The following is a 1,153,433-nucleotide window of genomic DNA, read 5'->3' as shown; positions in this document are numbered from 1 at the left end:
ATCACTACAGGTGATATGTGAATGAAAGAATGAGTACAAGGAAATTAATGGTCAAACAATTTGACTTGGGGTAGAAGAGGGTATTATTGTGTTGGAAAACAGACAGGATGTTGTGGAACAATGAAGTAAAAGATACCTGACATGGTTTATCAGAAAAATAAACTAGCTATGGAATAATGTGCACATTGTAGAAGAGAATGTTATGATGAAAAGTGATTAACAGATTTTGGAATAGTGATGAAATACCAGATGTGGCTAATTAAAGTAAATTGAATAGTATGATAGAGGAGAGTTTTAGTGGGAATACTGAATAGTTATCTTAATAAGACTAACCCCAAGAGTGAGAGATAAAGACTGAAAGAAAGTGATATGAAGAATTTTGAAGATAATTCCATGATTTTGGATGTAATCTCTTTCTGTATTTTGTCAAATATTTAATTGCGATGATTTTGAGAGGGATCCTGGCTTAACTAAAGTACCATATTATGATGTAAAACACTGTAAAAGAATGATTTGTGCTAGTTTTAAGATTTTACAAAACCTAATTATGTAAAATTTGCTGAGTTAATTAAGTAAATCTAAAAAATGTTTTCACTAGCAATGTGTTTTACTGAAGCTGTTGGTGTTTCTCACTTTGGAAAGTAATATTTTCAAGTACTTTCATTGTGGCATTTGTGACCACCAATTAAAAAAAAAATTCTCTGTTAATTTACTTTAAATGAGAAGACTCAGTTAAACAATTCACAATTATAACTCAAAAATATAAAAAAGTAAATAATTTTAAGGAAAATATACATTAATATTTATCTTTCAACAAGATACTTTGTAAAAAAGTAGTCTTAGATGAAACTATGCTTTCAGATAAATCACCATGTAACTAGAGCCAGGACTAATGGAACTATAATTATACACAGATGGATTACTAAGAGAAATGTGTAGAACTCAGAGGTGAATTGGAAAACAGATTGCAGAGAGTATAAATAAACAAGGATTTTGAAATTACAAGAAAACATAAATCACGTGTTTCACTAAAATGCTGTAAATAATCTGTATGACACAGCTCAAATAGCCACACCATTGCAGCCTAAAAATCAAAAGTGAAATATCACTGGAATTAGTAAGACTAATTGTGATTAAAAGGCGCACAACTGTTATCCATGCATCAAAAAAAGTTTTGCACCACCTCGGCTCTGAGAGTTCTGGAACCTGTACAGGAAATTGGAATAGAGATAAAAATAAACATCATTTCTGCCCTTTATATTGCTCTAGAAAACCACACGTTGCATGTTGTACCACCATATAGCGAGACCTTCAGAAGTGGTGGTCCACATTGCTGTTCACACCGTTACCTCTGATACCCAGTAGCATGTCTTCTTGCATTGATGCATTCCTATATCTGTTGTGGCATACTATCCACAAGCTCATCAAGGCACTGTTGGTCCAGATTGTCCCACTCCTCAACGGCGATTCAGCGTAGATCTATCAGAGTGGTTGGTGAGTCAAGCTGACCATAAACATCTCTTTTCAATCTATCCCAGGCATGTTCAATATGGTTCATGTCTGGAGAACATGCTGACCACTCTAGTCGAGCGATGTCGTTGTCCTGAAGGGAGCCATTCACAAGATGTGCATGATGGCGTGCAAACTGTCATCCATGAAGACGAATGCCTCACCAATATGCTGCCAACATGGTTGCACTATCGGTCGGAGGATGGCATTCACGTATCATACAGCCATTACGATGCCTTCCATGACCACCAGTGGCATAAATTGGCTCCACATAATGCCACATCAAAACAGCAGGGAACCTCCACCTTGATGCACTCACTGGACAATGTGTCTAAGGCATTTGGCCTGACCAATTTGCCTCCAAACACGTCCCTGATGATTGTCTGGTTGAAGGCATATGCGACACTCATCAGAGAAGAGAATGTGGTGCCAATCCTGAGTGGTCCATTCGCCATGCTGTTGGGTCCATCTCTAACACACTGTGTTGTGTCGTGGCTGTGTAGATGGACCTCACCATGGATGACAGGAGTGAAGTTGCACATCACGCAGCCTATTGCGCAAGGTTTGAGTCATAACACGATGTCCTGTGGCTGCAAAAAAAGCATTATTCAACATGGTGTCAAGGTTCCTCTGAGCCATAATCCATAGGTAGGGGTCATCCACTGCAGTAGTAGCTCTTGGGCAGCCTGAGCTAGTCATGTCATCGACAGTTTCTGTCTCTCTGTATCTCCTCAATGTCTGAACAACATCGCTTTGGTTCACTCCGAGACACCTGGACACTTCCATTGTTGAGAGTCCTTCCTGGCACGAAGTAGCAATGTGGACGTGATCAAAATGCGGTATTGATTGTCTAGGCATGGTTGAACTATGGACAACACAAGCTGTGTACTTCCTTCCTGGTGGAATGACTGGAATTGCTCGGCTGTCAGATCCCCTCCGTCTAATGGGCGCTGCTCATGCATGATTGTTTACATCTTTGGGTGAGTTTAGTAACATCTTTGCACAGTCAAAGGGACTGTGTGTGTGATACAATGTCCATAGTCAACATCTATCTTCAGGAGTTCTGGGAAATCTTGAAATTATGTTTATATTTGAATTAGAAAGGATTCATTGCCCATGCAAAAAAGTCCTTGGTACCACAAGACAAAACTATAGGCTCCAGTAGCTCGTCAACACCACCTCCACTATTCATTGAACTGGTAGTTATTTTCAGTTCCTTCCTATAATTCATCTGCAGTGAGCTTAATTTCATAACTAATTGAAGCTTTTCTGTTTTACCAATATATCTCCCTCTATTTCAACAACTGATTGTACTTCCCCTTTTCTTCTTATGGTTATTAGATTCACATGATTTTACACACAGTACAACTTGCAGTTCTAAAATTCAATGTATGTTCCATTGATTTCAGAGCTATTTGCACAATTTGTTTTATACAACAAAAAAGCTCATGCAAAATAAATGTTTTGGTATTCGGGACAAAGCTGAAAGCTATAAATAATATTAGTCACAAACTATACAGTCCAACCAGACTGTGCAACAAAAGTCTAGTTTTAATAGATTTTAATTTTAATATATCATTGAGAATATATTCCACAATCTTCATCTTATCCACAGAAGATCAATAACATTGCACAATAGTACTGAAACATACTTAAAACATTACTTCACTGAAAAGTAAACTTGACACATAACATTTCATCGTGTTGTTGGTCAACATTAATCATGAGAATAAAGGCAAACAAATAATTATTTTATGCTAATTGATTGCATTATACAACACTCTTTGGCCTTTGATAAATTATTTTACACAAATCTGACTTCGAGCTACTTTTTTCTTACATCCAAGTTGATTGTCAGTACAGAAAGTTACTCTCGTTTTATTCTTAGGGAAAGTATGAACAGAAGACGATGTGGTAGTTCTGCATTTAAAAACCTATTTCCTGAGGAACACTTCCTCAAGCCAATATCTCTCTTGTAATGTGTTATGGTACAAGAATCATTTTGTAGTTACCTCTACATGGAAAATATAGTGTGAATGAACACTGCAATTTGTATGACATTATGCAAACATTAAATATGTGCTGGAGTTTCAGTGCTGCGGCAGAACATATGCTGATGATATGATTGGCAGTCACTTACCGATACATGTATAATGTTTTTCTTTTTTTTTCTTTTTTTTTTTAATAACTGCTTTAGCTGTGTCTTCCCTGATTGAGGAAGAAATGCCATACAGTTCTATTTCATAGAAGTTGTAACCTTACCAACTGATAATAGCACTACCATAAGTTAAATACTTCTTTTAGAAAATGAATGTACCTACTAAAAATAAAACAAAAGTGCAAACAGGAAGTAAGGTTTATTAATGACTGTTGGCATGATATTATGTGCTTTCAGCAATTTAAGTTTTAAAATCCAGCTAGGTTGCAACTATGTAGAAGGAAATAAGATATGTGTAATTACGGCAATATGCACAAATAAATAAAATATACCTTCTTAATAAAACAACATAATCTACAGTCCAATTAAAATTACTTGATAGATGACATCTGTCAGTTGCTGCTACAGTGTTGCCATATTGGCTGCTGGTTACCACTTGGTTATAGGTCACCCATGGCAGGCCACTTGACAAGTGCTGTTAATATGTAAAGCAGGGCAATGTTGGACATGACCACCATGAGGTATGTTGGAAATGTGAGGTGCTCTATCGACAGCAATAATCCAAAGGGGTTAGAAAATGACCGGATTACTGCACTGTTCACCTGTCGTTGCACTCTTGAATTGCCACTTAACCAATTTCTATACTTGATGTAACATTGCATTTCCTTGACACTTAGGTGATGGGTATAAATTCGTTATTGTTTGACTTTAGGTAGTCAAATATTCTGACCAGGTTTTAGGTATCGTGGCATTTAGACACATCCACACAGTTCCCAACTCACTAAGGTCATTAGACAGAATATGATGCCACTGGATGATGTACTTAAGATCTTGATAGTCATCTTCTACATTACTACACCCGGCCTTAATGCAACCTTGAGAATGGTTTGACATTGGTATAGGTGGTACACCTGGTCATTGGAAAGGTGTACCTTTCATTTTGAGGTCTATGTTTGGACTTATAGGTGGCCTCCTATATTTTTATTTTTCTTCTTTTCCTTTTCATTAATTCGATTCCACTTGGTATTATCCTATGTAATTGTATAGGATTTATATTTAGGGAGGTAGACATTTTTTGATATGCAGAGATCGAGAATCTTCTTTGTGACTATGGCTATATGAGGCAACTACTGTTGTTGCATTAACCCACTCAGCACAGTGCGAGGTGGTCTTACATACGGGTTCTAATGTAGTGCCTATGGGACCAGGTGTTTGATGATTTTTATTGTACGATTGCACTAGTTTAATTCGTGAATGCAACTGGGTTGTACAACAAACTTTTTTATGTGTCTTATCATTAATATTGCAGCAGCTATTTATCGTACCACACATAACACGACCTAGGCTACACGTACGTAACTTATGTATTCTGACATGGTTATGTCTCATTTTATTGTATTTTAATTTATTTTATTATATATTTATATTAGTTAATTAATTTTAAAAAAATATAAAAAATATTCTTACGCTGGACATATGATTGTATGCAGTACATTTGACTGTAGCATTTCATGGCCTATTACAACTGTGTGGTACGGATTTATGAATAATAGCATTTACATATGTTAATCTATTATGCTATATTCAAGTAAAACAGTGATAACTATTAACAACAGCATGAAATAGGCAGAAGCATATTTTCCCTAATGTTACATATAGTTTTAATGATATACAATATGTCCTTTTGAGCCACTTACATAGTTAACATGATACCTGTCAATTGTCAACGTATGTTCTATATTTTTATAATAGTACATCTGTTCTACTCATTGTACAGGGGCCTGAAGATGGCATCAATATAATGCCAAAACTGGTAGCACATAAGAAGTTCACAAAATAAAGTTCTACAATACATACGGCTGTTGGTAAATTTTTTCATCAAGAAATACAGGGTGTTACAAAAAGGTACAGCCAAACTTTCAGGAAACATTCCTCACACACAAAGAAAGAACAGATGTTATGTGGACATGTGTCCTGAAACGCTTAATTTCCATGTTAGAGCTCATTTTAGTTTCGTCAGTATGTTCTTCCACCTACGCTCAATGGAGCACGTTATCATGATTTCATACGGGATACTCTACCTGTGCTGCTAGAACATGTCAGTGACCGATGGATTGGTAGAGGCGGACCAATTCCATGGCTTCCACGCTCTCCTGACCTCATCCCTCTTGACTTTCATTTATGGGGGCATTTGAAAGCTCTTGTCTACGCAACCCTGGTACCAAATGTAGAGACTCTTCGTGCTCGTATTGTGGATGGCTGTGATACAATACGCCATTCTCCAGGGCTGCATCAGTGCATCAGGGATTCCATGCGACGGAGGGTGGATGCATGTATGCTCGCTAACGGAGGATATTTTGAACATTTCCTGTAACAAAGTGTTGAGCACTAACATGGAAAGTAAGCATTTCCAGACACATGTCCACATAACATATTTTCTTTCTTTGTGTGTGAGGAATGTTTCCTGAAAGTTTGGCCATACCTTTTTGTAACACCCTGTATATGCCAGCCATTGTCCCATAGTCTATAATGGATCAACAAAGAAAAGAAAAATTAGGTTTGTATATTAATAAGTCTAAGCACGCTGAAAGGTAATAAATTTTGCCTTAGGTCCTACATGTTGATGAGCTACAAGAATTTAATTCTTGCTGCAATTTTCAACATTTATACTGAGTCATCTTTAATGATACAAGACACAGTGCTTATACGAGACACAAAATTTGGAAGACAACAAATTCAGGAATCAATTTTCTATCTCTTTTTTACATGTTCGGGCTGAATCCTATTATCTGTCCCTATCAAATATCAGTGTTCCGAGAGTAATTTTGACACACATGGTCTCTGAAAAACTGGATATGATTTCCTTATTGATATCAGTGTAATCATAAGGAGGAAGTGGAGGCTGCACTATATTTGGTGTAGAAAAGTCATATCCACACAAATCAATTCTTGAAGGTGTTTTATTAATCCAGCCTAATTTCGTGGATTGTCAAAAACGGTATGAAGTGATCTGTGTAGAAAATCATTCTGTCGCAAGGGTTTGGAATCTAGGTATTGCTGGAAGACTTCTGACTGAGTAAAGACATATTTATGTTCCTGTACACAGAGTTAGCGACTCTTTTTCCCAACCCCCTGGTCATGTGTGGGAGCCTTGGCCACTAAATGATAAGGTGGGTGAGGTTATAGGAATTTACAAATTAGCCAGCTATTTTTCTAATGGCCCGGGGACACAATCATTTATGTACCCCTTTCTATTTAATAAACATGAAATCTCTTGCTTTTCAATTAAATAGGATACAAAAATGATAACTTTTCTGTTTTTTGATGTCGACGAGATGATTATGGGGCTGTTTTAACACTTAGCTGGAATATGCAAGAGACCATATACATTGTGAACATTAATAAAACCGACAAAATGCAGGGATGGATTCCTGACTGGAAATTGGGGGGGAAAAGGTCCGATGAACATGTGATTGGAAATGCACCATTGTCACATTAGGAGGCACTGACAAATGACAGTTGCTCTGACCACATGCCATGTGCTCCTTGTGTGTTGCAGACTGTGTGACTGACGCAGCATACTGTAAGCAGCAAAATGGTCTGATGTTCATTATGTTGGGAACAAGTCAATATGGTGTTTGTGTATGGTCAAGCAGGTGAAATGGTCGAGAGACAGCACAGCTATACCAAAACAGGTATCTTCACAAACACAAGCCACATCAACCAACATTTCAGGCCCTTTTTGGGTGTTTGTGTGATCATGGGTCATCCCAGACAGACGAATGTGCTAGCAGATAGCAAACTGTGTGTTCACCAGATCTGGAGGTCCAGATTCTGTAGGATATTGAGACGAACCCTAACACAACCTCCAGGCACGGTGCCTGCCAACATGATGTAAGTCAAAGTATAATTATGTGTATCCTGCATGGCATTGCATCTCGATGATCCATTGTCACTGCATGCATCTCGCCCATTTCCGGACATGTGTTCATAGGACCTTTTTTCCTCATTTAGGAATCTGTCACTGCAGTTTGTCAATCTCATTAATGATCACCTTCTATAAGAGACCATAGCTCGATTTTCTGAAGCAAAATGCAAAAACATGAATATGTTGCCAACAGAGGTAAAGCAATCTACTAGTCGAGGCACAAATACAGAAATTTAAAATTATATGTGTGGCATTTGTAACCCAAGAGTTGAGGGTGAACAAAAATATGTTCACTGCTTACATGTTTTAAAAGGGTACTAAAGCTATATTACAAGAATAAGGAGGACGTTGAAATTCCATAACTTCATTTCTTCAAAGAAGGACGAAACTTTCAGATGAGTAAATGTAATATTATAGTGAGGAAAATGTAAAGCATGATTTCAGTTTCCTAATTACAAAACTTGTTATGCCTTCAAGAAAGGAATTACAACAGTTGAAGCAGTTTTTATTCAACATGCAAAAGTTTGACTGTGGATACGTATCCAATAAACTGTTATATTCAAGACTGTCAGCCTCAGCAAAAGGGTATTTTATAAATACCAGATTTCAAGAAATCTCTCATAAAGAGATAGCAAATACTAGATTTGATGATAGGTATTTGCATATGGTGATGTAATTTAAATTACAAAACTGGTCATGTCTTTAATAAAGGATTTAGAACAGCTGCAATGGTTTTTATTCAACAAGAAAACGTTTCCTTATACAATGAACCAATTGTACCTAGGCATGTACCGATAGTCTTCTTATTTTGTTCAGGGTGTATACACAGACAAGGAAAAAAAATTCCCGGATTTTTCCCGGATAGAAATACACTTTCTCCCAGGTGAAAACAAGCTTTTTCCATGTTAAGTGACAGTATGTTTTCCCTTATCAATCCTTTGAATGGTTATCGTTTTATACAGGGGCGCAGAATTTCCCGGCACTTAAGAAAACGAAACTCAGGGAAAAAGACACGTTTTGGAAAAATCTTTGATGTGCAGCAACACATATGCTGTGAATTTTCGTATTACGAAAGTATAAATTGATATTCCACCAAACACTGCATGTTACTTTCCGAATCATTGAAATCAAGATTGCGATGTGCTTTTGTAAGCCAGTCATAGCTCATGTCACGTGATCTCGCCAGCAGATGACAGCTGATATTCAGAGCATTGGACACGTGATGTAGTACAGCAACATCACTGTTAAGTAGCACGAATACACAAACGGAAAGTTAATAGTTTAAATTAATTTACATAGCGTTGCTACAAGAAAAGCAAAGTTTTCACATATAATATTGGTCTCTAAGGTTAATAAGCTGCAAGAGAAGCTAAGCTTTCGCACATAATGATGATCTATTTTGCGCGTGTTACACATTAAGATAATCACACAAATGTGCCAGTAAAATTTTTAATAATGACATAAATGTCTTATCTTCAGGTTTCGAAATTCTTCTAAATGTCTCTTCATCAAAGAGTTGATTTTTAAACGAGACTGAAACGGTCCGTGATTTAATAAATTCATGGTACATTCTTGCACATAGTTCAACTTTTCATCTTCTAGCACACATCTTGCTGAAAAGTCTAAAACATAAAACGTGTGTTCGAGGAAATGTAAGGCATATTATTTGGTCTTAAGTATGCCAAAGTGCAGTGCCACGCCTCTTCACAAAGCATTCAAACTCGGAATTAATAGCGGATGGGATTGTTTGTAATTGTGAGAACAAGTACTCCTCAGAAAATTTGAACTCTTTATTGCCTATTAGCTAATAACTTGCTGTTTTGTGTGACATGAAATTAAATGAGGATACATAAAACCAATAAAGACAAGAGATAAGCAAGAAATTACGCATTTCTTCGATCCTTAGCTCCTAGCATTTTTTTCTCCCTAATCTTGCTACAGCTCTACATGGCATCCTTTCCTTTCTGCGAAAGAATCTATTACCTCATCAAAGTTCATCAAACGTTTTGCTACAAGAAAAATCGGAATGTCGTTATCTAATATTGAATAAGCTGTTAACACAAACAATACCCAATATTGATGTGGTTTCTCAATCTGATTACGTCTATTTTGTCACTGTCTGCTAGATAAAACAAAATAGGCCTTTCTAATATGGCAGCAATTTTGTAACACACACCAAATAAACGAGACTGTTTTGGCACAAAGGGCCATTTTTATAACACGATAGAATATGATTCATGAAGTACCAATAGCAAATGCCTATTAGGCCTACTACAAGCAAAAAAAAAGCTTTATGTTAGGAAATAGTTTCACATTTCATTCATACGCACCAGTTTCTCAAGCATGAGATCGAAAAGCAGTATTACGAAATTTTTATTTAAATTTGTAATCGTCTTATTCTTCCATAATGTGTGTGATGTCCCCATTTCTCTCCTTCCTCATTCTAACAATCAATCTTGTTATCACCAATTCTGTAGCTATTCCTGCCATTGTCAAAATTTGTTCGCCGATTAACTTCACTAACCCTGCCAGAATCACAGGTTTAGTTATCGCGCGATTATTTTCCGGTTAGGTGTTATTACGTATTCATACAACACGTTTTCCGCATTACTTCCAGAATAGAACTTAAGCGGCTGCTAGCCGAGGACTGTACTACTGGACCTTACTAGTGTAGCAATATGGCCAAAAATTTTCTGTCAAAATTTCATTTTCTTGGATACACCGAGATGATAATACGTAATCTTTCTCACCTGTTATTCCTGTCAGTCGTTTATATCCATTCTGGTAGTCTGAACCTTTGGATGTCGCTAGTAATTACAACAACGCTGATCATTCGCAAACCCAAGTAACCACATACACTATGCATGCATTCAAAAATCAACTTATGATTCATTCAGAAATCAACTTAAAATGTGTTCAAAAACCAGCAGGGAAGCGTTTCAAATCATATGAATAATCGATAAACAAACATGCGCTGTATGGTAGGAGCTTTGTGAAACAAGTTTTTTTCCTCAAGAATACGAATTTGGCGTCCCCTTTTCCCGGTAGCATCTAGCTGCTTGCTGCGACTGCTTGCACAGCCATCAGCCACATTCCTGTGGCCAGAAGTGGGAGAATCTACTACTCAAATGCGACTCAACTGCACATGCGCATGAGCCCGTTCGTTACCTCCTAAAACGAATCTAATGTTAACAGTTGTGACTTCATGCTCATCGGAGGCAATTTGTTGGTATGAAGCATTGCTTAGTCTTCCTAAAGCGTTTGACACATTTTCCAGTGGGCAGATGCCTGCATGAGCACTGTGTGTCGTTGTTGTATGTGGCGCATTTCCTTTGCAATTTAAGTTATTTTCGTTTTTGTCTCTCGTTTATGTTTTATTGTTGAGGTATTATTCTGCAGTAGCGGGGTACAGTAATATCCTTTGTTAGAGTATCGGTTCTTACCAGTCAAAATTACAAAAATTTAACTGAAAACTAAAACTAAAACAATTAAAAATTCCCGGTATTCTAAAAAAATCCCGGGTTTTTCCCAGTTTTCTCCCAGATGAAAAAAATTCCTGGGTTTTTCCCAGATCTCCCAGTTGTCCCGGGTCGTATACACCCTGTTGTTACTGCAGTGACATTGTTTTCATCCTCAGTGTAGGCAGAGTCTGTTGTTACTGCAGTGACATTGTTTTCATCCTCAGTGTAGGCAGAGTATTTCCCAACTTTCATTATCATCAAATTGAAATATTAAGTAACAAATACTGATAGGAGTCATAATTTTAATCAAGGTATCATTTTCATTTTTAATAACTAACTACATGAAAAAGCAAGTATTCGCAATGAATTAAAATTTGCATTAAAATATGGAATACTGTATATCAAAAATAAAATAAAATCGCTTTTGCACTTCTAGTGATTACGAAAACAAAAGCTTACTTTTGTGTGTACGTAAGATGTTGAATTAATTATGTAAAATTTTAAAGATATTGAAAAGTTTTCATAAAAGAACCTTATCAAACTGCAGTAAAGAACCACTGTCACAAATGAGGAGCCTATCACCAATTCCCTATGTACCACACTACCAGCACATCATAAACATGGCTGTGATGCACATGGCTCACATCCATTCCAAAAACACTCAGGGACATCGCCTCCTTGTACTGCACAGTTTATTCACATTAGTTGTTCACCGTTTGTTCATGGACAAATACAACCTAAGATTGCTTGCTGAGACTACATTCAGTTTACTGCAGCAAAATGATTACAGGAGATCCTGAATAAAACAGCATATTATGCTAATGGTGGGCTCATTTATGCTTCACTTGTGGACCCAGTAGCAACAATCAGCAATAGAAAACGCTGTTTTGCCTTATAAAACGGGAAAAAGCGTCTAATATCTAGGTCAACAAACTCTTCCCGTCGTACAGTGCCATCTTCTCAAACTCTACAGAATGTAATGCAGTGAAAAATGCATTTGGGATCTACTCACAATAAAGTGTCAAACTGGGGAGATGAGAAAGACGTTGGTTAATTCCTTGACTGTTCAAATATAGTTATATCAGTGACTTACAGAGTGGATTTGGGTTCTGAATGACCACATAGCTGTAAATTGCATGGGATGCATTTCACACAAACAACCCAAAAATGTAGCGACCAAAATATGTTTGGTTAAACTTCAACTATGTCAGTTAATATTAAAAAAATAGAAGGCATGACAATAATGCAATAACTTTAACGTAAGCAGATGTACAGTTTTGTGATGAAAGTGTTGCAGATCGCACAAAGTTGAACAAATATTTTTTGAAGTTTACTTCCTGTTAAACCAGTTTGAGATGTTTTAACTAATGATTTTTCCTGATTTTTTTGTTGAATTCATCTTTATTTTTCTTAGTCATTCTGCTATTTTTGTTTCAGATTTTTAATTTTCAGCATCAAGCTAACACTATGGATGTACAAATAAAAAATCTGTAAATGAATGATAGCCTTTTACTGTTATTGTCTAGTTTTATCTTTGAACTCGTTCTAGGATTTGGTTTTAATCAAATAATGAGGTAATTTAAAATTATAATTCCAAAAGGTAGCATCAATACTCATATTAACAGCATAAAAAACGTTGTATATTGTGAATTCTAATAGAATATACTAATGTTTTAAGAAACAAAGGACCCCAGCTACAGAAAATATTGAAAGTATAAACATCATTCTTCCAAGATGCAATAAGCGTTGTGTAACTTCTGCAAAATTTAGATATTGTCTTCAAAATCACCTAATCAGTCATATAAAAGATGGTAATCATATCCTCTCTTGGAAAATTTTCTGTACATGCCGATGAAAACCATAGTTAATTATTCTTGCCTTCTACAAATTATCTGCTTGCCTAGACATGACTGAAGACAAGTATTCATGGTTATTTCATCAGGCCTCTGATACAAATGCAGACAACTTTTGTTCTGTAATAAATGTCACCGTAGTCATGCAGATGTTACTTTGCAGGATGAGTCATGTAACATAACTGAGCAAGCAGATGCATTTTCCAAACTAGCAGTATTCTGTTACTTTCTCTGTCTCTCAACCAGTTGATGGCAGTTCTACGGTATCTAATTATTAGTACAGTTATGATACTCACTACCTACTGCTAATGAATAACTTGGCATATCCCACTTCCTGTAGCATTCTCATGCGTTATATGATCATGATGACTGTATGGATTCATGCATCAGTAGAGGTCTCCCTAGATAGCTAAGTTACAAATTAGTTAATATTTGAGTTTTGATTGTGAATTGCATTAGTTTGCGAAACTTTGGTCTTGTGATACTTTAAATACACAGGAAGACAGTGTGATGGAATGTCATTAATTACTTCTTCACTCACACCACACTTGTAAACTTCTATCACTTGATGTTTTGATTATCATACAGAGTGGTTGGTGAAGGTACTTAGTGTTTAGTTTTAGGTATTGACTGTTTGGTCTCACGTATTTAAGTGTTTCAAGTAACTTATTTATTTTTTGGTGTTATACATTTTGTACAATGGTGTGCAAAACTTATGGACAATAGTACATTTTGCACAGAAGGTCACTCCTAAGAAATGATACTTATTCAAAGACAATAGTTACACTGAAGTCACCATAATTTATGATGGTACTCTGGGTATTACAAATGGGACACTGTTCTTAATAGAGAGTGCAACATTATGTCCCCCCTGATTATAACAAATGAACCAGCAAAACAATCATGTTCAATTAAATTCCTAGGTGCATTATGTAGTGATAAGTGGGAACATGTAATGCTCTTGAGTCAGAATTTAAGCTGCACCATAAAGAGTACTATTGTAACTCCATGAATAAAGCATGTTGTGCAATAGTTATTAACACAATAAATCACTGCCACAGGAGACCCATTCTTAGTTGAGTGAGAATTATTGCATTTATTGTTTCAGTAAGTTTACTGAGGAACCAACATATGAACCCATTATTACATAAGTATGTCATCCACAGACAGAATAGCATGAACATAAATTGATTGAACAAATAATTTGCATGCAATAAAGTAACCAAATAAACAAATAAAAATTCCACAATTTAAAATTAATGCATTTTCACTACCAGGCAAACCAACAATTATACAAGAACATTAAGAAAAATGAGAGAGCATAAATAACTTATATGTGAACACTACATAAAAATTTTGAAGCCAATGTAATACTTCAGATGGCATGTTACAAGAGACAACAGGTTAAAATGATGGTCACATACCTGAAGAGCCACATAACTGAAAAATGTCCATCACATGACAAATGCCTTGCGATCTTGGAAGTATGACAAAACACATCAAACCAGCACATTCAGTAGAAAATTGAAAATATGTTCATCATAAGGAAAGTTGGAAGAAACTTTGAAAACTGCTTGACCAAAAAAAATCTTAAAATAAAATACAAAAGACAAGTAGGTATTTTTGGAAACCTCATGTTTATTCAAAATACAGTATCAAATCATATTCCAAATATAAGAAAGCAATTAAAATTCTCACTAATCTCTATGAGCCTTGAATCATGAGCAGAGCTTTAAAAAAAAAAAAAGCATTTCACATGAAATACAGCTCCCTAAAAGACAGTAGTGTATGGGTATAAACAGCAGCTGACTTCCATCCATCTCTGAAGATGCATATCATTATCACCCATTTTATAATATATGATAACCACAAACAGTACACACATACATATATTTTACTTACATACACAGCACTACTTCTGTGGTCTTCACCAGTGTTAAGATGACTAGCCAAAGTGAAGGATACACAACAAATATTATATTTTTGCATAGTATATATAGCATCAAGATTCTTAAGATGCACGCTTTTGTTGAATTCTAAGTGACAAAACAGCTTATAATTTCCTTGCCTATCAAGTGTACTGAATACTAAGTGGTACCTATGATTCCCAAAGTAGATAAAGGATTTCTTACAAAACAACCATGTTCTGGTCTCAACTTCAGTAGGTACATTGAAGTATTAATTATAGTCATGTTTGTATGACCCCTATGTAGCAGTTAGAACTGCAACTTCTGGAAATGTCAAGCTGTATTAAGGGATTTGCAACGCTGTCACAGTTTCTTTGATCTCCCTCTATCACAATTCAACACACGTGTCTTCAAAATGTTAGCACCAATAAATGATTTCCTACATATTACAAATGTGTGATCCTCCTCCAATGTGCATTGTTGTAAGAACCTTGCAGACACCAGTTAACGAAGTTTATTTGCCTCAAGTGGCACATTTGTGTGTATTCCTACATGCCTCCTCAGACTGCTCAAATGGGAAAAAGTTTTGCCACAAATATCACATTTGTGAGGCCTCTCTCCAGTGTGTATTACTACATGGACCTTGAGATGTCCCAAGTCAGTAAATGATTTTCCACAAATTTGACACTGATGTGGTTTGTGTCCAGTGTGTACTGCAAGATGCCTTTTCAGACTGCCCAACAGAGCAAAATCTTTTCCACAAATGTCACAAATGTATGGGTTCTTTCCGGCGTGTTTCAATTCGTGCCTGTTGAGAGCATATAGCTCATCAAAAGATTTGCCACAGATTTCGCATTTATGTGGTTTCTTTCCTGTGTGTATCAATGCGTGGGCCTTGAAAGTATCAAACTCAGCAAAAGATTTGCCACAGATATCACATTTGTGGGGTTCTTTTTGAGTGTGTACCAATGAATGACTCTTTAGGGTACTCAACTGAGTAAAAAATTTGCCACATACATCACATCTGTGGGGAGTCATTCCAGTGTGTATTAATGCATGCATTTTGAGATAACCCAACTGAGTAAAAGATTTGCCACAAATTTCGCATTTGTGTATTTTATCATCAGAGTGTACAGCTCGATGTCTTTCGATATCACTAACCTGAGCAAAGGCTAGTCCACAAACATTACATCTGTGTGGTCTTTCATCACTGTGGACTGCTGTATGCCTCTTACAAGCACTAGCCCGTGCAAATGTTTTGCCACAAACACCACAACCGTATCCACTATTTAAAGTGCAGATAAAGGCATCGCTCTTGACATTACCACCTGCAGATAAATTGCTGTCATCATCACTTCTGTCTGCTTTCTCTCCAGCATGTGTCATGGTATTTGCATTACAGATGGCATTAAAGGAGTCCTTCAAAGTATTCTCTATTTTCTGGGAGGACGAATACTGTTTCTCAGTTTGTTCCACAACAGAAACTTCTTGCTTGATTTGTTGCTCATTTTCACAGTCATGTTTCCCATGATTGCCAGCAGCTGAGACTTGATGATTCCTATTCATTCTCAAAGGTTTGTTCAAGATTACATAACTGGGAAATATCTCACCATCCAATTTTCTAACATAGATAGGGGGCTGCACACCATTGATGTAGGTAAGACGCGTTATGAGTTATCTTCCTCTGATGTCAGTCCATGTGTGTAAGTGCACATGGGAACATGTCAATTTTCTGTGTTTATCTCCTTCAGCTCACCATGGACCACTCCTTGAAAAGTTTCTTCAAATGAAATGCAACAGCTCTACCAGTACTTTGAATCAACCTGAAGAATGAGAAGAAAGGCATTAAATACTGATTTATAAAACACACAGAAATAAAAGTTCAGTGTTCACCAAAACTAGAGTTATAAATCAGAAGTCAGGCAAGTATATATATATGGGTATATAATCAGCCAATGTTAGATGTTTCAAATTATCACAATATTCTGTCAGGAAGACAGAATTTTGCTAAGGTTAGGCCATTTTATAAGGAAAATTACCAGAGAAATTTCAATAATGACCAACCTCATTACTGCTGACTCAGTTTGCTGAACTTTTAGTAGATATTTTAATTCAGAAATGTCTTAATTTTTTAAAAATATGCTGTTTCAAGATAGTGGTTCATATCAGTTTATTAAAAAATCAATGTAGAAGATCTCTGTTAAGTTTTCCCAAAATAGTAGACTTAATATGTTTCAGTTTTAGCTAAGACAACAGATATGTACAATATTAGATCCTTACTTCTTTGATGTTCATCTCATATGTGAATATCCTCCAGCTGATTATACCAGAGTTCTTATATATGACTAGTAGTAATCCATAAAGGGAAACCGAAGAGTGGAATAAGTAATGATTTTAAAATAGTAAAATTACACTACGCACATGCCTTTTCCTTTGTTTTTAAGGATACTTTTAGGTTTGGGTACACTGCTACAACAGCCACTTAAGTGTATTTGATTGAACTGAAATCAACAACTAGAGCAAGCAGAAACTTTTTTATTGGCTACCTAGTGAACCAAGGGGATACTGACTGCATATAAGAAGAAACAACATCATTTCAATAAATGAAAAAATTACACAAATTTGGAGAGGGATTAATGAATGCAAAAGACACACTCATAGACTGTTTCGTTGGCACTGCAGCAAATATGAAACCCCATGTTAATTGAAATAATATATGAGACGATGGCAATAATTGTAAACTCACCAGTACATCTTGTCAGATATCCTGAAATATTTTTACAAGTCCCCAATAACTGGTTACCTGGGATTCAAGAAGACCCTTAATTGATTCAGATATAGGTCACATCTCGAGAATGCACACAGTGGAGGCTACCATACTGTATTGAGAGTCTGCAAGGCAGCTGATGATTGGCCTGCCCCTCAAATATCTGGAACTCATCATTCCAGCTACAGGTAAAACATTCCCGCAGAATGGAACTAAGACAACTTTCAGGTTCCTGGTGGGTGCAATGTGTGGTATGGGCATTAAAGGTTTGTGTGTGTTCCTTATACTGGCATTTGCAGCTTTGTTCTTGTACAAGTAAGTGACAGACTGCTGTTTTCCTTTATTTTTTTGTATTGCCAAGTTTTCAGAGGTGTAACGTGTGTTCTGCAATTGGTGTAGAAAGCATTCTTTTCATTATGCCCCCAGGAACCATGGAGATGGGGTGGTTTCTCTGGCTTAGTGATAAAGGTAATCATACTATGGTTATAGTAATAATGGAGAAGTTTTTACAGAGTAACAAGGCTAACTTGTGGTTGCTGACAAGCCTTTTCAGTAATTAGATGGGCAACAGTCTGGAGATTGACTCATCTGACCTTGTAGCATATACTCAAGATGACATGGCAAGAGTACTGCGAACAGCTGAAAGCAAGAGAAAATTAAAGCTGTTATTTTTCCCTAGGGTGTGCGGCTCTAGTGTGTGAGTAAATGAAGATGAAAATGGCATCCTATTGGATAAAACATTCTGGAAGTAAATTTGTCCTCCACTCAGATCATATGGTGAGTATTACTCAGACATAAGTCATTATAGGGAAAAACTAATTTGGCACATTCCACAGGTCAATGTGTGGAATTACAGATCCCTTAATTTGTTACTTAGGTTAGAGAATTTAAAGAGACATGGATAGGTTGAAGTTTAAATGTATTGGGAATTACTGAAGTATGGCAGCAGAGAGAACAGACTTCTAGCAGGGGAATACAGGGTTATCAACAAAATCAAATAGGGGTAATTCAGGAGTAATCTAATAATGAATAAGAAAACAATAATGCAGTAAGTTACTATTAACATCATAGCAAATGTATTAGGTAATCAAGATTGACACAAAGCCAACACCCACCACAACAGCACACATTTATATGGCTCCAGTTCTACATATGAGGAGACTGAAATAATATAGAATGAGATAAGAAAACGATTCTGACTGTAAAGAGAGACAAAAATTTCACTGAGATGGGCATATGGAATTCAATAGCAAGAAAAGGAAGAGAAGGAAAAATAGTTGGAGAACATGGACTGCAGAAAGGAATGAAAGGGGTAGCTGACTGGTAGTATTTTGCATAGAGCATAGCTTAATCCTTGCATAAAAACAACTAAGAAACATGAAATGGTTGCATACATGGAAGAGACCTGATGACAAAGGGAGTTTTGGAATCAGATTTTAAACTGCAAGTGTTTGTAGCCATAGATGAAACTCTTAATCTACTGCTTATGAACTACACATTAAAACTGTGGAAATATGGAAAAGGCAGTAAATTAAGGAGATATGCTCTGTATATATTCAATGAAGCACAGATTGGAGATAGTTTCAGAACAAGTATTAAGCAGTGATTTATTGAAATGGGGAAAAAGGATTCCCATAATAATTTCTAATGTTGAAACTACTTAAACTTATGATCCCATATTTTGCCACAATGAACTGAGGACCTAACAGCAACTAAATACCATAGAAGTATATTAGGTTGGACAGGGGAACAACACATTTGGCTAATTTCACGTATAAATAAATGAAGATGTATAACATTCAAATTCAACTAAAAGACTTTTTTGAAAAGTAATACTTACTCAGCATATGCTGGACGAAAAAGATCATGTTTTACACATACAACTATAACTGAAACCATGAGCTAAATTAATATAACCAAATACAAATAATTATATTAAATTAGTCATCACTTTGGAAATGTTAATAGATACATAAAATCTAAGACCAATTTTGGAATCAGAACGAAAATTCCTGTAAGTTGAGACAATTTACATACAAATTCTCAGTCGTTTTAAATTTCATGAAAATTTCACTATTTTATTTTGCTATGATGGTAGATAGGTTTGTGGAAACATCAGTTCAGTCCAGTCTAGTTGCTACAGTATTAGATGTGTTATTACTTATTATAAACATGTTTACACTTCATTTTGTGGCACCACAACCCTTAAACTGGTGGTGAAAAGGAGAAACATCATGTGCCACTTCACAGTTGTTTGGGATTACGAGACTAAACAGCGATCAGTCCTTCACTCAAGAGATGATATGTGATACTGTCCATAATACTTTGTAGTGTCAATGTGGAGGTGTCTCATTATACAAAATAAAAATTAAATATCAATCTGGTACGCTCAATGTGGAAGGAACATAGGACGGCAGGTTCCTTCCGGGAAAAATGGAAGGACTGCCATGCAGCATTAGCTTCCTTGATAGTGCACAATTTTTCTGAGGGCCAGTAGCCTAACAGATGTTCCATTTCAATATGAGAAAAAGTCTCATTTGTACCCGAAAATCCATACCTGAAATTGTCAAACTGATTGCTGAATGAATAATTTCTTCTCTAGCCAAACAGTCAGCCACTTCATTCCCTGGATCATGCACATGACGTGGGAATCTGAGAAAGATAGCTGAGTAGGCAGTACAACTAAGCTCAGAGAAAACATCACAAAGAGCAGATATTGGAGGGTGATCAGAGTAACACCGACGAATGTCCTGGAAACTGCTCATTGTGTCACTAAAAATTAAAATGTGGTTGAAAGAGGCTTGTTCAGTAAAATGCAGTGCTCCGTTAATGGCCATCAGTTCCATCATAAAAACGCTAAACATTCCTGGAAACAAATGTTGAACCTGACTGGTGGAAGATGTAAAAGTACATCCCATCCTATCCATGGTTTTAGACCCATCAGTGTACATGACTGTAGCATCCTGAATCTTCTGAAGAACAAAATGGAATAGTTGCTGAAAGGTCTTGGCTGTGACATATGTTAGCTCCTTGAAATAGATCAGCTCTAATTCATGGCCTGGGCACTAACCAAGGGGTAGGTGGGGAGGAGGGGAACACTCAGAGAGCATTTTTCTAGGTGTAGGCACCGGTAGAAGGCCTAGCGAAACACTACAAGCAGTAACTGCTCCCAGCGGAGTTTGCAAGTGATGGTACCATCAGAACTTCGGAGGGAACATTCCTGTTTCAGAAAGGAGACTGTCTATGGAAGTAGTCCAGAAGGCACCTGTCTTCCTCCACAATGATGACAGGGACCAACAATATTAAAGTGAAGGTGCCCCTGAGCAAAAAAAAACTGGCAAACACAGTCCAATAAAGAGGAGGCAATGGCTTGGTAAATACAGAAAGAATCACTAACTACACCCCAAGACGTGTGGTCAAGGAAAAAGAGAGTGTTAGGGTCTCATATGCAGCTAGTCTTCAGCTGACAAACATGGGGCAACTGCGTCAGCTTTTTATTACAGAGGAGTTCCAAAAATTGGGACTATGCAACAATATTCAGACACTGGTTACCCAAGGAGAGTTCTATGCCAGGATGGACTGTAGTACAATCACAGATATCCTGACTTTTGTCTTCACTGGGGATAACTGAAGCCATGGGAAATGGTCGAAGTGAAGGCCCTTTGGATGGCACTGTGATTGGTGCATTGAGATATGGTGCAGGGTTGATCAACAGAGGTCACTATCCCATTGATGCCAATAAGAAAGAGTGAAACACTTAGCACAAAGCCCTGCAGGGCACCGGTCTCCTCGACCCTTATAAAGCTGAGCAATATGCCAGCTCTAACACAAAACAACTAGTGGGATAAAAACTGATTAATGTTGTATGTCTTATGTCTGGAAAAAGATTGTAATAAAGTATTGGAGCTTAGAAAGTCTGTCAGACTGCTGTTTCCGACCCAATCAGATGGTTGCCTGTGCATCAACTCTCCCAAAAACTACACTGATATGGGGACAAAATGCCTTGCGATTCAAAAACCCAGCTTAATGATTGGGCTACTATGCTTTCAAGCAGTTTTCACAGCACATTCATGTGGCTAATCGGTTGTTTCTGGACACAGGTTTTGCCTGTTTTAAGAATTGGGCTGATGATACTATCTCACCATTGTGAAGGGGAAACATATTTTGGTCAAATTTGGTTGAAGACACTGAATAGCTGGAGTCTTTGAATAACATTCACATGCTGGATCATCTGATTATGAATCGAATTCGAATCAGGGACTGGGCCCATAGCATTTGATGAGTAGTCTGAAGCAATTCCCAGTAAGGGAAAGGAACATTATACAACTCAACATGATGAGGTTAGAGGATAGGGACATATCTTCAACTCATCTTTTAAGCATTCAAAAGGTAGCTGGATTTGAGGAGGCCACTGACACATCACAATGTGAGTCACAAGGTATTCACAGCAAGAACCAATGCATTGGAAGAAATCCAGCCATGAAGGATGTGAGTTTGGCAGCGCAGTAGATTATGAAGCTTGGCCTACACCAGGGATGAAAATGAACGTGTTCTCAATTAGGAGTACCACTTACGAGCATTCTTCTTCCTGCACTTAATGTGATAGCAAACGTTAACATAAAGCCATTTAAAAGTAATGAGGGTGCTCTATGAAGGATGTCATTTCAGACACTGCATTGTCCTTTGATGGCCCTGGACAGCTGTTTCAATGTGTTTGGTCTACCATGGTACTGGCTGGCACTGGAGGGGACATGTACAAATAGCAGCTCCAGCAGCACAAGTGACCACACTGGAGATGTTCCCCACAACTTAATTGATGAAATCTGACAAATATAAAGTGAAGGTGACAGCAGAGGTATATAACTGCCAGATGGCTCTCTGAAGTGCCTAATTTAGAAATTGATCTGTTGGATGGTGACAAGGAAGTGACAGGATTACTGGAAAATGATTACTGTCACAAAGATTGTCAAGTAGTGACCTCTGTAGTGAAGAGATTGGGAGAAGAGATCATAAAGTTGACAGCTGGAAAGGTGCCACTGGTAGTACTAAAGGGGGTATGGGTACGTTACTGAGCGAACACAAATCAAGATAGGAGAGAATTGTTCAATCAAAATCTCTACCACACAAAATGGTACTTCCCTACAGGGAGTGGTGCACATTAAAACTGCCAAATAGAATGAAAGGGCGGGGGGGGGGGGGGGGGGCAGATGGATTACAGTAGTCATAAAAGTAAGCAGCCTGTCTGGAGGTGAATAAATGTTACAAATGGTGGCTGTTGGGTTCATTTGCACTAACACTGCTACTGCTTCTAATACGGTATGGAGGGAGATCCACTCACTGACGAGGTCTCTATGAACCACTGTACAGATGCATCCAGATGGCATCTTACATGTATTATTCTGACAGAATGCAAAGTAACTTTGAAAATTGTGGAATGGTCATCAGTGAAGCGTGTTTCTTGGAGAACTACACATATCACAGAACAAGATGAAACTGCTAGTTGTAGTTCCAGCAGGTGGCCATAATATCCACGCAGTTCCATTGGATCATCATATTGAGGGTGTCCTGGTTAGCTGTGAAAAGGTCTGGAGAATAAGCCACGCCCCAGGACCACTGTCTGTCACCAGTACGATGGGTTGGTTGGGTTGTTTGGGGGAAGAGACTGAACTGCGAGGTCATCGGTCTCATCAGATTAGGGAAGGTCGGGGAAGGAAGCTGGCCGTGCCCTTGCAAAGGAACCATCCCAGTATTTTTCTGGAGCGATTTAGGGAAATCATGGAAAACCTAAATCAGGACGGCCGGATGCGGGATTGAACCGTCGTCCTCCCAAATGCAAGTCCAGTGTGCTAACCATTGCGCCACCTCGCTCGGTACCAGTAGGATGGAACAACAGCAATGAACATTGGTTCATAATCTAATGGCATGGAGGGATTCGGCACCTGCACAGTCACCAGAGGAGCCTTCTTCTGAGAATTCTTCTCTTTCACAACTTTTGGCAGTACAAGGATGGAAGAAGAGCTAGCAGTCCTGCGACCCAGAGGCTGTGGTTCCTTCCATCACTGGCTGGTGTTGTGTGTGATCTGTGGATTTCCAAGGAGAGGGGGTACTGAGAGCAAGCCCTATCATCAGTAGATATAGGAGGAGGAAGGAGGAAGTTGTTTCTTCAGCTGGGGGCAAGGAGTGTTTCACAAAGATAGTGGTGCAGGAACCACAGGTGGGGAGAGTGATGGTAGAGTTGATTTTGAAAAAGTTGAAGCGTACTCTGATTAAAATTACTTTGTGATTGACGTTTCAGCAAGTCAATAGTAGGTGCCCACTGCCAACAATATTAGTTCTCTCTCGAGCACCATGTGCTCTCTTTAATGCCTGTTTTGTAGGTGTGTGTACATGCCAGCAACACTGCTCCCCCCTCCCCAACCACTACAATGTGACAATCACGAAGTATCTTTAATCGGAGTGTAGGCGCGGAGATATCCATGACTTCTGAATAATTTGTCATCATGTTAGTTGTACGTATAGGTTTATATCTTTGGCTTGCCTCAGTGTATGACAGATAGTCAATTGATTTATATTCTTTTATTTTATTTTCTACTTTCAATACTGGACAAACTGGTGAACTTAGAGGATGGTATTCTCTACAATTTGTACACAAAGGTGGTTGTCTGCAAGGACAACCTCCATGAAGTGATCTTCCACTGTTTCAACATTTTGGATCTGGCATGCAGTGGGGTGTCATGTGTCAAAAGCATAAGCACTGGAAACAACTAGTGGGTGGTGAGGCATAAGGTTTCACATCATGTCTACACATCACAACTTTAACTTTTTGTGGAAGAACATTTCCATCAAAAGCGGGGATGAAAATGCTGCATCTATTTCATTATCTTTAGGATCTTTCAGTACCTGTCAGACAAAATGTACACCTCACGATTCTATATTAGCTTGCAGCTCTTCATCTGTCTGGAGTGTCAGGTCTCTGTGAAAAATAACTTTTCGTCCCATACTCAGAGTTTTATGTGGAATAACAGTCACTGGTATATCATTGAATCTTTCATGTCTGAACTGTTTGAGATTATGCAGCAGAGGCAACTTTAAATAACAGTGATGCACATAACATTTCTCCCAATGAGTCTACCTATGTGTTCAAAAAAAAAAAATAATGGTTCACATAACAGTAAAAGTATTTCCACCTATTCTAGTACACTCTGGGTACCAAGTAAATTGTTTCGTTTCCAGTCTTTTGGTTCGTCTCTATTCTCATAAAGCAGCCACAGCAGGGAAAGTATTTGGATTAAAGCTTATGACCATTACATTGGTTCAGTCTGATGTGTTTCACATACAAAATGTCACCCAGTTAAAGGAAAGGTCATGTAGGATGATGCCCACTGCTGCAGTCCTCATGCCTCATGAAAATGGGCATCTACTCCTCAGCATGAATGGGGAGCTAGCAGCTCAGGCATCTGCAGTATGATCCATCTGTTTTCAAAGGGATCTACTGATAGGATACATAATGACCCCATCATGTTGGGCTGGCTACTGCATTGGCTTCTAAGTGTGTATTTGAATCTACATGGTTATTGTGGACAGAGGCTGAAGTCCGTTGGTGCTTTTTAAGGTGTTCTTCACAAGTCATTCACACTACAGGAAAAAAATTCAGCTGAAAAATTGCTGTATACAGTATATAGATCTAAATGTAAACAAAAGGAAGTTGTTGTTGTTGTTGTGGTCTTCAGTCCTGAGACTGGTTTGATGCAGCTCTCCATGCTACTCTATCCTGTGCAAGCTTTTTCATCTCCCAGTACCTACTGCAACCTACATCCTTCGGAATCTGCTTAGTGTATTCATCTCTTGGTCTCCCTCTACGATTTTTACCCTTCACGCTGCCTTCCAATACTAAATTGGTGATCCCTTGATGCCTCAGAACATGTCCTACCAACCGATCCCTTCTTCTGGTCAAGTTGTGCCACAAACTTCTCTTCTCCCCAATCCTATTCAATACTTCCTCATTAGTTATGTGATCTACCCATCTAATCTTCAGCATTCTTCTGTAGCACCACATTTCGAAAGCTTCTATTCTCTTCTTGTCCAAACTATTTATCGTCCATGTTTCACTTCCATACATTGCTACACTCCATACGAATACTTTCAGAAATGACTTCCTGACACTTCAATCAATACTGGATGTTAACAAATTTCTCTTCTTCAGAAACGCTTTCCTTGCTATTGCCAGCTTACATTTTATATCCTCTCTACTTCGACCATCATCAGTTATTTTGCTCCCCAAATAGCAAAACTCCTTTACTACTTTAAGTGCCTCATTTCCTAATCTAATTCCCTCAGCATCACCAGACTTAATTACACTACATTCCATTATCCTTGTTTTGCTTTTGTTGATGTTCATCTTATATCCTCCTTTCAAGCACTGTCCATTCCATTCAACTGCTCTTCCAAGTCCTTTGCTGTCTCTGACAGAATTACAATGTCATCCGCGAACATCAAAGTTTTTATTTCTTCTCCATGAATTTTAATACCTACTCCGAATTTTTCTTTTGTTTCTTTTACTGCTTGCTCAATATACAGATTGAACAACATTGGGGAGAGGCTACAACCCTGTCTTACTCCCTTCCCAACCACTGCTTCCCTTTCATGTCCCTCGACTCTTATAACTGCCATCTGGTTTCTGTACAAATTGTAAATAGCCTTTCGCTCCTTGTATTTTACCCCTGCCACCTTTAGAATTTGAAAGAGAGTATTCCAGTCAACATTGTCAAAAGCTTTCTCTAAGTCTACAAATGCTAGAAACGTAGGTTTGCCTTTCCTTAATCTTTCTTCTAAGATAAGTCGTAAGGTGAATATTGCCTCACGTGTTCCAGTGTTTCTACGGAATCCAAACTGATCTTCCCCGAGGTCGGCTTCTACTAGTTTTTCCGTTCGTCTGTAAAGAATTCGTGTTAGTATTTTGCAGCTGTGACTTATTAAACTGATAGTTCGGTAATTTTCACATCTGTCAACACCTGCTTTCTTTGGGATTGGAATTATTATATTCTTCTTGAAGTCTGAGGGTATTTCGCCTGTTTCATACATCTTGCTCACTAGATGGTAGAGTTTTGTCAGGTCTGGCTCTCCCAAGGCCGTCAGTAGTTCCAATGGAATGTTGTCTACTCCGGGGGCCTTGTTTCGACTCAGGTCTTTCAGTGCTCTGTCAAACTCTTCACGCAGTATCACATCTCCCATTTCATCTTCACCTACATCCTCTTCCATTTCCATAATATTGTCCTCAAGTACATCGCCCTTGTATAGACCCTCTATATACTCCTTCCACCTTTCTGCTTTCCCTTCTTTGCTTAGAACTGGGTTTCCATCTGAGCTCTTGATATTCATACAAGTCGTTCTCTTATCTCCAAAGGTCTCTTTAATTTTGCTGTAGGCAGTATCTATCTTACCCCTAGTGAGATAAGTCTCTACATCCTTACATTTGTCCTCTAGCCATCCCTGCTTAGCCATTTTGCACTTCCTGTCAATCTCATTTTTGAGACGTTTGTATTCCTTTTTGCCTGCTTCATTTACTGCATTTTTATATTTTCTCCTTTCATCAATTAAATTCAATATTTCTTCTGTTACCCAAGGATTTCTACTAGCCCTCGTCTTTTTACCTACTTGATCCTCTGCTGCCTTCGCTACTCCATCCCTCAAGGCTACCCATTCTTCTTCGACTGTATTTCTTTCCCCCATTCCTGAAAATTATTCCCTTATGCTCTCCCTGAAACTCTGTACAACCTCTGGTTCTTTCAGTTTATCCAGGTCCCATCTCCTTAAATTCCCACCTTTTTGCAGTTTCTTCAGTTTTAATCTACAAGTCATAACCAATAGATTGTGGTCAGAGTCCACAGGAAGTTAAACCTAGATAAATAGCCAGGTCAACATCACAAATTTTCACCTTGGGATAGAGATTAAGAGAAATAAGGATAATCAGCAATAAGAGATAGCAGCAGAAGAAAGGATGTGAGTGCTGCAATATCTAGGTGCCCCATGTTTGCTACACAGTACTCATGAAAGAGTCATGATGACCCTGAGGGGAAGTAGCACTTGAGATTTGTCATGGGTCACATAGACCTGCAGTACTTTTTTTAATTTCTGCGACTGTCAACCAACTATGTACATAGAAAATAGTGCATAAAAGCCTGATGTATCTGTGAGCATTATTTGTGAGTTATTTATGAAATAAATACTGTGCTTTGATTCATCAATACTTATATTACATATAGTTTTAAAAAAATGACAGTTCAAGTAAACTTCAGGACCAGAGACCTGGAATCTATTGTAGCCATTAAATTCATCACATAATACTGGTGAAGTCAACAAATTGAATTTGTGGTGTGTTACACTGCATGGAGACTCCAACTTTATTTTTATCAACCCCAAGTAAGTGAAGCACCACAAGCAGAAGATCAAATAGGTAAGAAGATAAGTCTCAGTAGAAATCCTTGAATAATGCAAGATACACTGAATTTAACTGACAAAATGAGAAATCTTTAAAATGCAGCAAATGAAGAAGACAGAAGGTTCTACAGATATCTAAAAACTGAAACTGATAAAAGTGCAAAATGACTAAGCAGAAATTATTAGAGGACATACTTTGGAAGGCTTTAAAAGCAAGGGAAAAAATAGATGCATCCTACAGGGCAATTAAAGAGGCCTTTGGTGGAAAGAGAAGCAGCTTTATGAATATCAAGAGCTCAGGTGACAAGTGTGTATGAAGGAAAGTAGATAAATCTGAAATATGGAAAGACTACACAAGGAGGACTATACAAAAAAGAACATGAAAGATGAGGTAACTGCAGATGAGATCGGAGATATAATACTGCATGAAGAAGTTTACAGAGCACTGAAAGACCTATGTCAAAACAAAGCCTCTGAATTATATGGCATTCCATCATAAGCTACTGAGATCCTTGGGAGGCCAGCAATGACAAAATTATTTCATCTGGTGTACAAGATGTATAATACAGGCTAAATACCCTCAGACTTCAAGAAGAAATGTAGTATTGGGTTTGATAGAGCAGCAATCAGTCATGGAATTAAGTTGCTTTAATATGACATAGTCACAACGCAGATCAGATTTCGACCTGTGTCAAGTCATTATCAATGCAGTGCGGAATTGTAGCAGTTGTTTGTGCTAAAGTGAATGCTTACACAGTTCAACGATATTGAGTAACACTGCCTTGTCTGATCATTAACGTGTTTGCCTAATGTAAGTACAAGACAAAGGCAAAGAAAAAGAAAAAGACTATTTACATAACAAACTGATTTTTAAGCTATAACAATAAAATGGGCTGTTTGAAACAAAGCAGGTTGAGGATTGTATGGCACATGGTAATGAGTATTGAATGGAACCTCAGGGATATTTGGTGACCTCACTAAGTAGTTAGTCTTGCAGCAGCATGGGGTGCCACTGGTTTCTCCATAATACATCGTCAATTCTTGTGTGACCAAAACAGAGAACAAGTTGATGTACTTTAGGATAGCTCAAATACCCAAATACTGGGATTGGAACAGGTGGAAGCCATTTCTGCTACTGGATCAGGTGACAGACCAGTTCAAGAAGTGAAAAATGTTACTGGGAAGTTGGGCAAAACCAATATCAAATCCTTGCTGGGACACAGAGGAGGAAAACAATAAGAAAAGGAAGGGAAAGAATGGCTCCCTAAATATAAATATACGGAACTAAAAAGCCCTAAATCTAAGACCTTCCCTCATCCCCCCCCCCCAAAAAAAAAAGACTGTCTCAGAGTGAAGGGAGTAAATAGACCCCTTCCACAACCAAGACAGGACACAAGAGAATGAGGGGCAAGTCTACTACTCCGATTTCTCAGGATAATTGGATCCAGGAAATGCTTACTCAAGAAATAGAGAAATGAACCTACAGGGTGTATACGCAGACAAGGAAAACAAAATCCCCGATTTTTCTCACATTTCCCGGTTAAAAATACGCTTTCTCCCGGGTGAAAATACACTTTTTCCGTGTTAAGTGACAGTATATTTTCCCTCAGAACTGCAAAACTCATCAATCCTTTGAATGGTTATGGTTTTATACATGGGCATAGAATTTCCCGCCACTTTAGAAAACAAAACTCTCAGGGAAAAAGACACGTTTTGGAAATATCTTTGATCTGCAGCAACATGTGCATAGCGTATTTTGGTATTACGGAAGTATACATTAGAATTCCACCAAAAACCGCCTGTTACTTTCTGAACCATTGAAGTCGAGATTGCGATGTGTTTTTGTAAGCCAGTCATAGCTCGTGTCACATGATCTCGCCAGCCGATGACAGCGTATATTCAGAGCATAGGACACGTGATGTAGTCAGCCAACAGCAACATCACTGTTAAGTAGCATGAACACACAAACAAGGAAAGTTAATAGTTTACATTAATATACAAGGTGTTGCTACAAGAAAAGAAAAGCTTTCTCATTTAATGTTGGTCTCTAAGGTTATTAAGCTGCAAGAGAAACTAAGCCTTCGCATGTAATGTCGAACTCTCTCGCGCGTGATACACTTTAAGATATATCACACAAATGTGCTTGTAAAATTTTTAATAATGAGATAAATGTCTGATCTTCAGGGTTTGAAATTCTTCTAAATGGCTTGTCATTAAAGAGTTGATTTTTAAATGAGAGTCAAACACTCTGTGATTTAAGAAATTCATGATACAGTCTTGCACATAGTTCAACTTACATAAAAGCATATTTACTTTGAAAGTAATGAATTCCAAACCAGCATTCGCAATATTTTTCTGTGACCTATTAGAAATAGATTTGTTTCGGCAGTTGCCAGAGAGCAGGGATAACCGGCCACACCGCGCTTGTACAGCTACCATGACGTAGGAAGCCCTTATGTATGTACGTGTAAAACATTGAAAGATCATACATTATGTCATAAAAGAAACAAGACATCATCAGAGGATACCCCAAGAAAATCAGAACTTCATAAACTATACTAAAATGTGCACATTTAAAATGCATATTTAAAGTGCACATTTGTATGTCCAGATTTACAATGCAGACCTTGACCAGATATTAAGCTTTTCAGTGTGGTTTTTGGGATGTAAATTTTCTTGGAGCACTAGTACTGTTTATATCATGTTTGGTTCTTTATTATGGCATAATGTCATATAAGAGACCTTTGGAGATAAGAGAACGACTTGTATGAATATCAAGAGCTCAGATGGAAACCCAGTTCTAAGCAAAGAAGGGAAAGCAGAAAGGTGGAAGGAGTATATAGAGGGTCTATACAAGGGCGATGTACTTGAGGACAATATCATGGAAATGGAAGAGGATGTAGATGAAGATGAAATGGGAGATATGATACTGCGTGAAGAGTTTGACAGAGCACTGAAAGACCTGAGTCGAAACAAGGCCCCCGGAGTAGACAATATTCCATTGGAACTACTGATGGCCGTGGGAGAGCCAGTCCTGACAAAACTCTACCATCTGGTGAGCAAGATGTATGAATATAATAATTCCAATCCCAAAGAAAGCAGGTGTTGACAGATGTGAAAATTACAGAACTATCAGCTTAATAAGTCACAGCTGCAAAATACTAACACGAATTCTTTACAGACGAATGGAAAAACTAGTAGAAGCCAACCTCGGGGAAAATCATTTTGGATTCCGTAGAAACACTGGAACACGTGAGGCAATACTGACCTTACGACTTATCTTAGAAGAAAGATTAAGGAAAGGCAAACCTACGTTTCTAGCGTTTGTAGACTTAGAGAAAGCTTTTGACAATGTTGACTGGAATACTCTCTTTCAAATTCTAAAGGTGGCAGGGGTAAAATACAGGGAGCGAAAGGCTATTTACAATTTGTACAGAAACCAGATGGCAGTTATAAGAGTCGAGGGACATGAAAGGGAAGCAGTGGTTGGGAAGGGAGTAAGACAGGGTTGTAGCCTCTCCCCGATGTTGTTCAATCTGTATATTGAGCAAGCAGTAAAGGAAACAAAAGAAAAATTCGGAGTAGGTATTAAAATTTATGGAGAAGAAATAAAAACTTTGAGGTTCGCGGATGACATTGTAATTCTGTCAGAGACAGCAAAGGACTTGGAAGAGCAGTTGAATGGAATGGACAGTGTCTTGAAAGAAGGATATAAGATGAACATCAACAAAAGCAAAACAAGGATAATGGAATGTAGTGTAATTAAGTCGGGTGATGCTGAGGGAATTAGATTAGGAAATGAGGCACTTAAAGTAGTAAAGGAGTTTTGCTATTTGGGGAGCAAAATAACTGATGATGGTCGAAGTAGAGAGGATATAAAATGTAGGCTGGCAATGGCAAGGAAAGCATTTCTGAAGAAGAGAAATTTGTTAACATCCAGTATTGATTGAAGTGTCAGGAAGTCATTTCTGAAAGTATTCGTATGGAGTGTAGCCATGTATGGAAGTGAAACATGGACGATAAATAGTTTGGACAAGAAGAGAATAGAAGCTTTCGAAATGTGGTGCTACAGAAGAATGCTGAAGATTATATGGGTAGATCACATAACTAATGAGGAAGTATTGAATAGGATTGGAGAGAAGAGAAGTTTGTGGCGCAACTTGACCAGAAGAAGGGATCGGTTGGTAGGACATGTTCTGAGGCATCAAGGGATCACCAATTTAGTATTGGAGGGCAGCGTGGAGGGTAAAAATCGTAGAGGGAGACCAAGAGATGATTACACTAAGCAGATTCAGAAGGATGTGGGTTGCAGTAGGTACTGGGAGATGAAAAGGCTTGCACAGGATAGAGTAGCATGGAGGGCTGCATCAAACCAGTCTCAGGACTGAAGACCACAACAACAACACAATGTCATATGTGCTAGAAGATGAAAACGTGCACTTGAAATGCAGCATACAGTTGAAACTAGCCAGTTCTGTGGAATAAAACATTTCGTTTCAAATACATTGACTGCCTCTGCGGAAAAGGTTAATAAAAGTCAAAATTCTTTAGCAAACAGACAAATATAACTTCATTGTTCTGCAAGGCAATTAATGCATGACTGTCACAAAGGCGGAAATAAAATAAAATCTGAAACTAATTGCATATTTTAGCCTTCTGTAATTATGTGAATGTATTTTAATTCACTTGACAGCTCTGGTCACAGATATCCATTTTGTTTTCATTTGAGTGAGAGTAAATGAAGGGGAAACAGCAAAATCACTAAATGTAAACACGGGTCACGTGGAGACTACCCACTGTAACTCAGACTGCTCTGTGCATTAGTCCCGGATCTACGATATTTGCTAAACAGGTTGATACTAAAAAAAATCGAATTTTCAAAAATATGTTCATCTTGTAGTGCATATCTTTCTGAAAAGTCTGAAACATTAAACATATGCGTTCAAGGAAATGTAAGGCATGTTATTTGGTCTTAAGTGTGCCAAAGTGCAGAGCCACGCCTCTTCATACAACGTTCTTCTATCGTACATCACTGTATTTCGCTCTGTGGAGTTGAAATGTGTATATTTTGTAATGGATTCCATCAAACTATATTCAGGACAGTGGAAATTGAAATGTCCTGTGGTGCCTCTCCTGCTCCTAGTTGGCCAGTTTGACAGCCTGTCCCTCTTTAAAAAAAATCTCACAATTAATAGCAGATGGGATTATTTCTAATCGGGAGAAAAAGAACTCTTCAGAAAATTTCCACTCTTTATTGCCTACTAGCTAATAACTTGCTGTTTTGTGTGACAGAATTAAATATAGAATACATAAAACCAATAAAGACAAGAGACAAGCAAGAAAGTACACATTTCTTCAATCCTTGGATCCTAGCATTTTTTTTCTCTCTCTAATCTTGCTACAACTTTACATGGTGTGCTTTCCTTTCTGTGAAAGAATCTTTTACCTCATCAAAGTTCGTCAAATGTTTTGCTAAATGAAAAATCGAAATGTCGTTATCTAATACTGAAAAAGCTATTAATACAAATAACACCCAAGACTGGTGTGGTTTCTCGATTTGATTGCGTGTATTTTGTCACTATCTGTTAGATAAAACAAAATAGGCCTTTCTAATATTGCAGCAATTTTGTAACACACACCAAATAAATGAGACTGTTTTGGCACAAATGGTCATTTTTATAACATGACAGAATATAATTCACGAAGTACCAATATCAAATGTCTATTAGGCCTATTACTATGTTAGGAAACAGTTTCACATCTCATTCATATGCACTAGTTTCTCAGGTATGGGATCGAAAAGTAGTATTACGAAATTTTTATTTAAATTTGGAATTGTCTTATTCTTCCATAATTTTTGTGATGCCCTGTTTCTTCTCCTTCCTCATTCTAACAAGCCGTCACCACCAATTCTGTAGCTGTTCCTACCACTGTCAAAATTTCTTTGCCGATTAACATGTTTTCCATGTAACTTCCGGAATAGAACTTAAGCAGCTGCTAGCTGGAGACTGTTCAACTGGTCCTTACTAGTGTAGCGATCTGGCCAATAATTTTTTCAAAATTTCATTTTCTTGGGTACAGCGAGAAGATAATATGTAATCTTTCTCACCTGTTATTCCTGTTAGTCGTTTATTTCCATTCTGGTAGTCTGAATCTATGGATTTCGCTAGTAATTATAAGAATGCTGATTATTCGCAAACGCAATCAAACACATAATCAGACAGCGATTGGCATTCACCCATTTGGTTTTACTCCACTCAGCTTGTATAGCCCCGTCCCCTTCTGTCTGCGGAAAGTTTATTTCTAGATGCGACGACTATTCTCCTGACAGAGACATCACATACACTACGCACGCATTCAAAAATCAACTTACGATTCATTATTCATTCAAAAATCAACTTAAAATGTGTTCAAAAACCAACAGGGATGCGTTCATATGAACAATCGATAGACCAACGTGCGCTGGATGCTAGGAGCTTTGTGAAACACGTTTTTTTTCCTCAAGAATATGAATTTGGCGCCCCCTTGTCCTGGTAGCATCTAGCTACTTCCTGCGACTGCTTGCACAGCTAACTGCCACATTCCTGTAGCCAGAAGTGGGAGAATCTACTACACAAACGCGACTCAACTGTGTATGCGCATGAGGCCGCTTGTAACTACTAAAATGAATCTAATGTTAACAGATGTGACTTCACGCTCATCGGAGGCAATTTGTTGTTATGAAGCTGAGCCGTAGTAAAAATTTCTGTTTTGAAGAGCGCGCCACAGCACATTGTGTGAAGCAGTCGCCCTCCGTTTCTGGCGGTGGCGCCGCTGTGGCAGTCGCAGCTTTGGTGTCTCCCTCTGGTGGGAAAGGGGAAAGGTTGCCTGTTCACGTGCATTTAAGGGGCGCTATGAGCTCACCAGTCGGTCAGTCTGGGTGAGTCTGGAATCAGTCTGGGGTCAGTCTCTCATCCCCAGCTTGCTAGTCTGTCTCTCGTCCGAATTTGTGGGTCGGTCAGTGTCTGTCTGTCGTCCGGAGTGTTAGTATGCCTTTTGTTTGAATCCACCTTTAAAGCCGGATAAATGAGAGTCTTTCCATTCCGCCAGTAAGAGAACTCAGTGAGTGGTCACCCAGTCAGGGCTTAGTTCCTGCATCTGAGTCTGAGCGTTAGGCCGCCAGTCTGTTCTAGTTGCTCAGGCAACAGCCACTGGCGGTTGGATCGATCGGTTGGTCGGTCACGCCCTGAGACACAAGATGACTTGTCCGCCTCGAGCATTGGCGCATGTGAGGTAGCCACGTGAGTCCAGTGGGCCGCGCCGTATAGCGAGGGGTAGTGGCTTCGCGGCCGACACGAGAGCAACAGGAGTCAACCCACGACGTCGGTCTGGCCGGCGCGAGATGTGACGCCGTGAGACGGGAGATCGGCGCGCCTTCCTTCGTCAGTTGAAGCAGCTGGCAGTGGACGGTTTGGGAGAGCAATTTGGGGGTGCTGCGCCAGGTCTTCTCCACAAATCACAGTTTATTAGAAGTTAAGTGACTGGTGATATGTTGTTTCATTTACTTGTTAAATTCTACTGGTTTTCTTGGTGAGGTCACCAGTCGCTTTGTTTTGGGAGTCATCCCACCATTCTTCTCTGTTTGCCCACCCATGGGAAGGTGGTTATTTATGAATTGGGTGGTCCGTTCTTCCCTTGTGGAGTAGGGGAAGGTTAGAGCAACCTGCAGTTCGGGTTGTTCGGTAATCTCCGTATTAATCTGCCATACGTTAGTAGCTGCCTCTGTCATGTTTGTCGGATTCAGTGTGTTAACGAATTCACTGCTTGGAGTGTAACGGCCTAATTCCTGAAATATGTTTTTATCTTGCCTATCATCTTGAGAGGTGGTACATGTGTACTGTAGAGCATGTTAACTAGTTTGGCCAACCTTGTGTAGTTTTATATAAGATTGCATTTTGTGGGCTTTTATTTAAATGGTTGCCACCCTTCCACCGTAAGACTTTTCTTAGAACTTAAAATCAAGTTGTACCTTCGGTGGCAAGTTCATCTTTTAATTTTAGTGTTTGGTACCATTTCCATCCCTCCTATGGGGTGCATAGTTTGTGCGCTTGTGTGAATTGTTAAAACTTTTAGTTTAAAGTAATCTGGTGTGTTGCAGATCTGCACCAGTGTAGTCTTTCAGAAGTTGTTGCGAGCAGTTGTTACTACATCCGTGTCAAAAGGGAACGGCAAGGTTCTCAGCCCGAAAGCTCATACACTCAAAAATTTGTTTCTTTCTGCCCCTGAATAAATTGTAACTTGGTATTTAGAGGGTGCTTTCTGCTTATAATTTTAAATCTGTTTCTTAAAAAAAAGCTTTTAGGAATAAAATTTCCATTTTTTAAAAGCAATTTGATTATGATTTCATCAGTTACTCCCTGGCAACTACTTCCACGCTCACATAGTGTGATTAAATGTGTTAGTGTTGTTGATGAATCGCTAGTAAATAAAATAAAATTTTAAGAATACTCTTTGAAATTAAATCTATAGTTCAGAAGCATTGCATAGTCTTCCCAAAACCTTTGACACATTTTGCTGTTTGCAGATGCTTGCATGAGCACTGTGTGTCATTGCTGTATATGGCACATTTCCTTTGCAATTTAAGTTATTTTCGTTTTTTCTCTCGTCTATGTTTTACTGTTGAATATTATTCTGCAGGAGCGGGGTACAGTAATATTGTATGTTAGAGTATCGGTTCTTACCAGTCAAAATTACAAAAATTTCTTAAAAAACTTAAACAATGAAAAATTCCCGGAAGTCTAAAAAATTCCCAGGTTTCTCCCGGACCTCCTGGTTGTCCCAGGTCGTATACACCCTGACCTATAGTACTGAGGTCCCTGTTTTTAGGGTGGTGGTTATCCAACAGAGATGTCCACTGCTCAACATCACCTCACAGCTAGAAGAGCTAGTTCAGATTGCTGTCTCCGAGAAGACTGGAGGGGGGGGGGGGGGGGGGGGGAGGTACACAATGGTTGGTTGGTCCCATGTACAGGAGGGTCTATCTGGATAAAGTTGCTCTAATCTTTGCATGAAAGGAGCTGGGAACAGAGGATTGGCTTAAGGACATGCACAAGGTATATACATAGCGGGAGGCAAAGCTGGGTGTTGAGACTTCTGAAAGATGTTCCTCCAAAGGCTCTCTCTGAGAATTTATGTGTGCAGAACAAGAAGGTCTCAACAGAAGATTGGTGGTAACCAACTGGAAATTGTGTATTGATCATTCTCGCAGGATATCATCAGGCTAATTAAGAACAAAGAAAGTGACCGTGGCTGTGAGTTCACAGCTGGAAGTGTTGCAGTAAACCTGGTACACAATTAAGGGACAAATGCCACTCTAAGTCACCTTCTGGAAAGACAGGAGATAGATGTGGTTCTGATTCAGAACATTTGGTAAAAAATGTAGCAGGCCTCTGAGGAACTGGATGCAAGTTGATTTTTACTAGAAATGTAAAAATCCCAAAGCATGCCTTTATTTCAAGAACAGAATTTCATTCACGCCGATGGTGGTCTTTTTTCCACAGACGGTGATCATCATGATGAAACAGTGTGACACTGTGAAGAAGGAAGCTCGAGGGAATTTATATTAGCCTTAGCTTAGCTTCCTTACGAACACAGTGCTCCTCCTTCCCAGACAGTGAGGAAACTGGTTGACAGCTAAATGAGCAACTGCTCGTTGGTTGGGACGCCAATGCCTACAACCTGGTGTGGGGAACCAGCAACACCAACAGCAGAGGCTAGAGGCACCACGGGCGTCTGCGCTTGTCTCTCTCGCACACTGCTACGTGAAGTTACATTTACATGACTGTAGCTCTGAGCTGTGCGTGGGCAATCGAGCTGCACAGAGCTACTGAGAGCCCAATACAGTGGCTGCCAATGCGAACAGCACTGAGCCAAGTTGATTTTTTTTCTCTTAAAACTAAATCTTTATTAATAATGATAGTACAACATAATATCTCCAATTAATCTAAATTTTTCAGTGGTACCATGTTCCTTCATTCAGAAATAAACAGATTCAGGTGGACAATACTAGTAGCAAACTCAGAAATCTATGATAATGATCGAAGCAGATGAAATGAATTAAAATTTGTGCTGCGGCCAGGACTCAAATCCAGGTCTTCTTGCTTGTTAGGCAGAAATGCTAACCATTACACCAATGCAGTACGATGGTCAACATTGCTGCACGAACTACCTAAGGTGAGTGCCGCCCTCCCCAACACAAACTTCAATTCATTTTTTCCCTTACATATTGTCACTACTGCCAGGGCTCTCCGATATTAGCAAGCACCCCAGCATTAGGGTGACAATATGTAAGGGAAAAAATGAATTGAAGTTTGTGTTGGGGAGGGCACTCAGCTTAGGTAGTTTGTGCAGCAACATTGATCATCGTACTGTGGTGGTGTAATGGTTAGCATTTCTGCCTAGCAAGCAAGAAGACCCGGGTTTGAGTCCCGGCTGCAGCACAAATGTTAATTCATTTCATCTGCTTCTATCACTATCATAGATATTAAAGAGAGACTTAAATGTCGCAGGAAAAAATTTAATTATAAAAAAAAACCTCAGAAATGTAGAGACGCAATCAATACCTTCACTGCATGACAACAGTGGTGGTGTAACTGATGTTAGCGCTAGTAAAGCAAAGTTACTATGCACAATTTTTCCAAATTCCATCACAAAAGATGACAAAGTAAATACTCCAGAATTCAAATCAAGAACAACTGCCAACAAGAATAATTTAGAAGCAGATACCCTCAGCTTAGCGAAGTAGCTTAAGTCACTTAAGGCAAGGCTTCCAGTCCAGCTATGGAGCTATTGTATACCTTAGCAATCACAGACAACTGCTCGCTAGTAGAAAGATTCCGTACCCATAGACTGCACAGTTGCACAAGTCACACCAATACACATGAAAGGAAACAGGAGTAGAAAACATTGTCCTTGTGAGAAACAACTATCTCTATTCTCACAAAGTAATGAGTTGTATCAACAGGCAATATCACACTGATTCCATACTTTCAGATTTCCAGAAGACTTTTGACACCATTCCACAAAAACGCCTTCTAATCAAACTGTGCATCTATGGACTATTGTCTCAGTTGTGTGACTGGATTCACGATTTCACGTCAGAATGATACAGTTCATAGTAATTGACAGAAAGTAATCAAGTAAAACAGAATTAATATATGGCATTGCCCGAGGAAGTGTTATAGGCCTTCTGATGTTCCTGGTCTGCATAAATGATTTAGGAGACAATCTGACCAGCCCTCTTAGACTGTTTCCAGATGATACTATAATTTACTGCCATTTAAAGTTATCATATGATTAAAATGAATTGCAAAATGATTTAGACAAGATGTCTTTATAATGCAAAAAGTGGCAATGAACTCTATATGAAGAGAAGTATGAAGGCATCTATGAGTGTTAAAAAGAATCTGCTAAATTTCAGTTACATGATAAATCACAGAAATCTAAAGGCTGTAAACTCAACTACATACTTACGGATTACTATTATGAATAACTTCTCCTCAGAGTGGGAAAATATTTTGTTGGCACCCATTGTAATAAAATAAGACAAATCAGAGCTCACACAGAAAGACTGAAGCATTCAACTTTCCCGCACGCTGCTCGAGGGTGGAATGGTACAGAAGTAGCTTAAAGGTGGTTCAATGAACCCTCTGCCAGGCACTTTCCAGTCCAGCAATGATGCAGTAATATAGCATCACACTGTAGCAACAGCAAGACAACCGTTATCAGTCTAACCACATCTGTATGAAGTATACTAAAAGAAAATTTGCAACCTACAAACACACTAAAACCAGAAAGGATAGGAGTTTGCGCAATTGCTTTCACTGCTTCATTATTCATTTTAATAGAGAGTGAAACTCTACATGAAAACTAACCTGTGTATCAACCAGGTAAATCTTGCACAACAGCACTTCACGAACCTGTTGGGAAGGTGGAAAAAGTTCTACACTTCCAGCAAATTGCTCTCTGCATCTTTCTAGACATTAAGGGGACTCTTAGCAATACAACTTCCAGACCCCCCCCCCCCCCCCATCCCCCCCCCCCCAGTTAGAGCTGCAGAAGAACATGGCATTAAGATTGCTATATGCAGCAGGAATGAGACCATGCTGAGTAGATGAAAGGTAGAAGCCACATGATCAATGAGAAAATGGTTATCAACACCACCAGAGGGTGTCCACAAGGAGGGGTTTTGTCCCCACTACTGTGGAACCTGGTGGTGAATAATCTCATCAAAGAGTTAAATGCTAAAGGTTACTTTTGCAAATAATACATAGATGATTTAACTGCAGGAGTACTTGATAAATACACAAGTACTGTTTGAACAATTGCACAATGCAGTCTGAAGATTGCGCAAAACTGGTGTGGGAAAACAGGATATAAGAGTCACTTCCATAACAAAACTGTTGTAGTAGTGTCCATAAGGAAGAATATCCAGGATACTTTCTGGAATCTTAAGTTCTTCAATGAAATTCTACCAGTAGAGTGGGCAGTGTAGTATCCGTGAGTAACCCTGGATGCAAAACAATCATAGGCTCTTCAAATGAAGGATAAAAGCTCCACGGCAAAGAGTGTCCCCATGTGCACTAGACCGGCCTATAGTAAAAACTGGGGTCTAAACCCCAGGAGCACTAGATATACAGCTCTGTAATATGACCTATGATAAGTTATGGGGCTTCAGTATCCATACATATTACAAAAGTGTATGTATTTGTGTAGGTATGCATGTTCCAAATCTCCTAAACCATTGGATCAATTTCAACCAAATACAATACAAAATCACTTACTGCCTGGAAAGAACCACTGTGGGGGTAGCAACCACCTATCCCTTAAATGGATGAAGTGAAAACAAAGCACAGTTCATGATGCACAAATAGTCAGACTTTATTCATAAAGTATTTGAGAATGAGAGCACTTAGTGATTTTCAGCCAACATTACAAATAGTTTCAAACCTTAACAAGAAATTCTCTCACTCGCCTCTACCCCCCCCCCCCCCCCCCCCCCGCCACACACAAACAAAATGACAACATGAAAAAAGTTTTATCACTTACTAGATTTTCACTGTTCATGCAGTAAAACTGTTGGATCTGGCATAAACTTCTAATTTATTTGTTCTTTAAGGCTAACTCTATTTGCAACAAATTTGGCAGACAGTATTCACATATATCACTGAATATACTTGCAACAATACATAATTTTACAACACATAGGTAAGGAGATACGGCATCATAAACATTGAGATGCAGGGAAACGAAACTGTAGGGCAAAATTCACTAGAGAGAAGGTGAAATATGTGTACAAACATTTATGAAATATGTGTGATGTGCATATGTGGGCAAAGCTGTTGGTAATAAGCTCCTCATAAACCCCTGGACTCATTTCAACCAAACTTGGTGCACATAAAGCTGGAAGGAGAATACTGTGAAAGTAAGAAGCAGGAACCTCCTATTTGGGGTGGTAGCGATAACATAGAGAGAGATGGGAGAGGAGGACATGGGACAGACAGAGAGGGAGGATGGACACAGATTTTTTTTTTGGCGGGGGGGGGGGGGGGCACGTGGACAGAGAAAGGAAAGAGGGGGACAGACACAGATGGAGACATGAGGAGATGGACAGAGATGGGGAGAGAAAGAAACGGACAAAGGGAGGAAATGGACAGAAATTGGAGAGAGGAGGAGATGGGCAGGTAAAGGCAAGAAGAAGAAGAAATAGACAGAGGAAAGGGAGAGAAGGAAATGGCCGAGAAAGGAGGCAAATGGAGATGGATAGAGAGAGAGAGAGAGAGAGAAGAGAGAGAGAGAGAGAGAGAGAGAGAGGAGAGAGAGAGAGAGAGAGAGAGAGAGAGAAGAGGAGATGGGCAGAGTGGAGAAGGGAGGAGGAGATGAACTAATATAAGATTAGAATAAAATCATACCCAGGCAATGCTGGGTACTCAGCTAGTGACAGAATAATGTACAACAGAAGGTGGCTGCTACGGAGCTTGGCAAGGTGCAGAGACTGGGCTTGTCTACTGAGAACAGGTAGAAGTAGCACCACACACGCACTGCCATGATAGAGAGAATGAATGGAGGCAAGTGCATACAGGTTAAAAACTGGAAACCTTTGTAATAACCGGAATCCCAAATCAACATATGTGATAAATATGGGAATGGTTGGGGAAATGCTGGCTGACTATACAATAACATCCAGTTGCTTCAATAAACCTGTCAAGGTGACAATTGGAAGTACAGATCAATCGAAGAATTAGCAATGATACACTTCAGGAGACGTAGTCTTCTTTACTACTGGGCTGAAAACAGACGAAAGTGCTTGGGCCAGAGTATACATGTACAGTCTAGACTAGAGAGCACTATCTCACTAGGGAAGTTGGCCACAGTATTCCAGGCAGAACTATTTGCTACCAGTATGCGTGGAGCAGAATCTGCGTAGCTGCTACAAGGACAGTCACATCCATATTCAGAGAGCCAAGCAGCTCTGAAATCTCTATCAATCCCCATAACAAGCTCAAAGATTGTCGGAGAATAGGTGGTCACTCGGGAATCAGAAACAATGAACAAGCTGATACACTAAGGAGGATAAGAGCAATGCTCATTTGTTGGATCAGAACCTGTCCTAACCATCACTAAGGCAATGGTAAAATCAAACTTACATAGTTAGATCAGTAGGTAGCACACAGAATACTGAACTAAAACCCAAAAACAGAAACATGGCAAATTAATAATACTAAAGCCACATTTTAAGTGAAGTTCTGTAATCCTGGGCTTGATGGTTAAACTCATGGTAGGACTTATGAATAATGACTATGCATGGGAACTTCAAGAAACACCTGTACATGATGGGTACAGAGACAGAAGTTTCTATTGTGTAGACTACGTGGGTAGGGGGGACAATAATGATTTCATTTGGCTCGTTGGCCTGGTGCAAGTCTTTCTATTTGACATCATTTCGGTGACTTGCATGTCAATTACCCACCCTAGTGACACAGGCTGGGGAAAGAGAACCTACAGCTTAATGCAGAATCTGAAACACGTGATGTTTCTTGTGACTTCCCACATCACTGAAAGGTGAAGTCCATGTCAAAACAGACTGAAAAATCTGTGGTATGACCAGGATTCAATCCTGCAACATCTCAGTTTCCGACAGCTTTATCACTAGACCATAAGGCCCGACGGCAAGGGGGGACAAAACCGTACACTTGATCTTGCAATATGAAGCACTGGAGCCCAAAAGACACAGAATATTTGGGCAATTAATTTCTAAAGATTGGTCCATTAGCTGAGGGTTAAGGGACTGAACAGTGAGATCATCGGTCCCTTAAGGTAGTTCATCTGAAGTTAGTGGGGATAACAAAAAACAAACAGCAGCTTCAGCAGAAGAAATAGTAGTGTCCAAATTCATTTAACTTGAATTAAAAACAATCTTGGTTGTGACTTATTCTTTTATTAACAACGTGTTTCATCTTCAAAGGACATCTTCAGATTAACTACAGGGATGACAAATAAGAAAATATTATGGTATGGTTCTAGCTTGAAAAATTCTGAATGTGCATTAGGATTTGCTCTGACCTTAAAATTTTATTTTTATAACATATTAAAAACAATAAAATGGCTCTTTGCTAGACTTAAGTATGCATCACATCAGAAGGACCTGCAGAGACTTTTTCCAACATCTTAAAAACAATAAAACAGCTCTCTGCTAAACTGTAGCACATGCTGAATCACATGAACCTGCAGAGACCTAGTCAGAAACAACATAATATCATGTAACTGTGGGACAGAACACTAAATAAATGATAAAAAGGATGAAGACATACCTTAATGAAGTTGTACCAGCAGGCCAGAATGGTGCAATTGTAGAACTACACTCACATAGAAACATAATAGACAGTGCTGCTGCTGTAACTTCATGGCAGGAACGTCAAGCATCAAGTGGGTACATAGGCGAGCAATGGAATGAGGCATGAATACAATGTCTGCAAAGGAAGTACATAGGCATGCAATCAAGCAGTTACAATTAATCAGAACACAGTCACAAATAAAACAACCAAGAAATGTGTCTAAAGAGAATATATAAGTCCAACAGTGCAAAACATTTGGCATTAGTAAAACCTATTATCGTTGTGTGATAAAATAGTAACATCTGCTGTAACTACTAAATAAAACTGTAAGGTAATAATCAAAGATGGGCATCATCCCAGTAACTGGGGATAAAAGAAATTCTTGAAACAGCAAGTCCCAACTCGACTTTAAAAGTACAATGTCTAGGAATGAAACATTTGGGTGGTGGTGATGGGAGGGGGGGGGATTAACATAACCAAAACAAAACCCATTAGAAGATCATAACCAAAATTTATGTAAAAATTTTAAACACTGACATCATTGAATTATAATAGTTGTAGTTCCTACTAGTGAGCTGATCATTCAGCAATTGTCTGCCAACCATACATGTCTGCTTAAGTATTTCTAGCTCTCCCAATAAGTCAAGCTTTTCACCTTTTCAAGCACAAAGTTGAATGGCATTCCCGTTCGAGCTGTAAGAGATGATGGTCATGTTTGCATTAGGTGTGCTTGCTTGTGTTACTATGTGTGTGTGTGTGTGTGTGTGTGTGTGTGTGTGTGTGTGTGTGTGTGTGTGTGTGTGTGTGTGTGCATTTTTCCTTTTCTGAAGAAGGCTTTGGCTGAAAACAACTGTGCAAGTTCCCTTTAGTTGTGCCTGACTGGACCTGACAGTATTATCTTTACAGTGAGTAGCAGCCTACCTTTTCCTTACATTATCAAGAGAAAGTTTGTGAAAGAACTTTCGCATTTGATGTATCAGAACTTCAAGAAAATATATGGTAGAAATTCTTATCAATTATTTAACAAGAAATTCACAACATTGCAGTCAAAGAGTTTATGATTTAAGAACAAAGAATGTCACCTTCATACACATCAGAGACAACTGCAAAAGTGTAGCACATATTTTGAAGACAGCTAAACTGTGAGGAACCAACAAGTTGGTTGTTCAATCTGTTGATTTGGGGGGGGGGGGGGGGGTAAGGAACCAAATAAGTCCGTCAATCCAAGAGTGGTGCATCCAGAAGTAGAGACATCCACAAAGAACATTTTCTGATCTTGTCAGGAGATTCATAACAGTAAAAGCCAGAAGACAAAAACCATAATAGACATATTATGAATTGTCAATAATAAAAGTAAGATGAAGGAGATAGGGAAGTTGAAACTCTCCCAACCAATATGACATTGATTGTTGTTAACCAAAACAACAGCCTAACTTTAATTTTGATGTTGGTTGGTTGGTTGTTTCGGGGAAGGAGACCAGACAGCGAGGTCATCGGTCTCATCGGATTAGGGAAGGACGGGGAAGGAAGTCGGCCGTGCCCTTTGAAAGGAACCATCCCGGCATTTGCCTGGAGCGATTTAGGGAAATCACGGAAAACCTAAATCAGGATGGCCGGACGCGGGATTGAACCGTCGTCCTCCCGAATGCGAGTCCAGTGTGCTAACCACTGCGCCACCTCGCTCGGTAATTTTGATGTGACTGCAACCTAATAGATAAGTGCTAATCAGATTTCACTACTTTGGATGTCATTTCTAATCAGAGTGCAGCTGCTCAACAATGTTCACACAACGATAATAGGTTTTACTAATGCCAAATGTTTTGCACTGTTGGACTTATATATTCTCTTTAGACACATTTCTAATTATGGTTAATCTCATCACAGGTCCATATTTTTTATATTAAACCACATGCTATAACAATGGTTAACACACACAATCCTCACTGAAATCCAATCAGTGACCAGTGCGATTGACACAAGCATGAATATTCAGCACACTGTAAGCATTTAAAACACTTGTCAAAAATATAATTTCGTCACAAATCAGTAATGTTTCTGCTGAGGGTCAATCCATGGCACTATGGACTCACTCAGCTGGTACAACACAACATGTAGCTGACAGCTCTGCCCAGACTCAAGAGTCAACTGACACTTCATTCCCTTAGTGCTAGTGGCACTTGACAATCAATTTTGCCTACCATCGACCTGTGTGAGGCAAAAATGTGTTACTCATTGGTCAATCTCTCTCATCCATTGCATCAAGAACATCCACTACTGAAGAAAGTGTGACACCTAGAATAGAAAACAAAGTGCGGCAGAATGGAGGCAAACCAAATATAAAAGTCATCGAAACAGAGTAAAAGGGGCATGAAGGCATAGCCTGGTCATGAACATAGGACTGGGAACCGCCCATACCTAGCATACAGTGCGAGACACCACATCTCAAAAAACACCATTCCCCAGCTCCAAAGGCAGATTAAAACCTTATAACTGAGAATAAAAACCACTTTTGCAGAGAAAACAGAGAACCGGTTCAACAATCTTAGAGGCAATGAGTTAGGACGTCCACAGTTTGCACAGAGGGCCAAAAGAAGGGGGCATTCCACCAAGATATAAGTGACTGACGGTAATGCTACAGAACAACAATGTTAGGATGGCTTGTTACACAAAAGAAAATTACAGGTTAACCTGGTATAGCTGATGCAGAGATGGCATAGGACTGCGGATTCTTTCTGTGAGAAGCAGAAAGAAGAGCACCATTCTTCAGTAGCCTCCTTGACTGTGCAGTGTTTATCAGATGGGGGCATAGCCTACCAGATGTCATTCCATTTCTGAGTGAGCAGAGATCTCACATGCACCCGCAAATCCGTACCTGGTGTCAGCAAAGCGAATGGGGAGCAAGTAAGTATTCCTCTAGCCAAACAGTCAGCTTGTTCATTCCCCAGGATAGCTACACGACTTGACACACAGAGAAAGGCAACTGAGCAGGCTGCACGACAGAGGTCGGCAAGAAGGTCACAAATAGCAGAAACAAAAGGGTGGCAAGAATAACTTTGGTCAATAGTCTAGAGACTGCTCATTGAGTCAGTACAATTAAACATAGTCAATGGATGCCCACTGAATAAAATGGAGGGCTTTGCTCATGGCTGTCAGCTATGCTGCAAGCACACTACTTGGTGCCACCAGCAAATGGCATTCCATACCAGCAGCCTGTGGTCTATGGGTAGCATCTTTGGCTAGTGTCCAAAAATTCCTCGGTCCTGGGTTTGATACCCGCCACTGCTTAAATTCTGATTAATAATCAGTATTTGGCAGCCGAAGACTTCCGGCATAATAAGTCACCCTCTTTCTGCCAACGGCCTTGTCGAAGAGAGCGGAGGAATGGACAGAGGTTCAGAGCACTCTCTTGTCCTTGAGGTGGGAAACTGCCCCTAAAGGCGGAAGAATCAGCACTGATCAACAGCATGAGGATGCAGAAGGTAACGGAAACCAATGCATTAAAGACACATAATGTGTATCCACAGGACATGTGGCCTGTAACTGAAGAATCAGCACTGATCAACAGCATGAGGATGCAGAAGGTAACGGAAACCAATGTATTAAAGACACATAATGTGTATCCACAGGACATGTGGAAAAAGATTCCGGAGTAGTCACCCATTCGGATCTCAGGGAGGGAAGTGCCAAGGGGGAGGTGACCATGAGAAAAAGACTGGATAATCAATGAAAGAATAATGTTCTGTGAGTCGGGGCGTGGAATGTCAGAAGCTTGAATGTCGTAGGGAAGCCAGAAAATCTGAAAAGGGAAATGCAAAGGCTCAATCTAGATATACTAGGGGTCAGTGAAATTAAATGGAAAGAAGACAAGAATTTGTGGTCAGATGAGTATAGGGTAATACCAACAACAGCAGAAAATGGTGTAACAAGCATAGTATTAACTATGAACAGGAAGGTAGGGCCAAGAGTGTGTTACAGTGAACACTTCAGTGATAGGGTTTTTCTTAGCAGAACTGACAGCAAACCAACACCGACAACAATAGTTTAGGCACACATGCTGACATCACAAGCTGAAGATGAAGAGACAGAGAAGTATAAAAGGATATTGTGATGCTAATACAGTACGTAAAGGGAGATGAAAATCTACCAGTCATGGGGGACTGGAATGGCATGGTAGGGGAAGGAGTAGAAGAAAAAGTAACAGGAGAACATGGGCTTGGGACAAGGAATGAGAGAGGATAAAAATTAATTGAGATCTGTAATAAATTTCAGCTAGTAATAGTGAATACTCTGTTCAAGAATCACAAGAGGAGGAGGTATACTTGGAAAAGACCAGGTGATACTGGAAGATTTCAGTTATATTACATCATGGTCAGACAGAGATTCCGAAATTGGATACTGGACAGTAAGGTATACCCAGGAGCAGATACGGTCCCAGATAACGATGTAATAGTGATGAAAAGTAGGCTGGAGTTCAAGAGATTAGTCAGGAAGGACCAATACACAAAGAAGTGGGATTCAGAAAAGGGCAATCACAGAAGCTGGAAAGAAAAACATAGGTACCAAAAAGGTAACTGCAAAGAAATGATGGGTAACAGAAAAATACTTCAGACGATCAATGAAAGAAGGAAGTACAAAAACGTTCAGGGAAATTCAGGAATACAGAAATTCAAGTCACTGAGGAAGGAAAGAAATACGAAGTGCAGGGAAGCTAAGATGAAATAGCTGCATCAAACATATGAAGAAATTGAAAAAGAAATAATTGTCGGAACGACTGACTCAGCATACAGGAAAGTCAAACAAAACAATCTTCGGTGTCACAAAAAACACAGGTGAAAACATTAAGAGTGCGATGGGAATTTCACTGTTAAATACAGAGGAGAGAGTAGATGGGTGGAAAGAATATACTGAAGGCCTCTATGAGGTGAAGATTTGTCAGATGTGATAGAAGACAACACATAAGTCAATTTGGAAGAGACAGGTGATCCAATATTGGAATCAGAATTTATGGGAGCTTTGGTAGACTTAAGATCAAATAATGCAGAAGGGATTGATAACATTCCATCAGAACTCCTAAAATCATTGGAAGAATTTGCAACAAAATGACTATTCATGTTGGTGACATATCACCTTACTTTCGGAAAAATATAATCCCCACAATTTCCAAGACTGCAAGAGCTGACAAGTACAAGAATTATCACACAATCAGCTTAACAGCTCCTGCATCCAAGCTGATAACAAGAATAATATACAGAAGAATGGAAAAGAAAATTGTGGACGTGCTAGATGACAGTCAGTTTGGCTTTAGGAAAAGTAAAGGTACCAGGGAGGCAATTCTGACATTGCGGTTGAAATTGGAAGGAAGACTAAAGAAAAATTAAGACACGTTCATAGGATTTGTCAACCTGGAAAAAGCATTAGACACTGTAAAATGTTGCAAGTTGTTCAAAATTCTGAGAAAAATAGGTTGTGGTTGTTTGGGGAAGGAGACCAGACAGCGAGCTCATCGGTCTCATTGTATGAGGGTAGAAAGGGGAAGGAAGTCGGCCGTGCCCTTTCAAAGGAACCATCCTGGCATTTGCCTGGAGCGATTTAGGGAAATCACGGTAAACCTAAACCAGGATTGCCGGACGGGGGACTGAACCATCGTCCTCCCAAATGCGAGAGAAAAATAGGGTTGGGTTGGGTTGTTTGGGGGAAGAGACCAAACAGCGAGGTCAACGGTCTCATCGGATTAGGGAAGGATGGGGAAGGAAGTCGACCGTGCCCTTTCAAAGGAACCATCCCAGCATTTGCCTGGAGCGATTTAGGGAAATCACGGAAAACCTAAATCAGGATGGCCAGACTCGGGATTGAACCGTCATCCTCCCGAATGCGAGAAAAATAGGGTAAGCTATAGGGAGAGATGGATAATATACAATGTGTACAAGAGCCAAGAAGGAATAAGAAGAGTGGATGACCAAGAACGAAGTGCTCAGATTTAAAAATGGTGTAACATAGGGGTGTAGTCTTTCCCACCTACTGTTCAATCTGTACATCGAAGAAGCAATAAAGGCAATAAAAGAAAGATTCAGGAGGGGAATTAAAATTCAAGGTGAAAGGATATCAATGATATGATTCACATATGACATTGCTATCCTAGTGAAAGTGAAGAAGAATTACACGATATGCTCAATGGAATGAACAATCTAATGAGAACAGAATATGGATTGAGAGCAAATTGAAGAAAGACGAAAGTAATGAGAAGTAGCAGAAATGAGAGCAGTGAGAAACTTAGCATCGGGATTGATGGTCACGAAGTCAATGAAGTTAAGGAATTCTGCTACGTAGGCAGTAAAATAACCAATGACGGACAGAGCAAGGAGGACATCAAAAGCAGACTCGCTATGGCAAAAAAGGCATTTCTGGCCAAGAGAAGTCTACTAATATCAAATACCGGCCTTAATTTGAGGAAGAAATTTCTGATAATGTACATCTGGATAACAGCATTGTATGGTAGTGAGACATGGACTGTTGGGAAACCAGAACAGAAGAGAATCGAAGCATTTGAGATGTGGTGCTGCATGCGAATGTTGAAAATTAGGTGGACTGATAAGGTAAGGAATGAGGAGGTTCTACGCAGAATCGGAGAGAAAAGGAATATGTGGAAAGCACTGATAAGGAGAAGGGACAGGATGATAGGACATCTGCTAAGACATGAGGGAATGACTTCCATGGTACTAAAGGGAGCTTTAGAGGGCAAAAACTGTAGAGGAAGACAGAGATTGGAATACGTCAAGCAAATAATTGAGGATGTAGGTTGCAAGTGCTACTCTGAGATGAAGAGGTTGACAGAAGAGAGGAATTCATGGTGGACCGTATCAAACCAGTCGGAATACTGATGCTCCCCCCCCACCCCCACCCCAAAAAATAAATAAATAAACAGCAGCAGAAGATGTAGAAGTGTACCTGTCTAATCTGATTCATAGTTTTAGAGCCATTTGTGTAAAAAATGGTAGCATTCTGAACTTTTGAAGAAACTGACATAATAGATGCTATGAGGTCATGGGAGTAACCGAGAGCAGTAGAAGAGATCAGTCATAAACCATGGTCTAGGCACCATCCAAGGGTGAGTGCATGAGAAAACACAAGGAGCGTAGTCCTGGGAGGGGAGATGGAGATCTTGGGAGAGGAAAGGAACACACATTCCAATTGGCAATCCCACCCAAGGGCAGGAATTAGAATGAAAACATCCCTTGTACATAAAGAGATGGGATATGTGGGATGGTCAAGGACTTGTCAAATGGTGATTGCACAGGAGACCAAGAGCTGGTACAATCAAATCTGAAGAGGGAAGATCCCACTTCGGTAAGGAGACTGCATAAGGGACTAGTCTGAAAGGGACCAGTGCCAGATGCATGCCATGACGGCGGACTGGGTGCAAAATTTTCAAAGCTGAACGAGCCACTGAGCCATAAACCTGGCAACAATGTCCATTTGGGATGAAACCAGCGCCTGGTAAATATGAAAAAGATGGGTAAGAGAAGCACGATCTGCACCCCAAGATGTGTGAGCAAGAAAGCAGAGAGTGTTAAGCTTCCACCTGCAGCTAGTCCTCAGGGCAGGCAAGTCAGATTTTTATCAAAAAGAAGACCCAAGAAATTGGACTGTGCTACAACACTCAGGTGCTGGGTAACTAAGTAGAGTTCCCAGTCAGAATGGATCACGGTACATCAGAAATGTATGATCCATGATTTTGTAGGAGAGTTGGAAACCATGGGAAACAGCCCATGTAGATGTCTGCCAGACGGCACCTTAGAGCTGGCACTCAGCACAGGCTATTGTGTGGGACATGTACTAAATGCAAAAATCAACAACATACAATGCAGGGTGACTAGCGGCCCAACAAAGGTTGCTAGTCCCATTGTTGGTAGTGAGGATGGGAGTGACAATCAACACAGAGCCATGGGATGCCATTCTCTTGGCTCTGTGAGAATCTGAGTGAAGTGGCAGCTCTAACTTGGAGCAACCGGCGGGATGAAAACTAACATATAAAAATCAGTAGGGGGCCTCGAAAGCCCCAGTCGTGGAGGGTGAGTAAAATGTGGTAACCCTAAGTGGTGTCATATGCCTTATGTAGGTCAAAAAAGGCTGCAACAAGGTGTTGGCATTTATAAATGCCTGTCAGATTGCTTTTTTCAACATAAGCAGATGGTCGGTTGTGGCTCATCCCTCCAGAAAATCACACTGATAGGAGGACAAAAGGTCCTGAATTCGAGAAACCATCATAAACTGCAGGCAATCGTCCTTTCAAGCAGCTTACAGAGCACATCAGTCATGCTAACCAGCCTGTAACTGTCAAGAGACATTGGGTTCTTGCCTGATTTGAGGATCGGGCAATTATGCTATCTCGCCATCGTGAGGAGAAGGCACCTTGGAGCCGAAGCCAGCCTTTGTGGAACTTTCAGGTGCTGGAACATCTAACTGTAAATAAAATCGGGGCCTGGATCTGTGTTGCAGGATGAGGAACGAACGTGAAGTAGTTCCCAGTCAGTGGAGGGTTCATTATAGGATTCAGATTGGTAGGGAGTTCAAATTGGTGGGGAGTGAAACGTAAGGGGCGGTCTTGAACTTGTCACTTCTGCTGCAGGGATAGACTGAGGAAGCCAATAATGGTGTTAAGTGGGTCACAAGGTGTTCTGCAAGAATCAATGAACCAGTACAAAGACGATTCTGTAAGACAAAATCCAGAATAGTTGCTGATTGTTGGTGGCCCGTAAGACTATAGAGTTAGCCCACACCCAAAATGAAGAGGCATATGTCCCCAAAGAGGAGACCTGGTGCTCCCAGCATTCCTTCTTACTGCATCTGATTAGATAGCGAACCTTAGCACGAAGTTGCTTAAGAGTGATAAGGTCGGTCTGCGAAGGATGATGATTCAATCATTGCAGGACTCACTGGTGATTCTGAATACCTACTGCAATGTCTTTGGTCCAACACAGCACCAGTTGACAGGGGGGAAGAGACCCATAGAGAGGGGAACAGCAAATGGTTCAAATGGCTCTGAGCAATATGGGACTTAACAGCTGAGGTCATCAGTCCCATATAACTTAGAACTACTTAAATCTAACTAATCTAAGGACATCACACACATCCATGCCCGAGGCAGGATTCGAGCCTGCGACCGTAGCAGTCGTGCAGTTCCAGACTGAAGCGCCTAGAACCGCTCAGCCAGACCGGCCGGCCGGGAATAGCAATTCCAGCAGTAGGGCTGGTCAAATCTTAGATGCCTTGCAAAACTCCATCAATACAATCTGTTAGCGAGATGGTGAACGTGACAGCAGAGGTGTACAAAGGCCAGCTAGTTCTGTGAGGTGTCCAACATGGTAGTCAGTCTGTCTGGTGGTGGTAAGATGACAGGATCACCGAAAAGTCGTCACCGTCACAAACATCATTGTGTAGTGATCAATGTAGAGAAGAAATCATTAGATCAATAGCTGAAAAGCTGTAATGGGTGGCACTGAAATGAGTGGGAGAAAAACCACTGAGGAGGCACAGATGATTGTCTGAGAGAAGCTGGTCAATTAGATGATCCCCACCTGATGAAATGGTACTCCCACACAGTGGATAGTGGGTGCTGAACAGCAGGAGAAAAACAGGTGAAAGTTATTGGGTTAATGTGGTCAATTCAACATACATAAGTGGTCCACCTGGAGGTAGGTAAACAATGGAAATGATAATCGTAATAGCTGAGGTCATTTGCAGCTGCACTGCTACTGCCTCCATTAAAGTACGTAGGGGAACCCATTAACTGATGACATCTGTATGAATCAAAGTACAGACCGCTCTAGATGCCCTCTCAGGACCAGCACTGTTCCGATAGAATGTATGATAACCACGGAGCATTGGAGAATGGTCATCAGTGAAGGGCATTTCTTGGAGAGCTATGGAGACAGCACAAGAAGGGGAAGTAAGAAACCAAAAGAAATGTTGGAATTCAGAAAATATAAATCCATCCAATAAACCAAACATACTAATGAAGAAGAAATAAGCAATATTCTGAATTCCCTGATGGATATTGAAGCACCACACAAAGATAATATAACAGAATAAATTCAAAAACACAGTAGAAGAGAAACACAACTGGCTCTAGTTACAAACACAATACAAAAAAGATATATGTCAACTATTAGAAGGGTATATCCATGCCGCTTGTAGTTAACTACATTTTTTCTGCAGCACTTCTCAGAAGAATTGAAGAATGGGTGGATGCAGGATTAGGAGAATATCAAGCTGTGTCTAAGAGAGGTAGGTCTGTGCAGAGATCAGTTTGTAATAAACTTCCTAAATCAGAAAATATGGTAACATGTTGTAGGAAAGTTCTTGTAGAACATAAGTATTTCTGGATAAAAGGAGACCACTCTCCAAAAAGCACAAGCGTTGCATTGTCAATAGGCACACAGAAAAGAAAGACAACTTGCTAGGTTTCAGAGTTATCCTTTGATGAGCTAGAGTAGAATACACATACATGCACGTGCACACATACACAAGCCTATGCCCCTACACAGTGTGGCCCGACTGACAGCGCCAATGCCATATTTCTGCACCTAGAGACTGGAAAGTTGCACAGGCCACATCAATACCCAAGAAAGGAAATAGGAGTAATCCACTGAATTACAGACCCATATCACTAACATTGATTTGCAGTAAGATTATGGAGCATACACTGTGTTTGATAATTATGTTATCTCAAAAAAATCAATTTACTGACAAATGCCATACACAGGTTCAGAAAAATCATTTTTGTGAAACAGAACTAGCTCTTTATTTTCACAAAGTAATGAGTGCTATTGACAGGAAATGTCAAATTAACTGCATATTTTTAGATTCCAGAAAGCCTTTGACACCATTCCTCGCAAGCCGTTTCTAAATAAATTGTGTGCCTGTGAAGGGTCATCTCAGTTGTGTGATAGGGTTCATGATTTCCTGTCAGAAACACCACAGTTCGTAATAACTGACAGAAAGTCATCGAGTAAAACAGAAGTAACATCTGGCTATCTCCAATGAAGTGTTAAAGGGCCTCTGTTGTTCTTGATCTACAAAACAATTTTGGAGACAATCTGAGCAGTCCTCTTAGATTGTTTGCAGATGATGCTGTTATTTACCAGCATGCAATGTCATCAGATGATCAAAATGAATTGTAAAATGATTTAGACATGATATCTGATCTGTATGGTGTAAAATGTGGCAACTGACTATAAATCATGGAAATTGTGAAGTCATCCACATGATCACTAAAATGAATCTGCTAAATTTCAGTTACACAATAAATCACACAAATCTAAAGGTCGTAAACTCAACCAGATACTTAGGGATTATAATTATGAATAACTTAAATTGGAATGCTCACATAGATAATCCTGTGGGAGAAGCGTACCAAAGACTGCAATATACTGGCAGAACACTTAGAAAGTACAACAGGTCTACTAAAGAGACTCCTAATCTATGCTTGTCTGTCATGAAATAGGGGAGACAGTGCCACGGATACAATACGTGAATTGGGGTGGCAATCATTAAAACAAAGGCATTTTTTTGTTGTGGTGTTACCGTCTCATGAAATTTCAATAACCAACTTTCTCCTCAGAGTGTGAAAATATTGACTGGCACCCACCTATATAAGCAGCAATGATCGTCATAATAAAATAAGAGATGGCAGAGCTAACACAGAAAGATTTAAGTCTTTGTTTTTTCCTTGCATTGTTCAAGAGTGGAAAGATAGAGAAATAGCTTAAAGGTAGTTTGATGAACACTCTGCCAGGCATTTAATTGTGAATTATAGAGTAATCGTGTAGATGTCGATGTAGGTGTTTGTTGCACAACAATGCCCCAGCACACAAAAGCAATATCATATGTGATTTCCTGTCTCAAACATGTATTGTGGTACTTGAACACCCTCTTTACTTGCCCGATTTATCTCTGTGTGAATCCCACTAATTTCCAAATGGGATATTGCAACAAAAGGAAAGCATTTTGACATAAGTTCAGATATCTAAGAGACTATGACCACAGTACTGCTGGAAATTTCAAGCACTGAACATCAGAATTATTTTGAACAATTTTTCCAATACCTCCAGCTGTGTATTGACTGACAAGGCTATTTTGAATAAAAAGTCATGTTTGCTAAAAATAAACATGATCTTGCATTTTATTTCACATCAGTCATCTTTCCTGTGGGATAGTTTCTGTGCACATTCCACAAAATTTGACGTTAAGAAGGATCACTGCAAACACAATTATACATATTGTACAAGCCGTGTTCAAACTCTACTGACACCAGTCAGAAAATAATAGATGATACTCCAAGCCAAGTGTAATAGTATAAGAATAATAAGAAATTACCAATAACTCTCAGCTGTAGAAAACTCACAATCTATGTTTATTTCAATGCAAATTCTTAACATTCAACCATCAGCTAATGACTTTTTTTTAATTCCATACTCAATATATCAATGATGTCAATGACGAATAAATCTCGGGTGAACAGCCTGGTGTGAGTGTACAAAGGACACAATATTTCAGCAACTGATCTTGTTTCCATCATCAGGTGTGCTGATGTACTGCCAAGGGATGGCAGGCGTGAGGTATATATCAGATTCCCCCTCTGCCTCCGTCGGGTGCTCCCTCCACCGTCCGTGATGGGGTTTGACACCCGGCTTGTGGCCCCGTGTCTTGGTGTTCCCTCGTAGGTCTGCGCCGAAGGATGTTTGCCGGCGGTGTTTCGGAGATTCGTCCCCCTGCCCTCAAAGTCAGTACATTCTGGGATATTTCTATCTTCTTGCCCTCAGTGGCTCAGATGGATAGAGTGTCTGCCACGTAAGTAGGAGATCCCGGGTTCAATTCCTGGCTGGGGCACACATTTTCAACTGTCCCCGTTGATGTATATTAATGCCTGTCGGCAGCTTAGGGTCTTGATTTAATTATCATTTCAAGTAGGTTTTAGCTGCGCTGACTCCAAGGCTTCTCCCTCGAAATGTTCCATGTACATGTTGGCGACGATGGGAGAGAGAAGACTCCCCATAGCAATGCCTTACGCCTGCTCGTAGTAGTCACTGTCAAATAGAAAATATGTTGACGTTAGAAAATGTGTGAACAGGTCAGTGGCTTTCTCATCAAATTTCCAGCCGATGAGTTGCAGGCATTCAGGTAATGGAACCCTAGTAAACAGGGAAACCACATCGAAGCTCACAAGTATGTCAGATTCATTAATTGTGAGGTGGTTGATGCATCCCAAGAAATCCAAAGAGTTACAGATATGGTGTGGGCATGTCCCCACGTGAGGACCGAGCAGCTCCTCAAGGTACTTGGCGAGAGGATACGTCAGGGCACCAATATTGCTGACAACAGGACATAACGGGACACTTTTCTTGTGGAATTTCGACGAGCCGTACAGCCTTGGAGGAACAGGGCCCCTTGGTCATAACTTCTTTGTGATCTCTTTGTGACCTGTTTGTCTGACAATTTTTCTGACATATCACCAGCACGAGTGTCTGCCACTGTCAAAGCTTCATCCTCCCCTGCTGATGGTGGACTGGAATCGAGCTTGCGGCCAGAGATTCTATGTAACTGGCACACCAATGCCCAAGGGCTACATGCAACTGTCGTTCTCTGCAGCACTGGAAGCCAGGAGCGGTTCACTTTGAGGCTTTCTTCTTTCTTGTTAAAGCTATTGCCATGTGTGTGTATTTCTGTAGTATCACTGAACAAGTGGGAGTAGTAGCTCTTCTCTACATCAAGAACTTCCATGTCGGCAAATTTCAGTATGTGGACAGTCTCACACAGCAGACACTTTGCCACAACGGGTTTCTTTATCTGCCCCAACACGCAATGCCGCATATGTTTGGTAATCCTGGTGCTGGCTGATCATCCAGTCATTCCATCACAGATTTTCTCACATGTACGTGGTATACAGTATTTTCTCTTTTCCCCTTTGCCAATCTAAGACACTCTTTTATCTTCTTTGTTGGTTTATAAATAGTCTTTAGACCGCGTTTGCACAAAACACAGCCGAGTCTGTCTATCACTCTGGGACTGTATGGCAGAAAGGCCGTACCCGGCATTTCTTTTTTCAATGTGTCACTTCATCAAGTGTTTAACTTTGTGACACTTCTTACATAACTGGTGGAGTACCCACTGCTACTCAGAATGCTTGCCAGGTGTTGCATCTCACATCTGAGATGCTGCAGCTCACATATTCATCTTGCTTGCATCACATTTGTACTAATCACATCTCTTTTCTGACTTGGGTGGTGATTAGATAGTGTGTGCAGCTATTGGTACATGTGTGTCAGGTTTCCACCATCCTTTATAACCAGCATGTATCGGGAGGGTAGTTGTTAGTCCTATTCTACCAACATGGTAAATTTTATGTTGGCATGGCAACTGTTCAGTTGATTCCTCACCATGGTTCCACACAACAAAGACATTGCTGATGTACTTGTATCCCACCTTAGGTTTACACGCTACCAAGTCCAGTGCCTGAGCTTCAAAATATTCCAAGAAAAAGTTGATCACCAATGGACTAAGTGGATCACCGATGATGCTGCCTTCCTGTTGGCATTTCACATGAGACAGCTCGCAGTGAGACATGCGTGAAAGAGCTTGGTGATGTCTTGTGGGAAAAATGGAACTCATATACTACAGAGAATCATTGAGTGGCACTTTGGTGAACAAAGAAACATCATCAAAGCTGACCAGGATGTAATTTGGTCCAAGTTTTAGTTTCTTCAGCTTCACAATTGAATGTCCCGAGTCCTTATGCATGTGTCAGTCTCCCTAATGCTGTCGGAGCAGAGAGGCCAAGTGTTTCACCTGTTTATATGTCGGGGAGCCAGGAACACTAACGATCAGTCTTAATGGAATGATATTCTTGTGGATCTTTCGTAATCCGTACAGCCGAGGTGGTAGGCCTTCCGTGTTGCACAGGTTCCTCAGCATGGCTTCCAAGCAAAGCCACCAGTTTGCAACCAGAAGAAAGGAGAGTTCCAAGCTATCACGGTCTTAACACCAACATGAGTATTTTGGTACAGCCTGCTGATAAGAGTAATGCAACTGTAGTAATGAAGATCAAAGATCATCAACAGAAGATCTGGGAACTACTAGAGCTGATGACACCAAAAGCTAACCTAAGCACACATCTGACACAGCAGATCACACAGAATACAAAACGGCTAATTAAGGCATCTGCTCTCTCGACAGACGTACAGAGGAATCTGTGCATCACAGAAGCGCTATCACCTCATTTGTATGGATTATCAAAGATCCATAGGAATATTGTTCTATTAAGACTGACTGTTAGCACTCCTGACTCATCAACATATAAGCTGGTGAAACACTTCCCTCTCTGCTCCAGCTGCATGTAAGGAAGACTGACACATACGTAAAGGACTCGGGACATTTCACTGAGAAGCTAAAGAAACGAAAACTTGGAGCAAACTATAACCTGGTTAGCTTTGACACTGTTTCTTTGTTTACCAAAGGGCCACTCAATGATTCTCTATAGTATATCAGTTCCACTTTCCTACATGACATCACCAAGCTCCTTCATGTATGCCTCACCACAAACTGTTTCATGTGGAATGGAACTGCTACAAACAGATGGAAGGCATTGCCATAGACAGTCCACTTATTCCAGTGATGGGCAAATTTTTCATGGAACATTTTGAATATGAAACTGTTTAAAAATTCACACAAATATTCATGGTTTTTAATGATATGCGTATGAATTAAATAATATGACCAGCATTGTATGATAGTGAAACATGGACTGTGGGAAAACCAGAACGCGCACAGTTCACTAGTCCAGTGAAACTGTCAGAAAAAAAGCTTGTACCTTGCAAAAGGTGGGGTAGAAGATTTTATTTTTTTAACTCGTTCATATTGTTGGAAAGGTTAGAAAACCAAGTTTTGCCAACAAAATTTCTCTTGGGAAAACTTTCTGCAGTCAAAACCATTGGACTTGGCAGTGGAACCATGGGTAGGAACAGCTCAGTGACTTCCTAAGGCACCTGAACAGTTTCCATGTAAACATAAAACTTACCATGGAGATAGGACAGGACCAACAACTACCCATTCAAGATGTGCCGGTCACAATGGATGGTGAAAACCTGGGACACAGTGCGTATCAAAAACCGACACACACACACACACACACACACACACACACACACACACACTCACAGACCGATACCTGCGCAAACTATGAAATCACCACCTGTGCCAGAAAGAGGCGCAATTAACACACTCGTAATGCAAGCATGAGGAATATGTGAACCACAACACCTCAGATGTGAGATGCAACACCTGAAAAGCATTCTGAGGAGCAGACGGTATGCCACCTGTTATGTAAAAAGCATCACAGGATTAAACACTCAGTGAAGTGACACATCGAAAAAAGAAGTGTTGGGTATGGCCCTTCTGCCATAGATTTATAGTGTGACAGGCAGAATCAGCCGAATACTGTGTGCACATGGCATAAAGACTATTTATAAACCAACAAAGAAGATGAAAGAGTATGGCTACATAGTCTTTCACGACATATTTCTTGAATACAAATCTCTCGGTGTACATGCCGTGTCAATTCAGGATAAAACTCCAAGCTTTCGACCACTACCTCTATGGTCATTGTCATGGCTAAAACTGACTGTCGTAAACTAGTGAGGCTCCCACTTTTATATGCAAAGGACGGCTTCTGATTGGCTGGAATATGTCATAAAACAGTGATATTGCGCGTAGTGAATTGGTGCCCTCTACTTCCATAGATGTAGTTTCTATCCCGCGTTGCTTGCAGCGCCATCCCTCGATGGTGTAAAGTGCGGGAAGTTTTCCTCTGCGATTTTTCTTTATCCAGTGCAGTGTAAATCCAAACATAAAATTTACAATGGAGGTAGAGAAGGAAGGGAAGTTACCTTTTTTAGATGTGTTGGTGGAGCGAAAACTGGATGGATGACTGGGCCATTCTGTGTACAGGAAGCCAACACATACAGACATATCTGCATAGCCACAGCTTCCATCATCCGTCTCAGAAGAAAGCTATGCTGAATACTTTAGTACACAGAGCCAGGACTATTTCTGACAAGGACCACCTGGGTGCCGAGATTAACCATTTGACGACTGTTTTCGAGAGGAATGGTTATTCTGCCAGTGAAATTAAATCAGTATTGTCCAAGAAAGTAAGACACAATGCCGTTCATAAACAAGAAGAGGACCAACACATAGTGCGGCTTCCATTTTGCGGTGCTACAACAAGCAAGATAGGCAGAGTCCTAAAGAGGCAATGAATAAAACCACTTTTTCGACCACCTAGGAAAATAAAGGAAATGTTGAGACCAGTCAAAGATAGTCTCGGCTTAAGGGCACCGGGAATTTATAGTATTCCTTGCGAATGCGGCAAGAATTACGTGGGCCAGTCCATAAGGACCGTTGCATCGAGCACCAGCACCACCTGAAATACAGGTATTTGGAAAAATCAGCGGTGGCTGAGCATAGCCTGCTTAACAAGCATAAGATTTTATTTGAAGAAACGAGAGTAATAGCCCACGCATCGAATTACTGGGACTCTGTGATCCGGGAAGCAGTCGAAATTAGACTTAGCGATAATAACTTTAATAGACACAACGACTATGCACTTAGCAACACCTGGAAGAGTGCACTGGATAAAGAAAAATCGCAGAGGAAAACTTCCCGCACTTTACATCCCGATTCAAGGGATGGTGCTACAAGCAACGCGGGATAGAAATTACATCTATGGAAGTAGAGGGCACCACTTCACTTCGCACCATATCGCTGTTGCTATGACGTATTCCAGCCAATCAGAAGCGGTCCTTTGCATACAAAAGTGGGAGCCTCACTAGTTTACGACAGTCAGTTTTAGCTCTGACGACAACCATGGAGGCAGTGGTTGAAAGCATGGAGTTTTATTCTGAATTGATGTGGCATGTACACCGAGAGATTTTTATTCAAGATGAAAGAGTGTTTCAGATTGGCAAAGGAGAGAAGGAACCTACCTGTAATGTCAGCAACATACTGTATACCATGTATAAGCGCAAAAGTCTAAGTTGGATGACTGGATGATCAATCACCAGCAGGATCACTGAACATAGGCTGTATTGCAGGTTGAAGCAAGTAGAGAAATTGACAACAGGAGAGCACGTGCTGTGTGAGACTGACCACATAGCGAAATTTTCTTATTTCATGCCATAGAGAAGAGCTATTACATCTGCTTGTTCAGGGAAACTATAGAAACCCACTCAACAAGAAAGAAGAAAGCCTCAAGGTGAACGGTGCCTGGATTCCAGTGCTGCAGAGAACAACCACTGCAGGTGGTGAGGGGAGAACTGCAGCAAGATGACCGTGGAAAACCGCTGGGTTCCTCGCCACTTAACAAAAGACTCTGATGAATAATGAAAGACCATCTGTGTGGAATTGCTTGTGTATTACAAGGCTGACCGTGACAATTTTTTGTTAAGCACTGTCACAGGCAATGAAATGTGTGTTCTTCACTTTGAACTGGAAACAAAATGGCAATCCATCATGTGATACCACACCACTTCTCCTCTGAAAAAAAGTTCATAAGCCAGACCCCCAGCCAATAAAGCTGGTCTTCTGAGACTCCAAAGGACTTATTCTGTCCAACGTCCTCCCACAAGGTGCAATGATCAACTTGGAAGTATATTGCGCTACCCTAAGGAAATCGAAGAAACAACTTGTAAGGTGTCTCTTACGTGAGGAAGACATTTTTACCAGTTTTAATAAATTATTGTGTCTTATTGACGTATTCACGATAGTTAGGAAGGGCTGTAGTCCGTAGCCGGCCATGAGTCAGAGAGCATTTCCCACACTGGCCTGGCTAGCTGACGAAGCGACCATATGTTGCGCGTAGTGGGGTGGGGTTCAGAGCTGGACCGTAGCAACAAGCGTCAGCCTGGGAAATATACACAACGGGAAGTACCGCCATCTTGGCGCCAAAGTCACCGATTTTCTTTATTTATGTTTAATAATTAAAGTCATTTATGACAATATGAATACTAGGAGGAGCCTCTGGATGTTTAAAACTATTTATCATAATTTTGCCTCATTACAATTCACAACCGTTCATTAACAAATGCATATCTTAGTAAGTACGGACTCGATTGGAAATCCACGAACTGTGACGAAACTAGTAAGAGATACTGACTGCATGCCAAAGTCGACAGTCGGCGTTAAGAGCTCTTCCTGTCTTGTTCGATGGTAGCCGTGCTCTCGGTTACGAGTAGTTTGTGACACGAGTGTTTCATTATTGATCTAATAAGAATAAAAGTGATATTATGGCATTCTGAATGTTAATTTCGAGTAAATAGATACCCCAAAGTAGATCAACAGCAATTTCAGATAATTAGCTTCCACCAACAGAGACATCCAATGCGCCAATGAAGAATCTGCACGGGACAACATTTACGAGAGCTGCACCGCGCACAGGTAGGAGGAAATCCGACGACACGACCCACCAAGGCGGACCAAGGAAGGTCCGACGTACACTCACAAATTGCGGGTGGAAATGCTGACCAGTTATACTGTACGTCACACATACCACTCGCTATGGATGCGCGGCTAAGCTGAGTAATAACAGCATCAGTTTAGAAGTAAGGGATCTTGAAAACTTCAGCACATTGGCTTCTGTCTTGGATTCTTCAACCGACGTTCATCTAATGATTTTACTGATGTTTCGCCGGCACGAGCGGCTAGCACTGTCAACACCCGGTGAAGAAAAGAATCAGAAAAAGAAATGTCGGGTACGGCCTTTCTGCCATACATTCCCAGAGTGACAGACAGAATCGGCCGTATATTGTACAAACATGGTGTAAAGACGATTTTCAAACCGACAAGGAAGATCAAAGAGTATCTTAGATCGGAAAAGGAGAAAAGGGACCCACTTGCAATGTCAGGAATATACCGTATACCATGCACATGCAGAAAAGTTTATGTCGGAATGACTGGACACCAGGATCAAAGAACATAAGCAACACTGCAGGCTGGGGTAGGTGGAGAAATCGGCCGTGGCAGAGCACGCACTGAGTGAGACCGACCACGTAATAAAATTCGCCGACACGGAAGTCCTGGCTGTAGAGAAGCACTATCACATGTGCTTGTTTAGAGAAGGTGTAGAAATACAAAAATAAGCGAACAGCTTCAACAAGAAAGAGGAAAGCCTCAAGGTAAACGGATCGTGGCTTCCCGTATTGCAGTGAACGACCGTCACAGGTAGCAAGAGGAGAACCGCACCGGAAATGACCATGGAGAAGCCCTCGGACGTCGGCACGCCAGGTACATATAGTCTGCGGCCACGAGCTCGCCTCCAGTTCACCAACGGCAATGGAGGGTGAAGATTTGACAATGCCAGCCACTCGTGCTGGCGAAACGTCAGTAAAATCATTAGATGAACGTCGGCCAAAGAACCCGAGACAGAAGCCAATAGGCAGTTTGTCAACAAGTGGCCACGAAAGCCTTAACAATTTTGAACTTCAGCATGTTCGTTGGCACTTTTAAAAATGCAAATGAACTTCTCCCTCCCATAATAACATAAGGCCTCACACAAATCTGCACACCCGAGAGGAGCTCACAAAACTTCGCTGGACTGTTCTTTTTCACCCATCCTACAGTCCTACGTTCCGACTTCAACCTGTTTGGCCAAATGAAGGATGCACTCTGCAGGAAGCAGTACTGGGGCGATGAGGAGGTTACCAATGCAGCACGACGTTGGCTCCAACGTCAACCAGTAAAGGAGGAGGACTAGATTAGTGTTTAATGTCCCATCGACAACGAGGTCTTTAGAGATGGAGCACGAGCTCGGATTACGAAAGGATGGAGAAGGATAGCAGCAGCACCCTTTCGAAGGAACCGTCCGGGCATTTGCCTTATGCGATTTATGGAAATCGCAGACAACATAAATCAGGATGGCCTGATGTGAGTTTGAACTGTCGTCCACCCAAATGAGAGTCTAGTGTGTTACCATTGCACTACCCTGCTCAGTGTCAACCAGTAGAATGGTATCGTGCGGGCATACGGGCCCTTCCATTAAGTCGGCATAAGATCTTCACACTGAAGGGAGATTACATTGAAAAACAGGATTCTGTAGACAGAAGAGTGGAGAATAATATGGTGTATCGGAATCTGAAATTAAAAAAAAAAACTTTTCACACAAAAATAAGTGTTGCATTACTTATTGAGCACCTCTCATATTTTACCCATCATTACTATTCTTTCTTTGTGACACAGAACAATGTCAAAAAACAAGTACATCAAATATTATTCAGTGAAAAAGTTCCAGTCTCCTCTCTTAGCCAGAGCATTGCCATACAGTGCCACTTGAGGGAAACTGTTTGTTTGTTACGCTCAAACACCATAACCAATTTTTCTTGATAATTGTTCAAACCATTAAGTTGTTATTGGCAAGGTGGTCATCAAGGCAAAGTGAATGGAGGAATCAATTTGCACAATGATTTATCTTCGAAGATAGATTGGAGAAAGGCAAACCTACATTTGTAGCATTTTTAAATTTACATAAAGCTTTTGACAGTGAAATTTTGAAGGTAGCACAGATAAATTGCAGAGAGTGAAAAGTTGTTTACAACTTGTACAGACACCATACTGCAGGTGTAACTGTTGAAGAGCACAAAATGCAAGAATTGTAGCCTATCTCCCATACTAATCAATCTGTACACTGAGCAAACATTTTCTGTACAATGAACAACATTTTAAAACCCTGTCTTTCACCTTTAAGCTATCGGGTTTCCAAATCTCATCCGGTGCAGTCTCCAACAATTAGTCTTTCCTTCTCATCCCGTCCGGTAAATCTCCCCTGACCCTGGGTTCTGGCTGACTTTTCTAAACTGTTCCCCTTTCCCTAAACCTCTCCAGTCCTTTTCCTTCAGCCCTCTTCCTTCCCCTTCAACTCTTCCACCAGAACTAGCCACTGGTCCGAAAGCTTGTGAAAGTTAAACTCTTTTGTGTGTATGTGTTCCCTTGCCGCTGCTTGGTGAGTAGATTTATCTGTCTTTTCATTTATATTACACTACTGGCCATTAAAATTGCTACATCAAGAAGAAATACAGATGATAAATGGGTATCCATACTAGAACTGACATGTGATTACATTTTCATGCAATTTGGGTGCATAGATCCTGAGAAATCAGTACCCAGAACAACCACCTCTGGCCGTAATAATGGCCTTGATACGCCTGGGCATTGAGTCAAACAGAGCTCGGATAGCGTGTACAGGTACAGCAGCCCATGCAGCTTCAACACGATACCACAGTTCATCAAGGGTAGTCACTGGCATATTGTGACGAGCCAGTTGCTCGGCCACCATTGACCAGACATTTCAATTAGTGAGAGATCTGGAGAATGAGCTGGCCAGGGCAGCAGTCAAACATTTTCTGTATCCAGAAAGGCCCGTACAGGACCTGCAACATGCGGTCGTGCATTATCCAGCTGAAATGTAGGGTTTCGCAGGGATCGAATGAAGGGTAGAGCCACGGGTCGTAACACATCTGAAATGTAACGTCCACTGTTCAAAGTGCCGTCAATGCGAACAAGAGGTGACCGAGATGTGTAACCAATGGCACCCCGTACCCTCACGCCGGGTGATACGCCAGTACGGCGATGACGAATACACGCTTCCAATGTGCGTTCACTGCAATGTCACCAAACATGGATGCAATCATCGTGATGCTGTAAACAGAACCTGGATTCATCCGAAAAAATGACGTTTTGCCATTCATGCACCCAGGTTCATCATCGGGTAGATCATCGCAGGCGCTTCTGTCTGTGATGCAGCGTCAAGGGTAGCCACAGCCATCGTCTCCGAGCTGATAGTCCGTGCTGCTGCAAACGTCGTCAAACTGTTCGTGCAGATGGTTGTTGTCTCACAAACGTCCCCATCAGTTGACTTAGGGATCGAGACGTGGGCGCACGACCCGTTACAGCCATGTGGATACGATGCCCGTCATCTCGACTGCTAGTGATACGAGGCCATTGGGATCCAGCACGGCATTCCGTATTACGCTCCTGAACCCACCGATTCCATATTCTGCTAACAGTCATTGGGTCTTGACCAACACGAGCAGCAATGTCGTGATACGATAAACCGCAATTGCGATAGGCTACAATCTGATCTTTATAAAAGCCGTAAACGTGATGGTACGCATTTCTCCTCGTTACACGTTACGACGAAGTTTCACCAGGCAATGCCGGTCAACTGCTGTTTGTGTATGAGAAATCGGTTGGAAACTTTCCTGATGTCAGCACGTTGTAGGTGTCGCCACCGGCGCCAGCCTTGTGTGAATGCTCTGAAAAGCTTTGCATATCACAGCATCTTCTTCCTGTCGTTTAAATTTCGCATCTGTAGCACGTCATCTTTGGGGTGTAGCAATTTTAACGACCAGTAGTGTATATGTACATTGAGCAAGCTACATAGTAAATCAAAGAGAATACTGGGGAGGTAATTAAAGTTTAGGGAGAAGAAATAAAATCTTTGTGATTTGCCAATAACATTATAATTCTGTCAGAAACAGCAAAGTGTGCTGGCGCAAGCTGTCGCCGGCACACCGGTCAGCAAAGATTGATAGTGGGCGCAGGATCAAGTATGCCTATCACCAGAGAGGCCAGAGACACACCCACAAGCAACATGCAGCCAACACCTTCTCGAGAGCTGCCGCTGAAAGGGAGGGCCTCAGTGGCTCACTGATTCTAGATAGGTGTCTGTCATTTATTGTCAGTTCATATCACAAGCTACAACAGTGCATAGTGACCAGATTAGTGACACAGCGGGACTAGCAGTGAGGTTAAAGTTTGTAACAACAAGATTACCCATATTGTCTGCAAGAGAACTATTACTGACGAACTTGTATCACACCACATGGACTCTATTCAACATATGTAAATTTTCATATCAATACAGAACTGTATTAATCCAAGTGAGTATTTGTGTTCTAGAAAGAGGATTGTGACCACCCATAACAACATCCTCTCCCTTACTTCCTACGTTACAAGACTACAGCGGCGACGAGAATAATTCAGTGGCAATCGAAGTTAATCAACTTGGCCAAAGACTTTTCTTATAGGGGTGATTGTGTTTAAGTGTTTCTAATCGCTAATTTGCTGTTGTGTTCTTGCATGTATTCCAGGAGGGGAACTGTGTAATTAATCAAATTTCTCTTTTCAGAGGCTTTGCTTGCTTTTTGCTTTAACGTATTTGTGCAAACCATGAATTCCCTGTCCCCTCCACCCACTGCCCCTGCACCACAGCTGCAGACGGCCATTGTAAAGGACCTTTCGGATTCAGAACTAAAAAATTGCTACCTTACTGACAACGATACAACTACTACTGGCTGCACAAGCTGCGTCAACAGCACAACAGACCAACCGTCCACACCAACAACTGCCACAGACCAGTATACAAATGTTCCAGCAAATTTAAGGACACAGAAATGGAATGGATGGCTCGAATACCTCACTCAGTTCCAAGCACATTGTCAAGTACATCGTGCAGTGTCCCCAGTGTTCAGGTTAGTACAACAACTATCCCCAACCACGTCTCCCGACAAACTCAGCTATGACAAAGTATCGCTTCATTAACTCAACCCTATGACCAGCAAGTCCAAGTAGCTGCAGCTAGATATCAGTTCTTTCGCTTGCAGAAAAAGCCAGAACAGACGTACCACCAGTGGTAAACAGAATTAATGGGCTTGACCAGGAAGTGTAAATTTAAGTGTAGTTATGGCAACTTTTACTGTGATTTAATGATCCATGATGCAATAATATTAATGTCTCAGATAGTAGTATACGGGAACAGATCTTAAAGTACTCTGATCCATCACTTCCCCAAATATTGCATATCTTACAGCAATATGATTTGGGTGCTATAGCGGCCCCAATTTGCTGGGTTGAGTCGCCACTTGTTCGTGACTGCCCCAGCAGCCACAACAACGAGCACGTACACAGCCACGTAGACATGTAAACAAGCATATGAATTTAGTGAAGCCTTGCCCAAGATGTTTTGATCACCATAAAACACAGAACTGCCCATCGCATAACACAATGTGTTACATGCATAAAAAAGAAGGCCATGTCCAAAAAGTTTGTTTGCAGTGGCACAAAAATGCCAATTTTGCCCACTGTCAGAGAAAACAGGCTCATGCACATGCAGTGAATGCTGTGTTTTTAATACAGGGTGTATACGTGGACAAGGAAAAAAATTCCCGGATTTTTCCCGGATAAAAATACACCTTCTCCCAGGTGAAAATACACTTTTTCCATGTAAAGTGACAGTATACGCTTCCTCGGCACTGAAAAGCTCATCCATCCTTTGAATATTTATGGTTTTATGTACCGGCATAGAATTTCCTGGCACTTTAGAAAATGAAACTAAGGGGGGAAGAACACGTTTTCAAAGACCTTTGATGTGCAGCAACATGTACGCTGCATATTTTCGTATTACGAAGGTATAAATTAGAATTCCACCAAACACCGCATGTCACATTCCGTAGCATTGAAATCGAGATTGCGATGTGCTTTTGTAAGCCAGTCATAGCTCATGTCACGTGATCTTGCCAGCCGATGACAGCGGATGTTCAGAGCATAGGACACGTGATGTAGTCAGCTGACAGCAACATCACTGTTAAGTAGCACGAACACACAAATAAGAAAAGTTAATGGTTTAAATTAACATACATATCATTCACATTTAATATTGGTCTCTAAGATTAATAAGCTGGAAGAGAAGCTAAGCTTCCACATATAATGTTGATCTTTTTTGCGGGTGTTACACTTTAAGATACATCACACAAATGTGCCAGTAAAATTTTTAATAAAGACGTAAATTTCTGATCTTCTGTGCTCGAAATTCTTCTAAATGGTCATCCTCAAAGAGTAGATTTTTAAATGAGAGTCAAACACTTCGGGATTTAAGAAATTCATCATACATCTCGCACATAGTTCATCTTGCATAAAAGGAAATCTGCTTTGAGTGTAATGCTTTTCAAACCACCGTTCGCAATATTTTCCTGCGACCTGTTAGAAATAGGTTTGTTTCAGCAGTTGCAAGAGAGCGCTAGATAACAGGTGTCTCGGCGCTCGCACAGCTACAATGATGCAGGAAGCCCATATGTTCGCATGCGTAAAACATTAACACACCTTACATTATGTCATATAGGAAACAAGACAAAAGAGGATACCTCAAGAGCGTCGGAATTCCGTGAACCACACTAAAACGCATAATTCGGCTTAAATTGCACATTCATATATAAATTTTCTTGGAGTACCAGTGCTGTATTATCTCATGTTTGGTTCTTTATTATGGCATAATGCCATACGTGCACATGAAATGCAGCGAACATTTGAAACTAGCCAATAGTGTAAAATTAAACACTTTGTTTCAAATAAATTGACTGCCTCATCAGAAAAGATTAATAAAAGCCTAATCTCTTCAGCAAACCAGCAAAAATAACTTCATTGTTCTGTAAGGCGATTAATGCTCGACTGTTAGAAAGGTGGAAATAAAATCTGAAACTAATAACATATTTTAGCCTTCTGTAATTATGTTAACGTATTTTAATTCATTTGATAGCTCCCAGCAACAAATATCCGTTTTGTTATCATTTAACATAAGAGCAATAGACGAAGAGGAAACAACAAAATCACTGAATGTAAACACAGGTCACGTGGAGACGACCCACTTCCCCACCACAACTCTGACTATTCTGTGGATCAGCTTCAGATTTACTATATTTCCGAACCGGGGCAATATTAAGTAGTGGCGCCCAGCCACACTTCTGTAACCAGAAGCGGGAGAAGGTATTACTCATAAGCGACTCAACTGCGAATGCGCTAGAGCCTGCCCACAACTGCTCAAACAAATCTAATTTAAACAGTTGTCACGTCACGCTCATCGGAGGCAATTTGTTGTTATAAAGCATTACATAGTCTTCCTAAAGCCTTTGACACACTTTACTGTTGGCAGACGCTTGTATGAGCACTGTTTTGTTGTTGTATGTGGCGCATTTCCTTTGCAACACATGTTTTATTTTCATTTTCTTTTCTCTCGTTCATGTTTTGTTGATGCTGTATTATTCTGCACTAGCAGGATACAGCAATATCCTTTGTTAGAGTATTGGTTCTTACCAGCCAAAATCACAAAAATTTAACTGAAAACTAAAACAATGAAAAATTCCTGGAATTCTAAACAATTCGCGGGTTTTTCCCGGTTTTCTCCCGAATGAAAAATTTCCCGGGTTTTTCCCGATCTCCAGGTTGTCCCGGGTCATATACACCCTGTAATATCTATGACAGGTTCTGATAAAAGTAAGATTAAGGTTATGCCTCCTCCTCCTCCTCACCCTAGTCCTGTGCAACAACATTCTAACAAACTATTTGTCTCATTAAGAATTGCTGGCCATCGTGTGAACTTTCAGCCAGACACAGGTGCCACAGTAACTTTGCTTACTCATGCCATGTATGAACAGTTAGGCTCACGTAGCCTTTCTAAATCTAGCAAGCACCTCACTGCTTACAATGGACAGGCAATTCCAGTGCTTGGACAGTGCAGTTTGCATGCCACTTACAAATCTCGCACTAGGACAGTGAACTTTACGGTATTGAAATCAAGAGCCAGTGAGAATATGTTCGGTTTAGATAGATTTATTTGGACTTAGCATCAAAGACAATGTACTTTCAGTGACTGCTTTTACTCCAAAAGAAGGTGTAGTTAGCTTGCTTCAAGAATTTCCTGAACTATTTTCAGAAGGAATCGAAAGAGCTAATAACTTTGTAGTGTGTGTTACATTGAATGACAATGCACAGCCTAAGCTTTTCCAGTCCAATCCCGTTTCAATTGCTTTAAGAGGCAAAGTAGCCAGTGAACTGAAAGAATTGCAAGATAATGGTGTAATTGCTCCCATTCAAGCAAGTCAGTGGGCAAGTCCTCTCATTTCGTTGCCTAAGCCTTCTGGTCGCATACGCATTTGTGTTGGACTGCAGGTCTACAGTCAACCCACAGACAATAGTTGACATTTATCTGTTACCTCGCCCTGAGGAACTAATGGACAAGCTTGGTGCAGGATATTACTATTCTAAGAGAGATTTGTGTGATGCCTACTCGCATATTCAATTGGATGATAGATTACATAAAGTGTTTGTTGTAAATACACACTTAGGACTGTTCAAGTATTTGCATTTGCCCTTCGGCAGTGCTTCCGCACCCACCATTTTTCAACATTATTTGAAACAGCTGACTGCAAAAGTGCCATTTTATTCAAAAAATGGTTCAAATGGCTCTGAGCACTATGGGACTTAACTTCTGAGGTCATCAGTCCCTTAGAACTTACAACTACTTAAACCTCACTAACCTAAGGACATCACACACATCCATGCCCGAGGCAGGATTCGAACCTGCAACCGTAGCGGTCGCGCAGCTCCAGACTGCAGCCCCTAGAACCGCTCGGCCACTCCAGCCAGCCATTTTGTTCAACTACCTAGACAATATTGTCATCTCAGGTTGTAAACTTTGACGTGTGCCCTGGCAGCAGTTTTCCAGAGGACGTTCCTGTTGCCTTGCAAGCCACATGGTGGGGTACGGAAGGGAGTGTGCCATCCTCCACAATCACAGCTCCCAGCTCATTCCTAAGTCCAAAGTCCTGCCTCCTCCTCCCCCCCCCCCCCATTGTCATTCGCATCCTCTTGGTGTGGCATTTCGAAGCAGAGGAAAGTGCTGGTGTAAGCTGTCGTCAACACAGCAGCCGGCAAAGATGAAGCAAAGATCGATAGTAGGCACACGATCAAGCATGCCTATCATGAGAGGGGCCAGAGACACACCCAAAAACAACACGCCGCCAACACCCTCTTGACAGCATGTATTTAGATTGTGGCTGTTGACTGGAGGACCTCAGTGGCTCACTAACTCACTCATTCTAGATAGGCATCTGACAGTTATTTTCAGTTCACATCACAGGCTACGACAGTGTACAGTGACCAAATTGGTGACATAGTGGGACTAGCAATGAGGCTAAAGCTTGTAATAACAAGATTACCGATACTGTCTGCAAGAGGACTATTACTGTTGAGCTTGTACTACAACACATGGACTCTGTTCAAGATAAGTAAATGCTCATGTCAATAAAGAACGGTATTACTCCATGTGTGCACTTGTGTTGTAGAAGAGGACTCTAGCCACCTGTAACAACATCTTCTCCCTTGCTTCCTATGGTACAAAGGACTTGGAAGAACAGATGAATGGATTGAACAGTGTCTTGATAAACAAGATATAAGATGAAGATCAAGAAAAGTAAAACAATAGTAATAAAAAAAGGTGACGCTCAGAAATTAGACTAGGAAATGAAACACTAATTGTATTAGATGAGTTTTGTTTGAAGTGAGGAACACAGAAAATACTAAAATGTAGACTTTCACGGCCAGAAATGTCATGTCCATTATAATTATCCGGGCTGTTATGCCGTGGTCGGTTGATGAATTCTGTGACAATTCCCAACGTTTTGTCCCCGTCTGCGAGAGACATCTTCAAGAGGGTCTGTCTCCCGCAGACGGGGATGAAACGTTGAGAACTGCCACAGAATTCATCAACCGACCACGGCATAACAGCCAGGATAATTATAATGGACATGACATTTCCGGCCGTGAAAGTCTACATTATAGTATCAGTCGCCTCTACGGGGAGGAGATGTCAAGAGAAGTGCGACGCCTGGAAGGACTCCAGAAGAAGAGAGTGCAGCTTTAATGTTCCCTCACGTTCCTGTCTCGTTGCAGAGCCGTCGGCGTTAAATTGAAGTTTCTGAAAATAAAGTGACTGTTCTATTCGGGAAAGGCACAACGGATTTTCAAACGGACTGAGGAGGCCTTACTACGAGAGTGCATTCAGCAGACCCGATGGGACTTCGCAAACACAAACTGTAAGTTAATGTCTCTCCATATTACGGTCAGTAATAAACTGTGCAGCGGTGACTGAGATAAAATTGATAGACTACTGCATGATACCATGGGAAAGCGTATGTTGACAACGTCTAGTAGAAAGAAGTAGTAGTTTGATAATTTGCTACCTAATCAGACTGTTCGGCATTTAGACGTTTCCCGGACCATTATCAATTTATCCAAACGTTTGTTATCTGACAATGAGACATCTGTGCTTGCCAAGGGAGGAAATTTTGCTGTTAGTCCGCGTTTTGTGCCCACAGAAGAAATTACAGTCAGTGTAGAAGCAGGAATTCGCAGTGTGGATTCTGCAACAGCTGAAGAAATCCATATAGAAACAATGAGAATACAAGCCAATGCAAAACCGCCGAAGAGTAATATAACTGTGGGCGAGAGAAGAGCTTTAAAACTCCTGAATGACGACGATAGTATTTTGATTCTCCCAGCTGCCAAGGGAAGCGCAACGGTGGTTATGGATGTGGGTGACTATCAGAGTAAAATTACTGATCTACTGGATCCGCAAGCATATAGGAAGCTGAATAAGGACCCCACTAACAACGTTTTTAGAACTGTGTCGCAGTTAATAAAAAAGTCCTCCATTAAAGAGAGTGTACAGAAAGGTCTCTGCAATTTGGTTGAACTACCACCGAGGCTTTATGGATTGCCCAAAATTGATAAAGAAAATGTACCGTTGAGATCGATACTAAGTGCCATTGGTTTGCTCACCTACTCGTTAGCCAAGTTTTTGACTACGCTGTTAAAACCACATGTGGGCCGTTCGGACTCTTATATAAAGAATTCGACACATTTCATCAGCAGATTGAATGGCATAGTGGTCCAGCCGGAGGACATATTGGTCAGCTTCGATGTGGTATCGCTGCTTACCATGGTTCCAATTAATGATGTATTGGAACAGCTGGGTCTAATTTTTCCTGCCAATATTTCAGAACTGTTTAAGTGTTGTTTCACAACCACATACTTCAAGTGGAATGAACAGTTTTATGAGCAAACGGATGGCGTGGCTATGGGAAGCCCCCTAAGACCCATAATTGCAAACTTCTTTATGGAGAAATTTGAAGAACAGGCCTTAGGTACTGCCAGCAAAAAAACAAATGTATGGCTCCGATACGTGGATGACACGTTTGTGCTGTGGAGACATGGCAGGGAGGAACTAAGCCGGTTCCACGAACATCTGAATAGTATAAACTCGAGAATTCAGTTTACAATGGAGGAGGACGTATACGGCAAATTACATTTCCTCGGTGTGCTTGTTTTTAGAAATGAAAGTGGTAGTTTGGGCCACTCAATATACCGCAAACCCACGCACACGGACCATTATTTGCACCGGGATTCGAACCACCACCCACAACAGAAGCAGGGTGTTATCAAGACGTTAGCGGACAGAGATAGAAATATTTGTGAACCTGAGTTGCTCAACGTTGAGATGGAACATCTCCACAATGCACTAATGAAGAACGGATATTCGTCTGACGAAATAAAACGTGCGTTGAGGCAGCCATGCAGAAATCATAGTGACGTACAGGCTACTGCAAAGTCTAAGGTTTTCCTGCCGTTTGTTAAAAACGTAACGGAAAGAATAGGGAGGATCTTGACGAAGCGGAATATTACCGTAATTTACAAGCCCACCAGGAGGATACAGGAATACCTTAAGCCTGCCAAGTACACTCGCAAACCATTGGAAAAAGCTGAAGTGTATAGTATCCCATGCAGCTGTGGAGATGTTTATGTGGGTGCCACTAAAAGAACTGTTTGGAAGAGGACAAGGGCAATTGTAGAAGAGAAACTGAACAATCAGCTGTTGTGGAGCATGCTTTCCAGCCAGGGAACCACCTTATTTGTTTTGAGGAGACGCAAGTACTGGCGGCCACAAACGGATATTACGAAAGGCTCTACAGGGAGGCAATCGAAATTGCTAAACACCCTAATAATTTCAATCGAAAGGAGGAGGGCGGGAAATTAAACGGTATATGGGTGCCAGTGTTAAAGAAGATGTGTACCACCCGTCCACTACTGGGTGATGGCAACGGGGATCGACGGCAGCGGCCAATTGCACTGACGTTTTCAAAACACGTGACGCCACGGCGCGGCCCGGGAGCGCGCGGACACGGAATTTAGCTGCAGTCAGTAGCGAGCCAGTGGGTGTGTTGGACCTTCCATTGAGCTACAGACCCCCTTGAAGATGTCTCCCGCAGACGGGGACGAAACGTAGGGAATTATCACAGAATTCATCAACCGACCACGGCATAACAGCCCGGATAATTATAATGGACAGAACACAGAAAATGTAGACTGGCAAAGCATGAAAAATATATATGTATGTATAGTGTCTTGAGCATGAAAAATATCTCTGAGAAAGGTGAATTCATTGACATATAATGTAAAGCGAAGTGTTAGGAAGTTTTTGCTGAAGGTATTTATCTTGAGTGTAGCCTTGTGTGGAAGTGAAATGTGGACAGTAGGCAATTCAGATAAGAAGAAAATAGAGAAGGTTTTTTAATGTGTTCTTGCACATAATGCTGAAGATCAGATAGGTGTGTCACATAACTAGTGGGGAGGTACTGAATCAAAGTGAGGGAAAAAATAAATTTATGACACAACTGGGCTACAAAGTGTAGAGGGAGACCAAGGCTTGCCTACTGTATGGAGATTCAGGTGGATGTACACTGCAGTAGTTATGCAGAGATGAAGAGGCTTGCACAGGATAGATCAGTGTGGTGAACTGCAGCAAACCAGTCTTTGGACTGAAGACCAAAACAAGAGTACAATGCCTTAAAATACTGTATTTTGCCTGCTTTCCCTCATTTCCCATTTGGTGTCATATTAATTATGCATCCCTTTACATTCACCATGACTGTGCCATAACGTAACACTTAATTTCTAGAATTACATAACTTTTAGAATTACCTTTTATTTCACACCATCAGAATATTCCATGTCTTTCACACTCGGTGAGTAAAGCTGGACCTGTGGCAACAGAAAACAATCTGTAATGAGGGCATGCTCTCCACATATCACATAAAAGTTTCACATATTTAAGTCAAATAATAATATTACAGAGTGGAGATGCTGCGTCGCAGATACGCACAACAAAAAGACTCTCACAATTAAAGCTTTCGGCCATTAAAGTCTTCATCAACAATGGACACACACACACACACACACACACACACACACACACACACACACACACACACACATTGTTATATTCCATCCTAGATTTTGATTTAAGACAAATAATGGTACGCCTACTTCTTGAGAATAAATTACTAGTTGTAGGCAAGGTTTTTCTTCCTGAGAGAGAAATTCTGGGTGACAGAAGCTCATACAGATGTATTTTAACAATAGTGAACAAAATTGTACATGAATGATTAGCAGCAACATACACGAAAATTTCTTGCATTTCACCCTTCCGCCTACGCATATATTTTCAATCAACTTTTCTAGTTTGATAATTTTTTTATTCACCATTAATTATTTTACACAAAGTAGGTTTTGTCATGTGTAAATAACAGCAGTGTAATCAAGTCAAAGGGTACAATTACAGTCTTAAATATTAAAATCGACACTGCCCATATCACAGAATTCTTAAATTTTAATGTGGACCTGACAAAGACAGCAAATATATGGGTATAGAGATTAACAGCTGTCAGTATTCTAATCCTGGTAAACAGATGGAGACAGCTCTGTATATCAAATGGACTTGTTTTTATTTTTTAGATGTCAGTGATATGACAAGAATGTCACAATGTAAGCACATCACTTGAGAGATGTGACTGAAAGGTACATAAATATGTCATACAGAGATGATTACTACAAACCATGCATTTTAGTTTCCACATGAGGCAGCACTGACCTCTTGAGGAGTTTTTTGCAAACTTACTTGATATGTGTTTCTCAATTCAGTTTAGTATCAATGAAATCCTGAAGTTTGACACATTTATTACCCATATTCTTACAGAAACCAGATGGAAACTTGAGTTTTGTCTGTCACTATAGAACCATTTTAGAAACAGCTTCTCACAAAATACTGGAACAACCATTGTAACATTACACTGCCCTAAGCTAATGAAAAAGAGATACATTCACACAACAGGTGCAGCACACAAGATAAAGATGTAACATAATCCTCACTTCTGTTGTTAAGGCAAACTAGAATTATAAGTGAAGATAGACACATGAAAGGAATGTATGATGATTCAAAAACTACTTGCCTTTTCCAGCTGCTCACTTTTTGAGATCTACGGCAGATATACAATACCATTCAAAAAATGAATGCCTTGAATATGCAATACGACAGTTCTCGAACAGAGTTCATAAAAATAATGGCACATGAGATCTGTGATTGAAAGTTGAGGGATACTCATTGCTATCTTGTTTTTCGTGGTTGGGTTACACTGGACGTTAAGCCACACTAAGCCATATGCAGATTCCAGCAGCTAGATAGTTGATATCCCCCCCCCCACACACACACACACACACACACACACACCTGGCATTTTCGAAAATTGATGAGCGATATAGGTACGTAATATGCACGGAACTAGTTGCTGAGGATTCGAAAACTCACAAGATTAATGGAAATAGCGCGGGTATTTTGTTGTGACTTGCATAACCTCAAATAATTACATACGAAATTCACATGCTATTACAAACCATAACCAAATATGATGCAATTACGTTCAAGTGCACCCAGTAGTAAACTAATACAACAGTTTCCAGAATAAAACTTTCCCTCTGCAGCGGAGAATGGGCTGATATGAAACTTCCTGGCAGCCACCGAGGCTCGAACTTGGGACCTTTGCCTTTTGAGAGTAAGTGTTTTACCAACTGAACTACCCAAGCACGACTCACGACCCGTTCTCACAGCCACAATACAATATTTACAAACAGCAACCACACCATCATCATAAGATATTCGCAAGCTGCTTCCGTCGTTCGAATCACTGTAATAATGGTGAAAATGGGATGTTATGTTCCAAAATAAATTTTCAGCTCTCCTTCGTTCATGTTTACGTCTCATCGTTATCTGTTACCTGGATAACGTAATCTATGATTCTCCGTAAAAACAAACAAGCCAGCGATGCGTTTAATGTACACAATAACAGCACGGAGCAGACAGCAGAGCACTTTGCTCTAAGATTGTCGGTATGGAAGAAGTAACAAACCAATGCCGCGAATCTGTCAGAAGGAAAGACGAAACGTGTATGGCATAGTGAAATAATTCAATAATATTGTCAAACCGGCCGTAAATTGGCCGTCTGGGGGCGTCTATTGGTGTAGTGTCAATAGTAGCAATATTGATGAAAAGCATTGATAGTCCCCAAAATAGTCTCACTGTTGGCAATATATACCACAGTCTAGCGTATGTGGTCGTCTTTCGGATATTAGCACCTGGCAGAACTTCATGAACCAGCCACACGGCACTGCAGTGCCCTGTTTGTATTTTCATTCATTTTGAAGTTGCAGTTTTTTCGTTATAGTTTCTTTGGTATTTCATTGCTGTTGAAATTTTACCTCTTCAAAATGACCAAAGCCGTGGTAATGGAATCCACTGAATGCTACCAGAGAAATGAATCACTATGAAATCAGGTAGTAAAGGAAGATATGAACGGAAGCAAAAAGCACGCCGCTTATGAAGAGCTGCTAAAAATATAGGAAACATGCTACGCCGATGCGAAGCTGGACGACATGAAGAAAAAAAATCGCGTCGTTGAGAACGAACTTCGGGAATGAGTGCGAAACAGTAAGATAGTAAGTGTTCCGTAACTGACTCACCGTATATGTATGTATCAAAATGCTGGATCTTCCAAGGCGCATCAACAAGTAAAAAAAAAAGTGCTTTAAAATTTTGGGATTACAGAAGCGTCCGATTCCACCCGTCTGCTTTGAACATGACGTCACCAATATGGCGGAAACGACCATTCTCAACGTCTCCAATATGGCACCTATTACAAAAACACAACACACTCGAAAATACATATAAAACCAACAAAAATCTCCCCACAAAAATATAATCAAAATAACGGGACCAGCACGGGACGTTGGGAGTTTTAGGGTGGATCCCAAGCCACACAAAACGACAGTATAAAAACTCCCAAATTCCGCTACACTCACAATATCGACAGGAATCGATCACTTCCCTTCACCGACATCACTCAACCGCAATTGTCGATACCACAAAACAAAAACCAACTACTCCAAAAATTATAATCAATCTGCAACTATCGATTCCACAAAACCAACACGAAAAACAACAAAAATTGGAATCAGACACTTCAAATGGCTCTAAGTGCCGTGGGACTTAACATCTGAGGTCATCAGTCCCCTAGATTTAGAACTACTTAACCCTAACTAACCTAAGGACATCATACACATCCATGCCTGATGCAGGATTCGAACCTGCAACTGTAACAGACACATGGTTCCGGATTGAAATGCCTAGAGCTGCTCAGCCACAGCGGCCTGCTCGGACACTTCCCTTGACCTACTCAGGTCAACTGCAGCTCATGATACCAAAACACACAGTTATGACGACACATTGGAATCAGACACTTCCCTTGACAGCAGCTCGCGATACCGAAACAGCTACAACACATTGGAATCGAACACTTCCCTTGACTTATAAGGTCAATAACATCTAATGATACCAAAACATAGCTACTGACAAGTTGGAATCGCTCAGTTCCCATGACCTATATAGCTCAAATACAACTGAAGATGCCAAAAAAATTGAAATCGAGTACTTCCCCTAACATAAATAAATTAACCACAAATGCCAATACCAAAACATCAACCACCAACACATGCAGTAAATAGCACCGACCCAACACATAAAAACCCCACCGAACATCATAACACACGAATAATAGACCCTAAAAAACGACTACTTAACACAAAAAGTTCCGGCGCCACACACTAGATCAGCCACCCCAATCACACACACACACACACACACACACACACACACACACACACACACACACACACATATACACAAAAACCCAAAACAAACCCCCAACTAGCATATTCTGCTTGCATATGCCGCATTTCACTATCTCCGCCACAAGCCCAAAAAGTTGCAGAATCTTAATGATGGACAGCATGTCGTCCCCCATTTCAGGCCGCAGACGCGCACTATTAAACTTAGAAGTCATATCCATACCTAACAAAAGAAGCAACAAACTGAATTAAAAGACTTACCGCATGACAAACAGCAAACCAATAACATCAAGCGACACTGCAAAAACATGAACTCAACGGAAAATTAATTCTTAACTCACTGAAACTAATTTCCGTTCTTCTATAACAGTCATGACCGATAAATGCACACTTAAAAGAACGGACACCCAAATGAACCCAGTACACCAAATAACACACGGACCATACACACACCACCAACTGCAACAAGACATCTAGAAACACAACACACTCAGAAACTAAACTCCATGCCGTCATGACGTCACACACCACAACACCCTTACATCACGGGTCAAAGCCGACGGGTGGGATCAGACGCCTCCATTGACTCAAAATTTTTTATTTTGAATTGTTACTTCTCAATATTTGAGTAAGACGTAGGTTACTTAATTATTTTATAATAAAAAATTATCTTGCCAGTGAATGTCCTCCACTTTAGCCAAATATCTACTAAATTTTTCAGTAATATCCACTGCTGCAATACTCATATCGAGAAACTGCCCCCTCTGCAATTGCAAAAAATCTGTGCCCCCTTGATACATACCTTTTATGAAATTGCCATTTTAGTGTCTACTAATCCATGCAAATAGCTTGCCGGTATTAGCTGGATAATTTAGTTCTGCGGAAGACAACAGGACATTGTAATGATATTTCAGGCTCTGAGTTAATGTCTGTGTGGTATATCTACCACAAATATTTGGATACCATTACATGGTATAGCAACATTTATTAATGAATTTTATTTCTTTCTTTCTACAGGGATGCAACTCAGTGAACTTTCAGACCAACAATAAATGAGAAGCGCATTTCCCGTGTCAAAAATATGGAGACACGGGGTGATAGTAGTGCCCCAGGTGATGTGGAGACGAACTAAAGAAACTGTAAACTTCTGGGTTGTGCCTGGTGTAGATTATATAGTATTTTTTTGTGCTTTTAATTTTACTAATGCAGATCTTCCAAACTTTCGAAGCTATGTTTTTGGCTAACATAAGAATAAAACAATTTAAACGTAGCTAATGTACTCTACAATACAGCAGTGATTTTAACTCACCTTTACCTCAGTACTAAAGTGAGTGGAAGTATATTTCATCATCAGTAGTAGCAGGCTAATTCGAATAATTCATTAAAGTACAAAATGGAAATCCTGATTTGTTTACTTTATTTTAATATTTTGCTTGCCTTAATGCAACTTGAGTTGACTGGAAGTAAAACATCAATCTCCATACATTGTACAGATAATACAGTGTTGCATTTTCTTTGAGACATGTAGGTGAATTTATAAACAATTAAGTTTCTGTACTTGACACATTGTCTCTCCCACATGCTTATTTTTAACAGTTTGTGAAACTATTCTGTTGGACATTTGTCACCAGGTGTAAAAAATGCCCTCTGCCATAGCTTTACAACAGTAACTGGTATAAAGAGCTGATTTTTACATGTGACAATCTGGTGCTGCACGATTTTCCCATGTGCTCATCACAGTAGTAATAAAGAAAAAAATCATAATATACTTACAGCAGTATTACCCTTCAAAATAACTTTCATTTCGATGATTAGAAATACTACATTACTGCACGAAAAGGTACTGCTTAGCTACTATGTCTTCAGTAGAAGTGGCTAAAGAATGCAGGCTTACTTGTTATCTAATATTTGTCACAACTGTAGGTCTCTTTCAGGAAACTTGTATTATTAACAACAGACTTACTGTATAATGTTTCTACATCTTAAATGATATGTAAATGCTTCAACATGAAAGCAGGCTCAATATCAGGGTTGACAGAAAAGTGTCACAGATAGGAAATGGAGATAAAGGCAATTAACTGAAAACAAAAATTAAATACGACATTTTTATTTTTGAAGCATGCAGTAAGATTTATCCCTGAACTGTCAAACAGCTTTAAGCTTTTTATTCAATTTCCCCTTAACCACATTTATTTTATAACAAATGGTGTTTTACCAATCTTTGGCATACTTGTAATCCAACATTTTCTTAATATATACTGTTCAGGTAAGTGGACTTTACAAAATGTTGCCCCTTCTGAGAATGTAAAGAGTGAATATAATTTATCTTCCAATTTTTCAGTTTCCCATATTTATCTAAAAATACTTACAACTGACTGTCAACATTTGTTAAAAGGTCATTAGGCTGTTACCTGAATACAGTAACTGTGTTTAATATATCAAATTCCCTCAAACTTGTAAATATATGATCTTCTATGCATGTAGGTGAAATCAGAGTTGTTTTTCAATCATCACAGTTGGTTTCAGGTGTTCCACCCATGTTTTGGAGAATATAACTGGCTATGTATGCCAAGTTTGTCATTCCTTACATCAGCCTCTTAAACACTACTGTCATAACCACCAGCTGCATTGTCAGTACAGACACTGCATAAAACATTTTCATTTGTTTTTAGGGCTGCTTCAAACTGAAAGCCTGTGTGCAACAACATAATGTTGTTCAGAAAAGAGTCTCACAGGCCTGAACACATCTGAGTCAAAACTGTGAATGTGAGGACATCATAACTTAATAAATCCAGGCAGTGATAGGCAGGTGAGGCCTGATGACAAGTTGCAGTGTGAGTGGAAGGAAGAGGTTGTAATCTCTCACCTCCTTTCTTCTTCCACCCATTGTCCACAGTAAACAACCTCCAGTCCAAGTAATCAATAAGCAAAGTCTTTTATGAAGATTTGAGAGGAGCAAAGATTACAATAAACTTTCAAGTTTACTTAGCTTGTCATGCTGAGATGGCTCCAGTTCTTCTTGTCTATGGATTTGATTCTTGAAGCTGAAAATCTAACATCAAGTCCTCACAGTTTGTTTGAACTGAATAAATCTGAAGATTGTTGCAGAATTTTGTACATAAATATATTTTCCACTGATTTTCTCACATTTTAGTATATCATACAGTATTTTGATTTTTCACATTAACAAAACCAAAATTACATAGTTCACAACTATTATACAAAAATACATCCGATCACATCAGAGGCAAGCTTATGACTTCTGACTCCCACACACTGTGGAAACAACAATATTCCAAAGGGTTTACAATTTTTCTTAACAACTGAATTCCTGGTAGTTTTTGTTACCATTATTAATTTTGATTATTATTTCATAAATGACTCCAGAAATAAAAATAGTAAACAGTACAGGAGTGTGTAATTAATAACAAAATTTTTAGTGTGAAAATAGTTTGTAATTGCAAATTTTTCTAAAAAAAATAATTTTAACTGTACCTTCAGAGCAAGCACTTACTACTACTTATAACATTTAAACTAAAATATTTTATAACGTAATCCCTTTTCATAAATTTTAGCTTTAAATGTAACGTACTGTGTATAAAATTATATATTAAAGTTTTCCGAAAAGCATCTACATCTACATCTATGTGATTACTCTGCTATTCACAATAAAGTGCCTGGCAGAGGGTTCAATGAACCACCTTCTTGCTGTCTCTCTACCTTTCCACTCTTGAACAGCACACGGGAAAAATGAGCACCTAAACTTTTCTGTGCGAGCCCTGATTTCTCTTATTTTATCGTGATGATCATTTCTCCCCATGTAGGTGGGTGGCAACAGAGTGTTTTTGCAATTGGAGGAGATAATACTGACCTGTTCAAAATTCGAAAAATAATACTGTTGAAGAAAAGTGGAAATGGAAATGAGTGCGTCAGTAGCCAGGAGTTCCCAGTCGGGACGTTTGGCCACCAAGTGCAAGTCTTGTTGAAGGCGACGCCACATTGGGCGACTTGCACATTGACGATGGGGATAAAATGATGATGACGACAGCACAACACTCAGTCCTTGATGGGATAAAATCTCTCTCTCCAGCCGGGAATTGAACTCAGGCCTCCTGCATGGCATTCCAATGACCATTCAGCTAATGGGGCAGACTATAGAAAAGTAATGCTAGAGGATGTCTGATTACAATGTACAACAAGACTAACTGGGAACAAATTGTGAGGCCAGCACATAAGATAAAGGTTGGTGAATCCCATGACACTTGTCTTGTAGGAGAAAAAAAAGTCTGATTCTGTGCAAAGAGTGTAGAACAATGTAGCACAGGGTGGGATTGTGGGAATATGTGTTAGCAGGAAAGCTTACTCTGCAAATTATTTTTTTAATCCTTTCCACTCCAATTGTTTTGCCAGTCATAGTCTCCCTATGTTTGATATTTTAGCTGGAAAATAGGTTAATGTATTACTGGAAATAAGATGGTATTTTAAAATGAAAAAGACCTGAATATGAGCTCTCTTGATGATTTTATTTTCTACCATATTTTACTTGGTATTATGCATGTGTTTTTGTTTATAATTACTTTCTGTATGATACTTTTTTTGGAGTGTTCTCCAGGATGGAATCCAGGCTTCGCCATGCACATCTCACAATAAAAAAATGGTATGAAACAGCCTTTTGCAGATTTCTTTCTGTTTTGCATTATAAATATCATCTTCTTATTCAGCCTCTCCTTAGCATCAGATGATGGTCTTCCTCTCTTCCTTGAATGTCTATTCCTAAGAAAGCGTCTTATCAAATGATCACCTCTTTTGATCATGTTAACTGAATCTTCCATCAGTTCTTTATTACTTTATTATTACTTTATTACTAAGTAAAGTAATAATAAAGTAATAAAGAACTGATGGAAGATTCAATCTCACTGAATCTCCCATCAGTTCTTTATTACTTTATTACTAAGTAAAGTAATAATAAAGTAATAAAGAACTGATGGAAGATTCAGTTAACATGATCAAAAGAGGTGATCAGTTGATAAGACGCTTTCTTAGGAATAGACATTCAAGGAAGAGAGGAAGACCATCATCTGATGCTAAGGAGAGGCTGAATAAGAAGTAAAGTAATAATAAAGTAATAAAGAACTGATGGAAGATTCAGTTAACATGAACAAAAGAGGTGATCAGTTCTTGTTAGAACAACATTTATCTTTTGATCAAGTTGTGCCACCAATTTCTTATCTCATCAATTCTATTCAGTACTTCCTCATTAGTTATATGATTGACCCATATAATCTTAAGAATTCTTCTGGAACACAACATTTCAAAAGCTTCTATACTCTTTTTATCAAAACTGTTTATCATCCACATTTCACATCCATATGTGGCTACACTACAGACAATGGCTTCAGAAGAGATTTTCTGACACATTAATATATATTATATTATATTATATGAATATATTCAGTGTTAACACATTTCTGTTTGTCAGAAATGCTTGTCTTGCCATTGCCAGTGCACATTTTATATCCTCTCTACTGCAGAAATAATCAGTTATTTTGCTGCCCAGACAGCTATTTTAAGTGTCTTATTTTCTAATCTGTTTCCCTTAGCAACACATGATTTAAATTGTCTACATCGAATTATCCTTTTACTGGTTTTATTGATGTACATTTTATATCCTCCTTTGAAGACATTGTCTATTCCATTCAACTGCTCTATCAAGTTCTTTGCTGTCTCTGACAGAATTACAGTGTCATCAGCAAACCTCAAAGTTTCATTTCTTCTCCCTGAACTTCAATTTCTATTCCAAATTTTTCTTCGGTTTCCTTCACTGCTTGTTCAATGTAAATATTGAACAATATCAGGGATAGGCGACTGCCGTGTCTCACTCCCATTTCAAGCACTGCCTCCCTTTCATGCCCTTTATCTCTTATAATTGCTGTCTGGTTTTTTTGCAGAAGCTGTAAATAGCTCTTTGCTTCCTATATGTTACCCCTGCTGCCTTCAGAATTTTGAAGAGCATATTCAAGTCAACACTGTCAAAAGCTTTCTCCAAATCTACAAATGTGATACCTTCTTTTACAGATTCTAGCAGCATTTGAGGACCATGCGCACGCACAGGTAACCTTATGTGATCTGAGCAAAGCTTTTGACTGTGTTGACCACTCACTTCTGCTCTCTAAACTTGAGTACTATGGAATATGTGATAAAAGTTTAAAACTCATCAAATCATACCTCAATAAAAGGAACCAGGTGGTGAGTTCAGGAAGTCATCTGTCAAACATACTCGAGGTTCAACATGGAGTGCCACAGGGATCTAAATTGGGACCACTTCTTTTCCTTGTACACATAAATGACTTACCAGGAAATATAGATGTAAAGACATATATGTATGCAGATGACACAACTTTTCTATCTGTAAACCATGTACTTGATAACCTTGTAAGTGATATGAAATTGGCAAAAGAAAATGCAACATCATGGTTTAATGCCAATGGTCTGCTATTAAATGAGGAAAAGACCCAGAATATGTGGTTCAGTCTATCAAAGTCTACAAAAATAGAAAAACAAAAGGCAAAGTTCTTAGGTATTGTACTTGACAACAGTCTAACATGGAACTCTCATGTAGATCACATAGTGGTTAGGTTGTCAAGAGTTATATATTTGTTGAAGAGACTGATGTGTTGTGTGACATTTGAGTATGTAAGGACAGCATACTTTGCCTTTTTTTCAATCTGTTTTAAGGTATGGGTTAATACTCTGGGGAAACAGCAGAAAAATAAATGAAATTATGGTGATCCAGAAGAAAGCAATCAGAGTAATGGCTAAGGTAGATAATAGAACACATTGTAAACCATTGTTCACTAAATATAGAATTTTAACAGTAATTAATTTATATATTCTTGACAGTGTTAACTACATACTTGCTGAACTACCTAATTTAAGTGTAACAAATGAAAGACATGGCTACTATACAAGAACGTGTACTTCTCTGCTGTTGCCACAAAATAGATTAGCCAAAACTAACAATAGTCATAAGTATATGGCAATTAAAATATATAACAAATTGTCTAAAAATGGGTCAATCAAACCTGACAAATTATTTAAAGACAATGTTCATAACTTCTTGTTAACCAATCCATTCTATTCATTAGAAGAATTTTTAGAAATGCCTAATATCAACTTAAATGTGTAAAAAATTTTTTTTGTAAAATTAATAAGTTAAGTGAACTGACGAAGTCTATTGCATGTAACAATGCTGAATGACTAATAAAGAATCTGAATCTGAATCTGAATCTGGTTTTTTTGCAGAAGCTGTAAATAGCTCTTTGCTTCCTATATGTTACCCCTGCTGCCTTCAGAATTTTGAAGAGCATATTCAAGTCAACACTGTCAAAAGCTTTCTCCAAATCTACAAATGTGATACCTTCCTTTACAGATTCAAAAGAGAAAGATATCCATTGGAGCTGGACAAGCTTGAACACAATGGTTCTAGTGTAGTAAGCAGCTGAGTACAGTAGCTGAACATTTATTGGTTTACCTAGTTTAAAACCCATATCCTTTTGTCTTTCCTTCTCCTTCCCTCTTTCCTGACGAGGCAACCATTGGTTGCGAAAGCTAGAAATTTGTGTGTATGTTTGTGTTTGTTTGTGTGTCTATCGACCTGCCAGCGCTTTTGTTTGGTAAGTTTCATCATCTTTCTTTTTAGATATATTTTTCCCACGTGGAATGTTTCCCTCTATTATACTCATATCATTAGTTTATACATAGGCGTACAAAGGTATACACAAAATTCAAACTTTTTCTTAAAACATTAAAAGCAACAAGTTTAAAATTTTAAAATTATCCAAGGTATTCCTCCTAAACAAATAAGCTTAAGTTTAGAAACTTTTTCATGTTAGTGCACCATAATGGCCATAGGGACACTGGCACGTGAATGACTTAACACTAGTTCAACCAATCCGGTAGTGAGAAAATGACCACTACGGTAGTTACAGAAGAACCAATAACAAAATTTAATTACAATTCATTGAAGCATAACATACACTAGGGAGGCCACACACAAATCAACTTTCCAACAGAATGAAAAATCCCCAAGACTGGCAAAGGTTTGCAGACGTTTGAAATATAGGGCGTACTTCAGTGCAAGATGCTTTCAATAATTTCCACAACTAAATTCTGTCTCAAAATCTGGCAGAAAACCCAAAGAGATTCTGGTCATGTATAAAGCACACCAGTGGGAAGACACAATCAATACCTTCAGAAATGGTTCAAAAGGCTCTGAGCACTATGGGACCTAACTTCTGAGGTCATCAGTCCCCTAGACTTAGAACTACTTAAACCTAACTAACCTAAGGACAGCACACACATCCATGCCAGAGGCAGGATTCGAACCTGCGACCGTAGCAGCAGCGCTGTTCCAGACTGAAGCGCCCAGAGCCGCACGGCCACTCCGGCCGGCCAATACCTTCACTGCATGATAAATATGGTGAAGTAACCGATGACAGTGCCACTAAAGCAGCGTTATTAAACACGGTTTTCAGAAACTCCTTCAGCAAAGAAGACAAAGTAAATATTCCTGAATTTCAATCAAGAACAACTGCCAAGATGAGAAACGTAGAAATAAATATCCCCAGTGTCGCAAAGCAGCTTAAATCACTTAATAAAGGCAAGGCTTCCAGTCCAGATTGTATACCAGAGTATGCTGATACAATAGCTTTATACACTGTAACAGCCGAGATGTTGTTGCTTATCATACATTTCAGATATGTGAAGTGTATAACAGAGATTGTGGTTGATCTTACTATATGTCTACAATGCCGTTCGATCTTAGGACAAGGAATCCTCGTAAAGTAAATGAATCAGAGTCTGTGTCTGTATGGATTAAAAGTGCACTGAATTGTGCCAAGATTAAAGTTGATGGTGATGTGACATATTACTATAGAAACTGATACAATAGCTCCATATTTAGCAATTATATAGAACCGCTCACCCACAGAAAGATCCATACCTAAAGACTGGAAAATTGCTCAAGTCACACCAATACCCAAAAAGGGAAGTAGGAGTAATCCATTTAATTACAGGCCCATATCACTATTGTTGATCTGCAGTAGGGTTTTGAAACATATACTGTATTTGAACATTATGAAGTACCTTGAAGAAAATGATTTATTGACACATAGTCAGCATGGATTCAGAAAATATCGTTATTGTGAAACACAACTAGCTCTTTATACTCATGAAGTAATGACGGCTATCGACAGGGGATGTCAAATTAGACTTACAGAAGGCTTTCGACAATGTTCCTCAAAAGTGTTTCCTAACCAAACTGCGTGCCTATGGAATATCGCCTCAGCTGTGTGACTGGATTCATGATTTCCTGTCAGAAAGGTTACAGTTCATAGTAATAGATGGAAAGTCACCAAGTAAAACAGAAGTAATATCCAGCATTCCTGAAGGAAGTGTTATAGGCCCTCTATTGTACCTAATCCATATTAATGATGTAGGAGAAGATCTCAGTAGCTGTCTTAGATTGTTTGCAGATGATGCTGTCATTTACCATCTTGTAAAGTCATCAGATGACCATAATGAATTGCAAAATGATTTAGATAAGATATCTGTACGGTGCAAAAAGTGGCAATTGACCCTGAATAAAAAAAGTGTGAAGTTATTCACATGAGTAGTAAAAGAAATCTGCTAAATTTCGATTATGCAATAAGTCACACAAAAATGAAGGCTGTAAATTCAACTAAATAATAGGGATTACAATTACAAATACCCGAAATTGGAATGATCATATAAATAATGTAGTGGGTAGAGTAAACCAAAGACTGAGGTTCATTGGCAGAACACTAATAGATGCAACAGGTCTACTAAAGAGATGGCTTACACCTTATTCTGGAGTATTGCTGTGTGATATGGTATCCACATCAGATGGGACTGATGGATGACATAAAAAAAATACAAAGTCAGAAGTAGCGGAGATAGTGCCACAGACATGATACATGAATTGGAGTGAAAATCATCAAAACAAAGACGGTTTTCATTGCGACGGGATCTTCTCAAGGAATTTGATTCACCAGTTTTCTCCTCTGATTGCAAAAACATTCTGTTGGCACCCACCTACATAGGGAGAAAAGATCATCATGATAAAACAAGAGAAATCTGGGCTCCACAGAAAAATTGAAGTGCTCGTTTTTCCTACGCAACGTTTGACAGTGGTACGGAAGATGGACAGCTTGAAGGTGGTTCATTGAACCCTCTGCCACGCTCTTTATTGTGAATAGCTGAGTAATCATGTAGATGCAGATGTAGTATCAGATACATCAGTACATGGCTCTCTTTACTACAGTCCCAGCTGAAGGACAAACTGTGTAAACAACAAATTATCACTGTCAGTCTTAACCAACTTTACATCCAGTCTGCTTCTTGAATATGAGGCAATTTGAAACAATATAGTTAAACATTGATGGAATTGATTGACAGAAATTAATAAACTCCCTTATATGCAAATTTTGGGCTCTGGAAGCTGAGATCATGTACCCACAATCACGAAGTGCCCTGAAGCTGACATCACTTCTCCAGAATATCATGCACACAGTTCTACATGATTTACACACCCCAGAAAGTCTGCATCAGAAAGGCATCTGATTAGCCACACACACACATGTAAATTTTCAGAACACTGCAGTCAATGATAAGGCCAATGCACTCAGCACAACATCCAATTTGACGTGTCCCAGAGGAAATAGGAAAAATTTTCCCGAGGCTTGCCACCTGAAAACAGTTTAATTTACAGGATGAACCTGCATGTGGCTGGAGTGGAACACAGATAGATGAACTACTGTTCCAGCCAAGCAAATGACCCAGTTCAAATTCCAAACTGAATGCTGATGCCCATCAAAATCAGTAGGAGTGTGAGGCACTAGTTCTGATGTGCTGTGGTCCCTGCCATCTGCCGGCTAAACAGCAACCCATCACTCGTACGATGCCTTAGCAATTCCTGCACTTCCTGTGCACAATTAGCATGTGACCAGCTCTCACAACATGGCTTACTCTGCCCTCTATCATCCAGACCACAGTCTCCACAGGTCACCCGGTGCACGCTTAAAACTGCTATCCACACCTGGTACCTCTGACCACAGAACAGTTTATTCTTGCATAAAGACGGGCTGAGAGCAGAAATTGATATGGTTTGATGTATGCACCTCTGAAGTATGAACTAAAAAGTGGTATGACCATACCAACCTATCTGCCTTAAAGCAGAGTATGGTAGTGTGGGTGATGAAGAAGATGGCCACAGAATGGAATTTACCTAAGCTTTTACCCTGCCAATGCCCTTTATATCACCCTGCTTAATCTGGCTCAAATGCTCCCTGCACCAGTGTTTAAGAAGGGTAGTAGGGGTAATCCATCGAACTACAGACCTATATCATTGACGTCAGTTTGCAGTAGGGTTTTGGAGCATATACTGTATTCAAACATTATGAATCACCTCAAATGGAATGATCTATTGATACGTAATCAGCATGGTTTCAGAAAACATCGTTCTTGTGCAACGCAGCTAGCTCTTTATTCGCACGAAGTAATGGCCGCTATCGACAGGGGATCTCAAGTTGATTCCGTATTTCTAGATTTCCGGAAAGCTTTTGACACCGTTCCTCACAAGCGACTTCTAATCAAGCTGCGGGCCTATGGGGTATCATCTCAGTTGTGCAACTGCATTCGTGATTTCCTGTCAGGAAGGTCGCAGTTCGTAGTAATAGACGGCAAATCATCCAGTAACACTGAAGTGATATCAGGTGTTCCCCAGGAAAGCGTCCTGGGACCTCTGCTGTTCCTGATCTATATAAATGACCTGGGTGACAATCTGAGCAGTTCTCTTAGGTTGTTCACAGATGATGCTGTAATTTACCATCTAGTAAGGTCATCCGAAGACCAGTATCAGTTGCAAAGCGATTTAGAAAAGATTGCTGTATGGTGTGGCAGGTGGCAGTTGATGCTAAATAACAAAAAGTGTGAGGTGACCCACACGAGTTCCAAAAGAAATCCGTTGGAATTCGATTACTTGATAAATAGTACATTTCTCAAGGCTGTCAATTCAACTAAGTACCTGGGTGTAAAAATTATGAACAACTTCAGTTGGAAAGACCACATAGATAATATTGTGGGGCAGGCGAGCCAAAGGTTGCGCTTCATTGGCAGGACACTTAGAAGATTCAACAAGTCCACTAAAGAGACAGTTTACACTACACTCGTTCATCCTCTGTTAGAATATTGCTGCACGGTGTGGGATCCTTACCAGGTGGGATTGACGGAGGACATCGAAAGGGTGCAAAAAAGGGCAGATCGTTTTGTATTATCATGTAATAGGGGAGAGAGTGTGGCAGATATGATACGCGAGTTGGGATGAAAGTCATTAAAGCAAAGACGTTTTTCGTCGCGGCGAGATCTATTTACGAAATTTCAGTCGCCAACTTTCTCTTCCGAATGCGAAAATATTTTGTTGAGCCCAACCTAGATAGGTAGGAATCATCATCAAACTAAAATAAGAGAAATTGGAGCTCGAACAGAAAGGTTTAGGTGTTTGTTTTTCCCGCACGCTGTTCGGGAGTGGAATGGTAGGGAGATAGTATGATTGTGTGAATTTTAAAATTTTCCCGGCGAATTGACTGTTCAAACAAATTTCGGGCTTGCAGCCGGTCATCGTTCAATACTTCACACGATATTTCAACTGGACACCTGCCAGTCATCTTCAGGTGAGCCATAGCAGACTGGCGAAAATGTCCTCCGTTCCGCAATATATAGCGTACTGTAACTATTCTGCGCATGCGTTGGAAACTTGATAGTTTCTAGATCTGAGACAGTATGAGAAATAGAGAAAGATGGTTGTTTGCCTTTCTTGGATGTCCTGGTTCGAAGGAAGAATGATGGTTCTCTAGGGCATTCAGTTTACCGGAAACCCACTCATACTGATTTGTACCTGCAAGCATCGAGTTGCCATCACCCATCGCAAACCATGAGTTTGCTTAAAACACTTGTTCATAGAGCTCATACTGTCTCAGATCTAGATAGCTTACCTCAAGAACTCGCCCATCTAAAGACAGTATTCAGTGAAAATGGGTATTCCATCTGGCAGATTAACAGGGCACTAACAGTTAAAACTAAGAAGCAGGAAGTGAATAAAGAGGAGAACATGCCGGAACAATCTTTAGCTTTTCTTCCTTTCGTTGGCAACACTTCGTTTAAAATAGCAAGAATCCTCCAAAAATTTCAGGTAAAAGTGGTTTTCCGCCCACCATCGAAGGTTGCGGACCATGTGGGATCAGTTAAGGACAATTTGTTACTACGAAAGGCCGGAATTTACAAGATACCGTGCCAATGTGGTATGGCTTACATAGTCAAACCACACACACTGTGAAAGAACGCTGCACTGAACATCAACGTTACACCCGCCTTTTACAGCCAAGCCAGTCCGCTATTGCTGAACGTTGTATTTCTACTGGACATTCAATGGAGTATGAGAAAACAATGATTTTGTCCACAGCAACGTCTTTCTGGGACTCCATTATTAAAGAATTCATAGAAATACGACTGGCGGAAAATCTGTTAAACCGTGACAGCGGCTACCAGCTGGACAGTGCACGGAATCCCATCATCTCCACGATTTGCTCAAATCAAAGACGACAGAGTGCGTTGACGGCCGTGGCAAACACCAACACAGAGGGTGACTGAGTTCCGCTATTCCACCAGCGAGGGCGCTGCCGGCGGGCAATGTGGTTCAACTATCAAGTTTCTGACACATGCGCGGAATAGTTACAGTACGCTATATATTGCGGAACGGAGGACGTTTTCGCCAGTCTGCGACAGCTCACCTGAAGATGACTGGCAGGTGCCCAGTTGAAATATCGTGCAAAGTATTGAACGACGACCGGCTGCAAGCCCGATATTTGTTTGAAAAGTATGATTGTGGTTCGATGAACCCTCTGCCAAGCACTTGAATGTGAATTGCAGAGTAATCATGTAGATGTAGATGTAGATGTGTCTGAATATTTTCCATGGGGAAGCTGACTGGGGACAAAAGATTCAGCACCTTACTCCTATCACCAAAAATTCTTGATATATGTTACATCCCCAACGGCCACAGATGCTGCATGTCTGCCTCAATTGTAAAAGTATGTTTGCCTTTTATGAGCCATCAGAATATTTTTACAGGCAGCTTCCCATCTCTCGCACAGACTCTTAGGATCTACATTGTCAGCAGCAAATCATTTAGGGACTACAGATCACTTAAGGGTGAATTTATATCATATCCCAGCATCAATTTGGCTGGAGTTGTTTGATGCAACTCACGGTATGCAGCGTTAAAGGCCAAGCTTAACCAGCTCAATGAATGGTCCCACTTATTTTGCAGGAACGGTAAATAATTGAGGCAGATTCCAAATTGTGATTGATCCGTTCAGCAAATGAGAGTTGAGGGTAATATATGCTTAACTCCTGGATTGAAACAAAACCTCCAAAACACACAGGAGGTATATGCTGAGGCATTGTCACTAACCATTTCCTTAGGAGCCCCAAAACTTGCAAAGACGGATGCTAACTGCCGGATGCTGTAATTGGTCGTGGTACCTTTACTTGTTAACAACCACACAAACCTAGTAAATGCATCTACAAACACATATTGATTGCCATTCTTCATGCATGGAAGTGGATCAAGATAATCCATGAATAATTTATCCATTAATTTAAATTCTCTGGTGTAACATAAAACCCTTTTTTTATGCCTGTATCTGGCTTAGCCAACTTACATTGCTTGCATTTGGCTACCAAACACTTAATCTCAGACACCATTCCTTTCCATGTTAGCTGTTCCTTTATTTTAATTTTGGCCTCATGCACACTCAAATGGCCTCTGCACGAGGATTGATGGAAGTAAGTGAAAATGGCATGCACCAGTTTTCATGGCAGGCAAGTCTTTAACCTGTTGTCATACTTAGTTAGGTAACACAACAGCTGCTTTTGCAAGGAATAACTAATGAGGAGGTATTGAATAGAATTGTGGAGAAGAGGAGTTTGTGGCACAACTTGACTAGAAGAAGGGATCGGTTGGTAGGACATGTTCTGAGGCATCGAGGGATCATCAGCAGCAAAAATAATGCATAATGATGAAATCATTTATAATTCAGCTAATAAATCAAAGGCTATGTGGAGTGTTATAAAAAAAAGAATGCGGAGAATACAGACAACCTTGCAAAAATATAACACTATCACATAAAAATAAAAAAGTAACAAACCCCTTAGAAGCAGCCAACACATTTAATAACTTTTTCACAGGTGTTGCTGATAATATGTTACAATCAAACTTTAAGAGCACCCAGGCAAATGAATATAAAATAAGTGCATGTAGAGGATCAATGTACATTAGTTCTGTTTCACAATATGAAGTAGCTAAAGCAATAAAAGGACTAAAAAATTCCAAATCGGCAAGTATTGATGGTATACCTGCAACGATGTTAAAGGAGAGTGCATCAAACCTAATTGAAGTACTCACACACTTATGTGACTGCTCACTTCAGGCAGGCACTTTCCCCGATGTGTTGAAAACATCAAAAGTTATTCCTGTATATAAAAAGGGGGATAAAGACAATGTAAATAACTACAGACCCATCACAACTTCCTCCTGCATCTCTAAAGTACTGGAAAAAGTTATGTATGAGAAACTTATGAAATTTATAAATAAAAACAGCATCCTATGTAATGAACAACATGGATTCACAAACAATAGGTCAACGTCAACTGCTGTCTATGAGTGCATCAATTCCATCCTAAACCTGATGGACAAAAAACAGGAAACAATAGGAGTCTTATCGACTTGTCAAAAGCTTTTGACATGGTGGACCATAAAATTCTGCTATCAAAGCTAGAAAGATATGGTGTTCGAGGTCTGTCCAACAAGTGGATCAGTTCCTTCCTGACTAGTTGTATGCAGGCAGTGTGCATCAAGCACACAAATATTGAACTAAAAACTGAATCTAATCACTTATCTGACTATAAATAAATTAAATGTGGTGTACCCCAAGGATCAGTATTGGGACCCCTTCTGTTTCTTCTGTACATAAATGATCTAAGCTTAAATGTTGACGCACACAAAAAATCATATTTGCAGATGACAGCACAATTCTACTAAAAGGAGATGACAATGGACAGTTACAGCAGACAGTAAACACAGTCACGAAACAACTTAGCAGCTGGACACAGAGTAATCAGCTTGTAATAAACAGTAAGAAAACTATTGCTCTAAAATTCCACAATGTTCCTAACAAGGACATGTTTACCTCACCAGTCTCTATCAACGACGAACCAGTTGCTAACAATACTGAAACCAAATTCTTAGGACTTTGGCTGCAGAGTAACATCAGATGGAATAAGCATATTGAATATCTCAATGCAGAACTGAGCAAAACATGTTACCTCCTTTGTTCATTAAAATCATGCTGTAGCGAGAAAACAGTATTGAATGCATACGTGCGTACTTTCATTCTCGTCTTAGATATGGGGTCACCTTCTGGGGAAACTCCAAAGCAGCTAATAGCACTTTTAAACTACAAAAAAGGGCCATTAGAATCTTGTTTGGGTGCAAGCCTAGAGACTCTTGTAAACCCCTGTTTAAGAAATCTGCTATTCCTCCATTACCATGTGTATACATTATGGAAACCCTTTTGTTCTTTAAATTAAATGTAATAGGCAAGGACCGGAGACTACAAAAAAACTGTGATATACATGAGCACTTTACCAGACAAAACAGAAACTTACATATGACTCAAATCAGCACAGCACTGTGCCAAAAAGGTACTTTTCACATGGGAGTTAAGCTTTATAACAAACTTCCTGAAAACATAAAAGCTATCACTGAGGTCAATACATTTAGAAAATCTCTAAAGTCATATTTACAGCATCACTGCTTTTACTCCATTGAAGAATATTTAAATTTATGAAATGTGTTATATAAATACTTACATGTAAAGTGTATTATTGTAACCTTAAATATGTATGCCTTGTAATGACTTTCAGCCTGTATATTTATAACTTGACTTGTCCAATGTCTTATGCATAAACTGCTATGTAGACAACAGGACCAATACAAATACAATACAATACAATACAATACCAATTTAGTATTGGAGGACAGTGTGGAGGGTAAAAATCATAGAGGGAGACCAAGAGATGAATACACCAAGCAGATTCAGAAGGATGTAGGTTGCAGTAGGTACTGGGAGATGAAGAAGCTTGCACAGGATAAAGTAGCATGGAGAGCTGCATCAAACCAGTCTCAGGACTGAAGACCACAACAACAACCACCTTCCATCTCATGTGCTCTCCTCAATTGTTTGATAACTGGATTTAAGTCATGGTCTCTATCTTGTTCCTTCACTAAATCTCCAAACAGCTCTGGAAACTTGGTTAAAATAGCCATTGCCACTCCCGCTTGCCACTCTGCACAGCTTCCACAGGCGGTGGCCCTGAAATAGTCTGGCTTGGCCCTTACGTAACAACATCCTCAAACATATGATTCAAGCTATCTGCCACCTAATTTTGGGTGCCCCTAATATATTTAACATTGCACCGAAAGGCTGAAATGCAAACTGCCCAGCAGGCTACTCTCTCAGTCGTACGCAGCCGTACCAGGATCCAGTTTAAGTTTTGGTTATCTGTTTCTAAATTGAATCTTCTATGTTCAAGATAAAACACCAACTTCTCTAAGGCATACAAAACTGCCAATGCTTGAAGCTCATGCATAGATTAATGAGTCTCAGGTCTCGATAACACCTTCAAGGCATTAACTACAGGCCTACCTTCTCCCGCTTGATCTTGCAGGAGAATGGCACGATGCCAGAATTAGATGTGTCAGTTTGAATGATAAATGGCAAATTGAAATTAGGAATACCCAACACAGGGGCATAACCCAAGGCACATTTCAATGCCTCAAATGTTGCTTGCTGGTACTGCCCCCCCCCCCCCCCCTTCAAAACTTGTGTCCTTCTGACAAAGTCAGTTCAGAGGAGTAGCAATTCATGGAAAGTTGGGTAGAAATTTCCCAAAAAAATTTACCACTCCAATGAAACGAGATATGTCGTTTTTGTTCCATGGTCTAGGAAACTTGTAAAATGCCTGCATTCCAGCTTTGATGACCTTCACTTCTTCAGCAGACACAACAGCCCTAGGAAGAAAATCTCTTATGCCCTCATGACCTTAGAGGGCTTCACAGTCAATGTAGCTTCCCTAAGACAACTCAAAACTTGTGTGAGGTGTTCCAAATGCTCTTGGAAGTCTGAATTGTATACCACTATGTTTTCCACATAACTGAAGATGCATTTAAACTTGAGATATCCTAATACCAAATCCTGCAAACAAGCTGAAAGGTACTGATTAAACTCAAAGAGATTATAATCAGTACAAAATACTGTTAACTGCTTAGAATGTTCATCTAAAGGTATCTGATAGTATGCTTGATTTAAATCAAGAACAGTGAAGATCTTCATCCTGCTAAGCAAAGTAAAGCAATTTTATAGGTCAGGAAGAGGTACTGACCAAAGCACTACCTTTTTATTCAGATCCCTATAGTCAACTACTGGTCTAGACCCAGAGGCATTAGGCCTAGACATGAGAAAAACAGGTGCTGCATGAGGTGACACAGAGGGCCTAATCACGCCATCTTTTAACAACTGATTGACAAGTTTGCTCAATGCCTGCATTTTGGCATGAAAGCCAATAAGACAGCCGTCTCACTGGTATATTATCCATTAATCGGATCTTGTACTGTATTTTATTAGTTACCCCCAACCAACCAGTAAGAACCTCTAGAAACTTCTTCAATAAATAAATTAACTGCAGAGCCTGGTTGGGCAGCAAATGCTGAACATCAAATAGACTTTCTTTAGTTTGAACCTGCCCCACCACAGATGAAACTGGCGAGGACGGAACAGAACACACTCCTCAGGCCAAAATTTAAAATACAACCCCCCAATGGAAGAATCCAGACAACACTGGGCTCCTTTTAAAACATCACTTCCCTGTATCACTCAGATAGAAAGTCCCCCCACTACAAGAAATTCAACGGGCCAAGAAAACTCCCAATACTAAGTTTACAATGTACCTGACCAAACACCTTCAACATTTCACCCAATACAGACCTACATGCTTTGTTTGTTCCTCATAAGTCTGGAAAACGCACCATCTACATCTACATCTACATCTACATGATTACTCTGCAATTCACATTTAAGTGCTTGGCAGAGGGTTCATCGAACCACAATCATACTATCTTCTCTACCATTCCACTCCCGAACAGCCCGCGGGAAAAACGAACAACTAAACCTTTCTGTTCGAGCTCTGATTTCTCTTATTTTATTTTGATGATCATTCCTACCTATGTAGGTTGGGCTCAACAAAATATTTTTGCATTCGGAAGAGAAAGTTGGTGACTGAAATTTCGTAAATAGATCTTTCCGCGACGAAAAACGTCTTTGCTTTAATGACTTCCATCCCAACTCGCGTATCATATCTGCCACACTTTCTCCCCTATTACGTGATAATACAAAACGAGCTGCCCTTTTTTGCACCCTTTCGATGTCCTCCATCAATCCCACCTGGTAAGGATCCCACACTGCACATTTTTTTATGTTTGTTATAACAATTTAAATCAATTAAGAGTGTCCTACTACCTGAATCTTATCAGTATGCACACAGGTTCCCACCCCACTGTGGCACACGCAAAGAGGACCTTTGCGGCATTAACAGCACAAACCCTGCGACACCCAGGTGGAGGCCAGCAAGAAAAAATCCAAGAGGGGACATTATGTTCATACGCTCCTTACAGGGCTCTCTGCAATCCTTAACTAGATACAGTGAGCGCCCACATTGGAAACACTTATGCTGTGGGTATGTCTCCATACTAGCATTCAGCAAATTTCCTATAATTCCTATGGTTTTCCGTCTGGAAGGCATAACTTGCTGCTGTTTGTCATCACACCATCTCACATTTTCCACATTAGTAACCACCTTATCAAGTTCTGAAAAGTGTTCATGGTTTATTGAAGAATGTGACAGAAGACTGATTCCTTTGTGGAACATCAGCAATCAAATAACTTACGGGTTTGCTGCCGGGTCTCAAGGCACAAATGCAAGGAAGAAAAAATGTGCAAGCAAATTTAATACCTCGGTTCACGGAGGAGAAACAAGGAAGACACCACACACAGAACAAGTGTCAACACAACCAAAGATAACCAACATCAGAAATATCAATAGTTACTATTAATCAACAGATAAGGTAGCACTAATTCTGTCCCTCTGTTTTTTGATGAGAGACAGAGCCGGATTCCAAGCAGCAACGCCACTGTTTTGTTGAACAAGCACAATTACATTCAAATGATGCAGTGTCCACTTCCTGATTCGGCGTATCACAAAATCGGTGCTGACCCTACTAAGAGTGTTGAGAGAAAGACAAATAACCTCATGAAAAAAAGTTCATTGTCACAGGAGACTATCAAGAGTCTTAATTCTTCCTGTGCTGTACCACCTAGATTATATGGCCTCCCTAAGGTCCATAAAGAGACTGTCCCATTGAGGCCTATTGTTTCTAATATTGGTGGTCCGATGTATCGTGTAGCTAAACATCTTGCTAGTTTGTTGAGCCCACTAGTAGGTAGGTGTGAACACCACATTAAGAACTCTGCAGATTTCTTACATCGATTGCAGGGATTGCGTTTGAATGACTCTGATATTTTAGTCAGTTTTGATGTGGTTTCTCTTTTCACTCGCGTTCCTCTTGCTGATTCGTTGCAGCTAACTGAGGTTAAGTTTGGTGTCGAGTTAACAAATTTGTTTTGACATGTGCTGACTTCCACTTACTTTTTATTTAATGGTCAGTACTATGAACAGACTGATGGAGTTACAATGGGAAGCCCGTTGTCACCTATTGTGGCCAATTTGTTTATGGAGGACTTTGAGGAATGTGCATCGGAGTCAGCGACCTTACCTTGAAACCTGCCTGTTTTTTCAGATATGTAGATGATACTTTTGTTGTGTGGCCTCATGGTAGTGAGAATTTAAACCGGTTTTTGGAACATCTGAATTCAATCCACCCGAATATTCAGTTCACTATGGAGGTGGAAAAGAATGGATGCCTTCCCTTCCTTGATGTGTTGGTCAGAAGGAAAACTGATGGTACGTTGGGACATTCTGTTTATAGGAAGCCTACTCACACTGACTTGTATCTGGGAGCTGATAGTTGTCACCATCCAGCTCAGCGTGAAGGAGTACTTCGCACTTTGGTTCACAGGGCCCACGTTATCTCAGACCCTGAAAGTTTGGCAGCTGAGCTATCACATCTTGAAGTCACCTTTTGTCAGAATGGTTATAGTAAGAGGCAGATCAAACATGCGTTGTGCCATCAGCCTTCCGTGCAACGGGTGAGTGACGATAGCAACGAAGTGGCACCTAAGTCTACGGCCTTTTTGCCTTACGCAGGAAGCATTTCCAACAGGATTGGCCGTATTTTGTGGAAATATGATGTGAATTGTGTTTTTCGACCACCTTCTAAGATTAAGGCCCTGTTGGCGTCCATAAAAGATGATCTTGGTTTGCGTAATGCTGGGGTGTATCGTATTCCTTGCAGTTGTGGCATGTCATATGTTGGTCAGACAATCAGGACTGTGGAAGACCGATGTATTGAACATAAGCGTCACACACACTTACAACAGCCGAGCAAATCCGCTATTGCAGAACATTGCCTTGACACCGGTCATCCTATGGGATACAACAACACGGAGATTCTGGCCTGCACATCCAGCTATTGGGATAGTGTTATTACGGAAGCTGTTGAAATCAGACTATCAAGCAACCTTATTAACAGAGATGGTGGATTTTGTTTAAATGCTGCTTCAAATCTGGCTCTGTCTCTCATCAAAAAACAGAGGGACAGAATTAGTGCTACCTCACCTGTTGATTAATAGTAACTATCGATATTTCTGATGTGGGTTATATTTGGTTGTGTTGACACTTGTTCTGTGTGTGGTGTCTTCCTTGTTTCTCCTCTGTGAACCGAGGTATTAAATTTGCTTGCACACTTTTTCTTCCTTGCATTTGTGCCTTGAGAATGGCAGGGTGTGCTCCTGTCGAAATATTGGCGGTGTTCGACGACATCACTCGCAGCAAACCCGTAAGTTATTTGAACATTCGATTCCCTGGGAAAAGTTAAGGTCTCACATCAGCAATCACTCTACATAATTGAGCATCCGCCAATGAATATATCTCCTGGAATATCAACCTATGGTTCACTTACAACATTTTGGCCTGCTCCTGTAATCTCCATGTTAACCACAAGACTTCAGTTATGCTATCAATAGAGCTAACTGACAAAGAGCAAATAACCTGAATGACCAGCAGGGGGGAGTTCGCCAATTTATCTTACTGACTTGACATATTTACTTGTAGGTTAACTCCCCCTACCTCATTACACACATTTCCCCCTTCTACTTCACCTTCCTCAGATATGTTAAGAAAGGACTATTGCCATTGCAAGGCTTGCTCTTAAAACTTAGATATAACTTCCACATTTTTAACATCCCCTTTTACTGAACAGAACATAATCCTATTGACCACATGATATGCTAGAGCATGAAATGCATGAGCTGGGCACGAGAGGGGAAGAAGCCTTCCAATACCTTCCTGAATGATGGCAAGCAACAACAAACATGCAGCACATGTGCCACTTACCTCCCCAACCATCTGCAACATGATGTTTACAGGATTCTTCAATACCCCATGCAGCTGCTGGCATTATGCCACAGTCATGCCCTCCTCGGATGCCTCTCTAATCCAGAGCTCATACTACAAGCAATCCTTGCATAAATACTTCAACCCCAGAACACCTCATTATTCCATATTAAACCAAAGTTGAAACCACAAAAACAGTGAACAGTACCAAAATACAATAAAACACTTCCTTAAAATACTAATACAAATTAGCTAAAACACATCAATATATATATGTGTACAAATTTGTAACCATGCTTTGTGCTAACATTTGATACCTTCTCTTACAGATTCAAAAGGGAAAGGTAACCTTTGAAGCTGCTCAAGCTAGAACCCAATGGTGCTGGTGTGGTAAGTGATTGAGCACAGTAGCAGAACATTTTTTGGTTTACTTAGTTTATACAGGCATACAAATGTATACAGAAAATTCATACTTTTTCATAAGTTGGTATCTCTGACCACAGAACAATTTTTCTGGCCCTGAAGGTGCACTGACGCCAGAAATTGATACAGTTGCATGTACAAATTGCTGATGTTGTTGTTGTTGTTGTGGTCTTCAGTCCTGAGACTGGTTTGATGCAGCTCTCCATGCTACTCTATCCTGTGCAAGCCTCTTCATCTCCCAGTACCTCCTGCAGCCTACATCCTTCTGAATCTGCTTAGTGTATTGATCTCTTGGTCTCCCTCTACGATTTTTACCCTCCACACTGCCCTCCAGTACTAAATTGGTGATCCCTTGATGTCTCAGAACATGTCCTACCAAACGATCCCTTCTTCTAGTCAAGTTGTGCCACAAACTCCTCTTCTCCCCAATTCTATTCAATACCCTCATTAGTTATGTGATCTACCCATCTAATCTTCAGCACTCTTCTGTAGCACAACATTTCGAAAGCTTCTATTCTCTTCTTGTCTAAACTATTTATCGTCCATGTTTCACTTCCACTCGTGGCTACACTCCATACAAATACTTTCAGAAACGACTTCCTGACACTTAAATCAATACTCGATGTTAACAAATTTCTCTTCTTCAGAAACACTTTCGTTGCCATTGCCAGTCTACATTTTATACCCTCTCTACTTCGACCATCATCAGTTATTTTGCTCCCCAAATAGCAAAACTCCTTTACTACTTTAAGTGTCTCATTTCCTAATCTAATTCCCGCAGCACCACCCGACTTAATTCAACTACATTCCATTATCCTCGTTTCGCTTTTGTTGATGTTCGCCTTATACCCTCCTTTCAAGACACTCTCCATTCTGTTCAACTGCTCTTCCAAGTCCTTTGCTGTCTCTGACAGAATTACATTGTCATCAGCGAACCTCAAAGTTTTTATTTCTTCTCCATGGATCTTAATACCTACTCTGAACTTTTCTTTCGTTTCCTTTACTGCTTGCTCAATATACAGATTGAATAGTACAATCCTGTCTCACTCCCTTCCCAACCACTGCTTCCCTTTCATGTCCCTCGACTCTTATAACTGCCATCTGCTTTCTGTACAAATTGTAAATAGCCTTTCGCTCCCTGTATTTTACCCCTGCCACCTTCAGAATTTGAAAGAGAGTATTCCAGTCAACATTGTCAAAACTTTCTCTAAGTCTACAAATGCTAGAAACACAGGTTTGCCTTTCCTTAATCTTTCTTCTAAGATAATTCATAGGGTCAGTATTGCCCCACGTGTTCCAACATTTCTACGGAATCCAAACTGATCTTCCCCAAGGTCGGCTTCTACCAGTTTTTCCATTCATCTGTAAATAACTCACGTTAGTATTTTGCAGCTGTGACTTGTTAAACTGATAGTTTGGTAATTTTCACATCTGTCAACACCTGATTTCTTTGGGATTGGAATTATTATATTCTTCTTGAAGTCTGAGGGAATTTCGCCTGTCTCATACATCTTGCTCACCAGATGGCAGAGTTTTGTCAGGGCTGACTCTCCCAAGGCTATCAGTAGTTCTAACGGAATGTTTTCTACTCCCAGGGCCTTGTTTCGACTTAGGTCTTTCAGTGCTCTGTCAAACTCTTCACGCAGTATTATATCTCCCATTTCATCTTCATCTACATCCTCTTCCATTTCCATAATATTTTCCTCAAGAACATCGCCCCTGTATAGACCCTCCATATACTCCTTCCACCTTTCTGCTTTCCCTTCTTTGCTCAGAACTGGGTTTCCATCTGAGCTCTTGATAATCATGCAAGTGGTTCTCTTTTCTCCAAAGGTCTCTTTAATTTTCCTGTAGGCAGTATCTATCTTACCCCTAGTGAGATAAGCCTCTACATCCTTGCATTTGTCCTCTAGCCATCCCTGCTTAGCCTTTTTGCACTTCCTGTCGATCTCATTTTTGAGACGTTTGTATTCCTTTTTGCCTGCTTCACTTGCTGCATTTTTATATTTTCTCCTTTCCTTGCTGAAGTATGAACCGAAAATCATACAACCATATCAAAATGCTGCAAATGTAGATTTGCTTTTCCTTAACTTATCTTCTAATATAAGTTGTAGTGTCAGTATTGCCTCATGTATTAATACATTTCTCCAGAATCCAAACTGATCTTCCGCAGTGTTAGCTTCTACCAGTTTTTCCTTTCTTCTATAAAGAATTCATGTCAACAATATTACGAAAAGGAAAGTTACTACTCACCTTATAGCGGAGATGCCAAGTCGCAGGTAGGCACAACAAAAGACTGCCACAAATAAAGCTATCTCTATCTCTCTCTCTCTCTCTCTCTCTCTCTCTCTCTCTCACACACACACACACACACACACACACACACACACACACACGACTGCAGTCTCAGGCAACTGAAACCACACAAGCTAGTATTTTGCGACAATGATAGTTCGATAATTTTCACAGCAAATTCTTTGTTTAGAATTGGAATTAGTACATTATTTCACTTTTCTCATACATCTTGTGCACCAGATGGAAGAGTTTTGCCATGGTTGTTTCTCCCAAAGCTATCAGTAGTTCTGATGGAATATCGTCTACTCCCAAGGCATTGTTTCAGACTTAGATCTTTGTCAATTTCTGCTCGCAGTATCATATCTCCCATCTCATCTTCATCTAGTCCACTTTCTTTTCTATAATTTACAATTCCAGCTTCTACAAGTTATCAAAATAATTTTAATTTTTCCCATCTTTTGTACTCATTCCTTGTAAATCTGTAACAACCACATTTCATGCACATTACATACATACATGTCCTAAGAAACATTGCATCATGTGTCTTAATAACACAGGCACAGTTATTTTGAATTTATTCACCAATACTAATTCATCAATTCCCAATAAATACATCCTTCCTGGATGGGAATATATGTAATGCATAAGTTCAGGTTGTGACACTTGGATGATGATGTACAGAGGATTGGATCTGGCTGTGATTTATGCATGGATAGCCAATGCAGTTTAGGCAACCAGTGATGTAAAGTGGGAAATCTGGATTCTGGTCCCAGTCCAGCACAAATTTTCATTGTCGTCATTCCAATATACAGACAGTGATGGTACATATTCACAACTGGGAATACATTTTCTGTACTCACATTACTGATCAGTCCTATCCGCTCCTTCCATACATACACTGTATATTAAAATATCTGTAGGTTGTTCCTTTCTGTAACCAATGATCAACATTGTTTCAGCACCAAAGAATGTACACAGCACAGCTGCTAACCTCTTTGTCAGGGAAAGATGTACCATCTTTCACATACAAACACAGGTCAAGCTGCTTCTCTTTTTCAGATAAGGTGGAGAATTTTTCATACAAGATGTAACAGATTTTGTTGTATTAATTTTTATTTTGTGTAGTTCCCAAGGAAAACATTGTTTTGATATAATATGAAATGTAAGAATACACACAACTATTTTCCGAATCACAGGGATAAAATATTTGAATGACCCACTTAGTAAACTTCATTGTATTATTGCACTTGAACTGTATCCTGGACTTGAAACCAAATGGGCTTTCATCTAGAGTTACATTTCTTCCTGGAACAAAAGATTAATTTGCATTTGTTTTCGGTATATACACTAACAAACTTCATATTTCCCATTTTAGTATCATACACCTCTTCACCTAATTATGCCTTCAAATTCAGAGCCATGTTCAATATAACACCAACAACTTTGTCCTTTCTTTTGACTAGACATCTTTCCATAGTGCTACACTCAGTTGTTTCTCACACTGTGTATACATTTGTTGCAATCACAATTTTCCTAATGAAACTGTCAGTGAAAAATAGTTGAAAATATTAACATTGCATTGTTGGATATGCATTTCAAAGAAGAGTAAATCCCTGTTGTCGAACAGGGTTTGAGAAACTGATATCATCACTATCATGATGTCCGCAGCTCGTGGTCTAGTGGTTAGCGTTGGTGCCTCTGTAACACGGGGTCCCGGGTTTGATTCTCAGCTGGGTTGAGGATTTTTCTCTGCCCAGGGACTGGGTGTTTGTGTTGTTCTCATCATTTCATCATCGTCATCATCATCATCATCATCATCATCATCATCATCATTTATGACAGTGATTAGATTGGAATGTGAGAAAATTGGACTGTGTGAAAATTGGGAATTTTTACAGGTGCTGATAACTGCACAGTTGAGTGCCCCACAAACCAGTCATCATCATCATCATCATCATCATCATCATCATCATCACTATCATGATAAAGGAGATTTCACAGTGGTTGTCATATCACATCATGTCAATCACAGCATCATTGCATCAGGGTGTATTCACACTGTCTGTCATGTCATAATTCACTTAACTCAGTTCGGAGTACATAATTCACTTAACTCAGTGCTGCGTAGTGAAAGTGAGATTGACTTTTAATGTTAGCAGACAATGATGCCATCAAAACATTCTTTCCAAGAATGGTATGTGATGGTCTGTTGATGACCAGTGCAAATGCCACCATTTGAAATGCATTGTGGAATGTTTTGATGCACATTATAAGATAGGTAGTGCGAATTAACCTTAAACCTGCCAGTCACATGTGTTAGGTTGCACATTGTCATCAGCACATTTTCTTCATTACTACTTTCAGATTCACTGCACTTACATTATTACACACAGGAATAGAGTCTCCTTTTCCACTCTCATCACTGAACTCTGTTTCATCATCAGTATCTTCCAAAGGCTAGCTCATTATTTTATTGTCACTTAGATGCCTTCTGCCTTCCATTTTAATCCAAGAAAAAACTGCATGGTAAACACAAAATCAAATGCCCACTTTGAAGCACAAAGCCTACCGTAAAACACTGTACAACTTCTGCTGTCTGTTGGATAGAATTGGTATTATGTGACAAAGTGCAGAGAGGAGAAAGAACCAACAGAAATGGTATGTCACACAACATCCAACAGTGGAGCAGCTGTACTTACAAGAAGATCCACCATTAGAGTGGAAATGTTAAAATTTCTTTGTGCACAAGTTATGAGAATCTCTGAAAATTTGAAAGGTATTCATAAAAAAAATAGAAATATCAAAAACAATGTAGTACATGCAGAATTGTAGAATCAGTTTTAATTGAGACATCATTTTTTTCAGTTTCTTAAAGAATCATTGGGGGCCTTTGCTTGACTGACAGTGTCAATGAGGATCATGACCAAATTTCAAAATGAGTGAAACTGAGAATATTGTAAGCACTCTCATTGCTAATGTATAGCATGTGAAGTGAAGAAAAAAATGTCTGCCTAACTGGTGAATGTCAGGAATACATTACATTGAAGTAAACATATGTTGTGAGTTTTCCGGAACTTAGCACTATTAGTAATTTTCCAGTATCTTTTTGCTATTGTTCTGCTTGACATGGGTTACCCTATGTTATTTACTGTCTGTTGTGAGTAGAACTGCTTAGATGAGCATAAATAACACAAGTGAAATTGTGTGCCCTTGTCTCAGCTCAGTGCTTGCCTCAAAGTTTTCAGTTCCACCTGCTGGTGTCTTTATACAACCTAAAGTTTCATCTATACACATTTTAACCAATCTGATTGAATTTGAGATATTTCAGATTCTCACATTATGTTTATGATTGTTTGGCAGTGTATCACATGATATGCTTTTTTAAAAAAAAAAAAAATCTGGAAACAATATGTAGACATCTACATTGAATTCCCACGGCTTATCAGTAATTTGCCTTATAGTGAATTTGCCTTATGTATATCTGTTTCTGTGGAAAACATGTTAGTAGTTCCCATTTAGCTTTCAGTTATGGAGATCAGAATGTTTAACAGGCAAACCAATACGACTCTGTAGGTGACATCAAGAAAGCATTTCCTCTGAAGTAATCACACACAATGAGGTCATTTTCTTAAATGAAGGGCATGTAGCTGTTTTCAGATCTTCAGGTATGTTTCTGTCTTTCAAATGGTTTCTGTTAAGAGCCCTAGTTCTGATTGCAGATGTGATCTTCAATTTTTAATACTTCAGCATATATCTGGACTTCACTGCTAGACTCATAATGTGTTTTCCTTTATTGGCTGGTGTATTTAATTTACTGATGGGGTAGTGACTCATGCTTCAACTGTTATCTGGTCCTTAAAATGTGAAGTAACACCATGGATCATTACAACTGAGTAGTTGTGAAAAATATGTCTCCCATGTTTTTTGTTTGTGCCTCTTGTTGGTCAGTATTTTTCCAAGTTGATCATTTGTAAACTGGTTCCTTTCAGTGACTTTCCTTGAATATTATTTTCATATTTTGATACATTTACCTCATCCTGTGATGCCTGAACTCACATTCTGCTTCTGTTGACATATTTTTGCAGTATTTCCTTTTCTCTTGTCTTATAGTTTGTTGTGTTGTCTGGTTTATTATACAGTGTATCTTATATACTGGTGCTGCATCTTTACTTCATCATAAAACTGTTCCTTTCTTAACTACCTGATTCCCCACTTTTCTGCTCTCCAACTCTATTTCTTAGCACTTCACGTTAGACTAAATTTCGTTAGAGTGATTTCTTTTTCTTACAACTTTGTAAGTCACTTCTTGGATACTGTTCTTCTGGTGTCCCCATCTGTTCCTTGTGGGGCAGTCTAGTTTTTGTCTGACTACTTTACAATTTTTTGCAAATTTTCCATTTTTTCTTCCACCAATTGTTTAGGTTGTATCTAGCAATTTTGATCTATTTCTATTTTGTTCCCTTTTGAGCTCCATTTTCATTTGTACAATGATTAGCAAACTGTCTGTGTCATGTTCTGCTCCTCTAGAGGTTCTAACATCTTCAATATTGTTTTGAAAATTTCTTTGGATAACTACATGGTCATTCAGATTCTCTACTTCTCCATCAGGTGATATCCATAATAATAATAATAATAATAATAATAATAATAATAATAATAATAATAATAATGCAGCCAAATGCTTTGGACAAATAAGCTAGCTTAGCAAGGGTCAGGATAATGAGAGCAGCTGTTCAATTAACAACAAACCTATATAACCAAGCGAGGTGGTGCAGTGGTTTAGCACACTGGACTCTCATTCGAGAGGACAACAGTTCAATCCCACGTCTGACCGTCCTGATTTAGGTCTTTCATGATTTCCCTAAATCGCTGCAGCCAAATGCTGGAATGGTTCCTTTGAAAGGGCATGGCCAACTTCCTTCCCCATCCTTCCCTAATCCAATGAGACCAATGACCTCACAGTTTGGTCTCTTCCCCACACAACCCAACCCAACCCAAACCTATATACAGTAGAGTGTCGATTATCTGAATGTCGGTCAACCGAACGACTGCTTAACCAAACTGTGTACTCGCTCGCACCTGTTGCTCTCCCACCCTACCGTCCATCATCCCCCTCACTCCCAAACCAAGTTTCCCACAGTAGTCGCCGCACTGGGCCACCGCTGGCGGAACATTGCTTCTAATGGGGGCTTCACAAGGTGCTGCTGACCAGCCAAGCCACCAGTCAGCGTGTTTCAACAATTGGCACACTTCTGTCGACTTGGCACTGGCAGTAGAAGTAGCGGCAGTATCAAAGCTGTTCACAGCAACAGCTGCGCCAGCTTAGAGTTGAGGCGTGCCGCTCCGTGTAGTTTGAAGGATTGCGCACCCTCGAGAAGAGCTTCTCACGGTGCAAACAGCCACCTTCTGTTTTCTGTTACCACCACTTGTGTGCTGCTGCGTGAAGAAGTGAACTTGATGATACAAAATGCTTAAACGTAAACATGTTGTCCTTTCTATGAGGGACAAGTAGGAGATTATTAAAAGGTTAGAAGAAGGTGAATCTACAACCACTTTATCCAGTGAGTACAAGCTGGGGAAGTCGACAATTACAGATATGAAAAAACAAAAGACGAGCGTAGCAAATTTTATTTTTGTTTAATAAACTGTGCCACATACTATATATTCCTACTGAAGTTGCCTTTGTATGTTACTTTGTAATACTAAAAGAGATGCCTGTTTTTATGAATAAATTTACTGTACAGTACTTCTTTTTGGCAAATAAACATGTGCAGTTCTATTACCCGAACAAACCAGTTTTCCGAATGCCCATGTCCCCCGATTACTTCGGATAATCGACGCTCTACTGTAATAAGAAATCATTCATAAATGCAGAACACTGACACTACAACACTGCCTTTATGCTTCAGAATAGCTTTCATTAAATATAGCTAAACAATTGTGTGAAATAGAGAGAAGGAAAGACAAAATAAATAGGAAAATAATGGGTCCAAAACATGACACTAGGAATTGAAAATAACCTTCTCATGAGACACAGCTTTGTCAAAGGCTCCTTCAGTGCTGGGTGGGAGGGTTTCATGCTCCAGTAAAGCTGAGGGCTGTGCTGGAGGTAACATAGCTGCTGGCAGGGTCACACAAGCTGAACAGGCCTTGATAGAGGAGCCAGACATATCATGCATGTGTCATAAAGGGCAGCAGGGGCTCTATGGTCATAGGGAAGTCAACCTCCCTAGGGAGTAAATCCCAAGGGAAAATCCTTGTTCTCTAGATGTAGGGCCAAAAAATAATAAATAAAATTGAATCATTGCAGATACTGCACATTGGCCTCAGAAGGATATGGATTACATGATGATGACATGGCAAAGAAAAAGTTTAATAAGGAGGAAAATGGACATTGTGCTAACCACCTGGAATGCAAGGACATTTTAGAGACCTGGCAAACTGCAGGACATTGAAGAGGAAATGGATAAGAACAGAGTGAAAACAGCTGCACTACAAGAAACACAATGGAAAAGACAGGGACGATTGCATTGGTGGAACATATACCGACATATAGCAGAGAGGATATAGGCCATCAGGATACTGCCTTTCTTATATACACATCAGAGAAGGCAAATATATTAACTTTCAAAGCAATTAGTAACAGACTATGTTGTTTGTGAGTTATGGCAAAATTTTTCAGTGTTACAATGATGTGTGTCTAAGCCTCCATGGAGCAATCAGACAAAGATAAGAAGGGTGCATTTCACTCCAAACTGGAGAATGCAATCAGCAAAATTGAAATGAGGCATCCAGAAGCAAAATGCAGTTAGTTCACTAAAACATTTTTTTCAGGAAATGAAAATAACTTCTTACTTACTTCGTATGGCAGATATTCGAAATTCCTTTTCATCATAGATTTATACTTACCTAATTAGTATATTTCTGACAATCCCTGAAATATTTGGCTTTTATTTTGCTACTTATTACATAAAATAATTTGTATTCACCAAGTTTTGCTTCTGTTCCCTGGGATCTACAGAGTTATGCTTCTGTAGAGAACGATGTGCATATATTATCATTACATTAAAATAAAAAGACACGTTAATACTGTTACAAAAGATTTAATGACTAAAACTGAATGTGATTACAAAGTATGTGACATTAAACAATAGTTTGAAAGTAGTTAATACAAAGTATGTGACATTAAACAATCATTTGAAAGTAGTTAGTACATCACAAGCTATCAAGTCCTGCCGCGTCCCCTCTAAATTACACTGGCAACTCATTGTCCTCGGATGAATTTCAAATTCTGAATCTTCATTGTTCCCAGCTGTCTGACAATGGATTACATTTTTGTAGAATGCAGCGTCCATTTGATAAGCCACTTCACCTCTTACTAGTGCATTTCCTTGTTTACTTCTGGTGATCACAACCCATTTTATAGGGGCAAATCTGAAGTGCCATTGATGAGGTGGCTTAATGACATCAGCAACTGCATCCTTCCAACACAGATTGTTGACATCTACTCCTAACTGCAAAACTCTTCCATCTTCAAACACTTCATTATACTCACTTGGTGAGGTAATGGTGACTTTAGACCTGTGAACCTTTTCTATTCGGCCAAAAATTCTGTCGGGATAGAATATCTTCCCTCGTTTCACTTTGACAGGAGCTTCAGGAGCTTCTTGTGTTAGCCAATAGTACAGCATACCCAACATCATCTGGTTTTTGTTTTGCCCTCCACAACTGTCTGACTTCAGCCGGATGGTATGGATGTCAGTTAGGTCTGTAGATGTTAACCAGTGATGTACACAAGACGAAATTTCATTGGATCCCTTTGCAAAGTCTGTTTCTTTCCATGTGTATATACATGTGTTCTCCTTGTTTTGCCGTGAACCAGATGGTCCTTGACAGATTGTAAAATTATACACGTGCATTTGATGTGTATAATAAGCACTCTGATCTTACAGTTTAGGCAGAGGAAGGTTTTTCTGGCAGTCAAATGTCAGGGTTATTTCACCATTGTCCTCCACTTTCAATATATCATAAAAATCATTTGCCTTAGGTTTGTGTGAAAATTACCGAACTATCAGTTTAATAAGTCAAGGATGCAAAATACTAATGCGAATTCTTTACAGACGAATGGAAAAACTGGAAGAAGCCGACCTCGGGGAAGATCAGTTTGGATTCCATAGAAATATTGGAACACGTGAGGCAATACTGACTCTATGACTTATCTTAGAAGCTAGATTAAGGAAAGGCAAACCTACATTTCCAGCATTTGTAGACTTAGAGAAAGCTTTTGACAATGTTGATTGGAATACTCTCTTTCAAATTCTGAAGGTGGCAGGGGTAAAATACAGGGAGCGAAAGGCTATTTACCATTTGGACAGAAACCTGATAGCAGTTATAAGAGTCAAGGGACATGAAAGGAAAGCAGTGGTTGGGAAGGGAGTGAGACAGGGTTGTAGGCTCTCCCCGATGTTATTCAATCTGTATATTGAGCAAGCAGTGAAGGAAAGAAAAGAAAAATTCAGAGTAGGAATTAAAATCCATGGAGAAGAAATAATAACTTTGAGGTTCGCTGATGACATTGTAATTCTGTCTGAGGCAACAAAGGACTTGGAAGAGCAGTTGAACGGAATGGATAGTGTCTTGAAAGGAGGATATAAGATGAACATCAACAAAAGCAAAACGAGGATAATGGAATGTAGTCGAATTCAGTCGGGTGATGCCGAGGGAATTAGATTAGGAAATGAGACACTTAAAGTAGTAAAGGAGTTTTGCTATTTGGGGAGCAAAATAACTGATGATGGTCAAAGTAGAGAGGATATAAAATGTAGACTGGCAATGGCAAGGAAAGCGTTTCTGAAGAAGAGAAATTTGTTAACCTGTTTAAGTGTCAGGAAGTCGTTTCTGAAAGTATTTGTATGGAGTGTAGCCATGTATGGAAGTGAAACATGAACAATAAATAGTTTGGTCAAGAAGAGAATAGAAGCTTTCGAAATGTGGTGCTACAGAAGAATGCTGAAGATTAGATGGGTAGATCACATAACTAATGAGGAGGTTTTGAATAGGATTGGGGAGAAGAGAAGTTTGTGTCACAACTTGACTAGGAGAAGGGATCGGTTGGTACGACATGTTCTGAGGCATCAAGGGATCACCAATTTAGTATTGGAGGGCAGCGTAGAGGGTAAAAATCGTAGAGGGAGACCAAGAGATGAATACACTAAACAGATTCAGAAGGATGTAGGTTGCAGTAGGTACTGGGAGATGAAGAAGCTTGCACAGGATAGAGTAGCATCGAGAGCTGCGTCAAACCAGTCTCAGGACTGAAGACCACAACAACAACAGCTTTGTGTAAATCAAGTTGTGTTGTCAATTCTTGTTTCTTCACCTCATCTCCAATTGTTCCGATTAATTGCTTTATGTGTTGTTCTAAACTGATGCACAATGAGCAACAGTTGGTTGCTGGGGAAGCGAAACTGATATTATAATCAGATACAAAAATAGATCTGAAAAACTTGTATCTAACTTTATCCACAGTTTTCTCTGGATCCACATTAAACATTTTCCAAAGCTTTGCAATCGATAATTTACTGGACATGAAGAATCTCCTGATGCTTTTTTACTTGGCAGTAGTGTGATTGCACTGGTTTCAGCTTCTCAGTAAACTCCTTAACCTCACCTTGTTTTCCTTGGTAAATATTCACCATTTGGTCTCCACCTCATCTTTCAATTGGACCTTCTCCTGTCTGTGAGTACTGCCTTCAGATTATTTGTATTCTCGATGTCGATATGCCAAGAACACTAATAAACATCTTTTGGCACAAGCGCAATTGCTGAGTTTGGTTTGCAGCTTTCAGATGGGGCAAATAGTGTCTGATTGAAGTATTTATGTTTTTCCTGGAATCTGCTGCTTCCATCCAACACCTACACAGAGATTCGACTGATGTGTATATATAGTTATAAACTCGTCCTGTTTAATTTTGTCTGCAATTTTCTAAAAGGCCTGATGTGATCTCCTTACATCATGCATTGCTACTCTTGCACACTGGTATACTGATGAAGCTGCATGCTTGCATTGGGGATGAACTGGAAACCCACTTGTGGAATACCTACCAAAGAACAGTACTAATCAGGAGAAAGCTAGGATAATGCACTAAAAAAAAATCATATACTGTACTACATTTTCCTAAACAAATGATTATAAAATCAATGATACACTGTTCATTCAAGGAAATAGTTCCTGTCTGCAGCCATATGAAATGACCATAATTTATATTAACATAAACCTAAAACATCACATTGTAATTTAGTGTTTACAGCCGCCGCTTTTCAGGCATCCCTGATGGACGCACTATGAGGCAAACAAACTTCCGGTATCAAACCCGTCTCTTGGACTGCTCCAATGGTAGAGGCCTTCAAGGTTCTGAAGACTTTTTTAGCTCATGCTGTGACACTACCCCACCCCGACCCCTCGGCTGAGCTATTCATCACTACGGATGGCAGTGACATTGTGGTGGGGACAGTGTTGCAACAACGCAAGGGTGACATGATTTCTCCCCTTCATTTCTTCTCCAAGAAACTATCTACGGCTCAGAGAAAATATTCTGCGTTCCATAGAGAGCTCCTTTCTGTTCATGAGGCAATCAAACATTTCCGCCCCGACGTCACGGGACGTTCGTTTTTCGTCCTCACTGATCACAAACCACTGGCAGAAGTGTTCTGCAACTCACCTGAGGACCCACCCCTTCGATGTTGCCGCCACTTTGACCTGGTTTCTCAATTCACAATGGACGTCCATTACATCAAGGGTGCAGATAATGTCACTGCGGATTTCTGCTCACAGATCAGCGCTGTTTCCCACATCGTTGATGTTTCCGATCTGGGCTCCATCCAAGCTTCTGACAAAGATTCTCAGGCTCTCCTACAAGACCCACAAACATCACTCATTTTCACAAAGGCTAAATTTCCTGGCATTTCCAACGAGGTGTGGTGTGATTCTTCGACTGGCACCCTACACCCTTCACTCTCACCAGGGCTGCGCTGACAAGTTTTCGAGGACCTGCATAACCTAGCCCACCCGGTCATTCGAGCCACCACACGTCTCGTGTCAGAATATTTCATTTGCAAGAATATCAATCGGGACTTTCAAACCTAGGCACGCAGCTGTGTCACTTGCCAGCGCAACAAGATCAGCCGCCACACCTCCCCGCCTCTGGGCAAGTTCGACATTCCCGCAGGACGATTCCGTCACGTACATATTGACCTGAGCAGGCCTCTTCCTTCTTCAGAGGGCCATAGATACATCTTATCAACTATCAACCATTTTTCTCGCTGGGTCGAGGCTGTTCCTCTCCCTAACATTACTGCCGAGACGGTAACCGAGGCTTTCGTTGCCTCGTGGATAATTCATTTCGGGTGCTCGACCACTATCACCACCGATCAGGGTCAACAGTTTGAATCCTCCCTTTTCACTATCCTCTGCAATATCTGTGGTACTAAAAAATAAAGCAATTGGTTGGTGGAGAGATGGCACTGCACCCTCAAGACAGCCCTTCGATGCCACGATTGTCTCTGGTCGGAAGCTCTCCCATGGGTGCTACTTGGTCTACGCTCGACCTATAAACCTGACCTACAGGGGACTATATCCCAATTTGTTTTTGGCGAGAATCCAGACCTACTGGGGGAACTTATTCTTCCCCAGGTTAGTGAGGATCTTCCCCTCTCGCCAGATTTCATTAGCCAGATGCGCACTCATTTTCAACATACACGTTTGAACCCACCCATCAGTCACTCACCACCTGAGACTTACGTTCCCACCGCACTCTCTGACTGCTCCCATGTCGTGCTGCATGATGATGTGGTTAGGCAGCCTCTTCAACCTTCTTATCTTGGCCCACACAAGGTCCTGTGGCGGGGGGACACGACTATTGATATCAAGATTAAAGACTGCACACAGACAGTTTCTCTGCATAGCCTGAAACCGGCTTTCGTCAACCCTGATGGTCTCACACCGCCGCATTCGGACTCTGCAGATGACCGATCCATCCGTGATTGAGAACAAAGACGTGCTCCCATCAACCTCACCACACACTTCTTCTGCCGAAGACTGTTTGCCACTGTTTGCTGTTTTCCCAACCTTGCCCCCTGTCTCACCCTGTGCAGGTTTCGCACCCTCACCTCCAGTGTCAGAGACACACACACACATACTATCAGTTTGTCCTGCAGTGTGCCGCCATACTGAGTGAAAGATGTTTCTATAGTGACGTTCGATGACCGAGTGCTCATTGTTTTGACTGATACCGAGGTCCCACCATCGGATGGTCCCTTACATGTCAACATTGCACACAACCTCACACTCCCACATGAGTGTGACCGAGCATCTCTACATGCTTTCATTTCTACAGTCGGCTCGATCCACTTAAGAGCCACACATGCCTCCACAATGCCATCGACTGCCTCGCCCACTTACTCCTGGGCCGGCCGCCGTCTCATGTGGCCACGGTGGCTGACTGACTACGAAGTGGACCTGCCTCTCGCCGCTCTGCCTGCACAACCCACCTCGTTTGAGATGGAAGTACCTGTGGTATGCCTGCCTACGCGCACGATTTCCACCAACGTCAATGCCCGAACGCCCTCATCCTTGGACATCTGTAGCACTCTGTACTGCAGGGGTGGGGTGGGGGTGGGGGTGGTGGTGGGGGTGGGGTGGGGGGGGGGGCGGCACGGGGCGTCGATAGTTCATATTGACCACGAAACTTAATATGTGTGAAATCTAAGTGCTCTGTCGAGCCTCCATCTTAACTTTACTTTAGTCAGTTGTTTGTTACACTTCATTCTGTACAGACACAGTGTCAAGTGTAAATATACATGAGCTACAACATATATGGGAATTAAGTTTTCTATATCCCGATTACCGATCACGTTCCCATAGAGGTTCTGAAAGGTACAAGATCTTCGTCCACCAGTTGTGGAAATATGCCACAGAGGAGTTAGGACAAATTAAAACTTATACAATGCATTGAGTTTTATCTAAATTTCACATCTGGGAGAACGTTCTATAGTTTAGTGACTGTTTTCAGTGATAGACTAAACAGCAAATGCTTACTGCGACAGTAGGATCAGAATATGAACAGTACTACCTCCAAAAGCTACTGACTTGTACATAGTTTGCTTACAGAGTTAACTGTTAGATTTCAAGGGCAGGGTTTTAAGAATTTCAGACGGTGACTGTTAATTATACATGGTTGCCATAGATGAACTTTTGTGAACAGTTAAGTCTATGTTAGGTTACTGAATTTGAACAATCACATCATAGGACATAGCCAAGTGTAGTATGTGGCTAACCATTTAACTGTGCATATTATGGTAGGGCATGTTCTGAGGCATCAAGAGATCACCAATTTAGTATTGGAGGGCAGTGTGGAGGGTATAAAATCATAGAGGGAGACCAAGAGACGAATACACTTAACAGATTCGGAATGATGTAGGTTGCAGTAGGTACTGGGAGATGAAGAAGCTTGCACAGGATAGAGTAGCAGTCTCAGGACTGAAGACCACATCATCATCATCATCAATTATGATAGATGAGACACAATTTGGCCATAAACTGTAGGTTATTTAGCACCAAAGTGCAATTACAATGTTTAGACTGTAAACTTGGTGTGTACAACATCATTTAAAATAGCCTACTTTAGACTACCAATCTTCAGCCAGATTCAACAGAGGTACAGCTACTGATACAGGTTAATACGGTTCTGCTTCAGACTGTGATTAACACATTCACAATGCAATCCAAGAAACTAATTTTTTAATAAACTTTACTTCTTTTCAAGTATTCAGACTGGAGTTATGTTCCTTGGCCAAAGATATTTAACAAGTTCCCATCAAACACAGAGCAAGAAAATGGGAATCTTTCCCAAATGATAAAGTAATTGAAAATGTGGCTCGTTAGTCAGTGCTAAAAGTTATCTGAATATACAGGATGATTTCGATACTTGCATACAAACTGCAGGAAACAGTCCCTGATAGGATAATGAGCAAAAATGCTCACTGGACAAATGAGTATGGCTAGAAAAGCATTCAATGGGAAGTGGAGACCGCAGTTCAGTTTTGCAAAGGGTACTCCGTGAGATTTACCCCTTACTTAGCCCACACTAATAATTAACCACTCACCCAGTGCAAAGTCCCGAGCGATGAAAAAAGTGCAGGTTACATCTGTATACAGGATGACTCAGGAAAAGTTTACAACATGGCATGTCAGGTATACAAGGGCTAGTAATCACATAGGAACTGGGCCTCACAAAAACCATTGAGGGCTACTAAATGGCATTGTGGTTGTCACATGTTACAAATGGATGCTCACTACAGGAGATGCTCAAAGTTTTATCCAGGTGCATTTAGACACACCTGACATCAACACCGCATTGAACGGCACACCCTCTCAAAGATACCTGATGTATCACATAGGCATCATGCTGCCACAACAATCTTGTCCACCAGATCCCCCTGTGTTCAGCTTGTACAAGAACAAAAATGATTGATTGATAGGCATAGAATCACTCTTGATCAAAAGCTTGATTCCATTGAGAAAAAATTAGATAGACAAGGAAATCAAATTCGCGAAACAAAAGAGAGTTTAGAAAGATGTTAGGAAAAGGTAGACGAGAATACCAGAAATGTGTCAACGGATAGAAGGAGAAATTGTTACCTTGAAACAGGAACACCAAGATTTTGAAGAGAGGTTAGATGCCATGGAAACTTTCAAAAAAGTTGCTACTGCATAAGTGTTACAATTGAAAAAGCTCAACAAAGAACTCGTAAAGAAATTCACAGAAACAGATGAAAGTATAAAAGGTTTCACAAAAATCATGAATAATAATTTTTCAGAATTAAAAGAGGAAGTAGGTACTTGTTTAGGCCAAATTTCAAACTTCAAATCCAAACTCCAAGAAATCAAAGATTCCGTTGCTACAAAATCTTTCTGTAGGTACAGTCCATTGTGCAACAATGTCAACATAAAGACATTTTCAGGGGAAAGAAATATACATCTAGTAAATTTCATGTGCCAGATAAAAGATAACTTCAATGATAAAATGAGCAATAATGTGAAAATTAAATTTTTTTAAAAGATTTTAGATGGGGAAGCATTGTCATGGGCAAACCAAGCAATTAGACCTGAAATGTTATTCAACGATGTATAATGAACTTTCATGAGTAAATTCTGGTCAAAGCAAGCCAGAATTAAGTCAAAATTTTTGAATGGCCCAAACTTCAAGCAGGGTAGTGGTTGCATGAAAACCGTTTGTGAACAACAGTTAAGAACTTTAGTACATCTTGATAAACCACTTGATGAAATGATCCAGATTGATGCATTGAAACATAGACTGCCAAAAAAAGTTCAGTGGAGTCTTGTCTACGGACCTGATGACACTATTGAACAGTTTCTTAGATATGTAGATAAATTGGACTTAGCATGGGAAAGAAATGACAGATATAATGACAGACTAGATGATAGTAGGAACAACAACAGAGCTTTCAACGATCATTTTAACAGTAAATTCAGAAATGATGACAGAAGAAATGGGGAGAAAAATGATAGGCAGAGACCAGAGAACAGGAATTTTGAACTGAAAAATAGGCAGTGGGGACAAAATCAGGGAAATAATAGTAACAGTTTTGAAAATAGAAGAAGTGGTCCAGTAAACTAAGATCTGCCTCTTTTGGAACCTGGCGAAATGGGCCTTTAAGGACATGGAGATTATAATCAGGCACATTGTGGTACTTTCAGAAGGGGAAGGGGTAGTACAAATAGGACATACCAAAATTTTGTACTCAGAACACAACCTGAAGTGAATAGAATGAAGTTTGATAGAGCATTTTGGGAAAACTTTTAATCTGAGAACAAAGATGAACAGAAACGTAGAAGAAAATCTGAATTAAAATTAGAAGAAAACATTTTGATAAATTTCTTTGACAGTAGTAATGCAGTAGTAGCTACTGATAGTGTTGAAAACAGATTTGATGAGTATGGATTAGTGAAAATGTTGAGTGAATGTCGAATGAGTGAAAAAGCTGATACTGGTGATGTACGTTTGAAAATGGATAATCATGTACTTGGCAATGAAAGTGAGAATGACAGTGTAATTCCAGATGAAATTCCAGTAGACAATAGACAGAAAAATGAGGATGTGGTAGAACAGAATTGTCACAGTGTTGAGGCTGCTGAAGAAGTGTGTGAAGAGAGAAATGAGTTCGGCGTTAAAAATAATATTAAGTGTGATGATAATGTTTCTGAAGCTAGTGTTTCTGATGATGTTGATGATACTATGTTGCTCACACAATTGGATGGAATGGTATATGCAGAAGTTAAGGTTGATGATTGTGTGCTGAATGATTCTGGAAAATCTGATAAAAGTTTGAGTTATGAATTAGAAACCAGTAGAGCAATACTAGATAGATTAATGTTGCCAGTTGATGTTAGTGATGTGTTGTCTGAATGTGTTGGTGAAAATGGAAAAGAAGATCTAATTAGTGATAAAGTATTACGTGTAGTTAGTGACTGTAGTAACAGATGTAACCATAGTGACCAAAAGTTAGAAGTCACAAATGAAATTTGTCAAAATGTGCATTTAGGAAAGGAAAGTCGTTTTGGAAATTTGGAACAGGCACCTAATAGTAATTCAAACAGTGAATGTGTACAAGTAGTGGAGGAAGGGAGTGTGTGTGTTGACATCAGTAGCTTACAGACAGATTTGAGGGACCTTTGCAAAAACAATTACCCAGTTATTGAAAGTACCGCAAAACTGAATGAACAAGCAGCAAATAGTAAACTTGTGCTAAAGAAGTTATACCCTTTGTCACTCAGACAAATCCATGATATACACTTTGTCATGCCATGCTATGAATACTTCAATCCAATAATAAAAAAAACACTAGTTGAAAGAAAATTACAACTCATAAAAAGTGCAGTTAATGTTCACTGCTTTCTGCAAATTCAAACACTGAGAAGTGAGAAATCGGATAACTTAACCCATTTGAAGCTAATACTGTAAAATATTTATTGTAGTTTATATTCATATTTCTTTTATGTGTGAATATTTGCATATTTTTACCTATATTTTGTCTATTCATAGAGTGGGGGTTGAAAAGGGTATATTTGAACATTTGTGTATGCATAGATTGGGGGTTGTTTGATATTTATGTAGGACCATTTGAATTTGTTGTTATTTGGACTCAGGAATGTTACACAACTGAAATTATACAGACAACCTTGATCACTCGTATAACATCACAAGAATTGTTTTTCCTCAGGAGGTTGCAAAATATTTTTGCAATTTGGGGGTGGTGAACCCAAGGCTCCGAGCTGGTGTGACCCTTTGCTTTTCAAGTCACATCCTCTTACTTTTCTGTCCAAACTGACCCTCCTTCCACTATCCATGTCCTCCAATAGTTGGCAAGTCAATGATTGTGATGTTTAAATGAATACAGGTAGTCAGAAAATGTAATTATGCAACATATGTATGAATTTTGAGGAGAGTTGGTGTGATATTTACTTACTATGTCTATGCAATTAAAATGAAGCTCTGTTATTTTACATTTTAGATATAATACTCTCATTGTGCTGATAATGTTATACTCTCATTGTGCTGATCATGTTATACTTTCATTATGCTGATAACTTGGTGAAAGGTTGAAACATGTGTTGAGGAAAATTGATGTGAAATTCACTGTTGGTGTCTGCGTAGTTATTGTGAAACTTCATCACTTTACAACTGGGATATGATTACAATTAGGTTAGACTGTTTGTAGTCTTATATGTGTGTTCTCATTTGGCTTGTCCTGTTACTATACCAATTATGTGAAAGTGACTGGATAGATGTTGATTTACTATCAGGTATGAAAATATTCTATGTCATGATCTTGTCCTTAACATGTATTGGATTTACTGTGTAATTGGCAAAGGAACATTTCTCAGAAAGAAATTTATTATGTTTATATTGCTAGAATAGCTCCGTTTGTGGAGCATGAGGAAGATGGAAAATTTTGTTGGAGATAGTTATTGGGACAGAAGTGTTTCTGATAGTGGTACTTTATCCTTTGCCTTAACCTATCAGTCTGGAACCGTGCTGCTGCTACAGTTGCAGGTTCAAATCCTGCCTCGGGCATGGATGTGTGTGATGTCCTTAGGTTAGTTAGGTTTACATAGTTCTAAGTCTAGGGGACTGATGACCTCAGCTGTTAAGTCCCATAGTGCTTAGAGCCATTTGAACCTTAACCTGTGTGGGAATTTACCTTACCTATGTCCAGTTTTCTGAGCTGTTGGATCTGATGATCCTGCATTATGTCAAATGTGGTGATGATCAACAAGAAATCTATCAACTAGTTGTTGAACAGTATCTTTTCTGGAAGTAACCTACTGATACTGAATTTACCAATGTAAATTGAACTCTACAGTTGCATGTGACCATGTTGACTTGCAGTCTCTACTGAAAAAGGGTGAAAATTTGGAACAACTACATCTAAGCTATGAGAACATGGTGCCTTTGACAGTTGCTGTGGGCCAATCCCTATATCTGTCCTTGTGGTTTCCTAACCTGAAATGTTCATGTCAGTTCAGTTACTCTGAAGTCTGAGTCTGACTTATAAATAAGTGAGGACTTTTGATCCTGCAAATGGTACAGTCATTACGTCTTGATGTATTTCAACAGCTGAAAATTGACTTAATTTTTACATGAAAATAGATGTCTGAAAGGCTAACAATTACTGTTTCTTGCAAGTGTCTTGACAACCACTTTTACATGATACGATGCCTGCTATAGCCATTTTGTTTGATCTGATCTATCTAGACTTAATATAATAATATACTGTTACATGCAATATACTTCTTTTTAATCATCCATTGTCAACGTATTCTCAAATTTATGAGAGTTTATTCGTATGTGCTGCTGCTTGAAATATCTTCCACCTCTACTTATACAATGATATACTGTCACGTGCAACATGGTTCTCAGTAATCACTCATTATCAATGCTCTTTTCCTTTCAAAAGAAATATATTTACTTTAATTAGATCTACAACTTATGGGAACAAAGTTAGGACTAGCAATATTTGACATATATTATACCATGATGTGCTGTCACATGCAACCTAATTCTCTGTAATCATTCATTGCCCAAGTGGTAAACTGCTTTCTTGTGGTGTACAGCATACCCCAGCGATTATTAACAACAATATCTTGACTATAATTAATTCCATCACTCTGCTAACAACTGTTTATTTATATGTACCGCAGCTAGAAAAATATATATCTATTACCTTTGCTTTATATAAAATTTTGTAACATTATAAACACATTAAATATGTCCTTGAACTTGAAGTAGCACTTTGTATATGCTTTGTCTACTGGAAGGAGGACATTAGCTAAGGTTTTAGTAACCTAAAATTTTGTATCTTAGACTTGCCTCCTGCTTAATTTTGAAATTGTGGCATAAATTTGTTTGTCATTTTCATACTTGACTTTATGTAAGGGTATAGCAAACATATTGATGTATGAGAAAGTACTTCTCATAATGTGAACATTGTAACACTTGGATGATCAGCCCAATGAGGCAGTTGACTTTGTTTATTTATTGAGATGGGATGTACTGTAATTCGATGTATTTGGCTACATTATTACTATATTTTCATGTTTATGTACTAAATATGTTTGAGCCACAACAGACATCGGATGACACAATAATCCTGCACCTCGGTTTAGATTTTCCATGTTTATGTATCAGATATGTCACATGTTTCAATATTTTCATGTTTATGTAATTAATTATGTTTGGTCAAATCCAGAGGGAGTGCTTGTAAGTCAGCTGGTTGTATCTAGCATTTGTTTTTGAATTAACTAACACAGTGTTATATATGTCATTTACTCTGTCTTGCAGAGTGCTAATTGTTCACCCTTCATCGATCAGTCAGTAGGGAGTGTTGGGGGTACTTTTTGGGGACTGGGGAGGTGAAGCTGTGCAAGTCTGTTCTGTAGGGAATGCTGAACACACTTCTCCCTCCAGTGCCACAGTGAAGTACTGGAACAGTGGGGGTCCTGGGTAGGGGGGTTTCCTGTCTTTGGGGTCTGTCATCTTTTCTTTCTTCTTCGACTCCAACACTCCAAATATTCTATTTCATTTCTTACTTCTCATCTGAGTACCAAGCTGTCCTTCCCTCTGTCCACAAGCATATGTCTATATTTCTGAGTCCCTTCTCATTTACCGTGTCAGCTTTAATTAAGTGACTAAAGCCTATTTTAGAGGATGATCCAGGGAACAAGTTAGCATTTCTGCATATATATATAATAGAGGGAAACATTCCACGTAGGAAAAATATATCTAAAAACAAAGATGATGTGACTTACCAAATGAAAGTGCTGGCAGGTCGACAGACACACAAACAAACACAAACATCCAAAGGCCTCACCTTCTGCCCCACTCCCAGATTCTACCAAACAGCCCTCGTCAAAGATTTACTGTCCTACACCCATACTCTCTGCTGGAAATATCACTTTGCCATGAAGAAAAATGATCCCAGTCATACTCCTAATGATCCAACTCCCCAAGACACCATCCAAATTGAACCCTGCCTGGAACAGTTCCGTCCTCCGTCACAGCGGGACCCACCTCCTCTTCCTCAAAATCACCCTCTCCAAACCTTCCAGGAATTTCTGACTTCCAGCCTTGCATCTCAATCCTTCTTAAAAAACCTTAATCCTACTCCCAACATCACCACTGCTGAAGCCCAGGCTATCCGTGATCTGAAGGCTGACCGATCCATCGTCATTCTTCCGGCGGACAAGGGTTCCACAACCGTGGTACTTGATCGTCGGGAGTATGTGGCTGAGGGACTGCGTCAGCTTTCAGACAACACCACGTACAAAGTTTGCCAAGGTAACCCCATTCCCGATGTCCAGGCGGAGCTTCAAAGAATCCTCAGAACCTTAGGCCCCCTGCAAAACCTTTCACCTGACTCCATCAACCTCCTGACCCCACCGACACCCCGCACCCCTACCTTCTACCTTCTTCCTAAAATCCACAAACCCAATCATCCCGGCCGCCCCATTGTAGCTGGTTACCAAGCCCCCACAGAACGCATCTCTGCCTACGTAGATCAACACCTTCAACCCATTACATGCAGTCCCCCATCCTTCATCAAAGACACCAACCACTTACTCGAACGCCTTGAATCCTTACCCAATCTGTTACCCCCGGAAACCATCCTTGTAACCATTGATGCCACTTCCTTATACACAAATATTCCACACATCCAGGGCCTCGCTGCGATGGAGCACTTCCTTTCACGCCGATCACCTGCCACCCTACCTAAAACCTCTTTCCTCATCACCTTAGCCAGCTTCATCCTGACCCACAACTTCTTCACTTTTGAAGGCCAGACATACCAACAATTAAAGGGAACAGCCATGGGTACCAGGATGGCCCCCTCGTACGCCAACCTATTCATGGGTCGCTTAGAGGAAGCCTTCTTGGTTACCCAGGCCTGCCAACCCAAAGTTTGGTACAGATTTATTGATGACATCTTCATGATCTGGACTCACAGTGAAGAAGAACTTCAGAATTTCCTCTCCAACCTCAACTCCTTTGGTTCCATCAGATTCACCTGGTCCTACTCCAAATCCCATGCCACTTTCCTTGACGTTGACCTCCACCTGTCCAATGGCCAGCTTCACACGTCCGTCCACATCAAACCCACCAACAAGCAACAGTACCTCCATTATGACAGCTGCCACCCATTCCACATCAAACAGTCCCTTCCCTACAGCCTAGGTCTTCGTGGCAAACGAATCTGCTCCAGTCCGGAATCCCTGAGCCATTACACCAACAACCTGACAACAGCTTTCGCATCTCGCAACTACCCTCCCGACCTGGTACAGAAGCAAATAACCAGAGCCACTTCCTCATCCCCTCGAACCCAGAATCCCCCACAGAAGAACCACAAAAGTGCCCCACTTGTGACAGGATACTTTCCGGGACTGGACCAGACTCTGAATGTGGCTCTCTAGCAGGGATACGACTTCCTCAAATCCTGCCCTGAAATGAGATCCATCCTTCATGAAATCCTCCCCACTCCACCAAGAGTGTCTTTCCGCCGTCCACCTAACCTTCGTAACCTGTTAGTTCATCCCTATGAAATCCCCAAACCACCTTCCCTACCCTCTGGCTCCTATCCTTGTAACCGCCCCTGGTGTAAAACCTGTCCCATGCACCCTCCCACCACCACCTACTCCAGTCCTGTAACCCGGAAGGTGTACACGATCAAAGGCAGAGCCACGTGTGAGAGCACCCACGTGATCTACCAACTGACCTGCCTACACTGTGACGCATTCTATGTGGGAATGACCAGTAACAAACTGTCCATTCGCATGAATGGACACAGGCAGACAGTGTTTGTTGGTAATGAGGATCACCCTGTGGCTAAACATGCCTTGGTGCACGGCCAGCACATCTTGGCACAGTGTTACACCGTCCGGGGTATCTGGATACTTCCCACCAACACCAACCTATCCGAACTCCGGAGATGGGAACTTGCTCTTCAATATATCCTCTCTTCCCATTATCCATCAGGCCTCAATCTCCACTAATTTCAAGTTGCAGCCACTCATACCTCACCTGTCATTCAACAACATCTTTGCCTCTGCACTTCTGCCTCGACTGACATCTCTGCCCAAACTCTTTGTCTTCAAATATGTCTGCTTGTGTCTGTATATGTGTGGATGGATATGTGTGTGTGTGTACGAGTGTATACCCGTCCTTTTTCCCCCTAAGGTAAGTCTTTCCGCTCCCGGGATTGGAATGACTCCTTACCTTCTCCCTTAAAACCCACATCTTTTCATCTTTCCCTCTCTCCTGATGAGGCAACAGTTTGTTGCGAAAGCTTGAATTTTGTGTGTATGTTTGTGTTTTTTTATATATATATATATATATATATATATATATATATATATATATATATATATATATATATATATATATATATCAGTCAGTAGGGAGTGTTGGGGGTAATTTTTGGGGACTGGGGAGGTGAAAAAAAACAAAGATGAGGTGTCTTACCGAACGAAAGCGCTGGCAGGTCGGGAGCGGAAAGACTTACCTTAGGGGGAAAAAAGGACGGGTATACACTTGCACACACACACATATCCATCCACACATATACAGACACAAGCAGACATATTAAAAGATAAAGAGTTTGGGCAGAGATGTCAGTCGAGGCGGAAGTGCAGAGGCAAAGATGATGTTGAATGACAGGTGAGGTGTGAGTGGCAGCAACTTGAAATTAGCAGAGATTGAGGCCTGGTGGGTAACGGGAAGAGAGGATACATTGAAGAGCAAGTTCCCATCTCCGGAGCTCGGATAGGTTGGTGTTGGTGGGAAGTATCCAGATACCCCGGACGGTGTAACACTGTGCCAAGATGTGCTGGCCATGCACCAAGGCATGTTTAGCCACAGGGTGATCCTCATTACCAACAAACACTGTCTGCCTGTGTCCATTCATGCGAATGGACAGTTTGTTGCTGGTCATTCCCACATAGAATGCATCACAGTGTAGGCAGGTCAGTTGGTAAATCACGTGGGTGCTTTCACATGTGGCTCTGCCTTTGATCGTGTACACCTTCCGGGTTACAGGACTGGAGTAGGTGGTGGTAGGAGGGTGCATGGGACAGGTTTTACACCAGGGGCGGTTACAAGGATAGGAGCAAGAGGGTAGGGAAGGTGGTTTGGGGATTTCATAGGGATGAACTAACAGGTTACGAAGGTTAGGTGGACGGCAGAAAGACACTCTTGGTGGAGTGGGGAGGATTTCATGAAGGATGGATCTCATTTCAGGGCAGGATTTGAGGAAGTCGTATCCCTGCTGGAGAGCCACATTCAGAGTCTGGTCCAGTCCCGGAAAGTATCCTGTCACAAGTGGGGCACTTTTGTGGTTCTTCTGGGGGGATTCTGGGTTTGAGGGGATGAGGAAGTGGCTCTGGTTATTTGCTTCTGTACCAGGTCGGAAGGGTAGTTGCAGGATGCGAAAGCTGTTGTTAGATTGTTGGTGTAATGGTTCAGGGATTCCGGACTGGAGCAGATTCGTTTGCCACGAAGACCTAGGCTGTAGGGAAGGGACTGTTTGATGTGGAATGGGTGGCAGCTGTCATAATGGAGGTACTGTTGCTTGTTGGTGGGTTTGATGTGGACGGACGTGTGAAGCTGGCCATTGGACGGGTGGAGGTCAACGTCAAGGAAAGTGGCATGGGATTTGGAGTAGGACCAGGTGAATCTGATGGAACCAAAGGAGTTGAGGTTGGAGAGGAAATTCTGAAGTTCTTCTTCACTGTGAGTCCAGATCATGAAGATGTCATCAATAAATCTGTACCAAACTTTGGGTTGGCAGGCCTGGGTAACCAAGAAGGCTTCCTCTAAGCGACCCATGAATAGGTTGACGTACGAGGGGGCCATCCTGGTACCCATGGCTGTTCCCTTTAATTGTTGGTATGTCTGGCCTTCAAAAGTGAAGAAGTTGTGGGTCAGGATGAAGCTGGCTAAGGTGATGAGGAAAGAGGTTTTAGGTAGGGTGGCAGGTGATCGGCGTGAAAGGAAATGCTCCATCGCAGCGAGGCCCTGGACGTGCGGAATATTTGTGTATAAGGAAGTGGCATCAATGGTTACAAGGATGGTTTCCGGGGGTAACACATTGGGTAAGGATTCCAGGCGTTCGAGAAAGTGGTCGGTGTCTTTGATGAAGGATGGGAGACTGCATGTAATGGGTTGAAGGTGTTGATCTACGTAGGCAGGGTGACAACATACAACAAAATCAGACATAAATAAATAATATAGTATGACAGAGCATAGTTACATTTAATAAGTATATTTAATAAATTTAATAAATATATTTATTTATAATGCTCGAACCAACTTGCCAATGTATATAGCCTATTCATATTTTTGTCATGATGTACCAGTCATTAATGACTCATTTATGATGTATTCACACCTAAGTTATGAACACTACTTACTTATTTGCAAATATGCTCTGTTATGTAACCATATTATCATGAGGAATGGCTCACTTACACTGTTTTGTCACAGAAATATGTTTCTTATATTGTGCTTTATATTGTCGTGAGGAATGTCTCACATTTTTTCCATTATCGTGAGGAATGGCTCACTTATTATACTCTGTATAATGTTTTTTTTTTTCATTTTTTTATTATCATAAGGAATGGCTCACTTACATTACCCCCTATCACATAAATATGTTTCAAGACTATCGTGAGGTACGGCTCACTTACACTGTATCTGCCTAAAGAAGGGCTCACTTAGAATATTAGCAATGTGCAACCACACTCATGATGCCTCAATACTACTATGTGTTGACACTTACTGTGTAGGAAGAAGCAGTGATTGTATTGCGTAAATATTCAAGGGAGTAATAGTTATACATTTGTAATTATGGAAATGAAGCATCAGAAGTGTCTTGATGAATGAAAAATAGAATAATTGGTCATTGGCCAGACATTTGATTCTACACAGCAGTCTGCGAACTGCCAACATCAAGACTTTCTGTAAAGCAGTCTGCGTACTGGAAATTACCTCATATAGTTAAGAAATAACTGCTTCTTTTTACTATTGAGTAATAATTTTGTATTATGCTTCATATTAATTTACATATTTAATCAAATACTGGATTTATTTCATGTTGTTGTTGTTGTTGTTCTTGTTGTTGTGGCCTTCAGTCCCGAGACTGATTTGATGCAGCTCTTCATGATACTCTATCCTGTGCAAGCTTCTTCATCTGCCAGTACTTACTGCAACCTACATCCTTCTGAATCTGTTTACTGTATTCATCTCTTGGTCTCCCTCTACGATTTTTACCCTCCACGCTGCCCTCCAATGCTAAATTTGTGATCCCCTGATGCCTCAGAACATGTCCTACCAACCAGTCCCTTCTTCTGGTCATGTTGTGCCACAAACTCCTCTTCCCCCTAATTCTATTCAGTACCTCCTCATTAGTTATATGATCTACCCATCTAATATTCAGCATTCTTCTGTAGCACCACATTTCGAAAGCTTCTATTCTCTTCTTGTCCAAACTATTTATCGTCTATGTTTCACTTCCATACATGGCTACACTCCATACAAATACTTTCAGAAACGACTTCCTGACACTTAAATCAATACTCAATGTTAACAAATTTCTCTTCTTCGGAAACGCTTTCCTTGCCATTGCCAGTCTACATTTTATATCCTCTCTATTTCGACCCATTATCCTCATTTTGCTTTTGTTGATGTTCACCTTATATCCTCCTTTCAAGACACTGTCCATTCCGTTCAACTGCTCTTCCAGGTCCTTTGCTGTCTCTGACAGAATTACAATGTCATCAGTGAACCTCAACGTTTTTATTTCTTCTCCATGGACTTTAATACCTACCCCGAATTTTTCTTTTGTTTCCTTCACTGCTTGCTCAATATGCAGCTTGAATAGCATCGGGGAGAGGCTACAACCCTGTCTCACTCCATTCCCAACCACTGCTTCCCTTTCATGCCCCTCGACTCTTATAACTGCCATCTGCTTTCTGTACAAATTGCAAATAGCCTTTTGCTCCCTGTATTTTACCCCTGCCACCTTCAGAATTTGAAAGAGAGTATACCAGTCAATATTGTCAAAAGCTTTCTCTAAGTCTACAAATGCTAGAAACGTAGGTTTGCCTTTCCTTAATCTTTCTTCTAAGATAAGTCGTAAGGTCAGTATTGCCTCACATGTTCCAACATTTCTACAGAATCCAAACTGATCTTCCCCTAGATCGGCTTCTACCAGTTTTTCATTTTGTCTGTAGAGAATTTGTGTCAGTATTTATTTCATACCATAAGTAAAATGCTTGTTCTTCCATGTGTCAGAAAATGTTTTCTTCAACTTTCAGTTTCACAAATCCTTTTGGGAGTGTTGAAACGTATAGCCCATTTAGACCCATTTAAAACATACATTCTCCAGATGAATTCGGAATTACACATGCATACAAAATTTGTAACTTGTCTAGAAAAAATTATAACTGCAAAAATAACTGTTTGATTTCATTTACCTCAAAGTGTGGAAGCTCTGTAAATGAAGGGAACATTTTCCATGAAGGAAGCCTCAAGTAATTAACAAGATATGTAAATGCATTATTGTAATTACATATTCGAGAAATTATACTCTAATAGTACCACAAATATGATCCAACATAGAAATGTACTTGCTGTTCTGGAGTAAACATACCATAAAGCTTTGAACATTTTTAAATTAATTTTTGTAAATTAAACAGAAACTTCTGAAGATATTTACATGAAACTTTTTGGGAAGTTGCAAGAGGTGTCATTGAATATGATGAAGCAGATTATACATTTTTATCCCCTACACCTAGTTTTTTTATTTTTATTTTTTTTTATTTTTCACTATTCAATTTCACCCCACTTTGAACATGGAAACATTTGCCTATTCTGTGGGAGTCATGTCAATTACTGTTAAATGACACTCCTATCATATGAAACAGCATGATACTTTGTATATAAAAATAGTTTTGAAAGTAACTTATTTAGAAAAATTTGAGTATTTTTTATGAGTTTTCTTTAATCACCTGAAACTGTTCATATGATTACAGTCCACTTTTGCTAATAATGGAATGGGTGCTGAGCTAGTTATGAAATAATAAAATTATTTAAAAACAGGTCTTTTCAAAACAGTCTGTGTGACTTTAATAAAAGAAATGGAAAAATGTTTACACATTTTAAAGTATTACATCTGTGAACACTCTACAGGAAAGGAAGTTGCCACGAAAGAGTGTCCCCTCCAGCATATGTCACACACATCAAATTTAAACTCAAGATGAAGCCTTCCCCTTCTATCTACCTTACAATCAGATAGAATCCTACAACTGCCATCCTTCTCAAAATCTGACACAATGGGAACATTAGGCCACTCAAAAAAACTTCATCTGATTCCACCTTGGAATGCCATTTCCTCAGAAGGGTAATTTCATCATCAGTGATAATATGTCCAACAGTGAAACTTCATGGCAGATTAAAACTGTGAGCCAGACCAAGACTCGAACTCGGGACCTTTGCCTTTCGCGGGCAAGTGCTCTACCAACTGAGCTACCAAAGCACGATTCATGCCCCGCACTCACAGAGACCAGTATCTCGTCTCCTACCTTCCAAACTTATAGGATGTGAGTCGTGCTTGAGTAGCTCAGTTGGTAGAGCACTTGCCCGCGAAAGGCGAAGGTCCCGAGTTTGAGTCTTGGTCCGGCACACAGTTTTAATCTGCGACGAAGTTTCATATCAGTGCACACTCTGCTGCAGAGTGAAAATCTCATTCTGATGTCCAACACTATTTTACACTTTTCTTTGAAAGAAACTTAACTAAAACATGTTTTCCATGGAACTGATGTGTCAAAGAATAGGGAAGGCACTGTTCAAAGTCACCCCTTGAAAGACAAGCCTTCATGTTTTATTTTTTTACGTCACCAAAGAATAAATTTAACATTTTATGCTTTCTGTAAGTGTTCTTTCAAGTGTTAACCTTGCCCATAAAAACTTGTTTCAAACTCAAAAATGCTTCTAGTAATAGGCAAATGTTTTTGAAGTTGTGAAGAAACTTACATTTCCAGAAAATTATTTTATTTTCTGGCATTGGTATAAATATTATTTCACATCAAATGTCATATCACCTGAAAGTATTGATTACTGGCAATATTTGACCTTATTTCAATATTTACACACTAGAGTGCAGTATTTATTTTACAAAGACGTTAAATTGCTGTTCAAAGTCGCCTCCTCATTCTAAGTCACCTCGATTTACGGTACATTTATATATGTATTTTCAGTTATTATATGTTAATTTTAATTCTTAGTTAATCAAAAAATGATTCTAAACAATGCTGAGGATTGTTCAGGATTGTTTGGAAAATATATAAATTACAATCATGCGCATTAGCTGGTATCTGTTGACTGATAATGAAATTTTGTGTGTTGCAGAAGAACAAAGAACAGTGATATATATACAATCTCTCTCTCTCTCTCTCTCTCTCTCTCTCTCTCTCTCTCTCTCTCTGCCCAACAACAAAGTTGTATCAACAGTGACGAGATGATATCAACAATGATGGACCAGATGGATTGAAAGAGGACTTTACAACTATGATGAAGGACATCAGAAAAGAAAAGGTAAGTACAAACCATTTGGGAAATTAAGTTTCCTTGGTGGTCACATATGATTGCTAGGAAAGGGTAGTGATGTAGATGTGAAAGCTGTAGCACCCAGCCAAGACATGTTTAAACCAATTGAAAGTGTAGAAAGCAAAGAAACTGTTGAAATTGATGTTATGCAGTTAATTTTGGCAAAACCGAGTGCAGTTAATGATTAGTTAATAGAAATAAAAACAGAACAGTCTGTAAACAATAATAAAATGGACAGGGTACAATACCAAATAGACCAACTTAATAATCATGTTTTGGAACTAAAAATTGAGTTGTCAAACAATGGAAAATACAGGACTGAATGTAACAATATTATGAGAAGGAAAGTTGCTACTCACCATATAGCGCAGATGCTGAGTCACAAAACTGCAGTCTCTGGCGAGTGAAATCACACTGGTTGAGGCCAGGAGGGTTAGTCACAGTCCCCACTCATCCAGCCCCTTCCCTGCTCCCATTCTAGCACTACACAATAGAGATGGGTAGTTCGCAAACGAATGGGCGCAAAGGAACGGTTCACCAAGATGAACGAAAGGACTGAGGAACAAATTCCAAGGAACTATCGGTTCATAGTTCACTTCGGTCGTGGCGGTCTACTTATAGTTCCCGGGAACGAGGAACAATCGGTTCATAGTTCACTTCGGTCACGGTGGTCTACTTACAGTTCCCGGGAACGAGGAATGATCGGTTCATAGTTCACTTCAGTCGCGGCGGTCTACTTATAGTTCCCGGGAATGAGGAACGATCGGTTCATAGTTCACTAGTTCACTTTGGTCGCGGCGGTCACTTCGGCAGTTCTCGTTCCAGCCTCGGTCGCGTGCTCGTCTCAGTCTCGGTCTTCCTCGGCTGCACTCGTCATTCTTCGCATGACCACCTGTCTCAGTTCCACAGCCGACTGCTCCTAGTTAGTTCAGTATCCAGTTGCTCGTTTCATTCACTGCAATTGTCTATTTTACATACGTTCCAAACTGTTCTTGCACTTGGTTCTGGCTATTCAGCATCCATGACCAGTAATCAAAAAGTATTTTGTAGTTACGTAAATTACGTAAAAATTACATTGTATGTAATAGGCACGTCTTTTCAGGCAACAAAAGGACATATCAGCTCACTTCATTATATTGATGAACAACAGAAGACATACTTATAACAATGCAACTTCTTTTGTTATTCATATATTTTTTGGTTTCATCGACTTGATTTAGCAGCTAACTTTCAATAATTTGCTTAACTTTTAGTGTAAGAAAACTTGTATAAAACGATTTTCGTGTATCTCTCATATACAAAACATTACGTTTAGGAAGGCTCTAATTATTTTTAAGTTGAGTTGTTTCCAATTTGCATTACCAGCTAGTTTGGTTTCTTTGGAAAAAAAAATGGGTTGTGGATCATTTTGGCTCAGTAGGAAAAGCGGTGTCTCTCCATTTGAAAAGACATAGATTGCCATAAAATCGTATTTACTTATTATCTCAAAAACATTTGTTCAGAAGGAGGTTTCAAACCAAAAACTTTATTACTGCGGACTTAATTATTATTATTGTTATTGGTGCATTAACTTTAATAATGCAACATAAAAACCTAATTTTTACTAAGCATGTGACGCAAGTATGAGAAAAACACATTTTATTTTATGCTTCCATAAAGTCTCTACTTCGCCTACGAACTCAGAGACAACGTGAAGTATATATAGGGCGTAAACGATTGTTGTTTACAACGTAGCATAGCTATGTAGTGCAAGCCGAAACGAAGAATTTTATACAAGACACTTGTGGTCTATTAAGTTGGGAAACAGCCACCAACAGGTTTACAAGACTACACGAGCTATAGCCCATGCACGTCGCGTGAGATTTTCATGTTATCTTCTCCAGCTCTCTACACATCGTCATCGATTGTTTCGGAATTGCTGCTTGCATTAGCTCATTATTTCTTCACTGCCTAATTATTACATGTTTGTCTGTTTGTTGTATCTGCTCATAAAGGGCAACACATCGCCCGTAATTAGCGAGCAGTCTGTACTCGGGACCGGTTTTCCGTGAGCCACCCTATATAATTTCCCTGCAATCAGCCACACAAGGCTACGGTTGGCTAAACAAGAGGTTCTGCAGAATCACAGAAATTACTTCTAAAAGTGTATAAGTATTCTGTAATGAATAAAAACTCTATACTCCAGGGGGGAGGCAAGAGCTCCCTCTTGATGCCCTTCATCCTTCATTCACCTACACTACTAGTTTTCCGTTTTTCATAAGAACCATATACCAAGCACAAATGAACAGCGAACGAGTAAAAATGAATGGTTCCCAAAAAAGAACGATCAGCAGTGAACTAGTTCCCAAGGATGAACGATTTTGCCCATCTCTACTACACAGCCATCATTGCACCACCACACCCAGCATTTTTTTTATTTATGTCTCTCTACTTCTCTCCTTTTCCGCTATTACCCCCCCCCCCCCTCTTCCCTGACTCTCCCCTACGCACTGTTTGCCATCCCCACCATACTATACCTTCCCCTCCCTGCCTCAGCCTCCTCCTCCTTTCCCCCACCCAGTTGCCACTCCCATCATACACTGGTGCTGCTACTTGCAGTGTGGTTTCAGTTGCCTGAGACTTGACAAATGGGTTGTCAGATGGATTAAAAAGTGTGAATGAAAAAGTCAATGTTTAGAAATTAAATTTATTGTCTTGGAAAATGAGTCACGGCCCAATCTGCACAACAAACAAAGAATGTTGATGACATCAGAGTTGAACAGAAAGCCATAGCAGGAGAAATGGAACAGAACTTTAGTAGTTTAGATCAAAAAATTTTAAGTGATGAAAACAGTATGCCAACTAATGTAAATGTTTTAGATCAAGCAATCTCAGTAGTTCAGGAAAATTGCATTCACAACAATCTGCATTCAAAAAATGGTATTGCATGGTCCAATCAAAATTTTTCCATCAGATAATTTACATCCAGTGGATTTTCTACAACACTGTAGGGATAGTTTTGTGTCGGGCATGAGTGATGAACAAAAGATTAAATTTGTTAAAAGATGTCTTGAAGGTGTAGCTGTGTCTTGGGTAAATCTAAATTTAAGTCAGTGGGAAACATAACAAAGTTCCGAAAAAAGTTTTCTAAATAAATTTTGGTCAGTAGCTGCACAAGGGAAAATTAAAAGTGAATTTCTGAATGGTCAAAATTATAGAAATAGGGACAGTACACTGAAAAAGTTTTGTAAGAATCAACTTCAGAAATTAGCACATCTTGACAGGTCATTTGACAAAATGACCTTGATTGATGTACTCACGAGGAGAGTACTAGAAAGGTTGCAGTGGGATTTAGTACAGAAAATTGACTTGAACAATTTTTACAATATGTTGACAGGCTGGATAGGGCAGTAGAAAGAATCATGTACCATAACAATTGAAATGATAGTGATCACAATGGTAAGAACTACAGAAACAGAGATAGTGGTAATTTCTATCAGGGTCAATGCGGTAATAGAGACAGAAATTTTAAACATCAACAGAACAGGAATAGTGGAGCTGATTATAAGCAATTTAATAGGAGAAACAATCATAGAAGTAATTATTTGGGAAACTGCAGTCCGCCTCAATGAAGGTCCACTGTGGTACACATTATCTGAAGTTGAACAGAAAGAACATCAGATTTCTCATTTATGTTTTGATCAAATGTTTTGAAATACTATGTTTAATTATAATGATGTAGGCACTAATCACAAACCAGAATGTGTTATGAGAATTTTGATGCAGTGTGTACTAATGATTTCTTCTCTTGGACAGAAACAGTGTTATTGATGTATGTAAAACAGGTGATGGCTCTACTGGATCTGAATCAAGTGGTCTTTTTGATGTAGATGTGAATGACAGCTGTGAAATGACTGAGGTTTGTAAGTCTAAGACTGGCAGCTTATTGCAAATGAATGTAGGTGAAGTGTGTGACTTTAATGGAGATGAAACTTATGTTGTTAATGATGTTATTGATGAAGTAATTTTTGGAAGAATGTGATGATAATGATGATGATGAGTGTCAGGTTTCAGTAGAGTCTAAGAATAATGAAGTTTCAGAGATATTTGCAAATACAGGTAAGGTAAGCGATGTTTGTGATGATGTAAGTGAGAGTCATGGAATACCAGTTCAGTCAAATCAGTTTTTCATTAATGTCATGCAGAGTAATGATCCAAACAGTAAAGGTGAGTTATCTGTAAGCACAGAGAATAAACATGAAATTTTTTTGAAATTTGTTTGGTACCAAATTGATGATAATGTAGATAAATGTGCATTCTGGAGTAAGTTAGCTGTGGTTAGTCAAAATTTGTATCCGAATTGGTGGAATGAAGTGAAATAAGATCTAAATAGGAAATGTAATTTTGACAGTAATATATTTTATGTTCCTTCTGTAATGAGTGATGTTGGTTATGCTATGGAACCCATTCAGTGTGTTCAATCTTTACCTGACAACATGTGTAAACAAAGTAATGCTATGATACCACTAAGTTGATAAAACCCTGCAAAAACAGTGTGGATGTAGCATTTGATCAAACTGAAAGTGATCTCTTACATGAAGTGTCTAATAACAGAGATGGTGATTCAGATTTTGGATGTCCTTACATTAAGATTAAGATTGATCGGTGGGAAGGGAACTGTTTGATTCATACAGGTAATCTGATTTGTGGTATACCTGAACAATTTAGAGACAAGATTAAATACAGTAAGAATTTTGTGGAAATGCCCACTGTAGGTGTAAAGATAAGAGAAGCTACAGGTAAGCAAAGCAAATTGGTAAAATATCAGGTACAGTTAACATTTAGTATGAAGGACAAGACATATGAACATGCATGCATAATGATGGAGCATGTTATGAGAATACTAGGTAGGAAACTGAAAGATGTGGGAAGATCCACTCCCCACACTGCTGTATGGCTGTACCTGCTGGACCAGTCAACTTGTAAGAAATCGTGGGTGCTGGGTAACGTACTCGAGCATCTATCAACTGGATTTGTGTTGTGAGTGATGTTTGTGGATTGTTAGCCAAGATTGCTCAAGACAATGTTGTTGTGTTGTTGTCTTCAGTCCTGAGACTGGTTTGATGCAGCTCTCCATGCTACTCTATCCTGTGCAAGCTTCTTCATCTCCCAGTACTTACTGCGACCTACATCCTTCTGAATCTGCTTACTGTATTCATCTCTTGGTCTCCCTCTACGATTTTTACCCTCCACGCTGCCCTCCAATGCCAAATTTGTGATCCCTTGATGCCTCAGAACATGTCCTACCAACTGGCCCCTTCTTCTTGTCAAGTTGTGCCACAAACTCCTCTTCTCCCCAATTCTATTCAATACCTCCTCATTAGTTATGTGATCTACCCATCTAATCTTCAGCATTCTTCAGTAGTACCACATTTCAAAAGCTTCTATTCTCTTCTTGTCCAAACCATTTATCCTCCATGTTTCACTTCCATACATGGCTACACTCCATACAAATACTTTCAGAAACGACTTCCTGACACTTAAATCTATACCCGATGTTAACAAATTTCTCTTCTTCAGAAACGCTTTCCTTGCATCGCCAATCTACATTTTATGTCCTCTCTACTTCCTCCTTTATCACTTATTTTGCTCCCCAAATAGCAAAACTCCTTTACTACTTTAAATGTTTCATTTCCTAATCTAATTCCCTCAGCATCACCCGACCTAATTCGACTACATTCCATTATCCTCATTTTGCTTTTGTTGATGTTCATCCTATATCCTCCTTTCAAGACACTGTCCATTCCATTCAACTGCTCTTCCAAGTCTTTTGCTGTCTCTGACAGAATTACAATGTCATCGGTGAACCTCGATGTTTGTTTTTTTCTTCTCCATGGACTTTAATACCTACTCCGAATTTTTCTTTTGTTTCCTTTACTACTTGCTCAATATACAGATTGAGTAACATCAGGGACAGGCTACAACACTGTCTCACTCCCTTCCCAACTGCTGCTTCCCTTTCATGCCCCTCAACTCTTATAACTGGTATCTGGTTTCTGAACAAATTGTAAATAGCCTTTTGATCCCTGTGTTTTACCCCTGCCACCTTTAGAATTTGAAAGAGAGTATTCCAGTCAACATTGTCAAAAGCTTTCTCTAAGTCTACAAATGCTAGAAATGTAGGTTTGCCTTTCCTTAATCTATTTTCTAAGATAAGTCGTAGGGTCAGTATTGCCTCACGTGTTCCATCATTTCTGCGGAATCCAAACTGATCTTCGCTGAGGTCAGCTTCTACCAGTTTTTCCATTCGTCTGTAAAGAATTCACGTTAGTATTTTGCAGCTGTGACTTATTAAAATGATAGTTCAGTAATTTTCACATCTGTCAACACCTGCTTTCTTTGGGATTGGAATTATTATATTCTTCTTGAAGTCTGAGGGTATTTCGCCTGTCTCATACATCTTGCTCACCAGATGGGAGAGTTTTGTTAGGACTGGCTCTCCCAAGGCTGTCAGTAGTTCCAATGGAATGTTGTCTACTCCCAGGGCTTTGTTTCGACTCAGGTCTTTCAGTGCTCTGTCAAACTCTTCACGCAGTATCATATCTCCCATTTCATCTTCATCTACATCCTCTTCCATTTCCATAATATTGTCCTCAAGTACATCGCCCTTGTGTAGACTCTCTATATACTCCTTCCACCTTTCTGCTTTCCCTTCTTTGCTTAGAACTGGGTTTCCATCAACACTCTTGATATTCATACAAGTGGTTCTCTTTTCCCCAAAAGTCTATTTAATTTTCCTGTAGGCAGTATCTATCTTACCCCTAGAGAGATAAGCCTCTACATCCTTACATTTGTCCTCTAGCCATCCCTGCTTAGGCATTTTGCACTTCCTGTCGATCTCATTTTTGAGATGTTTGTATTCCTTTTTGCCTGCTTCATTTACTGTGTTTTTATATTTTCTTCTTTCATCAATTAAATTCAATATTTCTTCTGTTACCCAAGGATTTCTACTAGCTTTTGTCTTTTTACCTACTTGATCCCCCACTGCCTTCACTACTTCATCCCTCAGAGCTACCCAGTCTTCTTCTACTGTATTTCTTTCCCCCATTCCTGTCAATTGTCCCCTTATGCTCTCCCTGAAACTCTGTAGAACCTCTGGTTCTTTCAGTTTATCCAGGTCCCATCTCCTTAAATTCCCACCTTTTTGCAGTCTCTTCAGTTTTTAATCTACAGTGTTATTCAGCATAAATTCACAGTTTTTCCCCCCTCAAGTAGGAGGATTGACTTTCCAATACATTATGTAACTTTAAATCAGTATTTTTTTTATCATTTGTAAACGAAGCTTCTAGGATTTTATGTATGTAAGATAGTTTGTATGAATGATTAGCAAATAGTGTGGAAGACATTTACTAGTATGGACAACATAACAAAATGTATACATGTCTGCTTTCATATACTGATTACTCTGACAATGACTTATTGAGGCGAGATGCTTCTTGCATTTACTCTTTGCATATAATTGAACTTATTGAGATGATTACAAACTTTATTCATTTTATTGTGTTGAAACATTTTTTCCTGGTTTGTACCCAGTGTGGTTTGGATTCATGGGTCGGTCCCAATCGTAAACTCAGGCCCTAACATTTTTCCAGTATTTTGGTATTTCATGAGCCAACATATCCTAGAATACTCTGGTTTATGTGGCTGATTGATTCCTACTCATAGTTGAGTATATTCTTCTGGTCTGTACCCATTGTTGCAAGTCTTTGTCGTCGCACTCGTCGTACACCAAGGCTCTGGAATTTTTTCTCTTCTCTTTTTAACATTTTGAAGGTTTGGTTGCATTGATGTAAACTTACAATTTGTAATTCTTATGATTTACATTGTCTCTGTATTTATTACTATAGTTTTGTGTTACAATGTTATAGTTTTGACTTGTAAAGATTTTTTCTTGTGACGGTACGTTCCACAGATCTGAAAATCTGAATGCCATATCCTGAGATATGTATAGATTATGACGTGTATAGTAGATATTTTTCTTATGTTTTCTGTAATATGTTACGTATCAGATACTTCTATACATCCATCTGCTATCTTGGGCATCATTATGTGCACCATTTGGCAAACCTTGTAGTCTGTCACAAAATATTGTAAACACCCTGTTTCCATATTTTGTGAGGGGAATATTGTAATGGGACACCCTCTTCTAGCATTACCATTTTTGTACAGAAATAACCGATACCATTTATACTATCAATTCTTGTATAGGTGGACATTATCTCAGCTGTTTAAATAAAAATATTTATTATGATTTTGTATATGATGTATTATATTTAAGGCTAAAATGTATAAAAAGAAATTAATTTGTTAGTACTCTGTACATACAGTTAAAATTACTCTTCTTTTAAAAATATTTGAAATTACGACATTTCTGGTATACTTAAAATTCATATTATTAATTGCACAATCTAATGCTAATTATAAAATTTATTTTTGGATTCATTTATAAAATAATGTTACATCTTGGTGATTATTTTTCTTTTATTAAGAAAGTTTGTAAACTCTTTTGCTTTGTAAACTCTTTGGAATATTATGAGTACCACAGAATGTTAGTAGTAGTGGGCATGCCTCTGATAGAGACAGATGTATTTATATGATTGACACTAACAATGTAGTTTGGAATATTAAGCAGAAATTGTAAAAACAGTGTTGGTGATGATGATGTTTGGTATGTGGAGCACTGAAATGCACAGTCATTAGCGCCTGTACAAAGTCTCAATTTTTACACAGTCCAGTTTTTACACAATCCATTCTAGCCACTGTCACAAATAATGATGATGATGAAATGACGAGGACAACACAAACACTCAGCCCCCAGGCAAAGGAAGTTCCCATCCTGGCCAGGAATCAAACCCGGGACCCTGTGATCCAGAGGCAGCAATGCTAGCCACTAGACCACAAGCTGCAGATGTAGAAAAATAGTGTGATACTTAATAATGTGATAAAGAATAAAATTCAAGAAATAGACAGGCAAATCTTCATCAGTTATTTAGTCATCAGGAACCCAAAATGTTAAATCAAACTTTCAGCCACAAGGATGTACCCCCTAGATGCAAGAGAAAATGAAGATAAGTAAAAAGTTTCTCTTTTATATATCTTACACCTCTTGAAACTTGTGAAACTAATGAAGACACTAAGAAAAATTTAACGGTGGTGTGTGGGAGGGTGAGATTATACTATACAGGGTGTTACAAAAAGGTACAGCCAAACTTTTAGGAAACATTCCTCACACACAAATAAAGAAAAGATGTTATGTGGACATGTGTCCGGAAATGCTTCATTTCCATGTTAGAGCTCATTTTAGTTTCGTTATTACGTACTGTACTTCCTCGATTCACCACCAGTTGGCCCAATTGAAGGAAGGTAATGTTGCCTTCGCTGCTTGTGTTGACATGTGACTCATTGCTCTAGAGTACTAGCGTCAAGCACATCAGTACGTAGCATCAACAAGTTAGTGTTCATCACGAACGTGGTTTTGCAGTCAGTGCAATGTTTACAAATGCAGAGTTGGCAGATGCCTATTTGATGTACGGATTAGCACGGGGCAATAGCCGAGGCGCGGTACATTTGTATCGAGACAGATTTCCAGAATGAAGGTGTCCCGACAGGAAGACGTTCGAAGCAATCGATTGGCGTCTTAAGGAGCACAGAACATTCCAGCCTATGACTCGCGACTGGGGAACACCTAGAACGACGAGGACACCTGCAATGGATGAGGCAATTCTTCATGCAGTTGACGATAACCCTAATGTCAGTGTCAGAGAAGTTGCTGCTGTACAAGGTAACGTTCACCACGTCACTGTATGGAGAGTGCTACGGGAGAACCAGTTGTTTCCGTACCGTGTACAGCGTGTGCAGGCACTATCAGCAGCTGATTGGCCTCCACGGGTACACTTCTGCGAACGGTTCATCCGACAATGTGTCAATCCTCATTTCAGTGCAAATGTTCTCTTTACGGATGAGGCTTCATTCCGACGTGATCAAATTGTAAATTTTCACAATCAACATGTGTGGGCTGACGAGAATCCACACGCAATTGTGCAATCACGTCATCAACACAGATTTTCTGTGAACATTTGGGCAGGCATTGTCGATGATGTCTCGATTGGACCCCACGTTCTTCCACGTACGCTCAATGGAGCACGTTATCATGATTTCATACGGGATACTCTACCTGTGCTGCTAGAACATGTGCCTTTACAAGTACAACACAACATGCAGTTCATACACGATGGAGCTCCTGCACATTACAGTCGAAGTGTTCCTACGTTTCTCAACAACAGATTCGGTGACCGACGGATTGGTAGAGGCGGACCAATTCTGTGGCCTCCACACTCTCCTGACCTCAACCCTCTTGACTTTCATTTACGGGGGCATTTGAAAGCTCTCGTCTACGCAACCCCGGTACCAAATGTAGAGACTCTTCATGCTCGTATTGTGGACGGCTGTAATACAATACGCCATTCTCCAGGGCTGCATCAGCGCATCAGGGATTCTGTACGACGGAGGGTGGATGCGTGTATCCTCGCTAACGGAGGACATTTTGAACGTTTCCTGTAACAAAGTGTTTGAAGTCACGCTGGTACGTTCTGTTGCTGTGTGTTTCCATTCCATGATTAATGTGATTTGAAGAGAAGTAATAAAATGAGCTCTAACATGGAAAGAAAGCGTTTCCGGACACACGTCCACATAACATATTTTCTTTCTTTGTGTGTGAGGAATGTGTCCTGAAAGTTTGGCCGTACCTTTTTGTGACACCCTGTATATAGATTGTCTTCTGGGCCAAGTAATGGTCCTCTTCTTACGTGACTGACATAGTGCCACATCACCAGGGATGCTACATAAGAAACACACTCTCTCTCTCTCTCTCTCTCTCTCTCTCTCTCTCTCTCTCTCTCTCTCACACACACACACACACACACACACACACACAATCCAGTGGCAACATATTGCCCAGTGTTGCATAATCTTAGGTGTTGCTCATTGAGTAGCCCTTATCAACATAACCCTTAAATGAGGCTGAGTGATGGGTAGTGTCAATCATTTTTTTCTGCTTAGTAGCATCATATTTTTGTATGTCACTGCTGTTTTTAAACAGTGATTCACTGTGTTAACAAACTTCATAAGATAGTGTATACATGAGGTTCCACAGCACGCGCTACACACTATCTTCACAAAACACTTCTGTGCAACCCGCACTTTTTTTCTCAGTGATGAGTTACCTAGAATATGATTGCATAAGACATTAGTGAATGACAACAGGAAAAGTAAGCTGGGCCAGTTCTAGATATTTTTGTATGAGTGGCTTATTGTGTGGCACCCCCTCCCCCCCCCCCCAACCCCCTCCCCCCCCCCACCCCCCACCCTCCATAAACTTCCACCCACATAAGTTATCGCTACTAATTTCTAATTTTTATATGTGTTGTGTAGAAATCTTACAGCTGTGGTGCATTTCTCAGCTTGGTACCCGAAGTGGTGGCTTGTCTCGTTTGGCCTTAAACTGCCTTGAAAGTAAGTCACCTGTTGTTTCAGGTTTTCTCACTGTGATTCATTAATAGTGTGCTTCTGGACGTTGTGCTGACTTGTTGTTTTCACTTTGAGCACACAGTCTGATTGGAGACCAGCCAGAGAGTATACGAAAGAGCAAAGCTTGCAGCACCTGAACAAGACAGCTGGGTCGGTTATTGAAATATTGTGCATAATATGAAAACAACTCTACAGAACACCCGGAAATAAAGTATTGAGTCAATAGTTGGACATTTTTATCTCCAAAATCTGACATTATCTGTAACACAAAAATTTCAGAGCTAACACATGTAAGATGATCTGTGATATGTGACTTCCAATTCAAGTTCTTATCAATGTAAACACCTAGGAATTTTATACAGGGTGTCCTGCTTATCTGGCCACCCTAAATAACTGTTTGTCCAGATGCAAATTATGAAATGTTTCAAGCAAATGTTCTTTAGCCGTCAGGGAGACACCAATCAGCATTATTACCTTCATTGTAGCTTTGGTTTTTACAAAGATATGAACAGCGGTATGACTTTTTTAAATGGCACCCTGTATTTTTTATTTGGTAATTCATTTCCTCTCTGAAAGACCTACTTCAAAATGTATCACAATGTACCACTCACTGAAACACAATGTTATTAATTACATAACACAACATTGATGTTGACGCTCCCAGCACTTAGTGCAGGTACTCGGGGTAATGGGTCACATCCCCGTGCTAACGCTGTCGAGGACAAATGTAAACATAAGTAGAATGCACACCCGTCATTCTGTCAACCATCATCAGTTGAAGAGTTGTGTGAGTAGAATCTACACCAACAAAGAGATAGCAGAAATGCTACTCATCTATGGGGAATGTAAGTTAGCAGAACAGTAATTGCAATACTGTTTTCTTATGTATGGGTACATTTAGTACAGTAGTTTAGTCCTTTTAAATACTGTTGTGTAGAGTAGGCATACAGTAAAGCCTGTCCTTCCTACAAACTGCATCAACATAACATTTCTTTTATTGTTGTTGTTGAAGGTTGGCGAAATGCTACACAGGCAGCGGAACTGTACAGAGAACGATATCCTGACAAGAACCCGCCTTCCCGACAGACGTTTTTCTTGCCTTGTTGTGACACTTCAGGAAACGGGAAGTTTCAACCTACGACAATGCAATCGTCGTAGCACTCACACAGATGAAGCTGCCAAAGTTACTGTTCCTGCTTCCATTGCTATGAATCCACAAGTGAGCACATGACAACTTGAACACAAGATTGGCATCCCTAAAACCAGTGCACATCGTATTCTTACACGTCACCAGTTCCATCCTTATCATGTACACCTACATCAAGAATTGCATGGGAATGATTTCCAGAATCGTGTACAGTTCTGTCAGTGGGCACAGCAGCAAATCTTCACCTACCCGAACTTCTTCTCCAATTTTGTGTTTGCCGATGAATGTTACTTCTCAAACAAAGGACGGGTAAATACAAGGAACATGCACTATTGGTCCAGCGACAACCCACGATGGCTTAGACAGTGGAACATCTGCATTAATGGAGAGTTAATGTCTGGTGTTGGATGCTTGGTACTACAATTACTGGCCCTTATTTCATCAATGGTAGTCTAAATGTCACAGTGTATGCCAACTTCCTCAGATGAATTCTTCGAACTCTTCTGGATGAAGAGATGCTAAGAACCAGAATGCTTATGTGGTATCAACACGATTGATGTCCGGCACATAATGCCTTGTGTGCACGTCATGTTCTGAACTGAAAGTATCCTGACAGATGGATTGGTTGAGGAGGAACAGCTACTTGGCCTGCTAGGTCTCCTGATTTAAATCTTCTGGACATTTTTCTTTGGGGATGCATTAAAGGCGTTGTCTATAACGATATTCCAACAACTCCAGAGGACATGCAGGAACATATCGTGCTTGCTTGTAATTCTCTTCAGCATGCAACACTGGAAGCAGTAAATAATTCTTTCATACGACAAGTGCACCAGTGTATTGGTGTCCAGGGTCACCACTTTGAATGTTCAACTCCTAGTCAATGGTACAGGAGAGTCAAAGTCAATTTTGTGTCATGTTTTCACTTGGTTTTCATTTGTTTTCTGACAATTCCAGCAAGTTAAAGAGTTTGTGATCCTGGGCTCAAAGTCAAAGTTGTGTTATATAATTAATAATGTTGTGTTTCAGTGTGTGGTACACTGTGATACATTTTTGAATAGCTCTTTAGGAGAGGAAATGAATTACCGAATAAAAAATGCAGGGTGCCATTTAAAAAAAATCATACCGCTGTTCATATCTTTGCAAAAAACAAAGCTACAGTGAAGGCAATCATGCTGATTGATGTCCCCCTGGCGGCTAAAGAACATTTGCTTGAAACATTTTGTAATTTGCATCTGGACGAACAGTTATTTAGGGTGGTCAAGATAAATGGGACACCCTGTATATGCAATTTCATTTAATGATTTACCCTCATGATTTATTTGTAATGGTGTGGTTGAGCCTTGTGAAGTCGTGAACTGCGTGTATTGCATTTTATCTAAATTCAGTGACAGGCCATTTGCAAAAAAACTAGTTATTAATTTTTAGGTAAGTATTATTCATTTTCTTCATCTGCTGAACTTAACCCCATTAGGCTTCATTATAACACACTGTTAGCAAAGAGAACTCTTTCTGCTTCTCAAAGATATGACAGAAGGTCATTTTTATACAGGATGATGCAGTTAAGACCTTCACCTCAGGTATTTCCTAACCGTTTAAGGTATTATAATGCTATTTTCTCCAAAATAAATTCTGTAGAATTCCTCACTAAACAACATATGGTCTGTTCAAAAAACTTATGGGAATACAGCCGGGTGTCACCATTCACAACTGACCAGCAGTTACGCTTTAAATTTGGCACGGTACGCTCCTGGCGAAATATCGGTGGTTGTCGACAATGTCACCCGCTGCATTCCTGTAAGTTATTTGAACACTGTATAGGCAAGGTGAAACTCAGGTCTCACGACATATTGTCTCTTTTTTTAGCTACTTTTCAAATGGAACCATACTAATTTCTGCTGCTAGTATTGCAATTCTAAAAGGGATGAATTTAGTGGCGTTTCCCTCTTCAGAACCTGATTAGTGATTCCAGAGAAATTCCAGTATTCATAACATAGGATTTATCTGTTTTGAATGTGAAACCAATTTCTGTCTTAAATAGACGTTGGTGTTGTTACACTGAGGAGCCAAAGAAACTGTTAAACCTGCCTAATATTGTGTAGGTTCCCTGTGAGCACTCAGAAGTGCCACAGTATGACATGGCATGGACTCAACTAATGTGTGAAGTAGTGCTGGAGGGAACTGACACCATGAATTATCCACAAATCCATGAGTAAAAAGGGGTGGAGATCTCTTCTGAACAGCACATCGCAAGGCATCCTAAATATGCTCAATAATTTCCATGTATGGGGAGTTTGGTGACCATCGGAAATGTTTAAACCCAGAAGAGTGTTCCTGGACCCACTCTGTAGCAGTTCTGGACGTGTGGGAGTGTTGCATTACCCTGCTGGAATTTCCCAATTCTGTTGGAATGCACACTGGACATGAATGGATGCAGGTGATAGGACAGGAAGCTTACATGTCACCTATCAGACTCACATATAGGTACATCAGGTGTCCCATATCACTCCAACTGCACACACCCCACACCATTACAGAGCTTGAACAGCCCCTGCTGACGTTCAGAGTCCATAGAGTCATGAGGTTGTCTCCATACCCATAAATGTCCGTCCACTCAATACAATTTGAAACAAGACTCATCCAGCCAGGCGATCATCAGTCCACTATTGGTGTTGACAAGACCAGGCGATGCATAAAGCTTTGTGTCGTGCAGTCACCAAGGCTAGACAAGTGGGCCTTCAGCTCCAAAAGCCCATATCATTGATGTTTCATTGAATACTTTGCATGGTGACACTTGTCACTGAAATCTGCAGCAATTTGTGGAAGGGTTACACTTCTGTCATTTTGAACAATTCTCTTCAGTCATCATTGGTCCCATTCTTGCAGGATCTCTTTCTGGCCACAGCAGTGTTGGAGATTTGATGTTTTGATATTCACGGTACACACATGATATGGTCACTGGAAAATACCCACTTATCGTTACCTCAGAGATGCTGTGTCTCATCACTTATGCACCAACTATTAACACCTCATTCAAAGTCACTTAAATCTTTATAACCTGCCATTGTAGTAGCAGTAACCAATCTAATAACTATGCCAGACACTTATCTTATATAGGTGTTGCAAATGACAGCACCATATTCTGCCTGTTTACATATCTCTGTATTTAAATACGCATTCCTATACCAGTTCCTTTGGTGCTTCAGTGTATATGGAAGGGATGCACCTAACAGAGCCGCATCTAAAAGGGCCTGCTAATAAAGAGTGGAATAGTGGGGAATAATTAAATCTAAAACTGATACTAACCACACTTGGCTACATATATCTGGGCCAACACACCAACTGAAGGCATAGGATGTATCATCTAAACATAGTTCAGCAGTTAACTATGGTAACAGTTCAGCTCTTGTCTCTGTCAGAGACTTCAAAGAAAGGTGTGCTTCAAACACGAAATGGCTTTTTAAAGCAACAAATATCATGTGTATAGTGAAACAGATGATGTTAAATGAAATGAAGTAACTCTTTTTTTTAATCAAAAACATGTCACAGTATTTACAACTATTGTTAGCACTTGTAAATATGAGTATATAAAAGGCATTAAGGATGCCAATTTGCACCAAATTTGATCCGTTCAGAGTTATGTCCTACCTGTAACATGTAACATTTATATAAAAAAGTTGTTAAAATTTCTTGTGGCAGAATTAAAATAAAGCTAGCCCTCACCATCAGTCACACCTGTTGATAATAAACAAAGGTGGTACATCACTTTCACAACCTCAACAGGTGTAAGAACTAATATTCCATATCAATCTAAGAAAAGTATTATTTGGAAATTTGTGAGTCCTGAGTGTCTCCTGGCGTATACAACTTTCAAATAACTTCCGGGAATTCAGCCAGGTAACACTTTCAGCGACCGCCGATATTTCGGCAGGAGAACACCCCGCCATTTACAGCAGCCAAGTAGATCTGCTATTGCCAAACATTGTTTGGATACTGGTCACCCCATGTTATATAATATCACCAAGATATTGGCATGCACGTCCAGCTATTGGGACAGTGTTATTAAGGAGGCAGTTGAGCTTAAATTAGCGAGCAACCTCGTTAACAGGGATGGAGGTTTCTGTTTAAACTCTATTTGTAACCCGGCCCTCTCCCTTGTCAAAAAACAGAGGGACAGAGTCAATGCTACCTCACCTGCGAATTCATAGTCTCACTATCGATAGCTCTGACTTTGGTAATCTTTGGTGGCACTAGTGTTCAGTGTGTGTGTGTTATCTTTCATGCTTCAGTCCGAGATCGGTTCTTTTAATGATTAAAACACAGACTGTGATGGTGTATGTGACATAGTGTTAACACACAATTTCATTTCTTGTAATCAAAAGAAGACAATTCAGTCATTGTGAGGTTTCATTTCCATTTTACTCAAGGAAAACACATACACTTCACTCCTCTCCTCTCCTGACATGTTGGTGAAGCTGCACTTTGCTGTGGAGTACCAGGCAGCCAGAAAAACGTGCAGGAGGAGCCAACAAGTCTGTATTGCTGCTCGCACCTCCCTGCTCTCAGTGGTATCCATACCGAGAGGTGGAAGCTGCATGCCACTGCCGACTGCTCCTACCCCCACGTATCACTCACGCATGCTACATAGAGCTGGTCATGTGCAGAATCCTCACCAATACATCTGCTGCGATCTGACATCCCCACAGAAAAACACTATTTAACTGACAGGCAAAGAGAGAAGCGCACATGACAGCTCAGATCCTGGGAACACTTTCCTGAATCAATTACAAAAACACAATGTATCTCAGTTACTTGTACAGGCTGTTACAAAAAGGTACAGCCAAACTTTCAGGAAACATTCCTCACACGCAAAGAAAGAAAATATGTTACGTGGACATGTGTCCGGAAACGCTTACTTTCCATGTTAGAGCTCATTTTATTACTTCTCTTCAAATCACATTTATCATGGAATGGAAACACACAGCAACAGAATGTACCAGCGTGACTTCAAACACTTTGTTACAGGAAATGTTCAAAATGTCCTCCGTTAGTGAGGAAACGTGCATCCACCCTCCGTCGCAAGGAATCCCTGATGCGCTGATGCAGCCCTGGAGAATGGCATATTGTATCACAGCTGTCCACAATACGAGCACGAAAAGTCTCTACATTTGGTACTGGGGTTACGTAGACGAGAGCTTTCAAATGCCCCCGTAAATGAAAGTCAAGAGGGTTGAAGTCAGGAGAGCGTGGAGGCCACGGAATTGGTCTGCCTCTACCAATCCGTCGGTCACCAAATCTGTTGTTGAGAAGCGTACAAACACTTTGACTGAAATGTGCAGGAGCTCCATCGTGCATAAACCACATGTTGTGTCGTACTTGTAAAGGCACATGTTCTAGCAGCACAGGTAGAGTATCCTGTATGAGATCATGATAACGTGCTCCATTGAGCGTAGGTGGAAGAACACGGGGCCCAATCGAGACATCACCAACAATGCCTGCCCAAACGTTCACAGAAAATCTGTGTCGATGACGTGATTGCACAATTGCGTGCGGATTCTCGTCAGCCCACACATGTCGATTGTGAAAATTTACAATTTGATCACGTCGGAATGAAGCCTCATCCGTAAAGAGAACATTTGCACTGAAATGAGGACTGACACATTGTCGGATGAACCATTCGCAGAAGTGTACCCGGGGAGGCCAATCAGCTGCTAATAGTGCCTGCACACACTGTACACGGTACGGAAACAACTGGTTCTCCCGTAGCACTCTCCATACTGCAACGCGGTGAATGTTACCTTGTACAGCAGCAACTTCTCTGACACTGACATTAGGGTTATCATTAACTGCACGAAGAATTGCCTCGTCCATCGCAGGTGTCCTCGTTGTTCTAGGTCTTCCTCAGTCGCGAGTCATAGGCCGATCAATTGCTTCGAACGTCTTCCTGTCGAGACACCTTCGTTCTGGAAGTCTGTCTCGATACAAACGTACCACGCCACGGCTATTGCCCCGTGCTAATCCGTACATCAAATGGGCATCTGCCAACCCCGCATTTGTAAACATTGCACTGACTGCAAAACCACGTTCGTGACGAACACTAACCTGTCGATGCTACGTACTGATGTGCTCGATGCTAGTACTGTAGAGCAATGAGTCGCACGTCAACACAAGCACCGAAGTCAACATTACCTTCCTTCAATTGGGCCAACTGGCTGTGAATCGAGGAAGTACAGTACATACTGACGAAACTAAAATGAGCTCTAACATGGAAATTAAGCGTTTCCAGACACATGTCCACATAACATCTTTTCTTTATTTGTGTGTGAGGAATGTTTCCTGAAGGTTTGGCCGTACCTTTTTGTAACACCCTGTATAGCAGCCAATGGCCTCGCTGCAGTGGAAACACCAGTTCCTGTCAGAACAGCGAAGTTAAGAACTATTGGGCTCAGATAGCACTCAGGTGGGTCACCATCCGGCTGTTAGCAAGAGGGTTGCACTCGGCCCTTGTGAGGCCAATTGAGGAGCTACTCGATTGAGAAGTGTAGCGGCACCATCCACGAAAACTGACGACAGGCAGGAGAACAGTGTGCTGACTGTGTGCCCCTCCATATCCAGTTCCGTCGAAGCCTAAGGGCTGAGGATGACACAGTAGCCAGTCGCTACTGTTGGGACTTCGAGGCCAGTTTAGATGGCATCACTTTCCTAAAGCTGTATGACCCAATTCTCAAAAGAGTCACAAAAAGTGCCTTTAGAGATCAGAATACCTCCAGATGCTGTTAAGTATAAAATATATTTCATTTATTGCTACAGTCACCAATGGGTAAAAGAGTCATCCAATAGGAAAGATACTGACTCAAAACCCAGTACCAGTAACTCCCTCCTCGTTTTTACTTTCACTTTAATTCCCTACTCATTGTCAAATTAAATGTTAATTAACAAATATTCTGGAAACATCCCCCAGGCTGTGGCTAAGCCATGTCTCCGCAGTATCCTTTCTTTCAGGAGTGCCAGTTCTGTAAGGTTCGCAGGAGAGCTTCTGTTAAGTTTGGAAGGTAGGAGACGAGGTACTGGGAGAAGTAAAGTTGTGAGGACGGGGTGGGAGTTGTGCTTGGGTAGCTCAGTTGGTAGAGCATTTGCCCGCGAAAGGCAAAGGTCCCGAGTTCGAGTCTCGGTCGGGCACACAGTTTTAATCTGCCAGGAAGTTTCATATCAGCGCACACTCTGCTGCAGAGTGAAAATCACATTCTGGAAACAAATGTTTAATCATAATTTTTAATAAAAATAAAACCTGTTTATTTATTATTATTGGTAGTATGAATACAAATTAAAATTTGATAGAGACATGTGAAATGGCCATTTGTTAAATGAAAAAAGTTATATATGTCATTCTGGTATGAGCTGCTGGAATTGGCACTAATGTGTGCATGAGGTGTGCTTCCTTGTGTCAGTGAATGGTTTGTGCTTCTCTTTGTTTTTCTGACAGAGATTGTGGCCAAAAGCTTATGTGTGGGTGTCTTTTAATTGTGCCTGTCTGCAGCTTAATGTATCACCCTTATGGTAAATAGCAATCTGTTTTTTCCTATGATGTTCATATATCAGTATGGTTTCCAATCTCCAGCAATAAAAGAGGGTTTTGTTTTCTACACAGTGTTTCACATTTTTGTACCAAATATCAATTAATACAGAATATTTTAAATTTTTTATGGAATTAGTGATTAAAAGTAAAAGAATGTGATTTTTATTTAAGAAATGGGTAAAATTTACATAGTGGACTCCTTTTGCACTTTCATACTTTATGTATATATACAGGGTGCAACAAAAATGTGCAACACAAATTGCAAAACACATTCCCCACACATAGATGAAGATACTATGTTACATGAACATGCATTTGCAAACACATTGCCTAGTATCAAAGTTTTCTCTCAAATTTGTCCTATCTTGGCCATTGCCATACCTATAAGGCTGATATTTATTTTCGTACCTTCAGTCACCCAGTGGCTGATAGGTAAACTGATTGTAGAGATTTCCATTGTGGCACAACAGTGCATAAGGATGCCATTCATTCAAATGCATACAACCATTATAGTTTCCAAAGCTATTGCTGTTACCATAATTGTTCTTCCCATTTGGGTTGTGTTCATTACTGTTACAATAACTAAGAATGGCTTGCCCATCTTCATGAATTAGATCTATTGAGCTGAGCACTGAGAGAAAATACTCGAGATCATATTTGGGAATGATTACTAGTTTTTCCCTAACATTTGCAGTCAACTTGTTCTTTAAGATTTTCAATACATCAACATGAGATATCAGATTATTCCAGTAGTGGGTCTTGTTTAGATATGTTTCAAAATAGTTTCTTAGCTCCATGAATTTTGGACAATATGATACTGGGTTAAATACCTCCCATCTTAATCTCTCTTCGATAGCTGTTGACCAGTATTTATCTAAAAATGCATTCTCAAATTGAGAATTCTGACATCTCTGTAGCCCACTAAAGGGTGTAACCTTCTGTGTGTCCTACCACATATATGATCTTTTGAGCTTCTGTCCAAGTCCTAGGCAGTACATTCCTAAAGGCTCAGACAAACACTACCAGGTGTGTTCACTTTTTTTCGTTTGAGAATGCAGGAAACTGTCAATGTTTTATTAAACTCTTGTCCATTAACAACACTGTCCAGCAGGGTAGAACAGCATTTACTTGCAGTCACGGCATACCTGTTTCACAAAAGTTTTGCCCATTTCTTGCGTTGCGTATCGGCATGCGTTCACATGGTGTGGGTTGGGCATTGTTGTCCGCGCCACTGATTTCTCTCACCAGCGGACGACTGCTTGTAGCTCCGCTTACCTCCCCCAGCGATGATATTACCATACTTTGTTTGCTAACTATTTCATCCCTTAACATTTGTTCTACCTGTTTGATATCATGTTCTAAGCATTTTAAAATTTCTTCTTCCCTGTCCCCCATTATTTCCTTTACCACTTCCATGTAAGTATGCTGTTCAAGTACGCAATATTCTGTGAGTGTTGTGTTTTCATCTTTTGTATTAATCTTTACTGTTTTGTAAAGTTGCACAATGTCTGAGTTGATTCTCTTATGTTCTAACTTAAGACAAGGTGGTTTTCTCTACATTTTCTGGTAAGTCGTCACAGAAACAATGCAGCTTTGCTACTTCTGATTGTACATTATCTATGTTAACCTGAGTGTTCTTTTGCATTACCTGTAAATTCTCCTGAGTTTCTCTGATTCCGGGTAGCTCCGTCCATATGTGCATGTGAGTGTTTCAAATTTTTCATCCACTATGCCTTTTAATTTCTCACTCATATCGTGAACTGAAGTTTGTACTTGTTCGTTAATTTTCCTATCCACTTCCATCCAGATCTGCAAAACCCGCTGTGCGAACTTCATATCCAGATTATTGAGTTCTGTGTGCAAATTTATTACCTTGTCTGAAATGTGTGTCATGTTTGTATTTACCTCCCCGATCTTGGACTTTACTGTGGTCATGTCTGCTTTCATATTATTCATGTCTGTTTGTATTTTTTCTAAACTTGGCATTTTTGAATTAGCTGTGTTCATGTCTGCTTTCATATTATTCTTGTCTGTTTGTATTGCATCTAAATTCGTCATCTTTGAATTTATGCCTGTTAAGGCTTGAAATAAGTTTTGCATATCTTCCCTAGTCATTTCTGGCTTACACCTGTCAGCATCTATGTCTGTACTATGCGTACTACTTTCATTTAAAATATTCCTTTGCCTTGAGGTGTCATTAATTTTGTCTACTGTAATCATCATATTACTTGTAATGAAATGTTCTGTATTCACAGGCATCGAATGCAATAATGCCATGGCATGCCCAGCATCTAAATAATTGTTGTATAATGGTTCCAAACTACTCATTGTGGCGTTTTGCAAATGCAAGGCTACTATGTTGGCATTTTGATTTTGGAATGACATGTCCTTATTGTTTTGTCCATCCATTATAGAAATCCTTATGCCTCTGCAGTTGCCAAAATTAATATTTTCTCTGCTTGAATTTTACTTCCACACTATTTCTCGTGGGACAGAATGTACATACAGTTATATGTAATTGTAGTCTCAATTGTTGTTCACTCAATATGCTTTTTGTACTGATAAAGAAATGTCATTCTCTCTACTTGATTGCAATTGTGTTAACCTCTGAAGCTTTAGGTTCTGGATTTCAGGAAATAGGTGCTTGGATTTTCTAATAGGTCTACTAGAAATGCATTTTCTACATGCATTGCATGGTCCTACCTTATTGTTGTCTTGTGACTGGTAATCCCTCTATTGTGCTTTGTTGTCCATTCTCGGTACAGCTGTCTTCTTCCTTCTAATTTATTTATTATTTCTTTTTCTTTCAGTTAGTATTTTTCCAGTGTTACAACATCATCTCCGTCATGTCATAAGCATACATGGAACATAAAGAAATTATTAACATACATGTACATTCATTATCTTAACAATACTAGTACTCACACTTCTGTCCACTATGTATCATGCCTGTCGCTTGTCGCCACTTTATAATATAATTAAAAAAAATGTGGATATATGGAATTAATGAGATTAATTTTTCGGCACTTGTACAAGCACAATAAGCTGAGCTATGCCTTTAAATGGATTCATATTAGTTCATATTAGTTCTGCATGAACTAAATATTCTTTTTCTTGCCATAGCTTTGTGCTTACCAATTAATAATACTACGTCCAATCACCGTATCCACCTACAAAATCTTGACCGTGTCCATGTTGCCTTAATCGGATCTTCACGAATATTCCGAAATAAACAGGTCGGCTTCAGTTCTTCTTATTATAGTAATACTTGTAATAATGACTCATACAATCCTTCACTTACTAAATAATACTATATTCTTTTCTTCGATGCACATAAAAATACAGACTTTTCACTCATTCTCATAACTCAAATGGCTACCACTGATTATGCTCCAAAATAACGTGCATCTACCTTTGTTTATTAGCAGAGAGCGAGTCCTTCCTCTTACCGAGGAACAGGAAAAACATCTTATGTTTTTTAACATTTGAAAATCAAAAATATATGACAGTAGATGCAGGCTCTACATGGAGTTACTGCTTCACCTTTTCTCTTTGCCTTTAAAGAAAACGAAAACATAAAAGCAAGAAATGCAAAAGGTACATCACAGTAGGCAGAGGGTCGCACATAAAGAGTGTAGGAGATGGGAGTGGGCAGGAGGTGACTGAACAGAGGGGCTGGAAACTGTCAAGTGGAGGGCGTGGGGACATCATGTTACCATAGATTGAGGCCAAGTAAATTAGAGGAATGGAGAATTTGTTGTAACGATAACTCCCATCTGTGCAGTTCAGAAAAGCTAGTGGTGAAGGGGAAGATCCAAAAGGCTCAAGTAGTGAAGCGGCCCCTGAAATCAAGGATGTTGCGTTCGGCTGCATGTTGTGCCACAGAATAGTCTACTTTTGCTTTTGGCCACAGTTTGGCAGTGGTCATTCATCCTGGTGGATGCCTGGTTGATAGTCGAAGTTATGCAATGATTACAGCACAGCTTGAAAATGACAAGGCTGATAGTACAGGAATAGGAAGTGCTGGGTGGATGGACTTGGCAGGTCTTGCACCTGGGGCTTCCACAGGGATATGATCCTTGTGGCAAGGGGTTGGGATTAGGAGTGGCATAGAGATGGGCCAGGATGTTGGTTGGGTGATGGAATACCACTTTAGGATAGGTAGGAAGGATCTTGGATAGGATGTCCCTCTTTCAGTGCATGACAATAGGTAATCTGAGCTCTGGTGAAGGATGTGGTTTTGTTGTTCCAGCCTCGGGTGGTGTTGGGTGTTGAAGGGGGCACTCCTTCAGGGTAATGGGAGGATTGGGGACATCAGGGAAATAGCACAGGAGTTCTGTTTGTGGAATAGGTCTTTGGGTAGTGCCTCTCTGTGAAGGTCTTGTTGGGACGCTCAGCATACTGTACAAGGGAGTTTTTGTCCTTAGAGATATGTCAGTCCCAGATGACTAAGCTGTGTGGGACAGAATTTTGATGTGAAAGGAATGACAGTTGTTGAAATACAGGTATTGTTGTGGTTGGTGAATTTAATGAAGACGGAGGTGCAGATGGAGCTGTCAGAGAGGAGGAGATCAATGTCCAAGAAGGTTGTAAGCAGAGTTGAGGAGGTGAATCATATGGGAGAGATGGCATCGAGGTTGTGAAGGAATGAAGATAGGGTGTCTTGGCCTTGGGTCCAGATCATGAAGATATCATCAATGAACTTGAACCAGGCTAGAGATTTGGTGTTTTTGGAGGCTAGAAATGTGTCCTCTAGATGACCCATAAATATGTTGGCATAGGAGGGTGCCATGCATGGGCCCATGGCTGTGCTGAAACTTTTTTGTATACCTGCCTTTCAAAGGAGTAGTAGTTGTGGGTTAGGATAAAGATAGTAAAGTACTTGAGGAATGAGGTGGTGGGTTTGGGGTCTGAAGGATGTTGGGAAATGTAATCTTCAAAAGCAGTAAGACCTGGGTCATGAGCAATGTTTGTGTATAGGGAAGGGGTGTTAAAAGATACAAACAGTGATCCAGGAGGTAAAGTCGATAGTCAGTGAGGGAAGTGGTTGGTATCTTTGACATGGGAGGCTAGATTATGGGCAGCTGGTGTGAGGTGTTGGTCAATGAGGGTTAAAATGCTTTAGGTGGGGCACAATAATCAACCACAATGGGATGTCCAGGATTCTTGGGTTTGTAGATCATGGGGAGCATGTAGAAGGTGAGTTTGAGAACTCTCATAGTGGTGAGGAGGGAAATGGATTCAGGGAAGAGGTTCTGGGAAGGTTCAAAGGCTTTAAGCAGGGATTGGAGTTTGTGCTGGACTTCTGGGCTGGGATCTCACTGGCAAAGCTTATAGGTGGAGGAGTCAGATAATTGGTGGAAACCTTTCACCAGTTAGTCACTGCAGTTCAAAACAACAGTGGTGGAACATCTGTCTCCAGATAGGATGATTAGGTCAGAATTTGTTTTGAGGTTGTGTACGGCTATTCTTTATTCTTCCAAAAGGTTGATGTTCGAGGAACGGATCTGGGGAAGGATGGTAAGTTTAAGTTGGAGGTAAGGAATTCCTGGAAAGTGATCAGTGGCAGTTAAGTCAGAGGGGGGAGGATCACAGTTGCGTGGTGGTAATAGCTGAGAGAGGCAGTTTTCAGTATTGGAATTGTATTGACTTTAGTTTGAGGGATTGGCACCAAAGAAGTGTTTTCATTGCAGGGATTAGGAGACAGAGAGTAGGTCTTTGATGAGTCCAGCATGGTTAAATTTGGGTGTGAGAATAAAGGTGAGGTCTTTGGATATGACTGAAACTTCTGTGGAGCTCAGAGCATTTGTGGGAAGGTTAACAACAGTTTTATGGGAATGTTCAGCTCTAGGTTTGGTGGAGTGTTGGTAGAGAGTTTTGGCGGATGTTGCAAGTTTCAAAGGTCAGCTAGGCAGGGTTTTAGTGCTATGAAGGGTGAATGAGCAGGAACACTGTGGGTAATATAGGGGTAGGAAAGAGGTGCCGGTAGGTTGGATAACTTATGGAAATGGTGTCTGCAATACTCCTCCAGGTCCTCGAGAGAAAGGTATTCAGTGTCAGAGATGTGACTTATGAAGCAAGGATTGCACAGTAACATTATCTTGCAGAGGGAGCAGAGGTTCTGTGATGACTGTGCCATGGAGATGTGTTTTTGCAGTACCTAGTTTGTGAAGTGGAATGTGAAAAGGTGAAAGTCATTCTGAAAGGAGGAGTGGGATCCAGAGAAAGGAATTTTAGTGGTTATATTTCTGAGGGCCAGTTCCTACATTGTAGAAATAATGTATTTGTTAGACAAATGCAAGACATTAAAAGGTATGTAACAATTAAACAAATTTAGTTTATACAAGTCTTTAAAAAATTCCATATGTGTTCAATATACCATTATCAGATTTGGTACAGGTGCAACAAATAATATTTTAAGGTAGGTTGTATGAGTATTTTGTAAACAATGTCCTTGATAGGCTATCCACAGGTTGTGGTCTAATGAGTTGCACTGCTGCCTCTAGATCACGAGGATCTGGGTTCAATTCCTGGCTGTGTTGGAGATTTTCTTCATTCAAGGACTCAATCTTTGTGTTGTCATTACCATTTCATCTCATCTTCAACAGTGCACAACTTGCGGAAGTGGTGTCAAACAGGAAGACCTGCACCAGGTTGCTGAACAACCGCAGATAATGTCCCCAACTCAGTAATGGAATATGGTCATTTCAGAGTCATTTTGAGTGCTTTGTATGCAATGTGTCAACTTTGGAATTCGATTTGCAACACTCTTATATCTTACTGATGTGAATGGTAAGTTTTCATTACTGCTAGCTTCTGCCCTAGCCATATATTCCACCCAGCATGCTCTGTGAAGGAAATTAGCATACCTTTTTCCATGAAGTGCTACGAGAAATATTGGAGTATGTCCCACTGGCAGTCAGGTGACGATTACAGTCCCAGCATGAGAGTGCCCCACCACACATTGCCAATGATGCCAGTGGACATTGTCCCCTGTTGTCAGATTGAGAGGTACAGGTCAGTGCCAAATCCACCACATTCTGCCGACCTCATTCCTGTGGAGTTATTTCTGTGCAAGGAAGATGGAGTGTTTGGTATATGGGACACTGACAGACATCCCAAAACAGTTGGAGGGAGGAGGGGGGGGGGGCTGTCATTATTTGGGAAATACTTGAGTGTGTTATTAGACAATCATTACCACACAGATGCCACTGGTGCAGTAATACAGGGATGACATTTGCAACAACAGTATTCATTGCATGGCAGTTTGAACAACATAACTGAACATCACTAACTTCAAAATGTTCATGACTCCTCGGCGTGGAAATTGTGCACCTGTGACATTTTTGTCACATAGACAAAACATTTCTTTTTTCTTTGCTATAATACTTTGTAACAGTGCAGGTGGATTCTTTCTCCTGTTATATTTTTCTTCTTTCCCATGCAGATGTCTTCAATAATATCATTCTTTATGACACGTGTACAGTATCAAAAATCATCAATATTAACTCAATGCTTAGCAAACTTAACTCTGTTACTGAGTACTCTCCTTTGGTTGACTGGAGCTCATAAGTGGAATTACTTTACCTATAAACTGTACCAACTGCAAATACGTGTCATATGAAACTTCTTTATGAGTGTTCAAATGTAAACATATATCTAAAGACTAACTTTCAAATAAAGAAGATTAAAAATATATATAAATAAGTGAAGTACCTGAAACTTTCCTGGCAGATTAAAACTGTATGCCAGACAGAGACTCAAACTCGGGACCTTTGCCTTCCGCAGGCAAGTGCTCTACCAACTGAGCAACCCAACCAAAACTCATACCCCGTCCTCACAGCTTTACTTCCACCAGTAACTCATCTGCTACCTTCCAAACTTTACAGAAACTCTCCTGTGAACCTCCTGGTTCACAGGAGAGCTTCTGTAAAACTTGGAAGTTAGGATACGAGGTACTGGCAGAAGTAAAGCTGTGAGGACGAAGCGCGAGTCGTGCTTGGGTAGCTCAGTTGGTAGAGCACTTGCCCGCGAAAGGCAAAGGTCCCGAGTTTGAGTCTCGGCTCGGCACACAGTTTTAATCTGCCAGGAAAGTTTCATACCAATGCACACTCCACTGCAGAGTGAAAATCTCATTCTGGAAACATCCCCCACGCTGTGGCTAAGCCATGTCTCTGCAATACCCTATCTTTCAGGAGTACTAGTCCTGCAGGTTCGCAGGAGAGCTTCTGTAAAGTTTGGAAGGTAAGAGACAAGGTACTGGCGGAAGTAAAGCTGTGAGGACGGGGCGTGAGTCGTGCTTGGGTAGCTCAGTTGGTAGAGCACTTGCCTACGAAAGGCAAAGGTCCCAAGTTCGAGTCTCTGTCTGGCACACAGTTTTAATCTGCCAGGAAAGTTTCATATCAGTGCACACTCTGCTGCAGAGTGAAAATCTCATTCAAGTGAAGTACCTATCCGCATCTACATCTATACTCTGCAAACCACCATGAGGTGCATGACAGAAAGTATTAGAGTTTCTTCCCACTACATTCACATGGCTGCTTGAATGCCTCTGTGCATGCTGTAATTATTCTAATCTCATCCTCACAGTCTCTATGTGAACTAAAACTTTGAACATAGCTGCTAAGGTTCAGTGACCGTGTCAGAATTATGTTAGAACAAATAAGCCCTCAGTCACAAATATTAAGTCAAAATTGACCAGGTTTCGACGCTACTATGAACGTCTTCTTCAGAATTAGACTAACTATTCTAAAACATATTAGGTATATAATACATTAATAAAATTAATAAAATTAAAAAGAAAAAGTACTTACAAGTCACATATTAAAAAAGATCTAAGCCGGAAAGGAAACGTCATGAATAGTTGTAAGAGAGATGGCGAGCCGCTAAGGGCTGCTCGTACTGTGAACAAGGGTTGCTTACAACTATTCATAGCATCGCCTTTCCAGCTTAGATCTTTTTTAATATGTGACTTGCAAGTACTGCTTCTTTTTCCAGTCAGTACAAACTTTAATTTTATTAATGTATTATATACCTAATATGTTTTAGAACAGTTAGTCTAGTTCTGAAGATGACGTTCATAGTAGCGTCGAAACCTGGGCAAGTTTGACTTAATATTTGTGACCAAAGGCTTATTTGTTCTAATATAATCTATGTGAACTATTCGTAGTGGGTTATAGTATATTACTAGAGTCATCATTTCAACCTGGTTCTTGAAACTTTGTTACTATACTGTCTTGGGGTACTTTCCATCCATCTTCAAGAGTCTTCCAGTTCAGTTCCTTCAGTATCTCTGTGACACTCTCTCATTGGTCAGACAAACCTGTGGCCATTTGGGCTGCCCTTCTCTGTATACGTTCAATATTCCCAGTTAGTTCTATTTGGTACAAGTCCCACACACTTGAGCAGTATTCTAGAACTGGTTGCATGAGCGCTTTGTGAGCAATCTCCTTTGTAGACTGCCTGCACTTCCACAGTATTCTACCAATAAACCAAAGTCTAACACCTGCTTTACCCATGACTGAACCTATGTGGCCATTTCATTTCATAGTGCTACAAAGTGTTACACCCAAGTATTTGTATGATTAGGCCGATTCCAACAGTGACTCACTGATATTATAATCAAAGGATACTACTTTTTTTTTCATTTTCTGAACTGCACAATTAAACATTTTTGAGCATTTAAAGCAAGTAAGCTGTCTCTGCACCACTTTGGAATCTTATCAGGTTCTGATTGAATATTTGTACTTCTTTCAAACAGTACTTCATCATAGATAACTACGTCATGAGCAAAAAGTGTAAGGTTACTACTAACATTGTCTGCAAGGTCAGTGATATACAACATGAATAGCAAGGGTCCCAACACATTTCCCTGGGTCACACCTGAAGTTTCTTTTACATCTGATGATGACTCTCCATTAGAGATAACATGCTGCATCCTCATTACCAAAAAGTCTTCAATCCAGTCATAAATTTCACTTGATACCCCATACATTCAAACTTTTGATAATAACTGTAGGTGTGGTACTGAGTCAAATGCTTTTAGAAAATCCAGAAATACTGCATCTGGCTGACTGCCTTGAATGAAAGCTTTCAGTATGTCACGTAAAGAAAAGTGCGAGTTGGGTTTCAGATGTTCGATGTTTTCAGAACCTGTGCTCATTGGCTTTGAGAAGAACATTCTGTTTGAGATACCTCATTATGTCTATGCTCAGAATATGGTCTACGATTCTACAACAAATTGATGTCAAGTATTTTAAATGATGTGGATCCCATCTGACACCTACACAGCTAATGATGAGAACATGGTAGTAACCTTTGCACTTGGTCAGTTTCAGAGTAATTAGCTTTCATAGTTAAAATATTGTACCTGAACTAAAACACCACATTCTGGCAAGCTAGATGGTGTAATTTAATAGAAATTATTGTTTTCTCTAAAAGTCCACATTTAGCAGAACCTTCTTTTGCTGTTCATTTGCTCAGAAATATAAATTTTTAATTGTAACTTAGAAAATGCCAACAAACAACAATAACCAACTTCAGTTTTAATTATTGCAACCTTGTAAAACAGAGGTTACTGAAATCCATTTCAGACAGTCTGTGGAAGGTCATGAAATGAGGATTATCTGTGTCCAAAAGCATACCACAAAAGAGGTAGCACAAATTACAGCTCATACAATGTAATGAGTTTTATTTAACAATAACAAAACTCATCTACTGTTTTAAGTGTCTCATTTTCTATTCTATTTCCCCCAGCATTACCTGGTTTAATTCAACTACATTGCATCATCCTTTTTTTTCTTTTTTTTCCATTGAGGTTCGTCTCATATCCTCCTTTTAAGACACTGCCAGTTCCATTCAAATGCTCTTCCAAGTCCTTTGCCATCTCAAAGAGAATTACAATGTCACTGGCAAACCTCAAAGTTTTTATTTTTTATCCTTGTTGTTTAATTCCTAATCCAAATGTTTCTTTTGTTTTCTTTACTGTTTGATCAATGTACAGATTGAATAACATTGAGGATAGGCTACAACCCTCTCTTACTCCCTTCTCAACCACCACTTCCCTTTCATGCCCCTAAACTCTTATAACTGCCTGTACAATCTGTAAATAGCCTTTTTCTCCCTGTATTTTACCCCTGCTACCTTCAAAATTTCAAAAAGAGTATTCCACTTGACATTTTCAAAAGTTTTCTCTAAGTCTACAAATGCTATAAATGCAGGGTTGCCTTTCCTTAATCCATCTTCTAAGGTAAGTTGCAGGGTATTACTGAACACTGGTGTAAGGACCATGAAATTAGTATTATTCATATTAATCCATTTAAACTGGCAAATCATTATAGTAGGAAAATTGCAAAAGGTGGTGGAGCCCCAGTATTTACCTTAGTTAGAATTTAAAAAGAGATGTGAAGCAGAGAACTTAAGTTTTGAAAAGTTTTTTGAAGCAGGTGCTGTCCAGCTACATGGCCTGATGAAAAGTCATAGTCATAACAGTGTATAGGTCACCATGTGGAAACAAAGAAGTCTTTTTGGTAAATTAGAATTGTTGCTAAATACTTTTTACAAAAAAGAAGCTGTGATTATTCTTTGTGGTGATTTCAATATTAATCTTCTAGTTAAAGTCAACAGGAAAGGCAATTTTTGGACATATTAAAGAGTTTCAACATGTCACCACACATAAACAATTCAACTAGAATAACCAACACCTCCAAAACCCTCATAGGTAACATTTTCCCAAATATGTCAACAACTGACATAGAGGCAACAAACATAGACTTAGGATTGTCTGACCACAATGCTCTCACCATTGAAATCCCTTTAAGGTCAAAGGAAGATAAAGATGTAAATAATATTTACAAAAGAAACTTCTCTGTGGACAGCGGTCATCAGTTCATAAGTATCTTAGAAAATGAAAATTGGTTAGACGTTATGAAACAAACAAGTACAGGTGAAGCATATAGTGTATTTGCATTGATTTATATAATGAACTTTGAGATATGTTTACCAAAGAAACTGACCAGAATCAAGTCTACTAGACACATAAAGTCAAGTTCTTGGATGACTCTTGGCATTAAGAAATCATGTCAAAACATGAAAAAACAGAATGCAGAGTTGAGAAAGTGTGCAGATACTGATCTTATAGAATATGAATAAAGATATAGGAAAATATACTGCAGAGTAATTGCAAATGCAAAGTTACTAAGTAATGACATGGAAATAAAACAGTCCACAAATAAAACTAATATAGCATGGGAAATTGTGATAAAAGAAACCAGGGTACCTATCAAAGATAAGGAAATTATTCTAAAAGATGAGGAGAATAAAATGGTAGATAAATATGCCATGCATAATAATATAAATAATTACATTTTAAATGTACCCCAACATTAAGCAGAAATTTTGGGGAGCAGATTAAGATAGCAGCACCCAAGGCAGCCAGCAGTATGATGGCAGTTCCAACAAACGAAAAGGAAGTTTTAAAAGTGATTAAAAGTCTCAAGTCCAAGATGTTAGCTGAAGCAGGTGAGGTGCCAATAATACTAGTAAAGAAAACAGCTAATCAAATAGAGAAACCATTGGCGCACATAGCAAACTTGTCAATGGCTGAGAGCGTGTTTCCAAAGAAACTGAAAATTTTTTAAGTCGTTCCCCTGTTGAAAAAGGGTGATAAGCTTAAAATAGAAAACTATAGACCTGTCTCACTTCTCCCAACTTTATCTAAGGTTTTAGAGATACTAATGAAATATAGAGTCACACATTATCTTAATATACACAATCTGATAAACAGTAATCAGCGTGGATTTCAAGCTGGGAGAAGTACCGAAACAGCTGTACTGAAAACACAAAAGAAATAATCAGTAAATTGGAAGAGGGAAAAACTGTAGTCAGGATAAATCTAGATTTGCCAAAAGCCTTTGACACTGTTGACCACAGAATACTTTTGGAAAAGCTTGAAGCTATAGGTATCAGAGGACTGGTAAACAAGTGGTTTGAGTCGTATCTGGAAAAGAGGATGCAGATCGTTGAAGTTACAGCACCAAATATTAACCAAAAAATTAAACTAAGATCATATCCAAGGGAGGTCACAGTAGGAGTACCCCAAGGAAGTGTATTAGACCCCTTGCTGTTCCTCATTTACATTAATGATATTCAGGTGTCAGAGAGAAAAGCTAGAATCATGTTATTTGCTGATGATACTAGTTTAATAGTTGGTGATATGAAGCAGTCATTGCACAGTACTGTGGACCATGTCCTACAAGATATACAAAAATGGTTTAGTTCAAACAAGCTAACACTGAATGCAAAAAAAAAACTAATTATGTGCAATATGGAAAAATAAGTGAACATGACGACCTAAATCCCACCATGGAGGGCAAACAACTTAGAGTACAGGTGCAATATTCCTGGGTATGCACATTGATGAGAAGATAAACTGGAAGGACCATGTGGTGAGCTTAGCACTACAACTAAATTCAGCATGTTTTGTACTTAGAATAATTTCAAGAGTTTGTAGTAATGACTGTACCAGATTAGTATATTTTGGCTATTTTCAGTCAATTGCATCCTATGTGATAGTATTCTGGGGAAAAACAAATTGTAGTCTAAATGAGATTTTCAAATTACAAAAACGCGTTATTCGGATAATGACCCAGAGTCCACCTCAAACACATTGTAGGCCCTTTTTTAAAGCATTGAAAATTTTAACGATTCCATCATTATACATTCTGAAATGTCTGTTGGTGATCAAAAGAAATCAGGACAAAATGAAAACCAATACAGACTACCATAATTACGATACACAGCAATCTAAAGATCTACATCTACATCTACATCTACGTCCATACTCCGCAAGCCACCTGACGGTGTGTGGCGGAGGGTACCCTGAGTACCTCTATCGGTTCTCCCTTCTATTCCAGTCTCGTATTCTTCGTGGAAAGAAGGATTGTCGGTATGCTTCTGTGTGGGCTCTAATCTCTCTGATCTTATCCTCATGGTCTCTTCGCAAGATATATGTAGGAGGGAGCAATATACTGCTTGACTCTTCGGTGAAGGTATGTTCTCGAAACTTTAACAAAAGCCCGTACCGAGCTACTGAGCATCTCTCCTGCAGAGTCTTCCACTGGAGTTTATCTATCATCTCCGTAATGCTTTTGCGATTACTAAATGATCCTGTAACGAAGTCTTACATGTATGTAAGAAAGGCATCAAACTTTTTAATGCACTACCAAAACATATCAAAGAGCTGGAAAATGAGGATAAATTTAAAACTATTATAAAGAATCACATGCTTGACAAATGTTATTACAGTGGAAGTGGATTTCTATGCTCAATTGTATTAGAATATAAAGAACCACATGCTTGACAAATGTTATTACAGCATAAGTGAATATCTCAGCGCAACTGTATAAGAATATATGTTTAAGTTAATGTGGCAAATGAAATTACATCAATGAATATGTCTGTCAAGCATATAAGAAGATTGAGAACCACATGCTTAACAAATGTCACTACAGTGTAAGTGAATAGCTCTGCTCAGCTATATAAGAATATATGATATCATAAATGTGACAAATGAAATCACAACATCAAGGAATAGGTCTGTCAAGCACATAAGAAATTATGTTATAAAAACACTTATTAGTTGTCTATTGTATTAAACATAAGATAGATTCATATGAATTCAGCATAGAAAAAAATTTTGTAAGTATACTATATAATTGTTAAAATGTATCCTGACAAATCCTATATCACAAGTGTGATCATTGGGATGATAATAAATAAATAAATAAATAAATAAATAAATAAATAAATAAATAAATAAAGGGCTACACTTCAGACAAACACATCCAAAAAAAAGACTTCCTAACTTTTGTAACATTTGAAGTTAACAAATTTCTCTTTTTCAAAAATGCTGTCCTACAGCCCTCTTCATTTTATACCTGCTGTACTTTGACCATCATCAATTATTTTTCAGCCCAAACAAAAAGAATCATCTACCACTTATAGTGATTCACTTCCTAATTTTATTTTCTCAGCATTACCTGATTTTATTCGAGTACATTTCATTACCCCTCTTTCACTTTTGTTGACATTCGTCTTAAAACAGCATTATCCATTCTGTTCAACTGCTCATACAAGTCCTTTGACATCTCTGACAGAATCACAGAGTCATAGGCAAACCTCGCTACACATGTGAGTAGTAGGGAGCAATAAACTGGACGATTAATGTGCAGAATGACTTGTTAACATTTATTACCTAATATTACAAATACTAAGACCCAAAATGCCCATACATAAATTACAGTCTGGCTCAACAGTTCCCATTAATGCAATAAGACCTGCCCTCAGTGTTTGATAATAAATGCTCATCCACAGCTTACAGGCCATCAGTTAGGGCTGACACTTCTTCAGCACCAAATTCAATACAATACAAAGATGGATGCTTTTGCTCACCTGAAAAACAGAACACATTAGAACAGGGCCACTATAGGAAAGCTACAATACCTATACTTAACATGGTCTGACGTGAGTGATGGGCAAATTAAATTATTTTCTTTTTACCCACACACATAAGATGCTTCAATTTTTTAATAAGAGAATATTTAGAGCTAAAAACTTACACATAGCAGAGTGGAAGTAATTCCATTTGCTAACATTCTATGCCATTAAATAACTATTTTTTCTTTTAATTATTAAACTGCTAGCAGGTGTACTTTGTTTGTTTACTGAAAATGTCAGAATTCCCATCCAGGCATAGCTACATTAAAATTCATAGTTTGGATTATTTGAGTGCTGATAATTCCGATGGCATAGTTATGAAATCAACTCACCAAGCAGTGGCAGGAGAACACACATACAAAGTACTTAAATTTGCAAGCTTTCGGAACCACTCGCTCCTCCTCCTGGCAGAAGGGTTGAAGGGGTTGAAAAATGGAGAGTTCAGAAAAGTCACCAGAATACTGGGTCAGAGGAGACTAACCTGATAGGGATCCAAAGCAGATACCTTCCCCAATGTTTTTCATTTACACTTTCTTCAGCGAGCTAGTCTGTAACTGAGATTGAATGACATTGTTGATTTGTGAGTGACACAACCTCCCTCCCTTCCATGTGACTTTCCAGATGCAGTTCTTAGTCTGGCACTTGGCTGCCCCAACTATCTAATCTACGCTGGACCTGCTAACAAACACCTACAACAATGTAAAACAAGAAATATAGTCTTCCAAACCACAGTGAAATGTATAATATAAATATTAGATTAAATCGAGAAAAAATTAAAGAAGTAAGCAACACAACATATTTAGGAACTATCATAGATAATGTATACATACAGACGGAAATGATATATGAAGATTTGCACAGAGACTGATAAGTAAAGTGTCACTTCAGGAAAAAGTTTTGGAATCAGAATGCTTATCTGCAATCCAAAAGGACGAACTATACTACTTGTTGGAACAATATTTCCCAGTTTTCAGTAAACATCCTCGTGTGATTAAAGATTTTGAATACACTATAAAGACATATCTGCACAAACGATTTTGTCATACACCCTATTCTATACCTCGGACAAAGAAAGAGGTAGTAAGAAAAGAAATCAATAAAATGTTAGAAAGGGGTATTATTGGGCCCTCAGATTCTGAATTTAGTAATCCCCTCTTGGAGGTAATTAAGATTGGTGTTAGACAGAAGAGAGATAAACAAGATCATTATATCTGAACAAACCAGACCTGAAAACTTAGAGGAATTCATACAAAAATTTTATGGTGCCCACTTCTTAACTTCCTTGGAGTGCTCATACTGGCAAATGAGAATATTGAAAGAATCTAGAAAATATACTGCATTCATTTTTCTAGGGCAGAGTTACCAGTTCACAGTCATGCAATTTGGTTTGAATATAAGCGGTGGTGTTTTTATATCTGCATTGGATACTGTACTTGGGAGAGACCTTTTGGATGTTGTTGATGGTGGTTATTGTTGTTGTTGTTGTTGTTGTTGTCTTCAGTCCTGAGACTGGTTTGGTGCAGCTTTCCCTGCTACTCTATCCTGTGCAAGCTTCTTCATCTCACAGTACCTACTGCAACCTACATCCTTCTGAATCTGCTTAGTGTATTCATCTCTTGGTCTGGCACCTGCTTTCTTTGGGATTGGAATTATTATATTCTTCTTGAAGTCTGAGGGTATTTCGCCTGTCTCATACATCTTGCTCACCAGATGGTAGAGTTTTGTCAGGACTGGCTCCCCCAATGCCGTCAGTAGTTCTAATGGAATGTTGTCTACTCCTGGGGCCTTGTTTCGAATCAGGTCTTTCAGTGCTCTGTCAAACTCTTCACACAGTATCGTATCTCCCATTTCATCTACATCCTCTTCCATTTCCATAATATTGTCCTCAAGTACATCACCCTTATATAGACCCTCTATATACTCCTTCCACCTTTCTGCTTTCCCTTCTTTGCTTAGGACTGGGTTTCCATCTGAGCTCCTGATATTCATACAAGTGGCTCTCTTTTCTCCAAAAGTCTCTTTAATTTTCCTGTAGGTTGTATCTATCTTACCCCTAGTGAGATAAGCCTCTACATCCTTACATTTGTCCTCTAGCCGTCCCTGCTTAGCCATTTTGCACTTCCTGTCGATCTCATTTTTGAGACGTTTGTATTCCTTTTTGCCTGCTTCATTTACTGCATTTTTATATTTTCTCCTTTCATCATTTAAATTCAATATTTCTTCTGTTACCCAAGGATTTCTACTAGCCCTCGTCTTTTTACCTACTTGATCCTCTGCTGCCTTCACTACTTCATTCCTCAAAGCTACCCATTCTTCTTCTACTGTATTTCTTTCCCTCATTCCTGTCAATTGTTCCCTTATGCTGTCCCTGAAACTTTGTACAACCTCTGGTTTAGTCAGTTTATCCAGGTCCCACCTCCTTAAATTACCACGTTTTTGCAGTTTCTTCAGTTTTCATCTACAGTTCATAACCAATAGATTGTGGTCAGAGTCCACATCTGCCCCTGGATATGTCTTACAATTTAAAACCTAGTTCCTAAATCTCTGCCTTGCCATTATATAATCTATCTGAAACCTGTCAGTATGTCCAGGCTTCTTCCATGTATACAACCTTCTTTTATGATTCTTGAACCAAGTGTTAGCTATGATTAAGTTGCGTTCTGTGCAAAATTCTATCAGGCGGCTTCCTCTTCCATTTCTTACGCCCAATTCATATTAACCTACTACGTTTCCTTCTCTCCCTTTTCCTACTACCGATTTCCAGTCACCCATGACTATTAAATTTTCGTCTCCCTTCACTATCTGAATAATTTCTTTTATCTCATCATACATTTCATCAATTTCTTCGTCATCTGCAGAGCTAGTTGGCATATAAACTTGCACTACTGTAGTAGGTATGGGCTTCGTGTCTATCTTGGCCACAATAATGCGTTCACTATGCTGTTTGTAGTAGCTTACCCGCACTCCTATTTTTTTATTCATTAGTAAACCTACTCCTGCAGTACCCCTATTTGATTTTGTATTTATAATCCTGTATTCGCCTGACCAAAAGTCTTGTTCCTCCTGCCACTGAACTTCACTAATTCCTACCATATCTAGCTTTAACCTATCCATTTCCCTTTTTAAATTTTCTAACCTACCTGCTCGATTAAGGGATCTGACATTCCACGCTCCGATCCGCAGAACGACAGTTTTCTTTCTCCTGATAACGATGTTCTCCTGAGTAGTCCCCGCCCAGAGATCCGAATGGGAGACTATTTTACCTCCGGAATATTTTACCCAAGAGGACGCCATCATCATTTAATCATACAGTAAAGCTGCATGCCCTCGGGAAAAATTACGGCCGTAGTTTCCCCTTGTTTTCAGCCGTTCGCAGTACCACAACAGCAAGGCCGTTTTGGTTAGTGTTACAAGGCCAGATCAGTCAATCATCCAGACTGTTGCCCCTGCAACTACTGAAAAGGCTGCTGCCCCTCTTCAGGAACCACATGTTTGTCTGTCCTCTCAACAGATACCCCTCCGTCGTGGTTGCACCTACGGTACGGCCATCTGTATCGCTGAGGCACACAGTCTCCCCACCAACGGCAAGGTCCATGGTTCTTGAAATATGTAACAATGTAAATACTGAAACTTGGCAAGAGAGCCTATAGTATGGCATTAAAAAGTGTTTCAATGTACGTTTATGTTGCTTAACAACCGGAAATAATGGGAGAATGATGTGAAATAAAGACGCAAAGAAATATTGAAAGAAATTGCTATCTTAACGTAAGAAATTACGGACCTCCCCGAATGAGATAATTTGAGGAGTGTTAAAGGTCGGAAAAGGGATTTAATCGAAGTGTATTACGTACGCTATCTACCTATCAACTGATAGTGAACAGTTAATGCAATTAAACGACTGTAACAGAAAATGAATAACGTAACCGTATTGCAGAAGTCATAGAAGTTTTAGCAAACTACAGCTGTACTGAGAGAAATTCAAATTAACTAAAGCGCCTGAGCTAACTGAACGAAAACGCTATGGAAGTCAGTAATAGTGCGAAAAGTACTCACATTACCGGCAGGGGATGATTATTTCGTAAAGCACCAAAGATTTGCATCCCATAGCTTCTAGAGGAACACGCAGCTACAGTAAACAGTCAGCAGTTGATCAGTCTATCAAAGCGCGCTCGTCGCAACAGATGAAGTTCATGCATACTAACTTGTGACAAACAATATAATGTCATAAGTAAATCATTACACTTCAAAATTTTAATGAAAGCATTGTTTTGACATAAACGTCATCGGTTCTCACAATTAATACAACAAGGAAGTTTGTGGACGACAGTGATTTACTGTACTTTAGTGCGGCTAATTCGGTCGCAGTGTGAGCAACATAACTCCTTTCGTCAGAGATGAATTTACAATGCACTGTACAACGGCAAAGACAATATTGAGATGGGCATCAATCGTCGAAACCGGCTGTGATCCCTGCTTTGCACAGTCGGTTGCAGAACTCAGGACTTCGTCCAAGAGAATGTGTTGTGTGATTATGTTATGATATTTCAAAATGTTTCTGATACAACCCAATAGACAAACTTGAAATTTATTTAAGGGCGTTTTGTCTAGGCCCACTTATTAATCATAAAACTGTTGTAACATATACGTACTTACTTATTGAGTGAATCAAAATGTGAGTGAATTCACAAGGACAAGTACACCATCCTATCAAAATACTGTCTGTCTGGAACCCTCTTCAATACATCACAGTCCAGGGGGCCATATAACATTACAGGTCAGGATTGATCCATGAGGTCTTGAATATCTTATTTGTATCTATCAGTTGGTATGGAGAAATTGAGATTTGGGGGATTTCTTTATACAGTTTTGCGTGATGAAGTCCCGACGCTATGCAAAGCTGTCATTTAGTTACGTGCGATTTGCGATCTGTTACGTGTTACTTTCCGATAATAAATCATATTTTTTTTCTGATTACCGTTAAAATATGATGACGATAAATATTTGAGATCATTTGGAATAATATTTTAATAACTATATAGATGACATGATGTCATTCGTTTACTCTTAGAAAAAAAAGAAGAAAGAAAAAGATTGTTAATTGTGCCTTTATGGACGATCAGTGTCGGGATCAGTGATTACGATTCCAGAAATAATTGATTGGGCGAAGTTCAATTGCATACAATCGTGTAGGGCGAATTATGACCTTGAAATTGGTTGTAGATAGATGTATGCAGGTTAATTTCGTGACAGGCTAGTAAGCGTTTTGTCGCGGTATCAAGACTGCTTTCGCGCCGCCGATGGTTTGCTTTAAACTCGCGAAAGTACAGTTTACGCGAATTCTTAATCATCGCGGAAGGGTAAAATATTTGATGAGCCAATTTCGAGGACGTAAGTTTGGATAGAAATATTTTCAAAATCCAATATAAATCCTGTTGATCGAAGTAGCCTAGCAACACAAAAGCTCATATGTGGTTATCAGCAGAGACAGTGTACTATTTTTCATGCACACATTTGCACTCTTCATCGAGGTTTGGATGATTTGTGGACGCGAAATAAACATTTGAAAGCATTTGACTGTACAACGGCAAAGACAATATTGAGATGGGCATCAATCGTCGAAACCGGCTGTGATCCCTGCTTTGCACAGTCGGTTGCAGAACTCAGGACTTCGTCCAAGAGAATGTGTTGTGTGATTATGTTATGATATTTCAAAATGTTTCTGATACAACCCAATAGACAAACTTGAAATTTATTTAAGGGCGTTTTGTCTAGGCCCACTTATTAATCATAAAACTGTTGTAACATATACGTACTTACTTATTGAGTGAATCAAAATGTGAGTGAATTCACAAGGACAAGTACACCATCCTATCAAAATACTGTCTGTCTGGAACCCTCTTCAATACATCACAGTCCAGGGGGCCATATAACATTACAGGTCAGGATTGATCCATGAGGTCTTGAATATCTTATTTGTATCTATCAGTTGGTATGGAGAAATTGAGATTTGGGGGATTTCTTTATACAGTTTTGCGTGATGAAGTCCCGACGCTATGCAAAGCTGTCATTTAGTTACGTGCGATTTGCGATCTGTTACGTGTTACTTTCCGATAATAAATCATATTTTTTTTCTGATTACCGTTAAAATATGATGACGATAAATATTTGAGATCATTTGGAATAATATTTTAATAACTATATAGATGACATGATGTCATTCGTTTACTCTTAGAAAAAAAAGAAGAAAGAAAAAGATTGTTAATTGTGCCTTTATGGACGATCAGTGTCGGGATCAGTGATTACGATTCCAGAAATAATTGATTGGGCGAAGTTCAATTGCATACAATCGTGTAGGGCGAATTATGACCTTGAAATTGGTTGTAGATAGATGTATGCAGGTTAATTTCGTGACAGGCTAGTAAGCGTTTTGTCGCGGTATCAAGACTGCTTTCGCGCCGCCGATGGTTTGCTTTAAACTCGCGAAAGTACAGTTTACGCGAATTCTTAATCATCGCGGAAGGGTAAAATATTTGATGAGCCAATTTCGAGGACGTAAGTTTGGATAGAAATATTTTCAAAATCCAATATAAATCCTGTTGATCGAAGTAGCCTAGCAACACAAAAGCTCATATGTGGTTATCAGCAGAGACAGTGTACTATTTTTCATGCACACATTTGCACTCTTCATCGAGGTTTGGATGATTTGTGGACGCGAAATAAACATTTGAAAGCATTTGACTAAATAAAAAGGAAAAATATAAATAAGTTTATTCGTATATCTTGTTATTTCATGAACAGTGATATTTTCTTATAGTGGCGTAGAGTCTTACGTATGATTAATATTGAGACAGACTGATCGTAACTGCTCTCGTTACAAGTCGAGTTTTGGGCCTGATTAAGAGTAGCTGGTTCTTGAAGTCTCAAAGCTTAATTGAAGAATAATTACACACTTAAATAACGCTGCATCGAAACCCACTATCTTTATATTATATTAAACTAGCTATTCCGGTATCAGGTGATACCGTGGCCGTGTAGCTGTGTGTTGTCGACAACAAATAGATAAACACTAACATAAACATTTCTCATGCTCTGGTATCGACGGGGGAAAGAACAGAAGACAACGACGGCATACACGTATACATATACGAACGGTATACGTGGCGCCTTACAATACAACAACACAACGGACGAGAAGGTATATTGGAACCAGAAAACTATGATATTGTGTTCGCGCAAACAAAATAGACACTCGGCACGTCGGCTGATGGGAGCGACGATAAATGGGAAATACCTTTAAGGTCGCTCCCATCAGTCACCGAGCCGAGTGTCAACTTTGTTTGCGCGTGTAGTCAGCCTACAGTGTGTAAACAACATTAAGATCTGTATTCGACATATTAATGAACAGTTACTGTACACTAATTGCGTGAAAATGTAACTTAAAGTGGCAACTGAAATAAGAAGTCAAAATTAAGTGGAACGAAAAGTTATAATATGACATACCAGATATGTACTGGACATTGCTGTTTTTACTTACGTGAACAATTGCAGTAAACAGCCTTGAGTTCCATACGTCTGAAAAAGGTGAAATTCTGGTAATAGGTAAGTATGCACGGTTAGCTGTTCTCGAGGCAATTACAACGAGCACAATCGTTTACTAGAAGGCAAGAGTAACACTCCTCACACCGCCTAATATTCTGAAAGCCATGCATTCTCACATTCATATAACCTATATATTCTGTCAATAACCTAGATCTATCATATATGATCTAGGTATCTAAAACTTAACTTCGAATTTGTTATTGATTCGCGAAAATAGCACGTTCCATCCTATATGTAGTTTATACGGTCATTAGAGCAAGTAAGTTTGAAAACAATTATGTTCGCAACTTAAGAAGTACATACATTTTATTAGATAATTTTCTCAACTAAATTTATGATTACGAATGAAAATCATTTCGTATGTTTTCTTCGGCCGTCACAAATATCGAAATGACAATTTATTCTGCTTCTGCAACCAACAGCGCGTAGAGAGCTCTCTAACAGCGCACAGCCTACAGCGCCACGAAGTGGCAGCCGACTCAACTAGCTGTGTTAGCATCGTCACGCCAACAGCTGGTGTGACGTAACGTTTCGTTGTGGAGAACCAGGCTGTCAGGAACTTGCAGGAGGTTTCGAAAAACCTCTCGTCTGCCATCTGCTGGTAGCAATGCGTACTGCTAGCCACCACCGGCTGCTGGTGTTCTCTCGCGTCAATTCTGTGTACTGCGTGGAGCCGGAGGAATGGGAAATCGTCGCCACCCTCTACGGCTTTCTGACTTCCTGCTCCTTCAAAACAAAACCCGACGTAACAACAGAGCCCGGAGAAGAAGTGCACAAAGAAGAAGCAATGGTGCTTCTTTTTCCTCGCCTCTTTTTTTTCGGATACGCTTTTTCCCCTGTTATTCACAACCGTGCGTTTCAAGGCAGAAACCTGCAGAAACGCATGGAACCAAATTTTTTTTTCTTTTCTTCCCTTTTCAAGGCTAACGTTCATTTTCTTGGTGCCCATCCCAATTTGAATAATAACAACGGAAATTTCATACGAGTGAGTCAGTCCTTTCCTTCCGAGTAAATAGCACTTAAAAATAGTGGTACTCTTGTTGTGATATTCAGATCAAAGAAGTTCTCCGCGCTGCTCTTGCTGTGCAAAGCCTCTTCATCTTCTAATAAACTACTGCAACCGATATTCTTCTGAACCTGCTTACTGTATTCATCTTGTAACTCTACCACCCTCTCTTTAATAGAAAATATCCAAAAGTCAAACTGATAAGATCTGAGGGGTATTTCTACTGTAACAAACACAGATTTTAACGCTCTTGAGCGGTATCGAGATGAGTGGAACTTACGCTAAAATGACACATAACCTTTTGTTTTTGTTGCTGCCTCCACTTTGTCGAATTCTTCTTCTGAAATTTCCCTGGCTCTGTATTTGCATGCAGACACTATGTAAATAAAAGATTCAGATGTATTTTCAATTTTATCGTCATTTATTTGTTTTCCAGTTGATATAGGCAGCATAAACAAAAGATCAACCGTCCAAAGCACATGAAGTCAAAACCATGGAGGTAAAACGCCAATATACAGCGCTGAAACTGCGACAAAAAAAAACTGAGACAAGGCAGTGCTGCTGCGTTTCTTTATATAGAATTTTAACAATGAATTTCAAAATAACCCATTATTAAATTGGTACGATTTCCATGTTATAATTAAAATTTACAAAACGTAAAGAATTTGATAACACAGTCGAATATGGTATAAAATACAAAATCGAATGACATAATTTTTATAGTATCATCTGTGATTTTAAATATGAAAATCAGTCTCAACTTCAATTGCAATAATGTCTTTCATATTATTTTAATTTAGTAATTAGTTACAGTCTGGATTTTGTTGCTAACATTTATTGACAGTGCAGAACTCATGCTTTATCTGACTACATACGGAAACTCTCAAATATAGCTTCAAATTATAGAAATAGGAAAGTTGGGTGGTGTAAACAATGGAGAGTTAATTATAAATGTAATTAAAGAATATTAATTACGAAAGAGCACATAAAAATAACTAACGAATGAAAATACATCGCTTGGTAATAACTTTTAAGCTGTTTCACAAAAGTAATTATGTTTCCTGTTACCGGTATTGGATTATTATATTACCATTTTGTTAATTAGAAGTATTGATTTTTCATGCTAAGATTTCTGCAGTCTCTAATTATTTACTGTTGAGGAATGGTAAGTACAGTTTTGCGAAATGACGACTAATTTGGCATAGGCACAGCATCTGATTAATGGTGTCAGTCATTTAACAATTAGGAATGTACTTGGTGACGAAACTGGAATGTTACATTTACTTATATAGACTTTAGGATATATAGAACTATCCGATACTCACTTAACTATTATATGAGATTGGACTGGTATCGTAATGTTGACTTGAATGTTTGACTGCACCAATATAATCTCGCATTCCCCCTCTACGATTTGTACCCCTACACTTCCCTCCGACACTACACTGTTGATCCTGTGAGGTTTCAGAATGTGTCGCTACCAACCGATCCCATCTTTTAGTCAAGCTGTGTCAAATTTCTTCTCTCCTCATTTCTGTTCAGTTCCTGCTCATTATTTACGTGATCTACCCATCCAATCTTCAGCATTCTTCTATAGCACCACATTGTCCATGTTTCAGTTCCATACAAGGCCACACTCCAGACGAATACCTCCAGAAAAGAATTCCTAAAATTTATATTCGATTTTAACAAATTTCTCTTGTTCAGAAAATTTTTTCCTGCCATTGCCAGTCTACTTTTCATATTCTTTCTGCTTCAGACATCATCAATTATTTTACTGCCCATATAGCAAACCTCATCTACTACTTTATGTTTTCTTTACTGTTTGCTCGATGTTCTGATTGAATAACATCAGGAATATGCTACAACCCTGCCGCACTCCCTTCTCAACCACTGCTTCCCCTTCATACCTGTTATAAATGCTGTCTGGTTTCTGTACAAGTTTTATATAAGTTTTCCCTCTCTGTGTTTTACCCTTGCTACCTTCATTATTTCAAAGACTGTGTTCCACTCAACAAAGTTAGAAGAAAGGAAAGTGCGAAATTTGTCACTGGGTTGTGGTTTCCTTGATAGAGAGAATCAGACATTTTAGGAAATGATGAAGTTATCTGCAATTATCAGATGTGTTCCATCAGCCAGATCTTATAGCCTTGACATCTATGTTGTCTGTAATTCTCCCCAGACCGCCATATGATTCTGATTCTGGCTTGTGATACAATTTTCCAGCTGCAAGATGGCTTCACCATCAAGGAAGACACACATCGATGACTGATGCAGGTGGTCGAAAATAGTGTTAAGTGCTCCATCGCTATACTGTGCCTTTGATACCCACCACAGATATCATAGGAGCTAACGGGAATTTCTGCCACTGCACAATGCTGTCCCCACTGGCCTGCGTCTATGAAACGGTGCATTTTTACAAGGATGGTCTTGATAAGTCTGGTAAATTTTCATGAAAGAATGAAACATTTTCTTGCACATTCCTGGTTGGTAAGCTTGATTATTCCAAGGATCGTATGAACAACTTCGACAATGTACAGCAGACACTTGGTTGCTGACAGCTGTGCGTCACTATAATTGAAGGCGGAGAAAACCGACTTTCACGCTGTTATTAAACATTTTTATTTGAAGCGCTGGACTGCCACATGAATCAAAACAGAACTGGATGAAATTCACGTGTGATTCTGCACCTTCAATGAAGACCATTTGCTTTTGAATTAATGAATTTAAACATGGCTGAACATGCGCTGAAGACGAAGCATGCTGCAGCCATCCAATTGTCACCATAAAGGAAACCAATGATAAAATCGATGATATATGACTGCCAAATAAAAATTCGTGAGATTGCAGGCATCCCAACTGCGCAAGTGCATAATATCCTGCTTGGAGAATTGGCTACGAAGAAGGTTTGTTCGAGGCGGGTGCTACGATTATTCATCGTGGAACAAAAGACTATCCCACACAATATTTCGACACGACGTGTGGCGATGTTTGATTGTTATCCGCAAAATTTTTTGTGCCGATTTCTGACTGTTGATGAAACCTGGCTCCACCATTACGCACCAGAATCGAAATGACAGTCCAATCAATGGACAACAGCTTCTAAAAGTTGCACCGAAGAAGCCAAAGGCCATTTCGTCAGCCAGATGGCTATTGTTTTTTGGGATTCCCAAGGAATAATCCTCATATATTACTTAGAAAAATGCAGAAACGTAACTGGATTCTATTATACTTCATTGTTGAATCGTCTGAAACTTGCATTGGCTGAAAAAAGACAAAGGTCGGCATCCAAAATGTGCTCAGTCGTCAGGATACATATCAGCGATAACAATCGTGAAAGTGCATGAATTGGGCTTTGAATTGGTTCCTCATCCATCCTACCGAACAGGCCCAAGTGATTTATTCTTGTTTCCTAACTCAAAACGTTATGTTGCAGGGAAGAAACTTTCATCAATTCAGGACGAGATAGCTACAGTCAATGAGTATCTTGCAGAGTTCGACATCCTCTATTTTTCAGATGATTTGTGAACGCTAAAGGATTGCTCGACAATTTGTATATCCCTCAGAGGAGACACTGTTGAGAAATAAGGTGAGTTATTTATGAAACAAACATTTTTTCCTCCTTTTTTTAATCAGATTTATTAAACCACCCTCATAGAGCAACAGTTCATTTAGGAGACGGAGTATCCTGTCATGACTATCGACATGATCTAACAAGAAATGTGGTTCATCTGACCAGGCAAAACGTTTCCTTCGATTCATGGTCCAATCTTGACAATCCAATGGGCACTGAAATTGTAACTGACAATGTTGTCAGATCAGCACAGGAACATGTAAGGGTCATCTGCTTCAGATCCGCACAATCGACACTATGCTCTGAATAATGTGCTCCGAACCCACATATACCTGCACTGGCATTGCGCTCTCTCATCAGATATGCCACATAGCGCCGCCTATCCTTCTGTACATCGAAAGCAAGGAACATGTGGCAGGTATATACCTAGACCTGGAAAAAGTCTTTGATTGTATGAATGTTGACATCCTATTAGACAAGCTATAGAAGATGGGCATTAGAGGTGCTGCTTATGACCTAATAAAGTGTGATATGAGCAATAGAAAACAGTTTGTACTGCTTAAAACGGAAAGTGGTGTCTACAAATCAGAGATCACTTACATAAAATATGGCGTGCCCCAAGGTTCGGTGTTGGGCCCCCTTCTGTTCTTGGTCTATGTAAATGATATTAAATACTGTACTATAAATTCCAAAATTGTTCTGTATGTCGATGACATGTCCATTGTGTGTGAAAAGGAATCATGTAATGAACTAGAGGCTGAGTGTAATAATGTGACAAAAGAAATTGTTCACTTTTTTAATGAAAGCCACTTAAATGTAAGCACCAGTAAAACATGTTTGATGGAGTTTAACAAAAGTAGTTTGAATAATGAAATTAAATTATACATTTGCAACGAATTGGTAAAGAAAGAGTCTAGTGTAAAATTCCTTGGCGTAACAATCCAAAACAACCTGAAATGGGACACACATATTGACTCCCTAGCAACTAAGTTGTCAAAAAATATATTTGCAATCAATACTATTAGCAAGTTCTGTAGAGACACCGTAGTCCTAAAGACTGCATACCATGCTCTTTTATCCTGTCACTTGAATTATGGTATTGAAATTTGGGGGGGGGGGGGGCAACAGCCAAAGCTAATCTAGATAAGCTACTTATTCTTCAAAAAAGGGGTGTGAGAATAATCTGTGGAGCAAAATATAGGGAATCTTGTCGCAACTTGTTTCCAAAAACAGGGGTTTTAACTGTTATAAACACATACATTCTAAAAGCCATATTGCTTGTGAAAAGACTGCACCCAAACACTTATTCAGATTTCCACCAGCAAAATACTAGCAATAAAGAAAGATTTTACATTGGCTGCCACAGAACAGCACTTTATGAAAAGGGCCCTCTGTACACAGGTATACAATTAGCTAATGCACTGCTTAGTGCAGTCATGGCTCTTCCTACAATTAAACTGAAACATCAGCTTCAGAAATTTTTAGTAAAACACCCTTTCTACACATTAGAAGACTACCATACTTATATGTAGAACAATAAATGCCTTGTGAAATTATGTGAATAGAAATCAGTAAACATCTTATTGTAATTTTGTTGTAAATTAATGACGTATTCAGAAGAATGTGTCTTGTGTATTGTACAAATAACTTTAATCATTACTGTTTCTTTGTACCTGTGCAGTGTACCATTCAATGTTGAATAAAGCTATTATTATTATTATTATTATTATTACAGAGCAGACAAGCCACTGGCCTCCACGTTCTGTGATGAGGCACGGACGTCCAACATCTTGTCGCTTACTCATGGTTTTTCTGTCACCTAACCACTTTCTTCGAATTCTCACGACAACAGCACAAAAACAGCCGACCAGGTTTGCCATTTCTGAGATACTCGCTCCCAGGCTCTGGGTCACAACAACCCGCCTTCTGTTAAAGTCACTTAGGTCAGAGCATTTGCAGCCTGTTAGTTGCTAGAATGATTCCTCACACATCTCTGCTCTGTTTATACAGTGTGTTTCGAAGCTGTTCATTGAGATTGGTACAGGAGGTAAAGAACACCAAAAGGAATATATTTCGATAAGGAACCAATGGTCACTGAAGTCAACTTGTAATACGAGTGCAATGAAGTACCAAAGAAACTGGTATAGGCGTGCATATTCAAATACAGAGATATGTAAACAAGCAGAATATGGTGCTGCAGATGGAAACGCCTATATAGGACAACAAGTGTCTGGCGCAGTTGTTAGATCTGTTACTGCTGCTGAAACGCCAGGTTATCAAGATTTAAGTGAGTTTGAACGTGATCCATCCTACTGAACAGGCCCAAGTGATTTATTCTTGTTTCCTAACTCAGAACGTTATGTTGCAGGGAAGAAACTTTCATCAATTGAGATGTTATAGTCGGCACTCAAGCGATGGGACACTGCATCTCCGAGGTAGTAATGAAGTGGGGATTTTCCCGTACGACTGTTTCACGAGTGTACTGTGAATATCAGGAATCCGTAAAACATCAAATCTTAGACATTGCTGCAGCTGGGAAAAGATCCTGCAAGAATGGGAACAATGACAACTGAAGAGAATCATTCAACATGACAGAAGTCCAATCTTTCTGCAGATTGCTGCAGATTTCAATGCAGACCATTCAATGAAACATCATCGATATGGACTTTCAAAGGCGAAGGCCCTACCAAGAATCCTTGATGACTGCACGACACAAAGCCTTATGCCTTGCCTGGGCCCGTCAACACTGACATTCGACTGTTAATGACTGGAAACATGTAGCCTGGTCCGACGAGTCTCATTTCAAATTGTATCGAGCAGATGGACGTGTACGAGTATGGAGAAAACCTCATGGATCCATGGACCCTGCATGTCAGCAGGGGCTGTTCAAGCTGGTGGAGGCTCTGTAATGGTGTGGGGCGTGTACAGTGGGATATGGGACATCTGATATGGCTAGATACGACTCTGACAGGTGACACATACATAAGCATCCTGTTTGATCATCTGCATCCATTCATGTCCATTGTGCATTCTGACAGACTTGGGCAATTCCAGTAGAACAATGTGACACCAGATACGTCCAGAATTGCTACAGAGTGGCTCCAGGAACACTCTTCCGAATTTAAACACCTCCGCTGGCAACCAAACTCCCCAGACATATCTGGCATGCATTGCAACTCGCTATTCAGAAGAGATCTCCACTTCTTCGTACTCTTATGGATTAGGCCCAAAATTAGTATTTAAGTGGCAAAAGAAAGCCATAAGGTGCTTAGCAGAACTTAGCCCATATGAATCATGTCCAGCTTATTTTAAGAAACTAAATATAATGACAGTGCCTGGTCTGTATATTTACAACTGCCTTGTATTTGTTAAAGAGAATTTGAGTAAATTTGACTTACAGAGAACAGTTCATGACCATAACATAAGAAGTGGACATACAATTAATATGCTGTATGCTAGGCTTGCAAAGACACAAAACAGTTACAAATTTCTTGGTCCTGTCTACTTCAACAAATTACCTGAAAATGCTTACGCAGTGCCAGTAAATAAATTTAAAACTAGTCTTTTGAGGTGGATAAAAAGTAAAGTAACTTACTCTGCTTAAGAGTTCTGCGAGTATGTGACAAATGACCCAATTTCCTTATGAGAATGAATTATAAATTAACTGCAGACTATACATATGCCACATTGTGCTACTATTTTATTACTGTTTCATGTACTTATCGTTAGTTATCTTTTTGATTATTTGTTTGTCATTCACTGAACTATGTAGTTCATTTATCTTGTAATTGATCTGTTAGGAAACTTCTTGTTGTTACTGACATTTGCACTAATATGTATTGTATCCATCTTGCATTATTATATTGTAGCTAATAACATTTGTCATGTTGAAGTTTATGTTATTATTATTGTTATTATTATTGTGTTAACACTGACAATACCAATTGCATGTAAATATCCTCAACAATGGAATAAAAGATTTGTATTTGTTTTTGTATAGACTGCCCTGCAGGATTTGTGGTGTCATTCCCTCCAGCACTACTTCAGACATTACTCACGTCCATGCCGCATCACGTTGTAACACTTCTGAATGCTCTCAGGAGCCCAACATGATATTAAGCAGGTGCACCAGTTTCTTTGGCTCTTCAATGTATTACGGAGCATTTTGCTACTGCTGATGATGTAAGCTGTTGTGTCGGTGTTGCTAACTGGGAATGTCTACTGACATTCAAAACTGCTCTGTATACAGATGATTGACTCTGAGGTCTGCTCAGAAAAATGTCGATTCATTTGGTAGCAGCACTGCTTCGTGATGACGACGACTATAGGTGACTGGACTGTACAGTCTTCCACTCGGCATAAACAGACAGAATTACCGCAGCTTCCTGGAATATATATGCCCCCAGGGGCTCAGCATTCATTTGCTGGGTACGGGCTTGGCGACCCCGGGGTTCCTGAGCTGGGGACTGGTAAGCGCCGCCAGTCCCCTGTCACCGTAAGCTCTGAGCATACTTCAGCGACCACCGTGCGGCGCGGCGGTGGAATGTTGTGTGTCTCAGGGAATGGGGATCTTGGCTTGGCCGCCCGGATCGCGAGGATGGAACAAACCTCTATAAAAAACCCCTCAATCTTCCGGTGTGCTCCGCGCCTATGAGATGCATGGCTGTTGAGGTGGAACAGTCGCAAGCGGGCAACCTCTGGGGCACCTGCCACACCCCAGTTGTATAGGGCTTACTCAGGCATGCGGGGCTCTGTCTGAGCGGACCTTTAGTTCCCTAGCTGCTCGTGGGATCGAGATGGAACCCTCGAACTTTTCTTTTCCTCCCAGCGGAAAGGGTGGGCCGCTGGAAGGTTCTAACACCCAGTCTTTTAAGAGGGCCCGTGCAGTCAGTCCCCCTGACTCCGGCGCTTCTTTGAAAAGTCCAGTCTTAGGTAACAGAATGCATTCCGGTAATCCGAATGTGTTTCTCATTGTGAAACGGAAGGAGGGTAGTTTCGACAAGGTTTCGCCCTTCTATATACAAAAGGGATTGGAGGGAATCTGTGGCTCCTTAAAATCGGTGAAGCGCTTGCGTAATGGGACCTTGCTAGTGGAAACTTCCACTTCCCAGCAAGCAACTAACCTCCAATCTGCTAAATGCCTTGGAGAGTATGCCATAGACACCGAACTGCACAGCACCTTGAACTATAGCAAAGGTGTTGTGACATGCCGGGATCTAGCTGATATTCCCAAGGAAGAACTGCAACGTGAGTGGGCTCCGGAAGGTATCGTTGATGTCCAACACATCATGAAGAGGGTTGATGGCGCTCTTGTCAAATCCGACTCCTTTATTCTGACCTTCAGTAGCACAACACTTCCTGAACATATTAAAGCTGGCTTCCTTCGCCTTAGTGTGAGGCCTTATTTCCCGGCCCCAATGCGCTGTTTCAAATGCCAGCGTTTTGGGCATACCACCTTAGGCTGTAAAGGCGAAGCGACTTGTGGAAACTGTGGTCAGGCTGCTCATGAAGGAATTGGTTGCTCGTCTCCGGCTAAATGTATTAATTGCTCTGGGAACCACCCTGTTTGGAGTAGGGACTGCCGCATATTTTTAGAGGAACGCAAGGTCCAGGAAATAAAAACAACCAAGCGTATCCCCTATGGTGAGGCCAAGAAGATTTATAAGTCGATGCAACCTCCCACATTTGCTACATCTTTTGCATCCCTGGTACAGAAGCCTACTCCAAAAGTCGATGCGTCAACGCAGACTGAGGTGGTGAGTGTTGGCATTAACACCTGTAGCTGTCAGTGCACTTGCAACGCAGCCAGTGTTCCAGAGCCAGTAGCCCCTACTCGAACGGCAGACAAAAGTACATTGGCGGATTTGGTCCAGCCCCCCGCGCCTCCAACGGCTGCGGTTGTCCCCAAGCCCAGTGCGCCAATTACCACTCTCACGTCCGCTCCCCCAAAGTCCACCAAGCCGCAGAAAGCTACTGTGCAGCAGCAACAGCGGGTCAAATCCCGTGGTAAACCATCTGACCATGCGGATGTTGTTTTACGCGAGGCTTCATCTGACTCTTCCCCAGAGTTGATGGAGTACGATGTATGTGTGGGGCAATCGTCTCGTCCCACGCCTGCCCCTCCACCTGCTGCGGTCTCCCCACCCCGTCGGAGAGACAGGATGAAGGTGCTACCCCCAACATAGATGGCTCCCATACTCCAGTGGAACTTGCAAGGGTTCAGGACGCATGTGGAGGAACTTCGTCTACTTTCTCAGGGTCGACCATTGTGTCTCTGTCTCCAGGAGACGTATTTCCATCCCTCATACTCCCCTGAGATACGAGGCTATACACTCCACAAAAAGGACGACCTACGTGGAGAGAGAGCTAGAGGAGGCGTAGGTATTTTCGTCAGGACGGACTACCATTCCTCGCCTCTCTCACTTACGACGACTCTACAGGCCGTCGCTGTGTCCGTGCACGTGCGTCATCCATTGACTGTCTGTTCACTTTACTTGCCCCCACATGATGCTCTTGATGAAGCGGCCCTCACCGACCTTCTTACACAGCTCCCCCAGCCATTCATTATTTGTGGTGATTTTAATGCCCACAATGTGCTTTGGGGCTCTACAATTACCTGTCCCAGGGGTAGAGCAATTGAGAGGCTTCTCCTGTCATCCTGTGCCTACTTGCTCAATGGAGGACAGAGTACTCATTTCTGCACGGCGACTGGGTCGTTCTCTGCCATTGATCTCTCGCTTTGCTCTCCAGCTCTTGCCGCTAGTGCTCACTGGGAAGTGGTCGCTGACTTGCACGGCAGTGATCATTTCCCAATCTGGATTCACCTGCCAGATGGCGTGGGCCCCGGAAGGAGACCACCACGATGGGTAATCAGTGGAGCTGACTGGACACTTTATGGCCAGTTGGCCCAATTCGAACACTGTGTGAATGTTGAGGTGTGGGTGGATCATATTACCAAATCGGTCCACCATGCCGCTGCGGCATCCATTCCACAGTCCACAGGCCACCGCAAACGGCCACCTGTGCCTTGGTGGAGTGACGAATGCCGCTCTGCAATCAGGACCAGGCGTGCGGCTCTGCGGCGGTTCAAGTGTCGGCCGACTGCTGACAATCTTGCAGCCTTTCGGGTGGCGAGGGCGAGATGTCGCCGCATTATTCGTGAGAGCAAGAAGAGGTCATGGCAAAAATTTCTGAACACCATTAATCGATCCACCAAAAGTTCCATTGTGTGGGAGACCATTAGGAGAATTTCTGGCAGAGGAGGGAGGTGCCCCATAGCTGCTGTAATGAATAACGGCACTCTCCACACAGATCCGCGAGACATTGCCCAGACTATGGCAGCATATTTTGCGACAGTTACTGCCACAACCAGTCAGGATCCAGGTTTCCAGCGCCATAGAGCGGTTGCTGAGAGGTGTAGTCTGAACTTCCAGCCCACCTCTCATGAAGTTTACAACTGCCCTTTTTCTATGTGGGAGCTGGATTCTGCATTGTCTGGAGCTCGTGACACTTCCCCTGGTCACGACAGGATCCATTACAGTATGCTATGGCACCTCACAATGCGCAACAAAGAAATCCTCCTCGCACTTTTTAATGCCATTTGGGCGTCGGGTCACTTTCCTGACGCGTGGCGTGAGGCAGTTTTAATCCCTTTTTTAAAACCTGGGAAAGACCGCTCGAGCCCAAGTAGCTACCGTAGTATTGCCCTCACTAGTTGCGTAGGGAAGACCTTGGAGCGGATGGTCAACCGCCGCCTTGTCTGGATGTTAGAATCCCGGCAACTACTTAGTCGCTTTCAGTGTGGGTTCAGGAGGTTTCGTTCCACCTTCGATAACCTTGCCCTCCTGGAAGCGGCTATCCAACAAGCTTTCCTACGCCGTCATCACCTTATAGGTGTATTTTTCGACATCGAGAAGGCCTACGATACCACTTGGCGGCGTCTCATCCTGGAGCAGCTTCACGAATGGGGTTTTCGTGGTTGTCTTCCTCTTTTTATTCAGTCTTTCCTCTCGCCACGATATTTTAGATACCGAATTGGTGACGTCCTGTCTGATCGTTTTGAGCAGGAGAATGGTGTCCCTCAGGGTAGCGTTTTAAGTGTGACTCTGTTTGCCATCGCTATTAATAGCATTACGTCCATGGTGAAAAGTCCTGTCCAGTGTTCTTTGTTTGTGGATGATTTCTCTTTGTTCTGCTCTTCTTCAAGCCTTGCAACGACAACTCGTCAGTTGCAACTTACGATTAGGCGTTTGGATGACTGGGCGCTGAAGAGTGGATTTAAGTTTTCCACCGAGAAGTCTGTATGTGTTCTTTTTAACCGTTCTCGTTCGATTTTAACCTTTCCTGAGTTGCGCTTGAGGGACACTATTCTTTCTTTTAAAGGCACGGTGAGATTTCTGGGTCTCATTTTTGACTCGAGGCTCACGTGGTTACCTCATCTTAAAGACCTGAAACGGCGGTCGCTTCAGGCTTTGAGCATTTTAAAATGTCTTAGCCACAGTACGTGGGGAGCTGACAGGACTTGTCTGCTCCAGTTTTACAGGGCGTTTGTGCGATCTCGGCTCGATTATGGGTGCACGTTGTATGGGTCTGCGAGGCCTTCGTACTTAAAGATTTTGGACGTTGTCCACCATGAAGGGCTGCGGTTGGCCACTGGGGCATTCCGAACTAGCCCCATACCAAGCCTCTGTGCAGAGGCTGGTGAACCGCCACTTCATATGCGACGACGGCTACTTACGGTACGCCAGGCGTATAAAACTTTGTCCACACCATACACACCTGCCTACCATACCATTGCTCAGCCTCCTCTGGCACGGTTATTTCATAACCGGCAACGTGCGACGCAGCCCTATGGGATTCGCGCACAGGATTGCCTCGCTGCAATGTCTGTGGCTGGTCTTCGTGTTTTACGTCGCGGTTGGAGCAGATCTCCACCTTGGCTCCTCCGGCGTCCCAAATTTATTTTGGATTTGACTCGTTTTAAGAAAGATGGCACACCAGATTTTACGTTCCAATCTCTGTTTTTTAGCATTTTAGACCTGCATCACGGTTTCACTGTCGTTTATACTGATGGCTCGAAACAGGAGACTTCCGTAGGCTGTTCTGTGGTGTTCCCTGATCGTGTCACCCGGATTCGCCTCCCTGCTGAATATACCGTTTTCGCAGCGGAGCTCCACGCGATCCTGAAGGCACTGGAGCAGATGCATCGTGTTCGGGGCGATCGATTTCTTCTCTGCTCCGATTCTCTTAGTGCCTTACAATCGCTGCAGAGCCTATACCCGACTGAGGAGATGGTCCAGTTGATACATGACCAACTGTACTTGCTCCAACAGCGGGGTAAAGAGGTATCCTTCTGCTGGGTGCCTGGTCATGTCGGCATATGGGGCAATGTACAGGCTGACCGGGCTGCCAAGGAGGCCTGCAGAGAGCATGATGTGGTCCAGTGTCCTATCCCCTTGCAGTCAGTCATCGCTGCACTCCACAGGAAGTGCATGGAGTTGTGGGAGGACGAATGGCTGGCGGTGTCGGCCAATAAACTGCGGTCGGTAAAGTCAACCACTCGGCCGTGGCGTTCCTCCTGCCGGTTGCTCAGGCGGGAAGAGGTGGCCCTCACACGTCTGCGGATTGGGCACTGTCCTGTGACGCATAGCTATTTATTACGGCGGGAGGATCCTCCCTTTTGTGCCGCTTGTGGTGTGCACATCTCTGTCCGGCACATTTTAACAGACTGCATTTTATACCGTGATGCAAGGGCAGAAGCACAAGTTGATGGGGCTCTGCCTTGTGTTTTAGCTGACGATGAGACGTGTGTGTCTAGGGTTTTTAAGTTCTGTGATGTATCTGGACTCTGGCCTAAGCTTTTAGGCTGGAGGTTTTAGTGTGTTGCAGAGTGGCTGACTCCTCCCCTTTTTTCCTTGCGGTCAGCCAGCCACTTCCATGTGCTACATTGTTTTAGCTCCCTCTACCATTTTCTTCCTGTGTTGTCCATGTTTTCCTGCTGACGCCCTGCTTCATCCCACGCTTCGGTGTGGGTGAGCACATTGTTTCAATGATTGTTCCCCGTGTTTTATGTTCCATTTTATGTCAATGTTCTGAGGGTTTTTTTTTCTTTTTTTTCTTTTTTTTTTTTTTTTTTTTTTTTTTTTTTTTTTTTTTTTTTTTTTTTTTTTTTTTTCCCTTGACACCCGTCTCACTGTGATACTGCACGGGCGCTGAAGACCTTGCTGTCGTGCGCCCCCAAAACCCCTCTACTACTATTACTACTACTGGAATATGTATCCCCAGAACTGCTCAAGGATTTACCTTTGAATGTCAGGTGCAGGATGGGTCACCAGCCCTATTCAGAACTGCTTTCAGAGTCGAGGGATCGGCCGAGTTGGCACCGTGGCCTGGCCATCCAGATCACCTGACCTCACATGTCTGGACTGTTTTCTCTGGTGACATACGAAGCCACAGGGGTAGGTAACACCTGTGGAAACAGTAATAGACCTCGAAACTTCCTGGCAGATTAAAACTGTGTGCCGGACCGAGACTCGAACTCGGGACCTTTGCCTTTCGCGGGCAAGTGCTCTACCAGCTGAGCTACCCAAGCACGACTCATGCCCCATCCTCACAGTCTTAATTCTGCCAGTACCTTGCCTCTTACCTTCCAAACTTTACAGAAGCTCTCCTGTGAACCTTGCAGACCTAGCACTGTATATCGTGGCACAAATTTTGGCCTGATTCGTTTCGTAAATTATAAATTCCACCTCTGAAGATATTTTTGTATATATTTGATCACTAAAACACTATTTTTCTGATAATTATTATTTTCCATACATTTCACAACATTGATTTTGAACCACGAAAATTAGTAATTGCAATTGCCAAATCAAATGATCCAGGATCTACTTTATGGTAAATATAATATTATTATGCTTCAGTATCCATACAAACAAAAATTCTGTTTTCATTCATAATTTTTCTAATTTTACTGTTGACAACGAGGGCAATATTTCACAAAGATAGGAAGCTGTTAGTTTTCAGATTGTCAAAGTTTGCAAACTTTGTTATTAACTTTAGATGTTTCCAGAATGAAACATTCCCCAGGCTGTGGCTAAGCCTTGTCTCCACAATATCCTTTCTTTCAGGAGTGCTAGTTCTGCAAGGTTCGGAGGAGAACTTCTGTAAAGTTTGGAAGGTAGGAGACGAGGTACTGGCAGAAGTGAAGCTGTGAGGACGGGGCGTGAGTCATGCTTGGGTAGCTCAGTTGGTAGAGCACTTGCCCGCGAAAGGCAAAGGTCCCGAGTTCGAGTCTCTGTCTGGCACACAGTTTTAATCTGCCAGGAAGTTTCAACTTTAGAAAAATAAATCTTCACGTAAATAATTATTTCAAGAAAACATTATGCAAGTTAAATCTGAAAAGGAAATTCAAATGAAAATCAGAATAGTACTAAATTGAATACATCCTGTTTTAGAAGGTACTAAAAGCTATGTACATAGTGTATTCATAAAAATTTTGCCACCAGCTGCATCAGACAGCTCCAGACAGCCTTAGGTATGTACACTTATTTCCCAAGCAACAAAATCTTTCCGGGCAAAGATTCTCACTGTTGAAATCAGCCAGAGGGGCACGGCACTCAATCCCAAAAGACTCTGCATCAATATCTCTGATCAAAAGTATGCCGATTGACATCAGGAAGGCATTCACGATTCTTACACAAATGTCATGACATTTCACTTTCCTGTTGGTCAAACCATCGTAATCTACATTGTAATCACAGACTGTGGCTGTAGTCACAGTGGCACCATTGTTGGTGGACTCTGCCAATGACTGACATTGGCCAAAGAGGTTGATCTCTTCAAATAAGTATGCTGGAACATAGAGATCACTGGCATGAATGTCCCATGTCTTGTGACTTGATCTCTAAAGACCTTTTTGTCCAAGACGTTAGCCTCTAACTTACCTTTGTTTTTATGAGACTAGGTGGAACTAACACCAACATTAGAAGTGAGAATTGTGTTAATACTGCAGGAAAGAGTGTACTATTACACAGCTATTCCTTATCATACACCCGGTGTCAGCGATCAAAGGACACCAGGCTAGACAGCAAGGCAAGGAAACTGAGAGTCAGTAGTTGAGAGCCAAAACCCAAGAAGCTGCAAGTATGAGGCACCTGCCTTCTCCTATTACCACCTTATCTGCCACTTGGAGTTAATTCAAAAAGTGTTTTGTAGCTTCTTACAGCAACACACCACCATTCTCACTAAACATAATTACCCCACCAGCCTAGTTCAAAAGCAGATTTCCCAGGCCATCACATTCAATCCTGGTACTGCTGATCCCCCCAAAAACAACTTGTATTATCCTGACCTTGAGTGTATTGATCAGCTATTTTGACAAGGCTATGCCTTCCTAAAATCATTCCCTGAAATGAAGTCCATTCTGTCTCAGATTTTTCCCACCACACCCGGTACAGCTTTTCGTCACCCTCCCAATCTCCACAATATCCTTATCAGACCACACACTCCTGCACCCATCTTCTTACCCCAGTGGCGCCTACACCTGTGGCTGTCACTGATGTAAGACTTGCCCTAAGCTCTCTCCTACCACCACGTGTACCAGCCTGTAACTGGCAAAACACATATTACCAAAGGGAGAGTTGCCTGTGAAATGACATTTGTCATATACTAGCTGTTATGTAGGCACTGTTCAGCCTTTTACTTTGGTGTGACTACTGTGAAGTTTTCAATTTGAATGAATGAGCATAAGCAGAGGGTGTATACTGGCAACACAATATACTGCTGCAGAGCAGTTTCTCAGAACTCTCCAGGTGAGAACTAATGCTACATGTCCTTGGCCATCATCACCCACCAGGACTTAATTTATGTTACTTTCTTCAGTCTCAGCATTTCTTCACAGTAAATATCCCTTTCTTCATTCCCTTTTAGTTTTCTATATTTTTCATTTCCTGGACTGTCTATTTTCCACCGCCCTCCCCCACCTCTATCACATACAATGCACTTAGCTTTCCATTCTCATTAACTCCTGCACATTGTTTTGGCAGTAATCTCTGTTCGTGTATTATCCAATATTCCACCTTTAAACTCTCAGATTTTCAAATTCTTTACAGTGCAGCCCTCAACAATCAGTCTTTCCTTTTCAATCTGTCCCGTAAATCTCCTCGTCTCTCAGTTCTGGGTGACTTTTCCAAATTCTACTCCTTCCTAACCCTCAACAGTCCTTTTTCTTCACCCTGTTCCTTCCCCTTCAGCCCTTCTGCTGGAAGAAGTATCCACTGCCTCCAAATGTCTCCAAACTTTAATGCCTTTGTATGTATTTCATGCATTTGCTGCTACACATTTCATGCCCAAAACACCCAAAAAATGGCTTGACATGAGACAAAGGATACGACAACATCGTCAGCAACCTCTTTGATGTTGATTCAGTGATTTTCCACAACAATTTTCCTTACTACTTCAACACTGTTATAAGTAATTGATGTGCTAGGGCATGCAGGGCAGTTGTCATATTCAACACCTTCTTGACCCTCTTTGAAATGTTTATAGCACTCATAAACCCTTGTCTTACTCATAGTAAATTCACTAAAAGCTGCAGTCAACTTTTTTAATGTGGTGCAGCACTTTATTCCATTTTTCAAGCAAAATTTAATGCAAATTCTTTAATTCATTTTCTTTGAAACTTAAAAACACATGTAACCTCTTCAACTGTCAATAATAAACTAAACATTCACAGAAGATCAATGGTTAGCAACCAAATAAATAAGCTCATTCTCACTAATTTTCTGAAGTTAATTTGTGATAAATACAGAAGGAACTTGAATTACACTCTTCCTTTTTAGTGTATGAGTTATCTTGTTCATCAAGATCACAAGTTTTGCATAATTTTTGATGGCTGGTGGTGCACAAAACATGGACAGTGGTCCTTTTGGGAGAGAGCACATCCCTCCTCTGATGTTGAAATACATGTTCATGAGTTGCAGGGGGCAGAGGCTTCTGTACGTTTGAGTATAGAGGTAGACCAAACATCAAGACTGGCATCAAAGCATATGCTGGACCGAAATGAAGACCTGAAGGAGACGAGAGTGGTGACCCCAACTTATCTTCATCAACAAACAAACAAGAGATTGAACCAGACATTACTCAAACCTGGTATGACTGATACTTATTCCTTGAACAAGCAGACAAGCTCCATTTTCTGATCATAGATGACAGTTCCACTATTGGAGACTGATTCAGTCAGAGTAAAAGTATTGAGAGTAGTGCAAAGCACTCAGAGACATAGTCCAATTCCTCAAAATGTGTCTACTATCTATGATCAAAATAAAACCAACTGATATCAGGCTGATGCTGTGGGTTGTTTTTATGAGTGAATTGGGAAGTATCATTCCATGGCTTTGGGAAAATTTTCATTCACTTCAGAAGCCATATTTAAAAATACCATTGTGAATCTCTAGGCTGTTGGGAAGAATATAGTCTGTGCTGATTTTGCTGCATGAGAAGCTGCCAATAAATTTGTAAAAGACAACCCTCTATGACACAATAAAAATAGTTATTTGTATACCAAATCACAGAACTCACTGCCACAGAGTTGTAATAAATGTAGACCCTGATTTGTCAGAGCTGGACCTGAAGGAAGCTATTCAGTCTTCAGTCCCTATGACTCACGTATCCAGAATGTTCAAAAGAATAAATCACTCAGATACAGTAAGTAACATCCCTCGACAAATGTGTGTTATCATGTTCTCTTCACAGTTACCAGAATATATTACAATCTGTGGTATGCAATGTTCAGTTAGGCTTTACATTCCTCTAATTAGACAGTGCTTCCATTGTCCAAGATATGGCCATTTAAGTAATCTGTGCCAGTCAGAGATACCGTGTAATAGATGTGGAGGTAACCATGAGGAGTCAACATACTAAAGCCAAACTGCATGCTGTGTACATTGCAAATGCAATCACATGTTAAGAGACAAATATATGAAATAAAATCATCATAACTTGTGAACGGTTTGTGTTAGGACATTCAAACTGCACGGTTGGCCGATGGGCATGATGTGCAGTATGGTTTGGTTTAGTGATGAAACCCACTTTCATTTGGATGGGTTCAGCAATAAGCAAAACTGGTGCATTTGGGGAACTGAGAATCTGCATTTCACAATCGAGACATCTCTTCACCCTCAATGGCTGACTGTGTGGTGTACAATGTCCCATCATGAAATAATTGGTGCAATATTCCTTGATGGCACAATGACTACAGAATGGTATGTGAGGGTTTTGGAAGATGATTTCATCCCCATTATCCAACGCGACCCTGACTTCGACAAGCAGTGGTTCTTGCCAGGTGTCAGCTCGACCCCATAGAAACAGAAGGGTGTTTGATGTCATGAAGGAGCACTTTGGGGACTGCATTCTGGCTCAGGGGTACCAAGAGGCTACTGGCATGGGCCTGGATTGGCCGCCATATTCTATGGATCTGAACACATGCAACTCCTTCTTGTAGGACTATATTAAAGACAATGTGTACAGCAATAACCCCAATATCATTGCTGAGCTGAAAACAGGAGGTCATCAACAGAATTGATGTTCCAACACTTTGGCGGGTCATGCAGAATTTTGCAATTCATCCGTACCACATCATCACCAATGACAGGTGCATCAAATATGTCATAACCTAAATCTGAATATCTGTAGTGATGTTTACATTTGAACAAAGTGTGTGCACACTGTAGTTTATAACTAATTTATGTTTTTTCAAATAGTTCAATAATTCATTAATTAAAACTTCCGGGCTGAATTGCCATGGTCCGTATATAAAACTGCTTCTCCTTCCTGACGTTTCGTTGCCTACTGCGGCAACATCTTCTGAGGTGAGTCGCCGACTGGCTGCTAGGCGCTGGAGGTCCCGCTTATATAGAGCGGTTAGATGGCACCACCACTCATCACGTGCTTTTGACTTTAAAACTATCTCTGGCTGGTGCCATCTCTCTCGATTATAGGTAATCGATAGTCACTTCGTTGGTACAGAGTCGACCGCCATATCTTGTCTAGTTTTAATCATTCTTCTTTTTTGTTAAAATTATTTTCGTGCTTGTACATCTCTATAGCTTCTCTATACATGCGGGTATAATAATGTGAGGTCCTAGCTATCACGATTGTCTCACTAAATTTTATTTTTGATCACCGTCTTTGAAAACGTGTTCCACTACAACTGATTTGTCAATTTGTCCCAATCTACAGTTCCTTTTGTGTTCTGTTAGGTGGGTATTAACACTCCTTTTAGTTGTTCCAATATAAACCATGCCACAGCTACACGGAATTTTATACACACCTGGGGTAGCTAAAGGGTGTCGTGTGTCTTTCACTGATCTCAAACTTTCACTAATTTTCTTGGTAAATCGAAAGATTGTCTCCACTTGAAACTTGGCCAAAACTTTCCCAATTCGGTCCATGATGTTATGAATAAAAGGAAGAAAAACTTTTCCAGCCGACGGTTGTTGTTGTCGTGTATTTTTGGACAAGTTTCAAGTTTGGACAAATTGACAAATCAGCTGTAGCGGAACACGTTTTCAAAGACGGTGATCACAAAATAAAATTTAGTGAGACAAACATGATAGCTAGGACCTCACATTATTATACCTGCATGCATAGAGAAGCTATAGAGACCTGTCAATATTACCTTCTCTTTATAGATGACCATCTGCAGTGGATTGGGGTCTTGTGTCACCAATTTTTCACAAAATTTTTAAGTTGGAGACCTTAAAGTATTCTGTGGGATCAGACCATTACCCCATTAAAATAGTACTGGGCCTTGATATAAATGTGAGAAGGAGATGTTACTCAAACAGCACATGGAAAATAAAGGATGTTTGCTGGAAAATATATCAACAAACTACACAGGAAATAATTGGGAAACTGCATCCAGCATGGACATCACAGGAAGCCGACACAGCTCTTACAGCAGCCATTGACCTAGCAGGTTGCAATACAGTTCCCCAGCTGTAAACAGAATTATTCTCTGGTAAACCATGCATTTTTTGGTGGAATACTGAATGTTCCAAAGCTGTGGCTAAAAGAAGATTAGCACCAACTAAATATTGTAGGGAACAGACACTGCATAGATTCCTGGAGTTCAAAAGAATAGACACAAACATCAGAAGATACTTGAAGAAAAAGAGAAAGGTGGCTAGTATCAGCTACTGTAATTGACTGAATAAAGACTCTTAACATATCACAAGTCTGGAGGACAACTTGCTCCTTAAAACATCTTCATGCAGTTGGATCTCCAGTTTCGGACACTGTATGGTTGGAAGGCTTTGTGTCAAAATTAGCTCCTCCATCTTGTCAGTCTGAAGCCTCCATAGCTATTCCACAGGAAACAGATCTCAGTCATCCTCTATTAGGTCATTCTCCAGACATAAGCTGGAACTGGCATTGAAAAATTCTAGAAATACTGCTCCAGGAATTGACTACATTCATTATCGGATGATATAAAAATCTTCTAATGGAGGCTTTCAATCTTGTTCTTTGGAAATTCAATCAATTATGGGGAAGATGGGAGCTTATGGAGGAATGGACTACACAGATGATTATGCCTATATTTGAAACATGGGAAAGATCCCAAAAATCACACCTCATACAGATCAATTGCCTTGTCTTCTTAAGTGGGGAAAACTCTTGAAAGACTTGTCAGATACCATCTTGAGGCTTGACTGGAAACTAATGAATTATTACCTCAATCCAAATGGCTTCATCAAGGGCAGAGGAACACTGGACAACTTAACAATGTACAGCACAGACATTCTATCTGTGTTTCATAAAACAAGTTTTTTAATATAATTATTCTTAGATGTGACATCAGCTAATGGCAGTGTTCAGGTCTCCATTCTGTTGGAAAAGTTGATGCTAATTGGTCTTCCTATCAGTTCGATATCTGGCATTAATACTTTCCTTGAGAAGAGATCAGTCTATGTGAAATATCAAACCGCTTTTTGAGACCTATGATTCTTTCCAGAGGCTTACCCAAGTGTGCTATCCTTAGCCACTTATTATACATTATTTACTCTGGGAACCTAGAAAACATTATTCCTCCTAACATTTATATTCTGCAGTATGCAGTTGAATATGCCTATATGCATCTGGATCCATGGAAGATTCTCCAGTCAGCGATCTGAATGAGGTAGTTTTAGAACTGGATGATTGGTTACACCCTAATGACCTTGAAATCTCTTCTTAAAAGTCCTCACTTATTATATTTTCAAAACACCAAGTGTACTATAGTAAAATGTATACAAAGAGCTATACATTTCCTGTTAAACCCTAAGCCAGATCTTTTGGGAATGTGATTTGATTCCAGACTCTGTTGGATTTCTCACAGTAAGTCCATTATTGATACTTGCCTTCCAGTCATGAACATCATTAGGTCTTTAACAAGAGTATGGTGGGATGCTAGCCCCAATGTTTTGTTAACATTGTGTCAAGCTTCAATTAGGTTTAGGATTTAGTATGGTTGCCCAGTATATGGGAATGCCAGTGTCAAGTATCTCCGTATGTTAGAGACATTTCAGTATGGCTGCATCCGGACTTGTTTAGGAGCAATGAGACCAACTGCTACCAACACATGCTTAGTAGAAGCACTGGAAATGCATTTACACCTTAGGTGCCAATGGTCTGCTAACAAGTATACAGGGTGGTCCATTGATAGTGACCAGGTCAAATATCTCACGAAATAAGCATCAAACGAAAAAACTACAAAGAACGAAACTCATCTAGCTTGAGGGGGGAAACCAGATGGCACTATGGTTGGCCCGCTAGATGGCACTGCCATAGGTCAAACGGATATCAACTGCGTTTTTTTAAATAGGAGCCTCTATTTTTTATTACATATTCGTGTAGTACATAAATAAATATGAATGTTTTAGTTGGACCACTTTTTTCACTTTGTGATAGATGGCATTGTGATAGTCACAAACGTATAAGTATATGGTATCACATAACATTCCGCCAGTGCAGACGGTATTTGCTTCGTGATACATTACCTGTGTTAAAATGGACCACTTACCAATTGCAGAAAAGGTCGATATTGTGTTGATGTATGGCTATTGTGATCAAAATGCCCAACGGGTGTGTCCTATGTATGCTGCTCGGTATCCTGGATGACACCATCCAATTTTCTGGACCATTCACTGGATAGTTATGTTATTTAAGGAAAGAGGATGTGTTCAGCCACATGTGAAACGTCAACCACGAACTGCAACAAATGATGATGCCCAAGTAGGTGTTTTAGCTTCTGTTGTGACTAATCCGCACATCAGTAGCAGACAAATTGCATGAGAATCGGGAATCTCAAAAACGTCCGTGTTGAGAATGTTACATCAACATTGATTGCACCCGTACCATGTTTCTATGCACCGGGAATTGCATGGCGATGACTTTGAACGTCGTGTACAGTTCTGCCACCGGGCATGAGAGAAATTACGGGACACTGACAGATTTTTTGCACGCGTTCTGTTTGGCGGCAAAACGTCATTCACCAACAGCGGTAACGAAAATCGGCATAATATGCACTATTTTTCTATAAACTTTATTCTCAAACACTTGTAAATGGTGATGTTCTGTTTTCGTTAGGCTCCATGTTTCTACTCCATAGATTAGAACTGGTCTGATGATTGTATTATAGAACTTTATTTTAGTTTTCCTAGTCAGCAGTTTCGACCTTAAGAGATTTTGTATTGCATAATAGGCTCGGTTAGCATTTTACAGCCTCGCTTTGATCAGTCTCTGATTTTGTTCATTTATCACTGCTCCCAGAAATTTGAATTGTTCAACACGCTCAAATTTGTGTTCACCAATTATTAGATGTGATTGGTTATACCATTGATCTCCACATCTTTGCACTATCATGTCTTTCATTTTCTCATCATTTACTTTCAGGTCAAGTCTTGATGCTTCTGTTGCAAGCTCCACGAATAATTGCCTAATCTCTATTTCACTGTTTCCAATGAGCACTATGTCATCTACATATGCCAAGCTGGAGCAAAGTTACCGCCCCCCCCCCCCCCCTTCTGGGGTAAAGTAGTCCCAATTTACAGTAGCTTAATATTTATTTAATTACAACTGTATTTTTCAAAGAAAATATTTTTCTTTGATCTATAAATATTGAGTCCTGTTCATAGGTGAGCAGAGTTTTGTGCCTTGGGACAATTTTCACTGGGCACTCGCCATCTTTGTAATAAAAGTTTAATATATTTTCTTATTCCATTTTTAAGTGATGGCTTTCACTTTTTGTGTCCCACAGTCTTTTTTTGAAATTACGAAAATCACTCCAGAGAATAAAGGTTTTTCCAAATGTAAAAACATGATCTAAAGTATAGCAAGATCATTTATCTAGGGACGAACATCCTGTTTGAAATTTAGAAGTGTTGCAACCCATAAAATCTTGTCAGTACTGTATTTAGTTGTCTACTTGTTACATATTACCTTACTACAGGCCAACGATCAGCAAGAACAAATCAAATTAAGCAGAAGTATTATCAAAAACCTGTTACAAGTTAAACACATTTTGAAGTTGAAGTTATTTTAAAACTACAACATATTTCCATTTTCATGAAAGGTAAAATTGTTAAGACGTTAGTCCACCTGCTTAGCTGGATGGTAACGCGCTCGCCTCCCATGCAAGCAGGCCTGGGTTCGATTCCCGGCCGGATTGGTGATTTTATCCACTTGGGGGCTGGGTGTTGTGTTGTGCTTATCATCATTTCATCCTCACCACCAGCATACAAGTTGTCCAATGTGGCGTCGACTGAAATAAGACTTGCACTCGGTGGCTTAACTTCCCCGGATGTGGCCTCCTGGCCAACGATGCCAAATGCCCGTTAAGAGATTAGTGAAACTCAGTTAATTTGCAAATATCCTATGTTCCACTGTAAAAGACCGGCTGTTTGAAGGTACACAATGATGGATGACCGGCAAAGTATGACTTTACCATACGCATGTTATATACCTAGTTTTAAAAATATATAGAATTTTACTTGTCATAAAATTCCGTATCTGAAAAATCAGCAATGTATTCCAAGTAGCTTTAATATGTTATACAGAACTTAAATGTGTAGCACTCGAAGTATTTACAAACACTGCACAAAACACAATTCTGTGTCCAGAAACAACAAAAAGTGTAGAAAATTGCATAAACTGCTCTTGGCAATCTCTAGAGCACATTTGTTCGTGTGTTCCTAGGTTCATTACTCTCCAGGTGTAGCATTCTTCCCGCCTTCTCCCCCCCCCCCCCCCCCCCCCCAAAACATTATTATTTGTTATATAGATTTATAACAAGCACTGCTACTTGTCACATAGCTTACATAACTTTTCCATCCCTGATTCTAGATAAACGATTTGTAGAAAGAATGGCTAATGAGACATGTTTTTCAATTTTCTTTTGAACTGGTAGGCATTCCAAACTTCTTGCTTTATGTTAGGCAGGAGCTTGTCGACTATGTTACCGCTACAGTATATAACTCATTCTGAATCCTGATTGAGGAGGCAAAGTCTACATGAAAATTATTGTAATGTCTTGTACTGTGACCGCATACATCACATTTCATTTCCAATTAATTTTAATTATCAGCAACAGAAATCATTAAGGAAAAAATGTGCTGGGAAGTGAGTATAAGAATTTCAAGATCCTTAAAAAGAATTTAACAAGGTGTACAATTATCTACTTTACACGACATTCTTATAGTCACTTCAGCTGAATGAACTCTTTGTTTACTGTAGGTGCACTGACCCGATAATACTGTATTATAACAGCAAATAAAAATAAGCAGAACAAACCAACACCCTTGTCTTTAAATCAACACAATGAGAGATGTTTTTAAGGGCATAAAACACTGAACTGAGTTTCTCAATTAGTTTACCTGTACATTGATTCCATTTTAGCTCATTATGCAAGAATTTTATGTACTGTGCTTCATTTAATGTATGACCATTAATGTTTAGTTCTGGTGCTGAAAAGTTATTACTGCTTGTTAGAAACTGCATAATATGAGTCATTGTGGGGTTAAGACTTAAACCATTTACTGTGAACTGCTTGTAGGCCTGTTCAGCTGTAATCTTGAACTCTGTTTGTTTCAAACTTTGGATAATTCATTTGCTACAATCCATTCACAATAGTAATAAATGACAGCACGTTGGGCTTTGTGTATTCACTTGGAACAGGAAGAGGGACCCATCCAGGTAGTCGCATGCATTAACGTGCGTCCTCCGGGATTTGGAGAGCCTGGTGGATTAACTAAGGGGACCGGTGTGTGGGCCAGCTCAGATGTAGTCTTTGGGAGGTTTCCCACATCTGACTAATAGTGAGTGAATACTTGGCTGGTACCCATGTCCAGCCTTGGTTACACAATTTGTAAACATTTTTCGAAAAAGTTCAGACACTTTCCACACGGGATTACACTAGCTACAGACAGGTGGCCTACACAAATTCCATCCCGGTGCGTACAAGTGATTTTGGAAGGGGAGGGGGGGGAGGAAGTGGGGGGAGAGGGACATGTGGTGACAGGATGGGCGTCTGGCCAGGCTCTACCACTAACATTGCAAAATCCAGATTTATGAGCTAACCCTGTGCAGCCAGGAAAAAAAAGAGATTGTGACTGTGGAGAGGGAAGATAAATTCTTTTCACTTACAGTGTTCAGTGATCAGCCTACATTAGACTTAAGTTGAAAATTAAACCTGCACAAAGTAAGAATATGGGTAACACAGTAGCTGTGTACCATAGGCAAGCAAGAGACAGGCTCTTGTGGCGAACCAAGCGCTGTATCATTTGAGAGATACAGAGGCGAGCGAGTGCGCTGGGATTTACCCCAGTTCACTGCTAGTAGCACCACATCAACATAACGCATCTGCGCATAGCACGCAAGTATTGCACCATAATTAAGAGTGAAATTAAAAGTTAAAGTTGCTTTTTCAGACTTTGTCAACATATGCTTCAGTGTAATAATGTTTAAATTGTCAAGTCTCAGATTGATTAGGTCAATATTTTTACCTAAATACATCGTTTTAAGATACAAAATAAGTGGAACTAAATAATAAAGCCAGGAAGCCAGAAATTGGTCATAAGGTGCAGATGTATGTCAAAATTAACTGGTACAAGTCTCAATGTGTTTAAAGCAATATTTTGGTCAGAATCCACAGTTTTAAGAAAAATTGAAGGCGCTAAATATTACACTTAGAAATGTGAAAATTTGTATGACACTTCAGTTCATCATAAAAATAATAGCTACGTGACTCCATTAAGCTACCTCTAATAGTTTTTGAGTAATTTACTGAAAACTAAATTTGGAAAAAAAAACGTCCTTATTTGTAGTAGATTAAGTATCTGTTACATTAATGCTAGAAAGATTTGGTTATAGCACATGATGAGACCTATTAAATCATATAGCTATAACAAGTTTTAGGGCTTTGATGTTAATAACAACCAATAAAAGGTCTCTTAAAGTTGTAGTTCAGAGGTCACATTCTACTGTCAGTTCCATTCTAAAAATTCCAGAAGGCAAGCTAAAACTTTTTCTGTAATTTTAACCATCTTATCTACATGCATTCAAAAATTATGAAGATTCTAAATTGATTCATAACATTGTTATTAAATATGGTGTGTCTGAGAAAGCAGCCACTTAATGACTGCTACCGTGGGCAGAAGACAGCAGGTGTTCCCTTGGCCATCCGCTGCACCACATATATACATACAGCCCAAGAGGCAATATGAGGCTTCCCTTTACACCCAGTCACCATAAGATCTGTGTCAGTCAAATGCCAGAGTGCACGCTGCCTCAGATGATGTCCAAGACAGGCTGCTACAAAACACTTATTTTCAGTAATAATATATAGTGATCTTGTGAGGACTGTACACCATCCTGGATCACTTAGATTTCAGAAAAGTAACTGTTAGTGTGATGCCCATAATGCTAACAAATCCACGTGCCAAGTGGTGACAATTATTTTTCACTTTTTTGGCGACCATGTATTTTGATTGTCAGTAGTCAGGGCGAAAGACAATTTAGTAGGAACTTACCATAGAGGTTGCCTCTGAACTGCTCATAGTGCTGTTTAGGATAGAGAGATTTACTGTCAGTATGGACATAATGAATATTACAATGTTGTGCATGGGAAACTTTACCAAATATATGTATCAATTAGAACTCAAAATCTTCATTTATGATCATAGTCCTGATCCCGTTGAGCAAATAGAGAATAGAAATATTTCTTTGAGTGGTCTGGACAAGAATGTGGACTTGCAGACTGGGAACTGTAGTCAGTAGGTTCTTCATTGCTTTTTGGCTGACCACAGAAATAGTTACTAGTCTCTTGTAAAAGACGGCCAACAATATTTACAAGAATTCCAATTTCCTCCTATGACTAATGATTATTAGTATGATGAACAACTCACAGCCCCACACTTTCCAAAGCTTCCTATGTTTCACACAGTGTACCAGTAAAAAAATTTAAGGCCTTTTTGCAATAGATGATCACAGGAATAGTGTACCTGGACATGTCAGAAATCTGGTATTTTCCACTATAGCGAAAACATGGTGACACTTCCTTTTACAGAGCACTACCTGCATGTAAGACCATTTCTTAACCTCCTCGGGCTTGAGCTTAAATTATGTGAATGAAAAATTTATATTGGTGGTCAATGGGTTGTTTTGGTACAAGATAAAGGCTAAAATATTAAACTTAAAAACCTTTTGTAATTCACCAGAATGCTAGGGTACGTAGCATTCACACTACATCAGGACTCAAATATGTTTTTTTATCCTTGTAATAGCATATCTTCAAGAGCTCCTTTGATGGATTTTATTTATAATATGACAACCAAAATACATAAATATATTTATGTAAGCACCACAAAATTTATGTTATTACATCTGAAAATACAATCATAATTTGTTTATAATTTTGCTACTTTTATATGGAACTGCAGAAAACAGGTCCTTTGTCTCTGAAACAGAGATGTACAAGAGTTGGACAAAAATATGGAAACACTATGAGAATGCATGCTTGAACATAAATGCAGATGCTAGCAGCTTGCAGTGCTGTAACCGACAAAAAAAGACACCTTTGCAATGTCCTCAACATGTTTAAAGTGTCAGTTGTGGGCAAAACAGTGTTCTGTGTAGTCATGAGTGCATTATCTTGGAGTTAAGTGAATTCGAATATGGGCACACTGTTGATGGTCGTATAGTTGCTGCTACTGTAACCGAGAGTACCAAAGCATTTGGTGTTTCCGGTGCTCCCATATTATTGATTCATACCACATACATGGAAAGGAGAAAAGCATTATCCACTAAGCCACAACACTGACAAAAATTTATTTTCTTTGATTGTGAAAGACAGCCATTGAAGATGATTGTGACGAAATAAATGCATCAAAAAAAGTTTTGCATCACCTCAGTCCCGAGAGTTCCAGAACCTGTACAGAAAATTGGAAGAGAGCTCAACATAAACATCATTTCTGCCCTTTTTATTGCTCATGAAAACCACACATTGCACGTTGTAGCACTGTACAACGAGACCTTCAGACGTGGTCCAGATTTCTGTACACACCGATACCTTTAATACCCAGTAGCACATCTTCCCGCTTCGATGCATGTCAGTATTTGTCGTGGCATACTGTTCACAAGCTCATCAAGACACTGTTGGTCTAGACTGGCCCACTCCTCGACAGCGATTCGGCATAGATCCCTCACAGTGGTTGGTGGGTCACGTCGTCCATAAACAGCCCTTTTCAATCTATTCCACGCATTTTCGATAGGGTTCGTATCTGGAGAGCATGCTGGCCACTCTAGTCAAGCGATGTAGTTATCCTGAAGGAAGTCATTTACAAGATGTGCACGGTGGGGGTGCGAATTATCGTCCACGAAGACGAATGCCTCGCCAATATGCTGCCGATACAGTTGCACTATCGGTTGCAGGATGGCATTCGTGTATCATTACGGCGTCTTCTGTCACCACCAGTGGCGTACCTCAGCCCCACATGATGCCACCCCAAAACAGCAGGAAACCTCCACCTGGCTACACTCGCTGGATAGTGTGTCTAAGGCGTTCAGCCTGATCAGGTTGCCCCAAATGCGTCTCCGACGATTGTCTGATTGAAGGCATATGAGACACTCATCGGTGAAGAGAATGCAGTGCCAATCCTGAGCGGTCCATTTGGAATTTTGTTGGGCCCACCTGTACCACGCTGCACGGTGTCACGGTTGCGAAGATGGACTTCGCCACGGTAATCGACAGTGAAGTTGCGCATCACGCAGCCTATTACGCACAGTTTGAGTCGTAACACGACGTCCTGTGGCTGCACGAAAAGCATTATTCAACATGGTGGCATTTCTGTCTTGTTCTTCCAAGCCATAATCCATAGGTAGTGATCACTTACTGCAGTAGTAGCCCTTGGCTGGCCTGAGTGTTGCATGTCATGTCATTGACAGTTCCTGTCTCTCTGTATCTCCTTCACGTCCGAACAACATCACTTTGGTTCACTCCGAGATGCCTGGACTCTTCCCTTGTTGAGAGCCCTTCCCGGTGCAAAGTATCAATGCGGACACAATCGAACTGTGGTGTTGACCATCTAGGCACGGTTGAACTACAGACAACACGAGCCGTGTACCTCCTTCCTGGTGGAACGACTGGAGCTGATCAGCTGTCGGACCCCCTCCATCTAATAGGCGCTACTCGTACATGGTCGTTTATATGTTTGGGTGGATTTAGTGGCATACCTGAACAGTCAAAGGGACTGTGCTTGTGATACAATATCCACAGTAAACGTCTGTGTTTGGGAGTTCTGGGAATCAGGCCGATACAAAACTTTTTTTGACGTGTGTATAAGAAGACAACAGCTGGAAAAATCACTGCAGAACTGAATGTCATACTCACAAACTCTGTCAGCACCAAAACAACATGGAGGGTCATTCAGGAGCAGGGAATTACACGGTGAGCAGGAATTCCTAAAAACACTTATCAGGGCTACAAATGCCCACAACTAGAAAAAATTTTGCTGAAGCACGAAACTCGGACTGCGGAGCAACGGAAGAGTGTCACTTTGTCAAATGAGTCCTGTCGCACACTATTTCCAACTTCTGGCCGAGTTTACATCCCGACAGTGAAATACTGCAGAGGTTCGGTCATTATTTGGGCACCTGTAACACAGTATTCCGTGGGCCACACAGCTAAGGACAAGTCACACTAGCTGTCGTGCCACATCATGTCCTGCCCCATCAAAACATTCTGCAATGGATGTCAAATGGTGGAATCCACACTGGCCACCTCATCTCGCCCCATACTGTCACATCTCAGGAAGAAAGTTGCGACGGCTGATGACATCTGTCCGTTGTCGGTCACGTGAACCCCGAGCTCATTTGTGCCTGATGCTCCGTGTGGTGTCTACGGAAACTGCCTACTGGATTCGCCAGACAAACATTCAAACAAACCGTAATAGTGAGTTTTATTATGAATAGAAATTTACAACAAGTTTTATTATGAAAAGAAACGTACAATGCTTAACTTTTGCAATTACACAGATGTGTCACAAGCAACGGCCGACATATGAAATAATGAATTTTCTCGACACTGCTAAACAAAAAAAGTGCCTAATGTTCAAGCTGTTATTCAACTGGCATCGCCAGTCAGTCGCATCGCTTATGTCCTCTTCACATAGGGGCCACTGCTGTCACATTGTTGTCCTGGAGGGAGGTTCAGTCAGCGTGCGATTGGCTGGCTTCTCACAGCCGTCTCTCCTCTGTCGTTACTGACTGGTATGCCGGCACTTGACTTTACGCTATAACATTCCTCCCCACCAAAGTGACGGACCGTCTTCAGATAGGGAGCACGACAATGGGAGGGGAGGCAGGAGCAACAGTCCTCAGACGGACCGGAAGCTGTGGCTGCAGAGGACGTCAGACTTCCGGTTGTACCCCGGCGTCCGGCCTTCACACTGGTGGAAACGTCCCCCAGAAAATGCCCAGAAGGGCACGTGCCCATCTCCACAGGCCCATACGAAGATGTAGAAGGTGGCACCTGCTGCAATGTGGGTGGGTCCAGCTCCAGAGGAGGCGAAGGCTCCGTCTCCGCGGTGTCGTCCTGCAGTGTCGTGATGACGCCCTCTGGCGGCTGCTGCGGTCGCGCTGTCCTCGGGATCTGTGACTCTGGGGGAAGAGGTGCAAAAGGATCACCGTGCACATCACAGTGGCGACTTTGATTGTGATGTCAGCCCTGCAATCCATTTGGGCCCGAAACGGGATACATGCACGCACCACGTCGATGGAGGATCTCGCCTTGCGCTCACCGTCTGCTGCCGCTAAAAACCCTGAAAAACACAATATCGTGCAGCACGGAGTGATATTTGCAGCCTTCCTTTGGTGCCGTATGCTAAGGAGGGTGGAGCAGGTGGAGCAGTGTCCGACAGTGGCAGCCGTGAAGCAGTTCTGCCGGTGACGGTCCATCTCGTGGATGCGAACGATAGGAGGTGAGAAACATTTGCAGTGCTTGCTCCCTGGTGTGTGTGGTGCAAAGTTTGGCCATCTGCTACTTGAAGGTTTGGACAAAACGTTCCACTTCACCATTTGACTGTGGATGGAACGGTGCACTAGTTAAACGCATTATGCCATTGCATTCACAGAATGTTCCAAATTTGTTTGATGTGAACTGAGGGCCATTGTCTGACCCTATGGGTTCGTGCAAACCTTTGAGGCAAGAAATAGAGGACAATACTCGAATTGTTCTACATGACATTTCTGAGTTTATTGGCGCAGCAAAAAGAAACTTGCTATAAGAGTCGACCACAATCGACAGATAGGTGTTCCGAAAAGGTTCCGCATAGTCTATGTGCACACGCTGCCGTGGTGATTGCAACTTAGGCCAAGCAGAGAATTTTTGTGGCACGATGGACTGATTTTCTGCACATGACACTGTGATGTCATCTGTTCAATTTGGGTATCCGTATTCTTCCAAATACAGTGTCATTGCGCTACTTGTTTTGTACGAACAACCCTCCCCAGTGTCCTTGGTGAAGAAATGGCAATGCTTCTTTTTGCAAAGCTTTGGGGATCAACATGCATGCCTGTCCACTATCATTTTGAACAAGAATCACACATTGCCGTATGGCAAGGTTATGCTGGCGTGCAAAATATCAGCAAACTGCAGGTTTCTTTATGCTATGCAGTGAGCAAGAGCAATACGTGTGAATGTATTTTAGCAAAACTTTCAAATCTGAATCAGCTTATGTGACCCGTGCAATTTGCCTATAGTTCAGAGGAAAGGACTGAAGCAATTCTGAATCCTGAGCATCGATGTGACAACAAGATGCAACAGAAGCATCGAAGTCTGTACCAGATCCAATCGGAAGACATGAAAGTGCATTCGCATTACCACATTGAGCTGTCAGATGGTACACAATCTTGTACTGGCATTGAGACAATAAAAAAGCCCATCTTTGCAATTTTTGGGCAGTTCATACAGGAACTGGCTTCATCGGATGAAACAAGGACTGCAATGACTTGTGATTCGTTGTTGTTGTTGTTGTTGTGGTCTTCAGTCCTGAGACTGGTTTGATGCAGCTCTCCATGATACTCTATCCTGTGCAAGCTTCTTCATCTCCCAGGACCTACTGCAACCTACATCCTTCTGAATCGACTTAGTATATTGATCTCTTGGTCTCCCTCTACGATTTTTACCCTCCACGCTGCCCTCCAATGCTAAATTTGTGATCCCTTGATGCCTCAAAACATGTCCTACCAACCGATCCCTTCTTCTAGTCAAGTTGTGCCATAAACTTCTCTTCTCCCCAATCCTATTCAATACCTCCTCATTAGTTACGTGATCTACCCACCTTATCTTCAGCATTCTTCTGTAGCACCACATTTCGAAAGCTTCTATTCTCTTCTTGTCCAAACTGGTTATCGTCCATGTTTCACTTCCATACATGGCTACACTCCATACAAATACTTTCAGAAATGACTTCCTGACACTTAAATCTATACTCGATGTTAACAAATTTCTCTTCTTCAGAAACAATTTCCTTGCCATTGCCAGTCTACATTATATATCCTCTCTACTTCGACCATCATCAGTTATTTTACTCCCTAAATAGCAAAACTCCTTTACTACTTTAAGTGTCTCATTTCCTAATCTAATCCCCTCAGCAACATCCGATTTAATTTGACTACATTCCATTATCCTCGTTTTGCTTTTGTTGATGTTCATCTTATATCCTCCTTTCAAGACACTGTCCATTCCGTTCAACTGCTCTTCCAAGTCCTTTGCTGTCTCTGACAGAAGTAGTAAAGAAGTTTTGCTATTTAGGGAGTAAAATAACTGATGATGGTCAAAGTAGAGAGGATATAAAATTAATTTGTTATCAAGTAGAATTTTCTGCCATACAAATAGTGGTGGAATTTGGTGACACCATACACAATAGCCAATGCCTCTTTCTCTATTTGTGAATAGTTACACTGAGCTTTGGACAATACTTTCGATGTGAAAACAACAGGCCTGTCTTTATCACCAATTCTGTGTGAAAGCACAGCATGATTCTGTAAGAAGAAGCGTCAACTTGCAACACAACAGGTTTGTCAGATTCAAAGTGAACCGAGCATCGATCACTGGGAAATGCATCTTTAAGTTTTTGAAAAGCTTCTTGGCACTCATCTGTCCAAACAAAGGGGACATTCTTGTGACTCGAGTGATGCAATGGATCTGTGATTTGTGCAGCATTTGGTATGAACTGAATATAATAGTTCATTTTCCCTAAGATTGACTGCAATTCTGTGACATTGAAAGGAACTGGCAGGTATCGTATGGCTAACAAATGTGACTGATGGGGATGCACACCTTGACTGTTCATGACATGACCAAAATGCTGTAACACAGGTTTTAAAAAATCACACTTGTCCAGTCTACACTTTAGTCCTGCATCAGATAACACACGAAACAGAGCATGCAAATTTGCAATGTGTTCTTCAGGTGTACGGCCTGCTATGACAATATCGTCCGAATAGTTTGATACTTGAGCAGTCAGTTGTTCCAAATACCATTGGAAAATGGTGGGTGCAAAAGCACTGCCAAAATGCAAATGCAAATATTTGAACAAGCCCAAATGAGTGTTCACAACACACATGGTTTGAGATTCTTTATATAGTGGTATTTGAAGATATGTGCCATGCAAATCAGTTTTTGAAAAGTAGCCTAATCTTTTCACGAGATCTTTTGGGCATGGAAATGGATAAGTACCAATCACAGTTTGTAAGTTGACTGTTGATTTAAAGTTAACACAGAGGTGAATGCAACCAGAATGTTTGAGGAGTAAAACCAGTGGACTTGCCCAATGACTAGCTTTTATAGCACAATAGATCTACTACCTTGCAGTTCTTTAAGTTTGGCAGTGACTTTGTCCCATAATGCGATGGGAACAATTCTGACCCGGCAAAACTTCAGTTGAGCATTGTCTTTCCCAGTAATATGTGCAACAAAATTATTAGCCTTGTCTAAACCTCCAGAAAAGAGTTCAGGGAATTCTTTCAGCAAGTTAGCTACACTGTCTTTGGTACTGGATGCAGTCACTGACAACACATCATCCTGAATTTTAATGCCAAACAAATCAAATGAATCAAAGCAAAATATGTTCTCACAATTGCATGATTGTAGCACAGCAAAATTCACAGTTCACATATGCGAGCAATACATGGCAGGCAAAGTACATTTTCTGAGAATGGGAATGTTTTGTCCATTATAAGCCATCAGGTGCAGGCTACTTTTAGACAGGCATGGGAAGCCTAACAGTTCATATGTTTTACGATTCAGCAATGCAATAGAGGCACCCATGTCCAACTGAAATTTCACACATTTTCCACTAAGATGCAAATGAACGAAAAGTTTGTTGGACTGGTGTAGCACTGAATAAATTGTTCACTTGCGAGTTTTGTTAATGCTTGCAACAGGCTTTGAATACACTGCATTGATTGCATGGGCCTTGTGACTAGATTTTTGTGAGTGGGCAGAATTTGTATGTTTGTTCCATTGCTAACATATGGATTGTAGGTGACCTGTCTTTCAACAAGCATAATACTGTGCTTGTCTGGACGGGCAATCTCAGCATTTGTGTAGTGAATAGCACCAAGGGTATGACTGAATTTTGTTCAGCTGTACGGGCAATCTCAGCATTTGTGTCGTGAATAGCACCATGAGTATGACTGAATTTTGTTCAGCTGTTTAGAGAACTGTTTACGTGGCTTGATGCGTGCATGCTGTTTCTGCCTGCTGGGCCAGTTGTAAGCAGGGGACGACTCAACCCAACAAACTGGAGACTGCTCAAATTTATCAGCCACTACGGCACCTGAATCATAATGATCTATAATTTGCACTACATGCTGGAATGATGGATCGAACTGTTTCAAAATATGTTCTCCAAGTTTGACATCAGTTACACAGTACACGATTGCATCATGCAACATCACATCTGAATATAAAGCACCACAAGCACATCTGAATTTGCATTTCCTCATCATACCCTGCAAATCTGTTACCCACTCGCGATAAGTTTGTCCTGACCTTTTCTTGCAATGAAAGAACTGGTACCCAGCTGCCACCACATTCACTTGTTGGTCTTAATAGTTAGTTAGAGAATCTACAACCTGACCATAAGAAAGTTCACTTGGAGTGGCGTTAGGGAACAATTTCTAAATGAGGCGAAAGATGGCACTTCCTACCATTGACCAAAGGTAATGTAGTTACACAGTACCTGGTACATTGTGAGCAATGATGTGGACTTCATACTGTTGCAACCACTCAAGCCATTCCTCTTCTTTTTCATTAAACTGGTGAAAAGGCGGTATGGCACTCGGAGCTACAGTTGTCTGTGGCAATGCATTTGTGGCTTGAGTGGCAAGTAGCTGCTGAACTGTGTTTAGTAGATTAGCGTAATGGTTCACCCTCCTCTAACATTATCTTTTTTTATATAGAAATAACCAATACCGTACATACTATCTATTCTTGTACATGTGAACATTATATCAGCTGTCTAACTGAATGAACTTCATATGATTTTGTATACGATGTGTTATGTTTCAAGCTAAAATATGTAAAAAGAAATCAATTTATTAGCACTCTGTACATACAGCTAAAATTACTCTTCTTTTAAAAATATTTGAAATTGCAAAATTTCTGGTATACATACATTTCATATTATTAATTACACAATCCAACACAAATTATTAAATTTATTTCTGGATTCACTTACAAAATAATGATATATTTTAGTGAAGATTCTTCATTCATAGCAACAGGCAAAGCTTTATCAGTTATTCAGTTATCAGCAACCTGTTAAATCAAAATCTCAGCCACAAGAATGTATCCCTAGACACAACAAGACTTGGAGCCAACAACAACAAGATACTGAAGATAAGTAAAAAGTTTTTCTTTTGTATATCTTACGCCTCTTGAAGCCTCTGAAAGTTTTATAGACAGAGAAATATAATGGTAATGTGTGAGAGGGTAAGATTACAAATGTGGGCGTTAGCCATGATCTTGATAACGAAGTTTTGTCTGTTGCAGAAGAAGAATGGACAATTATTTATGTATTTTTACATAAAAATGTAAATAAACTTCAATTACTCAATGAAAGAAGACCCTAGAACTGCCCAACATAGTCATATCAACAGTGACGAGATAATATCAACAATGACAGACTGGATCAACTGAAAGAGGACTTTACAGCTACAACAAAGGACATCAGAAAAGATAAGTACAAACCATTTGTAAAATTATTTTCTTTTTTAGTGGACTCGTGTGACTGCTAGGAAAATGAATAGAGACGAGCATAGTGGTGATGAAGTGAAAGCTGGAGGACGTAGCCTAGACATGTTTGAACCAAGTGAAAGTGTAGTCAGCAAAGAAACAGTGAAAAATGAGATTTTGCAGTTGATTTTAGTAAAATTAGAGGAAATGAAGATGGTCAAAATAGAAAAGTTAGTGCAGTTAATGAGCAGTTAACGAAAAACTTTACTTCACTACAAGGACAATTGTTCTTCAATATAGCTTTAAAAAGAGATGTGAGAATACTCCAACTGGTACCTGCTGGGGTCCTCCAAGAAAGCAAAATTAACGTGCTGGCATATGTAGATGACATAGTGCTCATTGGAAACAGTGAAATAGAGATTAGGCAATTATTCGTGGAGCTTGCAACAGAAGCATCAAGAGTTGACCTGAAAGTAAATGATGAGAAAATGAAAGACATGATAGTTCAAAGATGTGGAGATCAATGGTATAACCAATCACATCTAATAATTGGTGAACACAAATTTGAGCGTGTTGAACAATTCAAATTTCTGGGAGCAGTGATAAATGAACAAAATCAGAGACAGGTAGAAATAAAAGTGAGACTGTAAAATGCTAACCGAGCCTATTATGCAATACAAAATCTCTTAAGATCGAAACTGCTGACTAGGAAAACTAAAATAAAGTTCTATAATACAATCATCAGACCAGTTCTAATCTATGGAGTAGAAACATGGAGCCTAACGAAAACAGAACATCACCATTTACAAGTGTTTGAGAATAAAGTTTATATAAAAATCTTTGGTCCATTCTATGACAATGAATCACAATGCTAGAAGAGAAGACACAACATAGAAATCCAAGAGCTATCACAACAACCAACAATAGTAAACATAATAAATGGCAGAAGACTGCAATGGACTGGACATCTTATGAGAATGAAAGAAGATCAAATTGTGTTAAGAATATTCAGGGAGGTGCCATATGGCAAAAGACTGAGGGGGAGACCCAGGAGTACTTGGTGAAATGAAATTGATTGCATATGCGAAAGATTGGGAATAAATAACTGGCAAGAGGCAGCACAAGACAGGAACATCTGGAGGAATCGTGTGAGATCAGCACAGGATCTTCGAGTCCCTTAGAAGCCTACTACTACTACTACTACTACTACTACTACAAGGACAATTAAATGACCTAAAAAGTGAAAACAATGATCAAATGGACAGGGTACAATACCAAATAGACTAACTAAGTAATCAGGTTTTAGAGCTAAAAAATGGGTTGTCAGATGGATTAAAAAGTGTGTATGAAAAAGTTGATGTATTAGAAAATAAATTTATTGTTTTCGAAAATCAGTTAGATGCACAGTCTGCAAATCAGGAGAAGACTGTTAATGAGGTCAGAGTTTAACAGAAGGCCATAGAGGAAAGAAATGTAACAGAACATCGGTAGTTTAAATAAAAAGCTTTTAAATGTTGAAAACAGTATGCTAACTAATGTAAATGTTTTAGATCAAAAAATTCAGTTTTTCAGGAAAATTGCATTCACAACAATCTGTATGCAAATAATAGTATTGCATGGTCCAACATTCCAATCAGAAGTTTTCCATCAGACAATTTACATCCAGCAGATTTTCTGCACCACTGTAGAGATAGTTTTGTGTCAGGTAGAGTGACAACCAAAAGATCAAATTTGTTAAAAGATGTCTTGAAGGTGATGCTCTGTCTCAGGTAAATCTAAATTTAAGTTAGTGGGAAACATACTTAAGTTTCAAAAAAAGTTTTTAAAATAAAGTTTGGTTGGGAGTTGGACAAGGGAGAATTAAAAGTGAATTTCTGAATTGTACAAATTATGGGAATTGGGATGGTACACTGAAAGAATTTTGTAAGAATCAACTTAAGAGATTAGCACACCTTGACAGGCCATTTGATGAAACAACATTGATCGATGCACTAAAAAGGAGATTATGAGAGAGGCTGCAGTGGAATTTAGTACACAGACCTAACGAGTGACTTGAACCATTTTTACGATATTTTGATAGGATGGATAGGTCAGTAGAAAGAACCATGTACCATAACAATCAAAATGATAGAGATCACGATGGTAACAACTACAGAAACAGAGATTGTGGTAATTCCTATCAGGGTCAAAATGGTAACAGAGACAGAAATGTTGAACATCAGCAGAATAGGAACAATAACTATGGGCAATTTAACAGGAGAAACAATCATAGAGATACCTATTCAGAAAACGGCAGTCTGCCTCGACGGAGGTCCACAGTTTTTGGGCAAGGACACATAACAAGTACAGGACCCCCAATTTACACTTACGTTTAGACAATAATAACAGCATTAATAATGTAGCACAGGTATCTGAAGATGGACAGAAGGAACATTGGAATTCTCATTTATATTTTGATCAAAAGTTTTGGAATACTATGTTTAATTGCATTGATGTTGGCACTAATCACAAACCAGAATGTGAGAGTAATGAGAATTTTAATGTAGTGTGTACTAACGATTTCTTCTCTTGGTCAGAAAACAGTATTATTGATGTACGTAAAACAGGTGATGACTGTATTGGATCTGACTTAGGTGTTATTTTTGATGTAGATGTTAATGAGAGCTGTGAAATGACTGAGGTTGGCAAGTCTGAGACTGGTAGCTTATCACAAATGAATGCAGGTGAGGAGCGTGACTTTGACGGGGATGAAACTTGTATTGATAATGATGTTATTGATGAAGTATTTTTGGAAGAATATGATGTTACTGATGATGATGATGATTATCAGGTTTTTGTGGAGTTTAAGAATAATGAAGTTTCAGAGTTATTTGTGAATACAGATAAGGTAAGTGATGTTTGTGATGATGTAAGTGAGAGTCATGGAAAACCAGTCCAGTCAAAGCAGTTTCTCATTAATGTCATGCAGAGTAATGATCCCAACAGTAAAGGTGGATTACCTGTATGCCTAGAGAATAAAGGTGAAAATTTTTTGAAACTTGTTTGGGACCAAATTGATGATAATGTAGATAAATGTGCATTCTGGAGTAAGTTGGCTGTGGTTAGTCAAAATTTGTATCTGAATTGATGGAATGAAGTGAAAGATCTAAATAGGAAATGTAATTTTGACAGTAATATAATTTAGGTTCCTTCTGTAGTACGTGATGTTGGTTATGCTATGGAACCTATTCAGTGTATTCACTCTTTACCTGACAACATGTGTAACAAAAGTAACGCTATGTTACCAGTAAGGATGATAAACCCCTGCCAGAACAATGTGGATGTAGCATTTCATGGAACTGAAAGTGATCTCTAACATGAAGTGCCTAATAGCAGAGATGATGATTCACATTTTCAATGACCTCACATTAAGATTAAGATTGATCGGTGGGAAGGAAACTGTTTGATTGATATAGGTAGCCCGATTTGTGGTATATCTGAACAATTTAGAGTCAAGATCCAGTATAATAAGAATTTTGTGGAAATGTCCATTGTACCTGTAAAGATAAGAGGAGCTACTGGTAAGCAAAGCAAGTATGTAAAACGCCAAGTACTGTTAACATTAGGTATAGAGGACAAGATGTATGAACATGCGTGCATAATGATACCTAGTCTAGAACAAAATATTCACTATGTCTGTAGATTTATAATACTATGTAATTGTGTTTTGTTTGCCATGAATGTAGTATGTAAGATAATGTAATTTCTAGAGATCTATCTTATGGCTGAGTTTAAATCTATCTGTATGTGCATAAGACTAGACATCTGTGTTTTGTTTGTCTGGAAGGAATATTATCTGAGCATATCTGTGTGTATTGCCTTATTAGTCCATTCCTTTCATTGCATCTAACTCTGTTTATTAATGTTTCATATGTGAACATTTTTTAATTGCACCTGACATAAATCCCATATAATGGACTGTGATAAATGACTAAGGAGAACATATCTCGTGTGATGTGAAGAAGGTACTGAACAGCATGTTTAGTACACAAAACAATGTTTCAGAATTTGATGTGAATGCTAGACAGGAAGTTACGTATTGGTTGGAGCATGTGATGAGAACTCTAAGGAGGAAGTTGAAAGATGTGGGCAGATCCACTCCCCACACTGCTGTATGGCTGTGCCCTGCTGGACCAGTCAGCTTGTAAGAGATCATGGGTGCTGCATAATGTACTCAAGCATATGTCAACTAGATCTGTGTTGTGACTGAATTTGTGAATTATTAGCCAAGACTGCTAAAGACAGTGTTATTCAGCATAAGTGCATGACGGGGGCTTGACTTTCCAATACATTATTTAACTTTAAATCAGTATGTATTTTTTTTATTTTATCAATTGTAAATGAATCCTCTAGATCTTTATGTACATAGGTTAGATTGTATGGACTATTAGCAAATAGTGTGGAAGACATTTACTAGTATGAACAATACAACAAGATGTATACATGTCTGCTTCCACACACTGATTTTGGTTCTCAAGCTACTGAATTGTGTCATCATTCAAAGCTATTTATGACAATGTTGACCTGTACTTATCCTGAATATTGCAATATTGTATCTGATTGGATCTTGAGATGTAGAAATACTCATGCTTAGCTCTGTTTTGGGTACCCCTAGTCATCGTTGCGGTGAGAAGAGCCTACATCCATTGACTGAGGCTAGATGCTTCTTACAGTTACTCTTTGCATATAATCGGACTTATTGATATGATTATGAGCTTTATTCATTTTGTTGTGTCAAAACATTTTTTGCTGGTTTGTACCCAGCGTGGCTTGGGTTCGTGGGTCAGCCACACATCGTAAACTGGGGCCCTAATAATTTTCCATTAGTTTTATCTTTCAAGAGTCAACATATCCGTAAATACTATGGTTTATATGGCTGATAGATTCCTACTCATGATTGTACCGGTCGTTGTGAGTTTTTCGAGTCGGCTCACTCGTCGTACACTTAAGCTCTGAAATTTTCTTTTTTGAAGATTTTGAAGGTTTGATTGTATAGATCTTAACTTAAAGTTTTTAAATTCTGGTAATTTACATTGTCTCTGTAAGTATTTCTATAGTTTAGTACTGTATTGTTGTAGTTTTGACCTTGTATTATTTGTCTTGTGACATTATTTTCCACAGATCTGAATGCTATATCCTTATATATGTACAGATTATGATTTATATAGAAGATGTTTTTCTTATGTTTACTGTAAAATGTTATGTATTGGATACTTCTATACATCTATCTGCTATCCTGGGCATCATTTTGTACACCGTTTGGCAAACCTTATAGTCTGTCAAAAAATATTGTAAACATTCTGTTTCCAAATTTTGTGAGGGGGATGTTGTAATGGGCCACCCTCCCTAACATTATCTTTTGATATATAACCAATACCATGTATACTACGATACTTGTATAGCTGAACATTACATCAGCTGTCTAACTGAATGAACTTCATATGATTTTGTATACGATGTGTTATGTTTCAAGCTAAAATATGTAAAAAGAAATCAATTTATTAGTACCCTCTACATACAGTTAAAATTACTCTTCTTTTAAAAATATTTGAAATTACAGAATTTCTGGTATACTTAAAATTCATATTATTGATTGCACAATTTAACACAAATTATTAAATTTATTTCTGGATTCATCTACAAAACAATGATGTATTTTAGCGAAGATTTTTCATTAGTCAAGAAAGTTTGTAAACTCTTTTGTTTTGTAAAATCTTTGGAATACTGTGAGTGGCGCAGAATGTAAGGAGTAGTGGTCGTGCCTCTGATGGAATCAGGCATGTTTATGAGTGTGTCTCTAATAATGTAATTTATGGTGTGATAGAAGTGAAAATTGTAAAGTCGGTGAGATTTGGAAGAATGGGATAAAATAAAAAGATATTCATAGCAACAGGCAAACCTTCGTCACTTATTCAGTTATCAGGAAACTGTTAAATCAAAATCTCAGCCACAAGAATGCACCCCTAGACACAAGATTTGGAGCCAACAACAATGAGATAATGAAGATAAGTAAAAAGTTTTTCTTTTGTATATCTTACGCCTCTTGAAGCTTTTGAAAGTTTTATAGACAGAGAAATACAATGGTGATGTGTGGGAGGGTAAGATTACAGTAGCTATCTGCTGCGTCTCAAACTGAAACATCTGTGTTCGCTGTGTTGCATCTATCGCTTGCATCTGTGGCTCCCGAGCAAGGGGTGGGGGAGATAGGTTGCTCATTGTGGAATAGGCAAATGCAATAAACAGACATAACAAAAACACTATAAGAGACACTATTAAAAACATGTAAACACACCCTGCAAAGAAAACACAAGATGGAATTAAGGCACCAGCAAAATACAAAAGCCTGAGACAAAAGAAAACTGTGGCAGCTAGGTTCTGGGTTGTCACTGTGGTATTTGTCCACCTTCTCGTCACCAAATATGTGGTGTCTAGGAAACCTGCTTACTCGGTTCACTAGACAAACACTCAAACAAATCATATTAATGAGCTTTACTACAAAAAGAAATTTACAATACTTAACTTTTGCAATTACACAGATGTACTGCAAAACAAAGGGCAACCGATGAAATAATGAATCTTTTTCAGTTCAGACAATTCCAAGTCTGTGCTACATAGGGAGAGCAAGCAAAGTGAATAGAGTTGTTGCTGCTATACAAGTGCCTAATCTTCGAGCTGCTATTCAACCGGTGTCACCAGTTGGTCGTAGCACTTGTCCTCTTCACGTAGGAACTGCTGCTGTCATCCTGGAGGGCACTCCGGTCAGCATGCAATTGGCTGACTTCTTCTCACAGTCATCTCTTCTCTATCATTTCCGACTGGCATGCCAGCGCTCGACTTTACGCCACAACACTCAGTCGTGCACAGATCTCCATATTTCTTTTCATCGTGGTTTTTGTGGTTAGTATCAGTTGTTTTTTGTTTGTTGTTTGTTATAAATTGTTTCGTTTTGTTATTTCTTTTGTTGAAATTCATAATAAATTATGAAAGATTAATGGAAGCAATGAGGTAGCAGTCTGATTTGCACGACAGGAGCTTACTAAATTGCTTGCCCTCTATTGCACTTACAAAGCGGATTTTCATACATATAAGTACAGTATTTAATATTTTACAGTGAAATGCATTGCAGTATGGCTCCAACTTGATGTGAGAAAAGTACTGTGTGTAGAACGAGAGTGATTAGTAGGTGGACTTTATTTGTATATTGCCATACTTTTGAGGTGAGTGTTTCACAAAGAAATGAAGTGAAATCTTAAGACACTAAAAGTGGTTTGTTTAAATGCGTGTTTGTGGCAGGCTTATTTATTGTCAAACAGCTCTCTGTATCTATATAATGGAAGGAAACATTCCACGTGGGAAAAATTATGTCTGCTTGTGTCTGTATGTGTGGATGGATATGTGCGTGTGTGCGAGTGTATACCTGTCCTTTTTTCCCCCTAAGGTAAGTCTTTCCGCTCCCGGGATTGGAATGACTCCTTACCCTCTCCTTTAAAACCCACTTCCTTTCGTCTTCCCCTCTCCTTCCCTCTTTCCTGATGAGGCAACAATTTGTTGCGAAAGCTTGAATTTTGTGTGTATGTTTGTGTTTGTTTGTGTGTCTATCGACCTGCCAGCGTTTTTGTTCGGTAAGTCACCTCATCTTTGTATTTATAATAAGCTCTCTGTATCTGTGTGAAATAACGTGTGAACAGGCATTAGTAGTCAATATTTATGTGATTTCACTAGCTAAACCAGTACAAATAAGGCACTTGAACTATTAAAAGCGAAATACTACCTGCAAAGAAAACCTATAAATCTTGAAGAAATAGATATTGAGGGAGATATGACTATTGAAAAAAAAATTGCACTGGACTGGCAACTAAACTTAATCGCAAACAAAACAATTTTTTACAGGATGTGATGCCAGCTCGTCACACTGTGTTCCATTTAGTAATTCTGGTTGTCCTTTAGCTCCCTGTATAGTGAGCAAATTCCCCTTCTGTATGCTTCATGACATTTTCTGGATCCACACTTTTGTGTTGTTTTGTAGTTCTGTTTTTTCTCTAACAGACAAGCTATCCCTGCAAGATTCAAACCATTTGAGTCAAGTAAATTACATTTCTGTGCAAATGTGGGCTCCAGCATCCACAGCTTTCTTAGAACTAGGTGTGTGCCACAACTTCCACCCCATAAAACAGAACTATTATTTGTGTCAATCTAAGGATATTCTTAAAACCGCAAAATTAAACATAGTCTTGTTTCTGTATAATTTTACATTTTCTGTCTTTGTTTATATATATATATAAACAAAGACAGAAAATGTAAAATTATACAGAAACAAGACTATGTTTAATTTTGCGGTTTTAAGAATATCCTTAGATTGACACAAATAATAGTTCTGTTTTATGGGGTGGAAGTTGTGGCACACACCTAGTTCTAAGAAAGCTCACCAAGAATAATGTGGAAAGGTAAATTGCGTAATTTCAATATTTTGTTTACACGTTCACTGCGACTGACACTTACAGGCACTAAGCTAGTGACTTTTGTTGATGCTTATAAGTGTCAGCAGTAGCGAACATTTAACTAATGCATTGTTCTAGGACAGTTATACATTTTCGGAAACAGAAAAATCGCATCTGCAAAATTGTAACATGAATTCTCAAAGGATTTCATTAGTAGGATAATCCCACCACACTGTTAAATCGTCATGTAGTTATTGCTGATTGTGGTGGAACCACCAAATGTATAAAGTTCATGGTCTCTGCCATCAATGTGTTTTCATTCCTCAGCGACATTGGTGGCCTCACAAGACTAGGGATAACCAGAATTCTTTGCAAGAGAGGAGGAAGAAAGCCACACATGAATCACCATGTAAGTTGACTGCTGTGTGGTCAATGCCAGCCACAACAAAACTGGCATCTACAGTAGATCCTTGACCCTAATATCATATGCTGGGGTAGCATGGCAGTGTCTTAATACAGGCACCAAATTGAGGATTTTTCATTGAATTTTGGGTGTGTCCAGATTCTGTAACTAACTTAAGGCATACCATGAATGCAGACACAGATGTAAAATAACTCCCCATTTCTAGTCAGAGGTATGAACTATTTTTCAGTTTTTTAGTAAAAATTAGCGTTGAAAACTCAAGACACTGTATTCAGAAGTATGGATACAAATTTTATTTGGAATCTTAACTAATAATTGTGTTGTCATTTTTCCATGACATTTTGCTTCAGCGTAATGGCTTGACCCTGTAAAAAATATTTCCATCAACAGTGAGGTACTAGTATGTGTTGCAGGAATATGGTGTGGTAGCTATCTATTATTTGTATAAAAACATCACCTGCAAAAATTTAAAGAGTGAAACCTTGCGGATTTATAAGCTTGGGAAATATTGCAAACATCACGTGAGCTGGTGTACATGCTAATACATAGGCTACAAGAAACTGTATTGTGAATTCTGTCAGAAATGTTATATAAACCAATTATTGCAGTTGTTTGTGCTTACTTTCATTCACACATCATGTTTTGTAAATCCTGTAGTGAAGGGGAACAAGCCGATTTGCTTCACAGATGTAAAAGCCACTACAGGCTACTTGTCTAATGTACAGTCTGCTTCAAAAAGAGTTGCCAAATTTCACAGGACAGTCTTCTACATAGATGAAGCTAGAAACTTAAGATGAATTTATGGCACGTGCATAAGAGACAACAAAGATTTCATTTTGAAAGAGTTTTCTTATTTCACAGGCATATATCTATGAATGCACATACTTTGATAGTTTTTGGAGTTATGTTGTGGATCAAAGTTCTCATTTACCCTCCACCGGAAGCATGACAAACACTGTGACAGACAAACTCGTCCTGTACTTTTGTGAGCACGTGTGGAGTTACTACATTCATTTCTGCTGCTACGCAGTGTTGCTGTTCGTCTGAGGTGGTTGGAAGAGTAGGCTCAGAGAGACTTTCACAAATGCTGAAAACAGCAGTAAAAACCACATACCTGTGAGCCCCATACCACAGATGCGTAGTAGAGGAAGCTTGTCAACTTCATGTGTCCTTGGGTAGCAAATGTGCTGCATCCAACTTCCACTCTTCCTTTTTTCCCCTTCTAGCCCAGGCAATTAACGTGTGGCACCTGATGGTAGCATGTACTTATCACTTGTTACTCTTTCCACAAGCTCACAGTATTTTTCTGCACGTGATTGAAGAAAGCTCTTTGTTTGTGCTTACTTCATTCACACATCATGTTTTGTAAATCCTGTAGTGAAGGGGAACAAGCCGATTTGCTTCACAGATGGAAAAGCCACTGCAGGCTACTTGTCTAATGTACAGTCTGCTTCAAAAAAAAGTGTTACCAAATTTCACAAGACTAAGTCTTCTACACAGATGAAGCACAGCTTCTTGAAATAAAGATAACTACTTATTTTTAGTAATATTGCACTAGAATGAGTTTAGAATGAGCTAATAAAAGTGTGTGGATAATGTCATTGACATTCAAAATAGCTTCCAGTCACCTTGGAGTGGATAAATACATGTGCTGTATCGTTTTCAAAGGAATCTTATACCTTTCTTCCCATAAAATAGTGACAAATTTAGGTAACAGTGATGGACATGGATAGCAGTCACACACCCTTCTCTCCAAAGTAGACTACAAAGAATCAATAATATTGCGCCCTCAGTTCCGGGCGCTGCAATCCTGGACGATGTGACCTGTGGCACCTAGGGCCCTGTCATCCTGGAACACAGCATCATGACTGGGAAACAAATGTACCATGAGCTGGACCCTACAACCAAAATGGTCACATAATCCCTGGAATTAATATGACATTGCAGACTAAAGGCCAGCTCACACTGGCCATCACGTCACAGAACTGTCATGTCGAGGTGTATTCACACAGTCTGTCGTGTCACATCACATCCAAGTCAATTCAAGTCAACTGCTCTCAACTCCCATGGCTCTCCTCAAGTTTCTTCTCAATGGAACTGCAATCTTCACGAGATAATTTTCTATGGTTTTTACGAGTGACATAGCTCAACTCCGAAGCGGATCCAGATGCACCGGCACATACCCGTGGGATTAGTGCTGCATTCGTATATTTCTGACTGTGTACAGTAAATACGGAAACTTGAACCACGATAAAGTTATTACTAAAGTCATCCAAACAGGGCAAACTCAGTTATTCTTTTCTTGGCTACCAAAGGACAAACACCTGTAGACATTCATCATCAAATGAAGAATGCGAATGTGCATGGGGCAGCACATCTGTCGAAAACCACTATTGTGGAATAGTGCTCAAAGGGATGTTGGTGCTTCATAACAATGCCTATACCCATATCGCAAATGCTGTACTGTGCATTATCTCAAGTCGGAAACACTCGATCACATGTCCTACTGTCCCGATCTCTTCTCGTGCATTTACCACGCATTCGGTCCCTCAAAAAAGGCCTCAACGTGTGGATTCCTGTCGGACGAGGATGTGCAGCAGGCAGTTACGCACTTCTTCACACAGCAGGACACTGTTTCACCGAATGGGTACCTTCACCCTAGAGCGTTGGTGGGACAATTGCCCCAGTGCTTGTGGCAGTTTAGTCCAGTGAGTATGCCAACTCTGGACTGCACGGCCTTCAAGCAGAAGCTTTTTGATTGCCCTTCATATTTATGTCTGATGGCCAGCAAATACTGTAACAGTTGAACTGTTTGTCTATTGCCACATGTTATAACACTTCCATCCACTTGGGCAACACAATACCAATTTGTGGCAACTCGGTGAACTGCCTTTCGGTGCAACAAATAGTGCGTAACTAATGTCCGGTCTGAGAGAAATTCTTTGGATTGCTCCTTTGAGATTCATAGATTATTAATTAGGAAGATGACAGTTCAAAAAAGTTTTTTATAGAAAACTTCACTTCTGTACATAAAGTCGAGGAACACTCAATGATTTATTGTATAAGAACCAAACTCTGCACAGATATCATACATGTCATTTTGAAGACAGACCCTGAAAGTATTTTTTTCATGTATACTGCCACAGTGTAGTTTGGTTAGTTTGGTAATTTGCCAATAGTCAGCGCTAGGCGCGAACATGGCGACTTCAGGTACGGAGCGAGCATTGTGTGTGTGTTTGAGTTCGACAAAAACAAGTGTGCTACAGCTGTTCAATGGATGTTTGGAACTAAGTACGGTAAGAAGCCACCAACAAAGGACATTTACTTCTGATACAACAAATTCATTACTACGGGTTGCTTGTGCCCAGCAAAGAGAAGCAGACGTCCCAGTGTGAGTGAAGTGAAGGCGGAGCGTGTACGAGAGACATTAGTATGGAGTCCAAAGAAATCGGTGTCTCGTGCTGCTCGTGAACTCTAAATGGCTCCAATGACAGTGTGGAAAGTCCTGTGACAGAAGCTGTCTATGAAACCATTCAAATTGGAGCTAGTGGGGGAAGCTCAATGACGACGGCAAAGACAAGCATTTCGAGTTTTGTTCACAGTTGCAACGACTGAATGAGGATGCTGATGGCATTGTTGATCGCTTAATTATTAGTGACGAAGCCACTTTTCACACTAATGGGAAAGTGAACAGGCATAATTGTCGAATCTGGGGTAAAAAGCATCCACAAGAATACATTGAATATGAGTGTGATTCCCCAGAGGCAAATGTTTTTTGTGCCATGTCGTCGAAAACTGTATGGGCCGTCCTTCTTCGCAGAGAGCTCTGTCACTGGATATTGCTACCTAGACATGTTGCAGCAATGGCTGATGCCTCAAATGTAATCGGACTCTCCATTGATCTTTCAGCAGGCCACCCCATTTACATCGTGAAGTTTTACCTGAACACGGAGCTGCTGCATCGGTGGATCGGCCATGCTACAGAAGTGGACAGCTATTGCACGAAATGGCCTCCCTGATCACCAGATCACATTCCGTGCGACTTTTTTCTGTGGGGACACATTAAAGATCTGGTGTATGTACTGCCTCTACCCTGTGATGTAGCAGAGCTCCGGGAGAGAATACAGGAAGCGACTGCCACAGTTGACGATGCCATGCTGAGACGGGTATGGCAAGAATTCGATTACCGTATTGACATCTGCCGGGTCACTCATGGCTCTCATATCGAATGTTTGTAAAAAAAACTTTCAGTTTCTCTTAAAAATGCAGTATCTATGACATCTGTACAATAAATAAGTGAAAGTGTTCCTGAGCTTTATGTACACAATGTATTTGTCACTATAGGTCTTGTGTAAAATCTGCTTTCAGTCGACCTATCTGTAGATAAAACCTCTGAAATTTGTTGTGATCACGATTAACTGGAACGAGCTACAGTCAATGTATCTGCACCAAGCAGCACACAGTTCTGTGGTGTATCCTGTACTGATGATAAAGGAAATAAATATCCTGAATGTGTCTGGCATCACTGTAGATATTTTGTGAATAATGCAGCCTGCAACATTTAATATTTATGTCAGTTTGGCTACTGTCATCATAAGCTCTACAACAGAAATTGAACATAACAATGAGGTGTTTATTATAAGTTATGCGGCTACAAAATGTAAATGCAATTTTTTTTTAAATGTTCAATCATATTTTGGAAATTTTAAAACAATGTTGGTCACAGTATCAATGAAGTGTATGCTCAAGTTCGGTATGAATTGTCAACTCGGCTCAAAAAATTTTTTGAAGATTAAGCACTTGCCTAGAGATGGCACTAGTGTGAGAGCACTGCCTTTACCTTTAGCCCCCCTTTGCACATCACAATTCAAAAATGACTGTTTTTAAAACTATAAACATTCAAAGCTAACTAACCATAAACTACAAATCAAATGAATAAAGATGCACGTTAAAAAAAAAAATCATGCAGCATCAATGTCATGCAGAGTTCATCAGAATTGAAAAATACCAATTAAATTCGTTTTACAGTCATATATATACACAACAGCCACCTAAACTCTGGTATTAAATATTTTGCCTCAACATGTAAACAGGTCCATCTCAACTAGCACTTACATATTTTTGAAAAAAAATTTAGGCAATTCGATCATGAATGGCCCACTTGCTCTGCTGAATGAACTTATTAAAACATTTTTTGTCTTTTAATTTCTCACCTCTTCTAGTCTGAGAATGTGTAACAAATACCTCTCACCTTTAGGTTCTTTTAATTCCTGAAATAGGTCTTATGGTGACAGTAGCCAAATAAATAATACAATAAGTGATTTAGGTGACTTTATCCATGAAGTCTTCTGCAATAGCCCCTTCACTAATTTGAAACAGATGTTAATGATGACAAATGTGGCACTATTTCATGAGGCCAGACAATTTCTGTGATTACGACTGAGTTCCTCAGATGAATCATTTGGAGTGAGTTGTTGATACCCCTCCTTGATAATACTAAAAATGAACTGTCCAAACATCGAGCTGAATCAAACTGTGCAGCTTGTTTATGGTGACAATGAAAAAAGTTCTGAGCTTACTCTCACCATCACAGAAGCCTATAACAACACCATAATTAATGATGATCATTTCCTGAACTGAAATTTCTAAGACTGGTTCAATTAGCCACTGCTTTTTTCACTGTGTACGATTGACGGCATTTTTCCACTCTTCTGACATGACCGTCGTAACAGCTTTGTTAGATAAGTGCTTTAACTGCGAGGCAAGTAATTTATTACAATTACTATTGAAAAAATAATCCTCTATTTAGCCCCATATCAATTCAACCAGGTTGAAATGGCAGTGGCAATGAGCCAGTGTGTTTTGCCAGCTATTTCATAACTGGGAAACAGTGGTTTATGGTGAGACATTAATTCCATAAGCTCAAACATTTTAGGATCACCACTTTCTTCTACATTACAGCACACTGTCACAGTTGGCATCTGTCAGTAGCAACAGAATGATTGGGAATGGAACAAATGACAATGGTGTAGGCACGTAACAAGGAAACTCATTTCTCTTTACTGACCTCATACAGCAATCCCTTAGCAGAGAGAGGTCTGTGGAACTTTTCAAGCAAAAATTACATTCAACAAAGTTGCTTTTAACATTATTCAGTATCAGACAACAAACAACCGTAATAACAGGTGAAATATTAACTAACAGAAACAACCAAACAAAATCTTAGCATGCAATGAACGATCTCTTAGAAGACAAGCTGCCTAAGGCAGTGCCAGTGACAAGTCTGGCAACCCTGTTGTTGCCACAGCCACATCTTGTGGGATCAGCCAAATGCATCGAATGCTTCACACGTGCCTCACCACACCACGCCCATCATAACTGTTGACCCCAAATTAATTTTGAACAGATTATAACTTTTCTTACCATCCATTTGCCAAATAAGATGTTCTGCTTGCTGGAGAGTAAGAAACAGCTACATACCATTTAGTGAAACACAATTTGACACGATTTTTTAAAGCTAACAGCGAGCTCAATATTTGGTTTGTCCGTACATGTAATTCAATTTAATATTGCCTTCCAGCCTCTGTAAAAATGAATAGAAGGCATGTGTTACCACCTACAAATGTTGACAGACAGGCAGCAGCACAATTTCTTCAGTGTCAGGAAAACTGGCAGATGGGAAACGGAAGGAGGTACTGGGAAGAAAGTGGCCAGTTGTTAACAATCAAAACATTTGCAAGTTAACTAGAATAATTTAATATTTCTCTTTATGGTAGAAAAAGGAAAAAATGCAGGCGTGTTCAATGGACCACTTGTTTACAATTTTAATACAATATCTATTCAAACTGATTTTAAGATATTTTACTTTTTTAAAATTCCTTTTACAAACTCTCAATCAAACAATCATTCCAGACAAAAGTGTACAGCACCTTTTGTTATAAAAATGTAGCAGGCAGGCAAGAGACTTCCAACACTGTGAAAATTCACACGGGGCGACAGCCGCGAGTTGCCTGTACGAGAGAGCTTCCAGACGAATATGGATAGTCTACGAAGGCTATGGTACATTTCTTGTTGAACCTGATTGTTTAATTGGATGTTACGACACTTTACACTGAAGTATTATAAGATCGGTAAAGAAACCCAGGAGCACGTCTACACAATTTACTGTCAAACATAAAACGTATGTGTACGGTGACATCCAGGTAAGAAAGCTTGGAGGGAACAACATGATATTTAGATACAGATAAAACATTTCCAGATTTGCATTTGAGCAGCAGTACAGAAACAATGTAGATATATCTCAAGATATGGGCCTCGACAGATCTCCAATTAATTTTCACTCAAATTTCGAATACAATTTTCCAGGTCGCTACACTCTTGCTGCCAGTGTACTCGCTACACGAATCTAATTAAAAATAACTGAGGCACATGCGAGTCCTGCCCCACACGTGCGCAGTCAGGTTTCAAACTTTGTTCTTTACTCGTTCAGCTAACAACCACTTTAAGGAAAAGTTGATAAAAATGACATCACAGCCAAGTTCTTACAGCCTCTTACAACATACTTGCAGGGTCTTACAGCCATTACACAAAATTTTACAAAATTCGTACTTAAATCCCACTGTCATTCCTCTCACACACTCAGATCATGACACACCTTTTTACCTACGACAGGTCGAGAGAGCACCCAACCAGTACGCCAAATCAAAATTGTGCAGCAATGGTTTCTCGGTATACAGAATTGAGGAACAAGGTTCCAAGTACGCAGAAACAAACTGAACACAGAGAGGATTCTAAGCATTTCCGCACACAATTATTTTCGAATATCGGACCCAAACCCTGAGATAACTGTTTCTTTACAAACTGGCTGTCTGGTAGACCAGACAAACATTCAACCAATTTATGAGCAGATAAGCCAGCAAACTGGGGCACGGCAGCAGCTCGCAGACTCCCTGAAGTGTAATGAGGTAGACAGGCAACCTTCCACAAACTGCGGCTCGTGCAAACTAAAGAAAATCAGAGTGCATATGGAGTGCAAAATCTGGAAAATGTGGCACGCAAACTGTGCCCAAATTTCCGTGGAGCATACAGTTCCACACCTTAAATGAACTGTGCCCAAAACCTTTTGTCATCTGCCGTACAATCCGAGCACGTGTCCTCGACGGAACTGTCGTGCCGGACGTCAGGCACGAAGCGGACCTCACGTCGGAGAGAAACTGTACACAAACGCATTAGAATATCAGCTGCCCATAAAGCGCCAGAAGATACACGTTTCAGCTCTCAGACCCCACAGCCAGAAAGCATCTCACAGACCGACGACTATCACAGTCAGCGAGCTGCCACGCCCCGGTCAACCGGGAATGTGGCCGGAGTCAGCTCGTAAGTATCACATTGAATGGGGCTTCCAAAAAGGCACAACTCGCTTTCCGGCGCGGGTCCGCTCGACCCGAAGAGCAATGTCAGATTCCCCCCCCTTCCCAAATGGCCGGTGCGGAATAATCAACGAGAAACAAGAGACCGCAACGGTGGTAAGAGACATGGCGAATTCTGAACTCGCCCTAGTGGCAGCGTCAACACCTCAAAAAATATTTACAGTAAATGCGCCACTTGGGTGAGGCAGAGGGGGCGGGAGGGGAAACTGCAATAGGAAGCCGGGCTTCGAGAAAAATACTGGCACACTTTCGGGCAGCTCCTCGGTTTCGATGACAGACAGTAAACCCACGTGCAGAATTCATGGGATAAGAGTGAATTTTTTTTTTTTTGCTCAGCCAAAACGGTGAGCTCAGCGACACGTGCATTTCATCTTGTACAGTATTGATGAAATGGGTTCAAACTAGTATTTGCACCCTCCAAGACTTTACTTTTTATGATCCTGAATATAGGGGAAAAAAAGAGGGGGGGGGGGGGAAATGAAGCACACAGTTGCACTGTTAATACGGAGCTTACAATTGTGAGAATTTTTATCACAGGAATCGATAATCGTTACTGTTAGGGTACAAGAATTGTGAGTACTCTGAAGGGAGTGCTCGACACACACAACTAGCAACACCGAATTTTACAATCGAGCCAGCTGCGGGGTGTGAGAGGGCGAACGGGAGCCCCGAGCACTTTAAATGTGTAACCGCACACATCCCCACCTCACAAATACGATCGTAATGATAGGATTATGTAACACATTAACAGCGCGTAACTGCATGTGTGCAATCGCTGCACACAATACTCTACGGAGGCTTCACGTTAATTTGGGAAACTCGACACAGGGAAAAATTTACTGAAGAAATACATTTTAAGGTTATCGGTAAACTGAAATGCCTTAATTCTGAACTGTAATTACCTGCATATCAAATCCCTGATCTACATAGAATACTAACAGAATTGAGAAAAAGAAATGGCTCATTCTATGGATAATAGCAGTAAATACAAGCATACAAACAGTATTCTGAGTATGGTACATTATGAATACAGCTTTTAAACTTTTGTTGTTTGCGTTACCAATGTGAAAGCATTTTTGTTTTTCTCCGAGTCTACAATTACAAATTTGATTCACCAAACACTACATTCCCAAACACACTAATATCGTATAATTTTGGAAAATTTTCTATTGCGCTCATAAAACTTGCTCATTTTGATTTGTAGTTCTGGAAGCAACATTAAACAGACAAGATTTCAGAAACAAAATTACATCGATACATTTAAAAATGCCAACAACATAAGAAAAATTTAGTACAGAGGATCAACATCCTTTATTCGTACCAAATAAATTCCAAAGTTAAAAAAAAAAAAAAAATTCTAAATGAGGTAATAGAGGAGAGCTTAGTTCTAAAAAGAACCTGATTTACATTCCTGAGTTAGTTTGTACGAACAGCACCTTACAATATTTCTTTTCGTACATCCTTTCCAATTCTTAACATATTTCAGTATGGCACCTCCAAAATTGCTTGAAAAAGAATGAAAAATACACTGGTGGGTGCGAAAATTCTAAATAACAAAAACTAAAGCAGATGAATTTTTGTTTCCGAAAATTAATTGTTGCCATAATTGCCCTGGCAGTGGAATGACAGACCAGCACAATCACTAACAAGCATAGCAACTACTAGAGTATTACATTTGCATCTGGAGCTATAAATATATTATTTTCCTTCCAACAATGCCCGTGTCAAAAGCCAGTTCGTTATGCCACTGCCAAATTTTCGACCCTAAGTTACATCAGAAAGAGGAGCATATGAAAATTTTCCTTTACAGCAAACAACAAAACACATTTCTCTATTAACTCTTTTATATCTTAAGGAATAAAATCAATCATAAAAAAACGTGCGGGGTACATTGTTTAGTTGAGTGCAAGCAAACAGTTTTGACATTACATTTTCAAAAGGTAAAGAATTCATTTCAACAAAGTCAAAACTGCATGCTTCTTATGTGGACTTTGCTTTACAATTACAATTAACACATATGTAACGTACCAGTTACAGAATATTTGGAAACAAAAACACTAACTAACTGTACCTCGAGAAAGGCTCTTGTCAACCAAAGCATGATCAAATTCGACAAAGCAGCAACTGAACCAGAATTGCTTTTAGTTACATAATCACATTTCTGTTTGAAAAACTGGATACTGCTTTATTTCACTTTTACTATCAAGTCATCAAATCAATTTGTACCGAATGTACAGCTCGAGGTAGTGTCAATAGTCGCACCCTACACACTAACTAGTAAGGTACACTGTCTCGAAATATTTTCAAAAAAAGTGGATAACTGAAATAAGTTCACTGAAAACTACACAAAAATACAAAGTGTGCCACAGCAAATTCTGTTCGGGAACATTTTTCGTCTATGGTATTCTTTACTCCAGCTATTGATTACAAAATTATTCCAGCAGAATCTGCCTGCTGTGGAGGCAAAAATATTCTTATTTAAATCTGTACTTATTACCTATGCAAATACCCCACTGACAAAACAACAAAAAGTATATATATATATATTTTTAAAGCGCCCCGTTTGTCACCATCAAAAGCGTGGAAGCTTTCTGAGACGTCTCCGTCATTGTCAATGTAAAACAAGTAATACTTTAGCGAAACTGAAAACGCCGCTCGAAGTAAGTCCTACAAATGAAAAGGCTCGCACACAAAGTGGTTTCGCTTCTGCTCGCACCGAGCTGCGGACGGTCAGAAAAGCGTAGCTACTGGCAGGCACCGAGAACATCTCGCATGAGGTACTGAGAGGCATTTTCCAACGGAAAAGCTCACCTGAGTGGTCATTACACAAGAAAACCGTCAACAAACAAAATATTGTTCTGCTACATATATTCAACAACAGTTATAAGCTAAATATATAATCTTAATATATATATTATGTGTATGTGTGTGTATATAGATATATATTATATTCATCCTCATTATATAAGTATACAGAAAAAATAATCTGTCGATTATTGTACACAAATCTGACCGTCCGATTCTACGTACGAGGTGCTGCCCCCAAAACCACTTTACATCTGCGTCCACGGCAGACAAACGGGATGCTTGTTTCGGAGCATTTAACTATTGTATTATTTTATAACCATTAAAGTGATAACTGCTTAAAAGTTCTTTTGCTTTTCCTTTAACAGCTACGGAATATAAATTGAGGTATAAACCACTGAACCCGTCGCCACTCTAACAGGTGGCACATGGTCTTTGTTAAACATTTTCCACCAGGGGCAAAACAAAGAGGACAGGAACTGAAATGTCAGATGTCGGGAAAAACCTGTCTCGTGTTAACAAATAAAAGAAAAACAGTTGGTGGAAGTAACCGAAAATCTATCTGAAATGTAGGCAGAAAATGGTTCTCTTTCATACCCTAACAATATTGTTTGGTTCTGTAATGAGCCATGGGTATATAAATGGATAAGGTATAAATGGTTTTTCTTTTAAACTAAGGTACATTCTTCCCCACTGTATTAATATCCTGCAAACAAAGAAAAAGCTTCTATCTCCCTTTTCTCCCCTCCTGTGAAATTCACTTTTAACTATTTATCTATATTAATAATTACTACTATTTTACTTAACCACTGCAGTTTACACATCGGCAATCGATTATAAAGTTCTCATCTCAAAAAAACTTGCAACGGATCAAGAAAAACAAAGAACAACACTATAATTATTTGAGTTAATGGTTTTTATTCTCTTAACTGTGGCAGGGCAAATATGAAAAACTTAATTCCCAGTCTTTTACTGTTTCATATCGCATTGTCGCCTATGAAGTTAGCATTCCCTTTAACTTTTACATTTTTCTTCGGGGGGGCTGGCTATCATTTCATCTTTTTTTGTTTATTTTTTCTTTTTTCCTCAAATATATTTCTGCTTGTGTTTGTGTGTGTGAATGTATTTATGCACAAATGTGTATACATATACTTGTTCCATCTTGTGTTACTATTTTGCAAAGAGTGCAAGGGTACTGTTTTGTTGATGTAGTTTCATTTCAAACATTGTAAATAGTGCCCACCTGCATTAAAACATATGCCCATGCAAAATGCTATTGCAAAATATTTTCAGTAGTCCTAATCTGGGTCAACTTACAGACATGCTGATGCTCAGTGAAAAAGAAAACAAACTCCCCAGCTTCTTACACTGTTCATGAAGCATCATCGGTCAATAACTGCTTTTTCTTTGTTCTAATTGGCTGTCACTTCCAACTGTGGAGGCTCTTAACTTTTGTACAAACTGGAGACTGGCGTAATTTGAAATGCTATATGGGTAGCTGGAGAGGTGCAACTTTTTTGCTACCAGTTACAAATTTTGAGTGCTGCTCCACAAAGGAAACCGAAGTCCATTTATCTCTGCCATCGCGACAATAGTGAAAAGTGGAACTGTCAACTCGCGTTCGTCGCAGACATTTTCCTTCGCGAATTTTGTAATACCGTCACTTTTCTGCAACTGGAGAAGGTTTGTATTTCACTGCGTGAAAGTCCACTGCCATATCTAATCAGGGGAGGGATCGAATTTTCCCAGGAAAGTATTAGTCGGATGCCAGAAGCCAGTTTTGTCTTTCGTGAACTGTTGAGGCAGTAGTGAATACGAGACAAATGAAGTATTAACGACAGAGCACTAATTTGACACTGCTACGCTGCACAAATGATTTAGTAAAGACGAGTCATTTGCTAATAAACAGCTTTTGCTTTTCCATTCACTCTCCATTTTCCCTTCCGCACACAGTCCAAAAAATTCGGACAATGCCGGCAATTTTTTATTTAATAATTATTATATTAAAAAATCTAACAAAATTTTTATCCAACAATGTATCAAAAATAAAGACTTTGTTTTAAATAACTTTCAGTTTTTTTATAAATGAAAAAGAAATTAAGATCACAATATATTATCACAAATTGTGACCATTATTCTGTCTAAAATGTCATTACTTTTTCATTTTTGTACTAATGAAAGGTGACACAGGTCACATTCCCACCTCCACTTTGAAGTCTGACCTTCCTCGTTTAATTCTCTCTACACCTGTCATTATCCACGTCTCCGTCCGTCGAAAGCATTTCTCCTCCCCAACAACACGCCTCACATTCGGAAGGAGAAACGTGCGTGTCGCCAATAGTGGGTCAAAAGTGTGTGCGCACAGAGCCACCCCTTTTTTTTTTTTAAAGTCCTGTTCGTATAAAAAGTTGAACATGTAAAAAAGAATCTAAGGAAACTAAAAGATTTAAAGTCTCGTCGGGACCGACGGATTACGTTTGCCGCGACCAGAATGACTCTGAGGTATACTTTTCCTCCGCGTCTGACAGTCCTCGGTCCCAGAGGTACAAAATGCCACAGAGCAAAAATGTCCGAGGCTCCAACGTAGTGAGAAAAACTCTCGTTTCCCTCTAATGCCACAATGGAAATATAACACGGTACCATATACAAAGTAAGGCAGACAGTGGAATTTTAAATCTTCCTAATTTATTTTCCAAATATTCAAAAGGAAGATCGACGGACCAAAGGCAACTAAACCCTGGCGAAGCTTCACCTCCATATGAAGAAATAGGTCTGTACATCAATTCCAGACTGTCACGGGACACAGAAACACACATCCCGAACACAACAGGAGCGGTTGGCAAAGCACGATTGTGTGACTGGGATAAATTGGTAAAGCCGTAGAGGATGGTTCGAGAGGTGGCACGCCACTGTATATTACCTTTGAGCCCCAAGTCCCATCCTTCCCGTTTCCACTCTCCATTTACCTCGAAGAACAACAAGTAACAGGTAAGCAACATTACCTAACAAAGTCTGCACTCCGGGGCAGGTAGCCGTCCGAGACCAGTGGCGCCACGAAATACAAATATTTAACAGTGAACGTAGCACGCGTCCGCCGGCACGGAAGGGCAACCGGGCCCGGAGTGCAACCGAGCCGAAATATCACGATTCGGTCTGGCAGGGAGAACCCCGCCACAAAAAGGAGTAAAAGAAAACTGCATCAGACGGCCACACCGCCCACTCGACGCGAGGTAAATTGGCAGACGGCGGAGTGGACACCCAGGTCGGACCGGATGGGAAACGGACAGACAGAACGCACTCTCCTGCGGACGGCACCACCCGCACTCCAACTGTAATGTTAACAGGTGCTGACGTCACACTCCTTAAATCACTAATTCAGTTTCAGGAACTCGGGTCGCCGCCACGCCCCCGTGGCGACTCAAAGTCCGTACCCCTCGCACGTCCTCTCCCTCTCCACAGTCGTCGTCTCGTCTTTCTTTGGTATATCACAACACACGTACACAGTCACACGCTGCCTGTCGGCGCGTCCGCGTACATCCCGTCGCTGAGGTATATACGTTGTATCCCCGCCGCCGGCCGACCCCCCCTGGCGACAGCCCGACCCCCCGCCCACGTGGCCCCCGAGGCCGGGGCCGCCACTACTGCTGCTGCTGTTGTTGCTGCTGCTGCGGGGGAGGCTGCTGCTGCTGTTGCTGCTGTGGCGGGGGAGGTGGCCCGTCGCGGCGCTGCCCACCCGGACCCCCGCCCCTCGGGGGCATGCCGCCGCCTCGGGGCTTGCCGCCGGGTACCAGTGGTTGGGCCTGCATCACCATCGCCCGGATGCGGCGCTGAGCCGACTGAAAGAAAGGTGCACGTTAGTGGTGTGGAGGAGGGTAGCAATGCTACACACCTTTTGTTCTTTAATTTTTAATGAATTGTCATCTTGTCAAATGAAAACTGTGACTTTATAAATGTTTATATAAAAATTTACACCAATATCACCGCATTACTACAGTACTCACACCTTCAGGTGTGACGAATAATCCTTAAACAATTCAATCGGGATACGTAAATTCGAGCTATAACATCACAATATGATATAAAATACGAAATATGCCTCAAGTCATTAAGCAGTGTGAGAAACCGTTTCTCAATGTTCGATGTAGGTATAACTCAATTTCACGTATCATGATGCATCTATTTGTGTATTAATCATGACAACTGAAGATGGGAAACTGCGAGAAACAGTAATGTGAATACCACAGCAATTAAACAACCTCAACGTAATAAATAATTATACACTTTTCCGTACTGGCTAAAGACAGTGGCAATGTCCACTGCCACGAAGTTCACAGAGCAAAATAAATGACTTATTCCTTCTTATGTATTTACCCACTAAGCTGCACATACTATTTTTATGTTGAATTTCTATTGATCCCGAAGCCTTGTAGTCTCACACAAGAACCTTCGTGCCTAACAGTGCAGGAATTGACGAGTCTGCAACACACACGGCTGTTTAGAAAGATGGAACCACTTTAATAAATAATTATTCCACGGAATACAGCTTGTACGTGAAAAACCAGCGTACGGTGGCAACAGTTTTATAGTTTATGAACACTGGTTATAAATGCTGAACTTGATCCCTGAACAACAAATAAATATAAGGTAGCCAAACTTGTCCCATATAATCGATACCACCAGTTGTGCAGTTCTGCAGGTCAGCCAGCGGTGTCTGTGGAAGCGGGCCAACTTCACGAGAAAAAGTCAGATTGTGCGATATTGTAATATCTCGGCAGCTGGGATGTAAGGGCCTAGCTTCTCTTCAAAAATGCACAGTTGTTGAGGTGCTGATTGGGCAAAGCTCTGTGTTGTCAAAAGATGAAATCTTCAGAGTCTTTGGTACGTTGAGCAAATAGGTGCTCTCTTCAGTTCATCTCACACCCTCTTCTGACACACTATTGGCCCCCACGCTTTGTCCTTTGCAGACATCTCGTTCACTCAAATTGCTCGAACCAACGGTCACTTAGGTTAGGGCATCAGGGAACCACAGAAAGAGCGTCTGTCTAAAAGGGGGCAGGTAAAACACAGTAAGTTGGTTGTAGAAACTATCAGTATTGTAGTTGTAAGTTGTCGTAGCTGTGTTGGAAAAGAACCAGAGCTCCAAGCCTTAATAGAAAGCACAGAGGCTCAAATAGTTATAGGTACAGAAAGCTGGCTGAAGCCAGAAATAAGTTCAGCAGAAATTTTTTCAAACAATCTAACTGTGTTCAGGAAGGATAGACTAAATACAATTAGTGGTGGAGTATTTATTGCTGTCAGAAGTAGCTTGCCTTGTAGTGAAATTGAAGTAGGTAGTTCCTGCAAAATACTACAGGTGGGAGTAAACTATTAATTGGATTGCTCTACCGACCCCCGACTCTGAAGATATAGTTGCTGAACAGTTCAAAGAAAACGCGAGCCTCATTTCAAATAGGTACCCCACTAACAATTATAGTCGGTGGTGACTTATCTACCCTCGATATGCTGGAAAAATTATATGTTTAAAGCTGGCAGCAGACATAAAATGTCGTCTGAACTTGTACTGAATGCTTTCTCACAAAATTATTTTGAACAATTAGTTTATTAGCTCACTCTAAGCATAAATGGTTGCGAACGCATACTTTACCTCTTAGCAGCAAATAATCCTGGGAAAATAACTTCTACAACCATCAAAAAGGAACGCAAAGTGTATCTATTTAAAAAAACTGATAAAATGCTGTTAACACCGTTTTAAGAGACAGTCTGCTCTCCTCCTGATATGATCATGTAAGCGTAAAAAAGTTGTGTAATGATTTCAAAGAGATAGTATCGACAGCACTTGAGAGATGTATACTACGAATTAATGAGCGATGGTACTGATCCCTCATTGTACACAACAAAAGGGGCAGATCGCTGTTGCAGAAGCAGCAAAAAAAGCATGCCAAATTTAAAAGAACGCAAAATCCTCAAGATTGGCAAAGTTATGCAGAAGTTCGGAATATAGCGCGTACTTCAATGCGAGATGCTTATAATAATTTCCACAACAAAATTCTGTCTCAAAATTTGGCAGAAAACCCAAAGAGACTCTGGTCATACATAGCACACCAGTGGCAAGACGCAATCAATACCTTCACTGCGCGATAATGAAGAAGTCACTGGTGACAGTGCCACTAAAGTAGAGTTATTAAACACAATTTCCCGGAACTCCTTCAGCAAAGACGACGAAGTAAATATTCCTGAATTCCAATCAGGAACAACTGCCAAGATGAGAAATATAGAAATAGATATCATCGATGTTGCAAAGCGGCTTAAATCACTTAATAAAAGCAAGGTCTCCAGTCCATACTGTATACCAGTCACGTACCTCTCCCCGAGTATGCTGATACAATAGCTCCGTATTCAACAATTATATACAACTGCTCGCTCACAGAAAGATCCGTATTTGAAGACCGGAAAATTGCTCAAGTCACACCAATACTCAAAACGGGAAGTAGGAGTAATCCGTTGAATTACAGGCCCATATCACTAACGTCGATTTGTTTGCAGTAGGGTTTTGGAACATGTACCTCTAACAGAACAATTTATTGACACAGTCAGCATGGATTCAGAAAATATCGTTTCTGTGAAACAGAACTAGCTCTTTATACTCACTAAATAAAGAGTGCTATCGACACAGGATGCCAAACTGATTCCGTATTTTTAGATTTCCAGAAGGCTTTCTACAACGTTCCTCACATTTGTCTTCTAACCAAACTGCGTGCCTATGGAAAATCACCTCAGTTGTGCGACTAGATTTGTGATATCCCGTCAGTAATAAACGGAAAGTCATCGAGTAAAACAGAAATACTATCCGGTGTTCCCCAAGGAAGTGTTACAGGCGCTCTGTTGTTCCTGATCTATATTAATGACATAGGATACAATCTCAGTAGCCATCTTAGATTGTTTGAAGATGATGCTGTCACTTACCGTCTTGTAAAGTCATCAGATAACCAAAACAAACTCCAAAATGATTTAGGTATCTGTATGGTGCAAAAATGGACAACTGACCCTGAATAAAGGAACGTGTGAAGTTATTCACATTACTACTAAAATAAATTCGCTAAAATTCCATTACGCAACAAGTCACACAAATCTGAAGGGTGTAAATTCAACTAAATACTTAGAGATTACAATGTAGAAAAAACACATAGATAACGTTGTAGGTAGAGCCAAGCAAAGACTGCAATTTATTGGCAGAACACTTAGAAGGTGCAACAGATCTACTAAAGAGACTGCTTACACCACGCTTGTCTGTCCTATTTTGGAGTATCACTGTGTGGTGTGAGATCCACATCGAATGGGACCGACAGATGACATCGGCGAAGTACAAAGAGAGGCAGCTCGTTTCATTTTATCGCGAAGTAGGAGAAAGAGTGCCACAGACACAATACACAAATTGGAGTGGCAACCACTGAAACAAAAGCGTTTTTCATTGCGACTGGATCTTCACGAAATTACAATCACCAGTTTTCTCCTCCGATTGCAAAAACATTATTTTGGCACCCACCTACATAGGGAGAAATGCGTATCACGATAAAATAAGAGACATCAGGGCTCGCACAGAAAAACTTGAGTGCTCATTTTTCCCGTGCGCCATTCGAGAGTTGAACAGTAGAGAGATAGCTCGAAAATGGTTCACTGAACCCTCTGTCAGGCACTTTATTGTGAATGGCAGAGTAATCACGTAGACGTAGATGTGAGAAACAGAATTATAAAAAGAATGGCCTCCGCATTAAAGTTGGCGTCTCACTACTTCTGAACTCTAGAATGGAATGCGGCAAAACTTTTAGTGCACGGTAGCTACCTTACTTCGACAAACGGCTTCTTTGGGAAAGAAGGAACGAACGTGCATTACACGAACGAGCACACCTCAGACGTACAGGCTCACAGACGGAGCTAGCAGTCGTGTGCACAAGGTGTGCTCGCTTGTGTGAATGCGTGTTTACTGAAGAAGGCTTCGTCTGGAAGCTCAATATCTAACAGTCTTTTCATTGTGCCTGTCTTCACAATGAAAGCAATCTGTCTTTTCATAATACTATCGGCATTTGAACCTGGACTTTCCATTGTTAGAATTACTTCACAGAAGGTTTTCCCAACTTTTATCATTCAGATAGTGATACAGAGGTTCTGCCGATTCCTACGATGTAGTTTGTTTCGTTATGAAATTTTTATTTTACAGAACTTTTTTCCTTCTTCTTCTTCTTCTTCTTCTTCTTCTTCAGAGTACTACACTCACTAAAAACGACCCCACTAAGAAACACTTGTTGGAACATTTCCCTGTATCAAGTGAAAGATATAGATATCAGTTTTTTCTTAATATGCAATAATTTGGAAGTTATTTTAATTTTAAATTATAACTTCATATACAGGCTGTTAAAGAAAAAATTATTCAATATTTCAGGGTACGATTGTGTGCATCAAAACAAGAAAAAAAAAGTGTCTCATAACCACGGGTCCAACAAAGCGCACAGACTGAAATATGACCACTTGTTCACACAAACTGCTCAATATGATGTCTATTTCTCTCAATGTACGCCTCTTCCCTTTGGCGTAAGGTCTCTCACGCTCTTTGAAATTGCCCTGGTCGGTTCTTAGTGTGCCGAGATGCACAGAAGATACAATTGTGTAGTGTCTGCATACCATTTATTAGAGTGGCACTGACCAAGTGCTTCATGTGTCCTAATGAGAAGTCTAGTGGATTAAGGTCCGGGGAAAAAGCAAGCCGAGGTATGGGACCTCCGTAGCCAATCCACCAGTTTTCAAATTTCCCTGTCAGGTGCCGAAGTACAATGCAGAGAAAATGTGCTGGTGTGCCATCACGCATGAACCACATCTGTAGTCTGTCCTGACATGGCACATCCCCCAGCAAGATTGGCAGTGAATTCTTCAGAAGTACTGATAATGAGCCCTTGTCGATCTCTGTGGTAGCAGAGATGACCCTAGTAATCTATCACCAAGAATGCCGATCCGTACACTGATTGAGAACTGATCCTGATGCCTTGTTTCGTGAACTGTTTGGGGATTGTCATTGGCCCACACATGTTATTACGGAAATTTATAATGCCACCTTGTGTTAATTGTGCCTCATCAGTAAATAAAATCTTGGAGGCAAATTGTGGATCTGCTCCACAGTGACACAAGAACCATTGACAAAACTGCACTCTGGCAGGGCGGTCTTGCGTCCTAAAGGCCTGGACACGCTGAACACAGTACAGATATAACAACTACTCACGAAATACTTCCCCAGCCAGAAGATGACGAAAACCTTCAGCTGCTGCTATTCGTCGCACACTGGTTCCGAGATTGTTGCCCACTGCACCTAGAACACGCTCCTCCATTTCGGGCATGCGAACTGAACAGGGCCGCCCACTACTTTGTTGGGTGCTATGGAACCTGTTTCCCCAAGATGCTGGAACAATCAGCTAATTAGCTTAACAGACTGTATTTTGCATGCTGGATATCGTTCAGTGTACAGGTTATGGGCTCTCAAACTCCATCTGCTAAACCGCACCACTAAACCGTGTATGCCATTTCCCTAGTGGAATACAAAGCCTCCATTACTAGGTCGTCTCAAGAGTATCGGCAAGAGAGAAAACATGTTGTAACGTTCCACAAAAATCACAACAACGTGCACTTTAAACGTGACCTGTAAGTAGGCTGAACATCACGGTAGACAGCCGGAGTTAGTGGAAATCTACGAGAACAAACATATGTAATTATACTTTAGCACAATGGCACAACACAAACGGAACAACTCACAGAAGGCCACAGAGCAAACTAATGTTTACATCAAAACTGCGCAGCAGGATCCCAGCACGCTAAACCTCGGTATGACGAGGAGCTCCAATGCCCCAAAGGCATTCGGTATCTGCAACCGCATGTTCGTGATGCCTTCCTACCTCACAATATTCCATGCCAGGGGTTGTAATTAACATTAATTATCAGGGAGACATCTGCAGTAGGACAAGCAATGCATTGACATGGATGACATCACACGAGCACTTCCTATGGACGTGTGTTCATACGGCATATGTCATAGCGCATGCTTTGTAGGGTCCTAAGACATTTCTATCTTGTTTTGATGAGTATTATCATCCCCAGAAATATTGGATGATTTTTTAACACCTTGTATAATGCAATAATGACGACTGATACATTCCACTCCAAAAGAATAGGTCCTAAATAATATTTAACAAGGCATACGAATTATCATGACGTAGAACAACACATCTCAATCACATCGTCGTGTTATACACTATGAGATACTGATTCCAATATGAACAGGCTCCAATTTGAGATACTTTATAGAACTCTAAAACACAGTGAGGTGAGAGTTTTTATTGTTAGTAGCAGCAAGTAACGTTCGGTACTTGGCACTTTCCACAATTTGTTAAGATTAGGTCAAAGCTTTCTGTTAGAGTTCTGCATAACAATCTCGTGATACCTCATTAATATTATTGTTTTCAGCACGTTAGGGTTAGGACAAACAACCTATGCATTTATTACTGAATAAATGATTTTTCTGAACCACACCATTATCACAAACAATGAAATTCCAACAGTAACTGAAATGTTTGGCCAGAACATTAGAAACTGCCACTGGTAAGTTTCAATGGGCATTCCTAACCTGAGTGATTCAAATAGCTAACAGAATGTTACATAACTGATGGCAGGGTCATGTGTGGGTGGTCGTTACATCACTGTGTGGATGGTGGACAGTTTTCAAGCTTGGCAGCAGAGAATGGTCAACAGTTTTATTGATGCCAACTGGCTGACAGCCCGTGATGTCTTGCAGTGTTGTTGTAGACCAATTTTAATGCTCCCACTACCTATTCTATGGCACTATTTCCTGTTAGAAATACAGTAGTCTCTGTTCACTTCTGGAAGTCTTGTTGGTTCATTTTATGTAACGTAACGTCAATAAAAGAATTATTTTAGACGTTTAATGTGTGGAGTGTCACAGATTTTCACAACAATTTTTGTATACTAAATTTTGACTAACAGGGGATTTAATGAATGCAACTAATATGGATTATGTAATTTTTAGGGACAATACACAGTAATTCCACACTGCTCCACTATAGAATGAAAAACTGTAATTACAGAGGCTTCACAACTATTTGCAATGAAGTCACTAACTGTGGGGAGCCAAAGTTTACGAAGAATATTCAAATTGTAAAGACAGTTTGTAGAAACTGAAATTATTCCCTTCTGTGTGATGTTAGCATTTTGTGCTATGAAATGCCATCAGTAATGTTTAATGAATTACATAGTGTTTTATCTACTATTGTTCTGAGTCAATGGGTGCTACAGTACACAACTTTCATCACTATCATGAGAATGAATAGGAAAGCCACTTTTTTCCACTGAACAGCTGTCATATAGTGATTGTAGCAGCTGGTCTACAAACATTACTAAACTTATTCATTCAGAGCCAATACACTGGGTCTCTAAGTTTCTAATGATGAATTTTTAGTATGTGCTTTGGTGGCTAATTAGTATAGTGTCTAACCGTCAACAGAGCTCTGGTTCAGTCTTCCATCAGTTCACTTTTCGTACTTCACTGTTACACGTTACTACTACCCTGTCACTAGAAAATATAAATGTTTCGTTTTCAAACATCAGCAACAGTGAAATTGTTTTTCTGATTATGTTTTAGCTTTCCTAACTGTCAGTGCAGAAATATGTTTTCGGTATTTCTCCAATGAAAGTTTTTTTTTTTTAAGCACAATGCGTTATACAAAATACATTGATGTTCAAAATTAAAGCAACAAATGGAAATTTTGTAAGGCTGCATTCATTTTGCCACAAAACAGCGTAAACACGTGATAGTAAAGTACAAACAATGTAAAGAATACATAACACAATCAACTGCAACATGAATGATGATGATAGCTTTTTCCCCAACAAACGAATTTGCACAAACATTCTGACAACTGGTTAATGTGCTCAGTATAGGATGTGACTGCCTTTGGTACTAATACAGGCCTAACAACAGGACTTGCTGTGAATGATGTCATCAATCTCGTATTGGAGCAATAGTGTGCTTTCTTCCAGCATTATATTCCATCAACACAAAGTCTGGGCCCACAGCACCGGTTACAACCGCGCATGAGGTCCCAAGATTTCCTCGCGGTACACGACAGCAGTGCAAGCTTGCCGATTCACCTGTACAATTTCACGAAGAGGTGTGAGTGATCAACATAATCCCTGTCCACACCATTGGGAAACTTCCTCAATATCAGTCTCTTTCCACGATGTTCGGGTCGCAAAATCGTGTTCCACATGCTCTCCAGATGCAAATAAATCAAGAATCATTCTCCAGATCAAACTGGGACTCTTCTGTGAAAAGAACACTGGCCCAATGTTTGATCATCCGTGTGGCATATTGACAGCACCGCTCTAGACATTACCCTCTGTGAAGATGCCAGAGGTAAACAGACAGCAGAACCTCAACAATAAAGGCCACTCTGCTGAAGGTACAACATTTGCCTTGAGACAACAAGTCCAGGGGATGCTTCAAGGTCAGATGCAGGTTGCAGTAAGGCAGTACCTTCCATGCCGTTACAGCCAAATAATGATCCACTCTTTCGGGTGTCACATATGGTGGACCCTGTCCTGGTTTCCTGGATACAGTTTCAGTCTCTCTAAACTGTCACCTCACCCGAGAAACAGAAGGATTCACATTAAGCCATCGGGTCACATCAGTTTGTGACTCCTGCTTCAATTCTTCCTATGGCCCTCCATAGCAGAGAGCCCGGTAGGCATCTTCTCTGTGCCATACTGCATTGTCTGAGACTGTATACACCACGATTGTTGATGTCGTACTGCTCTGCAAACACTACCCCCTCGATAGGTAACCTGACATCACTGCTGGCATGGTTGTCCATTGATCGGAATGACATCATCTGTGCAGAGCACAATCTTAACAAAATCTGACAGTTTGTATGATTATATCATGAATTAGACACAGGATGGAAATAGGACTTTGCTGCTATAATTTTGGAAACCAGTAAACATTATGTTGTTGCTGCTGTTGTCTTCAGTCCTGAGACTGGTTTGATGCAGCTCTCCATGCTACTCTATCCTGTGCAAGCTGCTTCATCTCCCAGTACCTACTGTAACCCACATCCTTCTGAATCTGCTTAGTGTATTCATCTCTTGGTCTCCGTCTACGATTTTTACCCTCCACGCTGCCCTCCAATACCAAATTGGTGATCCCTTGATGCCTCAGAACATGTCCTACCAACTGATCCCTTCTTCTGGTCAAATTGTGCCACAAACTTCTCTTCTCCCCAATCATATTCAATACTTCCTCATTAGTTATGTGATCTACCCATCTAATCTTCAGCATTCTTCTGTAGCACCACATTTCGAAAGCTTCTATTCTCTTCTTGTCCAAACTATTTATCGTCCATGTTTAACTTCCATACATGGCTACACTCCATACAAATACTTTCAAAAATGACTTCTTGACACTTAAATCTATATTCGATGTTAACAAATTTCTCTTCTTCAGAAACGCTTTCCTTGCCATTGCCAGTCTACATTTTATATCCTCTCTACTTCGACCATCATCACTTATTTTGCTCCCCAAATAGCAAAACTCCTTTACTACTTTAAGTGTCTCATTTCCTAATCTAATTCCCTCAGCATCACCCGACTTAATCCGACTACATTCCATTATCCTCGTTTTGCTTTTGTTGATGTTCATCTTATATCCTCCTTTCAAGACACTCTCCATTCCATTCAACTGCTCTTCCAAGTCCTTTGCTGTCTCTGACAGAATTACAATGTCATTGGCAAACCTCAAAATTTTTATTTCTTCTCCATGGATTTTAATACCTACTCCGAATTTTTCTTTTGTTTCCTTTACTGCTTGCTCAATATACAGGTTGAATAACATCGGGGACAGACTACAACCCTGTCTTACTCTCTTCCCAACCACTGCTTCCCTTTCATGCCCCTCGATTCTTGTAACTGCCATCTGCTTTCTGTACAAATCGTAAATAGCCTTTCGCTCCCTGTATTTTACCCCTGCCACCTTTAGAATTTGAAAGAGAGTATTCCAGTCAACATTGTCAAAAGCTTTCTCTAAGTCTACAAATGCTAGAAACGTAGGTTTGCCTTTCCTTAATCTTTCTTCTAAGATAAGTCGTAAGGTCAGTATTGCCTTACGTGTTCCAGTATTTCAACAGAATCCAAACTGATCTTCCCTGAGGTCGGCTTCTACTAGTTTCTCCATTCGTCTGTAAAGAATTCGTGTTAGTATTTCGCAGCTGTGGCTTATTAAACTGATTGTTCGGTAATTTTCACATATGTCAACACCTGCTTTCTTTGGGATTGGAATTATTATATTCCTCTTGAAGTCTGAGGGTATTTCGCCTGTTTCATACATCTTGCTCACCAGATGGTAGAGTTGTCAGGACTGGCTCTCCCAAGGCCGTCAGTAGTTCCAATGGAATGTTGTCTACTCCGGGGGCTTTGTTTCGACTCACGTCTTTCAGTGCTCTGTCAAACTCTTCACGCAGTATCGTATCTCCCATTTCATCTTCATCTACATCCTCTTCCATTTCCATAATATTGTCCTCAAGTGCATCGCCCTTGTATAGACCCTCTATGATACTCCTTCCACCTTTCTGCTTTCCCTTCTTTGCTTAGAACTGGGTTTCTATCTGAGCTCTTGATATTCATACAAGTGGTTTTCTTTTCTCCAAAGGTCTCTAATTTTCCTGTAGACGGCATCTACCTTACCCGTCGTGAGATAAGCCTCTACATCCTTACATTTGTCCTCTAGCCATCCCTGCTTAGCCATTTTGCACTTCCTGTCGATCTCATTTTTGAGACATTTGTATTCCTTTTTGCCTGCTTCATTTACTGCATTTTTATATTTTCTCCTTTCATCAATTAAATTCAATATTTCTTCTGTTGCCCAAGGATTTCTACTAGCCCTCATCTTTTTACCTACTTGATCCTCTGCTGCCTTCACTACTTCATCCCTCAAAGCTACCCATTCTTCTTCTATTGTATTTCTTTCCCCCATTCCTGTCAATTGTTCCCTTATGCTCTCCCTGAAACTCTGTACAACCTCTGGTTTAGTCAGTTTATCCAGGTCTCATCTCCTTAAATTCCCACCTTTTTGCAGTTTCTTCAGTTTCAATCTACAGTATGTGGAGACAAAAACTATATTCAGAGATTTGATTAAACTAACTTCTAAGATGAATATCCCTACAGGAAAAACTAAAATTGCTTTGTTTTATTTAACAAATCAAACTATACCTGCAGAATGTCGAGAAAGCTGTAAAAATTGGTGTACGTCTGACATGTACACTACTTCACATGTCACTGTTCACTACACTTCGCATTAAATGTATAGCCACACAAGAATGATGTTCGCTTTAGCTACATACCGAATAACACTAAGTACTACTTTGGTGCCGCTTATCAGATCAGTGTCTCGTTATAGCCACTAGGCCACTATTTCAAATTTGTACACCCCACACGCAGTCTGGAAAAATCTCTGTGGCCACCCGATGACTGCCCACCCTCTCCCTATACAGGCTCTGTAACGATGACAAACCACAGGGTAAGTGGATTCATTTGTCAGTGTTACAGCTTGCCGCAAAAGCACAGCAGCATACACACACGTTATTTTCTCCCACTTTACTGAGAAATTTGTTACCCTGCGACAATGAGTCCTCTAGCTGCTGCCGCCAAGTTCGTTTGTTGTCCTTGATCACTAACCTGGTGCTGAGAGTTCTAGGTGTACTTGCTACTACCAACTACTGCAATGTACCAACACGGAACTACACAATTAGAACAAATGGTGTGTACCTTTGTGTGTTACATTTGCAACACCTGTCTGTCTGACAAGGTCAGTGGCCTATACGCCCAGCTAGGTGGTTGCAGCCAGACAAGGTAGCCACCACACAGTATGTTTACTTAATCGGCTCCTCAGTGTGCAAGCTCCCAATACCTCACATCAGAGAAACCCCGCAGTACTGGGGGAGAGGGTTATTTTATGCCCACATTTTGAAAATATTGCAATCGAGTCATGCACTTTATATCATAAAATTTTGAAAAATATTTATTTTTAATGAAGTCTTCTACCAAATTCCTTACGTGTTTGAAATTTTTCAGTTAAACTTAACCTAATTTTTTGGTCTTATTAGTAGATGTGACTTTTTACAATGAAATCGTATTCAACAGGTTCTGGTTTAGGACCCTACTTCAAGTCCGGCTCTCTTTCAAATGTATGCTGTGAGTAAAAAAAATTAACAATGGATAATGTAATTACTGTTTTTTAAATTTTTTTCTGCAGTGGTCTCGAAGGCACTCTCGGTACTACGTGTTACTGAAAGTGCGTTAGTACTGCTAAGAGAGTGCTAAAAGGTATTTTCACATTCTGTATTCTATTTGTACACCAGACGTCAACAGTATGTTGTTAACCCTTTCACTGCTGTGGGTGTACATAAACAAACCCTCAGGTGCTGTGGACACACATACATGCACTGCTTGTATTTCCCTATGTGTTACGGATGTCTGTACACATCCTGAGCTGCCGACTCGTGGTGAACGAAAAGTTTTGAGTGTTTATAATACAATAGGTGTACTCACTGTGTGCTACCATTTGCAAAAGAACCTCGTTTACGAGCTACAATTGTTACAAGCACACAATACGCGATGTGCAAGGACGTGAACAGGTGCATTGCATACAACCGTCCTTCGGATATAAAACTCGACAACTATAAATGGAATAAGATATCCTTCTGCTCTCAGTTCTAAATAAAATTTCGACATCTTACCTACATTTCATTCACTACAATGTGCAAGCTAAAATCGGCCACCCGCTAAGTTCACGCAATGCTTTTTACCTCTGAAATACATTTAAAATTTTGGGCAACCTTTTATTTAATTTGGTGCAGTGCAGTAACTACAGCATGTAATGGAAAGAAATTCGGTCCTTTATTGAGTGAAAGTATGTGACTGTAAGATCAAAATTTTTCCCCTGATCTTTTCAAAAAATCAGGTAAGTATTTCATATCAGACAGAAAGCTGCCTCTCAACAAAGGCATCAGCATCTGGCAACAAGTATAGCCATAACACAGACCACCACCAGTACAGACTGCAGTGAAGATGTCCATAGCAGCAAAAGGGTTAATATCAGTTAATAACAATCAACGACTATTCATTTTACATTTTTTTGGAGTAGGCAGAAAGTAAAAATGCTTTGGTATTGCTAGGGATAAGTACTACTTGTATCGTCGTAATCTAAACAGGTCTCACTTCACTAGTATCCTAGCTATGCCCATTCATTAAAAAAAACACACACCTCAGAAATTTCTTTACTGTTGCTGCCCTGCACTCTGCTCACAGTTCAATGCCTTGGAACTTTCAAGAGGCTGAAGCATTTTCTTCTTACTCTCGCAACGTTTTCTCAGTTTTTACTCCAATTTCCCCCCCTCCCCCCACCTAACAACATGATCTCCCAATTACACTTCATGCCACTTTCTTTTCCCTAATCGTTAAATGTGATTATCTTATCTCCCCCCCCCCCTCCACCAAATACCATTGCTCCTCACCTGTCCACTGCTGCTAGCACTCACAATTCGTATTCACTTGCCTGAAATTTGTATTTATTGTTGTATCTGCCACAAATGACTATCCGCATTATTTATGTTACAGTAATTTCCAAAATGCTGGATTTTTATACAAAATTTTAACACATGATGTAATGAATGTAATATAAAATATAGATTTAAGAGAGTGCCAGACTGATCCAATCTTCTAAGGATAAATAAAATCACAATATTTTCCTCAACCTCCTCATCTACACATTCCTCATATATTACCTCCTAAAGACTAATTTCTGGTCCATCTCACTTCCAATAACTTCATTTCTCTTGTTCACACCTATCTGTTTTCACATTTTCTGTATTCCAAATCTCTGCAGCATACAAAAAGGAAAGTGTGTACGGTTCATCGGTGAGGTGTAGTGGAAACTACATCACCACATGACAATATGATATAATAATAATAATAATTATTATTATTATTATTGTTGTAGTGAATGAAATGTAAATAATAATTATAATAATAATTACAATAATAATAATAATTATTATTATTATTATTATTATTATTATTATTATTATTATTATTATTATTATTATTATTATTATTATTATTATTATTTACATTGTATGGCCTTCATTGGACCACTCTAGCCAACTTTGTATAAAGTATTTTTGCCAGTCCAGTACTGCTTCATTCTCTTGGCTTAACTATCTTCAAAAGTCAACCACAGAAAGGTCTTTTAGGAAAAAATTTCCACCGTCCTGTCCAAGAACGCAGGAGGAGGATACATCGGATTCGGTGGGTAGCCACCTAGAAGGCATCAATGAGTCGGAGCATTGGCAATCGCCCATTCATATGAGAAAGGGCGATTTCCAATGAAGAAAGAAGGACGAGAGCTGAGAGAATATTACAAATGACTGAAGTGATTTCATAAATTCACAGTAGCTACACTGACATGTCACAATACACTCGTATAGCAAAACACACAAAATTTTGTACCGTTGCAGCCACACTACGTATTTCTGCCACAAGAGCACAGCAGTGAGGAGATGGCGAGACAGCAACAGGCAACGACGAATCTTATACTGTGCTCAAAATGTATTCACATAATTCTGCCATTACAGAGCGATGACATTTCAGAAAGAACATCTGGCGATTGTATGCACAGTTTAAAACTTCGTAATGCCTACGAGGGGAAGTCGACAGGCAAGCTTGCAGTGAGTGAAGAAATGGGTACAGCTTTCTGTACTTGTACCGATAACAGACGTAATCTGGTTCCTTAACGGATCGTATTTACACTGCACATACTGGCTATTTAGTCAAATGTGACACAAAAGTTGAGGCACGTGACAATTTCTCGAAAATGACAGTGAAAATTAGCTAATAGCACACACGATAAATATGTTACAGCCCATAATGACATTTTATCCCTCAAAATGTACCGAGGCCAAATTCAGAGCGACCAGTACCTGGACCGAGAAGAAGGGCCCGATGATGTGGACGGAGATCTCGTCGTCCGGGCCGGGTGGCGCGCCGCCGCCGCCCTGCTGTTCGGGCAGCTTCACCACCGAGCCGGTGACGCGCTGCAGCTCGCGCACGTTCTGTCCGCCCTTGCCGATGATGCGCCCCACGTGACCCGCCGGCACCAGCAGCTCCACCGTCAGCCGCACGTCATCCGTGCCCGCCACGAAGCCCTCCTCGCGCATCTTCTCGAAGATGAGGTACTGCGCCTGAGGGACGGGAGTGAGAAAAGTGGTCAGACGTCCGGACAGACTTGGGACTAAAATTCTGTCCGGTAACCCCGAGAGATAAATCGACAAAGTCCGGCAATTTACAGTGTTACAAATGTGCGAACGATGAATGCTACACTCTCGTATCGACTGCAGAATACGATCCACTACATCGATAAGTAAAGTGATCCAATAAAACTCAGTACAGTAAGCTATATTATTATATAATAATATTTACAACACATTTACGTATCGAATAATACATAAACGTGTGTGAAAATTGTGTTTGCAAGTCATGTTCATACACAATTTGCTATGCATATTTTCAGTTTGTGCAACTGATTATATCCGCAAATAATTGTTGTTACCGATTATTTAAATATTCGTAAATGCTAAATTAAAACTGACGCCAGGAACTCACGGCCCTTCCACTGCTGTCGGTGTAATTTCTGCATTACAACATTTGCGATATAGGGACTTGCGATATTACGAAGAGAGCAGCACCCTTTGTCACACCAGCTTTTGTTGCCTGCAACAGTGTGTTTAAGGAGGATCAGGTGCTTTACGTGAACAGCCAAAGACGAGGCCGGCCTCCCAGATCAACCGTCGTCTCGTGTCGAATCGCGACCGTCACGGAACTTGACGCACCAAATTACTACATCGGTTTTCAATAGAGGTACTGCCCCGAACACACTCCATTCTCCGACGGATGTCTACCGGTGTTTGTCATTTGGCAGCCGAGAAAAGAATACCGGCACACCAGAGCCATTTGAAAGCTTTTGGTAATAACGTCAACACAGTTCACATTTACCGCACACGAATGCTATGCCAATTGCCACTCTACATGTCACTACTTACATGCCTGCATCAGCCTACATTGCATATACGCTGCAGCAACAAGCTCAAACAGAAACATTTTCATTGCCCCGTATACTGCCAGATAGATCTGAATCTCGACATTTTAAATAGCCTGGAAGTCTGACGCCGATGAATTAATAAACGCTAAATACAGTACCGTTATCAGTTTCGATAGGAAGACTGTCAACTTAACAGAAGCAGTACTCAAGAAGTGCTGCTTCTTGATGCCCCATCTGATGCTGCTGTCAATTTCTACCTTTCAGGAAGTGTGAGGGAAGCATTTACAGATAGGGCCGGAAGCGTGTGTGGCGAAGCAGTACGAGAAAGTCTCAACCCACGGTGGACGACGCTGGCAATTCCTCGGCAGCTGTCTGCGATGGCCCGCTCTGTTGGCTGACTCCGTCTCGCAGCCAAATGGCAGCTGTGTGTACAGTGACACTGTGCACGCCACAGATTGCCATAAAATAGGGCACTGTAAATGCACTGGTATTGATAGGGGTCTCAAGTAGCAGTTGCTTCCCTATAGTGCTACTCGGACAAAAGGACACTGTAGAAATGTCACAGACAACAGCACCCATTTACAGTAAGTTCTTGATGGTAGCCCAGCTCTGTACGGCCTGGAATCTGCCTTGCAGGTGCAATCTTCTGATGTCAGACAAAGTCCATTTTCATTTAGGCCATTACAGAAATGACCATAAATGGGCTCGAGTACATCCAGTCAACTGCAACAGCATCTATTACACAGAACCGAAGTTATTTTAACATTGCAACAACTGTGTCGTAGGGTAAAGGGCCCTCAATCTTAAGATTTAACGAGACTTCCCGTGCTGAAATCTGATCGTTACGTTGACTGGTCAGACATTTCTAACTCTGTGGCTTGATGTACTTCTCAACAGGATGGAGCCACCTCACAAGTGGCCAGACAGCCTACAGAAAAGTAAACTGTTCCCAGAATTAATTTTTTGGTTTCCAGCAAAGTGCACACCAATATGAAACTTTCTGGTATATTAAAACTGTGCACTGGGCTAAGATTCAAATTCGAGACCTCTGCTTTTCACCCACAAGTGCTCTGACAGCTATCTGAGCACAACTAAAGACATGTCCTTACAGCTTTACTTAGGCCAGTACCTTGTCTACTAAACATCAAAACTTGCAGGAAAAATATTCCTCTAAAGCATTTGTCTGCAGACTGCACAATTTTGAGGAAGGCTAATATCTGTTGGCAGTCTTAATCTATACACCTTTCAACATGTGACTCCTTTGTATCAAATCATATGAAGAGATATCATTTATCACACGGGGGCTAGAACCCTAGGTCAGTTCGATACACTGGGAAATAGTCAGCATCCCACATGATACGGTGCCACACTACGCAAAACTCAGTGACGAGTTGCTCAAAACATGCGGCAAAATTGACAACATTGAACTTATGACTTTCAACCTTCATTTTTTCCTGATTATTTAAAATTTTCCTAATTCTCTGTACAACATGAGAAATATCTTTTAACCTTATCCAACAGAGCAAATACCACAGAAGTGAAACTAAAATTAGAATTCAGAATGTATAAAAGATACATTTAGCACCGTCAAATATTTTAAAGACAAGAAAATGATCTAAGAAAACCAAAATATGTATCTATGAAAGTCACATAATCATTTCTAAAATACACATGTGAAACCTTGACTCACAGCATGCCTAGGAAACCCTCAGGATATGTATCAGGAAAATAACTATGCAACTTATTCGTAGATTCAGATGTGTCTAAGATGGAAGCTGCAACGATTAAGTGATTTGGTTACATAATGAGATAATTAGAACACAGTTGTGTGAAGACTGCAGTAGAACAGAAGAAGGAAACAAGATTATAGTTACATTCCCATCATCAGTGCAACTGTTACAAACAGAGCACGAGCTCAGATTGTTTTGGGAATGGAGAAGGAAACTGGCCACACCCCTTGAACAGGAAACATCTAGGCATTTTCATGGAGCAATTTAAAGAAAGCATGTAAAATCTGAAACTTGAAGACCAGATGGGGATATCGACCATCATCCTCCTGAATGCAAGAACAGTGTGCACCACCCCACTTCGTCCCCAAAAGATTACCAGGTTTTTCCAAAAAAGAGATCTCTAGATCGTGTGGGAATGGACCTATAACCTTCCAAAATTTCTTCTTGGAGACAACATGCAACATCAAGCTAGTTTGTCAAAATATTGTCAAATTGGTGGCAAAGAACTTCCGTAGCTTTTAACAACTTAACAACAAGTTTTAGCAAAAGCTCTTACACACAAAAAACTGATAGATGGGAAATGCATCCAGAATAACTTTTCCCCCACAAGCAATAAAGCACAATGATAACCTATAAATTTCCACTGCTATAACAAAATTGCTTTGCAAGCTTACTAACCTTCCACTGAGACTCCGGCGAACCGATGATCGTAACCCTGCGTTCCGTCAGCTGGTCAACCGGTTTGTCATGTTCGAGTGGGGCAATCTTCACAGAGGCACCAGAAAAGCGGATGATGTTGCGGATGTGTGTACCTTTCGTTCCAATGATGGCACCAACAGCATTATTTGGGATGTAAAGGTAAGTTGTTTCCTGCAGAGCAGTAAAGAACATGTCAACTAACTTCTGCACTAAATAATAAGCACCATCCATTGACACACACACACACACACACACACACACACACACACACACACACACACACACACACACAAAAACCAATGAAAACTCATAATACACTGACATACAGGTTCATTATATCCATTCCACACAAGGATTGGTTTTCAAATAAAATTGTAAATGAAGGCTTTCACAATGGTTGTCTTAATCGGTGGTGAATTATCTGGGTCATATTGTCATGGTTATTATACCTAGCAATAAATTTTAGATGACCAACTTGCAAAGTGGGATAGCTCAACAAATTGTTATTTTTGACAGGGCACCAGCAGCATCAAAAATGCAGCAGGCATGCTAATAATGAGCTAATGAAGATATAAATACATACTGTATTTACGCGACTATAAGACCATGGTTTTTCCCAAACTAGTCATTTGAAAAATACAGGGTCGTCTTATATTCGTAGATTTAACTATTACTGCCGAGATAATTGTTTTCACAGTGTTTAATAGATTAATACAGGGGTCATCTTACATTTACAGATAAAACTGGCTGCTGACGTTTCACACAAATTTATTTTGAAGAGTTCTGAAAGGTAGAGATCAGCAAACGATACTTTCATTTGAATAGGCCTGAAATTTCCCAATACACAGAATCACTCAAAGTATCTATCTTCTATCAGTCATGTGACATTTGAATAACAGCACTAGTGCAATGGGTGGGTATGTGAGAAACTATGAACTAGGCACTACAACAGTCTAGTGCTCTTCTTAATACATTAACAATCTGGTGAAACAGAAGAAAACCAACTCTCAAACATTTGTTGTCTGAATAGGTTTGCTATTTAAAGTTCTCATACAGGTATGGGTACCATATACATTTATGTTGCTTTGCAAGTAAAGGTAACACTCAAAGTTGAAAATCTTGTCCTTCAAAACCCATTACACCATTCGGAACCCAAGTTAGTATCTGCATCACAAGTGAAAATTTGGTAGCTGTCCACATATTAGTATATTGGGGGTAAACATTACCAGCATTTAATGAGCTTTAGAACCAGGTGGTAATAGTCAAGCGAAATGAGAAAGAAAATTTATCTAGAATTAACTGTCTAACAAATGAAACAAATTCATCAAAGTGACTCCAATTGTTATTGCAAGAATAAATAATAGCGGAAAGACACGATGTGAAGATAATACCAACAGACAGCACTAAATCACAGGGTGAGCGAAAGATCGAGAATTGGATTCAATTGTGATTGCGGTCCTTTATTTATATATTTGTTATTGTTGTTACATATGTCCTGCACCCTACAAGATACGGACATCCATGTTTGACTGTTGCTCAAGCACGACACTACAGAAGGCCAGAAAGCGGGCAGTGACACGAACTTAGCTGAGAACTACGAGTGTGGGGATGCGAATGGTGAGTGGGCAGCAAATTTTGTCTGGCTGCCACCCGTGGGAATCTATGAAAATACACCACATTTCAACTGCTGTTTGCCGGAATCCATTTGTATTCAGAATTGTATCAACTTTAAAACTGGCCGGATACTCAACAATAGCATACCTTTCTGCTCAAGGTGTTAAAAGTCTAGACCGCAGCTAGTGGCATTTTTTCATGTTTCGTGCAGTAATGTTGTCGACACTCACTGTGAAGTACGTTGCAAAGGTTGAGGGTGTGCCAGCTGCTGGTTCTACACAGCCAATGAGAGAGGCAAGCAGACGATGATATGTTGTAAGAGAAGACATTTTTAACATTCTCATATCAGTGTAGGAGTGAAATCCACAGTCCCCACCACAACCAAAAATTTAAAAAACAATTAAAACTAAAAAATATCAACATACTCTGAAGAAACAAACAAATATTTTTAACAAAGTTAAGTTTCACAGCTCCCCTGTTGGGATTAGGGTAATGATTAAAAAATGTACTACAGATGACAGGCTAAACAAAGCTGGCAGTGAAGATAAAAATTAATGTAAACAATTTCTCTTTGTTTATTTTATTTCTCGTTGTATTATCAAAACAGTCAACCAATAAATGGCGTAAGTTTAGAATTGGTGTTACGGTAACACTTAGGCAGATCCTTTAGTCAGTAAAAGCATCTAATTTTCATTTGTCAGAATATGTCAGGAAATAAATATTTCTGAAGGAGCTACTTTAGAAAAAGGGGGTTTGTCTTATACTCAGGGCCATTTTATACTTAGTAAATACAGTATTACACTAACTTAAATGAAATTATCATAGGGCATTAACAGTCAGAAGACTCCGTATGGGGTGCTCCGCCACTTATTGCAAGATTTTCTGTTTGAAGCCAAATCGGCAATTTGTGCACTGATGAAACCGAGAGGAAATAAAATGATTAGGGCAACACAAACACCCACCCAGGAATCAAATCCGACATCCTGCAATCGGAGGAAGCTGTCAAATGAGAGACAAATAGAATTAAAGTAAGTAAACTGTATATTGTTTCAAAAGTAACTGCCATAACTGTTAATAAATTTATCCCGGTGAGAGAGAAGACGGTCCACACCTAAGCAGAAAAATGTTTGCGGTTGTCTCTGAACCAAGAGCGGGCTCACACGTTGCCGAGGTGGTTTTGACTACACTGCAAAAGCTTTGTCAGTGAGCACTTACACATCCTCTATACACTCCTGATTCTTGGAGCCCTGAAGAAAGCCATTCATGGCCACGATTTGTTTCGGACGAAGAGGTGCATACCTGGGTAATTTCATCAGTCTGTAGGCAACCAGAAATATTTTTTCTGTAAAAGCACTGACAGTTCTGTTCCACAGTGCAATAAATGTTTTACAGTTACAGTGGTTGCTTTTGATATAATAAACAGTAACTTCCTATTTTACATTTGTCTCTCTCATTTGACTACTACTTATAAATTGACATTACTAATGCAATATGTAAATAACCTGATCAGATATCATGAATATCTCACAACTAGACTCAGAAGTTCCATTCGTCTTTTGTACACAAATTAAAAATAAATACACTTATTACAATGCACTACATTTTTAGTTTCCTTGGCAGCATTATTCCCAAATATTAAAATGGTTCAAATGGCTCTGAGCACTATGGGACTTAACATCTGTGGTCATCAGTCCCCTAGAACTTAGAACTACTAACTAACCTAAGGACATCACACACATCCATGCCCGAGGCAGGATTCGAACCTGCGACCGTAGCAGTCACGCGGTTCCGGACTGAGCGCCTGAACCGCGAGACCACCGCGGCCGGCCCCAAATATTAAATCCTTTGGTACAGTTTTTCATACTTCTGAAACAAAATTGTTAAAGTAATATCATACATAGCCACAAAGTTTGACAACTCGTAAAATGGATAAACTGATGCAAGTGGCAACTAGGTGGTGTATAGGTAATACAGGAATAGGTTTGACAATGAATAAAAAAAATAGGAATGTGGATAAGCTACTACATACAGCATTACAGCATAGTGTATGCATTATTGTAGCCACGACAGACAAAAAACTCGAGCCTACCACAGCAGTACAAGTTTATATGCCCACTAGTTCCGGAGATTAAGAGATTGAGGAAATGTATGATGCGATAAAAGAAATTATTCAGACAGTTTAGGGAGCTGAAAATTTAATAGTCATGGGGGACTGGAAATTGATAGTACGAAAAGGAAGAGAAGAAAAGGTAGCAAGTGAATATGGACTGAGGTTAACGAACGAAAGAGGAAGCCACCTGGTAGAATTTTGGACAGAGCACAACTTAATCACAGCTAACACATGGTTCAAGAATCATGAAAGAAGGTTGTATACATGGAAGAGGCCTGGAGATACTGGAAGGTTTTAGATAGATTATATAATGGTAAGACATAGATTTGGGAACCATGTTTTAAATTTTAAGACGTTTCCAGGGGCAGATGTGGATGCTGACCACAATCTATTGGTTATGAAGTGTAGACTAAAACTGAAGAAACTGCAAAACAGTGGGGATTTAAGAAGGTGGGATCGGGATAAACCAACAAACATAGGTTGTAGAGAGTTTCGGAGAGAGCATTTGGGTACAATTGACAATAACAGGAGAAAGAAATACAATAGGAGGATGGGTAGCTTTGGGACATGAAATAGTTAAGGCAGCAGAGGATCAAGTAGGTAAAAAGACAAGGGCTAGTAGGAATCCTTGGGTAATGGAAGTGAGTTTAATTGATGAAAGGAGAAAATATATAAATATGGTAATGAAGTAGGCAAAAAGGAATACAAACACCTCAAAAATGATATCAACAATGTGCAAAATTGCTAAGCAGAGATGGCTAGAGGACAAATGTAAGGCTGTAGAATCATGTATCACTCAAGGTAAGATAGCTACTGCCTACAGGAAAATCAGACAGACATTGACTTCAAGAAGAATATAATAATCCCATTTCCAAACAAAACAGGTGCTAACAGATGTGAAAATTGTTGAACTACAATTTTAATAAGTCATGGTTGCAAAATACTAACAATAAATTCTATACAAATTCTATACAGGCAAATGGAAAAACTGATAAAAGCCAACCTCGGGGAAGATCAGTTTGGATTCTGCACAAATGTTGGAACATGCGAGGCAATACTGACCCTACGACTTATCTTAGAGTACAGATTGAAGCAAAGGAAAACCTATGTTTCTAGCATTTGTATACTTAGAGAAAGCTTTACACAATGTTGAATTGAATACTCCCTTTCAAATTCTGATGAAGGTATGTGTACAATACAGGGAGTAAAAGGCTATTCACAATTTGTACAGAAACCTACAGGCAGTCATAAAAGTCGAGGAGCACAAACGAGAAGCACTGATCGTGGAGTGAGAGAAAGGGTTGTAGCCTATCCCGATGTTATTCAATCTGTATATTGAGCAAACACTAAAGGAAACCAAACAAAAATTTAGAGTAGGAATTAAAATCAATTGAGAAGAAATAGAAACTTTGAGGTTTGCCGTACCGGAGACAGTAAAGGATCTGAAAGAGCAGTTGAACGGAATGGACAGTGTCTTGAAGGACGATATAAAATGAACATCTACAAAAGCAGGATGACGATAATGGAATGTAGTCTAATTAAATCAGGTGATGCTGAGGGAATTAGATTAGGAAATGAGAAAGTAGTACATGAGTTTTGCTATTTGGGGAGCAAAATATCTAATTATGATCAAAGTAGAGAGGATGTAAAATGTAGACTGGTGATGGTGAGGAAAGAGTTTCTGAAGAAGAGAAATTTGTTAACAACGAGTGTAGATTTAAGTGTCAGGAAGTCATTTTTGAAAGTATTTGTATGGAGTGTAGCCTTGTATGGAAGTGAAACATGGACGATAAGTAGTTTGGACAAGAAGAGAATAGAAGCTTTCGAAATGTGGTGCTACAGAAGAATGCTGAAGATTAGATGGATAGATCACATAACTAATGAGGAGGTATTGAATAGATTTAGTGAGAAGAGGAATTTGTGGCACAACTTGACTAGAAGAAGGGATCAGTTGGTAGGACATGTTCTGAGGCCTCAAGGGATCATGCGTTTAGTACTAGAGGGCAGCATGGAGGGTAAAAATCATACAGGGAGACCAAGATGTGAATACACTAAGCAGATTCAGAAGGATGTAGGTTGCAGTAGGTACTGGGAGATGATGAGGCTTGCACAGAATAGAGTAGCACAGAGAGCTGTATCAAACCAGTCTCTGGACTGAAGACCACACCAACTAGCAGCAGCTAGGTCGCTTAAGGTTAAGGAGGAGGGACGGATCTCTCATACCCGAGTACGAGAGAAGCTTACTCACCGTGCCGTCACCGGCCGCTCCGGGCTGGCCCCCTGGCTGGGCAGGCACACCTCCCGGGTACATCGAGGGGTACGGCGCCGGGCCCGAGCCGTACAGTCCCCCGGGGAAGCCGGCACCCCGGGCGCCGTAGCCGATGCCACTCGTCGCCATCATCGCCATCGGGTGCAGTCCGGGGAACATCACGCTCTGAGGCTGGAAGTAGGAGTGGGAGTTAAATGCTGGCTCTGACTGGATATGCTTGGGACACTTCTGAGATAATGCTTCAGACACACAACTGTACCATCTGTAAAATTTCGAGCTTTCTGTTAATACTGACCGCAAAGTCATTCGTTTGACTCATTCCGTAGATCCCTCTGACGAAAACCTTCGGAAATGTGGCACGACTCTAGATACACATTGACGCGAGACGAGGAAATTGTAGAAACTCTATGTGTACACAATAAACAGTCACTGTACCACTTTATGTTATTCACACTTATACTACCTAAATGTAGTCGAGTAAACCAGTGTTGCCAAATGCCTAAAAGAAAATACTGCTGGAAGCACCACCACATAGAGGTTCCAACATCACTCTTTGAAAATTCTCTGCTGATATTGTCAAGACATTTTAAAATAACATGCGAGTACTTTCTGCTCGTGTATACGTACCCCAAACAAAACCAAGTACATTAACACGTGAGAAGGTAGGTCTTCTTACTAATTCTAGTCAAAATTAGTGCCTCTATCGGAAACTCCCGTACTCTAGCTGTCGATAAATGAACGAGTGTGACAAATTTCACATACGGGGGAAGTCTGTCAGAAGTTAGGTAACAACATCTTCTCAAGAATTAAGGTTATCTTTATTTTCTATCAATGTTACTTGAAATCACATTCCATTTTTCTCTCAGATATTCATTTAGGCCTTCGTGTGGCAACGAGAGCAGAAGAGCCACGCCCGACATCCAAGCACAGCAGAAATATCGCCGGCCCGTAAATTAGGGAACATTGACGACCCAAATGTACGAAAGACAATGTCAACTAAATTGATATTATTTTTAATTGCATTTGTTTTATCAGTTAAATGTCAGACTGTCAAAAATCAGAATTGTCGTATGTTAAGAGAAGACTAAATTGTTAATTCCATTCATTTTCAACTTGTTGGACTACTCCCTTAGTAGAGTCAAAAATTAACAAAACAAAGGAGTATCTGTCAGGAGTTGACGTCATATTCTAAATAGAGAAGTGTGCGAGTCACAAACTCCCGCACAGTGAGTGACCACTGAATGTCTAATCGCTACCGAGTGAGAAACTTGCTGCTGGGACAACACTACGGACCCACAGTGAGTCAACGTGCAGAATACCCTGTTATGTAATACAGCTTCTTTCATGTCAGTCTGCATCTGGACATATCATCATCTTATTGTGTCAGGTGTTTTCACACCTTTACCACTTCCAACTGAAAATCTTTTATTCCTTCACATACTTCTAAAGTATTGAACTTTATTATACAAAAGAGCTTCAAATGTTATGTATCATTTATTTTAATTTAAATGTTTAAGTGAGATACATTTTAGGGAAGGTTTGAAATTATGCTTGGAACTCACGAAGTGTTCTCATTCTCTAATACTGGATGCATATAGGGTGAATATTTTGCGCACCACGAGTTATGCTGCCTCGACACACACACACACACACACACACACACACAGTTACTTGACAGCGCTTGAAATTTTAAAGTACCGTTAACAATAATACAAAATAGAGAAAATCAAATTTTTGTTACCCTAAGAGGTGTTAGACAGCCAACCAGCAACTGCATTGGGTTCTGCAGTCACTTAGTAACAGACTAATTTAAGAAAAATGCTACACTGTGATAAAGGCTGGTGTCTCTTGTTTTACTGCATAGTTGATTTAAGATTTACTTGATTATACTGGCAGTTTTCATTGAAAATCAGTTTTGTTTGCAGGACATTACTACTTCTCAATTAGCTTTATAACACTACCAGTTTCTAAATACGTAAAACTGTTCCAGCCCTAATCCCTATATTGAGGTAATTTGTACAAAAGCCAGTTAATGGGTAATGTTTGTAATTTTCTTTCAAATTGCTATGGCTACCCAATTACTTCATATTAGAAGCCACTTGCAAAACTTCCTGCCAGAATGCATAATTTTACTACAAAACCTAGACAAGTAGGCAAACTAAATTCAAAAATTATTTTCATGTTTCATACCATGTCTATGTAAATTTATGATGAGCTCAAAGAGATTTTTAATACTGGCAAGAAAAACTATTAAGGAGTAAATGTAATGAAAAGTGAGTAAGACTTCCAAGATCCTAAAACAGCTTTCTGCGACTTGTATGGTAATCCACTGGAGTGGCTATGCGGGGGAGGGGGACGGCAAACCACATTTCCCAATTAAAAATTCACTTTTTCCCACCTGAAAGTACAATTTTTTCTGTGTTAAGTGAAAACATACTTTCCCTCAGAGTTGAACACTGAAGGTTTCATCCAACAGACAGCACTTCCCAGCACTTTAGCAAATGAGACCCAGCAAAAATACACATTATGTAAAGATATTTGATGTGTGACAACATTTACACTGCATAATTGCGTATTATGAAACTATAAACACAAATTCCACCAAATACTGCACAGCAGCTTATGAAGCATCGAAATCAATATTATGACACGCTTCTGTCAGTCAATTACAGCTGATATCAGATATTCAGCAACATCACTGTTAAGAAGTGTTAACACACAAATAAGAAAACTTAATGGTTTAAATTAATATGCATACAGTACAGCTCAAAGAAAGGCTAAGGTTTCACATATAATTTCAGATTTCACTGCTGTACACTGAGAATTTCATAGATTGACTGGCTTCAATACATGTTCCATCAAGCATTTACTTTTCCATAGAAAAGCCCATTATATGTGAAACTACTCATTAACTCACTTCACACCTTTTTTTTAAGGATAATTATGCTTTTTGCTATCATTATTGCACAATTTGTAAACTATGAAAGAATTAAAAAAACCATGAAGAACACCTTTTTAGCTTGTGTTACCCTTTATATCACAGACAAAGATACTACTAAAATTAAGTAATGACAAAATTTTGTAAAGAGAGTCTAAAGCTCCATAATTTAAGAAATTCATCACACATTCTCACACTTAATATAATTCATCTTGTATAATGGAATTACTTTTAAAGTAATGCTTCCAAAACCACCATTCACAATATTTTCCCGCAACCTGTTAACAGCCCCGCACACAAGCAATGGATCGCAGTGAACTGTCGCACGCAATATCGCTCGCCACAACATACCACAAATGAGCAATCTGCCAAGCAATTGCAATCAATATCATTAGCATCACTGAGTCGAGAAATTCTACTGTGGAAAATGAACTATGTTTCCAGCAGTTGCAGTTGATTTCTGTACCCCCACAAACACTTGCAAAACATAAATTTAAAACAGACTATAAATCTTGGATCTATACGTTACTTTACAGTATATATTACATTCTCCACAATACGTTTCAGCTTTAACTAGTCCTCAATTCCTTTTTTATTCGTTAGTCTTATTGTTTAATTGCAATCTATAGACCTATACAATTCACTATCTTTCTCTAGAGATGATGTCAACAGTAGCAGTAGTGATAACTACAACTCTTGTTATAAATTGTATGAAGGAGAACTGGGTTACACAAAATTACACAGGAACTGATTATAACTGTATAATACATGTACACTAAACATTTAAATTAAAATGTCCTTAACATTACAGTAGGTACATATGTCATTTCATTTACAAGTTAAAAGCTTTAATAATGCATGTAATTACTTCATAAATAACACAAACGAGCAGGTTATCATGCCTTCTCCTTTGAGTCCCCTTACATACACTATGTGATCAAAAGTATCTGGAACGATCTTTGTTTTCTAACCATTTCTCTATAGTACACAGTACATAATGCTGTAGAATGTTCATATCCTTTAACATTTAGTGTTTTCTTAAGCACGCTAAGTGGACCACACTAACCACATAAACCACCCCATACCTTAACATCACCTCCTCCGTACTTCACTGTTAGCATTACGCGCAATGACAGTCGAGATCCTCCTGGCATTTGGCAAACTCAACCCTTTTCATCACACTGCCACAGGATGTAGAAGCACTGATCACTCCAAATTGTGTGTTTTCAGTAACTCCGTGACAATGTCATTCTTTACATCACCTCAAGTGTCACTTAGTGCTGACCACAAAAATGTGTGGCTTATGTGGAGCTGCTTGACCACTGCACCCTATTCTTTTTGACTCCTTATGCACAGTCATTGTGCTAGCTGGACTTATAGTAGTGAGTTGTACCACTGATTTCATGTGATTTTCAATGTTCCGTACCAAAGATCGTTAAAAGTGGAATCCTTACAAGCTCACATTTTTTGTCCATCTGTCTGTCTAGGCTCCTTGTTCCCCTAGAAAAGATAGAGGTATCAAACTGGAATTTACATAAACTACCAAAGTCTACAATCCTTAGGAAGTGTATAAAATTTAAACATCTAAGTCAATGCAATCCAAATATATGGCCTTATATGTAACTATTTTTTTTATACTCTCATGCTCACTCGAAACCTATCCAAGTAGTTACATACATGACAAGCCTGGTGGTTTACTGGCAAATCGCACAGAGATTGTGGGAACTAATCTCAGCCGGGCCACAGATTTTTCATTCTTTGTTTTAACTTAGTCTTCACCTCACAACAATGAGGAATCACCAGAAACAATATGCGATTTGGATTCCTCATTAAACTGTAGGTTAAACAGTTGGAAACTGGGGTAGCTCAGGGAAACGCAAGTCGCCGAAGTGGGGTCCAATGAACACTCGCACAGGGCTACTGAGCCACACAAAATTATTATTCTTGCCATGTCATGACATTATTCGTGTCATGGGCAGTGTCATTTCAGTTCCCTGAGACTGGAGGGAGAGAGAGAGAGAGAGAGAGAGAGAGTGAGTGTGAGTGTGAGTGTGAGTGTGAGTGTGTGTTATGAAGGCCTTGTTGGCCAGAAGTTCAATTTCTAACGGTCTTTTTGTTTTGTTTATATGCGACTCAGCATCTCCACTATATAGTGACTACTACTGGAGACTTCCAATTCCCACGTCACTTCTCAGCTACTTATACTTGAGAACATGAAAATTTCGCATTTGCTTTGAATGCAAATATAGATGTGAACTCACCACAAAATTCAAAAACATGAAATTATCTAATAAATGCTATTTTCAGCAAAATTTTATGCAGATAAACTATTTTATCAAAACATAACCAATTTTCAGGTACCAGTATTGCACGACATCTGGCAAAGTGCAGTCAGAAGTTGTTGGCAAAAATGAAGAACACACCTGTGCATCAATGCGCAGACACAGTGCACTCTAAGGTCCAGTGCCACATCAGCTGTGGGCGACTGGACCGTGTCTATAATATATACATCACACACAGCAAGGTAGGACACTACCACGGAACATAGGATTTAGAACAGAGAAATGTGTACTTTTGTCTGGCAGGTACACATCAAAATTTGGTATAATGTGAACACACAAACGTGGCAATCTTAACTGCTGCAGGAATTGGGCCTGAACTACCTCTTTTACAACACTGCCAATGTCGGTCGGCAAGCTAATACACAGTAGTTGTTACCGAATACTTTGTATACTCTGCACTACTTCTCACTCTCTTCTTTCGAAGTGAGAGAAGAGACTACTGCTGGTCCATAGGAGTCTCATTACAAATTTTGCAACAGCAGAATTGATTGCAGTCCCTGTGACCGTACTGCTTTTTCAGGTGCTCAGAACATGGGTGGGTTGAACAGCTATGAATTTCCACAAAAGATGAAGATCTCACAGAAGCAAACATTCCAGTCCAAAATTCATATTATATAGAGTAAAACCTACTTATCTCTTCTTGTTATATTCCCAATCATAACTTTTTACTCAATTTGAATAAAAAGAGAGCAATTTCAATAACAGTAGATGTCACTGTTACTTTCAATAAAAATAAACGTCATTTTGCCGAAATAAACATACAATTCCATGTCCCTAAGTTTACTGTTTTTAATAACTGGAGAGAATCTGATATGCATTCTACATTGATCTCTGTTGTGAATATTGTCATTGTCAATTTCTAGGTGGTTGATGTCATACCTAACTACAGTTGAAGAGACAAACAATGACAGTCGAGTCTGGACTCTTTTGGGCACCTACATCACGCATTCTCCAACAGCCAGAGACCATTCAGTAGTGTTCTGAGAGCTCTGCTGTGAATGTCATACCCAATGCAAACACTAAATGCAAGTTATGTAGTGGATTTTTATTCCATTTGTTGTGAGTTGTCATGGGTGATGGTGGTGGTAAACGAAAAATTCTACACAAGCAAGTGAGACAATTTGCACTATGCACGATTACGCCAAGCACAAAGCACATATACGCATGCACCACAACTGTTGCAACAATGCAAGCCCTCAATGTTTCTTGACCTGCACAAACCACCACCATTTGCGGATTGGATTACAGCTGTGTCAATTTGGTGTTAAGACGTTAGATGCTCTCCCCCTAGACACTGCTGAAAATCCTTGATGTGAGTTTACAAATGGCTCTGAGCACTATGGGACTCAACTGCTGTGGTCATAAGTCCCCTAGAACTTAGAACTACTTAAACCTAACTAACCTAAAGGACATCACACACATCCATGCCCGAGGCAGGATTCGAACCTGCGACCATAGCAGTCGCACGGTTCCGGACTGCGCGCCTAGAACCGCGAGACCACCGCGGCTGACAATGTGAGTTTACAGCTGATCATCCACTCTTTGTATATATGAAGTACTCTAATAATATTTATCAGTTTAAGGAGACTATTAATGACCCGGTCTTCAGTCCAAAGGCTCACTTAATGCACCTCTCCACACTAGCATATCCTCTGCACGTCTCTTTATCTCTGCTTAACTATTGCTCTCTGTATCAACTCAAATGGGCTTATCATGTTCAAATCACAGTTTTTGTCAGTCCCTCTTCGATGTCTCAAATTAACTGAATGTTTCAGGATGTGTCCTACCAACTGATACCTTCTTTTAGTCAAGTCCTGCAACATGCAATAATGTTCCACTCTCCCAGACCCAATTCAGTAAACCTCTATTAGCTATCCATCTACCCCTCTAAATTTCCATGTTTAACTTTCAATATCTTCTGTTCCACCACATTTCACAAGCTTCAATTATCCGTACAATTTATTGTGCGTAGATTAAATCAGTCATTTAGTTGTTAGTATACTTTACAGAAACTGCAAGCAGTGGCCACTTCTGCCTGTTAACATACACTGACTCATTTCACGACTCATTCCACATGCCCTGAAGATTTCCTCCATTACAGCATTCAATCAACACTTGTGTGAGTGAACAAAAGGCTCTTAGATATCCACATTAGGTTCAATTGAATCAGGGACTTACAGCCATCGCCTGCAGGTCGTTCTCGTAGCTCTGCCGCAGTTTGGCGCTGATCATCGCCTCCGCCTTCGACATGTTCTCGATCGTACCCTTCACAGTTATTATCCTCTCCAAGTTGAAGCTGTTTATGTCATTTATGCTGGAAAACAGAAGAAACATGATAGATCAGTAAATACAAACTGGAGAAATATTAAAGCAAATCACAGTAAGAAGCCAGCCTAAACATAATATGGAGCTCAACCAAACATTTTCATGAAACTGGCCTAGTGGGAATACTAACGGCACAATGTGGAAATGCTGTGACACTAACAGTTACAATTTAGCAAAATAGGCTCTTCCTTCCTGAAAAGTTAGCATCAAAGTGAACATATATTTTTCCTGCTTGCAATTTATTTTTGTACAACAATCCTATAAACCTACACAAATGCCCTGCAAAACACTGACATGCACAACAGATGGTATGTCCCAAAATACTAATTATAACAGTTATTAGAACTGTTTCTTGTTCTGTTCACATGTGGAGTGTGAACAGAACTGCTTAAACTCCTCTGTGCGTGCTGCAGTTAGTCTAATCTTGTCTTCATAAGCCCTACAGGACTATTACGTAGGAGGTCACAGTACATTCCTCCATTCGCCATTTTGAAGATATTCCTTGAAACTTATGTTTTGCTTCTATCTTCAAGTGTCTGCAGTCCAGTTCCTTCAGCATCTCTGTGACACACTCCCACTGGTAATAGAAACCTGTGACCACTTCTGCTGCCCTTCTCTGCCTATGTTCAATATCCCTATTTCATATGGATCCTACACAGTTGAGCAGTATTCTAGAAAGAGTCACATGAGTATTTTATGCACAATCCATTTTCTAGACTGGTTGCATTTCTCTAGTACTCTATCAATGAACCCAAGTCTGCAACCTGCTTTACCTACAACTGAGCCTATGTGATAATTCCATTTAATATCCCCACAAACTGTAATACACAAGTATTTGTATGAGCTGACTGATTCCAGCTGTGACTGACTGAAATTGTAGTCATAGGATACTACATTCTTTATGGTTTTGTGAAGTGCAGAACCTTATATTTCTGAACATACAAAGCAAGTTGCCAGTCTTCATACCACTCTGAAATCTTATGATGTGACCACATTTGCGCAGCTTTTTTCAGAGTAATGCACTGTAAGTAACTGCATCATCTGCAGTAAGCTCAGGGTTACGCCCACGAATAGCAAGGGTCTCAGCACACTTTCCTGGGGAATGCCTGACATTAACTTTCATACCTGTCAGCAACACTACAATAATGTGTGTCCATTGTACCGAGAAATTCTCAACCCAGTGTCACAAATTTCGCTTAATACCCTTACAATTTCACTTCTACATATAAACTCCACAAATCACCATGAGGTGCATGGCAAAGGGAATGTCCCAATGTTCCAATTTTTTAGGTTGTCTTCCTGTTCCACTGAATGCCTTTGTGCCTGTAGTAATTATTCTAATCTTATCCTCACAATCTCCTTTGTAGACTGATTGTGCTTCCCAGTATTTTACCAATAAATTGAAGTCTACTATCTGCTTATCCATGACTGAACCTATGTGATCATTCCATTTCATATCCCTACAAAGTGCTATACACAAGTATTTGTACGAGTTGGCCAATCCAACTGTGGCTCACTGATAAAAGTCACAGGATACGTTTTTTCATTCAGCGAAGTGCAAAATTTTACATTTTTGAACATTTACAGCAAGTTGCCAATCTCTACACCATGTTGAAATCTTACCAAGATCTGACTGAATATCTATGTAGCTTTTCTCAGATAGTACTTCTATAACTGCATCTGCAAAAAACCCTGATTTTACTATTAAAATCATTAATATCCAACATGAACAGCAATGGTCCCAACACACCTTCTCAGGGCACACCCGAAGTTACTTCTACATCTGATGATGGTTCTCCATAAAAGATAACATGCTGTAGCCTCCCTACCAAAAAGTCCTCAATCCAGTTACAAATTACACTTGATACCCCATATGATCATGTTTTTGACAGTAAGCACAGGTGTGGTACCGAGTCAAAAGCTTTTTGGTGTTTTTAGTCAAAAGGCATAAACATTTTCAGTTTAAAAAATTTTGGGAAATCCATCTTTGAAACATCTGAAAGGGCATGCCCATTCAATTAAACGTTAAAGACAACCTTTAGATTGTACACATTGTCAAAAATGGGGGGAGGGGGGGGCGCATTTGCTTTGATGAACTTTGAATTTACATCCAGAACAACAACTCACCATATATCATCATCAATGAGCAACCAAACCTAGGAAGTAACTTCTCACAACCACCAATCATGGAACTTTTGTTATTAAACTTTGTGGAAGGGCCAGGAACTTAAGATCTGATAACTGTTTATTTAAATTTGTCACAGTTTTGTGTAATTTATGCTGAGCCACTCATTTTCAAACCAGACCTGCGCTAAAAGTGCTTATCGAAGCAAAATTCCAGTGATGCAATTGCGCAATGTCCACAATGCCCACACAAAACAGTCTGTTCAAAAAATTCCGGTTTGTCCACAAAATTCTTCTGCACTTACCTTTTGGTTATTGATTGCACATGGTCTTCCTCAAAATACTCTCCTTCACAATTGATACATTGCCCCCAACACCATCCCCACTTCTGAAAGGAGTCTTGGTACACCTCTTTCTGGACAGCATAAAGTACCATCTGCAAATTTTCTTTGGTCTCTTCTATCGTTGCAAATCATCATCCTTTCAACGGGGTTTTCAACTTTGGAAACAAGAAGTAGCCTGCAGGGGCCATGTACGTAGAGGACGGAGGATGAGGCAGCACACGGATTTCATTTTATGTGTAATAGTCACGCACCAACAGATATGAATGTGCCGGTGAATTGTTGCGAGGCAAGAGCCACGAATTGTCTCACCACATTTCAGGCCTCTTTTCTCACAGACATAGCAACACCTCCCGACAGTAGCATTGATTAACAGTCTGTCCCTGTGGCAAAAATTCATGATGAACTAATACTTAAAAGTCAAAGGAAACTATCAGCATGGATTCAACATTTATCCTGACATGACGGTGTTTTTTTGTCTTCCTGGCCCACTGTGAACTTTGAACCTTTGTCTCAACATCACAACTATAGACCCAAGTCTCATCACCAATTATGATTCTCTTAAAGAACATCATGTTCTCATTTGTGCATATCGAAAACCTCTTCACAAATTGCAAGGCAAAGGTATATCTGGTCTCAACTCATGAGCCGTGGGACGAACTAGACAGCAACACTGTGCATTACAACATGCTGTGTCAGGATTTCATGAGGTGATCCAACTGAAATTTTACGTTCTCCTGCAATTTTACATTCTCCTGCAATTTTACATTCTCCTGCAATTTTACATTCTCCTGCAATTTTACATTCTCCTGCAATTTTACATTCTCCTGCAATTTTACATTCTCCTGCAATTTTACATTCTCCTGCAATTTTACATTCTCCTGCAATTTTACATTCTCCTGCAATTTTACATTCTCCTGCAATTTTACATTCTCCTGCAATTTTACATTCTCCTGCAATTTTACATTCTCCTCAGACAGGCAGTCTTCGATTGGCATGCACAATTTCACCAATGCTCCTGACACAATCGACATTGGTGGAGGTCGAAGGGTGTCCCGAACGAAGGTCATCTGTAACTTCCGTCCGGCCATCCGTGTGAACCATTCGTAGCATCGAGTACAGATTAATCACTCATCACCATAGACTTCCTCCATCATTCAGTTTGTCTCTGTAAAAGTTTTCTTGATTTTATTGCTAAATTTAATGCACACGCTTTGCTCTTCTAACTCTCACAATTCATAAACTGTGCACCACTACATTGTACTCAATACAGCACTGAACAATAACACACATACAACAATGAAACTTCTGGCAGTTACACACTGAACACAGGCGTGTGCAAGGATGCCAATTGCATTTTGCTCCAACACACCATTGGCGCAAAATTACAAATGTTCCAGAATTTTTTGAACAGACCTATACATCAGATACACAGTGATCTTATTACATGTTTGATACATTCAACAGAGGAAACCATTAAATGTATCAAGCATGTAATAAGATTCTTCCATATCTGTGTAGATGTTAAGCAAGTGTTCAGACTGGAATTCCCTTTGACAAGCACTTTTAGGGCATGTCTTGTTTGAAAATGAACAGGTATGTTAGAAACCAGTAGCCCATATAAATTACACACTACAGTGGCGAATTTAAGTAAAGAATCCTCCGAAAATTCAATTTCTTAATATACATTACTTTATATTACCAGCCCCATTTATGACCATACTTTTAATTTGCTTATATAGCATATAATGAACTGAATATCGTTTGCTTTGAAACAAAACAAAAACTGCAACTGCCTTTACCTAACTACCAATAACAGAATATGTAACACAGCAAAATACACTGACAGTGAATATATTTGCTGCTTTTTTTCCAAATTGGCTTTTGTTTTCTTCATCTGGCTGTATTTAAGTTTTCAGTATATGGCCAGTCTGTTGAAAAGCAGCTGATGAACTGAACAAATCTCTGAATTGAGGTTTGCATCTTTTCCCACCGAACTTGATGATCACATAAAATCATCAGAGTATTAATTTCGAGCTCTAGTGGCCATTTTCATTTTCATGACTGTGCCACCCACACTCAAGAACACTACAGTTAGAATTGATAAGCCACTTGGCTATGCTGTGAGTCACATATAATTTGTTTCTTTTCCTTCACTTTCATCTCCAAAATGATACTGACTATTATATTATAAATCATAATAAGAACAACACGTGTCCACGAATCTTAAATGGATCATTTTTAAAATGCCTTACTCTCATTACACGCGAGCCGTAATGTGAAAATAACTGAATCCGAAAATTCTTTAACCAGCAATTGACTTAGCTGTCATTTTATTACAAATTATACCAATAATGATTTGTCCTCAATACATTCGACATGCTGGTGCTTAGAAACAGCACATATTCTTAGAGTGTAACATACAACATAAAACCCATCGAATATGAGCTTCTGCTGAACACGACAGATACAATACTTACTCACACTTTGTTACTAGTTATTGAATTTTTTGGCCAGAAACAATACTGTAAATACGCTCTCACTTCCAATTTACATGTACGGCACGTGCCCTTGCTGTTCCCAAACGTAAGGAAAATCCTAAATGGCTGTCATTTTACAAACACATATGAGTTTAAAAAAAACGCATAGCTGTAAGAGCTAAAAGCTATCCGAAAAACCGAGTTCCTGAAGTGTTTTAGGGACTGGAAAAATTGCTTTCGTATGTGTAGTATCTAATGTGAAGTATTTGGCAGAGAATAATATTGGCACAGACAAATAAACTCTAAAAAAAACTAGAGTCTTAGTATTTTTCAAACAACTTTAATAATGTATAACAACAAAATTTGGATCTGAATACTCTACTACCTCCGTGGGGGAAAGGCAAGTATCATGACTAATGTTCTGAATCGTCAAAGTGTGTTCTGAAGTGTCAAAGTGGACTGAGATTAATTATATTTTCAATCCAATGAAAATAGTTACCATTAGTAGCAGTAATTATCAAGAAATTGACGTACTGACAAACATCAGAAGGTATAAAGCTCCGCAACTCACCTGGAGACGGTAATCTTCGTGTCGGTGTCTTGCATTATTCTCTTAATTGTGTTGCCACCCTTCCCAATGATTCTGCCGATAAGGTTGTTGTGAGCAAGGATTTTCAAAGAAATTTCTCTGCAAATCCAATTCAAACACACAAAAATTAAAACCCAGCTAGACTTATTAAGACCGAACAGAGTATAGTAAGATCTCAATCTGAGATGCTCTGAGATCTGTCCATGCCAGATATCAAGCTCAGATTTAAAAATGGGGCTATAAGCAGAACCTACAGTTATAACGTAAAAAAAATAACTTATTTAAAACTGCAGGAAAGAGGACGGTATAAAAAATTGAAAGTATGTATTACTGCTCTGTAAAGAAAAAACAGTCTAAAATCTATAACCTAATACTGTACTGCTCTATTAAATCAGTTTAACACTAAAAGTTTCAGAAAAGTTCATTATGCATAAATAAGTTTTTGTATTCCAGTTACAAATCAGGCTTGCACCTGATTTGAAAAGATCGAATGCCTTGTGAAAGTAACATATAACTTGTTAATAGCTCTCCCTCCACTCTCTTAGCACTGAGCCACTTACACGAAACTTCATCTACAATTTCTAACTTAAGTGTTTTAGCGTTTACCAAAGATTCAGATATTTAACTGAAGCAGATTGTGATATAAACTTCCTGTGTGTCCAGTTTTTGACACACAGTCAACGTTATATTTGTGTTATGCCTTCTTAGACGCATTTTTGCTCTGTTTGGGAACCATTTTCCCTACACACACAAACTTTTTCGTCTACTGTAGTCAATTTGACAATCTTATAAGTAGCTGAATAATGATACAATAAAATGAATTTATTAAATAACTACTAAATAAAACCACGCAGCACTGATGCAAATGTAATTACTGTAAATTTAGGCCTAGTGAACAAAGAATCATTAATACTATCACAAAGCTAACAATGCACCTGGCTTATCTTGGCAAGAATATAATCACAAAGGCAGATAATATTGTTACTGACGACACGGCATGCCAAAAAATTCTGATGTTTCTCAAAGGCACCAGACTGTACCATCAACCACACTGAACTAAAAAAATGGGAAAATTTGTGACGCGTGCTGGACTATTGCGCCTGCCGGATTATCCAGTGCTGTACTATCACAGTTTTACTGTACAACACTACATGGTACACAAAAATTTTGCATAATATAGCCCAGAAATTTATTTAGAAGTGATTGCAGGTATTTTTATTATATGCCTAAAATATTGTAATCATTAATGAAAGTTAGCATAAACTGCAGTGTTTCACACGTGACCTCACTCCGTTCTGCGAAGAAAGAGACTGTGGCATACTGGGGAAAAAAAAGGAAGAGAGAATAGAGATTAATGACCTGTCGAAAATGGGTCATTACAAGTTCAGATTGATAAAGGACAGGGAAAAGAATTGGCAATGTGCTTTTTGAAAATACTGCAACAGTATTAAGCGATTCAGGGAAATCGACAAAAATAAAAATTATTTTGGGTCTGAAGTTAAAAATGGGAGAGACAGGGACACTGAGAAAGAAACTTGTGAATTGTCAAACAATATGTGATATTGTACACCACACTTGAAAAATAAAGTGTAACTGGAAACAAGATTAATTTTAACAAAAACAAAGGAAACAATGACAAGAGTGCAGATCTGTGGAATGAGCTTACTCAAGAAGGCATTAATGGGGACAGCTTCCAGCAATGGAAGTGCAAGCATCTGATGCAAGAATGTGAGAAAGATGCAAACAGGTGGAGACGTGTCAAGAGGGTAGAAGTAGAGAGTTCCCAACAGCAGATTGGCGATATATCTGCTAGATTAAGGAAACAGTGTGGAGATCCACAAAGATGAGGGAAAAGTCAAAACACAATGTGCCACAGGCTAAACCTTTGAATGATGTAGGAAGAAATGTACACCTCTAGGCTCTCACCCATGTCTGATATATCTTACAGAAAATGTAGCCGGTGAGAATGTTCTGTGGTTGGAGACAGGAAAAATCTTTTCATTTTAAGGGAAAAATCAGTGTTTTTAGGTCAGATCAGTGTTATTTCTTGCCAGATTCTGTTTTTTCTTAGACAAGTTTGGTGTTTGTTTACAATTTCAGTGCTATTTTTTTTTCAAATTTCAGTGCTACTTTTGAAGTCTTATCACATTCAGTTCCACTGGAAATGAAATAAAATTTAAGAGCAGGCATATACACGAACCTCAACTTTGAGGAAACAAGAAGTCAAGAGAATCAATACCATCAGATACAAATGTTGGTACACTATCACACTCAGATATATATAACTTGGTTTGTGCGCTTTTTTGTGAAAATTTGTTGCTACCATTCAAATCACAATTCTATTGTTTAATAAAACCACTATATTAAAAGAAACGTTTCTATCTATAGAAAACTAAAACTTCGCAATCAACACTTCACTGTGGTACCAAAGTATTTACTCATTACTCTGAAGTAAAATGTAGTATAGAGCAATTCAAACAAAATGTCACACGGATACAGCTGATACAATGCAACCGAAACAAATACAAGGGGCATCCAGAAAGTAAGTGTTCCGACATTGTTTCCTTTAAACTAGACTTAGTTAGCCAGGAAAACTGCGCCGTAACAGATCTATGACTGATAATCAAACGGTGTGTCTTATTCGTTCTACCAACACCTGTTAGGTTCGGTCAGTGAGAAGGTTCCGTAATGCACAAACCACACCATCCATGAAAATTCATCAGCTCTATCAGGTCTAGAGGCCAAACATCACAAGTGTATTGGCAGTGTAGGTATTTTTCTGAAGACCATCAAATTGTCCACAGTTAAGAGCACAATGGGCAACCATCCCTCAATCAATCATCACCCGGTTGAGCTGGTGCGGCAGTGCACCCTCTTCACGATTACGCCAACTCACCAGCCATTTTCTGGTGATATCGCAATGCTTGTTGCATGAAATTGTCCCTAAGCACCTGCTGTTCAACAAATTGTGTGCCAGGTGGATGCCGAAAAACTTTACACTCTAGCATAAAATGAAATGCTTCAGTGCAGCACTGACATTTCTGCAGCGGTATTGTGCCGACGGGGAGTACCCAGTGATTTCCATCTTTCCTTGCACCTCAAGAAATTCCTATTGTCCGGCCAGAGTATCAACAATGACAAAGAGCCGAGGACAACTGTCACACACTAGTTCCATTCACAGAAATACAAAAGTTGATTCCACAATATGACAAGGGTCTCACTTCCTCTGCTGACTATGATAAAAAAAAAAATAGCTCAAACATTGCTGTACCTGTTGCCAATAAAGTTCTCCAAGTAACAATGTTGTCTTTAAATACAGGGATACTTACGTTTTGGATGTATCTCACATTCATGAGGTGTTAAGCAAAGGTAAGTCCAAAATTGATTTTCTTTCTTTCTTTCTTTCTACTTCCGACACTGACAAACTTTTGTAGTCTCTCCATAATACCATGTTGGCTTTACTCATCTCAGTGTTCTTTTATGAGAGCAACACTATTTATAGTCCAGGCAATAAATTGGTCTCCAACATTTACTTTTTCTTTGTAGACTTCATGATTCAATCACCCTCTCATATGAAAATTTCCGGATAGTTCTGTGGCCGAGAAACTTCAACATTTCTGCGAATCCATCCACTGAGGAATGTTAGGTTTACATGACGTGTCACTATGACTAGAATGTGTGAAGGTCTAATCATACTAGTACATTCCTGTCCTTGCAGCCAAAGAAATCCCTTGTATTTATACTGGAAGAGAGTCTAGAAAGTCTAGACAATACGCCCAAAAACTGAACACCAGCTATGAGCACAAAGCAGTCTTCAAAATGCGTCCCCATAAGCCACATGGGTCTGTACTGCCAATGAGAGTTAAGAGCACTATTGATACTGTCAAGAGTGAAAATGGCTTCAACAATCAACAGTATTAACATCCATTATTCAGCCATTTGCAAGTAGCCAATGACAAAATTTCAACTGTCTGCCCTCATCTCCTTCTTGAAGGTCTCTGACTTCTGTAAACGCTCAGGGTAGAGCCCACGAATACAAAAGGCTCGCAATACTTGTGTGTGTCGAACACAGATAGGTGTCGACTTCCTGTGTGTCCTTATTGAAGAACTGCATTCTACCTCCCGAATGTTTTATACTTCACCTCATCCTGTCCATCTGCACATTCTGATGACATACAACTAGTGGGGACTGCACCAGTTACACAGTTTAACAAAAATGAAAGTAAACAGCTCTGAATCTGGTACTCTAATTCTTTACAAACAGCTGCAATGTAGCCATAACAAAGCCTGTACACAAATACATCATTCTCGAGGCACATTTAAATGATGTAGAATAATTGGAAAACGAACCACACTAACAATTGAAAATTTCAATTATGTCAACTTAAGCACATTTTCACAACTTCAAAACAAAAATGACAAATAAATAAATCTCTAGAACTAGAGGAGCAACATACAAACTAAACTTATCTCTGCAATTCCCTGTATTAATTTAACCAATGGAAACTGAACATATGAAATGTTTCATTCTAATTATTCTATGCTACCATGTCCTAAAATATTTACAATTACTTTGAAATAAACCTTTTTTTGTTTTGGTTTCAGGGCGCAAAACTGCTATGGTCATTAGCACCCAGTCCGTGACTTGGGAAACAGTAAAAAAACGAAAATGGAAACCAGCAGCAATGGGAACGAAACTCAAAAAATTGGAGAAACTAAAAGCAGAAGGAAAGCTTAAAAATCCACTACAGAAAGGGGTTGAGTTTGAAATAAAAAAAATAAACTGTACATTGTTGAGATCTGCTGCACCTTTTCCAGATTTTCTGTTTCTCTTGTATATAAGAACAACTACGAACAGTCTTACGAATCTTTATATTTTTTTGACCTAACATATTTCACTTAATTATTTAGCTATTTTCAGCAGTAATATAGTTAAACATATTTCTCAAAGGCAAAATAAAAATTCAATTGCCAAGGCCAAGTAATATGTAGCTATTCTTTTTAATCAGCGTATAGAGTTACTTGAGACACACATCAGTTCATATCAAAGTGCACAGTATAGGCCAAACATGAGCTGTATGCCCAAATATCAATCTGGCAAATAATCACATTTGAAATGCAGAGCACAGTGCATGTCAAGATGTCTGTTACGACTACAGTGAAATGGAGGCTAAAAGCTGATTATATAATAAGCTGCCGGCTAAGAATTTGTGAAGCATAAATGGCTACTATAGTTATGAAGGGGAGATAGGTCAAATCTGGTTAAGACATGGCAGCTGAGGCAAAACAGAAAATCTCTCTCTCTCTCTCTCTCTCTCTCTCTCTCTCTCTCTCTCTCTCTCTCCCCCCCCTCACACACACACACACACACACACACACACACACACACACACGCACGCACGCACGCACGCAAGCGCGCGCGCGCCAATGAGGAGAATAGAGGCATGTGTTAAAAACAGACCCTTTGTTGGTGTTGTTGGCTTCCTGCTGCATTACTTCCAAGATCCTCCTGCAGGCGTTTGTGCAGTTCTCCGGGTTGCCGTAGATAGTTATCGCCTTTTCCAGAGAACCAACATTGTCCTTACGGTGAACATCCACGCTACACAACAAACAATAAAAAACAGTTATAACAACATATTATGCACCAACAATTACAAAAAGAAAAAAGAACTGTAATTGGAAGGAGAGAGGGAGACCAAACTTCCCACACAGTAAACAAATCATTATTTCTATTTCTGATAACACTAACATATCCAACTGCATATGCAAAGCAGTGGAACTGCTTTCAAGAAATAATAGATACTACAAGAGACAGCACCACAACCTGTCACTTAATCCATGAAATTTTAACGTTGCCACAGGACAACATTGGTTTCCAGTAGCCACTGTACAGACTGTGCAACATTATTATTTAATGGGTACCCATTGTACAGGCACTGACACCCAAAAGATTTCAATCAGTAGAGTTGCTCTGTCATCTCCTGTCTACACACAGTTGATAATGTATGTCATTAGTTTTGTATTTTGCCAACAGATGGCATCTGACAGAAGCCATTCACACAGGTTTTGTCAGCTCCCTTTTACGAAATAATATCTATCATACACAAAAATTCTTCACAGATTAAAATTCTCTGCTAATCTGGGACTGAAACCCACAACCCTTCATCGAGCAGACAATTGCTCTACCGAGTGAGCCCTCCTGGCACTTTCCACGACCTGCGCACACAGCTTTACCCTGAATCCTCATTTGATTCCAGCTGCACCAAAGGGCAAAAAGTGTTTTTACTACTGCCGAATGGACTGTCACATAGTTCTGCAACAAACAGGACAAATACATCAGGGAAGGTAACCACAAGGACACTGTCAGGCAAAATACTGTCAAATAAGGAATCTACTAAAGTTAAATCACGAGTGCATTTTTTCTAAGACTCAATACATCTAAAATAATTCTCAGCCTCTTTAGGGGTCTCCACCAAACTCAGCACAAAACTGTATCAAAACATCTCTACACAGAAGTCGTTAGCGTGTGCCCATAAGGGCTAATTGCTCACTATCAATTTTTATTTGTACTGTACACCATCATTCCCCGATGTTAAGCAATGCCATACCAGCCTCAGTACATGAATGGATACAAAGGCGCCTGTCACCAGCTCCACAGTGCATCACACCCGAGGTTTATGAGCACACTTACGAGCAAACTGTCGCCAGCGCTTGTTTAATACCCTGTCGCTACTGCTTTGGAGTGCAGTGGAGACTGTGCATGGCACGGATTTGCCAAATTCTCACTAGGTTTCCAGAGGTTTGTGGTACCAGCTGTCTATGCACCATGTGGAAGTGGCATCAGACAGCACGACAAATGTGTACTGTGTTTCGTGCCCCACAACATGGACAGATATCCTGCCAAACAATGCTACTGTTACCTCAGAAGAAATACTAATAACAGTAACAGCAACAGCAAAGATGGTCAAAACACTACCACAAGGGACAACATGTTATTCAAAGTTGTCAGACAGAACTTCACCAACTGCTGTTCAAAATAACGCGGGACAGGAAGAAGTCGATAAAGACAAGATGATGTCCATGTAAGGCCAGTTCACGGAGCTGCCTGCCCCTGAAAACAATACGCCTCTGAATACTATAGTAGGCACCCTCTGAGGGGGCAAGGGAGGGGGGGGGGGTAATCCTTGCTGTGCGGTTCTACATTTGGAAGGCCATATTACCACACAATTAAGTAAAGTATTGCAAATCTGAATTTGAAACTCTTATCACACGAATATTTATGCTATCATACATTATATTAATTTAATCGTCTAGTGGTCTTGGATTCACACTTGTTTCCAATCTTCGTTTGCTTCAATCTGCAAAAACTTCATTCCTAGAGGTACGAAGTGAAATCACACTTCAATACCTTATGCAGCTAACTTTATTTCAATCTAGAAGCAAACCATAATTGTAAATGAAAATCATACAATGAAATAGCTGTGCATATTTTTATTACGCGATAATAGTAGTTTGAAGTAGTGTACGTAACTAATGGGTGATGCGTGTGCATGGAAAGCTTATTATACAGTTGCTTATAGGGCAGGAAGGTTTTTGAAGGGGGAGTTCCCTATAGGCATGCTCAACAATTGTTCAAACAAAAAAGTTTCAGTAACAGCAAGTAAAGGAGATTATAAAATCAGCCAGCTTCATATTCAGGTAATTTATACAGAATTAAGACTGCTGCATTAAGAAATTCCAACACTGTACTGTAGTTAACAGGGCATTTTATAAATACCCCAATCCACTACTGTTCTTCATAACAGCTAGACGAGTATGATAAAAAAAATTGTTAAATAGGGTATAAGAAAGGAGCAGATACAGTGCCTGCGTCTGTACAGAGAGTGAACTGGAGTAAGGGCTGCAGCCGGTGTTCACTTGTTGTGCGAGACTATACATATGCTTTGGCATTCCTAGTTGGCGGTGTCATCGATGGCTCTGAGTAAGAGGGGCGCCGACAATTTCAATGGGGACCCAATAATAAATTAATCACTTTTATGTTAAACAGAACTTTGATGTATGGTCTAAGGATAAGACAGTGTATCCGTAGTTGTTAATGTTTGATGCTTTGTTAAACTACTTTGAGTTTCAATTATTTCAATCTGTCATTGTGAGACTTGAAGACCTTAAATATTGAGAAGTGCAAATAAGAGTGAAGTTTATTCAGTGGCTCGAAGTAGCACTCATGATCTGACATTTCAATATAACCCAAAACGGACCGAAATCCAGAAGAAAACAAAGTTCATACAAGGCAGTGGGATGGAGTAGCTCATGCAATAGAATTTCTGAAGGCAGTCATTCATCAGCAGATTTATAACAGGTAATCCAAAACTGTAAAAATGTAACAAGTGCAGACAGTAACTAAAGTATGTCAGTAAGGAAAAACCTACATTTTCACTGACGTACACAATGAAGTAGTGGATCCTTCATTGGGCCAAACACACACAATTCTGAAGGAGTGAGACCCGGGCTGTAGAGTGGATAAGGAAGAACTGTGCAATGAAGTTTCACGAGCTCCTCTCGAGTGCACAGACTTCGAGACTGTACACTGTCGTGGAGATGTAGAAGTTAGTTTGCATTTTTGTGACAACGAACACGCTGAAGTTCGTTTCTTCAGTTTCCTGAGGATAGCACAATACACTTCAGAGTTGATGCTGCACCACAACAGAGCACACCGAACACGTGGTAGCTGTTTAGTAACACAGATATTTTGGGCCAACTCATCATTGTAGTACAAAGCGTATAATTAGGGGAATATGTGGTGTCCACTGCAGCACAACTCTCAGATTGCTATTTAAATAGTTTTACATACTGACAAAAGCTTCACAGTTCATTTACACCCTTATGAAATTTGTTGTAAGCAGTCACAATTTGGAAACTAGAGTAACATTTGCACACATAATACTACAAGGAGAAATGACTTGCACTATCCACCACTCAGCTTCAGTGCACAACAAAAAGGATTGCACTGTTCAGGCATCTACTCAGTGAAGCTCGTAATTTAATGGATAACAAAATTACAGTATCTCATTTTCACACTCACCGCGCACGTGTCTGCTGCGTGATCTGGCGGATGGTCGATCCCTGGCGGCCGATGATGGCGCCCACCATGTCGCTCTGCACCAGCATACGCAACGGGAAGTCCGCCTGGCGACCGCCGCCCCCGGGCCCACCGGGGCCGCCCCTGCCGCCGCCGCCACCCCCCCTGCCCCCGCGACCGCCACCACGGCCCCCTCCCCGCTCCATCGCCAGGTCCGCCCTCAGGGTACAGCCCTGGATCTCGTAACCATTCAGTTGCTGCACAGCTCTGGAACGTAACAACAACGGTACAGTCAGTATTCCAGTCGAAAAGTGTCGAGACTGCAATTCTGACACTACAATAAAAATGACCACGTTACTGTAATCTACACACGTTGAGGAGGAGATAGTTTACAATATTTGAAACTATGAAAATTCCAGATTTGAATATCAATGGTGTAGGAAATGACACATTGCTACTTACCATAAAGATCAAATGTTAATTTTCAAACAGGCTTAATTAAAAGTCCCTTTCACATAAGTTTTGGGGCACAGACTGTCCGAAAAAAACGAAGAGACACACACAACTCATTCACACAAGCAAGTACACCTCTAACAAACTCCAAGCTGCCAAGGTTAGTGGTTGTGCGCACATAAGATGGGCTTGCTTGTGTGAATGAGTGGTGTGTTTCTCTCTTCCTGATGAAGGCCGTGCCCGAAAGTTTGTGTTTAAGTGTCTTAATTATGCCTGTTTGCAAACAGTAAGCTCAAATCTATTTTTTCTTACATTTTTAATGATCTTTATAAATCAATAGCTCCACTTCACTTCTGGGAGAGCACATATCTAATTTGAAATTTAGACCTCTTAGTGTCAGATGTTTATTATGTCTCATTGCTTGTATGTACCCACACATTAAATGAAGTACAAACATATCACACTCTTTCAATGCAAGGGTCATTTATTTTTCAGATTTCAAGCTAGCAGTATTATGAAACTGAGCTGTCCGTAACAAACTTTGATGCTAGAAAGTTAAGCTGACATCACTCTAACGGCTTTAACTGGATATGCAACAATGCTGTAACACATTTTTAAACATGCACACACACTTCTCACTTTTTCTGGCAGAATTGTGTTTTTTGTTTGTGTGTTTACAAACAGTGGTTTAAATTGCAATATGGAGATATAATGGATTCTCGAGATACAAAATAAAGAACATTATATTACATAAAAGAACAAAGCTTTTAATAAAGAACTGTCAAATCCGTACTTACTTTCATGATCAGAGCCTAGGTATTTAACTAAGACTTGAGTTACATATTATTAATCTTATGGCATAAACCTTGGAAGGGTCCTATAGTCCCCTGTCATCATTTTATTTGCTTCCCTGAGCACATTGCATCCTACAGACTGAGCTATGATTCAATCTAGCCATAGCCTATTTCTTTCTACAATTTACAAGCATCATATGGCTCTTATGTTGGTTCTTTTCAGACTTACAAATGTGTCTATAACGCCAATATATGTCTTCCATGTTTTTATATGTAACCCAACTCATGACTATGATTCCATAATATGTTTATCCATTGTTCTCCTATTCCAAAACTCTAAGGCATACGTGAGTGAATGAATGTTGGTGTGTTTCATTTTGCTGTAGAGTGGTTTAGTCTGCTGCAGAGAATCAGCGGTAGCCTTACAGAATGTCCAACTGTAGTAATTTTCAGGTAGGCAAAGAGGTTTGTTCTCCTTGTGTGAAAGTTAGCGGTATTAGCTTGGTGGTGGAAGCCTCTTCTCTGGGTTTTCCTGACTGCGGGGTTGTGCGGGAGAAGTTTTAGTGTGAGATGGGCAGTCTGCTTCCAGATCTCCAATGGTCTGCAGCCAAGGTCTCTTCGAAGAAAGGTGAGTCGATTTAACCACACGGCACGATGTCTCAGCGAGAGGGGAGCTTTTAGCTTTTGGCCTCGCGTTTTCTCTTATAAAGATTGTTTTGCTGGGTCACAGCAAGGAATGCAAGGCTTCTGCAGAGTTTCAGTTTGATTCTTAATGGAGTCTTTGGTCCGTAAGAAGAATGTAGCACAAAGGTGATGCACATATTGAAGTGATATCACACAGGAAGTGTGCCCTCGGTTCAGTGTCAATGTTTCTGTGCCTGCTAACGCGTGTGTATACCTTCTAATCTTTTCTGAAACTTGATAATTTTTGCCTCTGTGTGAATTTTCTTTGTTTCATTGCTATATGTCCGTTAGAAACCATCCATGTGGGTTAATATTAGAAATTGTTGGCCCTCTGCCATTACCCTTTGTCTCCTCAAATGTGTCCTCTGTAAAATGTTAATTGTTTGCAGCTGTGTGGTTTAATGTTGCTAAAATTTGGCCACGGTACTAAGAAACTGTGTTTCCACGAACCATGTGGCGACACAAGTTAAATGTGAGCCCAACTCTCCTGTGGCCCCCTGTCTCTGTCCAATAGTTTACTTATTGCTTTGATTTTAGAATATTAAATATATCCTGTCCAGATTATTCAATTGTATTTGCGGTTTGTGATTTCATGTTAAGTGTTTGTGTGTGTGTGTGGGGGGGGGGGGGGGGCCCTCATACCTCATTGATACGGTTTCTCCAAACCGAGGTTCAACTTTATATGCAACCACGATATTCAGATTTACCCTTTTATTTAACCATTTCTCAACACAGACAAACCACCTAGCTTCACTGCATGTTGGTGTTGGGACCATCCTTGCTGTTCTTTGAGTGAATGTGGGTCTGAATGCGAGTATTAATCCTTTCCCGTACCCCTCTAATAAAAATAGCGATTCTAAATTAAGAGATTCTGTTGTGAATCGTATAGCGTTTCACAAGCAATCGTACGTAGTTACCAGGTAACAGCAAGTATATAGGATGTCGTATATCACTGTCTTAAGAAATAAATAATTTAATCTTATCCATTGTACCGATGTTGCGTCTCCTTTACCTACGCCAATCACCTTTTCTTTTAGTTTCCTTGTTAGCCCATCCATAGTGTTTCATGCGCACAGGTCCAATAATCAGTGTTCTCTTTTTATTTAAAATAAATTCTTAAAAAACTAGATTTTTTCTTTCAGGAATGTTACTGCAAGCCTCTCTTATTCACAGTTTTCATACCCTTTTAAATTTATTTTAATATTTGAGCCATGTGAACAATCCCTGGATCATACTGATAATTGCATCCCATTTTTTGTGAGCAACATTACAATGAATGTTCTTTCAGGAGTTTCTTTCTTATGGCTGCATTAATTAATTTTCCAACTCAGACGAACATCTTGTTTGTCACGTGGCTAGAGTTGGTGGCAACCCAATCCTTTACTTTGATTTTAATGTCAGATAGCATTTTCGTTTGAGTCTGGCTCTTTTAGCCATCTGGATATAGCTCCACACATTTCATAAACACCTCTAAAGTGCACGTCACTTACAACCAGGTATTTAAGTAATATCAGTTACCTGAAATAAATAACTGCATAGAACTGTTTCAAGCACACTTTCTTCTGACGAAGTAAGTAAAATAAAAGCAGCACATTCCAGCCACGTTAACAATGGTTTCTGGAGTTTCATAATTATACCGGGTGGTTATAATTAAAATGCAGCTACTTACAGAGGTCTAGCGTGGGCTGTAATTATTGTACAGCAGCAAAACTTTGAAGATATTCAACTATATTACTGCAAAACTGATTTATGCTGGAGAAATTAAGTTCCAATTTTGGGACTAGGTGAAAATCTGTACAGCACGCACCATATTTGCACCTGGTGGCCAAATCTGAACTAGCGTAAATCAATTCCACATTAACGCGTCAGCATTTCTGCCACGTTTCGCTGCCATATGATAATTACAGCCCATACTGGACTTCCGTGAGTAGCTGCAATTTAATTATAACCACCCAGTCTCTTTCATTTAATTTTTCCCATTAAGGAAAGGAAAAAACAGATTAATATGCTCCCATCCTAAAGTCAATGCATAGGTGCCACCAGTAAATATCCCAAGCTTAACTTGCCTTACCACAGTATAAGCTACCATATCTAAGATTTCAGGATTTAGATGAGGTTTTTAAAAATGGAAAAGCTGGTTCCCTGGGACAAAGAATCTCAACTTAAAATTTCATAGGTTGATGGTCCTTTACTAGCAAGTAGCACAAGCTCCTTGAATGATTTTTTAAATACTGAAGTGGGAAAGCAACCTTATTCAATTTTGAAATTACAGTATTCCTTCATTGTACATCATAAGAATTGGGTGCCACAAATTGTTTCTTAGGAAGAAACTTAAGAATTGTTCAAGTGTCGTGATTTCATTTTGATACTGCCTTTGTAAATGTGCTTTGGTTTAGTAGGTGGTCTTAACAGTGCCCCACATCCATAGCCAGCACTTTTACCCCGGGTGTTAAAATCGTGCCACTGCACATCACTATTAAAATCAGTCTCGTGACAGCACACATCAAGATTTTTTCTTTTTTCTGTTAGAATGTGCAGCAGGCACAGCAATCTGGAAATCTTGTTTTTAAAATAGGTAATTTATCTTCGAAAGTGAGAACAGCTTTTACCAGAAAACATTAAATGCAATATTGCATTGTTCTAAGCAGTCAGAAGTGATGACGTACCAGGACTGTCTCATCTTGTACTGCAAATGAATAATGTTTAGCAAACATTTGGGGAAGTTCTGCGTCTTGTGGTATCCTGTATAACCTGAAAACTATTTCTATACCAAACATGAACAAACAACAAACCGATATCAATCATCTATTTTCAAAAGCAGCTTCAGTGATGACTGATGTCATCAGAAAGCACGCAAACAACTTCACACATGCTCAGCAGGTTAAGTGTATCTTTCATACATTGTACATGCATTAATATCTGTACATATTACAATGGATTAACTATCATCAAACGGTAGAATAAAACTTACAGGTGTGTCTGAAAGAACAGACACTTGATGGTACACAGTTGTACGAAATACTTTGAAATCAATTTGCTGTCTTAGATATAGATTTGCTACCGAACAGCGAGACAAAAAATACGTGCCGAACGAGAACTCTTAATCCCAATTTAATAGTCTCTGATATAAGGATGTAGACTGTATGACACGAGGAAGTCTGGGTCAGTCTGGGGAATGTGCACAGATAGCAAAGCAGTTAAGGTGACTGCTCATGATATGTAGGATATCAGGGTTCGAGTCTCGGTTTGGCAGAAATTTTCATGTGCAATATTGGATAGCAGATCTACAGCTAGTACCACTGACGTCAAGAAATTCATAGTCAGCAAAATAATTTAGAGGTAGAATACAAACTACAACAAAAATTCCATACTTGTTAATTGCTGATCATTCCCTGCAGCTGAGCTGCTACAAAAACTCAGAATGGTGCAAGTAGTATGAGATTTGAAATCAATTTTCCTTTTTTCAAATTTTACCAAAGACAAATGAATTTCTTTTGAGACTAAATAAAAGGTGTTTATATCAAAACAAAATATTTGTATTTTTCCCCGGATTTATCTTATAGTAATTTTTTTCAATTGGACACAAAATTGAAGCACAACTGGTAGAGCTACAATATGACGTCAGAATCACTTCTGTGGCTTCAATAGTTTCGGATTTGTACCACAATCCACTCCCTCAAATATGTGGAAAATTAGTTTATTACAGACTGACCCTCCTTTATTAAAATTGCATGTTTCAGTCAAACAACAGACCATGGCAGGAAGTTGATATTAATTACAGGCCACACATACCAACACAATCTTTTATCTAGACAGGCAGCACAAGTCCTACTGATGGGGTGGCGGGATAATCCCACACCGTCAGCGCAAGTACAGAGGTAGCAGAAAACTCCAGCTCTACACCACTGCCTTCGTGGGCTATTTGGTAATGACCGATGGCTGTATAGTCGTCCACCAAATGCACCACTCAGCTGCAGCTAGGATAGGGTTACTGTGCTACACTCCGCAGTTATCAGCTTCGAAATCTCCGGCTAGTTCTCATTCAATTACCTCCTCAATTGCAAGTGGACGCCATTCCAGTCCTCTCACTGAGGCAAAATCCGTGAAAATACTGGCAATCTATCTGTAGCAATCTAACCCAGGTCCTATTTGCAACAATCAGTAGGGACCATAAAAATTCTCACTTTGCAGATAATGAAAATATAGAATCAAATTTTGCCTCAAACTGCAAAATTCCTCAATACACTATATTTCATAGTGAATTGTTTCAAGACTGACTATATCCAACAAAATAGTTTGAAACTGCTTTAATTTATGCAAATAAATATCAGAAATATACACAATTTTCCATTATTGGTATCATCCATCATTTGGTGAAGTCCAATTTGGAAAGAATGTGCACAAACGTGCATGAACACTGTGACATATCAGTGCACTTGATGCTGTGGTGCCGTACTAACTACGAATGGTTGAATGGTCTGCATAAGATGATACTACAGGCTAATGTATGAGTGATTGTGAAAGGAGGTACAAATTAGCCATCAAGCGCATAATAAATCATGCTGATCAGTATAAATGATAGTGTACCTTATCTAATGCTTGAGTCACTTAATGTTGCAGTTCTGTGGGAGTTTCACACACACTTGTTTGTTAGCTAAGTTCAAAAACTGGTAAGCTTGGGACACTTCTAATGTGGCAATCTTAGGTGATGGGTGTTTTGAACTGTGTTCATGTCAAATATCACCCGAGGTCAGGCCTGCACTACCCCATGGACAAAACTCTACAAACCTCATCAGGCAACTGTGCTGTAGCCAGTACCAAGTGCTGTGTCATTTTGATTCTGACCATTACAACACCAGAAGGCACCAACCAATTCCTTTGACAATGCATCAGTCCTAATTCACAAAACCCAAGTGCAGGCTGCTGTACAGGAGAGGAAGGCGGGGCTAGTTTTTTCGCACCATTCGTCTCTCCTCTGGCTGTCACAGTTCTAGTTTGTTTGCAATGACAGCCATTTGCCAGTATATAGTATCTGCAGTGTGCACTAAAGCAAATGGGAAACAAATCCTGTCAAGTATTCTGACCACACCAAAATTTTTCCCCCAAGTGCCTCATCAGTTCTATCTGTACTGTCAATTACGGGTTATACAGTTTAAAAAACCACAGAATGTTGAAATTAATATTCTGTAGATTTTGTAATTCTCAGATTGGGCGGTAAAAGAAAAATAAAGCCAGGAAAAACACTAAATCAGAGATGCATTCACTTCACCAGTGGAAAAGTTCTACTTTCTCTCCACAGAAAAATAACTTTTTGGTAGTTCAAATACAGCCAAAAGAAGAAAAAGGCCATCTCAGTAAAAAATCTTGCAAAAGCAAACATTCCAGCCAAAGTTTCCCATTCAACACTTTTTAAACAGTCATGTAGCATGGCAAATGTTCAATTTTGTGAATCTAATCATTTTGGGCATGGGGGAAAACGCATATGTTGATAAAAATATATGTGAATTTTGCCAAAAACAGATGTTACGTTTTCCAGACCCTAGCAATCAGACACTTACCACTTAGCTACTGGGGCAAACTAACTGGAAAGAAGAGACTAAGAAATGTGGTTCGAAAATTAACTGGGAGAGGTGCTCCTGTTATCCTACCATTCATTTTCCATCTTATGCACGTTAGAGGACCGCTTTCCCTCAGCTCGCAACTATGAATCTGTACAGTCATCACAGTGTCATTTCATCAAACTAGCATCACAGTAGAGATGTGGAATCCGCTCCTGAACTGATTCATAGAGTTGAATCTTTCAATGGAGTGAACAATCAGTGATTCAGAAAAAAAGAACGGTAGCTCCAAACGTTTCCCACAGCAGAGAGAGAGAGAGAGAGAGAGAGAGAGAGAGAGAGAGAGACGAAGCAATCAGCGGGGCCTCTGCTGGTCAGAGCACACTACACGCCACACAACACAGCCAGCGCCGGCCTCTGCCCTGCTTCTACCTTGGCTGCCTGCATTGAGCAGTGCCCCATTGGATTTTGTGTTTCACATATGCCGCGCCGTCTCTGTGCTTCCTCTGCCGCGTGCAGTGTCTGGCGCAGCTCAACTTAGCATCGCACTCCGTCGGCGATCGTTTCAGTCGCACGTCCTGCCCTCTGGGCAGTTGATGCGAGCAACAGTACAGAAAGCCTCCTAGCGGAGAACATAAGAACTACTTGCAACAACCTGCTCGCAAGAGAACGGACTATTTGTCTCGGAGCGGGTGACTGGTGGCCGTTCACCGCTCCCCCCACCTTCGGAACTTGCCTGCTCAACGCTCACCCCTCAGTTCTCGACTCTAGCCAGACTGTTGAGCAAAGCAACTCAGGTGTCACTCTGGTCTCTGCGGTCTTAGCTCACGCAGTAATACAGCTCGCGGCTCGACCTGCTTGACTCGGCGCCTCTGCATCGGAGTTCGTCTATACTGGATATTGTTCTCCGTAGTAATATCGCTATGTATATTACAATATTATGTTATGTATACATCATTTGTTTTTATTTTATTTTTATTTGTTTAAACTGATCAGATTAGGTTCCTGATGACTCCTCTTACTATAGGATTTTTATTATGGACACTCGAGTTTACGCTTTAATTACGAGCGAACCGATAAACGTATCGCAAAATGTGATACACCAATATTTACCTTGTTTTATTCTGCGTAAGGCTATATGCAGCACTTTAGTCCTACAGTCAAATTTATATTTTTTTTCTTATTCTGGAGTGGTGAGTCATGAAAAAGAGCTAGTTCATTTCAGGGAGTGAACAGTCTTGATCCGATCTCTGAGAAGAACAGTTTTGCCCATCTGTACATCACAGAGCAACTGCTATCGAACAGATGTCTATTGCCGACATGTTTTATGTGGTAAGAGTGCACTCGGGTCACACAGCTGGGACTTACACATATCACTCACATACAACAAGTGTGTTCTCACCAATAGTTTGGATAGTTTGCTACGCTATTGTATGATCTCTAAAGTCATCAGGAGGCTGTCGTATGACTGAGGGGTTCCGATTTCAGGCAATTTCTGTCCACTGAAACCTGGAGAGATGTTACAGTGGAGAAAGAGAGCAAAGATGGTGGAGAGGGATGTTTTGGTTTGTTTGGTTTGGTTTTAGGGGACAAAAACAACTGGGGTCACAAGTGCCCAAATCAAAACTATAGAACATGAGGACAGCAAGGAGTTAAAAAATGACGATACATCAATCCCAAGTGATTTAAGGTAAGACAGCTAAAAACAGGGATTTGGAGAAAGGGCTGAAAGACTACATACAGAAACAGAGGTCGAGAACTAAAAATTAAATGACATTCGCCATATTGCTACGGCAGATAAAAAGTAAAATGTGGCCGACAGCCCATGGGTCGTATGTCAAAACTGCCAATAACTCAGACAGCAAACCCAAGCAGGAACGTAAATTATTAAGAAATGGGCATTCTGTCTGGAAATGGCAGGCAGTTAAAACTTGGGCGGGGGAGTGCCACTTAAATGATGACGGTTAAAAAGGCAGTTCCCAATAAGCAACCTAATTAAAATTACCTCCTCTCAGTAAGAGGGCGTAGAAGAGGTCGCCCAAGTTGCTATGAGAGGTTTAATAATCTGGAGCTTATTCCCACGAAAGGAGGACCAATGGCGATACCAAAGTGACACCACCTGCTGACAGACGGCAGAACAGAGATCATCGGAGGGAATATAGGAATTAGTGGGCTGAGGTACATGGACTGCAGCCTCGGCAGCAGCCTCGTTTCCTGGCAGACCAACATCACCAAGAACCCACATAAACATCACAGTGGCTCCATAAAGAGTGAGGAAGTGACAGTTTTCCCGGACCCATTGCACTAAGGGATGTGCGGTGGACAGCGCACAGGGACTTTGAAGGGTGCTGAGAGTGTCAGAGCAAGTGTCGGAGCAGAGGACGCAACTGAAAAGCCTGTGCCACGGATGCACTCCGTGGCCTGATACAGGGCTAAGAGCTCGGCTGTAAATACTGAGCAGTGTGCCAGAAGCAGATATCTAAAAACGTCGGCACAAATGACGAAGGCACACCCGACACCACAGACAATCTGAAACCCGTCAGTGTACAAAAAGGTACTATCGCAAAGTTCCATACGAAGGCGATAGAGCGAGGCTGGAGTGGTGTCTTTAGGATGTGAATGGAGCCCAAGGAGAACACGGGTCACTGCACGAAACCAAGTTTGTGAAGGGTTCACACCAACTGCGGAAGTTGCAGGTAGTGTGAAATTAAGCCACCAGAACAAGTGCTGAAAGCAGACTCCAGGAGGTAACAGAGAAGAGGGATGCGCCCTATGGAGAGGTATGTGATTTATTTATCCCACAGACAGTACTTTTGCTGTTTCCATTGGCACAACATGCTGTTCAAATAAATAAGAATTCAAGAATAAGCCTCCTGCGCCTTACGGGAAAAACAAGGCTTCATTTTTATTAAACCTACATACAAAGTTATTGGATTCCTTAACCTGCATTGAAAAAACTTACATAAAGGTAGTTTTTAGTCGTTCTGGCAAGAGTGCAGTATCACTTCGTTGTTTCCATGTGTGTCCTACTGGATTTTTTGACACTGAGCATGCTGTGCATGTCTCCTCTTCAGATAGTCATGCCTGTACAGAGTACACTTATGCAAGGCTCTTATCAGGGAGGTCACATGTTGCTTCTTCCCACAACGAATTTTTTTATGGAAATAATTATTGAAATAAAGACTGCTTCATACAAGATACTTTCAAAGTTAACTAAAAAGTCTAAAGTAATTTCTCCTAGCCACATAGATAGCCCTGCATTTTGTGCTTATGAATTTTTCATAGGTATGACAATACCTGCAAAATTTAAAATAAAAATATGGAGTTCATGCGACACATTTGACGCACACATAGTTCTCCTAAGTCACTAAACATTTTTCTGCATCGCACGTGATATGAACTGTTGAGATCTTTCTCAATGACAGCTTCTCATGACCAGGCGCAGTTCTAACTCTAGGTCACATTGTCTTCTACATGTGAAATTTTTCAGTCAGTTTCAAGCATTTTGATGAGATTACAATAGAGACATGGTAAAATGAGCTTACAGGCAAGAAAGCAACCTAACACAAACACGTCAATATGTGAAGAGACATTCCTTTTGACAACAAAGAAAAAACTTCCACATTGGTTTGCTATGGTGATGGTACTTTTGCTATACCACCTCATGGAGAAAAATGGTGTCGAATTCTAAATTTTACGAGTGACATTTATTCCAAAGTTTACTATGGAAAATGAAAAAGGTCAACTCTCGCACATAAGAACTATAAAAAGAGGCAGTAACATCCTATTTACTGTACACAAGAGCAGGTACCTGGGAAAAACAAATTGGCAGTAACAGATTATACACAGGGAGATAAAATTCGTTTCCCCAATACTACGTTTTTTATCGTGTTTCTATAATTACTGTGAGTGCAGAAAACACATGGAAATTCAAAAGCACAAACACAATTTAACAGCAATGAAGGATCAAAATTAGAAAAGTCAGTGGTAAGTCAAGCAAAGAGCACCAAATCTTCACCACTACAACAAGCTTGGTAGCAAACGTCAGTGCATTTTGGTCCTAAGCAGTCTGATGACTTTGTGAATTGACTTTTAAACAGATCAGCTTGCTGATATAAAGTCAAAGCTGTTACCAGTCTTTATAGCCCCTGATCATATCTCCAGCTGCTGTTGCTGCATCTGGAGGGCACTCAACATGTGATGATCAGCACCCGTACACTGAAACTGTGAAGCGAATTGAGCTGCAGCACAAGAAATGAGGATAGTTTGAAACAACATAAGACTACATATGCTCCCTTGTATTCCTTTTTACATGAACACACCCAATTCCTCTGAACGGTACACTGGAGCAGTTGAGTCAAGGCAGACCATTACGAACAATGATATCTGATCTAGACAGCCGCTACGAGGTACGTCCAGAAAAACAGATTGGTGGGTCGTAAAGACAGGAACTGGATGAGCCAGTCGTTCTATAACATATTAAAAACCTTCAACCTCAGAGCTTAGGTAGAAGAGAAGACAAAACACAAAATTGTGAAACACATGTCACATTCAGCTCATTATCACCTAAAATTGAGGCCAGATATGTTTTTTAACCACACTGAACCCTCTTATTATATAAAATGCAGTCAGCTAAAATGTAGTGAGCCATAATCAGCACACCACATGCATCACGAACATGCAGTTCTTCATGACTGAGAAGGAAACCACGGGTCAGGGGGCTGTGACATTTGAAGTCGCATTACACAGCATCACCTCTAACTTGTCAGAAAGAGGTACACTGTGGCCTCAGTCCCCTTTATTGAATGTCTCCAGCAGAAAAACATGCTACATCCTAATGCAAAACAAAAACAACAACCACCTCGCGAAAGCCCCCACTGTACGATAATGTGATAACACTTGGGGAAAGACTCCCTTCCAAAGGAATCACCGAACAGAAACTGGAAAATTATGGACCTGCGAACAACAAAAAAGTAGAAATATACACATATTTTGCAAAGATATGTTGCAAGTAGTACACATCCTCACCCCTGGGCTTGCTCGTGGGTGTCGTAGGTGACGTGCACAGAGAATGTCGTACCATCCCTCGAAGTGCCCACCTTCTCCAGCTGCTGGACGTTTCCAAAAGGCACGAGCAGAGGCTCCACGTCCTCGAGGCACAGGTGGCCGGGCAGGTTGCTCACCACTACCTTACCAACACTGCAACACACACACGAGTGACCAATTAGCAATATCCCTAAAGGTCCTATGAGAAATTTGATGTGTGCTGCAAAATGGATGTAGCTCCCTTTATACACCCTTTATTAAACAAATACTGCCTTTCTCACTTCCACTGAACTCAACTGATACTAATGGAGCCTCACACAGGGTGACTAACTATATGAAAAACATGTAAATTGGTTACAAACATTTAGATGTCACTACAGATATTCATACTTATGTTACGACACACTAGATATGCCAGTCATCATTGGCAATGATGTGGCACAGACGAATAGTGACATTCTGCATGACCTGCTGAAGTGTCTCAATATTAATGCACTCTACGACCTCAAGAGTGGTTGTTTTCAACTTGCCAATGGTTATTGCTGTACACCTTGTCTTTAACATAGCCCCACAAAAAGGAGTCGTGTTTACATAGCCAGAGAATATGGTTGCCAATTGAGGCCCCTGCCAGTGGCCTCTGGGTACCCCAGAGTCAGAATGCAGTTTCCAAAGTTCTCCTCCAGGACATCAAACACTCTCCTGCTTCAGTGGGGTTGAGCTCTGTCTGTCATGAACCGCATCTTGTAGAAATTAGGGTCAATTTGGATAATCATCTTCCAAAACCTTCATGTGCCGTTTGGTAGTGTCCGTGTTATCGAGGACTATATCTCACCGAGTATTCCGTGGCTGGACACTGCACACCACATAGTCACCCGTTTAGGGTGAAGAGACTTCTTAATCACGAAATACAGATTCTCAGTCCCCCTAATGCACCAATTTTGCTTACTGACAAACCCGTCCAGGTGAAAGTGGGCTTCAGCATTAAACCAAAAAATACTCATATCCATCATGCCCCACAGCCAGCAGTGCAGTTTCAACATCCTAACACAAACTGTTCACAATTTTGTTCCCAATTTTATTAAAAGAATTTAGTATGCACAGTTTTTCGCAACCCTGCATATAAAGGTTTTTACTTGCGAATGCAACCACAAATTTCATTTATCCCCAATTATGCTGTTGTAAATTCTGTCCGTTAACTATTCATCAATTCCTCATGTTTCGTCTACAGCCATGAGGTTTAAAAATTTTCTGCATCCTCTCAACAGGAATGCAGTTGGTGTTTGCACCATTTTTGATACAAAATAATATCTTCTACACTAACAGGAATCCTTGTGTAGCCAGAACCAGAATTAGAGTGTCTTTCTCGATCAATATTCTTTCAACAATTATAGTATTATTTTTCTTAGAACAGAAACAGTAGACATTAAAAACATTCCATCTACATAGTATTTCTTGGTACAAGCTATGTTAGTAGTCTGATACGACAAAGAGGTAACTCCGCGAGTTCTTATGGGATGGAGAAATCATTTTCATAACAATTGTTTTGTTGATTAATGTATACTCCATCCCTCCCCCTCTCACTGTCTGTTTTTCCTACACTGATAAAGGAGTTTGATAACTTAATAATACCCAAAAGTCAACTTACAGATGTGCCAGTGTCATTCAGTGCCCCTCTATTTGGTGAACAACAATCTATGGCTAAAATGATGCAAATTCCCAGTTGCAAGCTTTCTCTCAAACAGCTTTCATGAACAAATAAAATTTTTTCAATATATCATATAACAGCTGACGAAATTTCGAAAATTTAAAGTACTGTCAATCTACTAATTAAGCGCGCGCACACACACTACTTGAACATAATACATTCATCCAATAACTGACAATAAGGATACTGAGTGGCATCAAACGAACATTTATATATAAATTTCAAACCTTTCTGAAACAATTTCTGACTAACACCCCCACAAATCATGGAAAGAGAAAAGTTTACCAACTACTACATCTTGCTATTGGTGCAGTAAAACTTCAGCATCAAGCATTACTTCAGTTAGTACCAATCCTATTTGCAACGCAGTTTACTAGTGCCCACATATATCACTTAATGCATCTGCTATTACTCTATCCTGGAGTTTCCATTGCCTGATATGTTTACAACTAATACTGTGGTTGTTAATTTTAGAGTTCATCTGAGTTAACCCTTCTCACTGACCAAGATGGCGCATACTTAATGGCACAAGAGTGTAAGAATACCTATCTACCTTAAGAGGGTTCTCCAAGATGTTCACTCATTTTTTTACAATATTCATAATGCACACTAAAGAATATTCAGATGTACTGCAGGCAAACACAATGAAAACAATCTAGTGACTGCCCATTAATCTGTAAATTACTTTTGCACATTTGGAATTGCATATATTTGGCTTTAAACGATTAAGAGAAATATGAGAATATGCTCGCGGGCCAAACTGACAAGAAAGGAGAATACATAGATTTTGGGGCAGTAAACTCAAGAATATAGACGGGGCTAAACTGTAATACATTGCTGAAAACAAATTGCATACCAAACTGTCTACCTTCAACTGACTCTGAACAAATTAAGTACATAAAATACAACAACTACCCTATCCCAAAATTGGGCTCATTCTTTACCAAGCTACACAAATATCCCAAAGAATTCAACACTCTCGACTGATCTGGGCTTTGCTATATCTCAGTTATGTTTTGACCAATGACACCACTGTTGGCACGAATTTTTGAAACGGAGGTTGTGGTGACTAATGTAGCATGTCGTCTCAATAAGGCTTGAAGGTAAAGAGTTTGGTTTAGAGGCAGAGAAGCCAATAAATGTGTCAATATATTTTTTTTTTTAAATTTTGTGCATTTTGTGATACAAGACCAAAGTGCGCTGCTTTTGTCTCATTTGCCAATATTGGAAATCCCTTGATGTCAATTGTTGCCAATTAGATGGTAGTATACATCAGCTAATGAGAACCACAAATCTAAGATACAAATTAATTTCACTTCTTTTCGACACGAGTGGGAAAAGAAACTAAGTGTGCCGACACACTGATCCGTAGCTCAATTGCCGTGATACATTTGTGTCCAGCTTAGCCCAAGATATATGTTCATCATAGCAATAACATACTTATATGTATCATGCCTGTGGCTCACAATTCAGTGATTAGGCTCTGTGCCTTGTTCATGGGGTCCTGGGTTAAATTCACAGGTTGCTTGGGGTTCATCAAAGCACGTCTCCAAAATGGCATCAAATAGGAAGACTTGCACTAGGCACATGAACAATCCCAGGCAGGGTCACCCAACCAATAAACTCATTTTTGGTATGTCTTACCAATTTTGCTGAAAATTAAAACAACATGGTAAAATTTTGAACCAACAGAACTTTATTTACAAAACTGCATTCTGGGTGACTGCCAACACCTGACTCGCAGTTTGTCGTAATCAGTTCCTGTCATTTTATCGTAAGGGTTGTTCACAACATTGGCATGTGATCCAAAGGTCACGAGACGCCATATAAGTGCACTTTGACTGTTGACACACCTGTTTCTATAATTTTGGTATTTCATTTTAAAGTAATTTCAATAAATTAGAAGCTGTAAATAACACAAATATCCTCACAAAAAAAACCTTTATTCCTCTGTGAGCCTCGATACTAGATGATTAAAATACGTGTGGCTGGACAATATTATACATACTTTAGTCTTGTTGTGACACTAATGGATTCGATGGAAGTGTCATTGGGCTAACCCGAAGGGCTACAAAGCATTCTCACAATTTCCATTAAATTACAATAACCATTTCAATGTGCATATTTGCGCACAATGGTTCTCCTCTATACTACAGCTTCTTCAAGACAAAGGGTGACGAATTGAGAAGGAAATTTTCACTAGCAACACAAATACTAATTCTCAGTTTTATAAATAACTCTTTTTAGCATTAAAGACTTACAATTCTTAATACTTGTTTGTATAGTTGTGTCCCTACATAACAGCTACCTGAAGTCCGAACTTTTAAAAATGAGAGTGTTTCTTAAAGTGAATTCCACAGTGACATAGGAAAATTATTGATTACGTTAAAATTTGATTTCGGTACCACCTATATCATAATTGACTTTATTTGTTAAAGGTCCTCGAGTGCTTATTTCCTTAGAAATCCACAACAAATGACACATAAAATGAAAGTTATCACATATAAATCTACTGTTCCACCCTGTAAACAATGTCAGCACTGTAAACCTAATAAATCTTTTCCCTAGGGATAAACAGAGTATGGACTTCTGAGTTGGTATATCTTAACCTATACAAATTATAAAAGCTACTTCCTTCCTGCACTTGTGAACTTACGAAATTTCATAGTTCTGCTATACCTTCAAGGGCAGATTCCACACAGTGTGAGAGGCAAATGCAAAACTTGGCAAAATATTTGCAAGAACAGAATTGAAAGAACAATGTTTAAAAAATTTATAAAGCACCTTGAAAAAAAACCACAAGACAGAGCAAAAATTGTGCCAAGGAATAACTGAGGCTATGTAGCAACCTTAACATGGGTGCAAGCACCACCATTTTTGGTATCATTACAGGAAACACGTGGGTAAAAGTATGTTATAAAAGAATTAAGAGCAGGAGCCAATTTTAATACAGTGGTCAATAATGATATAATCTATGTAGAAACTAAAATAACTACGAAGACAATGTACAGACGCTTCACAAAGAGACTGGCTTGTATCTAGTTATTAGCTTACACAAGAAACAGAACCACACGTTGCTGGAAAGTGCCAACCTCACAACACTTTAGTGCACACAATGTTCTGGGTTGATCTTTTGGGCAGAGTGGGTAAACATGAGTAAAGGCATACAGACAATTTTAAAGCTAAGGTAACCACAGCTAAAGTAATTAGACATGATTGATCAACCATTCATGCAGAGTAATGCAGATGTTTACATGCAGGTGATAAAACTTTTAAATATAAAACTGAATGAGAAGTCCAATATTCCACAATAGGTGTATTTATTGAAGTAAATTAGAGACACTCACACCTGGTTTCGCAACTTTTAACTTGCATCTTCTGGTGTATATTTCTGTACAGAAATTTTATAAATTAATACCTTAATAATGGGGAAAGAAAGTTATCCACAATATTTTCAAAGTGGTGATTGAATAGATGTAAATAAGGAAGAAATTATTATGCATCTGGTTAAGAAACTACAGGTGTGGATCACATATGCACAATCAAGAACAGACCTATTCATTTATAATAAATAAGGTTCATAATTTCATACCAAAAGATGGTTACTTATAATGCTGTCATAAGGTATAGGGAGCAATCACAGAATGCCAAAGTAACAACTAGCATGGCTGCAAAGTTCTCAGCCTTCAACTGGTAAAAACCATCATCAATTATGTCCAGTCTATAAACACAAAGGAATGGAATCAGGAATCTGAAAGTGACTAAAATAGAAGAGAGATTGGGGCTGTCCCATTTAACATGAAACATACATTGATGAACTGTCATCACTTGACTGATTAAAATATGTTCCAATGGGCCCATGTCAATTAACGGACAATGTCCCTGGTAAGTGTTATCCAGGAAAATATTGGGTCCTGGAGTGACTGGAGAATAAAAATAAACTCCGTTAATGATGAAAACTAATAAAATTATAATGTGTAAAAACACACTGAATAAAATTATTGTTAATGTTTTGCACCCACCACTTATTGAAAGGAAGAAGATTATGCTGTCAGTTGAACTTGCCAGGAGCTGACATGCTTACATGTGTTTCTCACACACCAGCCTAATTCAAGAATCTTTTCTTAAGTTACTGCACAGAAATCAACAAACACTTAAAAATAATTATGACTTTAGTCGAGCGATGTGTACAACTACTTTCAAAATATTAATTTATAAAAATTTCTTTATACCCACCAGAAGATGCAAGTTAAAAGCTGTGGAACTGGTCGAGAGAGTTTTTAATCCAATAAATACAGTTATTGCAGACAATTGGTCTTTTCCATTCAGTTTTATATATTAATATAATCATCACCTTTGTGTAAACCTCTGCATGTTATAGTGTATGAATGATGTATCAGTTTGTAAACGGCATACATCAGCTATACCTCAATACCGCAGGCATGAGGCCATCTAGGCTGTGTGAGAGGTAGAGATAAGAGAAAACATTCACCAGAGACTTGTTTGTTACAAAATTAGGTTTATGTTTACCCTGGAATTTTAACTTTTATAACAAAAAATGCATTTAATATGGTGAGAACGCTACGCTACAAATCAATCTGTTACCACAATCTTGACCCCATGTTCACATTTATTGGTTGCTTCAACTCACAACCAAGCAATCGCCTTGCAAATCTATCTGAGACTTCCACCTATGGTATAAGTCAGATCAGTACATGGTGGGCTGGGGAGTCCAGTATTACACTGTAGCCTACCTGCTGTGCAGAGCTACTCAACATACAAGTCGCACATATTTGGCAGTTTGTGGTTGATGGCCTCAAAGTCCGCTCTGAAGTTACTGTACAGAACTCAAAATAATTATGACTTAAGTCAAGTGATAAGCAAAACTGCAACCAACAGACCATACAAGCATATTTTATTAATCATTCTTTATCACTACAAACACTAGATTATGCAATCTCCAATAAATCACTCAACCTTAGAATCCAATCAAAATGACTTAACAAGGTAGTGCACAGTTAAGCATTCACAGACATAAGAAATCAAAGACTCCATGTTCAAAAGACTTTGCAGTAATTTTTTGATACTGCAGCACTGCAAGATTTTGGCAACAGCTCAATATGAAATGGATAACTTACTGAAACTGGTTGTCTAGCATTGTACACAGCAACAAAAATTGCCCAACAGAATTTTATTGAAACACTTCATACTAACTACAGCCGTACACAGATAAGTATTTTTATGGCACCTACATCTTTTTATTGTCATGCCTCAGGTAAACGGAGACTGATCGTCTCCCACAACACTGTAAAATTTGCCTTTTTTCCCCAAAAAATACTACAAGTGTGTCTCATCTCACCACCATAATAGCACATACAAAGCAAGAGAACACTTCCATAAATCAACCTACCCCATTTCAAAACAAACAAACACACACACACACACACACACACACACACAACCTGGTTGAATGCTATTAGGAGTGTACTGAGACAAATTTAGCAGCATTCAAGAAAGTCATTTTCTGCCCATCTCTTTCATCAGAAAAATAAGATTTTAATTTCTACCAATGCTAGAGGCTAGTTTGAAGTTTTGCAGATAGTATTAACTTAGAATAATCCGTACCACTCGCAGATCATAAGAAATAAAATGATGGGGGTGGACATGAAGTGTCATTGTCATTATTCATCAAAGCAGATGGAAGTAAAACTTCTTAACCACAGCGAGGTTCTGGGAACATTTTAAAGTACCCATATCAAGAATGCCAGTGATTATAAAGTAACAGATTTATTCGTGATAATGAAGCCACAATTACCCACAGGCAATTAAAGAATTATCAAAATCCATAGAACTGAAGAGGCAGTCAATGTATATCTCTTAAATGTATACTACCAGGAAAGGGCTATTTAAAAAGCGAAATAAAGGGCTGGTAAAAAAAAAGTGCCGCTAACTAAAAATATATGTCATCCCGTTATAATAAGTGCGACTCGACGCTGTTTTCAAAAACTTAGGACTGACAATCGCTTCCCTGCAGTCAATGTCTTCTCTTGCTAAATGTTTTCTATAGGAAAACTGTACGCCTGAGATCTGTGATGGAAAACGAGAACATTTCAGACATTTCTGAATGTCACCACACAGGGTGGTACGCTGATGTCATTCTTTCAGACTAATGAGAGCCAGCAAAATTTAATGGAGAGCTGACAGTTTTGGAATTCTTTAGACATTAGTATAAGCATGCACGTTCCATAACTTATGTTTTATTGATGTATTTAACTGATAGTGTAACATCACTTAAATTTATGTGGATGAATTGAATGAACTAGACAGCCCCCCCCCCCCCCCCCCGGTACAACCTATGCACGATGCCAGTATGAAAAGCAATTAAGGGACACTAGGGCAAAGTGAGGATTGATGAACCGGCATACCAACTTCCTGTTACGTAACGGCGACGAGTTCCTTGACCTCTAGTTGAATTCCACAAGATGCCAAATCCATTCAAAGCCCCGCCCATACCCTGACTACCGGCACATTGTATACCTTGCACCACCCGAGGCATTGCATCTTGCTTCGACTACCATGGTGCATATAAATATATATAAACGACGGTTCATAAACCATGTCGGCTGTACTTTTACATCGTGTAACTCTATTGCAGGCTGCAAGAGAAAAATCATGAAATGTAATGAGGTCTGAAGATAAGTTACTTCATTGTTGAATTCGCAGGGTTACGTTACGTGGCAATGAAAGCGATGCATTATCAACTCATTAATGCTGCAAAATTCATCAATGACAATTATTAAAAACGACAACGTGCTGCAGGAAATGCATTTTTCGAACGTGACAAAAGACACAGGTCCTTCTGAATCAGCGTTTTATGTTCTAAAGCAACAGCATCAAGGTCACGCCCTTTACGTAACGGAATTCTTTCCCGATTCCAGATCTTCAGGCACTGAAATTTGTGTAAAGTGAAGTGTTTCCATTCAGTTGGCGGAGGCAATGTCCAAGAGATGTAATACGGCATCATTTGCAAAACGAGGCAACGCTTTCAACATTTCCTGAAACACGCCAGTGGTCTGCTGAAAGCTAGGGTGGCCACGTGACAATCTTACACCAACATGCAACTACACAAATGCCTGTAAAAAATCTTGGCAGTTACCACACGATAACATATATAAACAACTTAGTCCTCTTAGTTACCGTGAGAACGAATTCCACATCCCGTTTCGTCATCGCCGTCCAAAGAGGTCCGAAGAGAAAAACATAAAAAAGCAGCAGGCACCACGGCGAGATAAAGAAAGAGCCTGGCACCCATACGCACAGTGACGTACGAAAACTAACACAGCACACAACGAGTGAACACTTTACTGGAAATATACATCCCCTAGGAATGCTCGTACAAAAACTAATTGATGCTGTCGACGTGTAGAAACGGCGAAAAATATAACCTATAGCCGGCAGCAACACAGGACGGAAGGCACTTAGCGAATGGCGTGGCGCCGGCAACGCCGGAAACAAAGAGCATGGAAGGCGCAGGCCGACCGCACAACCGAGAAACTCGCGCTGCGCTGGCTTGTGTGCTTTGGAGTGCCGCGGCACTGGGCCAACGCAGTGCTCTAGGTAGCCCAAAACGCACCTGGACCGTTTCGGTGGCGATGACTATGCCTTGGAGCGACGGCCCTGCGTCCCGTTCTCTCTTCTGAGCACGTTGCACGCATGCACTCACACACAATCACACACGCACACACACTTGCACGCCCAGGGTCCTTGCACAACTCCCGCCGCAAAGTCTGAATAGCAGCGCTGCAGGCGGGACAGCCAGACGAGGGGAAGGGGTGTCGGTGGTGGGGGGTGGGGGCAAGGTGCCAGAGTACAACCCCGCCGCGCAGCACACGTCACAAAAGCAGCGTCAGCCGTCTGTCATTGGTGCACCATCCAACCAATCCAAAACGCGCGCGGGAATACAAGTAGCTTTTTTTTCGCATTAATGGTATTCTGTATACCGCATTAAAAGTTTCATTAGTACTTGCTAAATTAAGAGCGTATATCCACTAGCAAGTAAACTTCTGCTAATCGCATGCCTAAGCTACTTCTGTACGTTCTTTCATGTGAAGCACTCCAAGTAAAGTAGACCGCAATGGGAATATAACTGTCCACCGCCGACAAGATAGTGTGAAACATATTTACCGATTACTTTGTACTAACAGAAAGGAAAGTTGAATGACAGTACAGATGTCTTTAAATTCCACCGATATTTCCATATTTGCAGAAACATTAATACATTACATTTATAATAAAACTAACAAATGCTGTTTGCAAAAATCGAAGAGTAATTAAAAGATCGGTGATACAGTTTGCCGCATTTTTGTATCCTATTTTCGAATATTTGGCTGTACAACAGAAAAGAGATGTTCGAAACTTACATATGTCGCTGTCGGTAAGTTTTTAATCCGAGCAAAGTTCTCTGATTTTACTTCGTTCAATAGTGTCTGTTGATAACTTAAATGTGTACGCCTCTGTAACCACTATTTCACCCAAACATTTCTTCTTTTCTTAACTGTGCTTTTCGTAACTCACCTATCGCACGAAGCATGTAGTATCCAGTAGCAGTTAACTTTTACGAGTACTTGTTAAGGTGTTTATATTAGAACAAATTCCTACGCAAATTTACTTCTGCAAGTCGCTTGGGAAGCCTGTGTCTTTTTTCACGTTCGAAAAATGCATTTCCTGCAGCGCGTTGTCGTTTTTAATAATTGTCATTCACGAATTTTGCAGCATTAATGAGTTGATAATGCATCGCTTTCATTGCCACGTAACGTAACCCTGCGAATTCACCAATGCAGTAACTTATCTGCAGACCTCATTACATTTCATGAAGTAAGTGCTTACAGAGGCGTTCTCACTATAGAGCTCCATCGTGAGATAGACAGGTGGAAGTTTCCAATATCGTGCCTAGAAACCAGATTATCTGTCACTGTTGTCGCATTATTATTATTATTATTATTATCAATGAAACACTATTACGCAAAACCAAATTTGATAGAAATTTTAAAAAACTAATAAATTTAATAATATTTAATTGAAATAAGTGTTTGGATGAAGAAGTGGGTATAGAGGCATACATCTTAAAAGTTTCAAGAAAAGAGAGCTCAGTTCGGGATTTTTTTTCCTTTTTTTGCGTATTTCGGGATTTGTTGCCTCAGAATCTGGTGGAGCCTTTTCAAGCGTGTGCTGCTTGACAGCCCCATTCTTAAAATCGACTCGCTTCGTATTCCACAACACTGGAAAGCACTCTACTTTCTGAATTAAGAATTGCATTCTTTCACTGGTTCGGTATTGAACGCACAAAACTTCTGCAAGTTCGAGAGAAACTTCAGTAACTGCCGAATTCGGAAAGTAAACGCAGCAAGTTGTAACAAGCTGTTTTCACTAACTTGTGGAAGATACTTCTGGAAGTTGCCAAAACTAGGGGAAGTCTAATTGCTTGAGGCGTTTCCACGTCAAAGGACTTACAGACTTGCAGAAGTAGCTTCTACAAGTGGCTCGTAGCAGCTTACTAGCTATCGGACACACATCTTTACGATTAAACGTGAGCACTTGTAAAGAGCGCTTCTTATCCTATAGCTTGCGCAGACACCAGGCAAAAGTAATAGGAATCGAATAAAATGACAGGGTTCTTGCATATCGCCACCCCTCCCCCTCACATCATTCTAGTTTTACAGTGAGCAAATAGTAATGAGAACTAAGAACAAATGTGGAAAGGAAATAAAAGTTCAGGGGGTAGAAACAGAAAAAATTCGGTATAATGATGGCGTAATTCGGCAATAGACTTGCAAGATCAGTTGAACGGAACAAACAATGTTTTGAAAACAGGTTACGAAACGGTCATCAATAGGTAAAATAAATGTAACGGTGCGTCGTCGAAGTAAATCAAGTGAAGCCTAGGCAATTAGATTGGGAAATGCAGCACTAGAAATAGTTTTGCCATTTTAGGAGCAAAATCAATGGCAGTGGGAGATGTAAAGAAGGCATGAAATTTCGGTTGCCAACAACAAAAGCAAAAGAGACATTTGTAAGGTCCAAAAAAATATAGGATTTAGTATGTCTTTTCTGAACGTATTGGTATGTAGTAGACCAATCTATACTGAAGTGTCAAAGAAACTGATATAGGCATGCGTATTCAAATACAGAGATATGCAACAGGGAGAATACGGCGCTGCGCTCGGCAACGCCTATGCAAGACAAGTGTTTGGCGTAGTTGTTAGATCGGTTACTGCTGCTACAACGGCAAGTTATCAAGATTTAGGTGAGTTTGGACGTGGTGTTACAGCCGGCGCACGAGCGGTGGGACACAGCATCTCCGAGGTACCGATGACGTACGCTCGTTTCACGAGTGTACCGTGAATATCAGGAATCCGGTAAAACATCAAATCTTCGACATCGCTGAGGCTGGAAAAAGATTCTGCAAGAACGGGATCGACGACGACTAAAGACAAACGCTCAACGTGACAGAAGTGCAACCTTTCCGCAAATTGCTGCAGATTTCAATGCTGGGCCATGGCCAGAGTGGCCGTGCGGTTCTAGGCGCTACAGTCTGGAACCGAGCGGCCGCTACGGTCGCAGGTTCGAATTCTGCCTCGGGCATGGATGTGTGTGATGTCTTTACGTTAGTTAGGTTTAATTAGTTCTAAGTTCTAGGCGACTGATGACCTCAGAAGTTAAGTCGCATAGTACTCAGAGCCATTTGAACCATTTGAGCCAATGCTGGGCCATCAACATAAGTCAGCGTACGAACCATTCAACGAAACATCACGGACACGGGCTTTCGGAGTCGAAGATTCACTCGAGTACCCTTGATGACTGCACGACACAAAGCTTTACACCTCGCCTGGACCCGTCAACACCCATACTCAAAATGTTCAAACGTGTATGAAATCTTATGGGACTTAACTGCTAAGGTCATTAGTCCGTAAGCTTACACACTACTTAACCTAAATTATCCTAAGGACAAACACACACACCCATGCCCGAGGGAGGACTCGAACCTCCGCCGGGACCAGCCGCACAGTCCATGACTGCAGCGCCTCAGACCGCTCGGCTTATCCCGCGCGGCCAACACCCATACTGGACTCGTTTCAAATTGTATCGAGCGGATGGACGTGTACGGTTATGGAGACAACCTCATGACTCCATGGAGCCTGCATGTCAACAGTGGACTGTTCGAGCTGGTGGAGGCTCTGTAATGGTGTGGGGCGTGTGCAGTCGGAGTGATATGAGACCCCTCGATATGTGTAGATAATACGACTGACAGGTGACACGTACGTAAGGATCCTGTCTGATCACCTGCATCCATTCGTGTGCATTGTGCATTCCGACGGACTTGGGCAATTCCAGCAGGGCAATATGACACCGCACACGTCCACAGTTGCTACAGAATGGCTCCAGGAACACTCTTCTGAGTTTAAACGCTTCCGATGGCCACCAAACTTCGGAGACATGAACATTATTGAGCATATCTGGGATGCCTTGCAACGTACTGTTCAGAAGAGATCTCCACTCCCTCACAATCTTACGTATTTATGGACAGCCCTGCAGGATTTATGATGTCGATTGCCTCCAGCTCGACTAACGAGTCCATGCCACGTCGTGTTGCGGCACTTCTGCGTCTCGTGGAGGCCTTACACGATATTAGCCAGGTGTACCAGTTTCTTTAGCTCTTCAGTGTACATTTGCAGCCAGTCTTCATTACCTTACAAGGTGCGTGGAGGCGGGTACCTTGTACCACTACTAGCCGTTTCCTTTCTGTTCCAATCGCAAATGGAGCGAGAGAAAAACGACTAAGTCTCCGTACCAGACCTAATTTCTCATGTCTTGTACTCATGGTGCTTTCATGGAATGTTCGTTGACGGCAGTGGATTCGTTCTGCAGTCGGCTGCAAATGTCAGTTCACTGTTTCTCAACAGTGTTTCGCGAAACTTAACGTCGTCTTCCTTCCTGGGATTCCTATTCGAGCTCGCGGAACATTTCCGTAATACCTAGCGGTAACCAAATTAGCAGCACGCCTCTAAATTGCTTCGCTGTTTTCCTTTAACCCGAGCTGGAGGGGAATCAAAACACTCAAAACACTCGAGCAGTATTCAAGAATCGGTCGCACCCGGGTTTTATACGCGATTTCCTCTATATATGAGCTACACTTTTTCTCCCAATGTACCGAAGCCTACCACTCGCCTTCCCTACTACCGACCTTACGTGTTCGTACCAGAATTGCTGAGGAAGACCAAAGCACAGAGTCAGCGCCGGAATTAGAGGGGGGGGGGGGGGGGGGGAGCGGTCTAAAAATGTACTGAAGGAGATGAACAATGTTGGGTCTAAAATTAACCACAATACTTCACTGTTTGTTGTACTTAAACAGTATCCTAAAAACATTCATTTTGTAAAACTTTTGGATTTTCAAGGTACCTAAAATGTCAACGAAGAAAGCTCTGAATTAGTAGATGCTTGTAGCGCGATGACATTTATGGCACTTATTAGATTCTGGCCACAAACAAAATCAATAAAAATAATCAGAGGCGGTCTGTTATGAAAGAAATGGGTATTGAGAATGAATGAATGAAATAATTCTCCATCTTGTAACCCAGGGCGGCCATACGATAGTTTGTAGGAGGGAGGTGGGAGGGAGGGGGTTGTACGTACCATCTGTCTCTCTCCCCCTCTCTCTCTCTCTGTGTTTGTGCTTATACGAATATAAATGATGTTAAGTCCAACAAACCGTGAAAGCGATGCCATCGCCATCTGGTGGATCTCCATGGAAGTCCAGTTCTACACAGTGCGACGTACCCCTGTCTAACTGCGGGATGATTTGTGGAGAAGTCCCCCACGAAAACCTTCCCCCTTTCCGCGAAACACTTAACCAGCATTTAATGGCTGTGGACCCAATTATGAAGAAAACAATTATAAAACACTGTTGCAATATAAGAGACTATTTCAGGACAAAATAGTTTCAAAAACGGAAATCAATAAACGACAGCTAGCATATAAACATCATTCCATTATTACACACCGGTTCCAGACGAATGTTTCTAAATTACTTCAAAACAAAAATGTCCAAGCATCGAGGCAAATAAAAGTAAGTCTTTTTCTCTTCTTGAATTTGCCGATATTTGTGGTAGATGGCGGCCGCATGACCTCCCAGTAGTCACCCCCCCCCCCCCTCCCCACCACCGCCGGTGGGGAGGAATTTCCCCCGCCACACCTGTGTCTGCTGCTGTCCATGTAAAAGTGCGAAAACTTTTCCGAAATCTGTTGTGTGAGTATGCCACTATCGCAAGAAACATATCGAGCCCTTTGCAATCTATCACGAAAACGAAGCGAAGAATACAGTAAAGAGTAAGAGGACACAAAAGCACTATTGTACAATAACATTGCAAGTCGGCGACAGTTTGCTATAACTTATGACACTGCCGCAGTAGCTGCAGTAGATTCACTTGCCGTGAGAATCTGCATCTACATCCACGATGTGCAAAATAACTGTGAAGTGCATGGCAGAGGGCACTTCTCATTGTAACAGCTATTTGGGCTTCTTCCCCTTCCATTCGCGTATAAAATGCGGAAAGAATGGCTGTTTGAACGCCTCAGTGCGAGCCGTAATTAACTTAATCTTGTCCTCGCGATCTCTACGGGAATGGTTCGCAGGACGTTGCACAACTTTCATAGGTACATCACTTAAATATGCATCTTGAAACTTTCTTAACTTGGCTGTCTCGGGATAGTTTCCGTACGTCCTCGTGGATCTACCACTCCAATTTCTTCGCCATCTACATCCACATCCATACTCCGCAAGCCACCTTGCGGTGTGTGGCGGAGGGTACTTTGTGTATCACTATCCTGTCCCAGTCACGACTAACGATTACCGGTAAACCTTAGTCTGGGCTCTAATTTTGTCTTCGCGGTGTTTTCGCGAGGTGTACGTAGGAGAAAGCAGTATATTGTTCCACTCTTCTAGGAACGCGCGCTCTGGGAATTTTAACAACAAACCGCGCCGCGATGCAGGTTGCCTCTCTTGCAGCGTCTTCCACTGGAGTCTGTTGATCATCTATGTGGCACTTTCGTGCTTACTGAGAGAAACCTGAAGCGAAACGCGCCGCTCTTCTTTGGATCTTCTCTATTTCCTTGGTAAGTCGAATCTGGTACGGAGCCCATACTGACGAGCATTATTCAAGTGTTGTTCGAACGAGTGTTTTGTAAGCTCCTTATTGACGGACTACATTTCCTAAGGATTCTTCCAATGAATCTCTGTCACCTGCCTGTAATTGTTCCACTACAAATCGCGCAGTTCTGCAATTGTGTAATCGTACAATGAAGAGTCTTTCTGGCCATGTATTCGTAAAACGTTTCATTTGCTTATGTTGAGGGTCAGTTGCCTCTCCATGCGCATGTTTTCAGCATTTCGCTACGCTATTCTAGCGTCGCGACTGCTCTGGGTACAAGTGCATTATCTGCGAAAAGCCTCATGGAACTACATACGTTATGTACCTAGGTCATTTACAAATATTGCGAGAAGTAATGGTCGTATAGCATCCCCCCCCCCCCCCCCTACCATCTGGACCTGCCCGAAGTTACTTCTACGTCAGAGGACTTTCCCGTTCAGAATGGTATGTTGTATCCTGTTTGCTAGGAACTCTTCAGTATGATCATACAGTTGGGCTGATATTCGGTACGCTCGTATTTCGTTCACTAGGCGGCAGTATGGAACTGTGCCGAACGCCTTTCGGAAGTCAAGGAACACGGCACTAAACCGGGCGCCTCCATCTACTTTTTTTCTGGGTCTCGTGGTCGAACAGAACGAGCTACGTTTCAAACGACCGTTGTGTGTTTCCGTCCCACGGGTCAATAACTCTTTTTACTACTCCTGCTGCCCTGCTCTGACTACGTTCAATATGACCTGTCAGGCCTGTTTGGAGTGGGTTCCACACTCTTGAGCAATATTCTGGGATGGCGAAATGGCTGTTGACCTACACGACATAAAAACCTAAACGTATTGCCTGTTAGTGAAAGTGCTGTGTACAAAAATCTAGAACGTATGTGCAGCAGAACGTTTGAAATAAAAAACAAAAAAATATCTGACCACTGAAGATGGTTTAAAATGAAGTGAAAGGCGTACGATCGACATAAGACTTTTATTAGAGACGCAAAAGACGATGTTAACCTGTATAACTTGTATAACGGCGAAGAAGAGGCCGAAAAACAAGAAGGCATGTAAAGTTAGATACATGTTGTTGTTGTGGTCTTCAGTCCTGAGACTGGTTTGATGCAGCTCTCCATGCTACTCTATCCTGTGCAAGCTTTTTCATCTCCCAGTACCTACTGCAACCTACATCCTTCTGAATCTGCTTGGTGTATTCATCTCTTGGTCTCCCTCTACGATTTTTACCCTCCACGCTGCCCTCCAATACTAAATTGGTGATCCCTTGATGCCTCAGAACATGTCCGACCAACCGATCCCTTCTTCTGGTCAAGTTGTGCCACAAACTTCTCTTCTCCCCAATCCTATTCAATACTTCCTCATTAGTTATGTGATCTACCCATCTAATCTTCAGCATTCTTCTATAGCGCCACATTTCGAAAGCTTCTATTCTCTTCTTGTCCAAACTATTTATCGTCCATGTTTCACTTCCATACATGGCTACACTCCATACGAATACTTTCAGAAATTACTTCCTGACACTTAAATCAATACTGGATGTTAACAAATTTCTCTTCTTCAGAAACGCTTTCCTTGCCATTGCCAGCCTACAGTTTATATCCTCTCTACTTCGACCATCATCAGTTATTTTGCTCCCCAAATAGCAAAACTCCTTAACTACTTTAAGTGCCTCATTTCCTAATCTAATTCCCTCAGCATCACCCGACTTAATTAGACTACATTCCATTATCCTTGTTTTGCTTTTGTTGACGTTCATCTTATATCCTCCTTTCAAGACACTGTCCATTCCATTCAACTGCTCTTCCAAGTCCTTTGCTGTCTCTGACAGAATTACAATGTCATCGGCGAACCTCAAAGTTTTTATTTCTTCTCCATGAATTTTAATACCTACTCCGAATTTTTCGTTTGTTTCCTTTACTGCTTGCTCAATATACAGATTGAACAACATCGGGGAGAGGCTACAACCCTGTCTTACTCCCTTCCCAACCACTGCTTCCCTTTCATGTCCCTCGACTCTTATAACTGCCATCTGGTTTCTGTACAAATTGTAAATAGCCTTTCGCTCCCTGTATTTTACCCCTGCCACCTTTAGAATTTGAAAGAGAGTATTCCAGTCAACATTGTCAAAAGCTTTCTCTAAGTCTACAAATGCTAGAAACGTAGGTTTGCCTTTCCTTAATCTTTCTTCTAAGATAAGTCGTAAGGTCAGTATTGCCTCACGTGTTCCAGTGTTTCTACGGAAGTTAGGTACATATATTCTTGCTATGTTGGATGGCGGGACTGTAGCCAATTTGTATGAAATAAATATAAAAAAAGCAGTCAAGCTGTAAGCTCATCTCCAGTTTATTTTGTAGGCTACCGGTTCGTCGAGCCTTAAACAACAAATTTACAACATTATTAATAACAAGGCTTACGTAGAACAAGGATACTATCCGTAGCTAAATGAAATCATATTTGCCACCAATAAATAAGATAGTGGTAGGTTTGCAATATAAGCCCACCATGTACGAATGTTCCACAGGCTGTATTTATTATTTAGATACAAAATTAGAAGCCTCCAACAGCGGCCAAACTGTTGTTAAAGTGTATGTTCTAATTACGACTCCAAAAAGTTAGAATGACAATAAAATGAGTAAACCAAAAGCACGTCTGAGGGTTGTTGTATTAATTTGGGTTGTGTGTTGTACGTTTTGGTTATTGCATATTACAGGCTTCTTCACCGCTGTGAAGGTATTTATACAGAAACAAGTGTGACTGCGATAAGAAATCGAATAAATCATAATTTCATTATTATTCCCAAACGAACCGATGGAGGGTATCCCTGAACAGCTACTGAGAGTTTGTCGGTGGACTTCTGCTTCGTCCTATAAAGTGCGTTGAAGGCAGTATAGCGTGATCCCAGGGAAATATTTTTTGTTTGCCGTTGTAAATCTCTACCATGACAGTGATACATCATGCATGAAATAATAATAAGCAACGAGAATGATCAGATGTTTCGCGCATGTTAACTGTAATCTGCGTATTACATCCATATGCGCACTTGATTACTTTCAAGAAAATTTTTGTCTTTTTCCTTTTAAATAAAAAGAATTACAAATATGGTGATTGTTCATTTCATTCCCGCCTGATCCATGCATCTCGTGTCCCCAATATGACATTCCAGTGCTTTGGCCATTCTCTAAAATAATACTATTTCAAAAATGGCTCTGAGCACTATGGGACTTAACATCTATGGTCACCAGCCCCCTAGAACTTAGAACTACTTAAACCTAACTAACCTAAGGACAGCACACAACACCCAGCCATCACGAGGCAGAGAAAATCCCTGACCCCGCCGGGAATCGAACCCGGGAACCCGGGCGTGGGAAGCGAGAACGCTACCGCACGACCACGAGATGCGGGCAATACTATTTCCTTTCCTTCGATATTTGTGCTGTCGATCTCTCGAATCCCAGAAAAGTGACATCTGTATTCTTTCATCAGCAACATTACATTATTTTCAGATCATTCAGTCGCTAACGCAACACATCAACAACAGAAGAAAGCTTTCTATACTGCTAGCACTGAAGCGGAGGGGAATTTACTTTGATGGTGCGTTAAGAGACCGTCAAGCAGCGGAACACGCGGCAAAACCGCTCCCTCGCCGAAAGACCGTACCTCAAAACCGAAAAGTTGCACAGGTCACACCAGCATCCACGAAAGGAAATAAGACTAATCCGATGAATTAGATACCTATATCAGTAAAGGCGATTTGCAGTAGGATTTTGGAACATCATGAATTATGTGGAATAAAACGATTTATTAAGACACAGCCAGCACGGATTCAGAAAACATCGTTCTTGTGAAACACGAGAAGGGTGATACCGACAGGGAATCTCTGATTGATTACATATTTCTTGGTTCCCAGATGGCTTTCGACACCGTCCTAACAAGAGACCTCATTGCGTAGCTATGGAGTATCAGCAGTGATTCGTGATTTTCTGTCAGAAAACTCACAGTTCGTGGTAATGGCCGGAAAGGGTTTGAGTAAAACAGAAGTAATATCTGGCGTTCGCCAAAGAGGTGTTATAGGCCCTCTGCTGTTCCTAATCAATATAAACGATTTAGGAGGCAATCTGAGCACCCATCTTATATTGTTTTCAGATGAGCTGTCATTTATCGTAAAGTCACTAGAGGATGAAACTCAACTGCGAAATGATTTAGATACGACATCTGCATGGCGATTGTCTATAAATACTGAAAAGTGTGAAGTCATCCACGAGAATACTAAAAGTAATCAGCTAAATTTCGGTTACACGATAAATCACCTACATCTAAAGGCAATTGGTAAACGGTCCATTTTAACACGGGTAATGTATCACGAAGCAAATACCATCCGCACTGGCGGAGTGTTACGTGATACCACACGTTTCTGACTATTACAGCGCCATCTATCACAAAGCGAAAAAAGTGGTCCAACTAAAATATTCATAATTCTTAAAGTACTACACGAATGTGTAATAAAAAATGGAGGTTCCTATTTTAAAAAAACGCAGTTGATATCCGTTTGACCAATGGCAACGCCATCTAGCGGGCCAACCATAGCGCCATCTGGTTTCCCCCTTCAAGCTAGACAAGTTTCGTTCTTTGTATTTTTTCGTTTGACGCTTATTTCGTGAGATATTTGGCCCGGTCACGATCAATGTACCACCCTGTATACAGAACCTGGATGGAGATACCCCTGTTTACTTTGCACTATTGCGCTGGAATGTAAATGATGCGCGTACCTGCACATGCAGTACACACTTCGTGCCAATTTGACGTCTGTGGAATGTGAATGGCCAGCAGTAAAAAAATGAACAGGAAATGAGAAAATGGTGCTGAGTTGGTACGGCCGTGGTGGGCACGGTGGCTTGAGCAGTGTTTACAGCCGCGCGAGGCGTTTCTCGATAAGATAAGCGCCGGGCGGCCAGGTGCTCCTGTCTGTGTGCCTTCTGATGCTCCGATACTGCGCCACTTACCCAGACTGCTTGCAAAGCGCTTTTCTTCTCATTACTGTTGCACAATCATAGAACATACACCGGGGTGACAAACGTCACGTGATGGTCAAACTGAAATGACACTGGTATCGCGTACACAGGGTATAAAATAACCGTGCAATGGCGGTGCTGTCATTTGTAATCAGATTACTCCTGTGAAAAGGTTTCCGACGTGATTGTGGCCACACTTCGTTAATTAACAGACTTTGATCGCGGAATGTTACTTGGAGCTACACCAAATCGGAAATCGCTAGGGAACTCAGTATTCCGAAATACACAGTGTCAACTCTGCGTTGTTCGCGGTGAGAGGTAATGGCACTCTGGCACAGAGGCTGACATCCTTCACTTAACGACCGAGAGCAGCAGAGTTTGCGTAGAGCTGTCAACGATAAAAGACTTGGAAGTGCAACAGAGTGTAATGGAAAGATTATAACATGAACACCAACGAAAGTAAAACAAGATTAATGGAATGTAGTCGAACTGAATCAGGGCGTTCTGAGGGAATTAGATTATGAAATGAGACACTAAAAGCAGAAGGTAAGTTACTCGGTCAATTTTTTTTTGACTCAACTTAACTAAACAAAAGCGCTATAGACAGTTTGCTTCCCTCAGGTAGTACTCGGACGATAGTTATCGTCTGACAGTTACTCGCGAGTACTTTCTGCAGCTGTCTCAGAGAACTGCGAGAGATGACGTCGAAGCACTTTTTGGATAAGAGAGTGGATTAGGTGGCGGGATCATTTTCAAACATGCAAGAATCTCTCTGCAGAGACATTAAGACGACATTACATACGTTGCTGTAGCTCGACATAACTCTGGCTAAGGCTTGTACATCGGACGTTTTTTTATGTTTAGCTGTAACCAACATTTGCGTTGCTGGAAACAGAAAAGTTTGAAAAACTTAAGTTTTTAAAATCTTCATCGGCGGTGGCTAGATACGAAAAAAGTCCGTACTGTGCTCGAAGTTAGCTGTATTTAAATAGTATGCCATCTTCAGTCACAGTTGTGATTTCAACCAAGGTCCAATGCTTTTCACATTCAGAGCCGCCGGCAGCGCACTGCAGGTGAGTTGCGTTCGCACGTGCAGGTGTCCCAGCTGGTTCACAGGTGTCTCGCAGGTCTATGCGCGCTCGCTCCCACACACACACACACACACACACACACCATACAACGGAACTGGTATACACCGTGCATTTTGGTATATGTGAACACTTACACACCTACATTTACGCTATCAAAATTGATGCACTATCCATATAGAAACTTAAGCATATTTACTGATGCAAACACAGTTTCGGTGCCTATTGAAAATGCTGCCGAATTCACTTTCTTTTCCGTATAGGAACATGGAGCGATTTTCTTTTGTCGCACTCTTTCAGTTCAAAAATGGTTCAAATGGCTCTGAGCACTATGGGATTTAACATCTGAGGTCATCAATCCCCTAGAACTTAGAACTACTTAAACCTAACTAACCTAAGGACATCACACACACCCATGTCCGAGGCAGGATTCGAACCTACGACCGTGCAGTCTCGCGGTTCCGGACTGAAGCGCCTAGAACCGCACGGCCACCACGGCCGCCTCTTTCAGTTCAGTAGGACCTAAAACCAAACAAAATTATATCGCTGAGACGAGATTGCTTGTGTAAAATGATCACCTTTAAGTCGTCTGAAGATACGTTAAGATTTTCTGAAAAGGAGCTGTATCGATATTTGTTTTTTTTACCATTCAGCTAAATTTCATACAGTCAGCGTTGTTTGGAAGCAATATTATTAAAAAAAGAAGAAAAGTAAATCTTGGTAATTTTGTACGCTATCAATGTTGCTGACGTTATTTCGCAATCGAAACTGTCATCACTTTCCTTTTTTTCCCCTACACTTCGCTGATATTTACTGTATCGTGGGCATTCATCGCGAAAGTAATCACAACGTGCAAATATGAAGTGCAGGAGAAGGAAAGGGTGTGGGGAAAATCGTGACAGCTAGCCGCACGAAAGTTGCAAATTTTTACTAGCACGTCCTGATTCCCGCAGCAGTCCGAACGCTATTTGTGCATTCTCGCCGAAGAAAACGTCGGGAAGCCTTACCCTCATTTTCGTAAATATATACTCACAACCCTCACAACGCCACTAGACGTTTATCGAACATTTCGTCGCGGCGTCTTTTTTTCCGCAATGAATAACGCGCTTGTCTGCATCCCAATTAACGTAGTTACAGTGTCCTATTTGATACATTTTTTTTCTCTTTTATTACTTCTATATAACACGGGAGCGAATAAAAAAGTAGGTTAAACTTCCAAGTTATGGCCATTTATTAAACCACACACGAAGGCAACACGGCTATGACAACATACAATGTAAGGTCACTTTTTCTCATAGTCCCCAAGAGACATTTCTCTTCCGGATGCCGGTCGGGGTGTCCGAGCGGTTCTAGGCGCTATAGTCTGGAACCGCGGGACCACTACGGTCCCAGGTTCGAATCCTGCCTCGGGCATGAATATGTGTGATGTCCTTATCTTAGTTAGGTTTAAGTAGTTCTAAGTTCTAGGGACTGATGACCTCAGAAGTTGAGTCCCATAGTGCTCAGAGCCATTTGAACCATTTTCTTCGGATGCGTGGAAATCACCTCCTGCGTTATGAAACCACCTGGATACAGCTGCTTTCACCTCCTCATTGTTTAGGTTCAAATGGTTCTGAGCACTATGGGACTTAACATCTGAGGTCATCAGTCCCCTAGGACTTAGAACTACTTAAACCCAACTAACGTAAGGACATCACACACATCCATGCCCGAGGCAGGATTCGAACCTGCGACCGTAGCGGTCGCGCGGTTCCAGACCGAAGCGTCTAGAACCGCTCGGTCACACCAGCCGGCCATCGTTTAGGAATCATCGTCAAACGAGATCCTCTTTCATCTTACCGAACACATGAGAAGCGCATGGAGCTCGGTCTGGACTGTATTGCCATTCCCCCCACTCGCGCGACGACAGCGGTGTTGCGTTATCGTGTACAAAATCACACCGGCGCTAAGTGTTCCCAGACACTTTTCCCTAATTGCCTTACACAACCGGTGCAACGCTTGACAATACGAAGCGGAGTTGATTGTCGTGCCTTTCGGCATAAATTTCACGTGCACCAAACCTTCCTTCTCAAAGAAAACTGCCGCCGTCACCTTTCCTGCTGAAGGTTGGACCTCGGCCTTCTTTCGTTGTGGTGCTGTCGTATGCATCCATTCCATCGATATTCTCTTTCTTTCGGGGGTGAAGTGGTGGAAACACATTTCGTCCCTTGTGATGATTCGCCGCAGAAACTCGTTGCCCTGCACAGAATACCGTTTCAAAAAATGTGATGCCTGGACCCGTTGTCCCATATGAACGTCCGTGAGCAGCCATGGGACCCACCTCGCACACAGTTTACGATATCCTAGGTGCTGGTGAGCAATGTAGAACACACTGCTATACGAAATGTTCACCGTGCTGCCAATTTCCTGCAGTGTTATGCGCCGATCCTGTCTAATGATCACATCCACACGGTGTACGTTTGCAATGGTAGTAGCCGGCTCTGTGACCGAGCGGTTCTAGGCGCTTCAGTCCGGAGCCGCGCGCCTGCTACGGTCGCAGGTTCGAATCCTGCCTCGGGCATGGATGTGTGTGATGTCCTTAGGTTAGTTAGGTTTAACTAGTTCTAAGTTCTAGGGGACTGATGACCTCAGATGTTAAGTCCCATAGTGCTTAGAGCCATTTGAACCATTTGCAACGGTAGTGGACGTTGCGGGCCTGCCTCCGCGATTCTCGTCAGTGAGATCCCACTTCACAATATCTGGGCGAGAGACGGCACGCTCACCACATCAAGCAATGATTTCACAATGAATGTCCGTGCCATTGAGCCATTTAGCCCACAGAACTCTAATCGTTTCATGCACATGCACCTTCAATTTGGAGTGAACATTCAGTTGACGCACCATTTAGCCTAGCCTGATCTGCACACACGACATGACGGGATACCCCATCACGCGTCCTATCTGTCGCGTTAGCACTTACCGTCGCGTGCTGCATATTAGCCACGGACACGACAAACAGGATGCTCTCGCGGCGAGCTATAAATCCGTTCACCATAAGAATAAACCTGATGTAAACATTGCATTATGTATTCTTGCGCGTTTGCTGGAATCTCATTGGATTTCCGTTTCACGTAGCACAATTGAAGCATCTGAGGATATCCTAATGAGAGACCTGAAGATAATGGGTGAATATTTCCGTAAGTGGACACTTCAACCAAATGCTTCGAAAACAGAGGTTAGTTGCTTCCATCTCAACAACAAACTCGCTGGAAAGGAACTCAACATTCGATTTGAAAACACCGTTCTCAGGCATAACTCCGAAGTACTTGGGCATGACGCTGGACAGAACACTATCTTTTAAAGAGCACCTAACAAAGACTGCCGAAAAATTAAAGACAAGAAACAACATTATTCAAAAGCTCTGTGGCACTACCTGGGGAGCAACGGCCTCCACTTCCCGCACCTCTGCTTTAGCAGTTGCATTCTCGGCTGCCGAATACTGTGCTCCGATTTGGCTAAACAGCCCACATGTAAAAAAGGTGGATGTCCAGTTGCATAACACTCTAAGGATGATTTATGGAGTAATTAAACCCACTCCAACGCAATGGCTCCCAATATTAAGCCACATCTCGCCGCCATACCTGCGACGTACTGACGCCCTTGTACGTGAATACAAAAACATCGTGGGAAATCGAAGCCTGCCAATCCACCAAGACATTGAGGCTGCAAACACTAATAGGCTTCGATCTAGGAACCTGCCAACAAGAACAGCAAGGAACTGTGTACAAGAAGGTTTCAGTATCACAAATTGGTCTGAAAAATGGAACGCATGGCAAAATCATAACATGCCTTGCATCACACAAAAACCACCTGGTTTTGTCCGACCACGCAAAACTTGGTCCACTCTAAATAGGATTAGAACTCGTCATGGCAGATGTGCTTACGCCCTGTATAAATGGGGTAAAATACTATCCCCTCAGTGTGACTGTGGAGAAAGTCAGACCATCAGCCACATTGTTGAAGAGTGTTCCAGAAGATCCTATAATGGGAGCCCCGACGACTTCCTGCTCGCAACTCCAGAGTCGATAGATTATATTAATAGACTTGATGTTTGTTTGTAATCATTAAACTGTTATATTAGTAATGTTTCTTTCTTATGTGTCTGTATTGCCATACGATAAATAAATAAATCCGTTTAACGTGGGACTGCAGCCAAGCCGTCTCCAGTACTGTCAAGTACGATAATAAGGGTACGTTTTGTGCCGTGCGTTAGGCGCACATCGACTTGGCGACAATACGGGACAACAGCTTTAGCGGCGCATTTGACTCGGACAGCGCTGGCCGTGCAGCTGGTACAGCTAGCCCTCAGTGGCGTGGCCAGCTGCAGTTCACACGCAAAAAGGGAAGAGCGGAGGAGCAATACAGCTTCGAATGTCATTTAATTTTTAAGCAGAAGGAAATAATACACTGCAAATCTCCCACAATATGCTCCTTAGACGACTAGACGAAAACCGCAACACGTTATCGTTTTTCGCTAACGTACTATTGTAATTAAAAGCAAGAATGATGAAAATTCCCGACTTAACCACAGGGTAATTTTTCTGCATAAGCTGTGTGTAACGTAAGAGAGTATTGAAGGATTTCACCGTATAGTTAAATATTGAAGACACTGGAGGTATTACTGTCAGTCGTCTGGTAATCTCTTACCTCCTTCCTTATCCGATACAGAGAATTACATTTCAGTTCTGAAAGTGTCACCTGCTACGTTGATAACGAGCCTATCAACGACAGAATCCACAAAACCAGCCAGGAGCAGCATTTTCTCTTCTTCTTTTATGACGACCGTTCTATATCCCGCCAGCGTTCCGTGCTATTATGAAAGACCGTTTTTCTCGCATCTTACGGGACACACGAATAAGAAAATGAATATGTTGCTCACGAGACAATATTCAACGTGCTATTATGAAAGATAAACAGATAAATTAGTACACAGCTTCATTTCAAATGGTTCATATGGCTCTGAGCACTATGGGACTTAACACCTATGGTCATCAGTCCCCTAGAACTTAGAACTACTTAAACCTAACTAACCTAAGGACATCACACACATCCATGCCCGAGGCAGGATTCGAACCTGCGACCGTAGCAGTCGCGCGGCGCCGGACTGAGCGCCTAGAACCGCTAGACCACCGCGGCCGGCACAGCTTTATTTCTCAGGACTGTAGCAGAAAATCAGTGTACCACAACAGTCGTTTCACGAACATAAAAACATTGTTGCGCAGAGTCGGCAATACGCTCTCAGAGCCAACAAAGGCGGCTTTGCCATAATAATCATCGCAGTCTCACATGTGTACCCAGTAACCAGTTTGGATGCAGCCTTTGCCTTGTTCAACATGCCTACAGCAAAGTGCTCCGACAGCGTGAAGTTGCGACGATATGTTGGAGAATTTGGAAAGAAGTTCTTTAGTACTGATGGGAAAATATTATTTTGTAAACTGTGTGAAGTTATAGCGCAGAAAAGCGCTTTAATGTGCAACAACACTGTAATACCGCTAAACACAGCAGCTGTGTGAAACGAGGTGATGAAAATAACAGCAGGCAAACGCTGTTATTTGAACAGACAGGTCAATCTATGATGGTGTCCTGCAACATTCCATTGGAAAAGCTGAAGAATCCACGCCTCGGACGGTTCTTGGAGAAGTACACAACACATCCAGTTCCAGATGAATCTACACTGAGAAAGAACTATTTATCCGTATACTACAATGATGTGCTCAACAAAATAGACGTTTTATTTGTAAGTAGTAAACCATGATTTTATCGATAAAGTATGTTCTCTTTTTATGATGGACTTGTCTTTTAACTCAAAAACGCTGCAACGTAATAATCAGAGAAATTTCAGGGTTTGAGCGTATTCAGTAAAATAACTGGCGACTAGATTCGAGGAACTAAAATGAAGAGAGGGGTTAATTGCACGTGGTTGTCCGCTTTGCTTAGCAGGGCTGCAGCAGACAGAACGCAACGCGCGCCAACACAACGCTTTACTGCGTTCATAAACATATTATTGCTCCACCGCTACGAAGCGCACCTGGGACAATGCGTCGTTATCACACCTACCGATATCAGTTTCGCACCACGTGGTGAACTAATCATTTCTAGATACTGGAGTGTATCGAATGGCCTTGTTCAATTACAACGTGCTTTAGGGACACGCGCAATGGCTCTTGAAACTGCACGATTGTAAGGAAATGCAGAACGACTTACGAGAGTATTTCCACTCGGTGTACCGAATACAAACTCTTCTTGACTGTACATGAAAACAAAATAATGACGGTAAGAAAGACAAAGACCCCGATAGCATCCAAGCATCAGGATCTCTGTAGGAATCAGCATGGGTTTCGAAAAAGACGGTCGTGCGAAACCCAGCTCGCGCTATTCGTCCACGAGACTCAGAGGGCCATTGACACGGGTTCACAGGTAGATGCCGTGTTTCTTGACTTCCGCAAGGCGTTCGATACAGTTGCCCACAGTCGTTTAATGAACAAAGTAAGAGCATATGGACTATCAGACCAATTGTGTGATTGGATTGAAGAGTTCATAGATAACAGAGCGCAGCATGTCATTCTCAACGGAGAGAAGTCTTCCGAAGAAAGAGTGATTTCAGGTGTGCCGCAGGAGAGTGTCGTAGGACCGTTGCTATTCACAATATACATAAATGACCTTGTGGATGACATCGGAAGTTCACTGAGGCTTTTTGCAGATGATGCTGTGGTGTATCGAGAGGTTGTAACAATGGGAAATTGTACTGAAATGCAGGAGGATCTGCAGCGAATTGACGCATGGTGCAGGGAATGGCAATTGAATCTCAATGTAGACAAGTGTAATGTGCTGCGAATACATAGAAAGATAGATCCCTTATCATTTAGCTACAAAATAGCAGGTCAGCAACTGGAAGCAGTTAATTCCATAAATTATCTGGGAGTACGCATTAGGAGTGACTTAAAATGGAATGATCATATAAAGTTGATAGTCGGTAAAGCAGATGCCAGACTGAGATTCATTGGAAGAATCCTAAGGAAATGCAATCCGAAAACAAAGGAAGTAGGTTACAGTATGCTTGTTCGCCCACTGCTTGAATACTGCTCAGCAGTGTGGGATCCGTACCAGATAGGGTTGATAGATGAGATGGAGAAGATCCAACGGAGAGCAGCGCGCTTCGTTACAGGATCATTTAGTAATCGCGAAAGCGTTACGGAGATGATAGATAAACTCCAGTGGAAGACTCTGCGGGAGAGACGCTCAGTAGCTCGGTACGGGCTTTTGTTAAAGTTTCGAGAACATACCTTCACCGAAGAGTCAAGCAGTATATTGCTCCCTCCTACGTATATCTCGCGGAGAGACCATAAGGATAAAATCAGAGAGATTAGAGCCCACACAGAAGCATACCGACAATCCTTCTTTCCACGAACGATACGATACTGGAATAGAAGGGAGAACCGATAGAGGTACTCAGGGTACCCTCCGCCACACACCGTCAGGTGACTTGCGGAGTATGGATGTAGATGTAGATGTAGATCTACAGCCTGATATATCGTTTAAATTCCCCTGGAGTAATAACTTACGACGGAATACGAAATGGATGGAGCCAACAGGGCCGGCCGAAGTGGCCGTGCGATTCTGGGCGCTACAGTCTGGAGCCGGGCGACCGTTTCGGTCGCAGGTTCGAATCCTGCCTCGGCCGTGGATGTGTGTGATGTCTTTAGGTTAGTTAGGTTTAATTAGTTCTAAGTTCTAGGCGACTGATGACCTCAGAAGTTAAGTCGCATAGTGCTCAGAGCCATTTGAGCCAACTGGAGAAACAAGCGGTTGATAAGCGGCGGTGGAAGACTTACCGTAAAATACTATTGGAGGATTCTGATTAAGCACGGTAATCTATAAACGAAACTCATCTATACTATATAAAAATGAAAAATTGTACACTTCACAAAACGATAAGACGTAGAATCCTAGGACTATAATATCAAAGAGTCACTGCTGAAATTGAACCAGCTCACACAAATACTTGGGTCTAGCACTTTGTAGGGTTTAAAATGGAGTGATCACATAGGCTCAGTTGTGGGTAAAGCCCGTGGTAGATTTTCGTTCATTAGTGGAATACTGGGGAAGTACAATCAGTCTAGAATGGGGAATGCTTACAAATCACTCGTGCGAGTCATTCTAGAATATTGCCTAAGTGCGTTGGACCAGTACCAAATAGACTAACGGGGGATATTGAACATGTACAGGGAAGGGCAGCACGAACGGTCACAGGTCTGTTTGATGTTTGGGAAACTGTCACAGAGACATTGAACGAACTGAAGAGGCAGACTCCTGAAGACATACACGTAAACTACCGGAGAAAGTCTGCTAATACAGTTTAAAGGACCAGCTTTAATGATGACTTTAGGAATACACTACAATCCTTCACGTATCTCATTCTGTTGAAGACACGCTTAGTAGACGTCGAATATATGCAACCGGTTGGTTGTCTAATCCTATGGTGAAACTAGTATAAGGTTGCCCAATAACAGCCATGTTCAAAGAGAGAAACGTTTTATTACATACACGGAAATGTTCGCGGGGACACTGAAAAGCTATATTAGAAACACTCTGCGCAACTTCAAATAAATTCAGCAGACATGGGTCAGTTAACCTTCAATGACTGCAATTCGGCATATGTGAGAAATACAAACATATATTTTCGAGCAAGATGCTCTGAACAAGACATACACTACATTTCCAAATCACCTCAAACAACAAAACTGCATAAAAACGCCAATAATCAGTAATAATAACCGATGTATAACTGATACCTACCTACCACCCCCAAAAATGATCTTCAAGCATAAGATATGCCACCTTTCTCACTGGAACAAATAATTTCCTCTTCACGACTAAAAGTTCCGATAATCTTCAAGCATAAGATTCGCCACCTTCCTCTTAGGGACAAATTATTTTCTCTTCATGACTAATATTTCCGATAAAGAATTGGCCCACTTGTAGTGTTCAATAAAACTGCGACTTCAGTTCGTAGATTCCGATCTTATAATGTTTTTCGTCCTCGGGATGCCACAGATTCCTTTCTTGGGTTAAACTCGCCAGTTTCTCACAGTCCATATGTGAGAACATCGGCCGATTCGAACGAAGGAAACAAACTGATTTGAATTTCGCCGATTGTCGCACGTACTGGCGTACTGATTTGACAAGATCTACCCCCTTCGGACGATGTCGGTCGTCGGCGGAATCCCCCGACGTCGTCTGCACTGTGACCGCTGCCTAAAACTGTGACAATACCCCATCGCAGGTTGCATATCAAGTAACAACCAAAAATCCTTTTCATTATTTCATCTAATTAATAACTGCATTTAAAAATTTAAAATTCTCTCAAAACCTGTTCATTAAGAGGTATAATCTTAGTTTAAAGGTTTGTAATACGACAGGTCAAATATTAAAGTTAGAAGCGATGTACACCAGTATGTCTTGAGGTAGTGAACTCACAGCGCGCAAATTACCCAGACTGGAATCAGTGTTTAAGAATGAGAGCACTTAGCGACTCCTAACGAACCTTACACACCATCTCAAACCTTTCTGAAACTTCCGTCTCGCTGACAACCCTCACAAAATAATGAGAGGAAAAAGTTTATCACTGTTCACACAGTAAAACTGCTGCACCATCCACGGCGGTCTTTTATTACTTCTTTACTACTAATTTGATTCACAACACAGTATCCACATATACCACTAAATATACCCGCAAATATATATTATTGTACGACACATAGTTCAGAAGATATGACGTCATGAACACTGAGATGTGTGGAAAACCTTTTACATGCTTAACGTCAAATGTTGTTCAAATGTGTGTGGATTCCTAAGGGACCAAACTGCTGAGGACATCGGTCCCTGGACTTTGACACTACTTAAGCTACACTACTGGCCATTAACATTGCTGCACCACGAAGATGACGTGCTACAGACGCGAAATTTAACCGACAGGAAGAAGACGCTGTGATATGCAAATGATTAGCTTTTCAGAGCATTCACGCAAGGTTGGCGCCGGTGGCGACACCTACAACGTGCTGACACGAGGAAAGTTTCCAACCGATTTCTCATACACAAACAGCAGTTGACCGGCGTTGTCTGGTGAAACGTTGTTGTGATACCTCGTGTAAGGAGGAGAAATGCGTACCATCACGTTTCCGACTTTGATAAAAGTCGGATTGTAGCCTATCGTGATTGCGGTTTATCGTATCGCGACATTGCTGCTCGCGTTGGTCGAGATACAGTGACTGTTAGCAGAATATGGAATCGGTGGGTTCAGGAGGGTAATACGGAACGCCGTGCTGGATCCGAACGGCCGCGTATCACTAGCAGTCGAAATGACAGGCATCTTATCCGCACGGCTGTAACGGATCGTGCAGCCACGTCTCGATCCCTGAGTCAACAGATGGGGACGTTTCCAATTCAACAACCATCTGCACGAACAGTTCGACGACATTTGCAGCTGCACGGACTATCAGCTCGGAGACCGTGGCTGCGGTTACCCTTGACGCTGTATCACAGAGCGCCTGCGATGGTGTACTCGACGACGAACCTGGGTGCACGAATTTTTTCGGATGAATCCAGGTTCTGTTCACAGCATCACGATGGTCCCATCCGTGTTTGTCGACATCGCGGTGAACGCACATCGGAAGCGTGTATTCGTCATCGCCATACTGGCGTATCAGCCGGCGTGATGGTATGGGATGCCATTGGTTACACGTCTCGGTCACCTCTTCTTTCCAGTGACGGCACATTGAACAGTGAGTGTTACATTTCAGATGTGTTACGAACGGGCCTTTCTGGATACAGAAAAAGTTCGACTGTCGCCCTGGCCAGCACATTCTCCAGATCTCTCACCAATTGAAAACGTCTGGTCAATGGTGCCCGAGCAACTGGCTCGTCACAATACGCCAGTCACTACTCTTGATGAACTGTGGTATCGTGTTGAAGCTGCATGGGCAGCTGTACCTGTACACGCTATCCGAGCTCTATTTGACTCAATGTCCAGGCGTATCGAGGCCGTTATTACGGCCAGAGGTGGTTGTTCTGGGTATTGATTTCTCGGGATCTATGCACCCAAATTGCGTGAAAATGTAATAACATGTCAGTTCTAGTATAACATATTTGTCCAATGAATACCCGTTTATCATCTGCATTTCTTCTTGGTGTAGCAATTTTAATGGCCAGTAGTGTAACGAAAACACACACATCCATGCCAGAGGGCGGACTCGAACCTCCGTCGGGAGAGGTAACGTCAAATATTTAACACATTAAAGTAATGAGACGCAGTAACTCTTTTATACATTAGAGTTCCACTGTTTATCAGGAAATCGAGGTTAGGGATGTTCTTGATACTACAAGAAGTTCGAAAGAGCGGTGCTACAGCTGGTGATGGGGAGGGGAAGGGGTGCCGTAGCGACGGGTCACTACCACCCCCCCCCTCCCCCACCAACACCAAGCGTGACGTGGAGTACAGAATTTTTGTTCATCGCATAATGTTTAAGTATCGAAGTATCTACTTATAACAAATACTGAGTGGATAACCATAGGTTCTCTGGGGTATCATCTTTTTGTGTCACCTACAAAATTTAGCTTTTCTGGCTTGATACGTCTCGAAACTGACCAACAATTTATTTCAAACATAGCAGTTTTAGAGTCTTGCTCACTGCTAACTCGTTGGTTTCCATATTTTCGGAGGAGGCAGTATGGTCTAAAACAAGAAAAAAGTCCGGTGAATGTGGGCTCCAAAATGCATATCTCAAGAACTACAGTCACTTGTTCCGTGGAAGAGATGTTTCACAGCATCGAAGATGGAAGTGCTCACAACTCTTAAACATTTTTATATACCCAGTTTACTAGCCATTTTTTCTTGTTGTGTTCCAAACGACCTTCTCCGAAAATATGGAAAGCAAAGAGCTTGAAGTATAAGAGATGTGTTTCAGAGACTGAAGTGCTCGTAGCTCTTAAGGTAAACATTTTACAGCCCTAGTTTAGTAGCCTTTTCTTTCTTGTTCTGGTCCGTACTACCACCACTGAAAGTTGCCTACACAGCAGTCTTAGCAACAACAGTCCAGTCCAGTACGTGTGTTCCACTGCCAGAGGTATCGAACCGATTTGTCACTTATAATTTCCGACTCTGTTGGACCAGGGTCTCTTACCTCATACTGATACACTTACCCTTCTCCATCATTGCTGAAAGTTTGTAACATCACCCTATATATAGGGTATGAATATTGAGCGGGTTTCTCACTCAGAAATCATATTTGACTGTCGGTTGTCTGTGGGAAGTACGTGTTATCCCTCGTTCTCGCGGTGGTCGGAATTCCACAACAGTCGTGCGCTCACGGAACCGACGGACTTTTCAACGGCACATTCGACGCCACACAGAATCTCGAAGGTTCCATACGAGCAGCGCTGTTGAGGACGGAAAATTCTTTGGTCGGCGGTGCAGCATGGTTCAGCCACGTCCCGTACCGTGAATCAGGAAATGCGAGACAAGTATCTTCAGGTCACTGGACTCGTATTCGGGAGAACGACGGTTCAGATCCGTGTCCGGCCATCCAGATCTACACTAAAGAGCCAAAGAAACTGGTATAGACATGCGTATTCAAATACAGAGATATGTAAACAAGCAGAACACGGCGCTGCGGTCAGCAAGACAAGTGTCTGGTAAAGTTGCTAGATCGGTTGCTGCTCCTGCAATGGCATGTTATCAAAATTTAAGTGACTTTGAACGTGGTGTTATAGTCGGCGCACGAACGATGGGACACGGTATCTCCGAGTTAGGTGTGAAGTGGGGACTTTCCCGTACGACCATTTCACGAGTGTTCCACGAATATCAGAATTCCGGTAAAACATCAAATCTCCGGTAAAACATCGCTGCTGCCGGAAAAAGATCCTGCAAGAACGGGACCAATGATGACTAAAGAGAACCGTTCAACGTGACAGAAATGCAACCCTTCCGCAAATTGCCCCCGATTTCAATGCTGGGACATCAGTAAATGTCAGCGCGCGAACCATTCAACGAAAGATCATCGACATGGGCTTTCGGAGCCCAAGGCCCACTCATGTACCCTTGATGACTGCACGACACAAAGCTTTACGCCTCGTCTGGGCCCGTCAGCACCGGCATTGGACTGTTAACGACTGGAAACACGTTGCCTGGTCGGACGGATCACGTTTCAAATTGTATCGGGCGGATGGACGTGTACGGTTATGGAGACAAACTCACGAATCCATGCACCCTGCATGTCAAGCTGGCGGAGGCTCTGTAATGGTGTGGGGCGTGTGCATTTGGAGTGATATGGGACCCCTGATACGTCTAGATACGACTCTGACAGGTGACACGTACGTAAGAATCCTGTCTTATCACCTGCATCCATTCATGTCCATTGGGCATTCCGACAATTCCAGCAGGACAATGCGGCACATCACACGTCCAGAATTGCTACACAGAGGCTCAAGAAACACTCTTCTGAGCTTAAACACTTCCTCTGGCCACCGAACTCCGCAGACATGAACATTATTTATCTGGGATGCCTTGCAACGTGCTGTTCAAATGGGATCTACGCCCCCTCGTACCCTCATGGATTTATGGGCAGGCCTGCAGGATTCATGGAGTCTATTCCCTCCAGCACTACTTCAGACATTAGTCGAGTCCATGCCACGTCGTGTTGCGGCACTTATATGTGCTCGCGGGCAGGAGTATACTAGGCAGGAGTACCAGTTTCTTTGGCTCTTCAGTGAAGGTTTTCTGTGATATCCCTAAATCACTTTGCCGGGATGGTTCCCTACCAACGGCAAGGCCGATTCTTTCAACTTCCTTGACACAATCCGAGGTGGGCTCCGACTGTACTGATATCAGTGTCGACGGAACGTTACATTCAATCCGGCTTGCCAGCGACGACTTGTAGCACCACGTCGCCAGACGTGTCCTGTGTCTGCGTACAGCATCGCAATAGAAGTAACCGTGTGTGGCGGCTGAAATAAGGACAGATATTACCAGAATGTATTCGTCATCGCCGTAGGGGCACAGCACTTGGCGTGACGGCAGCGGAGACCACTTGAGTACACAATGCATTCACCTGTGGCTCGCACAGCCTGTGGTACGAACTGCAGGCGTCACATATCTAAAGCCGTCGGCACACGGGCCGTGCTGTCCAAGTCCACGTTGAGCGTGCTAAGTTCAGCGTGCTGCTGAAAGCTCAGAAATGATGCGACCCGTGCATACGGTACGTGGGCCCCACGTGGTATACGCCATCACAGCGCACTCCAGCGACAGTTATGGCATGTTCCTAGTTCGCAAATCACACTGTTTACGAAACGGGCGCGCGTAAAATTCCCACTTTAGCTCCATTAAAACGCACATTTCCTCCATCGTCCACGAAAAAGTACCACGTCCAGTCAATAAGGACACAGGCTTATAAAAGTTCCATTACAAACAGTGCGATAAAAATTTGCAATACTTCTACACATAAGATAAACATTATTTCATCATTCTCACATTTTAGTAAAACCCCAAGGTCAGCCTTACTTGATCACTGTTCCTACTCAATAACAGAAGCTTTGCAACGTGTGAATTACGAAGCGTAAAAAGAAAAAGGAACAAAATATCTTTAAACAAGTAGCGCAAGCTGTCCTATAGATTAAGCCAATCGAACAAAGTCACCCCTCAAAAAAAGGTGAACTTATATTTACATTACATCAAATATTATAGTATATACTTACATTAAACTAATAATAAAGTATCAGAACCTAATAAAAATGCAAAAGTTAGGAAAAAAATTTGGTTGTATCGAGTCGCGAACCACTGCCTGAACATGCTACATTATACGATTCCATGATGCTACTCACTTTTTTTTTTTTACTATACTTCGCTAAACCAACAACGCGCTATTGACACTCAATCATAGCTTGTTACCACTTGCTGAAAACCTTAATCGTAGATAGGATACTAATTGAAATTTAATTATAACAAACTGTACCAAGAACAATGAGTTTTGGGTGGATCTTCAGTGTGTCGCTGCCTTAAAATAGCATACTCTCATAATACGCAAGTTACAATAATTCTTTTGCCACGAATAAGATGTTTCTCATTATTTTATTGGAACGAATCCCTCAGTTAACAACGAGTTTTCCAGTGATTCTCTATTTGCTGGTGCCCAGAAACGGCATATATATGCATAGGCTTGAAATGAATGCCAGTATGGCGCCTCACAACTCTGTACTGAAAGGAGACGGCGTGCGTGTGACGTGGGTGGCGTTGTGCCGTCTCATTGGTCAAGGCTCAGACGCACGCTCAGAATATCTGACATGCCAGATACTGCTCTGCACGCTCGGAAAGACTCCCGAACGTGCTATTCCACGCTATGACGTCGGAAACTCGGCACGCTCAACGCTCAACGTTCGGCTGCACGGTCCGTGTGCCGACGGCTTTAGGCTGCGGTCACAGTAGTTCCGATATCGGTCGATTCCGCCGACGACCGACATCGGATGGAGACAGCCGATCTTTTCAAATTAGTAGGCCCTACCGTGCGGTGTCACACAATGTTATCACCCGAACGTACAGTCTTTGGGCGACGATCGGTGAAATTCAGATCAGTTTGCTTTGTTCGGTCAAATCGACCGACGTTCTCGCACACGAAATATAGGCGTGACAAATTGATAAGTTCAGTGCAAGTAAGAATGAGTTTGCGGCATCCTGAGGATGAAAATACCATAATCGGGTTAGACTTCGGAACTATGAACAGAAATCGCAGGTTTCATGGAAACCTCAAATAGGAAAAATCTTTATCGGAAATTTTAGGCACAGATTATAAATGCTGGTAAACCTTTCGGGATGTGAGGTCGTGGTCCAAGAAATTCTTCTGTTCCTAAACACTAACTCATATCCCGAAAGGTTTACCAGCAACTTTGTCATCTGGTCGTGAAAGCCTTCATTCTATGAATAGATTATAACCTCAAAAAGTAATTTGTGCTTATATGATTATTGTTACTGTACTGGATCTTTTTTTACGGTAGGCTGTCATTAGTTGACGACAAATTAATATTACTGCTTACTCGCGTTTTATGCCAGTACGCTTTGATTCCGTTGTGTACGGTATGTATTCCCACTTTTAAGTGCTTTAGGTTTTTTTGAGTACCTCATTCTACACTATATGCTTGTCTTTTACTCGTGTGATAAATGACAGTCATTGAAGGTTAACTGGCATGCGTCGTCACAACTTTAAATAACTTTTTTCGAAGTCACCACGTATTATCTCGAGTATGTAACAGAACATTTCTCCCGCCTTCTCATACATTCGTAAAACTTGTCTCGTTATTCCGATAACTGAGGACAGAGTGTCGTACCAGTCACGTTCTTTACGAGAAAGGTCAGCACATTCATATGCATTCGGCATCCCTTCAATAGCAAAAGCCTCTATGCAACACTCGTATTCAAGCACAGAGGCGTCGTGGTATCCATCCCACATTGAGAGGTTAAAATCTGACCTTCTTCATAAATAGAATAGATTTAACCTACCCTAACCTAACCTCCTTGACCCTACCTACCAAAGACTGACGAAGGAGTTTGGACGCCCGAAGACCACGCTGTCGGCCGATTTTATCGGACGACCTATGGCGACGGTGTCCGACGACCGTTGTCGGTGCCACTGTGAACGCAGCTTTACGCGTTAAAGCCTACCTGTGCCACATCTTCGAAGTCTTCGCGGTGTTATTTTTCGACAGGATAACGCAAGACCTCATGTTGCCCGTGCTGCCCTAACCGACATAGATAGAGAGGGACTACTACCCTTGCCGACGTGTTCTCCAGGTCTATCAGCCACTGGTCATGGGTTGCCAAGGGACTTTCATGCCAGCACTCGCCACACACGAGGGTGTTCCAAGTGGTCAAAAGACAGTCACTCACGTGGGTCGTAAGGATAATATTTGTTTTCAAATGTATTCTGCTTCATTAACAAATTGGTTATTATATTTCTACGTTTCATGCGTTAGTAAACTACCAAGAGACGTGAAACGCACAAACCACCGATTCACACTGATTTAATAAGCCACAACCTAATTTAATGAGATAAGCCACAACCTATTCATGAAGAAATATTTTCGAATATGTGTATATTTATGGCTTATTCGGCTAAAAGCAAGGGAATATAAACAAATACTCCATGCATGAGGCGCACATATTTCTGTTGTTATTATCATAGACACTTTCTTTAACACTAAAAATTGTTTGTGAAATCTAATGATTGGCCCATTCGTGCACTTCATTCGACTCTGTAACACACGCGAATGTGTTAATTATGTTTGCCGTTTATGGCTCACATTTAATAAAAATTGTGGAACTGGTTTCTTCTGTATTCGAAAATAGTTTTACAGCGTTTGACGATTTATTATCACGTCTATGTGGTTTTCCCTTATGCTGAATTTGTGGTGGGTTATTTCGTGCGTTAAACAACGTAGGTATTACATTGTATATACACGTATATCTTACGTTCCATTCTCACTGACTTGGCTTAAAGCGCAGCGAACAATACTCTGCTTTCTTGGTTAGATATACGACGTCTTTCTGCAAAAGGTCGTATCTTCTAGTGTTTACTAGCAATTTTTTGTTTTAAATGAGAACAACAATATCCAGTAATTTTCTGTACGTTACAAGAGAATCATAAACAATGTGACCTGTCATTTACTGTTTCGTATCTCTCAGCGTCCTTAGGGGACTAAATAATGACAAACGTGGTCTCATTTTTTAGTTATTGTCGATTTTTGTGGCATTACTTACACTCCCTATTGTAAAAAGCTATGTTGAAGACGAATATAAAGGTTAATATTCGCAATTATACGATATCGTATTCACTAGAGGTGCTTGCTGGCCGCTTGGGTCGCTGCTATCACTGTGGGTAACAAAAACGAGGCAGAGTATCGCGACAGTTAACGTTTCAGACTGTGATTATACTGTCTATGTTCCGATTGTTGCAGTACGTGTTGTATACATAGTTGGACGCTGAAACATCGTAGGTGCACTGGCGGAGTACGCTGAAACAATTAATACTTCTATTTTCTGCCGCCAGGTGAACATACCTCGCTGTAAGCAGTCAGAATGTGGTGCGGGTGCAGGAAAATGGGAGGAACGATGGAACACATCGATGGCTCCGGTACACTGGATATAGTTACAACATGTGTTCAGTATAGTTTCCCGTCTCAGCAAAGTGTTGCATCTGGATACATCCCTGATAGACGCGATCTTTCAGATATCTCCACAACCAAAAGTTAGTTGGATTTAGGCCGGGGATCTTGAAGGCCACACCTCGAAATTGCCCAGAGATGATGCGGTCATTACCGAAGGTTGTTCGAAGCACATCTCTCACCTGGCAAGCGACATGTAGACTCGCCCATCTTGCATGAAAATAGTGGTGTGGGCACAGCTGCGTTATTGCAAAGCTGGAATCACGTGGTACACAAGGAGATGTCACTGTACACCTAACAGGCCCACAAGGTGTCATTTCCTCGAAGAAAAACGGATCGAGAATGAAGGAGCTTGTAAAACCACACTACACGGTCACATAAGTGGATGTTCCTGCACAAAATGTGCTAGGGTAGAACCCCATATGCGACAGTTCTATGCATTTACGGTACCGTGCAGAATAAAATGTGCCTCGTCTGTCCAAAGAATATTCCCCAGCCACATGTCATCCATTTACACGTGTGCCAAGAACGAAGGGCCAAAGTCAAGGCGCTGTAGCTTGTCTTGTCGCTTCATTTGGTGCAATTCCCGTGACAAAGCTCGAGCACTGGCTGTATAACTTGAGGCATGTGCAGCGCTATCGGCTATAGCTACAACTACTTCATCATCAACTGCCATGGAAATGGGACTCCTTCCTCTCCCTGCTGCACCACCTAATTCACCTGTTTCTTCGAATTGCTCGATCGTATTTACTGACATGGGGCCTCTTCCCAGCTGTTTCTGTCGGCGATATTCCCGCAATGCAGAGCAGCTAGTGCTGCCTTCTCAGAACACGGTCTTTCTTCTCAATCGCCACTGCGTTTCGTACGGAACATTTCAACCTTCTTAACCATGTACACCAACAGCCACTTCACAAAAGAAATCAACATGTGTTGCCAAGCGACAAACAGCATAGTGACGTCCAAACAGGAACATTTCACTGGTATGTATCCAGCATCAGTCCACTAGTTAGACTTCATCAGGCATTATTTCAAAAAGAATGCATCCACAAGGTCTGATTTCTCTTCTAACTTTTTCTTGTGTGATATACAAGCAGTAGCACTCACTTCCAGTAGCTCGCGTTCTCCACTCTGTGGCAATCCAGAGTAAACACTTCTGGTTCAAAAGGCTCTGAGCACTATGGGACTTAACATCTGAGGTCATCAGTCCCCTAGACTTAGAACTACTTAAACCCAAGGACATCACACACATACATGCCCGAGGCAGGATTCGAACCTGCGACCGTAGCAGCCACGTGGTTCCGGACTGAAGCGCCTAGAACCGCTCGGTCACAACGGCCGGCAAACACTTCTGGCCCGGAATGTATTGCCGCCAACGTTGCCGGGAAATAGTGGCCGGTGATGTAGACCATGTGGCTGCAACTTTTAGTGGCCGCATGTTACTGGACAATATTATCGGGATATGTCTCGGTAATACGCGATTTATTTGGCCCATGTAAACGTATATTTAGGATTTTCTGTCAAGTAGCTAAAAAGATTTGTATAAGCTCTCTAGCAGTTTAGTGCCGCGCTCCTCGCGAATGAATTTATTATCGAGCTGTAAACCCAAGAATTTGATGCTGTGTATGCGTGCCTGTGTTTGGGGACGACGGCGCCGGCGTGCGTCGAGTGTGCCGGCGCGGCCCATTTGACTGGCTGAAACACTTGCTTCCCACGAGGCCGGCCCGCGACCCCTGCGCTCGTGGCGCGGCGTGTTGCGTAACTTCCGGTCGTCTCGGAGCTGACTCACGCGCCGCCTGTAGCCGACATCGGCGCGTCCTGCCAAGGACGACTGGCTCCGTTTTGCAGGAAAGGCGTGGGCGATTCTGTGTACGAGCTGCGGTGACATATTCGCACCCGGTGAGAGTGTGTCTATATGTGAACAAAAATTGGCGAGTCAGTATTAAAACCTCAGAAGCCACAGGACATCGAGACCCCTGCAAGTACGAGTGCCAGGTGTCTGGCATTTTACGGCCGCGTCGGGCCAGATATACAGGTTCGGCATGTCCGTCTTCTGTTAAGCTTTTCAGCGATTAGGCAGATAACGCACAACTACAGGCCCTGTAAACGATCAAACAATTTGTCAAATTTTACTATGTAAGCTAAATATTTGGCCGTGTACGGTGCTGATTGAAGTGTTTGTCAAACATAGCGCGTGTTTGCCAGAAATTTTGTTGGACGGAAAATAGGCAAGATGGTGAATGTTGTTTTTGTTGGTGTATCGTCGCACATGTGTAGTGAAAAGTAGTTTTCTCGCAATTTACCTCAATATATCGGGAGTTTCCACAACTATGGAAATTGCGACCGATGATAGAAACAAAACAGCACCGTCAGTTACCAAAACGGTAGAGATGTCACAGCATTCCTACGCAGGAAGAGGTTAAAAAAAATCAATATTCTGCACACAATGTGCAAGCGTGAGCGAAATAAAATAAAAAACGCTAAGTTCTCCACTTCTTCACGGACGATGTAGATTATATGTTACCACATTATTTTACTTTAATGAAACGTCATTAGAAGACCAAGTAGAAGAGAATAAATTTTTGCATACATGTGTCTTGTTTTCCAATGTGAGGGAGAAGTAACTCTAAACAGGTTACTGTCCATCCGCAGAAAGTAGATGTAATCGTCAGGTTCCGAGTGTAATACTTTCTTTAACAAGTTTTCATTTGTATATTTCTCATTTTAAACCATTCCCAGGACGACTGTCTTTTTTTCCTCTTCTTCTTCTTAAAACACAGCGCCAAAGTCAATGCATTTGTAGCCATTCCCTCTAGTGTCACAACACAGCATACATGAACATCGTCCGCTTCAAAAGAGAGGTTAAATTGACAAGATTTGTTGGTATATGCAAGGGATTGTTTGAGAAATCCATGGCAAGATAAGAGCAAATTCGACAAACAACCTTGATCGATTACGAATGTTTTAAACCCTGTTCCAAGCTAACGACGTAAGTATAAAGAATAAGTTAAAGCAGGAAAAAGAACACATATCATAATGATTTATAGATATAGCAACCATTGTTATTCTAGGAAAAAATTTTAGTAGCAAAATGTCACGAAATTTAAGGAGTAAAAAAAAAGGAGGAGGAAAAGAAAGACGACTCTGTCTTTTGGCTAATGAAAACTGGACAATTTATTTCAGGTCACGTAATAATATAGGATTTTATTCGGGATTACTAACATTGGCAGAATGTTACTTTGCAGTTCCTACCCATGATGCCAACATCGCAAGGGTGTGCTCTTTCATAACGCCAATGGACAAAGGAACGGAATAAGTTGCAAATCGACGCTATCTCAAAAATCATGTTATTGTGCTATTTAGAATCACCCTTTCAAGAGTTGCACAAAATACTTTTCAAGAAGAATAACGTTCTTGGCAAAATTGGTTAAAATGAAAAATATTATTACTTAACGACAGATTACTGTATTTTCCCATGCTCTTCCAAGTCCTTTGCCGTTCCTGACAGAATTATAATGTCGTTGGCAAACATCAAAGTTTTAGTCCTTTGACTGGACTTCACTAAGTAGAATCATTATAGTACATCAGAAAATACTGCGAAAAAGGCTTTGTTCGTTTAACAAATGTAGTTTTTTAATTAGTAAAAATGTCAAGCTCTTCAAAGGCGTGTAAATGGCGTCTTGCAAATCCTTTGTTGTCTCTGACTGACAGAATTACAATGTCATCCACAAACCACAAAATTTTTCTCTCTTCTCTCTCAATTTTAATATCCTTTCTAAATTTTTCCTCGGACTCCTTTACCGCTTGCACAAAGTATAGGTTCAGTAATATCCGATAGAGGCTGCAACCCTATCTCTTCCCCTTTCTAAACTGTCATTTCCTGTCCTTCGACTCTTACAACTGCAGTCTAGGTTTCTGTACGAGTCGTAAATAACTTTTCGCTCCCTGTATTTTAACAGTACTACCTTCAGAATTTCAAAGACTGTATTACAGACAACACTCTAGAGTGTAGTAGACAGAATAAATGATTGCTACTGAGTGGATACAATTAAACTGAGTGCTGCTGTCTGTATACATCACAGGACGCAGAAACATCGTAGGTATGTCCCCTTGGTTATGTCCATTAATTGGTGCACTCGCGGAGTATGCTAAAAAAAATAATAGTTCCACTTTCTGCAACCAGGAGGAAATATGGCGCTGTAAGCACTCATCAATAATATCAATATAGCATCAATAATATCAAATAATTTATTACATAAATCCTGACTTTTGTACATCCACTGAGCAATAATGTGATCTATGCAAATAAGTGTTGTAAACCGATTCTTTTCTCTCTGATGATGCGTGGCTACAATAACTTGAGAATTAACATTGCACCTCTCCGTTTTCTGACATGTTTGTTGCGATTTAAATGAAAAATATATATCATTTTTCTCAATTTGCACACCCGTGGAAACTATTTCATTTGTGATCTGTGGAAGGTACTTTAGCATACATTTTTTCTTTGAAAATATGTATATATGTATTCTTGTTTTCTGCAAAACAGGAAGTGCACTTTGATTCATACAGAAAAGTTGATCCATCTATATACAAAAAAAAAGAGAAGTGTCGCCATGCGTAATTACGACATACATCCAAATACATGCATATCCCGCAGGAGACTACAATACGAAGTGTACCAACACTAACCACTTCCTGTGCAACTCCATTAGCAAATAGAGCGATGGTAAATGATTTTCGTACTTTACATTTTCTAAACATACTCCCTTAAATAGGTTGCATTGGTCAACATCTTGCACTGACATTATATTGTTAAAGGATGCTTTTGGATACCCATGAAAATATTTACTGATTTAAAAAAAATTTCAGCAACAGCTATTAAATTAACAAAGTGTTTCCCATACCAAACAATTTTTTAAAGTATTTTTTGATCTGTTATGATGTTATGAAAGGAGGATATAAGATGAACATCAACAAAAGCAAAACGAGGATAATGGAATGTAGTCAAATTAAATCGGGTGAAGCTGAGGGAATTAGATTAGGAAATGAGACATTTAAAGTAGTAAATGAGTTTTGTTATTTGGGGAGCAAAGTAACTGATGATGGTCGAAGTAGAGAGGATATAAAATGTAGACTGGCAATGGCAAGGAAAGCGTTTCTGAAGAAGAGAAATTTGTTAACATCAAGTATTGATTTAAGAGTCAGGAAGTCGTTTCTGAAAGTATTTCTATGGACTGTAGCCATGTATGGAAGTGAAACATGGACGATAAATAGTTTAGACAAGAATAGAATAGAAGCTTTCGAAATGTGGTGCTACGGAAGAATGCTGAAGATTAGATGGGTAGATCACATAACTAATGAGGAGGTATTGAATAGAATTGGGGAAGAGTTTGTGGCACCACTTGATTAGAAGAAGGGATCGGTTGGTAGGACATGTCCTGAGGCATCAAGGGATCACCAATTTAATATTGGAGGGCAGCGTGGAGGATAAAAATCGTAGAGGGAGACCAAGAGATGAATACGCTAAACAGATTCAGAAGGATGTAGGTTGCAGTAAGTACTGGGAGATGAAGAAGCTTGCACAGGATAGAGTAGCATGGAGAGCTGCATCAAACCATGATGTTGTTGCATTATATCACATGTCGGAGACAAAATACAGAGAGGGAAAGGCTATCTTAAACTTCCACGTTAAACAGACTCCCATTGTGAGAGAAGATGATGATGAAAGGGAAGCAGTAGTAACGAAGAGATTGAGACAGGGCGTTAGTTACTCTCCAAGTATAAGTTTGGAAAGGAAAGGAAAGTTCACAGAGAAAAATAATTGCTTTGATGTTGGTTGATGAAAGCATAATTCTGTTAGTAACGGCAAAGGGCTTGTAAGTGCAGATGAACGGAATGAATGCTCTCCTGAAAACAGGTTATAAGTCGAATGTCAACATCATTAAAACGAACCCCAGAGCTTTACAGAACACCACTCCCATGTACGTCACATAAAACGTCATATCTCTACCACTCTGTATCGTACAATGATATAATTTTGCAGATACACATTATACCGCGTGCAAAACGTGTTTTGAATAGACCTAACAGTAAAGAAGTAACAAATTAAAACGTAATGCTTGATGCTGGAGTTTTACTGCTTCAACAGAGAACATATACACACATCAAAAAAGGGTTTGCATCAGCTCGGTTCCGAGAGTTCCGGGACCTGTACAGAAAGTTGGAATGGAGATTAACATAAACATCATTTCCTTTTATTTCTCATGAAAACCACACATTGCATGTTGTACCACTATACAGCGAGACCTCCAGAGGTGGTGGTCCAGATTGCTGTACACACCGGTAACTCTAATACCCAGTAGCACGTCCTCTTGCATCGATACATGCCTGTATTCGTCGTGGCTTACTATCCACAAGTTCACCAAGGCACTGTTGGTACAGATTGTCCCACTCCTCAACAGCAATTCCGAGTAGGTCCCTCAAGAGTGGTTGGTGGGTCACGTCGTGCATAAACAGCCCTTTTCAATCTATCCCAGGCGCGTTCAAAAAAATGGTTCAAATGGCTCTGAGCACTATGGGACTTAACATCTATGGTCATCAGTCCCCGAGAACTTAGAACTACTTAAACCTAACTAACCTAAGGACAGCACACAACACCCAGTCATCACGAGGCAGAGAAAATCCCTGACCCCGCCGGGAATCGAACCCGGGAACCCGGGCGCGGGAAGCGAGAACGCTACCGCACGACCACGAGCTGCGGACAGGGCGTGTTCGATGGGCTTCATGTCGGGAGAACATGCTAGCCATTCTAGTCGAGCGATGTCGTTATCGTGAAGGAAGTCGTTCACAAGATGTGCACGATGGGGGCCGAATTGTCGTCCATGAAGACGAATGCCTCGCCAATATGCTGCCCACGTGGCTGCAGTATCGGTCAGAGGACGGCATTCACGTATCTTACAGCCGTTACAGCGCCTTCCATGACCACCAGCGGCGTACGTCGGCCCCACATAATGCCACCTCAAAACATTAGGGAACATCCACCTTGCTGCACTCGCTGGACAATGTGTCTAAGGCGTTCAGTCTCCGACGATTGTCTGGTTGAAGGCATATGCAACACTCATCGGTGAAGAGAACGTGATGCCAATCCTGAGCGGTCCATTCAGCATGTTGATGGACCCATCTGTACCGCGCTGCATGGTGTCGTGGTTGCGAAGATGGACCTCGCCAAGGACGTCGGGAGTGAAGTTGCGCATCATGCAACCTATTGTGCACAGTTTGAGTCGTAACACGACGTCCTGTGACTGCACGAAAAGCATTATTCAACATGGTGGCGTTGCTGTCAGGGTTCCTCCGAGCACTAATACGTAAGTAGCCGTTATCCACTGCAGTAGTAGCTCTTGGGCGACCTCAGCGAGCCATATCACCGGGAGTTCCTGTCTCTCTGTATCTCTTCCCTGTCCGAACAACACCGCTTTGGCTCACTCCGAGACGCCTGGACGCTTCCCTTGTTGAGAGCCCTTCCTGGCACAAAGTAACAATGCGGATTCTTTCGAACCGCGGTATCGACCGTCTAGGCATGGTTGAACTACAGACAACACGAGCCGTGTACCTCCTTCCTGGTGGAATGACTGGAACTGATCGGCTGACGGTTCCCATGCGTCTAATAGGCGCTGCTCATGCATTGTTTACATCTTTGGGCGGGTTTACTGATATCGCTGAACAGTCAGAGGGACTGTGTCTGTGGTACAATACCCACAGTCAACGTCTAACTGCAGGAGTTCTGGGAACCGGGGTGATCCAAAACTTTTTTTGATGTGTGTAGTAAGCGGCAAACTTTTCTCCATACATCAATTTGTGAGGGGTTGCCTGCGAGAAAAAGATTTGTAAATCTTTGAAACTATGCGTTAAGTTTGTTGGAAGTCGCTAAATGCCCTGATTCGCAATTACTGGATGAATATAGTCTGGGAAATTGGCGCGCTGAGAGTTAACGGTGTCAAATACAGACACACTGCTACTAACTTTAATACTTGAATTTTTGACTGAAGCCTTTTACGCAAGATTATACCTCTTAATGAGTATGTTATGACAGAAATTTAAATTTTTAAATTTGGCCAATGAAATGAAATGTCACGTGGCTAGGGCCTCTTGTCGGGTAGACCGGTCGCCTAGTGAAATCTTTTTAGATGCGTCACTTTGGCGACTTGTGTGTCCGTGAGGATGATACGATGATGAAGACAACACAACATCCCGTCCCCGAGCGGAGGAAATCTCCCGCCCAGTCGGGAATCGCACCAGGGTCCCTCACATGGCATTCTGCCGCGCTGACCACACTGCTATGGAGGTGGACTAATTTGGCCAATAATTATATGAAATACTGAAAGTCAAATTTTTGTTGCCTTTGGAAGCCGTTAGATAAGGAAACTGCAAATTGCGACGGAACACCGGGTTTGCCCTTTAATAATGTAGTTATACCCTCCCCAACCTCGCTCACTATCTGAGGTTACGCTCTTCCTTTCACCTTTAATACACATTTCTCGCTTTCTGCGCCTGCTCTTGAAACCCACTGCAGTGGCCGTGCATCTTCCTGCAGAATGACGCGCCTCAGGGCAGAGCGCGAGATGAGGATTTTTTTTATGCGCCCTTTGGCAACCTCCGAGGTCGTCGACCTTGCGGGTTGCGGAGAGCTGTGACGTCGGCGCGGGGAACCCCCCCACCACGCAACACTCGCGGCGGTCCAGCGCAGCCTCGCCCGCTATCGATTCTCGCCGCGTCGACACCGCGGCGCCACGAAGAGGGGGTGGCGGGGAAGGGTAAAGGACGCGGGGTAGGGGAAGGGAGGGGAAGGCGCATTGATAACGGCGCGCCCGTCTTGCACGTGGCGGGCTGCCGACTGGCGAGTACGCGGTCCGCGCCGGTGCAATATTTACTGCACCGCCCAACTTCAGCTATAGTCACCCAGTTACATACACCGTCCGATCAAAACTGCTCGAACACCCCTATATAATGCGGAATTGTCAAGAGAGCCGGAAAAGGGAGCGTGGAGCATTGTGTTGTCCGTAAAGAAGCAGTAACCGCAGAATGGGTTGGTGAGTAGAGCTCAGTGACTCCGAATGTGGACTAGTCATTGGATATCACCTGAGTAGCAGATTCATTATGGACATTTCAACCCTTCTAAATGTGCCCAAATTTACTGTTGATCATGTCACTGCGAAATGAAAACACCAAGCGACGACCATTGCTCAGCCAACACGAGAATGAATTGACAGACACATAGGGACCACCGAGCACTCGAGAGAATGGTCGTAAAAAATCGCATTAACTCTTGTGAAAGAATCACTCGTGAGTTCCAAAGAACTACCAGCAGTCCAGCTAGCAAAACGATTCGGAGTTAAAAAGAAAGGAGTACAGTGTTCTAACATCACCTCACAAGCCACACATTTCTCTAGTCAATACTAATCGCCGCCAGAGGTGGGTAAAGAGCGATGCCAATGGACAGTGGATGACTGGAAATGTGTGAATTGCGGTGATGAATCACCCAAAACCTTGTCGGAACCCGATGTAAGGCTTAGTGGTTTGGCGACTCCCTGGAGAGAGTTTCCTGCCATCGTGTATACCGCCAACAGCGAAGCACACGGATGATTTGTTGTTACGGTATGGGAGTGTTTTTGTGGTTAGCTTGTGGTCTCCTTAATGCACAAGAAAAAGCTCAATGCTGAAATATGCGAACACATTTTACAACAATGTGTGTTGAGTACAGTGGAGGAACAGTTCGGAAACGATGCTCGATTGTATCAGAATGACAGTGCACCCAGATATAAAGCGGCATGTGTGAGGCAATCGTTAATGGACAATAACATCCCTGAAATGGAATGGCCTGCCCAGAGTCCCGATCTGAACGCAATGGAACACCACTGGGATGAGTAATACGTCGACTAAGCTCCCAACATCACTTTCTTCTCTGGCTTCCGTTCTTGAATGAGCTGCCATTCCTCCACAGGAGTTCAGACACTTTATTGAAAGTGTCCCCAGCAGAGTTCATGCCGTCATAAAAAAGCGAAGGGTTGACACATCTCATAATAATGTCCACTTTTCGTCAGGTTATGAATTACTTCATGTATTTCAAATCTTCTATTCAAGTACTAAAAATGTGCATTTATATACGCGTGTTGCCACCTTCAGTTGGGACAACTTCGGTTTGTTTACAATTTGTAAAACGGTGTCTGTGGCAAAGTCTGACAATTCTAGTGTGTGAAGGCAATTTTAAAACGTGCATAGTGTTTTCCAAAGTGCACACAACAGATGCACATTTGCAGAAGCTATTAACAAAACACAATGAGCCTCAAAAATCTAAAACAGAAAAGCACTGAATGTGTATACACTGAAGAGCTACAGAAAGTGGTACACCTGCCCAATATCGTGAAGGGTCCCCGCAAGCACGCAGAAGTGGCGCAACACGACGCGGCATGGACTCGACTAATGTCTGAAGTAGTGCTGGAGGGAACTGACTCCATGAATCCTGCAGGCCTCTCCTTAAATCCGTAAGAGTACGAAGCGTTGGGAATCTCTTCAAGACAGCACGTTGCAAGGCATCCCAGATGAATAATGTTCATATCTGCGGAGTTTGCTGGCCAGCGGAAGTGTTTAAACTCAGAAGAGTGTTCCTGGAGCCACTCTGTAGCAATTCTAGACGTGTGAGGTGTCGCATTGTCCGGCTGCACAATGGACATAAATGGATGTAGGTAATCAGACAGGATGCTTACGTACGTGTCACCTGTCAGAGTCGTATCTAGACGTATCAGGGGTCCATATGTCTCCAACTGCACACGCCCCACACCATTACAGAGCCTTCACGAGGTTGAACAGTAAGCCCGCTGACATGCAGGGTCCATGTATTTGTGGGATTGTCTCCATCCCCGTACACGCACAATTTGAAACGAGGCAACATGTTTCTGGTCATCATCAGTCCAATGTCTGTGTTAACGGGCCCAGACGAGGCGAAAAGCTTAGTGTCGTGCAGTCACCAAGGTACACGAGTGGGCCTTCGAAAGCCCAAATCGTTGATGTTTCGTTGAATGGTTCGCACGGTGACTCTTGTTAACAGCCTAGCACTGAAGTCTACAGCAATTTACGGGAGGGTTGCACTTCCATCACGTTGAGTGATTCTCTTTAGTCGTCGTTGGTCCCGTTCTTGCAGGACCTTTTTGCGGACGTTGCCATGTCGGAGATTTGATGTTTTACCGGATTCCCCATATTCACGGTACACCCATGAAATGGTCGCACTAGAAACCACCCACTTCATTGCTAGCTCGGAGATCGTGTGTCCCATCGCTCGTACGCCGACTAAAACACCAAGTTCAAACTCACTTAAATCTTGATAACCTGCCAGTGTAGCAGCAGTAACCGATCTAACAACTGCGCCAGACACTTGTTGTCTTATATAGGAGTTGCCGACCGCAGAGCCATATTCTGCTTGTGAATCTTCAGGTTTTCGCGGCGCAAAGACTGCTCCATTAAATTTCGGGAATGCAGCCGCATAAATTCTGCTTCTTCTTCTAATATTTTGGCTGTATATCTTTCAGCCATCTTCAGAGAGAGCCGTACGACTGACGCTCCAGCGCTCGCTCCATCCTTTTAAACTCGCGGACCGCGCCACTGCGCATGCGGCCACAGATGAACAAGGCGCCAGTGATGTTGATCGGCGGCAAAGACGTAACATATGCATGAGTTACGTCTGTGGCTGCGCATTCGATCCATGCTGGGAGATCGATGTATTACTGGGAGCTGAACTGTAGCGACGTCTTTGTAAGTTCAATATTGAAAGTGCCGGATTCCATGATTTATCTAATGTGAAACCGCTGTCTCTATTAATTAAATTCTTCGCCAAGTGGATTTCAATGGCCTCTTTTACTACGGAGTCCCAGAAAGATGAAACAGAAGTCAGAATTTCGACATTTTCATATACCATAGAGTAACCAGAATCAATACAATGCTCTGCCACAGCCGATTTACTGGGTTGTAAGAGCCGAGTGTACGTGCGATGTTCCGTACACCTCTCTTGGACTGTACGATTCGTTTGTCCGATATATGAAAGACCACATTCACATGGTATCTTGTAAACTCCAGGTTTGCGGAGTAGTAAGTCATCTTTAACGGAACCCAGGAGTGCAGCCGTCTTCGCCGGTGGACGAAAAATCACTTTTACTTTATGTTTAGTGAGGATCCGTCCTATTTTGGATGAAAGGCTTCCCACATACGGCAGGACAGCCATGGATTTAAATGTTTCCTCGTCATCTTGTGCATTCCTTACGCACACCTTAGGTTTTATTTGTAGTGCCTTACGTATCTGTTGTGGAGAATACCCGTTGTCCTCAAAAACTCTCTTCAAATGTAAAAGTTCGTCTTTTAAACTACTTTCATCAGATATGACGTGTGCTCGGTGTACCAAAGTTCTTAGAACACTACTCGTCTGCGAAGGAAGGTGACAGCTATTTGCATGTAAATATAAGTCCGTATGGGTCGGTTTCCGATATACTGCATGACCCAGAGTGCCATCTTCTTTACGCCGAACCAAGACATCCAAAAATGGAAGACATCCCTCGTTTTCCACTTCCATTGTAAACGGAATTTGTCCATGGATGGAATTCAGATGGTTTAAGAAGTCCTGCAATTTGTCCTCGCCATGGGGCCACACCTCAAAGGTGTCGTCAACGTACCTCCAAAAAACTGTAGGCTTCAAACTAGCAGACTCCAGGGCCTTCTCCTTGAAATCCTCCATAAATAAATGGGCCACCAAGGGTGACAAAGGACTACCCATGGCAACACCGCCAGTCTGTTCAAAAAAGTCATTATTAAATAAAAAGCATGTGGAGGTCATCACATGGTGAAACAAAGCTAAAATCTCCTTATCATTCCCGAAATTTAATGGAGCCGTATTCTGCTTGTTTACATATCTCTGTATTTGAATACGCATGGCTACACCAATTTCTTTCGCGCTCCAGTGTATGTAGCATTTGAAGATGAGCTGCCAGGCAACCCGAAACCGGTCACGGTTTACCGAAATCCTAACGCCAGTTGTCACATTTTCGCCTAATTTTGCGATTTTCCAGGTAATCGTGTATTTGGCACTGCGTTTTTTTGACGTGATTTCACTTTGGCTTGCAGCATTGCAAATTTCCTGACGTAAAACAACAAAACACTGTATAATACGTTCTCGGACTTCCTGTAGCTTCAATTCAGAATAAAAGCTTGAGCTTTCGGCGGTTACCTCTATTGCGTTCGTCAGGGGCAACTGCGTGTCCAAACTGCTGCTGTGGTGGCCTTTTGTAGCCCATACACGGCTTCTGACTGGCAGATAATTACGTAATACAGTCCCAGATGGTGTCAACGTCTGCGCTGGTGGTGCTACCGCTGCCGCCGTAGGGTAAACATTGCGACGAAGAACCCTGTCTCTTCCCTACATCGAGAGCACGCTTTCATGCACCGCTAAGATTATATCCGCTGCCACTGTTGACGAACTGGATTCTGTAATTAAAGAGGCTGTAGAAATAAGAATGTGTGAGAAGATCTTCAACTGTGAAGGTGGATATAATCTTAGTGGTGCGTGGAAGCGGGATCTCGAGAAGAGCCAGAGATGTTGTCGCAATCTTTCGCTACGGCGCCACCAGCGCAGACGATGTCTGCGATCGGCTTACGTAATTAGCTACCAATCAGAAGCCGTCCATCTTAGGGCACCACAGTGCAGTTTTGACCGTCAGTTGCTCCTGACAAAGAGGATACAGGTAATCGTCGAAAGCAAGACTTTTACCCTGAATTGACGCGGCAGAAGTCCGAGAATGTTTTATAGCGTCGCCGCGAAACACTTTTTTCATTGCAATACCACTGTTTATATTTCCGCAAATATGTAGGTGACTTGGGGGGTACATACGGTGTGAAATTTTATTCTCGCAATCCGAGCTGAAACTCGGCGCTATGGCTGATGGGAACGACGATAGCTCCCAAAGCCACGGCGCCGAGTGTTATTCTGGTTGTCGCGAATAATACATCTGGCAACGAACAATGCTTCCAACCTGTACGGCGTATAGTCGAACTGCTGCTTCAGTTAATCAATCGTAGTGGCTGGCGAGTGGGGATATGATGACGCGACGATTTCATTGTGTGAAGGCTGAGTAAAATAAACAAGAGTGGTGAAGTATTTCGTCGTGTAGTGCCGAAGGTAACGCTAAATTAGGCTAAAAAATATCAACTAAATATATAAGAATTATAATTATATAATTATATAATTATATAATTACGAACAACTTAAATTAGAAAAAGACACAGAGAAAATTCGGGAAATTCAGACCAAAGGCTGCGTTTCATTGGCAGAACACTTAGAAAATGTAACAGATCTACTAAGGAGATTGTCTACACTACGCTTCTACGTCCTCTTCAGGAGTACTGCTGGGCGGCGTGGGATCCTTACTGGGTAGGATTAACGGATTACATCGAGAAAGTTCAAAGAAGAGCAGCACGTTTTGTATTATCGCGAAATACGGGAGAGACTGTCGCTGACGTTATACAGGATTTGGGGTGAACACCACTAAAACAAAGGCGTCTTCCGTTGCCGCGGAATCTTCTCACGAAATTTCAATTAGCAACTATCCTCCGAACGCGAAAATATTTTGTTGACGCCGACCTCCGAGCGCTGTTCGAGATTGGAATAATAGAGAATTATTTTGTAGGTGGTTCGATGAAAATTCTGGAGGCACTTAAGTGTGATTCGCAGAGTACCCATGCAGATGTGGATGACGTAGATGAATGCCAAACACAGCAATATCTGGGAAAAGTGCATGCTAACGACAACTGCACGTGTTAGTGGAAATCAGTCGAAAAGGCGACCACTAATAATGTTTTCAATACAAGTGAATAAAACGAAACGCGTATGGTTAAATAAATACGCACTATTTTTTAGTATTTGCAAGAATGGACTTGAAATAATCCAAGCAATCATCTACATCTATATGTACACAAGCCACCTGGGACTTTCTGGATCACGGGATCCCACGCTCGATCCTCGGCCGGGTTGGGAATTTTCTCTGCCCGGGGACTGGGTGTTTGTATTGTCCTTATCATTTCATCATCATCATAATTCGTGATAGTGACTAGATTGGACAGTGTGAAAAACTGGACCGTCTAAAAATTGGTACTTTGTACGGGCGCTCATGACCACGCAGTTGAGCGCCCCACAAACCAAATATCATCGTCATCATCATCTACATCTTTCCGTGGCGTCGTCACTTCCCCCTTCTCCCGTTCCACTAGCAAATGGTCCGCGGGGAGAACGATTTTTGGTCAGCCTATCTCTGTAACTGTGCTTCATGGATTTCTCTCAAGATATAGAGCGTGAACTATATGAAATAAAATCGTCATAACTTCTGAACGGTTTGCATTAGGACAGGGTGGTACGAGATCTGTTAAGACATCACGGAATAACTGCCATGGTACTATAGTGAACTGCAGAGGGCTAAACCTGTAAGGGAAAACAAAGATTTGAATTCATCCAGCAAATAACTGAGAACCTAGGCTGCTACTCTTTGATGAAGAGGTTGGCACAAGACAGGAATTCGTGGTGGGTCTCATCACACCAGTCAGAAGACTAATGTGCGTAGTGAATATGGGCTCTAAAGTGCACACCTTAGGACCTTCAATTACTGTGAAACACAGCTCTGCAACTGAACAAGTGCTCATACCTCTTAATGTAAACATTTTAAAGTTCATCTTTACTAGATATTTTGTCTTGTTTTGGTCCATACTACCACCTCTGAAAATTTGTCGGTGAAGTGACGTGTCTCTTCTGAGAGTCGTCAGGCGCATTTTCTGTGGTGCTTCGCAAATACTTCCAGTTTTGTTTATGCAGGGTGTAGTTGGAGTCAGCCGAAACAGATAAAATGGCCCTGAGCACTATGAGACTTAACTTCTGAGGTCATCAGTCCCCTAGAACTTAGAACTACTTAAACCTAACTAACCTAAGGACATCACACACATCCATGCCCGAGGCAGGATTCGAACCTGCGACCGTAGCGGTCGCGCGGTTCCAGACTGCAGCGCCTAGAACCGCTCGGCCACTCCGGCCGGCCCAAACAGGTACTGCTCATCATGTCTTTCAAGCGACACCCATTGCTGCCGGAAACTTTCAATTTGTTTCCGTTACAAAGAAATAATCTTTAAAGTGGAATTTTATAGAGCGGTCCCACATTAGTCTTTCGCGATGTTCCATCAGCGAGTGGCAAACGCTGACTGCTATAGGCACGGCGCCGCTCACACACAAACCACTGTACCGAACGTGGTATGCCGACAGAGTATCAACCAAAACTCCAACTTAGTTCGTACCATGTGCTGCCGTCCACCAGCACGGGAGTAAAAGTTAATTACAAGTAACATCAGAACTACGCACTATGAAAGCGTACCTAGAAATCATTAACAGTAATGGATTCCGTGCGTGAGTTGGTAGAGCCTGTGATCGTCGTGTCTAGGATACTGGGTTCAAATCCCACTAACGATAGTTGTTTTTAACTGTTTACGCGTGAAACTGTTGTATGGGGGAGTGTTTTCCTGAGATGTAAAAAGACTTTTCGGATTTCCTAGAAATGTTCTTTTGGCAGTCTGTTTTCGCTTCGTCAGTTGAACGTAGCAAACCTATGGAGTACACTTGTAAACAGGGTGGTCCATTGATCGTGACCGGGCCAAATATCTTACGAAATAAGCATCAAACGAAAAAACTACAAAGAACGAAACTCGTCTAGCTTGAAGGGGGAAACCAGATGGCCGCTATGGTTGGCCCGCTAGATGGCGCTTCCATAGGTCAAAGGGATATCAACTGCGTTAAAAAAAAAAAAAATAGGAACCCCCATTTTTTATTACATATTCGTGTAGTACGTAAAGAAATATGAATGTTTAGTTGGACCACTTTTTTCGCTTTGTCATAGATGGCCCTGTAATAGTCACAAACGTATAAGTACGTGGTATCACGTAACATTCCGCCAGTCCGGACGGTATTTGCTTCGTGATACATTACTCGTGTTAAAATGGACCGTTTACCAATTGTGGAAAAGGTCGATATCGTGTTGATGTATGGCTATTGTGATCAAAATGCCCAACGGGTGTGTGCTATGTATGCTGCTCGGTATCCTGGACGACATCGTCCAAGTGTCCGGACCGTTCGCCGGATAGTTACGTTATTTAAGGAAAGAGGAAGCGTTCAGCCACATGTGAAACGCCAACCACGACTTGCAACAAATGATGATGCCCAAGTAGGTGTTATAGCTGCTGTCCTGTGTAGGGAGACTGTGTAAAACACCTGAGCCGTTAAAACTACCATCTAGATGTTTCTCTATTTTTTATTGATCCACTCTCGAAATGTTACGCACTGTAATCTGTAACATGTCCTGTATCGAAAACTGACAGAGTAGATCATACCGAAGGTACCAATCCATATACAATATATGATCAAAAGTATCCGGACACCTGGCTGAAAATGACTTACAAGTTCGTGGCGCCTTCCATCGGCAATGGTGGAATTCAATATGTTGTTCGCCCACCCTTAGCCTTGATGACAACTTCCACTCTTGCAGGCATACGTTCAATCAGGCGCTGGAAGATTTCTTGGGGAATGGCAGCCTATTCGTCACGTAGTGATGCACTGAGGAGAGGTATCGATGTCGCTCGGTGAGGCCTGGCACGAAATAGGCGTTCCAAAATATCCCAAAGGTGTTCTATAGGATTCAGGTCAGGGCTCTGTGCAAACCACTCCATTACAGGGATGTTACTGTCGTGTAACCACTCAGCCACTGGCCGTGCATTATGAACAGGTGTTCGATCGCGTTGAAAGATGCAATCGCCATCCCCTAATTGCTCTTCAACAGTGGGAAGCCAGAAGGTGCTTAAAACTTCAGTGTAGGCCTGTGCTCTGATAGTGCCACGCAAAACAACAAGGGGTGCAAGCCCCCTCCATGAAAACCTCGACCACACCATAACACCACCGCCTCCGAATTTTACTGTTGGCACTACACACGCTGCCTAATGACGTTCACCGGGCATTCGCCATATCCACACCCTCCCATCGGATCGCCACATTGTGTACCGTGATTCGCCACTCCACACAACGTTTTTGCACTGTTCAGTCGTCCAATGTTTACGCTCTTTACGCCAAGCGAGGCGTTACCGGCGTGATGTGTGGCTTGTGAGAAGCCGCTCGACCATGAAATCCCAGTTTTTCTCACCTTCCGCCTTACTGTCACAGTACTTGCAGTGGATCCTGATGTAGTTTGTAATTCCCGTGTGATGGCCTGGATAGATGTCTGCCTATTACACAGTACGACCCTCTTCAACTGTCGGCGGACTCTGTCAATCAACAGACGAGGTCGGCCTGTACGCTTTTGTGCTGTACGTGTCCCTACACGTTTCCACTTCAGTATCACGTTGGAAACAGTAGATCTAGGGATGTTTAGGAGTGTGGAAATCTCGCGTACAGACGTATGACGCGAGTGACAACCAATCATCTGACCACGTTCGAAGCGCCCCATTCTGCTCTCTCGCGATGTCTAATGACTATTGAGGTCGCTGATATGGAGCACCTGGCAGTAGGTGGCAGCACAATGCATTTAATTTTAAAAACGCATGTCTTTGGGGGTGTGCGGCTACTTTTGATCACATAGTGTAAATAAAAATCAGTTGCCACATGTATGAAAGATCATCACTTGAGAAAGGTTGGACCGATATGGCTGCTTTTTGTGGTCCGTTGTTCGTAACTGTCAGGACAAGATTTTTATGAAAGAAAATTTTTGAAAAACCACCGGAAAAGTCGGAAACTTGAATGGTATTTTGTATGAAATTCTCAATGAAAGAAATGTGACGATCAGTTTGACAGTTCTGCTGTTGCATGTTTTCATAACAACAAGTTCCGCACTGGATACTGATACTTTGCTTTTTGGTGTTTCCGTGGTAATTTGGTGTGTTGCAAACATTAATTCGATTTTAGTTCGTGGTTTATTTCTTTGGAAAGAGATGCCACTAGTAAGGCGTCCAACATGGATCGGCGTGCGCGCGGAGCAGGACAACTACTTCACCGCTGAGTCAATGAGACTCACGGAGAGCGTACGCTGAGTTTATAGACAGATCGATTAAGAATTTCTCAAGTCCGATCCATTATGAGTCCGTAACAATGAATTCCGATATTAAATTTCACAGACATGTTATACACTAAAAATTACTTTCTGTTAAATCGATCGCGAGAAAGAACATGCTAAGCTGTGCTGCATAAATGTGCGGTTTTATTTACCTTTCTCAGTAATTTTAACAGGATAGCAGTGTTTATGTTTAATTTTATAACGTCATCTATTTGAAGATTAAAACCATGCGAAATACTGTCATTACAAGCAAAACCGATTTACCCTTTCATTTCCCAATCAAGGTTCCGCATGGATGACAGTAATGTCAAAGAGAGGAGAGACGCGGATACGGATAGAGAAATGGATGTAAATAAAAGGAAGGAGTATATGAACAGAGAGATGAGGGAGGAGGAGCTGCATAGCGAGTGCGTGGGATAAGAAATTTACAGGGAGCGGGGGGAATGTGACGGACAGAGATACGGTGGGAGAGTAGGATACGGACAAAAGAAGCAGGGAGGAGGATAGAGAAGGGGGGGCAGAAGGAGATTAGAAAATAAATCAATTTCCCATACATATTGTGTGGTGTCACCGCCAGACACAACACTTGCTAGGTGGTAGCCTTTAAATAGGCCGCGGTCCGTTAGTATACGTCGGACCCGCGTGTCGCCACTGTCAGTGATTGCAGACCGAGCGCCGCCACACGGCAGGTCTAGAGAGACTTCCTAGCACTCGCCCCAGTTGTACAACCGACTTTTCTAGCGATGGTTCACTGACTAAATACGCTCTCATTTGCCGAGACGATAGTTAGCATAGCCTTCAGCTACGTCATTTGCTATGACCTGGCAAGGCGCCAGTACCAGTTACTATTGATACTGTAATAATGTACCGTCAAGACCGACTTCACCATTTATGGATTAAAGTTAAGTATTCCACCAGCTACGTCCGTTTTTTTCTAAATTCTAATTTCCTTGTCCTGTTCCAGACCTCACGCCAGCCTGCGTGAGTTAAAACGCGTGCCTTTCGGCTTCCTCTTGTAACCCGGTGTTGGCTCTCCTGCCAACCCACAACATATTGAACAACTGCGAAACATTTCCGGGATGGCTGGTAAAAAAATGAGAAACTGGTCGCGATGGGTCCATTACGAAAAACTGGACATATCCAATCGCCAGTGTCGTATTTTTGAAGATAACAATTTCTCTTTTCGCAACAGCGTTAGCACGCTGCCCGCAGCCCTAGGCGGCTTCTGGCGGGGTGCCCGCCCTTCACCTGTTGCCGGGGGCTGGACGCGCATGGCCACGCCCCTAGGGGTCCGCGATCGAGCCCCGGTCGCAGCACGCGGCTGCTCGCAATGGCCGCCGATGTCCACTGTCTGACATTCCCGTGCGTACTTCGATGGCAAAGCGGAGTTCGCAAGGCCTGCCCGCATATCCGAGTGTTCCGGCGAGCAAATATGGACTCACCTTTCTACGCACTCTACGTCTACGTAGAATCTTCAAAAAATACGTTACACGTTATTATGACAGGCCAAGTAACTTTTGTTGAATACTGGACTCCACTTCAAAGAGAAACAGATACATGACACTACTTTTCAACATGGCCACCAAGTCTCTGTCGGAACCCCTGCCAACGGTTTCGAGAACAGCTTATGTGAATGTCCTCATCTTTGTAAAATCCCTCCCCCTCGCATGAGCCACCTTTGTGACCTTCGTTGACCTTCGAAGACCTTACTGTTACACATCAATGGATATGTCTCGATAGCCGCTATCAGAAAATAAGTACCAAACTATAGCATCCCATATATATATATATATATATATATATACTCCTGGAAATGGAAAAAAGAACACATTGACACCGGTGTGTCAGACCCACCATACTTGCTCCGGACACTGCGAGAGGGCTGTACAAGCAATGATCACACGCACGGCACAGCGGACACACCAGGAACCGCGGTGTTGGCCGTCGAATGGCGCTAGCTTCGCAGCATTTGTGCACCGCCGCCGTCAGTGTCAGCCAGTTTGCCGTGGCATACGGAGCTCCATCGCAGTCTTTAACACTGGTAGCATGCCGCGACAGCGTGGACGTGAACCGTATGTGCAGTTGACGGACTTTGAGCGAGGGCGTATAGTGGGCATGCGGGAGGCCGGGTGGACGTACCGTCGAATTGCTCAACACGTGGGGCGTGAGGTCTCCACAGTACATCGATGTTGTCGCCAGTGGTCGGCGGAAGGTGCACGTGCCCGTCGACCTGGGACCGGACCGCAGCGACGCACGGATGCACGCCAAGACCGTAGGATCCTACGCAGTGCCGTAGGGGACCGCACCGCCACTTCCCAGCAAATTAGGGACACTGTTGCTCCTGGGGTATCGGCGAGGACCATTCGCAGCCGTCTCCATGAAGCTGGGCTACGGTCCCGCACACCGTTAGGCCGTCTTCCGCTCACGCCCCAACATCGTGCAGCCCGCCTCCAGTGGTGTCGCGACAGGCGTGAATGGAGGGACGAATGGAGACGTGTCGTCTTCAGCGATGAGAATCGCTTCTGCCTTGGTGCCAATGATGGTCGTATGCGTGTTTGGCGCCGTGCAGGTGAGCGCCACAATCAGGACTGCATACGACCGAGGCACACAGGGCCAACACCCGGCATCATGGTGTGGGGAGCGATCTCCTACACTGGCCGTACACCACTGGTGATCGTCGAGGGGACACTGAATAGTGCACGGTACATCCAAACCGTCATCGAACCCATCGTTCTACCATTCCTAGACCGGCAAGGGAACTTGCTGTTCCAACAGGACAATGCACGTCCGCATGTATCCCGTGCCACCCAACGTGCTCTAGAAGGTGTAAGTCAACTACCCTGGCCAGCAAGGTCTCCGGATCTGTCCCCCATTGAGCATGTTTGGGACTGGATGAAGCGTCGTCTCACGCGGTCTGCACGTCCAGCACGAACGATGGTCCAACTGAGGCGCCAGGTGGAAATGGCATGGCAAGCCGTTCCACAGGACTACATCCAGCATCTCTACGATCGTCTCCATGGGAGAATAGCAGCCTGCATTGCTGCGAAAGGTGGATATACACTGTACTAGTGCCGACATTGTGCATGCTCTGTTGCCTGTGTCTATGTGCCTGTGGTTCTGTCAGTGTGATCATGTGATGTATCTGACCCCAGGAATGTGTCAATAAAGTTTCCCCTTCCTGGGACAATGAATTCACGGTGTTCTTATTTCAATTTCCAGGAGTATATATATATATATATATATATATATATATATATATATATATATATATATATATATATATAAAGTAGTAGACTTCCATATCTCTGACGCGACCCCACCTAGCAACAAAAAGCCAACGTCATATTGTGGCCCCCGTAGTCCCATGTAAAATTTGTCCCACAAACTCTTCAGCTACTATCATACTGTTTTGGAACTACTTATTAGTGCTACATCATCTGCATAGGCAAGCCCTGTAATGTTCACATTCTGTAGCTCGATCCCTTGTGGACTGGTTTTAGAAAATTCTCTGTCGATATTCTATAGGACAAGATTAAATAAAATAGGCATCCCCTTGCCTCAGTGTACACTGGACTGAAAAAGGGATTTGGATTTGCAAGCCGGCCGGGGTGGCCGGGCGGTTCTAGGAGCTACAGTCTAGAACCGCGCGACCGATACGGTCGCAGGTTCGAATCCTGCCTCGGGCATGGGTGTGAGTGATGTCCTTAGGTTTAAGTAGTTCTAAGTTCTAGGGGACTGATGACCTCAGAAAAGAGCCATTTGAACCATTTTTTGGATTTTCAAGGGACGCGGTCGAGGAGGAGGGGAGATGGGGGGGGGGGGGGGGGAATTGGTACCAGAAATATCCTCCGCCACACTCCATACGGTGATATACGGAGTACAGAAACGTACACACTGGCGAAAAAAACATTATGACAGCATACTGTTACCATGTCTGTTCCTTCACACATGCGTGCGTGTCTGAGGAACAGATATTGTAATAATAAGTACTACAGCCTGGCCGGAGAAACGACGATAGCACTACCGTTGAAACACCTTTGTCTCATTAACGCTCTTGCGAGAATACAGGTAAAGAAAAATTTTGGAAATCTGTGGTAAGTTCCTATGGGACTGTTAAAGTCATCTGTCCCTTGGCTTACACACTACTTAATCTAACTTATGCTAAGGACAACACACACACACACACACACACACACACACACACACACACCCATGCCCGAGGGAGGACTCGAACCTCCGACGTGGGGAGTCGCGCGAACCATGGCAAGGCGCCTCAAACCACGCAGCTATCCCGCGCAGCAATCCAGGTAAACTGCGAGCGATGGGTCTCAATATACTGTAGCATATGGAAGTGTGGATCGACCCTGGAAGCGTGCACGGGTAACCCAGATTGTTAACGCAACCGCCCGCGATAAGCAGGAAATCCGGGTTTGAGTCGCGGCCCGGCACAAATTTTCATGTTTCACAAACAGCTATGATTTTCATGCGTAATACAGCTGATGTAAAAAATATTCGCAATTGCGACAAAAATCTTATTCTGTTACTCGCTCCTGTGAACGGGAACGCGTTATGCAGATCTTGGTGTCACTCGCGTCCATCTAGAAAAGTTTTTACTGAGTTTAACGAAGGCGATGTTGGCCTGATATATTCGACGATGCCCTTTGGCTACACTGACTAAAGGATCCTTCTAAGAAATACCAAACTAAGATAACCTGAAGATGCCTAAATAAGGCGAAACGCGTAGTTGAACTAAAAAACTAAAATTGCAACCAAGACTGTTTTTAAACAATATTTTTAACCAATACAAAATTTCTTATTATGATCACTGCTCAAATGGTTCAAATGGCTCTAAGCACAATGGGACTTAACATCCGAGGTCATCAGTTCCCTAGACTTAAAATTACTTAAACCTAACTAACTTAACGACATCAAACTCATCAACGCCCGAGGCAGGATTCGAACGTGGACCGCAGCAGCAGCGCAGTTCCGGACTGAAGAGCTTAGAACCGCTCGGCCACAGCGGCCGGCGATCACTTTCACCTAGAGATTAATTGCTACCTCGTTGCGTAAAGAAAGCATACAGGGTGTTCGGAAATTCGTGTTACAAGTGAGTGAGTACATAATATTACGAATAGGAACCTGTCATGCAACGGTGTTACAGAGCGCACAGTTATAGGCCTGTAAAATTGTGTATACTGGGTTATTCCGTGATGATGTAATAAACTTTCAAAGATGATGGAAAAAGTGCTTATAGCTCCTCAGGTATGCACCTTAGAGCCTATGTTTACTACACACGTTTTCCTTGTTTTGTTCCCTACCCTACAATCTTAGCAAAAACAGTACCGGTACATGTAGTCCACTGCCAGAGTTATCAGAATGATTTTCGCTTGTAACTTTCGACTCGTTCGCCCTCCGAACCAGGGACCCTTACCTCAAATTGATACATTTGTTCTTGTCCGTCATCTTTGAAAGTTTGTAACATCACGAAATCACCCTGCCTACAGGATGAACATTAATAAAATGGACAATCTGCAGGGGCGGATTCCAGACTGGAAATTGAGGAAAAAATATCCTATGAAGACGTGCCCGTAAGTGGACGGTGTGCGTGTAACGACAGAAAATCGACCTGGAACACAGTACAGAATTGCATCCACGTCACAACAGGTGTTCAAAGTGGCCTCCAAGGGATTCAATGCACGCGTTGTCTGTCTAAATGGACCCAAGATCACACAAAAGCCCAAAAAGGGCTTGAAGGCTGTGTAAAGTGGATGGTGTCTGTGAGGATACTCGATTTGGTATAGCCGAGGTGCCTTTGGACCGTTTCCATTAGAGATGGGCACACTCGTTCACCCTTGGGAACTAGTTCACTGGTGATCGCTCTTTTTTGGGAACCGTTCATTTTACTAGTTCGCCGTTAATTTGTGCTAGATAAACATGTAATAATTAGGCAATGAAGAAATAACAAATAAGCTAATGCAAACAAGAACTTCGAAACAATAGATGACGATTGGTGGGCGACAATGAGCAGTCTAGTACTCGGGGCCGATTTTTCGTGCGCCACCCTGTACCACTGAAATAATATTATAGAAGTTACCATATTTTTTTTTTTACAAAATGTGACACCAGACACTCGATTATGGAACGCGGACTTCATTCGGTTGTAAGTCGGTCTGCCTTCCATAACAATGAACGTGCTCTTTTACCTTGGATCAAAAAAAGACGGAAAATGGCCACTCATGTGTGCCGTGCCGACTTCCTTTGCATGTGTAATAACAAAATCTTGCCTTTTTACAAGTATTTCTTCTGCTGCTTATAGAAATAGCGAAGTAAGCTGATACGCGGGTTTGTTACCTGATAAGATGTATGTATTACATACCACGTAATATTTTATGTAATTTACGTAATTATAAAATACATTTTAATTACCGGTCATGGACGCTGAATAGAATACGAAAAGAACCAGAAGTAAAGAGTTCAAAAAAGTTATGAAACAGATCTAGAATGGGCGCGCGCAGCGAACGATCCGACAACTCGATACTTAACTATGAGCAGTCGGCAATGGAACTGCGACGAGTGGCCACGCGAAAAAGGACGAGTCCGGGCGAACGAGACCGAGACCGAGACAAGCGGGAACGGGACCGAGGCTGGAACGAGACCGGCCGACGTGCCGTTGCGGGAACGAGACCGACCGTGATCATTTTGACTGGTCTGGTTACCACTACCATCACTAGCCACGTTCTAATGAATCATGCTCCCTTTCTTCTATAAAGTTAACCGATACCATGTAAACCATCGATTCTTGCATAGGTTAAAATTATCTCAACTGTTTCATTAAAAGAATTCAAATGATTTTGTATACGGCGTATTATATTTCAGGCTAAAATGAATAAAAAAGAAATTAATGTATTACAATCGATATGTACTAACAGTTAATATTATTGTTCTATTAAGACTAATTGAAATTACAAAATTTGTGGCATACTTAAAATTCATATTATTAATTGCACAATCTAACACTTATCATTAAACTTATTTCCGGACTGAGTTATAAAATAATGTTATATCTTGGTGATGATTCTCCTGCTGTAAAGAAAGTTTGTAAACTCTTTGGAATGTGGTTAGTGCCGCGGAATGTAAGTACTGGTGGGCATGCCTCAGATGGAAACGCACGTATTTTGCTAAACTTGTCAATAACAATGTAATTATTGGTTTTTTGAATGTGAAAATTATAAAGTTGATAAAGTTGATGTGATTTAGAAAAATGGGATACAATAAAAAGATACTTTCAACAACAGGCAAATCTTCAACAGTTCTTTAGTGCAACAAGAACCCGTCAAGTTAAATCAAAATTTTCAGTAGTAAGAATGTATCCCTGGACAAGACTTTGAGACATCGACAACAACAACGAGATAATCAAGATAAGTAAAAAAGTTATTATTTTGTAATCTTACTCCTCTCGAAGCTTTTGAAACTAGTGAGGATACTAAGATAGTGAATTTAATAGTGATGTGTGGGAGGGTAAGGTGGTACAATGTTTGTTTCCCATTGATGATGCTGTGTTCACACAGAGCCCCTATTTACATAGTTCGCACCGTCCAGGACTGGTTTTGTGAGCACGAGAATCAATTTTCGCATCTCCCCTGGCCCCTTCGGTCACCGATCTCAATATTATTGAGCCTTTGTAGTCTACCTCGGAGAGAAGGGCGTGCGATTTCTGTCCACCTCCATCATCGTTCCCTGAACTTGCCACTATTTCGCAGGAACAATGGTATAAGATTTCCTCGAATACCATGCAGGACCTGTATTTATCCATTCCCATACGACTGGGAGCTGTTTCCTACACCGTACTGACCACGATAATGTGTTGAGTCTGGTGTTTCCATGTTATTGTCCACTCCACGTAATTTCCAAAGGTGGGCCGAGACGCTGTTAAGCAGGCGGTCACAGTCATCTGTGCACGCCGCTGTGGTGGATGCCATTCAGCAGAATTCCCGTTTGGAAGTCTGAGAAGTTTCACAGGCCCAGCGGTACACGGTGCAACTCGGCGGGGCTATCAGGTAGCGGTGTATTATTGTAGCTGGGAGCGCCCGTTACGATTTTGGCAAGAGCCGGTTCCCGAATTTCAGACACCCCTCTGCAAGGCGAGCACAATGGAAGACGTTACGGCCGGGCTGCACACTTCAGCCAAATCAAAATTCCCCCACGAGGGGCAGGTTCGTGTTGAGTCAGGCCAGCGAATATGCAGGGTAGCGAATTAGTGGCTAAATAACACTGCGTTCTACATCTACGGCCATTCTCTGCAAAGCACTGAGAAGCCCACGGCAGAGGGTATTTCCCATTCTACCAGTTACTACGACTTCCTTCCAGTCCATTCATGAAGGGAGTGCGCGGCTTAAACGCCCACCTGCACGCTGTAATTTGTTTGCATATACATTAAAGAGCTAAACAAACTGCCACACCTGCCTAATATCGTGTAGGGCCCCCGCGAGCATGCAGAAGTGCCGCAAAACGACGTGACATGGACTCGACTAATGTCCCAAACAGTGCTGGAGGGAACTGACACCATGAATCGTGCTGGACGGCCCATACACCCGTAACAGTACGAAGGAGAAGAGATCTAAACAGCACGTCGCAAGGCATCACAGATTTGTTCAATGATGTTCCTGCCTGGACAGTTTGGTGGCCAGCAGCAGTGTTTAAACTTAGAAGAGTGTTCCTGGAACCACTACGCAGCAATTCTGGACTGTGGGGTGTCGCGTTGTCCTGCTTGAATTGCACAAGTCCGTCGGAATGCACACTGGACATGAATGGATGCACGTGATCAGACAGGATACTTACGTACTTGTCACCTGTCACAATCGTATCTAGACGTATCAGGGCCACCCAATACCTAGAAAATATACATATATGGCATCGAATGCTTTCCGAATTTCTCAAGGGTACTAACGCAACAGCTGTTACCAAGGACATTTGTCATGTTTATCCAAATGCACTAACGTTGGTAAGTGCCAAAGGCGAACAACTTTAGGCAATGACATTTTAAGGGCAGAAACGGAAGCAAATCCATATTAGACAACCGAGGAACTGTCAAATACTCTTAACCAACTTCGGTCAGCGATCCAAGAAGATTTGTAGCGGACTGGTAAGGAGAAACAAGCTAACTGACCCACCATATGCAACTCATTGATTCAGCGGTACGATACAGAAACGTATTTTGATCGCTTGTTGACAGGTGAAAAAATACAGCCAAAAACGCAAAAGGCTGTGGCTCTTTCCGAACGAATCGTCACGAGGTACAGTTAAGTCATGTTTAGAACCCAAAAAGGCGTTTGAGTGTTTGGTGGAGTATTTGCGGGGACGTTCATTCCGAAGTCCAGAAACCTGGACATAATGCGAATGCGGGCCTCCACTGAACGACTGGATCAAGTACATAGATCTTCAATTGAAGTCGCCCAGCGACTGTCGACAGAAAAGGCGTTAATCTGCAACAGGATTACGCAAGACCGCACTGCGTAAGGCGAACCCTAGAAAAAAATTAATGAATTGGAATGAAAGGTATTGCCTCACATAGCATACTCATCCGATAATGCACCGTCGCATTTCCGTTTATTCCGATTGCTCTAAGTGGGAAAAAACTGACAATATGTAAAATGTCCAAAATGCCATCTCTAGAGATTTTTCTCAAAAATCATTTGATTTCCATCGATCCGGCATTGAATATTTGCAAACTAGACGGTGAAAGGTTGTTGATAACGAGGGTGATTAAATCACTGATTAAACATAAATATTTGTTAATATGTATGTAATGTAATGTAATGTAGAAAAACGATGTTGCTTTCTGGTTCCGCTAATACACTATTGGCCATTGAAACTGCTACATCAAGAAGAAATACAGATGTAATGTAATGTAGAAAAACGATGTTGCTTTCTGGTTCCGCTAATACTCTATTGGCCATTAAAACTGCTACATCAAGAAGAAAAACAGATGATAAACGGGTATACATTGGACAAATATATTATACTAGAACTCACATGTGATTACATTTTCACACAATTTGGGTGCATAGATGCTGAGAAATCAGTACCCAAAACAACCATCTCTGGCCGTAATAATGGCCTCGATATGCCTGGGCATTGAGTCAAACAGAGCTTAGATGGTGTGTACAGGTGCAGCTGCCCTTGCAGCTTCAACAAGATACCACAGTTCATCAAGAGTAGTGACTGGCGTATTGTGACGAGCCAGTTGCTCGGCCAAATTGACCAGACGTTTTCAGTTGGTGAGAGATCTGGAGAATGTACCGGCCAGGGCAGCAGTCGACAGTTTCTGTATCCAGAAAGGCACGTACAGGACCTGCAACATGCGGTCGTGCATTATTCTGCTGAAATGTAGGGTTTCGCATGGATCGAATGAAGGGTAGAGCCACGGGTCGTAACACATCTTAAATGTAACGTCCAATGTTCAAAGTGCCGTCAGTACGAACAAGGGGTGACCGAGATGTGTAATCAGTGGCACCCCATAGCATCACGCCGGGTGATACGCCAGTATGGGGATGACGAATACACGCTTCCAATGTGCGTTCACCACGATGTTGCCAAACACGGATGCGACCATCTTGATGCAGTAAACAGGACCTGCATTCATCCGAAAAAATTCGTGCACCCAGGTTCGTCGTCGAGTACACCATCGCAGGCGCTCTGTGATGCAGCGTCAAGGGTAACCGCAGCCACGGTGTCCGAGCTGATAGTCCATGCTGCTGCAAACGTCGTCGAACTGTTCGTGCAGATGGCTGTTGTCTTGCAAACGTCCCCATCTGGTTGACTCAGGGATCGAAACGTGGCTGCACGATCCGTTACAGCCATGCGGATAAGATGCCTGTCATCTCGACTGCTAGTGATACGAGGCCGTTGGGATGCAGCACGGCGTTCCGTATTACCCTCCTGAACCCACCGATTCCATATTCTGCTAACAGTCGTTGGATCTCGACGAACGCGAGCAGCAATGTCGCGATACGATAAACCGCAATCGCGTTAGGCTACAATCCGACCTTTATCAAAGTCGTAAACGTGATGGTACGCATTTATCCTCCTTACACGAGGCATCACAACAACGTTTCGCCAGGCAACGCCGATCAACTGCTGTTTGTGTATAAGAAATCGGTTGGAAACTTTCCTTGTGTGAGCACGTTGTAGGTGTCGCCACCGGCGCCAACCTTGTGTGAATGCTCTGAAAAGCTAATCATTTGCATATCACAGCATCTTCTTCCTGTCGGTTAAGTTTCGCATCTGTAGCTCGTCATCTTCGTAGTGTAGCAATTTTAATGGCCAGTAGTGTATATTGTGGCACATATACACATTTTGCGCATATTAGGATATTTCCCCACTATGCATATTTTCGGTAATTCGACTACGTCTGGCACCACCTATTCCGGATAAACGAGGTTCTTGTGTAGTAGCAACTGCGATACGACAGCAAACATCATGAAGTCACGAGCGCGCCCATATTTTTGTACCAAACTTAGTAAAGAGTGAGTTTTGAAGGGTGGCCTACGCCATTTAAAAGGAAAACAAGTTAGTGTGTGTGCACCGTGGCAGGGTGCGGGGCGCGGGGTCTGAGCCGACCCCACAAAGCGCCCTTTGTGAGCCATTTCGGCAGACCCCCCTCGCCTAACGGAATTCTGGCATCTGCAGCTCCCGAAGCCCGACAATTGTCTGCTCCGCGCATATGGGCCGGCTTCGCTACATCCGCATCCGCTCGCCGAACCCAGCGCGATGTATTTCAACACGACCGGAGCAATGGAAACTCTAGACGGTTACAACTTATCACAAATGCTCGTTTGCGTTACAAGTCCAACATTCGTCGTTATGACTGTGTCAATGCTTCCACACGTTAAAGTGCTTATTATAAATATTTAAGCATGTTGTTGTTGTTGTGGTCTTCAGTCCTAAGACTGGTTTCATGCAGCTCTCCATGCGACTCAATCCTGTGCAAGCTTCTTCATCTCCCAGTAACTACTGCAACCTACATCCTTTTAAATTTGTTTAGTGTATTCATCTCTTGGACTCCCTCTTCAATTTTTACCCACCGCACTGCCCCCCAATACTTAAATTGCCTCAGGACACGTCCTACCAACTGATCTCTTCTTGTAGTCAAGTTGTGCCACAAATTTCTCTTCTCCTCAATTCTATTCAATACCTTCTCATTAGTTATGTGATCTACCCATCTAATCTTTAGCATTCTTCTGTAGCACCACGTTTCGAAAGCTTCTATTCTCTTTTTGTCTAAACTATTTATCGTCCACGTTTCACTTCCATACATGGCTACACTCCATAAAAATACTTTCAGAAAAGACTTCCTGACACTTAAATCTGTACTCCATGTTAACAAATTTCTCTTCTTCAGAAAAGCTTTCCTTGCCATTACCAGTCTACATTTTATATCCTCTCTACTTCGACCATCATCAATTATTTTGCTCCCCAAATAGCAAAACTCCTTTACTACTTTAAGTGTCTCATTTCCTACTCTAATTCCAGCAGCATCACGCGATTTAATTCGACTACATTCCATTATCCTCTTTTTGCTTTTGTTGATGTTCATCTTATATCTTCCTTTCAAGACACTGTCCATTCCGTTCAACTGCGCTTCCAAGTCCTTTGCTGCCTCTGACAGAATTACAATGTCATCGGCGAACCTCAAAGTTTTTATTTCTTCGCCATGGATTTAATACCTACAACGAATTTTTCTTTTGCTTCCTTTACTGCTCGCTCAATATACAGATTGAATAACATCGGGGAGAGGCTACAACCCTGTCTCACGCCCTTCCCAACCACTGCTTCCCTTTCATGCCCCTCGACTGTTATAACTGTCATCTGGTTTCTGTACAAATTGTAAACAGCCTTTCGCTCCCTGTGTTTTACCCCTGCCACCTTCAGAATTTTAAAGAGAGTATTCCAGTCAACATTGTCAAAATCTTTCTCTAAGTCTACAAATGCTAGAAACGTAGGTTTGCCTTTCCTTAATCTATTTAAGATAACTCATAGGGTCAGTATTGCCTCACGTGTTCCAACATTACTACAGAATCCAAACTGATCTTCCCCGAGGTCGGCTTCTACCAATTTTTCCATTCGTCTGTAAAGAATTTGTGTTAGTATTTTGCAGCCGTGGCTTATTAAACTGATAGTTCGGTAATTTTCACACCTGTCAACACCTGATTTCTTTGGGATTGGAATTATTATATTCTTCTAGAAGTCTGAGGGTATTTCGCCTGTCTCATACATCTTGCTCTCCAGATGGTAGAGTTTTGTCAGGACTGGCTCTCCCAAGGCTGTCAGTAGTTCTAATGGAATGTTGTCTACTCCAGGGGCCTTGTTTCGACTCAGGTGTTTCAGTGCTCTGTCAAACTCTTCACGCAGGATCGTATCTCCCATTTCATCTTCATCTACATCCTCTTCCATTTCCATAATATTGTCCTCAAGAACATCGCCCTTGTACAGACCCTCTATATACTCCTTCCACCCTTCTGCTTTCCCCTTAAGCATACAACCACTACTATTAGGAACACAATCCTCAGCAACGCGTTTCGGGGTTTTCGCTGCCTAAGTTAACCCTACACAGGCCCGCACACAGAACTGTTTCGAGGAGGCAACTCGGAAACCTAATTTTACCTAGCTTGTCTTTTCATATTACAATATAATTTTATATTCGCGTTTCTCGTAATTATTCCAGTTACTGGAGATGCTTTGGTGACCCTGTTTCTATCTACGGCACAGTTAGGTAAAGATGCAAGTTATTGAATACCGCCGCGCGGGATTAGCCGAGCGGTCTTAGGCGCTGCAGTCACGGACTGTGCGGCTAGTCCCGGAGGTGGTTCGAGTCCTCCCTCGGGCATGGGTGTGTGTGTTTGTCCTTAGGATAATTTAGGTTAAGTAGTGTGTAAGCTTAGGGACTGATGACCTCAGTTGCCGGCACGGTAGCTCAGCGTGTTCGGCCAGAGAGCTGTTTAGCCTATGTAATAAAAAAAACTGAGTGTAAGGATCAACAAAACTAACTTTAACGGATGTCATGTGACGTCCGCAACGACAAAACACAACGATCAACATCGAACAAAATAAAAAAAAAGCTATCTAAGGCGCTGCAGTCATGGACTGTGCGGCTAGTCCTGGCAGAGGCTCGAGTCCCATAGTGCTCAAAGCCATTTGAACCAAGCTTTTACACATCGCGTCTTTATAAATTTGCGGGTGGAAGAGTGGGCTCGCTTTCTGAAAATCTTGATAGCACGCCTCATTACCTCAAGGTCCTAGAACGAAACACGACTATCATATTTTTTCATGGAATCGTGGAGAGGGCTGTTTACCGCTTTTCGGAAGGAACGCTTTGGTGAATATGTGGCAACACGGAGCAGAGAATCTGGTGTTGACATTTTTAAAGTAAGACGAGTATTTCGTGCCCAGATAATTTTGTTTCTTTTAATATTTTGATCTTGTGTGCAATTGAAGTGCATCTTTATCTATGATTAACTTAAGACAGCCAGATGACAGGAGTCTTGACTCTCGAAAAGCATAGCCGAGGATTACGTTCCTAATATTAGTAGTTGAGTGCTAAAATATTTATAACCTCCGGTCCTTAAGGTGGAAAATATTAGATTTACAGTTAGGGTGATTGCAGCCACACAAGTTACGCTGTATCTACTTCATCAGCAATGCTACACGAGAAATGCACGCAGTCAAGTTTGCTGGAAATTACACGATCACTAAGTCACGGCCTACCTGCACTCCCAGACTTCTCGTCATGCCTTTTTCTGTTTTGTTCATCACTTCTATTAGCTCTTCAGAAATATCTACCTTTAAGTTTCTTCTTATGGTGCTACTGTATGTATTGTCTTCCAATAGCGAAGCCGTCAGAAAAGCTCGGGCGTGTATTCGAAAGAATGGAGTTAAAATTGCTTCTAGAACAACACATGCACTCCTCAGCCAGAAGATTGTGACCATCGAGCTACTGTCGATATAAACCCGTCCGGGTTATAGCAGCGTCACCCGGCGTGGAATCACTGCTAGTCTCACACACGCGCCGGCCGAAGTGGCCGAGCGGTTCTAGGCGCTACAGTCTGGAACCGCGCGACCGCTACGGTCGCAGGTTCGAATCCTGCCTCGGGCATGGATGTGTGTGATGTCCTTAGGTTAGTTAGGTTTAAGTAGTTCTACGTTCTAGGGGACTGATGACCTCAGATGTTAAGTCCTATAGTACTCAGAGCCATTTTGAACCAGACACACGCAAAGTGCATGTAGTGGGTGTGCTGGCCGTATGTAGAATAGGGAAGGCGCGCGCTCCATCTCAGTTTGAGCGAGGGCAGTTGTGATGGGCCGGAGGTGTTCGAGGAGTACTGTGGCGAGTGTCTTCAACACGTCCAGACGTTTTGGGGTTGGGCTGCCGCCACTCATGTCGGACGTCGTAGGCTGGGCAGAACTAACATCAGACTTTATTCCTGGGCAGTCGACGACCCGTGCATGTGCGAATGTTAAAACCACGACATCGGCAACTGCGACTGAAATAGGCACGTGACCATCGTACTGGATGTTGCCGCAGTGGCAGACCCCTATACCATCTGATGAATACCGATGCCTTATTAATTATACCGATGGAAGGACAAGACAGCTCATTGACACCTGTACTACGGGACAGAGAAAAGTTGCAGGCGGCTCCCTCGTGCTCTGGGAAACATTCACGTGGGTGTCTGAGGGTCCAGTGAAGCTGGTGCGGAGCACGACGACCCCAAGGAGTATCGTACATTGGTTGCAGACCAGGCACAGTCCTTCACGGCGAACATGTTTCCCGACGGCGGTGTCATTCTTCAACTAGGTAATACGCCATGCCACTAGGCCAGCAGTGTCACGGAATCCAGTGGCGAGTCCCAATTGATGAGCTGGCCTTCCAACTTGGCAGTCGTGAACCCGATCGAAGACATACGGAATGTGATTGAACATGCCGTCAGAGCTCATCACCCCCTTCCAGGAATTTATGGGCACTGGATGACTTGTGTGTGCACAAGTGGTGCCAACTTCCTCCAACGGCCTATCAAGGCCTCATTGCTTCCATGTCACAAGGCGTCACCACTGTTATTCGTGCCAAAGGTGGACTACCGGCTATTAGGTAGGTGGTCAGAATTTTCTGGCTGATTAGCGTAATTTTTGTAAGTAGGCTGTTTGGGTTTTTATATTGGTAACCCCACGTAGAGATCTGGTTCAAATGGCTCTGAGCACTATGGGACTCAACTGCTGAGGTCATTAGTCCCCTGGAACTTAGAACTAGTTAAACCTAACTAACCTAAGGACATCACAAACATCCATGCCCGAGGCAGGATTCGAACCTGCGACCGTAGCGGCCTTGCGGTTCCAGACTGCAGCGCCTTTAACCGCACGGCCACTTCGGCCGGCGCGTAGAGATCTATATGAAAATCACTGACTGTGCTGTGTGCAGTCTGTGGCTGGCTTGCATTGTTGGAATTTGCTATTGTAGTGTTGGGCAGTTGGATGTGAACACCGCGTAGCGTTACGCAGTTGGAGGTGAGCCGCCAGCAGTGGTGGATGTGGGGAGAGAGATGGCGGAGTTTTGAGAGCGGATGATCTGGACGTGTGTCCACTAGAAAAATTTGTAAGACTGGATGTCATGAACTGATTATATATATATATATATATATATATATATATATATATATATATAATGACTTTTGAATACTATTAAGGTAAATACATTGTTTGTTCTCTATCAAAATCTTTCATTTGCTGACTATGCCTATCAGTAGTTAGTACCTTCAGTTGTTAGAATCTTTTATTTAGCTGGCAGTATTGGCGCTCGCTGTATTGCAGTAGTTCGAGTAACGAAGATTTTTGTGAGGTAAGTGATTCGTGAAAGTTATAGGTTACTGTTAGTCAGGGCCATTCTTTTGTAGGGATTTTTGAAAGTCGGATTGCGTTGGGCTAAAAATATTGTGTGTCAGTTTAGTGTTGATCAGAATAAGTAAAGAGCGAAATGTCTGAGTACGTTCAGTTTTGCTCAGCTGTTTGAAAATCAAATAATGTAAGAGGTTTATCAGCACAGTCATTCATAAATTTTTCTAAGGGGACGTGTTATTTTAAATAGATGTAAGAACCTTCAACCAATGATTTAAGGAAAATGCTTATAGTATCAACAACACTGCATTAGGTTAGCATTCTGTTAAGAAGAAACTTGGCATAGTTGACAGTGAAGAGCGAATAAGAAAGAAGCACAGAAAAGAGAAAGGCAGACGACACGACGTTTTAGAATAACTGGAGATCTACGTTGCAAAAAGAAAGGAGCGATTCCCCGTATAAAGACCTGCGCGCATCCTCAAAAGACAATGATATCAATCTGGTGTAGCAGCGACGGTGTGGTGTACTAATAATTGCTTCCCCTAGGTGGAACCCTCAATCCTGACATTTATTGTCAACAAATGAGACGTCTTCCAGACGCAATCGGAGAATAACGATCAGGGAGACTGCGTGTAGTGATGTATTCAACGATAAAGCCTGCCTGCCACTCTGCTAGACAGTCGGCGCACGAGAGATGGGACACAGCATCTCTGAGATAACGATGAAGTCCGAATTTTGCCGTACGACCTTTTCAGGAGCGTACCGTGAATATCAGGAATATGGCAAGACATCAAATCTCCGACATCGCTGCGGCCGGAATACGATCCTGCAAGAACGAGACCAACGACGATTGAAGAGAATCGTTCAACGTGACAGGACAGAAGTGCAACCGTTCGCAAATTGCTCCTGATTTGAATGCTGGGCCATCAACAAGTGTCAGCGTGCGAATCATTTAACTCAACAACATCGATATGGGCTTTCTGAGTCGAAGGCCCACTCGTGTACCCTGGATGATTGCACGGCACAAAGCTTTACGCCTCGCCTGAGCCGGTCAACACCAACATTGGACTGTTGATGACTGGAAACATGTTGCCTGGTCAGACGAGTCTCGTTTAAAATTGTATCGAGCGGATGGGCGTGTACGGGTATGGAGAAAACCTCATGAGTCCATGGACTTTACATGTCAGCAGGGGACTGTTCAAGCTGGTCGAGGCTCTGTAATGATATGGGGCTTTTGCACTTGGAGTGGTATGTGTCCCCTGATACGTCTATATACGACTCTGACAGGTGACACGTACGTAAGCATTGTGTTTGATCACGTGCATCCATTCGTGTCCATTGTGCATTCCGACCAACTTGGGCAATTCCAGCACGATAATGTGACACTCCGCAAGTCTAAAATTGCTACAGAATGGGTCCAGGAACACTCTTCTGAGACTAGACACTTCCGCTGGCCACCAGACTCCCCAGACATTATTGAGCATATCTGGGATGCCTTGCAAGTTCCTGTTCAGAAGAGACCCCCTAGTAATCTTACGGATTTATGGACAGCCCTGCAGGATTCATGGTCTCAGTCCCCTCCAGCACTATATACTGTATACTATAGTGTAGGAATTCTTTCTGTGTACGGTACGTATATTATACTGTAGGAGTTCCTTCTGTGTACGGTACAAGTTCCATCGGGGTACTCGTATTTTACTTGGCAGTTATTTCGTCCGTATGTTCTGTACGCCAGTATATGTAGAATCCCAAAGGCATAATGAACCTAAGATTGCCAGGCGAAATAAATAAATTCCTAGTATTGAAACGCTACATTGTTAATTACGAGTAACAGGTGCCTGAAACCTATTAACTATTTCACGTTAAGTGACTGTTTCTGTCAGAACTATCGTATTTTTCTAAGTGTAATAGTCTACCTTAGCTGTGAATTATAGCATACGTGTCGTAATATACGTAATGTAAAGTATATAGAATGACTGGTTAGATATAAGAACGGAACTGATAGCCCTAATCCTGCCGAATTAAACAAATATATTCTTCGTAGGGACAAGCTAAACTATTAAGTACGGGCACCCGTTTAACAGGTACTATTTAAGTGCGCTTTAAGCTGTGAAACATGAAAGCGGAACGCGGAATGTGTACGAATGTAAACTTATTTTACTCGAAAGCGTCTACTTAGAATTTCATACGTAGACGTCTGAACATAATTAAAGTTAACAAGGTCTCTGGGGTAGACGCCGTCCCCTCAGAATTATCGACATCCTTCTTTGAGCCCGTCAAAACAAAAATACTCCTGTGTGCAAGCTATATCAATGCGCCTAAACTTCAGGAGGAACAGAATAATTCCTGTTCCAAGGAAAGGAGGTGCTGACAGGTATGAATATTGCCAAACGATCAGTTTAATGTATCATGTATGTGAAATACCGAAACGATGTACTTACAGAATACCTACAGGAAAAATAGGTGGAAGTCAACCTTGAGAAAGATTGGTACGGGGGTTCCGGAGAAATGTGGGAACGGGAATGCACCCAACGACTTTCATTAGATAATAGATTAAAGAAAGACAAACCTACATTTATATCATTCGTAGATTTAGAGAAAGCTTTTGATGCTGTTGACTGAGCTACACTCTTTGATTTGATGTTTACTGGGCTACACTCATTGAAATTATGAACATAGCAGGGTGCAAATGGTTATCTACAAGGTGCATTCAAGTTCTAAGGCCTCCGATTTTTTTCTCCGGACTGGAAAGAGATAGAAACATGCCCATTGTTTTAAAATGAGGCCGCGTTCATTGTCAATACATCATAGAGATGGCAGCACCGTACGGCAGATGGAATTTTACCGCCAGCGGCGAGAATGAGAACTGTTTTAAATACTTAAAATGGTGACGTTTTCCTTACTCGAACAGCGTGAAATCATTCGTTTTCTGAATTTTCGTGGTGTGAAACCAATTGAAAGAGGAGACATGTGGTGATGGAGTTACGGATGTGTCGAAAGTGCGTTCGTGGGTGCGACAGTTTAATGAAGGCAGAACATCGTGTGACAACAAACCGAAACAACCTTGGGCTCACACAAGCCGGTCTGACGACACGATCGAGAAAGTGGAGAGAATTGTTTTGGGGGATCGCTGCATGACTGTTGAACAGATCGCCTCCAGAGTTGGCATTTCTGTGGGTTCTGTGCACACAATCCTGCATGACGACATGAAAATGCGAAAAGTGTCATCCAGGTGGGTGCCACGAATGCTGACGGACGACCACACGGCTGCCCGTGTGGCACGTTGCCGAGCAATGTTGACGCGCAACGACAGCACGAATGGGACTTTCTTTTCGTCGGTTGTGACAATGGATGAGACGTGGAAGCCGTTTTTCAATCCAGAAACAAAGTGCCAGTCAGCTCAATGGAATCACACAGATTCACCGCCACCAAAAAAATTTCGGGTAACCGCCAGTGCTGAAAAAATGATGGTGTCCACGTTCTGGAACAGCGAGGGCGTAATCCTTACCCATTGCGTTCCAAAAGGCACTACGGTAACATGTGCATCCTACGAAAATTCCTTCCCGCACTGCAACAAAAACGTCCGGGAAGGGTGTGCTGTTTCACCAAGACAACGCACCCGCACATCGAGCTAATGTTACGCAACAGTTTCTTCGTGATAACAACTTTGAAGTGATTCCTCATGCTCCCTACTCACCTGACCTGGCTCCTAGTGACTTTTGGCTTTTTCCAACAATGAAAGACACTCTCCGTGGCCGCACATTCACCAGCTGTGCTGCTATTGCCTCAGCGATTTTCCAGTGGTCAAAACAGACTCCTAAAGAAGCCTTCGCCGCTGCCATGGAATCATGGCGTCAGCGTTGTGAAAAATGTGTACGTCTGCAGGGCGATTACATCGAGAAGTAACGCCAGTTTCATCGATTTCGGGTGAGTAGTTAATTAGAAAAAAATCGGAGGCCTTAGAACTTGAATGCACCTCGTACATCTCGCAGGGAAACCAGACTGCAATTGTAAGAGCCGAAGGACATCAGAGGGAAGCACTTATTGGGAAAGGAGTGAGGCAGACTTGCTGCCTATCCCCGATTGTCTACAATATGGACATAGACGAAACAGCGTACGAAATCAAGGAGGTGTTTGCAGGAGAGAAATCGAGGAGGAGAAGTAAAACCTTTGAGGTTTGCGGATGATGTGGTAATTCTGTCAGAGACGACAAAGGACACGGCATCGGTTGAACGGATTGGATCGAGATCATCAGATGAACATCAATAAAAGTAAAATTAGTGTAATGAATGTAGTCGACTTGAGTCGGGTGATGCTAAGGGAATTAGGTGAGGAAATGACGCTAAAAGTAGTCGATGTGTTTTGCAATTTGGACAGAAAATCAGCTGACGATATCCGAAGGAGAGAGAATATAAAATGCAGATTGACAAATTAAGAAAAGAATTACTGAAAAAGAGAAATTCGTTAACATAGAATATAAATTTGAATGTTATGATGTCTTTTCTGAAGGTATTTGCGTGGAATGTAGTCTCACACGGAAATGAAATGTGGACAAATGGTTCAAATAGCTCTGAGCACTATGGGACTTAACATCTAAGGTCATCGGCCGCTTGGAACTTAGAACTACCTAAACCTAACTAACCTAAGGACTTCACAGACATCCATGCTCGAGGCAGGATTCGAACTTGCGACCGTAGCAGTCGCGCGGTTGCAGACTGAAGCGCCAAGAAATTCAGACGAGAACAGAATAAAAGCTGTCGAAATGTGAAGTTGCAGAAGAATATTATACACTAGACGCACAAAACGCAGAACTAACGAGGAGGTACTGAATCGAATAGGGGAAAAAAGAAATTTATGTGAATTTTTTATTTATTGACTTTTAGGGTGATCCCATACAGCTATCTACCTACCTACAATTTTTAATTTTTAGTACTTCTTAGCGTGTTTTAGCTGGTTTACGTATGTCAGATAGAACACTATAAGACGAGATATAACTAGTTAGGAACGAAGGTTCAAAATTACAGTAATGTCGTACTCTGTTAGATCAGTTAAAACAAAACAGAGAGTATAACGTGGGACAACTTGGCTCAACGGAGGAGTCTGTTGATAGGACACATTCTGAGACATCATGGACTTGTCAATTTGGTAATGAAGGGAAGCATGAAGTAAAAATTGTAGAGGAAGACCAAGGGATTAATACTGTAGATCAGGCTGTTCCAACCGAGCTCCATGGAGCCGGAGCGCTCACTGCGGCAGCTCGGAGCCCGCGTGGAGGGGGAAAGAGAACTCACTTCCCCCTGGCCGCATGCAGCCGCAACTGACGCAATAATCCGTGTTCAATGACAGCTATGACTAACCACGGGAGCCCTGTATCTCTATTGGAGAATACCTTTCTGTTGATTGAGAGGGATGGTCGTTCGCAATCTCTTGTACGTCATAAAGTATTTAGTTCTGCGAAGAGGTACAATATACACTCCTGCAAATTGAAATAAGAACACCGTGAATTCATTGTCCCAGGAAGGGGAAACTTTATTGACACATTCCTGGGGTCAGATACATCACATGATCACGCTGACAGAACCACAGGCACATAGACACAGGCAACAGAGCATGCACAATGTCGGCACTCGTACAGTGTATATCCACCTTTCGTAGCAATGCAGGCTGCTATTCTCCCATGGAGACGATCGTAGAGATGCTGGATGTAGTCCTGTGGAACGGCTTGCCCTGCCATTTCCACCTGGCGCCTCAGTTGGACCAGCGTTCGTGCTGGACGTGCAGACCGCGTGAGACGACGCTTCATCCAGTCCCAAACATGCTCAATGGGGGACAGATCCGGAGATCTTGCTGGCCAGGGTAGTTGACTTACACCTTCTAGAGCACGTTGGGTGGCACGGGATACATGCGGACGTGCATTGTCCTGTTGGAACAGCAAGTTCCCTTGCCGGTCTAGGAATGGTAGAACGATGGGTTCGATGACGGTTTGGATGTACCGTGCACTATTCAGTGTCCCCTCGACGATCACCAGTGGTGTACGGTCAGTGTAGGAGATCGCTCCCCACACCATGATGCCGGGTGTTGGCCCTGTGTGCCTCGGTCGTATGCAGTCCTGATTGTGGCGCTCACCTGCACGGCGCCAAACACGCATACAACCATCATTGGCACCAAGGCAGAAGCGACTCTCATCGCTGAAGACGACACGTCTCCATTCGTCCCTCCATTCACGCCTGTCGCGACACCACTGGAGGCGGGCTGCACGATGTTGGGGCGTGAGCGGAAGACGGCCTAACGGTGTGCGGGACCGTAGCCCAGCTTCATGGAGACGGTTGCGAATGGTCCTCGCCGATACCCCAGGAGCAACAGTGTCCCTAATTTGCTGGGAAGTGGCGGTGCGGTCCCCTACGGCACTGCGTAGGATCCTACGGTCTTGGCGTGCATCCGTGCGTCGCTGCGGTCCGGTCCCAGGTCGACGGGCACGTGCACCTTCCGCCGACCACTGGCGACAACATCGATGTACTGTGGAGACCTCACGCCCCACGTGTTGAGCAATTCTGCGGTACGTCCACCCGGCCTCCCGCATGCCCACTATACGCCCTCGTTCAAAGTCCGTCAGCTGCACATACGGTTCACGTCCACGCTGTCGCGGCATGCTACCAGTGTTAAAGACTGCGATGGAGCTCCGTATGCCACGGCAAACTGGCTGACACTGATGGCGGCGGTGCACAAATGCTGCGCAGCTAGCGCCATTCGACGGCCAACACCGCGGTTCCTGGTGTGTCCGCTGTGCCGTGCGTGTGATCATTGCTTGTACAGCCCTCTCGCAGTGTCCGGAGCAAGTATGGTGGGTCTGACACACCGGTGTCAATGTGTTCTTTTTTCCATTTCCAGGAGTGTACAACGACATTATACACGTCTTCAAGCAGCGCACTACGGCCAGGTAGAAGGCGTTGCATACAGAGAACTGGTAGCCAGGCTTAAGAACGACATACCAGGAGACGTAAGTTTAAAAACGCTTTCGTAATACGGAGGGTATCAAAACATGCAACATTGTTCGTTTTCCTTAATGCGTTTTAATTTTCGGGTGAATGAGAGCGGAGAAAACAATACTGAATCTGCAATTCGAACAAGCTACAGGGTCGTCCACATGACTGCGACGAGTGGCAAGCCATTTTCGGTGGGACCACTCGTAATATCGTGCATGGTAGCAGTTGCAGAACGTTTGCTTCCCATGGAGGTGCAGGCAATTGAAGGAGTTTGCCTGTCGAAGCAAACAATGTCTCGTCGAACCCTGGACGGCAGTGGATTTAGAGACACAGCTCAGGGAAAAGGCGGAGAGCTTTGTTGCATTTTTCGCTAGCGCTTGACGAAAGCACCGACATATCGGACTGTGCTCAGTTCCCAGTTTTTGTGCATGGTGTCGACATAGAGCTGCAAGGAACTGAACAACTCTTGGATGTGATAGCACTCGATTACACCGCAACAGGACGTGACATTTTTTTGAAGCTGTTTGTGAATCAGTGGACAATATGAATTTGCCGTGGGATAAGCTCCATTCTGTAGCGACAGACGGTGCACCACAAATGATCGGGCGTCACCAAGGTTTTTCTTCTCGTTTGAAAAATAAACTCAGGGACGAATTCGGAAAAGACATGTTGCTCTTCATTGTTTTTTAGTCAAGTAGAGGCACTGTTTGCTGAAACAGTAGAGCTAGGTGTTGTAATGAAAGATGTCTTGAAGTGTGCGAATTTTGTGTGGCTTCTCGGTATGAATCATCGCCAATTCAAAGGTTTCCTGAAAGATATGGAAGCGGAGTATGGGGATATACCTTACCACAGTCCAGTTCGTTGGCTGAGCCGGCGACAAGTTCTTGATGTTTTCTTTGCCATTCGTGAGGAAATATCCCTTTTTCTCGAAATGAAAGGCTAAGAAACGCGTTGTGTGAAAGATATAAAATGGATATCAGACCTGGCGTTCCTAGCTGACATAGCTATGCATCTGAATAATTTAAATCAGTCATTGCAGGGCAAAGGAAAGCTAATCGTTGACATGCACGACCAGATCAAAGCGTTCATGGGAAAGTTACGTTTATTTGAGAGGCAGATGAGTAATGGACATTTAACGTTCTTCAATCGTCTTGCTTCTTTAAAACTACCTGAAGGTACTACTTTCGGCGATTACCAAGCAAAGCTGAAGCAGCCCATCACGTCGTTTGAAACACGATTCCGAGACCTTACTAGTTTGGAAATGGAACTTAAGGAGTTCAGAACTCCTTTTTCAGTTTCCCCCGATGACTTGTCATCGTCACTTCAATTGGAGATTATTGATTTGCAAAATTCAACTCTATTGAAACAGACGTACTACAGCACGTTGGATTTGTGACGATGGTATCGTTCATTACAGCAAAAACATTTCCCAAGCTTCGCAACAATGCCGCTCAGATCATGTGCATGTTTGGATCTACGTATTGTTGTGAGCAGCTTTTCTCAGCAATGAAAATAGTAAAAAGTACGGAACGATCGTTTCTTCAGGATGCAACAATGAAGGCCATCCTCCGCATTAACGCTGCGAACACTTTGACGCCTGATATTTCCGATCTTGTAATGAAAAGAAAATGCCAAGCTATAGAGGCCCAATAAATTTCGTACGCAATTTCTTGTAAAACAGTTGTTTCTTATTTATTTCCTGAACGTCGTATTTCCTGGTGTAGCATGTCACCACGTCTTAGCAGCTAAGAGTATGAGGTTGTCGATCTTGTAAGACGCAGCTGGCACATCAAAATGCCTGCCTTGCCGCCTGCCTCAGCCAGCCGTGCCACGTGCCGGCGTGCCGGCCCACTTGACTGGTCACAGCGAGCGACACGGCTCCCTGGAGCAGGGAGCGCTCCGCGGCTCACAACCGAGCCCACGAGCTGGAACAGCCTGCTGTAGATGGTTCAAGGTGGATATATATTACGATAGTTATCAAGAAATTTGCACAGGATCGACTAGCATGCATCGAACCAATTTTCGGACAGAAGACAACAGCAATGGGTTCCCGAAGCCTGCTAATTGTTTTATACATTCTACGTAGGCCGTGAACTGCCCTGGAAACAATGAAACGCAAAAACAGAACACAAGATGTGTATGACCGCTGCGCATTTGTAGCGTGTCCTTAACTGCACATACATAGACGCCTGAAAATTATGAATGTCATGAGCCCGAGGCGGCACTATCACAGCAAGTTCCTCACAGTAGCTTTTGTAGTATGCTGTTTGCTCACAAAGATAACACTCTGCATTTTGCTGCTTTAGTCGATTATTGAAAAATACCCTGACAACTAACTACGAGGGTCGTTCGACAAGTAATGCACCATTTTTTTTTTTCTCAGAATGTATTTATTGTTAGGAGTCAGAATTTGGTGACAATATACATCAACATGTCTTGTCCATGTCCTATTTTCCTACGTACTCCCCATCACTTTCTATGCCCGTACGCCAACATTGTGGAAGAGAATGTATTCCCTGCTGGTAAAAGCTCTTGTGCTGTGGGCGTAGACATTTTTTCACTGCATGACTGACACTATCGTTATCTTCAAGCTGTAGCACCAATTGTTGAGTTGTGATGCGCCGGTCGGTACGATGATGATATCCGCACGATTCAGCATGTCTGGAGCAGTGGCTGTGACAGGACGTCCCAAGCATGGCTGATCATGGGGAGCTGTTTCTGTATTTCCTGAGGCTGTAACTTTCTTTACCCATCGTCCAGCTGTACCCCTATCAACTGCAGCATCGCCATACACCGCACACAAACGTTTATGGATGTTCACCACGGATTCTTTTTCTGCACACAAGAATTCTATAACAGTCCGCTTGCAACGTGAGTCGTATGTAGGCCCCATTTTGACGCTGTACTACGACCCTGCCATCTGCCAGAACTGTTCGCAACTTCACCGGCGCACAGAACAAACATGAAATGTGAAGCGCCAACAAGGACGTTTGTCTATGTATAGTAATAGCTTTTAAAAAAAATGTGGAGCATTACTTATTGAACGACCCTCGTAAATTTCTAAAGGTTTTCAGGAATTGCTGCAAACCAGTAACCTTTCGTACTGGTAGAATTATTATTTTCCCATTACCGGTTTGAAGTCGGCCAGCGACTCATGATGAGATGGTAGTTCATAGCATGGTACTGATCGTTGTTTAGCTGCGGCAAGCCAGAAAATAGACGGAAACAATTTAAGTACTGAATGTGGTGATATCGTGAAATTATGTTTCCGCCATTTCGTGCCATAGCAAAGCAATGTCGAGAAAAAACAGTGTCTCACCCTGTGCGGGCATCACGGAAATATAGAGCGAGCACAAGGGAGAGTAGACACCAGGACAAATGTAGATTTAGGCCTCTCTTGCAAGCGTTCTCGGGTAGCCGAAGTGGTTAAGGAATATTCAGGTTCGAGTGCCAGTCCAGCACAAGTTTTCATTTGTTCTAAAATACTCTATGTGGTGTCACCGCCAGACACCACACTTGCTAGGTGGTAGCCTTTAAATCGGCCGCGGTCAATTAGTATACGCCGGACCCGCGTGTCGCCACTGTCAGTGATAGCAGACCGAGCGCCACCACACGACAGGTCTAGAGAGACGTACTGGCACTCGCCCCAGTTGTACAGCCGACTTTGCTAGGAAAGGTTCACTGACAATTACGCTCTCATTTGCCGAGACGATAGTTAGCATAGCCTTCAGCTACATTTGCTACGACCTAGCAAGGCGCCGTATTCAATTGATATTTATTATGTGAAGCATGTATCATCAAGAGAGATGTTCTACAATTGTGGATTAAAGTTAAGTATTACATCATCTACGTACTTTATTTGCAATTCTCAAGATATTGTCCTGTTCCAGACCTCACGCCAGTCAGCGTGTAATTAAACGCGTGCATTTCGGCCTCCTCTAGAAACACAGTGTTGGCTCTTCTGCCAACACTACACTCTACACCTGTTGCGTAACCATAATCGAAATTTGCGAGATCATTCATACTTTGTTTCTTTGCATGGCTATACGAGGGGATTTCAGAAAATAAGTTATATATGTTGTCCCTGCTAAGACCACCGCCCGACAAGAGTGGCGCAATGTCAGAAGAGGATACATGTTCATGTTTTTCCTGTAGACAGAGTTCTGCAGTAGTAACAACTGGAAACGTACTCCAAAGTGGAAGTACGTGGGGCAGTACGATTATTGTGGGTAAAACATCTAAATTGTACAAAAAGTCAACGTGACCTTCTGGCGGTGTACTAACCAGATACAACGTCGTGTCCATCCGTAGTGAAATTGTGCCAATAATTTTACTAAGGCCACACAGATGTGGATGGTGCCCATTAGAAAGGAACCCATCGATTTCGACCACAAACGACAAATTTCAGGCACTCGAGTAAGAACATCTGGCTGAAAAGGGATTTTCCAAGGATGAGGATCACATAGTAGTTCTCGAATGGCACAATGTTCTGACTGTCGTTAACAGAGACTTGAGACTGTGTTGTGTCGTGTATTTGTATCATTTTCAAGACTTGAAATAATGATTACTTGTCCTAACAAATAAACGTGTAACTTACTTTTTGAAGTCCCCTTGTATATCAGTTTTATTTCATTCCATCTTAATCTTAAGCTTAATAATAACTGATACAAAAAACAAATCAGAATTGATGTATTTATCTGTGGAATAACATAACTTAAATTAGGTAATCAAGTCGATCACATACCTCCCCAAATTCAGTGCTCATTTGTTTCTGTCTTCTTTCTGTCCCACCACAGTTGGTGGCACAACGAGCTCCACACTGCTATGAAATACTATTAAAAATGCACCATTTCATAACGAGTGCTGGGCGATTTGAAATCGGTAATGGGAAAATCAAAATTCTACCATTACGAAAGGCGACTGGTTGCAGTCATATCTGAAAACCCCTTATTTACCAACCCCTTATTTATCACAGTGGACGTGTTCCACGTTCGTAACACTTTTCTACAGGACATTACATCTGGGTATTACAAGAGTACAGGAGTACTCACAAAAAAATCAAACACAATTGGAGCCTCGAACGCGTCACGGCTTCTGTGAGAGAAAGGTGGCTCTGTTTGTGCAGTCGAACGCCTCGACAAGCCCCATTTGACTGCTATTCGAGAAACGAACACGTTACGACTCCACAAGCTCCATTTGACTGCTACCCGAGAAACGAATACGTTACGACTCGACAAGCCCCATTTGAGTGCTACCCGAGAAAGGTGCGCGAATAACATCCGGACAGCACGCAGCTACACTAATTAGCCGTGCACCTTGGCGGGAATTAGAACTTCAGTGAGGATGCACACTACGTCCGAACACTTGCGGGACTCAGGTAAAGCTGCGAGCAATCAGTGTAATGGACACTGGATGCTACAAGTGTAGTGTGCGACAATTTGAGAATTTGGTTGGACGCGAAGCGCGCGCGGATAGCCGAGGCCCTAACGCCGACCGTTCGCGTAAAGCGAGAAACCCGTATTCTAATGCCGGTCCAACACAAATTTTCACTTGCCGGCAAAGAATATAATTTAATGCGCAATTGCGGCTGAGGTCTGTCCTGCCCTTAAATAAAAAAAAATTAAAATGAAAAGGCTAAAAGCCAGAGATAAAAGAAAAATTAAATACGTAAATAATACATGTTGAAAGGACAGCGGAGCGTATTAAAAAGGAGCACTGCACATTCGCTAAAAACCTGAAGGACCTGCACTGCGGAAAGTTATCTTGAGGAGAGGAAAACCTGTGGGTTTTTTGCAGGGAGAAGGGGATGGGTGTAAAGATGGAAATCACGGTATGTGTTCTGATGGATAATGTGAACACAGAAAGAGAAAAAGAGTTTAGTGGTGGGCAGGGCCGTAGAGTCGAGACGGGAAGGGACTGTGGCCGGCCGCGGTGGTCTCGTGGTTAAGGCGCTCAGTCCAGAACCGCGCGACGGCTACAGTCGCAGGTTCGAATCCTGCCTCGGGCATGGATGTGTGTGATGTCCTTAGGTTAGTTAGGTTTAAGTAGTTCTAAGTTCTAGGGGACTGATGACCACAGAAGTTAAGTCCCATAGTGCTCAGAGCCATTTGAACCATTTTTTTTTTTTTTTTTTTTTTATTGTGGGAGATGGAGAAGTGAGATGGACGGGGGAGCCCTGATGTGAAGTGGGATAGGTGGGGAATTGTAGTTGGTAGTACCTTTTATTAAAAAGCAGCAAAATTGTTTGCAGATAGTATCTATACATGTATGAGAACAGTTGTTCAAATACAAGAGCTTGTAAAATGACAGGATTCAATGTCTTTGCCCATTGCGTTTCACAAAATTGCAAAATTTTAAGCAGATCTATAGCTTGTTGTCAACATCTGCATCTTCATGATTACTTTGCAATTCACACTAAATGCCTGCCACAGGATTCTTCACACCTTCTTTATGTCATTTCTCTACCGTTACACTCTCTAACAGTGCGTTGGAGAAAAGAACACTTACATCTTTCTGTACGAGCTCTGATTTCTCTTATTTTATTACAATGATCACTTCACTTCACCCTTTGTAGATTGGCGACAATAAAATATTTTCACATTCAGAGGAGAGAGCTGGTGACTGAAATTTCGTGAAAACATTTCGCAGCAACGAAAACCGTCTTTGTTTTAATGACTGCCACTTCGAGTCGCGTATCATATCCGCGACATTCTCTCCGCTATTTCGCGATAATACAAAACGAGCTGCCATTCTTTGAACTTTTTCGATGTCTTCCGTCAATCCTTCATGCTACGTAACACACGAGGAGAGGACAGACATGCGTAGTGTAGGCACTATCTTTAGGAGACCTGTTGCTTCTTCTAAGTGTTTTGCCAATAAAACGCAATCTTCGTTTCGCTTTCCCCACAACATTTTATTTGCGTTGGTTCCAATTTAAGTTGCTCGTAATTGGAGTACCTAGGTATTTAACCTTTACACTTGCATGAGTCATCGTGTAACTGCAATTTAGGATTCCTTTTAGCACGCGCGTGGATTACTTTAAACTTTTCATTATTTAAGAGTCAGCGCCTCTTTTCGCACCACATAAGTGTCTTGTCTAAGTGATTTTGCAATTCGTTTTGATGACTGAGGGTTGCTCATATTGACTCCTAAATCGTTTACGTAGATCAGGAGCAGCAGAGGGCCTATAACACTTCCTTTGGGAATGTGAGATATCGCTTCCGTTTCATTCGATGATTTTCTGTAGATTACTACATACCTTTCTGACAGGAACAGTATCCAGCCGCACACATGAAGCGATACACCATAGATACGCAACTTGATTAGAAGTCTCTTCTGAGGAAATCTATAAATATGGAATCAATTTGAGATCCCCTGTCGTTAACAAATATTACTTCGTGCGAATAAGCGAGTCGTATTTCACAAGAACGACATTTTCCGGAACCGTGCTGACCGTGCGTCAACAGACTGTTACCTTAGAGATAATTCATAATGTTCCTATACAGTGGTTCCATAAACCCACTGCAGATCGACGTCAGTGATAAGGGTCTGTAACTCATCGGATTGGCGCTACTTTCCCTCAGAGGAGTATTGGTGTGATCTGTGCAACTTCCAGTCTTTTGGTATGGATCTTTCGTCGAGCGAGCAGCTGTATATAATTGTTAAGTATGGGGTATTGTATCAGCATACTTTGAAAACAACCTAATTGGTATATTATCTCGACCGGAAAACTTGCCTTTAAGTGATTTAAGCTGCTTCGCTACACCGACGATATCTATTTCTAAATAATTCATGTTGGTTAGTCGTAGGTTGTGTTCCAAAAATGAACAGCTTAGAGACAGAAGTGATGACACTTTCTACAGGACCTGACCATCGTTTTGCAGGACAATGGTCAAGCACGTACAGTGCAAGCTGTTACTGATTTGTTTGACTGATGGGGCTGCTAAGTGCTATACCACCTACGGCACTCCCCTGACTTAAGCCCTCGTGAGTTCAACTAGATTTCTAAACTGAAGGAAACAATTCACGGCATTCGTTTCAGAACTGCTACAAATTCGTCGGGCAACAGACCGCGCCGCTCGAACTGTCAATACAACTGGTACTGCTAAGAGTATCCTACGACTTCCATATCGCTGGCAACGGGTTATACACAATGCTGGTGACTACCTTGAATGTCAGTAAAACTTTGAAACACGTATCTATTTTGTACGAGCTGTAAATAAATAGTTGCCAACATCGTATATGTGTAAGCGACTCCATTTCGTCAAAATCTCAACACCGTTGCGACACAAGCGTAATGTCATCGAGGTTTTCGTGAAAATTAGTCCGAAGAGTTGTTCATAAAATGCCTTTTTGATGAAATGCGAGAATTTTCAAAGTCTTGAGGGCGGTAGTGAAAAGAGATAACGAGTGACTTTTGGACGCGCGGGGAGCAACAAGTCTTGAGTCAACACGGATGACGCCTCCAGTTTGCTAAGGCCCAACTGAACGTGGATAACCAGTGCGGGAGTTCATGTAGACATTGTGGCGAAACCACACCGTGGGCCCAAAGTGCTCTAGATCGAAGTCCATGGTTGCAACGCCAACTGCGATTAATCCTTTACATTGCCTGTGCTTCGTGGGAAAAGAGTAGGGCCTTTTATTGGCGACAAGGGAATGGTACAAAGTGATCAGCTTATGATTAAGAAATTTTTATATTTACAGATTTGGAAATACGACGTTCCAAATGCGCGTTGCCAACTTTGCATACTGTTTTGCTAGCCGATCATTACGAGTAGCCGGCCGGAGTAGGCGCTACAGTCTGGAACCGCGCGACCGCTACGGTCGCAGGTTCGAATCCTGCCTCGGGCATGGGTGTGTGTGATGTCCTTAGGTTAGTTAGGTTTAAGTAGTTCTAAGTTCTAGGGGACTGATGACCTCAGAAGTTAAGTCCCATAGTGCTCAGAGCCATTTGAACCATTACGAGTAATCAATAGACTCGTGATCTCGCGGTAGCATTCTCGCTTCCCGAGCACGGAGTCCCGGGTTCTGTTCCCGGCGGGGTCACGGATTTTCACCTGCCTCGAGATGACTGGGTGTGTTGTGTCGTTTTCATTATCATCATTCATCCCCATTACGGTCGGCAGAAGGCAACGGCAAACCACCGCCATAAGGACCTTGCCTAGTACGGCGGTGCGGGTCTCCCGCATCGGTCCCCTATGCTCTGTCCAGAAGCATGGGACTTCATAATCAATCAACAGATACTATTCCGGTACCGCTCACTCTGTTTCTCTGTCATGCAAGAATCAATAAATATTATATGAGAGGGTGTTTCAGGGGGAATACTCAATATTTTAGGAACCGGTAGGTTATCCTACAATACCCTCACAGACCTTTTATTAAACATTTTAACCTCCGCAGACAGTTATAAGCTGCCATATGATATTTCTCCACCAACACAATTTTGTTGAAATAATCGGCTGTACTGCTAGCAGCCACATGTTGCTGTTCTATGCTAAGCTCAGCGGACGGAAGTTTACTAATAGTCATAAAATGGTAGGTAATGGAAATCTTGCACTCTTTCTGTCTGCAAAAATCTGATGACTCCAGTAACCAGTACCTCCATTACAAAAGAGAAATTTGAAAGTGCATTGATTTCTCTAATCCGTCAATAATTAGGTTCCTACCACATAATAGTAACACATGTAGCAAAATTACCTGTATCATTTTATACCATGTGTAGAAGTATGAAACCGAAATTTGTTTGCAATACTTACACGTCCGTTGTTTGAAACTGATAAACAATATTTTATTCAAAATAATCTCCATTGCTACTTTTACATTTTTCCCATCTCTCCGGCAGGTTATGAATGCAACGCAAAAAAAATTCTTCTTTTGAAGCGAACCAGTCACCGAGCCATTTTAGTAAATTTTCATACGAACTGAATTGTTGTTCAGCGAGATTGTGTTCCAGTGATGCAAACAGACGATAATCGGACGGAGCCAAGTCTAGAGAATAAGTCGCATGCCCTAGTATTTCCCATCTGAACGCCTCGATTGTTTCCCTGACCCGTTTTGATGTATGTAATGGGGCGCTATCACGGAGCAACATCGTGTTGCGTTTTTTCCATATTCCGGTCGGTTTTCACGTAATGCTCGATTTCACTCGATCATCTGCTGTTGGTAGCGATCGGTGTTAACGGTTTCACCAGGTTTTAGCAGCTCATAATATATGACACCCTTCTGATCCCACCAAACATAGAGCATTGTCCTCTTTCCAAAGCGATTTGGTCTTACAGTGTATATAGGTGGTTGGGTTGGATTCACCTACGATTTACGACGCTTAGGATTCTCAAAATATGTCCATTTTTCGTCAGCTGCCACTATTCGATGGAGAATTTTTTTGTATCTGGCGAGCAGCATTCCACAAATGGCCTTTCGATTTGCTTGCTGTCTTTCATTCAGTTCATGCGGAACCCATTTTCCCACTTTCTGCACCTTTCCCATAGCTTTCAACCGAAGAGAAACGGCTTTCTACGTCACATTCAATTGTTCCGCGAGTGCCTGTTGAGTTTGAGTATCATCTTCATCCAACAAGACCTGCAATCCATTGTCTTGGGACTTTTTCGGTGATTTCCCGCTTGTCGTTTCTCACGTCAAAATCACCACTTTTGCATTTTTTGAGCCCTCGAAACACTGTGTTTTCCCAAGAGCATGTTTGCCGAAAGCTTCGACAAGCATTCGATGCGATTTTGCAGCAGTTTTCTTCAAATGATAACAGAAAACCAACGCTGTTCGCAAATCGCAGCTCATAGGCACACAACTCAACAAGTTAACGAGTTTGAAACAGATACCGATGTTTGGAACTTGAGTTACTGTGTGTTGACATTCGTCGCCAGTTGTTATAGGAAGCAGATGGCGCTTCAGACGCCGTCTCACGGGCCCTACACTGACGGCTAGCACCATCTATGGGGAAATTCCGGTTTCATACTTCTACAACTGGTATATTGTATACGAAACCGTTTCTCCTTCTCCTGTAAAATATAACAAAATGAAGTTACGAGGTTTAAATTACCTACCAACGAGATGCTGCTGTCTGTCTCCCAAGCTCACCAGAGTCCTCTAAAAACAGTAGGTGATAACTGTAGGTAAGGCAAACTCTCGACTGCACGCGGTCATGGCAGAGTACTGGAGTGTAAAAGACTGTCCGTTGTAATCAACGAGAAAGATCGACGTGACAGAATGGTAGAAAAGAGCCAGCGTGTTTCGAAGTACCCATGACAATACCGTGAATGAAGTATCATAGTTCACGGTGTATCAGCCCATCATACCCAATGTATCTACAAGTAATGGAGTAGTGTAACATCTGCATCTACGTTATTACTCTGCTATTCACAATAAAGAGCTTGGCAGAGTGTTCAATGAACCACCTTCAAACTATCTTTCTGCCGTTCCACTCTCGAATGGAGCGCGGGAAATCGAGCACTTAAATTTTTCTGTGCAAGCCCTGATTTTTCTTACTTTATCGTGATGATCACTCCTCCCTATATAGGTGGGTGCCAACAGAATGTTTTCACTATCGGAGGAGAAGACTGGTGACTGAAATTTCGTGAGAAGATTCTGTCACAACGAAAAACGCCTTTATTTTAATGGTTGCCACTCCAATTTATGTATCATGTCTGTGGCACTATTTCCCCTATTTCGCGGTAACACAAAACGAGCTGCCCTTCTTTGAAATTTTTCTATGTCATCCGTCAGCCCCACCTGATGTGGATCCTACAGCGCACAGCAATACTCCAGAATAGGACGGACAAGCGTGATGTAGGCAGTCTCTTTAGTAGACCTGTTGCACCTTGTAAATGTTCTGCCAATAAATCGTAGTCTTTGGTTTGCTCTGCCCACAACATTATCTATGTGATCGTTCCAATTTAGGTTATCTGTAATTGTAATCCCTAAGTATTTGGTTGAATTTACAGCCGAGTGTAATGTGTTTGTAAACTATGTTTCATATATGTAGTTACTTCATAATATTAATTGCAACATTTTTTTGTTGTTTTGTTCTAATAAAACGTTTTTTTGAAAATACTGACAAATTATCTTACCTTAACCTACCACCCGCAGCCATGTAAACGTCGTAAGAACAATAGTCGTGAAAAGATCTACATCGATACCCCACAACTCACCTTAAATGAGGGAAAAATTATGTTTCCGTATGAGCCCTAATTTCTGGAATCAACAGAATCGTTCTGCAGTCAGCTTCAAACGCCAGTTCTTTAAATTTTCTTAACAGACTTCCTCGAAAAGAATGTCGTCTTTTCCCCAGGGATTCCCATTTGAGTTCTCGAAGCATCTCCATAACACTTTCATGTTCCCAGAACCTACCGGTAAGAAATCTACAAGCACGCGTCTGAACTGCTTCGATGTCTTCCTTTCATCCGACCTGGTACGGATCCCAAACACTCGAGCAGTAGTCAAGAATAGGTCACACTAGTCCTTCACAAGTGACCCACACTTTCGTATTCTCCCCATAAACGGAAGTCGACCATCCTCCATTCCTAACACAATTCTCACTAGCACGTTCCATTCCCTATCGCTTTGCAACGTTACGCCCAGACTTTTAAACGACGTGACGACATCACTAACGCTGTATCCGAATATTACGGGTTTGTTTTTCCTACTCATTTGCATTAATTTACATTTTTCTACATTTAGGACTAGCTGCCATTCATCACACCATATAGAAATTTCGTGTAAGTCATCTTGTATCCTCCTACAGTCACTGAACTTCGACACCTTACCGTAAACCGAGACTTCATCAGCAAACAACCGCGCATTGCTGCCCAGCCTGTCCGCCAAATCATTTACGTTTAAAGAGAACAACAGCGCTCCTATGACACGTCCCTGGGGTACTGTTCCCTTGTCTCTAACGAACACTCGCCGGCGAGGACCACATACTCGGCTCTATTACGTAAGAAGTCTTCGAGCCACTCACATGTCTGTGAACCTATTCCCTATGCTCCTACTTACATGGACAGCCTGAAATGGGACACCGTGTCAGTCGCTTTCCGGAGATCTAGAAATACGGAATTTGGCTGTTGCCGTTCTCCCACAGTTCGCAATATATCATGTGAGAAAAGGGCAAGCTGAGTTTCGCACGAGCGGTGCTTTTTAAACCATGCCGATTCGTGGACACAAGCTTCTCGCTCTAATGCAAATTTATAATATTGGAACTGAGAGAATATGTTCAAGGCTTCTGCACCAAACTGATGTGGGGTATGAGCTTATAATTGTTTGGTTCCGTTATTTTTCCCTTCTTATTCACAAGTCACCTGCACTTTTTTCCAATCGCTTGGGACTTTTCGCTGGACGAGACTCGTGATAAGGTAAGGGGCCGCTGCCGTAGGGTTCAAATGGCTCTGAGCACTATGGGACTTATATCTGAGGTCATCAGTCCCCTAGAACTTAGAACTACTTAAACCTAACTAACCTAAGGGCATCACACACATCCGTGCCCGAGGCAGGATTCGAACCTGCGACCGTAGCAGTCGCGCGGCTCCAGACAGAAGCGCCTAGAACCGCTCGGCGACACCGGCCGGCTCTCTGTAGTACTTCGTGCACTATAGACTGGACAGCCATCATGTTGATACAAGGTGTACAACTTTGCTTCCGCCGTTTTTTCCCCAGCATTTGAGGCTTCAATGAAACAAATTGGTTACACATGTATCATTCAAAGTGTTTTCCATCGCTGGCCACTACTTTCTCCCATCTTTCGGGCAGTGTACGAATCCCGCGTCGAATCTTTTGAAGCGATCCACGAATCGACCCAATTTGTGACTTATCTATGAGATCGGAAGTGTTGGTCAGCCAGGCCATGCGCTGTTGATGTAAACAGGTGATAGTCAGAGGGAGCAATGTCTGGAGAATACGGCGGGTGGGGTAGGATTTCCAATTTTAACGTTTCCAAAGTACGTTTTGACCTCTTTTGCAACGTGGGGTCGAGCGTTGTCGTGCTGCAAAATCACTTTATCGTGCCTCTCGCTGTATTGCGGCCGTTTGTCTTCTAATGCTCTGCTGAGACGCATTAATTGCGCTCGATAACGAGCACCTGTGACTGCTTCACCTGGTTTTAACGCCTCACAGTACACGAAGTCGAGCTGGTCGCACCAAATGGGGCCGTGAATATTCGGTTTGGCCGTCGACGTGGAATCGTGGCCGGGATGATTTTTTTGCGTTTAGGATTATCGGTATGAACCCATTTTCCGTCCCCGGTCACAATGCGATGCAGAAATCCCTTCCGTTTTTGCCTCTGAAGCAACTGTTCACAAACACACAAACGCCATTCAACGTCTCTTGGTTTCAGCTCACACGGGACCCAAGTTCCTTCTTTCTGAATTATGCCCATAGCCTTGAGACATTTTAAAATGGCTTGCTGTGTCACTCCCACTAATCATGCCAATTCTTCTTGAGTTTAGTTCAAATGGCTCTGAGCACTATGGGACTTAACATCTGAGGTCATCAGTCCCCTACACTTAGAACTACTTAAACCTAACTAACCTGAGGACATCAGACACATCCATGCCCGAGGCAGGATTCGAACCTGCGACCGTAGCAGTCGCGCGGTTCGGTACTGCAGCGCCTAGAACCGCTCGGCCACCGCGGCCGGCATGCCGTAGGGTACTCACTGTAAAAGCGAACTGGGCTTCCATCCGGACCTGGTGACTTATTTGCTTTCAAATCTTTCAGTTGTTTCTCCACGCCATGGATGCTTATTACTATGTTGTCCATACGAGAGTCTGTCCGACAGTCAAATGACGGTATGTCTGTAACAGTCTCTTGCGTAAACGATTTCTAGAGTGTGAAATTTAAAACTTCGTCTTTATTTCTGCTATCTTCAACTACCATACCAGACTGGCCAATAAGTGACTGGATGGAAGCCTTAAAACGGCGGCATAAGAACAGTGATCGTAAAAAGGTACTAACAGCGGTCAGAGTGTCGCCCGTTGTCAACGACCAGCAGTTCCTAAACAGATACCAATTGCAGTTGTTAGTGAATGCAGGTCCATCTCGACCGTAACACTCAGAGTCAACTGCACGGAAACGTCGCAAAAGGCCTCTGCTCACAGCGGCGCATAGCTGCGCGTCTTCTGTGCGCCAAACAAGACAGGAACTGGACAGTAGCTACCTGCAGGCTGTAGCGTCGGCTGGCGAGTCGCCATTTTGACCCTCTTCAAACTACGTGAGGCGCAGTGAGGCGTTTGTCAACGTGGATTACTGCCACGTCCAACCCGTACACGGGTTCGATTCCCAATACTGCCACGGAGTTTTCCTTGGTGAGAGGACTAGTACGGGGCGCACTGAGACTCGTAAGACCACAGACTCGACCGATTGGTAGCGGTTTCACGTCGAGAAACCAGTCAATGCCCAGGAGAGCGGTCTGCTGACCGCACGACCCTCCCTATAGCATGCGACGATGTCAAGATGATCGCTGGTCTGGTCCCTCTATGACCAGAACGTCGAACTGCCGCTCTTCTGTCCAGTGAGGGATTTAACCCGCAGTGTTTGGGGTGTAGGTCAGTGCCGGAGTTGCTTCTGTTACGTTTTCCTGGATGTTAAGGACGTTTTGGCATGATCCGAGATGTTTGGAAAATTCAACATAAAAGTCGGATACTAACATTATTTGCCGCATGTATGAAATATCTTCAGTTAAGAACGATTCGATAGATTGATTTTTGTCTTGGTTGTTTTCGTAATTGTCAGGACAAGGTTCCTATGAATGAAAAGTTTCGGAAAATCCACCGGTAAAGTCGGAAATTAAAACATGTTATGAAAGATCATCACTCGAGAACAGCTCGACCTTTTGGTTGATTTTTTTGGTTGTGTCCGTAATTATGTATGAGAATGGTATATTAGGTATGAAAAAGAAAATAATTGCGTTCAATCTGACAATTTATACTATATATGCACTGAAGAGCGAAAGAAAATGGTAAATCTAACTAACATCGTGTAGGCTCCCGCGAGCAAGCAAAAGTGCCGCAACACGACGTGGGATGATCTCGACTAATGTCTGAAGTAGTGCTGGAGGGAGTTGATACCATGAATACTGCAGGGCTGTCCATAAATCCATAAGAGTACGAGGGGATGGAGATCTCTTCTCAACAGCGCGTTCCAAGCCACCCAGATATGCTCAAAAATGTTCATATCTGCGGAGCTTGGGGCCAGCGAAAGTGTTTAAACTCAGAAGAGTGGCGTGTCGCGTTGTTGTGCTGGAATTGGCCAAGTCCGTCGGAATGCACAATGTATGCAGGTGATCAGACAGGATGCGTACGTACGTGTCACCTATCAGAGTCGTATCTAGGCGTATCAGGGGTCCCATATCACTCCATCTGCACACGCGCCACACCATTACAGAGCCTCCACCAGCTTGGAACAGTCCCCTGCTGGCACGCAGGATCCCTGGATTCATGAGGTTGTCTCCATACCCGCACACGACCATCCACTCGATACAATCTGAAACGAGACTCGTCCCACCAGGTAACATGTTTCCAGTCATCAACAGTCCAATGTCGGTGTTGACGGGTTCAGGAAAGGCGTAAGGCTTTGTGTCGTGCAGTCATCGAAGGTAAACGAGTGGGCCTTCGGCTCCGAAAGCCCGTATCGAAGGTATTTCGTTGAATGGTTCGCACACTGACACTTGTTGATGGCCCACTGAAATCTGCAGTCCTGTCACGCTGAACGATTCTCTTCAGTCGTCGTTGGTCCTCTTTTTGCAGGATCTTTTTCCGCCCTCGGCGATGTCGGAGATTTGATGTTTTACCAGATTCCTGATATTCCCGGTACTTTCGTGAAATGGACGTAAGGAAAAATTTCCACTTCATCGCCACCTCGGAGATGCCGTGTCACATCGCTCGTGAGCTGACTACAACACTACGATCAAACTCACTTAAGTCTTGATAAACTGGAATTGTAGCAGCAATAACCGATCTAACAACTTCGCCAAACACTTGTTGTCTTATATAGGCGTTTTTTTCTGTTTACCATCTCTGTATTTGAATATGCAAGCCTATATCTACGGTCGCAGGTTCGAATCCTGCCTCGGGCATGGATGTGTGTGATGTCCTTAGTTAGGTTTAAGTAGTTCTAAGTTCCAGTAGACAGATGACCTCAGAAGTCCCATAATGCTCCTAGCCATTTGAACCCTTTTTATAAAGGGGAAACGTTGTTACCGCAAATCTCGAAAAGTTTTTGATCGATTTATTTCAAATTTTTATACTATAACATACCGGCGGCCATAGGCTATATTTTATGTACTACACATGTTACGTTACATGGTCAGCTATGGATGACTAATTTCTTGTTCTGTGTCCTACCGCTAAATTAATGTGGCCCAACATCTGTTACATGAGTTAGTGTACGGAGGTCTAGGGCAGATAGTGTATTTTGAGATAAGATTTAAAGAGAAGCAAGCTGCAAGTGCGCGAGGACTTTGTACGAGCTGCATTTATCAACTCACCGTGGCGCCAAACAGCGTTTAAGACCAGCATTTGGACTCACCTGCAACAAATAAAAGCAGAAAGTTAGTTGAGCTAGAGCACGTCCGAATACGAAATGTTATAACAACTCGCATACCGCGAGCACATTAATTCAGCGCGATGAAAAAATATTGTTCAATGTGCGTTTATTTGCAGGTAGGACTCCCTAAGCCAACGGAGTCGATTGGTGGACATCGCAAGCAAAAAATGGTTCAAATGGCTCTGAGCACTATGGGACATCTGAGGTCATCAGTCCCCTAGAACTGAGAACTACTTAAACCTAACTAACTTAAGGACATCACACACATCCATGCCCGAGGCAGGATTCGAACCTGCGACCGTAGCAATCGCGCGGTTCCGGACTGAAGCGCTTAGAACCGCTCGGCCACCGCGGCCGGCCATCGCAAGCAGTCTCAACTCTACAGTGGTCACAGGGAATTACAAAAATGGCAACTCCAGCCTTATATCACGCTACGTGAACCATTCCGTGGATACTGGCCACGGCATCATGCTACTGGAATTCTGTGGTCAAGGAAGTTCTGGAACCACAATTAGGAGACAACCTTCTCAACCGAGAGGAGGGTTTCCAGCGTTCTATTTCTTCACTACCTGTCACTCCAACACATGCCTTCCATAGTAATCAATAATAATCACGAGAACCAAAATGGATCGGAGCGTGGAATATTAGATCCCGTAATCGGGCAGGTAGATTACAAAATTTAAAAAGGGAAATGGATAGGTTGAAGGTACATTTAATGGGAATTAGTGAAGTTCAGTGGCAAGAGGGACAGAACTGTTGGTCAGGCGAATACAGGGTTATAAATACAAAATTAAATAGGGGCAATGAAGAAGTGGGCTTACTAATCAGTAAGAAAATAGGTATGCGGGCAGCCTATTGTGAATAGCATAGCGTACTTATTTCCGCAGCCAATACAGACACGAAGGCCACACCCACCACAGGAGTACAAGTTAATATGCCAACTATCTCTGCAAATGATGAAGAGACTAAAGAATGTATGATAAGATAAAAGAAATTATTCAGAGAGTTAAGAGAGACAAAAATTTAACTGTGATGTTCGATAGTAGGAAAACGAAGAGGAGAAAAAATAGTAGGTGAATATGGTACTGGGGAACATGAATGACAGAGGAAGCCACCTGGTAGAATTTTGCACAGAGCATCATGAAAGAAGGTTGTGTACGTTGAAGAGGCTTGCAGACACTAGAAGATTTCAGATTGATTATAAAATGGTAAAACAGAGGATTCGGAGCCAGATTTTAAACTGCAAGACATTTCCAGGAGCAAATGTGGACTCTGACTACAATTTATTGGTTATCAACTGCAGATTAAAATCAAAGAAGTTGCAAAAAGGTATGAAACTAAGACAGTGGGACCTGGATAAGTTGAGAGAACTAGAGGTGATTGAAAATTTCTGAGAGAGCATTAGGCAACGGTTGACTAGAAGAGGGGGAAGAAAAACAGTAGAAGACGAATGCGTAGCTTTAAGAGCTGAAATAGTGAAGGCAGCACAGGATCAAATACGTAAAAAAACGAGGCCTTGTAGAAATCCTTGGATAACACAATAGGTACTTGATTTAACTGATGAAAGGAGAAAATAGAAAAATGCAGCAAATGAAGCGGCGAAAGGGAATACAAACGTCTAAAAAATGAAACTTGACAAGAAGTGGAAAATGGATAAGCAGAAGTGCCTAGAGTTCAAACGTAAGGATTTAGAAGCATATTTTATTGGGGGAAAGACAGATACAGCCTACAGGAAAGTTATAGAGGCTTATGGAGAAAATAGGAGCTACTCTATGAATATCGAGGGCTAAGATGAGAAAACCAATCCTTAAGCAAAGAAGGGAAAGCAGAAGGATGGAAGGTGTATATAGAACGTTTGTACAAGGGAGATGTATTTGAGGGCAAGTATTATAGATGACCTGTATGAAGACAGGATAGGAAATACGATAGTGCGAGTAGAATTTGACAGAGCAGTGGCAGACCTAAGTCGAAACAGAGCCCTGTGGGGAGATGACATTCCGTCAGAACTACTGAGCATTGGGAGACCCAGCCATGACAAAACTCTTCCATCTGGTGTGCATGATGCATGACACCAGTTTAATACCCTCAGACTTCACGAAGAATATAATTCCAATTCCAAAGAAAGCAGATGCTGACAGATGTGAATATTACCGACCTATTAGTTTAATAATTCATTGTTGCAAAATACTACACGAATTAATTACAGAAAAATGGAAAAACCTGGTCGAAGCTGGCCTCGAGGAAGATCAGTTTGGATTCCAGAAAAATGTAGGAACATACGAGGCAGTGCTGATCGTACGACTTATCTTAGAAGATATGTTAAGGAAAAGCTAATCTACGTTTATAGCATCTGCAGACTTCGAGAAAGCTTTTGACAATGTGGAGTGAAATACTTTCTTTGAAACTCTGGATGAGACAGGGGTAAATAGGCTACTTACAGCTTGTACAGAAACCAGACGGTAGTTATAAGAGTCTAGGGGTATGAAACGGAAGCAGTGCTTGGGAAGGGAGTGAGATTGAGTTGTAGCTTGTCCCCGATGTTACTCAATCTGTACGCAGAGCAAGCAGTAAATGAAACCAAAGAAAAATTTGGAGGATCAAACTTCGCGGAGAAGAAATAAAAGCTTTGAGGTTTGCCAATGATATTGTAATTTTATCAGAGACAGCAAAAGACTTGGAAAAGCAGTTGAAGGGAACTGATACTGTCTTGAAGGTTGAAGATGAACATCAGCAAAAGAAAAACAAAACAAGGATAATGGAAAGTAGCCGAATTAAATCATGTGATGCTGAGGGAATCACATTAGAAAACGAGACACTTAAAGTAATAAATGAGTTTTGCTATTTGGGCAGCAAGACAACTGATGACAAGCGAAGTAGAGCGGATATAAAATACAGACCGGTAATGGCAAGAAAAGCGTTTCTGAAGAAGCGGAATTTGTTAACATCGACTAGAGACTTACGTGTTAGGAACTCTTTTCTGAAGGTATTTGTGTGGAGTGTAGCCATGTACGGAATTGAAACGTGGACAATAAACAGATTAGGCAAGAAGAGAAAAGAATCTTTTGAAACGTGGCACTACAGAAGGATGTTGAAGACTAGATGAGTAGATAAGTAACTAATGAGGAGGTACTGAACAGAACTGGAAAACAAGAAATTTATGGCGCAACTTCACTAAACGAAGGAATCTGTTGATAGGACACATTCTGAGACATCAAAGGATCACCAATTTAGTATTGGAGGGAAGTGTGGGGAGTAAAAATCGTAGGAGGAGACCAAGAGATGAACGATGTAAGCACATTCAGAAGGATGTAGGTTGCAGTAGTTATTTGGAGATGAAGGGGTTTGCTGAGGATAGAGCAGAATGGATAGCTGCACGGAACCAGTCTTCGGACTGAAGACCACAACAACAATAATATAATCAATAGCACTCCGTTGGCACTGTGAATCCGCTAACACCGCGCTAAGTTTGTTTTTCTCTTAGACGCATACGTTTTATCTATGGGTGACACTCTTGTTACCATCAGTGTTATCTGTCACGCATGCACGTTTATCATAGCGTATAAAAGAATTTGAAAACTTGCAATCAACTAACCTTGAGAATGGAAAGTTTTGGAAATTTTTATTAAGTTCCTATGGGTCCAGCTGCTGAGATCATCGGTCTCTAGGCTTACACACTACTTAATCTAACTTATACTGACTTACGCTAAGGATAACACGCACACCCATGACCGAGGGAGGACTCGAACCTCCGACGGGGCGAGCCGCGCGAACCGTGGCAAGGCGCCCAAGACCGCGCGGCTGTCCCGTTCGGCCTTGAGAATGGCTGAATGTTTGGCAACCGATATATTGTAAGAAGATTTGAAAATATCCCGGATGCGCAGCCGAAAAGGTATAGAATATCCGAAAGGACGTTTCCCTATATGCGGTAAAGGCAGGATCCTCGTGTAAAGTACCAAAATATACTTTTAACAACGAACGATCTTCCTTAAGGAGAATAAGACGTCAAACGGGCCGACTTGGAGTAGGAGAAGCACCACAGGACATTTTAATTTCCACTGTCTATACCTTTACAAAGCATGACAAGGAAGGATTCACTCATAGCAGTGGAACTTCAAAAACATAACAAAAAAGCATTTTTAACACGTGAAATTTCATCATTTTTTCACTTTCTATTGGCTGCATTTGTTGCTATAGGTACACTTTTCTTCATTTATTTTCTTATGTTTTTGAACTTCCACTGCTACGAGTGTGAATACTGAATTCTTCCTGGTCGTGTTGACAAATTTTTAAGAATTTATTTGTAAAAGTATAGACAGTGGAAATTAAAATGTCCTGTGGTGCCTCTCCTGCTCCAAATCGGCCCATTTGATGTCCTATCCCCCTTACTTCCAATATTTGATTATTTTGGTATCAATGAAGCTTTACAGAGCATCCTTGCGAGTATTGCTAAGGGTGAGAACGGGCAGGGGCGGGGTATCAGCGGCAGCTGATCGCCAATACTCAAAAGCCCCCACCCCCTACACCCACGGCGAATCCGCCACGGACAAGATTTCTTCAAAAGACCGTCGGCCGTGCCACCCGTGTTGGACACTGTATGTGGGAGGAAGTGACATGTTGTTCGGCTCTTCCCGGAAAGTACTCTCTCGGGATTTCAACAGTAAACCTCTCCGCGACGAACAACTCGTGTCTATTAGCGCCTGCCGCTGAAGTTATTTGAGCATCTCCGTAATGCTCTCGCGCCGACTAATCGATCCCGTGATGAAATGCATCGCTCTTCTTTCGCCATCATAACGGTCTGAATCTGGGATAGTTTCAATGAGATGTGGAGGACTGACAGTCAATTCTTCCTCAACAGCCGAAACTAAAAGTGTTGGATGCTGCGGTCTGGAGCGATGTTGACGTTCTAACACATCCCCGTGATGTTCCATTGGGTTTCGTTCGGAACTCTGGGCATTCCAATCCGTTCCGGGAATATTACTGCCAACAAACCATTGGCTCACAGATGCTATTTTTGACAGGATGCCCTGTCACGCTCATACAGTCATCTTCGAACTATTCACCTACTGTGTGCAATACATATTGCTGTCGCAATTTTTCATACTCTTCCACATTTCGCTTTTCCCTAAGGGCAATAAGAGGGTGAAATTCCAGGCACGAAAACCACCAACATACCGTAACACCACCTCGTTCGTACTACCCGCGATGGCAGGTAACATCCTCAAGGCATTCGCCAGTCCCGCACCCAAATCCTTCCGTAGGATTGCCAGAGGGTAAGGTCATCACTCAAAATTACTCGTTTCCAGTCACCCACTGTGCAATGGCGTCTCTCTTTACACCACGTACGTAATGGTGTCCGGATATTTTTGATCAGACAGCGTATCACTGAGGAACAATTTTGGAGGTGATGGCAGTGAAGTAGACAAATAAACAAAAATCTTCCAAACAAATGTGTTGTTTTTTGAGATACCTCCTATACTGTGTGGACGCCACGAAAATATTAATTTTTCCTTCAAAAGAAAAATTTCCTTTACTTTTGAGCACACGTCCTGCATTGTGTAGACACTATGAGAATTTAGAGAGGAGATGTTAAGACGCGTACAGAGGCATTTTTCCAACGCCCGGTACGCGAACGGGCGTAGACGAAAAACAATAATATCAGTCCGCTTTGCAGTGTGCTGCTCCGCGTGGCGGACGCCTGTTAGTAGTTGGAACGGCCGAGCGTACGACACGCCGCGTCCCACCGTATTGATTTTTTCGCGAGACAGTCCCCCCCCCCCCCCCCCCCCACCTTCCGCACTCGACCTGGACGCGCGCGAAAAGCGTGCCCCCACCTCGCCACTACCCCCACCACTGCTCCCAGACGTCACGGCGCGCTCGTATTCTCACACACCAACAGCTGGCAAAATTCCCGGGCAAGGAATGCGGCGTGGTGTATTTTACGTCTACCGGCGTACACTGACCAACGCTTCAGCAATTCGCGATGCCCTTCTGTGAACCTGGGACGGACACAGACACCCACAAGGTGAATGCGTGCGAGTTCGTCTCTTTGCTCGGCGTTCCAGAGGCTGTATGCGCGCACTAGGTCATGTCCGACAAATACAGGGTGGGCACGAAGTCCCGTCACCGCTCTGAAAGACGGACATAATACGACATAGCAAACACGCAATGCGTTTCCCTTGTATTGTTGCAGATTATGTAACATCCGCGAATACACCACTGAAAAGACGTCTCCTATTCGCGGTAGGATTTCTGGATAAGGTTAGACGCAGGCGGGTCACCATAGCGGAGTTCAATTGAGAGTCTTCAACCAGGCCGTTGACCCATACAAAATTCATGATTTAAATAATGAAAACTGCATCAGATACTTATTTTCTGCTGCTTAGCACAAAGCATTTCGAGAATTTAAAGCTTATGTTCAAGTGTATTTGTTTACATGAATATGTTTCATGATGTCTGCATGTATGATTTTCTGCTCGTTTGCGTCTTTTTGAAGTTAGACTGCAATCGGAAAATCGGACAAAATGAGTCATTGTGTGTTTTCAAACGGTTACGTTAGAAATTTTTGTTTGATTACTTACAGATGCTGTGCCTCCTCCATTATACAGAATATCACACGCACGCAAATCGTCACATACACTCTTCGTTCACAAAAAATGCTATAAAGGCATTACGACACTGTGGCGTCACAAAGAATTTGTACACTTTCAGAGTTGTTACAACGTTACTGGATTATATTTTGTAAGGTAGTAAATTATAAAATATATTTTTACCACTATTGACTACTAAATTATGGATTACTTCTTTTTCCTAACGACGAAATGTACATGATTATGAAAGTTGTTAGTTATCACATGCAGGAGAAACATTTGAATGACAGAGTTGCAGTCTTTCCTGAATCATCTAATATGATGAACGAAATTAACAGACCAAATTATTATTTAATAATTGTAATTATTACTATACGAGGGCGTACTGAAAAGTAACGCCTCCGAATTTCTTATGCGAAAACTCTTAATGCTTTTTAAATACAACAAACTTTATTAACATTCTGCATCTTTGTTCTTCATGTCTACATTCTGTATTTATTTCTCAACAAAAGACACCCTGGAGACGAACACATTTCACCCAACGAGAGACCAGTTTCTTGATACCGTCACTGTAGAATGTTTCACTTTGTGGACGGAACCACGATCTCGCCGCTGCCTGCACTGTTTCATCATTACCAAAGCGAAGTCGTCGAAGCTCGAAGGTACTCTCCACGTTTTGGAAACAGACAAAAATCGGATGGGGCCAAGTCCGGTCTGTAAGGAAGACGATCGATGATAGTCAACGCAAGCTACCGAATTGTTTAGATGCTGCAGCACTCGTGTGCGTTCTGGCATTGTCGTGCTGAAGGACGAACTCGTCTGCGGTTATAAACTCGATTACAAGACACTGTTTCTGACTCACCGACATAGTTACACGCGACAATTCGGAGCCCTCTAGAGCGGCAGAGGATTCCAACTTGTGTCAGCGATGCGGGAAAGTTGACGGAGTAACATGCACGACATGTAATACGCCAAACGATATTGAGAACAGAATAAAAAATTCGGAGGTATTACTTTACAGCACGCCCTCGTATTTGTCACGTATTGGTCAAATCCGGTCATTCGACTGCACACAGTCTAGTTTCATTACTGTAACACAGTGCCGTAACTTTTATATTCGAGAAGAGATATATGTCTTACTGTACACATCTTTAGTCAATTAGAAGGCCATTTCTATCTTCCTTGCTCTAAGATTATTTGTCTGCCCTTTACGCCCGTATTACCTCACCGAAATAGAGACTATTGACTTTTTTTTTCATAAACAGCATTCATGAAATTTTGAGCATCTTTTATATCTGTCATGCGTTCTCTATCTGCGTGAGATACCTGATGGCCGATGATTTTCATATTTCTTTTCAATACGATGATTTTTCTCGTTACCATTACTACGTCTCAGGGCAATAATGCACCCACTGAATTCTAAGATTATTGTTTTCATAGCCCAGACGCACACGGTCATTCACTCCATTCTCGGAATTCTTCTTTCCATTCCCGGATTACATTTTGCGGCAACACAACCGAACAAAATGGAGAATAGGTCAATCTCGTTGTCTTAACACCTCTTAACATCGAAAACTTGACATACTTCTCATAAAAATTTTACTTTACGTGTTGTGTCTATTGCTATTGGCCGAATTGTGGTTCTTGTTTTATCATACTTGCCAAACTCCGTCCACAGGTCATGGTGGGTCATGAATACCCACCGACCGCCGTGTCAGTACATTGTCCTCGACGGCGAGTGTTCACCGGAGACGAGAGTGTGATAGTCCGCTCTTGTTCTCCGTAGATATAAACGATTTGATGGATGGGGTGGGTCGCTGTCTGCAACTGCTTGCTGCTGAGGCTGTAGTGTACGGGAAGAGTCGCCGTTGAGTAACAGAATTTCTGTTTGGTGTGATGAATGGCGGATTGCTCTAAATGTGGAAACTGAAAGTTAACGCAGATAGGAGGAAAAATTGTCCTTTAAGTTTCGAATACAATGTTAGTGGACATCTATAAGACCTCTGGCGGTAATCGAAGACCCAATGGCAGCTGTTAAATTATAGCGGACCACCTGCATCCCTTCCCGCTATGATGTATCATGCAGCGTAACTTGCAGTGACTGTGCGAGAGAGAGAGACAAAGATATTGTTTATTACTCTGTGGCGGTCAGCGCTCACATAATTATTCTTAGGATATAGAGTTCTTTTGTTCTTGTTAAGAGTAATTTTTGAGGGGGAGGAGAGCCATTCTTGTGATGTAAAAAATCGACGCCATTGCGAGTTTTTGATTCACATTGTAAAATATAAGTGCATATGGAAGGAAATCAGTTAATAGAACAATAAAATATTGTTCATTTCAAGAAGGTACGTCTTATTATACACCCAGCGATGTACTGCTATTGTGATTTACTAATAAACACCAGTTGAGAGCAGTTCCGACGGGAGCGTTCAGTTCTAGTGAAATAGTTCGATGTTTTCTTCGGAAAAGAACTCACTTCATGGATCATTCAAATCCACAATAGTAACTGGACATTTCTCAGAACTGAAAGCAATCTGATTGCTATGCAACAGAGCCCCGCAACACGGTATCTGCAGCATTTGGAGCAGATTTCTACAACAGCGGAAACGTGTAATCGCTATCAGTTTCACACACCGCCCTGTGTACGCTGTATGTATTTACCCACAACAGTGAACATACAGTTACTCACACAAATAGAAAGACAATACTAGGTGGTGTGGGGAAACATTTCAGTATAATGGCCCTGTAGAGCTAAACAATAATTAGCCTAGTAAGAAAAGGAGTCTTTATACCGCCTTACGCCTTATGTGATGGCATTTTCCAGCAGGACAACTCTCTATCTCACAAGGCCAGAATCGTGCTACAGTGGTATGACAGTCAACTCGCGTTGACATCTCGCCTGATCTGCACCAGATGAAACACATCTTCGACACGATCGAGCACCAGTCATACCACGACAAACCTCTGGCAATTCGGCGAGATTGCGTGACCGATGTGTGTGTCGCAAACCTGCCAAAAAGCAGTGCACCCTCAGCTGTGAAGAGGAAGATTCATTCTGGAACAGTTAGGGAAGTTGCAGTTCGATTAAGAGTCGGAAACTGGGGCATTAGAGACGTCGCGCAATTGATGAAGCAAAATATGGCGAATGTTATGCGCCGTAGTGTTGGCATGTTTTGGAAGGCTCTCCTCTTTCACCTGTTTTAACAGACTGAGCTGGGACGCGCCACAAAGGCGCGCCGGCTGCCAAGGCTTCTGAGAACAGGGGCCTCGCATCCCTGCAAGCTCTGCGGCACGCCACGCACCTCCCTCCTAGTTATGGAGAACAAAGGCCATTCTCTTACTGCTTTTTCTAGTTGCTAACCGTAAGTGTCGTACAGATAGCACAAGAGAGGACGTTGGCGTTAACAACATATACACTGTCTGTTGTGACTTGGCAAGACAGCCAAGTCACTATGAGAGGAAGCCGAAAGGCACGCGTTAAGCTCTCGCAGACTGGCGTGAGGTCTGGAACAGGTAAGGGAATTTTTAGTAGCAAATAAAGTACGTAGTTGATGTAATACTTAACTTTAATAAGTGGTGTACATCGCTCTTCACGGTACATTAATAATAAGCTCAATATAAACCGGTAATGGCGCCTTGCTAGGTCGTAGCAAATGACGTAGCTGAAGGCTATGCTAACTATCGTCTCGGCAAATGAGAGCGTAATTTGTCAGTGTAGCATCGCTAGCAAAGTCGGCTGTACAACTGGGGAGAGTGCCAGGACGTCTCTCTAGACCTGCCGTGTGGCGGCGCTCGGTCTGCAATCACTGACAGTGGCGACACGCGGGTCCGACGTATACTACCGGACCGCGGCCGATTTAAAGGCTACCACCTAGCAAGTGTGGTGTCTGGCGGTGACACGACACTGTCTGACAAAAAATGCAAAGCATCCAGACGAAACATGTGGCCGTCAATGTAAGTTCGTACATGTACGCGCCATCGGCGGGTGTGGAAGTGATTAGGTTGAGGGCCGGCCGAAGTGGCCGTGTGGTTAAAGGCGCTGCAGTCTGGAACCGCAAGACCGCTACGGTCGCAGGTTCGAATCCTGCCTCGGGCATGGATGTTTGTGATGTCCTTAGGTTAGTTAGGTTTAACTAGTTCTAAGTTCTAGGGGACTAATAACCTCAGCAGTTGAGTCCCATAGTGCTCAGAGCCATTTTGATTAGGTTGAACAGCCACCAGAGAGCGTGTTCGCGGGACTGGTAGCGGCTTGAACAACGTCAGATGTTGAGTGACTGTGAAAGACTCGGAAACGCCGCGTACTCGCATGAGACAGCGTTATCAGCGTCATTGAAAAGGGTCTCGTTTGTGTGTATCCATTTGGCCATGTGGTCGAATCGAGCGTTATCCGGATCTGTGGTGCAGTTGACCACGGTTGACGCCAAAAGGCAGGATCGCCATATTGTGCGCCAAGCACATAACAGCCCCACCACATTTGCACTGCCATCCGAGAACTCGCAATGTACACATGACGACAAGCGAAGGTTAGTAAAGATTCGTGCGTCTCTGAAAAGAGACATGTGCAAAGCATGTAACAACTAGCATCGTAATACGTTAGCAAAAAATCTGGCAAAGAACCCGAGAAAAACCTAATCTTATAAAAATTGCTAAGCGGGTCTAAGGCTTCCATCCAGTCCCATGCTGACCAGTCTGGTACGGCAGTTGAAGACAGCAAAACGAAAACTCAGGTTTTAAATTTCGCGTTCAAGAAATTGTTCACGCATAAGAATCGTACAAACATGGCGTCATTTCATCATTTCATCGACACCTGTACGGACGACATAGTAATAGGCAACCCTAGCATAGAGAAACGACTGAAAGATTTGAAAACAAATAGGTCTCCACGCCCTTATAGAATCTCAATTCGTTTTACAAAGAGTACTCTACGGTACTGGCCCCTTACCTAGCTTGCATTCATCACGAATCTCTCGGCGAGCGCGAAGTCCCAACGGACTGGAAAAAAAACGCAGGTGATTCGAAGCGTAAAGGAACGGACTCGCAAAATTAGACTAATATTCCTAACTTTGGTTTGCTCCAGAATTCTAGAACATATTCTCACTTCGAATACAATAAATTTACTTGAGACTGAAAAGATTGAGAAGCTTATGTCCACGAATCAGCATGATTTTAGAAAGCATCGCTCGTGCGAAACACAGCTTGCCCCTTTCTCACATGATATACAGGGTGTTTCAAAATGAATATACGAGTTTTAAGACTTTGTTGCATTTGTTACATTCAACTCACAATTACAAAAAATGGTTCAAATGGCTCTGAGCACTATGGGACTTAACATCTGAGGTCATCAGTCCCCTAGACTTAGAACTACTTAAACCTAACTAACCTAAGGACATCACACACATCCGTGTCCGAGGCAGGATTCGAACCTGCGACCGTAGCGGTCGAGCTGTTCCAAACTGAAGCGCCTAGAACCGCTCGGCCACTACGGCCGGCTACAATTACAAATAATACATCAAATTAAAGAGCAACTCAAACAGTTTTCCTACAAGTGTTCAATGTGAGCAACAATCGCCACACGTCGAATCGATAGGCGAGTTCTTCCCAAACTTCGATCAGCGTGTCTGGAGTAATTTTTGCGGCAACGCTGTTTCTAAAGTGGGGTAGTTCAGTTGGTAGCGGAGACACATACACGTGATTCTTTATAAACACCCAAAGGTAAAAGTCGCATGGCGACAGAGAGTGTGTGAACGTGGAGGTCATGAAGCTCTTGACATCCGGCCCCTTGCGCCATCCAGCGGTCGGGTACAACGTCGTTTAACCAATCGCTTACTGAGTTACGTCAGGGAGGCGGTGCACCATCTTGCTGACAAATGGAGTTCTGTGGTTCAGTTTCTTCCAGCTGAGAAAGACCCATAGTTTTAGTGCAGCAAGATAAGAAACACCACTTACAGCTGCTTCACCGAAAAAGAAACGTCGGTAAAGTTTCCGCCGGTATATGACACAAAAAACATACATTTTACGGGTCTCTCTTGCGAATGTACCATCTAGTTGGGATTTACTGACCCCCAGATGTGCACATTATGTGTGTTCACATTTCCAATTAGGTGAAATGTCGATTCATCACTGAAGACGACGCTACCCAGAAAATCTTCATCGTCATACAGCAACATTTCGTTTGCAAAATTGGCGTGTAAACCGGAGTCTGTAGGTTTTAGAACTTGTAGCAGCTGTAAACAATAAGGATGTAGTTGTAGCGTCTCCTTGAAAGTCTCCACACAGAAGAACTGGAACCGCTAATTCACGACTAGCCTTCCGAACTGATTTCTTGAGGCCACGCGCGAAAGACTCACTCACTCAATATGTTCTTCAGTCACTCTTGGTCGTTCCATAGTCTTCCCTTCGCGCAGAGGTATACAAACAAAACTGTTTGGGTTGCTCTTTCATTTGATGTATTGTTTATAATTGTAAGTTGAATGTAATAAATGCTACAGAGCCTTAAAACATTTTGAAACGCCCTGTACTGCGAACTATGGATGATGGGCAACAAGCAGATTCCATACTTGTAGATTTCCGGAAAGCGTTTGATACAGTGCTCCATAAGGAACAGGTTCACAGATATGTCAGTGACTCGAAGACTTCGTAAGTAAAAGAACGGGCATTGTGATGAAACAACGGCACATCACGGCCATCCTTAGACCTACAAGGCAGTACGAAATACGATCTATGACCGAGGGACACGTGATCAGCATGTGGCCATTTCCTCCAGCCGTTACTGTCTGTACATAGCTCAGCCTCTCATTTGGCGTCACGAGCCTAGTTGGACACCTTTCCAGACATCCTTTCCTCAGAAAAATCCGTGGAGGTACGTAGAATAGAACCCTGGTCCTTCCGCACCGAAGGCGATGACGTTGGCAATTGAGCTACAGAGGCGATATGCTTACTGTAACATACGCAAGGCGAAATACTGGTTGTACATAAAGTCCGGGAACACTTTCAATTATTTATTGCACAAGAACTAAACAATGTACAGATGTCATACATATTGCATTTTGAAGAGATACTCTGAAAGTTTTTTTTTTTTCTTTTTTTTTTACAAACATTCGATATGCGAACCACGAGTGACCCAGCAGACGCCAATACGGTAACCGAATTTTTGCCATACCCGTCCCAGCATGGCATCGTCGACTGTGGCAGTCGCTTCCGTATTCTCTGCCGGAGCTCTGCCACATCACGTGATAGAGGCGATACAAACACCAGATCTTTGATGTGTCCCCACAGGAAAAAGTCACACGGAGGCAGTTCTGGTGATCGGGGAGGCCATTTAATGAAGCAACTGTCCTCTTCTGTAGCACGGCCGATCCACGCTTCTGCACTAGCTCCAATTTGAATGATTTCACAGACAACTTCTGTCGCACGACTTTCCACACTGTCTTTGGAACCATTTCGAGTTCACGGGATGCACGACGCACCGATTTCTTTGGACTCATTATGAATGTCTCTCGTACGCGCTCCACATTCACTTCACTCACAATGAGACGTCCGCTTCTCTTTGACGGGCACAAGCAACCCGTCGTAACGAATTTGTTGTGCCAGTGATAAATGGCCTTCCTTGTTGGATTCCGCAACATTACGGTCTCCAGGCTCGCATTTTACAACTAGACCACCAATCCCGACATAGACGTTGTAGCGACAAGATTCTACGTATACGCGTTTCGTTAAGTAGAAAATCTTAGTTCACTGAGCTGCATGACACAAACACTCGTCATTAAGTGCGCCGAGCAAATTATTGCAATCGGCAGGAAGTTCAGTACGAAAACAAAGTTTCACAAATGGTTCAAATGGCTCTGAGCACTATGGGACTTCTGAGGTCATCAGTCCCCTAGACCTTCGAACTACTTAAACGTAACTAACCTAAGGACATCACACACATCCATGCCCGAGGCAGGATTCGAACCTGCGACCGTAGCGGTCGCGTGGTTCGACTGTAGCGCCTAGAACCGCTCGGCCACTCCGGCCGGCGAAAAGTTTCACAATGCGTACCATTCTGAGAATATTCAGCTTCGTCCAGAGAAACATTTTCCCATCTTAAAAGGAACGAATGCGTGTCTTTTTCAACCTTGCGTGATAGAAAAGAGCGCATGTCACCCCCGTTTACAAAACATAAAAGTATCAGACGTACAGAATTCTGGCATATTCTAAGCTCCAACTTTATGACGTATCCGAAAGAAAACAATCTTCTCTCAGTTCTTGACCACGAGTTGTTGAAAAACCGCTCGTGTGCAACATAGCTTGCTGTAGCGATACACGACATCTTGCAAACAGATGCAGGCTGCGCGCACTGCCCCGTTTGACCATGTACACGCAGAGTAACCAGTAGGCTGTCACTGCCCCGTTTGACCGTGGAGACGCAGAGTAGCGAGTAGCATATCTCAACCTGTTGCAGCAGCGAGTGATGACCGAAACTAATTCAGTTACAGAGGTATCACCTCAAGTAAGCTGTATTGCTAAACGGTACACGGCTCCAGCTGCAGTTTGCAGGGACAACAATTTGACTTTCAGCCTTTCACATAATTATTGACTGAATTTAAGTTTTAAAATGCTATCGTAGTCTACTCATTAATAGGTATAGTCTTATGTCAAAAGCTTGACACAATAAAGCAAGTACTGCGGTTAGAAAGCGTGTATACATCTTCGGGCAGTGTAACTTACACTACGCAAAAATACCCAGACTATATTCATCAAATATTGAGACTCGCAGTACTTAGCGACTTGCAACAAACTTTACACATAATTTCAGACCTTTAACAAACTTTTTCTTGCTGACGTCTCCCCCCCCTCCCACCCCCCCAAGTACACATAAAATGAAACAAAAAGTTCGAGGAGGAGGGGGAGGAGATTAGTGTTTAACGTCCCGTCGACAACGAGGTCATTAGAGACGGAGCGCAAGCTCGGGTTAGGGAAAGACGGGGAAGGAAATCGGCCGTGCCCTTTCAAAGGAACCATCCCAGCATTTGCCTGAAAGGATTTAGGGAAATCACGGAAAACCTAAATCAGGATGGCCGGAGACGGGATTGAACTGTCGTCCTCCCGAATGCGAGTCCAGTGTGCTAAAAAGTTCGATGTCCGCGCAGAACAGCGACAACATCAGACATGATGGCGCGGCGTATCTTCTTTACTTCTAACTCAATTTGCAACAAAATTTGCGCAGAGTATCCACAAAGGTCTTCTACATCAAGAATAAAATGTAACTCCGGGCATAATTAAGTTGGTAAAAACAAATTTGTCTTGTCTTTCGAGTCACAATAGATATCGTATCTATGATAAATTCTGAATTTTTACTTGATTTTTTTAGAGCAGATATAGACATTTAACTTCATGCTTGAATACTGATTCATTTGAAAAAGGAGACGCCTTTTAGCGCATTTTTTAGATAGTACACGCAATGAGACACACAACTTTGGAAAGTTGTGTTGCAAAGCGAAGTATTTTGATAATCGACGGAAAAATATAAGTTTAATAATTTACAGCTATGACGTGGTACGTTTGAAGCTGTTTCCGCGATTAGAAATTTCCACCCGTTTCAAAAACAGTAACAGTATCCCAGCGCTAATAAATATTAAGAACTGATTTTTTTATGCTTAAAGACTATGTAGATCTGTTACATACGTGAATTTCAGTTTTACAGGATCTTTAAAAGTTTAAAAGTATTTTTCTATCGCCGAGAGAGCATAGTGTTGTGGAAGATGCCTGGAAGACAATACTTCTCGCAACAAGTCGCAACCTTGAAACGCCAGGTGCTAATTAATTTACGCTTGCTGTCTAAGGTAAAATAGTTTGCGATTGGCTTGAGTATTTATTGGCATGCAGCACGAAGAATATTACCTCCGATGAACCGTCGTCGACAGACGGAGAAGTAATTTCGCGTGTGCCCCAGGGAAGTTTGTTGGACTGTTGGCTGTTCGTATTGTATGTTAATGACTTTGTACACAATATTAACAGTAATTTCACTTTTTGCTCCGATGAGGCACTTATCAATAATGAAGAACAGTGTACACATATATTCAGAGGGATCCTGATAAATTTTCCAAGTGTGGCAGAGATTGGCAACTTGACTAAAACGTTCAGAAAAGTAAATTTCGCACACAAAACGAAAAAAACGAACATCGCACCCTTTGACAACTATATAATTGCCTCACTTTTGATGTGGGTCAACTCATTCATACACCTGTTCTTAGTGCAACAATTTGTGGGGATATTAAACGGAACCCGCACGTTGGCTAGTTGTAGGTAATTTTAAGTAATCGTTCTTTCTGCGCTGCACGCGGGAACTGAACGAGAAAAAGTTGTAATTACGGGAACTGTGGGAAGTACCTTCTGTCGTGCACTAAACTGAGGCCTGCGAAGTACGGATGTAGATATATATCGAAGCAAATACATTGTGACGTTAATCGCGACTTAGTATGCGAAGCAATGTTCAGTAACTTTAAAGATATGGCACAGCTGAGGATGACAAGACACTATTCCTTTTTGCAAAATTACAAAAAATAATTAAAAGTGACTCACAAAGGGCGCCTGGAGCTGACGTCACGAGGAAGCGCGACAGCCACGGTTCCGCCACTGTGGCGAATAAAACGAGTCGCCGCGGTCAATAACACGGCGGCGGCCGGAGCGCCGCGACCGGGACTCGAAGCCGCTCCTTCGCAGAACGAGAAACGAGTCGGCGCGCTTCCAAGGCGCAGGGCAGTCTCCGCGATTCCCGGTATGCACCCCTCCCCCCATCCCACAAACAAGCCACTTCCGCCACGCACGTCGCACGTGCTGGCACGAAGTAGGACGCCCGCGGCGACGCGCGCGCCATCTGCCCGCAGGCACGCCCACCAGCGGTGGTGCCGTTTCGGAATGCCTGCCGCCAGATGGCAGCATTGTTGCCTGCCACCAGCATGGCCGCCCCTTCAGCGTGTTTGTGCATTTGTACGAACTCATCTGCGACAGTATTGATTGCCACTTTCTTTTTTTATTATTATTACGATTTTTTATTACATCGCCTCTCCCAGCCTTATGGATTCATCCGGTGATAAACGAAAAAAGCTGTCTACACCTACCCGGCATCAAACATATCGCGACATCCGCTCCAAACACACAATCTGACGAATCGAATGCGCCGTCATGTTCGCACGGGGGACACTTCCTCTGGACTACGTATGTTGTCACGGAGCGTGGATATTGACTCCGAGCGCGCATCCCCACCGAAACGCTATACTCGGCGCGTTTCCGGTGTCGATAAGGCAGTGTCAACACTTCCTCATTAGTGACGGCCGAGCTTCTGTGTTACCTGAACAATACAGAGAGATAAGTAAAGCAAAACATTCTGGACAGCCGATACAAAAAAGAAAAGTCGCAGTTACTTTATCTTCTGTCTCTTCACTGCTAGATGTAGCGTTGCTCATCGCTTGCACGTGTTTGCGAGTATTCACGTGTCGAATGCGGTTCTACCTCTGCAACCACAATAACTCCATCAAGTGTTTGTGTAATACGTGAGTTTAATTTGTGGATGAATAGATAGTGGACAGTTGTCAGAATGAAGTACAGCTGGGACACGGACGGACTTGTTTATTGTAATCTTCTTTTTACTGATTAATAAAGAATATACAAGCATAGCTAAACATTCTAAATTAAAGACAGGCAATTTAGGATAAAAAATAAGTATTCGTCCTCCATACTGAAATGAAACTCCGAACATAGAATGTTATGATTAGTACTTATTAGGCCTTTCTTTTCTCTTCATGGTCTTTTGCATTCTCCTTGGCATGGATTTCACCAGAATTAAATTATTTGCACTTAAATGTGATTTGCTGAGTATCCATGTAGGTGTAGAATTTTAAGCCATCTCTCTAGTAGAGCGTTCATTAGATTTCTATTGGATATCTGGTGATTCGTCATATTTCTGCCTAGTATATACCACAAGATTTCTATTGGATTAATGTTGCCACTGCCGCAGCCATGCATCTGGAGTTGAATGTTTTGGGTCATTACCTTGTGGGAAAATGTTATCCCCAGAAAGACCCAACTTGTTCACACTTCCGCACGTATGTGTTTTTAGGATGTTTATGTAAACGACGTGGTTCATAATTCCATCAATAAAACACATGTCCTCCAGACCGTTTGCACATATGCAGCCCCAGGCAGATACTAATATTCTTCCATGTTTAACTGAGGCTGTTATATTTCTCTCTGCGAATTCACAAGTATTTTTTCTCCACACTATTACTCGCCCACTTAACTCAAAGAGCTCAAATCGATTCTCGTCAGCAAATACAACGTTCTTCCAGAAATCAAACCCATCGGATTCATGTTCTCCTCCAAATCCAACTCTCCTCCTTCTGTTGATTTTACGAATGGATGCTTGGCTACGGGCTGTTTGACTTAAGAATCACCGTCATAAAGCTCGTTTCTTGCAGTATGTGCTAAACAGTCTCCCCCTGTGCGCATCTGAACTGCTGTAGCAAGCTTTCGAGAGCTTAGTTTTGGGTTTTTCTTCATTTCGCCGAGTAGCTGGCGTTTTTCCTACTCAGAACGGGGGTAGACTGCTTCGCAATTGGTCTTCGTACGTTCTGTTCTTATTAAACCTGTGTATTATAGTCTTCACCGTACTGGTAGGTCTACAAATAGTTTTTCCGATTTTTTGAAAAGATTTTCAATTTCCAAACAACCTGGTGCAGATTCCTCTCTCTCCTCTTTTCCAGTTTCGAGACGTTTTCGATCCATAAACGAAACATAAGTATGGAACATCAGTCAATGGTTTTGAAAACATAGAGGAAACTATTGACTAAAGTGGACGAAACGCAAACGCACAACGAGAGAAAGAGGGTTTGATTTCTGGAAGAAGATTGTACTTATCGAGAGTCGATTTGAGCTGCTTGAGCCAAATGGGTGAGTAATAGTGCGGAGAAAAAAAGCTTGTGAATTCGAAGAGAGAAACATAACAGCCCCAGTGAAACATGGAGGAGTATCCGTATCTATCTGGGGCTGCATGTGTGCAAACGGTCTGGAGGATGTGTGTGTTACTGATGGGAATATGAACCACGTGGTTTACAGACCTGGTATGTTGTTTACCAGGCGAATACTGGGGGATGATTTTAAACGACGTGGATTTGTTTACAAATTAAGCAACATATGAACCCAAGCAGCGTTTTATTTCTAAATGTAGGTATAAACCCACGTAAGGAATTAGTTATATTTCTACGATTGTGCTTGTTATATTCTACACGCTATTGTCGGACGAGTACTTTTCCGAGTCACTGTGTGTGCATCATGAAGTGCACATTAGGACCTACACCTACCGTTACAAAGCGAACTTCTCATTATACACGGTGCTCCACAATTCATGTTACGCTCTTCCATAGGTTGTAGAGGGGACTTAGTAGATCAAATTTTATATAGGACCCATCTTCAGAAATCTCATCCAACGATGCTACAAAGCGTTAAAGTTATAGGCGTTGGCGCCTGTAAACTTATGTATATGATTCCATAATGATGCTGTAAACTTTTAAGGATGATGGAGAAGGACAAATGCACGAATTGGAGGTAAGAGTTCCTGTACCGGAAGCGAACAAGTCTAAAGTATTACGCAAGTTCTGATACCGCCGACAGTGGAATACATGTGCTGGTAGTATTGAGCCATCTTCGCTTCTGTGAAACCTTCTGTGAAGGTTCGCAATTTAGAGCCTCGTTGCATTACATTTCCGGATACGTGTTCCTACGTAAGACGTCATCTCTTAAGACCCATCTACAACCTCTAGAAGTCTGTAACATAAATTGTGAAACACACGTATCAGTTATTATGCCTTCTTCCTGTTCACGTATGGAGCACGGGAAAAACGATTGCGTAAACACCTCAATGGGCGCTGTAAGTTGACTAATCTTTTCTTCGCGATCCCTATGGTGCAGACACGTAAGTGGTAGTTGTATGTCCCCAGATTCTGCACTTAATACCGGTTCTTGAAACCCTGTTAAATGACACTCATGGCATTGTTGGTGACTATTTTCAGGGGCGACACTCTCTCCCAGGGTCAAACAAACGTGCGAACATTTGTCCTACCGTTCTTTGTATCACATTAAATATCCCTTCTTAGTCTTGTATCAGTAACCCCCCCCCCCCCCCCCAAATGCTCCGGCGCAATCAAACACTGGATTAGAAAATTCTGGACTTCTGGGTAGTTTGCACTACGTTTCAAGAAAAAAATACATTTTTCACGCATCTCAGTGTTTATCACTTGGTATCTCCTGACGTACGTGTCGCCCAATGACATAATTTTGCAGGTCTATTCATTGTTATATGTGGATACCACCAGCAAAATGTGCTGCGAACAGAATTAGGTAGTAAGGAAGTAATAAATTAAAAGGAATTAAAAGGTCATGCCGCCCGAAGATGAAGATTCACAGGGTGAGTAGGAATATTTAGTAAGTGGTAATATTTTTCTCCTTTCATTATTTTGCGAAGCTGTCAAGGAAAAAAGGTTCGAAAAAGTTGGAAATTATGTAGACACTTTGTTGGAAGTTGCATAGTGCCGTCACTCTCAAACGCTGAATGAATATACTCTGGGTAATTTGCGCGCCGTGCGTTAGCGCCTCAAGCGTTTCTATTTAATACTCGTCTCACTGTGTGAAACCATTAATACAATAAGGTTACACATCGCAATGAGTAGATTAAACAGCCTTTAAAATTTTTGAATTCGGTCAGTAATTATATGAAATAATGAGAATCGAATTTTTTCCTCTGGAATCCGTTAGGTAGGCTACGTGCCGTGTGTATTTAGGCGACCGTTTTTAGCCATTTTGTGATACAGATCCCACGTGGGGTTTGTAAGCAGTCTTCTTTCTAGACTGAGCGTACTTCCCTGCAACTGACGACTGCCATCCCATGTCCTTACGATTCAGCCTACGTGATTTGTCTGAGGCTTAAAAATCGTTGCATCCACGTACGCCGGCCGTTGGTGGCCGAGCGGTTCTAGGCGCTTCAGTCTGGAACTGCGCGACCCTACGGTCGCAGGTTCGAATCCTGCCTCGGGCATGGATGTGTGCCACGTCCTTACGTTAGTTAAGTTTAAGTAGTTCTAAGTTCTAGGGGACTGATGACCGGAGATGTTAAGTCCCATAGTGCTCAGAGCCATTCGAACATCCACGTATTTGTATGAGCTGACCGATTACAACTTATTGATACTGAAGTCGCAGGATACGGTTTTTCGTTTCAAGAAGCACACAGTTTTACATTCACTCGCAGAGCAGCTTTTTTTCGAAGAAGTATTTCATTTTAGATAACGGTATCATCTGCGAAAAGTCGGTTACTGTTAACATGCTCTGCCAGGTCACTGACACACAATGTGAACAGTGAGAGTTCCAACATACTTCCCTGGGGCACTCCTCTTCCAAGATAACAAGCTGCATCCTCCCTGCCAAGAAATTTCCAGCCGTGTCACAAATTTTGGCTGGTACCCTATACGAACGTACATTCTGTAATAAGCTTACGTTTTCGAAAATCGATAAACATTACATCTTACGGTATACTGAAAATTTTTACTTTTGGACCGTATATTTACAAGTGAATTAAACACAATATTCGTGCCATAAGCGTTTCGTCTTTATTCTTGGTTAGGCCTCCTCAGTGGCCTGGAATATGTACATTCTCTTCTTTATACTACTTAGTGTTCATTACGGCCTAATGATAATTTTTACTTTCTGGACAGTTCGACTACAACTGATAGACGGTCCAAAAAGTAAAAATTACCAATATATAGCGTAATATTACACGTAACTGAGGAAGACAGGACTACAGAAGTTGTTATTTAGTTTTAATTGTAGGACAATGTAATTAGACGTTTCAAAAGTAAAAATTATCAACATACCGTAATATTGCACGGCAACTGAGGACGAAAGGACTACAAAAGTTGAAAATGTTAAATGTTACATGTACCTGACTGCCTTGAGCCGACCATTGTGACCGAGCGGTGCTAGGCGCTTCAGTCCGGAACCGCGCTGCTGCTACGGTCGCATCCTGCCTCGGGCGTGGATGTACGTGATGTCCTTAGGTTAGTTAGGTTTAAGTAGTTCTAAGTCTAGGGGACTCATGACCTGAGATGTAAAGTCCTATAGTGCTTAGGGGCATTTGTACCATTTGACTGCCTTGATCCTCGGTTTTCGAATATCATTTGATGAAAGCGCGAGTTGAGTTTCACGTGATTGATGTTTTTCGAAATCCATGCTAGTTGCGATGTCATTATTGCGCTATAAAAAAGCTTTGTTTTTCGTTGCGTCCTCTGGAACCAGGGTAGCCCATTGTGGTCGGGAAGGCGAAGGCGAATGTTCGGCTTCGGTTTATTGGATGAATTCTGGGAAACAGTGTTTCATCTCTAAAGGAGACAGCATATAGGACGCTGGTGCTACCTAATCTTGAGTACTGCTCGAGCGTTTTGCATCCGCGCCAGGTCGGATTAAAGACAGATATCGAAGCAATTTGAAAGGCGGGTTGCTATATTTGTTACCGGTTGGTTCGAACGATCACGATAGTACTACGGAAATGCTTCGGGAGCTCAAATGGGTATCTCTGGACGGAGGCAACGTTCTTTTCCAGGAACAATACTGTGAAAATTTAGAGAAACGATATTTGAAGGTGACTACAGAACGATTCTACTGCCGCCAATTTACAGATCGCGTAAGGACCACGAAGATAAGATACGAGAAATCAAAGCTCATACGGAGGCATACAAACAGTCGTTTTCAAAATGGTTCAAATGGCTCTGAGCACTATGGGACTTAACAGCTATGGTCGTCAGTCCCCTAGAACTTAGAACTACTTAAACCTAACTAACCTAAGGACATCACACAACACCCAGTCATCAGTCCCTGACCCCGCCGGGAATTGAACCCGGGAACCCGGGCGCGGGAAGCGAGAACGCTACCGCACGACCAAGAGCTGCGAACAAGTCGTTTCCCTTCGCTCTATTTGCGTGTGGAACAGGAAAGGAAATGGCTAGTAAGGGTACCCTCCCGCAAGCACCGCCCGATTTCTTGCGGAGTATGTATGTAGACGTAGATTCAAAGACTGCGCTTTCTTCTTTTACTCCCCGAACATCTTAATTACTTCCCTTTTTCTCACGCGCTCTTCTCGCGAGATCTGAAGAACTCATTCTCTTTCCTGCTTCACTGCTGACTATATTTTTTCCTGTATCCTTCTCTGTCGTCGCTCTCTGTCATGTACTTGCTTCTCTATTTTCCTTCTCTTCCACCTTGCTCCCCAATTCCGACCAGAATTCAACAACCCACTTCACTCCTGTCATTCGTCCAGTCCTGTCGTTTCCCGAAACTTTTTCGTCATTCTGTCCGCCCCCGTTAGGTGAGTGTTCAGCGGGGCGGCATGCCACGCCAAGAGGCCTGGGTTCGATTCCCGGCTGGGGCAGTAGATTTTCTCCACTCAGGGACTTGGTGTTATGTTGTCCTCATCATCATTTCATCCCCGACGCGCAAGTCGCCCAATGTGGTGTCGAATGCAATTACTTGTCTTCGGCGGCCGAACTTCCCCGAATGGGGGACTCCCGGTCCACAATGCCGTACGCTCATTTTCATTTTCTTCGTCATTCTGTCCATGTTCTTCCTGATGCCTAATTTCCGGAAAGCGATCGACACAGTTCTCGACTGCAGACAACTAGCGTCGGTCGGAGCATGCCGGATAGGTTCACAGGTAGGTAAGTAGCTCGAAGATTTCTTAAGTAACAGAGCCCAGCACGTTGTCCTGGAGGGCAAGTGTTCATCAGAGAGTGCACCAGGGAAGTGTGACAGGGCCCGCACTGTCCTTTATATACATGCACGATCTCCCGGATTGGGTGAGCAACAATCTGAGACTGCTGCTGTAACTTTAGTGTACGCAAAATGTGTAGTCGCTGAGTGACTGTAGGTAGATACAGGAAGAGAATTATTATTTGCCGTGTAGAACTGCCATTCATTGTCTCTTGCTCTAAATGTAGAAAAATGTAAGGTATTGCGCATGAGTAGGAAAAACAAAAAAATGGCTCCGAGCACTATGGGACTCAACTTCTGAGGTCATTAGTCCCCTAGAACTTAGAACTAGTTAAACCTAACTAACCTAAGGACATCACACACATCCATGCCCGAGGCAGGATTCGAACCTGCGACCGTTGTGGTCTCGCGGTTCCAGACTGCAGCGCCTAGAACCGTACGGCCACTTCGGCCGGCAGGAAAAACAATCCTGGAATGTTAGAATACAGTATTAGTGGCTTGCTGCTTGACACAGTCACGCCGATTAAATATCTAGGAGTACTCTGGAAAGCGATATGAAATGGAACGAGCATCTAACATCGATAGAACGGAAGGTGATGGGTCGACTTCGGTTTATTGGGACAATACTAGGAAAACGTAGTTCATCTGCAACGGAGACCGCATATAGAACACTTGTGCGATGCATTCTTGAGTACTGCTCCAGTGTTTGGGATCCGCACCGGATCGGATTAAATGAAGATATCGAAGTAATTCGGATACATGCTGCTAGATTTGTTACCGGTAAGTTGGATCAACAAGTGAGCATTACGGAGATGTGCCGTGACCTGAAATGAGAATCTCTGTTTGGATTTTAGCGAATCACTACTGAGAAAGTTTAGAGTACCGGCATTTGCGATAATTTCAGAATCATCTTACTGCTAACGATGTATATCTCGCAAATGGCAGGCAAGAAATGCGGGCTCGTACGGAAGCATATTCACAGTTGTTTTGCGTGTCTAAATGATGAGCAATGAGCCAGTTTACAGGTTCTGTGTACATGATTAGTTTTAACTTTAACACACATTACTTCCTATATCTACTCATCGGGGGTTTAAAGTCACAGTGACGTATCTACAAAATTGGCCATTTTAACACGTCTGCTTCACTACTGTCTTTTATGTTAAAGCTAGGATTTTATGTTAAATCTAGGATTCTAAACACACTCCAAGAACCATGAGCTGCACAATTATCAGCAATATGAGTTTGGTGATAGGACTGATAGTGTTTCCGCTGCTGCAAAATTTCTTTTGCCTTTATCTCAAAACAATCATTTTATAGATACGACTCTAAACCCACGGCATGCAACTAAAATTAACTACAATCATTTTTTGTATAGGTTACCGCTTTTCAACTATAATTTGACCTGTCCATTTTCAGACAACCACTTAATAATTCTCCGAAAAATGTAAGTTTCCTGTTTCCGGTCCTCCTCTGATAGTGCATGCACCGTAATGTGGCTTGTCCAGTGCGTGCGTCCCGCAAATTTCATCCTTTTCTCCCCATACTTTTCTCAGGCTCCGGTACAGGTCTCCCTCTTCCTTCTCTAGTTCTTCATCAGCATGTCTTTCAACTGTTACCGTCTGGGCCGCACATGGTACCGCATTACGCTCCACCGCCTTGTCATGTCTGACACTTGCATCTGTAGATATAGGGTGTTTCAAGAAAGATAGTAAATCAAGATTTTAAACATGGCTGCAGCAGCAACTGTTAAAATTCTTCACAATAAAGGATGGCAGCCAACAGTTCATAGGTGAAGTAACATTGTTAAACTGTTCGCTTTGATCCTGTACCCATTACACATGTCGTACAAATGGAGATGATATTTTAATTACTGACGACGCCTTTTGGCATAATTGTTTCATTATTCTCCAGTGCATGATGTAATTTTAGAAATGTACTTCTGATGAAGGTATGTTTATATGTACCGAAACCTTGGTCAAGAATTTTAATAAAAAAAATTCTATCCTGCAACTGTTTTTGGCTGCCATCCTTTATTGTAAAGATAGTAAATATTTTAGAAGGTGGCAGCACAGACTAACTCAAATAAATCGTCGCACATAACATTAGTCCAACAACGGTGATAATGCTAATTACAGAGATAAGTTGTCATTTCACATGCTGCTACCCTAACTGATATATGTTTATTTATCGATTGTCATTTTTATTATGAAGTTCGAGTTGCGACTTTATTATTGACTTTACGTATCTGAATTTTAGTATGTGGTTGTGATTGTAATTTGTTGATAAATTCTACTGTAACATTTAAGTGTCGTCTTACAGTATTGCGGTATCTAGACTTATTTGAAAACCAGCTTACAGCATTACTTGAAGAGGTTTCTTGGTCTACAAGGATCGTAAGTACTTCCAGCATGATTCCCCCCCCCCCCTCCCCCTCCCGCCACTTGCATATTCTAGTCGTCAGGTGACGATTATCTGAACCTAAAATTCCCCGGAAGGTGGAGTGGCAGAAATGAATACGTTTCTTGGCCAATAAAATTTAAATGTCTGTCGTGTGAATAGGGCCTCCCGTCGGGTAGACCGTTCGCCGGATGCAAGTCTTTTGATTTGACGCCACTTCGGCGACTTGCGCGTCGATGGGGATGAAATAATGATGATTAGGACAACACAACACCCAGTCACTGAGCGGAGAAAATCTCCGACCCAGCCGGGAATCGAACCCGAGCCCTTAGAATTGAGATTCTGTCGCGCTGACCACTTTTTTTTTCATTTTGTTCGTTGTTGATCGTTGTGTTTGGTCGTTGCGGACGTCACATGACATCCGTTCAAGTTCGTTTGTTCATCCTTCCACTCAGTTTTTTTTTTACTATTCAGATTAAGAACAGTAAAACGTAACCTCCGCCCACAAGCCTTGGTGGGGACCGACCGACCGCCGTGTCATTCTCACTGCATACGGAGTGAGCACACCGCTCTCTCGGCCGTTGTCAGTTTTCGTGACCTGGAGCAGCTGCCTCTCACTCAAATACTGCCTCAGCTCACATCACTACGCCGAGTGTACGATTCGATAGAGCGCTACCGTGTTAGTCTAGTGCGATATTCGATTCACCGATATGTATTATTTATTCTTATGGTTCCATGCAGTCTAAAAATACAGGTATACACCATTACTATACGTATATAACGAGAATATAGAAAGACAAATCTACATATAAAACTAACTAAATGTCAATATCTAAGTTCCTAATCCATATAAGAACTGTCTTATCAGCTTTTATTTGGTCGCTCCAACTCCTCTGATGGGGACGCAAGAGACATCTGGCTGTTCTCATTGCCGTAACGCTGGATTTCTCGAACGGAGTCTATTTCGTCGCAGACTTGGTATGTCTTCCTGTATGGGTAACTTCAGGTTCTCCTGTAGCTTGCGGTATTCCCTAAACAGGGCGTCGCTTCAACGAGTTGCGGGAGGATGGATGTTGCTCATCAGAAGACGCCAATAAATGGGTGTTGGTCGGATTGTCCAAGTTATTAACAGCATATTGTGGTTCAATTGGACATCGATCAAGTTGGTGTGGTGGCTGTTTAGCCACACCTGGGCACAATACTCGGCTGCTGAGACGACCAGCGCAATGGACGATGTGCGCAAGGTATCTGCTCAAGCTCCCTATGACATTCCACCCAATTTTTGAATAATATTGTTACAAGTTATTATCTTGGCATCGATATTTTCAAGATGTTTTTTATATGAAAGGGTAAATTAGCTCGCGTTCGTAGTGGAATACTGCACGTGCACCTGGGTAACGCTAAATGAGCTAGAACGAATCGGCAGCCAGAAGAATACACATGCCGAATAAATACGCGCAGAATGCCCTGCCTATGCTCATCCTGTCTTTTTGGAGAACTCTTTCCAAAAGCCATTTCGCCCTATGCGACAACTGATACTTCTGTCATTCAGTCTCTCACCCGTATTCCATGTTTCTCCATTCTCCTTCTTACAAGGATAGGTCCCCCCCCCCCAGCACTGGGATCAACTTTCTGAAACAATCTAATCAGTGACGTAGGTTAAGGTCCAGCCATTCGCCCTGGCGAGCTGTCGTTTGCACATAATCAACGAACAAAAATTTCGGAATTTCGAGTGGTGCTGTATACATTTATAAATGCTGACAACTGATAGACTTGTTGCATAGCGTAATGAATAAGGCACTGAATTCACATGCAAAATGTTGTCGGTTTGAATCTTATCAGGCACTTTGAATATTTTTTTTTATTTTTACATCTTTATAATTGGTTGAAATGTAATTTTTTTTTCTATTCGTTTGTCTAGTCATATTAGTCGTCATATGAAATATATCATTTGCCTTATTTTTCTTCATATCAGTTTTTTTCCACTTGCAATCCTTATTCATGTGAGTTTGGTTAGCCGGGGGCTGTGATCGAGCGGTTCTAGGCGCTTCAGTCCGGAACCACGCGGCTGCCACGATCGCAGGTTCGAATCCTGCCTTGGGAATGGATGTGTGTGATGTCCTTAGGTTAGTTAGGTTTAAGTAGTTTTAAGTCTAGGGGACTGATGACCTCAGCTGTTAAGTCCCATAGTGCTTAGAGCCATTTGAACCATTTTGAGTTTGGTTATTGTTCTGTATTAACTTCGATTCAATTGCTCCCATTTTGTCATCTATTATTTTCGTCCATGTTATTGCATTCTTTATTTCTGTATCTCGTTTTTCTTGAATTTCGTTTTACATAAAATTCCTGCTTTCGTTTAAATCATCATCTATGTTATTTTGCCCATAGTGCAATAAGAATTTATGTTTTAAATGTCTGTATGGCGGTTGATGTCCAAAAAATGTACATCGTGTAACGAAAAATACATTCTTCACACAATTTCACAGTCAATATAAGTAGATTATTTCGTCTTTTGTTTTTTTAACGGATAGATTGGCATTCTGAAATGTTTAAACATTATGCGAGATAAATAAAAATAAATAGATTCGTATGCACAAACATTCCATATGGAAAAAGAATGATAGGTAGAAAAAATAAGAGCAATTTAAGAAGTTAAAATGTTTATTGAAATGGTGTGACAGAGGAATAAAAAAATAAACCACTGATAAACCAATTAATTGATTATAAATAATGATCAAATTTTGATAAAGATTTAAAAATATCAAAAATTCAATCTACTAGCAGAGATTCAAACCGACAACCTTTTGGATGTAAATTAAGTACCTTAACTGTCACGCTGCTATGGAGGAAGTCATCACTTTGTTACCATTTTTAAGTCTATACAGCACCACGCAAAATTCCATTTTTTTTGTCGATTACTCGTAAACGAGGACTTACCAGGGTGGATGGTTGCTGAGTGTGGTTCCTTGGGCCTTACCCTACCTCACCATATAGACTGTTTTAAAAAGCCGGTTCCACGGCTGGGAACCTCTCCTTGTTGGATAGAAATGCCCACCCATCTCTTCAAGAGTCTCTGGCCTAAGTTTAACATTTGGCCATCATACAGCATTACCTTACTTTTTGGTTGTTGCAGTTCTGTTCAGTCCGAAGTATGGTTTGATGCAGATCTCTTCGCTAGCCTACTATCCTGTGCATGCCTCTTCATCTCTGCAGAACTACTGCATATAAACTCATAATATTAGAGTGTTATCTGGAACCGCGCGACCGCTACGGTCGCAGGCTGGAATGCTGCCTCAGGCATGGATGTGTGTGATGTCTTTAGGTTAGTTAGGTTTAAGTAGTTCTAAGTTCTAGGGGACTGATGACCTGAGAAGTTAAGTCCCATAGTGCTCAGAGCCATTTGAACCATTATAGTGTTATTCTGAAACAGAATAAATCTGATAAAGAAATTGATACAAACAAGAACTTTGCTCTGATGATCGTACCCGGTAAATTCGAAGTTTTAAATGTAATCACGCTGCGTTTATTATATTGCTTGGTGGTATACTGAAGTGCTCGCGCTCGCACTTTTTCCTTTTTTTCCCGTGGCCTTTATCGCCGCTTTCACACTATACGGTTTTGACCGTACGGCAAAAAGCCGTACGAGTTTTAGCCGTGCCTGTGTTGCTTTCACATTACACGGCTTTTTGACGTGACCAGTTGTTGGTGTCTATTCAGTTTGCTTAATGTGTGTATCAAGATGAACCGTAAACGAGTTGTTGCTTTGTGGTTGCTTCATCGTCGCCGCAAAAGAAAAGGTCGTCTTTTGTGGGTACACCCCATTAACCAGAGAAGAGACGAAGTGGGTTTATTTTATACACTCTTTGAAGATTTGAGGAACGACGGAAATAAATTCTTTAACTATTTCCGAATGTCTATTACCTCGTTTGACGAATTACATAGAAAACTAAAGGATGTGTTACAACGACAAAACACACAATTCCGCAATTGCATCCAACCTGTTCAAATGCTGGCTATCACGTTAAGGTAATTTAATACATAAAAACTAGTTCTGTTTATTTACTTATTTATTTGTGTTTTACATTTTTATTACGCTCAGATTATGAAGTAGAAAAGTCAATATCAATATCAGCAGTTGAAACCAAAGAGTTTGTAGCAGGACTGACTGTACTGTCACTTTGTGGCGACAGGCTCTCTGCAAAAACGTTGTAGAACTGCGTTGTTGATGGTGGGCCTTCATGGCTACTTGTGGAAGGCGAAGGGTATGGTGGTGGCACTTTATTAATTCGTTGATAAGAACTGCGACCTTGAGAAGTCTGTAATGGTTGTTCGAGAAAAGTAGTTGGGTTTGGTGCAGCTGGAGGAGGACGAATCTGATGCGTATGGTAAGAGGATATTGGAGCAGCATTTTCCATAGGTGAATAAGAATAAGCTTGAAATCTATTATTATAGGGCATGGGAGGTGTGTAATGGGTAAATGGAGGAGGTTGAGCTGTCAATATATTTCTCCTTTCATATATATTTTCTATAACTTTGAGGACTCCCATCTGAAACTGAAGATAATCCTGTTCATCAAATTTTTCCAGATGAGGCTTCAGACTAAGTAAAAATGACATTTTGCTGCAAGGTTTGTCTTCTTCCAGAGCTCGTAATATTTTCATTTCGATTGCATCAGGTTTTCTATGTTTTCTGTTTGTATGGCACTCGCTTTTGGATGTTTGTTGTGTGGGTGCTGTATCAAATGGCCCAGAAACATTCTCAGTATTTTCGACGGAGCCCTGCGTTTCTATATCTTCTTCCAGTCTGGCGGTGCGTTCCGATTGAAAACTGTCCTCCGTCTCTCGAGCATCATACAGCTTTTTTAGAAACTGCAGCTGATCAGAATATACATACTTTTTCATTTTCTTTGCTGCTGAGCCACTTTTTTTCGCAGCTTGAATTTTTATGTTTGACTTCACAAAGGAGTCTCGTAGATTGGTCCACCTCCGTATTACTTCTATACCTACATCAAAAGAAAACAAAACTGTATGAAAACATTTTAATTTTGTATAGAAAAAAGCAAAACTGTAACAAAAAATGTCCACTGCAAACTAAATGTCACTGATTTTTTTTCGTTTTGTTCAGGTATCTGGCAAGCGGTTGTTCCTTCACTGACTTACATTTCCAGTACAGAATTGGGATTTCTACAGCAAGTAAAGTGGTTAATGATGTATGCACAGCAATTTGGTCATCACTGCGGGAAGAATGTATACAAAGACCGACCAAAGAGGTATGGGAATCAATAGCGGCTGGATTTGAACGTACTGCTAATTTCCCCCACTGCTTAGGAGCGGTGGATGGAAAACATATCCGTCTTACTGCCCCATTTAATAGCGGATCAATGTACTTCAATTACAAAGAATACTTTTCTGTGGTTCTGATGGCTGTAGCGGATTCCAACTACAGGTTCATTTATGTCGACGTAGGAAGTTATGGCAAAGACTGTGACTCTTCAGTGTTCAGACGGTCCAGTTTATGGAAGTCAATAGAAAGTAATTCCCTGGAATTTCCAGACGTCCAATGTCTGCCTGGTACGGAAGGTCCAAAAGTACCCTACTTCTTCGTGGGAGACGCAGCATTTGGCCTACACACGCATTTGCTCCGGCCTTTTGGGGGAACAAACTTGACAGTTGAGAAACGTGTATTTAATTACCGTTTGTGCAGAGCAAGGAGGTATGTGGAATGTGCTTTTGGCATCCTCACCAATAAGTGGCGGTTGTTTCACCGACCTTTAAATGTTCATCCAGATTTTGCAGTAAAAATGGTTAAAGCTTGCATTGTTTTACACAATTTTGTACGTCAGAGAGATGGATTTATAATTGAAGACACCACATCCTTCACTGGTTTGGAAGACTTAGCCCAAGATGCCAACATAAGAGGAGGACTGACAGCCAACGCCATAAGGAACACTCTTTGTAAATATTTTATGACAAATGCTGGAAGCGTGTCATGGCAGATGTCAAAGATATAAATTAACAAGCCTTTTCCTTTTTGTAGATTGTTTGTGAAAGCCTGCGACTGTATAGTAAATAGTTTTCTTTATAAATAAATTACTGCTACCACTCACGTTTTTAATCGTTTTGTTTATATTTTGTACGACGCGTTTCGGGAAATAATTCCGATCTTCAAGTGCGTTTTTTTCTCTAAGTTTTCATTATGTGTAGTGTTTTTTTATTTGTGAGGTCTTGTGCGTGTTTCTCTTATAAATTACAGTAAAGAAAACAGAATGCAAGACCTGACACATAAAAAGACACCACACATGATGAAAACTTAGAGAAAAACGCACTTAAGGATGGGAATTATTTCCCGAAACGCGTCGTGCAAAATATAAACAAAACAAAAAAAACGTGACTGGTAGCAGTAATTTACTTATAAACAAACGATTTACTTTTAGAATAAAATTTATAACGTTAAATAAAAACTGTTTAAAACGTATTAAATGTAATATTAATATATTAAATAAATACTTACCAAACGCATTTTTATCTTTGTCTTCCATCTCATCAAAATCTTGCTTCAGTGCTACGCAAACTTCCCGCCAAGCATTCTTTGTAGCAATACGATCTCTATACGCATCTAGAGTTTTGTCCCACAGAACAGGTCTTACTTCCACCAAGGTTATCAAAAGTTCAGTATCAATTTCATCCATTCTTCTACACTTTTCAGTAAACAAGAATAAACACAAATGAATAAAACGACACTACAACGAACTAGTCGACGCCGTACGGCTCAAAACCGTCCAGTGTGAAAGCATGCACTTAGTCACGTAGGCCACTGTTGTCGAACTTGCCGTACGGCGACCGTCTGTTGTAGTGGCAAGACACGGCTGCAGCACGGCACGGCAGCGGCATTTTGCCGTCGCCGTATAATGTGAAAGGCGCCATACATTTCTTCACACCTACAGCCGTACGGCTTTTTGCCGTACGGTCAAAACCGTATAGTGTGAAAGCGGCGTATGTCTCACGACAAAACGCCACCTACGGGCGTATTATGCAGTAGGCTGGAATGCTGCCTCAGGCATGGATGTGTGTGATGTCTTTAGGTTAGTTAGGTTTAAGTAGTTCTAAGTTCTAGGGGACTGATGACCTGAGAAGTTAAGTCCCATAGTGCTCAGAGCCATTTGAACCATTATAGTGTTATTCTGAAACAGAATAAATCTGATAAAGAAATTGATACAAACAAGAACTTTGCTCTGATGATCGTACCCGGTAAATTCGAAGTTTTAAATGTAATCACGCTGCGTTTATTATATTGCTTGGTGGTATACTGAAGTGCTCGCGCTCGCACTTCTTCCTTTTTTTCCCGTGGCCTTTATGTCTCACGACAAAACGCCACCTACGGGCGTATTATGCAGTGGGCAGCGGCCACGTTTACGAAGTTCGTACTCATAACATGTTGCAATAGACTCCCAACACTTCCCTATTTGACTAGACGCATCAAGAAGCGAGCCAACCATCTCATTTGACTGCCCCATTTGACTACACGCAGCAGGGGCGCTGCATAGACCACACCCATAGGCGAGATGCGGCCTATCCCAGCAACGGGTTCGATCTGCCACGCCTATGCGGCCGACGCGCTGCGCTGGCTGACGCTCTTAGTGCGACCACAACCGCGGCACGAAAAAGCGTTTCCCGCTTGCTGCGGAACAGTTTTTCTCTAATGTAGACATCACTTGGGTACTATGATACGAGGGGAGCTTCCTTAGACGTTCGATGCACGAGGGAGACGTATAAACTGAGGAGATACCAAAAGAGATATAATAACAAATTCAGCATACAAATAAACAGTTTCTTCTAGTCGTAAGACCCTAACGTGAAAAGTAAAAAGTGTGTGCTTTTGTTTCGACAATGAAGTTATAGTGCGATCTCCAGCATGTGACCAGAAGAGAGGAAACGCATATGCCGACCAAAAACGCGAAGATCTATTCCAGTGACGATGTCTTAAAGTAAAAGGCGAAACGCGTCTGGAATACATAAAATACACTGTAGCAAGAAAAAGCGGTTTTTATTTACAAAACGAATATTTCCTTGAAGCGTTGTTTATTTGACTCTCAAGCTTGTTACAATTGCGCATTCACGCACGAATGCTTCTCGTGCCTTTTTTATGATATTGTAAATAGTGTGCTGTGTTTAGCTGAGCCTACGGGCTCATTGTTAGGCATATGACTTCAATGGCACCCTTTTTTTCACCCCCTTCCTTTTCTCCTTCTTAAACTTATTAGCTATTATGTTCACTATCCTAATGAATATGTACTTTTGATATCACACACGCCGCTCATTGCAATTACGTGCATACAGGACGGCCTTGAGCGCTATCTGCCAGAGGCTACCGAAAACTAGTGACTCTAATCTTCAGCCAGTCGGCGCAAGTTACTAGTTCTGTACGTGGCATACAGGATACGATGCCACATTACGTATATACAGGGTGGTCCATTGATAGAAACCGGGCCAAATATCTCACCAAATAAACATCAAACGAAAACACTACAAAAAAACGAAACTCGTCTAGCTTGAAGGGGGAAACCAGATGGCGCTATGGTTGGCCCGCTAGATGACGCTGCCATAGGTCAAACGGATATCAACTGCGTTTTTTTTAAAACAGGAACCCCATTTTTTATTACATATTCGTGTACTACGTAAAGAAATATGAATGTTTTAGTTGGACCACTTTTTTCGCTTTGTGATGGATGGCGCTGTAATAGTCACAAACGTATAAGTACGTGGTATCACGCAACATTCCGCCAGTGCGGACGGTATTTGCTTCGTGATACATTACCCGTGTTGAAATGGACCGTTTACCAATTGCGGGAAAGGTCGATATCGTGTTGATGTATGGCTATTGTGATCAAAATGCTCAACGGGCGTGTGCTTTGTATACTGCTCGGTATCCTGGACGACATCACCCAAGTGTGCGGACCGTTCGTCGGATAGTTACGTTATTTAAGGAAAGAGGAAGTGTTCAGCCACATGTGAAACGTCAACCACGACTTGCAACAAATGATGATGCCCAAGTAGGTGTTTTAGCTGCTGTCGCGGCTAATCCGCACATCAGTAGCAGACAAATTGCGCGAGAATCGGGAATCTCAAAAATGCCGGTGTTGAGAATGCTTCATCAACATCGATTGCACCCGAACCATATTTCTGTGCACCAGGAATTGCATGGCGACGACTTTGAACGTCGTGTACAGTTCTGCCAACGGGCACAAGAGAAATTTAGGGACGATGACAGATTTTTTGCACGCATTCTATTTAGCGACGAAGCGTCATTCACCAGCAGCGGTAACGTAAACCGGCATAATATGCACTATTGGGCTACGAAAAATACATGATGGCTGCGACAAGTCGAACATCAGCGACCTTGGCGGGTTAATGTATGGTGCGGCATTATGGGAGGAAGGATAATTGGCCCCCATTTTATCTAAATGATGCAATGTATGCTGATTTCCTACGTAATGTTCTACCGATGTTACTACAAGATGTTTCACTGCGTGACAGAATGGCGATGTACTTTCAACATGATGGATGTCCGGCACATAGCTCGCGTGCGGTTGAAACGGTATTGAATAGCATATTTCATGATTGAATAGCATATTTCATGACAGGTGGATTTGTCGTCGAAGCACCATACCATGGCCCGCACGTTCACCGGATCCGACGTCCCCGGATTTCTTTCTGTGGGGAAAATTGAAGGATATTTGCTATCGTGAACCACCGACAACGCCTGGCAATTGTCAATGGATGCGCGAACATTACGGAAGGCGAACTACTCGCTGTTGAGAGGAATGTCGTTACACGTATTGCCAAATGCATTGAGGTTGACGGACGTCATTTTGGCATTTATTGCATTTATGTGGTATTTACCGGTAATCACACCGTAACAGCATGCGTTCTCAGAAATGATATGTTCACAAAGGTACATGTATCACATTGGAACAACCGAAATACAATGTTCAAACGTACCTACGTTCTGTATTTTAATTTAAATAACCTACCCGTTACCAACTGTTCTTCTAAAATTGTGAGCCATATGTTTGTGACTGATACAGCGCCATCTATCACAAAGCCAAGGAAAATGGTCCAACTAAAACATTGATATTTCTTTACGTACTACACGAGTATGTAATAAAAAACGTAGTTAATATCCGTTTGACCTATGGCAGCGCCATGTAGTGGGCCACTGCTGGTTCTCCCTCCAAGCTAGACAAGTTTCGTTCTTTGTAGTTTTTTCGTTTGACGCTTATTTCGTGAGATATTTGGCCCGGTCACGATCAATGGACCACCTGGTATACAGATATCACAAGTGGCTGGATCCAATGTGGAATGTGAGATTTTAAAAAGTTGCAAGACGAGGCTCTACAGTAGAGAGCTACTACATTTAAATCATGTGTTTTAGATGGTGATTGTGGATAACACGCACATGTACTAGATAGAGTGAACAACTCCCACATTGGACACAGAAAATGCGATTCCACATGAGTATGCTTCGCTAAAGTTATTAATAAGCAATTCCTGTAATTATGTTTATTTTAACCATATCATATCTGTTCTATCTGTTCTCTCACGATGTCATAATATTTGTTAATAAGTACAATACCTTTTGAAGAATACAGTTTTAAAACCGTATAAACCATGGTCAAGGTTCAATAAACCTGTATTTTACAACTGGTTGGCTGTTACTCCCAATCCACTGAAGCTAATCCTCGAATGCTACACGCGGTTCCTTAGTATGTAATTCCACATCGACGACTTGAGCGTTGATAAAGATGAGACGAAATGAGGAGAAAAACATAAAATCTATACCCCGAGAAAATCTCCGATCGGCCTGGAATCGAATCCAGGATCCCGCGATCTACAGGCAGGGACGCTAGCCAGTAGATCATGATCTGCGGACTTCTTGGCTGTGGAAGATAGTAAACTGTGCTCTCAGCAAGACGAGGGAAACTGCCACATCGCGGAACAGACCATGTCACAAGAGACTCGTGTCTCGCAATGGAAGCATAAACTCGTTGCCGCAGTCAGCGGACCCTCTGCCTCTTATCTTCTCCTTTGCAGTTTTCTCAAGGGCAGTGTCCACAGGGCCAACGGCCTTGCCGCAGTGGTAACACTGATTCCTGTCAGATCACCTAAATTAAGCGCTGTCGGCCTGGGCTATTACTTGGATGGGTGACCATCCGCTCTGCCTAGCGCTGTTGGCAAGCGTGGTGCACTCAGCCCTTATGAGGCAAACTGAGGAGCTCCTTCATTGAGAAGTAGCGGCTCTGATCTCGTAAACTGACATACGGCTGGGAGAATGGTGTGCTGACCACATGTCATTCCATATCCGCATCCATCACGCCTGTGGGCTCAGGATGATACGGCGGCCGGTCGGTATCGTTGGGCCTTCATGGCCTGTTCCCACGAAGTTTAGTTTTTAGTGTCAACAGGACTCTTGCTGCCCTTAAACACAACATTAGCCTGATGATCTGCGAATCTGGCATAATGTTATTCAACATGTGCTGCGGATTCGTTACTATCAAACGTGTCTGGTGGGTATAGGCCTAATGGACTCCTGACTATAGGTTGTAAATTGCTCAAATGGTTCAAATGATTCTGAGCAATATGGGACTTAACTTCTGAGGTCATCAGTCCCCTAGAACTTAGAACTACTTAAACCTAACTAACCTAAGGACATCACACACATCCATGCCCGAGGCAGGATTCGAACCTGTGACCGTAGCGGTCGCGCGGTTCCAGACTGTAGCGCCTGGAACCGCTCGGCCACTCCGTCGGGCTGTAAACTGCTACGAGCATTTCAGTTGTAACACCATTATTAAACAAATCCGCCGGTGTATAAAAGGGTACACTACTTTTGGGACACACTGTAGACAGAAATAGCAGCAGCACGCTGACCGTTAGCAGATGACGCTATTTGGAAACCCGCGCTAAGCAAACGACGTCATAACGGTATATGGCAAACTACGCGATGAGTAATGTTCATCAGGCCGGACTAGTCAGTGAGATAGTGCGCAGCTGAATTACGGATCCAGCCTGACGTACCATTCCCACAAAGCATTGTACGTATGTCGGTTGCGGCTTTTCGATTGCCTCTCATTCCAATCGCGAAGCAAGTTAAAATCCAGAACATTAATTAGCCACGACCGATACGGCCTGAAGACTCTCTGTTTATAAGGAAATGGGCACATATATCTTAGTGACTGAATTCCAGTAGCTGCTATACCTCAACACCTCATGCTGTAATGACACATGCATAACATTTCAAGGATTTTATTAAAGGCCGGCAAGTGTGGCCGAGCGGTTCTAGGCGCTTCAGTCTGGAACCGCACGACCACTACGGTCGCAGGTTCGAGTCCTGCCTCGGGCATGGATGTGTGTGATGTCCTTAGGTTAGTTAGGTTTAAGTAGTTCTAAGTTCTAGGGGACTGATGACATCAGATATGACGTTCCATAGTGCTCAGGGCTAACCATTTTATTAAATTACGCATAAGGAAATGTAGTTAATGAAATACAAAATATACAGAGTAATTCAAAGAGGACTTAACATAATGAGATTTTCACTCTGCAGCGGAGTGTGCGCTGATATGAAACTTCCTGGCAGATTAAAACTGTGTGCCCGACCGAGACTCGAACTCGGGACCTTTGGTTTTCGCGGGCAGGTGCTCTACCATGAGAGCTACCCAAGCACGACTTACGCCGGTCCTCACAGATTTTCTTCTGCCAGTACCTCGTCTCCTACGTTCCAAACTTTACAGAAGCTCTCCTGCGAACCTGCGAAGGTTCGCAGGAGAGCTTCTGTAAAATTTGGAAGGTAGGAGGCTGGATACTGGCAGAAGTAAAGCTGTGAGTACCGGGCGTGAGTCGTGCTTCGGTAGCTCAGATGGTAGAGCACTTGCCCGCAAAAGGCAAAGGTCCCGAGTTCGAGTCTCGGTCGGACACACAGTTTTAATCTGCCAGGAAGTTTCAGGACTTTACATCTTTGGAATGATATAAAATGCATTGAGATAACTTACAGACTCGGTAGATGTGTCATTTTGCAGCAAACAACCTCAAGTTTGATTCACGTAGTGCATTAGTACTCCATTCCGACGCCGGGAGCGTCAGCGTAGTGCACAGTTAAAATGGCTACTTTCACTGGTGCGGAGCGCGCTTGCTGTGTGTTTTGGTGTCATGGAACGAACTCTGCAACGTCTGTTCGGCGTAAATTTCGCACTGAACATGGTAAAGGTAGTGCACAGTTAAAATGGCTACTTTCACTGGTGCGGAGCGCGCTTGCTGTGTGTTTTGGTGTCATGGAACGAACTCTGCAACGTCTGTTCGGCGTAAATTTCGCACTGAACATGGTAAAGAACCTAAAGGAAGCCTAAAATTTACTCTTGACACAAGAACTTTGCTGAGACGTTGGTCACAGCGACAACGTAAATCATCTTTCTTGTTCACGGAGAAAACTGTCGCTGGTATTGTGTATCTGGCTATGCTTGAAAACTTCTTAATTCCACAGATCTACGAAGATGACGAGATGGGATGGTTTACTCCAGCACCACCTCACGGAAGTTCGAGGTTTCCTCCATAATCGCTTTCAGGTTGGTAGATTGGCTGCGAAGGGCCAATCGTATGGTCACCTCGCTTCCTAAACTCCACTGGATTTCTTTTTCTAGGGTTCCATTAACAGTGTGTATCTTCCTCCCCCACCAAACAATTTGGCGCCCTGAAAAACAGAATCTACGCTGCCGCTGCACAAGTTGCTGCAACGAGTGTGGGAAGGAATTGATTACAGGTGGGACGTTTGCCGCATCTTTAATGGCAGTCACACCGAACAGAAATGGCGCAAGACACTGTTAAGTGAAAATTGATGTTGTTTGCTACAAAATGACACATCTATCGATTCTGTATGTCATCTCAATAAATTTCTATACTACTCCAAAGTTGTAAAGTCCTTTTTGACCCACCTTGTAGATTCAGCTGTCAAATGGGCTACTTGATAAAATCTGCTATCTGAGGTGTCCCAGGGGTAATGGTCAGTATTCAGGGGTATGACAAGAACGATCATTCGAAGCAGAAAAGTCTAGTAAACATGGGCTCTAAAATGCGTACCTTAACGTCTGAGTTCTTTTTCACCTTCGACACTGCTAGCTCTTTGCGTTCCATACTTCGAGAAGTGATAATACGGACCAAAACAAGGAAAAAAATGTCCAGTAAACATGCGCTCTACCGTGCATACGTCAAGAGCTATGAGGACTTGTCCATCTCCACTACCATGAAGCACGTCTATTCAACTAAACAAGTAGTCATAGTTCTTAAGGAACGGATTCTAGAGTCCATATTTACTAGACACCTTTTTTGGTGCGTACTACTTCTTCCCAAAATATAGAAAACAAAGAACTGACAGCAGAAAATATTTCTTTCACAGGTAGTATAGTACGGTATGGGCCTTAGAGCCCATGTTTACTACACTTTTTTGTTTCGAATGTTCGTTCTTGTCATATCCTTGAATACTGACCTTTCCTTGTGGGACACACTATGTAGTTTGAGTGAAAGAAAATTATTTTCCTTTCCCAGGTTATTTCGTGGTCTAGTGGTTAGCGTCGAGGCCTCGACATCTCGGGGTCCCGGGATCCATCCCCGGCCGCGTAGGCGATTTTCTTCGTTCGTAGACGGGGTGTCTGCGTTGTCCTGACCATTCCATCCTGTCTTCATCGACGCGGCACGGTGTCAAATGGAGTGACTCGCACCAGGGGGCCAAACAAACCCGGGCAATAATGCCCTACCATCATTTCATTTCATTACATAAAAAACTTCTAACATGATAGATAAGCCATGTACTTACAGCTACAAGGAACGTAAGCAACGAGGAATAAGGATGTTTAGTGTAATTTTTTTATTTTAATTGGTGTGATTGAATCAATTCAAATAATAGGTAGGTATTCGTACTTGCTTGCTTTTCAAGAAATTAATAGTGGCTCTGAGCACTATGCGACTTAACTTCTGAGGTCATCAGTCGCCTAGAACTTAGAACTAATTAAACCTAACTAACCTAAGGACATCACCCATATCCATGCCCGAGGCAGGATTCGAACCTGCGACCGTAGCGGTCGCTCGGTTCCAGACTGTAGCGCCTAGAACCGCACAGCCACTACGACCGGCAATTAATAGTGCTGTTGCTGTTCAATAAAAAATAAATACAAAGCTTGTGCGTACTCAATCCGTTCTCGCATGACGGAAGCATCTACTGAATTTATCGTCTTTCTCACGCCTCCAGTTGGACCTTTGAACCCTTGTACAGTTTACTAACAAATTTATTTCTTCTTCTTCGCAATTTGATACCTACACTGCGCAAAACTATTAAAACATCACTTTACGAAACACCGTAATTGTTCCCCACTGCGACGTGCAAGTTTGAAATTCGGCTGAAAGGTGCGGATAGCCCGCCTCTGTAGTGATGCAAAAACGATGTGAGCCTCGGGTTCGGCGACGCTCCAGATAGAAATGTGTCGACATAGGCCATAGCTCAGAAGCTCATGTCAAGTGTAAGGTGGGTCAATGAGGTCACATTGTCACCACATTTTACCACAATTCCCGCGGACGTGTTGCATGATGGGAAGGTCGTCGCACCCCCTCTTAGCCACATTTCACCATTTCTTTTGACGTCTCTGCGAGGAGGTCTGCGGTCGCAAAGGACAATTCCCAGAAAGATACTCCTGACGGTCTTGACACTGCTCACACTCCACGGACGCTTCAACTATTCTCTGAGCGCATCCTCGACCAGTAATCCCACGAATGTTATCCCACCCATTTGGAGTGCAGTGCGACTCAACGCGAGCCGAAGCAGTAAACACTGCTTTTGCTTAAAGTTCCTGGCAGATTAAAACTGTGTGCCGGACCGAGACTCGAACTCGGGACCTTTGCCTTCCGCGGGCAAGTGCTCTACCAATTGAACTACCCAAGCACGACTCACGCCTTGCAGAACTAGCACTCCTGAAGGAAAGGATATTGCGGAGACATGGCTTAGCCACAGCCTGGGGGATGTTTCCAGAATGAGATTTTCACTCTGCAGCGGAGTGTGCGCTGATATGAAACTGCAGGGTTCGCAGGAGAGCTTCTGTCAAGTTTGGAAGGTAGGAGACGAGGTACTGGCATAAGCAAAGTTGTGAGGACGGGGCGTGAGTCGTGCTTGGGTAGCTCAATTGGTAGAGCACTTGCCCGCGTAAGGCAAAGGTCCCGAGTTCGAGTCTCAGTCCGGCGACACAGTGTTAATCTGCCAGGAAGTTTCATATCAGGCACACTCCGCTGCAGAGTGAAAATATCATTCTAGTGCTTTTGCTTTTTCAGCTCTCTTGTTCACGCCTTCCTAAGGCGTGATCGTGCAGGGGGCGACTTTGATGTGTGAATAAATCGGGAAAGGATCCCTCTAAGATCCGCCAGTTCCTATGGAACCAAACTGCTGAGGTGATCTGACCCTAGCCTTACAAACTACTTAATCTAACTTTAATTTACGCTAAGGGCAAAACACACACCTATGCCCGAGGGAGGACTCGAATCTCCGATAGGGGTAACCGTGCGAACCGTGGCAACGCGCCTTAGTCCGCGCAAATAGCCAACTTTTCGATAGCTCACAGTGTCAAACAGGAGTTTTAACACGGTTACGGAAAGTGACCCGGACAGAGTTTTTCCCGTCCGACGACCGTACGGTATGTGGACGTGGCTCGCCACTACGGAGACTGTGTCTGCATACCTGAGGACGATCCGAACTGGTATTACACTGACGTGCGAAACTTAAGGACGAAAGCTGTTCCTGCGTAAGCCGGCCGGGGTGGCCAAGCGGTTCTAGGCGCTACAGTCTGGAACCGCGCGACCGCTACGGTCGCAGGTTCGAATCCTGCCTCGGGCATGGATGTGTGTGATGTCCTTGGGTTAGTTAGGTTTAAGTAGTTCTAAGTGCTAGGGGACTGATGACCTCAGAAGTTAAGTCCCATAGTGCTGAGAGCCATTTGAACCATGTTTGTTCCTGCGTAACATCAGCGCCGGCACGTCGTCCTGGAACCCCACAGCAGTGATGGCTGTGAGACGACGCCAGCCAATAGTACGCTGACTAGGACGACACCACGACAGGAGCGGCACCTATACGAAGAGAATATAAGCTAGCCTCACCCGCACTAGAAGAGCCGCATTAGAAGACGAGCCATGATTCAAACGATTTCGTTGCTGCCTATGGATCACGGGGTCCCGGGTTCGATTCCCGGCCGGCTTGGGGATATCTCTCTGCCCTGGGACTGGGTGTTTCTGTTGTCCTCATGATTTCGTCATCGTCATCATCAGTGGCTGGATGGGATTGTGTAACAATTTGACTGTGTAAACATTGGAAATTTGTACGGGCGGTGACGAACGCGCAGTTGAGCGACCCACAAACCAAACACCATCATCATCCACACGATTTAGCCGTGGCTTGTGATCTATATTAATTGCTTGCATGGAAATTGTATATCTAGAAGGACACTGATTATTTGAATGTCGCAATTTGCTTGCGACGCATATTTGTAGAAACGCAAAGTATCGTCCATTTAATTTATTGTAATAAACTCCAATAATAAGATTTGCTTGAATGTTGTCTGGCTATCCGAGAAAACAGCTTCCTAGGTACCCTATAGTAGACGAGTGGGCGGGATCCGGCAAACGTAACTTTCGCATGATGTGTCACAATCGAGTAACATAGCTCGATGGAACTCGCACCTGACGTAGAAAGAACTGTAACAGTGTAGTGTAGAAGGTAACTGAAAGAAGTACGCAATGTAATGAACAAAAATGACACTTTTGCCAAAAGCGATTCGTGGAGAGCCCTTGGATATTATCAAAGGTGGCACAATGTTCCGAATAGACTGTGTGATCACCACAGATGCGAACGCATGTTCTGCAACGTACTCCCATGCTGGCCAAAAGATTGGTAAGGTGTTCTTGTGCTATGGTGTTCTATTCCTCCAACAGAGCGGTTCCCAGATATGTGAGCTGTTCGTAGACGTTTTGAGTAATAGAAGCCAGTACGTTTTCCACGACGGCGAGTGTTCATCAGAGACAAGGATACCGTCAGAAGTGCCCAGGGGAGTGTGATGGTACCGCTGCTGTTCTCTATACTCGTAAATGGTTTGGTGGATAAAGTGGGCATCAATCTGCGGTTATTTGCTGCTGACGCTGTGATGCGATCGTTGAATGATTGTAGGAGGATACAAGATAATTTATATAAAATTTCTAATTGGTGATGGAACACGTGAGGCAATACTGACCCTACGACTTATCTTAGAAGAAAGATTAAGGAAAGACAAACCTACGTTCCTAGCATTTGTAGACTTAGAGAAAGCTTTTGACAATGTTGACTGGAATACTCTCTTTCAAATTCTGAAGGTGGCAGGGGTAAAATACAGGGATCGGAAAGCTATTTACAATTTGTACAGAAACCAGATGGCAGTTATAAGAGTCGAGGGACATCAAAGGGAAGCAGTGGTTGGGAAGGGAGTGAGACAGGATTGTAGCCTCTCCCCGATGTTGTTCAATCTGTATACTGAGCAAGCAGTAAAGGAAACAAAAGAAAAATTCGGAGTAGGTATTAAAATTCATGGAGAATAAATAAAAACTTTGAGGTTCGCCGATGACATTGTAATTCTGTCAGAGACAGCAAAGGACCTGGAGGAGCAGTTGAACGGAATGGACAGTGTCTTGAAAGGAGGATATAAGATGAACATCAACAAAAGCGAAACAAGGATAATGGAATGTAGTAGAATTAAACTGGGTGATGCTGTGGGAATTAGATTAGGAAATGAGACGCTTAAAGTAGTAAATGAGTTTCGCTATTTGGGGAGCAAAATAACTGATGATGGTCGAAGTAGAGAGGATATAAAATGTAGACTGGCAATGGCAAGTAAAGCGTTTCTGAAGAGGAAAAGTTTGTTAACATCGAGTATTGATTTAAGTGTCAGGAAGTCGTTTCTGAAAGTATTTGTATGGAGTGTAGCCATGTGTGGAAGTGAAACATGGACGATAAATAGTTTACACAAGAAGATAATAGAAGCTTTCGAAATGTGGTGCTAGAGAAGATTGCTGAAGATTAGATGGGTAGATCACATAACTAATGAGAAGGTATTGAATAGAATTGGGGAGAAGTTTGTGGCACAACTTGACTAGAAGAAGGGATCGGTTTGTAGGGCATATTCTGAAGCATCAAGGAATCACCAATTTAGTATTGGAGGGCAGCGTGGAGGGTAAAAATCGTAGATGGAGACCAAGAGATGAATACACTAAGCAAATTCAGAAGGATGTGATGAATGTCAGAGGGCTCTCAATGTAGAAAAAATGTAAGTTAATGCAGATGAGTAGGAGAAACAAACTCGTAATGTTCGAATAACATTCTGCTTGACCTAGTCACATCCTATAAATATCTAGGCGTACCAGTGCAAAGCGATATGAAATGGAACGAGTATGTACGTGTAGAAGGGAGGCGAATGGTAGGCTTCTGAGAATTTCAGGAAAGTGTGGTTCATCTATAAAGGAGACCACATCTGAGACACTAGTGCGACCTATTCTTGAGTACTGCTCGAGTGTTTGGCATGAGCAACAGGTCGGACTAAAGGAAGACATCGAAGCAATTTAGAGGTGGGCTATTAGATTTATTACCGGTAGGTTCGAACAACACGCAAGCATTATGGAGATGCTTCGGGGATTCAAATAGGAATCCGTGCAGCGATGGCGACTTCGCCGTCCGGAGTGGACGAGTGGTTCTAGGCGCTACAGTCTGGAACCGTGTGACCGCTACGATCGCAGGTTCGAATCCTGCCCCGGGCATGGATGTGTGTGGTGTTTTTAGGCTAGTTAGGTTTAAGTAGTTCTAAGTTCTAGGGGACTGACGACCACAGCAGTTAAGTCCCATAGTGCTCAGAGCCATTTGAACCCTTTGTAGGTGACTTCTTTTCCAGCAACAGAAAATTTAGAGACCCGACATTTGAAGCTACTGCCGTCAACATACATTTCACGTAAGGGCCATGAAGACAGGGTAAGGCATACAAGGTTTCCTACGGATATATATAAACAGACGTTTTTCCCTTGCTCTGTTTGCGAGTGGGACAGGAAACGATGTTGTGGCGTAACCACAAGCGCCGGAACGAAGAGGAGGAGCACAAGACCAGGGAAGGCGGTGAGGAAACGCCAGCCAATAGCCCGCTGAAAGGAGCGCCCCCTGAAAGGAGTGAATAAAAGCGCCGCTACTGCCAGCCTCGGCTGCTCAGATCGGCTCCCTATACGGACAGTATAGGAACAGCTGTAGACCGGACTCAGTATCGCAGTACAGTTGTCAGTGACATGTGTCAGCTTGCAGGAACTTTTGTCTATAGCGACGAACATTACTGTTTCCATGTTACCTGCGACACTGATGTAACTCCAAAGTTCAAGCATTGTCAAATCTCTTTTATACAGGGTGGCGCACGAAATGTGTTACCAATTGTTTCTTCCACAATTGACGACGCACACTAGATATCCCGCTGGGATCTCTACAGCAGTACCAGCAGAGCTTGGAAAAACAAACGAGTTACGAAATGGCGTGTAATTCACGATAGTGCCGCTGGGAGACTAGTAAGCAGCAATGGCTGACAATGGAAGACTGACTACACAATTACGATCGGCAATTGTGTTACTTTTTCATGAAACGAAAAGCCTCAGAGGCGTTTTCGACAACAGTTTAACACACGATGGGTCCCTTGCAAGAAGACCGTCCACAGGTTGTACGATAAATTTGTACAGGAAGGAACAGTATTGGAAGCGAAGCGACCTGAGCCTAAGCCTGTTTGTTCGCCGGAGAATATTGAAGCGGTACGAGTTGCTGTACAGAGAAGTCCCGGGAAATCGTGTAGAAAGCCAGCAGTGCAACTGGGAATATCCAGACGCTCCGTTCAACGCATTCTTAAAAGTGACCTCCATATGTACCCACACAAGATGACCTGTGCACAGAAGCTCACTGAAGAACACAAGCAGCAGAGACTACTGTTTGCTCAGTGGGCGGAGGATAGGGAAGAAACTCTCAACAACGTTTGGTTTTCAGACGAGGCGCATTTTCATTTAGACGGTGTGGTTAACGTACGCTTTTGGGCCACTGAAAACCCACAAGTGTTTTATGAACGACAACATTATGCTCCGAGGATTACAGCGTGGGCAGCAATTTCCAGTCACGGACTTATTGGACCCCTTTTCTTTGAAGAAACTGTGAACAGCGAGCGTTATTTGAGCATGCTTCGCAATAGCTTCATTCCACAGCTTCTTGCTACTGCCTTGCCCTTCAACACGCAGTGGTTCATGCAAGATGGAGCATGGCCACATACTGCAAACACTGTTCAAAATGGCTCTGAGCACTATGGGACTCAACTGCTGAGGTCATTAGTCCCCTAGAACTTAGAACTAGTTAAACCTAACTAACCTAAGGACATCACAAACATCCATGCCCGAGGCAGGATTCGAACCTGCGACCGTAGCGGTCTTGCGGTTTCAGACTGCAGCGCCTTTAACCGCACGGCCACTTCGGCCGGCGCAAACACTGTGTTAGAGTTTTTACACGAGCATTTCGACATGCGGATCGTTTCACTCAGGTTTCCAGGTCGCTTCAATGACTGACAAAATTGGCCCCCCAATAGTCCAGACCTCAATCCGTGTGACTTTCTAAAGGAAAAAAATTTCCCGAAACGTCCACGTGATTTAATGGAGCTCAGAAGACTTATTCTTCAAGCTTGCAGTGAAATTACGGAAGACATGTGCCGCAGGGTAATCACTAACTCTAGTGTTCGTTTGAAGGAAGTTAGGAAACGAAATGGTGGACATATTGAGTATATGCTGAGTTAGAACAAATCTCCATGGACAGCTCTTCATTGTAGTATATGTTCCTTTCAGATTGTATTGACAATAAAGTTTATATTCAAAAACAAATTGGTAACACATTTCGTGCGCCACCCTGTACGTAGATGTTGACAACAGCTTAATGGTCGCTGGTGCATGAGGCCGTGCTTCAATACGTCTCTGCAACATGTGTCACATTTGCTCGATGGGATTTAGGTCGAGGGAAGGGGCAGGCCAGTCCATTCGTGTAATGTCCTCTCGTTCCTATTGCTCCTCCACCTGCGCTCTTCGAAGCGGTCGTGCAACATGAAAGCAGAGACGAAGTAGAATCTTACGTTCACAGTTTAACACAATAAGTCAAGTATTAAAGTTAGAAAATGTATAGGGGAGAGTTAAGTGCTGACTACGCTCGGAAGTACTAGCATTCGCCATTTCTGGCAGTTGTAGAAAACCGTCACTAGCAGACGCCTTTCTCTTTCCGTCTAGGCTTTTTATAGTTAATTTTCTCCGATGGCGCCCTTCTTGGAGCAATATTTTGAAGAGAAACATTACCTGATAAGAAACAGGTAAGTAATTAATTCGATTCAGAGCGTTTTTCAGTATATTTCAATGTTCGTATGACGAACATAATGTGAATGGTAACTTTCCCACGCCAGGTTTTGCCTATTTATCTCAATCTGACACCCAAACCTCCGGTTGTCAGACACTCAGATCGGTACCAAACACTGCGTGTCGAGGGGTATCGTGCCAAATTTTGTCCAACTAGTGCATTAAATCGTCAAAATCCCTAGCTCGTTGGAGTACACCGCTCATAATGCTCTCAGCGTCTCAGCCGCTGAAAGATCCGGCGACCGTTGCTCGCCAGCACGAAGACATGTAGTAGAAAGTCTCGCCGTGTTAGGCGGGCATTATCTTGCTGAAATGTAAGCCCAGGACGGCTTGCCATGAAAAGCAACAAAACGGTGACAACCAAGGGGGACTTCTCATGAAAAGAAATGGCATTCCAGGGCATCACTCCTGGTTGTCGGGCATTATGGCGGACGACAGTCTTGTTGGTAGCCCAACCCCGTCCCGATGGTCTCCAGGATCTCATTGACTGGAGTAGATTTGTCTCCATGAATGAGACCCGCTTCGAACTCAGCCCCGATGTGGCCGGAGATACCAACCTGACTGTTGCCCGTCAACCAAGACTGGACTGGAGTGTCGTTTCTTTTCATAGCAGGGTCCCTTTGGTTGCATTCCGCGGCACCCTTATAGCACAGCGGTAAGACGGCGATATTCTACGCTCTGTTTTGTTACCCTTTGTAGGAAACCATCCTGGGCTTACATTTCAGCAAGATAATGCCCGCCCGCACACGGCGAGAGATTCAATTGCTTGTCTTCGTGCTTGCCAAACACTACCTCGGCCAGCTATGTCGCCTGACCTCTCCCCGACTGAGAACGTTCGGAGCATTATGGGGAAGAGCCCTAAAACCGGCTCGGGATTTTGACGAAGTAACGTACCAGTTGGACAGAATTCGGCACGACATCCCCGAGGAGGACATCCAAAAACTCTGTCGATCAGTACCAAGCCGAATAACTGCTGCTTAAGCGCCGGTGGTCCAACGCTTTATTGCCTTGCTGAACCTGTGAAGTTCTTTCTCTCGAACAAATCACCCTACTTATCTGTAATCGTACTCAATTATTTACCTCTACATGTGATCACATCTACCAATTCCCGATTCTCCGAGCGGTCTAAAGCGCCTTGCCACGGACCGCGGGTCCGCAGCTCGTGGTCTCGCGGTAGCGTTCTCGCTTCCCGAGCACGGGGTCCCGGGTTCGATTCCCGGCGGGGCCAGGGATTTTCTCTGCCTCGTGATGACTGGGTGTTGTGTGTTGTCCTTCGGTTAGTTAGGTTTAAGTAGTTCTAAGTTCTAGGGGACTGATGACCATAGCTGTTGTCCCATAGTGCTCAGAGCCATTTTGAACGGATCGCGAGGCCGCTCCAGTCGGAGATTCGAGTCCTCCCTCGGGCACAAGTGTGGCGTAAGTTGGATTAAATAGTGTGTAAGCCTAGGGGCCGCTGACCTCAGCAGTTTGGTCCCATACGAACTGACCACAAATTTCCAAAAAATTTCCGTTTCATTCGGATAGGTCCTTACTGCTGCATCGTCTTTTTTTCCTTTTTCATTACAATTAGAAACATATGCACATTTTTGGGGCAGCATAACTGAATCCGCGCGAATACCCAGATCATATTCAACCGGTACCGGAAAATGAGAGCATGTAGCAACGTCCAAGGAACTTTGTACATAATTTTAAACTTTTACGAAAATTTTTAAATTTTTCTCACTGACACCCCCACAAAATAATGAAAGGAAAAAAAAAGTTTGTTGTTGTTGTTGTTGTGGTCTTCAGTCCTGAGACTGGTTTGATGCAGCCCTCCATGCTAATCTATCCTGTGCAAGCTCCTTCATCTCCCAGTACCTACTGCAACCTACATCCTTTTGAATCTGCTTAGTGTATTCATCTCTTGGTCTCCCTCTGCGATTTTTACACTCCACACTGCCCTCCAATGCTAAATTTGTGATCCCTTGGTGCCTCAGAACATGTCCTACCAACCGATCCCTTCTTCTAGTCACGTTGTGCCACAAACTTCTCTTCTCCCCAATCCTATTCAATACCTCCTCATTACTTACGTGATCTACACACCTAATCTTCAACATTCTTCTGTAGCACCCATTTCAAAAGCTTCTATTCTCTTCTTGTCCAAACTATTTATTGTCCATGTTTTACTTCGATACATGCCTACACTCCATACAAATACTTTCAGAAACGACTTCCTAACACTTAAATCTATACTCGATGTTAACAAATTTCTCTTCTTCAGAAATGCTTTCCTTGTCATTGCCAGTCTACATTTTATATCCTCTCTACGACCATCATCAGTTATTTTACTCCCCAAATAGCAAAACTCTTTTACTACCCTAAGTGTCTCATTTCCTAATCTAATTCCCTCAGCATCATCCGACTTAATTCGACTACATTCCATTATCCTCGTTTTGCTTTTGCTGATGTTCATCTTATATCCTCCTTTCAAGACACTGTCATTCCGTTCAACTGCTCTTCCAAGTCCTTTGCTGTCTCTGACAGAAATACAATGTCATCGGCGAACCTCAAAGTTTTTATTTCTTCTCCATGGATTTTAATACCTACTCCAAATTTTTCTTTTGTTTCCTTTACTGCTTGCTCAATATACAGATTGAATAACATCGGGGAGAGGCTACAACCTTGTCTCACTCCCTTCCCAACCCCTGCTTCCCTTTCATGCCCCTCGACTCTTATAACTGCCATCTGGTTTCTGTACAAATTGTAAATAGCCTTTCGCTCCCTGTATTTTACCCCTGCCACCTTCAGAATTTGAAAGAGAGTATTCCAGTCAACATTGTCAAAAGCTTTCTCTAAGTCTACAAATGCTAGAAACGTAGGTTTGCCTTTCCTTAGTCTTCCTTCTAAGATAAGTCGTAAGGTCAGTATTGCCTCACGTGTTCCAACATTTCTACGAAATCCAAACTGATCTTCCCCAAGGTCGGCTTCTACCAGTTTTTCCTTTCGTCTGTAAATAATTCACGTTAGTATTTTGCATCCGTGACTTATTAAACTGATAGTTCGGTAATTTTCACATCTGTCAACACCTGCTTTCTCTGGGATTGGAATTATTATATTCTTCTTGAAGTCTGAGGGTATTTCGCCTGTCTCATACATCTTGCTCACCAGATGGTAGAGTTCTGTCATGACTGGCTCTCCCAAGGCCGTCAGTAGTTCTAGTGGAAGGTTGTCTACTCCCGGGGCCTTGTTTCGACTAAATTTTTGGTGCATCAGAGTTTTAGTTTCCTATTTGTTGAATGCTGCATCTGCTCGCCACACATTTTGCAAATGTTCAAACTTGTGTGAATTCCTAAGGGACCAAACTGCTGAGGCCATCGGTCCCTAGACTTACACACTACTTTAACTTATGCTAAGAACACACACACACACACACACCCATACCCAAGGGAGAACTCGAACCTCCGGCGGGAGGGGCCGTGCAGTCTGTGACATGGCGCCTCAAACCGTGCGTCCACTCCGCGGGCACACATTTTGCAGACAGTATCCAAATACACCACTGAATGTATCTGCAAAATTATATCATTTTACGACACACAGTTGTGGATGTAGGACGTTTTGTACACGGAAAACCCATTCGCTAAAGAATCGAGAGCGAGGAGGTTGCTGGCCACTTCTACACCGTCTGCTCTACGGCGCTCTTTTTTCCGGGAAGCTGATGAAGACACATTTCTTCCCGTGGAAAACTCGAGACACAGCAAGGCAAAACTGAGATTTCATAATTACTCGTTGATAGCGAGATGACGCGGCCATCTGCGTGATTCAAACCGGCGTCCCCTTATCTCGCGATAGGCGGACACGCGCGTACCACGACGCCAGCTGCAACTTGAATACACGGCACACATGCAGCCACACGTTTCTCTGTGGCGCATGGGCTCTCAAATCGCCAGTCGGTGCAAGTCAACAACTTCGGATAAACAACCTAACTGTGTGCGGAAGAGACGTCTGCGCCTGCTAGTAGCTCTGCAGCGACCCTGAATGCACAGGGCGGAAGAATAAAGGAAGTTGGTGTTTTTTTTTCTTCTTCTTCTTCTTCTTCTGCGACCGCGCCCCATGTGGGCGGAGCGGGTGGGCTGTCAGCGGTGCAAGCAACTCAACCCGCTCTTCAGCCAACGGACAAAGAACATTTGACGGAAGAACAAGAAACAGACAGCGGAGATACGAGTATACAGCGTGGTCCATTGATAGTGATCGGGCCAGATATCTCACGAAATAAGCATCAAACTAAAAAACTACAAAGAATGAAACTCGTATAGCTTGAAGGGGGAAACCAAATGGGGCTATGGTTGGCCCGCTAGATGGCGCTGCCATAGGCCAAATGGATATCAACTGCATTTTTTCAAATAGGAACCTCAATTTTTTATTACATATTCGTGTACTACGTAAAGAAATATGAATGATTTAGTTGGACCACTTTTTTCGCTTTGTGATAGATGGCGCTCTAACAGTCACAAACGTATATGTACGTGGTGTAGCGTAACATTCCGCCAGTGCGGTATTTCCTTCGTGATACATTAGCCGTGTTAAAATGGACCGTTTACCAATTGCGGAAAAGGTCGATATCGTGTTGATGTATGGCTATTGTGATCAAAATGCCCAACGGGCGTGTGCTATGTATGCTGCTCCGTATCCTGGTCAACATCACCCAAGTGTCCGGATCGTTCGCCAGATAGTTGCATTATTTAACGAAACAGGAAGTGTTCAGCCACGCGTGAAACGTCAACCACGACCTGCAACAAATGATGATGCCCAAGTAGGTGTTTTAGCTGCTGTCGCGGCTAATCCGCACATCAGTAGCAGACAAATTGCGCGAGAATTGGGAATCTCAAAAACGTCCGTGTTGAGAATGCTACATCAACATCGATTGCACCTGCGCCATATTTCTATGCACCAGGAATTGCATGGCGACGACTTTGAACGTCGTGTACAGTTCTACCACTGGGCACAAGAGGAATTACGGGACGATGACAGATTTTTTGCACGCATTCTATTTAGCGACGAAGCGTCATTCACCAGCAGCGGTAACGTAAACCGGCATAATATACACTATTGGGCTACGAAAAATACATGATGGCTGCGACAAGTCGAACATCAGCGACCTTGGCGGGTTAATGTATGGTGCGGCATTATGGGAGGAAGGATAATTGGCCCCCATTTTATCTAAATGATGCAATGTATGCTGATTTCCTACGTAATGCTCTACCGATGTTACTACAAGATGTTTCACTGCATGCTAGAATGGCGATGTACTTCCAACATGATGGATGTCCGGCACATAGCTCGCGTGCGGTTGAAGCGGTATTGAATAGCATATTTCGTGACAGGTGAATTGGTCAGGCGTTCTCAGACATGACAAGTTCACAAAAGTACATGCATCACATTCAAATTTTTTTTTCTTTATTGAATTTCGATTCCCCCCGAAGGGGGCGGTCTGGCAGCAGCTTAGTATGCCGCTCTTCAGCCTACAGACTTTGTTTAAAAAGGTGAAGATAATATATAATAAAAAAAACAGGCGATAAAGTCGATGACTTAAAGGGTAACATGGCGAAAAAATCGTGGAACCTAAAACATAGAACAAAGGGATGATGATGCTAATAAAAATACATACGAAGCATATTCAAACGTACCTACATTCTTCTTTTAATTTAAAAAACCTACTTGTTACCAACTGTTCCTCTAAAATTGTGAGCCATATGTTTGTGACTACTACAGCGCCATCTATCACAAAGCGAAAAAAGTGGACCAACTAAAACATTCATATTTCTTTACGTACTACACGAATATGTAATAAAAAATGGGGGTTCCTATTTTTAAAAAACGCAGTTGATATCCGTTTGACCTATGGCAGCGCCATCTAGCGGGTCAACCATAGCGCCATCTGGTTTCCCCCTTCAACCTGACAAGTTTCGATCTTTGTAGTTTTTTCGTTTGACGTTTATTTCGTGAGATATTTGGCCCGGTCACGATCAATGGACCACCCTGCATACAATGAATTTAAAACTTTTAAAAGGTAATAAGGAGTCAGTTGTTGAAAAGGCAAAGGCCGCCCGGCGAAGAGGTAGGTATGTGTCGATGTCAGGATGGAGGACTGCATCGATGGGTAGGAGTACCGTTGAGACAGAAGAGGGGGGTGGAATAGAGGGGGAAATTGGTGATACTAATAGCTGTTGGGAGCAAGTGGGTAAAAGGGGCTGGGGAAAGAAAGGCAGATTGGAGGGGGATGGAGGGGGGGTACAGAAATGAAGGGCGGGGGGGGGGGGGAGAGGAAGCTCTGCTAAGGTGGATCGGGTGCGGTGACCTATTGCTGGTAGAATGGGTAAATGTCTGGTCACAGGTCATGATCTGGGAGGGGGAGGTGGTTGAAGTTTCGTTGGGAGAGCATGTGGAGGGTGGGGGTGGGGGTGTCCGATGAAAGTTATCCAAACAAAGTACAGGGTGTATCAAAAAGAGTCATCCGTTTGGCACGTCTATATTTCTGAAACTAATACACATATACAATGAATTTTGTTTTTTGATGAACGGGAAACAAAAAAGTTTTTTTTTTTCATACGTTTTAGTAGGTGTTCAATATGTCCCCCTTGTGATACATGTCATATGTCAACGCGGTATTCAAATTGTTTCCACATTGCAGAGAACATGTCTTAAGAGATACAGCTTCCACAGCTGCTGTTATGCGATGTCTCAGTTTGTTCACTGTTGTTGTTAATGGAGGCACATAAACAGTCTTTTATAAACCCCCACAAGAAATAATCACATACAGTCAGGTTCGGTGACCTTGGAGGCCAGTAATGTAACGTTCAATCATTTGGTCCAGTGCGACCGGTCCATCGTTCAGTAGTCCTTTGATTTAAAAATTCCCGTACTTCCGGATGACAGTGTGGCGGTGCCCCATCCTGTTGGTAATTGAAGTCGTTCGAATCAGTCTCCAACTGTAGGAAAGCATAGCGAGATAGGTGCTTCCTGTAAGTGTTCTCGGCAAAGAAAAATCGACCATGCACCTTTTCACATCAAACTGCACAAAACAAATTAAATTTTGGAGAGTCACTCCCACGTACAACTTCATGTGGTTGTTCCGTACCCCATACTCCCACATTATGACGGTTCAAAAAATGGTTCAAATGGCTCTGAGCACTATGGGAGTTAACTTCTGAGGTCATCAGTCCCCTAGAACTTAGAACTACTTAAACCTAACTAACCTAAGGACATCACACACATCCATGCCCGAGGCAGCGGTCACGTGGCTCCAGACGAAAGCGCCTAGAACCGTACGGCCACACCGGCCGGCTATGGCGGTTCACCTTTCCGTTTAAATGGAATGTTGTCTCGTCACTAGAGACTAAGCGCGGAAGAAAACTGTCAACCTCCATCTTGCCAAGAACGAAATTACGGAACGCCACACGTTGTTGTTTGTTACCTTCACGAAGAGCTTGGAGTAGGTGAATTTTGTACGGTTTCATGTGCAAACGTCGACGCAACACGCGTCAGACGGATATTGAGGACATGTTGAGCTGTCGAGCTGCACGGCGAACGGATTTCTTGTGGAACTATGACAGATGCGTTCGACGTCTGTGTCAGACACCCGGGGACGGCCCGCCGATTCTCGGAATTATTCATGCCATCGTCTAATGCCCTGTGCTGTAGGACGATCCACACCATGTCTAGTACGAAAATCACGCTGGACAGTTATTACTGACTCGCACTGCGCAAAACATAGAACACAAAACGCTTTCTGTTGTCCCGACGCCATTTTTATTACAACTGAAGTGGGCGCACACTGCTGCTACCTACCGGGAACCGTGTAAAACTCTTTCCAACAGTACATCGTTCACGAACGTATCTCAACTAACTTAATAGGTATGATTTTTTTTAAAATCGGATGATTCTTTTTGATACACCCTGTATTACAGAGCCATTACTGTTCACAAAATATTGAGAGGGGCCAAAACATTATGAGCACCTGCTTAACATTCTGGAGACCAAGCCCGAGCATAACTCGGCTTAAAACTTTGTGTTAAAAAGTCCGCGCCCGAGTACAACCCGGGCCCAATTTTTTTGTGGCTCGAGCCACATGTCTAGAGAACTGGACTCATTTCGAATGAGAACAATGTACGAACGCCTCGCGGCCTACCCACAGACTGGCGCTGCCTTCTGTTGTCAATTTCTAGAACTATTTTCAAAAAAGCATTTGCGAGCGTAACAGCTGCGGTCGTCAATGGCTGTGCCAATATCGTCGCACTGACATAATTTCGTGCATGTACTCGTCAGGTTTCGCAGTTTGTTGCGATTCTGCTACAAATCCGTCATGTTTGTTGAATGAGCAAGAAAATTTGGGAGCTCGAGAAGAAGAAATCGTGCACCAACATATCTCGCACATTTGTCTTGGGAGGATGGCTCAAAAAATGGTTCAAATGGCTCTGAGCACTATGGGACTTAACTGCTGAGGTCATCAGTCCCCTAGAACTTAGAACAACTTAAACCTAACTAACCTAAGGACATCACCCACATCCATGGCCGAGGCAGGATTCGAACCTGCGACCGTCTCGGTCGCGCGGTTCCAGACTGTAGCGCCTAGAACCGCTCGGCCACTCCGGCCGGCTCTTGGGAGGATCGATATACTTCGTGTCTTCGTTATTTTAAAATTTGTAATCTATCAAAGAACTGGAGTAAATACGAAAAATGAATCTGGAAACTTGGCCCTTTTTAATGTTGAAGAATTATCAGTTACATGTGTCAAAACACAATAGAACTAATGGCAATAACTGCCAGTGGGCATTGATCTAAATCAATGGGGAAAATTTCTGCCCGACCAGGATCGAACCAAGGTCTCCTGATTACCAGGCACATGCCATCCGGACACAGTGATTATTGCAACTGCACGGAGTACTCTAGCACGTCTCTCGTCAGAGCCAAATTCTCAGCATAGCCACACACGACTTACGTAGTGCCCCTTGCCCATACGAGCCAGCAACGCCTTAAATAACGGCATAAATGGCCGCTTACCTACGCCCAAGATTCTTCTAAAGTGGCCGGCTTCCAATACGTTAACAGCGTGATGGTTCATAATTGGAACGCAACTAAGTAGCGACTCTAAGGGCGTGGACTGGACGGTTTCTTGATAGGTTTATGTCGCCAGATGTCCACGCATAGGTCACATATTTCCTGCCTACGTTTAGCGGCAGCGGAGTTGGCCCCCCATAGCGCCCCACTATGTTCCATCGGGTTCAGATCTGGCGAATTTGGTGGTGAAGGCGTCAACGTGAGTTCACTACCATTCTTCTTAAATCCTTGTAGCACGATTCCGACCTGGTAGCACGTACAGTTAACTTACTGGAATATGCTATCGTCATCAGAGATGGCGTCAAACATGATGGGACGCAGGTGATCTGCAATAATATTCGTGTAGTCCACAGATGTCATACCCGCATCCAGTGACGCCTACAGGCTCAAGATGACACGGCGGTCGGTCAGTACCGTTAGGGTCTTACGAAACCTGTCCGGACGGAGTTTAGTTTTTAGTATACTAGTCCACAGATGTGATGATGACGATGATGTTCGGTTTGTGGGGCGCTCAACCGCGTGTTCATCAGCGTCCGTACAAAGCCCCAATTTTTTACACAGTCCAATCTAGCCGCTGTCACAAATGATGATGATGAGGAGGACAACACAGACACCCAGTCCCCGGGCAGAGCAAAATCCCCTACCCGGTCGGGAATCGAACCCGGGACCCCGTCATCCACAGGCAACAACGCTAGCCTCTAGACCACGAGCGGTGGACGTCCACAGATGTCTGGTACCTTCGATTCGGGGAGAATCGTGGAGCGTACGTCAGCTTACAGCACTGGCCACTACTGTGATTTCCTTGCCGCCTCCAGATGAGTGTACAGAAACAAGAAGCCAACTTGTGTATCCATGTCCACTGGAGTCGCAATCTTCTTCCTGTCTTCAGTGCTTTGTCTGCTCTGAGTGCTGGATGCTGTTGCTGTAGCGCTTACTCCATGGGAAAAGTTTTGAGTCCTGTGCTACCCCTTTCTAAGGTACGTGATTGATTTCCTTGCTATATTTCGGATATCTATGTTACACTATGTGATGAAAAGTATCCGGACACCTGGCTGAAAATGACTTACAAGTTCGTGGCGCCCTTCATCGGTAGTGCTGGAATCTAATATAGTGTTCGCCCATCCTTTGCCTTGATGACAGATTCCACTCTTGCAGGCATACGTTCAATCAGGTGCTGGAAGGTTTTCTGGGGAATGGCAGCCCATTCTTCACGGAGTGTGGCACTGACGAGAGGTATCGATGTCGGTCGGTGAGGCGTTCCAAAATATCCCAAAGGTGTTCTGTAGGATTCAGGTCAGGACTGTGCAGGCCAGTCCATTACAGGAATGTTATTGTAACCACTCCGCCACAGGCCGTGCATTATGAACAGGTGCTCGATCGTGTTGAAAAATGCAATCGCCATCCCCGAATTGCTCTTCAACAGTGGGAAACAAGAAGGTGCTTAAAAAATTAGTGTTGGCCTGTGCTGTGACAGTGCCACGCAAAACAACAAAGGGTGCAAGCCTCCTACATGAAAAACACGACCACACCATAACACTACCGCCTCCGAATTTTACTGTTGGCACTACACACGCTGGCAGATGACGTTCACTGGGCATTCTCCATACCCACACCCTGCCATCCGATCGCCACATTATGTACCGTGATTCGTCACTCCACACAACGTTATTCCACTGTTCAGTCGTCCAATGTTTACGCTCCTTACACCAAGCGAGGCGTCGTTTGGCATTTACCGGTGTGATGTGTGGCTTATGAGCATCCAAGTTTTCTCACCTCCCGCCTAACTGTCATAGTACTTGCAATGGATTCTTTTGTAATGGTCTGTATTGATGTCCGCCTATTTCACATTACGATCAACTGTCGGCAGTCTCTGTCAGTCAACAGACGAGGTCGGCCTGTACGCTTTTGTGCTGTACGTGTCCCTTCACGTTTCCACTTCACTATCACATCGGAGACAGTGGACCTAGGGATGTTTAGGAGTGTGGACACAAGACGTATGACACAAGTGACACCCAATCACCTAATCACGTTCGAAGTCCGTGAGTTCCTCGGAGTGCCCCAATTTGCTACCTCAATGTCTAATGACTACTGACGTCGCTGACATGTAGCACCTGACAGTACGTTGCAGCAAAATGCACCTAATATGAAAAACGTATGTTCCTGGGGGTGTCCCGATACTTTTGATCACATAGTGTTTGTAAGGAAAGACATGTAACAAACGTTTATGGTAATTTCTATAAAAGATTGGACAGCATGACTAGATCTTACAACATGTTTGTCCTGCAGTACTGGCCAACCGTTTATCTTTCAGTATCGGCCAGCAGTAATTTACATTTTGAAGTTAGTTTTCTTCTTCTTACTTATTTTCAGATTGAAATGGCGGAAAATGAGAAAAACGTAAGACGAAAATTCAATGAACAGTGCATGAAAATAGCTCTGAGCAGATTATGTCCACGAGGGTCTCAAGCTGAAGCGTCTTCAACAATTAGAAAAGAAAGACATCGCCACTGAAGAGGAGAGATTAAAAGCTGAGAAAATAAAATCTGAAAAAGAGTCGAATAAAGCTGAACTGTCGGTAAATAGGGTCACCATGGAAAGCGAATTACAAAGTGGCGAAGAAAACCAGAATTTACTGGGATAATGAGTCAACAGAAGAGACTGAAAAAAAGCATTGTGTGTCTGGAGTCATTTGAAGAAAACTGGCCGGCCGCGGTGGTCTAGCGGTTCTAGGCGCTCAGTCCGGAACCGAGCGACTGCTACGGTCGCAGGTTCGAATCCTGCCTCGGGCATGGATGTGTGTGATGTCCTTAGGTTAGCTAGGTTTAAGTAATTCTAAGTTCTAGGGGACTGATGACCACGGCTCAGAACCATTTGAACCATTTTTTTGAAGAAAACTGGCCGCTGTGTACCAAGTGCTGAGGCTGGGCACATTTTGGATGTAGGGATCAGGAGAATAATATATATATCTCCAGAATGAAATTTTCAGTATGCAGCGGAGTGTGCGCTGATATGAAACTTCCTGGCCGGTTAAAACTGTGGGCCGGGCCGAGACTCGAACTTGTGACCTTTCTTTATCTTTCGCGGGCAAATGCTCTACCCCATGAGCTACCCAAGCACGACTCACAACTCGTGCTTGAGTAGTTCAGCCGCCGGCACTGTAGGTCAGCGCGTTCGGTCAGAGACCTGGCTAGTCTTTGTGATAAAAAAAAAATGAGTGGAAGGATCGACAACGAACTTCAATGGAAGTCATGTGACATACGCTTCAACGTAATACAAAGAACAACAACGAACAAAATGAAAAAAAGAAAACAAAAAAGGCTGGTAAAGCACTAGCCCGCAAAAGGCCAAGGTTCCGAGTTCGAGTCTCGAACCGGCACACTGTTTTAATCTGCCACGAGGTTTCACTTTATATATTACTTAAGACAGCTGTAAAATAGTGAACTAAAATATGATGAATTGAGCTGAAACACTAAAAATAAGTTCCCATGATTACGTGTTCTATTATTATTCAATGAGTGTCAGTGCAGTTATCATTAACAATAGATATTATCACAGAAATGACAAAATCCGACACTGCAGGGCACCTTCTACAAGATTTGTAATTGTAGCTCTTATACTTTCGATATAATTACGTACTATAAATAAAAAGTAAGAATCATTACACTGTGCTATTTACAGAACATCCCTGAGGCGAGAGACTAGTATATTAATATTCCGATCAACTACCACAGTTACAGTTTTCCGGCCGCTCCTGCTACCAAAGGTCCCATGGGAGCCCATTTCATAACACAACTTTCGCCGGCCCGTAACGGACGTTTAAGCAACCGTTCACTGGGTGACGGTCGTATCCAACCAGGCTACACGTTTCCACTGATCCACGGTACAATCTCGATGCTCCCGCGTCCACCGCAATCGTAATAGACCACTTCGTTAGGCCAGCATGAGAACGTGTAGCGTCTGTCTGCAGCATACCCGCGCTCAACAACGACCTCCGAAACACTTGCCTCTGTATTTCTGCTAGAAATAATCCGCACTGGGTATAGAATACTTTTTATTAAAAGTCACGACCGGTTTCGCGCCGTCAGAAGATTTCAACTGATTTTTACAAATAACACGGAGAAATACTTTAACAGAGAATCATTATCAATGGTGTAGAAAATAAAGGGATACTGAATGGCAGTAGTTGTGTTTAAACAGTTCTCATAAAGATTCTTTTTAGCAAGTTAGCGCCGGAGGATAACTTGCCTTATAGCCACTCCCCATCGTTCACGTCAAGTCGTAAACAAATAGCGAGCTGAAAGCGGTAGTCAATATTTAAAACGGAGGAGGTAGCAGAAACTATAAAAGTAAAATCTGGATGAAAACTAAACTGGCCAAACCCAAGTTGTAAACTGGTAACGCACCGAAACTATTTCACGGTATGCACCCAGTAAACAGGAAGAGTCTTACTGCAGCAGGAAGGAGAGTGATTGGCAGCAGGCAAGGCTGTACTGACCGCAATGCAGTGGGGGAGATATTTACAGGGAATTTGTATTACCACTCACGCTTTATTAATATTTTACATTTTAACCAGACACTTTCATTATATTTATAAATTGTATTGGTGAAAGAGAGAATTTATATTATCATTGAGGTTTTATAAATATGGTGCTCTTAAACTGTCCATTTTCAGCATTTTTATAAATGGGACTCAAATTTAGCACATTTACAGCCCCCCCCCCCTTTTCACACCCTCCCTAGTGATCGTTTTGTTCCTGTAGCCTCTGATGCCATCTGTAAACAGAACACTGAAGAAAATACAAAATTTAGGATAGCAGTTGCAAGAAAATACTTGCTGATAAAGATAAATATGTTTGCATCGAAAATAGATGTGTTAAGTGTTTGGAAGTCTTTTCTGAAAGTCGTTGTCTGGAGTGTAACCTCATATGGAAAACGAATGCCACAGAGAAGAGGAAAAAGCTTTTGAAATGTGGTGGCACAGAAGAATGGTGAGACTGGATGCATGGATTAGGTTATTAACGAAGAGCAGCTGAATCGAATGTGGGAGAAACGTGATAGGATATCCTGGAACATCAAGGAGTAACTAACATGGTAATGGCAAGAAGAATGAGAGGTAAGCCCAAGGTCTGGCTACAATAAGCACAGGTATTGCAGAAACATGGATAGATGAAGGGACTTGCTAAGGACAGACTAGCAAGAAAAGCTGCTGCAAACGAGGAATTAGCCTGAAGGCTAGAATAACAACAACAACTGCAATGTGTAAACAAATATCTGGCATCTACTAGAGCAACTGGAAAAAAACAAATTGTGTGGAGAAGAAGCCAGAACTGGAGAAGAAATTAGTCATATTTCGGAAAGTCACTGAAAAGAGTTTCAGCACAACAATATACAGTAAGATATGTTGGAATGTCCAGTCTATTCATGAGATCTGGTATCCCTGATTCCACCTATTCCAAAGCCAAGACAACTTCTGTCTGGCAAATGTTTAAGAGTCCAATCGATAGTTGTTGCAGCTTATCCATTTGTGGCTTGTCATTGGCAGTTATTATTGACGGTTTATAACATTCGCCTCTGCCACAATGTTCTTTATTAAAGGCTCCTGGTTCCATGGAATTAATCCTCCATCGCCGGCCGGAGTGGCCGAGCAGTTCTAGGTGCTGTAGTCTGAAACCGCGCGACCGCTACAGTCACAGGTTCGAATCCTGCCTCGGGCATGGATGTGTGTGATGTCCTTAGGTTAGTTAGGTTTAAGTAGTTCTAAGTTATAGGGGACTGATGACCTCAGAAGTTAAATCCTATAGTGCTCAGAGCCATTTGAATCAATGCTCCATCTTCAGGCATGTGCCTGGTTATATGTGTAGATTGACTGTGCCATCAGCTCTTGGTAGAATATTTTAAACATTATGAATGAAACAAACACAACACTGGTGTAATATTCCTGAATATTTATTATTTGTTACACAAACCGGTTTCTGTCTGTTACGCTTTCAGCAGGTACAAAGATAAGTATGTGCTGGAGTAACAAGGTGAAACATGAAGTATTAGATCACATCCATAAAGGAAGGAAAGTGAACTATCTCGAAATAATGGAAATTCATAAACACATGCCCATCAATCCAAGCTTAGTACCCTTACTCGCCACTTCAGACTGCAAATACTACTCATAATCCCATCCACACCATGTTGTAAATTACCCATATTACTTACACGCCTCATTTTCCTTTATTTTAGTTACTGTACTTTCTTTTATTGTGTTAAAAAAGTACTTTGTTCAGACACAGCTACTTCACTAACCTGCCTAATATCACTATTATATCTTATCTGTTTATAATTTAGGACTTATTAAAGACAAGATTATACTGTCCAACCACATCTTTGGAATTTATCATCGGGGTTTATTGTCAAATTATTTTCTTCTACGCACAACTGTTGGAATTTGTCTATAGTTCATTAGTTAATGTGTCACATATTTCATTTTAGTTAAATAATCTTACATCGCATTTATACTGAAATAATCCCTCTTGTTTTATTCCTAATTCTAACATTAATATTTTTCATAGCTGGAAACAAAGATATTCACAAATAATAAATTTTGTAGTATTACACCAGTGTTGTGTGTGCTTCATTCATAATGCATATGTTCATAATTGTTCACAGTGAAATATTTGAGGACGAACGATAATCCGAGTTGCAGCGAATACCCCATTGGACCGGCTCCCTCAGCCACCCCATTTAACTGGGCCGCTAAGGAACTCAGCTGCCCCATTCGCTTGGCTCGCGCAGCGGCGTCTCCTACCTTGGCCCTCGTCCGCCGTCGTATCCGTTCGACTCCCGCGACGAGTCGCGATGCTGCTGCTGCTGCTGCAGATGTTGCTGCTGCTGATGTTGTTGCTGATGGTTCTGATGTTGCTCCATCATGGTGATCCCACTGCACGCACGCTCGCCCGCACACACACTCACAGACGCACGCAACGAAACGTAAAACGGGCAGGGGACAACTCAGAAGGTTTGAAACAAAAATATGTCCAGTCGCGCCCAACACTGCCAACAAAAAGAAAATCCAATAAGTTTCTCTCCTACACGTATAGCTAACCACGATGGGTCCACGTGTGCGCAGATGTAGGAAAAACTGTAGCGCTCGAGGAAATTAAACTCCTTTCAGTAGCTCACTTTACAAATATCTGCTCTCAAAAATCGTGGATTGCACTGCGAACAGTGGTAAGGAGCATTCTGGGAACTCCTAGGATGACAGGTAAAGTAACAGACTGATCAGGAATAACCTGCTGTAGAAGGTGTATCCATTGCTGCAATGAAAATGAAATGGAAGTAGGTAGAGTGTATTACCGGATGGACGAATGGTATAGGAGCAAGAAGAAACAGAAGAAATGGCCTAGCAGAAGATGACATTACAAAACATATAGGAACAACACAGCTATGTGCAGCCTATTTGGAGGCGAGTGGGAGAACTGTTTCGACACAGTGCACAACTGTCACCATACAATCAGCTTGGCCTCTGGCTGTCCATTACGAAACCACTGCAATATATCGTCGTAGGGAGCCTCCTACACAGTGAATGACTACAGGAGGGCAGCCCAGCCAGCCAATAATAGGACACGCTTGTGCAGCAAAGTCTTGACTACCCTGTCGACTGTATAACAAGGAGGATCTGAGCGTCTTATAATGCTCAGGGTGGAGTACACGGTTATTTACGTTACCTAGCAGAAGAATTCGATTTCATAGGTACGTTCTTTCGAACAGACCGGCTTTATTTTGAATATACACTTTTTGTACACAATATTTGAGTGTTTAGAGAAAACAAAAAGATACACGTTATTTATGCGACAAAAATTTTACATGTGCGCTAGCGTTACATGAAGGCTTTGACGCTGGTGACGTTAAGAGATGGTGTTTAGACTGGCGTGTGATGAATACTGTTGTGGAATATGTCTCTCTTTGTGGGAGGAAGGAGTATTTGGTGTACGAGGCACCGATAGACACTCCACAAGAGCTGCTTACTGCTTGGAGATGCCGGCTGTGCATTAATGGAAACGTACATTTTCACCGACAGTTCTTAAACAATATTTATCACCTGGCAGTTTGAACACCGTCTCCAAACACCACTCGAGTCAAACCTTCACGCACCCAAAGTGACCAAGGTGCGCACTTGTTATACTTTTGTCAGATAATGAATTATATCTTTTTATCTCCTCTAAGCACTCTAAAATTTTGTACATGTAGTTTTTGTTATAACTTATACATATTTCAATGATAGAATTCACTGATACAATTGCTATCGTCGGTCAAAGTGAGGAATGGAACGAACAATCTAATGAGCATACACTATGGAATGGGAGTAATCCAAAAACAGGACGAAGGTATGAGGAGTAGCAGAATTGCGATTAGTGAGAAACCAAAATTCAAAATTGGACACCACGAAGTAAACGAAGGAAGCGATTCTGCTGCCTCGGAAGCAAAATTCCACGAAACATGGACGACATAAAAAGCATACTCGTACTGGGGAAGAGGGTATTCTTGGCCAGAAGAAGTCTACTAATATCAAACATTGTCCTTAATTTGAGGAAGACATACCTGAGACCGTGTGCGACTGGAGCCTAGCGGCGCATGGTAGTGTAACATGGACTCTGGGAACGTTGGAAAAGAAGCGAACTGAAGCGTTTGAGATGTGGTGCTACAGAAGACTGTCGAACATAATGTGGATATTGGAATACATCCAACAAATAATTGAGGACGTAAATGCCAGCACGATCCTCCTTAAAAAGAGAAAACCATCCTCTTGCTGCGCTCTGTCTAATGGCATTATCCTCATATACGACGTAGATGTTTCTGGTTGCCGCCGACGCTGTCAACACTCTACTGAACTCCGAATTCTCCACTTGGTACACCATTTTATAACAAATTAGAATTGTATATTGATACCTTCAGCTGCTGACTGACGTTGATACATATCAACGGGACAGGTAAAAATGTGTGCCCCGACTGGGACTCGAACCCGGGATCTCCTGCTTACATAGCAGACGCTCTATCCATCTGAGCCACCGAGGGCAGAGGAGATAGCGCGCCTGCATGTATTATCTCGCGCACGCCTCCCGCGCGACCCACATTCTCACCTTTTGTCCACATTCGTAGTGTCCCTACACAACACACTCATTACTCGTGGAAGACATTCCTACCAAGTCCAGTAAGAGTTCGGTTAATATTTGTGCATCCGCACAGAAGAGGAAGGTCATGGCCGGTATTGCCAGAACTATAAATGTATATGGATATGGTGTCTGTTCTTTCGGACATGTCCTTATAAGTATTTTCTAACAACGTCGACTCCACTGAGTACATCCAAAAGACAACATGTAAACTCGAACAGCAACAATGAAGTACGAACAAAAAATGGCGATCGATAGACAAACCTTTAGCAGCGGGATTACATGCAAAACAAAAACGCTACGAACTTATGCACCAACTTAACTGTTGTACAGTAGCGGATTTTTTTTCTGTATATACGCAAATGTTACATTTATACACGTTCAGCGTTAACTATCAGTCCCTGCACCACTTATTTATCCTCTGCAGGTCCTTCTGTAAATCGTTACTGTCGCCTGGCGTTACATACTTACCGACAACCGCATCATCTGCAAACAGTCTTAAAGAGCCCCGACATATTTTACTAGATCATTTATATAGATTGTAGACAGTAGCGGTCCTGTCACACATCATTGGGGTACTCCCGAAATTACCTTTACATCTGTCGATTTTGTTCCATTAAGAGGGACACGTTGAGTTCTCTCTGCAAGGAAGTCTTGAATCCAGTCGCAAATCTGGTCCGATACTCGGTTATCTCTTACGATTTTTCAATAAATGACAGCGCGGGACAGTCTCAAATTACTACCCGAGGAACACGGCATCAACCTATGCGCCAATGTCTACAGCGCCGTGGATCTCACGCAGGAACAGAGCGAGTTGTATTTCACAAGTTCTCTGTCTGGAGAATCCATCTCGTTTTTTATAGAGATTTTACTCACACTGCATTCACCCACCGTTTGAGAATGAGAGGACTTAGCGACTTCCGACAAACTTTATGGATGCACTATTGGCCATTAAAATTTCTACACCACGAAGATGACGTGCTACAGACGCGAAATTTAACCGACAGGAAGAAGATGCCGTGATATGCAAATGATTAGCTTTTCAGAGCATTCACACAAGGTTGGCGCCGGTGGCGACACCTACAACGCGCTGACGTGAGGGAAGTTTCCCACCGATTTCTCATACACAAACAGCAATTGATCGGCGTTGCCTGGTGAAACGTTGTTGTGATGCCTCGTGTAAGGAGGAGAAATGCGTACCATCACGTTTCCGACTTTGATAAAGGTCGGATTGTAGCATATCGCGATTGCTGTTTATCGAATCGCAACATTGCTGCTCGCGTTGGTCGAGATCCAATGACTGTTAGCAGAATATGGAATCGGTGGCTTCAGGAGAGTAATAGGAACGCCGCGCTGGATCCCAACGGCCTCGTATCACTAGCAGTCGAGATGACAGGCATCTTATCCACACGGCTGTAACGGATCGTGCAGCCACGTCTCGATCCCTGAGTCGACAGATGGGGACATTTGCAAGACAACAGCCATCTGCACGAATAGTTCGACGATGTTTGCAGCAGCACGGACTATCAGCTCGGAGACCGTGGCTGCGGTTACCCTTGACGCTGCATCATAGACAGAAGCGCCTGTGATACTCGACGACGAACCTGGGTGCACGAATGGCAAAACGACATTTTTCGGATGAATCCAGGTTCTGTTTACAGCATCATGATGGTCGCATCCGTGTTTGGCGACATCGCGGTGATCACTCATTGGAAGCGTGTATTCGTCATCGCCATATTGGCGTATCACCCGGCGTGATGCTATGGGGTGCCATTGGTTACACGTCTCGGTCACCTCTTGTTCCCATTGACGGCACTTTGAACAGAGGACGTTACATTTCAGATGTGTTACGACCCGTGGCTCTACCCTTCATTCGATCCCTGCGAAACCCTACATTTCAGTAGGATAATGCACGACCGCATGTTGCAGGTCCTGTACGGGCCTTTCTGGATACAGAAAATATTCGACTGCTGCCCTGGCCAGCACATTCTCCAGATCTCACACCAATAGAAAACGTCTGGTCAATGGTGGCCGAGCAACTGGCTCGTCACAATACGCCAGTCACTACTCTTGATGAACTGTGGTATCTTGTTGAAGCTGCACGGGCAGCTGTACCTGTACACGCTATGCGAGCTCTATTTGACTCAATGCCCAGGCGTATCAAGGCCGTTATTATGGCCAGAGGTGGTTGTTCTGGGTACTGATTTCTCAGGATCTATGCACCCAAACTACGTGAAAATGCAATCACATGTCAGTCCTAGTATAATATTTTTGTCCAATGAATACCCGTTTATCATCTGCATTTCTTCTTGGTGTGGCAATTTTAATGGCCAGTAGTGTAATTTCAAATCTTTTTACGCCGCACAAAATAATGAAAAGCGAACAGTTTATTGCTTACTGAATGTTCGTCGTTTAGGTGCTAAAAGTGCAACATCAATCACGACGTTTTAACATATTTTTTAAAGTAGGGCTGTGAGGTGGGGTCGTGAGTTATGCTTAGGTAGCTCAGTCGGTACAGCACTTGCCCGCGAAAGGCAAAGGTGTGAGATAGAGTGTCGGTCCAGCACACACTTTAAATCTGCCAAGAAGTTCCATTTCAGCACACATGCCGCTGCAGAGTGAAAATTTCACTGTGGGAACATGTTATTTCTTTACTACTAACTCTATTCGCAACAAATTATGCAGACAGTACTCTCATATACGATAGAATGTACCAACAAAATTATAGCATTGCACGACCAATAGTTCGGGAGATAAGACGTTTCATACATGGGGATTCGGTTCTTTAAAGAAACAACGGTGGAGAATTTTACTGCAAATATCGAATGAGGACTGAAGGGGGATAACATTGATGTAGACGAATAAATATAATTCTTTTCAGAAAACAATATTTCCGGTCTTTTTTTTTGTACACACCTCGTATTTGCGGATGTGGATAAGGAACTTATTTTGTGGGTGGGTTATCTCACAATTCTTATTCGTTCAGGCCTCTGAAAATGATGCAGTATCCTCCGCCATATAGCAGAGTTCGGTTGCGGAGTCTGTAGATGTTATTTCCTGAAAGAGTGAGAAGGCTTCAGTATCAGGTAGCGGGGGGCGAGCTTATCTGGCAGCTATCGCGGAGTCTGCCCTGTTTGCTCTCCTTATCCCGGCACAAACGTTTCGATAGCACTCGCCGACCATCAACGCTCTTCTCGGGAAGTCTCCCGTCTAGCTCCTACGACTGAGTGTGGCGAGACCACGTGGCAACAAACAGCACTGGCCGGGCTGTGCAGTGTTCCTAGACTTCCGGTTAGCCTGCGCAAATAGCGTGCCTATGGAGTATCGTCTCAGTAGCGCGATTGCACCTGTGACTTCCTGTTGGAAATATCGCAGTACGCAGTAACTGAAGTGAAACAGACGACGTATCTGAGGTTCCCCGAGTAGGTGTCCCAGGCCCTCTGCCGTTCCTAATCTACACTGAGAAGCCAAAGAAACTGGTACACCTGCCTAAAATCGCGTAGGGTCCCCGCGAGCATGCAGAAATGCCGCGACACGACGTGGCATGGACTCGACTAATGTCTGAAGTAGTGCTGGAGGGAATTGACACCATGAATCCTGCGGGACTGTCCATAACTCCGTAAGAGTACGAGGGGGTGGAGATCTCTTCTGAACAGCACATTGCAAGGCATCCCAGATATGCTCAATAATGTTCGTGTCTGGGCAGTCTGGTGGCCACTCTGTAGCAATTCTGGACATAGGGGGAGTAACATTGTCCTGCTGGAATTGCCCAAGTCCGTTGGAATGCACAATGGATATGATTGGACGCAGGTGATCAGACAGGATGCTTATGTACGTGTCACCTGTCCGAGTCGTATCTAGACGTATCAGGGGTCCCATATCACTCCAACTGCACACGCCCCACACCATCACAGAGCCTCCACAAGCTTGAACAGTCCCTTGCTGACATGCAGGGTCCATGGCCGTACATGTCCATCCGCTCGATACAACTTGAAACGAGATTCGTCCGACCAGGCAACATGTTTCCAGTCATCAACAGTCCAATGACGGGGCTGACGAGCCCAGGCGAGGCGTAAAGCTATGTGTCGTGCAGTCATCAAGAATACACGAGTGGTCCTTCGGCTCCAAAAGCGCATATCGATGATGTTCCGTTGAAAGGTTCGCACGCTGACACTTGTTGTTAGCCCAGCATTGAAATCTGCACCAATATGCGGAAGGGTTGCACTTCTATCACATGGAAAGATTCTCTTCAGTCGTCGTTGGTCCCGTTCTTGCAGGATCTTTTTCCGGCCACTGCGGAGATTTGATGTTTTGCCGGATTCCTGATATTTATGGTACACTCGTGAAATGGTTGTACGGGAGAATCCCTACTTCATCGCTACCTCTGAGATGCTGTGTCCCATCGCTAGTGCGCCGACTATAACACCACGTTCAAACTCACTTAAATCTTGATAACCTGCCTGTAGCAGCAGTAACCGATCTAACAACTACGCCACACACTTGTGTTATACAGGCGATGCCGACGGCAGCACCGTATTCTGTCTGTTTACATATCTCTGTATTTGAATACGAATGCCTTTACCAGTTCCTTTGGCGCTTCAGAGTATATAAACGATTTAGGAGACAATCTGAGCAGCCCTATTAGATTACTAGCAGATAATTCCGGCCTTTACCTTCTAGTAAAGCCATCAGAAGATTAAAAGCAATTTTAAAATGATTTAGGCAAGCCTGGTGCATGTTCCATTTTAGTGAGTTTTAACAGGTTCTTTTACTTTTTATTATTCTGATGATGGAAGCTTGACTTCCGAAACGCGTCAATCTTAGTGTTTTACACTACAAACTAGTGGTTGAGCCGATATATTTTTTAACATTGACATTCGCAACCACGGCCTCTCATCCAGTATGGATAAAATCAAAGATTTAGGCAAGATTAGACCTGCCCCGATAGCCGCGCGCTTTAACACGCCGCTTCTGGGAGGACCCGTCGACCACGGACCAAATCTGTGAATCACAATACACAAAGGAAGAGCTCGATCATTTGAGAAGAAACGACTACTCTGACAAACAAGTAAACAGGGCAGCACATTCTCAAAGATTCTGCTGATGAAAAAGTACCACCTAGAGTAAAAATTTTCCTTCCATTCGTAAAACCTGTTATCAGTAGAGCACTAAGACAATACAGTATTGTTACAATTTAAACCAACAAGAAAGGTGCGCGAATATTTGTACACTATAGAAAACCCACCCCCACCGCTTGCCACAGCAGGGGTATAATTAAGTATTCTGTGATGATGATACAGACTTTCAGGGATAATGGAGAAGGGTAAATGTATCAATCTGCAGTAAGAGATCTTGGTCCGAAAACGACAGAGCCGAAAGGTATAAACTAAAATTGATCTGATACCTCCGACAGTGAACCTCCTCTGCTGCAAGCTCTTTTGCTTTCCAGTTTTCGAGGGGCGGTCGTATAGAATTAGACAAAACTGGACAGCTTACGAGCTATGAGCAGTTATTCATCTGTTTCACTGTTAAACACATCTCAGAACAACTGCTCATAGCTCTTAAGCTACGCACAACGGCCTATGTTTACTGGACGTTTCTACTACTGCCATTCAACTCATTGTTAAAATTCAGATTCCAACAATGTAACACGAACGTCTGCAGAGTCGTAATATACAGAGTTTCCGACACATGTTGCCATATCGTGTCGTCATTACTTAAACCTAACTAACCTAAGGACATCACACACATCCATGCCCGAGGCAGGATTCGAACCTGCGACCGTAGCGGCCGCGCGGTTCCAGACTGTAGCGCCTAGAACCGCTCGGCCACTCCGGCCGTCTAGCGTTTAACGTGAGGCCACAGGCAGTACTTCGAAAACGACGGACATCGATGTTTCGTTTCGACTGCGTGCTGTCATTGGATTCCTTGTTAAACCGGGAAAGTCTGCTGCAGAAATTCATGACAGCCTTCAATGTGGCTACGGCGATGTCTGCTTGGGTGCTAACAGTGTTAGTAGATGAGAGAAGCATTTCAGAGATGGGAAAACGAGTATCCAACATGAGTCTCGATCGCCAACTGCCTCCACGGAACGCAAAAAGGATGGACGGGCTTACAGTATGGCTGACTTGCTTGAGCCGCGCGGGATTAGTCGAGCGGTCAAAGGCGCTGCAGTCATGGACTGTGCGGCTAGTCCCGGCGGAGGTTCGAGTCCTTCCTCGGGCATGGGTGTGTGTGTTTGTCCTTAGGATAATTTAGGTTAAGTAGTGTGTAAGCTTAGGGACTGATGACCTTAGTAGATAAGTCCCATAAGATTTCACACACATTTGAACATTTCACTTGCTTGAACATAGACAAGCTATTAATGCTGTCCGCACATACAGACACTTCGAAAGCTCCGTTGTACACTGCGCGATAAGGGCTCTGGACACAAAATCATCCTGCAGCAGTATAATGCGTATCCTCTCGCTGCGTGTATCACAATGGAGAGAATCAGAACATTTGTGTGGGAAGCTCTTCCACATCCTCCCTTGGCTCCCTCTAAGTACCATCTTTTTCTTCTGTAAACGAACACCCGCGAGACCAACACTACGAGATAGTGGAGGATACTCAGAAAGCAATGCGTCGGTGTTTCCGTGCGGTTGGAACAGAGTTCTATCCTCAGGGTATTTTCAAACTTGCAGAACGATGTGTAAAATCAGTCCACAGAAATGGAGACTACGTTGCAATGTGAGAGAAAAGTCTGTAGTTTACAGTAATGTACTTGGTTTATCTAAAAAATAAATATTTAGATATTTAAAAATTGTTGCTCACTACTTGCAACATGATCCTCTTATTGTTTCGGTTTATACTACCTTCTCCCAAAACATGGAAAGTAAACAGCTTAGTCTAGAAGAGATGCACTCTCAGATGTATATTAGAACGATTTCCGGTTAAACTTTCGACTCGGTCGTTTCCGAACCAAGGTTCCTTACCTGAAACACATACATTTTCCATCATCCATGAAAGCTTGTAAGATAATTACGGAATCACCGTATATAAAATCCCATGCAATTGCGTCCTGGTGTACATGTAAACTACAATGACGCATTAACACCCGTCTTTAGGAGCATAAGAACAATTGTTTGGAAAATACGGATAAATCAGCAGCATCAGATCAGCAGATGGCTAGACAACAAGAATTTAGAAGCAATTTTCACTAGATGAAAGCTAGATACCGCCTACAGGAAAATTAAAGAGGTCTTTGGAGAAAAGAGAAGCAGTTGTACGAATATCAAGAGCTCAGATGGAAAACCAGTTGTCAGCAGAGAAATGAAAGCTGGAAGGAGTTTACGGAGCGTCTATACAAGGGAGATGTTCTTGAAGGGAGTATTATAGAAAGGGAAGTGGACGAAAAATGTAGATGAGATGGGAGATATGATACTACGAGAAGAATTTGACAGAGCTCTGAAAGACCGAAGACGAAAGAAGGCCCCATGAGTCGACGATATTCCGCCGGAACTACTGATAGCATTGGGAGAGCCAGCCATGACAAAACTCTGCCACATGGTGTACAAGGAGACAGGTGAAATACCCTCAGACTTAACGAAGAATATAATAATTCTGATTAAAAAAACCAGTTGCTGACAGGTGTGAAAATTACCGAACTATTAGTTTAGTGTCATCGTTGCAAAACACTAACACGAATTCTTTACAGAAGAACGGAAAAACTGGTAGAAGCTGGCATCGGGGAAGATCAGTTTGGATTCTGGAGAAATGTGGGAACACCCGAGTCAATACTGATTGTACGACTCATCTTAGAAGATAGCTTAAGGAAAGGCTAATCCACGTTTATACCGTTTGCAGACTTAGAGAAAGCTTTTGACAATGTTGCGTGGAATACCCTGTTTGAAATTCTGAAGGGAGAAAGGGTAAAATACAGGCAGCGAGCCGGCCGGAGTGGCCGAGCGTTTCTAGGCACTATAGTCTGGATCCGCGCGACCGCTACGGTCGCAGGTTCGAATCCTGCCTCGGGCATGGATGAGTGTGATGTCCTTAGTTAGGTTTAAGTAGTTCTAAGTTCTAGGGGACTGATGACCTCAGAAGTTAAGTCCCGTAGTGCTCAGAGACATTTGACAGGAAGCGAAAGGCTGTTTACAGCTTGTACAGAAACCAGATGACAGTTGTAAAAGTCGAGGGGGATGAAAGGGAAGCAGTGATCGAGAACAGGGTCAGACAGGGTTGTAGCATATCCCAGATGTTATTCAATACGTACACTAAGCAAGCAGTTGGAATTCAAGTTCAGGGAGAAGAAATAGAAACTTTGAGGTTCGCGGATGACACTGTAATTCTATCAAAGACGGCAAAAGACTTGGAAGAGCAGCTGAACGGAACGGACACCGTTTTGAAAGGAGGATATTAAGATGGACATCAGCAAAAGGAATGTAGTTGAATTACACCAGGCGAGGCTGACGGAATTAGATTAGGAAACAAGACACTTAAGAAAGTAAACGGGTTTTACTATTTTATTCCTCTCTACTTCGGCCATTATCAAATTAACTGATAATGGCCGTAGTAGAGAGGAATAAAATATAGACCGGCAGTGGCAAGAAAAGCGCTTTTAAAGTAGAGGAATTTGTTAACTTCGAATATGGACTTGCGTGTTAGGAGGTCTTTTCTAAAGGTATTTGTGTGGAGTATAGCCATGTTTGTAAGTGAAACATGGGCGATAAACAGTTTAGACAAGAAGAGAATAGAAATGTGGTGTTACAGAAGACTGCTGAAGATTATATGGGTATATCACATAACTAATAAGGAGGTAGTGAATAGAACCGGGGAGACAAGAAAATTGTCGCACAACTTGACCAAAGGAAGTGAGTGGTTGAAAGGGACACATTCTGATACATCAAGGGATCACCTGTTCAGTATTGGAGGGACGTGGGGGGGAGGGGGGGGGGGAAGGGGCAGGCAAAAATTGTAGAGGGAGACCAAGAAATGAATACACTAAGCAGATTCAGAAGGATGTATGTTGCAGTAGTTATTCGGAGATGAAGAGGCTTCCACGGGATTGAGTTGCGTGGAGAGCTGCATCAAACCAGTCATCGGATTAAAGATCGCAACAACAGATCAGAGTTTGCTTCGTCATTTCCGAGTCACTTCTGCAACCTACATCCTTCTGAATCTGATAACTGTTTTCATCTCCCTCTACGATTTTTACCCTCCCCCCCCCCCCCCCCCCCAACACTTCCGTCCAATATTAAACTGGTGATCCCTTGATGTCTTAGCGTGTGCCCTATCGACCAATCCCTTCGTTTGGTAAAGTGGTGCCACAAATTTCTTGTCTCTCCAGTTCTATTCAGTGCCTACTTATTTGTTGCGTGATCTACCCGTCTAATCTTCAGCAGTCTTCTGTAGCACCACATTTTAAAAGCTTCTATTCTCATCTTGTCTGAACTCCCTTCTCAACCACTGCTTCCCCTACACGACCCTCGACTCTTTATAACTGCCGTCTGTTTTCTGTACTAGTCGTAAATAGCCTTTCCCTCCCCATATTTTACCACGGTTACCTTCAGAATTTCAAAAAGAATATTCCAGTTAACATTGTCACAAGCTTTCTCTAAGTCTGCAGATGCTATAAAAGTATATATGCATTTCCCTATCAAAATATATGACATAAAGGGCCGTACGTTTTGATTGCAGTGGCTTAAAAAGCTCAATTTTTATGCACTACCAAGGGACAATAGACCGTACTATTTGGCATTAATTTCAAGGCGATACCTTCACCGTAACTGAGGAAAACGGGTCTCAACAGACAGGCATACGCATAACGATGTTATCCTACAGTGGCAGACATACGGACAGCAAAGTCATCCTATAATGGTCCCATTTTTGTCGACTGAGGTACGGGATCCTAAAAATGATGCGCGATGTTCGAAATTCTGAGAAAAAAGCAGTAAGCTGTAGGAAAAGAAGGGAAACGTACAATGTGTATAAGAACCAGGAGCGTACAGTAAGAACGGAAGATCAAGAACAAAGCGTGTAAGACAGCCTCTAGTATTGTGTCTATACATCGAATAAGCAATGACGCAAATTTGAGAAACTGATTAAAGTTCAGGGTGAAGGGAATCAGAGACAATTTTGGCTGATGATGCTATCCTCAGTGAAGGGGAAGAATTAGATAACATATTGAATGGAACGAACAGTCTGACGAGTACAGAACATGGATTGAGAGTAAGCAGAAGAAAGTCGAAAGTGTCAGGAGTGGCGGAAATGAAGTTAGCGGTTAACTGGACACCAAATTTGGAGACCACGAGGTTGATGAAATGAAGGATTTCTGCTAACTAGGAAGCAAAATAACACATGATGGACGATGCACGGAGGACATAAACAGCACACTAGCAGAGACAAATATAGCATTCCTGGGCGAGAGAAATCTACTACTACCAGACACCGGTCTTATTCCGAGGAAGAAATTTCAGGGAATGTATGTATGGAGCATAGTATTATGAATTACGGACGTTGGGGAAACCGGTGAAGAAGAGAATCGAAGTGTTTGAACTGTGGTGCTAGAGGAGGATTTTGAAAAATTAGGTTGACTTGGAAGGTAAGGAATGAGGCGGTTCTCTGCAGAGTTGCCCAAGAAAGCAACATATGGAAAACTGTTAAGGGGAAGGGACGGGAAGATAACGACGCGTGGTAAGATATCAGGGAATAACTTCCACGATACTTGAGGGCGCTGTAGAGCATAAAAACCGTAGAGGGAGACAGAGGGTAGAATACAACCAGCCAACAAACAATTGGGGACGTAGGATTCAAGTGCTATTCTGACATGAAGGATTGGTACAGGTGAGGAAATGAAAAAGATTTTTTTTTTAAACTGTACCGGTCTGTAAATTGTCACGTCCGTCTTGAATGTAGGACAACGGTGAAACCATCACAACACCGGCGAAAAGGCACCATTTCCCGTGACCACCCGTACCCATCCCCGCGGACTGTTGTGCACGGGAGTTACGATTGCAGCCAAGAACGCGCCGGTTTCAACAATCTCGTCCACTGCATTAGTTTTCCCTGGTACGAGTCTGTTTTAACTGTATCGATTTCTGCTATTTACGATCCGCAGCCTAACATATTTACACAACGTGATGCTGGATAATCGGTGACGTAACCTCACGGAACGTCGACCTTTACATAACGAGGTACTACACTACCGGCGTAAATATGAATGGAAAATTGGACGCCGTACATTACGTGCTGCGGTTTGCCAACCGTATAACGCGAAGGTCGCACGATGCGCCATTTTCTCGTCCACCCGGCAGACGCTGCGCCCTAGCGGAGAACGTACAAATCTCGGTCAGCACAGCGCCGCATCGTGTCCGTATGCGAAAGCTTTGCAGCACCCTCTAAAAAAAAGAGCAGCTATACAGTGCGCCTTGTCTGGGACTTATTAAACGAATAAGATGTTGCTGCTAATCTAGTTATTTGCAGCCTAGGCGTAAATGTCACGTTGGAGATTTTTTTTTTTCAGGGATACGAAGTCTATATTATTAAGCGACTACCCAGGAATTCGATACCAGTTGCAGGCAGAAAAAAAATTTCATTTTGTTATTTCTGGTGTCAACAGCTCTTTTTCTTATTACATGCTAATCTTCAGGGATGAATTACGTATCGTTAGAAAGGTTTTCTAGCCGGCGTCTGATATTGCATACTAATTTTGCGCTAAAACTCACAGTTAGTGGAAAATTTTAACATAATAGAGACTTTTAACTGTCATATGCAAAAAGATATCATGGATGCCAACTTCATACCTATATTTCATTAAGTTAACTTATAATCATGAAGTTAACTTATAATCACGAATGAAAGACTCCCTTTTCATATCATTTTATTACAAATGCCATTTCATTTGTTTTAAAGTAATTATTAGCCGGATAATTTGTACACAGCATTGTCATAGATAGTAATCACAACCTCTGCAGTAGTCCATTATCTCTGGCCATCTTACAAGCTGACTTTTCTAAACGGAATGTACTTTCCGAAACAACAAACATATTTGTCAGTGTCCTCCTGCATTGTGATTTATCTGTTGGTACAACGGCAAAATGTGCTTACATAAAGTACGAAGTGCAGTTAACATAGCAAAATACAATCAGAGGCTATCGTGGTTTAAGTGATATCAAGTAGCTGCGTTATTTTCTTCTTTGTATTTTATATTCGTATTTCTCATTAAACGTTTCTTCAACATCACATAAATGTAAAAATTACGGTAGAAAGCGAGATATTACAAGCAATAATCCATGGAAATGTATACACAACGACGTACCATAATTCATGATTATTATTTGACATAGTTCTGTTCATTTTTAAAGGCGTTTTCTATTCATTAGCACAACTACCCTTATGCCGACAAATACACTTGTTCAAAATACTGTTATTATTTAAAACTATAAAAGTGCGAAGGTTTCGCACGGGTGCCCTGGTATAGAATATTTCGCGTGATTGTTCACCGAATTTTAAAGATTTCGAAATGCTGTCATCATCTGTTCATTAAGAGGTACATGGACGGCACGCAAATATTCGGACTTTATTCTTCCGGTATTTGATGATGATGGAACCTACAGACTTCCCACAAACTTTTTGAATAATTTCAAACCTTTAGCCGGCCGTAGTGGCCGAGCGGTTCTAGGCGCTACAGTCTGGAGCCGCGCGACCGCTACGGTCGCAGGTTCGAATCCTGCCTCGGGCATGGATGTGTGTGATGTCCTTAGGTTAGTTAGGTTTAAGTAGTTCTAAGTTCTGGGGGACTGATGACCACAGATGTTAAGTCCCATAGTGCTCAGAGCTATTTGAACCATCAAACCTTTAAGAAACTTTTACTCTTTGACGTTCCCCACAAAAGGATTAAAGGAAAAAAGTTAATAGCTTACTACGGTTTCACTGCTCGTACAGGAAAGTTCAGCGCCTGACATGACGTTTTAATTTATTACTTCTTTACTAGCAACTTTATTGGTACCACGGTTTGCAGATAGTATCCACGGTATCACTGAATCTGCCTGCAAAATTATATCACTATACGACAAATAGTTCGGGAGATATGACCTCATAAACAGTGAGGTGAGTGAAAAAATGAGTCATGGGTCTTGCCGTTGGTGGGGAGGCTTGCGTGCCTCAGCGATACAGATAGCCGTAACGTAGGTACAATCATAACGGAACGGTATCTGTTGAGAGCCCAGACAAAGGTATGGTTCCTGAAGAGGGGCAGCAGCCTTTTCAGTAGTTGAAGTGGTAACAGTCTGGATGATTGGCTGATCTGGTCTTGTAACACCAACCAAAACAGCTTTGTTATGCTGGTACTGCGAACAGCTGAAAGCAAGGGGAAACTACAGCCGTAATTTTTCCCGAGGACATGCAGCTCTACTGTGTAGTGATAATGAGGTACTGAATAGACTTGGGAAGAAGAGAAATTTGTGGCACAACCTGGCTAGAAGAAGGGATAATTGGTTCGACACAATCTGAGGCATCAAGGGATCATCAGCAATTTAGTACTCGAGGGACGGTTGAGAAGGGAGGGGGGATTGCAGAAGGAGACCAAGAGATGAATAAAGCAAGCAGATTCAGGAGGACGCAGTTTGCAGTAGTTACTCGAAGATGAAAAGGCTTTCACAGGAAAGAGTTGCATGGAGAGCTGCTGTATGGTGCGAAAATTGGCAAGTGATCCTAAATAGCCGAGCGATTCTAGGCGCTTCAGTCCGGAACCACGTGGCTGCTACGGGCGCAGGTTCGAATCCTGCCTCCGGCATGGATGTGTGTGATGTCCTTAGGTTAGTCAGGTTTCAGTAGTTCTAAGTCTAGGGGACTGATGACCTCAGATGTTAAGTCCCATAGTCCTTAGAGCCATTTTCGAACGAAAAGTGTGAGGTCATCCACATGAGTGCTAAAAGGAACCCGTTAAACTTCGGTTACATGATAAATCAGTCAGATCTATGGGCCGTAAATTCAACTAAATACCTAGGAATTACAATTACGAACAACTGAAATTGGAAGGAACACATAGAAAATGTTGTGGGGGAGGCTAAGCAAAGGCTGCGTTTTATTGGCAGGACACAGAAAATGTAACAGATCTCCCAAGGAGACTGCCTATGCTACACTTGTCCTTCCTCTTTTAGAAAACTGCTTCGCGGTGTGTGGGGCTCTTACCAGATAGTATTGACGGAGTACATCGAAACAGTTCAAAGAAGGACAGCCCGTTTCGTATTATCGCGAAATAGGGGAGAGAGTCTCACTGAAATGATACAGGATTTGGGATGGACATCATTAAAACAACGGCGTTTTTCGTTGCGGCGGAATCTTCTCACGAAATTCCAATCACCGACTTTCTCCTCCGAATGCGAAAATGTTTTATTGAGGCCGACCTACATAGGGAGAAATGATCACTATGATAAAATAAGGGAAATCAAAGTTCGTACGGGAAGATATAAGCCTTCGTTCTTTCTACGCGCAATACAAGATTGAAATAATAGAGAATTGTGGAGGTGGTTCGATAAACCCTCTGCCAGGCACTTAAATGTGATTTGCAGACTATCCGGGTAGATGTAGAGCCAGTCTCTGGACGGAAGACACCAACAATAACAAGAAATTTTTCTTAGCTAACAAGTTTATCGCTTACTACGTTTTCTGCTCGTACACTAAAATTCAGCATCAGACACGGTTTTACTTTATTACTTCCTTACTAGCAACTCTATTGGCAGAACAGTTTGCAGACAGTATCTACAATACCTCTCTGAATCTGCCTGCACTAGTACATCATTGTACGACAAATACTTCGGGAGATATGTCCTCATAAACACTGAGATGAGTAAAAACTTACGTTTGCTTAAAACAGAGCGCAAATTACGCACACTATATGCATCTAGTGTTTCGTAATAACAGCACTATGGGCTTCCAACAAACTTTAAGCACAATTTGAAACCTTTTCGAAACTATTTCTCGCTTACATGTTAATATCTAACACAATAACTCATTTGTAAAATAATCAGACGTTTCAAGCTCTTTTATACTCGTACATGGGACTGCGATTCTTTAGAGGATCGGGGGTTTACTGCTTTTTTCACTAACACCACTACATGTCGCCACTGAGATGCGAAAAATTACCATTTTCCAATTCGTTATTTGCTATCGTTAAAACAACTGCTACTCAGAAATTTGCCAAATAATATATTTACAGCGAACGTTAAAAGAAGCAATGTTGAAAACGGTGGATATTTCACTTGAAGCTTTTCCTTCGTTAGTTATTTTCTAATTTATTAAATATTAGCTCAATAACCTTTCCTCGAATTGTTTACTTCAGCCACTGGTTATCAGTCACATTCAGCAATTACTGTTTCTCACTGGTTTACAGAATTTTGCGGTAGTCGTAAATACTGTTTCTCACTGGTTTACAGAATTTTGCGGTAGTCGTACTTTCTTCGGCGCTGGATTTCATCAAGGTCGATTAAAATCGGTTGTTCTTTCAAATGATACGCGCAGTATGATTGAATAGTTTTCGAAAGAACAACATGATTTCACACACGACTGCTAAATGCCACCTGCATTTGCTAATTGCCAGTTTTAGGTTTTACGCCACTGTTAAGAAGCAGTTGTTAGGTGGCGTGGACGCAAACATAGCAACTGCTGCTTGACAATGGCATAAGAGCCGAAATTGGCAGTTATTAAATGCAAACATCTTATACGACCGTGGGTGAAATCTTGTACTTTCGAAAAAATTTATACGACTGCGTTACCTCGCAGAAGAAAAGTAAACGGCGGAGGAAGATCTATACTCTCAACTATCTGGTACAGGATTCACAAAACTACTTTCAGACTATTTCTCGACCGTTCCACTCTCGAATGACACGCGGGCAAATTAAAACATAACTCTTCGTGCGGGCTCTTTCACATTCTGACCAGGCAAGATTCCCCATACCGTAGCGTAAGCAGTATTCTCGCAATAAAAAGTCTTACTTTCACGTTACCTGTAAGTTTTCATTATGATGGTTCCAATTTAAGGTGTTCGTAACAGTAATCCCCAGGTAGTTAGTTCAATCGACAACCTTTAAAATTATGTGATTCATAGTGTAAATAATAATTGAAGGAATCTTTTTAGAACTGATGCGGAGAAACTCACTGTTGTTACTGTTCCGGGTCAACTGCCATCTTTCACACCATGCACATACGTTATCTAATTAATTTTGTAATACGTTTTGATCTTGTGAAGGCTTTACTAGACGGTAAACGACGCCATCATCTGCAAAAAAGTTCCTACATCGTTTATAGGGAGAATCGTTTCTATGAACTCCAGATACTACTTTTGTGTCATTCGAAGACCACCTGTCAATCACTACGAACCATGACCTTAGAGACAGGAATTCACGAATCTATATGACTTATCGTGAGATCATACGTTTATCGTATCAAATACTACAGTACTTCCGTCTCTGAATGGACATTTCGCTGATGACAGAAAATTCGATTGGGAAAAAGTAACCTTCGCAAATAATGTCGTAACAGGAGACAAAACCGAGATATATTAATACGAGCCGGAAACCGTGCAGCAATAAACTGTTTGTATGTTCCAAGAATCAAAAGCAACTAAACTCCTTGGCGAAGCACTTCCGAGAAAGCGATGTCTTCCTCCTTTGATTACGATGGACTTCTGACACTACTTTCGCGGATCGAAAAACAGTTAACGGTGAATTCTTTTGTTACAAGTCAGCGATGAAATCAGGAAAACAAGCGTCATTCTAACCCGCGGCCAAGCACCAGTTACACGATTGATTATTTGACGGATAAACAAGGAAAGATTTTATCTTAGAGACGCACACACCGTTTGTAGGTGAGAAACAGTTTTTGACCAAGACAATAGACACTTATTGTGACAAATTATGAAAAAAGGCTTCCCAACACATCTAATTAAATTCTTTGAAAGCTCTTTTCAAATAGACGAAAACGATGATCGATGACTGATGTAACTCGTGTACACAATATGTGGCCTGTCACCAATTCTGTTCGACACCTAAGGAGGTCACCTAGTCGGGGCTTGGAAACAAATTATCCTCAACGGCATTAAAATCAACAGGGAAAAATAATTTAATACTCTGCTAAACGCAGATGATTAAATAATAATTCAAGAAAATGAAAACAATTTTCAAAGAGCCATTATCATTAATTTGTTGTCTTCTTTATACAACATGAACATCTCCTCTAACAAAACTAAGGCTATGGAATTCATGGGAAAATCGTGTTTAAGATCTAAAACTATAATAAATTATGTAATACTAGAATCGACCCGCCCGGATAGCCGAACGCATTAACGCCGCCCTTCCGGGATTCAGAGAGAAGCTCCGGCTCCAGAGCGAATCCGCCCAACGGATCAACAGAGAGGACCTGTGCCCATGTCGTTTTCAGGTGGTTTTCCACATCCGACGACGTGAATAGTGGACTGGTACCTACGATTCGCAGAAAGATGGGGTATGCAGTATCTCGACTGTGACTTAGGACGAAATTTTGACAATGAAATAGACAACGAGATCGTAATTTAACTCATTCTGCCAAACAACTAGAAACACGATTAAAAATTTTAGCGAGAGAGAGAGAGAGAGAGAGAGAGAGAGAAACAGATGAAGTTTTACAAAGTCATGGCGATGTCTGCTAGGCTCTGTGAGTCTGAAACCTAGAATCTCACGCAAAAGAGCATGGGCGGGATCTAGGCTAACGAAATGAGATTTCCCGGCGGTGGTAAAGAGTGCATTAGACATTAGAAATGAATTACAAGTTGATTCAGTTTACAACAAAATACATTTAAACAGAATCAGATGATGGGAACATGCAGATGGAATGCATGAAAATAGACTTCCAGAACAAATTCTTGCATACAAAGCTAGAGGGACAAGACAGGTGGACAGAGTACGGGAGCGATTTCTGGATCTTGTTGACCGGAAAAGGAGGAATCACGTAATCCGCAAAGGAGAAGAAAAAGAAAAAAACAGAATTAATGCTGAAATATCCGAATTCACCTAATGTACGAGGGTCGGACAATTATTATTTAGTTATATTTTTGTTTATTTTGGTAGCACTGCCGTTTAACGTTGATGACGCATGCTTTGTTTATTTGTTGTTATATCTTTGCTATTTTCAAGCTGCTAGGTTATTTTCGTTTTCGCTGCCGTGCTGTTAATCATGGCTGCTCCGCTTTTTGCACCAAAGAAGAGCAACGTTCAGTGATCAATTATTTGTGGTCGGAAGGCGTATCAGGGGCCGAAATTCATCGAAGGCTTTCGGTGCAGTACAGGAACAGTGTTTTGCCACAATGGAGTGTCTACGAATGGGTTGAAAAATTCCGAAATGGTCGCACAAGTGTTACGCACGATGGAGGAGCCAGGCAATCGTTAACCGCCATTAAATGAAGAAACCATTGAGCGTTCACGCGAAATGATTCTCTTAGACAGACGATTAACTATTGACGAAGTGGCACATCGTCTGCAAATTAGTCACGGTTCTGCCTACGAAATCATCCACAACAGACTTGGATTTCATAAAGTTTGTGCAAGGTGGGTCTCAAAACAACTCACATAGTTGCATAAACATACGCGCTTGGACATCTGCAAAAAACATTTGAATCGCTATGGCAACGAAGGGGACAATTTCTTAGACAGGATCATTACTGGTGACGAAACATGGATCCATCATTACGACCCGGGGAGTAAACGGCGGAGTATGGAATGGAAACATCCAAATTCGCCGTGCAAGAAAAAGTTCAAGACCCGACCGTCCGCAGGAAAACCGATGCTTACGGTTTTTTGGGACGCACAAGGTCCAGTACTGGAACGTTATGGGGAAAGGGGGACAACAATAAACAGTGCAGTTACAGTGAGAGGCTTACTGCCCGGCTAAAGCCTGCAATTCGAAGCAAACGGTGAGGATTTCTGTCAAAAGGTGTTGTGTTGTTGCGCGACAATGCCCGTCCACATACTGCTGCCCACACTGCTGAAACGCACCAGAAACTCAAAGTGAAAGTACTGGATCATCCTCCATATAGTCGCGATCTTGCCCCTTCTGACTATCAATTGTTTGGTCCACTCAGACAGGCATTAAGGGGCCGTCGGTTTGCCTCGGACGAAGCAGTGAAAGAAGCGGTGCATTCCTGGCTCGCAGCTCAACCGAGAACCTTATTTTATGAGGGCATCAGGAAGTTTGTACAACGATGGACCAAGTGCGTTGAAACGCAAGGGGACTATATCGACAAATGATGTTCTTGTAAGTTTCCTATTTGATTACAATAAAATTTTATAACTACTTTGCGGATAATAATTGAAAAAATGGTTCAAATGGCTCTGAGCACTATGCGACTTAACTTCTGAGGTCATCAGTCGCCTATAACTTAGAACTAATTAAACGTAACTAACCTAAGGACATCACACACATCCATGCCCGAGGAAGGATTGGAACCTGCGACCGCAGCGGTCGCTCGGTTCCAGACTGCAGCGCCTAGAACCGCACTGCCACTCCGGCCGGCATTATAATTGACTTACCCTCGTAACTTCTTTTTGTTTCCTTCAATCCGACAACAAAATGCGTGACCTACTGTTTTTATCACCTAAAAATGCAGTCGAATAATTTCAAAAACGTTTGTTTTCCAGATATTCTAGCAACAGCATAGTGGAGAAAAAGTATCACGTATTGTATTCGAACGCATGCGACTATGCATACGTTTTGAAGGTGAGCATCTTGAGACATAATAAAACGATTGGCATAAAACTGCTGTTTCCTTTGATTGTTTTTGAGAAAAGTATAATGGTTATCATTGTAAAAAGATGGATGATTCGTTAACGATTCATGTAGAAAAATACTTTTTGGACAGTTCACATAGTATCATCTCCATGAATTTTAATACCTACTCCGAATTTATCTTTTGTTTCCTTTACTGCTTGCTCAATATACAGATTGAACAACATCGGGGAGAGGCTACAACCCTGTCTTACTCCCTTCCCAACCGCTGCTTCCCTTTCATGTCCCACGACTCTTATAACTGCCATCTGGTTTCTGTACAAATTGTAAATAGCCTTTCGCTCCCTGTATTTTACCCCTGCCACCTTTAGAATTTGAAAGAGAGTATTCCAGTCAACATTGTCAAAAGCTTTCTCTAAGTCTACAAATGCTAGAAACGTAGGTTTGCCTTTCCTTAATCTTTCTTCTAAGATAAGTCGTAAGGTCAGTATTGCCTCACGTGTGCATGGAGAAGAAATAAAAACTTTGAGGTTCGCCGATGACATTGTAATTCTGTCAGAGACAGCCAAGGACTTGGAAGAGCAGTTGAATGGAATGGACAGTGTCTTGAAAGGAGGATATAAGATGAACATCAACAAAAGCAAAACGAGGATAATGGAATGTAGTCTAATTAAGTCGGGTGATGCTGAGGGAATTAGATTAGGAAATGAGGCACTTAAAGTAGTAAAGCAGTTTTGCTATTTGGGGAGCAAAATAACTGATGATGGTCGAAGTAGAGAGGATATAAAATGTAGGCTGGCAATGGCAAGGAAAGCGTTTCTGAATAAGAGAAATTTGTTAACATCCAGTATTGATTTAAGTGTCAGGAAGTCATTTCTGAAAGTATTCGTATGGAGTGTAGCCATGTATGGAAGTGAAACATGGACGATAAATAGATTGGACAAGAAGAGAATAGAAGCTTTCGAAATGTGGTGCTACAGAAGAATGCTGAAGATTAGATGGGTAGATCACATAACTAATGAGGAAGTATTGAATAGGATTGGGGAGAAGAGAAGTTTGTGGCACAACTTGACCAGAAGAAGGGATCGGTTGGTAGGACATGTTCTGAGGCATCAAGGGATCACCAATTTAGTATTGGAGGGCAGTGTGGAGGGTAAAAATCGTAGAGGGAGACCAAGAGATGAATACACTAAGCAGATTCAGAAGGATGTAGGTTGCAGTAGGTACTGGGAGATGAAAAAGCTTTCACAGGATAGAGTAGCATGGAGAGCTGCATCAAACCAGTCTCAGGACTGAAGACCACAACAACAACAACAACATAGTATCATCACTTCTCCGAGAGAGTCAGAGATATTCAAACGATGGTGATATAATGTAGTCAGATTAAGTCACACGATGCTGCGGAAATTAGACACTAAGGGTAGTAGATGAGTTTTGCTACCTGGTAGTCGAAGTAGAGACGACATTAAATTCAGACTATGAAAAACAAGAAAAGAATTTCTGGAAAGGAAAGTGCAAAGGCTCAATCTAGACATAGTAGGGATCAATGAAGTGAAACAGAAAGATGACAAGGACTTATGGTCAGATGAGTATAGGGTAATATCAGCAACAGCAGAAAGTGGTAAACGGGAGTAGGGTTCGTTATGAATAGGAAGGTAGGACAGAGAGAGTGTTACTGTGAACAGTTCAGTGATAGGGTTTTTAAAATCACAATCGACAGTAAACCAACACCGACAACGACAGTTCACTTATACATGCGGAAGCCGCAAGCTGAAGATGAAGATAAGAGATAGTATATGAGGATATTGAAAGGGTAATACAGCATGTAAAGGAAGATGAAAATCTAATAGTCATGAAGGACAGGAATGCAGTGCCATAGGAAGCAATATTGGTCATAACTAACAGAATAATCATACAATGTAAGCTTTCATGGCCGGTATTGTCTTCACTTAAAACTTCCGGGCTGATAGGCCGTGGTCGAAGTATAAAACTCTCTCCTGACGTTTCGTCTCCGACTGCGGGAGACATCCTCGGAGGTAAAGAGGCGAACTGCGAAGAGGACTCGAGGAAGCGCTGATTATACAGGCAGAACAGAGGCCGCCACTGTCGATCACGTGGCGTCGGCTATGAGATTGTCTCTGGTAATGCCGACATTCTCGATTGAAAGTAATCGATCGTCACGCTTGCGGTGCAACGCTAACATCCAAATTGTATCCAGTTTAACACCTTCGTCTTTCCTGTTAAAATTATTACGGTGTTTATCAATCTCGATAGCCTCTCTATACAAGCGTGCATAATAATGCGAGGTTTTTGATATGACGCTCATCTCGCTGAATTTTATTTCATGATCGCCTTCCTGGTAAACATGTTCCGCTACGGCCGATCTATCCGTGTGACCCAGGCGGCAATTCCTCTTATGTTCAACAAGACGGGTGTTCACACTTCTCTTTATGGAGACTTTTGAACAACGGGCGTTGCAGACTGCTAGTAAGAGACTAGCCAGATGGTATCGCTATGTCGATGACACGTTCGTAGTATGGACACACGGAGCAGAGGAGCTGGATGCCTTCCTGACACATTTAAACAGCTTTAATCCCCAAATCCAATTCACTATGGAGACGGAAAGGAATGGGGAATTGAATTTCCTGGATGTGTCTGTGATTACGCGACGGGACGGAACGTTGGGCCATAAGGTGTATAGAAAGGCCACACATATTGATCGTTATCTACACAAAGATTCAAACCACCACCTTAGACAAAAAAGAGGTGTAATGAAAACTTTGGTAGACAGGGCGTACAAACTTTGTGAACCAGTTTATTTAAAAGACGAGATTGAACATCTACGGTCAACTTTCGTGAAGAATGGCTATTCTAGCAAGAATATACACCGAGCACTTCACTCTAGGCAGAGAATCAGGAGTAACGACGAACAACAGTCGCCCAAGGGCAAAGTTTTTCTTCCGTTCATTAGTAAGGTCTCAGATCGCATTGGGAAAGTTTTAGGCAAGTAAGGGGTGGAAACTATTTTCAGACCCACTAGGAAAATAAAAGAATTTTTAAGGTCGGCAAAAGATGCACGACACCCTTTGGCTACACCGGGGGTATATAAAATTCCTTGTAGTTGTGGACAGGTTTACATCGGTACCACAAAGAGAAGTGTGAACACCCGTCTTGTTGAACATAACAGGCATTGCCGCCTGGGTCACACGGATAAATCGGCCGTAGCGGAACATGTTTACCAGGAAGGTGATCATGAAATAAAATTCAGCGAGACGAGCGTCATATCAAAAACCTCGCATTATTATGCACGCTTGTATAGACAGGCTATCGTATTATGCACGCTTGTATAGAGAGGCTATCGAGATTGATAAACACCGTAATAATTTAACAGAAAAGACGAAGTTGTTAAACTGGATAAAACTTGGATGTCAGCGTTGCACCGCAAGCGTGACGATCGATTACTTTCAATCGAGAATGTTGGCATTACCAGAGACAATCTCATAGCCGACGCCACGTGATCGACAGTGGCGCCCTCTGTACTGCCTGTATAATCAGCGCTTCCTCGAGTTCTCTTCGCAGTTCGCCGCTTTACCTCCGAGAATGTCTCCCGCAGTCGGAGACGAAACGTCAGGAGAGAGTTTTATACTTCGACCACGGCCTATCAGCCCGGAAGTTTTAAGTGAAGAACTAGAAGCATAGTTCCTATAATTTTATGCCCTGATGAGATATGGGATGAAGATCTGCAGTTCGCCGCTTTACCTCCGAGGATGTCTCTCGCAGTCGGATACGAAACGTCAGGAGAGAGTTTTATACTTCGACCACGGCCTATCAGCCCGGAAGTTTTAAGTGAAGAACTAGAAGCATAGTTCCTATAATTTTATGCCCTGATGAGATATGGGATGAAGATCTGCAGTTCGCCGCTTTACCTCCGAGGATGTCTCCCGCAGTCGGATACGAAACGTCAGGAGAGAGTTTTATACTTCGACCACGGCCTATCAGCCCGGAAGTTTTAAGTGAAGAACTAGAAGCATAGTTCCTATAATTTTATGCCCTGATGAGATATGGGATGAAGATCTGCAGTTCGCCGCTTTACCTCCGAGGATGTCTCCCGCAGTCGGATACGAAACGTCAGGAGAGAGTTTTATACTTCGACCACGGCCTATCAGCCCGGAAGTTTTAAGTGAAGAACTAGAAGCATAGTTCCTATAATTTTATGCCCTGATGAGATATGGGATGAAGATCTGCAGTTCGCCGCTTTACCTCCGAGGATGTCTCTCGCAGTCGGATACGAAACGTCAGGAGAGAGTTTTATACTTCGACCACGGCCTATCAGCCCGGAAGTTTTAAGTGAAGAACTAGAAGAATAGTTCCTATAATTTTATGCCCTGATGAGATATGGGCTGAAGATCTGCAGTTCGCCGCTTTACCTCCGAGGATGTCTCCCGCAGTCGGATACGAAACGTCAGGAGAGAGTTTTATACTTCGACCACGGCCTATCAGCCCGGAAGTTTTAAGTGAAGAACTAGAAGCATAGTTCCTATAATTTTATGCCCTGATGAGATATGGGATGAAGATCTGCAGTTCGCCGCTTTACCTCCGAGGATGTCTCTCGCAGTCGGATACGAAACGTCAGGAGAGAGTTTTATACTTCGACCACGGCCTATCAGCCCGGAAGTTTTAAGTGAAGAACTAGAAGAATAGTTCCTATAATTTTATGCCCTGATGAGTTATGGGCTGAAGATCTGCAGTTCATGAGCTGCATTTTGTTTACAGATGAGGCAGGATTCACTAGAGATGTCGTAGTAAATTACCGGAGTACACACGTGTGCGCAGCTGCAAATCTCCGAGCAGTCAGGGAGGTGAGACATAACGGTCGCTTGCGTGCCAATGTATGGGCAGCAGCTGCTAGTGACACACTCAATGGACCGTACACTTTGCCGGACAGATTAACAGGTGCTGTGTATCAACGATTTCAGCGCGATGAGTTACCGGCGCTGTTGGAGGACGTTACACTTCGAGAAAAACAACGACCGTGGTTTCTGCGCGACGGCAGAACCTCCTCGCAAGCCGGCCAGAGTGGCCGAGCGGTTCTAGGCGCTTTAGTCTGGAACCGCGCGACCGCTACGGTCGCAGGTTCGAATCCTGCCTCGGGCATGGATGTGTGTGATGTCCTTAAGTTAGTTAGGTTTAATTAGTTCTAAGTTCTAGGGGACTGATGACCTCAGAAGTTAAGTCCCATAGTGCTCAGAGCCATTTGAACCTCAGCGCAACGTTTCATGTTCAATTGGTTCGTCGAGAAGTTCCCGCAGAATGGCCACCCTGTTCACCGTTGGATTTCTGGCTGTGGTTTTAAGGTACTGGAGAATGCACGAACCGTTGACAATGTATAGGCGTAACAGGAACGTATGACCAATGCATGTGACGCAATTCGAACGGCCAGGTGTGTTTGAAACAGTGCGTGATTCATTGCGAATAAGGGCTGAAGGAGGCATCTGTGTGCTGGGTATCCACACGCAGCACTGTCTATAGTGTCTACTTCTATGCAACAGATAGGAGAGATTTACCCATAGCGAAGGATTTTTGTTTCCAGACATATTATTATAGGAACTCTTCGTTTAGTTTTGAGCAATACTACTTCTTGTAGGAGTATGTGACACCGTTTTCTAAAACATCCTGCATAAATCGAAGTGTTAGAAAGCCTTTCCTGAAAGTATTTATCTGGAGCGCAATCCTGCGTGGAAGTGGAGAGTGGGTGGTAAGAGGCTGGAAAAGAAAGAGAATAATGGCTCTGAGCACTATGGGACTTAACATCTGAGGCCATCAGTCCCCTAGAACTCAGAACTACTTAAACCTAACTAACCTGCCCGAGGCAGGATTCGAACCTGCGACCGTAGCAGTCGCGAGAAAGAGAATAGAAGCTTTTGTAATGTTGTGCTACATAAGAACGCTGAAGATTAGATGGGAAGATCAAAGAACCAGTGAAGAGTCGAATGGAACAGTGCGGAAAAAATCGGGGCACAGTTTGTCAGAAAGAAAGGATAGGTTGATAGGACCCATTCTGATGCATCAAAGGATCGCAAGTTAGGTAATGGAGGAAGCTATGGGGACAACGGGTGGTAGGGTGCGGGTGGGGAAACTATAGAGGAAGATGTGGGCATGAATATCATACGCAGGTTCAAATTGTTGGTTGCAGAGATGAAGAGGTGCCCCACTGAAGACTTTTAACGAAGCCGCGAGCATATGGTATACATTCCCAGATATGTGAGTGGCTGGAAGACTTCTTAAGTGATAGAATCTTCTACGCTGTCCTCGACGGCGGGTGTCCACCAGAGAGAAGGGTGTCGTCAGGAGTACCCCTGGGAAGTGTGGTAGGACCCCTATTATTTACAATATATATAAATCATCTGGAGCACAGGTGGGCAGCAATCTGCAGTTTGTTGATGATGTGACTGTGTGAGGATACAAGATGACATAGAAAAAATTTCTAGTTGGTGTGAAGAATGGCAGCTAGCTCTAAATGAAAACAAAAATGTAAGTTAATCCGGATTAGTAGGAAAAACAAACCCGTGATGTTCGGATACAGCATTAGTAGTGTCCAGCTTGACACAGTCACGTCGTGTAAATACACTATGTGATCAAAAGTATCCGGACACCCCCAAAAACATACGTTTTTCATATTAGGTGCCTTGTACTGCCACCTACTGCCGACAGTTGAAGAGGGTCGAAATTTGTAATAGGCATACATCTATCCAGACCATCACACAGCAATTCCAAACCGCATCAGCATCCACTGCAAGTACTATGACAGGAAGGAGGCGAGAAAACTTGGATTTCATGGTCGAGCGGCTGCTCATAAGCCACATATGAGGCTGGTAAATGTCAAACGACGCCTCGCTTGGTGTAAGGAGCGTAAACATTGGACGATTGAACAGTGGAAAAACATTGTGTGGAGTGACGAATCACGGTACACAATGTGGCGATCCGATGGCAGGGTGTGGGTATGGCGAATCCCCGGTGAACGTCATCTGCCAGCGTGTGAAGTGCCAATAATAAAATTCGGAGGCGGTGGTGTTATGGTGTGGTCGTGTTTTCCATGGAGGGTCCTTGTTGTTTTGCGTGGCACTATCACAGCACAGGTTTTAAGCACCTTCTTGCTTCCCACCATTGAAGAGCAAATTCGGGGATGGCGACTGCATTTTTCAACACGATCGAGCACCTGTTCATAATACACGGCCTGTGGTGGAGTGGATACGCAGTAACATCCCTGTAATGGATTAGGCTACATAGAGTCCTGACCTAAATCCTATAGAACACCTTTGAGATGTTTTGGAACGCCGACTTCGTGCCAGGCCTCACCGACCGACATCGATCTCTCTTCTCGGTGCATCACTCCGTGGAGAATGGGCTGCCATTCCCCAGGAAACTTTCCAGCACCTGACTGAACGAATTATGCCTGCGAGAGTGGAAGCTGTCATCAAGGCTAAGGGGGGGCAACACAATACTGAATTCCAGGTGTCCAGATACTTTTGATACACATAGTGTATCTGGGCGTACTGTTGTGAAGTGACATGAAATGGAACGAGGATTGTGGTAGGGAAGACAAATGGTAGACTTCAGTTTATTGGGAGCATTTTGGGAATGAGTGGTTCATCTATAAAGGAGACTGCGTATAGTACATTAGTGCAACCCATTCTTGAGTGCTGCTCGAGTGTTTGGGAACCGCACCAGGTCGGACAAATGGAAGACTTCGAAGCAAATCAGAGACGGGCTGCTAGATTTGTTACGAACAAATCGAAAATATTGAGGAGAAGATTTGAGGACTAAAATGGGAATTACTGGCGGGAAGTCGACGTTCTTTTTCTCTAAGGAACACTACTGAGAAAATTTACAGAACTAGCATTTGAAGCTGACTGAAGAACGATTATGCTGCTGCCAACATAGATTTTTCACTTAAGGTGTAGGAAGATAAGATACGAGAAATAAGTGCTCATGCGGAGGCATATAGATAGTTGATTTTTCTCGCTCTGTTTGGGAGCGGAACGGGGGGGGGGGGGGAAATTGTCTAGTGGTCGTACAGAGTACCGTACGCCAAGTACTGAACGGTGGCTTGCGGCGTATGTACACTACTGGCCATTAAAATTCCTACACCACGAAGATGACGTGCTACAGACGCGAAATTCAACCGACAGGAAGAAGATAATGTGATATGCAAATGATTAGCTTTTAGCTTTTCAGAGCATTCACACAAGGTTGGCGCCGGTGGCGACACCTACAACGTGCTGACATGAGGAAAAGTTTCCAACCGATTTCTCATACACAAACAGCAGTTAACCGGCATTGCCTGGTGAAACGTTGTTGTGATGCCTCATGTAAGGAGAAGAAATGCGTACCATCACGTTTCCGACTTTGATAAAGGTCGGATTGTAGCCTATCGCGATTGCGGTTTATCGTATCGCGACATTGCTGCTCGCGTTGGTCGAGATCCAATGACAGTTAGCACAATATGGAATCGGTGGGTTCAGGAGGGTAATACGGAACGCCGTGCTGGATCCCAACAGCCTCGTATCACTAGAGGTCGAGATGACAGGCATCTTATCCGCACGGCTGTAAAGGATCGTGCAGCCACGTCTCGATCCCAGAGTCAAAAGATGGGGTCGTTTGCAAGACGACAACCATCTGCACGCACAGTTCGACGACGTTTGCAGCAGCACGGACTATCAGCTCGGAGACCGTGGCTGCGGTTACCCTTGACGCTGCATCACAGAGAGGAGCGCCTGCGATGGTGTACTCCACGACGAACCTGGGTGCACGAATGACAAATGTCATTTTTTCGGATGAATCCAGGTTCTGTTTACAGCATCGTGACGGTCACATCCGTGTTTGGGGACATCGCGGTGAACGCACATTCGAAACATGTATTCGTCGTCGCCATACTGGCGTATCACCCGGCGTGATGGTATGGGGTGCCATTGGTTACACGTCTCGGTCACCTCTTGTTCGCATTGACGGCACTTTCAATAGTGGACGTTACATTTCAGATGTGTTACGACCCGTGGCTCTACCCTTCATTCGATCCCTGCGAAACCCTACATTTCAGCAGGATAATGCACGACCGCACGTTGCTGGTCCTGTACGGCCCTTTCTGGATACAGAAAATGTTCGACTGCTGCCCTGGCCAGCACATTCTCCAGCTCTCTCACCAAATGAAAACGTCTGGTCAATGGTGGCCGAGCAACTGGCTCGTCACAATACGCCAGTCACTAGTCTTGATGAACTGTGGTATCGTGTTGAAGCTGCATGGGCAGCTGTACCTGTACATGCCGTCCAAGCTCTGTTTGACTAAATGCCCTGGCGTATCGAGGCCGTTATTACGGACAGAGGTGGTTGTTCTGGGTACTGATTTCTCAGGATCTATGCACCCAAATTGCGTGAAAATGTAATCACATGCCAGTTCTAGTATAATATATTTGTCCAATGAATACCGGTTTATCATCTGCATTTCTTCTTGGTGTAGCAATTTTAATGGCCAGTAGTATGTTTTCACGTAAGGTCTAGGAAGATAAGATACGAGAAATAAGTGCTCTTACGGAGGCATATAGATAGTCGATTTTTCTCGCTCTGTTTGGGGGCGGAACGGGAGAGGAATTGTCTAGTGGTGGTACAGGGTACCGTACGCCAAGTACTGCACGGTGGCTTGCGGAGTATGTACGTAAATGTAGAAGCATCGGATAGAGCAGCGTGGAGCGCTGAAACTTACTAGTCTTCGGACTTCAGATGGGAATGACAACAACAGCAAAAATTCAATGAGAAGTCTAGGAGCGCACTAGAATTCCCCACGTATCATTCCTGGGACCGGGAAGTCGACGTGAGAGTAATTACGCCGCGCAGTGGCGTTTAGTCTGGAATGTGAGATACAGTAACCGTGTGGTACGGTGCTAGGCCCTCCCTGCCATGCACTAGCCAGCGGTTCGTAGAGTACATATTTGTCAGTGCAGTAAGGCACAAGGTCCACAGAACGCTCGGCGGGGGAGGACGCGGCGCAGATAACGGGTTCACCCTTGTTTGCCGCGGGCCGGGTTCCGTTACTGCAGCAGGGGGAAACTGCTGCTCTACAAGCCTGCCGAGTCCACCGCAGGAACGGAGGAAAGTCTCGTGGGACTGTGCCGAGCTACTGAGCGGTACGAGACACGGAGAAGATCCGACGGAGAGCGGCGCGTTTCGTCGCGGAATCGTTTACTTGGCGCGAGAGCGTTACTGCGGGTGTGCGGACATTTACCACGCCGGACATCTGCCACGATTTTACCTGCTCCGAAGGGTTGGGTCCCTTGCCTCCCCCCTCCTCTCCACCCACCGCCCGACCCATGGAACTGCTTTTAGTGGCTCTAATGGCTCTGAGCACTATGGGACTTAACATCTATGGTCATCAGTCCCCTAGAACTTAGAACTACTTAAACCTAACTAACCTAAAGACAGCACACAACACCCAGCCATCACGAGGCAGAGAAAATCCCTGACCCCGCCGGGAATCGAACCCGGGAACCCGGGCGTGGGAAGCGAGAACGCTACCGCACGACCACGAGATGCGGGCCTGCTTTTAGTAACTCCACTTCAGTGGCACTGTCATCAGTAACATTACCGTCGCTGTCGCGCGGTAAACGTACTGACTGAGCCTTTCCACTGGTTTACTTTATATAGGACCAGAATCTCTTCGGATTTTCCGCCACATTTCTATAGAGAGTTTCGTTGTGGAAACTATTAAATGCATCTCGCATTGAAATCCGCACCAGATTTCGAGCCTCAGTAAAACTTCGCCAATATTGGAGATTTGGTGTTCGTGTAAATTATACGTGCCTTTTTCGGTGCTCCTGTAGCAGCTTTCTGTCGTGTTTTGTGTACCATGGGGGATCAGTTCCGAATTTTATTAATTTATTTGGTATGAATTAGGTATGAATTTTCCCTTTTTAAATCGTCAGTAGAGCCTGAGCAATACTGATGATTTTAGAAGGGGAAAATGGGCTGAAGGCGTGAATTGAATTTCACAGTATGAAGGGTCTTGGAGAAGGGTAGTCCATGCAGGTGGGTTTGCCGTACTGGTGTGGTGATGTAATAGTTTTCACATCGCCTAATAAGAAGGAGACCAGCGTTCAAGTCTTGGCTGTGGCACAAAATTTAATTTAATTCTTCAGCTTCTATCATTATTGAAGACGAAGTTGATACTCATATGTCTTAAGGAAAATGTAATTCCATCAGATTAGTGAATCAACTATCATTACTGTGTTTGTTTTCTGGATGAAATAAGTAATTATTATTTAGACCAAACAAGGCAAGGAATCTCTGCTCCTGACCGCACACGAAGAGAGACAAACGCACTTCGGTTAGTCTCGCGATACCAGAAATCTTCACGCGGGATTGTCTGATTGTCCCCACTGTAGAAATGGCTCTGAGCACTGTGGGACTTAACTTCTGAGGTCATCAGTCCCCTAGAACTTAGAACTACTTAAACCTAACTAACCTAAGGACATTACACACATCCATGCCCGAGGCAGGATCCGAACCTGCGACGTAGCGGTCGCGCTGTTCCAGACTGAAACGCCTAGAACCGCTCGGCCACACCGGCCATCTGTGTTGATCCCTTCGGATAGAGTTTTAAGTTCCTTTAATAGCCGGATCTAATACAGGATTCCGTAATATAGGACACATCGTCACCTCAGTTTTCAGCGTTAGTTGCGGTTCGCGCTGATACGATAACATATGCGACACGACGTGCTCCAATAGAGGCGTAATGGGCAGTAGCGCATATTACGCTACATCACCGTAACTGTAGTTTTTTCGGTAAAGAGCACACATTGGAAGACCACTGCGTCGTCGGCCAGGTGCTGCTGACGAAATTATACAGGGTCAGTAACAAGGAAAGGTGACAGTATTAGTGATTCTGAACAAAAAACTTCATATGGACGTATGCCCTATTCCGAATGGTTTCCAAGATAGAATACATTTAATAACACTTTTGTACGTTTTTCTTGAATAACTCGAAAACTGCACCCTCCAGCGAAAACGTGTCGTAGTACAAACTATATTAAATTTCCTACAAAAAAGGTACCATTCATTTTATCTCTGAAACTAATGGTTTGTGCGAAGACAGAGCGAGAATGTTGAAAAACTCGCTCGACGCGCATGCGCTGTAGCTTACGTAGTTTTTGTAGGCTAATTTGAGATAGTTTCCCGATTTGAGAGACCACAAGTATCTCGTATCTAACTGTTCGTTCAAAAATAGCGCTGAGCACTATGGGACTTAACATCTGAGGTCATCAAATCCCTAGAACTTAGAACTACTTAAACCTAACTAACCTAAGGACATCACACACATCGATGGCCGAGGCAGGATTCGAACCTGCGGCCGTAGCGGTCGCGCGGTTCCAGGTTGAAGCGCCTAGAACCGCCTGCCACAACGGCCGGCAAGTGTTCGTCTCAACTTGCTACCTCAATATGCACGACAATTCCCGTCCACATACTGCTGAAACGATCCAGAAACTCAAATTTGAAGTACTGGATCATCCTCCATATAGTGCCGATCTTGCCCCTTCTGACTATCACTTGTTTGGTCCACTCAAACAGGCATTAAGGGGCCGTCGATTTGCCTCGGACGAAGCAGTGAAAGAAGCGGTGCATTCCTGGCTCGCAGCTCTACGGAGAACCTTATTTTATGAGGGCATCAGGAAGCTTGTACAACGATGGACCAAGTGCGTTGAAACGCAAGGGGACTATATCGACAAATGATGTTCTTGTAAGTTTCCTATTTGATTACAATAAAATTATATAACTACTTTGCGGATAATAATTGAAAAAATGGTTCAAATGGCTCTGAGCACTATGCGACGTAACTTCTGAGGTCATCAGTCTCCTAGAACTTAGAACTAAAACCTAACTAACCTAAGGACATCACACACATCCATGCCTGGGGCAGGATTCCAACATGCGACCGTAGCGCTCGCGCGGTTCCAGGTTGAACCGCCTAGAACCGCTCTGCCACAACGGCCGGCAACTGTTCGTCTCAACTTGCTACCTCAATATGCTATCTCACATTAGCCTACAAAAACTACGTTAGCTGCAGCGCATGCGCATTGAGCGAGTTTTTCAACATTCTCGCGCTCTTTTCGCACAAAGCATTAGTTATAGAGAAAAAAAATAAATTAATGGGACCTTTGCTATCCTGGAGGATGTGGTTTTCGAGTTATTCAAGAGAAACGTACAAAAGTGATATTAAATGAGTTATATCTCGGAAACCATTCAGAATAGGGCATGCGTCCATATGGAGTTTTTTTGCTCAGAATCACTAATACTATCACCCCTCAAAAAATGGTTCAAAAGGCTCTGAGCACTATGGGCCTCAACTGCTGCGGTCGTAAGTCCCCTAGAACTTACAACTACCTAAACCTAACTAACCTAAGGACATCACACACATCCATGCCCGAGGCAGGATTCGAACTTGCGACCGTAGCGGTCGTGCGGTTCCAGACTGTAGCGCCTTTAACCGCTCGGCCTCTCCGGCCGGCTATCACCCCTCAAAGCATGTACCTCTCCTCCTGCCTCACCCTGTATACGACGTCCGAAATCACGTCTCCCGTGTGCCTGATGTAGTGACAGCTGATAAGAATGGAATTCACGTCGATGTAAGATGCGAATGGCGCTCGTCTGCCTGATCCCACATTCCCTGGCTGTACGTGAAGCGTCACCATGCCAGCTGATAAGCGTCGTAGGCAGAACAGGCTCTTCAAGTACTTTGTCAGTTGCAGTCCTCGTCCTCTGTGTGACGTTGAAACTGCCAACACGCACCACTGACCTCATAATTTGCGCAAGTGCCTGGCGACGGTAGGGATAGACATCCATATACCGACGTACGCTTTCGACAGCAGTTCTTTCACATGCGCCGTATAAAGTAGCAGTTTAATTTCTCCCCATCGGTGTACATGTCTGCATGCCAAGAATGTATCATTGACGTCGGTTTGCAGCAGGGCTTTGGAGCATATACTGTATTCAAACATTATGAATCACCTCGAAGGGAACGATCTATTGATACGTAATCAGCATGGTTTCAGAGAACATCCTTCTTGTGCAACGCAGCTAGCTCTTTATTCGCACGAAGTAATGGCCGCTATCGACAGGGGATCTTCAAATTGATTCCGTATTTCTAGATTTCCGGAAAGCTTTTGACACCGTTCCTCACAAGCGACTTCTAATCGAGCTGCGGGCCTATAGGGTATCGTCTCAGTCGTGCGACTGGATTCGTGATTTCCTGTCAGGAAGGTCGCAGTTCGTAGTAATAGACGGCAAATCGTCGAGTAAAACTGAAGTGATATCAGGTGTTCCCCAGGGAAGCGTCCTGGGACCTCTGCTGTTCCTGATCTATATAAATGACCTGGGTGACAATCTGAGCGGTTCTCTTAGGTTGTTCGCAGATGATGCTGTAATTTACCGTCTAGTAAGGTCATCCGAAGACCAGTATCAGTTGCAAAGCGATTTAGAAAAGATTGCTGTATGGTGTGGCAGGTGGTAGTTGACGCTAAATAACGAAAAGTGTGAGGTGATCCACACGAGTTCCAAAAGAAATCCGTTGGAATTCGATTACTCGATAAATAGTACAATTCTCAAGGCTGTCAATTCAACTAAGTACCGGGGTGTTAAAATAACGAACAACTTCAGCTGGAAAGGCCACACAGATAATACTGTGGGGAAGGCGAGCCAAAGGTTGCGTTTCATTGGCAGGACACTGAGAAGATGCAACAAGTCCACTAAAGAGACAGCTTACACTACACTCGTTCGTCCTCTGTTAGAATATTTCTGCGCGGTGTGGGATCCTTACCAGGTGGGATTGACGGAGGACATCGAAAGGGTGCAAAAAAGGGCAGCTCGTTTTGTATTATCACGTAATAGGGGAGAGTGTGGCAGATATGATACGCGAGTTGGGACGGAAGTCATTAAAGCAAAGACGTTTTTCGTCGCGGCTAGATCTATTTACGAAATTTCAGTCACCAACTTTCTCTTCCGAATGCGAAAATATTTTGTTGAGCCCAACCTACATAGGTAGGAATGATCATCAAAATAAAATAAGAGAAATCAGAGCTCGAACAGAAAGGTTTAGGTGTTCGTTTTTCCCGCGCGCTGTTAGGGAGTGGAATGGTAGAGAGATAGTACGATTGTGGTTCGATGAACCCTCTGCCAAGCACTTAAATGTGAATTGGAGAGTAGTCATGTAGATGTAGATGTTCAGCAGAAGTGACCTATCGACAGGTGACACAATTCGGGCTAGTATTGCGGTGCAAACAAGTAAACGACCGAAAGACACGGCGCGCACGTTAACTCAATGGCTTCCGGGACAGGGAGAGATGGCGGCGGATTAACGAGGAGGAGTCGCTGTACCGAGCAGCCGTGTAGCTTTTAGGCGGCTTCCTACATCCCACTAGGTGTATACCGGGCAGGTTCCAATGTTCCATCTCAGACAGACGCTACGCAAACATTTAGAACACTTTCTCACACGTGCATACGGGGTTTACTCTATTCGCAGACAGACCCTGCTCCCGTCCTGGGAGGTTGGATGTGTGAATACGAGACTGACTACGTGTTCACTGCTTGGTCTCCTCAAACACTCGACCAAGCAAGAAACCAAACAGTTGAAAGGCTTAATACAACGACGTAGCTAATTCGTCCCGACTTGCTTGACAATTTTCGAAAATTTCTCGGATTCTATCGCGAAGAGTTCACATTCAAAATTATTGAGCGTTGAATCTCTGTACTCGTCTTATCAAACGCTTTCGGATACTTATCTTATCAAGCGCTTTCGAATGCCGTTAAAAAGTATACAACTCTACTTAAAAATCATACTATCACGATCGATACATGAGTGAATACTCATTATCGCATAATAAAAAGCACGTGCCCCGTAGCGTAATATCATTTGTCGGAAACTTCCTTTCGATATCTGAAACGGCTACCGAAATAAAAACGAGTGTTATATCTTACGTGACTCATCCCATATACTTACGCTTTTGCATTTTTTCCTCTCAATTTTAGTAAGGGAGAGCGGACGGGGCAGTGTGCGAGTGAGAGAGCGTGTAATTTTCTGTGTTCCTTATAAAAATTAAAAGATAAAATCCTACACACATACAAGGCGAAGATAAAAAACCAGAGGAATAGCAGACATTGATATAGTCATAAAAACAAAATAAAGCACGGTCGCACGAAAACGACGTACACTAGGTGAAAAGCGAGCCTACATATCATGAAAACGAAAATACGCTATGTGATCAAAAGTATTCGGACACCCCGAAAAACATACGTTTTTCGTTTTAGGTGCATTGTGCTGCCACCTATTGCCAGGTACTCAAATATCAGCGACCTCAGTAATCATTAGAAATTGTGAGAGCAGAATGGGGCACTCCGTAGAACTCACGGACTTCAAACGTGGTCAGGGTATTGGATGTCACTTGTGGCATCTGTACACGAGATTTCCACACTCCTAAATATCCCTAGGTCCACTTTTTCCGATGTGATAGTGAAGTCCAAACGTGAAGGGACACGTACAGCACAAAAGCGTACAGGCCGACCTCGTCTGTTGACTGACAAGATACAGTTGAAGAGGGTCGTAACGTGTAATAGGCAGACATCTATCCAGACCATCACACAGGAATTCCAAACTGCATCAGGATCCACTGCAAGTACTATGACAGTTAGGCGAGGGGCGAGAAAACTTGGATTTCATGGTCGAGCGGCTGCTCATAAGCCACACATCTCGCTGGTAAATGCCAAACGACGCCTAGCTTGGTGTAAGGAGAGTAAACATTGAACAGTGGAAAAACATTGTGTGGAGTGACGAATCACGGTACACAATGTGGCGATCCGATGGCAGGGTGAGGGTATGGCGAATCCCCGGTGAACGTCATCTGCCAGTGTGTGTAGTGCCAACAGTAAAATTCGGAGGCGGTGGTGTTATGGTGTGGTCGTGTTTTCCATGGAGGGTCCTTGTTGTTTTGCGTGGCACTATCACTGCACAGGTTTTAAGCACCTTCTTGCTTCCCACTATTGAAGAGCAAATTCGGGGATGGTGATTGCATCTTTCAACACGATCGAGCACCTCTTCATAATGCACGGCCTGTGGTGGAGTGGATACGCGGTAACAACCATGTAATGGATTAGGCTATATAGAGTCCTGACCTAAATCCTATAGAACACCTTTGAGATGTTTAGGAACGCCGACTTCGTGCCAGGCCTCACCGACCGACATCGATACCTCTCCTCAATGCAGCGCTCCGTAAAGCTTGGGCTGCCATTCGCCAAGAAACCTTGCGGCACCTGACTGAACGTATGCCTGCGAGAGCGGAAGCTGTCATCAAGGCTAGGGGTAGGCTAACACTACATTGAATTCCAGCATTACGGATGGAGGGCGCCACGAACTTGTAACGCATTTTCAGCAAGGTTTCCGGATACTTTTGATCACATAGTCTATGTCAGGGAAAAGCAGTTTTCAAAAATCGAACATCTGTGAGCACATGATAACTATTTAGGATCTCATCTAATAGATTTATAAGAAAAAACAAATATTTATAGTGAACACTGAAGATGCTTTCAAGTAAAGCGAAGCTCGTCGTGCCTAAATAAAACCTTCATTACAGTCGCGAGAAACGGTATAGTGCTACATTACTTGTAAAACTGCGACTGAGGAAGAACGGGGGAGCTGCACGACATTTAAATGTACCGTACTGCGACCGTCTACCGAGTGTGAATCGCGGAGCAATCGTGCAGGTGTTGATGTGGCGTGAAGACGCTGGCGATCCTCTTCCGGCCGGCGAGTAGACGCTACCACGTCTTGAGGCAGGTCATCGCGGCAGGCGCAGCTGGAAGCGCTGTGGGGAGGCGAGACCGGCTGAGCCTAGTGCCGCTCGCTTCATCTCGTGTTCCCCTGCACTGACGCTTAGGAAGCGGAAATTGATATCATCGTAGGCAAACGTATCGCCAGGGCTGCCCCGGGAAGTGTGATATGACTAGGGTGCCAAGATGTCCGGATAAATCCGGACGTGTTCAAAAATGGTTCAAACGGCTCTGAGCACTATGGGACTCATCTTCTGAGGTCATCAGTCCCCTAGAACTTAGAACTTAGATATGACTAGGGTGCCAAGATGTCCGGATAAATCCGGACGTGTTCAAAAATGGTTCAAATGGCTCTGAGCACTATGGGACTCATCTTCTGAGGTCATCAGTCCCCTAGAACTTAGAACTTAGATACGACTAGGGTGCCAAGATGTCCGGATAAATCCGGACATGTTCAAAAATGGTTCAAATGGCTCTGAGCACTATGGGACTCATCTTCTGAGGTCATCAGTCCCCTAGAACTTAGAACTACTTAAACCTAACTAACCTAAGGACATCACATACATTCCATGCCCGAGGCAGGATTCGAACCTGCGACCGTAGCGGTCGCGCGGTTCCAGACTGTAGCACCTAGAACCGCTCGGCCACTCCGGCCGGCAATCCGGACATGTCCTCCTTTTTATATGTTTGTCTAGGGTGCGGACAGATTTTTACGCTGTTCTCCTTCTTCGCCAAGTCGACCGTAATAAAATTACACAGGGTTATTCTAAATGATGGACCCATTTTCAAAGCTTCTTATTTGTTCAAGTACAAATCGAAAATAAACAAGCTTTATACCAATGAAAAGAGGAAGTTTCAAAGATTTTTTTCATAATGTTTGCTGTCAGTGTAATAAATTTAATAATTTGTAAACAGTTTTTAATAATTATTTAATACATATAAATGTGATAAATGTTGTAAACGTTCAATATGGCCATCGTTGGCTGCGCGGCAAACATTGACGCGGTAGCCAAACTCGTCCCACACACACGAAAGTATATCTGCTGTTACTGAGTGCACGGTAGCAGTGATCCGGTTATGCAGATCGTTCAGAGTGGTTAATAGAGGCGGGACGTAAACAGCTTCCTTCACATAACACCGGAAGAAATAGGTGCAGGGTGTGAGATCAGGAGATCTCGGTGGCCAGAAGTGCAGGTCCTCGAGTGCCGCGCGGGATTAGCCAAGCGTTCTCTGGCGCTGATCCCAGCGGAGGTTCGAGTCCTCCCTCGGGCATGGGTGTGTGTGTTTGTCCTTAGGATAATTTAGGTTAAGTACTGTGTAAGCTTAGGGACTGACGACCTTAGCAGTTAAGTCCCATAAGATTTCACACACATTTGAACAAGGTCCTCGAGTCCCCGGCGACCGATCCACCACTTAGGAAGGGAGTCATTCAAAAAGCCTCTTACACACGCTGCCAATTGAGCGGAGCTCCATTCGGTTGGAAAATGAAGCCCTGGTAATCTTCCATAACTTGAGGGAACAGCCATTGTTTCATCATGTTCGGGTATGTGATTCCCGATACAGTTCTTCCCACAACGAAAAATGGTCCGTAAACCTTTGTACGGGATACGGCGCAGAACACGTTGATCTTCGGTGAGTCTCTTTCGTGTTGCAATTGTGAATGTAGACTTTTCAAACCTCATATGCGAACATTGTTGACTTTTCCACTAAGGTGGAACGTCGGTTCATCGCTAAAAATTACACGCTGTAAAATGCGTCATCCTCCATATTTGCCAGCACATAACCACAAAATGCGAGACGCTTCTCTTTGTCATTGGAGCTGAGAGCCTGCACAAGTTGAAATCGGTAGGGCTCGTACAGAATATGCCGTCTTACAACTTTCCGTACAGTTGGTTGGGATATTCCAAGATCTCGACTGACTCCATTGGTACACTTACTGGGGCAGTGCACAAAACTTCCTCGAATCCGTCGGGCATCATCCTCTTGACATACGCGGTCGGCCTGTGCTTTTTCCTTTGCACACACTCCCAGTCTGTTTAAATTGCTTAAATCAACGGCTAATGCTTTCGCGAACTGGTGGTTGAATACCGAATTTGGTACGAAATGCCCACTGCTCTGCAATTTGCTACTCACTTTTCGCGAACTCAAGAACGCAGGAAATCTTGTGCTCCACAGTCGCCACCTCACTCACAGCTGACAGTGAAACGGAATGACGGTCCTATTGCCGCGCGAACTCTACTGACTTCTTCTAAAACCAACACTGGCCGCCCGCTGTCGCCCGCCAAGAACTTTGAACTTCTGTTTTTATTGGTATAAAGGTTATTCATTTTGGATTTGTAGTTGAATACATAAGAATTTTTGAAAATGGGTGCATCATTTAAAATAACCCCATATTTGCAAATATTCCCGCTCTATTGCTCTTTTCTTAAATTTATTACCTACAGATGCCAGTAGCATCGTCGATTTTATCGATTTTTTACTACTGATAATACACCGATCCACAACCGAGAGCGAATATCGATTATTTGAAATTTTCGTTTCGTATTTTCAGTTTCGGATTCACAGTGTCTTGGCTTTGCACTGTAGGTCTCATGTCATGTATTTAGTACTAACGTATGAGTGTGATTTGCTGTTTACTGATAATCTTTCCGTTGACTTAGAGTGTGGTTTGATAAAGAAATTAAACTTTTTGCTCTTGCTGTATCAATCGTGCACGAATATTTAAAACGATGGTTCTGTATGTTTACTACTTTTCGTGTTCCAAATGGGTGTCTCTTAAAATAGATAATAACTACACAGGTGTTGAAAACCTTTTGCATTTCCAAGATAAACGTAAAGCTTTCGAAAAATTAAGACCTAAAATGTTTTGACAAATTCTGTGATTTTAGGCAATTTCTGAAACAATAGTAACTATCCTGAATGTAGTGGGTTATATTGTAGTAAAAAATGGGCCGAGTATTACTGTTAAACCTAGTCTGTTGATTTTCATTCAGAATTGTTAAAACTTGCCGAATACTTTTCAGTATATCAGGGCAGAATGCAAATGCAAAGAGTATTTTCGCTCGTTACGACACAGTGGACTGAAGACAGCAACAGTCTGAACTTTTGAATCTGTTAAAGGCATGTTCATAATCCAGTATACCTTAAAAGAAATTTCCTGTGTATCTTTTTACAAGAATCTGCTACGAAAGCGTACACTTCTACAATAAATTGGATCTTCAGAGAAGTACCAATAAAAGTTAGGGAATGTATGTTTTGTCTGTTCAAAAAATGGTTCAAATGGCTCTGAGCACTATGGGACTTAACATCTATGGTCATCAGTCCCCCAGAACTTAGAACTACTTAAACCTAACTAACCTAAGGACATCACATAACGCCCAGCCATCACGAGGCAGAGAAAATCCCCGACCCCGCCGGGAATCGAACCCGGGAACCCGGGCGTGGGAAGCGAGAACGCTACCGCACTACCACGAGATGCGGGCTTAATTAATTAATTCATTTATTAAATGTGGGTGTATGTTTCCGTGTGTCCTCTTTCTTGTAACCTTGTCCTTCTTTTGGAAGCTATTTGTCCTCTTTTTTATACGTCTGCATCTGGTCACCCTAGGTATGACCTGCCGCGCGGTTCGAGGCGCCATTCACGGATTGTGCGGCCCCTCCCGCCGGAGGTTCGAGTCCTCCATCGCGCATGTGTGTGAGTTGTTCTTAGCATAAGTTAGTGTAAGTCTAGGGACCGATGACCTCAGCAGTTTGGTCCCTTAGGAATTCACACACATTTGAACATTTTAAGATATGACCGATCTTATTGTCTATACAGGGTGTTCGGAAATTTCCGTTACAAACTTCTACGACTTGTGAAGGGGAGTGAGCCATAATATTCTAAATAGGAATCGACGTCCGGAGACGTGCCGTTTCCGAGCTACAGTCGTTTGAAAACACGTTTGCTGGGTAGGTATGTATCACTGTGGAGATGGTTAGGTCGGATCGGCTGATGTCATTTGATGTCTGTCCTACCTCCTTGACCTGGCTCGAGACTCATCCACGTGTCTGTGACTGTTAGAGCAACAAGAGTTGAGTATACGTTCACAGTACGCACGGACATGATTGTTCCGCAAGGCGAAGCTTATTGTAATGGAAGAGCTGCTCTCGCATTTATCATGATGGATCTCCACAACTTCCAACGCATACTCTTTTCACCACTGTTACGCAACGGCTTCGAGAAAGGGTTTCTTCGCCGTCAGTAGGCGAGAGCGTAGTGCTCCAAGGAGACACGGCACAGCCTGACTGGAAGAGACCGTACTGCATCACGGTGAAGAGGAACCCCTCAACGCGTACATGACCAATTTCTTTAGCTATTCATGAATAGAACTGTAAAGCAAGTGATGTAGTGGGCCACGCCTAAACAATTACTTGCAGAAGTGGTCGCATTATCAAATGGTTGGAGCACGAATACAGCACGTTTATGGTCATGGGTTCCAATTCAAAATATTATCTACACACTCCTCTCTACAAGAAGTTTGGGACGAGAATTTCTGACCACCCTGTATGCATAAACGATCTGACGAACAGGATGAGCAGTAGTGTGTACAGGGTGACAATTACTGATCTATACGAAAAACAAACGTAAATTAGTTACAAACTACGGCGTGTACATAATTTATTCAACACGTAAACGTCACTACCGATTTCGGGATTTAGGTTATGACATGTTCGATATGCCTGCCATCATAGGCGATGATCTGGTGCAGACGAATAGCGAAATTCTGCTTGACCCGCTGAAGAGTCGGAACATCGATGCTGTCGATGACCTCCTCAATGGCTGTGTTCAGCTCAGCAATGGTTTTGGGGTTTTTGCTGTACACCTTGTCTTCAATACAGCCCCACAAAAGGAGCCGCATGTGTTCAGATCCGGAGAATATGGCGGCCAATCCAGGCCCACGCCAGTACCCTCTGGGTACCCCAGAACCAGAATGCGGTCCCCAAGGTACTCCCCAGGCCATCACTCTCCTGCTTCCACTGGGTCGAGCTCCGTCTTGCGTAAACCAAATCTTGTCAAAATAAGTATGACTTTGGATAATGGGGATGAAATCATCTTCCAAAACTTTCACGCCATCACGGAATATCGCACCTATTATTCCGTGACTGGACCCTGCACACCACACAGTCACCCGTTGAGGGTGAAGAGACAACTCTATCGCGAAATCCAGAATCTCAGACCCCCAAATGACCCAATTTTGCTTATTGACGAACCTACCCAAATGAAAGTGTGCTTCGTTGTTAAACCAAACCATACAATGCATACCAATTCCCATCATGCCCCGCGGCAACCCTGCAGTTTGAACGTCCTAACGCAAACAGCTCACAATTTATGACGATTTTATTTCATGTAGGTCAATACTTGTCACCCTGTAGAAGGGTACAGACACAATTTCAGTGTGTTGAGAAGCACTCAAGTCAACCCAGACGAGTAGGATGAAAAATCCTCTAATGCTCGAATAGAATATTAGGCAAAAGTATTGCGTCACTAAAAAGATCAGCACACAGCTACCACTGTCATACCTAACAAGGTCAGGTGATTGGGTGTCACTTGTGTCATACGTCTGCGCGCGAGATTTCCACACTCCTAAACTTTCCTAGTTCCACTGTTTCCGATGTGATAGTGAAGTTGAAACGTGAAGGGACACGTATAGCACAAAAGCGTACAGACCGACCTCGTCTGTTGACAGAAACCGCCGACAGTTGAAGACGGTCGTAATGCGTAATAGGCAGACCATCAAACAGAAATTACAGACTGCATCAGGATCCACTGCAAGTACTATGAGAGTTAGGCGGGAGGTGATAAAACTTCGATTTCATGGTCGAGCGGCTGCTCATAAGCCCCACATCACGCCGGTAAATGGCAAACGACGCCTCGCTGGGTGTAAGGAGCGTAAACATTGGACAATTGAACAGTGGAAAAATGTTGTGTGGAGTGACGAATCACGGTACACAATGTGGCTATCCGATGGCAGGGTGTGGGTATGGCGAATGCCCAGTGAACGTCATCTGCCAGCGTGTGTAGTGCCAATAGTAAAATTCGGAGGCGGTGATGTTATGGTACGGTCGTGTTTTTCATGGAGGGGGCTTGCACCCCTCTTTGTTTTGCGTGGCACTATCATAGCACAGGCGTACATTGATGTTTTAAGCACCTTATTGCTTCCCACTATTGAAGAGGAATTCGGGGATGGCGACTGCATCTTTCAACACGATCGAGCACCTGTTCATAATGCACGGGCTGTGGCGGAGTGGTTACATGACAATAACATCCCTGTAATGGACTGGCCTGCACAGAGTCCTGACCTGAATCCTACAGAACACCTTTGGGATGTTTTGGAGCTCGAACTCCGTGCAAGGCCTCACCGACAGTGCAGCACTCCGGGAAGAATGTGCTGCCATTCCCCACTAAACCTTCCAGCACCTGACTGAACGTATGCTACGAGAGTGGAAGTTGTCATCAAGGCTAACTGTGGGCCAACACCATATTGAATTCCAGCATTACCGATGGCGGGCATCACGAACTTGGAAGTCATTTTCAGCCAGGTATCCAGATACTTTTGATCACGTAGTGTATTGCACTCATAACTATAGAGAACACGGTTCTGACCACGACTGTCACCTGCAATGGTTGCTGGTAGCGATTGAGTACATTTTTCTCCAGAGTACGCCAAGAACGGTCAATGATATGTCCTCAGGACATTGAACAGGCGCTGTTCGCGATCAAATACACTCCTGGAAATTGAAATAAGAACACCGTGAATTCATTGTCCCAGGAAGGGGAAACTTTATTGACACATTCCTGGGGTCAGATACATCACATGATCACACTGACAGAACCACAGGCACATAGACACAGGCAACAGAGCATGCACAATGTCGGCACTAGTACAGTGTATATCCACCTTTCGCAGCAATGCAGGCTGCTATTCTCCCATGGAGACGATCGTAGAGATGCTGGATGTAGTCCTGTGGAACGGCTTGCCATGCCATTTCCACCTGGCGCCTCAGTTGGACCAGCGTTCGTGCTGGACGTGCAGACCGCGTGAGACGACGCTTCATCCAGTCCCAAACATGCTCAATGGGGGACAGATCCGGAGATCTTGCTGGCCAGGGTAGTTGACTTACACCTTCTAGAGCACGTTGGGTGGCACGGGATACATGCGGACGTGCATTGTCCTGTTGGAACAGCAAGTTCCCTTGCCGGTCTAGGAATGGTAGAACGATGGGTTCGATGACGGTTTGGATGTACCGTGCACTATTCAGTGTCCCCTCGACGATCACCAGTGGTGTACGGCCAGTGTAGGAGATCGCTCCCCACACCATGATGCCGGGTGTTGGCCCTGTGTGCCTCGGTCGTATGCAGTCCTGATTGTGGCGCTCACCTGCACGGCGCCAAACACGCATACGACCATCATTGGCACCAAGGCAGAAGCGACTCTCATCGCTGAAGACGACACGTCTCCATTCGTCCCTCCATTCACGCCTGTCGCGACACCACTGGAGGCGGGCTGCACGATGTTGGGGCGTGAGCGGAAGACGGCCTAACGGTGTGCGGGACCGTAGCCCAGCTTCATGGAGACGGTTGCGAATGGTCCTCGCCGATACCCCAGGAGCAACAGTGTCCCTAATTTGCTGGGAAGTGGCGGTGCGGTCCCCTACGGCACTGCGTAGGATCCTACGGTCTTGGCGTGCATCCGTGCGTCGCTGCGGTCCGGTCCCAGGTCGACGGGCACGTGCACCTTCCGCCGACCACTGGCGACAACATCGATGTACTGTGGAGACCTCACGCCCCACGTGTTGAGCAATTCGGCGGTACGTCCACCCGGCCTCCCGCATGCCCACTATACGCCCTCGCTCAAAGTCCGTCAACTGCACATACGGTTCACGTCCACGCTGTCGCGGCATGCTACCAGTGTTAAAGACTGCGATGGAGCTCCGTATGCCACGGCAAACTGGCTGACACTGACGGCGGCGGTGCACAAATGCTGCGCAGCTAGCGCCATTCGACGGCCAACACCGCGGTTCCTGGTGTGTCCGCTGTGCCGTGCGTGTGATCATTGCTTGTACAGCACTCTCGCAGTGTCCGGAGCAAGTATGGTGGGTCTGACACACCGGTGTCAATGTGTTCTTTTTCCCATTTCCAGGAGTGTACAACAGCGCAACCTGCGGGTTTCGCTATCATCTACATGTATGTTCAAGCGAGCAATCATCGATGTGTTTCCATATTTCCGTCCAATCAGTGAGTCAGATAAATTGCTTACATCCACGGTACAACATTGGCGGTCCTATTACGCTAACAAATGGTTCAAATGGCTCTGAGCACTATGCGACTTAACTGCTGTGGTCAGCAGTCGCCTAGAACTTAGAACTAATTAAACCTAACTAACCTAAGGACATCACACACATCCATGCCCGAGGCAGGTCATAGCTCAACCGATTCCTCCACAGGAAAACACATCTGATATATTCTATACGACACTGGTGATGGCATGTGCGTCACATGACAGGAATATGTTGTCGACCCACCTAACTTGTGCACTTGGCAAATGGGTAAAAAGATTCTTCTACCTTGCCCGATTTAGGTTTTCTTGTGGATGTGATAATCACTCCCAAAAATGTGATGAAAACATAAGAGTTTGTCACATAAACTGAAAATAAAATATTAAACTTTTCACTGGAGGCAGGACTTGAACCAAGGACGCTAACCACGGGAACACTGCGCTCCTGAGATCGCGCCATCCTTGATGTTGCCTATCTTGCGTATGGACTACTCAAATTGTATATTTTACTTATTTTTTCATAGTTCCACATAAGTTCTTCCTGTTTTCTCGATTGATCTGTGTTCAGTTTTTCAAGGCTTATCCACTGTGCCACCTTATAACTAAATCTGAGGGGGGTGCGATGGGGAGGTTCCCTTGTTAGTGTAGGTTAGTTTAAGTAGTGTGTAAGTCTAGGGACAGATGACCACAGCAATTTGGTCCTTTAGGAATTCACACAATTTGAACATTTCTTGAAAAAATATCACATCTCCGAGAAGGAGCTGTGCAATATAAAGTTGGTATGCGTGATTCTGCACCTGAAAGATGACGTCTGTTCAAATTTCGTGCCAGTCGCATAAGAATGGCGCTAGTATGAGAATGCGAAACAGGCTTGCTTTAAATACGGCTGTAACGGTTGTGAGCGTTTGGTTATCTTTGAGATTAGACGTACTAAGTTGATGTTAGTCAATAATGCTTTAAGATTTTGAACGAGGTCGAATAATGGAGCTACGAGAAGTTAGATATGTTCTTTCGGCGATACAAAGACTTGGCAGGAATATAACCACTGTACATGACTACTGGCAGTGGTAATCACGGGAATGTACGGCCGCAAGAAGACCCCCTATAGGAAAGACAGTCGTGTTCGGCGTACGTTTATGGTGCATTGTACTGCGTCTGCAGCAGTAATTCGAGTAGCAGTTAGCACCACAGTTACGCAATGAACCGTTTCAAATCGCATACTTCGAGCACAGCTCCGAGCCAAACGCCCTGCAGCGTGTATTCCACTGACCCTAAAAATGGTTCAAATGGCTCTGAGCACTATGGGACTCAACATCTGAGGTCATCAGTCCCCTAGACTTAGAACTACTTAAACCTAAGGACAGCACACACATCCATGCCCGAGGTAAGATTCGAACCTGCGACCGTAGCAGCAGCACGGTTCCGGACTGGAGCGCCCAGAACCGCTCGGCCACCGCAGCCGGCCACTGACCCTAAACCACCGCCATTTGCGACTTCAGCGGTGTCGAGCGAGAGCTCACTGGAGGGCAGAGTGGAGTTCTGTTGCGTTTTCCGATGAAAGCTGGTTCTGCCTCGTTGCCGGTGCTGCGCATGTGTCGGTTAGAAGGGGGCCACTTGAGAGCCTGCAACCAACTTGACTGCAGCCTAGACACGCTGGACCTACAGCTGAAGTTATGGACTGGGTTTCGATTTCGTATGACACAAGGAGCTCTCTCGTAACTGCGAATTGGTACGTCAGTTTGGTGATTCGACCTGTCATGCTGACATCCATGAACAGCATTCCAGGGGAAGTTTTCCAACAGGATAACGCTCGCCCACATACCGCTCTTCTAACTCAACATGCTCTAAAAAGTGTCAACATGTTTCCTTGGCCTGCTCGATCACCAGATCTGCTCCAATCGAGCACATATGAGACATTATCGGACGATATGTCCAGCGTCATCCACAACCAGTGTTAACCGTCCCTCTGTACTGACTCACCATGTGCAGCACATAGCGAGGTGGCGCAGTGGTTAGCACACTGGACTCGCATTCGGGAGGACGACGGTTCAATCCCACGTCCGGCCATCCTGATTTAGGTTTTCCGCGATTTCGCTATATCGCTCCAGGCAAATGCCGGGATGGTTCCTCTGAAAGGACACGGCCGACTTCCTTCCCCGTCCCTTCCTGATCCGACGAGACTGATGGCCTCGCAGTTTGGTCTCTTGACACAAACAACCCAATCCCAACCATCCCACTACTACTACTACTGCCATGTGCAGCAGGCTTGGAACTCTATTCCATAAACTGATGTCTGGCGCCTCTAAAACAAAATGCATGCATGTTTGCGTGCTTGCATTCAGGTTGCTGGCGGTTACTTCGGTTATTAAAGTACCAGCACTTCACATTTGCAGAGGCCTTTCTCGCGCTTACGTTCATTTTTGATCTCACAACGTTAGTGAATGAAATGTGTTACCTAGACAAATATATTCCCGAAATTTCATTACTCTACCCTATTATTTCTTGGTGTTGGGATTTTTTCCCGTCAGTGTTTATTCGATGAACGTCAGTCTAAGAAGGTAGCTAGTTCTGCAATGTGAAATGTAATCGTAACTCCGTACGAGTCTGGAGCCATCTTCGCTGTAATAAGTCTTAAAGGGGTAACTGCGAACAGAGTGAGACAGGTTTTTTAGTCTGTCTCCGAAGTTAATCAATCTGTACATTGAGCAGGCAGCAAAAGAATGCAACGTTGAATTTCCAAAGAAGAGTTAAAGTTCAGGGGGAAGAAACAAAATTTTCAGTTTTGCCGATGACGTTGTAAGGCTGCCAGAGACGGCAATGGACCTGGAAGAAATTATGCAGAATGGATAGTATCTTAAAAAGAAGTTACGAATATTAGCGCAAAGTAAAATGAAGGCAGTGGAATATAGCAAAGTTAAACAGGCGATGCTGACTTGAAATTAGGAAATGGGACAGTAAAAGTACTGGGTGACTTGTGGCAGGTACACAGCAAAATAACTGACGATGGCCGAAGGAGAGAGAATAGCTGGCCGTGGTGGCCCAGCGGTTCTAGGCGCTACAGTCTGGAACCGCGCGACTGCTACGGTCGTAGGTTCGAATCCTACCTCGGGCATGGGTATGTGTGAAGTCCTTAGGTTAGTTAGGTTTAATTAGTTCCAAGTTCTAGGGGATTGGTGACCTCAGAATGGAAGTCCCATAGTGCTCAGAGCCATTTGAACCATTTTTTTTGGTAGTGTTGGAACATTACGGGAATCTTTTTCCTACTCATCCGCATTAGGATTCATCTACATTTAGAGCAAACTACCATTCATCACACGAAACAGAAATTTTGTCTAAGTCATCATACGGTCACTGAACGACATCTTCCCCTACACTGCAACGTAATGAATAAACAGCCACAGACTGCGGCTTTTCCTTTCTGTCAAACCTGTTATGTACAGGGGAGCAAGAGCGATCCTTTCACACCTTCCTGGGGCACTCCTGACGATAGCCTCGTTTCCATGAACACTCGCTTTCGAGGGCAACGTGCTGGGTTCTACTCACGCACATGTGGGCATGTAGTCTTTATGATCGGATCTCCGTCAAAAATCTGCAGTGGGCACCGTATCAAAGCGTTCCGGAAATCTGGGAATATGGAATGCGCCTACTGCCCTTGGGCAGTGACTCAAAGAGAAAAGAGAAAAGAATAAGCAAAGATGACGAGTGTTGCACAGGGTAGAGAGCTGCATAGAGGCAGTGTCTGGACTGAAGACCACAACAACAACAGCTGTTCTGCAAGTATCGCCAGGGTGTAGGCAGCGGCGCCGTGATGCGGCACTTTCGCTCGGCTATCTGGCTTCTGGCAGCGGACGGCAGCCCCCATCGGCCGGCGAATACCAGGGCGCCGGAATGCAGCCGCGAGGTTTTTTCCGCGAAGCCCGAAACGTGGGCCGCAGAAAAAAATATCGGTCGGGCGGTTCTGGGAAGCTGTGAGAACCGGTTTGGCCGCGGACGCCTCGCTCTAGCTTTGTTCCGCCGCGGCGCCGGCTCGCAGCGGCCGCCGGGCGCCCAGCTCCGCCCACGCACCCGCGAGTCCTCATCCTCCACGCCCTTGTGTCACCCAAGTGCGCTAATTCAGCCTATACTATATCACATTAATTTGTATAGCACGTATGGCTGGGAGTCACTCGAGAGGGTTTCAATCTACCTGTTCGAAAGTTCTTCCCAACAGGCACTACTTCGCAGACTCGGACGCCCATAACTTATGCCAGAAATCCAACCGGGGCAAGAGGGCCTGCAGTTTAACGTGCAATCTGAAATACGTGTCGTTCCTGGCACATATTCGCATCACTGAGAGGCGAAGGCTAACATAAAGACAGACTGAAAAATTCTGCCAGCCGCTGTAGCCGAGCGCTCCTAGGCGCTTCAGTCCGGGACCGCGCCGCTGCTACGGTCGCAGGTTCGAATCCTGCCTCGAGCATGGATGTGTGTGATGTCAGGTTAGTTAGGTTTAAGTAGTTCTAAGTCTAGGGGACTGATGACCTCAGATGTCGTCCCGTAGTGCTCAGAGCCATTTGAACCATGTTTGAAAAATTTCCGGTGTCTGATTCGGATTCGATCCAATGACCTTACAGTCTGCAGACATTGACTTTACCACTAGATCACCAAATCCGACTTCATCTACATCAAAATTGGCGACCACGAAACAAACCTAGTCAAGGAATTCGGCTATCTTACAGTCAAAATAACAAGGGACGAAGAAAATGATCATTACGATAAAACAACAGGAATCAGGGCTCGCATAGGAAAATTTAAGTGCTCGTTTTTCCCGCGCGCCGTTCGAGAACGGTAGAGAGACAGCTTGAAGGTGGTTCATTGAACCCTCTGCCATGCACTTTATTGTGAATAGCAGAGAAATCACGTAGCTGTAGACAGAGCATTAAACACAAATTAGCTCTAGGAAAGGGCGTCATTCCTGGCCATGAGAAGTCTATCAAACATCGGCCTTAATCTGAGGGAGAATTATTTTCAGAAATTACGTTTGAAAGCACATTATTGTACGAAACTGGATCATCGACTGAGAAAAGAAGAAAAGAGAATCGAAACGTTTGAAATGTGGAATGTTCAATATCGCGGAAATTAGGTCGATTTATAAGTACTCTTTCGCCCCTACTGTTCGACCCATACATGGAAGAAGCAATGACGGAAATAAAAGAAAACTTCAAGATTGGAATTAAAATTCAAGGTGGACGGATATCAAGTGATCAGATTCGCTGATGACATTGATAACCTCTGTGGAAGTCAAGATGAATTACAGGATCTGCTGAACAGAATGAACAGTCTAACGAGTACAGATTATGGACTGAGAGGAAATCGAAGAAAGGCAAAAGTAAAAGAAGCAGAAATGAGAACAGCGAGAAACTTAGCATCGCGATTGTTGATCACGAAGTAGTTGAAGTTAAGGAATTCTGCTATCTAGGCAGTAAAATAACCCATGACGGGCGGAGGAAGGAGGATGTCTGGCCAAGAGGAGTTTACTAGTATCAAACCTAAGCCTTCAAATGAGGAAGAAGTTTCTGGAGAATGTGCGTTTGGGCATGGCATTGTATGATAGTGAAACGTGGACTGCGGGAAAACCAGAACAAAAGAGAGTAGAAGCATTTGAAATGTGGTGCTACAGACGAATGTTGAAAATTAGGTGGAGTGACAAGGTAAGGAATGAGGAGGGACAGGATGGTAGGACATCTATTAAGACATCAGGGAATAACTTCTGTTGCATTACAGGGAGCTGTAGGGGGTAAAACCTACAGACGAAGAGTGAGATTGCAGTACATGCAGCAAATAATGGGGGACGTTGGTTCCAAGCGCTATTATGAGATGAAAAAAAAGGAGTTAGTGAGAATACTGACAACAATAAGAAGGACATGTGTGAACACATCAGGGAATAACTTCCACGGTACTAGAAGGAGATGTGGGGTATAAAAACTGTAGAGGAAGACACGGACTGGAATACATCCACCAAATAACTGAGGATGTTGCTGTGAAATGTGTGGTTAACGCAAGAGAGGAATTCGCAGCTAGCTGCATCGAACCAGCCAGAATATCAATGATTACTAGAAGCGGTTTGTCACCAATTCCGTAATCTAATAATAATGGATCTCTTCGCCTAATTATACGCAGTATGCTACGTTTATGTACGTCCACGGTCAGCCTCCAGTTCCTGCACCGTCGAACTCCCGCAGGTCTTCTCGCATTGCAAATTTCCCATCCACAGCACTCTCACTGACCTTCGGAAGTTACCCACAAGATCGCTCACCATATATATAAATTACCATGAGGGTAAGTCGGAAGCTCCACGACTTTGTTCGCGGGTGACGAGATTGTATACGGTAGGAAAGATCCGCAGAGGACCTTCGCTTGGTCCGTGCATTGGCAGTTGAACCTCAAGTTAAAAAATGTAGCGTATTGCCCATACGTTCGTGGAAAGACCCATTATCGTGTGATTTCAAGATTGCAGAACAATTTCTGGAATCAGTAACATCCATTAAATATATGGGAGTATGCGTATGGAACGATTTAAAACGCAACAGTCACATAAAACTTATCGCAGGTGAGGCAGATGCCGGACTGAGATTCACAGGTTGAGCTAAGTTAATGCAATAGGACCGTCTTTGGACCACTTGGTGGAAATGGGAACATGTCTTAGCTCCGCCATCGAAACTGACCATGGAAGGATCTACCGCCGACAACATACTTACACGTAAGGACCGTGCTATGGTCCGCAGCTCGTGGTCATGCGGTAGCGTTCTCGCTTCCCGCGCGCGGGTTCCCGGGTTCGATTCCCGGCGGGGTCAGGGATTTTCTCTGCCTCGTGATGACTGGGTGTTGTGTGATGTCCTTAGGTTAGTTAGGTTTAAGTAGTTCTAAGTTCTAGGGGACTGATGACCATAGATGGTAAGTCCCATAGTGCTCAGAGCCATTTGAACCATTTTTTTGAACCGTGCTATGAGAAACATGATCACAACGAAATTCGAAATTTGTGGTAAGGACTATGGGACCAAACTACTGAGGTCATCGGTCGCTAGACTTACACACTACTGAAGCAAACCTAAACTAACTTACGCTAAGGACAACACACACACCCATGCCTGAGAGAGGACTCGAACCTCCGACGGGGGAAGCCGCTCGAACCGTGACAAGGCGTCCAAGACCGCACGGCTGTCCCGTGCGGCGATCACAACGGCTGTGTTAACGTCACCGTGCATAAAAAGCTGTCTTAGTTCTACAGGTACACACAAGAGTCACTGGTGATGTTACGCTTTCCGACAGAAATGCTTATGCGATTTGGAATCAGGTCTTTCCATTCAACCACATACCTGCGTTGGATGCTATGGTGATGTCCTTTAATGGTCACAGCTACTGGTGAACCATACTCGTAGCACTTTTTCGAACCAATCTACTACAGGAAAATTTGTACGTGGATTTAGATAGTGCCTATGCATCTAGTAACTGCTCCTTAGTCTCTCCCCGCCACTCTGCAGCTTTGAGCTAGTGTTCGCTTCAATGTACGTCGGAACTGAAGAGTGCTATATCTACTACCTTCTGCAGCCTGTGTAGAAACAGGCTAACCTGAGTTAATGCGACAGGACCTTGTTTAGGCCACTCGATGGAAATGGGAACATGTTGTCGTAGCTCGTACGATGTGTAAGGTCAGTGCCAAAACGAAGCTCGCCTCGAATTTTGCTCGTTTGTCTGGGATACTTATCAGTTAGAATTGATAGAGCAAATACTGAAGATCCAAAGAAGAGCAGCGAGTTTCGATACAGATTCGTTTAGTAACCGCGCAAGCGTCACGGAGATGCTCGGCCAGCTTCAGTGGCAATCGCTTTGCCTTACGGAATGGGCCGTTGTTGAAAATCCGAGAGCGGGTTCCTAAGAAAGACAGCCAATATACCCCCGTCAGTCCAAAAAGTTTCAAGACTGAATTAGTTAAAAGATTGAAAAGAGTGTGTTTTTATTGCTTCAGGTGTTCCACATAGTCCCCCCCCTCCCCACTTCAGTAAAATGCACAGTACGTTCATACACCGATTTGAAACTGTCAGTAAAGTCTTTCTTTGGGATGTTGTTTAACTCGCGTGTCGTATTGGCTTGCATGTCGACTATATCGTCAAAGGGCTCACCTTTCATCTGAATTTCTGCACTTTGACATTTTGTGCTAGTTTCGTATTCGTAACATCAAATTTCGTCACCCCTGATGACATTTTTCCAGAAAAGAACGGTCAGTGTTTTGCATTTCATTCACCTACACGTCGTAGTTTTCGTTCGGGAGTCAAGGTATGCGGGACGTACTTCAGAGACGCTTTTCTCTTCTTCAGAATATTCTCGAGGATGTCTCACATTTGGTTTACAGAGGACGTTCCATTGCGATTTGTGATAAATAATGTCGACATTCTACGGTCGTACGTCCGCTACTAAACACTGCCTGCTCACAACTGGTGGAATGCACAACTGTTGTTTACATTGGTTATTTCAGTAATAACTGGGCTGACATCGCCAGGAATAAAATCAGTCTGGGAACTTTTTGGACACACTGTGTACTGCTTTCTCTTACGTGTATGTCGGGAATGAATTTTCGCTCTGCATCTGAGTGTGTACTGAGCTGAGACTTCCGTGTTTCGAATCCCGGCCCGGCACACAGTTTCAATCTTCCAGAAAATACTACAATAGTCCGCTGCTGTATTCTCGATTTCCTGCCGTTTGAGTTTTATCTATCAGGACGCGCTGCATCGAGTAACAGAGATGGTTCACCACCCGCTGGAGTCGTCCTGTGTGTGGTAAACGACAGTGCAGAATTGTCTCGTGCTAACGGAGTGAATCAAAAGTTTGCGCACTAACTGGAGGAGCTGATAGAGGGCACTACTTTGGAGCAGTGGTGTTGGAAATAAGCCTGCGTCGATGAAAGCTTTGAAATGTCCAGAACAACAAGGACAATTAAAGCTTACGTAGCGTAAATTCAATAAAGATAATGTACTGTTTACACAACAATGCTGTACGCTACAAGTGTTCAAAATGATGCCCCCATATTTAGTACGGACGTATGATGTTTGTAGAACAATATGTTGCACACAAGCGGTACACCATGCATTGCACGAACGTCATGAGACCGTGCACGTATCTTCGTCGGGAACTGCTGTCACGTACACCAAGGTTTTTGTTTATCCCCCCCATAAAAGGAAAGAGAGAGATATACAGGGTGATTCAAAAAGAATACCACAACTTTAAAAATGTGTATTTAATGAAAGAAACATAATATAACCTTCTGTTATACATCATTACAAAGAGTATTTAAAAAGGTTTTTTCACTCAAAAACAAGTTCAGAGATGTTCAATATGGCCCCCTCCAGACACTCGAGCAATATCAACCCGATACTCCAACTCGTTCCACACTCTCTGTAGCATATCAGGCGTAACAGTTTCGATAGCTGCTGTTATGTCTCGTTTCAAATCATCAATGGTGGCTGGGAGAGGTGGCCGAAACACCATATCCTTAAAATACCCCCATAAGAAAAAAATCGCAGGGGGTAAGATCAGGGCTTCTTGGAGGCCAGTGATAAAGTGCTCTGTCACGGGCTGCCTGGCGGCCGATCCATCGCTTCGGGTAGTTGACGTTCAGGTTTATACCAACGTTTAATACGCCACCTATTAGGAGGTTTAACACCATACTTCGTTCGAAATGCACGCTGAACAACTGTCGTCGATTCACTTCTGCCGTACTCAATAACACAAAAAGCTTTCTGTTGAGCGGTCGCCATCTTAGCATCAACTGACGCAGACGCCTAGTCAACAACGCCTCAAGCGAACAAATGTACAACTAAATGAAACTTTATAGCTCTCTTAATTCGCCGACAGATAGTGCTTAGCTCTGCCTTTTGTCGTTGCAGAGTTTTAAATTCCTAAAGTTGTGGTATTCTTTTTGAATCACCCTGTATATATGATATCAGGGATACGATGTGGCCATGCAGTTGCTTGTCCCCTTCCCCCTTCCGATCCAACGCCTGGGATGTACAATGAAGCGCCAAAGAAACTGGTAGAGGCATGGGTATTCAAATGCAAAGAAACGTAAACAGGGAGAACACGGCGCTGCGGTCGGCAACGCCTATATAAGGTAACAAGTGTCTGGCACAGTTGTTAGATCGGTTACTGCTGCCACAATGCTAGGTTTTCAAGATTTAAGTGAGTTTGAACGTAGCGTTATAGCCGGCGCACGAGCGATGGGACGCAGCATCTCTGAGCTAGCGATGAAGTGGGGATTTTCCCGTACGACCATTTCTCGAGTGTATCGTAAACATCAGGAATCCGGTAAAAGATCAAATCTCCGACATCGCTGCGGCCGGAAAAAGGTAATGCAAGAACGGACCAACGACGACTGAAGAGAATCGTTCTACTTTACAGAAGTGCAGCCCCTACGCGAATTGCTGCAGATTTCAATGCTGAGCCGTCAACAAATGTCAGCGTGCGAACCATTCAAAGAACCATCGAAATGGGCTTTCAGAACCAAGGGCCCACTTCTGTATCCTTGATGACTGCATGACACAAAGCTTTACGCTTCTCCTTGGCCCGTCAACACAGATATTGGACTGTTGATGATTGGAAACATGTTGCCTGGGCGGACGAGTCTAGTTTCAAATTGTATCGAGCGGATGAACGTGTACGGCTATGGAGACAACCTCATGAATCCGTGGATCCAGCATATCAGCAGGGCCTGTTCAGCTGGTGGAGACTCTGTAGAGCCGGCCGAAGTGGCCGTGCGGTTAAAGGCGCTGCAGTCTGGAACCGCAAGACCGCTACGGTCGCAGGTTCGAATCCTGCCTCGGGCATGGATGTTTGTGATGTCCTTAGGTTAGTTAGGTTTAACTAGTTCTAAGTTCTAGCGGACTAATGACCTCAGCAGTTGAGTCCCATAGTGCTCAGAGCCATTTGAACCATTTTTTTTGAGACTCTGTAGCGGCGCGTGCAGTTGGAGTGATATGGGACCACTGATACCACTAGATACGACTCTGACAGCTGACGCGTACATAAGCATCCTGTCCGATCACCTGCATCCATTCATGTCCATTGTGCATTCAGACAGACTTGGGCAATTCCAGCAGGATAATGCGACATCCTACATGTCCAGAATTGTTACATAGTGGCTCCAGGAGCACTCTTCTGAGATTAAACACTTCCGCTGGCTACCAAACTCTCCACATATGCATATTATTGAGCGTATCTGGGACGCCTCCCACCGTGCTGTTCAGAAGAGATCTGCACCCCCTCGTACTCTTTCGGATTTATGGATAACCCTGCAGGATTCGGTGACAATTCCCTCTAGCACTACTTCAGGCATTAGTCGAGACCATGTCACGTCATGTTGGGGCACTTCTGCGGGCTCACTGAGGCCCTACATAATATTAGGCAGTTGTACCAGTTTCTGTGGTTCTTCAGTGTACGTCAGTTAGGACGTCACGTATTGGCACAGAATGGACAAAGTTTAAGAGTATTGTGTAGTATGTCTTAAACAGGTACGTCCCGAGCAAAGCAGTAAGAGATGGGAAAGAACGGCTGGTGACGATAGCCCTGTTAGACTGACAGCCATATTACAAAACTACAACGAAAACAAAGAAATCTTCAACTGCAAATTGAAGCGTGGCCAAAGCGTCACAGACAAAAGGAAACTGAACAAACCCAAAATTAGTATTAGGCTAGCCTTGCGTGAAGTGTGCAACAAAATCGAAAGTGTAACTCTATCTACCAACTTGTCAGAGAATCTATAAGCCGTCTCTGCAGACACTTTGTGATGAGTATACTTGCGGAGCGATCTGAAGTGGAACGACGACATGAAACTCACCGCTACTAAGGCAGATGCCACACTGAGATTCATTTGATGGGTCCTCAGGAAGCGTAGTCCACCCCAAAGCACGTAGATCATCAATGCCTGATACGACCTGTACTTGAATATTAATCCGTACTAGACGAGGTTGGTACGAGGCTATAGAGAAGGTCCAAAGAAGGCGACTCATTTAGAAAACGCGAAACCGTCGTCGTGATATTCAGCCAACTCCATTGGCAGACGCTCCATTAAGCTGTTGTTCATTGTTATAGTTCCGAGGGCATACGATCTTTGAAGAGTCAGCCAGTGCATTGCTTCCAGCTACAGATATCTCGCTGAAACACCAGGCGGAGGCTTACCAAACAATCGTTCTTCCCACAACGAACGGGAGAGGGGGGGGGGGGGGGAGTCACTGACAGTGGTGCACAAAATACTCCCCCGCCACACACTGTTACGTGTCTCGTCGTGTATATAAGAAAAGTGTGCAGCAGTTCCGCCTAGTTGCATCCAACCGTACACAGAAACAATACATAAGTCTGCTGAACTTTAGGTACGTGTGCATTGTTCCCGATATCCAAAGTTTTCACTTTCTCAGCATTAGTAAGTTCCTAGTCCAAAGATGATGTATTTCGATCCCTCTATCAGCTCCAACTTCGATTCAACCTAGATATTATGACCGAGCGCTTAGAATTAATTACTGCACCAATCTCAGTTGAATCTCGCACGGATGAAGAGTCCCACCCAGGTGCGATAGGGCGATCGGATAATCTCTGGAGGGCTGTGGCCTATCTACTACACACAAAAGATAAAACAGAGCTGCTTGCTAAACTCAGCGTGTGGACGTGTACCTGCACTGGAGATAAAGTACTTAACTCTTAACCGCTTTAAAATGAAACTCTCTCGTTGTCAGTTCCGAAAATCTGAATCATTTGCGAAAGTATCAACGATCATGCCTCAGGAATGTGCCACTGTTGTTGTGTCGCAAACATCGTATAGGCGTGGCAGATCAAGTTCGTGCCATTATTGGTAGGGTACTTGAGGTTAAAGGCTGCACAGACAAATCACGTACCAATTCCAAAAATGTTTTGTACTGTATTATCGTATTTTGGCGCGTTTCTACACATAAAAATACACAATTCTTTCACGTACCTACTAACCTACTGCTTTTCTTTCACATACTTACTAACCTACAGCTTTCCACTTTCATCCATGTGTGCCACATACGCCACTCTGTCACCCTATCGTTTGTGTAACAGAATATTTCCCTCCATTTGTTTATCTGTAACATTTTGATCCTTACTGCATGTATATTGACAACGTATGGACACTCCGACGGTTTGTAAAGTTCACCCGCATCCACTAGTCACGGCTATATATACAGGGTGGTCCATTGATCGTGACCGGGCCAAATATCTCACGAAATCAGCGTCAAACGAAAAAACTACAAAGAACGAAACTTATCTAGCTTCAAGGGGGAAACCAGATGGCGCTATGGTTGTCCCGCTATATGGCGCTGCCATAGGTCAAACGGATATCAACTGCGTTTTTTAAAATACGAACCCCCATTTTTATTACATATTCGTGTATTACGTAAAGAAATATGAATGTTTCAGTTGGACCACTTTTTTCGCTTTGTGATAGATGGCGCTGTAATAGTCACAATTTTAGACGAACAGTGGGTAACAGGTAGGTTTTTTAAAATTAACATAAGAACGTAGGTACGTTTGACCATTTTATTTCGGTTGTTCCAATGTGATACATGTACCTTTGTGAACCTATCATTTCTGAGAACGCATGCTGTTACAGCGTGATTACCTTCAAATACCACATTAATGCAATAAATGCTAAAAATTATGTCCCTCAACCTCAATGCATTTGGCAATACGTGTAACGACATTCCTCTCAACAGCGAGTAGTTCGCCTTCCGTAATGTTCGCACGTGCACTGGCAATGCGCTGACGCATGTTGTCAGGCGTTGTCGGTGGATCACGATAGCAAATATCCTTCAACTTTCCCCACAGAAAGAAGTCCGGGGACGTCAGATCCGGTGAACGTGCGGGCCATGGTCTGGTGCATCGACGACCAATCCACCTGTCGTGAAATATGCTATTCAATACTGCTTCAACCGCACGCGAGTTATGTGCCGGACATCCATCATGTTGGAAGTACATCGCCATTCTGTCAAGCAGTGAAACATCTTGCAGTAACATCGGTAGAACATTACGTAGGAAATCAGCATACATTGCACCATTTAGATTGCCATCGATAAAATGGTGGCCAATTATCCTTCTTACTATAATGCCGCACCATACATTAACCCGCCAAGGTAGCTGATGTTCCACTTGTCGCAGCCATCGTGGATTTTTCGTTACTGCTGTTGGTGAATGACGCTTCGTCGCTAAATAGAACGAGTGCAAAAAATCTGTCATCGTCCCGTAATTTCTCTAGTGTCCAGTGGCAGAACTGTACACGACGTTCAAAGTCGTCGCCATGCAATTCCTGGTGCATAGAAATATGGTACGGGTGCAGTCGATGTTTATGTAGCATTTTCAACACCGACGTTTTAGAGATTCCCGATTTTCGCGCAGTTTTTCTGCTACTGATGTGCGGATTAGCCGCGACAGCAGCTAAAGCACCTACTTGGGCATCATCATTTGTTGCAGGTCTTAGTTGAAGTTTCACACGTGGCTTAACACTTCCTGTTTCCTTAAATAACGTAACTATCCGGCGAACGGTCCGCACACTTGGATGATGTCGTCCTGGATACCGAGCAGCATACATAGCACATGCCCGCTGAGCATTTTGATCACAATAGCCATACATCAACACGATATCGACCTTTTCCGCAATTGGTAAACGGTCCATTTTAACACGGCTAATGTATCACGAAGCAAATACCGTCCACACTGGCGGAATGTTACGTGATACCACGTACTTATACGTTTGTGACTATTAAGCGCTACATATCACAAAGCGAAAAAAATAGTTCAACTAAAACATTTATATTTCTTTACGTACTACACGACTATGTAATAAAAAAGGGTGGGGGTTCGTATTTTAAAAAACGCAGTCGATATCCGTTTGACCTATGTCAGCGCCATCTAGCGGGCCAACCAAAGCGCCATCTGGTTTCCCCCTTCAAGCTAGACGAGTTTCGTTCTTTGTAGTTTTTTCGTTTGATGCTTATTTCTTGAGATATTTGGCCCGGTCACTATCAATAGGCCACCCAGTATTTTATTGCGGAACTTAATGCAGCTCATGTCAAAGATTGTATGTGCCACAGGGTAACATCTAGTATCCTAAACTCCTTGTATCTATATCTACATACGTACTCCGCACAAACCTTACGCTGCATAGCAGAAGGTGCCACAACTAAACATTTCCCTTCCAGTTGCACACACATATATACCCTAAGAGCCGTAATTTCACTAGTCTTCACGATCCTTAGGCGAAACGAACTTTGGCGATAGCAGAATCGTTTGCCAGGCAGTCGCAAACGCCGGTTCTCTAAATGTTTTGCAAGCTGTTTGGCGAAAAGAAAAACGTCTTCCCATCTGGGATAACCATACGACTTCACGGAGCGTTTCCGTAATACTCGCGTGTTGATCGAACCTACCGGTAACTGATCTAGCAGAAAGCCTCTGAATTTGCTTCAATGTCTTCCTTTAAACCGATCTGGAGCGAATGCCAGACACTCGAGAAGTACTCAAGAAGGGATCGCACTAGAGTTCAACGTGCGGCCACCTTTAAAAGCTAAACAGCTCTCCCAGTAAACCGAAGACGACCATCCGCCTTCCTTACTAGCGTGATTACGTGATCGTTCCATTTCATATCGCTTTGCAACGTTACACATATTTAACCGCAGAGACTGTATCAAGCAATGGATTACTAATGTTGTATGGATTGTTTTCCCACTCATCTATGTTAACTTACATGTTTCTACGTTTACAGCTAGCTCCCATCCACAGCACTGACTACAAAATTTTGGTCTAAGTCATCTTGTATATTCCTACAGCTAATCATTCAGAGGGAGAGACAAGAACAGCGGTTCTATCACATTTCCCTGGGCACTTCTGACGACACCCTTATATCTTATTAGCACTCGTCGCCCGAGATAACGTACTCGTCCTATTACAAGAAGTTTTATGCCAGTCACATTTATGGGAACCTATTCTGTATGCTCGGACGTCAGCTAATAGTCTGCAGTGGGCGCCGTTTCAAACTCTTTCCGGAAGCTAGGAATATGGAATCTGTGTGCTGCCCTTCATCCATGATTGGCAGGATGCCATGTGAGAACAGCGCAAGCTTGGTTTCGCACGAGCGTTGGTTTACCTTCAGTGTTTGATTATTGTATAACCAAGTGGACGTATATATTCGGTGTGTGCGTGTGCATTACCATTATGAATATGTCATGAATACTAAGATGCACCGTAATGAAAGTACACTAAAACATACACACTTTTCGTTATCTTACGCTAAGATTTCAGTTTTGTCAGCACCATATCCATAGCGTCTAGACTCTAGGTGCACACGGTCCAGAGAACAGTACTCCTGTAATACCTCAGTCCGAGGATGAACCTGCAATGTCTCGACTCGAAAATTAGTTAATAGTAGAACATATTGTATTAAATCCAAACAGTAATGAATGGCAGCATGTCCTAAATATGGGAAAATGTAAATTAATGAAGATGAGTTGAAAAAAGAATCGTGCAGCGTCAGAATGGTGTGCTGCTCATCACAGTCACGTCGATTGAATCTCTAGGCATATCGTTCCAAGGCGGCATGAGATGAAACGACCACGTAAGATCAGCTGTAGGGAAGATGAAAGGTCAAGCTCGGTTTATTGGGAGAATTTTTGGAGAGTGTAGTTCATCGATAAAGGAGACAGCAAACGTAACATTTGTGCGACCAATTCTGGAGTACTGCTCGAGTGTTTGGAATCCCCGGCAGGTCGGATTAAAGGAAGACATGAAAGCAATTCAGAGCAGTTCTGCTAGATCTGTTACAGTTCAGTTCGATCAACAGTGTGAATATTACGTAAATGCTCTGCGAACTCAGTTGGGAATCCCTGGAGGGAAGGTGACAGCACTGAGAAAGTTTACAGAAGCGGGATTTGCGGCTGACTGCAGAACGATCCTGCTGCCGCCAACAAACATCTCGCGTCAGGACTACGAAGACATGGTAAAAGAAATCAGTCACATAGACAATCGTTTTTCTCACGTTCCGTTTGCGAGTGGAACAGGAAAGGGAATTACTAACAGTGCTGCTAGATACCCTCCACCATGCACCGTATGGTGGCTTACAGATTATGTATGTACATGTAGATGCACTTAGCCCACAAATTACGAAATGTGAGAATAGGTGCAGACGAGTATCACACAGTAAGCTTTGAGGAAAGTTTACCATCCAACCCAACAAAATGATCTACGTGCGTCTGACCTAGCTTTGGGTTTCCGCACGAGTAATACAAAGTACCAGTTCGGCATAACTCCGCACACACCGGGCACCTTGGAATTGCTCTCAATGAGACACATTCTTGTGGCAATTGCCCGTTGACAAAATCTACAACCTGTTAGGCACAGCACGGCTGGATGTTACACGGAGATCAGCGGCACAGGTTGTGGCCAAACAAGACACTAAGAGGACATACCGAAAACCTAAGGGAAGACGCTCCGGCTTGTTTACAACTACCCTGTCATGCATGGAACACTTCGAATACTCGCATTTTTTCTTACAGGACACGTTGAAAGCCATGGATCAAGGCAGTCAAGTAGATGCAGTACTTCTCCATTTCCGAAAAGCAGTTGACTATGCTTATTTTGCCGGCCGCTGTGGCCGAGCGGTTCTAGGCGCTTCAGTCTGAAACCGCGCGACCGCTACGGTCGCAGGTTCGAATCCTGCCTCGGGCATGGATGTGTCTGATGTCCTTAGGTTAGTTAGGTTTAGGTAGTTCTAAGTTCTAGGGGACTGATGACCTCAGATGTTAAGTCCCATAGTGCTCAGAGTCATTTAAGCTTATTTTAAAAAGTGCGATCCTGTGGGCCATTCAGCGAAATGTGTTACCGGATTGAGCATTCCTTGGTTGGGAGGACACAGAATGTGTAGAAGTAACTCCGCGTGTGCTCCAGGGAAGCGTGTTGGGTCCCTTGCCGCTCGTGTTGTATATTGTACCTTGCGGACAATATTAAGAGTCACCTGAAGCTTTGCGCGGATGCTGGAGTTTTCAGCAATGAAGTACAGTCCGAAGAATTTCAAAGTGGTGCATAGATTGGCGACATGCTGTAAATGTTCATAAATGTAAAGTTGTGTACTTCACAAAACGAACCCTATAATATCAGTAACAATTGGAGTCGGCAAACCCGAACAAATATGTGGGTGTGGCAATTTGTGTGGATATGGAACGATCACATAGACTCAGTTGTGGGTAAAGCTGACGGCATTAGTAGAATAGGCCTACTAGGGAAATGCAATAAGTCTGCACAGGAGACTGCATACAAGAGTCTCTTGTGACCCATCCCAGAATAAGGAGTGTATGGCTTCCGTAGCAAACAGGACTAAAGGATGATAATGAACATAGATACTCCGCAAGCCACCCGTATGGAGCGTGGCAGACGGTACTCTGTACCACTACTAGTTATTTCCTTTCCTGCTCCACTCGCAAATAGAGCGAGGAGAAACGACTATCTATATGCCTCCGTATGAGACCTATTCTTATCTTCATGGTCCTTGCACACAGTGTATGTTGGCGGCAGTAGAATCGTTCGCTAATCGGCATCAAACGTCGGTTTTCGCAATTTTCTCAATAAAGTTTCTCGAAAAGAACGTCGCCTTCTCTCCAGGGATTCCCATTTGAGTTCCCGAACTGTCTCCGTAACACTTACGTGTTGTTCGAACCTAACGGTAACAAATCTAGCAGTCCGCCTCTGAGTTGTTTCGATAACTTCCTTCAATCAGACCTAGTGCGCATCCCCAACACTCGAACAGTATTCAAGAACAGGTCGCATCAGCGACCTATATGCGGTCTCCTTTACAGGTGAACCACTCTTTCCTAAAATTCTTCCCTACCACTTGCTCGTTCTATGCCATACCGCTTTGCAACGTTATGTCCAGATACTTAAACGACGTGACTTGAGTCAAGCGGGACACTACTAATGCCCCATCCGAACATTACGGGTCTGTTTCTCCTACTCACCCGCATTAACTTACATTTTTCACATTTAGAGCTAGCTGACATTCATCACGTGAACTGTAAATTTTGTCCAAGTCGTCTTGTCTCTTCCTACAGTCACTCAACTTTGACACCTTACCGTACACCACGGCATCATCAGCAAACAACCGCAAATTTCTGCGCATCCTGCTAAAAATGTGTGTGAAATCTTATGGGACTTAACTGCTAAGGTCATCAGTCCCTAAGCTTACACACTACTTAACCTAAATTATCCTAAGGACAAACACACACACCCATGCCCGAGGCAGTACTCGAACCTCCTCCGGGACCAGCCGCACAGTCCCCGACTGCAGCGCCTGACACCGCTCAGCTAAACCCGCGCGGCCCCATCCCGCTCGTAAAGTCGCTTATGTATATAGAGAACAGCAGTCCTATCGCACTTTCCTGGGCAACTTCTGACGATACCCTTGTCTCTGATGAACACTCGCCGTCGAGAACAGCATACTGCGTTCTATTATTTAAGAAGTCTTCGAGCCTCTCACATATCTGTAGACTTATTCCATATCCTCGTACCTTCACTAACAGCCTGCAATGTGGCACCATGTCAAATGCTTCCCGGAAATCTAGAAATATGGAATTGGCCTGTTGCCTTTCATCCCTAGTTCGCAGCGATGCTTTCCAAAGCCTTTCTGAAGCTTCTGTGTCAAGAAAATTTATTATCTTCGAACTGAGAATATGTTCAAGGACTCTGCAGCAAACATATACAGAGAAGGGCAGCACGAATGGTCACAGGTTTTTTTGACCAGTGGGAAAGTGTCACGCAGACGGCGAAGAAATTGAACTGGCACGCTCTTGAAGATAGACATAAACTATCCCGACAAAGCATACTTACAAAGATTCAAGTGCCACGGTCACTCAAGGAATACACTACTGTTCCCTACGTATGGCTCTCGTATGGACTGCGAAGACAAGATAGATTAAGTACAGCACGGACAGAAGTGTTTAAGCAGTCATCTTGTCGTGTCCCTAATAGTTGATACGGTGGGAAGTGCCCTCTGCCATACACATCACTGTAGTTTGCAGAATACGGATATAGATGCAAAACAGACTGCAAACTGGAGTGACGCGGTACAAATAGAATCTGAAGCGGCAGGGAGACATTGCTGGAGATGCAACCTGTGAATGTTGACTAATTCAAGATGCTGAATAACTCTAAAGATGGGAGTGCCAGCTTTCTCGGTGAATTTCATTTACGAAATTCTCTCGTGTTATCAGCCGAAACGGAGCGACGTGTTGTCGCAACGCTTCCTCCTTGTCATGTTTAGGAGAAGTCGCGTGAAGATGTCGGCAGATAACACGAGGGGATTTCATCAATCTCTCAAAATGTTACCAGTGACCTCCACGCCATATGACCTAGTTCCAGCAAATAACTGAGAAATCCACATGATGTGCGTATCCTGTAAACTTAACGTAGATACATTGCGAATTTGTAATAACTGTTTCGTATCGTCCAGAACGCGAAAATAATAATAATATAAATGATTATGTAACAAGGAGATCTACTAAAATGTAGATAAAATATCGGTAGTAATTGATACCTCAATCGAATGAATAAGAGTAGGCTGACGAAGAAAAAACTGTTGCTGTATTTCTGAAAAGAGATGTCAACAATGGCATGAATTGCTGAAATAATAAAAAAACTAGAAAAAAATAACATAAAAAATAGGAAATAACAGGAAGTAAGCATTTTAAGAACAAAATACTAAATTTATAAGGATTTCAAGACAGAAGAAATCAGAAATAGGAAACAACATACACAGAAGACAGGGTAAGATGGTATGGGGAGAAAACGAAGTCATACTGGAAAAACAAGAAGGAATTCAAGCTTTTACGTGTTACGAGATGGTCTTTACGAAGATAAAAGAAACGAAATTAGATTGGACGTAACAGGTATCGGAATACTTTTTGGAGAAGCAACACATAAGGCAAGATTTCAGGAAAGAGAGAGTCCAACAAATGGAATTGGTGGACACCGCACACTCTAACAAGTTTATTCGAATAAATAAATGTAATGTAATACGCGTAAAAGGATTAAATGGACATATGTCACTTGTCTAAACGACGAGCAATCACGGGATCATTCACAACTGTCAAGTGTCTAACAATTTCTGTCACTATCAATTTAAGGTCGCCCAAGGCAAGCAAGGGACAAGCAGACGCCAGACTCAAGATTTATTAAAAGAATCGTAAGGAGTGTTTTCACACGCGACCTAAGTCGGTAATACAAACATCGTTTGCCGGTCGTTGTGGCCGAGCGGTTCTAGGCGCTTCAGTCCGGAACCGCGCTGCTGCTGCGGTCGCAGATTCGAATCCTGCCTCGGGCATGGCTGTGTGTGATGTCCTTTAAGTTAGTCACGTTTAAGTAGTTCTAAGTCGAGGGGACTGATCGCCTCAGATGTTAAGTCCCATAGTGCTTAGAGTCATTTGAACCAAACATGGTTTCAACGAACAACGAAGTCTTGGGTACCAACCCCCCCCCCCCCCCTCACTATCCTGAAGGAGTCGAACTGATAAGAATAAAACAGATCCAGACATGTGATTACCTTACAAATGAGTTAAAGTATTGAAATATTTGACGTTAAAGATGTACAACCTTTATTGATGGCGCACTCACATATACTGTATTGGTTTTATTAATTCCGGATTGTTCACCCATACACTGATGAAAAACTTTAGAAAGAGTCTGAAATTATGTTTAGGGTTTCCTGCAAGCCGCTAAGTGCTTTGATTCTCAAATAATGGATGTATATAGTTTCGGTAATTTCCGCGCAGTGACTTACGCTGCCTCAAAACATATATACACTTTCTAAGTGTTAAACCTTCAACACAAGACTTTACCTTTTAATGATGAGATTGAGACAGCTTTTGAAATTTTTAAATAATTATGTGAAGTACCGAAAACCAAATTTTTGTGACGCCTAAAAACCTTCGTATAGGCAACCTGCAACTGATCAGTGCCTCATACACCAGGTTATCTGTTTAGTGCAATGGCTTCCAACTTTTCTTGGACTATTACCCCTAAGTGCAATCAGACATTACCTAGTACTCCCCCCCCCCCCCCTCCCTGCCATCTTTTGCCCTCCCCCTCTCCTCCAAATTACGGGCAGCTTGAGGACCTAACTGTCGAATGAAAGACTTTTCTTGGGACACTTTTATTTTCAAAATGATGAAAGATGAATGATATTTAGTTTGTGTGTGTGTGTGTGTGTGTGTGTGTGTGTGTGTGTGTGCGTGCGTGTGTTAAAATGAATAACGAAGGACTTCGTGGTATATCGAAAGTACTACACCCAACTCCTTCTCGGAAAAGAAAGCTAACTATCCACAGTGAGGATAGACAGTTGTTACAAAACATTTTCCCCTGCATTATTCCTCTACACTGCGGCACTTGCTTTACTTGCAAACTGCAACCCCATTTAAAATCAAACAAGTCCAGATGTGTCCACTATACTTACTGTTCATAAATCACTTCATTGCCGCACACCTTAATTCTGAACTGGCACAAATTGGACGACTTCATGCTATTAACGCTTTGTATCTAACCACTATAATAATAATAATAATAATAATAATAATACTGTGGTAAGGTGTTATGGGACCAAACTGCTGTAGTCATCGGTCCCTAAGCTTACGCACTACTTAATCTAACTTAAACTAACTGACGCTAAGGACAACACACACCCCCATGCCCGAGGCAGGACTGGAACCTCCGACGGGGGGCAGCGGCGCGGACCGTGACAAGACGCCTAAGGTCGCGCGGTTACCCCGCGTACTAAAACTGTGTACAGCCCTTATGTATTTATTGCTGTGTCGTGCCGTCCATTCATTTATCTGTTTCGAAGCGAGTGATGAAACAATTTTTGGACTACTGCGGGTATTATCTACAACTTGGAGGATACATTTTCTTGAGATTTTAGCATTTATTACGTATATGCTTCACTTTTATCATCAGCGATGCACGGGACATATGTATGTAGTGGGAGGAACCTGTAACCTCCACCGCCCTAATGCTACTAATTGATAAAACGTAATTATTGATAACTTATTTAATCAACAGAGCCTTACAAAATTGTGATAATAATAATTATCTTTCGAAAATAATTTCGTTTCGTGACTGAAGCAGAATCAGATCGTTTAGCTTTTACCCCTCAGAAAATTTCATTTTACCCCTTGTGGGGTAACTACCTTCAGGTTGTTTCTATGATAATGTTGCAAACTTTCAGACCTGATGGAGAAGGATACATGTATCAGTTTCAGGTAATGGATCCTAGTCCGGAAACGAAAGAGTCGAAAGTTGTAAGCGAAAATTGTCTTGATACCTCTGACATTGGTATACACGTACTGTTATTATCAAGACTGTAGGGCAGGAAAGTTCCAGAGGTGGTAGTACGGACCAAAAGAAGAAACTAAGTCCAGTAAATACGGCCTCTAAAATGCATACCTTTACAGTTATGGACGCCTGTTCAGTAGAAGAGATCTGTTTCACAATAGCGAAGCTGAACCATAATGCTCATAGCTCTTAAGCCATAAATTTTAGAGCTCATGTTTACTAGACATTTCTGTTGTTTTCGTCCATACTGCCACCTTTTACGCCACAATCTTAGCAACAACAGTACCGGTAATTTGTCTTGCATAGCCAGAAGTGTCAGAACAATTTTCAATTATTCCGTACCAGGACCTCTCACAGCAAATCGATGCATTTACCCCACTCCACCAACCCTGAAAGTTTGCAACATCATCACGGGATCAACCTTCATGTGTACCTCGACTGCCGATATCCACCAGTACACGAACAAACAATGAAATGCGTAATTTCATTTTCGCGAGGTAATAATTAAAACTTTATGACTGCCCCTCCTGCATCTGGCGTAATGACCGAAAGGCTCAAACAAATGCATGTGCAGTTTGATACAGAGTGCCACTGACAAGACTTTCTTCCCACGTGTCACCCGAAATTAGGATAAAGTCTAGAAATAGAACCGGTGCACTGTGGATTGCTTGCAGCACTGCTCATAATAGCTTGCAGGGTAGAAATACAGACGTGAAATCCAGTTAGCTCCGTTCGTACACCTGTAAAAAGGCAGCTCTGTTCGTACACCTACAAGGCAGTACATACCGGTGCTCAGGTTGATGCTGTGTCCCTCGACTTGGGGGTGTCCTATGTAAAGTTCCGCACAGCTGCCTAATGAACAAATTACGAGCGTATTCAATATCATACCAGCTGTGTAACTGCAATGATACTTAGCTTGTCATTCTCAACGGAGAGGAATCTTGAGTTGCAAAAGATAACTTTGAGCGTACCCCAAGGTAATGTTAGAGGGCCGTTACTTTTCACATTATATATAAATGACGTAGTGGGTACTGTAGGGAGTTTCAGAAATCTTTTCGTGGACGACGCCGCTACAAAACTATAGCGAAAATCCGGGAAGGCCACCGGAGGACTGACGATTGTTTACTGCGCATAAGCACACAAAAAAGCCTTATTCGATCACACAATTGCAGAACAATCACCAAAACCAATCATATCCATAAAATATGTAGAATTCTGCGTACAGAGCGATTGAAAGTGAGACGACCACTAAAACCAATAACCGGGAAGACAGTGCCAGATTGAGACGCATTGGAAGAATACTGTTCATGTGTTTGTAACGAAGAATGAGACAAGGAAGGTAGTCATGCTGGTTAATGCCCCCCTGGTTGCTAAACAAAATTTGATTGATACAATTTTTAATTTCCTTCTGGGCAAAATGGTTTTTTTGTGTGTTCTAGATACATGGGACATCTTGTACATGACAGACCAAGTGGTCAATCAAACAGCCACAGAGAACACCACAGAAACTATAGAGTATAAATAAGCCAGCCTCATTATTTTCTGAGTGTTGCTTAGACAAGAAGTACAAAGTACTACGCGCAAAGCGAACAGCTGCAGAGCTGACTATACTAGAAATATTAAAAATGGAAAACGAAGTGTGTCTAACGCCACATTTACTGTAACTTCTACATAGATTAAAACTGATAGCAGGTTTGTAACGATAGTGTCTTCATAAACAAGTGAGTACACGAATACCTATTGTTGTGCACGTAGCTTTATTCCAATAGTCCGTATGTTCAGTAACAGATTGAATATTATCCTCTTGAATCCCACGCGTTTGTTCTTTGCAAATGTAATTACTTCATGCTTAAAATTGTCAACATATATAACTTCCATAGCTTAAATCGAGAAGCGATAGCTTAAGGGGTTGACATAGGTTTATCTTTACTTGGTTGCAGATGTATACTGAAAAATGGGCTTACAACACGAAACCTATGCCGTATGAGAAGACGGTTGCAAACAGCTGTTAAGTATTCTAAGTTTTTCATGACACGCAGCTGTCTATATGTTCTTTACTTACGTCTATGTCCTGTCACCTCTATACGGTAATGCTATTAGTATAGCCGCTTCGCAATATACAACGTTTCATCAAAAACCCACGGTTGAATGAGTTAAAATTTTCGTAACATTTATGGAACACGTGTACGTTTTTTAATTATTGTATGCTATATCTGCTTCACACATAAGAATGTTAATGCCGAAAATTGTTAACTAGGCGAAGTGTCAGCGAAAGCGTCATCTTTTTTGTACTAAACTTGTGTTGCCCTCTGACAGCACAGTCGCTGAAAACCGGTAAGGGGAATAGGAACAAAATACTTGCAAAGCATCTGTGGTTCTCTCAACGATACTTAATTCAATAAGAGCCACAACACTCCCTTATTGCGATTTTCGGGACAGTCTTCCATGACCAAAAAATTCGGCTTACAATTTGTATACAAGATACATGACAAAAATAAAATACCCGCAAATTTCAAAAACTACGAAAGAATTAGGAAGTAAGGAGGTGCTGAAAGATGTGAATATCATCGAGCCATCACCTTCAGAAATCATGGTTGCCATATACTGACACGAATTATTTCCAAATGGCTCAAATGGCTCTGAGCTCTATTGGACTTAACATCTGAGGTCCTCAGTCCCCTAGAACTTAGAACCACTTAAACTTAACTAACCTAAGGACATGACACACATCCATGCCCGAGGCAGGATTCGAACCTGCGACCGCAGCAGTCGCGCGGTTCCGGACTGAAGTGCCTAGAACCGCTCGGCCACCATGGCCGGCCATTATTTCCAGATGAATGGAAAAACTTGTGGAAGAACACGCGAGGCAATACTAATCCTACAGAAGATAGATTAAACAAGAGCAGACTTTCGTTTATAGCACGTGTAGATTTAGAGAAAGCTTCGGGCAATGTTAGATGGCCTAAACTCTTTGAAATTCTGAAGGTAGGAGGGGTAAAATTTAGCAAGTGAAAGGCTATTTACAACCTGTGAAGAAAGCAGTCTCCACTTATAAGAGTCGAGGGGCATGAAAGGGAAGCAGTGACTGAGGAGAGAGTGAGACACGGATAATCTCTACATTAAGCAAGCAGGTAAGGAAACCACGGAAGTATTTGGAAGGATTTAGAATTGAAACTGCAGAAGCAAAACCTTTGAAATTTGCCGTGGCATTCTAATCTTATCCGTAATGTCGAAGGACGTGGAAGAGAAGTTGAACGGAATGGTCAAAGTCTTGAAAGAATTTATAACACGAATATTAAAGAAGGGGTAACAAGGACGGCGCAATGCTGCTGAGTTAAATCAGACGATGCTATGGCAATTAGAGTAGGAAACGAGTTTTGCTATTAGGGCAGCAAAATAACTGATGATTGCCAAAGTAGAGAGGTAATATATTTACTCTGGTTACAGCAAGAACAGCATTTCTGAAACTTTTGAAATGCAATGTCACAGAAGGATGCTGCAGAGTGGAGAGGTACTGAAACGGACTGGGCAGGAAAGAAATTTATGGCACAATTTGACTAAACGAAGGGATTGGTTGATGGGGCTCGTTCTGTGGTATCAAGAAATCATCCATCTGGTAGCGGAAGGGAGTGTGTGGGGGATGAACAAGGCTTCACTACATTAAGCCGTTTCAAGTTGGTGTAGGTTGCAGATAAGTGGGTTGCGTAGCATAGAGGAGCGTGGAGAGCTGCAGCAAACCAGTCTTCGGACTGAAGACAGCAACAGCCGCAGAGTCCCATCACGACAGAATAACTTGCGTAGCACTTATGTGCCTTGCAGTATCACAACTTCTCTGAAATGAGATTGTCATGCCGCCTACGGTTGTACAAGTGAAGCAATCCTCGCCTTCAAAGAGGAGCACATCGATGTGTCAAAACAGCAAGTGCTAATGCTGAACTTGAACGAAAGAATAATTAATACAGCAAACGAACACACAAAACGGAAAATAGCGTTTGAAGAGAAACACGAGCCAGGAAAACGTGAAATAACAAAAATATTCGTCACAACTACGGAGTAAAAGGAGACATGGTCAAGCAAAAGGAGAAAAATCTTGGTCGAACATAAGGAAACATCGCAAAAAGGTGTCCATTTATTAGTAATTGGCAGGATGATAAAAAAAATATCACTGTTGCAGCACGCACATGGAACACAGAAAGGAATGCAATTCAAACACAGAGAAAGGGGAAACTGAAAGGATTCGTTACGAGTTATCACCAAGATTAATAAACAAGTACTATTTTTGCTTGTTTCTCGGCAAAGAAATTACAAATTCAAAAAATATGCGACAGCTGCAAAAAGAAAAGACTGTACCACATTTTAGAGGCACGACATAAAACCTACTACAAGAAAATGTGTTGCAAGGAAGACGGATATACAAACTAGAAGGGATGTATGATCAAACTGAAGTGCATTAGATATGACTTTGAACACTTTGCCTAAGTGACGATTAAATCTGGGAAAAGTTCTGAAACACCAATAGGACAGATACACACTTAGATTTATTCCATCAACGGTGAGCCTACTTCATCCACGAACTAGCTCTCTTACCAGCTTTTCTCGTCCAATGGATTCCTGAGATTATTCGTCACACTAATACATTTAAGGAGTTACGTTAACAAAAAAAAGAGAGAGAAAATTCAATGCAGGTCTACCTGTTTCCCTAACCCTGCGTGAAAGCTCAAGAAAATGTAATATAACCGCTATTGGGAGGAGAAATGGAAAAGACATTGCGAATTTCGCAAAGATTTACCCCAAAATTTTTTTCAGGTAACCTGCTGCTACGTGAATTATTCAAAATACAAAAATCACACGGAAACAAACTTTGGTGTAAAAGTAATCTATTTAAATTCCTTGAAATTCGGAGGTCGTAATTCCCAAGACGAACCGAGAACAAACAGTGGTATAAAAGCAGTATGTTCTAAAATTTTCTTCTATTTACTCTTGAAATGCTGAGATCGCAGTTCCAATATGTATCAAGAACAAGCCTTTCCCTTCGAAAAGCGTCTCAAATCATTTAACTTCATAATCCCCGTTTTTTGGCCGATTTCGATTTTAAAGAGAGGTGCTTGTTAGCTTCCAAGCTACACAAGTTTCTGAGAACAGCCCTGACCCAAGGTCAGAAGTCTAACCATCACGTAGGGTATGGTGTTAGCAAAACAGGTGCTACGATTCCAGATCTGGTTCAGATCCAGAGCAATAGCTGTCTGTCCGCGAAAGACAACAAAAGATTATTACCGTCTATTCCGTAACTTACGTGTGTGCCATCTACATAATGAAGATCAGGAATCAGCTTTGTCTCTCTTAAGAGCGTCTCAGAAAAATCACATCTGGCAAGTTGCGTGAGAGAAAACAAAGTCCACATGATTCTCCAGAATCAATTCCAAGATAGTGACAAGGTAAAACTTACTAATATTCTTCCGATTACTACTGCAGAGACCTTAAAAAAAAAAAAAACACAGATGCATATAAGGATCTCTTTCTTATCGCATTCTACCCATGAACGCGAAAGGAAAAAACGTTCTTGTATGCTATAATAAGCACCTTCTGCCGCTATCTTTACAATGATTGATGGAGTATAGACTCGGACGTACTGATCCAATAAATTTGTCTACCATTACAAGTACTTCTCAACGAAGCTTATTGGGAGCACTGTAATTTACCTGAAGTTCCGAAAAATTGGACGTGGGTGCCTGAGCATTGTCAATGACAAATTGGCTAGCACCATTTCCGAATGCGATACAGATGAAATTAAATTATTCTGATAAGTCTACGTACCAGTGCCACACCTCACAAATTATTTCGAAGAGTACAGTTGTACACAAACGCACATGAAACTGAGATTCACTTAGAGGCTCAAGTGAAGGAAGTCCAACACTTCGAGCTGTTGATAATTTAAGCGGTCGTTAAGGTTTTAAAATAACTCAAGATGTAAAAACGACCCTCTGCCTCTCACCACGTCACATCTGATGAGGTATAGATCCGGTCGCACAGTGGTTAAGGAACTTGTCCGTTTAAAATTATTCTCGAACATACTACAAGCACTGCAATTTCACTTAAATTTCAGACAAAAATTAGCATTTTAGAGGATGCACATAGTTGCTTTGGCTAGCACCATTCCCGAATGGGATAGAATTGGTCTTCAATTACTCTAGCACGCTTTTGTGCCCACCTCCAAACGACAGTTTGCAGAGTACAGTTGCACACAGACCAAATGGAACTTACTTCAAAGGGAAAGTCCGGGAAGCCCAACACCACGAAGCACTGCGATCAGAGTGGTTTTTACTTGAGTGAAGACAGGTGTAGAAAGTATGCACTTAATAACAGCTACTTTGCAAACTAGGCAGCCCGATGGTTCAGCACAGAACACAAGTGTAAGAAAAGAAACCTATAGGTAAAGAGCGAGAGAAAAATTGAACGGAGAAACAGCAGCAATCCACGTGCGCAGCGCAACGCTACGCACTTCGCGGCAACCAGAGGTCACCACTGACTCACGGTCTAATGCGCCGCGCCCGCCGGAAGACAACTTCCGAAGTGAAATGAGGCCGCCGGCAGCGGCCACACGTGCGCACACGCGTTCCCAGGTGGCAGCGAACAAAACAAATTACAACTAGAACAATAATCCAGAAGGCGGAGAGCGTGGAGCACTCGCGCTTTACGCACACCAACTTACGCACCTCGCTTCCTACGCAGCACTGAGCGGGCAGTCTCGCGTGGGAAAGAGGAGCGCGTCGACGCTCCGGCAACGCCGCTGCGCCCCCACCACGGTGCCCGTGACGTCACCGGCGTCGCAGGCGTCATTGGCGCGCCAACGATGCGGGGGTGGGGGACCGCGCGGATGGGGCGTGGCCTGGGTTCGCAGCAGCTCGGAGAGGTTATGGTAGGACAGGGAAGCGGGCAGCCACGTGGCCCTGCCCTTTCCTACTGCAGCGCGCGAACGCTACAGGCGTTCTTCCTTCGCGCTGCTGAATATTTTCACTGCTACTGGCTACATTTAGGATTCCCAGCAGACGGAACACAACACGTGGTTCTACATCCATTCTCTGCAAACCACTGTGAAGTGCACAGCAGAGAGTACTTCCCATTATACAAGTAATTAGGGCTTCTTCCCGTTCCATTCACGTATGATTCGCGGGAAGGGTGCTGGTTTTGCCTCTGCCTGCTGTAATTATCCCTTGCAATACTTTGTAATCTAGTCAGGTATTTTTTATTTTCAAATTTTGAAAATAGTTCACTGTTTTGAGTCTTCTACCAGGTTCCATAAATGTTTTTAAGTTTTGCATTTAAACTTAGTCCATAAATTTATGTCTCAGTAGCAGATGTGACCTTTCACAATGAATGTCATATTCAGTATTTTTAGGTTCTGGACCCTATCGACACACCATACTTTAAAGAGTATGCTGTGAGTAAAAATCAACAATAATTTTGGTATTTGTAAGTGTGTGTTAAAATGTGTTATCAAGTTTGGGACACTACTTACACATAGTATCTCTGTATCTCTTTAAAATGTCTCTTGTTCTTGTAACCCAGCAATTGTTAAAAAATTTACAGGGTGGCGCACAAAATGTGTTACCATTTTGTTTTTGTATATAAACTTTATTGTCAATTAAATCTGAAAGGAACATATACTACAATGAAGAGCCGTCGATGGAGATTTGTTCTAACTCAGCACATGCTCAATATGTCCACCATTTCGTTTCCTAACTTCCTTCAAACGAACACTGAAGTTAGTGATTACGCTACGGCACATGTCTTCCGTAATTTCACTTCAGGCTTGAAGAATAAGTCTTCTGAGCTCCATTAAATCACGTGGACGTTTCGGGAAAAATTATTCCTTTAGGTACCCCTAAAGAAAAAAGCCACATAGATTGAGAGGTCTAGACTATTGGGGTGGGGGGCTGGGGCAATTTTGTCCGTCATTGAAGCGACCTAGAAACCTGAGTGAAATGGTCCGCATGTCGAAATGCTCGTGTAAAAACTCCAACATAATGTTTCCAGTATGTGGCCTTGCTCCATCTTGCATGAACCACTGCGTGTCGAAGGGCAAGGCAGTAGCAAGAAGCTCTGGAATGAAGCTATTGCGAAGCATGCTCAAATGACGCTCGCTGTTCACAGTTTCTTCAAAGACAAACGATCCAGTAAGTCCGTGACTGGAAATTGTTGCCCACGCTGTAATCCTCGGAGCATAATGTTGACGTTCCTGAAGCACTTGTGGGTTTCCAGTGGCCCAAAAGCGTACATTTTGCTTGCTAACCACACCGTCTAAATGAAAATGCGCCTCGTCTGACAACCAAACGTTGTTGAGAGTTTCTTCCCTATCCTCTACCCACTGAGCAAACAGTAGTCTCCGCTGCTTGTGTTCTTCAGTAACCTTCTGTGCACAGGTCATCTTGTATGGGTACTTATGGAGGTTGCTTTTAAGAATGCGTTGAACGGAGCGTCTGGATATTCCCAGTTGCACTGCTGCCTTTCTACAAGATTTCCCGGGACTTCTCTGTACAGCAACTCGTACCGCTTCAATATTCTCCGGTGAACAAGCAGGCTTAAGCCAAGGTCGCTTCGCTTCCAATACTGTTCCTTCCAGTAAAAATTTATCGTACAACCTGTGGATGGTCTTCTTGCAAGGGACCCATCGTGTGATAAACTGTTGTCGAAAACGCCACTGAGTCACAACAAGGCTTTTCGTTTCATGAAAAAGTAACACAATTGCCGATCGTTGCTGTGTCGTCAGTCTTCCATTGTCAGCCATTGCAGTTTACTAGTCTTCCAACGGCAGTATCGTGAATTACACGTCATTTCGTAACTCATTCGTTTTTCTAACCTCTGCTGGTACTGCTGTAGAGATCCCAGCGGGATATCTAATGTGCGTCGTAAATTCTGAAAGAAACAATTGGTAACACATTTCGTGCGCCACCTTGTAGTTTTTTTTAAAATATTTTTAGGGCGAGCATGAAGTGTTCCCCCCCCCCCCCCCCCGAATAGTACAGTTTGTTGAAAATACGTTGGTATTGCGAGGGTTAATTTAATTTCGCCCTCACGATTCCTGTGGGAGCGATAAGTAGCACTGAGCGAGGTGGCGCAGTGGTTAGCACACTGGACTCGCATTCGGGAGGACGACGGTTCAATCCCGCGTCCGGCCATCCTGATTTAGGTTTTCCGTGATTTCCCTAGATCACTTCAGGCAAATGCCGGGATGGTTCCTTTGAAAGGGCACGGCCGATTTCCTTCCCCATCCTTCCCTAATCCGAGCTTGTGCTCCGTCTCTAATGACCTCGTTGTCGACGGGACGTTAAACACTAATCTCCTCCTCCTCCTCCTCCGATAAGTAGCGGGTTTTAGCACATTTCTAGATATAACTTAAAAGTTGGTTCTATTAACTACACAAAATTTATTATTATTGGACGACCTATGTTTCGCGTTGTAAGTTCATTTTCTAATACATAACTGATCCCAAGCCGCGCGGGATTAGCCGAGCGGTCTGAGGCGCTGCACTCTTGGACTGTGCGGCTGGTCCCGGCGGAGGTTCGAGTCCTCCCTCTGGCAGGGTGTGTGTGTTTGTCCTTAGGATAATTTAGGTTAAGTAGTGTGTAAGCTTAGGGACTGATGACCTTAGCACTTAAGTCCCATAAGATTTCACGCACATTTGAACAGAACCTAGCAAAGCTTCTTAGTCTATCGATTCTACACATAAACTTTAAAAATTACCCTTATTGACAATGCTGATAGAATATCTTATGTGAATTTATAGAAGTCATTGTGACAGCAGTTACCATAACTATGATTAAACAAACATCGCAGTAAAGCTATGCACATAAATGGATTTTTTTGTCATTATCTGCTCATGAACAAAGGCACCGAGGTACTTCTCCCATTCCTCAAGGTAGTGTTACAGGGGATCTGCTGTTCGTTATCCAGATAAACGACGTAGGAGACAATCTGTCTTAGGTTGTTTGCAAATGATGCTGTCTTTTATCGTCCAGTAAACTCATCAAATAAAATTGCAAAATGATTTAGAAGAGATATGTGTACGGTGTGAAAATTGGCAGTTGATCCTAAATAATGAAAAGTGTGCGGTCATCCTCATGAGTGCTAAAAGGAATCCGTTAAATTCCGGTTGCATGATAAATCATTCTAATGTAAAGGCCGTAAATTCAGCTAAATACGTAGGAATTACAATTACAAACCATTTAAATTTGAAAGAACACGTAGGAAATATCGTGCAGAAGGTAAACCAAAGAGTGCGTTTTATTGGCAGAACACTTAAAAAATGTGACAGACCTACTAAAGAGACTGCCTACACTACGCGTGTCCGTCTTCTTTTGCAGTACTGCTGCGCGATCTGGGATCCTTACCAGATATGACTAATGGAGTACATAAAGAAAGGTCAAAGAAGAGCAGCACGTTTTATATTGAAACTTCCTGGCAGATTGAAACTGTGTGCCAGACCGAGACTCGAACTCGGGACCTTTGCCTTTCGCGGGCAGTTCACTGTTTCTTTTCTTTTCTTGACAGTCCGGTACATCTTCTTCCTGTTTTCATGCTTCATCTGTGTTCAGTTTTTGACGGGCTGTCCACGGGCTTACTACTAAAAATCTGAGGGGTTTGCGATGGGGAGTTTCCCCTGTGACGGCAGAATGTGTTGCTCAGGGGAGGTCAGTGCATTCTACGAAGGTAATCCCAAAAGTAAGGTCTCCTATTTTTTATAAGTACATAGACCTGTTTATTTCTACAATGGTTTACATCAGTTTACAGCTTGAACATGTAGAACATGTAGGAATTTTTCGACATAATTACCATTTCTGTCGATGCATTTTTGTAGACGCTGTGGAAGTTTTTGCATGCCCACTAGCTCGCCGGCATGCTGTTCAGAAAGTTATGAACTCCTTCTTTCACCTCGTCGTCCGAGCTGAATCGCTTTCCGGCCAAATGTTGTTTTAACCTGGGGAACAGGTGATAGTCACTGGGCGCCAAGTCAGGACTATAGGGTGGGTGGGTGATTATGTTCCACTGAAACTATTGCAGAAGAACAACAGTTTGCCTAGCGATGTGTGGACGAGCGTTGTCACGGAGAATGTGTACGCCCTTGCTCAACATTCCTCTTCTCAGGTTCTGAATTGCCCGTTTGAGTTTTTTCAGAGTCTCACAGTACCTGTCAGCGTTAATTGTGGTCCCAGTGGGCACGAAGTCGACCAACAATACCCCTTTCCGATCCCAAAAAAGGTTGTCATGACTTTACCGGCAGACTGTGTTTGTTTGAATTTCCGCGGCTTTTTGGCGAAGAAGGATGCCGCCACTGGCATGATTGTTGCTGCGTCTCAGGTGTAAAGTGATATCAGTCCGGAACCGCGCGACTGCTACGGTCGCAGGTTCGAATCCTGCCTCGGGCATGGATGTGTGTGATGTCCTTAGGTTAGTTAGGTTTAAGTAGTTCTAAGTTCTAGGGGACTGATGACCACAGATGTTAAGTCCCATAGTCCTCAGAGCCATTTGAACCACTTGTAAAGTGGTATGCCCAGGTTTCGTCACCCGTGACAGTTGAGTCCATAAAGTTGGCCTGTTCGGCTGCAAGGCAGTAAAGAAATGCGCGGGAAGCATCAACTCGTTGCCACATGCAGTCCTCAGTCAGCATGCGTGGCACCCAACTTGCGCACACCTTCCGGTAGTTCAATGTTTCCGTTAAAATTCTGTGAGCAGTGCTTCGGGAAACCTCAGGGACCAACGTGCAGAGATCATCCAGGGTGATGCGCCGATCTTCACGGATACTTTGCTCAACTTTCAACACTCTCTCCTCAGGAATTGACGGTCTCCCGCTCCTTTGTTCGTCGTGAATTTCGGTCCGATCAGCTGCAAACTCACTACACCACTGACGAACATTTTTGACATCCGTGCACGAATCACCATACACTTCCCGTCAACTGGCGATGGATTTCAGTCGGCGCAGTGCCCTTTGCGTTCAAAAACCGAATAATTGCGCGCAATTCGCACTTGGCGGTAACATCCAACAGGAGCTCCATTCTCGACGGCGGCCGAGCCAAGACTGAGCGCCTCAGCGCGGCGAGCGCATGTTTACACACAGCGCGTGAAGCACTCTTCATAACAGTGTGGCCAACTGCCACACAAACAAGAGTACTGTACTTATAAAAAAATAGACCTTACTTTTGGGATTACCTTCGTAACAGGTGGTACTGCTAGTAACAAATCCATTACGGATACTTCAACCCTTCTAAAGCTGCTCCATTCGAATGACGGTGATGTGATTGTGAAGTGGAAACACGAATCGACAGCCACAGTTAAATTGAGACCAGGGAGAACTCACGTACTGACAGGTAGAACATCGGGTATTTCGGAGGGTGGCCGTAAAGCAATCACTCGTGATCCCCAGAGTACAAGGGACTTAAAACGAATGGGGTACAATAGGACAACACTCACAAGCCACAATAATTTTATTTTTACATAAAAGCCTGTACCTTAATCTAAGCAATGACGCAATTACAGTCTGATTCTTGCTTGTTTACGTTGTGTACTGAGTGTTTAAGATGCCTCCGATAATCGTGAGTCCCGCCGACTGTGAAGTACGGGCTGTTAGATTTCTTAGTGCTAAAGGCCTAAAACCGATCGATATTCATCGTGAGATCTGTGCAGTTTACGGAGAAAACATTATGAGTGATGGAATGGTAGGAAAGTGGGTGAGAGCATTTAAAGATGGCCGCACAAATGTGCTCGATGAACAACGGAGTGGGCGTCCTTCGGTCGTTAATGAAAATTTGGTGCAGGAAGTGGACAATAAGGTGAGAGAAAACAAACGCTTTACAATTTCCTCCTTGCGGGATGACTTTCCTAATGTTTCTCGTAGTGTTTTGTATGGCATTGTGACCGAGCGCCGGCCGCAGTGGCCGAGCGGTTCTAGGCGCTGCAGTCTGGAACCGCGCGACCGCTACGGTCGCAGGTTCGAATCCTGCCTCGGGCATGGATGTGTGTGATGTCCTTAGGTTAGTTAGGTTTAAGTAGTTCTAAGTTCTAGGGGACTGATGACCTCAGCAGCTAAGTCCCATAGTGCTCAGAGCCATTTGAACCATTTTTTTGTGACCGAGCACGCGAATTACCAAAAATTGAGCGCACGTTGGGTATCGAAAATGTTGACAGATGTACACAAAACCAAGCGTTTAGACAGTGCATTGACTTTCTTTGAGCGGTACCACAAAGACGGTGATGATTTCTTAAGCCAACTTGTTACGGGCGATGAAACATGGGTGGCCTACGTCACACCAGAATCAAAGCATCAGTCCACGGAAGTTGAGAAGGGCATCGTTTTCCTGCAAGACAATTACCGTCCGCATGTAGCGAATCGGACCAAAGATCTCATCACATCTTTTCGATGGGAAACTCTAGATCATCCTCCGTACAGCCCCGATCTTGCGCCCAGTGACTACTATCTGCTCCTGCACTTGAAGAAACACCTGGGCGGTCAGCGTCTTCAAGACGATGACGAAGTCAAAACAGTGGTGATGCAGTGGTTAACAAGTCAGGCGGCAGACATCAATGAGGAGGGTATTCAAAAACTGGTACAACGTTATGACAAGTGCCTCGATATTGACGGAAATTATGTAGAGAACTAGATTAAGGTATAGGCTTTCATCTAAAAATACAATTATTCACATATCTTAGCAGGTCTTTTTTTTAAATTTCAAAACGATACTTACTTAAAAAACACGCCTCGTGTCATTCATGTCCCTACTGTCGCCTGATAGTACGAATCTGTGGTTTGTCTGTAGCTCGGTTTCTAAGCTGCCAGGAGGCATCCTTGAATGTTAAGGGCAGTTTAGCCAACCTTTGTGTAGTTTTGAATACTGCTATGTTGCGTCAGAGAGGCATTAGTGGTCAGTGGTCAGCATCCATTGTGAGGTTGGTACGGGTAGAAACCGCTTCCGCTCACTGAGCCTTTCGGTTTCCTGTGTAGACCCGGGCGACGAGAGGCAGGTTAGTTTTGCACTTCCCTAGGACGCCGATGAGTGAAGATGCTCTGAAAAGTATCTCTAGTTGCTAAGTTGAAAGCGTAAGAGTAAGCTTTCCCTGAGTTTCCAGTAGTCACTCCGGTGCGTGGCATTGATAATCATGCAGCACCAACAAATTCAGTTAGGGAACGGTATTAATTCAATTAGTATTCAGTTTAATCAACGAGATCTTTGGTGCAACTGCAATTTGGAGTGGATGAGCGGTGATGCTGCGTGATGTACAGTTTCAGTTAGTTTCGTGTATCATGTATGAATGCGTCGTGTGCTTTGTAGAATGCATGGGTAATTTTTTTAAAATTTACCGTTCAATTTGTGCTTCCTTCCCACGGATTTAGTAGCCCATACTCTGCTGCACCACGTGAGTATCTTTGTAGATGTAAACGCCTTTCGTGTTCGAATTGAATCGTCAGTTTCTTCGCTGAGTAGGTACGCTCGCGTTTGGTAAATTTATTTACAAAATTATTGAGTTGTGCGGAATTTCGGAAGTGGGCTTTGTTCTCTGAAATTGAGCGATGAAGCCAGTCGCGCTCTGACCCAGTAAGATTCGTGTGGAGTAGGGAAACCTTCTTCCAAATTCTATCTTTCGTTGTGTGCGTGATCAGTGCGAACGTGGCGTGTGTAATCCTGATAAACTGTAACCAGTAATTTAGCAGATTTGCCCCCACACGTGTCGAGATTCAAGCACCAGCATTCCAAGTAACTGTGTTTCGACTGAATATTCGTATGTGTGTTACTTTTGATGAAGAAATAAATATTAATTATTGCTCATTTATTTGCTACTACATCTCACAGCCCCATTTCCCTTCCTAGTCAAGATCAATCAGGTTTGCACCTCCCCGTAACAAAGTATCAATGGAATTTATCATGATTATTGTATATCGAATATACAACAGTGATACATTGCCTTGTCTGGCGTCGCACATTTCACTATGAGGCATGGACGGAAATCGCAAATGGGACACGTTCTAAGTACGCAGCTTACGAAGGAAATTACGTTAGCGTTATATCCAATATATACAGTATGTGACCAGAAGTATCTAGACAACCCCGAAAACATATGTTTTCATATTAGGCGCACTATGCTGCCACCTACTTCCAGGTACTCCATATCAGCGACCTCAGTAGTCATTGGATACCGTGAGAGAGCAGAATAGACGCTCCACGGAACTCACGGACTTCGAACGTGGTCAGGTGATTGGACGTCACTCGTCTAATACGTCTACACGCGAGATTTCCACACTCCCAAACATCCCTAGGTCCACTGTTTCCGATGTGATAGTGAAGTGGAAACGTGAAGGGACACGTACAGCACAAAAGCGTACAGGCCGACCTCGTCTGTTGACTGACAGAGACCGCCGACAGTTGAAGAGGGTCGTAATGTGTAATAGGCAGACATCTATCCAGACCATCACACAGGAATTTCAAACTGCATCAGGATCCACTGCAAGTACTATGATAGTTACGCGGGAGGTGAGAAAACTTGGATTTCATTGTCGAGCGGCTGCTCATAAGCCACACATCACGCCAGTAAACGCCAAAGACGCCTCTCTTGGTGTAAGGAGTGTAAACATTGGACGATTGAACAGAAGAAAAACGTTGTGTGGAGAGACTAATCACAATACACAATGTGGCGATCCGATGACAGGATGTGGGTATGGCGAATGCCCGCTGAACGTTATCTTCCAGCGTTTGTGGTGCCAACAGTAAAATTGGGAGGCGGTGGTGTTATGGTGTGGTCGTGTTTTTGTTTTGCGTGGCACTATCACAGCATAGGGCTACACTGATGTTTTAAGCACTTTCTTGCTTTCCACTGTTGAAGAGAATTCGAGGATGGCCATTGTGTCTTTCAACACTATCGAGCACCTGTTTATATTGTACGGCGTGTGGGGGAGTGGTAACACAACATCCCTGTAATGGACTGACCTGCACAGAGTCCTGACCTGAATCCTATAGAATGGGATGTTTTGGAACACCGACTTCGTGCCAGACCTCACCGACCGACATAACTGGGCTGCCATTTCCCAATAAACCTTCCAGTACCTGATTCAACCTATGCCTGCAAGTATGGAAGCTGTCGTCAATGCTAAGAATGGGCCAACACCGTACTGAATTTCAGCATTACCGATGGAGGGCCCCATGAACTTGTAAGTCATTTTCAGCCATGCGTCCGGAAACTTTTGATCATATAGTGTAGATTGGTATTTTATTATATCATCAAATGATTTGTGAGGTGGGGCCCTTTTATCAGTCTAATTAATTAATACGTACATAAATTTGACACACTAATCAGAAATTCTGTTTTTGGTACTTGTTCCAGGCAAGCGATCGTAGGCTGTACGTGCGTAGCCATTGTTGGGATTTAGGAAATCAGAAACGAGATAGTCCTACCAGCACGCTGCAGTAGTAAAAGACGACACGTATCAATCCATTTCTTCTATAGTCAGTGCCAAGCGACGCTGGAGGTGTTCTAAAGAGCGACGGCAACGGGCAGTGTCGGACTGGAAACGAATGATTTGGACAGCTAAATAATGCTGTACGATGTGGTCTGATGGAAGGGCTTGAGCTTGGCGAATGCGTGGAGAACGTATCTCCCACCATGTGTAGTGCCCACAGTGAAGTACTTGGTAGGTGGTGTTACAGTATGGGAGTGTTTTTCGTGATTTGGGCGTGGTCGCTTCACTGCGTTTGAGGAAACGCTAAGCGATGAGGGTTATGAACACATTTACAGCACTGTGTAATGCGTACAGCACAGGAGCAGTTCGGAGGCGATCATTGTTGCATCAGTATAAGAGTGCAGCCTGACACAACGCAGCCTCAGCGACGCAATGTTTGAGGATAACAACATTCCTGAAATGCACTGTCTTGCTCACAGTCGTGGTCTGAATCCAATGGAACACCTTTGGGGCGAGTTAGGACGTCGACTTCTCTCCAGACCCCAGCGTCCGACATAAAAACCTCCTCTGGTCTACACTCTTAAGGAAAAATGAGCTGCCATTCTTCTACAGACAATTATTGAACTAGACAATTATTGAACTATATGAAAAAAAACGTAAATTAGTTACAAACTACGGTACGCACACACTTCATTCAACACGTAAACGTCACTATACATATTTGGATTTAGGTTATGACATGCTGGATATGCCTGCCATCATTGGTGATGATGTGGCGCAGACGAATGGCGAAATTCTGCATGACCCGCTGAAGTGTCGGAACATCGATGCTGTCGATGACCTCCTGAATGGCTGTGTTCAGCTCAGCAATGATTTTGAGGTTATTGCTGTACACCTTGTCTTTAAATCAGCCCCACAAAAAGGATCCGGAGAATACTGCGGCCAATCGAGGCCCATGCCAGTGGCCTCTGTGTACCCCAGAGCCAGATTGCGGTCCCCAGGCTGCTCCTCCAGAATATCACTCTCCTGAGGTCAAGCTCCGTCTTGCATGAATCACATCTTGTAGAATTCAGGGTAATTTTAGATAATGGGGATGAAATTTTCAAGTACCGTTCAGTAGTCGGCGTGCCATCGAGGAATAACGCAGCGATTATTCCATGACTGGACATTGTACACCACAGTCACCCGTTGAGGGTGAAGGGACTTCTCCATCGCGAAATGCGGATTCTGTCCCCCAAATGCGCTAATTTTGCTTACTGACGAACCCATTCAAATGAAAGTGGGCTTCGTCGCTAAACCAAACCATAGTCACACTGTTCGTCAGTTCTGTGGGCAACAATGCTGGCAAAACACAACTGCTGTTCCACGATCCTGGGGCTTAATGGCTGATGGGAAGAGATGCAGGTCTTCAACAACAATTTGTAGCAGTGTCTCCCGGTTGATTCCCGCCTGTTGTGCAGCTCGTCTCATCGATTTCCTGGGGCTGGTTTGAAACACAGCGCGTGTCTTCTCGAAGTTTCAGTCGTTTTCACCCTTTTTGTACGACCGACATTGCCAACGCTGTCATCACGAACACTGTCCGTTCTCTCAAACTTGCGAATTAAATTCTTGATTGTTAACATACTTGGATCGGTTGTCTTCAGCTTAAACTCGATGGTCAACCTCCTTTGAGCCGCAGTTGGGTTGTTACTGCTCGCATAGGAGGCCTTCACAAGAGCTATACGCTCAGGCACGCTGTACCGTGACATTTTCACGTGCAAATGGCCGAGAACATGGCGCGTACACATGCGCATACTAATCCCAATTACGCCCCGCGGCCAACCGTGCAGTTTGAACATCCTAACGCCAAACGTTGAGAAGTTGTGACTTTTATTTCAATGACTGTCACCCCGTACAATTCAATGGAAGTGTCCATGGCGGAGTTCAAACCGTCACAAAGGAGAACTGTAGTGATCATATTAACGCTCACTAAAAAAAAAACCTATAAATTCCACTTTTTCTGATTGATACAGCAAATTAAAAAAAGAAGTGAAGCGACCTTTTTCGCATAGCGTGAAAATAAATTTATTCGCCGTCAACGATGCGATTAGGCCACCTCCAGACTAACCACTGCGAACATCAAACTCTTGGAATATACAAACACGTTTCCGAATGTCAGGCATGGAGGACACTAAAAAGCACATACTCAAATAAAATGTAAGGGATACGCTCTACTCACCACACATGAAATCTCGAAAGTTGAACCTTACCTAGAAAAAAGAAGAAAGGATAATTAGTATCAAAACGAATTGTTATTATAATCGTATGCATCAACTACAACTAGTCCAATACACATATAAACAGGAAATGCAACTATTTACACTATATAGATATCAAACGCCCCACATTACAGACGGATGTCGGAAGACTCAATCCACTGAAGCGGCTCGTTGATGTTTCGGGTAAACTCTTGATGCCACGAGGCAAACGTCTGTTACGACACTCATCTACAATGTGGGTCATTGTCTGGACATCGCCACGGTCACAGTCACACGTACTGTCAGTGCCAAAGCCCCATATGTTGAAAGGTCTCTGTTGGATTCCTTTCATGTTAATTTCTTAAATCTGTTGTCATTTACGGCATAAATTCCTCTTCTAAATTTACTGTGGCGTTTCTGACTGTCTGGGAGGAGACTGAGCAGTGGAATGTGTTACTTTTACACATAAACAAGAACGATCTGTCACACTACTACACTTTAAAGGACAGTTTATATGTAATTCATATATGTAATTCATGTCAGACAGTCTCATACGGAACCTACATCCGCTTTCTTTTATATACTGTATATGATAAGATACTGTCATCCCCCTTCCCCTCTGTGTGAGAGGATGAATGAGCAAATGTATTTCTAGTTGCATGCTTGAGGGTAGCAGACAAGCCTGTCTGCTAGAGAACAGTAGGACCAACGTCTGAACAGGTAGCTACGCTTTCTAGAAGCAAAGAGGTTTCTATCCTTAGTATGGTCCTGTCCGTCCCTTGTCATGTTGGTATAGGGAGCTGCCTCTCTGGTCACTTCCGTTTGTATTTGTGAAGCACGCTTGGTAGGAGCCCAGCAGGTCAGTCTGTCCGCGGCGAGCATCTGAAGTGGTAAGATCTCTGGCTAAGCGCGTGTCTGCTAAGTCCGTAGGACAATGGATTTCTTAACTGAAAATTTAATCACCTTTATTTCAGGTTAAGCTCTAAAATATCTAATGTTATCTTAAATTGCTATGCAGTGCAATTCGAGTCTGAAGTTCAGAATATATTCCGGTAGTTGCTTTGTCACTACTTTGTGAGTAAAGTGGAACCACGTGTTGATCAGTAACTCTAACTAAGATCATCAATCTTAAATGCGAATGTGCGTGAGATTATAACGTCTCGTCTTGACAATATTTTTCGCTATAGCAACTTTTCTTTATGTTCAACCCACGTGGGGTGTACTTTGTGAGACCAGTACCACGTGCTTATACAATTGTTTGACCCATCAGGTTAATAGTAAGACGATAGTAAACAGTTCGAGGTTTTTCTTTTGTAAATTGCTTTTCGATCTAATTTATTTTAATTATCAGAATTATTGTGGAGTTACACTCTTTGTGTAAACCAAGTTGACCACGTGAAGCATGTGGTGTAAGCATCAAAGTAGCCCTCAGCTATTCTTTTCGGGAAGATTTCACAGAGAGTTAGTACGAATTTAGTATACCAGTGTGTGGTAATTACATGTCGGACAGGATTGCGCTACGAACGTAACTTCTTTGGGTGAAAATTGAATCAGTTGGTTGTGGTTAATTTCCTCTTGCACATGTTTCAACGTTCTTCGTGTGTTATTTTATGAATGCAGTGTTGTATGCAGTCTCCCAATCTTGGCTCCATATTTGATGTGTTCCGTAAGATTACAATCTCACATTTTCACAATCCTAAATAAGGCACCAGTTTAGTTATGAATCAAGTTTAATATGCTGAAATTTCAATGATCAATGTTAAAATAAATTTCCAAATATAAACAGATTTATTTCTTTAAATTCTCTTTTATATATATATATATATATACATATATATATATATATGTATATATATATATATATACATATATATCACCGGTTGTCGTATGACTATTAAAAGATTATAATTAATGTTAGTCTGGTTGGGAATTTGGTAAGCTAGACTGGATACCTGGTGAAACAGTTGCGCAGTAATGTAAGGTTAACTTCCTCAGATAGCTCACAGCTTTTAACCCGCTTTTATTGTCTATCAGTACCGCTTTCATAGCAAATTAAAGCAACAACGTTACAATGTGCTTGTTATCCGGTATCTGTTCAAATTTGTGTGAATTCCTAAAGGACCAAACTGCTGAAGTCATCGGTCCCTACATATACACACCACTTAAACTAACGTAAGCTAAGAACAACACACACACCCATGCTCGAGGGAGGACTCGAACCTCCGGCGGGAGGGGCCGTGCAGTCTGTGACATGGCGCCTCAAACCGCGCGGCCACTACCCGCGGCTGGTATCTGTTAAGATGTACCCACACCTGCTGAATTAAAACCTGGTGAACCAACTAGACTTTCAATTACGCTATCTGTGCAGAAGGCACTGCAACTGTAATTTTAACATCGAACATAAAAAATGCACCAGTATGCCTTCTTATGCATAAACCAATGGGGTCTAGTGCAGCAGGGGATACAACCCGTCGGCTTTGAACAATGACGTCATTCCTTAGTCATAGATAGTAATGTCTTCACTTCGAGGCATAGATAATAAAGCAGTTCTGTGTTCTAGTAAGCGCTATCATTAAAATAATTGAATGTAAATCTAAAAGCGATCGCTTGATATTAGATACAGATGCTTCAGTAGCTGATAAGTCTTTTTTGGCTTTTAAAAAAAAAAATCTCACGAGATAGAATAAACTGATCCTAAGATACAGATGCTTCAGTAGCTGATAAGTGTTTTTTGGCTTTTAAAAAAAAAATCTCACGAGACAGAATAAACTGATCCTACTTTATTAAGCAATCAATAAAAAAACTAAACTAAAACATAACACCAAAAGACAAGTGAAACACAAAGGTTAAATAAACAATCAAAACATATAAAATGAAACAGGTTGCAAATGTAACGTACGTGTATTTCCACCTATTCGTAAGTAGTATCAGTTCATTCTATCTCGTGAGATTTTTTTTTTAAAGCCAAAAAACACTTATCAGCTACTGAAGCATCTGTATCTTAGGATCAGTTTATTCTACAGAATTTTTTTGGCTTAAAAAAAAAAATCTCACGAGATAGAATAAACTGATAGTACTTTATGTTAGTAATAACGGAGACGAAATAAACAGCACATCTACAATTTGTATCCCGTGTTCCACTTAGGGTTTACTGAAGCGGAGGATACATCGTTCAGGTGAAGAACAGGACAGTAATGCTAGTGAAAACGAAGAAATCGCCTTACGACAAACTCGTATTCCGGACTGTACTTAAGCAACACACTTCGAATGAGCTTTTAATTTGTATCGGGTTTCATTTGCGGTTTAGTGAAGCAGGGGATACATAGTTCAAGAGAACAACAGGACAGCAATGCTAAGTGAAACTAAGAAATCGACTAAGCTGAACTTGTATTCCGTACTGCACTTAAGCAATACAGTTCGAAAGACTTTCGAGATACAACTGACATACATGTAACGTGATGTATTCTTTGCTAGTAATTTCATTCATTTCTTTCCATTGTATTTTGCGGAGAAATACTAAGATACAAACACGCGATATCGTTAACGTGAAAATACTACTGGCCCTTACATATGTGAAATAAAGTTTATCTCTCTCGCATTCCTTTGTTTCTCAACATTCTCCTCAGCTCTTTCATCTTTGTAATACATGCTCTCTGGCGACTTGTGACGTCATTGTTCAAAGCCGACGGGTTGTATCCCCTGCTACACTAGACCCAACCAATGCATTGCCATAATTAATTTCATATTAATCTATGGCCGAATTGGTTTATAAATGCTGACTAAATTTATTATCTGACCGTGGTAATCACAAAATACGGAAAAAGCTGTACTAATATTATAAATGCGAAAGTGACTGTGTCTCTTACTCTTTCACAACTAACCTGCTCAACAGATTTTGATGAAACTTGGTGTGCAGATAACTTAAACGCTGAGGAAGAACACAGACTGCTTTAGAAGGTGTGTAGTACAAGACGTTTATTGATTTGAAGAATATAACGTGAAATATGGGTCAATAATTACTCTTTGAAATATCTATTTACTCTTTGACATTTGAACTTGGGTAATGCTCGTTTTCAAGAGTTCCCGCAAAACGTGACATTTCGACGTCACACGCAATATCGACGATCGCCTGATCGGCTATCGACGTTAGCGTTCGATACGGGCCTCTCACAAGGCTTCATGCACTCGTACCGGACATTTACAAGAAGAAAACGTTATTCTTGGAATGATTTATCATAAATATTGCCATAATCGACGATTGACGCCTTCAAATTCGAGTGCTCTTAATTGAGTGAGTTATTATCGTCAATAATTTACAAATTAAGTATGAAACACACTTGTTGGGTCTAGTTTAGCAGGGGATACAACCCGTCAGCTTTGACCAATGACGTCAGAATTGGCCAGAGACCATGTATTACAAAGATGAAAGAGCTGAGAAGAATGTTCAGACACAAAGGAATGCAAGAGAGAAAAACTGTACTTCACATATATAAGGGCCAGAAGTATTTTCACGTTAACGATATCGCGTGTATGTATCTTTGTATTTCTCCGCAAAATACAACGGAAAGAAATGAATGAAATATATTACTAGCAAAGAATACATCACGTTACATGTATGTCAGTTGTATCTCGAAACTCTTTAGAACTGTATTGCATAAGTGCAGTCCGGGATACAAGTTCAGCGTACGTCGATTTCTTAGTTTCAACTAGCATTGCTGTCCTGTTGTTCACCTGAACTATGTATCCCCTGCTTCACTAAACCGTAAATGAAACACCGGATACAAATTAAAAGCTCACTGGAAGTGTGTTGCTTAGTTACAGTACGGAATACGAGTTTGTCGTAAGTCGATTTCTTCGTTTTCACTAACATTACTGTCCTGTTCTTCACTTGGACGATGTATCCTCCGCTTCAGTAAACCGTCAGTGGAACACGGAATACAAATTGTAGATGTGTTGTTTATTTCGTCTCCGCTATTACTAAAAATATATTCTTACGTACATATCAGTACTACTGATGACAGAAGGACCTAAGTATGTAATATATGTATACCAGACTTCCGTTGACCTCTATATATGTGCACTGGTAACGAAAAGGTGGAAATAGACGTACATTACATTTGCAACCTGTACCTCAATTGAACTACACGGAGACAGGAAGACGACACATGTACAACTTGTATCCCGTACTTCAGTTTTCTTGTTGCCTTGGACGCTAATAGTATCCCATTCGTTACTTGAGCTATATAGCTATACGCAACATTTGTATCTTGCTCGCCAATTGACATATATAGTGTCGATGTAAAGGCGAAGTGAAGGACGGGATACAAATTTTAGTTGTGTCGTCAGTGTAAAGGCGAAGTGAAGGACGGGATACAAATTTTAGTTGGCATTCGAAAATGTACTGATACCAGTGCTGCGAAACGAAAGAAGATCGACAGCTGAGAAATTTCTATTACATACTTCACACCACGAAAATATACATGTTGGTGGACTAAGACAGTGAAATGTGCCAAAATAGTGAAATACAGTGAAAGAAGCAAATGGAAAAGTAAACTTACCACACGGAAATATCGAGGAATAACCGAAGCTGGCCTAGACAGACAGTAGCGAAAATTACATACCCACAAACAGACAAATCCATTCCTATAAACGAAAATAAGACAGTATAAATTATGCTACAATAACAAACTAATACTCCAAATTACCTCAATATCATTGCAAATAATTTTAATGTACAATGATAGCGCTTATCCGGAACACACAACTGTTTTATTATCTATGCCTCGAAGTGAAGACATTACTACCTATGACTAATGTATGACGTCATTGGTCAAAGCCGGCGGGTTGTATCCCCTGCTTCACTAGACCCCACTTGTTTTATAATTTGCAGTGTGCCGTTTCAGGTAACGGAACATACACGTCACCATTACCTTGTAATGCCACTTGATAACGCATCGACGATATAAGCCTTCAAGGTAACCGAAATGGGAGACAAATATCACATGACTAAGTGTCAGCGTAAGTTCGTGTCCCTCCACATGCCAATATTTTTTCATGTTGAGGGTTGTTAACAAATTCTGGGACTTTCTTATGAATCTAAGACAAATATGTTCTGCAATATTCAATGTTATTGACATTCCATCTGATTTGAGAACAAAGGACGAAACAAATATTTAGCGATTTACAAGTGTGCGGTTAGGCAAGAACCTAAGACGACAAAACTGCTACTATTGAAACAAGCAACAATAAAATTCATATTCTTTCTCGTCCACATAATTCACTGTTTATTTACGAATATGTGGCGATTTCCGAGGGTGTGGTTAGACGGAAACCTAAGAGAACAGCTTTAAATGCTGCGACTAAAACGAGCTGCAATAAAGTACATATTCTGCCTTTTCACAAATATTTGACTCTGTATTTCGCAATATGTGGCGATTTCCGAGTATGTTGTTCGACAGGAACCTGTAGATAGGTTAAATTGTTGCGAGTGAATCGAGGAGCGATAACATTCCTATTTTTCCTTGGTACAAAGTTGTGAGCCAATCATGCGGTTGTCGACTTTGCATGTGACGTCAAAATAATCTTAATACGTTGTCGAGATAAATGGTTTAAGGTCAAGCTAAATGTGGCACGTAAAATACGTTTTTACGTATAACGAATGGGCGGAAACGGAGTGAAGTGCATCAAAAAATAAAAAATAAAAAATCCATTCTTACGATAAAACTGGAAACTCTCTTTCGAAAATCTAGATTCATTCGGATTTTACGTGCAAAAATACACGTTTTTTGTGAGCTTAAGTACGTCATTTCATTCAAACTCCCGCGGATCGTTTCAAATTTTGTACGAAGGTAGACAAATACAGGCAATAAATGGTCGTTTCGTTGTTTCGTGAAAGCTGCACTCGTCACGACATAGTGGTCTGAAGTTGCTATTTCATAGAAAATTTATTTTCGAGCGAAGAAGCTTAAGTTCGTCAATTTACATAGAGAATTGAAAAGTTGATAGTACTATGTAATACATATAATGTTTCGCAGTTCTTCTGCTGATTTCAGCCAATCGTACTCATACATAATTCGGCTTGGTTGTCGCAACATTTCGCGGAAGAGTAAAAGTTGGGAACCAGAATGAAAAATGCCCCCATTGTAGCACAAAAAAGCAAATATGTCGATGGCAAAGTAAGGAATGTAAAAGAAAGGAACTACCTTTCCGACTTACCTGGCGGCTTCAAAGACATTTACATCAAAACACCTTGACATATTCGGCGATTATTCACGCGTTAGCACTATTTCCCCAACGCAGTATGCTTTCTTAGCTGTAAGGTGTTGGCACACCTGCGTCTTCCAATTTATGAGCTTAAGTCCCTGATCGTGTGCTCAAAATCCAGAAGGTACGCCAGCCATAGTAAACAATATGACTGAAGAGCATACATATAAAATATGAAAAAAAAATTCTGGAAAGGGAGGGGGGGGGGGGGCATAAACTTTCTGGGGTTGGATTTGTTCCTGGGGGGGGGGGGGGGGGGGGAGGGTTACTTGACAAGCTGCATTATATATTACACGACATGGGTACTAATACTACCAAATAAAAATGCGCGAATGTGTCAAGATGTTTTGTGTTAAATGTCTTTGAAGCTGCCAGACAAGTCGAAGAACTAATTCCCTCCTTTAACGTCCCCATCTCCGCCCAGGACATATTCGCCATTTTTTGTGCTGTGATAGAAGCATTTTTGTTTCTGGTGCTTTTAATGTTAAGGGGCTCCGGAACGCCCTATACTTGCAATGTTAAAATAACGCTTATAAATTACATCTTTCCTCACAAAGTATTTGAGGTAGGAAGTTGAACTATTTACAGATTATTTATTGGAATATGGGCTACAACTTAACACAGAGATTTTACAAAATTTTAGTTCAGTTATTAAAGATGATTTTTTTTCAATTGTAATGAAAATTCACAACATTTTTTTGCAATTTTTTATTTATATATTAAAAAATATACAGTTTTTTGGAAAAAGGCTGTGTTAAATTATGCAGAAGGTACTGTGTAACATTTACTGAAAGTCTGAAACAAATATGTTTGGAAGATACTTAGGAAACATGTAATTAGTATGAGAAAATAAAAGGTTTGAGAATCGAGCGACAAAGATTGGATTAACTTTTTAGTGCATTCCAGGTCCATAGGATGGATTATCTTCATCCTCTGCAAACTCCTCCTCCAGCTTCCTCTTGTTCCTCCTCCTGTTTACTCTTGCTTGTATTTCTAGACTCTTTACAGCCCTGTCTGCAGCCCGAAGGCGTTCCTTGTCTAAAGCAAGCATCGCTCGTTGTTGTGTTCGTAGATTTTGCTACCATTTTCTTCAGTTGCAGTTACTGCAACACTGTTCCAAAAGGTGGTCATGTATGAACACTTATCACATTTCAGTTGTATTTCACTAGCAAGTCCTACGTGCTTTATTATGGAGAGTTCCAGACCAACTTCACTACAATGAATACATATTACACAGTTTGAAAAAATTCCTTTGAGAACCGACATATCAAATATTTCATTCACATCCGATTCGCCCATAAAACATTCATAGTTTTCACTCATTGAACCAAGCTTCTTCTGTGAAGTATTTTCTTTCCCACTTTGACTGCTATGGGCAGGTGTACTTGAGAGATTAGGTTCACTCTTGGTTATCGTCTTTATTGTTTACAGTAATACAATATATATAACACATACCTTTGGCTTTCCAACATTTCTCCTTTTCTTAAAAGCCTTCAGAGGATTTCTAAGAACTTTACTTTTACTCATTATTATACTTCAACAAAACAGAGACTCAAGAAACAGAATTAATTACGAATATTTTCGAGATAACGACAGAGTAAATAAACATGAAACAATCGACAATCACACCAGCGATATATATTGAACCATCACAGGTTAGCCACAACACATACTTTATCTCACATCACTAAAATGTACCTGATGAACACGGACATTAATAATAACACCATTTGACAGCAGTTTAACAGTGCCACAGTGGGTCACGCCCATGTAGAACACATTTCAAAAAAAATTTAGAAATAGTTATATATCTATTAAAAGGTAATAGTCTGCAGATTCAGAAAACGCAAAAAAGTAAAAATTGAACTTTTCATGATTTTGAGCCTTTCCGGAGCCCCTTAAAGTAATATATGTGATTCTCAAATGCAACTGATCTACTGAAGAGACTGCCAACACTACGCTTGTCTGTCCTCTGCGAGAGTACTGCAACGCGTTTTGGGATCCGTACCAGACAGAACTGACGGAGGACACCGTAAAGTTCAAAGAAATGTAGCCTTGTTTTGTAACATCGCGAAATACAGGATAGAGTGTCAGGCACGATGATGATGATGTTTGGTTTGTGGGGAGCTCAACTGCGCGGTCATCAGCGTCCGTACGCAATTTTTACACAATCCAATCTAGCCACTGTCACGAATGATGATGATGATGAAATGCTGAGAACAATTCAAACACCCAATCCCAGGGCAGAGAAAATCCCCAGCCCCGCAGGGAGCCAAACACGGGGCTCCGTCAACTTCGCTAGTTGGGGTGGGAATCATTAATGCAATGGCGTTTTATGTTGCGGCGAGTTGTTTTTACGAAATTTCAATCACCGATTTTCTCCTCCGAATGCAAAATTATTTTGTTGACGCCCATCTACATTTGCAAAAATGATCATCGTAATAAAATAAGAAAAATGGTTCAAATGGCTCTGAGCACTATGGGACTTACCAGCTGTGGTCATCAGTCCCCTAGAACTTAGAACTACTTAAACCTAACTAACCTAAGGACATCACACACATCCATGCCCGAGGCAGGATTGGAACCTGCGACCGTAGCAGTCGCGTGGTTCCGGACTGCGCGCCTAGAACCGCGAGACCACCGCGGCCGGCAATAAAATAAGAGAAATCAGAGTTCGCGAGGAATGATTTAAGCGCTCGTTTCTCGCGCGGGCTGTTAGACAGTGGAACGGTAGAGAACTAGTCTGAGGGTGGTTCGACGAAGGGTTGGGAGCACCATGGCTAGCTACACGTATCGCGAAATGGCTGAGATGCATTTGATTTACGGCGCGGCCGACTGCAATGGACGAGAAGCCGTGAGATTGTATCGTGCGAAATATCCCGATAGAAACGGGCCGTGCCACAGATTATTCGCCGCCCTGCATCGCCGATTGCCTGAAAATGGCTCATCCCATGTACACAAGCCGGACGCCTGTCACCAAGGAACAACACGGCAGTTGCGGCGGAAAAAAGCGTTCCCGAACGGGGTGCAGTAGACGGCGTCAACAAGTACGCGAGATGTATCCTGCGCCACTGATACCCCCAACCCTCCGTCTGGAGGATTGTACACTAGAGATGGGTAGTTCGCGAACGAACGGGTGCAAAGGAACGGTTCACCAAGATGAACGAAAGAACCGAGGAACTAATTCCAAGGAACGATCGGTTCATAGTTTACTTCGGTTGCGGCGGTCTACTTACATTTCCCGGGAACGAGGAACGATCGGTTCATAGTTCACTAGTTCACTTCGGTCGCGGCGGTCACTTCGGCAGTTCTCGTTCCAGCCTCGGTCGCGTGCTCGTCTCAGTCTCGGTCTTCCTCGGCCGCACTCGTCGTTCTTCGCGTGACCACCTGTCTCAGTTCCACTGCCGACGGCTCCTAGTTAGTTCAGTATTCAGTTGTTCGTTTCGTTCACTGCGCTCGCCTATTTTACATGTATTCCAAACTGTTCTTGCACTTGGTTCTGGCTATTCAGCGTCCACGCCCGGTAATCAAAAAGTATTTTATAGTTACGTAAATTACATAAAAATTACGTTGTATGTAATAGGTACGTCTTTGCAGGTAACGACAGGGCATATCAGCTCACTTCATTATATCGATGAACAGCAGAAGACATACTTATAACAAGGCAATTTTTTTGTTATTCATATATTTTTTTGGTTTCATCGACTTGATTTAGCAGCTAACTTTCAATAATTTGCTTAATTTTTAGTGTAAGAAAATTCATATAAAACGATTTTCGTGTATCTTTCATATAGAAAACATTGCATTTTGAAAGGCTCTAATTATTTTTAAGTTTGGTTGTTTCCAATTTGCATTATCTACTAGTTTGGTTTCTTTGAAAAAAAAAATGTCGGTTGAGGGTCATTTTGGCTCAGTAGGAAAAGCGGTACCTCTCCTTTTGAAAAGACATAGATTGCCATAAATTCGTATTTACTTATTATCTCAAAAACATTTGTTCAGAAGGAGCTTTCAAACCAAAAACTTTATTACTGCGAACTTAATTATTATTATTGCTGCATTAGTTTTAATAATGCAACATAAAAATCTAATTTTCACGAAGCATGTGACGCAAGTATGAGAAAATCACATTTTATTTTATGCTTCCATAAAGTCTCAACTTCGCCTACGAACTCAGAGACAATGTGAAGTATATATAGGGTGTAAACGATTATTGTTTACAACGTAGTGAAAGTCGAAACGAAGAATTTTATACAAGACACTTCTGGTCTATTAAGTTGGGAAACAGCCACCAACAGGTTTACAAGACTACATGAGCTATAGCCCACGTGCGTCGCGTGAGATTTTCATGTTCTCTTCTCCAGCTCTCTACACAGCGTCATCGATTGTTTCGCAATTGTTGCTTGCATTAGCTTGTTATTTCTTCACTGCCTAGTTATTACATGTTTGTCTGTTTGTTGTATCTGCTCGTAACGGGCAACACATCGTCCGTAACTGGCGAGCAGTCTGTACTCGGGGCCGGTTCTGCAGAATCACAGAAATTAGTTCTAAAAGTATGTAAGAATTCCGTAATGAATAAAAACTGTATACTCCAGGGGGGAGGCAAGAGCCCCCTATTGGTGCCCTCCATCCTTCAGTCACCTACACTACTAGTTTTCAATTTTTCATAAGATCCATATACCAAGCACAAATGAACGGTGAACGAATAAAAATGAACGGTTCTCAAAAAAGAACGATCAGCAGTGAACTAGTTCCCAAGGATGAACGAGTTTGCCCATCTCTACTGTACACGACGAAGGACTGTATCCGTTTCATTTCCAACGCGTCCGGGTATTGCAATCAATGACTACAACAAGCGCATGAGATTTGCGCGGTGGTTTCTGCAGGATTCCGCTGTAGACCGAAGCTTCGCAGCGAGTGTCGTCTTCGCCGATGAGGCTGCGTTCTCGCTCGAGGGTGTGATGGGCGTTCACAACCTGCATACGTGTGCGGATGTGAAACCGCATGCTGCACGTACGCATGCCTCACAACGCAAATTTATTCTTAAAGTGTGGGTTGGCATCGTAGGAGACTGTTTAATTGGGCGGAACATTCTCCCGTCTTAATGGTCGCACGTATCTCGTATTCCTGCGTGAGGATCTGTCGGACAATCTGAATGATGTTCCAAGTCTTCAAGACGACGGAACCTTTCCCGGCCACTGGATTGGTCGCGGTGGGCCTGTCACATGGCCATCAAGGTCACCCGATATGTCAACAAACCGATTTTTTACAGTGTGGGACTCCGAAGGGCCTCGTGTACGAAACAACTGTTACGTCGCCGGAGGACCTAGTGGGCAAGATCATTGCGGCAGCAGCATGTCTTCGAGACACAGCAGGGATCTAGCGGTTCTAGGCGCTTCAGTCCGGAACCGCACTGCTGCTACGGTCGAAGGTTAGAATCCTGCCTCGGGCATGGATGTGTGTGATGTCCTTAGGTTAGTTAGGTTTCAGTAGCTCGAAGTCTAGGGGACTCATGATCTCAGATGTTCAGTCCCGTAGTGAAATTACAATGAAATGAACACCCTTAGCTGCTTACAGGCGTTGATATACGTCAACGGGGACAGATGAAAATGTGTGCCCCGACCGGGACTCGAACCCGGGATCTCCTGCTTACATAGAAGCTCTATCCATTTGTGCCACCGAGGACACAGAGGATAGCGCGACTGCAGGGATTTATCTCTGGCACGCCTCCCGCGAAACCCACATTCTCAACGTATTGTCCCACATTCGGACATGTCCGAAAGAACAGATACCATCTTAATATATATACAGTTAAGGCTCACCGGCCACTTGACCATCGTCTTCTGTGCGATGCACAAACAGTGCCCGAACTCTTACGGGAATCGGCGCGTGAGTAATGAGTATAATGGGCGGGGGCACTACGAATGTAGTGCGGGACAATACGTTGAGAATGTGGGTCGCGGGAGGTGTGCCAGAGATAAATCCCTGCAGTCGCGCTATCTTCTGTGTCCTCGGTGGCTCAGATGGATAGAGCGTCTTCCATGTAAGCGGGAGATCCCGGGTTCGAGTCCCGGTCGGGGCACACATTTTCATCTGTCCCCGTTGACGCATGTCAACACATGTAAGCAGCTAAGGGTGTTCATTTCATTGCAATTTCATTCTAACGAGCTGCATGGTCACCGATGGTATCTATTCTTTCGGATATGTCCGAAAGAACGGATACTGTGCTTGGAGCCATTTCAACCATTTGTCTCGTCGTTGCAGCGTCGACTGCAGACTTGAATCGATGCGTCTGGATAATACTCTAAACATCTCCTGTAGTGGGCATCCATTTGTACCTCATGTGACTCAATAACTGCAACGCCATTTAGTAGCCTCCGATGGCCTTTGCAACCCCGGTTCCTTTGTGATTGCTGATACTTGTTGTATGCCCCATGTGCCATCTCAGTTTGTAAATATTTTTTTGAATCGCCTGTATAGTAAAGGAGTGGATCGACCACCACATCGAAAGACTTATATTATTCTACCGCGAAAAACCTTGTTTGTGCGAAATGATACATGAATATTACACGAACAACAAAGTGAAAAATAGGGCGTACATAGAGATGACTGCAACGTTTCTAGACGGAGTTGCAACCGTGGACCGAAGTGCAGGGTGTCTACACTGAAATTCCCTATTTTGTGAGGCAATTTAAAAATAGACTACTGGCCATTAAAATTGCTAGACCAAGAAGAAATGCAGATGATAAACGGGTATTCATTGGACAAATATATTATACTAGAACTGACATGTGATTACATTTTCACGCATTTTGGGTGCATAGATCCTGAGGAATCAGTACCCAGAACAACCACCTCTGGCCATAATAACGGCCTTGATACGTCTGGGCATTAGGTCAAACAGAGCTCGGATGGCGTGTACAGGTACAGCTGCCCATGCAGCTTCAACACGATACCACAGTTCATCAAGAGTAGTGACTGGCGTATTGTGACGAGCCAGTTGCTCGGCCACCATTGAACAGATGTTTTCAGTTGGTGAGAAATCTGGAGAATGTGCTGGCCAGGGCAGCAGTCGAACATTTTCTGTATCCAGAAAAGCCCGTACAGGACCTGCAACATGCGGTCGTGCATTATCCTGCTGAAATGTAGGGTTTCGCAGGCATCGAATGGAGGTTACAGCCACGGGTCGTAACACATCGGAAATGTAACGTCCACTGTTCAAAGTGCCGTCAGTTCGAACAAGAGGTGACTGAGACGTGTAACCAATGGCACCCCATACCATCACGCCGGATGATACGCCAGTATGGCGATGACGAATACACGCTTCCAATGTGCGTTCACCGCGATGTCGCCAAACACGGATGCGACCATCGTGATGCTGTAAACAGAACCTGGATTCATCCGAAAAAATGACATTTTGCCATTCGTGCACCCAGGTTCGTCGTCGAGTACACCATCGCAGGCGCTCCTGCCTGTGATGCAGCGTCAAGGTTAACCGCAGCCACGGTCTCCGAGCTGATAGACCGTGCTGCTGCAAACATCGTCGAACTGTTGGTGCAGATGGTTGTTGTCTTGCAAACGTCGCCATCTGTTGACTCAGGGATCGAGACGTGGCTGCACGATCCGTTACAGCCGTGCGGATAAGATGCCTGTCATCTCGACTGCTACTGATACGAGGCCGTTTGGATCCAGCACGGAGTTCCGTATTACCCTCCTGAACCCATCGATTCCGTATTCTGCTAACAGTCATTGGATCTCGACCAACGCGAGCAGCAATGTCGCTGTTTGTGTATGAGAAATCGGTTGGAAACTTTCCTCATGTCAGCACGTTGTAGGTGTCGCCACCGGCGCGAACCTTGTGTGAATGCTCTGAAAAGCTAATCATTTGCATATCACAGCATCTTCTTCCTGTCGGTTAAATGTTGCGTCTGTAGCACGTCATTTTCGTGGTGTAGCAATTTTAATGGCCAGTAGTGTAGTAAATCTTTCTTTGTTTCAGGTCTGACTTGCCCGTTGGGTGCGGAAGGACTTAAAAGTTGCTGCCTAAATTGTTTTAACATCTTGCGCACTTTCATTGTTGAATTGTTGTCCGTAGAAGCGGAAATGGCGTCAGTTCAGGAGAAGACAGAAACTGTGCTTTGGTACACAGAGTTTAAATCCATTGTTATGGTGCAAAGGCAGTTTCGTGGTGTTTACAGGAAAGCGGCACCAGACACCAAGAGCATAAAAGCGCGGCACAGTCGGTTTCTGGAAACTGGCAGCTTTGCAAAGTGTCATGGAGGAGGTCGGCGGGTCTCTGAAGAACAAGTTGAGAGTATACGTCAAACATCCCAACGAAGTCCACGAAAATCAGTTCGTCAAGCTTCACGAGAACTTCAGGTGCTACGTGCAACTATTCATAAAGTCCTCAGAAAGTGGTTGCGTCTGTATTCGTACAGTTTGCAGATACTGCTGGCCACAAAGCCTAATGACAAGCAGCGGCGATACGAATTTGCATGTGAAATGATTAACCAAATAGACTGGAATCCTGCGTTCCTGACAAGTGTAATGTTTTCTGACGAGGCACCATTCCATGTCTCTGGAGCTGTGAACAAGCAAACGTCCGAATTTGGGGATCGCAGAATCCACACAGTGTCACGTGTAAAGGAACATCCTCCAGTAGCATTACTTGGACAGGTCAATATTATCTTACCTCATTTTCTGAAAAAAATTCATATAATTTTATACACAACATGTTATATTTCAAGCTAAAATTTCTGAAAAGGAATTATTTTATTTTTGTTGTTACAATCGATATGTGCTAGCTCTGAATCTACATATGAAATTACGAAATATTTGGTACACTTAAAGTTTCTATTATTAGTTACGCAATCTAGTACTGTTTATTATGTTTATTTCTGGATTCATTTATAAAATAATAATCTAAACTAATAGAAATTCACTTGTCAAGAAAAATTGTAAACGCTTTGGAATATTGTTATTATCGCAGAGTGAAGTAGTTGTAAGCATGCCTCTGATGTGGTCGGACGAATTTTTGTACTTTAGGCGAAAAATGTAATTTCGGCTTTGTTAACGTGAAAATTCAAAAAACAGTGTGATATAGTAAAATGTGACACAATAAATTAATGTAAAAAGAAAAATTATGCAACGACACTCTTCAAAATTACTCAGATAAATGGAACCATGAGAACCTAAAACGTGAGAATTTCAGTTTCAAGAATCAGGTCCCCAGACATGAAGAATTGGATCCAACTCTGCTTGAGAAGATAAGTAGAAAGTTTATTGTAAATCTTACTCTTTTCGAGTCTTCTGAAAAGACTTAACCATAGTGGACAGTAGCAACATCAAAGAATGAGGGGGTAGATTACACACGGAAAAGGTACGAGATAGCCCGAAAGTGAACGTTTGGAGTGACCTCATGTGTCACAAGATAACTGGACCAGTCTTCTCTGCTGAAACAACTGTTACAGAAACGATGTACCTAGAGTCATGCTGGAGATCTTTGTCTTTCCCCAGGTTGAAGACTTGCAACCAAACCTTTGGTTTCAGCAAGATGGGGCTCAACCTCACTTGTCACTGCATGTTCGGAAAGCCCTAAATGCAACATTTCCAGGACGCTGGACTGGCCGAGCTGCACCCATGAAGTGGCCTTCACGTTCTCCTGACGTCACACCGTTGGATTTTTTTTTCTATGGGGCTACGTCAAGGTCTGCGTATTCGCCATTGCAGTGCGGGACGTTCAAAACCTCCGTACTCGTATTGTAGAAGTCATTGAAACCTTTTCTTCGGACACGTTGCAGTGGACCCGGATGGAAATTGAAAACAGACTCGACATTCTTCGCGTCACCGCAGTGGGTCACGTGTAAGTATTTGATCTGTCGTGATTTTTTTTCAAAACTAATCTTTACATACAACATATTTTTGTGAAAAAAATAAAGTTACTTCATTTAGTTTTGTATATGGAACACATTTAAAATAGAGAATTTCGATGTAGACCCCCTGTTTAATAAAATCTAAGCTAGAAGTTTTGAAACAAAGTTCCAAGAAATAAATTCTTCGTTTGTGTTGTCATATTGTCCGTAGTTCCTTTATGATTATTGAAGTGGTATTTTAAACCTGTCTTTCCGATTACAAGAAGATGCGTATTTTTGTCCCCAAACGCGTATCATTTATTGAAATGAAACATCAATGGCTTACTTGCTAGATCTAAAATATCGTCATTTTACTTGCAGTATTTTATGTCCACGTGCACACATCAGGAAACGGCATGCACTTACACGTTTTTTAGGTATTCTCTCAATTCGCTCCGTTATTTTCCGCCTAACCTCACACTGTTTTGCTGAACTGTACATTTACTGATGTGGAAGCAGTAGCGCCAAACGAGGAAATACCTGAAAAACGTGTAAGGAAACGGCATTTCCTGATGTTAAAGAAAATCGGACATAAAATAGTGTACGTAAAACCAACATATTTCGTAACGAACTATTTTTAGATGTAGGAAGCAAACCAAATTGTAAATATGTTTCATTACAGGCTATTGAAGATGCGTCTGGTGAGAAAAATAAACATTTTCTTATAGATGCAAAGACGAATATAAAATACCTTCAGTCATTTCAGAAAGGCGCAGGCTTCATGAAAAAGATGGAAAAGCGGAGGGGGGGGGGGGGGGCGGGAGAGGCATAGGGGGAAGTGTTGAACTGAGTAAACCCGTACTATAAAGAGTACCAATGATGATGATGAAGTTGCTTGTACTGTGTTCATTATTGTATTACATATAACTGTGTCACGTCCATTATTTTACAGGTATTACTGTACTTAACGAAGGATTAGGAACGTCCTCTTGCTAGCGTGTGGAACATTCACGATTCTCATAAGAATGCCCACGATTCTCAATGATATCCATATCTGACAGTCCATTATTTGACCAATTTTGTGCGATTTACCTTTCGATAAATATATGTGTACACAGCGTACAAATCACCGGCGACTGTCAGAATATATTCTCGCTACTATCGTCCGCACTAACTTCCTACCGACAATATAAATGAGATTCAAAATCCAAAAATGTACTACAACACACCCTAAAAACATCCCACTGTACAAAGTACTTCCGGCGAGGCACCGTCGCAGCTACTGAGAAACGTCATCTGTGGCCTCTGGCCTTTCGAGCAAGCAGCGCAATGCTGAGTCGGCGGTACACACGAATAGGCCCGACTCAACGACACATCTCAGAGACTAATCCGACGGGAGTTGCCTCCACGTTAGTGGAAAACGACGAGCCTGATATTGATAGGTCGGATCTGTCAAAAATATTCGCGGAACTGGCCAGCTTTTCTGGCCCATCAGAGAACACTCGTGTGTGGCCAGTTACTGACCCCTCCCTTAGCGCGCCGTTTACGAAGCAACGGGCCAAGGTACACTCTATCACAAAAGAAGGCCTGACCGCGAAGGAATTATCCAAATGGGACGCAAATCTGTAGATGCGATGTGCATGGACAGAGAAACAAATTATTATAATTTCAGAAAAATTGGGTGATTTATTCAAGAGAAGGAGCTTCACAAATTGAGCAAGTCAGTAACGCGTTGGCCCAGCTCTAACTCTTTTGCAAGCAGTTATTCGGCTTGGCACTGATTGACAAAATTATTGGATGTCCTCCTGAGGGATATCGTGCCAAATTCTGACCCGATGGTGCGTTAGATCGTCAAAATCTCGATCTTATTGGAGGGTGCTGCTCTTAATGATCCAAAGGTTCTCAACTGGGAAGAGATCAGGCGACCATATTGGCAAGGTAGGGTTTGGTGAGCACGAAGACAAGCAGCAGAAACTCCCGTGGTGTCTGGGATGGGCGGGAATTATCTTGCTGAAATGTAAGTTCAGGATGGCTTGTCATGAAGGGCAACAGAACGGGGCGCAGAATAATGTCGAGGCGTCTCCACACAAGTATTCGACCTGGAATCTCATTGACTGGAGTAGAATTGTCTTCAGTGATGAGCCTCGCTTGTAATTGAGTCCCACATTCAACAAAACTACATTAAAAAAATTTTTTTTCATGCGTCAAGGTTTCTTATAAAAAAGGTCTTAAGCCACAAATGTAAATAGAGGAGATCCAGAGGTAGGGTAGTTTGCAAGAGGTTTCGACTGAGGCAAATTTAATGTCTATGAGTATTTTTTTTGATCAGTCTCTTAGAAGAAATCTGAATCTTCTTCACCGCCAAATCAGTATATTTCAAACCGCAGTTGGTAAATGTCATAGCTACTATAACTATCCCTGATCACTGTATCTCCTTTGGGAATGTTAAATTTGACCATAGGTAAGATTTTCGAGTGAATTAACGAACAATTCATAATATCAGAACAATATATCAGGATATTCCTTCAGTTCCTAATGTAGAAGAACGAACTATCCCTTTGTTGACTTGTCACTTCGTTTGTCATGTATTCGTCATTTCCTCTACTGACTTCGATGACGCAGAACTACAAATAAACTGAATTGTTACCCAACGAAACACTGTGCATTGCTGTTTTCGATAAGTTGCTTCATCGGCTGTCTGAATGCCGATGTCCAGCATAATTTCTGCTCTGTATGACCGCCACACTTGTGAAAATTCCAGCCAAGTTTTTGTCCACGTCGAATCCCGCTAGAAAAATCGTATGGTTGATTATACCAAAGTCTGATTTATCTAAAAGTCAAGTAGGTAGCATCTAAAAAATACTTTTCTATGGGGCGAGGGAGGTGGATGACTCCTAGCAGTGCAAACGCAAAACGGAAGGCAACGTCAACGCCTATGACACAAATTTTTAAAAATCCGGCATTATACACTGGCGCGACAAAAGTCATGGGATATATCCTAATATCGTGTCGGACCTTCGTTTCCCGAAATAGTGCAGCAACTCGACGTGGCATGGACTCAACAAGTCGTTGGAAGTCCCTTGCAAATGGTTCAAATGGCTCTGAGCACTATGGGACTTAACTTCTGAGGTCATCAGTCCCCTAGAACTTAGAACTACTTAAACCTAACTAACCTAAGGACATCACACACATCCATGCCCGAGGCAGGATTCGAACCTGCGACCGTAGCGGTCGCGCGGTTCCAGACTGTAGCGCCTAGAACCGCTCGGCCACCCCGGCCGGCGAAGTCCCTTGCAGAAACACTAGACTACGCTGCCTCTATAGCCGTTCATAACTGCCAAAGTGTTGAAGGTGCCGAATCTTGTGAACAAACTGACCCGTTCATACGTCCCATAAATGTCCGATGAGAATCATGTCGGGTGATCTGGGTGGCCAAACCATTCGCTCGACTTGTCCACAATGTCCTTCAAACCATTCGGGAATGATTGTGGCCTGTTGACATGTCGCAGTGTCATCCATGAAAATTTCGTCGTTGTTGGGAAATATGGCGTCCATGAATGGCTGCAAATGGTCTCCAAGTAGCCGAACACCCAAGTGACCGAGTCCATTCCCTGTAAACATAGCCCACACTACGATGGAGCCACCGCTAGCTCGCACGGTGCCATGTTGACAACTTGGGTACATGGCTTCGCGTGGTTTGCGCCACACTCGAACCCTACCATCAGCTCTTACTGATATCAGGACTCATGCGACCAGGCCACGGTTTTACAGTCGTCTACGGTCCAACGGATATGGTGACGAACCCAGGAGAGGTGCTGCATGCGATGTCGTGTTGTTACGAAGGCACCCGCGTCGGTCGTCTGCTGCCATAGCCCATTAACGGCAAATTTCGCCGCTCTGTCTTAATGCATACGTTCGCCGTACATTCCACAATGATTTCTTCGGTTATTTCACGCGGTGTTGCTTGTCTGTTAGCACCGACAACTCTAGGCAAAAGCCGCTGCTCTCGGTCGTTAAGTGAAGGACCCGGCCACTGCATTGTCAAAATGGTTCAAATGGCTCTGAGCACTAGGGAACTTAACTTCTGAGGTCATGTTTCCTAGAACTTAGAACTGCTTAAACCTAACTAACCTAAAGACATCACACACATCCATGCCCGAGGCAGGATTCGAACCTGCGACCGTAGCGGTCTCGCGGTTCCAGACTGTAGCGCCTAGAACCGCTCGGCCACTCCGGCCGGCACTGCGTTGTCTGTGGTGAGCTATAATGTCCGACATTTGGTATTCGAGGCGCACTCTCAACGCTGTGGGTCGCGGAATAATGAATTCCTTACGGTTTCCTGTTAATCTGCTTCGTGCGGCCATAATCATGTCGGAAACCTTTTCACATGAGTCACCACGGTACAAATGATAAAACTCCGCCAATGCACTTCCATTTTATACCTGTGTGCGCGATATTACCGCCATCTGCATGTGTGCATATCGCTATCGCACGACTTTAGTCACCTCGGTGTAATTCTAACTGGTCCTCACGCCATGTGGGTTCGTGGCTGTTGACAGGGGCTGTGTATGCTACCAGCACGACCGCTGGAGCATGCGGGTTGCGAACGGCGTTGCGGAAGGCAATCGGCTAAATCCACATGTCCCGAAATAGGAGCGTACGATGCGGTTCACAACCGCTGCAGGTCGCAGCGCAAAGTAGCAGCAGGACAGCTTACGGGCACTAGCCGTGGTCCTGACTATTTATTACGAGTAATACAATCTCAAGGTACAACATAATGGCCATGACTGGACGGACACTAGAAGCAGGCGGACTAAGGAATCACCGCCCCATGCGTAGAATGGCGATAACACCACAACTTCTGCGTTTTCAGTGGTCAAGCAAGGATTGCCGATATTCGAGGGTCATTCAGAAAGTAAACAACATTTTGTTTTGACACGTGACCCACCTCCTCCGTCCTGCCACCCTATCAGCCGACGACTGACCGCTGTGCTCGTTGCTTCAGTTTGGCGGCAGCTTCGACACAATACGGTTGCTTAGTGTTAGGATGTGCGACTTTAAAATGTGCAACAAAATTGACGATCCCGCCACATGTGAGGTGCGCAGTGTTATCAGCTTCTTAAACACGCAACAACTCCGACCCTGCTGTTTCCGGAAACGTGACGAACAAAGCCCGAGTTCAGAAGTGGCGTATCACGTTTAATGGCGGAGAGAAGAATATTCACGACGAGCCGGCGCTTAGTGGTGACTCAAAGGAAGGACTGAAACAAAATCCAACAAGAAGATTACGAACTGCACTCATTCTTTCCTGACAATTGAAGAACTGTGATGTAGGGGATTCTTAGTGCAGATCTGGGTTATAAAAATGTGTATACCAGGGAGGTTCTTCGAATTTTGTCAGACCAACACAAGATCAAACGAACGCCAGCACTGACTTTTCTCAGTCGCTATGAAAAGGTTGGTGATGAAGTTTTGTATCACATTGTCACTGGTGATGACACTTGGATATCTCATTCCACACCACAATCAGAGCGCCAACCAACGGAATGGCATCATTCGTAATACTCAACAAAACCGAAAAAAATTTTTTTTAATTTCTGAAAGATTATGTATACAGTGTTTATAGATTGTAAGGGTGTCCTGCTCATCGACTACATGCAGCAGCCTACGGTCGACACGTCAACGGTTTCGTTGCGCAACTAAAAACAAGGGGCTCGGAATGCTAAACAGTGGAGTCATTCTCCTTGACGATAATGTACGTCCAAGCAGCGGGAGTGACACGAGACTTGCTTAGGCGTTTTCAGTGGGAAATGTTTCAATATCCGCCATAAAGTCCGGACTTAGCCCCAAGTGACTGTCACTTATTCCCGAAATTGAAGAAATATTTTTGGAGTAGACAACGCTAAGCAAGTGGTGATGAGCTGTTAATCAGTGGTCCAACTAGGTTGTAGCTGGGTATGCAGGAGGCACAGAAAAGCTGGTAAAACGGGACAAGTGCCTTAATTTGAGTGACGACTACGTAGAAACGTAGCTTTGGTATCAAACTGCGTGTAAAACACTCTTTCGTTTAAATCAAATAAAAATTACTGTAGAAAAAAGCGTTCTTTGCTTTGAGAATGACCCTCATATAGTGGCGCATAGTGTTCAAAAATGACGTCCGTTATGACGACTATGACGGCGACCTAGGTGAGGTACCGGTGGCGTCATTGCTTGGGGGTCACGTGCATAACATCAAGGCAAGGACGGTAATGATTGAAGGAAAAGGGACAACGACATTCGTCATCCTCATGTGTTAACCTCTCACTCGACAGTATTGTGGTGCCATTTCTCAACACGACAATTCTGGGCCACAAACGACACGTGTCTGTGAACCGCCTGCTTAATGCTGACATACTCCCAGTGGCGGCTGCTACGTAAGAGCACAAGAACAGGTGAACACCGTAACTTGCAGATTTATTGGTTATTTTACTTTGAATGCTGTTAAACATATACAACAGTGAAGAACCAGTTGTCCACGTCTTAAGGATCTTTCGCGCATGCGCAGCTCGCTTGATGTAACTGCTTTATGGGCCAAATGCATACGGATTTGATAAACAACGTGCACGGTCCATAGCGTGCACAGTTAGCCTTTGCCACTCAACTAGAGCTTTACGTCAGTACCACTAGGAGGCAGCAAACTGCCGCAGACTTTTATCCCCATTCGCTCGGCATAAATCCCGCTAGCTTACAGAACATTCTTCTGGTATGCTAATTCACTCACTATATATATGAGTAAAATTAGATCGGACGTCAGTATGTGTTCAAGTTGCATTGACAGTAATCTTATTTTTTGGGTTTCTGAATGAGTTATAGTATATTAAATTATGATTTTTATCATACAGCAACCAATTTGAGGCGCTTGAGAATCATAAGGGCCTAAAGTACATCACCGTCGATTGTGTGATTCTACCATTTATTCATGGTTATGAAATTTGTTGGTCTTATGGTGAGTCAAGTTTATCTCTGCTGTAGCCCCACGTTGTATGTATGAATCTTCACGAAAAGCTTTATCACTGCTTTCTCCGATATTCACTTAAATGCCGGATCGACGGCTGTGTGCTTTAGGCCCTTATGGATCTCAGCGTCTCATTTGTATTCTAGTCAAGTAACCATGTTGGTAGATATTATTATTATTTGAGTTTAATCTTCTCCACCAACGGCATTTTGTGTTTGGAATTGGTTGTTTACTGTACGGAAATCGGCATTCGTGTGCAGTTGAAATCTGGTTTCGCGGGACAGAGCGGATCAGGTTATGGTTGTGGAAAGGGGCCAAAATCAGTTACTGTCAGTTGTACAAAAAAAACTTTATTTTCCTAAAACCACTTAATCTCACATGTCCTTAGTCTCGCTTCCCACGCCCGGGTTCCCGGGTTCGATTCCCGGCGGGATCAGGGATTTTCTCTGCCTCGTGATGACTGGGTGTTGTGTGCTGTCCTTAGGTTAGTTAGGTTTAAGTAGTTCTAAGTTCTAGGGGACTGATGACCATAGATGTTAAGTCCCATAGTGCTCAGAGCCATTTCACATGTCCTTAAAAGGATTCAAAACAATATGGCTGAAAGCCCGAAAATAAGTTATTACAATTGCTTTAAGGAATACACGCGGCTGAAGGCCTTACTTAAAAAAGAAAATCTTACGTAAATACCCTGCTGAAGACCACACACTGAACACAGAAGAACTGAGGCTTAAGAACTGGATAACAAGAATTTTCAATAGAGAAGAAAATTTAAATATGTTTTAAAGAAGCGAATTTTGAAGTTTTAATTTAATTTAATTTAATTTAAGACCGCTGAAGGCCTTATCTTAAAAATATTTGACATAAAAGCTCGGCTGAAGGCCACATGCTGAACATAGACCAACTCACGGCTTATGGCCTGGATAACAAGAATTTGCAATAGAGAAAAATTCCACTTTTTTTCTTTTAAAAAAATTTAGTCCAAACAAGAATCTTCAAAGTTTTAACTTAAGACGGCTAAAAGCCTTATTTTAAAATTAAAACAAACTAAATTAATAGACGGCTGAAGGCCTCGCACCGCACTTGAGACAAAAATCACGATCTAAAAACAACAGAACAATGGTACTCAGAACTGTTCCAAGGGTCGGCCAGAGGAGGTAACTCTAACGTGAGGTTAGGTGAGATAGGGAGCCACGAATAAGATTAAGTAATCGGATGGCAACCCGACCCTGGGACGGCTGAAGGACCGACCAACAACCTAATCAATTCCGCTGCGCCCACCAACGGCACGACAACGGAAAATATCAGCTGAGGACGAAGATACCAGCAGCACTACGTCTTCAAAAATTGGCGTCTAAAAACAGCCAAGGCACAACAACCAGTCAAAAATATGAACACACCAAAGGCTGTCAAACTACACGCGGTACGGACAGCATCAACACGACGAGGAAAAACACACTGCGGAACACCACGCTTATGCCCTCGCCGGGGGACTTCCTCGCTGCACTGTCCCAACCGACTGACTGCCTACTCCAGTACGCAGACAGCATTTACATAACTGCCGAGTCAAAACAAGCTAGACACAGCTCCACGAAAATACTTCCACAAGAACTCGAAGAACAATCGGGACGAATGACAAGTCGACACACACAGAGAACCCGAAGCGATCGGAGAGCAAATAAACGTCGTCCAATGAGACGACCGACCGAACGACCAACCAAGGTCGTCTCAAGTCACGTGTGTGAGGAACAGCCGGGCGTGTCTTGGCTGTGCGGACCTCACTGCAGCTCCATCCCGATTCAGCTCCTTGCCCGTTCGGAACCCGGAGACCCGGGCACACTGACTCGGACCCAACCATGCAGAGGGAACACTTGCCCGTTGGCCACCCGATATCTCTGCACAAGGAAGGAACCGACCCACGTCTGGCAAGATGACCAACTGACGAGGCCCAGAAACGGCCAAAAGACCAGATACACGTCGCCGGTGAGACGACCGACCGAAGGACCAACCAACGGTCGTTTCCCCTCCAATGTTCTTCCGTCGGACAGTGGATGTGTGTCGCAAACGGTCGGCGAGTACTGGCTGTCCGGACCTCGCTGGCGCTGCGTACGACAGAACCAACGACACACGACGAGTCGGAAATATTAGCGGTCGCTTCAAAGATAAAACGACAGTGCTCTATCGATGCGCGCTGCTGCTGCCACTCACGGGCAGGCAAGACAGCAACTTGGTGACGCCAATAAATCGAATAAGAAACGAGGCGACAGTTCCGTAAAGAGAAGCTGTCCCGCAAAGAGAAGCTGTTAAGCAAGAAACGGGCCGGCCGGAGTGGCCGAGCGGTTCTAGGCGCTACAGTCTGGAACCGCGCCACCGCTACGGTCGCAGGTTCGAATCCTGCCTCGGGCATGAATGTGTGTGATGTCCTTTTGTTAGGTAGGTTTAAGTAGGTCTAAGTTCTAGGGGACTGATGACCTCGGAAGTTAAGTCCCATAGTACTCAGAGCCAAGAAAAAGGCAGGAAACGGCATGAACCAAGCCGCGCAAGGCTCAGCAGTGTAAACACGAACTATGTTGAACCTGTTTTAAATGTTAACAGAAAAGTAAAGCTGTGAGGACGGGTCGTGAGTCGTACTTGGGTGGATCAGTCGATACAGCAGTGACATGCGAAAAGCAAAGGTCCCGAGTTCGAGTCTCGGTCCGGCACAAAGCTTTAATCTACCTGGAAGTTTCATATCAGCGCACAGTCCGCTGCGGAGTGAAAATCTCATTGTGGGAACAGGAAAGTAAATTACCACGAAAAGTTAGCCGCGAATGAACTAGGGCCTCCAGAACAGATCCTTTGACTGCGCAACTGACGAAATCAAATAAACGTGGCTAAAAGCGAACATTTAAAAAGGAAGTGTACAGTTAACACAAGTTGCAGTGTGGGTGCAGCGTAACATTATCTGATTTTCAGCAAAGAAGTAAATCCGTGAACTAGTACGTCTGTTAGGGATCTAGTGCATTTGTCCAAAAATATGGATAAGCAGGAAAACTTACACAAAAATACTAAATAAACAGTTGTTAGAGCTTACACATTATTTCGTTATTGCCCTAAACTGTACTCAATTATATACAAAACGACAAATTTCCACAATAACAATTCTTTCTTTTGTTAAATAAGTTACGCATCTTATTATCATTATTACTGTTGTTATTATTCCTGGCAGTGGTTGTAGTTGTATAAATTTGTTGATAGCTATTAATTTCACACTCTCAAGTTTTTCTGACTCTAAAGATATGTGAACATGCGGAATGTACACTCGCGTGCCGCACTGCATAGTCCCATAGCCGAAAAGATTCCCAATCTCCTCCCTGGTAGAACATGCATGGTACCAGCTTGAAAGTCAACTCCGTCACAGTGCAAGCATCCCGGGTATGAATGAGCACTCACAACAGTTGTGCTTGCCTCAGAATATGCAACGGCTTTAGGACACCCTTCCGACCGAATCTGTGCATGCGTCCAGTTCACAGGGGGGTGTACGCTGTCCCGGTAAGTAGGTTCACACTGCTAGGTTCAGTCCGCAGCTCGTGGTCGTGCGGTAGCGTTCTCGCTTCCCACGCCCGGGTTCCCGGGCTCGATTCCCGGCGGGGTCGGGGATTTTCTGTGCCTCGTGATGACTGGGTGTTGTGTGATGTCCTTAGGTTAGTTAGGTTTAAGTAGTTCTAAGTTCTAGGGGACTGATGACCATAGATGTTAAGTCCCATAGTGCTCAGAGCCATTTGAGCCATTTTTTTGCTAGGTTCATTGTAAATTTTACTAGATTTTGCAGACATTGAAATAACATCACGTACCCACTACAGAACTGCCCCTCTCCGGGTGCTGCACTTTTTTGTCAGATTATGTAGACATCCGAGGTTGGACAAAGACACGGAAACATAAACGGTTCAAATGGCTCTGAGCACTATGGGACTCAACTGCTGTGGTCATCAGTCCCCTAGAACTTAGAACTACTTAAACCTAACTAACCTAAGGACATCACACACATCCATGCCCGGGGCAGGATTCGAACCTGCGACCGTAGCAGTCGCGCGGTTCCGGACTGAGCGCCTTAACCGCGAGACCACCGCGGCCGGCACGGAAACATAAAAAACGTTACATATTACCAGGCCTAATGCGGGGTACGTAACTCGTTGGTATTCGAAACAGTTTCTAGTCGTCCCGGAATGGATCAACACAGGCCCTGAATCCTTTTCGAGGAAATCTTATACTATTGTTCTTGTCCTTGAAAAAGTGGTCAGGGAATGGAGAAAGAAGATGGCAGAAGCTGGAGTGAAAAATGGGATAACGTTAGGAAGAAATAAAACAAAAATTGAATGTCTGGCATTTGCTGATGACATGGCAATATTGGCAGATGACATCGAAACAGCAAAGATTCAGATAGAAATGCTGCATGAGATCGCTGAGAAGACAGGTCTACAAATATCGTATGAAAAGACACAACTGATGATACAGGACAAAACAGACCCAACACAGACATTGCAAACTAAATATGGAATAATTAAGAGAGTTCATAAATTTAAGTATCTAGGGGAATGGATTACACCGACAGGGTTACCAAATGTTTCACTACAGGAAAGAGCAATAAAGATGGAAACGGCATACCAGCTATGCCGAAATGTATACAATAAAAAGTCGATCTCCATCAATGCCAAGCTCAGGCACTACAATGCGGTAATAAAACCAGAAAGTTTGTATGCGATTGAATGCATCCCACTGAACAGAAAACGTCTGTTGGAGAAATTGGAAATAAAAGAGAGAAAAATACTGAGAAAGATCTTAGGACCTAAAAAGGATGGACAGGATTATAAATTGCGATCCAATAAAGAGTTATACGAGAAAATTGAAAAACTGACAACATCCTTTAAAAAGAGAAGACTGAGTTTCTATGGGCATGTCAAAAGAATGGCACCAGAAAGAACGGCAAAGAAAATCCTGGAATACATGGAAAGCAGAAAGACACAAATTAACTGGCTGAAAGAAGTAAAAGAAGACATTGCAGAAATGAACATTATACCAGAGACAGTTTACAACAGAATGGAATATAGGAATGCCATCAACAAAATACAGGGATTCAAAGACCGAACGCAATCAAAGAAGACGGGAACAACCTGGTCGCAAGAACGTAAAGAAGCCCACTCAGAAAAAATGAAGAAGTACTGGGAAGAACGCAAGAAAAAGCACAAGAAATGACTGATGCTTAGCGTAGTCCAAAGTTGACTGTAACGAATAATAATAATAATAATAATTGTTCATGCAAATTAGTGGTACGTTGAACTAATGATATGGAAGCCTGTACTGATCACGGACACCTTTCTGCAAAGTAGCCATGTTAGAAAAGATCTACGTAAACAAAGAGCACTTCACCTCAGATTCAAGGGAAGTAAAAACCTAGCAGACAAACAAATGCTGAACGAAGCGAAAATGAGCGTATGGAGAGCAGTGAGAGAAGCGTTCTATGATTTTGAAAGTAAGACGTAGACAACCAACCTGAGTAAAAACCCTAACACCTTTTGGTGGTATGGAAAATCATTAAGTGGGCCAAAATCATCTATTCATTCTCTCAGCGACGACACCGGCACAGAAATGGAAGGCCGAAATAATGAATTCGGTCTTCCGAAGTTGTTTCATCGCGGAAGATCGTAACACTTTCCCTAATTTCAATCGTCGTGCGAACGTCGAAATGATAGATGTTGAGATAACAGATATCGGAATTGCAAAGCTGCGACAATCGCTTAGTAGTGGAAAGACGTCAGGACCAGATGAGATACCCATAAGATTCTATGAAGATTATGCGATAGAACTTGCTCCCCTTCTAGCAGTAATCTATCGTAGATGGTTTGAGCAACGAAAGGTACCTAACGGCTCGGAAAAAAGGCAAGTCATTCCCTTTTTAACGAAGGCCGTAAGACAGATCCACACAATTATAGACCTATATCGTTGACGTCAATCTGTTGTAGAATTACGGAACATGTTTTATGCTCAAGAATTATGACTTTCTTCCAAAATGAACATCTCCTCTGTAAAAATCAACATGGATTCCGCAAACAGAGTTCCTGCGAAACTCAGCTAGCTCTGTTTCTCCGTATGATCCACAGTGCAGTGGACAACGGCGGTCAGGTTGATGCCGTGTTAGTTGATTTCAGTAAGACATTTGACACCGTCCCGCATTGCCATTTAATGAAGAAAATACGAGCTTCTACATCTACATTTATACTCCGCAAACCACCCAACGGTGTGTGGCGGAGGGCACTTTACGTGCCACTGTCATTACCTCCCTTTCCTGTTCCAGTCGCGTATGGTTCGTGGGAAGAACGACTGTCTGAAAGCCTCCGTGCGCACTCTAATCTTTCTAATTTTACATTCGTGATCTCCTCGGGAGGTATAAGTAGGGGGAAGCAATATATTCGATACCTCATCCAGAAACGCACCCTCTCGAAACCTGGCGAGCAATCTACACCGCGATGCAGAGCGCCTCTCTTGCAGAGTCTGCCACTCCAGTTTGTTAAACATCTCCGTAACGCTATCACGGTTTCCAAACAACCCTGTGACGAAACGCGCCGCTCTTCTTTGGATCTTCTCTATCTCCTCCGTCAACCCGATCTGGTACGGATCCCACACTGATGAGCAATACTCAAGTATAGGTCGAACGAGTGTTTTGTAAGCCACCTCCTTTGTTGATGGACTACATTTTCTAAGGACTCTCCGAATGAATCTCAACCTGGTACCCGCTTTACCAACAATTAATTTTATATGATCATTCCACTTCAAATCGTTCCGCACGCATACTCACAGATATTTTACAGAAGTAACTGCTACCAGTGTTTGTTTCGCTATCATATAATCGTACAATAAAGGATCCTTCTTTCTATGTATTCGCAATACATTGCATTTGTCTATGTTAAGGGTCAGCTGCCACTCCCTGCACCAAGTGCCTATCCGCTGCAGATCTTTCTGCATTTCGCTACAATTTTCTAATGCTGCAACTTCTCTGTATACTACAGCATCATCCGCGAAAAGCCGCATGGGACTTCCGACACTATCTACTAGGTCATTTATATATATTGTGAAAAGCAATGGTCCCATAACAGTCCCCTGTGGCACGCCAGAGGTTACTTTAACTTCTGTAGACGTCTCTCCATTGATAACAACATGCTGTGTTCTGTTTGCTAAAAACTCTTCAATCCAGCCACACAGCTGGTCTGATATTCCGTAGACTCTTACTTTGTTTATCAGGCGACAGTACGGAACGGTATCGAACGCCTTCCGGAAGTCAAGAAAAATAGCATCTACCTGGGAGCCTGTATCTAATATTTTCTGGGTCTCATGAACAAATAAAGCGAGTTGGGTCTCAAACGATCGCTGTTTCCGGAATCCATGTTGATTTCTACAGAGTAGATTCTGGGTTTCCAAAAACGACATGATACTAGAGCAAAAAACATGTTCTAAAATTCTACAACAGATCGACGTCAGAGATATAGGTCTATAGTTTTGCGCATCTGCTCGACGACCCTTCTTGAAGACTGGGACTACCTGTGATCTTTTCCAATCATTTGGAACCTTCCGTTCTTCTAGAGACTTGCGGTACACGGCTGTTAGAAGGGGGGCAAGTTCTTTCGCGTACACTGTGTAGAATCGAATTGGTATCCCGTCAGGTCCAGTGGACTTTCCTTTGTTGAGTGATTCCAGTTGCTTTTCTATTCCTTGGACACTTATTTCGATGTCAGCCATTTTTTCGTTTGTGCGAGGATTTAGAGAAGGAACTGCAGTGCGGTCTTCCTCTGTGAAACAGCTTTGGAAAAAGGTGTTTAGTATTTCAGCTTTACGCGTGTCATCCTCTGTTTCAATGCCATCATCATCCCGGAGTGTGTGGATATGCTGTTTCGAGCCACTTACTGATTTAACGTAAGACCAGAACTTCCTAGGATTTTCTGTCAAGTCGGTACATAGAATTTTACTTTCGAATTCACTGAACGCTTCACGCATAGCCCTCCTTACGCTAACTTTGACATCGTTTAGCTTCTGTTTGTCTGAGAGGTTTTGGCTGCGTTTACAGTTAGAGTGAAGCTCTCTTTGCTTTCGCAGTAGTTTCCTAACTTTGTTGTTGTACCACGGTGGGTTTTTCCCGTCCCTCACAGTTTTACTCGGCACGTACCTGTCTAAAACGCATTTTACGATTGCCTTGAACTTTTTCCATAAACACTCAACATTGTCAGTGTCGGAACAGAAATTTTCGTTTTGATCTCTTACGGAGTATCGGAGCAGACCTCCGATCGGATTCGAGACTTTCTTGCAGACAGAATTCAAAACGTCGCTGTTAACGGAACTAAATCGACAGATGTAAAGGTAATATCCGGAGTACACAGGGAAGTGTGATAGCACCGTGGTTGTTTACAGTATATATAAAACTGATCTAGTAGACAGCGTTGGACGCTCTTTAAGGCTATTCGCAGATGATGCAGTTGTTTATACCAAAGTAGCCACGCCAGAAGGTGGTAAGAATTTCCAGAACGATCTGCAGAGAATTGATGAATGGTGCAGCCTCTGTCAGTTGACCTGTAAATAAATGTAACATATTGCGCAAACATAGGAAAAGAAATGCACTACTGTACAGCTACACTACTGATGACAAACAGCTCGAGACAGCGTCTGCCGTAAAGTATGTAGGCGTAACTATTCAGAGCGACCGTAAGTGGAATGACTATATAAAACATAGCAGACACCAGAATCAGATTCATCGGAAGAATCTTAAGGAAATGTAACTCATCCAACAAACAAGTGGCTCCTAAGGCGCTTGTTCTCCCGATTCTTTAGTATTGTTCATCTATCTGGGATCCCTATCAGGAAAGACTGAAAGAGGAGATAGAGAAGATCCAACGAAGAGCGGCGCGCTTCGTCACGGGATCGTGTAGCTGGCGAGAGAGTGTTACGGAGATGCTAAACAAACTCCACTGGTAGACGTTACAAGAGAGGCGTTGTGTATCAAGGAGAGATTTACTGTTGAAATTTTGGTACAGCACTTTTCAGGAGGAGTCAAATGGTTCTAACAAGGGAACTTCCCCATCGCACCCCCCTCAGATTTAGTTATAAGTTGGCACAGTGGATAGGCCTTGAAAAACTGGACACAGATCAATCGAGAAAACAGGAAGAAGTTGTGTGGAACTATGAAAAAATAAGCAAAATATACAAACTGAGTAGTCCACGCGCAAAATAGGCAACATCAAGGATAGCCTGAACCCTGGAGCGCCATGGTCCCGTGGTTACCGTGAGCACCTGCGGTATGAGAGACCCTTGGTTCAAGTCTTCCCTCGAGTGAAAAGTTTACTTTCTTTATTTTGGGAAAGTTACGATCCGTGCGTTCATTCATTGACGTCTCTGTTCACTGTAATAAGTTTAGTGTCTGTGTTTTGCGACCGCACCGCAAAACCGTGCGATTAGTAGACGAAAGGACGTGCCTCTCCAATGGGAACCGAAAACATTTGATCGCAAGGTCATAGGTCAACCGATTACTCCACAGTAAAACACGTCTGATAGATTCTATACGACACTGGTGACGGCATGTGCGTCGCATGACAGGAATATGTTGTCGACCCTCTTAACTTGTACAATTGGCGAATGGGTAAAAAGATTCTTGTACCTTGCCCGATTTAGGTTTTCTTGTGGATGTGATAATCACTCCCAAAAAAGTGATGAAAACATAAGAGTTTCTCACATAAACTGCAACAAATAAATGCAACAGTTTCACAGTCGCACAGTTTTCCCCGTGCTCTATCAAAACATTTGTTTTTAACGTTTTCAAATTTTTCCGTGTGTAGACGATCAAATCCTGCATATGTCCAAGCAAATCTGAACATGTCCTGGAATTTTGGAGAGCGAAGCTGATTGTGTGTGAGTGCCTGAAATTTGATAATTGTCTGAAAATAAAAAATTAAAATTTTCACTCGAGGGAGGACTTGAACCACGGACCTCTCTTTCCGCAGCTGCTCACGCTAACTAAGGGCCCACGGCGCTCTTGAGCTCTTATTATCCTTGATGTTACCTATCTTGAGCGTGGACTACTCAGTTTGTGTATTTTGCTTATTTTTTTCATAGTTCCACACAACTTCTTCCTGTTTCCTTGATTGATCTGTGTTCAGTTTTTCAAGGCCTATCCACTGTGCCAAATTATAACTAAATATGAGGGGGGTGCGATCGGGAGGTTCCCTTGTAAGCACTATGGGACTTAACATCTGAGGTCATCAGTCCCCTAGATCTAGAACTACTTAAACCTAACTAACCTGAGGACATCACAAACATCCATGCCCGAGGCAAGATTCGAACCTGCGACCGTAGCAGTAGCGTGGTTCCAGACTGAATCGCTTAGAACCATTCGGCCACAGCGGCCGGCTCAGGAGGAGTCAGACAACTTATTACTTCCCCCCACATACATCCCGCGTATTGACCACAGGGAGAAAATTTGAGAAATTAGAGCCAATAGAGAGGTTTACCGACAATCATTCTTCCAAAGCACTACTCGCGAGTAGAACAGGACTGGAGGGATCAGATAGTAGTACCGAAAGTAACCTCCGGCATACACCATTATGTGGCTTGCGGACTATGATGTAGATGAAATAGGCCACCTAGATCTCGTGACGGTGGGAGACGGGACAGTTCATCGTCATCTTCACAAAACCAGTCCTGTAAGATGCGGGCTGTGTAAACGGGACCCTATCGTCTTGGTACACACGACTATCATTGAGATCGACTTGACCAGCCAAAACGATTACAACGTTGACAAACTGCCTATTGACTTCTGTCTTGGGTTCTTCGGCCGACGTTCATCTAATGATGTTTCTGACGTTTCGCCAGCACGAGTGGCTGGCATTGTCAAAGCTTCACCCTCCATTGCCGGTGGTGAACTGGAGCCGAGCTCGCGGCCGCAGACTATATGTACCTGGCGCGCCAACGTCCGAGGGCTTCTCCGCGGTCATTTCCGGTGCGGTTCTCCTCTTACTACCTGCGACGGTCGTTCGCTGCAGTACGGGAAGCCAGGATCCGTTGACCTTAAGGCTTTCCTCTTTCTTGTTCAAACTGTTCGCGTGTTTTTGTATTTCTACAGCTTCTCTGAACAAGCGCGTGTGATAGTGCTTCTCTACAGCCAGAACTTCCGTGTCGGCGAATTTTATTACGTGGTCGGTCTGATTCAGTGCGTGCTCTGCCACGGCCGATTTCTCCACCTGCCCCAACCTGCAATGTCGCTTATGCTCTTCGATCCTGGTGTTAATTGATCGTCCAGTCATTCCGACATAAACTTTTCCGCATGTGCACGGTATACGGTATATTCCCGACATTGCAAGTGGGTCTCTTTTCTCCTTCGCCGATCTAAGACACTCTTTGATCTTCCTTGTCAGTTTGAAAATCGTCTTTACGCCATGTTTGCGCAATATACGGCCGATTCTGTCCGTCACTCTGGGAATGTATGGCAGAAAGGCCGTACCCGACATTTCTTTTTCTGGTTCCTTACTTCACCGAGTGTTTGGCTCTGTTACACTTCTAATGTAATTTGTGGAGTACCCATTGCTCCTCAGGACAGTTTCCAGGTGTTAATTTCTCGTTTGAGGTGTTGCGGCTCACATATTCGTCCTGCTCTCGTTACGAGCGTACTAATCATGCCTCTTTTCTGGCTCGGGTGGTGGTTTGACAGTTTGTGCAGGTAACGGTCCGTGTGTGTCGGTTTTCGATACACGCTGTGTGCCAGGTTTTCGCCGTCCCTTGTGACCAGCACATCTAGAAACGGCAGTTTCACGTGGAATGGCGATTTCTACGAACTGCGGCTCATGGCCCATCTAATATAGGCCGGTGTGAGGTGGAGGTTACACCATTAAGTTAAATAACGGTTTAGACTTTGTACACATGTACTGTTTGTTTTCCCTTTTTACGTTTATAAATATATAGCTATAGTGTTCTTTTAATCATTGACAAAGGTCTTCTTAGGCACTTGTGGGTTTTATTGTTCTGAAGAAGGTGTAGTTATCTACGGCGAAACCTAGGTTAACACTAGGTGTTTTTATGCAAGCGAGGCGAGTTTCTAGTTTTTTAATATATCAACCAACGATTGCTGACGCGCTGCGATGTTGAAGGTTCTTAGTTCCGAGGTGAGTTTTGCAGCTGTAGCCCCCTTTGGTTTTCGTCACAGTCGTCTTCAATGGTCTCCGCAACGATCACTCGACACATACTTTCGGTTAAGTTGTGAGTTGGCTGATGATGTTTTTCAGCTTTCCAAGTATCCGCTATAAATTTTCGATGTTCCGGCGTAACAACAAGCGCCGGCATGTTGGCCTGGAACGTTACAGCAGAGAGGGCTGTGAGACAACGTCAGCCAATAGCACGCTGACTAGACGCCACCACGACAGGAGCGGCACCAATACGAAGACAATATAAGCGTCGTCCCGCCTAGCCACGGCCTCTCCTCCTCCGTGAATCCCGCCGTCTCTACCGTGCCTTCCGCCGCACGCGTGACCCGGACACACTCCGACGCCACCGGCAACTCCAGCGACACATTCGTAATTTGCTCGCGGCTAAGAAACGCCGGGACCGGCGACAGACATGCACCCGTTTAAATGCTACCCTGCCAATCAACTCGTCCAAGTTCTGGTCGGCCTTCCGTCGCCTTACCGGAACTAAACCCTCCCCCTATTATCCTCTTCTCCATGATGATCACCCTTTCCCTGACACCCTTAGTAAGGCCAATCACTTTGCCTCCTACCTCTCCGATGTCTTTTCCATCCCCGATGATCCCCAGTTCGATTACTCCCTCTTCCCGGATGTCCGCGATCGAACTGACACCTCCGTCCCTCCCCTCGCCCCGGGTTTCCAGTACTTGGACAACATTGCACACACGGAACTCAATGCCCCTATCACTACACAGGATCTCATTGCTACACTCCGCACAAAACGCAACACCGCTCCTGGTCACGATCGTGTCACCTACCGTCACCTTCGTGAAGCTCCTGTCTCTTTCCTCTCCACCCTGGCCAGGCTCTACAATGTAGTCCTGTCCACCGGTTACTACCCCGACCTGTGGAAAACCTCCCGTATCCTCATGTTCCTTAAACCTGGCAAACCGCCGTCCGCCGTCTCTTCCTACCGTCCCATCTGCCTTACCTCAGTCTTCAGCAAGGTCCTGGAATCTATCCTCACCCGACGCATCCACCAGCATCTCCGCCAGCACCGCCTCCTTCCCGTTACCCAGTGTGGCTTTCGGCCGTCCTTCTCTTCCGACGACCTTCTCCTTCACCTCACTCATCTCCTTTCTGAACAGCTTAATTCCCGTCGCTCCGCCATCTTCCTCTCCCTGGACCTCGAACGTGCATATGACCGCGAATGGCATTCCGGTCTCCTCTTCAAGCTCCAAACCTTCGCCCTTCCCATTAACTACGTCCGTCTGATCGGCTCCTTTCTCTCCCGCCGTCCTTCCTATGTCACCATCCATAACACGGATTCCTACACCTTTTTCCCCTCCGCCGGTGTGCCCCAAGGCTCCGTCCTCTCCCCCCTCCTGTATCTTTTGTACACGGCGGACATGCCGCCGCCGTCACCCCCCGTCCACCTTCTCCAGTTTGCCGATGACACCGCCTTCCTTGCCCTTGCCCCCACCCTGCAACGCTCCCAACGCCTTCTCCAATCCCATCTTGACCGATTCACCGCTTGGTGTAACCAGTGGTTGCTAAAGGTCAATCCTTCGAAAACCCAGGCGATCATTGTAGGCAAAACCACCCCTTCCTTCCGCCTCCTTGATTTCTATCTCACCGTCTATGGCCGTCCCATCGCCCTCACTCCCACCCTTAAGTACCTTGGCGTCACCCTCGACCGTCGCCTCTCCTGGACTCCCCAACTCCGTACAATCCAAGCCAAGGTCCGTTCCCGACTCCGTCTCCTCAAGCTCCTTTCCGGCCGTACGTGGGGTCTGGACCCTTCCACAATCCTCCACACCTATAAATCCCTCATCCGCCCTCTCCTTTGTTATGCCCATCCAGCCTGGATCTCCGCCCCCCCCCTACCTTTTATAAATCCCTCCAAATCCTTGAACGCCATGCTCTCCGCCTCGCCTATCGCATCCGTCTCCCCTCCCCCACGCGGATCCTGTACGATCTCATCCCCTTCCCCCACCTCCTCCTTTTCCTTGAAAGGATACGGATCCTGTACACCTCCCGTAAACTTGATCCTCCTCACCCGCTCGTATCCCCGATCCTCTACCATCCCCGCCCACTGCCGCGCCTGTATTCCCACGTCCCGCCCGGTCTCCATCTCTCCACCCTCCTTACTCTCTCCCAAGGTGGCTTCCGCCAGCTCCCCCTCCCTGATGATGTCCTCCTCCCCTCCATCTACCCCTCCTATCAACTTTGATCCTCCCCCCCCCACCTCCTGTGTCATTTCCTTTAGGCACCCTCTCCCCCCCTTTCCCTTCCCTTCTCTTTCCTTTCCCCCCTCCCTCCTCCCCTCTCCCCCGGGCTTCCCCTCCCCCTTCCTCCCTCCCCCTCCCTCCTTTGCCCATGGCATCTCTGCTCTCCCCTCTCCCATTTCCCCTTCCTCCTCCTCCACCTCCTCTCTTGGAAGGTCCCCGGACTCGTACACGCTCAGTGAACATTCGCGCGCCGGAGATCATCGCCATCAGTGTTTAGTGTGTGTGCATCGTTTTGTGTTTCCTGCAGTTACAACTCAACTGTTCACATGTGCCGTCGCCGTTCTCCGTGTTTTGTGCGCCGTGTCTCCAAGTGTTAGTGTTTTTTCGTCCACCGTGAACAGCTTCTTGTTTGTTTTTTTGTCTCTCCATTTTTTTGCCCGCCGTTTTTTTGTATTGTATATATCACCTCTCTGTCATGTTTACTGTTCCACTTAAGGCTGAAGAGCAGCGTACTATGCTGCTGACATCCCGCCTGTATAGGTGCTTAAAATTACAATAAAGGAAAAAAAAAAAAAATAGCCACGGCCGCATTAGAAGACGAGCCGTCATCCAAACGCTTCAGCCGTGACTTATGAACTGTTCTGTTTTGCTTGCATTGAAATTGTATATACCATTGATTATATGCATGTCGCCAATTGCATGCGACACCTCTTCGTGAAAATGCAAAGTTAAGTCTAGATTGTACCTTATATACTTACAATGTTAAATTTGTGAATTTTAGGTACATTTATCTCGTGAACGGTTCATGATAATGTAATAAAATTTTAATAGCTGGTGGAGGACGAGTCTCTCTCCATTGACCTAGTTTTGCACAGAAGTCGCTTGCATAATTAATATTTTAGAGAATTTATTGTAAGTTGTGAAAATTTTTCCACATATTTAAGCTTTATTAATTCATAATTTCTACAATATTTAACTCAACTTCTTTTAAAAATGCATCATTAACGTTCAGCCCAGTTTCTGTAAGCTGTGTAAGTTTCAAATGGTTCAAATGGATCTGAGCACTATGGGACTTAACATCTATGGTCATCAGTCCCCTAGAACTTAGAACTACTTAAACCTAACTAACCTAAGGACAGCACACAACACCCAGGCATCACAAGGCAGAGAAAATCCCTGACCCCGCCGGGAATCGAACCCGGGAACCCGGGCGTGGGAAGCGAGAACGCTACCGCACGACCACGAGATGCGGGCGTGTAAGTTTCGCTGTTCTGTGATGGTAAGTTCCTGAAAAAAATGTACCTTATCAAAAAAATGGTTCAAATGGCTCTGAGCACTATGGGACTTAACTGCTGTGGTCATCAGTCCCCTAGAGCTTAGAACTACTTAAACCTAACTAACCTAAGTACATCACACACATCCATGCCCGAGGCAGGATTCGAACCTGCGACCGTAGCGGTCACGCGGTTCCAGACTGAAGCGCCTTTAACCGCACGGCCACACCGGCCGGCATGTACCTTATCATCAAAAAAATAAAATCTCAGGAATGCGGCTTTCAAGATGAACATAGTGAAAGGTGGCTACACTGAGCCACAGCGCCAGAGAGTTTTGTTTCGCCGCCTCCACTGGCAGTGATTATTGAGATGTAGCGGAGGGCAGTGCTTGTTGAGAACTCGTAGTAGTCAGTGCTTGTTGAGAACTTGTAGCAGGGAGTGCTTGCTGAGATGTCGTAGTGAAGAGTGCTTGTCGAGATGTGGCAGTAGTCAGTTCTTGTTGAGGTGTGGTAGTAGCGAGTCGGTGTGGAGATATTGTAATGATTAGAGTGCTTTTCGTCAATATATGAAGGTAAAAGAAAAAAAAATTTTCCTTTTCTTTTTATTATCTCAATGTCTTAAATAATGCGTCATTACAGGTTCAGTCAACAAAGCATCTGGCTTGTGTTCTTGTATTAGAGTGTAATTCTGCTTTCCTTACGCAATTATAGTATTTCTATTTTTTTATTTACTTCAGTATAAATGGTATTTAAAATTTCTTGTCTTGTTGAAGAAGAACCGTGCCAGATGTGTACGTTGAATCACACTCCCACACACAGAACAATTACACTTGTGTTTTGGTTTCGTAGGTTTTATAGTTGCTGGGGACTTAATTAATTAATTGCGTTAACGAAAACTTTCATTTCATTCTTTGTTGTTGTTCTATGCAGTCAGATTGCGTACGAAAACTAGTCAGGGCCAACCGTTTACGAAACAGCGTAATCGGACATACAGCGACTAAAATTAAAAAATATTTGCATTAAAATATTTAATTAAGCCCCCATGCACGTGGCGACCGCTGCTTCGGATCGTCCCTTGGAATTCTTTTGATTGTAAAAATAGTAGACAGTAGTATTGTTGTAATTTGTAGTTTAGTAATTGTAGTCTACATTGCATGTGTAGATTTGGTAATTGGCATTCTTCTAATGGTATTTTTCAAAATTTATTTTTTGTTGTCTTGTCTACGGGTTTGATAATTTAGTGCAGTTATTTCAATTGTTCGTTAATCGTGTTTGAGGGAAGCGTTTCGTGTGAATGGTATTGTTGGTGATAACGTGTTATATTCTCTGTAATTTTCGTATTGTGACGAGTTTTGTATATTTTGTAAATGATTACGCGATCAATGAAAAACGCAAAAATGATGAATAGTGAGAATGACGAAATTGTTGACATGGCGAACTCGCCAACACAGGAGAACAGTATGTTGAATAATGAAGTGGAAAACAATGTAATAAGTCGGGAAAATAGTCCGGAACCATTTCAAAATTTTTCTCAATCAGAAAATTCACAGAATACGAGATTAACGATAGAAGATTCTGTAACAGTATCGAACACAGATAGCCTTACAGCTATGACGAAGGAAGCTGGTTTTGTGGGAAATGTTAGGGGCGAAAGGAATTTTGAACTAGTTCATACGGAGCAGTTGATGGGTGCAATATTAAATTTGGGATCACGGTTAGACTCACTGGGATCACAGTTACGATCTGAATTAAAAACTGATATGGGAACAATGGAAACACGGTTTAGATCTGCATTAAAAACACAGATGGGAACAATGGAAACACGGTTAGACTCATTGGGATCACAGTTAGGATCTGAATTGAAAACGGTGGCAACACGGCTAGAAACAGAGATGGAAACAATGGAAACACGGTTAGATTCACGAATAGGGACATGTTTCAAAAACATGAAAGATGAATTAAAGAAAGAAAATAGAGAAGAAGTACAACCGATTTTGAATTCTCACAATAATAGATTAATTGCAATAGAGATTAGACAAAAGGAACAGGATAGAGAACAGGAAGAAAGAGATCGCGTGATAGTACAAAAATTTTCAGAGTTAAATTTACAACGTGCACATGATAAGGAAGAAATATTTGAGAGAATCGAGGAATCCGTACCAAATGACAGATTAAATAACCTAACACAACAATATGAACAGTTAACTACCAAATGTGTCAACACTGAAACCCGAGTCGCGACACTTACGGAAGACGTAAATAAACAGAAAGAAAAAATAGGTGACTTATCGGAAAGAGTTGAGGAGATTTCAGATAAATTGACAAATCTTAGTTTACATGGGGACAGAGATTCGGATGATACAGCTCCATTGCCATTTGCTGAAACTGAAGAGTACCAGAACATAAATAAGCATGTTGAAAATCAGGGAAAATTTAATGAACGCGTGAAAAGGGAAGTTGACGCATTACAAAAGCAAGTCAAACAAATTGAAGGCGAAATCGTAGGAAAAGACAGTAGAAGAAACTTAGAATCACAGATAGCAGAGGGGTTTGAAGAAAATAATTTGTTCATTTACGGGATGCAACAAGAGAGCACCAGGCGCGCGAACTTGACAATAATCGACATTCGGACTGGAACAGTCGCGGTAGGTCTTTGTCGCCACGAGGCGAAAACTTTGACTATAAACACTTTTTGACTGTTCGGAAATTTAAGATCTTTCGCAATTCTAAGAACGACATACATCCATGTTCATGGTTAGATCAATTTATGTACGCACTTCCACCAAATTGGCCATTAAGTCACAAACTGGAAATTATGTGCGGCTATTAAAGTCCTCAGGGGATTCACTACTCTAAGTGAATATGTGCCGTAGCGTGCATAGGGCCCCGAGCTGTAGTGGTGCTATTTCCCTTTTAGTTTTCTGCACCGCTGCCTACTCTTTTACTATTCTTTGCATCTGTCAAAACAACTCTTCGACTATCAATCTATCTAGACAGTAGGTAAAGAATGACCGGATATGACTATTTTACCTAAAAGTGATTTCGGAAATTACCATTTGGACTTACTTTATCTTCTGCAGCATTCATTCGTAGGTTAAACGAAATCTTACCTGTTTATCTTCGTGACAATATTACTTCATATGTTGACGACATTCTTATTGCTAAACGTTCTTGGAGTGAACACAACAAAATTTTGGATTCATTATTACGTATCTTTGCAAGAGTTGGCATAACTGTGAACTTGGAAAAATCTGAATTTGCTCGTTCACATGTGAAATTTCTCGGTCACATTATTTCTACAGAAGGTATTCTTCCTGATCCAGAGAAACTAGACGCTATTCGTAATTATGCTGTACCTACCACAAAACGTGATGTTCGTAGTTTCCTTGGTGTCTGTAATTTTCTTAGACGCTTTGTTAAATTGGACGATATGGCCACACCTCGTTTATGTGAACTATCTGGAAAGAAATCTAATTGGTGTTGGGATGAGGAAGCTCAGTCAGAATTTGAACAACTTCGTGATGCTTTAGTTGCTGCTCCACTTCTTTCACATCTGGATTTATCTAAAGATTTTTGTTTGGCGACGGACTCATCATACAAGGGCCTAGGTGCACATTTATTTCAAGAGATAGAAGAAAACGGCGTTGTAGTACAGAAGACTATTGCATCTGGAAGTCGTGTTCTCTCTAAATCAGAAAAGAATTATTCGATTACGGAACTTGAAGCTTTGGCTGTTGTATGGGCTTTCACAAAATTTCGGACATTTTTGTTTGGCAGACATACAAAGGTTTACACCGATCATCGAGCTCTGGAATTTCTTATGTCGACAAAATTAACTCATGGCAGATTGTCACGATGGGCGTTGTACCTATAGGAATTTGATTTTAGTATTGTTTACATACAGGGTTCTTCAAATATTGTTGCTGATGCTTTATCACGTGCACCTATGGGTTTGAAACAAAGTGCTGAAGAGGACTGCATAGAAAACAATTATTGTTTGATGTATATTCAAGGTGTTGCGTTTGAGAACTTTATTTCGTCTTCGCTCCAGGACATCGCTAAGGAGCAAAATAAGGATCCAATCTGGAAGGACATTAAGGAGAAGTGGAGGAGAAAGGAAAGCGTAGCAATTAGACAGCATTATTTAGTTCGCAATGACATTCTTTTTAAACGAAAATCGGTCGACAACTCTGTTTGGTTAGTTTGTATTCCTGATGAGTGGGTCAATAAATTGATTTGGTACACACATTTCAGTTATGCACACTTTGGTCCCAGAAAATGCTTTCATAAATTACGAGAAAATTGCTACTTCAGTAATATGGAAAAACGTATTCGATCTGTTCTGGCCAAATGCAAATTATGTCAAAAGGCTAAGCCGCCAACTATTTCTCACAGAGCACCGTTATTTCCTATCATTCCAGCGAAATTAAAGGACATGGCTGCAGTCGATTTGTTCGGTCCAGTGGTTCGTTCTACTAATGGTTTTGCGTACATTTTCGTAGCAGTGGAATGGACATCAAAATATGTGTGTTTTACACCTTTACGCAAAGCAACAGCTCGTTCAGTATCTAACGCTTTCATCAAACATTTTCTTAAAGAAGTGGGTCATGTTGATAAGGTTGTATCAGATAATGGATCACAGTTTCGCTCTAAAATTTGGCTTCGTACTCTACGGCGTCGTAAGATTAAACCAATTTTCATTTCACTTTTTCACCCTCAATCTAACGCTTCAGAGAGATGGATGAAGGAAATCAATAAATTGTGTCGTCTTTACTGTCATCAGAATCACAGAACGTGGGATCAGTATCTTCACATTTTTCAAAACATTCTGAATGAATGTCCCTAATGATTCAACTTTTTTACCGCCTATACTGATATTAAAAAATAAAGCACCGACAAATCGCATTTCTCAAATCGTTCCTTTTCCACCTACACGGAAACTGTGGCATTCTGAAGTTGTCAACCTGGCTCTACAAAATATTGCATCTGCGGCTGCTAGAAGAGAGAAATCAGCAAAACGTCCTGGTCGTTTAAAACTTTTTCAGTTGGCCAGAAGGTATTAATTAAGTCTCATCGTTTGTCTCACAAAGGAAAGGGCTTGTGTCGCAAATTTTTTCTGCTTTATAACGGTCCATATAGAATTCGCAAAATTATTCATGATAACACTGTTGAAGTAGAAACTCTTAAATCACGACGCTCTAAGGGAATACATCATATATCTAACGTTAAAATTTTTGTGGAATGACATACTTTCGAGAAACCAACAGTTTACGTAAACATGCAGAGAATACAAGGATACCGCGCTGTGTTTTGGCGGCGGCATATACTCAAAGCAACAGTCAAGTCTGCGCGCCGCACAAGGCAGTCGTTGACCGCAAACAATTGCTTCCTACGTCACGCGCCTACAGCTGATCGAACGCTCAGTGCGAATGCACTGACAGCCGTAAACAAATACACAGTCTAATTTCTCCTACTAAATTCAGTATAAAGCTATAGTGACTTGATGAATTATGTTATTAACGTTCAGTATTTTTCAGGATACGGTTGTATAAAATATTTAAAAACTTCAGGTAAATTCTGTGTGTCTCCGACGTTAAGAGGACTTGTTATCGAGAAAATTTCAGAAAGAATGTAATTTCCAAGAAGAAACTAATAAACTAAAAAGGTAACTATTAACTGAGTTTATTTTTTCAGGTAACATATTTCCACTTAGGTACGTACTTTAGACGTAATTTGCTGCTCGCAATTACGTGATTCATACTTTGTGCTAAATTTAATGTTCTATGAATTTACTTGTGAAGCGACGTGCTTGCGTACATTTGCTGATTTTTGTCAATGTTTTATTAATGAACAGGGTTGTTATTTGTATATATTATGCATCGCTTGGCTGCAATGCTTTTTCACTGATGTCATATTTTTTTATTATGTGCATGCTGTGCTTATTTATTTAAATTATAATTGTCACCTGATTAGTTGTGCTGATATGTATGTAAGTTATACTTTGTGATTTATCTGCTTGCGCCTTCATGTTTACTTATTAAGATGACATATGAACATTTATTTGCTTATGCTGATATGATGCTAATGACCTGTTTATTACGTAAGATATATGTTTGCTGCTATGCGTATGGATTGCATATTTATACATTTCTGTTTGTTGTCATAACTACTCTTTAATTTGGTATATAGAAATGCTGATATACTGTGTACAAACATAGAATTTAGGTCACACTATTGTATTAATTATAGATTGTTCGCTTGGCAGAGCCTCGTTGTAAGACTTGTGCTGCATCCACTTGTTGATATTCTGTTCTCTACTGGTATATTTACTCGCTATTGCATGTTTTGCTTACGCTCAGTGCCTTATATTTTTAAGATAGGAAAATGAACTGCTATAATTCGACATAAACGACATTAGTACTAGAAACTTCATAGAAGTCACATGCGCTGGAGGTTTTATGGAAGCTGTATAAATTTGTGCTAATAGGAAGGAAGCTAACGACATGACATACCAAAACTAGGTTTAGACCATTGACAGTTATTACACTGCATTCTTCGCGAGCAATTGAAATAGGAAGTGACACTTGACACAAGAAATACTCCACATGTTTGCTTCTGTTTGCCATAATTCTCGAAGTGGTGTACACACTGTGAAATATTATGATCATTCACACTCCGTAATCGTACTTAATTACTGAGAGTTATTCGAACTAAGTCTGTTAGAGGTCATGTAGGCATTTCTTTTATTTAATGATGGACAAGGTAACCAAAATCCATCTTATAATTTATAATGAGTAGAAGATTTGGGTCAGATGGATTACACAGAGGTTGTGTGTTGACAGTGTGTCTTCGGGTTATATGGGATGATGAGGTTTGCATTAGGATTTTATCTGTACTTGTTCGAGGAGATTGACTAGAGGAAAGAGTTGTTATGGAAGTGAAATGATATTGGCGATAAGGTTTATATGTGTCGACGTATTGAAGAGGTATTATTGAGGTACTGAGATTATATGAAGTTGATGATTATTGGAGTTTTTGTGGACAAGAGGTAAGGTAAATGATATTGATGATAAGATTTATATGTATCGACGTAAGAGGTATTATTGAAGTATTGAGATTATGTGATGCTGATGATTATTGGAGTTTTAGTGGATAAGAAGTAAAGTAAGTGAGGTGCATATTTTTTTCGTTGGTCTATATGGAACAAGGAGGATGAAGATAGCAGACTAGAACACTCAAGTAGAAGGAAGATTGTCTACAGACACTTTGTTAAATCAATAAGCAGTACATATTTTTTTTTTTGGAGAGAGGAAGTAATTGCATATCTTGGCTCACTGACAGTTGTTCAGCAACCGTACATTTTGATCTGGCTTGGCAAACATTGGTCTTGACATGATGACTATGACGTTGACTTAACTATTATTGACTGTTATACATTGCTGCCACTACTACTTGATACACATGATGAACATCAAATTTTGACAGAATTGCATTTACACAGTTAACACTATTCAATTACACAGTAGTACTTAATGTGGATGAAAGATGAGTGAGTGTGTTTTGTGTGTTTTCCTTTCCTAATCCTACCCACCTATCTCGTAAATATTATTTTATTTGTTTGTAGTGGCTTGCACTGACACCCATGAATATTATAGGTTTACTGGTATTTGAGTATTTGTAATAGTTAATATGACAATTATCTGATATCATTTGTGTGTTTATTAGAATTTGTATGTTTAGTGTAAGAGCATTGAGAATAATTTTGTAAAAGTATTTGTATGTGCATTCAAACTATTGTTCATGCCTGAACTGTCTGATTAGTGATGGTGAATATTACGAACCGTTACCTGCACTTGTTCAACATAATGGGTGCCACTTAGAAATGATTAATTTCTGCTGATGAACTGTGTGATTAGGATAGTGAATATTATGGACTGTTACTTGTACTTTTTCTACATGATTGGTGCCACTAGGACATGTTTAATTTCTGCTTATAAACTCTGATGAACAGTGTGATCAGTGATAGTGAATATTATGGACTGCTCTCTGGACCTGCTCAACATTACTGGGTGTCACTGATGGACTGCTTCTACTGGAATAATGTCACTTGTTGCTGTCTGCACCTGCTCAACATTGCTGGGTGCCACTGATGGACTGCTTGTACTGAAATGATGTCACTTGTTGCTGTCTGCACCTGTTCAACATTGCTGGGTGCCACTACAGGAACTGCTTCTGCTAAGAAATGTGACTTGTTGCTGTGTGTACCTGTTCAACATTGCTGGGTGCCACAGATGGAACTGCTTCTACTGGAATAATGTCACTTGCTGGGGTCTGCCCCTGTTCAACATTGCTGGGTGCCACTAATGGAACTGCTTCTGCTGAGAAGTGTGACTTGTTGCTGTGTGTACCTGTTCAACATTGCTGGGTGCCACTGATGGACTGCTTGTACTGAAATAATGTCACTTGTTGGTTTCTGCACCTGTTCAACATTGCTGGGTGCCACTGATGGACTGCTTTTACTTAAATGATGTTGCTTCTTGCTGTCTGTACCTGTTCAACATTACTGGGTGCCACAGATGGAACTGCTTTTACTAAAATGATGTCACTTGTTGGTGTTTGCACCTGTTGACCATTGCTGGGTGCTGCTGCTGGAACTATCAACTATTTGTTTTTTTTTTAATAATTAAAAGTATTTTATGTGAACATTTGTATAAACTGATTTTTGTGTATTGTGTAAACTATTATGTAAAGCCACATGTATGAAAGAATTTGTATTGCCTACTGTATTTTATATATTAGGTTATTGAAAGGTCAGTGCAAAGCCAAAATTTTATCTAATTATGTGATATTTACGTATTAATATTATCTTTTATTATTTTTTTATCTGTATTTTTTTTGACGAATTTGGTGGTATTTTCACCACCAAAAATACCATCAAATTCTAGCCCGTGGAGGAAGGGCATATGAAAGGTGGCTACACTGAGCCACAGCGCCAGAGAGTTTTGTTTCGCCGCCTCCATTGGCAGTGATTATTGAGAAGTAGCGGAGGGCAGTGCTTGTTGAGAACTCGTAGTAGTCAGTGCTTGTTGAGAACTTGTAGCAGGGAGTGCTTGCTGAGATGTCGTAGTGAAGAGTGCTTGTCGAGATGTGGCAGTAGTCAGTTCTTGTTGAGATGTGGTAGTAGCGAGTCGGTGTGGAGATATTGTAATGATTAGAGTGCTTTTCGTCAATATATGAAGGTAAAAGAAAAAAAAATTTTCCTTTTCTTTTTATTATCTCAATGTCCTAAATAATGTGTCATTACAGGTTCAGTCAACAAAGCATCTGGCTTGTGTTCTTGTATTAGAGTGTAATTCTGCTTTCCTTACGCAATTATAGTATTTCTATTTTTTTTATTTACTTCAGTATAAATGGTATTTAAAATTTCTTGTCTTGTTGAAGAAGAACCGTGCCAGATGTGTACGTTGAATCACACTCCCACACACAGAACAATTACATTTGTGTTTTGGTTTCGTAGGTTTTATAGTTGCTGGGGACTTAATTAATTAATTGCGTTAACGAAAACTTTCATTTCATTCTTTGTTGTTGTTCTATGCAGTCAGATTGCGTACGAAAACTAGTCAGGGCCAACCGTTTACGAAACAGCGTAATCGGACATACAGCGACTAAAATTAAACAAATATTTGCATTAAAATATTTAATTAAGCCCCCATGCAATAGTTCGTTAGCGACTTTAGAACATCCCAGCGCAATATCCTGGGTCATCCGCATTTTCTTGATCCTCCCTAGCTCTCTTAGCGTTCCTTGAGTGCATTCTTGCCTTCCTAGCTATCACAGTCGCTTCATAATCTGCGTTCTTCACACGGACAGCATCCAGTTCGGAACACGCCATCACCATATTTTCCCCAGGTTGTATGCCCAACTTTTGAAGCAGCCTAACTCTCCCCACGTTGCCATGATTAAGTGAAAAAACTGCATCATAAACACTCAAATGTATCTTTACCTACAAATACTCTTTTAGGAATTCTAGACCATACGACACTGTTAAGTGATTCATTTGGGTTCTGGAAGGACAAGGAGCAAATGAATGCAGTGCGCGAACAGCGTAGCCAACTATGAGCACGAAATATTTTCACAAATCAGAAAAATTAGAACTTCAAAAAGTTGACAGAAAGAAAAAGATGGATGGATGGATGGAGAGGGTTGTATGGGCGCACGACGGCAAGGTCTTCAGCGGCCGCTCAATAACAGATTGAGATGGGTGTCAAAAAAATACTCATAACAGGAAGATAAAATAGAACGTGAAACAAAGGTAATAAGGTTGTAAAAATATGTGCCTACCCACACCGAAGCGTGGGACGAAGCATTCCGTCAGCAGTAAAACACGGATAACACAGGAAGAAAGTGGTAGAGGGAGCTAAAACAATATACCAGAGGGAAGTGGCTGGCTGGCCGCAAGGAAGAAAGGGAGGAGCCAACCTCTCTGCAATACACTAAAACCTCCAGCCTAAAAGTTTAGGCCAGAGTCCAGGCACATCACAAAGCTTTAAAACCCTAGATACACGCGTCTCATCATTAGCTAAAACACAGGGCAGATCCCCATCAACTTGTGCTTCTGCCCTTGCATCACGGTATAAAATGCGGTCTGTTAAAATATGGCGGACAGAGATACGCACACCACAAGCACCACAAAAAGGGGGATCCTCCCGCCGTAATAGAAAGCTATGTGTGAGAGGACAGTGCCCCCTACGAAGGTACAATCTCCCCTCAATTTAATTTACTGTAATAAACTCCATTAATAAGATTTGCATGAATTGTTGTCGAGCTATCCGAGAAAACAGCTTCCCATGCACCCTATATTAGACAAGTGGGCGGGATACGACATTAGATATGGTGCCTTTTCGAAATACCGTAAGAGCACCAACAATTTGCCCACGTTCGCTTCACTTAGCTCCGACACAATGACTCCCAACTACACAGAACACTTTTCTGATCCAGAGTGACACTTGCAACGTACTGAGAACATTGCAGAAGTGCCCTTCGTGATCAAATAACATGTGCGGCAGTGGAACCGGCGATTTTGAAACCTCCACCGGCGAAACAAGTTTATTCACAGCGATATAAAAGAAATACAACATGAATTTACAATGCTCACAATTTAAAATGTCCATCACACGAAAATGGCATCACGTAGGTGGCCGCCATTTTCCTTCACACACATTTTCAGTGTTGACCGCATGTCAGACATCACATATTGCAGGACTGGCGCTGGAATTCGGTAATCTTCCTCCAGAATTCGATCCTTCAGATCGTGGGTGGTATGTGGAGGGTCATACCGTAAGATCTGAGATTTCGAATGACCCGAAAGGGAGAAATAAAAAACTGAAAGGTTAGGGCATCTTGGAGGCCAGGAAATGTCCCCGTTAGGTGAGATGACCAGGAAAAATGTTCTCTTGCGCGTTACTGGAATGCCGCGACGAATGGCATGTGGCTCGTTGTTGTTGGAAGAATGTGGTTGCAATTACTGTGAGATCAGCACGTAGTCGTCCTAGGAAATGCTTCAACGTGTGAACATAAAGTTTTATAACAGCATTTCCGCGATTGTCTTCAAATAAATAGGGCCCTACGATTCAAAATGATGTTACGCCGCACCACACAACCACTTTCTGACCGTGAAGTGGTGCCTCCTGAAGCATTTCAGGATTTTCACGTGACGAGTATCTGAAGTTTTCGCTTGTTAACAAAGCGTGATACACAAAAATTGGTCTCGTTGCTCACGATCAGACTGTCCCACAGGCGTGCAGTTCACGAGTCCCCGGCAAAAGCGTTCTCTCTTTGGGAGATCGTCCGTATTCAGTTTTTGTACTATCTGAATGTTGTCTGGGTGGTATTGCAGACCTCGTGCAATATTCGGCGTACGCTGCAATCCGATATGTCAAGTTGCAGCGCATGCTTGCGTACAGAGTACCTGGAACTTCGGCTGAAGATTTCTTCCACTCTTGCAACACTTTCTGGTGTGAACACTCGTTTCGCACTTGCACCCTTCTTTCGCACCGTATTAGCTGTTTCCTCGAAGTTCTGCATCCACACTTTGACTGCATGTACACGTTGATCGACCGTGTAGCTGTCGTTTTTGCAAAACAACTTCTTTGCAAGAGCAGTCCACGACGCCATATCGACTGAACATCGAAATCAGGGCCAATGGCAAAGGTTTGTAGTCCAGATGGCGCATCTCCCGTTTTCTGATTCCTAACATAACGTGCTATTTCCAGCGTCGTCAAATCGCCCTTTTCACAGCCGCACCAGCGCAATCTGCAGGCTTAGATAGCATGTGCATTTATGTTTAAGCATAAATTTCTAGCAGTGTTTTCGAATCCTGCCTCGGGCATGGATGTGTGTGACGGCCTTAGGTTAGTTAGGTTTAAGTAGTTCTAAGTTCTAGGGGACTGATGACCCCAGAAGTTAAGTCCCATAGTGCTCAGAGCCATTTGAATCATCTGTTATTAAGATAGAGATAAACTGAACAGTGCCCCAGAAGTCGCCTACAAATGGTTGCCGCTCCAAGTCAACTGATCCAGACGGTTGTTTTAACATTATGACGTCATGCGTGGTCTATGATGTGTACAGTGTAAACGTGCGTTTACACGGTCAATAGAAACTGCACATTGCCGGCAATACTGCCCGGCGTCCTGGCTGACTACTGGAATTACAGCGACATACCGGCAGCATTGCCGGCGTCTATTTCCCGCCAACATTTCCGGTCCAAAAGTGACACGGGCCACAATACTGTCGCGAAATAAAAAGTGAATGCAGCGCTTCTGCTTATGCATATCACAAGGGGAAAAAATAGTAATAAAAATGGAAATTGGGAAGTGACGACACGTTATTTTTAAGTATGTGATCTGCTTAGAAAACATGAACTGATGCTGAATACACATGTCATCCAGAATGATGAAGGATAATTTTGAATTTATCGTAAAATCGATTGATCTGAGAACTGGCAAGACCAATAGTAATAGGAAAGACTATAACAGCTAACAACCAGAATGGCGATTAGAAATACGTTTTGGATGCTGGCGATTCACAAAGAAGTTTGATGAACCTCTTCAAAGTGTAGGAATACTTCTTGTCGATATGCCTCCTGGTTATAGACATTCGCGACGCTTTCGTGGAAGGAAACGAAGAATTCTGAAGTTTGAAATAACAGTGAAACGTTTATGTTAATATTTCATTGTGGTTCCGCAGCGCAATGGGTGAGTTATGAATAAAAAAAAAGTAAACAGGACAATAAAAGAAAACTAAGCCCGTTCGCCCATCGCTGCTCTTCTCGAAAAGTGATAAGTAGTTCAAAAAATGGCGTTGAGCACTATGGGACTTAACTTCCGAGGTCATCAGTCCCCTAGAACTTAGAACTACTTAAACCTAACTAACCTAAGGACATCACACACATCCATGCCCGAGGCAGGATTCGAACCTGCCACCGTTGTGGTCGCGCGGTTCCAGACTGTAGCGCCTAGAACCGCTCGGCCACTCCGGGCGGCTACAAACAGATGGCGTGCCTCTATGTTCCCGCACAAACTATCGAGCTGAAGCGAAGTAATATTGTTTCACCTCTCGGTTTACGTGACGTGGAGCGCAGAATGAGAAAGAAGAAGCAATACGAGTGAAAGAAAAGTATTTCCAGACAGGAGCAGAGAAAGATGTGGCCCGGTCACACGAAATACTCTCCACCGTTGTTGCACGACGCCGACAACATCTCAGCCGTATCTCAGCAACTACTTGCAACAGCCGGCTCCACTAGCTATATTTCCAGGCCACACTTCAAAATTGCTGTTTGTTGCAGGCATAATGGTGCAATGTTGACGGCCAGAAATTATCGTAAAATATAGCTCATGTGAAGGTACTTTAAGCCTAATACGTGCCGGAAGTTCCCTCCGGCATGCAGTTCACAGAGGCTACCACACTACGGATTTAGAAGTACTGCGGCAAAGCTGGCACCAAAGGTAGTGACAGAAAAGACACGAGTGACAACAATCGGGAACGGAAGCGCGGTGAAGGTTGCCATACCATTTCCTCTGACGCTCCGTCAGATCCGTTTATTCTCGCTACTTCAAAGCCGAGAAGGTGAGCTACGCTTCGGGGAGGAAGCAAAAAAGAAAGAAAAACAGGCTCCGCGCAGCATTCCAGCGCGGCCTTTCCGCCCCGGAAATGCCTGGAAGGCGCGCAAGATGGCGCCAGGCGCTGTGCGCGCCGCCCGCGGCCGCCGGGGGAACTGCGACCGAGGGGCGTGGCCGAGCACGCGCCGCAACATGGCGCCGGCTATTTCCAATGCACCTCTCCGCGGCGCCGGCGAGGGAAGCGGCCGAAAATACACACCGCCGGCCGCTCCTTTCATCTCGGTTAGCGCGCTAATCGCAGTTGGAGTAGATCGAGTACTTGTGGTGAAGATCTATAGGACCGAATCGATATCACATACGTAGCCCGGCAGGAGGATGCTAAGTTCACCGGACTTGGATACGATGTGACGTCGTTATGACGTATACACGCTACATCGAAAACGATAGAAACCGTATATCGACTATTCGACTTTTGTGAACTTTCGAGAGGCTGTGACAGGGTAGCGCTGTGCTCTGCGCCATTCGTTTAAATGTGTTTTGCGTTCCTTGCGTTTAATCGTGTATTGTACTGTGTTTGTGACCTGTGCGTTGTTTTTCGTTTGCTCGTCTCTAATTATGTGTTCAGCATTCGAGAGACTAATGAGAAAAAAGCTGAAAGAGTTCAGCATCGGTGACGACGGGCAATTGCGTGGTTATTGTGAATCTCAAGCAGAAATTGATGTACTTCTGACCCAGCTGAAGTGCGTCGGTTATTCGTACTCGGTGAGAAGAAGCACTCAGCAGCCAAAATCTTTAGATGCGTCAAGACACTAACCTTTGGTTAAGATTACATTGAGAAATCCACTTCCCCTCGTATTTCATCTCCGGTCGACGATTTTTCTTCAACAATGCCTCATATTTTTCTTTTTAAGTTCGAAATTCAATCATTCTACACACCAGTCATTACTGGACACTAAGGTACCTGTCTCTGTGGTCCGAGTGTAAAATTACTTGGAATTATGGTTGATAAAAGACTATCTTGGGATGGACATATAAATTACTTAGCTAACAAACTTGCACGAGTTCTCTTTCAGCTATATAAATTAAGAAAAAAAGTCAGCAAGAGTATGCTGCTACAATCTAATATGTACTGACAAGACCAATTGTATGAAACCATACTAAAATATTGATAATAAATAAATATTATTTTCGGCATAAGCGTTCAATACAACAATCACACAATCTAATCTGGTCGGGACATAAGAAGAGTTCACTTTTTTACGAAACGTGTTGTCCGTGGTGTTTTCAAGGCCACGGTCAGGAATATTTCTATTAATATCCAGCTCTTTTACTTTTATTTTGGCGAAATACATATACGCTGCCACACTGAGCTGTTATCAGAATCGCACGTGTCAAAACAAACCACTAGCTGACGACAGTTTAGAATCTCGAACGTTCGTAAAAGTCGATAGATGTGTTAATCGACTAAAGCGTATATACGTCATAATGACGTCACATCATATCCAGGTTGGGTGAACTTAGCATCCTCCAGCCCGGCACGGTACCCAGGGGCAGATGGGGACTCTCTACATTACATTTTCCTATTTTTTTTTTTATCTGGTGAGATTAGGACCATCAGATCCTAACATCTAACCAGCATTTCTACGTGCCTTGTCGTACATTCATTATGATAAGCAAGTCATAAGGTACATGTAATATACACATTGAAACAATTAGTAATTACCTACGTCTGCATACATACTCCGCAAGTCATCATACGCCGCACGGCGGAGGAGACTTTCTACCCAGTCATTCCCATTCCACCCCAAACGAAGGCAGTCATCCCCTTTCCACTCAAAACAAACATTATTGCTGTAAGGAAAGACAGCTTGCTCTAAATGCCGAAAAATGTAAGTTAATGCAGATCAGTAGAAACAGCAATCCCGTAATGTTCATATACAGCATTGATAATGGTGCTTCTTGATACAGTCTCGCCGATTAAGTATCTAAGCGTAACACTGGCAAGTGATGTGAAATGTAACGAGCACGTACGGGTTCTGAGAGGGAAGACTTCGGTTTGTTGCGAGAATTTTAGGAAAGTGTGTTTCATCAAGATAAGGCGTTTAAAACGCTAGTGTGACTCCTTCTTGAATACCGCTTTTCGGAGCGCCACCGGGTATGGTTAAAGGAAGACATCGGAGGAACTCAAGGCGGGCTGCTAGATTTGTTACCGGTAGGTTAGATCAACACGCAAGAGATGCTTCAGCAACTCAAATGAGAATCCCTGGAGACAAGGCGACGTTGTTTTCCAGGAACACCACACAGAAATTTTAGACAACTGACATTTGCGGGTGACGGCAGAACAATTTTACTGCCGACAACGTATATTTCGCGTGAGAACCACGGAGACAAAGATAAGAGAAACCAACAGGCGTACAGACTGGTCTATTTTCCCTCACTCTGTTTGCGAATGGAACATGAAGTGATTAGTAATGGTAAAAGGTACCCTCCGCCCCACACCACATCGTACGATCTCTGATTTCTCTTCATCTACATGACTGAGCTTTAAACCACACTGCCTGTCACATGGTTCGCTGAGTCTATATCTACATCCATATCTACAGGGATACTTTACAAATCACACTTATGTGCCTGGCGCAGGGTTCATGGAACCTCCTTCAAAATTGTCTGTTATTTCAATCTCGAACAGCGCGCAGAAAATACAAACACCTATATCTTTCCGTGCGAGCTCTGATTTCCCTTATTTTACTACGAGAGTTGGAACTTTAATAGTGGCAACTACTTATTTACAGCTCGTACAAAATAGATACGTGTTTCAAAGTTTTACTGGCCTTCAAAGAAGTCACCAGCATTGTGTATAACCCGCTGCTAGCGATGTGGAAGTCGTAGGATACTCTCAGCAGTGCCAGTTGTGTTGACAGTTCGAGCGGTACAGTTTGTTGCACGACGAATTTGTAGCAGTTTTGAAGTGTTTCCTTCAGTTTAGAAATCGAGTTGAACTTACGAGGGCTTAAGTCAAGGGAGTGCAGTAGGTGGTATAGCACTTAGCAGCCCCATCAGTCAAACAAATCAGTAACAGCTTGCACTGTACGTGCTTGAGCATTGTCCTGCAAAATGATAGTTCCTGCAGAAAGTGTCATCACTTCTGTCTCTATGCTGTTCGCTTTTGGAATACAACCTACGACCAGCTTAGAGAGTTCCGGAACCGATACAGAAAACTGGAATAGAGATCAACATAAACATCATTTCAGTCCTTTTTTATTGCTTATGAAATTCACACATTGCATGTTGTACAACAATACAGCGAGACCTACAAAGGTGGTGGTCCAGATGGCTGTACACTCTGCTACCTCTAATACCCAGTAGCACGTCCTCTTGCATTGCTGCATGCCTGTATTCGTCGTGGCATACTATCCTCAAGTTCATCAAGGCACTGTTGGTCCAGATTGTCCCACTCCTCAACGGCGATTCGGCATAGATCCCTCAGAGTGGTTGGTGGGCCGTGTCGTCCATAAACAGGCCTTTTCAGTCTATCCCAGGCACGTTCGATAGGGTTCACGTCTCGACAAAATGCTAGCCATTCTAGTCGAGCGATGTCGCTATCGTGAAGGAAGTCATTCACAAGATGTGCACGATGGTGGCGCGAATTGTCGTCCATGAAGACGAATGCATCGCCAATACGCTGCCGACATGGTTGCACTATTGGTCGGAGGATGGCATTCACGTATCGTACAGCCGTTACGGCGCCTTCCATGACCACCACCGGCGTACGTCGGCGCCACATAATGCCTCCCCGAAACATTAGAGAATCTCCACCTTGCTGCACTCGCAGGACAGTGTGTCTAAGGTGTTCAACCTGTCCAGGTTGCCTCCAAACACATCTCCGACGATTGTCTGGTTGAAGCCATATGCCACAATCATCGGTGAAGAGAACGTGATGCCAATCTTGAGCGGTCCATTCGGCATGTTGTTGGGCCCATCTGTGCTGTGCTGAACGGTGTCGTGGTTGCAAAGATGGACCTCGCCATGGACGTCGGGAGTGAAGTTGCGCATCATGCAACCTATTGTGCACAGTTTGAGTCGTAGCACGACGTCCTCTGGCAGCACGAAAAGCATTATTCAACATGGTGGCTCCGAGCCATAATCCGTAGATAGCCGTCATCCAATGCAGTAGTAGTCCTTGGGCGGCCTGAACGAGGCATCTCATCGACAGTTCCTCTGTAGCTCCTCCATGTCCGAACAACATTGCTTTGGTTCTGTCCGAGACGCCTGGACACTTTTGTTGCCGAGAGCCCTTCCTGGCACAAAGGAACAATACGGATGCGACCTAACCGCGGTATCGACCGTCTAGGCATGGTTGAACTACAGACAACGCAGGCCGTGAACCTCCTTCCTGGTGGAATGACTGGAACTGATCGCCTGTCGGACCCCCTCCGTCTAATAGGCGCTGCTCATCCATGGTTGTTTACAGCTTTGGGCGGGTTTAGTGATATCTCAGTCAAAGGGACTGTCTGTGATACAATATCCACAGTCAACATCTATCTTCAGGAAATCTGGGACCCGGGGTGATGCAAAACTTTTTTTGATGTGTGTAGAAGTGGAAATTCTATTGTCCGAGAAAGATACGATCCCGCGACCTCTCTGTTTCGCTTTAACGCTAGACCCAACAGAGTGAGGCAACAACATGTTAACATGAAATAGGTGTTCTTTGTTTTCGCAAATCAAACAATGGCGTCCCGATATTCCAGTGACGAACAAAGGAAGTGGATGGACGTCTTTGCAAACATCGTAAAAGAAAAATTAGAGGCATGGACCGGATGGGATGCACCAAAGTGCCTGACAATTGGTAGAACCTACAACAGGTTTGTAACGACGGGGTCCGTTCAAGATGACTGCAAAGGAAACAGCGGTAGGAAGAGATTTGTCCGAACTGAAGCGAATATCATTCTCGTCCAGAAAGCGATAGTAGCCAGCCTAACCAAGTCCTCGCGCAGACTTTTCTTAGAAAGTAACATTTCTCAAAGGTCAGTGGTTAGAATTTTGCACCGCGCAGATTATGCTGCAGCTCATAAGCGCGGACTAGCAAGCACGTGTGAGCGCTGCACAAATTATCGTGGAACTACTGCGCATGGAGCCTGACATTCTGAGATTGTTTTCTGACGAAGCAACAGGTCCAAATCAACATGGTTCACCGAAACTGGATAAATATATGAAAAACTTAGGAATTAGAATGGACGTAATAGATAGTATAATACATTTTAGCGACGATACACAAAAGACAGGATTTCAGTAAAGTACTAGATCCTCAAAAGAAAGGAAGTGGGCCCAGAAAGAAAAGACACGATTTCTCGATGGATGAAGGAAGATTAGGAGCAAGTAAAACTGAACAGAAAGAAGCCCAACCAAATTTGATTTATCGTACCCCCAAAACGAATATACAGGGTGAAACGTATTTAAACCGACAAACTCTGGGAGGTTGTAGGGGACATCAAAACAAATATTTTTCCCTAATGTCATTTTTTCCTATGAGGAGTATTTAAACAGGTAGAAGAAGATTTCTCTGGCGGCAAATTAATTAAACCAACAAACAATTTTCAATTTTTTATGATCAAGAGACAACACATTAACACAACCCAATTTCAGTTACAGTAGATTTTCAAAAATGTCTCCATTGACACGTAAACAAAGGTTACACTGTCGGATCATGTTCTGTCTGACACGGGCAAAAACATCAGGAGTGTCCTGAATTGATCCCCACACAAAAAAGTGGGGATCGAGCGGGCCACGGTACAGGACCACCTCTGCCAATCCACGTTTCTGGGAACCGTCGGTCTAGGAATCGACGCACACGACGACTGAAATGTGCCGGCCCCCCGTCATGTTGGAACCACATGCATTGTCCTGTAGGGATCCAAACGTCTTTCAGCAATTCTCGCAATGCTCTAGCGAGAAAATTGTAATAGTGCCTGCCATTTAATGGACTAGGTAGAAGGTACGGCCCAATTAAACAGTCCCCAACAACATCGACTCACACATTAACGAAAAGCCTCACTTGATGAGCGCTAGTAACTGTGGCATGTGGGTTATCCTCACTCAAAACATGTGAATTGTGCATGTTGAAGACTCCATCACCCCCGAACGTTGCTTCATCGGTAAACAACACAGAGGATGGAAGGATGCAATTCACACTGTTCCAGGTACGAAAACTGTGCTCTGGATGGATAATCAACTGGTTCCAGGTTGTGGACATGCTGTAAGTGAAATGGACGTATCAATTGCTCTCGAAGGACTGTTCCTACACTCGTCTAATTCGTCCCCATTTTACGTGCAATTGCACATGCTGCAAGACTGCTTCCTCAAACAGCAGCGTCCGCAGCTCGTGGTCGTGCAGTAGCGTTCTCGCTTCCAGCGCCTGGGTTCCCGGGTTCGATTCCCGGCGGGGTAAGGGATTTTCTCTGCCTCGTGATGACTTAGTGTGGTGTGATGTCCTTAGGTTAGTTAGGTTTAAGTTGTTCTAAGTTCTAGGGGACTGATGACCATAGATGTTAAGTCCCATTTTTTTTCCTTCAAACTGCAGCGTTCTTACGGTGCGACGGCGTCCCTGTCCAGGTAATCTGCTAAATGATCCGGTCTTACGCAGACATTGGTACACAGCAGCAAAGATCGCATGATGCGGGATACGGCGATTAGGATATTGTTGTTGATAAACCCGCAACTTCCAGAGGTGGTAGTACGGACCAAAACAAGAAAATGTGTCCAGTAAACACGGCATCTAAAGTGCATAAGAGCTGAGAACACTTATTCCACAGAAGAGATGTGTTTCACAGTAGCGAACATCTATATCTACGTCTACGTGATTACTCTGCTAATCAAATGGCTCTGAGCACTATGGGACTCAACTGCTGAGGTCATTAGTCCCCTAGAACTTAGAACTAGTTAAACCTAACTAACCTAAGGACATCACACACACGTCCATGCCCGAGGCAGGATTCGAACCTGCGACCGTAGCGGTCTCGCGGTTCCGGACTGCAGCGCCAGAACCGCGCGGCCACTTCGGCCGGCTACTCTGCTAATCACAATAAAGTGCCTGGCAGAGGGCTTAATGAACCACCTTCAAGCTGCCTCTCTACCGTTCCACTCTCGAACGCCGCGCGGGTGAAACGAGCACTTAAATTTTTTTGTGCGAGCCCTGATTTCTCTTATTTTATCGTGATGGTCATTTCTCCCTATGTAGGTGGGTGCCAACAGAATGTTTTCGCAATCGGAGGAGAAAACTGGTGATTGAAATTTCATGAGAAGATCCCGTTGCAACGAGAAACGCCTTTGTTTTAATGATTGTCGCTCCAATTCGCTTATCATCTCTGCGTCACTCTCTCCCCTATTTCGCGGTAATACAAAACGAGCTGCCCTTCTTTGTACTTTTTCGATGTCATCCGTCAGTCCCACCTGAGGCGCATCCCACACCGCACTCCAGAATAGGGCGGACAAGTGTGGTGTAAGCAGTCTCTATAGTACACCTGTTGCACCTTTTAAGTGTTCTGCCAATGAATCGCAGTCTTTGGTTGGCTCTACCCACAACACTATCTATGTGATGGTTCCAATTTAGGTCATTTGTTATTGCAATTCCTAAGTATTTAGTTGCATTTACAGTCTTCAGATTTGTGTGACTTACCGCGTAATCGAAATTTGCGGATTTCTTTAAGCACTCATGTGAAAACTTCGTGCTTTTCTTTATTTAGCGCCAAATGCTACCTTTCGCACCATACAGATGTCTTGTCTGAGTCATTTTGCATTTCGTTTTGGTCATCTAATGACTTTACAAGACGGTAAATGACTAATAGGGCTACTCAGATGTCGTTAATGTAGATCAGGAACAACAGAGGGCTTATAACACTATTACTTCTGTTTTACTCGGTGACTTTTCATCTATTACCACGAACTGTGACCTGTCTGACAGGAAATCACGAATCCAGTCGCACAACTGAGGCGATATTCTGCAGGCACGCAGTTTGGTTAGAAGACGCGAAGATAAACAATTGCTCGTAGCTCCTCAGGTACGTCCGCAGCTCGTGGTCGCGCGGTAGCGTTCTCGCTTCCCGCGCCCGGGTTCGATTCCCGGCGGGGTCAGGGATTTTCTCTGCCTCGTGATGACTGGGTGTTGTGTGATGTCCTTAGGTAGGTTTAAGTAGTTCTAGGGGGTTGATGACCACAGATGTTAAGTCCCATAGTGCTCAGAGCCATTTTTCCTCAGGTACGCATTTCAGAACCTTTATTTGCTATACATTTTTTCTTGTTTTGTTCCTTATTACCATCCCTGAAAATTGCCTACCCTACAATATTAGCTACTACAGTAACGGTACTTGTATTCCACAGTCCGAGAGGTATCAGAATAATTTTCGGTTGTAATTTTCTACTCGTTCGTTTCTGGGCCAGGATCCCTTACTTAAAATCCACTTCTTTATTTTCACCATCATCCCTGACAATTTGTAACATCTTCACCGAATCGCCCCGTAAATACAGACATATACAGGCGCCGGTGCCTATAAATTCGACTCTCAGTAGCGTAGTTGGATGACGTTTCCGTACCTATCCTCATTTTGTTCCGCAAAACATCTACATCCCCTCGTAGTTTGTCGAAATTAATTCGCTAACTGCGAGTTCCTTACAATCAGCTGTATTAGGTGTTGATCTGCTACCAAGTAGTGACCAATGAAAATTTATACAGGACCAGGGCCCGAACCCAGAATTTAGTGGACTACGATATAACGATGTAGACAAAGTGATGTATGGAAGTTTGTTAAGGCGACCACTCGCGATAATCGGAAAATCCGGGTTAGGGTCCCGGTCCGGCACAGATTTTCGTACACCACTATTGGGTGATAGATCTATACTTAATCCAGTAGAAACAAAGAATTCGCAATAAGCGAATTAATTTTGAAGTATCTCGTATAGCTGTGAAGCGTGAACAATCTCTGTTCTTTCACACACACATCTAAGTAATACAAACCTCCTAACATCCTATCGGACCTTCTTCTTCATGGTGTAGTGTAGTATCTTGACGTGGCATAAACTCGACGAGTCGCTGGAAGTGTTGAGCCATCCTGCCTCTGTGGCCGTCCGTAACTGCAAAAGTGTTCCCGGTGCTGGATTTTGTGCACGAACTGGCATCTCGATTATGTCACAGAAATGTTCGCCGATATTCATGTTGGGCGATCTGGGAGGCTAAGTCAATTGTTCGAATTGTCCAGAAAGTTATTCAAATCAATGCGCATTGTCATATATAAAAATAGTCGTTTGGGAGCATGAAATCCATGAATGGCTGCAAATGGTCTCCACGTAGCCGGAGATTGACCCAGTCCATTTCATGTAAGGACGTGCGGTTCTAGGCGCTACAGTCTGGCGCCGAGCGACCGCTACGGTCGCAGGTTCGAATCCTGCCTCGGGCATGGAGGTGTGTGATGTCCTTAGGTTAGTTAGGTTTAATTAGTTCTAAGTTCTAGGCGACTGACGACCTCAGGAGTTAAGTCGCATAGTGCTCAGAGCCATTCGAAGCCATTCCATGTAAACATAGCCCACACCATTATGGAGCATCCACCAGCTTGCACAGTTCCTTGATGACAAGTTGTCCATGACTTCGTGGGGTCTGTGCCACGTTCGAACACTATACCAACTCATCTGACCAGGCCTCGGTCGTCTAGGGTCCAACTGATATGGTCACGAGCCCAGAAAAGGAGCTGCGAGCGATGTGGATGTGGTGCCGATAGTGAAGGAACTCCCATCTGTTGTCAGCTGCCGTACCCCACTAACACCAAAATTCGCCACAATGTTGTAACGGATACGTTCCTCGTATGTTCCGCTTTGATTTCTGCGGTTATTTCAGACAGTCTTGCTTGTCTGTGAGCACTGACAACTACGCCGCTGCTCTCGGTCGTTAAGTGAAAGCCGTCAGCCTCTGTGTTGTCCGTGGCGAGAGATAATGCTCGACATTTTTGACACTGCGGATCGCAGAATATTGACTTCCCGACGATTTCGGAAACGGGATGTCCCATGCGTGTAGCTCCACCTAACATCCCACATTCTAAATGTGTCATTCCCGTCGTGCGGGTGATAATCACTTCGGATACCGTTACATATGAATCACCTGAGTAGAAATGACAGCTCTGTTAATGCACTACCCTTTTTATATCTTGTATACGCGATGCTACCGACATCTGTTTATAAGCACATCGCTATTCCTTGAGATTCGTCAACTCAGAGTATAGTAATTACTTTTACCTTGTGCTTACATACACTATGTAATAGAAAGTATACGGACACCCCCAAAACATACGATTTTCATATCAGATGTATTGTGCTGCCCGCTACTGTCAGGTACTCCATATCAATGACCTCAGTAGTCATTAGACATCATGAGAGAGCAGAATGGGGCGCTCCATGGAACTCACGGACTTCGAACGTGGTCAGGTGATTGGGTGTCACTTGTGTCATACGTCTGCGCCCGAAAGTTCGACACTACTAAACATCCTTAGGTCCACTGTTTCCGATGTGATAGTAAAGTGGAAACGTTAAGGGAGACGTACAGCACAAAAGCGTACAAGCGTACCGTGCCTTGTCTGTTGACTGACAGAGACCGCCGACAGTTGAAGAGCGTCGTAATATGTAATAGGCAGACATCTATCCTGACCAACACACAGGAATTACAAACTGCATCAGGATCCACTGCAAGTACTATGACAGTTAGGCGGGAGGTGATAAAACTTGCATTTCATTGTGGAGCGGCTGCTCATAAGACACCCATCAAGCCAAACGACAGCTCGCTTTGTGTAAGGAGCGTAAACATTGGACAATTGAACAGTGGAAAAACGTTCTGTGGAGTGACGAATCACGGTTCAAATTGTGGCGATCCGATGGCAGAGTGTGCGTATGGCGAATGCCCGGTGAACGTCATCTGCCAGTGTGTGTAGTGCCAACAGTAAAATTCGGTGGCGGTGGCGTTATGGTGTGGTCGTGTTTTTCATGGAGGGGCTTGCATCCCTTGTTGTCTGCTGTAACACTATCACAGCACAGGCCTACATTCATGTTTTAAGCACCTTCTTGCTTCTCATTGTTGAAGAGCAATTCGGGAAGGGCGATTGCATCTTTCATCACGATCGAGCACCTGTTCATAATGCACGGCCTGTGGCGGAGTGGTTACATAAAAATAACATCCCTGTAATGAACATGCACAGAGCCCTGACTTGATTGCTATAAAACACCTTTGGGATGTTTTGGAACGCCGACTTCGTGCCAGGCCTCACCGACCGACATCGATACCTCTCCTCAGTGCAGCACTCCATGAAGAATGGGCTGACATTGCCCAAGAAAGCTTCCAGCACTTGACTGAACATATGTCTGCGAGAGTGAAACCTGTCAACAAGGCTAAGGGTGGGCCAACACCATACTGAATTCCAGCATTGCCGATGGAGGGCGCCACAAACTTGTAAGACATTTTCAGTTTCCGTTTACTTTTGATCGCATAGTGTATGTAACCAGAAAATGCTAATACCACAGCAACACCAAAAAAATATAACCTAATACTACAACAAAAAAGAAACAAAACTACTTTCTACAGCTAAAAAGGTACCCCCTAACAAATTACCCGATTACCTATAGTACGACTGGTACTACAAACTCTGTTAGCAAAATCCATTTACTTCTGTTTATGCTCATTTGTTGAGAACATGTAAACTGTAGATAGTTGTTTCTGGTGCTGGCCCGCCTTCAAGCCACCCCGGTAACAGCCATCGTCTCCTCGATTGCTTGGGGAAACAGCAGCAAGACAGCAGAGTTTCCACCGAAACAATCGGTTCCACGAGTCACTGTGACGTCTTAGATTTCTGTAATCACACCAAGGCAATGGAAAGGCTTTAAACCGTTTCAACCAGTGATCGCCAACCGCGGTTCTTTTTCTCCAGCTCCAGAAACTTTTGAACCCCTCGTGAACCCCCCTGGATACTGCGGCTGCTGTATCGTATAAGATGCGGCAGGTTCTACTTCCAGAGAGCTGCTTTAGCATGTAACGTATCTACATCTACATGATTACTCTGCAATTCACATTTAAGTGCTTGGCAGAGGGTTCATCGAACCACAATCATACTATCTCTCTACCATCCACTCCCGAGCAGCGCGCGGGAAAAACGAACACCTAAACCTTTCTGTTCGAGCACTGATTTATTTTATTTTGATGATCATTCCTACCTATGTAGGTTGGGCTCAACAAAATATTTTCGCATTCGGAAGAGAAAGTTGGTGACTGAAATTTCGTAAATAGATCTCGCCGCGACCGAAAACGTCTTTGCTTTAATGACTTCCATCCCAACTCGCGTATCATATCTACCACACTCTCTCCCCTATTACGTGATAATACAAAACGAGCTGTCCTTTTTTGTACCCTCTCGATGTCCTGGTAAGGAACCCACACCGCGCAGCAATATGCTAACAGAGGACGAACGAGTGTAGTGTAAGCTGTCTCTTTAGTAGACTTGTTGCATCTTCTAAGTGTCCTGCCAATGAAACGCAATCTTTGGCTCGCCTTCCCCACAGTATTATCTATGTGGTCTTTCCAACCCAAATTGTTCGTAATTTTAACACCCAGGTACTTAGTTGAATTGACAGTCTTGAGAATTGTACTATTTATAGAGTAATCGAATTCCAATGGATTTCTTTTGGAACTCATGTGGATCACCTCACACTTTTCGTTATTTAGCGTCAACTGCCACCTGCCACACCATACAGCAATCTTTTCTAAATCGCTTTGCAACTGATACTGGTCTTCGGATGACCTTACTAGACTGTAAATTACAGCATCATCTGCGAACAACCTAAGAACTGCTCAGATTGTCACCCAGGTCATTTATATAGATCAGGAACAGCAGAGGTCCCAGGACGCTTCCCTGGGGAACACCTGATATCACTTCAGTTTTACTCCATGATTTGCCGTCTATTACTACGAACTGCGGCCTTCCTGACAGGAAATCAAGAATCCAGTCCACAACTGAGACGATACCCCATAGGCCCGCAGCTTGATTAGAACGGTGTCAAAAGCTTTCCGGAAATCGAGAAATACGGAATCAACTTGAGATCCCCTGTCGATAGCGGCCATTACTTCGTGCGAATAAAGAGCTAGCTGCGTTGCACAAGAACGATGTTTTGTGAAACCATGCTGATTGCATATCAATAGATCGTTCCCTTCGAGGTGATTCATAATGTTTGAATACAGTATATGCTCCAAAACCCTACTGCAAACCGACGTCAATGATATAGGTCTGTAGTTCGATGGATTACTCCTACTAACTTAAACACTGGTGCGACCTGCGCAATTTTCCAATCTGTAGTTACAGATCTATCGGTGAACGAGCGGTTGTATATGATTGCTAAGTAGGGAGCTATTGTATCAGCGTAATCTGAAAGGAACCTAATCGGTATACAATCTGGACCTGAAGACTTGCCCGTATCAAGCGATTTGTGTTGCTTCGCAACCCCTAAGGTATCTGCTTCTAAGAAAGTCATGCTAGCAGCTGTTCATGTTTCAAATTCTGGAATATTCCATTCGTCTTCCCTGGTGAAGGAATTTCGGAAAACTGCGATCAATAACTCCGCTTTAGCGGCACAGTCGCCGGTAACAGTACCATCGGCACTGCGCAGCGAAGATATTGACTGTGTCTTGCCGCTTGTGTACTTTACATACGACCAGAATTTCTTCGGATTTTCTACCCAATTTGCTTGCTGCGCGTTCGTAGAGCACACAACCCTCAATGTGCCAGCATAAGAACGTTTTCATGTTTTGAATTAGAACAAATACTGTGAAGATGGCTCTGAGCACTATGGGACTTAACTTCTAAGGTCATCAGTCCCCTAGAACTTAGAACTACTTAAACCTAACTAACCTGAGAACATCACACACATCCATGCCCGAGGCAAGATTCGAACCTGCGACCGTAGCGGTCGCGCGGTTCCAGACTGTAGCGCCTTTAACCGCTTGGCCACCCCGGCCGGCTACTGTGAAGAAAAAAGTTCGAAATATGAAAACGTACTTATTTTTCGCAAATGAAGTTTTAGTGCGACCTCCAACATGTGACTAGGTGAGAGGAAACGCGGATGCTAAACAAAATCGCAAAGAGCTATAAGTAATCACTTGTTTACATAAAAAACGAGACGTGAACTGTTTTATAATTTACAAATAGCACATATCGAAACAAAACTGTATCCTTTGGCATGCCATGGAAGATGTCTTAAAGTAAAAAGGGCGAAACGCGTCTGGCAAAAATAGAATACAGTGCAGCAAGAAAAGACAGTTTTTATTTTGAAATCAGATATTTTAAATGTTTGTTAATTATTTCTGTGACTACAATCGATTTTTTTAAAAAATACTGGTTACTTCGGAAATAAGGACCGATATGTCGAAGTATATCTCCACAACACACATCGATACTTTTAAAAAAGTTGTGTCTCCCTAGTTTGCAACACAACTTGTTTTTTACGGCTGGTTAAAGAAGCTGGAACAGAGATGCCATAAACGTTTTGAGCTCAAGCGGGAATATGCTGAGTAAATAAATTTTCAGGCCCATAACATCTTTTTTTTTTATTAAGCCATGACTTCCCAACACCCCCTTGTACATACTCGCCGATGACGCGGACGTTTACAGAGTTACACTGGCATGCGACGAAGTCCTGTGTGTGCTTCCGTTTTTTGTTAGGCAGTTTACGCTCTTGTACGGAATTAACATATCGTAGTATGGTGGCCGCAGTCTACTCGGCCAGTGGCAGGCGGCTTCACGGAGGAAGTCGGGTTGCTTCCATTACCCGGAGCCAAGGGCGGCAGCGGGAAGAAACGAGACCGGGAGGAGAAATATTGGTCGTTAACGAAAGGACGCATAATAAATCAACCGCGTCATTACTGGCCGGCACGGCAAAAAAAGAGTTCTCTCCCTCCGCCGCCACGATTTCATTCAGCCTCGGCGCCTCTGTGGTACAGTGTAAGGGCCGCAGAAAACGGTGTGTGCTTACCATTCGTATTCGGACATGTCTGAAAGAACACATACCATTTTGACCCACAGCCGTTATGAATTAGGAAGCAAAGGAATCACAGACATTGGCTGCGAGAGGGTACTGATTTAAATCAATGGGGAATATGAAAGTTTGTGCCAGAGCGGGATTCGAACCCGGATCTCGGACTACTAAGGAATCTTTTTTTTTTTTAATTTTTTTTAACTTGATTTATTCACAGCAACGATATTACAGAGCTTGACCACGTTCAATGTCACAACTCATACCATCAAAGTGAAAGTCGTTCGAGAGTGGCCAATAGCAGACTAATTACACTTTTATAAAGACTTACATGACATTTATCCTTCATTCCATTATTTCGTTCTATGGTCATATCGCTGCGGGCTTTTTCTTACGAAGGACAGCCGTCGATCAGGTGGGTATTGTATCCGCGTGAAGTGCAGCCGCAGCCGTCTACGCTCGCCTTCGCTGCGTGAGAAATCCCAGCTCAGTGACCGCTTCAAGTTAGTCTTCTCGAAGGGTAGTTTCTTGGTTTTCCGTTTCGTGTCAGGTATGTATCCACACTCCGGTTTCCCAAGTTTGGGTTTCTCTGTTTATCTTCTCTGAACTCTCATCGTCATCCTCTGAAAATCCTTTCTCCCAGTGGTTCAAATGGCTCTGAGCGCTATGGGACTCAACTGCTGTGGTCATAAGTCCCCTAGAACTTAGAACTACTTAAACCTAACAAACCTAAGGACATCACTCACATCCATGCCCGAGGCAGGATTCGAACCTGCGACCGTAGCGGTTGTACGGTTCCAGACTGTAGCGCCTTTAACCGCTCGACCATTCCGGCCGGCCTTTCTCCCAGTTTAGGTGCATCATAATATGAGAAGGGTATCACATTCATGTAGTGGCTTTCTTCTTTTGTTATCCAAGCGAAGGTGGCGCATGAATGCTATTCACAACAAACAAGCGTAAAGAAAACGAAGGAAGTTGCTTCTTCTGTGGTGGTAGGTTCTCACCATTTGGAATTGAAATTTGCTTCGCAGCAATATGCAATAGTCAGTTTAAAATACGGAAAATAATAGCAAAGAAAAGATGTCTCCAACAAATTATATACCATTTCTCCTTTGACTATTGATAGTTTTCTTGACTGGCGTGTGTACATGGCGCTTTGTCGCGCTTGCGCTCCGCAACTACAGTATGCGTAAGTTTCTTTTCCGAACATGAAGTAATAGAATGTGGAATGACTCTCAGTTTTGAGGTAAAGTGCAAATAAGAAAGTTTTGGAACAAAAAACCTACCACTGACGCTACGCGATCGTTCCATTCCATGTCCCTGCAAAAATTTTGCACGTAGGCATTTGTGTGAATTGAAGTACGCAACTGTATATCTTTGAACATTTAAAGCAAGTTGCCTATCATTGCACAACTTTAAGATCTTATCAAGAGCTAACTGAATAATTGTTCAGCTCCGCTCAGACTGTACCTCATTGTAGAAACACTATGTGATCAAAATTATTCGGACACCTGGCTGAAAATGAGTTACAAGTTCGTGGCGCCCTCCATCGGTAACGCTGGAATTCAATACAGTGTTGTCCCACCCTTAGCCTTGATGATAGCTTCCACTATCGCAGCGACCTCAGTAGCCATTAGACATCGTGAGAGAGCAAAATGGGGCGCTCCGAGGAACTGACGGACTTCGAACGTGGTCGGGTGATTGGGTGTCATACGTCTGTACGCGAAAATTTCCACACCCCTAAACATCCCTAGGTTCACTGTTTCCGACGTGTTAGTGAAGTGGAAACGTGAAGGGACGCGTACAGGTCGACATCGTCTGTTGACTGATAAGAGACCACGTACAGTTGAAGAGGTTCGTAATGTGTAATAGGCAGACATCTATCCAGACTATCACACAGGAATTCCATACTGTATCAGGATCTACTGCAAGTACTATGACAGGCGGGAGGTGAGAAAACTTTTTGTCCGCAGCTCGTGGTCGTGCGGTAGCGTTCTCGCTTCCCACGCCCGGGTTCCCGGGTTCGATTCCCGGCGGGGTCAGCGATTTTCTCTGCCTCGTGATGACTGGGTGTTGTGTGCTGTCCTTAGGTTGGTTAGGTTTAAGTAGTTCTAAGTTCTAGGGCACTGATGACCATACATGTTGTCCCATAGTACTCAGAGCCATTTGAACCATTTTTGAGAAAACTTGGATTTCATGGTCGAGTGTTTGCTCATAAGCCACACATCACGCCGGTAAATGCCAAACGACGCCTCGCTTGGTGTAAGGAGTGGAGACATTGGACGTTTGAACGGTGGAGAAACGTTGTGTGGAGTGAGAATCACTAAACACAATGTGGCGATACGGTGGCAGGGTGTTTGTATGGCGAATGCCTGGTGAACGTCATCTGCCAGTGTGTGTAGTGCCAACAGTAAAATTCGGTGGCGTTGGTGTTATGGTTTGGTCGTGTTTTTCATGGAGGGGCCTTGCACCCCTTGTTGTTTTGCGTGGCACTACCACAGCCCAGGCCTACATTGATGTTCTAAACTCCTTCTTGCTTCCCACTGTTGAAGAGCAATTCGGGGATGGCAAATGCATCTTTCAACACAATCGAGCATCTGTTCATAATGCGCGGCCTGTGACGGAGTGGTTACAGTAGCTGGCAGCACAATGCACCTAATATGGAAAACGTATGTTTTTGGGGGTGTGGCTTAAAAAATGGCTCTGAGCAGTATGGGACTCAACTGCTGATGTCATTAGTCCCCTAGAACTTAGAACTAGTTAAACCTAACTAACCTAAGGACATCACAAATATCCATGCCCGAGGCAGGATTCGAACCTGCGACCGTAGCGGTCTTGCGGTTCCAGACTGCAGCGCCTTTAACCGCACGGCCACTTCGGCCGGCTTTTGGGGGTGTCCAGATAGTTTCGATCACGTAGCGTAGCTGCATCCTGAGTGAGAATTAGTCCGCAAATTCGTTAATACAGAACGGGAACAAAAATAAAGTAAGTGTGGTGAAAATTAGTTGCTATTTGTAGAGAAAAGTGATGGATGTGTAATATAGTGTAAGTAGCTTTTTGGTTGATAACAGCCTATTTCTACCTGTTTCAGGTGAGAAGATCTCGGTAGAACCTCGAGCTATTCTCATCTGAAATGGTTTGTGTTTAAGTATGTTTATTGTGTTTGTTTGTATTGATATATTACTTGGAGTGTTGCACAACGTGAACAGCAAGGGTCCCAACATACATGGAGTACAACCAAAGCTACTTCCACATTTGTCGATGCCTTCCCATCCAAGATAACATGCTGCCTTCTCCCAGCCAAGAAATCCTTAATCCCTTCACAGAATTCGCCTGATGCCCCACACGATCGTACTTTCAACAATAATCGTAAGTGTGGTAGTACGTCAGATTCACGGCTTTCAGGGTGTCACATGAGAAAAGCGCTCGTTGACTTTCACATTAACAATGTTTCCGAAAGTCGTGCTGGTTGGCACAGAGGATATAGATCTGTTCAAGATACCTCATTCTGTTTGAGCTCAAAATATGTTATAGTATTCTACAAGAAATGGACATCAAGGATATCGGACGGTGGTTTTGTGGATCACTCCTGCTACCCTTCTTGTAGATGGGTGTGACCTGTAATTTCTTCCAGATACTGGCCACGGTTTTTTGTTCCAGAGTTCTATGATATATCGTTAACAGACTCGCTAACAGCCGCAAAACGGGGTACAGAATGTGACAGGTATTCCAGCGGGCCCTAGACCTTTGGTCAGTTTTAACAATTTCAGCTGTTTCTCAACAACTGACACTAATCTATACGATGTCTTCTTTGTGTTTCATTGCAGCTACAAAAGACAGTATTTAACCCATACAACTACTATCTATTTCAGTCATCTTTTCAGTGGTATGAGGATTAAATTGGGGCAATATTCTTGCGTTCCCCATATTTGAAAACAGAGTTAAGGATTTCTGCTTTCACTTTGCTACTTTCAATTTCAGTTCGTGTCTTGTCCACGAGTGGACACTAATTTTGGTGCCGACCGAAGTGGCCGCGCGGTTCTGGCGCTGCAGTCTGGAACCGCGAGACCGCTACGGTCGCAGGTTCGAATCCTGCCTCGGGCATGGATGTGTGTGATGTCCTTAGGTTAGTTAGGTTTAACTAGTTCTAAGTTCTAGGGGACTAATGACCTCAGCAGTTGAGTCCCATAGTGCTCAGAGCCATTTGAACCATTTAATTTTGGTGCCACTGACAGCTTTTATATACGACCTGAATTTCTTTGACTTTTGTGAAAGACCTTTTGACAATATTCCGCAACGATACTCACTGAGAGCTTCACGCACTGTCCCCAAATGCATTTCACTCAGCATCTCTCCATCTGTGACCTATGCTTTCTTCTGTACCTATTCCGTAGTAGCCACTGTTTCTTTATAAATGCTTACAAATTCTTTATAAACCCGGCAATGCTTCGCAATTGCTAGGTATGTATGGGAATCGCATGTTCTACATCTACATCTACATTGATACCCGCAAGCCACCCAACGGTGTGTGGCGGAGGGCACTTTACGTGCCACTGTCATTACCTCCCTTTCCTGTTCCAGTCGCGTATGGTTCGCGGGAAGAACGACTGTCTGAAAGCCTCCGTGCGCGCTCTAATCTCTCTAATTTTACATTCGTGATCTCCTCGGGAGGTATAAGTAGGGGGAAGCAATATATTCGATACCTCATCCAGAAACGCACCCTCTCGAAACCTGGCGAGCAAGTTACACCGCGATGCAGAGCGCCTCTCTTGCAGAGTCTGCCACTTGAGTTTATTAAACATCTCCGTAACGCTATCACGGTTACCAAATAACCCGGTAACGAAACGCGCCGCTCTTCTTTGGATCTTCTCAATCTCTTCCGTCAAACCGACCTGGTACGGATCCCACACTGATGAGCAATACTCAAGTATAGGTCGAACGAGTGTTTTGTAAGCCACCTCCTTTGTTGATGGACTACATTTTCTAAGCACTCTCCCAATGAATCTCAACCTGGTACTCGCCTTACCAACAATTAATTTTATATGATCATTCCACTTCAAATCGTTCCGCACGCATACTCCCAGATATTTTACAGAAGTAACTGCTACCAGTGTTTGTTCCGCTATCATATAATCATACAATAAAGGATCCTTCTTTCTATGTATTCGCAATACATTACATTTGTCTATGTTAAGGGTCAGTTGCCACTCCCTGCACCAAGTGCCTATCCGCTGCAGATCTTCCTGCATTTCGCTACAATTTTCTAATGCTGCAACTTCTCTGTATACTACAGCATCATCCGCGAAAAGCCGCATGGAACTTCCGACACTATCTACTAAGTCATTTATATATATTGTGAAAAGCAATGGTCCCATAACACTCCCCTGTGGCACGCCAGAGGTTACTTTAACGTCTGTAGACGTCTCTCCATTGATAACAACATGCTGTGTTCTGTTTGCTAAAAACTCTTCAATCCAGCCACACAGCTGGTCTGATATTCCGTAGGCTCTTACTTTGTTTATCAGGCGACAGTGCGGAACTGTATCTAACGCCTTCCGGAAGTCAAGAAAAATAGCATCTACCTGGGAGCCTGTATCTAATATTTTCTGGGTCTCATGAACAAATAAGGCGAGTTGGGTCTCACACGATCGCTGTTTCCGGAATCCATGTTGATTCCTACAGAGTAGATTCTGGGTTTCCAGAAATGACATGATACGCGAGCAAAAAACATGTTCTAAAATTCTACAAGAGATCGACGTAAGAGATATAGGTCTATAGTTTTGCGCATCTGCTCGACGACCCTTCTTGAAGACTGGGACTATCTGTGCTCTTTTCCAATCATTTGGAACCCTCCGTTCCTCTAGAGACTTGCGGTACACGGCTGTTAGAAGGGGGGCAAGTTCTTTCGCGTACTCTGTGTAGAATCGAATTGGTATCCCGTCAGGTCCAGTGGACTTTCCTCTGTTGAGTGATTCCAGTTGCTTTTCTATTCCTTGGACACTTATTTCGATGTCAGCCATTTTTTCGTTTGTGCGAGTATTTAGAGAAGGAACTGCAGTGCGGTCTTCCTCTGTGAAACAGCTTTGGAAAAAGGTGTTTAGTATTTCAGCTTTACGCGTGTCATCCTCTGTTTCAATGCCATCATCATCCCGGAGTGTGTGGATATGCTGTTTCGAGCCACTTACTGATTTAACGTAAGACCAGAACTTCCTAGGATTTTCTGTCAAGTCGGTACATAGAATTTTACTTTCGAATTCAATGAACGCTTCACGCATAGCCCTCCTTACGCTAACTTTGACATCGTTTAGCTTCTGTTTGTCTGAGAGGTTTTGGCTGCGTTTAAACTTGGAGTGGAGCTCTCTTTGCTTTCGCAGTAGTTTCCTAACTTTGTTGTTGTGCCACGGTGGGTTTTTCCCGTCCCTCACAGTTTTACTCGGCACGTACCTGTCTGAAACGCATTTTACGATTGCCTTGAACTTTTTCCATAAACACTCAACATTGTCAGTGTCGGAACAGAAATTTTCGTTTTGATCTGTTAGGTAGTCTGAAATCTGCTTTCTATTACTCTTGCTAAACAGATAAACCTTCATCTAAAAATTTAAAGTAAATCATCACGAACTTTTTGAGAATTTCGGTAACAACGTTTCCGCTTTATACATTATATATGTACTGTCAAACTGACTTCTTTTATAAAAACACCTGACAGTAGAACCCGCAAACTGAATGCAAAAAAATTTTCTTTTCTTTTTCATACCGAATATACCATTACCATCCACTAGTACGAACATACAGAAAAAAAATGTCAACCAAATGGGTCGAACCGATCTCAAGTGATGATCTTCCACAACTGATTTTAATTTTCGACTTTTTCGGCGGATTTTACAAAACTTTTCTTCCACAGAAACCTTGTCCTAACAATTACGAACACAACAAAAACAAAAATCAACCACATCTGCAAAGCCGTTCTTAACTGATGATATTTCATATACGCGGCTACTGAAGTTAATATCCGACATTTTTGTTGGATCTTCCAAAAATTTTCTTTCATACAAAAGTTGTCCTGACAATAACGAACACACACACACGCACACACACACACACACACACACACACACACACACACACACAGAAATCTGTCAAGCCGTTCTCAGGTGATGATCTATCATACACGCGGAAATTGGTTTTTACTTATATACATTTACAGTGATTGTACGCCTATATCATTGACGTCCATCTGTTACACAATCGCGACAAATTTTTGGTGAACGGAAATCTCCTCTATAGAAATCACAACGTATTCCGCAAACCAAAATTTCGTCAAGTCGGCTCGCTCTATTCGTCTGTGAGCTCCAGGTCGCCGTAGATAAAGGCGCTATGCTCCATGCGGTTTTCCTCGATTTCGGAAACAGTTTGGTACAGTTCCTCACTGTTGTTTAGTGAACAAAATACGAGCCTACCATGTCCGTGGCTGGATTCAAGACGTCCTTGTACGTAGAAATCGAATTCTGAACGGAACAAAATTAGCGGAAATGTCACGGAGCACCCCGAGAGGGTGTCCGCCTCTGTAGCTGAGTGACTCAGGTTCGATTCCCGGTACTCGCAGGGATGTTTGCTCGGTGGGAGGGCTGGAACGGGGTGCGCTTAACCTCGTGAAGGCGAGCGCGAATAGAAGCGGCTCTGGGTCTCCAAAACTGAGAAAGGCACAGAGCTTATGGCCTGCGCGGAGGGTAGAATAGCTGGCCATACACTGTTAAACGAAGAGAAGAGACCAGATTGGCGGAAAGGGTACAATGAAGGGCTCTATCGGGGGAACACTTGTCCGACGACATGATGGAAGAAGAAACGGAAGTCGACGTAGAAGAGATAGGGGATCCAATATTACAATCAGAAATTAGAAGAGCTTTGGAAGACTTGAAATTGAAAAAGGCAGATAACATTATATCGGAGTTTCTAAAATCATTGGGGGAAGTAGCAACACTATGGTGTGTACGTTTTATGAGTTTGGCGATAAACCATCTGACTTTCGCAAAAATATAATCCACACAATTCCGAAGACTGCAAGAGCCGACAAGTGTTAGACTTATCGCACGATCAGTTTAACAGTTCATGCATCCATGAACAATACACAAAAGAATGGAAAAGAAAGTTGAGGATGCATTAGGTGACGGTCATTTTGGCTTTAGGAAGAGAGGCAATTCTGACGTTCCGGTTGATAGTAGAAGGGAGGCTAAAGAAAACTCACGACGCGTTCATAGGATATGTGGACCTGGAAAAGGCGTTCGACAATGTAAAATGGTGCAAAATGTTTGAAATTCTGAGAAAAATAGGGGTAAGCTGTGGGAAGAGATGGGTAATATACAATATGTACAAGAGCCAAGAGGGAATAATAAGAGTGGACGACCAAGAAGGAAGCGCTCGGATTACAAAGGTGTGAGTCAGGGATGGAGACTTTCGCCCCTACTGTTCAATCTATACATCGAAGAAGCAATATTGGAAACGAAAGGAAGGTTCAGGAGTCGATTTACAATTCAAGGTGAAAGGATATCAATGATAAAGATTTGCTGATGATATTGCTATCCTTAAAATAAGTGAAAGTGAAGAAGAATTACGTGACCTGCTGTATGCCATGAACAATGTAATGAGCACAGAATATAGATTGAGAGTAAATCGAAGAACGACAGAAGTAATAAGAAGCAGCAGAAATGAGAAGAATGAGAAACTTAATATCAGGATTGGTGATGACGAACTATTTGAAGAAATTCTACTACAGCCGGCCGTTGTGGCCGAGCGGTTCTAGGCGCTTCAGTCTGGAACTGCGCGACTGCTACGGTCGCAGGTTCGAATCCTGCCTCGGGCATGGATGTGTGTGATGTCCTTAGGTTAGTTAGGTTTAAGTAGTTCTAAGTTCTAGGAGACTGATGACCATAGATGTTAAGTCCCATAGTGCTCAGAGCCATTTGAACTACTCCGCCGGGCGGATTCGTGCCGACTTCGAGATCGGGAAGCAGCGCGTAGACCGTGCAGCTAGCCGGACGGGATATACATAGGCCTTAATTTGAAGAAGAAATTTCTGAGAATATACGTTTGGAGCACAGTATTGTACGGTAGCGCGAAATGGGCTGTGGGGGAACCGGAACAGAAGAGAATCGAAGCATTTGAAATGTGGTGCTACAGAAGAATGTTGAAAATTAGTTGGAATGAGGAGATTCTCCAGAGAATCGGCGAGGAAAAGAATATATGGAAAACATTGACAAACCTGTAGAGGAAGACAGAGATTGGAACACATATTGCAAATAACTGAGGACGTAGGTTGTAAGTGCTGCCGGCCGTGGTGGCCGAGCGGTTCTAGGCGCTTCAGCCCGGAACCGCGCGACTGCTACGGTCGCAGGTTCGAATCCTGCCTCGGGCATGGATGTGTGTGTTGTCCTTAGGTTAGTTAGGTTTAAGTAGTTCTAAGTTCTAGGGGACTGATGAACTCAGATATTAAGCCCCATAGTGCTCAGAACCATTTGAACCATTTTTTGTAAGTGCTATTTTAAGATAAAGGCTGCATCAAGCTAGTCAGATGACTGACAAACAACAACAACCAGAACAATAATAATAAGCCAGTTGGCAGATATCTCTGACAGATCTGGCCCGCCGGTGTGAGGTCCGTCGGTTACCACTAACGAGCAGTCGGATCTAGCTCTCTGGTCTGCCAGCAGGCCAGATCCGTTTGTGTGTGGGGGCAGATCGGCGGACACATTTAAGATAGACCAGAAACCACGGGCGGCGGATTTCAGATGTTGCGACAATGTCTTCACCGCAAGCACGTTGTACACTGCCACATTTTATTGGTATTTTATTTATTGTAGAACATTCTCGCGCTTTGAAAGTTTATACGTTGCCGGGAAGAAAACTGAGACAGTGGCTTGGTTCAAATGGCTCCGAGCACTATGGGACTCAACTGCTGATGTCATTAGTCCCCTAGAACTTAGAACTAGTTAAACCTAACTAACCTAAGGACATCACAAACATCCATGCCCGAGGCAGGATTCGAACCTGCGACCGTAGCGGTCTTGCGGTTCCAGACTGCAGCGCCTTTAACCGCACGGCCACTTCGGCCGGCCAGTGGATTGCTATTTGAGCATTTGTGAAGTATAGTAATTCATAATACCTGTAAAATAAAGGACATAACATAAGAGGGTCGTTAACTAAGTAATGCCCAACACGTTTTTCCTCAGAAAAAATTTATTGTTAAGAGCCAGAATTTGGTGACAATATACGAGGGTTATTCGGAAACTCTCTTTCAAATTCTAAAGGTGGCAGGGGTAAAATACAGGGAGCGAAAGGCTATTTACAATTTGTACAGAAACCAGATGGCAGTTATAAGAGTCGAGCGAGATGAAAGGGAAGCAGTGGTTGGGAAGGGAGTAAGACAGGGTTGTAGCCTCTCCCCGATGTTGTTCAATCTGTATATTGAGCAAGCAGTAAAGGAAACAAAAGATAAATTCGGAGTAGGTATTAAAATCCATGGAGAAGAAATAAAAACTTTGAGGTTCGCTGATGACATTGTAATTCTGTCAGAGACAGCAAAGGACTTGGAAGAACAGTTGAATGGAATGGACAGTGTCTTGAAAGGAGGATATAAGATGAACATCAACAAAAGCAAAACAAGGATAATGGAATGTAGTCTAATTAAGTCGGGTGATGCTGAGGGAATTAGATTAGGAAATGAGGCACTTAAAGTAGTAAAGGAGTTTTGCTATTTGGGGAGCAAAATAACTGATGATGGTCGAAGTAGAGAGGATATAAAATGTATGCTGGCAATGGCAAGGAAAGCGTTTCTGAAGAAGAGAAATTTGTTAACATCCTGTATTGATTTAAGTGTCAGGAAGTCATTTCTGAAAGTATTCGTATGGAGTGTAGCCATGTATGGAAGTGAAACATGGACGATAAATAGTTTGGACAAGAAGAGAATAGAAGCTTTCGAAATGTGGTGCTACAGAAGAATGCTGAAGATTAGATGGGTAGAGCACATAACTAATGAGGAAGTATTGAATAGGATTGGGGAGAAGAGAAGTTTGTGGCACAACTTGACCAGAAGAAGGGATCGGTTGGTAGGACATGTTCTGAGGCATCAAGGGATCACCAATTTAGTATTGGAGGGCAGCGTGGAGGGTAAAAATCGTAGAGGGAGACCAAGAGATGAATACACTAAGCAGATTCAGAAGGATGTAGGTTGCAGTAGGTACTGGGAGATGAAGAAGCTTGCACAGGATAGAGTAGCATGGAGAGCTGCATCAAACCAGTCTCAGGACTGAAGACCACAACAACAACAACAACATTCGGAAAGTAAGGAACGACCGGTCGCGAAATGAAAAATACAGTGAAAATCTGATGAAGCTTTGCACAGATGCGTTGGGCACTGTGCCTAGTACGCCTGTCGATCGCATCATGCCGCTCTTTTCAGTTCTGACCTCACAGTGGGAACGTAAAGATGGCTTGGCGTCCCCCGTCAAGTATGAGGGCCTGGCGAAAGATTTCACCTGAAGCTATGCAATTCACGTAGCAAAACTGTCATGCGGTTCGTTCTACACGACAATTCTGCACTCTGCAGGGGCAATGAAGATGCTCCTGCAGCGTTTTGGATGGGAAGTGTTTGATCACTCACAATACAGTCCGTAATTGGCTACCCATGAGGTTCATCTCTATTCAAATTAACCGCTAGCTATGAAGACAATATTTTGACACATACAACGAGCTACAGTCCAGAGTATAAAATTGTCAAAAAAAAAAAAAAAAAAGGTTCAAATGGCTCTGAGCACTATGGGACTTAACATCTATGGTCATCAGTCCCCTAGAACTTAGAACTACTTAAACCTAACTAACCTAAGGACAGCACACAACACCCAGCCATCACGAGGCAGAGACAATCGCTGACCCCGCCGGGAATCGAAGCCGGGAACCCGGGCGTGGGAAGCGAGAACGCTACCGCACGACCACGAGATGCGGGCAGAAAATTGTCGAAAGGTACTGGCGGCTGTCTTCTATAACGAGGGAACTGAAAAGTTGGTACAACGCTACGACAGATGTCTAAGTCTGAGCGGCGGCTGTGTAGAGAAGTAGCTGGAAGGTGTAGCTATTCGTTGCAAATAAAACAGTTTTGATTTTCACTGTGGTTTCCATTTCGCGACCTATCTTCCTTACTTTCCGAATAGCCCTCGCACATCAACATGTCTTGCCCAGGTCCTATTTTTCTATATAGTCTACATCACGTTCTATGGCCGTACCCCAACGTTGTGGAGGAGCATTTATTCCCTGTTGGTAAAAGCTCTTGTCCTGTAGGCGTAGCCATGTTTTCACTGCATGACTGACACTCTCGTTATCTTCAAAGTGTGTTCTCTGTAGAGAATCTTTAAGCGGCCCAAAGAGATGGAAGTCCGAGGGTGTTGCTGCGCACGTCTGGAGCATGACTGTGATTGGACGTCCCGAGCGTGACTGATCATAGAGCTCTGTTTCTGCATTTCCTGAGGCTGTAACTTTCTCTTACCCATCACCCAACTGTACTATCAACTGCAGCATCGCCATACACTGCACACATACAGATGTTCATTGCAGTTTTTTTTCCGCACACAAGAATTCAATAACAGCCTGCTGCTTGTAACGTAAGTCGTATGATGACGCCATTTTGGCGCTGTACTACGGCTCTGCCATCTGCCAGAACTGTTCGAAACTTCACCGGCGCACAGAACAAACATGGAATGTGAAGCCCCAGCAAGGACATTTTTTTAAAAAATGTGGGGCATTACTTATTGAACGACCCTCGTAGCTATGTCTTCGTTAATCCAATATCAATCGTGGGACGACGGCTGGCAAGAACTTCTTGATACAATAATTTACCAACAGCCGTATGTATTGTAGAAATTTATTTTATTTCATGAACTTCTATGTGCTATCAGTTTCGGCATTACATTGATGCCATCTTTACGTCTATGACGAGAGGAGCCTGAAGATAGCATCAGTGTAATGCCGAAACTGGTAGCACATAGAAGTTCATATAATAAAATAAATTTCTACAATACATACGGCTGTTGGTAAATTATTGCATCAAGAAGCTCGTAGTTATGGGTAACCCTCCCGTAATGACCGTAATACAAGAACAACTCATCCGCCCCCCTTTTTAAGCATATTTCAAGAGACAGCCTTTCTGAGATTATCACAGAAATTATTAAAGGTATTTGAAATCTGTCTTACCGACTACAAGAAATTGCGTACTTTTTCACCAAATGCTTTTCGTTTTATTAAAATAGTGAAACATTTTTACATTATGGTTCGCTCTCTTTATTCAAAAAGAGTTCGTTTCAAAATATATTGACGTTACTTACGGTATATTATGTCCGATTTTCTCTCACATCAGGAAACGGTGTCTGCTTGCGTGAATCTGAGGTATTCCCTCGTTTGGTATTGTGGGTTAGTTTTTATAACACTTTGGTCCACAGTTGGAATACTGTCTAGAAATGTTTCAACTTCTCCTTATAAGCCATATTTTTTACATTCCTCTTTGTGTGTCACTGATACGTCAGTTTTCACAATCAAGATATTTCACAGTACAGTTGTACAAGATTTTCAATGTGGCTAGTTTACCGGTTACTTGCAGCAACTAAAACTTGTAACCTGAACACTACACATTCAATAGCGGCGAATTTCGAGTATCACCTACATTTCTCTTCTTGCCGAATTAAAATTTGCCTCTTTTCTCAGAACAAAGCCGAGTGTCATCTCGCTATCATTCTGATCAAGTTGCAAATGCGACAGAATCTTGAAACAGTGGTTTATTAAACGAGGAGCTAAGGACAGATCAGGTCAAACGCTTACGAGAAAGCACATTCTCAGTATAAAAATAAACGTGCAATTTCTTCACTTACCATTATTTGCAAAGCATCACTAACCTTCATTTCATCATCTACGGGCGACTTAAAAAATTACATCATTCCATTTCAAAAGTTTACAGTTAATCGTATATCGCGGTAGATAGGAAAAGTTACGTTTGTCTGGCAAAATACTCTTCTGTTTGCGTGCTGTCATTTGCCAAAATCCTGTTTCGATATCTCAAACCGTTTCTGAGATATGAGTGGTGTTAGCAACATTTCATTCTATGTTTGTTGCTGGCGCGCGCAATCGCAAATGAATCTGGTGTGTAATATAAATATTATCTAATTCGGTGATATGTAGAGACCTCTTCCAAAGTCTACAGAAAAATTCAGTTCCCAAAATTTCATATGCAGTAATATATGGTCTAATATGCACCAGACGCAAATTCATGGTGACCCCTATTTTCATTGCAAACTTTTCCAATTTTACGTAGTGTGCTACTTATACGAGGGCTGTTCAAAAAGTAAGGTGACTTCAAATTGCGCAGGCAACGTACATTCGATTATCGATCTTTTTCGTTATGTTGGTACACATGTCCCGAACAGATGTTCACAGTTTCAAGTGTACAGCATACGTCGTTTGTTTTTGACAGAAAAGGTTACACATGTTTTAGTGTTTATTATAAAAAATGGAGCAAAGAATTTGCATAAAAAAATGTTGTGTGAAAATGGAATCAAGTGCTCTAAAACACTTGAAATGTTGACAGTGGCATACGGTGAGTCTGCTATAAGTAAAAAAAAAGTGTTTACAAATGGTAGAGGCTCTTCCAAGATGGCCCTAGTCTGGAGTATTGCTGTGCGGTGTGGGATACGTATCAGGTGGGACTGACGAATGATAATGAAAAAGTTCAAAGAAGGGCGGCTCGTTTTGTACTATCGTTAAATAGGGGAGATGTGCCACAGACATGATACGTGAATTGGAGTGGCAATCATTAAAACAAAGGCGTTTTTCGTTGTGACGGGATCTTCTCATGTAATTTCAATAATCAATTTTCTCCTCCGATTGCGAAAACATTGTGTTGGCACCCACCTATATACGGAGAAATGATCATCACGGTAAAATATGAGAAATCAGGGATCGCACAGAAAAATTTAAGTGCTCGTTTTTCCCGTGTGCCGTTTGAGAGTGGAACGGTAGAGAGACAGCTTGAAGGTGGTTCATTGAACGCTCTGCCAGGCACTTTATTGTGAATAGCAGAGTAATCACGTAGATGTAGATAACGTCGAAGCTGTGAAGAAAATTGTTTTGGAAAATCTTCGAATTACCTTAAGAGCAGTTGCTGAGGATGTTGGCATATCGGTCGGCTCGAATCACGCAATTTTTTTCGGACGGTTTGGGCATGAGACGTGTATCAGCGAAGTTTGTTCCAAAACTTCCCAATTTTGATCAGAAAAACCGTCGCATTATCATCGCTCAGGAGCTCTTCAATGACGTCAATGATGATCGTGATTTGCTCTAAAGGGTCATATGTGGCGATTGTAATGGTACTTGAATTACGTAACCATTACGGCACCTCATCTGAACCTCTCGATACCAGTAATATTCTGCTGCATTTCTGTTAACTACTTAACATATTTCTGAGACAACAGTCAGATTTGATTTCACTTTTGATACATCGATATGTTTATATTGCAAGATATTATTCTTATGTGTATTGTTTCTTTTGTCACTATGAACTTTGACGTACTTGTAACTCTGATTTTTGGGCGCGTAAGCGATAATTGTTTGGTTGTTAACTTGTTAGAGAGTCGGACCTTGAGAAAGTGAAGTCTTGGACGTCATGTTGGAAAGATGCATATTGTAGTTGGCTTATAAAATGTGAGGAAGATGTTTTCAAGTATGTTTTGTATTGCGAAGTGATGTTTATGCATCACGTAATATTGCAATTAAAAGGAAGTGTAACTTAAATTCGGAGTGCTGATTATTTTCTTACATCACCATTGTCCAGCAAAAGTGTAATCTCCAAGAATGGTTTGTGAAGCGCATCTACAAAACTTTTAAATATAGCAGAATAAAACCTAGGCCTCTTGGCATCCGAGCTTGGAATCATAACCACCTAGATTTTCAACGGTTGAGCCATGATTTTACGACGAGACCAGCGTGGGAAACACAAAAAGATGAGTGCCTAGTTTTTTGATTATTACATGAAATGACTTTATTAACTGTGCTCTAATGACACCTGCCACATAATATGACTGTTGTTGCCCGGAAATGCGGTATTTATCAGCGTGAGCAACACCACAATCGTTATTAAATGCTGACCTTTGTTGTGGTAGGGTTGTTAGATGATGAAACATGAGTTTTCAGTTATGACTCAAAATCAAAGCCCAGTCGTCCCAATGGAAGCATCCCGGAGAGCCACGACCGAAACAAGCACGTCAAGTTCGATCAAATGTCAAAGTTTTGCTCACTGTTTTTTTTTTTTTCGATTATCGTGGCGTAGTGCTTCATGAATATTTGCCTCGAGGTCGTACGATCAATAAGTAGTATTACCTTGACGTTATGCGCCGTTTGCTAGAAGAAATACGCAAAAAAGTCCGGAATTGTGGAAAAACAATTCATGGCTTTTGCATCACGACAATGCACGCGCTCATTCATTGTTGCTTGTGAGAGATTTTTGGCCAAAAACAACACCTCCATCATGCCTCAGCCAACATATTCACCGGGTTTGCCACCCTGTACCCAATACTGAAGAGACCTATGAGAGAACGAAGATTTTCAAAGACTGAGGAAATAAAAACTGCATCGCTGGAAGTACTCGAGGCTGTACCAAAAAGTGCTTATGAGAAGAGCTTCGAGGATTGGAAGAAGCGTTGGCACAAGTGTACTGTATCTGAGGGGGATTACTCTGAAGGGGACAACATGAATATTGATGAATAAATAAATATATTTTCATAAAAATATAAAGTCACCTTACTTTTTGAACATCCCTCGTGTGCCAAATATCACAATAACTATTACCATTAGCGAAATGGTAGGCACGTTATCATAAAGGTGACATATGAAGCTATAACTGACGTAAACGCCATTTCTACCGAATAGTTTCTTTCAAATCGTTTGAGAAAGATACTGGGCAGCCGATGAGAGCAAGTCGGTCTGCCGGAGTAAGCCACTGGCTCGCCGAAAACTGGCGGATTTAGCTGAACGAGGCCTGTCGCAGTCCGCCCACCCGCGTGTGTGTACCTGCTGAGAAGCCGGATCGGCAGTTTCAAGAACTGCGGGTAACCATATGAAGGTCGTGTCTCCACTTACGCACGGCGAGGGCTGCAGATATTCGTAATTACGAGGGGCTACCCAAAATAACGGAATAACATTGCTGTGGGCGGAGCCTGTGTAGTACGCATTTCTGCCGCTATGCGTATATAGCGCCACTCATTACCAGTTCAGGCTTCTTCTGATTCATCCGCAGTGATTGTTTTTGCTATCGCTGATTTGTTCTTCTTTCGTTTTTTAGTTTAAGTGAACAACGTGTGGCTCTGAAATTTTGTTTTCTACTCGGTAAAAATGCTTTTGAAACTGTTTTAATGTTGAAAACAGCTTACCAAGATGACGCTATGGGAAAAACTCAAGCGTACGAAATTGCTCGATTTAAAAATGGCGACATGTCGATTGATGGCAAACCTCGTTCCGGACATCCATCAACCGGCCGAATCGACGAATGTATTGAAAAAATTCGAGAGCTTGTGCTCAACACTGTCGACAGAGTGATCAACTGTCAGAAATTAGTAACTCGGAGCTCGGTTCAGCGAGTTTTAACGGAAGACTTGGGAGTGAAAAGGGTTGCTGCGAAGTTTGTTCCTATGGTTCTGTCAATCGAAAGGAACGTCGAGATGAAACACGTCGTGTTTTGAAACAACAGCTGATGCAGATTTTGTGCCGTAGGTCATTACTGGTGATGCGTCATGGTGCTATGGCTACGACCCAGAAACAAGCAACTGTCAAGCCAATGGAAGACGTCATCGCTACCAGTCCAAAAAAAGTGTCATGTCGGATCAATCATCATAACAACGTTGATTTGCTTCTTTGATGCCACGGGTGTAGCTCATTCAGAATTTGTCCGCAGCTCGTGGTCACTTTCTCGCTTCCCGAGCACGGGGTCCGGGGATCGATTCCCAGCGGGGTCAGGGATTTTCACCTGCCTCGAGATGACTGGGTGTTTGTGTTGTCCTCATCATTTCATCATCATTCATAAAAGTGGCGAGATTGGACTGAGCAAAGGTTGGGAATTTGTACGGGCACTGATACGCGCAGTTGAGCGCCCCCACACACCAAACATCATCATCATCATTCAGAATTTGCTTCCCCGGATCAGACAGTCAATCAAACCTTTTATTTGGAATCTTCGTACATCCATATTTAAATTGGATGATGGGGGGGACATCACCTCATATAATTTTATTAAAAATGAAATTCCTCCAGCTCTACTTAAGATTTCGTATTTATTTGGCTACTAGTTTCGACATTGCGTGAACGCCATCTTCAGGTCCGTACACTTTGATGATATCAACTGTGTGTGGCTGAGTATGTGTCCAGCAGAACCGGTTTCTACCGGGGATGGCGGACCTTTCGGGAATCGCATAAACAACAGTTAAATAAAATTTCCTGGCAGATTAAAACTGTGTGCCCGACCGAGACTCGAACTCGGGACCTTTGCCTTTCGCGGGCAAGTGCTCTACCAACCGAGCTACCGAAGCACGACTCACGCCCGGTACTCACAGCTTTACTTCTGCCAGTACCTCGTCTCCTACCTTCCAAGCTTTACAGAAGCTCTCCTGCGAACCTTGCAGAACTAGCACTCCTGAAAGAAAGCATATTGCGGAGACATGGCTTAGCCACAGCCTGGGGGATGTTTCCAGAATGAGATTTTCACTCTGCAGCGGAGTGTACGCTGATATGAAACTTCCTGGCAGATTAAAACTGTGTGCCCGACCGAGACTCGAACTCGGGACCTTTGCCTTTCGCGGGCAAGTGCTCTTCCAGCTGAGCTACCGAAGCACGACTCACGCCCGGTACTCACAGCTTTCAGGAGTGCTAGTTCTGCAAGGTTCGCAGGAGAGCTTCTGTAAAGTTTGGAAGGTAGGAGACGAGGTACTGGCAGAAGTAAAGCTGTGAGGACCGGGCGTGCGTCGTGCTTCGGTAGCTCAGTTGGTAGAGCATTTGCCCGCGAAAGGCAAAGGTCCCGAGTTCGAGTCTCGGTCGGGCACACAGTTTTAATCTGCCAGGTAGTTTCATATCAGCGTACACTCCGCTGCAGAGTGAAAATCTCATTCTCGAACAGTTAAATATTTCACTCGCAGCAATTGAAGCTGTTCTCTTAGGTTTCTGTCTAACCACATCCTCGTAAATTCGCAACATATTCAGCCAAATATTTGTAACAAGCAAATACAAAAATGTCATTGCTGGTCATTTCACTCACAGCATTCTTCATTTTCTAATAAGACAGAAGTCATAGAATCGTAGTGACTCATTTCTGAGAGTGAGCGTTGTTATGTGTAAAAGACATCAAATATTCCACAACATACTGCTATTACATTCATAAGAAAGTCCCCGAACGTGTAAAAAACGGTAAGATGGAAAAAGGGTCTATTAGTGTAGAGCGTTTAACTGCATAATCTACGACGTTAAGCACTACTCTACACGAAAGACATGCAGCTTTCAACTTTATTATTGTTCATCTTAGTATCTCTTTAAGGGGCTCCGGAAAGGCTCAAAATCATGAAAAGTTCAATTTTTCCTTTTTTGCGTTTTCTGAATCTGCAGACTATTACCTTTTAATAAATATATAATTTATTCAATTCCGAAGACTACAACTATTTTTAAATTTTTTTTGAAATGTGTTCTACATGGGCGTGACCCACTGTGGCGCTGTTAAACTGCTGTCAAATGGTGTTATTATTAACGTCCGTGTTCATCAGGTACATTTTAGTGATGTGAGATAAAGTGTGTGTTGTGGCTAACCTGTGATGGTTCAATATATATCGCTGGTGTGATTGTCGATTGTTTCATGTTTATTTACTCTGTCGTTATCTCGAAAATATTCGTAATTAATTCTGTTTCTTGAGTCTCTGTTTTGTTGAAGTATAATAATGAGTAAAAGTAAAGTTATTAGAAATCCTCTGAAGGCTTTTAGGAAAAGGAGAAATGTTGGAAAGCCAAAGGTATGTGTTATTACTGTAAACAATAAAGACGATGACCAAGTGAGTGAACCTAACCTCTCAAGTACACCTGCCCATAGCAGTCAAAGTGGGAAAGAAAATACTTCACAGAAGAAGCTTGGTTCAATGAGTGAAAACTATGAATGTTTTATGGGCGAATCGGATGTGAATGAAATATTTGATATGTCGGTTCTCAAAGGAATTTTTTCAAACTGTGTAAGATGTATTCATTGTAGTGAAGTTGGTCTGGAACTCTCCATAATAAAGCACGTAGGACTTGCTAGTGAAATACAACTGAAATGTGATAAGTGTTCATACATGACCATCTTTTGGAACAGTGTTGCAGTAACTGCAACTGAAGAAAATGGTAGCAAAATCTACGAACACAACAATGAGTGATGCTTGCTTTAGACAAGGAACGCCTTCGGGCTGCAGACAGGGCTGTAAAGAGTCTAGAAATACAAGCAAGAGTAAACAGGAGGAGGAACAAGAGGAAGCTGGAGGAAGAGTTTGCAGAGGATGAAGATAATCCATCCTATGGACCTGGAATGCACTAAAAAGTTAATCCAATCTTTGTCGCTCGATTCCCAAAACTTTTATTTTCTCATACTAATTACATGGTTTCTAAGGATCTTCCAAACATATTTGTTTCAAACTTTCAGTAAATGTTACACAGTACCTTCTGCATAATTTAACAGAGCCTTTGTCCAAAAAACTGTATATTTTTGAATATATAAATAAAAAATTGCAAAAAATGTTGTGAATTTTCATTACAATTGAAAAAAACCATCTTTAATAACTGAACTAAAATTTTGTAAAATCCCTGTGTTAAGTTGTAGCCCATATTCCAATAAATAATCTGTAAAAAGTTCAACTTCCTACCTCAAATACTTTGTGAGGAAAGATGTAATTTATAAGCGTTATTTTAACATTGCAAGTATAGGGCGTTCCGGAGCCCCTTAAGGCTTTAACCGCCAATGTGTCTTGACTTGACATTTAATTGTAAGTAACCGTACTGACGAGTTTGTAATGAATCTTCAGTACGCTATTGCCTTGAAATGGGATACTGCAAGTTATAATACAAAAAATAGAAATGTCTTTACAGTTCTTCCTCCAAAGGGAAATGTGTGTTTCTCGGACAGGTGTGTAACATATCGCACTGCACTAGCACGAAACATTTATTTCTGGAGTAAATAAAAGCCACATTTTTATTAAGAACTTGAACACGAGCCATTAAATGTCATGATCTGGGTTGCAATGTCTGAAACCCTACAATGGGGCACCGTGTCAAATGCTTTCCAGAAATCTGAAAACATCGAATCTCTGCTGCTGGTAAACCTTTAGGGATGTCAGGTCGTGGTCCAAGAAACTCTTCTGTTCCTGACGTTTCGTCCAGAACTGCGCTGGACGTCCTCAGAGGCGCTCCACCGCTGAGTCTTTCCGACTGACCGGTCGGACGTCCGAGAGCGGCATAAATACTGTAGGAAAGGTGGCGCGATCAAAGTAACACGTTATAGGCAGAGATATTGCTTGTCATAGAAAAAACGTAACTATCGATTGTCGTCTTGTCAAAGATTAAATTGTCTAGCGATCCTGCAGAGCTACTATCCATATGTCGCTAAGTTTCTTTGCCCGCTCTTTCCTTTCAAAATTATCCTGATGCTTATAAATTTCAATGGCTTCTGTACATTGTCGTGGATAATAATTTGACGTTGTGGATAAATCGCAATGCACTAACCTTTACTTCGTGGTTTTCTGGCTGAAGAGCAAGCTCTGCTACAGCCGATTTCTCTATTTTTCGTAGTCGGTAAAGACTTTTATGCCATTTTAGCCGTGTATTTACGCTCCTCTTGGTAGATCCAATATGAACGTTACCACACGTACACGGAATTTTGCTTCCAGGTGTTCCGATGTGCATATCCGATAGAGCAGAACGGATATGCTCATCGGAACACCTGGATGCTGAAATAAAACATCTGAAGCAGGCATTCGAGAAAGATGGCTACTCAGGGAAAGAGGTAAAGAGAATTTTGCGATCAAGGAACAGAAGCCCGAAGGACAAGGTCTAACCACTACGACGGAAAAGTACAGTTTCTCTCCTTTTAATTAAAAAAGTAACCGATCAGATCGGTAAGATTTTGCAGAAACATGACATCAGAATGGTCCTTAGACAACGCCTCTGAGGATGTCCGGCGCAGTTCTGAAAGAAATGTCAGAACAGAAGAATTTCTTGGACCACGATCTCTCATCCTGAAAGAATTAAATGGTTCAAATGGCTCTGAGCACTATGGGACTTAACTTCTGAGGTCATCAGTCCCCTAGAACTTGGAACTACTTAAACCTAACTAACCTAAGGACATCACACACATCCATGCCCGAGGCAGGATTCGAACCTGCGACCGTAGCGGTCACGCGGTTCTTAACTGTAGCGCCTAGAACCGCTCGGCCACTCGGCCGGCCTGAAAGAATTACCAGCAGCTGTGACAGCCCGTCGTAAATGCCTTCATTCTATAATCTTCCTATTGACCTTCATCCACAGTTCTCAGCATAGCCTGTCATGTGAGAAAAGGGCAAGCTTGAGTCTCGTACAAGCGATGCTTTCTAATATCACGCTGATTCATGGACATAAGGTTCTCGGTCTCAATAAAATTCATTTTATTCGAACTGGGAATATGTTCCAAGGATTCTGCAGCAAACCGTAGTTAGGGATCTACATCTACATCTACATGAATACTCTGCAAATCACATTTAACTGCCTGGCAGTGGGTTCATCGAACCACCTTCACAATTCTCTGTTATTCCAATCTCGTATAGTGCGTGGAAAGAATGAACACCTATATCTTTCCGTACGAGCTCTGATTTCCCTTATTTTATCGTGGTGATCGTTCCTCACTATGTAGGTCGGTGTCAACAAAATATTTTCGCATTCGGAGGAGAAAGTTGGTGATTGGAATTTCGTGAGAAGTTTCCGTCGCAACGAAAAACGCCTTTCTTTTAATGATGTCCAGCCCAAATCCTGTATCATTTCGGTGACACACTCTCCAATATTTCGCGATAATACAAAACGTGCTGCCTTTCTCTGAAATTTTTCGATGTACTCCGTCAGTCCTATCTGGTAAGGATACCACACCGCGCAGCAGTATTCTAAAAGAGGACGGACAAGCGTAGTGTAGGCAGTCTCCTTAGTAGATCTGTTACATTTTCTATATCTCCTGCCAATAAAACGCAGTCTTTGGTTAGCCTTCCCCACATCATTTTCTATGTGTTACTTCCAATTTAAGTCGTTCGTAATTGTAATACCTAGGTATTTAGTTGAATTTACGGCTTTTAGATTAGACTGATTTATAGTGTAACCGAAGTTTAACGAGTTCCTTTTAGCACTCATGTGGATGAACTCACACTTTTCCTTATTTACGGTCAACTGCCACTTTTCGCACCATTCAGATATCTTTTCTAAATCGTTTTGCAGTTTGTTTTGGTCTTCTGATGACTTTATTAGTCGATAAACGACAGCGTCATCTGCGAACAACCGAAGACGGCTGCTCAGATTGTCTCGAAAATCGTTAATACAGATAGGGGACAGCAAATGGCCTATAACACTACCTTGGGGAACGCCAGTAATCACTTCTGTTTTACTCGATGACTTTCCGTCAATTACTACGAACTGTGACCTCCCTGACAGGAAATCACAAATCCAGTCACATAACTGAGACGATATTCCATAAGCACGCAATTTCACTACGAGCCGCTTGTGTGGAACAGTGTCAAAAGCCCTCCGGAAATCCAGAAATACGGAATCGATCTAAAATCCCTTGTCAATAGCACTCAACACTTCATGTGAATAAAGAGCTAGTTGTGTTTCACAGGAACGATGTTTTCTAAACCCATGTTGACTGTGTGTGAATAGACCGTTTTCGTCGAGTTAATTCATAATGTTCGAACACAATATATGTTCCAGAATCCTGCTGCATATCGACGTTAACGATATGGACCTGTAATTTAGTGGATTACTTCTACTGCCTTTCCTGAATATTGGTGTGACCTACGCAACTTTCCAGTCTTTGGGTACGGATCTTTCGGCGAGCGAACGATTGTATATAATTGTGAAGCATGGACATATGCATCAGCATACTCAGAAAGGAACCTAATTGGTATATAGTCTGGACCAGAAGACTTACTTTTATTGATTGAAGTTGCTTCACTACTCCGAGGACATGTTGGTGTGTAATTTTGCAGGTCCGCTCTTTTACACTTCTTATATACACGAGTCACCTGCGCTTTTTTCCAATCGCAGGGGACTTTGTGCTGAGCGAGAGATTCGTGATAAACGCAAGCTAGGTTAACGGACAAAGCCGTAAAGTGCTCTCTGTAAAACCGAATTGGGATTCCATGCGGACCTGGTGACTTATTTGCGTTCAAATCTTTCAGTTGTTTCTCTGCGGCCGGGATGCGTATTACTACGTCGTCTATATGGAATGGTTCCAGCAGGATGGAGCACGCGCCCATTATGCGGTTGCCATACGAGAATGACTCAATGAGGTATTTTATGGTAAATGGATTGGACGTCGTTCTCTCCATTTGTCTGCACCTTCGGGGTGGCCACCCCAAAGCCCGGAACTGTCATATTGAGACAATGCATTGGGGGGGGGGGGGGGGGGGGGTCATTAAATAGAACCAGATATTACGAGGCAGTTGACGGACTTGACGGTGCTTTTCGACTTGTGTTTACCATCATTAGGCCAACGACGTTAAGGAGAAATTCACATCACATCGCAAGTGAAGGAGAGTCATACTCGGTTATGAAAGCGATAGTACACACACAGACGTTCTGGAATAAATTGTAAAGAACAGTCACACTACCTCCAAGTCCTCCTCTGCCAAGGTCCTACTGTAATACAGTGTGGTCATCTATGAATATGTGGCCGCGTGGGATTAGCCGAGCGGTCTGAGGCGCTGCAGTCATGGACTGTGCGGCTGGTCCCGGCGGAGGTTCGAGTCCTCCCTCGGGCATGGGTGTGTGTGTGTGTGTGTGTTTGTCCTTAGGATAATCTGGGTTAAGTAGTGTGTAAGCTTAGGGACTGATGACCTTAGCAGTTAAGTCCCACAAGATTTCACACACATTTGAACATTATGAATATGTGGACACGCGAGCCGGCCCGCGTGGCCGAGCGGTTCTAGGCGCTACAGTCTGGAACTGCGTGACCGCTACGGTCGCAGATTCGAATCCTGCCTCGGGCATGCATGTGTGTGATGTCCTTAGGTTACCAGAATGAGATTTTCACTCTGCAGCGGAGTGTGCGCTGATATGAAACTTCCTGGCAGATTAAAACTGTGTGCCCGACCGAGACTCGAACTCGGGACCTTTGCCTTTCGCGGGCAAGTGCTCTGTAAAGTTTGGAAGGTAGGAGACGAGATACTGGCAGAAGTAAAGCTGTGAGTACCGGGCGTGAGTCGTGCTTCGGTAGCTCAGATGGTAGAGCGCTTGCCCGCGAAAGACAAAGGTCCCGAGTTCGAGTCTCGGTCGGGCACACAGTTTTAATCTGCCAGGAAGGTCCTTAGGTTAGTTAGGTTTAAGTAGTTCTAAGTTCGAGGGGACTGATGGCCTCAGAAGTTAAGTCCCATAGTGCTCAGAGCCATTTGAACCATTTTTGGACAAGCGATAGGGGGTAACTGGAGTTTGTGGCCCTCTGCAGCAGTAGGTGACTGCTTCCCTTGTCCGTAAAGCCTAGTTTACATGACGAAATTGGGTTGCGGCACTCGTTGCGTGGAATGAGTTGCATGCAAGTGGTTTCATACTGTAGCACGGCGACACCAGTATACACTTCAGTTTCGTCGTTTTGTCGGTCTCTGAGTCGTGTCTGAAATGAAAGTTTTGGCAGTTTCACGTCGCACGAGCTGTGATGGAGTTAAAACTTGTTGCGTGGAATCGTTGCATAAGAAAAAAATAAGAAACGTGTTTTGTTTCGTGACTGGATGAAGAAAAGACATCAGCTCGGATGCTCAGCATCCTTGCTGAATTAATTTGTAATGGAAGACCCAAGAAGTTCTTTTAATTATCTTAGAATGTCACCAGAACTATTAACGTTTCTTCTAAATAATTATGCGATAAGGAATAAAAGTATTTTATTGCATGAAGTACGGCCGCCAGAACTGATTGGTTGGTTGGTTGTTTGGGGAAGGAGACCAGACAGCGAGGTCATCGGTCTCATCGGATTAAGGAAGGACGGGGAAGGAAGTCGGCCGTGCCCTTTTACAGGAACCATCCCGGCATTTGCCTGGAGCGATTTAGGGAAATCAAGGGAAACCTAAACCAGAATGGCCGGACGTGGGATTGAACCGTCGTCCTCCCGAATGCGAGTACAGTGGCCAGAACTGAAACTACATATCACATTGCATGCATTGCAATCGAGAACACTCGGCATTCTATAAGATAAGATTTTACTTGGTGATGACGCTATTTCATTAACACCAATCATTATTAACATGAACAGTAATAATTTATTAACAATAATTATTCGAAGTGTGCGACTGGATTCGTGATTTCCTGTCAGGAAGGTCGCAGTTCGTAGTAATAGACGGCAAATCATCGAGTAAAACTGAAGTGATATCAGGTGTTCCCCAGGGATGCGTCCTGGGACCTCTGCTGCTCCTGATCTATATAAATGACCTGGGTGACAATCTGAGCAGTTCTCTTAGGTTGTTCGCAGATGATGCTGTAATTTACAGTCTAGTAAGGTCATCCGAAGACCAGTATCAGTTGCAAAGCGATTTAGAAAAGATTGCTTATGGTGTGGCAGCTGGCAGTTGACGCTAAACAACGAAAAGTGTGAGGTGATCCACATGAGTTCCAAAAGAAATCCGTTGGAATTCGATTACTCGATACAATTCTCAAGACTGTCAATTCAACTAAGTACCTGGGTGTTAAAATTACGAATAACTTCAGTTGGAAAGACCACATAGATAATATTGTGGGGAAGGCGAGCCAAAGCTTGCGTTTCATTGGCAGGACACTTAGAAGATGCAACAAGTCCACTAAAGAGACAGCTTACACTACACTCCTTCGTCCTCTGTTAGAATATTGCTGCGCGGTGTGGGATCCTTACCGGGTGGGATTGACGGAGGACATCGAAAGGGTGCAAAAAAGGCCAGCTCGTTTTGTATTATCACGTAATAGGGGAGAGAGTGTGGCAGATATGATACGCGAGTTGGGATGGAAGTCATTACAGCAAAGACGTTTTTCGTCGCGGAAAGATCTATTTACGAAATTTCAGTCACCAACTTTCTCTTCCGAATGCAAAAATATTTTGTTGAGCCCAGCCTACATAGGTAGGAATGATCATCAAAATAAAATAAGAGAAATCAGAGCCCGAACAGAAAGGTTTAGGTGTTCATTTTTCCCGCGCGCTGTTCGGGAGTGGAATGGTAGAGAGATAGTATGATTGTGGTTAGACGAACCCTCTGCCAAGCACTTAAATGTGAATTGCAGAGTAGTCATGTAGATGTAGATGTAGAAGCAGGCCGCATTAAGAAGAGAACGGTTTACTAACTACTCTCCTGAAGATATCTTACAGCGGCAATCTTTCAAAATCCTAACATATGTGAACGGGGAGCACTGCAGCGACGTTTTAAATAGATGAATATTGAAAAAAGAATGCAGCTTCCTGAATTTGTGTAGCCTTCCCTCATGTCAACAATATTCCTTAACAAAGAGTCGGCCAACTCGAACGATGGGATTTTAGTCTTGTACACGGGATCATTTTCACAGCTAGAATTACACTTGGTTGTATTTTTCTTAATTCAGTTGCATAAGTGCACCTAACACAATAAATTTTGCCCTGCAGCTCAGGTATTGTCAAACCATCTGTGTTATGATCGCACATGACGGTCTCAGCGGCAGCAATATTTGCTTATATTTGTAATACAGCATCACTGAAATCCCACAAACACCCACGCAAAGCATAGATATCCAAAAACCGAACATCATTCTCAGTTCCCCACTTCATACACTACTGGCCATTAAAATTGCTACACCAAGAAGAAATGAAGATGATAAACGGATGTTCATTGGACAAATATATTATACTAGAACTGACATGTGATTACACTGTCACGCAATTTGGGTGCATAGATCCTGAGAAATCAGTACCCAGAACTACCACCTCTGGCCGTAATAACGGCCTTGATACGCCTGGGCATTGAGTCAAACAGAGCATGGATGGCGTGTACAGGTACAGCTGCCCATGCAGCTTCAAGACGATACCACAGTTCATCGACAGTAGTGACTGGCGTATTGTGACGAGCCAGTTGCTCGGCCACCATTAACCAGACGTTTTCAGTTGGTGAGAGATCTGGAGAATGTGCTGGCAAGGGCAGAAGTCGAATATTTTCTGTATCCAGAGAGGCCCGTACAGGACTGCAACATGCGGTCGTGCATTATCCTGCTGAAATGTAGGATTTCGCAGGGATTGAATGAAGGGTAGAGCCACGGGTTGTAAGACATCTGAAATGTAACGTCCACTGTTCAAAGTGCCGTCAATGCGAATAAGAGGTTACCGAGACGTGTAACCAATGGCACCCACTACCATCACGCCGGGTGATACGCCAGTATGGCGATGACGAATACACGCTTCCAATGTGCGTTCACGGCGATGTCGCCAAACACGGATGCGACCATCAGTATCTGTAAACAGAACCTGGATTCATCCGAAAAAATGACGTTTTGCCATTCGTGCACCCAGGTTCGTCATTGAGTACACCATCGCAGGCGCTCCTGTCTGTGATGCAGCGTCAAGGGCAACCGCAGCCACGGTCTCCGAGCTGATAGTCCATGCTGCTGCAAACGTCATCGAACTGTTCGAGCAGATGGTTGTTGTCTTGCGAACGTCCCCATACTCTGAAGAGCTAATCATTTGCATATCACAGCATTTTCTTCCTGTCGGTTAAATTTCGCGTCTGTGGCCAGTCATCTCCGTGGTGTAGCAATTTTAATGGCCAGTAGTGTATTTCAGTTTGTCTACACTCTACGAACACACACAGCCTCAAAACTCATGCAACTAGTGCCACGAAAGTTGGAACACTCCGAAAGTGTTTGGTTTCACCAACGAGTTGCGCAAACGCGCGGCGCGGATGCGCAGTGGGCGGTAGTGTCGTCGTATGAACTAGGCTTAAGATACGAACGCTGCGCCACATCCAGGCGGCCAGCGAGCGAGAAAAAACGCGTGTGAAAGCAGAGCCAGTGCTCCGAGACGCCGGGTAGGGTTTCGGGAGCCACCGAAACAGGACACCGAGCGCGCGGTGGCTGCTGCAACATCTTAACACTGTGGGGTCCGGCGATTACCCGAACTGGCCGAAGAGGCATCAGGTGAGACTGGCCTGTTCACACGCTACTCTCCCATCCCGGTGGAAACGTTTCATAAACAACAGAATTCACGCATCGCCAAGTAGACAACCCTACCACAACAAAGGTCAAAAATTAATTATGATTTGCAGTGTTGCTCACGCTGCTAAATATTGCATTTTCGGGCAACAACAAAGTTATATTATGTGGCAGGTGTCATTAGAGCACAGTTAATAAAGTCATTTCATTTCATGAAATAATGGATAAACTAGGCGCTCATCTTTTCGTGTTTCCTACGCTGGTCTCGTTGTGAAATCGTGGCTCAATGGTCGAAAATCTAGGTAGTAATGATTCCAAGCTCGGATGCAAAGAGGCCTAGGTGTTATTCTGCGATATTCAAAAGTTTTATAGATGTGTTTCACAAACCACTCTTGAAGATTAAACCTTTGAAAGTTAGCACAATGGTGATCTAAAAAAGTAATCAGCACTCCGAATTTAAGCTACACTTCTTTTTTATTACTTTTGTTGCAGTATCACGTAACATACAAAAAATCACATTATAAAACATACTTGAAAATATCTTCCTCACTGTTAAAGTTCACATTTTATAAACTGACTACAATTTGCGTCTTTTCAACATGACGTCCAAGACTTGACTCTCTAAGAACCGCTCACGCGCCCAAAAATCAGAGTTACAAATACGACAAAGATCAGAGTGACAAAAGACACACATAAGAATAATATCATTGCATTATAAACATATCGATGTATCAAAGCACCTATAGATTAATGAAATCAAATCTGAATGTTGTCTCAAAAGTATGTTAACTACTTTACGGAATATTGCTGGTATCGAGAGGTTGAGGTGAGATGCCGTAATGGTTACGTAATTCAAGTACCATTACAACACGGAGTACAAAGCAACGAGAACGACGCCCAAATATTGCACCATCAGTAACCCCCTCCACCCACGTGTCTTTAAAGAATCGAATTCCAGTTCATTATTTTGTGAAATGTAACCGAGAAAAAGACTTCAAAAAGTTTGAAATTATGCGTAAAGTTTGTCACTATGTGCTCTCATTCTCAAACAATGAATGAATATACGAGGGTTACTCCAAAAGAAATGCACACTATGTTTGTAAAAATAGAGTTATCATTCTGCATGTGTGAAAGTTTTACAGTGTGTAGATACATCCTTCCCGCTTGTTTTCAAACTTAGTTCAACCTGTTCCCGTGAGTGGCGTCGTCACAGCATGTTTTTAACATGGCTGCTACACTTGACGTTCGTCAGAAGCAACGTGATGTCATAGAATTTCCAGTGGGAAACATCCACAAAAGGTTGAAAAAAGTGTACGCAGATGCTGCTGTCGATCGCAGTACAGTTAGTCGGTGGGCGAGCAGGTTACGTGATGAAAGCGGGCACGGCAATATTGAGGATTGTCCTCGCAGCGGCAGGCCTCGTACTGCACAAACTCCAGACAATGTGCAGAGAGTTAACGAATTGGTGACTGCTGACAGACGCATCACAGTGAACGAATTGTCACGCTACGTTGGGATAGGGGAAGGAAGTGTTTGCAGAATACTGAAAGTGTTGGCGTTAAAAGAGGTTTGTGCCAGGTGGGTTCCCAGGATGTTGACAGTGGCTCACAAAGAAACAAGAAAAACGGTACGCAGCGAACTTTTTGGAACAGTACGAGAATGGTGGAGATGAATTTCTCGGGAGAACTGTGACAGGTGACGAAACGTGGCTCCATCATTTTTCACCAGAGACGAAGAGGCAACCGATGGAGTGGCATCATGCAAATTCACCCCTTAAAAAAAAAAAAAAATTCAAAATCACACCTTCTGCTGGAAAAGTATTGGCTACGGTGTTTTTCGATTTCGAAGGACTCTTGCTTGTGGACATCTTGTCAAGTGGAACCGCCATAAATTCTGCCGCAAATGTGACGACACTGAAGAAACTTCCAGCTCGACTGAGTCGTGTTCGACCATATCGGCAAAAGCAGGATGTTCTTCTGTTGCACGACAATGCACGGCCACGTGTCAGTCAGAAAACCGTGGAAGCGATCACAAAACTCGGATGGACAACACTGAAACACCCGCCTTACAGTCCTGACCTGGCTCCATGTGACTATCATCTCTTTAGGAAACTGAAAGACTCTTCGTGGAACAAGGTTTGAGGATGATGACTCCCTTGTGCACGCTGCCAAACAGTGGCTCCAACAGGTTGGTCCAGAATTTTACCGTGCGGGTAAACAGGCGCTGGTTCCAAGAAGGCGTAAGGCAGTTCAGAGGGATGGGAATTATGTGGAGAAATTAAAATATTGTTCCTAAAGGATGTATCTACACACTGTAAAACTTTCAAACATGTAGAATAGAATATGTATTTAAAAAAAATAGTGTGCATTTCGTTTGGAGTGACCCTCGTAGTTTGGGTAATTTGCGCGCCGTGAGTTACTCTGCTTCAAGACATATACGAGTACATAGGTTCCATATATGTTAAACAATGTAAGAGTATAGTCCTTGATGCGTATAGAATAACTATATTAAATATTGAAGATCTGATTTTCGTTGCTCTTCCAACTTGTTCATAGGCAACCCGCCACTGCTTCCTGTAGTTGGCAGTAATTACACTGAAGAGCCAAAGAAACTGGTACAACTGCACCCCAGATATGCTCAAGAATGTTCATGTCTGGGGAGTTTGGTAGCCAGCGGAAGTGTTTAAACTCAGAACAGTGTTCCTGGAGCCACTCGGTAGTTATTCTAGATGTGTTGGGCGTCGCATTGTCCTGCTGGGATTGCCCAAGTCCGTCGGAATGCACAATGGACATGAATGGACGATGGTGATCGGACAGGATGCTTGCTTACATGTCACCTGTCGGAGCCGTATCTAGACGTCTGTGGGGTCCGATATCACTCCAACTGCACACCCCCCATACCATTAAAGAGCCTCCACATGCTTGAACACTCCCCCGCTGACAAGCAGGGTCCATGGATTCGTGAGGTTTTCTCCATACCCGTACACGTCCATCCGCTCGATACAATTTTAATCGAGACTCGTCCGAGCAGGCAACATGTTTCCAGCCATCAACAGTCTACTGTCGCTTTTGACATCCCAAAGCGAGGCGTAAAGCTTCGTGTCGTGCAGTCATCCAAGGTACACGAGTGGCTTTCGGATCCTAAAGCCCGTATCGATGATACTTCGTTGAACGGTTCGCACGCTGCCACTTATTGGTGGTGCAGCACTGCAATCTCAAGCAATTTTTCGGAAGGGTTGCACTCCTGTCACGTTGAACGACTGTGTTCAGGTATCGTTCGTCCCGTTCGTGCAGGCTCTTTTCCCGACCGCAGCGATGTCGAAGATAATCTCGGTACAGTCGTGAAATTGCCGTACGGGAGAATCCCCACTTCATCGTTACCTCAGGGATGCTGTGTCCCATCGCTCGTGCGTCGACTGTAACACCACGTTCAAACTCACTTAAATCTCGATAACGTGTCATTGTAGCAGCAGTGACTGATCTAACAGCTGCGCCAGGAACTTACTGTCTTATATAGACGTTACCGAGCGCAGCGCCGTATTCTGCCAGCTATATCTCTAAATTTGAATATACGAGGGCAGTTCAATAAGTAATGCAACACTTTTTTTTCTCGGCCAATTTTGGTTGAAAAAACCGGAAATTTCTAGTGGAATATTTTCAAACATTCCCGCTTCCTCTCGTATAGTTTCATTGACTTCCGACAGGTGGCAGCGCTGTACGGAGCTGTTAAAATGGCGTCTGTAATGGATGTGCGTTGCAAACAACGGGCAGTGATCGAGTTTCTTTTGGCGGAAAACCAGGGCATCACAGATATTCATAGGCGCTTGCAGAATGTCTACGGTGATCTGGCAGTGGACAAAAGCACGGTGAGTCGTTGGGCAAAGCGTGTGTCATCACCGCCGCAAGGTCAAGCAAGACTGTCTGATCTCCCGCGTGCGGGCCGGCCGTGCACAGCTGTGACTCCTGCAATGGCGGAGCATGCGAACACACTCGTTCGAGATGATCGACGGATCACCATCAAACAACTCAGTGCTAAACTTGACATCTCTGTTGGTAGTGCTGTCACAATTGTTCACCAATTGGGATATTCAAAGGTTTGTTCCCGCTGGGTCCCTCGTTGTCTAACCGAACACCATAAAGAGCAAAGGAGAACCATCTCTGCGGAATTGCTTGCTCGTCATGTGGCTGAGGGTGACAATTTCTTGTCAAAGATTGTTACAGGCGATGAAACATGGGTTCATCACTTCGAACCTGAAACAAAACGGCAATCAATGGAGTGGCGCCACACCCACTCCCCTACCAAGAAAAAGTTTAAAGCCATACCCTCAGCCGGTAAAGTGATGGTTACAGTCTTCTGGGACGCTGAAGGGGCTATTCTGTTCGATATCCTTCCCCATGGTCAAACGATCAACAGTGAATTGTATTGTGCTACTCTTCAGAAATTGAAGAAACGACTTCAGCGTGTTCGTAGGCACAAAAATCTGAACGAACTTCTCCTTCTTCATGACAACGCAAGACCTCACACAAGTCTTCGCACCCGAGAGGAGCTCACAAAACTTCAGTGGACTGTTCTTCCTCATGCACCCTACAGCCCCGATCTCGCACCGTCGGATTTCCACATGTTTGGCCCAATGAAGGACGCAATCCGTGGGAGGCACTACGCGGATGATGAAGAAGTTATTGATGCAGTACGACGTCGGCTCCGACATCGACCAGTGGAATGGTACCGTGCAGGCATACAGGCCCTCATTTCAAGGTGGCGTAAGGCCGTAGCATTGAATGGAGATTACGTTGAAAAATAGTGTTGTGTAGCTAAAAGATTGGGGAATAACCTGGTGTATTTCAATGCTGAATAAAACAACCCCAGTTTCAGAAAAAAAAGTGTTGCATTACTTATTGAACTGCCCTCGTACATGCCTATACCGGTTTCTTTGGCGCTTCAGTGCACGAAGACAAGCAGTTAAAACCTGATCCATCAAAAACAGTAGCACGCGCCTTCCACCTAACAAAACAGACAGGCGAGAAGAAAATTGCAGGCGCCCTGGGAAGACAAGCAATCAGAACATAGGACTACACTAAAACATTTAGGAGTCATCCTTGATCTAACAAATTAACTTACAGAACCCAGTGAACTCCGAAAACTAGCTGGTACGGCCTCGTTTTCTGAGAGCAATAGCCTTAGCGCTCTGCCTGCCCCGTCTGTGTGGCTCCAGTCATGCGAGATAGGCCTACGTTGGCGTTGCTATGGACGGGATCATCACAGGCTGCCTGAGATCAGCTCCACTTCAAAACGCCACAATCTAACAGGTATCAAACCAGCGAACATCCGCCGTTACTCTACCGCCCGCCTACAAACAAGTCAAGCAAAAAATCTGGAGACCCACTCTTTCAATGGGCATTCATCAGCAACTGCCCGACCCAAATCGAGACGAAGTTTCCTCCATACTACAGAAACCCTCACTGAACGACCTTCAGCATTCAGACTAAATTCCCGGCGTAACCGAGACCGCAGCATCACAGACTGGACGGTGCCGTGTGAGAGCTTACGTTCTGGCCGTGAAGAAAGCTGGCCGACATGGAAAACACTCAACAAGGCTACGTTCTGAAGTCGGCAGGCGTAAGACCAACCTGAAGAAGTGAGCAATTTCGTAATTTCCATGAACGCTAGCAAGTGATATACAGGGTGAGCCAGACGGAAAGGTAGGTGTTTTGACGGGTGACACCATTACTGATTCTGAACTAAAAACTTGATGTGGACATATGACCCATTCTGAATGGTTTCCGAGATGGAACACTTTTAATGCACATTTATATTTATTTTCTGTATTACTCATTGTCATTCGCTACTTCCTGGACTCGGGTAGATGCGCCGGCATCGGATCGAATCCGCCCGGCGGATTAACGACGACGGCCGGTGTGCTGGCCAGCCTGGATGTAGTTTTTAGGCGGTTTTCCACATCCCACTAGGTGAATACCGGGCTGATCCCCACGTTCCGCCTCAGTTACACGGCTAGCAGACATCTGAACACGTTTGCACTATTCCGTGGATTACACTAGACGCATACAGTTGGGGTACACTAATCCTGTCTCGGGGGGGATACGCGGTGGTGGCAGGAGGGGCATCCGACACCCCTTAATCACTAACCTTGCCAAATCTGTTCCTAACAATGCCGACCCTGCGCCACGCGGGATAAGGCACCAGTGAAAGAAAGCAATTAGTCATTATCATGGTTTACAATGTACCACAGTAATATAGAGGAAGTTGAGACGAACATTTTAATACAGGCCGCTTGTGGTCTATCAAGTCGGAAAACAACCTCAAACTGGCTTACAAAAAGTACCTAACCTACAGCGCACGCGCGTCGCGCGAGATTTTCAATATTCTCGCTATCTCTCCGCACAAACTGTTTGTCCTAGTCAAAAAATAAATAGGGGCTTTTTCGTAGCAAAATTAATTTACTTTAATTGTGTACTGAGACACGTTTTCGTTGGAGTTTGCGGCTTTCGAGTTATTAAAGAAAAACGTACAAAAGTGAAATTAAATGTGTTCTACCTCGGAAACCATTCGCAACAGGGCATATTTCCATAGGAAGTTTTTGGTTCAGAATCACTAATACTATCGCGTTTCAAAACATGTACCTTTCCTCCTGATTCGCACTGTATATCGAAAGCGCTACTGTCGCAGACCAGTATATCGATTCTGATTACAGCGATGACACGTAATGCTTCGAACGATATCATTGATACATATGGCGTAAATTAGACCTAATGTTCCAAATGATTCGATTTTTCCTCTTTCTTGACATACAATATGTGAGATAATATCAAATCCTCACCAAATCTATCCCCATCTGCGGGGGACATTTTCAAGAGGGGTCGTAGCGTCACTGAGTGCCCGATTCGCATCCTGACTCGCTACTGACTGGGGCAGAATCCCGTTTGCGTGTGCTCCAGTGCAGTGGCGTGACGTCACATGCTTCGAATGCCCCAGCGCAATTGACCATTCTCCACTGCCGTCTTCCGCTGTTGCTACCACACCACGGTGGAAGACATCTTCTTCAGTACCGGGAATTTTACAGCAGTCAATTGCGAACCATGGACCTTGCCGTTGGTGGGGAGGCTTGCGTGCCTCAACGATACAGATAGCCGTACCGTAGGTGCAACCACAAGGGAGGGGTATCTGTTGAGAGGCCAGACAAACGTGTGGTTCCTGAAGAGGGGCAGCAGCCTTTTCAGTAGTTGCAGGGGCAACAGTCTGGATGATTGACTGATCTGGCCCTGTAACACTAACCGAAACGGCCTTGCTGTTGTGGTACTGCGAACGGCTGAAAGCAAGGGGAAACTACAGCCGTAATTTTTCCCGAGGGCATGCAGCTTTACTGTATGGTTAAATGATGATGGCGTCCTCTTGGGTAAAATATTCCGGAGGTAAAATAGTCTCCCATTCGGATCTCCGGGCGGGGACTACTCAAGAAGATGTCGTTATCAGGAGAAAGAAAACTGGCGTTCTACGGATCGGAGCGTGGAATGTCAGATCCCTTAATCGGGCAGGTAGGTTAGAAAATTTAAAAAGGGAAATGGATAGGTTGAAGTTAGATATAGTGGGAATTAGTGAAGTTCGGTGGCAGGAGAAAGAAGACTTATGGTCAGGTGAATACAGGGTTATAAGTACAAAATCAAATAGGGATAATGCAGGAGTAGATTTAATAATGAATAAAAAATAGCAGTGCGGGTAAGCTACTACAAACAGCATAGTGAACGCATTATTGTGGCCAAGATAGATACAAAGCCCACACCTACTACAGTACTACAAGTTTATATGCCAACTAGCTCTGCAGATGACGAAGAAATTGAAGAAAAGTATGATGAGATAAAAGAAATTATTCAGGTAGTGAAGGGAGACGAAAATTTAATAGTCATGGGTGACTGGAATTCGACAGTAGGAAAAGGGAGAGAAGGAAACATAGTAGGTGAATAGGCATTGGGGCTAAGAATTTTGCACAGAGCATAACTTAATCATAGCTAACACTTGCTTCAAGAATCATAAAAGAAGGTTTTATACATGGAAGAATCCTGGAGATACTAGAAGGTATCAGATAGATTATATAATGGTAAGACAGAGATTTAGGAACCAGGTTTTAAATTGTAAGACATTTCCAGGGGCAGATGTGGACTCTGACCACAATCTATTGGTTATGTACTGTAGATTAAAACTGAAGAAATTGCAAAAAGGTGGGAGTTTAAGGAGATGGAACCTGGATAAACTGACTAAACCAAAGGTTGTACAGAGTTTCAGGGACAGCATAAGGGAACAATGGACAGGAATGGGGGAAAGAAATACAGTAGAAGACGAATGGGCAGCTCTGAGAGATGAAGTAGTGAAGGCAGCAGAGAATCAAGTAGGTAAAAAGACGAGGGCTAGTAAAAATCCTTGGAGAACAGAAGAAATATTGAAATTAATTGATGAAAGGAGAAAATATAAAAATGCAGTAAATGAAGCAGGGAAAAAGGAATAAAAACGTCTCAAAAATGAGATCGGCAGGAAGTGCAAAATGGCTAAGCAGGCATGGCTAGAGGACAAATGTAAGGATGTAGAGGCTTATCTCACTAGGGGTAAGATAGATACTGCCTACAGGAAAATTAAAGAGACCTTTGGAGATAAGAGAACGACTTGTATGAATATCAAGAGCTCAGATGGAAACCCAGTTCTAAGCAAAGAAGGGAAAGCAGAAAGGTGGAAGGAGCGTATAGAGGGTCTATACAAGGGCGATGTGCTTGAGGACAATATTATGAAAATGGAAGAGGATGTAGATGAAGATGAAATGGGAGATACGATACTGCGTGAAGAGTTTGACAGAGCACTGAAAGACCTGAGTCGAAACAAGGCCCCCTGGAGTAGACAACATTCCATTAGAACTACTGACGGCCTTGGGGGAGCCAGTCCTGATAAAACTCTACCATCTGGAGAGCAAGATGTATGAGACAGGCGAAATACCCTCAGACTTCCAGAAGAATATAATAATTCCAATCCCAAAGAAAGTAGGTGTTGACAGATGTGAAAATTACAGAACTATCAGTTTAATAAGCCACAGCTGCAAAATACTAACGCGAATTATTTACAGACGAATGGAAAAACTGGTAGAAGCCGACCTCGGGGAAGATCAGTTTGGACTCCGTAGAAATGTTGGAACACGTGAGGCAATACTGACTTACGACTTATCTTAGAAGAAAGATTAAGGAAAGGCAAACCTACGATTCTAGCATTTGTAGACTTAGAGAAAGCTTTTGACAATGTTGACTGGAATACTCTCTTTCAAATTCTAAAGGAGGCAGGGGTAAAATACAGGGAGCGAAAGGCTATTTACAATTTGTACAGAAACCAGATGGCAGTTATAAGAGTCGAGGGAGATGAAAGGGAAGCAGTGGTTGGGAAAGGAGTGAGACAGGGTTGTAGCCTCTCCCCGATGTTGTTCAATCTGTATATTGAGCAAGCAATAAAGGAAACAAAAGAAAAGTTCGGGGTAGGTATTAAAATCCATGGAGAAGAAAAAAAAACTTTGAGGTTCGCCGATGACATTGTAATTCTATCAGAGACAGCAAAGGACTTGGAAGAGCAGTTGAATGGAATGGACAGTGTCTTGAAAGGAGGATATAAGATGAACATCAACAGAAGCAAAACAAGGATAATGGAATGTAGTATAATTAAGTCGGGTGATGCTGAGGGAATTAGATTAGGAAATGAGACACTTAAAGTAGTAAAGGAGTTTTGCTATTTGGGGAGCAAAGTAACTGATGATGGTCGAAGTAGAGAGGATATAAAATGTAGACTGCCAATGGGAAGGAAAGCGTTTCTGAAGAAGAGAAATTTGTTAACATCGAGTATAGATATAAGTGTCAGGAAGTCATTTCTGAAAGTATTTGTATGAAGTGTAGCCATGTATGAAAGTGAAACATGGACGATAAATAGTTTGGACAAGAAGAGTGTAGAAGCTTTGGAAATGTGGCGCTACAGAAGAATGCTGAATATTAGATGGGTAGATCACATAACTAACGAGGAAGTATCGAATAGAACTGGGGAGAACTGGAGTTTGTGGCACAACTTGACTAGACGTTGATCGGTTGGTAGGGCATGTTCTGAGGCATCAAGTGATCACCAATTTAGTACTGGAGGGTAGCGTGGAGGGTAAAAATCGTAGAGGGCGACCAAGAGATGAATACACTAAGCAGATCCAGAAGGATGTAGGCTGCAGTTGGTACTGGGAGATGAGGTTTGCACGGGATAGAGTAGCATGGAGAGCTGCATCAAACCTGTCTCAGCACTGAAGACCACAACAACAACATGAAATGAATACGTCATAACTTCTGAACGGTTTGCGTCAGGACGTTCAAACTGCACGGATGGCCGTGGGCAGGATGGGAAATATTATGCACAGTATGGTTTCATTTGGATGGGCTTGTCAATAAGCAAAATTGGCGCATTTTGTGGACAGAATCCGCACTTCTCGATCGAGAAGTCTCTTCACCCTGAACGGGTGTCTGTATGGTGTGCAGTGCCCTGTCACGGAATAAGCGGAGCGATATTCGTCGATGGCACGGTGACTAACGAACGGCACGTGATGGTTTTGGCAGACGATTTTATCACTGTTATCCAAAGTGACCCTGGTTTGGACAAGATGTGGCTCATGCAAGACGGAGCTAGACCCTATCGAAGCAGGAGAGTGTTTGATGTCCTGGAGAAGCACTTTGGGGACCGCATTCTGGCTCTGGGGTACCCAGAGGCCACTGGCGAGGGCCTCGATTGACAGTCATATTCTCCGGATCTGAACACATGCGACTCCTTTTTTGGGGCTATATTACAGACAAGGTGTACAGCAATAACCCCACAACCATTGCTGATCTGAAAACAGCCATTCAGGAGGACATCGACGCCATCGATGTTCCGACACTTCAGCGAGTCGTGCAGAATTTCGCTATTTGTCTCCGTCATATCATCGCCAATGGTGACAGGCATATCGAAGATGTCATAACCTAAATCCGAATATCTGTAGTGATGTTTACATGTTGAGAAGTGTGTGCGCGCCGTAGTTTCTAACTATTTTACGTTTTTTCCCTCATGTAGCTCAATACTTGTCACCCTATAGTGCCGATCAGCTACCGTATGCCGAGCGCTTGTGTTACCTGCCTAAACAGGTGCAGCGGCCGGCGGAGGGGAAAGGCGGGGAGGGAGGGGTGGGGGCAGGCACGCAAGGCACGCCGGGTCGTCGACCCCGCAGGCCCACGTGCTGCCTCTGCGCCTGCGCAAACAGTTGCACGCGCGCTGCACTTCCGCCGGCGACACGGGAGCGAGTCATTACCGCACAGCACCTGTCTCAGCACGCGAGGATGGCCCCATTCTACAGCCGTGGGCTAAGATTAGCTGCCGAGTTACGATTTACACTGTGTACGGGGAGCTTTCGACCTCTGGAAGACTTCTGATCAAATAGGGCAGAAAGGATAGATAACATTCCATCAGAATTTCTAAAATCACTGGCAGAAGTTGAAAGAAAACGGCTATTTACGTTGGCGTATAGAATGTATGAGTCTGGCGACATACCACCTGACTTTCCGATAAATATCATCCACACAATTCCGAAGACTGCAAGAACTGACAAGTGCGAGAATCATCGCACAACCAGCTTAACAGCTGATGCAACCAAGCTGGTGACAAGAATACTATACGGAAGAATGGGGAAAAAATTGAGGATGAGTTAGATGGCAATCAGTCTGGCTTTAGGAAATGTAAAAGCGCCAGAGAGGCAATTCTGATGTTGCGGTTGATTATGGAAGCAAGACTATAGAAAAATCAAGACACGTGCACAGGATTAGTCGATCTGGAAAACGCGTTCGACGGTGTAAAATGGTGCAAGATGTTCGAAATCCTGAGAAAAGTAGGTTCAAAATGGCTCCAAGCACTATGGGGCTTAACATATGAGGTCATCGGTCCCCTAAACTTAGAACTACTTAACCAACCTACGTCATCACACACATCCATGTCCGTGACAGGATTCGAACCCGCGACCGTGGCAGCAGTGTGGTTACGGACTGAAGCGCCTAGAACCGCTCGGTCACAGCGGCCGGCGAGAAAAATACGGATAAGATGTAGGGAGAGACGGGAAATATATAATATGTACAAGAGACAAGAATGAATAATTAGAGTGGGCGACTACGAACGAAGTGGTCGGATTAAAGAGGGTGTAAGACAGGGATGTAGACTTTTGCCTCCACTGTTCAATCCGTACAGTGAAGAGGGCATGATGGAAATAAAAAAAAGGTTCGGAAGTGGAATTAAAATTCAAGGCGGAAGGATATCAGTAATAAGATTCGATGATGACATTGCTATCTTAAGTGCAAGTGAAGAAGAATTACGTGATCTGCTGAATGAAATGAACAGTCTAATGAATACAGAACATGAATTGAGAGTAAATAGAAGAAAGACGAAGTAATGAGAAGTAGCAGAAATGAGAACAGCGAGAAACTTAAGCCGGCCGCTGTGGCCGAGTGCTTCTAGGCGCTTCAGTCGGGAACCGCGCTGCTGCTACGGTCGCAGGTTCGAATCCTGCCTCGGGCATGGATGTGTTCTAAGTCTAGGGAACTGATGACCGCAGTGGTGCTTACAGCCATTTGAACCATTTTTTAAGAAACTTAACATCAGGATTGATAGTTACGAAGTAGATGAAGTTAAGCAACTGTACTACCTAGGCAGCAACTAACGAATGACCGACGCAGCAAGGACGACATCAAAAGCAGACTAGCTCTGGCTAAAAGGACATTCCCGGTCAAGAGAAGTCTGATAATATCTAACATAGGCCATAATCTGAGGAAGAAATTTCTGAAAATATATGTATTGTGTGGTAGTGAAACATGCACTGTGGGAAAACCGGAACAGAAGAGAATCGAAGCATTTGAGACGTGGTGCTACAGACGAATGTTGAAAATTAGACGCTTCAGTCTGGAATCGCGTGACCGCTACGGTCGCAGGTTCGAATCCTGCCTCGGGCATGGATGTGTGTGATGTCCTTAGGTTATTTAGGTTTAAGTAGTTCTAAGTTCTAGGGGTCTGATAACCACACATGTTAAGTCCCATAGTGTTCAGAGCCATTTGAACCATTTTTTGAAAATTAGGTAGACTGATATGGTTTGGAATGAGGAGGTTCCCTGCATAATTGATGGGGAAAGGAATATATGGAAAACAGTGATAGAAGGGACAGGATGATAGGACATCTGTTAAGACATCAGGTAATGATTTCCACGGTAATAGATAGAGTTGTAGAAGGCAAAAACCGTAAGGGAAGACAGAGATTGGAATACACCCAGCAAATAATTGAGGACGTAGGTTGCAAGCGCTACTCTGAGATGAAGCGATTGGCACAGGAGAGGAATTCGTGCCGGGTCGCATCAAACCAGTCAGAAAAGTGATGGAAAAAAAACAACAGAGAGATGCGGACACGGAGACTTCAAACACTGGAGACCTCTCGACACTTCGGCTCTTCCCCTGCGAACGTGCCGCAGGTTGAACGACAAGTCTCGATGATTACTTTGTGTTCTGACGTAAGCACAAACACCGGGACAAAGATGCGGAACGCAAGAGCAGAGGAGGCGGCGAGGATACGCCGGCCAATGGTACGCGGAATTGGACCGCCTCGGCCGCTCAGATCGGCACAGGATAGCAAACGGTAGTTATCAGTGACCCGTCAACTTCCAGGATCTTTGTGTATAGCAAGAACTTCACCGTTTTCATGTCGCCTCTCACTAGGAACAGTTGGTGTATCTCCAAAGTTAAGTATTGTCCACTGCTTTCTAGAAACAAAACTACTGATGTTATTGTTTGAAACTGTTGTATAGCATTCCGAGAACGCTGCATCCCGTAGGCACCGTATTAGCAACAAGTGGGCAAGGCCCACACTTTCCTTCCAGACTTCCTAGGGTGATTTTGGGTATACCGGATGGTCCACTGATAGTGACCGGGCCAAATATCTCACGAAATAAGCGTCAAACGAAAAAAACTACAAAGAACGGAACTTGTCTAGCTTGAAGAGGGAAACCAGATGGCGCTATGGTTGGCCCGCTAGATGGTGCTGCCATAGGTCAAACGGATATCAACTGCGTTTTTTATAAAAAAATAGGAACTCACATTTTATATTACATATTCGTGTAGTACGTAAAGAAATATGAACGTTTCAGTTTGACCACTTTTTTCGCTTTGTGACAGATGCCGCTGTAATAGTCACAAACATATGGCTCACAATTTTAGACGAACAGTTTGTAACAGGTAGGTTTTTCAAATTATAATACAGAACGAAGGTACGTTTGACGTTTTATTCGGTTGTTCCAATGTGATACATGCACCTTTGTGAACTTATCATTTCTGAGAACGCATGGCCGTGCGGTTAAAGGCGCTGCAGTCTGGAACCGCGAGACCGCTACGGTCGCAGGTTCGAATCCTGCCTCGGGCATGGATGTTTGTGATGTCCTTAGGTTAGTTAGGTTTAACTAGTTCTAAGTTCTAGCGGACTAATGACCTCAGCAGTTGAGTCCCATAGTGCTCAGAGCCATTTGAACCATTTTTTTGAGAACGCATGCTGTTACAGCGTGATTATCTGTAAATACCACATTAATGCAATAAATGCTCAAAATGATGTCCGTCAACCTCAGCGCATTTGGCCATACGTGTAACGACATTCCTCTCAACAGCGAGTAGTTCGCCTTCCGTAATGTTCGCACATGCACTGACAATCCGCTGACGCATGTCGTCAGGCTTTGTCGCTGAATCACGACAGCAAATGTCCTTCACAGAAAGAAATCCAGGGACGTCAGATCCGGTGAACGTGCTTCGACCACGAATCCACCTGTCATGAAATATGCCAAGATCAGCAGGATTCTCCAGAAATATGACATCAAGAGCATATTTTGCCCACCCACCACAATTGGGGCTATGCTGGGGAATGTAAAAGATGACCTGGGGCTACGCAAGCCAGGTATTTACAACATACCATGCCAGTGTGGGATGTCATACATTGGCCAGACCACCAGAACTGTGGACATCAGGTGTAAAGAACACCAGAGACATACTAGACTCACGCAGGCAACTAAATCAGCCATACAGGGCACTGTCTGGAACTTGGTCATTCAATGGATTTAAATGACACCAAGATTGTGACACAGACCTCAAGATTTTGGGACAGTGTCATTAAAGAAGCCATTGAGATTAAGGTCACACACAATCTAATCAACCGTGACTCGAGATACCAAATCAGCACTGCCTGGAATACAGCGCTTGAGCTTGTGAAAACTCAACGCAGGACACTCCGGGATTCTACAAGAAATAGAAGTGGAGACCGAGAGAACAGCCGTGAGACAAGGTGTCTGACATTGGAGACCAGATCTGACACACCCCAGATCGTGAACTCGACTTCAGAAGACAGCCAGGCCGGGCGCGGACGGCGGAGGAAACACCGGCGACCAGAGAGGGACTAGCCGTGAGACAAGGTGTCTGACATTGGAGACCAGATCTGACACACCCCAGATCATGAACTCGACTTCAGAAGACGGCCAGGCCCGGCGCGGACGGCGGAGGGAACACCGGCGACCAGAGAGGGACTAGCCGTGAGACAAGGTGTCTGACATTGGAGACCAGATCTGACACACCCCAGATCATGAACTCGACTTCAGAAGACGGCCAGGCCGGGCGCGGACGGCGGAGGGAACACCGGCGACCAGAGAGGGACTAGCCGTGAGACAAGGTGTCTGACATTGGAGACCAGATCTGACACACCCCAGATCATGAACTCGACTTCAGAAGACGGCCAGGCCGGGCGCGGACGGCGGAGGGAACACCGGCGACCAGAGAGGGACAATGTAGCCGCGTCTGGCGGGCGCAGACCTCAGACGGAACCCACGACGCGGCACGGTCCGATTAGGGAGCGCCCGGCACGAAACAGAGGTGGAAATCATAGTAACAGTCAGGAGAGTACCCAACATCTCAGATCGGGTCTGACACACCTCAGATGACAACCACAACCGTTGAGGACGGCCAAAACGGGCGCCGACGGCAGTCGGAACATCCGCGACTGGAGGGGTCCGTTGAAGCCGAGGCTGGCGGGCGCGGACCACAGATGGAACACTCGACTCGGAGCGGACCGATTAGGGAACGCCCAGCTCCTCCCAGGCATAAATACTGAACTCGATCGACCCAATGACTTCTATCTCACCATCTATGGCCGTCCTATCACCCTCACTCCCACCCTTAAGTACCTTGGCGTCACCCTCGACCGTCGCCTCACCTGGACTCCCCACCTCCGGACAATCCAAGCCAAGGCACGCTCCCGACTCAGTCTCCTCAAGCTCCTCTCCGGCCGTACGTGGGGTCTGGACCCCTCCACCATCCTCCACACCTATAAGTCCCTCATCCGCCCTGTCCTTTGTTATGCCCATCCAGCTTGGATCTCCGCCCCCCCTACCTTTTATAAATCCCTCCAAATCCTTGAACGTCATGCTCTCCGCCTCGCCTATCGCATCCGTCTCCCCTCCCCCACGCGGATCCTGTACAATCTCATCCCCTTCCCCCATCTCCTCCTTTTCCTTGAAATGATACGGATCCTGTACACCTCCCGCAAACTCGATCTCTCCCGCTCGTCTCCCCGATCCTCTCCCACCCCCGCCCGCTGCCGCGCCTGTATTCCCACGTCCCAACCGGTCTCCATCTCTCCACCCTCCTAACCCTCTCCCAAGGTGGCTTCCGCCAGCTCCCCCTCCCTGATGATGCCCTCCTCCCCTCCATCTACCCCTCCTACCAACTTTGATCCTCCCGCCCTCCTCCTGTGTTTGCTCCTCTGGGCACCCTCCCTCCCTTCTCTCCCTTTTCCCTCCCTCCTCCTTTTCTCCCCCCTCCTCCCCCGGGCCTCCTCTCCCTGTCCCTCCCCTCCTGCCCCCGTCTCCTCAGCCATTGGCATCCTTTTTCTCCCCTCTCCCCCCCCTCACCCCTGTTCCCCTCTTGGCAGGTCCCCGGACTCGCACACGCTACGTGGACATTCGCACGCCGGAGATCACCGCCATCAGTGTTTCGTGTGTGCCGTCGTGTTTAGTGTTCAGTGTTCACCGTCACACTCCCTCGTTCACCAGTGCCATAGTCATCTTCAGTGTTCGTGCGTCATCTCATCAGTTAGCAGTGTGGATTATCGACGAGTGTGAACGGCTCCGTGTTTGTCTCTATGTGTCTCCTGTTTTATTGCCCACCGTTCTGTAACTTGTGTCTTCTCACTGTTTTTGCTGCTTGTGTCTTCTATGGCTGAAGAGTAGCGTAGTGTGCTGCTGACAGCCTGCCTGTTGTACAGGCTTTAAAATAACAATAAAGTAAAAAAAAAAGACCCAATGAATGACTAGTAGCCTGTGTGGGGAGACGCTGACTAGAGCGGAGCGCTTGCTGGTGTTGCTGCCGTCGCTGTTGCTGCCCAGATGCCGCCCAGGAGAGATGGGAGGCCGGGCCGCCGCATTGTGGCCGCCTTAATGGAGCGTCTCGTCACCGAGGAGCTCGGTTTCGGCGGTGGCAAACCACGCCGAGACGTGCAGTGCTTCCGCTGCCAGCAGATTGGCCACGTGGCGAAATACTGCCGGCGCAACCAAGTGGTGTGCGTGAAGTGCGCGGAAGCGCACGACACCGGCGACTGCACAAAGCCGCGCGACGTGGCGCCGAAGTGCGCAAATTGCGGAGGAAAGCACGTCGCGAGCTTTCGTGGCTGCAGTTACATAGTTAACCCTTTGTTGCCTGACGGTACTTTTGAAGTACCAGTAAGTTTTGACTCTCATTATTTTCTCGTGGTCCAGTTTCGTGATCTGAAAGCCTGTCGGTGCGTTACAGTAACTCTGCTCTACTGTTTCATAGCTGTTATTGTGCAATACATAGACCTCTCTGGCGGTCAGAGCTTGAAATTGTTTTTCGCGCGCTGCTGTGAAAGCAGAAGATTGTATGTGCTTGTTTCCATGGTGTTGCCTGAATTTGTGCGCAATTTATTTAAACTTCCGTTGAGTTTTCCATTGTACGTACTTACCTTCTTTGTTTTTTTATAATAGTTCGAAGCATTACGTTACATGTGAATGAGATAAAGTGGAAAATATAAGGCGGACTTAGTAGTACCGTCAGGTTGTGCGAACACTTTATTGTAGCAACAATGCGTTACCTCACTAGTTGTTCTGTCCACTTTTTCTCACACAGAAATCCGTAAATACATTTGCCTGTGGAACAATTAGAACAAACAGGAAAGGTTTGCCAGGGAATTTACCTAAAGAAAAATGTCTAAATCAAATCACAGAGACTCATCTTTAGACCTAACAGTATTTCAATGGAAGGAAAATAAAGTAGTGTATTTTGCGTCAAACTTCCCTGGCACTCAACAGAGGGTAGTGACAAAAAATCAGAAAGATGGAACTAAGATGACTATACCATGTCCAGTTATTGTATGTGATTACAATAAAAACATGGGTGGTGTGGATTACGTTCAACTTATGGTCTTGACAAGCGATGAAAGAAATGGTGGTACCGTCTCTTCTGTGGAGCAATAGAAATTGCTTTTGTCAATGCTTACGTCATTTTCAGTGATCTACATGGGGCACTGCCACTGCTGGAATTCAGGAGTGCTATGGCACTAGGGCTAATGAATGAACAGCAAGTGCCAAATCTCAAAAAGAGAAACTCTGGTAGTGATGAAATAACTCTCCCAAAGAGAACGAAGGATAACTTTTCTGTTCCGAAGGATGTACGTCTTGGCAACCGAGGAAACCGTTTTGTAGTGTACAGTTGTAAAAGAGGACGATACGAAATGTGTGCGAAAAATAAAATTCAGTCGAGACCACATTCACAATGTAGTACATGTAAAGTATATTTGTGCTGCAATGAAAAAAAGAACTGTTTCCTACGATTTCATGAGGTATCACTAAATATGTGATATGTATACACTGTCAAAAATGTATAGCTAAGTTACTATGCATTGTGAAGTTGCTCTAGAATAAATTTATGCGAAATTTAAAAAAAAATCAGAAGTATCATATTTCTGTTAATTAATTTTCTAATGCAAAAATATTTAATATTTACGTGGAATAAGGTACAAGTTATAAAAATTGGAGCATTTTTCTGCGCATGTTGTGATTCTGTCCATGGAGTCTGACGGTACTTCTGAGTACCAGGAGAGAAAAAAGTTGTGCAAAATAAAATAAAATTTTACAAAAAATTCTACCGTCATTTGATGCCACAATAGCATAAATTCTGCAAAGAAAATGTCAAAAAGTAATTTTTTTCTTACGTCAGGAAACTAAGGGTTAACTGGGGTCGCGGGAGCAACACGAGGAAGAAGAAGCGACGACGGAAACGTCCCGGCCGTGGGCCAGCGCCTGCGGAAGGGACAGAGCAGCAGCATCATCAGGGGGGCCCTCCGCCCCCCGCAAGACGCAGCCATGACGCCACAGTGCCGCACAAGCTCCGTGCGGCCACAGACGAGGCAATAGCGGACCTCAAAGCCGCATTTGCGGCAGAGAGGACCGCCCTACGGGACGAGCTGGTTGCGGCGCACAGAGAAATCCAGCGGCTGCGGGCTGAAGTGGCTTCTGCCACGAAAGCCTTGCGGCCCCCCGCACCTGCTCCCCGCCCCTCGGGGCGGGAGCCCACAGAGGCAATGGATACGACAGAATTGGAGGCAGATCACGCCCAGTCGCCACCCAAGAAGAAATTGGCGGTGCGGATCACCAAGCACTTAGAAGGGCTGCTCGAACTGGCTGCCTCCCACAATGTTGAGGCGGCCACCAAACCAAAGGCAGCCCAGGTCTCCGAAGAAGAAGCTCAGACGATGAAGGTTCAGACGAAGGCTGCTCCACAGCAGCCAACAACCGTCCGACTTATACCTCAAGACGCCAGGAATGCAGTTGCTGACCTCTCGATGGGGCCAAGGTCATATTCGCTCACCGAGCTTTAACGTCATCGGCGCGTTGGGGCACTGGAAACCAAGACGACGCCGCCTTCAGACATCCCATTCCCTGATCAACCCATCCAAAACCCCAAATGTCCGACAAGAGTAAAGGAACGAGTCCGTTCCGGGGCTCTAAACACATGAGGACGTTAGTCCTATCAGACAATGCTCTACTCTACCAAGGACTAGTATCAGGTAGCACCTGAAGAAGACAGCGAGGCACGCTGTTGAAATATCGTGCGAGAACGACGTGAACATCCGGCTGGATTCCCGAATATCCAAGATGTAAACAGATCGCCGGGAAAGCATCAAGAATTACAACATATAAACATGTTTGAGGAATTCGGCCGTTACACTTCAAGCAATAAATTCGTTAACACCGAATCCGACAAACATGACAGAGGCAGCTATTAACGTATGGCAGATTGACAGGGGGATTACTGAACAACCCGAACCGCAGGTTGCTCTAACCCGCCCCTACTCCACAAGGGAAAAACGGACCACCCAATTCATAAATAACCTCCTTCCCGCGGGTGGACAAACGGAGAAGAATGGTGGAACGACCCCAAAACAAAGCGGCTGGTGACCTCACCAAGAAAACAAGTAGAATTTAACAAGAGTAAATCAACATCTCACCAATCACTTAACTTCTAATAAACTGCGATTTCTGGCGAAGACCTGGCGCAGCACCCCCAACGCTCTCCCGAACCGTCCACTGCCAGCCGCTTCAGCGGACGCAGGAAGGCGCGCCGATCTCCCGCCTCACGGCGTCGCAGCTCGCGCCGGCCAGACCGACGTCGTGGGTTGACTCCTGCTGCTCTCGTGTCGGCCGCGAAGCCACTACCCCTCGCTATACGGCGCGGCCCACTGGACTCACGTGCCGACCCCACATGCGCCGACGCTCAAGGCGGACAAGTCATCTCGTGTCTCAGTGCGCGACCGACCAACCGACCGATCCAACCGCCAATGACCGTTGCCTAAACAAACTCGAGCAGACTGGTGGCCTAACACATACTAGCACTCCGGACGACAGACAGACACTGACTGCCTCACACTGACCCGGCTGACCAACTGACCAGACTGGCGAGCCCATAGCGCTCCTTAAATGCACGTGAGCAGGCAACTTTTCCCCTTTTCCACCAGATGGAGACACAAAACCTGCGATTGTCACAGCGGCGCGCTCTTCAAAACAGCATATTCATATTTCTTTACGTAGTACACGAATATGTAATAAAAAAATGGGGGTTCCTATTTTTAAAAAAACGCAGTTGATATCCGTTTGACCTATGGCAGCGGCATCTAGCGGGCCAATCATAGCGCCATCTGGTTCCGCCCTTCAAGCTAGACGAGTTTCGTTCTTTGTAGTTTTTTCATTTGACGCTTATTTCGTGAGATATTTGGCCCGGTTACTGTCAATGGACCACCCTGTAGAAGTAGTTGCAATGACCAAGACAGACCTGTTCGCTACAGCGGTTACGCTCACCGTAAATTTAGTAAATCTAAATCACCTTTTGTTGCGTATGTGTGCTTACGCGAAAAGTCCGATCACAGCAAGGAGAAGATGCTTTAGAAGAATGGAAAAGTGTCTGATGTTTATGTGTACATTAAGCCAAAACGCTGCTTTGTGTAGTTATTATTATGACTTTATTTTCATTGGCAATAGGCCTATTTTGGCTCAAAGACCATTTTCAAGCACCTCCCATATTACGTCGTTGACGCTCTTGCTGTCAGATATCATACTTGGTGCGTTTTTAAGCAAAGCACAGGCGAAATTTGAGCCGAAATAGGCTTATAGCCAATGAAAGTAAATTCACAATAATAACAACTGCTACACAAACCACCGTTTTGGCTTAATGTACACATAATGTCCTTACAGGACATATATAACGCTGCAGGCCCAGAAGAATTTAAAATATTGTCTGATGTTTATCTGCATCTCTGTCGACCCCCTCACCGACGCACCTCTAGAGGTGAAGAAGTAAATGTAGATGGCTCAGAATACGCGAGACGAAACTAACACGTTACCTGATATACAGGGTGTTACAAAAAGGTACGGCCATACTTTCAGGAAACATTCCTCACACACAGATAAAGGAAAGATGTTATGTGCACATGTGTCCGGAAACTCTTAATTTCCAGGTTAGAGCTCATTTTAGTTTCGTCAGTATGTACTGTACTTCATCGATTCACCGCCATGATTTCATACGGGATACTCTACCTGTGCTGCTAGAACATGTGCCTTTACAAGTACGACACAACATGTGGTTCATGCACGATGGAGCTCCTGCACATTTCAGTCGAAGTGTTCGTACGCTTCTCAACAACAGATACGGTGACCGATGGATTCGTAGAGGCGGACCAATTCCGTGGCCTCCATGCTCTCCTGACCTCAACCCTCTCGACTTTCATTTATGGGGGCATTTGAAAGCTCTTGTCTACGCAACCCCGGTACCAAATGTAGAGACTCTTCGTGCTCGTATTGTGGACGGCTGTGATACAATACGCCATTCTCCAGGGCTGCATCAGCGCATCAGGGATTCCGTGTGACGGAGGGAGGATGCACGTATCCTCGCTAACGGAGGACATTTTGAACATTTCCTGTTACAAAGTGTTTGAAGTCACGCTGGTACGTTCTGTTGCTGTGTGTTTCCATACCATGATTAATGTTATTTGAAGAGAAGTAATAAAATGAACTCTAACATGGAAAGTAAGCGTTTCCGGACACATGTCCACGTTACATATTTTCTTGCTTTGTGTGTGAGGAATGTTTCCTGAAAGTTTGGCCGTACGTTTTTGTAACACCCTGTATACCTTTATCAGATGTGGAATCGTTATAACCACCGATCCTTCAAAAAATCGATCTGCCATATATAAAAGAGTTTCAAAGGTCTGATTACTTTACAATTAGTTAATATGTCAATTTCCGCTCCATTTTAATTATGCTAAAGCTACTGTCTCAACACATCTCAACATCTATATCGCCTTAAGTACGTGACTATGTTTCGTACAATGACATAATTTTGCAACTACATTCAGTGGTATATGTAGATACTGTCAGCAAACTGGGCTATTAATACAGTCAGTAGTACAGAAGTAATAAATTAAAACGTCGTTTCCGATGCTTAGTGGATCACACCCGAAGACACTATACAGTGTCAAAGTTATAGGTGCCGGCGCTTGTAAATGTATGTGCATTATGCCGTGGTGACGTTACACACTTTCAAAGATGATGGAGACGGAACAATGTATCAATTTGAGGTAAGGGTCCCCGGTTCGGAAACGAACGAGTCGAAAGGTACAAGCGAAAATCATTCTGATACCTCTGTCAGCGGAATACATGTAACGGTACTGTTGTTGCTAAGAATGTAGGGCAGCCAATTTTCGGAGGTGGCAGTAAGGACCAAGACAAGAAAAAATCGTCCAGTCAACATGGGTTCTAAAATGCATACGTGAGGAGCTATGAGCACTTCTTCATATTCGCTAGTATGAAACACATCTCCTCTATTGAAGAAGGGTTCATAGCTCTTAAAGTATACATTTTAGAGCCCATGTCTACTAGACCTTTTTTTTTATTCTCTTGGTCTACACTCCTGGAAATTGAAATAAGAACACCGTGAATTCATTGTCCCAGGAAGGGGAAACTTTATTGACACATTCCTGGGGTCAGATACATCACATGATCACACTGACAGAACCACAGGCACATAGACACAGGCAACAGAGCATGCACAATGTCGGCACTAGTACAGTGTATATCCACCTTTCGCAGCAATGCAGGCTGCTATTCTCCCATGGAGACGATCGTAGAGATGCTGGATGTAGTCCTGTGGAACGGCTTGCCATGCCATTTCCACCTGGCGCCTCAGTTGCACCAGCGTTCGTGCTGGACGTGCAGACCGCGTGAGAAGACGCTTCATCCAGTCCCAAACATGCTCAATGGGGGACAGATCCGGAGATCTTGCTGGCCAGGGTAGTTGACTTACACCTTCTAGAGCACGTTGGGTGGCACGGGATACATGCGGACGTGCATTGTCCTGTTGGAACAGCAAGTTCCCTTGCCGGTCTAGGAATGGTAGAACGATGGGTTCGATGACGGTTTGGATGTACCGTGCACTATTCAGTGTCCCCTCGACGATCACCAGTGGTGTACGGCCAGTGTAGGAGATCGCTCCCCACACCATGATGCCGGTGTTGGCCCTGTGTGCCTCGGTCGTATGCAGTCCTGATTGTGGCGCTCACCTGCACGGCGCCAAACACGCATACGACCATCATTGGCACCAAGGCAGAAGCGACTCTCATCGCTGAAGACGACACGTCTCCATTCGTCCCTCCATTCACGCCTGTCGCGACACCACTGGAGGCGGGCTGCACGATGTTGGGGCGTGAGCGGAAGACGGCCTAACGGTGTGCGGGACCGTAGCCCAGCTTCATGGAGACGGTTGCGAATGGTCCTCGCCGATACCCCAGGAGCAACAGTGTCCCTAATTTGCTGGGAAGTGGCGGTGCGGTCCCCTACGGCAGTGCGTAGGATCCTGCGGTCTTGGCGTGCATCCGTGCGTCGCTGCGGTCCGGTCCCAGGTCGACGGGCACGTGCACCTTCCGCCGACCACTGGCGACAACATCGATGTACTGTAGAGACCTCACGCCCCACGTGTTGAGCAATTCCGCGGTACGTCCACCCGGCCTCCCGCATGCCCACTATACGCCCTCGCTCAAAGTCCGTCAACTGCACATACGGTTCACGTCCACGCTCTCGCGGCATGCTACCAGTGTTAAAGACTGCGATGGAGCTCCGTATGCCACGGCAAACTGGCTGACACTGACGGCGGCGGTGCACAAATGCTGCGCAGCTAGCGCCATTCGACGGCCAACACCGCGGTTCCTGGTGTGTCCGCTGTGCCGTGCGTGTGATCATTGCTTGTACAGCCCTCTCGCAGTGTCCGGAGCAAGTATGGTGGGTCTGACACACCGGTGTCAATGTGTTCTTTTTTCCATTTCCAGGAGTGTATACTACCACCTCTGAAAGTTGCCTACCCTACGTCTTAGCAACAACAATGCCGGTACATGTATTCCACTGTCAGAAGTACGATTTCCGCTTATAACTTTCGACCGTTTCGTTTCCATTACATGGACCATTACCTCAAATTGATACATTTATCCTTATCCATCGTATTTGAAAGTTTGTAACAACATCATGAATCACCCTAAACACATACGTACATGTACAGGCGCCGGCGCCTGTAACTTTGACGCTCTGTAGCGTCGTTGGGTGACGTTTCCTGACACGGGTTCCGACGTAAACCTTGAACTACGAAGTCCCCTCTGGAATCTCTAGAAATGTGTAACTTGACTTGTGAAACGCCCTGCATACTATAGCCGAGAGCCGGGCACGCCGGTTCAGCCGATCAGTAACGCTCACTCGATTTTACTCTCTGTTGGGAGACGTGAAAACCTTTATGATTGACAAGGGGCACAATGTCAGATATTTGCAGAATGGACGATGGTTGAATAATCTGGCTTTTTTAACTGACATAACTAAATGTATCGCCGACCTAAATCTAAAACTCCAAGGTAAAAATCAAATACAGAAATCTATGGACAAGTTGAAGCATTTATTAAATTAATAAATTGCAACCAACACTACTTTAAACTAAAAATTTTTTTAAAAAGCTTTTATTACTCGAGAATCTGATAGGTGAAAGGCAGTTACGTCACTGGGAGACCATGTCTACCCGAAGACTCTGAGCACTATGGAACTTAACTGCTAAGGTCATCAGTCCCCTAGAACTTAGAACTACTTAAACCTAAGTAACCTAAGGACATCACACACATCCATGCCCGAGGCAGGATTCGAACCTGCGACCGTAGCGGTCGCGCGGTTCCAGACTGTAGCGCCTTTAACCGCTTGGCCACCTCGGCCGGCCGAGAGATACTGATTTTTGACAATAGTATCTCTGGTGCCAAATATAAAGACTGAGTTTGAGGAAAGATTTAAAGATTTTGAAAATCTGGAGCCCCGTATGAAAGTGTTCCAAAATCCTTATGAGGGAAAGTCTGAAGAGGCCATGTTACACCTGCAGATGGACTTAACTGCACTTGAAAGTAATTGTAACCTTAATACAGCCTACCATACTTGCCTGCAGAACAGACTATTAGAATTTTATGAACAAGGTGGCAGGGGCAAAATACAGGGAGCGGAAGGCTATTTACAATTTGTACAGAAACCAGATGGCAGTTATAAGTGTCGAGGGACATCAAAGGGAAGCTGTGGTTGGCAAGGGAGTAAGACAGGGTTTTAGCCTCTCCCCGATGTTATTCAATCTGTATATTGAGCAAGCAGTAAAGGAAACAAAAGAAAAATTCGGAGTAGGTATTAAAATCCATGGAGAAGAAATAAAAACTTTGAGGTTCGCCGATGACATTGTAATTCTGTCAGAGACAGCAAAGGACTTGGAAGAGCAGTTGAATGGAATGGACAGTGTCTTGAAAGGAGGATATAAGATGAACATCAACAAAAGCAAAACGAGGATAATGGAATGTAGTCGAATTAAGTCGGGTGATGCTGAGGGAATTAGATTAGGAAATGAGACACTTAAAGTAGTAAAGGAGTTTTGCTATTTGGGGAGCAAAATAACTGATGATGGTCGAAGTAGAGAGGATATAAAATGCAGTCTGGCAATGGCAAGGAAATCATTTCTGAAGAAGAGAAATTTGTTAACATCGAGTATTGATTTAAGTGTCAGGAAGTCGTTTCTGAAAGTATTTGTATGGAGTGTAGCCATGTATGGAAGTGAAGCATGGACGATAAATAGTTTAGACAAGAAGAGAATAGAACCTTTCGAAATGTGGTGCTACAGAAGAATGCTGAAGATTAGATGGGTAGACCACATAACTAATGAGGAAGTATTGAATAGGATTGGGGAGAAGAGAAGTTTGTGGCACAACTTGACCAAAAGAAGGGATCGGTTGGCAGGACATGTTCTGAGGCATCAAGGGATCACCAATTTAGTATTGGAGGGCAGCGTGGAGGGTAAAAATCGTAGAGGGAGACCAAGAGATGAATACACTAAGCAGATTCAGAAGGATGTAGGTCGCAGTAGGTACTGGGAGATGAAGAGGCTTGCACAGGATAGAGTAGCATGGAGAGCTGCATCATACCAGTCTCAGGACTGAAGACCACAACAACAACAACATATCAAAGCCGATATCTAGGTGTCGATTGTGAGAACATTGAGGATATCTCCGATTCACAAGATGACAAGCTGGTAACAAGGTTGCATGCACACGTTCTTAGTTTGACGAAGACTCGGGCACCGTATTTCACCTGGGCGCACGGAGTTGCCGCGTGGTTTGAGGCGCCATGTCACGGATTGCGTGGCCCCTTCCGCCGGAGGTTCGGATCTTCCCTCGAGCATGGGTGCGTGTGTCGTTCTTACAAGGGAACCTCCCCATCGCACCCCTCTCAGATTTAGTTATAAGTTGGCACAGGAATAGGCCTTGAAAAACTGAACCCAGATCAATCGAGAAAACAGGAAGAAGTTGTGTGGAACTATGAAAAAAATAAGCAAAATATACAAACTCAGTAGTCCATGCGCAACGTATGCAACATCGAGGAGAACGTTAGCTCACGAGCGCCGTGGTCCCGTGGTTAGCGTGAGCAGCTGTGTAACGAGAGGTCCTTGGTTCAAATCTTCGCTCAGGTGAAAATTTTAATTTTTTATTTTCAGATAATTATCAAAGTTCAGCCACTCACAAATCAACTTCGCTCTCCAAAATTCCAGAACATGTTCAGATTTGCTTGGACATATACAGAATTTGATGATCTACGCACAGAAATATTTGAAAACGTAAAAAACATATGTTTTGACAGAGCACAGGGAAAACTGTGCGACTCTGAAACTGTTGCATTCATTTGATGCAGTTTATGTGACAAACTCTTATGTTTTCCTCACTTTTTTTGGAGTGATTATCACATCCACAAGAAAACCTAAATCGGGCAAGGTAGAAGAATCTTTTTACCCATTCGCCAAGTGTAAAAGTTAGGTGGGTCGACAACATATTCCTGTCATGTGACGCACATGCCGACACCAATGTAGTATAGAATATATCGGACGTGTTTTCCTGTGGAGGAATCGGTTGACCTATGACCTTGCGATCAAATGTTTTCGGTTCCTATTGGAGAGGCACGTCCTTTCGTCTACTAATCGCACGGTTTTGCGGTGCGGTCGCAAAACACAGACACTAAACTTATTACAGTGAACAGAGACGTCAATGAATGAACGGACAGATCGTAACTTTGCGAAAATAAAGAAAGTAAAATTTTCACTCAAGGACCTTTCGTTTCACAATTGCTCACTCTAACCACGAGACCACAGCGCTCATTTGCTATCGTTCTCCTTTATGTTGCCTATGTTACACATGGACTACTCAGTTTGTATTTTTTGCTTATTTTTTCATAGTTCCACACAACTTCTTCCTGTTTTCTCGATTGATCTGTGTTCAGTTTTTCAAGGCCTATCCACTGTGTCAATTTATAACTAAATCTGAGGGGGGTGCGATGGGGAGGTTCCCTTGTTAGCATAAGTTAGTTAAGTAGTGTGTAAGTCTAGGGACCGATGACCGCCATGCGCTGTTGCCATTTTTCGAGGTGCATTCGGCCTCGTGAAGCCAATTAGGGAGCTACTCGGCCGAATAGTAGCGGCTCCCGTCAAAGAAAACCATCATAAAGCCTGGGAGAGCGGTGTGCTGACCCCACGCCCCTCCTATCCGCATCCTCAGCTGAGGATGACGCGGCGGCCGGACGGACCCGATGGGCCACTTGTGCAATGACGACGGCGTGCTAATCCCACAGAAAGTGTCTGTGACTGTTTACAGCAGCGGGCGAAGCGTTGGAATCAACCCTTCCGTAACTTGATAGCTGTACGGAATTAACCATGGGTGAGAGCCTTCAGTGGAATTGACATACCCGAGGAAAGGAATCGGATGTCGAAACTGGATTTTCGTCTTTCACAAACTGTGTTGCCTCTGTACTTGGTGCACAGCGGACTTCCGTTACTCAGAGTCAGTATACATGGCGCGGCGCCTGGCGACAAACAAACGCACAGGCTACCGCGACTGCGACGAGATAAGATAAGCTCACACGCCACAGCGTTGTGGCTGACAAGAGGAACGCCTCCAGAACAGCCTCCCGAAACGTGACGCACTATTCTGGCGTAACTCAGCACTTCAAATTTATTTGCGGGGGTTGGATAAAAACATGGGAACACCCCTAGAAATGCATGCTTGAACATACACTACTAGCCATTAAAATGGCTACACCACGAAGATGACGCGCTACAGACGAGAAATTTAACCGACAGGAAGAAGATGCTGTGATATGCTAATTATTAGCTTTTCAGAGCATTCACACAAGGTTGGCGCCGGTGGCGACACCTACAACGTGCTGACATGAGGAAAGTTTCCAACCGATTTCTCATACACAAACAGCAGTTGACCGGCGTTGCCTGGTGAAACGTTGTTGTGATGCCACGTGCAAGGAGGAGAAATGCGTACCATCACGTTTCCGACTTTGATAACGGTCGGATTATAGCCTATCGCGATTGCGGTTTATCGTATCGCGACATTGCTGCTCAAGATCCAATGACTGTTAGCAGAATATGGAACCGGTGGGTTCAGGAGGGTAATACGGAACGCCGTGCTGGATCCCAACGGTCTCGTATCACTAGCAGTCGAGATGACAGGCAGTGTCATTTTGGTACATTTTGGAGAGAAGGGTGCGTGATCACTATCCACCTGCATCATCGTTAACTGAACGTGCCAACATTTTGCAGGAAGGATGGTATAGAATTGCTTTGACACAGGATCCAATCCGAGTCGACTGGAAGTTGTTTTCAGTTATTGTGTCGTGTTTTCGGTGTTCCCATTTTTCTGTCCGGGTCACGTGGGACGACGCGAGCCGGACCTATTTGGTAACGGTACGATACTGTAGTGCCAGTGTTATTCTGATGACGATGCACTTTAGAGACCACAGCTGTTACGAAACGTATCAGATGAATTCGCAATCGTGAATAATGACTACCATCACTTGAGAATGGAATGACGACAATGAAAATTTAGCCGGATCGGGACTCGAACCCGGATTTACCGCTTATCACGAGCGGTCACCTTACTATTTGGCTATACATGAACCACTAACGGCCATCGTTGACGACATATGAAAGTTTGGGTCTGGCCTTGCTCTTTAATATAGCCCCGCAAAAAGGTGTCGCATGTGTTCATATCGAGACAATATGGCGGCCAATCGAGGCCCATGCGAATGGCCCCCAGAGCCAGAATGCGATCCCCAAAGTGCTCCTCCAGGAGATCAAACACTCTCCTGATTCTAAGGGATCGACCTCCGTCTTGCATGAACCACTTCTTTCAAAATCGGGGTTACTTTGGTAAACGAGAATAAAATCATCTTCCAAAACCTCCACATAGCATTCGGTTGTCGCCGCGCCAACAAGGAATATCGGACCGATTGTTCCGTGACTGGATATTGCACACCACACGTCACCCGTACAGGGTGAAGAGACTGCTGGATCGCGAAATGCGGATTCTCAGTCCCCCAAATGCGCTGTACCGTACATTTTCAGGTGCAAATGGCCGACAACAACATAGCGCTTACACACACGCTAATAATTCCAATCCCAAAGAAAGCAGGTGTTGACAGATGTGAAAATTACCGAACTATCAGTTTAATAAGTCACAGCTGCAAAATACTAACACGAATTCTTTACAGACGAATGGAAAAACTAGTAGAAGCCAACCTCGGGGAAGATCAGTTTGGATTCCGTAGAAACACTGGAACACGTGAGGCAATACTGACCTTACGACTTATCTTAGAAGAAAGATTAAGGAAAGGCAAACCTACGTTTCTAGTATTTGTAGACTTAGAGAAAGCTTTTGACAATGTTGACTGGAATACTCTCTTTCAAATTCTAAAGGTGGCAGGGGTAAAATACAGGGAGCGAAAGGCTATTTACAATTTGTACAGAAACCAGATGGCAGTTATAAGAGCCGAGGGACATGAAAGGGAAGCAGTGGTTGGGAAGGGAGTAAGACAGGGTTGTAGCCTCTCCCCGATGTTGTTCAATCTGTATATTGAGCAAGCAGTAAAGGAAACAAAAGAAAAATTCGGAGTAGGTATTAAAATTCATGGAGAATAAATAAAAACTTTGAGGTTCGCCGATGACATTGTAATTCTGTCAGAGACAGCAAAGGACTTGGAAGAGCAGTTGAATGGAATGGACAGTGTCTTGAAAGGAGGATATAAGATGAACATCAACAAAAGCAAAACAAGGATAATGGAATGTAGTGTAATTAAGTCGGGTGATGCTGAGGGAATTAGATTAGGAAATGAGGCACTTAAAGTAGTAAAGGAGTTTTGCTATTTGGGGAGCAAAGTAACTGATGATGGTCGAAGTAGAGAGGATATAAAATGTAGACTGCCAATGGGAAGGAAAGCGTTTCTGAAGAAGAGAAATTTGTTAACATCGAGTATAGATTTAAGTGTCAGGAAGTCGTTTCTGAAAGTATTTGTATGGAGTGTAGCCATGTATGGAAGTGAAACATGGACGATAAATAGTTTGGACAAGAAGAGAATAGAAGCTTTCGAAATGTGGTGCAACAGAAGAATGCTGAAGATTAGATGGGTAGATCACATAACTAATGAGGAAGTATTGAATACGATTGGGGAGAAGAGAAGTTTGTGGCACAACTTGACCAGAACAAAGGATCGGTTGGTAGGACATGTTCTGAGGCATGAAGGGATCACCAATTTAGTATTGGAGGGCAGCGTGGAGGGTAAAAATCGTAGAGGGAGACCAAGAGATGAATACACTAAGCAGATTCAGAAGGATGTAGGTTGCAGTAGGTACTGGGAGATGAAAAAGCTTGCACAGGATAGAGTAGCATGGAGAGCTGCATCAAACCAGTCTCAGGACTGAAGACCACAACAACAACAACAACGAATTCCCATCATGGCCGGCGGCCAACGGTGCAGTTTGAACGTCCTAACGCAAACGGTTCAGAAGTTATGACGGTTTTATGTCATATAGTTCAGTAACTGTCGCCCTGTATACAAGGATGGTAGCGTTAGAATTCTGAGACACCTGAACGAAGCTAGCGAACAGACACTAAAGACGGTATGACCGCCCGTTTCTAGGGTAGGAATATTCTTGTTGGATGCACAGAGTCGCCCCGAGGTATGTCATGCAGGGTAGCAGAGTGAATGTAGGCAAGGTTAACAATGGTTCTTCGTGTTTCAGTGTCAGAGACAGCGAAGATCATTCCTATAATAGAGAAAGGAGCATTCAATACAGGCACAAAATCTTGAACGTGATTCTTCTAAGAAAGTGTTTCATCCAACGAATTTTCGGCCACCTTGGGACACCGAAATTTCCTTTTTACAGGAGTTCAGTCTCATAAACGATATGCGTTCGTTGCAATTAAGCGTTAATCTGTTAATGAATGCCAAGTGCTATTGTTACGGACTGCCCTATAAGTTACTTCACGTATATTATGTTGCGAGTATATCACAATAACGCTTAAAGTGAAAATGTTAATCGCTTAATTGGGTGGGACCACTTCTGAGATTGACAGACGCCAAGGTAAACATGCAGTATGTGTCGTGCCAGGAAAAGTTTGTGTAACTAGCTCGCAAGAACACACCTTTCACATCAATTTTCTAATTATAATGCTATAATGCAGCATTTAAGGGTTATTATTTAATTTAGAGCGTTTTACTATACAATTTATGCTACAGTCTGTAAGAAGTGGAACACTAGGAAGCAATGGTCTGCAATACGCAACGACAAGAGGACGCGTACAACAGTGGAACTGCACACATCGAGAAAAGTTTTGCATCACCCCGGTTCCCAGGATTCCTGAAGACAGACGTTGACTGTGGATATTGTATCCAACACTACTTCACACATTAGTCTACATCTACATCTACATCCATACTCCGCAAGCCACCTGACGGTGTGTGGCGGAGGGTACCTTGAGTACCTCTATCGGTTCTCCCTTCTATTCCAGTCTCGTATTGTTCGTGGAAAGAAGGATTGTCGGTATGCCTCTGTGTGGGCTCTAATCTCTCTGATTTTATCCTCATGGTCTCTTCGCGAGATATACGTAGGAGGGAGCAATATACTGACTTCTCGGTGAAGGTATGTTCTCGAAACTTTGACAAAAGCCCGTACCGAGCTACTGAGCGTCTCTCCTGCAGAGTCTTCCACTGGGGTTTATCTATCATCTCCGTAACGCTTTCGCGATTACTAAATGATCCTGTAACGAAGCGCGCTGCTCTCCGTTGGATCTTCTCTATCTCTTCTATCAACCCTATCTGGCATGGATCCCACACTGCTCAGCAGTATTCAAGCAGTGGGCGAACAGCCACATAGTGCTGAGGCACTTTTGCGTGCTCGCGGGGGCCGTATACAATATTAAACATGTATACCAGTTTCTTTGGCATTTGTGTATATGTGAGTTTCTGCTTTAGTGGACTGCAACAAAATCGTAAGCAGTTTTTTTTTTCAAATTTGCCATTAACTCTGTATAAACAGCGATCATTAGTCATAAAATTGTATGCTTTTGTATATTACAGCAAAGGCAAAAAAACAATGTAGCACCTCACACGTCGAAGACAGCACGAATAAATGGTATAATACACGAGAAAACGCACTTGAGAATGGGATTCATTTCCCGAAACATATCAAGAAAAGATCAAAAAAAGAAAATCGTGACATATTTTATAAATAAACACATGTTTCTTGAGGAGGTGTGTTCTGTCTATGGAACTAATTGAAGGCAGTTCGTTTATTGTCATAAGTGTTTCACTTCTTTTATTTGTGATGCATCTTCAGTGGCCTGTAACACATGTTTCTTTTTATACATATAATAAACGTTTTATGTGGAAGTTACGGTATGTTACTATGTTACACTTTGTCGTGTTTTTCTCTTCTTTTTAGGTTAGAATCAACTTTCGTAGCACAAATTTCGTGATGTGAAATTATCGTTCGCTGTTACTTACGATTTCTAGCGCTTTTAGCCCATATGTGTGACCCTGGAGATGTGTTCATTAGTCTCCATGCTGCAGTTGGCCGATTTCCAGCGTTCCTTCACCCACATTTGATTCCACACGTACATCACTTACACGTTATATCTTTTGTTGTGTTTTCGGTGTGTAGTGTTGTCAACTATCCCTGTGTGTTTATCATTCGTCTTTTGTGTTATGTGTGTTGTTTGGTATTTTCATTTGTTGTATGTGAATGTGAGTGTGTGTGTGTGTGTGTGTGTGTGTGTGTGTGTGTGAGAGAGAGAGAGAGAGAGAGAGAGAGAGAAGGTTAATTATTTATTTTGGTTATGTTTCGGATCTCTGTTTGTTGTTGTTTATATGGATTTTGTCTTTCAGTACCTTCTTTTACATTGCATTGGCATTTTGTATATGAACGTTTTCCTGCAATGTCAGGAGCTTTTTGTTAAAAAATGGTTCAAATGGCTCTGAGCACTATGGGACTCAACATCTGAGGTCACCAGTCCTCTAGAACTAAGAACTACTTAAACCTAACTAACCTAAGGACATCACACACATCTATGCCCGAGGCAGGATTCGAACCTGCGACTGTAGCGGTCGAGCGATTCCGGACTGAAGCGCCTAGAACCGCACGGCCAGGAGCTTTTTGTTATGCTTATTCACTATAATAACTGTAGTCATTGTCCTGCTGGAATTGCCCAAGTCCATCGGAATGCACAATGGATGAGAATGGATGCAGGTGATCAGACAGGGTGCTTACGTACGTGTCACTTGTCAGAATCGCATCTAGCCGTATTAGGGGTCCCATATCACTCCAACGCGCCTCACAAACTTCAGTTTCCACCAGCTTGAACAGTTCCCTGCTGACATGCAGGGTCCATGGATTCACGAGGTTGTCTCCGTACCTGTACACGTCCGTCCGTTCGATGAAATTTGAAACGATACTCGTCCGACCGGGCAACATATTTCCAGTCATCGGCAGTCCAATGTCGGTGTTGACGGACTCACGCGAGGCATGAAGCTTTGTCCTGGAGTCATCAAGAATACACGAGTGGGCCTTCGACTCCGAAAGCGCATACCGATGATGCATCGTCGAATTGTTTGCACGCTGACACTTGTTGATGGACCTGCATTGAAATCTGGAGCCATTTACGGAAGGGCTGTACTTCGGTCACGTTGAACGATTCTCTTCATTTGTCTTTGGTACCGTTCTTGCAGGACCTTTTTCCGGCCCCAACGATGTCGGAGATTTGATACTCACGGTACAGTTGTGGAATGGTCGTACGGGAAAATCCCCACTTCATCGCTACCTCGGCGATGCTGTGTCCCATCGCTCGTGGGCCGACTATAACACCACGTTCAAACTCACTTGAATCTTGACAACCTGCTATAGTAGCAGCAGTAAGCGATCTAACAACTGCGCCAGACACTTGTATTAATAGCCGTTGCCGACCGCAGCGCCGTGTTCTCCCTGTTTAGGTCTCTTGGTATTTGAATAGGTAAGCCTGTACCAGTTTCTTTGGTGCTTCAGTGTAATACGAGGGCTCTCCAGAAAGTAAGTTACGATCGGTCGCGAAATGGAAACGACTATGAAAATCCGATAAAGCTTTGCAAAGATGTGTCTCTAGTATGACTCTAGGTAGAATTATGTCGCTCTTTTCATTCCTGAGCTCTCAGTGAGCGCGTAAAGATTTTATAGAAAATAGTGTCTCCCGCCAAGTACGAAGGTCTGGTGAGAATTTTCCCCTGAAGCTATGCAACCAAAATTACATAAGTGTCGTGCGGTTTCTTCTTCAAGACAATTCTCAGCCTCATTCTGCAGGGGCAGTGAAGATGTTCCTGCATCGTTTCAATTGGAAATGTTTGGTTACCCACAATACAGCCCGTAATTGTCTCCCACTGAGTTTCATCTCTGCTCAAACGAACCGCTGGCTATGAAGACAACGTTTTGGCACAGACAACGAGCTTTAGGCCAGCGTAGAGAATTGGCGGAAAGCACTGGCGGCTGCCTTCTATGATGAGGGTATTGGAAAGTTGGTACAACGCTACGACGAATGTCTGAGTCAGAACGGCGACTACGTAGAGAAGTAGCTGAAAGGTGTAGCTAACTGTTACAAATGAAACATTTCTGATTTTCACTGTGATTTTCATTTCGCGATCAATCGTAACTTACTTCCTGGACAGCCCTCGTACAAAAGCTCAACCAAAAAATTAAAACACAACTACAGGAAACTGAAAACAAGCAGAGAGTTCACAAACACCAAAGGACACTACAGCACACATGGAAACATAAAACTGTAACACTAATCACAGACTAACATAAAAAATAAAACACTTTAACATAAAAACACAAAGCAACACACAAGATCGCAAATATATTAATGAAACAGGGACTACATTTTGCTCACAGTAGTAGAAACACACGCCTGTCACATTTAGAAACAACAGACAAACCAGATAAATACCAAGGAGCAGGTGTGTACATGTTAGAGTACCAAGGATGTAAATCAGTTTATCTGGGGATGACAGGTAGGAACTTCAAAACTAAATATAAAGAACATATAAGAAGTTGACAATATGAAAATAGCCATTCTGCCTTCGCCGAACATCTCATGAAACATGGACACGAAGTATCCATTCCGATGGACTTGGGCAATTCCAGCAGGACAATGGGACACCCCACACGTCCAAAATTACTACAGAGTGGCTCCAGGAAGACTCTTCTGAGTTTAAATACTTCCGCTGGCCACCAGACTCCCCAGACATGAACATTATTGAGCATATCTGGGACGCCTTGCACCGTGCTGATGAGATCTCCACACCCCTCCCCCCCTCCCCTTCCCCGTACTCTTAGGATTTATGTACAGTCTTGCAGGATTCATGGTGCCAATTCCATCCAGCACTACTTCACTCATTAGCCGAGTTCATGCCACGTCGTGTTGGGTACTTCTGTGTGCTCGCAAGGCCCCTAAACGATATTAGGCAGATGTACCAGTTTCTTTGGATTTTCAGTGTATATAGGTGTTGCAACCATTGTTTGTGGTTATGAGTTGTATTCCAGTATGAGATCTTCACTCTACAGCGGAGTGTGCGCTGATATCAAACTTCCTGGCAGATTAAAACTGTGTGCCGGGCCGAGACTCGAACTCGGGACCTTTGCCTTTCGCGGGCAAGTGCTCTACCAACTGAGCTACCCAAGTACGACTCACGCCCCGTCCTCACAGCTTTACTTCTGCCAGTACCTCATCTCCTACCTTCCAAACTTTACAGAAGCTCTCCTGAGAACCTTGCAGAACTAGCACTCCGCTGCAGAGTGAAAATCTCATTCTGGAAACATCCCCCAGGCTGTGGCTAAGCCATGTCTCGGCAATATCCTTTCTTTCAGGAGTGGTAGTTCTGCAAGGTTCGCAGGAGAGTTTCTGTAAAGTTTGGAAGGTAGGAGACGAGGTACTGGCAGAAGTAAAGCTGTGAGGACCGGGCGTGAGTCATGCTTGGGTAGCTCAGTTGGTAGAGCACTTGCCCGCGAAAGGCAAAGGTCCTGAGTTCGAGTCTCGGCCCGCACACAGTTTTAATCTGCCAGGAAGTTTCATATGAGTTGTAGTGTTTGTGATTCTTTTTCATAGCTTTCTTTGCTAAGTGGGATGTTATTTACCCTGTGTACCATGTGTCGTAGGGCAGCTAATTATTTTTACAGTCGTAGGCTTTCGCCAAACATTTCTGACGGATACAAATAAAAAAGAGGGAGGTCTTCTTGCAGAACTCAATGTCAAATTGCTGTTTTGATGATGGTGGTGGTGGTGGCGGTGGCGGCAGTTACAAGGGTAGAGAAGCTCCGCGTCTTACCGGCGAGTCCGTGAGAAAGATGCGGGAATGAGGCTGGCCCTCCGCTGCGTAGCGGAATGTGGGGGCGGAAGCCGAGGAATGTGCAGCCAAGGTCGCGCTACCTGCGCATCCCGGCCACGGCAGGCCTTGAGCTTTCAGTTTCATTCTCGAAACAGTCCCCCAGGCTGTGACTAAAGCCGCCGGCACACGGGCCGTGAACGTCGAGCGCGCCACGATGCGACTTGTGCGTACGGTACGTGGGCCCCAACGTGGTATACACGATCGCAACGCGCTGCACCTGTATCTGGCTCGTAAATCGCACTGTTCCTTTACCAAATGAAGGGGGATAAAATTCCTGTATTAGCTCTGTTAAAACGTACTTTCCTCCCTTATCCGCCGGCCGCGGTGGTCTAGCAGTTCTAGGCGCGCAGTCCGGAACCGCGCGGCTGCTACGGTCGCAGGTTCGAATCCTGCCTCAGGCATGGATGTGTGTGATGTCCTTAGGTTAGTTAGGTTTAAGTAGTTCTAAGTTCTAGGGGACTGATGACCACAGATGTTAAGTCCCATAGTGCTCAGAGCCATTTGAACCTCCCTTATCCGTATGCTAGTAAGGTGGTTCTGTCTGTAGTATACACAAATATAGAGTTCAATAACCGCGAAAATATTATAAGGCAAAACGGAAAGTACCATGTCCAGGCACTAAGGACATTACAAATACTGCGATACAAACTTTTCAGTAAAACCTAAGATCATTCTTATTTGATCACTGTCCCTACTTATTAGCAGAATCTCTACACGCGAATTAGAAAACTTTAAAGACAAAAGGGGAAAAATATCTTACTGCAAGCTGTGCAGGGTGTCCTGCAGATGAAGCCAATCGAACAAGCTCACTTCTCAAAGGTTTAAATGGCTCTGAGCACTAAGGGACTTAACATCTGAGGTCAGCCCCCTAGAACATAGAACTACTTAAACCTAAATAACCTAACGACATCACACACGTCCATGCCCGAGGCAGGATTCGAACCTGCGACCGTGACGGTCGCGCGGTTCCAGACTGAAGCGACTAGAACCGCTCCGCCACAACGGCCTGCCTCACTTCTCAAAACGAGCGCACTTATACTTACATAACATCGAATATTATAGCATATACCTATACTAACTTAACAAGAAAGTACCAGAACCTATTAAAAACGAGAAGTTAGAAAAAATATTACATGTAACGGGACACGAACCACCGAGCTCTCAAACATTTCGTCACGAATCTGTGATGCTATTCATTGCGTCTCTTTCTTTATTACGGTAACCACTGCGTCATCCCTTTTTTTATTATTTTTAGAAAAAATTTCAATCTTATTTCAAGAATTGTATACGTTCATGTGTATATATACTTCATCTATACATATTTTACACTAGAACTGGAGCGATATTGAGTCAAAACACAAAAGCAAAACAAGCAGGTAAAGCAGGAGACAACAAGGCAAAGCAAATCAGGTGGGATACATAATAAAGAAAACAGCTATCATCAGAAAATTGAAATTAACAAACACCTTGCCGACGCAAAACAAGATTCAACCTGTTGGCGAAGAGGTCTCGATATCGAGGCATCTGCAAGCATGTCCAATAGGCCAGGGTCATATACTGTATGAGGGCCATGTGATTTTCCCTCTCGCCTTCTACAACATAATGAACGAAGTGTCCCAGGAACCACATAACGGCATGGGTTTTCGACCGTGAAAAGAAGGAAGAATCTGAGGGCAATATGATGTCCGTAGTGTATAAAGTCTCAGAGGATCGAGTAAGGAAGGCCAATTGCGTCCTAATCCAAGACCAATTTGCTACATGACCTCCACAAGAAAAGCGATGTCGTATCGTATCAGTAGACGTGCAACGACTGCATAATCCGTGTCGCTAAGCTCACTACGGAAAAATCGCTCTTTCGTTGGGATCAAGTTATTTACTACCTTGTATCAAGAGGACGCTACACGCATCGGAAAATCGGAAGACTGATATTGCACCAAACTGCCGTCAAGTTTGTTCGTGGCGGTTCCTTTTCAACGAGGTTCGGGCAAGGGCCTGCTTTCCAACGAGTCTGTAGGAATTTCATGGTGAGTACGGGTCTCCATAAAATGTCAGCCCCTAAATAGCTCACCGCAAGACAGAAGTCACGAATATGTTTTAACTTATAATTTATGCGACCAACATCAATAGGGTGCTCAAGACTTGCAGGACAGACACAAAGAAATAAACGAGGCGTGAATGTGTGAGTTTCTTGAGTTATCGTCAAAGCAGTACGACCCACATATAGCATCTACCTCTTCCTTCGTATATTAGCCAGGCCCAACCCCCCCAAAGAACGAGGCTCCGTGACCACCCCATACCATTGTTGTTGTTGTGGTCTTCAGTGCTGAGACTGGTTTGATGCAGCTCTCCATGCTACTCTATCCTGTGCAAGCTTCTTCATCTCCCAGTACCTACTGCAACCTACATCCTTCTGAATCTGCTTACTGTATTCATCTCTTTCTCTACGATTTTTACCCTCCACGCTGCCCTCCAATACTAAATTGGTTATCCCTTGATGCGTCAGAACATGTCCTACCAATCGATCCCTTCTTCTGGTCAAGTTGTGCCACAAACTTCTCTTCTCCCCAATCCTATTCAATACTTCCTCATTAGTTACGTGATCTACCCATCTAATCTTCAGCATTCTTCTGTAGCACCACATTTCGAAAGCCTCCATTCTCTTCTTGTCCAAACTATTTATCGTCCATGTTTCACTTCCATACATGGCTACACTCCATACGAATACTTTCAGAAATGACTTCCTGACACTTAAATCAATACTGGATGTTAACAAATTTCTCTTTTTCAGAAACGCTTTCCTTGCCATTGCCAGCCTACATTTTATATCCTCTCTACTTCGACCATCATCAGTTATTTTGCTCCCCAAATAGCAAAACTCCTTTACTACTTTAAGTGTCTCATTTCCTAATCTAATTCCCTCAGCATCACCCGACTTAATTACACTACATTCCATTATCCTTGTTTTGCTTTTGTTGATGTTCATCTTATATCCTCCTTTCAAGACACTGTCCATTCCATTCAACTGCTCTTCCAAGTCCTTTGCTGTCTCTGACAGAATTACAATGTCATCGGCGAACCTCAAAGTTTTTATTTCTTCTCCATGAATTTTAATACCTACTTCGAATTTTTCTTTTGTTTCCTTTACTGCTTGCTCAATATACAGATTGAACAATATCGGGGAGAGGCTACAACCCTGTCTTACTCCCTTCCCAACCACAGCTTCCCTTTCATGCCCCTCGACTCTTATAACTGCCCTCTGGTTTCTGTACAAATTGTAAATAGCCTTTCGCTCCCTGTATTTTACCCCTGCCACCTTTAGAATTTGAAAGAGAGTATTCCATTCAACATTGTCAAAAGCTTTCTCTAAGTCTACAAATACTAGAAACGTAGGTTTGCCTTTCCTTAATCTTTCTTCTAAGATAAGTCGTAAGGTCAGTATTGGCTCACGTGTTCCAGTGTTTCTACGGAATCCAAGCTGATCTTCCCCGAGGTTGGCTTCTACTAGTTTTTCCATTCGTCTGTAAAGAATTCGTGTTAGTATTTTGCAGCTGTGACTTATTAAAGTGATAGTTCGGTAATTTTCACATCTGTCAACACCTGCTTTCTTTGGAATTGGAATTATTATATTCTTCTTGAAGTCTGAGGGTATTTCGCCTGTTTCATACATCTTGCTCACCAGATGGTAGAGTTTTGTCAGGACTGGCTCTCCCAAGGCCGTCAGTAGTTCCAATGGAATGTTGTCTACTCCGGGGGCCTTGTTTCGACTCAGGTCTTTTAGTGCTCTGTCAAACTCTTCACGCAGTATCATATCTCCCATTTCATCTTCATCTACATCCTCTTCCATTTCCATAATATTGTCCTCAAGTACACCGCCCTTGTATAGACCCTCTATATACTCCTTCCACCTTTCTGCTTTCCCTTCTTTGCTTAGAACTGGGTTTCCATCTGCGCTCTTGATATTCATACAAGTCGTTCTCTTATCTCCAAAGGTCTCTCTAATTTTCCTGTAGGCAGTATCTATCTTACCCCTAGTGAGATAGGCCTCTACATCCTTACATTTGTCCTCTAGCCATCCCTGCTTAGCCATTTTGCACTTTCTGTCGATCTCATTTTTGAGACGTTTGTATTCCTTTTTGCTTGCTTCATTTACTGCATTTTTATATTTTCTCCTTTCATCAATTAAATTCAATATTTCTTCTATTACCCAAGGATTTCTACTAGCCCTCGTCTTTTTACCTACTTGATCCTCTGCTGTCTTCGCTACTTCATCCCTCAAAGCTACCCATTCTTCTTCTACTGTATTTCTTTCCCCCATTCCTGTCAATTGTTCCCGTATGCTCTCCCTGAAACTCTGTACAACCTCTGGTTCTTTCAGTTTATCCAGGTCCCATCTCCTTAAATTCCCACCTTTTTGCAGTTTCTTCAGTTTTAATCTACAGGTCATAACCAATAGATTGTGGTCAGAGTCCACATCTGCCCCTGGAAATGTCTTACAATTTAAAACCTGGTTCCAAATCTCTGTCTTACCATTATATAATCTATCTGATACCTTCTAGTATCTCCAGGGTTCTTCCATGTATCCATAAGCAAGTACTATAAGCATGTACCATAAGCAAGAGATATGTCTTTTCCATAAGAAACGACCAGACAATTGCTGTGGTTTATTCGCCATCATCGAGGGAGGCGGATGAACTTGAGCCACGTAATAAGCTTTGCATAAGACATATGTATCCAGTATTCGAACTTTCTGGGGGACAAGGAAGGAGCCTCCGAGAAGATTGTACAAGTACAGTCGGGCGTCCCCTGGGCAACGGTAAATACCGGTAGATCCTTCCACACACTGAGCTACGTCTAAAATGACATGTATTCAGAATCTAAAACGAAGAAAAGGCCCTTTTCAGAGCCATGTTTGACAGTCATATCTCTCAACATCGAGGGCATATCATCTGAAAAAGAAGAACTTATATCCAACACATGTAAACTTCATTCCTGCGACGTCCTGTGCCTCCAGGAGGCACATAGAGGGCCATCACAACGCCGTCCAAATATTCCTGGGATGACCTTTGTGAAGGAGTGCCCTCACGACCAATATGGAAGTGCTCTGTTTATTCGGCCTGGAATCAAAGTATCCAACATTCAAGTTTACACCATTAACAACACGGAAATCATTTCTGTTACTATCGGAAGCATTACGGTGTCATCAATATATGAACCGCCAGGGGAAATGTTTGCTTTCAGCCAACATGTCTATCACCCACAGCTAATAATGGGAGACTTTAACTGTCACAATAGAGTGTGGGGCTATCAAGACACAAATGAGGATGGAGAACTACTGGAAAGCTGGGCAGAAGAATACGAGCTGAATCTCATCCATGATCAGAAACAGCCTGCGTCATTCAACAGTGCAAGATGGAAGAGAGGGTACAACCCAGACCTTATATTTGTTTCCAAAACCTTGTCCGGGTCATGCAACAAATTCGTTCTCAACCCTATCCCAAAGACCCAACACAGACCAATCATGCTAAAGTTTAGACCAGTAATACTGCTACAAAAAGTACCCTTTAAAAGACGTTTTAAAAGGGCCAACTGGAAAAAATTTGCGGACACCGTAGACATGGAAATCGTAAATTTACCATCAAACACTGAAAACTACGGAAAGTTCGTCCAAGCTGTTAAAAGATCAGCAAGACTCAGCATACCTAGAGGCTGCAGAACACTCTACATTCCTGGAGTTTCCAACGACATGAAACAAATATATAACGAATACCTGGAGCAGTACAGCATGGACCCTTTCAGTGAAGAAACCATAAAACTTGGGGATCAGCTAATTGAAACTATAAGAAAGACAGACAAGAGTCCTGGAAACATACGTTGGAGAGTCTTGACATGAAGCACGGTAGCAGAAGAGCTTGGAACCTCATAAAGCGATTGTCCAGCGGCCCGGCAGCCCCGAAGGATCAGGTTTCCGTAACAGCTAACCAAATCGCACATCAGCTCCTTTTGAATGGTAAATCAACCAGGAACAGTAAGACTGCCACCTCATATAAGAGGCCACAAGTGACTGAAATATCACCTGAGCCATACTTCACTTCAATAGAACTGGAAGCTGCTATCAGTTCCTTGAAACCCAGGACGGCCGCGGGTCCCGACGACGTCATTAATGAATTTATACAGAACCTAGGGCCCATAGCTATGGAATAGCTTTTAGAACTCTATAATCTCTGCTGGTCAAACAAGACGATACCTAAGCTACGGTTGAAGGCCAAGGTAGTAGCTATCCCAAAGCCAGGTAAACCAAGAGATGATGCTAAGAACTATCGTTCAATATCGCTGCTGTGCTGCCCTTTCAAGTTATATGAAAGTCTTATCTTGAATAAAATAGCACCACAACTAGAAAGGCAAATCATTCCACAACAAGCAGGATTCAGACCAGGTAAATGTTGCACTGGCCAGGTCCTCTGCCTAACACAATACATAGAGGACGGTTTTGAGAAGGGAGAAAAAACTGGCGTGGTGTTTGTCGATTTATCACCAGCTTACGACACGATAAACCACAAAATCCTGGGAAAATGTTTTAAAAATGACCACCTTAATGAAGTTGTGAGATCACTGATCTCCAACAGAAGATACTATGTGGAATTTCAAGAACAAAGAAGTCGCTGGAGGAACCAGAAGAACGGGCTCCTACAAGGTAGCGTTTTGCCCCCCCTACTTTTTAATCTGTATACAAATGACCAACCAGTTGGACCGACGACAAGAAGCTTTATCTATGCTGACGATGTAGCCATTGCACACCAATCTAGATTAATCAAACAGATTGAGAGAAACCTAACAGATGCCTTAGAAGAACTAACTGAATATTACAACGGGAACCAGCTTCGACCTAATCCAGCAAAGACGCAGACTTGTTTATTTCATCTAAACAACAAGGAAGCAAACAGGGAATGGAACTCAGTTAAACTTCAACACTGCCCAAACCCAGTTTATCTTGGAGTCACGTTAGATCGAACATTGTCTCACAAGAAACACGTAGAGAAAACTAGAGCGAAGGTCAACACACGGAACGGCATAATCCGTAAACTTACCAACTCACACTGGGGAGCAAACCCTGAAACTCTACGTGCATCATCCCTGGCATTGTGCTTTGCTCCAGCTGAATATGCATGCCCCGTCTGGAGAAGATCGACACATGCTCAGAAGCTGGACGCAGCACTGAATGACTCACGTCGATTAATCACGGGATGCCTGAAGCCTACAAACCGTGATCTGGAATAGCCCCCCCACAAATCAGACGGCAAACGTTGGCGATGGCCGAACGAAGCAGGCAGTGCGAAGATAGAAGACATCCCCTGTACGCACATCAGCCAGCGGAGGCAAGACTTAAATCTAGGAAAGACTTCATAAAAGCCAAACGTCCACTAACCGAAAGTCAGTCTACAACTAGAGAATCAATGTGGAAACAGAAATTGGATAAAGGCAGTCTGAAAAGTTGGAACATTAAAGAAAAACTTCCTGCTGGATCACAATTGGAATGGAGAGTATTGAAGAGCCTAAATAGACTTAAGATGTCAAATGGGAAGACCACAGGATAACCTGATCAAGTGGGGATACGCCGAAGGAGAGCCCTGCCAATGTGGAGGAAAACAAACCGTGACATACCTGCTGACATGTCCATCTTTGCTGGCCCCATGCACTTTCCAAGACCTGTGGTTGGCCAACGACGCTGCAGTGAAGTGTGCCGAACACTGGAGAGAGATATGAGCCTTACTTTAGACAATAATGACGACTTACAATATGTGAAGATCATGAATGTATATATGAATGAATAACTATCATTTACTTGTATTTGTAATCTAGTATATATAGTGTATTAATTAATTACAGATGTAGCTCAGTCACGATTAAATAAATAAATTAGAACTTTCTGGAGCAGAGTAAGAGAACGCCTTTCATGTTCCAGTATAGGTCCCCGATTTTTTCCTTTACTGACTTCTAGTTGAGCGTCGCCATTTTGAGTGGACAACGAACAATGATGATACCGAAAGATGTCGATCCACTGCAGTAGCCCATGAAACAACGGCGCCATGAAAACCTCGCAAACCTTCATTAAGTGGTGCACCTGAACTCCAACAATAATTATCGGTTACAGCCTTCAGTCGAGGTATCTCCGCAGAATTGCGGAGTAGAACCATCACGTCTCCGCGTATGCACGAACAGCTATAGTCCCTCCGGAAAGCGTCCAACCTTTCAGCTGGGATGCTAGCATCCGAAGTAGGGGCTCCAGAGACAACACAAAGTCATTGACAGCGGGCTTCCTTGAGGCAATCCCCGACGGATATTTATCGGGGCCTCAGTTGGCCTTTAACAACTACCAAAGCTGGATTTGAGAGCACTCGCCGTGTATCAACAGTAAAACCAACTGCCTCCAGAATCAGAAGCAATAAGTCGTGATTAACACGATCAAATGCTTTATCGAAGTCTAGGAAAGCAAGAGAAGGGGGCTAAAGTGACAACGGTTGTTGGATGACAGTACCTAGCATGTTACTATCATAAACACTTCAGTCATAGCTATATTACTAATTGAAATTTAGATATGACAAACTGTATCAAGAACAATGCATTTATAATCGATCCTCAACGGGCCGTTACCTTGAAATGCATACTGTCATAATACACAAGTTACAATATTTCTTTTACGATGAATATGACGTTTCTCGTCATTTCATTACAACGTATCATACATTTTTAACGATGGGTTTTCGAGAGCTCCAGATCCTCATAACTGTGCACCGAAGGGAGATGGCGTGCATGTGACGTAGCGGCATTCTGCCATCTCATTGGTCAACGTTCAAACGCACATTCAGAATATCTGACAGGTATTAGTTTGCATGATCGGAAAGACTCCCCAACGTGCTATTCCACGCTATTACGTTAGAAACTCGGCTCGCTCGACGTTCTGATGCACGGTCCGTGTGCTGACGGCTTTAGGCATGTCTACGTCTACGAGTGTTGGAACTTTAATAGTGGCAACTACTTATTTACAAGTTACACAAAATAGATAAACGTTTCAATATTTTGCCGTCCTTCGAGGGAGTCACCCATAGTGTGTGCCAGCGAGGTGGAAAGCTTTGGATTCGCTGAATAGCGGTCTACTACCCTACGAATCACTGTAACAATTCTGAAGCGAACTCATGAAATGCTTCCTTCCTCTTAAGCCGTCGGCGCATACAACGTGCTGTCGAACGTCAACATTGCCGGCCGAAGTGGCCGTGCGGTTAAAGGCGCTGCAGTCTGGAACCGCAAGACCGCTACGGTCGCAGGTTCGAATCCTGCCTCGGGCATGGATGTTTGTGATGTCCTTAGGTTAGTTAGGTTTAACTAATTCTAAGTTCTAGGGGACTAATGACCTCAGCAGTTGAGTCCCATAGTGCTCAGAGCCATTTGAACCATTTGAACGTCAACATTGAGCGTGCCGAGTTCAAGGTGCTGCTAAACGCTCAGAAACGATGCTGCTTGAGCCTCAACTTGGTATACGCGATCGCAGCGCGCTCAAGCGGCAGTTGGCGGCTATTCAAATGTGTGTGAAATCTTATGGGACTTAACTGCTAAGGTGATCAGTCCCTAAGATTACACACTACTTAACCTAAATTATCCTAAGGACAAACACAAACACCCATGCTCGAGGGAGGACTCGAACCTCCGCCGGGACCAGCCGCACAGTCCATGACTGCAGCGACTTAGACCGCTCGGCTAATCCCGAGCCGCAGTTGTCGGCTGTATCTGGCTCTCATATCACACTGTTTAAGAAGCGGCCTGGCGTGGAATTCATACGTTAGCTCTATTACAACAAGCATTTGCTCCTTTGTCCGTATGCCAGTAATGTTGCTGTGTCTTAGTATAAATAAATAAAAACTTGAAATTCGCGGACATGTTAAACTGAAGAGCCAAAGAAACTTGTTCACCTGCCTCTTTATCGTGTGGGCCCCTCGCGAGCAGGCACAATTGCCGTAACACGACGTCGCATGGACTCCACTAATGTCTGAAGTAGTGCTGGAGGGAACTGACCCCATGAATCCTGGAGGGCTGTCCACTAATCCATAAGGGTACGAGGGAGTGGAGATCTTTTCTGAACAGCACATTGCAAGGTATCCCATATATGCCCCGTAATGTTCCTGTGTGGGAAGTTTGGTGGCCAGCAGAAGTGTTTAAACTGAGAACAGTGTACCTGGAGCCACTCTGTAGCAATTCTGGACGTGCTGGATGTCGCACTGCCCTGCTGAAATTGGCCAAGTAAGTCACGAATGGATACAGGCGATCAGACAGGATGCTTACGTATGTGTCACCTGTCATAGTCATATCTAGACGTATCAGGGGCCCCATATCACTCCAACAGCACACGCCCCACACCATTACAGAGCCTCCACCAGCTTGAACAGCCCCTGCTGACGGGCAGGGTCCATAGAGTCATGAGGTTGTCTCCATACCCGACCATCCGATCGATACAGTTTGAAACGAGACTCGTCCGACCAGGCATGTTTCCAGTCGTCAACAGTCCAACGTCGGTGTTGACGGGCCCAGGCGAGGCGTAAAGCTTTGTGTCGTGCAGTCATCAAGGGTACACGAGTAGGCCTTCGGCTCCGAAAGCCCATATCGGTAATGTTTCGTTGAATGATTCACACGCCGACACTTGTTGATGGCCCAGCACAGCAATCTCAAGCAATTTGGGGAAGGGTTGCACTTCTGTCACGTTGAACGATTCTCTTCAATAGTCGTTGGTCCCGTTCTTGGACGAACTTTCTCCGGCCGCAGCAACGTCGGAGATTTGATATTTTACCGGATTCCTGATGTTCACGATACACTCGTGAAATGGTCGTACAGAAAAATCCGCAGTTGACTGCTACATCGGAGTTGCTGTGTCCCATCGCTCGTGCGCGGACTATAACACCACGTTCAAACTCACTTATATCTTGATATCCTACCATTGTAGCAGCAGTACCCGATCTAACAACTGCGTCAGGCACTTGTTGTCTTGTATAGGCGTTGCCGACCGCACCGCCGTATTCTGTTCTGTATTTGAATAGCCATGCCTACAACAGTTTCTTTGGCGTTTCAGTGTATAAGGCAAAAAAGGAAATTGCTAGAACATTGACGTATAAAAGTTCCGTTACAAACAGTGCGTTACACATCCTTACTTGACCACTGTTCCTATTCGCCAAGCGGAATATTTACAAAACGTGAAATAAGAAACTTAAAACGATTATGTTCAAAAATCCTAGTGCAAATGGTGCAACCTGGCTTGTAGATTAAACCAATGAACGAACGAACTCCTCAGAAACAGCGCGGTTATATTTACATAACATAGAACATTATAGTATTTACTTTTATTGAATTAACAAAAAATTATCAGAACCTATTAGAAAACTTGAAGACTAACAATAAAAATATTTTTATGTACTGTAGCCCGAACCAGCGGCACATGATCCGCCGCTTATGATGCCATTCTGTGGCGGCATTCATTCCAGTATATCCATTATACGGGTGTAAGCGGTAGATTCTATCCCGAAGACATCGATCATGCAAAATCCAACTCGTACTTTTCTCACATGACATACTGAAACCTTTGGATCGAAGCAGTCAGAAAGATACTGTGTTTCTTGATTTCCGAAACGCATTTGCAATCAGTCTACTAAGGAGATTGCTTTAAAATCACTCGTGCGACCCATCCTAGAATACTTCTTAAGTGTATGGGACCCGTACCAAATAGGACTTACAGGGGATATTGAACATATACACAGAGGGGAACAGCACGAATCGTCAAAGTTTTATCTGATCAGTTGGGGAGTACAACTGAGATGCTGAAGAAACTGAACTGGAATACTCTTAATGATAGGCGTACGAGGGGCGTTTGAAAAGTCCGTGCAAAGTCCTAGAGGTGGCACCTCCGGCGCGTATAGAGGTCATACTTAGTTAGTGTGGTGTCACCGCCAGACACCACACTTGCTAGGTGGTAGTTTTAAATCGGCCGCGGTCCATTAGTACATGTCGGACCCGCGTGTCGCCACTGTCAGGGATCGCAGACCGAGCGCCACCACAAGGCAGGTCTCGAGATACGGACTACCACTCGCACCAGTTGTACGGACGACGTAGCTAGCGATGCACACTGACGAAGCCTCGCTCATTTGCAGAGCAGATAGTTAGAATAGCCTTCAGCTAAGTCAATGGCTACGACCTAGCAAGGTGCCATTAGTAACATTGCATGTATCTAAAGAGTCTCACTTGTATCGCCACAATCTCCAGATGTACCAAAAGGATGGATTAAAGTTAAATATTCCAGAAGCTACGTACTTTTCTTTATAGCATTCATTACGTATCCTGTTTCAGACCTCACGCCATCCTGCTTTAGCTTAGCGCGTGCCTTTCGGCTTCCTCTCATTGTGTCTAGGCTGTCTTGTCTAGACACAACAGTTAGTAGCATCTTTGGAAAGAACGCACACCAAGTTTCAGCCATATTGGCCTATTTCTTTGTGTTTGGAATTCGTGTGAATCAAGGAAATCGAGTGATTGTCAAAAAATGGACGAAAAAGAATTTCGTGTGGTGATTAAACATTACTTTATCAAAGGCAAAACGTCTCAGGAGACTAAAGAGAAACTTGGTAAACATTACGGTGACTCTGCACCTTCGATTGGAACATTTTATAAGTGGTTTCAAAATTTTCGGAGCACAAGTGATGCTGAACGTTCTGGACGCCCTGTGGGGGTTACGACTCCAGAAATCATTGATATGGTGATGGATGACAGAAGAGTTAAGGTGTGTGAGATTGCTAGTGCTGTGGGCATCTCGAATGAACGGGTATATAATATTTTGCACAAACATTTGGACATGAGAAAACTATCCGCAAGATAGGTTCCGCGATTTCTCATGCTTGACCAAAAACAGAATCGTGTGAAGTGTTGCAAGGATGGTTTGCAGCTGTTCAGGGAGAATCCGCGGGACTTTAAGCGTCATTTCGTCACGGTGGATGAAACATGAATACATTACTATACTCCAGAGACCAAACAACAATCTAAACAATGGGTTACCAAGGGGGAATCTGCACCAAAAGAGTCGAAGATCATTCCTTCGACCGGATTTGGGATTCGCAAGGGATAATCCTCATCGACTATCTGGAAAAGGGTAAAACTGTTACAGGTGCATATTATTCATCGTTATTGGACCGTTTAAAAACCGACCTGTAAGAAAAACGCCGGCGATTGGACTGCAAAAAAGTTCTTTTCCATCACGACAGTGCACCAGCACACACCTCAGCAGTTGTGGTCTCAAAATTAATGGAAATAGGATTCCAACTCGTTTCATATTCCTCCTATTCTCCAGACGTGGCTTCCTCGGACTACTATTTGGTCCTCAATTTGAAGAAACGGCTGGTGGGACAAAGATTTTATTCAAACGAGGAGGTGACTGCAGCAACTAATAGCTATTTTGCAGACTTGGACAATTCCTATTATTCGGAAGGGATCAACAAATTAGATCAGCGTTGCACGAAATGTATTAAAAGGAGACTATGTCGAAAAATAAAAAAGGTTTACCCAAAAACGTAAGTAGTTTCTATTTTTGCACGAACTTTATAAACGCCCCTCGTAAACTACCCCGAGAAAGTCTACCAACGAAGTTTCGAGAACTGGATTTAAATAGTGATCCCAGAAATATATTTCAATCACCTACCTATCACTCACATAGAGATCGTGACGATAGGATTAGACTAACTGCTTCACGCACAGAGGCAGCCAAAAGTCATTCTTCCAGCGCTCCATAAGAGAATGGAACTGGAAGAACCCCTAATAAATGGTACAGTGGGACGTACCCTCTACCATGCACTTCATGGAGGTTCGCAGTGTATAGGTGTAGATGTGGATGTAGGCGGCAGTGTGGAACTGTATGCACCGAGCGAGGTGGGACAGTGGTTATCACTCTGGACTCCCGTTCGGGAGTACAACGGTTCAAAACCGCGTCAGGCCATCCTGATTTAGCTTTTCCGTGCTTTTCCTAAATCGCTCCTGGAAAATGCCGGGATTGTTCCTTTGAAAGACTTCCTTCTCCATCGTTTCCTAATCCGACGGGACCGATGACCTCGCTTTTTGGTCCCCCCCCCCCTTCCCCCCACCACCCAAGGCAATCAATCAAAACTGTATAGAACGCCTTCTGCAAGTGAAGGAACATGGAATCAAGCTGGCCGCCGCTATCTGTCCCCCTCTGGGTCCCGTGGTGGAACAGAGCGAGCTGGGTCGCTAGGAGGTGGAGTTCGCGCTCAGCTGCGAGAGCAGGGGACACGTGTGTGGGTGTTTTCGCTCTCTTGGAACTGCCAGGTATGCGCCTGCCGCCCCACTGCGTTCTGTTTGTGTCGGCACTCCCCAGCCGGCTTGTGTTCGACATTATTGCCCCTGTCCTTATGAGTCACCGACAAGGTCGCCCGCAGGTATACCTCTTTCCAGAATCGAAGAAAAGTCGGCAATTTTAAGAAGAATGTGAAAAAAACTGAACAAGTGCAAGGAGGACTCACGCTCTGAGGATTCCGTACAAACTTAATTATGTTCATGGATAGTCAGTATCAAAATATGTGACGCAAATGCCCGTGTTTTTTGACTGCATTGACTTAGAAGCTTAAATTTTTTACACTGCCACGGGACTGTAGAACTAAGGGTATGAATAGATGTCAACTTCATGCTTCAACCTGTTCCTGGCAAAAAGAGGTCTTAGCAACAGAGGGACAGACAGGCGGAGGACAAAGTACTCTAAAAGAGGACGGAAAAGTGTAATACAGGCAGTCTCCTCGGCGTCCACCTCCGTAGCGTAGCGGTAGCGTTACCGTTTACCACGCAGGGGTCCTGGTTCGATTCCCGGCAAAGGATTGGGCGTTGTATGTCCTTTATCATCATTTTCATTATCATTGAGTCGCAAGTCGCCGAAGTGGCGCCACCTAGATAGAACTTACAATACGGCGGCCGAATTCCCCCGAATGGGGCCTCCCGGCCAACAATGCCATACGATCATTTCATTTCAGTCTCTCCTGTAGATCTATGTATTTCTCTTTGATTCGGCTTTCCCATAACATTCTCTACGTGCTTCTTTTTGCTCAACAGCGTTTCAAGAATCTCGTCCTCCCCCCCCCCCCCCCTCCCCCCGTGGATTCCGATTTGAGTTCACGCTACAACTCCGTGTTGGTATAACATATCAATAACAAATCTAGTGGCGCACTTGTAAATTATTTCTGTTTTCCTCTAATGCGATATTGTGAAGATGCCACTCGCACATTACTTGAGAGTGGCTCGCACTACTATTGTGTATGTTGTTCCTATTATGAATGAGCTGCAGTTTCCTAAAATTCTCCCAACAAAGCCAAGAAAGGAAACAGGAATAATCTACTAACTTACAGGCACATATCATCTATTATTTTGGAACGTATATTGAGTTCGAACATTATCAATTACCTTGAAGAGAACTGTCTATCGACAAGTAATTGTAATTCGTAGCTATTTAATTTACTGCCTTTAAATTTGGTTGATTTATCGTGCAACCAAAGTTTAACCAACACTTTACCACTCCTATGGGTGAACTCGCGCTTTACGTTATTTAAGGTCAATTGTCAACTTTAGCACCATACTAATATGTTGTCGAAATAAGGCCACTGGAGTAGACAGCATTCCATTCGAACTACTGACAGCCTTGGGAGAGCCAGCCGTGACGAAACTCTACCATCTGGTGACCAAGATGTATGAGATAGGCGAAATACCCTCAGACTTACGAACAATATGATAATTGCAATCCCAAAGGAAGCAGATGTTGATAGATGTGAAAATTACCGAGCTATCAGTTAGATTAGTCACGGCTGACACGAATTATTTACAGACGAATGGAAAAACTGGTAGATGCCGACATAGGGAAAGATCAGTTTGCATTCCGTACAAATGTGAGGCAATACTGACCCTACGACTTATCTTAGAAGATAGATTAAGGAAATGTGAACCTACGTTTCTAGCATTTGTAGACTTAGAAAAAGCATGTGACAATGTTCATTGGAATACTCTCTTTCAAATTCTAAAGGTGGCAGGGGCTAAATACAGGGAGCGAAAGGCTATTTACAGTTTGTTCAGAAACCAGATAGCAGTTACAAGGGTCGAGGCGCGTAAAAGGGAAGCAGTAGTTGATGAGGGAGTGGCACAGGGATTTAGCCTCTCCCCGATGTTATTTAATCTGTATAGTGAGCTAGCAGTAAAGGAAACAAAAGAAAAATGTGGAGTAGGATTTAAAATCCATGGAGAAGAAATAAAAATTTTGAGATTTGCCGATGACATTGTAATTCTGTTACAGACAGCAAAAGACCTGGAATTGCAGTTGAACGGAATGGACAATGTCTTGAAAGGAGGCCATAAAATGAACATCAACAAAAGCAAACGGAGGATAATGGAGTGTAGTCTAATTAAATCAGGTGATGCTGAGGGAATTAGATTAGGAAATGAGACACATACAGTAGTAGATGAGTTTTGCTGTTTGGGGAGCAAATTAACTGATGAAGAAAAGCGTTTCTGAAGAAGAGAAATTGTTAACATCGAGTATAGATTTAAGTGTCAGGAAGTCTTTTCTCAAAGTATTTGCATGGAGTGCAGCCATGTATGGATGTGATACGTGGACGATATATAGTTTAGACAAGAAGAGAATTGGGGAGAAGAGGAATTTGTGGCACAACTTGTCTAGAAGAAGGGACATGTTCTGAAGCATTAAGGGATCACCAATTTAGTGGTGGAGGACAGCGTGGAGGGTAAAAATCGTAGAGGGAGATCAAGAGATGGATACACTAAGCAAATTCAGAAGGATGTAGGGTGCAGTAGTTACTTGGATATGAAGAAACTTGCATAGGATAGAGTAGCATGGAGAGCTGCATCAAACCAGTCTCTGGACTGAAGACCGCAAAAACAACACTAATATGTTGTTTTGCAATTGGTTTTAATCTTTTAATTTATTTACTAGACGATACACGACAGCATCATCGACAAAACGACCTAAGACAGCAGCTCAGATTGTCTCCTAAATCGTTTATAATGATAAGGGATAGCAGAGGGCCTATAACACTTCCATGAGGAACGCCAGAAATTATTTCTGTTTTACTGAATGACTGCGAACTGTGACCCTTCTGACAGGAAATCACAAATCAACTCGCAGAACTGAGACGAAATTCCATAAGCACGCAACTTGATTACACGCCACTTGTGAGGTACGGTATCAACAGTCTTCTGGAAATCTAGAAATACGGAATCAACTTGAAATCCCTTGTCGACAGCACTCAAAATTTCGTGTGGGTGAAGAGTTAGTTGTGTTTCACCAGAATGACGTATTCTAAACATGGGTTTAGAAAACGTCGTTCTTGTGAAACACAATAGACCGTTCTCTTCAAGGTAACTGATAATGTTCGAACACAATGTATGTTCCAAAATATTAGATGATATACGCCTGTGAGTTAGTAGATTACTCCTGCTGCCTTTCTTGGCTTTGTTGGGAGCATTTTAGGAAACTGGAGCTCTTCTATAACGGGGAGAATGTACACAATAGTAGCGCGAACCAGTAGCGCGAACCAGTCTCGAGTAATGGTTGAGTTTTTGGGATACCCAGCATGTAGCATTAAAGGAAAAGAGAAGCAATTTACAAGTGCGTCACTAGATTTGTTACTGGTATGTTTTACCAACACGGAATTGTGGTGTGAACTCAAATCAGAATTCCCGGAGGAAAGACGAAGTTTATGAAATGCTACTGAGAAAGTTTAGAACATTACTGACACACTGTAAGAACGAATCCACTGCAATGATCGTGCATCGCCCGTAAGAGCCGCCAAGGCACGGTAAGTGAAACCAGGGCTCCTAAATAAGCTCATAGCGCTTTGTCTGCGAGGTATTATATTTTGGGTAACTCTGCCCATTCTCAAAGGATAGTTTTGGCTCAGAAACGGGCAGTTCGAGTAATAAGTGGTGTACGTTCGCGAACCTCTTGTCGAACCCGTTCACTAGTCTGGGTATTCTGACAGTGGCTCCCCTCCCTCTCTCGTTTCTTGTTAACAATGGCAGCTTATTCCCAAGAAGTAGCAGTTAATACTAGGCAGAAATTCAATCTGCATTTGGATCGCACTTTCTTGACTCTTGTTCAGCATACTGCTGCATCCATTTTCAAAAAGACACCAGAAGAATTAAAAACTCTAGCAGTAATCCACGCTCTTTCAAATCTAAACTGAAGAATTTCCTCGTGTGTAACTCCTATTCTGTGGAGGAGTTTCTTGAAAAATTAAGCTGTTTCATATACTATAGTGTTAATTGAGTTTACTTAAACTTACGGCTTGTCTTTTCTTGGGTTTATAAGCATTTTATTTCTATCTGTTATTACTTTTATGTTGTAATTTCACGTACTGACACGTTCCATGACCTTGGAGATTTGATCCTCAGTTTGGTCCTACGAAACTATACGTGTAAAATAAAATAATTTAAAAAATATAAAAAAAAAACAGGTAAGCCACTGACCGGCAATGGTGTAAAGTACCCTACGCCATGCCCCTTACGTTCGCTTACACATTACGTATGTAGACGTAATTGTAGGAAGGGGACTTGCAAAGTAACGTGGAATCCAGACAGCATGTAGTTCCTGGCAGGTATTCAATGCATTTGAAGTGAAGGTTGGGTTAGAGGCAGACTGCAATATTCCGCGGCGCAACTGGGAATCGAGCCCACGACCTCACGGGTTCCCGGCACACGCTTTACCAGTAGCCTACCAGACCTGACTGGCGATCACGGATTTGGAATTTGAACACTAAACCACACTGTGATGCATAACGAAGTATACAGGGTGTTTCACAAGCCACGTGAGACACTTGGAGAGGGGACTTAGTAGATGACGTTTTACATAGGAACCCATGTCCGGAAACGTCTTCCAACGACGCAGCTCGGCTCAAAGTTACAGGCACCGGCGCCTGCAAATATACGTATATACTAGATGAATCTGTGAGGATGTTACAAAGATGATGGAGAAGGATGACTGTACCAATTTGAGGTAAGGATATCTGTACCGGAAACGAACGAGTGGAAAGTTAAAAGCGAAAACCGTTTTGATGGTTCGAATGGCTCTGAGCACTATGGGACTTAACATCTGTGGTCATCAGTCCCCTAGAACTTACAAGGGGAGGCCGCCAATTGTGAAATTCAGATTCGATTCATGCTGCGCATAATAAAAGCTCATGGCCAGAGGTGTAATGTGGCAAAGCACCAAGATGCACTTCTCAGCCGTTGTCGAGAAAATCGACAGTTAAAAGAAACCGTTGTAGTGAAATACTCTCTACGATTAATTATTTTCTACAGCTTCGTGGCGCAGCGGTGAGCGCTCGGGTTCGTAATCCGAAGGTCGCCGGATCGAATCCCGCGCTATGCAGTTTTTTATTATTAGTTTTTTGTAATATATATATATATATATATATATATATATATATATATATATATATATATATATATATATAAATTATTAATGAATTGCTTATGCATGTTGGTGAAGGCGGATCGCTCTCCAATTGTACCGCCTCCATTTTTCCGTTTGTTTAACAGGGTGTACCAAAGCTCTCACGTCCGCACTGATTTTCGACGATGTTATAAGTTGCGCTAGGGACCGCATCTACCTTCTTTCGAAGTTAGCAGGCAACTACACTGTTATGCGGCAGTTCGTTTCGGCCCATTCAACATCTGTCCTTCAAGTGTAACGAGCGAGTAACGGAGTTTATATTTCATACCTGCCACAGCAAATTTGTGTTCGTGGGGTCTCTATTCCAATTCGAACGTTTGACTTACGCTATACGTATTCGTTTCGGAATATCGTTTCTACGTCTTCCGTTAACCATACGTGTTTAACATTATGAAGACAATTAGTAACACTAGTGAAATACAACTTTGTTTGCGGAAAACATAATGATGTTCGAAGTCGCCAGTTTTTCCACGACAAACGACCTTCAACAACTTATTATATGCATAATTGTTGCAACTGATTGCCGGGAATTATATATATATATATATATGTATGTGTGTGTGTGTGTGTGTGTGTGTGTGTGTGTGTGTGTGTATACACATTTGAATTACAAAAAACAAATACTAAAAAAAAAAAGGTTGCATGGTGTGAGATTCGATCCGGCGACCTGCGGATTACGAACCCGAGCGCTTACCGCTGCGCCACGAGGCTGTAGGAAACTATTAATCGTAGAGAGTATTTCACCGCAACGGTTTCTTTTAACTGTCGATTTTCTCGACAACGGCTGAGAAGTGCATCTTGGTGCTTTGCCACATTACACCTCTGGCCATGAGCTTTTATTATGCGCGGTATGAATCGAATCTGAATTTCACAATTGGCGGCCTCCCCTTGTTAGAACTGCTTAAACCTAACCTAAGGACATCACACACATCCATGCCCGCGGCAGGATTCGAAGCTGCGACCGTACCCATTTTGATACCTCTGACAGTGGAATAAAAGTATAGGTACTGTTGTTGCTAAAACTGAGATCTAAAATGCATACTTTAAAGCTATGAGCACTTGCTCAGTAGAGGAAACGTGTTTCACACTAGCGAAGGTGAACAAGTCATCATAGCTCCTCAGGTACGCATATTAGAGCCCGTGATTACTAGACATTTCTTCTTGTCTTGGTCCATACTACCGCCTCTGAAAGTTGCTTACTCTACATTCTTAGCAACAACAGTACTAATACACGTATTCCACGGTCAGAGGTATCAGAATGGTTTTCGCTTATAACTTTCGACTCGTTCGTTTTCGGGCCAAGGACCCCTACTTCAAATTGATACATTTAATCGTCTCCTTAATCCTTGAAAGTCCGAAACATCATCATATGTATTCACATACACTTGCAGGCGCCGGCTCCTATAACTTCGACGCTCTGTAAAGTCGTTGGGTGACGTTTTCCGGACACGGGTTCCTTTGCAAACCTTGACCTACCAAGTACCATCTACAACCTCCAGAAATGTGTAAAATGAATTGTGAAACACTCTGTATATTGCTTTTAGCTGGAGTTTACGACACTACTCGCCGTTATCACTCATTCTTGTGTTTTGTATGCTAGCCTTGCTTATACCGTTACGTGCTATAGTGGTTGTGCAGTGGAGTTGTACTTTGTGTGGATTTCTGTGTTTGAAGTGGTCGTCGCCACATCTTGGTGGTCAACAGAACATCTGTCCCTTTCAGACCAAAGTATTCACCGATGAAAAAATTCTTGATTGTTCCATAATGTTCTCGAGCTACTAGGATCATTCTCATTAAAAATGTTGTATAATATTTTCGAATGCACTAGAACGCAACTTGGAAACGGTATGTATATAATTGGTCCACACTCAGACAAAATCATCTAATCCGACTGGTTGCGAAATGAAGTAAAGACAGAGCAACAACTTACTGAGAAAGTGTATCCACTTATGGAAACTACGTATACAAAGAATGGTCTTGGGAGCGAACAGTTTGAGCATTAAAAAGTGACGTAGTTGAACAAACAAGTCAGCGAATACAGAATATGTTACCAGGGCAAGAAAATTCTTAAATTTATTGATAAAATTCTGAACCAAGACGAAGGCGTGTAGTCTCACAAGAATTCCTGAATTCGGTATGCCCTCTCAAAAAGGTGTATAACAACAACATACACTCCTGGAAATGGAAAAAAGAACACATTGACACCGGTGTGTCAGACCCACCATACTTGCTCCGGACACTGCGAGAGGGCTGTACAAGCAATGATCACACGCACGGCACAGCGGACACACCAGGAACCGCGGTGTTGGCCGTCGAATGGCGCTAGCTGCGCAGCATTTGTGCACCGCCGCCGTCAGTGTCAGCCAGTTTGCCGTGGCATACGGAGCTCCATCGCAGTCTTTAACACTGGTAGCATGCCGCGACAGCGTGGACGTGAACCGTATGTGCAGTTGACGGACTTTGAGCGAGGGCGTATAGTGGGCATGCGGGAGGCCGGGTGGACGTACCGCCGAATTGCTCAACACGTGGGGCGTGAGGTCTCCACAGTACATCGATGTTGTCGCCAGTGGTCGGCGGAAGGTGCACGTGCCCGTCGACCTGGGACCGAACCGCAGCGACGCACGGATGCACGCCAAGACCGTAGGATCCTACGCAGTGCCGTAGGGGACCGCACCGCCACTTCCCAGCATTTTAGGGACACTGTTGCTCCTGGGGTATCGGCGAGGACCATTCGCAAATGTCTCCATGAAGCTGGGCTACGGTCCCGCACACCGTTAGGCCGTCTTCCGCTCACGCCCCAACATCGTGCAGCCCGCCTCCAGTGGTGTCGCGACAGGCGTGAATGGAGGGACGAATGGAGACGTGTCGTCTCCAGCGATGAGAGTCGCTTCTGCCTTGGTGCCAATGATGGTCGTATGCGTGTTTGGCGCCGTGCAGGTGAGCGCCACAATCAGGACTGCATACGACCGAGGCACACAGGGCCAACACCCGGCATCATGGTGTGGGGAGCGATCTCCTACACTGGCCGTACACCACTGGTGATCGTCGAGGGGACACTGAATAGTGCACGGTACATCCAAACCGTCATCGAACCCATCGTTCTACCATTCCTAGACCGGCAAGGGAACTTGCTGTTCCAACAGGACAATGCACGTCCGCATGTATCCCGTGCCACCCAACGTGCTCTAGAAGGTGTAAGTCAACTACCCTGGCCAGCAAGATCTCCGGATGTGTCCCTCATTGAGCATGTTTGGGACTGGATGAAGCGTCGTCTCACGCGGTCTGCACGTCCAGCACGAACGCTGGTCCAACTGAGGCGCCAGGTGGAAATGGCATGGCAAGCCGTTCCACAGGACTACATCCAGCATCTCTACGATCGTCTCCATGGGAGAATAGCAGCCTGCATTGCTGCGAAAGGTGGATATACACTGTACTAGTGCCGACATTGTGCATGCTCTGTTGCCTGTGTCTATGTGCCTGTGGTTCTGTCAGTGTGATCATGTGATGTATCTGACCCCAGGAATGTGTCAATAAAGTTTCCCCTTCCTGGGACAATGAATTCACGGTGTTCTTATTTCAATTTCCAGGAGTGTACAAGCAGGTGCATTAACCGCAAATGAAAAAGACAAGTCATAACACTCGTTCAAACTAACTTATCATTCAGCTTTGAAAGGTTTCAGTTTGTAAGGGGTTCATTAGGTGTTAATTACTATTCGCTAGCGCACTTGAGCAGATGTAATTTCGATGGATTGCTCACGCGCTGCCGGCGATATGGAATATCTGTGCTACAATAGAATCGCAGGTCAGAGCAGTGTTGGCAGTAAGTCGAGTTTAGTAGCTCGCAGAGAGCAGTCGTGTTTTGTAACTCGCACAGAACACTTGAGTATGGAAGTTCGGGCGGGGCAGTGCAGCGGTTGACTTGTGTTGGGCCGGTCGTGCAAAACGATGATGTTCCCTGAGCGATGTGGTATGTGGTAAAAAAAAAAAAAAAAATATTGTTCTTTGTTGCCGCGCGCATATGTTAATTGCCACAACTGTAATGTTAAAGTCCCATGTAATTCCTTGCAGAAATGTTTCAATAATAACTTTTGTTCTGAAGAAAACTTTTGCCAGTCATTTATCGGAGTTTAAAGATTTTACGAATTTTTCCTGTGCATACTCATGTTGATTAAGCAAAAGAAAATCAGTTGTTTTTCTGCAAACGAAAATTTAGCGGCCAGCATTGCACTGGGCTGTGCCAAAAATTTCTTATAGGACATCATTGTGAGGTACGAATTTTTCAGTTTATTCAGGATGATTTCACAGGGCCATGACGCAGCACTGCTGACGTCAAAACTTATTAATTTCGATATGTTAATGAAAGGCCACATTAAAACGTGAAATTTTATTACTGGAAAGAAATTTTCTTTTGGGAACTTAAACGAGATTTTTCTGTTGGGAGGTTACACTAAATGTGAATATTATAATTATTTTTTCTGTTGGGAGTTTACAAGATTAGCTTACAGTATGGCTAACATAAAGCACAATGACTGTCTGCATTTGAAAGAACCGTGCTCCTCGCACAAACAACTATATAACGTGTTTGTGTACTGGATACTTACAAACTTATTCATCTTTGCATCTGAAAGCAAAACCCCAAATAAAGTTATAAGAATATACTTTGAGTAAGTTAGATGCTATGCAAATGAAATGATTAACTGCACTTTTCCCGACTGAAAAACAAATGAGAAGAGGGAAACAGAAGCTGGTGTATCTCAGCCAGTGTGAAAACATATTTATTTGCAGCCAATGCTGGGATTAGACGATTTCCAGAAGAACCACAGCGAAGATCAAAATCTTGCAACATTTAACATAAACATGTTGCTGATGGTCAGGCAGCTAAGACACTAAAAAACACATACTCAAATAAAATGCAAAAAATACTCTACTTACCACAAACGAAATCACATGTGTCGAAACTTACCTGAAAAATAAGAAAAAGATTATTAGTTTCAAAGCAGTTCACCTCCATTATTAATTCGATATTACTGTGTCGCTGAATTTGTGCAGAAAAACTGACTAAATTTACTATGTCGCCTTGGTATGCACATATTACGAAAAAAAGCACAAAAATTACAATAGCAAAGGGAAACACAGAACTATACAGACAATGAAAGTTATTCATAAAGCTATAATAATCATCTCAAAGAACTAGCATTTACGAATATTTTCGTAAACAATTGTTTTCGAATGTTGCAGAATATTCTTGAATGTTCTAGAGAAAAACTTGGAAACGACACGCATCGATTTAGACCTCATGCAGGCAAAATTAACCAATTAGTTGTGAACTGTAGTGAAGACAGAGGAGCAACTCATCGCAGAAGTGTATCTGCTTACAGACAGAAAGTCTGCAGTCAAAGAATTCTTGAATGAATGAGCAGGATTGGCAACAGAAGGTGATATAGTTCAGCAAACAAATCAGTGAATACCGACAAGGGTGCCTTCCCCAGCTGTAAACAGGCAACTGGGACAGTGGAGCGCATTTGCAAACGTCGAATGGGACACTGGAGTACATTCGTAAGTGTTGAATGGGGCAGTGGAGTGCATTTGCAAGCGTCGAATGGGGCAGCTTTACCGTGGAATTTGCTTTGCCTGTGTACCCGTCGCGGTGGCTCAACTGGAGCAGACGACAGCGGGACAGCGGCGAGAAAGCGAGGAGCGCAGAGGCGCCAGTCGGCCAGACAGCAGCGGCGCTGCCCACGTGGCGTCGGCGTCGCGACGCGTCAGGAATAGCCGCTCTGTTGTGTCTGGGTTTGCTTCCAAATCGCGCGCTGCACCCGAAATACACACTGCGGCCACCACGGCGCCAGGTGAGCGCTGCACGCAGGTAGCAGCCAAAGCTCTGTACAGTCTAGAGGAGGCCGCCATTTTGGGCCCACCGCGTTGCTGCTCACACATTTGCAGCCACATGATACTGTGTGTTAAAAGTATGCTGTATTTTAGGATGTGGTAGTATGGACCAAAAAAAAAAAAAGAAAAAAATGTTCAGTAGATATACATTGATGAGCCAAACATTATGACCACCTGCTTAGTAGCTAATATGTCCGTCTTTGGAACCAAATAAACCATTCATCGAGTGTGAAAGGATGCAGGTGGTTCACAGCTGTCAGCGTGTCTTCGATTACTACCACAGGTTCCATGCAAGCACAGGAGAATGTCTCCCATAGTGTAATATTGCTCGCATCATCCATTCATCTCGATGACGGCGTTTTTGGAGACGACTGTCGACCTAATTTTACTGTGCTTCTACCTCTTTCCGTAGATGGTCACGACAGTAGCACGTGAACATTCTACCAGCTTCTCCGTTTTCGAGATACTAGTTTACAGGATCTACGTAATAATAATCGTCCCTGCTGTTACGAACGACCTACAAAATGCAGTAAACAAATAAGCACAGCTTTTATCTGACATTGTACACGGGTACAGCACATTAAAAGAGCTATCATGCCAACAACGTCCGCTGATGTTCGTGCGTGATGGGAGCTCCATCCCAGTATCTCTGAAATGGGCAAGAACACCTCATACAGGCACTTAAAGGGCTATGGATTGGTCGGTGAGCTCGTTCTCGCGAACTTAATCACTTGGATTTTTGGTTGTGGGGACACTTCAAAAATCTTTGGGTTACAGAAGCCCTATTAATGTGATGTACTACACTACAGAACTGCATCATCAACGCCCATCAGTACATCCGCGACCACTATGGAGTTTTTCATGGAGTGCATGATTCCTTAAGACGTAGGACAGAACAGAAGCATGCGTTACTCTGAATGGACATCATAATGAGCACTTCCTTTAGCGATTGTTCACAAGTGTAGGTCAGGTCTTAAGTGGTAGCAATCATATTACATCAGAAGCTCTCTCCTGTTTCACAGTAACAGAATAATGTTTTCCCATTTGTCTACTGCCGTTACGGAGATTGCAGTAGAAGATATGCGTTTCAGAGCTGCGAAGGTCATCAAGTGGCCATATTTACTGGAGATTTTTATCCCTTCTTTTCGTCGATACTATCTTCTCTCAAACTATGGAAACTTTTTTTAACATCCTGTATAATGACCTGACGGTGGTCTAAGAATCCGAAAGCCGATTTATGACCAAATAAATAAAATTCTGCAGAACATTAAGAAGAGTTTCCTATTCAGTATTATCATATTCTGCCAAGCACCGACGGAAATTTGGAAACTTGTGATTAGTTCCTATGGGAACAAACTGTTGAGGTCATCGGTCCCTAGGCTTACACATTACTTAATCTATCTTAAACTAACTTACGCTAAGGACAACACACACACCCATGCCCGGGGAAAGAGTCGAACCTCCGACAGGGGGAGCCGCGGCTACCCCGCGCGGCAACCGACGGAAAATTCAGTTTATGTATATATGTTTATGTATGCAGACGTGACTAAAAGCATCTAACAGAAATGTGTGTCAGCAGTACAAAAGGAATTAATGTCGAGAACAGTGTGGGTCGGAGGAAGAGCGAAAACTAACAGTGTGAGATTAGCAGGTGAGATTGTGAAGCAGGGGGGTGAGAGGGGGGGGAGAGGGGAGAGAAATCGAAAGGGAGTTTACAATCAGAAACAGGTACCGGCAACATGTTGGCCAGAAGAGAAAGAGCTGGAATGTAACAAGAGGCAAAATATGCCGATGATAAAAGATAGAGCTTTCATCTTCTCTTGGGTTTTGAAACTGGAAGTCGCCTTTTTATACACCTTCTTTGAAGGCCAACTTTATCGGTTCCTTAAAATCCAAAGTATTTATTTATTCACTTTTTTTCCTTAAGTGCCAGGAGGTAACTACCAGTATTTACAGTTTTTAACTGCAACTGCTCGAGGGCTACTCGTACTAGAATCCAGAAGCAGAAACCCACTATAGACATTCTAATTTACACTAGTTTCATTTTGGTAATGTCACTGTGCACTGTTCCAGCATATAAAAAAATGTGACGTTCTAAGATAAAGATACATTCTAGCTGTAGTTAAAATCTATGCGTGGGCTACGATTATGGGCCCTTGGTAATAATTCATTTCTGTAAAAACAGCACATCAAAAACACCTTCGGTTTCAGAAGTGTTTGCGGTATAAGTCTTCGATTTTAGTACCTGATACACACGACATATTGATGCACTACGAATAAACCAAGAACCTCTGCTTTGATATTTAGTTCGTTCAACTCATTCTTGAGTATTGCTGACTTCTATGGGGCCCTAGTGTGGTTCGACTGATAGAGAGAGTTAAGAAGACTAAAAAGCGCGTTTCGTCTCGGTTTCGTTTGAAAAGTGAAAAGCCTCGTATAGATTCTCATCTCATTCCAATGGAAAACGCGACAAAATAGAGTTATGCATATAAGGATGTGGTTTACCGTTCAAATAATTTCAAAAGTATACGTTCGTGGACGGGTCAACCTACATTTTACTTCTGACTACGTATGGGGTGTACCAGGAGGAATGATCAACATTCAGGACATGACAGGAACCTTCACTCGAACCATGAAAGCTTAATTAACATGGGCTTTACAAACGCATACCTTAAGAGCTATGAGCACTTGTCCATCTTCGATACTCTGACCCTCATCTCTTCTACTGAACAAGATTTGCATTTTAGAATCCATGTCTACTAGACAATTCTTTCTTGTTTTGGTCCATACCACCCCCTCTCAAAAACAGAAAGCAAAGAGAGCCAATTGAAATCTAATAACGAAGGAAGTCGTCGAAAGCTCGCGATGGCATGCAGTCTGGTTTATGCACAAGTTGTAACGTAACATTTCGCTCCCTGTGTTTCAGCTCTATTACTTTCAGAATATCAAGGAAAGCACTCCAGTCAACATTGTCCAAAGCTTTCTTTAAATCTACAACTGCTATAAATGTAGGTTTGGCTTTCTTCAACGTATCACGTAAGAAGAGTCGCAGGGTCAGTACTGCCTCGCGTGTTCCTACATTTTTCTGGAATCCAGACTGATCTTTCCGAGGTCGGCTTCTACCAGTTTTTCAGTTTTTCTGAAAATAATTAGAGTCAGTATTTTGCAACCATCACTTATTAAATTGAAGTAATATTCACACCTGCTAGCATCACCCTTCTTTGAAATTGGAATTCTTACACTTTTTACGAACTCTGAACCCATTTCGCCTGTCTCATATGTTCTGCGCAGAAGATGGAATAGTATTGTCACGGCTTGCTCTCACGAAGATCTCACAAACTGCGAGGGAATGTCTTCTGCTCCAGGGACCTTGTTACCGAATTTGGTCTTCCAGCGGTCTGTCAAATTCTTCTCGCAGTATCGTATCTCCCGGTTCATCTTCATGTACTTCCTCTTTCCTATCTGTAATATACCTTGAAGTTCATTTCCCTTGTATAGCCCTCTATATATTCCTTTCATCTTTCAGCTTTCCGTTCTTAGCTTGGTACTGCCTTACATCTGAGTTCCTGATTTTCACACAGTTACTTTTCTCCAAAGGCCTCTCTTATTTCCCATTGCCGGCGGCAATCTTTCCCCTGTTACTACATCTTTACAGTTCTCGTCTAGCTGTTCCTGTTTTCCATTCTGTACTTCCCGTCAATTCATTTGTTAAACGTCCGTATACTCCTTTGCCTGCTTCGAAGTTGCTGCAGTTTTATATTTTCTCCTTTCGTGAGCTATTCAAAGATTTGTACTATCTCTCGGCTTTTTATATATGTGATCCTCGGCTGTCTTCACTACTTCATATATCATAGCTATTCATGTTTTATTGTAGCCCTTTCCCCAGTTTCAGTCAAGTGTTGTCTAATCCTCCCTCTGAAGATTTGTTTTTGGAGAGGGTCCGCCTCGACCAAAACACAGTTTATATTTTTATTTTTATACAAATGGTTCAAATGGCTCTGAGCACTATGGGACTTAACATCTGCGGTCATCAGTCCCCTAGAACTTAGAACTACTTAAACCTAATTAGCCTAAGGACATCACACACATCCCCGTCCGAGGCAGGATTCGAACCTGCGACCGTAGCAGCCGCGCGGTTCCGTACTGAAGCGCCTAGAACCGCACGGCCACCGCACCCGGCTATTTTTATTCCACAGATATGTTTCTCTGAAGTTTCAGCATCATCAATGGTTTTTTTTATAATCTTCATGTTGTCACATGCTGTGGATACGCTGAATTTTATATTATTTAATGCAGTTCTCCTATTTTCACAGTTTGTCATTTTTCTGGTTTCCCCATTATCTTCACTGTGAAGACCTGCAGTAAGTAACTTTCAATGTTACTTACTGCAGGCCTTCACAGTGAAGGTAATGGGGAAAGCAGTAAAAATGACGAACTGTGAAACAAAACAACTACTTTACATAACATAAAATCCAGGGAAAAAATGGTTCAAATGGCTCTGAGCACTATGGGACTTAACTTCTAAGGTCATCAGTCCCCTAGAACGTAGAACTACTTAAACCTAACTAACCTAAGGACATCACACACATCCATGTCCGAGGCAGGATTCAAACCTGCGTCCGTAGCGGTCGCGCGGTTCCAGACTATAGGGTCTAGAACCGCTTGGCCACACCGGCCGGCAAAATCCAGGAAAGCCACAACAGGTGGCAACAAGAAGATAATAAAAGACCAACTGACGATGCTGAAACTTCAGCGACACATGTCGGGGAATTTGAAAAAATAAAATACAAATTGTGTTTTTCTTAAGGCAGACCCTCCGCAAAAACAAATCTATTAGGAAACAAACACTGACAGAACAGCTTCAAACTCAAGATTATTGCTCCCTCTGAAACTCTCAACAACTTCTCTTTCTTTTTTTTTCCAATTTATCTACGTCCCTTCTTCTTAATTTGGCAACCTTCTGCACTTCAGTTTTAATCTACAGTTCATAGCTAATTAATTATAATCATATGCTCCCTTATAAATGGCTTTCACTTCAAAATCTGTTTTCAGAATCTTTGTCTTACCATTATGTAATTTATTTGAAATCTCTTGGTATCTCCAGATCTCTTTCACCTACATAACTTTCTTTCGTGATTTTTAAACCAATTATTAGCCATGTATAGATTATGATCTGTAAAGTATTCTACAAGGCGCCTTCCTCTCTCATTTTTTCCCTCAGACTTCGTTCGCCTAATATTTTTCCTTCTCTTTCTTTATCTACTATCAAATTACAGTTCCCCATCGCAAGTTAGGTAAACTGTCTGAATAATTTCTTTTATCTTATCAAAAATTCTTTCAATCTTTTCACCATCTGCGGAGCCAGATGGCATATAAACTTGTACTACTTGGCTTGTGTCTACGCTGGTTTCGATAGAATGTTTCCTTTGCTGTGCATAGAATCTCACTCACTTTCTTTTTCATTATCAATAACTTTCTTTTTCATTATCATACCTCCTACCGACTAATCCTATTTGTTTTGGTATTTACAAACCCGTACTGACGTGACCAGAAGTCCTGTTCTTTCTGCCACGTCATTTCAATAACTCCCTAATGTTACCCATATCGAACATTTAGTCTGTTGCCAGCTATCAAAAAAGTTACATATATTCTGGTAGTATCGGAGGTTCTTTATTTTGTTAAAAATAGATCAGAGAATTCTATTACATTTTGTATACCAAGAACGGAATAAAGGTCAGCAAAGCCTTAGAAATATTACATGCTGCTTTTGGTGAGTCTGTCATGAATAAAACAAATATTTACGATTGCTACAAGCGTTTCGGAGAAGGCCGTGAAGGCATTGACGGTGACAAGCGACTCGACTTCCCATCACATCATCAACCGATAACACTGTGGAAAAAGAGAGAAGTTATCATGAACGTCCGGCGAATCATAATCAGATACATCACTGATAGTGTTGACATAAATTTAGTTCGTTTCTCCTGTGTTCTGGGCGTGAAAGTGTTACAGCACAGCAGAAATTCTTGGATTTCGAACAAAAATAGTGATGAATGCTGGTCGTTCAGGAGTCGCTAGATGAAGTCAACAACGAACGGCTGAAACGTGTCATAACAAGTGAAGAACGTGAGTTTACAAATATGACGTCGAGAATGAGGCACAATCGTTCCACTGGAAGCATTCTGATCGCCAAGACCTAGAAAAGTTGGACAAGTGCGGTCAAATGAGAAGATTATGTTTGCTGTATTCGATTTTAACGGCGCAATGGACCACGAGATCGAAAAATCGGTAATAAGTATTTCTTTCAAGTTCAACACAGTCTGCTTGAACTAGAAAATGGGCGGATTTATGGCAAAAAAATTCATGGTTTCTGCATTACGATAATGTACCTGCCCACACTTCTTTTCTTGCGCGTACATTTTCTTACAGATGAATATCTGCAGCAGTTTATTCGCAGCGGAAGAAAATTATTCACGAAATACGGACACACAATGTATGGAACACTGCCCACACAGGTTGACAGGGTGAACTGTACGGAAATTTTGTCTTCGCAGTCGTGAACAGCGATAGCGTTAGTTGCCTATATATTTACATGTACACATACAATTTAGAAAACTGGTATCTTCTCATTTCGCGGGAATGTGTTCTACCACCGTTTTTTTTTTTTTTTTCCTTCTTCTTCGTCGTCGTCGTCTTTCTTCTTCGGGGAGACTGGTTCCGTGCGGACATCACATGACAACTCATAGTCTATCGATGAAAACTTTACTCAAGTTATTTTGTAGGGTCCTCTATCTCCGTCGGTAAAAACGGAACCTTATAGTATCACCTTGTCCGTCTATTAAGACCCCTCTTTCTCAGGAACGGATAGGAAAATGGCTCTGAGCACTATGCGACTCAACTGCTGAGGTCATCAGTCGCCTAGAACTTAGAACTAATTAAACCTAACTAACCTAAGGACATCACACACATCCATGCCCGAGGCAGGATTCGAACCTGCGACCGTAGCGGTCACGCGGTTACAGACTGAAGCGTCTTTAACCGCACGGCCACACCGGCCGGCTACGGATAGGAGATATCAACTTGAAATTTATGTCAAATACTTAGGTCTACCGTCCCTTGGCGCTTTCTCGCAATTCTTCCATCCTCAATCTCTCAATCCCAGCCGAAATTATTATTTATATATAATTTGACCACTGTTGGCAACATAATTATTCTACTTAATATTTGTAACACAACACTTTATTACATAAATCAGTACAGAAGATAAGTTGTATAAACTTGCAGAAAAGGACTTAGATACCACCTGAAATATTTACTCCAATATATGTATTCATTAATACAATCTCGACAACGCTCTAAAACTCACTCTGAAATAAGAGTCTTGTTTCCTATATGTTCTTTGCACTTTGAAATAATATTTCTGTTCTTGCTACATGATCTTTTCTCCTAATAGTTTCCAGACACTACCTTTGTTTGCAAAATGTAACAGTATGTATGTGATGTACTACGACAGAGAAGAGCCTGCGACCAATGAAAATAATCTATTTTAGTTGTTTTATTTTTACACTTATATTTACGTATAGTTTGTTGTCAAAAACAGATTTGTGTAAAACGTCGATAAAGGGTTTAATATCGAGTGTCCCCCTACGCACGCTGGAATGTGTAGAATCACGGTGAAAGAGAGAGACGGCAGGAGGCTTTTGAAATGTAGGAATAGTTAGGATGGGGAGAGCATATACAATTATTGAGTGTAATAAAAAGACGGAAACGGAACACGATAGGACATATATTAAGAAAGAAGGAGGCTACATGGAAAGGAAGGAGGAGGTTTTAGGTAAAGCATGATGTTGAATGGCGTAACCAGCCACAATTACTTTTTAAATGTTTTATTTTAGTGCCATCAGCGGTTTCTGGCTATCAAATCCTAGTTCAGGCGTCTGATATTGTTTCGTTGCACAGATGTTTCGAGCAACAGTATGTCGTCTGCTTCCATACTGCGCAAGAATATTCAAGTATTTGGTGTCACTTTTTAATATGCTTCAATAATAAAAATACACTAAATGCTTGCATTTATTTACATGAGACGCAAAATAGTTGTGTTTACTTAGACACTGCCGAAGAGAAAGAAATCAATATTATCAAAACTGTAGCTAAAAATAATGGCTGTGCGTCACGAATAATTGACTGCCACTACAATAAAAGTAAAGATAGTAAGTCACCTGCAATAATTCATAACTAGCAGCAGAAAAGGAACTATTTGGATACATTCCCTTCTTAGGAACAATCTCATACCAAATAGCCAACCTTTTCTGAAGGACAGGAGTTCAAATACGTTTGCACACCAGTAACACTGCGCAATGTAACATTATTCACAGCACCAAAACCAAAAGTTCAAGATTAGAAAAATCAGGAATTTACAAGATTATTTGTGATAATTGCCCCATCGTTTATCTTCGACAGACCGACAGAAATTTTAGTATAAGATATCATGAACACATATATGGCTTTAGACTAAAAATTTTAAATAAATCTGCAATAGCCACTCACATGAATCAGAACGGACACTCTATTTCTAACATTCATGACAACTTACAGACATTACATACCACTAACACAGGCAAGAAAATGGATCTCTTAGAGGAACTAGAAATATATATTCACACCTACCGCTCAAAATATATTTTATATGAGCAGCTGGAGCTAGCCAATAAAGATTTTCTAAATAATTTCCTTCGGCTGTCCACAGAAATCATCAGCAAACTGCACTTATAACAGTCACACAACTGTAGTTTAAGATATCAGTATATAATTGCGCAAATATAAACTACCATGGCGAATGATTGTGTTGCTGTCATCGCACGCTCCAACTTTTTAATTTTGTATTTCCTATGGCTAACTTATAAACTATAATGATAATCAAATTTCTGTGTATATAAATGCTTGCTTTCGCCGGCCCGATGAGTCACTGGAAACCAACCCTAAAAAGAACTGTCAAACTTAAGCTAGGTATTTTCACTCACTTCTCAACTGCGAGCCTCCGACAGAACAACTAGATTTTGAAAATCCCACATCCAATCCCGATTCAAATCCACCATCACTTAAAGAGAAAATGGAAATAATCAATTCTTTGAAGAACAACAAGTCTCCAGTGGAAGACGGAATCATAGCAGAAGTATGGAAATTAAATGACAACAATCTCACACATGCAACCCACAGAATTATATGAAATATTTGGGAAACTGAACAAATACCTGCAGCGCAGAAATGTGCATTAATTCACCCTCTCCACAAAAAGATGCAAAAACCGATCCAAATAATTACAGGGGAACTTCATTGCTCCCTGTAATATACAAAATTCTTACAGAGGCCCTGATAACAGACTAGAAGGACAAGCGGAGCAGTTAATAGGGGAGTATCAGGCAGGGTTTCGCGAAGGTCGATCTTGCATCGAACAGATATGGAACTTAAAAACAATTTTGCAAATGAGAAGATGTAGAAATACTGTGGTGACGTTTGTCGATTTTAAAAAGGCTTACGATTCAATAGATAGACAAACATTATTCAGAAGTGACAGGAAAACAAGGTCAGTTATTCAACAGGCATTAACAGATACAACCCCCAAGTTAAAGTCATAGGAGAAACATCTTAAGCATTTCATATCCATACTGGAGTTGGCCAAGGAGATGGAATGTCCCCCCTTCTATTTAACATGGTTCTGTAAAAAATTGTGAGGACATGGGAAAAGGAAATAAAAGAAATTCAGCCTGGGATTAAAAGAGAGCAGAGAATCAGGGTGAAATGTCTGGCTTTCGCGGACGATCTTGCAATTCTAATGAACAATAGAGAGGAAGCCAAACTTGCATAGGAAAAACTACACGAAATCTCACAGAAAACTGGGCTACAAATCTCCTACGACAAAACACAGTATATGGAAAACAAATCTGTAGATAATCTCCCCATTAGTACTCAATACGGGAAAGTGGCACAAGTTGCCCACTTCAGATATCTGGGACTGAACTCAATACCCAATAAAGATGGAATCTCCAGATCACAAAAAACATAAAGTTCACTTGGAATCACTATAATAAGAAATCTATTTCTGTCAATGCGAAACTAAGGCATCACAACACAGTGGTCCTACCAGAAGTACTTTATGCTGCAGAAACTACAGTGATTCATGGTCATGCGAAGCTCAGAGAGATTGAAAAGCAGGAAAGAACAATTCTGAGGAAAATATATGAATCAGTGTTTCGGGAAGGAATTTGGATGAAGAGGCCAACTAGAGAGATTTACAAAGACACAGAAACAATAACAGACGCCATTAGAAAGAGAAGGATGAAATTTTATGGAGATACCAGCAGGATGAATAAAAGCAGGCTGACAAGGCAAATCTTTGAGATAGTAAACAAGAGCAAAAACAAGACAAAGTGTATCACTGAAACAGAAGACGACATTAAAGAACTGGGGAGCACACAAGACAACATAAACAATAGAGAACAGTTTAGAAACATCATAAAGAAACACACTCTTAAACAAGAACATACGGAGAACAGAACGGGGAAAAGATGGTCGGAAAAACGCAAGAGAGAACACAGTGAACGTGTGAAGAGAATTTGGGAAGAACGAAAGGCTCTGAGCCCTATGGGACTTAATATCTGAGGTCATCAGTCACCTAGAACTTAGAACTGCTTAAACATAACTAACCTAAGGACATCACACACATCCATGCCCGAGGCATGACTCGAACGTGCGACCGTAGAAGTTGCGCGGTTCCAGGCTGAAGCGCCTAGAACCGCTCGTCCACCGCGGCCGGCGGGAAGAACGAAGAAAGAAGAAGAAATCATGACTACTCAAGGTCAATCGCTCTCTTAAAAGGGAATAATCGAAAATAATAAAAAAATCGTGTAAATATCTATTGTATAACAATTGGCTTTAAATTATCTCGTCAATAATTTCCAGTGACAATAAAAAAACCTAAAAATATTCTACTGTCTTTTAGCTATAGGTTTATACTTAAAGTCCAAACATTTTTCTGTCATTAACATATTAAATTTTACACATCTCACACATGATCTTTGCTCTTTCCACATCCTCGGTCAGCATTTAATGAATCATATCTTTGTATCTTTCTCAGTGATAATCTTTGCATTGTAAACAAAAACACCGAGTCCATAGTACATGTGTGATGCTCAACACTGACATTAAGAATACTATGAAGTTTGCCACAGTAATTTATTTGCAATGAATGTGCTGTGTGGAAGTCAACAACATATACATCGAACTGAAAAACCACATGAACCACAACAAAGCAAATAGTCATCTACTGGAACTAATGTAAGTGAACATAATTATTTTGCATCACATTTACATAAATGCAAGCACTTCAACGTATTTCTATTGATGAAACAACTTATAAAGTGCCGCTACATACTCAAATATTCTTGTGCAGTGTGGAAGCAGACGACATGCTGTTGTCAAAACATACGTGTAACGAAAAAATATTAGCCATCTGGAGACGGGCATGAAGACGTTTATGGTACTAAAATAAAACATTGAAAAAGTATTTGTGGCTGGTTGCGTCATCCACCAACTATCATTAACGGCGGCGGAGTTCACAAGACTCAACATGGACAACAAAACAAAAGAAAATGGTGTGCTGATCGGCAGCGGTTACGAGAAAGCGACGAATCGCCAGGAATCAAAACGTACAAAAACGATGAGGGCTATTTTAACAGATGACTTCATCACAATCGACATGTTCTTTCCAAAATGATGATCATGTGTGCATGTTGTACATTAATGACCTGGCAGACTTAAGTTTTCACAGATTATGCAATTGTCTATATCTGAAAAAGCCTGCACTAATATTCAGCCATAAGTGGATAATATTTCAAATTGGTCCAAAGTGGGTTGGCAGCTTGCTTTAAAAGTTCAGAAATGTAAAACAGTACACTTCACGAGACGAAAACCAAATGTATTTAGTAATTGCAATATCGATGTGACATCATTGAAATCGGTCCAGTGACACAAATACGTAGGTGTAGAAGTTTGTAGGGATATGGAACGGAACGATCAGTCGTGGGTACAGCACGTGGCAGATTTCAGTTCATTGGCAGAATACTGGGGAAATGCCATGTCTGCAAAGGAGACTGCTTACAAACCACTCCTTCGCCCCATCCTAGAATACTACTCAATAATTTGGAGCTTGTACCAAACAGCACTAACAGCGGATATTGAACGTATACAGAAAAGGGCAGCACAAATTGCCACAGGTTTCTTTAACCCACGGCAGAGTGTCGCAGAGATGCTGAAGAACCTTAACTGGCTGGCGCTTGAAGGTATACGGAAACTAGCCCCAGAAAGCCTACCTACAAAGCGTCAAGAAACGGCTTTAAATTATGAATCTGGAAATATACTAAAATTCCTTACGTATTACTCCCATTGGCATTAGACTCATTACCGCCGGTTCAGAGGCGTTTAAGCAAGCGTGTATCCATCGAATGGGAGAAGTCCCAATAACTGATTCAACGGGAAGTACCGTCTGACATCAACTTCGCAGCAGTTTTTTCTTTTTTTGCCGGTGGGGGGGGGGGGGGGGGAGGGAGGGGGACCCCGACAAGACTTTACAAAGGTACAGCTATCTACATTAAATATTACTACGACACTATCCTGAACGCGGCATCAGATACAGCGCAAGGGGCAACAAAATTCGATTTTCAATATTTCGCGTAATCACAAGAACTCTGTCATAATCTATTCGCTAAGAAGAATAATCTATTTTTTTGTTCAAGACAACAACAAATTTTTGGAAAAACAACAAATTTTTGGAAAATTCACCGGAAAGACTGGAAATTTTGGGTTGTATTTTTGTACAAAAAATATCAATAAAGGAAATGTGATGGTCCGTTCTGCTGCCACATGTTTCCATAAAAATGTGACGTTTGATTTGGCAGTTCTACTGCGCATGTTTTCATAACAACAACAAATTCCGTATTGAATATCGATATTTCGCGAAAAAGTTAACAACTGACAGCGACATGATCGTACCCATATCTTTCACGTGTTGCAAAGATTGAATTGCTGGCAGTTCATGCTGATTTCATGTGCTGCAAAAATTTAACTGATTCCAGTTCGTGGTTTATTTTTTTGGAAAAAATTCCACCAGTCAGATGTCGAAATAACGGTTGGAGTACGCGCAGCTGGAAAGGTCTCTCTCGCATCCCGTGTACTAATGATTTCAACAGATTTACCCATTCATTTTGACTTCTATTGCCAATCAAGGTTACGTTTGCATTAAGGGTGTTTGCATTAACGGGGCGACTTGGAGCAGCAGAGGTACCACATGACATTTTAATTTCTACTGTCAATTTTTTTACAAATAAATTCATAAAACTTTTTCAGCATGACCAGGAAGCATTCAAATTTTGCACTTATAGTAGTGGAAGTATAAAAAAAATTACATTTTTTTACATGTGAAATTTCATCATTTTTTCACTTACTATTCCCTGCATTTGTTGCAATAGGCACACGTTTCTTTATAAGTAAGAGAGATTCTTCGATGAATTTTGTACAACATACAAACCATACGTAGAGGTGTATTAAACTCTAGAATTTATTTAATTTATGAAAAAATGAATGAAATGTTACATTTTAAACTTCATGTTTAGAAAAAAACTTAAAATTTATAGTGAATTATCTCACTTTTTACCACAGTTTTTTATAAATTTGGAAACTTTTAGAGTTTTGCATTAAGGAGTTTGTGTTTAATAAGCGTATCAAGTTTGAAAGTTATAGGATATTTATTTTGGATGTTACGTGTACCCAAGAACAGAAATTTATGTTATGCAGAAAATGGCCGTTAAAGTTTCCGCTTGTATTTGGCATTCTTTTAGAACTGTCCAGCACCATAAGCAGATTCTTTTTCATTTTCTACATCAGGTTTCTTCCTTTTCATATTCCTATGATGCACTCATCTTGATTTTATCACCTCCAAAAATGATTTATCTGCTTTCACTACACGCTCTGTGTCTATCGCATAAAAAGCTTTCATGCAGTTCACTCCAGGCTTAATTCCCATATTTCCTGCTTTGCACAGCATCATTAAAACATGAAACTGCATAATGAACATCGATAGCAAGCGCATTTCTTCCCAAAAAAATTGTTTTTGTCAATCTTTCCTATACACACTGGTTACAACTTTCATTTGGGTTTTGGGTACTGCCATGACGAAATTCCTTCAATAAGTTTTCATTTGTAAGGTCCCTGAATATAATTTTGATGGCTTGCATTACAGCAGTTGGTAGAGAATTCCTATGATGATATTCTTCATTTACGTACGTCAGAAGAATTCTGTGCAAAGGGGTGTGGCGCTGCATCTCGGCACACTTAAGACCAAATAACGTTCCTTATAATCTCTCAAATACATGACATCAAACTATTCACGAAGATGTGCTCTACAAGATAGGCATATTTTTGAAAAATCCAATTTCTTTACCTTTTTGACGTCTTTATCTCCCTTAAAGAATAAATAGAGAGAGAGAGAGAGAGAGTAGAGGAGGAGATGGGCAGAGAAGGGGGGAATGAAATGCATGTAACGGAGGGGAAGGAAGATATGGACAGAGAGATGAGGGAGGATATGGGCAGATACGAGATGCACATGGAGTGGGGGGTAGGTGATGGGCAGAAATATGGGATGGAGGAGGAGGTGGACAAAGAGAGAGGGAAGAGGAGAGGGATAGAGAGAGGGAGAGTAGGACATATATGCTGTACCCTTACATATTTAGCAATTGGTAAGCGTTTCCAGATTCGTTAGTCTTACTTTAAAGGTTTGACACAACAAGACAAGTATTACACGTGTGTTTATCTTGAGGCAGCGAAAACAATAGCTAACAAATACAGTACACCCAATTCATTCCTCCACAATATCAGAATGAGAGCACTTACCGACTTCCAACAAACTTTCCACAGAATTTCAAACCTTTACAAAACATTTTCTCGCCGACACCTCTCACAAAATGATAAAAGGAAAAAAGTTGATTGCGGACTACTTTTTCGCTATTCAAGCATTAAAACTTCAGTATCAGACATGATGTTTTTATTTATTACTTCTTCACTACCGACTTTATTCGCAATACAGTTCGCAGACAGTACGCACATACATGTTATTGTAGAACATACATTTCAGGAGATATGACGTCATAAACATTTAGGTTTGTGAAGAACTAGCTTTTGCTTAAAATAGCGCGCAGTAAAACTTTAATAGCAGGCATGATGTTTTAATTTATTACTTCTTTACAACTAACTGTATTCGCAACACATTTCGCGTACAGTATCTACATAAAAGGGGCTGTCACATTAAAACGAGACAGTTGGGAAAAAAGTAAGTAAACTGTTATCGTTTGCAAAGTAATAGCTATAACTGTTAGTACATTCGTCCCACTGTGAGGCAAAATAGTCAATGCTTTCAGGGAAATCCCTTTGCGGTTGGCTACAGAGCCTTGAATGTCCTCCGGCTTGCACCTCTTCGTCCGAAGCACATCGAAGACCACGAATGTCTTTTTTCAGGGCTCCAAAAACATGGAAATCGCATAAGGAGAGATCGGGACTGTATGGAGGACGTGTAAGGGCTTCCCAGCGAAACAACCTTGGCAACATGTGGGTGGGCATTATCGTGCGTCAGAATCAAGCGGTCCGTCAACATTCATGGCCGTTTGCACTTGATGGATTCATTCAATTTTCACAATGTGTCCACGTACCGCTGTGCGTTAATTGTGGCTCACTCCTCCAGAAAGTCAATGAACAGCAAGCCCTTCAAGTCAAAGAAAAAAGTCATCGTGGCTTTCCCGGAGCCGTCTATGTTGCTATTTGGCAAATGAGTTAATGTCTTAAATATTTCCTTTTAAGCATGCAAACGAGAAAAGGCTTAGGCAAGGCTTGAAATTATGCATAAAGTTTGCTGGAAGTCGCAGAATGGTCTCATTCTCAAATTCTAGATGAATACAGTCTGGCTATAAGCGCACCATTATTTACACTGCCCGAAGACAAATACACACTTTCTAATTATAATATTATCTTACTGTTAAACTCTTAACATAACATCATACCTTTTAATGAGTATATTATGATAGCATTTTAAATTTTTTAATTCGGTGAATAATTACGTGAAATATTGAAAACTGCAACTAGTACCGCGTTCCGGAATAGCGTTTTAACAATACAGATTTCCAGTAATAGGTCCTATAAAACTTACTCAAGCGAAATAAGATTGCCAATTGTTTACAATCTCAACATAAGAAGTTTATATGTTCATGTTTTTTGTGGTGAATATATGCAATTAAGAAACAGCGAAACGAAAAATAAAACTTTCATCGATGGTGGATGTGGATTAATGCGACTGAGAGGAATAAAGATTTTCATAAGCAACTGTTACCAGTCGCCCTTTGTGGTGGTTTATGGCTCGATTTTTATTATTCCACGACCGGTTTCAAGTCATCTAGCGACTCGTTAGCAGATGGACCACTTTTAATGGTGGTTTCTAGTACTGTGGGGGTCGTTGTGTAACATTGACAAAACAGAATCAATGAAAAAATACGTAATGAATATGGCAAGGTATGAGGAATCATTTATATCAGAAGGTCGACATTACTTACACCAATGGATGCCAATAACTGTAAGTAATGCTTTGAAGTTGAACTTCCTAATACTTTTTAATTCAATTAACTGTGGGTTCTTGGTGAAACATTGTAAATTAAGTACAGGAAGATTATTTTTTGCCTTGTTTCACAAATTTTGTTATGGCTATTGCACAACCTATGTTTAGGGTTATAAGTTCATTTTCAAGCACATTACTGATTCCAAAGATGATAGTGCATAAATAAACACGGTGATACGGCAAAGACAGTCATCTCAACTTCTTAATGATGTATCAATCTTTGGCTTAACGTAAAATTACTACACAGCGACCCTCACAATGCTACAATCAATCATTAAAAGGGTGTATCATCTGGTAACGATTGCTAAGCGACTTGAAACCGGCCTGTTATAAAAAACTGAACCATCAGAAACGGTAACTGGTTGCAGCTGTTTCTGAAGACCTGAAGTAGTGAGATGTGTCGGAAAATCAATGCTAACGAATAAATATGTATCTATAAATATATTAAATAGCAATTGGGACGGAATATGGCAAAATTGAACGAATTCCACAATTTAAATAATCCAGTGAAACCATTCTGGAACCTGGAATCGAAACAGAAGCAAATGAAATTAGACGCCAAAATATCGAAAATTACCCAAAATATCTACGAGAAATTTATCTCCAAGCACACAAAACTAAGGCATTACAATGTAGCAATCAAACCAGAATGCCTCTATGGATCAGAAACTAATTCTGAACAGGAAACAGTTTGAAAAGTCGAGAAAAAGAAACACAAATCCGCAAGACAAATCCTATGCATACAACCTGTAGACAAACAATACCAACTCAGAGGTAAACAGGAAATTACACAGTGGCATTAGAAAATGTAAGTTAAGATTTTATGGACACCCTAGAAGTGTGAGTCCAGACAGGCTCACAAAACAACTAGTCGAATTCAATGACAGCGGGGGTAAGGCCCAAACGGACATGATTAAATGGATTTTTGAGATTAAAACTGATCTGAGACTGGCAGGAATTGCACCAGGTACTGTCCAAACTGCGAAATATTAAGGTAAAAAATTCACAAGTGGCAAGCACACCAGGAGGAAAAACCCAAGACAACTGGAGCAACGAGGTCGAAAAGAGAAAGGAAACAAGAAGGAAGAGAATTTTAAAAAATGGATCCAGAGGAAGGCAAATGCCCACGTCTAAGCAATATGCGTAGTCCTGATAAGTGAATTCGCAAATAATAATAAATGACGAAGCAAACTGGCTAAATGGTTGTCCGGCTAGATGTCAAAATAAATACAAACAAAAAATTCACAATGGTCCGAAGCGTACATAAGTATTTTTATTTTTTAATATTATTTATTAGATAATAAATTCGACTACTTGTTTTGTGAGTCTGTTGGTATGGCCGTTTACATAGATATTAGGATTATAGGTACTCAATTCTTTCAATATTTTGAATGTTTTTGACTGGTTTATGTAGATGAGATACAACACTTTTACTTAAGTACGGAGTACAGAAGTAAATTTAAGCAGTTAATGCCGATGTAACATGAATCTGCCCATTCCATTATTTTTCGAAAGTGCTCCTATGAAAAGCGTCGCTTACAGGAAGTGGTGGATTAAGAACGGTTTTTGTGAGGTCATGGTTACTATGTTTACTACGAAAATGTAATAGTGGTACGGCGGTGCGAATTAATTAATTTAGTAGCGCAAGGAGAATGGGAGGGAGAAATACAGGGTGATTCAAAAAGAATACCACAACTTTAGGAATTTAAAACTCTGCAACGACAAAAGGCAGAGCTAAGCACTATCTGTCGGCGAATTAAGGGAGCTATAAAGTTTCATTTAGTTGTACATTTGTTCGCCATTTCAGCCAATAAAGTTTTTGGTCCCTTTTTCTTCGAAGGTGCTACTGTAACTGGACTACAGTGTCTGGAGATGATAGAGAATTGGGTGTTCCCTCAGCTCGAACAAGAAGCACAACAATTCATATTTCAGCAGGATGGAGCGCCACCACATTGGCACTTATCTGTCCATAACTACCTGAACGTCAACTACCCGAGGCGATGGATCGGCCGCCAGGCAGCCCTTGACAGAGCACTTCATCACTGGCCTCCAAGAAGCCCTGATCTTACCCCCTGCGATTTTTTCTTATGGGGGTATGTTAAGGATATGGTGTTTCGACCACCTCTCCCAGCCACCACTGATGATTTGAAACGGGAAATAACAGCAGCTATCCAAACTGTTACGCCTGATATGCTACAGAGAGTGTGGAACGAGTTGGAGTATCGGGTTGATATTGCTCGTGTGTCTGGAGGGGGCCATATTGAACATCTCTGAACTTGTTTTTGAGTGAAAAAAAACCTTTTTAAATACTCTTTGTAATGATGTATAACAGAAGGTTATATTATGTTTCTTTCATTAAATACACATTTTTAAAGTTGTGGTATTCTTTTTGAATCACCCTGTATTTTAGAAGCTTAAGACTGGAAATATTACGCACGTTGAGGTGCGACAGCAACAGAGAATGAGTAGAGAGAGAGAGATGGAAGACAGCGGAAAGGGTGACCATCCATATGGGGCGTTCTTTTCTGAAGCAGCTGGTTGTGATGGGCCATCTGGCTGGTTTTAACAACTGGTTGACAAGTCGTTTATTTTTTTGTTGAGTCGATTTTTTTTTTCAATCAAATGAACTATTCTCTGCACCCATGTCAGCTATATAAATGTTCCACTCACTCTCCATATCTTAGTCGTGAGACACGTGACTGACAAATATCTGACAGTCAGGGCAGTTGCGTGAATGTTTTACATCTACATTCTACATCTACATTTATACTCCGCAAGCCACCCAAAGGTGTGTGGCGGAGGGCATTTTACGTGCCACTGTCATTACCTCCCTTTCCTGTTCCAGTCGCGTATGGTTCGCGGGAAGAACGACTGTCTGAAAGCCTCCGTGCGCGCTCTAATCTCTCTAATTTTACATTCGTGATCTCCTCGGGAGGTATAGGTAGGGGGAAGCAATATATTCGATACCTCATCCAGAAACGCACCCTCTCGAAACCTGGCGAGCAATCTACACCGCGATGCAGAGCGCCTCTCTTGCAGAGTCTACCACTTGAGTTTATTAAACATCTCCGTAACGCTATCACGGTTACCAAATAACCCTGTGACGAAACGCGCCGCTCTTCTTTGGATCTTCTCTATCTCCTCCGTCAAACCGATCTGGTACGGATCCCACACTGATGAGCAATACTCAAGTATAGGTCGAACGAGAGTTTTGTAAGCCACCTCCTTTGTTGATGGACTACATTTTCTAAGCACTCTCCCAATGAATCTCAACCTGGTACCCGCCTTACCAACAATTAATTTTATATGATCATTCCACTTCAAATCGTTCCGCACGCATACTCCCAGATATTTTACAGAAGTAACTGCTACCAGTGCTTGTTCCGCTATCATATAATCATACAATAAAGGATCCTTCTTTCTATGTATTCGCAATAGATTACATTTGTCTATGTTAAGGGACAGTTGCCACTCCCTGCACCAAGTGCCTATCCGCTGCAGATCTTCCTGCATTTCGCTACAATTTTCTAATGCTGCAACTTCTCTGTATACTACAGCATCATCCGCGAAAAGCCGCATGGAACTTTCGACACTATCTACTAGGTCATTTATATATATTGTGAAACGCAATGGTCCCATAACACTCCCCCACTCGCTTCTGGGTATGAGTTATTTCATTTACATACTTTCTCAGCCTTTTTCGTTATACATGAACCACAACTACGATTTTCAACTTTCTTACCGACGAAAAACGTACCTTATTTCAAGGTGAGGTGTATAAAAAGTGATTTCCACAAACTGGTTGTTACCTGCGACTGCCCTCACGTATAAGAAGTTTTGTTATGAGTGATTATGATTAAGTGAGATACTGTATATGCAATAACATTAGCTATGTGTCTAGCTATTTGGGTAACCAAAGTTCGTGACATGCACCCTGCTTTCCTCCTTCCCAAGATGTACCAACACACAGTGCGTGGCACGTGCAGCATCGCTCCGGGCAGTGCATATACAGGATCATGAGTCTGAGCGTGCATCTATGAATTGTGCTACTGAAGTAACTATACACCATACATTGTGCATATTATGTAAGAAATAGTGTAGCAGTATGGATTAAACACACTTAAGACTGTATAAGCAATGTATTCATTACTTCAAATTGTATCATGTAGCATATATCAACTACTATAAGCATTTTGATAGCTATAATAAAGATCAAAAGTCAAAGAGTAAATAGCTTATTCAAAGAGTAAATATTTTTCAGTGATTCACATAATATTCTTCAAATCAGCAAGTAACTTTTACTACACACTTTCTAAAATATCCTACGTACTTACTCGGGTTTTCAAGCAGTCTCCATATCAAATTTCATTTAAATTGATTCAGCGGGTTAGTCGTCAAAACGTAACAGATAGAGTTACTTACGTATTTATAATATTGGTATACGTAAAACTTTCAGTTACGATTTTTCTTCTGCGATACGATTTAGAAAAAAACCTTAAATCAAGATATCTTTCTTTTTTTATTTTCATGATCCGACTTTGATGAAATGAAGCCTGTAAGGTGCCCCAAACTATGGTGAAGTTGCCTGCGAAAACGCAACGAAAATTCGTCTAGTAGTTTTGGAGCAGTGCTCTGAAATAGACATTAATGGTTTACAGATTAATTATTAGTAGACATAAATGAAGTACTTTCCCAAATTTATGTATGTATATACCTAAAATATAGGAATTTTTATACTTCAGGGTTTCTACATTATAAATTTATCTTTAAATAAATGAACGATTCCTTCTCTATAAAAATGTACTGTAAGTCTGTCTGTCTCTCCCCACTGTTTTGCATCCATCACCATTATTCCATTTCTGTAAACTCTGAGATGACTTAAGAAGAAAGAATACAAGATGGAATTTTTTAAATTCTTTGGTGACTTAATCCCTTGTTTTCACTTGCTTTTGGTATGTATATACTGACAATTTTTTTCTGAAAAATATTTGTCATCGTTTGTTAACTTTCTTGTACAATTAACCAACCTGGCATACAGCTACACTAGTGTGTGGAACAGCCTAAAAACCGCACTGAAGGCTTGCGGTAAAACCGACAGAAAGACTGCACCACGGTTTCACCTGAAAAGGAGGAATGAATAATCTACTCAAAGGGCAAAATTACAACGGACTGTATCTATTGGTTTCATTCTGTTGCTCCCACAGGCTGGTGCACTCAAAAGGGAGTGTGTGAAGAATAACTCAACTAACACATGAAACAATAACCAAAGGAGTTGTTTTCCAACAAGCGACTGATTAATTTTATTCGTTTGTTTCTATCACTAGCACAGATGAAGACATGGACTGAAATTAGTGAACAGTTTACGCTCAGCGTAAAAAGAGTGCTCGCCCAAATTGTTTTTCAAAAGTGTATATATGGAAGACTCCTTATTGCGAGTGAATCGACTACGGGTTCGAACAGAGAGTGTGCTCAACAGAAATGTAACAGAGAACGACAGCACGAAGCACTGCGAATTAATTAATTTATGAGGATATTTTAGTTCCGTCGTTACAGCTACAAGAGAATATGTATTTTCCTCGTCAGACGCGTTTCGCTTTATTGAAGTAAAGCATGATCAGTGATCTGTAATTAAAAATATTTACAGTCTATTTTGTTTTTAAGATCGAGAGACAGTTCGTTAACAATTTGTTGGTTTTTACTTACTGTAATTTCTGCTTGGTATCTCGCCTACATCAGGAAGTGCCGTCTGCTAGCATGTCCTAGGTTTCTTTTTTCATCAAACACTGATGATAGTAGTCTAACTGTTCACTGCTTTGCAGAACTTTGCATATTTTACTTTTTATGCAGCACATTTTTCGCACGCGACTCTTTACTGTTTATTTCTACACTTCTAAGAGTGTTTTGTTTTTTGCAGTGTTGCCAACGTTGCACTAATTTGTCTTTGACCTACACTTTTTTTTCCTCATGTAGTTTATTAAATGTGTGTTACTCTATTTAATTTTGTTGCTGTGGTATTTATGTACTGTGTAAAAGTAATGAAGTAATAGTGATGGAGTTTTTTGTGGTGAATAGGTGGGGGAGGGACAACCAGAGATGAGTGGACGTAAGTCCATAGTAGTGAGGTAGAGAGTGAGTTGGGAGAAAAGGTGAGTAGCAAGAAATGAAATGAAACTGGGGCAGCAGACGGCGTTTCCTGATGTAGGCGAGAAACCAAACAGAAATTACAGTGAGTAAAGACCAACAATTTATTAACGAAATGTTGCTCGGTGTTAAAAACAAATCAAATTGTAAATATTTTTAACTATAGATCACTGACGATGTTTTACTTCAATTCAACGAAACGCGTCTGGTGGGAAAAAAACGCATTTTCTTTGAATTATAACGACGGGACAAAAATACCCTTAGGAATTGTAAAGCAACGACGGACAATACGGCCACGCGAATGAAGAAATTAATTTAGTAGCGCAAGGAGAATGGAAGGGAGTAATTGTAAAGGGCAAAGACTGGAACTATGGCGCACGTGGAGACGCGCTACATCAAACGAGACGAGAGAGATGGAAGACAGCAGAAAGGGGCGCCTTCGATTCGCGGCGTTGGTTCCCGTAGCGGCAGGGGTGGGGAGACGTGGCAACGCAGCAGCGCGGTCGCCCGGCAACGCCGCAGGCCAGGTGCGCCCCTAGCCCTTGGGGCGGCCGCTTGGGGTAGGTTATGCTGGGCGGGGAGGAGCGCATCTAACGGCTTGCCCCATCAGACCGCGGCCCGCCTACCTGCCCGCGACCCAGCTTCACGTACGTGTTTCCCAGAACTCGGCGCCGCGGCAGGTGCGGCGCGTAGCAGCTGCATGCTCCACCCTCGTCTGCATTTGACTCCCAACTTCACGCATTTTATTGCGCGATTCTGAGGCAGTGGCTAGCATCCGTCGTCGTTCATTTGATAGGGGCTGCAGGATTAAACCTCTAGAGGCCGCACTGCTTCCCCACAAGCCAGCTCAGGCCCATTTGACATTTGACGGCAGCCGTCTAAACGGCATGCCACCACGGCAGTTTCACATTGGCTTTAGTTTATAGTCATTAAAAAAAAAAAAAGCCAACATTAGTAACTAAGAAATAGATATACTCGGAGTAGTGAATCAACTTAAATCACTTACTAAAAGCAACTCTTCACGCCCAGATTGTATACCAATTAGGTTCCTTTCAGAGTGTGCTGATACAATAACTCCATACTTAAGAATGATACACAAACGCTCGCTCGACGAAATATCTGCAGCCAAAGACAGGAAGGTTGCACAGGTCACACCATTATTCAAGAATGGCAATAGGAGTAACTCAGTAAATTACAAGCCTTTATCATAAACATCGATATGCAGCAATATTTGTGAACGTATATTGTGTTCGAACATTATGAATTACGTCGAAGAGAACGGTCTATTGACACACAGTCAACACAGATTTAAAAAAAAAAAAAAAAAAAAAAAAAAAAAAAAAAAAAAAAAAAAAAAAAAAACACGCCCTTCTGAAATACAATTAGCTTACAACACGCACAAAGTGTTGAGCGCTAGCGACAGGGGATTTCAAATTGATTCCTTCTTTATAGGTATGAAAATTACCGAACTATCAGTTTAATAAGTCATGGTTGCAAAACTAACACGAATTCTTTACAAACCAGTGGAAAAAGTGGTAGAACCCAACCTCGGAGAATATCAGTTTGGATTCCGTACAAATTTTGGAACAAGCAAGGCAATCAATACTGACCCTACGACTTATCATAGAAGACAGCCGGCCGCGGTGGTCTAGCGGTTCTAGGCGCTCAGTCTGGAACCGCGTGACTGCTACGGTCGCAGGTTCGAATCCTGCCTCGGGCATGGATGTGTGTGATGTCCTTAGGTTAGTTAGGTTTAAGTAGTTCTAAGTTCTAGGAGACTGATGACCATAGATGTTAAGTCCCATAGTGCTCAGAGCCATTTGAACCATTTGAACAATGTGGACTGAAATATTCTCTTTCAAATTCTGATGGTGGCAGATGTAAAATACAGGGAGCGAAAGGCTATTTACAATTTGTACAGAAACCAGTTTGCAGTTATAAGAGTCGAAGGACATGAAAGGGAAGCAGTGACTGAGAAGTAAGTGAGACAGGGTTGTAGCCTATCCCCAATGTTATTCAATACGTGGAGCAAGCAAGCAGTGAAGAAGACAAGGAAAAATTTGGAGTAGGATTAAAATCCATGGGGAAGAAATAAAATCTTTTGAGGTTTGCCGACTAAATTGCAATTCTGTCAGAGACAGCAAAGGACCTGGAAGAGCATCTGAACAGAATGGACAGTATGTTGAAAGGAGGATATAAGATGAACATCAACAAAAGAAAACGAGGATAATGGAATGTATTTGAATTAAATCACGAATTAGATTAACAAACTGAAACAGTAAAAGTAGTAAACGAGTTTTGCTACTTGGGGAGCAAAATAGCTGATGATTGTCGAAGTTGAGACGGTGTAAAATGTAGACTGGCTATGGCAACGAAATCGTTTCTGAAGAGGAGAAATTTGTTAACATCGAGTGTAGATTTAAGTGTCATGAAGTCTTTTCTGAAAAAAATTGTGTGGAGTGGAACATGGACGATAAATAGTGTAGACAGGAAGAGAACAGTAACTTTCGAAATGTGGTGCTACAGAAGAACGCTGAAGATTAGATGCGTAGATCACATAACTAATGAAGAGGTACTGAACAGAATTGGGGAGGGGAGGAATTTGTGGCCAGACCAGGAGTGGGGATCGGTTGGTAGGACACGTTCTGAGACATCAAGGGATCACCAATTTTAGTATGGAGGGCAGGGTGGAGTGTAAAAATCGTAAAGGTAGACCAAGAGATGAATACAGTAAGCAGATTCAGAAGGATGTAGATTGTGGCAGTTATTCGGAGATGAAGAGGTCTACACAGGATTGAGTAGCATGGAGAGCTGCATCAAACCAGACCACAACAACAACATTTCTATATTTCCAGAAGGCCTTTGCCACCGTGCCTCACAAGCGGTTTGTAAACAAATTGCGTGCTTATGGGATATTGTGTCAGTTATGTGACTGGATTCGTGATTTCCTGTCAGAGAGGTCACAGTTCGAAGTAATAGACGGAAAGTCATCGAGCAAAGTAAAGGGATTTCTGGCGTTCCCCAACGTAGTGTTATAGCCCCTATTTATACAATTCAGGAGACAATCTGAGCACACATCGTAGATCGTTTGCAGACGATAATGCCGTTTATCGTGTAGCAAAATCATCAGAAGATCAAAACCAACTGGAAAACGGTTTAGATAAGATATCTGTATGGTGAAAAAAGTGGCAATTGACCCGAAATAATGAAAAGTGTGACGGCATCCACATGAGTACTAAAATGAATCCGTTAACCTTCGTTACATGATAAGTGAATCAAATCTAAGGGCCGTAGATTCAACGAAACACCTAGGAATTATAATTACGACCAACATAAATTGGAAAAAAGCGATACAAAATGTTGTGGGGAAAACGAACCAAAGACTTCATTTTACTGGCGGAACACTTAGAAGATGGAACAAACCTACTAAGGAGACAGCCTACATTACGCTTGTACGTCCTCTTTTGGAGTACTGCTGAGCGGTGTGGGATCCTAACCACATAAAATTAACGAAGTACATCAAGAAAGTTGAAAGAAGGGCAGCACGTTTTGTACTATCGAGAAATAGGGGGAGAGTGTCACGAACATGATACAGGATTTGAGGTGGACATAAAAAGGCGTTTCTTTTGTGCGGCGGGATCTTCTCACGAAATTTCAATCGCCAACTTTCTCCTCCGAATGCGAAAATATTTTGTCCCACGCCGACCTCCGTAGGGAGAACGATCAACATAATAAAATAAGGGAAATCAGATATCGCACGGAAAGATATAGGTGTTCGTTTTTTCTGCACGGTGTTCGAGCGTGGAATAATAAAGAATTATTATGAAGGTGGTTCGATTAAACCTCCGCCAGCCACTTAAGTGTGATTGACAGAATAGCCGTGTAGATGTAGATGAACACAGTGGATTCATCCAATTCAGGTTCAAAGCAACGAATCCAGTGTGTCTCATGTCCCATTTCCAGAGACCCTTTCGATCGCGAGAAATTCTTCAATTAGAATAAATGCGCACAAGTTGTGCAAAAGTTGCAAGCTTTGTTATATCACACCTTGTTCGTCACATTCCGGTGTTCACATTCTTCCAGAACTGTGGAATGAGTATATCAATAATTTCAGCAAATAGTGTCACAAGGAACATGGATTACTTATTAAACTGGCAGTGTTCTAAAAGAAAATGCTTTTCAAATATTATATTGCTTCATCCAATGGAAACATTTTCGAAAACGTTCATCATCGTCATCTCCTTCCAAGGATTAGGTGTTGTATTCACCTTTTCCGCTCCCCATTATCCATTCATCTATGTAGTTCTCTCTTTCCAGTCGGCCGATAATCGGTATTTTTTCAGAATGGCTCTGAGCACTATGGGACTTAACATCTGTGGTCATCAGTCCCCTAGAACTTAGAACTACCTAAACCTAACTAACCTAAGGACAACACACACATCCATGCCCGAGGCAGGATTCGAACCTGCGACCGTAGCCAGTATTTTTTTCGGCAATCTCTTAACACGGAGACTGAACAATTTACTTCCTGCATTTTTTCCTTGTCGTTCATGTCTAAAAATTCATCATATACATCGACTCACGCATTTTTTGTGTAAATCCTGTCCTTGTCATGTTACTGAGTTTTGTTCAATAAAACTGGTCGCTCTTCAATAAAGAAATTAATCGCACAGTACCTATTTCCAAAGCTACGTGTGGTCTACGAGAAGATGTAACAAAAAAAAGACAAATAACAGTAGAACTAATGAACTGGTGTACCCGCAGTTGCCTCAGAGACCACTGTGTCTCAAAAATGTGAAGGTGGCGAATGAACACTACCGCAGTCGTCACTCTGACGAGGTTCACTGCTTTGGTTGTGCCCGCCAGTTTCATATCAGTGATTTTTGTGAATGCAACTTACCAGTAACTGCAATTTTTAGTTGCGGTTTGTCACAGTTTAAAATCAGCGTTTACGAATTCGCAACATGAATCCCTCCGCAACATTAAAATGTGATTTCTGCGATTTAACGCCGTAGTTCTTACTACACTTTGATGAGTCAGAAGCAGCACATAACAGGCATTGGCAAGTGTATCTGCTAATCGGTTTTCTGGTTAGATGAACAGTCAATTAAACGGGAGTGATATGTTGTCGCCGGTAAAGTGAGCAAACTAAGTATTTCGACAGTGTGTCACTGAAATCATTAAGCGATTTGAAACAGATGATAAACCCCTTATTATCTCCCAAACAGGCCAATCTTCTGTCATGGAGTTGTTAATAAGGACTTGATTATGTGTTTTAAGGTTGATGATATCAAAATAAAAAGAGTGGCTAGTACGGGTATTCCAGTTAGAAGCTGACGCCGCGGCGATTTGAAGTGGAGTACTCGAAGAGACACACAGAAGTTATCTGAGCATTATATTGTTAAAAAACATATACCTTTTGTGAATCCACGGTCGGTACTGTTAAAAGCTCAGTAAAGGTCAAGTAGTAGATTTGGTGTCACCGCCAGACACCACACTTGCTAGGTGGTAGCCTTTAAATCGGCCGCGGTCCGTTAGTATACATCGGACCAGCGTGTCGCCACTGTCAGTGATTGCAGACGGAGCGCCGCCACACGGCAGGTCTAGAGAGACTTCCTAGCACTCGCCCCAGTTGTACAGCCGACTTTGCTAGCGATGGTTCACTGACAAATTACGCTCTCATTGGCGAGACGATAGCATAGCCTTCAGCTACGTCATTTGCTACGACCTAGCAAGGCGCCATTATCATTTGCTATTTATCTTGTGATGCATGTACCGTCAGACCGATGTTCACCAATTATGGATTAAAGTTAAGTATTCCAGAAGCTACGTACTTATTTTACTAGTCTCAACTCCTTTAACTGTTCCAGACCTCACACCAGCCTGCATGAACTTAAACGCGTGCCTTTCGGCTTCCTCTCATTGTGGGTTGGCGCTCTGGCCAATCCACAACAGTAGATCCCACTTCCTTGCATGTTTCCTAGTTTATCTACAATGTACACCGAAGAGCCAAAGAAACTGGTACACCTGCCTAATATCCCGTAGTGCGTCCGCGAGCACGGAGAAGTGCCGCGACAAGACGTGGCATGGACTCGACTAATGTCTGAAGTAGTGCTGGAGGGAATTGACACCATGCATCCTGCAGGGCTGTCCATAAATCCGTAAGAGTATGAGGGGGTGGAGTTCTCTTCTGAACAGCACGTTGCAAGACATCCCAGATATGCTCAATAATGTTCACGTCGGGGAGTTTGGTGGCCAGCGGAAGTGTTTAAAATCAGAAGTGTGTTCCTGGAGCAATTCTGGATGTGTGGGCTGTCGCATTGTCGTGCTGGAATTGCCCAACTCCTTCGGAGCGCTCAATGGACATGAATGGATGCAGATGATCAGACAGACTTGTAACCTGTCTGAGTCGTCTCTAGACGTATCAGGGGGTCCCTTATCAGTCCAACTGCACGAGCCCCACACCACAACAGAGCCTGCACTAACTTGAATAGTCAACTGCTGATATGCAGGGTCCATGGGTTCGTGAAGTTGTCTCCATACCCGTACACGTCCATCCGCTCGATACAATTTGAAACAAGATTCGTCCGACCAGGCAATATGATTCCTGTCATCAACAGTCAAATGATCGGCGCAGGCGAGACGTAAAGCTTTGTGTCGTGCAGTCAGCAAGGGTACACGAGTGGGCCATCGGCTCCAAAAGCCCATACCGATGATGTTTCGTTGAATGGTTGGCACGCAGACACTTGTTGATGGCCCAGCATCGAAATCTGCAGCAGTTTGTGGAAGGGTTGCACTTCCGTCACGCTGAACGATTCTCTTCAGTCATCGTTGATCTCGTTCTTGCAGGATCTTTTTCCGGCCGCAGCGATGTCGGAGATATGATGTTTTACCGGATTTCTGATATTCACGCTGCAATCAAGAAATGGTCGTACGGGAAAATCCCCACTTCATCGCTACCTCGGAGATGCTGTGCCCCATCGCTCGTGCGCCGTCTGCAGCACCACGTTCAGACTCACTTAAACCTTGATAACCTGCCATTGTAGCAGCAGTAAGCGATCTAACAACTGCCCCGGACCCTTTTCTCGTATAGGCATTGCCGGCCGCAGCGCCATTATCTGCCTGTTTACGTATCTCCGTATTTGAATAGTCATGCCTACACCAGTTTTATCGGCGCTTTAGTATATGTGTATAATATGGATGGCAGTTATAAGAGTCGAGGGGCATGAAAGGGAAGCAGTGGTTGGGAAAGGAGTGATACAGGGTTGTAGCCTCTCCCCGATGTTATTCAATCTGTTTATTGAGCAAGCAGTAAAGGAAACAAAAGAAAAATTCGGAGTAGGTATTAAAATTCATGGAGAAGAAGTAAAAACTTTGAGGTTCGCCGATGACATTGTAATTCTGTCAGAAACAGCAAAGGACTTGGAAGAGCAGTTGAATGGAATGGACAGTGTCTTGAAAGGAGGATATAAGATGAACATCAACAAAAGAAAAACGAGGATAATGGAATGTAGCCAAATTAAATCGGGTGATGCTGAGGGAATTAGATTAGGAAATGAGACACTTAAAGTAGTAAAGGAGTTTTGCTATTTAGGGAGTAAAATGACTGATGATGGTCGAAGTAGAGAGGATATAAAATGTAGACTGGCAATGGCAAGGAAATCGTTTCTGAGGAAGAGAAATTTGTTAACATCGAGTATAGATTTAAGTGTCAGGAAGTCATTTCTGAAAGTATTTGTATGGAGTGTAGCCATGTATGGAAGTGAAACATGGACGATAACTAGTTTGGACAAGAAGAGAATAGAAGCTTTCAAAATGTGGTGCTACAGAAGAATGCTGAAGATAAGATGGGTAGATCATATAACTAATGCGGAGGTATTGAATAGGATTGGGGAGAAGAGAAGTTTGTGGCACAACTTGACTAGAAGAAGGGATCGGTTGGTAGGACATGTTCTGAGACATCAAGGGATCACAAATTTAGCATTGGAGGGCAGCGTGGAGGGTAAAAATCGTAGAGGGAGACCAAGAGATGAATACACTAAGCAGATTCAGAAGGATGTAGGTTGCAGTAGGTACTGGGAGATGAAGAAGCTTGCACAGGATAGAGTAGCATGGAGAGCTGCATCAAACCAGTCTCAGGACTGAAGACGACAACAACAACAACAACATGGAATTACTCATCGGAGCCTTCTCGATTAGCTATCTACGTTTTCTGAATTTACCTTTCCGTTTTAGTGTTTGTAATGAAAAGTGAATGAGTGCGATTAAACACGGCGGAAACATAAAGGCTACGCTACGCTAAAGATTCATATGTTAACACTGTCTTTGTCTGTCATTTATATTTGTTGGCTCTACCAATTCTGAACCACATCATCACCTTTCAGTCTAACTTAGACCTCGGGGTACTTTCGCAGCCAATATTTCAGGGGGAGAAGAGGCGGGTGTAGGGGTCCAATCTCACACTCTAGACGAACACGCTACTGCCGCTGCCGGGTAAACAAAAATGTGTAAAATTTTTCTGAGAGCATATTAGCCACTTCGTTCATTTCTTCGACCACATGTACGTTACATATCCATAGCGTGAGACAAGAGGTTCGTAAACCAAAGTGCGAGAATAGGCGAAGAGATGGCACACGGTGTTGAGTTCAAAAATGGCTCTGAGCATTATGGGACTTAATAGCTATGGTCATCAGTCCCCTAGAACTTAAAACTACTTAAACCTAACTAACCTAAGGACATCACACAACACCCAGTCATCACGAAGCAGAGAAAATCTCTGACCCCGCCGGGAATCGAACCCGGGAACCCGGGCGCGGAAAGCGAGAACGCTACCGCACGACCACGAGCTGCGCGGACCGGTGTTGAGTCTTGCGTCCTACTCACAAGGGGAAGGCCTCAGACACGGCCAACCGATTCGGCTCAGATTTGGCAGGTCGCTTGTGTACAACCTAAAACGAAGGAAACTAAGATATTTTGGGTCAATACCCCCACGTTTTTGAGAAAATCTCCACTAAAGGTTATGACGAGCAATTGACTCAAAATTGGTGGGATCGATAGATAATTGTAAATAGAGCATTTTCATCATCAGGTATGGGGTCCGCAAACGCAAACTTTTCCAGAAATCGAGGAAAGAAACTTTTACAACTGCCGCTTCTGTACCCTCATGGTAAACGCTTTTCGCCGACAGCAGCGATAGTCGCCGGCACGGTACGGATGTCATTGGACATCCGCACCGAACAAGTGATTCGAACAAAACAAGAACAATAAAAAAAAAAATCACGCAACGGCCAAGGTAAGTCTGGGATTCGGAGAACCCGGGTTTGAGTGTCGAAGAAACCTAGTAGATGTTCTTCTTTTCGTTTGTATTTTTCCATATCTCAATTGATTGGGATAGGAGGGTTAATAAGATAAGCAAATCAATAAGGAATGATAATATTAAGGTAGGCAAATAAATTTCTCAAACGCCGAGAAACAGAACTGCCTGCTTCCCGTAGTGCGTTGATAATGCATCTGTCTTGCAACACTTTTACAAACCAAAACACAGCGTCAGTAACTTCCCGCTTGCCATCGTCTGTGACAGGCTCCCAACTATATATTACAGCGCTAGTCGAAGGGTGTACATCCTCCATTATTCAGATTATGCACCTGAAAGATATGACACAACAAACAATAACTAGTTACTACGGCATAAACATACGAGCTAATTACTACAAACTACATACAGTATTCGTCATGTTACTTACGGAAGAACGCTGTATTCATTCACAAAACGTATTTCATTCGGCGCATTAACGATGGAAAAATCACTACATGCATCCACGAGGTTCGCGGCAGCCTAATGACGGAAAACAATTCTTTCCGATTGACCTCTATTGGGCTCCTGCTGGACAACTTCACTCCTCCAGGTGCACAACTATGATATGACGAAGAGGCGCCGGTCGAAGTGGCCGTGCGGTTAAAGGCGCTGCAGTCTGGAACCGCAAGACCGCTACGGTCGCAGGTTCGAATCCTGCCTCGGGCATGGATGTTTGTGATGTCCTTAGGTTAGTTAGGTTTAACTAGTTCTAAGTTCTAGGGGACTAATGACCTCAGCAGTTGAGTCCCATAGTGCTCAGAGCCATTTGAACCATTTGACGAAGGGGCAACCAGAACAACGTAACTCTCCCCGCGTGCATTGTCCCGTGCCTCGCTGTAAACAAGCGTCGCACGGTTGGCTATCTGTGATCCCTCGTGAGGAATTCGCAGCACTCTTACTCGGAGTTGTTTCCATGTGACAAGGCTTAAAACTTTAATACTTTACTAATTCGCGGCGTTTGGAAAATTAATTTGCCTACCTTCTTATTATCATTCCTTACTGATTTACTTACCTTATTAAGCCTCCTATCCCTATCAACTGAGATATGGAAAAAAAAAACGAAAAGAAGAACATCCGCCAGGTTTCTTCGAGATTCCAACCCGGGTTTTCCGATTCCCGGCCAGTTACCTTGGCCGCCGCGCTATTGGCACTGTCGGCGAAAAACGTTTACCATGTGGATACAGAAGCGGCAGTTGTAAAAGTTTCTTTCCTCAATTTCTGGAAAGGTTTGCGTTTGCGGGCCCCATACCTGATGATGAAAATGCTCTATTTACAATTATCTATCGATCCCTTCAATTTTGAGTCGATTGCTCGTCATAACTTTTAGGGCCGACTTTCTCAAAATTGCGGGGGTGTTTATCCAAAATATCTTAGAGTCCTTCGTTTTAGGCTGTACACAAGCGACCTGCCAAATTTGAGCCGAATCGGTTAGCTGTGTCTGAGGCCTTCCCCTTGTCAGATTGAAATCACAGCCAGATACTGGTGAAGTTGTTATTGCGAAAACTTCGGCTGTGGATTGTAACAGATACGTGGCCTAGAACGGCTGTCGTCTTCCGTTTGGACTTTGGACGGGACCGGACTGTGCCGCACTGATATGATAGCCGCCATATGGCTGTTCACACCAGGGCAGTGTACACGATGCCGGGCGAGTGTGAAATGCGCCTCAAGCTATGAGGCGAATGGTACTTCCGGCACTCTAGCATTTCCTCCCATTCCCTGCTCGATTCACGAATGGTGCGTGAATTGAACGAGTATCGATGAACCATCGTATTAGCTCTAATTGCACTGATTTTCCCCTCGTGATCACTGAGGGAGACAGAAATATTTTGCAAATAAAACAGTTTCTGCGTCAGTCACTTGTTTTATTTTGCCACTACGCGTTTCGATGGTTCACACCATCAACTTCAGGTGAAGAATTGTTTATTTACATTACTGAAGTTGGTGAAGAGTATAGACATCTTTTCACAGTCGCAGACCAAGGCCAATGTAGGTTATTTTGCGCCTTTTGCTAATAATAAAAATTGCTTATTTAGAAAAGCCACTTTGGAGGTTAAAAAAAATGAATTTCTGACAGTGAATTTCACTTACAGGGGACGGTAGAGTTGTAAAAAGTCTGCATACTGTTTCCTCATGTATGTCCTCACCTCTACGCATTACATTTGCATATTGACATGTGCAAAACTCAGTAATTATATTAGGTAGTTATATATTCATTTTCTTAAAATGTGAATGTAATGCAGCATTGGATACAAAAATAGTAATTAAAGAGGTATGTACATAATTGTGGTTTCATTTTGTTTTAAAAAATTTTCCAAATGTAAATGTAAATGTAAAAACTGTGGTAAAAATTGAGATAATTAACTGTAGAAATTGAGAATTTTTTACAAAAATGAAGTTTGAAATGTAGCAGCTCATTCCTTTTCACATAAGTTAAACAAATTCTAGAGTTTCATACACCTGTAAGTACGGTTTGTATGCCGTGCGAAATTCATCGAAGAATCTCTCTTACTTATGAAGACAAGTGTACCTACAGCAAAAAATGCAGCCAATAACAAGTGAAAAAAATGATGAAATTTCAAATGTAAAAAAAATTATTCTGTTACGTTTTTAAACTTCCACTGCTATGAGTGTCAATTCTGAATCCTTCCTGGTCATGCTGACAAAGTTCGATGAATTTATTTGTAAAAGTATAGACAGTGGAAATTAAAAAGTCCTGTGGTGCCTCTCCTGCTCCAAGTCGGCCGTTTGACGTCCTTCTCGCCTTAAAGAAAAATGAAAAAAACTGGGGGAGATCAGTTTGGGTTCCAGAGAAATTTAGGAACACATGAGGGAACATTGACCCTACGACTTATCTTACAAGGGAACCTCCCCATCGCACCCCCCTCAGATTTAGTTATAAGTTGGCACAGTGGATAGGCCTTGAGAAACTGAAGACAGATCAATCGAGAAAACAGGAAGAAGTTGTGTGGAACTATGAAAAAATTTAGTAAAATATACAAACTGAGTAGCTCATGCGAAGATAAGCAACATCAAGGTGAATGTTAGCCCGCAGCACCGTGGTCCCGTGGTTAGCGTGAGTAACTGCGGAACGAAAGGTCATAGGTTCAAATTTTCCCTCCACTGAAAATTTTACTTTCTTTATTTTCGCAAAGTTATGATCAGTCCGTTCGTTCATTGATGTCTCTGTTCACTGTTATAAGTTTAGTGTCTGTGTTTTGCGACCGCACCGCAAAACCGTGCGATTAGTAGACGAAAGGACGTGCTTCTCCAATGGGAACCGAAAACATTTGATCGCAAGGTCATAGGTCAACCGATTCCTCCACAGGAAAACACGTCTGATGTATTCTATACGACACTGGTGACGGCATGTGCGTCACATGACAGGAATATGTTGTCGACCCACCTGTCACATAAACTGAAAATAAAAAATTAAACTTTTCACTCGAGGGAAGACTTGAACCTAGGACCTCTCGTTCCGTAGCTGCTCTCGCTAACCACGGGACCACCGCACTCCTTGACTCGCGTTCTCCTTGATGTTACATATCTTTGCATGGACTACTCAGTTTGTATATTTTACTAATTTTTTTCGTAGTTCCACACAACTTCTTCCTGTTTTCTCGATTGATCTGCGTTCAGTTTTTCAAGGCCCATCCACTGTGCCAACTTATAACTAAATCTGAGGGGGGTGCGATGGGGAGGTTCCCTTGTTAGAAGACAGGTTAAGGAGAGGCTGATCTACATTTACAGCATTTGTAGGCTTAGACAAAGCTTTTGACAATGTTGACTGGAATGCTCTCTTTGAAATTCTGAAGCCAGCAGGCGAAAAATACAAGGAGCGAAAGGTTTTTTTATAACTTGTACGGTAACCAGACAGCAGGTATAAGAACCCAAGGGCATGGAAGGCAAGCAGTGGTTAAGAGGGGAGTGAGACAGGGTTGTATCTTGTCACCGATGTTATTCAATCTGTATATTGAGCGAGCAGTAAAGGAAACCAAAGACAAATTTAGAGTATGAAGTAAAGTTCAGGAACAAGAAATAAAAACTTCGAAGTTTACCGATAACGTGTAATCCTGTCAGAGACAGCAAAGGACTTTGAGGAGCAGTTCAATGGAAAGAACGTTGTTTTGAGAGGCTGGTATAAGATGAAAACAAAGAAAAGCAAAACAAGGATAGTGGAACGCAATCGAATTAAATCTGATGATGCTATGGTAATGAGATTGGGAAACGAGACACTCGAAGTACTGGATGAGTTTTGCCATTTGGGCAGCAAAATAACTGATGATGTCTTAATTAGAGAGGATATAAAACGTAGATCCGCAACGGCGAGAAAAGCTGAAGAAGAGAAGTCAGTTAACATCGAATAAAGAGTAAGTATTAGGAATTCTTTTCTGAAAGAATTTGTCTGGAGTACAGCCATGTATGGAAGTGAAACATTGACAATAAACAGTTTACACAAAAACAGGATAGAAGCTTTCGAAATGTAGGGCTATAGAAGAATGTTGAAGATAAGATGGGTCAATCATTCAACAAATGATGAGGTATTGAACAGAATTGGGGAGACAAGAAATTTTGTGGCAGAACTTGATCAGAAGAATGGCTTTGTTGATAGGACACATTCTGAGACATCAAGGGATCACCAGTTTAGTACCGGAGGGAGATGTGAGCAGGGGATAAATCGTAGAGGGAGACCAAAAGATGAATACAGTAAGCAGATACAGAAGGCTGTAGGTAGTAGTAGTTATAAGGGGATGAAGAGGCTCGCACAGGAAACAGTAGCATGGAGAGCTGCATCAAACCAGTCTTCGGACAGAAGACCACAACAATAACAACAAGTGAATTCGAACGTTGGCAAATCGTTGGTGCTTCTAAGGTGGGTGCTTCTCTAACGAAGATAGCCGTGATTCAAGAGCCATCCTAAAGATAATTTATACCGCATACAGGGAACGAGGAAAAACATTATCTGCTAAGTCATAACTCGGGCGCAAGTAAAGGTAGACAATTACTGAGCCTATATGAAATAAAATCGTCACAACTTCTGAACGGTTTGCATTAGGACGTTCAAACTGCACGGTTGGCCGCGGGGCACGATAGGAATTAGTACGCACATGCATGGTTCGGTTTAGCGACGAAGCCCATTTTCATTTGGATGGGTTCGTCAATAAGAAAAATTGGCGCATTTGAGGGACTGAGAATCCGCATTTCGCGATCGAGAAGTCTCTTCACCCTCAACGGCTGACTGTGTGGTGTGCAGTGTCCAGTCACGGAATAATCGGTGCGATATTCCTCGATGGCATGGTCACTACCGAACGGTTTTCGAAGACCACATGGAGCTTCCTACGTTATTCGCTAGAATACTCCTTTCGGAGTATGCTGATGCATTAGCTCCATACTTAACAATCATATACAACCGTTCGCTAGACGAAAGATCCGTACCCAAGGATTGGAAAGTTGCACGGGTCACACCAATATTCAAGAAAGGTAGTAGGAGTAACCCACTAAATTACAGGCCCACATCGTTAACGTCGATATGCAGCGGGATTTTGGAACACATATTGTGTTCGAACATTATGAATTACCTCGAAGAGAACAGTCTATTGACACACAGTCAACATGGGTTTAGAAAACATCGTTCCTGTGAAACACGACTAGCTCTTTATTCACGTGAAGTGTTGAGTGCTACTGAAAAGGGATTTCAGATCGATTCCGTATTTCCGGATTTCCGGAAGGCTTTTGTTACGGTACCACACAAGTGGCTCATAGCGAAATTGCGTGCTTATGGAATATCGTCTCAGTTATGTGACTGGATTTGTGATTCCCTGTCAGAGAGGTCACAGTTCGTTGTAATTGACGGAAAGTCATCGAGTAAAACAGAAGTGATTTCTGGCGTTCCTCAACGTAGTGTTATAGGCCCTTTGCTGTTCCTTATCTATGTAAACGATTTGGGAAACAATCTCAGCAGCCGTCTTTGGTTATTTGCAGATGACGCTGTCGTTTATCGACTAATAAAGTCGTCAGAAGATCAAAACAAACTGGAAAACAATTTAGAAAAGATATCTGAATGGTGCGAAAAGTGGCAGTTGACCCTAAATGACGAAAAGTGTGAGGTCATCTACATGAGTGCTAAAAGGAACTCGTTAAACTTCGGTTACACAATAAATCAGTCTAATCTAAAAGCCGTAAATTCAAATAAATACCTAGGTATTACAGTTACGAACAACTTAAATTGGAAGGAACACATAGAAAATGATGTGGGGAAGGCTAACAAAAGACTGCGTTTTATTGGCAGGAGATATAGAAAATGTAACAGACCTACAAAGAAGACCGCCTACACTACGCTTGTCCGTCCTCTTTTAAAATACTTCTGTGCGGTGTGGGATCCTTACCAGATAAGACTGACAGAGTACATCGAAAAAGTTCAAAGAAAGGCAGCACGTTTTGTATCATCGCGAAATACGGGAGAGAGTGTCACACAAATAATACAGGATTTGGGCTGGATATCAGCAAAAGAAAGGCGTTTTTCGTTGCGACGGAATCTTCTCACGAAATTCCAATCACGAACTTCTGCCTCCGAATGCGAAATTATTTTGTTAACACCGACCTACATAGGGAAGAACTATCACCACGATAAAATAAGGGAAATTAGAGCTCGTACGGAAAGATATAGGTGTTCATCCTTTCCGCGCGCTTTACGAGACTAGAATAATAGAGAATTACGAAGGTGGTTCGGCACTTAAATGAGATTTGCAGAGTATCCATGTAGATGTAGTGGCGTCACAAATCAGCCGTTCCATGGATACGTTTACAACCATTTCGGTTTTCCATCTCCATCTACATAACTACTCTACAATTCACAATTAAGCGCCTGGCAGAAATTTCATCGCACCACATTCAAGGTATTTCTCTACTGTTCCACTCTCCAACAGCGCGGGAAAAAACAAACATTTAAATCTTTGCGTGCGAGCTCTAAGTTATCTTATTACGAATCTCATTTCTCCCTATGTAAGTGAGCGTCAACAAAACATTTTCGCATTCGGAGGAGGTAGTTGAGTGAAATTTCGTGAAGAGATCGTGCCGCAAAGAAAAACGAATTTGTTTTAATTGTTGCCAACTCAACTCGTGTATCATATCCGTGACACACTTTCCCCTATTTTCCGATAGTAAAAAACGAATTGATATTACTTAAACATTTTCGATGTCTTCCGTCAACTCTGTCTCATGCGGAGATCACGCCGCAGTTCAGTAGCAGAGGACGGATACGCATAGTGTAAGCGGTCACTTTAGTAAACCTGTTGCAACTTCTAGGTGTTCTACCAGGAAACGTAATCTCTGATTCGATTTTCCGACAATGTTATGTATGTGATTGTTCCAACTTAAGTTATTCGTAATCGTAATCCATAAGTATTTAGTTAAATTCACGGTCTTCCGATTTTTGCGAAAGATCGGGTAACCGAAATCTAGCGGACTTCTTTTAGTCCTCATGCGGATGACTTCACACTTTTCATTATTTAGAGTCAATTCTCACTTTTTTGCACCGTATACAGGGTGTTACAAAAAGGTACGGCCAAACTTTCAGGAAACATTCTTCACACACAAAGAAAGAAAATACGTTATGTGGACATGTGTCCGGAAACGCTTACTTTCCGTGTTAAAGCTCATTTTATTACTTCTCTTCCAATCACATTAATCATGGAATGGAAACACATAGCAACAGGACGTACCAGCGTGACTTCAAACACTTTGTTACAGGAAATGTTCAAAATGTCCTCCGTTAGCGAGGATACATGCATCCACCCTCCGTCGCATGGAATCCCTGATGCGCTGATGCAGCCCTGGAGAATGGCGTATTGTATCACAGCCGTCCACAATACGAGCACGAAGAGTCTCTACATTTGGTACTGGGGTTGCGTAGACAAGAGCTTTCAAATGCCCCCATAAATGAAAGTCAAGAGGGTTGAGGTCAGGAGAGCGTGGAGGCCATGGAATTGGTCCGCCTCTACCAATCCATCGGTCACCGAATCTCTTGTTGAGAAGCGTACGAACACTTCGACTGAAATGTGCAGGAGCTCTATCGCGCATGAACCACATGTTGTGTCGTACTTGTAAAGGCACATGTTCTAGCAGCACAGGTAGAGTATCCCGTATGAAATCATGGCGGTGAATCGAGGAAGTACAGTACATACTGACGAAACTAAAATGAGCTCTAACATGGAAATTAAGCGTTTCCGGACACACGTCCACATAACATATTTTCTTTCTTTGTGTGTGAGGAATGTTTCCTGAAAGTTTGGCCGTACCTTTTTGTAACACCCTGTAGATATCTTGACTAAAGGATTGCGCAATTGGTTTTGATCTTCTGATGACTTTATGACACGGTAAATCACAGTATCACCTGCAAACAATCTAACAGGGCTTCACAGATTGTCTCCTAAATCTTTTATACAGATTAGGAACATATGAGAACCTGTAATACTTCCTTGCGAACCCCAGATACGGCATCTGTTTCAGTCGACAACTTTCTGTTAATTACTGCGAACTGTGGCCCTTCGGACAGGAAATCACGAATCTAGTGGCACAACAGAAACGATTTGATTTGATTTGATCATAAGTCGCTTGTGAGGAATGGTGTGAAAAGCCTTCACGAAACCTAAAAAATTGAATCAATTTGACTTCACCCGCCCATAGTGAACACAGATATAGTAGTGTTTCACAAGAACTATATTTTTTGATCCGCGTTGGCTATCTGTCAATAAATTGTATCTTCGAGTTAATTCAAAATGTTCCAACGCAGTATATATTCCATATCCTACTTCAAACCGACGTTAGTGACACGGGCCCGTAATTCACCACATCACTCCTATCTCCTTTGTTGAGTGTTGGTGTGACCTGTGCAACTCTCCAGTCTTTATCTACAGATCTGTTACGCAATCAAATCACGTTCATTCTATAATTACGTTTTTACCCTGCTTGTTTAATTCTGGCATTGTCTCCAGAGTCGTAATACATTGAGGTAACAAAAGTCAGGGATACCTTCTAATATCGTGTCGGACCCCCTTTTGCCCCGCATAGTACAGCAACTCGACGTGGCAATTCGTTGATTGTCCCCTGTAGATATTTTGGGCCACGCTGCCTCTGTAACGGTCCAAAAATGGAAAAGTGTTGCCGATACAGGATTTTGTGCAGGAACTGACCTCTCCATTATGTCCAATAATGTTCGATGGGAATCATCTCGGGCGATCTAAGTAGCCAAATCTTTTGGTCGAACTATCCAGAATGTTCGTCAAACCAATCGTCAACAGTTAAGGCCCGATCACATGAAACATTGTCAGTCACAAAAATTCCATCGTCGAATGGCTGCAAATTGTCCCCAAGGAGCCGAGCATGACAATTTCCAGCCAATAACAGATTCAGTTGGACCGGAGGACCCAGTCAATTACGTGTTAACACAGCTCACACCATTATGGAGCCACCACCAGCTTGCACAGTACCTTGTTGACAACTTGGACGGTAATTTCCAAGAATGATTGCCTATCGAAGTCGCTGAGTGTCTAAACGATACATATCGAACGTGCGATCGTAAATCGATTATGCGACTCTGGTGGCGGGCTTTGTGATCAATTACTTGTGATCGTCATTTTCATCTGTTTTCCGTCATTCTCTTACTTTCTCTAAATTACATACCTCCGCGAATTATTTGTGAGTTGCTAGGGAAACCCAGGCACTTTATGTCGTTAGTGAGTGGGATGTCTGGTGTTCTTGACGTTTCTTCGACCGATTCTCTCACATGGAAGAATCTAATTCCATGTTTATTCAGCGTAGAAAATTGTTCGACTTTTTGTCGCAAATATGGAGCAAGCAGTAAAGGAAACAAAAGAAAAATTCGGAGTAGGTATTAAAATTCATGGAGAAGAAGTAAAACTTTGAGGTTCGCCGATGACATTGTAATTCTGTCAGAGACAGCAAAGGACTTGGAAGAGCAGTTGAACGGAATGAACAGTGTCTTGAAAGGAGGATATAAGATGAACATCAACAAAAGCAAAACAAGGATAATAGAATGTAGTCAAATTAAATCGGGTGATGCTGAGGGAATTAAATTAGGAAATGAGACACTTAAAGTAGTAAAGGAGTTTTGCTATTTGGGGAATAAAATAACTGATGATGGTCGAAGTAGAGAGGATATAAAATGTAGACTGGCAATGACAAGGAAATCGTTTCTGAAGGAGAGAAATTTGTTAACATCGAGTATAGATTTAAGTGTCAGGAAGTCGTTTCTGAAAGTATTTGTATGGAGTGTAGCCATGTATGGAAGTGAAACATGGACGATAACTAGTTTGGACAAGAAGAGAATAGAAGCTTTCGAAATGTGGTGCCACAGAAGAATGCTGAGGATAAGGTGGGTAGATCACGTAACTAATGAGGAGGTATTGAATAGGATTGGGGAGAAGAGAAGTTTGTGGCACAACTTGACTAGAAGAAGGGTTAGGTTGGTAGGACATGTTTTGAGGCATCAAGGGATCACAAATTTAGCATTGGAGGGCAGCGTGGAGGGTAAAAATCGTAGAGGGAGACCAAGAGATGAATACACTAAGCAGATTCAGGAGGATGTAGGTTGCAGTAGGTACTGGGAGATGAAGAAGCTTGCAGAGGATGGAGTAGCATGGAGAGCTGCATCAAACCAGTCTCAGGACTGAAGACCACAACAACAACATGGAGTACTACCGGACGAGGTAAGAAGGGACTGTGAATGTGATGATGCGACGTATGTGAAACTTCGTAACAACAGTTTCGTTGCTGAAATACCGTTATAACTTCATTGCGGACAGTGGGGAAAACGAACGAGTAACTGGAAGAATAGATGGTTCACCTTTTCCAAATTATCCATCCAGACCACCGTAATGGACTTCCACATGACGACAACACCGATGACGAGTAAGGTAAGTCATCTCCTTTGCAATTACAAGTATTTTTGTAACACCCTTCTTCTGTCGTTGCTGTAGTGACCAACGTAAACATACTCACGACGCCCGCCACCAGAGTCGCATGATCGATTTACGATCGCACGTTCGATACGCATCATTTGGACCCAGCGACTCGATAGGCAATCATTCTTGGAAATTGCCACTTGGACAATGGCTTTGCGAAGTCTGTGCCACACTTGAATCCTACCATCAATTCTTACCAAAGTACAGGGTGAATCAAAAAGAATACCACAAATTTAAAAATGTGTATTTAATGAAAGAAACATAATATAACCTTCTGTTATACATCATTACAAAGAGTATTTAAAGAGGTTTTTTTTCACTCAAAAACAAGTTCAGAGATGTTCAATATGGCCCCCTCCAGACACTCGAGCAATATCAACACGATACTCCAACTCGTTCCACACTCTCTGTAGCATATCAGGCGTAACAGTTTGGATAGCTGCTGTTATTTCTCGTTTCAAATCATCAATGGTGGCTGGGAGAGGTGGCCGAAACACCATATCCTTAACATACCCCCATAAGAAAAAATCGCAGGGGGTAAGATCAGGGCTTCTTGGAGGCCAGTGATGAAGTGCTCTGTCACGGGCTGCCTGGCGGCCGATCCATCGCCTCGGGTAGTTGACGTTCAGGTTTCATAACTAATCTTTTTCGTAGGACTCTCCATACAGTTGATTGTGGAATTTGCAGCTCTCTGCTAGCTCTGCGAGTCGATTTTTCCTAGGCTGCGAACAAATGCTTGCTGGATGCGTGCTACATTTTCATCACTCGTTCTCGGCCGTCCTGAACTTTTCCCTTTGCACAAACACCCATTCTCTGTAAACTGTTTATACCAACGTTTAACACACCACCTATCAGGAGGTTTAACACCATACTTTGTTCGAAATGCACGCTGAACAACTGTCGTCGATTCACTTCTGCCGTACTCAATAACACAAAAAGCTTTCTGTTGAGCGGTCGCCATCTTAGCATCAACTGACGCTGACGCCTAGTCAACAGCGCCTCAAGCGAACAAATGTACAACTAAATGAAACTTTATAGCTCCCTTAATTCGCCGACAGATAGCGCTTAGCTCTGCCTTTTGTCGTTGCAGAGTTTTAAATCCCTAAAGTTGTGGTATTCTTTTTGAATCACCCTGTAAATCGGGACTCATCTGACCAGGCCACGGTTTTCCAGTCTTCTTGAGATCAAACGATATGATCAGGAGCCCAGGAAAGGCGCTGCAAGCGATCTTGTCCTGACAGCTAAGGCACTCGCGTCGATCGTCTGCTGTCATAGTCCACTAACGCCAAATTCCACCGCAATGCCCTAACGGATACGTTCGTCGTACGTCCCACATTGGTTTCTGTGGTAATTTCACGCACTGTTGCTTGTCTGTTAGCACTGACAAATCTATGCAAACGCCGCTGCTCTCGGTCGTTAAGTGAAGACTGTCAGCCACTACGTTGTCCATGGTGAGAGGTGATGCCAGAAGTTTGGTATTCCCGGCACACTCTTGACACTGCGGATCTCGAAACATTGATTTCCCTAATGATTTCCTCAGTGGAATGTCCTATGCGTCTAGCTCCAACTATCATTCAGTGGTCAGTGTCTGTTACACAGTTGTTGTTGTTGTGGTCTTCAGTCCTGAGACTGGTTTGATGCAGCTCTCCATGCTACTCTATCCTGTGCAAGTTTCTTCATCTCCCAGTACCTACTGCAACCTACATCCTTCTGAATCTGCTTAGTGTATTGATCTCTTGGTCTCCCTCTACGATTTTTACCCTCCACGCTGCCCTCCAATGCTAAATTTGTGATCCCTTGATGCCTCAAAACATGTCCTACCAACCGATCCCTTCTTCTAGTCAAGTTGTGCCACAAACTTCTCTTCTCCCCAATCCTATTCAATACCTCCTCATTAGTTACGTGATCTACCCACCTTATCTTCAGCATTCTTCTGTAGCACCACATTTCGAAAGCTTCTATTCTCTTCTTGTCCAAACTGGTTATCGTCCATGTTTCACTTCCATACATGGCTACACTCCAAACAAACACTTTCAGAAACGACTTCCTGACACTTAAATCTATACTCGATGTTAACAAATTTCTCTTCTTCGGAAACGATTTCCTTGCCATTGGCAGTCTACATTTTATATCCTCTCTACTTCGACCATCATCAGTTATTTTACTCCCTAAATAGCAAAACTCCTTTACTACTTTAAGTGTCTCATTTCCTAATCTAATCCCCTCAGCATCACCCGATTTAATTTGACTACATTCCATTATCCTCGTTTTGCTTTTGTTGATGTTCATCTTATATGCTCCTTTCAAGACACTGTCCATTCCGTTCAACTGCTCTTCCAAGTCCTTTGCTGTCTCTGACAGAATTACAATGTCATCGGCGAACCTCAAAGTTTTTATTTCTTCTCCATGGATTTTAATACCTACTCCGAATTTTTCTTTTGTTTCCTTTACTGCTTGCTCAATATACAGATTGAATAACACCGGGGAGAGGCTACAACCCTGTCTCACTCCTTTCCCAACCACTGCTTCCCTTTCATGCCCCTCGACTCTTATAACTGCCATCTGGTTTCTGTACAAATCGTAAATAGCCTTTCGCTCCCTGTATTTTACCCCTGCCACCTTCAGAATTTGAAAGAGAATATTGCAGTTAACATTGTCAAAAGCTTTCTCCAAGTCTACAAATGCTAGAAACGTAGGTTTGCCTTTCCTTAATCTTTCTTCTAAGATAAGACGTAAGGTTATTATTGCCTCACGTGTTCCAACATTTCTACGTAATCGAAACAGTAATGCGGCCATAATCACGTAGGAAAACTTCTCACATGAATCAGTTGAGTACAAATGACAGCTCCACCAGAGCACTGCCCTCTTATTCGTTGTGTACGCAATCCTTTCCTCATCTGTATGTCTGCCTGTTACTACTCCATAGCTTTATTCACCCCAGTGTAGTCTCCTATGATGCGTCCACACTGGAAGACGAAACATTAGACAAATAATTATGCCTTGGACCGCGGCCTAATGCCCATAGCACAAAAATCAGCAAGGACTCAAATATTGATGATGAAAGCCTGCTTTGTATATTCTAAATTGTGTTCTGTTTCTAATGACCGTATCGGCGTCCTTCCTTCCAGCTAGGCCAGTAGTTGAGCAGATAAAAGCGCCAATTTTATTCCGTTTTCGCCGGAATTTTTGTCGGCAGTGTGCGATAAACAACGACGATAAGTTACAGTACGAAAGCAGGGACGCCTCTGTGTGCACAGAACTAACCGTGTGCTGTTGCGCGCATAATTGTGAAACAACAACATTAACTGGTCAAATAGTCGCCGCAAATACAACACGACGAAAATGAGGAAACTCGACAGGAAACTGTTCAGCCTGTAACGAATGCGACAGGTAAAACAAACAGCTAACTGTCCCTGCCGCAGATCGTCAACGTGGAGTTTTTTTCCGCAGAGGAAAAACTAAAAAAGGAAGCAACGTATAAAGTCATGCGTGCCACATGTGGGACTAATTCACAAAAAATAAATACGATAAAAGCTGTCGGCTTTGAGAGACAACTGAGCTTTAGACGAGGTAATACTGAACATATACACACGACGTGTCGTATGATGCAGCACACCCTAGTCGTCGTTAAATAGGAACATTGTCGCTAGATTGACAGTGACCGCTATAACCGTCCATTGAAATCACAAACTCTTGTAACCAGTCACATTCATTATTTACCAGTAAGACCCCGATTATTTAAACAATTGTACTCACATGCATACAAACAGCTTCAGACATCTGAATACTTTACAAATAACTCCCCAGACATGCACATTATTCAGCATGTCTTTGGCTCTTCAGTGTAGCTGTTAAGGTATGCATTTTAGAGCCCATGTTTGCTGGACTTTTTTGCTTCGAATGATCGTTCCTGCCATATCCCCGAATACAGATAATTCCTCGTAAGATAACCTGTATATTTATATGCATGCTAAATTTTGCAGCGTAATTATTAGTCTTAACGTTTCTAGGGTGTCGTCTTGATTACTTAAAAGGGTACAAAATATTATGTAATGATTATAATGAATCCGCCTCGACTGCAAATAGAAACCGGATGTTGAATTTGGATTCATGTTTCTCTAGCCATGAAACCATAATTCCTCACAATGCCTTGACACTTGCCTGAAAATAGTTTTTCTGAGCTGTGTGTCCCTTGGACTAATTAGATTCTAGACGCCGTTATTTTTCCCTTCATTGTCAACAAAATATGATGTAATACAACAAGAAATGGAGCCTGTGAGCATTGGAGGTACTTTATTTGTACTTTCACATTTATATTTCATATTTCCCGTCAAAGACCTCCAGAAAACTATGCGCCATGTGCTTAAATACTTTTTTTTTTTTTTTTTTTGGGCTAGACTATGTCACAGGTTAGACCAAAGACGTTAGACAACACATGTATCCCACTGTCAACATAAGGCCACCTGATGATAGATGCGACCTGCGAAGCTCGTTCGTGGGAATAAGTAAAAAATGACTGCTAACAATGAGCATGTTTCTAGAAGGAATTTTTCGCCCAGCGGCAGATCAAAACTGCTTGCCCGACCGGGACTCAAACCCGGGACCTGGTTGGGACGTGTCGTGAGTCATGCTCGGGTTGCTCGGTTGGTATTGCATACGCCCGCCAAAAGGCAAAAGCTTCCAGGTTCGAGTCCTGGTGCGGCACACAGTTTCATGAACTTGTTTTTTCGTTTGTTGTCACGATAAATGGAACACCCCCTTACAGTAATGGATGTCAGACGTGTTCACAACAGCATGCGACAGGTCTAAAAAAATGGGAAAAGTAGTAATTTATAGAGCCCGCCTCCACGTTGCTTTGTAGGTTGTGCGCGGCTGGGGCGAAATACTAGAGCAGAGGCGTACAGAGCTCGCTATAAATATGAAAGCGTCTGCGTCAGCAACGGCAGAAAGCTCCGCTAACGGACAGCCAACTTTCCCCGCCATTCCTAACGCCCTCACCTACGCGCACACACAATTTCAGGACGATGCGTTGCGGCTTCAGTCCAAAGGCTGGTATGACGCACTTCTCCACGCTATTCTAGCTTGTATAAGCTTCTTCGTCTCTGCAGCCTATATCCATCTGAACCTACTTAGTGCATTCATGGCTAACTTTCCCTCTACAAATTTTACAACACCCCCCCCCCCCAACCCCTTCGCACAATTCCCTTCATTAACAAATAGACCAGTGGTTCTCAACCATTTCTGAGACCATTACCCCCGATTGCAATCACATATGTGCTAGAACCCTCCCCCCTCGGCCCATAGCCGGCCGAAGTGGCCGTGCGGTTAAAGGCGCTGCAGTCTGGAACCGCATGACCGCTACGGTCGCAGGTTCGAATCCTGCCTCGGGCATGGATGTTTGTGATGTCCTTAGGTTAGTTAGGTTTAACTAGTTCTAAGTTCTAGGGGACTAATGACCTCAGCAGTTGAGTCCCATAGTGCTCAGAGCCATTTGAACCATTTGAACCCTCGGCCCATAGATACATAAACATCCTGTTCGCTCTCATCAATAACATTAGCATCGAAGTAAACTTGGTTTAGTTTTTGTAGGTTTTTTTAAACTAATGAATGAGTCCATGACACCACTGGTACAGTTTATTTAACACTCTTTTTAATGGTGAAGCAATTGTCAGTGCATCGCGAGTGGTTTCTACAAGTCCTTCTCAGAAAAGATAGCTAACTATCCACATAGATGGTAGACACTTGCTACAAAATACCATTCCCCTGCACCGCTCCTCTCCCTAGCGACACTTTTTTCATACTCGCTGCACCCACGTTTAAAATCAACCAAGTTAAAATGTTTTCACTATGTTTACTATTGGTAAATCAGTTGACTGCTGGAGGCCTTATTTCTGAACTAGCAGAAATTGGAAGACTTCAGGCTGCCAATGCTTTATGTCTCACCACTGCAACTAGCAATAATAATAATGATAATAATAATAATAATAATAATAATTATAATGCGTAAGCACAGCAGTGTAGTAGCCATTACATAGTTATTGTCGTATTGAACTATCAGTTAGGTCATTTATTGTTGCAAAATGATGCAATTTCTAGCCCATTTCGGGACCTAACTACAACTCGGGGAAGCATTTTCATGAAGTATTGAAGGATGTGTTGTATTCGTCTCAATTATAGTATCATAAATGCATGGTATAAAGTACGTAGTAAGTGAGTAGTGGGTGGACTATGTGAGAAAGATGACGTTCACACATTTGTTTCATGAGCTGTAACCCACACCATAACTGTGTCAGGTTTTAATGTTGGAAAAAAGATGTAATTACTGACAACTCATGCGAGCAATATTACAGTCTTACGAAATAGTGATAATAGTAATGATCTTTTAAAAATAATTTATTATCGTGACTGAAACACAACTACATCCTTTTGCTTTTATCCCTCAGAAAATTTAATTGTACCCCTGAGTGGGTGATTACCCCCAGGTTTGGAAGCACTGAAATAGATTATTCCTTGATGGTTCATGATCTTTCTTATGAATAATTCCCTTTTTTACTCAGATTGTGCATATAAATTAGTTTTCTCCTCTGTTCCATTCAGTACTTCTTATTCGTTGCCCAGATGTGTGTCGGCAATCGTTCGAGGTAGAAAATTTTAGTGCCTGAGGAAAAAAAATCAGAACCGACTCTCGCAGGTCCACTCCTAATCCTCATATATGTGTATGAACTTCCACTTAACAGTCAACAAGTAAAACTGATTCTTTGAGCTGACGATGCTAGTGTTATAACAAATCTCATTACAGAGAAAGCAACAGAGGAGTTCGTAAATGATATTTTCCAAAGAATTATTAAGTGGTTTTCTGGAAATGGTCTCATCCTAAATTTTGAGAAAACACCCTAGGTTCAGTTTTGTACAAGAAACAGTCATAGCAACCACTGATGTACGAAATGACCAGGAGTCAGTAAATAGGGTAGGAATGTTCCAAATTTATGGATGTATATACTGATGAAAACTTGGAATAGAAGAAGAATATTACTGAGCTTCTCAAGCAATTAATTTTAGCTACTTTTGCTCTTCGTACAACTGCTCATCTTGGAAACAAACGTGCCAACCTTCTCACATATTTACACTCAATAATGTTGTATGGAATAATTTGCTGGGGTAATTCGTCACTTAGAAAGCAAGTATTGACTCCACAAAAGCGAGCAACACGAAAAATATGTGGTGTTTACACACGGACGTAATGTAGGTACGTCTTCAAAGATTTAGGCATTTTAACTGTGCCGTCAGAATATACATATTCTCTCATGAAATTCGTCTAAAATAATCCATCACATTTTGAGAAGAACAGTGACTTCCATACCTACAACATTAGTGGGAATTGTGATATTTATTACTGATTGTTAAAGCTGTCAATGGCTCAGAAAGGAGTTCAGTATGCAGTAACAAAGTTTTTGATCATTTAATGGTTCTAAGCACTATGGAACTTAACATCTGAGGTCATCAGTCCCCTAGACTTATAACTTCTTAAACCTAACTAACCTAAGGACATCACACACATCCATGCCCGAGGCACGATTCGAACCTGTGACTGCAGCAGCAGCGCGGTTCCAGACAGAAGCACCTAGAACCGCTCGGTAACAAAAAATGCCTGACAGGTCGCGAAGCGAGTTTTAAATCTAATTTAAAATCAGTTCTCCTAGATAACTCCTTCCGTTGCAATGACGAATTTAGGCCTAAAAGCTGTTAGCAAGTAAAAAAACTAAGTGTAGTTGCGCGAGGAGGAATGAAAAGAATAATCTATTCATTCTTGTTAACTCTAATAACGTATACATATACAGTAAACTGACTCATTCCATATCATTTTGATATGATTTTGATCCATGGAACATGCAACTAACTATTTTACTTAAAAAATTTCTTCCTACTCAATAAATTTATATTAAATGTTAATGCAAGTTTTTTTTAACGAAGCTTTTCTTCTTACTATCAGTCTTCATTTTACATACCGCCTACTTCTACCATCACCCGTAATTCCGCTGCCGAAACTGAAAATTTGTGCTGTTAGTGTCTCATTGCTTAATCTAAGTCCCTCAGCATCGCCTTATTTTATTCGACAACATTCCATTATCCTTGCTTTACTTTTCCTGATGTTCATCTCCTACACTGTTGTCAGGACTCTATCCATTCCGTTCAATCCTCTTCCAAGATCTTTGGTTCTCAGACAGAATTACAGTGCCATCAGCAAACGTTAAATCGTTGTCTCTTCTGCCTGGACGTTGTTTTCCTTTCCAATACGTCCTTGGTGTCCTTTACAGTATGCTCAACACACATATCGAATAACATCGAGGATAGGCTACAACTCTGTCTCGCTTGCTTCCCAGCTATTCTTATCTTGCGGTCTTATAACTGCAGTCTGGTATCAACACACGTTGTGGATAACCTTCTCCTAACTGTATCACTTCCTTGAAAACGTCACAAAGAGTGTTTCCCATTTAACGTCGACAAAAGCCGTTTCTAAATTTTCCCAGAGGTACGAGAGGGAAACCGCGACTTAGGAAACGATCAAGAACCACGTAATTTTCAAAAACTAGTGTGTAATAGCAGTTGTTTCTAAAAATTTTAATGCCAGTTAATGATTTTGTGAAGGGTTACAATTTTGGGAGAAGAAAAAAACTGTAAGGTTTCCAACAGCACTGTTATTCTGGCAGCGACGCCAAATAACTTGAAAGATCAGTTGAAAAGAGATTCTAAAGATGATTACAAATAACGGTAAAACCAGGGTGACGACATGTAGTCGAATTAAAGCAGGTGCTAAATCACAGTAAGACTCAGTTTTTACAGTTTCTAACACGTAACTCAACAAAATCCGACTTATTTCACAGAATGGGCGTATGATTAGTGAAACTGAACTGTTCAAATTTCTAGGTGTTCAGATGGATAGTAAACTATCGTGGAAAGCCAACGTTCAGGAAATGTTCAAAGACTTAATTAATTTTTACTATTCGAACGGTATCTGAAGTAAGTGATCGTTCGACACGAAAATTGGTCTACTTTGCTTATTTTCATTCGCTTATGTCGTATGGTATTATATTTTGAGGTAACTCTTCCAGTTGTAAAAGGATATTTACGGCTCAGAAACGGGCAGTTCGGGCAATAACAGGTGTAAGTACTTGTCGATCCTTTTCCCTAGTCTGGGTATTTTGACAATACTGTCGTCACTCGTTAACAATATCAGCTTATTCCCAAGAATAAGCACCTTTCACTCAGTTAATACTCGGCAGAAATCCAACCTGCATTTGGATCAGACTTCCTGAACTCTTGTGCAAAAAGGCGTGCAGTATACTGCTGCACCCATTTTCAATAAGCTACCACAAGAATTCAGAAATCTAAGCAGCAATCCACGCGCTTTCAAATCGAAACTGAAGAGTTTCCACATGGGTCACTCCTTCTATTCTGTTGAGGAGTTCCTTGAAAAATTAAGCCGACTCTTATATTGTTGACTGCGTTTACTGAAACTTACGGCTTGACTTTTTTTATGGATTCATGAATATTTTATTTTTATCTGTTATTACTTTTATGTTGTAATTTCATGTATTGACACGTTTCATGACCTTAGAGATTTGCTTCTCAATTTGGTCATGCAGAACTTGACGTGTAGGCCGGCCGGAGTAGCCGAGCGGTTCTAGGCGCTACAGTCTGGAACTGCGCGATCGCCACGGTCGCAGGTTCGAATCCTGCCTCGGGTATGGATGTGTGTGATGTCCTTAGGTTAGTTAGGTTTAAGTAGTTCTAAGTTCTAGGGGACTGATGACCTCAGAAGTTCCATACTGCTCAGAGCCATTTTGAACTTTACGTGTAAATAAATAAATAAATGATGAGTTAGGGTAGGAAACAAGACACTAAAACTAGTAGCCGAGTCCTACTATTTCAGGAGTAAATGACTAGGGCGTGTTGAAAGGTTTCGCCTCCGAATGTTTTATTCTGTTCTCAACATCGGTTGAGGTATTACATGTCATGCATATTACTAGGTCCACTTTCCCGCTCCGCTAACTCAAACTGGAACAGTCTGCCGCTAGAGGGCTCCGGATTGTAACATTTAACACGGCGGTGTTTAACGTAAACTCTGTCGGTGCATGAGAAACAGCGTGCTGTAATCGAGTTTCTAACCGCAGAAAACTTGCTCCCAATTGAAATCCGTAGAAGAATGTTGTGTACTATAACGATTCTGTTGACATCATCACTGGGCGTCAGTGGGTTGTTCGTGCTCGTAATGAAAGGAACGGTGGTGCTGACGTTAACGTGTGTGACGGAGTGGACGGCCGAGTATTGCAACTAACGAGAGTCATCGGAATTCGGGTGATGAACTCATCAGAGAAACTTGTCAGATAACTGTTCTCAGGTAAGTGTGCAATATCACGAGAACGTGTACAGGCCATCACTGAAGAATTGTGGTACAGAAAAAAGAACAGCCGACCGCAGTGGCCGTGCGGTTCTAGGCGCTGCATTTCGGAACCGCGGGACTGCTACGGTCGCAGTTTCGAATCCTGCCTCGCGCATGGACGTGTGTGATGTCCTTAGGTTAGTTAGGTTTAAGTAGTTCTAAGTTCTAGGGGACTGATGACCTAAGATGTTAAGTCCCATAGTGCTCAGAGCCATTTTTTTTGAAAACAGAAAACTGGATGCCTCCTCGAATGCTCATTCCTGACACGGATAGAGGGGACTTCTGGGTTTTGGCGTGGGGGTGATAGGTTCCTTAAGGGGCTCCGGAAAGGCTCAAAATCATGAAAAGTTCAATTTTTACTTTTTTACGTTTTCTGAATCTGCAGACTATTACCTTTTTATAGATATATAATTTATTCAATTCTGAAGACTACAACTATTTTTAAATTTTTTTTGAAATGTGTTCTACGTGGGCGTGACCCACTGTGGCGCTGTTAAACTGCTGTCAAATGGTGTTATTATTAACGTCCGTGTTCATCAGGTACATTTTAGTGATGTGAGATAAAGTATGTGCTGTGGCTAACCTGTGATGGTTCAATATATATAGCTGGTGTAATTGTCGATTGTTTCATGTTTATTTACTCTGTCGTTATCTCGAAAATATTCGTAATTAATTCTGTTTCTTGAGTCTCTGTTTTGTTGAAGTATAATAATGAGTAAAAGTAAAGTTATTAGAAATCCTCTGAAGGCTTTTAAGAAAAGGAGAAATGTTGGAAAGCCGAAGGTATGTGTTATTACTGTAAACAATAAAGACGATAACCAAGTGAGTGAACCTAACCTCTCAAGTACACCTGCCCATAGCAGTCAAAGTGGGAAAGAAAATACTTCACAGAAGAAGCTTGGTTCAATGAGTGAAAACTATGAATGTTTTATGGGCGAATCGGATGTGAATGAAATATTTGATATGTCGCTTCTCTCCCGGCCGCATGTCAGTTTCCGAGACCGGAGCCGCTACTTCTCAGTCGAGTAGCTCCTCAGTTTGCCTCACAAGGGCTGAGTGCACCCCGCTTGTCAACAGCGCTCGGCATACGGGATGGTCACCCATCCAAGTGCTAGCCCAGCCCGACAGCGCTTAACTTCGGTGATCTGACGGGAACCATTGTTCCCACTGAGGCAAGGCCGTTGGCCAGATAACATATGAAGAGGAGCTGAATCAAATCTGAGGGGAAGAATGAATGACACAAACTGGCTAAAATAAGTGGCCGGTTTAAAGGGACACACCCTGAGGCTTCAAGAAATAGTGAGTTTGGTACTGGAGAGTGGATTGTAGAGGGAGCGAGGGGCACCAAGACGGGAACACAGTAAGCAGGTCCAAGAGGATGTAGGCTCCAGTAGTTACTCAGTGATTAAGAGCTTACACCGCACAGATTTAGCGTGAGGGGATGTACCAAGTCAGTCTTCACATAGATCTCATAGTGTAGCCGTCATTTAACAAGGGATTTTTTGAAATTCCAACCCTAAGCGGGTGAAATACGGGATATAGGTTTTTTTAAAAAAAATATCGCTATTAAGGCAATTTTGAAGCTAGACCTATGAATATTGGCATTTGCATTCTCGGTCAGAAATTAAAAAAAAAACATGTTTCAGAATTTTTGGAAATTTAAGCCTATGGGAGTGAAATACCTGGTAAAAGCTTTTGTTAAAAACATGTCATTATTAAACAACTAGTAAAGTATTTCTGAAGCAACATCTTTGAACACTGGTATTTGACTTCTCGGTTGAAATAAAAAAAATATATATATATATATTTCCGTGTTTTGTAAACTGAACCACTAAGGGGGTGAAATGGAGGATAAGAGATTTTATGAAAAAATTTTATTATGAAAGCATTTTTATAGTTAAATGTATGAAAATTTAAATTTGGCTGCTTGATTAGAAATAAAAAGAACACGTGTTTCAATCTTTTCGAAATTCAACCCCAGTGGCGGTGAAAGGAGGGATAAAAGATTTTATGGAAATATTTCACTGCGCAAGCATTTTTGAATCTAAATCTATTAAAATTTGTATTCAGCTTCTATTTTAGAATGAAAACATACGCATATCACTGTTCAAAAGTCAACCTCTAAGGGGATCAAATAGTGGTGAAACGTTTTATGAAAATATTTCATTCCGAAAGCATTTTTAATGTTAAATCTTTGAAAGCTGGTGTATGGTTTCTCGGCTACAAATGAAAAAAATAGATGTTTCACTGCTATTGGAAATTCAGCCCGTACGGGGGTGAAATACGGTTAGACTGATTCACTGACTCATCATTGCCCAGCCCAACCCATGAAGGACAGAAACTTGAAGTTTGGAGAAGGTGTGGATCTTATACTGTAGGATTGGGTGGTTTTGAAAATCAGCCTTATGCAAACACAATTTGTTCAGTTTTGTATTTGCCCAGACATGTTCCGACACCTATGTGTCATCCTCTGTGGGTCAAATTTTTATTTTGTCTAAAGTACAATATCAAGTTTACAATAATTTAACTGTTGTAGGCCTAAGAATTACAATATGTGCAATTTTCTTTGTTTTGTTTAGACGCTCACTTAAAATTACATCGCTAAATGAACTGCATTAGTATACACCGGTTTTTTGTGTGCTTTTTTTCGTCGTTTTTTTGACAGCATGACCTCCAGACCAGATGAGAGGAAACGCAGATCAGCAAATCGTAACTAATTACTTTTTTTACATAAAAATCGCGACGTGAACTGTTTGATAATCTAAAAATAAAATAAAAACTGTATCTTTATAGATCCCACTGATGAAGCCTTAGAACAAAGAAAGGCAGCAGCAAGAAAACGCGGTTTTATTTACAAAACAAGTATTTCTATGCTTGCTGCGGAGGATGGCCACGCAAACAAACTTGACAAATTTATGAAAATTGGTATTTCACTTCTCGGTTAGATATAAAGAAATTTTAGGGGATAAAGTTGGTATAGGAATATCTCCACAACACAAAAGGCATGTTTAACAAAAACTTCAGGCTCCAGCTACCAGAATCGCTTTTTGGTCAGAAGCACAATCGTAAACGACAGCTTCGCCAATGCACTGTCCTTTTGTACTATGTGCACGCCATACGACCGCCATCTGTATATGTACTGGTCGCTATCCTACAAGTTTCGTCACCTCAGTGTAAGAACGGGGGAGGGAAATGTGCCTTTTAAACAGAACTGAGGCAGGAAATTTACGCCCGTCCATTTCGCACAGGAGCCGTACGATCAGCGACCCAGATACAGACAACTGCCGCGGGAGCGCACTGTCATCGCGCATAGCCCGTCGGGACACGCGTGCCTTGTGCACAAGACGCGTAGCTTCTGCAGTGTTGCCAACTTAGCCCCCCCCCCCCCCCAAATTTAGAGGGAAGATAAATGGAAAGGGGTTTATGTAGGGGATTCGTTTTTACGGGGAGAAAAACAAAAAGCGCGCGCAAACGACAGTGTTTGAAATCATGTGGCGGCACTAAGGCCGGCAACATCTAACACGTATATACAGGGTGGTCCATTGATCGTGACTGTGCCAAATATCTCACGAAATAAGCGTCGAACGACAAAACTACAAATAACGAATCTCGTCAGCTTGAAGGGGCAAACCAGATGGCGCTATGGTTGGCCCGCTAGATGGCGCTGCCATAGGTCAAACGGATATCAATTACGTTTTTTAAAATAGGAACCCCTATTTTTCATTACATATTCGTGTAGTACGTAAAGAAATATGAAAGTTTTATTTGGACCACTTTTTTCGCTTTGTGATAGATGGTGCTGTAATAGTCACAAATATATGGCTCTCAATTTTAGACGAACAGTTGGTAACAGGTAGGTTTTTAAATTAAAATACAGAACGTAGGTACGTTTCGACATTTTATTTCGGTTCTTCCAATGTGATACATGTACCGTCGTGAACTTATCATTTTTGAGAACCCATGCTGTTACAGCGTCATTACCTGTAAATACCACATTAATGCAATAAATGCTCAAAATGATATCCGTCAACCTCAATGCATTTCGCAATACGTGTAACGCCATTCCTCTTAACAGCGAGTAGTTCGCCTTCCGTAATGTTCGCACATGCATTGACAATGCGCTGACGCATGTTGTCAGGCGTTGTCGGTGGATCACGACAGCAAATATCCTTCAACTTTCCCCAGAGAAAGAAATCCGGGGACGTCAGATCCGGTGAACGTGCGGGCCATGGTATGGTGCTTCGACGACCAATTCACCTGTCATGAAATATGCTATTCAATACCGCTTCAACCGCACGCGAGCTATGAGCCGTACATCCACCATGTTGCAAGTACATCGCCATTCTGTCATGCAGTGAAACATTTTGTAGTAACATCGGTAGAACATTAAGTAGGAAATCAGCATACATTGCACCATTTAGATTGCCATCGATAAAATGGTGGCCAATTATCCTTCCTCCCATAATGCCGCACCATACATTAACCCGCCAAGGTCGCTGATGTTCCACTTGTCGCAACCATCGTGGACATTCCGTTGCCTAATAGTTCATATTATGCCGGTTTACATTACCGTTCTTGGTGAATGACGCTTGGTCGCTAAATAGAACGCGTGCAAAAAATCTGTCATCGTCCCGTAATTTCTCTTTTGCCCAGTGGCAGAACTGTACACGACGTTCAAAGTCGTCGCCATGCAATTCCTGCTGCATAGAATATGGTACGGGTGCAATCGATGTTAATGTAGCATTCTCAACACCGACGTTTTTGAGATTCAATTTGTCTGCTACTGATGTGCGGATTAGCCGCGACAGCAGCTAAAACACATACTTGGGCATCATCGTTTGTTGCAGGTCGTGGTTGACGTTTCACATGTGACTGAACAGTTCCTGTTTCCTTAAATAACGTAACTATCCGGTGAACGGTCCGGACACTTGGATTATGTCGTCCAGGATACCGAGCAGCATACATAGCACACGCCCGTTGGGCATTTTGATCACAATAGCCATACATCAACACGATATCGACCTTTTCCGCAGTTGGTAAACGGTCCATTTTAACACGGGTAATGTATCACGAAGCAAATACCGTCCGCACTGGCGGAATGTTACGTGATACCACGTACTTATACGTTTGTGACTATTACAGCGCCATCTATCACAAAAGTGGTCATATTTCTTTACGTACTACACGAATATGTAATAAAAAGTGGGGGTTGCTATTTAAAAAACGCAATTGATATCCGTTTGATCTATGGCAGCGCCATCTAGCGGACCAACCATACCGCCATGTGGTTTCCCCCTTCAAGCTAGACATGTTTCGTTCTTCGTGGTTTTTTCGTTTGATGCTTATTTCGGGAGATATTTGGCCCGGTCACTATCAATGGACCAGCCTGTATATATGTAGACGGGACTATGATGGGAGTGGTTTACTCTAGTCTCCAAGGCAACGGGAAAGAGCTTCGTACCGTGCTATTAAAGCTCAATGGTATGAGAACGAAAATATGGTCGGGATTGGCGTCGATGGTGCGAGTGTCATGGTTAGAAAACACAATTCAAATGGTTCAAATGGCTGTGAGCACTATGGACTTAACATCTGAGGTCATCGGCCCCCTATAACTTAGAACTACTTAAACCTAACTAACCTAAGGGCATCACACACATCCATGCCCAAGGCAGGATTCGAACCTGCGTCCGTAGCAGTCAGTTCTGGACTGAAGCGCCTACAACAGCTCGGCCACAGTGGCCGGCAAACACAATCCAGTCACCGCTCTGTTTAAAAATGAAATATTCAAAGTCAATATGTATGACCACAAATGCGCAGGCAGTAGTTAAACACAACATGATACTCAAGCCTTGGACGAAATATTCGGCGTTTTGTAAGTCGAAATCGGAGCACACTGTTATCATTCCCGAAATATTTTTCTTTCATGTCGAATTAGCAGAATTCGTACTGTGCGTTACTTTTTTCCATTATCATTATTGTCTTTCAGAGTTACTAACCTTGAACCTAGTTAACAAACAACATTATTAAGTTTTTCAAATAACGAATCAAAAATCCTTACATCATCGCTGTTGTGTTGGCAGAAGAGCCAACACCATGTTACTAGAGGAGGCCGAAATGCACGCGTTTTAGCTCAAGCAGGCTGGCGTGAGGAGGGAAGAACTATACTGACGTGAGGTCTGGAACATGACAAGGAATTAGAATTCCGAAAGCGGACGTAATTCGTTTGATACTTAACTTTAATCCATTATTGATGAACGTCGCTCTTGACAGTACATGAGTCACAATATTATCTGTTCAGAAGACATAGTAACTGAATATGGCGCCTTGCTAGGTCGTAGCAAATGACGTAGCTGAAGGCTATGGTAAACTGTCGTCTCTGCAAATGAGAGCGTATGTAGGCACTGAACCATCGCTAGCAAAGTCGGCTGTACAACTGGGGCGAGTGCTAGGAAGTCTCTCTAGACCTGCCGTGTGGCGGCGCTCGGTCTGCAATCACTGATAGTGGCGACACGCGGGTCCGACGTATACTAACGGACCGCAGCCGATTTAAAAGCTACCACCTAGCAAGTGTGGTGTCTGGCGCTGACACCACAATCACATCGCTTAAGAATTAGTCGAAAAAATTCGCCACTGTCTGTTTATCATAATAAGGTATTTAAATTATAAGTTGCATTATATAAAATACAAGTGTGTAAATAAAATCATCATTTCTTCCTACCCGAATGTTTTTTTAATAGTTCGATGTTGTTGTTGTTGTTGTTGTGGTCTTCAGTCGTGAGACTGGTTTGATGCAGCTCTCCATGCTACGCTATCCTCTGCAAGCTTCTTCATCTCCTAGTACCTACTGCAACCTACATCCTTCTGCATCTGTTCAGTGTATTCATCTCTCGGTCTCCCTCTACGATTTTTACCCTCCACACTGCCCTACAATACTAAATTGGTGATCCCTTGATGCCTCAGAACATGTCCTACCAACCGATCCCTTCTTCTAGTCAAGTTGTGCCACAAACTTCTCTTCTCCCCAATCCTATTCAATACCTCCTCATTAGTTACGTGATCTACCCACCTTATCTTCAGCATTCTTCTGTAGCACCACATTTCGAAAGCTTCTATTCTCTTCTTGTCCAAACTAGTTATCGTCCATGTTTCACTTCCATACATGGCTACACTCCATACAAATACTTTTAGAAACGACTTCCTGACACTTAAATCTATACTCGATGTTAACAAATTTCTCTTCTTCAGAAACGCTTTCCTTGCCATTGCCAGTCTACATTTTATATCCTCTCTACTTCGACCATCATCAGTTATTTTACTCCCTATATAGCAAAACTCCTTTACTACTTTAAGTGTCTCATTTCCTAATCTAATTCCCTCAGCATCACCCGATTTAATTTGACTACATTCCATTATCCTGGTTTTGCTTTTGTTGATGTTCATCTTATATCCTCCTTTCAAGACACTGTCCATTCCGTTCAACTGCTCTTCCAAGTCCTTTGCTGTCTCTGACAGAATTACAATGTCATCGGCGAACCTCAAAGTTTTTATTTCTTCTCCATGAATTTTAATACCTACTCCGAATTTTTCTTTTGTTTCCTTTACTGCTTGCTCAATATACAGATTGAATAACATCGGGGAGAGGCTACAACCCTGTCTCACTCCTTTCCCAACCACTGCTTCCCTTTCATGCCCCTCGACTCTTATAACTGCCATCTGATTTCTGTACAAATTGTAAATAGCCTTTCGCTCCCTGTATTTTATACCTGCCACCTTCAGAATTTGAAAGAGAGTATTCCAGTTAACATTGTCAAAAGCTTTCTCTAAGTCTACAAATGCTAGAAACGTAGGTTTGCCTTTTCTTAATCTTTCTTCTAAGATAAGTCGTAAGGTTAGTATTGCCTGACGTGTTCCAACATTTCTACGGAATCCAAACTTATCTTCCCCGAGGTCCGCTTCTACCAGTTTTTCCATTCGTCTGTAAAGAATTCGCGTTAGTATTTTGCAGCTGTGACTTATTAAACTGATAGTTCGAATAGTTCGATGTTTCTATCAAACACAGATGCCTATTCGCAGTTTTAGTGGGTTCGAAGGGAAATTTCGAATGGGTCCTAGGAGTTGGCAACACTGCGTTTCTGAAGGTCCATTTGAGCAGCACGTTGGAATCGGCACGCTCAACGTTGACTATGGGATGCACGGTCCGCGTGCCGGCGGCATTGTACAGCAGGTGATGAGACAGAATACGTGGGAGCAGGTCTGGGCAGAGTAGTGGGAACCGAGGAAGAGAGCAGGTGTGGCCGGAGCCGGTCTGGTGGAATACGCTCGGCGGGTTGGGGCTGGTTAGCGTGGAGGTCGCCGTATTGTGCGGAGGCCGCGCCAATTTTCCGTTAGAGGTTGCGCTAGGTTGTGCAGACACCGACCCGGCCGGTTTCGCCGGCTCTTCCTCATTGCCGGCACAAAGCGCACGCCCCTCTGCCACCACTGCCATTGTGCGCATCCTTACGACCCTGCTCGCCAACTACTCCATTCCTCGAACCGCTCCCCAAAGAATCACGCTGCGCTTCTACCACCTAGACAGCCCGGCGGTGTAGCCGCGTGGTCTCAGGCGCCTTGCCACGGTTCGCGCAACCGGCCCGTCGGAGGTTCGAGTCCTCCCTCGGGCATGTGTGTGTGTGTGTGTGTGTGTGTGTGTGTGTGTGTGTGTGTGTGTAAGTGTGTGTTGTCCTTAGCGTAGGTTAGATGAAGTAGTGTGTACGCCTAGGGACTGATGACCTCGGCAGTTTGGTCTCATAGGAACTTACCACCACCACCACCACCACCACCACCCAAAGACGGCCTAGACTGTGACTTTGCGACATCGGTGGTTTCCGTGGATGCCACTTTTCGGTAACTGCTATTTTTAGCTCGGATGTGTCACCGCTTAAAATCACAGTTTGCGAATCGGCGCGGATTTGTAAAGCATCACTCGTGGGTGACTCACACAGAGACATCACCTGACAGTCGGCTTTTTGTAATCTTTTATATTAACGGAACGTGAAGTTCAGAACTCAAATATCGATACCGCAAAGTATTCGATGCAACTCTCAAAAACTCTAGAGAAAATGGCCATTGAAGATTTCCGAGGAACTTTAGATTCACGAAAGATAAAACGATATTCACCAACTGCCACGCAGCTTACTCAAATGTTCAAATGTGTGTGAAATCTTATGGGACTTAACTGCTAAGGTTATCAGTCCCTAAGCTTACACACTATTTAACCTAAATTATCCTAAGGACATCGTGCGAGGTGGCGCAGTGGTTAGACACTGGACTCGCATTCGGGAGGACGACGGTTCAATCCCGCGTCCGGCCATCCTGATTTAGGTTTTCCGTGATTTCCCTAAATCACTCCTGGCAAACGCCGGGATGGTTCCTCTGAAAGGGCACGGCCGACTTCTTTCCCTAATCCGATGAGACCGATGACCACGCTGTGTGGTCTCCTTCCCCAAACAACCAACCAATCCTAAGGACAAACACACACACCCATGCCCGAGGGAGGACTCGAACCTCCGCCGGGACCAGCCGCTTACTCGGTAGTGTTGGAGAGTCATAACTGAATAATCAAGACGTCGCGCGTTCGAATCTACCTACGTCTTTTTTTCTTTCATTTCGTTCGCTTCGAATACATACATCATTCAGAAATAAAATTCCCTCAAATACACTCCTCGCCATTAAAATTGCTGCACCAAGAAGAAATGCAGATGATAAACGGGTATTCATTGGACAAATATATTATGCTAGAACTGACATGAGATTACATTTTCACGCAATTTGGGTGCATAGATCCTGAGAAATCAGTACCCAGAACAACCACCTCGGGCCGTAAACACGGCCTTGATACGCCTGGGCATTGACTCAAACAGAGCTTTGATGGCGTGTACAGGTACAGCTGCCTGTGCAGCTTCAACACGATTCCACAGTTCATCAAGTGTAGTGACTGGCGTAATGTGACGACCCAGTTGCTCGGCCACCATTGACCAGACGTTTTCAATTGGTGAGAGATCTGGAGAATGTGCTGGCCGGGGCAGCAGTCGAACATTTTCTGTATCCAGAAAGGACCCTACAGGACTTGCAACATGCGGTCGTGCATTATCCTGCTAAAATGTAGGGATTCCAAGGGATCGAATGAAGGGTAGATGGTTCAAATGGCTCTGAACACTATGGGACTTAACATCTTAGGTCATCAGTCCCCTAGAACTTAGGACTACTTAAACCTAACTAACCTAAGGACATCACACACATCCATGCCCGAGGCAGGATACGAACCTGCGACCGTAGCAGTCCCACGGTTCCGGACTGCAGTGCCTAGAACCGCAAGACCACCGCGGCCGGCTGAATGAAGGGTAGAGCCACGGGTCGTAATACATCTGAAATGTAACGTCCACTGTTCAAAGTCCTGTCAATCCGAACAAGAGATGACCGAGACGAGTAACCGATAGCACCGCATACCAACACGCTGGGTGATACGCCAGTATGGCGATGACGAATACACGCTTGCAATGTGCGTTCACCGCGATGTCGCCAAACATGGATGCGATCATTATGATGCTGTAAACAGAACCTGGATTCATCCGAAAAAATGATGTTTTGCTATTCGAGCACCCAGGTTCGTCGTCGAGTACACCATCACAGGCGCTCCTGTCTGTGATGCAGCGTCAAGGGTAACCCCAGCCATGGTGTCCGAGCTGATAGTCCATGCTGCTGCAAACGTCGTCGAACTGTTCGTGGAGATGGTTGTTGTCTTGCAAACGTCCCCATCTGTTGACTCGGGGATCGAGACGTGGCTGCACGATCCGTTACAGCCATGCGGATAAGATTCCTGTCATCTCGACTGCTAGTGATGCGAGGCCGTTGGGATCCAGCACGGCGTTACGTATTACCCTCCTGAAATCACCGATTCCTTATTCTGCTAACAGTCATTGGATCTGGACCAATGTGAGCAGCAATGTCGCGATACGATAAACCGCAATCGCTATAGGCTGCAGTCATAACTTTATCAGAGTCGGAAACGTGGTGGTACGCATTTCTCCTCCTTACACGAGGCATCACAACAACGTTTCACCAGGCAGCGCCGGTCAACTGCTGTTTGTGTATGAGAAATCGGTTGGAAACTTTCCTCATGTCAGCACGTTGTAGGTGTCGCCACAGGCGTCAACCTTGTGTGAATGCTCTGAAAATCTAATCATTAGCATATCACAGCACCTTCTTCCTGTCGGTTAAATTTCGCGTCTGTAGCACGTCATCTTCGTGGTGTAGCAATTTTAATGGCCAGAGTGTACATATATCAAATACCTCATCATCATTTTTTATGAAAAATGCACGTCCTTTTGCTTCTAATTACATTCTGCACACATTGCAAATATAAATTCTTAATTATCGATATTTCGTAAAAGATTCGCAACAAAGATTGTTTCTTCTTCTTCTTTCGAATGAGCCAGCTAAGGACCACGATATTCAACATTTCACCCTGGAGAGGGACTTGATGTTTGCCCAGTAATCACGCATTCTCTGGCTATGTTTCTCCTTTCTCTCCTTTGTCCAAAGGGCGCCGGTTTTTTACGGGGTGATCTGTCCTGAAACCTCTTTGCTTTTAGTATCCTTCTGAGAAGTGCTGGGTTTCTAATGTCACTTTCAGTTACGTTCAGTTCCTGGATGTCTTTCTTGACTTCTATCAGCTACAGTATCACGGTCTTAATGCTCTTCCAGTAGTTGAAAAGTCGGTTGGTCAGTCTCGTTTGGCCCATCCTTGTGATATGTCTGTAGAAAGCGGGACGTCTCTTCCTGGCTACAAAGGTTGTTTAAATTAAAAAGCGTATAACAAAATTATTAAGGGGGTACGTACATGAAAGCAACAAAAATTGTGAAATTTTTTTATTGGATCTTCATTTACTACATGGTATCGAAATTACAGTTCCTGAATATTTCGTTTCAATTCCATTCCTAAGTGTGACAAAAATAATAATTAACATAAACTTGCACGGGGCCACGCCCCTAAGTTCTTCTGTATTTCCTCATATTATTTACTCCTGCTGTGTTTTCTTCCAGTTTTATGCAATCAGAATATGGGGACTATTTCGGTGTTTAGCAGATCGAGAACGTCTACAGTTGTGTGAGAATGGAAAAATTCAAAATTCTAATGAAAGTTACGACTCTCTGATACGAAAATCCCGCCCGGAGACAGCTTTTGTTTCCACAACTGCTGATAAAGTTGCAGCGTATGATGCTTGTTGAGTTTTAACGTGCTAATCTTGGGAGACTACGAACTCTACAGAGGCTAGGATTTCATCCAGGAGCTTTCACACTGTTGATATCGAAGGAAATCGATAACAGGGCAACAATGCAGCTGACATTATTGTTACTTAATTTGAAAATCAGGTTAACCTAAGAGGACAAGCAGAGAAAAGACTGTTTGAGGATGAAGAGGAGAATGCATATGGTTCCCACTAGTTCACCCAGATAAGGTATGGCCTAATACCGACACAGTCAGATCTTTGATTCAGGTTTCCTGTAATTCATTTTTAGCAAATGTTATGTATATTTTCCTCACGTACAACTGACATTATAGTACTTAAATTTGGCATGCAACTAGTCAATACTAAAGTGAAACATTCTGTGGAAGGAATTTTCATTTACCACAATAGTAAGGTATTGATGTAAGAGAAAAGCCCTACCATTTGGCATTTTTTCATAGACCTCTGGACAATTGTTCAAATCTAACAAAAAAAAAAATATTAATATTCTGTTCCACAAATATTTGTAATAATGGTATGTCACTTTGCGCACAAATACAATCAATTTGTTCCGACAGATTTTTCAAAAAATAACATTTCTCTCACCTTGAAAAAATTTGAATTGTTTATAGTTAAAAACGTACAACTTCAATAAGCCCCAGGGAAGCGTGATAGGACCGCTGTTATTTTCCATATACATAAATGATCTGACGTACAGGGCGAGCAATAGTCTCCGGCTGTTTGCTGATGAAGCTGTAGTGTAAGCAAAGTATAGCCGTTGGGTGACTGTAGAAGGGTGACTTAGACAGAATTTCTACTTGGTGTGATGAGTGGATACTTGCTCTATTCGTAGAAAAACGTTACGTTGTAGCACACGAGTGGGAAAAACAACCCTGTAATGTTCTAATACAGTATTAGCGGTGTGCTGCATGACACAGTCGGGCTGATTTAATATCTACGTGTAACCCCGCAAATCAGTGTCAAATGGAACGAGCACCTAAGGATGGTAGTAGGGAAGGCGAATGGACGACATCGGTGTATTGGGAGAATTTTGGGGAAGTGTGGTTCATCCGTAAATGAGACCGCGTATAGGACACTAGCGCGACCCGTTCTTGAGTACTGATGGAGTGTCTGGGATTCTACACTACGTCGGATTAAAGAAAGATATCGAAGCCAATCAGAAGCATGCTGCTAAATTTGTTACCGGTAGCTTCCATCAACACGTAGATGTTACAGACATGCTTCGTGAACTCAAAAGGGAGTCCCTGGGCGTTCTTTACGTGAAATACTGTTGAGAAAGTTTGAGGGACAGGCATTTGCAGCCGACTACAAACCGATTCTACTGCAGCCAATTTATATTCCCTGTAAGGATCGCGAGGACAAGACAACAGAAATTAGGGCTCCTACGGAGGCATTTAGACAGTGGCTTTTCGCTCGTTCCATTTCCTGGTTGATGTGGAAAGGACACTTCCTCAATGATGCAACCGTTTTACCCACCATAGGCTGCCAGATTTATTTCTTTATTGCACCATGCGAATAAATTACATTACTGGTCAGTTTTGCCATGTTTCCCGCGTTCTGCAACAGTTTCGTTCTGTATCACTGCATAAGATTATACGGTATGTTGTTAAACGAATATGCGACAACTAGTAAGCTAGCTGTCCGCAAGGTTTTCGCCTACATGACGTGTTACGAAAGCTGTGCTTGTAAGCTTATTGGTACGTGCAAGACTAAATTTGTAATATTCGACATACCGGGTGATAATTATTGAACTACCTTGGGGAAGATCAGTTTGGATTCCGTAGAAATATTGGAACACGTGTGGCAATACTGACCCTACGACTTATCTTAGAAGCTAGATTAAGGAAAGACAAACGTACGTTCCTAGCATTTGTAGACTTAGAGAAAGCTTTTGACAATGTTGACTGGAATACTCTCTTTCAAATTCTGAAGGTGGCAGGGGTAAAATACAGGGAGCGAAAAGGTATTTACAATTTGTACAGAAACCAGATGGCAGTTATAAGTGTCGAGGGACATCAAAGGGAAGCAGTGGTTGGAAAGGGAGTGAGACAGGGTTGTAGCCTCTCCCCGATATTGTTCAATCTGTATATTGAGCAAGCAGTAAAGGAAACTAAAGAAAAATTCGGAGTAGGTATTAAAATTCATGGAGAACAAGTAAAAACTTTGAGGTTCGCCGATGACATTGTAATTCTGTCAGAGACAGCAAAGGACTTGGAAGAGCAGTTGAATGGAATGGATAGTGTCGTGAAAGGAGGATATAAGATGAACATCAACAAAAGCAAAACGAGGATAATGGAATGTAGTCGAATTAAGTCGGGTGATGCTGAGGGAATTAGATTAGGAAATGAGACGCTTAAAGTAATCAAGGACTTTTGCTACTTGGGGAGCAAAATAATTGACGATGGTCGAAGTAGAGAGGATACACAATGTAGACTGGCAATGGCAAGGAAAGCGTTTCTGAAGAAGAGAAATTTGTTAACATTGAGTATAGATTTAAGTGTCAGGAAGTCGTTTCTGAGAGTATTTGTATGGAAGTGAAACATGGACGATAAATAGTTTGGACAAGAAGAGAATAGAAGCTTTCGAAATGTGGTGCTACAGAAGAATGCTGAAGATTAGGTGGGTAGATCTCATTACTAATGAGGAAGTATTGAATAGGATTGGGGAGAAGAGAAGGTTGTGGCACAACTTGACCAGAAGAAGGGATCGGTTGGTAGGACATGTTCTGAGGTATCAAGGGATCACCAATTTAGTATTGGAGGGCAGCGTGGAGGGTAAAAATCGTAGAGGGAGACCAAGAGATGAATACACTAAACAGATACAGAAGGATGTAGGTTGCAGTCGGTACTGGGAGATGAAGAAGCTTGCACAGGATAGAGTAGCATGGAGAGCTGCATCAAACCAGTCTGAGGACTGAAGACCACAACAACAACATGAAATAAATACGTCATAACTCCTGAAACGTTTGCGTTAGTAAGTTCAAACTGCACTGTTGGCCGTGGAGCACGATCGGAATTAGTATGTGCATTATGGTTTTGTTTAGCGGCGAAGCCCACCTTCATCTGGATGGGTTCGTCAATAAGCAAAACTGGCGCATTTGGGGGACTGAGAATCCACATTTCTCGATCGAAAAGTTTCTTCACCCTCAGCTGGTGACTGTGTGGTGTGCAATATCCAGTCACGGAATAATCGGTGAGATATTCCTTGATGGCAGGGCGACTACCGAACGGTACGCGAAGGTTTAGGAAGATGGTTTCATCCCTATTATCCAAATCAAACTTGATTTCGACAATAAAGCAGGAGGAGCACTATGGGGACCGCATTCTGGCTCTGTGGTACCCAGAGGCCACTGGCGTGGACCTCGATTGGCCGCCATATTCCCCAGATGTGAACACATGCGATGCCATTGTGTGGGGCTATATTAAAGACAAGATGTACAGCAATAACCGCAAACCATTGCTGAGCTGAAAACAGCCATTCAGGAGGTCATCGACAGCATCGATCTACATCTACATATACATGGATACTCTGCAAATCACATTCAAGTGCCTGGAAGAGGGTTCGTCGAACCGTCTTCACAATTTTCTATTATTCCAATCTCGTATATCGCGTGGATAGAACGAGCAGATATCTTTCCGTACGAGCTCTAATTTCCCTTATTGTATCGTGGCAATCGTTTGTCCCTATGTAGGTTGGTGTCAACAAAATATTTTCGCATTCGGAAGAGAAAGTTGGTGATGGGAATTTCGTGAGAAGATTCCGTCGTAACGAAAAACGCCTTTCTTTTAATGATGTTCAGCCCAAATCCTGTATCATTTCTGTGACACTCTCTCCCATATTTCGCGATAATACAAAGCGTCCTGCCCTTCTTTGAACTTTTTCGATGTACTCCGTCAGTCCAATCTGGTAAGGATCCCACACTGCGCAGCAGTATTCTCAAAGAGGACGGACAAGCGTAGTGTAGGCAGTCTCCTTAGTAGATGTTCAGACACTTCAGCAGGTCATGAAGAATTTCGCTATTCGCCTGCGGCACATCATCGCCAGTGATGGCAGGCTTGTCGAACATGTCATAACCTAAATCGGAATATCTGTAGTGACCTTTACATGTTGAATAAAATGTATCCACGCAGTAGTTTGTAACAAATTTATGTTTTTCATATAGTTGAGTAATTGTCACCTTGTATGAATATGTGGGATCAAGTGCGCCGGATAGTATGAAACAAGTGTCATTAAATGTGACACATCATCAATAGGTCTAAAATGTGATTTATATGCATGGAGCATTAAAATAATAAAATTGACAGCCTATGGTGGTTAAAATGGTTTTATCATTTCGATGATACATTGAGGCTATGGATCCACACATGAAGAAATTAAAGGAAAGGAAATACACTACTGCCCATTAAAATTGATACACCAAGAAGAAATGCAGATGATAAACGGGTATTCATTGGACAAATATATTATACTAGAACTGACATGTGATTACATTTTCACGCAATTTGGGTGCATTGATCCTGAGAAATCAGTACCCAGAACAACCACCTCGGGCCGTAAAAACGGCCTTGATACGCATGGGCATTGAAACAAACAGAAATTGGATGGCGTGTACAGGTACAGCTGCTCATGCAGCTACAACACGATAGCACAGTTCATCAAGAGTAGTGACTGGCGTATTGAGACGAGCCAGTTGCTCGGCCACCATTGACCAGACGTTTTCAATTGGTGAGAGATCTGGAGAATGTGCTGGCCAGGGCAGCAGTCGAACATTTTCTGTATCCAGAAACGCCCCTACAGGACTTGCAACATGCGGTCGTGCTGAAATGTAGGGTTTCGCAGGGAACGAATGACGGGTAGAACCACGGGTCGTAACACATCTGAAATGTAACGTCCACTGTTCAAAGTGCCGTCAATGCGAACAAGAGGTGACCGAGACGTGTAACCAATGGCACCCCATACCATCACGCCGGGTGATACGGCAGTATGGCGATGACGAATACACGCTTGCAATGTGCGTTCACCGCGATGTCGCCAAACACGGATGCGACCATCATGATGCTGTAAACAGAACCTGGATTCATCCGAAACAATGACGTTTTGCCATTCGTGCACCCAGGTCCCCATCTGTTGACTCGGGGATCGAGACGTGGCTGCACGATCCGCTACAGCCTTGTGGATAAGATGCCTGTCATCTCGATTGCTAGTGATACGAGGCCGTTGGGAGCCAGCACGGCGATCCGTATTACCCTCCTGAACCCACCGATTCCATATTCTGGTAACAGTCATTGGATCTCGACCAACGCGAGCAGCAATGTCGCGATACGATAAACCGCAAACGCGATAGGCTACAATCCGACCTTTATCAAAGTCGGAAGGACAGACTCATCATACAGGAAAGTCAAAACAACCTTTGCTGACATTAAAAGCAACGGTGGTAATATTAAGAGTGCAACGGGAATTCCACTGTTAAATGCAGAGGAGAGAGCAGATAGGTGGAAAGTTTACATTGAAAGCCTCTATGAGGGTGAAGATTTGTCTGATGTGATAGAAGAAGAAACAGGAGTCGATTTAGAAGAGATAGGGGATCCAGTATTAGATTCAAATGGTTCAAATGGCTCTGAGCACTATGGGTCTTAACATCTGAGGTCATCAGTCCCCTAGAACTTAGAACTACTTAAACTTAACTAACCTAAGGACATCACACACATCCATGCCCGAGGCAGGATTCGAACCTGCGACCGTAACGGTCGCGCGGTTCCTGACTGAAGCGCCTAGAACCGCTCGGCCACACCGGCCGGCTCCAGTATTAGAATCGGAATTTAAAGGAGCTTTGGAGGACTTACGGTCAAATAAGGCAGAATTTCTAAAATCATTGGGGGAAGTGGCAACAAAACGACTATTCACGTTGGTGTGTAGAATGTATGAGTCTGGCGATATACCATCTGACTTTCCGAAAAGCATCATCCACACAATTCCGAAGACGGCAAGAGCTGACAAGTGCGAGAATTATCGCACAATCAGCTTAACAGCTCATGCATCGAAGCTGCTTACAAGAATAATATACAGAAGAATGGAAAAGAAAATTGAGAATGCGCTAGGTGACGATCAGTTTGGCTTTAGGAAAAGTAAAGGGACGAGAGAGGCAATTCTGACGTTACGGCTAATAATGGAAGCAAGGCTAAAGAAAAATCAAGACACTTTCATAGGATTTGTCGACCTGGAAAAAGCGTTCGACAATATAAAATGGTGCAAGCTGTTCGAGATTCTGAAAAAAAGTAGGGGTAAGCTATAGGGAGAGACGGGTCATATACAATATGTACAACAACCGAGAGGGAATAATAAGAGTGGACGATCAAGAACGAAGTGCTCGTATTAAGAAGGGTGTAAGACAAGGCTGTAGCCTTTCGCCCCTACTCTTCAATCTGTACATCGAGGAAGCAATGATGGAAATAAAAGAAAGGTTCAGGAGTGGAATTAAAATACAAAGTGAAAGGATATCAATGATACGATTCGCTGATGACATTGCTATCCTGAGTGAAAGTGAAGAAGAATTAAATGATCTGCTGAACGGAATGAACAGTCTAATGAGTACACAGTATGGTTTGAGAGTAAATCGGAGAAAGACGAAGGTAATGAGAAGTAGTAGAAATGAGAACAGCGAGAAACTTAACATCAGGATTGATGGTCACGAAGTGAATGAAGTTAAGGAATTCTGCTACCTAGGCAGTAAAATAACCAATGACGGACGGAGCAAGGAGGACATCAAAAGCAGACTCGCTATGGCAAAAAAGGGATTTCTGGCCAAGAGAAGTCTACTAATATCAAATACCGGCCTTAATTTGAGGAAGAAATTTCTGAGGATGTACGTCTGGAGTACAGCATTGTATGGTAGTGAAACATGGACTGTGGGAAAACCGGAACAGAAGAGAATCGAAGCATTTGAGATGTGATGCTATAGACGAATGTTGAAAATTAGGTGGACTGATAAGATAAGGAATGAGGAGGTTCTACGCAGAATCGGAGAGGAAAGGAATATGTGGAAATCACTGATAAGGAGAAGGGACAGGATGATAGGACATCTGCTAAGACATGAGGGAATGACTTCCATGGTACTAGAGGGAGCTGTAGAGGGCAAAAACTGTAGAGGAAGACAGAGATTGGAATACGTCAAGCAAATACTTGAGGACGTAGGTTGCAAGTGCTACACTGAGATGAAGAGGTTAGCACAGGAAAGGAACTTGTGGCGCGCCGCATCAAACCAGTCAGTAGACTGATGACCAAAAAAAAATCAAAGTCGGAAACGTGATGGTACGCATTTCTCTTCCTTACACGAGGCATCACAACAACGTTTCACCAGGCAACGCCGGTCAACTGCTGTTTGTGTATGAGAAATCGGTTGGTAACTTTCGTCATGTCAGCGTGTTGTAGGTGTCGCCATCGGCGCCAACCTTGTGTGAATGCTCTCAAAAGCTAATCGTAAGGCCATCCTTAATCATTTGCATATCACAGCATCTTCTTCCTATCGGTTAAATTTCGCGTCTGTAGCACGTCATCTTCGTGGTGCAGCAATTTTAATGGCCAGTAGTGTATCTAGTATTGGTGCAAGGTACCATAAATCATATGGCGGTTTGCGGATTATGTATGTAGATGTAGATGAACACCAGACATATCCAGCAGACCGCTCTGTGATTGCCAAATATAAAAAGGCGAAAGCGGAAGGACAGCGGGTTTGAAAGCCTTGGGCGCCGTCCCAGGAATAGCTCAGAGGGGAGCCTGCGAGTCTGCCCGGAATAGCAACTTCCTCAGGAAGCTGGTCTGCAGCCGTCTCCCTGCAGGGCGGATCGTAGTTAGCACCCGAAGGCGAACGACAATAGAAGCAGAAACGTTTCAGTAAACACGGCGCAGCATTCCATCCGTTTGTGACAAAACTGGATAGTTAACCGTGCACGTAATGTAAGGGGCAATCAAATGAAAGCGAGACAGATGAAAAAAAGAAATAAAGAAACTGATTATAATTTGAAAAGTAATCGTCACGACTGTGCGTACATTTATCCCACTACGTCTACATTTTGGGGGACATGAAAGGTACTTCCACGAAGATTGCAATAAGAGAAGGACAAGAAATGGGTAGCAATCGGATGTACCCTTGGCAATGTCAGAAGACGCCGCGAAGCGCGCTGACGGCATATCCTTTCACAACCGGTCTTCATTCACGAGGACACCAGTCTACCTATTCACGAGGACACCAGTCTACCTAGGTGTCACTCTAGACAGGGCTCTAACCTACAGGCAGCAATGACTAAAAGTGAAACATAAAGTCATTGCTCGCAGTGGGATACTTAAGAAGCTGATTGGCAGCAGCTAGGGAGCCAACCTGAACCTCCTAAGGACTTCTGCACTTGCGCTTTGTGTATCAGCGGGTAAGTACGCTACTCCTGTGTGGAACGCTTCAGCTCATGCTAAGAAAGTCGATAATGCGGCCAACGATATCGCAAGGATGATCTTGAGGCCAACACCAGAACCGGAATTGTATCCGATTGTTGGAGTAGCCCCACCAAATATCCGGATGAGAAAAAAAGCAGGAGAATGACCGTCGACACCCTCTGTACTGTCATTAGGCGGCAAGATCCCGCCTTAAATCCCGCAAGAGGTTCCTTGCTAGGACTGCGCCACTGGAGGAAGCACCACAGACAGTTCGTCTTGCCCGTAGGCGTCTCACCAAAAGAAGAACTAGCTCCTGGCGCAAACCTACAATGCCCTGTATGGAGGTCTTCAACCGCCTAAGGCCGGCATTACACTATCAAATTTCTTTGTCCAATATCTTTGTCAAAGATATTTGATAGTGTAATAGGGACTTTGTCAAATGTCGTCCAATATTTGATCAAATCTAGGGCCTCGCTGTAGATTTGATCAAAGAAATCGCTTGTCTTCTGTTAACTGCAATGTGACATGTTACCACATGGAGCGCTAGCATCGCTACAGGATTCTGTCGTCTGTAGTGTTTTTATAAACAATGCCGGAAACTACAAAATTAATAGAGATGTATGAAGCTGATGAGGCGCTTTACAACGTGAGGCACCCTGAATACAAAAATAGATTAAGAAGATTGGTGACCTGACCTGACCTGACCTAACCTAACCTAACATAACCCTTTCTTTGTAGCAAGGAATCGGAGTGTTACAGTGAGCCTGTCTTCTGAAGATGTAGCAGTTCTTGAGTGAATATTGTGCTTTGTGATATGAGGATACACTTCACTGAGCACATACAGAAATGTATGCTCATCCATTCTTAAGTAATTAATGTACGAATTGACGTCTTCCACTGTAAGCTCACGTAACAAGTTTTGTTGAATGCTTTTATCGTGTCGTCGTAAAACCCACGGCTTCACCCAGATTAGATTAGTTTTTCGTTCCATAGATCCGTGCTGAGGAGATCCTCGTGGATGTGTAACACATCAATTCTTTTAAGCTGAAATAACAATACTATGAATAAATACATCATTTGTTTCTATTAAAAATTTCGTCAATGGAGTAGGAGGAGTTGGCCACTAGCAAGTCTTTCAGGCTTCTTTTAAACTGATCTTCATTTGTAACTAAATTTTTTATTTTCGCTGGCAAATTATTGAAGATGAGTGTTCCTGAGTAATTGACCTCTTTTTGTACTAACGTAAGTGCTTTTAAGTCCTTGTGCAGATCATTTTTGTTCCTGGTAGTGTATGTATGAACTGAGTTGTTTGTTGGAAAAAGAGATATATTATTTAGGACAAATTTCATTAAGGAGTAAATATACTGAGAGGCAGTAGTTAGTATACCCAGTTCTTTGAAGAGGTTTCTGCAGGACGTCCGTGAATTTACTCCACAAATAATACGTATTACACGCTTTTGGACTCTGAAAACTTTTGTTTGACTTTACGATTTACCCCAAAATATTATACCATACGACACTATGGAATAAAAGTAGGCAAAGTACGCAAGCTCTTTCATTTTTATGTTGCCTATGTCTGCTAACACTCGAATTGCAAATACAGATTTGTTAAGGCGCTTCTGCAGTTCTGTGGTGTGCTCCTCCCAACTGAATTTATTATCAAGTTGTAATCCCAGGAATTAAAGACTGACAACCTTGTATGTATGGTTCCTTTTTTTTCCCCACATCTTTTCCGCATGTGCACACAATGTAATTGCGGTAAGTGCAACTGCTGCGGTTAATAACAAGTGGTTGTCAGCAATCTTGAACTTTGACGAAAAATTTGATGACAGTGTAATACCCCTTCTAGCGCTACGTCAAAGATCTTTGTCAAATATATTTGACGGAATATTTGATCACGTCTTTGATCAAATCTTTGACAAAGAAATTTGATAGTGGGCGTCCCCCGATGCGAGACCGACCTGAAGAAATGGGGAATCGTTCCAGCGAGCGCTGACACCTCTTGCGACTGCGAGGCTCAAGAAGACCCAAGCCACCTACTTGTATGCCGCATCCTAGACAACTCGAGCACAATACAAGATGTTTACTAAGGAAATGAGAAAGCTATCGCAGCTGCTTTTTTTTATGCTGACCGGACACAGAAATGAATGATCTACTTCTGCATCTACATCTACATCAATAGTCCGCAATCCACCCTACGGCACGTGGTGAAGGGTACCCCGTACCACACCTAGTCATTTCCTTTCCTGCTCCACTGTAAAATAGAACGAGGGAAAGACGACTGTCTATAAGCCACCGTTTGAGTCCTAATTTCTCGTTTCTTTATTTTCGTGGTCCTTACGCGCAGTTTATGTTCCAGGTAACAGAACCGTTCTGCAGTCAGTCGCAAATGCCAGTTCTCTAAATTTTCTCAATCCCTACGGGGGTTCCCATTTGCGTTCCCGAAACATCTACATAACACTTGCCAGTTGTTCGAACCTACCGTTAACAAATCTAGCAGCCCGCCTCTGAATTCCATCGTTGTCTTCTTTTAATCCAACCTGGTACGGATCCCAAACACCCGAACAATACTCAAGAATAAATCGCACTACCATATAATATGCGGTCTCCTTTACAGATGAACCAACTTTTCATAGAACTCTCCCAGCAAACCGAAGTCAAACATTCGCCTTCCTACCACGATGGTCACATGCTCGTTCTATTTCATATCGCTTTGCAGCATTACGCCCAGATATTTCGACGACGTTACTGCGTCAAGCAGGACGCTACTGCAGCTGTATCCGAACATTACGGGTTTGTTTTTCCTATTCATCCGCATTAACTCCCATTTCTTTACATTTATAGCTGCCATCCATGACAAAAAAGATGGTTCAAATGGCTCTAAGCACTTGAGGTATTGGATGCAGCCTTCGACGCCGACGAACAGCAATCAGCTTGGGTGCATTAGTAAGAGCAGCGTTCTCTGGACAGTCGTTGAGAAGACACTTCTGGCAGACCCTTGGTACATCTGGGCCGTCAGCTGCTCTACGGTTGTACATCTATTCACCCGTACACATCTTCGCAGGCGCCGCTCTCCCCTGTCATCTATGGCCTTGGCGCACCACAATCTCCATGTGCGGTATACTTCAACAACGCCAGCACGCGAACAGTTTACAGACTTAGTCGTTCCGGAAATGCTTCCACCTAGGTCCAACAGCCAATGATTCCTCCCTTTGGACGTCAGATAAATCGTTCCCTTTCCACAATGCGACAATGACAGCACTGTTTTCCGCGTCCCCCTAACTCAACAGAGGAAAGTCCACTGGACCTGACGGGATACCAATTCGATTCTACACAGAGTACGCGAAAGAACTTGCCCCCCTTCTAACAGCCGTGTACCGCAAGTCTCTAGAGGAACGGAAGGTTCCAAATGATTGGAAAAGAGCACAGGTAGTCCCGGTCTTCAAGAAGGGTCGTCGAGCAGATGCGCAAAACTCTAGACCGACGTCGATCTGTTGTAGAATCTTAGAACATGTGTTTTGCACGAGTATCATGTCGTTTTTGGAAACCCAGAATCTACTATGTAGGAATCAACATCGATTCCGGAAACAGCGATCGTGTGAGACCCAACTCGCTTTATTTGTTCATGAGACCCAGAAAATATTAGATACAGGCTCCCAGGTAGATGCTATTTTCGTTGACTTCCGGAAGGCGTTCGATACAGTTCCGCACTGTCGCCTGATAAACAAAGTAAGAGCCTACGGAATATCAGACCAGCTGTGTGGCTGGATTGAAGAGTTTTTAGCAAACAGAACACAGCATGTTGTTATCAATGGAGAGACGTCTACAGACGTTAAAGTAACCTCTGGCGTGCCACAGGGGAGTGTTATGGGACCATTGCTTTTCACAATAGATATAAATGACCTAGTAGATAGTGTCAGAAGTCCCATGCGGCTTTTCGCGGATGATGCTGTAGTATACAGAGAAGTTGCAGCATTAGAAAATTGTAGCGAAATGCAGGAAGATCTGCAGCGGATAGGCACTTGATGCAGGGAGTGGCAACTGACCCTTAACATAGACAAATGTAATGTATTGCGGATACATAGCAAGAAGGATCCTTTATTGTATGATTATATGATAGCGGAACAAACACTGGTAGCAGTTACTTCTGTAAAATATCTGGGAGTATGCGTGCGGAACGATTTGAAGTGGAACGATCATATAAAATTGATTGTTGGTAAGGCGGGTACCAGGTTGAGATTCATTGGGAGAGTCCTTAGAAAATGTAGCCCATCAACAAAGGAGGTGGCTTACAAAACACTCGTTCGACCTATACTTGAGTATTGCTCATCAGTGTGGGATCCGTACCAGATTGGGTTGACGTAGGAGATAGAGAAGATCCAAAGAAGAGCGGCGCGTTTCGTCACAGGGTTGTTTGGAAACCGTGATAGCGTTACGGAGATGTTTAGCAAACTCAAGTGGCAGACTCTGCAAGAGAGGCGCTCTGCATCGCGGTGTAGCTTGCTCGCCAGGTTTCGAGAGGGTGCGTTTCTGGATGAGGTATCGAATATATTGCTTCCCCCTACTTATACCTCCCGAGGAGATCACGAATGTAAAATTAGAGAGATTAGAGCGCGCACGGAGGCTTTCAGACAGTCGTTCTTCCCGCGAACCATACGCGACTGGAACAGGAAAGGGAGGTAATGACAGTGGCACGTAAAGTGCCCTCCGCCACACACCGTTGGGTGGCTTGCGGAGTATAAATGTAGATGTAGATGTAGAACATCCTTTATATACCCCTCCACTGCTAGTGCTCCCACCTGCCGTCTGTGAGTGGTTACTGCACGTTGTCGTCGGACATTGGCGGGGGTCACTGGACAGTAAACGTTTGTGCGGAAGCCTCAAAGCGCGAATCCTACTTACACTTGACCAATTTTTGTTTTTCTTCATTCCACGTAAGAAGGGATACCAAAGTTCAAAAATGTTCAAATGTGTGTTAAATCTTATGGGACTTAACTGCTAAGGTCCTCAGTCCCTAAGCTTACACACTACTTAACCTAAATTATCCTAAGGACAAACACACACACCCATGCCCGAGGGAGGACTCGAACCTCCGCTGGGACCAGCCGCAGACTTTGCCCGCATCTCGTGGTCGTGCGGTAGCGTTCTCGCTTCCCACGCCCGGGTTCCCGGGTTCGATTCCCGGCGGGGTCGGGGATTTTCTCTGCCTCGTGATGGCTGGGTGTTGTGTGCTGTCCTTACGTTAGTTAGGTTTAAGTAGTTCTAAGTTCTAGGGGACTGATGACCATAGATGTTAAGTCCCATAGTGCTCAGAGCCATTTGAACCAGCCGCAGAGTCCATGATACCAAAGTTCACTGAAGGATGGCCTTATGATACTATATGCGAATCTATTTTCAATCGAATCATTTCTGACACAGGCCCAATAGCGACCGTCTGTGTCACATACATAATTCCGTGTCCCTCGGTTAGTGCTCCACCAACGCATAATTCGCACGCTGTAGTAGTCGTCTGTGGCGATAGCGCTCAACACATGTGTCGTGAACGGTGCGAGCTACACTGAAGCGCCAAAGAAACTGGTGTAAGCATGCGTATTCAAATACAGAGATATTTAAAGAGGCAGAATACGGTGCTGCGCTCGGCAACGCCTATATAAGACAAGTGTCTGACGCAGATGTTAGATCGGTTACTGCTGCTACAATGGCAGGTTATCGTGATTTAAGTGAGTTTGAACGTGGTGTTATAGTCGCCGCACAAGGGATGGGACACAGCATCTCCGACGTAGCGATGATGTGGGTTTTCCCTGTACGACCATTACACGAGTCTACCGTACATGTCAGGAGTCCGGTAAAACATCAAATCTCCGCTATCGCTGCCGGAAAAAGATCCTGGAAGAACGGGACAAACGACGACTGAAGAGAATCATTCAGCGTGAAGTGCAACCTTTCGCATATTGCTACAGGGCCATCAACAAATGTCTGCCTGTTTACCTATCTCTATTTCAATACTAATGCGTACACCTGTTTCTTTGGCGCTTGAAAGTATATGAGACAGCCAAAATACTCTCAGACTTCAAGAAGAATGTAGAATTCGAGTTCCAAAGAAAGCAGTTGCTGACAGATGTGAATGTTCAAATGGTTCACATGGCTCTAAGCACTATAGGGCTGAACATCTGAGGTCATCAGTCCTCTAGACTTAGAACTACTTAAACCTATCTAACCTAAGGACATCACACACATCCATGCCGAGACAGGATTCGAACCTGCGACCGTAGCAGCAGCGCGGTTCCCGACTGAAACGCCTAGAACCGCTCGTTCCCAGCGGTGTGAATGTTAGCGAACTATCAGTTTTACATGAATTCTTTATACGAGAGTGACAATACTACTTGAAGCCAACTTCAGAGAAGATCAGTTTGGATTCCGGAGAAATGTCGGCACACCCGAGGGAATACTGACTCTACGGCTTAGAAGGCAAGATGCTTCGTTTGTAGCATCTGTTGACTTTGAGAGAGATTTTAACAACTTTAACTGGAATGCTCTCTTTCAAGTTCTGAAGGTAGCAAGGATAAAATAAAGGGAGCGAAACTCTATTTACTACTTGTACAGAAACCAGACTGCGGTTATCAGAGTCGAGGAGCATGGCAGGAAAACAGTACTTGAGAGGGGAGAGAGAGAGGGTTGTAGCCTATCCCCGGTGTTAGTCTGTATGTGGAGCAAACAGTACAGGAAACAAAGAACAATATGGAGTAGGAATTAAAGTTTAAAGAGAAGTAATAAAAACTTTGAGGTTTGCTAATGACATTGTAATTCTGTCAGAGGCAGCAAAGGACTTCGTATGAGCAGTTGAGTGGAATGGACAGTGTCATAAAGCGGTTACTGCATCGATCATTTCAGCCGTAAATAGGAATATTAAAAAAGGTAGGAAGATTTTTCTGTTTAGCAAAAGTGACGAAAAGCAGATTTCAGAGTACTTCACGGCTCAACACGAAAGTTTTCTCTCAAGTACAGATAGTGTTGAGGATCAGTGGACAAGGTTCAAAACCATCGTACAATATGCGTTAGATGAGTATGTGGCAAGGAAGATCGTAAGAGATGGAAAAGAGCCACCGTGGTACAACAACCGAGTTAGAAAACTGCTGCGGAAGCAAAGGGAACTTCACAGCAAACGTAAACATAGCCAAAGCCTTGCAGGCAAACAAAAATTACGCGAAGTGAAATGTAGTGTGAGGAGGGCTATGCGAGAGGCGTTCAATGAATTCGAAAGTAAAGTTCTATGTAATGACTTGCCAGAAAATCCTAAGAGATTTTGGTCTTATGTCAACGCGATAGGTGGATCAAAACAAAATGTCCAGACACTCTGTGACCAAAATGGTACTGAAACAGAGGATAACAGATTAAAGGCCGAAATACTAAACGTCTTTTTCCAAAGCTGTTTCACAGAGGAAGACTGCACTGTAGTTCCTTCTCTAGATTGTCGCACAGATGGCAAAATGGTAGATATCGAAATAGACGACAGAGGGATAGAGAAACAATTAAAATCTCTCAAAAGAGGAAAGGCCGCTGGACCTGACGGGATACCAGTTCGATTTTACACAGAGTACGCGAAGGAACTTGCCCCCATTCTTGCAGTGGTGTACCGTAGGTCTCTAGAAGAGCGTAGTGTCCCAAAGGATTGGAAAAGAGCACAGGTCATCCCCGTTTTCAAGAAGGGACGTCGAACAGATGTGCAAAACTATAGATCTATATCTCTAACGTCGAACAGTTGTAGAATTTTGGAACACGTATTATGTTAGAGTACAACGACTTTTCTGGAGACTAGAAATCTACTCTGTAGGAATCCGCATAGGTTTCGGAAAAGACGGTCGTGTGAAACCCAGCTCGCGCTATTCGTCCACGAGACTCAGAGGGCCATAGACACGGGTTCACAGGTGTTTCTTGACTTCCGCAAGGCGTTCGATACAGTTCCCCACAGTCGTTTAATGAACAAAGTAAGAACATATGGACTGTCAGACCAATTGTGTGATTGGATTGAAGAGTTCCTAGATAACAGAACGCAGCATGTCATTCTCAATGGAGAGAAGTCTTCCGAAGTAAGAGTGATTTCAGGTGTGCCGCAGGGGAGTGTCGTAGGACCGTTGCTATTCACAATATACATAAACGACCTTGTGGATGACATCGGAAGTTCACTGCGGCTTTTTGCGGATAATGCTGTGGTATATCGAGAGGTTGTAACAATGGAAAACTGTACTGAAATGCAGGAGGATCTGCAGCGAATTGACGCATGGTGCAGGGAATGGCAATTGAATTTCAATGTAGACAAGTGTAATGTGCTGCGAATACATAGAAAGATAGATCCCGTATCATTTAGCTACAAAATAGCAGGTCAACAACTGGAAGCCGTTAATTCCATAAATTATCTGGGAGTACGCATTAGGAGTGATTTAAAGTGGAACGATCATATAAAGTTGATCGTTGGTAAAGCAGATGCCAGACTGAGATTCATTGGAAGAATCCTAAGGAAATGCAGTTCAAAAAAAAAAAGAGGAAGTAGGTTACAGTACGCTTGTTCGCCCACTCCTTGAATACTGCTCACCATTGTGGGATCCGTACCAGATAGGGTTGATAGAAGAGATAGAGAAGATCCAACGGAGAGCAGCGTGCTTCGTTACAGGATCATTTAGTAATCGCTAAAGCGTTACGGAGATGATAGATAAACTCCAGTGCAAGACTCTGCAGGAGAGACGCTCAGTAGCTCGGTACAGGCTTTTGTTGAAGTTTCGAGAACATACTTTCACCGAGGAGTCAAGCAGTATATTGCTCCCTCCTACGTATATCTCGCGAAGAGACCATGACGATAAAATCAGAGAGATTACAGCCCACACACAAGTATACCGACAATCCTTCTTTCCACGAACAATACGAGACTGGAATAGAAGGGAGAACCGATAGAGGTACTCAAGGTACCCTCCGCCACACACCGTCAGGTGGCTTGCGGAGTATGGATGCAGATGTAGATGTCTTGAAAGGTGCGTATAAAATAAACATCAACAAAAGCAAAACAAGGATACAGGAATATCGTCGAATTACATCAGTTGATCCTGACGGAATTAGTTTAGGAAACGAGAGATTTTAAGAAGTCGATGAGTTTCACTATTTGGGCAGCAAAATAACTGATGATGGCCGAAGTAGAGAGTACATAAAATATAGCCTGATATTGACAAGAAGTGCATTTTTGAAGAAAAGAGTGTTACGAAGTCTTTCCTGGAAGTATTTGTATGGAGTGTAGGCATGTACGGAAGTGAAACATGGATACCAAACAGTTTAGACAAAAAAAGAATAGAAGCATTTGAAATGTGGTGCTACAGAAGAATGCTTAAGATTACATGGGTAGATCACATAACGAATGAGGAGATACTGAACAGAATTGGGGGGGGGGGGGGGGGCAAGAAATTTGTGGCACAACTTGACCACAAGAAGGGCTTGGTCGATTGGACACATCCTGAGACATCAAGGGATCACCAGTTTACTATTGGGGGAAGACGTGTGCGTGTGTGTGTGTGTGTGTGTGTGTGTGTGTGTGTGTGTGTGTGTTTGTGTAGGGGCGGGGGGTAAAAATCGTAGAGGGAGACCAAAAGATGAAGGACGTAGGTTGCAGTTGTTATTGGGAGATGAAGGGGCTTGCACAGGGTAGAGTAGCATGGAGAGCTGCATCAAACCAGCCTTCGGACTGAAGACCACAACAGCAATTCGTGAAGTTCAGAAGTAATCAACTTATCAAAGCAAAAAGGCCGTGTGGCTAGGGCCTCCCGTCGGTGCAAGTCTTTCGAGCTGCAGCCACTTCGACGACTTACGTGTCGATGGGGATGAAATGATGATGATTAGGACAACACAACACCCAGAGCAGAGAAAATCTCCGACCCAGCCGCTAATCGAACCCGGGCCGTTAAGTATGACATTCCGTCGCGCTGACCACTCACCCTCACCTACCAGAGGCGGACAATTTATCAAAGTAGTTCTATGCAACTCTGGAAAATTCTCTGGAAAATAGATTCTGAAGTTTTTCGAGCGTCTTTAATACCCAAAATCAAGGTCATTTATTCGATGGTCCAGACGGCTGTGTGGTAAAATGTGTCCCTGCCATATGGGCAGTCCAGGTTCACTCTCTGAATGCGGTAAATTTTTAAACATAGGTGTCTTATCTAACTTTTCTGTGAAATGTAAGGTACATAAAGATAAAAAAAATGTAATTTTTTTCTAATTTAAACTATATTTTATAAAACATCGATAATTACGAATTTGTATTTGCAATGGAAACCGCATTTTTGTGTATAACATGTAATTAGACGTGCAGTTTTCATAAATATGCCACGTACGTATGTGTTATTTATCACACATTTCATGAATGTTGTATTTACATGATGTATGAATTCGAACTAAATGAATAAAAGAAATTATGAACAAAATCAGACTCGGATTGGCGATACAAGATTCGGGCGCTGCTGCTTTTCGTGCATCATTTTGCATATTACGCATCATGGAAATGGTATTAAAATAAATGCTTCTATTTTAAAACCTACATCGGTCAGAAATCGGACCTACGCTCTCTTCATGGCCCGCGAGCATTCTATCAAAAAGCCAACCGACTTTACTTCACCGTATTACACGGAGGTGACTAACAGCCATGGTATAGCATATGCATAAATACAGATAGCGGTAGCATCGCCTATGCAAGGTATAAAAGGTGACTGCATTGGCGGACCTGTCATTTGTACTCCGGTGATTCACGTGGGAAAGTTCCCCATGTCATTATAGCCGCACGGCGAAACTCAGCAGACTTTGAACGAGGAACGGTACTTACAGCCAGACGCAGGGGACATTCCATCTCGGAAATCGTTAGGGAATTCAGTATTCCGAGATTCAAGGTGTCAAGAATGTGCCGAGAGCACCAAATTTCAGGCATTACCTCTCATCACGGATAACGCAGTACGACAGCCTTCACTTAACGACCGAGAGCAGCAGTGTTTGAGTCGGTGCTAACAGACAAACAACACTGCTTGAAATGATGGTAGAAATGAATGTGGAACTTACGAGGAACGTATCCGTTAGCACAGTGGGACGTAATTTTGTGCTAATGGGCAGCAGACGACCGTCGCGAGTGACTTTGCTAACAGCACGACATATGAAAGAAACTTCCTAGCAGATTAAAACTGAGTGCCCGACCGAGACTCGAACTCGGGACTTTTGCCTTTCGCGGGCAAGTGCTCTACGATCTGAGCTACCCAAGCACGACTCACGCCCGGCACTCACAGCTTTACTTCTGCCAGTATCTCGTCTCCTACCTTCCAAACTTTACAGAAGCTCTCCTACAAACCTTGCAGGACTAGCACTCCTGAAAGAAAGGATACAGCGGAGACATGGCTTAGCCACAGCCTGGAGGATGTTTCCAGAATGAGATTTTCACTCTGCAGCGGAGTGTGCGCTGATATGAAACTTCCTGGCAGATTAAAACTGTGTGCCCGACCGAGACTCGAACTCGGGACCTTTGCCTTTCGCAGGCAAGTGCTCTACCATCTGAGCTACCGAAGCACGACTCACGCCCGGCACTCACAGTTTTACTTCTGCCAGTATCTCGTCTCCTACCTTCCAAACTTTTAATCTGCGAGGAAGTTTCATATCAGCGCACACTCAGCTGCAGAGTGAAAATCTCATTCTGGAAACATCCCCCAGGCTGTGGCTAAGCCATGTCTCCGCAGTATCCTTTCTTTCAGGAGTGCTAGTCCTGTAAGGTTCGTAGGAGAGCTTCTGTAAAGTTTGGAAGGTAGGAGACGAGATACTGGCAGAAGTAAAGCTGTGAGTGCCGGGCGTGAGTCGTGCTTCGGTAGTTTAGATGGTAGAGCACTTGCCCGCGAAAGGCAAGTCTCGGTCGGGCACACAGTTTTAATCTGCCAGGAAGTTTTATATCAGCGCACACTGCACTGCAGAGTGAAAATCTCATTCTGGAAGCACGACATAGCCTGCAGTGCCTCTCCTGGGCTCGTATCGGTTGCACCCTACACAACTGAACAATGGTGGCCTGGTCAGATGAATCCCGATTTCAGCTGGATGGGTTCGAGGGTGGCGCAGGCCCCACGAAGCCATGGACCCAGGTTGTCAACACTATGCTAGCTGGTAGTGGCTTCCATAATTGGGTGGGCTGTGTTAACATGTAATGGACAGGGTCCTCTAGTCCACGTGAACCCATCATTGACTGGAAGTGTTATGTGCGGCTACTTGCAGACCGTTTACAGCTATTCATGGACTTCATGTTCGTAAACAGCGACGGAATTTTTATGGATGACAATGCCCCATGTCACCGGGCCACGATTATTCGAGATTGGTTTCAAGAACATTCTGGGCAATTCGAGCGAATGATTTGGCCACCTAGATCCCCCGACACGTATCCCTTCGAACATTTATGGGATACAATCGAGAGATTAGTTCGTGCACAAAATCCTGCACTGTCAACATTTTCGCAGTTACGAGGAGCTGTATAGGCAGCATGGCTCAATATTTCTGCAGTGGATTTCCAACGCTTTGTTGAGTCCATGCCATATCGAGTTACCGTACTACGCGAGGCAAAAAAGGGCCGACACGGTATTAGGAGATGCTCCATGACTTTTGTCACTTCAGTGTAAACACGATCGATAAGCTTCAAAGTCGGGTTTCTCGAGCATTTTTGAGAGTTCCATCTAACTGCTTTGGAAATTGATACACTCCTGGAAATGGAAAAAAGAACACATTGACACCGGTGTGTCAGACCCACCATACTTGCTCCGGACACTGCGAGAGGGCTGTACAAGCAATGATCACACGCACGGCACAGCGGACACACCAGGAACCGCGGTGTTGGCCGTCGAATGGCGCTAGCTGCGCAGCATTTATGCACCGCCGCCGTCAGCGTCAGCCAGTTTGCCGTGGCATACGGAGCTCCATCGCAGTCTTTAACACTGGTAGCATGCCGCGACAGCGTGGACGTGAACCGTATGTGCAGTTGACGGACTTTGAGCGAGGGCGTATAGTGGGCATGCGGGAGGCCGGGTGGACGTACCGCCGAATTGCTCAACACGTGGGGCGTGAGGTCTCCACAGTACATCGATGTTGTCGCCAGTGGTCGGCGGAAGGTGCACGTGCCCGTCGACCTGGGACCGGACGGCAGCGACGCACGGATGCACGCCAAGACCGTAGGATCCTACGCAGTGCCGTAGGGGACCGCACCGCCACCAAATTAGGGACACTGTTGCTCCTGGGGTGTCGGCGAGGACCATTCGCAACCGTCTCCATGAAGCTGGGCTACGGTCCCGCACACCGTTAGGTCGTCTTCCGCTCACGCCCCAACATCGTGCAGCCCGCCTCCAGTGGTGTCGCGACAGGCGTGAATGGAGGGACGAATGGAGACGTGTCGTCTTCAGCGATGAGAGTCGCTTCTGCCTTGGTGCCAATGATGGTCGTATGCGTGTTTGGCGCCGTGCAGGTGAGCGCCACAATCAGGACTGCATACGACCGAGGCACACAGGGCCAACACCCGGCATCATGGTGTGGGGAGCGATCTCCTACACTGGCCGTACACCACTGGTGATCGTCGAGGGGACACTGAATATTGCACGGTACATCCAAACCGTCATCGAACCCATCGTTCTACCATTCCTAGACCGGCAAGGGAACTTGCTGTTCCAACAGGACAATGCACGTCCACATGTATCCCGTGCCACCCAACGTGCTCTAGAAGGTGTAAGTCAACTACCCTGGCCAGCAAGATCTCCGGATCTGTCCCCCATTGAGCATGTTTGGGACTGGATGAAGCGTCGTCTCACGCGGTCTGCACGTCCAGCACGAACGCTGGTCCAACTGAGGCGCCAGGTGGAAATGGCATGGCAAGCCGTTCCACAGGACTACATCCAGCAACTCTACGATCGTCTCCATGGGAGAATAGCAGCCTGCATTGCTGCGAAAGGTGGATATACACTGTACTAGTGCCGACATTGTGCATGCTCTGTTGCCTGTGTCTATGTGCCTGTGGTTCTGTCAGTGTGATGATGTGATGTATCTGACCCCAGGAATGTGTCAATAAAGTTTCCCCTTCCTGGGACAATGAATTCACGGTGTTCTTATTTCAATTTCCAGGAGTGTATTTAAGTCCTGAAGTTCGCGTACCATAAATATAAAAATATTACAAAAATCCGATTCAGTCTCCATTAGAATGACCTCCACACCGTCCAATTTCGTTAACGACAGGTGTGAGGGTTCCTAGAGAGAGAGAAACGAGGCACAGCTTTTCTCACGCAGAGCAATCCTTAAATTATTCCTTGCATGCAATATTGAGAGGTCTTGTTATGACCTCAGCCTTGGGCCTGCTGGATCGTGCCCATGTACACACATCAAACAAAGATTTGCATCACCTCGGCTCCGAGAGTTCCGAAACCTGTACAGAAAATAGACATCATTTCCGCCCTTTCTATTGCTCACGGAAACCACACATTGCATGTTATCCCACCATACAGCGAGACCTTCAAAGGTAGTGGTCCAGACTGCTGTACACACCGGAACCTCTAATACCCACTAGCACCTCCTCTTGTATTGATGCATGCCTGTATTCGTCGTGGCATACTATCGACAAGTTCATGAAGGCGCTGTTGGTCCAGATTGTCCCACTCCTCAATGGTGATTCGGCGTAGATCCATCACAGTGGTTGGTGGATCACGTCATCCATATACAGCACTTTTCAACCTATCACAGGCATGTTCGATAGGGTTCCACTCTAGTCGAGCGATGTCGTTATCCTGAGGGAAGTCATTCACAAGATGGGCACGATGGGGCGCGAATTGTCGTAAACGATGACGAATGCTTCGCCAATATGCTGCCGATATGGTTGCACTATCGGTCAGAGGATGACGTTCGCGTATCCTACAGCCGTTACGGCGCCTTCCGTGACCACCAGCGGCGTACGTCGGCCCCACATAATGCCACCCCAAAACATCAGGGAACCATCACCTTGCAGCACTCGCTGGAGAGTGTGTCTAAGGCGTTCAGCCTAGCCGGGTTGCCTCCAAACAAGACTCCGACGATCGTCTGGTTGAAGGCATATGTGACACTCATCGATAGAGAGAACGTGATACCAATCCTGAGCGGTCCATTCGCCGAGTTCTTGGGCCCATTTGTACCACGCTGCACGGTTTCGTAGTTGCAAAGATGAACCTCGCAGTGGACGTCGGGAGTGAAGTTGCGCATCATGCAGCCTATTGCGCACAGTTTGAGTCGTAACACGACGTCCTGTGGCTCCACGAAAAGCTTTACTCGACATGGTGGCGTTGCTGTCAGGTTTCCTCCCAGCCATAATCCGTAGGTAGCGGTCATCCACTGCAGTAGTAGCCCTCGGGCGGCCTGAGCGAGGCATGTCATCGACAGATCCTGTCGCTCTGTATCTCCTCCATATCCGAACAACGTTGCCTTGGTTCACTCAAGACGCCTGGACACTTACCTTATTGAGAGCCCTTCCTGGCACAAAATAACAATGTAGGATTCCAATTCCAAAGAAAGAAGTTGCTAACAGGTGAGAACACGAGCCGTGTACCTCCTTCGTGGTGGAATGACTAGAACTGATCGACTATCGGACCACCTCCGTCTAATAGGCACTGCTCATGCATGGTTGTTTACATCTTATGGCGGGTTTGGCTCAAATGGCTCTGAGCACTATGGGACTTAACTTCTGAGGTCATCAGTCCCCTAGAACTTAGAACTACTTAAACCTAACTAACCTAAGGACATCACACACATCCATGCCCGTGGCAGGATTCGAACCTGCGACCGTAGCGGTTGCGGGGTTCCAGACTCACGCGTCTACAACCGCTCAGCCATCCCGGCCGGCTATGGCGGGTTTAGTGACATTTCTGAACAGAGGGACTGTGTCTGTGCTACAATATCCACAGTCAACGTCTATCTTCAGGAGTTCTGGGAGTCGGGGTGATACAAAACTTTTTTTCATGTGTGTAATTTGTGGGTTTCCTGACGAGCACAATTTGTTCTCTTCGCGTTGACTGATCATCAGTTTATACAACGGGAAAGTTTACGCGGTGACAGGGTGGAGAGTAGTCTGCAGGGGCCCAGCAACCGTGAAGCGGTGCAGCGTAACGGAATTGGGCAATGTCCTGTTGCAGAGCGCACGGGAAACAAAGCGCAGACCGCCTGCACAGGACCCCCGAAAACTGGTCCGCGCCGCACGCAGCTCAACGAATTACCAAATTGTGGCCCACCTGGCCTCCTAACAAAACCGACTAGTTGGGCCGTTAAGGGAGCAGCTTCACATCCTGTCAGCTCATTGTCCGACAGGGCAACTCCCGAACATAATACGTTGCTGTGGATACCTACAAGAATGTAATGATTGCACTTCCAAAGAAGGTAGGGGCTGACAGGTGTGAACTTTACCGCACTATCGACTTAATAAGTCATGCTTACAAAATACTGACACTAAGCAAAAGCAGAAGAATGGAAACGCGGGCAGAAACCGAACTAGGAGAAAATCAGTTCGGATTTCAGAGAATGTGGGAATAAAAGAGAATAGATTACAAAAAAGTAGAACGTAAGTTTATGGCATTTACAGATTTTTTCCACGTTTATTGGATTCAGAAAATATCCTTCACTGATCACGATTGCAATTTATTAATTTTATTGATTGCTACGATACTTCCCGCTAAAGTTGTCACCCATCTTCAGACCTGTAATTACAACGAAAATTTCAAGTAAGGAAATACACTAAAGCGCCAAAAAAACTGGTATAGGCATGCTTATTCAAAAACAGAGATGTGTAAACGGACAGTATACGGCGCTGCGGTCGACGACGCCTATATAAGACAACAAGTGTGTGGCGCAGTTGTTACATCGGTTACTGCTGCTACAGTGGCAGATTACCAAGATTTAAGTGAAATTGAACGCGGTGTTATAGTTGACGCACGAGCGATGGGGAACGGTATCTCTGAGGTAACGATAAAGTGGGCATTTTCCCGTACGAACATTTCAGGAGTGCACCGTGAATATCAGGAATCGGGTAAAACATAAAATCTCCGACATCGGTGCGCCCGGAAAAGGATCTTGCATGAACGGTACCAACGACCACTGTAGAGAATCGTTCAACGTGACAGAAGTCTAGTCCTTCCGGAAATTGCTGCCGATTCCAATGCTGGGCCAACAAGTGTCAGCGTGCGAGCCTTTAACGAAACATCACAGATATGCACTTCGGAGCGAAGTCCCACACGTGTACCCTTGATGACTGCACGACACAAAGCTTTATGCCTCGCTTGAGCCCGTCAACACCGTAAATGATGACTGGAAACATGTTGTCTGGTAGGACAAGTCTCGTTTCAAATTGTATCGAACGGATGGAAGTGTACGAGTATGGACGCAACCTCAGGAATCCATGGATCCTGCATGTCAGCAGGGGACTATTCGTGGAGGCTCTGAAATGGTGTGGGGCGTGTGCAACTGGAGTGATATGGGGCCCCTGATACGTCTATATACGACATTGACAAGTGACATGTTAAGTAAGCATCCTGTCTGACCACCTGCATCCATTCACGTCCATTGTGCATTCCGAAAATTCCAGCAGGACAATGCGACATTCCACACGTCCAAAATTCCTAGAGTGGCTCCACGAACACTCTTCTGAGTTTAAACACTTCTGCTGGCCACCAAACTCACCAGACATGAACATTATTGAGCATATCAGGGATACGTTGCAATGTGCTGTTCAGAGGAGATCTCCACCCCTCGTAATATAAAGGATTTATGGACAGCTCTGTAGGATTCATGGTGTCAATTTCCTCCAGCAGTACTTCAGACATAAGTTGAATCCATGCTCCGTCGTGTTGCGGCACTTCCACGTGCTCGCGGGGGCCCTACACGATATTAGGCAGGTATACCAGTTTCTTTGGCTCTCTAGTGTCTGGTATGATACAAAGTCCCAATACGTTCTTCAACGTAAATATGCTGCGCAATGACATTAAAGGATCAGTTTTTCGAAACTCGTAATTCTCTCCCGTAGCGACGTATAAGTTTGAAATTTGGCACAAAGGTTCCAACAACCTTTCTCTTCAAAGGTGCAAAACCGTGGCGCCTGCGACGCCGCCCTAGGGCTCAGAGACGCTTCAAGCAGCAACCTGTCGACACCTGCGAAAAAAGGTCACTGCTCAAAAGTTCATGTAAGGTTGGTTAATGATGTCACATTGGCACCAAATTTCACCACAGTTCTGCCCAATGCCACCATGGACGTGTCACACGATGAGCAGATCGTCCTCTTACACACAATTCACTCCTTCTTTTGCCGCCTATACGATGGTCAGAAAAACGATACCCAGCTTTAAAAGCACGCGGGAATCATATCAGACATGCAGCCGCTCAGAATCGGCAAGAAAAGGCCACAGGGGGTTGCACAAAGGGCATCAATGAAATCGTCCCTTCCCTTAGGACGTTGATTCCCACAAAGTTTACTGTAGAAAACAATATTTACGGTGCATAATCTACCGGATGACGTTGTTGACAACCCACTGGACGATTTAACCTTACTCTAAGGACACAGTCGGCCTGCAACCTCAATGACCATTATGACCTTTGGAGCGCAGTGCGACCGCAATTTTTGCTCTGGTATACAAGATGGAACTACTAGCGACCCTTCAAAACCATCCGACGACATTTGAACGTGATCTGAAGCATCAAAGTGGTTTTATGTTTTTTCAACGCTTCTGTTTGGAATGTTTAGAGCCGTCCTGTGACGACATAACACGGGGGCGGGTGGGGGGGGGGGGTGTTATTTTATGCTAGATATTCATGTGCGTGAATAAAATGGCAAAGGGTCCAATAAAATCACCAAATCGGCAACACCCTCGGTGCCACCCACGCACCTTCGTTGAGCACTTTAAAATTGTCGCTGTCCGAAACTTCAGCACCAGTTTCGCGACCTTCTCTAGCACATGACGGTAGGCAAATCCCACCTAGAGGATTTCGGAGGCCTTACCTAAACACGCAGGTCTTAGAGCAGCCATGAGACTATACTACGTGATCAAAAGTATCCGGACACCTGACTGAAAATGAATTACAAGTTCGTGGCCCCCTCCATCGGTAGCACTGGAATTCAGAATGGTGTTGGCCCTCCATTAGCCTTGATGACGGCTTCCACTCTCGCAGGTATACGTTCAATCAGGTGCTGGATGGTTTCTTGGGGAATTGCAGCCCATTCTTCACGGAGTGCTGTACTGAGGACAGGTATCGATGTCGGCGGTGGGGCCTGGCACGAAGTCAGCGTTCCAAAACATCCCAAAGGTGTTCTGCAGGATTCGTCAGGACTCTATGCACGCCAGTCCATTACAGGGACCTTATTTTCCACCACAGGCCGTGCATTATGAACATGTGCTCGATCGTATTGAAAGATGCAATCGCCATCCCTCAATTGCTCTTCAATAGTGGGTAGCAAGAAGGGGCTTAATACTTCAATGTAGGCCTGTGCTGCGATAGTGCCACGCTAAACAACAAGGGGTGCTAGCCCACTCCATGAAAAACACGACCACACCACCGCCTCCGAATTTTACTGTTGGCAGTACTCACGATAGCAGATGACCTTCATCGCGTATTCGCGATACACACACCCTGCCATCTGATCTCCACATTGTGTGCCGTGACTCGTCACTCTACACAACGTTTTTCTACTGTTCAATCGTTCAATGTTTACGCTCCTTACACCAAGTGAGCCGTCACTTGGCATTTACCGACATGATGTGTGACTTATGAATAGCCGCCCGACCATGAAATCCAAGTTTTCGCATCTCCCCCATAGTACCTGCAGTAGATCCTGATGCAATTTGGACGCCCGCATCTCGTGGTCGTGCGGTAGCGTTCTCGCTTCCCACGCCCGGGTTCGATTCCCTGCGGGGTCAGGGATTTTCTCTGCCTCGTGATGGCTGGGTGTTGTGTGATGTCCTTAGGTTAGTTACGTTTAAGTAGTTCTAAGTTCTAGGGGACTGATGACCATAGATGTTAAGTCCCATAGTGCTCAGAGCCATTTGAACCATTTTGCAATTTGGAATTCCTGTGCGATGGTCTGGATATATGTCTGCCTATTACACATTACGACCCTCTTCAACTGTCGGCAGTCCCTGTCAGTTGACAGACGAGGTCGACCTCTACACTTCTGTGCTGTACGTGTCCTTTCACGCCGGCCGGAGTGGCCTAGCGGTTCTAGGCGCTACAGTCTGGAACCGCGCGACCGCTACGGTGGCAGGTTCGAATCCTGCCTCGGGCATGGATGTGTGTGATGTCCTTAGGTTAGTTAGGTTTCAGTAGTTCTAAGTTCTAGGGGACTCATGACCTCAGACGTTAAGTCTCATAGTGCTCAGAGCCATTTGAACCATTTGTCCCTTCACGTTTCCACTTCACTATCACATCGAAAACAGTGGACCTAGTGAAGTTTAGGAGTGTGCAAATGTCGCGAACAGACGTATGACACAAGTGACACCCAATCACATGACGTTCGAAGTCCGTGAGTTCCGCGGAGCGCCCCATTCTGCTCTCTCACGGTATCTAATGACTACTGAGGTCGCTGATATGGAGTACCTGGCAGTAGGTGGCAGCACAATGCATCTAATATGAAAAACGTATGTTTTTGGGGGTGTCCGGATTCTTTTGATCACATAGTGTAAGTGTCAGTGCTACCGACAGGTTCATTTTTTAAGTGCTGAACAAACGTGTGTGGGTCGCACAGATGATGCTACTGAACTGGCAGTCTTAAAGGGGCCTTTTGTCGCTTTATATACGCACATGATAACGTTGCAGCCCCCCCTTGTACATGGCATAGAAGGGCGCGAAACAGGAGCGTCGGAAAAGCATAAAACCTCCTTGCTACTTCGGATCACGTTCCAATTTCGTCGAATGGTTTTGAACGGTCCCTACTGGTTCCACCATGTACACCGGAGCGAAAATTGAGGTCGCATTGCTCTCCAAAGGGATCATAGCACGTTCAGTGTTGGTGTAGCCCCACGTTGTCCTGAGTGTAGGGTTGAATCGACCACGGGGTGGCAACCGTGTCAAACGTTGCGAGGAACGTCATTCTCTCGCACACCACACCATACCGCACTGCAAACCGCGAAATGTGTGTAAATGCACGCCGCAAGAGAAGGTGTGGTTTCATTGACGCCCTTAACGATAGCCACCGAAGCTTTTTCATCTTCGTTGATCCAATATGGATCGTGGGACGACGGCTGGCATCAACTTCTTGATGCAATAATTTACCAACAGCCGTATGTATTGTAGAAATTTATTTTGTTTTCTTTTATGAACTTCTATGTGCTACCAGTTGTGGCATTATATTGATGCCATCTTCAGGCCCCTGTACAATGAGTAGAAGAAATGTACCATTATAAAAAATATAGAACATACTTTAACAACTGACAGGTATCATGTTAGCTATTTAAGTGGCTCAAAAAGACTTATCACTAAAACTATATGTAACATTAGGGCACATATGCTTCTGCCTATTCTACAATACATACAGCTGTTGGTAAATTATTGCATCAAGAAGAAGCCTTTTCATGTCCATTCCGAGCGGAGGTGTGTGAAATGTTTCCCTCGGCCACCCACTAGTAAACCGCGTGATTCACAGAAGTGACAAAAGCAGGAGTAAATTGTGAGTAAGAGGGATGTGACGGTCTGTTCATGGTATGACACGTTCACAGAGGTTTTAGGCAGAATTGTGAAATTTGGTGTGAATGTGACATGAACCCACCTTAAAGTTCACAGGAAATTCTGAGCTCTTTTTTTTTTCTTTTATTTTGCGTACGTCGACACCTTTCTGTTCGAAGCATCGTTGAGGCGAAGGGTAAGGTTGCAACGCGTCGACCTTCAGCACCATTGCAGAGGAAGGTTGCTGCCACACCTTGGAGCCAAATGTGCATTGCTATGGGAGACAGTTACGGCGTTTTTAAAAAGTAATCCTTTAATTTTGTTGCGCAGTGTACATACCACACGATTTTTTCCGTGTAAATTGTTTATAAGACAAGGGTATGATACAAAATGCCAGTAAAATAGTTCCACAACATGAATATGTAACACAGGATAAAGGAAATTTACGTGTACACTACTGCACTGGCGCTTCGTACCGTATCATTTTTGCTTCTATAAAAGAAGCTGACGACTCACCTCCATCCATTTCCGATCTGCTCCACTGGAGACTCTCCGGCACCTGCAGATCCCCTGCAATACACACAACACCCAGTCACTCACACTATTTAGTGACACATGCATCTTTATTATAAGGTTGATAACACTAGCCAACAAAAAAATAATAATTTTTGAATGTTTCCTGCACTTCATGAATCAATTCTTACTAATTTTGGGTCTAGGAAAACTAATATGAGAATGAAAAATTATCCTTAGTTCTAGTTTCTGTGATTCACACTAGGTGGAAGTAATTTACATTAATGGATTAAGAGAAAAAGGTAGATTTTAATTACATATGCTAACAACACTGAATGCGTATTTGAATTTTTTTAATGGTAGTTACACTTTAAGAGTTGTAAATTGCTGAAATACCTCGGATATGTTTGAGTCTGTAGAGAATCATACGATGGCTACTTGAGATCGTCGTCGTTTAGCTTGCTTACTGTAACGGAGTTCCGGAGCATTCCTACACATAGACCAACGATAATTCGCATGCATTGCTTCATTCCAATGGCCCTAATATCTTTGTTCAATAACAGAAATGTTCTGATGGAATCTTTCTCCATGTTCATCACTGCTCCACAACTAGGAGGGAAAAAGTCTAATTGGGAATGGAGAAAATGGATTTTAGGGAACATGTTGCATCCAAGGTTATGGTATTTTTGTAGGAACACTGTCACCTACTGAGTGTAGTTATCATATCTCTTGTTGCCTAAAAATGCACGAACAACTCCCTTGAAGGTTTCCCGAGCTTCTTTTTCTTTCCCTTCCAAAATTTGGTCAAATGATGATCCTTTACAAATTCTCGAATTTGTGGCCCGATAAAAGTACCTTCCTTAACTGTTGTATCACTTAATTTCGGAAATTTCTCTCTTATTTACTTAAAGGTCCGTCCTTCTTGGTTCATACCTTTGAAAAAATTTTTCATCAAACCCAGCTTGATATGCAGGGCTGGAGGAAGAACATCTTTTGGGTCCACGAGAGGCTGGGCAACGACATTTTTCTCGCTCTGGTTAAGATTTATTGAGGGCCAGACTGCTTTAATATATTGCGATTTCCTATCCCTACTGCCCCACAAACATAAGAGGCAGAAATGGTTTGTTTATCCCAGTTCCATTCCTAAGAGTATGGTAATGGCTTTTGGATAATAACAGACTTTCCTTTTGTGTTCATGATATTTGATTGAGTCCAAGAGGGCTGTCATATATGTCTCCTTCATGTGAACTGCAAGACCAAGAGGAACAGAAGAAAGCCGGCCGCGGTGGTCTCGCGGTTCTAGGCGCGCAGTCCGGAACCGTGCGACTGCTACGGTCGGAGGTTCGAATCCTGCCTCGGGCATGGATGTGTGCGATGTCCTTAGGTTAGTTAGGTTTAAGTAGTTCTAAGTTCTAGGGGCCTGATGACCACAGCAGTTGAGTCCCATAGTCCTCAGAGCCATTTCAACAATTTTTGAACAGAAGAAAAATGGTTGCCATTGTGAAGTAACACAGCTTTCAAACTAAGCTTGGAGGATTATTATTTATTTGTAATTTCTGCTACTAGTCACTTTTTTATTTTTTGTTTTATGTTTAATCTAGCATAATAAGATGCGTTTAGAACATGTTCTGTTCATGATCAGGTGTTTATACATACAGAGAATTTCTCTGTAAGATAAAAAAGTGACTGGTAGGAGAAATTACAAATAAATAATTATCCCCAACAGTCACAGTTCACGGACATACCCATTATGACCGAAAATAATAGAGCTTGGAGGAGTCTTTCAATAGCATCTAGGGATCATGATCGACATTCAAAAATTAATGCCGCGGCAAACAACAAGATTGTTTTTCCCCTCCACAAAGGAAAGCAGGTCCATGTGACGATTTCTGTACTGTGAGACTGTGACATCACTTTCGAGAACATTCCATTGCTGAAGTCGAGACCCAAGAATTTCTGCCTCTCCTTTGACAGGTCAATGTCTCTAAAGAGATCACTCAATTCCGCTTGACTCAATCTGTGCGGTTTATCATCTTTTCCCTCAAAATCAGCGTCACGGGATGTGGAAGGCTTGTTTGGTTCTTTTTCTTCTTCTTGTTCCGCACTGTCTTCATTTTCTACTTCAAACACACAATTTTCGGGTGGAGTAGGAACTGGTAAAGTATCTGAATGCGGAGTGTGTCGATTAGCATATCGAAGATTCGGATACTGAACTGTTCTTCTTTTCTTCCTAGACAATGCTGCCTTTACAGGTGGAATCAAGCAGAAATAGCAGTCATCTGCATGGTTTATAGGTTACCACCAAACCACAGGCACAGCAAAAGCCATATATCGTTTCTTATTTTTCAGCCATTCTCGCAGTATAACTGAACATGCGTTGCAACATGTATGTGGAGCCCAAGACTTATCCTGGTCCCTTACTTTCATACCGAAATAATGCTGATAGGCATTCTTCCCAACCGAGTGAGGTGGTGCAGTGGTTAGCACACTGGAGTCGCACTCGGGAGGACGACGGTTCAATCCCGTCTCCAGCCATCCTGTTTTAGGTTTTCCGTGATTTCCCTAAATCGTTTCAGGCAAATGCCGGGATGGTTGCTTTGAAAGGGCACGGCCGATTTCCTTCCCAATCCTTCCCTAACCCGAGCTTGCGCTCCGTCTCTAATGACCTCGTTGTCGACGGGACGTTAAACACTAACCACCACCACCACCACCACCATTCTTCACAAAAGGCGACAGACTACTATTTCGCCGCAAATGTAACAAAAATTATTCGCCTTATCTACACATTTTCGTGGTATTTTTGCGAATTTTGCACTACAAAAGCACTCTCAAACTAGAAATTCTGCATTAATTACAGAAGAAACTATGTGAAACAACAGCTTAAGACCACGTGTGTTTTGTTATTGGACACGTGTACCAACCCCGAAAACAAAATTTTCCCCAAACTGAAAATGTTGACTATAAAAATGAAATGTCACTTTATCTCCGCCGGCCGGAGTGGCCGAGCGGTTCTAGGCGCTACAGTCTGGAGCCGCACGCAGGTTCGAATCCTTCCTCGGGCGTGGATGTGTGTGATGTCCTTAGGTTAGTTAGGTTTAAGTAGTTCTAAGTTCAAGGGGACTAATGACCTCAGAAGTTAAGTCCCATAGTGCTCAGATCCATTTGAACCATTTTGAACTTTATCTCCAAAGCAAGAGCCAATCTGTCATTTTTACGGTGGTTTTCAACTCAGCTGATGAAAACCCATAATAATTAATTATTTTTAAAACATTTTCATTGTTGGCTAGTGTAATCTAAAACAGCCACACGTACGGTTTAAAAAAGTTTATTTGAATCATACCATTAAAGGTTTCGGATTTCCCATAAACCCAGTTTCACATGGCTCTTACAGGTTTACTTGCTTTGCTGCGGAAACCTCGTTTTACAGTCTTCATTAGTTTTGTGCAATAGGATAAACAAAAAAGTTTTTCGTTCAAAGCTTGGTAAACTGACGAGATGCCTTTTTTTTTGTACTTCACCGAAATATACAAGAAATGGTCAGAACGTGGTGTAAGATGGGGTGAGACGTATTCGTCGTGTACTTGTGTTATACATATTAAAATTTCTAAATTTTGCCACGTGTATTAAGTGAATGCTGTTAAAACCTCGGAAAACTCGTTGAATCGACACCACCCTATGTTCTAAGACATCATGCATTACTTAACGTGTCCCAGCTTTGCTTAAGTAACAAGAGCATTAGAATGAAATTTTCACTCTGCTGCGGAGTGTGCGCTGATTTTGAAACTTCCTGGCAGATTAAAACCGTGTGTCGAGTTCGAGTCTCGGTCCGGCACACAGTTTTAATCTGCCATGAAGTTTCAACAAGAGCATTAGTTTTGAAGACGCTGAAGTCGTATTAGTCGCTATGCTTCGTCGTTACGTCTTCGATAAGCGATGAAATTAATTTAAAGGCCGAAAAGAAAAAAATTAAATTGTATACAATAAATACTAACACGACATTCTGCTGAATGGCCAAGAATTTAGTTCCCGTTAGAAACTTCTAGGACTTGTACACGGCAGTCACTAAATAATATTATGAACAGAAATCCAGGTCTGGAAATGAACCGCTTCTGTTCTACGACGGTTTCTATACAGATGTTTAACTCATCCACTTCTGCTTGAGGAATTAAATTAGGCGTGACGCAGTACACTTATTAGGTAACACGTCGAAAGGAAATATAACGGAACATCCATTACTTGAGTACATTTATATTAACACGTACACATTATGTGTTTACATTATTCCACAAAAAAAAACAAAAAAAAAAAACAACTCCCGGTACCTACAGAACAGCACTGGTGCATTACAACAGCGGCTCGATGTGGCGACCACGAACGTTGTTACAGACACTGTGCCTACGAAGGACGTTCTGGTACAGACTGTCCGTTCCACCTGGTGGCTCTTCAGTTTCCACTGCGGCTGTCAGAACTCGTGCCAGCAGATTTGCCTTTGTCTCTACAGGAGCGTCGTAAATTCGATAAGACCACTCAAGAAGTAGTTCACGTCATCCTGTATATACAGGGTGGTCCAGTGATCGTGACCGGGCCAAATATCTCACGAAATAAGCGTCAAACCAAAAAACTACAAAGAACGAAACTCGTCTAGCTCCAACCGGGAAACCAGATGGCGCTATGGTTGGCCCGCTAGATGGCGCTGCCATAGGTCAAACGGATGTCAACTGCGTTTTTTTAAATAGGTACCCCCATTTTTATTACATGTTCGTGTCATACGTAAAGAAATATGAATGTTTTAGATGGACCATTCTTTTCGCTTTGTGATAGATGGCCCTGTAATAGTCACAAACATATGGCTCAGAATTTTAGACCAACAGTTCGTAACAAGTAGGTTTTTTAAATTAAAATACAGAACATTTTGTTTCCGTTGTTCCAGTGTGATACATGTTGTACCTTTGTGAACTTACCATTTCTGAGAACGCATGCTGTTACAGTGGGATTACCTGTAAATACCACATAAATGCAATAAATGTTCAAAATGACGTCCGTCAACCTCAATGCATTTCGCAATACGTGTAACGACATTCCTCTCAACACCGAGTAGTTCGCCTTCCATAATGTTCGCACATGCATTGACAATGCGCTGACACATGTTGTCAGGCATTGTCGGTGGATCACGATAGCAAATATCCTTCAACTTCCCCCACAGAAAGAAATCCGGGGACGTCAGATCCGGTGAACGTGCGGGCCACGGTATGGTTCTTCGACGACCAATCCACCTGTCATGAAATATGCTATTCAATACCGCTTCTACCGCACGCGAGCTATGTGCCGGACATCCATCAAGTTTGAAGTACATCGCCATTCTGTCATGAAGTGAAACTTCTTGTAGTAACATCGGTAGAACGTTACGTAGGAAATCAGCATACATTGCACCATTTAGAGCCGGCCGCGGTGGTCTCGCGGTTAAGGCGCTCAGTCCGGAACCGCGCGACTGCTACGGTCGCTGGTTCGAATCCTGCCTCGGGCATGGATGTGTGTGATGTCCTTAGGTTAGTTAGGTTTAGGTAGTTGTAGGGGACTGATGACCACAGAAGTTGAGTCCCATAGTGCTCAGAGCCATTTGAACCATTTAGAATGCCATCGATAAAATGGGGGCCAATTATCCTTCATCCCATAATGCCGCACCGTACATTAACCCGCCAAGGTCACTGATGTTCCACTTGTCGCAGCCATCGTGGATTTTCCGTTGCCCAGTAGTGCATATTATGCCGGTTTACGTTACCGCTGTTGGTGAATGACGCTTCCTCGCTAAATAGAACGCCTGCAAAAGATCTGTTATCGTCCCGTAATTTCTCTTGTGCGCCAGTGGCAGAACTGTACACGACGTTCAAAGTCGTCGGCATGCAATTCCTGGTGCATAGAAATATGGTACGGGTGCAATCGATGTTGATGTAACATTCTCAACACCGACGTTTTTGAGATTCCCGATTCACGCGCAGTTTGTCTGCTACTGATGTGCGGATTAGCCGCGACAACAGCTAAAACACATACTTGGGCATCATCGTTTGTTGCAGGTCGTGGTTGACGTTTCACATGTGACTGAACACTTCCTGTTTCCTTAAATAACGTAACTATCCGGCGAAAGGTCCGCACACTTGGATGATGTCGTCCAGGATACCGAGCAGCATACATAGCACACGCCCGTTGGGCATTTTTTGATCACAATAGCGATACATCAACATGATATCTACCTTTTCCGCAATTGGTAAACGGTCCATTTTAACACGCGCCAGATGGGGATGAAATTATGATGAAGACAACACAACACCCAGTCGCTGAACTGTGAAAATCTCCGAAGCAGCCGAGAATCGAACCCGGGCCCGTAGGACGGCAATCCGTCACGCTGACCACTCAGCTATCGGGGCAGACTGTGACGTACAGAGAGACGTTAATGATGCGGATGGTTAGGGAAAGAAGTGAGGCTCAAGTGACTGAAAACTTAGTTGCTGGTTGCAAGGAACGGTCGATTATGTCTTTTTTGTGTGATATAGTTTTTGTCAGTTAAAATACATGACCTCCCGTCGGGTAGACCGTTCGCCGGGTGCAACTCTTTCGATTTGACGCCACTTCGGCGACTTGCGCATCGATCGGGATGAAATGGTTATTTTGAGGACAACACAACACTCAGTCCCTGAGCAGTGAAAATCTCCGACCCAGCCGGGAATCGGACCCGGGCCCTTAGGATTGACATTCTGTCTCGCTGACCACTTCTTTTTTTATTTTTTATTTTTCTTGACTGTATGTACCACAAAAAAGAAAACCAAAATTACATTACTTACAACGCCCACAGGGGCATTTAAACAGTTTCATACAAGACTGGCACGGGAAAAGACTGATTCATGTTACAATACGAAATACCTTCTTCCATCCACCTTGGAGAATGAAGGAAAAAGGATATGGAAAACGTGCTCGAATTGTTGAAAGATGGGGAAGGAAATCGGCCGTGACGTTTGCAAAGGAACGATCTCGTCATTTGCCTTACGCGATTTAGGAAAATCTCAAGCAACCTAAATCTGGAGGGTCGGAAGGGGATTTGAACCATCGTCCTCCCGAATGTACAAAAATGTTCAAACGCGTGTGAAATTTTATGGGACTTTGCTGCTAAGGTCATCAGTCCCTAAGCTTACACACTACTTAACCTAAATCATCCTATCACACACACTCATGCCCGAGGGAGGACTCGAACCTCCGCCGGGACCAGCCATACAGTCCATGAGTGCAGCGCCTGAGACCGCTCGGCCTCCTGAATGCGAGTACAGTGTGCTAACCACATTTTTTTACGTTAACCTCTTTTTTTTTGAGATAATACTTTTATTAGATGAATAAGAAAGGCCCATAATCTTCTAGAAAACGAGTGAAAAAAAAACTGAAAGCAAGTGGAAGTGAACCTTTTACCTTTATTTTTTTCGTTTTATTTCGTTTTTTTCTGTTATTATTATTAGGATAAAGGCGTCTTTCAGTTACGACAAGCGAAATATGTATTATCCGGACACAGGAGGAGCTGTAGCTCGATTGTGCGAGGTAGGTAGCAGGTGAGGATCTTCTGCACTAGCAGCCATACCTCTAACGCCGATCCACATGTTAAGCGGTGCTCGTCAGTATCCACGAGGTGGCAACGTGGGCAAAGGGGGGAATCCGTCATCCCAATAGCATGCAGCCTTTGTCGTGTTACAACTTTCCCGTTCACAATCTGGTACCACGTAGCTCGTACCAGCGTGGGGATTTAATTAATGTCATACGACTAGCGCCTCCCGTCGGGTAGATCGTTCGCCGGCTGCAAGTCTTTCGATTTGACGCCACTTCGGCGACTGGCGCGTCGATGGGGATGAAATGATGATGAGGAGAACAACACAACACCCTGAGCGGAGAAAATCTCTGACCCAACCGGTGTCGCGCTGACCACTCAGCTACCGGGGTCTGACTGTTATCAGTTGAAACACGCATTACTTTAACAACTGTTCTTGTTATTTTCTGGCAACTAAATGAAGTATGTTCTCGCGTAACAAAGTAAGAACTACAGGCAGAAAGGTCTGTTGTTCCCTATGAAGAGATAGATATTTGTTTTAAATTATAAACTGTAAGAGTAGCCCAATATATGTGAAGTATAAGGTACAAATTACTCTGTGCATCAATTTTCATATGATTTTATATATAGACAGTTATTTTCCAAAGTCTGGATCTACAACAGGTACTTAAATATTTTAAATTATAGCTTCCGATAAACGCGTAGATAAGGATAATGTGCGAAGTGTAAATTAATCTGGTACTGAATCTTAGAAATCAAATATAGAAGGGCAGTCACGGGGCTAAAGTGCGATATTGGAAATCCCTCCCCCTCCACCCTCCCACCACCACACCACATCTGATATCTTGGTTGTGGTGAGATTCAACTGTAGCAAAGCCTAATGTTTATGCTTACACCTTATTTAATCGCATTTTAATATATTTAACGCATAAAAGCTAGAACCTCGGAGTAAATTCAGGCCAGCCGGTGTGGTCGAGCGGTTCTAAGCGCTTCAGTCTGGAACCGCGCGACCGCTACGGTCGCAGGTTGGAATCCTGCCTCGGACATGGATGTGTGTGATGTCCTTAGGTTAGTTAAGTTTAAGTAGTTTTAAGTTCTAGGGGACTGATGACCTCAGATGGTAAGACCCATAGTGCTCAGAGCCAGTTGAACCATTTGAAGTAAATTCAGAAAACGTATATTGGACAATGGGCAATCATCCAAATGGCGTGATGTAATTATACACATATATCATAAATAAACTACGAAAAATGTAAGGGGGTCTACTACGTAATCTGGCACAATTAGGCTCTATATCTAACGGTATGTAAGCAGAGTAGTCTCATTCATGTGAAACACAAGGTACTACAGGGTGATCCATTGATCGCGACCGGGCCAAATATCTCACGAAATAAGCGTCAAACGAAAAAACTACAAAGAACGAAACTTGTCTAGCTCGAAGGGGAAAACCAGTTGCCGCTATGGTTGGTCTCCTACATGGCGCTGCCATAGGTCAAACGGATATCAACTGCGTTTTTTTAAAAATAGGAACCCCCATTTTTTATTACATATTCGTGTAGTACGTAAAGAAATATGAATGTTTCAGTTGGACCACTTTCTTCGCTTTATGATAGATGGCACTGTAATAGTTACAAGCATATGGCTCACAATTTTAGACCAACAGTTGGTAACAGGTAGGTTTTTAAAATTAAAATACAGAACGTAGGTACGTTTGAACATTTTATTTCCGTTGTTCCAATGTGATACGTGTACCTTTGTGAACTTATCATTTCTGAGAACGCATGCTGTTACAGCGTGATTACCTGGAAATACCACATTAATGCAATAAATACTCAAAATGATGTCCGTCAACCTCAATGCATTTCACAATACGTGTAACGACATTCCTCTCAACAGCGAGTAGTTCGCCTTCCGTAATGTTCGCACATGCATTGACAATGCGCCGACGCTGGTTGTCAGGCGTTGTCGGTGGATGACGATAGCAAATATCCTTCAACTTTCCCCACAGAAAGAAATCCGGGGACGTCAGATCAGGTGAACGTGCGGGCCACGGTATGGTACTTCGACGACCAATCCAATCCACCTCTCATGAAATAAGCTATTCAATGCCGCTTCAACCGCACGCGAGCTGTGTGCCGGACATCCATCATGATGGAAGTACATCGCCATCTTGTAGTAACATCGGTAGAACATTACGTATGAAATCAGCACACATTTAGATTGCCATCGATAAAATGGGGGCCAATTATCCTTCCTCCCATAATGCCGCACCATACATTAACCCGCCAAGGTCGCTGATGTTCCACTTGTCGCAGCCATCGTGGATTTTCCGTTGCCCAATAGTGCATATTATGTCGGTTTACGTTACCGTTGTTGCTGAATAACGCTTCCTCGCTAAATATAACGCGTGCAAAAGATCTGTCATCATCCCGTAATTTCTCTTGTGCCCAGTGGCAGAACTGTACACGACGTTCAAAGTTGTCGCCATGCAATTCCAGGTGCATAGAAATATGGCAGGAGTGCAATCGATGTTGCTGTAGCATTCTCGACACCGATGTTTTTGAGGTTTCCGGTTCTCGCTCAATTTGTACGCTACTGATGTGCAGATTAACAGCGACAGCAGCTAAAACACCTACTTGGGAATCATCATATGTTGCAGGTCGTGGTTGACGTTTCACATGTGGCTGAACGTTTCCTGTTTCCTTAAATAACGTACCTATCCAGCGAATGGTCCGGACACTTGGATGATGTCGTCCAGGATACCGAGCAGCATACATAGCACACGCCCGTTGGGCATTTTGATCACAATAGCCATACATCAACAAGATATTAACCTTTTCCGCAATTGGTAAACGGTCCATTTTAACACGGGTAATGTATCACGAAGCAAATACCGTCCGCACTGGCGGAATGTTACGTGATTCCACGTACTTATACGTTTATGACTATTACAGTACCATCTATCACAAAGCGAAAAAAGTGGTCCAACTAAAACATTCATATTTCTTTACGTACCACACGAATATGTAATAAAAAATGGGGGTTCTTATTTAAAAAAAAAACGCGGTTGATATCCATTTGGCCTATGGCAGCGCATCCAGCGGGCCAACCATAACTCCATCTGGTTTCCCCCTTCAAGCTATACGAGTTTCGTTCTTTGTAGTTTTTATCGTTTGATGCTTATTTCGTGAGATATTTGTCCCGAAAACTATCAATTGACCACCCTGTATACAGGCCATTATTTTAATAAACTTACTATCAATCAAAAACTTCATTACACATTCGATTTGGCTTAGATCGTAATATACGAGGGAACTTTAATAGTTGCAACTATTTATTTACAGCTCGTACAAAATAGATACGTGTTTCAAAGTTTTACTGTCCTTCAGAGTAGTCACCAGCATTTTGTATAACACGTTGCCAGCGATGTGGAAGTCGTAGGATACTCTCAGCAGTGCCAGTTGTGTTGACAGTTCGAGCGGCGCGGTCTATTGGCCGACGAGCTTGTAGCAGTTCTGAAGCGAATGCCGTGAATTGTTTCCTTCAGTTTATAAATCGAGTTGAACTCACGAGGGCTTAAGTCAGGGGAGTGCAGTAGGTGGTATAGCACTTAGCAGCCCCATCAGTCAAACAAATCAGTGACAGCTTGCACTGTACGTGCCTTGAGCATTGTCCTGCAAAATGATGGTCAGCTGGCCGTAGGTCGTGTTCCAAAAATGAGCAGCATAGAGACAGAAGTGATGACACTTTCTGCAGGACCTGGCCATCATTTTGCTGTACAATGCTCAAGCACGTACAGTGCAAGCTGTTACTAATTTGTTTGACTGATGGGGCTGCTAAGTGCTATACCACCTACTGCACTCCCCTGACTTAAGCCCTCGTGAGTTCAACTCCATTTATAAACTTAAGGACACACTTCACGGCATTCGCTTCAGAACTGCTACAAATTCGTCGGGCAATAGACCGCGCCGCTCGAACTGTCTACACAACTGGCACTGCTAAGAGAATCCTACGACTTCCACATCGCGGGCAACGGCTTATACACAATGCTGGTGACTACTGTGAATGTCAGTAAAACATAAACATGTATCTATTTTGTACGTGCTGTAAATAAACAGTTGCCACTATTAAAGTTCCAATCCTCGTACTTGCTGTGTGGCCGGCCGCGGTGGTCTAGCGGTTCTAGGCGCGCAGTCCGGAACCGCGCGACTGCTACGGTCGCAGGTTCGAATCTTGCCTCGGGCATGGATGTGTGTGATGTCCTTAGGTTAGTTAGGTTTAAGTAGTTCTAAGTTCTAGGGGACTGATGACCACAGATGTTAAGTCCCATAGTGCTCAGAGCCATTTGAACCATTTGAACTTCCTGTGCGATGTGATGTCTCCTTGTTCAGTGCAACACAGATTTTGCGTTGAATGAAAGATACATAAGACCGAAATTAACGTAATCTTTCGGTAGAACGTTCTTCTCTGAAATGATTGTTGTTCTTCGAAAGTTTTCTGCAGAAAAGGGTGTGCTAAAACACAGGAAGATCCATCCTATAGCAAATTTTACAGACCGTACATTTTTCTTGTAAATGCTCTGCTAGTGACCATCTGTGGTTACAGTATTTAAATGAAAGCTACTGACACTGCGAGTAGACGGCGTATACAAGCTGTTAGTGTGCTATACACTTAGGTAATATTTATTAATAAAAGCTAAAGTTGCAGTTTTGAAATTTATTTACGCACCGTCAAGTACGACACCTCTTTGTTTTGACTTCAGAAAACATGGTGGACGTTTGATTAGTTTCCCCCTTGGTACACAAAACAGGTCAGAACACAGTTACAGAAACAACGAAAAACGGTTCCTTTCCGAGTGTGCTGATGCAACAGCTCCATACTTAAAAATCATATACAACCGCTCGCTCGACTAGAGATACGTATCCAAAGACTGGAAACTTGCACAGGTCACACCAATATTCATGAAATGTTGTAGCAGTAAGCCACTAAATTGCAGGTCCACATTATTAAAGTCGAACTGCAGCAGGAGTTTAGAACATATGCTGTAAGGATTTAGAAAAAATCGTTCTCGTGAAACACAGTTATCGCTTTACTAACACAACGTGTTGATTGCTATCGACTAGTAGTTTCAGATTCCAGAATGAAATTTTCACTCTGCAGCGGAGTGTGCGCTGCTATGTAACTTCCTGGCAGGTTAAAACTGTGTGCTGGGCCGAGACTGGAACTCAGGACCTTTGCCTTTCGCGGGCAAGTGCTCTAGCAACTGAGCTATCCAAGTACGACTTACGACCCCTCCTCACAGCTGTAATTCTGCCAGTACCTCGTCTAATACCTCCCAAACTTCGCAGAAGCTCTCCTGCATACCTTAATTTCAGATTGATTCCATATTTCTAGATTTCCGGAAGGTTCGACGAGGTACCACACAAGCGGCTTTTAATAAAATTGCGTGCTTATGGAATATCGTCTGAGTTATGCTACTGGATTTGTGGGGTCACAGTTTGTAGTAATTCACGGAAAGTCATCGAGTAAAACAAAAGGGATTTCGGTCATTTCCAAAGGTAACGGTGTACGCCTTCCGCTGTTTTTTATTTATATAAAAGACTTTGGAGGCAATCTGGGCAGCCGCCTTAGGGTGTTTGCACATGATGCTGTCGCTCATCGCCTAGTAAAGTCATGGGAATATCAAGACCAATAACGAAACGATTTAGATAAGGTATCAGTTTGGTGCGAAAATTCGTAACTGACCGTGGATTATGAGAAGTGTGAGGTCATCCACATGAGTACTAAAAGAAATCCGTTAAACATGGCTTACACGATAAATCAATCAAATGTAAAGGTCATAAATTCAAATAAATACCTGTTGTTGTTGTTGTTGTGGTCTTCAGTCCTGAGACTGGTTTGATGCAGCTCTCTATGCTACTCTATCCTGTGCAAGCTTCTTCATCTCCCAGTACCTACTGCAACCTACATCCTTCTGAATCTGCTTAGTGTATTCATCTCTTGGTCTCCCTCTACGATTTTTACCCTCCACGCTGCCCTCCAATGCTAAATTTGTGATCCCTTGATGTCTCAGAACATGTCCTACCAACCGATCCCTTCTTCTAGTCAAGTTGTGCCACAAACTTCTCTTCTCCCCAATCCTATTCAATACCTCCTCATTAGTTACGTGATCTACCCACCTTATCTTCAGCATTCTTCTGTAGCACCACATTTCGAAAGCTTCTATTCTCTTCTTGTCCAAACTGGTTATCGTCCATGTTTCACTTCCATACATGGCTACACTCCATACAAATACTTTCAGAAACGACTTCCTGACACTCAAATCTATACTCGGTGTTAACAAATTTCTCTTCTTCAGAAACGATTTCCTTGCCATTGCCAGTCTACATTTTATATCCTCTCTACTTCGACCATCATCAGTTATTTTACTCCCTAAATAGCAAAACTCCTTTACTATTTTAAGTGTCTCATTTCCTAATCTAATCCCCTCAGCATCACCCGATTTAATTTGACTACATTCCATTATCCTCGTTTTGCTTTTGTTGATGTTCATAATAAATACCTACGAATTACGATTACGAACAACTTAAATTGGAAAGAACCAAAGACTGCAATTTATTGGCAGAACACTTGTAAATTGAACCGGATCTACTAAAGAGACTGTCTACACTACGCGTGTCCGTCCCGTTTTGGATTACTGCCGTGTGGTGTAGGATCTTTACCCCATAGGATTAGCGGAGTACATCGAGAAAGTTCATAGAAGAACAGCTTGTTTCGTACTGTTGAGAAATAGGGGAGGGGGGGTTTACGGACATAATACAGGATTCGGGATGGACATCATTAAAACAAAAGCATTTCTCGTTGCGGCGATATCTTCTCACGAAATTTCTGTCACCAAATTTCCCCTCCTAACGCGAAAAATAATTTGTTGACGCCGACGTATATAAGTAGAAACGATCATCATAATTTTAAAGAAAGGTAAATCAGAGCTCGCACGATGTAGGTGTTCGTTTTTTCCACGCGCTGTTTGAGAGTGGAATAATAGAGAATAACTGTGAAAGTGGTACGACGAACCCTCTGCCAGGCACTTAAGTGTGATTTGCAGAGCATCCATTAGCTGCTCCATCTGGTTGCGGTGCTGCCCGTCTATGGTATTCTGTCTCTATTGCTGTTGTCATAGCCGGCCGCACTGACCGAGCGGTTCTAAGTGCTTCAGTCTGGAACCGCGCGACCGCTACTATCGCAGGTTCGAATCCAGCCTCGAGCATGGATGTGTGTGATGTCCTTGGCTTAGTTAGGTTTAGCCGGCCGGAGTGGCCGAGCGGTTGAAGGCGCTACATTCTGGCACCGCACGACCGCTACGGTCGCAGGTTCGAATCCTGCCTCGGGCATGGATGTGTGTGATGTCCTTAGGTTAGTTAGGTTTAAGTAGTTCTAAGTTCTAGGGGACTGATGACCACAGATGTAAAGTCCCATAGTGCTCCGAGCAAATTGAACCATTTTTGAGCTGTTGTCATACAATTGTCGTGAGCATCCACGGAAAATGGTTGAAAGTCAGTGGAACCATGAATAGCTCGGTTGGTTGGTTGATTTGGTGGGGGAGGGGGCCAAACAGCGAGGTCATCGGTCCCACAGAAGGAAGGGGAGGGAACTCGGTCGTGCCCTTTGAAACGAACCATCCCGGTATTTGTCCGAAGCGATTTAGGAAAATCACGGAAAACATCAATCAGGATGGCCGGACACGAGTTTGAACCGTCGTCCTTCCGAATGCGAGTCCAGTGTGCTAAACACTGCGCACTGTTGGTAGTCAGTGCGCCAGACAGAATGCAGAGATTGGAGGCTTGCCCGCTATGTAAGACAGGATAGACAGCGATTTGTGGCAGTTCGGGCTCCAGAATACATTCAATGTAAGTACAGGTACAAAATGTTCAAATGTGTGTGAAATCTTGTGGGACATAACTGCTAAGGTCATCAGTGGCTAAGCTTACAGAATGCTTAACCTAAATTATCCTAAGGACAAACACACACAGCCATGCCCGAGGGAGGACTCGAACCTCCGCCGGGACCAGCCGCACAATCCATGACTGCAGCGCCCTAGGCCGCTCGGCTAATCCATTCTGAAAAATGGGGCTTAGCAACATGCGACCCCTACGTGAGCCCTGTTGATACAGAGACATCGTCATTGACGATTGCAGTGGACTCAGGTTTGAGAGTGGAGCGTGGATGAATGGAACCGTCAGGTTTCTTGTAACGCCATGTCGACAGTCGTTTTCCGGCCCACTGCTGCTCGGAACGGGCACCGCGCCAAGGTCGCAGGCCGGTGGGAGAATATTATGCTGTGGGTACGGACAGCGAACAATGGGTATTTCACTGCCAAATTCGCTGTTACTTTTGTCCAGTTCGGTGTTATCTTTTACAAAATTCGGTGTTATGTTTTGCCAGATTCATTGTTACTACTGCAAATTAGTTGTCACTTCAGCCAAATTCGTTAATATTAGCTAAAATTGATGTTATCATTTCGATACATTCGGTTCTTTTTATGCCGCATTCGACGTTATTTTTTTGCAAGGGCGAGTTTGCCAAATTAGGGTGTAACCTTTTGGGGAAATACGGTGTCGTTATTTTGCCAAGGACGCAGGCCGGTGGGAGAATATTATGCTGTGGGTACGGACAGCGAACAATGGGTATTTCACTGCCAAATTCGCTGTTACTTTTGTCCAGTTCGGTGTTATCTTTTACAAAAGTCGGTGTTATGTTTTGCCAGATTCATTGTTATTACTGCCAAATTAGTTGTCACTTCAGCCAAATTCGTTAATATTAGCTAAAATTGATGTTATCATTTCGATACATTCGGTTCTTTTTATGCCGCATTCGACGTTATTTTTTTGCAAGGGTGAGTTTGCCAAATTAGGGTGTAACCTTTTGGGGAAATACGGTGTCGTTAATTTGCCAAATTCGATGTCATTCTTTTCCCAAATTCGGTTCAAAACTGGCTCTGAGCACTATGGGACTTAACATCTGAGGTCATCAGTGCCCTAGAACTTAGAACTACTTAAACCTAACCTAAGGACATCACACACATCCACGCCCGTGGCAGGATTCGAACCTGCGACGGTAGCAGCTGCGCGGTTCCGGACTGACGCGCCTAGGACCGCTCGGTCACAGCAGACGTCTGTGTCAAAATACAGTTTTAACAATTAACACGAGTTATGTGGATCACGTGAAGACTATTGCGGCCGACGTGCATCCCTTCATGCTCGATGCCCTCCCCGACGTCTATGGCAACTTGCAGCAAGAAAACTGTTCGTGCCAAAAAGCCAAAACATTGGTACTGTAGTTTGAGGAGCATGGTAATCAACTAACGTTAATGCCTCGGCACCAAATTCGCCTGATCGGAACCCGAGAGGGGCACTTCTGGGACGCTATCTGCGAGCAAAAAACCGAAATATCGATTAGCCTTAGCAGCAGTGCTAAAATGTTTCGTTTTTAAGTGAACCTTTGTCAAAAATGGAATAATTTTCATTCGTAACTAGCGAACCCGGCAATTCTTCGCGATTATAAATATATGTAAGAACTGGATATATACAGGGTGTCCCAGCTATCTTGTCCACCTAAAATATCTCTGGAACAATAACAGCTATCGGAAAACGACTTTCACCGGTATCAATGTAGATCTGGGGCCCATGAATGTACATATTTGGAAACATTGTAAAACGAAAGCATATGTGTTTTTTAACACAAACTTATGTTTTTTTAAATGGACCTCCTATATTTTTTCTCCAGCAATCCATAGCATGACAAAGCACATACACAATGGCGTTGATTGCATCGCAATATTCCCATTACATCCCGAGATATTAAGAAGCGAAGTTGACACTTGAAACACCCGACATGCGCTGCTGGCGCACGTCCTGAGGCTCAGGCGTGAACCCCATGCTGCCCGTAATCGCAGCAGACCGTACTATTCGTTTCGGACCTCTTGATAAGTATGGTGGTGTGATTACACATGTCAATCACATCGCGATTACGGGCAGCATGGGGTTCACGCCTGAGCCACAGGACGTGCGCTAGCAGCGCATGTCGGGTGTTTCAAGCGTCAACTTCGCGTCTCAATATCTCGGGATGTAATGGGAATATTGCGATGCAGTCAACGCCATTGTGTATGTGCTTTGTCATGCTGTGGATTGCTGAAGAAAAAATATAGGAGGTCCATTTAAAAAAAAACATAAGTTTGTTTTAAAAAACACATATGCTTCCGTTTTAGAATGTTTGCAAATATGTACATTCATGGGCCCCAGCCCTACATTGATACCGGTGAAAGTCGTTTTCCAATAGCTGTTATTGTTCCAGAGATATTTTGGGTGGACAAGATAGCTGGGACATCCTGTATACTAATCGCCTTCTTCCCCCTCTCTCTATCCCCCTCCTCCTCCCTCCCTATCACACCACATTCCTCCCCACCCTTTATATCTCTTATCTCACTCTCTCTCTCATCTCCTCCTTCCTCATCTCTGTCCAGATCCTCTTTCCCCTTCTTTATATCCATTCACCCCCCCCCCCCTCACCTCTTCCCAGTCCGTCTCCTGCTCCGCCCTCACACTGAATTTATTTATTGTTATTACCTACGGAACTTGGATTAGGAATAGAAGTCGAAATGTATGGGTAAATCGGTTATTATCATTAGTACATAGGGTATAAGAGAGATCGTTCCAACTTCTGGATCTATGAGGATTTTACCTTCAATTTCATCGTTTCGCATGTTTTAATCTACAAACAGGTAGGATTATAAAGATAGCCATAAAGACAACATTCCTGTCTTCTGTTAAAAATTACTACGAAAAGGAAAACAAAACCACACATTTTCACAACACAGCATAGCATGTTCTTTCTGGCAGCCGGTTTAACAGGAAGTGTTTATTGTATAACATGCCTATATCTCCAGTCGGTTAGGCTGTGCGTTTTCTGTTAGTCACTCAGTTCGTCGACAAGGGATTTGTCCTACCGAATCTTTCCTTGAATTTGTGTGAACTGAAACAAAAAATTTTCAGCTAGGCTGTTGTACGTTGTATATCCCGCAAGAAACGCTTCGATACAGGTTCTCGGCCAGGAAGCAGTGATGCCAGTGCCTCAGCTGACGGTGTCAATTGTGGTAATTTGACCTTTCCGCTTGCACAACATAATCTTGGCGGTTCCTCGAAGCCTCGAAGCACAGCAATGTTGACATGCCTTGTCCATTGTTCCGAAGTCGACGAATACATCCACGGCGTATTCGACTGTTAGATCGTGTCTGAATGACAACCGTTCAGTTCGGCCGTCTGTTTTGTCGATGTTCCAAATTAATTTGTGCGTAAGCTCCAACTGACCGAGTCGAACTCGGGCTGTATTCGTTGTTCCGTAGTCATAATAGATAGCGCTTCAGATACTCTTTCATTCGTCTCCAAACGCTGCCTACACTCTTTGTCATTCTCACTGACTCGAAAATCGTGTGTTGTGCGTACCCCGGCCGTTAGTTCGATGCCTCACAGGATGAATTTTATTTCCAAAGAAATAAACCACGAACTGAAATCAACCGAATGTCTGCAACATGCCAAATTACAACGAACTGACTTAGTTAAGTCTTTGCAACACACCAAAGATATGATCACCACCGGTAACACGCATTTTGCCTGTGTTAAAATCAACAGTCGAGATCGTAATAATATTTATTTGCCGGTGGCATTACGGGAAAACCGAGAAGCCGCAGGCGCTAGCCATAGGAGGAAAAAATTCTGAAGATGGCTTTAACATAAGCCGAAATCGGTAAATAAACAAATATTATTGCGACGTCGACTGTTGATTGTACATTAAATATAGCACCAGGTCGCCGTACTCTGTGAAAAATATTGTCTAAATTTATGACACATTTTGCCGTCCGTTTTGTCGACGTTCCGAATGATTTTGTGCGTAACCTCCAACTGAGCGAAACATCTCGACTGTATCCGCCATAATGGACTGCGCTTGAGAAATTCTTAAACGATTTGCCTCCAAGCGCTCTCTAAACTTTTCGTCAGTCTGACCGACGCGACAGTCATGTAGTTGGCCTGCGTTGCGCGTACGACCTATATTTCGACTCCTCACTGGTGGCAAAAAAATAAACCACTGACAGCAAATGAATGTTGCCGGTACACCAAAGATATGATCAGCTCAGATAATACACTGAAACGTCATTTTCAATTGTATTCTTTTCGAAAAATATCAATATTCCATGCGGAATTTGTTTTCTTATGAAAACACGTGACAGCAGAAGGGTCAAACCGACCGTCGCAATTTTTTAATTGAGTTTTTCGTTAGAACACTGCCATCAAAATTTCACACTTTTAGATGGATTTTCCACAAAATTTCTTTCATATAAAACTTGTTCTTGACAATTACGAACACAGCAAAAAACAAATCAGCTAAATCTCTAGAGACGTTCGATTGATGATCTTTCATACACGCTGCAGTTGATTTTTGTTTATACAGGGTGGTTCATCGATAGAGACCGGGCCAAATATCTCACGAAATAAGCATCAAACGATAAAAACTACAAAGAACGAAACTCGTCTAGCTTGAAGGAGGAAACCATATGGCGCTATGGTAGGCCCGCCAGATGGCGCTGCCATAGGTCAAACGGATATCGACTGCGTTTTTTAAATAGGAACCCCCATTTTTTATTACATATTCGTGCACTACGTAAAGTAATATGAATGTTTTAGTTGGACCACTTTTTTCGTTTTGTGATAGATGGCGCTGTAATAGTCACAAAAGTATAAGTACGTGGTATCACGTAACATTCCGCCGGTGCGGACGGTATTTGCTTCGTGATACATTACCCGTGTTAAAATGGACCGTTTACCAATTGCGGAAAAGGTCGCTATCGTGTTGATGTATGGCTATTGTGATCAAAATGCCCAACGGGCGTGTGCTATGTATGCTGCTCGGTATCCTGGACGACATAATCCAAGTGTCCGGACCGTTCACCGGATAGTTAGTTATTTAAGGAAACGGGAACTGTTCAGTCACATGTGAAACGTCAACCACGACCAGCAACAAACGATGATGCCCAAGTATGTGTTTTAGCTGCTGTCGCGGCTAATCCGCACATCAGTAGCAGACAAACTGCGCGTGAATCGGGAATCTCAAAAACGTCGGTGTTGAGAATGTTACATCAACATCGATTGCACCCGTACCATATTCCTATGCACCAGGAAATGCATGCCGACGACTTTGAACGTCGTATACAGTTCTGCCACTGGGCACAAGAGGAATTACGGGACGATGACCGATTTTTTGCACGCGTTCCATTTAGCGACGAAGCGTCATTCACCAACAGCGGTAACGTAAAGCAACATAATATGTACTATTGGGCAACGGAAAATCCACGATGGCTGCGACAAGTGGAACATCAGCGACCTTGGCGGGTTAATGTATGGTACGTCATTATGGGAGGAAGGATAATTGTCCCCTATTTTATCGATGCTCGCGTGCGGTTGAAGCGGTATTGAATAGCATATTTCATGACAAGTGGATTGATCATCGAAGCACCATACCATGGCCCACATGTTCACCAGATCTGACGTCCCCGGATTTCTTTCTTTGGGGAAAGCTGAAGGACATTTGCTATCGTCATCCACCGACAACGCCTGACAACATGCGTCAGCGCATTGTCAATGCATGTGCGAACATTACGGAAGGCGAACTACTCGCTGTTGAGAGGAATGTCGTTACGCGTATTGCCAAAGGCATTGAAGGTGACGGACATCATTTTGAGCATTTAGTGCATTAATGTGGTATTTACAGCTACGCTGTAACAACATGCTTTCTCAGAAATGAGAAATGATAATTTCACAAAGGTACATGTATCACATTGGAACAACCGAAATAAAATGTTTAAACATAGCTAAGTTCTGTATTTTAATTTAAAAAACCTACCTGTTACCAACTGTTCGTCTAAAATTGTGAGTCATATGTTTGTGACTATTACAGCGCCATCTATCACAAAGCGAAAAAAGTGGTCCAACTAAAACATTCATATTTCTTTACGTACTACTCGAATATGTAATAAAAAATGGGGGTTCGTATTTACAAAAAACGAAGTTGATATCCGTTTGACCCATGGCAGCATCATCTAGCTGGCCAACCATAGCGCCATCTGGTTTCCCTCTTCAAGCTAGACGAGTTTCGTTCTTTGTAGTTTTTTCGTTTTGACGCTTATTTCGTGAGATATTTGGCCCGGTCACGATCAATGGACCACCATGTATAGATTTGCATTGGATTGAAATGTTGAGTTGTTACAGACAATGGGAAAAGCGATCGGTGCTTTGTTAATAACAATGTAGACAGAAAGGAGTAACAAACACTCGGCATCAGAAGTGATACAGCACTGCCGAGACAATATGTCCCTGTTGGCCACGTGTCGTGCCTTCACGTGCTCGGGTACGTGCAGCGTGCAAGATTCGCCTCCAGCCGATCTTTATGGTAATTTTTCACTGTCCTAGCCAGGATGCACTGTATTGCAGCGTGGCACCAACCGCGGTTTCCAAATATTTTTACGAAGTACCATTGTAATGAATCACAATGCTTCATTTCTTTTGAAAGATTAAAAATTTGTCTGCTATTTCCATGAAATAATACAAGAAGGAGGAAGTTATAGTAACAGTAGTAAATTAAAAACTTATCAATTTAGTCACAGTATACAATGAAACCAGAAAGTAGCTTATCTGCTGCCTGTGTTTACGTAATATGCCTGCTTGTAACCCTTGAAAACGGACAAATTAATATGAAAAGTAGAGAATTTTAACCTCGGTTTTCACCATTTACCACTATTCATAACGGCCAGATAGTCGTATGATCCCTGAGTATAGCACAGTTTCTAAGAATTAGTATCAACAGGAGAACACTGGTGATTTTTTGTAGCATTCAACTACTTATCAGCCGGTCGTTGTGGCGGAGCGGTTCTAGGCGCTTAAGTCTGGATCCGCGCTACTGCTACGGTCGCAGGTTCGAATACTGCCTCCGGCATGGATGTGTGTGATGTCCTTATGCTAGTTAGGTTTAAGTAGTTCCAAGTCTAGGGGACTGATGACCTCAGATGTTAAGTCCCATAGTGCTGAGAGCCATTTTTTGAACTACTTATCACTTTTCGAGAAGAGCAGCGATAGGTGAACGGGCTAAGTTTTCTTTTATTTGCCTATTTACTTTAACATTTTGAGTCTTCGCATCTTGAAAGTGAATGAGTGAAAATTATTCAATCTTTTTTAATTTCTGCGTTTATTACAGGAAATAAATAGTGAGTGAGGGTCACAACTACCAGCCAGTGTCCCATGTACTTCACTTAGCAAACAAAGGCCATAAACTCAACCTGCTGGAAGCCCTGGAAATTAACAAACATCTAGTTCACATTCCCGGTCTACTCCTAAATGACCAGACATAGTTCAACACTTCCCCTCTACTAAACTTCATATAATCATATCAATTTTTCGTTACTTCCCACACAGTCTGTTCCACACATTCTCATTTTCCTGTGTTCATTAAGTTCTTTTATTTTATTAAAATTGTCTATGTCATCCGTATAAACTGTAGTTTCAATTGTTAAGGCTTACTCCTAACTGATACCTGTATTACTTTCCATGTTTAATACCTCTTGTAGTTGTCTCATCAAATATTGTTTTTATTTTATTTGGTTCATTTATTTAATACAAACTGTTACACAGTCACAGTTCTGAGTATAATGTTAATGTTTTTCCTGCTTGCTCCTTTTGTATTTGTGTATTGTTCATCCTTTTTTACCTTTTAAAACGCAGTACCACCACTCTCTCAAACATTGCCTTTACAGTATGTTCCGCCACACTCCTCCATTTTCCTGCATTTATTCATTTCCGTTAATCTTATCGATATTGCTTAAGTTCCTTATATATTCTGTAGTTATATTGATAATTCTTTCTTCTTTTAATTGGTTTGCGTATCACTCTCCATGTTTTATACCTCCTTAAGTAGACCTGTCAGGTGCTAATTTTTATTTTATTTTATTAGTTTTGTTTATTAATAGAGACCGCCCCGATAGCTGAGTGGTCAGCGCAATGTGTCTGTCACGCCAAGGGGCCCGGGTTCGATTCCTGGCTGGGTCGGGGAATTTTTCCGCTCAGGGACTGGGTGTTGTGTTGTCCTTATTATCATTTCATCATCATCAATGGAAGGCAACGGGAAGCCACCACTGGAATCACTTCCTTAGACGCTCTTGCGGTGGACCTCTCTGACGAGGTTTCCCTCATGACAAGACCTGACGTACGGCAGAACACGAAGTTTTTTTATCATTATTATTAATAGAAACTTTTATGTGGGCTCCCATTTGTCAAAGTTTTTCCTGACTACACTGTTTTTATTTCTATTTTTTAAAATTTATTTACTGTTACGATTTTTTAATTTTTACATTGCATTACCACCACACTGTCAAAGATGTTACTTACTGTACGGCCGGCCAGGGTGGCCGAGCGCTTCTAGGCGCTACAGTCTGGAACCGCGCGAACTCTACGGTCGCAGGTTCGAATCCTGCCATGGGCATGTACGTGTGTGATGTCCTTAGGTTAGTTAGATTTAAGTAGTTCTAAGTTCTAGGGGACTGATGACCTCGGAAGTTAAGTCCCACAGTGCTCAGAGCCATTTGAACTTACTGTATGTTTCTGCTTCAATGTAGACGTGTAACTTCTCTTCCAATGTTGTGTACAAACATTGTAACATTTTTGGTGACAACACTCAGTAAATGTCTGAAGATGGCCTTGTAAGCGTTAACACAATAAAAGTAATACGAGGGTGAGTCAAATGAAAACCTTAAATTTGTAATAACAAATCGAAATTTCGCGCCGTTATCCTGTAAGCTGGTAAGCGTTCTACAAACAGCGTGCAGAATGGCCTGTAGGTGGCAGCATAGTACAGATGCACACATGCCGTCGCAGTATCAGTATAAAGATGGCCGCCCCACTTGCGACTTGTACCAGGGAAGAACAGCGTTCTGTTATTCGGTTTTTGCGTAGTGAAGGTGTGAAACCTATTGAAATTCATCGACGAATGAAGGGTCAGTACGGTAATGCATGTCTGTGACAGCAGCAACTCTACGAATGGAGTAGGAAGTTCGCGAATGGTGTGACTTCAGTGGAAGATGCTCCTCGTCCAGGTCAGGCACAACGAGTTGTGACTCCACAGGGCATTGAGAAGTTGAAGCCATAGTGAAGCACACCACACAGTGCATGATGTGCTCCAGTTTCACAAAGTGTCTGCAAGATGGGTGCCACGGCAGCTGACTCCTGAAATGAGAGAACGACGTGTTGATGCTCGTGAAGAACTTCTTCGGCGCTTTGACCGAGAAGGCGATGGCTTCCTTGCAAGAATCGTTACTAGGGACGAAACCTGGGCTCACTTCCACTAACCGGAAACGAAGGGAGCGAGCAGGGAATGGCGCCATTCCTCATCTCCAAAACCAAAGAAGTTTCGAACAGAAATCAGCAGAAGGTTATGCTCTTTTGGCACTAAAAAGACGTCATTCTGGAGCATTGCATGCCTAGAGGGACCACTGTCTCCAGTACATCATACGCATATCTCCTAAAAAATCATCGGCGGCCTGCAATCAAATCAAAGCGACGTGGATTGCTGTCAGCAGGTGTCCTTTTGCAACATGACAATGCAAGGCCCCACACTGCCCGTATAACAGTTTCAACAATCACAGACCTGCATTTTGAGTGTCTTCCTCATCCACCATACTCAGCAGACCTTGGCCCAAGTGATTTCCATATATTTTGACCACACAGAGGCGCAATGGGAGGAAAGAAGTTCCGTTCTGATGAAGAGGTACGCCACGCGGTGCATGAGTGGTTACGCGGACTACCAAACGAACTTATTTCTAAAGTAATTTAGGCACTTTGTAAGCGCTGGAGGAATTGCGTTGAGCGTGGGGGAGATTATGTTGGAAAGTGATACAGCTTTGTACCACTTCTGCGCAATAAATAATATTTAAAAAAAATATTTAAGGTTTTCATTTGACTCACCCTCGTATTGTAGAACAAAAGCAAACTAGTGCTTTTCATTTATTATAATGTTGTTCTACCAAGAATCCAAGGATGATTCAGTTAACATGAAATAACAGAAATAAAAAACAAACGAAAATCAGTTATTTCAGAAACCTGTTGTTTAGAGCGGTTGTAACAGTCAGGTTGGAAATGGAAATGATCGTTTGGCATTGTTGGCCGGGAGGCCCCATGCCGGAGAGTTCGGCCGCCGTATTGCAAGTCCATGCGGGTCAGTGATAAAGAAGGACAGACAACACCCAGTCCCCTGCCGGGAATCGAACCCGTGCCCCCTGCGCGGTAGGCGGAAACGCTACCGCTACGCTACGGAGGCGGACAAGTCAGGTTAACTGGTATGGAAAGCAAACGATATAACCGAAAACGGTTCTCTCAGCGGTAAGCGCTATACCTACGCGCGACGTAGGCTTATGTGGGTAGCCACCAGCTTCGCCCGGCATGCGGGCAACCCGCAACGCTATAACCAGCTTCCTGAGTAACTGCCGAGTTGACACTGAAACTTCCTCTGATACAGGACAAGCAGAGAAATGCTCCATCGGAGAACAAAAAATTTGAATATGTTCCTGTTTGTTAAAACCATTTGATTGAAAAGTGAGGTACCAGCTGTCTCATTATACATTCTTCAGCACCTTTAAGCACTTTTTCAGTTTTGACATGTGAACATATTCGTGCTTTTTTTTAATATGCAACTCACTTACGACTCCCATAGGCTCCTCTGATTGTAACCCACTGACATTCGCTAGTATATCGCTGTGGGTCGCTCATATCCATTCACTCCCCTTTGCCCTTTCTAACTCACTCATTCAGCCCAACTCATTGTCATTATCTCCTTGTGTCTCTCTGTCACTATCTCCTGTGTCACAGCGGCAATCTCCTTCGTTCTGTCATACTGCATCTACATCTATGTCTACATTATCACTCTGCAATTTACAACTAAGAGCGTGACAAAGGGTTCGTAGAACATCTTCGAGCTATTTCTCTACAGTTCCACTTTCTAACAGCGCGCGGGAAATACGAGCTCAGATTTTTTTTTTTATCATGATGATCATTTTTTGTTATGCAGGTTGGAGCCAATAGTATATTTTCCCATTATGAGGACAAAGTTGCTGATTGAAATATCACGAGAAGACTGCTGCGACGAAAAATGCCATTGTTTTAATGACTGCCACCCTCATCCAAACATCATGTCCTCGCCCCTATTTCGCTATAATACAAAACGATCTGCCTTTCTTTCAACTTTTTTCGATGTACTCCGTCAGTCCCACCCGACGCGGATCTCACACTGCACAGCAATTCCAGAAGAGGACGGACAAGCTTGGTGTACGCAGTCTCTGGAGTCTGTTGTATTTTCTATGTGTTTTACCAAAAATGTGGGTAACTTCATACTTTTCATTAAGTAGAGTCAACTGCTACTTTTTGCAACATACAGATATCTTGTCTAAATCATTTTGCAGTTGGTTTTGATTAGCTGATGACTTTACAAAACGGTAAATGACAGCATCAGCTGTAAAGAGTCTAAGAGGTCTGCTCAGATTGCCTCCTATATCCTTTATATATATATCAGGAACAGCAGAGGCCCTATAACACTTCCTTGGGGAACGCCAGATATTACTTTTATTTTACTCGATCACTTTCCGTCAGTTACTACGAACTGTGACCTAGCTGACTGAAACCCACGAATCCAATCGCACAACCCAGACGATACTCCATAGGCAAGCAACATGATTAGAAGTGGTTTTTGAGTAACGGTGTCGAAAGCCTTCTGGAAATTTAAAAATACGTAATCAATTTGACAACCCCTGTCGATAGCACTCATTACGTCGTGAGAATAAAGAGCTACTTGTGTTTCACAAGAACGATTTTTCCTGAATCCGCGCTATTAGTCAATAAACCGTTTCCTTCGAGATAATTCATTATGTTCAATCACAGAATATGTTCCATTACCCTACTGCAAATCGACGTTAGTGACATGGGTATATAATTCAGAGGATTACTCCTGTTTGCGTATCATTCAATGAGCTAGCGATTGTATATCGTTGTTAGATATGAGGTTGTTGTATCTGCTTGCTCTGAAAGGAACCTGGCGGGTATGCAATCTGGATCGGAAGCCTTGCCTTTATTAAGTGATTTAAGCTGCTTCACTACACCGAGGATATCTACTTCTAAGTTACTCATGTTGGCAGTTGTTCTAGATTCGAATTCAGGAATATTTACTTCGTACTCTTTGGTAAACGAGTTTCGGAAAACCGTATTTAGTAGCTCTGATTCAGTGACACTAACATCATTGTCATATCCGTTGTTATCGCGCAGTGAAGGTATTGATTCCGTCTTCCCGCTGGTGTACTTTACATACAACCAGAAATCTTTGGGCTTTTTACCAGATTTCGCGACAGAATTTCGTTGTGGAAACTATTAAATACATCTCGAATTGAAGTTCCCTGAAGTCATCGGTCCTTAGGCTGACACACTACTTAATCTAACTCACGCTAAGGACAACACACACACACCCACGCCCGAGGGAGGACTCGAACCTCCGATGGGGGGAGCCGCGTGAACCGTGGCAAGACGCCCTAGACCTCGCGGCTACCCCCGCGCGGCTTTTTATCTGCTTTTTTAAATAGATGGACTATGCGTTTATTTTTGGTGGGTTCGGATGTTACGGTATTCACTCGCTACAACTGCCTTGTGTTCGCTAATCCCTGTATTTGTCATGATGCTAATACACTCCTGGAAATGGAAAAAAGAACACATTGACACCGGTGTGTCAGACCCACCATACTTGCTCCGGACACTGCGAAAGGGCTGTACAAGCAATGATCACACGCACGGCACAGCGGACACTCCAGGAACCGCGGTGTTGGCCGTCGAATGGCGCTAGCTGCGCAGCATTTGTGCACCGCCGCCGTCAGTGTCAGCCAGTTTGCCGTGGCATACGGAGCTCCATCGCAGTCTTTAACACTGGTAGCATGCCGCGACAGCGTGGACGTGAACCGTATGTGCAGTTGACGGACTTTGAGCGAGGGCGTATAGTGGGCATGCGGGAGGCCGGGTGGACGTACCGCCGAATTGCTCAACACGTGGGGCGTGAGGTCTCCACAGTACATCGATGTTGTCGCCAGTGGTCGGCGGAAGGTGCACGTGCCCGTCGACCTGGGACCGGACCGCAGCGACGCACGGATGCACGCCAAGACCGTAGGATCCTACGCAGTGCCGTAGGGGACCGCACCGCCACTTCCCAGCAAATTAGGGACACTGTTGCTTCTGGGGTATAGGCGAGGACCATTCGCAACCGTCTCCATGAAGCTGGGCTACGGTCCCGCACACCGTTAGGCCGTCTTCCGCTCACGCCCCAACATCGTGCAGCCCGCCTCCAGTGGTGTCGCGACAGGCGTGAATGGAGGGACGAATGGAGACGTGTCGTCTTCAGCGATAGGAGTCGCTTCTGCCTTGGTGCCAATGATGGTCGTATGCGTGTTTGGCGCCGTGCAGGTGAGCGCCACAATCAGGACTGTATACGACCGAGGCACACAGGGCCAACACCCGGCATCATGGTGTGGGGAGCGATCTCCTACACTGGCCGTACACCACTGGTGATCGTCGAGGGGACACTGAATAGTGCACGGTACATCCAAACCGTCATCGAACCCATCGTTCTACCATTCCTAGACCGGCAAGGGAACTTGCTGTTCCAACAGGACAATGCACGTCCGCATGTATCCCGTGCCACCCAACGTGCTCTAGAAGGTGTAAGTCAACTACCCTGGCCAGCAAGATCTCCGGATCTGTCCCCCATTGAGCATGTTTGGGACTGGATGAAGCGTCGTCTCACGCGGTCTGCACGTCCAGCACGAACGCTGGTCCAACTGAGGCGCCAGGTGGAAATGGCATGGCAAGCCGTTCCACAGGACTACATCCAGCATCTCTACGATCGTCTCCATGGGAGAATAGCAGCCTGCATTGCTGCGAAAGGTGGATATACACTGTACTAGTGCCGACATTATGCATGCTCTGTTGCCTATGTGCCTGTGGCTCTGTCAGTGTGATCATGTGATGTATCTGACCCCAGGAATGTGTCAATAAAGTTTCCCCTTCCTGGGACAATGAATTCACGGTGTTCTTATTTCAATTTCCAGGAGTGTATTACTACCACAGTCTATACACCTATACATACCTTCTTCTACAGAGCCCATAAATAAAAGTATACCGCCGCGTTTTTCTGAACAACGGTAGGCACTTTGATATGCTTTACACTAGCAGATACACTGTTTCTCGACGGATCGGGCGGTGTGCTAGCTCGCAGCTTCCATCATTGCCACATGATGTCTTTCTGAAGGCCAATTAAATATGGAATACACAACATCCTTGTCTCCTGTTACGCGTTGCATAAGTCGTTTCAGTTATATGAAAGTGATATTATTCAGTTTCCTAACGTTGTCCCCTGAACGTTAATAACAACTCTACGCAGTGGCCCGTTACCACTACGCCGCACAAATGTGGTGATGAAGGTTTCTTTTCTTATATCACTTATTGCAGCAACGACTTATCGTAAGTATCTAGCTTGTTAATTTTTAGTATTACGCAATAAATGCACTATTTATACGTACACCGACGTGACAGAAGTCATGGGAAACATCTTAATATCGTGTCCGATCATCTTTTTTTCCCGGTGAAGTACAGAAACTCGACACGGCATGAACTCGACAAGTCGTTAGAAGCCCACAGCAGAAATGTTGAGCCACGCTGCCTCCTCAGCCGCCCGTAATAGCGAAAGTTGCCAGTGTAGGATTTTGTGCGTGAACTGATCTCTCAATTATGTTCCACAAATGTTCGATAGGATTCATCTGGGGCGATCCGGGTGGTCAAATAATTAGCTCGAATTGTCCAGAATGTAATGATAATTAATCGAAACCCTCAGCTGCCAACATGTGTTGTTGATATACCTCAATGGGGACAGTTGAAAATGTGTGCCCCACCCGGGACACGAACTCGGGATCGCCTGCTTACATGGCAGACGTTCTATCTATCTAAGCCATCGAGGGCACAGAAGATAACGCGATTGCAGGTACTTATTCCTTGCACGTTTCTCGTGAGACCCACATTCCCAACTGTCCACAAACCACATTCGTAATGTTCCTAAAGGATATTTGCCCATTCACTCACTACTAGCGACAACTAAGGTGACGATTCCTGTAAGAGTTCGGGCAATCTCACTATCTTCATATAGTTAAAGGCTACCCGGCCATTGACCTCCTTCTGTGCGAATACGCACACTTTCGCCGAACTCTTACGGTAATCGTCACATTAGGTGGCGCGAGTAATGAGTGAATGGGCAAATATCCTTTAGGAACACTACAGGAATCGTCACATTAGGTGGCGCGAGTAATGAGTGAATGGGCAAATATCCATTAGGGACATTACGGGAATCGTCACATTAGGTGGCGCGAGTAATGAGTGAATGGGCAAATATCCTTTAGGAACACTACGGGAATCGTCACATTAGGTGGCGCGAGTAATGAGTGAATGGGCAAATATCCTTTAGGAACATTACGGGAATCGTCACATTAGGTGGCGCGAGTAATGAGTGAATGGGCAAATATCCTTTAGGAACACTACGGGAATCGTCACATTAGGTGGCGCGAGTAATGAGTGAATGGGCAAATATCCTTTAGGAACATTACAGGGATCGTCACATTAGGTGGCGCGAGTAATGAGTGAACGGGCAAATATCCTTTAGGAACACTACGGGAATCGTCACATTAGGTGGCGTGAGTAATGAGTGAATGGGCAAATATCCTTTAGGAACATTACGGGAATCGTCACATTAGGTGGCGCAAGTAATGAGTGAATGGGCAAATATCCTTTAGGAACATTACGGGAATCGTCACATTAGGTGGCGCGATAATGAGTGAATAGGCAAATATCCTTTAGGAACACTACGGGAATCGTCACATTAGGTGGCGCGAGTAATGAGTGAACGGGCAAATATCCTTTAGGAACACTACGGGAATCGTCACATTAGGTGGCGCGAGTAATGAGTGAATGGGCAAATATCCTTTAGGAACATTACGGGAATCGTCACATTAGGTGGCGCGAGTAATGAGTGAATGGGCAAATATCCTTTAGGAACACTACGGGAATCGTCACATTAGGTGGCGCGAGTAATGAGTGAATGGGCAAATATCCTTTAGGGACATTACGGGAATCGTCACATTAGGTGGCGCGAGTAATGAGTGAATGGGCAAATATCCTTTAGGAACATTACGGGAATCTTCACATTAGGTGGCGCGAGTAATGAGTGAATGGGCAAATATCCTTTAGGAACATTACGGGAATCGTCACATTAGGTGGCGCTAGTAATGAGTGAATGGGCAAATATCCTTTATGAACATTACGAATGTAGGTTTTGCACAGTTGGGAATGTGGGTCTCACGGGAAGCGTGCAAGGGATAAATCCCTGCAGTCGCGTTATCCTCTGTGCCCTCGGTGGCTCAGATGAATAGAGTGTCTGCCATGTAAGCAGGCGATCTCGGGTTCGAGTTCCCGTCGGGGCACACATTTTCAACTGTCCCCATTGAGGTATACGAACAACACCTGTCGGCAGCTGAGGGATTCGATTAATTATCATTTCTTTCTAGAGAAGCTGCATGGTCATTACTGGTATCTGTTCTTTCGGAACAGTTACTGTCTTCATATGTCCAGAATGTTCTTCAAATCAATCGCGAACAACTGTGGCCTAGTGACATGACGTGCTATCATCGATAAAAATTCCATCGTTGTTTGGGAACATGAAGTCCGCGAATGTAAATGGTCTCCAAGTAGCCGATCATAACCATTTCCAGTCAATGATCGGCGCAAGTGGACCAGCGGACTCAGTCCATTCTAAACACAGCCCACACCACTGTGGCGCCACCACCAGCTTGCACAGTGCCTTGATGACAACTTGCGTCCGTGGCTTCGTCGCCTGCGCTACACTCGAAACTTACTGTGAGCTCTTACCAACTGAAATAGCGACTCACCTGAGCAGGACACAACTTTCCAGTAGTCTGGAGGTCCAACCTACATGGTAACGAGCCCAGCAGAGGCGCAGCAGGCGATATCGTGCTGTTAGCAAAGGTACCCGCGTCTCTCGTCTGCTGCCATAGCCCATTAACCCAAGATTTCGCCACACTGTCCTAACGGATACATTCGTCTTACGTCCCATTTTGATTTCTGTGGTTATTCCACGTAGTGTTGCTTATCTGTTAGGACCGACAACTGTACACAAACGTCGCTGCCCTCGGTCGTTAAGTGAAGGCCGTCGGCCACTGGGTTGTCCGTGGTGAGAGGTGATGACTGACATCTGGTGCTCTCGGCCCACTCTTCACACCTTGTATCTCGGAATACTGAATTCCTTAACAATTTACGAACTGGAATGTTCCGTGTGTCTGGCTCCTATACAATTCCTCGTTCCCGTCGTGCGGCCGTGATGATGATGATGATGATGATGAGTCCCATACTTCTTTACAGAGCGTAGGGGAGCGACGCGGGAGACCCGCGCCGCCTTACTAGGCAAGGTCCTAGTGGAGGTGGTTTGCCATTGCCTTCCTCCGACCGTAATGAGGATGAATGATGATGATGAAGACGACACAATAACACCCAGTCATCTAGAGGCAGGAAAAATCCCTGACCCCGCCGGGAATCGAACCCGGGACCCCGTGCTAGGGAAGCGAGAACGCTACCGCGAGACCACGAGCGGCGGACCGTGCGGCCATAATCACCTCGAAAACTTTTTCACGCGAATCGCCTGAGTACAAATAACAGTTCTGTCAATGCGCTTGCCCTTTTCTACCTTGTGTACCCGATTCTACCGCCATATGTACACTACTGCATATTAAAACTGCTACACTACGAAGATCACGCGCTACAGACGCGAAATTTAACCGACAGGAAGAAGATGCTGTGATATGCAAATGATTAGTTTTTCAGAGCATTCATACAAGGTTGGCGCCGGTGGCGACACCTCCAATGAGCTGACATGAGGAAAGTTTCCAACCGATTTCTCATACACAAACAGCAGTTGACCGGCGTTGCCTGGTGAAACGTTGTTGTGATGCCCCGTGTAAGAAGGAGAAATGCGTACCATCACGTTTCCGGCTTTGATAAAGGTCGGTTTGTAGCTTATCGCGTATGCGGTTTATCGTATCGCGACATTGCTGCTCGCGTTGGTCGACATCCAAAGACTGTTAGCAGAATATGGAATCGGTGGGTTCAGGAGGGTAATACGGAACGCCATGCTGGATCACAACGGCCTCGTATCACTAGCAGCCGAGATGACAGGCATCTTATGCGCATGGCTGTAACGGATCGTGCAGCCACGTCTCGATCCCTCAGTCAACAGATGGGGACGTCTGCAGGACAACAACCATCTGCACGAACAGTTCGACGACGTTTGCAGCAACACGGACTATCGGCTCGGAGACCGTGACTGCGGTTGCCCTTGACGCTGCATCACAGACAGGAGCGCCTGCGATGGTGTACTCAACGACGAACCTGGGTGCACGAATGGCAAAACGTCATTTTTTCGGATGAATCCAGATTCTGTTTACAGCATCGTGATGGTCGCATCCCTGTTTGGCGACATCGCGGTGGACGCACAAATGGAAGCGTGTATTCGTCATCGCCATACTGGCGTATCACCCGGCGTGATGGTATGGGGTGCCATTGGTTACACGTCTCAGTCTCCTCTTGTTCTCATTGACGGCACTTTGAACAGTGGACGTTACATTTCAGATGTGTTATGACCCGTGGTTCTACCCTTCATTCGATCCCTGCGAAACCCTACACGTCAGCAGGATAATGCACGACCGCATGTTGCAGGTCCTGTACGGGCCTTTCTCGATACAGAAAATGTTCTACTGCTGCCCTGGCCAGCACATTCTCCAGATCTCTCACTAAATGAAAACTTCTGGTCAATGGTGGCCGAGCAACTGGCTCGTCACAATACGCCAGTCACTACTCTTGATGAACTGTGGTATCGTGTTGAAGCTGCACGGGCAGCTGTACCTGTACACGCTATGCGAGCTCTATTTGACTCAATGCCCAGGCGTATCAAGGCCAGACGTGGTTGTTCCGGGTAGTGATTTCTCAGGATCTATGCACCGAAATTGCGTGAAAATGTAACCACATGTCAGTTGTAGTATAATATATTTGTCCAATGAATACCCGTTTATCATCTCCATTTCTTCTTGGTGTGCATGTCGCTATCCCATGACTTTTGTCATCTCAGTGTACGAAAGTCATGATATTCAGTTGTCCTCTGTGCATTACTAAGAAATCTACGTAAATTTATCACTATGCCACACAAGTGTGACGATAAAAGGCATTTTCCTGCATCTGTTTACGTAGTAACGACATATTGTCAGCAGCCACAAAAGCTTATTATTTGAAAATATTACGAACCAAATGCAATGTTTACCGTACATATAGGTTTTGTAAAACTACAAACGTATGTATTTGTTTGTTTGTTAATCTCATGAAGATCACAGCAGCTAAGTGGCATCCGAAGAGATCATCAACCCTCTACGAAATGACGTCGCCGGAACCTTCTATTAGATGGCATGCTCTATTTAAGAAGAAAAACAATGTAAAACTGTTTCAAAACGCATATTACGATGATTACGTTCAGTTCTGAGATAGCCACCTTTGCTGACACTTGATTTATTTGGCAGTAATAAGTACATAGCCTCCTAAAATAGAATGGATTGTGTCTTCAGAAAAGAAGTTAACAGTGTTTATGGAATTAATTATGTTAGTAGAGGCTGAATCCAATTTACTTCCGAGATATGTGTTTGAAGATTTTCTTCTGAACGAAAATTTTAAGATTTATTACGAAGTCAAAGGAAAATTCTATTTATTCCCTGACTAGGCATATAAACTGCGAATACCGAAATATTATTAAAACATACGACCTGACTGAATATATCAATGAAAAGGTATTAATTTTGTTATTCAGGAAGTGACTAAAGTGATCAAAAATTACAGAGAAAATAATTCACTTTTTTTTTCTTTGAGAATTAATAACACGCTACCCAGAGATAATTGCACTTGCTGATGTTTGTGTTAAGAGTGATCCTTGGTCGGCATAGTAACAGAAATCATCAGACAGAATCTTTGAATCAAATCAAGTACCGTAAACTGGGACAAATTCGTCACTTTTTGGATAAGATTGTATTTGGCGCCGTACCAAATTTATTAATCATCCAATAGAACACCAGTGCTCTCGTTCCACAGGGAATAATGAACGACAGATTCAGCGACCATTTTAAGTTTATTCTTTTCTTCCTGGTCTGTGTTATTGCTTTCTTGTGTCTTATATCACCACAAAGGAAACCATTGACAAAATCCGTGATGTCGAGATGCAAGAACGCCGAGACTGTAGGTATCTCAAATGAGTGACAGCATAATATTATGCACGGAACATTACCTAATAAGAAGCTGCGATTGCTCACACCCGATCAAAAGCGCATTCGGCGCAATATTTCAACACAATGTCTAGCGATGTTTAATCGCAATCCGCAAGACTATTTGCGCCAATCTGTGTCTGTTGATGAAACCTGGATCGTCATTACACACCAGAGTCAAAACGGCAATCAAAACAATGGATAGTGCACCGAAAAGGCAGAGACTAGTTTGTCAGCTGGTAAGGTGATGGCCGCTGTTACTTTTCTTTCATTGAATTTCTCATTGCAGAGAAAGAAACTGTGGGGAATATTCACAAACGCTTGTGCAAAGTCTACGGAGCATCTGCTGTTGACAGAAGTACAGTTAGTCGCTGGGCACGGAGGGTGAGGTCATCAGAAGGCGGTTCGGCGGAGCTCCACGATTTGCAGCGGTCGGAGAGACCATCCACACCTGACCTAGCCCCCTCGGGCTCCACCTTTAAGTGGAGCCGGAGGTGGTCAAATCCAAAAAATTACGATTTTTTTTGCTACCGAAAATTAATGGGAACATTCCTCTTTAATGTAAACTTTGAATTATTGTTCTACTCGCCGTAGAAGTGGAGTTATTACCATTTTCCCCCACGCCTGCAGAGGAAATGGGCGGCCGCTGAATGCATCTAACACCCTCTCGTGACTTCCTGGCGAACTGCTTGGGATTTTCTCTGCCTGTTACGCATACAGCGTCAATGTTACGCACACAGCGAGTGTGCAAGCGTTGGCTAAATTTTTTTTTCTGTGACAAATATTACCCGTATTTCCTTACAGCTTACTCCTATTTTCCTCAGAATTTCGAACATCTTGCTCCATTTAATATTGTCGTACACTTTTGTTCTGGTTACGATGCCACGTTTTAGTAACCGTGTATATAAGAAGAGGAAGAACGTAGGGAAAAGAAAATTAACACTAATACCGAGTTGCGATACTACAATGAATAAGAGCTCGGAACATCGTCTCTTTGCTGTTTACCGTTTCGAATTAGTTCAGTGTTGCGCCTGTTGTTGGTAGTATTATACTTCTTGTGTAAAGCGGGTAATATGCAGTATGTACAAGAATCAGGAGGGAACAATAAAACCAATTTTTCATGACTTAGCACAGCCAGAATTGTTACACAAATGTCTACACGGAAAGACGCAGAATCCTAATGAGAGCGTAAACAATTTGATTTGGAAAGTGATTCCTAAAAGGGTGTTCGTAAGCATAAAAACACTGCACTTTGGCATTTATGATGCAATAGCAACCTACAACCAAGGGAACAGTGTGAAGTGCGAAGTTCTGAAGGCATTAAGATTTACAGCTGGGGTGAACACTGTACGAGCACTAAGAAATATTGACAGAGAAAGGATAAGAGGAGCAGAAAGAAGAGAAAGGCATATGAAGAATGATGGAACAACAGGCCAGAAAAGAAGACAGAGGAGGAAGCTTTTGGAGGATGAAGAAGAAGACCCTGATAATACATCCTATAGTGCAGGAATGTATTGAGAAACTTTGATAGCCATTTCCCGTAAATTATAATTTTTCGAATATAAGGAACATTTTCTCAAAATCCACTCAAGCTAGGGAGATGAAATTTTCATACAGCACTCCTAGTGGTCAAACTTACATTGTAACACAGCCATTTGGCAATAAGTTCAGTAGTTTCATTTCAATTTCATTATAAAGCAATTATTTGTAAAAAAAATTGGGTCATTAATAAAAAAAATAATTGGAAGGAAACTAGAAAAGATACTCCAAAATCCCTCTGTCATAACTGCAATACTAAACCACTCTACATATAAAAAAAATTCAAATTTTTCTATTTGGTAGTTTGTTCATAAATGTTCCTCAAACTTAGTGATTTTAACATGGGCAGCATAGGCACCTCCGGCTGCCCTTAAAGGATGCCATTCGTGGAAGACATTTTGAGGATTATGAGGAGGTGATTCACAGAGTGAAGCACTGGCTCCTGGTACCGACAGGACATACACGCCCTCGTTTCGCGTTGGAGAAAAGGCCATAGAACGGGATGGAGCATACGTAGAGGAATACGTTACGTAGATAAAACACCATTCTTTCGTGTGTGTAATTTTCATTAAGTTCAATAAAGAACTGTTGGAGAAATAAATGCTGTGCATTACTTTCTCGGCAACCATCGTAAAAGGAAAAGGGATAACTGAAATCTTTTTACGGTTCCTTGCTGACATACATCTAAATTTCTCTCGGAATAATTATATGATAGTTGCTTTCATAGACCTGATTAAAGCATGCTTGTTAGTTTTACGGAAAAAAATTTAAGAAACTCCAGATTTTAAAACCCCTCGTGCATAACGTTGTAAGATTTCTGAGCAACAGGAGGACAATCATTTTACTACACGGAAATACACAGGGGTTCAGTCTTGGCTCCCTTATTATTAGATCTCTGTATTGCAGACGTTAATGACTTCTTTTCCAGTGACATCCAAGTATTACAATACGCAAACGACGCACGCATATGTTTTTAAGCCAGTATTCTTCAGTCCTGTCATCTGAAAATGCACACCGCGCTCATACGTCTACATGAGCGGTGGACAGAAAGTGGCTTCGAAATCATTGACAGCAAGTCCACTCTTATAATCTTTACTCGCCAGAGGATTCCACCTCCCCAAACAATGCAGATGGGACAAGATACCTAAAGCTAAATATCTTGAGATATGTATTGATGATAAGCTACGATGTGCTCCTCACATCCGACATATCATTACCAGATGTGAAAAGGCCTGCAATCACATTACAGCTACGACTGGAGTCTGATCACAGGATAGCGATGTCTTTACACCGAACCCTACAAAGGACACACTTTGATTACACGCTACAGATCGGGATGAGACAGTGCGCTCGAGACTCGATACTATGCAGAGCAAAGCCTTGCGTATACTTACAGGGGCGCTCATATCAGCTTCAACCAACGCTTTACTGGGTGGAGCGAATGAACCACCATTAATGGGTGGAGCGAATGAACCACCATTAAAGCTGCGACGAATATTCCTCTGCAATCAATTCTTCCTGCGACTCTATTTAGACAGATATGAGGCCCTTGACAACACCCCACTGTGTGTGCGGCAGATACTGGATAAATAAGCAACTTCCATCGGTAGAATATATGAAGATGCAGACATTAAGGCACCAAAAATGGCAAAGTTGTTTTCTACGCACCCCAACAGGCCATATGAAACTTCTACTTTGAAGCCAGGACCAGTTTAAGGTGTGAAAACCGGTATTCAACTAGCGCAACAGCAATTGAATTTCTGTCTGACTATCACGATGCGTACGTGTTGTATACAGATGCAACCAAGTCTAGGGAAGGAGGAGGAGGAGGTTAGTGTTTAACGTCCCGTCGACGACGAGGTCATTAGAGACGGAGCGCAAGCTCGGGTTAGGGAAGGATGGGGAAGGAAATTGGCCGTACCCTTTCAAAGGAACCATCCCGGCATTTGCCTGGAGTGATTTAGGGAAAATCTAAATCAGGATGGCTGGAGACGGGATTGAACCGTCGTCCTCCCGAATACGAGTCCAGTGTTCTAACCACTGCGCCACCTCGCTCGGTGTAAGTCTAGGGAAGGCGTTGGGAGTGCTTATTGGGTACCCGAAACAAACAAGGCCTATACAATCTGGATTCACACTCCACTGTTGTGGCAACGGAAATGATTGCCATTTTACAAGCCCTACTATTCGTACAGACGTCCACAGTACGAGGGGGGGGGGGGGGGGGGGGCTCGAAAAGTTTCTAGACAGATAAAGAATGACAGAAATTTTAATAATACCAATTTATTTTTCAATATAATACCCCTGTACACTAATACACTTGCAGGCACGTTCAGATAACTTCTGCAAACCATTCAAATAAAAGATTACCGACTTCGAGTCCAACCAAGCGTTCACACCATCAATCACTGCATCATCATCGTCAAATCGTCGTCCTTTGAGGTACTTTTTAGGTTTGAGAAAAGAAAAATGTCTGATGGAGCGAAACCTGGAGAACATGGCCGATGACGTAACAATTGGAACCCGCAATCACGCAGAGCTTCCAGTGTTGCGAGGGCTTTGTGCGCGGGTGCGTTGTCCTGATGCAAAAGAACTCTGTACGCCAATTTTCCGCGCCTTTGCTTTATCTCTTCTCTCAAACGGCGCAGGAGGATGCAGTAGTATGATGCACTGATAGTTAAATCCTTTTGCAAGTATTCCACCATAATTACCACTGCTGCATCCTAGAAGACTGATTCCATCACCTTACCGGCTTATTTTTGCACCGGGAATTTTTTAGGGGTAGGGGATGAAGGATGTTTCTATTGTTGTGACTGTTGTTTTGTCTCAGGATGAAAGTGGTGAACCCAAGTTTCGTCCGTTGTAGCATACCTTGCAAGAAACCCTTCTTCATCCGCTTCAAATTGGCGGACGATTTCTTCACAACACCGCATATGCTCCCGTCTCTGACCTGCATTTAGGTCTTTAGCGACCCACCGAGATGAAAGTTTCCGCATTCCCAAAACATCCACAAAAATGTCATGAACACGCCCGTGGGAGATTTCAAATGTGGTTTCAATGTGCTGCAACGTTGTTCGACGATCCTGCAAAATCGTATCGTGAATTGCAGCCACTGTTTCATCAGTGGCAACTGTGACAGACCTTCCGATCCTTGGCGCATCTTCCACCTTCGTTCTTACACGTTTGAAATCGGACACCCAGTTTTTCACTGTTGAATAAGACAGAGCACTGTCCTTAAGTGTATTCCGCATGTCCTCCGCAATTTCCTTGAGCGTCATTCCCTTCAAATGAAGATATTCCATGACAGCACGGTTTTTGAGTTTATCGACATTCGCCATTTTGCTTACACTACGGTATACAGCGCATCCTAGCGGCCAAACTAACGAAGCTCGAGCCGTGAAATTTGACTTGCATACCCACAAAGAGCCACCATGAAAGTAGGTGGTGTTGTTTGTGCGAGAAATTACGATAACTATCTCGGGCTAGAAACTTTTCGACCGCACCTCGTGAACTCTCTGATAGTATGTCAGCCCTACAACTGATTAGAAACCATGATAACAGTTGTACCAACCCCACAGTTGCAACAAATGTCGACGTTGTGTTTCGGTTGCAGAGGAACTGTCGCAACATCATGATGGTATGGATGAAAGGCCACTCTGGGATACCTGGAAAAGAACACGTATACGCCCTAGCAAAGGAAGCACCTCTATACGGGATTATTAAATATGGTAAACTCAATCTCACAGATTCAATACCTATGCTCAGAAAGCGGTTGTCATCGGGTTGGCAAGAGGACTAGTCGCGGACGTCTAAAATTTAAGGCAGTCACTACGCACTAATTCATCCCACGATTCCAAGAGTATCGTGGTATAATAAGGGACGAATAACAACGAGCTTCACGTCAATTAGAACACGGGTGAAATTTATCATTCGAAGTTCAACAAACATCTCCATCGGCTCAACCTAAGTGCCATCCCTCTATGTATTTGTGGAGAGAAAGAAGATCCGAACCGTATATTTCTACAATGTCCTCGGAACGCGCACCATATAAACGTCCCTGCTAGTAATCTTCGGGCTCTTGGTCATCTGTTCCCAAGCGGTCACCAAACCTCGTTAGCATCCAACGATGTTGCAACGTATAAGCTACTGCTCGAGTTCGTCAACATTGCCAACATTTAATCTAGTTACAGTTCCCTGCGCTGCTAATCTAATGTTCCTATACATAGAATGCCAGGGGAAGACCAAAGCTTAGTTAACTAACTATATCCCCACGTGCTACTCTGCAGAATATGGAACGCTCAGTTTTTAAATGATGTCACTATGTACCTCCTATGTGTACGAATCTGAATACAGATGTAACTATACGAGCGGCTGTGTAACACACAACTCTGGTGCTTGTAAACTGTTCTCCTGGTCTCTCTTGATAATAATCATACACTTGCACAAATATGCAGTATCGAGCTAGGTGGTGCAGTGCTTACCACATTGGAATCGCATTCGGGAGGACGACGGTTCAAACCGCATCCGGCCATCCTTATTTAAGTTGTCTGTGATTCCCCTAAATTGCTTCAGGCAAATGCCGGGATGGTTCCTATGAAAGGGCACGGCCGACTTCCTTCCCCGTCCTTCCCTAATCCGATGGAACTGATGACATCGCTGTTTGGTCCCTTCCCCCAAATCAACCAACCAAATATTCAGTTCTCTATCCGCTACATTTGAAACAAGAACATTTTATCGTTAATTTAGATGTATAGTCATTAATGAGGACTGAACTGAGAATATCCCAGATGTGTACCAAATGCTACTTTTTTTATTGTGTTAACAGTACGATTTTTACAGCGCACTATCAATGTGTATCCTGTGTTTCGTATTTGCCTTGTTTACTCATTATGGTATACTCTGTAAATCTTATTTTATGTCGAATCGGTCCTTTGTTAATCCTACGTTACGTCGTACCGAGGTACGAGCTTAATAATGTCTACCCCATGAAACGTTAAAACCAATTATAATATGGCATTTCCAGTGATTAGCCAACAATGAATCTACTCTCAAAAACGCATGTTCTGAGGCAGAATTTGTTTGTGTGGCGTGTCAGAAAAGGGGTTCCATTCACATCGGTGCGTTACAGAAACCAGTTAACGTCACGGAGGTTGTGGTTTTCATTTTATGCGCTAGGAGCTCTGCTGTCGCATCACGACGCGACGAACGAGCTTAGGCAAGGTTGCGAATCAGGCCCGCGGTTCACCAAAAGTTCCCCATGCCTGTGTAGCAGAGGGTTGTTAGTCGAGCACCACACTCGCGACAAAATGACTCCAAAGGAAAGCCCCACTACTGCAAGTCGGTCTTGCATCTCTTGGTATTCTAGCATAGTCTGCTGAGAGCCTTCCAAGTTGTCCACTTCTCTGAATGACCAGGAAGGAGAACTCCGCTTGGAACCATCCTTTTCTCCAAACGCTAAAATTTCCCCCGGCACTTTGATATCCTTGCTTGCTGAGGTGTTCCTGTAAGAGCTTTAGTAGTTGCCAGTAAGTTATTAAGGAAGGACACCGGCGAAATTTGAACATAATTAGTGAGGAAATTACTCGATGTACCACAATATAGAACGTACTGCAGAACTATACCGCCATAACAACAAAATCATCATGATATAGATAAAGCGGCGCCATGGTATCACAGGCAGTGAAATCGTAGACGTTGCCGCGAAGAGTACCATCCACCATATGACAAAGACATACGGACATATACCTCACCCAGACCTTCGGCGGCAGATCTGTAGCTTGTTCAACAATAGGTGGTTCCTGTCGTACCAACGCAGGAGAAGACATTATGCAGCTATAGTACCAAGAATCTCTGCACGACACTGGTACTCCCCTCTGTATGTAGTACAAGAAATTCGTGGTCACATAGTTCCACCACCGCTTTAAACACTGACGGTTCCAACCGCACCTCTATCGGCTACAAGTCATTGACTCACCCCTACGTGATTGTGGAGCGTATGAGGACATCGACCACATCATCTTCGGCTGCCCTCTGCGGAAGCCAAGCGACAACCAGTTTACTATAGTGGTTTGTGCTTCGAGGACAACTTCCAGCCTAGAGATCGGAAAAACCGACCGGTTAAAACTGATACTGGTATTTTAGTTCAAAATAACTGGTATTTTCTGTGTATATTTGGCCTTGGCTATAACAAGTGGTTTTTTAAATTTTTTTCTAATAACCAAGTAAAAAGTATAAATACACTCCTGGAAATTGAAATAAGAACACCGTGAATTCATTGTCCCAGGAAGGGGAAACTTTATTGACACATTCCTGGGGTCAGATACATCACATGATCACACTGACAGAACCAGAGGCACATAGACACAGGCAACAGAGCATGCACAATGTCGGCACTAGTACAGTGTATATCCACCTTTCGCAGCAATGCAGGCTGCTATTCTCCCATGGAGACGATCGTAGAGATGCTGGATGTAGTCCTGTGGAACGGCTTGCCATGCCATTTCCACCTGGCGCCTCAGTTGGACCAGCGTTCGTGCTGGACGTGCAGACCGCGTGAGATGACGCTTCATCCAGTCCCAAACATGCTCAATGGGGGACAGATCCAGAGACCTTGCTGGCCAGGGTAGTTGACTTACACCTTCTAGAGCACGTTGGGTGGCACGGGATACATGTGGACGTGCATTGTCCTGTTGGAACAGCAAGTTCCCTTGCCGGTCTAGGAATGGTAGAACGATGGGTTCGATGACGGTTTGGATGTACCGTGCACTATTCAGTGTCCCCTCGACGATCACCAGTGGTGTACGGCCAGTGTAGGAGATCGCTCCCCACACCATGATGCCGGGTGTTGGCCCTGTGTGCCTCGGTCGTATGCAGTCCTGATTGTGGCGCTCACCTGCACGGCGCCAAACACGCATATGACCATCATTGGCACCAAGGCAGAAGCGACTCTCATCGCTGAAGACGACACGTCTCCATTCGTCCCTCCATTCACGCCTGTCGCGACACCACTGGAGGCGGGCTGCACGATGTTGGGGGGTGAGCGGAAGACGGCGTAACGGTGTGCGGGACCGTAGCCCAGCTTCATGGAGACGGTTGCGAATGGTCCTCGCCGATACCCCAGGAGCAACAGTGTCCCTAATTTGCTGGGAAGTGGCGGTGCGGTCCCCTACGGCACTGCGTAGGATCCTACGGTCTTGGCGTGCATCCGTGCGTCGCTGCGGTCCGGTCCCAGGTCGACGGGCACGTGCACCTTCCACCGACCACTGGCGACAACATCGATGTACTGTGGAGACCTCACACCCCACGTGTTGAGCAATTCGGCGGTACGTCCACCCGGCCTCCCGCATGCCCACTATACGCCCTCGCTCAAAGTCCGTCAACTGCACATACGGTTCACGTCCACGCTGTCGCGGCATGCTACCAGTGTTAAAGACTGCGATGGAGCTCCGTATGCCACGGCAAACTGGCTGATACTGACGGCGGCGGTGCACAAATGCTGCGCAGCTAGCGCCATTCGACGGCCAACACCGCGGTTCCTGGTGTGTCCGCTGTGCCGTGCGTGTGATCATTGCTTGTACAGCCCTCTCGCAGTGTCCGGAGCAAGTATGGTGGGTCTGACACACCGGTGTCAATGTGTTCTTTTTTCCATTTCCAGGAGTGTATGAACCAGCCCTACCAGCAGTGCTAAAATTTTTCGTGTTTAAATGTAACTTTTTTAAAACGGAATAATTTGCATTGGTTCGAAGTACAGCGTTATTATAGAAAATGGGAGAAGCGATCGGTGCTCTGTTAATAACAATGCCGACAGAATGAGCAACAAACACGTGGCATAAGAGTTGGTACAGGCAATATGTGCCTGTTGGCCGTGTGTCGTGGCTTAAGGTGCGCGGGTACGCGCAATGTGGAACACTTACCCCCACCTGGTCTGTATGGTAGTATCTCTCTGTCGTCGCCGAGCACTGTGTTACAGAGTAACACAAACCGTGGTCTGCAAATGCTTATACGAAGTGACGTCGCAATAAAGTACAATGCTCCGTTTGCATTAAAAGATTAAAGATTTCAAAAAATGGTTCAAATAGCTCTGAGCACCATGGGACTTAACTTCTGAGGTCATCAGTCCCCTAGAACTTAGAACTAATTAAACCTAACGACATCACACACATCCATGCCCGAGGCAGGGTTCGAACCTGCGACCGTAGCGGTCGCGCGGTTCCACACTGTAGCGCCTAGAACCGCTCGGCCACACCGGCCGGCATTAAAGATTTATCTGACATTTCCATGAAATAATAAAATAAGAAGGGAATTATGGTAACAGTAATAGTTAAAAAAACTTAACAATTCATTCCCAGTACACACTAAAAATAGAAATAGCTGATCTGCTGCCTGCGTCTTCATTTGTTTCTAGCCCTTAAAAACGGACAAATTAACAGGAAAAATAGAGTTCTTCAACGTCAGTGTTCATCCTTTATCTCTGACTATTCATAACCCCCCACATAGTGGTATGATCCTCGAAACAACAAGATTTTTAGACAGAGTTTAAAAAAATTAGAATCAGTAGGAGAACACGTAATTTTTTGAAGTATTCAAGGACTTATTACTTTTCGAGAGAAGCAGCGAAAGTTGGATGGCCTAAGACTTCTTTTATTTGCCCATTTAATGTAATATTTTGACTCTATGCATCTTGACAGTGAAAGAGTCAAAATTTTTCAATCTTAGTTCGATTTCTCCATTTATTACCGTTGTAATAGGAATAAATGATCCTAAAATCGGTTATTTCAGAAATCGGTTTTTTAGAACGGTTTGAACAGTCAGGTTAACTGGCGTGGAAAAAACCGATATAATAGAAAACAGGTTGTTTTCAGCGATAACCGGCATTCCTATTCCCGCCACAATAAAGGCATTGCTTACAACGAATGAGGAATCAGTATTTTTTTGGTCTAGCTGGCACCTAATTTCATAATAAAGTGCGTAACCACATGTACGCAATTATCTGGCCAATGGCTCGTTAAACGACCCAACTGGAACGTTTTTCCTTCTATTATCGCAGAGCTTCGCCCGCGTCAGTTTTGCTATTAATTATAATACACCCTCTAGTGGGTAAACATTAATAAAACCGATAAAATACAGGAACGGATAGCTGACTGGAAATAGAGGAAAAGAGGTCCTATCAACATGTGTCCGGTAACGGACGGTGTGCGTGCAACGTCAGCAAATCGTCCCGGAAGTCGGAACACAGTACAGAGCTGCATGACATCCACGTCACAACAGATGTTCAAAGTGGTCTCAATGGGATGCAGGGCACACGTTCACATGTCACATCCTGGATTGCCGCACTCCTTCGCAATTCCGGCCTCTCTCCGAAGAGCGTCACGGACGTCGTGAACATGCTGTTGAAGGGTCTGCACATCGGGAACTGGTTCAGCATACATTACGCTTTTCCGATGCCCGTAGACGTAAAAATCCAGGAGGTGTAAGTCCAGTGACCTAGCAGATCATGGTTCAAATGGTTCAAATGGCTCTGAGCACTATGCGACTTAACTTCTGAGGTCATCAGTCGCCTAGAACTTAGAACTAATTAAACCTAACAAGGGAACCTCCCCATCGCACCCCCCTCAGATTTAGTTATGTCACAGTCGATAGGCCTTGAAAAACTGAACACAGATCAATTGAGAAAACAGGAAGAAGTTGTGTGTAACCGTGAAAAAATAAGCAAAATATACAAACTGAGTAGTTCATGGCAAGATATGCAACATCACGAGCAGTAAGAGGGTAGGAGCGCCGTGGTCTCGTGGTAACGTGAGCAGCTGCGGTACGAAAGGTCCTTGGTTCAAATCCTTCATCGAGTGAAAAGTTTAATTTTCAGTTTATGTGACAAACTCTTATGTTTTCATCACTTGTTTGGGAATGATTGTCACATCCACAAGAGAACCTAAATCGGGCAAGATAGAAGAATCTTTTTACCCATTCGCCAAGTGTACAAGTTAGGTGGGTCGACAACATATTCCTGTCATGTGACGCACATGCCGTCACCAGTGTCGTATAGAATATATCAGATGTGTTTTCCTGTGGAGGAATCGGTTGACCTATGACCTTGCTGTCAAATGTTTTCGGTTCCTATTGGAGAGGCACGTCCTTTCGTCTACTGATCGCACGGTTTTGCGATGCGGTCGCAAAACACAGACACTAAACTTATTACAGTGAACAGAGACGTCAATGAACGAACGGACGGATAATAACTATGCAAAAATAAAGAAAGTAAAATTTTCAGTCGAGGGAAGACTTGAACCAAGAACCTCTCGCTCCACAGCTGCTCACGCTACCACGGGAGCACGGCGCTCCTGAGCTCCCAGCCTCGTAATGTTGTGTATATGGCCCATGGACTACCCAGTTTGTATATTTTGCTTGTTTTTTCACAGTTCCACACAACTTCTTCCTGTTTTCTCAATTGATCTGTGTTCAGTTTTTCAAGGCCTATCCACTGTGCCAACTTATAACTAAATCTGAGGGGGGGGGGGGGGTGCGATGGGGAGGTTCCCTTGTAAGTAACCTAAGGACATCACACACATCCATGCCCGAGTCAGGATTCGAACCTGCGACCGTAGCGGTCGCTCGGTTCCAGAGTGTAGCAGACCATTCCACAGGGCCTCCACGTCCTATCCTACGTCCGGTGAAAATGATGTTGAAGTGGCGGCGAACTGTAATATGGAAGTGTGGCGGTGCTCCGTTATGTAGAGACCACGTAACCTGCCGTACCGCCAAAGGCACATTCTCAAGCAACCCAGGTTAAGTATTCCGCAGGAAACCCAGGTACGTTCCTCCGTCGAGGCGTTATGGAATAATAACCGTTCCAAGTATGTAGTCGCCAACAGTCTCTGCCCACACATTGATGCTGAACCGATGTTGATGAAATGCCTCATTAATTACCTGAGGATTGTCTGTAGTCCACAGATGACGTTTATCCAGATTGATGACACCAGTTAGATACGTCGTCGGTAAAGAGGACTGATGAGAGAAAGCCCTTAATTATGATGGTCTGATGCAAAAAAACATTGACAAAATCCTTCCCGTAGAGGCAAATCCGCTGCTGATAATCCTTGCACTCGTTGCAGGTGATAGGGATATAGCGCTTGTCATGGAGAATACACATAATCGAACTTTGGCTTACACCATGATGGCGGGCCACTTGCCCGGAGCTTGTACTAGCGTTCATCTCAGTAACGTATGGAACTTAGTGCTCCAAAATTTGGTGTACGCACAGTCCGTTGCCTACCTGCACGTTCGTCTGTCTGAAAGGAACAATGATCACACAAACGCCCAAGAAAGGGTTGAAATATTATGTGATTTGGTCGGTTGGTTGGTTTGGTATAGCTGTGCTGCCTCTCGACCGTTTCCATCAGCTTGGTCGTACACTAATACAATCTCGGCTTGTTCCCGACATGAATACAGAACCATCTGCTAATTACAGTACGCTGCGTTAATCACAGAGCCTGCAACACACGAGGAACACAAGGCATATGGTCAGAACTTCGTCAGCGCCATGTACGGCGACAACGATGCATTTCCGGCCGCATGCTCATCGGTCCTTTTTTCCTCCATTTCCAATCAGAAGTCCGTCCACGTAGTTTGTCGGTTTTATTAAGATATGAGATCCATAACAGATTCCTCGTCCTGCATGCAAATAAACGTAGATAAAAAATATAAATGTTCCATTTGTATCTAATGTCCGAATCATTCAACCATTGTTTACGTCCCGACATTCACCCTGTATATGGTTGGTTGGTTGGTTTGGGGAAGGAGACCAGACAGCGTGGTCGTCGGTCTCGTCGGATTAGGGAAGGAAGTCGGCCGTGCCCTTTCAGAGTAACCATCCCGGCATTTGCCTGGAGTGATTTAGGGGAATCACGGAAAACCTAAATCAGGATGGCCGGACGCGGGATTGAACCGTCGTCCTCCCGAATGCGACTCCAGTGTCTAACCACTGCGCCACCCCGCTCGGTCCCCTGTATATGCAGACTCAGATGTAAGTGCGGGTGTGACCCGGAAGTATCTATCAGCGTCCGGACCTACGATCACCGGATGACGCACAGGGGTCTCACACACACACACACACACACACACACACACACACACACACACACACACGAGCGAAGAGACGTGTGCTCCGTGATGCAGTAACCAAAATCGCCCAGCGATAGTAAACAGCAGCCAATCATTCTAAATAGTGGCTTATACACGACGCGGACAAACCAGAGCCTTGGATACCATCTGTTGACTTTGACCAATGTCGTCGTCCTCGTCATAACAAGATCCAAAATGCACCAAAGGCTTAGTTTCAAAATGGCGACCAGTGATATTATCTGCTTCCGCGGTGCCAAAATGCTCATATAAACGTCAAATACAGAGCCGTACTAATTCTTTATAATAAATACCGTAACTAACGAACCAACCGCGAAAAATTTGTGAGTTTCGGGTGGCGAGAAAGTAAAATCTAAAATACAACTGCAAAACGACGATAAGAGCAAACGAAACAGCCTGAGTGACACGATACCAGTGGTAGGTTCCAGAGGCCAAAAATATACATTAAGCGCAGTACAACTTCAACTGGTGTTGAAAACATCACTTCACCTATACATTTCAACGTAAATCGCCGATACCAACAGAAAAAGCCAAAAATCGACAGCAACACAAAAAAGCCAATAGGCTATACGAATACACACAGGCAAAAATCGCGAGAGCTAACGAAACGCAGTGTCCAGAAGATTTGACGCATATAGGGTGTCTGCAATACTGACCTTACGACTTATCTTAGAAGAAAGATTAAGGAAAGGCAAACCTACGTTTCTAGCATTTGTAGACTTAGAGAAAGCTTTTGACAATGTTGACTGGAATACTCCCTTTCAAGTTCTAAAGGTGGCGGGGGTAAAATACAGGGAGCGAAAGGCTATTTACAATTTGTACAGAAACCAGATGGCAGTTATAAGAGTCGACGAGGGACATCAAAGGGAAGCAGTGGTTGGGAAGGGAGTAAGACAGGGTTGTAGCCTCTCCCCGATGTTGTTCAATCTATATATTGAGCAAGCAGTAAAGGAAACAAAAGAAAAATTCGGAGTAGGTATTAAAATCCATGGAGAAGAAATAAAAACTTTGAGGTTCGCCGATGACATTCTAATTCTGTCAGAGACAGCAAAGGACTTGGAAGAGCAGTTGAATGGAATGGACAGTGTCTTGAAAGGAGGATATAAGATGAACATCAAACAAAGCAAAACGAGGATAATGGAATGTAGTCGAATTAAGTCGGGTGTAGCTGAGGGAATTAGAGTAGGAAATGAGACACTTAAAGTAGTAAAGGAGTTTTGCTATTTGGGTAGCAAAATAACGGATGATGGTCGAAGTAGAGAGGATATAAAATGTAGACTGGCAATGGCAAGGAAAGCGTTTCTGAAGAAGAGAAATTTGTTAACATCGAGTATAGATTTAAGTGTCAGGAAGTCATTTCTGAAAGTATTTGTATGGAGCGTAGCCATGTATGGAAGCGAAACATGGACAATAAATAGTTTGGACAAGAAGAGAATAGAAGCATTCGAAATGTGGTGCTGCAGAAGAATGCTGAAGATTAGATGGGTAGATCATGTAACTAATGAGTAAGTACTGAATAGGATTGGGGAGAAGAGAAGTTTGTGGCACAACTTGACCAGAAGACGGGATCGGTTGGTAGGACATGTTCTGAGGCATCAAGGGATCACCAATATAGTATTGGAGGGCAGCGTGGAGGGTAAAAATCGTAGAGGGAGACCAAGAGATGAATACACTAAGCAGATTCAGAAGGATGTAGATTGCAGTAGGTACTGGGAGATGAAGAAGCATGAGAAGAGTAGCATAGAGAGCTGCATCAAACCAGTCTCAGGACTGAAGACCACAACAACAACAACAGGAGAAATGGTCAGTATTAAAGGATGCGACAGGGATGTTTATTCGAAGCAAAACAGTGTATCATTTATTCGCTCGAAAGTGCATACCATAACAGCTTTGGGCATTTGTTCATCTTCGCTAATGTCAAACAAATATCTTCTGCTGAACAAGCTGTTAACGTATCCATTTTAGAGCCCATGTTTATTAAATTAATTTGACTTGTTTTGGTCCATATTACCTCCTCCAAAAATATGGAAATCAAAGAGCTTGCAGTAGAAGAGATCTGTTTCACAGCATTCGAACATGATGAAATGCCCGTAGCTCTTAAAGTATGCATTTTAGAGCGCAATGTTACTAGACTGTTTTGCTTCGAATGATCGTTCCTGTCATATCCCTGAATATGAATCAATCCTCCTGGGACATCTTGTATAGCTCATTTGAATACCGAAAGACAAAACTGATACAAATACAGGAAACCTAAAAAGCCATACCCATATAGATAGCCAAAACCCAACGGCCAGTAATGAAACGCGATATCGAGTCATCACTTGAACTATAACGCCGATACCAATATAAAAAGCCAAAACCGAGAGCAGTATAGAAATCGATACTAATACACGTAGCTACAAAACCGCTGCCATCAACGAAATGCGGTATCAAAATATACCAAAGGATTAGTAAGTCAACATCACTGATATGAGCCAAGATCTCTCAAAGCAGGTAGCACTCCAGGTAAGATTTTTCTACGATATTGCAGTGCCTGTGCATGACCATTGCATCGTACTTCTGAACACTACAAGTACTACAATAGGCCTATCGTATTTATCCGTGGACACCAGGTAAGCGACTTTCAGCTGAAATGTCTCATCTATACGGAAATACATATAATCGATGTACGAGTGCAGGCTTCAGACAAATGATTTGACAATATACAGGATTATATTAGAACAAATAAGCCCTTGGTCACAAATATTAAGTCAAAATTGACCAGGTTTCGACGCTACTATGAGCGTCGTCTTCAGAATTAGACTAACTGCTCTAAAACATATTAGGTATGTAATATATTAATAAAATTAAAGTTTGTACTGACTGGAAAAGATGCGGTACTTACAAGTCACGTATTAAAAAAAAGATCTAAGCCGGAAAGGCGACGTCATGAACAGTTGTACTGTGAACAAGGGTTGCAACAAGACTGCGGTTATGTAAAAAATGTAATGCTGTGAGGACGGAGCGTGAGTCGTGCTTGGGTAGAGCACTTGCCCGCGAAAGGCAAAAGTCCCGAGTTCATGTCTCGGTCCGGCACCCAGTTTTGATCTGCCAGAAAGTTTCATATCAGCTCACACTCCGCTGTAGAGAGAAAATCTCATTCTCATTAAAAATGTTGTCAATACGACCTGAAAGGTGAAAAAGAAGCAGCACCAGTAAGCAAATTAGCACCGATTTCTGAGATCCAGCTTCATTTGCCGTCTGCACAAATACAGTGAAACTGGAATTAAATGGAGTGCGAAAGCATCCTTTTCACAGCACTTCTTTCTCTTGGTTATCCGAAATATGTCAGCAAAAAACCAACTACATTAGCGAGACCAAATGTGTCGTATGACTAGAGAAAATACACATTCAAAAACATAATAAAAGTTCGAAATTGCCTTTCTGACACATTGTTATTTATGTAAGCACTGTAACTTTTTAGTATTTAAAACAAAGTGCTGCGTGCGCATGAGAGAAATAACGAACAAGAAGCAATAGTAAACAGTCGTCTGCTAATATTTTGGTCTATTTAAGATGGGGGCAGGCCCCGCTCAGTCTGGCTTCAAAACAACGTACAGTGTGAGTCTATAGCGCCATATCCCTTCTTTTTTTACTTCCGTGGTGATTAATTGGAATGACGTCACTCTCCACAACAGTACTACGTCACGAGTCAAAACCGTGGAGCGGTATCGAAGGCTCAAGCTGACCCGAACTCAACATGTCTTTTTTAAGTTTAAACCTTCGAACTTTGACTCTTTAGTTATCGATAACTTTTTCCCTACTCTAAGACTCCATTTCAGATTAATTCAGCTCTCGGAGTAACATTCAGAGTCGCTGAAGCACGAAGACAAGTCAGGGAAGAAACGAAATTTTATTCGTTGCTTGACCAAAATGAGCACAGATGGGGGGTGTTTTGATGTTTCTTTCATTTATACTACCTATCTGGTGCAATTAATATTTGTTATTATTATTATTATTATTAAATTATTGTTATTATTATTAACTGAAAACCATGAGGAAATAAATGTACAATTAATCATTTGATTCGTACAGTAACTAACTTACAGAAACCAGGCGGCAGATGTAGGAGTCGCGGGGCATGAAAGGGAAGCAGTGGTTGAGAAGGGAGTGAGTGACTTAAGGGTAGTAGCCTATACCCGATGTTATTCAATCTGTACATTGAACAAGAAGTACAGGTAACCAAAGGCAAATTTGGAGTAGGAATTAATGTGCAGGGAAAAGAAATTAAAACTTCGAGGTTTTCAAATAATATTGTAATTCTGTCAGACACCGCAAAGGACTTGGAAGATGAGTTGAAGGGAGTGGACAGTGTGTTGAAAGGAGGATGCAAGATGAAAATTCACAGAAGCAAAACAGAGATAATGGAATGTGGTCGAATTAAATCAGGTCATGATAAGGGAATTAAGATAAAAAAATTAGACATTTAAAGCAGTAGATGAGTTTTGCTATTTGGGCAGCAAAATAACTGATGACAGCCGAAGTAGAGTGAATATGAAACGCAGGCTGGCGATGGCAAGGAAATAATTTCTGAAGAAGAGAAGTTTGTCAACACAGAATGTCAATTTAAGTGTTAGGAAGTCACTTTGCGAAAATATTTGTCTCGGGTGTAGCCCTGTATGAAAGTGAAACATAGACGATAAACAGTTTAGGCAGAAAGAGAATAGAATCTCATTCTAAATGTGGTGCTACAGACGAACGTTGGAGATTAGGCGGGTAGATCACGCAACTAATGAGGAGGTACTGAACAGAACAGGGGACACAAGAAATTTGTGGCACAACTTGACCAAAAGAAGGAATCGGTTGATGGAACACATTCTCAGACGTCAAGGGACCAACAGTGTAATTTTGGAGGGAGGTATGGGGGATAAAAATCGTAGAGGGGGAATACAGTAAGTAGATTCAGAACGATGTAGGTGCAATCCGGAGACGCAGAGGCTGGTGCAGGATAGAGTAGCATGGAGAGCTGCATCAAACCAGTCTTCGGACTAAAGACCACAATAAAAACTAACTTTTTCAAAGTACGTTCTTGTAGTTACATTTTGTGTTTTGCTATCGGCTGCAAAAACGAATACTTTTTTCGACTGTTCCACACACTAAGACGCTACATTTAGTAGTCTGTATGAGAAAAACAGTTCATTTTAACGCACTCCGCAAGGACGTAAAGTTTGCCCCTTTGCTTTGTTGATAGGCGCAATGCATCGTACCTTACTGAAAAATGGATGTTTTTAAAGCTGAATGTGAAGTTGGTTGAAATGGGTGGAATTCGTGATTTGAATACTGACTTGCCTTCCTCAAACCGCTGCGATGGGTTGTTGATCGGTGATTGCATGAAAATGCCAGGCAATCTGGTGGATCACAGATTCGTGCATGCAGCATGGCTGCCCGGCTGGAAACGTCTGGCAGTATGGCTACCAGCCTGTGACTCGCTTGTCTAGATACTAAACATGGTTTTGTAGTTTTGTTTCATTTCACCTTGCTCATGTTGAATAAGAACTTTATGTTACAATCTGTAGCGTGAACCATTGTGAAAACTGACGTTGAGGCAGCAGTTGGGACCTATTCTGAGGGAATAGAAATGTAAAAACACTTGCACCCTCAGAGTTTTGAGCGATTAGGATTTTAATGCTTGTGCTGTGGATACAGGAATTCATGGGAAGTTAGTAATAACAGTCAGGATGTTCTGGGGATATTCCGGGCTCCCTATAGCAATTTTAACTTTATGAAACGACTACACGCATTTGGCCCTTTAAAAGCCATTTATATAAAAATTTATTAAAGACAGCGTGCTGCTACAGATAAAATTTTCAAAAGAAACATCGAGATTGCAAAACCATTGTGTAATTAAAGTTAAAGTACAAGTCTACGACAAAAAGGTGGGGAATAATATGGCCAACCAGAGAAGAATGTGGCACTACTTACTGGACATCGCTCGTAATCATAGGGTTTCATTTGAATCGACCACCTTCAAATATATGTAATTCACTGTGTAACAGAAACTTAACGGAATTTCCTAACTGTTCATGTGGAACGCCGCAAGGTCAAGTACCGCTTTCCACATATGCAGATATCTCGTCTAAATCATTTTGCAATTAGTTTTGATGTTGGGATGACTTTACAAGGAGGTAAATGACAGCATCATCTGCAAAACTATCTGCGAAGGCTACTCAGATTATCTAGTAAATCGTTTATATACGAGGGTCACTCAATAATTAAAGAGACAAATTGGTTTGGGCAAAAAACTGTTAGTAGGGCAATTTTGGCACTTTTATGGCTTTAAGTTGGCATCACTGGGATCAGCCCCGATCAGCTAAAGTGTCAACATTGTTTTGCTTATAACCTCAAAAATGTATTTCAAAATGGGGAGTCCGCTTGAAACGTCCACATTAGTTGAACAACGTTTTCTGATATTCGTTTTTTACTTGCTGAAGGCGAGAAACCAGTGAATATACACTGTAAAATGTCTAAAGTTTATAGTGAAGGTTGCACGAATCGTGCAAATTTTTGCAAGTGGGTAGAGCAGTTCAAAAATGGTCGCGACTCAGTGACTGACGAACACCGTTCTGGTCGACCAGTTGAAATTTCAACTCCCTCACTTGAAAGTCGAATTGATGACATTATTCGTGCCGACCTCCGTGGAAATGATAGTTGATAAGGTTCAAGTTAGTACTGGTGCAGCTGATAACATTATCTGTAGGAGGCTGAAGTACCGCAAAACATGTGCAAGATGGGTCCCAAAGGAGTACACAAGGAAACAAGGTTGAGAGTGTGTACAGAGCTAAACGAACGTTATGAAAGAGAAGGTAAGCTCTTCCTCAGCAAAATTTTAACTTGTGATGAAACTTGGCTTCACTATTATGAGCCAGAATCAAAAATACAAATCATGGAGTGGAAGCATACCACTTACCTGTCAGGAAAAAAATTCAAAACCCAAGCGTCAGCAGGAAAAGTCATGTTAACGGTGTTTTGGGATGCTGTAGGTCCGGGTTTTTGTGATTATCTCGAAGAGCAGCGTACAATTAACTGCCAGTACTATTCGAATTTGCTTTTAAACAAGGTGAAGCCAGCCACGAGAGAGAGACGTCGTGTATCCCAGAGGAGAGGTGTGATTCTCCAGCAAGACAACGCACGTTCTCATACTGCTCAACTAACCCGTGAAACCATCGACAAAATGGGCTGGGAAGTACTGCCTCATCCCCATTACAGTCCTGATTTAGCACCTCATGATTTCCATTTGTGTGGGCACTGAAGGAGCATTACGTGGGAAGAGCTTCCAGGACAACGAGGACGTGAAAATGTTTGTGGGAAATTGGTTCAAACATCAAGATAAAGAGTTCTTTGTAGCTGGAATAAAACTGCTTGTAGCCCGTTGGAAAACGTGTATAAATGTTCAAGGGGATTATGCTGAAAAGTAGAAAAAGTATTGTTTTGTAAAAATACACGCCTTTTTCTCCAGGCAATTTGTCTCTTTAATTGTTGAATGACCCTCGTACATTAACATTAGGAACAGCAGAGGGTTTATCAGATTTCATTGGAGAACAAGGAACAACTTAAATTGGAAAGAACACATAGAAAATGATGTGGGGAAGGCTAACCAAAGGCTGCGTTTTATTGGCAGGACACTTAGAAAATGTAACAGACCTACTAAGGAGACTGCCTACACTACGCTTGTCCGTCGTCTTTTAGAATACTGCTGCGCGGTGTGGGGTCCTAACCAGGTAATACTGACGGAGTACATCGAAAAAATTCAAAGAGAGGCAGAACGTTTTGTATTATCACGAAATATGGGAGAGAGTGTCACAGAAATGATACAGGATTTGGGCTGGACATCATTAAAAGAAAGGCGTTTTTCGTTGCGACGGAATCTTCTCACGAAATTCCAATCACCAACTTTCTCCTCCGAATGCGAAAATATTTTGTTGACACCGACCTACGGAGGAACGATCACCACAATAAAATAAGGGAAAACAGAGCTCGTACGGAAAGATACAGGTGTTCATTCTTTCCGCGCGCTACACGAGATTGGAATAATAGAGAATTGTGCGGATGGTTCGATGAACGCTCTGCCAGGCACTTAAATGTGATTTGCAGAGTATCCATGTAGATGTAGATGTAGATGATAGATATCACTTCTGTTTTGTTCGATTACTTTTCGTCAATCACTACGAACTGTGTTTGTGACTTTTCTGACAGGAAATCACGAATCTAATCGCATAACCGAGACGATGCCCACAGCAGGTCGTCATGACATACGGGCATCCGTAACACTGGTTCAAATCACTGCGACCCGTGGCTCTACAGACTCGTATTCTGTTACGCAGGCACCGTCGCTTATGTGAATAGAGATCGATTCGCAAAGCTGGTACAAGTGTGGGGCTGTGCGCTGGAACCCAGCGCCGCGGCGAAGGGGACTCGAGGGGCAGTTTCTTATTGCCGGGCGGGGGCGTACGCAAAAAAAAAAGGGCGGCTGCGGAGGGTGTGCGCCCCATTCAAGCCACGCTGACCTTCCGCAGACCGGGAAGCCCGCCGAGGATGCTGTGCCAAGGGGTGCCCAACGTGCAAAAGGGACGACTACACAGTACTTTAGAAAGCTGGATTGAAAATAACAGCAGCGGAACGGCGGTGAGAAGGGACGGACTAAACTGCGATTTTCCGATATCAGTGATTTCTGCGAATGCTACTTTTCGGTAACTGCGATTCTTAACTGCGACAACTCGCAGTTAAGGATCACAGTTAACGAATTCACAACTTGTATCCCTCCGCTTTTGACAATGTTGACTGGAATACTCTCTTTCAAATTCTAAAGGTGGCAGGGGTAAAATACAGGGAGCGAAAGGCTATTTACAATTTGTACAGAAACCAGATGGAAGTTATAAGAGTCGAGGGGCATGAAAGGGAAGCAGCGGTTGGGAAGTGAGTGAGACAGGGTTGTAGCCTCTCCCCGATGTTATTCAATCTGTATTTGAGCAAGCAGTAAAGGAAACAAAACAAAAATTTGGAGTAGGTATTAAAATCCAGGGAGAAGAAATAAAAACTTTGAGGTTCGCCGATGACATTGTAATTCTGTCAGAGACAGCAAGGGACTTGGAAGAGCAATTGAATGGAATGGACAGGGTCTTGAAAGGAAGATATAAGATGAACATCAACAAAAGCAAAACGAGGATAATGGAATGTAGTCGAATTAAGTCGGGTGATGCTGCGGGAATTACATTGGGAAATGAGACACTTAAGGTAGTAAAGGAGTTTTGCTATTTGGGGAGCAAAATAACTGATGATGGTCGAAGTAGAGAGGATATAAAATGTAGACTGGCAATGGCAAGGAAAGCGTTTCTGAAGAAGAGAAATTTGTTAACATCGAGTATAGATTTAAGTGACAGGAAGTCGTTTATGAAAGGATTTGTATGGAGTGTAGCCATGTATGGAACTGAAACGTGGACGATAAATAGTTTAGACAAGAAGAGACTAGAAGCTTTCGAAATGTGGTACTACAGAAGAATGCTGAAGATTAGATGGGTAGATCACATAACTAATGAGGAGGTATTGAATAGAATTGGCGAGAAGAGGAACATGTGGCACAACTTGACTAGAAGAAGGGATCGGTTGGTAGGACATGTTCTGAGACATCGAGGGATCACCAATTTAGTATTGGAGGGCTGCGTGGAGGGTAAAAATCGTAGAGGGAGACCAAGAGATGAATACACTAAGCAGATTCAGAAGGATGGTTGCAGTAGGTACTGGGAGATGAAGAAGCTTGCACAGGATAGAGTAGCATGGAGAGCTGCATCAAACCAGTCTGAGGACTGAAGACCACAACATCCCTCCGCTATTTCTCCGACTTCTGCTACTCTTGCGATTTCTGCGGCTTATGCGATTTCTGCCATTTCATTAGTTGCAAGTAAGAAGTGAACTGTGTGAGTGCAACCTAGAAATACACTATTGGCCATTAAAATTGCTACACCAAGAAGAAATGTAGATGATAAACGGGTACTCATTGCACAAATATATTATACTAGAACTCACATCTGATTACATTTTCACGCAATTTGGATGCATAGATCCCGAGAAATCAGTACCCAGAACAACCACCTCTGGCCGTAATAACGGCCTTGATACGCCTGGGCATTGAGTCAAACAGAGCTCGGATGGCGTGTACACATACAGCTGCCTGTGCAGCTTCAACACGATACCACAGTTCATCAAGAGTAGTGACTGGCGTATTGTGACGAGCCAGTTGCTCGGCCGCTATTGACCAGACGTGTTCAGTTGGTGAGAGATCTGGAGAATGTGCTGGTCAGTGCAGCAGTCGAACATTTTCTGTATCCAGAAAGTCCCGTACAGGACCTGCAACCTGCGGTCGTGCAATATACTGCTGAAATGTAGAGTTTCGCAGGGATTGAATGAAGGGTAGGCCACGGGTGGTAACACATCTGAAATGTAACGTCCACTATTCAAAGTGCCGTCAATGCAAACAAGAGGTGACCGAGACGTGTAACCAATGGCACCCCATACCATCACGCCGGATGATACGCCAGTATGGCGATGACGAATACACGCTTCCAATGTGCGTTCACCGCGCTGTCGCCAAACACGTATGTGACCATCCTGATGCTGTAAACAGAACCTGGATTCATCCGAAAAAATGACGTTTTGCCATTTGTGCACCCAGGTTCGCCGTGGGGTACACCACAGCACGCGCTCCTGTCTGTGATGCAGCGTCAAGGGTAACCGCAGCCACGGTCTCCGAGCTGCTGCAAACGACGTCGAACTGTTCGTGCAGATGGTTGTTGTCTTGCAAACGTCCCCATTGTTGACTCAGGGATCGAGACGTGGCTGCACGATCCGTTACAGCCGTGCGGATAACATGCCTGTCATCTCGACTGCTAGTGATACGAGGCCTTTGGGATCCAGCGCGGCGTTCCGTATTATCCTCCTGAACCCACCGATTCCATATTCTGCTAACAGTCATTGGATCTCGACCAACGCGAGCAGCAATATCGCGATACGATAAACTGCAATCGCGATAGGCTACAATCCGACCTTTATCAAAGTCAGCAATGTGATGGTACGCATTTCTCCTCCTTACACGAGGCATCACAACAACGTTTCACCAGGCAACGCCGGTTAACTGCTGTTTGTGTATGAGAAATCGGTTGGAGACTTTCCTGATGTCAGCACGTTGTAGGAGTCGCCACCGGCGCCAAACTTGTGTGAATGCTCTGAAAAGCTAATCATTTCCATATTACAGCACCTTCTTCCTGTCGGTTAAATTTCGCGTCTGTAGTACGTCATCTTCGTGGTGTAGCAATTTTAATGGCCAGTAGTGTATTTTCTCGCCTGTATAGGCAATTACTTGTGAGGGCCTAATGTAGTGTTTCACTAATTAAACTGACGAAAAGTTACCTGAAATGGTATACGAAAGAAACTCTTGCCCATAGGAAACTCTTGCCCACAGAGAAAATGTCATCTCAACAACAAAATTAGTATTAAGTAGTTTTTACCTCTGTTCTTCCTTTGGCTTTAGTTTAAATTAATGGAACAAAAGTGAAAGTATTGATAGTGTCCACTTTGAGAGTCGTAACACAAATTACCACACAGTACCACAAACGTTCCTGTTTAGAATACGGATTCTAACCACGTTGTTACGTTCACAATTGTCTGAACCACATTAGCAGTCACTCGATATAGCGATAATTCAGAATATCAGTGACAGCAGAACTGGAAAAGTTGTCAGAGCGTCTTTACACCGTCTTCGTCAGAGGTAAGGTTAGTTTCTAGGTTTTTGAATCGAAGTAGGGGCATCGTTTGTGAAAAGTGTGAAACCTCCCCCCACTCAAGTGCTTTCATTACCAGATGTATTAGCAGTTATATAACGTGAATTATGTTGCTAGTAATTAGTAGCAATACAAAAGTTTAATAATCCTCGTGATTTTCCAGACGCAGTTCCGATTTCGATTACTGGCCGCTCTATGTACTCCTCCGCATCTGGAAGAGATAATCGTGAAGATTCAAAACGACTCTTGAAGAATTCTCAGCGCAAAACAGCCATAATTGATAACATTGGTGTGAAAAATGAGTACTGGTACAGTATGTCATTGTAATCTTTATGTGAAAGGGATGATAAATAAATACGAACCATATTGTGAGTGAATAATGAAAATTCAATTCTCATCCCATATCCCAAAATTTTCTGCCATGTATTTAATGATAAAGACTTCCTAGAGTGTGATACTGATGCGACTATTCCTCCCGCCTTGAATGTTGGTTGCGATGACAGACTGACCTGTAGCGTAGCCTAAGGTCTAGGTTAGGTTGGGATGTTGCGTGTTTTAATGTTGATGATGTGCAAATGAAAACAGTGGAAAGCTCTGATCTTACAGTTATAAGTTGACATTGCGAATAGTACTAATGCAATATTTAAAAATACAGACAAAAGTATAACAACGTATTGTACTGTCGGAAAAAATATCCGTCTTGTGAATGCAGCTGTTAAACATTTGTTAAAATGTTACATAGTAAACACCACATAGCATTTTTGGTAGTTTATGTGTGTAATACCCATCGGAGATCCATTATCTGTTTCTGAAATTACCCTGTAGTTTTAGCTTTTATGAGGAAGAGTGTGTTTAAATATGTCACAAAAATTCCAGGTTACGTTACGGTCTGTCTACTGGCAAACCTTTATTCGGCCTTCACATTCCTCGGCTCCACCAATTCTGAACAGAGTTTTTTCTCAGAACACCTTAGCTTCTTGGATCATTTCTTCGACCGTAAGCATGTAATACCTGCATATCGTGAAACACAAGGTTCTCAAAACGAAATACGGACGTAGAACAACAGATGGCATATGGCATCTAATGTTAACTGCGCGTTCTTGTTGCCGCTTGTTACTTCTAGGTGCTACTTGTCACGGAAATCACAGTTAGACTCGACAGGATGTCACGAAGGAAAACAGTAATACGAACTTAGGCCGTCATTGGCACACGGCGTTCAATGTTAATTGCAGTTTTTGGTTGCTACTTGCGACTTGTCACTGAAATCGCAGCTCGGCAGTATCTTCACAGGAAGAAGTACAAAATTCGGCAAACAGAAGGCACACGTTCTTGAACGTTAAGGGCTACTTGCGGCTCCTAGTGATGATTACTGTGATTTGTAACGGATACGCGATTTCTTGCCCACCCCTAGCGGTTAGTGTGGGCCGATGGGGAGTATTGGCCACTTAGTTCTTCTCGGGACCGCAGCAAAACAGCGGACTTTCTTACAATCTGAGTAGTTCAGCTGTTGCGTTCATCTACATCTACATTTATACTCCGCAAGCCACGCAATGGTGTGTGGCGGAGGGCACTTTACCTGCCACTGCCATTACATCCCTTTCCTGTTCCAGTCGCGTAAGGTTCGCGGGAAGAACGACTGCCGGAAAGCCTCCGTGCGCGCTCGAATATAATTTTTCACTCGTGATCTCCTCGGGAGGTATAAGTAGGGGGAAGCAATATATTCGATACCTCATCCAGAAACACACCCTCTCGAAACCTGGACAGCAAGCTACACCGCGATGCAGAGCGCCTCTCTTGCAGAGTCTGCCACTCGAGTTTGCTAAACATTTCCGTAACGCTATCACGCTTACCAAATAACCCTGTGACGAAACGCGCCGCTCTTCTTTGGATCTTCTCTATCTCCTCTATCAACCGGACCTGGTACGGATCCCACACTGGCGAGCAATACCCGAGTATAGGTCGAACAAGTGTTTTGTAAGCCACCTTCTTTGTTGATGGACTACATTTTCTAAGGACTCTCCCAATGAATCTCAACCTGGTACCCGCCTTACCAACAATTAATTTTATATGATCATTCCGCTTCAAATCGTTCCGCACGCATACTCCCAAATATTTTGCAGAAGTAAATGCTACCAAGGGTCTATGCAAGGGCAATATTATGGAAATGGAAGGGGATGTAGATGAAGATGAAATGGGAGATACGATACTGCGTGAGGAATTTGACAGAGCACTGAAAGACCTGAGACGAAACAAGGCCCCGGGAGTAGACAACATTCCACTGGAACTACTGACGGTCTTGGGAGAGCCAGTCCTGACAAAACTCTACCATCTGGTGAGCAAGATGTATGAGACTGGCGAAATACCCTCAGACTTTAAGAAGAATATAATAATTCCAATCCCAAAGAAAGCAGGTGTTGGCACATGTGAAAATTACTGAACTATCAGTTTAATAAGTCACAGCTGCAAAATATTAACGCGAATTCTTTACAGACGAATGGAAAAACTGGTAGAAGCCGACCTCGGGGAAGATTAGTTTGGATTCCGTAGAAATGTTGGAACACGTGAGGCAACACTGACCTTACGACTTATCTTAGAAAATAGATTAAGGAAAGGCAAACCTACATTTCTAGCATTTGTAGACTTAGAGAAAGCTTTCGACAATATTGACTAGAATTCTTTCTAATTCTAAAGGTGGCAGGGGTAAAATACAGGGAGCGAAAGGCTATTTACAATTTGTACAGAAAACAGATGGCAGTTATAAGAGTCGAGGGGCATGAAAGGGAAGCAGCGGTTGGGAAGGGAGTGAGACAGGGTTGTAGCCTGTCCCCGATTCGGAGTAGGTATTAAAATCCATGCAGAAGAAATAAAGACGTCGAGGTTCGCCTATGACATTGTAATTCTGTTAGAGACAGCAAAGGACTTGGAAGAGCAGTTGAACGGAATGGACAGTGTCTTGAAAGGAGGGTATAAGATGAACATCAACAATAGCACAACGAGGATAATGGAATGTAGTCGAATTAAGTCGGGTGAAGCTGAGGCAATTAAATTAGGAAATGAGATACTTAAAGTAGTAAAGGAGTTTTGCTATTTGGGGAGCAAAATAAATGATGACTGTCGAAGTAGAGACGATATAAAACGTAGATTGGCAATGGCAAGGAAAGCGTTTCTGAAGAAGAGAAATTTGTTAACATCGAGTATAGATTTAAGTGTCAGGAAGTCGTTTCTGAAAGTATTTGTATGGAGTGTAGCCATGTATGGGAGTGAAACGTGGACGATAAATAGTTTGGACAAGAAGAGAATAGAAGCTTTCGAAATGTGGGGCTACAGAAGAATGCTGAAGATTATATGGGTAGATAACATAACTAATGAGGAGGTATTGGATTGGGGAGTAGCTTGTGGCACAACTTGACTAGAAGAAGGGATCGGTTGGTAGGACATGTTGCATCGAGGGATCACCAATTTAGTATTGGAGGGCAGCGTGGAGGGTAAAAAATCGTAGAGGGAGACCAAGAGATGAATACACTACGCAGATTCAGCAAGATGTAGGTTGCAGTAGGTACTGGGAGATGAAGAAGCTTGCACAGGATAGAGTAGCATGGAGAGCTGCATCATACTAGTCTCAGTACTGAAGACAACAACAACAACGACTGCTACCAGTGTTTGTTCCGCTATCATTTAATCATACAATAAAGGATCCTTCTTTCTATGTATTCGCAATACATTACATCTGTCTATGTTAAGGATCAGTTGCCACTCCCTGCACCAAGTGCCTATCCACTGCAGAGCTTCCTGCATTTCGCTGCAATTTTCTAATGCTGCAACTTCTCTGTATACTACAGCATCATCCGCGGAAAGCCGCATGGAACTTCCGACACTATCTATCACGTTATGTCACAAGCAAATTTTACTTGAGCAGTGATCGTCAAACTGCAGCCCACGGGCCGCGTCAAGAATGAGAAGCACAAGGCGTGCGGCACGAGGCAATCCCAGAGCGGTAATCGCTTCCCGTCGTGGCCTCAAAGTTACCGCTTTGCGGCTTTGTTTTAAGTGTACATAAACAACGTGCATTGTGGTTGGTTTCTACCGTGTGCTTGTGTTGTTCTGTGCTTTAGAAAATTGTGATACGTGAAAAATACCATGGAAAAAAGTTCGTTTGCCTATACTCGGTTGGGTTGGGTTGTTTTGGGGGAAGGAGACCAGACAGCGAGGTCATCGGTCTTATCGGATTAGGGAAGGACGGGGAATGAAGTCGGCCGTGACCTTTGAGAGGAACCATCCCGGCATTTGCCTGGAGCGATTTAGGGAAATCACGGAAAACCTAAATCAGGATGGCCGGACGCGGGATTGAACCGTCGTCCTCCCGAACGCATAGTCTGTTCATTATAAGAATAAACCTGATGTAAACATACGCCATGTATTCTTCCGCGTTTGCTTGAATCTCATTAGATTTCTTTTCATGTGGAGCGTGAGCAAAGCTGTGACCAATACAATCATAAGGATGGGTTTCAGCTGTGCTACACGCACATAGACTGAGCGATAATGCGGGACAACAGCTCTACCAACGCATTAAACTTGGACAGCACTGGCGAGCCAGCTGTCCAACCAACCTGCAATGCTGCGAGCAGTAGCAGTTCAGACGTAAAAAGAAACGGGCAAAGAAATACTATAGCTTTGAATGTCATTTAATTTTTACAGAGAATGAAATAATATTCGGAGAAACTTCGGCACTACGGCGCACTTCTTACAACGGAACCTCCCCATCGCACCCCCTCAGATTTGGTTATAAGTTGGCACAGTGGATAGGCCTTGAAAAACTGAACACAGATCAATCGAGAAAACAGGAAGAAGTTGTGTGGAACTATGACAAAAATAAGCGAAATATGCAAACTGAGTAGTCTATTCGCAGGATAAGTAACATCTTGTCTTGTGACAGCCAGAGCGAGAGCACCAGCAGCAGCGAGTACTGTTTGTATAAAGCGTTTATTTTGCATTTTGTTTACGACCATCCACTAAGGAAGGGATTCTATTTGTGTTTATCTGCTCTGCATAGTAACTAACAGTTCTTGATAAAACTTTACGTAGTTTTCGTGTTAGATTTCTTAGTGTTTTCTTGATCGTTTAGAACAGAAAGCGCCCTAAAACCGTATTTTGTTTGTTTCGCGGCCGTTAGCCACTAGTCACTTGAATCAGCAGTTGTCTTGTGACAGCCAGAGCGAGAGCACCAGCAGCAGCGAGTACTGTTTGTATAAAGCGTTTTTGTACTTATTTGCTGCGCTTAGCTTTTAAATAGTTTTTCTGGGAAAACCTAGCGTAGTTTTCGCGTCTCGTATTTCAGTGAGTGTTTCTTGATTATCAGAGTAGCTCATAAGAAGATTATCTTGGGAATTTGTCACCGTATAGAGTAGGGTAAACATAGTCATGTGTAGGGACTGTGGTTGTTGTGAGCGGACGCAAGGAGAATTGGCCACTCTTCGGGGGCAGGTGGAGGCTTTGTCTGTTAGGCTCATCGAGCTCGAGGCGCAGGCGTCGGCTCGTAGTGGCGTTGGGGCAACTGTGGTGAGACCTATGCCTACTTCGGTGGCCTTGGAATCACATGGAACCCCTGATGTCGCTGCGTCTTCCGGCAGTGAGCATCTTACCGGTCAGCCATCACTCCAGGGTGAATGGCGGACAGTGGTGGGCTCGCGCGTGCCTGGCCGAAAGGCGAAGGTGGGATCTGGCCGCGTGGCAGCTGCCTTACCCCTTTCCAACAGGTACGGGGTGCTTCCTAGTGGTGATGACATCGTTTCCGAGCCACCACAGGATGCCTCGCCTGTTGGGCCAGTGGCCGATTCTCCGGCAAGGTCCCGACAGTCACAGAGGGCGGGCCTATTAGTTATAGGGAGCTCCAACGTTAGGCGGGTTATGGAGCCCCTCAGGAAAATAGCGGGTAGGTCGGGGAAGAATGCCAGTGTGCACTCGGTGTGCTTGCCGGGGGGTCTCGTCCGTAATGTGGAGGAGGCCCTTCCGGCAGCTATTGAACGCACTGGGTGTGACCGGCTGCAGATAGTAGCACATGTCGGAACGAATGACGCCTGCCGCTTGGGTTCTGAGGCCATCCTTGGTTCCTTCCGGCGGCTGGCTGATTTGGTGAAGACAACCAGCATCGCACGCGGAGTGCAAGCTGAGCTTAATATCTGCAGCATAGTGCCCAGAGTCGATCGCGGTCCTCTGGTTTGGAGCCGTGTGGAGGGTCTAAACCAGAGGCTCAGACGACTCTGCGACTATAATGGTTGCAAATTCATCGACCTCCGTTATTGGGTGGAGAACTGTAGGGCCCTCCTAGACAGGTCAGGCGTGCACTACACACCGGAAGCAGCTACTAGGGTAGCAGAGTACGTGTGGCGTGCACACGGGGGTTTTTTAGGTTAGAGGGACCCCCCCTTGGGCGAAACGATAAAATACCTGACGGCTTACCAGAGAGGACATTATCATCGTTGATAAAGAACGTCCGTCCTCGGAGACCAAAAACAGGAAAAGTTAACGTAATATTGGTAAACTGCAGGAGTATCCAGGGCAAGGTTCCTGAATTAGTATCTCTTATTGAAGGAAATAGTGCGCATATAGTATTAGGAACGGAAAGTTGGTTAAAACCGGAAGTGAACAGTAACGAAATCCTAGACACAGAATGGAATATATACCGCAAGGATAGGATAAACGCTAATGGTGGAGGAGTATTTATAGCAGTAAAGAATTCAATAATATCCAGTGAAGTTATTAGCGAATGCGAATGTGAAATAATCTGGGTTAAGTTAAGTATCAAAGGTGGGTCAGATATGATAGTCGGATGCTTCTATAGACCACCTGCATCAGCAACCGTAGTAGTTGAGCGCCTCAGAGAGAACCTGCAGAACGTCGTGAAGAAGTTTCGTGATCATACTATTGTAATAGGGGGAGACTTCAATCTACCAGGTATAGAATGGGATAGTCACACAATCAGAACTGGAGCCAGGGACAGAGACTCTTGTGACATTATCCTGACTGCCTTGTCCGAGAATTACTTCGAGCAGATAGTTAGAGAACCAACTCGTGAAGCTAACGTTTTGGACCTCATAGCAACAAATAGACCGGAACTTTTCGACTCCGTGAATGTAGAAGAGGGTATCAGTGATCATAAGTCAGTGGTTGCATCAATGACTACAAGTGTAATAAGAAATGCCAAGAAAGGAAGGAAAATATATTTGCTTAACAAGAGTGATAGGGTACAAATCGCAGAATATCTGAGTGACCACCATCAAACGTTCATTTCTGAGGAAGAGGATGTGGAACAAAAATGGAAAAAATTCAGAAACATCGTCCAGTACGCCTTAGATAAGTTCGTACCGACTAAGGTCCAAAGCGAGGGGAAAGATCCACCGTGGTATAACAATCATGTACGAAAGGTACTACAGAAACAAAGAAAGCTTCATCATAGGTTTAAGAGTAGTCGAATCATAGCTGATAAGGAAAAGCTGAACGAAGCGAAAAAGAGTGTAAAGAGAGCAATGAGAGAAGCATTCAACGAATTCGAACATAAAACATTGGCAAACAATCTAAACAAGAACCCTAAAAAGTTTTGGTCATATGTAAAATCGGTAAGCGGATCTAAATCCCCTATTCAGTCACTCGTTGACCACGATGGCACCGAAACAGAGGACGACCGAAGAAAGGCAGAAATACTGAATTCAGTGTTCCGAAACTGTTTCACTGCGGAAAATCGTAACACAGTCCCTGACTTCAGCCGTCGCATGGACGCCAAAATGGAAAATATTGAAATAAACGATATCGGAATTGAAAAACAACTGCTATCACTTAGTAGCGGAAAAGCATCCGGACCAGACGAGATACCCTTAAGATTCTTCAGTGATTATGCTAAAGAACTTGCCCCCTTTCTATCAGCAATTTATCGTAGATCGCTGTAAGAACGTAAAGTACCTAGCGACTGGAAGAAAGCGCAGGTCGTTCCCATTTTCAAGAAGGGTCATAAATCAGATGCGAATAATTATAGGCCTATTTCGCTTACGTCAATCTGTTGTAGAGTAATGGAACATGTTTTGTGTTCTCGTATTATGACGTTCTTAGATAATACAAATCTCCTTCATCATAACCAACATGGATTCCGCAAACAGAGATCATGTGAAACTCAGCTCGCCCTATTTGCCCAAGAAATTCACAGTGCCGTAGACACTGGCGAGCAGATTGATGCCGTATTCCTGGACTTCAGGAAGGCATTTGATACGGTTCCGCACTTACGTTTAGTGAAAAAAATACGAGCTTACGGAATATCGGACCAGGTTTGTGATTGGATTCAGGATTTCCTAGAAGAAAGAACACAACATGTCATTCTTAATGGTTCAAAATCTGCAGATGTAGAGGTAATTTCGGGAGTACCGCAGGGAAGCGTGATAGGACCTTTATTGTTTACAATATACATAAATGACTTAGTTGACAACATCGGTAGCTCCGTGAGGCTATTTGCAGATGACACGGTTGTCTACAAGAAAGTAGCAACATCAGAAGACTCGTACGTACTCCAGGAGAACCTGCAGAGGATTAATGCATGGTGCGACAGCTGGCAGCTTTCCCTAAACGTAGATAAATGTAATATAATGCGCATACATAGGGGCAGAAATCCATTCCAGTACGATTATGCCATAGGTGGTAAATCATTGGAAGCGGTAACGACCGTAAAATACTTAGGAGTTACTATCCGGAGCGATCTGAAGTGGAATGATCACATAAAACAAATAGTGGGAAAAGCAGACGCCAGGTTGAGATTCATAGGAAGAATTCTAAGAAAATGTGACTCATCGACGAAAGAAGTAGCTTACAAAACGCTTGTTCGTCCGATTCTTGAGTATTGCTCATCAGTATGGGACCCTTACCAGGTTGGATTAATAGAAGAGATAGACATGATCCAGCGAAAAGCAGCGCGATTCATCATGGGGACATTTAGTCAGCGCGAGAGCGTTACGGAGATGCTGAACAAGCTCCAGTGGCGGACACTTCAAGAAAGGCGTTACGCAATACGGAGAGGTTTATTATCGAAATTACGAGAGAGCACATTCCGGGAAGAGATGGGCAACATATTACTACCGCCCACATATATCTCGCGTAATGATCACAACGAAAAGATCCGAGAAATTAGAGCAAATACGGAGACTTACAAGCAGTCGTTCTTCCCACGCACAATTCGTGAATGGAACAGGGAAGGGGGGATCAGATAGTGGTACAATAAGTACCCTCCGCCACACACCGTAAGGTGGCTCGCGGAGTATAGATGTAGATGTAGATCAAGGCGTGTGTAAGCTCAGAACCGCCGTGGTCCCGTGGTTAGCGTGAGCAGCTGCGAAACGAAAGGTCATGGGTTCAAGTCTTCCCTCGAGTGAAAAGTTTACCTCCTTTATTTTCGCAAAGTTATGATCTGTCCGTTCGTTCATTGACGTCTCTGTTCACTGTAATAAGTTTAGTGTCTGTGTTTTACGACCGCACCGCAAAACCGTGCGATTAGTAAACGAAAGGACGTGCCTCTCCAATGGGAACCGAAAACATTTGATAGCAAGGTCATAGGTCAACCGATTCCTCCACAGGAAAACACATCTGATATATTCTATACGACACTGGTGACGGCATGTGCGTCACATGACAGGAATATGTTGTCGACCCACCTAACTTGTACACTCGGCGAATGGGTACAAAGATTCTTCTACCTTGCGCGATTTAGGTTCTCTTGTGGATGTGATAATCACTCCCAAAAAAGTGATGAAAACATAAGAGTTTGTCACATAAAGTGCAACAAATAAATGCAACAGTTTCGCAGTCGCACAGTTTTCCTTGTGCTCTGTCAAAAATATGTTTTTAACGTTTTTAATTTTTTTCCGTGTGTAGACCGTCAAATCCTGCATATGTCCAAGCAAATCTGAACATGTCCTGGAATTTTAGAGAGCGAAGTTGATTATATAAAAAATTAAACTTCTCAATCGAAGGAAAACTTGAACCAAGGACTTCCCGTTCCGCAGCTGCTCACGCTAACCACGGGACCACGGTGCTCCTGAGCTTACATTCTCCTTGATGTTGCCTAATCTTGCACATGGACTATTCAGTTAGTATATTTTGCTTATTTTTTTCATAGTTCCACACAACTTCCTGTTTTCTCGGTTGATCTGTGTTCAGTTTTTCAAGGCCTGTCCACTGTGCCAACTTATAACTAAATCTGAGGGGGGTGCGATGGGGAGGTTCCCTTGTTAGGTAACCAGATGGAAAGCATGAAATGTACTCGCTCTCACGTGGCAAAGTATTCTAATTACAAACAAGAGTGATGAAAATTTTTAACTAAAACATAGGGTAATTTTTCTGAGCGAGTTGTGTGTAATTCAAAAGCATACTGCAGGGATTCCACCGTAATGTTGAATACTGAAGCCACCGACGATATTAATTACAGTCAGTCGTCTGGTACTCAATTGGTTTCATTGAGGGTGTCTGGGAAGTAGGGACGAATGTTAACGTGTTATAGGGCATACATAATTTATTGAAAATGTAATGTTTTTTACAAAACACATTTAAGTTGCTTCTCCCATTTATGTACAAAAAATTTTATCCTCCATATACCCCAGAAGGCCACGAGCATTGCGTTCACTGAAGTTCTCGATGACGCATTCACAAACACCTGGTGGGATGCCGTTAATAACCCTCTTAATTTAATCCTTCAGTTGTGATATTGTCTATGGTTTGTTCACGTACGCTTTTTTGTGGTGTCACCGCCAGACACCACACTTGCTAGGTGGTAGCCTTTAAATCGGCCGCGGTCCATTAGTATACGCCGGACCCGCGTGTCGCCACTGTCAGTGATAGCAGACCGAGCGCCACCACACGGCAGGTCTAGAGAGACTTACTGGCACTCGCCCCAGTTGTACAGCCGACTTTGCTAGGAAAGGTTCACTGAGAATTACGCTCTCATTTGCCGAGACGATAGTTAGCATAGCCTTCAGCTAAGTCAATTGCTACGACCTAGCAAGGCGCCATTTATCCTTTGCTATGTATCTAATGAAGCATGTACAGTAACAAGACCAATGTTCACCAATTGTAGATTAAAGTTAAGTATTCCAGCAGCTACGTACTTTTCTTAATAGCATTCATTACGTATCCTGTTTCAGACCTCACGCCAGCCTGCGTGAGTTTAAGCGCGTGCCTTTCGGTTACCCGTCACTGTGGATTGGCTGTCTTGCCAGTCCGCAACACTTTTGACTTGATAAAAAATTCACAAGGCATAAGTTCGCATGATCTGACTGGCCATTCCTGGTTGCCACGCAAAGAGATAATTTTTTGAAGAAACTTTTCATTTAGCAGAGCCATCGTTTTACGGGATGCGCGGAAAGGCGCACCATCTTCTAGAAATCAAAAATCGTCATTTTCATCAATAAGAGAGAAAAACGAATTAGAAAGCATGTTTCGGTAACAGTCGGCGTTCATCAACATATTCAAAAAAGTAAAAGACAATCACTCCTCTTTCCAGAACCCACACGACACAGTCATCCATTGTGGACGCATCTCATCTTCCACAATCACTCGCGGATTTTCGTTACCCCAATTTCTGCAGCTCTGCTTATTGAGGTACCCACTGAGGTGGAAGTGCGCCTCATATCAGAAGATTATTCTTCTTGTGAAGTTCTCGTTCTAAGCTTGTCGAGTCAATACCCACTGCATAAGTCGATGTGTCTTCCATGATCTGCAGGCTGCAACTCTTGTGTAAGTTGAATCTTGTACGCGTGCATTTTCAGATCTTTTAAAACGATCTCACGCAGCGAACTTGGTGACAAATTTTTTGGGGTTTACGGTCACATTGTCATTCACGACAGCAATGTTTTCTTGTGCTCGAAAAGAATGCGGTCGTCCTGTTTTCTTAACGTTTGAAACACAAACCGTGGTCTCAAACTTCCGGATCAACTTCCGAACTGATGATTCGGTTGGAGCAACATTGCGTCCTAATGTCACAGGCAATTAACGAACGCAAAAAAATTTGGAAATTTGTGGTAAGGTTTTATCGGACCAAACTGCTGAGGTTATCGACCCTTAAGCATTCTCACTATTAAATCTAACTTAAACTAACTTACGCTAAGGGCGACACACACGCCCATGACCGAGGGAGGACTGCCCGCATCTCGTGGTCGTGCGGTAGCGTTCTCGCTTCCCACGCCCGGATTCCCGGGTTCGATTCCCGGCGGGGTCCGGGATTTTCTCTGCCTCGTGATGGCTGGGTGTTGTGTGATGTCCTTAGGTTAGTTAGGTTTAAGTAGTTCTAAGTTCTAGGAGACTGATGACCTTAGATGTCAAGTCCCATAGTGCTCAGAGCCATTTGAACCATTTTGAGGGAGGACTCAACCTCCGACAGGGGGAGCCGCGTTACGAACGGCTGCCATGGGAGTTTCACTCTTTTTGTAATTACTTTTTATCACTTGGATACGTTTGCTCAGTTGTCATCTGCTCCGTGACGAAAATAAACATCAAACAACAATGCTCACCACACAAAAGCCACCAGGCTTCTGATGGGATAGGTCGAAAACATGAAAAAACCACGGCTGCCAAGTGTCATATGGTAAAATGGCGCAAAATTTAGATTCGTCCTTACTGTCTGGACACCCGGTATCATCGTTCCATTTTAAATAACTCCGTACGCGTAGTTCAAGAATGTTCTAATGTGTGTGAGATCTTATGGGACTTAACTGCTAAGGTCATCAGTCCCTAAGCTTACACACTACTTAACCTAAATTATCCTAAGGACAAACACACACAAACCCATGCCCGAGGGAGGACTCGAACCTCCGCCGGGACCAGTCGCACAGTCCATGACTGCAGCGCCTGAGACCTCTCGGCTAATCCCGCGCGGCGTACGCGTAGTCTTAGACATTTTACAGATATGACAACTTCCTGTCATTTTTCCGCAATCGTGTATCAGAAGATAACGAGTCTTTCTAACTGTTTTGCGCAACAGGTTACGTTTGTTTATACCGATTCTGTGCAAGTCATCCTGCATTTCGCTACTGTTTTGTAGTGTTGCGATTTCTCTGTAGACAACCACATAATCTGCAAAAGGATCACTGAACTTCCGTCGTTATTAAAAATGGTTCAAATAGCTTTGAGCACTATGGGACTTAACCTAAGGTTATCAGTCCCCTAGAACGTAAAACTACTTAAACCTAACTAACCTAAGGACATCACACACATCCATTCCCGAGGCAGGATTCGAACCTGCGACCGTAGCGGTCGCGCGGTTCCAGACTGTAGTGCCTAGAACCGCTCGGACACCGTCGTTATCCACCAGGTCATTTATATAAGGGGTACTTCAAAATGTTTTCATAAAATGCCAGAAGCGATAGATCACGCCAAGCGGACGACTTTAGTTAAGAGACAAAATGTTGGCTGGCACTTTCCGCGTACGCTAGGCGTCCATTAGCATTCGACGCTCCCGGAACAACGATATTGTTGCACCCAAATAGCAGGGTCTACTAACTGGGGTAAATGTACCAAAGAATGCGCAGTCCCAAAGAGAGCGCAGTTTGTGTTCCTGACATTTGACTAATCTGATCAGTTCGCCAATGACGTAATTGTGTTCAAAGTGGTATCTGAAACACCTCACAGAAGTTGTGCGAGTGTAAGAATCACTTTTCATCCTTCTTGATGCAGTTTTCAAACTCTGTTGCATAAGCTATACAGAGAACACACGAGCAATAGCCGGCCGGTGTGGCCGAGCGGTTCTAGGCGCCTCAGTCTGGAACCGCGAGACTGCTACGGCCGCAGGTTCGAATCCTGCCTCGGGCATGGAAGTGTGTGATGTCCTTAGATTAGTTAGGTTTAAGTAGTTCTAACAAGGGAGCCTCCCCATCGCACCCCCCTCAGATTTAGTTATATGTTGGCACAGTGGGTAGGCCTTGAAAAACTGAACACAGACCAATCGAGAAAACAGGAAGAGGTTGTATGGAACTATGAAAAACAAAAGCAAAATATACTAACTGAGTAGTCCATGCGCAAGATAGGCAACATCATTGAGAATGTAAGTTCAGGAGCGCCGTGGTCCCGTGGTTAGCGTGAGCAGCTGCGGAACGAGAAGTCTTTGGTTCAAGTCTTCTCTCGAGTGAAAAATTTACTTGCTTTATTTTCGCAAAGTTATGATCTGTCCATTCGTTCATTGACGTCTCTGTTCACTGTAATAAGTTTAGTGTCTGTGTTTTGCGACCGCACCGCAAAACAGTGCGATTAGTAGACGAAAGGACGTGCCTCTCCAATGGGAACCGAAAACATTTGACGCACGGTCATAGGTCAACCGATTCCTCCACAGGAAAACACGTCTGATATATTCTATACGACACTGGTGACGGCATGTGCGTCACATGACAGGAATATGTTGTCGACCCACCTAACTTGTACACTTGGCGAATGGGTAAAAAGATTCTTCTACCTTGCCCGATTTAGGTTCTCTTGTGGATGTGATAATCACTCCCAAAAAAGTGATGAAAACATAAGAGTTTGTCACATAAACTGCAACAAATGAATGCAACAGTTTCAAAGTCGCACCGTTTTCCCTGTGACCTGTCAAAACATATGTTTTGTTTCGATGTTTGTTTAGGTGTAGCGTCCCCACACTACGGCGCAGTTACCTCGCATCGGGCGGACGGACGGACAGGTAATAATTGTATGAAAATAAAAAATTAAAATTTTTACACCAGGGAAGACTTGAAACAAGGACCTCCCGTTCCGCAGCTGCTCACGCTAACCACGGGACCACGGCGCTCCTGAGTTTAGATCATCATTGATGTTGCATATCTTGCACATGGACTACTCAGTTTGTATATTTTGCTTATTTTTTTCATAGTTGCACACAACTTCTTCCTGTTTTCTCGATTGATCTGTGATCAGTTTTTCAAGGCTTATCTACTGTGTCAACTTATACCTAAAACTGAGCGGGTGCGATGGGGAGGTTCCCTTGTAAGTTCTAGGGGACTGATGACCTCAGAAGTTAAGTCCCATAGTGCTCAGAGCCGTTTGAACGAGCAATAGTCATTTTGAAAAGCTGGCTTGCAATCCACCATACCGCATCCACGTGTTTTGTAAATGTGACGTATGCTGCCTTCTGTTGACTTCGTACGAAAGAACGCGCATATAGTGTCCCCAAAGAGAGCGTGCGTTGTCTCTTGCGTTGGTTGATTTGGAGGAGGGGACAACAGCGAGGTCGTCGGTCCAATCGGATTGCCGAAGGATGAGGATGGAAGCCGCCCGTGCCGTTTCACAGAACCATCCCGGAATTTGCCTGAAGCGATTTAGGGAAATGAGGGGGCGCTAAATCAGGATGGCTGGACGCGGATTTGAACCTTCATCCTCCCGAATGCGTCACCTCGCTCGGTCTCTCTATAGGACACAACTGCGAATGTGAACGTCTTGAGTGCGTTATGGTGACCGAAGGACAGGTTTTGTTTCAGGATGATTTCAAGTATGAAAGTCGGGCAGGAAGCTCAATGAGGCTAGACGACGAATTAAAATGTAGAAAGAAAAAAGGTTGCCGCTGCTGTTGGTACGAAGGAGTTTGCTTTAAGGAAATGACTGAAAGCTGTGAGTACCGAACGTATATTTTGGCATTTCCAGAGGCTGGATCCAGAGCATTAAGTGTGGGAGATGGTGGCAGAAAGAGTGCTCTTCATTTGAGGGTTCAAGTGGCTCTGAGCACTATGGGACTTAACATCTATGGTCATCAGTCCCCTAGAACTTAGAACTACTTAAACCTAACTAACCTAAGGACATCACACACATCCATGCCCGTGGCAGGATTCGAACCTGCGACCGTAGCGGTCGCGCGGTTCCATACTGTAGCGCCTAGGACAGCTCGGCCATGTGCCAAATATCAAGAGATCTTTGACTCGACCTATGCAGAATTAACAGATGCGGAGAAGCTGTATTCAGTAAAAATCAAATGGCTCTGAGCACTATGGGACTTAACATCTGAGTCATCAGTGCCCTAGAACTTAGAACTACTTAACTATCCTAAGGATATCACACACGTCCATGCCCGAGGCAGGATTCGAACCTGCGACCGTAGCGGTCGCGCGGTTCCAGACTGTAGCGCCTAGAACCGCTTGGCCACATCGGCCGGCAGCTGTATTCGCTATTCCTACAAGATGGAGCAAGCTCTCGCACATCCAACCATAGTATGGCCAACCTCACCAGTGTCTTTCCCGAAGACAGAATTGTCAGTAGATGGCTATGGCCCCCCAAGGTCCCCGGACTTACCATCATGTGATTTTGTGATTTTTACTTACGGAAATGCGTGCTGACAATCCTCGCACAATGGACGATCCTAAACCGAACATTAATAGAGAAATTAACATCATCACGTCACGCCGCAAAAGCTCTGCCTATGTTTTGATAAATCGGAGAAAGTGCAGTGTCAAGCGACCATAGGTCACGAAATCTGCCTATTCACTTCGCCAACAACATATGAGAAAGCACCACAATATCAAAACCATGAGAAGTTGTAGATTGTGTAGCAGAATACGAGGGGGGACCCAAAAGAAACCGTACTCCAGGGCGCTGCCACTCGTGGACGTAGTGCAGAGTTCTCACGCTAGATGGTGTTAGTAGAGTCCTTCATGAAACAGCTGTGCAGACGGCGTCAGTGTAGAGCTGAAAGTGCAAGTGTGGTATTGTGTTTCTCTGACTGTTGGCGGGTTACCTCTGCGAAGTCGTTACGGCAACTTTAAAAGAACAAAGAGTGTGTGTGAAATTTTGTTTCCTGCTTTAAAAAAACTGCAACGGAGACACACCAAATGCTTCAGGAAGCTTTCCAGGAGGACGCTATGAGCCGCACACAGGTTTTCGAGCGGTTGGTGAGATGTGTGTTGAAGACCAAGCTCATGCTGGACGCCCTCCAACATCGCGAAATGAGGAGAACATTGAAAAGGTCCGCCAAGAGATCGACGAGGATCGTCGCCAAAATGATCGACCAAATTTGAGCAGAGACAGGAATCAGATGGGGCTCGTGCCAGCGGATTTTGAGTGAGGATTTGCACACGAGACGCGTTGCTGCTAAATTTGTTCCGCGCCTTCTCACACAGGAGCAAAAAACCATCCGCATAAATGTGTGTCAGGACTTGAAAACAGAGATTGCACGTGGTCCAAACTTCTTGAGCAAAGTCATTGCAGGTGATGAGAGTTGGTGTTACGGGTATGACCCAGAAACCAAGCAAGCGTCAAGCCAGTGGAGGACTCCCAACTCTCCCAGACCAAAAACAGCAAGGCAAGTGAGGTCAAATGTGAAGACGATGATCATTGTCTTTGTTGATGTTCGTGGAATTGTGCATCGGGAATTCGTACCCCCTGGCCAGACTGTTAACCAGCACTTTTTCTTGGATGTTTTAAGGCGTCTGCGAGAGGATGTGAGGAGGAAACGCCAGATCAGGTGACTGGTTTCTGCATCACGACAACGCTCCAGCACACACGGCCCACTATTCGGCATCTCAGAGGTGGTCTGTCGTTCCCCACGCTCCGTATTCGCCGGACCTAGCCCCGTGAGACTTTTTCCTGTTTCCACGAATGAAAAAACGCTAAAACGGGAGCGTTATGACGATGTGGCGGCGGTAAAAACAGCTTCGCAAAGGGCACTGGACAATATCAAACTTGAAGAGTTCCAAACATGCTTCCAACAGTGGGAAAAGAGATTTGACAAGTGCATCGCATGTAATGGAAATCAGTCTGGAACCGCGCCACAGTCGCAGGTTCGAATCCTGCCTCGGGCATGGATGTGTATGATGTCCTTAGGTTGGTTAGGTTTAAGTAATTCTAAGTTCTAGGGGACTAATGACCTCAGAAGTTAAGTCCCATAGTGCTCAGAGCCATTTGAACCATTTTTTGTAATGGAAAGTATTTTGAAGGTTGTTGTTGTTGTTGTGGTCTTCAGTCCTGAGACTGGTTTGATGCAGCTCTCCATGCTACTCTATCCTGTGCAAGCTTTTTCATCTCCCAGTACCTACTACAACCTACATCCTTCTGAATCTGCTTAGTGTATTCATCTCTTGGTCTCCCTCTACGATTTTTACCCTCCACGCTGCCCTCCAATACTAAATTGGTGATCCCTTGATGCCTCAGAACATGTCCTACCAACCGACCCCTTCTTCTGGTCAAGTTGTGCCACAAACTTCTCTTCTCCCCAATCCTATTCAATACTTCCTCATTAGTTATGTGATCTACCCATCTAATCTTCAGCATTCTTCTGTAGCACCACATTTCGAAAGCTTCTATTCTCTTCTTGTCCAAACTATTTATCGTCCATGTTTCACTTCCATACATGGCTACACTCCATACGAATACTTTCAGAAATGACTTCCTGACTGGATGTTAACAAATTTCTCTTCTTCAGAAACCCTTTCCTTGCCATTGCCAGCCTGCATTTTATATCCTCTCTACTTCGACCATCATCAGTTATTTTGCTCCCCAAATAGCAAAACTCCTTTACTACTTTAAGTGCCTCATTTCCTAATCTAATTCCCTCAGCATCACCCGACTTAATTAGACTACATTCCATTATCCTTGTTTTGCTTTTGTTGATGTTCATCTTACATCCTCCTTTCAAGACACTGTCCATTCCATTCAACTGCTCTTCCAAGTCCTTTGCTGACTCTGACAGAATTACAATGTCATCGGCGAACCTCAAAGTTTTTATTTCTTCTCCATGAATTTTAATACCTACTCCGAATTTTTCTTTTGTTTCCTTTACTGCTTGCTCAATATACAGATTGAACAACATCGGGGAGAGCCTACAACCCTGTCTTACTCCCTTCGCAACCACTGCTTCCCTTTCATGTCCCTCGACTCTTATTGAAGGTGACTGAAGTAATTTTGTAAAAAGCTTCATCACTAAATTTTTTATGACAACACTCCGGTTTCTTTTGGGTGCCCCCTCTACTTGTCCAGTAGTATCACGTGAGTTAGAAAATAAAAAAGAACCACAGGACAAAAAGTGATGAAACATGTCTGGGTGAAACAAAACAGACAGAAAGGTGTCTTGCATAAGACGGAATTCTTCTTCCTATTTCGTAGCACGCACGGAAATAAATAAGAAGAACTGGAACATCGCAAGATGATTATTTTAGGAATTTATTTGTAAAAGGATAGACAGTGGAAATTAAAATGTCGTGTGGTGCCCCTCCTGCTCCAAGACGACGCGTCTGGCATCCCACCCCCCTTAAAGTAGGGTGAGCGGCACGCAGCGCTTGACATCTCTGCTGGCGCCTGCTGCGCGAGCGGCCGTTAAGCCGCCGTGTGTTAAGCCCGTCTAACACGGAGCAAGATTCGCGGTAGGTTTCCTTGCTGGCTCGCGCGACGGCTACCTTGCGGGCTCCGTCGTCTGCTAGCGGACTACCTTGCTAGGAACCTTGTAAGATTTCCGGGATAGGTCCGGTGCTATTTTTCTTGTAAGGTTCGCTGCGCGCTACCTGCGTTGGCCAAATATGAGGCGTTTCATTTGTGACGTCAGACGTGGAAAGCCTGGGCGGGAAGTCTTTGTTGATAGTCGCTTTTCTGCTGTTGTGAAGTGCAGTAGGAAGTTCTTATAAAAAATGGTTCAAATGGCTCTGAGCACTATGGGTCTTAACATCTGTGGTCATCAGTCACCTAGAACTTAGAACTACTTAAACCTAACTAACCTAAGGACATCACACACGTCCATGCCCGAGGCAGGATTCCAACCTGCGACCGTAGCGGTCTCGCGGTTCCAGACTGAAGCACCTAGAACCGCTGAGCCACACCGGCCGGCTAGAATTTTGTTCTCTCACTTGTTTGTCTTTATGACTTTTTAGTCTCTAATGTCTCAGTAACACAAGTTTATTATGGAAGAACGTGGTAGGAGTCAAAATGCAAATGAGAGTTTTTACAACTGCGCACGGGAACGGGTTGCAAAACCTGATGTGGTAGGACTAAACACTTTGAAAATAGGTTTGCTGGATTTTCTGCTATGTTTCATCGCTGGTGCACTGTCAAGGTTTAAGTCTACAGGAATTGATAGGAATGCCTTGTGACTAAACATCCAAAGAACTTTAATTGCCATTGACCGCAGGAGATTCTTCCAAGGAAAGAAATCGGTTTTGGAAGCCACCAAAGAAGCAAGAACAAGAAGAAGTATTCTGAAAAAGAAAAGAGAGGGAGAACAACACCATAAACAAGATAAATATGAATCTGGAATGCATTAGTGAATGCAGGTACGTAGAAAAACAAGCTTTAACTTTAACTGGAACTTCCCAGAAGTTCAATTTTTTGCTGTTCTGGTACGCTCTGATGAAAAAATGCTAGAGACAAGACGCCTTAAATTTTGTGTACTGTCCTAAAACATATTTCACTAAAAAAAAAAAAAAAACAGGCTATTCTTATGATGTAATTTTGAAAATTAAAGATTTTTAAAGTGAAAACTATAGTTTAATTACCGAAATTTTTGATAATCATTATTTTTAAAAAGTTTGTACAATAACTAATGCCAGCGATATTTTTTAAAAAACTTCATTTAAAGAAATAGTGTAAAGAACTTCGAGAAAAATCACGCTACTACTTTATTTTTATTTCGAGAGATATGTGCCTATGCTGTAGATAAATAATTAACATGCTTTATTTCACTTGCAACACAAAATACAATTTCGAAAAAAATGTGAGACCGAAAACTTGGTTCGTTCAATACATTGTTTCCAAAAGATCCCTAAAAGATATGGGTTTACAAATCTTTGAGCTACGCTTTTAAGAAAACTCGCAATTTTGTCTAAGATTTTCCCTTGTGTTCACGAACCAGTTCCTTAAGCCGCGTGCATACTAAGACAACGAACGACAGCAAACCACTTCTTGCGCCTATATTTGCTTAGTGTGTACGTGCGGCAAATCGCAGTCAAAGAAGCTGTTGGCCTGGGTTGTGGTTCGGCCTGCTGCTGGAAACATCAAAGCGTTGGCGGTGTTGGCCTTGGGACCCTCGAAGTCGGGACGAATGTTCGTTGCTTCAGTAGTAATTTGTTGGATCTCTAGAACGACTGTGTCTTTAGGTTCTCAGGACAGCCACAAGGCACACTTAGTATGTCCTATTGACCGGTTTCCTCTTTAATTTAACAAGAGCATCGTCAGAGTCTCTGGAATGTAAAGGTTAAAGTACAGTAGTTGGCTATTACAGAGGAAAACTGGTTAATAAAACATACTGACAAAGAGAGGTCCCCAGTGATGGGATTGAATTTTTGCAATCACCGATGGTGATGTGTCAGGATCCCAGGTAACACGTCCTGAAGCCATTCACCCTGGTGGGTCCTCGTTTACGAGCACAGGACGAAAAATAAAACTTAGACTGCTACTCTAGAGCATTATAATGAACCCCAATTTTCCGCTTCTTGTTGTAGCGTAATGGATAGCATATTAGACTTGTAAACGGCTGGTAGTGGGTTCGAGTCCTGCTACATTTCTTCAAGTTCTTTTTAAATTTTTATCGACATGACACCCATTATTGGTTTTCTGCCGTTATTTGGTTCAAATGTGATGTTCTTAAAATTTCTAATCCTTTGTTACGTCATTTTAACCACAGATTAACTTTTTCATTTGTTTTCATTGCTCCATTGGGCTCAAAGTCATTGGTGGATTTGCTGTTGCCCAAGACAAATTGGTTCCTTTTTTTTGTTTCTTGTTTTGCGTTTTCCTCTTGCATTTGTTCTATATATATATATATATATATATATATATATATATATATATATGTGTGTGTGTGTGTGTGTGTGTGTGTGAGTGCGGCATTTAAAATGTGCGACAACGCAATTTCATCAGCCAGCAAATGTCACGATGAAACAAAGGTGGTATTTGACGAAGAAATGAGGAGAAATTGCACGAATGCCTTACGCTATGCATTATTTATTTACGAGGAGCGATTTCTTTTTTCTGAAAACCCTTCTGATCTTATAAATGCAAACGCCATAGCGATAGGCGAACAAATCGCAGAGGAAGCGATTATTGTTCAGGACGAGGACCTCATTTTAAACAGAGACGCTCAAAAAGAGGGATTTTATGATGAGGTAACCCATTCCATGCTACTATCTGTTAATTTTCGATTTTTTTCATCCGCTATCAACATGAAAAAATTTGTTTTTTGCAATGTTTGCTCGACGATGGACACCGACATCCATTCCATTAAAATACAAAACAAAAAAGGTTGCCTTCGCCGAAGCCTATCCCAATTACTCACTGAAAAGTATCCAACAAAGTGGTATCTCTAGTATGCACAGAAAAGAATACTTGAGGAAATGGAAACATGGTGTAAAACGTAGAGGAACTAAATTCCGTACGCTGTGTCTAATTGATACGGAAACATTTGAAAAATTTAAGGATACTTGGATGTGATACGAACAAGTGACAATGTGTACACTTCAACAATGGGCGATCGCTATCTCCGTTCCTCACCTATCGGAAAACTTTTAATTCTTTTCAAGTGGGAAAGGGCAAACAATTTTAAAATAAAACAGAGAATAGGTTAGAGAAAAGTGACTAAATTCGCTAGTGAAAATGACGTCACAACACATGAAGAAACATTAGAATTACAGTCCAGACCTTGTCACTGATACGGATCAAATGGGTTGCAATTACAAATTAACATATCGATCACTGGAATTTCAGGGATCAAAGACAGTATATGTGCAAAAGAAAACTTTGGCGAAAGCAACACATTCACATGCAGCACAAAATTCTTCGATATTCACTGGTGAATCGCTACCATGCGTGTTCTTATGTAGGCAGGAAGTCGGAAATAAATTCGAACCTAGGTTTTCTAAGAAATTGACCGTTTGGAGTTAGAATACGGAGTGTGGTCGTCACCTGCTCAAAATTAGGAAAATTAACGAAAGAACTGTACAGCCTATATGTGCAGTCTGTAATGAAACCACGCGTCAAAGAATTACAAAAAGGTACGGCCAAACTTTCAGGAAACATTCCCCACACACAAAGAAAGAAAATATGTTATGTGGACATGTGTCCGGAAACGCTTACTTTCCATGTTAGAGCTCATTTTATTACTTCTCTTAAAAAATCACATTAATCATGGAATGGAAACACACAGCAACAGAACGTACCAGCGTGACTTCAAACACTGTGTTACAGGAAATGTTCAAAATGTCCTCCGTTAGCGAGGATACGTGCATCCACCCTCCGTCCCACGGAATCCCTGATGCGCTGATGCAGCCCTGGAGAATGGCGTATTGTATCATAGCCGTCCACAATACGAACACGAAGACTCTCTACATTCGGTACCGGGGTTGCGTAGACAAGAGCTTTCAAATGAAAGTCAAGAGGGTTGAGGTTAGGAGAGCGTGGAGGCCATGGAACTGGTCCGCCTCTACCAATCCATCGGTCACCGAATCTGTTGTTGAGAAGTGTACGAACACTTCGACTGAAATGTGCAGGAGCTCCATCGTGCATGAACCACATGTTGTGTCGTATTTCTAAAGGCACATGTACTAGCAACACAGGTAGAGTATCCCGTATGAAATCATGATAACGTGTTCCATTGAGCGTAGGTGGAAGACCATGGGGCCCAATCGAGACATCACCAACAATGCCTGCCCAGACGTTCACAGAAAATCTGTGTTGATGACGTGATTGCACAATTGCGTGCGGATTCTCGTCAGCCCACACATGTTGACTGTGAAAATTTACAATTTGATCACGTTGGAATGAAGCCTCATCCGTAAAGAGAACATTTGCACTGAAACGAGGATTGACACATTTTCGGATGAACCATTCGCAGAAGTGTACCCGTGGAGGCCAATCAGCTGCTGATAGTGCCTGCACACGCTTTACGTGGTACGGAAACAACTGGTTCTCCCGTAGCACTCTCAATACAGTGACGTGGTCAACGTTACCTTGTACAGCAGCAACTTCTCTGACGCTGACATTAGGGTTATCGTCAACTGCACGAAGAATTGCCTCGTCCATTGCAGGTGTCCTCGTCGTTCTAGGTTTTCCCTAGTCGCGAGTCATAGGCTGGAATGTTCCGTGCTCCCTAAGACGCCGATCAATTGCTTCGAACGTCTTCCTGTCGGGACACCTCCGTTCTGGAAGTCTGTCTCGATACAAACGTACCGCGCCACGGTTATTGCCCCGTGCTAATCCGTACATCAAATGGGCATCTGCCAACTCCGCATTTGTAAACATTGCACTGACTGCAAAACCACGTTCGTGATGAACACTAACCTGTTGATGCTACGTACTGATGTGCTCGATGCTAGTACTGTAGAGCAATGAGTCGCATGTCAACACAAGCACCGAAGTCAACATTACCTTCCTTCAATTGGGCCAACTGGCGGTGAATCGAGGAAGTACAGTACATACTGACGAAACTAAAATGAGCTCTAACACGGAAATTAAGCGTTTCTGGACACATGTCCACATAACATATTTTCTTTCTTTGTGTGTGAGGAATGTTTCCTGAAAGTTTGGCCATACCTTTTTGTAACACCCTCTGTATATATATATATATATATACTTACTTACTTATCGCGAATGGACCCAGAAGGATCACGCAAAGCTTTCTGACGTCGTTTCTTCCATACTTCTTTCATTCGTTCTCCATGTTTTCTTTTTCTTTCTTCTGTCCATTTTGTTCCTGGTCTCTTTAGTGCTTCCTTCTCCGACAATACAATCCACTTTTCCACCTTATTTCTAAAAGTTTTTCTATCTTTGACATCTTTAAGTTCAATATTTGCTTTTTGTAAATCTAATTTTACTTGGCTACTCCATGGTGTTGTTGATTTGACTTTTTCTATGTAAGTGAGAATACTGTTGGTGAGTCGTGTGGGGGGAAGTCTAGTGACATGTCCATAAGATTTTAATCTTCGCCTTCTTATGTCTGCTGCCAGGTTTGATATAGTTTCTGTGGTTCTTCTTGATTGTATCCGGTATCCTTCTTCTGTTAATTTTGGACCTAAAATCTTTCTCATAATTTTGCGTTCTTCTTTTAGTATTTTTTCTAAATCACATTTTGTGTGAAGTGTGAGCGTTTCACTAGCATATAGTGCTGCTGGCTTAATTACTGCGCAGTAGTGTCTGATTTTTGTGTTCGAGGAGATGCATTTTTTATTGTATATTTCATGTGTCATACCATATGCTCTCTTCATTTTCTGTTGTCTGATCTTCTGTGCAACTTTCTCTCCTCCGGTTGGCTCCAAAATTTCACCTAGATATTTAAAATGTTTTACTCTATTTATTTTTCCATATTTTGTGTTCAAACTGTGTATATGGAATTTCATACAGAAAAATTCTGTCTTTTGAAACGAAATTTGTAAACCTACTTTATCCGCGCATTCCTTAAGGATCTCTATTTGTTTGGTGGCGATTTCTTCATCATCTGCAAGTATGGCCAAGTCGTCCGCGAATGCTAAACAAGATATCTCCACGTTGTCTTTGGTTCTACCAAGATGGATTGGTTTCCAGTAGGATTGATTTTTTAATTCTTTTTCCCATTCCTTAATGACTTTATCCAGGACTATATTAAACAGAAGTGGAGATAGCCCGTCACCTTGACGTACTCCAGTTTTTATGAGAAAAGGTTCAGAGATTTCTCCCCTGAATTTAACTTTAGATACAGTGTCTGTCAGTGATTCTTTGATAAGCCTTAGTGTTTTGGAGTCAAGTCCAAGTTCCTCTAAAATGTTAAACAAAGATTGCCGGTCAATTGAGTCATAGGCTTTCTTAAAATCTACAAATGTACAAATTATGGGGGCATTTCTAATTGCTTTGTGTTTTAATATTGTCTTTAAATTAAATATTTGTTCTATGCATGAGCGACCGGGGCGAAAGCCTGCTTGATAATCACCAATTTGGCGTTCCAGCTGCTCTTGTGTTCTTTTCAGCAGGCATGTTGAGAGAATTTTGTAGGTGACTTGTAAAAGTGAGATTCCCCTGTAGTTATTGACATTTGTTCTGTCTCCTTTTTTATGTAACGGGTGAATAAGGGCACATTTCCAATCCTCTGGTAATTTTTCTGTTTCCCATATTTTTGTTATTATTTTTGTGAGCTCTTGCAACGTCTTTGGTCCTAGGTTTTTTAATAGCTCTGCAACAATGCCATCTTCGCCAGATGTTCTATTATTTTTTAAGTTTTTAATGTGACATTTGATTTCTTCCTGTGTTGGTGGTAATGAATCCGGTTGAGCGTTGGCACTGATTTCTTTGGGAAACCTTAAACTAGGTTCTGGGCAATTTAGTAGGTTAGAAAAATATTGAGCCAATACTTGACAGTTTTCCTGGTTTGTTAGGGCTAATTTACGATCAGGTTTTCTGAAACATAAATTTTGAGGGATATATCCTCGTATTTTATCTGCGAAAGTTCTGTAGAAGTCTCTTGTATTATAGTTTTGGAAATTTTCTTCTATGGCATCCAGTTGTGCCTTTGTGTACTTCCTTTTTGCTTGCCTAATGGATTTTGAAACCTGTTTTCTAACCTCGTTAAATAAATGTAGACTTTCTTGTGATTTTTTACTGTTATATTCTTGAAATGCCTTTTTTCTCCTTTCCAATGCATTTTCACAGTCTGAATCCCACCAAGGGTGTTTGAATATCCTTTTCAAGGGAATAGTTTCCTTAGCTATTCGCGTGATGTTAGAATGAAATTCTTCCCATGTGTTTGCCTTTTCCTTCTCCCATTCTTCTTTTACTTTAGATTCTTTAATCTTCTTGGTGTCATATTTCTGTATTTCTGTTTTCTTCTGATGACTTCTTCGTGCTGTAAACTTGATTTTAATTCTAGTTAGGTAATGGTCTGAATCAATGTTTGCTCCTCTGCGTACTTGGACGTCGTAAATTTCTTTTTGTACTGGGTATGAAATCGCCACATGATCTATTTGAAACTCGCCAATTTGTTGTATAGGAGATCTCCATGTCTTTTGTTTTCTTGGACATTTTCTTAGAGATGTTGACATTATCTTCAGGTTATTCTGCTTACATAGTTCGACGAGCCTTGTACCATTTTTATTGGTAAATTTATGTGCAGGATACTTGCCTACGGTTTTTTGGTGGATTTTCTCTCTACCAATTTGGGCATTAAAATCGCCGAGTAGAACTTTTGTATCATCTTTTGGAATCTTGGCCATTATATTCTCCAAATTTTCCCAGAACTTTTCTGTTTCTATGGGGTTTTTCTTGTTGTCTCCGTTTGTGGGAGCATGAACATTAACCATTGTGTATGTTTTGTTGGCACATTGTAAGCGCATCGTCATTATCCTATTATTTACGGGAGTAACTTTCTTGATGGAGCTGAGCACGCTCTTGTGTATGATAAACGCCATCCCGAGATGGGGGGCTCCTCTTCCGATTCGTTTATCCGTCTTGCTCTTAAAGATGCGATAGTTGCCATAATCTGATGTTTCTTCATCTGTAAAACGTGTCTCCTGTAAAGCTAGTATTACTATCTTTTGCTTTTCAAGTTCTGTTGTAAGGTTTAGAAGTTTTCCTGGTTGGATTAATGTATTTATGTTAAAGGTTCCAATGTACGTAGGTGTTTTAAGTGGAAGTTTGCCAGAGAGCTCCGACTTTCTCTGGTGTAATCGTGTAAGTCCAGGTTCCCCAGAATCCGAATTCCTGGTTGCCATCTGTTGATGGGTGGATTGGTTACCACCTGGGGTAATGTTGTTATTACTTGCTTGTTATTACTTGCTTGTAATCAAGTTGGTCCAGTGTTTCCACTGGGTGTTTAGAACCAGGGATTGTTAGTTCCTGGCGCATTATGACCAGCCGCACATTGTGTGAACAGACGCTGACCAGGATGCCGATGGTTCCCACTTCAGACGCGTCCTGGATTTGGGTGTTGACAGTGCTTATTGTAATGGCGGCACTTACTCGCCATGACACAGCAACGTCTTCGGGTTCTGTGGTTTTTGAATGAGTGTGACCCTTGCCAAAAGTCACCCTCCCACACCCTCGTGATGCTGCCGCCTCTTGTTGATTTATGGAGTAGTTACATTATACGGCGACATATTTGTGAACATCGCTGTAAAAGCTGCGTGTACTGTGAAAATTATTGGTCCAAAGTGTTCTCTCTGTGTTAACCACGTGACGTATATTTTTATCGTCAAGTGACATATTTTTTAAAAAAAAGCTTCAGAGCGCACCTGAATTACTTCAAGATAAAGGCGAAATTGCTTAAGGTGAAGACGTAATCAAAATACTTGTAAATTTTCACTGGATCCTCTGTGCTCCAGCCTTTCGAAACATGTTGAGGTATGCCTGGTATGGATCCAAGTTGGGTGATTAAAAGACAGTACTTCGTAACGTCAATAATTTTTCGAACTTGATGGAGAAACTATGTTAATGTAGAAGGGTAGCATTTATATTTTGTCCATGGAGCGAAAACACTTTGTATTGTACGTGTTTGTATGACGGTTAGACCAAAAAATGTACATCTCGGAACGAAAAATAAATTTCTGTGATTGTCGCACAACCAATATGAATACCATGATTTCGTTCTTGATGCCCAGTCGCTTAATCGCTATTTTTAAACTGTTAATTATTACAATTTATAAATAAAAAATACTTAAAACCAGATGGACAACGATTCCAAATGAAAAAAAGAATGACAGGAAGACAATATAACAAATAAGAAGGTTAATACGATTGTTAAAATGACGTGGCAAAGGATCAGATGGTTCAAAAACATTAAATTTGAACCAAATAACAAAAGAATAATAATGGTGGAAAAGACTTACAGCAATGTCAATAATTTGGGCCTACCACCTTCTGCCGGCCGGAGTGGCCGTGCGGTTCTAGGCGCTACAGTCTTGAACCGAGCGACCGCTACAGTCGCATGTTCGAATCCTGCCTCGGGCATGGGTGTGTGTGGTGTCCTTAGGTTAGTTAGGTTTAATTAGTTCTAAGTTCTAGGCGACTGATGACCTCAGAAGTTAAGTCGCATAGTGCTCAGAGCCATTTGAACCATTTTTTTACCACCTTCCCGTTTACGCGGGTAGTATGCTATCCTTTACGCTATGACAGCAATCTGAAGCGTGGTGTTCATTATAATGCTCTAGATTAGCAGACTAAATTTTGTTTGGTCATTTCGTTTAATGGCTTCAGTGTACAATACTACACTAATCGTTACAAAAATTCGAGGCCCATCCAAGGGACCTCTCCTTGTGAGTTCGACTTATGGCTGTCCTGAAATAATTTGCACAGTCGCTGTTGCTCCTGCAGGTAATGCCTGCTCTCGCTACGGGTGTCTACTTTTTGTTTGAAAATATCGACGTATGGAGTGGAATGTGGAGAGGGTATTAAAGCTGATAAGAGTTTTATCGTAAATGGGTATGTTTGTGGGCTCCTACAAACTCCAATTAAAAAACCAATTTGAAAAGATTAGACGCTTGGCGGGAAATGAGTGAGTCGTTAGAAAGAAATGTACACGATATGGAAAACAAAATGGAGTCTTTACTGACATCTTTTTGCAGTGAAAAAAAAAACTGGAAGCTGCCATTAACTCTTTGAAGAGCGGGAATCATTGTAACCCACAACATATGTAAATGCTTTGAAAGGGCGGTGGTCACAGTGGCCAACCACACATTTTTCTGTTTACCGCCCACGGGCGGCAGTACTCTCAACTAACCAATTAATTGTTGACTTTGAGTTTCATTAGATGGCACGAGAATCACAGTGAATTACTTACGGCACGAGCTGATATTTCGTGCATGGTTGATGTTGTCCGTGGAAGTTTCATGCATTTCTCTTTGTAGCTTTTCTTCGTACGGCTATTTTTAGTAGCAATTCTTTATACACTGCAGCGCCAAAGAAACTGGTATAGGCATGCGTATCCAAAAATACAGAGACATGTAAACAGGCAAAATATGGCGCTGCGGTCGGCGACGCATATATCAAGACAAGTGTATGGCGCAGTTGTTAGATCGGTTACTGCTGCTACAATGGCAGGTTATCAAAATTTAAGTGAGTCTGAACGTGGTGTTATAATCGGCGCACGAGCGATGGGTCACAGCACCTCCGAGGTAGGGACGAATTGGGGATTTTCCCGCACGATCATTTCACGAGTGCACTGTGAATATAAGGAATCCGGTAAAACATCACATCTCCGACATCGATGCGGCCGGAAAAAAACATCCTGCAAGAACGGGACCAATGACGACTGAAGAGAATCGTTCAATGTGACGGAAGTGCAACCCTTCCGCAAATTGCTGCAGATTGCAGTGCTGGGCCATCAACAAGTGTCAGCGTGCGAATCAATCAATGAAACATCATCGATATGGGCTTTCGGAGCCGAAGACCCACTCGTGTACACTTGATGGCTGCACGACAGAAAGCTTTACGCCTCGCCTGGGCCTGTCAACATTGACATTGGATTGTTGATGACTGGAAACGCGTTGCCTGGTCTAGCGAGCCACGGTTCGAATTGTATCGACCGGATGGACGTGTACCGGTATAGAGAAAACCTCATGAATCTATGGACTCTGCATGTCAGCAGGGGAACGTTCAAGCTGGTGGAGGCTCTGTAATGTTCTGGGGCTTGTGCAGTTGGAGTGATATGGGGCCCCTGATACGTCTAGATACGACTCTGACATGTGACACGTACGTAAGCGTCCTGCCTGATCACCTCCATCCATTCGTGTCCGTTGTGCATTCCGGCGGACTTGGTCAATTCCAGCAGGACAATTCTACACCCCACACGTCCAGAATTGCCACAGACTGCCTCCAGGAGCACTCTTCTGAGTTTAAACACTTCCGTTGGCCACCAAACTCCCCATACATGAACATTATTGAGCCATATCCGGGACGCCTTGAAACGTTCTGTTCAGAAGAGATCTCCACCCCCTCGCACTCTTACGGATTTGTAGGCACCCCTGCAAGATTCATGGTGTCAATCCCTTCCAGCACTGCTTCACTCATTACTCGAGTTCATGCCACGTCAGGTTGCGGCACTTCTGCGTGCTCGCGGGGGCCCTATACGATATTAGGCAGGTGTACCAGTTTCTTTGGCCCTTCAGATGTGTAGATGATACGGAGATATTTCTTAATATGCTATGTTCTTTTGTATTATTATAGTATAATTACTTCATGAGTTGTTCACAATGGTGCCATGTATCAAACACATATTCAAATCCTAATTTATTGTAAATAGCAATTAACGAAGTAAAGGTTGCTAACGTTGGGCCGGCTCGATTTCTCAGAGAATACCGTGAACAGACGCACACTAGCGGCTACTTCGTGTACCCAATGTTGCCAGAGATTCGCTATCATAGTGGAGAGTTGTTCCAAGGCGACACAAAGCAACTATGAAAAGTTAAGATTTGCATTAAGTTCTTGTAATTGACTAGTACTCATGAATGAAACGTCATAGTGACACGGTAATGGCGATTAAATTTCTGGAGCCGTCACTGAAAAGTACAAGCAGTTCACGTCATTTTGTCGTATTCGCAATATGAAGTTACGTGCCTTTGGACGCAGACTAGTATTATTCAGCGATGCAGTTCCTTCGAAAGATCCACCACGAATTTTGTGTAATCTCAGGCTAAGTAGGCCACTATGAACAAAATTTAAGTAATGCTTTTCATTTTGATAGTCAAACGTGACTCCTGTTTTTGTCTTCGAAGGGGACATTTCTACTTTTAGCCTCCTTGGTTATGAACACATATTATTCGGTTTCAGATGCCGACAAAAACACTTTTAGATACAAAAAAAAGGATGAAATGCATTGATAGTTATTTAGATGAGTGTAGCCATCACACTATAGCCCATTCACGGGAACTTCCTGTTCCAATGAAGGAAACCAGGCTACCAGATTGGACCGATGACACATGTTAATACTTTTCAAATACTTCATTAACAGTGCATATTTATGACTTCCGTTTCCGCTATAGTCAAATGTAAAAGATGATGTTCAAGGTACATTGAACATAAAATATTTATCGCAATATCCTAGGATTTTATGACACATTTTCTGTAGGTGAACCATCGATAACAACCTTTCCCTAAACGTTATGGATGGCCGTGAGGCGATGGCCAAATGCCAATAAAGGAAAAAATCATTTCCCGTGACTTATGGCAGTTCAGTGTAGTAATGGGTGGCGTTATTTCACTGCGAACAAGCATCAACAATCAACATTTTAACACTAAGGTGTCTACACACGTAACTGCATGTCTGATAAGCACGCATGATCATGCGTTTTGCACAAGCATGCACAAATCGCTCATGACTCCATACGGTTTAAGGATGCATGTACAAGCATCATTTCTTACGCGAAATATGTCAAGTCGAAGGACGATGTCCTTGCATGATTGGTCATGATAGCGAATGAATTTGCAGAGAGGTCGAATTTTCCGCATTGTGCTAACTACGTTAATAGAAAACATGGGAAGAAAGTTCCTTTGGCTGCGACTGGCTCATTTGTTTCTAACTGCAAACATACATACAGTAACGTTCTACTTGCCACAGCAGACGCCAAATGGAAGAATATCGCGCAGAGGTGTTCTTCGGAACGAAGGCTTTTTTTTATGCTTTTACTTTTAGGACTGATATCCTTACATCATTCTTTTTTTCTTTTCCGTACAGAATTTGAGCCAGCCGTAACAAAACTGTTCCGGTGAGCAAAGATACTCGTATAGGAGACAAGCGAGATACCCTCAGACTTCTAGAAGAATATAATATGTACTTCCAATTCCAATCAAAGCGAGTGCTAATAGGTGTGAATATCACCGAACTACGAGTTTAATAAGTCACGGGTGCAAAATACTGACACGAATTCTTTACAGGCGAATGGAAAAACTGGCAGAAGCCGACCACGGGGAAGATCAGTTTGGATTCCGTAGAAATGTTGGAACACGCGAGGCAATACTGATACTACGACTTATCTTAGAAGATGGGTTAAGGAAAGGCAAACCTAAATTTCTGGTATTTGTACACTTAGAGAAAGCTTTTGACAATGTTGACTGGAATACTTTCAAATTCTGATGATGGCAGGGACAAAATACAGGGAACGAAAGGCTATTTATAATTTGTGCAGAAACCAGATGACCGTTATAAGAGCCGCGCTGGCCGTGCGGTTCTAGGCGCTCCAGTCCGGAGCCGCTGCTGCTGCTACGGTCGCAGGTTCGAATCCTGCCTCGGGCATGGGTGTGTGTGATGTCCTTAGGTTAGTTAGGTTTAAGTAGTTCTAAGTTCTAGGGGACTGATGACCACAGCAGTTGAGTCCCATAGTGCTCAGAGCCATTTGAACCATTTGAAGTTATAAGAGTCGAGGGCCATGAAAGGGAAGCAGTGGTTGGGAAGGGAGTGAAACAGGGTGTAGCCTATCCCCGATGTTGTTCGGTCTGTGTACTGAGCCAGCAGCAAAAGAAACAAAAGAAAAATTTGTAGTAGGAATTGAAATCCATGGAGAAGAAATAAGAACCTTCAGGTTTGCCGACACCATTGCTATTTTGCCAGAGACAGCGAAGGACCTGGAAAAGCAGTTGAACGGAGTGGACAGTATCTTGAAAGGAGGGCATAAGATGAACGAAAACGAGGATAATGGAATGTAGTCGAATTAAGTCTGGTGATGATGAGGGAATTAGATTAGGAAATGAGACACTTAAAGTAGTAGACGACTTTTGCTATTTGGGAAGCAAAATAACTGATGATGGTCGAAGTAGAGAGAATATGAATGTATGGCTATGACAATGAAAGCGTTTCTGAAGAAGATAAACTTTTTTTTAACATCACGTATAAGTTTAAGGGTCAGAAAGTCTTTTCTGAAAGTATTTGTACGGAGTGTACCCCTAGGCGCGCAGTCCGGAACCGCGCGACTGCTACGGTCGCAGGTTCGAATCCTGCCTCGGACATGGATGTGTGTGATGTCCTTAGGTTAGTTGGGTTTAAGAAGTTCTAAGTTCTAGGGGACTGATGACCACAGATGTTAAGTCCCATAGTGCTCAGAGCCATTTGAACCATTTTTTTGGAGTGTACCCAAGTATGTAAGTGAAACATGAAGGGTAAATAGTTGACAAGAAGAGAACAGAAGCTTTTGAAATGTGGTGCTACAGAAGAATGCTGAAGATTGGGTAGATGACGCAATTGATGAGGAGGTATTTTAATATAATTGGGAAGAAGGGGAATTTTTGGCACAACTTGACTAGAAGAAGGGATCAGTTGGTAGGACACGTTTGGGGCACAAAGCGATTACTAATTTAGTACTGGAAGAAAGCGTGGAGGGTAAAAATCGTACAGGAAGACCAATAGATAATAGATTCAGAAGGATGTAGGGTGCAGTAGTTACTCGAAGATAAAGAGGCTTGCACAGGATAGAGTGGCACGGAGAGCTGCATGAAATCAGTCTCAGGGGTGAAGACCACAACAGCAGCAAGAACATAGTATTTTGTCCTCGGTAAACTGATCTTTTTTTATTACTACATCTTCCTATGCTGCAGGATACGAGGGTCATTCCAAAACAAATGCACACTATTTTTGTAAAAATACAGTATTTATTCTGCATGTGTGAAAGTTTTACAGTGTGTAGATACATCCTTCCCGCTTGTTTTCAAACTTAGTTCAACCTGTTCCCGTGAGTGGCGCCGTCACAGCATGTCTTCAAGATGGCTGCTACACTTCACGTTCGTCACAAGCAACGTGCTGTCATAGAATTCCTGTGCTGTGAAAACGAGACAGTGGGAAACATCCACAAGAGGTTGAAAAAGGTGTACGGATATGCTGCTGTCGATCGCAGTACAGTCAATCGGTGGGCAAGGAGGTTACGTGATGAAAGCGGGCACGGCAATGTTGAGGACTGTCCTCGCAGCGGCAGGCCTCGTACTGCACATACTCTCCAGACAGTGTGCAGAGAGTTGGTGACTGCTGACAGACGCATCACAGTGAACGAATTGTCACGCTACGTTGGGATAGGGGAAGGAAGTGTTTGCAGAATACTGAAAGTGTTGGCGTTAAAAAAGGTTTGTGCCAGGTGGGTTCCCAGGATGTTGACAGTGGCTCACAAAGAAACAAGAAAAACGGTACGCAGCGAACTTTTGGAACAGTACGAGAATGGTGGAGATGAATTTCTTGGAAGAATTGTGACAGGTGATGAAACGTGGCTTCATCATTTTTCACCAGAGACGAAGAGGCAATCAGTGGAGTGGCATCATCCAAATTCACCCAAGAACAAAAAAATTCAAAACCACACCTTGTGCCGGAAAAGTTATGGCTACGGTGTTTTTCGATTCCGAAGGACTCTTGATTGTGGACATCGTGCCAAGTGGAACCACCACAAATTCTGATGCATAGGTGACGACACTGAAGAAACTTCAAGCTGACTGAGTCGCGTTCACCACATCGGCAAAAGCAGGACTTTTTGCTGTTGCACGACAATGCACGGCCACATGTCAGTCAAAAACCCGTGGAAGCGATCAAAAAACTGGCTCCATGTGACTATCATGTCTTTGGGAAACTGAAAGACTCTCTTCGTGGAACAAGGTTTGAAGATGATGACTCCCTTGTGCTAAAACAGGTTGGTCCAGAATTTTACCGTGCGGGTATACAGGCGCTGGTTCCAAGAAGGCGTAAGGCTGTTGAGAGGGATGGAAATTATGTGGAGAAATATAGTTCCTAATGGATGTATATACACACTGTAACTTTCAAACATGTAGAATAAAAGACTGAGATTTTCACTCTGTAGCGGAGTGTGTGGTGATATGAAACTTCCTGGCGGATTAAAACTGTGTGCCGGCCCGAGACTCGAACTCGGGACCTTTGCCTTTCGCGGGCAAGTACTCTGTAAAATGAGATACCCACACACGTCTCACACCCCGTCCTCACAGCTTTACTTCTGCCAGTACCTCGTCTCCTACCTTCCAAACTTTACAGAAGCTCTCCTGCGAACTTTGTAGTGAGGACAGGGCGTGCGTCGTGCTTGGGTAACTCAGTTGGCACAGCACTTGCCCGCGAAAGCCAAAGGTCCCGAGTTCGAGTCTCGGTCCGGCACACAGTTTTAATCTGCCAGGAAGTTTCATGTAGAATAAAAGATTAATTTTTTAAAAAATATTGTGCATTTCTTTTGGAGTGACCCTCGTAAATTGCTTTATATTTAAGAAGAAGATCATACGCATCAGCCCTACTTCTTTTTATCGTGATATTCCACAGGAAAGCCTGACTTTCGTAGTGCCGGAATGAATTCTTGCAGCGATTCGCGGCTGATATGTTTCAGATCACTACAGATGACTTCCTAGCATTAGTACACACGCTCAATCGTGCGTACCCTGTATGCTCGCGCAAGCTTACATAACTGAAATCCGATCGAGCATCGAGCAGTTTGTACATTACTCGTATTGCACACACTCTAGTACGGTTGAGCAAAACGCCTGACCGTGTGTGCTTGTCAAGCACGCAGTTACGTGTGTAGCCTCCTTTAAACACACAAATAACAAAAAAAGATAAAGAGAAAAACGTCCGCAGACAAGCACAACAATGAAGGCAAGAGAACGAGCAGTCTTTATTGTCCAGAAGGCATGCAGGAAGGAAGTTTATTAACAGCAAGGACTGAACAACGAGAACAGAAGGAGATGCGTTCGCCGCCGCTCACCTCTTCTTGGCGCCGCCGGCTACCGAAGGCTCCACCACCAGCGACGACCCCTGGAAGTTGTAGCCTGCAACACACCACACACGTCCGTCACTAAAACCACATTCTACACTGAAGCGCCATCAAATTGCTACAAACATGCGTATTCAAATACAGGGATACATAAACAGGTAGAATACGGCGGTGCGGTTGGCAATGCCTATACGGGGTGGTCCATTGATCGTGACCGGGCCAAGTATCTCACGAAATAAGCGTCAAACGAAAAAACTTCAAACAACGAAACTCGTCTAGCTTCAAAGGGGAAACCAGATGGCGCTATGGTTGGCCCGCTGGATGGCGCTGCCATGGGTCAAACGGATATCAACTGCGTTTTTTAAATAGGAACCCCCATTTTTATTACATATTCGTGTAGTACGTAAAGAAATATGAATGTTTTAGTTGCACTTCTTTTTTCGTTTTGTGACAGATGGCGCTGTAAGTCACAAACGTATAAGTACGAGATATCACGTAACATTCCGCCAGTGCGGACGGTATTTGCTTCGTGATACAGTATCCGTGTTAAAATGGACCTGTAGCGACGCTGCCGCGCGCTAATTCAAGCTCGCCGGTGTGTGTGTGTGTGTGTGTGTGTGTGTGTGTGTGTGTGTCAGTGCAGTGCTGTGCGGTCGTAATTACTGTACACGACGTTTGTGTAGTTCCGCGCCCAGCCTCTAGAGGCGCTGTGTTTTCTAGCTTTTATATACGTTCTGTTTATTATTATTATTCCTTGTTTTTTGAGTTAGTTAGTAGTTCCGTGCCTCCTGGCTTGTGTGGACAAGTACTGTTTTCCCTCCAATAACTACTGAAGTTTTCCCAGGATTAAGGATCCTTCTGTAGTGACCGGAAGCAAACTTTGTAACTCCGATCAGTCCATGCATGCCGGGCGTCGTCATATACGCGCTCGCAATAAAGTTATTGTTGCCGAACTGAAGGTCTTTATTCTTCTGAATCACGTTAACCAAAGGTCGGACAACCATCAGTTTAGCTGAACCCCACAGACCGTTTACCAATTGCGGAAAAGGTCGATATCGTGTTGATGTATGGCTATTGTGGTCAAAATGCCCAACGGGCGTGTGCTATGTATGCTGCTCGGTATCCTGGACGACATCATCCAAGTGTCCGGACCGTTCGCAGGATAGTTACGTTATTTAAGGAAACAGGAAATGTTCAGCCACATGTGAAACGTCAACCACGACCTGCAACAAATGATGATGCCCGAGTAGGTGTTTTAGCTGCCGTCGCGGCTAATCCGCACATCAGTAGCAGACAAATTGCGCGAAAACCGGGAATCTCAAAAACGTCGGTGTTAAGAAAGCTATATCAACGTCGATTGCACTCGTACCATCTTTCTATGCACCAAGAATTGCATGGCGGCGACTTTGAACGTCGTGTACAGTTCTGTCACTGGGCACAAGAGAAATTACGGGACGATGACAGACTTTTTTCCACGCGTTCTATTTAGCGACGAAGCGTCATTCACCAACAGCGGTAACGTAAACCGGCATAATATACACTATTGGGCAACGGAAAACCCCACCATGGCTGCGACAAGTGTAACATCAGTGACCTTGGCGGGTTAATGTATGGTGCGGCATTATGGGAGGAAGGATAATTGGCCCCCATTTTATCGATGGCAATCTAAATGATGCAATGTATACTGATTTCCTACGTAGTGTTCTACCGATGTTACTGCAAGATGTTTCACTGCTTGACAGAATGGCGATGTACTTCCATCATGATGGATGTCCGGCACATAGCTCGCGTGCGGTTGAAGCAGTATTGAATGGCATATTTCACGACAGGTGGATTGATCGTCGAAGGACCATACCGTGGCCCACACGTTCACCGGATCTTACGTCCCCGGATTTCTTTCTGTGGGGTAAGTTGAAGAATATTTGCTATCGTGATCCACCGACAACGCATGACAACATGCGCCAGCGCATTGTCAATACATGTGCGAACATTACGGAAGGCGAACTACTCGCTGTTGAGAGGAATATCGTTACACCTATTCCACTGAGGTTGACGGACATCATTTTGAGCGTTTATTGCATTAATGTGATAATTACAGGTAATCACGCTGTAACAGCATGCGTTCTCAGAAATAAGTTCACCACGGTACATGTATCACATTGGAACAACCGAAATAAAATGTTCAGACGTACCTATGTTCTGTATTTTAATTAGAAAACCTCCCTGTTACCATCTGTTCGTCTAAAATTTTGAGCCATATGTTTGTGACTATTACAGCGCCATCTGTCACAAAGCGAAAAAAGTGGTCCAATTAAAACATTCATATTTCTTTACGTACTACACGAATATGTAATAAAAAAGGAGGTTCCTATTTTTAAAAAAACGCGGTTGATATTCGTTTGAGCTATGGCAGCGCCATCTAGCGGGCCAAGCATAGCGCATCTGGTTTACCCCTTAAAGCTAGACAAGTTTCGTACTTTGTAGTTTTTTCGTTTAACGCTTATTTCCTGAAATATTTGGCCCGGTCACGATCAATGGGCCACCCTGTATAAGATAATAAGTGTCTGGCGCAGTTGTTAGGTCTGTTACTGTTGCTAAAATGGTAGGTAATCAAGATTTAAGTGAGTTTCAAGCACGGTGTTGTGGTCGGCGCACGAGCGGTGGGACACAGCACATACGAGGTAGTGACGAAGTGGGTATTTTCCCGTACGCCCATTTCACGACTGTACCATGAATATCAGGAATCCGATAAAACATCAGATCTCCGACATCGCCGCAGCCGGAAAAAGATCCTGCAAGAACGGGTCCAACGACGACTGAAGAGAATCGATCGACAAAACTGCAACCCTTCCGCAAATTGCTGCAGATTTCAATGCTGGGCCATCAACAGGCGTCAGCGTGCGAACCATTCAACGAAACATCACCGATATGAGTTTTCGGAGCCGAAGGCCAACTCGTGTATCCCTGATGACTGCACGGTACAAAAGCTTTACGCCACGCCTGGGCCCGTCTCGTTTCAAATTGTATCGAGCGGATGGACGTGTATGGAGACAACCTCATGAATCCGTGGTCCCTGCATGTCAGCAGGCGACTCTTCAAGTTGGTGGAGGCTCTATAATGGGGTTGTGCGTGTGCACTTCGAGTGCTGTGGGACCTCTGATACGTCTAGATACGACTCTACACCTACGTGATTACTCTGCTATTCACAATAAAGTGCCTGTTAGAGAGCTCTATGAACCATCTTCAAGCTGTCTCTCTACCGTTCCACTCTCGAACGGCGCCCGGGAAAAACAAACACTTAAATTTTTCTGTACGAGCCATGATTTCTGTACTTTTATCGTAATGATCATTTCTCCCTATGTAGATGGGTGCCAACACAATGTTTTCGCAATCGGAGGAGATAACTGGCGACTGAAATTTAAGGAGAAGATCCTGCCGCAACGAAAAACGCCTTTGTTTTAATGACTGCCATTCCAATTCACGTATCATGTCTGTGGCACTATCTCTCCTGTTTCTCGATAATACAAAACGAGCTGCCCTTCTTTGTACTTTTTCGATGTCATCCGTCAGTCCCACCTGATGCGGATCCCACACCGCACAGCAAAACTCCAGAATAGGGCGGACAAGCGTGGTGTAAGCAGTCTCTTAGTAGACCTGTTGCACCTTCTAAGTGTTCTGCCAGTGAATCGCAGTCTTTCATTTGCTTTACCCACAGCATTATCAATGTGATAGTTCCAATTTAGGCTACTTGTAATTGTAATCAGTAAGTATTTAGCTGAATTTACAGCCTTCAGATTTGTGTGACTTATCGCGTAATCAAAATTTAGCGGATTTCTTTTAGTACTGTTGTGAATAACTTCGCACTTTTCATTATTCAGGGTCAATTGCCACTTTCCGCACCATTTAGGTATCATATCTAAGTCATTTTGCAATTCGTTTTGGTCATCTTATGACTTTCAAAGACGGTAAATGACAGCATTATCTGCAAACAATCTAAGAGGGCTATCCAAATTGTCTCCCATGTCGTTAAAATAGAACAGGAACAATAGAGGGCCTGTAACACTTTTCCGTCTATAACTACGAACTGCGACCTTTCCGACAGGAAATCACGAATCCACTCGCACATATGAGGCGATCTCCATAGGCGCGTAGTATGGTTACAAGACGCTTGTGAGGAACGGTGTCGAAAGCCTTCTGGAAATCTAAAAATGTGTAATCGATTTGACATCCCCTGTCATGAGTATAAAAAGGTAGTTGTGTTTCACAAGAACGATATTTTCTGAATCTGTGCTGACTACGTGTCAATAAAGCGTTTTCTTCGAGGTACTTCATAACATTCGAACAAAGTATATGGTCCAAAAACCTACTGCAAATGCACGTTAGTGATAATGGGTCTGTAATTCAGCGGATTACTCCTCTTTCCTTTTTGGGTATTGGTGTGACTTGAGCAATTTTCCAGTCTTTAGGCACGGATATTTCTGTGAGAGAGCGGTTGTAGATAATTGCTAAATATGGAGCAATTTTATCAGCATACTCTGAGAGGAACCTGACTGGTGTACAATCTAGACCTGAGGCCTTGCTTTTATTACGTCATTTAAGCTGCTTTGCTACACCGAGGACATTTACTTCTATGTTTCTCATCTTGGCAGTTGTTCATTGGAATTCAGGGACAATTACTTCGTCTTCTTTGGTGAAGTAGTTTCGGAAAACAGTGTTTAATATCTCTGCTGTAGTGGCCCTGTCAAGGGGTGACTTCAGCGTTGCTATAGCGTAGTGAAGATATTGATTGCGTCTTCCCACTGGTGTGCTGTATGAATGACCAGAATCTCTTTGGGTTTTCTGCCAGGTGACACGTGCGTAAGCAACCTGTATGATCACCAGCATCCATTCACGTTCGTTGTGCATTCCGACAGCTTGGGCAATTCCAGCAGGACAATGCGACGCCCTACATGTCCAGACAGGGTGGCTCCAGGAACACTCTTCTGAGTTTAAACACTGTCGATAGCCACCAATCTCCCCAGACATGAACATTATTAAGCATATCTTGGATGCCATGCAAGAAGAAATCTACACCCCCTCGTATTCTTACGGACTTATGGACAGCCCTGCAACATTCCCTCCAGCACTACTTCAGACATTAGTCGAGTCGATGCCACGTCGTGTTGTGGCACGTCTGCGTGCTCCCGTGGTACTACACGATATAAGGCAGGTGTACCAGTTTATTTGGCTTTTCAGTGTATCATATACACAATCTACCAGAATTCATCTTACACACTTGTAGATGTTGTAGAGCGGACTTAGCAGATCAACTTTTGTAGAGGAATTCATATCCGAAAACGTCATCCAACGACGCGACATAACGTCAAAGTTACAGTTGCCGCCGCCTGTAAATTTATGTACACTTAAAAACGTTACAGCGGAAGTATCTCTCGAATAAAAATAGATATTGAAAAACGACTTTCGCTGGTATGAAAGTAATACAGAGCCTCATGAAAATAAATACTATGAAACATTCTAGAACGTACGCAAATATTAGTTTCAACACAAAACATCTTGAAACTTCCTGGCAGATTAAAACTGTGTGCCGGACCGAGACTCGTACTCGGAACCTTTGCCTTTCGCGGGCAAGTTCTCTACCAACTGAGCTATCCGAGCACGACTCACGCCCCGTCCTCACAGCTTTACTTCCGCCAGTACCTCGTCTCCTACCTTCCAAACATTACAGAAGCTCTCCTGCAAACCTTGCAGAACTAGCACTCCTGAAAGAAAGGATAATGCGGAGACATGGATGGCTTAGCTACAGCCCGGAAACAAAACATCATCCCTTTTTTTAAATGGACATGATGTCATATTTCTAATGCTGTCAATAACATGAAAAATCACTTGGCGTTGGTTGCATCGCAATATGTCAAGTACGTCCCGAGAAACTGCAAAGCGAAGTTGACGCTTGTAATAAATGAAACGCGCCGCTATTGCACATCTCCGTACGCAAGCGCTAAAAACCCACGTTGCTCATAGTCGCGATGTGATTCACGTACGTAATCTTAATGTCACTGCTGTCACGAGGGCCGAAAGTATTGATAGTGTTTCCTGCTGCAAACACTGGTATGTAGGGATCACCCTTGCATCTCGGGATATGCAATAGCGACGGTTTTCTTATACTTCAAGCATCGACTCCGCTTTTCAGTTTCTCGGGATGTAATTGACGAATTGCGATGCAACCAACGCTATTCTTTTTGTGATTTTTCGTGTTATTGATTGTGTAAGAAATAATATGGGGTGTCCATTAAACAAAATTTTTTTTAAAAAAACCTAAATTTGTTTTGAAACCTATATTTGCTTACATTTTAAAATCTCTCATCGTATTTACTTTTACTAGCCCCTGCTTACACTCATACTCGTGAAAGACGTTTTCCAATTGTTGTTGTGGTCCTCAGTCCAGAGACTGGTTTGATGCAGCTCTCCATGCTACTCTACCCTGTGCAAGCTTCTTCATCTCCCAGTACCTACTGCAACCGACATCCTTCTGAATCTGTTTACTGTATTCATCTCTCTGCAGCCTACATCCTTCTGAATATGTTTAGTGTATTCATCTCTTGGTCTCCCTCAACGATTTTTACCCTCCACGCTGCCCTCCAATACTAAATTGGTGATCCCTTGATGCCTCAGAACATGTCCTACCAACCGATCCCTTATTCTAGTCAAGTTGTGCCACAAACTTCTCTTCTCCCCAATCCTATTCAGTACCTCCTCATTAGTTATCTGATCTACCCATCTAATCTTCAGCGTTCTTCTGTAGCACCACATTTCGAAAGCTTCTGTTCTCTTCTTGTCTAAACTATTTATCGTCCATGTTTCACTTCCATAAATGGCTACACTCCATACAAATACTTTCAGAAACGACTTCCTGGCATTTAAATCTATACTCGATGTGAAAAATTTCTCTTCTTCAGAAACGCTTACCTTGGCATTGCCAGTCTACATTTTATATCCTCTCTACTTCCACCATCATCAGTTATGTTGCTGCCAAAATAGCAAAACTCATTTACTACTTTAAGTGCCTCATTTGTCTAATCTAATTCCCTCAGCATCACCCGATTTAATTCGACTACATTCAATTATCCTCGTTTTGCTTTTGTTGATGCTCATCTTATATCCTCCTTTCAAGACATTGTCCATTCCGTTCAGCTGCTCTTGCAGGTCCTTTGCTGTCTCTGACAGAATTACAATGTCATCGGCGAACCTCAGAGTTTTTACTTCTTCTCCATGAATTTTAATACCTACTGCGAATTTTTCTTTTGTTTCCTTTACTGCTTGCTCAATATACACATTGAATAACATCGGAATAGGCTACAACCCTGTCTCACTCCCTTCCCACCCACTGCTTCCCATTCATGCCCCTCGACTCTTATAACTGCCATCTGGTTTCTGTACAAATTGTAAATAGCCTATCGCTCCCTGTATTTACCCCTGTCTGTTGTATAAGAGATATCTGTGCTGAAACGTTTAGGTGTGCCAGCATGTATGTTGGTTCCGTGGTGATGATACAAACTTTCAAGGATGATGGAGAAGTATAATATATCATTTTGAGGTAAGCGTCCATGTGCCGGAAACGAACGAGTCGAATATTATAAGCGAAAACAGTTGTGATGTTCTGACAGTGGAATACATGTACCGGGACTGTCGTTCCTAAGATTGTAGAGTAGACAACTTTCAGAGGTGGTAGTATGAAACAAATGTCTAGTAAACATGGCTCTAAATTGCAAACCTTAAGAGATATGAGCGCTTGTTCAAGAGAGATATGTTTCACACTAGCGAAGATGAAACGTCGTCAGTTTATGTTCAAAATGGCTCTGAGCACTATGGGACTTAACTTCTGAGGTCATCAGTCCCCTAGAACTTAGAACTACTTAAGCCTAACTAACCTAAGGACATCACACACATCCACGCCCGAGGCAGGATTTGAACCTGCGACCGCAGCGGCTCCAGATTGTAGCACCTAGAACCGCTCGACCACCCCGGCCGGCTCAACTGAGGTGTTCATCTCTTATAACACACTCTCTATCCACCACGTCCTCCCCCATCTCTCTGTCCATACCCCTTTCCTCTTCTTTATATCCATTTCCTTCTCCTTTCTCTACTCATCCCCTTCTGCGGCATCTCTCTGATCTCATTTATTGTTTCTGCAAAGGGAACCTTGATCGGGAATAGCAGTCAAAATTTAAGGATAAATCGTCTGGAATCATCATTGGTACACGGCGTATGAGAGAAAACTTTCCAGCTGCGGGGCTGTGAGGGCAGTAGCTTTAATGACAATATTTCGTATGATTCTGAACTACGAACAAGTAGGATTATAAGTTGGCCATAAAAGCATCTTCCCTGTTTTCTGTAGTTGCGTTCCGTTGCGCGTACGCCGACCGATATTTAGACGCCTCACTGGTGGAATTGTTTCTTAATTAATAAACCACGAACTGAAATCACCTGAGTGTTTGCAACAGACAAAATTACCACGAACTGACATCAGTTCAGTCTTAGCAACACACCAAGGATATGACAACCACCGATTTTGCGGTCTGTTTTTCCGACCTTCCAAATTATTTTTTGCGACAGCGCCAACAGAGCCAGTCGAACTCCACTGCATCCGCCGTAATGGTTCGCGCTTAAGAAATTCTTATTTATTTGTCTCCAAACGCTGTCTACGCTCTTTGTCAGTCTCACTCTCGACGATAATGTAAATGGCCTGCGTTACGCATACGCCGCCAGACTAGTCGCATTTTTTCCAAAGAAATAAACCACGAACTGAAATCAACTGAACGTTTGCAGCACAGTAAGTTACTGCGAACTTACATCAGTTCATTAAATTTATTCGCAATTGCGAATAACAACAACCACAGTTGTAGAATGCAATGGTGACAGTGAAAGTTCGTACCGAACCTAAACTCGAACCTGGATTTCCCGCTTATCGCGCACGGTCGCCAAACCATTTGGCTATACGTGCACGACACACGACCAGATGCATGGCTGACGACATATGGAAGTTTGGTTAGGCCGGTATTACACAATCAAATTTCTTTGTCCAATATCTTTGTCAAAGAAATTTTATGGTGTAATAGGGAACTTTGTCAAATATTTGATCAATCTAGGGCCTCGCTGTAGATTTGATCAAAGAAGTCGCTTGTTTTCTGTTCACTTCAATGTGACATGTTACCACGTGGAGCGCTAGCATCGCTGCAGCGTTCTGTCATCTGTAGTTTTTTTTATCAACATTGCCAGTAAATACAATTGGAGTGTACCGACAACTACAAAATTAATAGAGATGTATAAAGCTGATGCGCTTTACAACGTCAACCACCCTGAATACAAAAATAGATTAAGATGATTGGAGACCTAACCTAACCTATCCCTCTCCTGTAGCGAGGAATTGCGAGTGTTACAGTGAGACTGTCTTCTGCAGATGTAGCAGTTCTTAAGTGAATATTGTGCTTTGTGATATGAGGATACACTTCACTGAACACACAAAAAAAGTATGCTCATCCATTCTTAAGTAATTTATGTACGACGTGACGTCCTCCACTATAAGCTCATGTAACAAGTTTTTGTTGAATGCTTTTATCGTGTCGTCGTAAAACCCACAGTTTCACCCAGGTACGTTTCCTTTTATTCCCCCGCTTCTCTTCTGCATGTGCAATTGTGGTACATGCAACTGCTGCAGTTAATAACAAGTTGTTGTTGTCAGCCATCTTGAACTTTGACGAAAAATATGATGACAGTGTAATACCCCTTCTAGCGCTACGTCAAAGATATTTGTCAAATAAATTTGACGGAATATTTGATCACATCTTTGATCAAATCTTTGACAAAGAAATTTGACAGTGTAATACCGGCCTTATGGTTGTGAGGCGTGCACGGATAGCCAAATGGTAGTTGCCGGCACGGTAGCTCAGCGTGTTGGGTCAGTGTTACCTGCTCTCTGTAATAAAGAAACTGAGTAAACGGATCAACGAAGAACCTGAACGGTTATCACTGAACGTCCGCCCTGAACAAATTCACCGAGCAATATAGAACAAAATGAGATCAAAGAAAAAAGTAAGGCGACCGCTCACGATACGCGGGAAATCCGGATTCGAGTCCTGCTCCGGCACAAATTTTCACTGTCGTCATTCAATTCTACAACTGCTGGTTGTCATTATTCGCAATTGTGAATACATTTAATATATTACATAGCGGCTGTAGTCGCCACAGTACCTGTTCCTTTGGACATGTGTGCATGCATGTCCAAAGGAACTTTGCAACGTAATCAGACTTGCAACACACCAAAGATATGATCACCACTGATAATACACTGAAATATCTCTTTCAATTGTATTATTTTTCGCAAAATATCAACATTCGCTGTTGTTACGAAAACATGCAACAGCAGAACTGTCAAACTGAACATGTTTTGTTTTTTTGTTATGAAAACATGTGATAGGAAAGTTACAAACCGACCGTTACCTTTCTTTCATTGAGATTTTCATACAAAAATACCATCCACATTTCCGACTTTTCAGGTGGATTTTTCAAAAATTTTCTTTCATATAAACTGTGTCCTGACAATTACGAACACAAAAAAAAGTTAGCCAAGTCGGTCGATCCGTTCACAAGTGATTATCTTTCATACATGCGGCAGTTGATTTTTATTTACATAGATTTCCGTGGTGCGGCCCTGTCTGCAGAAGTGGGTGTTCACTTGCGCAGCAGCGGACCGAGTGAACGCGGCTCGGTACTCGTCACAGCCGCCCGCCTGCGCCACAACCAAGGTTTCCGAGGGCTGGTCACGGAGGGGTGTATCTCCCCGGGCGATTCGTCATCCGCCTCCTTCCGCGCGGGGAATTTTTAATCTCCCCTCGCAGCTCGCACCCGACCAGTCCTTTCTCTCTCTCGTTTTATTTAGCGTCGGCTTCTTTTGCGCCGCAAAGCCTGCGAGAGCTCTTTTTTTTTCGTTTGTTTACAGCGCGCGGGGCAGTGCACGCTTGGCGGGAGTTGCGGTAGAGCATGTCTGCGCGCGCCGGCCAATGGCGGAGCGTGGCGGGGTGGCGCCGCCTCCCCATTGGCTGGCCGCGCCTACCATTGATGAGAGCAAGGGGGGAGAGGGGGGAACGCCGTCGGCGCCCGCCACGAGGGGCGCTAGCGTACGCTACGTGCGACGTTGCCAGTTGTAAAGCAGTGAACAACGGTCCCCGCCGACAAACAAGGTCGCCCGCGATATTTCCAGCACAGAGACTACAACACCCACTATCGCACTACGTTACACGCATTTTGCTCTTAATGACGCACTATATAACGATGCGTAACCTTCTTCATTTTTCTACTATTATTAATACGGAAATGTGATCCTGTTTTGAACAAATACATTTCTTCTTATCTTATACCCAAATACATTTCGCAGAAGTTTCTCCCACTTGAGTGAATTCATTTTATTCTCTGTTAAATAACATATACAGTACTTTTTGCATCATAATATATAACATTTTATTGAGATTATGTTGTATCTGATGAATAGCATTAACAGAAAAACCTGTACCTTACAAGGGAACCTCCCCATCGCACCCCCACTCAGATTTAGTTATAAGTTGGCACAGTGGATGGGCCTTGAAAAACTGAACACAGATCAATCGAGAAAACAGGAAGAAGTTGTGTGGAACTATGAAAAAAATAAGCAAAATATATAAACTGAATAGCCCATGCGCAAGATACGCAACATCAACGAGAGTGATTCTCCAACAGAAAGAGGTTCCTACTCAATGGTCTGAAGATGACAACAGTAGTGGTCGAAACAGCTCACGTTGATAAATAAATCGTGATCAAGACTTTTTTAATAGTGAATATTTGGAAGACATTGATCACTGCCTTTCCCGTAATGTATTCAAAAATAAAAGTTTACTTACTTTATTTTCGCAAAGTTATGATCTGTCCGTTCGTTTATTTACGTCTCTGTTCACTGTAATAAGTTTAGTGTCTGTGTTTTGCGACCGCACCGCAAAACCGTGCTATTGGTAGACGAAAAGACGTGCCTCTCCAATGAGAACCGAAAACATTTGATCGCAAGGTCATAGGTCAACCGATTCCTCCACAGGAAAACACGTCTGATATGTTCTATACGACACTGGTGACGGCATGTGCGTCACGTGACAGGAATATGTTGTCGACCCACCTAACTTGTACACTTGGCGAATGGGTAAAAAGATTCTTCTACCTTGCCCGATTTAGGTTTTCTTGTGGATGTGATAATTACCCCCAAAAACGTGATGAAAACATAAGAGTTTGTCACATAAACTGCAACAAATGAATGCAACAGTTTCACAGTCGCACAGTTTTCCCTGTGCTCTGTCAAAACATATGTTTTGACGTCGTGTGTTTCGATGTTTGTTTAGGTGTAGCGTCCCCATAGTACGGCGCAGTTACCTCGCATCGAACGGACGGACGGACAGGTAATAATTGTATGAAAATAAAAAATTAAACTTTTCACTCGAAGGAAGACTTGAACACATGATCTCGTGTTCCGCAGCTGCTCACGCTAACCACTGGACCACGGCGCTCCTTAGCTCACACTATCCTTGATGTTGCCTGTCTTGCGCATGGGCTACTCAGTTTGTCTATTTTACTTATTTTTCTCATAGTTCCACACAACTTCTTCCTGTTTTCTCGATTGGTCTGTGTTCAGTTTTTCAAGGCCTATCCACTGTACCAACTTATAACAAAATCTGAGGGGGATGCGATGGGGAGGTTCCCTTGTTAGTATCAGACATCGAAGTTTGCGAAAAGTATGTACAGTTAAGTATCTACACCGCCCCCCCCCCTTCCTGCCTACTACAACTCACCAATTTACAAACCCCTTCATCATCGTAATAAATCCAGCAAATTTTAGAAAGCTTCCACTTTAAACCGAAAAAAACAATATGAAAGAGTAAAACAGTGAATCTTTATTGATGGCAGAACGTAGTATAATGATAGTAGCGTGATAGTGTGTTCTACAGGAACACATGTTTGTTGGTCGGTACTTCAGTCTGATTTTATAAATTACCTAAAGGAACGCGCACTAGAGAGTGCCACAAGCAGTTTCCTTTACTACAGCTTTTGTTGCTGCTACACATGAGGTTGAGGTATCTATTTCGAATACTACATATTTAAATGCTCTCCGATATAATAGAACCATTTGGAATATATTGATTATTCTTCAATTACAGAATGTTATGCCAATTAAAATTCTACATATTTTTAAAACTAGTTATAATAATATGCTGGCAGTTAAACCACTCTTTGTCGGAAGTGTAGTATCTTGCACCTCGAAACAGAAAGTCTTTTACCGCGAGGCATGGGATATCTGCAAATTAAAACAGTTTTGTTAATGGCTTAACAATTTTACCTGTCTTGAAAATGGAAATTTGTGTTACTTTCCAAAAGTTTCACTTTGAAGATGTATTTAACTTTTAACTGGTTTTGGTAACTTCTGCTCAATTTGATTTCACTGACTAACTGTTGGTGCGTAGTAGAGCAATAATGTAACATATAGACAACTAAATATAGTATGGACAAGATTTTGTAGATTGCAACGTTTATAAATGTTAACAGAGCATTTGCTTCCAGGTACATACGTGACTATGTACCTTGCTTGCAATATTTTTTCTCATATGGAAAAAATTTAATTTTCCGGAGTAATTTTTGTAACTTCAGAAAATGACCTTAGCACACAACAACAAGTTAACGCCATCGTTTAAAAACTCAATAATAAAATGTACTAAACCTCCAGAAGCAAAGGTCTGTAAAGTGGTCCATCGTGCAACACTTTTCTCTTCTATAACATAACATTAGGAAAAAACGAAAGAACGATCATTCCATTTCAACACGTTGGAAAATTATGTAAAATAAAACAGAATAAACCCTGATTAGTTGCTGACGACGAACTCGAGAAAAACAGTAATTGTACTGCAAACGCCACACAGGTATTTCAACGTCAACATGTAATGCTAACGTATATATTTTTCCTGTTAAATATTTTTCTGTTAATACTTTTATCAATGTATATACCATAAACAAGAACTGTTAAGTATCATGATGCAAAAATTTCTTTATATGTTATTTGTCAGAGAATAAATGAACCCACTGAAAACGGAGAAACTTCCCCAAAGCCTGTTTTGGGCATTACAACAAGAAGATCTTTGTTTGCTCGAGGCAGAAGCACATTTCCATATTATATATTAGGAAGCAAACGCAGACAAAAAGAGAGCTTATTATTATTGTAACCACCAGTTATCGTTTGCGTTTATCCTTCTATCTAGCATCAGCCCGGGTTGGGACATTTATGGTACTTTCGATTTCTGCCATTCTTCTTCTAGTAACCATTTCGTTCCAGTCCACATTCAGTCTTCTTACACTGCTCTTAATCGAGTCAACCAATGTTGCCCTCAAATTTCGCCTCCATCATTCGTTTGGGCGTTCTTACATCTTCGATTCTCTGTATACGCCCAAAACATTTCAACCTACTTTTCTCAATTTTGTCTTTCAGTCTTTCTATCCCAATCTCCTACCTAAAAGCTTCATTTCTCTCTCTCTCTCTCTCTCTCTCTCTCTCTCTCCTCGTTTTCGCTAACATACTTGGACTTGTAATGGCAAGAAAACCGTTTCTCTAGAAGAGAAATGTGTTTACATCGAATATAAACTGAAGTGTTAGGCAGTCCCTTAATATGGTGTTTGCGTGGAGCGTAGCCTTGTACAGAAGTAAAACATGGACAATAAGCAGTGCTAAAGAAAAATGATGAAGATTAAATGGCTAGATCTCCTAATTATTGAGAAGTAGTGAACGCAATTGGGAAGAAAAGAAATTTGTGGGACAACTTCACTAAAAGAAGGGATGGGCTGATAGGACATATTCTGATACATCAAGCGAACTGGACGGAAGTGTGTGGCGTAAAAAGTGTAGAGGGAGACCAAGAGATGAACAGAGCAAAATGCCGGAAGTGGATGTAGACTGCAGTAGTTAATTGGTGATGAAGACATTTGCACAGGATAGAGTAGTACAGAGAGCTGCATCCAGTCAGTCTTCGCACTGAAGACAACAACAACAACAACAACGTGTGTGTGTGTGTGTGTGTGTGAGACAAGTGACAACGCGGGGGGGGGAGATTGCTCTCGTATTTCGTATGTCAGATCCGTCTGAATAGATAGTGTTGAGCGTAAAAAATTTAAAGTTCATACATAATATACACTTAATATTTGCAGCTGTTAGTCCTCACTTACTATTCTAATTACGTTTATTATGTTGATAAGAACAAATAACGTTTTTTGCAAGCGATTTTTTTATTGGTAAAGAGGCGAATGGTATTTGTTATCATCTAGACGACAAATACCATTTATAAATAATAATTAAGTAAAAATTATTTGGAAAATATTTGTTATAAAATTCGTTGCCAAAAAATGGTAACAGTCTAGAGATATACAGAAGGCATTTATAACGAAACTTTGTAAGAAAATAAACTCGAAACTGAGACAATACAGTATGCTCATCACACCAGGATGTCTTTACAGCCGTGAATCAGGCCCACAATGAACTGCGGAAGGAATATCCAGAGAAAGAGCAAACGAGGAAACTCCAAAGTAGAGGGTGTAACAAAAGAATCATTCGATTTAAAAAAATCATACCTTTTATGTTATTTGAGATATGTGCGTGAAAAACGTACTGCTGGAAAGAGCAAACTGTCAAGTTTTACATGGATCACGCTAGGTATCAGCAGTGTGCGCCCACAGAAAGCGTTTTCTGTTCTACATTTTGCGTAGTGCGGTTCAGTAAAAACTGTTCTTCGTGACTTTGGTACTACGTATGATGTGGATTCTCCTACAGCACAGAGCATTAGACGGTGGCATGAGCAATTCCGAGAAACAGGTTATTTGTGTAAAGGCAAATCGCCGGGCCGTCCCTGAGTGTCTGACACAGACGTCGAACGCGTCTGCAGCTCGACAGCTCAACATGCCCCCATGTCCGTCTGGCGTGTGTCGCGTCGACGTTAACACATCAAACCATACAAAATTCAGCTACTGCAAGCTCTTCGTGAAGGTGGCAAACAACAACCTGTAGAGTTCTGTAATTTCGTTCTTGGCAAGATTTAGGATGACAGTTTTCTGCCACGCTTAGTCTTTAGTGACGAGCCAGCCGCGGTGGCCGAGCGGTTCTAGGCGCTTCAGTACGGAACCGCGCGACTGCTACGGTCGCAGGTTCGAATCCTGCCTCGGGCATGCATGTGCGTCATGTCCTTAGGTTAGTTAGGATTAAGTGGTTCTAAGTTCTAGGGGACTGATGACCTCAGATGTCCCATAGTGCTCAGAGCCATTTGAACCATTTTTTGCAGTTTCACGGAAAAAGGTGTATGGTCCATTTTTCTTTGCCGAGAACTCTGTTACAGGAAGCACGAACGACTTTATTTACCAACAGGACGGGGCACCGCCACACTGGCACCTGCAAGAGCAGGAATTTTTAAAACAAAGGATTACTGAACGATGGATAGGTCGCACTGGACCAAACGATTCAGCCTTACATTACTGGCCTCCAAGATCACCGGACCGAGCTGTATGTGATTATTTCTTGTGGTGGTTTATACGAGGTGCATTCAAGATCTAAGGCCTCCGATTGTTTTCTCCGGACTGGAAAGAGATAGAAACATGCGCATTGTTTTAAAATGAGGCCGCGTTCATTGTCAATACGTCCCAGAGATGGCAGCACCGTATGGCAGATGGAATTTTACCGCCAGCGGCGAGAATGAGAACTGTTTTAAATACTTAAAATGGCGACGTTTTCCGCTCGCACAAGCCAGTCTGACGACACGATCGAGAAAGTGGAGAGAATTGTTTTGGGGGATCGCCGAATGACTGTCGAACAGATCGCCTCCAGAGTTGGCATTTCTGTGGGTTCTGTGCACACAATCCTGCATGACGACCTGAAAATGCGAAAAGTGTCATCCAGGTGGGTGCCACGAATGCTGACGGACGACCACACGGCTGCCCGTGTGGCATGTTGCCGAGCAGTGTTGACGCACAACGACAGCACGAATGGGACTTTCTTTTCGTCGGTTGTGACAATGTATGAGACGTGGATGCCATTTTTCAATCCAGAAACAAAGCGCCAGTCAGCTCAATGGAAGCACACAGATTCACCGCCACCAAAAAAATTTCGGGTAACCGCCAGTGCTGAAAAAATGATAGTGTCCATGTTCTGGGACAGCGAGGGCGTAATCCTTACCAATTGCGTTCCAAAGGGCACTACGGTAACAGGTGCATCCTACGAAAATATTTTGAAGAACAAATTCCTTCCTGCACCGCAACAAAAACGTCCGGAAAGGGCTGCGCGTGTGCTGTTTCACCGAGACAACGCACCCGCACATTGAGCCAACGTTACGCAACAGTTTCTTCGTGATAACAACTTTGAAGTGATTCCTCATGCTCCTACTCACCTGAGCTGGCTCCTAGTGACTTTTGGCTTTTTCCAACAATGAAAGACACTCTCCGTGGCCGCACATTCACCAGCCGTGCTGCTATTGCCTCAGCGATTTTCCAGTGGTCAAAACAGACTCCTAAAGAAGCCTTCGCCGCTGCCATGGAATCATGGCGTCAGCGTTGTGAAAAATGTGTACGTCTGCAAAGCGATTACGTCGAGAAGTATCGCCAGTTTCATCGATTTCGGGTGAGTAGTTAATTAGAAAAAAAATCGGAGGCCTTAGAACTTGAAGGCACCTCGTATAAGACTGTGTTCATGTGCCTCCATTACCAACAGTTGTGGAAGCTGAAACTCACGAAAAATTTAGAAATTTGTGTTAAGTTTCGATGGGACCAAACTGCTGAGGTCATCGATCCCTAGCTTTACACACTACTTAGTCTAACTTACGCTAAGGACAACAGACAAACCCATGCCCAAGGGAGGACTCGAACCTCCGACGGGGGGAGCCACGGCAGGGCTCCCTAGAGCGTGCGGGAACCACGCGCGGCTGTAACTCGAGACATGCTGGCTGCAGTGTGGGCACAATTTGAACACCGCGTTGATATATGAAGCGCATCTGAAGGAGGCATAATGAACACCTATGAAAAGGTATGAAAAAAAATTTTTCGAGTTTCTCGTTCATCAAAAAACAAAATTCATTGTATATGTTTTAATAGTTTCAGAAATATAGACGTGCCAAGTCGGATGATTCTTTTTGATACACCCTGTGTCACAATATAAATAAATAAAACTGTTCAAGAAAAAATTGATTGTTGAAGTTCATTCCTTGCTATGGAGTGGCAAAATTACAAAGAGGACACAGGTCTTGACGTTCAAGTCACTCGTTGAGAGTACCACCTTATATGGCGCCGAAATATGGCAGCTAACCAAAAAGGAAACAAATAAACTGATGTCCCTTATGACGGATTATTGGCGAAAAACCACATGAAGTTGTACAACATGAGAGGGGACTCTCCAAAATTTAATGTGTTTTGTGTAGTTTCACGGGAAAAGTTGTATGGTCCATTTTTGTTTGCCGAGAACTCTGTTACAGGAAGCACGAAGACTTTATTTACCAATAGCGCATAGAATGTCGCGCATCACCTGATTATAACACATCGGAAATGATAGAATAAGAGAAATTATACGAGAGAAATAGAATATTCTCGATGGCATAAATAGCAAAATATTACTTAGGGATGGCCACCTTCAACGAATGGATAAGAGCCATTGGCAAAAAAGAATCTATGACTGGAGACCAGAGCGGATAAAACGTATGGTGATTTCATACAATACACAGCTGCTTTTAACAAGAAGAAAAACATATTAACATCTAAGAGCATCAGCCTTGAAATCTGGAAAAGATTTTTGAAATCATATGTGTGGAGTGTGGCATGCTATGGGTGTGAAACATGGACTCTCGGGACAGGGGAAGACCAGAAGCTAAATTCTTTTGAAATGTGATGCTATAGACGCATGCTCAAAATAAAACGGATCGACAAGGTCACAAACGAAGTGGTTCTGGAAAGAGCAGGTGAGAAGAGAAGCTTCTGGAGTTTCATTGTTGAAAGAAGAATGCAATTTACAGGCCATCTATTAAGACATAAAGGACTCCTGAACACAATCATAGAGTGATATGTCGAGGGAAAAAGACCAAGAGGAAGACCACGACTGAGGTACATGGATCAAATCGTGAAAGATGTGGGATGTAACACCTATAAAGAAATGAAGAGAAAAGCTGAAAGACGCACAGAATGGAGACAAGCTGCCATTGTAGCTGTTGCAAACCAATCCTTGGATTGACCACTGCAGAAGAAGAAGAAGACAGTTGATATAAGACAAGTGATTTTATAGAATATACATATGATATAAGACAAGATTAAACCTAAAACTCCGTGTTTTTCAACCAATTAATTAAGCTGGGTGTGAGGGTGAACAATTCGTCGGGAATTCCAGGGTATGAATGAAGTGGACAGCGTTGGACTAGATGTTCAATTGTCTGCTCTTCTTAATTACATTCACACATTGGTGAACTGATCCAGCCCCATTTGTACCTGAAGCAGCTACAACAACAATGTCCAGTCCTTAACCTGTAGAGGCGGCAACAGAGGTTCCTCGGTAGGTCAAAACCTTTGCGATTGTTTGTGGGATCAAGGTGATGGGCTCTTGTTCCCAATGTTTTTGTTGACCATTCATGCTTCCAGCTTTCATTTAGATCAAAGCCATCCGCGGTGAGTTGTCCTGCAGTAACACTTGCTGGTGTTCTTAATCGCGATCGTTGCTGTGGCGGATGACAGAATTCCTGGTGCAGTGGCAGGAAGGGTGATGGAAAGATTTTTTTGGCCTCCCTCAGTAGAGCTTGTTTCCGCCTTCAGTGAGGTTGAGGGATGTAATCAGTGGCATGAGGTTGATTTGATGGAAACAGTAATGCACCGCATTGTGTCCTTAAGTTTTGTGTCTACCTTCTTGACATGTACACTTTCCAATCAGACAGGTGCATAGTACTCGGCAGCAGAGTACACAAGACTTTTAGGCTTGGTGTGCTCTTTGTAGCTCAGGGTTCTATCTAGAGTGATTACGAGATATTTTGGGGAAGGATTGTACCTCAACGTTTGTCCATGGAGCAGAACTCTTGGTTTGTACTTCGCAGCAAGATTGATTAGATGGAAACAAGAGACTTCAGTTTTTGATGTGCTTGGGATCAAACTCCAGGTCCTAAAGAAAGTTGATCCTCCGTAAGAATTCGTTCACCATCTTCGAAGTTACTGCTCTGTTCTACCAGTGCGATGTCATCAGCATAGATGAATTTAGTTGATGTTGTGGTTCGTAAATCATTAATCACTTAGAAGATGGATGCAAGATGTTGAATATGCGGCGAATTCAGGAAGAAGAAGGGACAGGTAGGGAACTATGGAAGTTGAGCAACGGAAGACGGGGACTACTTAAAAAAAAAAGTATGAGTCACATAAGACGTAACACCCGTTTTATTTCATGGACGGTTCAACATGTCGAAACGAGATTTCTGCAATTGGTAGTAAGCTAAGGGACACGTAATGTTTTGAACCGATCATGTTGTAAACACTGGTACCAATCGAGATTTTGAAACAAATATGGCTTTTTTTTACGAAACCGTATTCCCTTCATGCCGATGACAATGATGTCAGGGACAGCAAAGGACTTGGAGGAGCAGTTGAACAGTTGAACGGATAAGAGATCTTGAAAAGAGGATATAAGATGAAGATCAACAAAAGCAAAACGACGATTATGGAATGTAGTCGAATTAAATCGGGTGGTGCTGAGGGAATTATATTAGGAAGCGAGACACTTAAAGTAGTAGATGAGTTTCGCTATTTGGGAAGCAAAATACCTGATGATGATCGAAGTAGAGAGGATATAAAATGTAGACTCACAATGGCAAGAAAAGCGTTTGTGCAGAAGAAATTTGTTAACATCGAGTATAGATTTAAGTGTCAGGAAGTATTTTCTGAAAGTACTTGTATGGACTGTAGTCATGTATGGAAGTGAAAATGGATAAACAGTTTAGACAAGAAGAGAATAGAAGCTTTTGAAATATGGTGCTGCTGAAGATTAGATGGGTGGATCACGTAACTAATGAGGAGGTACTGAATAGAATTGGGGAGAAGAAAAATTTGCGGCACAACGTGACTAGAAGAAGGGATCGGCTGATAGGACACATTCTGAGACATCAAGGAATCACCGCTGGAGGGAAACGTGGGGGGTAAAAATCATAGAGGGAGACCAAGAGATGTAAATAGCTAGGAGCTTCAGAGGGTTGTAGGTTGCAGCAGTTACTCGGAGATGTAGAGGCTTGCACAGGATAAAGCAGCATCAAACCAGTCTCTGGACTGAAGACCACAACAACTGCAGCAGTTGTTGGTTTTGACGTTGAAACTTTTCCCAAAAGAATCAGAGAAATGCACTAAAATTGGAAAGCAATGGGTGTAAACACCGCCATGCAGAGTATCCATATCAGGGTCCGTCGTTATATATACCCAAGACAGGTCTACACTACTAACATAAAATCTCATTTCCTACAAGACCTGGATACAAGGTCAGCTATCAGCTATCATTTTTTTTAAACAGAACTACGAAATTTGCTAGCTTAAGAAAACTGTTTCAAATGCAGGGTATTGTGGAACAAGTACTGTTACGTCAGGCAGTTTCCTACTACCATTTCGCAGTATAAAGGTAACATGTCTAACGTCTCCTCATTGGTGTACGTGAATACCCGCAAGAAGTGTTGAAGCATAAAACACCTGCCGATAAACACGTAGTTCCTGCTAGTTATGCAGTGCAAACAAGTAAAAAGTCGAAAGGCTTGATACAACGACGGAGCATGGCACGAGAGTGCTTGCAACGCAGCAACTTATTTCCGCCGACAACCTTTGAATATTTCTCGAATTCTTTTGCGAAGAGTTTCAACCTCAAAATTAAAAAGCACTATGTCACTGTACTCGTCTTTTCAACCACTTTCGCGTAACGTTAAAGAAAATCTATCATTCAATTAGGAAAAAAGAAATCATACTTCCTCCAACGTCTCGATCGATACAAGAGTTAAGATTCTTTATTACATACGAAACGGATTTCGGTTAAGATAATAAGCTACGCTGTCTCTGGAAGCTCTCAATCTGTGCCAAGCTCGTAGACCGACTGGTTGAAAGCACACTAAGGTACGTGCCCCGGAGCATGCTGTCTTTTGTCGAAAACCTCGCATCGATATCTAAAAACGCTCACGAAATGCTCCACTGAACAATCTGAGGTAGGGAACCTGGCGTCGAAGAAGTCAGCTTTAGGAGATAATAGGAATAAAATCACATTACTGTGTACTTTGCTTACATTGGTTACAGTTAAGTGCAAATATCATCACTGACACAATTAACGTGCCATTTGTACTGTATATTAGAAAAAGTGCTGAAACTGACTGTCATCAACCTCAATGCAACATGACACGGGCGAACAACATTCTGACGCAACCTGACAAATATCCCTGGTGTGTTTCGAAACATTTCGCATGCAGCTACAATTCTGGCAGCTAATTCCATCCCCGTGTCGACTGAGGTCTCATACACAAGTGACTTTAGACATCTCCATAGGAAATAATTCAGGGGATTCAGGTTTCGTGACCTCGCAGCCCACGGAATAGGACCAGGAAATACAGCATTGAGATGGTTCCGCACATTCGCACTGAATAAACCAGTCACCTGCATTCGTCGATCGAGAGAAATAAACATTCCTCGTGAAAGATGATGCCTGTTAGGAAGTCATTCCCTTTCAGCAGTGAAAGCACTGCAACGTACTTCCCCATACACAAGGTGCACGTCAGTGAGTTCTGCGAAACAGCACCGGTACTGCTCCATCGTACTGTTCTGTACGTCTCTGACAAGGGAACCTCCCCATCGCTCCCCCCTCAGATTTAGTTATAAGTTGGCACAGTGGATAGGCCTTGAAAAACTCAACACAGATCAATCGAGAAAACAGGAAGAAGTTGTGTGGAACCATGAAAAAAATAAGCAAAATATACAAACTGAGTAGTCCATGCGCAAGATAGGCAACATCAAAGATAGCGTGATCCCGTGGTTAGCGTGGGCAGCTGCGGAACGAGAGGTCCTTGGTTCAAGTCTTCCCTCGAGTGAAAAGTTTAATTTTTTTTATTTTCAGTTATTATCTGTCCATCCGTCCGATGCGAGGTAACTGCGCCGTAGTATGATGACGCTACACCTAAACAAACATCGAAACACACGACGTCAGTCGACTACAGCGCACGGAAGAAAGAGTTTTCCTGCTAACGAGGCTCCCTGGCTGGCAGCTGACTGTTCGCTACTTTGGACGAGACTGCATTAAATACGTGAGATGCATTCCGTGGGCAATATGAATCCAGCAAATATAGCTCGCGACTTCAATAACAATGTCAATGAATATTTTCCGAAGGCATCGGAAAGTTCCTTAAGGGATCGAACGATTGTCGAACATTTGTATGATTATTTCCTACATTTGTTGATAAACAGTACGTGTGGTGACGATTGTCTGAAAATAAAAAATTAAACGACTCACTCGAGGGAAGACTTGAACCAAGGACCTCTCGTTCCGCAGCCGCTCTCGCTAACCACGCGACCACGGCGTTCCCGAGTTCACATTATCCTTGATGTTGATTATCTTGCGCATGGACTACTCAGTTTGTACATTTTGCTTATTTTTTTCATATTTCCACACAACTTCTTCCTGTTTTCTCGATTGATCTGTGTTCAGTTTCTCAAGGCCTATCCACTGTGCCAACTTATAACTAAATCTGAGGTGGGTGCGATGGGGAGGTTCCCTTGTGAGTAGCACTGAGTAATGAATGGGTCTGTCGTTGATTCATTGCACGCTCTGTCATGTGACAATGTTAACACGATGAACAGAGCCACCTTATGGAGAAATAAAGTTAACAAAACCTGCATCATGATTTCCTAGTAATCAGGCGCGTCCTCCTTGTTTCCTCGCAAGAAATAAAGAACGTATACGTAAATAAACAGCCAAATATTTCTAAACTTGTACGCATGTTAGTTGTAAATAAGCTGGGAAATAGTAATTTTAGACAAAGCGGTAGACAAGTTTACTTCCATAGCTCCTTAAGCTGGCTTCAAAGGCCCCAGGTTCCCTGCTTCAAATTGTTCAGTGGAGCATTCTCTATGTTCTATACATTTTTAAGCGCTCTTACGGAAACACCCTATATAAGGAATGATCAAGATTCAGGAACTAAAATACATGCCTTAAGAGTCGTGAGCATTTATCTTCAATACTGTGAAACAAATCACTCCCGCTGCAAGCATTTTGCTTTTCATATCTTGAAAAGAGGCAGTATGGGCCAAAACAAGAAAAAATTGTGTACTAGACATGGGCTCATACATACATGCACTTCAGAAACCATAGTATTACTGGACTTTTTGTCTTGTCTGCCTCCTCTCAAAATGTGGAAAGCGTAGAACTTGCAGCAGAAGACATTTGTTTGACAGTATGGAAGCCGAATAAGTGGTCATGACTATAAAGGTATGTATTTTAGCTCCCATGTTACCAGACCTTTATGATTGTCATATCGCTGAATGTTGAGCATTCCTCTTGGAATACCCTGTACATGTATGTGGCTTTCTACGAAATTCTCTGTAAAGCTAAGATGAGGCAATAAAATAAATCGCAGCAGTAAAAGAAGATCTGGAAAAAGGAAACACAAGATACAACTATTTGTAGACGTATCTTCTCGACTGTACAGTTGGCCAGCCAGGAAAACTAGAAGATCGGAATTTGTAGGTCGGAAGAATAGGAAAAGAGCGCATTATGCGCGAATGTAACCAGCAAGGGCACAGAGAGGGCTAAAAGAAAATTTTGAAACCCGCTTCGTTTTAGATCAAGCGACCAGAAATGGTGGTAACTGACGTATGTGAGAAAAGGGCAAACTTCGTATGAGCAATAGTTTCTAAAACCTTGCTGATTCGTGAACATAAGCTTCTCGGTCACAGTAAAATGTATTATATTCAAAGAAAATTCTTTTTATTCGAAGAATCTCAGGAGGCCCACGCGAGTAGCGCCCGAGAGGACAGCTTCTGCCACTCGATTTTGTCGGAAGTTTCCGCCACTATTTCGCACTTACTAAACAATCTCGTGACGTAACTTGGCGTTCTTTGTTGGGTCCTGTCTACATGTTTTCATTAGTCCTGCCTGCAAAGTCCGCCACCACAGATCAGCAGTCAGAGAACCAGGTACTGCCACGTATTTTTCCTTAATGGGAAGACTTTAGTGGGATGCACTTCTGAAGCCAACTTAGCAGCTCCTTCAGCCCAAGTTGAAAAAGCCAACGGCTGGGAGAGTGGTGTGCTGATCCCACGCTCCTCGAGCCGCATCCAGTGAAGCGACTGGCAGAGGAGGACATGGTGGTCGGGAGGTCGCGATTGTCCCTCAGGGCCTCAACGTGGAGCTCTACCTTTTGGGGCCTACTAACAAGGGAACGTCCCCATCGCACCCCCCTCACATTTAGTTATAAGTTTGCACAGTGGATAGGCCTTGAAAAACTGAACACAGATCAGTCGAGAAAACGGGAAGAAGTTGTGTGGAACCATGAAAAAAAAAAAAGCAAAATATACAAACTGAGTAGTCCATGCGCAAGATAGGCAACATCTAGGACGGCTTGAGCTCATGGGCGCCGTAGTCCCATGGATAGTGTGAGCAGCTGCGGAACGAGAGGTTCTTGGTTCAAGTCTTCCCTCGAGTGAAAAGTTTAGTTTTTTTATTTTCATACAATTATTATCTGTCCGTCCGTCCGTGCGATGCGAGGTAACTGCGCCGTAGTATGGGGACGCTACACTTAAACAAACATCGAAACAAAACATATGTTTTGACAGAGCACAGAGAAAATTGTGCGGCTGTGAAACTGTTGCATTCATTTGTTGCAGTTTATGTGACAAACTCTTATGTTTTCATCACTATTTTGGGAGTGATTATCACATCCACAAGGAAACCTAAATCGGGCAAGGTAGGAGAATCTTTTTACCCATTCGCCAAGTGTACAAGTTAGGTGGGTCGACAACATATTCCTGTCATGTGAAGCACATGCCGTCACCAGTGTCGTATAGAATATATCAGACGTGTTTTCCTGTGGAGGAATCGGCTGACCTATGACCTTGCGATCAGATGTTTTCGGTTCCCATTGGAGAGGCACGTCCTTTCGTCTACTAATCGCACGGTTTTGCGGTGCGGTCGCAAAACACAGACATTAAACTTATTACAGTGAACAGAGACGCCAATGAACGAACGGACAGATCATAACTTTGCGAAAGTAAACTTTTCACTTGAGGGAAGACTTGAACCAAGGACCTCTCGTTCCGCAGCTGCTCACACCAACCACGGGACCACGGCGCTCCTGAGTTCACCCCATCCTTGATGTTGCCTATCTTGCGCATGGACTATTCAGTTTGTATATTTTGCTTATTTTTTCATAGTTCCACACAACTTCTTCCTGTTTTCTCGACTGATCTGTGTTCAGTTTTTCAAGGCCTATCCACTGTGCCAACTTATAACTAAATCTGAGGGGGGTGCGATGGGGAGGTTTCCTTGTAAGAATCCCAGACTGATGGTTGAAATGGCTCTGAGCACTATGGGACTTAACATCTGAGGTCATCAGTCCCCTAGAACTTAGAACTACTTAAACCTAACTAACCTAAGGACATCACACACATCCATGCCCGAGGCAAGATTCGAACCTGCGACCGTAGCAATCGCGCGGTTCCGGACTGCAGCGCCTAGAACCGCTCGGCCACCGCGGCCGGCGACTGAGGAACAATAAAGAATTGTTCTTACAAGTGCTTGGTTTCTGATATCAAAATATAGAGCTTTGCATTCTTTATAACTACGCTGATGAGCGAAAACATTATGATAACTGCCCACCGCGACGTTGGATTCCGCATGGTGGCGTTGCGGGCACGTGACGTCGTTATAAAAGTACGTAAGCGGAGCAGATACGGAGGGGGATCACCGTAGCAAAGAAATGGGCTGCAAAAGGGAAAATTCATCGTGATAATCGACTTTGACAGATTATTGTTACGCACCGTCTGTGAACGAATATCTCAAAAACAGCGAAGCTAGTTGAATGTTCACGTGCTACTGTCGTAAACATCTACGGAAAGAGATAGAAGGGCAGTAATAAGCACTATGATTCGACATCCACGGTCTTTCACAGAACATGGGGTTCGGAGGTTTGTGATGTAGGATAAATGGTGAACTGTGGCATCCGTGCCGAAAGAGCACAATGGTGGTGCACGAACAGGTGTTTCGGAGTAAATCGTCCATCGTACATTGTTGAACTCGGAGCTCCGCAGCAGACCACCCCACGTGTTCACTTGTTGATCCAATGACATCGTCAGTTACGATTACAGTGGGAGCAGGACCATCAGCATTCGACCGTCGATAATGGAAACGTGTCTGCTATTCGGGTAAATCACATTTTTGCTACATTAGGTCGCTGGTGGTCATCGAGGTGAATGGTGTCTCGAAATGAGCAATGCACCAAGGACGCAAACTGATGCGAGCAGTATTATTGTTACGGGGGGACATGTTGCTGCGCTTGCATGGGACTTGTAGTAGTAATCGAAGACAGATGCGAACAATCTGTTTCATGGTTGGTGTCTTCCCCGACGGTGACGTTATTTTTAAGCAATATAACTGTAGATGTCTCAGAGTCATAACCGCGTTACAGTGTTGTCAACGCAAACCAAAACATTACATGAAAACAAGTGTTCAGTTCCTGGTGCTGTGAAATGTGGAAAACAAAAACACCAAGCGGCAATTATAAGAAGCGGAACAGCACCAAAAATGGAACAAAATCGTATCACGTGGAAAATCGTCCACGCAACCTGCCACTGAAGATGCCTTTCAGAGAATAAAAGTGAAACGCGTATGGCACGTTGTGTGTCATTCAGTTGTATTTAGACGGTCCAAAAGTAAAAATTATCAGTACACCGTACGAGCAGCTCAGTTTCGCACGATCTCTGTTTGGGGAATCCATGTTGACTTTACAAAGGAGATTTTCATTCTCTAAAAACGTTATAATTCTTGGGCATAAAACATGTTCTATAATTCTAAGCCAGACTGAATTCAACGATATAGGTCTATAATCGTGCGCATGTGTCCTACGGTTCTTCTTAAAAACGGGAATGAGCTACGCTTTCTTCTAGTCGCTAGATACCCTTCGTTGCTCAATCGATCTACGATAAATTACTGTTAAAAGGGAAGCAAGTTCTTTCGTATAATCGTTGTAGAATCCTATAGGTATCTTATCTTGTCCTGACGTCTTTCCACTACTAAGCGATGTAGCTGTATTTTTATTCCACGATCGGTTATCTCAATGTCCGCCATTTCTACGTTCGTACGACGACTGAAAGGAGGGACCGTCTTACAGTCTTGTGAGGTGAAACAGTTTCGAAGACCGAATTCAGTATTTCGGCCTCCTCTCTGTTATCTTGGATTTCGGTGCCAGTATGGCCGCTGAGTGAATGAACAGATGATTTTGGCCCACCTACTGATTTTAAACATGACCAAAGCGTCTTAGGGTTTTTACTCAGATCGGTTGACAAAGTTTTACTTTCAAAATCATTTAATGCTTCTCTCATTGCTCTCCTTACGCTCATATTCGCTTCGTTCAGCTCTTGTTTGTCAGCTAGGTTTTTACTTGTCTTGAATCTGAGATGAAGTTCTCTTTTCTTCAGGAAGCAGCTTTCTAACATGGATATTTAAATATGGTGAATCTTTCCCATCACTTAAGAGGTTACTCCGAACATACTTGTCTAGGACATATTGCACGGTCCCTTTGAATTTTTTCCATTCGTTTTCGACACCATCGTCCGAATATTTGATCCTGCGTGCTCAGATACTCTGAAATTTGTATCCTATTACTCTTGCTAAGCAAAAATATCTTCCTAACTTTCTTAAAATTCTTCGTCATACCAGTTGTCATAGATCCTTATAATCTCTGATACCTTCGTCTACGTTAATGATCCGATAAGTTCAGGTCTGTTGCCAAGAGGTCTAAGACCCTCACGAGCTAGTTCTATGACTATCTGTTCAAAATAATTTTCGGACAAGACATCCAAAACAATGTCACACGAATCCCTGTCTCTTGTCACTCGTTTTGTCAGCACGACACTCCCAATATATATCTGGCAAGTCGAAGTAACCCCGTATTACAACGGCACGATCAAGAAAATTATTAACAATATTATGCAAGTTCTGTCTGAAGCGCACGAATAGTGTCATAAATGTTGTACTCAGTCCGTTTCAGAGCTTCCTCATTTATTATTCGATCTAGCCATCCAATCATTAGCACTTTTTGACAGCGCCACATTTCGAAAGTTTCTATTTTCCTCTTGTCGGAACTCCGTACTGTCCACGTTTCACGTCGCACAATGCCACACTCTAGACAAATGCCTAAAGAACAGACTTCTCAACAATTAAATTTGTGTTAGATGTCGACACATTTCTCTATTACAGAAATACTTTTGTTGCAATTGCCAGTCAGCCTTTTTTTATCCCTTCTACATTGGCCATCGTCAGTTATTTTGTGGAGTTTTAGTTTCTCGTTTCCTAATCTAATTCCCTCGCCATCGCCTGATTTAACTGGAATACATTTCATTATCTTCGTTTTGCTACTGTTGATGTTCACCGTACAAATCTCTTTTCAAGACACTATTCATTCTGTTAAACTGTACAACCTTTTTTGTACAACATAAATAATCGCCGAAACTACCAGAACACGTGAAACCTTTTTGATATCTGAAAACAGATTAAATATTCGATATGGATATACTGTGCATATACTTTTCAGGCGTGTTTGCCAACACAACAACGAAAAAATCGAGCGAATCAGTGTAATTCAACACGAAAATCTCGTTCCTGTTTGAACGAAACTAGTATCAAATGGTTGAAATGCCTCTGAGCACTATGGGACTTAACTGCTGAGGTCATCAGTCCCCTACAACTTAGAACTACTTTAACCTAAGGACATCACACACATCCATGCCGGAGACAGGAATCGAACCTGCGATCGTAGCAGTAGCGCGGTTCCGGACTGAAGCGCCCAGAACCGCTCGGCCACCGCGGCCGGCACAAAACTAATATGCTTCATGATACCTGATTTTTCAGTTTGCTTTCACCGAAGGCATTTCTTAGTTGCCCTTTACAGGTCCATTGACTTCACTGCTCTCTACTAATGGTTAAATTATTTACAGACATTCTGCATTCTCTTATTGTCTTAGACTCGCAAACTTTTAGAATTTTGCATGTGGACTGACGTCCGTTGTTCGGTGGTCACACCCGCTCAGTTCCTTTCCCTGCAGTCGCCTAATTTGCTCACTAGAAGACAAATTGCTATTTCTCCACGAGAAATTTTCTGCCGTTTCCCAGCGACATAAATAACAACACCCTCGACAGACCTCCAAAGGCGTATTCTCCTCGGCTCGCCGCCCCGCTCGAGTCAAATCTGATTTCTTCGGTAGCGATGTTCTCCCTCGTTTGCAGGAAGCGTGTCAGGACCGGTTTCATAGCTACTGAACATTGGTGGCGGATTCGCGAGATCGCTGTACGTATCAACCGTTGTAATTGTGATCCTCAAGCTTTTCTTTTACGTAACTAATTAACGGCGAGCATTTGGCTTTTGAGGGCAGTTGTTGATTCCATTTTCCTGCAGAATTCTACACTGAAGTATCAAAAAAAACTGGTACACCTGCCAAATATCGTGTACGGACCCAGCGAGCACGCAGAAGTGCCGCAGCACGACGCGGCATGGACTCGACTAATGTCTGAAGTAGTGTTGAATCCCGCAGGGCTGTCCATAAATCCGTAAGAGTACGAGAGGATGGAGATCTCTTTCGAACAGCACATTGCAAGGCATCCGAGATATGCTCAATAATGGTCATGTCTGGGAAGTTTGGTGGCCAGCGGAAGTGTTTGAACTCAGAAGAGAGTTCCTCGGGCCATTCTGTAGCAATTCTGGACGTGTGGGGTGACGCATTGTCCTTCTGGAATTGTCCAAGTGTTTTTCTTGAAAAACTCGGAAGTCGTGGCTGCTAGCGAAAATAATTCCCACTACATCATTAAACTACGTAAAATATCCTACAAAAAAGTCTTATTCATTGTTTGCTACAGCGCTAACAGTTTCCACGTGGCAAGGAATGGAAGAACCGCAGATTATTAAAAATAGTGTTTTAATGGTATAAAAGTTATGTTTATTGTTAAATGGTTCAAAAATGGCTCTGACTACTATGGGAATAAACATCTGAGGTCATCAGTCCCCTAGAACTTAGAACTACTTAAACCTAACTAACCTAAGCTCATCACACACATCCATGCCCGAGGCAGAATTCGAACCTGCGACCGTAGCGGTCGCGTGGTTCCAGACTGAAGCGCCTAGAACCGCTCGTATTGTTAAATGAAGAGGGTTAAGCACAAATATTAAATGTATGTGCCACACGTAAGTTCAGCAGGGCCGTAGAAGGGATAAATTGTGTTCTGGGGATATAACATACCGGAAAGGCGAAAGTGGATTTCAGAAGCGTGAGGGAAGGCTGAACGCCGCATTGTGATCACGCACTTCCCTTCTTCATAGGTCTGCAAACTGAAGAGCGTGGAGGTGATTCCCTACTCTGCCTACCTCACTGCGTCACAAGAAGCAAATGCCTTTCCAGGCAAAATGCTACAGCTGTCGTAAGGACGGGTAAGAATAAATTTCATCTCTAACAGTGTAAAGAAGTTTACGTAGATTCTTTAGATTTGTCTGTAATATAAGCAGTTCTTATTCTAACTAACTTGTATCTGTATTACATGTAGTTTTAAAGCATTTTGTGGACGATAAACATCTCACGGGCATGTCAGCATACTACATTACTAGTGACAAGGCTCGGATCTAGGGAGGGGCAAACCGGGGTATCTTCCACGGGCGGCAATTTCAGCGGGCGCCAAATTCGTATTCTTGAAGAAAAAAAAAAACTTTCACAAAAAGCCTAGAATCCAGCGCACGTTGATCTATCGACTGTTCATATGATTTTGAAACGCATCCCTGGTGGTTTTTAAACATTTTTGAACACGTTGATTTCTGAACGAATCATAAGTTGATTTTTGAATGCGTGCATAGTGCACGTGATGTCTCTCCCAGGGGAATCCCCGTCCCATCTAGAAGTAACAAACTTCCCCGCATTCAAAACGGGACGGGGCTATGCAAGCTGAGCCGGATAAACCCGAACCGGTGAATGGCAATCGCTTCTTGTTTATGTGGTAGACTGAGTGTGCGAAAGATAAGTGTCGTTATAATTACTAGCGAAATTGATAGATTTAGACTACCACAGTGGAAATAAACAACTAATAGGAACAACAACTAAGAAATATCACATATTATCTTCTCGATGTAACTAAGAATATGAAATTTTTACAGAAAATTTTTGCCATATCGCTACAGTACCAAGGGCCAGTTGTAGAGTCCCCAGTTAGCTGCCGCTTAAGTTCTATTCTCGGAGTAGAACGGAAAACGCATTGTACGAACATGTAATTACGCCTAACCTGACAATAAAGGCCGGCCGCTGTGGCCAAGCGGTTCTAGATGCTTCAGTCCGGAACCGCGCGAACCGCTAGGGTCGCAGGTTTGAATCCTGTGTGATGTCCTTAGATTAGTTCGGTTTAAGTAGTTCTAAGTTCTATTGGACTGATGACCTCAGATGTTAAGTCCCATAGTGCTCAGAGCCATTTGAACCATTTTTAGAATAAACGCGGGATAACTAAACCGGTGATTCTGAAATGGTTACAGACGTTAACTGGAGAATAAGTTATGACAATGACAAGAATACTTACAGAATGACACGTTTGTTTGTTCGAATAAGGAAGAAGAAGAAACAGAGACATAACACGATTAATAAGGAAGAATTCCAAATTTATGTAAAAATTTCCTACTACTACTGCTTTTCGATCTCATACTTGAGAAACTGGACCATATGAATGAAATGTGAAACTATTTCTTAACATAAAAATTTTTGCTTGTAGTAGGCCTAATAGGGATTTGACATTGCTACTTCGTGAACTTTATTCTGTCTTGTTATTTATGTTATGCTTATATGGCGTGTCTCCCAACTGTTATAATATTAGAAAGGCTTATTTCGTTTTATCTGGCAAACAGTGACAAAACAGACGTAATCAAATCGAGAAACCATTCTTGGGTACCATACTTATTAACAACAGCTTTTTTCAGTTTTAGAAAATGACATTTAGATTTTCCATGTATCAAAACGCTTGAGGAACTTTGATAAAGTAATAGACTCTTTCGCAGAAAGGAAAGCACGCCATGTAAAGCTGTAGCAAGATTAGGGAGAAAAAATGCTGGGACCTAAGGATTGAAGAAATGTGTACTATCTTGCTAGTCTCTTTTCTTTATTGCTTTCATGTTTCCTATATTTAGTTTGTCACACAAATGAGAAAGTTATTAGCCAATAGGTAATAACGAATGCAAATTTTCTGAAGTGTTCTTATTCTCCCGGTCACAAATAACCCAACCCAGAATTAATTGTGAGTTTTATTTACGGGGAATAGTATGTAAAACTGGCCGACTCAGCGCAGGAGAGGCACCACAGGACATTTTAATTTCCACTGTCCTGAATATAGGTTTGACGCTTCCATTACAAAACATATACGTTTGAATGCGACAGAGCAAAATACAGTAAGGTGCGACATAAGAATGCTGTGTGAAGAGGCGTTGCACTGCACTTTGGCACACGTTAAGACCAGATGACATGTCTTACATTTCCTTAAACATCACACATCAAAAAAGTTTCATCCCGGTTGCCAGAACTCCTGAAGATGGACGTTGACAGTGGATACTGTATGACAGACACAGTCTCTTTGACTGTTCAGAGATGTCACTAAATACGCCCAAACGTGTAAACAACCATGCCGACAGCCGATCAGTTCCAGTCATTCCACCACGAAGGAGGTACACGGCTCGTGCTGTCTGTAGTTCAACTGTGCTAACACGGTCAATATCGCGGTTCGATTGCGTCCGCATTGTTACTTTGTGCCAGGAAGAGCTCTCAACAAGGGAAGTGTCCAGGCGTCTCGGAGGATACCAAAGCGATGTCGTTCGGACGTGGAGGAGATAGAGAGAGACAGGAACTGTTGATGACATGCCTCGCTCACGCCAGCTAAGGGCTACCACTACAGTGGGGTCCGCTACCTACGGATTATGGCTCGTAGGAACCCTGACAGCAACGCCATCATGTTATGTTGAAAATGTTTTTCGTGCAGCCACAGGACGTCGTGTTACGACTCAAACTATGAGCTATAGGCTGCATGATGTGCAACTTCACTCCCGACGTCCATGGCGAGCTCCATGTTTGCAACCAGGACAACATGCAGCGCGGTACAGATGAGCCCAACGACATGCCGAATGGACCGCTCATGTTCTCTTCACAGAGAATTTGTCGCATATGCCTTTAACCAGACATTCGTTGGGGACATGTTTTGAGGCAACCCGGTCAGGCTCAACGCCTTAGACACTGTCCAGCGAGTACAGCAAGGCGGAGGTTCCCTCCTGTTTTGGGATGACAGTATGTGGAGCCGACGTACGCCGCTGGTGGTCACGGAAAGCGCCTAACGGCTGTACGATACGTGAATGTCATCCTCTGACCGATAATGCAACCATATCGGCAGCATATTGGCGAGGCATTCGTCTTCATGGACAATATTTCGCGTCCCCATCGTGCACATCTTATCCTTCAGGATAACGACATCTCTCGACTAGAGTGGCCAGCATCTTCTCCAGGCATGAATCCCATCGAACATGCCTGGGATAGATTGAAAAGGGCTGTTTATGGACGTGACCCACCAACTATGAGGGATCTACGCCGAATCGCCGTTGAGAAGTGGGACAATCTGGATCAACAGTGCCTTGATGAAGCGGATAGTATGCCACGACGAATACAGGCATGCATCAATGCAACAGGACGTGCTAGTGGGTATTAGAGGTACCGATGTGTACAGCAATCTGGGCCACCACCTCTGAAGGTCTCGCTGTATGGTGGTACAACATGCAATGTGTGGTTTTCATGAGCAGTAAAAAGGACGGAAATGATGTTTATGTTGATCTCTATTCCAATTTTCTGTACAGGTTCCGGAACTCTCGGATCGAGGTGATGCAAAACTTTTTTTGATGTGTGTATATATTTCATGTAGCAAACTCTTCAGAAAGAGGTGCGCTATAAAATGAACATATTTTTTACAAATTGATGGTTTTTTAAAATTTTGGATGCTCTATCTGAAATGTTCGAGGGCAAGGAGGGAGGGCACTACCAAGTTATTGCCCCGGTTCGGAAATATTGTAAATCTAGGGCTGCCAGTGGCTCGCAAGGCATGCAGCAGGGGATCGGTATAAATTCACAAAACACCTTGAAGCTGCTCCTTATGACGTAGTGGGGTAGATAGATCGGGAACCACCTAATCGCTCTTCCGTCTTTTTTTTTTTTATTAGCTTTCGCGACGTGCCCATACAGCCATCTCAACAGCAGAAAGTCAGACTGTAGTTAAGACGATGCGAACGTTGTCGCTCTTCAGGTTGCAGACCTAACAAGGGAACCTCCTCATCGCACCCCCCTCAGATTTAGTTATAAGTTGGCACAGTGGATAGGCCTTGAAAAACTGAACACAGATCAATCGAGAAAACAGGAAGAAGTTGTGTGGAACTATAAAAATATAAGCAAAATATACAAACTGATTAGTCCATGTGTAAGATATACTCCATCAAGGAGAGATACGATTGAGGAACACCGTGGTCCCGTGGTTAGCGTGAGCAGCTACGGAACGAGAGGTCCTTGGTTCAAGTCTCCCCTCGAGCGAAATATTTTTCTTTGCAAAGTTGTGATCTGTCCGTTCGTTCATTGACGTCTCTGTTCACTGTAATAAGTTTAGTGTATGTGTATTGCGACCGCATCGCAAAACCGTGCGATTAGTAGACGAAAGGACGTGCCTCTCCAATGGGAACCGAAAACATTTGATCGCAAGGTCATAGGTCAACCGATTCCTCCACAGGAAAACACGTCTGATATATTCTATACGACACTGGTGACGGCATGTGCATCACATGACAGGAATATGTTGTCGACCCACCTGACTTGTACACTTGGCGAATGGGTAAAAAGATTCAGCTACGTTGCCCGATTTAGGGTTTCTTGTGGAGGTGATAATTACTCCCAAAAAGTGATGAAAACATCAGAGTTTGTCACATAAACTGCAACAAATGAATCCAAAAGTCTCACAGTCGCACACTTTTCCCTGTGCTCTGTCAAAACATATCTTTTTAACTTTTTCAAATTTTTCCGTTTGTAGACCGCCAAATCCTGCATATGTCCAAGCAAATCTGAACATGCCCTGGAATTTTGGAGAGCGAAGTTGATTTATGTGTGAGTGCCTGAACTTTGATAATTGTCTGAAAATAAAAAATTAAAATTTTCGCTCGAAGGAAGCCTTAAACCAAGGACCTCTCGTTCCATAGCTGCTCACGCTAACCACGGGACCACGGCGCTCCTGAGTTCTGTCTCTCCTTGATGGAGCATATCTTACACATGGACTAATCAGTATGTATATTTTGCTTATTTTTTCATAGTTCCACACAACTTCTTCCTGTTTTCTCGATTGATCTGTGTTCAGTTTTTCAGGGTCTATCCACTATGGCAACTTATAACTAAATCTGAGGGGGGTGCGATGGGGAGGTTCCCTTGTAAGAAGGAGGGAACTGTAGGGGCACAATCCGGCGTCCTAACTTCCCTCGCGTTTCTACCGTTCACCCATGCTTCATCCACCCTCGTAGATCACAGTTTATGCCTCAATACGAGACATAACTTACACGTTTGCAGTATTTCCCGGCGTATTCCAATGATGAATTCTTCTCGGGTTATCAGCCGAGTGGTGTCGTCGTCTTGTCGCAACGTTTCGATGAGTTTCGTAGCCATCATCTTCTGGCCAGATGATGATCTACACCAGAAGATGATTGGTACGAAACTCATCGAAACGTTGCGACAAGTCGATGACACCACTCGGCTGATAACCCGAGAAGAATTCATCATCGTCACTTACACGTGGTATACACATTTAAAATTTTTGTTAATACACTTCATTCAATATTTTATACCATTAAGACACAATTATTAATATTCTGAGGTTTTTCGATCCCCGCAACACTGAAATAGGCAGCTCTAGAGATAAAATGAATTGAATCCTTTGTGTAGGGACTGTAAAATTTGATTTTCAATCATCCGTACTGGCTCAAAAGGCGAGAATATGGTAAGTTACAGGAGCCATATCGAGTTAAGAAATGCATTGATATAGAGAAGAGCAAGAAATCTGGGAGAGGGCAGAAACAGTTGAGAGAACCTATCAGTTCTAACGTAAAAGAAAGAACAAGAATGACATACTTTCTTCCTGCCAAGGGAGCTATACACTACCTGTCGGGAAGTCGGCCTTATCCCAGCTACTTATTAGGAATACGACAGCGCACCACAGACACGTGTGGATGTGGAGCAATCGGCACTCCAGATCAGATCGTCTTGGAATGTGCCTGTAGACGAGATGTTACAGAGAAAGGCCGGAACGCATTTGGAAATGCAACACTCTACAGTTTAATTAGGAATGAGGACTGTGGCATAAGCTAAACTCGGTGACATCTGATGTACACCGAAGCGCCAAAGAAACTGGTATAGCCATTCGTATTCAAACACAGAGGTATATAAACAGGCAGAATACGGCGCTGCTGTCGGCAACGCCTATATAAGACAAGTGTCTGGCGCAGTTGATAGATCACTGCTGCTACAATGGCAGGTTATCAAGATTTAAGTGAGTTGGGACGTGGTGTTAGTCGGCGCACGGGCAATGGGACACAGTAGCTCCGAAGGAGCGATGAAGTGGGGATTTTCCCGTACGACCATTTGTATCAGGACTCCTATCTGCGACATCGCTGCGGTCGGAAAAAGATCCTGCAAGAACGGGACTAACGACGACTGAAGAAAGTCGTTCAACGTGACAGACGTGCAACCACTCCGCAAATTACTGCAGATTTTAATGCTGGGCCTTCAACAAGTGTCAGCGTGCGAACCATTCAACGAAACATCACCGATATGCGCTTTCGGAGCCGAAGGCCCACTCGTGTACCGTCGATGACTGAACGACACAAAGCTTTACGCATCGCCTGGGTCCGTCAACAGCGACATTGGACTGTTGATGACCGGAAATATGTTACCTGGTCGGACGAGTCTCGTTCCAAATTGTATCGAGCGGATTGATGAGTATGGGTATGGAGATAACGTCATGAATCCATGGACCCTGCATGTGAGCAGGGGCCTGTTCAAGCTGGTGGAGGCCCTGTAGTGGTGTGGAGCCTGTGCGGTTGGAGTGATATGGGACCCCTGATACGTCTAGGTACGACTCTGACAGGCGACATGTACGTAAGCTTCCTGTCTGATCACCATTCCGACGGACTTGGGCAATTCCAACAGGACAATGCGTCACCGCACACGTGCACAATTGCTACAGATTGGCTCCAGGAAGACTCTCCTCAGTTTTAACACTTCTTCTGGTCACGAGACTCACCAGATATGAACATTATTGAGCACATCTGGGATGCCTTGCAACGTGCTGTTCTGAAGAGATCTCCACCCCGTCGTATTCTTACGGATTTATAGACGGCCCTGCAGGATTCATGGTGTCAATTCCCCCTAGCACTACTTGAGACATTAGTCGAGTCCATGCGTTATCGTGTTGCGTCACTTCTGCGTGTTCGCGGGCGCATACACGATATTAGGCAGGTGTACAGGTTTGTTTGGCTATTCAGTGTATCAACCTCTGAACTGCAAGACAACATGACGGAGAGACCGTACATAATGATAAGGAGACGCGCCACGACGCAACATCCATCTGCAACAACCTCCTGGAAGCAGCGAGGAGATGAGGCTCGGGGAGCACCGGGAAGGATTTACGCAGCCCCTGTGCGTTCTGACAAGGGAACCTCCCCATCGCACCCCCCTCAGATTTAGTTATAAGTTGGCACAGTGGATAGGCCTTGAGAACCCGAACACAGACCAATCGAGAAAACAGGAAGAAGTTGTGTGGAACTATGAAAAAAATAAGCACAATATACAAACTGAGTAGTCCATGCGCAAGATAAGCAACATCAAGGAGAGTGTAAGCTCAGGAGCGCCGTGGTCACGTGGTTAGCGTGAGCAGCTGCGGAACGGGAGGTCCTTGCTTCAAGCCTTCCCTCGACTGGAAAATTTCTTTTCGCAAAGTTATGATCTGTCCGTTCGTTCATTGACGTCTCTGTTCACTGCAATAAGTTTATTGTCTGTGTTTTGCGACCGCACCGCAAAACCGTGCGATTAGTAGACGAAAGGACGTGCCTCTCCAACGGGAATCGAAAACATTTGATCGCAAGGTCATAGGTCAACCGATTCCTCCACAGGAAAACACGTCTGATATACTCTATACGACACTGGTAACGGCATGTGCGTCAAATGACAGGAATATATTGTCGACTCACCTAACTTGTACACTTGGCGAATGGGTTTTACCTTGTCCGATTTAGGTTTTCTTGTGGATGTGATAATCACTCCCAAAAAAGGGATGAAAACATAAGAGTGTGTCACATAAACTGCAACAAATGAATGCAACAGTTTCACAGTCGCATAGTTTTCCCTGTGCTCTGTCAAAGCATATGTTTTTAACGGTTTTCTAATTTTTCCTTGTGTAGACCGTGAAATCCTGCATATGTCCAAGCAAATCTGAACATGTCCTGGAATTTTGGAGACCGAAGTTGATTATGTGTGAGTGCCTGAACTTTGATAATTGTCTGAAAATAAAAAAAAAAACTAAACTTGTTGCTCGACGGAAGGCTTGAACCAAGAACCTCTCACTCCGCAACTCCTGACGCTAACCACGGGACCACGGCGCTCCTGAGCTCACATGTGTCCTTGATGTTGCATATCTTGCACATGGACTACTCAGTTTGTATCTTTTGCTTATTTTTTTCATAGTTCCACACAACTTCTTCCTGTTTTCTCGATTGATCTGCATTCAGTTTTTCAAGGCCTATCAACTGTGCAAACTTATAACTAAATCTGAGGGGAGTGCGATGGGGAGGTTCCATTGTGAGTCGCACCACTGCACGTCGGGGGCTAACCATCCAGACAAATAACAGACTCAGCTTTGTTCTGGTATCAAGCACGGTAACATTAGTTGGTTGACTGATTTGGGAGAGGGGATCAAACAGCGAGGTCATCGGTACCGTCGGATTCGGGAAAGATGGGGAAGGAAGTCGGCCGCGCCCTTTCATAGGAACCATGCCAACATTTGTCTGAAGGGTTGATTTAGGGATATGACGGGAAACCTAATCAGGATACCCGGACGTGGGTTTGAACCGTCTTCCCCCCGAATGCGAGTCTACTGTGCTAAACACTGCGCCACCTCGCTTAGTTACAGTATTGCAATGTAGTGTAGTATAGTGGCGTCTAGTGTAGTCTTGTATAGCAGTGTAGTCGAGGACAGTGCATTAGAGCAACAGCGTGTGTATTCTGGATCCCGGATGAACAGACATTTGTGAGCCAAATTGCCAAATGATAGTAGCCTATACAGACTTGTTTTGTTATTATTTTTCTTTTACGTAGACATACTATGTAGACTTTTTCTTCTCTTAAATAGCATAATGAATAGTTACTTCTAACACATCTGAAATAATTTTAAAACGTTATGTGCTATACTTATCCGAAATCATGTACAACATCCGGTCCAAATGGCTCTGAGCACTATGGGACTTAACAGGTGGAGTCATTAGTCCCCTAGAACTTAGAACTACTTAAACCTAACTAACGTAAAGACATCACACACATCCATGCCCGAGGTAGGATTCGAACCTGCGACCGTAGCGGTCGCGCGGTTCCAGACTGAAGTGCCTAGAACCGCTCGGCCACAACATCCGGTCTGTTCTTCTATATAGATTGCAACCCAAAAGAAAATAGCGAATAAAACAAAGAATAAAACAACCAAATTTTTCACCGAATTTAAAAATTTAAAGTGCTTTCATTATCTATTCATTAGCGGATATTATCTTATTTTAGAGGCTCAACGTAATATGCCACGTATTACAGTTGTAAACCGTGCCTATGTTTGGGGGCAGCGTAACTCATGGCGCGCAAATTACCCAGACTATATTCATCCAGTAGTTGAGAATGAGAGCAGTTAGCAACATCCAACAAACTTTACACACAATTTCAATCCTTTTTGCAACCTTTTCTCACTGACACGCCCACAAAATGATTAAAGGGAAAACAGTTTATCGCTTACTTCACTTTCGGTGTTCGTGCAGTAAAATTTCAATACAATACACAACGTTTTATCTCCTCTTTACTGCTATCTCTACCAGCAGCATATTTTGCAGTCAGTATCCATATATACGACTCAACGCACCTCTAAAATTGTGTCATTGTGGGACTCATAATTCAGGAGATATGACGTTATGAACATTGAGATGTACGAAAAACTAGTTTTTGCTGGAAACGGGGCGCTAGTGACACAGACAATCCTTATCCTGTGCTTGATTATTAAGAGCACTTACCTACACCCAACAAACTTTCAAATAATATATAAAATGTTCTACATTTTTCATTAATATATGTGTGAAGAACCAATAACTAATAAAAACAAAATAATAAGGCTTTTTTGTTTTCAGCCATAAATGGTTTAAATGTGTAACCCATTTTGTGAAGCAATTGAGGGTTCGAAACTGGTTTATACAGGGTGGTTCCGTAAGAGCGTGTAAAAATTTAACGGGACATAGATGCTCCACTGGATAAACTGAGGCAGGAAACCTAGTGTCGGAGAAGCCAGCTTAAGAAGACAATAGGAATAAAATCACAATACAGTACACTTTTTTATTTAAATTAGTTACAAGCAAAACTGTTTGAGTTCCTCTTTCATTTGGTGTATTATTTACAATTGTAAGTTGAACGTAATAAATGCTTAAAACCGGTATGTTCATTTTGAAACACCCTGTATTCTTCTTATTGTAGGTGTTGATAGTTTCTATGCTAAGTACATTTTGTTTATTCGTGCTCCCATTGCTTCTTTTTTGGTCAGTCCAATGTCTTTTATTATTTAGTTATAAATTAAAATGCGTTTCTTTCGAATGTTTATTATTACTCTTCCGCATGTTTCCAGAAAGCTTCATCGTCTTACGATCACTCCTCTTTCATGGTGGCCCTCTCAAGTAGCGAAAGTTAATTATAGCCGCTCTGTACAGCGTATTCCAAATCTGTGTGGTCTACCGCCTCTTTTTTCATCGTTGACGGTTAACTGCTAGACAATGCAGGTATTTCGCCACATTTTCCTGGCTTAGCAGCTTTTCCCGTAGAGACCAACATCGTCCCCGAACAGCCTGGGGGCATTCTGTTATAGTTTCACGGTAGGCATCCCGCGATTTTTCACATTTGCGACTCGTTTGCTGCTCCAGGCTCCCTCCAGAAAGCTGCACGGATGCCAACAAAGCGCGCTGCTGTGTTGCGAAAGCCGCGTTATTCCGGCGAAGCAGGGAAACTTGTTCCCATTGCCTCGCCACGCCGCCAGCACAGACGATATTCCACGCTTCCAGCTGGTTGTCTGCCATTATACGCGCAACGCCTATTCGTTCGGCTCTGGCAGACAACCGTACAAAACTGGCGACGAATTTACCGCCTTGTAAGCGGCGTAAACGAGACACGAATCTTAAAATGCCCGCCCTACCAGTGCGGCATCACAGTTCAGACCTAGCTGCAACGAGTGTGTAAACACTGATGAGCCAAAGCATTATGACCGCCTGCTTAGTAGCTTGTTTGTCTGTCTTTGGAACGAAATACATCACTGATTATACTAACGCGAATTCTTTACAGACGAATGGAACAACTGGTAAAGCGGACCTAGGGGAAGATCAGTTTGGATTCCGTAGAAATGTTGGAACACGTGAGGCAATACTAACCTTACGACTTATCTTAGAAGAAAAATTAAGAAAAGGCAAACCTACTTTTCTAGCATTTGTAGACTTAGAGGAAGCTTTTGACAATGTTAACTGGAATACTCTCTTTCAAATTCTGAAGGTGGCAGGGGTAAAATACAGGGAGCGTAAGGCTATTTACAATTTGTACAGAAACCAGATGGCAGTTATAAGAGTCGAGGGGCATGAAAGGGAAGCAGTGGTTGGGAAGGGAGTGAGACAGGGTTGTAGCCTCTCCCCGATGTTATTCAATCTGTATATTGAGCAAGCAGTAAAGGAAACAAAATAAAAATTTGGAGTAGGTATTAAAATTCATGGAGAAGAAATAAAAACTTTGAGGTTCGCCGATGACATTGTAATTCTGTCAGGGACAGCAAAGGACTTGGAAGAGCAGTTGAACGGAATGGACAGTGTCTTGAAAGGAGGATATAAGATGAACATCAACAAAAGCAAAACCAGGATAATGGAATGTAGTCAAATTAAATCGGGTGATGCTGAGGGGATTAGATTAGGAAATGAGACACTTAAAGTAGTAAAGGAGTTTTGCTATATAGGGAGTAAAATAACTGGTGATGATCGAAGTAGAGAGGATATAAAATGTAGACTGGCAATGGCAAGGAAATCGTTTCTGAAGAAGAGAAATTTGTTAACATCGAGTATAGATTTAAGTGACAGGAAGTCGTTTATGAAAGTATTTGTATGGAGCGTAGCCATGTATGGAAGTGAAACATGGACGATAAATAGTTTGGACAAGAAGAGAATAGAAGCTTTCGAAATGTGGTGCTACAGAAGAATGCTGAAGATTAGATGGGTAGATCACATAACTAATGAGGAGGTATTGAATAGAATTGGGGAGGAGTTTGTGGCACAACTTGACAAGAAGAAGGGACCGGTTGGTAGGACATGTCTTGAGGCATCAAGGGATCACAAATTTAGCATTGGAGGGCAGCGTGGAGGTTAAAAATCGTAGAGGGAGACCAAGAGATGAATACACTAAGCAGATTCAGAAGGATGTAGGTCGCAGTAGGTACTGGGAGATGAAGAAGCTTGCACAGGATAGAGTAGCGTGGAGAGCTGCATCAAACCAGTCTCAGGACTGAAGACCAAAATAACAACGTATCAGGGATCCGAAAGTTTCTTACTAGGTTCGTCGAAGTATGTGGCATTAGATGTCTACACACGGCTATGTAATTCGCGTAAATAACGGGCAGCTAATTTGAGTACGCGGTGATGGCGCCCGATAGCGACCCAGATAATTTTCATACGATTTGCGTCCGGTGAATCTGGCGGCAGAGACATCAACGTGAGTTGACTATAATGCTCCTCAAACCAATGTAGCACGGTTCTGGCTCCGAGACATAGACAATTATACTGCTGAAAAATGACGAAAGATGACACCGCCATTGGGGAAGACATCGAGCATGAAGGGATGCAGGTGGTTCGCAGCTGTCAGCGTGTCTTCGATTACTACCACAGGTCCCACGCAAGCGCAGCAGAATGACACCAATACCAGAATACTGCTCCTACCAGCCTGCGTCCGTGGCGCACTGTACGTTTCGATCCACCATTCACCTCGATAATGGCGTTTGTGGAGACGACCAGCGACCTAGCGTAGCAAAAATTTGATTCACCAGAAGAGCCGACACGTTTCCATCGATTGACGGTCGTATCTAAATGGTCCCGTGCCCACGGCTATCTTAATTGTCGATATCGTTGAGTCAACAGGTGAACACCTTGGGGTGGTCTACTGCGGAGCTACACGTCCAACAACGTACGATGAACGGGGGTGCTCCGAAACACTTGTGTGTCTACCAGAATTGTGCTCTTTCGGCAGAGATGCCACAGATCACCATCTATCCTACATTAAAGCGCAGACGAGCCTCTGAACCCCACGTTCTGCGAAGAGTCGTGGACGTCCAACCATTCAGCGCCTGGTGATAGTCTGTTCTTCTACCTCGTTCCGTAGATGCTCACGGCAGTAGCACGTGAACATTCAACCACCGTCGCTGTTTTCGGGATACGCCTCCACAGACTCTGCGTAGCAATAATCCGCCCTTTGGAAAAGTCGCTGATTTCAGTGGGTTTCCCCATTTGTAGCCCGTATCATCGCTACGGTGATTCCAGGTCCGTGCATGCTCCACTTAGATGCTTTTGTTACCGCGTCGTGTATCGGTAACGCCATCAGTCGAATCCATCATATCAATGGGCAGCGGTCACAATGTTTTGGCTTATCAGTGCACATCTACACACACATAATCTCTCAGGTTTTCTTGGTGTGTTTGATAATGGTGTGCTGCCTGGTGTTCTGTTCCATCTGCGCACAGTGTTTCGACAATTGACCTACTCGTCTTCTTCATAACTCTCCACTGAGGCGACAAAAGTTACGGAATAGCGATATGCATATACACAGATGGCGATAGTATCGCGTACACGAGGTATAAAAGGGCAATGCAATGACGGAGCTGTCATTTGTACTCGGGTGATTCATATGAAACTGTTTCCGACGTTATCACCGCCGCACGAGGTGAAATAATAGACTATGAACGCGGAATGCTGGTGGAGCTAGACACATGGTATGTTCTATCTCGAAAGTCATTAGGGAATTCATTATTCCAAAATCCACAGTATAAAGAGCTTGCCGAGAATAACAAATACCAGGCATTACCTCTTACTACGGGCAACGCTGTGGCCGACAGCCTTCACTTAACGACCGAAAGCAGCGGCGCTTACGTAGAATTGTCAGTGCTAACAGACAAGCAACGGTGTGTGAAATCACCATAGAAATCAATGCGGGACGTACGACAAACGTATCCGTTAGGAGACTGGCTTTCATGGGCTATGGAAGCAGGCTGCCGACGCGAGGGCCATTGCTGACAGCACAGCATCGCCTGCAGCCCCTCTCCTAGGCTCGTGACCATATCGGTTGGATTCTAAACGACTGGAAAACTGTAACCTCATCACGTGAGTCCCGATTTTCGGTTGGTAAGAGGCAGACCCCACCAAACCATGGACCCAACTTGTCAACAAGGCACTGGTGGCTCCATAATGGTGTGGACTATGTTTACTTGGAATGGGCTGTGATCTTCGGTCCAACTGACCCGATTATTGACTGCAAATGGTCATGTTAGGTTACTTAGAGACCATTTCCAGCCATTCATGGTCTTGATATTCCTAAACAACCGTGAAATTTGTATGAATGACAATGTGGCATGGCACCGAGCCACAGTTGTTCGCAATTGGTGTGAAGAACAATCTGGACGATTCGAGCGAATGACTTGGGTATTCAGATAATTTATAGGACATAATCGAGAGGTCAGTTCGTGCACAAAATGCTGCACCGCCAACACTTTCGCAGTTATGGACGGCTGTTCAGGCAGCATTGCTCAGTTTTTCCAGAGGGGACTTCAAACCACCTTTTGAGTCCACGTCACTTCGAATTGCTGTACTGCGCCGGACAAAATGGCAATATTAGGAGGACATCTCACTATAAAAAGCGGCTGGAGACCAACAATAGTTCACAGTCTGATTCGAGTCCAGAAAGCCTGTAATCACACACTATCTGCTCAGAAGTATCCGGACACCTCAACATGAAGCCGAATTGACGACTGTATGTGACGAGAGTATAAAAGGGATCGGGGAGTATTATTTTGTCACTAGAACTACAGTAATAGCTGAATCTATCGACCAGGAGAAGAAGAAGAAGAACCATGAAGTGCCAGCAGCAGCATCAGTCGAACTGCAGTGCAGTCATGCAGAATAGTATTAAATGCAGATGTAAGTAAGATACATTATTCTATCTCGCTGGTTAACCTAATTATTTTTCAAACCCTCGCCAGCCATCTCATCGAGACCTACAGCAGTGGAATATGCGTCGTGTGACCCAGTAGAGGCCACATGGGATCCTGTAGCCCACACAGCTCACTTGTTGGAGCAGGAAAAGGAGTTGCTGCTCTCTGTCCCGCTCAGAAACTTGAGAGATGAGGACACGCGATCTGCACACGACACATCGAATGCTACTGCTGGCGGTATTAAACAAGAGCAAGATGGAGGTCAGTACTGGGTGCCAACATATGACTCATACCAGTCGAACATTCCTGTGATAGTGCACCAACAGAATTTAGATACTGTAGATAAAAAGAATATGTCGCGTACAGCCACGCTTTTCACCACCACAAAAATTTAATCTCCAGTTCATCCAAACAAGTGAACATTGCTATAGAGGTGCATCATGTCTGGGGGATCCAAGCCAGAATGGAGATTGAAAATGTTTACAAATGTGTTAAAGTGCCAATTTCTGAGTTCGACTGGGATGAGATGTGTGGTGCAGAGAGCTACATCATCCAGCAAATGACAGCCGAATATTGTCCAACTCATTCTCCCCCAGACATTCGGCTTACTGATGCTACACTTTCTATTACTACAGTTTATGATGACTGCTCCTTATGCTTGAAATTAGGTGACAACTGCATCTATCTAAGACATCCGGCAGTTATGAAGTTATACGATCTAGACTCCGCCATATGGCTTGCGCTGGAGAGACTGCATCGTTGGCTGCCTAGCATAGTGGCCCAATACAGTGATGTTGCAAACTCTCTACGTGTGAATAGTATACATATTGACGATCTTAAGGGGCTCCGGAAAGGCTCAAAATCATGAAAAGTTCAATTTTTACTTTTTTGCGTTTTCTGAATCTGCAGACTATTACCTTTTAATAGATATATAATTTATTCAATTCCGAAGACTACAACTATTTTTAAATTTTTTTTGAAATGTGTTCTACATGGGCGTGACCCACTGTGGCGCTGTTAAACTGCTGTCAAATGGTGTTATTATTAACGTCCGTGTTCATCAGGTACATTTTAGTGATGTGAGATAAAGTATGTGTTGTGGCTAACCTGTGATGGTTCAATATATATCGCTGGTGTGATTGTCGATTGTTTCATGTTTATTTACTCTGTCGTTATCTCGAAAATATTCGTAATTAATTCTGTTTCTTGAATCTGTGTTTTGTTGAAGTATAATAATGAGTAAAAGTAAAGTTATTAGAAATCCTCTGAAGGCTTTTAAGAAAAGGAGAAATGTTGGAAAGCCGAAGGTATGTGTTATTACTGTAAACAATAGAGCCGATAACCAAGTGACTGAACCTAACCTCTCAAGTACACCTGCCCATAGCAGTCAAAGTGGGAAAGGAAATACTTCACAGACGAAGCTTGGTTCAATGAGTGAAAATTATGAATGTTTTATGGGCGAATCGGATGTGAATGAAATATTTGATATGTCGGTTCTCAAAGGAATTTTTTCAAACTGTGTAAGATGTATGCATTGTAGTGAAGTTGGTCTGGAACTCTCCATAATAAAGCACGTAGGACTTGCTAGTGAAATACAACTGAAATGTGATAAGTGTTCATACATGACCACCTTTTGGAACAGTGTTGCAGTAACTGCAACTGAAGAAAATGGTAGCAAAATCTACGAACACAACAACGAGTGATGCTTGCTTTAGACAAGGAACGCCTTCGGGCTGCAGACAGGGCTGTAAAGAGTCTAGAAATACAGGCAAGAGTAAACAGGAGGAGGAACAAGAGGAAGCTGGAGGAGGAGTTTGCAGAGGATGAAGATAATCCATCCTATGGACCTGGAATGCACTAAAAAGTTAATCCAATCTTTGTCGCTCGATTCCCAAAACTTTTATTTTCTCATACTAATTACATGTTTTCTAAGGATCTTCCAAACATATTTGTTTCAAACTTTCAGTAAATGTTACACAGTACCTTCTGCATAATTTAACACAGCCTTTTTCCAAAAAAAACTATATTTTTGAATATATAAATAAAAAATTGCAAAAAAATGTTGTGAATTTTCATTATAATTGAAAAAAAAATCATCTTTAATAACTGAACTAAAATTTTGTAAAATCCCTGTGATAAGTTGTAGAGCATAAGGGAGCAATTGACAGGAATGGGGGAAATAAATACAGTAGAAGAAGAATGGGTAGCTTTGAGGGATGAAGTAGTGAAGGCAGCAGAGGATCAAGTAGGTAAAAAGATGAGGGCTAGTAGAAATCCTTGGGTAACAGAAGAAATATTGAATTTAATTGATGAAAGGAGAAAATATAAAAGTGCAGTAAGTGAAACAGGCAAAAAGGAATACAAACGTCTCAAAAATGAGATCGACAGGAAGTGCAAAATGGCTAAGCAGGGATGGCTAGAGGACAAATGTAAGGATGTAGAGGCCTATCTCACTAGGGGTAAGATAGATACCGCCTACAGGAAAATTAAAGAGACCTTTGGAGATAAGAGAACGACTTGTATGAATATCAAGAGCTCAGATGGAAACCCAGTTCTAAGCAAAGAAGGGAAAGCAGAAAGGTGGAAGGAGTATATAGAGGGTCTATACAAGGACACTTGAGGACAATATTATGGAAATGGAAGAGGGTGTAGATGAAGATGAAATGGGAGATATGATACTGCGTGAAGAGTTTGACAGAGCACTGAAAGACCTGAGTCGAAACAAGGCCCCCGGAGTAGACAATATTCCATTGGAACTACTGACGGCCGTGGGAGAGCCAGTCCTGACAAAACTCTACCATCTGGTGAGCAAGATGTATGAAACAGGCGAAATACCCTCAGACTTCAAGAAGAATATAATAATTCCAATCCAAAAGAAAGCAGGTGTTGACAGATGTGAAAATTACCGAACTATCAGCTTAATAAGTCACAGCTGCAAAATACTAACACGAATTCTTTACAGACGAATGGAAAAACTAGTAGAAGCCAACCTCGGGGAAGATCAGTTTGGATTCCGTAGGAACACTGGAACATGTGAGGCAATACTGACCTTACGACTTATCTTAGAAGAAAGATTAAGGAAAGGCAAACCTACGTTTCTAGCATTTGTAGACTTAGAGAAAGCTTTTGACAATGTTAACTGGAATACTCTCTTTCAAATTCTAAAGGTGGCAGGGGTAAAATACAGGGAGCGAAAGGCTATTTACAATTTGTACAGAAACCAGATGGCAGTTATAAGAGTCGAGGGACATGAAAGGGAAGCAGTGGTTGGGAAGGGAGTAAGACAGGGTTGTAGCCTCTCCCCGATGTTGTTCAATCTGTATATTGAGCAAGCAGTAAAGGAAACAAAAGAAAAATTCGGAGTAGGTATTAAAATTCATGGAGAAGAAATAAAAACTTTGAGGTTCGCCGATGACATTGTAATTCTGTCAGAGACAGCAAAGGACTTGGAAGAGCAGTTGAATGGAATGGACAGTGTCTTGAAAGGAGGATATAAGATGAACATCAACAAAAGCAAAACAAGGATAATGGAATGTAGTCTAATTAAGTCGGGTGATGCTGAGGGAATTAGATTAGGAAATGAGGCACTTAAAGTAGTAAAGGAGTTTTGCTATTTGGGAAGCAAAATAACTGATGATGGTCGAAGTAGAGAGGATATAAAATGTAGGCTGGCAATGGCAAGGAAAGCGTTTCTGAAGAAGAGAAATTTGTTAACATCCAGTATTGATTTAAGTGTCAGGAAGTCATTTCTGAAAGTATTCGTATGGAGTGTAGCCATGTATGGAAGTGAAACATGGACGATAAATAGTTTGGACAAGAAGAGAATAGAAGCTTTCGAAATGTGGTGCTACAGAAGAATGCTGAAGATTAGATGGGTAGATCACATAACTAATGAGGAGGTATTGAATAGAATTGGGGAGGAGTTTGTGGCACAACTTGACAAGAAGAAGGGACCGGTTGGTAGGACATGTCTTGAGGCATCAAGGGATCACAAATTTAGCATTGGAGGGCAGCGTGGAGGGTAAAAATCGTAGAGGGAGACCAAGAGATGAATACACTAAGCAGATTCAGAAGGATGTAGGTTGCAGTAGGTACTGGGAGATGAAAAAGCTTGCACAGGATAGAGTAGCATGGAGAGCTGCATCAAACCAGTCTCAGGACTGAAGACCACAACAACAACAACAACAACAAAGTTGTAGCCCATATTCCAATAAATAATCTGTAAAAAGTTCAACTTCCTACCTCAAATACTTTGTGAGGAAAGATGTAATTTATAAGCGCTATTTTAACATTGCAAGTATAGGGCGTTCCGGAGCCCCTTAAGCAGCACCCTCGTTCGCACATGACCGCTAAATCTAAAGCAAACATATTAAACGTGTGTGTCTAAAACCAGAGTACTGTGAGTCACCTATTGGTTTGAGTGAGATACGTGCTGAATTGACCGCCAACCAAAAAGCATTATTTGGTAGATATTGTACTGGATATCAGCTGAATAACAGATCCACGAGGGACATTCCAATCCTTCTAAAGCTGCCCAATTCGACCGTCGATGATGTGATTGTGAATTGGAAACGTGAAGAAACAAGCATAGCTATATCAAGATCAGGCGCTTTCAAGGCGCCGATTCCATCGATTCTTCAGTAATGCTCATCCATATGGGACTTTTACCACGTAGGACACAGAAGAGTTAGAGAAGATCCAATGAAGAACGGGACGTTTCGACACAGGATCGTTTAGAGGGCGCGAGAGCGTGACAGAGATGTTCAACATTCCCAAGTGGCAGAAGCTGAAAGAGAGGCGTTGTGCATCACGGAGAGTTTTAGTATCGAAACTTCGAGAGAGTACTTCCGGGAAGAGTCGGACATCGTATTACTCCCTCCCATATACGTCCCGCGAAAAGAGCTAATAGGGAGGCTTACCTACAATCATTCTACCCAGCCACGATCCGCGAATGGAACAGGGAAGGATTGATCGGTTAATGGCACCACAAGTATTCTCCGCCGCACGCCATCAGGTGACTTACGAAGATCTGATGTAGGTGTAGGCCCTGCGCCGATGCGGGACAATGGCAAAAGGAAAAGAAGAAAAATTACACTCGGCAGACGAACGCGCACTGTTTTATCGTGAGCACTATTTTGTATTACATTCAACTGGTCATTAAACACCTGTGCTTCTCACACTTATTCAAAGGTAATGACACGGCTAAGCATTCGGGACATAGCATGTGGGAGATGCGAACGCGCAGACAAGTGACGGCAACGAAATCACGGGTTCTGGCATTTTCTGTAAACGGTCCATTTTAATACGGGAAATGTATCACGAAGCAAATAGCGTCCGCACTGGAGCAATGTTACGTGATACCACGTACTTATACGTTTGTGACTATTACAGCGCAATCTATCACAAAGAAAAAAAAGTGTTACAACTAAAACATTCATATTTCTTTACGTACTACACGACTATGTAATAAAAAATGGGGGTTCCTATTTTTAAAAAACGCAATTGGTATCCGTTTGACCTATGGCAGCGCCAACTAGCGGGCCAACCATAGCGCCATTTGGTTTCCCCCTTCAAGCTACACAAGTTTCGTTCTTTGCAGTTTTTTCGTTTGATGCTTATTTCGTGAGATATTTGGCCCGGTCACGATCAATGAATCTCCATGTATAAACCAGACGACAGTTATTAGGAATCGACGGCATGAAAGAGGAGCAGTGGTTGAGAAATTGAATGAAACAGGATTGTAGCCTATCCCTGATGTTATTCAATCTGCACATCGATCAAGCAGTAATGAAAAACAAAGAAAAAATTTGATACGGAATTAAATTTCTGGAAGAAGAAATAAAAACTTTGACGTTTGCCGATGATATTGTAATTTTGCGAAAAACAGCAAACGACTTGGAAGAGCAAGTGAATGGAATAGACAACAGTGTTCTGAAGGGGGATGCAGATAGAGAGAGAGAGCAAAACAAGGCTAATGTTAACGTGAGCACTGATTGAGAGAAGAGTGAGACACGGTTGTAGCCTACCCCCGATGTTATTCAATATGTATACTGAGCAAATAGTAATGGAAACAAAAGTAAAATTTGGAGTAAGAATCAAAGTCCAGGAAGAAGAAATAAAAACTTCGAGCTTTGCTGATGATATTGTAATTCTTGCAGAGACAGCAAAAAGTCGGTCTCTGTGACCGAGCGGTTCTAGGCGCTTCAGTCCGGAACCGCGCTGCTGCTACGGTCGTAGGTTCGAATCCTGCCTCGGGCATGGATATGTGTGCTGTTCTTAGGCTAGTTAGGTTTAAGTAGTTCTAAGTCTAGGGGACTGATGACCGCAGATGTTAAGTCCCATAGTGCTTGGAGTCATTTGAACAGCAAAGGACTTCGAAGAGCACTTGACCGGAATGGACAGTATCTTGAGGATATAAGATGAACATCAACAGAAGTAAACCGAGGATAAAGGAATGTAGTCGAATTCAAAATGGATCAAATGGCTCTGAGCACTATGGGACTCAACATCTGCGGTCATCAGTCCCCTAGACTTAGAACTACTTAAACCTAACTAACCTAAGAACATATACACATCCATGCCCGAGGCAGGATTCGAACCTGCGATCGTAGCATTCGCGCAGTTCCGGACTGAGCGCCTAGAACCGCGAGACCACCGCGGCCGGCTGTAGCCGAATTAAATCAGGCAGTGCTACCGGAATTAGATTCGGAAATGAGACATTTAAAGTAGCGAACGAGTTTTGCTTTTCGGGCAATAAAATAACTGATGAGGGTCGCAATAGACAGGATATACAATATTGGCTGGCAATAGTAAGAAAAGTATTTCTGAGGAACGGAAATTTATTGACTTCGAATATAGATTTTAAGTGCTAGGTAAAGTTAAAAAAATGGCTCTGAGCACATTCGTTTCTTTTAATCAGTGCCGGCCGGTGTGGCCGTGCGGTTAAAGGCGCTTCAGTCTGGAACCGCGTGACCGGTACGGTCGCAGGTTCGAATCCTGCCTCGGGCATGGATGTGTGTGATGTCCTTAGGTTAGTTAGGTTTAAGTAGTTCTAAGTTCTAGGGGACTGATGACCACAGCTGTTAAGTCCCATAGTGCTCAGAGCCATTTGCACAATTTTTTTAATCTGTGTAAGGGTGCTGATAACATCGACGTTGAGCGCCCGTAACCTCCAAACACAAACACAAACACACACACACACACACACACAGTACTTCGGGGTGAGTCATTCAGCGGCTGTAGAGGGGCGGACGAATGACCACTGGTGCGCGCAAAATTTAAAACTTGTGTACTTATAAATGTCATAACTGCATACTGTCAGAATTATGGCTCAAATTTTTGCTGGGGATGACATCTTGCAAGTGTGCTGTTATCTCCTTAAAATATGAGGTCGAGTTGGTGATGCTTCCTTGTTACGCGCCTGCTTGCTTAGACATGCCTCTTTCTCGATTCGCTCTACCGAGCGAGGTGGCGCAGTGGTTAGCACACTGGACTCGCTTTCGGGAGGACGACGGTTCAATCCCGTCTCCGGCCATCCTGATTTAGGTTTTCCGTGATTTCCCTAAATCGCTTCAGGCAAATGCCGGGATGGTTCCTTTGAAAGGGCACGGCCGATTTCCTTCCCCATCCTTCCCTCACCCCGAGCTTGCGCTCCGTCTCTAATGACCTCGTTGTCGACGGGACGTTAAACAGTAATCTCCTCCTCCTCCTCCTCGATTCGCTCTCTTGTTATTAAGTGCGCTATTGACGTTTCTGGCTTATGTACGGTTTTGACTGGTCTAGCTCTTCGGAAGTGAGAGCTCTCACTGTTGGCAACTTCGTTTCGGTTCAGACGCTGTGCGATGTTTTCTCCCAGTTTGCGAATTTATACCATTACACCTGTGCCGCAGTGTATGTTTCGAACAAAAATGGTTCAAATGGCTATGGACACTATTGGATTTAACATCTGAGGTCACCAGTCCCCTAGAACTTAGAACTAGTTAAACCTAAGGACATCACACACATCCATGCCCGAGGCAAGATTCAAACCTGCGACCGTAGCGGTCGCGCGGTTCCAGACTGAAGCGCCAAGGAAAAGCTTTCAGCAGGTATTCGTAAGGAGTGTACTTATGTAAACGAAACGTGGACGATAAACAGTTCAGGCAAGAAGAGAACAGAAGCTTTAGAAATGTGGTGCTGCGGAAAAATGCTGAAAATTAGATGGGTAGATCACGTGGTTAATGAGGAGGTGGTACTGAAGAGAGTTGGGGAAAAAATAAGTTTGTGGCACAGCTTGACTAACAGAAGGAATCGGTTGGTAGGATACATTCTGAGACGTCAAGGGATCATCAAAACAGTTTTCGAACGAAGTGTGGGGGTAAATACTATTTAGGTAGACCAAGAGATGAATACAGGAAGCAAATTCAGAAGAATGTAGGTTGCCGTAGTTATTCGAAGGTGAAAAGGCTTGCACACGATAGAGTAACATGGAGAACTGCATCAAACCAGTCTTCGGACTGTAGACCACAATAAAAACATAGCTTGGGTAGTTTGTGCGCTGTAAGTTACATTGCCTGAAGACGTATATGCAGTTTCTAACGGCAACACTTGTCTTATTGAGATAAACCTTTGAGAACGACTATACTAACGAGTACAATATGTGACAGCATTTTAATTTTTTAAATTCCGTCTATAATTGTATGAAATATTGAAAATCAAGTTTTTGTCATCGCTGACAGTCATTAGATAGACAACTTTCAACTTGAACCGTGCCCCGGGCTAGACGTTTAGTAATATACAGTGTGTTCACAATTCATATTACATGCTTATTGAGGTTGTAGAAGGGACATAGTAGATCAAGTTTTACATGGGAACCCATGTCCGAAAACGTCACCCAACGATGCCACAGAGCGTCAAAGTAAGAGGCTCCGACGCCTCTAAATGTGTGTATACACAGGGGAAGTCCGTCATGATGTTACAAACTTTCGAGGATAATGGAGAAGGATATTCGTATCAATTGGAGGTAAGTGTTCCTGCATCGGAAACCAACGAGACGATAGCTATACGCAATGACCATCCTGATACTTCTGACGTGGAAAACATGGACTGGTACTGCTGTTGCTAAGATTGTATGGTAGGCAACTTTCAGACGTGGTCGTATGGACCAAGAGAATAAAAAATCTCCAGTAAACACGGGCTCTACAATGCGTAACTTTTGTGCGATGAGCTGTTGTTGGATAGAGGAAATGTGTTTCACGCTAGCGAATATAAACAAGTGCTCATAGCTCCTCCGGTATGCGTTTCAGATCCCACTTTTACTACACATTTTTATTCTTTTGATCCTTGCAAGCACCTCTGAAAGTTGCATACCCTACATTCTCAGCAACATCAGTACCGGTATACGTATGCCACTGTCTGAGGTATCAGAACGGTTTTCGCTTATAACTTTCGATTCGATCATTTCCGGTAGACGAACCATGACCTCAAATTGATACGTTTATCCTTCTCCATCATCCTTGAAAGTTTATATATCATCAGGAAAGCCTCCTGTGTATACATACATTTACAGGCGCCGGCGCCTGTAACTTTGATGCCATGTAGCGTCGTTGGGTGACATTTCCGGGCATGGGTTCCTATGTAAAACTTGATCCACTAAGTTCACTCTACAACCTCTAGAAGTCTGTAACATGAATTCTGAGACACCCAATGTATGTTGCGCAAACTGTCAATACCCATTTCAGGCGCTCAGTATTATTGTGCATGTCAGTACCGATCTCAGACACTCCGTATAATTGCGCAATACGAGTATTCAGTTTTACGCAATAAATATTAAGCACGTGAGGTCACTTCACAACTGCGACACTTTGGTCGGTAGGTAGCATTCGATCTCAGATTGGTAAAATGAGCTGCGAATTCAACAGAATTACATTGCACCTTGCTCAAAATGGTGCTGTATGTGCTTAGCGTGTTTGTTTCAAGAAGTTGTATTCCTGCTCGAAGGCCACGTGTAAGGGTAAAAAGTCGGGAGCGGGGCGTTGTTTGCGTCGCGGCACGTGGCGGTTAAGTGGGGCAGCCCACGTGGTAAACACTGGCGCCGCGCAGAAAAAGTCGCTCGTTCTAAGAAAAGCACTGCCACTCCGCTTCATTAGAGCCGGTAATTAAAGCACACTCCGACCCGCGTACCAGCCTCACACCAGCATCTGGCTTCCCTGTCCATGCGCCACACTGAAACAAATAATCGCTCTCTTCTCGCCACGAAACAACGTAGATCAGAGGCGAACACGTCGTCAACGGTGAGGGCATTACAGACGAAATACCGAGCGAGGTGGCGCAGTGGTTAGACACTGGACTCGCATTCGGGAGGACGATGGTTCAATTCCGCGTCCGGCCACCCTGATTTAGGTTTTCCGTGATTTCCCTAAATCGCTCCAGGCAAATGCCGGGATGGTTCCTTTCAAAGGGCACGGCCGACATCCTTCCCCGTCCTTCCCTAATCCGATGAGACCGATGACCTCGCTGTCTGGTCTCCTTCCCCAAACCAACCAACCAACCAACAGACGAAATAAGAGATCAGATTCATCAAGGATGCCGAATGAGATCGCCCTAGCTCAGAGGAACAACAGCGGAGAGCTTCACTGACGAGCTGAAACATCTTCACCACCTACAGAATGAGATTTTCACTCTGCAGCGGAGTGTGCGCTGGTATGAAACTTCCTGGCAGATTAAAACTGTGCGCTGGACCGAGACCCGATCTCGGGACCTTGGCCTATGGCAGGTAAGTGCTCTACCGACTGAGCTACCCAAATACGACTCGCGACTCGTCCTCTGAGCTTCAATTTCTCCTCTGAGCTTCAAGTTCTCCTCTGAGCTTCAAGTTCCGAGTTCGAGTCTCGGTCCGGCACACAGTTTTAATCTGCCAGGAAGTTTCATCCTCGCCACCTGATAATACCGTGATGCCCCCTATCTGGGACGCAGTATAATAGCGATTCCGCTTAGCATACATTCCACAAGTCGTTAGTTGATTTCGGGGGGTATGTGGTATCAGATGTCTATGCACAGTTCACATAATTCCAGATGTATTCCATTGCGTACATGACGGTCGAATTTGGTGCCCACACATCGCCTTGAGTTTACTTATCATGCTCCTCAAACCACTGTAGCTCGATTCTGACCTTGTCACACAGATTGTTGTCCTGCTGGAAGATGCCATCGCTGTCAGGGAAGATATCGATGAAGAGGTGCAGATTGCAACAACTCGTTTCTGTGAGGGCGCGCGCGCCTTGTGTATGGAAAACAGCCTCTAGTTTCCGAAGCGACTCAAGACCCTTGCGTGTTTGATAGCTTAGAAAACTCACATTCTGATATTCTGCCACGCTTACAAGGAAGCATCACACATTAAGAAGAAAAAACATACTTCCAAGACATGAGCCCAACAATCGACCTCGTGCAAAAATTTAGTCTATAATTCTGAAAGTACGCAGCTACGATCTTCTGAATGTACAGGTTTTGTACACCGGTTAGTCAGGACATTATGACCACCGACTTACTATCGATATAAACCCTTCCAAGCGATAGCAGCATCACCTGCCGTGGAATGACTGTTGGTCAGACACACGCACGGTGCATATACAGGGTGTTTCAAAAATGATCGGTATATTTGAAACGGCAATAAAAACTAAACGAGCAGCGATAGAAATACACCGTTTGTTGCAATATGCTTGGGACAACAGTACATTTTCAGGCGGACAAACTTTCGAAATTACAGTAGTTACAATTTTCAACAACAGATGGCGCTGCAAGTGATGTGAAAGATATAGAAGACAATGCAGTCTGTGGGTGCGCCATTCTGTACGTCGTCTTTCTGCTGTAAGCGTGTGCTGTTCACAACGTACAAGTGTGCTGTAGACAACATGGTTTATTCCTTAGAACAGAGGATTTTTCTGGTGCTGGAATTCCACCGCCTAGAACACAGTGTTGTTGCAACAAGACGAAGTTTTCAACGGAGGTTTAATGTAACCAAAGGACCGAAAAGCGATACAATAAAGGATCTGTTTGAAAAATTTCAACGGACTGGGAACGCGACGGATGAATGTGCTGGAAAGGTAGGGCGACCGCGTACGGCAACCACAGAGGGCAACGCGCAGCTAGTGCAGCAGGTGATCCGACAGCGGCCTCGGGTTTCCGTTCGCCGTGTTGCAGCTGCGGTCCAAATGACGCCAACGTCCACGTATCGTCTCATGCGCCAGAGTTTACACCTCTATCCATACAAAATTCAAACGCAGCAACCCCTCAGCACCGCTACCGTTGCTGCACGAGAGACATTCGCTAACGATATAGTGCACAGGACTGATGACGGCGATATGCACGTGGGCAGCATTTGGTTTACTGACGAAGCTTATTTTTACCTGGACAGCTTCGTCAATAAACAGAACTGGCGCATATGGGGAACCGAAAAGCCCCATGTTGCAGTCCCATCGTCCCTGCATCCTCAAAAAGTACTGGTCTGGGCCGCCATTTCTTCCAAAGGAATCATTGGCCCATTTTTCAGATCCGAAACGATTACTGCATCACGCTATCCGGACATTCTTCGTGAATTTGTGGCGGTACAAACTGCCTTAGACGACACTGCGAACACCTCGTGGTTTATGCAAGATGGTGCCCGGCCACATCGCACGGCCGACGTCTTTAATTTCCTGAATGAATATTTCGATGATCGTGTGATTGCTTTGGGCTATCCGAAACATACAGGAGGCGGCGTGGATTGGCCTCCCTATTCGCCAGGCGTGAACCCCTGTGACTTCTTTCTGTGGGGACACTTGAAAGACCAGGTGTACCGCCAGAATCCAGAAACAATTGAACAGCTGAAGCAGTACATCTCATCTGCATGTGAAGCCATTCCGCCAGACACGTTGTCAAAGGTTTCGGGTAATTTCATTCAGAGACTACGCCATATTATTGCTACGCATGGTGGATATGTGGAAAATATCGTACTATAGAGTTTCCCAGACCGCAGCGCCATCTGTTGTTGAAAATTGTAACTACTGTAATTTCGAAAGTTTGTCTGCCTGAAAATGTACTGTTGTCCCAAGCATATTGCAACAAACGGTGTATTTCTATCGCTGCTCGTTTAGTTTTTATTGCCGTTTCAAATATACCGGTCATTTTTGAAACACCCTGTACTATCAGTGAGCGTGCTGTCCGTATGTAGAATGGGGAAGGCGCGACATCTATCTGTGTTTGGCCGCGGGCAGATTGTGATGGCCCGGATGATCTTCACGACCATTTCAGAAACTGCACGACTTGTCGGACATTCCAGGAGTGTTGAAGTGTTTACAACACGTGGCGAAACCAAGATGAAACTACGTCCAGACGTCGTGGGTGTGGACGGCCTCCCGTCATTACAGATGTTGGACGTCGTAGGCTTGGCACACCGATAAAACTGGACAGGCGAAGAACTGTGGTGGGACTAACATCAGACTTAAATGCTGGGCAGAGCATACAGTGCACCGAACGCTCCTAGCGAAGGGCGTCCGTAGCCGACGACCATGTGAAAATGTTAACACCACAACATCGACAACTACGACTGAAATGGGCACGTGACCATCGGCACCTGTGGCCACTCCATCACACTCCTGACCTTGTGACATGGCGCATTATCTTGTTGAAAAACATTAATGCCGTGGGGTAATGGAAATGTCGTGTGGCTAGGGCCTCCCGTCGGGTAGACCGTTCGCCTAGTGCAGGTCTTTCGATTTGACGCCACTTCGGCGACCTGCGCGTCGATGGTGATGAAATGATGATGATTAGGACAACACAACACCCAGTCCCTGAGCGGAGAAAATCTCCGACCCAGCCGGGAATCGAACCCGGGCCCTTAGGATTAACAGTCTGTCACGCTGACCACTCAGCTACCGGGACGGACAATGCCGTGGGGTAACACGATCGTCATGAAGGGGTGTACGTGGTCTGCAACGAGTGCACGATACCCTTCGGCCGTCATGGTGTCTTCCACCAGCTCCTCTGCACCTATGGATGCCCACGTGAATGTACCTCTGAAGATAGTGGAGTCGCCGCCAACTTGTTTCCGTCGCGCAGTATAGCTGTCGTGGAACTGTTGCCCTGGAAGAGAACGGATTCGTGCCCTCCCGAACGACGAATTCGTGCCTTCCCATCGGCACGATGAAGAAGGTATCGGGATTCATCAGATCGTGCAACGCTTCGCCACTGCTCCAGAGTCCACGGCCGATGGTTATGTGCCAATTTCAGTTGTAGTTGCTGATGTCGTGTTGTTAACATTGGCACATGAGCGAGTGGTCGGCTGCGGAGGCCCATCGTTAGGAATGTTTGGTACAATGAGACACTTAAAGCAGTAAAGGAGTTTTGCTATTTGGGGAGCAAAATAACTGATGATGGTCGAAGTAGAGAGGATATAAAATGTAGACTGGCAATCGCAAGGACAGCGTTTCTGAAGAAGAGAAATTTGTTAACATCGAGTATTAATTTAAGTGTCAGGAAGTCGTTTCTGAAAGTATTTGTATAGAGTGTAGTCATGTATGGAAGTGAAACATGGACGATAAATAGTTAAATCAAGAAGAGAATAGAAGCTTTCGAAATGTGGTACTACAGAAGAATGCTGAAGATTAGATCGATAGATCACATAACTAATGAGGAGGTATTGAACAGAATTGGGGAGAAGAGGACTTTGTGGCACAACTTGACAAGAAGAAGAGACCGGTTGGTAGGACATGTTCTGAGGCATCAAGGAATCAGCAATTTTGTACTGGAGGGCAGCGTGGAGGGTAAAAATCGTAGAGGGAGACCAAGAGATGAATACACTAAACAGATTCAGAAGGATGTAGGTTTTAGTGGGTACTGGGAGATGAAGAAGCTTGCACGGGATAGAGTAGCATGGAGAGCTGCATCAAACCAGTCTCAGGACTGAAGACAACAACAACAACAACAACAACAACAACATGATCGTCATGAAGGAGTGTATGTGCTCTGCAAGGAGCGCACGATACTCTTTGGCCGTCGTGGTGTCTTGCACCGGCTCCTCTGGACCTATGGATGCCCACGTGAATGTACCGCTGAAGATAGTGGAGCCGCCGCCAGCTTGTTTCCATCCCGCATTATAGTTGTCGAGGAAATGTTGCCCTGGAAGAGGACGGATTCGTGCCCTCCCGAACGACGAATTCGTGCCATCCCATCGGCACGATGAAGAAGGTATCGGGATTCATCAGACCGTGCAACGCTCCGCCACTGCCCCAGAGTCCACTGCTGAAGGTTATGTGCCAATTTCAGTCGTAGTTGCCGATGTCGTGCTGCTAACATTGGCACATGAACGAGTGATTGGCTGCGGAGGCCCATCGTCAGGAATGTTCGGTGCACTGTGTGTTCAGACACACTTGTGCTCTTCCCAGCGTTAAAATCTGATGTTAGTTCCGCCATAGTTCGGCGCCTGTCCTGTTTTACCAGTCTGCCCAGCCTATTCTGTAATGAGAGGTGGCCCGTCCAACCCTCGTTTCACCCAGTTTCACCTCGGTTTCGCCACGTGTTGAAGACATTCACCAAAGCGTTCCTCGGACACCTGACAAGCCGAGACGTTTCCGAAATGCTCGTGGCGAGCTTCTGGCAATCACAATTTGTTCTCGGTCACACTCAGAGCGTGTGCCTTGGCCGTTCTACACAGGGACAGCACATTCAGTGATACTACGAGGTGCATTCAAGTTCTAAGGCCTCCGATTTTTTTTCTAATTAACTACTCAACCGAAATCGATGAAACTGGCTTTACTTCTCGACGTATACGCCCTGCAGACGTACACATTTTTCACAACGCTGACGCCATGATTCCATGGCAGCGGCGAAGGCTTCTTTAGGAGTCTGTTTTGACCACTGGAAAATCGCTGAGGCAATAGCAGCACGGCAGGTGAATGTGCGGCCACGGAGAGTGTCTTTCATTGTTGGAAAAAGCCAAAAGTCACTAGGAGCCAGGTCAGCTGAGTAGGGAGCATGAGGAATCACTTCAAAGTTGTTATCACGAAGAGACTGTTGCGTAACGTTAGCTCGATGTGCGGGTGCGTTGTCTCGGTGAAACAGCACACGCGCAGCCCTTCCCGGACGTTTATGTTGCAGTGCAGGAAGGAATTTGTTCTTCAAAACATTTTCGTTGGATGCACCTGTTACCGTAGTGCCCTTTGGAGCGCAATGGGTGAGGATTACGCCCTCGCTGTCCCAGAACATAGACACCATCATTTTTTCAGCACTGGCGGTTACCCGAATTTTTTTTCGGTGGCGGTGAATCTGGGTGCTTCCATTGAGATGACTGGCGCTTTGTTCCTGGATTGAAAAATGGCATCCACGTCTCATCCATTGTCACAACCGACGAAAAGAAAGTCCCATTCGTGCTGTCGTTGTGCATCAACACTGCTCGGCAACGTGCCACACGGGCAGCCGTGTGGTCCTCCGTCAGCATTCGTGGCAGCCACCTGGATGACACTTTTCGCATTTTCAGGTCGTCGTGCAGGATTGTGTGCACAGAGTCCACAGAAATGCGAACTCTGGAGGCGATCTGTTCAACAGTCATTCGGCGATCCCCCAAAACAATTCTCTCCACTTTCTCGATCGTGTCGTCAGACTGGCTCGTGGAAGCCCGAGGTTGTTTCAGTTTGTTGTCACACGATGTTCTGCGTTCGTTAAACTGTCGCACCCACGAACGCACTTTCGACACATCCATAACTCCGTCACCACAAGTCTCCTTCAACTGTCGATGAATTTCAATTGGTTTCACACCACACAAATTCAGAAAACGAATGATTGCACGCTGTTCAGGTAAGGAAAACGTCGCCATTTTAAGTATTTAAAACAGTTCTCATTCTCGCCGCTGGCAGTAAAATTCCATCTGCCGTACGGTGCTGCCATCTCTGGGACGTATTGACAACGAACGCGGCCTCATTTTAAAACAATGCGCATCTTTCTATCTCTTTCCAGTCCGGAGAAAAAAAATCGGAGTCCTTAGAACCTGAATCCACCTCGTACAGTAGATGCACCATGTATGTGTCTGACCAGGAGTCATTGCTCGCCAGGTAACGCTGTTATCCCAATGCAACGCTCCGCCACTGCCCGAGCGTCCAGGCCCGATGGTCACGTGCCCATTTCAGTCGTCGTTGCGGATGCCGTAGTGGTAACATTGGCACAAGCACCGGTCAGCGGCTGCGGAGGCCCATCGTTAAGAGTGTTTGGCGCCATGTGTGTTCAGACACACACTGGACACTGGACTCGCATTCGGGAGGACGACGGTTCAATCCCCCGTCCGGCCATCCTGATTTAGGTTTCCCGTGATTTCTCTAAATCGCTCCAGGCAAATGCCGGGATGGTTCCTTTGAAAGGGCACGGCCGACTTCCTTCCCCGTCCTTCGCTAATCCAATTAGACCGATGACCTTGCTGTCAGGATCCCTTCCCCAAAAAACCCACCCCAACCCCACACACTAATTGATAACAAGTTGCGTCGAAGGAGTTATGTCGACAGTACATCGGTGGTCACAATTTTCTGGGTGGTCAGAATATGTGCTTTACGTTGACATCCTTAGGTACCCTTTTCGTGAAAACAACGTGTACTCGAAGGAGGTTTCATAATACGCTCGGTAGAAGTGACACCCTCCTCTTCTCTTGCCATCACCATTCCGTGAATAGGTGGTGGTGGAAGTTCCTATAGGACCAAACTGCTGAGGTCATCGGTCCCTGTGCTTACACACTACTTAATCTAACTTACGCTAAGGACAATACACACTACTGACAAGGGAACCTCCCCACCGCACCCCCCTCAGATTTAGTTATAAGTTGGCATAGTGGGTAGGCCTTGAAAAACTGAATACAGATCAACCAAGAAAGCAGGAAGAAGTTGTGTGGAACAATGAAAAAAATTAGCAAAATATACAAATTGAGCAGTCTATGTGAAACATAGGCAACTCAAAGACACTATGAGATTAGGAGCGCCGCGGTCCCGTGGTTAGCGGGAGCAGCTGTGGAACGGGAGGTCCTCGGTTCAAGGCTCCCTCGAGTGAAAATTTTAATTTCTTTATTTTCGCAGTTATGATCTGTCCGTTCGTTCATTGACGTCACTGTTCACTTAATAAGTTTAGTGTCTGTGTTTTGCGACCGCACCGCAAAACCGAGCGATTAGTAGACGAAAGGACGTGCCTGTCCTATGGGAACCAAGAACATTTGATCGCAAGGTCATAGGTCAACCGATTCCTCCACAGGAAAACACGTCTGATATATTCTATACGACACTGGTGACGGCATGTGTGTCACATGACAGGAATTTGTTGTCGACCCACCTAACTTGTACACTTGGCGAATGGGTAAAAAGATTCTTCTACCTTGCCCGATTTAGGTTTTCTTGTGGATGTGATAATCACTCCCAAAAAAACGATGAAAACATAAGAATTTGTCACATAAACTGCTACAAATGAACGCAACAGTTTCACAGTCGCACAGTTTTCCCTGTGCTCTGTCAAAACATATGTTTTTAACGTTTTCAAATTTTTCCGTTTGTAGACCGTCAAATCCAGCATACGTCCAAGCAAATCTGAACATGTCCTGGAATTTTGGAGAGCGAAATTGATGATGTGTGAGTAGCTGAACTTTGATAATTGTCTGAAAATAAAAAATTAAACTTACAACTCGAAGGAAGACTTGAACCAAGGACCTCTCGTTCCGCAGCTGCTCACGCTAACCACGAGACTACTGCGCTCCTGAGCTCAGACTATCCTCGATGTTGCGTATCTTCAGCATGAACTACTCAGTTTGTGTACTTTGCTTATTTTTTTCATAGTTCCACACAACTTCTTCCTGTTTTCTCGATTGATCTGTGTTCAGTTTTTCAAGGCCTATCCACTGTGCCAACTTACAACTAAATCTGACGGGGGTGCGATGGGGAGGTTCCCTTGTAAGATCGCTAATATGGAGTACCTGGAAATAGGTGCGAGCACGATGCACCGAATATGAAAAACGTATGTTTTTGGTGGTGTGAGGATACTTTTGATCACATAGTGTATAAAAGACAGTGCATTGGTGGTGCTGTCATTTGTACTCAGGCGATTCATTCACGATTCCGACGTGGTTACGGTCGTACGAAGGGAATTAACAGATTTTGTACGCCGAATGGTAGTTGGGGCTAGACGCAGGAGACATTCCATTTCGGAAATCGTTCGGGAATTCAATCTTCTGAGATCCACAGTGTCAAGAGTATGCCGAGAATATCAAATTTCAGGAATTACTTCTCATCATGGAGAACGCAGTGTCCGACCGCCTTCACTTAACGACCGAGAGCATCGGCGTTTGCGTTGAGTTGTCGGTGCTACGAGACAAGCAACACTGGGCGAAATTACCGCAGAAATTAATGCGGGACGTATGTCGACCGCATCCGTTAGGATAGTGCGGCAACTTTTGGGTTTAATGGGCTGTGGCAGTAGACGACCGACGCGAGTGCCTTTGCTAACACCACAACATCGCCAGCAGCAGCTGGAGGGCTCGTTACCTGGTTGGACCCTCGACCACTGGAAAACCGTCGGCTGGTCAGATGAATTCCGATTTCAACCCTTAAGTGCTAATGGTAGGGTAGCCATGGACCTAAGTTCTCAACAACGCACTGCAAGCTGGTGATGGTTCCGTAATGTTATGGGCTGCGTTTACACGGAATGGACTGGGTTCTCTGGTGCAAGTGAACTTGTAATTGACTGGAAATGGTTATATTCGGCTACTTGGAGATCATTGGCAGCCATTCATGGATTTCATGTCGCAAACAACGATGGAATGTTTATGGATGACAGTATGCCATGCCACCAAGCCACTGTTGTTCACAATTGATTTGAAGAACATTCTGGATAATTCGAACGAATTTGGCCACCCACATCGGCCGACATGAATCCTATCGAACATTTGAGACATAACCGAGAGGTCAGGTAGTGCACAAATTCCTGCACCGGCAATTACGATCGGCTATAGAGGCAGCATGGTTCAATATTTCTGCAGGGGACTTGCTACGACTTTTTGAGTCCATGCCACGTCGAGTTGGTGCCCTACTACAGACAAAAGGAGGCCCGAAACAATATTAGGATGTATCCCATTACTTTGGCACCAAAGTGTATTAATCACGAATAAGAAACTCTAGTTTCATATTATCTTATTATAAATATCATTTTATTTTCTTGTATAAATGACAAACAACCAATCAGCTGCATAATGGAAGATTTATTAAGACCCCTTTATCACGGTTTCAACATTTATAAAATTGTTTTCTTCAGAAGGGAATATTTGCAACTGGATGACCGCGAAGACAAGATAAAAGAAACTAGGGGTCGAACGGAGGCATATAAGACAGTCATGTTCCCTTTCTCTGTTTGCGAGTCGATCAGGAAAGGACATGACTCGTAGTGGTACAATGTACCCCCTGCCATGCACCATCTGATGGCTTGCGGTATATGTAAGTAGATACACCGTTGAGGAAAAATTTGTCATATTGGAAAGACAAATATCAGGAGAAGACCTGTCATCTTCGCCAAGTAGATAGCCGTAGCTTTATTTTTTCGAGGTGATAATGTAATCTTTGTGACTACCCCACGTAATTGGCCATGTACAGAATTGAAAACAATTTTCTTTGGTGCAACCTTTCTCGCACAAAAAAAAAAAAAAAAAAAAAAAAAAAAAAATCCGTTTAACAAGTCGGTTTTGTTTATTTCTTGACCAGTCACTTTTTTATGACACAATCACAACCGATTTCGTGCACAATAGCTACCTTGAAACGGTACAAAAAATAATAAAACTTATATAAAACCTTAAAAAAGGCAACAATATTTTTACTGGTTCTGCTTGTGAAGTATGTGAAGTAAGTAAAGTGCTACTGAAACACATGTGGATCTCACGTAAAAGCGGCATTTGGCGAACACATGTTCATGTGTTATAAATAATTTTTGGCTCCGCTTAAGTTTCTGTGTGATTCTTTCTTTCTTTCTTTCTTTACGTATCGAGATGGAACCTTATATGATTATTTTTAAATGCCACACTAGAAACAGTGTTGAGTGCGTTTCTCGTCAATTTACGAGGGGCGGACAGATACATAGCAGCTCTCCCTTTCTTGCAGCTGCTGTTCGGCAGTTTTTTCATACGATACTCGGAGCGCACACCTGGTTAGAGAACAACAGTCGCCAGCGACGCAATATTCCGAGGAATCGATGCGGCTGCTATTCATGCTGCAACTTCTCATCTCCACAATCTCTCCCTGCCCTTCCCTTTCAGCCCCTCCATCCGTCCATCAATTTTGCATTGCCTACCGGATTGAATGTGAGAGTTCGAAGTTCGCCTCATTGCCATGTGAAAGCGAGAGGCGCAGGACATTTTGTAGGCAGTGTCTTGATGTCAGGGGGGTGAGGTGAGGGGTAAAGGAGGCAGCGTTAGATGGGGCGTAAAGAAATCTTGAGCATTTGACTCGCTACACCTAAATCTAAATATATACTCCGCAACACGTGCGTGGCGAAGGTTACCTTGTACCACAGCTAGTTCCTGTTCACCTATATCTACATCCATATTCCGCAAGCCACCTGACGGTGTGTGGCGGAGGGTACCTTGAGTACCTCTATCGGTTCTCCCTTCTATTGCAGTCTCGTATTGTTCGTGGAAGGAAAGATTGTCGGTATACCTCTGTGTGGGCTCTAATCTCTGATTTAATCATCATTGTCTCTTCGCAAGGTACACGTAGGAGGGAGCGATGTACTGTTTGACTCCTCGGTGAAGGCACATTCTCGAAACTTCGACAAAAGCCCGCACCGAGCTACTGAGCGTCTCTCTTGCAGAGTTTATCTATCATCTCCGTAACGCTTTCGCGATTACTAAATGATCCTGTAACGAAGCGCGCTGCTCTCCGTTGGATCTTCTCTATCCCTTCCATCAACCCCATCTGGTACGGATCCCACAATGGTGAGCAGTATTCAAGCAGTGGGCGAACAAGTGTACTGTAACCTACTTCCTTTGTTTTCGGACTGCATTTCCTTAGGATTCTTCCAATGAATCTCAGTCTGTTCCACTCACCAATGGAGATAGTGAAAAAAGACTATCTATATGCTTGCGTAAGAGGCCTCATTTCTCTTACCCTGTCTTCCCGGGCTCATGCGCAACTAGCAGCGGTACAATCGTTCTCCAGTGTGATGCAAATGCCGGTTCCTAAATTATCTCAGTAGCGTTTTGCGAAAAAAAACTCTTCTTCATTCCGAGAATTCCCATTTGAGTTCACGGAACATTTACCTTAACATTCGCTTGTTGATCGGACCTACCGGTAACAAATCTAGCAGTACTCCAATTGTTTCGATGTCTTCCTTGTGGGGATCCCAAACACTCGAGCAGTACTTAAGAATGGGCCGCGCAATCGTTCTGTCCGCGGAATCCCTTACTCAGGATGTTTCACAATTCATGTTGCATATTTCTAGAGTTGGTGGAGAGGACTTAGTAGATCAAGTTTTACATAGGAAGCCATGTCCGCAAACGTCAGCCAATGATGCTGCAAAGCGTCTAAGTTATAGGACGAGTCGAAAGCTACAAGATAAATCATTCTGATACCTCTGACATTGGAATACATGTACCGGTACTGTTGTCGCTAAGATTGTACTGTAGGAAACTTTTAGAGGCGGCAGTATGTCCAAGAGAATAAAAAATGTCTCGTAAACATGGGCTCCGAAATGTATCCCGGAGGAGCTATGAGAACTTGTTTATCTTCGCTAATGTGAAACACGTCTACTGTGTTAAACAAGTGCTAACAGCTCTTAAGTTATGCATTGTAGAGCCCATGTTTACTCGACATTTTTTATTCTCTTGGTCCATTCTACCACCTCTGAAAGTTGCCTATCCTACAATCTTAGATACAACAGTGCCAGAGTTATCAGAAAGGTTTTCAGTTATAACGTTCGACTCGTTCGTTTCCGGTACAGCGACCCTTATATCAGATCGTTACATTTACCCTTCTCTGCCATCCTAGAAAGTTCGCAACATCAACATCATCGCGGAATCCCCCTGTACATATACATTCATTTACAGGGGCTAGCGCCTATAACTTTGACGCCCTGTAGAGCCCTCGGATGACGTCTCCGGACATACGTTGCTATGAAAGGCTTGATCTACTAAGTCCCCTCTACAACCTCTAGAAGTGTGTAACAAGAATTATGAATCACCCTGTAGATTACATCTACATCTACATCTACATCTACATCCATACTCCGCAAGCCACCTGACGGTGTGTGGCGGAGGGTACCCTGAGTACCTCTATCGGATCTCCCTTCTATTCCAGTCTCGTATTGTTCGTGGAAAGAAGGATTGTCGGTATGCTTCTGTGTGGGCTCTAATCTCTTCTATCAACCATATCTGGTACGGATCCCACACCGCTGAGCAGTATTCGAGCAGTGGGCGAACAAGCGTACTGTAACCTACTTCCTTTGTTTTCGGATTACATTTCCTTAGGATTCTTCCAATGAATCTGTCTGGCATCTGCTTTACCGACGATCAACTTTATATGATCATTCCATTTTAAATCACTCCTAATGCCTACTCCTAGATAATTTATGGAATTAACTGCTTCCAGTTGCTGACCTGCTATATTGTAGCTAAATGATAAGGGATCCATCTTTCTATGTATTCGCAGCACATTACACTTGTCTACATTGAGATTCAATTGCCATTCCCTGCACCATGCGTCAATTCGCTGCAGATCCTCCTGCATTTCAGTACAATTTTCCATTGTTACAACCTCTCGATACACCACAGCATCATCTGCAAAAAGCCTCAGTGAACTTCCGATGTCATCCACGAGGTCATTTATGTATATTGTGAACAGCAACGGTCCCATGACACTCCCCTGCGGCACACCTGAAATCACTCTTACTTCGGAAGACTTCTCTCCATTGAGAATGACATGCTGCGTTCTGTTATTTAGGAACTCCTCAATCCAATCACACAATTGGTCTGATAGTCCATATGCTCTTACTTTGTTCATTAAACGACTGTGGGGAACTGTATCGAACGCCTTGCGGAAGTCAAGAAACACGGCATCTACCTGTGAACCCGTGTCTATGGCCCTCTGAGTCTCGTGGACGAATAGCGCGAGCTGGGTTTCACACGACCGTCTTTTTCGAAACCCATGCTGATTCCTACAGAGTAGATTTCTAGTCTCCAGAAAAGTTATTATACTCGAACATAATACGTGTTCCAAAACTTTACAACTGATCGACGTTAGAGATATAGGTCTATAGTTCTGCACATCTGTTCGACGTCCCTTCTTGAAAACGGGGATGACCTGTGCCCTTTTCCAATCCTTTGGAACGCTACGCTCTTCTAGAAACCTACGGTACACCACTGCAAGAAGGGGGGCAAGTTCCTTCGCGTACTCTGTGTAAAATCGAACTGGTATCCCATCAGGTCCAGCGGCCTTTTCTCTTTTGAGCGATTTTAATTATTTCTCTATCCCTCTGTCGTCTATTTCGATATCTACCATTTCGTCATCTGTGCGACAATCTAGAGAAGGAACTACAGTGCTGTCTTCCTCTGTGAAACAGCTTTGGAAAAAAACTTTCTTAGAATTCTCCCAATAAACCGCAGTCGACCATACATCTTCCGTACATCCGACCTTACAGATTCGTTCCGTGTCATATCGCATTGCAACTTACGCCTTGATATTTAATCGACGTGATTATATCAAGTAGGAAACTACAAATCCTGTATTCGAAGAATACATGGTGTTTTCCCTACACATCTGTGTTAATTTACATTTCTACATATTTAAAACTAGGTGCCATTTATCACACGAAATAGAAATTCCATCCAAGTCATCCTCTATCGTCCGCCAGTCGCTCAACGACAATTTCTCGTGGATTACAGCGTCATCAGCAAACAGCTTCAGATTACCGCTCATCCTATCTGTTAAATCATTTATCTACATAGACAGGGCGGTTCGAGAACATTATTCCACACAAGCGAATTATCATTTGGCATCCCTCTCCCCTCCCCCTTCTCTCTACATTTTCCTTCAATGACTTACACGTGTGTCAGCTTTCGCTACTGATTGTGAAACACACTGTGCACAAACGTAGCATTTCAGCTTGGAGCGCCGAGCGGCCCCTTGCAGAAACCTTATAATTATCTACGAGGGAAACTAAGAAAGTAACGCACAATAATTTTAATATGATGAAGTTTAATAGGAAAAAAAAAATGAACTTACACCTTTTATCTACTTTTCTACATGGTCACCACTGTCCTTAACACATTTCTCCCATCCGACTGCAGGTTTCAATATGCCCAGTTCGAAGAAATCGGTTTGGTTGGAGTATAGCCATCTTCGGACGGTCGCAATACGGTGGCCCGCGGGGAATTTCTTCATGGCGTCAATCAGTGCATGGTCCGGACTGTACGGTGGATGTTGGAGCATCTCCCACCGAAATCTGACGATTTTCTCATGAAAAGCAGCAGTAACATGGGGTCTACCATTGCCACAAAGAAGTTTGACACCGTCAGCATGAATGTTGTGGCGTTTCTCACGAAGCGCACGACGCAACTTAACCAAAGTTTTAACGTAGGTTGCAGCATTCACAGTGGTCCCGTGTTCAGCAAAGTCCATCAGTAACACACCATGTATATCGCAGAATACTGTCTCAAGCACCTTCCTAGCAGCTTGAGTCACTCTATTTCTTTCGTACTGGGGTACCAGAAAGTTTCCATTCCACAGCGGCCTGCTCAGTTTCTGGAGTGTGCCGACCGGTGTGGCCCAGCGGTTCTAGGCGCTTCAGTCTGGAACCGCGTGACCGCTACGGTCAGGTTCGAATCCTGCCTCGGGCATGGATGTTTGTGATGTCCTTAGGTTAGTTAGGTTTAAGTAGTTCTAAGTTCTAGGGGACAGATGACCACAGATGTTAAGTCCCATAGTGCTCAGAGCCATTTGAACCATTTTTTCTGGAGTGTAGTGCTGTTTACATGTTTAGGTTTCAAGGGATTTTGCTATACCAGTCACGTATCGAGTCTCTACTCGTCAGCTGTTTTAGCCTATACAAGCGGCGTCTGGAAATCAGCTCTTCCAGTTTCTTATTTAGTCAGCCCAATATCTGCTCCTCTTCAGTTAAATATTTCAAAACGGTTCAAACGGCTCTGAGCACTATGGGACTTAACAGCTATGGTCATCAGTCCCCTAGAACTTAGAACTACTTAAACCTAACTAACCTAAGGACATCACACAACACCCAGTCATCACGAGGCAGAGAAAATCCCAGACCCCGCCGGGAATCGAACCCGGGAACCCGGTCGCGGGAAGCGAGAACGCTACCGCACGACTACGAGCTGCGGACTTAAATATTTCAGCAAGACAGCTTCACTCTCAGTCTAATCTTTCTATCTCTGCCTTACTACGCCAAAAGTCACTTGGCCCAGATTAGGTGAAAAATTTTAAAAACAAGACGTAACCTGACAATAAAAAAAAAATGGTTCAAATGGCTCTGAGCACTATGGGACTTAACATCTATGGTCATCAGTCTCCTAGAACTTAGAACTACTTAAACCTAACTAACCTAAGGACATCAGACAACACCCAGCCATCACGAGGCAGAGAAAATCCCTGACCCCGCCGGGAATCGAACCCGGGAACCCGGGCGTGGGAAGCGAGAACGCTACCGCACGACCACGAGATGCGGGCACCTGACAATCCAAGGACGTTTTAAAAATAATTGTATGTTTACATGGAAGCAAAAAACGATTGTGGAAGAGAAAAGTTAGTAGCTGGAATAGCACTTCCAGAATCGATATTGATTACGTGACCAACGAGAAGCGATACTGCAAAGTCGGTTTACGAAATCTGGTTTTGCCCTTTGTAAACGCCGTGGTAAAGATGCATAGAAAATTGCTTTATGTGATACGTTGAGATAGATCTGCGAAGAAACCGCGTCGAGTCCTCTGCATTTGTCAGGGATATGCTCTCGTCGACTAAACAACAGTTACAATAAAAGTGGGCAACTTCGTGCGTCAGTATTGCTTTTTGACAACAGCGCGTTGGAATTTTTATTCTTAATACTGTTAAATCGGATCATCGTTCAACATTTCAGCATATAGTTGTGTTGCAATGTGTTCTTGCATAGTGATGCCATTAGTGGCTGAGCCTACAACTGCACGCATCACAAGGCTGGTCATAAGGCCATTTTGTTTGCAGATGGAAAAACGTGTTTGTAGATTTTTGAAAACTTTCTGTTAATGCCGATAAATCAGTAGAGCTGACTGTTGTTGTTGTTGTTGTTGTGGTCTTCAGTCCTGAGACTGGTTTGATGCAGCTCTCCGTGCTACTCTATCCTGTGCAAGCTTCTTTATCTCCCAGTACCTACTGCAACCTACATCCTTCTGAATCTGCTTAGTGTATTCATCTCTTGGTCTCCCCCTACGATTTTTACCCTCCACGCTGCCCTCCAATACTAAACTGGTGATCCCTTGATGCCTCAGAACATGTCCTACCACCCGATCCCTTCTTCTGGTCAAGTTGTGCCACAAACGTCTCTTCTCCCCCAATCCTATTCAGTACCTCCTCATTAGTTATGTGATCTACCCATCTAATCTACAGCATCCTTCTGTAGCACCACATTTCGAAAGCTTCTATTCTCTTCTTGTCCAAACTATTTACCGTCCATGTTTCACTTCCATACATGGCTACACTCCATACAAATACTTTCAGAAATGACTTTCTGACACTTAAATCTATACTCGATGTTAACAAATTTCTCTTCTTCAGAAATGCTTTCCTTAACTGAATGTAATTTGATGTAAAAATGTTGTATGTGCAGACCTTGCTGTATAAGAGATAAATATTACAAAAATTTTCTTCAGTCATTGAAAATCGAAAACAGTTGTTTCTGTAGCTTATAGGGGTAATTGGTGACAGAGCACATACCTGCAGAAACAAGTGCGACATTTGAAGTTGTAGAAAACAAATCTTATTAGTCAAATTAAGGTCATTTGTGAATGGTTTAGTAAAAAAGACAAGCTTTTATTTCGCATTATAACTATTTCTAAATATAACATACAGTTGCTAAGAATGTTGTCTTAACTGTCTCATGACTGCTTTTTCTCATAATACTGAACTTGTAAGCATGGGTCTAACAGTTTAACCAATTGACTCAGTTTTTTTTTTTTATTATTAAAGAGAGCACGCAGCCCTGTGACCAAACACGCTGAGCTACCGTCCCGGCAAGATTGATCTACGATTAACTAAACCAAGCTCTCCAAAAATTGTTACCGATATTATATTTAATTGATGTACGTCACTGGAGTATTGTTGGAACCATCTGTGCACAGGTTACCCTAGTCGAATGCCCTTCCGAACACACACTTCAATTCACACCTTCACCGAGCGAGGTGGCGCAGTGGTTAGCACACTGGACTCGCATTCCGGAGGACGACGGTTCAATCCCGTCTCCAGCCATCCTGATTTAGGTTTTCCGTGATTTCCCTAAATCGTTTCAGGCAAATGCCGGGATGGTTCCTTTGAAAGGGCACGGCCAATTTCCTTCCCCATCCTTCCCTAACCCGAGCTTGTGCTCCGTCTCTAATGACCTCGTTGTTGACGGGACGTTAAAAAACACTAACCTAACTAACCAATTCACACCTTGAGCCCACTTTTTCCTCCTTAAATAGAAGATAAAGCTGAGACTCATATGTCTCCAGGTAAATGTTTTTGCTACAGATCATCACCTGCACCTGAGAAACAGGCAGGATTACTCATTATGTACAAAGCTGTCCAATGTCAAAGAGCCTTGGCAATGGGGAAAATGGCCTGAAGATATGAAATGAACTTTCTGTTAGGGAGGGCACTGGAGTTGTGTAGTCCATACAGCTATGGTAGCCAAAATGCTATGGTGATCTAGTGGTTACTTCGTCTGTATAATATGCAGGAAACTTAGATTCAAGTCCTGTCCATGAACGGAAATTTTTTCTTAGCATTGAACTCACAATTAAGAAGAAATTTAATTTAATTAATTGTCCTGGAAGTGGTACAAATTTTAATTCATTGCTTCAGCTTGTATCCTTTTCTTAATGCAGTTTAGTTCTTTATTTTTTCATTCTTATTTTGTTTCAATGAGGACAGGCCTTTTATTATTTGCATTTTAAGAAAAGTAGAGAAAAAATTCTCAGTAAGTTGGCAAACTTTATGATAAAAGTTTTCCTGTGTATTGGTAATATAAAACTCATAAAACTGAGCAAATTTGTAACGAAAGTTGTAACAGTGTGGCGTAAAGAAACATTACGTCACCGCAGCTTTTAAAGGATGAATTCTCACTCTACTTTGCCTGACTTAGACATCATGTCACAATGTTGACCTGAGCTGGAGGTAACTTTGCGGCAATTAGCAATCGATATTCTGAATGCCTCATTGCGCACAAAAACATTATTAGCATCAAAATTAAACGATTTCAGTCATAAAGTTCCATATATGTTGAAATTAAATGTCGCAGTTCATATTTGCATAAGGCTTTTGGTTATAAATGTGCCTGAAGTGACAGAAAGTTGCCCACTTTTACGCTACAATTCCACGGAGAAATGGATTGGTTAAAATGACGAAACAATTATTGGCAGCGGTAACAAGTAGACTGTTCTCTTGCCAACGTCGTAGGAAGATATGTTGTCTTTAACATCGATGTTAGCATATTCAAAGACTTCGCTATGATACTGAAACATCGATGTCTGAACTATCGACATCGAAGTTTTGTCAGTATCGACGATGACTGGACATCGCCACAAACAGTAGCGTAAGAGTGCTGAGTGACGCGTAACGAAAGCGACAACAGCGCCTGTTTACGGCTGGAGGTATTTGTGAAGGGAGCAAGGAACTGGACGCTATGCGGCTCTTCCGCATTCTGAGCGCGCGCCGGAAGCTGCGGCAGGGACACGTGGCCCGCACGTGGCGCCCGTCAAGGTCACGGCGCCGCACGTGGCCGACCCGCGCCGATCGAAGCCTCTGCAGTGCCCCATACCACTCCCTGCAGAGGCACTGCCCCACCTAACCAAGTCCTCCCCTGCCTATCACCTAAGAACGACGTCGTTTGTTGCCTTGCTTCCGCCATCGATCTATGGAAGCCAAACGTGTAACGAAAGTGCCATCACTTGGGTTAAAGTAAACTCTGAGCTCGTCTTATATCACTGCTGTTTACATTGCGAATAGGTATATGCAAGAATAATAAACAGCACTCTTAAAGCAGTTTCGGAAATTCTCAGTAGTGAAGAGCAGAAGAGATTTAGTACAGGAAGATCAATAAAGATGTATTTATTCCCCAACAGGTAACAGAAAAATGACGATACGCAATAAACTTATTATAAAATTTATGGGTTGGTTAAAAAATTTGACAATGTCAACAGAAACAAAATCTGGACTATGACGGAAAGCACTGGATATTCCAGTAAATTATCAAGGCTAACACAAACAATAGTCTATACAACCAATAAAAAATTATAATAAATACTCTTGAAATAAGTACAGAAGAATCTTAATAAATACAGGAATAAACGGGTGCCCAATAACATCCGCTCCATTAAATATCATAAATGACATTATCCTAAACTGGAGTCAATATATGCAGAAAGGTATTAAAATATAAAAGACAACATTTTAAATGTTTTACTTGATCTCTTGATACATGTGCTGTACCACATGACTTATCTTTGTAAAAATACGATGCTAAGATTTCTAAAATCAAGACTAAAGTCATGTTTTTCTGGATCAAAGACCCAGTCGCACCCATAATCATTCTGAATAGTGTGATTTTAAAACAAGTGTCGTTCTTCACTTATTTGGGATGACAAATTGGCGTAAACAGTAGGAAAGACGTTGATGCAAAGTTGACTAGATTTGGATATATTTATGGCATTACTCTTAATATATTTAAAAACTAGACCACAAGAGAAAAGAGAGTAAACTTTTATAGAATGTAGCTCTTTCAGGACTACTCCATGGGAGTGAATGCTGTGTACCTACTAAAATACGAAGTGCAGAAATTAAATTTCTAAGAACAAAAGGCTACTCACGAACAGAGTACACAATAAACGAAACAGTGCTGTAAGAACTAAAAGCAGAACCAACTGAAAGCAGAATAACCAAATAACTTAACACCTGGTGTGAAATTCTACAAAGAATGGACAGTAGAGGCTTCCCAAACTAGGGAAGAAGAGATACTGGAACACCTAAGAAGAGACGGACAGACAATTTGTGAAGACGGAGCTCTGCAGAAGAAGACAAACTATATCGCTTAAATCAAATGGTCACTTCTTGTTAAATATATTTGCTAAGGTTTCTTGAGCGTAGTCCCAAATCATATCTGCCAAAATAAACACGGCAAGCCTGAAAGTATGAGCACAGCGAATACACCATTAAGAGTTAAAAACGTTGACAACTAAGTTCATACACCATATAAAACGCTCTAGTATTTCGGTAAATTCTTAACTTGGTGCTCAACTAAATGGCAGGCTCCTGTTACAAAAAAGAACCACCAACATATTTCACCAGGTGAAGATGGTTGTATGGTTGTAGTGGCATTCGAAACTTGAATTAAAAATCGGCGGACAAATTTATAACAAAACGTCCACTTTCTGAAGAACTGCGACGGAATCTTTTCACGAAATTCCAAATCACCATATTTCTCCTCCGAATGCGAAAATATTTTGTTGACACCGACCTGCATAGGGACAAACGGTTACCACGTTAATATAAGGTAAATTAGAGCGTGGTTCGAAGAGCTCCAGGATGAATTCACCATACACCGCTGGCCACCGAACTCGTTGTATTTAAAGCCAATCGAGAATCGAGCCAATCAAGAATCTGTGAGATCACCTTGACCGGGCTGTTCGCGCTACGAATCCTCTATTCACGTGAGAAACTCCCCATCGTATCCCCCCTCCCCACCACACACCAGATTTTGTGATAAGATGACACAGTCGATAGCCGTCTCGGGTCAGGCTTCAAAACAGGAAGAAGAGGTACTGAACTGTTAAAAAAGAAACAAAATCAAAACAGTGAACGGTCCAAGCGCAAAAATTGCAGCATCGAGCGCATTTAAATAGCGGTGGTATCGTGGTAATGTGGTTACGGCGTTGGACTGCGAAGAGAGAGATCGCTGTTCAAATCTCCATTGTGCTCATTTTCTTTTCCTCACATTTATGAACTGTCCGTCTGATCATTGACGTTTCTGTTCGCTGTATTTAAATTTATGTCTCTGTCGTGGTGTAGCGTCTGTTTGCAACAGTGAGATGTAGACAAGGGAACTCCAGACGTATGTACACTATGTGATGAAAAGTATCTGGACACCTGGCTGAAAATGACTTACAAGTCGGTAATGCTGGAATTCAATATGGTGTTGGCCCACCCTTAGCCTTCATGACAGCATTCACTCTCGCAGGCTTACGTTCATTCAGGTGCTGGAAGGTTTCTTGGGGAATGGCAGCCCATTCTTCACAGAGTGTTGCACTAAGGAGAGATATCGACGTCGGTCGGTGAGGCCTGGCACGAAGTCGGCGTTCCAAAACAACCCAAAGGTGTTCTGTAGGATTCAGGTCAGGACTCTGTGCAGGCCAGTCCATTACAGGGATGTTATTGTCGTGTAACCACTCCGCCACAGGCCATGCATTATGAACAGGTGCTCGATCGTCTTGAAAGATGCAATCGCCACCCCCGAATTTCTCTTCAACAGATGGAAGCATGAAGGTACTTCAAACGTCAGTGTAGGCCTGTGCTGTGATAGTGCCACGCAAAACAACAAGGGGTGCAAGCCCCCTCCATGAAAAACAAGACCACACCATAACACCACCACCTCCGAATTTTACTGTTGGCACTACACACGCTTGCAGAAGAGGTTCACCGGGCATTCGCCATACCCACACCCTGCCATCTGATCGCCACATTGTGTACCGTGATTCGTCACTCCACAGAACGTTTTTCCACTGTTCAATTTTCCAATGTTTACGCTCCTTACAGCAAGCGACGCGTCGTTTGGCATTCACCGTCGTGATGTGTGGCTTATGATCACCCGCTCGACCATGAAATCCAAGTTTTCTCACCTCCCGCCTAACTGTCATAATACTTGCAGTGGAACCTGTTGCAGTTTGTAATTCCTCTGAGATGGTGTGTCTGCATATTAGACATTACGACCCTCTTTAACTGTCGGCGGTGTCTGTCAGTCAACAGACGAGGTCGGCCTGCACGCTTTTGTGCTTTATGTGTCCCTTCACGTTTCCACTTCACTACCACATCGGAAACAGTGGGCCTGGGGATGTTTAGGATAGTCGAAATCTCGCGCACAGACGTAAACACAAGTGACACCCAATCACCTGATCACGTTTTAAGTCCGTGAGTTCCGCGGAGCGCCCCATACTGCTCTCTCGCGATGTCTAATGACTTCAAAAATGGTTCAAATGGCTCTGAGCACTATGGGACTGCTGAGGTCATCAGTCCCCTAGAACTACTTAAACCTAACTAACCTAAGGACATCACACACATCCATGCCCGAGGCAGGATTCGAACCTGCGACCGTAGCGGTCGCGCGGTTCCCGACTGTAGCGCCTAGAACCGCTCGGCCACTCCAGCCGGCGTCTAATGACTACTGAGGTCGCTGATATGGAGTACCTTGCAGTAGGTGGCAGCAAAATGCACATAATATAAAAAATTTATGTTTTAGGGGGTGTCCGGATACTTTTGATCACATAGTGTACCTTGTTCTACTCAAGTACCGTGTGTTATGACTCTTGCATTCCGTTGTGTAAGTTTATATCCTTCAGTTCTTTTGTTGTAACCTAGTTCACATCCGTTTGTTTTCATTTCTATGAGACGTCTATGTGGCTTCTCGCTTACTGTCACTGTTCATCGCATTTACTTGCGAAGGTAACACATTCTTAGGACATGACTCATTTTCTATAACCAATGTACAATATTACAGTTGCCAAGACTACAGTAGGAGAACAGACAGGTCTGTGAGCGAACGGAAAGTTCATAATTGTGTAAAAAAAGAAGGGACATGAGGGAGATTTGAACACTGATCATGACGTAGTCATGCCTGCCAGCCTTTCGATCTTGTAGTTCACTGTTTCTATTGATCTTCTTTTTTCACAATTTAGTACAATTTCTTCCTGTTTTCAGTCTTGATCTGTGTTCAGTTTCTGACGGGCTATCCAGTGGGCTACTTCACCATTAAATCGACGAGGAGTTTCCCACGTCAGAAACCCAGAGCAGCCAGCCACAGCACTGGAATCCGCATGGCTCCTCATCCCTGTCCATACTTTCCAGAACCTCACTGATTCTCTTCTCTCAAGATTTGCGCTGCAAAAGGTGGTTATTCAGGCTTTTGACAGGTGGCTAGACTAACGTGATGGACAGTTTATTATAAAAAAGGAACAGTATCCTGAGAATCGAACAACATCGTGAAAATCATCTCTTTAGTATGTATGATAGTATACTCACATCTTTTTCATGGTACTCGGGATAGGAAACCACGGAAGCCGAGAAATAAAGCTTAGGATGTTCGAAACGAGTGCAGTTTGAAAGGCCTAGTTCACGTTATGTTGGAGATCACAATATTCATTTCCATCAAGCCCAAGAAAGTTGAAGAAAACTGCGATAAAATGGTGTAAAGGAAGGTAGGCAGCCGGCCGCGGTGATCTAGCGGTTCTGGCGCTGCAGTCCGGAACCGCGGGACTGCTACGGTCGCAGGTTCGAATCCTGCCTCGGGCATGGGTGTGTGTGTTGTCCTTAGGTTAGTTAGGTTTAAGTAGTTCTAAGTTCTAGGGGACTTATGACCTAAGATGTTGAGTCCCATAGTGCTCAGAGCCATTTGAACCATTTGAAGGTAGGCAAATTATTATGCAAGATCAGTTTGGATTCCAGAGGAATGTAGGAACACGCGAAGCGATACTGACCATGCGACGTATCTCAGAAGGTAGATTAAGGACATGCAAACGTAGATTTATAGCATTTGTGGACTTAGAAAAAGCTTTTGACAGTGTTGGCTGGAATATTCTACCCGAAATTCTGAAGGTAGTGGTGGTAAAAAACAGAGAGCGAAATGCTATTTACAACTTTACAGAAAGAATACGGTAGTTATGAGTCGAGGGGTATGAAAGGGAAGCAGTGGTTAAAAAGGGAGTGAGGCAGAACTGTAGCCCATCCCAGATGTTATTTGATATGTACATTGAACAAGCAGTAAGGATAACAAAAGAAAAATATGGAGTAGGGAATAGAGTTCAGGAAGAAGAAATAAAAACTCTAAGGCTTGCCGATGACATTGTAAATCTGTCAGAGACAGCGAAGGACTTGGGAGAGCAGTTGAACGGATTGCACAGTGTCTTGAAAAGAGGGTATAAAATGAACATCAACAAAAGAAAAACGAGGATAATGGAATGTAGCTGAATTAAAGCAGGTGATCCTAAGAGTATTAGATTAGGAAGGGAGACACTTAAAAGTTGCTATTTGCTTGTAGGGCGCTCAATTGCCCGGTTATCAGCGCCCATACAAATTCCTAATCTTTCTTTACACAGCCCCACTCTCGCCACTTTCACGAATGATGATGAAGTCATGAGAACGACACAAACAACCATTCCCCCGGCAGAAAATCCCCAATCCGGCCGGGACCGAACCCGGGACACCGTGATCCAGAGGCAGCAACACTAGCCACTGGACCACGAGCTGCGGGTTGTAGCCATGTACGGAAATGAAACATGAACGATAAATAGTTTGGTTCAAATGGCTCTGAGCACTACGGGACTTAAAATCTATGGTCATCAGTCCCCTAGAACTTAGAACTACTTAAACCGAACTAACCTAAGGACATCACACGACACCCAGTCATCACGAGGCAGAGAAAATAGTTTGGACAAGAAGAGAATAGAAGCTTTCGAAATGGGGCGCTACAGAATAATGCTGAAGACTGGATGAGTCGATCAGGCGTCAAGGGATGACCAGTTTAGTATGGAGGGAAGTGTACGTGGTAAAAATCGTAAAGGGAGACCAAGAGACGAATACATTAAGCAGATTCAGAAAGATGTAGGTTGCAGCAGTTATTCGGAGATGAAGAGGCTTGCACGAGACAGAGTAGCGTGGAGAGCTGCAACAAACCAGTCTTCGGACTGAAGACCAGAACAACAGCAGCAGCAGCAACAACAACAACAACAACGTAACTTTAAGACAGTGACAAATAAGTGCCCAAGACAGACGCAGTATATGTGTCCGGTCAGAAGCATTAAACGAGAACTCAAAGGTGAAAATCTTTGAGAGTGATGAAAGAATCTTACTCTCTGCTGCTTCGTAAGTGTCATGCAGTTGTCTTGAATCGATAATTTGCTGCATTCCTGTTCCTGATTGTCAGTATCGTGCCCTACATTCTTGAACAGAGACACTACTATCTGATCAAAAGTAACCGGACACCTGTTATTGGACATTAATTTGGGCGTGTCCACCCTTCGCATTTGTGACAGCTTGAATTCCGCTGTGGACACTAACTGAGATGTGTCCGAGTGGCTGTGGAGGAATGGCAGCCCATTCTTCCTCAAGAGCTGGAGCCAGAGAAGGTAGAGATGGACGCTGGAGTCTGGAGCCAAGACGACATTCTAGCTCACCCCACAGGTGTGCTATTGGTTTCAGGTCGGCACTCTAGGTAGGCCAGTCCATTTCAGGAACATTACTGTCCTCGAGACAGTTACCTCATGAACGCTGTTTTACGACGGGGTGCATTGTCATGCTGAAACTATCATCGCCTCCCAACTGTTACTCTTCTGTACTTTGCACACAATGCAATTAACTGTGCTGATATCCTCCGCACTTAGCGTTTGCGTAGACACAATAAGAGGATCGCATGCTAGCCCGATAAACAGCCACATACCATACATAACACTGCCTCTGTTCTGGCGTAGCCACAAGCGCCGGAACGAACTTCCCCGAATGGGGCCTCCCGGCCAACAATGCCACACACCCATTTCATTTGGTGCAAGACTGCTGAAACAATATGTCCCTATTAGCCGTGTGTCATGTCTTAAGCCGTGCGTGTATGTGCTACCTCCTACTTTATGAGGTAGTTTCTCCCCGTCATCACCGAAAAATGGTTCAAATGGCTCTGAGCACTATGGGACTTAACTTCTGAAGTCCCTTAGAACTTAGAACTACTTAAACCTAACTAACCTAAGGACATCACACACATCCATGCCCGAGGCAGGATTCGAACCTGCGACCGTCACTCGGTTCCAGACCGTAGCTCCTAGAACCGCTCGGCCACCCCGGTCGGCTCATCACCGAACATCCGTTGTATTGCACAGTGATGCCAACTGTGGTCTGGAGATATTTTTACGATGTGACATGGCACTGAAGCACAATGCTTCATTTACCTTAAAAGATTAAAGACTTTTCTGCCGCTGCGCCGGTTAGCCGCTAGGTCAAGGCGCCTTGTCACGGTTCGCGCGGCTCCCCCCGTCGGAGGTTCGAATCCTTCCTCGGGCATGGGTGTGTGTTGTCCATAGCATAAGTTAGTTTAAGTTAGATTAAGTAGTGTGTAGCCTTAGGAACCGATGACCTCGGCAGTTTGTTCCCATAAGACATCACAAATTTCAAGTTTCCAACTTTTCTGCCATTCCTTTGAGATAATAAATGTGGAACGAGGTTATAATAAAAGTAATAAATTAAATACTAAACAGTTACTCATTTATAATGCAAAATTAAAAATGGGAAGTCTCTGATCTGCTGCCAGTGTCCACATAACATGCCTTTATCTGCTTATACCCTTGAAAACGGACAAATTAACATGAAAAGCGGATTTCTTCAACATCAGTTTTCACCCTTTAGCACCGACTATTCATAAAGCGCAAATACTGCTATTATCCCTTATTACAACACGAGTTTTGAGCAAAGTTTCAAATAACTGGAATCAATTCGAGTAGCATTGAGCCACTTAACGATTTTTCTTTGTTCGATTTCCACGTTCGTTACAGGAAATAACAGAAACAGAAAACCGATAATCGGTTATTTCAGAAACCGGTTTTTTTGGAGCTGTTTTAACAGTCAGTTAAAACTGGCGTCGAAAAAGACCGATATAACCGAAAAGTGGTTGTTTCAGTGATAACCGCCACCCCAAACTGCACTTCCCCTACCGCGCCGTGGTACAGCACTACGATGCCCCCACCACTACCATTGGGCCCTCCCCTACCATACCGAATGCGCAGGCGCGGGCTACATTCACTAGAGCGCCCTCTACCTCACGTGGACACCAAGTACCTGTCATCTTAAAACCGGGTGTATCGTTGGCTCTAGCGCTAACATCATACTACATCCATTATTAGCCGGCCGTTGTGGCCGAGCGGTTCTAGGCACTTCAGTCCAGAACCGCGCTGCTGCTACGGCCGCAGGTTCGAGTCCTGCCTCGGGCATGGATATGTGCGATGTTCTTAGGTTAGTTAGGTCTAAATAGTTCTAAGTCTAGGGGACTGATGACGTCAGATGTTAAGTCCCATAGTACTCAGAGGCATTTGAACCATTTGAATCCTATACCCATGAACCATGGACCTTGCCGTTGGTGGCGAGGCTTGCGTGCCTCAGCGATACAGATAGCCGCACCGTAGGTACAACCACAACGGAGGGGTATCTGTTGAGAGGCCAGACAAACGTGTGGTTCCTGAAGAGGGGCAGCAGCCTTTTCAGTAGTTGCAAGGGCAACAGTCTGGATGATTGACTGATCTGGCCTTGTAACAATAACCAAAACGGCTTTGCTGTGCTGTACTGCGAACGGCTGAAAGCAAGGGGAAACTACGGTCGTAATTTTTCCCGAGGGCATGCAGCTTTACTGTATGATTAAATGATGATGGCGTTCTATTGGGTAAAATATTCCGGAGGTAAAATAGTCCCCCATTTGGATATCCGGGCGGGGACTACTCAAGAGGATGTCGTTATCAGGAGAAAGAAAACTGGCGTTCTACGGATCGGAGCGTGGAATGTCAGATCCCTTAATCGGGCGGGTAGGGTAGAAAATTTAAAAAGGGAAATGGATAGGTTAAAGTTAGATATAGTGGGAATTAGTGAAGTTCGGTGGCAGGAGGAACAAGACTTCTGGTCAGGTGACTACAGGGTTATAAACACAAAGTCCAATAGGGGTAATGCAGGAGTAGGTTTAATAATGAATAGGAAAATAGGAATGCGGGTAAGCTACTACAAACAGCATAGTGAACGCATTATTGTGGCCAAGATAGATACGAAGCCCACACCTACTACAGTAGTACAAGTTTATATGCCAACTAGCTCTGCAGATGACGAAGAAATTGAAGAAATGTATGATGAAATAAAATAAATTACTCAGATAGTGAAGCGAGCCGAAAATTTAATAGTCATGGGTGACTGGAATTCAGTAGTAGGAAAAGGGAGAGAAGGAAACGTAGTAGGTGAATATGGATTGGGGCTAAGAAATGAAAGAGGGAGCCGCCTTTGCACAGAGCACAACTTAATCATAGCTAAAACTTGGTTTAAGAATCATGATAGAAGGTTGTATACATGGAAGAACCCTGGAGATACTAAAAGGTATCAGATAGATTATATAATGGTAAGACAGAGATTTAGGAACCAGGTTTTAAATTGTAAGACGTTTCCAGGGGCAGATGTGGACTCTGACCACAATCTATTGGTTATGACCTGTAGATTAAAACTGAAGAAACTGCAAAAAGGTGGGAATTTAAGGCGATGGGACCTGGATAAACTGAAAGAACCAGAGGTTGTACAGAGTTTCAGGGAGAGCATAAGGGAACAATTAAGAGGAATGGGGGAAAGAAATACAGTAGAAGAAGAATGGGTAGCTCTGAGGGATGAAGTAGTGAAGGCAGCAGAGGATCAAGTAGGTAAAAAGAAGAGGGTTAGTAGAAATCCTTGGGTAACAGAAGAAATATTGAATTTAATTGATGAAAGGAGAAAATATAAAAATGCAGTAAATGAAGCAGGCAAAAAGGAATACAAACGTCTCAAAAATGAGATCGACAGGAAGTGCAAAATGGCTAAGCAGGGATGGCTAGAGGACAAATGTAAGGATGTAGAGGCTTATCTCACTAGGGGTAAGATAGATACTGCCTACAGGAAAATTAAAGAGACCTTTGGAGATAAGAGAACCACATGTATGAACATCAAGAGCTCAGATGGAAATCCAGTTCTAAGCAAAGAAGGGAAAGCAGAAAGGTGGAAGGAGTATATAGAGGGTCTATACAAAGGCGATGCACTTGAGGACAATATTATGGAAATGGAAGAGGATGTAGATGAAGATGAAATGGGAGATACGATACTGCGTGAAGAGTTTGACAGAGCACTGAAGGACCTGAGTCGAAACAAGGCCCCCGGGGTAGACAACATTCCATTGGAACTACTGACGGCCTTGGGAGAGCCCGACCTGACAAAACTCTACCATCTGGTGAGCAAGATGTATGAAACAGGCGAAATACCCTCAGACTTCAAGAAGAATATAATAATTCCAATCCCAAAGAAAGCAGGTGTTGACAGATGTGAAAATTACCGAACAATCAGTTTAATAAGCCACAGCTGCAAAGTACTAACACGAATTCTTTACAGACGAATGGAAAAACTAGTAGAAGCCGACGTCGGGGAAGATCAGTTTGGATTCCGCAGAAATACTGGAACACGTGAGGCAATACTGACCTTACGACTTATCTTAGAAGAAAGATTAAGGAAAGGCAAACCTACGTTTCTAGCATTTGTAGACTTAGAGAAAGCTTTTGACAATGTTGACTGGAATACTCTCTTTCAAATTCTAAAGGTGGCAGGGGTAAAATACAGGGAGCGAAAGGCTATTTACAATTTGTACAGAAACCAGATGGCAGTTATAAGAGTCGAGGGACATGAAAGGGAAGCAGTGGTTGGGAAGGGAGTAAGACAGGGTTGTAGTCTCTCCCCGATGTTGTTCAATCTGTATATTGAGCAAGCAGTAAAGGAAACAAAAGAAAAATTTGGAGTAGGTATTAAAATCCATGGAGAAGAAATAAAAACTTTGAGGTTCGCCGATGGCATTGTAATTCTGGCAGAGACAGCAAAGGACTTGGAAGAGCAGTTGAACGGAATGGATGGTGTCTTGAAGGGAGGATATAAGATGAACATCAACAAAAGCAAAACGAGGATAAAGGAATGTAGTCGAGTTAAGTCGGGTGATGCTGAGGGAATTAGATTAGGAAATGAGACAGTTAAAGTAGTAAAGGAGTTTTGCTATTTGGGGAGCAAAATAACTGATGATGGACGAAGTAGAGAGGATATAAAATGTAGACTGGCAATGGCAAGGAAAGCGTTTCTGAAGAAGAGAAATTTGTTAACATCGAGTATAGATTTAAGTGTCAAGAAGTTATTTCTGAAAGTATTTGTATGGAGTGTAGCCATGTATGGAAGTGAAACATGGACGGTAAATAGTTTGGACAAGAAGAGAATAGAAGCTTTTGAAATGTGGTGCTACAGAAGAATGCTGAAGATTAGATGGGTAGATCACATAACTAATGAGGAAGTATTGAATAGGATTGGGGAGAAGAGAAGTTTGTGGCACAACTTGACCAGAAGAAGGGATCGGTTGATAGGACATGTTCTGAGGCATCAAGGGATCACCAATTTAGTATTGGAGGGCAGCGTGGAGGGTAAAAATCGTAGAGGGAGACCAAGAGATGAATACACTAAGCAGATTCAGAAGGATGTAGGTTGCAGTAGGTACTGGGAGATGAAGAAGCTTGCACAGGATAGAGCAGCGTGGAGAGCTTCATCAAACCAGTCTCAGGACTGAAGACAACAACAACAACAACAACAACAGTCAGCTTGGGAAGTCATTCGACAGCCACCTTATTCACTTGATCTTGCGCGATCAGATTTTAACCTTCTCTGCGCTCTGTCGAATAACCTCCAAGGAACTTCCTTTCCGGATGGAATTATTGACCACTAAAGTCTCTTATTATGTGCATCTGTTGTGTTTCTTATGAAAAAACGCTACTAACTTAGCACCAACCGAGTACACACTCAGCAAAACACTGTGTGAGCGTGGTAGAGAGCACTTCGCGCTGTACCAGTTATTTAGGGCTTCTTCCCGTATGGAGCGATAGATACTGCTTAAAGGCCTCTGCGTGCTCTATAATTAGTCAGATGTTCTCTTCGCAGTTCCTGCTGTAGCAGTACGTAGTCGGCGGAGGAATATCTCTAGATTGCCACATGATACTGATTCTTGAAATTTTGCAAGAAAGCTTTACGCTATAATTTATCTGTCAGCTCAGTTTTTCAGCATCTGCGTGGCAGACTCCCACGCGTCAAAGCCTAATCTCTGTATACGTTCATTATTCCTGTTAATCCTATTTCGTTGGGTCGCACGCAATTAAGGGATATTGCGGGACTAGTGACACAAGTATTTTGTTAGCAATGTTATCTGTAGAGTGACTATTTTCGAGTATCCTACCAGTGAATCAATATGCTGAGTGATTCACGAAGATATGTAAATATTTTAATATGTTATTTCACAAGTAAAAGTAAAAAGTTCGTAATAAACATAGGTCCGCAAACGTTTCGTTACGGAGTTACGGCTAGTAAAAAATTTTTCCTGAAATTTAGCAACTTCGCTATTATGAAGCCATCGCACAACCGTCCGATGTTAAAGTAAAGCACGATTTCCATTTTGTTGTTATTGGTCTGCTGAATCTAATAAAACTTGTCCGAGACGGGTATGTGCAGTAGTTTTCCAGAACACCCAGAGATTCTGGACAATTCGAGCGAATAGTTTTGCCACACATATCGCCCAACGTGAATCCCACTGAACATGTATGGGGCATATTCGAGAGGTCAATTCGTGTGCAAAATCCTGCACCGGCAACACTTTCGCAATTATGGACGAGCCGGTTCTAGGCGCTTCAGTCCGGAACCGCGCGGCTGCTACGGTCGCAGGTTCGAATCCTGCTTCGGGCATGGACGTGTGTGATGTCCTTAGGTTAGTTAGGTATAAGTAGTTCTAAGTGTAGGGGACTGATGACCTCAGAAGTTAAGTCCCATAGTGCTCAGAGCCATTGGAACCATTTGACATCCGTTATTTATACAGATGGATTCAAGAATAGAGTTCGGACCTCGTCGAGACACTCTGAGATAGAGATATAGAAATGAAGTAAAAAATTTAATATAATTAGTTTTTATTTAAAACGCAATTACATGGAACCTGTTGCGGCAGAAGTGCTTGGTACACAATATTTTTCGGAAGATTTCACATTTTCAGCAAGTCTTTTTCCTCTTTTTCGTATTTATAAACTTCCATGTAAGACATCTTGTAGTTAAACTGGCAGTAAAGATTGATTCCACAGTCCCTGGCAGCAGTCGATTTCTTTCATCAGACCACCCCGCCGATATCCGCGAAAATAGTCTTTCCACGGTGGTGTGTGCGGGAATAGAAAACAAATACTGCATAATTTTAGCAGTTGGCATATGCGTTCAGAATTTTCCATTTTCTCAAGAAAGTAAAGCCATCTTTCTACCACAGAGTTTTTAGACTTCCATTCCGTGTCACGCTTAGTTTCTAAAATGCTCTTCAGATACACATGTTCCTGAAAACAACTCTTGCCTGAACCCATCACACCATTTTTAATCAGGTGTACAATAGTGTTTTCAGTCATCTTCCAATTCGGCGTTTCAGATAGCGTCATCCTCAAATACGTGTTATTTATGAAAAGAAATAGCCCATGTCTGTAAGTAAAAAAAAGCACTCCGTCATCAGGCCACAAGTGGCCCATCGCGACCATCCGACCGCCGTGTCATCCTCAGATGAGGATGCGGATAGGAGGGGCGTGTGGTCAGTACACCGCTCTCCCGGTCGTTACGATGGTTTTCTTTGACCGGAGCCGCTACTATTCGGTCGAGTAGCTCCTCAGTTGGAATCACGAGGCTGAGTGCACCCCGAAAAATGGCAACAGCACCCATCCAAGTGCCGGCCACGCCCGACAGCGCTTAACTTCGGTGAGCTGACGGGAACCGGTGTATCCACAGCGGCAAGGCCATTGCCATGTCTGTAAGTAATCAAGAGCTATTATACAGAAAGCCATTGTTTCTTCCTCAAATTTCGAAATCAAATTAATTATTTCCTTGCCAGGGTTATTATTCTTTAATTTGTTCAATTTCATCTTAGTCTGCACGCCACTAAAGCTGGCAATCTTCCTTACATTCAGACATCTTTGAGCGTCGATTAGTATATTTCTTATTTCAGTTATCGTGACTTTATTCTTACTTCAGTACTTGTAAGAAGCACATAACAAGTGTACTGCAAAATCGGGACAAAATTAACGAAATTTATATTTTCTTAAATTTTTGTAGTGCTCGTGTAGTACTTCTCCTCTCAGTGTACACATTACAGAAAGTGTGCTAGTATTGCTAAGATTGCGCTGAAAGATATTTTCAGATTCTGTAGTCTACTTATATATCAGTACCTATCTAAAAAAATGTTGTTAATAAAAGTTAACAACAAGTAACGAAATTCCTCTTTTTTGTATTATTTGTGGCGGGTATAAAGAACAAACACATAGCATACGCATTATGGAAAATAAAATAGTATACCTAGGATTAAGTTCAGATATATAAACCTACAGTACAGCGTGGCTATGCTCTTCCCGAATATACTACAATGCCTCTGACGTGTAAAACTTAATTTAGAATCAGGAAGTCATGAAGCCATCATCGGTTTTCTTTTTCGAACGAAAACTGGTAAACTACTGTTTGTTTCCGTTGTGCTTCAAGGGAAGCGAATTTGAAAAAAAAAAAAAGAAAAAAAATGTAAATTTGTGGCATGATCTTATGAGACCAAACTGCTTAGGTCATCGGTCCCTAAGCATACACACTACTTAATCCAACTTAAACTAACTGACGCTATGGACAACACACACACCCATGCCCGAGGGAGGATTCGAACCTCTGACGGGGGGGGGGGGGGGGATCTGCGCAGACCGTGTCAAGACGCCCTAGATAGCGCGGCTATCCCGCGCGGCTGCGAATTTGAGATGAATGACTGGCAAGTGTACAGTTGAACTCGGAATCAATGACGGAATCCGTATTAGACCGTATTCTTTTAGCAGCTAGGCAAGAGTTTAACAAGAAATTGACAGAAAAATGTGAAGACACTGTTTCGGTAGGGCTCTGCAAAGGTTCGTACCCACCTTGACTGCATATCAACGCCGAAGCCGCAGCCGTACCAATGAATCAGCATAATTTCCCGTGAACAAAGCTGCAGTAACTGCTAAGCCTGTAGTATTTCTCGTCGTGTTCGGCAGTGCTAAATTTGCAGCTTAGTGGTGCTGCATACAATGACTGCTGGAAATTCGAGCGAATTTTTTACTGAATAAAATGGTTGTACCAAGATTCTAGGCTGGGAGAAGTGCCCCCTTTTCCTGCCCTGCTCCCCTTGCGGACGCCTGTAGTGTGTATATTCCTTCATGGTTTTAGCTCGCTATTTTGGTTCAAATTACCTAACGCAAAAGCACAAACTATATTAATTCTGAACATTTGTTGTAACTACTTATACCGGGTGTTATAAAAAGGTACGGCCAAACTTTCAGGAAACATTCCTCACACACAAAGAAAGAAAATATGTTATGTGGACATATGTCTGGAAACGCTTACTTTCCATGTTAGAGCTCATTTTATTACTTCTCTTCAAATCACATTAATCATGGAATGGAAACACACAGCAACAGAACGTACCAGCGTGACTTCAAACACTTTGTTACACGAAATGTTCAAAATGTCCTCCGTTAGCGAGGATACGTGCATCCACCATCCGTCGCACGGAATCCCTGATGCGCTGATGCAGCCCTCGAGAATGGCGTATTGTATCACAGCCGTCCACAATACGAGCACGAAGAGTCTCTACATTTGGTACCGGGGTTGCGTAGACAAGAGCTTTCCAATGCCCCCTTAAATGAAAGTCAAGAGGGTTGAGGATAGGAGAGCGTGGAGACCGTGGAATTGGTCCGCGTCTACCAATCCATCGGTCACCGAATCTGTTGTTGAGAAGCGTACGAACACATCGACTGAAATGTGAAGGAGCTCCATCGTGCATGAACCACATGTTGTGTCGTACTTGTAAAGGCACATGCACAGGTAGAGTATCCCGTATGAAATCATGATAACGTGCTCTATTGAGCGTAGGTGGAAGTACATACTGACGAAACTAAAATGAGCTCTAACATGTCCACATAACATCTTTTCTTTATTTTGTGTGAGGAATGTTTCCTGAAAATTTGGCCGTACCTTTCTGTAACACCCTGTATATCTCCAGTTAAGAGGATGTTAAGAAATTGTAAAAATTAAGTACTAAAAATTACAAATTGTATGTAAATGGCCAGAGACCTCGAAGCCACTAAAATGAAAAGCACCTGTCATCTCATGATATCAGTAATAACGTCTCAGTTATTTACTTCCTCAGTTACGCCCATTCATAAAACAACTCTGTTGCTACCGTCCGCTTTCATTTGCGTGGAGACCTCGTTCCATTTTTCATGTCCCACTAACGTATTCAGCCTGATGTCGGTACATTATTCGCGAAGCAGTGTAGCGGTGGCACGGTGCGGAAGACCGCCCCGCGCCTCACACCCCTTGAGTGGTGGCAGCTCGGGACACGTGCGCTTTCCTCTGCAGTGCGTACACGCAGTGCGGTGCTGTCTCCTTGCGCCCCCACCACGCGCAGGGTCACCGCACGTGGCTCTAAGTAGGTCGTCGACGCCGCGGCACACGTGGCCAAGCAACTGCGTGTGGCCCCATCTGACTGCAGCGCCAACTGCGTGCTTGCCCCATCTGACTGCGCCGCGTCTTACGTAACTCCTGCACTCCAGGCAACGTGCACAACACATACCTTCGATTATGCCTGCACTTTTACAGGTACGTTTATATGAGCCATAAAAATGCATACTGCCGGTAACAAGTCGAGACAGTGTTGTCCTGCAACATTATGGTCATACGAATGGCAGCCACTTGTAGTTCATAATAACTGGCCACTATTGCCGGGCAATGTTTGCGGCAGTACGTTCCGGGCCAGAAATGTTCAAATGAAATGATTGTATGGCATTGTTGACCGGGAGGCCCCATGCGGGGGAAGTTCGGCCGCCGTATTGCAAGTTATTTTTTTTAGTTAACGCCACTTCGGCGAATTGCGTGCGTCAATGATGATGAAATGATGATGAAGAACACACAACGCCCAGTCATCACGAGGCAGATAAAATCCCTGACCCGCCGGGAATCGAACGCGGGAGCCCGTGCGCGGGAAGGGAGAACGCTACCGCAAGACCACGAGCTGCGGACGCCAGAAGTGTTTACATGGGGCCACACTGTTAGCACAAACTGGATGAACGCCAGCTAGTGGAAGTTCGTGCGGCTCTTCTGTTTTTACACCACATAAGGTTCAAATGGCTCTGAGCACTATGCGACTTGACATCTGAGGTCATCAGTCCCCTAGACTTAGAACTACTTAAACCTAACTAACCTAAGGACATCACACACATCCATGCCCGAGGCAGGATTCGAACCTGCGACCGTAGCAGCAGCGCGGTTCCGGACTGAAGTGCCTAGAACCGCTCGGCCACACCGGCCGGCACACCACATACAGTATCAAGTTACAAAGAAGAAGAGAGATCGGGCTTTGGAGGTGTGATCTTTTTTTAGTATACGGGGTGCTTCAGAATATTTAACTCCTGAATCGATGCTGTTTCACAATTTTACCAAAATGTCGAAACAAGATTTCGAAAATCTCGTACAAGTAGTTGCTCCAAGAATTGTTAAAGCCTATACGAATACGAGTGTGTATTGTAGTTACAACCCGATGATTGAACGCCCTTCGGTTTTTAGATACTGGTGATTCGTATATCTTTAAAATTCACTATGAATCAATAACCCTCAGGGAACGCGAAGTATGCAATGCTTTTAAAAGACTGAAAAGATTTCAGTAAGGGAAGTGTGAAATAAGAATACAATTTTTATTTTTGCTCATCGGCACACATCAATGGTTATGTATCAATTTCTGCTTCAGGTACGTCTCGTGGTAGTACGACACTCGTGGCATTAAACGCAAATCATGTGGATGAAGTACCACCTGCGCTTCCATGCCTCCTATGCTATTTCTTTGCCTCGCTTTTGGCTTATGTTCGAAGATATCGGAATGTTTTCCAAGCTTCATCAAGCGTGATTCCGGGATCATCGGAAACAGCTTGACAACTGTGTTTTTTTCAGGCTGCAATTGTCGTATGCATCGCTGTGAAAGATTAATAGTTGTTTCCTTTGCCTGCTTTTCCGTCACTGCATTCAACAAACTCACGACAACAAACAACTGCAAAACATATGGCTATATGTACGCGTGTAAACTTTCGAACAAAAGCGAGACGACATTGTTTTGCTCCGACAGCTGACTGCAGCACTGTCGGTGGGAGAAGTAGCAAACAAAAGTGAGAGACAGAGGGAAGCATTTACAGACAAGGACAGAGATAAATGTGGCCTCGCAATACGAAACATTCTCCACTCTTGGTAGACAGCATCGGCAACTTTTCAAAAAAATGGTTCAAATGGCTCTGAGCACTGTGGGACTCAACTGCTGAGGTCATTAGTCCCCTAGAACTTAGAACTAGTTAAACCTAACTAACCTAAGGACATCACAAACATCCAAGCCCGAGGCAGGATTCGAACCTGCGACCGTAGCGGTCTTGCGGTTCCAGACTGGAGCGCCTTTAACCGCACGGCCACTTCGGCCGGCTGGCAACTTTTCAGTAATACGTTGCCAGCTATCTGCATCGACCTGCAACGTCACCAATATTGCCATAAAATATGGTCAATCTACAAGCACTTAAAGAAATATCGATGTTGGGAGTTTAAGGGAACCAGCAAAAATAACTCGAAATAACGAATTTTTTTTTTTTTTTTTTTTTTTTTTTTTTTTTTTTTTTTTTTTTTTTTTTTTGTGTGTGTGTGTTACGTTATACTCCAGTTCTTCGTGAACGACAATATGTACGGTTTTCCTATGCCTGGTGCATATTCATACCGAAGAGACAACATTTTCTAAACAACGACACGCCCTTTGTCTGTCTGTTATCCATTCAGCAGTCCGACTACAGTAGACTTCCCTTGCCTTTATTCATTCTTTGATCACTGCTTTCCAAGTTGATCATCCCGCTGCTAAGCGAGTGTAGGTAACAGTCGAACATCAGTTCATCGTTCCATTTACGTTTTACTAGTCCTAGTGATTTGGTGGAGACGCTTGATTTCGGAAAGTAATCTTATTGTGTTTATAGTTCCCCAAGGAAGTGTTATAGGCCTTCTATTGTTCCTGATCTATATTAACGACACAGGAGACAATCTGAGTAGCCCCCTTAGATAGTTTGCAATTGATGCTTTCATTTAACGTCTTGTACAGTCATCAGATGACGAAAACGAATTGCAAAATGATTTAGATAAGATATCTGTGTGGTGCGAGAAGTGACAATTGACCCTGAATAAAGAAAAGTGTGAAGTTATTCACATGAGAACTAAAAGAAATCCGCTAAATTTCGATTAGGCGATAATTCACACAAATCTGAAGGTTGTAAATTCAAGTAAATACTTAGGGATTACAATTACAAATAACCTAAACTGGAACGATCACATAGATAATGTTGTGGGTAGAGCCAACGAAAGACTGCGATTCCGTGGCAGAACACGTAGAAGGTGCAACAGGTGTACTAAAGAGACTGCTTACACTACACTTGTCCGCCCTATTCTGGAGTACTGCTGTGCGGTGTGGGATCCGTATCAGGTGAGACTGACGGATGATATTGGAAAACTTCAAAGAAGGGCAGCGAAATAGGGGACATAGTGCCACAGACATGAAACGTGAATTGGAGTGACAATCATTAAAACAAAGGCGTTTTTTGTTGCGGCGGGATCATCTAATGAAATTTCAACCACCAGTTTTCTCCTCCTATTGCAAAAACATTCTGTTGGCACCCTCCTACGTAGGGAGAAATGATGATCACGATAAAATAATAAGAGAAATCAGGGCTCGCACAGAAAAATTTAACCCCTTACCGCATACTGTGCCACATATGCCACATACCACTTTTCTCTTTGTCAATTTCATATCTGAGAATATATTTCCAAACTGCATGTTGGGACAGATATGGCATACAGTCAAGAGCAGCTGTGAAAGTAGTGTATGCCATCTGTTGGGAGAGTAAGGAATTACGTGTTACGAATCTTTGCTTTGTGTTGCTAGCTGTTTACATCCAAGTTTGGTTCAAAAATGGTTCAAATGGCTCTGAGCACTATGGGACGTAACATCTGTGGTCATCAGTCCCCTAGAACTTAGAACTACTTAAACCTAACTAACCTAAGGACATCACACACATCCATGCCCGAGGCAGGATTCGAACCTGCGACCGTAGCGGTCACGCGGTTCCAGACTGAAGCGCCTAGAACCGCACGGCCACGCCGGCTGGCCCAAGTTTGGTCACACAAACAGTTGCATCAGGTACAGTAAACGATTGATTTCAGTGTTTATATTATTTACAGAGGGAAAAGGACCTCTGTGGACAGTTATAATGAGGTAAGTTTATATATTTGTTCATTATAATACATATAATATTGAAAAATAGGCCTGTGATGGATATGGCACAACATGCAGCCTTGAACGTGTAGAGTAAAAATTGAACATAACCTAATCTTTTCTACTAACATATAGCAGTTCGTTTTCTTTCTTTTCAGCTCTGTTACTGCAATGAACGCAAGAAAGTTTTATGGCTCTTCGGCCGCAATAAGAGTTATAGAGGACGGAAAAGCTAGATAGGACCCTGATATGTCAGATGACGAAACATTGTCCATGGAAAAAAACTTGCAAAATGGACACCTTGTTTTCTGTTCGGATACAGACAGTGATGATGATATTAGGCTTAAGAGTTATAATACAAAAAATAAAAGTACTGTGATATCAGAAACGGAGTCAGAAACAGAAGACAACATTGTTATTTGGTCTACTGATGATTTTGACCTTGAAAGCATTCCTCTTGCAGACAGGATGACAGCAATGCAACGAGATTCAAAACCTTCAACTAAGGTGGGGAAACCTACCATACATTGGAAACTAGGACATTTGATTAGAGGGGATGATGAGACGAAATTCGCCGGAAATACTGCTCTTCCTCAGGAAGTATTGGAACTTGATACTACAGTGGAATATTTCCAGTATTTCTTCACTAAAGACATAGTGCAGTACATAGTCGAACAATCCAATCTGTATTCGATACAGTGCGGACCCAATAAATGTGTAAATGTTAGTGCTGGAGAAATTGAACAATTTATTGGTACTGCCTTGTTTATGTCAGTCATTCAACTCCCAGCAACAAGACATTATTGGTGCAAATATCTTGGCCACCCAGCTGTGGGTGACATAATTAGTTGTAATCGATGGGAAGAAATAAAGCGTTTCATACACTTCTGTGATTAACAGTAATCTAGTTCCCGCTGGTGAACCCAACCATGACAAACTTTTCAAAATTCGCCCACTGCTAGACCAACTGCGTGAAAGACTGTTGCGAGTACCAAAAGAGGAATTCTTAGCTGTGGATGAACAGATTATTCCAACAAAATGCAGATCTTTACTAAAGCAATACAACCCCAGTAAACCACATAAATGGGGCTTCAAAGCTTTTGTCCTCAGTGGAGTGTCAGGCTTCAGTTATGATCATGAAATTTTTTCTGGAGCTCAGAGTAATATCATAATACCTGGTGCTATGGATCTACGAGCTAGCAGCAATGTTGTTGTGCGTCTTACACAAACAGTCCCAAGACATGTGAATCACAAGTTACCCTTGGAAGTGTATTTGCACAAGGAAGGTGTACAATCACTAGGGACAGTCCGGTCCAATCGAGTACGTGGTTGCATTTTACCTAAGGAGGCAGCAATGAAGAAGAATGGTCGAGGCAGGATGGAGGAAAAGATAGCAACAGCAGACGGTGTGCAACTGTCAGTAGTCTCCTGGTTTGATAATAAAGTAGTCAACACTTCGTCGCCGGCCGAAGTGGCCGTGCGGTTAAAGGCGCTGCAGTCTGGAACCGCAAGACCGCTACGGTCGCAGGTTCGAATCCTGCCTCGGGCATGGATGTTTGTGATGTCCTTAGGTTAGTTAGGTTTAACTAGTTCTAAGTTCTAGGGGACTAATGACCTCAGCAGTTGAGTCCCATAGTGCTCAGAGCCATTTGAACCATTTTTTTTTTTCAACACTTCGTCAACTTACATTGGATGCAAACCAGAAGGCGAGATCAAGAGGCTTTTCAGGGAGGAAAAAGAATACAAAATGGTACCTTGTCCACGCTCTGTGATGCTATACAATGACTACATGGGGGGTGTCGATCTATTAGATTCTATTCTAGCATATTACAGAATTCAAATCAGATCAAAGAAATGGTGCTTGAAAATATTCTTTCATCTAGTTGACTTGGTTTGTGTGAACAGCTGGCTGTTATGGAGAAGAAGAAATACGGACTACATGCCCCTTGTTGATTTCAAGGTCGCAGTCGCAGAGGCCCTCTGTAAAACTGAGAAATCCTTATCCAAGAAACATGGTAGGCCAAGCAATCAAATACAAAAACAGCTTGACTGCAAGAAGAAGAGAGGCCCTACAGCAGATCTTCCACAGCATCAGGTGCGGCCGGATGGGATAGATCACATGCCTATCTGGCTGGAAAACCGTGGTCGTTGCAAGTATCCAGAATGCAAGAAAAAATCCTATATAGCGTGTATGAAGTGCAGTGCGACACTGTGCTTGAATAAGGAGAGAAATTGCTTCATCAAGTTTCATAATGAATAGAGAAAAATGGAAACAGAATTTGTGTTATTTTCTCAAAATATGTGTATTCTAATGAATAGAAAGTGTAATTGTTTTATATAAATACAGTTCTGCTAGTTCATGTACGTATCTTATTGTATATTTTCCACATTGTGCATCATCAATCCCAAAACTGTGACTACGTAGGCTTTCCCGGCGTAATAAGTCTTGAAAGTCTCTTCGGGTTTGCTGCCGGATCCTAAAATCAACTTGACTCGATATTTCGGCGATCCAACTGTTCGCCATCTTCAGGAAATGCTGCTTTTGCTGATGAGTCCCGCTGAGAACTGACGCAAGATTTTTTTTTTTTTTTTTTTTTTTTCTTTATTGTAATTTGGACACCCCATACAAGGTGGGCTGGCAGCGGAACAGTGTACTCCGCTCTTCAGCCATAAGCAGTACAATAAAAAAGAAGAAAGGGAGACAGACAAGTAACAGAATGGCGGTTTAAAAAACAGGAGATACAATAGTTAAAAAAACATGAAGCCGTTCACACTTGACGAAACAAATAAGAAAAACCGTCGGCACTGGGCATAAACACTGACGAGGTAGATGATACACGTGAACGAAGGAGCGTGGACGGCGAAAAACACTGAGGCACAGACACGACGGCACAGACACTAAAACGAGGGCGATGATCTCCGGCGAGCGAAAGTTCACGAGGCGTGTGCGAGTCCGGGGACCTGCCAAGAGAGGAGGAGGAGGAGGGGGAGTGGGAAAGCGAGAGGGGAGAGCAGGGACGCCACGGGCAGGGGAAAGAGGGGGGAGAGAGGAAGGGGGAGGGGAAGCCCGGAAGAAGAGGGGTGGAGGGAGGGAATGGGGGAAAAGGAAAGAGAAGGGAAGGGAAGAGAAAGGAGGGAGGGTGCCGAAGGGAAAGGACACCAGGAGGGAGGGGGGGCAGGGTCAAAGTTGATAGGAGGGGTAGATGGAGGGGACGAGGACATCATCAGGGAGAGGGAGCTGGCGGAAACCACCTTGGGAGAGGGTAAGGAGGGTGGAGAGATGGAGACCGGGTGGGACATGGGAGTACAGGCGCGGCAGCGGGCGGGGGTGGGAGAGGATCGGGGAGACGAGCGGGTGAGGAGGATCGAGTTTACGGGAGGTGTATAGGATTCGTATCCTTTCGAGGAAGAGGAGGAGGTGGGGGAAGGGGATAAGGTCATACAGGATCCGCGTGGGGGAAGGGAGACGGATGCGATAGGCAAGGCGGAGAGCATGGCGTTCAAGGATTTGGAGGGATTTGACGCAAGATTGCAATTCGACGTCCTATATAGGCCACCGTTCAGTACACGGCGCATGCGCCGCCCATCACGGTTTCTGGCTTCCAAAACAGGGAGGTGGCGCCGCCCTTAGTGAAACACTGCTGGCAACGATATATCGCAATCAAGGCCGCACCGAAGAACGTTCAGTTTTGATGCGAGATAATACAGAATTCCACGTTTTGCTAAGAGGAAACCCATTGTCCCTGTTGATTAAATTATCAGCCAACCTAATTTCAATCGCCTCTTTATACACACTATTCCAAAAACCGGAAATGTTGGCAATTACAACAGTTTCCTCAAATTCCATTTTGTGTCCCTCATTTAGGCAGTGTTCTGCGACGGCCAATTTTTCCGGCTGTTGTAGCCTCGTGTGACGGCGATGTTCCACACACCTGTCATTCACTGTGCGAATAGAACGGCCAACGTAAGCTTTCCCACATTGACACGGGATTTTGTACACCCCGGGTTTCGTAAGTCCCAAATCATCCTTCACAGAGCCGAGCAGAGCCCTAATTTTAGAGGGTGGACGGAACACACTCTTAATGTTAAAACTCCTTAAAATTCGTCCAATCTTAAACGATAAGCCTCCAGTATAAGGAAGAAAGGCCACAGATCCATGTTCCTCTTCGAACACCTCCGGAGACGGTCCAAATTCCATAGCCCGACGAATCTGTTTCTCGGTGTACCCATTTTCCTTAAAAACAGTCATCAAATGCTCAAGTTCTTGGGTTAAGCTGTCTGCGTCGGAAATGGCATCTGCTCTCCGTACCAGACGTAGACAGCTTAACCCAAGAACTTGAGCATTTGATGACTGTGATTAATCAGTTATTCAAAAACAGTCTTAATCGCATTTATTGTTATTATACCTCCAACCGGTGTCAACCCGACGTAGGGGTCATCTTCTGGGCGTTTACACCATTGGTCGCCGTTATGTAGACAGGAGTGACACCACCAGCAGTCGACCAATGATGTAAACGCCCAGAAGATGACCCCTACGTCGGGTTGACACCGGTTGGGGGTATAATAACAATAAATGCGATTAAGACTGTTTTCGAATAATTGAGAAACATTTGCGCTGTCTATAGGGCTAATGTCATTGGACACAGTGCGATAAGAAAATGTTTTTTTTTTTTTTTTCATTTTAAGGAGGATAGTTTTGACATTAGTGAATCTAGAATGAGATTTTCACTCTACAGCGCAGTGTGCGCTGATATGAAACTTTCCTGACAGATTAAAACTGTGTGCCGGACCGAGACTGTCAGCTGAACCGAGACTCGAACTCGGGACCTTTGCCTTTCGTGGGCAAGTGCTCCACCAACTGGGCTACCAAGCACGACTCACGCCCCGTCCTCACAGCTTTACTTCTGGAGTACCTCGTCTCCTACCTTCCAAACTTTACAGAAGCTCTCCTGTGAACCTTGCAGAACTAGCACTCCTTTCTTACAGGAGCAAGTGGCAGTCAGAAATGTAAAGTCAAGTTTCTGCAACCTTTCCCATAGAAACTCTCCCTTCGGAAGGAATTATGTACAGTCTTCCTTTTCGCCTCCAAACGAACAGCCATAAGCACAGCACTGAGGACCGAGAGAGGTGGCGCAGTGGTTTGCGCACTGGACTCGCATTCGGGAGGACGACGGTTCAAACCCGCGTCCGACCATCCTGATTTAGGTTCTTCGTGATTTCCCTAAATCGCTTCAGCCAAATTCCGGGACGGTTCCTGTGAAATGGCACGGCCGATTTCCTTCCCCATCCTTCCCTAAAACGAGCTTGTACTCCGTCTCTAATGACTTCGTTGTCGACGGGACGTTAAACAGTAATCTCCTGCTCCGCTCCGCCACAGCACTAAGGCATTATTCTACTTAAAACTCCGGAGATACACAACACTTCCTATGCTTCACACGTAACGCTTGGGCCCACAACGGCTCCTAATATCAGGTGACGCGGTTTCAGCCAATCCTGAACTGCGGACAGCGGCAAACGCAGGGGACAAGGATTGGCCATACTTCCCTTTATGCAGAGCTTTATGTCAGCCTCGTGGCACTGCCAGTGGAACACACGACGGTTTATGGACGCTCCCGCACCAGAACGCCTTTTGACGCGGAATCTTATATCTTGCGAGATTCAGGTGAGATCAACATCTTGAGACACTCCATCTCACAACTATTCAAAAGCAGAATTGGAAAAAAAAGTCTTCGGAATTACGAGGATCATAAACGAAGCTCGGTTCGAAGAATAAGCCTCTCCAGATAACAATCACGTTCAAACTGCTTACAATAGCGCACTTTCTCGAATCTGGCTGGCTGGATATACTGGAAATTATCGATCCTCAGTTTCCTCACAGCCCGTTCATGATGCTCCACTACAACCACAAGAGCTCCCTACCACAGAAAAGGCACGTTTACTATATGGGCTATGGAAGTTCTTCTCGAAACCCACTTCCAGTCTGAAATAGCACAGCAAGTGATGCTAATAGGCCAGATACATCAGACACGCTATAATTATTCTAAGAAAAAGGACATATAAACATTTGCAAATTTAATTTCAGTTTATATACTGAAGCGCTAAACAAACTGCTATAGGCATCCGTATTCAAATACACAGACATGTAAACAGGCAGAATACGGCGCTGCGGCCGGCAACGCCTATATAAGACAAGTGTCTGGCGCAGTTGTTAGATCACTGCTGCTACAATGGCAGATTTAAGCGAGTTTGAACGTGGTGTTGTATTTGGCGCACGAGCGATGGGACACAGCATCTCCGAGGATGAAGTGGGGATTTTCTCGTACGAGAATCGTTCAGTGTGACACAAGTGCAACCCTTCCGCAATTGCTGCACATTTCAATGCAGGGCCATCAACAAGTGTCAGCGTGCGAACCATTCAACGAAACATCACCGAGCCCAAGGACTACTGAGAGACACAAACCCTTACACCTCGTCTGGGCCCTTCAACACCGACATTGGACTGTTGAACACTGGAGACATGTTGTCTGGTTGGACGAGTCTCGTTTGGAATTGTATCAAGCGGATGGACGTGTACGGGTATGGAGATAACCTCATCAGTCCATGGAGCCTGCATGTAAGCAGGGACTGTTCAAGCTGGTGGAGGCCCTTTAATGGTGTGGAGCGTTTTGCAGTTGAAGAGATATGGGACCTCAGGCACGCCTAGATACGACTGTGACAGGTGACACGTACGTAAGCATTCTGTCTGATCACCTCCATCCATTCACGTCCATTGTGCATTCCGACGGACCAGGTCAATTTCAACAGGACAATGCGACACCCACATGTCCAGAATTACTACAGAGTAGCTCCAGGAACACAATTTCGAGTTTAAAAACTTCCGCTCGCCACAAAACTCCCCAGACATGAACAGTTTGGAGAGATCTGGGATGCCCTGCAACGTGCTTTCAGAAGAGATCCCCACACCCTCGTACTCTTACATATTTATTTACATCCCTGCAGGATTCATGGTGTCAGTTCCCTCCAGCACTGCAGACATTAGTCGAGTTCATGCCACGTAGTGTTGCGGCACTTCTGAGTGTTCGCGGGGGCCCAACACGATATTGCCAGTTTCTTTGGCTCTTCAGTGTAATGACGTATTTTTCAAATAAAAACTGACGGTCACTGCTATGTATACTTTACAGTAACAACCAAAACTGTAAATATCACTGCAGACAACAAATAATTAGCTACCGCCGGTCGCAGTGGCCTAGCGGTTCTAGGCGCTCAGTCTGGAACCGCGCGACTGCTACGGTCGCAGGTTCGAATCCTGCCTCGGGCATGGATGTGTGTGATGTCTATAGGTTAGTTAGGTTTAAGTAGTTCTAAGTTCTAGGGGACTGATGACCACAGATGTTAAGTCCCATAGTGCTCAGAGCCATAAATTAGCTACGAGTACACAGGTGACGAAAATATTTTCCTCTGGTGATTTACTTTCCTTAAAACAGTGAGATTTTTCCTCAGTCAATCTCGGGAGATCTCCGCTACTTCTTCAAATGAACAGAATGACATCCTCAGGTTACTGGAAAATCTAGTAGTTATTTATTAAACTTTTGTAAATTGTGTCTTAACCCATTAATGTCACGAACAGCGACGAAAAGATGTACCCAGAACTCGTTTCCTGCGATCCCTTTCCATTTCTAACTTGCACGCAAAGCTTGTAGCTCTTCTACTGAGCGGAGACGTAAGGCGTTTCTCTCGCATCTGTGCTGGCGTCTCGTACTGCCAAACCTGAGCGCTGCCGGCAGATCCGCCGTGGCGCCACACTGTAGTAGAGCCGTGAGCCGTAGCCACAGTGAGGTCGCAAGCAGTCCGGGAGCAAGGGTTCGTAGCCCTGTGCACCCCAGTCACGAGCCAATGGCAGAGCGCGAAGCAGCAGCATCCAAGCTGATTGGCTGCTACAAGGGAGGAGTCGCCCGCCCCCCCCCCCCCACCACCGCCACCACCACGTATCCTGCCGCAGTGAGTCTGCGCTATGAGTGGCCTGTCCCTATGTGAGTGCCGACTCGCCTACCCCCTTGTCCAACCGGTCGTTCATTCTTATGCCTGCCTGAAACGAAGCGGCTCTGAGTCGTAATACAGTTTCTTTTTCAGTATCCAGACCTCTGTTGATGACAGCGAAGACTGCTTTTTGAAATAATGTAAAAATGCACAGCACAAAAAAGGACGAGTCACCCTCACAAGAACCTTCGCCGGCCGGGGTGACCGAGCGGTTCTAGGCGCTACGGTCGCAGGTTCGAATCGTGCCTCGGGCATGGATGTGTGTCATGTTCTTAGGTTAGTCCAGTTTAAGTAGTTCTAAGTTCTAGGGGACTGATGACCTCAGAAGTTAAGTTCCATAGTGCTCAGAGCCATTTGAACAAGAACCTTCTCGCTGATACCGTATAACAGTACTTCCAGCCTTGACAGTTCTCTCAATTCTGTGAGAAAGCGTGCCCACATATTTCTGCAGGTATGCCATAGCTCCAGCCCCTCATTGGTTATTAGGTCCCGTAGAGTCATCAGTGTTGATTGCTACGTTTCATTTACTATTCCAAATGTACCAATTTCATTAGGCAGATTCCATATTCCTGGATTTTAGGAAAGCGTTCGACGGAGTGTAACTTTGCAGACTGTTAACGACCATTCAAGCATACGGAACAGCATATGTGAGTGGCCTGACGACTTCTTGAAGCCAGCCCTGGTGGCCGAGCGGTTCTAGGCGCTTTAATCTGGAACCGCGCAACCGCTACGGTCGCAGGTTCAAATCCTGCCTCGGGAATGGATGTGTGTGATGTGCTTAGGTTAGTTAGGTTTAAGTAGTTCGAAGTTCCAGGGGACTGATGACCTCAGATGTTAAGTCCCATAGTGCTCAGAGCCATTTGAACCATTTTGAACTTCTTGAATAATAGAAGTCCAGTACATTGTCCTCGACGGAGGGTGCTCATAAGAGACAAGGATACCGACATGAGTGCGACCCCTCTTATTCTCTATACAGGGTATTTTGAGAGGTGGTAGTAATAATCGAAACAAGAAAAGTTAAGTCCAACAAACATGGGTCCAGCAACGCATACTTTCCGAGACAAGTGTTCATAGGACGGACTGTGCGACCGTTTGTTGCGGATTCGTTGCACTGGCGCTGCTTCAAATGTTTCTGCTGGGTATTGGTTCAAATGGCTCCGAGCACTATGGGACTTATCATCTGAGGTCGTCAGTCCCCTAGAACTTAGAACTACTTAAACCTAACTAACCTAAGGACACCACACACATCCGTGCCCGAGGCAGGATTCAAACCTGCGAACGTAGCGGTCGCGCGGTTCCAGACTGTAGCGCCTAAAACCGCTCGGCCATCCCGGCCGGCTTGGCTGGGTATTACGATGCCTTATTGTACTCTGTCTACCATTAGGCGGTCTGCAGACAGTTGTGTGGTTGGAGTCGCGTTGTAGGCTACGTCAGTTCTCGTCGTGTTTGTGTGCCTTATTGTACAGTACTGCCAACCTTGGGTATGTATCATGTTGTTTTACCTTCTTCGAAACGCGGATTCACTTTACTGTTATTGCGCTATTGTGCGTACAAATGGTGTACAACATTTGCAATTTTTCTCTTCCACATGTTGTTAGCAACTGTTGTTGCTCGACAAGTGAAATGGCGGATATGATATTCTGCCGTGGTTTGCCAAATGGACGTCGTCTGTGAGCCTGAGCCCTCTACGCTGAAAAATATCCACAGTGCAAAGTGCCCTCTAATAAACTGTTCGGCACACTTTTCCGGCGTCTGAGGAAGACATGTACTCTTGCACCTCGGAAGACTGACAGTGGAAGACCCCGCACAGCCCGCACAACTGACATGGAGGAGCGTGTGATACGTTCAGGGTAAGAAACCACTGGACCAGTTTGCGACGATTAGCAGCAGCAGAAGGCGTGTCTCACTCTCTTATCCGGGGGCTACTTCATGAACAAATTACTGTACCCATATCATCTACAGCGCGTTCAGGCTCTAAGGCCACATGATCATCATGTCAGACGGCGGTTCTGTCAATGGCTGTTGCAGAAGTGTGCCGCGGATCCATTGCTCAACCCACGAATTATTTACCGATGAGGCAGGGTTCACAAGAGATGTGAATTTCCATAACCAGTATGTATGGGCAGATGTAAATCCCCAAGTAATTTAGGAAAGAGGGCATCAGCACCGATTCTTAATCGATCGTAATGTATGGTCACGCGTACTTGGTGTCAGCTGGCCGGAGTGACCGAGCGGTTCTAGGCGCTACAGTCTGGAACCGCGCGACCGCTACGGTCGCAGGTTTGAATCCTGCCTCGGGCATGGATGTGTGTGATGTCCTTAGGTTGGTTAGGTTTAAGTAGTTCTAAGTTCTAGGGGACTGATGACCTCAGAAGTGAAGTCCCATAGTGCTCAGACCCATTTGAACCTGGTGATAGATTAATAGGGCCATACGTGCTACCGCAAAGGTTAACTGGGGCGCATTATCAGGAGTTTTTCATTAATGTATTGCCTACCTCGCTGGAGTCCGTGCCACTGCAGCAACGAATAAAAATGTGGTTCATGCATGATGACCCACCAGCACACTTTCGTCACAATGTGCGCGAAATCTGACGCAGACATTTCAGGGCTGCTGGATTGGCAGGGGGGGGGATAGACAACACTGAGACAACACCTCGGCCTGCTCGTTCGCTAGATCTCAGTCCCCTAGACTTTTGGTTAAGGGGACACTTGAAGGAATTGGTCTACACCTCGCCAATCAACGATGTGTGGGCACTGCAGGGTCACGTCTTCAATGTTTTCCAGCAGGTATAACAACAACCGGGTACACTTCAAAGGGCGCGTCATTCCTTACGTCGGTGGGCAGAGGGGTGCATTGTCATGAATGGACGCCACGTCGAACACTTCCAATAAACATGTGTTTATCTCAGAAAGTAAGCATTTCCGGACCCATGTTTATTCGCCTTATTTTCCCTGTTTCGGTGAGTATTACCACGTCTCAACGCACGTGACTAACACTGTCAAAGGCGACTGCCGTGTCGGTACCAGGCAGTTGGCCCGCCAGTACAGGGTAAGCCAGACGGCCGTGTGGAACACTCAAGCATTTTAGCGCTGAAAAAGCGCCTGAAATAAGGCGCACTACAGAATTTTATTATGCTGTCCTTCGCGATCTTTACGATAATGCTCGTGATGCCCCCTTGAGGGTCGCCGACGTCCACCGTATGAAGGCGAAACTTCTACAACACAAACGTAGGCAAATGGGTGGTGTCAGATTGCGTTCCCAGCCTCGTTCAATCGTACAGGATGAGTTGACCTCTATCATTTTCTCAGGCTTAACAAGCGATCTCAAAGGACGTGTCTTTCTACCATTCGTTCTCGAGATGGGCGTGAATGGTCCTCCAAATCTGATATCATGCGTGAACTTTACAAGTACTATTCCGAACTTTATACTGAAGTGGATTCAGACGGTCCACCGTCTGTTGATTTCACGTCCCTCAAAATGGTTCAAATGGCTATAAGCACTATGGGACTTAACGTCTACCGAGCGGGGTGGCGCAGTGGTTAAACACTGGACTCGCATTCGGGAAGGACGACGGTTCAATCCCGCGTCCGGCCATCCTGATTTAGGTTTTCCGTGATTTCCCTAAATCACTCCAGGCAAATGCCGGGATGGTTCCTCTGAAAGGGCACGGCCGACTTCCTTCCCAATCCTTCCCTAATCCGATGAGACCGATGACCACGCTGTCTGGTCTCCTTCCCAAAACCAACCAACCAACCAACTTAACGTCTGAGGTCATCAGTCCCCTAGAACTTAGAACTACTTAAACGTAACTAACCCAAGGACATCACACACATCCATGCCCGAGGCAGGGTTCGAACCTGCGACCGTCGCAGCAGCGCGGTTCCGGACTAAAGCGCCTAGAACCGCTCGGACACAGCGGGCGGTGGACCTCCCTCGTCGATAGTGTTATTACGCCAGTTCTCCAGGAAGAGTTTTTCTCTGAATCCCATCGCTATGATATACTTGATATTGTGGCTCGTTCTCCCTCCCACAAATCGCCTGACCCCGATGGCCTTCCCAAAGAACTTTATATTCGATTTTGGCCCCTGATAGGAGATATGATAACTTCCATGGTGAATGAAGTATTCCACGAAGGCCTTCTCCTGCCCAGCTTTAAGGTTCTTACAATTGTCCTGATCCCCAAAAAGCCGGGACGTCTGCGTGTGGATCAGGTCCGCCCGCCAACCCTCTTCAACTATGATTATAAAATAGTGGCGCGAGGTGTAAATAGCCGACTAACTGTATTGTTGGCTACCATTATCGCGAGCCATCAAAGTTGTCTTCCAGGTCGTACTCTCCTGACTCCCGTTGCTGAATGTCGTGATATAATTTCGATTGCTTCCACCATTCCCGTGCCAAGCGCTTTGTTTTTTATTGATTTTCACCAAGCGTTCGACGCCGTTAATCATCGATTCCTTATGCGAATATTGACGACTGTTGGTTTTTGTACGACGGCTGTTTAGCTCTCAAAGCACTGGTATTCGGGCGTCCATTGACGTAAATGGCCGTCTTACTTCCCGCTTTGAGGTGTGTCAGGGCGTCCTTCAAGGGAGTCTATCAATGTCGCTATACGTGCTGTTTCTGGAACCTTTACTGCGAATTATAGCTGCTCGTTTGGGAGGCTGGTCGCTGTTGGGAGAAAGGTTTACCGTCCGTGCATATGCTGATGACGTTATGGTTCTTCTCCGTACCCATGATGATATACCACTGCTGAAGCAAGTTTTGGATGCCTTTTGTCGTCTTACGGGAGCACAGGTTAATGACCAGAAATGTCGCTTACTCAGTTTGCGAGGATTTGACGCTGTTGAAATTCCATGGGCTTTGAAGGTCACTCGATACCGATCGTTGGGTGCTATAGTTGACAGTTTTCCGCTAAAGATGCCTACGATAAACTGGAAGATTCAGGGAGCAATCATTGAACACGACCGTCGCTCCCTCTCACTTCCTCGTAAGGTCCTGGCCATGGAAACGTATGTGTTAAGTAAGGCTTGTTTTATTGCACAAACCTTTCCACTTCCTGCGACGATGCACCGCACGTTGCAACGTTTAACTGGCAGGTCTATCTGGTGCAACTCTATATTTCGCGTACGTCTGTCTGCTGGGAGGTTTGCACCTCCCTGACATTCGGGTTAAGGCTTCTGCCTTATTCATCCGTCGCACCATTTTAACATGTCAACGCCTCCCCCCCCCCCCCCCCCCCCCCCCCAGTCGCTTCAGATTGGTAAGGTGAGTTATAAACTACGGCACATTAAGAAATTTTTTCTTGAGATCAGTTACTTACAAGGGAACCTCCCCATCGCACCTCCCTCAGATTTAGTTACAAGTTGCCACAGTGGATAGGCCTTGAAAAACTGAACACAGATCAATTGAGAAAACAGGAAGAAGTTGTGTGGAACTGTGAAAAAAATAAGCAAAATATACAAACTGAGTAGTCCATGGGTCACATAGACAACATCATGGACCATATGAGCTCAGGAGCGCCGTGGTCCCGTGGTAGCGTGAGCAGCTGCTGAACGAGAGTTCCTTGGTTCAAGTCTTCCCTCGATTGAAAATTTTACTTTCTTTATTTTTGCATAGTTATTATCTGTCCGTTCGTTCATTGACGTCTCTGTTCACTGTAATAAGTTTAGTGTCTGTGTTTTGCGACCGCATCGCAAAACCGTGCGATTAGTAAGACGAAAGGACGTGCCTCTCCAATGGGAACCGAAAGCATCTGATCGCAAGGTCATAGGTCAACCGATTCCTCCACAGGAAAACACATCTGATATATTCTATACGACACTGGTGACGGCATGTGCGTCACATGACAGGAATATGTTGTCGATCCACCTAACTTGTACACTTGGCGAATGGGTAAAAAGATTCTTCTACCTTGCCCGATTTAGGTTTTCGTGTTGATGTGATAATCACTCCAACAAAAGTGATGAAAACATAAGAGTTTGTCACATACATTGAAAATAAAAAATTAAAATTTTCTGTCGATGGGAGATTTGAACCAAGGACCTTTCGTGCCACACCTGCTCACGTTACCACGAGACCACAGCGCTCTTGCGCTTGCAGTCTCCATCATGTTGCCCATCTTCCCACGAACTACTCAGTTTGTATATTTTGCTTATTTTTTCACAGTTCCACACAACTTCTTCCTGTTTTCTCAATTGATCTGTGTTCAGTTTTTCAAGACCTATCCATTGTGCCAACTTATAACTAAATCTGAGGGGGGTGCGATGGGGAGGTTCCCTTGTTAGGAGTAAATATCCTTTCCCAAGAGAATCTCTCCCTAAAAATGCTGTTAAGCCGCTGGTCAATTCCTCATGGTATTCCCTCCGTGGAAGCCCTGTCGTCAGAAACGAATTGGAAGGTTGTTTGGTCTAACACCAGCCTCCCGATTTTCCCGATGGAATTGGCGTCCTCGTGGTAGCAAGTTGTTCATGATATTGTACCTACCAACGTGCGACTTTTTCGTATTGGTCTCAATGGACGGATCATTGCCATCGTTGCCATGAAACTGATACATTAAATAATCGGTTGATCTCCTGCGGTCATGACCACTGAGATAGTTTCGCCGACAACTGGCTTTCCTCCTCAGGACGTCGGAGGCAGCTATCTCTGGGGAGATCCCGTGTATCCCAATTCAGCTTTCTTTCCCCGATCAAAGAACAATGCCATCATGTGGCTTGTTGGACATTGTGTCCACTACGTGATGATGAGTGGATATGACGAAGATCCGTGTGCCTTTTCCCAATATATGGCTACAGCCGATTGGACGTGGCTCAGGATGCCACGCTATCGAGAGTTTTTTTTCTAATATGCTGCATCTTGTTTTTTATCGACAAGGATCTGGATGAGTTGACATCCCCCCCTTTTCTTGTGGACACTCTTGTTTGGATTTAGATGCTCCACGATGTAGAAGTGACGAAGGAATGAAGGTGTGGGCACGTTAAAATTAAAGCCCCATTCCTTCACATACGTTTATCTGATTTAACCCTTTTGTTTTCGTCGAAATTACTTCTTTTGTTTTGTTTTAATTGATTACCTTCAATAAGTGCTTTGAAAAAGAAGTGAGTGGAGATTTTCGTTTTTTGAAGGAATACACTACCATTTGAGTATATATATCGGTGTGTTTCCTGTGTGGGAAAAAAAATGCAGTAGATAGAGTTTTGGGTTTACATGCAGGAGGCCGAGGGCTCGATCCTGGGTTGAGGGGCATTTTTTTTTATTTGATAATATAAGAAAAGTGGTTACGGCGGAAGAAACCGCGCAAGTCGACGAAGTGGCGTCAAATTGAAAGACTTACACCCGACGGGAGGCCCTAGTTACACGACATTTACATTTTAACATTCCAATGTCGGTCATAACCGTACGAGTTATCTGTATACGCTGTAACTGTTCCTTGCACTTTTTTGAGATGGTTTTCACATCTCCGGAAATGCCACTTTCGACTACGTTACGATGATTTGAAAATGGGTCTCGGCCCGAAACTAGTCATCGAGTGAATAAAAAAAGTAAAATTTGCAACTGTGGACTGGTTTTTCATTCTACTTTTATTGTTCCAAGATGACCGGTTTCAACAGTCTTACGCTGCCATCATCTGATCTTACGGAACATGTTATAAAATAACCATGTTACATTACATGAAATCAAAGCATAAACGATACTTACTCCCTGCGTGTACGTGCCTTGATAAAAATCCAGTTGGTAACACGCGCACAGATGATAACATGGACACAGATGTCAAAACGGACACAGTTGGTAAAATCGTGTCGTTCACGCATGTTGCTGCCGAACATGATGCTCACAAGCTTGCCTCACAATACCACGCTGCCGGCGGAGTGTTAACGACACTCCGCCAGCAGCGTAGTTTGTTTACTTTCTTATTTACAGCATTCTCCATTACACACTATTTGTAATACTAACTGTATGTATTTTGTGTGTGTGCGTGTCTGTGTGTGTTTGCGTGAATAGTTTAACGCCTGTGTCGTATGATGATGATGAGACAAGGGAAGGGCTGAAACCCGGTGCTAGCATATAGCCTACTCCTCGCAAATGGCAGCATGGGGACCGCCCCATTTGACAGACGAATCAACATCAACAGAGATGCTCTTACTTGAAGAGACATTGCGAAGAGGTTTCGTATTTAAAACAGGAAGTTGTTGCCAAGTCTGGTGATCAGGAGCTTTACGCCATCGCCTCTCCTCCCCTTGCCGGGCAAACGCTGGCAGTGAAAATTTTTGCCACCACCAGGATTCGAACCGGCAGTCGAACACCACCGCGAAACGGGCGTTAGCTGGCAGCGTAGTGCTGTGCGGAAAACTTGTGAGAATCGTGTTCGTCACCAACATGCGTAGGCGATACGAGGATTTTATCAAGTGTGTCCATTTTTTCGCTCGGATTTTTAGCAAGACGTGTACGTGGGGCGTACCTTTTATGCTTTGACTGCATGTAATGTAACATGGAAAATTTATAACAAGTTCCAGAAAATCAGATGACGGCAGCATAAAACTGCTGAAACGGTCGTCTTGGAACAATAAGAGTGTCCACACTGCGATCGCGGCGTACGAAGTGCCATTTATTTCCAACACGTTTGGCGACACCATCTTTGGAGGGTCGCTTGAATTAGCGCGTGCAACGGCCTGATTGGCTAAATTTAACGCTAATTAGCTCGGAAATGGCGCAAAATATAAATTTTTTTTTTAGCAGTTACTTCTCAGCACAAACTACCCTACAACGCCCTTGCGAGCGTTTCAGACTGTTCTTGACCACACTGCTGATAAAAGAAGCAATGGAGGAAATATGACAGTACTGGAGAGTTCTAAGCCGCCCTTGTTCCTCGTGCGTGCGGGATCTGCAGTTGGCAGAGCTCCGTGGTCGCTGCGTGACATCTGCCCCCCCCCCCCCTCACTGCCCCGGCATCCTTAACATAATAGATACATTGTCCTGGGGTGAGGGGGAGCGGATGCTGCACCCCCAAATTCGCGGACCCCAGCATGTCCCGTGTAACACAGGGGCCGAGGGCAGATTTTGGGCAAGGGTGGCGACGCCTTTCAGTGCCTTCCTTTATGCTCTGCAAACATTAGTATGGACGGGGAACCGGCGCGGGTCGAAGGTCGTGGTGGTGGTAGCGGCTGTGGCGGGGGGGGGGGGGGGGGGGGGAGGGGTTCGGGGGGCGGGGAATTGTCTCCTCCCTCCCCCACCCAACCACCAGCCCCCTCTCCCACCGCCGGATACTTTAAAGAATCGGACTACTACGTATAAAACAATTCTAATCACCTCGCCTAATTAAAACTCAACATCTACATCTTCATGGTTATACACATTTAAGTGCCTGGCAGAGTGTTCATCGAACCATCTTCACAATAATTCTGTATTATTCGATTTTCGAAAAGCGAGAGGATGAAAACGAACACCTATATCTTTCCGTGCGAGCTCTGACTTCCCTTATTTTATTATCATCATCGTTTCTTCCTATGGATGACGGCGTAAACAAAATATTTTCACACTCGCAGGAGCCGGCCGGGGTGGCCGAGCGGTTCTAGGCGCTACAGTCTGGAACCGCGCGACCTCTACGGTCGCAGGTTCGAATCCTGCCTCGGGCATGGATGTGTGTGATGTCCTTAGTTAGGTTTAAGTAGTTCTAAGTTCTACGGGACTGATGACCTCAGAAGTTAAGTCCCAAAGTGTTCGGAGCCATTTGAATTTGAACACTCGCAGGAGAAAGTTAGTGATTAAAATTTCGAGAGAAGATCCCGCCGCAACGAGAAATGCCCTCGTTTTAATGATTTTCATGCTCGTTAAGCTCTCTCCCCTATTTCTCAATAATGCAAAACGAGCTGCCCTTTTCTGAACTTTCTCGACGAACTCCATTAATCCTATCTGGCAGGGATCCTACAATACACAATAGGAATGATGTTTAGACAGTACACTGCAGTATTTGCGTTGTTAGTAGTGTTAGTGTCATGACTTGCCGTCAGGTACCGGTACTGCTACGCCGACGTAGGATTCAAACACAAGCATCGGCATGCATTACAGTTGCAGACAAACAACGGGGGTCTGCACAAGGTGAGCAGGGCTTTACTCCTAAAGCTGTTTTACCAAAACAACAGTAATAGTACTGCTGCTCTTCGCGTGTATCGAGGCATTGTAGGAATAGGGAGAGGTCCTCTTTCTGCACCAGGGTTGAAGAAGACGATTCGGAAGTTCGAATTCAATAGCGATTTGGGAATTGTTCCGGGTGCTACATAAACTGTTGCACTGTTTGGATAGGGGGGATAGGAATATGCGGCTGTTTGCTGATGATGCTGTGGTGTATGGGAAGGTGTCGTCTTCGAGTGACTGTAGGAGGATACAAGATGACTTGGACAGGACCTGTGATTGGTGTAAAGAATGGCAGCTAACTCTAAATATAGGTATATGTAAATTAATGCAGATGAATAGAAAAATGAATCCCGTCTTGTTTGAATACTCCATTAGTAGTGTAGCGCTTGACACAGTCACGTCGATTAAATATTTGGGCGTAACACTGCAGAGCGATATGAAGTGGGACAAGCATGTAATGGCAGTTTTGGGGAAGGCGGATAATCGTCTTCGGTTCATTGGTAGAATTTTGGGAAGATGTGGTTCATCTGTAAAGGAGATCGTTTGTAAAACACTAATACGACCTATTCTTGAGTACTGCTCGAGCGTTTGGGATCCCTATCAGTTCGGATTGAGGGAGGACATAGAAGCAATTCAGAGGCGGGCTGCTAGATTTGTTACTGGTAGGTTTGATCATCACGCGAGTGTTACGGAAATGCTTCAGGAAGTCGGGTGGGAGTCTCTAGAGGAAAGAAGGCGTTCTTTTCGTGAATCGCTACTGATGAAACTTAGAGAACCAGCATTTGAGGCTGACTGCAGTATAATTTTACTGCCGCCAACTTACATTTCGCGGAAAGATCACAAAGATAAGATAAGAGAGATTAGGGCTCGTACAGAGGCATATAGGCAGTCATTTTTCCCTCGTTCTGTTTGGGAGTGGAACAGGGAGAGAAAATGCTAGTTGTGGTACGAGGTACCCTCCGCCACGCACCGTATGTATGTAGATGTAGATGAAGAATATTGCTTATTTTGCATGTCGCCCTTTGCTCGCGACACACCTGTGTAACACAAAGTACTGTGTAATTGCTCATTTTGTAATAAAACTCATTTAATATCATTTGTTTGAATGTTGTCTAGCGATTCGTGAAAGCAGATTTCCTAGACACCCTATATTCGACGACTAGGCAGGATTTAACATTATATCTACTTTGTATGTTTCTACACAAACAAATTTAACCGTGTGTAGCTCAGTGATAACCCGGTGTTTGGATTCGAGGAGCAAGTGCAACAATGATGAGAACATCTGCAAACTGTTGGGCCCACCGTGACCGGATACAGAAACATGTTTTGTGACCCTTTCACGGCAGCGCTAGTCACCAAACGTAACGAGTCGGTCTGCGAGGCACGCCACCGTCTACGCACTTATAAGGGAGGTTCACGAAAACGTTTACAAAATGACATGGCACATCGGGCATGCAACAAGGACCAATAATCGTCTAGCCGAAGCTATACATGGCATTGCAGTTATTTAGTCGCGTGCTACAAATGGATGCCCACCGCAGGAGAGGTTCAAAGTTTTTTCCAGATGCATCGAGGGACGAGTGACATTGGCGCTGCAATGAACAGGGCACCCTCTCAAAGATAACTGGTGTATCTCGAAGACATCTTGCTGTCGCAACAATTCTGCCTACTAGGGCCTCCGGCGACGTAATAGGTGTTTCATACACGAGGCCCTTCAGATACCCCCACAGGAAAAAATCGATTTGGGACAGGTCTGGTGATCGTAATGGCCGTGCGACTGGCCCTTCGCGACTGCTCCAGCGCCTGGGAAACGTTGCCTGCACATGTACACTCACTTGTCTGCTGAAATGCGCGGAGGTTCCGTCGTGCTGAAATCAAGTGCGGCGACGAGTAGGCATGGGAACATCATTCAGCATGTCCGCCAGAATACGAGACAGGTGTGACCATCAAGTCGGGACAAGAGATTGCACGGCCCAATTAAACTCTCTCTGACGCCGCCACCCGGCCCAATTAAACTATCTCTAACCCTTCCACCCGACGCGTGACCGTAGCGCTCTCGTAGCGGTTGCGAACCCCGATTCCTTATTGCATGCCCGATATACCATGTCAGTTTGTAAACTTTTTTATTAACACCCAGTGTAATGATTCATTAGCGTCTTTAAGATTTATAAACAAAACTTCTACGAGTAAGAACTCTAACGTGATGTATAGCATTAGATCTTAAAAAGGAGGTTGAATCCTAGAACTTGGTTACCCTTTAATATTAGTAATGTAATAGGAAGCAGTAGGTATGTTCCGGCGTAACAAGAGCCGGCACGAAGATCAAGAGCGATACAGCAGAGAGGGCTGCGAGACGACGTCATCCAATAGCACGCTGACTAGGACGTCACCACGACAGGAGCGGCATTTACACGAACAGAATAAAAGTGACGCGACACCAAGCCGCGGCCGCACAAGAAGAGCCGTGACTTCTGATCCAATTCAATTACTTGCATGGAAATTGTATATTTCGAAGGACACTGATTATTTGCAAGTCGCCAACTGCTTGCGACACCACCTTCTACATGCACAAGTTAAGTATTGTCAGTTCAATTACTGTAATAAACTCCATTAATATAATTTGCTTGTATGTTGTCTAGCTATCCGAGAAAACAACTTCCTAAGCACCCTATAATACACGAGTGGGCAGGATCCCACAAGGTGTTAGACGAAAAATTAATCCTAGCGCTCCGTTATCCTCCAAGTAATTTAGTGCGAAGGACCAGGAAAAAATCAATACAATATCAAAGGTCTTGCAATTTGAAAGTAGGACAATGCGGTTCCATACGACCTCTTAGTAACAGCACTGTTAGAAATAGCTAACATCTAGGTATCGTTTGATAACTGCTTGACGAAGATTAGCACATCTCTCAAAAATAGGGAAACAAGTGCATTTTTCCCTTTTTTGGGGGGGGGGGGGGCGGCACGGCAGAGACAGTCTTCTGACTGGTTCCATGCGGCCTCTCCTGCGCTAACCTCTTCATCTCAGAATAGCACTAGCAACCTACGTCCTCAGTATTTCCTGGATGTAGCCCAATCGCTGTCTTCCTGTACAGTTTTTACCCCCTACAGATCCTTCTACAGCCAAGAAAGTTACTCCCTGCCCACATTCTTTACCTTATCAATCCACGTGATTTTCGCAGTCCGGAACCGCGCGACTGCTACGGTCGCAGGTTCGAATCCTGCCTCGGGCATGGATGTGTGTGATGTCCTTAGGTTAGGTAGGTTTAAGTAGCTCTAAGTTCTAGGGGACTGATGACCACAGATGTTAAGTCCCATAGTGCTCAGAGCCATTTGAATCATTTTTTCCACGTGATTTCTAACATCCTTCTGTAGGATGAGATTTTCACTCTGCAGCGGAGTGTGCGCTGATATGAAACTTCCTGGCAGATTAAAACCGTGTGCCGGACTGAAACTCGAACTCGGGACCTTTGCCTTTCGTAGGCAAGTGCTCCACCATCTGAGCTACTCAAGCACGACTCACGAGCCGTTCTCACAGCTTCAATTCTGTCAGTACCTCGTCTCCTGCCTACCAAACTTCACAGAAGCTCTTCTGCGAACCTTGCAGAACTAGCACTCCTGGAAGAAAGGATATTGCGGAGACTTGGCTTAGTCACAGCCTGGGGGATGTTTCCAGAATGAGATTTTCACTCTGCATCGGATTGAGCGCTGATATGAAACTTCCTGGCAGATTAAAACTGTGTGCTGGACCGAGACTCGAACTCGGGACCTTTGCCTTTCGCGAAAGTCAAAGGTCCCGAGTTCGAGTCTCGGTCCGGCACACAGTTTTAGTGTGACATGAAGTTTCATCCTTCTGAAGTACATCTCAAATTATTCTGTTCCCTTCTTTTCCAGTTTTCCCACAGTCATGTCTCACTCACATAAAATGCTTTGCTCCAAACGTACGTTCTTATAAATTTCTCCCTCAAATTGAGGCCTATGCTCCATACTAGTAGACTTCTTTAGGCCAGGAATTCCCTCTTTGTCAGTGGTAGTCTGCTTCTTACGTCCTCCTTACTACTTCTGTCATGTGTTATTTTGCTTCCATAGTAACAGAATTCCTTCATTTCATTTACTTCGTTGTCACCAGTTTTGATGTTAAGCTATCTCTACTCTCATTTCTGCTGCTCTTCATTACTTCTGTCTTTCTTGGGTTTACCCTAATTCCGTATTCTCGTTATCCCATTTAAAAGGTCCAGTAATTCTTCTTTCACTATCACTTAGATTTACGTCATCAGCCACTCTTATGATCGACATCGTTTCACCCAGAATCTTAATCTCAGTACTTTGAATAACAAATTAATAAAAACGCAAAGAAGATAAGGGTAGGGGGAAGGGGATCTGGACACCTATCAGTGGATATATGGGGTGAGCCTCCCATCCACCTTTATGACGGCCTGAGCCGTGTTGAGGGGACTTTCTATGAGGGATCTGAATGTCTGTGGGGCAATGGCATTCTGAAGAGCCGACACCAGAGACAGTAGTGATGCTGGACATCTGAGTTTGGAGCGAAGCCGACGTTCTGATTCATCCCACAGGCGTCCTTTTGGGTTCATAATGGGGCTCGAGGCAGGCTAGCCCATATAAGGAATGTTATTGTCAACATACAATTGCCTCACAGATGCTGCTGTACGACAGGGTGCATTGTCATACTGATACAAACAACCAGTCTCTAAACAGTTCCTCTACTGCAGTCCGTACACCAAATGGTTCAAATGGCTCTAAGCACTATGGGACTTAACATCTGACGTCACCAGTCCCTTAGACTTAGAACTACTTAAACCTAACTAACCTAAGGACGTCACACACATCCAAGCCCGAGGCATGATTCGAACCTGTGACCGTAGTAGCAGCGCGGCTCTGGACTGAAGCGCTTGGAACCTCTCGGCCACAGCGGCCGACACAATACTGTAAAATGTGTTGATGTCTTTCCGCATTTAGAGTTTTCTTCAACGGGGGTAGGTCGTCAAACGGTCCGACTTGGCGCAGGAGAGCCACCACAGAACAATTTAATTTCCACTGCCTATACTTTTACAACGAAATTCATAAAGCAATCAGCATGACATTTTTTACATGTGAAATTTCATCGTTTTTGACTTACTACTGGCTGCATTTGTTGCTACAGGTACACTTTTCTTCAAGTTAGAGAGATTTTTTGATGAATGCTTACACGCAGAAGTGTCGCAACACGACGTGGCATGGACTCGACTGTCTGAAGTAGTGCTGGACAGAACTGACAGCATGAATTCTGCACGGCTGTCCATAAATCCGTAAGCGTACGCAGGGAACGTGATGTCTTCCGCACAGCACAATGCAAGACATCCCAGATACGATCAATAATGTTCATGTCTGTGAAGTTTGGTTGGAAGCGGAAGTTTTTAAAGTCAGAAGAGTGTTCCTGGAGCCATTCTGTAGCAATTCTGAACGTGTGGGGTGTCGCATTGTCCTGCTGGAATTTCCCAAGTCCTTCGGAATACACAATGGATATGAATAATGCAAGTGATCAGAGAGGGTGCTTACGCACGTGTCACCTGTCAGAGTCGTATCTAGACGTATCAGGGGTCCCATATCACTCCAACTGCACATGCCCAACCCATTACAAAGCCTCCACCGGCTTGAACAGCTCCCTGCTGAAATGTAGGGTTCATGGATTCATGAGTTTGTTTCCATACCCGTACACCTCCATCCGCTCGATACAATTTTAACGAGACTCGTCCGACTAGACAATATGCTTCCGGTCATCAACATTCCAATGTCGGTCTTGACGGGCCCAGAAGAGGCGTAGAGCTTTGTATCGTGAAGTCATCAAAGGTACACGAGTGAGCCTTTGGCTCCAGAAGCTCATATCGATGATGTTTCGTTGAACGGTTCACATGCTGACACTTGTTGATGGCCCAGCACTGAAAACTGCAGCGATTTGCGGTAGGGTTGCACTTTGTCACGTTGAACGATTCTCTTCAGCCGTCGTTGGTCCCGTTCTTGCAGGATCTTTTTCCGGCCACAGCTATGTCGGAGATTTGATGTTTTAACAGATTCCTAATATTCACGGCACATACGTGAAATGGTCGTACGAGAAAATGCCCACTTCATCGCTACCTCGTAGATGCTGTGTCCCATGGCTCATGAGCTGACTGTAGCACCACGTTCAAACTCGCTTAAATCTCGATAACCTGTCGTTGTAGCAGCAGTAACCGATCTAACAACTGCGGCAGACACTTGTTGTCATCTATAGTCGTTGCCGACCGCGGCACGATATTCTGCCTGTCTGTATTTGAATACGCATGCCTATACGTTTCTTTGGCGCTTCAGTGTCCATTGATCGTAACCGGGTCAAATATCTCACGAAATAAGCGCCAAACGGAAAAACAACAAAGAACGAAACTTGTCTAGCTTGAAGGGGAAACCAGATGGCGCTATGGTTCGCTCGCTAGATGGCGCTGCCATAGGTCAAACGGATATCAACGGCGTTTTATTAAATAGGAACTCCCATTTTTTATTACATATTCGTGTAGTAGGTAAAGAAATATGAATGTTTTAGTTGGACCACTTTTTCACTTTGTGATAGATGGCGCTGTAATAGTCACAAACATATGGCTCACAATTTTAGACGAACAGTTGGTAACAGGTAGGTCTTTTAACGCATACTGTTACTGTGTGATTACCTACGAATACCACATTAATGCAATAAATGCTCAAAATCGAAAACTGACGATTATGTAAAGTGCATCTTGTGAATAGACGTCTGATGAAGAACATGTCAGTTCGAAACCGGTTACGGCGCTATTATCTTAAATAAATAGCATTATTAATAGTGGCTAGCTGCTGTCTTCTTCTTTGTAAGAATCAGCCTACATTAATTGTACACAGCCACGGTCTCACCATGTCAGTTTTAGACAAAATAGAATGTCAGTGTGTTGCAATTAAACGTATTTTATTCTGCATGAAAGTTTATGCGTGAAACCAAGCTGACAAACAGTCAAATGTGTTCTGAACGGCAATTTGGAATCTTGTTTTGGCCTTAGACTTTGAAAAGTCTCTCTCTCTCTCTCTCTCTCTCTCTCTCTCTCTCCTCTCTCTCTCTCTCTCTCTCTCACACACACACACACACACATACACACACGCTAGCGCCCATAGATGCACCTTTGAAAGCCTAATGTCAAACCAAGATTCAAAACATCCGCCAGGAAAACTCGTTCATGTGTTCGCCATCTTGCTTTAATACTTTGCAAACAGAGACACAGTGCAAGCTAAAAGTGTAGTTTCACAGATAAGACAGTGAGGAAACCTTTAGAACTAAGTCTAAGCATATTGTATGGACGCACACGCACACACACACACACACACACACACACACACACACACACACACACACACTTTCACGTAAAGTAAGTTTAACTGCAACACACTAAGATTTCCACACAAATTTCCGATTAAAAATATCTCTGTATAAAATTTCTTATACCTGCAAATAAACCGTTAAAGAAAAACAGCTATAACAAAAAGAAAATATTCATTTATTTATTGCTTTTTAGCCTGACCAAATACACCACAGAAACTGCAGCATGTGTTAACATTTCAAATTCATGAACACTTTACTTAAAAACTGAAGTTCTATTTGTACAGACAGAAACAAGTAATTTTTCCTGTTGTTTAAGAGAAAGAAAAAAAAGCCCACTGACGATGCTATAAATTTCAGCGAAATATTTCCGGGTAGAAAAAGAAGGATAAAGAAAAAATTTTTGTCAAAATGCAGATTTTTGCAAGCAAGGTCTTAGCTGAGTCAGCCACCTTTGGGAAAATAGTGTCGCACTTAAGTGTTAATATATAGCGAAGTACTGGCACAGTCACCAAGTCTCATACTCGCAGCTTGATTTTTTCGAGGTGATAATCAAAACTTTGTTGTATCTGATCACATTCATGGATAATGAGAGGTCGTGTACCAATGGACAAGTAGCTGCCAAGAAGGAAACATCGATAGTCTCAAAACGAATCATTTTGACGCGCATTTTGTTACTTGCTCTTGTCAATTAGGGAGCGCTAGCTACTGGAGCAGTGCAAGCCAATTCCAACGGCTGTCTGCCCCATACCACACCGCGTGAGCTGCAAACGCCGGAGCGTGCGTGTGTGGTGTGCGTGTGTATGTGTGAGGAGAAATGCAGCAACTGCGCACTTGAGAGCAGTGCAGTGAGTGTACGTGTGTAAAGGAAAGTTGTACCGCGAGACAATGGCGTTCCCGCGTGAGCGCGTCAGAGGTGCGAAAAAAGAAAAAGGAAAAAGCGGCGTGGAGGCGAGGCGAGTAGAGCTTAAAGCGGACGTGCGCGGCGCTGCGCTGTGCCGCCACCACTTCGATCGATTCACCGGTCGCCGCGACGCCACCCGACGCTGCCGCTGTCGAGCAAAACAAACCGCGCCTTCGTTCTCGGATCCCCGTATCGCACAGACCGCGCCGGAGTGTACATCTATCTGTCCCATTTGACAGGGAACACTAGCGGTGTCCCATCCGACTGGCGTCATTCTAGCGATATGTCGCATTTGACTGAAATCTTTCTAGTGACGTGTCCCATTCGATTCTCGTTGTTCTAGCGACTTGTCACATTTGACTGACATCGTTCTAGTGACGTCACCTACTTGACTGGCGTCATTCAGCAACGAGCGCCATTTAACTGGCATCAACCTAACGATGATAGACACACGCACGTATAACACGAACACGCTAACGTGCCGGTTCCAGGATTCGGGGATGAGAGCCTGCCCTGAATCGAACCCAGCTCATGGACTGAAGACAAGTGCTGGTGAGCTGTCCTGCCTGAATGAGGTCTTCAGGTAATTCCCCTCATCTAACTAGGTGAATACGGGGCTGATACCCACTTCCCGCCTCAGACACAAGACGCTCTCATACTGGAACTTGAGAGTAAGGAGACAAGATACACAGACCCTGTCCCACTGGGAGCGGAAGGGCATTCAGTGACCAACCGTCACTAACATTGCCGAAACCCATATAATAATGCCGACTCCGTATAGAAACAGTAAAGGCGGCGAGGAAGACGTCGGCGAGGAGGAGGTAGAAGAAGAAGCAGAAAAGAAAGAAGATTATAGCGACGACACAGGCCACAAATAGGCAAAATAACAGCCATGAAAGTCTTAGACACAGGACTGTGGGAAAGAGAATCTCAGAAACGAACAACCTACTAGGCTGTTCGCATTCTACTGACTACAGAATCTGTGGAAACTTGATGGGCAATGAACCATGAGTAGGCGACAAGGTGTTGGACGTCGATGCCTCATCACAGAATGCGATAGTCGGAGGCTTTCACACTCTGTAAGGAAAGATAGGCGGCGATCAGGGGCAGATTTAATGGCAGTGTACAATGTTGGTGTAAGCACAAGCGTTTCGAACCACGCCGATTAATGCATGTTATTGAACATGGTGCTCAGCAGCAGGCGAGCCCTGTCTATGTGATGACCCAAAGACCTCGTCAATTATGATTGCAGTAGGCATGAAGTAATTGAGATTGGAACGTAGATCAATAGAAACATGTTACCTGGTCTTTGGCTCACTTTTATTGTATCACCAAGTCGGTACTCATGTAGGAAACGTCGTTATCCACCCAAATACCTGTTCTGGAGGAACTCAGCTGACAGAGAAAGCAGTATGTTGTGGGGGACATTCACCTGTGCTTCCATGAGTCCTGTGGCACTAATCGAATGCACCACGACAACAGTGGAGTATGTGATCATTACTATGGCTCAAATGGTTCAAATGGCTCTGAGCACTATGCGACTTAACTTCTGAGGTCATCAGTCGCCTGGAACTTAGAACTAATTAAACCTAACTAACGTAAGGGCATCACACACATCCATACTTGACGCAGGATACGAACCTGCGACCGCCAGCATGCTTTCATGCTCAATGTCTTCTCCGAGTACAATGCATGTTCCACCAGAATAGATATCTGTATCACCTCTTTGAGGAACGTGAAAGCAAACTTATGGTGATGTCTCGGTCACCAAATCTGACTGGTCTGAACACGGTGTAGGACATCTGGAACACTTTCTGACACCAGCTATCGATCCACAAACCAATGGCTCGCAATTTCAGGGAACTGCATGATGTGAGCGTAGATATCTGGAGCCAAATACCTCCAGAAACTTATAAGACTTGTCCCATCCCTGCCACGCAGAATCACTGCTGCATTTTATTCTATAGCTGAACCAAGACGCTGTTAAACAGGTACTCATAACGATCTGGCTCACAGTGTATGAGACACGGAATTAAAAAAATAATAAAAAAAACAAAACAAAAAAAACCTTGTCCTGGTGTCTAATGGGCTAATTGTTCAGCACTGCAGGCTACACACAGGCATTGGCCTGCCATAAATACAACAAGACATTTTTCAATTGGAAGATATTTCTTTTTCGGCCAAAACGGGAGCCACGACTTCAGGATACTAATGATTGTATAAATAGCTCTCTCGAACATCATTACACTTAAAACTAACCAAGGAAAATACTAGCATCTCCTTAACTCACTGGTCTCTTTGGAGTGCAGACGATCGGTACCAGATGATCACGCAAATCACGACAGTGAAGTGGTGTGTATGGAACGCATTACACAATGCTGTAAAATTCTGCCATATCTTCCGTATTTAAATCTTTCTTAAATGGTATAAGGGACTTCAGCCTAACGACGAAAACACGCTCTTGTCGTAACACCACTTTCTACATACTTCACTGTTGGCGTTACACATGATGGTAGGACAGTCTCCACGCATTCGCTAAACCCAAATCTTTCCTTCGGATTGTCAAAGGATATAGCGTGATTCCTACATCTACATCTACATACATACTCTGTAATCCACCACACGGTGCGTAGCGGAGGGTACCTCGTACCACAACTAGCATGTTCTCTCCCTGTTCCACTCCCAAACAGAACGAGGGAAAAATGACTGCCTATATGCCTCTGTACGAGCTCTAATCTCTCTTATCTTATCTTTGTGGTCTTGCCGCGAAATGTAAGTTGGCGGCAGTAAAATTGTACTGCAGTCAGCCTCAAATGCTGGTTCTCTAAATTTCCTCCGTAGCGATTCACGAAAAGAACGCCTCCTTTCCTCCAGAGACTCCCACCAGAGTTCCTGAAGCATTTCCGTAACACTCGCGTGATGATCAAACCTACCAGTAACAAATCTAGCTGCCCGACTCTGAATTGCTTCTATGTCCTCCCTCAATCCGACCTGATAGGGATCCCAAACGCTCGAGCAGCACTCAAGAATAGGTCGATTTGGTGTTTTATAAGCGGTCTCCTTTACAGATGAACCACATCTTCCCAAAATTCTACCAATGAACCGAAGACGATTATCCGCCTTCCCCAAAACTGCCATTACATGCTTGTCCCACTTCATATCGCTCTGCAATGTTACGCCCAAATATGTAATCGACGTGACTGTATCAAGCGCTACACTACTAATGGAGTATTCAAACATTACGAGATTCTTTTTCCTATTCATCTGCATTAATTTACATTTATCTATATGTAGAGTTAGCTGCCATTCGTTACACCAATCACAAGCCCTGTCCATGTCATCTTGTATCCTCCTACAGTCACTCAAGGACGACACCTTCCCGTACACCACAGCATCATCAGCAAACAGCTGCACATTGCTATCCACCCTATCCAAAAGACCATTTATGTAGATAGAAAACAACAGCAGACCTATCACACTTCCCTGGGGCACTCCAGATGATACCCTCACCTCCAATGAACATTCACCATCGAGGACAACGTACTGGGTTCTATTACTTAAAAAGTCTTCGAGCCACTCACATATTTGGGAACCAATCCCATATTCTCGTACCTTAGGGGTCTGCAGTGGGGCACAGAGTCAAGGAATATGGCATTCGTCTGATACCCTTCATCCACGGTTCGCAAGATATCGTGTGAAAAGAGGGCGAGTTGCGTTTCGCAGGAGCGATGCTTTCTAAAGCCGTGCTGATGCATGGACAGCAACATCTCCGTCTCAAGGAAATTCATTATATTCGAACTGAGAATATGTTCGAGAATCCTGCAACAAACCGATGTTAAGGATATTGGTCTGTAATTTTGAGGATCCGTCCTTCTACCCTTCTTATATACAGGCGTCACCTGCGCTTTTTTCCAGTCGCTCGGGACTTTACGTTGGGCAAGAGATTCGCAATTCATTCCAAATCGCTTCCAGTTACGCACTGACCAGTGATGTCTGTATTTACACCTCCTAAAGTATCACTTAACATTGACTACAGAAATGAGTGGCTTATGAGGAGCTCTCGACCATTGTACCCCATTCCTTTTTACTTTCTACGCACAGGCATTGTGCTATCTGGTCTGCTGGTAGCACTTTGGAACTTACGAGTGATTGCTTCCACGGATTTCATGCGATTTCTTACAGCCACCCTGCACAATGCTCGACATTCCCTCTCCATTAGTAGGAGAGGTCTACGTGGTCCCCGTTTAGCTGTGGTTGTTCCTTGCCGGTCGGAGTGGCCGAGCGGTTCTAGGCGCTACAGTCTGGAATTGCGCGAGCGCTACGGTCGCAGGTTCGAATCCTGCCTCGGGCATGGATGTGTGTGATGTCCTTAGGTTAGTTAGGTTTAAGTAGTTCTAAGTTCTAGGGGACTGGACTTCAGCAGTTAAGTCCCATAGTGCTCAGAGCCATTTGAACCATTTTTTGTTCCTTAGTGGTTCCACTGTCCGCCCCCGGCAGCTGAGTGGTCGGTGCGACAGACTGTCAATCCAAAGATTTTCTCCGCTCAGGGACTGGGTGTTGTGTTGTCCTAATCATCATCATTTCATCCCGCTCAAGTCGCCGAAATGGCGTCAAATCGAAAGACTTGCACCAGGCGAACGATCTACCCGACGGGAGGCCCTCGTCACACGATATATATATATATATATATATATAGTGGTTCCACTTCACCACCAATAGCCAACTTATCAGCTTCAGAAGGGATGAACTGTCCTTGATAGAGCCACAGGAGTTCAGACACCTCGCTCAGAGGAGTCCCCTGCAGAGCCGAGGGCGTTGTAAAAGTGAAGGGTGAACACACCCCATATTAAAATCCACTAATAGGTGTCTGGATACTTTTGATTATGATGTGTACTTCCGGCAGGATGTGGTTCAGTGATGTTTTGGGTGTGTTCTCCTGACTATAGCTTGGGCCCAGTCACTCCAGGTTATCCGGAACATGAACTACGCTAATTCAGCATCCTCTGTTGCCGTTTCTTCTACTTTTTTGGGATGAGTATGCTGCGGATATCCTCGTTTTGCAATATGGCAGAAATGGTGTTCACAGAGCAGCGCATGTACCTCCTTCTGTGAACACTCCGCACCCTATCTGACCTCGTCTGACCCGCTAAATAGACCACTCCCAATCCTCTAGAAAACGTCTGTGTTATTTGGAGCCGGCCGTTGTGGCCGAGCGGTTCTAGGCGCTTCAGTCTGGAACCGCGCGACCGCTACGTCGCAGGTTCGAATCCTGCCTCGGGCATGGATGTGTGTGATGTCCTTAGGTTGGCTAGGTTTAAGTAGTTCTAAGTTCTAGGGGACTGATGACCTCAGATGTTAAGTCCCATAGTGCTCAGAGCCATTTTTTTTTGTTATTTGGAATATGTGAGGGTACGAGATTTTCCAGATATTTTGTAGCAAAAGTTTGGAAAAAAAAATTTCGTTGAGTGGAAGTGAAATCTCGTACTAATTTTGAATACAAATGAACGAGCTTTATTAGTAGAATTATATGCATTTTTGTTATCCGGAATAATCGTTCAGAATATAAAGTTTTAATTATTATGTAAGAAGATTCATTTGGGGAGAAGTCCTGTTTTGCAAATTTTATTACTTGCATGAGGTATTCTGCCTGGTCTCCGTCCGGTCCAAGAGTGTTGAAGACGTACTTAAGAGTCTTGACGGGGAAAATAATCAACAGTGGCAAAGAGTCTTGTAGGCCGTCAAGGTATATCAATGACAAGAAGTTTATATTAATAATGTATGTACTGAAAAAAATGTTTGTTACTCGTTACCCAGAAGATCTCCTGTAATCAGATATTTATCATCAAATATGTTTTGTATTTAATGCCGCAATAAAAGCTTTAAAAGACCGGAGTTGCCAAGTCCTGGTTTTTAGTAAAAATTAAGTAATTCTACTGATAAAACAAGGTGGCGGTTCGCAGACTACTCCGAGCTGAAAAGACAAAGAGGTAACTTAAGAAATAAGCGAGCCATCGTGAATGCGGGAAACGTACCAACCAACATCCACGAAGTTTGATAGCTCTGTGGGATCTAATCATTAATGACTAGCTTAAACTGGGTATAGTATATCTGAAGAAACTTGTGGACCCTCTTCTTCCCTGAATTGATACCATTATCTAGACTAGAGCCGATTTTACACGGGTTATTTTATCAAATGTACCCGAACAACTGTTAGTTGACGTTAACATGGTGTGTGTCAACCCTTCACCTTGAACTATACTGGGAGACTATAAATGAGGTGTCTGAATATCTGTAGCCGGATGACAGCCCCTCTGCTCAAGAGTCGAAATCAGAAAAAGTAGTGACGTTGGATGCTCGTGTCTGGAGATGAATCAAAGTTCTAACTCATCGCAAAAGTATTGCATCGGATTCAAATAGGGGCTCTGGACAGGTAAGTTCAGTTTAGGAACGTTATTGTCCACAATCCATTGCACTATAGGCGCTGCTTTATGACAGGCTTCCCTATCACACAACGCTGGGGCGCTTTGTCATGGTTCCCCCCGCCCCGTCGGAGATTCGATTCTTCCCTCGGGCATGGGCATGTGTATTGTCCTTAGCATAAGTTAGTTTAAGTTAGATTAAGTTTTGTGTAAACTTAGGGACCAATGACCTCAGCAGTTTGGTCCCATAGACTTACTTTACTTTTTCGTGTCCGGAAACTACAATCATTGGTTTCCGGTGGTGGAAGGTTTGGCCGTTGCCCGATTGGGCAACGTTTCCGGGGAGCGCCGGCATTTTACTTTCTTCTACGTAGCATGTAAGTAAAATTCACACGTGGGGGCACCTTCCTTGCTCCCCGGTCCCATAGAATCTTACCACACATTTCCAAAATTTCCCTGTCACACTGTTACGATCAGTCAACGTCTCTGAACTATTTCTCTAATGTACGCAGTACGTAATGCTGTGAAATGTGTCCATATCTTTCAGCATTTATTGTTTTCTTAAATCTAATGAGGGGACCACAACTTAACCGCGAAACGCGCACCCGTACTGTAACATCACCTCGTCCGTATTTCACTGTTCACACCACACACGATGGCAGATGATGTTTTCCAGGCTTTCACCACACTCGAACCTTCCCATCAGATTGCCACACTGTATAGCAGGATTCATCAGCCCAAATCACTCGTTTCCAGTCATCCATTGTCCAGGGGCGTCACTCTTTATGCCACATCAAGCATCACTTAGCACCGCCTACAGAAATATGTGGCTTATGTGGAGCTACTCGACTATAGTATTCCAGTATTTTTAATATAATGCAAGCTGGACTGCTAGCAGCACTTTTGCACACACGAGTTATTCCTTCCGCTGATTTCGAGCTATTTATTTACAAGCTACCTCCTTAATAGCCGACGGTTCCTATCCGTCAGTGTATGAGGTCTACCTAGTCTTGGTTTAGTTGTGGTTGCTCCTTTATGTTTCCACTTCACAATTACATCACCAACAATGAACATGGGCAGATTTAGAGGGGTCGAAATTTCCCTGAGAGCTCCTAACCAATCCATTCTCCTGTTACTTCTCCTCTACTGACACTATAAAACTCCCTGCCTCCTTTTGTACTCGCAGATCTACCTCTTGTGACATGTAGTGGTCAGTTCCGCATTACAAAGATATGTCCAGATACTTTTGATCAAATGGTATACACTGATACGACGGTAAGCATCACATTCCCCCACCACCCACAATCACGCAGATTTTAGGACAATGTGATCAAACGTATCCGGACACCGGGTTGAAAATAACTTACAAGTTCGTGGCGCCCTCCATCGGTAATGCTGGAATTAAATATGGTGTTGGCCCACCCTCAGCCTTGATGAGACCTTCCACCCTCGCAGGCATACGTTCAGTCAGGTGCTGGAAGGTTTCTTGGGGAATGGCAGCCCATTCTTCACGGAGTGCTGCATTGAGGAGAGGTATCGATGTCGGTCGGTGAGGCCTGGCACGAAGTCGGCGTTCCAAAACATCCCGAAGGTGTTCTTCAGGATTCAGGTCAGGACTCTGTGCAGGACAGTCCATTACAGGGACCTTTTATTGTCTGCCACAGGCCGAGCATTACGAAGAGGTGCTCCGTCCTGTTGAAAGATGCAATCGCCATCCCCGAATTGCTCTTCAACTGTGGAAAGCAAAAAGACGCTGAAAACATCAATGTAGGCCTGTGCTGTGATAGCACCATGCAAAACAACAAGGGGTGCAAGCCCCTCCATGAAACACACGACCACACCATAACACTACCACCTCCGAATTTTACTGTAGGCACTATACACGCTGGCAGATGACGTTCACCGGGCATTCGCCATACCCACAACCTGCCATCTGACCGCCACATTGTGTACCGTGATTCGTCACTCCACACAACGTTTTTCCACTGATCAACCGTCCAATGTATACGCTCCTCACACGAAGCGAGGCGTCGTTTGGCATTTACCGGCGTGATGTGTGGCTTATGAGCAGCCGCTCGACACGAAATCCAAGTTTTCTCACTTCTCGCGTAATTGTCAGAGTACTTGCAGCGGGTCCTGATGCAGTTTGGAATTCCTGTGTGATGGTCTGTATAGACGTCTGCCTATTACACAATACGACCCTGTTCAACTGTCAGCGGTCTCTGTCAGTCAACAGACGAGGTAGGCCTGTACGCTTTTGTGCTGTACGTCTCCCTTCACATTTCCACTTCACCATCACATCGGAAACAGTGGAGCTAGGGGTGTTTAGGAGTGTGAAAATCTCGCGTACAGACGTATGACACAAGTGACACCCAATCGCCTGACCACGTTCGAAGTCTGTGAGTTCCGAGGAGCACCCCATTCTACTCTCTCACGATGTCGGATGACTACTGAGGTCGCTGATATGGAGTACCTGGCAGTAGGTGGCAGCACTATGCACCTAATATGAAAAAGTATGTTTTTGGGGTTGTCAATGGTTCAAATGGTTCTGAGCCCTATGGGACTTAAGATCTGTGGTCATCAGTCCCTAGAACTTAGAACTACTTAAACCTAACTAACCTAAGGACATCACACACATCCATGCCCGAGGCAGGATTCGAACGTGCGGCTCCAGACTGAAGCGCCTAGGACCGCTCGGCTACGAGGGCCGGCTTTTGTGGTTGTCCGGATACTTTTGTTCACGTAGTGTATCTAAAGATACATAGGGTAGGATAATAAAACACAAATATTTGAGACTGGAGAAGTTATTCAATATATTTGGAGTGTATTAAATACAGTCACATCTGTCAAGGCCCAGGACAGGCCGTATCGCCAGCTCGGATGAAGATATGGCCTGCGTAGCCCAATCAGCGCAATGACGACAATATGTGCTGAGGTCTACTAACGGAGTTCGACCTTATTGTGAGAGTTGATCAACAGTGGCTGTATATTTTTGCAAATCAATGAGCACACCCCACCACACTGTATATTGGGCCTTTCCACGAACTTCCAGTTTGAGTTCTTCCTTTCACTATCAGAGACAAGCACTCTGCTTGCAGCTCGTTCCGAGAATACACAATCAAATATCTTAATCACAATTGGAGGCAAGTGCAAGAGAACACTCGTTCCCTTTTGTATTCTGAAAAACAGTAAAAATCAACTATCAAGCATTGTGGCTACATGCAGTCAGATAGTTTATTCACAATGGGAGAGAAGTGCTAGACAGCGCTTTCTCCTCTTTCTATTCTGACAAACACAAAACATCAACTGATACTCCGTTATATGCAATCGATTGCCTTACAACAGAGGAAAAGGGCGGGACAGCATGTGCTCCTCTTTGTATACTGACAAATGAAAATGTCAAACAGTACTTGTGTTACTCGAGATACACGCTACATTGCTTGCTCCCTTCTAACAGACAGAAAACTCAAGGTAATTACAGTTTCTGGAGACAACTTATCGTAAACACAGTTGTCCTCCCTTAAATGTGTACGCCAAGGTCTCAAAGTTTCACTGGAGCATCCAAGTGTGACACTGAGGCTTGGCAGTGCAGCTGCTCCCGAGAACTTCCCGGTAATGACTCCTCCAACTCATGATACTGACTAACTTGGCTCTCTATCCTGATACATTATACAGGAAGATCCGAAAGTCCTGTCACTCACCTCTTTTTTGGTCATGATGCGTGTCTTTTCTTTGTTTTCAGATGGCTGGCACAAGCACCTAGAGCGTTTAACAACGTGTTCTGGCAAATGTACGGGCTAATGAACGTGCACACACCAAGAAAACAATAACAGAGGCGCAACGAGATTTTGCAGCAGGATTGCATAAAGAAGCTGCACTAGAACAAACGATACTGCAATGGCAAGAGAAATGGGATGCATTTTGGATGGAAAGAGAGTAGGTCTACCATCAACTCGACAACAAACATGTGCAGCCGTGGCAGACTCTGTGACCATAAAATCACTGCGCAAATATCTGCTCAACTTGGAATTCCATTAGCCGAGCGGTCGAAAGGCGCTGCAGTCATGGACTGTACGGCTGGTCCCGGCGGAGGTTCGAGTCCTCCCTCGGGCATGGGTATGTGTGTGTGTGTTTGTCCTTAGGATAATTTAGGTTAAGAAATGTGTAAGCTTAGGGACTGATGACCTTAGCAGTTAAGTCCCATAAGATTTCACACACATTTGAACATTTTGGAATTCCAAAAGCGACTGTCCTGACACACATGAAAAAAGATCTGCAGTTAAAATCTTTTAGGCCAACATTCGTAAACGAGTTGAGAGAGGAAGACGTGCGGCGAAGACATGAAGTTCGCACAAGATTACCCTATGTGTTTGGAAGATGGTGCAGTGAATTGATAGTCTTACTTGCAAATGTCGCGTGAATGGTTTCCAGGACTCCAGAGACTAAACACTGTTGGTGACAGTTGACTTCAACAAGACGGAGCTCTTGCCCACTACGCGTTCGGTTTTCGAGAATTCTTGGACGAAGTGTTATCCAGAGGTGGACAGGGAGAGGATCAGCACATCTCCAGCGCTGAGGCCTGTGAATCCAGAATCCAGATCTGACATCATGCGATTACTCCCCGTGGGGAATAATTAAGCAGCATGTCGCGTAACAACGATACCAGACAATTACCGAATTGAAGCGAGCTGTTAGAGAGGCATTCGCGGAAATCACACTGCCCGTGCCTCGGAAAATTTCACACAGTACCTGGCGCCGCATCCATTGAGTGCCGCGACAATGATGGTGCCCTTATTGATGTTCTGGATCACTGAACAAGCTAGAAAGTAAAGTATCAGCGTTTGTCACACATCTGCTGTGACATGCCTGAAATAAATAAATAAATAAATGACCAAAAAAGAGGGGGGTGACAGGACTTTCGGGCCAAGCTGTGTAGAGATTTTCACATCTCTTAGGCGACTTTCTCTCGAAGCTTCTCTTTCCCTTGACTATAGGGTTCTTCTGCAGCATCACATTTGAAAAGCTCTTGTTGTGTGAACAATTATCTTTCACGTTTCGCTTCCGTGCAAGACTACACTCCATGTAAACAAATCCAGAAACGACTTCCATACACTCTTTATATTACATGTTAACAATCTCCTCTTATTCGGAAATGGTTTTTTTATTTGCTATTGGCCATCTGCAATTTATATTCTCTCTACCACAGCTATGAATGGTTATTTTATTGCCCAAAGAGTAAAACTCGTTTACTACTTTTAGTCTCCCAACCCCTAATCTAATTCCATCTGCATCGCCTGATTTAATTATTTACACCTCATTACCCTTGTTACACTTTTCTTGATGTTCATTTTATAATTTCTCTTGAATGCACTATCCATTCCATAATTGTGCGGGTGAGCTACTACGAATAGCAAACTGAGGGCATTACCGCACCCAAGATAGACACGAAATCACCACAGTTGTTCGATTTCAGATGCCTACTAGCCCTGGATATATCGAAGACACTGACTGTAAGATGAGATAAAATAAATTATTCAGATGGTTAAAAGAGACGAACATATTTAAGTTTAATGTCTGTAGTAGAAACAGAAAGCGAAGCAAAAATACGAGGGGCGCCCAATAAGTTATGCATGATTGTTACCATGGTCGATGTCGGAGCCAACGGTTTGCTCCATCAGTAACATTTCCATTATCTGTTTACCGCTCCCCGCGGAGTGCATCCTTCATTAAGCCAAACAGACGGCAGTCGAAAGTTGCGAGATCCGAGCTGTAGGGTGGATGAGGCAGAACAGTCCAACGAAGCTATGTGAGCTCCTCTCGGCTGGGCACACTTGTATGAGGTCTTGCGTTGTACGGAGAAGTTCGTTTGCGTTTTTGAGCCGAAGACCACATTCAAGGCGTTTCTTCAGTTTCCTGAGGGTAGCAGAATACACTTCACAGCTGATCGTTGCATCATGAGGGAGGAGCTCCGCAAGACTGTCGCCATGACTTTACCGGTTCAAGGTGTGGCATTGAACTTTTTCTGCGGAGGAGAGGTGGTACGGTGCGACTTCATGGATTGCCGTTTTGTTTCCTGTTCGAAGTGATTAAGGGGCTCCGGAACGGCCTATACTTGCAATTTTAAAATAACGCTTATAAATTACATCTTTCCTCACAAAGTATTTGAGGTAGGAAGTTGAACTTTTTACAGATTATTTATTGGAATATGGGCTACAACTTAACACAGGGATTTTACAAAATTTTAGTTCAGTTATTAAAGATGATTTTTTCAATTGTAATGAAAATTCACAACATTTTTTAGCAATTTTTTATTTATATATTCAAAAATATACAGTTTTTTGGAAAAAGGCTGTGTTAAATTATGCAGAAGGTACTGTGTAACATTTACTGAGAGTTTGAAACAAATATGTTTGGAAGATCCTTAGAAAACATGTAATTAGTATGAGAAAATAAAAGTTTTGAGAATCGAGCGACAAAGATTGGATTAACTTTTTAGTGCATTCCAGGTCCATAGGATGGATTATCTTCATCCTCTCCAAACTCCTCCTCCAGCTTCCTCTTGTTCCTCCTCCTGTTTACTCTTGCTTGTATTTCTAGACTCTTTACAACCCTGTCTGCAGCCCGAAGGCGTTCCTTGTCTAAAGCAAGCATCACTCGTTGTTGTGTTCGTAGATTTTGCTACCATTTTCTTCAGTTGCAGTTACTGCAACACTGTTCCAAAAGATGGTCATGTATGAACACTTATCACATTTCAGTTGTATTTCACTAGCAAGTCCTACGTGCTTTATTATGGAGAGTTCCAGACCAACTTCACTACAATGAATACATCTTACACAGTTTGAAAAAATTCCTTTGAGAACCGACATATCAAATATTTCATTCACATCCGATTCGCCCATAAAACATTCATAGTTTTCACTCATTGAACCAAGCTCCTTCTGTGAAGTATTTTCTTTCCCACTTTGACTGCTATGGGCAGGTGTACTTGAGAGGTTAGGTTCACTCACTTGGTTATCGTCTTTATTGTTTACAGTAATAACACATACCTTTGGCTTTCCAACATTTCTCCTTTTCTTAAAAGCCTTCAGAGGATTTCTAATAACTTTACTTTTACTCATTATTATACTTCAACAAAACAGAGACTCAAGAAACAGAATTAATTACGAATATTTTCGAGATAACGACAGAGTAAATAAACATGAAACAATCGACAATCACACCAGCGATATATATTGAACCATCACAGGTTAGCCACAACACATACTTTATCTCACATCACTACAATGTACCTGATGAACACGGACGTTAATAATAACACCATTTGACAGCAGTTTAACAGCGCCACAGTGGGTCACGCCCATGTAGAACACATTTCAAAAAAAAATTTAAAAATAGTTGTAGTCTTCGGAATTGAATAAATTATATATCTATTAAAAGGTAATAGTCTGCAGATTCAGAAAACGCAAAAAAGTAAAAAATTGAACTTTTCATGATTTTGAGCCTTTCCGGAGCCCCTTAACCCATGTTTCATTGCCTGTGACGGTGTTCGGCAAAAAGTTTTCCCGATCAGCTTCTTAACGCGCAAGTAATTCTGCACGGAGGTCCTTCGTTGCTCCTGACGATCCTCTGTTAGGTGGCGAGGAACCAGCTTGGAGCCTCACAACTGGTGGACGAGTGCGTCAGCACCACCAACACAGACATCCAGTTGTGCAACGAGGTGGTTGATTGTGATCCGTCGATCACCTCGAATGAGAGTGTCCGCACGTTCGTACATTGCAGGAGTCAGAAGCCGTGTGCGACCGACCGGCGAGCGGGAGATCGGACAGGATTGCGCGGTCTTGTTGCGATGATGACTGAAGCCTTGCCCAACGATTCACTGCGCTTTTGTTCACTGCTAGGTCTACGTAGACATTCTCCAAGCGCCAATAAATCTCTGCGATGCTCTGGTTTTCCGCCAAAGAAACTCAGTTGCAACTCTCTGCTTGGAACGCAGCTCCGTTACAGACGTCATTTTAAACGCTACATGTAGTGCCGCGAAGTATCGGAACTCATGAAACTATAAGGGCCGAGCCGGCCGCGGTGGTCTAGCGGTTAAGGCGCCCAGTCCGGAACCGCGCGACTGCTACGGTCACAGGTTCGAATCCCGCCTCGGGCATGGATGTGTGTGATGTCCTTAGTTAGGTTTAAGTAGTTCTTAGTTCTAGGGGACTGATGACCACAGATGTTAAGTCCCATAGTGCTCAGAGTCATTTGAACCTATAAGAGCCGAAGGGGCAATATTCCACGATGTCGCACAAAGAGAGAGGCAGATGTGTAGCAATATTTACTGTATGCCCCCCGTAACAGGAATAAGGGCTGGGGAATGGAATGAAACCGGAAGCTGCCTGGTAACTTTCTAACATTCGGCTTAAAACTCATGAAAGGTGGTGGTGTATGTGGAAGAGGGTTGGAGACCGGATACTTTAAGACAGTTTGTACAACGCTAAGTCCGCCTCTGTAGCAGATTGCTCAATGCCGACTTCCACGTGAGGGACCTGCGTTCGATTCCTGGTGCTATCAGCGATTTTTCCCTGCTGGGAGGACTGGTTCCAAGGTCAAGAAACCAGGCAACGACCGGGAGAGCGGTGTGCTGACAACATGCCCTGCCTTACCGCATCCGATGACGTCATTGACGAAACATGACACGGGGGCAGGGCGGTTGGGCAAGCCAGGAGAGAAAAACCACACTAGATACGACAGTGAAAAATGCACCACATTGCAGAGCATCTCAAAGAATTTATATTCCCATGTCAGAAGTGGCAACTATCGTCGCCGGAGTGCAGCATGGTTGCATGAAGTGAAAATGGCGACTCCACAGCAGCGCGCACAAGCAATAGTATGGTTTGCAGAAAATCGCCGATTACTGTGCAAAGAAATTATCGTCGTGTGTCTGAATGTGATCCACCTGATGTGAAAACAATTAAGGAATTGTATAGGAAGTTTCTGGCAAGAGGAAGTGTTCTGAAACATTCTGGTGGTGCACGTTACGGAGTTTCAGAAGAGACAGTGGAGGACATCAGACAAACGTTTCTCAGAAGCCCACGTAAGTCAATTCGTCAAGCATCTAGGCAACCTGATGCACCTTGATCAACACTGCATCGCGTAGTTCACCAGCATCTTCGTATGTTTGCTTGTTGTTGTTGTTGTGGTCTTCAGTCCTGAGACTGGTTTGATGCAGCTCTCCATGCTACTCTATCCTGTGCAAGCTTCTTCATCTCCCACTACTTACTGCAACCTACATCCTTCTCAATCTGCTTAGTGTATTGATCTCTTGGTCTCCCTCTACGATTTTCACCCTCCACGCTGCCCTCCAATGCTAAATTTGTGATCCCTTAATGCCTCAAAACATGTCCTACCAACCGATCCCTTCTTCTAGTCAATTTGTGCCACAAACTTCTCTTCTCCCCAATCCTATTCAATACCTCCTCATTAGTTACGTGATCTACCCACCTTATCTTCAGCATTCTTCTGTAGCACCACATTTCGAAAGCTTCTACTCTCTTCTTGTCCAAACTGGTTATCGTCCATGTTTCACTTCCATACATGGCTACACTCCATACAAATACTTTTAGAAACGACTTCCTGACACTTAAATCTATACTCGATGTTAACAAATTTCTCTTCTTCAGAAACGCTTTCCTTGCCATTGCCAGTCTACATTTTATATCCTCTCTACTTCGTCCATCATCAGTTATTTTGCTCCCTAAATAGCAAAACTCCTTTACTACTTTAAGTGTCTCATTTCCTAATCTAATCCCCTCAGCATCACCCGATTTAATTTGACTACATTCCATTATCCTCGTTTTGCTTTTGTTGATGTTCATCTTATATCCTCCTTTCAAGACACTGTCCATTCCGTTCAACTGCTCTTCCAAGTCCTTTGCTGTCTCTGACAGAATTACAATGTCATCGGCGAACCTCAAAGTTTTTATTTCTTCTCCATGGATTTTAATACCTACTCCGAATTTTTCTTTTGTTTCCTTTACTGCTTGCTCAATATACAGATTGAATAACATCGGGGAGAGGCTACAACCCTGTCTCACTCCTTTCCCAACCGCTGCTTCCCTTTCATGCCCCTCGACTCTTATAACTGCCATCTGGTTTCTGTACAAATTGTAAATAGCCTTTCGCTCCCTGTATTTTACCCCTGCCACCTTCAGAATTTGAAAGAGAGTATTCCAATTAACGTTGTCAAAAGCTTTCTCTAAGTCTACAAATGCTAGAAACGTAGGTTTGCCTTTTCTTAATCTTTCTTCTAAGGTAAGTCGTAAGGTTAGTATTGCCTCACGTGTTCCAACATTTCTACGGAATCCAAACTGATGTTCCCCGAGGTCCGCTTCTACCAGTTTTTCCATTCGTCTGTAAAGAATTCGCGTTAGTATTTGGCAGCTGTGACTTATTAAACTGATAGTTCGGTAATTTTCACATCTGTCAACACCTGCTTTCTTTGGGATTGGAATTATTATATTCTTCTTGAAGTCTGTGGGTATTTCGCCTGTCTCATACATCTTGCTTACAAAGTGCAAATTCTGCATCTGACGCCGAACGACAAACCACGCCGACAACAATTTGCTGCGGATATGCTAGTGAGTGATGATATGGATGCCAGCTTCCTGGAGAGATGTTTATTCTCAGATGAGAGAATCTTTCATCTATCAGGAAGTGTTAATAGGCATAATGTTCGGATTTGGCGTTCGCAACATCCGCACGTTGTCATTGAACATGTTCGTGACAGCCCTAAACTAAACGTCTGCACGACAGTATTGTTGGACCGTTCTTCTTTGCGGAACAAACAGTGAATGGGTCAGTGTATCCGGACATGTTGGAGCAGTTTGTGTACCTTGACATACACGACCTGCAATCCAACATCATTTTTCAAGAAGATGGAGCTCCGCCGCAATGGTCAGCCGCTGCTCGCATGTTCCTGGATAGGAAATTTCCCTATCGTTGGATCGGACACGGAGGACCCACTGCCTGGTCACCACGTTCACCCGACATTACGCCGCTTGATTTCTTCATGTGGGGATTCGTGAAGGACCGCGTGTATGCGACCAAAGTGGACGATATTCCTACGTTGCGACATCGTATCACTAATGCGATTGTAACAATAACACAGGAAATGTTACAAAGAACTTGGCACGAAACTGAAGATAGACTCGATATTTTTGTGCTACAAATGGTTCACATGTAGAGGTGTATTGATGATAAATAAATGAACTCTTTGAAGTGCTCTACAATGTGGTGCATTTTTCATTGTCGTATCTACTGTGTTTTTTTTTCTGGGTCTTTGAAATTAGGAAGGTTTGAGTGGGACACCCTATACACGGAATTTGGCAGAGCAGAGAAAGATCTAAGTCGAATAATAGTCCCTGTAGTGGACAGTGCTCTCTGTTATCTTTGAGAGAGCGAACCCTGACACGAGTATTCCATCTACCGTGCAAGATACACGGGTTGAACCACAAAAATTTCCACCGCAAATATTGCGGAACTCAAATGGTTCAAACGGCTCTGAGCACTATGGGACTTATCATCTGAGGTCATCAGTCCCCTAGAACTTAGAACTACTTAAACCTAACTAACCTAAGGACATCACACACATCCATGCCCGAGGCAGGATTCGAACCTGCGACCGTAACAGCAGCGCGGTTCCGGACTGAAACGCCTAGAACCTCTCGGTCATAACGGCTGGCTATTGCGGAACTTCCAAAGAGCGTTTTCACAGAATGGATTCGTAGTCAGCGGCTCGTACTGTCAGCCAGTAAACAGATCGTAATAATATTTTTAAAAATGGCACAATGCCCATTGACATTAACAAGCTAAAAGTAGTGTTAATTAGAATGTGCTTTCGTTTCAGGATTCTAGTCCGAGTCGTTTACGAGATATCGTATTTCGGAAAGTTTCCACACCGACATCTGTTTTGTGCTATTAAACCTGCGTAGTTGCTAGGTACTATGTTATTATGTTTGCTTACAGTGGGCTTATGTGTTCCTTGAGTGCATTGCGACTTGCTAGTCTGTTAGTGTGTGGCAGTCCAAGCAGTAGCTCGAATGGGCGATAGAATTTTCCAGTGCAGAAAAAGCCGACATGCTCGTGGTTTATGGAGAGCGTAGCAAGAATGCAGAACGGTGTCTGCGCTAGATATCCCAATAGACGTCAACTATCTCGGCAATTATTTACCAACCTCTTCAGCCAGTTACGTGAAAGTGTTAGTGGAACACCTAGACAACGTAACAAAGGGAAAGAAGTGACGACAGAAGAGGGGGAAATTAATCTTGCTGCTGTTGTAGTTGATCCGCACGTTAGCTCCCACGCAACAGCACGAGGGAATGGCATGACTCACGCAAGCGTCCTGCGCATTCTCCGTCGACGTAGGTTCCATCCCTAGCAGAGCATCTTCCACGCATGTTAGAAGACGTTCCTCTGCAGACTATACTGTAGTACAAGGTGTACAGCTTTGCTTCCGCCGTTTGCGGATATGTGGCGACAACGGTAAGTCGCGGTCAAGAGAAACAGATCGCAGACGTCAGGCAATTAGCTTGGACATCGGTCAACATAACCTCATTCAAACATTATATGAATACATGGAGATGGTATCTGTTCTTTCGGAAAGAACAGATACCATCTCCATTTAGAGTTAAGGCTAACCGGCCATTGAGCTTCTTTTTCTGTGCGGATGCACACGCACTGCCCGAACTCTTACGGGACTCGGCAAGATTGTCTGCCGCGAGTAATGAGTGTAATGGGCAGGGGTACTACGAATGTAGTGTGTGGACATTAAGTTGGGAATGTGGGTCTCACGGGGAGCGTGCAAGGTATTCGTCATTTGCGGGAGGTGTTACTGTTTTTTTCAATATGAAGAAGACAGCGGCTGTGTCTCACCGAATGCTATCAAGTACGTATGGTAAGGACGCTATTAGTGAAAGAACGTGTCGTGAGTGGTTTCAATGCTTCAAGAACGGTGATTTTAGCGTTGTAGACCGGCATAGTGGTGGAAGAGAGAATGTTTTCATGTTTTCGAAGATGCGGAATTGGAGACATAGCTGAGTGAAAACTCGCGTCAAAATCAAGGAGAAAAAAAAGTCGTGTGACTACGGCGTCCCGTCGGGTTAGACCGTTCGCCGGATGCAAGTCTTTCGATTTGACGTAACTTGGGCGACTTGCGCGTTGATGGGGATGAAATGATGATGATTACGAGAACAGAACACCTAGCCCCTTAGCGGAGAAAATCTCCGACCCAGCCGGGAATCGAACCCGGGCCCTTAGGATTGACATTCTATCGCTCTGACCACTCAGCTACCGGGGGCGGACTAAACTCAGCCGGCCTCTGTGACCGAGCGGTTCTAGTCGCTTCAGTCCAGAACCGCGCGACTGCTACGGTCGCAGGTTCGAATCCTGCCTCGGGCATGGATGTCTGTGATGTCTGCTACGGTCGCAGGTTCGAATCCTGCCTCGGGCATAGATGTCTGTGATGTCCTTAGGTTAGTTAGGTTTAAGGAATTCTAAGTTCTAGGGGACTGATGACCTCAGATGTTAAGTCCCATAGTGCTCAGAGCCATTTGAACTAAACTCAAGAAGAATTGGCATGATTAGTGGGAGTGACACAGCAAGCCATTTTAAAATGTCTCAAGGCTATGGGCATAATTCAGAAAGAAGGAACTTGGGTCCCGTGTGAGCTGAAACCAAGAGACGTTGAATGGCGTTTGTGTGTTTGTGAACAGTTGCTTCAGAGGCAAAAACGGAAGGGATTTCTGCATCGCATTGTGACCGGGGACAGAAAAATGGGTTCATACCGATAATCCTAAACGCAAAAAAAACATCCCGGCCATGATTCCACGTCGACGGCCAAACCGAATATTCACGGCCCCATTTGGCGCGACCAGCTCGACTTCGTGTACTGTGAGGCGTTAAAACCAGGTGAAGCAGTCACAGGTGCTCGTTATCGAGCGCAATTAATGCGTCTGAGCAGAGCATTAGAAGACAAACGGCCGCAATACAGCGAGAGGCACGATAAAGTGATTTTGCAGCACGACAACGCTCGACCCCACGTTGCAAAAGAGGTCAAAACGTACTTTGGAAACGTTAAAATGGGAAGTCCTACCTCACCCGCCGTATTCTCCAGACATTGCTCCCTCTGACTATCACCTGTTTACATCAACAGCGCATGGCCTGGCTGACCAACACTTCCGATCTCATGGATAAGTCACAAATTGGATCGATTCGTGGATCGCTTCAAAAGATTCGATGCGGGATTCGTACACTGCCCGAAAGATGGGAGAAAGTAGTGGCCAGCTGTGGAAAATTCTTTGAATGTGTAACCAATTTGTTTCATTAAAGCCTCAAATGCTGGGGAAAAAACGGCGGAGGCAAAGTTGTACACCTTGTATCAACATGATGGCTGTCCAGTCTATATTGCACGAAGTACTACAGAGAGCCGGCCGGTGTGGCCGAGCGGTTCCAGGCGCTGCAGTCTGGACCCGCGCGACCGCTACGGTCGCAGGTTCGAATCCTACCTCGGGCATGGATGTGTGTGATGTCCTTAGGTTAGTTAGGTTTAAGAAGTTCTAAGTTCTAGGGGACTGATGACCTCAGATATTAAGTCCCATAGTGCTCAGAGCCATTTGAACCATTTTCGCTCCACATCACAGCGTCCGATATCATTAGCTTCCCTGGTTTCTCTTGAAGAAGAATGGGCTGCCATTCCTGGACAGATATTGAGACACCTCATTGAAAGTGTCCCCAGCGGTGGTAACTGATGTGAACACGAAGGACGCTTCTTTTGTCTGTCATAGAGTGTTTCGCATTTTTGCAGCTGTTGCAAGAACTGCCGCATTCTCTACGTGATAACAGTCCTGCTGGCCACCCTACAGTCAGATGACATCCTTTACCCGCAATAAAACAGCCCAATGGTTCATTAGCTATCCGGCCTACCCATCTAACCTTCAACATTCTCTCGCAGCTTCAAGTTTCTCTTCGTGTTGCTGATCATCCACATTTCTCTTCACGTACAATGCTACACACGAGACAAATACCTCCAGAAAAAAGTTCCTACCATTTAAATTTATATCTGATACCAACAAATATGTCTCTTTCTGGAATGCTTTCTTGATGCGACCAGGTTTCTTAGTATGAATAGCCTCTCAACTTCAACCATCGTCGCTCATTTTGCTGGCGAAAAACCAAGATTCATCTACTACTTTTAATGTCTCATTTCTTAGTCTTAGTTCCCTCAGCATAGTCCAATTTAATTCGGCTACATTGCGAAAACGAAATGTGATATTGGTGCGCAGTTTGCACAGAATGGATTGGTAGTCAAGGGCTCGTCTTGTTAGCCAATCAGCAGAGTTTAGTAGTACAAGCTTACACTTTTTTTAAATGGAACAATGCCTATTGGCATCAACAGACTGAAAGTAGGGTAAATTAGGATGTCAGTGGAGTTTGTTGCAGGATTCCAGTGCGAGTCTTTCACGAGTATTTTGAAAAGTTCCCACACCTGTGGATTCTGACCAGTAACAAGACAGTTGACCATTACGGGTTGTGTTCAAAATGTACCACCGGCAGCGGCAACACACGCTTCTAGTCTGGTACGGAACGACTGCTGCACGTGCTAACATTTCAGCGGTGATGTTCGAGTAGGCTGCAGTAATACTTCTCTACATATCATCGGATGTAGCTGGTATGTTCTTGTAGACAGCGTCTTTCAGCTTTCGCCACAGAAAAATAGTCTACGGGCGTCATGTCAGGGGAACGTGCCGGCCAAGGTACAGGTCCTCTGTAGTTCAAATGGTTCAAATGGCTCTGAGCACTACGGGACTTAACATCTGAGGTCATAAGTCCCCTAGCACTTAGAACTACTTAAACCTAACTAACCTAAGGACATCACACACATCCATGCCCGACGCAGGATTTGGACCTGCGACCGTAGCGGTCACGCGGTTCCAAACTGAAGCGCCTAGAACCGCAGGTCCACTCCGGCCGGCATGTGGAGCGAATTCGATGTTGCAACTGAAGCCAAAGCTGTTCCTTTCGGTTCATATTGGGACTCAGGTGAACCCGGTCCGTTTCAGGAATGATACTGTCCGCAAATGGTTGCCCCTCTGATGCTTCTTTATGACAAGGTGCATTGTAATGCTTGTTACGACCAACGTCTCCAAAATGCTCTTCTACTGTACGCTGTACAGAGCGCTGAAAAATGTGTTCCTATCTTTCCACATTTCGCATTTTCTTAAACTCAGTAAGTAGACTAGTCTCTAACCCCAAACCTTAACACCACTTCCTATGTACTTCACTGTTTGCATTATACATAACGGCAAGTAACGTTCTCCACGTATTCGCTGAACCCAAACCCTTCCATCGGATTGCCGCAGGGTACAGCGTGATTCATGACTCCAAATCACCGTTTCCAGTCATCCACTGTCCATTACCATCCTTCTTCATAAAACCTGAAGCGTTGTTTTCCACTGACTACAGAAATGTGAGGAATTACTAGACTGTTGTATCCTGTTCTTTTTAACTCCCTGCACACAATCAATGTGCTACCTATGCTGCATGTATAACTTTGGACCTCACGAGAGATTCCATCCGCCGATTTCATTCGATTTTTACATCTACCCTCCACGGGCCCTGCCGGTCACAATATGAGGTGGCCATGAACCATGGACCTTGCCGTTGGTGGGGAGGCTGCGTGCCTCAGCGACACAGATAGCTAGAGGGCCGGAGTGGCCGTGCGGTTCTAGGCGCTACAGTCTGGAGCCGAGCGACCACTACGGTCGCAGGTTCGAATCCTGCCTCGGGCATGGATGTGTGTGATGTCCTTAGGTTAGGTAGGTTTAATTAGTTCTAAGTTCTAGGCGACTGATGACCTCAGAAGTTAAGTCGCATAGTGCTCAGAGCCATTTGAGCCATTTCATACAGATAGTTGTACCGTAGCGGCAGCCAAAACGGAGGGGTATCTGTTGAGAGGCCAGACAAACATGTGGTTCCTGAAGAGGGGCAGCAGCCTTTTCAGTAGTTGCAGGGAACACAGTCTGAATCTGGCCTTGTAACATCAACCAAAAAGACGTTGCTGTGCTGGTACTGCGAATGGTTGAATGCAAAGAGAAACTACAACCGTAATTTTCCCCGAGGGCGTCCAGCTCTATTGTACGTCTGAATGATCATGTCATCCTCTTGGGCAAAGTATTCCAGACGTAAAAGAGACACCCACACGGACTACTCAGCAGGATGTCGTCATCAGGAGAAACTAAACTGGCGTTCTACAGATCGGAGCGTGTAATGTCTGATCTCTTAACTGGGCAAGTAGGTTAGAAAATTTAAAAAGGGAAATGAACGCGTTGAAGTCAGATATAGTGGGAATTAGTGAAGTTCGGTGGAAAGAGGAACAGGACTTCTGGTTAGATGAATACAGGGTTATAAATAGCAAATCAAAGAGGGGTAGTGCAGGAGACGGTTTAATAATGCATAAAAAATAGGAACAATGATAAGCTACTACGAACAGCATAGTGAACGTATTATAGTAGCCAAGGTAGACACGAAGCCCACGCCTACCACAGTAGTAAAAGTTTATATGCCAACTAGCTCTGCAGATGATGAAAATATTGAAGAAATGTATGATAAGATAAAAGAAATTATTCAGATAGTCAAGGGAGCCGAAAATTTAATAGTCATGGAGGACTGAAGTTCGATAGTAGGAAAAAGAAAAGGATGAAAAATAGTAGGTCAATACTCACTACGGCTGAGGAATGAAAGAAGAAGCCACGTGGTAAATTTTACACAGAGCATAACTTAATCGTAGCTAAAACTTGGTTTAAGAATTGTGAAGGAAAGTTGCACACGTGGAAGAGACCTGGAGACGCCGGAAGGATTCAGATTGATTATATGATGGTAAGATATAGATTTCGGAACCAGATTTTAAACTGTAAGACATTTCCAGAGGCAAATGTAGACTCTGACCACAATTTATTGGTTATGGACTATATATTAAAACGGAACAAACTGCAAAAAGACAAGATTTTAAGGAGATGGGACCTGGATAAACTGAAAGAATCAGAGGTTGTACACAGTTTTAGAAGAAGCGTTAGGGAACGATTGACAACAACAGGGGAAAGGAATACCGTAGAAGAAGAATGGGTAGCTTTGAGATATGAAATGGAGAAGGCAGCACAGCATCAGGTCGATAAAAAGACGAGGGCTAGTAGAAGTCTTTGGGTAACACAAAACATATTGAACCTAACTGATCAAAGGAAATAATATAAAATTGCAGTAAATGAAACAGGCAGAATGGAATACAAACGTCTCAAAAATGAAATCGACAGGAAGTGCAAAATGGCTAAGCAGCGATGGCTAGAGGACAAATGTAACGATGTAGAGGCGTATATCACAAGGGGTAAGATAGATACTGCCTACAGGAAAATTAAAGAGACCTTTGTAGAAAAGAGAACCACTTGTATGAATATCAAGAGCACAGATAGAAAACCAGTCATAAGCAAAAAAGGGAAAGCAGAAAGGTGGAAAGAATCTACAGAGAGTCTATACAAGGGAAATTTACTTGTGGACAATATTGTGTAAATGGAAGAGGATGTAGAAAGAGAAGAGATGGGAGATACGATACTCGGCAGAGAAATTGACACAGCACTGAAAGACATAAGTCGAAACGAGGCTTCCAGAGTAGACGACATTCCGTTAGAACTACTGATAGCCTTGGGAGAGTCAGTTATGACAGAACTCTTCCGTCTGTTGAGTAAGATGCATCAGACAGACGTAATACTATCAGACTTCGAGAATAATATAATAATTCCTATCCCAAAGAAAGCAAGTGCTGACACGTATAAAATTAATGAACTATCAGTTTAATAAGTCGTGATTGCAAAGTACTAATACGAATTCTTTACAGAATAATGGAAAAACTGGTGAAAGCCACCTCAGGGAAGATCAATTTGGTTTACGGAGAAATGTAGGAACATGTCAGGCATTACTGATCCTACGACTTGTCATAGAAGATAGGTTAAGGAAAGGCAAACCTTCTTTTGCAGCATTTGTAGACATAGTAAAATGCTTTTGACAATGTTGACTGGAATACTCTCTTTCAAATTCTAATGGTGGCAGGGGTAAAAATACAGGGAGCGAAAGGCTATTTACAATTTGTACAGAAACCAGATGACAGTTTTAAGAGTGGAGGGGCATGAAAGGGAAGCAGTGGTTGAGAAGGGAGTGAGTCAGGGTTGTATACTGTGCTTGAATCTGTACATTCAGGAAGCGGTAAAGGAAACAAAAGAAAAATTTGGGGTAGCAATTTAAGTCCAGGAAGAAAAAATAAAAAGTTTGAGGTTTGCAGATGATATTGTTAAGTCTGCCGGAGACAGCAAAGGACTTGGATGAGCAGTTGAACGGAGGATGTAAGATGAACATCAACAAAAGTAAAACGAGGATAATGGAATGTTCAAATGGTTCAAATGGCTCTGAGCACAATGGGACTTAACTTCTGAGGCCATCAGTCCCCTAGAACGTAGAACTACTTAAACCTAACTAACCTAAGGACATCACACACATCCATGCCCGAGGCAGGATTCGAACCTGTGACCGTAGAGGTCGCGCGGTTCCAGAGTGAAGCGCCTAGAACCGCTCGGCCACACAGTAGTCGAATTAAATCAAGTGATGCTGAGGGAGTTAGATTAGGAAATGAGACACTTTGCTTGGACAGCATTATAACTGATGATGGTCGAATTAGAAAGGACACAAAATACCGACTGGCAATCGCAAGAGAAGCGTTTCTGAAGAAGAGAAATTTGTTACATCGAGTATACATTGAGGTGTCAGGAAATGCTTTCTGAAAGTATTTGTGTGGAAGTGAAACATGGACGATAAACAGTTGAGATAAGAAGAGAATAGCTTTTGAAATGTGGTGCTACAGAAGAGTGCTGGCGATTGAATGAGTAGGTGACGTAAACAATGAGTAGGTACACAACAGAACTGGGGAGAAAAGAAATTTGTGGCACAACCTGACTAGAAGAAGAGAACAGTTGGTAGGTCACATTCTGAGACATCGACGGATCACCAATTTAGTATTGGAGGGAAGCATGGGGTTTAAAAATGGTACAGGTAGAGCAAGAGATGAATACAGTAAGTAGATCCGGAAGGATGTAGGTTACAGTACTTACTCAGAGATGAAGGACTTGCACAGGATAGAGTAGCATGGAGAGCTGCATCAAACCAGTCTTCGGTCTAAGGACTATAACAATAACAAGAGCCGGCCGGTGTGGCCGTGCGGTTAAAGGCGCTTCAGTCTGGAACCGCGTGACCGCTACGGTCGCAGGTTCGAATCCTGCCTCGGGCATGGATGTGTGTGATGTCCTTAGGTTAGTTAGGTTTAATTAGTTCTAAGTTCTAGGCGACTGATGACCTCAGAAAAGTCGCATAGTACTCAGAGCCATTTGAACCAGCCAATAACAAGAGTCTTGGTTTAACTATGGTTGGTTCTTCCCGCTTCCACCTCTCAGTAACATAACCAACAGCTTACCTGGGCAGCATTATAAGGGTGTAAATGCCCCCGACGGATTTGTAATGTGCGTGACATCCAGTGACTAGTCCACGATCGAAGTCACAGAGCCTTCAAGACCGACCCCCTCAGCTGTTATACTTCTCTGCCGACAACACAATAATCCCAGCTTCTTTTTATAATGACGGATCCGCCTATCGTGTCATCTCTTGGTGAAATATACATTAAGTACGGTGTCCAAGTATTGTGATCAGAAGGTGAAAGGTTTGAGCAGCAATTTTGGAGTACTGCTTGTGGGTTAAGCAAGGCGGTTATTTTGTGGTGAACGTCGTGCAAATTATTTCCTGTAGGCCTCCAGCAAGTGTTACTCCGCTGCTCTCGGTAACACACAACAGATCCGGCAAGTCTTATCTCGGCGGCCCGCGTTTCCGCTGCGTGCGGCGTAGACGTCCGGATGCTGCGCCACTCAGCCGACAACAATACTGACGAAAGAATCCCACTTTTAAACGCGTTTGTACTTCGCGATAACTAGTCCGCGCATTCAGCTTGAATATTAAGTTCAAACCATCCTCGTCTGTTACACACAATGTCTAGAATGTAAAAATTATAGCACAATAAGAAAGAAATCCCGGGAGAAGAAATAAAAACCTTAAGGTATGCCGATGACACTGTAGTTCTGTCAGGGACAGCAAAGGACTTGGAAGAACAGTTGAACGGAATGGACAGAGTCTTGAAAGGAGAATATAAGATGAACTTCAGCAAAATTAAAACGAGGATAATGGAATGTAGTCGAATTATATGAGGTGATGCTGAGGGAATTAGATTAGGAATTGAGACACTTCAAGTAGTAAAGGAGTTTTGCTATTTGGGGAGCAAAATAACTGATGATGGTCGAAGCAGAGAGGATATAAAATGTAGACTGGCAATGGCAAAGAAAGGGTTTCTGAAGAAGAGTTTAGATTTAAGAGTTAGGAAGTCTTTTCTGAAAGTATTTGTATAGAGTGAAGCCATTTATGGAAGTGAAACATGGACGATAAACAGCTTAGACAAGAAGAGAATACAAGCCTTCGAAATGTGGAGCTACAGAAGAATACTGAAGATTAGGTGGGGAGATCACTTAACTAATGAGGAGATGCTGAATGGAGTTGGGGAGGAGAGGAATTTGTGGCACAACGTGACTAGAAGAAGGAAACAGTTAGTAGGACATGTTCTGAGGCATCAAGGGATCACAAATTTAGCATTGGAGGGCAGCGTGGAGGGTAAAAATCGTAGAGGGAGACCAAGAGATGAATTCACTAAGCAGATTCAGAAGGATGTAGATTGCAGTAGTTACTCGGAGATGAAGAGGCTTGCACAGGATAGAATAGCATGGAGAGCTGCATCAAACCATTGTCAGGACTGAAGACCACAACACGAGAGAATTTCTACTGGGCTCTGCGTAGGTTTTTCCATCGCAGCAGGTACACATAACATAGACTTCAGTCATCAATAATACATTCTCCTTCGCTCTTTAAAACAACCTGCAAATTCCGGCGTAACGTTTCGGTTCCACGACTGTAGAAACATTTGGATTTTAGGCGAAGAGCCCGCCGGTGTGGCCGTGCGGTTCTAAGCGCGTCAGTTTGGAACCGCGTGACCGCTACGGTCGCAGGTTCGAATCCTGCCTCGGGCATGGATGTGTGTGATGTCCTTAGGTTAGTTAGGTTTAAGTAGTTCTAAGTTCTAGGGGACTGATGACCTCAGTAGTTAAGTCCCATAGTGCTCAGAGCCATTTGAACCATTTGAATTTAGGCGAAGAACTGGGTGAGTCACGTTCGGAGTGCATTTTCATCCGGAAAGAAAGATAAGCAAGATCAGATAAATAAGATGGGTGCTGAATGACTTTCCAAACTCCTGTCAGTGTTTCTTGTCAGTCAAGCAGAATCACTTCACGCAGTCTTCGTGGTCGTTGTTCTCGGCCTGTGTCTCGAAGACGTGTCAGTTGCTGACACAATGTTGGCAGTGATGGTTGCACCTCGGAGTAGCAATTCCTAGTACGCCATATCGTCGCTGTTCTACCAGATGAATAGCCCTATCATTTTTGGATGAAAGCGGATTTCTGCTTTCTTTGCGCTCAACTATTCCCTTCTTTTCCCTACGCTGGCATAAAGACACCAATTATCTTCACTACAATCGGTACATGATAGGAATGATCAGTGTTGTTCACGAGCAAACTGATGACGAGGAATCAGAGACGCTGGAATTCAATATGGTGTTGGCCCATCCTTAGCCTTGATGACAGATTCCACTCTCGCAGGCATACGTTCAATCAGGTACTGGAAGGTTTCTTGGGGAATGGCAGCCCATTCTTGACGGAGTGCTGCACTGAGAAGAGGTATCGATGTCGGTCGGTGAGGCCTGGCACGAAGTCGGCGTTCCAAAACATCCCAAACGTGTTCTGTAGGATTCAGTCCGGACTCTGTGCAGGCCAGACCATTAAGGGACGTTATTGTCGTGTAACCACCCCGCCAGAGGCTGTGCTTTATAAACAGGTGCTCGATCGTGTTGAGAGATGCAATCGCCATCCCCGAATTGCTCTTCAACAGTGGGAAGCAATAAGGGCTTAAAACATCAATGTAGGTCTGTGCTCTGACAGTGCCACGCAAAACAACAAGCGGTGCAAGCCCCCTCCATGACCACACCATAACACCACCGCTGGCAGACGACGTTCACCGGGCATTCGCCATACCCGCACCCTGCCATCGGATCGCCACATTGTGTACCGTGATTCGTTACTCCACACAATGTTTTTCCACTGTTCAAACGTCCGATGTTAACGCTCCTTACACGAAGCGAGGCGTGATGTGCGGCTTATGAGCAGCCGCTCGACCATGAAGTCCAAGTTTCCTCACCTCCCGCCTAACTGTCGAAGTACTTGCAGTGGATCCCTATGCAGATTGGAATTCCTGTGTGATGGTCTGGATCCTATTACACATTACGACCCTCTTCAACTGTCGGCGATCTCTGTCAGTCAACAGACGAGATCGGCCTGTGCGTTTTTGTGCTGTACATATCCCTTCAAGTTCCCGCTTCACTATCACATCGGAAACAGTGTTTAGGAGTGTGTAAATCTTGTGTACAGACAAGTGACACCCAATCACCTGAGCATGTTCGAAATCCGTGAGTTCCGCGGAGCGCCCCATTCTGCTCTCTCAGGATGTCTAATGCCAGCTAAGGTCGCTGATATAGAATACCTGGCAGTAGGTGGTAGCAAAATGCACCTAATATGAAAAACGTATGTTTTTGGGGTGCCTGGATACTTTTGATCACATAGGGTATACACAGGATGAACATTAACATATGTTGTGAAGTAATGGTCCTACAACACTCTCTTGGGGTATGTCCGAAGTTATTTTTACGTCTGAAGACTTCGTTCAGAGTCATATGCAGCGTTCTCTTTGTTAGAAACTCTTTAGTCCCATCATGCAGTTGGTCTGATATTCGATATGCTGTATTTTGTCCATTAGGCGGCAGTGCGGATCTATATCGAATGCCCTCCGGAAGTCAAGCAGCACGACATCTACCTGGGAGCTGGGTCTCTGGCAGAAGTTAAACAATGCATGCAGCGAACGAAATATGTGACAGGAATCTAAAGTCGCTCCACCAGGCAGTAGAGTCAACACTACTGAATTTACGCCCCTGCGAATTGAATTCGGTGGTTAATAATTTCAGGTGCCTTACAGGACTTCTTTCCGTTATTCACTATCACTCCCACAGCACTAAATAACTTTTAGTGTATGGAGCAAGAGTGTACAATCTTCGTGCATGCTACGTGGTAGCATTTATAATATTGGGAGAAGATTTCGGAGATTTTCACTCGAATAGTCTCTTCAGACTTCTTAGATTACCGTAAATACAATAGGGGAGTGAAACGTCATCCACAACTTGTGTGAAAACGAAATTGCAGTTATAGGAATCGAAAACATAGTAGATGAGACCAGAGTGAGACAGGATTGTAGCCTCTGCCCGATGTTATTCAATCTCTACACCGAGTAAGCAGAAAACGAAACCAAGGAGAAATTTGCTGTGAGAATTAAATTTCAGGGAAACCAAATAAAGCCGGCCGGGGTGGCCGAGCGGTTCTAGGCGCTACAGTCTGGAATCGCGCGACCGCTCCGGTCGCAGGTTCGATCCTGCCTCGGACATGGATGTATGTGATGTCCTTAGGTTTAAGTAGTTCTAAGTTCTAGGGGACTGATGACCTCAGAAGTTAAGTCCCATAGAGCTCAAAGCCATTTGAACCATTTGAAACCAAATAAAAACTTTGCTGTTTGCAGATGATATTGTAATTTTGTGAGATACTTCAAAAGACTTGGAATAGGATTTGAATGGAATGGATAATGTCTTTAAAATAAATTGTAATATGAATATCAACAAAAGTAAAAGACGGGCACTGTAATCTAGTCGAATGAAATCAGGCGATGCTGAGGGAAATAGATTATGAAATTAGACACTAATGAAGGTAATAAATGAGTTCTGCTATTTGGACAGAAAATAATTAATAATGGCTGAAGTATAAAAGATACAAATGACTGGTAATATCAAGAAAATTGTTAATTAAAAAGAGGCACATGTCAACATCGAATATAAATTTAAGTGTTAGGATGTCCTTTCTGAAGGTATTTGTCTGGAACGTAGCGTTGTACAGAAGAGAAACATGCATCATTATCATCACAGATAATAAAGCTTTTCATATATGGTGCTACAGGAGAATGTTGACAGTTAAATGGTTACATCAGACAACCAATATAGGTACTGAATATTTAAGGGACAACTTGACCAAAGGAAGCGATAAGTTAGTAAGACACTCCTATGGGCATCAAGGAGTCCTCAGGATGGTAATGCAGGTAAGTGTGTGTGTGAGGGTGGGGGGTAAAAATTGTAAAGGGAGACCAAAGCATGAGTACTGTAAGCAGGTCCGAGTTGATCTAGGTTCCAGCAGTTATGAAGAGATGGCTGCACAGGGTAGACTAGCATAGAGAGCTGTCTCAAACCAGTCAGCAGGCTGAAGACAACAACAATAACGAGGTGCACAAATACAGTGGAGGCCTAGAGTGTGCATAAAGTTGATGTCAAGCATGAAAACCAAAAATTTTCAACATTTAGAGAAGAATCGTTAACTTCAATGCAAGAAAGGCCCTAAAATTACAACGAAAAGAAAAATCGACATAAACAGTTTATGAACATCTAACAGCAAGAAATTGCGAAGAGCAGTATTGAACATAAGGTTACAGATTTATTTCTAATAGAAGTCTGCAAAAATTGGAAGCTGAACACAAAAATGTTAATTATCCAAGACTCAGAACCTTTAAATGTTGCTGACAATGTAAGTGTTGTTCAAATATTGGATTACCTCCAACTGTACTCGAGATCTTTAGAAAGTGTTCTTGGTGTAAAACATTTGTCTTACTTTCTTTCTACCTAGGACAAATAAATATAGGAGGGGAAAAAAGATTGATGAAAACTTTATAATGGTGTTCACTGTACACTTCAATAGAGAATAAACTGTACAAAGAAATAATAGTCGTATGTATCATCAAACAGAAACGGCCAAAATGTCAAGCATCTAGGAGAGATAATTCAAGAAAATGAGCTAGAATAATCTACTATAAACGAGAGGATTCACAAAATGGAAAGGGCACACGGAATACCAGAAAATATTTACAGTAAAAATGCATCTGAAGAAATACATAAAATAACACTTTACAACACAGTATTGAAACAAGAATGACTCTTCGTAATCAAATGTATGAATTTCAAAGTCAAACTAGAAATCTTAGAGAGAAAGTTCACTTGAAAAGTTTTAGGTCTAATAACAACAAAAGAAGCCTGGAAATGAAGAAGCAACGATGAGATAAATCAAAACAGAAAAAATAACAGGAACTATAACAAAAAGACGACAGATATTTGGGACATTAATAATGGATGGATTCCTATGGCCTGACAAATTAGACCAAGTTAGTTTTGGGAAAACCAGGTGGTTCCAAAACAAATAGAAATACACAACATAAAAACAGAAAAAGTAGCAGAAAGAGATGTTTTCAGAAGGTAACTGTTACGTTTAGAAGGATTCCAAGGCAGAAACAGTGACAACAGAAATGTGAAGAAGTCTGAGAAAGAATAAAGACATGGTGAAAAAAAAATTATAATGAGACAATCACTATACTATAGTGGTGAGGTTGGAATGTTTACATGTGTACAAGCAGTTAACACTGAACTTCAGATTCGATGCAACAGAGATACTAGAAATATCCATCGTTAAAATTAAATACAGAATCCAACAGAACTTGATGACGTTTGGAAGAAGACGAGAAACAATGAAGAAATCCAACATAATGCGCATAAAGTATTGAATATAGTGGCAAAATCGAGGTTTTCTTCTTTGGGAATCTCTACCAATGAAAGAGAACAGCCTATCAGAAAACATCCTGAGGTATCAATGAATTGTCATCTCAGGGTAACGGAAGGCTGTGTGTGTGGGGCGGGGGTGGGGAGTAAAAATTGTAGAGGGAGACAAAGAGATGAATTCAGTAAGCAGATTCAGAAGGATGTATGTTGCAATAGTTTTTAGGAGAGGAAGAAGCTTTCACAGGATAGAGTAGCATGGAGACCAGCATCAAACCAGTTCTCTGACTGAAGACCACAAACAGGAAACAAAATGCAAAAAACGGGAGCAAGATGGACAGAAGAAAGAAAATAAAAACAAGTAAGGTTGTTACATGTTTCTGAGTGGTTAATTTTATGACAAAACAAAAGACAAAGAAACTCTGAGCAAACATGTCTGAGAATACCACAGCCATTCAAAATTAAAAATATATAATCAGGTACTACAGATGACGGCTTCATATTTTTTCTCTTTAACTGTATAAGTTGTAAGTAAATTTAAGTTATGGAATTCAGTATCCGAAAATATAAAGTTAAACTAGCCATTCTGAGACGAAAGTCGAATGGAATCAAATCTAACTGATTATGTTAAAAAGGTCATTTCACATTTCTTCCTGAAAATCTTCCAGAACTAATTACTGAAACACAGCTTTTAGAAAGGATAGTAAACAGATCTACGGCAAGAATTTGAGCTGAAAAAAATATGTGTCATAAACCACGACGATAAATTCGCATGGAAATAAGTTAGACAGATTAAGCAAGATGGTTTAAATATCTCTGAGGAATCATAGAGGAGTACAGATCATAAACAGAGACAACAAAACAAACAACCAGCAGAATGCACAGAGCACATGGCCTAGCAAAAAACAGCTTTTAATAAGTAATACATCTTCAGAAGTACAAAACTAAAGCACAACACTGCAGTAGTTAGTTCACAATGCCTGTATACTTGTGACTGCCTCAGAAGGGAAAGTAAAACGCATAGACTAAAGTTCCTAGAAAGAGAGGATGGCGTCACAGAATCACCAAAGACTGCTGTGATGTATTTTAATTCACACACAACTAATTCTGTTGAAACGAACATCTTCAAGTCACGTATTAGCGTTACATCGGTTTAAAGAAAGGTTTCCTGAAGTCAAAAACATACTGTTTCCAGTTGCAACATACAATCAATAATTAGAAGGAAAACTGTAAGAAATACAAATAAAGGACGAGAAATACAGATAAAAGGTGAGAGAAACAAAGAGGAAATTTACTGAAATATTTATAAAATATCGACATAAGGGCAAGGAGAAAGTAATTATTTTATTTGAAATTCTTACAAAGTAAGTGAGAAAAACAGATGAAAATACATTTTTTGGGAAACGGAAAAAAGCAAATGCTTACAAATCGTAAAGAGATCTACAATAGTGTAGCTATTGGAACGAAAAATAGGAGAAATTCCTCTTGAAATTCAATCTTATACTATACCTATTTGTTTTATTTTTGCTTCACACACAGCCATTTTAACACATTGGGTGCTATGTTGCAGTGGGTTTGCAATTTATTCGTCTAATCACAGTAACCAGCATCTTGTGTGAAAAACGAATTGCAAAACCACTGAATATAGCACGTTAATTTTCTGAAACATATATGGGTGAAAGAAAAATAAATGTGAGGCATTGTTTTGGAAGTAAAATAAATGATATTCAGTAATAGGAACTAATAGTCTGAAGAATAAAAAAAATTTGCTAATAAAAAATGAGAGATCAACACAATGGAAAAGAGATGGAAGAAAACAAACAACAGATAGGGAATGAAAGGTAAAAAGAGGAGAGAAGGGGGGAGATCTGTAGTAAGAATGGGATTATCGTTGTTGTATACAGTACATCAAAAAATGCTAATGTAAAATTACTGACAAAAAATGCGCTCCAACTCCCGAAATTACAAAAAAACTGTTTTCTACGAAATTATATATGCACATGAAATAATATCTATTGGAGTTAAGTTGCAGAAATAGAAAAGTATTAACTGTCAAGTAAATTAATCGGTCCCTACACAAAAACAATATTTGGAGCAAAAATGTATCAAAATTTCTGAAGCTTGACCAACACATTCATTGATATCATGCACAAGGAACGCTTGTAATTATACGAACAAACAAACAATATGAACAGCAATAGGTTAACAAAGCAGTTTAAGAAAATCAGCTCAAACTAGGTTAAGAATAAGCGTCTGAAAAAAACGGAAAAGCTATATAACCTATTAACAACATGAATGATACATAAAGAAGCCGCAGAAACTCTTGGAAGCCCAGCAGCCATGTACCGAACTTGTCTGAAATAGGCATAAGAACGCAAGAAATTGCAAGGTACACTCATCATCGTAATTTTGGCAGCGTAAGACGGCAAAAAAAGACTAGGTAACAACCATAAATGTGATCTTCGAAAGAAACATATGAAAAAATGAGTACAGCTCATATCGTCTCTTGCAGTCAAAGCCTGAGATTACAGTTTTCCCGTATGTGCTCTGGAACTAAAGCTTCCTTTCACGCCTAAAAGGACAGACATGAAATTCAAACAAGAATTACAGTAATTTACGCGTATAGTGCACACTGCTGTGCTAATACGCGACTAACGCGCAAGAGCATGGAGGGTTCGTGCTGCCGAAGTAATAACAGAAATGAGCACAGAATGCAGATAGCTTAAGGCAACAACTGAAATTGATGTGCTCACTTCTTAGTCACTGGATGACCAATATCGAACATGGTGTGGAGTGGAGGCGGTGTGCGAACTTGAGTTCGCCACAAGCGGCAAATTGTGACACACACACACACACACACACACACACACCGACATACACAAAACCAGAAGCCATATTTGTATGCGGCGTTCTTTCGGCTACAGTCGCGCGCGATCGAATGGGACAGGCTCAAATGGGGCAAGCGGAACGCATGCTCCGAAAATGCCCCAGCACAGAAAGATTCGTGTAGGAATTCTCCCCTGAAAGTAGTAGATGAACAGGGAGGCATCGCTATTTATTTGAAAATAAGCTATTACTTGCACATGCTAGATGAACAGTAGCAAGAGTAGTTGTTTTACACACCCGTCTCCCTATCGTAATGCAAGCACCGTTGTGAATAACGCCGCGACACTAAAACGCGCGCCTACTGTAAGGAGAAAAACAGTCAGTTACAGCGTACGACTATTGATGAGGCTACACTGTCCAAATCCTCATATGCAATTACCACTTTCTGGCGATGCTAATTCCCGAATATGGAAAGCCACATGAAGCTGCAGCAGTTTACAGAAACAAACAATCTAATCGCCTTGCCAGTGATGGGGAGGAAGAGAGAGAAATGTCAAGTCATAATTACCCAAATAGAGGACAAAAGTAAGGACTTAGAAGCATATTTCACTAGGGTAAAGATAGAAACCAACTCCAGGAAAAATAAAGAGGTCCTTGGAGAAAAGAGAAGTAGCTGTGTGAACATGAAGAGCTCAGATGTAAATCCGGTCCTAACCAAACAAGGGAAAGCTGAAATGTGGAAGGAGTATGGAGAGTGTCTATACAAGGAAGATGCACTTGAAAGCTATACTATATAAAGGTAAGAGGACGTAAATGAGGACAGAGCACTGAAAGATCTAAGTAGCAACAAGGCCCCGGAGTAAATATTGTGGAGGGAGACCAAGAGACGAATACAGTAAGCAGATCCAAAAGAAAGATCCAAAAGGAAGCAGGTTGCAGAAGTTATTTGAGACGAAGAGATTTGCATAGGATAGAGTAGCATGGAGAGCTGCATCAAACCAGTCTTCGAACTGAAGGCCACAACAACAACATCAATTACTCAAATATAGTAAATACTTTGGGAGGCGATTGTGTAGCTAATTCGAATAAAAAATTCGCGTACAGCAAGTGCCCAATTTTTATTGTTTACATTGATACTGCTGCAAGAATGTAACCCAAATAAATGCTCATAGAACGTATTATGCAAAACAAAATGATTAAGTTCAAATTTGATTTTAATAAATTCCATCTCCGAGTTAATACACTTTTTCAAGAATGCTTCGCTGTAAATGCTTGGTGTCCTATGACTAACGATTAGTTGATTGGGCCTGTTGTGCTACCCCATCATCTTACTGCGTCACAATTTACTGTCTCATGAAAATGAGCTTCCAGCATTATAGGAAGAGGTTACTTTGGCTACAAGAATGGGTATGTTCTTCCAGCTTGAGCAGGCCCCTGAATATTTTAGTCGTCGGGTGACACATCGTCTAAACCTAACATTCCATGGAAAATAGATAGGCAAAAACGGTCATGTTTCTTGTCCACCAAGGTCCCCGCACCGTACCCTTTCAGATTTCTGCTTGTGGGTATGGCTGAAAGGCTTAGTCTACAAAGGAAAAGGTGACACAAAAGGCGAAGTGATCGTTCGGATTATGAATAGGGTTGCTATCATGAAAGAACGCCAAGGCGACCTCGTAAATGCTACACCTGGTATCGTCAAGAAAATTTGCACCGGCAGTGAAGTCGGAGGAAGGACTTAAGAAAACGCAATTTGAACTTAATCACTTGCCTTTCCCTGACAGCTTCTATACTTGTTTAGGTTACATTCTAACATCTGTATGTCTGTAGCCAATAAAAACGATGCAATTCTGTGACTTACACGTGAAAGAGCTCAATCGAACAATAAAACATTTGAACAGAAGTTATGGACTTGCGTTACAAGAAGTAAATAAAGATTGAACACGTTATATTGAATGTTCTATTAATATTAGTCTGTACTATCACCACCCAAAATAATTTCTACCCTGAAACGTCATTTCCGGCAACCCCTACCCTCACTTTTTTTAATAATCTGTTGCTGCAAGTGGCAAAACTGTTTAATCACATACTTCCAGAAAGAATAGAACTGGTAGAAGCTTAATTGTGACCATGATAAAAGACTAATGGCTTTCCAAGTACAGAAAGCAACTGCTTACTCTGTTTTATACATCCTTAATAGTTCCACTCCCGCTATTTAATTTTGGCACACGTTCTGCAAATTTCACAGATTTAATTGAAATGAATATATTCCTCGTTCACTGAATACCAAGCGCAATTGAAAAGCATGCTGTCAGTTTCAGAAAAAATAGTAATATCACATTTGAGAGGATTTTATTCGAAAATAATGATGTGTCAACGAGGTATAGTCAAAGTGCTAAATTAATAAAAAATAACGTTACAATTATGCAAAAGTGTGTGGGAGGAAGTGATTTCAAAAGAACTTCGGAAGAGAAATACTGTCTGTTCTTACACGAATGTCAAGTTCAACAAAATTCAATAGATAAAACGAAAGATTTTCTTTTAATAAGCTACAGTACCGGTAGATACAAGTCAAGCATCTTTGCATACATGATATCGAAGTTGGCAACGTCCGTCTAAATTACTAGTTTTCCAGATATTTCAAACCAAGTAGGAGTTGTCACATGAACAGATAATAAATGTACATCTACTGATCTCCGCAAACGCCGTACGAAACCTTCACAAACGTACATGGTTTTAACAAGTTTATACTGAACCCCATTAATTTTTTTCTGCAGCCTCCTAAAAACTCCCACACATGCAGTAAAGTTAAAACATCTCCGAGGCAGCCAATCAGTAAAAGAAATGACAATTCTCAAAAGTTTTAACTACATTAGTAGAATGCAGTTTACTTCTTCGATTTATCTCCTAGTATAGTCGTCAAAAGGAAGAAAACAACTTATCAGTGAAATAATAATAATAACACTTTCTGTAAGCCTTAGTAGACGCCATTATTTCATTATTTCGAGACTGCACATACTTGTTCATTATTTAGGCACGTGTTTCAAAACTATTCTATTTTGTAATAAATTTCCCAGCCACAAAGCAAAGCAGTTTCCCTCCACCGCATACACTTTCTGCAGAACCATTATAAAATAGGTGACAGATGGTACTTTTCGTCATTGCGCACACTAATAACTTTCTTCCAGTTCCATTTATGTGCAAAGCGTGGGTACAGTGACGTGTTTGCTTCGGTACGAGTGGGTTGTTCAAAAATGGTTCAAATGGCTCTGAGCATTATGGAACTCAACTGCTGAGGTCATTAGTCCCCTAGAACTTAGAACTAGTTAAACCTAACTAACCTAAGGACATCACAAACATCCATACCCGAGGCAGGATTCGAACCTGCGACCGTAGCGGTCTTGCGGTTCCAGACTGCAACGCCTTTAACCGCACGGCCACTTCGGCCGGCCAGTGGGTTGTTAATAGAATTTTATGTCTGCGGTGTCTCTTCTTTTGGAAACATGTCTGAAAAGAATAGACACCGTTTTGATTTGGCAGCCACTTTGAATCAAGACACAAAGGAAATACAGACATTAGCTGCCACTGGGGATTGATTTATATCAAGGGGCAAGTTGAAAATTTCTGCCAGACCAGGATTCGAACTCGGACCTTCTACTTATTAGGAAGACGCGCTGGCCCTACCCCATCTGGACACAGTGGTCAGCACGAATTTGCTGACTCCCCTAGCACCCCTCCCATCAAAATGGTTCAAATGGCTCTGAGCACTATGGGACTTACAACTACTTAAACCTAACTAACCTAAGGACATCACATAACTCCATGCCCGACGCAGGATTCGAACTTGCGACCGTAGCCGTTCACGCGGTTCAAGACTGAAGCGCCTAGAACCGCTCGGCCACCCCGGCCGGCACAATTTTTGTATTACTTTCTTGCTCGGGTTTAGGAAACCAAACGAAGAACACGTTTGGCGACATCGTCTTTGGCGGGCCCCATGAATTCGAGTGCGCAACAACCTGACTGGCTAACTTTAAGGATAATTAATTCGGAAAGGGGCAATGCATAGAACTTTTTTCTTAACAATTATTTCTCAACACAGTCTACCCTGCAACACTATTACAACCTTTTCAGACTGAACTTGACCATCCTTATAGGTAATAGCGTAGTACAGTCAACATCAGATCACTGTAAAAGCAAAAATAAACTAGAGTTACAACTTAACGTATCGACTAAGCTAATTATCTTAATCTGAAGTCCTATTTCTGGTAAAGAATCATACTTTGGGCTGCGTAGGGTATTATAAAGGTGGCGACAACGAAGAGATGCTTCATAATATGAAATGCAGGCTACATTATGGATCGAAGTAAAAAAAATGGTTCAAATGGCTCTGAGCACTGTGGGACAACATCTGAGATCATCAGTCCCCTAGACTTAGAACTACGCAAACCTAACTAACCTAAGGACATCACACACATCCATGCCCGAGGCAGGATTCGAACCTGCGACAGTAGCAGCCGCGTGGTTCCGGACTGAAGCGCCTAGAACCGTCTCCCATCAAACCCAAATTCTCAACTTATACCACACATGTAGTGCCCCTGCTCATTAGCCTCATTGTTCATGGCATCTTGCCGACTCCCGTAGAGTTCGAGCTTGGTATGCATCTGAACTGAAGGGATCATTGGCCGTCATCGACTGTGTCTGTCCTTGCTAACATGTCCGAAAGAACAATCACCACATACATTATTAGGCGATGACGACAGAGTAATGAGGCTAATGAATAGGGGCACTACATCAGTAGTTTGTGGTATAAGTTGAGAACTTGGGTCTGACAGGAAGCGTGCTAGGGTTGTTCATGCAGCTGTGTTGACCCCTGTGTCCAGATGGCGTAATGGTCAGTGCATCAACCTAATAACAAGGAGACCCAGGATCGAGCACCAGCCTGGTACAAATTTTCAACTTGCCTCATTGATATAAATAAATTCCCGCTGCCAGTTAATGACTTTAATTCCTCTGTGTCTTATCAGAATGTTGCTTGCACGTTGTGCTGGAGTTACGCTGACACAAGCTAAAACATAGTCGTCGAGCATTAAAAGAAAACAGGTACATGGAATTATCTGATCGTCTTATCGCACGTATCTTCCAAGTGTCTACTGCTTACAGAAAGCAGTAAAGCGAACAGACCTGTCCAGTTTGTGCTGATCTTTCTTTACAAGTGAAACTCGCTAACTGGCCAACATGTTAAAGGTCCCACACACTTGATCAGTATTGTGTTTTGTACGGAATCTCTCTCGTAGACGAACCACAATCCACTAGCATTCTATCCGTTCCCTGATGTCTCTTCCTGCTCACCTTAGTTGATAATCGCACTTTATATTTCTACAAATTATTTCTACTTTTAAAACATTTTGGCTCCCTGACACTACAGTCAAAGGCTGTAACATATTTACCTTTAGTGAAGTACACGTTTGGACAGCCGGCCGGAGTGGCCGAGCGGTTCTAGGCGCTACAGTCTGGAACCGCGCGACCGCTACGGTCGCAGGTTCGAATCCTGCCTCGGGCATGGATGTTTGTGATGTCCTTAGGTTAGTTAGGTTTAAGTAGTTCTAAGTTCTAGGGGACTGATGACCACAGCAGTTAAGTCCCATAGCGCTCAGAGCCATTTGAACCATTTGAACGTTTGGACATTGATAAACATTAATAGCTCATTGCCTAGTCAGATTTTTCTCAAGATGCGCTAAGGCATAAATATTTATTTTACCAATTGGCACTCCCTAATAACTGTGTCGTCTGCAAAATGTCTAGGATTGCAGACAATAAAACCCCTTCGTCAGTAACATACTGAAGGAGTTGTACGACAGAATCGAAAGGTGGGAGACGCGTTTCTAGTTATGAAAGATGATGTCAACTCAAAAATCAAGCCAGTAGCATAAGAGTGGAGGTAGTAGCGCGACTAAGAGGATACAAATCTGGTTTCTTTAAACAGACGTCGTAAAGGTCGAGAGCGTCCGAGATTGGACGTGGTGAGCTGATGTTACTCAAGAATGCCTTTAAGGCGACAAAGATGCCATTATCAACACCTTACTGAGTTTGAACGAGGTCTTGTAACAGGGCTACAAGAACCTGGATGTTAGTTCTGCGATACTGTAGAAAGACTTGGCAGGGATGTAGCCACTGTACTTGACTACAGAATATCAGACCAGCTGTGTGGCTGGATTGAAGAGTTTTTAGCAAACAGAACACAGCATGTTGTTCTCAATGCAGAGACGTCTACAGACGTTAAAGTAACCTCTGGCGTGCCACAGGGGAGTGTTATGGGACCATTGCTTTTCACAATATATATAAATGACCTAGTAGATAGTGTCGGAAGTTCCATGCGGCTTTTCGCGGATGATGCTGTAGTATACAGAGAAGTTGCAGCATTAGAAAATTGTAGCGAAATGCAGGAAGATCTGAAGCGGATAGGCACTTGGTGCCACAGGGGAGTGTTATGGGACCATTGCTTTTCACAATATATATAAATGACCTAGTAGATAGTGTCGGAAGTTTCATGCGACTTTTCGCGGATGATGCTGTAGTATACAGAGAAGTTGCAGCATTAGAAAATTCTAGCGAAATGCAGGAAGATCTGCAGCGAATAGGCACTTGGTGCAGGGAGTGGCAACTGACCCCTAACATAGACAAATGTAATGTATTGCGAATACATAGAAAGAAGGAGCCTTTATGGTATGATTATATGATAGCGGAACAAACACTGGTAGCAGTTACTTCTGTAAAATATCTGGGAGTATGCGTGCGGAACGATTTGAAGTGGAATGATCATATAAAATTAATTGTCGGTAAGGCGGGTACCAGGTTGAGATTCATTGGGAGAGTCCTTAAAAAATGTAGTCCATCGACAAAGGAGGTGGCTTACAAAACACTCGTTCGACCTATACTCGAGTATTGCTCATCAGTGTGGGATCCGTACCAGATCGGGCTGGCGGAGGAGATAGAGAAGATCCAAAGAAGAGCGGCGCGTTTCGTCACAGGGTTATTTGGTAACCGTGATAGCGTTACGTAGACGTTTAATAAACTCAAGTGGCAGACTCTGCAAGAGAGGCGCTCTGCATCGCGGTGTAGCTTGCTCGCCAGGTTTCGAGAGGGTGCGTTTCTGGATGAGGTATCGAATATATTGCTTCCTCCTACTTATACCTCACGAGGAGATCACGAATGTAAAATTAGAGAGATTCGAGCGCGAGCGGAGACTTTCAGACAGTCGTTCTTCCCGCGAACCGTACGCAACTGGAACAGAAAAGGGAGGTTATGACAGTGGCACGTAAAGTGCCCTGCGCCATGCACCGTTGGGTGGCTTGCGGAGTATAAATGTAGATGTAGACTCCTGGCAGCAAAGGCGACGAGAATGTACGGTTGCAAGAAGACAGGGTTCCTGACGGTCACGTAGCACTACCGACAGGGAAGACTATATTGTTCGGCGTATGTCTCTGGCGCATCGTACTGTATCTGCAACAGCAATCTGAGCAGTTGGCACCACAGTGACACAACGAACTGTTACAAAACGGTTACTGCAAGGACATCTCCGAGCCAGAGGCCCTGTAGCGCGCATTCCACTGGCCCAAAACCACCGCCATTTGAGACTTAAGTAGCGTCAAACGAGAGCTCACTGGAGGACAGGGTGGAGGTCTGCTGTGTTTCCTGATGAAAGCTGGTTCTGGCTCGGTGCCAGTGATGGCCGTGTGTTGGTTAGGAGGCCAGTTGAGGGCCTGCAACAGATGTGTCGGCATGCTAGGCACACTGGACCTACACCTGGAGTTATTGTCTGGGGTCCGATTTCGCATGACAGCAGGAGCCCTCTCGTGGCGATCCCAAGCATCTTGACTGCAGATTTGTACGCCAATATGATGATTCGACCTGTTAGTGCTGCAATTCATCAATAGCATTCCAGGGGGTCTTTCCCAACACAGTAGCTCTCTCCCACATACCACTGTTGTAATCTAGCATACTCCACAGAGTATATGATATTGCATTGCCTGTGTTATTCCGAATTATGATGTAATGTTCCTTCGAACAAGCATGCATGTCCAAAGGAACAGGCACTGCGGCGACTACACCCGTTATAAGACACATGAAATATAAATGATGACTAACTGAAAACCTCAGCTGCTGACAGGTGTTGTTGATATACCACGATGTGGACAGCTGAACATGTGTGCCCCGACCGGGAGTCGAACCCGGGATCTCCTGCTTACATGGCAGACGCTCTATCCATCTGAGCCACCGAGACACAGATGAATAGCGCGACTGCAGGGACTTATCCCTTGCAAGCTTCCCGTGAGACTCACATTCCCAACTGTCCACAATTCACATATGTATTGTACCTTACAGACATTTGCCCAACCACTCATTACTCGCGCACGCTTTGGCGATTCCCGTGAGAGATTGGACAACCTGTGCGCTTTCGCACAGACGAAGGTCAGTGGCTGGGTAGCCTTTAACTATATATACGAAGACGGTAACTTGTTCTCGAAAGAACAATTACTGTTGATGACCGTGCAGCTTTTCCCTGGAATAAATGATGACTAACTGAAAACCTAAGCTGTCCACATCGAGGTATATCAACAACACCTGTCAGCAGCTGATGTTTTCAGTTAGTCATCGTTTATTCCAGGGAAAAGCTGCGCGGTCATCAACAGTAACTGTTCTTTCGAGAACAAGTTACTGTCTTCGTATATACATGAAATATAGTCGCAGTTGCGAATGTGGACAGCCATCAGCTGTATAATGGAATAACAACAATGAAAATTTGTGCTGGATCGGGACATGAATCCGGATTTCCCGCTTATAGCGAGTTTTCCCCTTACCCCTTTGTTTTGTTCGTTCTATTTGGTCGTAGCGGACGTCACGTGACATCCGTTGAAGTTCGTTGTTTATCTCTTCACTCAGTTTTTATTATTATTATTATTATTACAGAGAGCACCCAACTCTCTGACCAAGCACGCTGAGCTACCGTGCCGGCTGCCATTTGGCTATCCGAGCACAACTCACTAAAACACCTAAACTTCCATATGTCGTCAACTATGTGTCTACAACCTGTACTCATACATCCATTATGTATATGCCAATACAGGAGAGACATTCATGCATGTCCGAAGGAATTCGGAATAATGCAGGCATTGCAATATTGTGTTTATCCGCCGACGCCGGACAAGCGACTATCAAGTAAAATATCTCCCCTGTAGGGGAATATACATAATGGGTGGGTGAGTACAAGTTGCAGACGCGTGGTTGACAACATATAGAAGTTTAGGTCTGGCCTTGAATGGTGCTCGGATAGCCAAATGGTACGGCGACCGCTCGCGATGAGCGGGAAATCCGGCTTCGAGTTCAAGTCCGGCACAAATTTTCATTGTCATGGTTGTCCATACAGCGAATACATTTCATGTTCTCTACAGCATGTCGACATGTAGCCTTCCCCTACTCGAAAGCCAGATCATTCTCCAATCGAGCACGTATCAGACGTCATCGGATGGCCGAGCGGTTCTAGGCGCTTCAGTCCCGAACCGCGCTGCTGCTACGGTCGCAGGTTCGAATCCTGCCTCGGGCATGGACGTGTATGTTGTCCTTAGGTTAGTTAGGTTTAGGTAGTTCTAAGTCTAGGGGACTTATGACCTCAGATGTTAAGCCCCATTGTGCTTAGAGCCATTTGAACCATTTTGAACCTCAGATGTTAAGTCCCATTGTGCTTAGAGCCATTTGAACCATTTTGAACTTCATCGCACGACAACTCCAGGTTCATCCACAAACAGCATTAACCATTCCTTGACCAACCCGAATGCAACGGGAATGGATCTTCCTTCATTGCACAAACTGGCATCCGGCACATATACAACACAATGCATGCACGTTCTGGCGGTTACACCGATTATTAATGTGCCAGCATTATACATTTGCAATGGCTTATCTCGCGCTTGTACAACCTGTGATCTTGCAATGTTAAGCATGTCCGTGTGTCAACTACACAAATGTATTCCCTAAATTTCATTACTACACATTAATTATTTTTTGGTGTTGCAATTTTCTCGGTCAGAGTATATAAGTTGAAACCGTAAACATCACACCTGCTTGGGTCACATCCGATATTGCTTCTGTACTAGAGGAATACACCGCATGCAAAATACGTGGGGCTTTCGATCTGTCACAGCCATGCTAGTTATCTACTAGGAGCAGTTTTTCTGGTGTAATCAATGGTATGAATACTGAAAGTCGTTATCAACACCTACTCATGGTTATTACAGGTATGTATTACACTGTAAAAGAACTTTATTAGAGATCTTTCGTGAAGGACATTGTATAATTTCTTTAAAAGTGTAGTGGAATACTTCGATATTGTTGTGGCGCTAAAACCGATCGGTGGTATGATCAAATTTTCCACAATACTCTGTCCAGTGCAAGCCCCTTCGTCTCTGGTAACTTCTGCACGATACCTTTATTTGAACCTGCTTCCTGTATTCATCTTTTGGTTGCCCCCCACAATTTATACCGTTCACACTTCTCTCCAATATTAAATTCATGATTCTTTTATGTCGCAGAAAGTGCCCTTATAAGTCGATCCCTTTTTCTAGTCAAATTGTGCCGCAAAGATCTCTTTTCTCCAGTTCGAGTCAGTATCTCTTAATAGTTATCAGATCCAATCTTCAATATTTTTCTGTAGCCCCACATCTCAAAAGCTTCTCTTCTCTCCTTCTCTTTGTTTGTTTATCATCCACGTTTCACTTGCATAAAAGCCTACACCCCACACGTCCGATTCCAGAAAAGACTTCCTAGCGCTTAAATTTATATTCGATGTTGGAAACTTCATTTCTGAGAAAACTTCCTATTCGTACTGATAACACCTGTTTACTTCTCCCGTCGTCCGTTATTTGGTTGCCCACATAGCAAAACTCGTCTACAATTCCCGGCATCTCATTCCGTAATTCAATTCGCACAGCATCACCTGATTGAATCCAATTAGATTATATGTTACTCTTGTCTTAGTTTTGATGAAATCGAGTATAGAAGCAAGGGTGTGGTCGTAGCTTTTGTAATATATCTGTCAATCTATCGGTTAACACACGTTGAATCATATTGTAAAACCGCCGACGTATTGGCCGTCTGAAGGCGCTTATTGTCAGTACTAGAATACTAACGACCAGCACTGATGACCCCAAAAATAATTTAAGTATTGTTGATGCGTATTGAATGTGTGAGGTCGACCGCTGATGGTATGACAATATTCTCCATTCAGATGTCTTAACAGAGCTTCATGCGCCAGTCACATGCCATTAGCATACTCTGTTAATGTTCGCCTTTGTGCATATCATACCTTAGACTCAATTTTTCAAGTATTCTTTCAACACAGAATAGTTTGAATAGGGCTATGCAAGAGTAGTCATTGCATTTACCACTTTAAGTCAGTGGAAGATTCACTATGGTGTTGTTTTCGGAATTAATTTAGAAACACTGTATTAGCTGGTTATATTACTAGCAAGGGAACCTCCCCATCGCACCCCCCTCAGATTTAGTTATAAGTTGGCACAGTAGATAGGTCTTGAAAAACTGAACACAGATCAATCGAGAAAACAGTAAGAAGTTGTGTGGAACTATGAAAAAAATAAGCAAAATATACAAACTGCGTAGTCCATGACCATCTGAGGGGGGTGCGATGGGGAGGTTCCCTTGCAAGCACCGTGGAAAAACGCTCCTACTTAGAAAATGATGCATTATATACATATAACGACTAGTAAGAGGTCTGCTACAGTCATGTAAGTCTCACCAGATGATCACAAAACGCAAAAAAATTATATTAATTACGTATATGTATCCATGCAGGGCAAATATAATTGCTTCAGACGTTGCAGCAACAATTTTGCTAATTGTGTTTGCTGACTTACCGCACTAAAATTCCAGCATACAAATTGCCTACCAGTCGCCATGAACCTCAAAGTTACTCGTAAGGCCTAAGCGATCATAGATTGCGACTGGGTCTATGATTACCGTATTTTGCTTCTTTGTTTTATGTCGTATGGCTATTAAGCAGGACTCACCTGAAAACAGTTTATGAAATCTTTACAGTCCGTGGTACTGATTTCAATCAGAAAATTAACATGCGACAGGCCTGTCTCTTTTTTCAGCCATTCTCGGGCCCATTTACTCTTTCTTGTAGTTTTCTTTTCTTTGCCAGGAATCGCTAGTAAAACTGAGGCACACGCCTTCTTCTGGGTGTTCAAAAACTTAAACTCTTGAAATCACGCTGCCAACTGATAACACTGGTAATTGTATTATTTCTTTATTTTTCAGTCTCAGTTAACACTGACAATTTGGGTGTGCAGGTACTAGTCTCAACCCTTTCCGTTCATTGTCGAACCGTTACCTGATTCGTTCTGATATGATTAATAATAACATTTGTGCACGTTAAACTACTCATAACCAACGTCATACATTCTGCATCTTAATTTAAGTGCTTACTTCACACTAAGAGGATTGTGGCAGAAGTACTTGAGATGCACCTTCTGCGACATTAAGCTAACGGTTGACTTACTGTGATGTAGACGCCTATATGTGTGATGTAGGCCCTTACATCAAGGCACAAAATGTTTCATGTTGGTTATGAGTATCTCAAAATGTACGAATGTCATTATTAATCGTGTAGGAACCACTCAGATAAGAATTCTATATTTAACGGAGTTGTTCGAAACTGGTGACTGTAACCTAAATTGTGAGTGAAACTGAGTGTGGGACAGAAAAACAAGGAAATAATAGAACTGAATACAACTGCGAATTCTTTTTAACAACGCAGTTTTGGAATTCCACAAATATTGGCAATATTATTGATTGTGTGTGTGTGGGGGGTGGGGGTGGGAGAGGAGGAGGAGGAGGGGGGGGGGCGCTTCACTATATTGAAGCTTCGACAAACTAGTGTTGTCAATAAATACTGTGCATGCGCAGTCTCTTCACAACATCATGTGCGAGGAACGCTTTCGCTGAGCAGTGAAAACATCTCAAGAGCACGCACGGAATCTTAGATCACAGATGACACAGACCTCACATGATGTCATTATATTGAAACCAACATGACAGTCAATTGACTGGTAGTGACATACCTTTACAGACAACTTCAGGGATATTGCTCAATTTACTTTTGTCTTAACTATAGTATTTTTGGTGAAGGTTTCTTTATTACAGCGATGAAGTTTTGTTCAGCGTTTGGATGCAAAGAAAGGTTATGTGAAAGGAAGTATACTCCGTTACACAGCTAAAGTTTTTTTAAAAACACAAAAAAATTGGCGGACATATTTTTCGAGAGTAAATCAGTGAATTCAGAGGTTGAAGCCAAGGTTACCAAACAGAGGCGTACGGCTTTCTATTTGAGAGTATTTATTTGTGTCTAAATATTAATAACTGGATGATAATGATCATTATATACGTAGCTTGTAAAAGAAAAAGGTTGGTCTTCATCTCTAAAACTCAATAAATGACTACGACTTTCGAGACGACACCATGTTAATATCTAATTGACTATAAGAGATTTCTCTGTAACCATCGTTTTCTAATATATTATGCTTTTTATCTTGATACTGTTTCGGTATCTGTACTGGATTTAAAAAAGTCGTAAAACATTAACAATTATTGACAGAAATGGATGCTATTTCTTACAAAAGCATAACAAAACATTTCACATGGCCGAGAAATCTAAATGCTTCCTGCTACACCGGTATTTTTTCGTATACTCTTGTGAAATCAGTGAACTATATACATGACTCACAATGCAATAAATACAGCAACTCACTGAAGAACTGTGATTCTGCAGTTTGCAAAAAGGAAGAACTATCAATACAGTGTTTCGAACTGTTCGTTACTATTGCATCTGGCCAAATGTATAAGCGGTAACCATTGGATTAACACTGAGAATTTAGGAGAAATGAGTGCTACAGTGTGATACTGGACCTCTCTTCTAAGATGTTGGTTTTGGTGACAAGGCTGATATGTAATGCATCCCGATGTAAAGGTTATGTTGAAAGGTGATAATTTGGTATCGAGTTGTTAATTCGAAACGAACGTTGTGTAACAAACCTGTGACATAGCCTAATGTTTACATTCAGTCCATATTCAAAGCCCTTTTCATAATAAAAACTGAAACTGCAACGTTAATTCAGAAAACGTATATTAGATAATGGATAATTCTCCAACGAGTATTTTGATGCACATTATGAACATATATCGCACACAAACTACGGAAAATACAAGGGAGGTCTACTACGCAACTTTTACCATAAAACTTTTCACATGTGTTGCTGAGAAATGCTTCCTGGCAAACATATACTCTCTATTTTTCCGTGGAAACAGTGAACTAAATTATTCGAAAGAAAGGGCTGTCAGTACAATATTTCAAACTGTTTGTTACCTTTTCTCCTGGCCAAATGGAAAAACATCCCCTTTCTCTGGTTGGATACTGCGGTAGGTTATGGATATACAGTCATCAAGGTAGCGTCCAATAGAAAGACCTGCACGAGGATACTGAGCCACACGAAATTATTGTTATTACTGCCGCATTAATAAAAGATTATCGTACTTTTCGAATCTTCTGTATTTGTTTTATTCTGCGCAACACTATTTTCCTCCTTTTAGTCCATTTTCTAGTGAGTTTCTGCAATAGGAAAACGTGCCACATGCATTAACATGATATTGTATTTAAATTTACGTGTTCTATTTGTTTCGGTTCGCACATATGTTGTCTTGTTGGTGTCACAGCTCGACATTTTAATAAATTAATAAATTTAGCGCCTTATTAAAATGTCAATCTGTGGAACCAGCAGGACAGCATAGAACGCGGAAATGTAAAGGCAGTCATTTTCAACTGCAGAAAATCGTTTGAAAATACCCTAAACGACAGACATTAGTCGTATACGAATAAAATAAATGCATCTGAAGTACAAAATGCCCCAGTCTTTGGACAAATTTCTTGAGGTGGTGTCCAATATGAGAATATGCATAGCATTAATATTAGGAAATTTTGAAGAATTTAGGTTAATTTTTAGAACTACATGTGTAATATTTAAGCTTCAAGTCGCTCAACCATTAAAATCTGTGCTTGATTTCAGATATAAATGAAAAAAAAAAAAGTTAACTGTCGGCTCCCCTTCATATACGGCGCAATGACAGACTGTTGGCTGTTTGCCCTCCGTCACGTGACTTTATATTGGTTTCAAGCGTTTAACATGGCAGAGATAGGAGCGAGACACTTTCTAAAATCTAGTCAAGATGAGCCCTAAAATGCTTGCTTTAAACGCTACGAGCGCTTCATCATCTTCAATACTGTGAAACAAATCTCTTCTACTGCAAGTTCCTCGCTTTCGATATTTCGAGACCTGGTAGTATGGATCAAAACAAGACAAAAATTGCAAGTAAACATGGGTTTAAAATTTATATTTTAAAAGCTACGAGCATTTATTCACATCCGCTAGTGTGGAAAATATCTCTTCTGCTGAACAACAGCTCACAGCTCTTGAAGTACGCGTTTTAGAGCCCATGTTTGCCAGACTTTTTTGGTTCGTATGATCGCTCCTGTCATATCTCTGAATGTTTACTATCCTTCTTGGGACACTCTGTATGTATTCATGGTCTTGTGCAGAAAACGGGAATAAAAAAGGGAATACTTCTGCTGTATCGTTTTAAAAGTAGGACATTGACCAGCTGATTAGAAAACTGATTCGCCTTTATTCTCTGCTTTGCAATACATAACATGTTCACAACTTTTACTATTAATAACAATTATTATTATTATTATTATCACTTTATTCTCAGTTGTGTGATACATAACATGTTCACATATATTGTTTTTACTATTACCTATTTTTGTTATTATTATTATTATTATTGCTATGATCAGGTAAAATTCCGTAATCAATCAAGACATGTTACAATATTTTTTAAAAATGTTAAAAACACGACCTATTTTATAAAGAGTAGGTCTAAAGGAAGCAATAAAATAAGCAAATGTGCTTTAGTCGTACATTCCATTATCATGCAAAACAACGTCGTGAGATGCAGTGGAAATGGAAAATTTAGGTCCTATGCTAGCCACGTCCTTTAGCACGTGTATTTCTGGAAATCAATAAAATGAAGTTTCAGAACTACCGCAAAAACACGGCTATACTGCGACTGTGTCGTTAGAAACATAATATGATCCGGACACTGACTAGGCGATTAGAAAATTTATTCGCCTTTATTCGCAGTTGTGTGATACATAACACGTTCACGACTATATATTATTATTATTATTATTATTATGAATGTAAGCATATTATTGTTGCTATTAATATGCTGAGATATAGCTCTGTAATCAATCAAAACATGAAACAATTTTTTGCTGGTTGCTTTGGGGGATTAGGGAAGGAAGGCCGTGCCCTTTCGTAGAAACTATCCCGGCATTTGCCTGAAGCGATTTTGGGAAATCACGGAAAACTGAAATCAGGATGGCCGGACGCGGGTTCGAACGGTCGTCTTCCCGAATGCGAAACAGTGTGCGAACCACTGCGCCACCTCGCTAGGTAAAAAATTTTTTTTTAAAGTGTTATAAACACGTCATATAATATGTACAGGGACAGTAGCTCTAAAGGATTCAATAAAATAAATAAATAGATGTGGTTTACTTATTCATTGCACTGTCAGAAAAATAACATTATGAGATACAGTAGAAGTCGACAATGTGAAAGGTATGTTAACCACGCCTTTCTGTACGTGTGCGGTATATATATGTTCATGGTCAATCGTAAGCACAAAAAGGGGCGCAGACAGAGACAAGGAATACTCACCGTTGAGCTTGTCTATGGCGCGGTCCGCCACTGACTGATCCGGACACTCGACGAAAGCGTAGCCGCCCCGTTTGACCAGGATGGTGGAGCACGTGAGGTTATGGTCCTGGAACAGCTGCCTCAAGGTCGCCTCGGACGCATCGGCAGGCAAGTTGCCCACGTAAAGCTTGCTCATCTTCGCCTACCCTTCCTCTGCGTTTACTCTCTTCTGGCAGGTGTGGCAGCGGCACCAGAAACAAACAGGAGACACCGGAGGAGGTGAAAGAGACCAGCTACGTCACAAGTAAACAAACAAAAAAAAAAATTTCGCCGCTCAGCTAGGCACTGTCACAAGAACACACTGCAGTGGAGCACTAATCGTTGTTTCTGTTCCGAAAGGTATCCTCTATATTTCGCTACAAAGTCGTTCCGTACAAAAGTACTACAAAAAAACGACGAAACCGCACACTGTAACTGCACATCAGCGGTCGCTACAAAATGACATTCTCACACTAAGGTATAAAAGAAAAGTGTCCGTAAAAAAATATTGTTCCGCGGTAGCAGTAGCGCCGAAAGGGAAAAACACCTCGGCGGAGCTACGACTAAAAAAAATGCCAGCTGGATGCGCAACAACTGCGCAATGTCATCGGGCACTGCGAAAACGTTTGCCGGGCGCGGCGTGTACATCCGCTGTCCTTGCCTCGCTCGCTACTATGGCAGCGGCCGGAGGCAGCGCTCGGCGTTGAAACAGCGGCTCGCGCAGCGCCATTGGCCGGCCTGCGAGTCACGTGACGGCCGGCGATTCCCGCCTACCGGGCCCATTGGGTAGCGGCCGATTAATATTCGGGAGTGCACGCATACGTTTATGCGGGTGTGCGACGACGCGTACGACAAAAACACGCGAGAGGAAGAAGCGGAAGACCGGACCGTCCGCAACGGCAAAGTAGTGAGTCGGAACACGGCGTCCCCTACACCGGCATCTGTAGTGCGCAAGCTACCTTACGTTGTCTGGTGGTACGCAAGGAACTGTTATAAGACCTCCGTTGTTCCTAATCTACAGGGTGATTCAGAAAAACTGACATGACGAATCGGGCATACAATAAGGATCAGTAATCTCACACGAACCGGGGGTCGCAAACTCCACGACAGAGCGCGATGTTCACGTGTGCGCTGGCATCGTCGGAGACAGTTTAAATGGGCCGACTTGACTGTCGCACGTATCTCGTATTCGGCACATCTGCACGCAACCTTTCCCGGTCGCTGGATCGGTCGAGATGGGCCAGCTGCATGGCCATCACGATCACCTGATGTGTGCAATAGATTTTTTTCTTGTGGGGGTATCTGTAGGGATGAAATAGATGTTTACATCGGCTGAGGACCTGGTCCGTAGTATTGCTGCGGTAGCAAGATGTCTTTGAGACAGTGTGCGATTTGCAGGGGGGTTCAAATGGCTCTGAGCACTATGGGACTTAACATCTATGGTCATCAGTCCCCTAGAACTTAGAACTACTTAAACCTAACTAACCTAAGGACATCGCACACAACACCCAGTCATGCAAGGGGGGGGGGGATGGGGGGGGGATTTCCCCCCCCCCCTCCCCCCTCTGCATCAGATCATCACCTCCACTGGTTTTAGTTTATGCATCCCAACCTGGGATGTTTATTTCCCACGCACTGGAGTAAAACTTCACATATAATTTAAATTTGTTGAGCCGAACACTGAAAGTTTTTAATACAGTCTTACTATTAATACTATTAATATGCATGCTTATTAACTTTGAAAAAGTGTTATGTAGTAGGTAAGCATTTCAAAACATTTAGAACTAAACGACAAGACGACGCACGCTACATTTCCGTAGCATGCCACAATGTTGCAAAATGTCGACCCAGCGTAAACGAGGCTTTAGAGCCAGGTCTGTATTGTATGGTGGATGTGATGTGTTGCGTACGAAACTAAAACCTGCAATCAGATCCAAACGTCGTGGAAAACTGCTAAGAGATGTCATCCTGCAGCAAGATAACGCTCGCCCACATCCTGCCAAACGGACAGCCGACGCAATAAAGGAGTTGAGATTCCAGGTGCTGGAACATCCACGATACGATCCAGACCTGGCTCCAAGTGATTTTCACATGTTTGGACCCTTAACGGAAGCACTACAGGAAAGAAGATTTGAAAGTGATGAAGACGTCATTGCTGCGGTACAAAATTAGTTACAGATGCAACCGATAAACGTATTTTCTGATGAAGTAAAAAAAACTCATAAAACGTCGGGAAAACTGAATTGAAGTCCGTGGAGGTTATGTAGAAAAATAACGCATGTTTCAGTTTTCTATCATCAGAATAAGTACAGCTTTTCACAAATGTGCCTTTACTTTTTGAATTCCCCTCGTATATCTGTATGTAGATGATTTTGTAAATAAGCTTTACCTATAATGTACTTTTAAAGATATAACAAGGGATGGCTTTTCTGATAGTGCTTACGCGTTAATAGTGAGTTTCGGCATTAACATCTATTTATAAATAACTGTTTAACCATGGGTAACGCCACAGTCCAAGCTAGTAACATATATAATTATACTAACCCCCTAAGACATCCCCCCACTGGTAAAAGCACAAATCGAACACTGCTTTGAGATGCATCAGCTGTCTTTGTGAGGGTGCGCTGTTCAATGCAGCATTGATGCCAGGTGTGTCTCGATGCATCTGGACAGAGCTTTCAGCATCTCCTGTAGTGGGCGACCATTTGTCGTATGTGACTAAATAACTACAAAGCCATTTAGTAGTCCCGGATGGCCCACGCGACCCCCGATTCCAATGTGATTACTGATCCTTGTCGTATGCCTGATGTGCCAAGCCGATTTGTAAACTTTTTTTTTTTTAATCACCCTGTATCTAAACGATTCAGGAGACAATCTGAGCAGCCCTCTTACATTGTTTGCTGATGATGCTGTCATTTAGTCTCTTAAAGTCATTACAAGCTCAATACCAATTCTGCAAAAATATTCGTACGGTGTGAAAAGTGGCAGTTGACCTTGAACAATGAAAAGTGTGAGGTCATCCGCATGAATACTAAATGGAATTCGTTAATTTTTTTTTACATGTAGAGTTGTAAAATTACTGTGTACTGTCCTAAGTAGGTCCGCCCCGATAGCTGAGTAGTGAGCGTGGCGGTCTGTCACGCCAAGGGGCCCGGGTTCGATTCCTGGCTGGGTCGGAGATTTTCTCCGCTCAGGCACTGGGTGTTGTGTTGTCCTCATTATCATTTCATCACCATCAGTGGAAGGGAACAGCAAACCTCCACTGGAATCACTTCCCTAGACGCTCATGCGGTGGACCTCTCTGACGAGGCTTCCCCCCATGACAAGTCCTAAGTAAGTTTCTCTAGTAGCTTTGGTCAGTTAAGATCGTAACCGCGTTACCTTAACGTTAGATGTGTTGGATACCTATCGGGCTTTACCTCATTTCGATCGCTTTGCTTGCGTGTGCGATCAGTGTCCTATTAGATTACCCTAGAAAGCGGAAGCGATGAACTCTGTAAAAACTGAGTGTGCATCTATAAAGAGCCACATAACCCACGGAACGCCAGAGGGCTGCATAATTATCCTCTCGTTTGTTACTTCAAAACAAACATTATTTATAGCAAAATTAAAATTGTCATTGTGAATTTCAGGTTTTATTTGAAAGTAGTTTATTTTTTACGTGAAATCGAGGGATGTCGCAGTAAAAATAAAAAATAAACAAATTTATCATAGAGTGCTAGAAAAAACAATTCCCTAAAACAATTAATGTCAGAAAAAATGCAAAACAAAAACATATCAAACATTGCTACAATACTTCATCGTGGTTATGTAAAATATGTTTCTGTCATTTTCAAACAGCTTTCGCAGTTATCAGTTACAACAGGAAACTCACCTCTGATCATGATGAAGAACGTTGAGTACAAAATAACAACAATAATTATATAGATTGTGTTTGTTCATGTAAACTGTACTTGCATCAAAAGTAATCGTTTTGGTTCATAAAAGCGCAGAAGTTATACACGTAGCTAATTTTCTTTGCTTGTAAAATGCAATCTTAATTATGCATAAAACAAGCAAACAATTAGCCGAAAGAACAGATATCAGATCTGCTCCCTCGGACATGTCCGAAAGAACAGATACCGTCTTCATATATAAAACTTACCGGCCAATGATCTGCTTCAGTGCGGGACTGCGGGTGCACTCACATTGTTCAAACTCTTACGGGCTGACTGCCGCGAGTAATAAATAGAGTGGGATGGGGCACTACAGGTGTAGTGTGTGGACAGTAAGTTGGAACTGTGGGTCTCACGGGGAGCGTGACACAGATAAGTCCCTACAGTCGCAATGTCCCCGCTGTCCTCGATGGCTCAGTCGGATAGAGCGTCTGCCATACAAACATGAGATCCCAGGTTCGAGTCCCAGTCGGGGCACACATTTTCACTGTCCCCCCCCCCCCCCCCCTGATATTTATCAACGCCTGTAAACAGCTATTGCCATACAAGCAGGAGATCCCAGGTTCGAGTCCCAGTCGGGGCACACATTTTCACTGTCCCCCCTGATATTTATCAACGTCTGTAAACAGCTAATGGTCTGGATAATATAATTTCATTCTTCAAGAGCTGCAAGATCACCAATGGTATCTATTCTTTCGGACAGATACCATCTTCATGTACAGTATAGTACGTGGAAAGCACTGAACATGTTAAGAACAGGAATTCCAAAATGTAAAGTAAGCACGGGCCACTTTGAAGACGACCCACGTGAATGTAGAGAAATACAGACATTTGAACATCTGCTCATGTGGCCAAGGATGGAGGCCGGCCGGGCTGGCCGAGCGGTTCTAGGCCCTTCAGTCTGGAACCGCACGCCCGCTACGGTCGCAGGTTCGAATCCTGCCTCGGGAATGGATGTGTGTGATGTCCTTAGGTTTAAGTAGTTCTAAGTCTAGGTGACTGATGACCTCATATGTTAAGTCCCATAGTGCTCAGAGCCATTTGAACCCAAGGATGGAGTTGTTTGCACGGGGGAAGATTTTTGTGCAGTGGCAACATTGACTGAAGATCGATTCGAATTGAGGAGAGAATTAGGAACAAGAGAGGCGATTCTGACACTGAGGCTTCTTATCGAGAAGCAAATAAAGTAAAATAAACCAACTTATGTTGTCTGTCTAGATCTGTACTGTACTGTTATCTGGCAAGAGATGTTCAGAGTGCTGAAGAAAGCAGGTCTAAAATAAAAAGACATGAGGGTGATAATCAGCGTCTGTAAGATCTAAGTGGGTGTAGTAAGGACTTTTCATCAAGAACAAAGGGCAAAAATTACAAAAAGTGTGAGGTAAGGATGTGCGCTTTTTTCTTTTATATTGAGTGCTTATATCCAGGAAGCTATAGACCAAGTATAATTCAAAGAGTCTTCAATGCTCAAATTGGAGACACTATCGAAAACACACGCTTACAATCTGTGGTTGGGTCTGATGGTCTAAATGAGGGAAATGACCGCGGCAGGTACTTATTAGATTTCTGCGTGAGTAACGGCTTCACTGCCCGTAATATTACGTTTCATCATCACCCAAGACGACTGTACACTTGGATAACACCTGGTGACAGATTTAGAAACTAGACTCACATCCTCCTATTGTGAAGATGTTGGAAGACTTCGGTCTTGGACTGTGAAACCTTTGCTGGAGCTGACTATGGAAGAGATCACAATCTGTTGTCCATGAAAATGCGCATTAAGCTCAAATCCACCAAGATCAGAAGACAAAGGCAATTAAACAAGGAATCTTTTCGGATATTTGGTGAGCTTGTAAGACCAAAGCTCCACAACATCAGTCTTGATAAAGATGCACCGGCATTACAAACATGGGACCAAGTGAAGGTCATTTCCTCGTCCGACATGAGAACGACGACAAAGTGCAAATCATCACTGGATATCGCAGTCCACACTACAACTAATGGAGGCGAGAAGCAATCTGAAGAAAACTGGTGTCCACACTACCCAGGATAACGGACAGGTCACACTTCATTAACGGTACCTGTGATGGGATAGAATAACATTATAATCACAATTAAGTACCTGATCCCTTCAAGACACTCAAAAGCATCACCGGTGAATTAAATCTCCGTGTGTGGGTGGTAGAGTATGAAATGACACTCTATCGAAGACAAGGAAGAAGCTATTGCGAGGTCCAAACAGTGCAGTGAAAAGTTGTATTCTGAGACTAACAACAGTACGGGAAGTCAAGCAGTTGAGTAACTTGCACTGGAACCTACAATCTTAAGCAGCGAAATAGGGTCTTAGACATTATATCCACATAACAAAAATGGTTCAAATGGCTCTGAGCACTATGGGACTTAACAGCTGACGTCATCAGTCCCCTAGAACTTAGAAGTACTTCAACCTAACTAGCCTAAGGACATTACACACATCCATGCCCGAGGCAGGATTCGAACCTGCGACCGTAGCGGTCGCGCGGTTCCAGACTGAAGCGCCTAGAACCGCTTGGCCACTCCGGCCGGCTATCCACATAACAAGCAGGTTTTGTCGGAGGAAAAGAAACTCGTGAACAGATTGTCAACATACGACAAATAATCGAGAAATTGCGGGAGTTCTATGTTCCTGTCTTCATCTGCTTCCTTGACTATGGGAACGCCTTTGAGTGTGTTGTCTAGGAAAGCGGTGGCAGGTGCTTGTAGAAATCGGTATCCCACACACTTAACAGCACTCATGAGAAGTCTATACAAAAATTACCTCGCAGCTGTGAAGGCAAGTGCTGGTACGTGTGATTTTTTTCAGTGTATCAAAAGGTGTCACAAGAAGATGTTCTATATTCCAACTGAACAACATCTATGCAGAACAAATCATTAGGAATGCTCTTGATGGTTGGACTCAAGACATCTCAATTAATAACCTCCGATTTACTGATGGCACCGTACTTTTACCCAACTTCGAAGATGAACTTTCTGAGCTACTAATAAAGTTAAAAGACATGGATTGGACCTCAACCTCAGCTAGTCCAAACTCATGATAACTGATCGAGGAGTACAGGTTCATTTCACAGGTCGATTAAAGAAACTAGAAGTTGTGCATTCTTTCGTCTGTTTTGGATCAAGCATCCGTGACACTGGAAGCTGTGAAGATAAGAAGACTAATCACGCTATGGAAAGTGGCTACGAAGAAGCTCACCAAGATCTGTCAGAAAAGATCTCTTACGAACACTACAAAAGTCAAGCTTGTGAAACACTCATGTTTTCCGTCTTCTTTATGGTTGCGAGACATCTACTTATTCATGGCTACTCTGCACATCATACTTAGTGCCTGGTAGACGATTCGTCGAATCGCCTTCACTCTAATTCTCTATTATTCCACTCTCGAACAGCGCGCGGAAAAAAGAACGCCTATATCTATCCGTGAGAGCTCTGATTTCCCTTATTTTATTATGATGATCGTTTCTCCCTTTGTATGTCGGTGCCAAAAGAAGATTTTATCATTGGGAGGAGAAAGTCGATGACTGAGATATCGTGAGAAGATCTCGCCACAAGAAAAAACGTCTTCGTTTTAATGATTCCAACTCCTGTACCATGCCCATGAATCTCTCACCCCTGTTTCTAGATAATACAAAACGTCCTGCCCTTCTTTGAACTTTCTCGATGTACTCTGTTAATCCTATCTGGTAAGGATTCTATAACGCGCAGCAGTACCCCAAAAGAGGGCGGACAAGCATAGTGTATGCAGTCTCTCTAGTAGATCTGTTGCATCTAAGTGTTCCGCCAACAAAACGCAATCTTTGGTTCCCCACAACATTTTCTATTTGTTCTTTCCTATTTACATTGTTCGTAATTGTCATTCCTAAGTATTTAGTTGAATTTACGGCATTTGGATTTGACTGATTTATCATGTAACCAGCCGACCGGTGTGGCCGTGCGGTTCTAGGCGCGTCAGTCTGGAACCGCGTGACCGCTACGGTCGCAGGTTCGAATCCTGCCTCGGACATGGATGTGTATGATGTCCTTAGGTTAGTTAGGTTTAAGTAGTTCTAAGTTCTAGGGGACTGATGACCTCAGCTGTTAAGTCCCATAGTGCTCAGAGTCATTTGAACCATATCATGTAACCAAAGTTTAACGGATTCCTTTTAGCACTCATACGGATGACCTCACATTTTTCATTATTTAGGGTCACTTGCCAACTTTCGCACCGTATAGGTATCTTATCTAAATCGTTTTGCAATTGGATTTGATCTTCTAATGACTTTACTAGGCAATAAGGGACAGCATCATCTGCAAACAACCCACGAGGGCTGTTCAGATTGTCTCGTAAATCGTTTATAAAGACAAGGAACATCAGAGGCCCTTTAACACTACTTTGGGGAACGCCAGAAATCAATCCTGTTTTACTCGACGACTTTCCGTCAATTTGTCTGTGACATTTCTGAGAGGAAATCAGGAACCCAGTCGCAAAACTGAGGCATATTCCATAAGCTCGCAATTTCATAGCAAGCTGCTTGTGAGGTACGGCGTCAAAAGCCTTCTGGAATCAATTTGAGATCTCTTGTCGATAGCACTCAACACTTCGTGTGAGTAAACAGCTGGTTGTGATTCACAAGAAAGATGCTTTCTAAATCCGTGTTGACTGTGTGTCAATAGACCGCTCTCTTCGATGTAATTCGTAATGTTAGAACACAATATATGCTTCAGAACCCTGCTGCATATCGACGTTAATGATATGGGCCTATAATTTATTGGATTACTCCTGTCGCCTTTTTGGAGTATTGGTGTGACCCGTGCAACCTTCCAGTCTTTGGACATGGATCTTTAAAGCCTTAAAGCCAGACCATCGATGCTTTGGTGCTGACGCAGGACGCTGCGCATAAAATGGACTGATAGAAGAACAAATGTGACCATTATTGAGGAACTCATTATGTCCACGCATCTTTCGTGTCAACCAGAAAATTCTCCAATTGTTTGAGATGGAGAAATCTTACAGAAAATGATCGTGGAAGAGAAGATCGAGGACAAGAGACCGAGGTGAAGAGCAGCGAACAGATGTATAGACCAAATTAAGAAGATCTCTGGTATATCTCTTCAGCAGCCTCTAAGAGAAGCTGGTAACTGTGTAGCCTGGTACGGTTCATGGGATCACGACGCCCAGCAGTGAGCATAATGACCTGTGATGATGGTGGTGATGATTTCAGATTTCCAGAAGGCTTCCGTCACCGCTCCTGACTCGCAACTTCTGATTGAATTGCGTGCCTATAGAGTATCGTCACATATGTTTCCCTAGAGTCGTGATTGTCAGAAAGATCCCAGTTCGTGATAATTAACGAACAGTCATCGAGTAAAGCAGAAGTAATATTTGGTGTTCCTTAAGGAAGCCCTCTGTTGTTCCTGATCTACACAAACGATTCAGCAGATAATCTGAGAAGCCCACTTAGACTGTTTGCAACTAATGCTGTCATTTACTATCGTGTAAAGATATCAGATGATCAAGACGAATTGCAGAATAATTTAGACAATATCTGTCTTGTGCAAAAAGTGGCAGTGGACTCTAAATCATGAAAAGTGTGATGTCATCCACACGAGCACTAAAAAGAGTGCGCTAAATTCCAGTTACTCGATAAATCACACAAGTCTAAATCCAGTAAACTCAACTAAATACTTAGGGATTACTATTACGAATTACTTAAATTGGAGTCCGCAGCTCGTGGTCGTGCGGTAGCGTTCTCGCTTCCCGCGCCCGGGTTCCCGGGTTCGATTCCCGCCGGGGTCAGGGACTTTCTCTGCCTCGTGATGACTGGGTGTTGTGTGATGTCCTTAGGTTAGTTAGGTTTAAGTAGTTCTAAGTTCTAGGGGACTGATGACCATAGATGTTAAGTCCCGTAGTGCTCAGAGCCAAACCAAACTTAAATTGGAACTAACATATAGATATTGCTGAGGGGAAACCAAACCAAAGAAAGACAGCGATTTATCGGCAGAACACTTACTAAATGCAACACGTCTACTAAAAAGACTGCGCTTATCCGCCCTCTTCTCGATTACTGTTGTCGGATGTGGAATGCGCACCAGAAAGAATTGACAGAAGACATCGAACGGAGGCCGTTTTACAGTATGGCAAAATAAGGGAGATAGTGCCACGGATCTGATACACGAAGCCGCGCGGGGTAGCCGCGCGGTCTCGGGCGCCTTGTCACGGTTCGCGCGGCTCTCCCCCGTCGGAGGTTCGAGTCCGCCCTCGGGCATGGGTTTGTGTGTTGTCCTTAGCGTTAAGTTAGTGTAAGTTACAGTCATGACCTCAGGAGTTTTGTGTCATAGAAACTTACCACAAGTTTCAAAACTGATACACGAATTCGACTGGCAGTAAATAACATGAAGGCGTTTCTCGCTACGGCAAAACGTCCTGATGAAATTTCAGTCACCAACTTTCTCCTTAGAGTGTGGAAATTGTTGTTGGCATCCACCTACATAGGGCGAATGATCATCATAACGAAATGAGAGAAATCTGAGCTCGCACGGAAAAATTTAAATGTTCGTTTTCCCAGCTCGCTCTTCGAGAGCGGGACGGTAGAGAAACAGTTTAAAGGTGGTTCGATAAAACCTCTGCCAGGCACTTAATTGTGAACTACAGACTAATTATGTAGATGTATATGCCGATACCGAGGTGGCGCTGCGCAATTAAAAATATCTTTCAGCAATTTTTTAGCAAACAATTATATAATTTTGTATTTAGTCTGGATAAAAATGAAACATTATTGGAAAATGTTTCTTAACGGAACTATGTTGATAAAACATGTTGCACGCATTAAACTAAATGTATCTTTGGAGGACTTAAGTTACGAATTGTGTAAACTTCCATAAAAATATTGACCAAATCTGTGTGTTACTGGATATAGCAGCAACAGTACACTAGTTTTAGTACAATTTAGAAGGAAGAAGAGAGTTTATTTTCTCCTCCTTAATCATTAATAGTTGTCTCTGACGTACTACACTAATGTAGTGAAGTAGGCACTAGAAGCATGGGCGTGCCGCGTGGGTGGCAGATGTGTGAACCAATCACATTGTTGTAACATAATCAGTGTCAGCAATAGACATCTGTTGGCTAGAGCTCTTTTATTTTATTTAACCCCCCGCCCCACAAAAAATCCTGATTCTTTAAAGAATCGAACATCCAGGTATAAAAAGCTTCAGACGTCTCATTACTTTACGTATGAGTTAATGTGAACAGTATTTCACGTTAAGCATATAACGGGAAAAAGTTAGAAAAGGACTGAAATTATGTTTAAAGTTTGTTTGATGTCGCTAAACACTCTTATCATCAAACACTCGATGAGTATAAACTTGGTAATTTGCGCTCCTTTCTAAGTAAACGCCCGTTTTCCACACATTTCAAAGTTAATCACCTCGTGTCTCCTGAACTCTGCGGCGGAATACTGTGGACCAGTATGGCAAAACAGTAGCCATGCGAACAGCATCGATGTTGAACTTAACAACACCGTGCGCATTATTTCAGGAACCGTCAGGTCTACACCTAACATATGGCTGCCTGTCCTGAGCCATAAATCACCCCCAAAAATGCGACGAGAAGCAGCCTTGGTCAGGGAATACAACAAGATCGAAGCAAACCCAGAATTACGGTACACATCTATATACCTGATCTGAGTATCCAGAGGCTTCGTTCAAGAAATCCTCCTCTTGCTCTCGACAGCCTCAATGAGGCTGACATCAACTCTTGGAGAAGAGAATGGCTCGAAAATGCGCCAACAACTTGCCACCTAATTTCTTGTGTTACTGAAGCAGTACCTGTGGGCCGAGGTAAAAATTGCTGTTTTGAAGGGCGCGCCGCAGCGCGTAGTGTGAAGCAGTCGCCCTCCGTTTCTGGCGGTGGCGCCGCTGCGGCAGTCGCAGGTTTGGTGTCTCTCTCTCTGGTGGGAAAGGGGAAAAGGTTGCCTGTTCACGTGCATTTAAGGGGCGCTATGGGCTCGCCAGTCTGGTCAGTTGGTCAGCCGGGTCAGTGTGAGGCAGTCAGTGTCTGTCTGTCGTCCGGAGTGCTAGTATGTGTTAGGCCACCAGTCTGCTCGAGTTTGTTTAGGCAACGGTCATTGGCGGTTGGATCGGTCGGTCGGTCGGTCGTGCACTGAGACACGAGATGACTTGTCCGCCTCGAGCGTCGGCGCATGTGAGGTAGCCATGTGAGTCCAGTGGGCCGCGCCGTATAGCGAGGGGTAGTGGCTTCGCGGCCGACACGAGAGTAACAGGAGTCAACCCACGACGTCGGTCTGGCCGGCGCGAGCTGCGACGCCGTGAGACGGGAGATCGGCGCGTCTTGCTGCGTCTGTTGAAGCGGCTGGCAGCGGACGGTTCGGGAGAGCGTTTTGGGGGTGCTGCGCCGGGTCTTCACCAGAAATCGAAGTTTTTTAGAAGTTAAGTGATTGGAGATGTGTTGTTTCATCTACTTGCTAAATTCTAGTTTTCTTGGTCAGTCTCTCGTCCCCAGCTTGCTCGTTTCTCTCTCGTCCGCATCTGTTAGGCAGTTATTGTCTGTCTGTCGGTCTGCCGTACGTTAATAGTTGCCTCTGTCATGTTTGTCGGATTCGGTGTTAACGAATTTATTGCTTAAGGTGTAAAGGCCGAATTCCTGAAATATGTTTTTATCTTGCCTATCGTCTTGAGAGGCGGTATATGTGTAATGTAGAGCATGTTTGTACATTTTATGTAAGACTGCTTTTCGTAGGTTTTTATTTAAATGGTCATTTTAGTATATAAAGTTGCCACCCTTCCACCATAAGAGTTTTTTTTAAAAACAAGTTGCACTTTCGGTGGCAAGTAATTTTTTAATGTGAGTGTTTTGTACCATTTCCATCCCTCCTACGGGGTGCATAGTTTGTGTGTTTGTGTGAGTTGTTAAAATTTTTAGTTTAAAGTAATCTGGTGTGTTGCAGATTTGCACCCAGCCTTTCAGAGGTTGTTGTGAGCGGTCGTGACTACGGCTGTGTTAAAAGGGAGTTAACAAGGTTCTCAGCCCGAAGGCTCATACTGTCAAAAAAAAATTAAAAAAGTAAATAAATATAAAAAAATTGTTATTTCTGCCTCTGAATAAATTGTGGATATTTAGAGGGTACTTTCTGACTATAATTTTTAAATCTGCTTTTTTTTAAAAAAAAGAAAGGGTTTTTAGGAATAAAATTTCCATTTGTTGAAAGAAATTTGTTTTCATCAGTAATTTCCTAGCAACTACTTCCACACTCACATAGTGTGATTAAATGTATTAGGGTCAATCCATTTCAAATCACCCAGGCGATGTTGCTCAACATTTTTGATTTTCTTGATTTTTTATCATGGCTTCCCTACAGATAGACATTCACAAAACACTGTTTAAAAAATTTTTGTAAGTCATAGTTTTTTCTGGCAGCCGTTTTTACAATGGCGGTGGGGCAAATTTTAGTGGAAATCGACGTTTGCGGAAAGTTTAATTGCCACGTTATTTTAAAAGATTTCAGAATAATTCAAAAACCAGTGTGCTCAGCATGAAATTAACTTCACGCACAATTTTTTTTAATTTTTCTATCATGCAAGAGGGCACTCAAACTCTTTCTGTAAAGACTCTGAAAAAATTTATCAATCTTCACTTTTTAAGGCCTTCAATTTTCATGAAGGAAGAGAGACTCACTAATAATATGTTATATCTGTGTTTTGTACTTACATAACTACCTGCAGTAAAAGTTGCAGTCCTGAGAATGCACTCCTGTTTTTTCTAGAGCTTTTCAAAAATGGCCAAAACCCTTCTAACGTCAGTTTTCGCAGGTCAGTATCTAAAAAGGAACTGAATGAAAACAAGTGAAAATTTTACAGTATGTTCTTTATTCTCATGGGAATATCTCACAAAAAAATTATGACAGACTCAACTACATTGAGAGTAATACAGCAGCAAATTTCAGTAAAAACGCTACCCCTCTACATGCTCATGCAGTGCCAAGTCAGCAAACAAGGGCTTGAAATTATTACAGTTGACATTGGTCAGATGATGTTTAAATCATTGCATACAATAAATGATCAAATGTTTCTACTTTTAAATAACAATGGGCAGAGATAACAATTGGTAAGAGTTTAATTCTTAAAATTAACGGTACATTTGTTGTACTACACTTGCGTACAGTATACACATAATAATGTTTCTCCATGTATACAGATTTAAAATTTCAGTTGTACTACTTGCCAGCTGCAATTTTCATTAGGGAGTTAAACAAACCCGATATTTCATTGCATAGTTTATCAGTTATGTTGTGTGTTCTACCGGACACTTTGTGAATTCCATTGGAGTTACTTTTCATATTACTTTCTTTGCAGGACCCAAGACAATAAACAAGTGAATAAGAGATTTGTAAGTGTAGATCTGAAGTCTCCCATCTTCAACTGTTTTCAAGAATAGTAGATTTTCAAGTATTGAAATAAGTTGTTTTGTGGGTGAACTAATAAGTGAACAGTGCCATAAACAACACTACAAGAAGAAAGTGCATCAAGAATTAATAAGAGTGAGTGACTTGCCAGCTGAAGAACAAAGTTCGTTAAAATTAAGAATTTCGAAAGAAATTTCTAATATTTGTTATTACCACACAGATAAATATTTAGACAAATACAACCACATTTTTGGTAAAAAGTGTTGTGACCTATTTGGTACTCACAAAAAGCCAGTTAAAAATGGTTTGCATAAAATACTAGTTGAACACCTAAACAAAAAAATGTGGATATTAACCTAATTCCTGGACAAGCTCTATGCCCAACTTGCGCATCAAGAACATTTGTAAATAAACCAGCTGAAAAAGTGGCAATTAGTGTTGAGAATGATCCTGAATTTCTTCCTGGGCCTTTTGAATTGGTTGAGGATGATCCTTTGCATCACACACAATCAATGTGTGAAACTTTGGAATTATCTCCTTTATGTAAAATAACAAAGCTCAACAAAGACCAGCGACTATCAGCTTTACAAAGAAAAACTGATAAAACTACAAGTGCTGTCAAGCGAAAATTGGAAGAATCTTTCCATAATGACTTAGATGCTTAGAATGGAAATAGTACAGAAAATTTACAAAGTGAGTATGATATACGTATTACCAAAATGAAAGAAAAATTCTAAGCTTCCAGTAAACATGACAAAATTAAGGTAATTAGCCTCTTGCCAAGATTATGATCAAAGAAAAAAATAATCGAGGAATTTGGTGCATCTGAATACATGGTGAAGTTAACTAGGCAGCTAGTTATGGATCAAGGTATCTTACCACATCTTTCGAAAAGACAAGGTGCCAACAAAATAAGTGAAGTTGTTATTAATAGTGTTAAAGAATTTTACGAGGATGATGACAATAGTCGCACGTGTCCTGGTAAAAAGGAATGTGTTTCAACTGTGATTGACAATGTTAAGGTGCAGAAGCAGAAAAGGTTAATTCTTCTCTCGCTGAATGAACTCTACAGCCTCTATAAACAGAAGTACCCAGATAACAAAATTGGCCGCTCTGTGTTTTGTGTTCTACGACCAAAGCAGTGTGTTCTTCCGGGTTCATCACGAACTCATACTGTATGCGTTTGCAAGCATCATCAAAGCACAAAGCTTATGATGGAAGGAGCAAAGCTTAATGCAAATTATAAAGACCTGATAGCTTTCATGGTATGTGATATTGATAATGAAAAATGTATGCTTGTCATATGTGCAGGATGTCCTGGACCAGATACCCTACTTGATATCTTAAAAAATGAACTTGACGTCTTGCCTGATGAAGTAGTTTTCAAACAATGAGTACAAACTGATAGAGTTGAGCTTATTACATAGGTAATACCCAGTGAGGAATTTTTACAGTCTCTTGTCGATAAGCTGGTGCTTTTAAAATCCCATCACTTTATCTCAAAAGCTCAAGCTCAATATTTTAAGGAAACGAAAGAAAACCCGAAAGAAACTCACTGTTTAGTGATTGGTGATTTTGCAGAAAACTATACATTTACAGCACAGGATGAAATTCAAAGTTATCACTGGACTAATGCACAAGCGACACTGCATCCGTTTGTCATCTACTTTAAAAAATAAGACAACGTGTATTGCAAATCTATTTGTGTAATTAGTGACCACCTAGAACATAATACCACGACTGTGTATGCATTTCAACATCACCTCATTAGAGAAATTAAGAATACCATACGTAATGTTGAAAAGATAATCTACTTTAGTGATGGCGCAAGTAGCCAGTACACAAAAAAAAAGAAAAACTTCATTAATATCTGCCAACACAAATGGTTTACCAGCAGAGTGGAATTTCTTTGCCTCATCACACGGAAAGAATTCTTGCGATGGGATAGGCAGAACAACAAAAGGAGAAGTTACACGAGCTTCCCTTAAAATACCTTACACAGAACAGATCCTGACTCCACACGATTTGTTCAAATACTGTCAACAGAATATTACTGGAATTAGATGTATATTTGTTTCTTCAACTGAAATTGAGCAAATCAAAACAAAGCTGTCTGAGAGATTTTATTGTTGTTTACCATTGAAAGGAACAAGAAGCTATCACAGATATGTTCCCATAAGTGACAATGAAATAAGATGTTTTGTTACTTCCAAAGGCTCCAACTTTGATGATCATCAAACTTCAATACTTTTTACAAATGTATCATCTTTTACAAATAACGATTTTGTTGTTTGTATGTATGATGAGAAGTGGTGGCTTGGAAAAATTGAGGAGAAAAGTGAAGATAACAATGATGTTTTAGTGCATTTCTTTCACCCTTCTGGTCCAAGAACTGCCTTTCAACTTTCCAAAAATGACACTGCTTGGGTGCCTGCAAATAAAATAGTACGAAAGCTGGCTCCACTGGAACTCACAACAGTGTCTGGTAGAACACACAACATAACTGATAAACTATGCAATGAAATATCGGGTTTGTTTAACTCCCTAATGAAAATTGCAGCTGGCAAGTAGTTACAGCTGAAATTTTAAATCTGTATACATGGAGAAACATTATTATGTGTATACTGTACGCAAGTGTAGTACAACAAATGTACCGTTAATTTTAAGAATTAAACTCTTACCAATTGTTATCTCTGCCCATTGTTATTTAAAAGTAGAAATATTTGATCATTTATTGTATGCAATGATTTAAACATCATCTGACCAATGTCAACTGTAATAATTTCAAGCCCTTGTTTGTAGCTTGGCACTGCATGAGCATGTAGGGGGGTAGCGTTTTTACTGAAATTTGCTGTTCTATTGCTCTCAATGTAGTTGAGTCTCAGTCATAATTTTTTTGTGAGATATTCCCATGAGAATAAAGAACATTCTGTAAAGTGTTCACTTGTTTTCATGCAGTTCCTTTTTAGATATTGACCTGCGAAAACTGACGTTAGAAGGGTTTTGGCCATTTTTGAAAAGCTCTAGAAAAAACAGGAGTGCATTCTCAGGACTGCAACTTTTTCTGCAGGTAGTTATGTAAGTACAAAACACAGAGATAACATATTATTAGTGAGTCTCTCTTCCTTCATGAAAATTGAAGGCCTTAAAAAGTGAAGATTGATAAATTTTTTCAGAGTCTTTACAGAAAGAGTTTGAATGACTCTCTTGCATGATAGAAAAATTTTAAAAAAATGAGCGTGAAGTTCATTTCATGCTGAGCACACTGGTTTTTGAATTATTCTGATATCTTTTAAAATAACATGGCAATTAAACTTTCCGCAAACGTCGACTTCCACTAAATTTGCCCAACAGCCACTGTAAAAATTGCTGCCAGAAAAAAACTATGACTTCTAAAAAATTTTAAAAGTGAATGTCTGCCTATAGGGAACTCATGATAAAAAAATCAAGAAAATAAAAAATGTTGAGCAACAAATTTTATTCATATTGGGTGATTTTAAATGGATTGACCCATTAATGTTCTTGATGAGTCGCTAGTAAATAAAGTAAATTCTTTAAGAAAAGATTTTGAAAGTAAATCCACGGTTCACCCTGATTTGAGCAGCCCCGCAAGATCTGGTCAACTCTGAACCAACTAAGAATTGGGCGTGGAAGACTTGCTGATTCACTCTTCAAATGGGGACTGCTATCTTCGCCAGCCTGTCACTGCGGCGCAACTAAGCAGATCACCCAACACATCAGAGAAGAAAGCAGTGCCAGAGCGTTCAGTGGGGATTTCGAAGAATTTCTCACAGCATCCAAAAATCCATTGAATATATACAAAGACTAGATGTTTGTCTGTGAATGTATGTAATGAGCTATGTAAACTGGCAGAATGCGGCGCTGCGGTCGGCAACGCTTATATAAGACAACAAGTGCCTGGTGCACTTGCTACATCGGTTACTGTTGCTACAATGGTAGATTATCATGATTTAAGTGAGTTTGAACGTGGTGTTATAGTCGGCACACGGGTGATGGGACACAGCATCTCCGAGGTAGCGATGAAGTGGGGATTTTCCCGTACGACCATTTCACGAGTGTACCGTGAATATCAGGAAGTCGGTAACATCAAATCTCCGACATCGCTGCGGCTAGAAAAAGATCCTGCAATAACGGGACCAACGACGACTGAAGAGAATCGTTCAACGTGACAGAAATGCAACCCTTCGCAAATTGCTGCAGATTTCAATCCTGGCCCATCAACAAGTGTCAGCGTGTGAACCATTCAACGAATCATCATCGATATGAGCTTTCGGAGCCAAAGGACCACCCGTGTACCCTTGATGACTGCACGACTCAAAGCTTTACGCCTCGCCTGGCTCCATCAACACCGACATTGGACTGTTGACGACTGGAAACATGTTGCCTGGTCGGACAAGTCTCGGTTCAAATTGTATCGAGCGGACGGACGTATGCGGGTATGGGGGCAGCCTCATGAATCCGTGGACCCTGCATGTCAGCAGGGGACTGTTCTAGCTGGTGGAGGCTCTGTAATGTTCTGGGGCTTGTGCAGTTGGAGTGATATGGGAACCCTGCTGCGTCTAGATACGACTCTGACAGGTGACACGTACGTAAGCATCCAAAATGATCACCTGCATCCATTCGTGTCCATTGTGCAATTTCAGCAGGACAATGCGATAACCCAAACGTTTGGAATTGGCACAGAGTGGCTCCTGGAACACTCTTCTGAGTGTAAAAATTTCCGCTGCCCAGCAAACTCGCCAGACATAAACATTATTGAGCATATCTGGGATGCCTTGCAACGTGCAGTTCAGGAGAGTTCTCCACCCGCTCGTACTCTTACGGATTTATGGACAGCCTCGCGGAATTCATTGTGTGAATTCTCTCCAGCCCTACTTCAGACATTAATGGGGTCTCCTTTAATTACCGTCTCTGGTCACAATTTTTTCTGTTTGACAGATTACCGGTTTCGGTCTTTAATGACCATCATCAGGTCTGTCTCATAAAATTAAAGTCCTAATGCACTGCAGTCATTGTGGCATAGTCAACTATTAAATCAGCACCAGCATCGTCAAATACATACAAATCACATCACATGCGAAAGTCATGTTTTCGCGACGATGTCGCAGCTTGTGAAATTAATGGAGTCCATGCCACATCGTGTTGCGGCACTTGTGCGACCTCGCGGGAGCCCTACATGATAATAGGCAGATGTTCCAGTTTCTTTGGCTCTTCAGTGTAATAATCTCTTTATTGCAGATCTATAATTCCACCACTATGTGGCTGTCATGAGTGCTAAAAACACAAAAGAATACATAAAAATAAGATACAAGCATGAATCAAAACATATAGTTATACTGGGCGTTCGGAAATTCCCGTCACAAACCTCCAGGACTTGTACAGGGGCCGGCCGGCGTGGCCGAGCGGTTCTAGGCGCCTCAGTCTGTAACCGCGCGACCGCTACGGTCGCAGGTTAGAATCCTGCCTCGGGCATGGATGTGTGTGGTGTCCTTAGTTAGGTTTAAGTAGCTCTGGTCTAGGGGACTGATGACCTCAGATGTTAAGTCCCATAGTGCTCAGAGCCATTTGAACCATTTTTGAACCATGTACTCCATATCAGCGACCTCAGTAGTCATTAGTCAAATACACTATGTGATCAAAAGTATCCGGACACCCCAAAAAACATACGTTTTTTCACATTAAGTGCATTGTGCTGTCACCCACTGCCAGGTATTCAAATATCAGCGACCTCAATAATGATTAGAGATCGTGAGAGAGCAGAATGGGGCGCTCCGCGGAACTCACGGGACTTCGAACGTGGCCAGGTGATTCGATGGCACTTTTGTCATACGTCTGTACGCGAGATTTCCACACTCCTGAACATCCCTAGGTCCACTGTTTCCGATGTGACAGTGAATTGGAGACGTGAAGGTACACGTACAGCACAAAAGCGTACAGGCCGACCTCGTCTGTTGACTGACAGAGACCGCCGATGTCCGCATCTCGTGGTCGTGCGGTAGCGTTCTCGCTTCCCGCGCCCGGGTTCCCGGGTTCGATTCCCGGCGGGGTTAGGGATTTTCTCTGCCTCGTGATGACTGGGTGTTGTGTGATGTCCTTAGGTTAGTTAGGTTTAAGTAGTTCTAAGTTCTAGGGGACTAATGACCATAGATGTTAAGTCCCATAGTGCTCAGAGCCATTTGAACCATTTTTTAGACCGCCGACACTGGAAGAGGGCCATAATGTGTAACAGGCAGACATCTATCCAGACCATCACATAGGAATTCCAAACTCCACCAGGATCCACTGGAAGTACTATGAAAGTTACGCGGGATGTGAGAAAACTTGGATTTCGTGGTCGAGCGACTGCTCATAAGCCACACATCACGCCGGTAAATGCCACCCCTAGTTGTTTTGCGTGGCACTATCACAGCACAGGCCTACATTGATGTTTTAAGCACCTTATTGCTTCCCACCGTTGAAGAGGATATTCGGCTATGGCGATTGCATCTTTCAACACAATCGAGCACCTGTTCATAATGCACGGCCTGTGGCGGACTGCTTAAACGACAATAACATCTCTGTAATGAACTGGCTTGCACACAGTCCTGACCTGAATGCTATAGAACACCTTTGGGATGTTTTGGAACGCCGACTTCGTGCCAGGCCTCACCGACCGACATCGATACCTCTCCTGGCATTCCCCAAGAAATCTTCTAACACTTGATTGAACGTATGCATGCGAGTAGCAGCTGTGGAAGCTGTCATCAAGAATAAGGATGGGCCAGCACCACATTGAACTCCAGCATTACCGATGGAAGGCGTCATTTTGAGCCAGGTGTCCGGATATTTTTGATCACATAGTGTATTAACTGTTACCCCCCATCCCTCATCATCATGAACGCCTAACTAAACATCAGAGTGAAGTATAATTTTCTTTGTAAAATTTCATTATGAAGATAATATTTGATCTTTTCTATCTGTTTTATTAAATGACTAATGAATCTATCAGAGAATCGGTATTGCCCGTTTCTAACAGCCTTTTTTTATACCATGACTAGCGGACGCAGCAATGCTTCGCCATCTCTAGATATGTATGGGATTTGCATACGCATCCTAAAGTCTCTGGCCCCCTTCTCATTCCTCCCCTCTCTCCGTACGACTCCTCTCTCCCCATCTCTCCCTCCTACTCTTCCCCTCCCCCCTCTGTATCCATCTCCTCCTCACCCCTCCCTACATCGTTTCCGTCTGAATGTTCAGTAGATCATCGCGTAAAAATGTGAAGTAAATCCGTCAAGATCTTTTCGAGATTTTTGATAACAACTTCCCCTTTATTATTACATACATATTTATCTATACAATATACATTAGAAAAATAAAATAATGGAAAATCCAGGATGAAATGTAACAATGTTATGAAAAGAAAGTTGCTACTCACAATACAGCGGAGATGCTGAGTCGCAGATAGGCACTAATAAAGCTTTCGGCCAGTAAGACCCTCTTCAAAAACAGACGACGGAGATACATACACAGACACACAGACACACACACACACACACACACACACACACACACACACACACACACTCACACACACACACACACATGAAAACGCAACTCTCACACACGACTACAGTCTCAGGCAACTGAAACCACACTGCCAGTGTATGGGGTTGCAGTGACAGGAGTTGCAACTTTCCTTTTCATAATAATATTACAAAAATATATAGCCTATGTCAGTCCGGATGTCCATTAGAGTATCGTTTATAAATTTGAAGTAAATTGGTCAAGAACTTTTAGAGATTTGTAGTAACTACGCTTCCCCTTTATATATTACATATACAGGGTGATTCACGAAGATACGCAAATATTTTAATATGTTACTCTACAAGTAAAACTACAGAAAAAACTTCTTATAAACATAGGTCCACAAATGTTTGGTTACGGAGTTAACGGCTAATAAAAGATTTTGCCTGAAATTCAACAACTCCGCTAATATGAAGCCATCGCAAAACTGTATGAGCTTAAAGTAAAGCACGATTTCCATTGATTTTGTTGTTATTCATCTGGCGAATCTAATGAAACATGTCCCAGAACATCCAGAAAGGCAAATAAGTAATTTCGTAAAATTTTTAAATTATTAATTATTTGGCCCAATTTGTTTTTAAAGTTCCAGGCAGCTGCTCAAAGTTTTCAACTGAAGTTGCAGAGAATGTAATTTTGGAATAATGATGGTAATAACGCTAACTAAAACTGTATGAATGTGTCAGATAATCTGCACTAATTTACAAACTACAACAGTTACTATGTGGTTTCACTTAAATACACTGTTGTTATTATGGTCTTTCACTGAACAATACAGAAAACTAACTCAAAGTTAGGAAACGACTGAAACAACTCACTAACGCTTTCCAACAATGACATAAACGTTTCTACATTCTTAATGGAAAGTAAAAAAAAATGCTTGTATAATAATATTTGGTTCTCTGGATGTTCTGGAAAACTACAGCAGATACATGGCAGGGACACGTTTTATTAGATACACCAGGCCAATAACAAAATAAATGGAAATCGTGCTTTACCTTAACCTCATACAGCTTTGCGATGGCTTCGTATTAGCAAAGTTGCTAAATTTCAGGCAAAATCTTTTATTAGCCGTAATTCCGCAACTGAACATTTGTGGACCTATGTTTACACGAACTTTTTTCTCTCGTTTACTTGTAGAATAACATATTAAAATATTTGCATATCTTCGTGAATCATACTGTATATGTATATATTATATACATATGTAGCCTGTAACTGTCAGAATGTTCATTAGAGCGTCGTGTGAAAATTTGTAGTAAATCGGTCAAGATTTTTTCGAGATTTTCGGTAACAGCGTTTCCCCTTTATATATTACATGTATATTTGTATATTTAATCCTCAAAGTGATTTTGTTTGTTATGGAAACATGTGACTGCTGAACTGTCAAACTGAACACAGCTTTTTATTATCCTTTTCATACTAAAAATATCATTACCATCCACAATTTCGAACACACAGGCAAAATCCGCTAAATCGGTCGAGCCATCCTCAAGTTATGATCTTTCACAACTGGTTTCAATTTCCGACCTCTCCGGTGGATTTTCCAAAAAATTTCTTTCGTACAAAGGTTGTCCTGAGAACTGTGAACACAACAAAGACAAAAATCAACCAGATCTGTCCAGCCGTTCATAACTGATGATATACCTGCGGCAACTGATGTTCGTTTCTGACTTTTCTGACGGATTTTCCAAAAAATTTCTATCATACAAACTTTGTCCTAACAATACGGAACACAAAAACAAAAAATCAACCAAATCGGTCAAGCCGTTCTCGGGTGATGATCTTTCATACGTGTGGCAACTGATTTTTATTTACATGATAATTGATTGAAACCCTCAGCTGCCGACAGGTGTTGTTGATATACCTCGATTTTTATTTGTCTAAATGGAGCAGTTCTCAAGTGCATCACGAGTGCTACCTACAACTCCTCCTCAGAAATGAAAGCTAACTCTCCATTTTGAGGTTAGACATCTGCTACAGAAAAAGCTTCCTCCTCACCCATCCTCCCCTAGCGGCACTAGCTTCACCTATACCCTGCACCACCATTTAAAATCAAACAAATTGAAATTTTTACAATTTACGAGGGTGGGTTGAAAAGTTTTCGGAATGACCATGAGAGGTCAGCGCTAGCGCAACGAGTTGCTCACGTGATATCCATTGGACTGTTGCCTGTAAACACGTGGCACGTCTGTGCTCTTGAAAGAGAGCTGCTGTGGTGGTGACGTGGCTCTGTTGTTGCTCCAGTGTAATGATTTGCAAAGATGGAAGAAATCGAGATTCGAGCAGTGATTAAGTACTTCGCAAAGGAAGGTATGAAAGCAAAGGACATTCATGTCGATTTCCGGAACACACTGGGGGATCCTGCTCCTTCATATTCATCTGGTTGCCAAGTGGACAAATTAATTTAAATGTGGTCGGGAGAGCTTAGATGATGATCCGCGCAGTGCTGGGCCAAGATGGGTCACTATTCCAGAAATCATTGCAAAAATGTACAAAATGGTCATGGAGGATTGCCAACTGAAAATGCATGAAATTGATCACGTTTGCCAGATGTCATCTGAAAGGTTATATCACATTTTAACTGAAGAATTAGAAATGAAAGTATTATCTGCAAGCTGGGTGCCGCGACTCTTGACGCTGGATCAAAAACATGTGCCGTCGCCATGGCAAAATTACACGAGCTAAGGCATGAATTGTTGCCACACCCGCCTCATTCGCCTGGCTCCGTCAGACTTCCATCTCTTCCCAAAACTGAAAATTCTTGATGGGGGATGAAAATTCACTTCAAATGAAGAATTGATAGCCGCAGTTGACAACTATTTTGCAGACGTGAAGGAAACTCATTTTCGAGATGGGATCAAGGCACTGGAACATCGTTAGATCAAGTGCATTAATCTACAAGGAGACTACATTAAAAAATAAAGTTGCATTGATGTAAGTACTTTTTTCTATTCCGTTCCGATAACTTTTCAAACCACCCACATCGTTTGGCCTATTGTATGTAAATCACTCGATTTCTGGATTCCTTACTTCTAAACTATTAAATATTGGATTATTTCGAGCTGCTAGTGGTCTGTGTCTGATTGCTGCTACTAACAATAACAACAATAATAATAACAACAATAAAGCACAGTAGCCACTGCATACAGTACATTTCGGCGGATAAGACGACCTTCAGATAAGACGAGGTATAAGTTTTCCTCAGAGTATGTACACTACCGGCCATTAAAATAGCTACACCACGAAGATGACGTGCTACAGACGCGAAATTTAACCGACAGGAAGAAGATGCTGTGATATGAAAACGATTAGCTTCTCAGAGCATTCGCACAACGTCGGCGCCGTTGGCGACACCCACGACGTGCTGACATGAGGAAAGTTTCCAACCGATTTCTCATACACAAACAGCAGTTGACCGGCGTTGCCTGGTGAAACGTTGTTGAGATGCCTCGTGTAAGGAGGAGAAATGCGTACCATCACGTTTCCGACTTTGATAAACGTCGGATTGTAGCCTATCGCGATTGCGGTTTATCGTATCGCGACATTGCTGCTCGCGTTGGTCGAGATCCAATGACTGTTAGCAGAATATGGAATCGGTGGGTTCAGGAGGGTAATACGGAACGCCGTGCTGGATCCCAACGGCCTCGTATCACTAGCACTCGAGATGATAGGCATCTTATCTGCACGGCTGTAACGGATCGTGCAGCCACGTCTCGATCCCCGAGTCAACAGATGGGGACCTGGGTGCACGAATGGCAAAACGTCATTGTTTCGGATGAATCCAGGTTCTGTTTACAGCATCATGATGGTCGCATCCGTGTTTGGCGACATCGCGGTGAACGCACATTGGAAGCGTGTATTCGTCATCGCCATACTGGCGTATCACCCGGCGTGATGGTATGGGGTGCCATTGGTTACTCGTCTCGGTCACCTCTTGTTCGCACTGACGGCACTTTGAACAGTGGACGTTACATTTCAGATGTGTTACGACCCGTGGCTCTACCCTTCATTCAGTCCCTGTGAAACCCTTCATTTCAGCAGGATAATGCACGACCGCATGTTGTAGGTCCTGTACGAGCCTTTCTGGAAACAGAAAATATTCGACTGCTGCCCTGACCAGCACATTCTCCAGATTTCTCACCAACTGAAAACGTCTGGTCAATGGTGGCCGAGCAAATGGCTAGTCACAATACGCCAGTCACTGCTCTTGATGAACTGTGGTATCGTGTTGAAGCTGCATGGGCACCTGTACCTGTACACGCCCAGGCCTATCAAGGCCGTTGTTACGGCCAGAGTTGGTTGTTCTGGGTACTGACTTCTCAGGATCTATGCACCCAAATTGCGTGAAAATGGAATCACATGTCAGTTCTAGTGTAATATATTTGTCCAATGAATACCCGTTTCTCATCTGCATTTCTTCTTTTTGTAGCGATTTTAATGACCAGTAGTGTAGTTTTACGGTACGCCCGTTCTATAAGACCATCCTCAAACTATTAACGGTCTGTAAATTTTGTTGAGAATAGTGATCATCTGGATAATAATACGCGCACTGATTCAGGTGACGACCTTGAGTATTTCAAAAAGCGTCGTATTGGTTATTCAGTTTTGCGGACATACCCGCTCTGTACCACTACATAACAAACGAAGCCTACATCATCAGAACCGTTACGGTTTTACCCGTAGAAACACGTGTCGAATACAAAACTCATACGCACAGCTAACAAGCATTGTTGTAGGTTGTGTTCTGTGTTTAAACACCGAAAGTGTAATCGGCGTTAAATTTGTAATGTGTGTGCGCAATTATGGAACAACAAATAGAAGGAAATACGAAACAAGATTCAAGTTAAAGGTCATAAAATAAGCTAAAGAGTCGAATAACAGTGCTTTCGGTGTAACAGAGAAGATTGTAAGAGAGCGGCGAAAGAATGAAGACGCTATTAAAAAAATGCCAACGAAAAAGTGTTCTATGAGGAGAGGAATAGCTTGCTCACCAAATTTAGAAAATAGAATTGCAGAATGGGCGCAAGAACAGAGGCAGAACTGCTGTGTTGTTACAAGAAATACAGGGTGTCCGAAAAGACTTTTCCTGATTACATAAATTGATAACTCAGGCTAGAAGTAAGATACAAATATGAACCTTGTGTCGAATTGTTTACAACTATCAAAGTCTTTTTTTCTGTTTTAGGTTCGCAGTACGTAAGTAGTGGATGAGGTGCAGTGCCGTTAACCAATCAGGAGAAGGCACAGTGTGTTCTGTGGTACCATGAGACACGATCACCAACCACAGTGCAGAGACACTTCCAGACAACATTTGGAAGGGATCCACCTGATGTCAAGAGCATTAAAGCCTGGTCTGAGAAGTCCATGAACACGGGATCGGTTGCTGACCTTCCGAGGCCTGGTCGACCGAGAACCTCAGTAGACAGGGTGGAAGCTGTAAGGCAGTCTTTTCTGCCAAGTCCGAAGAAATCGGTGCGCAGGGCCTCACGTGAATTACAGATGCCAAAAAGCTCTCTCCGTGACATTTTACACAAACGTTTATTGTTTCGTGCATACGAAGTGCAAATCGTTCAGGCCTTGTTGCCCAATGACAGTACACGACGATACGACTTTGCAGTCGAAATGCTATCACGTAATGAGGACGATGATGGTTATTTCAGACGAATTGCCTTTTCCGACGAAGCGACCTTTTTTCTCAGTGGAGTAGTGAATTGCCATAATGTGCGCATTTGGGGTTCACAACCCCCTGGCGAGGTCATGGAGTGCACCAGAGGCAGTCCAAAGGTGAATGTTTGGTGCGCGCTATTGCACGATCGAATTATCGGGCCATTCTTCTAGCCCGTTATCAATTTATGTAATCAGAGAAACACTTTTCGGACACCCTGTATGATTAGGGCTTATGCATTGAAGTGGGCGCGAGCCAATCCAGAGCACAACAAAGAATTTAAAGCAACAGTAGGTTGATTCAGTCGTTTCATGAACAGAAAGAAATGTGGTAATGCGGCAGAAAAAAATTGCGCAGAAATTACCGAAAGATCTTGACTATAAAGTTACGAGCTTTCTCAAGTTTGTTATTCGTATGAGGCAAAAATACAACTTTCCGCATTGCATATTGGAAATATGGATGAAACATCGATGAACTTCGATATGATAAACAATAGAACTGTGGAAACAAAAGGCGTAAAAACCGTTCAAGTCAGAAGTACAGGCCATGAAAAGACCCCCTTTACAGTAATATGCACGGCAGTTGGAACGAAGTTTAAACCTATGGTCATTTTCAAGCGGAAAACCATTCCTAAAATAAAACTTACAGCAGGAATTTTCGTGTATTTTCACGAAAAGGGATGGATAGACGAGAATGGTGTGAACGTGTCGTAGGGGTGACCAGATGCTCTACGAAATCAACCAAGTTCGTTGGTGTGGGTTATGTTTCGCAGTCACATTAACTGAGAATAGCGAAAATCACGGTCGAAGCAATACTTAAGATTGCTGTTATACCTGGTGGTTTCGCTTCGATGTTACAATATTTAGAAGTCTCTCTGAATAAACCATTCAAAGACCACATGCGTGAGCAATGGAACAACTGGATGATGATTGAGTGACGGCCGGTGTGGCTGAGCGGTTCTAGGCACTTCAGCCTGGAACCACGCGACCGCTACGGTCGCAGGTTCTTGTCCTGCCTCGGGCATGGATGTGTGTGATGTCCATAGGTTAGTTAGGTTTAAGTAGTTGTAAGTTCTAGGGGACTGATGAGCTCAGATGTTAAGTCCCACAGTGCTCAGAGCCATTTGAACCATTTTTCGATGATTGAGTAAAAATCGTATACGAAAGGTGGATGTTTTGATGTTTTGTGTGAGATCGTGATTAAACCATTGGAAAAACGGAAAGTGGAAACAGTGATAAAATCCCTCAAGAAGGGTGGGATTTACAGAGCTATGGACGGCACTGAGGACGATTGTTATGAGCTACTTATAACGAAGCGGAAATCGTTCACAAGGTACCCAGTGGGACCCGTATGACGAGCTTCTCAACAACGAAAATGAGGATGTACCTTAGGAGCTGCTTCCTTAGATGATGATTGTGAGGATTTTGCAGCGTTTGAAATGCGTTGGTGAGTGATTATTTTATAATGATTTTGTATTTGTGGGGATCCAAGGCTCCAGATGTTTATGAACTAGGTTCAGAAACGTTAGCAATAAGAACAAATGCTAATTTTGAGGGTATGGAAATTAGCAACCTAACATACTTTGCATATGTCCATTATAATTATCCGGGCTGTTATGCCGTGGTCGGTTGATGAATTCTGTGTCAATTCCTAACGTTTCGTCCCCGTCTGCGGAGAACATCTTGTTTGACGACAACACTTAAACAGTTCTGAAATATCGGCAGGAAGTGTTGTTTGACGACCACATACTTCAAGTGAAATGAACAGTTTTATGAACAAACGGATGGCATGGCTATGGGAAGCCTCCTAAGTCCCGTATTGCAAGCTTCTTTATGGAGAAATTCGAAGAACAGGCCTTAGGTGCTGCCAAGAAGAAACCAAATGTATGGTTCCGATACGTGGATGACACGTTTGCGCTGTGGAGACATGGTAGGGAGGAACTAAGCCGGTTCCACGAGCATCTGAATAGTATAAACTCTAGAATTCAGTTTACAAAGGAGGAGGAGGAAGACGGCAAATTACATTTCCTCGATGTGCATGTTTTTAGAAACGAAAATCGTAGTTTGGGCCACTCAGTATACCGCAAACCTACGCACACGGACCGTAATTTGCACCGGGATTCGAACCACCACCCACAACAGAAGCGGTGTGTTATCAAGACGTTTTCAGAACTAGAAATATTTGTGAACCTGAGTTGCTCGACGCTGAGATGGAACATCTCCACAATGTACTAATGAAGAACGGATACTCGTCCGCCAAAATAAAACGTGCGTTGAGACAGCCACGCAGAAATCATAGTGACGTACAGGCTACTGCAAAATCTAAGGTTTTCCTGCCGTTTGTTAAAAATCTAACGGAAAGAATAGGGGGGACTTTGACAAAGCGGAATATTACCGTAATTTACAAGCCGACCAGGAAGATACAGGAATACCTTAGGCCTGCCAAGGACGCTCGCAAACCATTGGAAAAAGCTGGAGTGTACAGGATTCCATGCAGCTGTGGAGATGTTTATGTGGGTACCACTAAAAGAACTGTTTCAAAACGTTTGGAAGAGCAATTGTAGAAGAGGAGAAACGGAACGATCAGCTGTTGCGGAGCATGCTTTCCAGCCAGGGAACCACCATATTCGTTTCGAGGAGACGCAAGTACTAGCGGCCACAAGCGGATATTACGAAAGGCTCTACAGGGAGGCAATCGAAATCGCTAAACACCCAAATAATTTCAACCGAAAGGAGGAGGGCGTGAAATTAAACGCTATATGGATGCCGGTGTTGAAGAAGATGTGTACCACCCGTCCACCAATGGGTGATGGCAGCGGACAGCGGCCAATTGCACTGACGTTTTCAAAACACGTGACGGAATTTGGCGGCAGTCAGTAGCGAGCCAGTGGGTGTGTTGGACCTTCCATCGAGCTACAGACCCCCTTGAAGATGCCCTCCGCAGACGGGGACGAAACGTTGGGAATTGACACAGAATTCATCAACCGACCACTGTATAACAGCCCGGATAATTATAATGGACATGACATTTCCGGCCGTGAAAGTCTACATTTTAGTATCATAATTTGCATACTTTCCCTCTCTGATGTCGGACGAATCCCTCTCTGATGTCGTACGGAATGGTGTTTTGGGGTAACTCGACACTTCGGTAAAAAGTATTCACTGCTCAAAAGAAAGTTGTTAGAATACTGTGTGGGGCTCACAGCCGCATGTCTTGTAGGCATCGGTTTAAAAGATTAAGATTAGGATTTCTTACAACAGCCACACATTACATTTACTAAGTAATGAAATTTGTTCTCAACAACATGGACCAGCTTAGAAACAACAGTGACATTCGTGATTATAATACCAGAAGGAAGAAAGACATACAATATCCTGTACTTAACCTATCTTTGGCACAGAAAGGGGTAAAATATACTGCTGTAAAAATTTTCGATAAATTGCCAGATGAAATCATATCTCCTTGACGACTCCTTCTATACCACAGATGAATTCTCGAACAGAAATAAATAATCTTCGTACAGCCATATTTAAACTGGATGAAGGTGGGACACAGCTGGTATAATTTTTATTAAAAATAAAATTCCTCCAGCTGTACTTAAGATCTTATATTTACGTCGCTACCAGTTTCGACGTTGCGTCAACGCCATCTTCAGGCCCGTACACTTTGATGAAATCAGTTGTGTGTGGCTCAGTCTAGAAGTCTGCGGTGAGACCAACACGTGGAGCACGTGTTGGCAACTTCCATACAAGAGAAAATGCAGAAGATCCTGCGTATTAAAAAAAGAAAAGAAAAAGAGAGACGGGGCGAAGATATGCAACGAAGGCATTTGCAAGATATGTACAAGAATCGCGAGAATGAGCCTAAAGAGGTGTAAATAACTCGCGAATACACATTTACCTGGTAAGACTCGTCAGGCGTATTGCCTCTGATGTTTCGGTAGATATTAGCAATTCCTTTTTGTAATGTGTAGCTGGAATCAGTCAAAAAAATATTGCTCATAACGTCTTTCTGCGACGCCATTTTGTCAACGGAAAGCGTCGTTATGTTTCCTGTTACAAACAAAATGATTTTTAAAGCGGCATTTCACGCGCACATTCGATGGACCTGCCCCAAATTAGTCAAGTGCGATAGTTGGCTGGCTCTGAGCACTATGGCACTTAACTACTGAGGTCATCAGTCCCGTAGAACTTAGAACTACTAACCTAAGGACACACCGGCCGGCCTGCGATAGTTGTTTCATCGATATCTATTGGTAAGGACAATACAACAGGAAAACTAACGAGTACTCCAGCAGCAGCTGAGCAACACTGTTGGGTAATTTCCGAGCATGTTTGCCTATCGAAACCGCGGGCTCCAAAAGGCAGATACGGAACGTGCGATTGTAAATCGATCACGCGACTGTGGTGGCGGGCGTTATGAGCATGTTTATAGTGGTCAGCACAGCAGCGACAAAAGAAGAGAGTTACTAAAGTATTTCTAATTACAAAGGAAACATCTTACCTCACTCGTCGTCGATGTCGTCGTCAAGTCCATTTGATGCGTATGCTACGGGAAGCATTCCCTTTTAGCCGTAACCTGGCTAGAATCTGCCAGTGTCACGTAAAAATATGGCTAGAGTATCACATGCGTCAAATTTTTCTTGCAACCCTAAGTTATGGATATACAGATACTGAAACAAGTAGAGTTGGTCTCTTTCTTGGAAGATTTCAGTCATGCCCACGGCCGCTCCATGGTTCAAAAAATGGTTCAAATGGCTCTGAGCACTATGGGACTCAACTGCTGAGGTCATTAGTCCCCTAGAACTTAGAACTAGTTAAACCTAACTAACCTAAGGACATCACAAACATCCATGCCCGAGGCAGGATTCGAACCTGCGACCGTAGCGGTCTTGCGGTTCCAGACTGCAGCGCCTTTAACCGCACGGCCACTTCGGCCGGCGCCGCTCCATGTTCTGCATGTACACAGTGGGGTCGTCGGAAGACACGAACTCTACAGAATGGTTGACAAACTCGTGGTTGAATCCTTCTTGTTTCAGTGTCTTGTAGGACTGAAAGCTGTCTGTAATCACTTTGCTACTGGGCAGTGTAAAGTGCTTTATCAAACCGACTAAAGTCACCTTCTGTGAGACGTCGCAGTCTCCTGACCTTCATTGCTTACATGTTCCGCCCTCACAATCATATTTCGTACATCAAGACGCTTCATTCGAACCCAAACTCGATAAGACAAAGTCAATGTTGTATGAATTCATGTAAACGATATGCAATTGACAAGTGAGCGCACCGTGGTTGAAATACTCGAGGCACACATACATTCCAGGCACGATGGTCACAGAGGCTTTTAGTTCGGGAGAGAGGGCACACAGCGGGACGCCAGGGCCGTCAGAGGACGACACAGCCCATGTCGGCCGGTGACCGCCCGTAGCGGACAGCGTGGGCCTGAGTGAAAAGGGGGAACAACCCCGTGTTCGGCTTACAAGCAAATTCCGCTACATTGTATGGGAGCGGCCAGCCTACGCATCCTTTACACATAGCACGCAGTTTCAGAGATTTTCACAGGGAGACAGCAAACGCCAAACGCCAAAGCTACAAGCTTCCGGTTCAAAATGAAAAATGGCTCTGAGCACTATGGGACTCAACTTCTGAGGTCATTAGTCCCCTAGAACTTAGAACTAGTTAAACCTAAATAACCTAAGGACATCACAAACATCCATGCCCGAGGCAGGATTCGAACCTGTGACTGTAGCGGTCTTGCTGTTCCAGACTGCAGCGCCTTTAACCGCACGGCCACTTCGGCCGGCCAAGCTTCCGGATTGGTCGCCTTAAACCAACGTCATTCTCCCGTTTTAGAAGAGCAATGCTGATTGGCAGACTATATTCCTGACGCCTTGAGCTGAAGGAGTAATGGAAGAGACCAAAAGATATACCCCTTCACGTCTGGCGCGGAGACGCGAGGTTCCGTTGTCGCTCTCGGAGCGAGAACACGTAACGAGAGCGTTCGCGCTCGTACGTGTACTCGAGAGAGCGAGGAACAAGTCTCTCCTCAGTACTTCACTGGGAGAGCACCTCTGTTGAGAGCGAATCAAAGGGCGACTCTATATTGATTCCTTGCGGTTAAGCGTTGTTCACTGTGTTGGCCCACACACTTATTGTGCAGTGTGAACGGACAGAGTTATAGTTAAACACCTGCGAGCGAATTTTGAGTGGCATCGCGGTGGACTGGTTATCTGACCGGTGTATCACGCCAATAGTTAGACTAGGGGCGAATAGGAACCCTTGACTTCATCAAGGCGTAGGGAGAGTTTGATTGGCGAAGGTCAATCCAGATAGAACGAGAGTTATCTTATTTGTCAGCAGCGAGCGGCGCAGACAGCAGTCATCGCAGCTTACGGTATCGTGTGCTACAGCTATTGCGAGCCCCATATTTCCTTCACAACAGTACACTTCACTGCATTTCACACATGACAGCCTCGACCATACCTAACAACATTCTAAAGGATAATTATTCAAGTTGAGTAGGCGCGCCTCTCAGTCATCCTGTCAAGGCAACAAGCATCTTAAACTTTGTGTAGAAATTTCATTAGCGAATCCTATCCTTGAGAGGTAACTTCACATTCCGAAAAGAACCAGGATATAACTTGTTCAATTCATAACTAAAAGTGTCATTGTGATTTCTCAGAATTTTTGCAAAATAAATAATAACTTCTGTTAGTTTCACGTTTTTCTTACACTAACTAGCACTACTCCAGTACCCAAGTATCCCACTAGTAACGTAAGAAATTTTGTGAATTTTTGTGTCATTTCCTTACAGCGGACGACTCCAGAAAATATTTATTGCTTAAAGTTTTTCAGGCATTTCTCTTTAGAACGTTAGGAGCGTCTGTCTGATTTCTGTAGTAGTGTGGGGGTGGAAATTGCATCTTGTAGGAGCCACAGGGTAAAGGGTACATCTCAGATTAATCCATTGCGCAGAATAACACATCAACCCCACACGCTCAGACTTGTCTCTGGAGAACACTCTTACTGTGGTGTCACCGCCAGACACCACACTTGCTAGGTGGTAGCCTTTTAACTCGGCCGCGGTCCGCTAGTATACGACGGACCCGCATGTCGCCACTATCAGTGATAGCAGACCGAGCGCCGCCACACGGCAGGTCTAGAGAGACGTACTAGCACTCGCCCCAGTTGTACAGCCGACGTTCATAGCTACAGTTCACTGACAACTACGCTCTCATTTGCCGAGACGATAGTTAGCATAGCCTTCAGCTACAATTGCTACGGCCTAGCAAGGCGCCATAATCCTTTGCTATATACACTCCTGGAAATTGAAATAAGAACACCGTGAATTCATTGTCCCAGGAAGGGGAAACTTTATTGACACATTCCGGGGTCAGATACATCACATGATCACACTGACAGAACCACAGGCACATAGACACAGGCAACAGAGCATGCACAATGTCGGCACTAGTACAGTGTATATCCACCTTTCGCAGCAATGCAAGCTGCTATTCTCCCATGGAGACGATCGTAGAGATGCTGGATGCAGTCCTGTGGAACGGCTTGCCATGCCATTTCCACCTGGCGCCTCAGTTGGAGCAGCGTTCGTGCTGGACGTGCAGACCGCGTGAGACGACGCTTCATCCAGTCCCAAACATGCTCAATGGGGGACAGATCCGGAGATCTTGCTGGCCAGGGTAGTTGACTTACACCTTCTAGAGCACGTTGGGTGGCACGGGATACATGCAGACGTGCATTGTCCTGTTGGAACAGCAAGTTCCCTTGCCGGTCTAGGAATGGTAGAACGATGGGTTCGATGACGGTTTGGATGTACCGTGCACTATTCAGTGTCCCCTCGAAGATCACCAGTGGTGTACGGCCAGTGTAGGAGATCGCTCCCCACACCATGATGCCGGGTGTTGGCAGTGTGTGCCACGGTCGTATGCAGTCCTGATTGTGGCGCTCACCTGCACGGCGCCAAACACGCATACGACCATCATTGGCACCAAGGCAGAAGCGACTCTCATCGCTGAAGACGACACGTCTCCATTCGTCCCTCCATTCACGCCTGTCGCGACACCACTGGAGTCGGGCTGCACGATGTTGGGGCGTGAGCGGAAGACGGCCTAACGGTGTGGGGGACCGTAGCCCAGCTTCATGGAGACGGCTGCGAATGGTCCTCGCCGATACCCCAGGAGCAACAGTGTCCCTAATTTGCTGGGAAGTGGCGGTGCGGTCCCCTACGGCACTGCGTAGGATCCTACGGTCTTGGCGTGCATCCGTGCGTCGCTGCGGTCCGGTCCCAGGTCGACGGGCACGTGCACCTTCCGCCGACCACTGGCGACAACATCGATGTACTGTGGAGACCTCACGCCCCACGTGTTGAGCAATTCGGCGGTACGTCCACCCGGCCTCCCGCATGCCCACTATACGCCCTCGCTCAAAGTCCGTCAACTGCACATACGGTTCACGTCCACGCTGTCGCGGCATGCTACCAGTGTTAAAGACTGCGATGGAGCTCCGTATGCCACGGCAAACTGGCTGACACTGACGGCGGCGGTGCACAAATGCTGCGCAGCTAGCGCCATTCGACGGCCAACACCGCGGTTCCTGGTGTGTCCGCTGTGCCGTGCGTGTGATCATTGCTTGTACAGCCCTCTCGCAGTGTCCGGAGCAAGTATGGTGGGTCTGACACACCGGTGTCAATGTGTTCTTTTTTCTATTTCCAGGAGTGTATATTGTTGTTATAACACGTATCATCAAGAGCGATGTTCTACAAATGTGGATTAGTATTCCAGAAGCTACGTACTTTTCTTTATAGCATTCATTACGTATCCTGTTTCAGACCTCACGCCAGCCTGCGTGAGTTTAAACGCGTGCCTTTCGGTTACCCGTCATTGTGGACTGGCTGTTTTGTCAGTCCACAACACTTACCACAAAGCACTTCCGGGGTTCTCGTTCTAAAGCACCGAATACCCAAATATGTTTGCTTTCATTCTTTAAAGGTCGTCTTCCCTGGTTTTTCCTTGTTGCTATGAGCGATTTGTCCACTTCAGCAACTTTACTTCGTCCACCGATCGGTGCACTGTCGTTCGTCGCTATTACATAACACACTTCTCAGCAAAACCCGCGATATTGGTATTGGTAGGTAGTTTCCGATGCTATCGCTTGCAGGGTGTAGTCCCTAATCCATCAAGATACAAGAATTATGCTGTTCTGGATCGATAATTTGGAATAGTCACACCATGTATTCTTCCTGATAGTCGTTCGTTTACCACAGTTTGCGCAATGAAATTATAAAGGTATTTCACTGTCAGAACTCTTCTTACGAACTTTTATAGACTTCGCCCCACCGCAGTCTACACAGTCCCTCCTTTCGTCGTCAGTTAGTCCATATTTCCGACAAAAATTCAAACAATTTTCTACATTGCATAAGCACGGAATTAGATTCTTCCACGTGAAGAAACGTCTACAATACCAGACATCCCACTCACTACCGACATAAATCGTTTGGGTTTTCCTAGCAACTGACAAATAATTTATCATAACGCCACCACAGTCGCGTGATCGATTTAGAATCGCACGTTCGATATATACCGTTTGCAGACGGTGGCTTCGATAGGCAAACATTCTTGGAAATTACCCACAGCTGCATAGGGGAAGCAGTCAGAGCGGGCCAGGGCTGCTCGAGTGTACGTTATTCTTCCTGTTTTACTGTCCATGTTAATACACATCGGTAAGACAAATATCGCGCTAGATTAATTTGGGACCGATCCATCGAATGAATATATGAAATGCCGCTTTAAAAATAATTTTGTTTGTGAACGTGATCAGTAGTAATTGTTTGGGCTTATTCGATCTACAAACTGGAAAACGAAATTGCAGATATCTGCTGAAATATCACAGAAAATGTGTCAGGCGGTTCTTCGGAGAGCCGTCCTATACAGTGTGAAGAAAAATTCGCGCACTCGTACTTCGCAGCGCGATTTGATTTTAACACGGAAGCTAAAACAGCTTAGGTCTAACCCGCCACTGCCCGCACCAAAACTAAGTTTTGCGTGCGATTACTCACATACAAACAATACAAAATTATCTCTCACAAAATCAGCATTCGGCGATTCATGAATTAGATCGTTTTTTAGTACATGCGTGCACTAAAATGTAGCCTAATATGATTTCTGCATTTGTAATCGCTCTCTGCACTATTGTAAACATGTTACTACTATATTGGAATCGGTAACCAGAATTGACCTATATAGGTCAGTTCTAGTTACAGATTCCAAGTTTGGTTATAAACCGCAGTAGTTTTAAAGAGCAATTACAAATGTAATAAATGTCGTGTGACTAGGGACTCCCTTCGGGTAGACCGTTCGGCGGGTGCAAGTCTTTCGATTTGACGCCACCGGCGACTTGCGCGTCGATGGGGAGGAAATTATGATGATTAGGACAACACAACACCCAGTCCCTGAGCGGAGATCTCCGGCCCAGCCGGGGATCGAAGCCGGGCCCTTAGGATTGACATTCTGTCGCGCTGACCACTCAGCTACCGGGGGCGGACATTACAAATATAGAAATGGTATGACGTTTCAGTGCATACAACTGCAACAGTAATTACATATGCATCATGGAGCGGTTGGAATCTATGAAGCCGGCCGAAGTGGCCGTGCGGTTAAAGGCGCTGCAGTCTGGAACCGCAAGACTGCTACGGTCGCTGGTTCGAATCCTGCCTCGGGCATGGATGTTTGTGATGTCCTTAGGTTAGTTAGGTTTAACTAGTTCTAAGTTCTAGGGGACTAATGACCTCAGCAGTTGAGTCCCATAGTGCTCAGAGCCATCTGAACCATTTGAATCTATGAATTTACATAGGTTAATTCTTTATTTTTTGTAGATATTCGTTTGTCATGTACTGGCTTTTCTTTTAGAATTTAGTGTGTTGGTTTCTCCACTTTTTACGCTGCTGTTTCGTATTTGTTGTCAATCATTTAATTTTTCCGTTTTTCTGATACAATTTAGTTTCTCCCCACCCCAAAACCCCACTTTCCTGCGCTTATCCCGTTAGTTTCAATAATTATTACAAAATTAACGCCATTTTATAAGAATATGATTTCACCATGTGCTTTACTGCAATTCAATTTAAAGGTTGTCTGTGCTTTTCTAATCGCTTAAATTACGAGAATACTTCTTACCAGACACGAAAATTTGTTTTTAATTCTAGTTCTTAATTATTTTCGTTATCTTCAGTTCGTTTCGATATAACTCATGGCTAAGTAAATAACAGTGTGAATGTGGTTGTAATTTTATCGTATGCTACATTCGTTTGTTTACGAATATGATCCGTTACTTTCATAGACAGCCTATACGTAGCGTCTTTAGCTTTGGGATAACGTCATTGCTGAAAGCCGACGAGTGGAATCGGACAGTAGAATTTATCCCATATTTCGGGCAGTAAAAGGCGCTAAAGATTGTAAATCTGGCTACACTGTAATCACGTGAACGCTAACTAACTCTATCAGGATGTAGCAGAAATGCTGTGCAGTTGATGGATTGAAGAGTGTTTTGGGTTAGCACGCAAGAGGTCGAAGGTTCGGTTCACGGTAGAGGCTTCTTTGTTATTATTTGCTAAAAGCACTCTTCATACAGCGGTTACAGTGGGTCTTCTACAAAGCATTTGCACTTACGTACTAGAAGCACCAAAACGGAAATACAATCGTTTTCATTGGTCAGCGTTTAAAGAAACCTTTTGTTTCACACCGCTGCATCTACTAGATTTCAAACACGTTTTGTGTGCACCCTCCCTCTGTGGTCCCATCGTTTAATACCACCTATTATTACTGCCAAGTTCATGTCCATTACATTTTGTTAGGGCCTCAAGTCAACAGTAGGGCAAGCAACGCGCTTTGCAAGTAATTTCGATGGGGCCATTGGGGGAGGGTACCCAGAAAACAGGCTTGCAATCTAGTAGATGCAGTGGGGCGCAACAATTCGCGTCCACGGCGTGCAAAAGGCTTCTTTAGAAGCTGACCGATGAAAACTACCGTATTTCCATTTCTCTGTTCAAAGTACGTAATTGAAAACGCTTTGTAGAAGAGCCATTGTAATCACCATATGACGATTAAGACGCCAAATACCGTGCCACCCAGACTACTTTTAAAGGCTCAACCCAGAATCGAACCTTTACCCCCTGCAAGCTACCCCAAGACGCTCTCTACTGCACCAAGGGCACACCACAGCTCTGTTTAATGACAGAGATAGTTACTTTAAATGTGATCACAGTATTGAAACTTCCTGGCAGATTAAAACTGTGTGCCACACCGAGACTCGAACTAAGGACCTTTGCCTTTCGCGGGCAAGTGCTCTACCATCTGAGCTACCCAAGCACGACTCACGCCCCGTCCTCACAGCTTTACTTCTGCCAGTACCTCGCCTCCTACCTTCCAAACTTTACAGAAGCTCTCCTGCTTTCTTTCAGCAGTGCTAGTTCTGCAAGGTTCGCAGGAGAGCTTCTGTAAAGTTTGAAAGGTAGGAGATGAAGTACTGGCAGAAATAAAGCTGTGAGGACGGGGCGTGAGTCGTGCTTGGGTAGCTCAGATGGTACAGCACTTGCTCGCGAAAGGCAAAGATCCCGAGTTCGAGTCTCGGTCTGGCACACAGTTTTAATCTGCCAGGAAGTTTCATATCAGCGCACGCTTCGCTGCTGAGTGAAAATCTCATTCTGATCACAGTGTTGCCAGCTTTCCTATCCTTAACGTCTATTTGCTGCCCGAAATATGTGCAGGACGAAATTTTGTGAAAGGCACTTTTTTATTGCCCGTACATGAGGGACCGCGCTGCGAAGTCCGAGTGCGCGAATTTTTCTTCACTCTGTTCATAAGAAAACTGCAATCTTACTTTGTCAAAATATCTACGCTTTACAACAAAACGCAAAAGAACTTGCCCCCCTTCTAACAGCCGTGTACCGCAAGTCTCTAGAGGAACGGAGGGTTCCAAATGATTGGAAAAGAGCACAGATAGTCCCAGTCTTCAAGAAGGATCGTCGAGCAGATGCGCAAAACTATAGACCTATATCTCTGACGTCGATCTCTTGTAGAATTTTAGAACATGTTTTCTGCTCGCGTTTCATGTCATTTCTGGAAACCCAGAATCTACTATGCAGCAATCAACATGGATTCCGGAAACAGCGATCGTGTGAGACCCAACTCGCTTTATTTGTTCATGAGACCCAGAAAATATTACATACAGGCTCCCAGGTAGATGCTATTTTTCTTGACTTCCGGAAGGCGTTCGATACAGTTCCGCACTGTCGCCTGATAAACAAAGTAAGAGCCTACGGAATATCAGACCAGCTGTGTGGCTGGATTGAAGAGTTTTTAGCAAACAGAACACAGCATGTTGTTATCAATGGAGAGACGTCTACAGACGTTAAAGTAACCTCTGGCGTGCCACAGGGGAGTGTTATGGGACCATTGCTTTTCACAATATATATAAATGACCTAGTAGATAGTGTCGGAAGTTCCATGCGGCTTTTCGCGGATGATGCTGTAGTATACAGAGAAGTTGCAGCATTAGAAAATTGTAGCGAAATGCAGGAAGATCTGCAGCGGATAGGCACTTGGTGCAGGGAGTGGCAACTGACCCTTAACATAGACAAATGTAATGTATTGCGAATACATAGAAAGAAGGATCCTTTATTGCATGATTATATGACAGCGGAACAAACACTGGTAGCAGTTACTTCTGTAAAATATCTGGGAGTACGCGTGCGGAACGATTTGAAGTGGAATGATCATATAAAATTAATTGTTGGTAAGGCGGGTACCAGGTTGAGATTCATTGGGAGAGTGCTTAGAAAATGTAGTCCATCAACAAAGGAGGTGGCTTACAAAACACTCGTTCGACCTATACTCGAGTATTGCTCATCAGTGTGGGATCCGTACCAGATCGGTTTGACGGAGGAGATAGAGAAGATCCAAAGAAGAGCGGCGCGTTTCGTCACAGGGTTATTTGGTAACCGTGATAGCGTTACGGAGATGTTTAATAAACTCAAGTGGCAGACTCTGCAAGAGAGGCGGTCTGCATCGCGGTGTAGCTTGCTCACCAGGTTTCGAGAGGGTGCGTTTCTGGATGAGGTATCGAATATATTGCTTCCCCCTACTTATACCTCCCGAGGATATCACGAATGTAAAATTAGAGAGATTAGAGCGCGCACGGAGGCTTTCAGGCAGTCGTTCTTCCCGCGAACCATACGCGACTGGAACAGGAAAGGGAGGTAATGACAGTGGCACGTAAAGTGCCCTCCGCCACACACCGTTGGGTGGCTTGCGGAGTATCAATGTAGATGTAGATGTAGATTGCTGTTGTCACACTGTCATGATAAAATAACTATAATCAAAAGCCGAATAACTTTTTAACAGAGCCAATGAAAATAAAATACTGCTGCTACGGTTACTTCTACTAAAAACTTACATACAGATTCATTTACGGGCTATAGTAACCGGTACTTATTGACAAGACATGATTTACAATTACTTCGTTCCAAACATAAACAGTACGTGCAACATATTATGGGGAGGTATATTACCATCAAAAGCAATGTTTATGAAACGTCGCAGCCTTTGAACACGAGCGTCGAGACACATCGGTGACGTCACATTGTTTGTGTCAATGGTGAAACACTGTTTGTGCTAGTGATGAAACCTGGAATCTATTATAACGTACCAAAAATCTTTGTTGTTTGTCAAAACGTGACACCTGGCGATCTAACATATTTCGTATTGAACAAAGCAAAACTAGAAGGCCAGAAAAAGTTACTGCACGGCCTTTTTGAGAATCAACTTGGTACAGAAAACCACACAAATCTCATCACTTCGGTTGCCTGGTTATTTAAGGCAAAACACACTACCATTATTTGTGATAGGCTATAGCAAATACAATATACACAAAGGCCAGAAATAATAGTAGCTGATGATGTCAGCCAGAAAACGAAATGACTACAAGAGATAATTTCGGTACTGTGAGGATGCGTGTTACCTTTAATATGGTACGGCAAAGCAGGTTTAACGTGTGGCTGTCAAATTGCGAACAAACGAATGCAACGCAAATTGTCAAGAGCGGTTGCTATGTTGTTTCCAAAGAACATAAATAAGACACCCACAGAAAAAAACATTTGTACAGACTAAAGAGACTGAATACCATAGAGAGGCAACACTGCGATCAGGATGAAGCAAACTGTACAACCCTTCGGCATGTTTTTGGAAGTCAAAACAAAGGGGCACGGTACATGATAGTGCAAAAGGAAATGACGAAACCTAGCCAAAAAATAAATAAATAAATAAATAAATTCATGTAAAGCTAAGCACATGAAAATTCTTTGTGGTATAGCACAAATGAACAAAACCACCAACAGATATCTTCAAACGGTACGCCCAAGAAATGAGACATGTTAGTAGTTCTACTGATTTTCGACGTGCAGTTACACACTGCACAAACTTTAGGCATAATATTGAAAAGAAATTCGTCAACTACGTATCTTACAAGCTCGCACAGGTACCATCTCGCTTTTAAAAAAACCACAGAATGACTACTGACTAAAATGGCGAAGCCATAACTGCTTTCGACTGGCGTTCGTCTGAAATTGGTCATGTGGCGTCCCACGCTCGTTAATTTTGAGAGGATTTATCTTATTTTGTTGTTTCCGTATTGTAACTTGCGTCTTATGACAGTACGCTGTTTCTGGTACGGCACATTGAAGTTCTGTCACAAATACTTCATTGCAGGCACCATTTGTTATAATTACACTACTGACCATTAAAATTGCTACACCAAGAAGAAATGTAGATGATAAACGGGTATTCATTGGACAAATATACTAGAACTGACATGTGATTACATTTTCACGCAATTTGGGTGCATAGATCCTGAGAAAACAGTACCCAGAACAACCACCTCTGGCCGTAATAACGGCCTTGATACGCCTGGGCATTGAGTCAAACAGAGCTCGGATTGCGTGTACAGGTACAGTTGCCCATGCAGCTTCAACACGATACCAAAGTTCATCAAGAGTAGTGACTGGCGTGTTGTGACGAGCCAGTTGCTCGGCCACCATTAACCAGACGTTTTCAGTTGGTGAGAGATCTGGATAATGTGCTGGACAGGGCAGCAGTCGAACACTTTCTGTATCCAGAAAGGCCCGTACAGGACCCACAACGTGCGGTCGTGCATTATCCTGCTGAAATGTAGGGTTTCGCAGGGATCGAATGAAGGGAGTCACGGGTCGTAACACATCTGAAATGTAACGTCCACTGTTCAAAGTACCGTCTATGCGAACAAGAGGAGACCGAGACGTGTAACCGATGGCACTCCATACCATCACGCCGGGTGATACGCCACTATGGCAATGACGAATACACGCTTCCAATGTGCGTTCACCGCGATGTCGCCAAACACGGATGCGACCATCGTGATGCTGTAAACAGAACCTGCATTCATCCGAAAAAATGACGTTTTGCCATTCGTGCACCCAGGTTCGTCGTCGAGTACACCATCGCAGTCGCTCCTGTGATGCAGCGTCAAGGGTAACTGCAGCCGTGGTCTCCGTGCTGATAGTCCGTGCTGCTGCAAACGTCGTCGAACTGTTCGTGCAGATGGTTGTTGTCCTGCAGACGTCCCCATCTGTTGACTCAGGGATCAAGACGTGGCTGCACGACCCGTTAAAGCCATGCGGATAAGATGCCTGTCATCTCGACTGCTAGTGATACGAGGCCATTGGGATCCAGCACGGCGTTCCGTATTACGCTCATGAACCCACCGATTCCATATTCTGCTAACAGTCATTGGATCTCGACCAACGCGAGCAGCAATGTCGCGATACGACAAACCACAATCACGACAGGCTACAATCCGACCTTCATCAAAGTCGGAAACGTGACGGTACGCATTTCTCCTCTTTACACGAGGCATCACAACAACGTTTCACCAGGCAACGCCGGTCGACTGCTGTTTGTGTATGAAAAATCGGTTGGAAACTTTCCTCATGTCAGCACGTTGTAGGTGTCGCCACCGGCGCCAACCTTGTGTGAATGCTCTGAAAAGCTAATCATTTGCATATCACAGCATCTTCTTCCCGTGGGTTAAATTTCGCGTCTGTCTCACGTCATCTTCGTGGTGTAGCAATTTTAATGGCCAGTAGTGTACATGCCAGTTAAGTAGACATCAACTGTTAAAGTCTTTAGGAGATTCTAGAACAAACGGTAACAATTTTCAGAACTATAACCGATCGCTGTGGTAATACTTTTAGAGACGTGCAATAGGGAAATCGCGCCATAGTCCATGTCTTTCTTCTTCGCCTTCGCGTTTGTAAACAGTCTGGAACTCTATTATTCATGTAACAGAATTGTATTCTGCAACGTTCGACGTTATCTGCGTATAAGAGCGTGCTCTATCAGGAGTGACTTCATTCGGATCAAAAAACAAAAGATGGCGCTGCTGTGAATGAGACTACCAGGCAGGAATGACATCTATATTCTCTTCTGTGACAAATACACTCCTGGAAATTGAAATAAGAACACTGTGAATTCATTGTCCCAGGAAGGGGAAACTTTATTGACACATTCCTGGGGTCAGATACATCACATGATCACACTGACAGAACCACAGGCACATAGACACAGGCAACAGAGCATGCACAATGTCGGCACTAGTACAGTGTATATCCACCTTTCGCAGCAATGCAGGCTGCTATTCTCCCATGGAGACGATCGTAGAGATGCTGGATGTAGTCCTGTGGAACGGCTTGCCATGCCATTTCCACCTGGCGCCTCAGTTGGACCAGCGTTCGTGCTGGACGTGCAGACCGCGTGAGACGACGCTTCATCCAGTCCCAAACATGCTCAATGGGGGACAGATCCGGAGATCTTGCTGGCCACGGTAGTTGACTTACACATTCTAGAGCACGTTGGGTGGCACGGGATACATGCGGACGTGCATTGCCTTGTTGGAACAGCAAGTTCCCTTGCCGGTCTAGGAATGGTAGAACGATGGGTTCGATGACGGTTTGGATGTACCGTGCACTATTCAGTGTCCCCTCGACGATCACCAGTGGTGTACGGCCAGTGTAGGAGATCGCTCCCCACACCATGATGCCGGGTGTTGGCCCTGTGTGCCTCGGTCGTATGCAGTCCTGATTGTGGCGCTCACCTGCACGTCGCCAAACACGCATACGACCATCATTGGCACCAAGGCAGAAGCGACTCTCATCGCTGAAGACGACACGTCTCCATTCGTCCCTCCATTCACGCCTGTCGCGACACCACTGGAGGCGGGCTGCACGATGTTGGGGCGTGAGCGGAAGACGGTCTAACGGTGTGCGGGACCGTAGCCCAGCTTCATGGAGACGGTTGCGAATGGTCCTCGCCGATACACCAGGAGCAACAGTGTCCCTAATTTGCTGGGAAGTGGCGGTGCGGTCCCCTACGGCACTGCGTAGGATCCTACGGTCTTGGCGTGCATCCGTGCGTCGCTGCGGTCCGGTCCCAGGTCGACGGGCACGTGCACCTTCCGCCGACCACTGGCGACAACATCGATGTACTGTGGAGACCTCACGCCCCACGTGTTGAGCAATTCGGCGGTACGTCCACCCGGCCTCCCGCATGCCCACTATACGCCCTCGCTCAAAGTCCGTCAACTGCACATACGGTTCACGTCCACGCTGTCGCGGCATGCTACCAGTGTTAAAGACTGCGATGGAGCTCCGTATGCCACGGCAAACTGGCTGACACTGACGGCGGCGGTGCACAAATGCTGCGCAGCTAGCGCCATTCGACGGCCAACACCGCGGTTCCTGGTGTGTCCGCTGTGCCGTGCGTGTGATCATTGCTTGTACAGCCCTCTCGCAGTGTCCGGAGCAAGTATGGTGGGTCTGACACACCGGTGTCAATGTGTTCTTTTTTCCATTTCCAGGAGTGTATTTGACCATTTTTAAAGAATATTTCGCGATTTCAAAGGGTGTGGTTGGGCAGGAATCTAATTTCTGCGAGTGAAATGAACAGCAGTGACATTTATATTCTTGCATGTCACAAACACTTGGCTGTTTATTTCAGAATATGTTGAAATTTACGAGAGTGTGAATAGGAAGGAACGTAAGAGTGCAGGTTGACCTGCTGAGAATGAAACGAGAAGCAATTGTCTGTATAGTGTTGTTTGCCACAAATGTTTAACTGCCATCGGATCCTTCACAACGCTTTCTTACATTTGGCGGTCACGGCAAACATCACACCACACAGCAAGCAATTCACGCCATGTGACAGATTTCCGAACGCCAACTGCAAGCGCCAGTACTTCCTCATTCTAGTCACTCGTATACAGTTACTTACGAAAGCATGGTGGATAATACACTGGCGCCAAAAATTAAAGCAACTGTGGTGTGCGTACTGTAAGACCTTCAGTACACACACCATCAGATTATTTGACTTGTCGCTCTAACGAAGTAGGCGAGTGTCAGCAATATGTCTCGTGGTCTTATCGTAGCGTGTTTATCTACTACTGTTAGGTCAGACGATAGAAATGCCACTAGGACGCTTAGAGTAGCAGCTTGACAGTGACCAGCTTTAAACAAATTTGATTAATTTTCACACACATTTATTAAAATAATAACAAGCATAAAAATTACTTAACTTGGTTCTGGATGCTATTTGCAATTGAAAATCTGAAGTTCCTTTGGTATTGGTACGTTAATCTTATTCTCACATATATCTCCGATACTTGACAAAAGTGTCTATACATTTATCTTCATGGCTATGTACAGGAATATGGTAATCTTATTAAGCGCAGAGTGAAACTTGACTATAGAGTGGTACAGACAAATGCAGACTGGTACAGACTGGTGCAGACAAATGCAGACTGACTAATCGGAGGTCTGTACACTCGTTGTAATACCTCGCACGTTCATGTATCACTGCGCGAGTGTGATCCGCGAGGAGAAAAGGTTCTACGTTAGTAGCAATCTCATTGGCTGCGTTACATATTAATACGCGGATCGGCGGAAGCAGAATTTGGTCCGTCTCTAAGGCAGCGCCATCTCGTAGTGCGGAGACGGACGAGCGCTGCGCCTGCGCTGTTGTGCTTAGCGGGGCGCGTTCTAGTGGGAAAGTTGTGTACGCACTGACTATGCGGAACTATGTACACAACAGCAACAAAAGTATATCTTGCAAGGTTGCGTTTATCTTGCCACAGAACAGTACAAACAGGTGACAGTAAAGTAGAAACGATGTAAAGAGTACAGAACGTAAACAATTGCAATATCCATGAAGGTAGACAAAAATGTTCTTCATTTTCTTCCAACTTCACGGATTTGCACTCACTTTTTCCGACAACTGCTTAATTTTCTCAGTGCGGGTGTGACCACCTCTGGCATCAACACAGGCCTGACAACGACGGGGCATGCTGTGAATGAGGTCATCAGACTGTTGAGGCAAACCAATTCTTCCTGCTGAGGTGCTCGCAAGTCTTGGAGAGTGATTGGCGGATGCTTATGTGAAGCAATCCATCTGCATAGCGCATCCCCGAAATGCTCTATGGGATTCAAATCGGAAAGAGCGAGCAGGCCAAACTCGCATGCATTGTCTTCCATTTCCAAGAAAACATCAATCAGCCGTGCTCTATGAGATCGAGCATTACAGTCCATCAATACGAAGTCTAGGCCCACGGCACCTTGCAACAACGGCACGTGAGGTATCAAGCTCTCGTCACGACACCTGACAGCAGTTAAACCTTGCTAATTCACCGGTACAATTTCATGAAGAGGTGTTCGAGTGGCCAACATAATCCCTGCCCATAGCATAAGGGATGCTCCTCGATATCCGTCTTTTTCCACGGTGCTTGCGTCCCGAAATTGTGTCCCACGTTCCCTACAGATGCGAAAGCGTCGAGAATGACTCCCCAAACAAAAGCGGGACTCATCTATCAAAATAACATTGGCCTACATTTCGACTGTTTCGAGATGCCATGTTGACGACTCTACTCCCTTTTGTGAAGACGCGTCGGAGGTACACATACAGCTTGTTTCCGACAGTAAAGGCCATTCTGCCGAAGCCTTCAGTACACCGTTTGCCTCGATACATCACGTCCAGTGGATGCTACGAGGTCAGACGACAGTTGCCGTGCAATACTGAGGCGGTACAGTTGTGCGACAGCCAAACAACGGCCCTCCCTTCCTGAGGGATACAGTTTCGGTCTCAATAAACCGTAGCCATATCTGAGAAAAAACAGAGCGTATCACATTAACCCATTGGGCCACATCAGTTTGCGATTGTCCCGCTACCATTCTTCCTATGGCCCTTCACCATAGAGAGTCTCTAAGGCACCTTCTCTGTACCATACAGCACCGCCTGTGACTGTATACTAGAGTTGTGGCGATTCGTGAATGAGTCGTTCATTTGAACGACTCTAAATAAAGAATCGTAAGAATCGAATCGTGATACGGACGAATCGTCGTTCAAAAGAATCGTAAGAACGATTGCGTGTTTCCGAGTCGTGACGATTCCAAGTTCCAACGATTCATCGATTCTTAGTACGCTATTTCTCGAAGGCAACTTCCGAATCATGCCGAGTCGTGCCGAATGATTACGACCGCCAGAGGGCAGTCAAGTGGAGCATGCGTGTGAACAAAGGAAGCTCGGAACGAACAAACGCAGTTCGTGAGCCGTTATATTACTCGTGAAAACCAAGCGGACACTTGGGCCGTAATATTACTCGTGAAAACCAAGCTGACAGTTGGCGCTGGCTGACGGGAAGGAGCGTAAAGGCATTTCCCATTTGCTATCGCTACCATCCCCCCCATGAACCATGGACCTTGCCGTTGGTGGGGAGGCTTGCGTGCCTCAGCGATACAGATAGCCATACCGTAGGTGCAACCACAACGGAGGGGTATCTGTTGAGAGGCCAGACAAACGTGTGGTTCCTGAAGAGGGGCAGCAGCCTTTTCAGTAGTTGCAAGGGCAACAGTCTGGATGATTGACTGATCTGGCCTTGTAACAATAACCAAAACGGCCTTGCTGTGCTGGTACTGCGAACGGCTGAAAGCAAGGGGAAACTACAGCCGTAATTTTTCCCGAGGGCATGCAGCTTTACTGTATGATTACATGATGATGGCGTCCTCTTGGGTAAAATATTCCGGAGGTAAAATAGTCCCCCATTCGGATCTCCAGGCGGGGACTACTCAAGAGGATGTCGTTATCAGGAGAAAGAAAACTGGCGTTCTACGGATTGGAGCGTGGAATGTCAGATCCCTTAATCGGGCAGGTAGGTTAGAAAATTTAAAAAGGGAAATGGATAGGTTGAAGTTAGATATAGTGGGAATTAGTGAAGTTCGGTGGCAGGAGGAACAAGACTTCTGGTCAGGTGACTACAGGGTTATAAACACAAAATCAAATAGGGGTAATGCAGGTGTAGGTTTAATAATGAATAGGAAAATAGGAATGCGGGTAAGCTACTACAAACAGCATAGTGAACGCATTATTGTGGCCAAGATAGATACGAAGCCCACACCTACTACAGTAGTACAAGTTTATATGCCAACTAGCTCTGCAGATGACGAAGAAATTGAAGAAATGTATGATGAAATAAAAGAAATTATTCAGATTGTGAAGGGAGACGAAAATTTAATAGTCATGGGTGACTGGAATTCGAGTGTAGGAAAAGGGAGAGAAGGAAACATAGTAGGTGAATATGGATTGGGGGACAGAAATGAAAGAGGAAGCCGCCTGGTAGAATTTTGCACAGAGCACAACATAATCATAACTAACACTTGGTTTAAGAATCATGAAAGAAGGTTGTATACATGGAAGAACCCTGGAGATACTAAAAGGTATCAGATAGATTATATAATGGTAAGACAGAGATTTAGGAACCAGGTTTTAAATTGTAAGACATTTCCAGGGGCAGATGTGGACTCTGACCACAATCTATTGGTTATGACCTGTAGATTAAAACTGAAGAAACTGCAAAAAGGTGGGAATTTAAGGAGATGGGACCTGGATAAACTAAAAGAACCAGAGGTTGTACAGAGATTCAGGGAGAGCATAAGAGAGCAATTGACAGGAATGGAGGAAATAAATACAGTAGAAGAAGAATGGGTAGCTTTGAGGGATGAAGTAGTGAAGGCAGCACAGGATCAAGTAGGTAAAAAGACGAGGGCTAGTAGAAATCCTTGGGTAACAGAAGAAATATTGAATTTAATTGATGAAAGGAGAAAATATAAAAATGCAGTAAGTGAAACAGGCAAAAAGGAATACAAACGTCTCAAAAATGAGATCGACAGGAATTGCAAAATGGCTAAGCAGGGATGGCTAGAGGACAAATGTAAGGATGTAGAGGCCTATCTCACTAGGGGTAAGATAGATACCGCCTACAGGAAAATTAAAGAGACCTTTGGAGATAAGAGAACGACTTGTATGAATATCAAGAGCTCAGATGGAAACCCAGTTCTAAGCAAAGAAGGGAAAGCAGAAAGGTGGAAGGAGTATATAGAGGGTCTATACAAGGGCGATGTACTTGAGGACAATATTATGAAAATGGAAGAGGATGTAGATGAAGATGAAATGGGAGATACGATACTGCGTGAAGAGTTTGACAGAGCACTGAAAGACCTGAGTCGAAACAAGGCCCCCGGAGTAGACAATATTCCATTTGAACTACTGACGGCCGTGGGAGAGCCAGTCCTGACAAAACTCTACCATCTGGTGAGCAAGAGGTATGAAACAGGCGAAATACCCTCAGACTTCAAGAAGAATATAATAATTCCAATCCCAAAGAAAGCAGGTGTTGACAGATGTGAAAATTACCGAACTATCAGCTTAATAAGTCACAGCTGCAAAATACTGACACGAATTCTTTACAGACGAATGGAAAAACTAGTAGAAGCCAACCTCGGGGAAGATCAGTTTGGATTCCGTAGAAACACTGGAACACGTGAGGCAATACTGACCTTACGACTTATCTTGGAAGAAAGATTAAGGAAAGGCAAACCTACGTTTCTAGCATTTGTAGACTTAGAGAAAGCTTTTGACAATGTTGACTGGAATACTCTCTTTCAAATTCTAAAGGTGGCAGGGGTAAAATACAGGGAGCGAAAGGCTATTTACAATTTGTACAGAAACCAGATGGCAGTTATAAGAGTCGAGGGACATGAAAGGGAAGCAGAGGTTGGGAAGGGAGTAAGACAGGGTTGTAGCCTGTCCCCGATGTTGTTCAATCTGTATATTGAGCAAGCAGTAAAGGAAACAAAAGAAAAATTTGGAGTAGGTATTAAAATTCATGAAGAAGAAATAAAAACTTTGAGGTTCGCCGATGACATTGTAATTCTGTCGGAGACAGCTAAGGACTTGGAAGAGCAGTTGAATGGAATGGACAGTGTCTTGAAAGGAGGATATAAAATGAACATCAACAAAAGCAAAACAAGGATAATGGAATGTAGTCTAATTAAGTCGGGTGATGCAGAGGGAATTAGATTAGGAAATGAGGCATTTAAAGTAGTAAAGGAGTTTTGCTATTTGGGGAGCAAAACAACTGATGATGGTCGAAGTAGAGAGGATATAAAATGTAGGCTGGCAATGGCAAGGAAAGCGTTTCTGAAGAAGAGAAATTTGTTAACATCCAGTATTGATTTAAGTGTCAGGAAGTCATTTCTGAAAGTATTCGTATGGAGTGTAGCCATGTATGGAAGTGAAACATGGACGATAAATAGTTTGGACAAGAAGAGAATAGAAGCTTTCGAAATGTAGTGCTACAGAAGAATGCTGAAGATTAGATGGGTAGATCACATAACTAATGAGGAAGTATTGAATAGGATTGGGGAGAAGAGAAGTTTGTGGCACAACTTGACCAGAAGAAGGGATCGGCTGGTAGGACAATTTCTGAGGCATCAAGGGATCACCAATTTAGTATTGGAGGGCAGCGTGGAGGGTAAAAATCGTAGGGGGAGACCAAGAGATGAATACACTAAGCAGATTCAGAAGGATGTAGGTTGCAGTAGGTACTGGGAGATGAAAAAGCTTGCACAGGATAGAGTAGCATGGAGAGCTGCATCAAACCAGTCTCAGGACTGAAGACCACAACAACAACATCGCTACCATCAGCCACCTCGCCGGCGTCAGCTTAGTTTGCGCGAGTAATACACGAACTAGTGATGACAGAAACGATATACAGCGAGTACACAGCTCCCAAGACAGACGATTAAAATCAAGAAATCCAAGTATGATGAACAAATACGTTCCTCTTATTTGTTGCAGATGCAATGCAAAACACACACACCTTCTATACACACGATTATGTATTATATTTCGCCTATCTCGAAAACGGCCCTAACGATTTGCATGAAATTTTGTATTTAGACTGGTTTTTGCTTTTTAAGTTCACCTACATAGTTCCATTCGTAAAAGCGCAATTTTATATTATAAAAACGCTATTTCACATGTTTTTATAACGCCATCTCGTAAAACTTTGTTAGTACGTATTGAATGTAGTTAAGGTTTTGGTTTTTATGTTTATCTGTCTTTATGTGTCTTTCCTTACAGCACGCGATTTTACACAAAAGAATTTTTTAAATAAAAACGCGAATTTCGTGTTTCTTGGGAACGGCTTTAAAAGTTCGGAAAAAATTTTATATTTAGATACGGATTTTGATTTTTAAGTTTATCTTTAAACAAAAGCTTTTTAATTAGCAATTTCAAGTTCGAGTTTTCGGATGTTATAGTGTTCAGATTCATATTAAATTTTAGTGAAGTAATGTCGCTGTATACGATTGAATCCTACTGTTTAGAAGTATGTCGTCTTCTCACGTAAACAGTAGTGACAGTGGCAAGTTCTCAGACAAATTAAAAGCAAAATACCTATGCTTTGTATTTAGAAGAAATGAAAGTTAAGCTAAATTTGCTGTGTGGGAGGGCTGTCAGCAGCGTTATGAATTACAAGGGTGATGTGGACTTGGGAAGACATCTTAGCACAGAAAGACATAGGATGATATAAGCCAAACTATGTCTGCCTCACTGCTAGATTTTGTTACTATAAAACAGACGTCTGCAGTTAGATACGTTCAAGCCACACAACCAAACTGGCATACCACGTAATTTTGCACCACCTTTCGCACATATCGACTCCTCTCTCCTGTCATACTGAAATAAAACATTAGATGCAATCAAATCAAACGTGACCTTTCATCAATTAAGGCATTACACGTATAAATCGAGAATCAACCTTGTAACGTCATGTGCGTGTTTACTCATAAATAAACCACTTCTGGCATATCTTATGACACAGTTCGATTCTAACCCCATTGACAATTTCAGACATGTCCTGTCATCTATGAGTAAGATGTAGAACTTTTTGCATTCCGTAAGAATCATGCCATCGCAGACTAGATGAATCGTGAACGAATCGTAGGAATCGATTCGCAATGTGAGATTGAATCGTAGGAATCGAATCGGGAAAAATAATCGTGTTGCCCAACTCTACTGTATACACAGCGATTGTGGATGTGGGACTAGCCGGCAAGCACTACCCTGTTTGACAGGTGCCATGACGTCACCGCTGGCGTGGATTTCCGTTGACTGGAATGCCATCTTCCGTGCAGAACACGATAGTACGGACATCTATGTTGACAGTTTGTATGCTTACATCGTGATTTACACACAGGAGGGGGAAATGGCAGGTTGTTGCTTTAATTTTTGACACCAGTGTAGTACAGTATGGAACCGCAGGGATCGCTGAACGACGTGTCACAGGCTCCCCCTGTATACTCTATCTCGTATGTCTGCACTCTTCAACGTTGAAACCGACATTAAAGTCAATGCGACGCGTTGGATAAGGCAGATCGCTGCAGGTGACAGACATAGCTGTTCTCATTTACGTCTGAAATCTAGCGCTAATTTCGTCATATGATCGTGATTCAGAGGAATAGTTCACCTCAAGTATTTCCTGCGCCATTCGGATATCGTAATTCCGTCCTCATCCAGATTAAATCCTCACTAGCTGACGTATCCCGTCTTTTCGCAGCTGCATTACTTACACAGGTATCGGTGTCAACTTTGCTCTTTCAAATAGATCTATACTGAATTATTCTCTTAATATCGAAGTTCTGAAAGAGACGAAATCAACGGCGTTTGATTCTTCAAAATCCGATAACTAGTTTTGGTGAAGTTATAAGACTTAGGACTTACCTGTTTTGCTGTCAATAAAATTCTTCTGGGTTTCAGGCCGCATTGTCAACTATAAAATTCCGACGTTTCGGCAACATGTTTATATATCTGTTTTGCTGTTTCGAACACGAAACAGATTGCTAAGTAAAAAACAAAAAGGGAGGGGGAAGAATGTTACCAGAACTGAAAATTATTACAAGTACTGAAAATTATACAAAAAGATATTTTGGCACCTAATGACAAATTAAATTACAGAGAATTTTGCAAATATTTCAAGAAACTTCTAAATTACTCCGAGCCCACAGGCGGGTTTCTATTAGAAATTTCCTAAAAGCCAGCCCAGACTCATAAGCAGCGAATGAAGAGAACGACGCTGGACAAAACAAAAGGCTAAAGAATAACAAAGCGTATGGTCAAGGCAATACTGTTGCAAAACTAACATCCGCTGACTTAAAAAACTTAAAGGTAATTACATTGCTCACGCAAAATATTTAGCGAAATACGAAAATTCCAGATGTGTGGACAACTACATTGACAAATCCATTATGTAAAAAGGAAGGCATGACAGAGTTTGCATCTATACAGGGTGGTCCATTGATCATGACCGGGCCAAATATCTCAAGAAATAAGCGTCAATCGAAAAAACTACAAAGACCGAAACTTGTCTAGCTTGAAGGGGGAAACCAGATGGCGCTATAGTTGGCCCGCAAGATAGCGCTGCCATAGGGCAAACGGATATCAACTGCGTTTTTTTAAAATAGAAACCCCCATTTTTATTACATTTCGTGTAGTACGTAAGGAAATATGAATGTTTTAGTTGGGCCACTTTGTTCGCTTTGTGTTAGATGGCGCTGTAATTGTCACAAACACATGGCTCACAATTTTAGACGAACAATTGATAACAGGTAGGTTTTTTAAATTAAAATACAGAACGTAGGTCCGTTTGAACATTTTATTTCGGTTGTTCCAATGTGATACATGTACCTTTGTGAACTTATCATTTCTGAGAACGCATGCTGTTACAGCGTGATTACCTGTAAGTACCACATTAATGCAATAACTACTCAAAATGATGTCCGTCAACCTCAATGCATTTGGTAATACGTGTAACGATATTCCTCTCAACAGCGAGTAGTTTGCCTGCCGTAATGTTCGCACACGCATTGACAATGGGCTGACGCATATTGTCAGGCGTTGTCCGTGGATCACGATAGCAAATATCCTTCAACTTTCCCCACGGAAAGAAATCCGGGGACGTCAGAGCCGGTGAACGTGCGGGCCATGGTATGGTGCTTCGACGACGACGACCAATCCACCAGTCATGAAGTATGCTATTCAAGACCGCTTCAACCGCACGCGAGCTATGTACCGGACATCCATCATGATGGAAGTACATCGCCATTCTGTCTTGCAGTGAAATATCTTGTAGTAATATCGATAGAACATTACGTAGGAAATCAGCATACATTGCACCATTTAGATTGCCAACGATAAAATGGCGGGCAATTATCCTTCCTCCCATAATGCCGCACCATACATTAACCCGCCAAGGTCGTTGATGTTCCACTTGTCGCAGCCATCGTGGATTTTCCGTTGCCCAATAGTGCATATTATGCCGGTTTACGTTACCGCTGTTGGGGAATGACGCTTCGAAGCCAAATAGAACGCGTGCAAAAAATCTGTCATCGTCCCGTAATTTCTCTTGTGTCCAGTGGCAGAACTGTACACGACGTTCAAAGTCGTCGCCATGCAATTCCTGGTGCATAGAAATATGGTACGGGTGCAGTCGATGTTGATGTAGCATTCTCAACACCGACGTTTTTGAGATTGCCGATTCTCGCGCAGTTTGTCTGCTACTGATGTGCGGATTAGCCGCGGCAGAAGGTAAAACACCTACTTGGGCATCATCATTTGTTGCAGGTCTTAGTTGAAGTTTCACACGTGGCTGAACACTTCCTGTTTCCTTAAATAACGTAACTATCCGGAGAACGGTCCGGGCGCTTGGATGATGTCGTCCAGGATACCGAGCAGCATACATAGCACACGCCCGTTGGGCATTTTGATCACAATAGCCATACATCAACACGATATCGACCTTTTCCGCAATTGGTAAACGGTCCATTTTAACACGGGTAATGTATCACGAAGCAAATACCGTCCCAACTGGCGGAATGTTACGTGATACCACGTACTTATACGTTTGTGACTATTACAGCGCCATGCATCACAAAGCGAAGAAAGTGGTCCAACTAAAACATTAATATTTCTTTATGTACTACACGAGTATGTAATAAAAATGGGGGTTCCTATTTGTAAAAAACGCAGTGACATCCGTTTGACCTATGGCAGCGGCATCCAGCGGGCCAACCATAGCGCCATCTGGTTTCTCCCTTCAAGCTAGGCGAGTTTCGTTCTTTGTAGTTTATTCGTTTGATGCTTATTTCGTGAGATATTTGGCCCGGTCACTATCAATGGACCACCCTGTAGTCATAGGATACTACATTTTTCGTTCGTGAAGTGCACAGGTTTTCATTTCTGAACATTTAAAGCAAGTTGCCTGTCTGTGCATCACTTTGAACTCTTATCAAGTTCTGACGGAATATTTATTCAGCTTCCTTCAGACAGTACTTCATCATAGATAACTGCATCATCTGCAAAAATTTCGCTATTACTAAGATAATATTATCCGCAAGGTTATTAACAAATACCGTGAACAGCAAGGGTCCTAACACAATTCCTTGGTCAACACCCGAAGTTACTTTCACATCTGCCGTGGATCACTACTACCCTCATTCTTCATGGGTGCGACCTGTGCTTTCTTCCAGCTGCTGGGAACGGTTTTTTTTGTATCTACGAGAGATTATACTTAAAAGAGGGGCAAATCAGCTCCAAATTCATAACAACTATACAAGTATTGCCCGGCTTCGTGTCGCGTAGAAAATTCTATCTAAACGTCTTCTGCACCGGGAACAACACGTTTATGCAAAACTGGAGAATATCAAGCAGATTTCAGACAAAATTTTAGTTCTGAGACTAATTCTCACAAACCAAATAATTAAAAATTAGTTTTTACAACTGTAAATATTTTTAAAAATTTATGACTTAGTGCAGCGTAAGTTTCAGTTCCAGATTCTGAGAGAACAAGATGTTGTTGTTGTTGTGGTCTTCAGTCCTGAGACTGGTTTGATGCAGCTCTCCATGCTACTCTATCCTGTGCAAGCTTTTTCATCTCCCAGTACCTACTGCAACCTACATCCTTCTGAATCTGCTTAGTGTATTCATCTCTTGGTCTCCCTCTACGATTTTTACCCTCCACGCTGCCCTCCAATACTATATTGGTGATCCCTTGATGCCTCAGAACATGTCCTACCAACCGATCCCTTCTTCTGGTCAAGTTGTGCCACAAACTTCTCTTCTCCCCAATCCTATTCAATACTTCCTCATTAGTTATGTGATCTACCCATCTAATCTTCAGCATTCTTCTGTAGCACCACATTTCGAAAGCTTCTATTCTCTTCTTGTCCAAACTATTTATCGTCCATGTTTCACTTCCATACATGGCTACACTCCATACGAATACTTTCAGAAATGACTTCCTGACACTTAAATCAATACTGGATGTTAACAAATTTCTCTTCTTCAGAAACGCTTTCCTTGCCATTGCCAGTCTACATTTTATATCCTCTCTACTTCGACCATTATCAGTTATTTTGCTCCCCAAATAGCAAAACTCCTTTACTACTTTAAGTGCCTCATTTCCTAATCTAATTCCCTCAGCATCACCCGACTTAATTAGGCTACATTCCATTATCCTTGTTTTGCTTTTGTTGATGTTCATCTTATACCCTCCTTTCAAGACACTGTCCATTCCATTCAACTGCTCTTCCAAGTCCTTTGCTGTCTCGGACAGAATTACAATGTCATCGGCGAACCTCAAAGTTTTTATTTCTTCTCCATGAATTTTAATACCTACTCCAAATTTTTCTTTTGTTTCCTTTACTGCTTGCTCAATATACAGATTGAACAACATCGGGGAGAGGCTACAACCCTGTCTTACTCCCTTCCCAACCACTGCTTCCCTTTCATGTCCCTCGACTCTTATAACTGCCATCTGGTTTCTGTACAAATTGTAAATAGCCTTTCGCTCCCTGTATTTTACCCCTGCCACCTTTAGAATTTGAAAGAGAGTATTCCAGTCAACATTGTCAAAAGCTTTCTCTAAGTCTACAAATGCTAGAAACGTGGGTTTGCCTTTCCTTAATCTTTCTTCTAAGATAAGTCGTAAGGTCAGTATTGCCTCACGTGTTCCAGTGTTTCTACGGAATCCAAACTGATCTTCCCCGAGGTTGGCTTCTACTAGTTTTTCCATTCGTCTGTAAAGAATTCGTGTTAGTATTTTGCAGCTGTGACTTATTAAGCTGATAGTTCGGTAATTTTCACATCTGTCAACACCTGCTTTCTTTGGGATTGGAATTATTATATTCTTCTTGAAGTCTGAGGGTATTTCGCCTGTCTCATACATCTTCCTCACCAGATGGTAGAGTTTTGTCAGGACTGGCTCTCCCACGGCCGTCAGTAGTTCCAATGGAATATTGTCTACTCCGGGGGCTTTGTTTCGACTCAGGTCTTTCAGTGCTCTGTCAAACTCTTCACGCAGTATCATATCTCCCATTTCATCTTCATCTACATCCTCTTCCATTTCCATAATATTGTCCTCAAGTACATCGCCCTTGTATAGACCCTCTATATACTCCTTCCACCTTTCTGCTTTCCCTTCTTTGCTTAGAACTGGGTTTCCATCTGAGCTCTTGATATTCATACAAGTCGTTCTCTTATCTCCAAAGGTCTCTTTAATTTTCCTGTAGGCGGTATCTATATTACCCCTAGTTAGATAGGCCTCTACATCCTTACATTTGTCCTCTAGCCATCCCTGCTTAGCCATTTTGCACTTCCTGTCGATCTCATTTTTGAGACGTTTGTATTCCTTTTTGCCTGTTTCACTTACTGCATTTTTATATTTTCTCCTTTCATCAATTAAATTCAATATTTCTTCTGTTACCCAAGGATTTCTACTAGCCCTCGTCTTTTTACCTACTTGATCCTCTGCTGCCTTCACTACTTCATCCCTCAAAGCTACCCATTCTTCTTCTACTGTATTTCTTTCCCCCATTCCTGTCAATCGCTCCCTTATGCTCTCCCTGAATCTCTGTACCACCTCTGGTTCTTTCAGTTTATCCAGGTCCCATCTCCTTAAATTCCCACCTTTTTGCAGTTTCTTCAGTTTTAATCTACAGGTCATAACCAATAGATTGTGGTCAGAGTCCACATCTGCCCCTGGAAATGTCTTACAATTTAAAACCTGGTTCCTAAATCTCTGTCTTACCATTATATAATCTATCTGATACCTTTTAGTATCTCCAGGGTTCTTCCATGTATACAACCTTCTTTCATGATTCTTAAACCAAGTGTTAGTTATGATTATGTTGTGCTCTGTGCAAAATTCTACCAGGCGGCTTCCTCTTTCATTTCTGTCCCCCAATCCATATTCACCTACTATGTTTCCTTCTCTCCCTTTTCCTACACTCGAATTCCAGTCACCCATGACTATTAAATTTTCGTCTCCCTTCACAATCTGAATAATTTCTTTTATTTCATCATACATTTCTTCAATTTCTTCGTCATCTGCAGAGCTAGTTGGCATATAAACTTGTACTACTGTAGTAGGTGTGGGCTTCGTATCTATCTTGGCCACAATAATGCGTTCACTATGCTGTTTGTAGTAGCTTACCCGCATTCCTATTTTCCTATTCATTATTAAACCTACACCTGCATTACCCCTATTTGATTTTGTGTTTATACCCCTGTAGTCACCTGACCAGAAGTCTTGTTCCTCCTGCCACCGAACTTCACTAATTCCCACTATATCTAACTTCAACCTATCCATTTCCCTTTTTAAATTTTCTAACCTACCTGCCCGATTAAGGGATCTGACATTCCACGCTCCGATCCGTAGAACGCCAGTTTTCTTTCTCCTGATAACGACATCCTCTTGAGTAGTCCCCGCCCGGAGATCCGAATGGGGAACTATTTTACTTCCGGAATATTTTACCCAAGAGGACGCCATCATCATGTAATCATACAGTAAAGCTGCATGCCCTCGGGAAAAATTACGGCTGTAGTTTCCCCTTGCTTTCAGCCGTTCGCAGTACCGGCACGGCAAGGCCGTTTCGGTTATTGTTAGAAGGCCAGATCAGTCAGAGAACAAGATCTGTACCTCAAAACTACTGCAATTATTAGTGAAACACTAAATGGTACAAATGGAAGGCAAAGTTCATGGGGAAAATTTCGGAACATTTTGTAGTTAGAACCGTAGTGATCGACTGTCTCCATTACCTTTCAGCTGTGTGGGTAAATAAAGAGTGCCTAAAACTAAAATCAGAGCTTAAAGATGACGAACCAATTAAATGAGGAATAACCAGTATTAGGAAAGACTGCTTAGCTTTTGCAGAAGACATACACTATGTGACCAAAAGTATCCGGACACCCCCAGAAACGTACGTCTTTCATATTAGGTGCATTGTGCTGCCACCTACTGCCAGGAACTTCATATCAGCGACTTCAGTAGTCATTAGACATCGTGAGAGAGCAGAATGGGGCGTTCTGCGGAATTCACGGACTTCGAACGTGGTCAGGTGATTGAGTCTCACTTGTCTCATACGTCTGTACGCGAGATTTCCACACTCCTAAACATCCCTAGGTCCACTGTTTCTGATGTGATAGTGAAGTGGAAACGTGAAGGGACACGTACAGCACAAAAGCGTACAGGCCTACCTCGTCTGTTGACTGACAGAGACGGCCGACAGTTGAAAAGGGTCGTAATGTGTTATAGGCAGGCATCTATCCAGACCATCACATAGGAATTCCAAATTGCAATAGGATCCATTGCAAGAACTATGACAGGCGGGATGTGACAAAACTTGGATTTCATAGCCGAGTGGCTGCTCATAAGCCACACATCACTCCAGTAAATACCACACGACGCCTCACTTGGCGTAAGGAGCGCAAACATTGGACGACTGAACAGTGGAAAAACGTTGTGTGGAGTGACGAATCACGACGGTACACAATGTGGCGATCCGATGGCAGGGTGAGGGTATGGTGAATGCCCGGTGAACGTCATCTGCCAGCGTGTGTAGGGCCAACAGTAAAATTCGGAGGCAGTGGTGTTGTTATGGTGTGGTCGTGTTTTTCATGGAGGGGGCTTGCACCCCTGTTGTTTTGCGTGGCACTATCACAGCACAGGCCTACATTGATTTTTAAGCACCTTCTTGCTTCTCATTGTCGAGGAGCAATTCGGGAATAGCGATTGCATCTTTCAACACGATCATGCACCAGTCATAACGCACAGGGTGTGGCGGAGTGGTTACAGTAACATCACTGTAATTGACTGGCCTGCACAGAGTCCTGACATGAATCCTATAGAACAGCTTTGGGATGTTTTGGAACGCCGACTTCGTGCCACGCCTCACCGACCGACATCGATACCTCTCCTCAGTGCAGCGGTCCGTGAAGAATGGGCTGCCATTCGCCAAGAAACCTTCCAGCACCTGACTGAACGTATGCCTGCGAGAGTGGAAGCTGTCATCAAGGCTAAGTGTGGGCCAACGCCATACTGAATTCCAGCATTACCGATGGAGGCCGCCACGAACTTGTAAGTCATTTTCAGCCAGGTGTCCGGATACTTTTGATCACATAGTGTACCTATACGGTGTTATAGGTTAAGATCACAGGTATCACACACTGGAGTCATTAACCCTGGTGGGCCCTAGTTGGTCAATAATATTGGCGAAAGAAATATTTGGAATTTTTTGTGACGAAAGTGCTAAGAAAGTTGCATAAGGTAGCGTGGTTATGGGGTATAGTGGATCGGATACAATCTTTACGTGCATGATGTTGTGGGTTTGGATCTCCTCCTCAGATGCTTAAATTTTTTTAAAGT

At 42.9% G+C, this 1,153,433-nt stretch overlaps 2 protein-coding genes, 3 non-coding genes and 1 pseudogene across 8 annotated transcripts; 2 read left to right on the top strand and 4 right to left on the bottom strand.

The window, feature by feature from the left end:
- Positions 1-14,527: 14,527 nt before the first annotated feature.
- LOC124719989 (zinc finger protein 239-like) lies at positions 14,528-79,039 on the bottom strand. 2 transcript variants are annotated; one of them, XM_047245214.1, is made up of 4 exons: positions 78,935-79,039; positions 76,806-76,865; positions 43,869-44,027; positions 14,528-16,639 (listed from the first exon to the last, which is right to left on the bottom strand). In XM_047245214.1, the coding sequence occupies exon 4, from the start codon at positions 16,380-16,382 to the stop codon at positions 15,321-15,323; it is 1,062 nt and encodes a 353-aa protein (XP_047101170.1). In that variant the 5' UTR covers positions 16,383-16,639; positions 43,869-44,027; positions 76,806-76,865; positions 78,935-79,039; the 3' UTR covers positions 14,528-15,320. The 2 variants fall into 2 exon arrangements, with proteins under 2 accessions (XP_047101170.1, XP_047101171.1); XM_047245215.1 differs by lacking the exon at positions 43,869-44,027.
- Trnaa-agc lies at positions 38,426-38,498 on the top strand. Its single transcript has one exon. It is a non-coding gene; the product is annotated as a tRNA-Ala (tRNA).
- Positions 79,040-232,934: 153,895 nt separating the features above from the next.
- On the bottom strand, positions 232,935-1,091,261 carry LOC124720039 (insulin-like growth factor 2 mRNA-binding protein 1). 3 transcript variants are annotated; one of them, XM_047245294.1, is made up of 12 exons: positions 1,090,616-1,091,261; positions 913,679-913,742; positions 815,486-815,539; positions 300,786-300,956; positions 288,272-288,535; positions 284,651-284,788; positions 279,172-279,288; positions 273,509-273,644; positions 266,030-266,221; positions 260,037-260,228; positions 256,511-256,771; positions 232,935-241,264 (listed from the first exon to the last, which is right to left on the bottom strand). In XM_047245294.1, exons 1-12 carry the CDS (start codon positions 1,090,788-1,090,790, stop codon positions 241,067-241,069), a joined length of 1,962 nt encoding a protein of 653 aa, XP_047101250.1. In that variant the 5' UTR covers positions 1,090,791-1,091,261; the 3' UTR covers positions 232,935-241,066. The 3 variants fall into 3 exon arrangements, with proteins under 3 accessions (XP_047101250.1, XP_047101251.1, XP_047101252.1); XM_047245295.1 differs by lacking the exons at positions 815,486-815,539; positions 913,679-913,742; positions 1,090,616-1,091,261 and adding an exon at positions 466,785-467,025; XM_047245296.1 differs by lacking the exons at positions 815,486-815,539; positions 913,679-913,742; positions 1,090,616-1,091,261 and adding an exon at positions 309,706-310,009.
- Positions 645,144-645,218, top strand: Trnas-cga. The gene has a single exon. It is a non-coding gene; the product is annotated as a tRNA-Ser (tRNA).
- On the bottom strand, positions 773,634-773,751 carry LOC124720648 (annotated as a pseudogene).
- On the bottom strand, positions 1,081,976-1,082,049 carry Trnat-ugu. The gene has a single exon. It is a non-coding gene; the product is annotated as a tRNA-Thr (tRNA).
- Positions 1,091,262-1,153,433: the final 62,172 nt, after the last annotated feature.

Source organism: Schistocerca piceifrons, chromosome 11, assembly GCF_021461385.2.
Source record: "Schistocerca piceifrons isolate TAMUIC-IGC-003096 chromosome 11, iqSchPice1.1, whole genome shotgun sequence".
NCBI classification, from domain to species: domain Eukaryota; kingdom Metazoa; phylum Arthropoda; class Insecta; order Orthoptera; family Acrididae; genus Schistocerca; species Schistocerca piceifrons.
Note: the sequence above shows the minus strand (reverse complement) of the source record. Positions and strands in the feature narration are given on the sequence as shown.

Coding starts and splice junctions, on each gene's coding strand:
- LOC124719989 (XM_047245214.1), bottom strand. CDS start 16,382: ATGAATAGGAATCATCAAGTCTCAGCTGCTGGCAATCATGGGAAACAT.
- LOC124720039 (XM_047245294.1), bottom strand. CDS start 1,090,790: ATGAGCAAGCTTTACGTGGGCAACTTGCCTGCCGATGCGTCCGAGGCG. Junction 284,789..288,271: donor ACGCAGCAGACACGTGCGCG/GTGAGTGTGAAA, acceptor TTTGTTGTGTAG/CGTGGATGTTCACCGTAAGG. Junction 279,289..284,650: donor GCCAACAACACCAACAAAGG/GTCTGTTTTTAA, acceptor TTGGATTTGCAG/AGAAATTTCTTTGAAAATCC.